Genomic DNA, 1,153,433 nt, shown 5'->3' on the forward strand with positions numbered 1-1,153,433 from the left:
TAGAATGCACACAGGCTGCAAACACACACACATACACATACACACACACACACACCATACCACACCACACACATCACATACACACATCACACACATACACACATACCACACCACACACACATACACATACCACACACACCACACCACACACATACACACCACACACACATACACATACCACACACACACCACACCACACACACACACCACACCATATACCACATACATACACACCATACACATACACACACCACACACATATACACATACCACACCACACACGCACATACCACACACACCACACTACACACATACACACCACACATACATACACACCACACACACACACACCACACACATACACACCATACACATACACACACCACACACATATACACACACATACACATACCACACACACATACACACACCACACACACATACACACACCACACACACATACACACACACACACACACACACACACTACACACACATACACTACAGAAACAAAAAACCAAGAACATCTGCTTTCTACACTTACACCCCAAGAGAGTTACCAAGGATGACGTTTTTGGTAAGTATTCCTATCTGTTCATTAAGAACAAAGGACTTGCATGCTTAGCAGAACAGGTGTGGTAACAACTCGAGATACAGAATGATGGCGTCAATTGTTTAAATCACTGTAGATGCGTGGAGAAGGTAGCAGGTGCTAGAAGAATAAAGAGTTGCTAGGTTCTCCGAACTACTCTGTGGAAACGCCAAAGGAAAGATTAGGTGAGGATAAGAGATTCTCAACAACAAAGGCAGGCTTGGGTCTTACTGAGGCTCTTTCTTAATTAAAAGAATAATGTGATCCACACATCCAGTTCTCTCTCTGCCTGACAGCTACAATCCCAAGACAGACGGGGCCAGAGAGTCAGCGGTGACATGAGCGTCAGCCATAACATTAAGAATAGGGGCCATGAGGACCTGACTGAGCTGAGGTTGCCTACGACACTTCTGAAAATGGCCACCATGAGAAATTCGGCTGTGGACAAAGGAATAAAACCGAAAGCAGGGATTTTGCTCTTTGTAGGCCTTGCTTCAAGGACTTCAAGAAAGCAAAGGTTTATTGTATGTTTCTAGAAGAGTTGAAAGTAAACTGGGAGATGCTCACTGACCCAGAGTGTAAATAAGAGAAGCAGCATTTTCACACGGTCACTGCTGATTTTACCAAATGGGGACCTCTCCATAGCCCGCAAGAATAAGAAGTTGTTCCAAAGCTAGCACAATAGCTCTTGCTTGGCTATTGCACAAAATCTATTTCTTAGCACAGCGTCAGAATTCTGGGTTTTTGTTGTTGCTGCTGCTGCTTTCTTTTGCTGGCTTCAATATATATAAATCCTATTTAGTGTGCTGTGGGACAGGGAAGCACACGTGTAATGCCACCCATGTAGAAATAAGAAGACCATTTGCAGAAGCCAGCTCTCTCTCTCCTTCATGCGAATTCCAGGGATGGAACCCAGGCCGTTAGGTTTGGTGGCAGGTGCCCTTACTGGCTGACCCATCTCAGCAGCCTTGTTTCACAAGCTCTCAAGTAGCCCAGACCTTGAATTTGATGTGAGCCAAAATGACCTTGTACTTCTCATCCTGCCTCCACCTCTCGAGTGCTAGTATTTAAGGACTGCACCATGCCCAGTTTGTACAGGGCTAGGGATCAAACCCAGGGCTGTGAGAATGTTCGGCAAACAGCCTACCCACTGAGCCTCAAAACTCTTCATAACCAGGACTGAGATTATTTCTTAATCTAATTTCCAGGCCTGTCTCGTAGGTAACTCTTTTCCACATCTCTGCCAGAAACTTTGCATGCCCGCATGTTGTCACTCTCCTCCTCCCATCCGCCACGGGTCATCTCTGCTCTAGGAAGCCCAGATGAGCTGACTTCTGCAGTGTTTGTCCTGTATCTGGTTTACTTCATTAAGTGTAGGGTCAAGGTCTCCCTGAGACTGAGGACACATCTCAGTGGTAGGGTGCGTGCTGAGCATGCGCAAGGCCCTGGGTTCAGCACTCAGCACAGAGAGGTGAGTGGATGGGGGCTCATCTGCATTGTAACATATCAGAATTTCACTCCTTTTCAGGACTGAAGAGCACTCTGTTACTGTATGCATCCATGGTGTCTGAGGACACCATGAACCTGGGGTAGTTTCCATGTTAGGTTGCTGTGAATGACACCACCATGAACACTGGTGTTCAGACTCTGAGTCTACTTGTGAGATTTTTGAGTTTGTAGCTAGGAGTGAAATTGCTAGGTTCTAGTTTTGAATCTTGAGGAATCAACACCCTAGTTTCCAGTAGCTTACATCATTTGACATTTCCACTGAAAGGTTGGGGTTCTGATTTCTCTACACCATCACCCACATTCCTTACTTCCTGTTCTTTTGATAGTGATGTCAACAAGCATGGATTTTAATTGCATTTCCCTAATGATTATTGCTATTGGCCACCTCCTCCTGTAGTTACAAACCATCTGTATGTCTTCTTTGGAGAAGCGCTTATTCAAGTTTGGATTACTATTTTTTATTGTTATTGAAGTGTTTGAGTTCTTTATATATTATACTGTCTTAGTTGTTTTTCTAGATATATTGTTTGCAAATATTTTATCCAATTTCGTAGGTTGTTTGTAGCCAGAATGCTAAATTATTAATTATAGTGAAGCTCAATTCTTTTTTATTGCCTATACTTCAGATCTCACATCTATAAAACCAATATGGTTTCATATTTATATATTTCCTTGAAATTTTCTTTTAAAAGTTTTATCAATTTAGTTCTTAAGTTTTGGTCTTTGATCCACTTTGGGTTAGTGGGTTTTTGCTTGTTTGTAGTTTTTTAATAGTGTGAGGTCCAATTTCTTTTTTTGCATGTGCATACCCATTTTCCCCCCTGCAAATCTTTTTGAAAAGGTAAGCCACTCCTTATTGAGTATTCATAGATCTTTTGTTAACAATCAGCTTGCTTTAATATTGTGAACGGTGGCAGGTTCACCTCCCAAGACTAGTTAGATCATGCAAATGACTTGCTGGATTTAAAGAAGGAAGAGGAAGAAGAAGAAAGATGCAAAGTTGGGTGGGAAGGAATGAGAGGGTGGTTATGGTAGGAGCTGGGGATAGAGAGTAAATATGTTTAAAATACATTGTCTGAAAATATCAAAGAAGTAATTACAATATTTTAAAAATCAACTAACTGCATATGCGAGAATCCACTTCTGGGCTTGCTACCCTCTTTCATTTGTCTGCATGTCTGTCCTCAAGGTCATATCAAGCTGCTGTAATTACTACAGTATTGTTGCACATATTTTTATTTTATTTTTTAATGTATTTTTGTTTTTGTTTGTTTTTCAAGACAGAGTTTCTCTATGTGGCTTTAGTTTTCTAGAACTCGATCTGTAGATCAAGTTGGCCTCAAACTTGACCTTCCTCTTCCTTCCCAGTGCTGGGACTAAAGATGTGTGCACCACACCCAGCCACACGTTTTTTTTTTTCTCTTCAATTAGCTGTGGTATTGACTCTGCAATTCATGAATCTGGGACAACGCTCCATGATTTCCCTCTTATCTACATCTGCAATGGTTTTCAGTCTTTAGCAAACAGAGCCTTTCGTTTCCTTGGTTATATTCACTACTAAACAGCTAATTAAAATTAAATGTTTTTAAAATACAACTGTAAATGTAGTTACTTTTTCAATTCTGTTTTTGGATTATTCGTTGATGGTGTACAGACCCTGGATTGTCTTCTCTTGGCTCCGTGATTTACATCTTCCCTGAGTTTATCTGTTAGCACGAGTGGCTTCTCATGCCGAATCCCTTTCCTTCCTTCTGTTGTGCAACAGTGCTTGAACTTCTGGACAACACTGAATAGCAGTGTGCAAGAGGACATTCCTGACTTGTGACTTTAGGGAGAAGACTTGAAGCCTTTTAACACTGAGTGTGTCAGTAGGCAGCCAGCAATGGCTTTTTTTTCTTTTCCTTGAATACTATTGATTATGTTGAGGATTATATTTGCCCTTGTTTCTTGATTTCTACTTCTCATACGAGACTGTCAGATTTTATCAAATACCTGCCTTGTGTCAACTGAGATGACCATGTGTTCCTTACTCTTTATTCTAGTCATGGTATACTATGCAAATTTTTATTACATTCCTAGAATAAATCCCATTTCATCTTCACAAATGTAAATAATCCTTTTAATATGCTGCTGGATTGGTGTAGGAGGTTCTTCTGTTTGTGTGTTGCTTTCATTGGTTGAATAAAGAGACTGCCTTGGTTTTTTGATAGGGCATCCCTTAAGTGGGGGGGTTTAAGCAAGCTGGGATGTGGGACACGGCCCGCTCTGCACCTCCCTCCAACACTGGATATTCATGTTGATAGCCTTGGTATTTGTGTACTTATAAGGAACCTGAGCTATACATTTCTTTTCTCATCCTGTCTTTACCTTACTCTGGTATCGAGTTCCTCTGGGTAGCCACCCTGCCTGGGGACTTTGCTTTGCAGTCTAATGCTTCTTTCTTATTGTCTAGGATTAAAGGAAGAAAGTCTTGGCGCAAAGCATTTTCTCAAAGCAAATTACTCAAAAATTTCAGGAAAGATTTTTCCGAGGGTCCCCCATTTACATATCCAGTTTAACATAAAGTTTCACCTGCCAGGTGCTTTCATTTCTTCTGGTTGTTCCAAAACAAACTATTGTGTAAGGGTGCAATATTTTCTCTTCCTGAGGTAGTGCAGGAATGACTTTAGGAGTTGAGAATGCTATTAATCATCCCAAGTCCCAGATAATACTTGACCAAAAAGTTAGTTGTGTCTTGTAATTAAAATCATGAATTGTGTATCTGTTGTGTGCATACTATGGTATATGAGGACCCAAACATAGTGTGCTTCTTATTTGGAAAATCTAGGCCTGTTAAAAGCCACAGGCTTTATGACTCTCTATGGCAGTAGTCCGATGTAGCATACAGTTATGTGCATCGGCCGCATTAAATGCAGATTTGATGCAAAGAGCTGAAATCCCCCATCAGCAGGCTTTTCTGGAAGGTACACTGCCCTCGTTTTGGCACAGAGCCATCCTTCCTCTGCTACTTTCTTCTTGTATGTGTATCATTAGTACTGGTGGCTTTAGATGCTCAAAAGCTAGGGAAGCTGAGATCTAGTGATCCTGCACTCACCTTCTCCACCACTGTGGTGTTTAGACTACAGAACACAGAAAACAATACTGGGTGGACAGACACAACAGTCAGCTTCTGCCTCTCCTCTTGAGGCAGGGCTGGGGAGGGCAGGGCTCACCCGGCCGCCCTTTGAATCTAGGTGCCCTTTTCATCTTTGGCCATGGACAGCCTCCTTCTTGATCTCAGATCAGCCTTTCAAACTTGCGCTCGCACTTCTGCATTAATTTGATCTCTTCAAACGCAGCTGCAATCCATTTTCTTTGAATTTTCCTGCCTTTGCTGAATTTGTTAAGAGTCAGACCCAAAGTCCCTTGAGGCAGGAATCTTTTTATTCCCTATATAATCCTGTTGAGCGGTCATGTATTGGTATCAGAATCTAAACTAACTATTATTTATAAAATTGGGTTTTGTCCCTAACTGGTGTGAAGCTCCCTGAAAAACCATTAAGCATGCTGGAGAGATGGACTGATTGGACTATCTTTGTCTCCTTATTACCCTATTTATATGAGTATCAGTAAAAACTTGGGAATCAGTTCCCATTAATTACCAAATTAAGAATATCATCGGATTGCATCTGAAACCTACAGCAGATATTTTCCATACTTTTCTAAACCTATCTGCTATCCCCAACAATTAGCCGAAAAGCAATTTGCTGAAAGTGATGACTTAGTGCTGATTTTTAGTCTGTGACTATAAAAGTTCATAGAACCCACTTCCACAACGGCACATGTCATATGGGACCAGCTGAATCTATGCTCCCATTTTAAAGCCGATCTACTTTGACTCAGAATAAACGATCTCACATTTCTTTGGAAGTCCTAGCATCTTTTGCAGCTATAGTGGCTAATGTCCTTCAAGGAGAGGAAGTGACACATGTCAAGGACATTGTGTATTTTCATTTTAGAGAAGGTCTCCCTGCTGGCCTAGAACTCACTATGTAGACCAGGCCTGCTTCAAACTCAGCAAGCTGCTTCTGCCTCCTGTATTCCTGGAGTAAATGCATATACCAACACAAGCACTTAAGGACATAGTATTTTATATACACAATATTCTTCAATATATGTCTCAACACCCTGCAATAAAAATCTTTTTCTGTTTTATAGAAGAGACTCTAAGAGAGAAAGTTGCCTGGTTAAACCTCAGGTTTGTGGATGGTAAACTCTCCTTCCTTGTCTTTACATTATTTGCCTAATATGTGTATTGGGAACCACTGGGACCTATGTTCTATTGACTCAGCTCCTTAACTTCTTTACAGGTTTGACACCATTTAGACCAAACTCGATGATGGGCTAAGGACAAATGTATTCCCAACTGGGCATAGTGGCACAAGCCTTTAATTCCAGCACCTGGGAGGCAGAGGCAGGTGGATCTATGTGAGTTCATGGCCAGCCTGCTTTACAAAGAAAGTTCCAGAATAGCTATGTGGAGAGACCCTGTTTTGTTTTGAAGTGAAAGTCTATCTCAAAAAAATAAAAATAGAAAGGAAAGAAAGAAAGAAAAAGAGAGAAAGAAGGGAAAAAGAACAGGGTTTAAAGATGTATGGCCCAAGAAGCTAACTTGCAGTAATCAGGATCCCACACTAACTACACTGAACATGAGTCTTGGGCGGTATAATTCAGCAGAAATTCTCAAATTGTCTTGAATCATGGTGTTGGCAGAATGAAGAAACAGCCAGCAGTTCTGTTTAGAGCACTGGTAGATCTTAATATACATTCATGGTCTACTATCTCATAAGCACTTTTTAAAAACATGTAGCATGAAAAAATTTTTTACTTCCTGTTAAAATCATCGCAGTGACTTACAACGGAGGCCAGCATACCGTAACTTAAGCCTTGAAACAGGGCCTTCCCTTCCTTGCTCTGCCTTGATTCCCAATTGATACTTATTACCAAGTCAGTGGCCAGAACCTAGCTCTTACAAAGGTACAGTATCATTAAAAATATCACATATAACATACATTAATATTGAATGGGACTATTTTCCATTTGTATGTGTGTGGTGTGTGTAGCATATTGCATGTGTGAAGGTCAGAGGATATCTTTTGAGAGTTGGGTCCTGAGGTCCTGGAGACCAAACTCGAGTCATCCGTCATGGTGGCAAATGTCTTTACTTGCTAAACCATCTTGCTGGCCCCAAAATGGAGCTGTTGCGAGTGAGCAGTTTGCGCGGCATCTATTAAATGCTGTTTCCTTCAGAACTTGAAAATACCTGAGGCGTTCCTCACTGAACTCCCTGGGGCTCCTCGGGTACCCTGGGATGAAGCAAGCCTTCTTGATATGCATATTCATTTTTATTGAATACACTTAAGATCTGCCTGCAGTAATCCGGAATGGTTTCTCTGGTCAAGCAAGCTGTCCACCCTAGCACATGACATTTTACCTTCGCTCAGACCTGAAGAAGGTCTTTTTCTTTTCTCTTCCCATCTCACTTCCCTGCACTCCCTCTCTCTCATTCTTCATTTTTTTTAACTCTTTGTTTTATGTCAAACCTCTTCAAGTTTCATTTGGAACTTGAACTTTCCCTGCACAGCGTCTCAGGCACACAGAAATGCTGACCCGGCCTAAAGCCAACAGAGAGAGCAGGCATGTTGGCGCAAGCATGTGATGGACACCTGTTGCACATTTTCATAGCACAGAGCATGGCTTTTTCTAAATCTTTTCATTATCAGGTGAAACCAGCTCATGTTTGGTGAAGGGACAAGGGAAAGAAAGAAAAAAAAAACCCTTTATTTAAAATGTGTATTGAGTTCTGGAATAGGATGTCACAGTTTGGAAGCTGGGTTTGCCTAGGGCCCAAGCATCTTCACAGACTCAGAAACATGTATGTTAGCACAAGTCAAGTTGAGGTTAGAGATGAGATGAGGGAGCAGGATGGTCCAGTAATGGGACAGAGGCTTTGCATTTGAACTGTGTTCCAGGTTTGCCTCGTCTCTTAAACACTCTGTGCACTCTGGGCAAGACAGTCTTGTGAGGTCTCTTGCTTCTCAGCTATGTGGTATACGTGCTATGGGAATAGCACTGATAAAATGTACCTCATGTCTGTCACATGAGGATAGCGGATGGCTAGCCAAATCCTTATTATTAAAATAGGGCTGCGGTCCACTGCAAGGAGCTGGCAGAGAGAGGACTGCTGAAGACCTCAAAGGTACAGAGAGGAAGTACCGAATGGCTGCCTTCCTACCACCTACTTGTGGGTCAGAAACAGGTACAGTCAGTTCAGTGGCTCTGATCGCTGAACTCAAGCAAACGCTGCAAAGCAGCGATCCCACCCTTCACTATACATTCAGCGCACACTTATCTGTGTGTGTCACAGCGTCGTCATAGTAGGATGGCTCAAAATGAAAAGGGTCAGAAGCAAATATAGAATAGGTAAACACTGGGTATTTGGGGACAGTAGAATACCATTCAGCCATAAATGTCAATGACTCGTTGCTACATGTGACAGTCGGAATGAGTTTCACAATGCTGAGCAAAAGGCAGGCAGGAAATAGTTTGGCTGGATTTACGTAAATGCCATAAACAGGAGTGTTAGAGATAACGGCAGTGGTTGTGATTTCTGTGGGGGGGTTAATGGGTGGGAAGTTGTCTGAGTGGCCTCCCAGAACTGCCTTAAAACGTAACTCACTTTATAGAAGTTCTTCCAAGTTAAATTTTCTTACATGAATTTTTACTTCAGTAGTGTGTATCTCTCTCTCTCTCTGAGACAGGGTTTCTCTGTATAGCTCTGACTGTCCTGGAGCTCTGGTTCCTAGACCAAAGTGGCCTTGAACTCACAGAGATCAACTGCCTCTTCCTCCTAAGTGCTGGGATTAAAGGTGTGCACAACTATTTCCTGGATTATGTTTCCTTCTTAAAAGAGGAAAGACACATTCTATATAGGTTGTGTCCTACCTTGACAGACTGTTGGTATGAGTTGGATCATGGTATGGACACAGCCCTTAATGCCAGTAGCTGATATAGCAGTGCACTTCTTGCTTGTTGATGCACATGCAGCTGGACCTGGCATGGACCCAGGCTGAGGAAAATTTCATTCCTCCACAAAAGTTGGCCATCACCACAGTAGTGGGTAGAGCACATGGCCAACTGTATACCGAACCCGGCTGCCCAAAGACATCACTTTTGCACCATATGCACTGTTTAAAAAGCGCATGCAGGTATGCTTAGCTTCAAAGAAAAGTCATGTAGCTGAACTGAACAGGAAGGGGGCAAGATGGAAAGGCAACAGTGATGGCCACACCTGCTTCGGCACCAGCCACACTCAGAGAACTGTGTTTACACGCCCAGCAATGACTCACATGTAGAATGGGACAGTCTTCTCTCCTCCCTCAAGCAGTAGGCCCCAGGAAAGAGCAATCTAGATTTCCAGGCCACTGCTGTCCCCTGTGCAAACTGGTCACCACCAGGGCGATACACATTGTGGGACAGTTCTGATAGTCAAGGCATGATTGGTCCTTCTGTGGACCCAAGAGCACAGTGGAACCATAGTTGTGGAGAGTCCTGAGCACAGGAGGCTGTCTTGAGGGTTTCTGAGGAGGTCAGTGGGGCGACTGAATATCTCAGAGTGTCATTCTCTCATAGGAAAAATGGAGAAAGACTAGGAGAGAAGAAAGCAGAGGATTAGAGGGGACAGGTGGGGACGAGGGAGGAAGAGAGGCAGGGTAGGAAAGCAGAAATAAAGAGAAAAACTTCCTCTAACAAGCTATAGGTGGAAAGCACTCCTGCCCTATGCAGTGTGGCTCCTGCTTGGGAAAGTATTCTGAGGTTTGCTAGGTTTTTATTAAATAAGTACCACACTGGAGCTCACTGCTTACCAACAAAGCAATGACGACACCTCTAAATAAAAGCAGTCAGTGGTAGCTGCTGCTATATCTCCCAGTTTCTGCTACCACGGAGGTGTGCTCCAAGGCCTGCTGCAGCGCTCAGAGGGCACGGGTAGTTCTTGGCCCTTCTGAATCTTAGTGTACATGATGTATAAGTATGCACACATTTCAAACGTGTATGAAGGTCAGACACAACTCAAGTGTCAGTCCTTGCCTTCTGCTTTGCTTGAAACGGGGTCCCTTCTTTCTAAAACATACAGCAGGTTGTCTGGCTTGTGAGGGTCTGGGAATTCTCCTGTTTCTGACTTCTGTAATGCCATAGAAGATAGACCTACAGATGTATGCTATATTACTTCTGATCTCTGTGGGTTCTGAGAATTGGGACTCAGGTTCCTAGGCTTGCATAGCAAGTACTTTATCCACTGGTCTTCTTCCTGAGCCCCGATCTTTGGCTGGTGGCTTCCCTTTCACTGAATGCTTTAATTAGAAACTTATTCCTTACAGATGTTTCATGTAGTTACATTGCAAACATAGGCTTTGACCAAAAAAGCAAAAAGGAGGGACCAGAGCCAGGCCTGCAGCTACCCTCAACACAATGCAGTGCTTCCTCATAGAAATCTGTACATGGTAGATTAAGGAGAACTGTGCTAGAAATGTGCATGCTAGAAACGATACTTGTATGTAGCTTCACATGTGCTCTTATTTATTTATCTATTTTTAGCCAATTGATGACATTAAATTTGAGGATGGGCTCTTTAGGGGACACATGTAAGGAAGAGCTAACGGGATCTAGAGATGAGAGCAATCCTATGGCATCTAAAGGCACTTACTTTGTTTCCCGCAGCCTACCTGATCCAAGTAATTCATTTAAACGCCAATAAACACAGGGCTTACTTATTGCACCAACTCCTTTTATTGTGAAAGAAGTCAATTCAGTAGGAAAGACTGATGATGTCCGGTCAGACGTGCAGGAAAGGAGCGTGGTCTGTTGGAAAGTGTGGGTACAGCAGACATGGCTTCCTCACATTTTCTAAAATGCCGGGAAGAGTCCTTTAAGTAGCAGACTTGGGTCCAAGTTCCCAAAAAAGGTTTCTATATAAACTTTTCAGGAACACATGTGCTGTGGAAAAGATGTTTATAGCACAGGGACTCCAAACACAGACTGAAGAGTATTTATTAAGGGCTGGATGTTCTTCCACACCAGGAAAGGGTGATCAGAGTCACTGATGGCCAGAGCCACTGTGCACTTAGGTTGGGACTTAATGACTGAAGATTAAAAGAAAAAAAAAATGCAACCACTTGCATTTGTTGCTAAAGTCAAAAGGAGTCTGATGAGAAAGACATGTTCCAGAAGCTGTGATTTGAGGTCAAATGGCTCAGCTCAATGTGAGACAGGGTGAGCCTCATTAAGAAGGGATCCAGACGCGGCAGCATGACCAGTTCAGACTGCCCGCCTCTTGAGAATTGGTGTGGTTGCTTTCCTGAAGAATTTAATTAGAAACTTACTCCTCGTGAATGCTTCACTTACTTACGCTGGAAGCATAGACTCTGGCCAGAAATGCAAAAAGAAGAGCAATGAGAGCCAGACCTGCAGCGACTCTCACTGTGGAGTCACACTGGAACATCTGCAGCCCAATGCTGGAATATGCCGAGTCACGCCGAGTTGGAGCACAGCTGTCTGAAGCTGGCTTCAGATTATTCCCAACCCGATTTCTGAATTCCTATAAAGAGAGAAACAGGTAAGAAAAATACATTTCAGAAAACATTCCTGCAGTTATATCAGCTATGGTTCCTTATTCCTTCAACACATTTAGATGCCTTGCAGGGTTCAGGTAGCCCCACGCTTGTATGGAAAAGTCAGCTTTCTCTGAAGATTAGAACACAGTCTTGTTATTTAAGACTACATGGAAGACATTTTGTTCATCAAACACACCCTTCTACTTCCCATGTAGATTAGATCTATGTAAGTCTCTCTTAGTGTCCTCTTTGTTGTTTAGGTTATCTGGGATTGTGATTTGGGGGCAGGTTTTCTTTGCTTTATGTTTAAAAAAACCACTTATGAGTGAGTACATGTGATAATTGTCTTCCTGGGTCTGGGTTACTTCAACTCAAAATGATGTTTCCTAGCTCCATCTATTTGCTTACAAATTTCAAAATGTTCTTATTGTCTTTCAGCTGTGTAGTATTCCACTGGGTAAAGGTACCACATTTTCCTTATCCATTCTTTGGTCAAAGGGCATTTAGGTTGTTTCCAGACATAGGCACAGGAGACCACTTCCTAAGTAGAACCCCAGTAGTACAGACAATAAGAGAATCAATGAATAAATGGGACCTCCTGAAACTGAGAAGCTTCTGTAAAGCAAAGGACACTGCCAGTAAGACAAAAAGACTACCTTCTGACTGAGAGAAGATCTTCACCAACCTCTCATCAGACAAAGGTCTGATCTCCAAAATATACAAAGAACTCAAGAAACTAGACACTAAAACTCTAATTAATCCAATTAAAAAATGGGTACTGAGCTGAACAGAGAATTCTCAACAGAAGAACTTCGAATGGCCAAAAGACACTTAAGGTCATGCTCAACCTCCTTAGCGATCAGGGAAATGCAAATCAAAACCACTTTGAGATACCATCTTACACCTGTCAGAATAGCTAAACTCAAAAACACCAATGATAGCCTATGCTGGAGAGGATGTGGAGTGAGGGGAACACTCATCCATTGTTGGTGGGAATGCAAAATTGTGCAGCCACTATGGAAATCAGTGTGGTGGTTTCTCAGAAAACTGGGAGTCAACCTCCCTTAGGACTCAGCAATTCCACTCTTGGGAATATACCCAAGAGATGCCCTATCATACTACAAAGGCATTTGTTCAACTATGTTCATAGCTGCACTATTTGTAATAGCCAGAAACTGGAAACAAACTAGGTGCCCCTCAATAGAAGAAAGGTCCTTCATATTCTATAATTATTATTCCTTTTTAATTAATTTTTAAATAAAGAATTTATTTATTATGTTTTTATTTATTTTTTTATTAATTTATAAATAATGTCATTCAAAATTTCCACACCCTCCCCTCCTCCCATTTCCCTCCTAATCCCTCACTTACCCTCCCTCACTCACCCTCCAGCCCTAAGAGAGGGCAGGGTGCCCTGCCCTGTGGGAAGTCCAAGGCCCTCCCACTTCATCCAGGCTTAAGAATGCATGCATCCAAACAGACTAGGATCCTAAAAAGAAGGAGTCAGTACCATGAGGGCTTGGTCCACCCACTGAGACAGTGTGCCTGATCTAATGGGAGCTCACCAAATCCAACTGGACTGGGACTAAAAGAGCATGGGATCAAACTGGACACTCTAAATGTGGTTGACAATTGGGGCAGACTGAGAAGCCAATGATAATGGCACTGGGATTCATCTTGGTGTTGACTAGTATTATTTTAAACAATACTTTAAAAGTCCATTACAGGAGTAGAAACATAGTACAGTGAGTACCCTAGGTCAAATGCCGTCTACTCCAGCCTGGCTGAAATGGCAGTGTCCTCGCTCCTGCTCCTTTGGCCTGCTCTATGTTTAAACTACTGACCATGGTCAAACGACAGAGGGACCATAATATATTACAGTGCTCTATGAGGATCAAAAGTATGTAATAGACCAACACCCCAAGACATATCTTCAGGAGAAAGCTGATTACTAAGAAGCTGCGTGGTCAAGAGTCACCTGATCTATAAGGGATGAACAAATGTAGGTGGAGAAACACAAGATTACATGGCCTCTCCAAATAAGACAAGATGCAAGGAAACTGGAGAAAGGCATGACAGATGGAAAATTTAAAAGAACAATGATAAAAGGCACCTCAAGGCCTTGCATAAAATTCATAGAAAGATCGGAGCAGAAATAAACGAAACACACATGAAGGCTGTGTAAGCAGAAACCTGATGACTCAAATTTGATCTCCAGGACCAACATAGCAGGAGAGAAAATGACGTCTGAAAATTGTTCATTGTCCCCCACACGGCACGTGTGTAGTGGCACACATATGCGTGAACACACACAATAAATAAATAAATAAGAAAAATACCAGGAGTAGAAAATACCAAGTTGATTCTGAATGCAGATGATATGGTTCTATACATGACAAAACCTGAAGACCCCATCAAGAAACTCTTAAAACTGATACATTCAGTAAGGTAGTAGGATCTGGTTTTTCTATACATCAATAATGAGTTTGGGGAAAATGAAATCAACAAAGCAATGCCATTCATAAATAGCTACAAAATATGTGGGGATAAACTTAACCAAGGATGTGGTGTGAAAGATCTCTGAAATGAAAATGACAACAAACAAACAAATAAATAAAAGACACATAGACACAGAACCTCCCAGGTTTTTAGTTTGGAAGAATTAATATTAAATGACCATACTTTCAAAAAGAATACTGAGACAATGAAATCCCTGTTAGAAATTAACACCTTTCTTCATAACTAAAAAATAATCCTATAGTTCCTATGGAACACAAAAGACCCTAAATAGCCAAAGCTATGTTAAGTAAATAAGAACAAATTTGGAAGCATAATTTCCTGATTTCAAAACATATTGCAGAGCCACAGTCAGCAAAACAGCATGGTACTGGCTAAATGCTCACTGGAGAAAAAGACAGCATCTTCAGTAAATGGCTCTTGGAAAATAGACATCTACATGGGAAACATTGAAATTTAACCAGTCTCTCATCTAGTACCAAAAGCTCAAACAATCAAATAATAAAACCCAACTCAAAATATATTCAGACCTAAGAGTTAGACTTAAAAGTCTGATACTGCTTGAGGAGAACATAGTGGTAGAATTTGATATAGTGCCGGGCTGTGGTGGCGCATGCCTTCAATCCCAGCACTTGGGAGGCAGAGGCAGGCGGATCTCTGTGAGTTCGAGGCCAACCTGGTTTACAAAAGCTAGTTCCAGGACAGGGTCCAAAACTACCTGTCTTGAAAAACCAAATAATAATAATAATGATAATAATAATAATAAAAGAATTTGATATACTAATGTAAAGAATGATTTTTCTGGATAGGGCTTCAAGATCACAGAAACAAAAGCAGAAATTGACAAATGGGGATATCAAATTAAGGAGCTCTTTGGCAGTCTATAGATGGAAAAAGATCTTCACCAAAACCACATCCAACAGAGGGTTGATTTTTAAAATATATAAAGGACTCAAGGAACTAGATATCAACAAATCAAATAATCAAATTTAAAAATGTGGGTACAGATCTAAACAGAATTCTCAACAAAAGATTTTCAAGTGGCTAAGAAACACTTAAGGATGTGTTCAACATCCTTAGCCATCAGGGAAATATAAATCAAAATGACTCTGAGATTCCATCTTATACCTGTCAGAATGGCTAAGATCAAAAATATAAGCGACAGCTCATGCTGGAGAGGATGTGGAGTAAGGGGAACACCCCTCCACTGCTGGTGGGAGTGGAAACTTGTACAGCCACTTTGGAAGTCAGTGTTGTGATTTCTCAGAAAACTGGGAATCAACCTACCTTAAAACCCAGTTATGCTGATCTTGGGCATAAACCCAAAAGATGTTCAATCATACTACAAGGATACTTGCTCAACTATATTTATAGTAGCTTTATTCAAAATAGCCAGAACCTGCAAACAACTTAGATGTCCTCCAACCAAGGAATGGATAATGAAAATATGGTACATTACACAATGGAGTATTATTTAGCTGTTACAAAACAAGGATATCAGGAAATTTGAAGGTAAATGGAAGAAACTAGAAAAAGTCATCCTGAGTGAGGTAACCCAGACCATGAAAGGTAAACATGATATGTACTTACTCATAAGTGGATATTTAACTATTGTAAATGTATCTATTCATAAAATTTAATGCCTCTTTAATATACCCAACTCAAGAAATTTTATTGATTATTAAAATAATTCTGATATTAGTAATTTTTTAAGAATTTCAATTCTCAGAAATATCTTTCTTAAACAAATGTGAAACAAAGCCAGCTGATATTTGCTCAAACAAAAAAATTTACTTGATTTTCACAGACTTAAGGATACACTGAGAGTTCCTACTATGCGCCCTGCTAACTTTGAGTAAAGCACGTTTCCTTCTTGGAAATTTCACTGCTTCCTTTATCAATTTCTAAGCCTGCCTTCTAGTTTTTCATGCTATCTTGACACAGGGTCTTGCCACGTAGCCCAAGAAAGCCTATAAGTCAAGATTGTCCTTTAGCTGTTCAGTTCTGGGACTACAGGTGTGATGTGCAGATTTTAAACTTTCCAGACACAGCTTATCAAATCCCATCAAAGCAACAGATCTGCTAAAAACAGAAGCAAATACATACACCCCCAAAACAACCAAATGGCAATAAGCCTTTAAGTTCAGAAGCCCAACAACGAGAACTCAAGCAGTTACAGGCGAAAGCAGCGGGTGCAGTAGTGGCTGGCTCTGACTGCTTCCTTCCCTAGAAGGACGCATGTTTTGGTGAGGGACAGAAAGCGAGGTCTTTAACTTGAGCATGCTCTTGGAACCATGGTTCTAGGAGTCATGAGTGCTGATCCTGGGCTCCACCCCCAGTACCTCCTGAGGGTCTCAGACACGTTCTCCCTTTGCGCATATAAAGTAGTGATGCTTAGAGCATCAGCACTTGTGCATCACAGGTTGTGAGAACTAAACAAGATGGGCATAAAGCACTCTGAGCACCTAGAACTCAACTGATATCAGTGCATTCCATGGTACTCTGAGGTTCTAATGGACTATGCAGATGACCTCAAAAGTGCTTGTAAAATTATCAAGTCACCATTTTATTTGCTTTTAAATAATTAAATAATTATTTAATATTTAATAATTAAATATGATTAATCCGCTCACGGTATTTTGATTCATTACAAATAGCAGCAGGAGGCCTGCATTATGACAAACACGTGCCGGTTTTGAATTCTGAGTCCAAGCTCAGCTAGCCATGTGATCCAAGCCTAATTACTACTTCTACAATATAAGAACACTAACCTCTGCCTTAAAACGGTGTTACAAGTTAGAAGATATGCTAGGTACTCTGCCTGGGCTCTGGGCACCTAAGAGAGGCTGCTGTGGTACACAGGAATGGGAAAATGAAGACACGAATGGTGCCTAGCAGCTGCACCATGATACCAAAGCCTCACAGACACTAACCCATGAGAAGGGAGCTGTACTCACCGTCAGCATCCACAGTCACAGAGAGAGGAGTGGTTAGGTTCTCTGTGAGGCAAGAAGACTTGTGGGGTCAGCCTCTGGGGAAGAACTCTTAATAAGGCCACCCCCACCTTGTCTTTTCTTGTTATTATTTTCTCAGGCTCGAACTCAAGACATGACTTGGCTTAGAAAAACATCATCAGTTACAACCGCCTGCATGATGCATGCTCTGCCCCTAGCACAGGGCATATTAAGTTAATGAGTGAGTCTGCTTGCTCCTGCACTACCCCATGGGCACTCCTGAGCAGACCCTTAATTTTCCAGGAGATGCCCAGGGTCTGGTATCAAAGAGGAGGCAGTGTAAGCTGAACGGATACTGAGATTTCTAAGACCCTAAGGATCTGTTCCTTAGGGTCACATATCACTCTTTATATAAATACCCTTTTCATGGAAAATGCTATTTGTCTTACTGGATATTCAGTACAGAGAACAGTTCCTGGGGAGGAAATGGCACAGTGTGAAGGTTAATCTCCATTTTCAACTACATCTAGAATTACCTGGGAGACACAGCTTGGGGCGCATCTGTGAGGGTACTTCCACCTTAAATAAGGGAGGTGCTTTCCCATGGGCTAGGGGCCTGGGTTGAATACAATGAGGAAAAAGGAGAAAGCCAGCTTAGAACCATCTCTGCTTCCTGATTACAGATACAACAGAAGAGCAGCTTCAGAGGTCTGTCACCATGCCTGCCTTTCTAGTCAGACAGATTCTAGTCGCCTTTTAAACCGTGAGCTGAGCCCCCTCCCTTCCTTAAGTTGGTTAGATCAGATATTTTGTCACAGTCATGAGACAAGTAATTTATACAACTTGTAGATTAGTTTTCTAATATAACTTTAACAAATTACCCTACATCTAGAATATTAAACAATACAAACCCATTCTTAGATTTCTGGAGGTCACATGTTCCAAGATTTTGCTGTAGGTAGGGATGAATCCTTGCAGAGGCACTGGGAAAGAATACAATCCTTGCCCCTCCCAGGTGGTTAAGAGGGAGCTTTGCACCTTGTGACCCTTTCCCCGTTTCAAAACTGAAGCCCAGAGATGGTGACTTATATCATGAGAGTTATCCTAGGGTAATCCAGAGTAATCTCATCCCAAGATCCTCTTTTAGCCATTCCGCAAAGTCCTTCTTTCTGTGATATCAACATATATGCAGGTTCCAGGGTCTACAGCATCAAGCACCGCACAGTCCTTCAGGCTCTGCCCCCTCCGGTGTGCATGCTCAGCTCGGGCAGAGCTAGACTGTACTGACAGATTTTCCTACTCATAGAACTTGGAACCACAAGAGGCTCTGAGGGAAGGGCTCAGCTGCTGATTGCTAAATGGATTCCACTTGCTCTTCTGTGATCTGTATTTATGGTGCCAGCAGTCATAAGAATCCTGTCTTTGGGTGCTATGTGGGTTTGGCCTCCAAACGAAGGAGGTTGGATCAGTTGGTGAATTCCCTGAAGTCCTGCCCCCTTCCCAAGAAGACTGATGAAGAGCTGTGATATGGATTGGGCTACAGAAGGAAACAGCAGTAGCTGCTTTGGAAACTTGCCATGGGAATAGGAGGCCTCTCACACTTTACACAGTTTTTGGTCCTAGGACTAGGTAGAATGTAACTGTCAGTCACCTAGCTCGGTATGATGAGTAGGGAAGAGGCTAAGCTTTAGCCTTCCTATCACAGCATACATCAGGGATGTGTTTCCAGTCACCTGTAAATAAGAAAGTGATGTCCAGTACCTCCTGGCTATCAAACTGACTGTTATGGACCCAGGTTTCTAGGAAATAGGCTTTATGCACCCTCCCCGATGCTGTACCCTGTGAGGCAAGAGGGGCATCTCCTGTTTCTCTAAAGAAGGCCATTCCAGGAAAGCCAGCCTCGATCAGGCACAGCCATTTCTTGCTGCATGTCTTAAAGTTTTGAGCCACATTGAGACTGTATCTGTACAAGAAGCACAACTGGATTGTCTCAGAGCACACACACATACACATGTGCACACATACATACACAATCAACATGCTCATATTAGAACACGCTGCAAAATGCATTTTAATGAGGAACAGTTGGTCTGGTTCTGCTCAAATGAAAGACAGCCCTGTAAGAGAGTCACCACCTGCCTTCCCAGCTTGTACAGCAGCTTCTAAATGAGTTCTTCTGTCCCTGACACTGGCAGGTGTTGCCAGGGCCCTGCAATGACATCCCAGTGCCAGCTCCTTCCCTTGAACTGACAAACAATGTCATTCCCTGTGATTCAAACTATTAGGAGATAATAGCACACACAGTGACCAAGAGCACCAAACTATCTCAATTACTCTTCTAGACTTCCCCTAAATTGGGAACATGATGCCATCATGAATCTTTGATTTTCATAACATGGGAACATGCTACTATCATAGGAGTCCTTGATTATCACCAAGCCAAGGATGCTTCTAGTTCTTTAAGTCTATGTTTAAGATGTTACATGCAGAGTCCGTCAGCTTAACAGGCACAGTGGAATATACATGACCAACAGATTGAAATTAAGAATTAATTGGGCCTTTTCACTTGAAAGCCTGTCACACAGCCACACGTTGAGAATTCACCATCAACCTCCCAGTACCACTTTTAGGCATGAGTGATTCAAGATCATATATCATTGAGATGAAGTTCCCCCTCCCAATGCTTAATTGCTATCAGATCATTAAAATTGCAGAGGAAAAATTTTAAACATGAAGATAACACAAAATCTCCCTCTCATCTTAGTATCCTAGAATTTTTTAATCTTATTTTGGTGATAGCAAAGGCTTGTGTTTACTTTACTAATAAGATTGAACATAAATTATTAAGCTATTGACTGTATGATCAAAGAAATTTCAGATTATATTCTGAATAATTTTGCCTTGACATCCACCAAAGGAATAGATCTAATGTGTCCCTGCATGGCCTCAGTGGCCCCTCTCTTTCAGGATGCCCACCCCTCGGACGTGAACTGTGCCTAGTGAGACAAACCCAAGCCCAGCATCTGCTTGTCACCTCATTATGGCTTCTGGGGAGTCCACATTTCATCTGACTCAAGAGACATGAAGAAAAAAAAAGAAAGAAAGAAAACCTTCCAAGCTCTTCTTTTAAAGGACTGAAGACATTTCTTATGTGTAAATTTCTCTCATGCCTCATTCAGAAGCACAGTTAACAGCTTGAAGTGCAAACGAAGAAGGATGGACGATACGCTTGACAGCCTTGTCTCAAGATAAGTGAGACTTTCTATCAGCCCTATCTCCTAAGGGCCTACTGAGCCCATGCACATGCCCAGTGCAAGGCAGCGTCCAGAAAAGAATCTCAAGAGCTGAGTTTTTGCTTTGAATATAAAATTATTTTCATGTCAGAAAGAGATCTCTACCATAACTGCATTTTAATTCTTCAAATATAAACTTCAAGACCTACCTCTTGCTGTAAGCATCATTAATGCAAATCGCTCGTTTATCCTCGACACACAGACAGGCCTTCGTATAAAGGAATAAAGGGTCATACTTTGATCTAAAGTCTATAATCAGTGCCTAGGACAGTAGCAGAAATCTGAGGCCATTTATTCTAAATCGGAATAGCATCAATACAAGTTAAAGCTCCACAGGCAGGGCAAGAGATAGGATATTTGAATCTGATCATCTAGTAAGACATACAACAGGTAAATTGCATTTCTCAGGGAAAGAATATTTGTATCTATATAAAATGTGAACATATACTACTAAGGAACAGGTAGAAATCTCAGTATTCATCAGTTAGTGCTGCCCTCTCCCTTGTACCTAGTGTTGGGTGTCTATTGGAGAATAAGATCTTGGTCAGCAGGGCCAGGATGCAGGAAGTCCTTTTGGTATTCTCTCCGACTGGTGTAGGAGGTCCTTCTGTCTATGTGTTGCTTTCATTGGTTAATAAAGGAACTGCTCTGGGCCTATAGCAGAGCTATAGGGGAACAGAGCTGGGCATGGAAAACTAAATGGAATGCCGGGAGGAAGAAGGCAGAGGAAGAGACACCATGGAGCCACCAGAGACAGACATGCTGAATCTTTGCCAGTTAGCCACTGCCACGTAATGATATACAGATTAATAGAAATGGGTTAAATTAATATAAGAGTTAGCCAATAAGAAGCTACAGCTAATGGGACAAGCAGTATTTTAATTAATATATTTTCTGTGTGATTATTTCAGGTGTAAGCTAGCAGGGCGGCCGGGAAGAACAAGTGACCCACTCCCTCCAACATCCAACCATACCAGAGCCATCTTTACTCCAAAGGCATGTACACAGGAGTGGTGAGGATGCTGGGGAATATACACTGGCAAGCATCCACCGAATATTCAGGTAATCAATCAAACTACAATAATTACGACAGAGAGCTTCTTTTCAACTAGGTAACCATGTACCATCTATATTTTAAATGAGAAAGAAGTCATGTGTGATGTTAGTGTCATTGTCATTTGACCTCATGGATTGCAGGCATCGTTTTCAATGATGCTAGAATTACGATTTAACATCACTTGGCTCTATGAGCTGTATAAAGGGAATAAAGGAGGTGGCAGGTGTTATGCTGCCTCAAAGAGCTTCGGAAAAGATGAACTAATATACAGAAGTATCCCTGATGGCTCATGATGATAGCTATTCATCTTCCAAAGTCCTAGAAAACTGGTTAAGATCATTTTTTATGGTATAAACTTACTGAAATTAAACAATGATAAACTAGGAATTCACACCTCTCATTCCAAAGTTCCATTATACATTTCCCCCCAAATCCTTTCCTAGACAAGCCCTCTTTCTACTTTGAACACAATTTTTATAAAGTAAAAAGTACTGGTCCTACCAAAAGTCACTTAAAATAACTGGGATAAAGTTCAATATGAAGGCTTTCACTATTTCCATCACTACTTCAGGGTAGCACCCTGACGATGGTCCCTAGCGGTCCTTGCTGCCTTCTATCCACACCCCTGGGTCATACTTTCTTCTTGGCTAAACTTACGAACCCACTTTTAGTTAATTATAGATGACAAAATGATGGGTGTTCCATATGAAATACACTTTCCATTCTTTTTCTGTTCTCTGCTGCCCATGGTAAACTGGCCTTGTCACATCGTGGGCAGGTTTCAACCACACTGCACCCAGGCAATTTTAGCTGCCCTACTAAGTAAGGCACCTCACTGAGCTGTACTAGATTTCTGACTCAGAGGAACCTTAGGAAAAGATTATGACAGAAAGATGTACCGATCACAAGTGCCAAGATTTCCTAACCTTGGTAAACTGATCTTTGGTTCTTACTCCTCATTTTCTGTATGTCTGCCTTCTGTGGCATTGCTTGCAGTGTGCTCTGTTGACCATGTGACTTACTCGGCCAATGGGATGTTATTGAACATGCAGGCAAAGACCCAAGGCCACTTGTGTGTGCCTGCTTTGCTGTTCTTGTTCCTCTGCCTTTACCATGTGACCATGTCCTCATGCTCTTTTGCATGGCTAAGACCTGGAGGACAAAGTTGACTCATCCAAGTAGTTTTAGCTGAGCACACGTGTGACACTGGTCTCCAGTGACACCTCCAGACACGTCTCCAGAGGCCACTAAGGTGTGAAGAGTTGCACTTTACTACCCTACATCTGACAGATACATGTGTGATCCCTGCAGAGTTCATCTGGGCCTTACTGGGGTTCTGTAAGTTGCTTGGGACAGGGTATTTGAGTGGCAATGGAAGACTGTTGATAGATGATGTCCATGTATTTGGTCCAGTAGTGTTTTGAATAAGGGCTATGCATGTATTTCTTAAACACCTACATTTAACAGCAGGTACGCCGTGGCAGGTACTTAGCTATCAAGAAGACAGATGCAGATAAAGCAAAATCTTAGAACTAATGAAACTTCCATGTTAGGGATTGGAAACTGACACAAATTATTTCAGATAATCGCTGGTGAAAACCATTATGGAGAAAAAGAGCCACCCACGTTGTGATGGTGGCAGTGGGTAGTTATGTAAACTGTAACCTAGGGTGATCTCATTGAGGAGCCAGTGTTTCAGTAGTGATCTATCTGAATGATATTAGATAACAGAAACTTTGTTTGGAGATCAAATGAGAAACACATTACCAGAGAGGGACTGGCAGGTGCACATGCTCTCCCAAATGGTGCTTTCATGTCAGGGAGCAGCAGGCAGGCACTGGCTGGACCAGTGTTCAAGAGGAGAGAAAAGTCAAGGCCTCAGACTTGATGAATGCTGTTGGATGTTGGCTTTCAGCCTGAAGCCCTAATGTTGTTTTTTTGTTCTATTTAAATTTTTATTGTGAAATATATGTAAAATAAACCTGACACTTTTAGCCATTTAAATGCAGCATTCCATGGCATTCATTACATTCACGAGGTTTACTTAGCTGTGCAGACATTACTGTTTCTAACAGTTCATCAGCCCACAGAGAAGCTCTGTCACCATTGTAGCTGTCCACCGTCACCAGAGGGCTTGATGACCTTGCTCCTCCCACACCTTGAGTGAGGGAACTCACAGTATTTGTCACATTTTGGTCTCTTATTTCACTTCAAACTCAAGGTTCACCCATGCTGCCACATATGTGAGAAATTCATTTATTTTCATGACTGAATGAAATTCTGTTATGCCACATACCGCATTTTGTTTGTCCATACATCTGTGGATTGGGAGGTGGGTGGCCTGCTTCTTATTTTTGTGAATAACCCCAAGATGAATAGTGGAATCTAAGTGCTTGCTTTCGGTTCTCTGGGTTATAGAAAAGGGAAGGGACTTCCAGGGTCCTGCGGGCCTAAGGATGGCTCTGACAAAAAGGATACAATCTGCCTTAGACAGGATAGCAAAAGGGAGATAGGCAGACTGCGGTACGGGAGGATAACTTCATGGGGTACAGAGAGTCACTTTGTGAGAAAATGCATGAGAAAGACTCATGAATAACACCGTACCACAGATGCTTTTGGGTTGTTCAGAGCAAGTGACCTCGGGGAAAGAGTAACAGGAGAAAAAGTCACTCGAAGTCACAGGAAACGTGGGCTCCTAAGAATGCCACCAGGATATTTACTTTAGGTAACTCTCCTTCACAAATGCTATTTCTACATCTGACTAAAGAGCTGATGACCATGTTCTATTCCCATTGAACACAATGATTATGGGGAAAGTCTTTGAGGCATGGATGAGGCATTAACATCTTAACCAGCGCCCTCCCCAACAAACCTTCAATTCCACACCTTATTCATGGACTGCTCACTGTGATTCAGTCTTCGCCATGCCTTATCTCAGTCTATTGTTAGAAACTATGAATCAGGCTTTATCATTCCTAATTTGTAGCCGAGAAAACGATCTAGGGAGGGAAAATGCCCAGAGGATGATGGCACAATCTGAAAGGGTGAGACCACAATGCCAAAGTCATTGCTGGCCCCAAGCTCCTAGGCACAAGGGCTGCTTTATTCTTTTTAAATGAATGCTTGCAAGAAGGAAGCCTGATGAGCCCGGGGCCTGTGGGAGGGAAGTGCTCCTCTTGGTGAGGTCTACAATAGTCTTCTGCTCCAAGTGTTCTTCGGATTTCTCTCTCCAGAGGTGGCAAATCTGAAAGGTACTGTATCCCTGTTGTGCGGGTTGGCTTCCTACCAGATAACTGTCCTAGATAACAGACCTGATGTATGGCCTGAATATTTATGTTTCTTGGTAACTTTATAGAATTGCATTTGGGAGATAGAAGGAAAAGAGAAAATTTGTTTCCCCAAAGTTTTTCATTGCAAACCTAAACACTGCAAACCCATGTTAGAGAGCAGTCTACTCCTTAAACATCCTTGACTTGATTTATTTTTAAAAGTGTTGTTTCATTTCACACACAAGGAAAAGCCGAGGCCGGGGCGGGGGAGGGCAGGGGACAAGCTGTGTTTTTCACTACAGAAAGAAGGGTGAAGAAGCCAGAATTCATGGTAGAAAGTAAACCCCTGCTCCGTGGTACCCGATTCTTAAGAGTTCCCAAGAAAAGCAACTTAACTTTACAAGATCAGTCTCATTTTCAAAGAAGCCTTTGCCATCTGCTTATCATGATGTCAGAGTACTTGATGGAGCAGACAGAGGAGCCTGCCTGAGAGTTCCTGCTCAAAGAATATATTGACATCCTCAGTGATATACATAAGAACATTGTCTACTCCCAGCCTCCCTGCTAAGAGAATTCACCCATTCCACTCTGCAGATCACTGAAAGCTGAGCACAGTCAACAAATACCGGGTGAGGACTAACTGGAAATGACCATGGTCTGGAGTTGGAACAAACGCACCAGACTGGGTAGGGTATCCCTGCTCTTATGAGCCCACTCACACAAAGGTCTCCAGCATTTCTTCCTACCATGTCTCTTGACTTGCCATTCATGAGGACTCAGTCACCACGTGACTGTATGGAGCATTCAGTTTGACTCCACAGGACTTACGGTGTGGGCAGAATGTGGCTGCAGGAGGACCGAGATGTCAGGGTTAACCTGTGCTACGGCACAGCACAGCTGATTCTGGAGAAAGACGTACTCTGTCTAACAGTTCAGTGTAAATATTCGGCTTCTAAAACCCAGAGTTCCAAGTCTTCATACAGAATAGGATTTCCTCTGACTGCCCACCGCCCACAGCTGCTTTGAGTGTGAAACTTGGACACAGTCCTGTGCATTCTGCATCCATTTATGATCCTTCCACCATGAGAGTTTCATTCTTCACCTACCTGAGCCCTTCTCACCTTCAAAGCTAGTTCTAATCTCACATCTGTGAAACCACGGAAGTGGAGGCTGAACCTCTCCACACTGACAGTTCCCACTGTCAATTCTACCTTGGCGTTCAGTTCCCTGCAAGTCACAAGTGTCTTTGTTCCCAGGGCAAAGGCAAGACTCGGGTTCCATAATTAGAGGCAGCACTTGCGTGAGAAAGACGGGGAACAGATAGGACATGGGGAGGCAGAGCAAAAGCCACAGCCCTCGCCAACAGCTCCGATGGCTTCTAGATAACAGCTAAGGCTCTGCTTCTACCATCAGTGCTTCGACAAATGATTTGGCGTCCATCTTTCAAACCTCTTCCTATTGATGCAGCTGTGCCCTGCTTCCTGCAAAGTGCTCTGGCCCTGCTATCTCTTCAAAGGCTTTCCACCATGCATGCTTCGATGCTATCTCACTTAGCACTGGACAAGTTCCTCATTTGGCTGGCACATACTCACTGTTTTAGTTACTACAGACTGGGGACCACTTGAACAATAGGTTAGGAGTCTGGGCAGTCTAGATGAAGATGCTGGCAGAGCTGCTTGCAAGTTCATGTATGACGAATTCCTTGCTGTGTCCACCTGGGATTATAGAAGATTCAAGTCTGCTGTAAAATGGGGCCTCTGCCACCATAACCTGTCTCCCAAGGCCTGTACCCCTTTCATGGTGATGGTGGTTTCCACAGAAGAATTTTGGGGAGGTGTAAATATTGAGACACTCATTTCTCTTCCTAACACCTCAAAAGGCAAATCCACACCTCAGATGTCTGTGTCCCAAGCAGTGCTTGACAATGTGCTGGGCAGCTTTGGCACTTCAGAGCTGATGACAGAATTCTTCCTACAGACCATTTCTGGAGGGTGGGGAACGTATTATTAGTGAAACCAGACCCACAGGCACAGAACAGGATAGTCCCAGGCACATGAGACCCAGGGTCCCAACTGGTGTTGCTGAGCAGTGACTTGAGTGGAAAGGGAAAAACAACATTAAGAGAAAGAACGAAATGGCAGGAAGGCACAGCACAGTTCTGGGAAGCTGGGACCCACTCACCACAGGGACAATGTTTCTCAAGAGTTTCCCTAACTCTAGCCCTTTCGGGTGTGATGGGGGCACCAGGGGCCTTCTAGGGCCAAAGGCTGCTGAATCGAGCCTTAGACCTCACAGGGAAATTTTCCCACCAAACGCTTTCCACTCTGAATAGACTGATTTTACATTTGGGGAAAATCACCCACAGATTAGGCAGTTACATCATTGGGCTAGTTAAATTTGATTGCCAGCTTGAATGGATTATGAAAAGCCCACAACATTGGCAAAAACCATCTTTGGGTGTGACTGCCAGGATGTTTCTGAAGATGGACTGAGTGAATAAGACCTGCCCAGAATATGGGCAGCACCACTGCATGGGTGGGGGTCCCAGGCTGCATAAAAAGAGGAAACGGGAAAAAGTGAGCTGAGCCCAGCATCACTTCCCTCCTCCTTGGTCTACCCAGATGTGAGCTAGCAGCCTTTCAGGTCTGCTGCTGCAGCCATCAGCAATCTCTCCTCCTCACGATGGACTGGATCGCTTAGTCACAAGCCAAGCTAAACCCTTTCTTCATTGAGAGACTTATTAGACACTCAGTGACCGCCATGGGGAATATGTGCCCCTTCTGATTGCTACCCTTGCTACTCCCTGCTCACCAGAGGCACAAGAGAAGAGCAGAACAACCACAACAGTCAGATCAAGATCTATGCAAAAGTCCTGGGCACTTTCATTGCTTGTCGCTCCAATATCAAGTCCAGTGCCCAGATAATATATTCAGTGAAGATGGAAACAGAAGCAGTCAGGAGGCATCTGCATGCAACTCAGGTTCAGGTGCCTGACTCTTTGCTCTTAAACTCAGCCTCCCTAGCTCTGGGTATCTGTCACTGCTTTAACTCAACTTCACTATTCTTTCTCCCCTATCCCAGTGGAGTAAAGGATACAAGGTGTATGTGTGTGTGTGTACATATGTGTGTATGTATATGCATGTGTATTTAATTTTACCATAGGCGTCTCTTTGTCATTATGCACAGAAATGCTGAGAGCACTTTTGATGGCATTCAGGTGCCCTCCCCCAGGCTACCAGAACAACCCAAGGCATGCGAGCCTCAACGCTAGGGACATAGTAGAGACTCACTAAATTGTAGCTGTTATTATCATTATCAAGGCACAATTAGTCCCCTGATGCATGAAACTCTCCTTTCTATGCCCAGCTCCAACCCTCAGGAGAAGGAAAATTATCGTTGCTGATTGCACAGTTAGGGGTGCAAGTGAAATGAAAGCTAATTGTTCAGCATCAGCTCGGCTGATGATGCTTTGAATGGTACTCAAATTGGTACATGGAAAGTATTGCAAACATATTCTACACTGTTTCAACTGACATCATCCATACTGGCTTGGCAGTGTCCAACTAAATGCAGCTCAGAAGGAAGTGTGGAGTAACAGTAATGCATCCAGCCTGTGCAATTCAAATGTGTTCTAAGCGGTCGGCAAAAGAAACCAATGAGATGCAATATGGAAGACAGCAATGCACACAATGTTACATGTACGGTGGTCTTAATTGTCTGTGACACCAATTTAACACTCGGGCAATAAAGAATCCCGTACTGCATGGTGTAAAGTGAAAAAAAAGAAAATGAACTGGAAAAACGTCGTGGGATTACAGCCAACATCTGAGGGTGGAAGGAGAATAGGAAGGAACACACCCTCATTTGCTCCTAACACGGTTAGTTGATCTGTTTGAAATTAGATCTACTTTCAACTTAATTATTAAGCCATTTCTTAACCTCATGAACGAAGTTTCTTGTGCTTTCAAATCTGGCCCTGAACTAATAGCCCCTTTCACTTCAGTGGTTTTGGAAATGAATGTTAGACGGGAAGAAAAACATTTAAACAGTGTTTTTCTAAGGGTCAAAGCTATGAAAACACAGTAGAGTTTATACATAAAATTCAGTACATCTGATGGTCCTGCAGGCCCTTTGTTAGGTAACGAGGCAAGCATGCCACCCTAAGATGCCTTCTTTCTTATCAAGAGTGGCCGCAGGATTGAATATGAGCTGTCTAGCTAACTCCAGGGAGCCACACATGCCATAGTGCTCTTGGTAGAGGTCAGAGGACAACTTGCAGGCATTGGTTCTCTCCATCCATCACGTGGGTCTTTGGGATCTAACTCAGGTGGTCAGGGTTGGCAGCAGGTGTCTTTATTCACTGAGTCATCACATGGGCCCATCTGTGGTTTGTGTCAATGTCATTCTCACTATAGTTTTTTAAGGTGACCTGCTTTCCTCTGCCATTTTGTAAGAAGTCAGTGGCCAATGGATGCATTGGAAATTATAGACTAGTGTGTAATTTCTATTGTCAGTTAAAGTAAGGTCATGCCTTAGTGTAAGTCACAAATGCTGCTGCTGCTGGTATATTGCAATATTTACTGTGCTAAGCCTCTCCTGTTACATCCTGTAAAACAGGTGTTCCTGTGGGTTTCATAAGAAGAGACTTGGGTAAGTGAATTTCTCCAAGTTCACACTGTTTGTCAGGGATGGAACAAGGATTCAAGCAACAGGTTATGAGAATCCTGAATGTATGCTCTGAATTGTTAAACTGTAATAAAAGCTGAAGTAAGAAAAGTACTTTAAAGAGGTCTACAGTCAAAATAAAAGCCAGGAAATTGGTGACCTATGCTTACTAAATTCTTATGTCTACTACGTCCATGTCCATATGATCTACTTTAATCTTCTCTGAATGATGTAGTCAGTACGTGAGCAACACTGTGATTCAAGGAAGTGAGCTGTAAGGTATTGTAGGACTTGTCAATACCAATACTGGGCCCAAACCTGCCAGACCACAAGCCGTCCTGGCCTTTCACAAGTGGGCACCTCTTTCTTAAACCAATTCTACCACTAGCAAAGAACTTAAAATAAATAAATAAGTCTTTGCAATAAACTTGACTATTTGTAAGCTTAAAATTTAGGAGAAAATGTTTCAGAGACCCAGCTCTGATTTCTTAAGTACTGATGAGAGAACTGGTGGGATCAAGTGTTTTATGTAGAAGGAGTCACACAAGCCTCCAATAGTTCTGCTTTTCTCATCATGCAGGGTGCAAAAGCTGCTGTAACTGAGTACACAAAAGGGGATTAGTTCCACCCACTTCCTCATTATTTTCTGCCTCACCTTCCTTTTCTTCTTGGATCCAGTGAGCTTAGTCTAAAGAGAAATTCCTGACCAGAGTTATCAAATAAGATTCCTGCAATGTAAAGACCATGGAGCTGGGCTTTAAAGCACTTGTCAGGCATATTTGAACGGCCTAGAGCAAAAGCATGAGATGATATGGTTGTGGGAGAACTGGACCTTTGCTGATGATACAGTTGCCATGGAAAGCAGTGTAACACTCCTTAAAAACAATTCAAAACAAAAACAAACAAACAAACAGAAACTATCATGTGATCTAGAGTAGGGACTTAAGTCATTTTTGTACTATGCTCCCAAGAAGCAGTTGGTGGCAGCATTCCAGTGTGCTCAGAAGGCTGGGCAGAAGAAATACAGTGAAGTATTACTCAGCATGTAAAGACACAAAGAAATGTCACCCAGCCTTTGTGGGGTTGACATGTGGCACAATATGGATGAAATCTGGGGACATCATGCAAGTCACAAAAAAGCAAAAGCAATACGATGCCACTTTCATCTGTCACTTCCAGTAGTCAGAGTCATGGAGACAGAGAGATCAGAAATTGACAGAGATTAGCGGGGGGGGTGGTGGTGGTGGAAGAAGAATTAACACTTAATAAGTACAGAGTTAGTTTTATAACATTAAATAGTCCTGGAAACTGGTTGCAAACTGGTGACACTATTAAAGTGGTTACAATGGAAAATTTTATACACGTTCATTCTCCCTTTCTCTTTCCTTTCTTATATCCATCGTTCATCCATCTCTGAATACCAGGGCCTCCTGCATGGTAGACAAGAGCTCTACCACAGGGGTATATCCCCAGTCTTATTTTTATTTTGAGATAGGGTCTTAGGAAGTTTCCCAGGTTGGCCCTGAATGTACTACATAGCCCAGGTAGGCCTTGCATTTATGATCCTCTTGCCTCAGCCTTCTAGGTAGCTTGGATAATAGGCCTGTGCTATCAGGCCTGTCCAAACTTCAAGTTAAAAAAATATTTCTGTGTATGGTATTTTGCCTGCATGTGTCTTTGAAGTAGGTATGTGCCTGGTATCCATGGAAAACAGAATAGGGTGTCTGGGTCTCCTGGCACTGTAGTTGCTGATGGTGCAGGGACTCGAACCTTTGGAACGGGTTCTTTAGAAGTGCAGCCAGTGCTTTTAACCACTGTGTCATCTCTCTAGCCCCACAGATTTCATACTGTTCTTCAAGTTGGTAAGACCTGGATTTAAAAAGTGGTTCCTGTTCCTCTCCCTGGCTCTTGTCATTTCACGAGTCTGAGTAAGTTATTTATTAGTCTACTGATACCCTGGTTCCTTATCTGTGAAATTTGATGGTAACAGTGGCCTATCATGAGGATGGTATGAATGCATATAAGATATTTAATATACCACTTGGCCCAAGATAACCATTCCCCTAAATGTTGGTTTGAGATTGTAGCAGAAGTTAGGGAAATTTCAGTCAATGGTAAAGAAGAATCTTTGTTTGGTGATTTGATAGTAGAATATGATTATGTTTTGAAAAGGAATTTTCTAGTGATAGAGATGTAGTTTAGTGGGTTGAAGAGCCTAGTACACCAGAGCCTCTGAATTTAATTCCTAGCACCACCTCAAAAGAGGTGCTGAAGGCACACATACTGGAATTCCAGACACTCCAGAAGTAAAATCTGGGGGATTAGGACTCGGAGCTCATGCTAAGCCTCAACCAATTGTCACTTGGGCTACACTAGACTTTGCTCCAAGATGATAAAAGAAAAGTTAGACCCTAAAAAGACCTTTCCCGTTTGGGGTTAATTATTGATATATTTCTAGATAAAATGATAAATGGAATTCTCTTGCTAATAATGAGGGTACGGGAAAGATGGGAAGGTAAGAACACAGATGATATAAGATTTACTAGAAGGTGACAACTGTTCAAGATGGCTAATCATGGGGATGTGGGATGAAGATATGCTATTGTTAGATGTGCTTGAAATTCTCTGTAAGTAGATTTAATATGATCACTAAAACAAAGCCTGATCCCACTCTTGGATGATGAGTCACGGACAATTTTTCATGCTATTGAATGGTTGTAGATTTGCATACCTCACCATGCTTATCTACCCATGTTTCCTTTTTTTCTTGTTGTTTAAGTCAGGATCTCCCTGTGTAGCTCAGGCTGGTCTTGAGCTTACAGAGACCCTCTTGTATCAACTTCCAAAGTATTGAGCATTGGGATTCCAAATGGATGCCACCATGTCCATAGGTTTCCTTTTGATATCCACCTGCAGTTTCTACATCTGGTGTGAGGAAGCTGTGTAAATGTACATCAGAATTTGTTGGTTTTTTTTTTTTTTGTATCAAATACTCAAGTTTGGGAATCATTTGCTTGGGAAAATAGGTCTTATATTTTAATGTGTATTAGTGTTACCAAAAAAAAAACTTGCAAAAAACAACACAAAACTGTAAAACAGGTGATGCAGGTGGAACACACTTGATAGGAAAGTAGAGGGAAGGACCAGTCAGGGTGGAAAGATTTAAGTGGAGATGGAAGTGGGAGATTGGGAAAGAAGGAAGTAGAAGAATGTTTAACTAAAATTAAGGATGCATGAAAAAGCCATATGGAGACCTGTCATTTTGTAAGCTATTATATTTTAAAATATAATAAAAATACTTTGAAGGCAAGTACTTTACATGTATGAATAATGCTGCTCTCAGAAGCTATAGGTTATTAAACAAAAATCCCAGTGTCAAGTATGGGATATTATCCTATGAGTCGAGTTGTTGATCAGAAAGGACCCAGATACTCCCCCCAAACAACACAGACTACACTGCCATTCTCATGATTACCCACTAGAACCAGTTTAAGAGACCCTATAACTGAAGACACCATACACTTTTGTTTTAGGTCCTAGAGAAATGCAGCTGGAATTAGCTTAGGAGAATTCTCCCTGCTGGCTACCTCTATGGTTTATGTAGGCTGATGGAGGGGAAAAATCATTAATGGTCTTATCTAACTATGAACTCTGTGAGCTCTAATACCAACCAACCAGGTAAAATGTGGTCACTGGTGCAGTAATGACATTACTGAAAGGCAGTAACCAACCACTTCTGATCAGAATTGAGGCAGGAAAGAATTCATGCCTAGTATTGTGAACCTGGTCGAAAGTCCATGGCCTGGGAGGTCACCCCTAGAGGGTGTGTGTGTGTGGTGGTGGGGTGACATATAACTATTGTTTTGCTAAACGAATGTGGTGTTCAACTGCCTTCTAGGCAGTTACATTTATATCCATAGATTAGTACTCAGCTTTGGTCAGAGAAGTTTCTATCTGCAATGGATGACAGTTAATGCAGAGACTCATAACTGGCCAATGTGCTGAGAATAAGTGACTGTGGAGTGCTCAGCCCTAAGTAGGACATCTTTATCACCCCTCCAAGGCTCAGAGAGTATTAATGACGAGAAGGCAGAAAAAGGCTATGATTCTGTCTCTTGGACATGGCATGTTGCACCAAGGAACTCATAGCGGTAGTGGCTATCTGTACATGACTGACCCATTACTATTTTATTACTTATGAGGAAGAGGCTCTTGAGGCCCCACCCTACTTTAATGAGCATAAGGGGCAGGTAGAGTCATAGTCCTAACAGTGTGGTCACTGATAAATGATACTTGCTCAAATAAATAATTTCCACTTATGCTCTGCAAGTAACCCTAAATAAATGCAAAAGGGTGCTCTATGCCATGTATGCTCTGGATGATAGTAGGAAGGGAACTCTGGAAAGAAGAAGAGGTTTGGAGGACAGGGATAAGATAATGGGGTACAGTATAAGCAAAGTTACAAATATACATATATATGGAATTGTGAAAGAAATACAATTTTAGAAATAGACTGTGTATCCTAGTACTTGAGGAAGGAGTGCCATGAGTTTTGGCCAGCCTAGGTTACATAGTGAATTCCAGACCAGCATGGACTATATACAGTGTGGCCTGATCTCAAAAATAGGACTAGACAAAACAATTCCATATCTCTAAAAATACTTGGCTGAATCACTCCCAGAGTGATTCTGACTTAGGGAGCTGGGGAGGGGCATGTGGAATTTGTGTTCTTCCACAGCTCAGGGATAATGCTGCACTGTGAGCATGGGGACTACAGTGAAGGATATCATCCTAGAATACATGTCACCATCCCTTCCTCCATCCTAAAGCACAGTCCCCTGGCTGTTCGATAGGAAAGGTCACAGCCTGGCCTTCCATTTGGTTTACATTCATCTCTGAGCTCAGATGCCTTCACTTAAATTATTACATAACACTTCCCTAAATCAACCACACTTCCTCAACTTATTTCTTAAGTTGTGGGTGGCATTTGACTCCATCTGCTCTAAAAATAGTCAGACTAATTGTGTCTCCTAGTTGTCTCGCCTCCTCCTCCACACCTCTAATAAAGCTGGGAAGAGGAGGATTGGCGTTTCTAACTGTCTCAACGGAACCCACCTATAAGCTCAGTTTCTGAGGGAACTAAAGCAGAGAATGGGGACAGGCTAGAGTCAGCAGGTGATGAGGACCCTGTCTCAGAATAAAATTTATAAAGACAGGAACTACATGTAGAAACTTTGCATCATACGAGGCAGCTCTGGTCCAATTCACGGTGTTTCAAAGAAGAAGAGAAAAAAGAAAGAGGTTTCTCTCTGTCCTTTTCCACGAAAATGTAATTTCATAAAGACAGAAACTATGTATTTGAGTAAGGAAACTCACCAGCAGGACTGAATTTATTCCTTCATCAACACTGTGGGGTGGGTATTTCACCCCCACTCAACATGCAAAACTAGAGCTCTGAGCAATTTAGACCCACTGGTAAAGCCAGGTGCAGACTCAGGTCCCTGTGACCAAACTCCAACCACACAGAGCTAGGTTATTCCACAAACCATTTCCAGAACCTTTACCTGCTGTCAAAGAGCTCACTATGCCTGATATGAGGCTACAACCTCTACCACTTGCTTGGCAAGCCTGTAACTCTCATGCTCCCTTCCTGCTGGCTTTGGTTCTTCTGTTAAAGAGTACAGTATACTAACAGAACAAGGTCACTGGCAAAGCCTTTGGAACCTGGCATGTTGGTCATGTGCTTAAAGACAGACAAATACAGATACAGAGTGAGTCACAAATAAAGATGCGAGAAAGAGCTGCGGATGTTTCCCTTAGCACTGTCCCCAGCCCAATTCCTTACTTATAGTTTCATGCATGTAAAATAATCCATTTATATAAGCTTGGGGAAGCCAGGAGCCACATGACCTCATCACACCCGCCTTCTGAGCTGTCCTGGGCAAAGGCAGGCTGGTGGCAACACTGTATCTTAGGCTGGAAGAAGGGAGAAGAGAGGAGAGGAGAGAAGTGGGCCTCCTAGAATTGAAGCGGGGCTGGACCCTTAGAAAGCACACGGTGTGCAAGAAGAACAGAGGGGCTGTTTTTCACAGAGAACTCACAAGAGGCCTTTGAGCTTGAGCCCTTACAAGAGATGCATATGTCAGAACTAAGCCAGGCAGGGTCTTTAAAATATTTCTGTCATTTGTTGTAAAATTCTTTCCACTATAGCAATTGAAAATCAACCTCATAGGGCTGAGATACAGCACAGTGGTAGAGGGCAGTGCCAGCATGTGTGAGGCCACGAGTTCAAGCCCAGAACGACAAGTAAAGAAAAAGAAAAAAATCTCTTAAAGCACATGATAGGTTAGCTAATTTCCTTGAAAAACATCCAAAGAATAAGATGAAATAATTCAGTTGAATCTCTAGCCATTTAATTTCAATGTCAGTCTACTGTTGCTTCCAAACTATTCTCTCCAACTTCCAAATAAGGTTAAAAACAAAAAACCCAAAACTCCAAAGTCCAAAAAGGGAAACAAACAAAAAACAAACCCCTAAACAATGAAAACAATAACTAAAATACCTCCCAAGACCCAAATGAACATCGTTGATTTCTCCCCCAAGTTTTAACAAGATGGTTGCCTCAAACTGGGTACAGTTTGAGAGACTAACACCCTGTAATTCTAGCACTTGGAAAGTAAAGGCAAAAGGATTAAAAGTCATCTTCAGCTACAAAGGGAGTTCAAGGCTAGCCTAGTGCACATAAGACACTGTCTGAAAGTGCAATGAAATCAAATAAAATACTGGTGAGAAGGCTCAGAGGATGAAAGTATTTGTTGTACAACCCTGAGAACCTGAGTTAAATTCCTGAATCTCACAGTAGAAGAAGAGAACCAATTCCCCCAGAGTTGCCCCCCATCGATGTCCACATGAGCACCTACACACACACACACACACACACACTAATGATGATAATAACACTACTAAAGTGTATACACACAAAAGAGGAAAGCTGGTATGATTCTGACGTGCTAATACAAGCCCCTCTGCTGGGGTCAGAGACCATGGACAGCCCCTCCTCTGCAACAGCCAAGCACAGAAGAGGAGCCCACGCTTTTGTAGGATTTGAGTTCAGCGTCATTAGTGAAGACAGAGGGCCAGGACACACATGCCACTCTTCCTGAAGCACAGCTCTACTTCCCCTACTTGAATTAGAATGTCTTTACTATTCATTTGAACTAAGAGCTGCAGAGGTAAATGGTCGAGGAACTGCATGGGCAGATAAGTATCAGTTATCTTTTTCCCATATGTTAAGTCATTGCTATATCCTTTTGTGGGAGTGGGTGTTTAACAATTGTGTTGAAGAAAGGACATCAAATGATGCTTAGAAATGTGATACACATTTTCATTTCACACTCCATCAGCTTTTACAACTGTAGCTCAATGAAATGTGTGAGAGAGGCTGGCAAACATCCATATTTACCAAGGTATAAAACAGGGGCCAGGTGACTTCTTTTATAGAATGAAAAAATGTTTAATTTTCGCTCCACAGGACTCAAGTATCTATGCGGCTCACACTAGCTTAGGTACGTGTGTGCCGCAGCTTCGTATCCGCTCACCTGTAGGCTTTAACCGTGTTACGAACAGCTCTGTCAGCAGGGAAACACCAGGTCCTTATCCCCTCCCTTCAGCATTGACGATACAGAAACAAGCTGGATCTGTTCACCCTTGGTGTTGAATCTCCTACCTACAAATAATGGCTTTTGCCGTCTGCTTCTGGCCTGGAAAAGGAAGCCGTTTATTCCCTTTATGGGCAGAGAAGCAAAAGGCTGCATCAGCACCCACGTGGCTGCACCTCCAGATCTCCATCTGCCAGAAAGGAGCAAAACCTGTGCATCCTTAGAGAGGGGACTACACGTGATCACAGACTCGTGGCGCAGGGTCACTGTGCTTCCCAAGCCGCCATGTCATCAGCTGCATAGGGGACAAGAACCTTCAACTTACCTTTGTTAAACCCGAGACTTCTCCCTTGGCCAGAGGCTTGCTGATGGATGGTGTGTAGATTTTGGTGTTCGATACTGGCTGTCCTTTCAAAAAGTGTTTTCCTGATTCATAAATGTCTACTTCAACCATTTTCCCCATGAAATCAGGGTTCTTTGGCACTAAAACCTTTAAACAGATTTTCAGAAATTAGAAGTTTTTAATATTAGCCTGATTTTACAATAGTCCTAGGCTAAAGAACAAAGATAATGACGTCAGAAGGCTTCTTGCTACCCCCACCCCCACCATTAACTTCCTACATTACCACAGTGTGTCTGTCACCACGAAGAGAGAAAAATGATACACCATTATCAAATACGTCCACACTTTATTCAAGTGTCCACAGAAGGTTCTGCCCCGGGTCCCATTACAGGGTGCTCTATCTCCTGGCCACTCAAGGATTTGGAGCCCTGGAGAGTGCAAAGGCCTTTCTGGGATGAGCTAAGGGGCTACAGGCCCAGTGCCTCTATCACCAGATGCCAGGTGTCCTGAAACACAGTGGCGGGAAGCCTGTGAAATTCCCAAAAGTCAGCCAACCACTTCTAGACTGGCCTTTGACACTCAGCCATTGCCTGCCCTATACATTAAAGAAAACGGATTCAAAAATTATGAAACCCTCACATTTCCAATACTTTCCAATTTAACTGTCAGGGAAATGGTTTAATAGACTCTTCAAATGAAGATCTTGTGTGTATGTGTGTATGTGTATGTGTGTGTTCATGTGTGCAAAAGGGCAAGAGAAAGGACATTTCAAAGCAATTCTTTCAGTGATACGGCACGTTGGTGTTTGTCTAAATGACTCCTCTGGCTAATGGCCGCCTTTCATGCCTTTTGTTGTTAGAAAAGAAATGTGTTTGCTAGTCTCATGAGTCAATCTCAGTACAGAAGCAGCCACTCTGAAGGCCACTTTAGCTGACTCACAGGGAGCTGTCACATGACTTTCTTCTAGAGATTGCTGATAGAGTGATAGAGGTTCATGTTTACCTCAGCAGAAGTCTCCTCTTGTTGGGACCTCTCAGGTCATCTGTACACATTTTACCCGTACACCTCTGCTTTAGTATTGTAGCTACTTGCCAGCCTCTTTGGGTCAGAGTCCAATATAAACAGAGCAGTGCTAAACCAATAATCCTTTGATATTTTGATGCAATCTTATTTAGAAATAGAAGCTATGACATCTTTGAAAGGCTTAATTACAGATACTGAAAAAAAAAAGGGGGGAGTCAGGAATGGTCAAAGAGGATCCTGCCATTGCCACACTGGGTGTTGGTCTTTCTGAGGTCAGTTTTTATGATCACTGTACACATGGCTTCATCAAAGGGTAGGGAAAAGGTCACCTGGAGGGTGGGTGACTCATGGCAAACAGGCCAACTAAAAGAGCATTAGTACCAGGCCCCTTTAAATTAATTTTATAAAGTAAGAAAATCCCTAGCCCAAACTATGCCTAGAAATTTTGGTGCCATTCCTGTGGAATATAAACCTTCTTGGTCTGCTGCCTTGACCTGAATGAAGGGCTCAGTGTTTCTTGTCCCCCTCCCCCTCGGGTTTTAATAATTGGAAAAAGCCCAACTGCCTTACACTGAAGGAAACAGCTAATGAGGCATGCTGTAGCCTTTTAAATGAAGGGGGAAAGGTTCCCTGCTGAGGCACAAACCCAGATGGCAAGAGAAAGAAGAGGGAAGAGGCAACCAAAATACATTGGGGTCCTCCCCAAGGCTGAGCAGAGAAGAGAATGGCTCTTCCTGAGATGGGAACAGAAGAGGGTCAGCTTAAATGTGAGGTACAGGGGCTCCTTTCTCAGCTGCAGCCTTCTCTGTACCCCACAAGTGTCTCCACGTGGGCTCTGAGGGGTCCTACCTAGGAACTATTCCATGTGGATAAGTAATCGTGAGGCCTCTTCGCTGCTTTTCCCTTGCCCAGCCTTATCTGAAGTGCCCACGAAGTACTTAAAATCCCCAAATTCCAATTCCAGTCATGACCCAGAGAGAGAGAGAAAAAAATCCACTTCTCATCTGATGAGAAAGAACAGAAGGATAGGAAACACCATTCAACATTAAGGAAATTAATACGACTCAGAACCATCTGTGGCCATCCCACGCCACTCTGGGTGTCTCTGAGGACACGTTTTCCATTGTCCTCCTTGGTCCATCCAGGGTCCCTCCCTGAGAGAAGAACTCTGTAAATCACTTCTGACATGCTTTCCCCCTCTGGGGAAGAGAAGCCCAAGGCGCTGACCACAGTCAGGAGCTTCTAAACATCCCTCTCCAGTGGCTGTGTGTTTACTGGGTATGCATTTTGAGATCAATTAAGTTTTTCTATATTTTTTTAAAATTCGACTTTCCTTGGGAGGCTGGGAACAGAAGAGAAAGGGCCCATCTGAATTCCACTCAGACCGAAGAAGCACTGTGAAGGTCTTGTGAGGGTGTTAGAGGCCATGGAGGGCGGTGGGGGGGCGGATGCTTGGCAGCCTCTCTCACCTGCAAGTGCAAGGGAACATCTCCACGGCACCTGTTGTGCTTCCTGCACACTCTCCCTACTTGCCAACAGGAGCCCCTCTCCACCAACTGTGTTAGCTGCTGGTCCCCAATGCCCAGAAGCCTAAGGCTGCTCTAGACTCTCTAGTGGCCCAAAGTATATTCAGGTACCAGAAGAAAAAAAAAAAAATCAGAGTTCAATCCCTTGCTATCCTGGTTCCTTTGATTCAATTTTTTTTCTTCTTCTTCTTGTCCCCGTTGCTTACACTTTCAGAACTGGTCTCACTCTGGAGGAAAAAAAAAAGGGAATTCTTACCTGCTCATAGAACCGATTATGTGCAACATAAAACTTGGAGTCAAAAGACTCTTCTGTTACTAGCACTTGTTGTCGTTCACCAACCTGTGGGGAGAAGAAAAGGCAAGGGTGAAGAAGCAAGAAGCCCAAAACATCTCTGTGAGTTCGAGGCCAGCCTGGTCTACAGAGTGAGTTGCAAAACAGCTGGGACTATACAGAGAAACTCTATCTTGAAAAAGCAAAACAAAACAAAAAATTCTGAAAATAAGTGTCGGCCCATATAGTGTCCTGGACCATAGCTGCTTCTTGAATTTAGAGTAGGCTGCAGATGGTCAGTTGTCTAACAGACAACATTCTGCATAACTCATTCCCATCTCTGGAAAATCATTAACTATGCAGGGATGTAAAATCCACCACAGCACACTCATTTTGAACATGACTATGAAACAACTTGATCAGATTTCGTTCTTTCACACAAGAAAGATACAAGAAAAAAAAAGCTCCTAAAATACACCAAGATCTAAATATCACTATGTTTCTTGCAACAAACTTGCACAACAAGCCAGAACAAGCTGCTTCTAATCCAAATGCAGGGAAATATTTTGGCAATATGGGAGAATAGTAATAAACATTAATTTGAGTTATGAGGGATATAACACTAACAAAAATGCACCCAAAACTAGTCATTAGGGCTGCAGAGATAGTTCAGTGATTAAGTGTGCACACAGCTCCTCCAGAAGACTAACATTTGAGTTCAGCACCCAGACTGGATGGCTTACAGCTGCCTGCAACTCCAGCTCTGATTTCCTCCTCTGCCTCCAGGGACACCTGGACCCTCTCATGTGTACATACCCTCTTCCCAGACACACACACAAACACACACATACATTAATTTCAAAACATACACCTAATTTAAAAAACGAAATTAGTTGTTAGGCCTTTACACTTCAGTGTTGTACGTTTCATACAATCCTGAAATTATGACTATTTACATAAGCATTTACTTATTATATATATTTTTTGCTATCGGCAAGTGTCTCTTTGTTGTAGTTACAACTCCATGCCATCTTTTAAAGAGCAAACATGAAATTATGAAGTATGCTGATCAATGGATGGAACTAGAAAATATACTGAATGAGGAAACCAATATCAGACCCAGAAAACCAAATGTCACATGTTCCACTCACAGGTGGATCTTTAGATTTGTGTGTTTAATCAGGAGAACCAGTAGAATCCAGAAAGTCAGAGGGGGCATTGGTAGGGAGTGGGGGAGAAGGACCTTAAGGTAAGAGTATAGCGGAACACAGATGATATAAAGGGGAAGAGGGAAGTTTGGGTGGAAAGAGGGAAATTTGGGTGGAAAGAGGGATGGGAAGGTAGGGCAAAGAGGAAGAAGGGTGACTAATACTAAAGGCACTCAGAAAAGCCATATGCATCTATAAGCTTCATATAGACACACATATATATTTGTATAAAAGAGCTTAGTTCATATGAAAGAGTTACCCTACACAGGGGATAATGTTCCTTCCTGTGCTGGATAGTTTTTTTTTTGCCAACTTGACACAAGCTTGGGAAGGAACTTCAATTGTGAAAGTGCTCCCACCAGTCTAGTTTCTGGAAAAGCCTGTGGGACATTTTGACTAATGATTGGTGTGGGTGGGCCTACCTTACTGTGGGTAGTGCCACTTCTGGGCAAGTGGCCGTAGATGTATAAGAAGCAGACTGAGCAAACCATGGGGAGCAAGCCAGTAAGCAGCACTCCTCCATGGCCTCTGCATCAGTTCCTTCCTGGAGGTTAAGGCCTTGAGTTACTGCCCCAACTTTCATGGACGATGGACTTACAAGTTGTACAGTGTAACAAAGCCCTTTCTTCTCAAATTGTTTGTGGCCATGGTGTTTTATCACAGCAATAGGAATCCTAAGTAAAACACCCCTAAAAGCCATGGGTTGCCAAATAAAACCCCAGTCCCAGGTGTGGGATACCTTTGAGAGATGTCCTGGAAGTTCCCAAAACAATGCAGGCAGGCCATTGCCATCGCTCTGGGTTGCCCCACTCAAACTTGATAATAAGACGTACTGCTAAAGACAGCACACCCTAGTCATAGGACATGGTAAAAACAAGTTGGTACTGAATAGGAAGCTTCTTCTCTGTCGCCTAGCTTACATAGTATTAGAGGGTACTATACAGGTTGCCAGGAGAAAACATCATTCACAGTCTTGCTCAGCTGTGAACCCCATGACCTGGAATGGTAGGGGCAGTAAGCTACACCCTCGGTGCAACAGTGGTACAGATGTTATGGAAGTAATCACTCCTTTTTTTTCTGCTTTTTTTTTTTTAAAGATTTATTTATTTATTATGTATATAGTATTCTCAGTATTCTGGCTGCGTGTATGCCTTCAGGCCAGAAAAGGGCACCAGATCTCATTACAGATGGTTGTGAGTCACCATGCAATTGCTGGGAATTGAACTCAGGACCTTTGGAAGAGCAGGCAATGCTCTTAATCGCTGAGCCATTTCTCCAGTCCTAATCACTCCTTTTTTCAAATGGGATTTAAGGCTCATTCTACAGGAGGGAATATTTGCCTGGTATTGCTAATCTGACCAAAAATCCATGGTTTGGGAAGCTCATAGGCCCCAGAGGTGAATCCACAACTACTATCCTGCTAAGTGGGCACAGTATCAAACTGCCCTCAAAATTATTATCTTTATGCCCTTGTATTAGTGCAGCTCTCGGACCTCATCAGAGAGGTTTCTCTGAGCTGTGAATGGTAGTTAAAGCAGAAGCTCACAGCTGGTTAAGGCACAGAGAATTAGCATTAGTGGAGTGCTTAACCACAAAGAGACATCTATTACCCCACTCCCACAAGCCTCAGATTCGTGAACAGGGCAGAAGGGATGGAAAGCGCATAAGAGCCTGCGGTAAGAGAGGATGGGAGCAAAGCAGTGTCTTCTGGACACGACAAGAAGGCTGACCTCATGAACTCTTTGCAATTGTAGCTGTCGGCACAAGATCAGGCCACTTAGCATTCTAACACAGAGCAGGGAGGACTCCCAACTCCCATCTCTGAGGAGCCACTGATAGATGATTCCTTATGGGGACAGGAAAGTTCATTTTCTTTAAGAGTTCAGTCCTGGTAGGTCAGCCACGCCCCAGCAGATGGCCTCACACCCATGAGCATATGGGCAGCACAAACTGGGCTCAGTGGACAACTCAAACAAGAGAAGACATAAAGCTGGGAGAGGGTGGGGAGGAGAGGTGGATCTCTAAGGAGTTGAGGAAAGAAATATGGGGTGAATATGATAAAATAAACTATGAAATTATCAAAGAAGTGATAAAAGTACATTTTAGGAAGCAACTAACAATGGGCATGTTAGGCCTGTGTTTCCAAATTATGCAGCCATTTTTAATGAGCATGAGTTAAGTCAGTCAAACAATGGTTAAAGAAATGTGACTATGCATCCTTCCGATTGTCATTTCCAACTTTATTCCACCGTGAAATGTATCATTTAAAGGATCAATTACTTAAAAAACAAAACTCAACCTTGTCAAAAATGTCTGCTCCATCAAACCAGCTGTAAAACTGCCTGGCATTGCTTGTGCTCTTGCTACTTGGTAAATACACCCCATACTGGCAGGATGATTTTTTTTCCCCAAGAAAGTCCTGGTCTCATTTGTGGGGACTTGTCACTGTGTTCAGGCAGTTATCATTTAGAAACCATAAACACAGCTGCACTGAACAGACCACCTAACAATTAAAAAAACAACAGAGTAAACTCCCCACTCCCTCTTACATTGCCAATACCTAAGTACACCCCAATGTGCCATCTAGCTCACCACCCCATTCAAATGCAGTCTCCTTAGCCAAAGGCTGTGAGGTCTCTGATGATTCTTTTTTCTTTTCTTTCCTTTTCTTTTTGAACAAGACTGATCTCACTCCCTGAAAAGCAATGCATACTCCTGCAATACATCTCTTTAAAACAATCCAAATAGACGCCAAGGAAAGTTCCTCCAATTTCTACGATGAGCTTCCAGAGTTTCATTTATTAAAAAAGACTGGTAAATAGTAGGTTTCATGGGTGTTTATTCTTCTGGAGAAAGCTGGATATTTACACACAGCTCACAGTGTGAGTTGCTTATGACTTAGGATAAGTATCTGTCGATGGTTCTTAAGGTAATCTGCAATTATACTTCATCTAGCGTTAACACTGTGAGAATGTTGAAGGTGTGTGCTATTTGCTGTTTTGCTATGCTTGTTGCAATTTATGTGGCCAGTTGTTCCCACATCTGGGCTGTTCCATTTCATGTGGAGATAAAAATGCTAACAGTAAAATACAGGTATAAAGTACAACAAACAAACAAACAAAAACTTTGTAGGTTGATGTAGGCAGCTGGTATTATGATCAATCAGAGAACCATTTATAGATGAGCCTTTAACTATCATTTGCCAAAGGGGCTCAGAACTGTAGTGTGTGGAGATGGACAGTAGCAAACACCTTTCTCAGCCACGGACCTTGGGTCATTGCTGCAGCTCTAACAATTCCCAGGGGATACTAAACAAAAGACAGTGGAAGAAAGCTGGACCCTGATGGGAACTGCTGCGATCCATCCCCACCTGTAAAAAGCCACAGTAAAAACTACCAATGCTCCCTTTTGCGACTTCTATGAATGAAGATTTAGACTGATTATCAATCATAACCATGAAGTCACCCTAGAAGCTATAGAAGAAGCACTTGGCTTTGAGAACAATAAAGACCTTACAGATTTGCCATAGTGTATGTAAGCCTCATGTCTTCTCTATTTTTTAATTAATCTTTCAATGCTGGGCATGGAATTCAGTGCTTTGCCATGGAGTTGTACCCTAGTCATCAAACCTCATTTTAGAAGAACCATTTGCTTTCTATGTTTTCTAAATGTGATCCCTACCCAAGTCTTTAATTCTATTAAAGACTCATCATCTATCAAGATATACAGTGACCAGCGTGATGTGCCTTATCATGACTGCTTCTGCAAGCAGAGTGAGAAGGCTCTGACCCAGAGATAAAAACAGGGCATCTGGCAAGAGGGGTCAAGCCACAGGCCTCCTTAGACACACCAGACCACACCTCTTAGCTCCTTTGCTAGCAGCAGGGCTGTTCCATGAGAAGGGACCAGAGTTTATCTTATACAGTGAAAGAGCATGTACTGGGCCTTAGCCAACACCAATTCACAAGTCCACTCATCTGACCTGCTAAGATTTGGCCTTCTATAGCTACCTCCCTTCAGTGACAGCACTCCCCAAATGGGTAGAGCCACCCACAAGCATGCAAGGTCATGGTACTCTGTAAAATGATCAAACACAACCCTGTAATAAAGTATATAAGACACTGGAAGACATATTTTTCGAAAGCCCTCCAGTAGCAGCGCAACACCACACTCTGCAGAAAGAGTTAAGCCTCCCCTGGAAGATCTATAGAACATTCTAAGGATGGCTTCAGAACAACCTTGACATTCCAGGAGGGGAAGAAAGGCATGCTGGGACACAGAAGGAACATGTGATCTAGCAGCACCCAAGGGAGATGGGAAAACAACAACAACAACAACAACAAAGAAACACAAAACCCCAAATAAACCCCATAATACCTAAGCCAAAAGCACATGGGGGGCTACGGATGTGGGCAGGCGAACAGAGCAGCGTACAGGGTGTCTGTCAAGATGAAAGCAACCTGACTATGCTTTGACCTTCACGTCGCCAAGGGAAGTTGGTAGAAGCCAGAGAGTTGAGAGGGGAATAGAGCACTTAGGCGACCTTGGCACTTGGTTCCCAGAGCCTGCATCAAGTGGCTTACAACTACCTACACCTCTAGTTCTGGTGAATCATATGCCCCTGCTGGACTCATCAGAAACCTGCATACACATGACACATGCACACATGCGCACACAAATTAAAACAAACAAACAAACAAATAAAAATTAAAAGACTTTTCTCAACCAACTTTTATGTCATTTTTTACTGTAGGAAGTGATGTGAGCACAGAGATTCATGGGAATCTGGCAAAGGAGAGATTGTGTAATCCAGGCTGTTTCTTTTCTCATAGTAAGCAAGCATATGCAGACTGCCTGAAAATGACAGCCATTTTTTTCTGCACTTAAACTAATAACTTGATCTTTAATGGCCACCATAGAGCACTCACAAGTCCCTCAAAGGGCTACCCACAACCTAAATCCTGTTGGAAAATTAATAAATCTCTTTAAAAAAAAACTAAGCAGTTGGGTGGTGGTAGCACATGCCTTTAATCCCAGTACTGGGGGGGAGGGGAAGGGGAGCAGGGGGAGCAGCGGGAGAGGCAGGAGGATCTCTCTGAGTTTGAGGCCAGCCTGGTCTACAAGATGAGTTCCAGGACAGCCAGGACTGTTGTTACACAGAGAAATACTATCTCAAAAAAACCCAAAAGTAAAAAAACAATCCAAAATGAAGCAAAACAACCTTCAGAAAGATGCCTCTTGTTTTTCTTTTCTTGTTTTGTAAGTATGTAATTTTACAGTTGGTTAAATGAAATGTTTATTTATTTACTATGTGACCCCTTGGAGCTGAAGCGTTTTTCTCCTTAGTAGTATGAGCCCCAAACTGGGTGTTTCTATGACAAACTCAGTTTCCCTTTACAAAGCTCTACCAGGAAAATCCCTGATACTGTCTGGGAAGTAGGGATAATGTGTCCCACTTGCTTGTTTCTTAATTCAGTTCTTTGGACTTTCCAAAGTGGCTCCTGGTCTCAGTATCCACTAAGTATACTGTGCAATTTATTCATCAAATGTCAGTGGAAAAAGCAATTTTCCCCAGGATGTACAGAACTTCATTTAACCTATTTTAACCTAACTCTAAAAGGTCATTCTGTGAAAGATGAACTATAAAACGTCCTGTAAAACTATCTGTTTAACAGATTGGATGACTGGATGACGTGGGGACAGTGTGCAGAGATTCTCACAAGATCCTGAGGGAAGAGGGTGGGGGTGGGGCTCCGAGAGCTGCTGGGAAACACAGTCCTTGCCCATGACAGTCAGTGTGACCCAGTGGTCCCGGTCTTGGAGAACCCAAGTGAGAGGATGAATCTCAGTACTCTCAATCTCCCCCTGCCTGCCCCCTCTTCTCATTTCTTGCAAGTAAGGCAGAAAATAGAAAATAAAGGCAGTTTTCCCTCAGAGAAAAACAGCAGCAACAACAAGTGAACTTGGAGGATGCTTAGCTTAGTAGTCTTGGACTCGAGAGGGACCTCTGGAGACAGGGTCACCTGCACAGCAGCAGAGACCAAGAGAAAGAATCCTGTGAGGTGAGCCAGCTCTCCATGCCTCCTGTTAGAGATAACTAAACTGAAAGCTCAGTTTCGCAGACATCATTCTGCAGTACCTGACTTCTCCTGAGTTGTAGAAACACAATAGAGGACGAACAGCAATGCTTTTCAAATTCAGTTTCTGTGCAGGCTTTGAGTCTGTTACATCACCAGTGGCTGTGACACAGGCTAAGATTTCCCAAGTACTGAAGCTGAGAGGGAGGGTCAGGTCTAACCACCCTGCTGGAGAACATGCGTAAACACATGGCATGTTGAGAAAGCAGTGGTTTCCCACAGAATCTGGCTGCTGACTGCACACTCCATCAGAACTGCTCTATTTCCCGCCTTTCTTCTCAAACACTACGTAAAAATCTGAAGAGAAAAATGGAAAACAACTGCTAGAAGAAAGGAGTTATTACTCAAATTTAAGACTAAGTTGGGGTACTTTGGTTAATGTCTGTAATTCTCTAAGACAAGCTAAATCCTCTTTATATCAGAAAAAGCAAAGCGGAGGGGGGGGGGTTTCTAAACTCATGAGGCTTCATCTGTGCACTGCATGTTCAGTAAAGTGTTTCCTTTACTAATTTTTCCTTATTTTTATATTTCTGTTATGGAGCAGGCTTTCTTTTGGGCCATCAAACCAATCATGACACGAAGACTTGTTATCAGTTATGAATGCTTGGCCTTATCTTGTGCTTGTCCCACTAGCTCTTACAACTTACTTTAACCTAGTTTTTTAATCTATATTTTGCCTCAGGGCCTTTTACCTTTCTTTCTTCCTGTATGTGCTACTTTCCTGTTTTTCATGTCTGTCTGGTGGCTGTCTGGTTGGCTGAGGCTTTCCGTCTGTCTGGCCCCGGGCATCTCTCTCTTCTTCTCTTCTCTCTCTTCTTGTGCCTAGATTTCTCCTCCTCCTTAGTCTCTCTGCCGGCCAGCCCCACCGATCCCTCTCCTATCTAGCTATTGGCGGTTTAGCTTTTTGTTAGACCAATCAAGTGCCTTAGGCAAGCAAGGTGAAACAAACCCAACACATCTTTACATAATGAAGCAAATACAGCATGAACAAATGTAACACACCTTTACACGATTAATGTAATATTCCACACCACTGTTGTATTTAGAAAACCCAACAAGTGGGTTTGGAAAAAAATGCCAATGTAACTTCTATTTTTAATTCTGGGTAATAAAAGTTTCAGTATTTCAATGTGACTAAAAAATGGAACAAAAAAAAAGCCACAGAACTCCACAAAGATCAGAGCTTATTTGGAAAATTTGTAAACATTTACATACACACACATACACATGCCTATGAGAGTAACATTTATTGCTTACTAAGCTATAAAGTGTAAAGAAATGATCTTCTCTTGAAAGAATCTAACAAGTGCTGTTTCTGAGTTGGGCTTGGAGACAGACTCCTAAAATTCCCGTACTTGGATGGCAGAGGCAGGAGGCTTATCACAGGTTTGAGTCCATATGGTTATATACCGAATTCCAGGCCAGCCTAGGCTACAGTGTGAGACCCTATCTCTGAAAAACAGAACAAAATTTTTTTCTATCTACACCTGTTTTAAAAAAGAATGGAGATTAAACCAGATGTGCTTATGATCATTTACATCACGGTCCTAACCAACTTGAATTTTATCTCTGTTTGCCCTACAAAATATTATGACATGGTACTTCTCTGGCTAAGGCTTTTTTTTTTTTTTAAATTGGAGATAATACAATACAATTTTTCTACCTGACTGACTTCTGAATGCATGACTCTGGGAAATGTCAAATGTCTTTCATTAGCTCCAGTCAAATTAAATTTAGTCCCTCTCCCCCTCCCCCTCAAGATACCTGGAACATGTTAAACACAAGGCTGTGACCTTAAACTGTGGAATAATATTTCTAGTATCTGTGCAGAAGCCTGCCCTTGCATATACCTTTAGACTAATTACTGTAGTGTGCTGTTGCCAGTGAACCGCTGTAATTACACCTGGAGAAAGGCATGGTCTTGCTCTCTGCTAATGAAAATGATAACCTCTCCATTTGGACTCATCACTCACAACAGGCAGAGTGTGTGACGCTGGCTCTCCAGGTACCTGTTTGTTCTCGCCTGGCAGGCCCCGGGATTAAAGAACCAGGTGTATGTATACTAAAGAGAGTCAACAGCAATAACAGCAATAGCATTAAATTTTAACATCATCTTTACTGCACAGTGCCATTCTGTAATGTAGGAGGGATGCAGCTCAGGAATGTGCGGCAGAAAACAAGCCCCGAGCCTCTGTCCATCAGAACCCACGGAGCTGGCCTGGAGTTGCCTGGGCTGCTTGAGGGCTCGTAAGAGATGGTGACATTTATTTTTAAAGGAATTGTGTCTAATTGTGAAATGATGATAAAAATATTTTAGTTTTTTAAAGAGACATTATTCTCTGTATGAAAAAACACTGTTTAGCTATGCTTATTAACAGGGCTAATTTTATTCAACTCCTTTGAAGCAGAATGTCTGTGCTTTTAAAGTCATCTATATTAGCATACAGATTAAAGGCTATGACTGTCTCACTGGCTCTGTTCCTTCGTTTTGTTCACCGAGAAATAACCTAAATAGGCAGATATTTAGAAGACTAAAAAGTCTTAATAGCAGGTCCTTCCAAAGTCCTTTCTCTTAAAATGATACAGGACACAGGAACTACACTCCAGACACTTCAGGCTGACCAAAGCCACTGTGCCAGAGGCCTCAGTCCCTTTGCTTGCAGTGGCTGACTCACTTTCTCCTAGCCATGTGACGACCCCAACCACAAAGCAAACCCTAGTAGCGTCTTCCCAGCTGGAGGCCAAACCTCACTTTTCATTCCAGAACTGTGTTCCCCTACTGACAGAGAGCCAAAAGCAGTGGTACCTAGCTACTTGACAGCTGACCATCTCAGACTGCTCCAAAGGAAGCTCTATACCTAGCCTGGCTAGACTTGGTCCTGAAGATCTTTAGAGGCTTAACTACCTGCTTGGTATTGTAGAACATTTCAGGATACTTCCTACAGAGTTTTAGTGTGTGTGTGTGTGTGTGTGTGAAGATTGGTTGTAGCATTGATGGACAGCATGAGATCTATGATGTCAATAAACTCACACAAATCCTTCTTCCTTATCACAGACTTGGCACAAGTATTTCAAATCTATTTTTCTCCGCACAGGGTAAGTTCGATCATGTCCAAGCAGTTTGGGAAAGTACTCAGAATTCATAACTAATTAAGCTGTTTGGGTAGATATTGGTAGTAAAATCTATACATGGTATCTTATTAATATGACTATGTTGACTCCCATGAGATGTAGATGGGGTTCCTTATACCTTTTAAGATCTAGTTTTGATGTATTTTAATAATGTGTATGTGGGGGTGGGTATTGGGGTAGGGGATATGTGCGTGTCTGTGTGGCTACCTGTGGAGGCTGAGGCATAAGATCCCCCTGAAACTGGTGTTACAGGAGCTTCTGGACATCTGGCATGGGTGCTGGAAACTGAACCTGGCTCCTCTGGAAGAGCAGAGAGTGCTCTTAACCACTGAGCCAGCTCTCCAGAACCCTGCCCACCAAAGCTCAATTCTACAAACTTTACTCTTGACCCACCTCCACCCTACTGACCTTTCCCAATGTCCTTGTTACTCATTACTTGATAAGTCTGAGCCAAATTTCATTGAAAAGCATCTCATAAAGAAAAGAAATACATGCTATACTTTGACTATATGTAATTTTATTTATCAATTATACATAAGAAAGATGAAAAAAGTAAGAAACTATAAGTGATTGAAAAATATATTTCTTTAAAAAACATTTGGTCATAAATATTATATGGCCATGAGATATCTTTATTTATTTACATTTTAATTAATTAAATTTTTGTACATGTGTCTGTGGGAATGTGTGCTATGGTGCATTATGAACTTGTGGCAGTTGGTTCTCTCCTTCTGCCATGTGTACTATGACAGAGCATCCAGCTCAGATCATCAGGCTTTACCTATGGAACTATCTTGCCAGCTGTAAAATGTCAGTTTTCAGAAGTGAATATGCGGGGCTCCCTCTTGTCTACGTTTTCATTTTCCCCAGTTTCAGTGGCATTTAGCCAACCTTAGTCTGAAAAATCTTCCTTGAAATTACACATTGCCCGAGTGGCATTGTGCTGTCTGGTAACCTCCTGGTGTGTCCCACCCAGGACACAATTATCCATTGTTCACAGTGTATAATGTCTGTCCATTAGTACCCACAGCACAACGAGAGATTGTGAGAGTGGTGAGACCACTCAACACGTAATATTTATAATGTCATACTGTTATAATTTTATTACCAATTATTATTATTATTAATCTCTTACTATGCCTCATTTATAAATTACATTTTATTATGGTAGCAATATAAAAATACAACTCTCCCTTCAAAGGGATAAAGATAACTTACTGTGGAGTCAATATTAGTGACCCTGACCAGGAACACAGACAGACCCAGGGGACCCTAAATTCCACGATCCAACTTAGTACTAGGAAAGATGTAAGCTGCCCCGCTGGAAAAGGTACTGAGCCATGTGGCTAACGTAGATAAGGATAATGGGATAACATAAGTTATAAGAGCTAATAAGTAGCCTGACCTAATGGGCCAATCAGTTTATAATCTTATGGAGTCCTGTGTGTGATTTTCCTTGGGGTATGCCGGCTGTGGGGTACCAGGTGGGACAGAAACCCCAACAAGCCGGCCCTCATATTACATATGGCGCCCAGACGTGGATAACCGAATCCACAGAAAGCTTGAGAAAGCTTGGGAAAGAATAGAGTAAAGCATATTTTCTTGGTAGCAGCAATTTCTCAGGTCTGTGCTGCTTGCTAGAGGCAAGCAAGCACTCTCATCTAAGAGAGGCTTCCTGACTCAGCTTTAGCTGCAAGCCCTTGCAGTTCATTAAGAGGTCCTGCTGTGAAACACTTAAACGGTGTTGATGAAAATCTGAACACATGCTTTTCGGCTTTCAGCTGTAGCAGGAAAGAGGCTGTGCTGTTTTAAAATGCCAGCTTTCTGGGCTGTCCTGCCAGGGCAATCTCTAACTCTTTCAGGCAAGCAGTCCAACTGAGTGTGGTCTGTGAGCAGAATGCTGCAGCTTTCTTGCTGGCAGGGACCTTGAAACGCCATAGAGTTGTGGCAGTGAACACAGCTCTGGCTGGTATCTCAGCCATGAGGCTGGAAAGCTAAGGAATGGGCTGGATCTAACTGTCAAAGCCACGGCTTTAGTCCTAACCATTAAAGGCTCATGTGGTCAGAAAAAAGGAGAGATATACAGTCAAGAGATGGAAAAAACCTCTAAATGGTTTACAGTATGTTAAAAATATATGCAGGCTAAAAGGTTAAAGTTCTTAGGGTAAAAAAGGAAGAAAGAAAGTAGTTGGGTCTGGTGGTACACACCTTTAATACCAATGCCTGGGAGGAAGAGACAGATCTCTGTGAGTTCAAGGTGTGGTAGCATACACCTTTAATCCTAGCACTGGGGAGGCAGAGACAGAGGAATCTCTGAGTTCAAGGACAGCCTGGTCTACAGAGTTATTCCAGGACAAAGATATATACAGAGAACCTGTCTCAAAAAGCCAAAAAGTTAAAAGTAAAATTAAAAGAAATAGAGGTTGAAATAAAGCCACATAAAGATGGAAAATACACAGAGAATCTTGATACTGTGTGTTATTATGCTCTCTTTTAATTGTTTGAATGCTGAGGAAGGAGCAACAGTCGCCAAAAGACATTTGCTTATAAATGCTACAGAATTAATCCAAGATAGGTATTTTGAAAATACCTTGGCTTCAAAATTGAAATCAAAAGGTATGTTAGTTTGGAGAAGAGATTTTGCTTTTGTTTCCACAGAAAATGAGAGGCTGTGGATTCATTCTGACTTAAGAAAAATCAGGTTCGAAAAAGGAAGACCACCTGAGAAATCTCCGATAGGAACAGATGGCCCAGATAACAGAGTTCTACATCCAGAACAGATTCAAGACTGCTGCCTGAGATGATCAAGACTCACAGGATACTCCAGTCAGGACTTGATTATAACTCTAAATTTTCTTTAGGTCCCCATAAGATCATCAGCACCCCCAACCAGCAGGAAGTAGCCTGAAATACTAAGCCCACATTCCCAACAAATGGACTATGGATATTTTCCTTTGTTTAAAAAAAGGGGGGGAAATGGTGTGGGAGAATTGTCTGTATTCTGTCAATCATATTTTAATAAAATGCTGATTGGCCAGGCAGGCAGTATAGGCAGGAAAGCCAGACAGGAAGTAGAGGTGGAGCAAAGAGACTGGGAGTATTCTGGAAAGCAGGAAGCTCCCTCCCCAGTTCTGCCCAGACCACCGGAGAGGAAAGATGTAAGCTGCCCCGCTGGAAAAGGTACTGAGCCATGTGGCTAACATAGATAAGGATAATGGGGTAACATAAGTTATAAGAGCTAATAAGTAGCCTGACCTAATGGGCCAATCAGCTTTATAACTTATAGAGATCTCTGTGTGATTGATTCTCTGGGACTTGCCAGCTGTGGGGTACCGGGCGGGATAGATACCCCAACATGCCGGCCCTCATTCTACTGTACTATTCTGGTAAAGTCTTACAGTACTAGAAAGAAGAACATCATAAATCAAGGTACTTTCAAATCCACTGGTGGGTGTACCAGGTAGGTAGTTAAAAGCAAATTGGGAGGCCTCAACTACAGGCTTCATATGCTATCTGAGGATCTCCTCAGACTTTTGATTGGTGAGAACATGGATTCTGTTTCTAGATTTCTAAGGATTTACTTAGTGGTCACAAAGATGTTAGGCTACATACGAGGAGGGTGACGTGGCTAGTTAGGGCACCGGAGATCACCCAAGATAATTAGGCTCTAGGTTTGAAACATGCCAAACTTTCCATCACCACTGAAGTCCTCGTCCATTAACCAACCTTGAAGGAGTTGAGTGGAAGCTGTCATTCTCCCCAGGAACTTCTGTATAATAGGAAGATGTGCATAGGAAAACCTCATAATATAGAGTCTGGTACAGGCAGCTGGAGGCCATTGCCAGTTCGAAACAGTATGTTTGAAACAGGCATGTTCAAAGCTGTGCTTTTGGAAAATTAATCTGGCTGCAGTCTGGAAGAGAGACTGTCTTTTCTCAGCCCACCAGTACCCAGTGGAAGACCTGACCACGGCTCCAGCAAGTGGCAGAGTGGAGCAAGGGTCCATAGGTGGATCTGACTGTATCGACAGCAGATACATTCGGGGGTCTACTAAATAAGCAACATGGCCATCAAGTTAAAAAGAAACACAAAGCTTTTCAGGACTTCTGAGTTACAGCAAATGGTATTTATTCTTACGTAAGTACTATATATTAGCTAGAGGCTCTCCGAAACTGTGAGAAGACAATGAGTGATTCCCACAGAACGAACTGGTGAAGGATCGATTCAAAACACACACACTCAAATTAGAATAACCCAGGCACATGAACATACTTCTACCTTGTTCTCAGCCAAAGGAATAAACACCAAATAAATAAATAGCCATTTCTCAACAAATGGTTACAATGAAGAGCTGAGAAGGAATGTGTCCAGCCTTACTTTTGAACGGCTCCTAAACAGGCCATCTTCCTGGAAGACACCTGTGGACATTTTGTTTCATTGATGACACAATAAACTGGGAAAAACAAAGCAAACAAAAGAAGTAAGGGAATCAGTGTTTGGGCGAGACAGCATTTATGGAACCTGGTGATCTGTAGCCACTATCTGCCAACCTGTTACCATGCTCCACTCATTTGGAAGTCCAGACCCAGAAGAGAAAACTAAGGCCCCTTAGAGAATGGAACTTTATCAAGGTCATGTGGCCCATAATATTTAACCCATTAGATTAAACATAGGTTTTCCTCCTGACAGGTATACTAGTCAAGTGGTAAGGTGATTGATTACTCAACAGCCTCTTTTCAATACAATGTACTCAACATAAAGCCACATGGCATAGGCAACGAATTCAAACTGAACTGTGCTGTGGAACACTGTGAGCCAAGTATGCATCAGTTCAAAACAAAAATCTCAACATGAGGCTGGGGTGTGACTTTGCCCATAGAGTGCTGGCATCCCATGCACTAGGGTCAGGGCTCCATTCCCAGTACCACTTGAAACATTGAGGCAGGAGAATCAAAAGTCTAATGTCATACTTGGCTATAGATACCTGAGACCTCTTTTTAAAACAAAAACTTAGTATGAATAAAATCATCTTAAATTTTGCACTAGTTTTTAGATTGCTCTTCTGTTAACACATCACTTCTGAGATACTGACTTAGACCACGCATGGAGGAACTCTATCTTCACCAGTTTCTTTCCACTTTTAATGTGCGGTACTGGGGATCCTCCTCCAGGAGCTAGCTGGGAAGTGTAGTTCTCCCCCCTCAGCAAGGAAGCTTCTCTTTGCAATAGATGGACACCATTATAGAAACCCATAATCAAACAAAATGCAGAGTTGTGGAGCCCAGTCCCAACAGATACATCTACAACATGACTCCTGCCTGCACCTAAGGCTCAGGGAGCACTGCAGGAGAGGGGCAGGAAGACTGTAGGAGCCAGAACAGGGGTTTATTGTGAGGTTGTCTTTCCTAGAAGTGTCAGAAGCTACACTTATTAAATCTCAACACGACTGCCCAAACATGAGTCGCACAGGGATGGGTTATTCAATACTGAATGATCAACCCTGAAACTATATGCACACAAGTAACGTTGTATAGACTGAGTAGGTTGTAGTCATGAATTTAGGAATACACACACACACACCACATACCACCAACAATTAAAGAAAAAGAGGCCAGGAATTTGAAAGTGGAAGGGGGTACTTGGGAGGTTTCAGAGGGAGGAAAGGAAAGAGGAAATCATGTAATTATGTTATAATCTCAAAAAATATTTTTAAAATATGAGTACTGGGGGCCAGCCAAGATGTTCAAAGGATAAAGACCATTGCCACCAACCACTAATCCCGACAACCTAAGTTTGATCATTAAGAACAATAGGGTGGAAGAAGAGAATTGACTCCCACAATATTCTCTCTCTCTCTCTCTCCTCTCCCCTCCCCCTCTTTCTCTGCCTGCCTGTCTCTCTCACACACACAGGATTTTTTTTTTTTTTAAATGTGGCTACCAGGTAACTTAAAAGAAAACATGTGGTCACACTGCTTCTCCTGCACACGGCTACAGCTGCTCTAGAGTACTGTGCTGCTGGAGAATGTCACAGGTCACACTGTCCCCCAACTACTTAGAGAAGAACCATGCCGGTCATTTTTCAAAAGATGCTGTTTTTAAAATTCACCACGAATACTCTTAATTGTGGCAATCATGTAAATACAATGCTTCAGTCTTAGAGAAGAAGGCAGGCGTATCCGTAAGTTGTAAAGGCAGGCAAGCTAAATTGTTGGTTTGGGCCATTAAATTATTCTTACTTCGATTTTATCCCTCCCTCCGGAATTGAAGCTTCCCTAAAATCTTAGGGTGTAATCAACTTTGGACTTAAACAGAGATTTTAGGGAAATCCTGGCACCCAAGGAGAGATGATGCAAACCGCCATCTCCTGTTCTGTAGGACGGAAAGAGCAGCCACGGCAACAACAATGGGGGTGGGGGCGGTCATTTTCAAATTAAATTTTTTTAAGTAAAAAAATAAATGCCTGAAACACATACTGCCTTTGTTAAAATAAATCTTTTATCATCCACCTTTCAACCAAAGAAGTCAGCAGCACAGGAGTGATAGATAACAGCGTGGTACGACACAGCCCACTATCTGCCAAGCGTTTGCCAGTCAGGACTGGGGCCGAGGAAGCAGAAAGGATTAAGCCGAAATCAAAGACTGCCAGGCTCTAATGGTGTCTAATTAGCATAACAAAAGACGCAGCCACAATCTTTCAGCAGGGCCATACATCTCATTAAAGAAGACTGAATAGCAATTATTCTCTCCAGCTATCCCTCCTTTTCCTGGCTTCTAGGCTTAGCTCTGGAGACACTGAGACCTAAGTGGGAGAGCCTCCGCTTTGTTGGCCAGGCACCCGGGATGCGAGAGGAAAACCCTGCTCCCCAGGACCAGACACCTGCATCTGTCTTCTCTGCCGAGGAAAAGGAACTCCTTCAAGCACAAACAAGTCCTGCTACAAATCTCATAAGAACACAACACTGAGGAATGTTCATGTTGACCTAAGAAGACAGAATCCCAAACTAAATCTTATCCCCCCTTAAAATGTCTGTATTAAAAGAAAAATCCATCTGCGTATTTCTCTTCACCTACGCTAGCTGTTCCCCTTTAATGCTCCTTCCCTATAATGAAGCTACATTGAAATTCTCCCAAATTCTACTGCAACCTGTAATTAGCTGGGTGCATATGTGTGTGCACACATCATGGCTCCGGTTAGACCTAGTCTCCCTGCTCCCTATCGATGACAGACAAGTGTGAAAATATATGAAATGCAACACAAGGAGACTGCGCTTGTGATCAAGGGACTTTTTTTTTTTGCACACATTTGAACTAAGAATAAACAAATAAGCAAACAACCCTATTCTAGAGTGACTGCTAAGAAAAACAAAGCCTCGATGAACCTCAATATTTGTCTATTTTTGGGTAAGAACTGAGTTGGGAAAGGAAGAAAAAGGACACAGTCATTTAATTTGAGCAATTTTCAGTTTGAGTACTACTTTTTTGATCAGCAATGCCTTTTTCAAAAGGAAATTTGGTGTAATAGTTCTTTGATTCCCGCCCCCCTCCTCCAATAATGGCTTCAGCTGCCAAACACAATATTGCATTGTGGACCCAAGCCAAAACTAGCCAGGAATGTGGCCGCTCTAGGAAAACTATTTATCATAGATGCAGACTAGAAGGAACTCCTGCTACAGCTCCCAGAACCACACAGGGAAAAGAAGCCAAGTGGTCGGACTCTGGGAAAACCCATCAGGCCTATGCAGCTTGTCTGGGTTCCCCAAATTCCTGTAAGAAGACTGTACAGCAGGCACGGGGAGACCCTGAGACCCCTGAAACCAGACTGGAAGCTGGGCCAGACATTTTAATGATCTAACGCTTTGCGTGGGACAGTATACAGGTAACATAACCTTAGGAGGGCTCTTCTTTATGTGGTGAAGGGCTTGGAATTCAAGAGTTGTGTTAAAACACCAGCATGGTGGCCAAAAAGTTGTCCCTGATTTGTAGTCCTAACCAGCACTGGGCTCATCCATGCTCCCTGTTATGCACCCCTGTGATATGACGGGTCCTGCCACACGAAAGGTCACTGAAAGTCAGACCTTTCCTTTTGCCTAGGGATTGGTCTGACACTCTTCAGGGAGACTGCTTGGGGTCGGCATATAAAGGCTGCTTTCTGAAGGGGTTCCCTGGCCATCACCCACCATTGCTTTCATCTCATTCCGACCCTTAATGAAGCTCCTCTCTAGGCTCTGGCGGGAAGTCTTCGTCCCTGTAAGTTCCGACCTTGTGAGCTCTCCATATGTCACCTTGTTTCTATCCAATGCTCGTCCTCCCACCCGCAGGCCAATCATATTCTAATAAATTTCCCCGAAGGGAATGTCCAGTGCCAGCCTCTGCTGCAAACCAAGCACTGCTGTCGCGTTTCACTTCTTATAGGACAAGCTGCTCTTCACCTTTCACCTTGGGGGCGGAGCAGGAGGATTTTTTTTTTTTCTGTTTAACTTTCTTTTAAATTATTCTTTGTGTCTTTCACATCATACATCTCAATCCCATTCATTTGTATCCACCTCTGTACTTGCCGCTGCCGCCCAATAAAATTTAAGAGGAAAATAAAAGGAAAAAGGGGGGGGGAATCTCAAGGAAACTGGCATGTGACACAGTAATGCAGTAAGCCCCTTTGCCTTGAGGGAAATAGCTTTCCCTTAATTGGCCCCCATTGCTAACAGAATAAAAAGACAATGAACAAATGAACAGAAGTAACTTTTACTTTCTAAATTATATTATTAGAATGTGCCATAAGTCTTGAGTTGTTTTCACATTAATAGGTTGACATGTGATGGAGGATAGGTTCTGCTGCCTCTAGGTAGCATCACAACTGTAGACGTTATGCAAATGAAATAAAGAACTTCAGTAAAAATAGAGAACCTCAAAAAGTTATGTAAGTATTTAACCAAATTCCACCTTTTCATGACCCTTTCACTTACCATGCAAAGGCAGCGCTGTGAGCACAAACATTCACAGCAGTATTGTCTGTCTGTTGCTCAGTCTCTTATTTTGACTCAAGGTCTCATGTAGCTAGTTTGACCTTAATCTAATTGTGTAGCTGGGGAAGGCTGTGAGCTTCCGATCTTCTTGCCTTAACCTCCCAAGTGATGGAATTACAGGTATGCTACACACTACCATGCCAAATATAACATATTTATGGTGTCTATGTTATTGCTGGGTATCTTTAAGAAAGGAATCATGATGCTGTTCTAAGTAGATAACTGCCTAGGGGTTCTTTCCATTGGAGGAAGTTTAAGAAAGCAACATGGCAGGGGTAATGTGTGATTAGGGAAATGGCTCAGTGGGTAAAGTAAGGACCTGAGTTAAGATCCCAACACCCATGCAGAAAGCCAGGTGGCACAAACTTGTAAGTCCAATGCTAGGGTTAGCAGAGACAGAAGGATCCCTCCTGGCCAGCCGGTTCAGCCAATCAGTGCACTTCAGTGAGAGACTCTGACTCCAAAATTAAGGTGGAGAGCAAATGAGAAAGAGCTGGGCCTGCACAAGTGCACCACAGGTGTCCACCCGCACACACAGGTGCAAAGCATACTCACGCATAAAATAACATGGGCGACTGGGGATGTAGCTAAGTTGGTAAAGTAGCTGATTAGTATGCATGGGAAACTGGATTGATCCCCACTGTCCAATGAAACTGGTTATGGCACATGCCTGCAATTCTAGCACTTACGGGGAAGTGACAGGAGGATCAGCAGTTCAAGGCCATCATCAACTATAGAGCAAGTTTGTGGCCAATCTGGGCTACACGAGACCCTGGTTTTTCTGGAAATTTGTTTGCTTACTTATTTTCAACATGGTCTAGATATGTGGCCCTAGATTACTTCTCGACATGCTGACAGAGTGGAGGGTTCCAGGAAAGAAGAGGCTCCTGGATGTGAGCGAGGGTGTAGGCCAGCATCCCTGGTAGGCACACGATGTCCCTACTGAGCAACCAGCCAGGAAAGCCTAGAGAAGGCCCCAGAGTAAAGCTATGTGACTCGAAAGACTGCCAAAAAGTAAGACAAAATATATTTAATGGGGAGCAGAAAAGGGAGTATTTACAATACTGATAAATCTCTAATTTACTTTAAAGGACTTACTGGAAAACTGAATTGTCCTGGGGAAGAAAAATAAAATCCCACAAGCAGCTTCCTGTCATTTCTAAAACATGATCCAGTGCCTGCCTGAAAGAGTTAAGGCTGTGTGTGGAATATAAATATTTATTACTCCTCTTTCAAAAGGATAAGAAAAATTTCCTCTGCATGCATGAATTTCAGATGACCGAGCAAACATGCAGATATGGCTAGGGCCCGTCATCTTAATGAGGATATGGTAATGATAATGATTTTTTTTTCTTCCAGCCTGCTTATATGTGATCAAAACCTAGAGGTTTTGATTTTATTCTAAGCCATGCACAGGCCCAGGAAAGGCTAATACTCTTAGAAGCATATGGATGGGGTGACAGGAATACCAGCAAGGGCTTAAAGTGGGCCCAGGGTGAAAGATTCATTAAAAGTGATAAATAGGAGAGGACTTGTCTAATGCTTGCCGTTGCATATTCAATCTAGCACGTCAGTGACGATGCATTTTAACTGTCTTTATTTTTAAGAGTGCTTCCAGGTTTTAATTACAGATTAAACAGTTATTTGCAAATGAGCACTTCTTCATTAACAAACCAAAATCATAATAATAAACAGTTTTCTGTTCCTAAACGCACATCTGGCAGCATGAAGTTTAAGAGCAGCGCACACAATGGTCCCAGGTTAGGAGAAATAGCCTATACAATGTCTGCAAGCTGAATGCCCCACCATCTCACACTCATGTGTGCATGTGGGAACTGTTCTTCCCTTTCACCACATGGGTCTCTTGCTAGAATAGACTCAGGTTGTCAGGCTTGGTAGCAAGCACATTTACCTTCTGAGCCATCTTGCTGGCCTTACCTTGAACGTTTTTGAGAAAGAAGTGACCAAGAGACAAGTGCACAACTAGCTACCTTCTTTTTCCGTTTGTCTAGCTTTTGAACCAAGGCCTCCATTCTAACAGTTCCTGACTGATGGAAGCAGCTCTTAGCGGGTATGACCCTATGTCTGAAGGCATACCCTCAAACAATATTCTGAAAAAGTCACTAACTTGACTCTAATCATCAGTGCTATATTTTCCCCAGAGGGTTGACTTCTGTGATTTACAGTGAGAAAAAAGCCCATCTTTCAGTTCGCACCTGTAATAGGGAGTGTCTACAATAACAACCTCGTTTGTGAAGCTCTTTAGTTTTCAGTTTCACATCCCCCTCTGTTTCCAATGCACAGAAACAGAGGCTCTAAGCATCTTTGCTGAGGGCTACCGAGTGAGACACCCTGCCCAGGCACCCAGTTCACTGCAGGTGGGTTTTGCAGCACCCAATACTGCAGTCTCTTTTCTGCTACTTATATGTGTGTCTAGAACAACATGGAGAACATGCAAAGAAAGACACTATAATAATAAATGATGGGAAATGAAGGAAGTTCAGTATCATTCCCTAATTAGCAGAGAAGAATGGAAAAATAATTAAAACAGCTTATTAAAGAATTACATATAGTTTTGCATTTTGAGTTAATTTATAGTATCAAGTAGACATCTGCAAATGTCAAAATGAGAGTAGGAAAATGGTTTCAGTGAGATCTCTTTCTTATTCTGTACTGCTATCACAGAGAATCCGAGACTGCCTACCTTATTTAAAAAAAAAATATTCCTCACAGTTCTGGACACTGGAGAGTCTATAATCCATAGGAGAGGCACCTGACCAGGGCCTTCCCAACATATACTGCTGCAGAGGGTGGAAAGGCGAATGTTAAACATCACTCACAGGCTTATGTGTTAGAACACTTGGTGCAGTTTGGGGAGGCTAAGAAAGCATGAAGGTGTCCGAACCAGGTGGAGGAGGCGGGTTCTGGGTAGTATGCTACAGTGGTTGACAAGCTCACTCCATTTCTAACCTATTCTCTCCAATTGTCTGCCAAGTCTCATGTTCTTGCTGCCATGACTTCCCTGCCATGATGCACTTCCTAATCAGCATATCCTCCATCCAGGCCTAAGAGAAAAGATGACAGCCATAATGGCAAACAAGTGTTCTGCATGCCTCAGGCTGTTCCCACCTGTGGTAGTTTGAAGAGGAATGGCCTCCCAAGGACTCATATGTTTGAATGCTTGGCCCATAAGGAGTCACACCATTAGGAGGTGTAGCCTTACTGGAGTAGATGTGCCCTTGTTGGAGGAAATGTGTCACTGTGGGGGTGGGGGATTTGAGGTCTCATATGCTCAAGCCACATCCAGTTGGGATACAGACTTATGCTGCCTGGGATCAAGATGTAGAACTCTCAGCCCCTTCTACAACACACCATGTCTGTTTGCACACCATTATGCTTCCTGCCATGATGATACAGAATAAACCTCTGAACTGTAAGTCACTCCAATTATATGTTTTCCTTTATAAGAGTTGCCGTGGTTATGGTGTCTCTTCAAAGCAATAGGAACCCTAACTAAGACATCGCCATCTTGAGAAATATGCCGGTGAAATCATGTTGTCTTATTTAGTGATCTAGATCTGTGGCAGGCTGTAACCATTCCCAGTACTGCTTATTTAGATGGGAAGATACTCTGGTATTGCAGAGTCAACATGGGACTGTACCAGGCTAGTCCTTTTGGGCTCTCACATCAAATGTATGCGGAACTAGCTCCATTAGTGAGGTTGTGGGGGTGGGGGAGGAGATTGACTTACTGCGTAGTTTTGGCCGACCTAGAACTCACTATGTAGACCAGACTGGCCTTGAACTCCTGTCTCTGCCTCCTGAGTGTTGTGATTAAAAGAATGTAGCAGTAGGCCCAGCTAGTATCATCTTTTAAAAGACTAGCAGTTGCCGGACAAAGGCAGGTTGTCGGTTTATGACATTTAATTTTAACTAAAAGGCTGACTGGTCAAAGCTATTGGGATAATGATGTCACTGTTGTAACGGGAATGATACCTTTCCAGTTTTTTAAAGACAAAAACCAAACCCTCAAATTCTGGTTTTAATACTATTAATGTATATAAAAGGATTACTTTTCATACATGTTATATTTGCATGTAGAAAAACCTCCAGGACCAAGGTTGGAAAGAGGCTCATGGTCAAGAGCACCTGCCATTCTTTCAGGGGAGGAGCTTCATTCATTCCAGTGCCTGAGATAGCTCACACCTGTCTAATTCTAGCCCTGGGGAACCTGATGCCCTCTTCTGGCCTTTGAGCATATACATACACATATGTGCACGAGTGTACACACATATAGAGACACACATAAATAAATAATAAAATAAAAATCTTAAAAAAAACCCCACAGACCAAAGCTTAGCCTCGAGTGGTGAAGCACAATTAAATGAAGCACGATTAATAAAAACTCAGGGTCAGAAATTGGGGTTCAAGCTGAAGATACTTCGACCTCAGTCCAAAAATGGTGAGCCTGCCTCCAGGAATCTCAGAAGGAGGTGTGTCTGAGAGCTGTGTTTCCTCTCATTTTATAATCCTATCTAGGGCTGGGATTAAAGGCATGAACCACTGTCATTAAAGGCATGCACTGCCCAGTTTCTATGGCAACTACTGTGGCTACTGGGATTAAAGTTGTGTGTCATTGTGGCTACTGAGATTAAAGGTGTGTGTTATCATAATCTGGTCTGTAAGCCTGACCAGTGGGACTGTTTTACTCTTAGATCTTCAGGCAGTCTTTACTTATTAAAATACAATTGAAATGCCACTACAAAGTGGTTCTCTTATTGTGTGCTTTTCAGTGAAACTGTTAGCACATGCCATCAAGAAAGACTTCTCACTTAAAGTTTTCATTTAATATATAACAACAGTACACGTTTTACTAATATAATTAAATTTGGTACTGCAACACCACTTCGACCTAGAGGCCCAAAGGCACTGAGTCCCATAGCCCTGGTCCCATGCTTGGTAGGTGACAACTACATTCACCCTCTCTATAGTCTGGCTCTAGAGTCTTACCATGCTATGCTACATCCTCAAGTTTAAAGTCAAGTTACTGCTATAAAGACACATTACAAACACGTAATTAATCCTGGGAATCTGATCACTACAGGTAGTTGGTGAGGACTTAAAATGGCTTTTTATTATTAGATGACCTTTCCTAAACCAATATGAAATATTCATGTTAAGAGATAAATATCAAGCGACACCTTGACAGCCACCAAGGGATCAAAGCCACAGCATGGCTAAGATGGTGACTTTTATGCTCATGCACTTATTAGTAATTTAAATCTGCCTAGTCTCAAACGGTGGAGAAACTGGTGTACAACAAAAAGCACCCATACCATGTAGCCTTTGAAAATGACAATAAAAGAAGAAATCTGTGGAGGGAAAGCAGAAGCTAACTGTACTATTAGACCTAAACTTAAGCTAGGCCCATGTAAGCTGATCATAGCATGTGCTCAGAGCTTCATGCTGCTGAAGAAAAAGAACCCCAAAGTCACCTCGAAGGGCTCTAGCCTTTTAACAAGGACATGAAAAGCAGATGAGTGAGAGAAATTGATTTATAATTCTAAATAATTTAGTCAGCTGATGAGAAAGTCAGCAAACCTCTTCTATCATCTTTGCCTCGGTAAGCATTTTGTATGAAGAGCTGCCCAAGACATGTCAAAACAGAACCCTAAAATATACTGCTATGTCTAAGTGTTCCTGGCTGGTAACAGCACTGCAGCTGCCATCTCAAGGGGCCATCATTAATGGTCAACTGGATTAACACCCTCCTAATGGGAGTCTCTGTTCTAGTTTATGTCTCTCTGATCTGTTTTCCATAATCCGTCCAGGAAGATATTTTAAAAACTCAAGTCTGGTCATGTCGTGCTTCTACTTAAAGCCCCACAATGGCTCCCCACGCTGACAGGAGAAAGTCCAACACCTTCTGTTGCCACAGAGCCCCTTATTTAGTTTTCATGAGTGCACATGAGGTCAGATAATGAAGACATTATAATATATTTAATCACTTTCCTATTAAAGGCACCTGGCTTGCTGCCAGTTTTTGACTATTAGCAACAAGAACACACGCTTCTCTGGGTTTGTGGGGGAGCATTTATCTAGATGGGGAATTATCGGGAGGAAAGACTATTTCAGTGTCCCACTGTCATATTTACATTTAAGCTGCTTTCTATAGAGGCTGTGTTGACTTATACTTTCCTAGAGAGTTTATGGTGCTTTATTTTCTATATCCAACAGTCTATATCATCAGCTTTAAAAGTACCACAACCCCACACACAGCCACAATCTATGCTGACATAAAAGGTCAAGTATTTGTTGTAATTTCCATGCATTTTGACTTTGCCCATTTTTCTGCTGAGTGATAATGACTGAATTCTTAATTTGTTGCTTAACTCTATATCCTGTTACTTATTATATATATCTTTACTATTTTATTCTAAAATTTACAAAAAGAAAGGGATAGAAAAAAAGAGGTAAGGATAGAGGAAGTAGGGAGAGAGAGAATATATGAATAGTGACTTCTCTTTGAAGAAAATTGATAAATGTCTGTTATTTACATGGTCTGTTGTTGTAGAATATTACTTTAACTATGTAAAGGTATGTTACCTTTGTTTATGCTGCGTTTGTTCAATCATGTAAAAATCTGCAGCTGATTTACCTTGCCTGCCTAAGGCACCTGATTGGTCTGATAAAAAGCTAAAAAACCAATAGCTAAGCAGTAGAGGGACAGACAGGGCTGGTGGGCTGAAAGAATAAGTAGGAAGAGGAATCTAGGCTCAAAAAGAGAGGAGAGAAAGAAAAATGAGGGAGAAAAAGAGGAAGGGAGACACTAGGGGTCAGCCAGTCAGGCAGATGTCAGATGGTCAGACATGGAGTAGGACATAAAGAATGAAGGAAAGATAAAAAGTACTGAGACAAAACAGATGAAGAGGAAGAGGTTATATTACGTTATAAGAGATAGTGGGACAAGCATAAGATAAGGCTGAACATTCATAACTAATAAGTTTCTTTGTTATGATTTGGGGACTGGTGGCCCCAAAGAAAGCCTGCTATAGTCTGTGAGTACGACAGGATGTTAGAAATTGTTTTTATAGTTCTTTAAGACTACACACTAACTTTTAAAATATTCCTTTTAGGCCTGAAAAACAGATGGTGTGCTTTTATTTTGATATTATCCCTTCTAAGTTTTCTAAATAAAGGTGTATTCCATGATGATATGGAAAACCATAGTTCTGAATCCAAGGAACTAATTGCACATAAAACTTGTCCTCCTGTGTGGCTATGTCAGTTAGGTTTCAAAGGTGATCCCATTGAAAAACCAAAACCTGTCTCTGTAGCTTACATATTCTGCCTGCAAATATCTGCCAAGTAAGTCATTTTTCCAGGTGTACTTTCTAGGACTCTGGTGGTGGTTTGACTGAGAATGGCCGGCCCTCTAGGGCTCATATATCTCAATGTTGGCTTTCCAGCTAGCAGACTGTTAAAGTGTTAGGAGGGTTGTTCTTGTTGGAAGAGTTGTGTCACCGGGGTGGGCTTTGAGGTTTAAAATCCACGCCAGGCCCAATCTTTCTCCCTCTGCCTGCTGCCTGTGGATCAGAAGGAAACCAGCCACTGCTCCAGTGCCGTGCCTGCCTACCGGCTGCCACGCTTCCAACCATGATGGTCATGGACTCAGCCTCTGAAACTGTAAGCAAGCTCCCAATTGATTGCTTTCTTTTTTAAGCTGCCTTGGTCATGGGGTCTCTTCACAGTAGTACAACAGTAACCAAGACAAGCCTCAAGACGATCCCAGATCCTGTCTCAATATAATCTCAGATTCCTCTCCTGAGCAGCAGGGGTGAACTCACCACAGCTCTGCTCATTCAGACATGGGTCTCACCAGGAGGACGAGACTAAAAGTCTGGTGTGCAAATGCCCTCCAGTGCCCTCACAAAGGACTGGTGTGAGCACATCCTGTTCACTGGGATTATGCTGATCTCTATGACTGTTTTCATTTTGTACTCTGTGCTCCCTGCAGTCAGCTACCTACTGTGGCTACAGCAGGATGCAGTCTAAGAGCATTCACACCCATCCGGACTGTCGGCAGGGCAAGTCTCTGCAAGCTCCACGGCAGTAACAGGCAGCACCTAGAAGACAGCACTCTACAAGGGCTACACCATTCTGCCTAGTGGGCTACATGTGCTTACTGCTTTGCTCAGTATCTCCTCACATTTCCCTCTCACAGCCTAAAACTGACAAGAGTATTTTCTTTTCGAAGTCAGAATCTAATACTCTGGAAGCTTTTAATAGACCCCTTCACTGACACAGTGAAGTCTGACCAGCATATGTCTGATGTACATTTCCAAATACTCTGTAATCTTACGTGTGCTATCTCCCTTCTGACAATATAGAAACACACGGTTAGCCTTCATCTAACTATGCCCTACCCATAGCACTATTCGCTCTCATTTATCAGGTTGATTCCAAATAATAGAGAAACTGAGATCTGGGCATGCTGGTGTACATCTGTAATATCAGCACGCAAGAGGCTACAGCTGGAGGATTAGTGATTGGAGACCAGCCTCAGTTATACAGCAAGTTTGAGGTCATCTTGGACTACACTAAAACTTTGTCTCAGAAACACAAAGAAAACAAGTTAATAGAGAAGCAGATTATCGGCCAAGCCCTGTTTTATTAAACTCATCTGGACATGTGTAACTTAACAGGCATGAGACTCACAAGCACTGCTTCTATCTTCTACTGCAGGGCACACTTGTCAACAGCCACACACAGGAAGTGAACGGAAGGGCCGGGGAGTGAATGCAGGGCTCTCCTTCTAGACTGGCCTCCCACCTTGAGAACCACACTGTCAGCCCACGTCTGGCCTCCTTTGGAGAAGTTCCCCAGTGCGCTGTGCTGCTGGAGTCTCAGGCGCTCCCTCTCTCCTGGACACACACAGCAAGCTGCATGCTCTTCTGCAGTCAGCCAGCATGGCTCCCCACAGACCTCCTGATGATGGAGGAGAGCAGTGGCTACGGGCCTGGGACCTCGGCCTGTGCTGTGCGCTCAGGCTATGACCAGGGCTTCCAGTGCAGTGAAATTAAAAGCATCTTTCAAAGAAGAGCACCAGTGTCAGCAGTCGCTCCCTACCCTAGCTCAGGGCTCTTCAATGGGCCTGTTTAATATTTCCCCAAAACAAAGCCAAGCAAAGCAAGAAGATGGATGATTTTAACGGTCTTTTTTTTTTTAAAGTCCAAAGTGTCAAATGATATTATTCATATTTGTGATAGTTTAGCAGACTTTCTCTCAGGAACCAAAATAATGCTGTATTTCTGCTGTTATCAATTGTTTCTTGGTTCTTTACATCCTCAGCTTAGAACTCACGACAGCCTTCTTTCTGTTGTTTCTTTCCTTTCATCAGCCCATGTTCACGGAACAAACGTTTGCATACAGATGCATACATAGCTTGAGTGTGTTTTCCCTTCTCACACACCCACTAGTCCTCCTTATTTCACTTCTTCTTCCATGTTATAGACACATACATAATCGCATGTGTGTCTATACAACATATAAGAACTGTGAATGACACAAAACTTACTTATGTGAGATTGGTTTAATTCTCTGACCGATTATCTTCAGTTTTATCTACTCCCCAGCAAGTGACTTAACTTTGTTCTTTATAGCTGAGAAAAACCTCAGTGTTCTTTTTAAAGTATGACACAAAACCTCCCAAGTCTCACTTAGGAAAGTGAGGACATTAGTGGATTCAGGAGTGGCTGGTTGGGTAGAAATCCTTACACAGTACAATCATTTCAATAAGTCAACATCTTTTCTCTCCTGAACATGGATGTATAAGGCTAAAAGTGCACGTGAGATTAACTTCACCGCTGCCAAAGACTGGGTCAGTCACTTTGCAACAGGGCTTTAGCAATGACGTCTATTCCTACAGACACTTGAGGAAAGAGGAAAAAAAGGGTTCTAGCCTTCACTTCTACAGCTCACTTCTTAGCTGCCTATTCATTTCTGATTAAAGGCAATCTTCAGGGGCTGAGAAGATGACTCAGTTGGGAAGTACCTGACTTCCAGGCACAAGGACCTGAGTTCAAGCCATAGAATCCATATAAAAACCCGGGTGTGGTGATCAGTGCTCATAACTCTAGTACCGGAGAGGCAAAGGCAGGGGCTCCCTCACCTCACTGGGCATCCAGTTTAGCCTGTCTGGGAGCTCCTAGCCAACAAGAAACTCCATCTCAATACAATGAATAACACTGAAAAATGACATCTGAGGTTATCTTCACAGTGTACAAGTGCCCAGCCACCAACATGCATGTGTACTTGTATGTACACATCAATAAACACATAAACACAAAATCAAAAATAAACTATGTTCTGAACCCATGAAGATGATGAATTGAGAAAGACTGAGCTTCGCTATGGTGCTTCTGGGCAGCTTAGAGACAGTGAGAAGCAACACACAAACTTCTACTCTGACACTCATGGGCCTTGGAGGCACTACACGACGGAGAGGCTGGGAAAGTCAGGGTTAAAGACTAGTAAAAGCAATTCATTTTACGTTAGTGCCCCCCCCCCACACACACAAGCAGAAAAAACAAACAAATTGCCTAGGAGGAGGGAGGGCACTTGACCTCACCTTCAAAGCTGTTGAGTTTTTAGTCTCCCTTTTACAATGCTAAGCTTCTGGGCTGACATGACAATGTCACCCATGGCTTTTCCTCTCCCCAGTAGTTTCAGGCATAAAATTTATCAAACTTACTTAGCGCTAGGGTAGGGAGTGGTGGGAGACACTGATGCAGAGGAAGGGCCCAGGGCAGGCCTTTGTGTGCTGAGTCAAGGCTTGCGACAGATCACCATGGCTGCTGGCGTAAGGGTGGTACCGATGAGGCTAAATTCTATTTTGACTCAATCTACGCTTCCTAAGCTTTTAGATTCCAAACAGGACTAAAACTAAAGAAAAAAAATGTTCAAATTCTGGTTCTTCCGTAAGGTTTCCACATTTTTTTTTTTAATTTCATGAACAAGGGCGATTAGATATATTCAGTAGATAAAACCACAATCATGCCCTATAAGAGGGAGAGATTTTGATGAAGTCTGTCTATCTATCTGTCTATCTGTCTGTATCTATCTATCTATCTATCTATCTATCTATCTATCTATCTATCTATCTATCTGACAGATGTAGCCCTGGCTGGCCTTAAAATTGCTAGGTAGTGAAGGAAGGTGGTTTTTAATTCCTGATCTTGCCTCTACCTCCCAAATGCTGGGGTTATAATCCTGGGCTACCATGCATAGCTACAAAAGTCTGTTAAAGAGTCAATTTTAAACTGACAATATTGTAGTGTGTGTGTGTGTGTGTGTGTGTGTGTGTGTGTGTGTTTTAAATTATGCCTGCAAATTGGCAAAAACATCCTTCGGGACTAGCATTCAATAGAGCAGTAATTAGGAACAAGGGAATAAATCATTCTGGGGCCATAATTAAGCCAGAGCTGGAAGGACAACACTAGGGACAGGGAATCCAGTTAATAATGCGGATAACAGCATCATTTTAAGGACACAAAGTGTATGAGAACTGAACTCCACACATATTTTCCTGATTTTTTACTTAATAAATACCTGTATCTGTAGTTCAGGAGTTATCACAGAATTAGGAATTCTGGGTGGTTAGTGAGAGAATCTTGAGGAAGAGTGGAAGTTACTAAGGAGGGAAAGAAAGACTGGGAAAAGATGAAAAGGTGAAATCACCATCCTCTAAGCTATTCTGTCTCCAAATCAGAGGCGAACCACTGGCATGGCATCTGAGGGGTCTAAAGCTGAGATTGAGAAACTGACCTTAGGTCTAAAGTGACCAATGAGGGAAGTGAGGCCTCTGCACTGCCGAGTGCCAGACAGAGCAGCGTGGAAAAGAGCTTCAGAGAGGGGCTGAGGATGAAGAGCCTAGGAGAGGTGACTTCGTCTACGGCTGTCTGTCCCAGTCACTGTTTCAAAAGGTAGGATTAAGCTGGGCATCTGGAAGAGGCAAAAAGGGCACTTACCAGTCTCAGACTTGAGCATGAAGTAAAAGTCAAACTGTGTGTTGGGGAATAGACATTGTATTGTCATCCTATCCCACTGGCCTTGCTGGCTGTTTGGGACAGCAATCCAAGACAGACTGTCATGGAAAGTTAGGTGTGGCTCAGCTATCAGACAGGTTCTTGAGAGCAAGGCAGACAGGGACATGAGGAGAGGTGAGGAGCCTGTCGCACTGGGTGCCTTTGGTGCCTCTATCAGAGAAATGCTTGTTTTTATGACTCCCAGTAGACTGCCATTTTATGGAAAATACGGAATCAATAAGAAAAGAAGATGTCGACTGTATTGCTGTGGTCTCGATGTGTCCCCAGTAAAGGATGCTTTGGAAGGTTACTGTCCACTGTGGGAAGGTGGGAGGTGTTTTGGTCATGAAGCTCGACCCGCATAAAGCATGGAAGCTTCACAGAAGGACCAGAGCTGTGAATGTGACCTCTTGCGGTCTTGCCCTTCTGCCTTCGACCATAAGGTGATACAACACAAAAACCACTCATTAACAAGGGACCTTCTGACTCCAGGCTTTCCACCCTCTAACATGGTAAGAAATAAGCCCCACCCTCTTTTTTTTTTTTTTGAATTAACTAATTCTGGTCATTCCTTGGGGAAATCCCATCTCCACCTCCCAAGTGCTAGGCTTAGAGGTGGGTTACCACAGCCGCTAGCTTTCATGTGAGGGCTGGAGTTCCAAACGTGGTTCCTTGTGATTATATGACAAATGCCTTTCCCTTTGAACAAATGCGGTCCCTCAGCTCTCTACCTTAACTTCCAGGACAGAGTTTCAATTCTGATTGGCTAGTCTGACTGACCAGCAAGCCTCAGCATCCTAGCCCTGGAATTAAGGCAACGCCTGGAAAAATAGCTGGCATTTTATGTGAGCAAGCACTCTGCTGATGGAGCTATCGCTCCAGTTTTAAGTTTTGTTTTTTCTTTATGAACTTAGTGGGACCAGTCATTTCAGCACTAAAAAAAAATTCAACAAAACAATCCAAACAGTCAAAGAAGTCTTCACCAACGTTTTGAAAAACATTTGGTTTAAAAAAAAAAAAAGTTAAAACCATGACAATCCAGTGTAACCAGAAGATACCTGTTCAGCATTATGAAGCACCCTAGAGTCTCTGCAGAGCCTTGGACCAGTCCAGGTGTATTTCTTGTGATGGTATTCAGACTGAAGTTGCCTTCCTTTGTGAATTAGAGTCACTCACATTTCTAGAGTTTGAAAGAGTCTCTTCCTTCCACATTAAGGCACCACACAGATTCGGTCCCTAAGCAGTGTTCGCACTCCTTACTAAAAACCTTATGTTAGGAGAAATTGACACCTGCATTCAGCTCTGGGTTAATAAAAATGGCCCTTTGGATTCTCCATCTGAATTTGCCTTGCCTTTGCACTGAGGCTGAACTTCTTTCCAAACGTGGCTCAAACTAGGAAATGACGACAATTATGAGCCCGCTGAGATTTAAATCTGAAACTCAAATTATCAAGCCTTAATAAAAGCCTAATAAATTCCTTTATGTGTTATGTCTGCTTAATTACTCCGAGCTCATCAAGGAAGCCGTGCAGAAGTGCAGTTTGTTTGTTAGCTTTATGGAAGAGGGAACTTGGAGGATCTTTCTTCTATATTAAATTTTTATGTTCATATTTAAAACACATATATTAAAGCACTGTAAATCTGAAGTGTAGGTCACTGCTATAAACATGTGAATAAATTCTCTGAAAAGACAAAACGTGATTATTCTCAACACCGGCACATTCTTACTTCACTCTCTGACTGGGACGGCAGATACATCACAGCTGTGAGAGCTACAGAGGTAATGCTGTCTGCAGAGCACAGCTGACCCTGTAACAGGGGAACAGGCTGCTGTGAAACAGCCGTGTTTATCTGGTGCTGCTGAGAAACGGGGAGCAGCCAATGTTATTTTCACTACGACAATGTTAATCTTCTGCAGAATTTTCAGAGAAGGGCAATGAGGCTTTGTGTGGTACAGAGGGGAAACAGGTTTTTACCATGTTTTTGCCCAGGAAGATCCATGACATGATTGGGCAGAGTGGCTGTCCATGAAGATCATCTTCCTTGATCCCAACATGCTACTATTAGTGCCGCAAGAAAAGGGGTTTCTTCTAACTTTTGGTTTTCTTTAACTTACATTTTTTAATGTTTCAGAGTTCCCTTCCTTTTCTCCTCCCCTCTCTCCTTCCTTTCCTTCCCTGTCCTTCCTTTCTTCTGTGCTGAAGGTTGAACCTATGGCCTCCTGCAAACAGACACTTCCAGCACTGAGCCCCAGCACCAGCCCCGTCGACCTCACTGATGGGGGTTAGTCAATGCTCAGGTTAAAATCATGTGCTCAAAAATATGACAGGAACAGCGTTCCCCTCTTCTTCAAGTGCAGCAGTTATAACAAAAACAAAGAGGCTGATGCCATGAGCACCGGAGAGCCTAAAAGGGCTCAGTGTCCTTTCACTGAGACACCCAGATTGTCACATTGGGTTCCAGGGGGTGCTGAAAAACCTATTTTCAGGACTTTTAAAACCAGGAGAACTACAGGTAATCAACCCAAGACCACAGAAGCAAACCGTATGCATCACTTGGAAATACAAGCTAGAAACCCACAGGTTTCATGGTCTTTCACAAGAGTTAGGAAGCCAACAATTTTCTCTTGCCCTTTTTTTTTTTTTTTTTTTTTTTTTGGAAAAGGTCCACTCTATACCCTGAACTGGCCTGGAATTCACTATGTGACCCAGGTTGGCCTTCCCTTTTTATCCCAGCCCCAGCCTCCCAAGTAAGTGTTAGGATTAAAGATGTAAGCCACCACGCTTCGTTTCCTCTTGCTTCTTTAGAAAAATACGTCTTAAACTTGACTTGTGATGGAAGTAGGGGAAGCTATGACTCAATCCTGGTCTGAAGTAGGGCTTTACATTTTGAAAGGCAAGTCTCAAGGCTAGACCAGGGACTGAAGATAAAAATCTCTACAAAGTAGCAATTAAGTCAAGTAGAAGACGCTTAGAGTGGCTATCTGTGTGGACCAGAGTAACCAAGGGCACTATTTCATGAAACAAAAACATCATACAAATACAGTTCTCTTCATTTAATCTTTTGTTTTCATAGAAACAAAACAATTTTCATATATAACGGACTCAATTATTCCACAACTTTTCACTGTGCAGCTACTGCACATTAGGCATGGTCTCTTTCCTTCTGGAACTTACACTGGAATGAGGAAGATGAACAGCTTTCAATAACGTATGTAAATATTAGTGGTCTCATACACGGGATCCTAGATATTCCCATGTCTCATGTTGAAAGCCAGTCCGTGGCATTATTGGGAGATCATGGCAACTTTAGTTGAAGGAAGCAGGTCACTGGCTCACCTTAGAGGTATACTAGGAACTGGGTCCCTCCTTTCTCCTTCCTTCCTCGATGCCATGAGGTGAGCAATTCTCCTTTACCATACTCTTCCGCCATGGCAGCCTTCTCACAGATCTGAGAGTAACCAGGGCAAATCACCACACTGACACCTCTTAACTGAAAAAAACAAAACCTAATAACCTCCCCGCTTTAAGTTGCTTTCAGTTTTTCATTACGGCGAGGAATGGGAAGTGGAAGGATGTGCACAGCACTGCTGTGTACTGCGGGGTGTGACCACTATGTGGTGGTCTGACCTGGGCAGGAAGAAACCATCAGAGACGAAGTCTAAAGGACTAGAAGTCACGAGGCAGGAAGAGCCTTCCAGGCAAAGGCTGGCTGTCAATAGCACGTGGAGACGAAAATGGAGGTGAGGATCTCCTGGCTGGGGAACAACTACCCAAGAACTGTCTGAGCCCTGGTGGCTGTGGTGAGGCCTAGCCTTAGGGATGTCTGTAAAGTCTTCTTCAGAATGGATTAACTGGGGGTGGTGGAGTAGGATGGAATGCCCTGACCCTGAAGCTGGCATCCCAAGAGCTGGAGTCCTTTCATCACTAGTCCCCAGAGATGTGAGCAGAGGAGCCACACACCCGTCACTCAAGTGTTGCCTGCGGCCAGGCCTTCCCTATTGGATGGACTTATTTCTGGAAACCATGAGAGAAACTAAACCTCTTCTTTAAATTGCTTCCTGTCCAGCATTTGGTCATGGTGACAGAAAAAGCAGTTGATACAAGAGGGAACCAAGAAGGGATACACAGGGGATGTACAGGGGGACCCATGAGAAGGCTGTGAACACCGTCTGGGATGCATCCAACCCACAGCTGTGTGCTGCTCCAGACTCCTCCCCTGAACAGGAAGTCAGACTCTATCTGGGAAATAAGTTCATCATTCTCAGTTCTATCATATTCATTTCCAATAATACTTCAGAAATAAACTTTATGATGAGATATAGAGGTTACTAAAAATATTTTCAAAAAATTTATAAAAAAAGGTTGTAAGACCTTAAATTAAGGCATTAAGTAAACAACTATCAAGTGTGTTGACAATGGTCAAAGCAAATATATTTGAAACACCAGTTGTCATAAAAAAAGTCACACCACACATAATTAAATATATAATTACAAATATACAAAACTAAAAATACATAATTTGTTTATGTTTCCAACTGAAAAAAATAACAGAAATTAAAAACAAAAAATTAAGAGGGAATTTCACACAAATGTTTAGTTATTCCAGTATGAGTTTTAAAGGATAAAATATCTCTATCATTCTCAATGAAATTGCTCAGATTAGAGAACACTTGCTTGTTGGCAGTGAGGAAATTCACATGAAACTGCGTTTAGATTCTCTCTGGCTTGGGGAATCACACAGCAGGGCATAAAACCAAGCATGTCCAGCTCTAGCTAGGGCACTGACCAATGCATACTGTTATCTGGCTTCCAGCCTTCATAGAGCTTGTCTGAGTCACCTCCAGGCCTGGGTAAAGTGGTAGCGGACTGGATCCCGGCAGAGGCTGGAAGCTGAGGGCAACGGCAGCAAGGGCGCTGACATCCGCCACTGGAGCGGAGGACAAAATGGGCTGAAATAGGCAGGAGGGAGCGGGATGACTTGCTGCTCTGGGTCACTGGCTGTCTCCAGACACCTTGGGGTGGGAAATACAGAAGAAGAGAGAATTCCCTGTCCTAACCGAGGCAGGGATGTATGCAACTGGAAACAGAAGCCTCCAGTGCACGTGGGATCCAGTTCAGCAGTCAGTCACACAGACACCTGAGGAAATACACAGGATTTTCAGAGGCTCTGTGTAGTGTTCATACCTCTTACAAACACACGTCAAACATCATGCTTACATATACGTGAGCATATGTGTAATGCGTAATTATCTCAGTCTGGGAATATATGATGGTAAAACCACAACGAAAAATGAGTACTTGGAAAGAATCTAAGATGAAAGAGTGAGTGGCCAATATTATTAACCTTGCCTACTGTCACATTGCCCCGCTGCTGCTGCAAATAAAACACCCCCAAAGAACTTTCCCAAGTGAACAAGCACACACAGACACAGACTGGACTGTGAACATTTAATTCCCAACAGAAGGACGCTGCTTATGGAGTGAGAAGTGGGAGAGCAGTCCCTCTGGACACAGCAGGTGCTCGGCCAGTTTTCCACGGTGATGGTGACGATGTGAGCACCTTTCTCAGGGACTGATTTCTGTAAGGCCAGTATAGGTGACAGCTCATTGTCAGCAAACAGAAGTAATTCCCAACACCTGGTCTATGCAAGTGGTTTGCTTTTCTGAATGCAGCTTTCGACTCACCTATTTCTATTACTTACTACTACTCCCCACCCCCCAACAACAACAAAAGCACACCTGAAAACCAGTCACGCTATTTCTGACCACCACCACCACCAGCAACACCATTAAGAAGCACACACCTAAAAACAATCACGTTTCAAATAAGCTATTTATACCAGCCTACGGTCTTGTAACTATAATGTACTTTTAGTAAAATCACAACCACGAAAAAGAGACCAGCATATACAAGAGAACATTCATTAGCCGTCTTGTACTGTGAAGGCAGAGAGCCGGGGAACTTCTATATCTCTCTCTTGTCTAAAACTTGAAAGGGATTGCTAATAGCTTCATGTTACCACTACTGACTTAGAACATTGAAACAAACGCGTGCACGGTTGTGGAGTTTATAGATGATAGAGCCGTTCAAACCTGCATTGCCCACCAAGCTCTAAGCCAATCTCACTCCACTCTACCTACCCTCACTGTAGATGTCATGATGGAAACAAATGCATGTTAGTGGGGAAGGAGCTCAGTGGTAGGGTTCTTATGCACAAAGTCTAGAACCCAATCACAAACACCAGAAAAAAAAAACCAACAAACTAGACAGAATAGGGTCTAGAAGAAGAAACCCATAAACGCATAGGAAGACTTATACAGGCTTAGACCCTGTGCTGATGAAGCCAGGAGACAGCAACACCAGACCCCTTTTGTCAGGTGTCTGGGTTTCTAATTTCCATACAGTTCATACTTGTGTGATTTCATCCAGAGCAGGGCTAACAGCACACAGACCCGCTTCCCTCCCAGGTAAGCAGGGTCTTATGTCATCTGTCTCCAACCACACGGATGCTGGTGGCCATGACTCTAAACAGCTAACCTGTGCTCTGTCCTCCTTGTGTCCACTCTTCCTTTCCATATGGCCCTGTTCCCCTTTTGCTCCTCATGGATGGGCTGACCCACTGCCCCCAAATCAGTACCAGGAAGTTTTCCTTTCTTCCCTGCTCACAGAAAGAATTAATGTTCACTTCAGAAAATTTCAAAATCACAGGCATTAAAAAGAAAGCAAGATCCCTGGGTTTCTACCCCTATACATAACTTCTACTAACATTACTCTAGATATTTAGCAGTCTTGGTCTCTCTAAGTAAATGTATACTATAATTTTTATAAAATTGATATCACACATACAGGCTATAATAGTTTAATTTTCGACAAGACTGTGAAAATTCTTTATCACTATAACATGATTAATTGACCACCTGGTCCTGTGTTATACAAATGTGGTATTTTTAACTTATCACCTACTACTGGCCATTTAGGCTGTTGCTCACATTTGATTCTTTATGAACATCCTGCAGATTTATGTTTACTCAGCCGTGACTTTGTAATACATTCCTTGGCACATTGGCTGGCTTTGATTTGCCCTCCTTACAGTTTATGAAATTTCTTTCCCAGCAGGACTAATTACTAATGCATGGGAAATGGGTCTCTTGAACATAATGAATAATCACCAAATTGCACAATGACTTATAAGTGAATTAACTAATTCATTTAACAAATCCTCATTAACCTTCTATACATGCTAGGGACTGGGGATGCAGCCTGCAGGCTCAGTGCCTGCTCTCAGAGAGCTTTCACTGCCTCCAGCAGAAGGCTAACAATAGCCTGTGAGGGATGAAGGGCGGTAGTGGGCGGTGACAGGAGAAACATCTTAGCCTATCAGAGGAAGGATAACAATAGTCTGTGACGAAAGAAGGGCGGTAGTGGGCGGTGACAGGAGGAACATCTTAGCCTATCAGGGGAAGGGAAACAATAGCCTGTGAAGAATGAAGGGCAGTAGTGGGCGGTGACAGGAGGAACATCTTCGCCTATCAGAGCTTTCCCTATCCTTACACCAAATTCTCACTTTTCTGACCACCACATACCCCCACCCCACCTTCATGTTTCCTATGTCTATTTCTAATTTGAGTTGAAGTAACACAGTAGAATTTTAAAATTCTACTTCTACCTATGAAAAGAATTGCTAGTGAAAAATAACAATTTCTTAAAACCATGTCACCCCCAAACATTGACTGCAAAGTGAACAATTTCAGATGAGAACTCAGTTTAAAAAAAAATCACTTAGAAAAATGTTTCTAAATAATATGAATTTCTATGCTTTCTAGCTTTTGAATATTTGAATTACAATATTTTCCATGATTAACTTTAATTTAAAAACTGGTCAGAAGCAAATTAACCTAGATATTTTTAAAAATGGGAACAACCCAAAACTGCTATTATAGTCTAAATTAATTTCATCCCCCTTGTATTTTAATATTTTACATGGTGTAGCTCTTGGCCATCCCTGAGGATAAAGCCCTTTTTCCAGTGACTTGCTTTGTGCACTATAGGCAAGTGAACTGAACTTGTCATTGTGTCTGTAGAGCTGGCTGCACCGCCACTTTAGGAACAAGGCACACACCTTCCCTAAAGAGTTAGCGCGGAGGGGTCTGGGAACAAGTAAAACAAGTAAGATGATGGTCTTTACAAATAGAAGGTGACTCAGACTGAGTCACATAAAACTGGCTTGTAAGTAATGAATTAATTAAACATAAATTCTTCATTTTTTTTTTTGTTCAGAGTTCACACTGAAGACCTTGAGTACGAAATGCTGTTGGTGGAAATAGAGACTGCTAAGCCAGTTTTACCCCTGAGAACGAGTGTTGATGCACTTCTCTGTATTCAGCTGTAAAGCACGGCAGCTGTGATGGAATATGCCTTGCAATCCCAGCGCTCAAAACAGACAGGAAGAGGGTGAGGCCAGTTTGAGCTGTATAACAAAACTCCATCTTGAAAGAAGAAACATATGCTTCTCATTAAGTAAGTTCTATCATAAGTGTTTCTCTGTTTATATAGTGATATGTATGTGATATTTATCTGTTTATTCACTGAATGGACATATATAAAACATTTCCAATCTTTACTACTCTGAACTTAATCACCAAGAAAAATCAAAAAGAAAAAGTACCTTGATTATTTCTACTTGGGGATGAGGAAGCTGTGGTACAATAGAACAATAGAGTGTCTGGGAAGTGAAGGCACCAGGAGCATCATGGACCTCAGCTGTCCAGGGATACAGGTGGACAGGCTCCAACTGCTCCACCTTGCCCCATGGAGAAGAATCCAGATCCCTTCCTTAAATGATTTTCGACATCTAAAGAACCTAGATCATCATGGTCCTATCTTGTCCCTAATTTTTGCTCTTCTGATTTAGGTCCTGTGATTAAATGCACACAGGGAACAAACAAACAAACAACAAAACTCCCCAAACCAAATCTCAAAACACCCAAAGCTATTCTTCATTACTTCTTCTCACTCTCTGTTTAAAAATTTAAAAATGAGATTTATTAATTTCATTGTGTGTGTTTATGAGTGTTTCTTCTGCATGTAAGTATGTGTACCATGTGCATGCGTGGTACCCACCCACAGAGGTGAGAGGAGGGCATCGATCTGTTGGAACTGGTGTTAGGGACAGTTGTAAACTATAATATGGGTGCTGGGAATCTAATCTGGGTCCTCTGCAAGAGCAATGAGTGCTCTTAACCACGGAGTCATCTCTCTGGCCACACTCTTTCTCTTATTTATTCTAAGCATACAAAAATCAATCCTTCCAATTTTTTAATTGCAGAGAAGATAGATTTATCTTTCACAGTCTGCTTCCTTCTGGAGGCCTCAGGTTCTAACTGTGCATGGAACTGTTTATTAGAACTATTTTCTAAGCAATCAGCTGCTAGCTAAGAGAACTATACCTATACATAATGGGCATGCAGCATCCTACGATACGGTTAATAGAAAGCACTGTTACTGATGACTCGTCAGCTCCACCAGAACAGATCTGAGCTACACTCACCTACACCAGAACGGAGGGAGAAACAAAGTTCAAATGACATAAAATTAATTCATTAAAGTCTTAAATAAATCTATATGCAAGGAATTATTTTTCTTTGTATTTCAGAATCCATGGTGAAAAATGACAATGCTTAACGACAAAAAGAAAATCATACACCTCCATCCTGCCAATGAGGCTGTCAATACAGAGAACAAGTGTCAAAGCACTATTAGAAAAACAGATTAACAATGTAATTGGGGGCATACACAAATTACTGAATCATATATATCTAATTCAGATAAATGTGAAATTTCAAAACATCACCTACATCTGAACCAGTGCATATGAATTATTCACATGGCTTTATATAGCAGGAGGATTAAAAAGGGAAGTAAAGACAAGAATACATTATAGAAAATAGTCCCCAAACTGCTGATTTTCTAAGTCAATGAGCTCCAATGTGCATGGAAACAGGGATGTATTTGCACCCCTGTGAACCTTTGCAGTTATGGTCAGGATGGGAATATGAAGAGGCCCTCGTTTGGAGGTACTTTTTGACAATGGCCAGGAAAAACACAGGGGAATCAATTATTGAGAAGCCGTCTTTGCCTTCAAAGTGATATTTGCCTTGGGACTGCTCAGATGCTCAGTGGTTAAAGTGCTTGCTAAAACAGCACAAGGACCAGAAGAGTTCAGATCCCCAGCTCCCACATAAAGGCTAGGCAGGTGTGGTGGCTTGCCGCAAACGCAGTACTTGGAAGGCAGAGACGGGGAATTCCCAGTGCCAGCTGCCTAGCTCCAGGAGCCAAATGGGGGAAGAGCTACATTCTGTTCAGCCTTCCTCCAAAAATAAGGTGGAGAGGACTGAGGAAGATACCTGACTTCAATCTGGCACAGACACAGGCACACGTGCGCGCAGCACACACAGACACACAGACACACAGACACACACACACTCGTGTGATTGCAGGAGGACATAAGCATGTGATAGGTACACACAGAAAATGCTCTATAATTCTATAATTTGGGATAGTAAACAAATAAAAATTTGGTATGAGAGTTACAGTTTGTATAGTCTGTAGGAGGAGTAAGTGCTTTGTGTTCTTGAGAGCTAGGATTTCTTAGGAGACCTAGCTCGGTACCTGCCTAGTAAGTAGAGGCTCTGGGTTTGATTCCCAGAACCCCCAGACTGAAAGAAACAGCTTATTAAGGGAGAGCGAAGGCTGTCATTGGTAGTCAGTGTTCTCTGACCTTGACTTGGCAAATGTTTGCTGAGTGATGTTTGTTAAGGTAATAATAGAGCAGGGTACCGTCCTGCTAAGTCGATTTGGCAGCTGAGAGCCGAGAATGAACTCTGGAGTTGCTTCTCACTCCTTGGGTCCCATGCCTGTGCCTACTGAGTGGCCACTTCATGGCTAGCTAATCAATGGCAGTAAGAAGACAGAGGCTAAGTTGAGACCATTAATAACTGCCACCTGAAAGTCAAGGGCAGGTGTAAGACATACAGACTCCTGGAGCAACTGGCAGAGGTCCAGCCAACGTCTGACACAGGCGAAGGGAAGGAGGAGCCTGGTTAAAGAGAAAACATTCTTCTTAGCTAGACTCCAAGGGGGAAGAGAAGGCATGGTTGGAGAACTGACTTGGGGGTGGGCAAAGGAAAGACGGAAAGGGTACAGATGTCCTCCCCTTCTTTTTGTCCTTTTCTATAGCCATGGTTGACCATGAATTAGATATGTAGACCAGGCTGACCCTGAACTCACAGACATCTGCCAGTGTCTGTCTCTGCTGGATTACAGACGTGTAAAATGATAATACACGTTAAAAGAGTGCATAGATATCTTCAGTAAGGACCACTATGATAACTCAACAGGCATACATTTGGAATAAGTAGGACTTGGGCTTTGAAAAACGGCAAAGATGACCGGGATCACTGTGTAATTGGGAAGGTGGCATGTTGTGCAGACATGGGGCATTCTGGAGAGAAACCATACTTTTCAAACTAAGGCTTTAATTGTTCCATGGTTTTATCAAGAACTATGCTAGCCAGTATAGGAGATTCAGAGAAAAGGGAAAGTGACAGGGACAAAATGCTTCACAAGGAGAACTCTGGACATGCCAATTCTTTCCTAGTCTACCACGGGACTTCCCGACTGTTTCTGATACTTTAAAATATATCATTATGAAGTCATTTTCTGTTTTCATGTTGACTATAACAGTAGCAGATATTTGAGTTCTCTGATTTGTGGGAAAGTTGGGAGTCCTGGAGATTTGGTGAACAAAACAGCTGATGGGCTTTTGGTTTTACCCAGAATAATTTTTTTTTCAGGTAGGCAGATTAAATTTTTGTTTTTAAATGGCCCCTTTGCTAACAAGGTGGATTCCCAGAACCATGGGGCACAGACACACTTTGCAGTGTCCGTCCACACTGGGAGGAGGGCCTGAAAGGGAACAATAACAACCAGCAAGCCATCCTGCTCCTCTGGGTCCATCCAGCTTTTCTGCAGCTCTCTAGAGCTAGCGAGGCAGCTGACAGCATGGATTTTTATTGAAGAAATGCTATGACATTTGTTCTAAATGTCACATTTCTCCCCCACAAACTAAAAATAGCTTGTCACCATACCCCTACCCCTAATAAAATTGTTGGCTTGGAAATGACATTGATAAGCAAAATGAAGCATATAACCTTTTCTCCCCTTTTCTATAAATGTTTTATTTATTCCCGAGTAACATTTTGTGTCTTTTGTAGGCTGAGATCAAAGGGACAGAGCAGTAAATTTTACTGCGCCAGTGGTCTCCTGCAGTATGGGACTGTCATTTTTAAAGCACGTCTCTGCCAGGCACGGCTGTCATTTGAGTAGTGATCTAGTGACTGACAGAAAATATCTGTAGAAATAATATGTGTTCTCATAGCCATGTGACATTTTATGAGCAGTTTGACTGTTTTCATTACGCTGATTTCAGTCTGGTGAGGAGGAAGTTGGAATGCCTGTGATGGGCACATGCACAGCCTGCCAGGATGAAGCCGACAGGACAACCTTGAAATTGGGCTGTTGCATTTAATAAGACCATGTGGCAATTATCTGAAAGCCTTTTAAATAGTGAGCTGAATGAACTGCATAATCTGATCAATTCCAAGGTCACTAGCTGTATTGATAAGAGTGTGTGGCTAACTGACAGCCTGAGCCCAAATTTCACACAAACATTATGGCAGCCCTTTAGTACTTGCCATCAATCACAGCTAGTTTTTTAGTTTGTTTGTTTTTGGAGTGGGGTAGGGTGTCAGGTAGCCCATAGCCCATGCTGGCCTTGAACCTCCTATGTGACCAAGAACGATCTTGAACTTATGATCCTCCTACCTTTACCTCCTAAATGCTGAGAATATAGGTATGTGCTACCATGATTGGTTTATGCAATGCTGGACGTGGAACCTAGGCTTCCTAAACACTAGGCAACTGCTTTACTAACCGAACTTTAGCGGTAGCCTAATTAAGTTTTAAGACTTAACATTTAGTTATTACAGAAAAATCTCCATTAAGCATCCTTTACATCCAAAGTGTTCTCATTAGTAATGGAATTCTTTTTACAACAGAATTAGAACACACTGCTGGAAGACATGGTTCAGGAGTTTTGTCTTTTCTTTTAAAGCAAGACAAAGAATAGCTATGTGTTATACTTGTGAATACAACACCTCTTTTCTTGTTCTTGCAAAGGCTCCATACACAGTTGATGGAGGAATATCTGGTCTCACAGTTCCCAGTATGACCTGCTGTGTCATTGGGCTGATGTTTCCTTCAGATCCCTCAGACCACACAGATCAGAAAGGAATGACTTACATGATGAGTGATGACAGCCAACTCCCCAGCATTTACATCTCACTTGGCATCTTGATTGTCCATGCCAGTCACCTTCAGAAAGGCAGAACTTGAAATTCTCAGTGGTCTACCATATGTAAGGGTTCTTCTACTCTGCTACACAAGGCATGCCAACAGAGCCCTAACTCTAATAAAACTCTCGGGAGGATCTGAGGATCCATAAAGGCGTTGGATTCAAGGTCCAAAGTCATTCACACACAAACTATCAAGATGCTATCTCCATGGCCTACTACCAGAATAACTGTGTGTGTGTTCAGTTTTTAACATGTGTGCTTAAAGTAAAGCACGGCGTGTTCTACTTTGTTGTGATTCCCAGTTCCCAAGGGTCCACCACACCGTCACTATCAGTCCCTTTGCTATCTGCATTTTTCTTCTTTCTCCTTCCCTTCTTCCCTTCCTTCTTTTTCTTCCTTCCGCCCTCTTCTTTCTGAGATAAGATTTCTCTGTGTAGCCTTGGCAGTCCTGGAACTCGATCTGTAGACCATGCTGGTCTCAGACTCACAGAGATCCACCTATCTCTGCCTTTAAATGCTGGGATTAAAGCCATGCCACCACTGCCTGGCTGCTTACATTATCTGCATCTCTATAGACACACAACACCTACTGATGTTTCCCTGACAGCTCTAAAGTCAGTGTGCCCACTGTGCAGGGCTGGCTGGCTAATGAGTCCTAGGGATCCTCCTGCCTTGCCTCCCCACACTGAAATAGAAGCACACATTGGGATTTCTTGGGTGATAGAGCTCACACAGGTCCTCATGCTGGTGTGGCAAGAACTTGACCAACTGGGTCACTTCCCCAGCTCCAGTCATTAACATTTTTACAAATCTGGTGATTAGCAGCATCTATTACATGGATTTTTTTTAAATTATTGTTTAGAAAGCTGAATTACAAGTATTTTCCCAAGTACGTGAAGCTATAAACAGAGGTACAGAAAGACAGTCAAGTTACAGTCGTACAAGTCTAGGATTTTACTATATGGCTCCTCAGTTAAGACATAGTCCCTTTGATTCATTCATAAACCCTCTCAGATTCCTGCCTGCTTTCCCATCCCCCTCCAAAACAAAACATTTATTAACCAAAGCTTCCAACTGTGACAGAAATTACAGTCAGGTTAATGTTACAGATGGTGTAAAAAATGCAATCTAAAAACATGATTAAAAACTCAGGCACTAGGTAACTCAGGTTCCTCTCCACCATGGCTGACCAGACATCTGGGAGGAAGGAAATGCACGTTTTTGGTTAATTAGTTTGCTTTTATCCATCCCTGTAATTAGAACATGCTTTCCCCCTACTTAATCCTAAGCAGTCATTAGATTTAATAAACCTTTCTAGATTGTCATAAGCAAGAAAATGAATCAGTTAAAAAATAAGCACTAAGCTTTATTAGCAATATGATTGCAACATCATGAGGATAAAAATGTTTCTGTTTAATTATTAAAAACTAAATACATCATTTTCTAGCTTGTTACAAAAAGATTATACAGGGTCCCCCTACCCCTTTTCTTCATGTTGTTTATATATCAGGAAAAACACTCTTAGTTCCACAGATTTTAGCCCACCAAACAGAAGTGATTATTAATCATTCTTTCAAAAAATTAGTCAACAATTAGCTTCCTCTCGGGTCGGCTTCCCACATGACAAAGGAGTGTGAGTGGGTGGAGGGGTTGTGCTTTCTCCCCAGGTTCTTGGGGGCTGATAAGAGCAAAGCCTGTGCTATTCTTTCCATTCTTACATCTAAGCCTTTGAGTGACAGACAGCCTGATCTTCTCGCAGACAGTCCAACATGGCCGTCTAACACCACATGTCTTACCAGCCCCCGAGCTGCTCAACTGGCCAAGCTGGTGAGAAAGTTAGTTATGCAATGGCATAACTTTATTTAAAGATGTTTAACTTTAAAATTGTTTTTAAAGAGAAAAAAAGGCTATAAAAAGGCACGAACCCAGTTTCCCATGTTTCTACCTGGGCTTTCTCTGCAGTGAAGGAAGTTTGTCTTTGTTCTACCTTAAGAAACTGGAATCAAATGGCCTTATGTATAAAAAGGTTAGTGTTCACCTGGACTTTATGACCCACTTCATAGCAGGTCCTGTGGCACTGGCATGGATGGGCATGGGCATGTCTTCTGCACACCCTCTGCCTATGTGTTCCTGAAGAAGTCCTTGCTCATGGCTTCTGTGAACATGAATGCTGATCAGCCATCGATACCTGCAGGTTTCCAAACATGCAGCTCTGAGCCTGGATTAGATGAGAGATGTATGGAGCAGAGCAGAAGGTTTATCTTTTGGGAGACGCGGTCTCATTGTAACCCAGGTTGACCTCAGTTTTCACCATGTAGTCAAGGATGACTCTGACCTTCAGGGCCACCTGCCTCAGGCTCCTGAGTGCTGTGATTACAGATGTGTGCCACCGTGTCTGGTCTATGTGGTGATGGGGAGGGAATCAAGCACACTACTGACTGATCCACATCTCTAGCCTAAAGGAGAGTTTGATTTTGGATGATAAGAACCCTGTCTAGGTAGTCAGGTCAAAGACGAGCAAAGAGGTCAGCTTACCACTCCAACAACACTGTAGGGTCTAGAAATGATACTACACATTTTCTTTCTATTTCATACCTTACACCACATTTATTCTGAGTCTACCCTGGCTGGGGTTGGTAGTACAGACTGGGAAGGTGTGTGTGTGGGGGGGTAAATTACACATATGTAATGCTCATGCACATTCTCTGTGGGATATGGGAGATGAACGCTACCTAATTCTCTCTCTCTGTGTACGTACATGCAATCTTTAGTGATGATTGGTATTCCATGGCTACATTAGCCATATTATTATTCTAATTCCAGTGAAAAAACTTATGATCCAGGAAATACCTGTTGGAACTCAGACAGATACTGGACTCTGACACCCAAAGCAGTATTTAATAATTTTTTTTAACGAGGTAATTCTATTACACACAGTCAGATTCACTGATACAGTAAAATGCTGCCACACTGAATACCTACAGCTGAGTTCATACTCCCACTGCCTGTCAGTTTCCACGGGCATTTATGTTGATAAAAAGTGTTCCACTCCAGTTCACCCCACCTTTCAGAAATACAACTCTTAGGTTGCCTAGCGACAACAAATGATATCAAACTATAGGCTCAGCCACAATGTACCTGTGGGACTTCAGGCTGAGACCTAGCTCTTCTGGCCTGTGACATGGCTTGATACTCTAATCTCTATCATTTGAATTTGAAAATTATCAGATTTCACTCTGTCTCTAATTCATAAACTGCAAATCTGTTTCACCGACTTTTGGCCAGATTAGCAAAATCTTATTTCTCAAAAGAAGGGCTTACCTGGTCACTGAGCTAGAGGGGTAGCTTGGTGGTACACAGCTCTTCTAGAAACTATGAATGCCCTGGGTTCCATGACCATCACCTCCACTAGAAACCAAACCACTAGAAATGGGTTAAAGGTCACCTACCCTGTTATTAATGAAGTCGGCTGAACGGGCTGCATGCTGAGATGGATGTTTGACTGGGGACTGAGAGAGAGTTCTGGTTTTCTAGGGCTGTGTAACCAATTCCAAAGGAGGAGAAACAATCTCTTTTAATAGCGCTGTTACAAAGCTGGTGGTGTTGAGGAGTCTTTATAAAGTTGTTTACTCTAAACGAGGAAGGATCAGCTCAATAAACAAGGATATTTATGTCAGTGGAATAATTTAAAATTTTTATAGACTTTCTGGTTTTTGTCATTGGGAGTTGAGATGAAACTCTGCACATTATCAACAGCTACAAAGATGAAAAGTGGCTTCCTGGAAATGTGGGCTGTGAACCAAAGCTAGCTCTGTAGCTCCCCGCCACTTCACCCTGCAGCCCACAGAGAACACGTGCAAGACATTAACCTCATGAAGGCTCCGAGTCACCCAAGGGGACATGACCACCCAGGGCTCAAGCTCAGCAAAATAGAATTGACCGTGCACATATGATGAGGTTAAAGCCACTGTGTGAATTCAGATGGAGGGTAAATGAGAATAGTTCAGACAGAAGGGATTTAGACATGGCGATACTGTGGCATTTTTCTCATCCCATACCTCAGCAACCTGCACCTCCACCCTGCTCACCTGGTCTCAAGTCCTTGAGATTTATTCTGGGCATGTGTGTGTAACACATACCCTTGTTCGTGCACACAGGTGTGTTTAGACACTAGAGGATGATGTTAATTGTCTATCTTCTATCTCTTCGTCTTATTTGTTGAGGCAGTATCTCTCTCTCAGCGAACCCAGAGCTCACTTGATTGGCTAGACTGGCTGGTCGGTAAGCTCTGGGGATGCAGGTCCTTCCAGCTCTCTCCCTTTGGAGCCTGGGGTTACAGACACGCTCCACTGTGTCCAGCACCGGAACTGAGATCTGAACTCAGGTCCCTGTGCTGGTGCAGGGGGCACGTTATCAGCTGCTCCTCTTTGGGATTTTAGAACTGGTACGGTCTGTCACTAGGATGCACACTCACTGCCTGGCATTTAGGTTGTGGAACTTGCTTTAAAAACAAGAGTGGGGAGGTACCTGGGAGAGGTTAGAGGGAGGAAAGGGAACAAATGAAATAATACGTTATAAAGCTGGACACAGTGGTATCTCAAAAATTATTACAAAACCCTGTGTTAATTTGCGTGACTTTGAAGCATGCACCATTGAGAGCACCACTTGCAATTTTATGCCGACTCTGTGGATTAGAAAACTGAGAATCAAGAAAGGATAGAAGAGAACCTGTTTATGAGTGCATGACTTCGTATAGAGATGAAGTATGGAGCACTATATAGATTAGAATGATGAATGTGATTTATGCATACGGGGGTTTGTGCATGCTCCTGTGTGTATGTGTGTGTGTCAATGTGTGGGACGTGTACATGTGTGCTCGTCAACTGCAAGTGTCCTTCCTTCAAGACTGTCTACTTTGTTTTCCCAGCTGATTTCTGTCAATGACCTGGAGATTACCAAGTAGGCCAAGCTGTCTGGCCAGCAGCTTTGGGGATCCACTTGCCTCTCTCTCCAGCACTGGAACTGCACATTCATGCCACCAATATCCAGCTCCACTAAAAAACTTGGGTGTTTTTCACCTTTAGACTGTTTCTTCCCCAGTCCCCTTGGTGCCAGAACAGCAGGCGGTTTGGCATTTGACATGGACTATTGTATGTCTTGAGTTGCTCTAGACAGGCTGTCATTGGCCTTTCAACAGAAAGCAGAAACATACACAATTAACCTCCCAAGTAGGGTCCCTCGCGACAGAGGACCGGAGAATTATGGCATTAAGCAACGGTGTTTGGTACAATCAACAGTCCCTCAGGTTGACTTAATGTGGAGAGAAAACAGCATCAGACAATCAGGCTGTAGTCAAGCATTCTACATGAGAGCACAGCGGGTCATTTCATGGTTTCATCAAAGCACATTTGCTTTTGTGTAGCAGAAATACACCCAGAAATAGACACAAGGCTTGTGCAAGGCACTAGCTTAACACCAAAAGCCCAAACAACTAAAAACCAAATGTTCTATCCTCCTTGACATGTTATCACGTCCATTTTTATTCAGACACAAGACTTAAGGTGTTGTTTGTGGCTCTTCATCACCCTCACTTTCCTTCAAGTGGGAAATAATCAGAGCCTGGGTGAAAAGATGTGGACAGTAAGGTCTATACGGTCCACCTCACACCCAAAAGACACATCCTTCACTAGACATGCTTGCTTTGATTAGGCACTACTTAAAAAGGAAAAAAAAACCCCACCCCCCCAAACAAACAAATAACCCCCTAAGTCTCAACAAACCAGAGAAACTGTAAGAGGAAAATACACGTGGAAATTTATTCCTGTGGGCACCCCCTTCATTCAGAACATGGCTAACTTCTCCTTATTGGGTGCTCTTAGATTTCCTCTTTGGGCAAAATTGTGTTTTAACTTCGAAGAAATGAAATGTGACTACATGGAATATGCATGTGGATGCTTTCATTTCAGCATCTGAGAATGAGGACCAGGGTGAGCTGGTAGATTAGTTCTGTCCCTGCATTCCAAGCCGGATGGCATGATGATGTGGCTACATGCTGGTGGATTACACATTCCACTCCGTTATAAGGCAAATTAGATATTTATGCTTCTCTTCCAAACAAAGCAGACATGCTGTCTGGCAAGCCTTTTTTTCCCTTTTTTTTCGCCCTAGTTAGAACTCTTGTAAGCGAAGCTGGTGAGTTTTGCTATCAGGCATGCCAGCACCGCTTCATATAAGCCGTCTTTATGGGGGTTGCTCTGCTGTATACACAAGTCAATACACAAGCTTTCCATCACCCTCTTTCCCATGGCTTTAGGAACTTTCTGAAAATAACATTTCCTTGCTTGAATTTGTCCACCAAGTAGTTCATACATACTCTTTAGTGTAGTATTATCATATTTTGGGGCTCCCTTGTCTCTCAGATGTCTGACATTTTGACCTTGTGACTTGATATTATCTGAAAGTTCACGCTGGAGAGCTGTACCACTGAGTTACAAAAGAGAACTGCAAGAAAATCTCCTAATTGTTTATGGTCTTGCTAGTGAGATGAGGAGGGCTGACCAGCCCCAGGCCCCACCCCCTAGCCCTGCCAACCACAGCTTCCTGCCTGTCCACACAGGTCTGAGAGGTCATAATGTCTGTCTACAGTGGGGCCCACTCAGGTCTCCAGCTGCCCATCTTCAGGTGCATGTTGGGAGCCACCAGCTCTCTAGAAGGACGGTGGTAGCTTAACAGTGATGTTGCACACCCTGGTGTGGTGTGGAAACGGGCCAATCACTTCTGTGGAGCCCTGTCTCCTCGGCCAGCTGCCTGCTTCTCCAGAGGAGACTGGCACTTTCTAGAGCCGTATGGGGTGCCTTCCCTAGAGCCGTATGGGGTCAGAGGCACCTTCCCAGCTACATGCATCCCGGTCACGACAGCCATCCCTTCGCCAGAGTAGAGCAAAGGGGAGAAGAACTTAGAGGCGAGGTCGACTTCCTTAGCACCTGGCTAGGTATCTGCTGTGAAATGGCACGGAAGGGAACACCTAAGGTGGCCAACTGCAAGGCCTTCCTTCTTTGAAAAGAATTTCAGTTCCACCAGGAGCCAATTTATTTATAAACTATGATAAAAAGTAATGGCCAGAAAAATAGAACTCAAGGCAAGTCCTTTTATTTTTACTGGACTTAAAAGGCAGGACATTATTACCAAATTTCTAAATATTCTAAATTCTAAGTTTCAGGTCAGTACTTTTGTGGACAAGCTGGGTCCAAGGATCACAGTTTGGTTACTGCTGGCAAGTTCCCTCCTGCATGTCCTGCGCTGGTCTTAAGTCCTGAGCTAGTACAAAGGGCTACTCTTTTCTTCACCTGTTCTCCAGCATTGACAAGAAGGGTTCCCTATTTGCATTGCCAGGTTGCTGCTATCCTGGGCATGCCTGGTATCAGGTTTTTCCTAGTCAGTATGAGATAACATTAAATGTTCTCTATATAAACTAATTCCTACCTGACAATGCCACTGATGGATTCATTTAATAAAAACTTATTCATCAAGTAACCAAGATGTGACAGGCAGTGAATGGATTCCTGGGACACACTTTGAGTCTAGTGGGAGAAGTGAAAGGTCAACTGAATGTTTGGAATGTCAAAGAGCCACCTATCCTGTTCTGAATGTGAAAACAGCAAAGGCTTCATTGAGACAGACGCGCATGGCTGACCTGAGTCCAGAGGCTTCAAAGCCGCTCACTGGAGGAGACAAGGTGGGAGAAGAGATAAAGTATGAGGCGATGTGAGAAGACAGAGTGGCTAGGTGGGGATGAACTAGCTCAGCCAAGCTTACACGGACTGAAGAAGTGGAGTGGGGCAAAAGCAAAAGGTGTAATTCTGAAGACAACTGTTAAGAAATCCAGCTTGCTAATAACAGGTGTCAGGGGCTATGTTTCTTTCCTGTGACAGATGGCAACATTCAGGATGTTTAGCATCCTTGGTCCCTGGGCAGCAAATGCCAGTAGCATCATTACAAATGATATGCCCCTTCCTCCTTCAATATACCCTCTTGAGAGAATGTTATTAGCCCTGGGTAAGATCCTAATGTAAGTAGATGATTTAGTTAGAGAGTAGACAAGCCCTTTAGGAAGAAGGGCACCAGAGAGACAAAATGGAAGCATTATCCTAAGGTGGGTAGAGGCACAGGGCCATAATGTGTCTATTGAAAACTACATCAAATTCCTCTAGTGTTTCTGTATGGTCTTAGTATAAGTAATTTATACGGAACATAGCCATAAATTCAATTCTACTCAACAAGGATTTATTTAGAACCTTTTAAACTTCAACTCCTTTTCTAGGTTCCTTAAGGGGCATTGGAGAACAGAAGACATGGTCCCTAATCTTGAAAAATTTATAATCTAGCAGCTAAGGTATAATTAACCAAAAACAGAAGGCCATATATAACCCGGCGTTTGGCAGTCTTATTCACATGCTCCGTGGGTACATTTAGTCATTAAGTGGATTCTTCTCTGTTCCTCCCCTTGATCTTTCACATTTGGTTTAATCTTCTATCAGAAGAGAACAACAAAGAAACAGTCAGCAGAAAGCTAAGAGTGCCAGCAACCCTGGTCTTTCCCTTATTAGAGACCGGGGAAAATGCCCTCTTGATTTACCTGAGGGGAAAGTTACATTCTTGCCCATAATGGGTATCTTCATAATTAACGAGACATGCAGTTGTGTTCGGGTACTTTCTACAGGCACAGATGTGAAATGAAGGCATCATGAGAATGCTTTTGCTCTGAGGGTTGGAGCTGCCTTGTTTCCTTCAGGTTTATCAGATTTTCATTGGAGCCAAGCAGATAACCTCAAGTAATGGCATCCAGCAGATGCCGCCCTATGCTCAGCGCAGGCTGTCTTCTCTGGTGACACCCCCACCCCCAGTCAATGACACCAGGCTCGGTGATGGGCTTTTGTCTGAAGGAAGCAGTTTCCAGTGATTTATGGATCTCCTTGACCAGGTCACAAGTCATGAAAAGTGACCTCTTATGGGGTACCTTTTCAGGCACACCATGAGGACACATTGCAGAAAGTCTGCCACAGAACAGGAAGGCTTGCAATCACTGAGTATCAGCAATTAGTAGTTTGGATGTCAGTTTAACCACTGCTCTCTTTTCGAACTGAACATGGCCAGGAGTCTCTCCTGCTGATACCCTCAATAGTTTATATCTTTATAAAAGAAATGGCCACGCTTATTGTACTGGCCTGGAAAGGTGTCGCTTTGGGTGACTGGAAATGAGAAGAGGTAGCTGAGGTCCTCAGCATAGAAAAGGGCACGCAGAGGTGAAGAGACACGCACTGTCCCATGAAGCAAGCTTGGCTTCCATTGTTCCAGGATTGGGCCTGGTTGTGTAACAACAGGATCAACTGAGCTGATCCTGGTGTAGTTCATCATTCCAAAGCATTCTGTATAACTGCCATGGAAAGATGTAAGAAGTAAAACATGAAATGTAGTTCTATATTTAATAATTCAGTTTTCCAGTGTCTAGACTAGACATATTACATAGAAATTCCTTAGCCAGAGGGGGAAGGAAATGGACAAGAGATTTTATGGACTATTTCTACAGATCAGCTGTTTGCAGTTTCATTTGCAACAAAATAAGACAGCATTTTCCCTCTTTCACAGATGACCAATGTGTGGGTCAGAAGGACAAGGAAATGTGCCCAAAGTTCCCCCAAGAAGTCAGCGAGAGTGTGCACACGCAAGTCAGGGCCAGTTGGATGGAAATATCTGCTTTTTCCAACCTACAGATGCTGCCTAGGGTTTTAGCAAATCTGGATTACAAAAAATGTTAAGACATGAAATCACGTCTGTTAAGTGTTGGAGATTTTAAAACCTTTGGGTTGTGGTTATCAGTGACTGAAATGGAATGTTTTGCAAGAGGGGAGAGAAAGGGAGAGGGGGAGAGAGGAGGAAGGGGAGAGGAGGAGGAGGGAGGAAGAGAGAGAGGGAGAATGATGTTTATTATGACCAAGTCATTGGATTTATTTGGAGGAGTCATTTTCTTTTGCAATACAAAATCCAGATGGCAATCAACTTTTTGTAACAAAGAGAGCAGGGCTGCAAAAGGGAGAGAGGAGGAGGACGGAGGGGTAGGAGGGGAAGGGAGGGAAGGGCAGAGGTGGGGGAAGGATGGAGGGAGGAAGGGAGACTGGTGATTACTATTCAAGTCACTGAATTTATTTGGAGGAGTCATTTTCTTTTGCATGACAAAATGCAGATGGAATAACTACCTAACTTCCATTTGTAGAGTGAGACTCCAGTAATACATACGGAAGTAAATTACTGGTTGAGGTGAAAGAAGAAACAATAAAAAGAAAAGAAAGAAGGGCTGGGGACACAGCTCCGTGTTAGAGTACTTGCCCTGCATGTTCAAGGTCCTGAATTCAGTCCCTAGCACCATAAAAACAGAGAGAGACAGACAGAGAGAGAGAGAGAGAGAGAGAGAGAGAGAGAGAGAGAATGAAAGGGACGGGAAGAGGAGAAGAGAAGAGAAGAGAGGAGAGGAGAAGAGAAGAGAGGAGAAGAGAAGAGAGGAGAAGGAAAAGCAAGGGAAGGGAGGGGAGGAAGGAAGGAGAAAGAACAGGAAGTTAACAAAACAGCAAGAGTACAATTGAAAAAAGAAGCAAGGGAAAGGTTCTGGCACATGAGTCTTCACAGTGGTACAGAGCGGCACCAGCAGTGAATAGTCTGTGTTCATAAAGGGGATTTAAATGGCTTGATGGTGAGCTTTGCCCACCCCTAAGGGGAGCATGGCTGCCATGGCTGCTCGTCTCCTCTGGTGTTTACTCACTTTAACTGTATTAGGGGCACCCTCTTTTATTAGTCTGCATTTCTGCTATCTGAGGCCATGAACTCAAAGAGCAATCACACTCAGCTTATACTATGCACAGACTCTTTAAGCAATCGTTCTAATGAAATTACTGCTTTGTGGAATAAATTAGTTTCTTAAAGTGTTTTACTTGAAAAGAGTATGGATGATAAAGCTCTTTCAAAAGACAAGTACCTCACTGCTTGTCTGTATAGAGGACGGCTTTTGCCTGTTTTGTAATCTTTTGTGCTCTGACTACATTCTGAGAGCTTTAATAGACTGTGGGAACAACGAGAGTAGCTTCCTTCCTTATGTGATAAACTCACCTTTGGCAGGAAGGGTCAAGAACAAACCATCCATGAGTGAAATATTCATAATTAGTAACAGGTTATGATTCATAAGATTCAGAGTTCATATTCAACTATGATTAAATGCAAGTCCCTGTTCCACTGAAAGCAGCATCTTCAACTTGGAACCAAATGATTACAGTAGAGTAGGATTTAGTCTAAGGCTCTTGGAACTTTGAAAGCATGAAGAATTCACAGCTAGCATCGAGTCTGGAGAGGGCTGGGAGAACTATGACTCAGTACTTGGGCAAGAGAAATGTATTTCTATGCCATGAAGATTTCCTCAAAGCGGAGTGTGGGGAGGCCTTTTGCTCCTGCACATGCTGACTGAACACTGCTGCGTTACTGTTCCCTTCCGGTCACGACTCCTGCTTGATTTCTGGTCTATATTCTGAAGGATGTGGGTCCATATCAGCAAGAGACAGGGTGCAGAGATGACAATAGTGCTCACTGGTGTGGGCTACCTTAACCTTGAAGGCCTCCAGAAGACCAGGTAAAAATAATTTGTTACAGCAACAGACAGACAGCTAGCAAGTAATTCTTCATTGTGACCACTCTCAGTGCAGTGTTCACAGAGGAAGTGTGCAGGCTGTCAGGGAAGAAGAGGACATTTCTTTGGCCCAACCAGTGAGTCATAGTTCTCAACCCTCTCCACGCTGGATGCTAGCTGTGAACTCTTCAAGCTTTCAAAGTTCTAAGAGCCTTTGGCTAAGCTTTCACAAAGTGATTCCTTCAAAATCCATTTAGACGCTGTAGGAACACTGTTGGCAGCTAACCACGGTGGTCCTCCTCATATTGGACATGAACAGTGGAGTGGAAGGTAGCTGTTTACCCCATCTCCACAGCACACTGACAGTGTGATGGGAAGAGGGGACAGACAGAGCCTCACACACATAGTGACAGAAGTAAAGAATGTGACTTTTGTGATGTGTCATAGCAGGACTATTGAGTCCCACTTACAGAGAGAGACTGTCCACGTCCCGACACTGATCGACTCTGCGACACTAAATGCCAGTGAACAGAGGACACCTGACTTCAGCTAATGGCAATGGACAGCCTAGAATGAAAGCGCCTGTTCTCTGATTGGGAGAGCTTCGCATATGTCTGGTTGCTTCTTGACAATACGGCAACACTAAAAACTATAAAACAGGACAACAAAGAAAAGTGTGTTCCTATGTTTCTGATAAGGTAAAAATGTAGCAAAATAGATGCATTAATGCAATATCAACTGGTTAGCCCTGAAAGCATACACATACAAGTAACATTACAGAGTGAATAGGTTGTATGTATATATTTAGAAATATGTGTCTCTGCTAAAATAATGAAAGAAATATATACCATGGATTTGAGAGAGCAAGAGGGGATGCATTGGAAGGGTTGGGGGAAGAAACGAAAGGACAAAATGATATACTTCTATTTTAATTAAAAAAATATTTGAAAAAGAAGTAGTTCCTAAGGTTTGAGCAGACAGATCAGCAGGTGAAATACTTCTTGCACATGCATGACAATGTAAGTTTAATAATTGAAATCCAAGTAAAAAAATGTCAACCATGGTGGCACACATCTGTAATGGCAGTGCTGGAGAAGTAGTTTCAGGAGGATCCCTGGAGCTAGCGGGCCAGTCAGTGGAGTCTCAATGAGGAGTTCCAGGCTAATAAGACACCCTGTCTCAGAAGAGAGAGTAGACAGGGCTGGAGGAATAACATCATAGCAGATCTTTGGTTTCTTCATGTGTGTACATGGACCTATGCATGTACATGTACACACCTATATATGCATGCAAGTTACAAATAAAAAAGTCACTTATCTTTGGTATCTATAAACTATGGAGGGATTATTTACAAATCTGCTGCACATTTAAGCAAAATACAAGGTCTGTGGAGTAAGAAGAAAGCCCCCAGCTTCCCGCCACGTATGCGCAAGCCCTGTCCTGAAGGAGAACAGCCAGGCTCTGTCCTCTTGGAAGCCACCTGCCCTGCCTCCCTGAGCTGATGAAATGATTTGCTTTAAAAGACTTCTCATTTGGTCCTGCCCAGTCTTCACAATGAGTGCCCTAATTTCCAGAAGTACAGACCAACGGCTTACTTGTTGCTTAAAGAAAGAAATGAAATCATACTGCATTTCACCAGTGCTTGGCCCCTAATGGGTTAAAAACAGTTTGTAGCCTGAGCCAGAAACCCTCAAGGGAACTCATGCAAGAAGCAGAATTCAGGCAGCAGGAAGCACATGTATTCTTCATTTCATTGGCTCTTCACGGTGACTGGAACGTAGGGGGAGACTGTGTCCCAGTGCATGCACTCACGTGTAATAGACACAGTGCAGGAAATGTAAATCAGCATTCGCCTTTACAAATGGTAGCACTAGAATTTTACTGGATGAATCTTACAAACTATTACGTAGAACCAAAGTACCTGTCTTTTCAGGCTTGAGGTCACCAAGATTTTTCTTTATTCTTTGGTAACAAAGCAAGTTCACTAAGACAGTAAATCCCTTAAAATAGGGTTAACTTGGAAACAGCCTAGCCAGTTGACGGCTATTTTGAGATCATCGAGGAGATGCACAGCCGAGACACCGTCCCCATCCTACATCCTGAGCGACAAGAGCGTCGCCACAGTCGGAACCTGATTCTGCAAGGTTCTGCTTTCTCATCTGTCTACACGGTGCTGTGGACTGGGAGTCTATTTAGAAAAAAAATCAATTAATAAAATCAATTAAACAATGATGAGTTCTAAATTATTGGAAGAAACATAAAAAATGAATTTTAAAGTAAAAAAACAAAAGGTTAAAGGAGTGATTTTACCCCAGAACGGTTTTTCCCAGCTCTCTGCATGCCATCTTAGAATGACAAGTCTTAAGATGGCAGTTTCTGTGCAGGTGATATCTCACGGACGTTCTAGGGCTAGTGCTCCTGGTGCTTAGGCGACTAATTAAACCTCCTGAAATTACATTTCAAACAGGAGCTGCGGCTGGCTTATTTCTCAGCACAAACCCTGAGTGTGTGCCTTCCTTTCCAGGCTTTAGTCCATGATTGATCACTATTATAGTGGGTGCCATATTTTGCATTCTGCGGCATACAAGCATTAATCTTCGCTCACACTTCAATAGTATAATTCATTAAAACCCATACTTTGAGTCTGGCACACATATAAGAAGATGTAACCACATAGGAATATGGTATTGTTATGACAAAACACAATTAATAAAACATAAAATGTGTTTTTTGAAATTATGGTTTTAATTTGCTACTGTAAGAAATATGCTCCAGCAATGCTGAGCGAGGTAACTTCCCAGGGGAGTTGTAACCCAGTCCCTCCCGCCTCTCCATACTGAAGGATTATGATTAATACTAAATCTCCCCTTCTGGAAAAGGCCCTAGCAAATTTCTAAAACCAAATTTGAACTACTGATAAGGACGGAGGCCCTACATTTGGAGCCCACTCTCTCAGGCTTATGAATCCCTATTTTGCCTTTCCTGGCCCCTCTTCTTTCTTAGCATTATTACACAGCAGGAGACAGAGCTCACAGAGTGGAGCCAGACAGAGATGCAGGCACGCAGGCACGAGTAGGGCAGAGCTGCCCCCGGCGACCCTGCATGCGGATGGCCTACATTTAGTGCAAGGAGCTCATACCACAGAAAAGCAGCAGTGTGCCACTTGAATTAACCCGTGTTTCAAAAGGCAACTGGAGAAGACAGCAAACACAGGGGCTGGGGTGATGGACACGCGCCTCTCTAAATCCATACAAAAAGTCAGCAGAACGTGGTGTGGTCATGCAAATTGTGTACACAGTCTCTTGCTTAATTCCCCAATCTTCATAAACAAATGTATGGGGGGAGGCTAGCAGAAGTAAAAACAGCATTAATGGGTTGCATATTAATATTTATGCTTTACTATATAAAGACCTTGTGTATATTATGACTCTGCCTTGCGAGCTGAATGAATAACTAATGTTACATTATGTATGGGTACATATTAAGCAGACATGTCTACACTTTCTTAGTTCGGGATATGATTAATGCAGCCTATCAGAAGCCAGATGGTGCAGAACCAGAAGCATCAATCAAAATGAAAAGACCACTGCGTGCTATCCACAATGAGGTTCTCACAAATGGAGATTCTGTTCACAGACCCTAACTGGTAATAGGCAGAAAACGCCAGGAACATAGCTGCACTGTCCCACTGGGATAAAAACTGGTAGCTGAGGCCTGGCTGTATAGAAAATCTGGTGTGGGCAAATTTAGCCTGGAGTACTCAGCATCAGAGCCAAGGAGGCCTGGACAAACCAACAGCCCATCCTTAAGCTTAAAAAATGGAGCAGCAGCTTTTAAATTATTTTAATAATGTTAACGCTGATGACAGATTCTGTCAAACAACTCCCATCTGATTTCGGATGGGACAGTGCCACACAGTAACAAAGCAGCTGCCACTGCCCGTCCAACATGTAAACTGGCATCTCACTTCTTTTGGATGGGCTTTAATATAAATAACCCCAAATGTTTCAGTGTTACTTTGTAGTCTTTTTCCATGAATCTATGGGAAATGGTTTGAGGCTGTTAGTGTTAATCCTAATGACTATTTCTGGGGCAGTTGAGGGGAGAAAGGTGGCCGATGGACATTTCCTGTTTCTTTAAAAGCTTTACATCAGAACAACCAGAGAAACACAAGATGCTTTGTCTCTGTAAAGGAATCACATGTGCTTAGAAAATGTTAAATGATCCCTGTGCACTCTGGGGTTTCACTCACACACACACACACACACACACACACACACACACACACACACACACAAAAGAAAATAAATACATAGGAACTGCCTCTCAATAGTCACTGGAATTCTAGTTTTGGAGACAGAGACTTATGTGCAAGTGAAGAGAAAATCCCAACTAATACAGCTTCTTCCAGAACGGTTCTACGGCAAAAACGTTGAGATACTTAAATGGTATTTAAAGACACAAGAATAAAGGTCAGTAAAAGTGAAAAGCCTTAATGTGTTATATAAAGATATGCTCCCTGTAATATAAAAACTATATTGTAACTGGCTCCACCTTCCAGGGATGGTCTGGAAGGAGAGCTGTCTTACTTTATGGTTCGGCAGCAACAGTGACATAAGGACTGTACATATTAACATAGATAAGTCAGACGAGTGCATTTACAGAGTTAAAAGCAATGGCATTTCCTTCTGTCTTCATTGTACAGTTCTGAAACAGGGCTGGATTTGTAACTCATGTAAGATATTTTTCAACCATCTTCTCCCATCTCAGGAACATTTTCATAAGAGCACTGGTATAGGTTTATGTAGACACAGGTTCTTAGCTGGGTGTCACGGTGCCACATATATAACGGTGACCTTAGCTAAATGACCCAGAGGTGAGAGAACTGGTTTCTTTAAAGGCAAACATTTACAATTTTTCTCCCTCTCTCCCGTCTTCCCCCTTCCAATAATGCAGCAGAGAGATGTAATTTTGTCTTGAAGATTATTTCCTCAGGGTAGATTTTCAGAAGCTGAACTACTCTGCTAACTCATGTGAACTTTAAGTCTCCCTCTAAAATTAAGATTTGCATCCTATACTGTAGTGTCAACTTAATATACTTTAACTTTACAGGAAGAACAATGATTTATAGCTATTTGAATTTATGTTGCTTCAGTTGTCAGCTAGGTTAGGAATTTTTCTGTGGCTACACATTTCCATTTTAAGTCTTATTGATACCCTAGAAAATATATTATCTATTCATTCAAATGATCAAATCATGGGGCTGGAAAGGTGGCTCAGCAGTCAAGGGAGCTTCTTGCTCTTGCAAAGGGCCCAAATTCCATTTTCATCACCCAGGTCAAGTGCCTATAACTGCAACGCCAAAGGACCCAGCACCTTCTTCTGGCTGCCAAGAGAACCTGCACTCATGTGCACATGCCTCCAAACAGACATGCATAAACACATGCATATTATTTTTAAAAATATTTTATAAAAAATCACAACATGCATTATTTTGGAATATTGAAATTCTCATTGCTTGAGAGCTAAAAGTTGTATTTCTTCAAAAATATTTATGCCTGGGCGTGATGGTACACACCTTTAATACCAGTCTTTGGGAGGCAAAGGCAGGTGGATCTCTTTGAGTTCCAGGCCAGCCTAGTCTACAAAGTGAGTTCCAGGATAGCTGGAGCTGTAACATAGAGAAACCCTGTCTGGAAAAACCAATATACTTATTTATGAATAAAAACTTTTCCTTACTTCAGGCAGGTCTTCTCTGAAGCAATTTCAAATCATGCAATAGAATTTAATGCTCTGGTCCAATCAACAGTTCCTGGCTATGATTTCCCAGTGTTAGGAGCGTTACATGGGGGCTGGTCTTTGGGAAAGTCAAAGGGAATAAGTCTTTGTTTCCTGGTTACAGAAACTAGGACAGCTAGCATCTAAGTGCTTCTGACTAATTTATGGAGGTGTTTCTATTTCAGTAAAGACCCCACAGGTAAGAAAGACACATGACAAGAAATGAAAGAATAGTAGCTGTATTCAAATGTACAAAAGAAGAACAAGTAACCACACAAAAATATACAAATCACACTGGTTCAGATACAAGGTATAATTTAAGAGCTAGGTGTAAACCCTGGACAGGAAGTTACTATCACAAACAACTGGGATTACTGAAATTCAGCATTGTTTATGTTAAAGATCGAAAAAAAAAAACAGTTGAAACACAGAGATATACATATCTCTGACAAAATCACAGTCTTTTCAAAAGAAAGTGGAATTTACTACTTCCAGCCCTCCCTAAAGATAACGATAGTGTATAAAAGGAAGAAGCCTGGACTCTTCCATGAGACTGAAATGCAGATTGAATATAGTGTCTGCCCCTTGTGTATGCCACATAAGCATGCTACCACTGAGTCTTTTATTTTTATTCCTATGCATGTGTTGTATGTAGTATATATGTATGTATGTATGTGTCTGTCTATCTATCTATCTATCTATCTATCTATCTATCTATCTATCTATCTATCTATCTTGTAGGGTTGTAGGTATCCAGTGTGGCATGGAACTTGCTATATAGACTGGGCTGTCTTAGAATTTACAAGATCTCTACCTATGCCTCCTGACTGCTAGGATTACAGGTGTGCTGTCACTAGGCCTGGCTTGGGAACTTCGGAACTTCAGAACAGTTTACGCATTATTCTAAATCATAAGTAGTGTTTGGGATCACATATTTTTCTTCAGAAATTTTTAGTGTGTGTGTGTGTGTGTGCTTGCCAGCGTGAGCCATGTGGAGGTCAGAGGACAACTTGTGGGACATAGTTTCTCTTCTATCATGTGGGTCCTAGGGCTTAGATCACCAGGCTTGGAGGCAAGCATCTCTCCTAGCTGAGCTGGCTGGCTGGTCTGAGGGATCACCTATCATGGGAGGCAGGGCATGGGAACGAGGGCTAAGCGCTCTTACAGCACTGATGCTCTTACAGTCACCGCTAACTGACAGGTGGCTTCTGCCACACCTTCACATTGACAACTCAGCACCCTGGGCCTAACCATAGCATTTCTGTGGTGATGGCAGCCGAGAGGCTGTCAGGAGGCAAGAAACTACCACCAGCTCAGCCCATCCTGGGCTTCCTGCCAGCAGAAAAGAGGCAGGTTACACATGCTGCATCTGACTCAGGATCATGTAGGTCTATAGCAGAGTTCCTTAGATTTGTTCCACCTGCCGCCCTTTTCCCTGAGAAACTGTCACATGACTCCAGGTATTTAGGTACATAAGAGAGGTCAACTGATAGAATACTTACTAATGGTAAATCAGAGACAAATGTATTTTAAGCAATTTTTGGTATATATGTAATTTTACTATTCATTAAGGCTGAAAGCACATTTGCATAATAACAAAATTGTGTGTTTATATATTTTGCATAAAGAATTAAATCTTGGCTGAGAGTTTGGTGCTACAGAATGTGAAACATCTTCAACACTTTTAAGTTGATTGATACTTTATGATCCTCAGTGCTGAGAATATTGCTTTGAATAAATCTGTAGCACAAAATAGCAGAAGTACATTTAGGGCAATTTTCAGAAATTACTGGGAATTCTGTCTTAACAGCAAACCAAAATTAATTCTCTCTCTCTCTCTCTCTCTCTCTCTCTCTCTCTCTCTCTCTCTCTATATATATATATATATATATATATATATATATATATACATACATACATACATACATACATATACATATACATACACACATATGTGTATCTCTATATATACATATTTGGGAACTCAGCAAATTTTGAAATCAAACACTGTAACATAATACAGTCTAAAATTGTACCAGTTTGAGATGTATTTGCTGAGCAATGATGGTAAGAAAATATTAAAAGTCATTGTTTCTTATGGTTAAACTAATACATATGGATAACGGCAGGGCAATTAATACGTACAGTAAAAACACTGCAGCCCACAGCATAGAGGAGCTGGGAACTAAGCTGAGTTGTTTCAGGCAGTGTTTGATGACTCCACATGGCATGATGGCACGAGCTGTGCAGAGCAATGCAGGCTGCAATGAAGTCATGAGATGCAACATGGACTAGTACATGAAACACAGTTTATTTTGAATTAATTTTCTGTCACTGCACATTCAAGAAACTGCGTGTGTGTGTGTGTGTGTGTGTGTGTGTGTGTGTGTGTGTGTGCGTGTGTGTATGCTGGTGCACTTGTCCATGGCCGGACATAGGGAGGCCAGAGTTTGATGTTACGTGTGTTCCTCTATCATTCCCCACCTCAGTTTTTGAACAAAGTCTCTATGTGAATGTGGGCTTGCCATTTCAGGTAGACTGGCTTGCCAACAATTCCCCAGGAATCTTCTTGCTCTTTGCCCGTTTCGAGTCGGGGCCACATATGTTTGCTTCCACACCTGGCTTTTAACATGTGCTCTGACAATGCCAACTCAGGTCCTTGTCAGGATGTGCTTTTTTTCTTGAGCCATCTCTAGCCTCTGGAAAAATTTTATTCTTGTCAATTTTTTCTTAAGCTCCAAACTCATTAGGCAAGCGCAGTTTAAGAAGCTACGGGCTCCATATGGGGCTGTGCATTAATCGGGCCACAGTAACTTCTGCAGAGAGGATGCCTGCCCTTGGATCAAAGCCAGTAAACTGGACATTCACATTTAGTTTAGTAAAATCAAGGGCCTTATTGAAATGTTCCATCTTGTCTGCCAAAAAGTGGGGTACTCTGGGCTCCAGAGTAATTGGAAACCAAGGGGCTCTCCAGACTGCAAATATTGGAAAGCCACATTATCTAGAAACAACAACTACAACAACAGCAACAACAACAACAACAACAAACAGTAGAGGGGAAAACACCTACAAAAGCCAAACACGGTGTGGTGAAGTGAAAGCCATACCAGACTAAGGTGCCAGCTAATCTCAATTTAAGGTTCAGATCTAACATTAAGTAGCCAACTGTGTGTGGGCCTCTGTTTCCACACAATACAAAGCAAGAAAAGTGATGGAACTGTGTTACACTGACCCTCTAAGCTCCCAATCCATCTCAGGGCTTTTTTAAAGACTCCAAAAATTTTAAAATTTTTACTGTATTTAATAAGCCACCAACCACCAACATACCATAAAAAAAACCTTGTAATCATGCTTTGGATTGTTCCGAGAAATCTTAGTACTGGGCATTTATTTATTTATTTACTTACTTACTTACTTATATTTACCAAACTAGACCAGGAACATGAACTATCTTCCTCTAAGTGGACAGCTGAACCACACACAGTGGGTACAATATGCTAATGCGCCTTCATGCTTGGCAGCACAATTCCAAGGTACAAGAATTCTGAGGGCTCACCCTGAAGCCACAGTCAACCACAGGCCTTTCTGACCACCGTGCCATGGAGAATCTCAGTGCTACTTTCAACTGCCTTGTTTTCAAAAGCACCAGAAAAATTTGAATGGCTCAGAGAACCAGAACAATATTTTTATTTTTTTCATTAGATTTCCAGATGACTAGATTTTTAAAATCTACTTTAGAGACCCTGGTAATATTTCTGAGTTCCTCAGTCACATGCTTCCTTTAATAACAGTGAGATTATCTCAGTGCTAGTATTCTTTTCAAGATAAAGAAGCATAGCAATAAATATTTATTGATGGAATTTACAATACTGATTGCTATAACAAGGAATACTTATGGAGCCTGTTTTGTTTTCCAGGCCTGTGCTCATCTCTTCAACAGACATTCTCGTGTTTAATCTCTATAATTACCTATGGGGTAGGTACTGCTCTGTTGTTCCATTCTAGAGATGGGAAAGCCAAGCCTTAGAGCAGATGAGTTATGCATGCGGTGCACACAGCAAACCACAGGTTCAAACCCTGAGCACACTGCATCTCCACTATGCAGAACAGCTTCGGATTTTACTAACCTGAGTTTTTATGATGGAGTGGTCCATTATGCTGCTCGGCGTGCTCTCCTAGAAGACTATGGAGCATGTAGTCTATTTAGAGACTCACCCCAAGGAACAGCCATCACTCCTGAGTGATACACTTTCCACTAGCACAATGTAAGAGCTGTGCACTTAGGTATTTGCCTTCGCTTCCCAGAAGCCTAGGCTTTTATTCATAACTGTAGTCAGGACTCAGATTTGGTTAGCAATACAGCTATTATTATTATTACAATGCCTTACATTATCCAACCTGTCTTAAGACTCAGTGTACACCTGAAGATGACCTTGATCTTCTGATCCCACTGCCTTCATCTTCCAAGTGCACCGCCACATCTACTTTGTGCATACTAGGCAAGCTCTTTACCTACAGAGCTGCATCTCTGCCTATTAGTTTACTGCAGATTTTTAATATAAGGAATTATAAGCTTTCTTTAGACAATAATGAAAATACTTTAAGTATTAAATGTCATGTGTTGGCCACACAGAATTCTTTTTTAATTATAATGATAATTTATGAGGCGATAAACTTTAAATGCAACATTAAACTCTGACTTGTCAGGAGGAAAGTTTGCTTCAACATACTGCTAGAGATTCTGTGAGTCATGTTAGTCTAGCACGAAGCTGGGAATCAGAAAAGACAAACAACTCACTCAGAGTTGTCTAGGTAGGTGGGCAGCAAAGCGTGGCTTTGAAGTCAGTTCTTCAGACTCTGTTCTACCCATCTTCTAGAATGTCAGTGAGTGATAATATTTGTATAAAAATAGCTCATAAATTCAATGATGCAAGTTTCCTATATTGTTTATAAAACAGTATATGGCATACATGCACATCTGATTCCCTGGAGTTTTCAGGGGAAACTCAAATTGTTCAGTAACACCAAACAGTTGTAATATTTTTATATGTATTGCATCTGAAATCAAATGTACAATTCAAATGTCAGGAAGATCTTAGATATAGATAATACTGTTTCATAGATTTCTCACTGGAAATTCAAAACGATGCAATATGACCAAGTATTCCTACTATGTCTATGTGTATGACATTTCAAATTAAATACACACTGTTCAGATGTTAGTAAAACTTTTAAATATGGATATTATTATTGTGCAATATCGTGAACATTTCTCCTCTCTTTCTGCCTCCTTTTTTCTCTTGTAGAGAACGCAGTAACCTTTATCCCTCGTACCTCAGCCGCTGCAAGGTGACAGGGTCCACACTCGCAGATCTTTGGGTAAAAACCTTCACTGGGTCAGGCACAGGGTCAGGGAAGTATACGAAGCCCAAGTCAATTTCATTGAATAGTAAAATTTCAGTTAGCTTTTCTAGAACATAGATCTCTCTTCCTCATTTTTGACAAAGTGAGGATCAGCAACAGTTATTTTGGTATCTCCAAGGAGGTGAGCCCAATAGTTGTATCATCAACGAGTGATCTTCAATAACAAGATACCACTCAAATCAAAATGCCTCATCAAGTGAGGCATGCTGGTGCCTCTGACTTCAGAGTTAACTCTTGCTTAAAGCAGAAACCACCATGATAGTCTGTTAAGGAATCTGATCAATTATAAATATAAAGCAGCTCTGTTTATTAAGAGCACATGTTGATTATTTACAATAAAGTCCTAAATAAAACATTGAATAAAGCAATTAAGTTCCTAAAGTAAGACTGACATCATCAGACTGAATAGATACACTCAGGACTGCCGTTTGAACAGTATCAGTAGAGATCAGTTGTACTTGAGGGGCAGAGAGAAGCACTGCCCACACAGGGGTGAGGCAGGATGACTAGGGAAAGTGACAAGATTTAGGACAAGTCCAGAGCAGCAGCAAAGGAGGGGACTGCGCATGTAGGAGAGGCTGAAGCTTGAGTGCTCAGTAAAGAAGGGGAGATAACTTTATATGAAGCAATTTGCATAAATTATTCTTTTAGAACATCTAGGAACAAATCAGTGTTATATACATGTGTAGGACCCGAGCATCAACACATTGAAAGGCACCTGAGAGGGTTCTAATAAGCTATTAAGGCTAAAAATTCTTGGAGCACAGGAGCATCTTGCCACTGTGAGGAGTTTATGTCCTCTTCACAGAGCTGCAGAGGAGAACAAAAGTAGCTTATAAGTTATTACATATAATTTTATATAAAATGGAATAAGAAAGATGAAATTTAAATTTGGAATATCAGAGTTGTCCATATCAGCCTTTAACTTTCTTGCATGAGTATGGACCACAAAAGTGGAAGTTAAAGGTGAAACGCATGGCTCAGATATTCACATCAATAATATCCAAGTAAGAAGTCAGACCTTTAAAAAGCATTGTGCTCCATCCTGAACCATACTCCTCCTCAGGAAACCATCATCCTCATTCACACTGAACATCTATTATCTGCTGACATCTACACGAATCCAGAAGGGACACAGACCTTTCCAACACAGCCCCTGTCCTCAGAGAGTTCACAGCCATGAGACTGGGAAACAGCCTGGGGGAAAACAGGAAAAGCCCCTGAAATCCTGGGAGCAGGTGAAAGCACAGGGAAATGGGGCAACTTTCAGAAGGCAGAGCTGACTACATGGACCATGTCAACAGAAGCTTCCAGAAATAGAAAGTGAGGCACACAGACATGGAGAAAGCAGAGTAGAAGAGAAGGACATAATTTGGCAAGGAAGGTATAAGAAGATAGGAGGTCAGGTGCCACTAATAGGGCCGGAGAAATGGCTCAGTGGTTAAGAGTGTTTACTTCTGCAGCAGAGCACCCAGGCTTGGTTCTGAGCACCCATGTGCTAGCTCACAAACATCTACAAATTCTTTCAAGGGATCCAATTCCTTCTTGTAGCCTCTACATGTACCTACATATACATGGTACACAGCAGCTCATGCAAGTACACACATACACACACAGACACAATAAGAAACAAAAATCTTTTCTTAAAATTTAAAAAAGAAGTTACTAGCTGGGGCTTTGTTCTATAAATGACCTAGGGCCATGAGGTATTTTACAATGGAGACAAACATGATCTGGACAGCAGGTTACTAGTCTCTGCTTGTCAAAGCAGTACAGGAGTGGGTTGGGTTTGGAAGAGGTCACTGAGAACGGAACAGAAATCCTAGTTTGAGAGAGAAGTTCACATGAACACTGTCAAAGGCCACAAAAAGGATGAGGTCAGATCTGGGACAGAGAATAACTCGGAATGATTTTCTGCTTGGTGCTCTTTGGTAAGATGATACACAGCACACGTGAGCCAGTGTTTCAATGAGGAGCTTGGCCATACACCTGGGCAGGGGTACCTTGTTTGAGTGGATGCTCTCAAGTTCGCTGTATGCATGCCGGGATTTGTGGGAGCTGATATGGTGATAATGGGCAGAAGAATCAGAGAGAGAGAGAGAGAGAGAGAGAGAGAGAGAGAGAGAGAGAGAGAGAGAGAGAGAGAGAGAGTGTTCAATGAAGAGAAATCTAAAGAAGAGAAGGGAAGAGTCCCTGGTGGCATGTGTAGGACTCTTATCACCTAAATTTTATGAAACTTACAGACTTAGGTAAGTGTTTTACCACCTTAAGGGAAGTTGTAAGTACAAATCTCATAGATTCAGACATTATTATGAAAACACAGGTTGGAAAAGATCTTTCAGTCAAGAATAAAGAACATTTTGCTTCATGTAAAAATGAACACATTTGAATTCCCAAATCTAGGTTCAAACATCTCCAGTACAAAAAAAGGGAGTAAAGTAAATTAACTATCAATCAAGAGAGCTAGCTCAGCTCCCCTAGACTTCAAGTGTTAGTGGCTGCTGGCCTTCAGGGCACTCGTTTGGTGACAGCTGGGGAGCAGGATGAATCTGCTGTCCTAAGTCTCACCTCAGGGACGGTGGTGTTTAACAGGAGTTACTAGCTTTGCCTCAATTTTGAGAGCAAACTTTCAGGTTTTGACCTTATCTTTTCCAAGAAAGTAAAAGGTGATTGTGGAATCAGATACACACACTGGCAAATGGACCTGTGGTAAATGGACCTGTGTGATACACTGAAGTGAACTCCAGCCATATTCGGCACTCAGAGGAAGGGGGAGAACTGCAGTCTTCCCACAGAGCCCCGAGAGAGGACTGGTTGTGCTGGGATGGGCAGGTTCAGACAACTCTGGTACACTCCACTATGATTAAGGCACTGGCGATGTGCAGTTCAGAGTTGGGCTGTCATAGAGTCGGGTTATGCCAGCTAATTCTCATGTTAGCTGAGCCCATGCGACCCTCAGCATGCTACTACCTTATGTACCGTCCACACATCTGCCAGTCTTCTCTCACGTTATGTTAATGTTTATAGAAATGCTCCACATTTTTATTTCATGTCTCTTTTTAAAGTAACTACATCAGTATTATTTCCTTTTAAAATTGTAAAAGATTGAAAGAGAGACCTATGTCATATAGAAATACTGAAATGCATGTCATCAAGTTAAATGAAGTCTATTGCAGATGGCAGTGAAAGAATCTGAAATTCAAACCAGGTTAAAGAAGCAGAGCCTATGTTGTAAAGAAGATGCTCTTCAGGCCATTTCCTGTGATCCTGGAAGAAGACGTCAACTCCTCTAAGCTCACGTCCAAGTAAGAAATTCATGGTACTGCAAAACAGAAGCCTTTAATATCTTATCCTTCCTAGAGTGGAAACATACTCAACAATAGTTCAAGAATGCATTTGTTGTAAAAATTACAACAAAAATGTAAACCCCCCAAAGGTAAGATGGATACAAAACCTGTGTAATTCTTATTAGTATCCCATGCAGACGATGTAGAATAATGCATAGGGACCTTTGGAAAAATTTCTCAGGGACGATATTTCAATAAACCCTTTCAGTGTAAGGTTTTTGGTTTCATGAGTAAAGATTCCTAAGTGTTTAACCTAAGTTCCAGAGGACTTGTTTACTGTTAAAATGAAATCAAGCATTTTGTGAAAAGGTCAATGCATGTAGGGGACTTGGGGTAGAATGGGAATAAGACCACAGAACCCCAAGGCCTATGGCTGCTGGATCTGCTACCCAGGAAGGACTAAAAGAGTCCTACAATGCTCTGCTTAAGCTTTGTAGGAGAAAACAGATGAATATTTCTCCAGCCAAATCATATTCACTCAGCACTTCCCATTTGCCACTGTGCTAGATATGGGAGAATGCGATTCAGCAGGAGCACAATCATGTTCTGATAACTATATTACACTAGCAACCATATTTATTGACAGCATACTGTACAGTAAGTATCAGTGGTGGGTTAGCACCCTTGTTCATTGTAGTAACAGCTATTTACTAGGCAACTGTTATATACTGTGTACTGCTGTACTTTATCATATTGACAATCCTATAAATAGTAAACTTCATGGATTCATTCTTAGTTACTTTACTATTGTTGGGATGAGACACCACCGAGACCAAGGCAACCTATAAAAAAAATATTGATCGGGGCTCACGGTCCCAGATGGTTAGATGCCATGACTATCATGGCAGAGGGTATGGCAGCAGGCAGGCAGATATAGTGCAGGAGAAGTAGCCGAGAGCTTATATCCTGATCCATAGGCATGAAGCACAGAGAGAGCTAACTGGAAATGGCATGGGCTTTTGAAAACTCAAAGTCCCCCCACCAGTGACATACCTTCTTCAACAAGCCTATACCTAATCCTTCCTAAAGAGTTCCACTACCTAGGGACCAAGCACTCAAAGCAGAACACTCGAAGACACACTTTCCCTGCATGGGTTAGAATCTCTCATCTTGATGTGCACCACTCGAACAAGCAACATCTTTTATCTTTCATGGCACTGTATTAATTCATGGTGAGACATGGAAGAGATAGCATGGCAGTGTGAAACAGAGCAGTGCTGTCATTTTATAGAGGAAGAAATGTAGGTGAAGAGCTTGCATCTTGTCAGTACCACACGTAGCTAGTATGTGCAAGAGTCAGAGGCTTGTAACATGGAGGTAGCTATCTACAACCAAACACCCAATCTTATTTTTAGGGTTATTTATAATAACTAAGAAAATACACTCACAAGAGTAAAAGAAAAGATTTAAAAAGTAAGGTGACACAGTGTGTCAAGAGTGAGAAAATAAGCTCCAGCTCTGCTAGAAATACGACAGAGAGTATCGAGTAGAGTGGGCACCTGATGATATCAACAGTGACTTAAAATGCACACATCTAACTGCCAGACATTCTTCTAGCACTTTCTTACAGGTAGGTAATGGTGGTACAGGCATGGGATGGCATATTTACAAGATTCTATGGTACAACACTCTAAGATCAAAGGACCAGAAACCACTCCAAGATATGTCGATAAGAGTACTCTTAAATAAATATGGTCAGCATCTGGTCTGGAATATATTGCTATTTTTTGCAAAAAGAATGTGACCGTTCTTTACGTAATGATCAAAACAATCTCCATGATACACTGTAAAGTGAAAAAAAGCAATATAGGCATTCGTAGTGCTTTAATGTTTAAATTTTAAAAAGCATGTATCTATATTGCAAAATAATTCTAGAAGCATTCACACAAAACCAGAAACAACTGTTGCCTTTGGAGAGGGGCCTAGGAGTCTGCAGAACAGGGCCAGTAGGAAGACTTTCTTTGAATATGGTGTTGGTGCATGTATTGTCTGTTTTATAACTGAAAATGAAAAACCATCTTTGTACACTCTCCCACAGCAGGAGAGTATGCACGATGACTCACCCTCCTGAGCTGTTACCACGTCCCCACTGTGTCCCCCCACACAGAGCCCCAAACCAGAACAAGCGAACTGAATTTCAGACTGGCATATGTTGTGGGATGAGGAGGAAACGCCCTGCATTCTAAGGTATGAATAATGCACTTTGCAGTACGAAATAAACTACCAAGTTGTACCCTCAGTTCAGGTCTTCTCCGAGTGGAAGGCGAGGAAATGTAAGTTAGGGCTCCAATTCTCAGGACTCTCATAGTACAATAAGGTGAAGTGTGATATCAACAGTGAACATGCGACAAAGAAAAAAATAAATACAAAGTGATCCTTGCTGCCACCTCACCCTATGTCCTATTGGACTGCAAGCATCACACCTGGTTTGTCAAGAAAGAAGAGCACGGAGTGCCAGATGGCAGAGGCACACACAAGCTACAGTTGCAGGAGAAAACCTTCCTTGTGTGTTAAGCAAGATATGAAAGAGGTAAAACCAATGTGGGCCTTGAAGGATGAGTAAGTATTCAACAGGGTGAGAATACCCATTCTTTCCTGTGTAGCAGCGATGTGAGTCCAGGGGCCCCGTTCGTCCGTTCTCACCACGGAAGATGGACGCACACAGTGCTGAGTGCACATGGTACTCGCTCCCGTGGAAGAAGAATCCAGACTATGACGCCCTGTGCTGCAGAGCTCAGAAATGACACCCCAACAAGAACACAAAGCCAGGTCATCTAAGCAACTCTGTGGGAAAATATTAATAAAACAGGAATCTGAGCTATGACCAGGAAAAGAGAACCAGACTGCAGGTCAAGAAAACGAGGACAAGAGAAAAGAGAAGGAAACTAGTTAGTAATGGGGAGAGAGCGTGGGAGGCAGAGACCCCAACCACCACTACACCGCTTAAAGCTTCACGTTTACATCGAATTATAACAACAAACAAAATACTAAAGACAAATAAGCAGCTTTAAGAAGCCAAAATTAATTTAGAGAATTTCGTTTCCCACAAAACAGCTAGATTATTATACTTGCCAATGATTTAAAATGGAATACACTTGTGCAAAAGGACCTCGGTTTTTAGAGTTCTCATACTTTCCTTTGCACTCAGATACATCTACAGGTTTGAGCTCTTGTGTGAGCAGCAGGAGACAACCCCAGAAGGAGTCGGAGAGGGAGGAAGTCAGACAGCGCCCTATGGGAGCTGCAAGCCAAGAGCGGCCAAGAGCCGCTGACTAGCTTCTGTGCACCCACCTTCTGGGCACGTCAGCTCCAAGACCCAGCGCCTCTGCCCAAGCTGATTCTGAATTAATCAGGCTAGGGGACCTGTCCTGTCTCTTATTCCTGTTTATACCTCTGTGTAGACTGAGATTTGGGGTTGAAGAGAGAGAAGGAAGAAGGTCTCCCTCAGCCCTGAGTGTAAGTTGTGTTTATCAACCACCTCTTAGAGGACTGGTTACAGCCAGTCTCCACTTATTTGTGCCACACAAGTAATGGGCATATACTCTGGAGTAAGGCTTCCAGAAAGTCTAGCTATGTGGCCTATAGTAGCTACTTAACCTCTCTGTTTCAGGTTCCTCAGGGGTGGAACAAGGTACAAGAAGTCTAACCTTCTTGTTATGTGTGATGCTTCAGAATGTATATGGAGGTCAAAGGACAACGATCTGGAGTCGCTTCTCTCCCTCCACGTGTAAATGGGTTCTGGGAATTGAACTCAGGCTGCAGGGCTTGTGTAGCATGCACCTTTCTCAGCTGAGCCATCCCACTAGCTCAAGAGCACTCTCTTTCAAGAGCTACTACTGTGACTGTTGAATAAGTCATGTGTGGGCAAAGCTCTGAAAGAGAAGCCAGCTACACAGTGGGCCTTTAATGGTTGTTTTAATACAACCCACGGCCATAATAAAGATCTCTTTGGCTCTCATTCTCATTGTAAATTCTCAGGCTAACTGGTAGACCTGTGGGTCCCAGGGTGCAGCATTTTAGCAGCATCACGACTGCTGTCCTGTGCACTACTTGTTCCCACACATCCCTGCAGCTGCAGTGGCCAAATGAACTGGACAAACATGTAAAACATATTGTTCAATTTTAATATTCCATTGAAAGGAAAATATACACAAATAATACCAAAGTTAGGCTCAAGGAAACATGACCTGCTACTTAAATGTGATGTTGTTAAAAGAAAGCCAGAGCTGTTGGGTTAGGTTAGCACGGATTAGACACCGTGAAAGCAGGAAACTGCTGAGCTGTGGATGCAGACGTGGTGACAATCACAAGGCCATCTCCAGAAGGAAGGCATTTTAATAAATGGAAGTTGATTTTATATTCAAAGGGTTGTTTGTGTGGGCTTTATTCCGTGGCCAGGTTGTTTGCTTGTCTTTAGAGGGGAATTGAGGGGGTAGATTTAATCTTTTCTTGAGGTTTTACATCCTTATATTCTTAGACCACAACCTGAGTGTGACTTTTGTATAAGGATGTGTGTCATGTAACAGTAAGGAAATGCTGTAAGTGAGACATTTATTCAAAATCTCCTGATATTTAGCAACATCCGTAAAATTACTTTAAAAGCACTTTTGTCTTTGCCAAGGATGGAAAATAGAGTCACATGCACAAATGGCTTTGGGCAATCTGCTACAGAACTGTTTTAAGCACAGCATCGACACACCAGATCAATATCTTGTTTCTTTATCTGCACATGCCATGAGAAATCTGGCGACCATAGAGTGCCGGATCAATTAAAAACTGAATTCGCTATTTCCAGACAGCAGATAGCTTGAGGTTCTGTAGGGCCAGCAGGCAGGGATCCAAATCCCATCTCTCTCTGGAAGCACAGCTCACAGCACTCTGATGCTGTGTTATGTTGGAGCATGGGGGAGGGGGGTGAGGACTTGACAAAGCAGTGAATGCTTCCTTCAATGCGGAGGCAGCCATCAATCCTCAGGCAGTGGGAGCTGGGCACAAGATTTCTGCTGCTCTGCATCTCTACGGCATCTGATTAATGGACATCACCACAGGGTGTCTGAGCCAAGACCATACATTTGCGTACAAGGTATGATGCAAGTATTTATGAAACTGACGTCACCAAGATTCCCAACCTCTTAGAGAAGAAAGGACAGTTATACACAGCCCAAGACTGTTGGTGAGGCCTTCCCCTGGATACTTCTGCTCAAAGCAGAGCTGCTAAAATTTCATCTCATATTTTAATTTTTTATTGTATTATTTTATATAATAACTTTATTGTATAAAACTTCACCAAGCACTAGTAGATAAGATTCCCAGACTTGTTTGTATAAACATGTTCTTAAGGTAGTCTTGGGAAGTGTGGGTTACTGAAATAAATTTTTGTATGTTTGATATTATAATTTAAAAAATAATACTTGGGGTGTGATAAGAAGATGCTCAGTGGTTAAGAGCTCTGGTGGCTTGACTGGATCCAATTCTCAGAACCCATATTGGGGCTCACAGCCACCTGTAACTCTGATTCCAGGGAAATCACATGTTCTCTTCTGGCCTCCACAGTCACTGTGTGCACATGTTACACAGACATACATGTAGGTAAAAACATATACACATATAGTAACATAATAAACTAAAACTTCTTGGGCTGGGCTCAGTGGATAAAGTACTTGACATGCAAGGGTGTGGGATACAATAGATTCTCCAGGACCCATATAAAGCTAGGGAGATGTGCTGACTGCCTGAAATACAGACTTTGTGGATTGCTGGTAAACTGGCTGGCCAGGCCAGCTGGAATAGGCCAGCTTCAGGTTCAATGAGAGACCCTGCCTCATCAACTTTGGCTCTCCACATGTTTGTGCACACATGTAGCCATACACATGAAAATATGCATACATAGACACACAAATAAAATGTACCAATACATCATTTTAATTATCTCATGTTAGGCTTGGAGTAATCTTTCCGGGTTTTTTTTTGGGGGGGGGACAGGTGGGCGGGCAGTGTACCAGGAACAAGCTAAAAACCTTGTGCATACTTGGAGACAACTGTACCAGTGAGCTAGCTAATACGCTCCTGAAATAATCTTCCCATATGTGTACATGTGTGCACATACACATGCTAATGTGGGTACACCTAGGTACATGTGCACATGGGTATATGTACTTGTGGAAGTCAGAGGTCAACTAGAGCTCAACAAGGGCTGTCCACCTTTATTTACTTTTGAGAATTAGTCTCTCACTGGCCTAGAGGTCACCAAATAGGCTAATTGATAGTGATCCCCAGCACGGGTATTAAAAGTGTGTGCTACCATACCCATTTTTCTTTTATTTGGGTTTTGGGAATTGAAGTCAGGTCCTTACACTTGGGCGGTAACCATTTTATCAACTGAGTGAGGTATTTGCCAGCCCTCAAACAGTCTTTAAGATGAAAACACAATAATTTAAAAACTGTTCATATGTCTCACAGTACCTGACTTATAAATAACTAGTGTGGGCCATACTGGTCAACACACTTCAGCTCTTACATTCACATCTGCCATTCCTCATCTAACTGCTCACACACACCCCAACATTCTTTAAGGTAACATCTCACCTACTCAAACCTTTTCTAAGAATGAATTACTCCTAAAAGGCTTTAAGGTAAGTACATTTCCCCACCCCCACAGCACCCATGTTTCCAAAAATAGAACATATGCTTCTCCATTGTTTTCAAACAAAGTGCGTATCTCATGATATAAATGAATCCTAATGATCAACGCTGGGGCTGTTAAAATGCATCAGGTATCTGAGTCTTGGGGTCTAACTTAAATGGTCCTGGGCAGCTGTACTTCAGAGGTCCTGGTAACAGACGCCAGTCTTTATGGTTCACTCTTGCTTTTCTCCCTAGACTCTGGATTACTGAAGCAGTAACTAGCCTTTTCTAAATTGCTGTTGGAGTTGACTTTGTGGACTGGGCAAGCAGACATGTATATTGGTTAGGGTGGATTTAAACAAAAGAACGGACTGTTAGTGGATGAGGGACCAAAGGTAAAATGAGATGGTTGTGGTGTGGGTGGGTGGGGGAGAGGGGGTGGATTTAAACTGTCCTCTGAGCAGTCTGGGCCACACTGGGTCTTTGGCCAATTCTGAGCTATATTTTGACTTAGCCAGATCACTGCATAAGCAAGATCCTGACGTATAAACAAGCACTGGTGCTCATCTTCCTTCTGTTTGGAGCTGAAGTTGTCAAGTGCACTCACGCAGCTATTTTCTGAGATACACGAATTTGTTTGCAATTTTATGAAATAAATATCAAAATAATAGCCATCACCAAAAGACAAAGAAAAAGCCCACTCCAACAAATGCAGATGATGTACAGTGTTTTTTTTTTCCTGAAGCAGTCCCGTTAGCTTATGTCTATGTCTATGGAAAAACTCTCAACACAGCTATCTGTTAAAGAATAGATAAGGTATGCCTCACAAAACCTAGAGAGTGCGACAGCAACAACACATTACAGATGTCTTAGTGGGGACAGAGTAATCCACTGAGATTAACTGGTTTAGAATTTACTCAGCTCTGCAGATGTTCAAAGCTGCTACAGATCTGCACCGAGTTTTCTAACTTTTTCCTTCAAAGTCGTTTCATATTTTATCATGACTTTTTTTACATTAGCAGATTATAAACATCTGTGTTTAACTAATAAACCTAGATTTCCCTTGAACACATAAATTCCGATAAAACCTAAAAAGAAAAAGAAGGGCAAAGAGAAAGAAAAAGAGAGATGCATGTTTTATGTGCAGAATATTTTCTTCAGGATAAAGATACACTGCACATGTTAATTGACATGCATTCAGTAGGAATATTCTAATTATAGCCTGCCTAACTTACCTGTGACTTACAGAAAGGAAAAACTCAATTCTGGATTGACACTGCATGCCCTGAAAGGCCCGCAGGTGGGAAAGCTCCCCTGGCAGTTAGTGTGCTGTTTTCAGAAACCAGAAGCTCTAGTTATCAAAATAGCAGAGGGCAAAAATGGATAAAATATAATCAGATTCCTTGCTATTTGGGGGCTGCCTTTCCTGATATTCCTTTACTTAGAACAGATAAGGAGAATATGTGTTGGTCAAAACTGTTTAAATGGTCTTTTAAAAAGTTATTCCTGTAAAAATCCTTGACAATGATCTTTTTAAAATGGAGAAACAATGGTCGAAAATGAAGGCTCTCCAGGTCCCCAAGTTGAGAAATGTTTCCCAACATCTATTTAGGTGCACACATTGCTGTTCAGCTTTGTTTGCTTTCGCAATAGCATTTAAGAGAAAACTGAGAGACCATTTACCACCTACACAAAAGCTTTAGGGTGTGATTAAGAAAGGAGCTCGGCCTCACTGAAACAGCATGTTTGTTTAACCTGGTGACTTTCCTACGTCTGGGCTGAGGCAGGAGCAGCCTGGCTGTGAGGAAGCGGGGAGGGTGACAGAAGAGCAAACACACCTGACTCCCCGCGACCAGGCTGGAACACTAACTACCCTTTGTAATGACAACTGTTTTAGCACTTACCAGTGGGCAAGGCTATCATTTCCCTGACCCTCTGTAATTTGGAATGAAATCCCAGGAAATGATGCCAGCTGAGGCACGGCGGCTAAACTTCTGAGCTCACTCAGCATAATGAACCCACTGAGACGTTGAGTTTTTCTTCTTCGGCACACAAGGACATCAAGGGGAAAATGAACAGTGAAGGCACAGCCAGAGAGAGAAGAATATGAGCACATGCACTCTCACGGCCTGGCCCACGTTTATTTTAGTCTCCCATCTTGAGTATTCTGGAAAGTTTCAATCATATAGAAAAATACACAGAAGAACAAACCCCCACAAAGCCGTCACTCAGGTTCCATAATTGTCAACACATGGTCCAGCTGACTTCATGCACCGTATCCTCTCCTTGGAAGTTTTTAAAAGCAGTTTCTAGACAAGCTATGTTTTATTCTATGTAAAGTTTCATTTACAATACACATGTATATTTTCCTAAAGTTCACTCCAGGAATCTCATCGAGCATGAGATATTTGAATCAACTTTAATCACATCTTGTAAAACATTTTACACTCAAAACTATCTACCTAGAAAACTGATTTGTCTGGCTGTAATTGGATAATTAAAATGACAAAGTAGTGTGAAACACAAGTCCCTATTATCTATTTATGGTAGGGGGAGAAACACACTCTCAGATTGAGAAGACAGTACATGATCATGTCTTCCTATGTTTCTAGTTTTTGTTTACATTCAATCAATGATGAAGGAAAAGTAGTGTCATTAAAATTTACCAGCACAGACCTTAGAGAGTGGAGGAGGTTACTAAAGGGCCGGAGCTGCCTCCAACACCCCCGCCCTTCTCTACAAACATATGCAATAAAAGAGAATGCCAACAGACCAACTTTTATGGGCTCACAGTCATTCCTCCAGCAGGCTAGCTCCTTATAATAATTTATTACTAATCTGAGAGCAGAGATCAAAAGGAATTCCTTCTAGCATTTCTAGTCAATTCTTCATTGCCAATGACTAATTTGTAGGGGAATGAAGTCCTCACAAGACGAGGCCAAAATCATCTGAGGTGACTTTGATACAATGCCACAAAGGATATGAAGAGGAAGCCAGTAGGAGCTACATATGGCTAGGCTCCATTAAGAGTTTTAATAAAAGAATAAAGGAATTTCCCTCATCTGTGAATTTGAAAAATGATAGAAGTTGCAAAAATTCAGACAACTCAAGGGAAACCTTTGATTTGCAAAGCTTTTGAAAATTTGTTGTTCTTAAATGCTAACTTCAGTCATTAGTGCACTTATGCTAATTAAATGGCCTCATGGGGGGGCAACACTCCCCACAGCAGTCTGGCCAGCCTTGGGCCACTGCTGTCACACGACTATTATATCACCTTCCCACTGCACTTCCAGATGTTACTGGCTCCCAGTCTCTTTAAAACCAACCCCTACTTTCTGCAAAGTAACTGACTGAGGCCGGAAAACATTCCTCTGAAATAATAGTTTTGGGGGTCACACATCTCCCCAAAGCATAAACACTTCCCTTAAAATCTGCTGGTGCTAAAGTCAATTAGCCCCTTGTTACACACTAGAAATTCTAAGTTCGTTGAGGTTCCATCAACTGCTGGCACACTCATTTGGTGTCTTGAGTCTAGACATCTCTCTATTCTCAACTGAGGAATGACATTTTTTTTTACATTAGTTATTTTGGTGGGATGAAAAACTTCACACCACGTCTGCCCACAAGTTCACAGGTAAAGACTCAGATTTATAGTAGCATTTTAACTGTGTGATTTGTTTGTTTGTTTCCTTTTGAAATCACCTCAAATTAACTGATTTATTGGAACATTTCATCTACAGATTTTTTTATACAAGCCTCAGAAAACCTGTGATGTGTTGCTCTACAAAGATATAGAACACTAGGAGCTCTAATATTGGCCCCAAACACATGATTTTTGAACTTAAAAATATATTTTTTATTTTATGTGTATGAGTATTCTGACTGCATGTTTGTGCACCACTTGTGTGCAGTGCCTGTGGAGGCCAGAGGAGGGCTCTGAATGGCTTGGGACAGGATATATAGCTAGTTGTGAGCCACTGTGTAGGCGCTGGGAATTGAACCAGAGGTCTCTTAACCACCAAGGCATCTCCCCAACCCTTGATGCTTGCACTTTTTACAGGAGACCTTACCTTTTACAAAGATGGGGTTGAAATGCTTCAAGGTGAAAATACACCTGAAGTTCTTCAAATGCAGGGGTGAAGAGTTTGGGCACAAACTGAACAGGAATGGCTCTGGGCCTTTCCCGAGCAGCAGGAAGGAGCACAGGAGCCCTTGCATCTTGGGCTTCTGCCTTGCTAGTCTTGAAAGGGGCATTCCAGATATCAGGCCCTGTGCTGCTTCTTGTACACATTATTATTTTTTAATATTTATTTATTTATTATGTATACAATATTCTGTCTGTGTGTATGCCTAAAGGCCAGAAGAGGGCACCAGACCTCATTACAGATGGTTGTGAGCCACCATGTGGTTGCTGGGAATTGAACTCAGGACTTTTGGAAGAGCAGGCAATGCTCTTAACCGCTGAGCCATCTTTCCAGCCCCTTGTACACATTATTTGATAAATGGTACATATTAGAACAATGAAGAATCAAGATTTGAAAGTAAACGTTTCAACTGTCTCTAAGCCATTCCAAAGCCTGCCTCACTCACCATAGTATTTCAAAAGAGAACATCAATAAACTAAAATAGTAACCACTACTTCCATCTCGAGAGAACACTCGAACTGCCTCTGCAGGATCTGACACTTCACCTAGAGTGATGGTTGGACTTGGTTTGGGGTAGTGCTGGGAAGTGAGCCCAGGGCTTCTGGCATGCTGAGGAAGGGCTCTTCCACAGAGCAACAGCTCTAGACCCCCGTAACCACATTCTAATTCGAAAAAATAAATGTAAGCAATTCAGTTCAGAAATAGAAATTTTGTTTACTTTAGAAGGCACTTTAAAATAGGAATATAAATGTACCTGGTCATGCATTTCAAAATCGTCACAAACCTGTGAAAACTGTGCAATTCATTTAGAAAGATCTAAGTCTGGGAGGCATCACAGCCAAGCCCTCCCCGACATGTTTCCTGGAAGAAGGATTGTCAGCAGACACTCTAATCACAAACACACTAATCACACGCTTCCCTTACCTTGTGATCATATGGATTGTAGGAGTGAAACACCCGAGAGAGATCTTTTGTCCTTTGCTTTTTCTGTGGAAGAAAAACCACAAACACTTGAGTTGACAGGTAACAAAAAATACGTGTATGTGTGTGTGTGCATTTTTATCTATAAATAGACTATTACTTTGTGAAAATGGATACCAGTCAACTGATACTTATATATGTCAACTGTCACGTAGCAGGCAGGTCTCAACTTTCCGAATGTTGTGACCTTTAATAAAGTTTCTCACATTGTGGTGACCCCCAACCATAAAGATATTTTTGTTGCTACTTCATAACTATAATTTTGCTGCTGGTATAAATAGTAATGTAAATAATTTTGGAATTAGAAGAGTTTTGCCAAAGGGGTCATAATGCACAGGTCGAGACCCACTGTCCTAGAAAGTTTTGTAATTGAGGCTAATTATCATCACAGACTATTTCCAAGTACACACCAAGAAACTAGAGTGAGGAGAAAGAAACCTCAGCATCTATTTGGGATTCTTTCAACTCTGTTTTTCAGCTCCCAACTGACCCTCAAGCATTAGAATCTACTGAGTGGCACTGCTGCTGCACCAGGCTGCCTGGCACATCTTGAGTCTGCCTGCTTGAGCCTGCAGTTGCTGGCGGACCTTCACTATGAAATGGTTCTACAGCCCCAGGGACCAGTGTGGTGTATTCCGTACACAGTACGTATCCAACAACAATGGTATAATGAACCAGTGACACACTGGAGGCAGAGAAGCATGAACTGTCACAGGTCTCACAGGCAGCTAGGAAAAGACAGGCCCTCGACTTAGAACAAGGGGCTCTTCTCAAGCTAAACCCAGACTTTACTCAAGACCTCGAGCCTGCTCCCCAGGCTCTGTGACAAGGGTTTCTCCCATCACACTCCACCTGCAAAGAAGCTTCTTTGTTAGTCATTGCATGCCTATACGGTTCCATATCAGTTTTGTGCACAAATGGGTACATACAACACAATGCACATGTGGAGCTATTACTATCAAAGGTAGGAGGCTGTCCTAGATTGTTGTGACATTTGCTTTCTATTTCATATTTCATCCTTGCCAAACTTTTGTGTTAGTATATAAAGACTCTCATTCACTTGTTGGGAGCTCTGCAATACCAAAGCTTTAGGAATCCAAATGTTTCCTGCAAATCGTTTCTTTCTGTTGATTTATTTATTTTTGAGACAGGGCATCACTACATACCCAAGGCTAGCCTAGAACTGGCTTTCCTACTGCTCTAGCCTCCCGAGTGCTGGGACTGAATGTGTGTCCTATTACACAGACTACACACCAAGTTTTCATTCAATGGCAATCTCTATACAAACATTTCTAGGAGCCTGAATGTTTGTATTATTTTAAGAAATAAATGTGCATGTCTAGTTTCAGGATCAAACTATATGCATACTTAGGGCCTTGATATGGTCAGCCTGTACTCTGCCACAATACCGTTCCTTCCAGTTTCCCACTGCACCAGGAGTGGATGAGGATTCCAGCTTGAGAAGGGCACTCTGGAGATGTTTGCTCCTCCATTTAGGTTAGATGTATTCTAAACGCACAGAACTGATTAAGTGTTTCCAGACTAGACATAGAATACTTTCTCTTCTTATTGCAGAATTCATTTTATTTATCTCTTGTTCAGCATGGAATCAACCTCTATTACGTCTTACACTTCTGTCATGCAAGTGGCCCATAATGCCTGTGATATCCAACTGACATCTAACTGGGCTGCTTCTGTTGGAATGAATCCTTGGCAAGTATCCATGAGACCTAGGGAAACATTTGCTACCTACTCAAGTCTTCTTGAGTATGTCCACCACATACCTCCAGATTGCCAGGGATCTGACTTTGATCTGATCATAATTAAGGTCGCATATGAAAGTCACTTATACACAGTCATGGTTGTGAAGTAGGGAACAGGTCTGTAGGAAAACTATCTGGAGAGAAACAATTTCACGGGGGAGTGTTTCCAGTCAGCTGGTTTTGCTGTCACATTCTGACGCCCACTGATGGTCATCTTTTCCTGCAAACGTCCCGCCTCTTCTGTCCTCTTAAGTAGCACTTGCAGCTACCTCGCTGACGTGATATAACCCCTTTCTCTTTGCCTGCAGAGCAGAGATGTGTCTTGAGGAAGCAGGAAACAGTTCCCTTGGCTAATGAAATGCTAGTCCTATGAGCCTCGGAGTGTATCTGAATAGTCACTCGTCCACTAGACTTTTCATTAGCTTATGATTTTCCCTTTCCTTCCTTTACACCCACTTAGCTGGCAGAATGGTTCTTGGCTCTACTTCAGTCAAAAGAAAAATGACGAATACTAACACTTCCTTCAGTGGGAGACTTGATGTAACACACTGGGGCATTTTTTTTTCCCCAAAAGGAAATTATGCTTGTCAAGATAAGATGCCAAAAATCAACTTAGGAAGTGCCCCAAGGCTGAACAGTCTCAGAAATGACCTGTTACCAGCTTGAGCTAGCAGGTGGGGAAAAAATGGCAAGACTGGATAGCCCAAATCGCATATGCCCTTTAATTTTCTTCTTCTTTTATTTTGGGGGGCACTAGAGCTTCATGCAAGTTAAACGTACATTCTACCACCAAGTTATACCGAGTCCTACATGTACTTTTGTCATAAAATACTTCAAATGACTTGAGGAAAGAAGGAGGAAAAGATAATTAAATAATGCTATGTAGATCGAGCCTTCCCACCCCAAAAAGAAACAGCAGTCTTTATTTCTGACAACAAACTAATTATACACACATACAGTAGAATCCTGGCTACGAAAAAAAAAATAAACACTTCAACAGAGTTATCTGAATGTCCTCAATAGCCTTCCTCTGAAGTCAGTTATACAGCCAATAGCATAGTCTCTGGAATGTAGAACAAAGGGTGATAAGTTATGGTATTCATGGGCCTATCCAGACTATCTCCTGTTCTTATAAACAGGTTTCGTTGAGGGCTGCGGAAATTGTTCATTTGGCAAAGTGACTACCATGGAACTATGAGGACCTGAGTTCAATTCCCCAAAACCCTGTAAGAGAGCAAACACGATGGCATCTGCTTATAATCCTGGCTCTGGAGAGGTGGAAATAAGTGGATTCCTGAGCCTTTCTGGCCAGATAGGCTAGCCCGACCCCCAGTCTCCAAGCTAATGAAAGAGATGGGTCTCAAAAAGATAAATTATTCATGGGGGATGACTTCTAAGGTCTACCTATGGCCTACACACACACATAACCCCATACATATGTTCAGATTCTCTTACATATACAGTTAAGTCAGTAAAGTTTTATTGAAACATAGTTGTACCCATTCATTTGTGAGTGCTTTCATGCTCCAAAAGCAGAGCTGAGAAGTTACAACAGATAGTGCAAATTCCACAAACCACAGCATGCTTACCACCTGTAAGTGTTAGTCACTCCATTCTAGAGTCTGTGTTCCAAACACATTGGTCAGCGCCCCCTTGAATGAAAATCAAGCGAACAGCTTTCTAGCAAGATGCCCTGCTCTGTCTACCTGCTACTGAAGACAGATGAGCAGTAATCCTAGCCTGTGTCCTGATGCATGACAATGAACCAGTGTGGTGCAACAACCAGCTGTCTGCTTTTCACAACTTGACTTCCCAGCACATCCTATAGCAGGCAGAGAATACTACTAGTCAGTTTTGGGAGCATGCTGCAATAGATCTGGGGTTCTCAGAACCTTTCTAGATGCATCCTATAACTGCATATCACAGAAGCTTCATGAAGAAATCTTTTACTACGTTTTGAGCCTGAAGCCTCATGGGTTGCACATACAATCAAGATGTGGCCATAGGCAACATGAAGAGAGCTACTCATAAGGAATTATTGAGCTTTGCTTTCAGCAGTTTTAACTGAGACCAAAAGCTGAGCCCCAAATGGAGTAATTAAGTATTTTCCTATTGCATCAGAGTACATGTCTAAGTGATCTCCCGCTTTTCAGCCTGTTAAAACAAACATCTCAGTCACATGGCCACCTCCGAATCCCCTAAGCATTTAAAAAATAAACATATAGAACATGCCACATGACCCACTTGTAACCAGGATGGCCTGGCAAATGTCTCTCCCAGAATCTTACAAGGGCCCCTCAAGTCACCTTTGTTGTGACCCCATGCATGGACGGCAGAGACGGAGAGCAGAAGCTCTGCTGTCTAAGGAGCTGCATCTGGGTTTCAAAACAAGGGAGTATGCAAGTTTGCTAGAACACATGCATCTTCTTTTCCCTTCTTTTCATTGAGACCTCTTACTTACTGTTTAACTAATTCTTCTCTCTCTCTCTCTCTCTCTCTCTCTCTCTCTCTCTCTCTCTCTCTCTCTCTCTGTCCATCCCCATCATTCCTCCTGCTTCACTTTATAAACTGGTTTGGTATTCTCCCCCAAGGTTAGAAACATCTCTGGTCTCTTTTCTCTGTACTTAAACCAAACTCCTTTTTAGAGAAAACCACACAAAACTGAAAGCCTTCCTTTTGAACAGCCCAGGCTGCCAATGTTGTGACCATTTCAGTTCAACATACTCCAACAGTCTCTGTATGGAGTCTGTATGGAGTATGCAACAGAACACACAATGTGATGCTCCCTGTGTGCAGAGAATCTGTTTCATGTGAGGCCGGGTAATATCTGACACTCCTGCTTCTCTTCTCTACTGTTAAGTCAAAATCTCTTACTATTTGTCTCCAGATGGGAACTTCTTGAATAAACCTGCTACAAGAACATGAGACCTCACTTCTTCATGTGGATTCTCCAAAGTGACAAGGCTCAGCAAGATGGCTCAGTGGGTAAAGGTGCTCTCTGCATGGACTGGTGACCTAGATCTATCTCAAGAGCCCATGTAAAGGTAGAAGGAGAGAACTAACTTTGCAAGGCTGTCCTTTAACCTCCACACACAGAGAGGCACCGACAGAATAATCTAAAGGTATATAAACTAACAAGCGAGGGTCAGAGTGGTCCATGGTGAAGTTAGGACCTGAGTCAGTGAGGACCAGGTCTTAGAAGAAAGAGAAATGGCCACTGAAATCATGGGCAAGGCTGGAGGCAGCCAGGACACCTTATGAGGGACACGCAGATGATAAGGTGGACTTCATGTATATCTGCTGATCTTTTAGCCTACGTCCTCCAGAAGGAGACACCACTCTTGAACTTTTTGCTGTTAGGGTAGGGACAACACCAGGGCTATTAAGCTTACTCTGCAATGACAAACATTTGGAACAGAGTACAGTACCCCCCTTGCTTGTCAGCTTAGGCTTCCACAAAGTATGAAGAGAAGCACTGAAGTGACAGGCAATGGTGTCATTTATGGACGGCAAGGCAGCAGGCTAAGTATAGGCACATGAACACAAATGGATGGAAGGAATTGGCCTGAATGAGGAAAGGTAAAGGAACAGAACACGTGATGTGCATGATGTAGCAACGTGACTCAGAAAGAGGTCCCCAAAGAGATGGAAGTTGAAGACCAACGAGACCAAGACCATCCCTCCCATGGAGGTATGAGAGGTTACTGAAACCACCCCAATCAAATGATGAACCAACCCCCAAGGAAAGCTGGGATGGGGCAAGAGGGTGGACTGGATTACACAAGCTGAGAGGCAGGATGGAAAGAATAGAAGAGACTTCCGGGAGTCTGCTTCAGTTCTGGAGAAGATACACCATCCATGGAGTGAGGCATCGTCAGGAATGGGCAGCTGAGGGAGGGAAAAGAATTCCAGTGTTCAGTATCCTAAGCTGAAGGTAGCTTGGAGACATGAGGAGAGTAATGGGAAGAAGCTGGTGCCTGGAGAGGGCATGTGGGCCACAGACTTCGGAGCTCCAGGCACAATAGAGCTGCCTAAAGCAGGACTGGAGGGAGAGCACATGTGAAGCTAATGGAGTGAGGAAGGAGAGAAGATGTGTGTCCAGGGACCCTGGCTCCAAAGCCAGCCCAGGGCTTCCTAAGGCCAAGCAGGGAGTTAGATATGCCATGGTACCCACCCCTTGCTACAGATGAGGATGACTGATGCTTCTGCCCTCCTTAGCGTCTCAGCTGCAATTATTTTTGTGGGACTCTAGCAAGCTCGCTGTATTTCCAAGGCATGGTTAAAGTTGAGATCCAGTAGCCAGGATGCACCTTAAGGTGGTTTCTGACTTCTTTGCTCCTCAGCCATTTCCCTAACATCCTTTGGCTTTTGCCATCATCAGGAACTCTTCAGCTCTACACTGTGCCTGCAGCTTTGCCTTGCTCCCTCGTCTGTTCCTTTACTTAAGAGACAGAATCCTCTGGGTCACACCGAGTATGGGTTTGCAAAGCAGGCTGATGCTACAGGCCTAAGATGGTGAGTGGTTCTGGAAAGGAGGGAAAACTAATGCAATAATCCTGGGCCTTTACTGTGCTGTGTGTGGAAAACATCAGAAGCTTTATTAAAAGCATTGACAATATCAGTTGAGAGTCAACAATCTCACATTCCTATTGTCAATATGTCAGTGGTGGTTCCGAATAGCAATCCTCGATGAAAGACCAGTAAGGAGGAGGAAAAAAAATTTCCTGGAATTTAAATCACAAACCTCAAAGTTTAAAAACCAGTTGGAAAACTGATGTGAAATATGATTGAAACAGGAAAGAGTTTCAAATCTTATCTGCTAACATTATAATCATTGTGTTTGTTATCTGTAGTGCTGTGGCTAGAACTCCACACACAAGTCAAAAACCAACAAATAAATGTTCTACAACTGAGCTACGTTTCTCACGCCTCTGTGTTTTCTAAGGTGTACAAAGTACTTCCTTGAAATTTTGTGAGAGAGGCCTCTTCAGTGACAATAGGGAAAACAAAATAAAACAAGGCTACAATGTCCTATGTAGATTTCACCCCACAGACTCTAGTCAGAGCTGAAAAATAACTAAGATGATCCTTCACACCACCAAGTGGAAGCACTTCCGGTAGAATAAGATGGCCAATGCTAAGGGCAGAAATTAGGAGGTAGATGGTTCCATTCACCCCATCACAGGAAGGAAGTAGATGGGTCCATTCACCCCATCACAGGAAGTAGATGGGTCTGTTCACCCCATCATAGGAAGAAGATAGGTCTGCTTACCCCATCACAGGAAGTAGATGGGTTTGCTCACCCATCACAACAGTATACAAATCAAATAACAGGCAGACATGAAATGTGCAGGTGATTCAAAAGCATGGCAGGTAGCAGCGAAAACACCTTTTCAGCCTTATCCTTTCTTAAATAAAAAGGAGACTGTAACAACCAACCACAAGGACAGGGGAAGGTGACAACAGAGCAGTCCATTGACCCTTAGGTTCTCAATGGGGTCCTCAGCGGGCAACAAGCAGGGAGATCTGCAGGGAGATTGTGATATGTAATGAAGTAGAAGGGAGAAGCCTGGCCTTAGTGCGAACACTCTCTATTTTCTACAGAGAAAATTTATTTGTAAGGAAAAGTCATTCTTTGTCAACAAAGCCATGGTGGGCACAGAGGAAAGAAAAAAAAAAACATTCATTTATGTCACAGTTGTTGCCCAGATAAGTAGCCATTACCAGCAGTAGGACAAAGTAGCAGATTCTACACAATAGTTCATTCAAACATCCTCTGTGTGGTCACTTCTGGGCACTCAAAATGGGCAAGAACACAGGTGGCTCTCACTAGCAACGCATAATGCCAGTCTGCACTTTGCCATCCCTACTGACTACAATACAGAAAAAGGTCCTCTCCTATTTACATTGTCATCTCACTGTTTTTTTCCTTCACTCTGTAAGTAAAAAGTTCCCCAATATATGATCTATGGGCCTAATGCATTCCTGTTTTTTATACTTTGAGGTTTGTCTTTATATTTTCAAATGCTTTGGATACGACACAAAATGAAGTGTGTGTGTGTGTGTGTGTGTGTGTAGATATTGAGCTTCAGCTTGGTTTATTCCTTCTGTAGGTAGCACCTATGCTCCAAAGACCTTGCTGAGTGGCCGCAGTAGAGACCACGTGGTTTGGAAAGCTGAGAATATTCAGTACCTGGCACCTACCTAGACTTTGCCACCCTCCACTCTCAATCACCTCTTTTGTCCCTCTGGCTACACACAGAACTACCCAGGATTACATGACACTGATATCCGGCTCTTCAAGTTAGAAGTTAGAAGCTCCAGTTTGGTGGATTTGGGATACAGCCTCAGAGTTGGGTATAGACAAACATCCCAAGTGAAGTGGATATAAAGCCAGAACTTAGACTATGGTTGGATCCACTGCCTCTCACTTAGGAGGCATAAATTTTTCAATGCAGTTGTCTGGTTTCACTCTCCAGAAAACCTGGAAGGCTCAGACACTCGAGTTCCTAGTCCTGTGTCAAAGCTCACCTTACTCTTGCTGCTAACCGGCTGCCCTGTTTGTTCCTGACAGAACTTGTCTCTCCCAACTCACATTAGGACAGAGCTGGTAGGGACCCACTGCCTCTCCAGGTATTGGATTCATACAACAAGTTTCACTCAAAAATAGTCTCTTCTGGGGCTGGAGAGATGGTTTAGTAATTATGAGCCCCCCATTTGATTCAGCACCCACATGGTGGCTTACAACTGTCTGTTACTCCAGTCTTGGGATGGGATCCAATGGCTACTGTAGGTACCAGGCATGTTCCTGGTGCATACACATATGTGCAGGCAACTAAAATTAAGTTTAAAATGTGTTTCTCTTCCATGGGTCAATTCCCATTCTAACAGAAATGCTCTCTGTAAAGAGCTTCTAATTACTGTTGCTGTGTGTCAATGCGTCTTTGAGGAGAAAGCCATGATTTGGTCACTACTAAAGAAACTGCATAAGGGAGATATTTACAAGGCTTACCCATTCTCTTCCCCAGCCTACACAATGCTGGTTTATCTTTCCTGAGCCCCTGGGTCCTCTAACTACCTCGCCATATTTTCTTCTAACACCTCAATTTATGACATAACACTCCAACCTATTTCTGGTCAGCAATTTTAGTTTCCCAATTCTTTTGTCCTTAATTCCCTCTCAGAGTTGTCTGATCAATCCCCAACCATAAATCCATTCAATTCTTTGATGGAGCCTTCGACCATGTGGTTGCTCTTCTAAGTGTGGACATTCTATCTTCCTTTCTTATGAGCCTTCTGGCATATTTTTCTGCTTCCAGGATCACCTTCTTCACATACAATCCATATTCTGAGTTCTGACTATAATAAGCCATTTTCTACATCACCACCATTCTGCAGGTACCATATTAATGCACCTGAAAGCAAGCCAGCTGACACTGCTGACTTAGCAGAGCTCATGAACTCATGAGGAGGAAGAGGCAAGCCTTGGGCAAACTTACTTACCCAGCAGCCAAGCACACAGTGAGTGCTGACATGTTGGCAAAAAAGAATTGCCAATGTTCTGGATGGCAATGTCTGGTATAAGTATTGCTTAATAAGAGTGTCTCCCACAGAATGAATATCTGATTCATGATTCTTAAGCAGATTATTAGATCAGATGCCAGTCACCAGGCTGGATGGCACTATTATCATCATTATAGCTATAAATGATGCTTCAGGACTTTCATGGTGAATAACTCAGTTTCAAATTGGTCTTCCAGGGATTTTTACTTTAATTCAATTTATACTTCAGGAAAAAATTTAAATTATGTTTATATTCTCATAAGGTTCCTTTATATAACAACAAATTGGTATGGAAGGTCCTTCTATCTATGTGTTGCTTTTATTGGTTAATGAATAAAGAATTGCTTTGAGCCTATGACAGGGAAGAACAGAACTAGATGGGGAAAACTAGGCTATATGCTGGGAGAAAAGTGAAGTCAGAGAGAAGCCATGGAACTGCCAGAGACAGATGGAGGAAACATTACCCGGTAGCCACAGCTACAGAGCAATATAGAGATTAATAGAAATGGGTTAAATTAATATAAGAGTTAGCCAATAAAGAAGCTAGAGCTAATGGGCCAAGGAGTGATTTTATTAATACAGTTTCTGTGTGATTATTTTTGGGTCTAAGTTAGCCACACAGCTGGGAACCAACAAGGGGCTCTTTCCTCCAACAAGTTAGCACCAATATGGTTGACTAAAATTCACATGAAACCTGAGAAAGCTTGAAGGAATTCTAGACACAAAAAATACAGAGCTTACCACAGTTTTTGCTGTTTGCTACCAGCGTGCTGCAGCTCCCTTAGAGAGATTTTCCTGATTCAGCTGTGACCATTTTTGAAAAGTCAGCTATCTGAGTCTTGCTGCCTGCATGGCCTCTGGCTCTCTCCAGAGATGGAGCATTTGGATGGGGTTTGTGAACAGACTGCTGCAGCTTGCTTAATGGTGACATGGACTGCCAGTGTGCCTGATAATGGGGCTTTGTGCATGGCTCTCAGAGGCACAAGCAGCTCCATCATGCTGGACTGAGTAGGCAAACAGGCTGTACTGCATATGTCATAGTAATGGTGCAGCTCAAGATTTAGACTGGGCAGGTAAGCAGGAAGTACCACATATATCATAGTAATGATGCAGATTAAGTTTTAAGAAGCGCTTAGCATTTTAAAAAGTGCTCCTGGGCAGTAAAGAACCACAGATATGCAATAAAGACAATTCCAGATGAATCATAGTATTGGATAAATATACATAGGCTTGGAAGAGAAAAGAAAAAGAGTATAGAGAGTCATAAAATAAAGGCAATGCTTAAAAAAAGGAAAAAGTCTTTAAAGAGACAGAGTAAGATACTCATAGATTAAAAGGAATAAAGAAAAATAAGCCACATAAAAATGAAAAATTCACAGACAGTATGGATTATGTATATTATGGTGTTATCTTTGAATTTTTGACTGTGAAGGAGCTAAGTAAATAGAGACATTTCATTCTATGTACTGCTAAGTTAAACCAACATAAAGGTATTTTGACTTCAGAATTTGAGTGTAAGGATATGTTGCCTTGGAAAGCAGGTTCTTCTTTTGTTTCCACAGAGGATGAGAACCTGTGGAATCCTTCCAGACTAATGTGGTTTGATGGAACAAACCCCCTGAAGATTGCTGTAAACACCCCCCAAAATTGCTATGCCCAACAATCATCAGAAAGCAGAATGGAGAAAACTACATCCCTATTCTCAAATACTATCTATAAATGCTTGATTATACTTAAAGCGAAATATGATATAGAGATTTGCATTGGCATGGATCTTGGTTTATTGACACAAATTTAAGATCAATATTTCTGCTCTTGATTAAGGTATTGTGATTGTGTAGTTCATTTAAGAATGTAATGCATAATTAAGAAATATATGTTAATAGATAATCATCTATAATAGTCAAGCTTGTAGTCATGTTAATTAGATTTTCTAGATGTATAGAGATATATTTCAGTTAGACAGGTATTCTTCAAATCTTTAAGAGCCCTTCAGAATATGGCATTAAAAATGTTTAAAAACTTAAGACTTTTTATGACAGTGAGACACATCTGCTCCTGTCAGCACCAAGCTACTTCATGAGGATGATGGGCATTGAAGAGACTCCTCATGGAGTTGGTTGACCATTTTGCAAGAAACTGTTCTTGCCTAGACTGCTTGATAAATTGGACATGCTGGATCTGCTGAGAAATGACTGCTAAACTTGCCTAAAGGTGAGATGATCCTTCGGGGTTCCTGCTTCATGAAAAAGTCTGTGAGACATTCTGCAAGATACAGAAGAAAGTGACAGACATACTGCCAATATAGGTGGAACTGTCTTTGAAATTTCCTGCTTTGTGGAAAAGTCTGCTGGATACTATGGGCCTGTAGGCTAAAGATGGATGCCCCAATAGTACAGAAGAACTTTGGGTGACTGTCCAGGCAGTGAGATATTTCTGTCATTTCTAGAGTTTGGGAAGTTGTTTACAAGTCACTTCCTGTTTACTTATGCAATATTATATCCTTCTGGAGTCTTTGAGGAAGTTGGAGAATAGATACAGCTTTCCTTAGTTATGATAAAAGATAAATATCATAACTATAATTCTTCCTTGATACCTGTTTTGTTATATATATATTACGATGTTAAAGTTAAAACCTTCCTTTTTGTTTAAACAGAAAAGGGGAAATGGTGTGGGAGGTTCTTCTGTCTATGTGTTGCTTTTATTGATTAATGAATAAAGAATTGCTTTGAGCCTATGACAGGGAAGAAAAGAACGAGATGGGAAAAGCTAGGCTACATGCTGGGAGAAAGAAGGACAGAGTCAGAGAGAAGCCATGGATCTGCTGCCGGAGACAGATGTTGGGAACTTTACCCAGTAAGCCACGGCTACGTAGCAATACACAGATTAATAGAAATGGGTTAAATTAATATAGAGTTAGCCAATAAGAAGCTAGAGCTAATGGGCCAAGCAGTAATTTAATTAATACAGTTTCTGTGTAATTATTTTCAGGTCTAAGTTAGCCGGGTGGCTGGTAACCAACAAATGACTCTTTCCTCCAACAAATCATACATAGCTTCTGTTGGATAGAAAAATAGCATGATGGACAAAATCCACCGGTACACCATGGCTTCTCCTTACATAAAAAATAAGCAGAACAACTAATAATCGTTCAGGGTGTGTCAGACAATCCATGTGTCCTAGATACCAAGTTTCCGAGCAAATACAGTAACTGAGAATACAAGAATGCTGCATCTCAAAGTCTCAGCTTGGTTTCTATGGCTGTGATAAACACCATGATCAAAAGCAACAGAGAGAGGAATAGGTTTATTCTAGCTTACAGTTCTTAGTACATCATCTAGAGGAATCAGGGCAGGAATTAAAGCAGGAATCTGGAGGCAGGAACTGCAGCAGAGGCCATGGAGAAGCAGGTTTCTGACTTGCTCTTCATAGTCTTATCTGACTTTTTATAGCATGCAGGACTACTGGCCCAGGTATTATACCTCCCACAGTGGCACCCTTCCATATCAATTACCAATCTGGTGGGATTCTCAGGTGAGGCTCCTTTTTCCCAAATGATTCTGGTCTGGGTCAAGTTGACATCAAACTAACCAGCAAGCTTACCAAGTCTTCCCTGCCCTTTCATTACTTGGAAGCTGATTTGCTAGACAAAGCAAAGGAAATGGGGCTCATTTCCTCCCCATTAAAACTGTTTCCAACAATCTAAGCACTGGTTAGGTTTTCTAACCCACGCATCTGACATCCCTGGAAGTATTTATGTTTTAGAATCTGGGTTAGAGATGTTCAACTAGTCAAATCTATGTAAGTAATCCCCAATCCAAACCCGTTAGAGTTCAAAAGCACTTCAGAGAAGGGAAACGACCCATGGGCAAAAGCCTCTTCCATGCAGGAAGATGGTTCTATTACTTCTTGGCTTTAAAGCATTCCTTAAGTATGCGATACTGCATCTCCCAGGGACACTCTGGAAGGATTCAAAGTTATGGTGTTAAAGCTCTGATGTCTACAGCACTTTAACAATCCAGCAAATAACATGGGACAACTTGTATGCAGCCTGTGTAGTACACTGCTGTTATCTTTGTTTCTATAAACTTCTAATAAGTATTTTTAAGGGTTAAAGAAGGCGGGGACAACTGGATTTGTTTACCCGTTTCCCACTTGCTTAACAACAGTGTTTGATGGTCATGAAATAATTTACAGCTGAGTCAAAGAGAAAAGAAAAAGTCAAGGAAGGGACGTAAGTGTGAGAGTAACATTTTGGAAGTGGATAAAAATAGTGCGGGCGAGTTTTGCTCGTGAGCACCTTGGTGTTCTATGAACTTTTTATTTAAAATGCCATCGGCCATCATACTTATTTTCCCAATTGCGGAGATCCTTTCCCTGTACTAAATCTAACACACAGCAAGGCTGAGGCTGGTAGCCAATCCTGTAGACATGGAATCTGGACCTTCCCAAGCCCTATTAACACCCACAGCCTTGTACCAGCTTGCAGAGGCCAATCTGCACAGTGCCCAGGAGGAGTGGGGGAGGGGGTAAAAAAAGAATGGAGAAAACTAAATTCCTCTGACCCTCAGGATAGCTGCTGTATAGTTCTAAAAACTGATCAAAACCAGCGTGCCTCCTCCCTGACCCCAAATAAGCCCTGGTGTCATCCCATTTGTGGAAAAGCTTGAAAACTGTTCGGTGCCAGTTATTGCTGCCTCTCTTGATAAGCCCGAGACTCATTTTTATTATGATCCCACGGCTGTGACCTGGAAGGTCAGACATGACCATGGAGACTTGATAACTCCACTACTTTCTACATCTAATTTAGCACCTACTGTAAAAACTCATTTCGAGCGGCAATGCAGCCATCACTGATCTCTCCCTCACACCTATCACTCCAATAATACGGAGTCTAAATTCAGTTCAGGGGTGGCTGGGCTTTCTGACCTAGCTTCCCTTCAAGTACTATGTCAAAAAATAGAGTTATTTTTTTTCTATATATTAAACATACACATTTTCTTTTATCTTTGGCCTTTATGACAAAGGAGCCTTTATTTGATAACCAGAGGACAATTGAATAGCCAGCTCAGCCCTCTTCATTCTCTTGTTTTCATGTCAATTCAGGAACCAGACGACGGTTTTTATGTTGTAGAGCAGGGCTCTTACACAGAGGTCCACTGGATGTAAATTCTGAGGCTGCCACGGGGAAGGGCTCAGACATGTGTGTGTGTGTGGTTGGGATAGGGGCAGGGAAAGTACAAAACGATCTGCAAGTTTTAACCGCAGCTTCGGGGAGTCAAGGGCATGACACCGAGGGCTGCACCGCACTGGCAGGAGAGTTTGTGCAGAGACAGAAAGACAGGTGTGGAAAGGGCAGGCTGGGACCTCCCACTAGGTCGAACCTCTTCCTGTATTGCAGAGTTTGAGTCAGGGCCTCAAGCATGCACTTTGCTATGGAACACAGCCTGTTTGGTTCATCTTTTAATGCCTTTACCACATCAGCACCGCCATACAAAGTACCAACCCCAGGGCAGGGATCTGTAGAGAGCAATATTCAAGCTATGGGTAAACCACAGCAGTGTCTAACCCAGACCTCAGGTGGAGGAGGCGGCCTCAGCACAGGCTATTCTGTATATATTATTTGCTTTCAGTGACTATTTTCCCTGACACTCCTAAACCATTTGTTGATTATTTTCAGATATTTTCCCCCTGGTTGTTGTTCAAAACCACTACATATTACTACTTAGATGTTGCATGAATTCTGTTCAACTCCTTCTCAGATATAAGATTTATTTAGATATTGCCTAGTATCTTTTCATTTCATTGACTTGCTGTGTAGAGAATATTGTTCAATATTGTGCCTTTTTAGTTTTGAAGCCCAAGTTTCTGTGGGCTATTAAAAACAGAATCGCCAAGACATATGAAGAAGCCTCCTGATCTATGTGCTCACCCGGAGCTGTGGCCTTCCCTTTGCAGTCTTTCCAGGTTCTCAGGGTTAGGTAATATCACAGTTTCAGTTAGATTCTTTTGCATGTGGGAGTCTAGTTTTCTCACGGCTACTTACAGACAGATTGCCCTTTTCCCATTTGTCCTCCAGTGCCAGGTCGAGAATGAGTCTGCCATATGCTTGAAATTATTTTTCAACTCTGTCTGATTCATCTATGAGTCTGATTTTATGTCAACATGATAGTGTTGTTATTAATAAAACTTTATAGTAAAATTTAAAAACAGAATATGTGATGCCTTTATCTTTCTTAAAATTGTTTTGGCTATTCAGGATCTTCGTGATTCTACATAAACTGTTAAATGAGTTTTTCCATTTTTGTAAAGAATATATCGTTGGGATTTTAACAAGCATTTTGCTGAATCTGTGTCTGACAGATTTGAATCTTTGGAGAATATGATCATTTTAATAATATTCTGTTGGCTCATGAACACTGAATTCTTGCATCTTCTTCAACTTCTTCTATTGATGCTTAAAATAGATTTTTCCTATCAAGATCTTTCACTTCTCTGGCTAAGTTTATTGTTGTCTATTTTTGGTGCTACTACAAAAAGAGACTTACTTTGATATATTCTTCAATTTGGTCAGTACTTTCATATGGAATTGCAAGTGGATTTTTAAAGTTGGTTTTGCATCTTGCAACTTCAGTGAATTTGTTTTCTGCATGTAGCACATAGGACAATATCATCCTTAAGAAAGATTTTGGTTCCTGTTTTATTTTAAGCCTTTATTCATTTTTACTGTCTGATCATTCATCAGCATTTTCAGTAACGCAGACAATGACAGAAGAAGCCATCTTTGTCATGAACCAGCTATTGAGGAAAAGGCTTTCATTTTCTGTTAGGATACATTTTTGACAAGTAGCTTCTATTATATTGATTACTTTTTTGAACTCCTAAATTGCTGGTAGTTTTGCAGTTGTTGTTTTGTGTTTTTTAATCAAGAAAAAAAAAGAATTCATTCAAGGCTTTTTCTTTGTGATCTGAGATGATCATGTTCTTTTCATTTTTTTCATTATTGTATAAATCAAAACCATTAAGTTACAACTATTAATCCAGCTTTGCATGCCAGAGTTAAGTCCCATTGGATCATGATGTACAATTGTTCTAAAGTGCTTTGAATTTGGCTTGACAATATTTAATTAAAGATTTTCACACCAATGCTAATTCAATATAATGACCCATGGTTTTCTTATGGTAACTGTTCATGATTTAGATATCAATATAATGTTAGTCTTGTGAGTTGGAGCTGGATATGGTATCAAAGACTCTGGACATGCTGAGCAAGCACACTACAAGTGAGCTAAACCCCAGCCCTCCCCTTTTATCTTCTGGAAGAAGGTTCTTTCAAAGCTCTCTGGCTGGCTCTTATTTGATCTGTCTGCTCTTAAGGTCTGGCACACAGCTGTCTCCTCTAGCATCCTGGAGGTCTGCTCACCTCTTATCTGTGCTAAGCCTTACGCTTCCTTTATCCCGTGTCCTCATCCTTCACTTAGTCTCCTATTTGATGATGCCCAGACTGCCTTTAAAGGCTTTCTGAAAACTGCATAAAATCCTAGACTGGAAAGCATTTTTCTTTAGTGCTGGTCATCTGAGTGTTCTTTGGGTGCTGTCCAGAAGCCTGAACCACTCTGACTCCCCGATCCTCGCAGCATGCACTGTTCTTGTCCCTTACCTTACAGCTTATGGTTCAGGCCTCTGGTGGCCAGTTTTTTTTTTTGACTGGCAAAGGATGTCCGTCAGTCACTGAAAGTATTTTTTTATTATTTCATTATTTTTCTCTGCAGTCTTTTTACAATTCTTTCCTCATAGATTGCCCTCTATCTTTATGTTCTAAAGATATTTTATACATAATTTCATTTATTTTATTTTCTAGGTATATGCTCTACTTTATCTCAACTATATGATATTTTCCTCTTTTGTCACGTTTGTAATTTCTAAGAATTTCCCTTTGTCGTCTAAAGCATTGTGTTAAATGGCACCCTGATCTTGCTTCATGAGTTCAATACTGATGGTGGATCCTAGACTTTGTTGTTGTTATTCACCCAGAATCTTGCTTGTTCTTTCTTTATCACAATGACTCTGGTCTGTGGACACAGGGCATTTTCTTCCTATCAGCTATTAACTTTCCTGAGATATCGCACAGTCCATGAATGACAGTCTTTTAAAGTAAGGGACAGGAAAAAAAATAAGGTACCATAACTGAAAATTCAAAGCCAGCCCGAGCTTGGTGTGAAATTCTGTATGGAGTGATCCACCAGATGCTTAACTCTAGAACTCTGTAGGTGATGTTCCTTAGTGCTGGGCTGGCCAGCTTTTCCAAAAAGACCCCTTGAAACTCTCCTCAAGAAGGCAAAGCCATACGCTACTGACAGTATTCTACTTGGTGGACAAAACCAGTATTCCACGTCCAGGTACTGACCGAATTCTGCTTGTTTTCAACCACACCCAGTGTTCTTCCAAACAGTTTTTACTGTCACCTCAGTGTACAAGTCACCAGCTTTCAGTTAGGACAGGGGAAGGGGTGTCACCTGGAAGTCTGAGATGAAGGGATGAGGAAGAGGAGAAGAAGACTCTAACTCCTTCATGGTTTAAGCAGTTTTTCTGATAGCAATGTTCTCTTCCTGCCTCATTTTCCCTTACAGAAAAACCAGCTGATTCCCTGACCACTTAAATCATCTCCAGCATAGAACTGTTTTCCAGCATTGGAGGTGAGTTGGTTCTAAGAGTCCCAAGGACACAAAGAACTGTGGATGTTCAAGGCCCTCATATAAAATGGTTTAGCAAGCACACTGAGCCTATTTAGCCTACACATATCCTTTGGTATACTTTTAAAAGAATTTTCTCTAGTTTACTTACAAAACTTAATGCAATGTAAGTCCTTATTAAGCAGCTGTCATTATGCATTCCTCTCTCTCTTTAGTTTTTTTGAGACAGGGTTTCTCTGTGAAACAGCCTGGCTGTCCAAGAACTCACTCTGTAGACCAGGATGGCCTCAAACTCACAGAGGTCCTCCTGCTTTTGCCTCCGGAGTGCATCACTACTATCTGGGAATGATGATAAGGACAAACGTTGGCTTGATACAGAGGTATTTCCTTCCCTAAATGGCCTTTCCATGGATGGCTGAATTTGTGGATGTGAAACCCATGGACAGGAACCTACGGTGTATGAGCTGGTACCTGAGTTTCTCTGGGTCAGTCAACTCTGGTCAAGTGCTCATCTGCTTTCCAGCTGTCACAGTGCTGTTGACTCTAAGTTAACCTTATGGGTTAATAACATATGCAATAAACCTTACTCTGCAGTTTGGTAGTTTTTATAAGAGAATAAAACCAGAGACCTATGATAGAACCAAACATGAATGGAGAAAAAAATGTCAGCGTAATGATACTTAATGATATTCTGCTATACTCATAGATTAGTGACTACCCCAAATGTCAGCAGAGAGACTTCATCTAGTAATTGATGGAAACAGATGTGGAGACCCACAACCAAGCATTAGGCTGAGTTCAGGGAATCATGTTTAAGAGAGGGAGGAAAGCTTGTAGGAGCTGGAGGAGTCAAGGACAGCACACATTTTCTCTCTCTCTCTCTCTCTCTCTCTCTCTCTCTCTCTCTCTCTCACACACACACACACACACACACACACACACACACCACAGAAACAACTAATCTGCTTCATAAGAATTCACAGAGTCTGAACCAACACCAGGAAGCCTGCATGGGAACAACCTAGACCCTCTACATATATGTGACAGTTGTGTAGCTTGATCTACTGGTGGGACTTCTAACAATGAGAGAAGGGGTTCCTCCAAATACTTTGTTTGACTCTTGGGACCCTATCCATCATACTAGACTGCCTTGCCTAGTCCTAATACAATGGGAGGTGGTTAGTCTTACCACAACTTGGTATGCCATGTTTTGCTAGTACCCATGGAAGGCCTGCCTCTTTCTGAACAGAAACAGAGGAATAGTAGATGGGAGGGAGTGGAGGAGAGGTGGAGGGCATGGGAGGAGAGAAGGGAGGGGAAAATATGGTTGAAATGTAAAATAATAAAAAATTTTTTAAAAATCAGACCTTTTTTGTTCATTGAAGAATACTTTTTAAGCCCATAGTTCATACATGCACAAGAAACTCCTGAGTTCTTTTAAAAATATCCAATATAGAACAAAATGAGAATCCAGCAGTGCATAAATGCTGTGAGATAAAAAGTGAAGAAACTCAGGATGAAGCTAAAAATCTTATTTTATATACACTTTATTCTGCAGAAGAACCAAGCTCATAACCTACAAGGAGCAGTAAAAAGAGCATCCTGGTAGTGAAATGGTACATTTTTCTGTTTGATCCCAGAACCAGCTGGAACGTACATGGGAATGTTCTCCCATTTCTTTATGCTAGTTTTCCCCAAAATAACAAGTTCAAAGAAGCAAAAAGCCACTTGAGAGTATACTTTGTGATTTCACAGATACCAGAGGTTGACAGTTAGGGCAGGAAAGAAATTTAAGATGGAAGGGAAGTATTTCTGCCTCCAACAGCATGCAGCCCACACCAATTTCCATGCAGTGAATCTCACAGTACATCAGGAGAAACATTTCAGACACAACCTGTGAATTCTCCTTCAAGCAGAGATTTTTATCATCCATAAGTCTATCCGGCTTCTCTCAACCCATATAGGTTTTTGATCTGCAGTTTTGAGGATGAAGGGTCCATGCGTATTGCTAACCTTCAAGTAAACGACAGGCACTTCATGAGATAAATTCTGCCCTTTCTAACTGTAGTTTCCCTTCTCTGCCCCTAAACTCTAAATGTGAGCTATTTTATTTATTTTAAAGATAGGCTCAGGGTTAAAAACTGCTAAAGAATAATCCAAAAGTTTGGAATGGATTAGAATTAAAGTGGAAAATGTCTTAGACTACATGACTGTAGCCGTTTAAGTAGTCAGAAAGCGGGAAATGGGACATAATCGTTTGAGATATTTCCAGAGCCTCAGTGCTTTTTCTTCTGTGACATACGTGGGATTAAAGGTTTTCACCCAAACAAGGTAAATGTATACTAATTATTAAAGGATGGAGCACTCATTACTCAGACTGTTCATGGAAACAGTAAGACTATCGCTTTTTGACTGGGAATGAAGGACAAGTGTGGGGTGAAATATTCCAGAAAAAGATGGGGGCCGGGGCACAAACACATGCAAGAGCGAGCATGTGAGAACATAGTAAAATGTTGAAATAAAAAAACTGATTCACCTTGGGGAAGTGTAGCTGGAGTCCCTTTACCATACCTAAGTCTTTTCTTCAGGTCTAAAAACATTTTTAGGGAGACCAGTGAGACGGTTCAGCAGGCAACGGTATCTGTCTCCAAGCCCAATAACCTGAATGCTGCCCCCGAACCCATGTGGTGGACGGAGAGAACACCTCTGGCAAGTTTTCCGTGTGCTGTGGCACACATGTGCCCATATACATACAAACCCATGTACACCGAATAAACTAAAACTGTGAAGTTTTGAGAAAAAGAAGTTAAAAGCACTTTTAAAACCGCACAGCAATTGCCCTAAGAGGAAATACTTTAAATGTCAGCATTTTATTTTCTAAAATTATGAATTTCTGGAATGAATATTTTCCTTGCTTTTTATAACAGCAAAGATCAAGAAAGAAGAAAGAATACAGCTGCAGTCCCAGGATTTCTACTTCACCGTGAGGCAAACCAACTTAGTGACAGTCCAGCTAGCTGGTGTGCCAAGTAGAAAAGCTATTCTCCTGCAAAGACAGCACCAGGCAGGACACACAGCAAGCAAGGCCCACGGCTGTTCTGTCACACACTGACCTCACAAAATGGAAGCTTTCCCAGCACCCCTCTGAAACCCTGTTTTACAATGCACTGCTTGAGGGTACTTTGCTGTGAGGAGTAAAACTAAGGAGTCAGGACACATGCACAAAAAGACAAGACTCGCACATCGAACATAATCAGCAAAATGCACTTTTATCCATTTGAATGCTTATTCGCTTGGGTTTGGTTCTCTTGTCCTTAATTATGAAACAAAGAAAATTCTTAGGAGCAAGAGTTAGACATGAGTTTCCTGCTACACTACCAAATCATTTCTGCTACCCTGAATGCACAGTTAACATCAGTTCTAATTCTTGAAACTACAATTCTAATTCCCCTGAAAGAGAAGAAATATGGAATTATTATTGAACCATACTTATCATAGAGAAAGAAATATAAGACCAAAACCAGGAGACAGCACCATAAGGTCCCTTTTCCTTAGAAGTTAGTCCAAAGAGTCTCATCTCTTATAAAACCATTATTAAGGTAATAAAAATGAGTTAAAATTGAATATTATAATTTAATAAATCAGGTTCATATAAAAGACACAGAAGAATTATGTAGATCCTTGCAATTTTTTTGGAACTTGTATAAAAGAAGGCATATAATCCCCCATGAAAAGAAAAAAAACCTAGACAGAAATAGAATAAAAATGACTTTTCAAAGTCCAGGATTTATATTCTCCATATAAATCCAGTCAGACATTCTCCATCTTAACACCCTCCAGCACGCAGCATCTAACATAGAAAAACCACCTGTAATCATATTTTTTCTTACAGTCATAGTAATTAAAAATTCCTAAAAGCAGGATAAAAGTTAATGCCAAAATTAAAAAGTTTGAAGGAACAATTTGAACACATTATGTAGGTTTCGTTTGTGTCACATGGTTTTCTGTAAGATCATCACAAATCATAAAGGAACATTACTCTCAGTGAGGTAAAATCATACTCACTCTTCATTATCCCAGATTTAGATTTTAAAAGAAACTTGATTGGTGGTTCTAAGACTAAAGATGCTCAAGCAGAGACACCCCTGTTTTGACTTTTTATCTTAGTTTTTTTTTTTTTTTTTAAAGCTGGGTATGATTAACAAGGGGTCTTTTGAACTTCTGTAAACAAAGTTCTGGTTCTACAACTGTCGCCCTTTAGCATCGTGAACACAGACTATCACAGAGGCAGGGCTTGTGCAGGACCTCGTCTCCTGTGCAGTGAGCAGCCCATCACTCGCACAGCTGACTGACAAGGCCGTAGAGCTGATCCTCTCAGATCAGGACCTAACCAGAGGGTGGGAAGGTAGGCAAGAGGTCTAGGATGGCAGACGGAAAACTGAGGTGGTCACAATGTGCATGCTCAGGGAAATGTTGGCATTTGGAAAGCATGGTTCTGACTGAGAGGAACGAGGAACCTATGCTTTTAAACACTGTTTTGTACATATGAGTGTTTTGCCTGCATGTGTGTCTGTGTACCTCACATGTGTCTATTGGCCAGAAGAGGGTGTCATATCCCTTGAAACTGAAGCTGCCATGTGTGTGCTGGGAATGGAAGTCAGGTCCTCCGCAAGAGCAGCCAGTGCTCCTAATTGTGGAGCTCTCTCTCCAGTCCCAGGATCTAACTGTTCAATACAACCATCTCCCAGCTAATACTTCTCTGTTGGGCCTGTGCTGCCTATGGGGAAATGGTGTGCTCTACGATCCCATATGCACACGCTGGCTCTGTAATCCTGGAGACCACCGACATCTTTAAAAAAGCCCCTTTTCTCATGAGAATCTTACACACTCTATTTTAGCCTAGACTAACACTCAAATTCAACATGGTGGACAATCAAGTGCTTGACAGGGCTGTTGAGGCTGCTGGTGAGAATTACTGGCAATCCTTCCCTTCCACAGCTGAGACTTGGTAACAGATTTAGTTATTTTTATTACCTTCAAAGTTCAACATTATTACCTCTTTCCCCTTAGGTTTTGAATAAGGGTTGATAGAAGAATAAAAAGAAGTGCTCAATTTAATAAGGTGTTTTAAAAAGTAAATAAATTAACCTTTTTCAAATGTGTTCCAGATTGATGCTTCTACAGGTTACAAAACACAGACTTGGAGTTTAGAACAATAAAAACACAAAGAAAAAAGAGGCAATGATGAAAAAAATCCATTTTGTAACTGTAGAATAGAGACACTCAAACAGGGAAAATCAAGTCTGGGGTGTGAGGGAGAAGACAGGAAGGAATTTACAGGTTCGCATTTTCACTTATGAGCTGGTCAGGTCACAATACAGAACCACTAGGATTCAGTCATCAGTATCAGGAGGAGTCAGACAGGAAGTTGTGATCTTAAGAGTTTTGAAATGATCAGGAGTCCCTGGGTGGTGACACCCTGGTGGTGTCAGTTATGCATGACGGGTCAATAAGATGACCTCTGCAGAAGTTTCTCCATAGGACACAGAATAGTCTTGCTGACTGGATCTAGGACTTAGAATCATCAAACCCTAAAGAGAGCCATAGGCATTCCTAGACCCACTACACTTCCTAAACTGTTCCCATATCCACTCTTGCAAGACCTCCTACTGAACTTTCTGATGACTCTGCCCCTTTGTATTTCCTCTCTAAAATGTGCTACAACGGACAAGCACTGCTATGTGGGGGCTCCACGCTAGTCCCATGTCAGTGGAAAGTTTAGTGCGGCCTGGAAAGTCGCCTTAGCGTGAGCTCCGCCCACAGTTCTAACTCACTGTTGACAACAATCTACTCCTATATGTTGCTTGTCACCCAAACAAATAAATCAGAACCCACCTACCAGCCTCCAAAAGGAGAATTTTAATCTCACTAAATATTCAATGGTCCCCCTATGCTTCCTGTAGCTGGGAAACTGTCTTCCTTCCTCACAGGCCCTGTCCTCTTGTGATGGTGACAGCAATTCAGACTTCACCACTCAATTAACAATATTTTTGAACTCTACCTGTTGAGTTCCTGCCATTTCCCAGGTATGTATTAAGTCAACGGGGATAGGAAGACTGCCTCCACATTTCTCAAAGCCTAGAAACAAAGACAAGATTCGCATGTCTTGACAAAGATCAAGGTGTAGACTAGCTTCTTAAGCTCTGGGATGCTAGAGTCACATAACTGAGTGGGGTTGAGAGAAATTTTGCAATTGCAAAAGGTCTCTGAATATGCAGCGATAAACATTATTCAAAATAAAAAGCATAATGAACAAGAAGAGTTCCAGCGGGTTTGCCGTGCTGGATCTCACAGCTCACCACAGCCTTCAGCACACCAGTGCAGACCCAGGCTCTCTATTCTATGCACTGCCGGTGCCTTCTGTGCACTTTCTTGCTCTGCACATTTACAGTGCTCCTACTGTCACCTCTCAGATCTAAGTCTATCTTTGAACTGGAGTGTGCTATATGCAGTGTTTGGTCTTGTAAGCTATTTTTTTTTTTTTGAGTTGTGGGCTTGAATTTCCTAAAACAAACAGACAAAAACCTTACTTTTGACTTGGGTTTAACATAGACTTTCTGGTCATTTCGGAAATAGTTCTAAATATACTTCTACTATTATGTACTATGTATTTATGAAAAGAGTATTCCACATTGATAATTAGTAAATCAAAATGTCAATCATCTCTGTAATATATTAAAGATATTTTATGCCCTGTAATATCAAATATTCAGTCACAATTTAATTATTATTGTAAAAACAAACGAGAACCATCTCATTAGTATACACATTTTCTTTTGTCTTTAAAATAATGCCAAAAATATGCATTCAAAATAATTTTAAAATAAACTCTACTTTGATTTGTGTATCGTTTTACATACTTACATAACCAGGATCAAATAAAAGGCTCTGGTCAAGAAAGCATGAGAGGAAGCCATTTAAGAAACCCTGGTATAAATAAGCACAAAGCCTGTGAAGGTGAGTACATGTCAACCTGACACAGTCCAGAATTATCTGAGTGACAGTTCCATGAAGGATTGCTTAGATCAGGTTGTCTGCAGGCATGTTTATGGGAGGTTGTCTTTGACTGAATTAACTGATGTGAAAAGACTGTGTCCACCATGGGCAGCACCATTTCCCAGGCTTAGGGTCCTCAATGAGTAAGAATGTAGAAAGTGAGCTAAGCACTAGAGGCATGCATCCATTCGCTTTCTCTCTACTCTTGACTGTGGATGTGACTAGTTGCTTCACATTCCTGTCTTGCTTTCCTTCTAATGATGGACTAGAACCTGGAATTATAGCTAAATAACCCATTCTTCTTTAAAGTTGCTCTTGCCAGAGTGGTGTGGGAGAATTGTTCGTATTCTGTCAATCATGTTTTAAATAAACACTGATTGGCCAGGCAGGAGGTGTAGGCGGGGAAACCAGACAGGAAGTGGAAATGATGCAAGGAGAGCAGGAGAATTCTGGGGAGGAGGAAATTGATTCCTCCCACCCCTGCCCAGATCATGGAAGCAGCAGGATGTGACCTGCCCCAGCTGAAAAAGGTACTGAGCCACATGGCTAAAATAGATCAGAAAAATGGGTTAATCAAGATATGAGAGTTAGCCAGTGGGAAGCCTGACCTAATGGGCCAATCAGCATTATAACTTACAGAGTCCTTTGTGTGATTTTTCTCTGGGACTAAACAGCTGGGGGGCCAGACAGGACAGAAAAACCCCCAACAAACAGGCCCCCTCATGTTACATCTCTACACTTGACTGTGGATGTGACTAGTTGCTTCACATTCCTGTCTTGCTTTCCTTCTAATGATGGATTAGAACCTGGAATTATAGCTGAATAACCCATTCTTCTTTAAAGTTGCTCTTGCCAGAGTATTTTTTATGGCATAAAAAAAAAGGAAAAGAAAAAAAAAAAACAGAGCTTTAATGGACCATGGGAGAATAGCCTGGTTAGATAACCAGTGGCTTAGGTGATGAGTAGAAATGACCCAGGCTTTACTATCCACTCTGTCCCCTGCCATGTGAAAAGATAAGCAAAGATTCTGAAACAGAGAGTAGATAGGGAAACACCGTGTTTGAATGTGAAGTGGTTCCAAGGCCATGTGTTTGAACATTTGATTCTCAACTAGAGGTGCTGTTTTGGGATGTTGTGGATCTGATCTAGGTGAGTTTCTGAGGAACAGGCCTTGTGGGCTACAGCTCAGCTCTGCTTTGCCCAGAGCTCTCTGCCTCATGATCCTCTGAGATTTGAGGACTCAACTATCTTCACTCCAACCTCCATGACACATCTTTTTGCCATGATGGATTAATACCCTCTCAAACCATGAGCCCAAATGAATCCCGCCTCCTTTAAGCTACTTCCTCCTGGTATTTTGTAAGAGCAGGGCAACGGGGAGTACAAGAGCTAAGTGGCAGTGAGCAGACGGGGACAGGAGGAACTGACTAGACATCAAGAGTTGAGAGGCAAGCAGGAGCTTCTCAGCTATTACTGCTTTAGAGACATGATGAGAGAATAAAATTAGATAACCCATACCAAGTCCTCAGAACACTGAAGTACACTCATGGCTGAGTGTCAACTTCATGTTTTTTTTTTTAATCATATTGTTATATAAATGGGACCAACAATTATCAGTAAGATAACAGCTGCTAAATGTTCACAGACCTACAAACAATCACCAGGCATCTACTGGGACAACAAGCCTTAGTTAGAACAGAAATGAATTAACATAGCTCTCACCAGAAGCCAAACAGTACCATTCAGTGTGTGAGTGTCTATTAGGACATTAACATAACATAAATGTAGTCTTTTTGCACATGTTGATTAGACAGGATCTCCTTCTGTAGCCCAGGTAGGGCTCAAACTCATGATTCCTCTGCCTTAGACTTCCCAATGGTGGGATTATAGGAATGAATCACTATGCCCAGCTTATAGTTAGTGTTTTGAAACAGCCCATTCTGATTTTGCAGCATCTGAAATGTTTTAAGACAAAATGAAAGTTTCATACAGCTTTCTCAATGTTCTAAGGAAACTGTTCTTGCCTTTTCCAGCTTAGAAGACGACCCTGAAGTTCACCTCAGGCAATCTTGACCTCCAAAGCACCTCAGTTGGAATGCTGCTTCTGATTTCGTGTCCTGAAATTTTGACACCGTCATCTCTCTGAGAAGGACTTTGTGGTCACAGAGAGCTGTCACTGTCCCAGGTAACGTACAGCCATCTCCCCATCTGAAGAATTTTAAACATTTAATCACAAGTTGTCTGCTGAGCATGTGTCTATCAGAAAGGAAATCAGTAAGTCAAGGAGACAGCTGCATGCCCAGGTTGACTGTAGTCACACTAGAGAAGCACCCTATGTGTACTTCAACAGGAGGATGAAGAAGGCATGGCTTATTAGACAACGAAATATGACTCGGTCGTATAAAGAAACATGCACATCTGTATGAGTGGCACTGTGGGAGACAAGCCACATATAGAAAGACAAACGAAACATGTGATAGATGGTATAAATGGTCACACAGACATAGGAACAAATAAGTAGGACAAATAAATAATAAATAAATAAAGAAGTTGTAGAATAGAGATGGGCTGGTTAGTGGGTACTGGGATACAAAAGAAGCAACAACTTCTAATCTTCTATAGCATAATACGGTAATTATGGTTGTTACATTACATTGTGTGATTCAAAACAGTTAATACAGAAGATTTTGAATTCCCACCATGAAGAAATAACAAATGTTTGAACTGATGATGGCTAAGCTAATGACTCTGATTAGATCAACATACTGTATATGTGTGTTAAAATGTCACCCTGTATCCCAGAAAGATGTATAATTATGATGTAGTAAAAGAACTTGGTTATATCTTTAAAGCCCCCTTTTCTCTGTAAGCTAACATGTTCCATGTTTTAAATTTAAGATGTGGACATCTTTGGGGCCCATTATGTTCCCCTCTACTCAGTCAGTATTGTCACTTGAACCCTCAAAAACAACTTTCAGCAATCACAGCTTAGATTCAAGAAAAGAGTCGATCAATTGCTTATACAAACTGTCATGAAATTCATTAAAAAACAAACAAACAAAAGCCAGAAGGTTAAACAGAGCTAACATTCAAGCAAATTGACCAAGAAAAGCAAGCTCCCAAACCTTCACACTCACTGGTGAAATGGTGACCCTAAAAACATACAACAACAAATCAAGTGTCAGTAAGCATGACAAGAGGCCCCGGGGATCACTGCATTCTACTCCTCACTTCTTAAAGAAGCATCAGCTGCATAAACAGATAGTAGGCACCCCGACTCTACTATCACTCAAACGTCCCACTATTACCATAGTCACCCTGGGAAACTCTGCCGTGTAATCTGTCGAAACAAGGTACAAAAAAATTATAGTCAAGCCAGAAAATTGATTAATGCCAAAAAAGAGAGAGAGAAATGGTATAAAAGAAAAGTTTTTTACCCTCACCCCAGAATTTAATCTAGAAACCTACAAATGCTAGGCGAGGGTTTGAAGGCTGGCTATATCTGCCCCACCCTTCCCTTCTTCGCTTCCCTTCTACCTTCCAATTTGGGGACGGGGTCTTGCTGAACTGACTAGGCTAGCCCTGAGCCTATGCTCTACATGCCTTGGTCTCCGCAGTAGCTGGGATCACAAGCATGTGCCACCCCTGCTGTGGAAAGAGACAAATGGAAGATTGATCAAATTCAACTAATTGGCAAGAATGCCAAGATAGAGGGGTTTCCACAAAGCTAAGCTTGGGAATCAGTTTCAAATGAAATGTTCTGAAATATCTAGAGTATGAACTCCCTGTTCCTTTCCTCCACAGAGAAACATTGAACATCTGAGACTATAAACAATGCACTGGTGCTGTGAACCGGGCAGAAAGGATCAGGAGCCCTTGTATACAACAACTCGTTCTGTAAATGATTAGCCATCAGGGTGAGGATAGAATTCAGAAATCAACACGGAGACAGAGTAACAGAACTCTCGCATACATGTGTATGTGTGGGAAGAAGGAGAAGCATGTGTTTTAAAGACAGTATGTCCTGATCCAACAGTCAGGACGATTTAGGAGAGCTATGATAAGTCACTCAACAAGCTTCTACACATGATTTGACAGCCTTCTTCAGTCTGTATTTACCTACCTACATAACAGACTGCATTACCTACCTACAGGAAAAATGGACTCACACGAGATCTTTGAGCAAAGCTGTCTCTGTATATCTAGAGAATATCCCTCTAGACCTCCCCGTGATTTCTCAACATACAGTCCTCGGAGCTAAGGCAAGAAGCATCTACTGTGGCTACTTTATGCTAAGGGTAAAAATTCTAGAAACTTCTGGTAGGTAAACCATGATTCTTTTTTATTAATATATTCAGAGATATCACCTTTACTTTCTAACTCCAATATGTAAGGCAAGTAGTAAGCAGGGGTTTAATGTCATAAAACACTGTAATCTAGTATGAATATTTCCAAATCATTCTCGTTAGCTAAGGTGTATTCCTTCAAGTGACACACTGTTCAAATAAAGACTATGAAACTATTTCATTATTTTTTATTAAAATTTTCTAGAAAGGAAGTCTAGAAGTGATACCTAAGGATCAAAAAGGTTTCTTGCTTATTTTTTAAAAACCTAAGTGACCTTTCCCAGGCAGGGTGAGAAGCTTAGTCACAATTAAATATATGGCTAGAATTAAAATGAACAAAGATCAAGAAATAAAGGCACAGAGGAGTAGAGAATACAAACCTGTAACTCTGACCTTTCAATCACTACTCCAAGGTCATTCTCATTTAGCTTGGGTAACTTTACTATTAAATCATCTGTATAAATTTCCTTGTAATAGCTAATAAGTAAATTTTAGTTTAGCATTTCATGAAAATATATCATCTAATTTTCATTACAAACTCTAAACTATTCCTTTTCTTTCTTTTCTTTTCTTTTTTTTTTTGTTTTTTGTTTTTTGAAACAGAGTTTCCCTGTAGTTTTGGAGCCTGTTCTGGAACTAAGTTTTGTAGACCAGGCTGGCCTCAAACTCACAGTGATCAGCCTGCCTCTGCCTCCCTCATGCTGGGATAAAAGGCCTGCACTACCACCGCCTGGCTTTCTGTTTCTTTTTAATAGCCATAGTAAAGAATAGGCAAGGAACTTACCCTTTGCCTTTTGAAAATGCAAACTTGATGCGCCAGTGCTGTTACCATCTGTGATTTGCATGACTAAGAAACATACGTAATTTAATTCATTTATTAGGGCATTAACACAATTCATCTAAACACCAAGATTTGCTTATACTAAAGTATTTCTTAGGAAGAAAGAAGCATGTATACTGAAGTTTGTTTTCTATCCCCTATGAGGAAAGAACATACGGGGAGTGTATAGAAGACATGAAATGCATGCACAAATGGCTCTTTCTCCTCAAGTCATTGTTAAGGGAGAGAAAGCTGTCACCGCAGAGCTGGCATGTGCTAGCCCTTCACCATGTCAGATGCACTTTCATTATCGATTTGTCTTGGCAAGGGAATGGGGAATAAATCAGAGAAAATATTTACTGCTCATTTACCACAGCCTTATATTTTAGTGAATGCTACAATAACTTTTTTCATAAAATACCTGAGACAGGCAGGGTAAACAATTATTAATTTCTGGTAAGAGTTGGAGGTGGAAGAAGACACAGTGTTACCTTTACTGTCTATTCTGAGACAGTAAATCTCTAAAGTTTCATCATTAATGTCCAATTCTCTGGATTTATAATTCTGAATTCTATAAAGCTAAAATTTCATGCAATGGTTTTTATGGAGAGCTTAATTACTAAGATGTAAGAGGTCTCAGGTTGTTTCACCCCCAAAAAAACAAAATTATTGCGAAGTCCTAATCACTTCAAAGTGTTAGAAATCATGTTATAGATAAAAACAGTTAAGGTGAGGGGTAGGAGGAGACGGAGGTCTTTATTAGACACACACAAGGATATCTGATGACAATGAAGGCAGAGACTAAGGCTACACAATGGCAAACCAAGGACACCTTAGCTAGCCGGCAAACTCTAGAAGCTAGGAAGAAGCCTGGAAAGAGTCTTACACATGTCAGAGTTGGCATGGGTCCTTCTCTGCGCCTCCAGCCTTCAAAAATGTGCAGGCATTACTGTTGTCTTAGTCACTCTGTGGTGTTTGTTGTATCAGCCAGGGTAGAAACACATGAAAAAGACTGATGGTGACATGGTAGAAAGGTGAATGTGACTCAAGACAAGACACAGAGAGACAGTCTTTGTGAGGCACATGTACCTGAAGGATTATTATCCCAAATCACAAAGAATTCTAAAAGCTTTCCAATAAATAGGCAAAGAGCATGTTCCAAATGCGTGAAAGATCTTGGCAGATCCCCTGCCCCAGGAAATATATGTGAAAGAGGGGAGGAGATGAGAAGACACTCACTACCAGATGTCTTTATTGAACTGCAAGTTAAAACCACAGAGTGACGGGGGTACCACTCAAGGGTCAATAAGCAGTTGGTTGAATATTACTCGTTCCCACGGAGTTATAGGCCAGTTAGACTACATTACATAGGTAATACACAAATATCATGAGCACAGAGCTCTGAGCTAGCAGGAGGATGATCAGATAGCTTTTTTTATACATGACAACAGAGGTTGTACATTTATTCAGCTACTTAGAGAGGCAATTTGCCAGTACCTAGCCTAGCAGGTCAACTGCACGTCCCATGAAAATACAATTATACTTTTTAGTAGCCACAGCAGTAAACCTTACACATGAACAGAACAAAAGATAAAAACAAGAATGCTGATGACTATATCAACTGCAATTCTTATGTTAAGAAGCTGAAAAAGCCCACTTGCCTCTAATAGTAGGATAAATGACTTATGCAAAAACATTATACAGCAAAGAAAACAGATGGCCTATAGCCACTTTGCAAAATACTGGATTCACTAACAATGAAAAAGAAATGGACAGAACCCAAATTCATACACTGATAAAGTCTGTTCAATGAAGGGAATGAGTTTCTTCTGGGAAGGGAGAGGACAGTGGTAATCCCTGTATGACCATGTTAGGGACTTTCATAAACAGAGAATGCTCTTAAACTGATTGATTGACCATCCAACAGTCACTATATGAAAACACACACACAAACCATTATTAATGATACATAATATTTACACACAGAAAAAGGTCAGTATATATGCTTTAGCTCAAAATGATTTTTGATGAAGTTAGAAAAAATGGATTGAATTATGACAGGAAACAGATCAAGAGCTGTTAGATCAAATGGAAGCTGGGGATGAAGAGAGCAGATGAACAGAGAAGAGGGAGAGGCACCTGGCTTACTGATGAAACTGTCCTATACCTGCACACGCACTGGCAACTCACAGACTCCCAAATCCTAAAAATCAGACCCCAGTAATAACTTAGAAAAGGTAATGAATCAGTTTATTTTCATGTCTGTGCAAAGCTAATTATCTGTGGGATTAAAGTTGGGCATTTTTGTCAATCAGAAAGAAAATTAATCAGTCTATATATTTGCACTGAAAAAACAGTGTATATTTGTTTGAATGGATAAGTTGATGGTCAGGTAGATGGGTAGCTAGATGGCAGATGGATAAATAGAAACAAAGTAGGCAGATGGGAGATGGATGTTAGATAGATGGATGGAAAACCTGATGATAGATGTATGGGAATCAAGTAAGAAAACCAAAAAGTTTCCAACAAAATAATAATTAGAATGGACTTTTATGCAGTAGGAAGATAGAAAGCTTATTTGTTCAAATATTAATCTTTTGTTTCATTTATATGTTTACTTTGAAGGGGTAAAGATGGAGAGGAGGGGTCATATATGCTAAGTAGCCACACTCTAGTCTATACTCCCGTGTATTTAAATGTTGCCTGATTTCAAACCACCCAAAGATTTAATTGTACACACAATTAAATACAAGAGAGTGGTTTTAAAAGATTTTAAAAACTGAACCTTCCTCCACAAGTGAAAATGTGATATTGTCTGTCTCCGTTGCATGAAGTCATTTAACTTTTCCATGCCCAGCTTGAAATGTCCTCATGTTTTGCAACAGAAAGGATAGCACGAGCCAGTGGCACTGGGTAGGCAAAACAGGTTTGTCTGTGCAGCTGCTGGCACAAAGTAATGGCTCCTATGAATGGGTTCTCACCACGTGTGCTGGAACTTGTTCGGCTTTTGCAGCAGGAGTTCCGGGTCTTGGATAGAACTGGTTGATGAAAAGGCTGGGAAATTTGTACTCTTCAACAAGTTTCAGTGTTTCTTGAAAATCCTGATCGGTTTCTCCAGGAAAACCACAGATAATATCCGTAGCGATCGTTATTCCAGGAACCCTGGAGAAGAAAAACAGACAAAAATGTAAAAAACAGTTGACTGTGAGCCAGAATTATTTTATTTCCTTGACATTTTAAATGGTATTTAAAAAATACAGTTTATTTTTTTAAGACAGGGCACTTGAAAACAGTTTTGAAAAGCTCTAAATACTAAGAGGTACAATGGAATATAGTGGTCCCTGGTCATCCTCAGAGGCATCCATTTTTAATGCTTTTAGACATGGTTATGTTTTGTTTTCTCCTCTGTCTCTTAAGATAGATGCTTACTCTGCTGTTTCTGAATTTGTTGGTTTTTTTAAAGGCAGTATTTAAGGGACTTGTACATTACGGTAAATGAACTAGCTGGAATTATACTCTAACCCTACGTTCTTAACACTGTATTCACAGTACTTCTATAAAAGAACTGCAGAGACAACTGGCAGACCGGGTTGTTTCTCAACAACATTTAAGTTTTCCTAAGAGTAGTAACTGAGTCTTTGGAAAGTTTGCTTAACATTTTATTTTCCTAAACTGATATCTTCTCAAGGCTTCATCAGACCTACCAAGAGTCAACAGCAGGATGAACTGTTCCCCATGGCACAGCTTGCTAGACACGTACAGTGCCCTGGGTTCAATGCCTGGCACAGGTGTCAGGGATGGAGTGGAGATGACAAAAATCAAGCCTACTTTCTAAACACTTGATGTATTAGGTCGCTCAGCATCCACGTCCCTAGTTTCTGGAAAGGCCACTGCTTTCTTTGCGTGCGCACTACTCTAGCAATGAGCTGGTTGTTACCCCTGACTGAGCTCCTTGCTCTCCTTTTCCTCAGTCTTGCTTTCCTAGGTCATAGGTTTTGCTAGTTCTTGATTACTTCCTTTACTCTGCTGGTGTGTTTCTCAGTATCAGGTGACAGTTATTAGATCTCAGGATGTCTGAACAAATGACTGATTACCTAATATTCCAAATTGAAACGATTATCCACCAGAATTTTGCACTGTTCCTTCTGAAAACGGCTGATAGATGCTGAAGGCATGAAATTCACTCCTGTGCACACTCGCACTTTGAGTGCTACATATTAAATCTAGGGTCTGTGTCGGCCAGGTCGATGCTCTGTGACTGATGCACACTCCAGCCACACATACTTCATTGCATGTGCTGTATCACTCTTTTTAGAGTGTAAGGTTTTTCTCGATCATTTTAAATTTCATACTAATATGGCTTTTATTAGATTTTTAAAATTGTTGTACAAGGCACAATCTATAGACTTAAAGTCTTTCAGTCTAGGAATCTAATTCTCTCACATTATTTCCTTTATAATTTCTCTGGGAGATTGTCTTGTATTATTTCTTTAGTAATTTCTCTAGGAAACGTCATCTACAACACTTTCTCTTAGGGACTCATTTCTTCTGAATGTTCAAACTACCAGTTTGATATTTAGCTTTTTCTGTCTCATTTTCCATATGTGTTATTTGTTCTATTTTACTTGAGTATGTTTTCCAGTCTATAATTTAAGGGAAAAAAACAGTAATTGAGTACGGTTCAGTCTCTCACAGCTCTTTCTCCATCTTTCATTTTCCTTCCCAAGACACCTTCTTAGAGATGTAGCATTGTTTCTTACTTGAAGACATGTCAAAGTCTGTCTCAATTTCTCTGCCCATAGACTTCGTATTTATTTCTTAAGGCTGAAAATTTACATCAACAAATAGCCATTTTCTATTAAATTAAAGAACAAAACACTGCAAAAAAATTTTTAAAAAATATTTTATTTGTCTTATGTATACGAGTGTTTTTCTTTTCATGTATACCTGTACACCATAAGCATTGTGCTCACAGAGGTCAGAACAGGCATCAGATCACCCTGAAACTAAAGTTACAGACATTCATGAAGTACCATATGGGTTCTGGGAATTGAACCAAAGTCCTCTGCAAGAGCACGTTATTGCTCCTAACTGATGAGCCCTCTCTCCAGGAACTGGAGAGTTTAATTCAAGGGCAAATATAGAACAAATTAATGCTGGAGGTGGTGCCATTTTTCTCCACAGTCTTAGAGTTTCTATTCGGTTGGCTAAAAAGTTATTCAAATCTTTAACAGTGTAATGGTAACAGAATGATACAACAGTTCCTAACAGTTCCATAGCATGGGAAAATAAAATGCAGAGACAGAAATTGAGGTTCAACATGAAGATCTGAAAAATAATATATAGCCAGTCATTGGCTCTTATCTCTACCTCAGTTCAAAATGGCTATCCTGCCTCCAGGAATCTCAGAATGAGACTGACGGAGAGCTGTCTCCCATGTCTTATATTCCTCTCTAGTGCTGGGATTAAAGGCATGCACCACTGGGATTAAAGGCATGCACCACCCAGTTTCTATGGCAAACTAGTGTGGCTACTGGAATTACCACTGCCTGGTCTGTAAGGCTGACCAGTGGGGCTGTTTTACTCTCTGATCTTCAGGTAAGCTTTATTTATTAAAATACAAATGAAATATCACTACAGTACTCCAAAATTATGAATGTATCCATACACATTAGGGAGCATATTTCATATCATCCTACACCTACTTTCCTGTCACACATGGTTCTTCATAGATGAGCACAAGAATTTGGTAGCATAAGAGAGAAGAAGGCTTGGTCAAACTGTAGAGCTCCTAAGAAATAACTTCATGGAAACAGAGGCTCTCCAGTCCCTTTGCATAGTACTTGATGTTTGTGTGAAGGAAACACGACCTGTTCACTATGAAAGTACCCTCTTCTCATTTCTACTTTGCTCATATAGTCATTAATTTGCATGGATTATAACTTGTAAAGTAATTCAAAGATTTTTCAATGCGATGATAAATAGCGATGTTAAATATGAGGGACAGTTTTTTACAGAAAAAGAAATGGTCTACTGTGACATAAACCTACTTCTTTCTTCTTTAAGGACAATCAAAATCACATTTTAAAAATCATAGAACCATGTATTTCCTTAGTAAGACTCAGAAAAAAAGAACAATTTGCTAGATTAAGTCTGTGAATAGAAAGAAGTGTGTAAATAAGTTTCAATTAGCTAGTTTTACACTTGTCTTCTAACTATTTATGATAAAAAGAAATCCACAGATAAAAATAGAGGCAAAAGATAACAGAGGAGAGTCCATGTCCCCACGGAAATTAAAAATATCTTAGAAGCAGCCGGTGAAACATGGCAAGAAAGGAAGACAACTGGTCATTGTCCTAATTTCTGCATCAGAATGAATCTGGCAATAGCTGTCGGGTATTCCCAAAGGAAAGTCCCTTTCTGAACCCTCCCCCCATCTTTCTTTATCAGTGGTGCTCAGCACTGGCCAACACCTGCTTACTCTGGTTTCCTTGGTGGTGGTGGGGGGGGGGGTTGTGACCAACCTTTAAAGGAACCACAACAAACTGGGATGTTCAAATGTGAATGGAACTCAACAATCAATTCAAAATCTGATCTGGGTAACAAAGAAGACAAAGTACTACAAATTGATGGCATGCCAATATTTAGAAGTAGAAAATGTTAAATTGTTTAAAAGTATGTAAGAGTATAAGTTGATTATTTATATTATAAAAGTAGAGTCTGCACCTCAATATCAGACAAGACTCATCTATACATTAATTTAAAATATGTAAATGTTGCCACTTATATTCTTGAAAATAATTTGATCCCTTAGGTAAGCCAACTAAAATCTCATTTACATTGTTAATTTGCCTAGCAAATAATTCTCAGTATGTAAAAATCAAAGAAGTTTGAAGCAAAGCAAATTCTAATTTTGTATCTTGTGATTTAAGTAACAGGAAATGATGAGGGTGTAAAACAGAATATTATTACAAATATTTAAATGCTAATTCTGGGGAAACACTGTCTTTGATACAGTGAATTTTCAAAATTCTGTTTTTTGAAAAAGAATTTCATTTTCACGTATGTATTAAAGTAGTGAGTAACATGTGTGCTATCACTGACTAGTATTCTCTTGAGTTTCAAAATCTTTTAATATTTATGCTTTCTTAGTAGTTTTAGAAAGTAATTCTGAAACGTTGAAATAAAGATATTCAATGAGCTGCAATAACAGGAAAAATTGGACTCACCATTTTTTCAGTCTTTTGTTTACTGCTAAAGCAGGTTTGTGAATAACTTGGGAACAGAATAAGGACCCTAATGTACATCTGACTCATCAGTTTGGTAACGGAACTCTACCAGTAACCTGGAGTGACTACATAGCATCTGCTAGCACTGGGTTGGGGTTTATGGAGTTCGGGGATATGGCTCAGTTGATAAAGTGCTTACCTAGCACATGCCCTGGGTTTGATCTCTAGCACACACAAACCAGTTTGGTGGCACAAAAGACAACACAGGACAAGACATTTCAAGAGTCATTTTGCCTTGAATGAAAAAATACATATATGCACTCCACAATTTTATTTCTCAGGAAGACTTTCATGTAACTTAGACTGGTCTTAAAGATAGTCAATTAGCCAAGGCTGGTCTCCTATTCCTCCAATCCTCTTCCTCTATTCCAAGCACTGGGAAGAGGAAATAAAGATCTTGAAACAACAGAAATGAAAATATAGACTGTCTATATATACAATTCACAGCGAGAGTAGTACTTGGGAATTTTAAGGCTTAATGACTGTGTTTGGAAGATAGAAAAATCAATCTTCTTAGCTCTCATTTCACAAAACCAACCAAGAGGAAGAAATCAAGCCCCAAGTAAAACGGAGAGGAAATAAAAAAGTATGAGTAGGAAACAATAAAAAGGAAAACAATAAGGAAAAAAATCAATAAAAGTAAAAGACACATCTCTAAGAAACTAAAACTACTTAAGTTCTAACTAATCTGAGAAGAAAATAAGAGATAAACGTGATCAACTTCTGGCATGAAAGAAGGGACACCATGACAGAACCTACTAATGTCACCTTGAGAGTAAATTATACACAGTTTTATACCAGTATTTTCAACTTAGATGAAACTGGAGAGTTCTTTAAATGATTCTCTTTAAATTATAAAAATGGACATAAGAAGAAACAGAAAACCCGAATGTACTTCTACTTATCACAAAATTAAACTCCTAGTTTATATCTTGACATCAAAACAGGACAAGACAACACAACCCAGGTTCAGATGGCTTAACACCAGATCCTACTAAACACATTTAAAAAAATAAGATTAATGTTACAGAAACTATTATAGCAAACAAAAAAGTCGGGAGTTAGAGTCTAGCATATTCTAAAATCAAAGAAACTGATTACAAATGAACTCTATACTAATATCTCTCGTGAATACAAAGTTGATGTTTTCTTAATAAAACATTACCAAAGTGATCCAACAACTATGGGAAGGATTATTCATCCATGTTTTAATGCAAGAGTGATCTGAAATGCAAGTATCAATTAACACACTGAATCACTCTAAAGGAATAAAAGATAAAAGAAACCCCTCATGGTGGTCTTAGTAGATGCAGAAAACTTAGTCGACAAATCAAATACTCAGAAGAACTTACAGTTCATATATTTTCCAAAGAATGGATGTTTTCCCAATAAAACTGATAATATAAGTTATAGATTCCTGTTCTCACTTCCTCAACTCAACATACTATGGAAGCCTGGTCAGTAAAGAAGGACAAAAAAGAGAAATTAAAGGCTAATTAGTCTATGAGGATATGGAGGTCTAAGAAAGCTTGCAAGATCCAGCAGTAACCTGGGAACATCAGTTTTGTTTTTATGTTTAGTAATCAACAATCCAAAAGAGATACCATAAAATAAAAACACATAGAAAGTGACTTCACTAAGAAAAGAGTTAAGTGGCAAAAATAAGACAAATCAAGGATGTGTTCATAAAATTTGCAAAGAGAAATTAAACAGAAAAATTAAAATATCAGTGATTTCAAAACTCTATATGGAAATTTCATGCTAGCATATGAAGTACTGGGTTTCATCATGGCACCTTACCATGTATGTGCCATGACACTTTATTCTTGAGCACTCCCCACTATTCCTTTCCTGATGTTTCCTTTCTTCCCCAGCGAGCCCCTCTTTGTTTTCCTTTTACATTTAGTTCATCATTCTATCTCCTACTACCCTAAGATTCGTTCTCCCCTCAAGTGCCTTTCTAGTTTCATGTCCTATGGATACACATATAAATGCACATAAATAAAAGAAGATAAATCTTTTTAAGCATATAATTGAAGAGATAAGCCACAGATCAGGAGAGCATACTTCTGAACCATGTGTCTTATAAATGACTCTTGTCCCCAAAACCATTTTAAAATCTTCTGACTTACTAATAAAAAGACAAAACAACAGGCGAGACTTTAATCACCACGTCACTAGAGAATAAGCTAGCTAATACATGTGGAACGATTTGTTCGAGGAAATCAAATTAAAACTCCAAAGCCAGTAATGTGGCTGCAACTTAAAAAAGACAAGACCAGATGTAGGTGCACAAGATGAAAACTGAGCCTGCAATCATTATAAGATGGTGTTTAACATGGTGTGACCATTTGGAAGACAGGTTGGCAAGTCCTTAAGTAGTTAAGCAGAACAGGTAGGGTAACCCAGTAACTATATTATAAGGTATCTATCTAGGAGAAATGGATATTGGAGAAGTGGATTTTCAGAGTGGATTTCCTATTATTCTTTATAATAGACTAAAATTAGAAACAGTTAAAGTGCTTACAAGCTGTTGAAGGCATGAACAAAATATGGCAATTCCACATAGTAGAAAGAGAACTGAGCACTATCACATGTACATAAGTAAACAATAAATAAATCCTTTAAAAAACCTTAAATCTCCTGGGCTAAAAAAAAAAAAAAGTACCAAAAAGCCCGAGTAGCTGGGACAAAACCTTTGCTTGGGCATTTACTTCCAGTCTTTTGGCTTGTGCATCTGGAAGAAGCGTCTTTCTTCCCACAGCTGGATGAACTAGCACTTCTGCTGCAGGACCAGGGTGAGTGACTTAGCCTTTGGTGGCTTTCTTTGTTCCTAGTAAAAGCATTCAGTGATAAGTTCACTCAAGTGAATGCAGTGCTCAGAAGGGCACCTGCTGAACAGGGCGTATATGTGTTTCCCACCCTCACTGCAACCTTGTCACAGAAATATAAACACCTAGTGCCAGACAATGCACAAACAATTTATATTTTGCTTGAGACAACTTCTTGTAAGTCTCCAGGACAAATGGGGAAATATTATTAGTGGAATAAGATTCAGAGAGGTGAATTATAGACAGTTACACAATTAGGATATATTAAATGAGGGTCCTAGTCTAAAGTTTTTAATCACTCCCTAAGGCTGTCATCTTTCTGACCTATGTCCACATGTGTTCACTGCATGACTGTATTAGAAGTTTTAGTGGATCATAAGTTCACTGGGAACAAAACTTATTATTAATAATAGTTTTTCTCCAGTAATTTAATGCAATGTAAAAATCTGCTTGTATTTTGCAGTAATATTTTAGAGTAGAGATATCTACGCTCTGTCTAGAGGTTAAGAGACTTGTCAAAGGCCATCAGGCTATTTATTGTTGGTGCAATCAGAATTTAGACCTGAATCTCCCAGCCCTCTCAGTGCCCTGTCCACTGCTCACAACAAAAGCAGAGGCAATTTAAAACTAAATGGCTCCAGGCTACATCTATTCTTTCTAAGACCTTATTGTTGCCTTTATTATTCTCATTATTCTTCCAGAAATGAATGCGATTATCCCTATATTCAGATGGTTTGTGGAAAACCTAGCAACAGTCTCAGAGGAAAGAATTCGGACGTTAAACCCAGACAGATTTGGGTTCACTAACAGCCTTGCTACTAAGAGCTATTTCAAAGATCCCAGCTTTAGCCCCATTTTCTACAAGATGGGCTCACAGCACAGCCCTTTAAATGATGCCTACTTCTTCTACTCTTCATGAAGCCAAGACAGGGGCTACACTCGCACCAACTCTCCATTCTAGCATTTCCAAGCCTGTTTTGTTTATGGTTCTTCTCAGTTGGTGCCCTAGAAAATTACAGGAGAACAGGTTCAGAGTGTAAATGTCATCAAAGGAGACTTTACATAGCACAAGTGGTTGTTCTTTTCTTTTTCACAAATTGTATTAACTAAAACTGTAAAACATGGGAATTTGGTGAGCTGGTTTATGAGTAAAGTGTGAGAAAAATTTAAAAACTCTAGATCTGAAAAATATTCTGGCAGTGACAAGAGTCTTAAAATGTGCGGTGAAGGGTTTCACCAGCATTTCAGTCTCTGAAGGTTTGCAATGTTTAAAGTGATTACACAAATAAAAACATACTATACTAGCTGAACACGAAAAACAATCTTCACTAAGACAAACTTTATTTTAAGTACCCAATTTAGGGGGATGGACAGATGGCTCAGCACTTAAGAGTGCTTGTTGCTCTTGCACAGGACCAAGGTTTGGTTCCCAGCACTCATCTGGTATTTTACAGCCATCAGTAACTGTAGTTCCTGGGGATCTAACACCCTCTCTTGGCACTAAGAGGCACCAAGCACACACATGGTGCACACACAAACACACACATATGTATGCAAAACATTTATATATGTAAAAAAGAGGTTTTAAAAGATAAAAAAGACAAATAAATAGGCCTAAATAACACTGCTGCACAAAACTTTTATTTTTGGAAAATTTGTTCAAATTGATAAATAATTATCTTTCTGAGAGTCTGTCCATTCATCCAAACTACTCTCCAATTGCAGCACTCACAGTCTAGAATACATGTATGCATGCATCCATCTGTCTATTCATCTATCCAACTAGTTTCCCATATCAATCACCCTCTGTTCAAAATGGGAACATATATTCCTTTCTTAACACAATCCTGATTAGACCACTGAATGTACAAGGACTATATGCTGTGATTTTAATGATACTTTAATATGTGTAGTCATATTGTTTAAGGATCAAATAATGATTAACAACAAAAAGAAACACATTAAAACCATCCTGCCTGAAAAGTTAACACAAGAAGCAAGAGCATAATTATATTCCTAGAGGTTAGGTGTGGTACAGTTCTAAAACTTCTGAGGCTAAGGCAGGAGGACTACCAGGAGTTCCAGAATAGTTTGGAGTACAGAGTGAGGACCTGTATCAAAAGCAAGCACACATTTCTATAAATCAACAAATGTGAACTTTTCCACATAAAAATACCTATACAATGCATGATGCTTAAAGAGAAGTTGAAACCTCCTTGTGTGAAGGTGTTTTCAGCATTTCAACACAGAGTCGTTTCAAACATTAGGCAAAATTTGACGTTGACACGACAACTATTTAGCCTCTCTTTGGGGTAAGATTTTACTAATTAGTTCGTGTTTGTTGGTTTTGTGAAAATAATTTACATTGTCAAGATTGCCATCCAGCCACAGGAGTGAGTGTAAGTAAGCAAAGATCACAAGAAAGTTATTTTTAAAGTCTTAGTTTTAGTATGGAGGAGATAAACTTGATGCAAAACATAAACATATGAAAATATCCTTCTAGTGCTACATGTAATATATATATGATGAAAACTTAAACAAACTTATTTTGAAATAATTTTTTGATATATATCTCATTTGATTATTTATTAAAATTATACAAAATTTCATCTGACTTTTAATCTGTACTGAAAGTAGTAAAACTTTCAATAAACTAGGAAAACTTAAATTAATCATTTGTTTAATTGGATATAATTTTATTAAGTAAAAAAGCAATCCATATGACACAAGGCAGGAATGAGATGGCAAGCCATCCACGAATATAATGAAGCCATGTGGGGAGATCAGAATTTACAACCACAAAACAAATGACTATAATATCACTTGTGAAAATGGTGAGTATACACAGACACCGTTCCTGAAACTCAGAAAGAAGAATGGCTGTGAAACAGACAAGGGGAGGGAAGAGTCGGGGGACAGCTCAAGCTGATTAAACTGAAGAATTTAGTAGCATTTATTATAGTTGCAAACCTGGTATGAACCCAAAAGACACAGTTTTGCTTCAAGAAAAACAGTGTTATGAATCATCACTGTTAACTAAAAATTAAATAAACACCATGCTAAGTAAGATTTTATCCCACGATGCTGCGCTTGCACTGCACAGCAAGTATTTTGGAATAAGCACAAAACCTTACATAAGACCAAACATATTGCTTTAAAAATTAAAAGTAAGCATACTGATTATACTGTTATAATATTTAAAAGGAGCCATATTAAATTTCACAGGATTCTCACATCTGTTATTAAAATCATTTTATGACACTGTGGGTTAGAGTGAAGGTATTTACTATCTATGGTACTGTTAACATGATTCTTATATGAGTTTTCCTGTTTCTATGGTAACGTGAATTATAAGGTTCAATGAAGCCGGATTTGGTGATGTGTATTTTTCTGGTATTCAAGGTGAAAAGGAAATGAAACAGTCCTAACATTCATAAACTGCAGCGAATGTCTGAATTCCATTTAGAGATAAGACGATAATTACTAAAGTAATTAGAATTCTTCCTGGATGGAATTATTTTGCACACAGTAGAAATTGAGATTTGGAAAGGAAAGCATGGGTGAGTACGTTCAGCATCACTAATTAATTACAGCCGAACCACTCTGCCACTCCAATACCTCGGAAGTCACTATACCTTCTTCTGTCGGCTGCTGACTACAATGGCAAAGAAAACTAGCCCCCACCCTATCCCTTAAGTCAGAAAGATAAAGTAGGTGAAATCATTTTATTCAAGAGAAAATCCAATTACTGAAATAATCAACTTTTCCCTCTTGCTTTATTTTTTCATATTCGAAAGGGCATTCACATTAGCAGAACCAATTAAATGAATATCAAGACAGGGTACAAACTACAAAGTTGAGCAAGTTTCTTAAATCTTTTAAAATTAGATGATGAGAAAGAAAATCACTTACTGAAATTTTAGAAATTCAACCTTGGATCACAGGATTCTCTAATGGGAAGCATTATCAGAGGGTGATAAACAGTCTTGAGAAGAATAATTTATAAGGTCATAATATAGTGCTTCTAATATATAGTCCAGAATGAACAACAAATAAGACTAACTGATATTCTGTATGGATGCGTTATCATTAAATATTGGTTTCCAGAGGACTGGGGTTGTAGATTCAGTGAGTAGATGACTTGCCTGGCATGCATGAAGCACTGGAATCATGCCACATAAACTGGGCATGAGGGTACACAGCTGCAGTCCCTACACTAAGAAGGCAAAAGTGGGAGTATCAAGGTCATCCTTGGCTCCAGAGGAAGTTCAAGGTATCCTGGACTACCTGAGAGTCGAAAGGAAGGAAGAGAGAGAGAAGAGAGAAAGGAAGAAAAGAAGAAACAAAGGAGAAAGAGAGGGAGGATGAAGGGATGGAGGGATGGAGGTGGGGAGAGAAAGAAGCAGTGAAGCAGGCAGGCAGACAAGAAGATATGCCTGTATAATAGAACTCAAACAGTCCACTAAATCAAAGCAGATTTGCAATTATTTCATTCATAATCAGTTGACTGTCTATTGCTGTTGCCATCATTGACTTCATCCTGATAGCTCAGAGTTGGCAGACTAGGGCTAGTGACAAATCTTCCTGTTGATCACTTTATAAATGAGCCCCAGAATTCCCATTCGTTGACATGTTTATAGCAGCTGAGGCACCATGACAGCTCCAAGAGAAACCACAGGGTCTACAGAACCACCAGCAGCTACCATCTGATGGAACTGTACCCCGTCAGGCCAGGAATTCCCTGGCTTTTGCTAAGTGCTGTGAGGGACACTACTGGGGAGGTGAATATAGCGCTCTCTGAAACTTCATGTGTGATCATACTCACAGTTCAGTTCTGGTCTTGATCCAAAATCTTCCTTGGTACCACCTCTGGTACCATTTTCCTAATTTCTCATCCCACCTATGGGATCTCACATGCTTTTGTCTCCTAATGGGACATGAACTGCAGGCAGTCTTAGACTAGGCAGCAGCCTCACAGGTTGGAGGGTGGTGCTCTCTAGAGCCACAGACCCTATGTGAAGTGCTCAGGAGAACTGGGGAACAAACAGGAATTAGTGGATTCGATACAGTGACAGGCTTGACTTGTCCTATCAATGGCTAAGCCTTGGGTTGACTAATACCAGTTTCAGTACATTAAAGCCCGAGAAGGTAACTCTGGCAGGGGAGAGGAGAGTGGAGATTCACAGGACTTTGTAAATGACAGGTTTCTTTTGGGGTAAAACTTATACTTTACTGCATTGTGGATGATGACGGCATCCTGTCTCAAGTGAGCACTTTGTTTAAAGGTGTATGGTTAACTAAGAGCCCTTTCACCTTCAATTGCTGCCTCTAGAAATAAATGGAAGGCCAAGGCTGTGTCACTGTTCATGGTACATAGCTTGAGATTATGTACAAATTTCAGTTAAAATTTTGGGGGGAGAGAGTGTAATACAGAGTCCTGGAAATAAAGGCAAAAATTTGGGGATATATAGAGGACTCTGGATACTGACTCAGGTCACAGTAGCCTTTTTTTGTGACCTGAAAGGGATAAGTCTCCTCATTACAATATTATATTTTCACTGAACAGTGCCTCTCCACAATCTTCCTCTGAACATCTGAGAGGGCCCCAGAGGCAGCAGGTGACCACCAGTATCTCCCATGTAACACCCACGTGGAAGTGATGGTTTACATGCTGAGTCCGTCATTTGTGACACTATGTCATGGATACTCACTTGGCCTAAATCCCTAACTTGGAAGCTCTAGTCTGTTCTATCCCAGGCCATGCAGGCTGGTCTTTCACTGTGATGAGTGTTCAGCTTCCATAGCCATATTGCCCTGCTGTGGCCAGGCTTCACAGCCCCACAGAACCTCCATAAAGTCCAGCCACTGCAGCGACTAGAGAGGCAATCTTACACCTGACATGTCCAAAATCATTCAGGGTTTAGACAACAGCTCCAGTGACATCACTGCTAGGAAAAGAATTGAGGAAACTTGTAACTACTGTAGATCAGGATACTCTGTCTTGTAATATGCAGCCTGGCACACAAACCAAGATACCTGGGCCCTTCACACAATTCACATCTAAATAATGGCTCCAAAGACTCACAGCAGGCCACATGCCCAGGGTCTGTCTTTGTTATTTACTGTGCTAGGGTTTGACTTAGCCTCTGATCCAAAGCCCACCATGAAACGTATCTGTCAATGCTGTAGTGTCAACATGGCTTCCCGTGGTGACAAGGTAGGGATTCACATTCCTTCTATAAGGTTGGCTGCGAAAGAGAGCATTCTGCTTAGTTTCTGTCTTTGGGGTAGGAATTCTAAGGTGTCCACCTATGACGAATGAGACCTCACTAGACACTGAACCTGTAACTGCCTGAATTGTGGACTTTCAGTTGCTAGAACAGCATAAACTGCCTAGTTAAGTTATTGCGCTAAAGCAGGGGAGACTAAGAGACTTAGCTAAGACACTAAGACATCAAAACAACAATCTGAGATTCAGATAGGTGAAAGAGGGCAGGAAGATGGCTCAGTCAGTAAAGTGTTCCTAAGTAAACACCAGCATCAGAGTTTGAATTCCCAGCACCCACATATATAGTGGGTTGTGGTGATGGATTATGAATCCCAGTGCCAGGGAGGCAGAGATAAACATTTCCCTTGGGTCTGCTGGACACACAGTCCACCCAATTGGTAAACTCCAGATTCAGAGAGAAAATGTACTCAAAAATGTAAGGTGGTGAGCAATAGAGAAAGCCACCTAATGGTGACCTTTGGCCTCTACATAAGCATACACAAAATGAACACAAGCATATAACACACACACACACACACACACACACACACACAAAGTGACTGATGTGCACAAAGGAATGAGAAGTTGATAGGAATTGTTTCTTAAACCACTTTACTGAATCCTTGGGAATCATGTAGAATAATAACTAATACTTTTATTAACAATAAAGGTTAATGACCAATTTCAATATAACAATTCTGGGCAAATAAATTTATATGTGCAAAGTACCTATGAGTAATAATGTACCCAGCAAATGTGCAAAGGTGTCAGACTGTTAGCTAGGTTTCAGAATGGAAAGGTGTACATGGAGGAAGCTCTAATTTAAACAAGACTGGATCCAGGCTAACCAAGGACAGTGGAATTCCTACAGGGAGCATGGAAACAACTGAGCACATGAGAGCTGAGTAGTGTTTTCCATCAGCAGCAAGGGCAGCAGCCAAATGACAAGCAGTGCCAGGTACAATTCAAGGCAAAGGAGAAGATGGAACACAGAGGCACAGAAAAACACACACAGTTCTGAGTCTTAGAACGTGAGACCAGAAGAAAGCAAAGACACAGGGAAGCTACAAGGATCAGTGGTCTGCCACCTCCCAGTGTAGGCTGTGCTCCAGCTAACAGGACATTACTGCAAAGACTGTCATTGTGCCTCCATCTGTGATGCTCTGTAGAAAAGCAACAAAGATTTCTGATCAAAAGATTTCACACAAAAAAAAACATAGGTAGAAAAATACAACTACTTTGCTTCATGGACTATACCATCTGTTCCCAAAGATAAGGTCACACGTTCCATTTAGATTTCTAGAAAAGCTGTTCTTAACGCCTGATGACACTTTTATAAGGTGGTCATATAAATGCTGAATACAACAGAAAACCAGAAATAAATGACTGAGCAAAACGCAGAGGCATGTACTGTCACTAAAATAGAGAAGGGGAACAAAATAATCTTCAAAGACACAACAGTGAAGACACAACATCTTCCTTAGTGACTAGAATGCGTCATGTAGTAGGAAGAAAATCATGGGACGCAGCACCAAAATTACATACGTGGGGTCAGGAGGGACATAAACATCATACAGGCCCTCTACACCAGAGCCACTTTCTGAAAATGTGGTCAGAGGAGCTAATTAGGGTTCCAATAACTTCCCGAAAAAAATCTACGTTAGTCAATACTGGCAATTGAGCTGATAATTGATTTAATCAGTGTCAAAGGAGGAAGATGCCTATGCCCTAACACTGAACCATGTGTTGAGCCAGATGCTACAGCTTCCGGAAAAATCTCACTGATGCCAGGTGCTCACCAACAGCAGTGAAATAGCTCAGTTTTAGCAATGACAGTGTTCAAGGTAAACAAAGATGGCAAGCACTGAGACCAGTACACATCTCTTCATTTGATACTCCAGATATTCATACAGATTATTACTGTATGGTATTTTAAACTTTAAAAAATTTCTGGATACTCAGAGAGGCTATATGGCTTCTCCTAGGTCATACATTACATGGAGGTGAGAACTATAATCTTGATGCTTGTGGTTTTAGTTTCAAAGTCCAAGCTCTTCTGAAGTATTGCGCGAGTATTGGTCAAGCAACAGAACCCGAGTAATAAATACATCTGTATAGTGAGCAGTATAAAACAAATCCTAGAATACAAAATATGGATATGAGAAGGATGCAGGGAGCTTCTGTGGAAGCAATGTGTTAGCACAGACTTAACCAGGAGATGGACAGAATAGAGGCAGGCGGGACCACATCCAGACACTACATAATGTGAAGGTACCTGATGTTAAGCAACAATAAGACAAACAAAAACACAGGTGTGTATGTGTGTGTGTGTGTGTGTGTGTAAAATTGATTAACTGGTGACTTTTAACCAAGATGAGATTGTCATTTCAACTTGCTGTCAGTATAAAAATTTCACAAAATATATCAGATTCACTTTTTTATTACTAAGCACTGAATTCTAACATGTGCTTCCTGTTTACAGAACAGTTCAATTTGCTACATTCCCTGTGTTCAAAAGACACGGGTGACGTGGCACCTATTAGCACAGGTAGAGAGACCAGTGGAACACACACTGAAGTGAAGGAATAGTGAGAACACGAAGGAACACGCACACATGTTCAGAGCAGCAGACACTGGAGTGTGCGGCAGAACAACGGGAGAGCTGGAAGGTCAGTTACATGAGTCAGGACCAATGTGAAGAGGGCTGAAGGAAGCATCAAACATAGGCTTTGTGAGTGGCACCTTCGGGGTGAATGGTGCTGGAGGTGCTTTCTGTATGGGAAGGATGAAAGTGATGAGGAAACACAGATAGTTATAGTCCAGATAGTTACGGCCCCAGCTACAACAACGGCAGGGGAATCCAGTCAGACGAGAGGATTTTTACATGCACCAGAGAACCCAAAATCACTAGAGAAGTGCCAATCATGTAAGAGATGCGATGGAGTGCACTGAAGGCAGGGACTGCTGACGTCAGGCTTGCCTCTCTGGCCTACGATGCACTGTAAATGGCTAAAGGATGTGTTGGGGAAAGAGAGCGGACAAGGAAATGAAGCTGAAAGGCAAGTTAGATGACAGATAAATGGAATCAATTCATTGAACGTATTAGAGAAGATGGGAAAGAAGCCACAACCGACATGGAGTAGACTAAGATTGAGTACTCTGATACCAATTTCCTCTCTTTATAATAAAGAGAAGATGAAGATACCTTGAAGAAACAAAAGAAAAGACTTCATGAGAAAAGTCTATGACATTCAGAACACATGGCAAATTCTACTATGGCAAGAAAGAGATCCTACCAGGGCAATATGCTTACCACCAAGTCTGCTGATGGAGTTCAATCCCCAGGACCCTCATTGTGGAAGGGAAGAACTGATTCACAGAAGATATCCTATGACCTCCACACACATGCCATTAGATGCACATGCATACATGTGTGCACGCACACACACACAATAAAAAATAAATATAATTTTAAAAAGTCCCTAATTTGAGCATGTCCTTAAAAATTAAGTCCCTTGGGCTGAGGATGTAGCTTGGTAGTAGAGAGCTTACCTCAACATGCAAAAATATCTGGATTTGATCTCTAGCACTTTAAAAGATTTGAAAAAAAAGCAGCTAAAGCTACATGCTGCCACGCAATCATCAAAACCAACTTCAAAGACGGAAACATTCCTGTGCACTGACTACATACAATAATGCAGTTTGATCAACTATAAACCCCTATTCATACACTGTAGCCTAAGGATAAACTAAACACTAAGTCCATATTCATTAAAACATAAAACCTCTACCAAAAATCAGTTTTGAATGATCGAATATCAAATGTGATGGCCAAGCATTTGTTATGTTGTATAGCTTAAGAAAGATGTGAAAATATGTTTTTCACAGTAACAATGACAGCAATCTAAGCTACAAAGAAAATCTGATATTAAAACTATACATTATTCAATTGGGAATTCAGTTTAAAAGAGTTACATGATTTTAAACCTGAAACTTTTTAAATGTAAATCTTTTGTTTTCATTACATTTTTCACAAATTTAAACACGCCAATGGTGTGCATATTTCCAATAAATACAACAGCATGAGATTCCACACTAGCAGGACACCCACTAACATCTTTATTTATGTACGTGCTCCCAGTGTAAAGCAATTATATTATTTCAAATATTGTAAAATGTTTTCTGTGACTACCTAACATAACCACAGGTTACTTCACAAATCACTGCTTTCCCTTTGCACTCTGTCTAAATCTACAAGGAGAAGATGTATTTGTGGTGCCGCACACACAACTGAGTAACAGCTCAGAGGTGCTCTCGGTCTGGTACAGCCAGTTGTTCCTGACTCCAGATGGGAGAACACAGCTCTGGAAGAAATGCAAGAGACAGGGATGCTATATAGATTCTGCTTCCAATCCTGGATCCAGCCCCTTGGCACTGGATAAATCAACTGTCACAAATTCTGGAGAGGGAAAAAAAAAATCAATGCTAAAACCTGGGTACTGCAACTCTATGGATGCTGTCACCTTCCCTGGTCTCTTGGCAAAATGTACCATGATCTGCGGTCTTGTTAGTGCCTCGTGTTCAGATATCAGCATTGGGGTACAAAAAGCATACTGTGCTTGAGACTAAGCAATACAGAATCCAGGAAAGGTGGGATAAACATTTATGTCATTTTTTCATTACTTATTGACATGACAACTATGTACATTCAGTTTTTATTGAAGCTGGTAAGTCTGACAGGCAATGAATTTCTGTGTGTTAATTCCAGATCCACATATGATACATAGTACATCATCTATTTCTAGAGGTGGAAAAAGGTAGCTTTGAAGATGAATATTTATTTTAGATGCTGAAATAATAATCTTAAAATATAATATTCTTATAAATTTGAAGCTATTCATTGACATTTGCCAAGCGAATGAAGATTTAGTAAAGTTATTCAATTTATTTAAATCCATAAATTACTTGAGATGAAGTATTAGTTGTAGCCACTGACTCTTATTAGGCTATCACTTATTCTAGCTCTTTGCCATCTAGCTTTTGTCAGTAACATTGACTATCCCCCTCCTCCCCCCCAAAAAACCCATACATTTAATCTCAGGTTGGCTGACATTCAACTCAGATTGAATGTCTCATACAAGGCTTCATCACAGGGACAAGGACTTCAGACCGTTATGGTTTTATGACTAAAAAATGAGTGACTTAAGACAAAAAGCTCAACATCCTTAAACTTCATTTCTATTCATTCTCTAATAAATACCATCTGGTGTGTACTTTAGGGATATAATACCCGTCAAAAACTCCATCATATTATGAGAAGCGGCACCGAGTTGATCTGAAATGCATATTTGAACAGATGTGTTTAAATTACATCTTCGTCTATCCACATGCATTAATTCAGAGCAAGTGTGTGTTGATTTAAAATGCATAAAAAGGGGGATTTGGAGATGCATCAAAAGTGAACAGCATCTCCGAGGATCAAGGCTTGAATTATGAAAGGTCATTACTAAAAATAAAGTTTGTGTTTCTTAAGGGTTGGACTCGGGGGCTGTTCATGGGAACGGACTTCATGTTTGCTGCACCAAATCATGAACTAAAGCTATACTGTTCTTTTTTTTTTTTAAATAGCTTTTCCATGTAAAACATTCAAACTGTCATGTGTGGGAAGAAAAAAACCTGGGACAGTCGACATGGCAATAGAGATAATTACAGAACATGTCCGCTGATGGCCACTGCCAGCTCATGTGGCTCACTCCTCCATTTTCAACCATATTTAGTGGCTCTCTAAAAACTTTTTCCTAAGAGTTCTCCAGACATTGGGAAGTCATGATTTCATATTCTGTAGATAAGCTAAAAGTTTAAGAAAAAAAAATCAAATGAGAAAGCAACTACGAAGTTCATCAGTATTCAGCAAGGAATTCAAGCCACAGGAATGGGGGCAATAAAGCAGCTAACGTGTGCGTACGCTCTGTCACCATCAATAACGCTGAGCTGGTGAGAGTCCTGGTGACCTGAGCATTCTCCACTAGGGTAAGAGGAAAACAAGAAATCACTCAGTAGATCTCCTATTATGAACATCATTTGCTAAGCTCATTCCACTTCATCTACAGGTATACAGTTTGACTCAGCTCATCTGAGAATACATATGAATACACACACACACACACACACACACACGCACGCACGCACGCACACGCACACACACACACGTTACTGGTTCTGGAATGTTTATTCCCAGACAATGCATTTACCTAAACCCTGGCTAGATCTACCAGATATTATTTAATCACAAATTAAAACAAACAATTAAAAAAAAGGCTGAGGAAAAGTTTTCTACAGTGCCCATCTACCAAATTAACCTTCTGTGCCTTGTTGGAAGAGTTTAAGAAATGGAGAGGACCATGTCAGAGGAATTTCAGGTTGATTCACGAAGGAGGGCTCAGAAAGGCAGCAGGAAACCTGTCTTTTCTGGAGCACACACAGTCTCTGAAAATGTTAACTGGTGTTGCATTTTACTAGAGAAAACCATCTGAAGCTTGAACTACTTAACCAAGAAATAGTAATGAAATAATAATGAATAGTAAGAAGATTGTGAATTTTGTCTTTCTGTTAAAACTTTACATATTTAGATAATTTTAAGTATTGTGCTAATTACTTTATCCCCAACCCAGTCACTGCCCACTGTTCTGCTTTGCTGTGTGTACAGGAGGCTGTCCATCTCCACACAGCTCCTTCTTTCCCACTTTAAAGTCCAGTCCAACGAAACCCCATCCCACTGAAGACGACACCCTCTTCAGAGAGCTTCACATGTAGTGTGTCTGCCTATGCTTATTCCTCCTCTGACACCGGTGGAGCTAAGCTCCTCCCCCAACACTGCTCGGTGTTATTCTAGGAAAGCTTCCTTGAACTGAGATCACCTGTCAGTGCCTCTTCATGTTGCCGAGCCAGGGTCTTTCTGGGCATTCCACTATAATCATTACTAGTTTCCGGTTTTCCCACTCAGATGACTAAGTTCCTTAAGGATACCGTGTCCACGCCGCTTTTCAAGGTACAACTTTCCCAGGTTCCAGAGCTCAGTGCCTAGCACAAAAGAGGTGCTGAGTACACGATAATGAATCTGTTAAAGACTTCCCAGTTTCCCCTATGAAGGAAAAAAAAACCAGATCTCACTAATAGCATACATCTATACTTGATTCTTACCTTTAGGTAAAATTAAATATTAATGCAATACACTTAAGAAAATCTCTGAAATAAAACTACATTGAATAGTATTCATTCAAAGCAAGAGACAGAGTAAGGCAGAACGGCCCAACAACAAACTACTCAGAGTGAGAATGGAGCTAGAGGTGAGCTGTTCAACTCAGAAGGAGCTAGCTATTTATGACCATTTATGGTACATGCACTCAAACAGCTGGAGTTAAAGGCCTGTACCACCACCTGCCTTACACTCCACTGTTCCAAAGAGAGAAAATCCTGGAACAGGACTTGAAATAAAAACCCATTACTAGATCTGAGCTATCGCTTCCTCATTTTGCAAAGGGACAAGAGTACCCATGGATTATGGTATCGTGAACAGTGACCGAGGGACACTGAAATCAGTTCTCTTTCCCTTCCTCCTGGAGCTCAAAGGGAGCTTATTCAATGTGCCTCCATTGGGCATTCCCCTATTACACAACTACTCTCTTTTACTCACTGCTAAAAACAATGCTGTTAGTTTTCAAATTCACCTGCGGGGAAGGCAAAGCGCTTTAGTGACAGTTCGAGACTCGGTGTTCCAGACTACTTCTATTATATCAACTGAAACAGCTTCAGATTTAACTGCTACATACTGGGCCTACCCATTAAATTTTGCTTTTCCCCCATTAAAAAATTATAACTGAGGGCAAGTACACAAAAATAAAAAATAAAAAATAAAAGCATTCAAGGAAACACTGATGCCTTGTGAGTGGCCTGCATGAGGCCCATCGTAGTTGAGAACACTGGTCTACACATGCTGCAGTGATACTGGACCCAACATCGGCAGTAGACATGAAAACAAAATAAGTATTTCTCTCTTTTCTTTTTTAACTTCAGGAAGTAGTTTTATTGTTCAGCGAGAGCCTATGAGAAAGGATGTGGACAGAGCTCCTCTATTAGGGGAGTGGATTCCAAGAAAGGATTGCTTCTGAGGGGCAGACTGGGTTGAGGCATAGAGGATGAGCTGACCCATTGTCTAGCTGTCCTACCCACAAGACTTTTATGTACTTCCCCACCCTGGTGTTGGACTGCAGCATCAGACACATCTTTAGAGATGTAGCTTCCAGGTCACTGTGCTCCTTAAGTTGTTATGTAAAAGGAGAGAAAAAAAAAACCAGAAGGCAGGAAACCAGTACAGGAGCCAACAGGCCTGACATTTTTACTACTTGGGGTGTCAGGCCAGAACAGGATGGTGGTAGAACCTGGATGTGTGCAGCTTCTGGTCAAGACAGACTGGTTGTCAAGTTCAAAAAGCAGATCTGATCTTCCAAAGCCTCCATCCTAAACTTGCCTGACCATTTCTTTTTCTCCTGTCCTCATAATTTAAGCATGGGATTCATCTCTGAAAGACCTTATTATGCGGTGCTGATATTCCTAAAGCCCCAAACCCCTGAAATCTAAAACAATTCTGGTCCCAAGGATTTTGGATAAAGGGTATTTACCCTCTATCATGCCTTTGCTCCTCATTTTCAGGTATGAAATTTACTTGTGTGAAACAAGTATTTATTAATGGTCCTCTTAGTCTTAATGAACTGACAGTTGTCCATAACATTGATAACTTATTATTTGTAAAATCAGTATCAAAACTGAAATGAGTTTTTAAAAAAGTGAGCCCATTTGAATAATTTCTATGGAATCCCTATAGATTAGAGGTTTTCACAGAAGTTTAGGAAAATGCATTTAATTATAGCCCCCAATAGTGATACTAAGATGTGCTGTAACTGGTGATAGAGAAAGGTATGTGTGAGGGCTGGAGAAATGGCAAGGTGGTTAAGAGCATTCGCTGCTCTCACACAGAACTCAAGTTTGATTCCAAGCACCTACACTGTGTCTCACGACTGCCTAGGACTCTAGTTCCAGGGCATCTGATGCCTCCGTGGGAGCCAGGCATACATGTGGTACATAGAAATACATGCAGATAAAATTCGATACATAGAAAATAAAAAGAAATCTCAAAACTTTTGTTTGTGATACAAAAAAGTTTAGGTGGAGAAACTGACAAAGTTCATGAAATATAAGCCTGTGCATTCCAGAAATGTGCTACTGAGTACAAACTAACTTCATAATCACGGAATCAGCTTCCAGCAGATCTATGCTGGGACGAAAAACTATCGAACTTGCCCTGTTCCATGTTAGTTTAATGGTTTAGGACTTCCAGTAAAATTTATGCCTTGCATTATACTAAGTATAATGCAAGATTCAACTTTTCTCAGTAGGAGGAACTCCCTAAAAGAACCATTAGCAAATATTTATTAAAAGTTTTGTTATAGACTTGATGATGCGTTTTTAAGGAATTCAACACCAAATTACACAGAAAATTTTGTTATGATGCAAAACATACCTAGAAGTTAGGTCCTTCAAATAAGTGAGATGAAAGGGCTAGGACGGTGGTATGGTGACTTGCTGTGGGACTGGGGATCAGAGTTTGAATCTCAAAAGTCAAATCAAATCAAAGAGGCTCACAGCCCAACCAGAAGGGGTACACAGCTGCGAACCACAGAGAGGCCCTTTCTCAAACAGGGCAGAGGGCCAGGAATGACACCCAAGCTTGTCTGCTGATCTGCACAGCTGCCTCAGACAAGAGAGTTGGGGGGATGGACAGTTGGATGGATAGATAGACTAAACATCCAAACCTAAGTACCAGTGAACTGGCTCAGCACATAAAGCTGCCTGCCACCAAGCCTAAAGATCTTTCTGTCCCCAGGACCCAATTGGTAGAAGGTGCAAACTCCGGCACGCTAGCTATCCTTTGATGTCACATGTATACACCCACACATACACACAAAATAAATTAAACTGCAATAATTTTCTTTAAACTGAGGTTTAAACAAGTCATTTCAAGTCTTTACACACTAAGGTCAAAAGGTAATAGTGCCCTCTGTTCCCTTGAGGGCTTGCAATGAACACATTTTCTGAGCACAAGCTACATTTCTAACAATATATTTCAGACCACAATGCAAGTGCAAAGAAAATGTCCATGTCTAATAAGCCATTTACCTGTTCTGTTGAGAAGAGCAGGCATTGAACTTTTAACTGGATGTAAGTAGTCTGAGAAAGGATGTTAAATATAGAAAGGAATCAAATAGAATTTTAGAGGTGATATCCAAGCGACAAATATATTTAGCAAAAATCGTGATATACTGCCACCATGAACTGAGAGCAGTATTCTCAAAAACATGCATTTGTGTGAAATACAAAAACGAAATCCCTAAAAGCATAGAACATACAAATTGATTTTAATAACTGATCTTAATGAGGGATGATACTGAGCTTTGAACACAAGAAGTAAAATACTGTCCCTAATAAAATCATTTCATTCCCTTTACTAGAATTAAGTTCATTATACTATATCAATATAGCTTCATCACTTCATCACTAAATCCTTTAAAAATGTATGTTTTAAGATGTGTATATGTATATATGCACATATATATATATATATGCAAGGTTTTTTGATTCCTAGATGATATGCTCCTCTACTGATCTTTGATAGCTTATATGTACATATCAAAATTGGGTCTTCTGCTCAAATATGAATTAGGTTCAAAACAAAACTTGTGCTGATATATTAGAATTAGGCAAGATGGTGCATGTCTGCCTTTAATTCTAGAATTCAGAAGGCAAAGATGGAAGATTGTGAGCTCAAATACAGCCTGAACTATACAACAAGACCTTATCCAAAAATAAAAAACAACTCAAAATACTGAAGGAAAGCATAAGGTACGAGACCTTGTTTCAGTAACTGGGTGTGTTCTATTCTGAACAGTTCCACCAAAAAAAAAAAAAAAGTGAACTACATAGTCTGAGAATTTCCTGTATGCACAAGGTGTCTGAATGGGCTGTAAACAGTCCAGGACTACAGTCACGGTGTGCAGGATATAATATTGGTAATTTAAAAGCTAAGAATTTAGCTTAATAGTTTTTTTTTTTAAAAAAAATCCTTAAAGGAAGGGCTTTGCTATGTAACACAAGATGGTCTTGAATTCAATATACAGCTTGCGCTGGCCCTGAATTCTCTTCTCCTGTCCCCACCACCCAAGTACTACAATTACAGATTTGCATCAACATGCTCAACTGAGCAATTAAGAGAGTCAACAACACATTCCCTTGACTGCCAAGGAGGGTTCAGATAAAAGGAGAGATGCTAAAACAAAATCCATACAGAACTCCAATCACAAATACTAACACACACACACATTCGTGGGATGATCATTTCAACAGGGAGGGTTCCTAACATGCCACTTCAGTTTTGTTCTGTTTCGTCAGAATAAGTCTCAGAGAAGGCATCATCTCCTTGTATGTGATGTGTGGACAATCTGCCACACTGCAATCTTTACAGATTAAGAGATTTCAAAAGTAATTGAGTTTATAATTCACAAACACGTATCCCAAAATCAATTTTTGTATCCTCATGGCCTTTTTTCTAGATAGCAAAAATGTCATATGTGAACTGTTCATATTTGATTTCTTTGGGTTTATCAAGTTGAACCGAGATTGCTTATTTTTTTTTTAAATAACAGCAGCAGTTTTTTTCTGAGATTAGGTTATCCTTTTTTTCTTGGATGAATGAACAATTGTGCCAAACCATCCCTATGTTCATATGAACAAGTCTTTCCTGTGCTGAACTTGTAGGCTGGTTGTGTTGGTCTGACAACAAAACAGATGTTTTACTTGGTGACTTGGCTAGCTTTATTATGGAGGACCATTCTTAGTATCAGAATACATGTGTCCCTGTAAAATAAAACTCTTCTGGCTAGCTCAGCTATGAACTGCTTCAGTTGGACACCTACCTGAACCTAAACAGGTGCAACTCTGAACAATGATTTTTATTTTATGAATATCCTTTATTAGTAGTAAAAGTAAAAGATGCCAGACTCTCCCATGACAGGGCGGTGATGGCTCTGAGATAAGCAAAAACTTGGGCCAATAAAAGGAAGCCAGCAAGTATTTAGAAGGTACACCAGCTTCTTAACCAGGAAGACAGAAACAGCCTGGCAATGCCACCATTTTGTCTTCATGCAAATGTTCCAGTGCAGTTTCGTTTAATTGTCGGTATTTTCCTCCCAGATGCTCTAAAATATACTTACAGGCTTTTACTCTTTGCACAGGTGGGCCCTGGACCTAAGATGGACGTTTTCCTTGCCTTACTCCTCTCTGCAGTAGCCTCACCTGCCTCTCGGCCAACCCAGCCTTTCCACTTTGCCGAAAGCACTCTCCCCTTGTGATTAAGCACTGTTGCAGGCTCCCCTGCAATTCCTGGCACTCTCCCCTCGCAATTATGGAGCAAATCAGCTTGGTTTGTGTTGCCTCACTCTTTATTCCCTTTCCCTAACTGGTTCCAAATACTCGCCTTTCCAGACGTCTGCAAGAACAGACTACATTCCCTGATTTTACTTCCTCACCACGAACTTGCTGGTAAATCCCCCACATCGAGGCTCCTGCCTCAAAGTGCTGATGAAATTCTGACCTCATAACGGGCAACTCCTTAAATGTTATTTTCTGTTCTAATTCTACTTGATCTATGTACTGTATCTGATATGACTGACTGTCCATTTCTCAATCATTCATTGGACAAGCACATACCCATGCTTGGTTCTGTAGCTAGAAAATCTGCCTTTATAGTCCACAGTCCACAGGTGAACTTGGTTGGCAGGGGTTGGGGCAAGGTAGATTGAGCAGGAATCTTGTACAGCTCGAGTCTTCCTGTAACACTCTTTCAGTAGTTCTGAGTGTTTCCTTCCTTAAGCCCCGACATCTCTCTTAGCATGTGTCTGCATACCTAGTCAGGCTCCAGTTAAGAAGATTAAAGGCTGAGAATCTAGCTCAGAGGCAAAGCGCCTGCCTGTAATATGTGATACCCTGGTTCAATCCCCAACACTGTGAACTAAATGTAACAAACTAAAACAAAATAAAAAGCAAGGAGGTGTTATCATATTAATTAATGAAAACAGCGCTCTCAGCAAGCCGTCCTCTGGGAAGGACACTACAGCGGTGGGTTCCTTTACTAAGCATCAGTCGCCCTCCCTGTTCTGTCACAGCTTCCCCGCTGTATTTTCCTCTAAAGGCTGACTGGTTTACAAGCTACAATCCTGCTGATCACTGTACAGCAGAGGCACGTACGCTCTCATTTGAACTGTGGCTTTTCCTCCTCTGGCCAAATTCAAAAGACATTGTCTATAAGGACAGAGGTTCCCATTGGTAATGGGAGAATAAAAGACTAAAAGACCCCACTTAGAATTTTGATAACAGCCAAGAATTCCTGAATATTGTCTAAAAACTTATGTAAACAATGTACTACAAGACATTGTTGTTATGAAGACAAAAAGCAAAGGAACTGAATGGTTGCTCAAATCTAAACTGAAGGACAGACATACAAATCAATTATCTAGGTAAATTCCAACTCCGTCCAGCTCTGCTCACTCTGGGTCTTGAGTTCTAGTTTCTAAGATGCTATTTCCACCTTATATTTGAGATGAGTCAAGCCCGAATAATACTAGACAGTATATGCTAGCAGAGATCTAAGACAGTTCCTACACCAAACCCCATTGTAAAGATAGTCTCCTTCAGTCAATCAAACACGGTGATGATGATGCGAGATCCTAGAGATGTAACTCAGGACTCGAAACTGTAAGCACTATAGTGAAGCCTTTGTTCTGATGGATCTGTGTAGTGGCATTTCATTTGTATTTTAATAATAAAGCTTGCCTGAGGATCAGAAAAGTAAAACAGCCACACTGGCCAGCCTTACAGACCAGGCAGCATTGATACACACCTTTAATCTCAATAGCCATACTACCTTGCCATAGAAGCCAGGCGGTAGTGATGCAGGCCTTTAGTTCCAGCATTAGAGAGGATTATAAAACTATAAAACGGGAAGAGACAGTTCTCAGTCTCAGTCTCATTCTGAGATTCCTGGAGTAGAATCGCCATTTCGGACTAAGGTGGAAGTAAGAGCCAATGGGTGGCTGTTTTGCTTTTCTGACCTTCAGGTTGAACCCCAGTTTCTGTCTCTGAGATTTTATTAATCGTGCTTCAGGTCTGGTAAATAAAGTGAGTCTGTTAGTAAAAGCAGCATAATTTCTTATGATTGTTAGCAGAAGAGAGTCAGAGAACATGCTGAAGCTGATCTGAAAGCCATCAAATATCCATGTTGTCAACTCTCTGTGGGGCAGTAGTCATGAGCTGTGAGTGGCCTCTTGGACCCAAGATTGGTCCTAGCCAAGAAGCCAGTAGAAGCAGTCAAGAAATCACAAGACACGGAACTAGAGCCCTCCTCAAAAGTCATGGAAGAGAAACCTAAGGCCAGCTGAGAATACGACCCTGGTCATACTGATCTTACACTCATGAAAAGCTGATGAATTTTTATGTCAACTCAACACAAGCTGGAGTCATCAGAGAGGAGGGAGCCTCAAAAGAGAAAATGTTCTTGTAATATCGGGCTGGAGACAAGCCTGTGGGGTATTTACCTACTTAAGGATTGAGGGCCCAAACCACTGTGAATACTACCACCCTGCACTAGGGGTCCTGGGTTCTATAAGAAAAAGCAGGTTGAGAAAATCACAAAAAGCAAGTCAGTAAGTACCATTTCTCCAAGGCCTCTGTATGAGTCCTGCCTCCAGGTTCCTGTCCTGTTTGAGTTCCTGCCCTTGATTGCCTTCAATAAGAGACTATAATGTGGAAGCATAAGTCACATAGATCCTTTCCTTCCCAACTTGCTTTTGGCCATGCAGTTTTATCACAGCAATAGTAACCCTAACTAGGACAAGGAACTAAGTGGTACAATGCCACATTTCTATTTATAGACACGGAGAGACTATATTTGTGTCGGTCAAAGCCCCTAAATTTGAGGTCACTTGTTATAAATAGCAAAGTCAAACAAATACACAGAGTGTGAAATGGGGCAGCCCTGTCAGGTTCAATGAAAAGAAAATGGGTCACAAGAGTGACCGGATCAGTCCTCCAGCAAGCTCCCCAGAGAAGAAAAACAGGCTGGAAGATTTGCATTGTTAGAAAAGAAGTGGAATGGAGAAAGAGGAGCAACTATATATTATTTACTTGTTTGTTTGTTTGTTTTTGTGGAGGATCTTATGTAGTTCAGGCTGACTCACACTTGCTATATAAATGAAGGTAGCCCTGAACTTGCCTCTCTACCTCCCAAGTGCTGGCAAGTACTACCATGCCCAGTGAGAGGCTTTATTTCCAAATTACCTCTTGAAAAAAACAAAAAACAGTGTCTCCTGGGTCCTGGAAACACCAGCTAGCCCTGCTGCAGTACTGAGAAGTTCTATCCAGAGAGGTGAGTGGGTGCTCACCTGGGCGCTCTGTCCCAGAAGAGAGCACAGCCCCTTCCCCCTCAGCTTCTGCAGCAGGGTCTTCGGTGTTCCACGGGACCCCTCCCTGCCCCCACTACTGCCGTCCTTTTGTCTCCTGGGTCCTGGAAACACCAGCTAGCACAGACAATAAGAGAAACAATGAATAAATGGGACCTACTGAAACTGAGAAGCTTCTGTAAAGCAAAGGACACTGTCAGTAAGACAAAAAGGCTACCTTCGGACTGGGAAAAGATCTTCACCAACCCCTCATCAGACAAAGGTCTGATCTCCAAAATATACAAAGAACTCAAGAAACTAGACACCAAAACTCTAATTAACCCAATTAAAAAATGGGGTACTGAACTGAACAGAGAATTCACAACAGATGAACTTCGAATGGCCAGAAGACACTTAAGGAAATGCTTAACCTCCTTAGCGATCAGGGAAATGCAAATCAAAACAACTTTGAGATACCATCTTACACCTGTCAGAATAGCTAAACTCAAAAACACCAATGATAGCCTTTGCTGGAGAGGATGTGGAGTGAGGGGAACACTCATCCATTGTTGGTGGGAATGAAAACTTGTGCAGCCACTGTGGAAATCAGTGCGGCGGTTTCTCAGGAAACTGGGAGTCAACCTCCATCAAGACCAAGCAATTCTACTCTTGGGAATATACCCAAGAGATGCCCTATCATACTACAAAAACATTTGTTCAACTATGTTCATAGCAGCACTATTTGTAATAGCCAGAACCTGGAAACAACCTAGGTGCCCCTCAATAGAAGAATGGTTAAAGAAGGTGTGGAACATATATACATTAGAGTTTTACTCAGCGGTAAAAAACAATGACATCTTGAATTGTGCATGCAAATGGATGGACACAGAAAACGCTTTACTGAGTGAGGTAAGCCAGACCCAAAAAGAGGAATATGGTATGTACTCACTCATAAGTGGATTCTAGCCATAATTAAAGGTCTTTGAGCCTATTATTCGTGATCCTACAGAAGCTAAATAAGAAGGTGAACCTGAAGAAAATCATGTAGTTATCCTCCTGCAGATTGGAAATAGACAAGAGTCCCAGGTAACCTCGGGTGCATGGGGGGGGTGGGAGGGTTGTTGGAAGGGGAGAGGGTTAGAGAGAAGGGAGTAGGGGAGGAATGGGGAAAGCTCTGGGAACTGGGATGGGGGGAGGGAGGAAGGATGGATATAGGATCAGGGAAGAATATATCTCAACTAAGGGATTCATTTTAGGGTTTACAAGAGACTTGATTATAAATGGGATCCCAGGTCCAAGGAGAGATCCCCAGATTGTTCTCTGGACAGAGGAGAGGGTGCCTGAATCGGCCTTGGCCCATAACCATACTGATGAATATTTTGCTTATCACCATAGAACTTTCATCTGGCGATGGATGGAGATAGAGACAGAGACCCACATTGAAACACTGGACTTAACTCCCTAGGTCCAAACAAGAAGCAGAAGGAAAGAGAACGTGAGCAAAGAAGGCAAGACTAGAGGGAACCTTCATCCGAGGATGGATGGCGATGCAGACGGAGACCCACATTGGAGCACCGGACTGAGCCCCCCGAGGTCCAAATGAGGAGTAGAAGGAGGAAGAACATGAAAAAGGAAATCAGGACCACGAGGGGTGCGATCACACACTGATACAAGGGGACTGACCTAATGAGAGTTCACCAAGGTCAGTTGGACTGGGACTGAACGAGCACGTGATCCAACCAGATTCTCTGAATGTGGCCGGATTCTCTGAATGTGGCTGGCCCGGAGTCTTTCTGAAAAGCCATTGACAATGACACTGGGACTTTTTTCCTCTGTATATACTGGATTTTTGGGATCCAGTCTGTTTGGATACTCACTTTCCTGGACCTGGAGGTGGGGGGGGGGACTTGAACTTCCCACAGGGCAGGAAACCCTGACTGCTCTTAGGGATGGAGAGGGAGAAGGAGAGGGAGTGGGGGGAGTGGGAGGGTGTTGGGAGGAGGGGCGGAAATGGAAACTTTTATAATTTAATAAACTTAAAAAAAATAAATAAATGTGAAAATATTAAATCTAAAAAAAACAAAAAAAGAAAAAACAAAAAACAAAACCAACTTTTTTTTCTCAATGAGAATACACTCTCTTCTATAAAAAGAATAGGTTTTCTGTGGCATTTTCATATTTATTTATCTTTATACCTTACTCTTAATTGTTCCCCTTTCTGCTCTCTCCACCTCTCTTCTCTTGGTGGTCCCTTCCAATCCTCAAATGACCCCTTCTTCTTCTTTCTTTCATAATAAGTAAAATACACCACTGCATCCATCTCTACTCTTGTTCCTGTCTCCTTCCTTCTCTTGTGTCATTCTTCTCTTTGTACGCTTACCAAAAAAAAGTTACTGGAGATACTAAAAAACGTTTTTTCTCCTAAAAAGTAAATAAAGTTACTGAAAATCAATTTCATCATATAACAAAAGAGTAGGTGAGTTTAAAAAAAATCAAAAGTATGTATATGATGGAAAGCTGATGTTATTTCCTACAACCTTAAAGGTGGGGGAAAGTAACCCATGTATCATACTCTCCACACCCTGAAGGAGGGATCTCCATGGCAACCTCGACCACTCTGACTCCTTACTTTGACTTCCTGTCTTTCTTCACACACACACACACACACACACACACACACACACACACACACACACACTGATCTGGGTAGTGATCAAAACTTGAAGAAAAAAGAGCTAGTGACATTAGTTAGATGATGACTGCAGGAGCAAACAGGAAAATTACCTGCAGGTCAGTGTCTGGGCCACAGCAGATCCTGGTAACTCACTATGGAATGCTGAGCCAATTGTATCTCTGTTGTTAATGTACATAGGGAAGATAATTTTCAGTAATTTGTTATAAAAACAAAATGAATCCCCATCCCCTAACATTATAAGTCGTGTCTTGTCCCCCAACAGGAATATACGTGGTAAATAGTGTTCTGAAGGACTGCTGCTCTCAGAGTGAGACAGGACAGCAAGCTGTACCTTTCCTTCTCACATATACACAAGATGTGGTGAGAAGGCAGGCATCTGCAAGTCTGGGCAAGCATCCTTACCAGAGACAGAATCTGCCGACACCTTGATCTGTTACTTTCAGACATTAGAACTTCAAGAAAATAAATTTTTGTGGTTTAAGCTGCTCAGTGTGTGGTACTTTGTTATGACAACCCAAGCAGACTGAATAATAAATACTTGCTGACCTATGTGAAGATCAAATGAGATAATGCCTACTCAGTTCTAAGTCCCCGCCTGGCCCAGAATGGACCCTGAAATGGCACTGAATATTACTGTAGAGACTGAAGAGGGTGAGTCACAGTTAGAAAAAGATGAGCAACTGGTGAGTTCTTTCACCATCCTAGAAAAGGTACATTAGTCACAGATCCCAATGCCTGCTCACTGCCCCTGTTGCAGCAGCTTCCATAAGTGCCCTAGTTCCTGATCTGGTCTGTCGCATTCCTGAACCCAGCCTTATTTCTTTCTCTCCAGTTCTGCTTAGCACCCTGTGTGAAGCAGGTTCTAAATCGGGCTCCTAGGCCAAAGCCCCTCAGCATCTCTACACAGGCCCTCCCTCATATGATGCTACTTTCCTGAACATGGACACGAGAGTCTCCAGATAGTCATTACCACTCCTCTCCCCTGTTCCTGTAAGGTCTTCTTGAGAGGGTCAGAGAGTCACACCTGAGGCAGGGAGGCCAGGGAGATGCCAGGGTATGAGGAAGAGCTGCAGGAAGAGGCCAGCTAAAGCAGTCCTTGCTGGAAGGTCCTATCTTGCTAGTGAGGAATTTGGTCCTGGCAGAATTACACATAAATTCCATGAAAAAGATTCAGCATCGCTAATGCGAACATGTAGGATCGTACTCAAAAGGAAAGAGACTTAGGAACCACAGAAGCAGCTCAAGGGGGATCAAAGTGTTTGCCTTCCTCAGCAAGGTTTCAGTCACAGAGGAAATGTGATTCGCATAGTTAGGCCATGGCTGGAGGACATATGGGCAAGAAAACACAGCAAACCTGCCATAAGAGGTACCACTAAGTACCTTAGTCAGTACTCTGGGGCCCTGTAGGGTAGAAGTCAGAAGAGCAGGGAGTGAGGGGTCAGAGGTGTGAGGTCAGGAACAGAATGGATAGCAGAAAATGGGGTGGGGGATGGTGTACACCAAGAAGGCTGTGAGCGCCGCTGGTATTAGTCACTATTGTAAATGGATGAAAGAATTCGTAAGGTCATGTCCAATAACAGATAGAGACACCCAAACAACCTGCTGTGTCTGGAAAGGAAACAATTTTCTCTGATAACATCTTCGTTAAGACTGTGGATGTGTCTGGTTTTATACACAGGCCGTCTCAGTTGTTCTGCACAATGAATTCCTGGAAAATGCATCATGAGAGTCTGCCTTTTCTCACAGGAATAATAAAAACATGGACCGCTGCTCCCCTGTCTGTGACTCAGCATGGGATACACTGTGATAAGACCACAATTATACCAGAAAAGCAAAGATGGAACAGTGAGCCACACAATCCTGGGAAAGAGAAATGGCAGGATCCAAGTCATTGCAGGTGGCATTTTTTAATGAAGGGGAATGCCAGAGTTTGTTCAGCCCTCTCCCTCAAAAGGTAGGGCTCACAGTGACGCTGGAGAAATTAGTTTACTTAACATCACATCGAACAATAAAATTTGCCTTCATTGGGAAGCTGGCACAGCCTACTTCAGAGGAATTACCCCAAGTGGGCAAAATCATTATACTTTAACCATATGGAGATATACGGTGCTCTACAGTTAACCCACAAATAAACACACACACACACACACACACACACACACATATGCAAACATCATTTTATATCATTCAACATTTATATATTAGCTGTAACAATAGAAGATGTGCACTTGTACTTCACTGTAACCTCTGGCTATGGCTCCCATCGCAAAAAAGAAAGAAAAGAAAAGGAAAAGAAAGGAAAGAAAAGAAAAGAGAAGAAAAGAAAAGAACCCTTTCATGCTGCTAGCAAATTGAAAAGAATCCAAGAGTTTCGCCATGAGGAATGACTAAGTAGAGAAAGGAAGTGGCCCCAATCCAATGTCACAGAACTTCTAAGCAGTGACCACGCATGAAAAAGACTTACTGCACATAAAGCCGCATTCTAAAGACGAGAAACACATTTTTTGGTGATAAAGATGCTCTTGAGACATCCAAGCTCTTAAAATTAACAAATGCAAATTAAAACAACACAGTTGTGGGTGCCCAGAACAATCTCAATAGTTGAAGCTTCTATTCCACACATTCCACTTTTCTAAGAAGCTGCTCCTGTCCACAATATAAACCACCTTTCACAAGCAAGCCAACAAGCGAGGGAAGAGCTCAGGAATGGCTCAATGAAGCTCATTCTTTTGATGAATTTCTCTAGAAATGTAAGCGGGGGTTATAACATGCTATAGCATCTTTATTGGAAAGAAAGGGATTAGAATACTCACATACTAAAAGCTTGCCTTGAATACTTAGAGTCCCAGGGCCAAGAAAAAGTGATGGCTTGGACCCTATCTCAGTTCCACTTCATTTCACTGTTTGTCACCTTCCTAGACCCAACCACGAAAGGAACTGAAATCCCCTTTCCAGATGGAAAAGCCCACTTCAAAAACAACAGAAACTCCATGCAACCTTGGGAAATTCTAGGTGTTTCCAAATTAAAATACAAGTTAGAAGAGAGAGTCTAAAAGTTCTAGAAGAAAAATGTTACTTTTATCTAATTTTGTGGAAATAAAAGAAACTCCTTTAACAGAGATTCCAGCTGGCATTGGGTGCATATTCAGGTCATCACTACCTCATCTGTGTTACTTTTCTGAGGTGAACAAAGACCCAACCAGAACTGGTTTAAGACAGGGAGGGTTGATTTTGGCTTACAGTTCAAGAAGAAAGTGTCTTTCACCGCAGAGAAGGCATAGCAGCAAAAGCATGAGACAGCCGGTCTCATTGTTTCAGTTAGGGCAGACAGGGGAACACTGCCTCTACAGACACACTGGAAGCTTGCCTGCTAGCTGACTCTTTCTAGATCCTGTCAAGTTCATGGTCAATATTAGCCATTTCATCTTCCTTCCTCCTCCCCCAAATTCTCTTTGCTTCCTTGAGCAATGAAAAAATAGGCCGAGATATTTTCTGTCAATATAATAAAAAATAAATACAGGGTCACTAATAACATGTTTCTCTTTCCTTCATGTTCATGTGTGATCTGGTACTTTTACTTGGATTCACTTTTCTTCATTGTCTTTATTATAATATATAAGATTTTTTTTGATATGAAGATGGATGAATTTTCTCTCTGTCTCTGTCTCTGTCTCTCTGTCTCTGTCTCTGTCCCTGTCTCTCTCTCTCTCTCTCTCTCTCTCTCTCTCTCTCTCTCTCTCACACACACACACACACACACACACTTTTTCTTCCTTACAGAGCTTTCACACCAGGGTTTCTGACTTCTCTTTTCATGTGGGAATATCCAGAATTTACTGAAGTTACCCTGAATGAGTGGACCTTAAAAATGTTTGGATGTAGCCAGGTGGTGGTAGCACAGTCTTTAATCCCAGCACTCAGGAGGCAGAAGCAGGCGGATCTCTGTGAGTTCGAGACCAGCCTGGTCTATAGAGTGAGTTCCAGGACAGGTAGGGCTGTTACAGAAAAACCCTATCTAAAAAAAGATGTTTGGATGAGTTCTTAACTAGGAACAAAATCTTTACTCCATATATTTTTCAGAAAATACAGTATTAGCTTATCTGCTATTGGATATTTTATTTAAAACACAGCTATAAGAAATAGCAGGTACCTGGCTGAGAAATAAAGAGATCTTTGGATTCCTCTCAAGGATCTAACTTTAATCTTTAATTAAGCTATCTTGCAAAAGGCCTTAGTATGTGGACTTTCTCTGAACTGCAATTTTGCACTTTCTCTAGGAAAGAAAAACAGTTCCTAGAAGGTCAGCGTAGAAGAAATGGTGTCTCACTAAGGGTTACAGTTTTAGAACAGACTCAGCTGGCTGTTTCCAGGGCTCACACATTCTAAAGTCCACAGTCTAAATCATGTAATGTAACATCTCTCTTCTCACTGGCTTCTCAAATGCCTGTGATTAGATATCCTGGTCTAGTATGTGCACAGGAGTGAAGTAGGTTTCACTTCTCTCTGTCTTCATGTGTTTCTCTATATGATATGTGTATGTGTATACGTGTGCATGTACACTTGTTCTCATGGTATGCGTATATGCCTGTGGAGACCAAAAGGTCTCCTCCATGGTTCATCTGCCTTATTCATTAAGGCAGGGCCTCTCAATATACTCAATATATCCAGAGCTTGCCCACACGACTAGGCTTGCTAACCAGCTTGCTCTGTAGCTCCCATCTCAGCTTTCTGAGACAGGAATATAGGTGGGTCATCCCACCCAGCCAGCATTTACAGGGGCTGTAATCCAGTCTCCACAGCAAGTCACTTAACTGCTGAGCCACCTCACCAGACCAAGGAGATTTTTAAATAGCAACTTTAACATTAATGTTGTCCCCAGATCTTTCAATTTTACACATTTAAGAATATAAAAGTGGTAGGGAAAAATGTAACATTAAATAAAAAATTTCTCTCATAGTTGAAGCAGTCTATCCTGGAGAAAGACTCTTTAAGAAGATAACACTTACATCTCAGGACGTCCCTGAAACTTAGCTAATCGACAAGACCACAAAGATTAAATAAGCAATGAGGACGGATGCAGAGAGTCTGCAATCTGCCGAGCTGTCTACAGTTGGAGAAGAGAACGCTTGGGTTGTAGCTTTTATGAGTCATCACCAAAGTTGGGGTACACTTTTGATGAAATAGATGTCCATGCTCTTATTAACACTTTACCCATATTCTTGCAAGTAACCCTAGTCATACTCATCGGTTGGCCTAAATAAATAAATACTGAAATATAAATCCTATATCTCACAATTTTCTGGAAACTGCTTCAATTATTGAAAGAGTCAAACCAGCACAGCCTCATGCCACTTATCAAGTTGTTTTAGAGTCTGTACCAGACAATGAACATGCTCCAAATATTTGGACATTTTATTGACTGTGTCCCCAGAGTTATTCTACATCACTAACTGTGAAGTATATACTAACAATACAAACATAAGGAAACTGTATTGATTTCCTTGGCTAGAACATAACTTCCAAACATGTTGTTATTTTAATACCGTTATCACCTTCATTTAGAAATTAATAAGAAGGAGAATGCCACATGTTAACGTTCACAAAGTGAGCTGATGGCTCCCACATGTGAAGATACAAACCAAAGCAAACCAACTGTGATGCTCTTTCCCCACACTTCACCATGTGCAAACCTCACATGCCACAATAGAGGGCACTATGAAAGTGATGAGACCAGGACAGATGGGTTCCCAATTATGCCAACAAACAGTAGCTAAGTAGATGCCATGGTCCATAGCACTAGACAGAGCCACCCTGTTTGTTGTTTCTACTGCCAGAAAACCTACAAACTGCTGTAGCATAAAAGAAAGCCTAGCTGCAAAGTAGAACACAAATCAGAAATATTTTGGGCAGACACCATTTAGGGGACAAAATTTAAGTTACCAGAAAGTAGAGGCATGTACCAATAAGAAACCCATTAGCCAAATGATTTAGAGACTAAAGTTTAAGAGTGAGGGATAAGATTTGACGGGAGTAGGCACAAAAGATACTCATTTGGCTTACGTGCCTCAAGACTTGGGCACTCTGGCTCGCCACCATAAACTCATGTACAGAAAGAAGACAAAGGGTGTTCCTAATAAAACACCGTCCTTAAGGTCTCCTGAAACTCACAGGAGAGGAGGGCAATAATCACCCCACATCACCTTCCCCATATGACTTGGTCCTTCACAGGAAGGACATTCTTTTGTGTGAGGAACTGAGCAAAAGTATGTTACAAAGACTTCACATCACTGGAGACCAGAGTACATTAGTCAGTTCCCGAAGCCTAGGACGTTTCCATTAATGTGAATTCATACAGATTGATAAAATGTGCTACGACTAATGTGCAAAGACCAATGACAAAAAAATTAAATCATAATTTATCTTCAAACATTAAAAAAGAAACTCTCTTGCAACAAACTGCTGTTCTCCTTATATTTATCCTCATAAAACTGAAATTTAGATCATTCTGCCAGTAAGCATTAACCTGAATGAAAGATGGCAATGAAAGAAGATTAATGCTGATGCAATGTAATCCCTGCCTTGCCATTGCCTAAACTATCCTGGACAAAGAGTTTCCCAAGTAAGTCACCAAGAACTATAAATATAGACATGGACCACAAAACTGACCAATCAAGTATTTCTTACTAAACATCATTAACACAAGCTATAAATGAACAGAAGTGACACCATGCCACAGTCCATCAGCAGCCCCCAGTCGGGGTGAGGCCAGATGACCAGTATGGGCCTGAGGGCTGTGCAGGAGCTGACCTCTGCCCCAGCAAGCCACTAAGGACCCCAGAGGCAGGCAGCAGTGTATACAGTGAGACAGGGGGTTGAGCTGGACAAGGGCTATGTTCGCCCTCTCACACACAAAGTGAAAGGGCTTACTGGCAATGGGCTACAGCTAAGCCAGCTGACCCAAACTGCTATCAGGTCTGCGTATGTGTCAAACTCTTTTGACAACTTAAATCAGCAGTGTGGGAGCAGTCACCCGCAGCTTAGTTAGGTTCCTGCCACAATCTATTGTTTGGAAATAACTGAAACTGATTACATCTCAGGACTCGGACAACAGCCAAACCATGAGTGTCCTGAAGAGAATTCACCCCTAGCAAATTATGCTCAAAAATTCACCCTGGAACTCAGCATGAACCTCTAGAACATTGTTTATTTTTATTTCTACATTAACAGGAGGGTCAGATAATGGCGGACACAATCTGAAGATTACAGTTCCCGGACTGCTGCCAGTGAGAAGGCAAAGCTCAGTGGGTCACCATCATTCCACAGCCTAATAGCTTTGCTACAAGTTCCTGAGTCCATTAGTAGAACATGTACTGCTCAGGGACTACAGGTGCAGGAAGTCTGAACGCATGTTCCTTTTTATGAATCCTTTTTCTGTTGCTATAACAAAATACTAGAAGTTGATGTATTAAGTTGAGGTTTCTTTGGCTCATGGCTTTGATGGCTAGAAAGTACTAACAACACGACACTGGCATCCCAGAAAGGGACCTCTGGCTACATCACAGCATGAGAAAGGGGAGAGACAAGCGGTAAGTTCCCTCTTTCTGAAGCAGTCACCCTTGGTGACACTAGCCTGGCCCTGGGAAAACTATCCAATATCCTCTGAAGGTGATGACTTTACTGCTTCCTGAAAGGTGCCACCTCTAAGGGTTCAGCCACCTTGACACATTCACACTACAAACAAGTTTCCCACACAGGAACTTCTGGAAGACATTCATAACCACATCCACGTTACAGGCACTTGCACACTGGCCTTCCAGATTCCTAGCCTACTATTCTGTTATTTTTTCCTTGTACTTTAGGACTTGAAGACCCTGCCCAAATACCTACTATAATTAAGAAGGACGCGTTTCCAGGCATTTTTATCAAGACTTCAACGGGAATGAGTTCATTCAAAAAGTTACCGCCAGTGCCCACACTGGTAGGGAGATGCAGGAAAGCAGAAGAGTACAAAGGGAGAGAATACTGAAATGTGTAGAAGCTGGCACTACTGGGGGCCAACTCAGGATGCTGGCAGTCATCCCAGTGGTAGAGGAGAAGGGGAGGTAGAGCGAGACTGTGAAAACCAGAGAATGCGAGATTCATAAATTAATATTAATTTATCAGGCTTCAGCTGAACATGAAGGGCATGGGTCTAGAAACGGTGATGAAATCCCTGATCCTGAAAAAGCAATCTGATTTTACCCCTGAGAACTCCAACTGATAGCAGCATTTGTAGAGACACCAGTGTACATTAATTAATATGTAGTAACTGTTATATTTTGGATGAGTTATGCAAAATAAATGATGCTTACAACTAAAGGAAACATTTTATAAGAAACATGTAAGAGAAAATGGGCAAAAGGGCTGCTTTCATTATGATTTTCTTCATCTATGTGTATGTCAACATGCATACATTGATCAATTATGTAACTATGTATCTATGAATTTATGTATGTATTAATGAACCTACATATATGCATTATATATACATATTTACACATTCATTGATATAGACATAGATTTGTAGTTTATAGTTACCTAATTTAGTTTTTAATTTTTTTCATTACATTTATTTATTTGGTAGTAGGGGAACCATATAGGCTCATGTATGGGTGGTGTAGGAGTTCCTTCTGTTTGTGTGTTGCTTTCATTGGTTAATGAATAAAGAAACTGCCTTGGTCTTTTGATAGGGCAGAACTTAGGTAGGTGGGGAAAACAGAATTGAATTCTGGGAGGAAGAAAGCAAAATCGGAGAGAATCCATGGCGCAGCTGGAGATGAACTGCCTCACTTAAAAAGGTGTTGAGCCATGTGACTAACATGGACAAGAATAATGGGCTAATTAATGTAAGTTATAAGAGTTAGTAAGAAGTCTGAGCTAATGGGCCAATGAGTTTAAAGTTAATGTACACCTCTGTGTGATTTCTTTGGGACTTAACAACTGCGGGAACCGGGCAGGACAGAAAACTCAGACAATAGGACACCAGAGGTTGCTTCAGGTTTTCACAGGCATGTGTGCATGTAAACATGCACCCACTCATTCACATGGGTGTGCATACATACATACAGAGAAGAAAAGAAAAACCCAAGTCAAAGGGAAGGAAGGAAAACAGGAGAAAACAGGATGTGAAGAGTCAGGGAGAGCATGAGAGAATACGAGAACACAAGCATGTATGAATTAGTTTATCTGGTCTTCAGCTGAGCATGAATGGGGATACCTGCTAATTTTACATGCTCAGGATCATGCTAACTACACTGCCAAAACCATTCATCCCTAAACATTTTTTTCTTTACATTTTTTCTTTTCTTTTCTAGAGCAGTGGTTCTCCACCTTTCTAACGCTGCATCCCTCATGCTGTGGTGACTCACAACCATAAAATTAGTTTTGTTGCTACTATAATTTTGGTACTGAGTTGTGTCTCAGTTTCTAAGACAATTAGATATGCATGTTTTCCCAAGGGTCATGACCCACAGATTGAGAATCACTGTTCTGGAGGAAAGAGAAAGAATAAGAGGAAAGAAATGTTTCTAGTACCACAACTTTTTAATAAACTGGATCATTTGCCCAGTATGGTGATAAGGGCTGAAGTCTCAAAGGTTCTGAGATAGAGGCAGGAGGTTCAGGAGTTCAAGGCTATCTTACGCTATATTGGAACTTGACTCATAAAAACACAAACCAATAAAAATTTAGGAAGTTGCTGTTAGTATCCATCACCCTCTGGACATAAAGTGCTAATGGGGAAAGGAGGCAGTCTGAGAGAGCAGTATTGACTATAAGAAACCAGTTTAAAAATTAAACTGGGAGCAACTTTTAGGATTCTCTTCAGAGGGCAAAACAAAATAAGTAAATTAAATGTTCCCACTGATGATTTAGCATCTCCTGATGGCCTGTTGGCAAACACTCTGAGGGAGGAACTAGAATCAGGAGATCATATGCTGTCTGCCACTGTAGAGATGATGCTTCCTATATATATCCAGTTCACAGGAGATATTTCCATCACTATAGTGCCTGGCAGACAAGACAGTGCATTCAGTCACCCATGTCAGCAGAGACTATGGGCCTCTGTGACACTGAGGGGCTTCCTACAGCTTTTAGCATAAATATGATTTGCATTTCATGGATCTAAGTCCCTAGTATTTATGCTAGATGGCCTCCAATCTATTTTTAATGTAAAACAAAAGTCCAGTAGGGCTCTAATTCTATACCCAACACCTGACACAACAGTAGGAAGATTATATGACATAAATCTAAATTACAGAATACGTAATTACATACAGGATGTTTTCAGTGCAGTAACAAATGGGTTCCTGTAGAAATGAATTGTCACAGAACTAAGACAGAGACCCTAGAAGAAAAGCAAGAATTTAATAGCCATGGCAACAGAAACCAAGTAATTAGAAACAAGAAAAAAAAGAAAAACTGTGAAACACATGAGTATGATAGAAGATGCTGCAAATGTCATAGAAGGTCCACCAGGCACAGGCTTTCTGTCCAATAAGTCAAGAAACTTACTCCATGTAATCCTTGAAATGACTGTAGAAGGAAAACCAGAGTAACTCCCTGCCTTCACAAAGAAAAAGAGGGCAACAATAAGTAAAAAGTAACTGTTCAATTTCAAGTCTGTAAAGGTTATTCTGCTCCAATAGAGTTAATAAACCAAAGTATTCAAAATCACTGCACAAGAGAGTAGACCACCTTCTCATCACATACCCAAACATGGCTTCTGCCACCCAGGCAGAAAGTTCCCTAGGCCTTCATGAAAGAATCTTTGTGTGTGTGTGAGTGTGGAGGGGAGGGAGAGAGGGAGAGAGAGAGAGGGAGGGAGGGAAAGAGAGAGAAAGGGTCAGTCCTACTGACTTAGCCACCGACTGCTGGGATCCCAAGCCTGTGCCATTACAGCTGGTTTTGGAGGAAAGGAAAAACTATTGTCAACAATATATTATTGATATCATGTGTAAAACCAGGCATGAGATATAAGGAAAATGATTATAAATTCAGTTCTTTTAAGGGGCAGCTATTAAAACCATAAAGTGTGAATGCTAAAAACTGTATAACCTGACAGATTCTTGGTGGCCCCTTCATAACTTATTCATTTAATCTAAAAATAGATGTCTGGAATAAATGCTGTATTTTCAAACTTCCTTTGTGCTTAGGCATAGCCATGCTCTATTCAAATAAGACATCCCAAAACTCACACATTAATACAGCCTCCCGCACAGTTTCCTTTGCATGCTTTCTCTCTCTTGCTGTTTGGAATACAGACTTGCGGGTTGGCTTTGAATTAGTTACTATGAGCCTTGAGATAGAAAGTCCTGCTAATGACAGTTGAACATCAAAGCTACCCTGGGCCATGGGACTTAAGGTCTATCCTGTAACCCTGGGGCTCTATATGCTCTCTCTGCCAAGCTCTGATCTTCATCGACACTCTAAGATCAGCCTCCACCTTCTTTATTCTAGTGCATTTATTTCCCACACTTGAAAACAAGTCAGAGTGTACCTTTAACAAGCATAAAAATGGGGACGCACACGCCAGTGTGATCTAGGCAAAGCCTTTCCTTATTCTGGCAGGATTAAGAACATCACAAACAAGATCAAACAAATTATACTTTTATCTAAAGAAAGGTTTTGTTTTTTTAAACGTAAGATCTGTGACTTGGTATTTTTTTCTGGACAGAAAAGAAAACAAAAACAATAAACATCCAACCATTTGTTTATTTCTCCTTTATAGGATGAACAGATTTCAGTATAGTGAACCTAACGTTATGGCTCCAGGCACTTGTATATTAACTACGATGGACAAGCATCAGCTCTTAGAACAGTTACTCACATTTTGATGTTTCACTCCTAACATGCATCTGATATAAAACTAACACAAAACATATGCTTTTTTTTTTTGAGTAAAGATCTGGCTATGCAGTCAAGCTGGTCTCAAACTGGTAAGCCTCTTGCCTCAACCTCCCTAGTCCTTGGATAAGAAATGTGTGCTACCATATCCTGCTTAGCTTTTTGGAAATGGCTTTTTCCCCCATGTACTTTGTTCCAGGAACAAGAAGGACACAGGAGGAGAACTGGAGTTAATTTAAAACTGTCACCACACAGGTCATGAAAGAAAATGTTGCTACAAGGTGTGACAAACTTGAACTGGAGAGATGGCTCAGTTGTTAAGATTACATACCACTCCTCCCAATCAGAATGCAGTTCCCAGGACCCACAGCAAGTGGCTCATGACTGCCTTTAACTCTTGCTCCAGGGGATCCGGCACCTGCCTTCTAGCACCTGCAGTCATGTACATATCCATGGTAAGATACATACACACACACACACACACACACACACACACACACACACACACACATACACACACGATGTGACAATTGGTACCGAGTCTTATTTAAAGAAGCTCACACGCATACTTTATTAGGAAACAGAGCTTTATTCATTGAACACACTGGCGTTGACAAAGATCTCATAGCTTCTCATGGTAACATCCTTACAAAGGTCACTATCTTCTAGGCCAATGGCCTAGAACTACCAGTGACAATATAAAGGAGATGTTGACTACAAGAAAGTTATGTATGTCTAGGAGAAAGTTGGTGTCATTTTAAACATCCTGTTTAATTGCATAGCCTATTTTTGGTTGCTAAACTGCCATTCCTAATTTCTTCTCATCTGAGCTCAGTTACTAGTTCTGTGATGGGTCACTTAACCTCCCTGTGCCTTCATATCCTATCCTAAAATGCGGACAGCAATTTCTTCTTAGTAAGTGCTACGGTGGGATCCCAATGAACTGATGCATAGATATTCATGTCAGTGAGTGGTACTTAGTCATCACCGTCAGCAATTAGCTAGCAGGCATTCCAAGTACACAGAATCTCTAAGATGGCTGAGTATCACATGATCTGAAGAGGAATCTGCCAGTTTACATGAAAAGTTCAGTAAAATTTCTCATACTTAAAGAAAGCTTTAAGAATAGCAGACTCAGGATAACACTCAAAGCCTCCTTCTTAAGGGCTCCAAAGTGAGTGGCACTCATTCCCCAACACCTGTCATTCCCTCCTCCTGACTGGAAAGCCTTGATTCCTGTATACTGCGGGTGTGTGCACAAAAGCATGTGCAGGGCACTCTCTGAACATGTACTGAGCACCTTGCTAGGACATGGGATACAGCTATTAACATACGAATATGATTTCTCCTTTTAGATAACTGCATGTGGCAACAGCTTTAAGAGATACCCTATTAGAAAAAGAAAGGAATGCAGCAGTTTCTTTCTTATGCCATAGAACAACCAGCTCATTCACAGTCACTCTAGCTGACATTTAGCCTTATCACCTGCCTTTCTATAAACTGCAATGTCCCTTGGTTTCTGTGGGGTTAATTCTTCCTGGGTCTCTGTGATGGCTAATCTTGGTTTTCAACTTGATCACATCTGGAATCACCTAAAACCCAGGCAGAAAGGCATGCCTGTGAGGGCTTATTCTTGATTAGACCATTTGAGTTGGGAAGACACACCCTGATTCTGGGCCACACCTTCTGGTGGAAGCCCCCATAGAAGGAACCAGGGGGGAATAAAAGCTTTTGCTTTTTTGCCTGCTCAACCTCACTCTCCCTGGCACTCTCCCTGTCCTGCTGCTAAGGCGCTCCTCCTCTGGCACTAGAGTCTGCTTCTGTGGGATTCCAACATACTTTGAGGACCAGATAGGACATCCAGCCTCAAGGATTAAACAACCATCAGATTTTTAGCCTTTCCATTATTAGAGAACCATTGCTGGGATTAACCAGATGGCAGCCTATACACCACTCTAATAAATCTCTTATATGCTCATTCTGTAAGATCCATTCCTCTAGAGAAACCCGACTAAAAGAGTCTGCTCCTCCATTCCCCTCATTTCGGTGTACCACAGATCATTTTCCTTCTCTCATTTAGATGTGTGTTCCGTGACTTCCATTCCTGGTGCGCACACATTCGTTCTCCCAGGCCCTCACACACACTGCATCTGCTCTTCACATGCTTACTTCCAGATCGACATGTCTCACCTGCTTCTTGACCCACAGTTCCTACAGCCTGTGGCAGGCACTGCCACACTCTGAACCCAGCTCAGGATGGAGCCAGTCCCCTTTGATCCACAGCGGTATCAGCTTCTGTGCACTTACCCGAGGAAATATCTGCCTGTGCATTGCTTTTCAGGAGCAGGGAACCCTTTATCCTGTGCTTTCTTCCTTTAAGTGAATCTAGATCATTACAAGACAAAAGCGTGGGATTTTGCCCCACACACCTACGCAGTTCTCAGCCGCAGCTTGAACTCTCTCTTGATTTCAACTCCCCGGAAAGCCAACAGTACACCATGCTCACCTTCACTCAGGTATCAGGACACAGGCAGCATGAAGTCTGATTTCAACCAAAATATCACATGATAGGAACCTAGTCCAGCTCCAGATAAAGTCCTTGTTCCCCTATGCAACTTCATGAACTAGGCCCCACTATCCATGTTTTCTCAGGATTGTCTTCCAAGTTCCTACCAGAATGGCCCTGTAAGCTCTTCTTTCAACATCCGAAGGCTTTTAAGCCAAAAGTAAAAACTCTTCTACCTTTGACCCACAAAATAGTTCCAGCAGTCTAAGAACCACAGTCAAGTTAATCAAAGCAGGGGCTCCAGAACCAATTCTTGGTATCAGTTTCTGTTTCAGTGTTTTTTTATTGCTATGATAAAATATGTTGACAAAATCAACTTATAGGAGAAAGGGTTTATTCCGACTCACAGGTAATGGTCTACGTTGGTCACATTCCACATGGAGTCAGAAGACAGCACGGATGCATGTTGCTATTTAGCCCCTTTCTCTAGAGTCTCGGTAACAGTCAGGAATGGCCCTACCCATACTGTGTGGGTCATCCCACGTCAATTAAAGCCACCAAGATGCCCAGAGGCCAATCTGTAGATGACATCAAGTTGACAACACTAACTATTACAACAGTTCAACTCAGCATTTCTATCTGTGCCTGTTACTTTTGTAATTACTACAGCCAAACATCTGACAAGACGCAACAGCTGGGAAGCTGGGTGTACGAGGTCTCATAGTTTGAGATTATCATTCATCATGGCAGGTGAAGGCATTGTGAAGAAGCTGGTCATGATGTGTCTACAGTTAGGAAGTAGAGCGCAACGGAGCAGGTGTTCAGCACCTTTCACCTTATTGCCTTTAATTCGGTGACATGGTGCTGCTCATGCTAGGAGTAGGTCACCACACTCAGCTCATTATATCATTATATATAATTGTTATTACATGGATATAATTAGTAACATATACCCATGTAATAACAATTATATATAATTAATATACATATACCTCACATATACTGAGACTTGTGCTTCATTACATTTGTAGGTGACTCTTAAAGCAATAAAGCTGACAAGTTAGCCAGGACACAACTCACATTCCCAAACCCTTCGGCTAAGTCTATTACCTTATATCACATCTTAATTTATTTTTCTTTCTTTTTTCTTCCTTCCTTCCTTCCTTCCTTCCTTCCTTCCTTCCTTCTCTCTCTCTCTCTCTCTCTCTCTCTCACTCTCTGTGTATGTGTGTGTGTATGTGTGTGTGTGTGTGTGTGTGTGTGTGTGTGTGTGTGAGAGAGAGAGAGAGAGAGAGAGAGAGAGAGAGAGAGAGAGAGAATTGTATGTATGTAAGTTCACATGTGGAATCAAAGGATGATTTTCAAGAACTGGTTCTCTGCTTCCAATGGGTCCTGGAACTGGCACTTGTTCAAATGAAATATATTTCCTCTGTTAAAAGTTCTGAACATAGCAACAGAAAGAAGTGAGGAGAACACCACTTTGTAAAGCAAAAATGATAGAGATAAACTAGTGGACAAGACATCAGGGACACAGAAACAGCAACCTAGTTAGAGACAACAACCTAGTCAGAAACAACATAAACCAGGAGAGCCAGGGAACACTTCTGAGGACGTTATTTCAGAGGAGATGCTCAGTGAACACCAACACATCTGGAAATGCAGCTGTAGGAAACTATAACTATCTAATCCTTGCGAAGTGGGAGCTTTTATTTTTCTTTATTCTGATTACTTTATTCTGACACACATTACTAAATATATGTTGTTTTTCTCTTTCTGGTTATTTTATTCCTCCTGTTTTTGAGATAGGGTCTCATTTCACAGTTAGGCTGGCCTTGAAATTATGGCAGTCCTCCTACCTCACCCTTCCCCAATACTGGGGTTACAGGCATGAGTTACCATATCAAATCACCACTTACATTTCTAAATCACTAGAAATAAAACTAGATGGACAAGGTGGAAGAAAACACAATTTTGACAGACTTCATATTTTCCCAGTGTGTTCTGGTAATGGCAAATGGCAACTCGGACTAAGGATAGGAAAGAAAGAAATTCCAGCATGGGATAGATTACTATGATGCTTTCCCAGAGAGGCTGGGAATGAGGAGGAATCCAACTAACACTTTTCCGAACAAACCCCAAAGTCAGGGAATCCTAAGAACAGTACATAACATAACAGAAAAAAAAATTCCTCAAAATGGGAGGAATTACTCAAAAAATGCACAGAAAAAGGGAATGATTGAATTTTTATTTTTAAAATTTCAGCAATATATAAATTAGTAAAATGGATGATATACTTATAAAAATATAGAAACAGACTAAAAAACCAGAACTATGTGTATTACTTTGTTCCGCAGTTCTCTTCCCAGTTCTTACAGAGCCCACCATGCATCTCAAGAATCTGTCAATCCATTTAAATAAAAGCATCTGCTGGGCTAATAAATCTGAGTAGACTTCAAGTCATATGACTCTCTGCTTGTGGCCAGCTGTTTTAAATGAGCATATCAAGTAATTTAGACACTCTTATTTTTTTTCTTTGCAAAAGCTGCATGATTTAATAAATTCCCATATGCCTCAACATGTGCCAACCCTACCAGGTTATCTCCAATCCAGCTGCTGTTATGTTAATAGCTGCCAACTTTCAAACAACTGAAGAGAATAATGAATCAGCTACGAGTTGGCTCACAGGTAAACTCAGATTGCTCCCAGCTAAAACATGGACCACTTTCAACTGTGAAAGAAAATTAATTAAAAAGAGCTCACCTCCACTTCACTGTGTGAGAAACAGAGCTCGGTAAAGACCTTTGAATTTGTAGCTTAAAAGCCTGCAGCTTCAGGTAAACTCCCTAAACCTGTGGGCTGCAGACTAATGCTGTAGGTTGAGGTAAAGTTTAGCTGTTTGAGGAGACAGATTGGGAAATGTTTCATCCCCCATTCACAGCATAAAGATCTATGAGCCTCACAATGTGGAAGGAAGGAAATAAGTAACTCCTATTTGTTATAGACTCATTACAAAAGGCTCCGCAGATTTTAGGGGAAATGAGATAAATATGAGAAAAAAAACACACTTATTTACATGTTATTGTCAAATAACAAAATTAATCAGTAAAATAAATAAGGGAAATAAAGCAAAGAGAAAATGAAAATAACAAGCACACCAGTTGACATCAGGATGATTTCATCATCAATTGCCGGACACAAATCAGGATGTGTGAAACTCTCTAAAAATGCAAATGTCACACTGAACATTAAAATACCAGACAAAATATTATTATAACAGTATTATTGATCTTAGAGCAGGACTTCTGTATTTTTAAAATAAGCACAAATCTATCTTATCTTTTTTTTTTTGGTTTTTTTGGTTGTTTGTTTGATTTTGTTTTTCTCAGGGTTTCTCTATGTAACGGTACGCGCTGTACTGGAACTAGTTCTTGTAGACCAGGTTGTCCTCGAACTCACAGAGTTCCACCTGCATCTGCCTCCCAACTGCTGGGATTAAAGGCGTGCACCACCACCACTAGGCTAACAAATCTATAAAGCCATGTTAATTTTTAATGGGATAAGGAATTACATAATGAGCAACAAAAACCAGGGTAAATATTTCATATATGCCCAACTGTCCATAATAACTGAGAATTAATCACTGGATGAATGAGGTTTCTCAACAGGCTGGACAAGCTATCGTTCTGTCAGAGAATAGAGCTATTCTGCATTGCCTTTATGAGGAGAGATGGGCTACTTCTCCCTAATTTTAAGGTTCTGATGAACTTTCTAAAACTATGCAAGGATTTCTTATATTCACAGTGACATTGACTTTATAGGGTACTTGAGATTTTCCCACTTATCTTACTGATTTTGTCATACGGCTTCCAACTGTATTTCACTTATTACCTAACTGTGAACTTCACTATACCAAAACTACTTCTGCCCATGCTGAATGAGGATAATGCTTATTCAATTTTAAAATCTCCTAAAGATGTAGAATGATTGCTATCATACTTTACACTCCATACTTGTAGCCATCCAAAACACAGGGATGCACATGTGTGGGTAATATATTCTCCAAGCATCCTTACCTCCTAGATTTCCAGGGACCTCTGGGGTCTGTGATGCTGAAAACACTAAAGGACCCTGTTAGAGTCCTTGGTTCAAAGATCTTGAGCTAGTCAAATACACCTTGGGAAACTACAAAAATGCCACAGATAAGTGAGACTACAAAGAAAACGACTCAGAATTAATTAAGTCTATGAAAAATGGCAAGGGATAACTTTCTGACATCCTTATGTGGCTCACATTTGACCTATAACATGGAGGTTGGTGAAAACGTTCAAGATGCAACACATTCAACATGCTGCTCTTGAGAGCAACACAAAAGGTTGGAATGTGCTGGGAATCTATTGACTATTTAGTCAGCACAGAGATTTCCCAAATGACTGAATCAGTATTTACACACAAGGAGGTAGAGCAGAGCTGGTGAGTCCTTAATCTATCTAATCATGGTACCCAACAGAGTACTTGGAAAGGATTTTGTTCTGTTCTGCTCAAGGCAAAAATATTGTGTAAAATGTATGAAGTGTGCACACTCTTTGCTGCTACATTAATACATGAAAGGTAAAAAGTTTCACAGGAATAACAACTCACTTGCTATTTGGAAAACCCTCTCTAGTGTCATAGTGCTTAGAAGGACTTTATTACCTGACATAAGTTTACCTACAAAAGCAACCACAAATGCAAGGACAGGATATGGCACACATTTGGCACAAAAATCTACATTATTTAGCTTGGATCAGTTCTACTCAAGATCCAAAAGTATAGGAGACGGCAGGGATTTGCAATGATTCTGTGTTTCTTTAAAGGCTGCACAGACTTAATCCTAGAATTATACAATCCTATTTCTTCCTATTTCTGACTTGAATATTTAAACAATTAGCCCTATCTGTTTGAATGCATACTAAATGTCTTTATTCTTGGTGATTAGAATAATCAAGACATGCCTAGAGGTGGATAAGAAATGAAAAGACAAGTTAAAGAAAGATGAGAAGAGGAAATAAGAGAGGATCTGTAGCAGTGTGTGCCATAAAAATTAGCAAATAATTAAAGGTGGAAAAAATAATTGCTTACAATTTGTGTAGAGCAATCATGCCCGTGTAGGACATTGACATGGCGCAAGACCACATAATTACAAACAACAAGTCGGAAACAACAACAGTGGGGGTAAAGCATAAATTATGGACAGTAGAGAAACCACACACAAATGTGCCAAGATAAATGATATAATCTCAGAGGTGATGATGGCGTCCTAGATTTGAGGAGGGTCTGGGTGACCGTGGCCAGCACCTCTGTTTCCTGCCTTGTCTAATCATAGAATGCATTCCGTGCTGGGAAGGGAGCTTTTGAAGAACATAATTATGGGCTGCAGTGTTTTTCTGTGGAAACAAAATTATCATTCATGTCTGCGATTGTGTAAATATGCCTTAATTTTGGTCAACAGCAATTTGAACTGAAGAAAATAGAATCCTCCAGCCTCCTAGTAAACTGTAAGTACTCAAGTGAACTGCAAGGATCAGCATGTAAGAGCAAGGACATTCCAGACCCTGTGAAAATGCTAGCCAGGAGAAAATGACCCACTCCTAGTGACAGGCTCGGTCCCTTCCTTCATGTCAAAGCCAGCTCACAACTTCAAAAGGCCACATGAAAGGAGACTTAAGGGCTAGTGACGAGAGGGCAGTTTTTAACTAGCTGGTCAGGTATGAAAACAATCATAATCTGAACTGCTGAGGGAGGGTGGGAAAGCTTACTCAGATCAACAGAGCTCTTTGTGCACACATGGAGGGGAGAGCAGAAACCACATCAAGGGCCCCAAGAAAACTGGAGGCTCTGAGAGCTTCTGGACTTTCGCCCTTTGCCGCGCACCTTAACTGCAAGGCTGCCGTAAGTGCCCTGCTGCCACACACCTCAGGAAGAAAGAAAGAAATGGTTATTTTCCAAAGTGCTAACAGGCTTACTTCTCCTTGAGAAAATCCACAACTCTTTTGAAGTCGGCCACGCAGTACTCTCTCTTCATGTCCATGAGCACGCTGTCAGAGGCGGACTGCACGGGGATGTGGAGAAACGCGTAGACTCTGGGGTGGTTGAGGATTTTTGCCATTTCCTAAGAGAGATGGTAGGAAAAGTATTCATCATTTTAATGAATCTGAGGCAGCACTTTCCCTCAGATCTACACATATAAGTGCTGGCGAGCAAATATGCGAGAACAGGCTGATCATTCTGACTCTGAGGTAGCATCAGTGGGCACTGCTCCATAGGCCACGGGATTACTGAAACAGCTTTTGGAGGGTTCCACGGGAGAATTGCTAATTTGTTCACTGTTTCTTGCAATTATTAAAAAAAAAGATGTGAAATCAGATAAAGCCAGAGAAACGAGTGCTTTAGAATTAACCTGCATTCCTTCATTCTCAGCTTCCTTTTCTCCTCAGGGACATTAGTAGAAGAAACTCAGTTAACTGCCTGAGACCTCATAACTTTGTTTATTTGCATAGAGAAGATTTTATACTTAAAGAAGCTCAAAATGTATTTTAAATACTTAAGATGATAGGATCCACAGTTCTCTCTTTTCTTTCCTTTTTTAATTATTATTTTCTTAAATTATAATTTAGCTACTGAGAACATGTTTTGAGCATAGACAGTGGGAAAGACATGTGACCTGACAATAAAGACAGCCAGCTTTCTCCTGGATATTTGAGTGTAAGAGACAGCATTCGAAAGACCATAACCAACTGGAGAGGAAGGATGAGGAGGAAGAGATGAGGAAGGGCGATCATACAAGTGACGAGATCAAAGAGAGCAAATCAGAGGGAACACAAATTAAGCAGGCCTGTTTTCAACCTCTTCTGAGAACACAAAGTGGTGCCAGAGAGAATGAAAAGTCTAAGTCATGAAAAAACAGGACCACAAGGTACAGCTCTTTAACAGCCAGAATGTGCACAGTGGTATCTAGATCTCTCAGTACGGAACAGTGCAGAACCCAGTACAGCAGCCTCTCACATCTCTTTGTTTCTTTTAGAACAATGTTTTGAAGGGCCTTATGGAGTCACAAAGCCAGCTAATGCCTAGCAGTCACATTCAGACCCTCTCAGGCCAGTCACACATGTAGACCAGCCCTGCTCTTGGCTGCCTGTTTTCCTTCCCCTGGCTGGAACACTAGCATTCTCGGTAAAGCACAAGCCAAGAGGCAAAAGCCAATGAGCCACTTTATTAGCAGAGACTTATTAGTTACTCCTAACTACCTTTCATCCGTGAGGTCTCTCTCAGGAATTAGTAAGCATACACACTTGGCTGTGAATAGCCTACAAAGAACTGAAGTTGAGTTTCTAAATGAAGTAGCAAAATAACAAAACACAGCTCCGTGGTCAGGAGTATGTTTGAGGGAGCACAACTTACTTGCTCTGAAGTGAAAATTTTGACTCTCTACTATAAATCCTATCTGTGATGGTTTGAATAGGAATGGCCCTTATAGACTTACGAGTTTGACTGCTTGGCCCATAGGAAGTGGCACTATTATAAGGTATGGCCTTGTCGGAGTAGGTGTGGCATTGTTGGAGGGGGTGGGTTTTAAGGTCTCCTATGCTCAAGCTATGCCTAGTTCAGTTCACTTCCTATTACCTTTAGATCAAGATGTAGGACTCTCAGCTCCTTCTCCAGCACCAGTTCTGCCCGAACAGTGCTATGTTTCCTGCCATGAAGATATGGACTAAACCTCTGAAACTGTAAGGCAGCCCCATTTAAATGCTTTCCTTTATAAGGGTTGACATGGTCGTGGTTTCTCTTCACAGCAACAGAAAGCCTAACTAGGACACTACCTTTCTGGTTGTTCTATACCAAAAAGCTTGACAGAAAAGACCGGTAAGAAGATCTGTTTTCTCAAGGAGCAGGACTCAAAGGTTTAGATGTGCTTGGACATATCTGTTGAGCTGGGAAGTGGTATCTGAGCATTCACGATGGTAGCAAAATGTAGCTACTTTTGCAGATTCTGTGCCTGGAGTTCCTCATCTGTGAAATGGAGACACTGAGAACACCCCCTTCACAGAGTCACTGGGCTACTATTAAAGGGCAGTAAAATAATTCAGATATGCTCTAACAGTGACATAAATCATGAATTACCAACAGTCTACTGCTTTAAAAGACATTGCAAGTTCACAGTAACAAAGCATCATAAGATTAATGGAAAGTCATCAATAAAGAGGAGAGGTTTTAGTAGGTTGGCTGCTAGAGTGGCAGTGAAGGGGAGACACTATATACTGAGCTGGACAGGGCTTTAAATGGTGTTCACTGGGACTGGACATAAGAAATGCACTTCTTGAAAGCATGTGTGGTGGACACTGACTGTGAAGAAGGCACAGCTTTGGGCATGATTTGGTCCTAGAACAGAATGCTGGTGTACATATCAAAACAGTTACCAGAAGGAAGCAGTAGAACCTTTTTCTTCTTCAGTTCTCAAAAAAAGCTTTGCTGCTAGTAGGTACCCTCTGCTTGATACTACACACTTCACAAATTTAGAATGTTCTATATACCTCACCAAGGGCTCCTATGACACCAGCGATTCCTGAGGCATTGAAATATAAAGTCAAGCGGTTGTTGAGATGTTCCAGCTGCTAAAGGTGCTTGCTGCCAAGACTGACAACCTCAGATCTGAGCTCAGGTCTTTGAGCCTCACATTGTAGGAAGAGATAACGAACCTCCAAAAGTTCTCCTCTGATCTACATACCTACCCCCCCCACACACACAGACACACATAACCCATTCAAAAATATAAATGTAAAAAATTCAATATACAGGTAAATTAGCCATAGCAGTACACAGAGAGATTATACGTATATCAAACACACACATACACACATGCATTTTGCATTTGTAAATATCTGATTTTTATGGACATATAGTTAACAGTATATATTAATGGCATAGTGTGATATTTTGAAGCATATTTACATAATAATGAGATTAAAACAGTATACACAGAAATTTGATAAGAGACTTTTTATTATTTTCGAACCAGTTTGACAAAAGAAGGTCAATGGGCATCATCTTTATTTTAATTTTTAGAACAAGGGAAAAGTATATGCAAATACACACACCCTAAACTCAAGTATGAAAATGCTGCCCCACTGTGGAATCTATCTTTATAGGTCTCTAGAAGTTCAGATCTTGAATCACAAAATACATCCCAATGGAAGGATTCTGAAGCCATCCATTGTGCTAAGTTTCAACAGCAGTCTGCAGCCTACACATAGAGCCTAGGGTCACCAAAGAAGCTTTCAGTCCAATACATAGGGTTTAAATTCATCGAAGACCAAGAGAGAATTTTGTCCTGGTGTAGTTCCATGGTGTAGCTGTGAAGAGTTCGCATAGAGGACAGGCACATGAGGGGCATATTTATACACGCATATATGAGACATGTATATGAACGTTTTGTTTCTTGAAGAGCTCGGGTAACAAACAATGTAACAAAACTATTTCAAGATAAGGTCATTTATAATTTAAGAGTTTATATGCCAAGGCTGATCATAAGATAGATGGTAACTGTTTGACAGGCAGGAAGTGATGAATGGCTGACCAGATCAATAAACCAGTAGTTTTCTCCTGTGCTGTTATATGGAGCTGTCTTCTTAGAAAATGGAAATTACAGCCATGTTTATTATTTATTTCGGAACTCAAAATATCAAGAAAAAGCAATAGACAATGCAAAAGGCTCAATTTGGAAGGGCAACCTAGTGAGCACACACATTTGAAAACAATTATTATGTGTAATTTTATTGCACTGACATCATCATAGTGAGCCTGGTTTTGAATATCTATACTACCAACTCAATAAAAGCACTGTGAAGAGTATGTAAATAAGATACAAGCTGGAGAGACATCTTGGCAGCTAATTTCAGAGTACATACTTCTTTACTACAGGACCTAAGTTCAGTTCCTAAGTGATGTAACTCCAGTTCCAGGGGATGCAACAACCTGTTCTGACCTCTGTGAACACTTGCACCCCTGTGCACACCCACACAGATACATCATAAAAATAAAATAAATATTAGCTAGGCAGTGGTAGCATATGCGTTTAATCCCTGCACTTGGAAGGCACAGGCAGGTGGATCTCTGTGAATTCAAGGCCATCCTGGTCTACAGAGCGAGTTCCAGGACAGGTTCCAAAGCTACACAGAGAAACTCTGTCTTGAAAAACTTCCCCCCAATAGATAGACAGACAGACAGACAGGTAGATAGAATAGATCTCTAAAGAAAAGAGTATAAAAGCCACATATGTCTGAGAAAAAGTGACGTTTATCTTTCTGGGTCTGCATTACCTCACCGAGTTACCTCACTTCCATGCATTCCCTTCAGTTCTAATAATTTCATTTTTCTTTACAGCTAAGTAAAATTCCATTGTGTATGTCATGCTTTTACTACCTGTTCATCAGCTGATTGACATTTAGGCTGTTTCCATGACCTAACTATTGTAAGCAGAGTAGAAATGAAACTGCTGTTTTACTGTGATGATACATGCATTAGCCACCTTCATTACACATACAATCCAAATGTCATTAAGTACAGCCACAAAGTCATATAACTGCCACATATCATGTGTGCCTCCAAAGTCTTACCTTCCCAAATTAAAAGTGTGCACATTCAAGATCAATGCCACATTCCCTCCCATGTGGGCTCTGGGGATCACCTTTCTCCTTTTGGTCTACAACAGTGAGGACTCCAAACAACCCATATATATGGAACCACACAGTCTGTGATTGTTTCTTCTCTGGCATATATTATATAACAGAATCTTCCAAAATCATTTCTGACGTAGTGATTTACATCCCTGCTTTCTTGCTCTTTTAGGTGGCTGATGGCTCTACTTCCTTGGTCAGAGGATAATATACAGATTCCAGGCACACATTTCCCTGTCCTGCAATTACATTACATGTCTTCATACACAGAGGTTATAAAATATAAACATCATCTTACTTCTCTTAATCTCTAAATTATATCTCAATCAAGTATCAAAATGTTTTAAGGGAATGTTGCACTTACAATATATTTGACCATACAAATTGGGTGATACAACCTGTTTACATGATTCTTTTCAGGGAGTACTGAAACAATTGCAAAAGAATATTCAAGAAAGCAGTGCCCCAGTGCTAGGCGATTCCATTCTGGTGTCACCTGCAACATTAACAAAGTCATGCATGCTCTCGTAGAAGACAACCAGGAACATATTTCATCCATGGCTTCATTAATACCATCAGTGCGGCATTGAGTCAATCAGCAGCACCCACATTTCCTCTCAGCAAGTGAGCAATCAATCACCATAATAGCATTCCAAAGTGAAGGAGAGAGCTTGTGCAGGGGAAATCCCCAGTCCTGGTGTCCCAAATGAGAAGAACTGGATATTGTGAACAGATTCTAATGTACATTTGAACTATAGCTTCATCGTAACAGAATGATGGCTTTTAAATTACAAAGAGTTAACTTTTCAGAATTTGAGCTAAAATAGGTAGAGGAAAAGTGTCCATCCTAATTAGCTTTCAGAGAAATGCTTAAAAACCTCAGCACACCTTCATCTTCCTGCATCTCAGTGTCAGGGCCAAGACCATACTTTACATTACAAAGATAAAAACACACATTTCCATATTAATGTCAAAATGCTAAACGCTGAAAACACACACACACATTCACACTTAGTTTTACCTGATTAAGTGTTTACCATATGTTCAAGTTATTTTTCTGCTCTCTTAAGAAATCAAAAGTGGGATAGTGGAAGGGAAATTGGGTGGTAGATCTAGAAAAAGGTAGGAAGAGAAATGAGGGTGAACATGGTCAAAAGTCAATTGTATGAATGTATAAGCCTCAAAGAATAAAAATACTATATTAAAAACAGAAATCAAAAGTAAGTTCTAATATCCTGACTGTGGGCAAAGTTGCAGAATCTTTGTCTATCTTAAAATTCACGGAGCTGAAACACAAACCAAAACAGTCAATTTCACTTTATTCGTTTTAAAATAAAGAGGTCAACAGGAAAATGAGTTCTTATCTGTGCACTCTATATGATGAACAGATATAATTCTAAGGAGGAATAATCCTTTTTAATTTCCATTTTTAAATTTTTGAAAAGACGGAGGCTTCTACACACACCATAAGCAAATCAATAACTGACCAGTTTAATGAGTAAGGGCAAGCTAGTTAAATTAAGCATTCAGCCGAGCAGCTTGACTGGCTTCTATTAAACATGACATAAATAATTAAAGAATCTAATGGAAAGGCAGATGCTAAAGATTAGTTTTAAAATATTTACATCATCTATCTCTTCTCTGATTATCCAATTTGAGGCTTACCTCAGAAACATTTGTTTCACATGTTAGGCAAAACACATATTTTGGTCTAGTAATTTACCCACTTTGGCTATAAGTTACTTGTTATGGAAATGATATCACTAAACAAGTACTTACTCAACATCAGATTATGTTCCAGCATTAGCCATGCAAAGCAGATAGTGCCTTTCTCTGCATTTCAGAAATGAGTGCACAAGGAACTGCCCAGTTTGACAGTGGTGCACATCGGGTGCTCTACAGAAACGTTCAAAGCACACAGCTCAACTCCGTCCAACATCTCCAAACAGAAACCATATGACTCTGGCAGTGGCTGTGTTCCCACTGGTCAAATATTCCAGGAGCAGTGACTTCTGACTTGGCCATGAAATAAGGACAGAAACTTCAGGTGTAAGTGTATACTTCATTTCCACCTCGATTCTAAGGCAGAAGCAACTGAGTTTTGAACAACATCCAGGAAGAATTACTGTATAACAAGAGCAGGGGTAAATTTGCTGGGTAGCTACTTTGATTTAGTGGGTCATTCCTTGTACAACATGCTGTGTGTCATCCTTTCAGGTGTGATAGCTTGACCAGGCTAAGGGATGTCCACCAAAAACTGGCAAAATATGCCTTGCCAAGATTTAGAGGAAAAAAAAAAGAGACTTGACAAAGGTAGCTCCAACAGATATTAGTATTAAAAACATCAGCATAAGAATAAAGCACGTTCATCAGTGCACAGCATCACCTGATCTGCTAGGGACTCAAACTGAACACACTACAGAATGAGAAATATCCTCAAGTACCAACTGCTGGGGCCTCCTCTGTCCCCAGATAAAAGCAGCTGCTTTCTAAGAATCTCAACGGGGATTCCTGAACAGGAGCTACACTCCTTGTGCGATTCTAGTGGCTTCTATTTGCATCTTATCAGACGGGAATTCCACCCAAGGCATCTCAGGAACCACCCCACATCCTTCTCATATCAGAGAGAGGGAGGGACACGGCAAAAAAGATTTTAGGTTCTCGCTAGAACTTGAGAGTCACCAGGAAGATAAATCTGGCTAACACTAAGACAGAACTTCACTCTCTCTTGAGAACTTTGAACCCATGGCAGAATTTATTTTCTGCAACCCTTTGCTGAGGCAACTGTACTGACCACACTTACTGTCTTGGATGTATCTTCCTTTCTGTTTTCTCAATGCTAGTGTTTAAGCTTTATCTTTAATAGAACCCAATTCTGCTTTCCTGGACCAAATAATCCTGATTCCTTTCAGCATTGAAGCTATTCAGAATCCCTCCAGTTTGATGTCCCTAAAGGCACGGCGGAACTAACCCCTAAGGCTACTGAGGGTGGCAATGTGGAGCTGTCTGTACCACTGACAAAACAGCATCCTTGTGTACAAGATAATCTGAGTCACACTCATGATCTCATTTGAAGCTGAGCACAAACCTAGGCAGGAGTTTCCCTTTACAGAATCTAAGATCAGAACACACAGCACAATGGTGCAGCTGGCATCTAACCTGTCCTCTGATACCCTTTCTGTGCACTGGCCTACCTGTGCATTGTCAGTCAGACAGCAGCAGACTGGAAAGTCATTGAGGATGACCCCCTCCCTACATGCAGCAACTTCTAAACCTAGAAGCTGAAATCATAGGCTACTGATACTGTTCAATACTGATCAAAGGCATGAGATGGAGTCCAGCCTCTGGCGCAGAGGAAGACATGGCATTCTTAGCTGCTAGAATAAAGACACTGCTGTTCTTTCTCTTAAGAGTTGATTCAGACCTGGTGTGTTGCTGCACGCCTTTAATCCTAGTGCTTAGGAGGCAAAGGTAGGCAGATTTATGTGAGCTCAAGGCCATTCTGAGCTACATAGTGAATTCCAGGACAGGACAGCCAGAGGTACACAGTGAGATTCTGTCTAAAGAAAAAAAGAGAAAAAAAGTAAATCTAATCACATAAACAGGCCAATTTCCTCAGGAAAGCTCTCTGCTCTAGACATAACGTAAAAAGACTAGAGATGTAACTCAGTGTAGAACATTTGCCTAACCTGGAGATGGTCCCAAGTTCAATCCTCAGTAAAACACAGACACACTCGGACGGACACACACACACACACACACACACTTAAAAATGTAGGTTAATATAGTGGTCTCTGGATATTATCTATACTCACGCTAAGAGAGTTTTCCTATGCAACAGCCATTTAGCCACTGCCCTCGCACCTAAGGGTGCCTCCTATTATAATTTAATAAATTTTCTGTCTGTTGTCTATACTATTCTGCATGTCTCATCTGAATTCATGTGACAGATCACAAGATCTTGGAACCTGACAGAAGGTGTGAGCAATCCCAGTAACATTACCTCCCCAACCTACATTAGTTCCTGAGGAATAGCCAAGTAAACGTACACAAAATGACTAATAATAAATCATGTACGGGAGATGGAGGGATAACTCAGTGGATAGGAACACTTGCTGCCCTTGCAGAGGATCCAGTTAGATTCCCATAAAGCAGCTCACAACTGTAACTACAGTTCCAAGGAACTACCCTCTTCTGGTCTCCATGGGCATCAGGCACACACATATGGTACACAGATGTACATGCAGCCAAGACACCATACACATAAAAATAGGTGGATTAAAAACATAAAATAAAACATGTCTGGGAGGCAGGGATGAAGGCAATGCTGGCTAGAGTAAGGAGATCCAGATGTGCCTTGACTCGGGGTGGGACTACACTCCTTGGCTCCACAGTGACTACCTGAAGTAAAAAGGTGCATTTAGCAATCTGCCCCAAATTACAGCTTAGCACTCTGGAGTACTCATGTGCTCTCGATGTCATAGACTGACTTAGGTTGCCCAGCAACCCAAGAGAGCATCATGGTTAACGTCATCAAAAGAAGGGCTCAGCATCTCCGCAACTAACTCACAGCTCTGGCAATCGAAGAGCCCACACTTGGTAACAGTCTTCTGGCTGGATTATAAAATGTAAGATAGAAACTCTGCACAGGACAACCATGCACAAGATAACCAAAGGGGACCAGGGTGTAGAGAAGCCACTAATACATGTGCTGCTTACAGGGTCTTGCTGGGACTGAAACCATCACATGGCAAGAAACAAGAGTATCCAAGTGACCTGGTCTCCTCCCATGAAAGAACCAGGTTTTTATCCTAGGCACTCTATTCTGTAGTCTCCCAAAGGCCACACCTGCAAAAGTCCAGATAAAATACCCCCTTATTAGTATGCCAGGACAGGGATTCACTTTCAGCAGAGAGACCTCAAGGGGGCACTTATACCCTATGGATTTAAAGTACAAATTAGTAAACAGCATATACTTCTTAAAACTGAAAAGCAGGCTGTGCTCTGCCTTTTGTATACCACGCCAGTCTGGTCCAACTGCCCTCCCACATCAGTGCTTTCACTGAAGCTGAAGTAAAAGGAAGCCCAGGTCCTATAGTTGGCTGGTGAGTCTATGAACACTGTGTACGGTATCTTGTGAGATTCTAATCTACTTCTCTTTAAACAAAGTGGGCTCCACAGATAGAGATCAGGGGGCTTCTTGAGAACAGTAACAAAGTTTAGTCTTAGAGATAAGAGATAAATCATATTTTGTGTGCATTTGTTTGTGTGTGTGTGTATGTGTGTGTGTGTACCTGTGTGCACATGCCAGGGCCAGATGATTTTGTGGGATGCTTTCTTTGGCTATCTTGCTTCAAGAGACAAGATCTCTCAGTGAACCTAGAACTCATCAGGTGGGCAAGACTGGCTGGCCAGTAAACCTTGAGTTTCCTATCAGGGTAGACTTTACCTATACTAGGATCTGCCCTCGCCTGCAATTCCCTCGCCACCTCACACTTTGTACTTGTTGTCTACTGAGTAGCAATGAGCAACAGCAGCTCAATGTTTCTAAGACTGGACATCCTAGGGAGCAAATTCAGTATTCACAGACACCCAAGTTTCATCTTGACACTTTCCGGCACTAAGTATTAATAACTCTCAATTGTAGATGGTTTATTCTAAAACTTCTACATATCAAAAGCAAGTGTGATACTATTTCATAAGGCATTACTCAACAATAATAATTATTTATAAATATGAAGCACTAATTATGAATAGTACCAAACTCCAGAAGCCTACAAATGTCTTTTTAAAAAATGATACAAGACAACTCAGAAAAGAGCATTTGCCACTCAGCTACTACGCCCTAAGCTTTTTGCAAACTTCCTGTCCAAACAGAAGATTTTCTAACTAACCAAAACCCCAACCACCTTCGATGCATTCACCATTTCATTTTTTTGTGTGCCTCTAAAATAGTAAGGAATCAATAATTTTATTTGTTTGTTTTCACCAAACACTGAAATATGCAGCATGAGGAACCCCACATCCACCTAAAGACAACACACCACGTTTTATCATTCAGTAACAAAATCTTGATCCCTTAGGAGAACCTGCATTCCCCAGGACAGCTCAACCTTGCAGTGTATGCTTGGCTTCAGCTTCCACATGATCTATTCGTAGACTGGACATTGTTATATATGGTCATGCTATACTCCAGGAGTAGTATGGGCTCTAACTATGCTCCATTATTTTTGGCTCAGGTGTCACACTACAATCCAGTTGTAAGGTGGAAGGGCAGCAAACTGAAGCTCTGTCTCCCATCCCATAAGAGCCAACTTGTAGTCTCTGTTCCCACACGTAGGCACTGACAAATAATGCCAAGAACACCGGCCACCTGAGAGACTCAGTCGGAATAGCCTTACAGCCACAGGCAGGACTCTCTAGTCAACGGTTTGCAGCAAGCTGTTGTGGGAAGCAAAACCTTGGCAATGCTGCATGCAGTGTGTTCTTGAAGACTTTTAGGAAAAGCAACCAAGCACCAGATACATCTCTGTCATTCTACAAAAGAGTGGCCAGAAAAGTTTTCACTTTGTTTTCAAAACCATAGCACTTTGGGTAAGGATAGCCTGCCGTACCTCAGTATGTCACAATTTTAGGTTGACTTTTGTGACTTTAAAGCTGTTGAGGGGAAGTGAAATATAATTGATTAGATTATTAACTTATCAATTAGATAAATAAGGAAGTAAAACATGTTCATCCCAGAATGAGGAAAGACCCTAAGAGCTTGATACAACACCCTTCCCATCGCTTCCACTTCCCGGCAAAGAAATAAAGATCAGACCTGGTGGCGTAACTTGCCTACAGAACATCGTGACACAGTGCTATAAACAGAACTAGAAACAATGTCCTCAGAGTTTCACAACAATGCCCTTAAAAACAATTTGTACCTTTATACAAGAGATTAAGCTAATTTGTTTCAGAGCATATTCCAATAGAATATATGGTTTAACTATTCATTCTACTATCATATCATATGTTCTTAATTTCATTATTTTAGGTTCACATTATATTTATTACCCACTGAGAGATATGGCCAGCACTAACACTTCCCCTTTTGGATGGAATTACTGCACTTGTTATTTCTGAAGGGCACTTAACAATCATCAGCAAAGAGTGCAAGATGACTCAGAAGAAGCCAGCATGCATGCCTTGGATGAGTTGTGTCTTTTCCCTACCTATCTTTCTCCAAATGCACAAATTCAAAAATTTTCCTTAATGAATTCAAACTTGAAGAAGAAAAAAGTGTACCTCAAAAAAGGGGCAGCTTTTATGCATTAATTACAGGAGAAGACAACCAATCACGGCTACCCCATGACCCTGCAATTACAATAAAAATTGATTGCATATATATCCTTCACAAGACGTTACAAAATGTCCATAGAAGGATTATTTCTAACAGGGAAAATCTAGAAATTAATGTAATGTTGAATAAGAAAATACATAAACAAACTATAGACATTTATTACATAAGACCTCACAACAATAAACCAGAAAGAAATTATGAAGTCACATGACAGGAATAACTCAAAACACTCTGTGGGGAAAATAAACTCAACTCAGGAAAGTACATATTGTACAAGTCTACTTATATGAAGTTCAAGGGAGTGAAACATAGCAATAACAGAGCTGCTTCATTGAGAGCAAGGGCTGCCTTCTATAGATACTGATGGGAAATGGGCCTGAAAAGCAGACACAAAGAGAAGTCTCTGATGACCTTTTCTGTTTTTATGTTCCAAACTAGATCAACCAAAATAATTCTGAAGAGATTTCAGAAGGCTAGCAATTAGAGATGGAAAAGAAAATTTAAGATGTATGTCAGCAAGATTCTTCAAACTGGTGTTTCTTTCTCTACAAGAGTCACATATGAATGGACTGACCACAATTCATTTAACTTCCCAGAAGAGTGACAGCCCTGATCCTGATCCAAAGCCTCTAGTTCTGTGACTAGGCCATACAATTAACAGTCAGTTGAAAGGACGTTTAAATAAACCCATTATAGATGTATGAAACACGCCGGGACTAGAAGTAGAGCATACTAAAATTTGCATTTAGTCCATGGCAGTAAAACTATGCCTTCTAGGTTGCACAAGGATGCTTTCTATTTGTGGAGAGCTTCTCCCCAAATGATCAATGCTTTATTACACCTTACTACAAAACTATGGAGTGTATACCAATTTATTTCTAGTTTGGTTTCCTTTCAATTTAGTAAAGAGATATCAATAGCAAGTTATCAATCATCTAACTAATAGATGTGCAAAGACAAAGAAGCCCTAGAAGGGTACATTAACCATCTAGTAAACGAAGGCTCACTATGCAGGAGACCAACAGGAGCATCAACAGCACAAAAGGCAGAAATCACAGAACATAAGCATATGCTAGAACAGGAATAAAATATGCAACGAGGTTTTAAATAAAACTTATCAGATTAATACAAGAAAAGCAAAGAATTGTCACCGGCAATATGCAGCTTATGAATGTCATTTTTTGTGAGGTATCCAGATTTCCAAGGATGTAATGAAATAACTATTTTATCTGTTAATCTCTGTACTTTCCATGATGGAGACTTAATTAACAGTGATCCCTGCTGCCAGTCACTGACTAATGCCACGAATTCCTCCTCCAAAGCTCTAATAGGGCAGATGGCATTGTAAGTGATTGATGGCACCTTTGATGTGAAACACAAAAGTTAAGGAAGAAAATTGATTTAACCTCACACATGAATGGCCTGACAAACAGGCCACCATCTCCAGACACAAACAATACTTACGATGGCAGAAGGAACAGTGGGGTAAAGATCTCTGAAAGTCCACATATCCATCCGAACAATAAAGTCAGTGTGAAAATGTATCAGAATCATATTTTAAGGAATACAAGAAATTACCAGAGGCTTACAGCAACCTAGAGTGTCTTTAATCCAGAAACATGAATGACGTATAGTAAGAACCATATGCTATGTTTCCAACCTACCCGATACATATCCCCACCTTGGCTGCATGTACCCATGAAAAGGAGTGGCCTTCTCTCAGGGTAAATACCCACAGCCTGTCAGAAACCAGAGCTCCTTCAAAGTCTCATTCCCAGAAAACTGTCACTATTTGGCCAGTGTGTCTGCAATAGCTGGCTTGATTAGCATGACCTGGCGTTCACCCAGTGAGAAGAGCCTTTTGGCCGGGGCATTTGTCAAAAATAATCAGTTGCCAAGTGTTTAACCTCATGGCTTCCTGAGGCTATGAGGAACAGTTGGGACAAACATAAGCAAACCAAGAGGCTTAAAAGAAAAAGTAGAGGACGTGGTATTCACAGGGGACTTGAGAAAGCACAGACATACTCCTGTGACTTTAGAAGGCTGACATGCACAGGACTCTCTCTGACTCTGACAGCCCCAACCCCCCATGTGTGTATGGGAGGGGGTGTGCTCACATATGCATATGCTCATTCATTCAGGTTATAAATATGCTTAGTAAAGACTTGCAAAGGTGCCAAGCTTTCACCTTTCTCTAAATTTGAGAGATTCTACAAGAAGCAAGTGAAGGCAAAGAAAACTACAGTTATAAATAACTTATCTGACTGAGCAATGGAGGCATAGAGTAATGCTCACATAGAACCCCTATGCAAAAGTCAGGAAATTTATGGCTCTGTGAATTTATGAAAACATTTTGTTTAAATGCAAAATTACACAAGATCTAGAGTACAGGCATTATAAAATTAATTCTGTAAAGGTATCAATAAGCAACAACAATACCAAGACCTAGAGAGGTTAAGTGCTTGTTTTCCAGAGCTAATGCCTCAGATTGTTTCTAATGTCTAGCTCTCAAAAACAGCAACCAAATTCTCCCTGTGAGTATCTGGTTTAAATATAGGGCAAAGGTACTCAATAGAAAGAGACTGAGAAAGGCCAGAAATTAAACTCAATACACAAAGACTTTCAATCAGCATTTAAAATACAGTCAGTCAAAGAACTAAAGAAAAACATTCCTACAGAACTACATGAAAGCTGGATAATAATATCCCACTAAATAAAAAGTGCCATGAGTAAGACAAAAATCACAAACACACACACAAACACACACACACACACAATAAAATTTCTGTGTGAAAAGTTTATGAGCTGAAATAATAGTTCACTTCAATTTTTCAGGATGTGTGAACTGGCAGAAGAGTTGATAAGTTCAAGAACAGATTACTTGAGGCCTGAGGGATGCAAAGAAGAAAAATATCAGAAAAATGAACGTGTGGGATTTCTGTGAAGGCTAGTCTCTGGCCACCAAGCACACTGGAGTACACATAATGGGAGTGTTTCAGAAGAAAAGGAAATGGAAGGAGAAAGAACATGTGGACAATAATGTCAATACCTTCTTATTTGAAGAAGAGGATCCAAAGAGAAACGGTAGGTTCTCTGTTCCTCGAAGTGGGATCTGGACCTCCATACATCACAACCAAGTCACTGAAGGCCAAGTACAGACAAGTACTCAGGGTGTCATCAACAGAATCAGTTTAGCATGCACAAGGAGCTCTTGGTAAGATGAATGGTTGATTTTTTTTTAATCAAAAGAAAGTAGAGGCAAGAAATAATTAGGATAAAAGAAAAAGAGCATCAACCAAAAATTCTATATCCTGAGCAGTCCCTAAAGCATGAAGAAACTAGACATTCCTGGACAAACAGAAAATGATAGAATCTGTCTACAGACTTGCCTTCCTAATAAAACAAAATGGAGACCTTTAGGTTGAAAGGAAAGGGAGCTGGAAGACACCTCCATCCTACATGAAGAGATAAAAAGCCGCGGTAAGGATCACTATGCAGTTATGGAGACGGGATGAATGTGCAAGCACGTGGGAGATGCAGCGTTGAGGGTGGCAACACGAGGCCTGAGGGAAGAAAAGGCCTTAGTAGTGCACTCTACTACTGTTAAAGCCAAACTGACATAAATACAAACTAGACTGATGCAAATTAAGACACCCCAATCTCTAAAGAAATCACTTAAAATATAATATAGCGAAAACAGCAAAGAGGAGAAAGCGGGACACTGGACAACACGGGCCATGTACAAAGCAGGCTATGCCTTGAACTGGGGCGTGGAAAAGAAGTCCTAAGCCCTGTGCCTGTCAATGAGACCTTTTTTAAAGAGTGTGCTATAGACATAATCAAGCGATAACAGAGTCACACTGAATTCTATGCACAGGAACTAGTGCTTCAGAAGAGGGTGTTGTGTTATAGAGACAGTGAGACAAAACCAACTATAGTCTCAGGCCTGACCAACATGATCCATCCAAGATCTCCAGCAGCAAGCAGAAATTAGGACTGGGACGACTCTCCCCCAGCTCTCCACAGGAACTAACTCTCTTAACTTAAAACTCAATTAGAATTTTAGCCTCCAGAATCATGAGAGAATTCATTTCTGATTACTTATCTTGCTTTGCTTTTGAGACAGTTTCATGTGGCCCAGGATGGCCTGGAAATCCGAATTGCTAAGCAAGGGCAGAAGAGGGTTCAGTAACACTGGTTCTCCTCCTTCAGAGGACCCAAGTTGATTTGCGAAGGCTCAAAACCACCCACAAGCCCAGCTCCAAAGGATCCAAGCTGCTACATAGCTGAGGATGACCATGGACTTCTTATCCTCGAGCCCCCACTGCTCATGTGATAGGATTATGGGAACGCAGTGCTGGGGATCTAATCCAAGGCAGACTCTACCAGCTGAGTGATAGCCCCAACCTAGTCTGTTACTAGCCACCTAGTTTTATGGAACTTAACCATAGCAGCTAAAAATAAAGGCACAAGGAGAAGCTGAAAAGCATAAAATTAATAAAATTAACATACAGTAGCTAAATCAACTTAATGTAATATCTAACATTTAAACTGACCAAAACACAGAGATTCAACATGACACTACAAGACCATTGTGGGCATTAAGCTTGTTTTGACATATTTTAACTTGGAAACTATGAGGATTTCTTTTTTTCCTTATTTAAAGACAGAATCCCTTTATATAGACCCAACTGGCCCTAAACTGGTGGCAACACTGCCTCAGACTCCAGTGCGTGCTAACACATTCAGCAAGATTACTTTGTTGGCAACTGTTAGAGTCACATTCACCCAAAACATGTACCCTTCCCAGGCGACACACTTCCCATGGTGATTTTAAGACCACTATAGTACATGCCATAAAAAGAATCCAATTCTCTCTTGTGCTGGTCAGTTTTATATCAACTTGACATAAGCTAGGTTCCTCAGGGAAGAGAGACTCTGCAAAGAGAAAATGTCTCCACCATATTTGTCTGCAATCGAGTCTTTAGCATATTTTTTTAATTAATGATTGATGAAGGAAGGCCCTGTCCACTGTGAGAAGTACCACCCCCTGGTAGGTGGGGCCAAGTATTAAGGAAAGTCTCACTAAACCAAAAGGAGCATGCCAGTAAGCTTGGTTTCTCCTTCAGTTCTGCATCCAGGTAGGTGCTTTGACATCCTTCAGTGACAAACTGAAAGACACATACACACACACACACACACACACACACACACACGGGGGGGGGGAGTGGGGGGAGGAGGGAGGGAAGGAGGGAGGAAGGAACTTGAAATAAACCCTTTCCTCCCTGAGGTCACAACAGAAACCTAAAGAAAATGTATGTCAAATTGACCAACAATTTGCATACTTTCCACATTGCTCTAAACAGATTGATTTTTATTGGGTCCATATTCTAAATCCCCCAGTGCTAAAATTACTACTGATTCCATGTAGACCTTTTGTGTCTATTGCCATCTATTTTACTTCTGCTATGGCGATGTAAATATAACTCCAATGCTTCCAATTTAGGACACAGTCGTTATTGATTGTTAAGTGACATTTAAAATTTTTGAACCAGATTTGCAAAAGTTAACATTTTCACATGTCTGATTTTTTGGAGCAGGAAAGCAAGACAGTGCGTGTGAGGGGGGTGGCCCATGTACATACATACCAGACATGAAATATGAACAAATAATTCCCTAGATGACAAATACACAGCAGACTATGGAAATGAGTCCCTCAACAACTCTATGAACCAGTAAGTTCATTACCAGCCTTTCCGCTCTACACATTGAATCACCTGAGAATTCTATTACCTACCTGATATAAAATACAAGCATTTCATCTTATTAAGTGGTGAATTAGTTAGTGCCTAAGGCAGCCTATAGAAGGCTATCAGAGCAAAGACACCATCAGCAGGGAAAGGATCATGAAATTCAGAGAGAAGTTACTGAAGAATATTGACTGCCTGGTTGTTAAGCAGCTTAACAGCTTGTTACCTCAGAAGTCCACTTTCCTCGTGGCCTGAGCATAAGTAGCATCTTTAGTGAATGAGGAAGACCAAACCCATACACAGTGCATCCTGCTCTTTGAACGAATAATTTTAACAGGTGACCTGAAGTCTTCTCAGCTTACTCTGGAGAAATAATGTATTTGGCAAACTGCCAAAGCTTTTAACAATGAAAATAAAAATTAAATCATATACATGTCTTAGGCCCTCTTATATAAATTTAAACTGAATACTAAAGATGAAATAGGACTATCTGTCTGCCGTAAAAGACCCATATAAAAATTCCAAGGCTTCTCAAATACTCTAGAATCAGTGAAAACTACTGAAATGCCTGTCTATATTCAAAAGTGCTGCTTTACGGATTCGAAAGCAGGAATGTACACAGAGAGATGTGGCTCAACATATTGGACTGAGGCCTCAGTTTTCCACATAAACGTTATAAAGGGCCAGGTAAGCTCTCCATGTTCACTTCTATGCTCCCACTTTATACTCAGGAAACATCTTTTCTGCGATGAACACACACACACCACTGTACTTCATGAGCCATATTCAGCCAGTTAGCACATAGGGCAAGAGACAAAGAGATAAGCCACTTGCAAGAGAAGCCCAGAACCACAACATGGATGAAGGTACCTTAGGGTAACCAAAAATGAATGGCGCACACTGGGTCTAGATTCCTAGGACTATTACATAATGTAGAGTTTGGAGCTGAGGGCTACAGGAAAGCCTTCAGGGCAGGGATTTCTCTATAAAGGATGAAGGGCATAAAAATGGTTGTTAGGCAAGGTATTTATCCTTTGTGCTCCTTAGTAAGACAGAGATATCCAAAATTATTTCCATACTTACGGGTTTTATTCTCAAAACAGTACTTTCCCCTTAAAATACAGTATAGTATAAAATAACATTAATAAAACAAAAGGGCATTCATAGAGAAAATGAAGAAAAAAAACCCTAGACAACAGTGTACTCTGCCCTGAAATCTAGTCTGTCTGCTCATGTGAGCATCCTTCAGCCTCATGGTACTTTGAGGCTCTATCAATCAGATGTGCTGCAAGAAACTGAAGCTCAGTAAGCAATAGATGACTTAAAATTTCCTTTTGGGTTAAAAACTACTTGGGCATCTTGGGTTGGCTTGGCATTAGAGGCTGGACCATGGTACAAGTAGGCATCCTCCAAACAACGAGGCTGAGATGCAAGCACAGTGAAGATGCTAGGTGGCTCAAAGGAAGGCTTGACTGAGGCTGCTAAATCAGACAACCCTGATCCAGGTAGGAATGCAAAGAGCAGAATGCTGGATGGAGCCTGCTGTCTTACTGATGAGAACAAAATTTTGATATCATCTTTAATCAGAAATAGTTAAACTACCAGCAAGTCAGACTGGTCCTTTCCCATCCATATCTTTCATCCCGGGAAGTATTGAGAATCATACTTCTAATAAAAGCTTATAAACTTGTTTTATTATTTTAGTTAGAGTATAAAATTTCTAGGCTTCATTAGGACATTTTACTTTTAAAGATATATTTATTGTTATTTTATGTGTATGAATATTTTGCCTGTATTTATGCCTGGTGTCTGAAGAAGACAGAAGAGGGAATGGGATCCTTTGGAAATAGAGCTACAGATGGTTGTAAGCTAGCAAATGAGTGCTGGGTGTGAACCCCATTATGATATTTCCACACAAGTATTGTATTATAAGTTGTCATACTATGGTCCCCCATGATTCCTCCATTTATCTTGTGATCCCTTTCTTTCCACTCAAATAGTCCCTTCTGGCACATACACACAAATTTACACACACACACACACACACACCACACAAATGTACATGTATACACACACATACACACACTACATTAGTTTACTTTCTATTGCTGTGATAAACATCATTATTACAAGCAACCTGAAGAGGAAAAGATTTATTTCATCTTAGAGCCTACAGTCTGTCACTGAGGGAAGTCAGGGCATGAACTAAAGGCAAAAATCTGGTTGAAGAAACTAAAGTAGAGACCACAGAGGAATACTGCTTACTGGTTTGCTCAGCCTGCTTTCTTATAAATTCCAAAACCACCAATCAAAGGGTGACAAGTCTACAGTGTCAATAATAATAATAGTAATAACAACAACAACAACAACAACAACAATAATAAAGGCCCCCAAATCTGCCCAAAGGCCAATGGTGGAAATATTTCCTCAATTAAAATTAGCTTTATTCAAATGATTCTGGCTTTTATCAAGTTGACAAAACAATAACAGGACACACACACACGTTTATGTGTATATATGTACATGTGTATGTAGATATAAATATGAATTTCCCCAATTAGTTTTTTTCTCCCTCTTCTACCTCACAATTTTCAGATGGCACAAACTATTCCCTCCCCTTCTTCTGAGACTGCATTAGTCTCTTGATGTTTGTTTGCAAATGCTGGAGATATGAATGGAAGAGTTCGGGTGAGTACCAACAGCAAGGGGCTGCTCCAGCAGTCAGGTGGAACCATACACATATGTAGATGGAAGAAATAAGAAATTTTTCTTTTTTTTCCTGCATTTTGTTTTTTCAAAATCATCCAAAACACACTTACTTGTCAAAACCCAGAAAATATTTACCATTTAATAGTACAAAATCTATTTACATATTTTTCTACTTTCGTGGAAAGTATCAGTTGAGTGGAAAAAGATGCTGTAAAATCCCATTGGAATATGAAATGAAACAAAGAAAGCATATTCAACAAAAGGTGCTGGCATAACTGGATATCAACATGTCGAAGATTGAAAATAGATCCATATCTATCACCATGCACAAAACTCAAGTCCAAATAGATCAAAGACCTCGATATAAAGCCAACCACACTGAACCTCATAGAAGAGAAAGTGGGAAGCACTTGAATGAATTGGCACAGGAAACCACTTCCTAAATATAACCCCAGTAGCACAGATACTGAGAGAAACAATTAATAATGGGACCTCCAGAAATTGAAAAGCTTCTGTAAAGCAAAGGACACAGTCAACAAGACAAAACGACAGCCTACAGAATGGGAAAAGATCTTCACTAACCCCACATCAGACAGAGGTCTGATCTCCAAAATATACAAAGAACTCAAGAAATTGGTCATCAAAAGAACAAATAACCCAGTAAAAAATGGGTACAGACTTGAACAGAGAACTCTCAACAGAGGAATCTAAAATGGCTGGAAGTTACTTAAGGAAATTCTCAACATTCTTAGCCATCAGAGAAATGCAAATCAAAACAACTCTGAGATTCCATCTTACACCTATAAGAATGGCCAAGATCAAAAACACCAATGACAACTTATGCTGGAGAGGATGTGGGGTAAAAGGAACACTTCTCCATTGCTGATGGGAGTGCAAGCTGGCAGAGCCCCTTTGGATATCAGTGTGGTGATTTCTCAGAAAATTAGGAAACAACCTTCCTCAAGACCCAGCAATACCACTTTTTGGTATATACCAAAGGATGCTTATCTGTGCCATAAGAACATGTGCTCAACTATGTTCACAGCAGCATTGTTTGTCATAGCCCAAACTTGGAAACAACCCAAATGTTCCTCAACTAAAGAATGGGTAAAAAAAAAAAAAAGCATACTTACACAATGGAGTACTACAAAGCAGAAAAAACAATAACACCTTGAAATTTGCAGGCAAATGGATAGATCTAGAAAACATCATTTTAAGTGAGGTAACCCAGACTCAGAAAGACAAATATCATATGTACTCACTCACAAGTGGCTTTTAGGCATAAAGCAAAGAAAAATCAGCCTACAATTCACAATCCTAGAGAACCTAGACAACAAAAAGGACCCTAAGAGAGACATACCTAGATCTAATCCAAATGGGAAATAGAAAAAATACAAAATCTTCTGCATGAATTGAGAACATGGGATCATGGGGGAGGCTAGAAGGGGAGGGAGAAGAAGCGAGGGGAGTGGAGAAAAATATACTGCTCAATAAAAGCAATTTTAAAAATCCCATCTGACACATTACCAACCATGGTCTTACAGAATAGGGAAAGAAAACTTAGGTCTATGAATTTTTACTTTAAATATATACATAATGGTTCATATTAGAAGGGTTCTAAAGCAACAAGAGAATGGAGATAGATTTTTTAAAAAAAGCATGTTATGGATCCTAATTGACACAAGAAAGAGCTTACTGCTAATCTGTGAGATGGTGAGGCACCAGCAATGCTAGATGGGGCAAAATGTTTTCAATTCACTGCTGTAACTACTATTTCTAAAATCATATGTAAATGTAACAACAACACACACTTTCATCGTTACTTTTGTTCAATTCTGTCAATAGTTTTTGAATAATCTGAAAGACAATACATTAAAAACAGGATTGCAGATGCCCCACAGGGATACTTCACTCTGTCTGTCTGTTAATGGTGAAATCTTGGTCCCTTTATTCTGTATTTATTCAGTATCCACTATGCAAATTGCCAAACAGAATGCCAGACTCTTGACAAAGCCCTCTGACAACCTCAGCTGACCTATTTTCCATACCATGTTTTCAATCAGTAGAAATCCGGGAGCGTCCCCCTAAGTAACTTCCCCTTTCAACATTTGTGGGGTGAAGGTGAATGCTCTGGAGCATGCTTTCTCGTAAGAGTTGTGTTTTACCAAGTCACATGGATGTGAAAGGATCAGAATTCTCTTGTGTGGGTCTTCTTAATGAAAGTCTGCAGTGTGAAGCATCTCCCAGGATTACAAGAAGACCACATTGTACTAATAATATTGTCAGGATAGCTTCCCTTTGGCGGTACTAAGACTCAGAGCTATTATAGAAAACGCTTCTTTTACCTGGACAGTTTCAACCCCTTGTGCCCTTCCTTTCCTTTGCTGCAGTTTTGTATTTCCATCATATTGCTCTCCTCAGTACCTTACCTTATTCGGGTCTGAGTGGCCAGGAAATGAATGAACAGACTCTATCTACAAAATGGCATGCGAACGTGGCTGACTACATCCACATAAAACCTAGCAGAGCTTGGGAAGGAATTCTAGACACAACAAATCAAAGATAAGCATGGCTTCAAGGTAGCAGCATTTTCTCAGGTGGGCTCTGTTTAATAGAAGCAAGAAGAGGTACGATTTGTTTAAGAGAAGGCTTCCTGACCTAGTGGTAGCAGCAAAAACTGTGCGGATCCTTTAAGGTTTCCTGGTTCGTGCTATTTGCAAGAACAGCTCTTTCAGGAGGCCACGCACTTGAATGGGGTTTGTGGGCAACATTCTGTAAGTTACTTGGTGGCAGCATGGGCCAACTGCTCCCCAGAACTGAGGTGATGAGCACAGTAGAGAGTCCTAGAGTTGGCGGGAAAGGTACATTCGCCATATTGAAAGGCTGAGAGAGGCAAAGTCAGCAACCAGGACTGACCCTACCACACAGCTTACCACATTACAGTGCTCCTGGTCAGAAAATGAGACAGATTCAGACAGCAATTAACCTCTGAACAGGTCACAGTGTGTTTAAAAAATGTACATATGCTTGAGAGAGAAAAGAAAAAGTGTATAGACAGTCACAAAAAAATAGTTTTAAAGAATAAAACAAAGTCTTTAAAGAGACAAAGTACAGTCAGAGATTAAAGGAGTAAAGAAAAATAAGCTATGTAAAGATGGAGAATACACAGAGAGTCTGGATTATGTATATTATTTTATTTTATTTGAATTTTGCACATTCATTAGTGAATGAGCTAAGTACACAGAGACATTTCATTGTATGGGCTGCTAAGTTAAACCAACATAAATGTTTTAAAGGTATCTTGACTTCAAAAATTGGGTCTACGGATATGTTGTTTTGGAAAAGAGGATCTGCTTTTGTTTCCACAGAGGATAGAAAGCTATGGATTCCTTACTGGCTAATATGGTTTGATTAACAAGATCCCCTGCAGAGGCTCAATATGAACTTTGTTAGCAATTTGGGCAAGAAACTGCTCTTGCCTGGACTGATTGATGGTATGCTGTATAAATTGGACATGCAAGACCCACCAAAAGGTGACTGCTAAACATTCCAAAAGATAGGATGGTTCTTCAGGGTTCCTGCTTCACAGAAGAAACTTCAAGACATTCTACAGGATACAGAATAAAGTGCCAAGATAGGCAAAAGAGTCTTTCAAACTTCCTGCTTCATGGAAAAGTCTGCTGGATACTATGGGCCTGTAGTGTGAAGATGAATGCCCCCCAATGGCAGAAAACAACTTTGGGTAACTGTCCAGGCAGCGAGATGTTTCTGTCCATTCTAGAGTTTTGGAAGTTGCTTACAATATACTTCCTATTAACTTAGGTAACATTATATTCTTCTGGGGTCTTTGATGGAGAATAGATATAAATATTGTAACTGTAATTTTTGCTTGATATTTGTTTTCTTATATGTAATTTTACTAATTATTACTGTGTTAAAGTTAAAATGTTCTTTTTTATTGAGACAGAAAAGAGGAGATATATGAGATGTCCTTGTTTCTTTTATTGGTTGATGAATAATGCTGTTTGGGCCAATGGCTTAGCAGAGACAAGCCAGGCAGGAAATCAGAAGAGAGAGAAAGAGAGGGGGGAGGGAGGGAGGGACGGACGGAGGGAGGGAGGCAGAGAAAAGAGAGAGAGAGAGAGAGAGAGAGAGAGAGAGAGAGAGAGAGAGAGAGAAGAATCATAGAGATGCCATGTAGTTGACGGAAAAGAAAGATGTCAGTCACCAGCCAAAACCTTACCAGTAGGCCACAGCCTTGTGGTAATACACAGATTAGTAGAAATGGGTTAATTTAAGAGTTAGCTAGAAACATGCCTAATTATTGACCAAACAGTGTTGTAGTTAATATAGTTTCTGTGTGATTATTAAGGTCTAAGCGTCCAGGAAACAAACAAGCAGTCTCTGCTTGCAAAATGGGACCCAACAAGACGCCACATAGCTGCCAAAGGAGTAACACGCTGGACCCTTACCAGTAAGCCAATAGAAACCCATTAATAGAAATAGGTTCATTTAAGAGGTAAGAGTTACTTAATAAAAATTCTGAGTTAATAGGCCAGTACTGTAACTAATACAGTTTTATTTGATTATTTGGATCTGGGTGGCTGGGAAACGAACAAGTAGTCTCAGCCTACACTTGTCCTTTTTTACTTTCTTCTTGTTGAATTTATCTCAGCATCTTAGGTAATTCAATTACTTCTGTAGAGTGATATATTCCTACTGAGTAGACAATAAAGAAGGGAGATACGCTGTTGAGTAAGGGGCTGAATATCTTGAGTTGCTCTCCTTTCTGAAAGCTCTCGGGACTCTGGAAAACAGGGTACCTTTTGTGTCACACATGGTATATTTGCAATCACAACCTGGATCTGCACCATGGGAGGATGGCAGCAACTTCAAGGTCTTGTCAAAGTGTTAGGGGTTTAATAGTTCTTATTGCCAAAAGGCCTGGACTTCTCCATTTTTTATCTGTCTTTGTTCATTTTGGTTTTTTTTTGCATGGCCTACTCCCAGGGAGGTACATTTCCCTTTAGTTCTTATGAAACCATGACTTCTTGTGGTGTGCTTCTATCCTCGAAACTCATTTACATTATCATCCTATGATCATACTGTGGCCTCTATAGTTTCTTTTATGAAGAAGAGTCTTCCTTTATTCAATCTTTTATGCTCATTTACTGAGCACGCTAAAGATAACTGACAGTGAAGGGGGAAAGGCCAGTTTTAAAGCAAAGAATAAAAGAGTACAATGTCCTGACAATTCAAATGTGTTATCAAGTTGAGGTGGGGAAGAGGCTGAGCTGAGGGCACACATCCAGCTTCTTTGGATGCCTATCTACCTCCTAGCACAACAAAACAAAAAATGAACCAGAACTTTTTAGTCACTTCTAGAATTCATAAACTAACCATATGGTGTTTCCCAGATACAGAATAAAGTTACACTGAACAACATCTGTGATTCCTATAAGGTCCTCTAGATCACCTTTCGGGAGGCCAACAAGTCAATGACTGCTTTATACGGACTACATTGGGATGTGCTATGAAGGCAGCATCTGTGGCTACAATCCTGCCACCAATTAAAATGCTGGATTCTTTCCAAGAAGGACTTGCTTGACACCTTTGAGCAATTGTTTTTTTCTTTCCTTGTGTTTATTCCCTACCTGTGCTCTGTCAAAATTACTTTAGAATCTAGATCAACTTTTCTTTCCAATCTAAAGGAATTGGCATGTCACCATCAACTTCATATCAGTGAAACCCAATCCCCTTCCTACCAAAGACACATCTAGCACATTGTCGGGCCTCTGCCATGCGTGCCTCACACTTACTGCAAACACAGCGAGACTGCCATAGTCCCATTTTAACTAAAAGCACTTGCTTTCTCAAGTGTTAAGTCAAAGTGTTAAGTAGAAGTTGACATGCTTTTGATTCATTTTAAAATAGCAAGTTATAATAATCAGCTGACATTGTATGAAGCATGAAACTCAATCTATAAATCACATGTCTATAGAAAGACTGAGCAGGGAAAATGTGAAGAGCAAACCTGAAACATGTCTTCATCATAAATTACAATTATCAATTTGTCATCAACTGTTTGAAGGATCTCTAAACTATGCTCCCGATATTATGGTACCTTTTCCATAATACTCTCAACTAGTCCTAAAATCAAATCACTGAAATAAATATTAACAGATTTATTGAGTGATTGTCTGCTGTGTGTGGTGGAGGGCACAGAGGGGAGAAGAGGGCATCAAGGGATGTACTGGACTGGAGTTATGGGAGGCTGTGGGACATACAATGTGCATGGAGGAGTAGCAAGTGCTCCTAATCTCTGAGCCAGCTCTCCAGACCCCTACCCCAGTAATGTTTTCAATATGTAAATAACTTGGCACTTGGACAGTAAAATTTAGCAACTATGTTTACTTTAAGCTTTTTGAAACAATTTCCTACACCAAAAAAAAAAAAAAATGGTGCAAAGAGTGCCGCTGGTGAAAAAGAAGCCTCATTTCCCTACTATACCACACGACTAGCAGCACTTGGGCTCGGGGTGCAGATTCTGGATTTACAGTAATAGTTTTCCAGTAATAATCATGGATCCTAGAATGTTCTTTTTCATTAAAACAACTGTTCCTTTGTCTACGTTCTTTGCTTGGCTTTCTGTGATATTTGTCTTCAGACATCACAGCTCCTATTTTTTTCTAGTTTGACATCTGGGTACATAACCTAAAGGTCAAACTCTAATGGATAGAAGTCTCTAGAACACTTCTCCTCCTTTGCTCACAGATGAATCCCGAAGAGTTTCAAGTCCAACATTCCTTTCATTCTATTTGGTCCCTATCTATCTCTAGAAAAAAAGACAAACTGAAAAGTCACCCTCAAGCTTAAGACACAGACAGTTAAAGCAGTCCAATTGACCATGGCTTTCAAAACTAATGCAATGACTAGTAGTTCTCAATTAGGCAAAGTATCAAACTGGGGGAAGCAAGTGAGATTTATGTGTTGAGAAGCTAACTAAAGAAGCACACACACACACACACACACACAAAAAAAAAAAAAAAAAAAAAAAAAAAGCAAAGAAAGAACCGTGACAAGGCCAGCAACTAAATTACTTAAGCAACATTAAACCATGATGGGCTAAGCATGCCTGGAGAGATGGCAGAGTAACTAATGCATGTGATGCGATAGCAGGGGATGCATGTGGATGGCGTAAGCAACCACATACAATGATGCAATGGCTCACGACCACATGGAACTCAAGGTCGGGGAGGACAACACCCTCTTCTGCCATCCTCATGTGCCCTCACGCAAATGGCATAAACACATGCCGGCATACACAAAGGCACTGAGATAAAAATAAACAGCTAAGTGTGGTGGCCCAAACCTTTAATGCCAGCACCCAGGAGCAGAGAGCAGGCAAATCTCTTAGCTGGAAACACAGAGTTTCACACACTCACGTGTGTGTGTGTGTGTGTGTGTGTGTGTGTGTGTGTGTGTGTGTATCAAATATTAAGGAAGTAACAATAAATGGGATAGAATGAAAAAAGAGCCTTCATTTTCTCTTGGGAATGTGAGACTGCAGACACACGTGACAATGGTTCTAAACAAAATGTGAATGATGATCCTGAGCAGGCCACATGGCCTGTGTTAGGGACAGCCGTGTCAGCATGTCAATGTGGCCTTTTCTTACCTCCAGATGCTCTAAAATATATGGTGGATTTGTCATGCCCAGCCTCAGCATGGCTCCCTCAGGAATCACTTCCACCAGCTTCCACAGAAGTGTGGGGAGATCTGTGCCGATGTCTCTGCCATAGGCGCCAGTGTCTTCGCTGGTCAGCCAGATCTCACAAACACCCTCTGGGAATTAAAGAAGATAATTAGCAAATCTGTGGCCCGGCCATTTCCTTCACCATACCACTGCTCACCCTTTTTAATGGAGTATTTTCAACACCATTATGCAGGCAGTCGGCTCACTCAATTGCAGAGAAGCAGTTTATTCCTCCTTGGCAGTGGGTTATTAAGTTCATTTCATGAACATCTGAGAGTCGCAACAATGTCATAAGGTAGCAGTGTGTCCTATGAAGTCATTAACATTCCCAAGCAATCAGCTCAAGCATGCTTCTCCAAAGCACTGATCAGCGCTAGATAGCCCCAGTCCCACCTCAGAGAATACTGACTAAACACTGTAAACTCTGAATGGAAAGAGTCCCTCCACAGAATAGGAACTGGAAACAGTTAACTCATTAGTCTGTGTGTCACCAACTAAAGGAAAAATGTCAAGTGTAGTTAAGGATTAACTTACAAATTATTAATCAATCATAATGAACCTATTTTTCCTTAGTAACTATTTTAATCTGTCCCCTTTATTCAATTGAAATAGTGCTCGCTTTATTTTCACATTAAAAACGTTGGCTGGTACCTAAACTAAGTGGCTCTCTTGGAAACCCTTCTTCATTTGCTTAGTGGTTATACCTTAGGAAAGAATATTTAATTTTTGTTGCTGTAATGAATCCTATCTTCAAATGCTGGAATGGACAGTATGTGCCTGTGATCTCAGCTTCCGGGAAGCTGAGACAGGAGAACTGCTCCAAGTACAAGACCAACCTAGGCTTCAACATTCTAGGGCAGTGTGTATTAAAGAGCAAGTCCTTGTCTCAGAAAGTAAAACCAATCAAACAAAAGGTAACCGTTTGCAATAGTAGCCTTTCAAAAGCAAGAGAAAACACTTCTGGATCACCTAATGGTGTTAAAGATGAATGAGACAGAACGAGCAAGAGCCACCTAAGTTCTCCTGGGAAACAGACAGACCCTTCCTGAGCCCACATTCAGTGAAGGATAAGCTAATATTAAAAAGCCAAATGATTAAAAGGCTAAAACAAACAAAATGAATGTGGTGTGAAGTTAGTTCAGGTCAGCTGATTCCCTGCTTAGGAAGATCTCCACATACAGGGGCACAGCCACAGCTTCCAGAGGGAAACATGGTGGAAATTTCCAGAAACTGTCTTAAAACTGTCATTGCACCACAGGCTTCCAAAGCACAATTTAAACTGTAATAGCCAAGAGAGGTAAATGTGATTGTTTGTAAACACGGATAGATTCAAACGGTACAGAAGAAAGCCCACAACAGAACTCTTAATTATCAACAATACAGTTTGCTGCTTGGACCTAACATATCTAGACACTATTCTTCCTATAGATAAGAGCTATGCACTTTATTATCAAACTTGCAAAAATAAATTTTATCTTTCTGAGATTTACACAGCTCAGAGGACAAGACGGTGAATGTGAACTGCCCACTTTTCACTAACAGAATCATGGATCAGCAATAAGGATAGAAGCTATTGAAAAGTTCAGATAAAACAAAAACTGTTTTAGTACTACAATCAGTAATATAGCTGGGTGTGGTGGTGTATGCCTTTAAGCAGACGACAGATGCAGGCAGATCTCTGATTTAGAAGCCAGGTTGATTTAGATCGTGATTTCCAGGTCAGATAAGGCTATACAGTGAGACCTAGTATCAAAAACAAAAACAAAAATTAACAAAAAAAATCAGAAATGTTACAGGCTTCCTCGGTTTGAATATACAGGTTTCAGAAAGAATAAGTCTTTATCTGCCAAAGAAATACACCTGGCATGTTTTGTGGTTTTATGAACATTATCTTTAAATTAATTAAAATTTTTTTCTATTTAAAAATGTGTGATATCAACACCTCTACCCCAATCCCCCAAGGATCAGGAAGCATTATGAAAGCAGCAAGAACAGTAGAAGAGGAGAGCCAGGAGACGCTTCCTTCTGGATATGGCCTGGTCTTTGTGCTCAGGAACTCACACAGCTGTGCTTACCTGCACAAGCCCCGCCTAGGGCAGCACTCGGTCCACCCAGCTGGACTCACTAGGTTACACACTCAAAAGAGGAGAGGAAGTGGGGACACAAAGGTGAAAGGAGGATATGTTGCAGCTTGTCTAGGGGAGAACTAAGGGAATTTGGGGTGAGCATTGTTGAAAATATGATAATAAATTCAAGAGGCTAGTGGAAAAAATGAAGCAGTCTTTATATACAGTTCTGCAGAGAGGTACAAGCATTGAGAAAAGGCAAAATGGGTGCCATGTGAATTTAGTGCAGGACTGTGGTTTACTATCCCCTGCGTCTCTTATAGGCCTGGATTTGCATCCCTACCAAACTGCCCATGGCATTAGCCTAGGGCAAAAGTCCTCACCCAATCAACAGTTTGGAGCTTGAAGTTGTTCTTTTTCTCCAAATCTGGGCTCAGCCATGAAGCAGATCACTTGTAACTTTCTGAGTTGTGAGACAAACTGGGGTCAGCCCAGCTATGGGAGAGAAGCCCTGCTTCTCAGTAACTCTGAAAACAGAACTATCGGCCTGTTCCTTACAAATATGGTCATGCTATGTTACATACATGCATGAAACCATCAAAAAATAAAAAGAAATTTTTAAAAGTATTCCAATTGATGGTGTAATCTTGATTTTAAATTTCTATGGACCTTATAATTTCTAAGGTCCACCATAGAAATTTTTGTGGACCTTTTAAAAGACAGGCATTCATTTAGCATAGCCTGGCCTGGATCATTCTGTAGCTAAGGCTGGCTGCAAAGCTATGATTAGCATCCTGTCTCAGTCTTGCAGATAACAGGAGTGAACCAACCAGACCCAGATTCATACAACCTGGTTAAAAAACTACAATTTAAAAAAAAATAGAAAAGCTCTAGGAAGAAAGATGGCTAAGTAACAACACAAACACATTTTATAACATTCTGAAAGGGGTTATGAAAACAGGACATTAACTGTGATTTTCCAGTCACTGGCATTTGAGCAACACAATGTGAATATTTTAAAATGAACAGAATTTTAATTTACAAATTTTCCATCCAAATGGTTCCACGTATGCCTTCTGTAGAAAGAGCAAGTTCCTGGAACTGTGCCTCCTCTGTTGCTGGGTGAATACAGAGGGGAAAATCACCCTGGATAGAATAGAAACAACATCCACTGAGAAAACAGCAGTCTGCTTCCCAAACTGCAAAGGTTGGGGACCAATAACTTCTGGGAGGCTGCAACTTCAAATGACATCACACAGAGAGGAAGCAGCTGTGACATTCAGTCTCTACCACTGAAGCAGCCCCGTCTCTAGGTCCCGATGACAGGCCGCTACAGTACTGGAGCCAGAAGAGAGTAAGCTCAGTGGTAAGCCCTGGCCTCGACAGTCCTGCCCTGCCAGACCAATTCAAAAGCACGTAAAAGACCTGCTAGGAATTAACAGGGCTCAGATATTGTAAGGCTTTCTTTCAGTCATTTCTAGAGAGAGGTGATTTCTCAAATTTTTACCACCAAGAAGTCATTACAGAATGAAAGTAAAGTCTCATGTTTGGTGTTCCTGGAAGTCTCATGATTCTGCATTCTGTGAACATTCGCTGCCAGACCAAGCACATGCATGAATATGATGTGGTAGCTGGGGCTGCAATCACCAAAACTGGACTTGCATCGAGGTGAAGACAATGTTTGTCTGCACAACTAATTGGCTATAGTTAGAGACAGCTGTGTTTGTCTCAACAGCTTTACTCCTTCAGGACTTGAGGTCTTTGTCCTTGCCTAATGTTTGCACTGTAACTGGTACAGATGCACCATGAAGCTTCTGTAGTTTAAGATTGCCTATCATGCAGGTTCTATCAGGGAACAGTGGCAGATACATAGGGAGTTTTCTGTTCACTTCTTGGGGAGGAGCAGGGCTGAGAGCCTACAGTACCAGCCCAAAGAGACAATTCCAGCTGCACTGAAACATCCACCTTAAGAAATAAGCACATGAAATGAAAATGAGAAGTGTGAACAACTAAGATAAGAGAAACAAAGGCACAACCAGCAACTCCCGTGTCTGTAAAAACAAACATGAACAAAGCAATAAAACGGCACGAGACAGAAACTAACATTCTTTTCCAAAAACTTGTTTTACCTTTTCCTAACCTGCTCTACCACCCAAGTTCCACTCATTTGCGCCAAACTGCTCTACCTAGCTGACATTCTAAAGTTAACCAGGCTCATCAGGAGGTCATAACAACCTTGCAGAATGCTAATTTTGGTAATTATTCTGATATCAGAAAGGGATAAGATGCACTTTTCAGGAAAATCCACTCTACAAATATTGAACCATCAGAAGCCAGGGTCATCTTCCCTGAGTAAGGACTCATGAGGCCACACTTCCAATACAAGCCACCTCTTCCCAAGTGGAAAATGTCAACAGCTGGGTCCCACTCTGCTCCACAGTAATCTGAGGTGGCAAATGATGAAAAACAAAAAATACACAAAGGGCTAATAAAAGAAATCTAACATCCTCAATAAAATATTTTTACAACAAAGAAAACCCTATTGAAAAAAAAATTAAAATATTGTGAAACTCAGTTGCAAAAGACTAGGCTTCTCTGTATGAGTGCCACTGTAAAAAGTTAAAATATGGATGCAGATCAATGTCCTCTGCTTAAAAAGTGATATTCTCTAAAAGATCTTGCTTTATCGTTAGGGAAAATTCCCACCATAATAAGCTATTTCAATTATTGTATTGTTAGAAAAACTTTACATATAAAGACTGCAGACATGTAACTGCAGACACTGGAGAGATGGCTTGGTGGTTAACAACACTTGTTGCATGACCCTGAGGGCTGGGGTTCAGATCACTGCACCCACATAACAAGTCAGCATGCCAAACACACTATAATCCAGGCTCTGGAGGAGTGGAGACAGGAGAATTTCCAGGATCTGCTAGCTTCTCACCTGACCCAGAAAACATGGACTCCAGTTCCAAAGGGACACTCTGACTTGGGAGTGACAGGTGAAAAGTGACTCCCTAGTCTCTCCTCCACATGTTATGTGCACCCCATAATGCATCCATGCACTCAAATATATAAAGTAAATACATACATCTAAAAAGCTGTAACTATAAACAGTTATTGGGGGAATCAATGGTAAGAGGACAATAAAGTTTAATGACACACAATACCACAAAAATACCTATAGTTGCATGTGTACTGGATGACCATGAAACCTACATCAATTTGAAGTTAAGCCTATCATTTCAAAATCTGCTCCATTTCCCTTCCTCCCCCATCTCTTGAGTTTGTTCTCCACTCCTGTTTTTATGACTTTTTCTTCCTCTCTTTGGTAACATCTGAGTCCTTCCTTATCATTTCATTCTAGACTTCTTTCTCCCAATAAGGCACATATAGTATTTGTTCCATTTATATATTACATATTAAGGCACCTGATCTTGCTTCTTCCTGCTACATGGAGTGCTATGCAGAGTCGGTTTAAGGTTGGGAAGTTCCCAAGTAATAAGACTGTTGCTTAAGCATCTGAAGGGTCATGAGTAAAGCATGGACAGAAGCACTTCTGTCCAGCCCATTCATTTAAGAACAGATTAGACATTTCAGACCCTGTATCGACATTAAAAAGTTTCATGTCTTTACTTTAGATAGTGGTGGAATAGACTAAACAATCGTATTTAAAGATAGCATCATAGTAAGACCAGCTTAGCCTATGCTATGCCTCCAAACCTTTCATTTTGGGAGCAGAGTCTATGCATGTAGCTCAGGTTGCCCACAAACTTAGTGTTCTCTATCATAATCCTTCTGAGTACTGAGATTATAGGTATATACCACACCTGGCCATTGCCACTATTATTAGTGGCCTCCAGTTTAAGTCTCTGAGTTCCTGGCTTCTTATTCAATGAACTGTAGAAACACACACACACAAACAGTCAAGTGCCAGAAGCAAATGAAAGTGAAGCACCCTGCAAGAAAGGTGCAGGCTATAGGTAAGCTTTACCCGAGAGGCCCCGGTCACCGCCCCACACTTCTGTTTGTGGGTTCATGAGGAGGAGGTGGTTGCTTAGGACAAAGGAGTGATCTTGTGATTGACAGGCTTGGCTAATGTAAGTTTTTGTTCCTAGTACATGACTCTCCTGTGTTGCATCTGATTTTAATCATATGCATGCCCAGTTACGCATGGGCATAAGATGGCAATTAAGGAATTTTCCCTGAAAGTTTGCTTGGAGGAAATAGTCTGTCTTACTGCACAAACACCTCAAACCAGTACAGACTGGATCGATGCAATGCCACCTATTCCAGAATATGCTTCAGGATGTGTATGGCAAGACAGGCAAAATGACAAAAAATTGCTAGGCAATAATAGGTCAGTGTGACCCACTGCTACTTTAGAGAGCAATGTGCATACAGTTCAAAGCTGGTGGGGGTCCCATGTTGTTAAGTGCTCTGTTAGAAAAGGGGTTTATGTTCTGGATCAAGCCAAGAGCAGTCCCACGCTGGTGAGCTACCTTTGCCTTTTGACTGTTCCATGTGTCTTATATAAATGAGGCATTCTCCTTGTAAGTCTAACTCATAAATCTCCAAACAAAATTACTATTAACTATCTATTTCCCTAATATGTGTATGCTATTCTCATCTGAGAAGTTCAGTTTCTATGCTTGTCTAGTGTATTGAGGATTCCCCAACCAGCAAAATATTTATGCTGTCTTCTGGTTGGCATCAGCTGTAGCTTGACCATGGCTCTGCTTTGCAAATCAAAACCGCACCTTCTCACCTTCCTGCTTCTGCAGAGGAAATTTCTGGTAAACCACCCTTCTGTGAGGTAGGAAAGACAGGGTCATCATAAAGGAACAAATAAATGTCCACAATGACAAATGCAGCCTCTGAAATCCTGCTGGCTTGAGCCACGTTAATGACAACAAAAATTCAACTGAAAGGAAATACTCTAGCAGGACCTTCACTGCCCCATACAATGCACTAAAAATTATGTGAAATTATCTTAAAACTGAAAACCAGGAAAACTGATGGCACGTATGGCTTCACAATCCACAGACGAGCATCACTCTGCAGTGCACAGCATCACCTAAGGGAAACAGTCAAGGATGTCAGTGAACTCCCTTCTGACCTGGAAGCATCTGCCAGTGCAGAAAGGAGACTTAAAAAAGAGCCCAATGCCACAGCTTACATGAAGAGATGGGAGGTTAGAAGCTAGCATTCGTAGCAATAAGCACTCAGAGAAAGCTGCAGAGACAGACAGACCTAATGTGCAGCAAATATTTCCCAGCACTCTCCAGCAGAACACTGGGTTGAACATGGGCAGGAACACAATAACGTACAAGATGAAAAAAGAAACGTGTGAATGCAGTAGTCTGAACTTCTAGAACATCACACGACTAAGAACTAATGTCCTCACAGGCAAAATGAAAGCCTTGCATGGGTCATAAAATTGGGTTTTTATGAGGATTCTACTAGAATGACAAAGAAAAATTCTGTTAAAATAAAAGCTACTCTACATTCATATTAGGACACCTAAAATGACTTAAAACAATCAACTGCTGTCAAAGATCTTAACTATATGGCAGAATGAAGACATATAGAAATTTTTGGAATTTTTATTCCACAAGAATAAAGGAATTCCGCAAACTCAGAGCTCAACAAAGCACAATTCAAAATGTCTGGTACCCCCAGAAATAGCAGGCATGTAAAGAAGAAAGAAAATATTGACTATGACTTTTCTCCTGCTTATTACCGATCAGAAGTAATAGCATAAGAGATGATTGAACCAGAAAAGGACATGTAAACAACCACTGTAAATATGACCCATACTTTCACAAGTATGAGCACGAAGAAAGATGGCACACTCCATAATGTTGGCATTTAGAGACTCTGAGACGCAAGGATCCTGAGCCTGATGCTAGCCTTACATAGAAAGATCTTGCTGGAGAGATAGGGAGGTAAGAGGAAGGAAATGAGGAAGGCAGGAAAGGAAGTAAAATTGAAGGAAATGAAAAAGAAGAAAATGAGGAATAAAAGAATAGGTATTGCCAACAAGGCAAAATTGGAAAGAAAATGGAATTTTAACACACCACTAAGAAGAGGGCAGAGGCCTTCTGAAAGCTCATCTGAGGAGGGCTGGTGGGAGGAAATAGAGGAGAGATTCACGGCAGGTGCCACAATCCTGCTTTCACATTTCTCTTAAAATATTCAGAGTAAGTGTGATAAATGTCAAGATGTAATACATGCTAAGTCTTACATTTTTCCATGTTGTAAACAATTCTTACAATTTTAATGACAATAATCTGATTAAACAAACTTGGCTGAAGTTTATCATTTTTCTATTTTATAAAACACTTAGGGCTCTGTAAGCATAATTAAAAGCAAGTGACCTTTATTAAATCCTTCTTATTAATTTCTTATTAAATATATTCTATATGAAGCTAATTTAGAGAGCTAATATTCAGTATTTTAAAATAGAATGTTAATGTTCCTCTAGCCCAAGGGTGGAAATCAGAATGACATTTTAAGACTACCACTTCGAAAAAGGCAAAAATGATCAGTTCTCACCATCAGTACATGTGTCTGTCATCTCAGCACTCGGGAAGTGGAGCCAAAGGGTTGTCAAGTTCAAAGGCAGGCTTGATGTGAGATAACTCCTGTGCGTGTGTGTGTGCGTGCGTGTGTGTGTGTGCGTGCGTGTGTGTGTGTGTGTATGTGTGAAAGGGAGAGAGACAGAGAGAGGGAGCAAGAGAGAGAGCACTCTCTCTTTACAGTCTATTGTCATGCTTACTAAAATGATCTATCACATTCTGTGTTTAGTACTGTGTCTAATACTCTGTGCTGGACAATGTGTGTGAATTAAAAAAACAGATCAATTTTAAAAAACAATAGTCGATGAATAACCTAGCTAATAAACACAAAAAGACTTCATTTCACTTCCACCAAAAGGCTGTCAACCGTCCTAAGGCTGAGCCAAGAAGCAGTGCCTGGATTAGAACCCACCTCTGAATTTTCCAAAAAGAGCTCCAATAGCTTTTTTATTTTATTTTATTTTTGGTATCATTTCAGTGATTCCAGGAAAATACCTACAAAACTTTAGCCATAAATACTGCAATGGGATAAGTAGAAACTAGAACTTGAGAGGAAAGCTATGGTGATGTTAAAAATGAGGATCAAGTGAAGAAACCAAAACAAAGTCTAAATGGCGTGAAACGATGTAAGATGCATTAGCCAGCGCCACCCTCTGATTCATCACTGGTGGAGGGCTGAGGGCTGGAAGTATGCAGAGGTGTGCATAAGAACAAAGATTGCTGGATTGAAAGATTTAAGAGGAAACCAAAAGATGTAAAAATATTTAAGACTATTGAAGACTGACTGAGGTTTCAATAATTATATTTTGGAAATATCAAGTTAATTCAAATACCCGATTAAAATAAATTTGGTATCATTCATTTTACATAAAATAGCAATTAGAGCATTTTCAATTACACAGGTTGCTAACATACTCTTGCTGAAAATACATAAATTTCAGAACTGCCTACAGTGACACTTAATGGGAATTTAAATCACATCTTAAGTTTACCAGTAACAACTGGCACTTTCTTCGTCTATGTACTTAACAACAGCCATGGCCTTTCCTCAGATTTGTGGTAATCAAACATTATACCTTACACATTAAATAATTCACTTAGTTCTATTTGTACTTTTAAAAATGTAGTTTATTGAAATTCTAAAAACCATATTACAAATAAAAATAACCACTTTGAAATTCCTGACTCTACAATAATCCTTTTGTGCATTATCTTTAACTAATTTCTCTCAAGGAAAAATAATGAAATGGTATTAACAAAGTAACAAATTTAACTTAATGAACACGAATATTTATAATCCCTCAACCCTCTTCCATAAAATCATTACACAGATATGCACCATGTTTCTGTAGCCACAATATTACTATAGTATTTACTCTGATTTGTAAACAAAAGAAAGTGCTTAGGATAATTGCTTGCTCTGGCCAAAAATTAGCTAACTATAGCAAAAGCATTTTTTGAAAGTGTGCTGGTTATTTTTTTCTCAAAGATTTATTTATTTCTATTAGGTCTCTCAAACCTTTTCTACTCAATTTTATTTTAATACTTCAATACACAAACAGTCTACAATACTCTCATGGGGGTGTAGAGACTTCATTTCATTGTCTGTACATCAGTTATATGTGGCTTCAGCTGGGATGAGATTGAAGTTGAAGGTCCTGCATATGTCTCAAGCTGATCATCTAAAGACCCATAGCAGTATCACACAGAAAACTGGAAGATGAACCTCCAAACCTTCAATGTAATTCATGTTTATTCATGTTCATTGTGTATTATCTCTTTACCTCATTGTCGACTGAATAAAAGCTACAATAAGACTGAGATTGCCAGCAGTTTTGTTTATAGATCTACCTCCTGCAACAAACAGTACATTGGGAAATGCACCATATTTGGTTAAATGAACAAATGAATAAAACCAAAAGAGAGAAGAAATGCATGAAAGCATGAGGAAAGTCGGGATGATGAAGTTTCAATAATAATAAAAATATGAAATTGAACTAAGAGACCACAGTGTCCTTCTGAAATGTATTATGGCAAGAATATAGAAAAGTAACAATATTATAGACAGCATAAAATATAAATACTTATCATCACTACAATAAAAATCATACAAACAGAAAATACATAGAATGTATGCATTCAAAAGGGAAAAAAACAGTATATAAAATAAATTCCAGTGGACTCTCAGTTTTTCATTAGGTCTACATTTTACAATATAGTTTTGCAATAAAAATATTTATGGTGATTAAACTGTCAACTTGACACAACCTAGAATCACCCAGAAGAACGGCCACTGAAAATGGCCGGTGTGGAACTGCACTGACTGCATTAGCTAACGTAGGAAGACACTGTGGGTAGCACCATTCCTAGGGCCTAGAAATCCTGGATTAAGGGATTTGTTTTCCTTGCAAGAGATGGAGACCACTACACAAAACCACAACCAATCAAAACGCAGAGTCATGGATTCTAGTCCCAATGGATCCATCTATAAAACACTCCTGCATCTTAAGTTCAGGAAATGTTTCAGAAGGGAGGTGGAAGGTGGTAAAAAGATCTTAAGAGCCAGAGGATCAAGTAGCTTGGTATGAAACTGTGTCTCCTAGTAATGTCAGAAGCTACACCCATAAAGTCTCACCAACATGACTGCCCTAACATGAGCTCAACAATGGATTTGCCAAAGTGGAAGAAGAGAAGTCCAAAGGCCTCAACCCTACACAAAGAACTACAGGCCAACAGGGAATGCTAGAAACAGGAGGAACAGTCTCTCCCAGAGACAAGCACACCAACTGGCTAGCCAAGATGAAACGGTGAGCCTTGAAAACATACATACGGGTAACATTATGCAGACTGACAAGGTTCTGTTTATGGATACATATTATATAATACACATACATACATGCAATCACGCAATAACAATGGAAAATGAGGTATGCATTTGAAAGAGAGCAAGAAGGGGTATATGGGAGAAAAGGAAAGGAAGAAATACTGCAATTACATTATAATCTCAACTGTTTGAAAGTGAGTGGAGGGAGAAAAGGAGCTGAGCACTAACACGCAGCACCCTTGCTCTCTCTTTGCCGGGGCTGTGACTCTCCGCTTCACGTGTCAATAAAAGAATAAGAAAAAGACATTAGCTAGGAAGGAAAATCTGGAGAGAAGGATCCAATTCCCTTATCAATCAACATCTTATCACTGGCGCAGTTGGTTCCACAAACAGGTCCACATCCTGAGCAGTACACTACGAGCACAGGGACGGATGAGTCAGACACATGTTCATCTTCTACCAGGTACACTACCTAGTTTCATACAACAGCAATGTGTACTACAAACACCTAACTGTTGATGATCTAAAACCACAATGTCACTGCATCATGAACTGCCATCTCCTCTCCTCCCCTCGGTCTAGAAGTGCCTTCTGTGTCCTTAAAGCCAAGGAGCTGCGTACAGGGCCGGGGTGATCATGTGGCCTTATGCTAAGCTCTCCAACCCTAAAAGAAGCTCATTTCAGTTCCTGTGTCAATCAATAGCCACTTCCAGATTTTTTTTTTGTCTCTTTCTAACTACTGTAATGAGGATAATGGTTCATAGAATGCCTTCAACATTACCGGTGTCTCAAATAATAAAATACCTTAACTCAAAAAAAAAAAAAAAAAACGGTTAAACAACAAATGAACCCAGACTAGAGAAATTTCTACTGACCACAAAATTGCTTTCAATGACACTCAAAGCTATTTTACTACAAAGGCCCACAAATTACCAATATGCAAATTATCTTCATGCCAGAAATGTAACAAATATTCAAAGATTCAGAGTGCTTAAAAATATTCACCCCACTGGGATGATTTCAGATTAAAGAAAATAAGGACTGTGTAATTATATACACTTACCTTGACAAAGAGAAAGCAATCTGTGATTAGAACATAGCAATTAGTTAGAAATTGCTGCACATGGATTTAATTACCCATCCGTCTACATGCAGTCAATTACATTTATCTCATTGCATCAGTAAAAGATTTCTGCCTGAGGCAACTGCCAGTCATGTATTTATAAGGCTTCTAGACTTTACAGTGAATATATTATTGCATTCGGGCACATGTGCGAAAGTTACAGTTTAGAGACATTCTTAATTTTAGGTTTCTACTTTTAGCTTGTGATTATCTCATCTCTTTTCAAGAGTCAACTACAATCCAGCTTTCAAACCAATGGCGTCACATCTGCCTATGTAATGTTGTTGACACACACATCACCTGTTTATTTTAGTACTTATGAAAACCTAAAGTAAACCCCCTCAAAAATTATCTTAGTGTTTGAGAGCAAAGAAAACAAGGTGCTCCCCACTTGAGCTTAAGTTAGACGTTCAGCATGAAAATAGCCTCTTCCTTTGCAAGGGCTAACCAAAGTTTTCCATTTTACACAACTCTGCTGTTGGAGAAGATGGTGGTTTTCTGGGATGGAATTCTTAGAACCAGACTGAAAGCTCGGATCTTCCATTTGTTTCTCCATTTCATATGAGAGGCACACAACCTTGAATCCCATCCTAGCAGGGTTTGATTCCATGTTTCTTTAGCAGCTCACATTCAGTGTCACTGCGAAAATTATTTAATTGACCTGAGGGTTAATAACCATCTCATTAGACTACAGGATTTTATGACAAAATGAAAGTCAGCAGTACATGAAACACCTAGCAAGGCACCTGCCATCCACTGCACAGCCCTCGTGGAGTCTACAAAGATTACATAAACCCACAGATACCCAGGCTTCTCAGGAGCTAAGAAGAAAATATATCCATCCGTCTGTAAGGAAACATCTTGGGCTTTGGTTAGGAACTATCTTTCCTTAAGAATCAGGCTTCAGAACTCCAGAATTTGGAATTAAGGTTGGGCCACATTATAATTTAGAACCAAGAGAGGTGAATCCCTTCTGTTGAGGATCTCAGGTCTTAGACCAGATAGTCTTATGTCATTTCCAGTAACAGAACTCCCAAAAGTCTACCCCGAGGGAACAAAAGCCATCAGGAGTCTGTCCATAGTTCCTTTCTTGCCCAAGTCCAAGTTCCTTCTGCTTAAGCAATACTGAATATTAACACAATTGACATGCCCTGGGTCTCCAGTCCCATATCTTCTTTAATTCTGCCTCTGAAGTTTTGGCATACATTCCTAGGGAAATTTCTTCAGGAGCTTGGTGGCAAAGTCCTTAGCAAATAATACTTGATGACTGTGACAGCCCTGTGGTGTGTTTCAGAAGTTAGTGTGAGTTTCTGATTGTAACTTCCCTACTGTGGTAAGGTAATCCCCCGTAACCCCAAAGTTATTTTCACTCCTGTAAAAAAAAAAAAAAGCCTCAGAAATTTCCCCCTTGAATTTAGCTATCACTCACACTGTGATTTCCCTTTTCCACAATTATTGATTCCCAAGAGAAATAAAGTTCTGGACTGTTAGACGTAGCTTAGAAATGGTTCATGCGTTTCCATGATGTGTAAATCATGTATTTCATTGGAAGAAAGGGAGAGACAGGAATGATAATAAACAGAATTTAATGGCTGTGAGTGTACACTTCATAAAGCAGAGAGGGAAAAAAATCACTTGATATTTGAGATGTATATTAAATGTGAACGTAATACATACTATCAGTGCTGCTCTCCTCAACACTGAACTACATCCTAGACAGCTGCTTCTCAAAAAAGTATTATGAGAAATGTTTTTCAAAAATCCCAAGGTTGCTGTGTTTAAGAAATGGACTTTATTAGGTGAGCAGAAGCAAACTGTCAGGACTAATTTCATTACCATTCACCAGCATCACTTGAAACTGAGTGACTAGTTCACATCAACCACAAGACAAGAGCATCCTCGGATCCTTTCTTACCAGGTAGAGAGATGAGCACACTCATATGCTCTATGTTTTTGTGTAGATGGTGGGCATAGCGACAGTGGATTATTAGAGTGACAGCCAATTTGCCAATAAAAGTCTCAGTCCAGGAACTGAAATGTGGCACAGGTCAAGCATTATATACAGTAATTCTAAGATCAAGTAACTTCAAAGGTGAACGGTAACTAGATAAACAATGTAGAGATGTCTATCAAAGCCCACACCTTTATGTCCTGCAAGACAGTGGCCACACTATAAAGGGTTTTGAAGAGACTGAATGACAGCTCTGGCTCTACCTCTTACTATCCAAGTAGCCTAGAGTTTGCCTTAACTAACTTTCTCCAGATATGATATCAAATAATTCCAACACCTCAAGGAATAGTGTAATGATCAAATGAGACAATCAACAGAAAGTATTTCCTACTCCACCAGGTACATGTAAAACACCAAAAGAACAATATTGCCATGTAACATCCCAAGTTTCAACATGGGCTTCCAATGATAGACCAAGGTCTACTACATTGGAAAAAAGGAAATGGAAGTATTTCCTAAGGCATTCCAGCTACTCCGAAATTTCCATTTGGAGAAGAAAACTACTTTTGTCAGTAAAGTTACACAAAAGAGATAATTGTGGCATAGCCTGTTCAGACCTATATGTAGAAGTTATCCCATTTGCAAATGAGAACTACCCAAGTGCAAAAATGGGGCTCCACATAGGCCGTAAAAACAATAAAGTTAATTAAAAGAAAAAAAATACTTTTTATAGAGTTCAAATCCAAGTTAATTTTTTTTCAAATTCACATTTATGGTGTTAACAGTCAAGAAGTTAAAAAAGCAATGAAATAAATGCTTTAAAACCACTACAACTGACTTCTCTTAAATAGCTTTCATTAGTTTAATCTGAATCCTTAACTTGTTAAGTGTTTGCAAAATTAGATTTGTTGTCTGAACACAGTTTCTCCTGTAACTTTTTGGTCAAGTGAATGTCCCAGGGATCACTTACACTCTGGATCCAGAAGACCAGAATCAGTAGCTGACGAAATGAACTAGTGAATCACATTTGGAGAGACAGGTCAAAACAAAAGGAAAAGCTTCAAACATCTAAGCAGGCAACAAAATACGAAATCAGTCCATGTACTCAAGCCTTTATCTTTGCACTATTTTAGAAAAGGAGGCAGAAAAATGTTGACTGGAGCCAACCTTGAGCTGACGAGCAATGAAGATGGCCATCGGGAGATTCTGCAAGTAGAAGGAACACCTGCCACTGACCTGGTAGGTGGGTGAGCGGCAGATCTACAGGGGCTGGCCAAAAACACCTAAAGAGATACTGTATCAGCCTACATCCATCCTGCTTCCAAACACTAGCAATGCCAATTATGATGATTGTGAAATTAAAGCAAAAGTCAAAAATAAGGTAAAATAAGATCAAAATGTGAAAGGTGTTTATTAAACAGGAAATAACCAGTCAGTTTATGAATGAGCTCCACTCTCACGGCCCCTTGACTCTCACTTCACTATGACAGCTCTTGAAAGACCCGTGTCTGCTCTCTTGAGTCTTATTTCTCCTACATCAAACGACACAGAAGGCTATCCATGTCTCCAAAGTTAGCCTTTGTCACTAGGGAGAATGGGCCACACCTGTGACTGCCTAGAAGAGAGCCCAAGTGCTCCGCAGAACAAAATACCGACAAACAGTTGCCTCTGTTGAAGTCACACACTGTGCCATCACCCCAAAAGACTACCCACTAAATGTAGCCTCCAAGAGAGGAGAAGTGTTGTTTCCAGCCCATGAGGCCCATTCTAACAGGAGTGCTAGAAGGTAAGTGTCCACTGACATTAGAGTTCACACTGGGGTGAGGGCATATTAGTACTAAAAGATCGAAGGACTATTAGCTGGTTTCAAAGTTATTTTCCTCAGACTCTGCTGGATCTGAAGACAACATCCCAGAATAGTAGAAAGTCAGGACTCAGACTCACACAGATTTCAAGTTGAACAGACAATATCTGAAACTTTTTAATGATCAGGTTTTATTATATAGTTTATGAAGGAAATAGGAAAATCCCAGAGAGAGTCAACAACACAAAACGATATTTTAATTGTAGCTCCTCCAAAACTGCCTAACTTTAAATAAATCCACTTTATTCTTTCAGATGTCAGTTTATCTGGAAAGAAAGAAGCTTCAACCAGTGTACTTAGCCTAAGTTTCTTGCGGTAGAGATTGCCTTTAAAAAGGATGAAATCACAGCATTCATTTGGTTTGAGGGAATTTGTATCTCCCTGGAAGGACAACTTATGAAACATTTCTGAACTAGAAATAAAAATGTGGTGTTGAAGCAGTATGCTTAATGAACTAGTTTGTAAAAGGAATTTAATGTTATACAATTTTTGTAACTATCAACTCAGTTTCTTGAAAGATAACTAAATATAATACACATTATTAAGAAAATGCTAAGTTATTAAGAAAATGTTTCATTATTGGCCTGTCCATGCTTCCTGCACAGACAGACATTCTGCATGCTTGTAAAATGGGTGTAAAAAGAGTGGTCGGCATTGACTGGGAAGTTTCTTTATCATTACTAGAATCAGGAGTTCCCTGACCTGGGACTTTCAAAACTCTCACCAATCATTAATCCACAGTGAAAGCTAAATAAGATCTTCAAAAATAAAAATTTCCCACTTATAACAAAAGCAAGCTGTCTTCTCAGAAAAATAGGTAAGATAGGCTAGGAGACACTGACCTGTTAGCAAATGATAGAGGAAATGTATAAATGGTCTTCAGGGATTTAATAAAAACGAGCAGAAATAATTGGCTTAATCTGGTCACGTTTGTACAGTTAGAGATGCACAGCTCTTCTAAATTTAAGTTGGGACAAGACACCTCTCTAGGGGACTATAACCTTGACTCCTTGATTCAGGCTTATTAGTTAGCACAAGAAATAGAACAACACAGTCAAGCAAAAAAGCACGAGACTCTTGAAACATTCAAAAAGACCTAGAATACCTTTCTCAAACGCCTTTCATGTCTGCAAACTCCATTCTGTAGAACGCATCTTGCCACCCAACACAGGTCAAAAATATTCTCTCATCATTGCTACTGTGGTTAAAAATTGATTAAAAGGCAATATCAATGCAAATGAGGTATACTTCTACTGAATTATTAATAGGCAATACAACTGTCAATGTTTTTGTTTACCATTCTCTACTGCCCTTGCAAATGGTTTCAGAATGGGAGGTGCTGAAGCGTGGAAGCTTCTGGTAGATATGGCTTTTGGGAAGCATGGTCAGGGAATTGGTGGAATCGTTGCTTCCTTTGGTTCTTAGGAGACATTGTGAACTTTCTTTGAAAGCAAACTTAAAATTCACAAGAGGATCCATTGTGTACAATTGATGAAATGTCTATTTCTGCCATTTTAATGTATTCTTCCCAAAGACTACCATAAATATTTAACATAAGAAAGGTGCTGTTTAAACACAATGAATAGCTATAAAATTAAAGTTGGCTGAAGGATTACACTGTATACAGAATATACTGTAAATAATGACAAGAAAAATAAAGCAGCATTACTTTGTTCACTTCTTGACATTTCTTAAAGAATATTCCAAAGGTGATAGACATGAAGCTCAGCTTACTTGGTCCGTGCTTTATCTGGAGAGATGAACAGAAATACCTATGTATTCCAGATAGGCCACCCATAAGCTAAATAAATAATTCTATCTAGTCAGACCTGAGGAATCAATGAATTTAGTGGGGTCACTTATAAGAGCACAGGTGAGTAAAACAGCTGTCAGTAAAAGTTATCATGGCCCGAGTAGCAACTAAAGAAAGCTGGATCTCTGATGTCCCCATCCCAGTCCACTTCCCTGTCCTATAGAATCTGGCACAGCCACAAATTAGGTGCAGCCGAGGCAGAATGACGGGCATTCTGGGAGTGAGGGCAGGACACAGTCAATACCTGAGTAGAATGACCTTTTCCATTGTCTCCTCAAAGGAAATGTTAATAAGCTCGATCTTGTAGGGTCCCTGATTTCAATCCAACACTCATGTTGTGCACAGAGCACAGCATCATCATCACCAACAACAACAACAAAATATAACTATATGTTGGAATACTTCCCCCTGAGAATACATGACAAAGATTCGAGTCTTCCAGAAGTCTCAGCTTGCTGCCCATGCTTATAGAAGTCACAATACCAAACAGGGCTGGTTCAGTATTTAATATGAGATTTTTCCAAGAAAACCTCCATATCTATTAAGCAACTGAGTCCATACAGTGATTATCAGAAGCAATCTACACCGCATTCATAATTTCTAAGGAAAGATACCACTCTCTTTCCTTCCATGCTCTGTTATAACAACCAAGTTGCATGCTTCTCTTTGTGGGAATATCTTACTTCTTACCTTGCAGAAAGAGACAACAGATGGTGCTCCTTTCTCTCCTAAAGTCCAATGTTTTGATTTTCCAAATCAAACAGTTTCATCTCCTTTTAATTTCTCTCAAAGGTCTCTTTGCCTGATCTATTCCATTGATTTCTCCAGAGGGTAATAGAATAACTTCTCAGTGCTTAGGTAGCAAACCCCAAAGTAATGTTAACTCCTACAAGAATAACATATCCTTGACATAGCACAAGTGCACTGCCCAGATCTTATTGCTTACTGGGTGAGTGCCAAGCCCCAATCCGTAACATAAACAACTCTATGGTCTGCCTTACCATACAGCTATGGATGGCTCTGACAAAGTCATCCATAGTTAACATTCCTTCATTCTCTCTATGCCAACAATTTCTCTTCTACTGATGTCACCAATAAACGTTGCATGTTTTTCATTCCAATTACTAAATAAAATGCAATGCTGTTCCAGGTTCATAATATAGCTGTCAAAAACCATCTTTGGGTATTTAGCAGAGCTTTCTAAATATCCCAAGTATGCAGAGACTCATCTCACTAAAACTTGTTTTCGTTTTCTGACACAGGACCTCTCTATGTAGCCTTTGCTTGTCTGGAACTCACTAGAGAGCCAAAGTTGGCTGAGAACTCATAGAGCTGTCTACCTCTGCCTCGGGGACTGGGACTGAAGGCATGGGCCACTATGCCTAGACCCTAAAATTCTTTAGGATAAATATGCTCAAGTCCAGCAACACGTTCAGTACCATTTCCATAGCTGACATTGTTTATTCCCTTCACTCATGACCAGGCCATCACATCATCAAACTCGACAGGTGGTATTTCTCAGGGCAGCACGGCCGTTCTCATCTTCCTCTCTGCCACTGGCTCTGTCATTCGCTCATCTGCTATCACTAATACTGACTACAGGTAAAGAGATTTAAAAGACAACTACTCCAAGAACATGATAAACACCCTAAAATTAATAAGAACAAAGAGTGCAACAGAATGCTCCCATGCAATGACAAGATGTAGACACGAGTAGATAAAAACTTAAAAGTAAGTGTTCCCCAATGTGTAGTAACCAAGGCTCTGAGGACTCTGTCCTGTGAGTGTACTTTACAGCAAGTACATCCTCAAACACCCGGCAGGCGTTCACAAACTGGAGCACTAAAAATGCAGCGAGTCAATCTACCCCAAGACAGCAGCATCCCATGGTCTCCACCAGAACTCAGCACACCCAATGCACCTAAGAGATGAGAGACAGGTGATTTTTCAATTCACAGTGTCTAAAATATCAGTTTCTCTGAAAATATTTCTTAGTCTAACACTACCCACCTGATAAATAATCTTACACTCAGTGCTTGTCACCTTAACACACAGACCTTAAGCAGAAACTATATTTTCTAATCAATTAACTTAAATAATAAACTAGGTGCAGCTTAAACATTTAGTAAGTAATGAAAAACTGCATATTGCTTAGTATACGGGGACCCACATACAACACACACACACACACACATACACACACAAACTTATTTTCTAAAGTTCCATATGATAAACTTGAGGAACTTCAGAGGATACAAAGTTCAACTCTTTCACTCCAGTCTTAAATAAGATTTCCCCAACTGCAGTGTACAGTTCTGGGAGAAAAATAAAAGTAGTCAAAACAAAGTCTCAGACCAAAAGCAATACTCAAGGAAATACAGCAGCATGGGCAGCAGCAGCAGCAGCCCCTCTGCAGCATAATGGCACAAATGCACAATTTCAGGCATTTCAGGTTCACTAGGTAAACCCCATCCAATCTCAAGAGAGACAGGCCCTCAGCAGTTTGAACAGGTTCTGAAAGTACTCCTGCCTCCTGCTTCATATCCCCAAATGACCGGGTCACTCACTACACACGGAGGGGGCCAAACTCTGAGCATGTTGTCAATCTACTAAGCGACTAGCATGTGATGAAAGATTCCCTGGTGCACATACTGCAGGTATTCGTTCATGGTAAACATTTATCTTGGCCAGAGAGTCCCTTAGCAATTAGAAGACAGGCATCATTTGTAATGCTCAAGGAACTATGGGTATCAAAAGCAAGTAATTATGGCTTAGTTATTTCCACATTCACCAGGAAAAGAATGTGAGTCTTTGAAACTATAAAGGGACCTTATAAATATGACAAGAGTCAGAATCAAAGAACCGTATCGGAATCTAAGATTTTTTCTGGCACTGAGACACTTGTCAGTCAATATGAACCTGATATGGTCGCTGAGGACTGTTTCTCTCAACTGCACCCCTGCTCCTCTTCAATCCACTCTCTGAGCCGCTCTCTGATCTTTATTCCTATGTCTCCATCTCCAAGTCTAGTTCTAGAATGACACCACCCTAGACGTCCGCAGGCCCTGACCTTTGTCCATCTTGTCACTGCAGCAGTTTGACCAAACCTAACCTGGGCACCTAAGTAAGATGTTTCACTGTGGCAACTGAGAGCTGTTATCTTTTAAGGTAACTGCTGTGAGTACTAGCCAATAACTTATTAAAAAGAATCAGAGAAAGGGGTTCAGGAGGAACTCTTCAGGAATGATGCCTGGTACAGTACAACACGGGGTCAATGAGAAACTGTCAATGACTATGCTCCACAGGGCCTTCAACTGTGACACTGTCACCTTGAGAGCTGATGACACACGCACCCTGTGTGGCTAAGAAAACAACATGAATTCTAAGTGGAATCCCATCTTCTCACTGCTTATTTCTGAACTTCGTATTGTTGATGGAATCCAGGTCACATTCTTGGGCCCCTGGAACATCAGTTCTCTGCGTTGTGTCATGGTGAAGTCATTTTCATAAGACTGGAAATTCCCCACATTATAGAAGAATGTTCAAATAAGGCTGGGGAGACAGAAGACACCACTGCTGCCAACTGTGCAGGTTTAGCAATGCTGCTAACAAATGAGCATTCACTGAAAGAAGAAACGTAGTCTTCATCTGTCCCCCTGGGCTGAGAGCTAATGTGAAATCACGAGCACTGAATAGCACACTGCTCCAGAGGAGGAGGCCTTCTTTAATCTCTTTGTCTCAGAGGTTTTAGTCCAGTTGCTGGGTCCCTAGTTCTGGGCTAATATTAAGGTAGAACACCATGGCAGGAGGTGTGGCTGAGCAAAGTTGCCAAGTTTTTAGTGGAGAGGAAAGGGAGGGGAGGAAAGGAGGAGGAGGAGGAGGAGGAGGAGGAGGAGGAGGAGGAGGAGGAAGAGGAGGAGGAGGAGGAGGAGGAGGAGGAGGGCAGAGCAGAGCGGGTAGGGATATGGAAGGCAAGGGAAGGGAAGGCAAGGGAAGAGGGAGTGAATCATGGAAAAGATTTTCCTTTCAAAGGCATGGTGCCACTGACTTACTTCCTCCAACTAGACTATTCAGTCAAGAACTCATCAAGGAAGTAATAGCCTTCCTGATCCAACCACCTCTCACCTGTACCATAGCTGGGAACCACACCTTCAATACCTGCTTTCCAGAAGGATACTGCCTAACTAAACCATAATATTCTGGAGGAACAGAATTGTTCTGATCATGATTTAAGTATTGTATGAATAACAATGGCAGAAAAAACAACAAAACACTGCTGCTTCTGACCTTCCCTCCTATGGACACCGGGAGCGTCGGAGTCGCACTGCTGTCATCACTGTTTGGTAACTGTCACCTGGTGCACACTGTCTAACTTCTCCCTCCTTCCTGTAGTAACTTATGACTAATACTATTTCAGCTTCATTACCTCTAACTTTCATTTTAGTAATGGAAGATTTTATTCTGACTCTATAAGAGAATGAATTCCAGGTTACAGTATACACAACATTGCTATTAGCCAATACCAGAGGTAGAAATGTTGGTGGGTGCTAAATCCTGGAGGCCTAGCCTACTTCAGCATCTTACATGACGAATGCAATGAAGGTGCATTGGTTTGCAAATAACTCTTCCCAAAAGAACCTTAGTTAGCTGCCCATATAAATATGAGAAGCAAAGAAACTGAAAAATGATCTCCAGGCAAAGCAAACAAATTGCTTTCATGTGTCTGAAAACGACAGTGAGACACACAGAATTTCACAGTGCTTGTAAATAGAATACCCAGTCTTTGTCAGTCTAGGCCTTTGTCATGGGTACACAAGAAGAACATACTGTGCCATTCAGTTGGGAAGAAAGCAGACCAACTGGCTTACTGGAATACAGTCTGCAAATACAGGCGGCAGCAGCAGCAGAACAACTTCTGGCAACATTAAATTCAATATTAATTATGCACCTCATTTTGTTTATCTTAAAAAAATGTCCTTCTAGTGATCATATTTATCGGAGAAGAATTCTATACGGGGTAAAGCTTGCACAGCTCAGATGGTGTTGTCTCCCGGTGTGCAGGCTTTAGAGCATGATTTATGGCCGACAGGAACTCTGTCTGCACTTTCCTGAAGGCTGAGAAGTCAAATCCAGAAATGCTCAAAGACTCGGTAATGGTCAAAATCCTTCTCTCATACAGAATAACTGTGGATGTCCCTCACACGGAAGGATGAGGACAGGATCTAAGGCTCGTTCAAGGCTTTTTCTAAGATTGTTACTCCAATTCATAAGGGGTATTCATGATCTCCACACTTCTCAAAGACTCCTCTTTTCATACCACCACCTGGAGGATTACATTTCACCATATGCCATTCCAGAATGGCACAAATACTCACAGCCAAGGAAGAATTCAATCTCTTTCAACGTGAACGGCAACACTGGAATCCAGGGTCATCACAGAGCACAGGTGTACAACGCATTCCACTTATATTAGTTCAAACAAATACATGTCTAAAAGGCCTATGGCTTAAAAGGTATTTGATGGTATTGATTACCCATTTGCTTTTCTACTAATTAGAAATTACCATACACATGCAATGCTAAGTAAAATGTACAGAAACATGTCAAGTGCGCATGATGCACTAACTTGAGGATGAACTGGAAATTAGGCACAGCCTTGGGAGCTTCTTGTCACTTTGCAGCTTTTTGATTGAAAATAAGAGTCCTTTGGAACTGGGTTCTGACCTAGTGAAACATCCTCTGTGAGTTTTCGCCCTTAAGAGGGCGTCAGGAGTGCAGCTGAGGCCTACAAAGAGGCCAAACCTTGTGCATCCCATCTGCTCTCAACCTAGAGTCCTTTTGGTTTTCCTGGCAAACATCCGTCCTCTCAACTGCTCAGTCCAAACCTCAGGCTGTGCTCTCCTTTCTTCTTTTGCCCCCCTGCCCGCCCACTGGTTGCTGATTAGTGACTTCTTGATTCTGTGTGGAGCCTTCATTTTTCTATCCACACTGAAAAATCTCGAGTTTCAAACGAGTTTGAGACACAGACAATTGTCTAACCAGTGAAGAGATCCCTTACAGCCATCATGCAAGTTTCTCCTTATGATGTCATCCTATATAACCAACCACATTACCAACTGACACACCAGGACACTGACACTGTTACAATTCTATTAGCTAAATGGCAGGCCGTGTTGGTCTTTTTAGCAGAACAAGTACAGATTTGACTGCATTACACACTAATGGGATGACCACAGCAATCGCTACAGGGAACTGTGCAATCACTCACCTTAAGTTCCCCCATGCTTGCTAACCTTTCACTGTTACCACTGTTCCTACTCTAACCATAGCTGTTATCAATGTCCTCTATAACTATCACTTTATGAATACAAACTCATACAGTATACAACCACTTGAGATTCTCTTCTATAAAACTCAGCATTCTGAAATCCGAGAGAAAGCCTGCATATATCAACAACTGCTCCTATCTGTTGTGTAGTATTCGATGGCACGGACACACCACATTTGTCAACCCATTCACATGCTTACGAATATGTGGGCTGTTGACAGTTTCGGCCTATTACTAATAAAGTTAGTAATGTGCATGAACATGTGCATGAACTTTCACAGGACCTAGGCAAGCACAAGTTCCTCAAGTGTGTCCATAAAAAGACACGAACAGAAATTAAAACATAGAAATTGTGATGGTTAGATTTTGTCTGTTGACTTGACATGACTGTGGTACACAATTGTTAGACTGGACCCTAGTCAAGTTGTTAGGAGGTATTTGTCAGAAACGAGTAAGCAACATCTAAACTACTAGATAACCCTCCCCGATGTGAGTAGGCTTCTTTAAACCAGTTAAAGGATCTATAATAAAAAGAATACATTCCTCAAAATTGGAAAAATTCTGCCATCGGTCATAAGAAATCAACATTGATTGTTGAAATTTCACCCCAGAAGGCACAGAATTCGGGCATGTCTGTTTCTAAGTCTGAAAACCAATTCCCCTATTCTTTAAAATTTAATTTCTGACTCTGTCTCTGTCTCTCTCTGTGTATCTCTGTCTCTGTCTCTCTCTCTCTCTCTTTCACACACACACACACACACCAATGGTCAAATTGGTTTTACTTATTTGGAACAGATTACAAGTGCAGCATTATATGACTAAGGAATAGGCATCAGTATCTACATTCACCATTTTTTAATTTCCCCTCAATACAAAAATATATTTGAGACACAAAAATAACTTATTTAACAAATAACAAAAATCAACTTACGACATACTTGCCAATGATTAAAACTGAAATTCTGGAAATATGCTATGAGAATATCCCACTGCAAATTCTATTATTATTATTATTATATTATGCAAATTATGCAACAAGGAATGAAAATAAACTGCCATGTATTCAGTTTTACACCCACCATGGTAATCTCTGCACAACACACATGCAAGCATTCAAGAATGTGGATGTCAGCCATGCTTCAGTGATAGAAAGAACACTCCATTTGTCAATGTGGTACTAGAAATATTTTTTAAAACTATACATTAAAAAGGTATCTTATTTTATATTCCTAGCATCAAAGACCTTTCAGGGGATCTGTGTCAGATATAGAGAACTATGGTATTCTATATAGTAGCAGAGGTGTTTTATTTTTTTTTTCAAATTTTGCTCTAGTGTTTTAGCAAAATGGTGCAAAGGCTGAGCATGAGGACATGAGATTGTCATGAGTTCACAGCCAGCCTGTTCAACACAGAGAGCAGGAAAATTGGGAAGAAAAGGGAAAGAAAGAGGAAGGGAAGAATAAGCAAAGTGGTATAGGCATCGCTGCACCAAGATTATCTTCCAAAAATTCAACAAAAAATTACTGTTGACCTGTTATATCCAGGATATATCCTAAGATCTAGTGATACAAGATTTTGAAAAAAAAAATCCCAAGCAAATTGCACATGGAATCTACAAATAGCTGAGATGGGGTAAGATGGGGGGGAAAAAACAAAGCAGCTCAGAGTTTGACACAGTAAGTAAGTAAGAAAAGAAAAGAAAATCTAGGTCAGAGATTAAAGGATGGAGGTGTGGGTGGCAACCTGCGCTACTTTAGACTGGAGTAGACAGGAAAGACCACTCTGCAAAGGGGTCACATGTGTATTACACGGACTACTTAAGATCAGGAATGACCTCTGACCTTCCACAAATGATGTCTAAAAAAAGATACTCAAAATTTCTCTACTGAGGCTGATTCTCAGCTCCACTATTGGGCCTCCAAATCTTGTCTCCCGTTTCCTAGGCTACATACTGTCACCCAGCTCGTCAGAGCTCACAGATCACAGGGACCCACCATTCAACTACCTCAAAATCTTATGTGTCTAGCTGCTCATGTGCCTCCCCCTCACTCAAGAACTGAAGGTGATCAGCACACTAACTACATTGTTCACAAAATATCTCATCACAAAACATGGGAACCAACTTTACCTTAAGAGAGTCTGAATCCTCTACCCCAGGACCCAGTCCAATAGTACCTCTAACATCCCACCCAGGCAGGGAAAGTAAAACATGTTTGACTGAACTCTACTTCAGATGAAGGAATAAGAACAAAATAATAACAAAACAGAATGTCTGGGGCAGGGAATAGAGGGGAATTAACACTACATTTTTGTGAATTTGAATTAAACAATAATAAAACTGCCTGATAAAAATCAACAGCAGAAATGGACTTCTTTGTATACTTTCATTCAAAACAAAATGGTAGTAGACCCTGGGTGGATCAATCACCATGCAGTAGGAAAATCCAAGAACTATCAAACTTTTGGGTGGTCCTCCTCAGAGAAACCTTGTCAGAGCCATCTGACTTTGATCTCTCATTCACAGAAATAGCCTGGAGAAACTTCTCCACCCCACAAAAATAACAAATCTCAGAAGCCACACAATCTGCAGGCCAGAAATCACCTCTGGTGAGAAATCCCCCTACCAGTGCACCCTGTCAATATTAACTGCTAAGCTGCTGGATCAGATGTATTATGGTGAAAACTCAGAGGAACAAAAGCCAAAGCCACAGATCTCAGGGCTTGAGCCAAGGCGGAAGAGGGCAAAAGGGAAGAGAGATCAGCTGCACACCCTGTCAGAAGGGGTTTCCTACCTCCAACCTTTAAGGAAACTGATAGGCACAAATAAAAATATAAAACCTGGAAGTGAAATTCAACTGTTTCCAGTCCTAAGAGCCAAACTTATGGAACATAAATACATCTGTAATACAAATAATTCAGTGTAAAGTATCAAATTCTGTCATTCTTGGTAAAATTCATAAGCAAAACCATTTTAGGGTGACCTTACCCACACAAAAGTTTCCCAGAGTGAGAGGAGAACAATCTAACAGAGAGCACCTTCCCTCCTCCGCCCCTTCCTGGGGAGTCCATCTGATCTGTGTCCTTCACAGCAGCAGCGGAGAGCTGTGCTCAACCTCAACAATGCAGCTAAAGGAAGAGAAACCCCCACCTTGCTTTGTCTTTTGAGGGCTACATGACTAATGGATGAGACTCTCATCCAAAGGAGCAGAGAAGGGTGCTCAAGCCTGAGGACATGGCCCTGACTTTGGATTCAGCACCCTGTGACCGTTTCTAAATCAACATACCTCCTACCAAACCGCAGTTTTCTCATGGAAAATGGAGTAATGGTGCTGCTATGGTTGGCCAGTATCACCTGAAATGTTTGTGCTAGCTACCACTGCAATGTCAATGAGTGGAAGGGACCTTTCAGAGTAGCCAGGTCCTAAAGTTCACAGCTGGAGAGCATTACGTCATTGATGGGTCTCAGTTATCATGAGACCAAGCTTGTAAAAAAAGGGCAAGTTCAGCTCCACCTTGCTTTCTCCTCACCAGATATCAACTGTCAATGCCGGACTTTCCAGAACCAGGAGCCATGGAAAATTCTAGAAAGGAACCATTTGAGATATTCCACTATAATAGAAAAGAAAATTGACTAATCTTGATCCCCCAAATCATAAAGTTTAAAAACAAATAATCATTTAAATGCCTGGTATATAACAACTTCTCTACAAAAGTAACTATTAACCATGACGAGGAATTGGAATTCTCTATGGACTGGGTTAGGAAATACTTTAGTGGGGCACACCTTTGAGCAAGTCTGTGTGCATTTCCAGAGATGATTAAATGATGGAGGGAGACATGTGAATGCGTGAAGCTTCATCCCATGGTCCCAAACTAAATAAGAAGGGAAAAGAGAGAAAGGCAATTGGATGTTAGCATGCATCTTTCTGCTTCCTGATCTGCCCAGGTAAGAGCAAGTCATGACAGGTCCCTGCCACCATAGCCAGAATATGTTCCCAGCATAACAGACCACAAGCCAAAACCAATCTTTCCATAAGTGGCTTCTCCTTAAACATTTGATCAAAGAAATGAGAAAACTAACTACATAACTACTAGGCTACATTGCACATTTAGATGGCATCCTACTAGGCCGTATTCCATACTTCCGTGGCAGTCCTACTAGATTACAATCTGCACTGACATGCTATTCCATGGCAGACTCCATCAGAACAGGTTCTTAAAGAGGTCTAACAACTCGGGCTTTAGGAAGAAAAATTCCCTTTGGAAGATAGGTGCCTGCAGCATTTGTTGGCTCTGAGGGCTCTCTACTAGCTGCTTCGTTAACAATGATAACAACCCCTGCCTCTAAATCAGGTTATACTCTAAGGCATTCTGGTTTAGAACTTCAAAGTAAGACCAGACACAAAATGCACCTCATAACCCACACTCCTCCCAAACAGCCTGCCACCAGGCACATCCAGAATGTCTGAAGCTATGCTGACAAATCAGGCCTGAGAGAACACCTTACCAGCACTCATTTGACCCCAGGCTAATGTTGGAATCATTACTTCTGCAGCACAAATTCATTTTCTCCACAGTAAGACTGCTGGATAGAACACTCAGTGAACTTCAAATTTCAAATAAAGAATGATTCTTCAGTGTAAATATGCTACATGGAACCTCCTGTGATTTTGTTGGCTAGAGCTGGCAACCTACCCACAGGTGGGTGGCACTGGCACACAGAATTCTCAAGGGATGGCAATGCTGTCTCCTATTTCTTCACAATTGCCAGGGGAACCTGTTGTGCAAACTCCCAAGCTCTCAGGCAGACGCCCAGCTGTTACCCCCCCCCCACACACACACTGTTACCCCTCAGACCCTTTTCAGTAGTCTGAAAGGCTGTGTGTGTAACCAGGAGCCCAGGCCATTCTTATCAGACAGACACTGGGATGGTAGGGGTTAAATGAAGCCCGCACACAATAAAACTTTATTTGAAGGCAGATGAGACCAAAGCTCAGAACTATTAGCTGGGATTCACACCAAATACGTAGCAGGAAGCGGGACCAGGTAACAGTAGCCAAGCTACTGAGGAGCTCTGAGGAGGTGACAGTGGGTGTGGTGAGGCTGTTCCCCAGGCACCTTTTAGGGAGCAGGTGCACATACGTCAACCTCAGCTTACACTGGGATGGAGACCACCCTGTGAGTGGAAAGAGGACCAGCATCTTTGATGCTACCTGAGGTCTGCCTCAGAGGGTGTTCCCACCAGGAAATTCTCCTCCTTACAAGTGGCCACAGTGCATGCAGAACTATGTATGGTTTGTGGGTGGTCTCCCTGTAGTTCCAGGTTCTGAAATATGTTTTCAACGCAGAAAAAAAAAATACAAACAAAGCCAAGCCAACTGGGACACCAGCAGTATCTGCACTGAATGTGATTCTTCATTGGGCAGATGCTGTGGCAGTGTGCAAAGAACTCATCATGGCCATTTAAATCAGTGACACCACTTCACACATGATTATGACAAGTAAAACCTTACAGGACCGACTCTGAATGACACACGTTCTTCAGACAGCCTAGTCATTTATGATCCCCTCATCATTTCTGATTACCTCATCATAATTAGTTCACTGAGCTAGATGTTTGAGGATTTCTGAGCTCTGGAGGAGTGAGCTGTATTCTGGGGGTGGAGGGTTGGGGCTGCTCTGCACAGACCCAGACCACTGATTGAGCTCTGGATGAGTGAGTTGTATTCCGGGGGCGGAGGGGGAGGTGCTCTACACAGACTCAGACCACTGCTTGAGCTCTGGATGAGTGAGCTGTGTTCTGGATGGGAGGTAGAGGGGCCGGCTGTGACTACACAGACCCAGACCACTGCATGTACAGCCAGCACTCACTTGCAATGGCCATCATTTTATAGCTTTAGGATTTGAATTTATATTGCTTATATTGTTATTTCAGTTTTTTTTAATCAGAAAAGGGTGCAATTAAGATATAGAATAACCAGAAAAATCAGAGAATTCATTCACATATACAATGTGAGAACCAATGCTCATTCAAATATACTATAGCTTAATCCCTGTGATGATGGCTAATCTTGGTTGCTGCCTGGACTACATCAGTAATCAACTAAAACCCAAACCACTTGATACTCCTGTGAGGGGTTTTCTTGATGCGATTATTTGAAGCAGGAAGACCCACTCTAAATCTAGACCACAGCCTCTGGCATCAGCCCACATCCATGGACATGGAGGAAGGAAGCTTTCCCTTCTTGGTCCTTGCCCTCAGTCTCACTGGCAAGTTCATCTATCTTGTTGCTGAGACATTCATTCACCTAGATTAGAACCAACTCTTTGAGATTCCAATGTAGGCTGAGATCAGCAGCTTCATAGGAATCTTCAGGTCTGGAGCACCAGACTAGGGCTGCAGAGAGGTCCAGCATCCTGTGCTGAACAACTGTGAGGTTCTCATGAGGTTCTCACTCCTTTCACCCTCAGAATGGCATTGTGGACCATGATCACAGGCTAGGAAGTCAGTTTAATGAATTCAGTGTGTGTGTGTGTGTGTGTGTGTGTGTGTGTGTGTGTGTTTATTGTATTAGTTCTGTTCCTTTGAAGAATCTTGACTAATACAACATACAAAGATGCAAATACTTTGATAAAACTTACATTCTTATGATGAGGGAACATCAGAATTGTCACTAAAAGTACACAGGAAGATTCCTGTTATGAAAATTATCACAAAATAAAATTACTTCAATTTAAGGAAGAATATTCTATCAATTTAGAATAGATCTGAGCAAACCACAATGAAACCAGATAATACATAATGTAGGATAGCTGCTCCTCCTAAGATTGTTACTTAGGATTAAAACGTTTATGTATAAGTGAACCTCTTGTCAGTTGCTGGAAACAGTTTCCCTAAAGACATAAAAATGTCTGAGGATTGTATAATACTTCAAAATTTCCATATACATTGTTTCTTTTAATCTTCTTAGTAAGAAATCCAAGAATAACAAAAATATTTATGTAAGATGATAGAGCCAATATAAAAATCTAGATCATGTGACATCCAAACCTTTTGCCTACAGATCAGAACCAGGAAGGAATTTGTTGTGATTGATTAATTAAATTTGTACTTATAATTCCTATTAAAATAAAATATGGTATATTTAATCAATAGTAAAACTTTTCAAATAAATCCATGTAGGCCAATCCAAATGTGACACAATTCGATTCCATTAGATTCACTTTGCATATGGAAGAGTGTCGTTAGCCTTCAGTAAAAATAAATTAATCTTTCTAGAATTTAAAATGGCAGAGAAAAACCCATCCAACTGTGGGTGCCTTATTACCCATACTCTTGGGGGCCATTCTGTCACATAGCCAGGCTGGAATCCCCAGAAGGCTGTCCTATGCTGCCGGGGTGATTACAGTCTGTGGAGAGGTTCAAGAAAGACTTGGACACAGAGAAAAGCAGCGACCAACATGCTTTGCAGCTGTCTTCCTGGTTAGAAGATATAATGGGAGACACAGAGATGCTGAAGGGTCCGGCTTCTACTCCCTAACCACCCTGTGTTCCAGCTGTCCACACTGGTCAATAGCATCTAGAGCCCATTACTGCATGCTTGGCAACAACCCATGAAAGCAGCATCTACTCAAAGCACAGTGATCCAAGCCTTCCTGCTCACTGTCCACTTTTAAGACTGGCCTTGTTGAGGTCCTGACTCACCCCAATGGTACCTAGACTCCACATCCTCAGATCTTCCTATGCTGTGAAGGTCTGTTCCTGTCATGACACCCTGCCCTGTTACCCATGTTGCTTAGCTCCCCTTAGCCAATACGTTGGATGAGAGGTGAAGTCATCCTAGGTGCTCACAAACTTTTAACACCCTGTCTCAGTCTCCTGAGCGTTGGGATTATAGGTGCACTCACCAAGCTGGGTGTTCAATTTTAAGTGTGTTCTCCAGTGTTATTGAAAGGATACACAGTTATCATTCAACCATTACCATCCCAGGTACATTAAACAATATCGCCCTACTCTCTCCAATCCCCTCAAAGACACAGGCAATGACAACTGTCTTTACCACGAGGTTTACTGCCCTAGGTACTCATGTATGTGAAACAATACAGTCCTTGTGTGGCGAGATGCTATGAAGCCAACAGAGGAGAAAGATGCAAGCTATCAGCCGGAATCTTGCAGGTAGCCCACGAGCCTCGTGGTAAAATATAAAATAATAGAAATGGGTTAACCATAAATAAAAGAGCTAGCTAGCAATACACTTAAGTGATTGGCCAAGCAGTGATTTAAATAATATAGTTTCTGTGTGATTAGTTTGGAAGTCTGGGCGGCTAGGAAATGAACAAATGGCCTCCTACAAACATGTCAGGATATGATGAAGAGAGAGTAGCCTAGTTTATTCCCTGTTGCTATGTTAGACACCACCACGACAACAAAAGATTCGGGAAGGAAAGGATTTATTTTAGGTTACAACTCCAATGTCAAACCCAACATTTAGGAAAGTCAGAGCAGACACTCAATGCCAGGAACCTATAAGCAAGGGCTGAAGCAGTGACCAGTGAGGAACAATCCCCAAACTGAGACTTCTCTTGGATAACTCTAGACTGTGCCAAGTTGACAGATGATGCTAACTAGGAGGAGGGGCCTCTAAAGTTAATATTAAAAAGATTATTATTCTAAAAGCCATTAAAATAGCTTCAGTCCTTAAATGTACATTTTATTGTACATTTAGTTGAAGAGAATAATACATGAAAATTATGAACTTATCATTTTAGATCCATGATGTATGAAGATGTAATTTTGTGATATTAGCATCTAAAAGGACTGAAGACAAATGCACTTGAATAGAGTGTGGTGTATTATTGAAGTTAAGAAGATACCTAGCCAAGCTTGTGTTAAAACTAAATATTAACACAGAGAAGCTGCCCTGTAACATGTTACAGAAAAAATAAACATGAATGTCAACATTTTCTCCCCACCTCCTCAACAAGAAATGACCATGCATGAAATAGACAAAAAAAGTTTACAGCAATTAGAACAAAAAAAAAAATTGGAAGAAGGGCTTGGGGAGAGTAGGGTGTTGTTTAATACACTCATAGTCTCAATTTGAGGAGAAGAGGAGGCCTGGAGATGAGGGGGTGGTAACGCCTGGGTGACAGATAGTGTGTCTCCTTTCAAAACCTCTGCATAACACACCTAAAATTGGAAGGATGAGCCAAGCCTGGTGTGTACATCCATAATCTCAGCATTCAGGAGAATGAGACAGGATGTTAAAAATTTGAGGGCCACACCTCTTAAAGGTTCCATAATTTAAAAAAACAGCCCCACCCTAAAGAAGAATATTTACACATTTGAGATTTATACTACAGCATCTGATAGCAAAGACTTCTCCAACTTCCTCTGAGTCGACTGGACTTTTGTTTTCTTCTGACTGCCATGGACTAGCTTCATGCCAAGAACTGCCCTGGGGTAACTCTTTTCTGTGTCTGCAAAGTTCTGTGCCCACAGGCAGTGACTTTCTAATTTCCCTTCTGTGTTTATTAAACACCCTATTTTTAGTATCTGGTTCCCCCCTCAATTTTTTTCTCACAAAAGGGATAAAAGACAATCTCCCCAAGTTCCCTGGAATACACATGAGTTGCAGAAGAGGGGGTCTTGTGACAATGGGAAGACACACACACACACCCCAACAGGAGGTTGGAAATTTCTTTGTCTTCGATTCTATGATCAGAATTTTCAATAAGCAGCCAGGGCACAGGTTTCTGACACTCAGAGGGCAGAGGGCTCAGTGCCAGTCCTAGCTCCTTAAGCTTCATGCGAACTAATCTAACCCAGGCTGATGCCTGCAAAGGCTGAAGGGTGAGGTTGGCTGCTACTATGCTAAGAATTCAATTAGCCCAGCAGAACCACAATTTACTATCAAAGAAGTCCCCTGGAAGTTGTAAACCTTCAAATAGATTCCAGAATTTCAAAATAATTACAAAATAATCACGCCAAACAGAACCCATCGGTAAATTTGTTACCTAAGGCAAGATTGTAGATGCTCTCTACCCTGCCATCGTCCCAGAATTCTCTTTACATTTACTTCTAAAGCTTTGATGGCTAACCCTAAAGGATCTGTGTCTATTGTGATAAAATAAAGCAAGCCCAATTCTTCCCTGTGATGCAAACATAAACCAGGTCTCACTTTTAGTTTATTAAAGTATAGTTACAAGTGTTTTCAAATGAAAATATGATCTACTTAGAAGCAGGATCTTGTTGCTAAAATTATTCCTTCTTCTCGGTTACTATGCTCCATCTATGAAAATAACAGACAAAAGCATGTAGGAGCATAAAGCCTGCCTCAGCTTCTTCAATAAACATGTGAGAATCTGTGTAAAAGCAACATCACTACAGAGGACATCAAGATCGAGCTCTGAAGACTTCTGAAATGATGCAGATCACTAATGTTCAATTATGAAATCTCAAAGGCACTCTGGCAAGGAAAGTGAAGAACATGCATTTGCCAGTGCTAGCCATACCTCTCTCAGGAATGCATCTCCCAATAATGACGCTTTAGAAGATGAAAGCATAGAATGTTTCAAAGACTGACATCCTCAGAAAAGCTTTGAAATCAGAGTAAAACATTCAGGATTAAAGGGGGGGTGAGGGTGTGTGTGTATGTAAGCCATTCCTCTCTTTCTGTCTCTGCTGCCATGGTGTTCAAGCTACTACAAGGTTTCTGCACACAGCCTTCTGCCAGGACGCTCCACTGACTGTCACTCTGATCGCTACAATTCATTCACCATCCTGTAGTTATGGATCTCTTAGAAATGCAAATCAGATAGTGTCATCCCACTGCCTGAAACCTTCTGATAACGTCCCATTGTTTTTAGGATAAAGCTCAAAATCCTTAATCAGAACAAGTACAAAAGCGGGACTAAGCTACTGTGTTAGAAGTCAAGATAATGGGTACTCTAGGTAGGTGGCTAAGGGAAGAAGCAGCTTTCTAGGGTGCTAGAAATATTCTAATTCTTAGTTCAAGCGCCTGTAAATCAAATGTGGACACTTTGTGAAATTGCTAAAGTGCATGCTTAAGAAAGGGGATTTGTCTGTATACATGTTATGCTTGCATACAAATATGAAACAAAAACGTGAGAACAAAAACTAATGAATTCTGCAAACAAATGAAACAGCAAAAAATAACATCTTCACATATGAGCGCCGCGGAAAGGGTCTCAGCACGCATCTGTCTCTCAGATCAATCTCTACTTTCCTGCCGCTTCTTTCTCTCCCTTCCTCTCACACACTGCGAGCAGCAGTGCGGCTGTCATCTGGATTCCAAACAGAACACAAAGGCTCATCTTTTAATACATGAGCTCCAAATAGACATTATCTCATCATAAATATGAAAGAGGATGTGTCCCATTGATTTTTGGTACATGATTACAACAGAAACTATTATAGCTCACACAAACCATTCCAGATAATGACTTCTCATTCAGTTTTAATATTTAACTTTCAGGGAAAAAATTATACGAATGATTAAATATCCTATTGCATGTTCACCTCCAGTTTCGTTATGGAATGCTGTCCATTATTTTTCATTTACAGGGCATCACTTAGGCAGAAATATCACAGTATGGTTTAGAAAGACTTTAGGTTTTCATGCATTATCAACAAATCTATCAGCAAAAAGAAGGACGATTCTGTGACAAGAAAGTTTGAGAGGACTCTGCCCTACAGGTGTTGTTTAAGAGCGACAGTTCTGACAGGGGAGCAGATGCTGGGGGAAACCCCTTGAATAAGCACACTAATGATGTTCTGCCTCATCATTAAGCCTTCTCACTTGAGTGGCCCAGACAGGATGTGCCACAGCAACAGCCTGGGAAGGCGCCGCTGCTTTCATCTGCATACTGCACTGGAGCATGTAACATCTGAACTGAGAACAGTAGGCCACACTAGTGGTGCTGATCAGAAGAGGGGCCTCTCATTGCTCACAGCTTCCTCGGGAACCACAATTTCAGCAGAGAAGGATTTTACTGCGGCAGCTAGTCGGTTGGAGGAGCCATCAAATTTGGTTTTCATCCTATCACGTCATTTGGCAGCTGGCTTTAGTATGAATCCAGGGATATGCCGTCCACGACTTTTGCAGAGGATTAGGGTGGACACTCTATACGACTCAGGTGTGAATTTAAGGGGTGTAGTGATGGCTATTAACAGCAAACATTTTCTGAATGATAGACTCCACGGAAGACTCTGGGCTTAACACACTGAGACAGTCTAGAGCCCTTTAGTTCTCTCCAGGAAGAGCAGGATGTCCAGGCAGAATCACATGCACTGCACATCTGACCAGAACACCAAACCATATGTTCGTCACCAAGTGTGCCACTCCCTCTTTATCTTATTTCCTTCTTGAGTAAAACAGAGATAATAACAACTTCACAGAAGCCTGTGAGAATAAAAGCAGAGCAGATGAGAAAGAAATCGCTACATACGTACTTGGGTATCCACTAGGTCCTCAGGGTAAGGGATCCTACAGTCAGGGGCTGGGTGGCCTCCCTTTCAGAAGCTTGGCACATTCATCAATTCTTACTCTAAGCCTGCACCTTCCCATCCCATCAAACATTCCTCATTGGGAAAAATAACTTCCTCGTGGTGTCTCACTTGATTTACCTGATTTCTAAACAAGCCTAGACAGTGGAATGGTCTTTAATTAAAGAACACAGGTCACAGTCTTATCTGAATTAAGGCATGGAGACTTTGAAGAGGTTGATGTCATATGACCATGGGAATCAGTACCCTTCTAAACAGACTGAGTGAAGGGCGATCTTCACCACATATGCCATAAGTGGACAGACTAGAAAGTACCACGTAGGAAGTAAGAGACACAGTGTCGGTATACTAAACTTCCAGAACTGAATACAATAAATTTATGCTGTTCACAAATTACCCTTTGTAATTGGGCCTTACAATTAAGGCCTTACAATTGGGCCAATGGACTAAGATACAGGTCCTAGTAAATATCATTTGAGACCACTCTATGAACCGGTGGCTGAACGTTCCTGGAGTTCCAAGGTCAGAGCTCTAGGCAGGAAAGGTTTCCTTTGGAAACCCTATGTGAGAGAGCATTCACCCTGGGGAGACTTCCCGCCCTACTTCTCAGCTCAGTAATAGCAGCTCCACTTTTCAACAAAGGGCACAGGAACCCAAGCAATTGCATAAAACCTGAAAAGGAATCTGGTGAGTTCAAAATCACTGACAAAACTCAATTCATCACTACTGATCTAAAATGTTATTTGTCAGTGAAATTATTAAGTAATTATAAAGAATGTGTTTTACATTAAATGGTCACATACAAATGTTGCACTTATAAATGTCTTTACCAAAACTTTCTTAGGTGTTCTCTCTCACACCATTTCCAAGTTTCACACGGCAATTTTAGAAGAAAAGGGCTATCATCAACCCATCAACCTCTGCCAGTTCCCCCTGTCAGTGACCAAATGTTCTCTTTCCCCACTGCCTCCATTCTTTACCTCCTTCTCCCATCCTTCCTCCTGCCTCCCCTTTTCTTTGACATAGGGTCTTGCTATAGAGTCCATGCTGGCCTGGAACTTACCATGTAATGCAGGGGGATCCTGAATTGATGACAACTGCTCTGTCTCTGTCCTCTGAGTGCTAGCACTGCAGGTGGGCACCACCACACCTGGCCTAATTTGTGTGCGCTGGCCTTAGTGGTGCTGGTGATCAAGCTGTGAACAACAAACCAGAAGCAACCACAGAGAGGGAGAAATGAGCCAAGTGCCCACCCACTATGCCACGAGTACATGGTAGATTAACATACCTGAGCACAGCAAATGAAATGGGTAAAGCAAAAAATAGAATAATAGACAGCTCCAGGAAATCTTAATGAAAGGAGAAAAACTCGGGTTGGAGAGGTGGAACCTGATTAAGAGTGATGAGTGCTCTCGCAGGAACTTGGGTTTAGATGCACACACATCAAGCAGCTTACAGCACTTGTAAGTGTAGCTGCAAGGGTCAGGTGTGCTCTTTTGGCTTCCATAAGCACATGCACACCTGTGAGTTGTATAGCAGTTTCCTCTGAGGTTAAAACCTGCCATCTTTGTAGGAAAAGTTCTTAATACATAGGATGTAAACCAGCAATGCATAGGATGAAATCCCAGCAAGCAGGAGGCAGAGGCAAGCTGATTTCGCTGAGAATGAGGCCAGCCTGGACGACAGAATTAGTTCCAGGACAACCAGAATTACACATAAAAACTCTGTCTCGAAAACCAAACCAAACCAAACCAAGCCAAACCAAACCAAAACAAAGACACACAATGTAAAAGGAAAGTGAAACAATGCGGTGTTTTAAGAGACTATGTTTGTGTACAAGGGGGTGGACAGGAGGTTTGGGGTGGGAGGCACTAACACTAAATCCTGTAGGAGAGCCACTAAGATAGTGGTTAAACGTCTCAAAAATAGCTTCAGGAAGTTCCTGAAACTGACCAGATACAGCAGATCTCTTCTTTCCCAACAATATACATACGCAATAAAGACTGGTGAGCTGACTCTAATCAGCCAAGCTGCAACGAAGACTGAAACACTGAAGTTAGCAGAGACCAGCCGAGCTGCCAAAACACACACACACACACACACACACACACACACACACACACAGAGAGAGAGAGAGAGACAGAGACAGAGACAGAGACAGAGACAGAGACAGAGACAAACAAAAGACTGAAGACTAGCTCAGCTGCCTGGAAGAGGTCCACACCAGGGAGGCACCTGTAAAGAATAGTCCACAGTGCACTGAACTGTCTGCAGGTTGCACAGTATCCTCTAGATTTTTAGTTTTTGTGAGCTGATAAACATGCTAGCATGGGTTTAGCAATACAACTGTCTTGAAGTCATTTCTGCTCCTATAAATAACCCTGATAAAACGCATTCATTCACCAAGCTGGACGCTGGTGGCATCCATTTTTGTTCTGTTCTAGCTCTTTCTGGGATAAGAAGGAGGTGCATATCACATTTCCCCAGGAGCCTGTCACACAACACAATGACAGAGTCATGTTCTCTCTCTCTCTCTCTCTCTCTCTCTCTCTCTCTCTCTCTCACTCACACACACACACACACACACACACAGTTTAAAAAAAATCTAAAAAAAAGAGCAAAGTGAAAAATATATTATAAACATATAGTACATAAACACTCCTGGTTGAGAAGGCAGGTGGTATGCATATCAAGTTCATAAGAGCAGTCAGTTCCAGAAGACAAGCAGGATAAATGGACTACTGAGTAAGGAACTTGGACTTTATCTGGAATTTACTTTTTGAAAAAAAAATCCCAAAAAATGTGATAAAATTAAAATTTCCTAATTCTCTAAAAAATCTGGCCATGATTTTCTATTTTCCCAAACTAAAGTGGCAAATGTATGCTTCAGTATAAAAATGAAGATAATGTTGACCCCTAGGAATGTGGGGCAGTTGTAATGCCCACAGAATCTAAAAGAGAAAAACTTTCCTCAAACGTCTCCTTACTGCAAATCTCTTACTTAAAGAAGCAGGCTTCACCAAGAGTGTCACTCCAGCTTCCTTAAAGAGCATAATATAATTTAGTAAGTTTAAAAAAATGTAATGTGTAAACATGTTCTTTCTCCTGCATCACATGAAGAATTAAATCGTAAATGTTTGGGGGGAAGGAGAGGGCTGGTGTGATGGCTCAGGGTGGAAAGTCTCTTGCCACCAGACAACCTGAGTTCCAGCCCTCAGAGCCACAAGGTAGAAGGAGAAAACCAACTGCTGTAAATGCATCCAGACCTCCACCGAGAAGATATAACGTTGTTAAGTGTATGACCACCTACCTACTCATGATTATCAACCCCAAATTAGAAAACTAATTGAAAATAATTTTTAAAAGGATCAAATAATTGAGGCAAGTGATATACTACTAAATAAGCAACTGCATTCCCCTGCTGGCTAAATAACCTTTTGGATGGTATTCTGCAGATAAAGAGCCCATGAACTGACAACATCTCTAACCATTTCACTCTCGCGTACACTAAATTGCACTTAGCACACTGTGATAGGTCTGAAGTTTAAAGCCTGTTCCTTCTCTGTGTTCAGTCACGGCACTTAGACACTTCAACAAGGACCATCCCACTAGAATGGACAAAAGCTGAGGAGGAGCTAAGTGCTGCTTTGAGAAGGAATACTCACGCTTATGTATCCGGTCTTCCGTTCCTTCAGTACTATATCATCAGGTGTAAAAACGACAGTAGGGTGTTGAGTGCTTAGTCCCTGCCTGACCCAGTGATCAGCACCCTGTGCGGATTTCTCAGTTTGCCAACTTCCACTAACTCTGAAGCTAGTTCTGTTTAGCATCCTCATTTTGCAGAATAGACAGAAATGATGCAGATGAGAAATGTCTTGTTCCAAGTCAGACAATATCATACACAGGAGAAAAAGTTTGAACTGACGATGGAATGCAGGTATTCAACAACCAGATAATCTATACAGACAGGATGCCTATGAACAGTACAGCTAAGTGAGATTATATCTAGAACAACAACAAAAACTGCAACAAGGCAAAGCAAACACACTACAATTTTACACCTACATCCCATAGACATTCATCCCAAACACTTTATCACAGTCCATTGAAGAACTTTTAGTGGGTGTCAGATCCAAACAGAATATACCAGCAAACATTTAGTTACAGAGTGGGAACAAACTGAGCTCTATCATGTTCTTGGTCTGAGACAAGCAGAAACCCAGAGAAGATTTCACAGCAGCTGCTGACTATGAAGGCAGTTGGTGCTGTGGCTTCAATGAATCACAATTATCTGATTGACTTTGGTCACAATCCCAAAGAATTCGATCTTATTAAGGTGCCCTAATGCACTCTTTTGTGATGCCAAGTCAGAAATATGAACGATCAGAACTGACGCAGCACAGAGAGCTGCAAATTTGGGCTCATTCCAGACCCACCTACAGGGCAATGCCACTCTGCCTTCAGCAGCTGTTTCTACTCACCTGCGGCGAGACAGGTGCAGCACAAAAGGAGCCCACGACTCTGCACCTGCTCCAACCCAGCCCAGGTCCTCCATAAACGTGACCTTTGTCAGCCTGTCACAGGAGCAGATGGCCAGGGGAAGACCAGGACTCTCTCATCCACTTGACTTTGTTTCAGTTTAATTCACTCAATTTAACCAACCTTACGGAACTCCATTCACAGGTGCTTAAAGCAATCGCTCCTCCAGGAAGCCCTGACGGAGAGCACTGCAGCCAAACTTTACCAGGCCAAGGGGCAATGGGCAAACAGCATGAAGTTAAAAAAACAAAACAAAAACAACAACAAAAAACTCAAAGGGGCTTGTGGGTGCTTACACCTGGAGTCTTTGCATTGAGAAAGTTAAGGCAGGAAGATGGAGAGTTCAAGGCTAGCTTAGACTACACAGAAAATATTAGATCATATATAGTGATCTGGGCTATACAATGAGGCCCTCTCGAAAAGCAAACACTTAGAAACATCACCCACAGGAAGTCTTTAGGAAAAAGAGAGTTTAAAGGCGGGTACTCTTTGTCAATCCTGGAGGTCTGTGCACAGCCTAGGATGATGAACATGCAGTTTAAGGCCTCTACCTCACTGGAATTGAAGCTAGAATTGCTCACATGGCTGGCAAGTGCTCTGCCACTGAGTCACATGCCTTCTCTATTAGAATTTTTTCATACTAACAATCCCAAGCATACAGCATAGTACAATGAAACGTAGACGGCACAGTTCAAGGAATCGGCCTGTGTTTACCAGTCAGCTTCAACAAACACCAGCTTTGGCCATATATCTATACACGTCCCCAGAGACTGAGGCAATGTCAGCTATGCCTTTCGGGTGTGAATATTCTTTTGTCATATCAATGAAGTTTTAAAATAGATTTTTAAAACATCAGTATACTGCTTTGTAGCTGTCTGCACGTTATGATTCTACAACCTAGTGCATCCTGTTAAGTCTCTGGTATCTCTAAGACCCTCTTCCCCACTCACCTCCATATTTTTTTTTTTTTTTGGTGGAAGAAAAAGTTCAAGGATCAAGCTCGCTAGAGAGGATTTGGCTGACCACAGCTCTGAAGTATAATTTAGCACATCCCTATGTCTTCGGATTTACTGTAATGAAATTCCAGGTTTGTTTGTTTTTTTGTTGTTGTTGTTTGTTTGGTAAGGTCTCTTGAGAGTTTGGACATATTTCTATAAGGGATGCACAAAAACCAGCCTCAGGTCACCCCAGTGCAGAAGAGGAGGGAGACAAAGGAAACAGCATCTCTGAGGATGCTATAGCAATTCTGAAATGGAAAACAACCTCTGAACTAAATTTAACACAGAAAAACATAAGCAAAGCAGAAAAGCCACATATGCACATAAGAAATAGACATAGCAAGCCACAAAAGAGTTGGCATGAAGAGAGAAGAAAGCTGGCTCATCACACAATATGGGTAGGTCTCTTATTTCCAGTTAGGTGGTAGCATGTACACACACCTGCTACTAATGAGTGACCTTCTTGCAGCTCAATCCAAAAGTTTCTGGGCCTGTTTGGTTTAAGATCATTGATGCCTTAATGATAAGACATCAAGAAATATGGAAGCAATGAGAAGACTTGGAAGGTAGAATTCCAAGTTCAGAATCAACCCAGTTAAAACAAACTAAAATTAGAACAAGAGACAGGGCAGGAAGACTAGTGAGGAGAGGCAGGAAGGAAGGAAGGCCTGTGGACTGGGGCTGAAAGTGGTAGGAAGGAAGGAAAAAAGGAAGGAAGGCAGGCAGGCAGGCAGGCAGGCAGGCGCCTGTGGACTGAGATTTCTACCTTGATTTCATCTCATTCCTAATCCTGTAGAAAACTCATTCCAACATTCAATATGATCAAACCATTCAACCCAGAAGCCACATTGTATCTATATAAACAACACAAGAGAGTGAAAATTCCAGTTACCCCATATCGATTAAAGGATATTTATGAATATTAATGTAATAAACCTTGTAAATGAATATGTTCTAAGTCCCCATTTTCAATTTCTTGGGATATGAGAGACAGCTATAGTTATTTGTGAAATTTAGTATAGGTAGTATGATTGTGAGCTGGCTCCACCTACACACCTTCCACAGGGGCCTACCTAGTATGTATTAAAGACAGAAAGCTTCCAGTGAGTGGCTGGGTGGAAACGTGTTCTGGAGCCCCAGGTTTGAGACTCATTTCACTTCTACGAGGGTTGTCTTCCCACCTGTCACAACACAGTCAAGATGAGCATGCTTAGCTACAGGCAGACACACATCCTTATCCACAGACAGAAGGTAAAATCTTAAGGTTACTTCCCAGGAATTTCAGAATTTACTGTGCATACAAAGAAGGAAAATGATCATGTAGCATATAAAAGCTTCGGCACAAAAGAAAAAAGAACTCAAAAGCCTAGAGACTAATTCCTATCAATAATAAATGCGATTATTTTTATAAAAAGGTATTCTTTTTCGGGTGTTTAAATGCTGTTCATTTTAAAAATCATATCCTTAAAAACACAAAAAGACAAGAATACTGAGATTTAATCATTAAATACTCCATATATGCACCAAAACACCACACTGTACCCTACAAATACAAAATTATTAAGTGACGAGGAAAATGAAAGCTCACTGGCACTAGGAATTAAATGACAGGAAAACAAAGTATGAAACTAAGAATCAATCTACCTCAAGACCCAGTGGTACCACTCTTGGGCATATACTGAAAGAATGCTCAGTCTTACCACAAGAACACTTTCTCAGCTATGTTCATAACAGCACTATTTGCAATTACCAGAACCTGGAAACAACCTAGATATCCCTCAAGTGAAGAATGGATAAAGAAAATGTGGTATATGTATATAATGGACTATTACTCAGCTGTAAAAAAACAATCACATCAGGAAACTTGAAGACAAATGGATAGAACCAGAAAAAATTCATCTTGTGTGAGTATCCCAGACCCAGAAAGACAAACATAGTATATACTCACTCATAAGTGGATATCAGCTGTAAAGTAAAGGATAACCATGCTATAATCCACACACCCAGTGAGGCTAGGTAACAAGGAGGGCTGAAGGTGGACGGGGGGGGGGGGGGGGACACTTGAGTCTCCCCGGAAAGGGAAAATAGAAGAGATTTCGTGGGTGGACTGGGGATGGGTGGGGACGAAACATGAAGGATCAGGTCAGGGGCAGGAGTGGAATGGGGGAATACTGAAAGAGATTACTGGGAAGCTGGGCATTTCAGGGTCAGGAAAAAACTTGGTGCAAGGGAAACTCCCAGGAATCTACAAGGATAACCCCTGCCTGTTAAGATTCCTAGTAATAAGGGATACATCGCCTGAAATGGCCATCTCCTGTGACCAGGAAAGACTACTATTGGAAGGACTGGGACACCAACCCAGTCACATAATTTTCAACCTACATACAGTCTATAGTGAGTATGAGATGTGCTGGGGTAAGGGTAGCATAGAGATTGTGGGAGTGGCCAACCAATGACTGGTCAGACTATGTCACCAGAGTGAGACCACCTTGACACAGTCTAGAGGGTCAGGACCCCCAGGCTGGATGAACTAGAGACTTAGGGTAGAACCAAACCCAACTAGAGAAAAGAGGTAAATTTTCTAATATAAGAATATTCTGCTAAACTCATAAATTGATTCCAGTTGTCATCAGAGAGTTTTCATCCAGCAACTGAAGGAAACAATGCAGACCCACAGTTAAGGCAAGCTCAAGGAATCCTGTAGAAAAGAGGGAGGAAGGATTGCAGGAGCCAGGGCGTCAAGAATGTCACAAGAAAACCCACAGAATCAAGTAATCGGGGCTCATAGGAACTCACAGACAGTGAACCAACAACCAGGGAGCCTGGATGGGAAGGACCTAGGCAGACAGCATTTTTGTTACAGTTGTGGAGCTTGGTTCTCTTACAGGACTGCTAACAGTGGGAACAGGGGCTGCCTCTGACTCTTTTGGTGGCTTTCGGGTACCTATTCCTCATACCGGCTAGCCTTGCCCAGCCTTAATACAAGCGGAGGGGCTTAGTCTGACCGCAACTTGCTGTGCCATGTTTGGTTGATATCCATGGGAGGCCTGCTCTTTTCTGAATAAAAATGGAGAAGTGGATTGTGGCATCCAGGGGACAGGAGGAAGGTTATGGAGAGGGACTGGGAGGAGACAAGGGAGGGGAAACTTCAGTCAGAATGTAAAATAAATAAATTTTTTTAAAACGAGAAGAAAACATACAATGATAAAGAAAGGCAACATAAAAATGAAACTCCAGACATGTGTATTTCTACAAACCTGACGGTTTTCATAATGATTTTACTCATAAATATCAAAAAAATGGCAAAAAACCCTAAGCCCTTCAAACAATTAATAAATCATGGTACATACCTCAAATAGAATACCACTCAAACATGAAAAGAAATAAATGAGTGGAAATCTGAGTGAATCTCAACTACATTTTGCTAAATGAAAGAAGCCAGAAGGAAAGGGTTCAAGGTAAAGGGGAAAAACATCTATTTCTGCTTTCTTCTTGGATTTTCAGGTTGGGCCCTGTAAATGAGACTAACAAAATAAGGAACAAAAAAAAATATATAAACAAATGTATTTAGTACAACACAGGAGAATTTCCTTATAAAGTCAAAGATCTCCATTAGGAAATAAAGCAATACAGAAGTGTTTCAACCTGCATGTGTTAGTTAGTGGAAGGCTAGGTTAGTGGGAGGCTGTGAGAAAGGGTGACAAGGGGCTGAAGCTTAGACAACAGTAACTGAGGAAAGCTAGGCAGGCCTGTCCTGTCCATGCAGATTGTTAGGTGGCCCTCAGTCACTGCAGATAAGGACATACCTTGCCAGGGAATATGTGGAGGGCATTTCTAAGGTGACACCCCTGTATGAAGGTCACAATAGTCATTTCTCAAATTCCTTCAATCTAAAACAGAGGCATGTATACTCAGGGACCACATTTGGGGACAGTACATTCTGAACCTAAGCAGGCACCATTCTGAATGATTCCATTCATATGCCATCTAGAAAATACAAAAGCCAGAACAGAGAAGCAATCCTTGCCTTCCAGAACTTGCACTGAGAGAAGAATCTGGGCTCCAAGGAAGAAGGATGCCATTTTTACAGGCAAGCCAACAGCTCTGGACCTGGACTATTTAGAAGCTACAGCATTAAAAACAACATATTTTGAACTCCCTTGGGTGTAGAAGAAAAAGATTTGAAATCTTATAAAAGTGAATGTAAAGCTATAACCAAAAAAAGGCAGGCAGACAGACAGGAGGGAATAAAGGAAGGGAAGAAGGGAGGGAGAGAGAAAGAAAAGAAAGGAAGGAAGATGGGCAGGTGCTGGTAGATATTAAAGGCATTTTATAGCCAGGAATTTCAGGGGTGAATGGAGCACAAAGAGAAAAGGTGAAATAATATAGTTGTTTACCAGTAAGCCCCCAAAAAAGAAACTAAAAAGCCACAAGGTTAATAATTAATAAGAAAGTGCAATCAAGTTCTAGATAAATATAGCAAAATCAACAGCTTTCCCATTTATAAATGATAAAGTTAGAAAATAAAACAAGAGCCCATTCACTGCTGAGCTGAAACTAAGTTCAATGACAAATGAACAGAATTCGAGATACAAATCGAAAGTCTATGCATTGATATAGCAAATGTAAGAAATATATGTTCTGGACACCATAAATCACCCTGTGTCATGAAATGTCACACTAGACTTATCTGTCACTATCATCTTAGAACTTGAAAGAAATGAGAAGTCTCAAGCTTCCCTCCAAGGCCCTGGCACAGGAACCTGGGAATAGCCTCGAAATCTCTTTGTAACACATGGTGACTGGGGATGTTCAAGAACCAAGAGGTAGAAAATGTCAGCCGCCCACAAAGAATCCCTTGTATGCTTATAAATAGGCATGTCAAAAGGACAACACATTAGCTATGCAAAAGCTTGTCCCTCTCTAAGTATAAAATACAGTGTCATCTTGGAATAAGCTCCGGTGACAAGGAGTTAAGTGCAAGGAGAGTTGTGGGAAAAGAAGGCACCTCCTTCGTTACTGGTCTCATCCTCAACCCCTTGCTAAGAAGTCCCAGAAACCCAACCACGAAGTTTCCTGTCATTTCTCTTCTAATGTAATTGGCTGTTTTTGCTCTTTACTCTTAGATCTTTGGGGGCCCGCCACTCAGCTCCCAAATAAATCACATGGAGTCTTATTATTACTTATAAATGCCCAACCTTAGCTTGGCTTGTTTCTAGCCAGTTTTTCTTAAACTATCCCACGAACCTTTCCCTCTAGGCTTTAATCTTTAACCTATATACCTTTCCTTACTTCTTACTCTGTGGCATGCTGTGTAGCTGGGTGGCTGGCTCCCAATGGCTTCCTCTTTCTCTCATTTCCAGAAATCTCTTTCCAGATTTCTCTTACTATTTATTCTCTCAGCCTCCCAGCCGACCAATCCTTTCTCCTGCCTTGCTACTGGCCTTTCAGCTTTTTAGATAGGCAAAGTAACACAGCTTCACAGAGTTAAACAAATGCAACATAAAAGAATGCAACACATCTTTGCATCATTAAACAAATATTCCACAGCATAAACAAATGTAACACATCTTAATCCAATATTCCACAATAATCTAATGAATATGCAAATGCACATAAAAACAACAATAAGAAACATTACCCCTCCCCTTACTGGAACTATTCCATAAAGCCTCTTCCCTTTATAACACAGAAATCAATTATTTGAATTTTGGGTAATCCACTTCCAAATGTGTTTTTGAACTTAAACTATTCATAAAATCAAGAGACTAATTACATATGAGGCATAATTCATAGAGAAATATACAAATAATTAAAAAGACATAAAATACATTGTATTCTTATTATAAAATATGTATGGTGACATATTAAGGAATTTGGGTTACATGCTCACATATAATCCGAAAACTAGAAAGACTATGGCAAGAGGACGACTGAGAGCTTGGGGTTTGCCTGAGCAAACCCTGTATTAAGTAAAAATAAATAAATAAATCCTTAGCATAAAGTATGGAGAACTACATACTATTAACTTATATTCACAGTATGAATGTTCTGGAGCCCTTGGAAACTGCTCGTGTTGATTCCTAAGAGAATTTTTTACAGAAATGTCAAGAAAATGAACTCTGCTCTTCTACGCTTCTATGTCTATGGTGTAGAAAACACAGGTTATTTACAGAAAATATTTGTTGATCATTTAGTGGTTAAAGCCTCAAACTTTAAGGCACTGAAAACCTCTAATATGGTAAACAAAACATGGTTCCCTAACAAGATGAAAATAAGTCAGGCCATTTCCACACAACACACAGTGAAGCACAGAAATAGGGGGTGGGGTACAGCCCTCAAGAGAGAGAAGACGAAGAAAGCTTGTAAAAAGAATGTTAGCTGACAGCTATCAAAACTCTGCACCATAGGGTGAGAACCTGTCACTCAGGAGAAACCCTTCACTGATAATAAGATGGGATTCTGTCAATAAAGAAAACTTGGCCATGATCATATTTAAATGGGTCAAATTCTGGGGTTCAGAAGTATTCCAGGATATGTATGTCAGATGCTGACTAGAAGAGGAGCCAAAACCTGGGGGCCAGGAAGTGGATTTTAGAAGAGGGAGGTGGTGAGAGGTCTGGGAAGCCCAGAGGGAGAGGAAGAGTTTGCTGCTATCAAGTGTCAGAGACAAAGAAGGGCTAATTTTAATATACCAGTAAGTGATAGGGACAGGTAAGCCTAATGCTGGATAAACATCTTGTCTTGTGGGTGATTCTTTCAATCTCTAGTTCTTCACTGGTCAAAGAGTGAACAAGGACTACTGCCAACAGTCGCTTTTAAAGTTAAATAGCATGGAAGTTGTTAAAGTGGCTGATGCACTAGCAAGCGGGGTAAATTATTTACTATGACTTCTCTTAAACCATGAAGGAGTAGTGAAGGAGGTGAGCTCTACTTATGATCATGGAAGATCAACTCTTCCTTATATGACGCTCAATTGAGAGCATCTTTCCCCCTTTTAAGACCATGGCTTTGAGGATGTACAGGGGTTCTGAGTCACAGGAATGAACCACCTGATTCAGTTCTAAGCCAATTCATGTTCATCATTCATTCCTATGACGCAGAATAGATCCATCTTCATATGCACGCCATGATGGTGAGCTAAAAAGACGGATGGATTTAGTGCTTGAAAGAGCTGTGAACAATAGTGCTGTTCAGAGGCACAAGAATAGGATGGATTCTGTGCAGGTGAGCACTGAAAGACTGTCACAGAAGAAAGCCTTCAGGGAACCAGGGAGAAACTCATTAGATAAACATATAATCAAGGCATTTGGTCCTGTTGCTTTATTATCTAAGTCTGGGTTCTAACTCCATTCCACTAACAAAATTCCCTACATGGGATACACATAAAAACATCTTACAGTCTACTTGAGGTGATAAAATATAGCACCAATAACTACAATGCAACACAGAAAAGGTAAACTCATCACAGGGTGTGGGGGAGGACTATTTCTCTTTGGAAGAGAAAGCAGGGTCTGTCCCACAACAGTTACAGCAATTTGAACTAAGTGTGAATGAAGGACACAGAGCCAGCAAAGACTCCAGTCTTGGTAGGAAAAGTCTACATGGATGACCCTGACAGGAACAACAGAAAGTGGGACGGTTAAGGCCAAGGCTGGAGAAGGAGACTAAGTGGGTAACTTCCTACAGGTGCAGTGAACTATATAAGAAACAAGTCAAAACAAGACAAGTGATAGGTTCAGATTATAGAAGAAAAAACACTCAATTGAGAGTGATCTCAATGCACAGGCTTAAAACAAGGACCAAGTCATGACTCAAGTATGGACAAGGAACAGTAAGAAATGGACACAGAACTAAGTCATCAGCAGGTGCTCTGTGTTCATACTGAGCTACAGCTGAAGAAGCAGGATCAGGGCAGCCTGAGTAAGACACAGTCTACTGCACAGGTTTCAGCCCTAGGGCAGCCAGTTCAGGCTGGGCTGCTACTGCCTAGAGAAATCCAGTTCGGTCAATTGACCCTGAGAACACCTGAAAATTGTGTGACAGTGGGAACAAGGGAGTAAAGATAACAAAGGATTCTGAAAAGGCTCAGGCACACCCTCAAGGCAGCAGGCTAAAAATTCCCCCAAGTCTTAGGGTTTGGGTTGTAGAGCTACACACAGGACACTCAAAGTTTGGTCTGGGCCAGAATAACTATCCTATTCAAACACTGGGGTGTCCTTATACCTCTCATTTACAGGTTGATTACGAAACTGTTTTTGTTCTCCATTTAACGACACTGAGTGCAGTGAAGCTCTTGTAGCCACACTGGTTTTCCTATCGTGTGGCTGTTTGGGCCACAAGGTAAACACCTGATTCTCAGGAATTCACAGCAGTCACACCCTCGTTCGGCAACAAAGCTGTAGCGGGCTGACTTATACTTCATCACTTTGTCTTCCAGTACCTTGCACAGAAGGTATGTTGGGTAAATGTGTTCACTGACCTGAGAGCACTGAACTCCTCAAGCTGATAGGGCTAACATACTGTACTCGTTTGCTCTCTGTCGCTGTGATGGAACAATGACTTTTCAAAAGGAACTTGGGGAAGAAGGGGTTGATTTGGCTTTGGCTTTCACTTGCAGGTCATAATCCATTATTAGTGAAGTCAAGGCAGGAGTTCAAGCTAGAACTGAAGGGAAAACCAGGAGGAATGCTGCCTACTGGCTGCTCCCAGGTTCACATTCAACTGTCTTTCTATGTTTTTATTTTGATTGAGCTCTACATTTTTCTCTGCTCCCCTCCCTGCCTCTCCCCTCCCCTTCAAACCCTCTCTCATGGTCCCCATGCTCCCAATTTACTCAGGAGATCTTGTCTTTTTCTACCGATGTAGATTAGATCCATGTATTGTCTCTCTTAGGGTCCTCATTGTTGTCTAGGTTCTCTGGGATTGTGATTTGTAGGCTGGTTTTCTTTGCTTCATGTTTAAAATCCACTTATAAGTGAGTATATATGATAATTGTCTTTCTGGGTTTAAGTTACCTCACTCAATATGATGTTTTCTAGCTCCATCCATTTGCCTGCAAATTCCAAGATGTCATTTTTTTCTGCTGTGTAGTACTCCATTAGGTACATGTACAACATTTTCCTTATTAATTTAGGTTGTTTCCAGGTTCTGGCTATAACATACAAAGCTGCTATGAACAAGTTAAGCATATATCTTTGTGGCACAATTGGGCATACTGTAGATATAAACCCAAAAGTTGTATTGCTGGATCTTGAGGAAGGTTGTTTCCTAATTTTCTGAAAAATCGCCATACTGATATCTAAAGGGGCTGTACCAGCTTGCACTCCCACCAGCAATGCAGGAGTATTCCCTTTACCCCACGACCTCTCCAGCGTAATTTGTCATCGGTGTTTTTGATCTTAGCCATTCTTACCAAAAAATAAAAATATAGAGAATGAAACATTAATAAGCTTAATTGAAGCATGAGATTTCTCACCAATATCCAAATGTTCCCATTTTTCCTGTCACATGTCTGTTACTTAAGAGATGATTTCTAGCTGGCTTTTGAGCTTACTCAGTGGATAAGGGAGGATGCTGACAGACCTTAAAAGCGGAGTTCCATTCCTAGGGCCACAGAGAGACAAGTGGTCCTCTGACCTCCATATTAGCATGCCTGTGCCAGTGTACACACACACACATGTACACACCTTCCCCACAAACCCCCACAACTCAACACCCTTCCCAACCTGCCTACACACCTGCCTACATTTTCCCCAAATCTCCACAACCCCACACAAACACCACACACACCCCATAACCTCTTCCATCCACCACATGCCTATGCACACCCCACACAAACACACATACCCCTCACAAACACACACGGCACACATACACCTATCCACAACACCACACACACTAAATAAATGTGTATATTTAAAAAAAAAATAAAGAAAAAAGGACTGTTGGAGAGCCACCTGAGCAGTTAAGTTTTAACTACTCCTGCAGAGGATTGGGGTTCCATTCCCAGAACATATGAGGTGGCTCACAACTATGACTGCAGTTTCAAGGGATCCAAGAGCCTCTGGTGGCCTCTGGGGACACATACACACACATAAACTTTTTTTTTTTTAATCTAAGAGGTGACTACTATAGTTTTGTTCTGTTTGCTGTTCCCTTCCAGGGCAACTCTCCTCTCAGCAGCAGTGAACGCCTGAGACTTCTGCCATGTTGGTAGCCAGAAGCAGCTTGGCCTCCTCATCCGTCTGACAACATCTGTACAGAAAATAGACACATATTTCCTGTCCCACGTGGAAAGAGCTGCTACTCATAACAGCAGAGACATTTCTAATCGCCGATTTGGCGCTGCCAGTTTTAAAACCCAGGATCTTAAATTTAGCAGCAGCCCACTAGTGTTCCCTGATCCCAAGGCAGCTCCAGACCCCGGCAGCAGCCCACCGGTGTGCCCTGATCCAGAGACAGCTCCAGGCCCCAGCAGCAGCTGGTAAAAGGGAACGCTAATTCATTACAGATGGTAGAGCATGGCCTACATCTTAATTTATTTACATTTCCAGAAATTTTGGATCTGCAGTGACAATGTTAGATTATTTTAACATGCAAGTTTAGACTTTTTTCAATTTGGTCCATGCTCAATAAAAATTAATGTTTATATGTTAAAAAATTCTTTCAATAAGCTCAATTAGACCTATATTCCCACAGTTTGTATTTTATAAGCTATTTAAGCTGCTGAGACTTTTCTCAATGTCTTATTACACAAATCACACGCAGAGTTGGAACAAAATTAGGCTTAAATTGTACCAAAATGGTTCCAACAGAACCCTTACATGTGAGGGTATGCTTGGTGCTTTTGTATTCTCCAGCCCTGCCATTTCAGTGAGACTAAGAGTTTAATAAATTGTAAGATTATTAAATAGCTCTAGAGATCCCCCTTTATTTTTATCACTTAAGGCAATGGTAACCATAAAAAATAAATTACTGCTTGATTTTGAATAGCCAAGTACACAGAGAAAGACTGGGCCAGGCTCAAATGCTCACAACGTTGCTGCCCCCTCCTGGAGCCAGTTATCCTACCCCGACTTTTCCAGGGACAACACTGAACAAGAAATCCTCTATTTCAAACACTAGAACAGGCTCAAAATTCTCCTAAGCTTTATTTATTTATATTAATTCAAAAGCATGCATGCACACGTGCACACACATAAGCATCAAGTCATAAACAATACTTCTCCATGAGTCTCCCACTTCCTGAGGAAGCTAGGGAGCATTCGCTTTAAGTGTCTTAAACCATCCTCCCAATTTCTCAAGGTATTTTTACATGAACCCCACCCTCTTTGCTCTGCCATATCAGGGTAGGAAGTGTTCCTGAGTGTAGCTTGGTTAAGCTTATCAGAGTCCCATCTCCTCAGAAATCATTCTCCTGTCAACGAACATGTTGCTCTCCAGTAATTTTGAATCTTGCTTTATACGTCCTTGTTCTGTTAAATCAAGAAGCAAAGTAGCTCCCACTGGAAAAAACTAAACCTAAAACACCTTTCCGCCAGAGAATTGTTTCCTAGTGTGTCACTGCAATTCATTAAATATCTGGGGATGCCCCCAACTAGCTTGTATGAAGCGTGAGTTATGTGCCCCAAAACTACCTCCAGCCTCAGTCAGTTACTAACCTTTCCAGCCCAGACCCAGTGCCTGCAACCCAGCTTCCATACAACTGTAAGGAACCGAAGCACAACCTTCCCATCCGGGATCACATCCCACCATGCCAACACAGACCTGAGGATCTGCCAATCCTAGTAATCAATTACTAAAACAGGCTTCTTTGATTTCCTTGCCTCTCTTTAGCAGCTCCTATCTCTGCAATCCACCTACCACACAGACGAGTTCCTCCCCACAGCCTCCCAGACACCAAAGAGGGCCAAAACAATATAGAAAAATAAGCAGGGTCAAGACAGTGTTAAGAAATTACAATATGAAACAAAGGAATGAATGCCCTTTAAGAGTTCCACAGACATAAACAGGATGGCTGACCTTGGTGCCTGTGAGTCTGATTCAACAGATCCCCTTTGGTAGTCAGGGCTTAAACTGCTGATTCTTAAGAGTTCACTGTGAGGCGAGAAATGGAGATCCTGGACTTTGTGTGCACCATGGCTTGGCTGTGTTACACTGAAACCTGTTTGTGATTCGGTTTCTCACTTACATTGAACCACCATTTCAATTTCTCAGGTTATTTTTACACTGACAAACCCCTTTCCCTGCCACTAGTAAATTATAGTGCGTATCAGATAAAGTTCCTTGGAGACGGTGATTACAAATATTATCAAATAGAGCAGTGCTTGGCGTATAATAAACCCACTCTCTCGTAGGTAGGTAGGTAGGTAGGTAGGTAGGTAGGTAGGTAGGTAGATAGATAGATAGATAGATAGATAGATAGATAGACAGACAGACAGACAGTAGATAAATAGATAATGTAATTTTCTTATTCTTCCCTAAACCTAAGGACTTGTGATTTAAGGAATAAACAAACAAAGCTCCCAAGTATTTTTTAATACATTCTAAAGCTTGAAATTAAGTAATCTAATTGTTCTCTAAAATAAACCATGAGTTTGGAGTTGTCATTTAAAATGATTGTTTGTTTGGTTTTTTGTTTGTTTGTTTGTTTTCCGATTAAAATGATTGTTCTTATACCTCTTAAGCATTCGCTATAATGTTTGAGTTCCAAAACCTCACACTTATGCTTCGGGTTTTCATTTTAAGCAACCATCTATAAATTCCTACAGCAGAAAGAATCCTAACTTGTCCTTGTCTATTAGGTGTCTATAACAAACACTACACACTGAGTGACAGATGTAGGGCTTACTGTCCCCAGATCTGCAAATTGAGTTCTAGAGAAAGAAATTGGCTAATTCAGTGTCTGATGAAGCACTGTTTCTCACAGCTGGTAGCATCTAAGGATGCTCACAAGGCAGAAGGACAGGAAGACAATCAGGCTTCTCAGGACAATTTTCGAAAGGCAAGAATCCCATTCACCAGGACTTAACCCCCAGGGTCCTTTGAAACTAGTGAATGTCACTCCTCTGCAATCCTGCACTAGCTTCAAAGCCAAGATTAATTTTTTGGTATGCTTTGAAGACCCTGCTAAATGTTATTTTTACTTAATTCTGAGAATAGTTTTGGTAATCAAATCTATAATACTGGATTAATTTTCTGAAGAGATAATCAGGAAAGTACACATTTGAAAAATAAGCCTTTTCAGAATAATAAAGCAGGTCTTGCTCTGAAATACATATCTTAAATTAAAATATATTGAACAATAAACATTCTTGAATATATTTAGAGACACATGATATATATATACTTTTGTGACTATTCACGTCTGCAATTGACAATATCTAGAACTCTACTAATATAATCTCTTCGAGAAGGGATACACTTGTATCTTCCCTAGCCTTATGTCTCATGCAAAAGATAGGGAGCTGAAGCAAAAACTCAGCGGGTTGCTATCATGTTCAGGACCCTGGATTTGATTTTCAGCACTGCAAAAATCAAAACACAAGATTTAAGTTTAGACGTCTATGTGAGCTGAGAACAAATCATTTGTAAACTCTAAGCCTATGGTGACCTTAAGGATTCTTAGTTCACAGTGAAGGGACAATACTTTGCTAGGAAACGATTAAATGGCATAGCAAGGTGATGTATAAATTGAACAGGGAATTTATATCAGTTTCCTAAAACTTAGAATTCTGGGTCAAATAAAACATTGAGTTTGAGACCTGTGAGATTTAACCTTCTTTTTCAGTCTTCATGAATTTGGGATTGCCATAGATGCACACCTTTGGGTGGGTCTGTGAGGATACCTATACTGATTTCCCTGAGATGTGATGACCACACATTCAGGGGTCCCAGACTGAGTGGAGAAGAGACCAAGCTGAGCCTCAGCGTTCACCGCTCGCTCCTTCTTGCTGCAGATACCACACGACCAGCTCTTCAGGGCCTTGCTCTCTGTCACCATGTCCTGCCTGACATGAGAGATTGCTAAGCTGTACATTTATTTCCTCTTAAAACTGTGAGGCAAAATAAATCTATTTTAAAGTTGCTTTTCTCGGGACTTTTGTCAGAATAACAACATAGAAAGCGACATATAGAACCTAGACCCAAAGTCTGGAGTGTCAGGAAATGAGCTCTTGAAATCCATACTCAGAAAGGATTTAGTATTAATTTCTGAGCTACAGTTAATCTCCTAAAGGGGACTGACAGCTGCAGTGTTATAATTGGGACCTTAAATGCCCAGCAAATGTTCATGCGTGGAAGTTTCACTCTTAGTGATGTTTATTGTGAGGAGATGGAAACCATAAGAGATTGGAGGGGGGTGTTAAGGAGAAAGCTAGTCAGGACAATGTCCTCAAAATGTATATTGGGGCCTCAGTCCCACATCCTTCCAGCCACCAAGATCTAAGCAGCATTTTTTGACACTCAGTCTGTCATATCTATTGATTAACTGGATTCCCGATGGCAAGTGAGTCAAGCATCATTGAGGGAAACCTCTGAAGCAGTATGCAAAATAAATTCTTCTTTCTTCAAATCACATTCGCTTCCGTATTTTATGACATGATTCAAAAATGTCTAACTCAGGTACCAATGTTTGCTCGACGTTGCTAAGTGTGCTTACAGACTGGTGTTCTCTCATGGGTGACTGTCTTCTTCCCTAAGCACGCAGGAGTGAGCTGCCTGTACTCCACGAGGAAATCATACCCATAGATGGGTGAGAAAAAAGCTGAACTTGGATTGGAAAAGCATCAAGTCTGTTTTCTGATATCACTTGCTGAAATCCTATAGTTTAGAATGTGGGCAACAAACATTGTTTTCTATAAGAGATTTAAGATTCTTTCATATCATGCTACCCTAGTTCCAGATTACCTTGAAGTATCTATCACTCACTGCGTTTGAGATAGGAAATTACTAGCCACTGAGATACATTTTGTTATTTAATAAGAAAGTAAAAAAGTTATATTATAGAAATATTCTTTTTATATTGATAATACTTGCCTTTAATCCCATGAATTTCATATCACAGGTTTAAAATAAAATCACCAAGAAAAGGAGCCCAGACATCCTCACAGTTGCCTAATTACCTTTAGTCACCCAAAATTTCTGGACTATGACCTCTAAAACGTGGGTATGTGGCCATCTTTGCACTTAAGGAATGAGGAGATCCTAGGAAACATGACAGTGCCTCGCCATCTCCATGTTCCTAGTCACAGCAAAAGCAACAAGATGTGAACTCCCTGCCGCCATCCCTGTGCTGCCCTAAAGCTATCAAGTACGCCAGCAAGTTCTGAACACTTTACTCGCTACGAAACAGACCTCAGACACGTTTTCCCTTTTTTCTTTCATACTACTTCACCATTCTTCAGTGCGCAGCTCAGGGACACTTGTGCTACTCATTAGCCACACTTGCATTCTGCTCTTTCTCATTCCAAAGCTTGTCTGAAAGATAATTTTTAGCTATGTGTGAAGCAAAAGCTGCATCAGCTTGTACAAATGAAATATAGTTGTAAAATAATTAAACAAAATACACGCTAGCAACTATTAACTCTTCTACAAATATATCATACTTTAATTTGTAAGTTGTTCCAAAGGCCAAAGATCATTTGGCTAATTTAAATAAGCAGCTGCTCTACTTTATTAAAATAACTATTGAAATGGTAAGCAGTTTAGAATTTGGTAGTCATGTGACTGCCATTAATGATGGCTAGCATGATTCCCAAAGAAAATCAAGTCGATGATTTATTTTAATACAGTTCAGATGGCCGAATCATGAATGACGTCACCTCAGTTCACTGCTGAGAGGAGATACTGAACAGATGAAGTGCTGTTCAAAGTCAATGTCGCCCTGACTTAGGGGACAGAAGGATTAATGAGAAAATGAGAATCCGCCACATGGTGCTGCTGGGCTCCTCACTGTGGTTTCAATGCATGCAAAGCCCCAGGGCCCCACCTGGTACCCTAAATGTGCACTTCCGTTTCATTACACCTTGGCCCTTCCTATGCACGCCAACTCTAAGTACCAATTCCTCTCATTGTCACACACCTCTGCGGTCCCACAGCACTCGACTGTGAAAACTCCCAACTCCAGTCTCTTCCAGCACAAGGCCCACGCTGCTAAAACCACACAGAGTAAATTATTTGTCACTCGACAGGGTGCCAATTCGGTTTCATAAGGATGACATCACGCCCATTTTACCAATAACAATGGCACTAACAAGAACTTGTAATCAACAAACCTCAGTCCTCTCCTAGCCCTGGCAGGTGCAACTCTTTTTATGCTAAAAATAAGCCAACATTAGCTTCAGCTGAAAACTATTTCTTTTATTACAATGCTAAGCAGAAGTTGGCTTCCATAAGGCAGTGCAGCTGCCGCTGCCAAGGCCGCTTCTGCAGATGCCTGCATTAATTGTATCAAGGACATACTGAAATAAGTGCTTATTCAGCACAATGGCTATTGGGGAGCAGCTGGAGGCACAAGACAAACTGTCTTGAAGGGAATGTCCCAGCCCAGTGTGTAAATTACAATGATGAAGTACAAAGAGCCTAAGTTTAAGGGTCTGATACAACTGCAGAGCAGGGCAAAAATTCAGTGTTATCAGTAGAGTCCAGATCCAATAAATAAGGAAGAGAAACTCGTGTAGATTTCACCACCATTGCTTTTACCGTTGTGGGTGATATTGAGACCCATTTCCACACAGCAAAAAGGGGGAACTCATCACTAAAAATATCAGTGGTGTTGACACTGCCCCTCTTGCATGCGTGTATTAGAATATAATTCCCCTTATGCATATGTAGAGAGTGGGGTGTGTGTGTGTGTGCACATTTGCTAAGTGGCAATGCCAGAATAGCTTTGTTTACTTACACATAAGCAACACTTGGCTGAAAACTGACTCTCTGGCTAGTCTTCTTCCTTGGTCACTCAAGCAGGCTCCCTATGAGCAGCAGTTTTCTGTTCTTTGGACATTTCTCGTTCTCTTACATTAGTGACTCTCAGTGAATTCATGGTGATTAAACACTATTCCAGGTGACAGGTAATTACAGAGTTTCTGATCACAGCAGTTGAGATAGGGATGGAGAAAACATGCCAGCCAGCACCCCTGGGGAAGGACAGAGCCTAACGGGAAACAACAGGCCAGGGTCAGATTATGGTGTCATGTGTTTGTCTCTCAGCCTTTGTCAGGGTCTCTGAAATCACATCTATCTTCTGTAGAAGAGTTGAGTGAGGATGGCCACACCCATACATTAGCTGGGAAATTGGCCTGCAACCACACAGTGGCTCCAATAACAAGATCTCTGTGACTCCATCTTCAGTGTGAGCCTCTGCAAATGCAAGCCTCGGGAAATTAAAATTGCTTCATTTGAGGAATTAAGAAATAGTTAAAAATGAAAATTGGTAAGACATGAATATCAGCCATCCACATAGTACAAGTACAATTTATTTTCACATCAACTAAATGTTAAAGGTGTAGTGCACAAGCAGATGGGTTGCTAGGAAGACTGAAAACCATCCTCAGACAGGATTAACTGCACCTGTACTCTGCCTGGAAACCAAGTCTTCACTGCCCCAGTCACCATTTCCATGTCTACATAGATCTTCCCAGAAGATGTATGTCATCACAGTAAAATGCTGTTACTGTCATATACAAGCCATGATATAACATGCCTTTCCATACAATACCAACTAACTTCATATACAGGCTAAGATGATATATGAAGCTGGATGCTAGCCTTCCAACCAAGTTTATCCTAACAAGCACCACTTGAATGACCTCATGACCTCCACCCCAGTAACCCCAGCATCACAGTCTAGAAAATAGTTTCTGTATGAATAGTTGAAGAATTAAAACATAAATTTTTAAATGAAAACAAATTACTATATTAACCAGAAAGCAAGACAACTCTTGTATCCAAGTGGATCTTGATGATGTCTGTCCCTTGAAACAGTTCTTTGGGAGTACTTGGTATCTGACAGCACTATTAGCCTGGAGCTTTATCCAGCATATTTATTTTTAATGGGTTTCCTTTACAAACAGCTGCCTAAGATGCTAGCTTTTTCATTCTTTCTTGGGCCTTTCGTAAATATTTGAAGCAACTACTCATTAACCATTGCACATCTATTCAGTCCTGCTGTATGGCCTGTGAACTGGAACTGGCTTTTCTTTTATTTTGCTATCTGCTGGCCATACTAGAAAACCCCTGCTGTTTGGGTTCAATCTGTCAAGGTCCAAATTATTCTCCAACTGAGAGCTAATCAAGGGCGTCTGACCTGGTTTGCAAATAAACTAGGAACAAAAGTGGGTTTATTTTTTCTTTCTAGGGAACCCTAGTTCTCACAAACTAAGGCAAAATACACGCACAACACGAACGCAATTGCTTACAATTGAAAACAGGCACAACTGCCCACTGAGGATGGGCTGGATTTCCCAGGCGCTTCAGAGATGCCCATTTTCAAGCTATAAATCCATTTTTTATAGAAATTGGTTTGCAAATACATTCCAAATTAAAAGTCACAGTTCATTTAACATAAGTCTGAAGCATGCAGAGAATGTAGATTTGAAGCACTCGGCTAACCCAATGAGGACTCTGAAGACTTCAAGTATCCCCATTGATGCCAAGCTTCAAGTTGCTGGGTACACATGGCAGAAATAAGCTTCCTGGACCATTAACATCATTACTTTATACATCTTATATAGACCTTTATACTATGAAATATGAAATAGTTTCTGTTTTAAACTTCCTGATGCCCCTGCTGCCACTGTTACTAATAGGCTCATTCTGGCCCGACTCTCACTCTATAGCTCAGACTGGTTCTGAACTAACAATATCCCTGCCTCTGCCTCCTGGCTGCTGAGGTTGCTCCACTGACATTATGAAAAGTTTCATCAACTAGTGAATGTGCATAAATGAAATATTACTAATGCATCACAATACATTAAGGTCCCAGAGACAGAAGTTAAATCTTGGGTCTGAGGCTCAGAGTTCTTTTGTTTACAACAGGTATCTTAAAAACAGCCTAGGGAAAAAAAGATGAGGGTAAGGGAAAAGTTTCAGGACATCATCCCAGAACATTATGACTGCAAATCTGTGAAGGGTTCCCCTTAAATTGCTATCTACTTACAAAGTGAGCAAGTTACTGTAATGCAGTTAGCTGCATTGCAGTAGCAATGCATTTGCATCAGGCAGTACCCGAATATGGCATTTTCCCCAAGAGACCACACAGCACAAGGCAAAGTGCACTGGCTCATCAGTGAGGAACTCTACATTTGAAACTTGTCCTCAGATGGGACGCGGGACAGCAAGCACCAGCAGCCAGTGGTCATGAGGCAAATGGAAGGATGGAATGCAAGGCCAGAGAGATGTAAAAGTTCAAAGATTATCTGGTACCCAGGCCACAGACAACACAAGGAGCCATAAAGCATGGCGGCATGCCACTTACAGTCAAAAGCATCAAAACATCACCACAATGCAAATAAAAAAAAAAAACATCAAGAAACAAAATCAGAGATGTACAATGATTCCACCTGGTTTATGAAATAAGGCTTTGTTTATTTAGGATTAGCAGATTTGGGGGTTTTTTAAAGATTCATTTTATTATTGGTATTTATATGTGCATGTGGATCTCTCTCTCTCTCTCTCTCTCTCTCTCTCTCTCTCTCTCTCTGTGTGTGTGTGTGTGTGTGTGTGTGTGTGTGTGTGTGAGAGAGAGAGAGAGAGAGAGAGAGAGAGAGAGAGAGAGAGAGAGAGAGAGAGAGAGAATACTGGTGGTTTCTGTAGCACTGAAGTTACAGGCGAAGTTATGGGTGGTGGGACTCGAACTCCGGTCTTCTGTAAAAGCAGTACTTACTCTTAACAGCTGGGTCATCTCTCCAGTACCAGGTTTGTAGTTCTGATTTCTGGAATCTATGTTTAAGAAAACTCAGCAATACCAAGGGTAAACATACGATATCATGAATTAGCTGACCCGCATTTGAGTAAGATCTGGTTTCACCCAAAATGTATCCTGCCAAAATTCTCTGCTTTTCTCTTTTTCTGCAGTGTCCCGGGTAAAACAGCTACCATTCTAGAGAAACATATGATTCAGTACTCTGATATTTTATTGAAAAAAAAAATGAAATATCCTGTATTACAACTTTAAAGCAAGTGCCATTGTTGGTTTTAATATTCGAGCATTCAGAGACAATTCAGAATAAAAATAGCTTTGTCTTCATATTCCAAATCCTCTCCTTAAGAGGTATTCAGCAAACGTTTGTTAAAAAAAAAACTAATAGTAGAAACAATTAAGAAAAGCATACACACTGACCTCAGCTAATGTGCCATTTAAAAAAAATTATAATTCTCTTACAGTTACTCAAAGTATGCTATTTTAAAGGTCATCAATTTAAGTCAAGAAACATGCAACCTGAGCAAAAACACAGGTTTTCAAAATTTATACATAGAGCTATTTTTCACATGACTAAAATATTTATGAATTTACAAAAAGCATACATTACTTGAAAATCCAGTTCCAAAAATATTGCTGGATACATTTAAATGTTGGGTTAACCATGTTAGAGAAGTTATTTAAAAATCTTTATTCAATTTATTCTCCACTTAACACCAAGCCAAGCTCCTCCTACCTCCCCCTCTTTTTTACATAAACTAATTACATAGTGAATTACATCTGAAAGTCAGTGCAATCATAACTAAAGGTCAGACCATCGAATATAAGTTATTTCAAGTCTGAAATATAAAGCCCAGATGTTACTACAGTGAATAAATATAGATATAAAAATGGAAATGAATTCACTTGGTAGAGTTTATAGCAACCCTTTTTTTCAGAGCAAAATGATCTTTTCTTTTAAAATGATTTTCTCCAACAATTCCTATGTAAAAGATTATTGCCTTTGTTTCAAATATTCTGTCTTGCTTATTATTTGTTTATGTAATATAAATGGGTATATATTAATATTCACATGTATCCAATCCATGTCTTCTCCCCTAAGTGAGCTCACATCTATAAACAACCTTTTTTTCCCCCTTTAGCAATCAAGGTGGCTATTTCTACCAACCTGAGGATCCAGACATGTACAAGATTTATTTTGAGAAGGGTCCCTACCTCTAGTTGCTAACTCAGGCTTCCTATCTCATTCCTCCTGAAAAGGTTTCCTACCTCTGGTTGCTAAGTGAGGTTTCCTATCTCATCATGAGAAACATCACAGCATGTAGCATGCACTCATTCCAAACAAATTCACTGAACATGTGATTACTGAGCCTCAGGCAGCCTTCACTGCCACAGTGGTCAAGTGGAAGGCATGAGTAGACCACTCTACATCTAGCAATCCCGGTCACCACAGATAAAAAAGAACTCAGTAAGACTGGAGCAGACTGTTCTGCTAAATGACAAGAGACAGTGGCTGAAGAACAGTCATGAGACCAAGTGATGAAGGGCCATGAAAATGTAGTCACTCCCAAGGACCTTCTAAGGTCACAGTGGGTAGAATGGCACCTAAGACAACTTCTATCAGAATGAACTAGAAGCTGAAAAATGCAGGTCCTCCCTACACCAACCAGTACAGCATTCCCAAGTCAGCTAAATACCCAGGAAATCTGCATATACTTTACATTAGGGAAAATGTGCTTAAAGTCTGGTGTTTCTTCTTAAAAGGTAACCCAGGAATGGATATGTCAAACCATGCATATACATTAAAAACAAGTTTAAAGAGCACAAAGTAATTCTCAGGCAGTGGCTTGTTTTTTCAGGTCCTTCCTCCTTGTTCATTTCTTTGAGTTTAGTCAGATAAACCAAAGTATGTTTTCCACTATGTAAGAATGTAGTAAGGTTAGGATTATGGTTTTAAGAATTGCTGTCCTATCACCAGGAAGCGTGAAGGGTGGAAAAAGCCCAAACTCACAAAAGCAGCAGCTCAACTCCAGTGTAAGGCATTGTGCCTACTGATAACAGCGGGATGGAATTTTGCACAGGATTTTGTCATTCTGATCAAGAACAGGATAGTTGCTGTTCTGTTTCCACAGTTGTTGGTTCGGGGATCTTATGGAAGCCACTTACTCTCCCCCACCTCAGTTTTCCCATCTGGAAGCTAGAAATAAAGCATACTTAATAGGCAAGCATTGTGGGAGCTGGCAGTACAAAGCCGTGTCTGTGAGAATTGGAAGGTCGTGATTACATGGTACCTTCTTGTTATTAGTGATCAAAAGAAAGGTGACAAAGAAGAAGGTCCTGGGACAACAAGACACTGACAAGCAGCAAGCTGCATTCTTTACATCTTTTTTTCTTCCATTACTTCATTGTTTCTTCTAAAGTGCACAGAGTCTACACTTTTTATCCTTCTCTTTGCTCATTGTTCTCTTCTGTTAAGTTAGTGAGAATACCTGTTTAATTCATCATTGGATTCTAAGAATTTGGCATAACAGAGGCCATATAATAGGCCCATAAAAAGATTTGCTGGAGATGATTACAATGATGATCTATAAGTGAACAGCCTCCAGTGGCACTTTTCTCAATGCAATGTGCTACTTGTCAGTGTCTTGTGTTGTCCCAGGACCTTCTTCTTAAATGTGACTTCCTTGCAACGTGGTTATTTGTTCATCCTTTTGGAGGATGGAGAATCCTGTTCTTCTTTTTGAAGCTGACCTCGGGTCCCCAGTGCACCGGCAATACAGAAACTGTGCACGCTGGTGTGAATCTACAACCCAAGACAAGGGAGGTGCGGATGAGAAGAGCCCTCGGTGCACTGTCCAGACAGCCTACACAGATCAGTAGGTTCAAAGAAAGATTTCATCTCAAAAGATAGTATAAGTATATATGTGTAGACTTCTATGCATATGTACTTAAGTGTGTACACACACACACAAAGGGACCAGAAGAGAACTGTTAAGTTGACTAAGGTGAGAAGAGGGTGGAGCCAGGGCTTGGGTCTCTGCTTTGTGTTTGTAGTTGAAGATGCTATCTCTCAGCTTCCTGCTGCCATGATGGGCTCTTACCCTTTTAGAACCATAAGGCAGAAGAAACTCTTATTTCTCTAAGTTGCCTTAGTCATGGTGCCTTTTTACAGAAACAGAAAAGAAGGTAATACAAGTCTAATTAGTTCATTAATACTGATCAAGGGATTATTTCCACAATATAAGGCATGTTTGTTTTATAAACCATGTTTAAAGGAGTTAAAGGTCTCTTGATTCTGCTAATTATAAGAAATTCTGCTTTCAAAGAATCAACTCATCCTCATCAAAATACATGATATTTAAGGAAGAAAAATTTGGGAAAATTAAAAGCTAGGCCTAGATCACGAAAATGATCAAGGTATTGACTCGCAAACTTGTGGAGTTTTAAAATAGACATTTCCTAGCATATAGCACCCTTAGTCTATTCAGACAGCTGTTACAATGTATCTTGGAATAAATAAAAAAAACAAAACAAAACAAAACCAGCATATATTTATTACTCACAGGTCCAGAATGCTGGGAGGCCACAAAAAAGGGCCACCAACTTCAGCATCTGATGAAGGGAGATTAATGCTCTACTTCAAAGATGAGGCTTCTGGCTACAGTCTCAAACATAGAAGGGTTTATGCGGCAAGTATCTGTCTCGGCCAGGCCTCACTTATAGGCATCACAACCATCTGTGCTCATGGACTAGTTACTTCCCAATACAATCTACTAATAAAATCATTAGGGATTTAACAGGATTCTCAAAGTTTCCAAGCATTCAGACCAGAGCAAGTACCTGGCGGACCACCAGAATCCTTTGGGGTAGATTTGTGAAATCTGTAGTCTATAAGTTTCCATAAAGAATGGACAACTGGTACTATGATGTAAACATCATCTGCATCCACCACAAAATTCAAATTAAAGCTCGCATACCATTAAAACGTGGGGTTTTAGGAGCAGGGAAGGCTTTAGGGGCTCCTTTTCCTTTCCTTCAATCACTAATTCCAGAGCAAGAAGGTGCCACCAGAAACAGAGACTGGGCCCTAACAGACTGTCAGCAAATTCTGGACTGCCAGTTTTCAGAAATATAAATTAATAATTCTGTTCTTTGTAAACTACCAGGTTTGTGTTGTTTGTTTTGTTACAAGACAGGATCTTGCTGTATAGCTCAGGTTGGTTGGCTTGGAACTCACTATGAAGACCAGGCTGACCTTGAACTCACAGAGATCTATTTACCTCTCTCTGTGGAGTGCTAGGATTAATGGTACGCATGACCCGAACTCCCTGTAATTTTGCTTGTTTTTGTGATAGTATCTTACTAGGTTGTCCAGTCTGGCCTTGATCTCTGAAATGCAAGTAATCCTCCCACCTCAGCCCCTACATAGATGGGACTCCAGATAACTACGACCATGTCCAGGAGTCTGTGGTATTTTATCGTAGCAGAACAAATGGATGAATACAGCAGGCCTAACATGGGAATAACAGAGCAGATGTGCACCTATTATATGGGAAAATTCAGGCCAGATTTTTGTCACTGCACATAAACAGTAAATTTCTTCATTCTTTCACTGTTTTGATCAAATGGTGGCATTAGTTAATCAGGATACTTCCCCAGACAAAGCTGGAGATGTGGCTGCCATCACCACTTTCCTCTCAGGTAAAGTGTGGTGATTCATTTGAGGAAAATACACAATGCCAGGCTGACCACAAAGCTACTGGGTTATGAATGTGGTCAGACATTCACACTTCAACCAAACCTAGAGTCCAAATTTATCCTGAGTTTAAAACTCACATGTATAGCTACTAACTCAACATTATTAACTTTCCTTAACTAGAAACTCAACATATTAACGAAGTCATGCTAGCTTTCATGATTTGAAAGGAGTTATATGCACTGCCAGAGGAGAGAAAAGTTGTCTTCAATCTCAACCCAGCAAATTAAATAACCTTGCCTGGCAAGACATGGTGCTGGTGCATTAGTGGTACAAATGTCATGGGAATCTTCCTGCTTGGTAGGAGACCTACTCCACAAGATGGAACTCATACTTGGCACTATGATGGAAACCAAGAACCTGTGGCTAGACAGATTACAGAGCCTAGGAGAGATCCTGCATCTACTACTCTGCTAAGGCGACACAGTATATAATGACTCCTAAGGCTGTATTACCACACCTACATATTAGTGCATCTCTCCACCCTCATCAGAGAGTTACTCTCTGCAGTAAATGGTGATTACTTCGAAGACCCACAACTGGCCAAGGTGTTGAGAGTAAGAGATTGCAGAGTGTTCTGCCCTAAATGGGGCATCTTTACGCCTCCTCATCCTAAGGTGCAGGCGCCACTTCAGAAAAGGGACGGAAAAGACTGCAAGAGATGGAGGCAATAGGAAAGTCACAAGAAACTGGGCTTTCCAGATACAAAAGGGCAATCCCAGATGTGAACTCACAGTGCTTGTGACAGCACGCACCAGACTGTGGAATCAAAAGCCAAATGAAAATCTCAGCATGGAGGGGGAGAGAAAAAAGCCCACTCCCATTTATGGAGCTATTGGCAATTCACAGCTGCTGTGAGAGGGAGAATCAGTTTTCTTTAAGGGTATAGCTCTGGTAGTTTGAATACATTCCAGCTATAGACCCACACTCAAAAACATATGGACCACACAAATTGAACATACTGGCTTCTTAGTTAATTGTTGTTTGAGGGCACAAAGTTGGCTGGATAGAAAAGGGGGACCTGTAAGAAGTTGAGGTAGGTGGCAAGTATAACCAATGTACATTGTATGACATTCTCAAAGAATTATTTCTTTGAAAAAAGAACTAACTGTAAGAATGTAAAGCAGTGGTAGAGCCTAGAGTTCTCAGGGCTCTGAACTGGATCTCTACTACCACCGACACACACACACATGTAAGCACATGCGTGCAATGTGTAATTGTGTAATCAATCATTTCCTTAATCACTAAATTCATTTATTCATCAACTTTCTCTTATTCAACTATATTGTCACTGTTGGATTTTCTAACCCTCTGGTTTCCACCCTCCTCTTGTTAATGCTATCAGAAATGACACATTAAAGGGCATGCGCTTCCAAGTCAGTAACCTAAATCAAACTTTTTCCTATATCACAAGCAGTAAGAAATGTGTTAGGACTGACCAAGAGATATAAAGAGCATATGGAGGGCAACAAATAAAAAGAGATACAGGAATTTATAACCTTTGCAGACAGCCAAGGTCCCACTAACAAACATTGTTTTTCATGTAGAAAATTGTGCTCACCGTACGTGACATTGTGTAAGGGTGTTTACGGCAATTTAATATCCACGGGAGCAGGAGAAGAAATTTAATAAGTTTTCAAATGAAAAGAACTGACAGCCAGTGTGAGAAACTGCAGACTCTGCAGAACAAGCATGAGTTGTTGGCAGCACAGAATAGTGCTTCTTCCCAGAAAACATCCCACGAAGGTCAGGTTCAGAAACCATCAGGTAACAGGATCGCTCTCACATCTTTCCAGGGTGGTTACCATTCCCCTAAACAACCTTCCAGTCCAACTTACAGCTTTCAAAGTTCACCAAAAGTATCCCAGAAATAGAGCAGTTTCAATCCAAGCCACTGTCACCCAGGATAACTTGCAGAATGCTGTTAAGAATGTGCAAAACCAAAGCAATGCATATTTATGAACATTGATGTGGAGTTAAGTGTGCATCCTTGCTTCATGAACAGTAGATACCTGGGAACTGTTAGGAATGAGCCTCCACACTTACTTCTCAGCTGTAAATCTAGGAAAGTAGGAAAGCCATCACCACTAAACATCTGTGTCATAAAATCAAGTCTGTATTCAATTAATTGCACTAGATGAACACCTGAAGCCAAGGGGCATTTCCTGTTTGTTCTGAAATGGGTTTTACATGCCACATTTTCCTTACAGGCCAAAAGCTATACATGGAATTACATGAGGCATGATCATTTCTATGTGAGCCACTCACCCAACATTTACAAAGCACGGGGTCAAACCCATATACAGTGCCAGATATGTTTGAACCTAAAGTCTTCTACAAAAGGCACTGGGCACTGATTATACTCTCATTAAAAACGCAGCTTTTCTGAAGTTTGAAATTAGTAGAAATACAAACTGCTTGCAACAAATGCTCAAGCAATATGTGTTGAGTGAACACAGCAGTAGCCATAGGATTCCAACGGTCACTTTAACTTAGGACCACACTGGGGTTTCTTTCTCATAGACCGCTAGCATACTATAACCTCCAAGATCCCAAATGGTATCTTGGGTATTAAGAGCCAGACATGACCATGGCTGATCGACCAGGGCCATCAGGCAGCAAGATTTTACACAGAGACCATTGTTGAGTAGTCTGACTAGAAGGAATTGGCTTTAGGGAAGTTAGAGGGAGCCATAAGGGTTGCCAATTTGCTGACAGCACTCTAGATATTCAGGCATGTATTCAAACTCCAAAGGTTCCTGTGTAAATTTTAAAAAACAAAAGTCAATGGGCTCTTATCCTAAGACTTGCTTCATGGTTCTGCATACTTTAATTTTCATCATTACAAAATCAGGCATAGTGCTATATGTCCAAAATGCCAGCATTTTGACAGCAGAGGCAAGAGGATCAGAAGTACAAGATCAAGTTGTAGGCCTGCTAAGGGCTAGGTGAGACCTCGTCTCGGTATTCCCACTTGGTACCCTCTTTCGTAAACAAGGAGGAGTGCCTTGAAACACAGTCCATGTGGTTTTAATCTTTTCAATCCCTACGCTGTGCAGAGTAAGTACTCAATAACTGTCGGCTGTGTCTTCGATTTATCTGGATGATGATAAATGACCCAGGTAAGTCTTGCAACCCTACAAACATGCACCTGTCTCACGGTACACTATATATTTTGCCTTCATGTGTTCATGAAAGTATGGAACTTTCTCTTTCCCTGTTTTTCTAGAGACCAGGATTCCCGGGTTAGTAAGATTATCTTGTCTCTTTCATAGAAAGCTGCTTTATGCTGCTTTCATTTTCATAGTTCATTACATATAATCATTTAATGTGGGGTACTTAAATTCCTTCTAGAGTTGACAATGTATAGCAAATGAATGTAATCTATAGGAGACATTTACTTGATTATTTTATTAGAATATTGTACAAATGAAAAGATAAAGGAATTAGATATTTAAGTGCCATATAAATTAATAGAATGCCATTATTGGTCCCTTTTTGATACTGAGGCAAAATCATTATACAGTAATCATGACTAGAGGTGATAGTCAAATGAGTGCTTCATGTAAGCTCCACAACTGAGCAATTTGGATAATACAACAGAAAATCCAATATTGCTCCCAGCATTAACTATTCAACATAGCAGAAAGCAATGTCTCCTCTTTGCTTTTCACAATTAACCTTAACCATAACAGGCTGTGTTCTTTGCCAGTCTTCGGCTCTGAATTTGATTTTTAAAATTTCAACAGTAATCCTGAAATCACTCGGCATCAAGAAACTGTCTTCCTGTTCTGAATGCTTCATCATAATTTACATTATGTCTGTAGCTGGTTAATGCCACTTACCTTGCAAGGGCTTTTCAGATTTATGAGGGCAGAAAGGGGCGGGGGAGGCAACACACAAATGAGATCTAGAAAGCACACGATAACTGTGAAAACAGCCCATCCATCATCCCCACGTTTTGATTCAGAGACAGAAATGGAAGGCGTTGTTTCCACACCACTCACCCTGCACACACACAAAGGTTTGCTCCATCGAGAACACAACTGAAACTGATTGATTAGCTGCTGGAGAAAAATCGATACAAATATCCTAGAAAACAGCAGCCTGTGAATTCAATCTGGCCCCAACAAAGTCCTGGTCACTACTTGACATGTTTTTCTAGATACCTAAAAATGCAGCTACAAGGAACCCAGCAATCCCAGCCCAGGGACCACAACTACAGCTAATCCCTATGATTTTATTAAAGAGAAAAAGAATCCTGACTCAGCAGAGGGGAGGTAGGGAGAACAATTTCCCAACACACAAATACAGACCTGTCTCAAAACTGAAAACCACTGAGAAGGTAAAAAGGGTCACTGAAAAACGCCCAGAAGACTGAAGTGAGTGGAATAACAGGGAAGCAACTAAGAAACCAACTAAGTATGCACACATTTTATATATAAAAGAAATGAAGGCCGATGTTTATGAGACAGAGTCTTGGTTTCAACACTGCCTGTTCAGAAGTTAACAGGCGCCCTTTTGGCAAGTGAATGGAGGAGCGGCACGTCCACACTCAGGAACCATTTTATCCAGAATGATTCTTGGGCTCGTGCACTTTCTCTTCCTAGTACCACCTGCTTTTCAGTGGCCTGTAGTTTGCACATTCACTACAGAGACAGGAAATTGATTTTTTTTATACGCATAAAACATTTCATGAATATGCTACTAGGGAGAAATTACATACTTAACGTATGTTCTACTGCATGAGAGGAAACCTGGTTTCTAATCCTAGTCTGTACAAGGTTGTTTTGTGTTTTTTTTTAAAATAATCATTTATACTACTGGCACACAGAAGCCATAAAACAAAATTAGAAAAGGAAAGAAAGAAAAAGCCACAGAAACAGGCTGTGGTGGCACATCTCTGTAATTCTAGCACTCTGTAGGCAGAAGCAAGAAGACTGCTACAGGGTTGAAGCCAGGTCTGGTCCACGTAGCAAGCTCAATGACCTAAACAGCAAGACCTTGTCTCAAAAGGGGGAGGGGCTAAAAGAAAAGGAGGGAAAGTCAAGGGAGAGGAGAGGCGGGGAGGAGGGAAAGCATCACCCTAAGGACAGGGAATGTATCTGTACTGATAATGGAGTTCACTGATAGCATACTTACACTTCATCTTTGAGAAACTCGTCACAGACCCGCGGTTGTTGCCCATAGTGGGGTAAGCCTTCTAAATCATGGTAGAATGGTTGTAGCTCAAAGACATACGAGTTATTAAAGAATAAATAAGACATAGAAATAAAAAAATGTGACATTTCTTCTATTATGCTGTCTGTGAGATTATCTTTTCTAATTTGAAAATGCAGACTTTAGAATACTATGTGACCCTAAGCTTCATTGTTCTTTGTGGAAACAAACAATGCTACCTAATCGATGTGTGTTCGATGCAACCTTGAAAAGCTACGTTTTACGATGGGATAAAAATTTGCATTTTTCTAAATTAGAAAATGAAAAGTGACTGTCACATTACATAACTTATCTAGAGAGAATTTTCTCATAAAACACATTTTAAAGCAAAAATAAAGCCTGCGGTTGGGATCACAGTCGTTTATTTCTGTAACAGATGCTACAATGTTCTACTGAAACTCGGTTTCTCCTCTTGAATTCACTTGAAATGCCTTTACTGTAAGGAACATATCTACTTCATTCTTTCTCACACAGCCAGCAGCTTACACATGTCAAGAATTCTTACAACAGACAACGCTTAAGTTGGCAGTGAGGAGAAACTGCAGCTTGGAAAGGTTGGACAGCATTTCAACTCCAAACTGCCTACAGCAGCCCTCCTGCACACAGTGCTTCCCTTAGCAAGTACAAGGGCTTCATTGCTACAGGAACAAGGCCATAAGCCAGTCAAATGACTCAGCCACCTAAAACCCAGGGTTCCAGCTTCAATACTTGAGATACCGATAACAAGACAATAAGTTTGAAGCCTACGGTGCCAAAATACAGTTGAGAATGAAAACAACACACAAATAAATAATGACAAAAATGGCACCATCTTCCGGAACTTTCTCCATAAGCAGCCACTAACTGCTGCTAATCTTGGATAAGCTGAGTCACTAGCCCAGCCCTGCACAGCTGATACTACCAACTAACCAGAGAAGAAACTGCCTTGTGCTTCTCAGAAGAGAAAACAGATTGCTGGGCTGGAAGCAATTTCAAAAGTTCCCTAACCAATTTATAAAATTCATGTTTCCTTTTCTTAAATTATGTATGAAACATGAGTGGGTTTGTATAAAGTCATGATGCAATGCTATCAACAGTAAGGATCAATTATGAAGGTATGAAGATAATTCTTTACCCTCAAATAGCCATTTTGTTGTTTTATATTTTTTACCTTTTTTCAAGTGAAATGAGATAGGTTTTTAAGTCTATGGAATTTCATAATGTTGAGAAGTACCACCTCCTATAACTTATAATTAACAGTGGTTCATTGCAGAATATCTAGCCATGCAAAGATGTGCTATATTTGATTGATTATATAAAAGATGTGCTGTATTTCTTTGTGTTGTGAAATACCTGTTGAATTAAGTAAAGATGTGTTGCTGTTTTACCTTGGCTGCCAAAGGCACCTGATTCATCTAATAAACAGCTGAATGGCCAATATCAAGACAGGAGGTATTGGTGGAACTTCCAGGCAGGGAAAGTAAGTAGGAAGAGGGATTTAGGCTTGAGGATTAAAGAAAAGGAAAAGACACTATAAGCCAGCCAGACATAGAGGAAGCAGGAAAGTAGGACACAGAGAATGAAAGAAAGGTAAAAAGCCCCGAGGCAAAACACAGATGCTAGAAACAGGTTAAATCAGTTAAAAGAGCTAGCGGAACAAGTCTAAGCTAAGGTTGTTCATAATTAATAATAAATCTCCAGATCTTTATTTGGGAACTGGTGGGCAGCCCAAAGAAAATTCCAACTATAGTGGTTGGTACATAGATCAGACACGTTTGGTATCCCCATCATCAAACAGATACATGGAAAGGCAAGCACCACCCAAAAGTGCCAGCTAAGATGACCAAGTGTACAGAGAAGGTTTCTATCCAAACGTGTGCCCCTTCTGAAAATTGCTTCCAGGAACCCTGCTGCAAAAAAGAAAATCTCCATAGTTTCCTCAGAACAAACAAACAAAACAGACACTGAAAACACAGTGTAATCAAAACCCAACCACCTCCCTTTGTTTCTTATCAGCACCTGTTGAATGTGAACATGGAAAAGGAGTAAAATAAATGGTTAAAAAGTTGGTTTTTAAGTCAATAAATGAACCAAAGGTACGTTTTTCTCTATTACATGAAACATTCCAAACCCATGTTGATGAGAGCTTTAAATAGACTGAATGAAGAAATGTGTTTGGAATGCAAACATTGTGACATTCAGGTTTAAATGCTGAATGCAGTTTTCCAAGCTACTTGCTAAAAGGGAAAGTACATTGCCAGTAACTACTTAGCCACAAGGTGAGGAGACAACAGACATTCTGCATGTTGGGTGTAAAAACACACCATGTTATATAGACAGATTAAAAACAAAGAAAAAAGAGGAAGTTCATGGCTTAAGCAGTTATGTGTCAAAACAACCATGACTCATGTTAAAGATAAGCCTTGCTATTTGCTGGGGGCAGGAGGCACTGATTCCTAGGGCAGGACAGCCCAGGCAGGCTGTTCTCAGGACTCTGCCCAGCGCACTACTCCCTGGACCCACAGGGAGTGGATTTCACTCGCCCCGCAGGAGTCCTAACAAGACCCAGAGCTGTGTAGATGATGACTGGCTGACTTCTTTCACTCACGCATCCCCTATTTCCCTTTTCTGTACCTAGATATGGGGGATGCTGCAATGTGCTGTTTACCCGAGAGTGACTAACTGGAAAAGTCGTACAGGACCATAATTAAAGTAAACACAGCTTGGATGATTAATCTGATACTATCCTCTGTTAGCTGAGGAGACACAATTAAGCTTCAGACAGCTAAAGAAACTGGAACCATTTTAAAGAATTGCTTAGAAGATGAATATGACTTCTTAAGGCGACTGACTTCACACATAATTCTAGAAACTCTTACCTTGAAAGGACTGCTTGGCTCTCTCTACAAGTTCATCAATGGGATAGCTGGCCAGGTTTCCTCTGGCATGTTTAGTTTTGCAGTAGGTACAAGCATTGAGACACCTGTTCAAATGGTAGCAATAAATGAGGCTCAAAAACTTAAAGACACGGCATACATAAACTGACAGGCAAAACAAACAGTGCAGTGACATTTTAGTAACATTTGCTTAATTTATATGAGATACAAAATAAATTATCTACATGATTCATATTTAACCTCCATGAGGAGCACAGCTGATAATCCCTGTGACTTTTATCTGAGAGAGAATGATCACAGAAAGCCACAGATTATCCTCAACACACAAATGTACAAGAAATAAAGTTTATAAATATTTTAGATGATTAAACACATGTATCTATGCTAACCCAAGTTTATAAACCCCACGATTAATCAAAGGAAAGCCAACACAAAGCGCCCAGTTTTTGTAAACTACCAGTATTTTTTTTTTGGCCATCAAATAACTAGAAATTTTTTAGTATTACTTATACTAAGTTTTTAAGCAATTTTTAAGGAATATTAGTTTATCCACTGAACTTTTAATTAATGACTTAACATTAAGTGAACAGGGAACAGAATTTTTATAAAAGTAGAGACTTTTAGAAAATTTCAAATTATTTTTCCTCTCAAAGAGAAAAATATTAAGATGCTGCCGTGAACATTCTGGGAGCTACACTGGAAGAGAAAACAAACAAGATGACAAGGGGAGCTGTGCACACGTAACTGATTCATGGCCCAGCAGTGCTCAGGCACGGGGAACAAGTTACCTGTCCACACTAGAATACTGGTTCTTTCAGTTTTGAAATACAATTTAAATAAAATTACCAAATAAAAGGCAATTTTCAATATATAAAAAGATAAAAATCTAAAAACACTGAACAAAATAGAAGTTGTCTGTCCTCAGAGATTCAGTATCCACTCTAAGGAAAAGACCCTCAAAAGATCATTATTACACAAGTGCTTTAAATTTTCATATTATAAAAAACAAAATTTGATAAATGTTACCAAGATGATTTTACTGGTATATAACTGTGACAAATATATGACTCACTCTCCTTAGTAGTCAAATAAGCTTGATGTCTGATAGGTTTGCATATAATTCTAGGGAACAGAAACATGGACACTTTGAAATGTGTTTTACTATTTAACCAACCACTGATCGTGACGTTACAACACTGTTCCTCCCAAGTACTTTACATTTAACAATTGACGGCCTTCTGTAATGTTAGAAGAATGGTGCTTAGCTGTGCTGGACAGAGAGGATAACCCTTCTGTTCCCTCCTGACTGAGGAGAAATGTTAGACTAGGTACACAGGAGCTCCTTTAGCCTTGTCTGTACAGTGGGGCTGGGAGATGGTGAGGGGCAGAGCATATTACCAACAATGTCCACCTCACAGAATGGGAATCTACCTCAAAACGTCAGACAAGTGAATAGCCCAAAGTTAGAGAACAGCTTAGGTTCAGAGTCCGCCTTGCTAGATGTCAATGCTATGCATGAATATGTCCTGGAATAAATGTGCATCCGGCATCCCTAGAGTGGGGTGGTAGAGCTTTGTTTAGCAGAGATGAGGCTCTGGTTTCCACTTCCAGAATTCCAGTATCACAAACTAAAAACAAGCACCCAAAACAACAGAAAGCATCCTCGCTACATATATATATATATATACACAGGAAGAAAGACGGTCCTCATGCAGTGCAGCAGGAGCTAAGGGAATGCAGCAGAATTTGACAGCACTTATTCTGCTACATAAAACCATTTGTTTAAAGTATGTACTCCTCTGCTTTAGATTTGAGGGCCCTGCAATCAGGCTTCCTGTCTGGGCTGGCCCATGCTTGTTCTGTGCATTCCTGCTGTCGTCTGTTTTCTGTTTCTCATCTTCTTGCTGAGTCTATGGCAGAATGTGTCACCTCATATGACTTATTCTGCTCCAAGTTCTGGAACTCAATTCCCAGGGCTGTGCTGGGTACACTGGGAGGCCAGTGTGCTCCTTACTTTTCCACAAACACTCCCATGGCTCTGGGAGTCCCCTCTGACTGCCACTCACTGAACTCAGCACTGCTCCAGACAAGCTGCCACTCTAAGCTTTAACGTTACTCCAGGGAACCTGCTCCCCTTTCTTTGTTCCGTCCAGATAAAGGGTACGGAGAAGCCCAAAGGCCATCTTGAGAGAAGCCACTTAGACCTCTGATTAGGGTTGCTTCTTATGGGATACCACGTCAGAGGAAAGGGTAGGGAAGGGAAAATCAGAAGAAGAAAAGAGAGAGTAGTGTTTAAAACAAAATGCAGGTGAATTGATACTGGTAAACCATGTAGAAAAGTTTTTACTGTTGGTCACTAGTTTTGTGCAACTAGTGTTAACACCAGGAACTGTATTAAGTCTAGATTACCAGGTGACAGGTATGCCAAACTCTGCAGAGAAGATGCCCTGAGAGTGGCCTGGCTTAAAATTAACAAGAGCTAGTTCCAGAACAGGAACAGGCCCCAAAGCCACAGAGAAACCCTGTCTCAAAAAAATAAAATAAAATAAAAACAATGACAATTTCCTATTATTTTACTCAATAATGGTAGAAGCACAGCATCTCCACAAAAAAAAAAACGCCCTATGAAAATGTGCTAAAGTGGAAATAAGTAATATAACAAAATGTTTCTAGTAGTCAAAAAGGCCAGGAAATAGAAATCCTCCATTAGAAACGCAGAGTGTCCTTCTCTCAGCTGCCTCCCCAAGTTGTGGAGGAGGCATTTTCAGACCCTAAATTTTCAAAGCATAAGACAGATTCATTCTCATCGGTCAACATAAAAAAAAAACTTACTAATGATAGAAACCTTAAACTTTAACAATTCTAAAGTGCACACTTTTGTAAGCAAGTCACAACACGACCAACTCGGGCAGCAGTCTATGTCTAACTAATAGGAGGGGTCTGTTATAAAGACAAAACACAGTGCCAAAGCAGAAAAGAATGAGTTTTTTGATGTTTCAAAACAGTTTTGTTTTTTTTTTCTTTTTGCAGTCATCAGGACCTGTGCTGACCAATAATTTCAACACTTCAAACCTCCTTTAAAATAAGGGAATTCATGATAAGACCGTTTCAATTGTCCTTAAACAATTAAACAACTGTCCAAGAGTAGGAACTCTAAGCCAGCTTCTTCAACTGTCAGAAAACAAAAGATCTTTGAAGGCTAACTGCTAAAAGCCAAAACGAAACTGAGGTGGCCACTGAACTGCAAGGATGCAGGAAACCCTGCAAAGACCCTGGCTGTGGTGACAGAAGAGAAAGCCCAACACACCTACACATCTGTGACACACCTACACATCTGTGAGCTGTTGGCCAAGAAACACTGACAGGCTCAAGAGCAGAGGGATTAGATTGAACTTAGCACTGCAACCCCAGAGCCTGGGAGAACATATGCAGTAGAATATTTTTAGACTACATAAACTAAACAAATGAAATAACAATGAAGGTTCAAAAAATCATGATATAACAATAGACTGGAACACAAGATAAAATACTGACCCAATACCTGACCATGAGAAGCAAATGAAAAGAAAGCCCCATAAACAAACCCTACCAGCATAGTCTTTCCAAAAACATTAGATACTGTAAGTTCTGTAATAATTTAGAAACAATAGTCACACTCCAAAATTTATCCCATATTATCTGTTTCTAATGAAGAGGGGAAAGAATGATAAACCTAATATGACTTAAGTTTCCGCTTCTCCTTGGTTCTTGGTCAAGAATAAATTTGGATATGTAAAGCATATTTGAGAATAAAGCATTAAGACTGAAGTATTAATTACAAAAATAGGGCATTGTAGTTGCTCCATTTACTTTAATCCTAACTTATTTTTAATCAGTTAGTAGAGTATAAAATCTTTGTAGAAGCTTCAAGTGTGAGAAAACAATAAGCTCTCAGAGAGAGCTACGTCTTGGAAAAGCCACTTTTCCTGGGCAAGTGCTTCTGCGCTGAGCGATCATCATGCAACAGAAAAAGAAAAATCCAAGAAACAAACTGTTCAAAGGATATAGGTTGAAACAGACCAGGCTGGTAAACAGCACCAGCCTGGTAAACTGTGCCTCCTCATTGGGATCTTAAAGGATTTTTCCAAGGGAAAAGGAGCAAGTATTTGAACTCCTAAGCAAATAGACGAGATGCTATCAGCAGAATGATGAAGTCTTCAGGCAACAAAAAGATGCCTATTTGGCAAGGCTGAAACCCCAATCAAAGGAAAATGGAGTGCCGGAAACACAGCAGAAGTGAGGCTCCAGAATAAGGAAGTCTTCAGCTTTCTGAAACCATCTCTCCCACCAGAGCAGATACCTTCCACCCTCATCACTGACTCCTAATTCTCTCCAAAAGCCTGAGCTTCTGGGATAACTCAGTATCATCTCCCATTGTACCCTTTCCGGACTTCCCTCTCCTCTGTGCTAAAAATTACATTATACAGATTGCACCTCTGTTCCCCTTACCCCATCCCAATTATCTCCATTCTTTGCTTCAAATGGCTGAATTAATGGATTTTCACTCCCATAGATTTCATCTCCATTCCTTTTACCTGAAAGGATTATTCTTTTTTTTTTTTGTAATTTTATTAAATTATAAAAAGTTTCCATTTACGCCCCTCCTCCCAACACCCTCCCACTCCCCCCCTCCCTCTCCTCCTCCCTCTTTGTCCCCTAGGGAAGTCAGGGTCTCCTGCCCTGTGGGAAGTCCAAGTTCCTCCCCCCTCACTCCAGGTCCAGGAAGGTGAGCATCCAAACAGACTGGATCCCAAAAATCCAGTATATGCAGAGGAAACCAGTCCCAGTGTCATTGTCAATGGCTTCTCGGAAAGACTGCAGGCCAGCCACATTCAGAAAATCCGGCCACATTCAGAGAATCTGGTTGGATCACATGCTCGTTCAGTCACGGTCCATCTGGCCTTGGTAAACTCTCATTAGATCCAACCCCTTGTATCAGTGGGTGATAGTATCCCTCGCAGTCAACCTGATGAAGATTATTTACCTATCCGCCAGGAGGTAGGAAATAGTCAAGAGTCCCAGGTAACCTTGGGTGCATGGGGGGGGGGGTGGGAGGGTTGATGGAAGGGGAGAGGGTTAGAGAGAAGGGAGTAGGGGAGGAATGGAGAAAGCTCGGTTGACCGGGATGGGGGGAAGGGAGGAAGGATGAATGTGGGATCAGGGAAGAATATATTTCAACTAAGGGAGTCATATTAGAGTTTACAGGAAACTTGATTATATATGGGATCCCAGGTCCAAGGAGAGATCCCCAGATTGTTCTCTGGACAGAGGAGGGGGTGCCTGAACCGGCCTTGGCCCGTGACCATACTGATGAATATTTTGCTTATCACCATAGATCCCTCATCTGGCGTTGGATGACGATACAGATGGAGGCCCGCGTTGGAGCACCGAACTGAGCCCCCCAAGATCCAAACGAGGAGCAAAAGGAGGATGAAAGGATTATTCTTATGGCCAGTAACCATCAATCCCCATAAAATTCAAGACCTTTAAAATGATTTCGGTAGGAATGGCTTCTAATAACCACAAGGGAGGATTGCTGCAAGCTTGCCAGATACCAAGTTAGTCATTTTACATAATAAAGATGCAAGAGACACTATCTGGATCGTTCATAAAGGAAACTGAAGCTCAAAAGGATTATAAAGTGTGCCCAAGGCTACACAGAGCCGAGTCAGACTCGATTTCTTCTTCCCTCTTTTCTTTCTTTGATGCTGGACATCACACCTAGGACCTCAAATACTTTAAACTTGTGCTATTATAACCCCAGTCCTAGACCCAATCCATCTTATCAGAAATTTCCAAAGCACGAATTGCATTCTGTACTGCTCTAATGACCTGAAAAATAACTCTGTGAGAATACAGACTAATTGCAAGAGCCTTTAAGAACCTCACAGTCGGGGGTTGGTGAGATGCCTTCCTGAGTAAGAGCCCTTGCTGCACAACAATGGGGATTTAAGTTCAAATCCTCAACAATTACATAACAGCTAGGTGTGGTCACCCATGCAACTATAAACTACACAGTGTGGCAGGCAGGAGACAGGAGGACTGCTGAATTTGGGCCACCAGCCTTGCTCCAGGTTCCTGAAGGATACTGTCTCAGAGGAACAAGGAAGAGTCTTACAAAATAAGACACCTCCTCCCATGGTGTGTGTAGATCCAAGTGCCCATGGATCTACACACACCACGCATACACACATACAAATAAAGACCTTGGAGTTGTCTTCAGAAGCATGTAGCAAGTTTTACTGTGGGCCACCGCCTTTAACACAGCCCTTGCACAGCTCGGAAACACCAGCAATGACGCTGCTGGAGACTGCACATCATCACTCTCATTCAGGGATGTGCTAAGCAGGAAAGTCCTCAGTAAGAACTACATAGGGAGACAGAAGACACCATGTGTGGCGACAAGAATCTCCTCTAAAGCTAAACTAGCCTGTGCTGCCACTACTAGTTTTTAAACTACTTCTTTCATTGAGATTGCACCATATCCGCCGTCCTCTTCTTCCCTCTGAACTCTCCCATATTTCCTTCATTGTCCTTTTTCAAACCCATGACTTCTTTTTTCATTAACTGTTGCTATACATGTACACACAAACATACATATGCATACACACATACACATGAACACATAAATACGCAAGGACAGCCTGCTCAGTATGTATAACTACTGGTATGTATGTTCTCAGGGCTGACCATTCAGCATTAGGTAACCAGTTGGTATGTCTTCACTAGAGCAGACCATTTTTTCCTTCCTCAGCTCCCCCAAGTTGTCTATAGTTCTTCGTGGAGGGTTGAAACCTTGTGGGGTTTCCTCCATCCATGTTAGCAGGTATGTTGTCCTCATTGAGCTCATATTTAGGCACTCATGGTGGTGGGGCACAGGTATAGTTTCTGACTTTCCCAGGAGACACAATCTCACAGCAGATTCCCTGTTCCTCCTGCCTCTGACAATCTCTCCACTCCTATTCCACAATGATTACTGAGCCTTAAAAGGAAATACAGGAGCTATAGACTGCGCTCCATATCCCAGCAATTTGAATGTTGTGGCTTTCTGTAATGGTCTCTGCCTGTTGAAAGGAGAAGTTACTTTATAAAGCTGGATGAGGACTACACTTATCTGTGGGCATTAGGACCCACTAGTACTATTGAAAAGAAAAAAAAAAGCTTAATACCAAAATAAAATAATGCCAAAATACAAGTGTACACATACAGTTTCAAAACACTCATTATATTTTACTTATATTTCTTAACTCTCCAGAGACCAACATAGAACCAGTAAGGTCTCTGAAACCTATTTCTAAAAACCATTCTTTAGTGTATCCCCAAGTTTGCCTTATAAGCCTAGAAAAACACAATGAAGTACTACACAGCAGAAAAAAATGACATTATGAAATTTGCAGGCAAATAGATGGGGCTAGGAAAGATTTTGAGTGAGGTATCCCAGACCCAGAAAGACAAGTATCACATGTACTCACTCATAAGTAGTTTTTAAACATAAAGCAAAGAAAACCAGCCTACAAATCACAATCCCAAAATCCTAGACAAAAATAAGGACCCTAAAAGAAACATACAATGAATCTAATCTACTTGGGAAGTAGAAAAAGACAAGATCTCCTTAGTAAATTGGGAGCATAGGGACCATGGGAGAGGGCAGAAGGGGAGGAGAGAGGCAGGGAGGAGAGCAGAGAAAAATGTCGAGTTCAATTGCTGCCAGAAGGTGTATAGCTAACAACTACCCGCCTACTGGGGCGTGACCTCATAGACTATTTACCTGGATGTGGAAGTGCATCTGGTACTCTTTCTCTCTGCCTTTCCCCCTGGACCCCGGTTTTGCTGGTTCGGTTTGTATGGATCTCATCTTTATCCATCGTTTACGCAGAGAATCCTGATTTGTAAGTTTTATTTACTAATAAATATCTGTATATTTCTTAGTTCTAAGCTAGTGTGGGATTCCTTTTATTAAGCGCCAGATCTCTTAGCATTCATTCTCAATAAAAAAAAAGTCTAGAAAAATCTTCAGAATTTAAAATGCACAGAAAAAAAATGGCAAGAAAACATCTCTGTTCAACTGAGTACTACCCTGCTTAGCAAATATTATCAACTGGTGGAGTGAAGAATGAATATCACTCATATGTATCAGAAATAACGCCAGGTGAACTGCCCATGTTCTCTATATGTAGCTCACGGCTTACTACCTGGGAAGTGGTTACATGACCACAGCAGCAGCAACTGTTGCCTGGAGCTGGAAGTTCTGGCTCCTTGCTGCTGCTGCTCAGCCTCCCCAAAGTACCATGTCACATGCTGTTGGCCAGCGGTGGGACAGAAATTTGATTTGTGGTTCCTATGGAATGAATAACACTTTCACATTCTTGTCAAGAGTCTCAAGCCCAACAAAACCCTGAGGTCAATGGAATCCTGTCACACTTAAAAACAAGACACAAACACTCTTAAAATTTTTTCATGGAATAACTCAGGGCTGGGCATAGCAGAATGGACAAATGCATGATTACATACACAAGAACATCTGTACACATACATGTATGCATGTTTACACATGCACACACACACACACACACACACACAGAGAGAGAGAGAGAGAGAGAGAGAGAGAGAGAGAGAGAGAGAGAGAGAGAGAGAGAGACTTTCCCACTTCTACCCAGAACTCTTGTTCTGTGTGATTGCTTGTTTGGGGCTTGGCTTTCTCTTTAGGTGCAGACACCTGGCCAGATTACTAGACTTACTGAAGATTAAGAATACAAATTGAACATGCTTCCACAAATACTTTCAGTGGTGGTGCTACTACATATGGTGGAGATAAACCCGATGATTAGGTGAGAAACAGCATTTATTTCTTGTGAATTCCCAGCAATGAATGCTGTTAAGTGAGCAATACTTGACAGCTACACTCACAGATATTCTAAGGTCAACATAAGGGAAACAATCGTCAGCAAAGACTGGGCCAGAGTTACGATGATCCCACTGAGCCGCACGCTAAACATACCAACCCAACGCTCTGAAGAACGGACCTCAAGTTTCAAAGAAGAAACAATGAGCTGCCTCCTCTGCAGCTCTACAGCCTGATCTCTGCCAAGGTGAAATCCACAGGAAACACTGCTTGGAACTAACTCTATACTATTTACCAGGTGCCCCATTTTGGCGCCTACAATAAAAGCTATTGTTCTAACATGGGTCAAAACATCCTGAGAAAGACGGGAAATTGTTACATTTCAAGAGCATTGAAACGAGAAAGCTTATTTCAGATAGACGTCTAACACATAAGAATACAAAGTGTTCGGGTTGATAACTGATTTCGGGAGGAATAGAGATGAGGACTTCAAACAGAAAACAGAAGAGCAAAGCCGAGGCATGGATGCAGCAGCCTGGCATTCACACTCAACATCTACGCCACATCAGGACAGGGCTGGGGAGGAAATACTGAAAATTATAAACCTCAATAGAATCAACACTCCTTCTCTACTTTCTGAACTGATGACATAAAGCAGAACCAGGACAAACACTATTACCAGAGAGATACAATGATGCTTAAGCTCTGTGCTGTCCAGATTCCGGGATAGCACGCTGGTAGCCCCAGGCACAAGAGACAAGGTGCAGAAGAAAAGTGCTTCCCTCTCAGGCCTTTGGGAGGAGCAGTTCTAGGGAAGGAGGTTAGGGTGAATTTTAAAAACACTGTCTCTGGGGCTGGAGAGATGGTTCAGGAACTAAGAGCACTTGCTGCTCTTGTAGAAGACCCCAGATTTGGTTCCCAGAAACCCACATGGAACCCACAACCATATATAACTCCAGTTCCAGGGGGTCCAAGACTCCTGAACTCTGAGGACACCAAGCACACATGTGATGTATACATATACATGAAGGCAAACGGTCATGCACACAAAAATAAATAAATCTTTTTAATGACTCCATTAAGTAACTAGTTCAACCATTTATAAAGACTGACATTTTTAGAAATATTAAGTCTAGAAAAGGAAAAAATATATCTCAGATAAGGGAAGTAAGTCAATTTAAGAACTCAAATGTTAAAGTTAGAGTATATCTCCAGGGTAGAGTATTTGCCAACCGTGCAAGAAACTATATTCATTTCCAGCACGCCCTACATGGTGGTTTGTATGAGATGTTCCACATAGCATCAGGTATCTGAATACTTGGTGCAGAGTTGGTAGTGTTGTTTAGGTAGGTCTAGGAGGTGTGGCCCTGCTGGAGGAAATGTGTCATTGGAAGCAGGCTTTGAGGTTTCAAAACCACACAACATCTGCAGTTTGCTCTCTTTAATACCTGCTGGGGTTCAAGATGTAACTTGAGCAGAAACCTCAGCTTTCAGCTCATGGCACCATGCCTTTCCTCTGCCATCATGGACGACTTTGAATCATAAGTCCAAAGAAAGCCTTTCTTCTGCAACTTGCTTGGTTTTGTTGTTTTATCTCAGTACGCAAAAAGTAACTAACACCCAGAGACAGGGAAAACAAAAACAAGAAACTTTTTTGAGATTAGTCAGTTAGGAGGAACTTAACAGGAGGAGGTGACAACCCTCTGTTTAACGCTGACGCAGCTCTCCGGTGGCAGGCAAAGTTGCAGTATGACAGACCCAGTCCCTCCTGCTCTATTCTTTACAGCTATTCTGGCATCTGATTTGACACAGAAGAGCCACAGCATAACCTCAGTGTCTGTTTCATTACCTGAGTGGCGCTGCTTTTCCTTTTATTTATGTATTATATATTTTTACATACAAACAGCTTTGTGAACACAGTACTGTTGGTATTTATATATTATATATTTTTACATATAAACAGTTTAGTGATAACATGTGAACACAGTACTGTTGGTATTTATACATTATATATTTTTATATACAAACAGCTTTGTGATAACATGTGAACACAGTACTGTTTGTATTTATATATTATATACTTTTACATACAAACAGTTTAGTGCTAACATGTGAACACAGTACTGTTTGTATTTATATATTATATATTTTTACATACAAACAGTTTAGTGCTAACATGTGAACACAGTACTGTTGGTAATGTGACAGTGGAATTTCTGCCCATCACACAGGCTTTGGAAGAGATTCATCTGTTTGGTTTATAGCAAGACTTTTCTTTTCCTGCTGCTAATTCCTGATTCTACCTTAAATCTTGAAGACATCTCCAAGAGAAGGACATAAGTTCTCTAACAATTCTGTCACAGAACATGCTGAAGTGGCCTCTTCTATCCTCCTTTTCCATCATTTACTTTGAAGACAGAAGCCTGAGGAAGCAAATTTGGTGTCTTTTCAACAACTGGCCCAATGAAAAGGCCAAGGAAAGAAAGTTGTTAATGCAAGGTTAAGGAAGCAGGGCTCCTGGTACACAGTGCATCTTCATCTGCTTTGGATGTATCCTGTGTTCAAGGGGTCCAAGCTCCATTGTTTAGGTGGGAGAAACTTGATGGTGAGGTGGCATAGGGGACCACAGCTGTATCCACTAAAGACGTCCTTCGGCTGGAGTTTGGCAGTGGGACAGGAAGTTCATTTCTGATTCATGGGTATTGTGTTTCTTTTTTCAGAGACTCTCACACCAATATTGACTTTCACAAAGTCCTTCTTCTCCATGCCTAAGTTCCTCGGGAACTCTCTCACCACCGCTACCGTTTCCTACTACCCTTCCTTGAAAGTGAGAGCTGCTAACTGTAACCACTGCTATGCTTGCTCCAGCATTATGGACAGACATGAATGAGGAACTAAACATTTTGTGACCATGAAGCATTACTACAGACCTGAGACAGGGACCACCCTGAGATCCTGGGCTTGAATAGGATTTGACTCTGAGCGTTCCTCTTCTGGAAGTGGTAATGTGATATCTCTGAAGGCCATGTTTTACTAAGGAATGTGTGCAGGGTGTTGAGGTGTGATACTGTCCAGTTCTTCCTTGGATGTCTGAGCGAGTACTGTCACTAACCAGCAGGTTTGAGTACTATCAACTCATTCTGGATTCTCACCGGTTTGGTGCATTTATGTGCACTGTATCGATCTTAGTATTTGGAATTGCAGCTCCATTAGCAGGGACGAGTAGGTACTAATCCTGTTTTCTCATCTATTTCTTTCCCTTGTCTTCCTCGCTCTCTGGTCTAGACACATAACTCAGTCCTGTGTACTCAAGCAATAAAATCACTTGAAATAAATAAATAAATAAAATGAAAGATTGTTGTGTGTGGGCTGTGAAGCTATACTGAGATGTGTTTGGTTGTCTGAGAGAAATTTGGCCAGATTCCATCCAGCAATTAATCTAACCTTTTTACAGAGAGAGGGAGAGAGGGAGAAATGAGGGAGGGAGGGAGGGAGGGAGGGAGGGAGGGAGGGAGGGAGGGAGGGAGGGAGGGAGGGAGGGAGGTAGAGAGAGAGAGGGAGGAAGGGAGAAAGGAGAGAGGAGGGAGGGAAAGAGAGAGAGATTTTGATCAAAGACCTACTTTTCTCTCCTGTAGTCTAGAAAGGTCAAAGGAACCCATCAGCACCTGTCCCAGAGTGCACAGCATGGCTCATGCAAACATTCCACTCTTTTGTCCAATGATTGGTGAGTCTGGCAAGTACCCTCAACCAAAGTCAGTTGGCCCTCAGCACTCACACAGAAATTACTAGTAGCCCAGGAAAGAACACAGGACAAAATTCCTATCAAGGAAATGTACTGAGCATTCCTAGGGAGATACTGCTTTATGCTTAAGATGGAACATTTTTGTTCTAGAGATTGTGATACAGGAGGATACAGTGACAATTTTTGAGTGGAGATACACTGACCAAATGACCAATGTATCTACTAACATCCATCAGGAACCATAAAGAAACAACTAAATTTTAGACCCTCTTTGACAATGAAAACAATTTCTGGAGACAAAGAGTCTCACTGTGTAGCCCAGGCTGGCCTAAAACTCAGGGTCCTCCTTCCTCAGCTAAGAGGACAGCTGTGTTCCACCACATCCAGCTCTGGGACAATCTTTCACATTTGCATTTTTTCTAGTTGCCAACTTTCTGAATGCTTGGTGATAGGTCACACAAGGCAGAAAGAATGAGCACAGCCCTGCATCAATCACAAAAGATTACAGAGTAGGCACACAACAAAGGCCCTGCAGAAGGGCCTGTGTAGAGAGCTGCTTAAGCCTCTGAATTTGTGGGAAATCAAAAGAAAAAGAAATAGAGATGAAAATCGTCAAACATATACTTCTCAAGGTCATTATTCTAATTTTGTAGCTAAAGAATAAATACTACACAATTTAGCTAATAGAACTCAAGAAGAAAAACACAAATTGGAAATTCGTAATGCGAATTCTAATGGTCTTAATAAAAACCTGGAGTCAGATATTAGGGGGTTAAAGCTGAGAGAACCTCATCAAAATTAGGGCTGGGGAAGAGCTTTGTTTCTGTCTTTTCAGGAGTATGAAGGCATCCAACTAAGGAATCTAAAGACCACTGGACAAACAAGATATATGAAAAATAGGACAAATCATCAAGAAAAAAAATGTCCTAAGAAAAAGAGTAAATTGGCCTATTAGTATATCACATCTCCAAAAGGAGAGTATTTCATAAATTTTTCCAAATGTTTGCATATGCTGTTCTCTACAGACATATAATGCAAATGGTCTTTTTGTAGTCCAGGTACAATTAAAAATTAAAGCTGGCTTTGGACTTCTAGTGTGGCTCTCCTTCTCTAAATCCAACATGCTTATTAAACGAAAATCATCCCAAAACACTCTACCATATCAGAAGAGTCACCTGATATGGAAAAGAAGAAAAACAAAAATTAAGGGACTATTTTATTTTCACTAATCTCATAATCCTTTGATTTTATTTTGACTCTTTAAAGCTTTTCTTAAGGCATAAATATTATCTTGAATTTATAAGATTAACATATATATTTTCAACTTTTTGTTCTGATATTAATGGTCATATAGAGCACTAACTAATTCTAGAAAAAGGTCTTCATTACGTTTCTGTACATAATTTTGGGTTTAAGTCTCTATCAGTTTTCTGCAGTGAACCATGAGCACACCTAAAGGATGAGGGGGTCCCACAACAATGATTCCACCAGGACTACGACCAACACCACTGAAAACACTACCTAAAGATCAGCTTTGGACTACAAAGTGCTCAGGAGAATTTTAAGGTAACTAGCTGAGATGATCCAGCTCACAGACTACTCTAGTCAGGACCTGAGACAAGCCCTGCACTTTCCCATTGCAGAGACTGGACAACGAATGACACAGCTACCTCTCCCAGGACTTGACAATTAACCCAAATGTTTGCTTTTCAGGGTCTCCTAAAGATAGCATCTCCCCCAAACAGCAGGAAGTAAACTTAAAAATGCAATGTCCACATTCCCAATGAGTGGTTTTTGGTCTTTCACTAAGTTATGGATATTTGTCATTGTTTCGGGTGTTTGGTTACATGTTGTTATTGGTGATGGATAGGAGAAAAGTTGAACAAAGGAGATTAGACTCACGGTTCTTGTTTTGAAAAGAAAAAAGGGGGATACAGATATGATAGGGTTAAAGGGTAGATTATTGAATCTACTCTGAAAAGAAAAAGAAGGGGGGTATAGAAATAGGACAAAGAGGTAGATTACTGAGTTTACTTTGAAACCAAAAGAGCAACTACTAGTTTTAAATATTTTACATTGATATAGATTTTTTTTTCATATTGACAAAAATTTATGGTTATTTTTGTTAGAATATACTATACACAAATTTTTAATCTTGTTAAATATAAAACTCATTTAACAATGTAATGCAAATTTTTAGTCCTTGAAAATTATTACTACCAACTACTTAGAATAAGAAGGAAATGCAGGTTAGTAGTAAGTCACCTATTACAATCAAACATATAGTCATATTAGGTATGTGTTCGGGGCAAAACAGAGAAATATTTTAGATAGACAGGTCCTCTTCAAACACTTCAGAGATCTGCAAACATGGCATTTAAGATGTTTTAATAACATGGGTTCTTTTTTTTTTATGGCAATGAGACATGTGATCCTAGCAGCACAAATTTAGTTCAGAGAAGATGATGGACATCAAAGAAACTCCACATGGAATTTACTTTCTTTTTGTCAAAAGTAAGTCACTGGGCAAGAAACTGCTCTTGTGTCAATTGTTGACAGTATACTGTCCAAATTGGATCAGCAGCACACAGAAGAGAGTGACAATCAAGCCTTGTAAGACAAAGTAGGACAATCCTTGAAAAACCCTGCTTCATATAAAAATCTACCAAATAGTCTATGTCTGTAGGCCAAAGATAGATGCCCCAATGTTGTAGAGGAACCTTGGGGGACTGTCCAGGCAGTCAGCTGTTTCTGTCATGTCTTACATTTTTTGGAATTTGCTTGCTTGCACTTCCTACTTCTTCAGTGAATATTATTTCTTTCTCAGGACTCTGAGGAAGTTGAAGACTATAAAGTTATAGTTACAGGTTTCCCAGTTTACCAGAAAGAGAAAAGAAATTCTCTAAAGAGATGTAGAGTGGGAGCTGAAAAGATGGTTTAGAAATTAAGAGCACTGACTGCTCTTCCAGAGAATGCAGGTTCAATTCCCAGAAACCACATGACAGCTCACAGCTGTCTATAACTCCCATTCCGGGGATCTAATGCACTTGTACAGACATACCTACAGGTAAAAGGTCTATGTACATAAAGAAAAAATAAATAATTACTTTTTAAAAAGACCAACAAGTACTTTAAAAAAAAAAGAGGTGTAAAGAGTATAAGGTTGAGAAACATCAAAAGATAAATTTGGTTGATAATGCAAGTTATGATAAAAAGTAAGTTAAATACAAAACTTTGGACTCACCAAGATAGGACAGATAATGGAGTATTTTCTCTGAATTTGTCAAAGGCAAATGGACTAGACATTGTTAATGTATTTATTACCTGTATATATTGTATATAACTACTGTATTACACATATAGCTTTTCTTATATTAGTATTATTTTTGACAAAAAGTGGGGGGGATGTGGTGATATTTTGTTTGTGATCTAAAAAGCTTGCCTGAAGATCAGAGTGCAGAGCTAGTTATCCAGGTTAGGCAGTGGTGGGACAAACCTTAAGCCCAATACTAGGGAGGCAGAGGCAGACAGATCTCAAAGCTTTCCTGGGGTACACTAGATTGATCCAATCTCAGAGAGAAACAGAGCCAGGTGGTGGTGGCTCACACTTTTAATCCCAGGACTTGGGAGTCACATGCCTTTAATCCCAACACTAGGGATATGGACACAGAAGGGATATGGCTGGGTGCAGAAACAAATACAAGATGGGACGAGACAGAAACTCAAGGCATTTGGTCTGAGGATTTGGAGAAATAGGATCTTGCCCTTTTGGTATGAAGATTTGGTAGAAGTAAGTACTTTAGTGGTTGGCTGCTTTACTTCTCTGATTTTTCAGCTTTCATCCCCTAATATCTGGCTCAGTTTTTATTATTAAGACCAATTAGAAATTATACTAAATCATATGCAACCTAATACTTTCACAGCAACCTTTCTTCTTGGCTAGAGACAGCCCCACTCTATACACAGGCCCTATCCAACACAGTAACCCTCCAGAAAAAGTGTGGAAGAGTGTGGGTCATTTCCTGTGTTCAGGGGAAGAGAATTCATTTTATTTGTAGTCTCGTTATTCTAAATATTAGTTTGTGTCATATTTTAAAAACTGTTCTCAAATGTTTCTAAAATTCATCTACTTAAAGAAAACCTTTGTGGGACATATCATACAAATTTTCCATCTATGAAAGCACAATATGAAGAATAAAAATTTTTGCAGCAGCTCAGTACTGTTTTACCTCCACCAACAAACCAAGTACTTCAGAGCCAAAGACCAACAAAGGCCGTGTGTTTTTCCTTGACTTGTCACCGTGTTATTTTTATTTATTTGAAGATATAAAAGAGAGAGACATAGCACTATTATCAACTTACTTTTTCAGAAAAAAATATTTATTTTTATTTACATCTGTCTGTCTGTGTGATTGCACAACATATGTGTGTAGGTGTCCACAGAGACCAGAAGAGGCTTTAAGATCCCATGAAGCTACAGTTATAAGCAAGTTGGTAAGCCACCCAAACTGGAATGAATGCTGGGGAACCAACTACGATTCTCTCGATGAGAGTAGCAAGTGCTCTTAACTCCTGACTCATCTCTCTAGTCTACTATCAATCTAGTTTTGTTGTTCATCTTTTTTTATTTTAATTTGAAAAATATTAACATTGAAAACAATCCATCAGAGGCTGGAGAGATTGCCCCACAATTTACAACACTTGTTGCTCTTATAAAAGACTCAGTTTTGGTCCCAGCACCGACATGGTAGTTAACAATCATCCCTAAATCCGGTTCCAACAGATGCCCTTTTCTGAACTAAAAGGACAGTATATACATAAGTAGTGCACAGGCAAAATACTCAAGCATAAAATAAAAATTGAAAAAATTTTTCTCGAAAATAACTGATCAAAGTATCTAAAGACACACAGTCACACTGGCATGTAGCTGTTCCTGCCGTGCACTTTCGTGCTTTCGGAATCACACCTCAGGGGAAACAGCTACTGACTCTCATCCTTGTTTTCTCTTATCTCAGTCATTGGGGACCTTAAAGAGTCCCCCAGACACCCGCATATAAGATTCTACCTACTGCTGAGGTGATCTGATGGTAAACTAGGACTAAAGTGGAGGGGAATGTCTTATATTGCATCCACCCAAAACCTACGAGGTAAAGAGAAAAGAGGCAGATAGACCTCATCTAATGACACAAACACCTGTAATATTCACTGCTTTGCACATGGAGAAATTAGCCTTTTGCTGACTATATACTGGAATGGAGGATTGTTTTGATGTTTTGAGGATGTCCACTGACCAACTCTCAAAGGAGGATCAAAATTCGATGGGCAGCCGAAATATGAAGTGACACAGTAGCTACAGAAAACAACAGCGCGGTTCCTCCAAAAGACAGAGCAGAACTATGATGTGGTCCAGAAACTCCATTCTGAGTATAGAAACAAAAGAACTATTCACAGCGACTTAAAAACATACACATTTAACAAGACTTACAGTAAATATTATTCTCAATAGCAAAAATGCCAAAGAGACACAAATATTGACCAGAATTAGAACACACAAAGGAATTCTGGTATGTATATAGAATGGAACAGTATCTAACCTTAAAAAAACAAAACACCAAAATCTGCCACATGCTACACCTTGGAAGAATAATTGAAGATGCAACATTAAGTGTAAAAAGCGAATCACAAAAGGACAAAAATGATGTAATTCCAAGCGAAAGGTAGGTAGAGAAGTCAAGTTCAGACGCAGAAAGTGGATAAAGACTGCCAGGGGTGAAGGCAAGAGGAAACAGGGATGCTGTTGTTAATGAACTCTGTTTCAGGTTAGAAAAGAAAGACTCTGGAGCCAGATGGTGTGGAGAACCTCACAGTAAAATCCTAAGAATGAGGTGAGTGTTCCCAGGTTACAAAACCAAGGAAAGAAAAGAGCTTGGTTTTAAGGTGGGGGAGGGGGGTAAAAGTTGAGGTGAGGAGGCTAAAGGTCTCACTCTATAATCCAGGACAGCTCTTACTAATGTAGCCAAGGTTAGACACAAACTCACTATGTTCCTTCTACCTTAACCTCCTGAATGCTGGAGTTATAAGCATAATTCACCACATTTGGCCTAAAACAAAGACTCCACAGGTAGCTTAGTTGATAAAGTGCTTGCCTGGGCAATTGGAAATTCTCAGGTCACACAGTGGCATTTCCCCAAGAAATCACATCAGCAATTAGTCTCTGGGTTACACATATACACAAATGGAGACACACACAAATACATAACTAGTTAATAACATTGAAAATAAAAACTGGACAAAAAGAATAAAATTCTACAAACAACTTCAGGAGTTCACTGATCACCTAATGACTGTCAATGACCTACAAGTGATATACACAGCTGTGAAATTTCAACACCAACAAGAAGAAACAGATCTAAGGAGCTTTGTACAGAAGTCGTACTGTGTTGTGCCTGTGCTGACTGCCAACCAGATCCCATGTCTAAATACAATGAAGTTTACTAAGCAGCCAAAATGAATCTTTCTACCCATAGCTCTTTCCAAACAGAAACAAAGCAAGAGCAAGCCCACATGTGCTGTTTGCATTTCATCACTGTTTTCACACAGAACAGGAGAGCTGGTGCCTATATACCATTGCTCAGCATCAACACTCATTTCTTATGCAATTTCAAGTTTGATTGGCAGGTTAGAGACATTTTTTCCAACCACAGACAAAACTTCTTTTGATACTCAAAGAAAATGTTCAAGGAAATGTTCCCAATAAAAAGACAACAAAACAATGGTGTGGAAGTACATCAGCAGTCTGGGGAACAGCTGATGTGACTCCAATTAACCTCGGGTAGCTTGTGACAATGCACTACCAACAGACCTAGTCAGTCTCCAACCAGGAACTTAGAAATGCTTGCAGGATGCCCCTCTGTTGGGAGTGAAGCAGGAAGAAACTTCTGTGCTGTTTTTTGAGACAGTATCTCAAATGTAGCTCAGGCTCACCTCAAAAAATTTTTTTCAACTTTTTTTTTTTTTAAGAAAAGAACTCATGATTTGAGGGTACAATTCATCATGGTAGGGAAGCACAGTGAGAGGTCAGTTCTAGCTGTGGAGTAGGGAGCATGAAGCGGGTGGTCACATCAAATCCACAGTCAGGAAGCAGAGAGGGATGCTGGGGCTCCACCCACTTTCTCCTTTTATCCTGCAGCCCACCACCCCAGCCAATAGAAGGATGCCTCCACATTCACAGTGGGTCTTCCCTTCTCTGTTAAACCCAGAAAACTCTCTCCTCTGAGATTTCAGCCTCGTCCAGTTGACTAGGAAGACTGACCACAACAGAAATCTCTGCATTAAGCCACACAATGTTTCCACAAACGAAATTAGGACTTTTGTCTCAGGACTCTGGACAACTGCACTTACTCTTTCCACCTCCAGGATGCTGAGTTCCTAATCCTCCTGCATCTGTTTTCCCATACCTGGGATTACAAGCATAAACAGTTATGCAAATGTGGTCAAACCCATGGCCTCAAGCAGGCAAAGCCAGAATTTTACTGGCTGAGCTACAGCCCCCACCACCAGAAATACATCATTGAATCTTCTAGGTAATCTTATGACAACCCCGCAATGTTTAATATACTAACATATAGCATAGAAGCCCTTGATAATGAGTGCTTCATTTAGTTTCTCATTTCTTGGGTGTTACAGAAAACTGATTACTACATCGAGCATTTAATTTTTGAAATTTAAAACTTATCATCTATCTTGAAAAGGGACATTATATTAGGAGACTGGAGAGACAGCTCACCAGCTAAAAGCTTTTACTGTTCCTGCAGATAACCTGACCTTTGCTCCCAACACCAAGGTGGAGGAGCTCATAAGTGCCTAGAACTCCAGATCCAGGGAATCTGATGCCCTCTTTGGGACTCCCTACACACACACACACACACACACACACACACACACACCAAATAAATAAATAAATAAAAACAAATTTAAAATGATGTAAAAACTAAACAATTAAGGATGGAAATGATAGACCAGAAGCAAGCAGCACTCATGAGATGGAAGCAACACTGTTACAAGCTCTTTATTCACACTGTGCTAATCCCAAACATCACTCCCCATGAAGTGGCTGCCACTGGCATTCTCTCCAAAGATGAAACAGACATAGAAACATAAATAATCTGACAAATATCACAAACATTACACAGCTGGTTAAGTAGGTGAACCAGACAGTCTGGCTCCACTACCAATAGTTGCAACCATTACACACACTACATGTCATAACATATCGGAAATAAAGATAATTCTGATAGCACTTAACAAGCTCTTTAATGGGAACATAATATACAAGATTTCAGTTGTCTTACTGATCCCCATATTATTTTGTTTTGTTTTGTTTTTAACTGCAAACCACTATCCTAGAAATGTCTTAGAGGGTTAAACAAATGAGCAAAGCCTAGATTTTTGATAGTGTTCATTATTATTAAGAAAACAATTAAAGATTATCAAGGGCTAATTTTAAAAATCTTTTGTGAAAAGCCAGGCAATCCTAGCTAGTGAGAGGCTGAGGCAGCATTGGGAGATTGGGGCCAGCCATAAAAGAAACAGAACCTGGCACAGCACAGAAATAAGAATATCATCTTCAGAGGACAGAAAAGGGAGGGTGATTAGTAAGAACTTTGATAAACTGACACACGGGGAGACATTTCAGCACATCAGCTGCACACTGTTGAGGTGTAGGCAGACTACCCAAAATAATTAGAGGTCTGGAGGAAGGACAGAGATCATGCTAAGTATGACTCATGCATCTCACAGCAAAACAAAATCCACCAGACATTTATCTCCTCCAAACAAGACACTGGGTCTGGCAGCAGCCCACAAGCAGAAAAGACCACGTGAAAGTCAGACGCTCGTGTGCTGGTTAAAAATAAAAGGGTGGAGAGGCACATGACGAGCAATGACTCCAGCCCTGACCTATGAAATATACAATGCCATTTATAACTAACACAAAATTTCAAAACACCTGAAAACAGCAAGTTTCACAAGACAAGTTAGGAAAGAAAACTAAAAAGTCACTTTGTAAGTCTAATCTTAGGATGCATTCCAGTAAGATCTATGACATCTAAAGAGCAAAACCCTGAGCTTTCTGTCACACTGGCTTCTGTGAAGAGGGCTTGCTTCCTATTGACATGAACGTGGGAATGTCGCCCCTTCCTGACTTCAGCTTTGCAGGCAGAGTCCACAGGCATGGAGACTAGACTTCGCTTCGAAGTCCAGCTTCCCTCGCAAAGGAGAAAAGGCTAGAGACAGTCTGACCTTGATATATCCACTCAGATTCTGTTTGAAATGTTGTGAAATAGTGACCCAAAGCAAGAACACATTCAGACCCAATTCAGGTTCCACTTGCTAGGAAAGACGAAGATCCTTATGTCCCCAAAATGTATTGCATAAGAATTCATCTCCACAACAAAAGACCCAACAAAGCTTCCATGAAAATACAGGGCCTGGGAAGGGGCCTTACCAAGGCTAGTATTTAGCAGGGTTTCATGGAGTCACAACTAACAACTAACTAGTATTAATACTAATAAAGCAGAGCTATTTGTGACCCATTAATTGCGCTCCTATCATTAGCAACACTTTTTAAAGAATTATTTAGTTTTTTTATGTATAAATGTTCTGCCTGCATATATGTATGCTAACCATGTGCATGGCTGGTATCCATGAAGGTCAGAAGAGGATGTTGGATCCTCTAAAAGTGGAAGTAGAATAGTATGAGCTGTAGTTTGGATGCTTAGAATTGGACCTAGGTCCTTTGTAAAAGCACCAAGTGCTCTAAACAACGCAGTCGTCTCTCTAGCCTATCACTGAGTGATGTGTACCCATGACCAGAGGAGCAAGACCATGCTTCATATGTTCAGGACAGCAGTTAGAAAGACTTAGAGATATGTGGCAGTATTACCAAAAAAAAAAAAAGCAAAGCCATACAAAGGTTTTTGAATTTATCTCTACCTCTCAGAGATAAATCTGCATCTTCTCAGACTAGGAACTATTATACACCAGTCAGCAACCATATTACCTGGAGAAGAATTGGCTTTCAGCTCTACCTGCTTAGCTGCCCACTTACACCTTTATGAAGAACCCAAGACTCTGCAGGGCTCAGTTTGAAAACCTGTTATAAACAAGTGCAAATTCGTCTTGCCATTGACTGATTAATTCCATGTGGATTTATGGAGCATTTAACCTATGAGTATGGAACAAACAAAGTGATTAAACTATAAAAATTTGAAGGGTAAGGACTCCACAAGAAGAGACTAAAAAAGGAACGATGACAAAGAAGACTCAGCAGAAGAACTCCACAGGAGAGAAGGGGTTAATAATGGGAAGTCACCAACAGTTCCAAACACCACCAAGAGGTCAAAACTGAGAAACTGCTCTCTCCAGCTTCCTTGGAAGGATGGGGAGAAGGGAAGACAGAAGCCAACAGAAATCTAACTATATATCCAACCAGATTCGGCAATTAACTACAACTCACAACCTAGAAGAGATAAAACAGCATACTTTTTTATTACCGCAAACAGACCATTTCACTGAATATTTATTCAACAGAACTACGTGGGCCACAGCATTGCTTCTAGATACCCTGTGTCTATCAGCCACTCCTGATAGAGTATAATGGCCTCCACTCTCCTGCCTCCTAGAATCTATATCATGTGTGCATCTATATCATCTCTACAGGGTAGGGAGGATGCGAAACCTGCTTCTTAACACTCCAGTATTAAAACTGCTAAGAAGTTGCTTGCATGATGACATAACTTCTGCCCAGTAAGAAAGCACTGCTCTGATGGTTTTGAGCAAGCTGTCACATTGTACGGACAGCACCGCACAGAAGCGGGGTTATCCAACAGCCTAAGAAGAACTACGGGTCCCCAAGCAGCACAAAACTTGAGAAAGGTTCCTCCCTCGTTAAATGAGACTTCAAATGATATGATAGTTACTGTAAACACCTTTAAGGCAGGCTGGCTGAAGATTACAGAGCCTAGGAAACTGACTCATAGAGGTAAAGGAATGTGCTGAGCAGCCACATTTGGGGGTAACACTGGTACACATCAATAAATAACTAATGCTAACTAGGCCAAGACCCAGACCACTGCTCACCCCTCATCAAAGATGCCTCTTCTCGTAGTATATGGTAATTAACAGAGACCCGCAGCCCCTCCGGGCTCAGAGACCTGAGTCAAATAGGAGGCAGAAAAATTCTAGGAGCCAGCGGTGGCAGGTGAGTCCAAAGAAAAAGAGAGCAGGCACAGACACGCACAGCTCAAACCAACAAAGCTTCAGAACTGAGAAGGGTATGTGACCAATAAACTATATCAGGTAGGAACTGGAAAACAAGCTTCTGCAGTAGCAATGGGGTGCTACTGGTAATGTCAATCACACTCCATGGCAGGCCTAAGATCAGGGGTAGTTGAACAACATAAAAAGACTCCACGTTTCTATGTGCGCTTTTTTTTTTTGCTATGGTTTAGGTTTTGTCTTTTTATTTCTGTTTTCATGTAGATTTTTGTTTGTTTATAGAGAGGGAGAGAAAGAACATGAAGATGGATAGAGAGGAAAAAGGGAGGACCTGGGAGAAGTGAGAGAATATGATTAAATATATTGAATAATAAAATTTAAAAATAATTGTCAGAGGTAACAAAAGAAAAAGGGAAAAAACAGAACTTTTAGAAATGTTGAACAATCAATTTCTAGAACACTAGATGGTCAGGAAAAGGTGCTCCTCGGGCAAAGACTCAAGAAGCTTCACAAACTCTAAGCTCCAGCGTGGAGTAAACAAGACACGGTGTGGTGGCAGAAGCCGAATGAGCAGCGGTGATGAGGAGCTCACCCTCTGGAGGGCTAGCTCACTGACTTTACCCAAGCTCTGACTCACAGTTAGTCTCCAAATTTACAATATTGAAAATCCATCATGACAAACCACAAAAATTACACCAGTGTACCATGTAGTAAGCTGTGATCAGCAGTATTTACTTAGTATTCTACTAGACACCATGTAGTAGGCTGTGATCAGCAGTATTTACTTAGTATTCTACTAGACACCATGCAGTAGGCTGTGATCAGCAGTATTTACTTAGTATTATACTGGACAAGAAAATTCAGGAGTGCGTGCCACCTAAACGTGTGTGGTCTCGATTCATTTCCACTTTTGAAGCACTAAATATTCACTCAGAGCAAACCTCTGTGGCATTTATTACTGGGATCTGAAGGGAGAAATCTAACAAATGCACAGGTAATTATACACAGGAAAATACAACAGGGGCCACAGGACAGCCAGGGCAGGATACAGACACAAATAAGCATACAGAATAATTAGAAGCAGGAGAGCCATCCTGAAGGAGACATCTCTGTGACAGGCCTTGAGTAAGAATGTGGCTTTCCCCAAGGGGCTCTGGGGTATGGAGAAGGAGAGAAAAGACTTCAAGATACAACAGCTAACCAACCACTGTACAGTTCAAAGCAGAGGAGGCAAGAAGAGAAACTAATAAGGAGAGGTGGGGAGAGCAGTTGAAGCTACTCAGATTGTCAGGCTTCAAAAAAGACTAAAAGGCTGGCTAACTAGGAAGTGTGTGTTACTAGACATCTATAAGAAGTTGAAACACGCTGGTCAGACAAAATGGTACTGTTTGCCATGTGGCCTGGTGTTGCTGATTGTGGGACTGATATCTGGGAAACATCCCCAGGGCTAGACTTACATGAGGCCTGTTCTGATTACACAGAGTGGGAAGGAATGCGGACCGAAAATGCTCAGTGACATTTCAACCTGATTATGTGTAGAACTTCCAATTCTGTCTTTTGATAAACAACTCACTGTAAATAAGTCTTTATTAATTCATGAATAGATATATTCTTATTGCTCAAATTTTTTGCTAACCCAACATCACTGGAACAATTTTTATAGACCAAATCTGCACTAAAAAATATAATGTATTATAATTTCAGAGTAAGGCTCTCAATGGGATCTAACACACTTTCCTGAAGCGCCAGAATGCCAGATTCTAAAGGTTAGAAACACTATACACTCCTACAAAGTGGCTCCAGGCTTTTCCGAGTCTTACAAGTCTTGGTTTTGACCTGGGAATGTAGACTCCAGACATCACTACCACCACCCGCAGCACCGCCACCACCAGTTAGGTAGCCTGCATGGGACCAACCTAAGCCCTCTGCACATCTATGACAGTTGTGTGACTTGGTCTGTTTGTACAGCTTCTGGCAGTGAGATCTGGACCTATCCCTTGCACTTAGCTAGCTTGTGGGAACCCATTCCCCATGCTGGATAACCTAGTACAGCCTTGATGCAGGAGGAGGATCAACTTGACCCTCTGTCCAGTCTCAACTTGATGCGCCTCGCTTTGTTCAAGCTCGTGGGAGGTCTGCCCCTTTCTGAATAGAGACAGAGAAGTCAATGAGTAAGGGCTTAGATGGGAGGTGGGGGAGAGCGGAACAGGAGGAGAGGAGGAACTGTAACTGTAGTTGTATGTAAAATAAATGAAAAAATTTAAAAAATAAAATAAAAATTAGTCTTTGCAAACTTGTTAAGCCCTTGCCCTACAGCATCTCAGCCATCTTTATTTTTCCTCTTCACACTTCTAATTGTCTTACATTTTTAGGTAGTAGTTGTTTGCTTGTTGGTCTCTCTAGAATTTAAACTGCATAGGCAGAGGGGCCTTATTCACAGCACAATCTCTAATTCTTCCCATACAGTAGAGCTTCAGTAAACACATCTGAATGAAATTTCAAATAAGTAAGGGATAGGGGCACACTTTTACAAAAAGGAATAAAACTGAAAGCATTCCCAATGTCTTGTGGGCAGAAAGTGTCAGATTAGTATGAACTCAAGATGCTTGGGAACAAGGAGCAAATACTTTGTCAATAACCTGGTACAGCATGGCCCACTGAACCGGGGAGCACACATTAGCAAACCTGCCTAGAGAGAAGACTAAAACTATTTTAACACCTGGTTTGCCTTCTGCCTGAGAACATCTTTCCGATGCTTTGCAATGCATTGTGGTAGTTAGCAAACAAGTCATTCAACTGAGATGTGCCTCTTCTATATATTTCAATAATACAAAACCTTCATCTCACAGAACTGACTGGAGGAACAAACAAGTTAATATCTGCAAACTTACTTAGAAAAGGTTAAACAGGGAAGGTGATCACTAGGTGGTCAATATACTTTGAGGCAGGAAAACGTGAGTCAAACTTCAAGTTTACCAACCTTGAAGTACAAATGTGAGAGAGATGTGATCAGCATCCCACTTCTACGCCAGGCCCTCAGCAGTTCTGATGGTGGAGGACCACACCACCTTCACTTTGCTAGGCCCATAACTCTGTTTGGCTTTAATGATTCTATGGAGCACCACCATACAGCAAACTCTTGGCTGGAATCCACCACCCCTGCCCCATAAAATGCCACACACTAGACTTCAGTCACAGATGTTATTCTGCAGCATCAGTATCTGTATGTGACTCGAGTAACAGAACCAGGCATCTAATCCAGGCCTTCTAGCTGAGGAGTGGTGCATGTGGTATCTTCCGGAATGAATCAGAAAAATATTACCTAAAATTTTTGACAGTAAAGGTAGTGTGACATTTCTATAATAAAAATCCACTTGAAAGATAGAATTAAAAAGTCATATATATTAGAAATAACTTTATATTTTGCACTCATTTTCAAGCACAGAAAATAGCCTTACGTCCTTACTACTCAACATTTTCAATATGGCACAACATAGATATATGTAATAATTTTTAGATCATCTATTAGCTGAACAACTGAAGAAGAAAAGCTGGCTGCTTCTTGTGAAGCAAGGGTGAGGGCCAGTTTGGCCATCAAGGGAATAGAAAACAGAGCCCCAAGTAAATGGAAACAAGGAAACACATAGCCTATGCAATGGACAACTCTACTACTTCTTTTAAAGGCAGAAAATTATGTTCACGGAAGAAATTTACAAGGTAAAACTGTAAGAGAGTGTTTTAAAACTATAGGAACTCTCACCTGTGTTCTATATGAAGAAATGTATGCTTCAGTCACTGGACATTTAAGGACATCTGGAAGGTACTTACCTTGCTGAAATTATTTGTAAACAGAGGTTACAATATACATTTTGGATAAGCATTGACACTTAAAAAGAGGGAGGAGACATAAAATAGAAGATACTAAGCCAAAAAAAATTACAGTGAAGTATTTGAGCTCCACGGATGGGGAAAATGGAGAATAGCAATCGAAATGGTACTTTCAGAAGCTGTGCTAAACATGCAGATTAAGCAGGTAGCTTGTGAATCACAGATAACGCTAGTTCAATCAAATGAATGGTTTAACTTAAGTCATAAATTAATCAAGGACTTGAGTCATTAATAACTAAAACAACACAACTCCTACATCTATTAATAATACAAGAGAATACAAGATTTTAAAAATCTATTTTGCACAGTCTAAATTCTGAACATGAGTTCTCAGATTGTGCCGCAGCAGGAGGAACAGAGTCTCTCTCACTATTCCCTGAGCTAGAATTCCTCAGTGTGACTACACAGCACTAGAAACTTGTGCATCCATGTGCACATGCACAGAAGCACACACATACACACCCACTATATTAACAGCACACATTTATAAAAAATTAACTTACATGAGTTTTTATGAATTCATCTGTTTCCCTAAGTCTAATATACATTCTAACGCCTGTCCTCACTCTACATAATGCCTTAAAAGCTGGAGTCATGAATAACTTTGGCCACATTCTTGTTTTGGGGGGTCTTGATTTAGACCTACAACTGTTTTAAATAACTGACTTGAATTACAGATGGAGCTGCTCTTTAAAATAGCATCAGAAGGTACAGTAGATAGAGCCTGATTCTCAGCGCGCAGGACTGCAGTGAAGATGTGAGCCCCTGTCATTTTTCCCATTATGCAGCTTCCAGAATGCAATTCAGGAATATGTCTCAGGAGAACAAGTTGATAACTGATTTAAAACTTGTTGGCAAAATGATGTAAATTAACCTGATTTGTGACACTAATGGTTGGTCCCACAAGACCAAATAAGAGAAGTTGAAAGCTATGAAGTGAGCAATCACCCCAAAATGATTCAGTAGTACTAGAAGAACACCTTCAGAACCCAGACCAATGCTACAAGCAGGAAACTTGCTTGAGAGTCATGAATCATGTTCATGAAGAGAGCCAAAGGATCACACAAGCTACACACACACACACACACACACACACACAAACACACACAACTGTGCAAGGGGCACATGTGATCCCATCTCAAGACTTGGGAGGAAAAGGTAGGAGGATAATCAAATAGTTCAGTAATGGTTACATTTAAAAAAATCGTTTCAGTGTTGTTCAACAATTTACTTGTTGAAATAAATCTTAAAAATCCTTAGTAACAAATGGTGGATCTGTGCTGTCTGAGCTCACACCATCCTCACTGTAGGAACAGTACTGAGAGTCGGTGTGCCCTTCAGGGTGTAGGACATCTGTCTACCTTCATTACGTTTCACTCAAGAATATCTACTCTGTTTCGATACAGGGTTTCTCTGTGTCTCCCTGGCTCTCCTGGAACTAGCTCTTGTAGACCAGGCTGGCCTCGAACTCACAGAGATCCACCTGCCTCTGCTTCCCAAGTGCTGGGATTAAAGGTGTGTGCCAACACGGGCCAGCCCTACTCCTGTCTCTTGTATCACTCTCTGGAGACAGGGTCTCACTGAGGAAGGCCTGACTGTGCTGGAACTTGCTACATAACTACATTGGCCCTGAACCTTAAGTACAGTTGGATGCTATCACGTCAAACACTCACATAGACCAATGTTAATGCGACCTAGCAACAGTACTGGTTTTGCCTAAAATTCACTTTCAGAAAAAAAAGTACTCAGAATTATTGAAATGGATAAAATAAGAAATGGCAATATAATATTGTACTGTAGTGAACAGTGTTTCCCCCAATTCATATCTACCTGGACCCTTATTTTGAAGTATCACATTTATAGATAAAATTTATTTTGAGGGAGGTGATTCTGGAATAGAGTAAGACCTAATCCAATGATTCTTTTGTTAAAAGATTGGGATTTGGACAGAGACACAGAAAAGAAAAGCCAAGGAAGAAGGGTGTAGAGACCTAATGCATACAAAGGCCAAGTAAGATGGGTACAGAGAGTTAACCATCCAAGGCCAGGAATGGGGAGCACCCATCAGGGTTAAGGATAGGAATGGAGGAATCTGTCCCAGACACCGAAGGAAGCATGGTATTGCCTATATCATTAGTTGAAGTTACCAGACTCTAAACCTCCTAGGAGACTCAATTCTAAGTCATCCAGTTTTAGGTTCTTTGTTTTAACTGCTGTTGGAAACGAATACAAGCATGTGTGTTGTGGAATATTAATTAAAGATGTGTTACATTAGTTCATGCTGTGGAATACTTATTTAATGATGCAAAGATGTGTTGCATTCTTTTATGTTGCATTTATTTAACTTGTGAAGCTTGCTACGTTGCCTGTCTAAAACACCTGATTGGTCTAATAAAGAGCTAAACAGCCAATAGCTAGGCAGGAAAGGGATATGTGGGGCTGGCATACAGAGAGAATAAAGAAAGAAAGCTCAAGAATGAGGAGTGAGAAAAGGAGGAGAGAGGATACCATGGGGCAGCCACCCAGCTACACAGCTGGCTATAGAGTAAAAAGTAAAGAAAGGTACATAGAATAAAGAAAGGAAAAGGCCTAGAGGCAAAAGATAGACAGGATAATTTAAGTTAAGAAAAACTGGCTAAAAACCCAAGCTAAGATTGGGTATTCGTAAGTAATAATAAATAACTGTGTATTTATTTGGGAACTGAGTGGCAGTACACCCCCCCCCAAGAATAAGAGTTTTTAAAAAACCAACTACATATGTGCTCAGAAAACTGATCTTAGTGTGTTACAACTAGCACATAGTCACATACAAACCAGTGTATAAGGAGTTACCAAACTAGGAACAGTGATTATCTCTGGGTGAAGTAGTGGTTGATTTTTGTTCTACTGTTTGTGTTCTCTCCAAATTTTATAAACCTTTTTTCAATAAACATGTTTACTTTCGTGGAGAACAAAAGACAACAGCAATGACGCTACAAAAAAAATTTTACAGAGTTAAGTTAATCAGGAAGCAAGGCATAAATAAAAACAAGCAAAAATAGAAAGGGCAAGGAATGAATGTCTATCAAAATACATACTTTTGTTAAGAGTCATTACACAACCTTTTGCAGATGATTTTGATAAAGTGGATTACTTTCTAGAAGGAAGCAATTTACCAAATTTGGTCCCCCTAAAAACAAAAAAGTCTAAAAAGGTAAATTACTACAGTTAAACTATAAATTTTCTTCTATGTACCTTGAAAGATTGAATGATACAGGATATAAATAATTCCTAAAAACAAGGAAAATACCATGAAACATTTCTCTTTTTTTTTTTGTCACAGTCTAAATTCTGAAAAAGAAATCTCTGGGAAGTAGAAGGGCACTCCATTCTATGAAATATCAAAATAATAAACAAAACATTAACAAAAGGATTTGATTTCGGGACAAGGACTCTATCTGCCCTTCCACAATAACTAAAAATGACAGAAAACATGCAAAGATGGTTTCAGGTGCTAGATCATAGATAGATAGATAGATAGATAGATAGATAGATAGATAGATAGATAGATAGATAGATAGATAGATAGACAGACAGACAGACAGACAGACAGATGGAGGTCAAAAGTGGGGAAGAAAATACATAAGTGAAATAATTCTTTCAGATCTCCATGTGCTCCATGAAAATACTTCCCACATGCCAGTGTGTTTAGATGAGATGCCCAAAGAGAGGAGGCAGCACTGTAGAGAAGAGTTGGGTAGCACTTCTAAGTGTTTGAGACTCTGCAGGCTGGTCTGTGCATGGTGAGGGAGCTTTAAACAGTTATGCAGAACTACATACAGCAAGTCTCTTACAGACTGGCTATCCCGTGCACACGAGGTGTGACAGAAGCAAAGAAAGGAAGCCCTGGAAGCAGACCAAACAATTCATTATATGCTGGAAGAAAAGGCTGCCCCACCACTCAGGACACTGAGCAAACTCTCCCAAAGCATATTTATTTGCCTTGAGAAAAAAAAATCCCTCCACTAAAAGCTATTTTTCACCTGCTAACATCAATTAAGGGAAAACCCAGAAAAGACTGTTTCCAAGTAACCAAACTGAGACCAAGAACACAACCCAAAAATATTTGGGTGAATAAAAATAAGCCAGCACCTAACAACATAAAATTTACAATCTGGATATTAATAACCAATTTCCAGACATGAGAAGAAGAAAACATGACCCAGGATGAGGAGAAAAATAAGTCAGTAGGAGCAGAATGAGAAATGACACAGATGATAAAATTAGTAGAAAAGAGTCAAACACCCCATGTGCTCACAGTGACAGAGGGATCTGAACACAATGAGGATACAAACTGATGTAAAAATATAAGTGTATGTTTCTAAAAGGCTCCTGTCAAACTTCTGGCAGCTAAAAATAGAACACTAAAGAAGAAAAATAGATGGGATGAGTAAGCCTGAAGCCCAAAATAGAAATCACCCCTAATGAAACACAGGGAGAAGATTAAAAAGCAAATAACAGAATCAACTGAGTTGTGGGACGTGAAGTGGACCAAACAGCCACCACAGAGCTAAGTGGCAGGAAGGACATTGCAGAAAACAATGCCCAACTGCTTGAAACCTGATGGAAAGTCTAATCCCACAGAGACCAAGAAGCTTAAGGAACACATCATAGAAACAACAAAACAAACCACAAGGCATGCCACAACCACAATGCCCAGAAACACTGATAAATCTGGACAGCACTCAGTCAAAAATTAAAAACACATCATAGTTTTGCTAAAGAAAATTAAAAGATAACCTCTGTTAAGAAACAACCAACTGTAGTGAAGAATGTGCAACACTCTCAAAGTACTAAAAGACAAAAAGTACTGAAAATATTGAATGTACTGATAAAATACTGAAACTCATTGAAAGTATCATTTGAAAACCAGTGTAACAGAAACAGTATTTCTGATGTGAAAAACGATAAAAACAAAATAGATGGCGGGAGCAGACTGGACAGTGGCGGAAGCAGACTAGACGGTGGGAGCAGACTAGACAGTGGGAGCAGACTAGACGGCTGGAGCAGACTGGACTGCGAGAACAGAATAGACGGCAGGTATGTAAAAAGCACAAAGAGAAAGAAACTCGGGTGCAAACCTGAACTACACCAGAACTAATTAAGAACAGAGTTCAGAAAAAAGACTGCAGTCCTCCTGAAAAAGCTCTCTAATAAATATCTTTTTTGTTATAGGATTTCATGGATCATGTGGCCAGTTTACAGGTATAATATGTAGAACAAATTTTGAGTAAATGAGGCAGGAGATGTTAATAGTCAAGGACTATGGGATCCTAAAGTATATATGCAGTGCTGTAGTATAACTAAAGAAAATTATAGTAAGTTACATATAAATCCGGAAAAACCAGAGCAATTATAAGGCAATCAGAACAAAGAAAAACAGGAAAATGACAATCTGTGTCTAATAAAAGGTGAGAAGGGAAACAAACCAAAAATACATGACATAAAAGATGACAGACATATCAGGAGAATAAAACTGAAAACATTCTAAATATATGAAATATATGAAATTTGTAGGACCTACATATACCAATTAAAGAATAAAAATAGATGTTGAAAGAATGGGTAAAACAAGATCAGACTGTGTCAATTCTATAAAAAACAAAACAAAACAAAATCAACTTAAAGGCCAGATAGTTTAAAGTAAAATGACAGGAAAGGGCATGTCAAACTCATACCAAACAACAGAGAGTTAGAGCAATTTTATCAATAGAGAAAGTAGATCTTAGAGCTACAGGTATACAGAGCTTGACAGTGACTCTTCATAATGAGAATGAGTAGATTTTTCTACAGACAATAAGAATCCTACCTGTACATTATATAAAATTATAGCTTTAAATTACATAAATAGATGTGACTAGAATTCAAAGAATGTACTGAAAAGGCCGTAGTTACACTTCAGACTCCAACAGACAGTTCTCGGTTATGGAAGAGAAAGCAAGAGAGTGAGCAATGCCGACAAGAAGCAGAACCACACTGCAAACAACGTGCTCTAATTGACATTGTTATGAAGAGTCATGAAATAGTCACCAAGACACATATTCTGGACAAATATCAGAATGAAATTTTGATAGCTCCTGAAAGGTCTGTGGCTAATAAACATGCTTCTAATATTACAAAGGCTAAATATGAAATTACAACTGGAACTTAAATTAAAAAATAAAGCTATGGGCCTGTATGCCAATGCACAAGATGTGTACAATAGTGCTTACAAAAAATACAGCCTTGTATGCTTTTACTGGAAACCAAGTCAATTTAAATAATATAAACTTTGAACAGAAGAAATTAGAAAAAAAAGAACATTGAGAAAGAACAAAAATCTATGGCAAAAGATGATCAGAAATAAAGTGTCTAAAACTAAAGCTAGTTCTCTGAAAACATGGATGAGCTGACAACCTGGGCAGATCAGCCACATAAAATAAGAGAAAAGAAACACAAGCACACACAAGCAAGAGTCCTCATACAACCAAAACTCCAGAGGCAAGTGAGGACATACAGGAAGAGTCTTCTTAATGAAGTGAAGGGAAATTCCCTTGGAGGACAGAAAACAGCAACCAAGCAAGGCACATTCATATCTATTTAATTTTACATGTGAATGGCTACAGGTGAAGAAGAACTAGTACTAACTTACTTAAACATCAGGGCTACTCTGTGATTTTTGTCTAGCCTGAGCTACAAGGTAATCCCATGTCCCAAAATTTAAAACAAAAACAAAAAGCAAAAAATACAAGCAAAAGCTTAGACTTCAAAGAAACTGCAGACTGAACACTGACTTCCTCAAAATAATAACTTTGGCAAATGCTACTACTGAATCCCAAAATATTTGAAATGATAATGTACCATCAACGACTATAGTTTATATCAATAAAGCAATGGTGGCCTAACAGAAAACAATTTACCCAAATAATTCACCACATCAGCAGACTAAAGCAAATCAGTCAAATGATCGTACAATAAATGTCGGAAAGCATTTGATAAGATTGAGTATCTATTCAAGATTTAGAAAATTTAACAAACTCAGAACAGAAGAAAGCATCCTTAGCCATACAAAACTCACAGCATCACAGTAAATACGGAATGACCAATCGCTTCTACTTGATAAAGAACACTAAAGTGTCTGCTCTCAGGCTTCAGGGTCACACTATGGGGTTGGCCCAGTCTGCAAAGAAAGACAAAAGCAATCTTGGCAGGTGGTAGTGGAGCACACCTTTAATCTAAGCACTAGGGAGGCAGAGGCAGGTGGATCTCTATGAGATAAAGGTCAGCATCGTCCAAAGAGAGAGTTCTAAAATGTTCAGGACTACACAATAAACCCTGTTTAAAACACACACAATAAATAAATAAATAAATAAATAAATAAATAAATAAATAAATAAATAAATAAATAAGCAAGCTGACTAACTAACTAACTAACCAACCTCAAGACAGAGAAATACAGAAAGGAAGTAGAATAACATTCAAACACAACACAATTACACAGAAAACTAGAAAGAAACTTTAAAAAAATAGACTTATTAAACAGGTTTAACAGATGCTATGATATAATGTTAACACTAAAAACTCAAATATACACAAAAGTAATGAATATTTGAAAGCTAAAATCTTTAATCTCTAGAAAACATTATTTTAAGTGAGATAACCCAGACACAGAAAGACAATTATCACATGTACTCACTCATAGGTGGTTTTTAAACATAAAACAAAGAAAACCAGCCTACAAATCGCAATCCCAGAGAACTTAGACAACAATGAGGACACTAAAAGAGACAAACATAGATCTAATCTACATGGCAAGTAGGAAAAGACGAGATCTCCTGAGTAAACTGGGAGCATTGGGACCTTGGGAGAGGGTTGAAGAGGAGAGGGGAGAGGCAGGGAAGGAAGCAGAAAAAATGTAGAGTTCAATAAAAATCAATTAAAAAATTTAATCTCATTTAGAAGAACTTAGAAAACTAAGTTCTTTGGAGTAAATTTAAATTCCCACCCCCAAATGTATGAAAACTTTTAAGAAAAATGAGAAAGCACTGTTCACTTTTTAAGAGCCCTAGGGTTAAAAAAACACAAACAAGAAAGTAAGGTCTCTAAGTGCTGACAAACAATTAAGAATTACGAGGACAAGGAAGGCCCAGTCCTGAGTGATGGCCCAGATGGGAGCTCCAGCCGAACACTCTCGGTTGGGAAATGCTGGTCTAGATGTTGTTTTGGAAAGAGTCCTCAGGCAAAAAGATCACAGATTTTGTTATACTCTACAGTATAAATGAGTGTTTGCCTTCTTTCTGATAAACACTGTGGTTTTTGCAACATTAACAGAGCCAAAAAGCATGGATACTCTTAGTCTTCAAAAAAGTTCTGAATTCTACTTCAATTAGTACAACTGAGGAGCAAACTTACATATAGTGAAAAAATTAGAGTCAATAGAAGAAAGCGACATGCTCTCCTCTGTAAAGGAACGGCATCTATTCCAGGATCATTTCATAAGAGAACACAGAAATATGTACTTCCTTTAAAGTACACTAAGTTCAGGTAACAAATTTTGCCACCAACCAATATGGTAACAACACATACAACCCTATTTCTCTCTAAAATCTGGTTCCAGACCTGTGTGTAAACCTGATAAATACAGAGTCACCAGAGAAGCAGGAATCTCAAATGAGGAATGGCCTCCATATGAGGATCCTGTGGTTAAGCCCACGGTGCACTCTCTTGATTAATTATTGGTGTGTGGGAGTGCCTAGCTCACTGTGGGCAACGCCTCTGGAGGGCAGGTGGTCTGGGGTAGAATAAAAAAGTAATCTGAGACGGCCAGGAAGAAGAAGCCATAAGTAAAGCATTCCATCATGGTTCTGCTTTCCTCTGCTGGGCTTCCCTCACTGATGGACTATACATAACCCACAGCCGAAATAAATCCTTTCCTCGCCAATTTGTTTTTGATCAATGTTTCACCACAAGAGAGAAGCAAGCAAGAATAAGACACAATTGTCAACTGACAGCTGAAAAATTTCCCCAAAGCATCTCAAGCATAGATCCAAAATTCAACTGGTTCCATTGTGTTCAAACTCCTCTTTCCCCTCAAACTGATACAAAGAGAACAGCTGCACTGTCTGTTGTGGGAACACCTTCCCTGGGAAGACATAACCTCTCCACCCTCCTTACAGAGCATGACCAACAACCCAAGTATGATTCCACCAGAGCTGGACTTACAGAACCAATGAGTCTACTGTGCTTACCGAGCAAAAGTGAGGATCGCTTACAGGAGCATGGATGACCCAAAAAGCTATACCAACCAGAACATCTCACCAAGGATGGATGAGGACTGCCTCATAGCTGGGTAGATGGAGGACCTCCTTCATTTAGTTTTCCATAGTCGATATAATAGGACACCTCCCAAGAATAGAAGGTCACAAAAAATTATGACAGACTTATATACAGAAGACCAATGAGTAAAAGGGGGAGCTACTGAAACATCAAGTGAGGGTGCAATACCCCTCCCAAGTCTCCTTCTATGAGGAAATCCAATCCCAGGGTCTAACAAATAGCAGCTCTTTTGGTGAAGACGACAGCTGTTAGGCTTGGAGGACAGTGCTCTATGACAGGGACCCAGCCTGGAGCCATAGTTACTGTCTCTCCCTTTTTCACACACCCTCATTTTTCTACATCCCATCAGCTACTTTTCTGTAGAGACAATGAATAATTTCAGAACAGATTTTCCAGGACAAAAGGCAGGGTCGAGGACATTACATAGGTACTTAGAGAATAAGACTCCTCTTGGCTAAATTCAAAATATAGTAAGACAAATAAAAATTCAATTGTGTAATACAAACCTATTAAGAAGAATTGAACTTCTTTATGAAATAATAATGTTTTACTTAAGTATGAAGGTAATGCCTCATCAAAACCAATTACAAATATATTTCTGTTGTACTAATATGTGAAAAAAATTTACTTATTCCCAATTTTAAAAATGTCTTCACACACATACTTAACTATAAATACGGGCAGCATTCATTCCACAAGCCTCTTAGTAGAGCCAGTCCATTAGTGAGAAGCCTTTGTAGAATTCTGTCCTTTATATATATATCTTTCAAGATGTCATTTACAATGCAGATTAATTGTTTATAGCATTGGTTCTAGAGAGTAGACAGTTCTCACTGCACACCTAAATGAACGCTGAGATATGGAAATTATCTTTGTTCTTGCATAGAGATTGAAAAAAGAGGCTGTGGGGTGCAGTTGCTGCTGAAATCATGTATCTGCTACAAAGCTGGGAGACAATCAAGACCACGGTTTAGAGCCTGGGGCCTACAGAGTACTGAGCAGCTGGACATGACTCTATTGCAAATGCTGTTAACAGAATGACTTTACTGTAATATAAGTTCTATACATAACTGTCACCTTGCCTCTTACTTTTAAATTACTTATATTAAGAAATGCTGATAAAGCCTTTGGCAGCATCTAATTTTCTGAATTATTTAGTGTTGCAAAACAGTAGGCATGAGCAGCTTTGAATTTTGCCCTTGATCTTATATAAAAAAAATAACAATAATAAAATACAGCATGTGTGGTGGCGCATGCATGTAATCCCAACATTCAGAAGGCACAGGAAGGAGGACCATTAGTCGCAGGCCAGCCTGGCCTACAGAGTCACTGTCCTCCCCAGCACAAAATAAGCAAACAAACAAACCACAGTAATACTTTGTCATTGCTGAGCTATCCGACTGCTATACAGTAGGCTATTTGAAATTATCCAGCGTCCATTCTGAGAAAAATTCTTGGAATCAACCATGGCTGAATCTTTGAAGAACAAATAAGTTTTAGCAATGACACTATTATTTCCAAGTACATGAGATATTAGCATCTATTTAAGAATACACTTGAATACAAATATAAGAAACGCCAGACAAGTATAGTGAATATGACCATCCATATATGTGTGTGTATATGCATGCACACATATCTATCTAAATATATTCTGTCACACTCACATTTCATGGATTGTGACGCTAAGCCTTTTTCCAAACATATTTTTACCCCCCACAGCAAGTTTACTGCATATGAGCAGATTCTGCCCCTGCTTATCTGAACCCGTGCTTTCTTAATTCCCTTGTAAATAAGAATCATTTGACAGTGGGATCCATACTCCACTTGTCTTCCTTTTGGTACAGTGAGTATGCCACTCTGATCACCACGAAGACACTTAGAGCTGGCATGTGTGGTATGCAGAGCAGAAATGCAAACACCCAGAGCTCCCACTGCAGGGGTCCTGAGATCAAACACATGTTCAGAGGTCCAGCAGGAGAATTCGGTGCTGGGAGACAGCTGCACACATGGCATTCATCTGTTACAGCTACAGAAAAAGACAGGGATGAAGCCTGGAGCAGCACGTGCGTGAGCTTTGAATTTTCTCTCAGAACTGACCCCAATGAACATATTCCTTCGCCCAGAAGACACATGCATGCAATATTTATGCACAGACAGCCTACTCAAGAGTGAATCAAGAGATGTATTTTAGCCTTATCTGTCAAATTGGCAGGATCTCCGAAGAAAAGCCCATGTTCAATACCAAATAGGTAAAATAATTTTATCAACTTCATGAAAATTCTACAAGCTGCATTCCCACATGCTACCCAAAGATGAAACCCACTTCCATATGCTCCAACCCTGGCGCTTCCAGACATGCTCTGCCAAGTCTCTTCTGCGGAGAACCACAGATATTCTCTGATGTAATGCTCCATTGCCACAGGACACAAGTGCAAACACAGAGGACTAGAAGTTCAGTCCGGGTGGTTGTTTCCCCATACAACTCGATCAATATTGGATTTTGAATTTCATGCAATTTTCATGTGTCTCAAATTATTCTCCTTTGACATCCTTCCTAGGATGTTTAAATACATCGAATCCTTTCTGAGACTACGAGCAATAGGAAGGCAGTATCCATCCTCAGCCTGAACAGTGTGGTTTGCCAACCCTCACACAGCCTGTCCTGTCATTTCTTAATCCCAGTGACTCTCCCCTCTTTTGACTGTCTTTGGAAGAATCACACTGCTACTGTTCCCAATGGCTTGTTTACAGTTCAGAGTTCTTCACTTCAGCACTCTATGGACCACATTTACACTGCAGTATGCACACAAGATGTTCTGACTAAAAGTTAGGAATTAGGCTTCATGGGTCATAACACTTTCTGCAGAAGCAGGAAGACCATGGTTCATATACCCAACACCACCATACAAAAAACTAGGGCTGGCTTTCTCATACATAGTATAAAAGAGATAGGAAGATTGCTGGGTTCTGCTGACTGCCAATCTAGCCAAAGGAGCAAGCTCCGGGTTCTCAAGAGAATAAGACTAACCATGATAGAGCAGGAAACTCTATATTCTCCTCAGAAATCTACACTGCACACATACACACACACACACACACACACACACACACACACACACACACACATTCTGTTGAATGTGCTGAGTAGTCCAATACAAAATCTAAAACTAAATGCTGACACAATCCCAGAAGTGAAGAATTCTATTTCAACAAAGTTGTTTCGTGCAAAACAAAATTACCAAGAAACAATTAGTAAAATCGGGGCTGGAGTGATGGCTCAGTGGTTAAGAGCACTGCCTGCTCTTCCAAAGGTCCTGAGTTCAATTTCCAGCAACCACATGGTGGCTCACAACCATCTGTAATGAGATATGGTGCCCTCTTCTGGCCTGCAAGCATACATTCAGACAGAATACTGAGAATACTGTATACATAATAAATAAATAAAATCTTAAAAAAAACAATTAGTAGAATCATCTTAGGACATATGTATAAAATATATGTAAACATATTTCATAACCAGTACCATTCAGAGTTTAATAAAAATCCAAACGATTTCTTGCTCGAAAATTTTTGAATAAGTGATACTTGACCTGTGATACAATTCGTAATACATTAAAAATATTTTTGAAAAATCAGGTATAGTAGCTCACATCTGTAACCATAGTGTTGGGGAAAAGGCAGATGAAAAAAGGACTCTACAAAAACTGGCTAAAAATTCTTCTATGAATGACATAGTTCCATGAGGAGGCTGAGTGGGATATCAGAGAAGGGAATACACTTCCTTCTCTCTGCTCAGCAAACACAGAAAACATGCCGACACTTTCTGATGGAGGGCAGAGCTGCTCTGTTTTCACTTTGATTATCACATGAGCAGTAGATAGCTTATAAATTGTTCTAGACTGTGAGTTTTACAGATGAATGCAACCATAGAAACATATACACATATTATTTCTATATTTTCTACAAAATCTCAAAAAATAATATTGAACCCTAGGTAGTGCTGTCACGTCTGATGAAGTACTTAGAGCAAGAGTCTTGGTATCAACAATTGAAACATAGTTCAAAAGAACAACCACTCTGCGGAATAGGGAGAAACAGATGGATCAATAGATACAGGACAGTAACTATGACAGGGTGCTCATGGTGAATGTATAGTGTCCACTGAAACATTCTTTCACCATTATTGTCTGAAATTTTTTCAACTTTTTACAAAGACTGTTAAGAAGAGTGCTGTGCTATCATACGCAAGCCTGACTATGCATCTCAGAGGATGCAGAATAAACTATATCCACTGCCTCTGCCTTTGGTACCTGAATCCCACAGCCATCTTGAAGGTACTGTCCTTCACCCTAGCAGCCGATGACTCATGCTGTATCATTCAACTCTCCTTGATGCTGATTGTGGAAGATACCCTAATAGGAGTTTTAAGTGATATTTCTGCTAGATTAAAAACAGAAACCACCACCTGATGCATCTTGGGATATAGAAAAGGGACAAGAGCCTCCCCATAATAAGATAGGGGTCCACACTTTTTCCTTGTGATGTTTAATGATGAAAATAAGAGATTTACAAACTCTATATATAGGCAAATTCATCCAGATCTCAAAGAGGTAAAGAAAGGGGTAAAGAAGGAGTAAATAATAAAAGTCACTTCCTAAACCAGAAGCTTAGTATCTGGCTTGTGTGTTTAGTTTTTGACTTCTTACTACTGTTTTGGGGTTTTTTTGAGACAGGGTTTCTTTGCATAGCCCAGGCTGTCCTCTGTAGACCAGGCTGCCTCTGTCTCCTGAGTGCTTGGATTAGAGGTGTGTGCCACAATTACCAGGCTTAGGTCAAAAGTTTGAATGAGTCCTTGAATCCCTAGAGTATAAATATGAGTTTCAAAGATTCTGTGAACTACATCAAAATATATAAAAATATTTTTAATTTCATTGCTATAGTGTGGGGGACAAGAAAGGGAGAGCAAAAAAAGGAAGAGGGAAGCAGCTCTCAAAAATAACAAAAATGTATTATTTTAGAAACATCACTAATTGAAAAGGCACCTACACATGTAGGCATGCTAACAATAAGACACTGAGGAGAAGACATCAGGAATGCATATGGATAACAGGTGAACTAAATCACCTGGGGAGGAAAACTGTCAAGCGGGCTTTTCCAGTACGTCCTTTGTGTCCCCTTAACAAGCATTCAAGATTTGAATTCTGGATGATAACAGAGAAAAGAACCAGTTAAATATGTGAAACATGGTGGTGAGGAGCGAGTGGTCAAAGGGTACATGCTATGGTTTGAGTAGGAAACATCTCCCTCAGATTCCCAGAGCTGACGAATCGGTCCACACTGATGACGGGATGTGTAGGAGTTAAAGTCTGGGAGGTAAAGGTGTGCCATGGGAAACTGCGGCACAGCCTGACTCTCAGTCCCTTTACTGTTTCAGTCAGGCAGCTTATAGAGAATTAGTAGCCTCAAACAAACAAAGATGCTCCAGCCGGGAGGCCTTCTGTCTGAGTTAGGGTTTCTATTGCTGTAAAGAGACACCATGACCATGGCAACGCTCATAAAGGAGAACATAATTGGGGTGGCTTACAGTTTTGGAGGTTCAGTCCATTATCATTATGGCAGGACATGATGCTGGAGAAGTTCTACATCTTGATCTGCAGGCAGCAGGAAGTTAACTGTGTCACAAGGCTTAACTCAAGCATAGATACCTCAAAGACCACCCCCACCATGATATAATTCCTCCAACAAGGCCACAACTACTCCAAAAAAGACACACCTCCTAACAGTGCCATTTTCTTTCAAACCTGCAGACCTACCTTCGATGAATTGTAGCTTCTGAAACCAGAAGATAAAATCAGCTGCCTCTGTTAGTGAGGAGAAAGAGCCTAGCATATACTTATAAATGCCTAGAAATCCTGGCATGTGAACCTTGGAAAGTATGCACACAAACTGGGATGAAAGTGGAGTCCTCCAGAGGCCTGTGACCAACAAGGTGTGCAGCTCACTACTCTCTCCTACCTTTTATCACTATTATAGCTCATCTTCTTTCATATTCAAAGAAAAAAACACCAGAATAGATGAAAATATGAAATTAGTTTAAGAAAAAGGCTGATATCAAAAAGGAAAACAATGAAAATATTTACAGATTTTTATTAAATATCAAAAAACTTCAAGAAGCCAAGACTTGACGGTTTGAGAAGTTTCTCAGACAGGTTAAATTTAAAGAAGTGCTTCTGAGACACAGTAGCCATAGATGCAGGCTTAAAACAAAGTACAAATTAATAATCTTTCTCTATACAAAATCCTAGAAAGTGAAAAGGTCAGTGACATACATAGGTCATGGAGAGGGCAGTGTGCACAGAGGACAACCCTTTGCAATGTGTGCGCTTCTGATCAGACTACTCTACTCTTGCCGCTCCACACCCTTGTGAGTAACAGAAGGCGCTCACCAAAGTCAAAGAAGCTTTCTGTAATAGAAAAAGAGCCCATATAATTGAACAATTTCCTGATCTCAGCCTTTCCAGAGGAGACAATACTCCATTCACCAGGGAAGGCTTCATAAACAACCGCCAACACACCCTCAGACCCAGACTCTCCTCTCATAGCTCAGAGACCCAGCCTTCCCGTGGTGTCAGTTATGTACAGACTCTCTCTCTCTCTCTCTCTCTCTCTCTCTCTCTCTCTCTCTCTCGCCAGATCAATTAACGCTTTCAAATCCTTAAAAGTAAAACTGCTGTTGAGATAGGCTAAGAGATATGTGAGACCAGCACATAGATACAGATGCATGAAACCAACACCAACTGAAAGATACAGAACGGTCCCCTCACCCCAATGTCCCCAGTCAGCACCAACTGTCAATAGTTATAGATGCTGCTCTCCCTGGGGGCACTTCCAACCACAGGAACCACTGAGCACCTCTCTGCTAGAACAGTTTGGTCTTTGAGAGATTATCATATAGATACTTGATGGGCTTCCTCTTCATAAGGAATCCAGGTGAATCCAGAGGATACCAGCACCAGCACTTATGCTAACTTTTATGTGATTCAAAAGTGCTCAATAGGAAAGAAGACAGAAGTTTACCCAATGATGCCACAAAGAATACAGGAGGGATTTTTCTGCTTGTAGCAATTAAGAAGGGAACTATGGTAAATTTTTAAAAATTAAGTATTTGATGTATGAGTACTATATTTGCATCTTGTCTCCCCTCCCCAGTTCCTTCTCAAATTCATGGCTTATCCTTTATTATTGCAACCTGCTGATCCCCTTTAGAGTTCTTTATTATGTTCGTGTGTTTGAGGCTGCCAACTTGGTACTGGATAAACTATAAGGCAGTGGGGGATTGTGCCTGGAGAAGACTGATTCTCCCTCTCTTAGAAGCCATTAACTGCCTGTAGCTTGCCTTATAGTAGTTGGGATCTTGTGAGATTCTGCCATCCAAACTAGATTTTTTTTGGTTTTGTCTTGTTTAGCTATAGATGGAGATTGCTGTTGTTGTTTAATTCTTCCTTCATATAATTAATACAGCCCAACCATAGTTTCCCCTCCCTGCACTCCTTCCAACACCCTATCACCTCCTTTCTCCCCAATTCAGAAAAGAGCAGGCCTCCCAGGGATATCAACAAAACACAGCATGACAAGATACATGAAGACTAGGTGCCTCATATCAGGGCTGGGCGGGGCAACCCAGTTGAAGGAAAAGGGTTAGAAGAGCAGGCGAAAGAGTCAAAGACATCCCATTTCCACTATTAGAGGAGTCCCACAAAACCCCAAGCTAACAACCATAACAGAGGACTTAGCCCAGAACCCTGCAGCTGCCATGCTCTTCGTGATTCATTTTGGGCCCTAGTTACTTGAATCTGTGGACTGTGTTCTCCTTCTGTCTCTGATCCCTCCAACTCCTATAATAATTCCTCCTGTTCTTCCGTAGGGTTCCCCAAACTCCAAAAGGAGGAAAACAATGGAGATCTATAGCTTGGGCTCTCTCTGCCTAATGTATGGCTGTGGGACTCTGCATCTGCACACATCAGCTGCCAGAGGAAGTCTCTCTAATGAAGATTGGACATGTTTTCAACTGGTGCTGAGGTCATGCAGTTCTTGTTTAGACAGCACATTGTTGATATTTCAGGAGTGCTGCTTCCCTGTCATATCTAGAGGATACTACTATAAAACAAATTTTCTAGTCCTCGGGCTCTTTTTGAGTCCTATTTTATGATGTTCCCTGGGCTTTAGTTGTAAGGCTGTGTGGTTGTGTTATAAGTATTAATTGGTACTGGATAGCCCATCATCATTTGTTTTCTGCATTTTGATCTATTGTAGCTTTCTGTAACCATCTTCATCTGAAAAAAAAGGGGGGGTGAGATCTACACTACACTTATCTGTGGGTACAAAGATTGTGAGTACAAAGATAAGTATTTGGAATGAAATTAGCAATTATACTGGTTTAGGAAAACTGCCAAAGTAGGATCTACTTTAGAGGCAATAGTCTCATCAGCCACAAGTAGTGGGCTAGGTATAAAGTACCAGGCCTGCCCTCTTATTGAGCTGGCCTTGGACCAATTAGGTGGCTGTTTGGTTACCTGCAGGATATAGTGCCACTGTTGCATCTTTAGAGCTATTTGGCTATTCTGGCTGTTGCTGTAATTGGAAGGGATTTCAGATGGGGAGGGCTACTGATTGCACTTTGCAAAGCACCTTCATATATTGTGACATCTAGACATCAGGGAAGGGGCTTCTTCCCTTCGGTTTCTATAGGAAAAGGGAAATTTCCTATATTGTTTTGGGAATCTCATAGGCTCCTCTAAAACTACCCTAAAGTGGGTTTTCCATACCTGGTACTGGGAATTTTCTTTGGATAGTCTATGGCTTTTAGAGGGAGCATTGTCACTTCAAGTTGTATAACTGCATTTAAGCAAGATACACACACATACACATACAATCTCAGGTAAACATAATATTATTCTCTATGGCTTTTTCTAATATTCTTAAGTATTATTTATCTCTCCTCCCTCCCCACTGCCCAGTTTAAGTCTCTCCCAGCCTCATTTTTTTTCCCTAAATCCTCCTTCATGGCTCTTGAACCTTAACATTCCCCTCCCTAAAGCTGCACCACAACTCTATGGTCCCATCTTATTTTCCTGGTACTTGCAGTTTCTACATATTATATGCCCACATCTAAAGATTTGGAACTAAAACCAACAAATAAAAAAAGAATATTTCTTATTTATGTGCCTTTCTTTTGTGTGAAATAAATTTTCACACTCCAAAGTAAAATATGACCACATGACAAAGATAAGCTTACCTTCTTACCAGTGCACACCCAAGTGAGGCAATATGAGAGTGGATACTCCACAGCGCCCCCACACCTCACTGCAGCAAGACTGCATCTGCACTAACCTAACAGCTTAGGTTAGGAGTCCATGATAGTGATGCTTTTTAGAAAATACCTGACAAGCACTTATTTCCACTGGGATTTCTTCTGTGGGTGGTGCCTGTTCAAGTATTTCAAATTGTGTTATACTCCTGCTATTTTGAAGGTTCTTTTTATATTCTGGATAAATGTCACCCAACCTGTGGCTTGCTTTGTATTCCCCGAATCGGAAGAGTCACAGAGAAAGAGCTGTCACTTTGATACAGTCTACCTTTTGTCCTTTAATAGATCATGCTTTGTGTTTCATGTCCAGAATCTCTTTGCTTATCTGCAGGTTGCAAAAAATGTTCTCCTACATTTTATTCTACAGTTGTTAAAGTCTTTACATTCCATGTTTGATCTCTATTGGTTTTACTGTTGTATACATGGGAAGTTGGAATCAAACACTTTTTCTTTTCTTTTTTCATATGGATATTCATCATAATGAAAACGCTGCTTCCTGCCTTGAATGGATATTTGAACCTATATCACAAATCAGTTGGCTGCATTTGTGTATTTCTATTTCTAGACTCACTATTCTGTTTCCAGTAGCAGTGCGTGTTTTTTCATCACTTCCACACTGCCTTGGTGTAACTACTTCACAAAGCCATACGTGTGGAATGTTATTTATCCAACTTTATTCATTCTCAACTGCATTAGAAAACTCTAAGTCTTTGTATTTCTTCAACAAGAAAAAAATCCTACTGACACTTGTAATTTCTACCCATGAATTTGAGAACTGACATATTTCCTACTTTGATCTTCCAGTTCGTGAATACTATATTTAATGCTTAGGTTCATGTAGCTCTTCCTTAATTTCTTCTGACTATTAGGTTTTAAGATATTTATGCTGCACAATATTTGTGAGATTTTTCCTAAGTATTTAATTGTTCTTGAAACAACTATGGAAAGAAAAATCTTTAATTCCCATTCGAATATTGCTGCCATATACAAATAGGATCATTCTGTAGGTTGATATTTTATCCTTCCTAAACCCAGAGTTCTAAGAATTTTATTTTAGAAATCATGGGATTACCTACAGATATTTCACATGATCACTAAACATTTTTACTTTTCCAGTTGCACAATGGTCTAGCCTGACACATCAATCTGAATGTTTTGGGAATGTGAAACTGAGGCAGTTACTAGCCTCAGATAACCAGGCCTGACTAGAAGGTGAACTCTTTAGTTTCAGATATAGCAGTCAATTCACAGCCAGCCACACTCGTCTTCCAGCTCTCCCATTCATTCTTTTCCCTTTAAACTTGCCTTGCTGTGGAACCAGCATGTTCCTATACAAGCTTGAACAAACAATGACCAGGTCAATATTCAAGTGGTTTACACTTTCACAAGAAATACCCAGTAGAGAAATCAAGGAGAAGTTTTTTGCATGTTCCATCCCAAATAATGCACCCAATTTACTAAAATCTATTCAGGAATACCAATTTAGCAACAATTCTTACAAAGAATTCAATCTATGTAACATAAAATGTCTATGTGAAATAAAAGAAGTAATATTAAAGTGAAGTCAGTCATTTATGGTGTTTCGTAGAAAAGATTTAACACAATCCTTGAGGCTATCTGATGAATGAGTAAGTCAGCTCTGCCCAAACCCATGCTCCATGAGAACGATGTGCAGAAGGTAATCGAGCTGAGCAGGGTATTTGCAGTTCTCCCAAACTTACTACATAGCTATGACCATTTCAGAGCACCAAAGGAAAATTAATTCAGAACAATGGGAGCTTCAGGGCATTCACTCAGGTGTGAATTTACTTCTCTCAGAAAACTGAGAAAGCACACTGAGAAAGGCAGGAATGCAAAGGCAGCACTCAAAGAACATCAAGACAAACTATGGAATGAAAACACACCCTTGGCATCTGGAAATCCAGCCAGAAAAAAGTTTTCATCTAAAACTCTAATGGACTGATCAAAATAAGTGCTGCAGAAAGAAGTAAGAACAGCAGGAAATGTGGATAGAAAAGGCAATGATGAGTGAGCAAAAGAGAAACAAATGAGGAAAGTAGCCATGGAATTCTTGTGAAGATGTTCAGACAATGAAAAGAAGTCTCAGCCTTCTCTTCTTTCCTAATTCAATTTTAAAAAAAATGCTTCAGTGTTGTTGTATTCTCTACACACTGACCAGTGGTGGGTTTCCGGGTTAATGGCCATTTACTAAAAGGAGCTTCCCTGATGAAGGCTGAGGGACTCACTGATCTATAGGCTTAGCAGTAAGTCATTAAGAGCCATTTTATTGCTTTGTCCAATTAGCAGAATAATAGTAATGTATTTTTCCTATGGTTCATGGTGTATCTGACCATAGATTCTGAGTCACTTGTGGGTTCTTGCTCATAGAGCAGGCCATAAATGCAATGAAAGGCAGCTAGTCACACCTATAACATTAGTGCCAATTTTGCACCAACAGACATATCTTGCCAGGCTAGTTATTATTATAGACTGTAGGTTCATAGCTAATAAAACTGATGAGTATTTTTCCCTACAGCTATATTTCTCTATGTTCTATAACTCAAGTAATGGTGTCTTTAGCAATAGGATCTTATCATCAAGTTTTGGAAAATAACAAATAGTACTGCCAATAGCCTGTAATGTTTGTGTGGGGGGGTTATGTCTAGGACAGCCCATTTGTCAACAAATCAAAAAAAGGGTAATCCATTTCTGGTACCGTAGAACATCTAGTTGGAGTATTGTCCCCCCTTTATCGAGTAATTATATAATCTCTCTCCCTCCCCCACACCATGTGTGTGTGGTTGGCTTTAGTATTAGCCAACCCTACCCATACTCCCTCTTATACCCTGTCCTCCCATTTCCTGACCCATTTAATCCTCATAGTTGCATTTCCCCCCTTCTCTTTTATAAAATATTCTATGTCTGCTTTCTTGAAATACTCCTTTTTTTCCCATGGTTACTTCACTAGTTATTTAATCTCTATGAGAATTCTAAATGAAGCACACGTCTCAAGTATAAAACTAGCATTCACATACAGGACAAAGAAGGTAACATTTCTCTTTCTAGGTCTGGGTCGCCTCAGTCAGGATAACTAATTCTATTCCCAGCCATTTAACTGTAGATTTCATATATTCATTTTACATTTCCCAATGTAAATGTACAACATTTGCATAATCCATTCACCTGCAGATGGGTATCTAGGCTGTTTCCATTGATTGGTTACTATGGAGAAATGCAGCAATGAACATAGAGACAGCATTTATACAGTGCCATATGAAGTCCTGTGAGTACAGCTGGATCTAGAAGTAGATCTATTTCAGCTTTCTAAGGAGTCTCCATACTGACTTCCAGAGTGGCTGCACCAGTCTGGACTCCCAACAGCAGTGAATAAGTGCTCCCCTTTCCCCACAGCTTCACCAGTATCTAATGCCATTTGGGGTTTGGTTTTATGTTTGGTTTTGTTTGTTTTTAAATCTGACTGGGATAAGATGAAATCTCCAAGTACTTTTAATTGCATCTCCCTAACAGCTCAGGATGTTAAGTACTTTTTTCGAATGCTTCTCAGCTGTTTTTTATCTTTTGAGAACTCTAGTTCCATGTACCATTTTTGTAACTGGGCCCTTGTTTTTTCCTTAATGTTAGGCTTTTTGAGAGATCTGTTTATTCTAGATACCAGCCTTTTGTCAAATGTTGTATTAGTCAGTGTTTTCTAACAAAACCAAACTGACAATATGAATACATACTTTTACAGAACAATATAAAGAATGAATATGCATGGGATTTATTAGAGTGGCTCACAGGCTGCGGTCCAACTATTACAACAGTAGCTTTCTCCCCAGTGGAAGGCCCAAGAGTCCAGGAGTAGCTCAGTCCGCAAGGCTGGGTGTCTCTACAGCTCTTCAATAAACACCAGAATCCAGTGATGGAATGAGCTTGCAAGGGAAAGTTAAAGTAAGCACATAAAGAGCACGTGGTTCCTTCTTCTGTGCCGTTTATACAGACTGCCACCAGAAGGTGTAACCCAGATTTAAGGTGAATCTTCTCACCTCAAATGATCCAATCAACAAAAGAAAAATCCCTCATAGAAGTACCCAGCTGGTTGAGTATCAGTTAATTGCAGATGTAATCAAGTTGACAACGATGAATAGCCATCACAGATGTACAATTAGAAAAAACTTTTCCCCCAAATTAATAAGCTAGTTTTTCACTCAAATGATGGTGCCCTTTGCTGTACAGAAGTAGTTTGCTTTAACAACGTACCACTGAACATTAAAATACTGTTGGGTTCAATACCTGAGCTACCAGGGTCATGTTCAGAAAGTATTTTACTGTGCCAATGAGTTCAAGCTTACCTTATACTTTCTTCTCTTACAGAGTAAGGGTATCAAGTCCTAAATTGACTTGTAGTTGAATTTTGTACAGAATGAGAAATATGGGCCTAGTTTCATTCTTCTACATGAAACTCTCCAGTGTGACAGGACCGTGACATCACTCATTGAAGATGCTGTGATATTTTCTCCAGTGTGTATTCTGTCAAAAACCAGATGTTTTTACAGATATAGATACATATGTAGGTCTTCAATTCTATTCCACTGATGAATGTGTCTATTTGTATATCAGTATTATACTCACTAAATGGGACATCTCAGATCCCTGCCCTAAGGCTCAAGGATCTGTGCAGAATAGGAGGCAGTAGGATTGTAAGAATGAGAAGTGGTAGATCATCTCAAAACATTTTCCAAACACAAGAAAAAGATGCAGAAATTATGGGAACATGTACAAGACCTACACAAGATCAATCCAAACACATACCAACAAGAAGTATGGGAAGTGGCCATGACATGTTACCCCAAGATAAAGAACTATTTGCATTTGATTGCTATTTGGAGAGCGAAAGGCAGTTTTTTTTTTTTTCATTAATTGACACCTAGCATATCAACCACACTTCAGGGCAGGTCTCACACTTAGGAGTAGTCCCCGAAAACAAACTGGATTTGATGTTTTGTCTTATTTTCAATAGAAAGAGTATATGAAATTGGGTGGTGAGGCAGGTGCTGTGGATCTGAGAGGAGGTAGAGAAGAAGAATAAATATAATCAAACTACACTGTATGAAATTATCAAAGAATAAATAAGAACATTGTTTTAAAAAGGAAAAAGACAACCTCGTCATCTGCTTTGTTAGTATCAAACATAAATGACCACAGAAATTGATACCTTTTACTACTGTTTTGACCTCTGTTTCAATATAAGTAACATAAAATATGGTTTTTAATAATGTCTTAGAGACCACAAAACCTTCTTAACCATCCATTAAGCCCTAAATTTCTAAACAATAAAGTGCACCACCCATAACACCAATCTCTATTTCTTATGAACCTTATTTTTCTGAAAGCCAGGACACCAAACACATAAGTGACTTAGGACAATTTCACTGAAATGAAGACCCTTTGGATTTCAGTTTCATTGTGTACATGGAAAATTTAAATTTTTATAATTTTTTCTGCTTCTAAAAGTTTGTGAATATATGTGTCTTTGAAAGTGAATTTTAATTATCCAAGAATAGATTCATATTAGGGATGTGTGAGCACTTGGTATTTGGCCATGAAGCTATAAATAATGAAGAGACTTAATAAATATTTTGTAAAATATATCCCTAATTAAAAGAAATTTTTCTCACTACAGCAAATGAGGAAATATTTAATAAAATATGACTATTAAAAGTCAGAAATTCATAAGGAAAGAAAGATTAAAAATATAGAATATGAGGAGGGACAAAGACAACAAAACAAACCTTTTCTTAAAAAAGAAAGTACAGGAAAGAGAACAGAAAGAGTAGATGTGAATGGCAATTGATTACAGAGAAAGGCATACGATGGGATTAAAAAAAAAAACTAGATAACACAGTCTGATTCTGCTCCAAATAAGCATTTATGAAGTGCATGAGACCTTCTGCGTGTATGAATCAAGGAACATCTGAAATGTGTAGAGAAGGTAACAATACAGTGGTCAAATTAATGAAAGACCAAACATAGAAATGCATATATTATTGTCTTTTCCCCATCATCCTTGAATGTAATGTTAATGGAGTCCTAAATACATTAATTATATTCCTAATAGAATAGTTACGCAAAATAGCATGAATAAACTTGAAAATTAATCTTTTAAAAAATAAATGAAGAGTAAAACATGTAACTGGAAGAACATTCTCCACACAGACCCTCACTGTGCTATCACAGCCACTGCTGGACACTCCAGGAGCTAATGAGCTTGACCCTGCACCACGGGACCCCAGGCCCAAGTTCCCTCACGTACATTTGTTACAGACAAGCATGTCCTCTCCCAGGAGTTGGCATCAGCGCTCAGCTCCACAGTACCCTGTCTTTCAGTTGTTCTGCTTCTTTCCTCTGCAAATAAGTGAGAATTAAGGTAGGAAAGTAAAAATAAAGGGAAAACTCAAAAGCAGAAATACAAATAAGAAAGACAGAAAAGAACGTTCACAATCTTCCGCTCTGGAAGTGACACCAACGCCTATTGTGGAAAATGAGCAGATGGGGCGCTGAAAAGTCCATCAGTCATGCGCATTTGGAGGAAGAGCAACATGCAATGGTGGCACTAGATTCTCATCAATAACTCATTATCAAAGAGGGTGTCACTAGCTAGCAAGGAATTCTTGATGAATACCACCACCTCCTAGTCCCAGTTCGGCCACCTTCTATTGTAGGAAAAGTGTTATAACTTCTGGACAGTTGTGGCAATGTTGTGGAATGTAACACCAAGTCCCATTCACATAAACAGCAGTATTATCACAGACAACGCAATAGAACCAAAGTTATTTAGCAGTTATCTAAGAAATTAGATAGCAAGACCCTCCAGAACAGTGACTTAGGGGTAGATCTCGTCTTTCCACCACGTACAGTGTCTGGTGACTACTGATCACTCTGCACATTAGCTGATGAAGTAGATGTGCAAACAAATGGGTAACATACAATCAGTGTCACTGGGGTGTCTTCCAGTCACAGGCCCTAAATAATTAAGTCCATTCTTGCATCCCTGTGTATAAATTTCACAAATTTGTATGCATATGTGGGAAAATAAAAGAGAAAAAGAATACCACCACAGGCAGACCTACACATAAAAGGTATTTTACAGGGTTAAAACAAGCAAGAAAAAAATTCCACATAAACTCATATTATCTCATGACTAATACTTTAGGTTAACCTTTTAAAGTCACAAAAATATACATTACAAATAACTAAATCACATATGTTGTTTTAAAACTCAAACCAGGAATTCTTACAAATGACCTTATTGTAAAACCAACTTTCTCAGTAGACTTATAGGAAAAACATGCATTCCTCAGAGACTATTTCATCAGATAAAGTAAATGAGGTCTTAACTACATGCACTATTGCCTTTTTTAAAAGCCAAATAAAACATTGTGCTTTGTCAGGGTTAGAAAAAAAATAAACCAACTGAGACTACCATGCTGATCCTGTAGTAAAATGAAAGCAAAATGGTTTTAAAAGTAAATATGGGGTATGTATTATTCTAGTGCTGGAGAAAGCTGACAGACCTGCCAGACATGACATGTGTATCCAATTACACATAATTTTGGTTGGGCTACACAAACTGCACCCCCCCTTCTGACCAAACTGGGAAAGAAGTTTTCTTGAAGAAACAGGACCATCTACAGAAGGCCCTTGATATATCCAACCACATTTACTGATTCCTTGTACACAGAACCCAGCTCCATGGACCACAATGTACATAGAGGCTTGAAAGGAGATGGCATGAAGGGTCAGGACACTGGCTAACAATTGAAAAAAAAAATCATATGATTTAGAAGTTCTATCCTAAATCTCCCCTAAAATTACAATTTTTGTATAGGCTCATCCCACTGTGTATATAGTCTAGGCAGGCTTGGAATTTGTAATTCTCCTACCTCAGCTTTCCAAGTGCTCGATTCACAGATAGGTGCTATCACACAAAACTGCCAAACTCTCTCCAATCCCTCCTCCATCATTGTCTTATGAAAAACCCAGCACACTGATTTCCTCACCATACTGCCCACAAGGTGAGGTCATTCAGTCAAGGCTATTTTTCATAGATTTGGTTTCATTTTTAATTCTCCTTTGATTGCCATCTACAAGATAAATTAAAATACTGCCTCCATACAACATTCCAAAGAAGCCCTCTCCCACAAGCCAACAATCCACCATGATCCTTGGGTGACTTTCTCATTTCTACACTGTTGCACTGCACAGTGTTCTATACAGTGCTGCTTTGTGTTCATGTCTTTCCTTTTGCAGTGGAATTCTCATGGGAGACATAAATGAACTCCTGCTATCCATAGTCAATAGAAAAGTATCAACCACATTTGAACAAAGCTAATAAACAATACAAAAGAAATAAGTATCCTGATGCAAACTCTTATATTTTCTTAACAAACAAGCATAGAATCCTTTTACGTACACAGGTAAGCAGATATTTTCTTAAGATTTGTTTTATTTTATGTATATGAATGTCTGTCGGCATGTATATGTGGGGGGAGGGGTAGTGCCAGTGATGGACAGAAAATGGTATGAGATCCCCTGGTGCAAAAGACAATTTTGAACAGCCACATGTGTGCTGAGAACTGAACACTGATTCTCTGCAAGAACAGCAAGTGTGCTTAATCGCTGAGTCATCTCTTCAGCCCCCAGTCAGCTGATACTTCAAATCAAAAGTTAATAAACTCTCTAAATTGTAAATGCATTTTAAGCTGTTATACTGATGTTTGTTCACACCATACAATATGTGAAATGACCTGTATAAACTGTCAATCATTCTATTCAACTTTCTTTAAACTCATATCTATAATGGTGGGCATAACTTTCAATATCTTTACTTTTGATTTTTTTAAATCCAAATTCAAAGTGATTCTCGCACCTTCAAACTAGACAGTTTTGTTCATCAGAAATAAGCAAAGTATATTGTTTTACTTAGGGCAAGAGAACATATAAGAAGCTAGGGTTTAAAATGATTTTTAAAATCAGACATTTATATATGCCAGTGATAAATACATACATATGCATGTAAATATAAAAGATATACATGCTCATTACAAAGTTTATATAACATAGTGGTTGAATAAAGAAAAATTTACAATATTTAATATTGAGCCTATCCTAACATTGCCCAGCACTTGTTAACTGAGAAACTCAATTTAAGAGCCTTTATTGAGCCAGCATTTGAAAGTTCTGAAATTTAAGGATAAATACATAAATACAGGTATGGGCCAATAGTGCCATCCACTGTTCCAATAAAAATCTTTCCCAAATACAGTTTTATAAGGTATAAAAAATCCACTGTATTGAAATTCTGCGTGTACACTATGTAAGTGAAAATGATCTAGTTGGAGAATCCAGTGAAGAGTGAAGATATGGAAAGAGCTACAAATTTCAAGACAAACAGCTTTTGTTTGAAAGATTAAAATGTTACAAGTACAAGACAGCTTTAAATACTTCAGCTTCCTGGTATTTAATAGTTTAGGATATTTCATTTGGTTTTCAACAACAACAACAAAAAGTCATGTATAGGAAGAGAAGCAAAAAGCAAACTGTTCAGACTTGGCTAGAACGGTTTCTGTATTCACCTTGCCATGTCGAAGTGCTCAGCAGATTCCAGTGCACTGAGTCCTGGAGGACACACACTAAAGGGTCAGGAACGAAAGTGCAGTTATTTCATTATTTACCAGGCATGCACTCACAACTGAACACACATCTTCCAGACATGGTGGTACATACTTAAAGACCCCAACACCAGGGAGGAAGAAACAGGAGCATCACCACTTTGAGTATATCCTGACTCAAAAAACTGGCAAAAACCTCAATCACTGCAATAAAAGATGAAGAACTGATTGCAGAGGATTAAGTCTGGACCTTAGATGTGAGCCGCTGAAGTGTTTGTGAACAAATGGCAAAAAAGATGAAGCCTGCAGGAGAGAAAAGGATCACAGAAAATGTTCATACAGTATGTGTGAAAATCTCATCAATAAATCACTTATGAACATGGTAGACAGCACAGAACCTATCAGAATGAGAGGCGAGCTGAGAAATGGTTAATTCATCCAAGTCCCCAGAAAAGAACAACAGGGTCTGAAACTCCAAACTCCAAGCCCAAACTCATCCCACTAGACTTTGTGGCCTCCAGAACAGGCTGGTGTCACATTCCAGGATACCGCCTGCTCTGCATGGCTTACACAGCATGACTAACAGCTCTGCCTCGTCTTGGGAGGGGACCATTAACACTACAGCTTTTAGTGACTAAATTTCACAGGCTACCTTAGAATGACACAAATTTCCTTCTGAAGAAAACCTGACACAAACAAATGAAGACTGGGGTGTGCGTTAAGCTACCACTCTGAGAGCAATCAAGCTACAGGTCCACGTTTGACCAAAAAAGCCACTCCTGCAGATATGACTGCACACATACCCTGGAGCTCTGGGCAACACTTAATTCTTTGCCAATTGACAAGTTACATTTTCATTTTTCAGAGTAATAGCAAACTACTATAATGGTTAATCTTGACTTGAATTTGACTGAATTCAGAGACAGGTATGGGATGAGTAAAGCACACTTAGGGTGGGTGCCAGTGAGGGTGTCTCCACAGATGATACACACAGGGGATATTAACACAGAGGAAGATGCACCCTGAATGCAGTTAGGCATCTAAATACAATAGGGCCCAGGTGGACCACAAGGTGAGGTGGGGGGTTGGCACAGGTGAACTCTGTGTCTGCACTTCCTGCCTCCCTCACACCCAACAGTATATCCAGGCAACCATGGTTTGAAAGGTCAGAGACTGTGAACCAAAATAACTCCTTTATCCTTTTGAAGTATTTCTGTCAGAGCAGCACAAAAGGCTAGCACCGCTACTAACCACACCAGCTATACAGCCACAGAAATGATGCTCATTGGGGAAATGAAGGTCAGTGTGTTGGCTGAAATACTTTCTAAACAAGAGATAAAAGTTATAACACAAGACTACTCGGTCCCTCTGCGAGCATCTGTAGTACCAGCCATGGATTCATCTCCAATCTCTGTAAACTACACTCTGCATAAAACAGAGTGAGAACGAATTACTGCAGTCAAACTGCAGGAAAATCCTTGAACAAGTTTCAAAAATGCCAGCTCTCAAGTTCTCTATTTCTCATGGGCCAGCAAAAAACAGCTGATGCTTCGATACTGGTCCACAGAACCCACACTGAAAGGCACTGGCCAAGTAAATAACCAAGTCTTGGTCCCTGAACTGGTCTTATTGAAGGACACACTGTCCTATAGTCTCAACTAGCTCAAGTGAACCTTCCCTACGAGGTTTGATTCAGTCACACCAAATGAGACAAAGGCAGGGCCTCACCACACTGACAAGAACACCTGGCTAGTGCCAGTCAGCAAAGAGTCTCACTGCATCCTGCTCTGGGACTTGTTCGTGCTGGGAGACAGCTGAACTGAGAGAAGAGAGAGGGGAGAAGAGGACAGGGGGTTCAAAAAAAAAAAAAAGGAAAAGAGAAAGAAACACAGAATGAGAGGAGGGAATGAGGGAAGAGGGGAGAGTTAGGAGGGAAGGAGGCACCATGAAAAACTTAGCTCGGGTCAAATTTCAACCATAAAAAAAAACCAAAAAAACATATTTCAAGCACAATTTATTGCTAAAACAGGCAACATATAGTTATATATATATATACATATATATATGTATGAAAAGAAGAGATTATAAATATGAGAGGAGGTCAGGGTAGAGGACGAGCTGCAGAAGCAACGAGGGAGGTGGAAAGAATGTAAATACAGTACTAGTATATAAATATTTTAAAGAGGCAATATTTCACCATGTTACTTACATTGCTGAGTAACTGAAATTCTGGGCCCTTTTGTAATTATTTGGTCTTGAGTCATTCATTACCTCTTTAAACAAAGATATCAAGATCTTCAGAGAGTTATTCTCAGAGCATAGCACATAGGCCACAAAACTTAAAAGATTCCAAGTAGGGCCTGACTCATACAATCTGAATATTTGAACAACAGTCTAGCATGAACTAAATAAAAATAAATGAGTATCTTTGGTTCTTGACAGCCTGCTAGATATAAAGTATTCATTTGAATATACTAAAATATACAGTTGTCTTGCTTTGCTCTCTATTGCTATGCTATAGTAAAACATTCAAAGGCAACTTGAAGTTAAAAGTGTTTACCCTTCTGTGTCATAGCTCCCCGTCTACGGAAGCCTACACAAGGAATTCAAAGCGTGAACTCAAGGAAGGAATCTGGAGGCAGAAACTGATGGAACCCGTTTACAGGTTTGCTTTACATAGATATCTTAGCTGGCCTTCTTACACCACCTCGGACCACCTGCACAGCAGTGCTATTGCCCACATGGACTGGGTCTTGCCATTTCAACCAATAATCAAGAACATGCCCCCAAGGCTTGCCTATAGGACAATGCAATGAAGGCATTTTCTTAATTGAGGTCACCTCTTCCCAGATGATTCTAGCTTGTGTGAAACTGACAAAGATCTAACCATCACATAATCATTTCCAAGGACTGTAAAATAACCTAGCATAAGTACATGTATGACACTGCTATGAAAAGCCTCTGGAAGGTCAAGTTTAAAGATGTTTTGAAGCAAAGTCTCTTTGTGCAGACCAGGCTGGCCTCAAACCCACTGTTCCTGCCTTAGCCCCACAAGTGTTGTAATTACAGGCATGGTAAAACACAGTGGAGAGAACTCTGCCCTGAATTTTATTATGGGAGTTTTTGAGATAAATCCTGTTTGACTTGAATCTCTGTGTAGACCAGGCTGCCCTTAATTTCACAACGATTCTCCTGCCTATTGATCAAATTAGAATTAGGTGCCATCACACTTGGCTACAATATTTCTAATTAAATTCAAAAAATGCTCTTTTTCTTATAGAATGTAATTTTCCAAAAGTCACAATTAACACTGACATAAAGACACAGCACAGGAGCTTTGGATTTTACAGTGCTTATGACGGGCACGTAGTTAAGGTCAGAGGTCAAGGAGGTGTGGCCATTCTACTACTCCTTGCTGCTTCAGCCTGTGTCAGAGAGAGACAGTAAGAGGAAATATGAGAGTCTAACGGCCTCAAAGTCGGAGACCTAAGGAGGCATTGTGAGTGCCATCAGCACAAGGAGTCAGCTGAAGCATTTTTTCCAAATACAGAATCTTGATACCTCTGCTTAAAGTTATACATATATATATATATATATATATATATATATACACACACACACACACACACACACACACACACACACACACATATCAACATTTCAGTTTTATAGGTGACTTTGGGGAAGTTTGCTTATCTCTAAATTCTACAATCTGATAATGTCATAAGCCCAAATTATATTATTAAATGCACTGTGATCATATCCATTTAATAATGTCCATGTTTTAAACAGACTCAAATATAACAAAAGAGCAGTAATAGTAACCATTTCTCTAAAACTTGTTTCAGCTCTGTAGGACAAGTTCACAGCCCATGTCTTTCATTCATGTGTTTATAGAGAGGCTATATATCAAGGACTATAAAAGAGCCTGATGTGGGGCAGACATCTCAGAAAGTTAAACCATCTGGGTTAGAATGTGTTTTTGAAGCTTAGCTGCATACAGAGAGAGAAATGGGGAGTAACCAATATGTTTAAAAAATGATAATAAATCCAATTATGTAATTTAAAAAATTAAATTTTCCTCAAAGGTCTCCAACTGCCATCTTTCTTGTCCCTTACTGACAGAAAACAACAAGAGACAAGATAAGCAATAAAGGAAAAAGTATCAGGGTCCAGTCAGGGTCAGGAGCTGTTTCTAAGATGTGTTTAAGTGAAGGAGGGATTGGAGCCTTCACCCTAGGATAACCTGACAGCACTGAGACCACATTATCACAGCGGATGGTAAAGCAGAGTCAACTCTCAGCTTTGGAAGATGAAGACGGCCAAAAGTGATGGCTTTAACACTCAAAGAAGTAAAGAAGTAGATCACAAACTGCCTTCATTTCCCAATGTCCAACTTCTTGCTTTATGTCCCTTGCACCACCCCCTACTAGCCTTTCCTCTATACTCCACTCCCGCTGCCAGGAAAAGCAAAGGTATCCCTCCAGGGACCCTAACAAAATACTGTGGGAGAACTGGGAGAACCTTTGCCATAAGGACATGACAAATGACTATTCCCTCCTTGTAGGACACCAACAACCAAACAAAGAACAATGTGGAGAACCATAAGCTTCAGGCTTGCTTACAAAGAGCATGACAGAGAGTTCACTTATAGGCACAAGTGTAGCATCCAAGCAGCCACACCACCAAGTCTCAACTTCTCTCCAGCTGCACAGATACAGTTTTTCCCCTCCAGTTAGCCTTCTCCTATATACTTAGCACTGGGAAGGAGAGAGAGACCAGAATCACAGATGGTATGACTCCTGTCCCCTGTTTCTGTGAGAGAAAGTCACTAGTTACCAGTTCAATCTCAAGGGTCCCTTGCAAGCACTCACAGATACTTTGACGGTTTTAAATTAACATTAACATAAAAACAACTGTACATATTCAAATGGTGACCTAGGAAACCATATCATGAAGCATGCTCCAAAGAGGGCCCTCCTTCTACATTAAAACACAAATAAAAAAGGTCTAACACAGCACTTAATTTGTAACCACACTGAAATCTTCATAACCTTTGATAAAGAGAACAATCATAGGCAGAACCATATAACCATAGTTTAAGCAAAGTTTTTTTTTTAAAAAAAAAGCAATTTGCTCCACCAGCAATAAGGATTAAAAAAATAAAATCTAAGCAAAGATCTTACAATTTGATACTATGGAATGACACTCATGGGGCCGATTTCATGTCAGAGAAATGGTAAGATGGCAAGCAACTCGGCAAAGTGATGACTAGTCACAGCTCCCAAAGTCCCATTGCGATTTGAGATAATATGAACTGATTGAGCATCAAAAATATACTTGCTTACTGACTTCTTATGGTCAATTCTATATTCTCTGATGCAAGGGACAAGACCATGACAGTTAACAGCAAGTATTCATTGAATTTCAGGATTCATTACAGTCTCACTGCAGAAGAACTAAGTCCATGATCACATATGAGAGAAAATTTGACATAATGCTACTTTTATAAGCAAAATAAAATTGTAATACAAATTATTTAACAATTTTACAATGATTAATATAAGGCAAAATTGCAATGACTTTAAAATAAAAGATCCAGGGACTGGAGAGATGACTCTGTGGTTAAGAGCACTCACTGTTCTTCACAAGGTCTGGAGTTCAATTCCCAGCACCCACAGGGCAGCTCACAACTGCCTGCGGCCATCTTCTGGTGTGCAGATGTATATGTAGACAAAGTACTCACATATATAAAATACATAAGAATCACATTTTAAAATACATGATTAAGATAGCTAATGGTCAAACATGGTTAGTATTTGGAGCAACCTCTACCAGAATCACATACAAGCTATCACAGATGCCAAGTACCCAGCCACTGCTGAGACTATTCCATCTCTTTTACTCTGTTTTAGTTTGAGGAAGAATGGTAAGGGGTTGAGGCTGGCTCTCACTCATACTTACCTAGAGCTCACTACATGGGGCAGGCTGGTATTAAACTCCAGTCCCTACTGACTCAGCCTAGGATTGTTGGCATGAGCCATGAGATTGTTTTACTTTATTCAAGATTTCTAAAAAAATTTTAACACGGGAAATAAAATCCATATTTATTGTCCCATAGCCCCAAATGAGAAAAATAATAGCAAAGATATAATATCCTGCCTCAAACACACATGTAATTGAAGCCAAGACGCATCTTAGAAGTGACCACGCTCAACAGTTATACCACTTTCTGTGATTTTCCTCCCCCAAGAAAACATTCAACTGCCTCTTGGTGTCACATGTCCATTGGCGTACAAGCTGAACTCACCGAGTTAACTATGTCAAGAGCAACTCAGAGATACTCACCCTGTGTTGATTGAAATGATTTCTATCAGTGGATTCTTCCTGATTTTTGGCAAATCCAGTCTCGCTCCCCCCAACCGCTTCCCATTGTCTTTCTTCTGACCCAGGAGCCTCACTGAGTGACCTTCAAATAAAGCATAAGACACATATCAGCATGCCACACAAATTCACACTGGCATTTACCGTTTTTGATAAATATGTTCAGGATTGTATTTGATTTTTTTTTCTCTTATAGGAGATCAGGGAGAAAAGGCATCCTAAAGAAGATGTGATCTTTTGAACATAAGAAATACAGTAAGAGAAAGAGAGAGAAAGAAAATGGTATGGGAAATTCTTCTTTCTATGTGTTGCTTTTATTGGTTGATGAATAAAGAAGTTGTTTTGGCCTGTGACAGGGCAGAATAGAGCAAGAAGGGGGAACAAAACTGAAGGCTCGAAGAAAGAAGGCAGAGTCAGAGAGAAGCCATTTAGTCCTGCAGGAGACAGACCTTGCCTGACAGAACCTTGCCTGTTGCCGCAGCCACACCCACATGGCAATACACAAGATTAATGGAGATGGGTTTCTGAGTGATATTTCAAGGTCTGGGCATCTGGGAATGAACAAGCAATCTCCAACTACAGAGAGAAGGGGTTGGGGGGAAACTCCTGGGTTCAAGGACTGACTATATTTGCCAACGCTTTGCTTACAGTATGTGCACAATTACACACCACATTTACGAAGGGAAAAAAAAAGAATCACTTAAATCAAGGAATCACATTGCATAAGCAATGTTATATATCTTTCCTCGGGCTTCATTTCAGAAAGATATACTGTTTTAACATCTGAGAAAAGAGCTCTCCAAGATTGGAAACAAGAAAGCTATAAGTCAGAGCCCTTGCTGCTCTAACCACTAAAACAGGAACTACCCACTCTTTCTGACAATGCCCATTCTAACAGATAAGTATAGCCAAAGTCTAAGAGGATTGGCTAACAAATCCTATAGATGCTTAAGCAAGACGAACTCCTCAATCAAGGCCCAGCTAATGAAGAGGTAAGCAGGACCGATGGACTAACACAACAGTTCTCAGTGAGGCTGAAAGGTCGAGAATGACTGGGCAGGAAGTAGAGCCATTTTCATATGAGCTCCAGGCGAATTTCCTCATGTCCTTCTGGGACTCTGTAATATGCAGCCTGCTCTAATAACATTCAATAAATTATTCATCTTCACTATCTGCATGTAAATAGAGAAGCACATCTACATGCAATGACATAAAGAGTTATTTTCTAATCCAATGACTCGTTAAAATGTGTCACATATAACAATAGGCTAGTTGGTACTTAGTGCACCAAAGACAAAACAGAAAACATAAAAGTTGCTTGTTATATATAGACAAAGACTAAAGGAAGGAAACGACATAATTTCCTTAAAAATGGCCTAGCAAAATAAAATCCATATTTGTGACATATTAATTCTCTTTAACATCCTGTTTCAAAGGAAATTATTTCAACGTATTCATCAAATCCACAGGCCATAGTCGGAATACATGCATTACAAATTATTTCTGGTTTCATGTGTAGCTATCAATATTGTTGCCTTCTGAAGCAAACCAAAATTTGAAAAAATAATAACATGAAGGAGATGCCATAAACAAGGTATGACTTTGAGGGGAAACAAGGAGAACCAGAGAAATGTGCTTGGGGGGGAGGAGAGAGAGGCAGATTCTTGGAACAAACTAATCATAAAACTGGATGTGTAATATTCACAAAAGGACAAGGAGGAGTAGACTACAATTCAACATGCACACGCTGCATCTTGGCTTGATTTATTCTTGTTAGCTTCTAATGTCTAGGACAGAGACAGAAAGTGTATGACTGCCAGCATGCTCTGGGGGTATGGGCCTGTAATCCCAATACTGTGGGAGGCAGAAGGATTACCGGTCCAAGGCCCGCCTGGGCAATTTTATAAAACTCTGTCTCAAAAAGTAGAATCCATTCATACTGCAGGGCAAAGGAAGAAATTAAATTTTATTTAAAAAATGGGGACAGGTTAAGTTGGATTTTTATCACCTTTCAGACTAGAATGAAGAGAGGAGAAAATGAAATCAAGACAATAGAGATTAAAAGAAATGGAGAACAAAATATAAAGTTTTTAATTTTTTTATTGATTTTATTGAGCTATACATTTTTCTATGCTCCCTTCCCTTCCTCTCCCCTCCCTTTCTACCCTCTCCCATGATCCCCATGCTCCCAATTTATTCAGGAGATCTTGTCTTTTTCTACTTCCCATGTAGATTAGATCCATATATGTCTCTCTTGGGATCACCACTGTAGTCTATGTTCTCTGGGATTGTGAATTGTAGGCTGGTTTTCTTTGCTTTATCTCTAAAAGCCACTTATAAGTGAGTGCATATGATATTTGTCTTTTTGGGTCTGGGTTACCTCGCTCAATATGATGTTTTCTAGCTCCATCCATTTGCCTGCAAATTTCAAGATGTCAATGCCCCTCAACCGAAGAATGGATAAGGAAAATGTGGTACGTTTACACAATTGAGTACTACACAGCAGAAAAAGTAATGACATCTCAAAATATACAGTTTTATATCAAGCCCATGCTAAAGGAACAGAGAAAGAGATGGAAAGAACGGTGGTCATGGTAACAAGGATGATTCCTAACATCTCACTGCAGAGAAGCTGATAAAGATGGAACAAGATGAAAACAAGGACATGCAACTGCAAAACAAGGGCGAAAGAAAAAAAACTCACAAGACCAGTGAGCTTCCGGGTCCTCTCCTTTCCATTTTAAATACAATCCCACTTCATCTCACTACATAATGATCATATATAGCTCAATAGATTATTAGCCATCTTTTAAAAAATACTTAAGTAATATTTTTAAATATTACTTAAAACTCACACTAAAAGCTAAATTCAATCATAATCCCCAAAGTTTCTAACAGCTATTCATTAACGAACTTCAAAGCTCTGATTCCACGCTGGTTACACTGGAGCTAGTTCATTGAAATTTTTCACTAAACGATTTTATTATAACATAGTAGTGAATTTTGAAACCAAAAGGTAGCTGCTTAAGATTCACTGCTACACAATAATTTCAAATTGATAACACTAAACTTGGGTCAAGAAGAGTCAAGCCATCCTACACGATTTGTGTATTAGTCGCTATACAAGTTGCATCAATATGCAGTGTTGTCTGTGGAACAAGAGCAAAATCTGACTAAAACCCACAGGTCTCAAGGCTTTTCAAGGAGAAGGAAAGTCACCCAGATATCTGATTAGGGAGTCAGTCAGTAAGGTCATTCACAAGCCCATTCACACAGTAAAGAATGTTATAAACATGAGGATCCTCAAAACGTGTATCTATCAGTTACTAAGTTGTGACACTACACACCGACTTCTTCCCTCCTCAGTCTATCACATTAGATTGAAGAGTCATTACATGTTAGAAAAACATCAACAGTCTGCTAGAACAGGAGGTCCTCAGTGACGCTCCGCCTCCAGCATACACGGCTGTAGGCGCTCACACTGACTGTGGTAGGGTTCATCGGCAGATTGCTGCAGGAAAGAGGGCACGCCAAAGCAACACGTCCTCGTACTCTCCCGGAAACGCCTTCTTCGGGGAGCAGAGATGCATTTTATGACAAGGGAAGGAGATGTGTGAGGTATTAATTAATTCTCTGCAGTCTAACTCAGGTGTCCAACCAAACCGTCAACAGCCGAAACAGTTCTGAAAGAAGAGCAGGTGGATCTTAGCCCTGACCCTGAATAGAGGCCTCATAGACCACTGCCTGCCTTGCTAGAGCAGACCTTCCTGATTTAGAAATTGGTTAGAGAGCTACAAAGTTGTGGTATTTGAAAGAAAACAGGGATAGATGTTTCTGTCCCTGTAGAAAGCATCCATGTCACAATATAAAACATTACTGTTTCTCATGCTGACAGCTACCATACTAAAGCTACCACACCAGCAACGGAAGCAGAGCTAGCTGCTAGAAAACAACAGGCGTATAATAAATGCACAGCTCTGGGAGCCTTGAGACAAATTTCCCTTTTAAGACTGAAGCCAATAGGGCTGTGGAGACGGCTCAGGGAGTAAGAGGAGGTGCTGCACACGTATGAAGCCTAAGTCTGGATCCCTAGCACCCATACAAAAAGTCAGTCCTACTTCGAGCCCTACTTCTACTTCCAGGAGAAGGCCAGAGACAGGAGGACGGGCATCTTGCTGGTCACCACCTGAGCCAAAACACAGCTAGCTCCAGACTCAGTGACAGATCTTGTCTCAGGAAGGACACTCATTAGAGTCACTCCCATTGTCTGGGCTGAGTAAGCGGGATACATTCTCTATGTCACAGTACACTCTGCTAGGACTTCAGCTTCTTGCTAATTTTCCTTAAAACCAATCAAGTAAAAAGTCTACCACAACCAAATCCCACTGACTGGAACCAAAGTCCCTCCATAACACTGGGGAAAAAGGAGACCGATGGTGAAAAGCAAGACATTCCAAAAGGAAAATGCCCCTAAAAAACATTTATAAAGCACCAATAATGAAAGCTGTCAGGCACTAGTTATAATCAGTCAAAGTCAATCAAATGCATTTGTAACTTTTTATTATTAAAATATTCAAAATTATACACATTAAATTTTGTATTTTTAAAATAATTTTTAACAGCCCAATCACAGTTTCACCCCCCTCACCTCCCTTCAGCAAGCCCCCATCCATTCCTCCTCCATTTTTGTTTAGAAAAGGGCAGGCCTCCCATGGATATGGCAACCATGGCATACCAAGCTGCAGTAAGACTAGGGACCTCCCCTCATAGCAAAACTAGGGACCTCCCCTCATAGCAAGACTAGTGACCTCCCATTATAGTAAGACTAGGGACTTCCCTCATAGTAAGACTAGGGACCTCCCCTCATAGTAAGACTAGGGACTTCCCTCATATTAAGACTGGCAAGAATCAGAAAAAGTGAGCAGCAAGTTAAACAATGAGAAAAGGGGTGGTGTTTATAGTCACAGGTCCCCCTCCTCACTCTCCTCTGTCCACTATAACAGGAGGAGGGTGGTGATTACAGCCACAGGCCCCCCTCCTCACTCTCCTCTGTCCACTGTAACAGGAGGAGGAGGATGGTGATTACAGCCACAGGCCCCCCTCCTCACTCTCCTCTGTCCACTGTAGCAGGAGGGTGGTGATAACAGCCACAGGCCCCCCTCCTCACTCTCCTCTGTCCACTGTAACAGGAGGAGGAGGATGGTGGTTACAGTCACAGGCCCCCCTCCTCACTCTCCTCTGTCCACTATAAGCAGCCTCACAGAACAGAAATAACGTGAGCTTTGGAACAAGAGAGGAAGGTTTCAGACTTGTCGCTGGCCAGTGCATAATCAGTGCAAGCAGGCTTCCTGTAGAGTACAAACGAATTAATGTCTAAGGAAACGATAAGCTACGAAGAACTAGACAAGGTGCTGATTGCAGCTGCTACGGTAATTACTGCAAGTGTAGTCCTACCAAGACCTGCTAATGATGCAGGGGAAGTTTCAAATTTGACAAGCGAATGTAAGCTGCCATTTCTACAAAAAACTGACAATGAAAATCAATTTTGTAAGTGATTTGTTATCTAAATAATTAAGGGATTAAAAAGGAGCATGGGTGGCAAGACTGTAACAGAATCCTGAACACATAAGCATGTGTGTACAAAGCTATGAGAACCCCGGCTGCTTTTCTGTCTTAAGACCCTAAATTACAACCAACCATAACAGTTGCTCTCAACACCAGGAACCTGGTGAGGAATGACAAGGCAAATCTCCAATACAAGATAACCAGGTTATGGTCAGGCAGCCTAGTTGCTGTTGTTGTTGTTATTGTTAAAATAATATATCGTAAACAAAAACTTTGTGTGTGCATATGTGCATACTGCATGTTCATGTATGCAGGTACACATGTGTATGGGTACATATAAAAGGGGTGTATGACATACAGACCAAAGGGCAGCCACAGTTTGGTGTTACTCAGGTACCACCCACCTTGTTTTTGAGACAGGCTCTTTCAATGGCTTGAAATACACAATGCAGACTCAGGGAGGTGGGCCCACCAGGGAGCCCCAGGGATCCACCCATATCCATCCACCATCCATGGGCTGAGTTTAGCAAAAACATGTTACCATGCCAGCTTTTCCCTGTGGGCTCTGGGAAATAAACATTGGTCCCCAGGCTCACACAGCAAGCGTTTTGCTGGCTGACTTGTCCTGCTGTCCTTGGGAAGCAGTGTTTATAAAAAGTGTGTTGAAGCTATGCATGCTGAGTGAACATATTCTGGTAATGGAGTCAGAACTTGCTTTATTTTACAAAATGAGTCCTAGTAGAGAAAAGAATATAAAGTTTATATGCAATAAAACTTCTTTGTGGGACTGATACTCTACAGTATTCATCGTATGATATAAAGCAGTATGATATAGAAATGGATCTTAGAAAGTGACATATCTGAGCACACTACAAAGACAGCATAAATAATCAGCACAGAGACATTTAACCAATAACACTCAAATAGAAACTGGGTTACAGTAGCAGATCTCACAAAGTCTTTCATTAAGATTATTAATGAAAAAAACTTAAGAGTCCCGTCTTCCCATGTAATCAGACATTATGTTTTACAAGTGTTAGCATGTAAGCTCAGCCTGACAGTAGCTAAGTCAATATTTAAACAAGTAAGAAAGGCAGGGCTATGTGACGGTCAGGGAGTGGGATTTCTTTACACTGTCTGTGTTAATTCATTTGAGTTAGAACACAAAGTAATACATTCATTATGGCATTTTCATACGTATTTTTTTCTTATTTGTTCTCCTCCCTTCTCCAGTCCCCTAATTCTCCACAAAATTAGTTAGTATCCCTTTGACCAAAGTCCTTTTATGCATTCATAACACACACACCCCTTCCTTGCCTCCCTTTCTCCCTTAAGATCAGGTCTCAAAGTCCCATTTCTGGTTTCATAACCCATACCCTCCCTCAACAAAATCCATATAAATACCACACACACACACACACACACACACACACACACACACATTAAAACTTGAGGAAGATGAGTCAGTGTGGTTAATGCACCTGCCTGCCTCTTTGATGGGTGTACAATGGTGGAGAGAGTCACCTCCCCCAGTTAGCTAAATTATCATTAGATGCCAAAGAGTGTGGACCCTAGTAAACGTCAGACAGTGAGTGTCCCACTGGGCTTCAGACACTGAGGATTCTACTAGATACAAGAAAGCAAGGATCCTACTAGGACCCAGAGATCAAAGGTTCTAATGGACAGCAGAGTGAAGGTCCTCCTAGGCACCAGAAAACAAGAACTCCTCTGGGTACCAATGAGCAAGGATCTCAAGTAATACAGCCCATAAGTGCCAGCCTAAATGGACACAGATGAATGTGGAAAACAGCTCTGGAGAGGCAAACAGAGGTTACACAGTTCCGTTTGGGACATTAAGATAAAAGCAAAGTAGCTGAAAAGTCTACAGAAAAACCTTCAAATCCTCTCCAGCAGCAGCTGAGAACATTAAGCATCAGAAAAATAATGTACTCAAAGGCAATCAACAAATGTCTCAATGCTATGGGGCGGGGAAGCACATTATTCCTCTGCCTGGGCTCTCTAAATGAAGTGTGGTCAGTAGAAATAGGAGGTAAAGGATGAATATCTCGTACATACTACGATGAAGGCAGTCTCACTGTAGGTGGACTAAGCAAACGCGGCCAACCACTTAAGCCGCACAGGGTTCAGTGCCGACATCTGCTAAATGAACCTGTCAGACCACGTCCCGGCCTCCAGTGCCCTCATTAGCTCCCTAGCACTAAAGTCACCCCTGTCCATTCTCCAAAAAGCTAGGGAAGAGACCCACAAACCTCATCTCATCTCTACTACTTTCTCACAACTAAACTCAACACAGCCTCTCCGGTGAATCTGCACAGGGCCAGACTCATCAGGGAGATGCTGTCACTCATCAAACTTGCCTGGGAGAGAAAGGCCCTGTTTCTTGATATACCTCTACACACCTCCAGCGAAGCTCACTATTGAATACCACTCATTTTTAACATCCATTTTATTTTTCTGAGAAGCTTTAGATTCATAGAGGCTGTGCAGAGGACGGGAGCTTCTCTAATCCACTGTCAACAATCTGGACCAGAGTGCCTTGGGGGTAGGTATGTTAAAGACGAAGCAGATATTGACAGGTCACTAGTGTTCACAGTTGACAGGAGAAGTCTGATGTTTTGAGCAGGTACATCCTGACAGATGTTCAGTATCACAATATCATCAAGAGTATCACTGCCCCCAAAAACTTCTGGATTCTCTTTCCTCAGCAATTCCCTATACCTCTAGGTTACCTGAATTGCTTCTATAACTGCCCTCTTCCAGAACGCCATATAGTTGACATCACACAGTATGTGGCTTTTAAAGATTACCTTATTTTACTCTGCAAACCTTCTGTGTCTTTACATGACTTCCCTGCTCAGTTCTTTCCAGTGTCTTAAAGAAAATTTTAAATAAAATACTTACGAACAATATATATACACCTCCTAGTCTATGTATCAGTCCAAGGACAAAATGCATGATTTTATCCTATAACAATATCCGTTATAAAAAATGATTAATAAGTGTTAACTGAATGGTATACCAAAATTTTAGTTCAGAAAATGCATCTGCTCATCTTATGCTCCGCCATTACCTTTAATTGTTTCCTCCACAACTTCTACCACACGATCAATCTGCTGAACCTGGAAAGGGAGACAGACACGAAGTCAGAGAGGAAGTGCAGTCACATGCCTGCTGGAGACAAGGAACATTTCCTAAGAACGCTGGTGCCATTTCACTTGATTGACTTATGTGTGTATGTGTGTGTGTGTGTGTGTGTGTGTGTGTGTGTGTGTGTGTGTGTACTCAAGCATTCTCACATACAAAAGTTGAACTAGAGAGATGGAGGTTGTATTTGAATTAGCTGATTTTATACACATATATGAAAATATACATAGATGGAAGGGAGGGAGGGAGGGAAGGAGGGAGGGAAGGAAGGACGGATGACAACCAAAAATATATGACTGTCCTGTGAAACAGTAAAGGGTGTTTTCCAAAGGTCACCATCACACACTATGACACAGTGAACCAGGAACAGAGTTCTGCTGTGGCATCACCATCACTGGGAGCTGAAACATTACTCAGGAAAAGGAAGAAGAATCAGAAAGTTCATGCAGTAAACAGCTGCTAGGGAGGAGGGGGAGGCGCTTTAAGTTGTGGCTTTAGAGTTGTCCCACACACTGCGGTGGGGTTTGCAGTGAGGAAGCACCCCGCTTTATAAATAAGGTAATAGCACACTAAGGCTACAATTGGGTTGAAGTGCATATTTGATCTATTGTCAGGGTCTTAACTAGTTGAGCAGACATTTCCTCTTGTCTCCCAAGAAAAAGTCAGGCCATAGTTATCCACTTAATCTCAACACAGGCTAAAACATACACTTAATTTTAATCAAAATATGTCTCTTTCTGCAAAGCTGAAAGTTACAGGGTATAAAATGGATGATTATACAACAGAATGTGCTAATATTAAGGAGATAAATGGGAAATCTTGTGCTTTAGTATCGATTTTGAAAATTATTTCAGTGAATTTGTACCTAGTGCTAAGTAGCTTATTCAGACCCATGGTACCAAAGGTCAATAGTAAAAGTCATTTTTGACATACAAGTGACTATGGAAGAATTCCCCGAGTACCAGTGCCACAGAGCACAGAGACAGGTGATACACTGGAGTGATATACCAAAGGTGTCTTGTCAACACAGACAGGAAAAGCCACTAAGAAAACTGAGTGAACGCAGAGGAGTTTAGAATGAAATGACAACAGTAAAGTAAATAAAGTCATGATCTCAGAAGTTAGAGAAGCAAAACAGCTAAAGATGGATCTTCTAAAAGTGTTCCAAGTAGTGCTCTCCTCTCTCTCTCTCTCTCTCTCTCTCTCTCTCTCTCTCACACACACACACACACACACACACACACACACACACACACACACAAAGGGCAGGCTCAGGAAAATAAAGCAAAGCAAGACTGAAGAGTAAAATGAGGCTAAATCAACCCATAACAACCCTCTCTCCACCCGCCCCCATGCTCAGAAAGGATCTCACTATGTCACTCTGGCTGGTCTAAGCTGATAGACAAGACTAGCCTCACACTCACAGAGATCTGCCTACCACTGCCTCCAAAGTGCTGGAATGAAAAGCTGAAGAAAAAACAAGAGACATCCAGCCTATGCTGAATGCTTTAGAAACCCAAAGAAATGGGAAACCCAAGAAAAGATGTGGGCACAGTGGTAATAGGTCACAAAAAAACAAAACAGAAAGATAATGAGATAATGTAATACAATAATAATAATTTATATAATTGGGTCTAGGTAAGAGTAACTATTTCTTAATAGTTTAACTACAAAGAGAAGGAAGATGGTATGGAAAAACATGTTAAAAGGGGGACAAATAATTTAAAAAAAAAAAGACTGATAGCAAAAAAGCTAAAATAAGAGACTTTTTAAAGACCAGGGCCTATTGAAGAACAGAACAGGGTTAAGGAAAGAGGGTACTAGAGGGATTTAAATGATCAACGTATGCTATATAGATGTGGGGAAAATGTTGCAATAAAATTCATTCTGTTGGAGAACAGGCATACAGACATAAATCTGAGAAAAAGCAGAAAGGAGGAGGAGAGAGAGCAGGAGGGATTGGGGCAGGGAGGAAGATGGTGAAAGAGAAGAGATGGGAAACAGACAGAAAGGGAAAGTCTCCCACTGAGGGAAGGGAAGGAGGAAGCAGGGGAAGCAGAGCGGGTCCTCCTACCGAGTGCACATGAGATACAAGAAGGTAACAAGGTCACCTGCTAAGAGTAAGAAAGATAAGATGATAAAAACAGAGATGGACAGAGAATAAGGGATGAGGGATACATAAAAATCCTTAGTTGAAATTAGAGAGAATTTCTGACAGAAATTTTGCAAGTAGATTAGGTTTTCTCAAGGCAAACTGACAGAACCAAGGTTTGTTCACTCCATCTCTCAGTCATGGGCATGCACCAAGTGTCGAACAAATACCACAGTGGAACAAACACTGTGTGGAGGGATTGGTGACTAGGAACAGAAGGAGATGGAAGAAAATAGCTGGCTATGCACTGGAAGACAGAAGAATACAGGGGAAAGGAGGGAGGAGGGGTGGAGAGAAGGAAAAACAGGTTTGAATCCGTGTGGGCTCAGCTACTCAGTACCTGTGAAGAGAAGAGAGGACCGGCATCTGCTCATAGAAACACAGTGCTGAAACAGCATGCAGGGGATTCCCACTGGAGTCTGACACAGGAGAAAGTGCAAGTCACAACATACACAGTGACGCAGATCGTCTGGGACTTGGACATACGTAAGAAGCAGAGGACACGGCCAAATTGGGTGCTGTATACGGATGAATAACCAAGGTATCATTTGAGAGCAGCAGATAGCAAATAAAATGAGAAAAATATGAAATAAATTGGTGACGGTGTCAGAACAAGAGTGTTTTTTTACATGCTTAGAAATAGAAAGTTTCGGACAGAGTCCAACATTGGTCCTTAAGCACATAAATAAAATAAGAAAGCAGGGGAGCAGTGTAAAGTGGCGGTCATCAGTTACAGAGATGAGAAGCTAAACTATGAACTTCATAAGGAAAACAGAGCCACAGGCCCGTGAGAACCTTGCAAGAAATGGTGCTTTTGAGGCAGATTAGAAGGATCCACCTCTCTGGGACACTGAAGCAGGAATTAAGCATTGTCAAATTCTTACTACTTTTAAATTAATGTTAAAAATTTTAGGCATTTATTAAAGTACCTGCCCAATGTCTGTTTTTCCTTTAACATAAGGCAGTGAAAGTCTAGACACTAACTGACATTTGAGAATCTTGCCTGGTACCTTGGTTGCCTGGAGCCAAGCAACCAGTTGGACTGTCCCCTATGCAGAACACTTCACTGAACCTTGAAGAAGTGCACAGCAACCACACCTGCTTGCTACCAAAGCACAGCTCCAGCTACAGAAGAGGCAAAGTCCCAGACATGACTATTTCAACCAGCTCCCACCAAACTTCTTATCACAAAATCGAAATCTAGCAACCATTCTCACCTAGAATTCCCCTGCTAGCCCGGCAGAAGGTCTTCGATTGGTACAACACAGACCTTAATCTGTGAGAACGTCTGTGCCGTGACTGTACAACTACCCTTGCTGTCAGCAGCCTGGCCTTCATGGTGGCCAGGAGACTCCCATTTGTGCCACTCTCTTAATTCAATGTCTCTCCCATCATGTCCTTGGCCTACTTTTATCTTTATCATCAGTAGAGCGAGTGGTAAAGAAGCAAGAAGCCAGCTGAAGCAGCACCAAAGCAGGAATGGGGACAAAGGCAGTGGTGGTGGTTACCACCCTGGTGGCAGCAGGAGAACCAGCAGTGGGAGGGGAGCTGAAAAATTCCAGAAAGTGGCCATGGTAAAAACCTGAGCGAATAGAGGAGAGAGCGGGAATGAAGGATGACAAAGGAGAGGTAGGTAAAGAAAGAGGAGTGAGCTGAGACTAAAGGCAGACAGAGAGCTGGGGAGAGCAAAAGAGCTCTGGCCCCCACTAGTAAGCTAGCTCCAGATAGTTGCCAAGCCTTAGAGCAAAGGGTCTCAAGCCACCTAGGCCTGAGCGTTTTCTCATTAGCCACCAGGGAGCTGTAACACCAGTCCCCACAGGCCTGAGGGTCCCAGCATCAGGCGCCTGTTTGATGACTGTGACACACGCAGTCACACCTGCTGGTGGAGGCTGCAGCTGCTGCTGGGAATACAGCCTGACATTTCCTCAAACTGCTAAGCACAGTTGTTATGTAATCCAGAAGTCCAAAATCTACTCAACAGAACTGAAAACCAATACACACAAAAACCTGTGACAATGGCCAAAGGGTGTGAAGTCAAATTTCCACCAACTGATGATGAAACATTAAGTCACAAAAGGGATAGGATCAATGAGACATGCTGCATCATTACACACTGTGAGAAATCAGGGCGGTCCTCATACTGTGCAACCCCAGTAGATGAAAAGTCCACGACGGAAAACATCACAGGGGAGCAAGTTAGGGACTGCCTATGGTGACACGAAGGAAAAATAAGAAGGTGTGCTAAGGAACCTGTGATTCTTCCAAGAGTGAAAGGTGCTCTGACAGTGTTTGTAATAATGGTCACACATCTGAAAATACCGCAGGACTACATGCTGTGATTGGATGTGCTGTGTGGTACATGAATTTTATTTCAAAAAAATAATTACATCTATAAACAAAAAATTAGCCAAATGTTCTACTGTGAAGATCACTAAAGAAAAAAGCCAACAGCTTAGGAAAGCACACAGATTACCAGACAATGAGGACCTCAGAATTCAGTGTGACTGCAGACATCAGCGGGCTTTGCATCCATAAGGGACAAAGGACCAGGAAAGAGTGTGTATATTAAACAGAATTTAAAAATGATTATTTTTCCTTAATTACAAAGGAGCAGAAAAGAAGCTCAAAATGAAATTTGAGGAAACTATTAAGTCTATTTTCAGTGATGAGGAGTTGGGAGAATAAAGTGGAGAAAAGGAAGAGAAAAGGAGAGATCACAATAACAGCCATTAAGAGAGGAAAGGGAGAAGTTAGGCCAAAACAGTGCAGGAGGGAGGAGGGGACAGAAAACACCATGGACAGAAACAGACCCAACGTCCCCTTGAAGAGTGCACAATAGATTGCATTTTCTTTGGGAAAGGAGGAAATCTATTTTCAGCACCATAAATTGCAGCCCCAGATACACAAAAGCTTATTCAACAGCATATAATTCAAATAAAGTAAGTAAAGCAATATCTTGTACTCTTCGGGCACTTGATTATAAATATACAGGGTGGGAGTGGGACACTATGCAGCATGTTCTCTTACGACTCCATATGTTCTCAACAAGGAGGAAGGGGGTTGGCGAACAACAATTCATAAATAACATTAATGAGTCATTCTGATGAGGGGCTTTCAAAGAGCCCATAAAAATATTTTACCCGGCTCTAAGAAAAGACTTGGAATTCAGAACTAAATACGTAGAGAGGAAACACACCAACATTCTGGCACCTAAAGCAAATGAAAAATGCTGTCCTCACGTCTCCCGACTGTGGAGAGTAGAACTTTCCGCAGCACAGAGATCGTCACAGCTGTCCGGTCCACTATGTCAGGTACCAACCACCTGTGGTCACGATGTGCTCAGCTGAAACACTAAATGCTCAACTGAAGCTTGAAGTAAAATAGTCGTATGGAACAGGCAGGCTCAAGCAATTGAAAGTCAGCCGTCCACTTTGCAGCTCAGTTGTTAAAACCGATGAACACCTCAAAGACAACCTTTCAGTTGTACTAGAAAAGAAGTCCATATACCTATGTCCCCTCTGGCATGCATCTAAGGTATCTTTCCCTAAACAGCCTGATCAGCAAGCCAAAGGGTAAAATGATAAAAACAACATTATTTAAGTAATTCCTTGGTTTCTGGTTGTGCGCTAGTATTGAAAAGTTGTCCCATTTATATTTGGATTGACAGCAAGCACCCTTGTCTACTGAGCCACCTCACTTGCCCTTAGATAAAATAAACCCTTATTTTCAAGATCACTGGTGAGCTGCTTTAGCAGATCTTCAACAAAATGACGGGAAGGAAAAATGCCACCGTGTGGTAAAGAAATACTGACTGAACCCAACCACACTCTCGGGCAAGCTTCCTGAACATTTCCCATTGTGACTGCCTAAAACATTTTAGGTGAATGCAAGGATGAAGTATACGTTATAAAGTAAGTATGTAAATCAAACATTTGCTGACAATAAATAATACAGAAATTTTAAAATATTTCATTAGCATATAATTTTAATGTTTATTTAAAATGAAATAAAATACTAATAAGCTAGAAGGGTTTCTTGTCTAAAACAACACAATCCAAAGATAAACTGATTTGATAGATGCTGAAGAATTACAGTAGGAGAACGATAAACAACTTTGTTTGCTGTGATTCAGCCATTACTTTTCTGAGGCTCAGAAAGTACTGGACGTAGAGTAAAAGCACTGTAGTTCACAGAACTCCGTCTGGAGCCTGAGCTGAGGCAGTTCAGGTAGAGGTGTTCACTGGCACTGCGGGGCCTGACAGCATGCTCGGTACAAAGTACAAAGATTTGTTCAGAAGCAAGGCTAGAGTGAAGTCACATGATGTAACACGGGCAAGCACTGCCAGAACACTGCAGATTAGCTACATCGTGACTTCAACTTATTTATAGTTGGTGGGCATTCAGAAATGTTTCGCACTTGCCAAAGTTTTCATGACCGTCCTTACCCCATTCATTTGCCTATGGGGTCACAACCCCACAGTTTAAGAAATTTTGCACTAGGTCATTTTGTTAACTAAGGCAAACAGACAAGTCTCTGAACTTCTCGGAACAAACTGTCCAACAGTTAAGCAAAAGAACAAAACTACAGAAGGAAAAATTTTGGTCAAATCAGTCAATAAACATTTAATGGGTACACTTATATGTGCAGAGTAGAGAAACACACAATTGTTAAAGGGATAAAAATGTTATCCTGGTATGAATAATTAAATTGGAGCCAGGGGTTTTGTACAAAAATAAAATCGTTTAAGTGTACAATCACATTTCAAAAGCTAACTCTGTGCTGAGACAGACTCACGGATAAATCCACAGTCGGCGAAAGCAGCGGAGATGGGATCCTCAAGGAGGAGGCAGCAGTAGGGAGCTGTGCAAGGCGGGCTACACTGAAGCTAACACCCAGAGGGGAGGATAACACAACAGAGCTTTCTAAAGACACACATTAGGTACTGGGGAGGATGAGCAGGAAGCTCAAGAAGGTGGGAAATTTGCTATGATTTGGAGAGCAGTAACAGGGTTGAAGAACAGATCACTTATGAAGGTCAAGATGAAGACAAGCCATAAACCTCATAGTGTGGGGTTTTTTTATAGTGCTAGTTTCTCAGTGAAAAAACCTAAAACAACATAGGGTGTATTGTGTATGTATGTGTGCATGCACACACGCATGTGCATGTTGAAGCGAAAAGTCAGACATACAGGACAAAGTTAGTTTGGTTAAAAGAGTCATAAGTAAACTAGAAAGAGTTAATGACATCATGTTCTAGTTACCCATCAAGTCTACACTTACCCCAATGATACTCAATCCTTTGAGGTAGTCCTGACGAGGTTGGGCTTGGGGAACACAGCCAGCTAGGACAATTTTCTTATTTTCCTCTTGAGCTTTTCTGTAACAGTAAAGAGAATCTTTGTGAATTCTAGTGCTCACTGACACAGCCTTAGAAAGTGACGCAAGTGCACCTACGTGCTCCAATTGCCAAGACCATCTAACATGAACCAGGGTTTTCTGGCAATGGACTAAAGAAAACATGCATCATTTAAACTTACATACTGTATGCCTATTTCTCATACCACTAATGCATGTGTCTATTAATGTCTTCCATTATGCTCATATTACCAAACAAAGCAATTATATAGAATTTGCAACGCTCATATGTACCATTTGCAAAAATCTCTTTTCCAGATTGACATTGGATTTCCCTCTTGATGCTGTGAATATGTTGTATTAACATTGGTTAGTAAAGAAACTGCTTTGGCCTATGGTAGGGGAGAATATAGCTAGGTGGGAAAACTAAACTGAGTGCAGGGTGAAAAAAAGGCAGGGTCAGGAAGAGGCCAGCAGTCACCAAGGAGTAAGAAATGAACCTCATGGAAAAATATAAAATAATAGAAATGGGTTGATTCAAGATGTAAAAGTTAGTTAATAAGAAGCCTGAGCTAATAATAGATCAAAGAATATCTATTAATTCTTTGATTAAATTAATAAAAGCCTCAGAATAGTTATTTCATAAGTGGCTTCGGGAACAGGAAGGTGGAGAAAAACCAGTCCAGCAGATCAGCAGGACAGAGACTACTTCTAGCTACATGAGAAAGACAAGCTAAGCCTTCAAACAAACTGCAAGTTTACAATATTAATTAAAATGTATGTAAAACTTCACATATTCTTTCTTAGACTTTGGTTAATATAAAATACACTTCAAAATAATTCCAACAAGAGAGAATAATAGAAGGTAAAATATTTCATATCCTGGAAATTTCTGAACTCCCTGCTCATTTCTCCCTAGACAACTGCCAGTCACTGGTCTCTTGTGTTTGCTGTCATCCTTCACACAGCAAGCATGACTGGGTGATGTATACATCCGCAGATATACACAATGTGTATATTATATACATATTTTATTTATGTAGAATCTTGAATATTTGAAAAAGTATTTCCAAAATACATAAACCTTGATGTGAAATCTACATTACATAGAATAAAATTTCAATTTGGATCTGAAATGACCCCCAAAGGGTGATGATGAGTTAAAAGCTTGCTCCCCCATGCGACAAGTTCTGGAGTTTGAAATTCTATGAGAAAGATAAGTTCATGAAGTCTGACCTCATCAATGGGTTAATCCATTAATGACTTCATAATTAGATTGATTGGCTATATGGAAGTGACAGAAGTCTAGGAAGCAGGAAACACCGAAGGAAATAAGCCCTTGAAAGTTCTTCCTTGAGAAGAGTGCCTTGTCCCTGGATCCCTCCCCCACTGCTTCCAGTTTCCTCTCTCCCACTTTATGGCTGCCAAGATGGGAGCAGTTTTGCTCCACCGCGACGTTCTGGGTTACTGCCCAGAGACCATTGGCAGCCTGAAATCAAAATAAGTTTTCTTCCTATAAAATGACATCCTGTAGTGTTTTTTTCCCATCAATAAAAGCTGACGAGCATATATAAGTTTTAAGTAGAAACGCTGGTTCAAATGCATATCTGCTTTTTACAAAGCATTTCATTACAGAAGAGTAAATGGGCATATCTGTACGTGAACATCACTCATTCATTCAGTGCTCTCAGCAACACTGATTTTATGCTATTAAGAGCAGTGAACAAACTCAAGGGTCTAAGCCTCCCAGATTTAGGAAACTATATCTTTTGCTCATTTTAAAATTAAATATGCACGTCTTCAACTCGTTTACAAGAGAATTAATTTAAAAGTTGTTGCTGTTCTTACTACTGCATTGTTGGGTGCCTTATTTTATGCACCAAATTGAGCCCCTTGTTACCTAGTAACTGAGAAAGCTAAGGTACTGGCATCCCAGCCTCTGGACTTGACTTTAGACTATATGTAAAGAAGTGACTTGTCTCCACACCCAGCATGTATCTGCTGTGGTCTTCTGACAACTTTTTCAGGACATGGGTTCACAATTGGAGGGAAAACAAACCAACAAACAACCGAGGCTAGTAGCAGTAGGCCCTTGTGATAAAAATGAACACAGAACTTCTACAAAGTATAAGAAGGGTTAAATGACTGAGTATAAACTTACTAATTTGTTTATTTTTTGAGATTTTAATTTAATTACAATATTCCTTCTTTCTGTTTTTTCTGTCCAAACCCTACCATATACCACACCCAATTCTCCTTAAATTCATAGCCTTTTTTTATTAAAAGCTATTGTATGTATATATGTATCTGAATATACATATATAGTCCTAACCACAACCTGTTGATTCCATACAGAGTTACTTGTAGAAAAGCTTTCAGGGCTGATCATTTGGCAGTGGACAACAACTGGCATGCTCCTCCCTGTGGAGGCCTCACCGTCCACTCCTAGCTTTATTCACTTGTGTGTATTCTTGTGTAAGACTGAGGCATGTCCATTAGCATCGTCCTTCCTCAGTTCATCTTTAGGTGGTCATAAGGAAAGTATTTATGGGTATAGCTTCTGGTGTTGCTAGGAGACAATACTTCACAGCAAACTTCCTGGTTCTCTGGCTCTTACAATCTTTCTATCCCCTCTTCTACAATGTTCCATGAACCTTAGATGAGGGAGTGTTTTGTAGATAGATGTATTCCTTGGGACTGAGTTCCACATCTCACTCTGCATTTTGATTGGCTGTAGTACCTATAAATTTATTACTTTAAGAGCCCTTTTTTAAATGTTCTGATTAAGTAACTTCAGTCTTTAGATAAATTTTTCCAACTTGGAATCCTAAATCCACTTACTCAAAAAATTTTGTTAAAGATACAAGTTTGGCTGTCCCACCGTACATCCCAGGGACTAGTAACCCTTCTCTGCCAGCTCCTTACAACTTATGGATAAACACGTCACTGCAAACAAATACATTTTACAGTGAATGTAAAACTCCTGATCAAGTGAAAACATCTTTCCATTTTCATTATCAAACTCTACGTGACAGTTAACATTGTTCTTTTTAAGAACCTTCTCTATGCAATGCAGAATAGCAGCCAAGTATCCAAAACATTACCAATCATTATGCCCCCCAAAACAATGCCTGGGCTAGAGAGATGGCTCAGCAGTTTGGAGCAGTTGTTGCTCTTACAGAGGACCTGAGTTCAATTTCCAGCACCCATATGGAGGCTCACAATCATTTGTGAGTTCAGTTCCAGAAGATCCAATACCTTGAGCGCCAATATGTACATGGTGCACATATATACATGCAAGTGAAACACTCAGTCTCATAAAATAGATTTTAAAAACCTGAAAAAAATGAAAAATGCCTATTTCATTTCTATGAAATCCTTTATCATCATAATAAAATGAAAAGATTTTAAGGGAACATAGAAACAAGGAAGACTCATGTCTGCAATGCAAGAGACAATAAGAGATGATACATAAAAAACCATGAGCAACTTGGCACCACGCATACAACTCCCAGTGGCAGAATAAAGAGCAGGTGACATAACGAGACTTGCAATGTGCAGAAAGAAAAAGGCTTCCTGGAGAAACTTTTATTAGCAAATGTGAGAAGAAAGAGACAGAAACAACGGCAAAGAAAGATGCAGACAGTTGCCAGAACAGGGACAATGAGAGAAAAGGGAGCAGGAAGGCAGTGGTAGCCACATCTCGAGACAGAACAGGTGGTTCGTAAAAGAGCAAGAAGAAAACCAGATTAGGAGTGAAGGCTCAGAAAGGCCTGACCTAGTAACTTCTTAAGAACTTCTCCAAGATGTTCTTGATTTTGGCTTCAAACCAGCAGAGCAGACTAGAAGAACAATCTGAACCAAACCTCGGTCCAGCCAAGGAATGTTGATGCTACACTTTACATGTGACCAAAATAGCAGATGAGACAAAATCCTGAATGCATATTCTCAGAAAGTTCCAGGTCTAAACATTACCTTCCTACAGTCTGTTCTTCTGCTTTAATAAGCTTTGCTCGCATCAATACAATGTGAAATTACTTCTCTTTTCATATGTACCTAACAGATATTTTTAAAAAGCTTTTATCCTTTAAAATATGAATGCTGCTAAGAATAATAACTTAAAGTTTAAAATAGTATGAATTACCATGTCTTCCTTTCAGGTGGCACTGGAATGCTAATTAAAAATTTAATGAATATAAAGTTAATTTAATATATTGGTTCATATATTCTTGAAACATATTTCTAAATAAGACTAGTGGCATGCACCTGCATAGACCATTAACTTGAGTGACACAGAAAATAAAAATAAAGTAGCTACCTCCTCTTCTGAATATCAAACATAAGAAAGAGTTTGTATAGAATCTTAAAATGCACAGCAGCACGAAGATACCTAATGATGACAGAGTACCGCTCCTTTATTTTACAGACAAGAAAACTAAGCTTCAAAAAGATGCAATGACGTCAGTTGAGATCGCCTGCCCCCTAAGACCTTCATTTCAGAACACAATCACAAACACTGAAAAAGCTTTTCTACTCTAGAACACACGGGCACATACAAAGCTGTGAGACCAAACACCGTCCAGGTAGAACATCAGTTCAGTATCTGACTGTTCTACTCACCCAAATCTAGTGAACAAACTAAAGATCTACTTGAGAACACTAAACTCACAGATGTGTGCCAGAAAACACAGTTCTTTCTCTACAAGTGGCAAGCCAAGGGATTCTCTGTATTTATTTCTCTTATTTCTCATACATGTTCTAAATTTATTGGTAGTAACACAAACATATTCATAGAGATGTGCGATCTAGCCAAAATTTTCTGTCCATTAAAAAAAATCTCCCTCGATATAGCTAGGTTTTACACTTTTAAATGTAGACTCTTCACCATGACAGCAACAGAAAGAGGGCCATGCAATGTGTTTCTGTATAAAGCAAGCACACCTCTCCACTCTACGGGGAAGACTCTTTTCTTCAGAAGCTTCATGAGGGGACTCATATCTTATAAGTTCATGGACAGGTATACAGCCATGTGAAATACAGAAACACATTAAGCAAATAGGAGAAAACCACAATGGAGTTATGATTTTGGTGCAGCTCAGTAACCATAATGCCTTCCCTATCCTGAAAGCAGTTGTGAAGAAACACTTGGCATGAATGCCGCTGTGAACCTACAAGACTGTTGTCACAATCCGAACAGCTAAGCCACGAGCTCCCAACAGCTTAACATAAAATTAAAAGCTACTCTAAAATTTATAAAACAAAAATAATGATCCAAGCAGATATGTTCAGAGATGTGTGTGGATACTTAATTTCCAAGTAACTGGAATATAATTGCATCATCCCAATACGGAATGCTATTGTAATTGACAAAATTGAAACATAATTGTGTACCTTATGCTTTGTGAGAAGAAAAAAATGTTGCAGGATGGTGAGCAGTCTGCAGTATACCCAGCAGACAGAGCACAATGCCTGTAATAAGAACAAGCAGAGAAGGCACTCTGGGCAGACAAGCAAAATACTCAAACCTGCTACATCCACGCTGTCATTTCCTTAGAGTTTATCTGGATATAAGCTCTGACACTACGAGGGTGTGGCCAAACAAATCCCAGAATGAAAGTAACACACAAAACGGTGGCATAGCTCCATATAGTCTGTGAATTACTCACATTAAAGAATAAAAAGCCTTGATTCCATGTAACTTCACTGCACTTGCTGCAACTGTGAAAATGATGACGGCATGAGGGCTGAGCAGACGGCTCAGCATGGAACAGCACTTGCCTCACGAACCTAAAATCTGGGTTCAAGTCCCTGGAATCCATGTAAGACACTTGATACAGTCAGTGGTTGCATCTATAATTCCAATACTCCTATGGAGGGAGGAAGCTGAGGGAAGTGACGTGAGCGGAAAGTTTGAAAGCCATTAAGTAGGAGTGCACAGTACAGTGACAAGAAACAGGAGAGACCCTGCCTCACAACAAAGGGCGAAGACAAGAACTGACTCAAAAGTTGTCCTCTCTGACCTCCACATGTGTACATGCACAAACACACACAAGCAGGCATGTACATGAACATGTATACAAACACAATAATAAATAAATGTAAAAATACAGACAGTCCAATGAAATGAAATACATATTACATTCAATTACACACACATGCAGTGTCATTAATCTATAACTGAATTTTACGATGAATCCTTAAATCAAATAAACAAAAATCAAATCTATAAAAGTTACTGCATTCTTAGTATTTAAGCCACCTGCAACTCTCTCTTTTTGTTCCATTTCTCCTTCTCTAAAAACAACAGTAACACTCAGAGCTTAACATCAAAAACATAATACAGAAGCCAGGAAGAACTAATTTGACCTTAGAGTAGGTGGTATTCATTGTAACACCATGTAATTAAGAGCAACTTTTTAACTGGGGGCAGATCCTCTTAAAATAGCAGTGGTCAGTATACCTGGAGCAGACTAAAGCTGGAAGCCACTATTCACTTCCAAACCCAGCAAACACAGAGGTTTCAGAGACAGAAAAACCACACTACTCTGTGCAAAAATGCTCTCTTGACACATAAATGAGTAAAACAGCATCCACTTCGGGGGGTTAAATTGTCAGTTTTTCTATTTCAGTGCCAGCTCATGGACGAACTCACACCAGCATCAATTCAAATTATCAACTAAAGCAACCATGAGAGCAGCACTCGCCATTTACCAAGGACTTAAACAAACCAAATTATGCTGTAATGTATAACTGAAGCCAGGTTTCCTCATTATTACCACCGTCCATTATGCAGAAGAACGTAAAGCTCAGCAGAATCGTACAGAAGGGGAGTTGGGGCTGTGCCAATTAACTTTGGAAAAGCACATACTCAATATGTGCCTCGATTTGGTTCACTGTTGTTATCTCCCTAGGGAAAGGTGCAATAAAATGTCTACATATATCCACGAAAAATGATACACAGCACTGCAGCAAGTGGGAAACTCTGAGCTAATCAACCAACACCCGCTGATTAATCACTAAGTAAAAAGTGTGAGGCATGTGGGGTGGCCCCACACTCAAAAGTGTACGGACAGCACAAAGTGGAGCCTATGGATTACTAAATTTAAGACCACACCAAGCTGGGGGATTGGGAAGAGAGGGTGAATATGATCAAACTACATTTTATGAAATTCTCGAACAATTAAATAAAATTTTTAAAAGGGTTTTATATACTGGGCTATTGTTGCATGAGGCTGCTTGTTCATTTTCCGGCCACCCAGACTCCCAAAATAACCACACAGAAATGGAATTAATTAAATCACTGCTTGGCCAATCACTATAGCATATTCCTAGCAAGCTCTTACATATTAAATTAACCCATTTCTATTATTTTATATTTTACCACAAGGCTCATGGCATACTGGCAAGATTTTAACCAGCAGCAAGCGTCTTTTCCCTATGGATGCTACGTGGTGTCTCCTGACTCCACCTTCTTTCTCCAAGCATTTAGTTTAGCTTTCTCCACCTAGTTCTGTTTTGTCCTGCTATAGGCTCAAAGCAGTTTTCCTTATTTATTAATGGTAATCACAACATTCAGAAGGGAATCCCAAATCAAGCTAGGAAAATCTATCAGTGGTAGAATGTTTGCCTAACATGCATAAGGCATGTAACACCCAGCATATACTACTGGTTAGAATTAAATTGGCTTGAGATAAGATGCATTGATGTCTCAAAGCTATAAATATATATACTAAGGATAAAGATAAAGATTTTGCTATACAATCTTACAATAATTACTCATTTGCCTATAGAAAATATTTTGTTTTGTTCTGGCTGAGTGAGGGTCTTACTATGAGATGTTAAAAAAAACTTAGTATTCACTATGCAGTACAGGCTAACCTTGAACTCAGAGCAAGCCTCTTGTCTCAGCCACCTATGTGTGGAGATCACAGACATGTACCAATCTTGGGGTGATTTTTTAATGTTAGGGTGAGTTGACATCCATATTGAGAGTAATAGCTCCATTTCATCCTGTGGATTGTTCTGAGAACAACAATAGCCATTTACTATATCCTACAGTGTTCAAGCATATATATGAATGCATTCTCACATCTTCATAAACATGAATGACGAGAGTAGAAACAGTCAGCACTGCACTGAGCTAATGTTAACTAATTTCAGCACTAAAGTAAAAAGCAAAAACCTACATATTATTTGTATTTCACTCATAAATAAAATTATACCTGTATTGTAATACAAATTATTTTTTAGAAGTTTTCATTTGAAGCTAAAAACAAAAATAACAAAGTCTGTATGAGATGACAGAATTCCACTAAGAATGGTCATATGAAAATTATTATCATAGAGTAAGCCAAAACTGAAACAAACTATGTTTATATCAAAGTCTCATTTAAAAAAAAATAAGTGGGCATAAATTTAATCTCTTTCAAAATGATTTTAAAAGGTAAACCTGAACACTACAATCTGAGTCCTCAGAGGCTGAGAAAACCAAAGAAATAGAAGCTCATAGCTCAGTGTGTCGCAAGAACTCAACAGAGAAGGGAAAAGCACGTGACAGCAAACTTACGGCTCTGATGGAAATGGTGGACTAGGAACAGCCCAAAGCATGGGCCTGTTTGGGTGAAGCCTTTGAAAACATGACCCTAAAGAAGAAAAACCATAACCCGGGTGACGGGAACTGAGAAGGCAGACCTCTGTGGCTGAGAATGAGCACAAGCTGACATGAGCGTCCCTAATCTCACAGCAGCCAGCCCTACCGCCCCCCGTGAATTCCTCACAAGCTGAGACCACGAAATTACCAGTGTAAGTTCTTACATATGGGCCTGTGAGCTTTACCTCCTCAATGGGAAGTAGAAGAGACTCACCCATTAATAAAACGTGCAAGAGGGCTGAAAACCACACCTAAAACATCAGTAACTCTTCCACCCTTCAAGGAGGCCCATCCTCAGAGAAAACTTGGCCCATAGGAAGCTAACAGTCAAAGACAAAATTTATCTTTGGCAGATACATTATAAGGAAAGGAAAACATGGGGAAACCTAGAAAGAGAAATGCAAGCTACAGATTAAAGGTTTTTTTTAAAAAAATCATTATGATTTTTATTTTATTATCTAATGACAAACGAGAGAAAAATCATAAGGAATCCCCAAAACTGATCCCTGATCCATCAGAACTACGGTCACTAGTAGATGGAGCAAGCTGTGACTTCTACCACGCTGTGATCTGAATGAGAATGGCCCCCAGAGGTTCATATATTTGAACCCCTGGCTTCTAGTTGAAGTAACTTTTTGTGAAGGATTAAGAAGTGTGGCATTGTTGGACAAGGTGTGTCATTAGGGAAGAACACAGTTTCAAAACACATACCATTCCTAGTCAGTCCCCATCACACACACACACACACACACACACACACACACACACACACACACACACTACCTCTTACTTGAGAATAGAGATATAAGGTGCCATGTCTGCTGCCGTACTCTCCACTATGATGGCCATGGACTCACCTTCTGAAACTGGGAACCCCAATAAATTCTTTCTTCTATAATTCGCCTTAGTCACAGTGTCTTATCACAGCAATAGGAAAGCAACTTAGCCAACTGGGGAAAGCAGGAAAGCTGATTCAAAGTAACAAGAGATGTTACAGCTCTCCAGTGGTAGTTACAGAGGGGCCCCACTTCATTTGCTGACCTAAAGATTTCTGTGTGACTTTAAGATATTTTATTTAACAATACAAACATTAAAAATAAACTAATATTTTAATTAAAAATAAACAACCAGAAATTTCCCAGCAAAAAGGGGAAGAGAACAAAAACTGTGGTGGCTGTTCCTATGCCTTTGAATCTTCCTATGTATCTCAGAACCCACATAAAGTGGTTTGTAACCCATGGCATATAAACAGGATGTCACAGTTAACTGGAAGAACCTGATGAACGCTTTAGGGGAGAAAAATACTGTATTTGGTTTTCTGACCATCTCAGAAGAAAATAAAGTGGCATTTTTTTTCAAACCAACTAATTAAGAATTATGATTAAAGGGATTTCAGACATCATTAAATAACCGGTTTGCTTTCTACATTTTGGTGGCAATGAATTCAAAGCTATACTGCTAAGAAGACAAGAAAATCAAGAGCAGGAAAAGTGTCAGAACACTCCTGTGCCGGGTCTGCTGCCAGTGTGTGGGCGCCGTCACTACTCCTTTGCTGAAAACTAAGCTTGAAGCTTTGAGGGGCAGGGTACACTTACAGTTTGAATGTAGTCTGTCTCCCGCAGGCCCACATGATCAAGCCATGGTTCTCAGGGAGGTGCTACTAGTACAAGCTGTCAGCTTGGAGAGTGTGAACAGTCTTTAACTCAATGGAAACATGCCTTTGAAAGACATGGTTCCTCTGTACTGCCCAGTGCCCTTACTACAACCTTCTTTGTCACAGTTGGGAGCCCAGTCACCATCCTAGACTATGGGCCAGACTATAGCTCTCTTCTCTGTGAGTTATCAGTCTCCAGTCTTTGCTAACTGGGACAACACAGTTCCAGAAGTATGTTCTAAACTAAGTCTCAAGAGATCAGTTCAGATTCTGCCTCTGTGGCAAACTGAGAGGAAGGCAGATCTCGCCGAGTCCCAGATTTCCCACATGTTCAATGAAAGCTGCTAAAGCCTGAGGCGTCCACTGGCATGAAAAATCAACAACTGTAATAGGAAACACTTGCCTTAAGAGGCAGTAATTACAACCAAAGTCAAGAAAGATTAAAAAGAAACGCTGTAGGAATGAGTGAAATTATTAGATTTTCTATTCCAAAAACTGCAGTATTAGATTAGTAGTAAGATTTCTGTAAAAGCTTCCAGAAAACGCCACAAATGGGAATTTGGAGGGAATCTCTAGCTGACACAAAGCGATGGGCACTCACTTTAAACTCTGAACAAGAACACCCAAGTCAGCTTCCCAAACGCGAGATTACACGCTGCCGGGAACACTGCTAAACAGAGCTGCAATGCAGAAGCTCCAGGTGGAAGAGACAGAGAACTAAATCCATGGACTTCCAGGGTGCAGGCAACTAAGAGAAACAAGATGTCCACAAATACACCAGACTTCAGGATTTCACATTTCCCCAGCAAAAACGAAAAGTTAGAGGACTTCTAATATCTGCCGCGTGAGGTTCAGTGAAACCAAGGTCTCCTGACTCCTACAAAAATCAATTTAGGCATATATTGCTGGAAGTAACATTTCTGAGGCACTACCTCTAAAAAAAAAAAAATTAAAACATTTTATATCTAACACAGCCTCTCCTACCTCGGGGTCTCAGTAAATGACTTTCCAGCTTATTTTAATGCAAAAACAAATTATATTCAGCACACCAGAATATAACGTACTGTTCTACATCAAAATACTAATTCTTCTATGGCTCAGCACGGAGAGTGCTTGCCTGGCAATCAGCACACACAGGCCACATCCAATGTGCACCCCACAAATAGATCTACTGTCCTTATTCCTCTCAAGCTGAGACGCTTCTGGTACACAGTACATGCCAACCCTTCCAGCAAACACTGTTGTAATTATCCACTTTTCTTCTACCTAGCAATTTTTTACTCTGTAATAGATCACACCCAAAAGTGTATAGATGCACATACAACATCTTAAAAATACAAAACAAAATCACAGTATTTAAGAGTTGGAGGCAGAAGATAATGTGTTTAGGGTCAGCAAGGGGTACACACACAGGGACAAAGACACAGACAGACAGACAGACAGACAGACACACACACACACACACACACACACACACACATTCTCATTACCTAGCTCTCTCCCTCCCCCCATCAGGTATGGAGTAAACATCTCAAGTCAGCATGCTCCAGACAGATCCTGACTTATTGTTCCCATGCCCATACTACTCCACATGGAAACAAACAAACAGACACTCAACTACCACGCACCCCTACGCATACCAAAAACAAAACTAACTAAAAACCAAAAAAGGACCTGCCCTGGATTGCTCTGCTCTCCCTCTCTCTCTCTCTCTTTCAAATTCCAAGTTAAAGTCACCAGCAAAGACCATTGTCTGAAGCTTTAAAACAGAATTCATATGGTGTTGGTCAAATGGTATAGGAGGTCCTTCTGTTTGTGTGCTGTTTTCATTGGTTAATGAATAAAGAAACTGCTTTGGCCTGATAAGGCAGAACTTAGGTAGGCGGAGAAGACCCAACTGAATTCTGGGAGGAAGAAAGCGGAGTCAGGAGAGAGACACCGTGGATCCGTCACAGACAGACATGCCGACTGTTTCCCGGTAGGCCACTGCCACCTGGTGATACACAGATGAATAGAGAAATGGGTTAAATCAAGATGTGAGAGTTAGCCAATAAAAGGCTACAGGTAATGGGCCAAGCAGTATTTAATTAATACAATTTCTGTGTGGTTATTTCTGTTGTAAACTAGCCGGGAGGCTGGGACAAACAAGGGGCCCTCTCCCTACAACATTCAAAGACTTTCTTCCTTGTACTATTTGGCCACCAGCAGGATAACCTCAAAGCCTCACTACCTAGATCCCCTCAGGGGTCTGGCTTCTCAGTGCGCTGCTCTCTGCTCAACAGTCTCTCCCTCAGAGGATTCAGCCTGACTGGACTGAATGAAATAAACCACCTGGGACTCCACCAGCCCTGCACTTAAAGCCTAATTTGGCTGGCTAGTTGATTGGTTGACTGCCTACAGAACACACCTAGACGCCTACCTTCTCAGGCATTTCATTTTGTGTCTTTTCAAAGTATAGTCTCATCCAATGCAGGCTGGACTTGAAATCTATGCAGAAGAGACTGTTGATCGCCCAGCCTCCATCTCCTAGGTTCTGAGAGTATAGGGCTAAACTATCACGCCTAGTTTTAGGTGTTGCTAGGAACTGAAGGCTTTGCCTATGCAAGGCAAGCTCTCTATATATCCTCAGCTTCCCTCCTCTTTGTTTTTTTTTTGGGGGGGGATAGTTTTAGAATACTAAAATGATATTTAAAATACTCCAGCAACATGATACACTCTGAAACACTTACACTTTTGTCAGTATGACGTTTCTTTTAAACTTCTGTTTGTTACCAAAAAAGAGAGGAAGGAGGGAAGGAAAGAAGGAAGGAAGGAAGGAAGGAAGGAAGGAAGGAAGGAAGGAAGGAAGGAAGGAAGGGAGGGCAGACACTACAACAACCTGGGGAAAATGTTCAGAAGACAGAATCTATGAAAATCAAAACATTCTTTTTAAAAAATTCAATACTAACCTATAATTTTCTTTACCATTACACATAACTTTCAAAGAGTATAATTTTATTAAAAAAGCAAATATGATGTGGTGTAGGAACAATGAAGAGAATAGTATCACTGATGCTCACTTAGCCAAATAACCTGGGAAGGCAGAAGGCAAAGTTTGCTTTTCGCTTACATTTGAGCTGTATACAAACTCAAACACAAAAGCGCTCTGAATTCCCCATACACTCTCATCTCACAGTAATTTCTGTCTGAGCATGGTAGCGCTTGCCTGTATTGCCAGCTTTTAGGAAGCTGAGAAACTGGAGAACTACTGAGAGTTTTGAGGCTACACAGTGAGATCCAAACTAAGCTAGAAAAGACTGAGATACAGTCTCTCAAAAACATGATAATAATGATTTATGACAAGACATTTTATATGTTAAAAAAAATTCATGCAAAGTAGTTTAGCAGACAGAGGAACCAGCCACCGAGGCTGAAACCCTCAGTTCCATCTCCACACAATAGGAGCAAAGACTTTTCTGTATATCCTCTATGACCACACCTGATTTGACTATGCAGGCAATATGTGAGACGAACTTTGTTTTAGAAAGACTTCTCTGCCCATGACTCCGGCTTTTGTGCTTTTCCCATCTATGCTTCTGTGAGTGCACACTGTTCTCAAAACCCCCTTGGTTAGTTAAGTGCTATGGTGTGCCTACTCTTGCCAATCAACTCAGTTCACCCCGTGCTAACAGGGTTTTATCAACATGACACAAGCTAGAGTGAACTGGAAAGAGAAACCTCAATTGAAAATAAAAATGTCACCAACATATTGTCTGTAGGTAAGACTGCGGGCATTTTCTTGATTAAATATTTGATGTGGGTGGACCCAGCCCATGGTGTATGGTGTCACCAATGGGCAGGTGTGATGTAGGAGGGTCTTTTGTTTTGATTTCATTGGTTAAATAAAGAAACTGCCTTGGCCTCTTGATAGGACAGCAGCTTATATAGGCGGAGTAGACAGAACAGAATGCTGGGAGAAAGGAGGCAGAGACCGAGAGTTGCCCACCATGAAGCTGCCAGGTCAGACATGCTGAATCTTTCCCAGTAAGCCATGACCTCATGGTAACATACAGATTATTAGAAACGGGCTGAAATCAAGATAGCCAAAAAGAGGCTAGAACTAATGGGTCAGACAATGTTTAAATGAATAGACACACACCTCAAAATCCAATGATGGGTAAAAAATAGTCTAGGTCAATATGGCATCATTGTTCTCCTTGTTAGTGGCTATCACTTAGGTTTGAGTCTGTGGCCTAACTGGTTATGAAGTACAGTGCGACTTTGGGGAACAGCTTTCCTCCCTACTTAGTGAACAAGAGTGGAGGAGCATCTTGACTGGTTGTAATTACCTCTGTATACAACATATGAAAATGTTCCTAAGACATCAATATTGCTGCCGCAGAAGCAATGAACTGAGGATAGAATCTCAAGATAGAAGATCCCTGTGCTGCAGAAAACGTCAACCCATAGAATTAACTGACACACAACTTCCCATCTCCAGACTTCTTGTTATATGAGACCACAAAATTTTTATGGGACAGACAAGATGGCTCTGAGGTAAAGGCCCTAACAGCCAAACCTAAAGACCTAAAGTACTACCCAAAACTCATGTGGCTGAAGAAAAGAACAGACACCTCAGAGTTGCCCTTTGAAATCCACATGTGTGTTATGCCACCACATATATATACATTTTTTAATAAATAAACACAAAGCCTTTAAACTTCTGCTTTTGGTTGATTCTCCTGGCATATACGGTCAAAGCCATTCAAGTCAAAACAGCTTCCTTTCATAAAAATACATTTATGGTTGGGATGAACCTGAATCCATGTCCACCTCCACTTGACCAGTATACCACCAGGCTTCCTTCTCAACCACCTGCGTTAGATTCCAACCCAGGCTCAGCTCTCTAACTCCAGATCTCCTCTGACTGTGTTGCAGGTGAACCAGGGACTCCACGCTTCTGTCTGTTTGCACACTTATTAGTCTGGTGCCATTCCAGATGCCAGGTGTCATTAGAAGCTCAGATTTGACTAATGAGGAGCCAGACACACAAGGGAAATGTGATGTGCTTATGCCTACAAATACTCCCTGTCTCGTGAACTGACATGCATGTTTCAAAACAGCAAGCTATTTCCCATACTTCCCACATGCACTAAGAGCAAAATGCCTTTCTATCTCACAATCTTGATTCACTTTTTATAGCACACCACCACCAAGCACCACCAGTAGCAGCAGCAGCAGCCAGTTGCTCAGTATGTCAGTCAGTGCCCAGGAAAGGAGTAGTTATCATCAAACAGGCTGTGTTTTTAGAACACTGAGGGGAATGCCTTTACAGAAAATGGAGGGAGGGCTCCACAGAGGATGGCTGTTTTACCAGAAATCACAGATACTTAGAGTCAGAATCAAAAGTGGTATTTGGAGTCCAATTCCTAAGTCAGTGCTTTCCCTAATATCAGACTGCTTCTAAGTTGCCTATTAAATATGTACTGGGACTACTTGGCCAAACAAAAAATAATCCATTATTGTGTTCAAGGAAACCAAAACCTTTTAGTAGGTTAGGCTGACAGATGCATACTGGCCTAAATATTGACTTTTGATTTTTTGAAATGAGCTCCACTACCTAGCTATCTCTTCCATTCTTCAAGTCAACAAGATTCTATTTTATCTGAGTAATTCAAACACACCAATTGCTATCAGTTCAAACACACTTAAGAGGGAGTCATAGTTCCAACTGGTTCTTAATGAATCCACTTTCTGTTTTATAAAAGCAATGCAAAGTATCATATTTATTAAATTTAGAAAGACAGAACTTGCATTTTTATTTTAAATGCTATAATTTCCTTAATGGAGTAATTATCGTATAGTGCTGATTTCATCCAACAGTTTCCTCTTGATCAAGCCAATCAGTCTGGGCAATCTCATCTTGGAGCTCAGGAAATCAAGTCTTTAGAAGTTCGTCTATAAAGGTTAATTAGGACGGGATTTTCCTGAGTGTGCAGTCAGTCCTCACCTTCATCTCACTACAGAGGATCAACTCAAGCCAATCCCTACAGTTCACCCACTTTGCCAAGGTGTAAACGTAGAATCTGTATTAATGATACATGAAGAGACTATTGTTCGGTTCTTCATGGAAAGATGGGTCAGCCTCTTCCCCAATCAGACGAGAAAGGAGTAAGAGAAAGGGAAGAACCTGGGTAACTGACGAGAGCACAGATGCCCCTCTCTGGAGCTCCAGAGACCTCCACTTGTGCAGCGCCTTCACTTTCTTTCCACTGAAGTCACTTCTGGTTGAGGGTTTTGCAACTTGAAGGCGTACTGGACAACAGTACTAGAACTGAAAGAGACTACAAACCTATAGCTTTCCAAAAATAATCCTGTAAAAGGACTTTCCTCAAAGTGCCAATCATCTGCAGAGTAAAGAATGCCAAGACTTCCCCCAACAACACATGACAGGTGAGCTGTCGGAAAAACAAAAGGCATTTCTATATCCTTTGAAATGACTGGTTAGTGCCCAGCACACACTTCCTGGCTCTCAGGACTACAATTTAAGCAAGACAAAATACTTGCCCTGGAAGCTTAGACAGCAAGAGGGGCAAAACTAACAAGTAAGCAACATCTTCATGAAGGGCACAAACAAGGTCTCACATGATCGGGATCTGAACATCAACAAAAGGGTTATAAACACAACAATCTAGAGAATTCTCCCACTCCAGTGGAGAAAAGGCTCAGAACAAGTACAGAAAAGCTGAGAGAGAAAGAAGCAGAGGTTAGGCCAAGAGTACAGAAACATGACAGGGAGAAGAAATGTACAAAATCAACATATAGAGGCACACACCCTATGCTCAAATCTTAAAAATTACTTAAAAATATTTTTTAATTAAAAAAAATAGGGAGGTTAAACAGCATCTGTTTCTGTTTGCCCTGTTAGGGACAATGGGATGCTGTATCAATTATCTTGATCCTGAGATCTTCCAACACCTTTCTAAAGAAAACACCAGCCAAAGATCAAAGTTCCCAGTCCTTATTTTCTAATCATAGAGAGCCAGGCACTCTCTGGGGCTGAAGCAACAGCTCACTCTGCAGAGTCTTCCACAGAGGACGGATTCTCCAAATCCTGTCAGCCTGTCTTCTGAGCTCGCAGAAGTTTCTCACAGCAATGTCAGAAATGCAGGCACCATTGCTACAGCACATAAATAAAGACTTGGGAAACATAGGAGACTTTGCAAAGGAAAAAAAAAAAACTTTGTAAAGTGATAAACCCAAAAATTAAAAATTAGCACCAACCAAAGTTCCAATGTGCAATCTTTCAACAGTATGGAAAGCTCTGACAAGGTGCATGGCCACACAAGTGAAGGCAGCTCCATGGTTCTCCATGTTTCAGAAGGAAGTGAACAGCCACTGCACTGCTACTTGGAGGTAAACGGTAAGGCCTTCGAGAGAAGCACCAGAGAATGGAGTGCCCTTTAGTTTAACCATTTGAGATAGAACAGTAGGCAACTGCAATTTTAAATTTTAAGTTATTCTTATAATATTCTACATAGTAAATGGTCTCAGAGTTTAGGTTATAGGGTAATGGGGTAATACCACTATGTGGCTAAGACTGGGCCCACAGTTTTTTTAGAATGTACATTTTAAAAACAGATGTGGCATAAACCTTAAGATTTAAAAAAAAAATAAGTTATGTGCCAGGTGGTGGTGGTGGTGCACGCCTTTAATTCCAGCACTTGGGAGGCAGAGGCAGGAGGATTTCTGTGAGTTCAAGGCCAGCTTGGCCTACAGGGCTAGTTCCAGCACAGGCTCCAAAGCTACAGAGAAACCCTGTCTTGAAAAAAAAAAAATAGTTACTCAGGTTCCACATACGTACTGAGTATCTATGTTTTTAAGAATACAGTTAGGCCAGGGGTAGGGCCTGATGGTAGAGAACTTTCCTAGCAAGTCAAGGGCCCTGGGGTCAACCCTCTAATAATACCAAAATTCTGAGATGCTCAAATTCTTCATATAATAACATGTATTGTTTGCATTTAACCCACGCACATCCTCTAGTTTAAGTCAACTCAAGATTACTTTAAGAAGCCAACGGCAATGCTGTGTTCATAGTTGTTTTTTTTAAAAGTAATTTTATTAAATTATAAAAGTTTCCATTTCCACCCCTCCTCCCAACACCCTCCCACTCCCCCCACTCCCTCTCCTCCTCCCTCTCCATCCCTAAGAGCAGTCAGGGTTTCCTGCCCTGTGGGAAGTTCAAGTTCCTCCCCACTCCCTCCAGGTCCAGGAAGGTGAGTGTCCAGACAGACTGGATCTGCAAAATCCAGTATATGCAGAGGAAACAAGTCCCAGTGTCATTGTCAATGGCTTTTCAGAAAGACTCCGGGCCAGCCACATTCAGAGAATCCGGCCATATTCAGAGAATCTGGTTGGATTGCATCCTCGTTCAATCCCAGTCCAACTGGCCTTGGTAAACTCTCATTAGATCCGTCCCCTTGTATCAGTGGGTGATCGCATCCCTCGCAGTCCTTATTTCCTTTTTCATTTTTTTCGTCCTTCTGCTCCTCATTTGGACCTTGGGGGGCTCAGTCCGGTGCATAGTTGTAAACTATATTGTAGAAAGTTATGACTAATTTGGTACTTGCTCGGTACACATGTAATTCATCCCCTGGTTTTCTTTTTCAATGCTGAGTCACCACCTGCTAAACCTACAGATAAGGAATGCCAACTCTAAGAATCACCCTTAAATACATGAGAAATGTTTGCTTCTCCTTGGCTGAAGAACACAGTGACATGGCCTTGTTATGGTGACCACCACATACATCTCCATCTTTACTCCTTGGGACCATCATTAGTGCGTTTTTAAAATACCTCTAGCATGCTCCAACCCATTCAAGGGTACGCACTGAGCCACATATCTTGCCACCATGATAGTAGGTAAGCAGACACGAGATTGATGGTAACAGGTTACCATATTGCCAACCATTACCCAGATTTCTTTTCAATGCAAGAAATAAGAACAAGCTAGCTATAGATAAAATGGAAAGACTAGGATGCCATATTAACAATGATAAAAGTATTCTTTGGCTGTGGACCAACAACTTTAAAGGGGATTTATTTCCTTAATTCAAACACCCAGTAGCCAAATATTTCATAGTTCTGTGCTACAAGATTAATGGTTTGCAATAACAAAAATGGATCTCAATAGTCACATAACCAAGGAAGCAACCACAGCACAGTGCCACTCACCAGACTGCCAAGGAACAAAATCTTAGCAGGTGGTCATCCTCTGCTCCAAATTCAGTCATGGTGACATGACATTATCTCTACAATTGTATGGGGTTGCTTTGTGTTAGGTAACCCCTGGTATCCCGTTTTCAATATTAAGACAAAACTGTCTTTAATGGCAGGCAAACCACAATAGGAAACATCAATGATAAAAATAAGTCTGCTCAGGGCTCAGTGAAAAGGGCCCCTCCCAAGTCCAAGAGGTAACTGCCAAGCCTTACCCACCCTTACCTCAGTATTTGTTCAGTGAAGCAGTGCTGTACCTGGAACAAATCCCGAGGCCTAGTCAAACACCAGGTGGTATACCAGTGTAATTTTTTTAAGTAACAGATGGCTCAAACTTTTCATGTTTATGACATGCAGCCAGGACTTACACAAGTGAAACTGTCTTCCAAGTTCTTTATACAAGTAGCACAATTACTCATGTGACTCAACTCTCCGCATCATAAAGACAGCAGCAGGTGGGACAGATGCTGGGCTCCTGGATTATTTATGACTTTGCATAACAGACAGAGAAACCATACACATGAACACAAATGGAGCCGAGGGCAGTTACATATTCGATGGTATTCCATTTCCTCCTCCATAAAGTTGGAAGGCCAAACTAAGTGAGTGCTTTGGTTTGAGTAAATAAAAGTAAAATGTTGCAAAGCTGAAATAAAGGCAGTGAGGAGAAAGGTGCTTCCAGTGTCCTGATATCTCAACAGCATTCTCACCAAAGTTTGAAAACAGGAAATAAGTAGGAGATGGTTGGCCCAGGAGTCCTCAAATGACTTTCGGCAGAGAATTAGTTGTTTTTATTAGTAATTGTTAATCTCGCTGAGCTTAATTTATGGATTAAACTGTATCATAGATTTGTTCATAACAGGAAAAAAAAACACAGTATATATGGGTTCAGTACCATCCATGGTTTCAGGCCTCAACTGAGGGGTTGATGGGATGCACTCCCCTCAAATAAGAACAACTGTACATCAAATTTGTCAAAAAAGGGGGGGGGGGGGAGAAAGGCTGAAGAAATGTAAACGAAGTTACCCTAAGTAACTTTTCTCTCTATTCCTCTCCTTTCTTCACAATGTCCCTACTAAACAACTCTACAAACAAGGTCTATCCACCTTTCCCCAAGGCTAGTAAAGGCCCTCGGCATCGCAGAATTAAGACAGCAGAACCTTGACAGGGAATATGTGGGCTTTACACAGTGCCCACCTGTGTCAGCCTACTGTCCTCTAAGTGCAGGGCCAGTGGGTAATCGGGATCATGCTCCTAGCACCACGTAGGCTTTCTTATGGCTGGCGATCCATCACAGGTACGTACGGATACCCATGATTGAGACCCGCTGCCCTTGCCAGAGTTACGGGCAGGCACAGATGTTGAAAATGTAAGTAGTTGTTTCACCTGTGGCCCAGCTCCTCCTGGGTCCACCACGCAGCTCCTCTATCGACACAGAAAGCTTGACCTAGTAATACAGGTAGAAACAGAAAGCTGAGCCCAAACAGATTCAAGACCTGCTGTACTAACAAAAGACATAACCAAGAAAGAAAAAGGCTAGAAACTACATAAAACTCCTACTAGGCCAGGCAGTGGTCGTGCCTACTATAAATTCCAACACTTGGGAGGCAGAGGCAGGCAGATCTCCATGAGTTCAAGGCCAGCCTGGTCTACAGAGCAAGTTCCAGGACAACCAGAGCTATTTCACAGAGAAACCCTGTCTCAGGGGGGGAAAAATACTAGACTCCTCTAAAACTCATGTAATATATTCAAATATTCGATATATTTTGAGTCTACCTAGCAATTGAATTACCATAGTCATTATTTCTAGGTAAAACTTAAGTGTTCTTCAGATGAATTTGCTTTTATATGGTATCTCCCTGGTAAATTATTTTTCTAAATGTCTGCAGTGTGGTTTATCCTTGCATGGATTATAATCCTCACTAATACTGCATACCAGAAATCTACTGACTCCAAAAGGAGGAGCTGCATTACGGTCAGTGATGCTGCTCTTCACAACCTTCACATTAGGAAAGTTGAGAACCACTGCTCTAAACGTTCTAGGTGTGCCCCCAGTGACATATATTTTGTAAAAAACTTATCTGATTATCCTCTTATACAAAACAAATTCACTCACTGATCCACATCCCTTACCATAAAGCTTGGGACCGAACTCTTGGACTGGAAGAGTTTTTCAGCTACTGGTATATTACACAGACCTTTCCATCAGGGGTTAGCATCCCTAATCCATAAATCTGAAACCTAATGTTCTGAAATCTGAAGCTTTTGAATGTCGAGTTAGAACTCAAAGTATTTCTAATTTCAGATCGGTGTGATTTCTAAATAGGCCTAGTCAACCTGAATGTGCTTTAGAACTGAAATTATGACCATACAAACATGTATTATGTGACAGTAAACAAAATTAAAATGCTATAAAGTAGCCATTCAAACTGAGAAAAGAGCCAGTTTTTAAATATCTAAAAACAACTGCACCAGCCCTAAGTTAATTAGTTCACACTTGAGGACAACTACCCAGCATGCCTTGTAATTATAAACACCATGATCAGTGTTTTGCCAATTTCACAAGCTTGACCATTTTGTACAACACTTATAGAAAAAATTAACACTTGGAAGGAAGCTGACTTTTAAATTTACAACTATTAATTACCATCCTCCTTCCTTCCTCCCCTTTATGAAGCACAGTGAAAAACTATTGCAGGCTATGTACATTTTAATTGAACATGAATTGTTAGTTTCCTTTCACCCCTGCTTTCTGACCCATTTATTCCAAACCTCATATTCCCTGCTGCAAATTAATCAGATGACCAACCTATGATGGGCACTGATGTTAACATAAATTCAACCATCAACATGGCCTGGGGGAACTGAACAATGCCAACCAAACTTCCATGTGGAAAGACTAACTCACCAAGAGATTTGGAGGGCGAGATTTAATCTGAGACACAATGAGAAAAGAATATTATTGCTGATGCCTGCCTTAGAGACATGTGTCACAGATCTGTGTTTCCTGGTCCTACACGGTTGTTCCTGCCCACTGAACACAGGGTGGCCCCATGTGACAAACTCATCTCCTAACACTATCCTCTGGCCCCTCATCCACAGCAACACTGGCCTGGGCTGACCAAGCATACTCCTCTACCTTCTATACTGCTATTTCCTTCTTAAACACTCCGGTCTGTGCTCAAATGCCATCTTATTAAAGAAGTCCTTCATTCTACTATACAAGATATCATCTTCCAGCTCTCTCAAGACCTTACTATCATATTCTTCATAGCACTGAGTAGCTGAATTAATACTTGGTTTTTCAGTGACAATGTAAACTACATTTAAAAAATTTAAAATTTATGTGTGTGTACCAATCTAGCTCCAGATCTTTATTTTAACAAAAAGGGGGGGCCAGTTCTTGGAACTTAGCTCAGGAAATAACTATGTCTATGGATATATGGCCTACCAACCCATGTTCACTCATTAACTCCCTTGTTTTATTCAGTGCTGAAGTTCTGGTGCCTAAAGCAGTATTTAATAATCGAGGCACCCAGTAATTATGTTGAGTGATGTCCACCAAATAGGCATGGTGGATTTTTGAGTGTCTGTTTGTTTATGATGATAAGGATTCGAGAAATGAAGCTCATGCTCTCCTGCTGAGCTACATCCCCACTCTCTGAACTGCTATTATTAAATGCTTTCAGAATCGAAAGAAGCAATAAAGATAATTTTATTAGTGTCTAAGAGTGCTTAAGTTTCATCATTAAATAAGAATTAACTATTTTCCTAATCACTAAAGCTTTTAACAGTTATAAAAATTGAAACTTCCATCATAATGGACCATATATGAACATTTGTACACTTAAAATATCCATGAATGTATATATAAAACTGAGGGTCAATCACATAATTGATAATAAAAACATAGTTTTGGGCTAGTGAGATAGCTTAGTGGGTAAAAGTGTCTGACACCAAGCCAGACAACCCGAGTTCAATCTCTAGGACCCAGATGGTGGAAAGAAAGAACCATCTCTCACAAGGTGTCCTCTGATGAAAATGATGATGGAGAGAGAGAAAGAGAGAGAAAGCATAAAACTGGCCTGAAAAGATGTACGGGTTTGCTGAATGTCTCTCCAAATGCTCATGTGTTAGAGGTGTTGTTCCAATGGCATCACTATGGGGAGAAAATGGAACACCAGGACAAGGTTGTTCTAATTCAACAGTTGCACTAATTACTTTTCTGTAGCTGTGACAAACTCAATGCAAAGGGAACTTCTAGACAAAGGAGTTTGGGGTTATAGAGCCCGAGGGAAGCATCATAGTAGGGAGGCACGGGGCAAGCAGCCGGAGATGGAAGCTGGAAGATCACACCTTCACCACAAATGCAAAGCAGAGAGAAGCTGGATGCATGGCAAGGCTTTAAGCCAGTGGTTCTTAGCCTATGTTCATGACCCCTTTAGGAGTTGAACCCTTTGGAAGGAACCCTTTCACAGGGTCACCTAAGACCATCGAAAAACAAATACATTTGCATTATGACGGATGACAGTATAAAAAGTACAGTTATGAGGTACCAACAGAAACAATTTTATGGTTGGGGTTCACCACAACATGAAGAACTGCATTATAGGGTTACAGCATTAGGAAGGTTGAGAACCACGGCTCTAAACGTTCTAGGTGTGCCCTCAGTGACATACTTCCTTCAGCAAGACTGCACCTCCAAAGAGCATCACCAACTGGAGACCAAATGTTCAAAATACAGGAGTCTATAGGAACATTTTTCATCAAACCACCACACTAGGGGTGGTGTCTTTAGCAGGGCTTATGAGATGTTACTCTCCACTGTTCCACTTCCTGGCCAAGTTTGCTCAGCTAGGACTTCCCTCTCATTACCATCCAGCATCGTCCTGAGAAACCCAAAAGCTATGCTCAGTTGACCACAGCCAAAACTCTCCAAAACCATAAATCACAATAAACTTCTCTATAAGTTAATTCATAGACTTTGTTATATTAATGGGAAGCTAACTAACACAGCGCCTAAGAGAAAACGAAGTCTGAATTCATTTGAACGGGGTAGTTCTTGTAAGATACACACTGAAATCAGGACAGTGCAGAGAGGACTGGCTTGGCTGTTCTGCAGTGTGGCCCACAGAATTAATGAAACACTCCTTCTCTTTGCACGTGTTGGGATATCACACTGTAGCACACTCATCTGAACAGTTACATGCTAACTTAAAACAGTTAAAAGTTCTACTTCATTTTAGCATTAAATAATCTGAATATCACTTAAAACAAACTAAATTATGTTAAATAAATCAGGTACTCTATAAATTGATTTCAAAATTAAACTGCCATAAGTATTTTGAAAATGAATCAAAGGCAGAGGTGATGGCTTGAGCCATGCTTAAGAGCACTGGCTGCTTTTCCAGCAGACCAGGGTTCTATCCCCAGCACCCAGCTGACAGCTCACACTGTCCAGTCCCAGGAAATCCAATACCCTCTTCACATCACCAGGCATGTATGTGGTACATAGATGACATACATGCAAGCAAACACCAACAACATAAAATGGAAAAACAAAGTAAATTTTAAAAAAGAAAATAAATTATATAACTAAGTCATTTCGTTTTCAACAAAATTATTTTAGAGAGCAGAGAAGAGTTGGTTAGAGTTGATGCTGTTGTGTTCATTTTTGGACAGAATCTTCTATAGGGAAGACAGCAGACTTTTTTTTTCCAGTCAACTGCCAAATAACTGTTTCAGAGTTTGAGGGACATATGGTCTATGTCACAACTAAACTCCTGACTCTATCCTAACAGTGGGAAAGCACGCTGGCTAATAAACTCAAGTCTGTTCCAATAAAACTTTATTAATAAAAACAAGCAACTAGTTAGGTTTGTCCTGAAGGCTAGAGTTGGCTGCTCTTTAGTCCACCTCATTTCATCCAGGAACGTTATCTGAGCCCACAACATCCCGCTTATGAACAGGCTATACGCCAGAAGTCAACATATGGCGATGATTTTCCTTAACTTTCATCACTTTTACAATACAAACTGCAACAGAAACTGGGGAATTTCAGACAACGGGAGCGAAATCCTCCCTTGCCTATGCTCTGTCCCTCATGGAGAAACAAAGAGAAATCACTTGAACTGAAGAAGCACCTGGGTCATAAAAGTCAAACAGTACAGGTGTAGAGACACGAAGGGAGAATGGCACACTTTACTTCTTCCAGAAACACCTTCAACCTGTATCACCTCTCCACTACCTGAAGACCACCGCTGCATTTTAAATCACCCGCCATGACATTACACCATGATCTGCCAGCCTCTAGAGTGTCCGGGGCTTTGAGAGAGGCCACATGCCTTTTCCTCATTGTCTCTTTACCTTTAATAAAGCCAAGCTCCTCTGAAAACAGGGAGAAAAACAGGCAAATAAAGGATGCCAATGTGTGAGGCATAAAACTGAAAACAGTCACAAGATCCCCATCCAGGAAACCTGCATTTTCTGTATTAAGTAAGGATGGCCAGGCACAACTTGATGATCTCAGGGCTGTGACTTTAACCATAACGGGGAGAGCGTAAGTGTTAGGAAAGGGGAGAATCAGACGTGGAGGGCTTGGCAAGGAACACAGCAGCCGGGCAACGTTACTGACACCTGCCCATCCTCGCACGCACAAAGCCCACAGTAGGGCTGTCCCATTAGTTCAACATGGCCAGGAAAGTGACAGTAGTGCCAGTGTGGCAGAGACTGAGGACGACAGGGCACACCAGTATCTAAAGGGGCAGACGCAGTCTTCATCACTCCAGCCTGCTGCAGGACTGGGTCTGTAGGGTTTTCCTAGAAAGCCAGAAATGCAGACTTTTTTTTTTAATATAAAATTACCAATTAGTGGAAGCACTTCACCAGTCGATGACAATTCAGCCCACAGCCACCTCCCCAGCCCAGTCCTCAGCTTTTTGTCCCTACCCTCAACAGGCTGTGGTCCTTCTTAACTCTGTTCTCTGAGAAACAACATCAAAAAGAAGTTAGGCCTTCCCTAGAAACTGCATAATCACAGCTGCCCCCCTCTTCTCAACAGTCACATGTATCCCTAAGTTCAAGACTTGACATCTTAGAACTAATTAACAATAAAAGTTTTAGAAAAATAAAAATAAAAAGCCCAAGCCACCTTGCTGATAACTGAATACATTTACTGTTGAGTGGTTTACTTCAGCCAAAATGTAAATCAGGGCTGAAACACACCCTACGAGTCCCAGCTGGCCCTGCAGCCATCCCAGAGGTAGCACAGTGGGCAAGTCTCTTTCCCAATAATCAAGGTTCCTCGCTGTTCAGCTGGTATCTTGCCTCAATCAGCTGCCTCTTCCTGCAGCCGAAGATGAGCTGCACACTATAAAACAAATCTGAGCTTGCCATGAATTCAGGCTCCTTCACTCAGGTCAGACCTGGCACAGGTCAGGCCTGCCAGCTGCTGTGCATCGCCGGCCCGCTTTCTGCCCAGACCTGTAATTATTTACAGTTCTGCACCTGTCACGGTCCTCGCACAATGGCTTCCCTTGTTTCCTGGGCTGTGCAGACAGTTAGACACAGCCCTTCCAAAGCCGAGGGCTTGGGGCACATTAGAGAGGAGCTGCTACCATCCAGCACTAGTCACTTTTCAAGAGAAAGAGAGACGGTGGTGAGACAGGAAAGTTAAATAAGGTTCTCATGTTAGCAAATCAAATCCTCGGCACCCAGTTCAATCTTCATGAGCACAGAACTTATCTATAAAAGACTAAAATGAAGAAAACACTTCATCTGGATGCCAGACCTCCAAAATCAGAGTTTAGAACTGAAAGGAGCAAATACAATTTCAACAGTGGTCTGTGAAACATGCTCCCAAAACTCCTCAGGCGTTGTTAATGACACCATCTCCTTAAAAGACTGGTTGGTCACTAGTGCTGCCACTGAACCAAGGCAGGGTGGGGTGACCAACTGTTAAATAATTCAGAGGGTGGGTAGAATTAAAGTACACTCAAAAGAAGCACAGACTAACACTCCTGAGTGAGCTCTCATTAAAGGTGAAATGGGTCTTCTGACTGTGGCTAATCCGGGGGTGCACAATCGGAAGCTTCGGCTTGCTTAACTTCTGTTCTCCTAAGTTATGCAACGCTCTCCAGAAGGTGCATATTTCTTTAAGAAACAAGCAGTCCTGGGTAAACAGGGTGCATCTGGTGAACACATGTCCATGAGCAGGTAAACACATGATTTCAGTAATGACTTCCAACACCATCTGTCAGGCAGGTAGTGCAAAAGCTACTCGACAGGAAAGGCAGTTTGAAGTCATTTTTAAGCACATAGACTTGTATCTGTAATAAAAGTCAAGATCAAACTACAAGCATGGAAACTTGTCTCCTTCTGCCCTAAATTTACCTGTGGCAGAGGCAGGCAAGTTCTTTCCTGTTAACATGGAGGACAATAAAGCCACCAGCTTACAAATACAGAAACTGATAATTATTCCCAAAAGAAAACTTATGATTAAAACGGCAGTAATTTATTCATCGCTAATCAATAACTAGCAAGAACAGTCTCTATAATAAATTAAACTGTATCACCTGTCTGCAAAATCACCTTACCATTAATTAAAGAATAAACCACAGTGGTGACTAGTGCTTTGAATGATACTCAACATCATTAACTGGACTTGAAAAACATAAACCCTATTGTAAAAGAACACAGGGCAAGAAAAAAAAGAAAAAATACAAGAAGGAAGGGAAAGTTCAACCAATAATTATTCTGACTTTGAAGTAAGTTCGTTAGTGGACAGACTGGAAGTTATTGGTGCATTTCCCCTTGATGTATGTCCGTAAACCCGTGACCCTTCCATCAGTCTGACTTGCATCATTTGAACACCCAAGGTGAGCTGCAACACAATTACCCTGGATGGCACTGGGGAAGTGATGCGGTTAGTAAAGTGGGTGCTATACAAACATGACTCCCAGAGTTCAGATCCCCAGAACCCATTGAAAGCTGGGCTGGTGGTGTTTGTCTACAGTTCCACGACTTGGGAGAAGAGATGTGGATCTCAGCGGCTTTCTGGCTAGTCAGCATAGACTACTTGTGAGTTCCAGATCAAAGAAAGATTTCATCTCAAAGTCTTTATCTTCAGTAAGATGGGGGCTGGAGAGATGGCTCAGCAGCTGAGAGCACTAATTGATCTTCCAGAGGATTTGAATTCCATTCCCAGCACCCATGGGGGCCAATACCTGAGAAACACCCCTGGAGGCTGGCCTCTGGCGTCCATCTGTACCTGCACACACCGCACCCACATGAGCATACAAATGCATGCTCATGCAAAGACACACAAGAAAACTAAGCTTGTAACCTAGCTGTAAAGAAACCAAAGAAGGTGCCTTTCCTGTAAATCTAGCTTCTAACTTGTGGGGTTTTGTCTGTTGATCTGATTGACACTTTGTGGACCTTGTGTTGGAACTCAGAGACTGATGTATCTGAACCTGGGCTTACTCTGGCACTGAGCTAAACCCCAGTTCTCAATCTGTGTTTGTTAAAGGGCAGATACCACTTCATTCACTCAACATTTCAGGTTGTTTTCAGCTTCTTATAACACTTGAGAAAATATATCGGCCCTTTCCACAGAGTCTCTGGTGCCTTGTAGCCCAGGAAAAGATGGAGTCCCGTAAAATGTGCCAATTTAGGAAATATAAATCTTTTTTCTTTCTTTCCTTTTTTCTTTTTTTTTTTGAGGGGGGTGGAGAAATGGGGGTCCTGATTGAAAGCAGCAAGGTCTGGTATTTCTTGGAACTCTCCATGATTTCCTTCCTACCTCGCTCACAGACATCCATGCTGGAGTATCTTTAAGGCTATAGCTAAGGAAAGAATGGCAGACCAACTGGTGATTGAAGCCATGAATTTAAGAAAGGTAGCTGTGGATTTTACAAATATACTTTAAACATCAGAGAATGTGTCTATGAGGAACCTAGAACAGGCAAATTCAAAGAAAGAGAAAGCAGACTGAGGGTTACCAGAGATGGGGAGGAGAAGAGTGAGGACTGCTGAAAGGGTTTCAGTTGGGAAAAATGAAACCAGTTCTGATATATGTCGGTACCAGCTCTTAGCTGGGCACCAGTACAGAGCACAGATGCTGCTTGACCCAGGATACCTCTGATAAATGTCGGTACCAGCTCCTAGCTGGGTACCAGTACAGAGCACAGATGCTGCTTGACCCGGGACACCTCTGATAAATGTCAGTACCAGCTCCTAGCTGGGTACCAGTACAGAGCACAGATGCTACTTGACCTGGAATATAATTACAAACTAATAAAATATCCCGAACAAGTCAGAATGCTTTAACATACGTAGTCTACTTCGTGGCATAGCAACACAGCACACACAGGGAGCAGAATAAACAGCGAGTTTCTGCTCAGACTGTGAGGTTGACAGAAATCTACAGCCACTGCCACTGGCCAGCATCCTAACAAGAGTGTTACTATAAATCGCAATCATAGAAAAGAGTGAAAACCGCTGAGTTCAAATTCAGTTTCAAGTAGCTGTGTGCTATTAGTTTTGTGCCATGACAAAGTTGAAAATTCTTAAACTGGAAACTATCTAATATTTACTAGGCAAGAGAAATAAGAAAACAAGAAGTTAATGGAAGTAGTAGGCACAGGCATCAAGAAGTCAGGTGACATAACTGAACCTGTAAATATGAAAACAGAAGCTCCAAGGTGACAAGAAAATACCACTCCCACCCTAGCAATTCAACATCTGGTCTCAGCTGGAAGAGAAAGGTGTGGTGCTGATGAACACCTGACGGACCTCTATTCAGAGCAGTTCTGAAGAATGGCTTTGAGTGCAAGCCCTTCACCCAAACAAAGAAAGCGGAGATGTATATGGGAGAGAGCCTACAGACAGAGATGATAACAGGCCAATGGCTGGTGGGCCAAATGACCTTGGTACTCTTTATGGGATATTTTTATCGATGTCAGATTTTGCTTAGAAGCAGAAGAAAATCTAGTCCTAAGGGCAACAATCTGATTTCTTCCCAGTCTTGAAAAAGAAAAAGTTAACTACATCTACATCTTTCATAATTATTAGCTAGGGCAAAGTAGTGCTAAAAAGTAGCACTGAGTAGATCTGAAAAGATCTGCTCATCCACTGACTCCAAAGGGCAAGTCATAGCATCTTCTACCCTAGGCTTCATGAGCTGTAGTGCACTAGGGAATAGCATATCTCATGGATTGTGGCCTCTTTGTTGGGACGTCCGTTGTCATAAAGGCCCACTAGTAAAGACAAAGAAAGCATGCATGCTGTAGGAGGAGGACCTCTGCAAATTTCAAAGCATGGCACCTGAAACACAGGGAGGAGTAGCATTCTCTGTATGTATGATCTTGACAGTCAACTTGTGGGACTTGAATCACCTAGGAGTGTGTCACAGAAGGTATTTGCAGAAACAGTGAACTGACAGGGAATGACCTCCATGCAAAACAATGTAAATAGTACCTTACAATGGACTCACCAGAGAGAAAGAGGTAATGGGAAAAGGCTGTGATTGTGCACTTGCCTCTGCCGCTGAGTTCTGCAGGCATGCAACTATTACTGCTGCTACTGTGACTACTAACATCATTCTCCTGTTACTTCACCTTCTTTCCTATGTGGACTCAAAACCAGTGACTCCACAGGGGTCTTCCAGGCTTTCAACTCCACATTCAGACTGCAGAGACATCACCTTCCTAAACCAAGCAGCCATATGGTTCTCTGAACTATACAATCCCAATGTGGGAGACAAACTAATGCCCACCCACCCCCGATTCTGTTCTTCTAGAAAACCCTGCCCACTACATTTTTCCTACTGGAGAAATAAGGGGCATGGCTCCAGATCCCGAGTGAAAATCTGAGACTCCAATGAAAGCAGAAGGCGGTTTCTTGGTGAGACCCATGCCGAGGGTGTTCCAAGACCCTGTCTTGGAACAGTGATGTAAAAGCTTTTCTGAGTCAAACAACCTCATGTGATACTTCACAGGGCCAAGCACTAAGAGAAGCTCTTGGTATTAGAATCCCATCACCTTTAAGAAATGGGCTGCATATGCCAAGAACAGGAAAGGACTCTGCAGTACTAGCCTTCAGAAAGCTAAGAGAGACAGGTTGGGTGTTGTCATGCAGGGTACACACCAACATGAAGTATATAAACTGAAAATAAATGAACACAGAACATTTGTCCCTGAGAGAAACTGACTCATAAGAAAAGAAAATTCTGTCATTTATTATGATTTCAGATTTGTTTTGTTTGCAGAGGAAAATGTGGCCCTTCATCATGTAAAGACACACACAGACCAAACAGCATCATACTCAGAGACTGACACCTCCAGAGTCCTGGGATTAAAGGCATGTAGCACCATGATTTTTGCTTTTTAAAACATAGTTACAGAAGTATTTCAGGGTTCAGGAATTAAGTAACATGAATTTTTATGTCATATTAAATTCTTTTATTTTAAATAAATGATCTGAAAAATAAAAAATAATTACCTTCACTGCCACCCACACTTTACTACTTTATAGTTAACAATAATTTCTTCCTCTAACCCAACATTCTATTAATTCTTTGTGGGCCCACATCATGCATCAATTTCACTCATTTCTTCACCCCCTCGCCCCTACCCTGCCCTTACAACTCCCTCCCTAAAATAAAACAAAATAAAGTTTAAAAGAAAAGAAAAATCTCCTCATGGAAGCTGTAGTGTGACACAGTGAGTCACGCAGCACGGCTTTTAGTCCTTACATCTTTACGTAAAAATGTTCATTGCAATGAGTCACTGGTCTGGTTCGAGGTCTCTCTGGTTCGTGCTACACAAAGCCCTCACTGGGGCTCCTCTCTTATTTCACCTGGTAAATTATCAGAAATGAATTAGGAAACCTGACTAGTGGTATTGTAAATAGAAAGGGAAGTAAATATATTCACATTTAAAATTCATAAAATGGAAGTCAGTGTGGATGAAGAAAGGTGGACGTTAAAGGACTACTCTAGAGAGTAGATCCCTGGAGGTCACTGGCCAGCCACCCTAGACTAACTGACATGTCCAGGCCAAAGGGGTATGCTGGCACAGAAACCAAGGTAGATGGTCGCTGAAGAACAGCACCCAAGGCTGATCTTCACTAAGTACACATGCATGCATACATACACAGTTGCACCTGCACATATACATGTAGAAACACTTAAAAATACAAATATACACACATAAAATTAAGTTAAATTTAAACCAGTTTTGATGCTGCACATCTGTAATTACAGATGATGCACATCTGTAATAACTCTAGGAGGTGAAAGCAGGAGAATCAAGAGTTCAAGGACACCCTGGGACATACTGTGAGTTCTAAGTCAGCCTGGACAACATGAACCCTTATCTCAAAAAAGAAAGAAAAGAGAAGAGAAAAAAGAAAGAGAAGAGAAAAAGAAAAAGAAAAAGAAAAAGGAAAAGAAAAAGAAAAAGAAAAAGAAAAGGATGGAGAGAGGGGAAGGAAAAAGGGAGACGGCAAGGGTAAAGGGGGAAAAGAAAAAAGGAAAAAGGGAAGGGAGGGAAGGAGAGGAAAGGGAAATGGGGTTTTCGATTTCTAGGAAATAACTGAGTCTCTCTAAGGCAGAAGGAGATGTATCAGAATCCACTATCAAAAGATTACAGTTGGGGCTGTAAAAATGGCTCAGCAGGTAAGAACATCAGCTGCTCTCCTAAAGAACTGGACTTTGATTCCCAGCCCCCACACCAAGTAGCTCTCAGTCACCTGCAACTCCAACTCCTCGGGAACCAATACCTGTATTCAGACACGCACAGGGAGACACACAAGCACATGAGGAGGGGAGAGCAGCGGAGCAGAGCCAAGGTGCTCACACCGCACAGTAGGCACATCTACGCGGAGCTGAATGCTCCATCCCTGTTGTACAGAGCTCCAAACATTATGAAAGCTGGTTGGAAGTAATTATCAATGTTCAGATTGATGTGGAGGCCAAACCACAACCTGGGGATGCTTTCACACTAACTGTTTCAAGATCTGCGGTCCATTTGTCTCCATTTTTAAATAGCAATAAAGAAAGAGGAGAAACAGGAAGAGAGTCTTAAGCTTCATGGCCTACAGGACACACTGTCAATAAAACCTGCTTTACTTGGAGGAAAAAAAGGGGGAACAGGCAGATGCTACCCCCAGGAATGTGTAAACACCTTAGTAGACGCATTGATATGGCCAATCCCTACAACATAGCTCTAGAATGTATTTTAAATGCCACAGAGAGAAAACAGTGTTAGAAATTAAAAATCTACTGTGCATACTCACTACTTATAAATATTCATTTGTACATGTTTATACTACTGTGCTGTGTCAGATAGAGCACATGTAAAGAAAATAAAAAGCAAAATTTTTTAATATTTTCTTCTTGTGGGTTTTTAAAATATTTTTAGTGTTTTACAGACAGGATTATTCTGTGTAACAGCTCTGACTATCCTGGGACTCCCTTAGTGACCAGGCTGGCCTCAAACTCACAGAGATCCACCTGTCTCTGTCTTCCACAAACTGGGATTAAAGGTGTGTGCTCCCATTGCCTGGCACTATTTTCTTAACTGCCCCATGCATTACCTTACCTGACCTAAGGACTTATGTGCCCACTCAGAAGGCAGTTATAAGAAAGACTATAAAAGCTAATTTTTATCATCACATCTGGAAACAACTAAAACCCAAGGCGTTGTGAGGGATTTTCTTCATTAGACCATCTGAGGTGGAAAGACCCTAACTCTGGACCAAACCCTATGGTAGCATAAAATGACATGGAAGAAGGAAGCTTTGGGGAGTTTTGTTTTGTTTTTTGTTTTGTTTTGCCTTGCTTACCCGCACTCTCACTGGCAAGTTCATCTGTACCCTTGCTGTGACATTTCTTACCTGGGATTAAACCTCCTTATTCAGGGTTCCAACAGCATCTCTAGGAATCTCCCGGGACTCCACACACCAGCCTGGACTGCTGAGACATCCAGAATTATATTTTAAATAAATGGTGATTGGCCAGCAGCTGGGCAGAAGTATAGGCGGGGCGCAGGAAGTAGAGGCAGGACAATGAGAATTCGGGTGATACGGGAGAATTGTCTGTATTCTGTCAATCATTTTAATAAAACGCTGATTGGCCAGGCAGGCAGTATAGGCGGGAAAGCCAGACAGGAAGTAGGGGTGGAGCAATGAGAACAGGAGAATTCTGGGAAGCAGGGAGGTTCCTCTGCCATTCCTGTCCAGACCACTGAAGAAGCAACATGTAAGCTGACAGCTGAAAAAGGTACCAAGCCATGTGCTAACATAGATAAGGATAATGGGGTAATATGTATCATAAGAACTAATAAGTAGCCTGACCTAATGGGCCAATCAGTTTATAACCTTATGGAGTCCTGTGTGTGATTTTCCTTGGGAGTTGCCGGTTGTGGGGTACTGGACAGGACAGAAACCCCAACAAGCCAGCCCTCATGTTACATTCGGGAAAGAAGGAAGTGTCAGTCTGCAGTGAAGACCCAGATGCAGAGGATGCAGGATGTGAATGCCTCAACGAAAAAGGTATCAAGTCACATGGCAACTCAAACAAGCATTATGGACTAATGTAATTTATAAAAATTAGTTAATAAGAATCCTGAGCTACTGGGCCAATCAGTTTATGATTAATGTAGAATTCTGTGTGATTCTTTGGGACTTAACGGCTGCAGGACCAGGTGGGACAGAAGCCTCTGTTAACAATTCAGTCTCCAGGACTCCAACACACCAGCCTGCACTGCTGAGACAGCCAGTCTCATAGACTGAACAACTACTGGATTCTTGGCATTTCAGTTGAGAGATAACCATTGTTGTAATATCCAGAACACAAAACGAACACAGATAAAAGATAGACAGACAGATGGAGGGACGAACGGACAGACGGACAGATAGAGGTTAGATAGAGATGGATTCATTCTATCAGTTCTGTTCCTTCAGAGGACAAATACACAGACTGAAAACTAGAGATAGACACACAATGAGAGACCCTTCAGTGCAGCATGGAGGCTACTCTATGGTAAACTCTGTCCACTGAAAACCTCCAGCTCAGGAGAGCCGCACTTTGCACCCCCATACCTATCACTACTCTCCTCCTCAGAATACACAGGCAAGAGAGAGGAGAAAAACTCAAAAGGCAAGTGCCAGGTTAAGAGTGCTAACAAACTAAAATATATAGTATTATGACTACAAACTAAATTCAGTATCTCTATCCACGCTGCCATCCACTGGCAGCCTACCTAGTCAGGTACTCAGACTCTCCCAGCCGCAGCCCATTGCTCAGAATAAGCACTGCTATCAATCACTCTCTCCAGCATCATCAGGCAGGAGGCAGGTCCCCCTCACCCTATGCCATCTGCACATGCACCTGCTCTAAAAGGCAGTGACGGCTCAGTCTGCTGGCTCAGAGATGCCCAGGTCCAAAAGCCCCACTGTGAACTCATATTTTCTGCAGGAACTCACCCAAAGACCTAGAAAGAAAAGATAAAAAAAAAATGCCAAAGACAAGACACAAGAGAAAAATGGCAGTTCACCGATGTGAGCCCTATCACCTCCTGGTGAAGGGGTCAGACAACACCATAGTGTAGAAGAACTTCAAAGCCACTAAAGTCTATTAATGCAGGTGTTTATTTATGTCTAAAAATCTACTCAAGTATTACTGCAGGCAATATGCAGTTCATTTTAAACTATATCATTACATTTGAGCGAAATGTAATGATAGCATATGATATCAGAATCCTTGATATTCTTACAGTGATGAAAGTAGTTAAACAAAGAGTTGTGGGAACCCTCTGTTTAACTAAGTGAACCCACATTATATCTTCATGACTTTTCTCAAGGTCAGAATGTTAAAGTGGTCATTGTTTTCATGTACATGGTAAAGTAGTTACCACTGTAAGAATTCTCCGTGGCTAATTCTCAAGATCCAAGACGCTCATATGCACACACCTGAGAGGCATGGACTCCACAGCAAAGTCAAAATAATGGTAAATAAGCCCAACAACTGTAGAAACATTCGATTCTATTTGCAGGAGGGGCAGGCATAGAGGAGAAAAAGGAGGAAGGGGTAAAAGAATGAGTGCTCATTCCGATAAACATTCAATTGGCAAAATTGAACCAGATAAAACTAAAAGCATAGGAGGGTGGGTAGAAGGAAGAGAGGGAAGAAAGGAAGGAAAGAGTGGAAGGAAGGAGGGAGGGGACAGAGAGACAGAGAAAGAGGCAGGGAGAAAGGGAGGCTCTCCTTCATTACCAGACAACACTATTCATGTATCTTTCCTCAAGACTGAACGGCTACAGTTAGAGAGGGGAGAAGGGAGCCAGTACTTTTTTTTTTTTTTTTTTTTTTGATTTTCAAGACAGGGTTGCCCTATGTAGCCCTGGCTGTCCTGGAACTCACTCTGTAGACCAGGCTGGCCTCAAACTCAGAGATCCACCTGCCTCTGCCTCCCAAGTGCTGAAATTAAAGGGATACGCCACTACTTCCCATATGAGGGGAGTTAGTTTATAAACTGCTCCAATTTAATCCAAAAGTTCACCTTTCAAGAATCTATCCAAAAAAAAAAAAACCTGTGGTAACAATAAATGAAGACAAAAACTGACGTCAAAGATGTTCATGTATTTAGCTGGTATGTTTGCAGTTGTAAATAAAAAAACTGAAAAAAGCCTAAGTACTCAAAAAATTATAAATATGTATAAAACTTTCATTTATATGGAGTATGTGTATATATATGTGTGTGTGTGTATATATATGTGAAGGTAGTATAGAAAAGAGTAGATGAGCATTTACTAATATGTTAACCACAGAAATCCGCACATAAGATGCTATGAGTGACTTTTAAATCATATCTTTCTAATGTTCTATATTGGTACTTTTTTATAACTAGGAAGAAAAATAGTTCTTAAAATCCATGGATCAATCACCACCGCAATTTCTGAAAATTATTCTCATAAAACAAAAGCTTTATTCAATAGAGAATTTCTTCTCATATGATTCTTAGTGATTCTGAAATTTTTCATTGAAAATCTGTAAACTACCAGCAATGATATTCACAAACTACCAGCAATGGCAATCACAGGGCCCCACTGACCCACATACAGGATTACACAGCACACATGAACTATATAGATCACAGCTTTTCTTCAGCAATTTTATTACACCTAAAATTACTATAAGAACTCACTATTTAGGAATAAAAACTTAAGAAGTTTGGAAACTGGCCTTTTCATCTTACCACCAAGTAAAACATCTAAACAAATGAAATGATCAATAATTTCCCACGTATACATAAGAGAAATAAGACCACAGGACACACTACTGCCCTAATACCGAGCAGAAGAGGAGCAGAATTTGCCAAAGCAGAAATCACAAGAACCAGTGCTGGGTAGAGACCCTAACTCCAATTGCTGGCTTTCTGGAGCTGATGTATAGACAGTTCTGGAGTTAAAATTCCATGGCACAAGGAGGACCCTAAGAGAGAGATGCATGGATACCACTGAGAAGAAATAGACAAGATCTCTGGAAGAAATTGGGAGAGGGGGTGAAGGGGAGGGGGAGGCGAAAATGAGGGAATAGAATGGTTGAGTTGGGGGAGGGGCACAGAGGGAGAACAAGGAAGGAGCTATCTTGATAGAGGGAGTCATTATGGGGTTATGAAGAAACCCGGTACAAAGGAAATTCCCAGGAATCCACAAGGATGCTCCCAGCAAAGACTCAAGCAATAGCAGAGAGGGTGCCTGAACTGGCCTTGCCCTGTAATCAGACTGATGACCACCCTCATTGCCATCACAGAGCCTTCATCTAGTACCTGATGGAGGCAGATGTAGAGATTCACAATCAAGCACTGGGACAAGCTCGGGGAGTCCAGTGGAGGGATTATATGAGCAAGGAGGCATCAAGACAGAGACAGCTGACCTGAGCTAGTAGGAGCTCAGTGACTCTGGACTACCAGCTGGGGAACCTGCATAGGACCAAACTAGGCACTCTGAATGTGGGTGACAGTTCTGTGGCTTGGGCAGTCTGTGGGGTCACTGGTAATGGGTCCAGGATTTAATCCTTAGTACATGAACTGGCTTTTTTGAGTCCATTCCCAGTGGAGGGATACCTTGCTCATCCCCGATAGAGGGAGGAGGATCTTGGTCCTGTCTCAACTTACTATGCCATGCTTTGTTGACTCTGTATGGAAAGCCTTACCCTATCTGAGTGGATGGGGGTTGAGGGGGGAGGTGGGAGAAGAGTGAAAGGGAACTGTGGTTGGTATATAAAATGAAAGGAAAGATTTTTAAATAAATAATAATAATAATAAAATTTCATGGCACACAATGACTCCATCAAGTGTTAGTTTCAATTCCAGGATCTTAACAGTTTTCACACTAGATACAGAAGAGGACACCCCCACCTGTGGTGGTTTGACTGCAAATGGTCCCCACAGGCCCATAGGAGTGGTACTATTAGGAGGTGTGTCCTTGTTGATGTAGGTGTGTCCTTATTAGAAGAAGTGTGTCATTGGGGTGGGCTGTGAGGCTTCAGATGCTCAATCAGGCCCAATGTCTCACACTCTTCCTGCTGCCTGCCAGTCCAGACGTAGAACTCTCAGTTACCTCTCCAGCACCATGTCTGCCTGCTTGAAGCCATGCTTCTAGCCATGATGATAGAGACTAAACCATCCCCATTTAAACGCCTTCCTTTGTAAGAGTTGCCATAGTCTTGGTGTCTCTTCACAGCAATAGAAACCTTAGCTAACATAACCAGGAAGCTTCTGGTGGGACCAAAGTAAAAGAAGTCACTTGGAAATGAAGAACCACAGCACTCAGTTCTTCTAGGCAAGGAATGCACCAAAAAGAATAGAATATAACTAACTAGACCCTAACATGCTGGATTTTTGACTGGAGCCTAACTGATTTGGGGAAGAAAATATCTAAGACAAACCCTCTGAAACCATCCAGTTCTACCTAGGGAGAGGGGCAAGGAAACGCTTGGAGAGGTCCCAGTACTAAGACACAAACTAGCATAACACAGAGACCTATTCACAGACCTACAGAACACTACATTCCTAAAGGCTGGTCTATAGGCGGTTACTTTACCCCAATAAATCATGCCTGCATATCAAGAAAACATCATAAAGTGTGATTAAAAGCAAAAGGCACACTCTGAAAAAAAAAGTAAACATTAAAAATAGACCTAGATAAGTCAGGCATGTTAAGATGATCAGACCAGAAATTTAAAACAATGCTTAAAATGCTAATGGCTCTAATGGAGAACACAGACTACACATAAGAACAAAAAGGAAATGCTACGCAGTAAGCAGTTGTGACAGAGACATGCCTCTCCTGGGTACAGTAGCAGTCTGGACACAGATACTTAAAGACATTCTGAGCTAAAGGGTACCTCAACAGAAAACAAAAAATAAAAGGAAAAAGATGATTAGGAAGCAAAAACATTGGAATATGAAAAGATATACAGCAACAACAACAAAGACACTGTGTGTAATGAGAATCCTAGAGGAGATGTGACGACAAAGACTCAGAAGAAACACACCAAAGACTGAACACTAAGAAATTCTAAGCATTGTCATACACCAACCAAAGAATATAAGAACATTTTGCTGCTCAAATAACACTAAGCAGCACAGTTGCAATGGAGTTGTTCAAATGATAGAAAAGCAAGGCAAAATATGTCACAGAAAGACCACACAAGGGAAGAACTCCTATACAGGGGAACAAAGACAAGAATTACATCTGACTTCGCCACAGAGGCTGCAGAAGCAAGAAAAAAGTAAGTGAAGAATTTCGCTGAGGCATCTAAACTCAAGAAACTCACTTTTCAGAAGTGAAATGCAAGATAATTCTCCAGGAAAAACTGAGCCTTTCACTGACATTAAAACTCCTTTCTGTGAAATGTTAGACGTTCTCCACAAAGAAGAAAAATGACAAAGGCCAGAGATAACAGACCTACACAGAAAAGAACATTAACGAAGGAGTAGTAAAGAAAAAACAGAAAATTTTAATTTTCTTATACTTAATTGAGCTAAGGGACAAGTTTAAAATTATTCTTAAAAATAAAAAATACAGTAAAAATCTAAATAAACAAAAGCAATACTCTACTAGAGTGTTTACGGGTACATGAAATCATTAATTAGGATATGCAAACACAAGACAAAAAGTGGGGGAACACAAAAGGGTACTCGAGTACACGATACAGTCACATGTGCCACACAGCCATGAGACGGATGGCAATAATACTTGATGAAGCACTATCATGAAATATATGCACAGTTTTTATTAGGTATATATGTGTAGGGGCAGTGCCTGCAAAGGTCAGAGGAGGGTATCAGACCCCCTAGAGTTGGAGCTGCAGACAGTTGTGAGCCACCCAGATGAAGGTGCTAGAAACTGAACACAGGTCCTCTTCAAGAGCAGCGAGTACTCTTAACCATGTAGCTCCAGCACTATAATATCATTCTATGAAGCTAAAATACAGCAAAAGTTGGTCATAGAAACACATACAGACCATGCACCACACCATTTATAGTTAAGGAAACTATCCAAACCTGCCATGGTGCTAATAAACCACAGCCAAGTTGTAGTTACACCTCATAAACACTTGTGACACTGCGGGAAATGAGTCCTCTCAAGATGAGGAGCGTTTTTTCCAATAAATTGCATATTATATTTTATTATGTGATCTCTCATGATTTTTGTTTGTTTTTACAATTATATATACTATGACCATATGTATGTGTGTGTGTGTGTGTGTGTGTGTGTGTGTGTGTGTGTGTGTATGATACTTTGTACATGTTAACAAACAGATTCACCATTAAGGCTTCTTAGTCACTATTAATAGTTGAGTTTTGGGGAAGTCAAAAGTTACATGTGAAAAAAATCGTTTTTGAGAAAGCCCAGTCTGGCCTCAAATGTGCTATGCACACAGATGACCCTGAAGTTCTGACCCCTCCTGTTCCCACCTCTAGAGAATGACCGCTCCACTGATGCAGTGCTGGCGATCAAACCCAGGACTTTAGACAAGCTAGACTCTACCATATCAGCTCCATCCCCAGCCTCACATACACTCTCCAGCTGCTGGGTGGGCAGAGGGGTGCCTGTACCTCTGCATTTTTCTTCGTTCTTTTTTTTAAGATTTATTTATTTGTTTATTTGTTTGTCTGTTATGTGTATGGTGTTCTGCCTACATGTTTTGCCTGCACCCCAGAAGAGGACACCAGATCTCACTATAGAAGGTTGTGAGCCACTGTGTGGTTGCTGGGGATTGAACTCAGGACCTCGGGAAGACCTGGTAGTGTTCTTAACCTCTGAGCCATGTCTCTAGCCCACCTCTGCATTTTTCAAGGTTCAGCTAGTCTTATGTACAGATCTAACAAAATATGTACAAAAATATATGTAAAGGAAAAAAATCAAAGCTAATGAATAAAATCAAAGAAGAAGTTAACAAATTCAGGGCTCTGTATTCATGGATAGGAAGACTTAATATTATCAAATGTCAGTTTTTCTCAATATGATTGTGCAGTTAATGAAATGGCACTCAAAATCCCAGCATGTTGTTTTGTAGATTATCAACAAAGGGATTCTAAATAGAGAGAGACAAAATATCTACAATATCAACACAATAATGAAGGAGGTTCAAGTCACAGGAGTGCCACTGACATTGCTTAAGTTAGAAACTTACCATACAGTTGGCAAGACAGCTCAGTGTGAACAAGCACTTGCCTCATAAGCTAGATGACCTGAGTTTCATCCCAAGAACCCACAGCAGAAGGACAGAACCAGCTTCCAAAAAGTACCCTTTGACTTCCATAAGAACTCTGTGGCATGGTCCCCTGTGCATGTTCATGTGTGCAAGCACACACATACATACATCATACATACACACACATACACACACACACACACAAAATAACAACAATAATAATTTTAAAATAAAAATGTATTTAAAAAGTTCAAAAAGGTTTAAAATAGAGTGTGCTATTCTCAAAAGAATAGATAAGTCAGAGAGCAAAATAAAAAGGGCAGAAAATTCAATGTAATCAATTAATACTTAGCAAAAGAACAAAAAACAAAAACTTAGTGGCTGGGCTGGGCAGATGATTCAGCAGTTAACAGTACTTACTGCTCTTGCAGAGGACCTAAGCACAATCCCCAATACTTTATCAGCTGGCTCACAACCACTTGCAACTCCGGTTCCAAGAGGATCTGATACCGTTGGCCTCCATGGACACCTACACTCACACACATACACCACACACATACACTCACACAGAAACACAAATGCAAAGAATTTAAAATAATTTTTCAAAAGCACCATCCCATAAGTCAGGCATGATGGTACAATTCTGTAATCACAGCACTTGGGAACTAGAGGCAGGAAGATAATGTGTTTGAAGCCAACCTGGGCCACAAAGTGATTTCCAAGCCAGACTGGACCACAAGAAACACCCTGTCTAGAGAGGCCTGGGGAGGAATAATAGGGAAAAGAGAAGATAAAAAGATGTTCCTCATCATGCACTATAAGAAAAAAGGACATGAAAACCATGGTGCGACCACATGCCTCTTGCAATGGACAAAAACCTAAAAAAGCAAGCATTGCCTATACACCATTCATTGCTGCAGTCATTCAGGACAGTTTAACTGGGGAACTAAATTTGCTTTCTGCAAAACTGGCAATCAGCCTTTTCAGTGTCTTCCCAAGATATAAAAACATGTATCTCTTATGTACACTTGCACATCAGTTTTAGCTCCTTTTCTCGCAATGGCTAAACCTTGCAACCAAGATGCCTGGCAATAGGTGAATGGAGAAACAGTATAACCAGATGGCTTTGCTGGGACTATGACTACATTGTCCCTGTCATACCCTCAGAACAAAGCTACCATGCCACCTGCTAAATATAAGACAACTGTTCCAGAGCCCAGGTCTAGTAGAAAAAAAAAAACAAGGCACAGAAGGCCGAACTGACACACTATCTTTCCTACCAAATATTGGGCAGGATTCGGCCTTACTCATATTTTATCCAAGGCCTCCAACACAATGCCTGGCATAAAACAACAAATAGTTCATTGGCAAAGCACAGTTTTGGGGTGGGGAGCTTCCCAAAAGTGGAGCATGCTTAGGGCTAGACACATTTCATAGTCTACACTACACCCAGGAGTTCTTGTAATAAGTTAACAAAGTTCTTCGTCTTCACGGACTGTCTTGTAAAAGAACCGCAAATACATTCAAACCCGGGAAAACAACCGAGGCAAAGCCAACCAAGAGGGAGGAACCTTTAGCTATAAGTCTCAAACTAACATGTTGAAACAAATCAAAACCATTCATCCTCCCAAACCCACTTTCAGTTGTTAACAAAATATCAATTGTTCACTTAAGGTCTTCTAAGCTTTGGTATGTTTGGTGTCAGAATTGTTATTTTGTTTTCTTAGAATTACATCCTGATGTCAGGAAACTTTGATGGATCAAACAAGATGCCTCTCTGCAGCAAGCAAACAAGAAACACAGGTTTAATTTTGCTCTGTTACAAACAGCCTCGCCTTGCTGAACAGAACGAGCATTGTTAGCTGTATTTTTTTTTCATGTTCTTAAAGCTCCACAATTTGATTCAAAAATGCCCTGTTGGTGCCAGCTGTGCATATAAAGCGATGTTCAGAAAGCAAAGATTTCCTTTTAACCAGAACAGAGTACTTTCAAAAGAAAGACAGAGGGAGACAACTTACCCACCCATGTTAATAAAACCTTGCTTACAGAAAGAGCAATTCCAGGCAAGTGACAGCCCATCCTCCTGTTAGCTAACCTTAAAAAGAACCCATAGCGAAAGAGTCGCGATTGAGCTAGTGAACATGAGCAGCCAAACAGTACTGTATTCTTAGTAAGAAATTGTTCCTGGCTTTTCTTAGCATGGTGCACACTCACAAGCAAAGTCAGCTCAAATGTACTACCACACCTGCAAAGTCTAACAGTACTTGGGGTTCACTAAGCGAACTCAAAGTTTTTAAGACTCAACACCATTGATAATGTGACTGTAATCTTATATGTTTTCTTCTACTATGGTTCAAAAGCTCACATAATTACACAATATTTCATACAGGAGTCTTTCTCTAAAGTCATCCAAGCTTAAAAAGATTCATTCACAGTTGAAGCAGAGATCATGCATGTCTCCAGCACTAACTACTGTCCAAGACATGAGATGATTGATACCTGAAGGGACAAAAGGATCGCCCCACAAGACAGCACTAGCTACAGGTAACAGTACTGCTTATGCCCACCCTGTACCAACAATGTCAAATTACCAACAGAAAAATGATCTGTTTAATTAATTCTTTCTACTGTCACCAATTATAATGAGACCTTTGTCAGCCAATTCCAAAGACAACAAACTCCTAGGAACAATCTAGGTCTCACATGAAGAGGGATGGTACCAGACTAGAAATCCCTGGGGAGAACAATGAACAGAGAACACAAATTTAACTTGAAGGGTTTCCTCTCAGCATAGGATGTGTTTCTTTCACTGACAACTACGTTCCTAGAACTCATCTGTAATCTAGATTTGGACATATGCCTTTAAAACATCTTTCTGAGCAGAAACATCCAAAAATAAGGCCATTTACGGCAAATTCCACTGCTAATTACTAATGGACATTTCATAACGAGTATTAAACAAAGGCAGGAAGATACTCAAAATAATTAGATGAAGGAAGACACAAAAGGCAAAGACAAAACAGGAAGGTAGAAAAGCATTCTTAAAATTTGAATACTAGTATAAAAAAATTTAAAAAGAAGCAAAAATAAAAAGAACCTGTCATAAAACTATAAAATTATTATTATGAAATTACATAACAGAATTGACAACAGAAAAAAGAGATCACAGGTAAAAAACATGAGCGAATTTAACTGGAACAATCAATTCCAAGACAACCCCCTACTAAAAGGTTTCAAAAATAAAAAATGTTCAGACTCTCTAGGAAGAAAAGATAAAGTAATGAACAAAGGTGAATATATTTAACTAGCATCAGAGATGCCAAAAACAAAATCAAAAGTAATGTAAAACAAGAATGGAGAAACATCCTCCTGATAAGCAATGAAAGGGGTGTAATTGGTTTTGGGGGGTTTGTTCACTTGTTTTTGAGACAGAGGTTCTCTGTAGCTTTGGAGCCTGTCCTGGAACTAGTTCTTGTAGGCCTCAAACTCACAGAGATTCACCTGTCTCTGCCTCCCGAGTGCTGGGATTAAAAGTGTACGCCACCATTGCCCAGAAAACATGGTGGTAAATAACATCAATAGTAGCCAATTATTAGGAAAGAAACCTGTGTGGCTTAAATATAAAATATACTCCATAATAGCCCACATGTGAGCAGGCCCTCACTGGTGGCATTATTTGAGGGGTTCTAGACCATTTAGGAAGGGCAACCTAGATGGAAGAAATAGGTTTCTGAGGCAGGTCCCTTGGTATTTCTTGTTCTTGGACCCTGCTCTCTGTCTTGGCTTCCTTCCCACAGCGGGGTGGAAAGAGTCCTCACCAAGGCTCCCAAAACTATAATGTTCACAACTTTAAATATGTATCTGGAGCCAAGCAGTCATGCTTGGAGGACTCTGGAACTTTAAGCTGTTTCTGCCATGTGACTTTATAAGGAAGATCAAAGTAAGGACTAACATTGGCCATATGGCTCTTAAGTCTTTGGAAATGGTTTATGAGAATTTGGGAAAGTTTGGAGAAGCAAGACGAGAACAAGAATGCTATGAGTGGAGGGGATAATAGTGTCAGTTCTGACGAGTCCTCAGAAAACCAAATGCTGACGAGGAAGTGAGCAGCAACAGTCCCGTGCATGAGCTCTCACGTGAAGTAAAGGCTCACTCACTGAACTAGAGGCCACTCATGGTACGCCATGGCAAAGAACTTGTATTCTTTTTATCCGTGCATTGATGCTGTGTGGGAAACAGGCTGGCTTTAAGGTGATGATTGAAAAAAGTTACAGCAACAAAGCATTTGAGCAGCAGCATGGGTGCCTGGATGATGCTGCAGCTTTGGCAAGATTTAAAGTAAGAATTGAGGGGGCGGGGGGGACAAAACAAAACAAAAAATGAAAACAACAAAAAACTAGTGCAGGAAGACATAAGCACTTACAGAATTCAGAGTGAAAGAACTCATGTTTAAAGTTGTAACCAAAGAAGGTGCAGAGGTTAATACTATTAAAAAGAAGTCACACAATTTGCAGTAGGAAAATAAATGAACATGCTTTGAATGTAGCTAGGCAACCTCATCACCTCAGGACCAAAGACACAAATGTGTAAGAAGCTCAAAAGAAGACCCTTACCACTCTGCTTGCTCCCAGTCCCCTACAGAATTGCTCCCTAGGATTTGTCTCCCTATGTGCAGCTTAAAGACCTGCAGACGCCACTGGACGTAGCCTCTGGTATAACTCATGCAGATAGAGTGCATTAACATTGACCCGATGGTGCTAATTTTATGTGGATACAGAATACAAGACTGGTTGAGTCATAGAGGCTTCCAACAATATCTATCAAAAATAGTGGGTAAATCTATCCATCTTCTGTAAAGTTAATTCAACACAGTGATAAGATAAACAATATAGAATGAACCATCCATCAATATACAGTCAGTTATATAAAAATATCATGCACACAAAAGTGAACACTATGAACAAACACTACGAACACTATGAACAAACAGCAGCACAAAGATAATTTTAAAAATGAGAAAGCTTTTTACATATATTAAGTTATTTCAGGATACACAGTTGGATGTAGAAAGGGAGCAGAAAACAAAAGTGAAAAAGTAGAAGGAAAAAGGAGAGAGGACAGGGAAAGGCGTGGAAAGAGCAGGATGCTTGCTGGTGCAGACTGTGGTACAGGACAGAGGATGGACAGCGTCAGACTGTAAGAAAGCGTCCACTATACAACTTGGTTGTTGTTGTTTTTAAACTATAAAAATATATTAACCAAGAGGAAAAAGAAAAATAAGTTAGCTCTTGAGGAATATGGTTAAGGAATACATGCAAATCAGTATATTATTCTTTTAACATTTCACTTAGTCTAAACTTATGTCAAAATTAAGCTTTTATTTAAAAAAAGAAGAGGACACATTTATTAAGAAAAGAAGAAACATTCCCTCTGTCCATATGACATCCAAAACTGACACGACCACTATACAAACAAAGGAAACCTGAGGGAAGACCAAGCTGGTATACAGAACCTGACATGACAGAAAAATAAAGGTAGGAGGGTTAACAGAACCCAGTACCCAGGATGCTTGACAGCATCTTTGAACCACTAAATTAATCAAGAGTGGAACTGCCCATCCTTGACTTCGCTCATGCTTTGAGATGATAAATTTTCCTTATTGCTGACAGACACAGCTGTGTAAATTAAAGTATGCAGAGTCAACATGAGTTCAGATTTGAAAAGGGCCTAAGAGTTTAAAGAAAGAATACCCAATCTCAAGCAACTACCCATGAGATGGGATTACCATGCCTACCTAACTATATTACAATTATTGGGTTGTTGGCTTTTTTGGAGCCCATTCCTATGGTGGGATACCTGGTTCAGTCTTGACACAGAGGGGAGGGTATTGGTCCTGTTTCAACTTGGTATACCAGACTTTTTCAGCTCAAGAGAGGCCTTACCTCCTCTGAAGAGTGGATGGGGGAGAGGATGGGGAGGGAGCAGGAGAAGGGAAAGAATGGGGGAACTGAGGCTAATATGCAAAATTAAAATTTTTTAAATAAACAATTATCAAGTTGTGTTTCTATTATTTTTAAATATTAGTTTTTATTTTAATTTTATTTCTTTATTTAATGTGTATGGTGTTTTGTCGGTATGTTTGTCTGTGCACCACATGCATGCCTGGTGTCTAAAGAGGCCAAGAAGGGCACTAGATCACCTGCTTGAGTTACACATGATCGTGAGTTACCATGCTGGTTGCTGTAAATTCAAGTCCTCTGGAAGAACAGCCATTGCTCTTAACTGCTGAACCATCTCTCTAATCTCCCATATTCTTATAAATAAACTACTTCTCAAGAGCTGAAACTGTCTTATTAGTGTTTTAATTGACAAAGCCTTCAATACATAAAAATCCAACAGCTTTTTGTGAAGTTAATATCAATTCTCTCTAGCATATCACATAAAATTAGTTGGCTAGCTGTGATAAAAGTATCATTTAATTTGGAGAATTAGGAAGAATTTGGTTTGGAACAATTATAGTTTGTAGGCAGGAACAGGGAAAATTGAAGTCAAATGCACAGGATATTCACTGTCAAATGGGGGAGACATTCCATACATATTTAACATGGAGGCCAGGGAACATAAACATTTATTTCAGATAAAAGCTCCAGACCTGCTATCTTAAGGTTAGTATCTGGAATGTGTTTCTTCTGACTGGACCGAAAATAGAAAGATGAGCCAAATGATATTTCATAGGAGTGATAAGAAAAGTCTAGAAGATTCTATCTTAATTGACAGGGAGAGCTAGTTAAATCTCTAAACAGCAGCACATGGACTCCAGACACATCAGAAACATCATATTCCTGTGTATGTGAAAGGGTTCAGGAAAGGGTAATGTCAACACAGTCACCATAAGTGAGAGAGAATGTACTTTGAAGTACGGTGGTGACTTGGGCCTCTGGGTGCTTCTCAACTGGACAGATTGCTGGAAGTAGATTCTGAATCAGCTGCTGGTAAATGCATTAGGATGTAGCCAGAGAGGAAAGCACCTAAAACACTCCCAGGAAGGTGTGTTACAACACTTTGTGTATTACAAACAATGATGCAACAAATGACAAAATGTTCCAATCCTTGCAGGCAGGTGTTTTTAATATCTGTAGAAAAGGTCATAAAACAATAGATTGCTAGATAAAGGGGCACGTGTGGTTTAAATTTTATACTACTTACCAATAAGTCACGACTTTCCCAGGAAATTATGGGAGTTCAAACTCCCATCATCAGCAGTGAGATAGCACAAATACTTCTCCACATTCAAAAAGACTGGCCCTGTTTTTCTAAAAGTCTAGTGAACTTAAAAAGAATCTCACTTAATTAGTACCTTATTTTAATCCGTGACGGTTAGCAAATCCATATTTTAAGACAAGTTTCTTATTTAGTTGCCACTAGCACCTCCTCTTCCACAAACTATTTGTTCGTATCTTTTAGATCTTTTTAACAAGATGTTGAACTTAAGCAGTTCTTCAATATCACTTATTTATATTCTAGAACTATATATATATATATATATATGTATATATATATGTGCTTTTAAAGGGTGAGGAAAAGCAATGTGTAACTAGCCAATATTTCATGGCAAAAATGCTCAAGCATAAATGAAAGAGTCTGTGGATGAGTTACAATAAGTGTCATATACACATATATATGTGCATGTATGTATGTGTACATACATGATGTACACATGTGCATGTGTGACTGTGGTGACTGTGACTGAGTGCATGTACTTACTTTACTGGTTTTATTTTTCATTTCTGCCTTAATCACACCTGGACTTCTGCAGGCCATATAGAAATTTCAATCACCAAGAATAGTCTCTTCACGCTCTGTGGCTATGATACTGAATGCCAAATGCACCTGCCATTTTGTGCAGGAGCTGCAGGGCTTCCACAGTTCAGGTCTCTCTACAAAGAATCCCACATGTGGTATGTAAGTTGCAAATGTTCCCCGACCAGAACTACAATCTCTCATTAGAATCCAATTTAATTTCTGCATGTGTTTAATTATACAATGTGTTTCTCGTTCAGCTTCCAGTTGCAGTGCCTTATTAAGAAGTGTCGTAAATTTGGGGAAAGCATATGGGGCCTTGGGACACTACTGTCCTTGCTGTTAGGTACACAAGTATCAGGCTGTAGTTATTACTCCGGCACTCACTGTAACCCTATCCACAGGCCCTTTCAGTAAGTCTGGCTAAGCACTTCTATCTAGAAATACACATTATCAAGCCTTATTTCTATTTCCTTGTATTACACTTAGAGGACTGTATTGACTGATGCATATATACATGTGGCAGTAATTACGGCAGTCATGGGCTTCTCTTAACAGTATACTTCAAAGTACAAATAAAATAATGATGAAGTCTGATGAAGTTCAGAAGCACTACCCGTGTCTATAGGATAGATAACAAAGAATCCCACCACACCACCATCCAGATTCTAGGATTTTTTACCTCTCCTTCATCGCTTTGAGGACCATGATAGGACCTCTGCCAACTCAGCCTACACAGTGCCCTTTTTTACAGGTCTCAGAATGTTGGTGGCTTTTCTAACACCTGGCTGTCTTAGTCACTTAAGTAGTGCGACAGTGGAGGGATTGACAAACATCTCAGGGTGTCACTGTCCTCAATCATCCTGGATTCTAAAAGTCCTGATTAGAATCTATACTACTCCAGCTGATCAACAGGGTGGCATGTTTCAAAATCTTCTTTATTTGACAATCTGAAATGATGAGACAAACAAAATGTTTGCTGCCCAGAAGAATGAGAAAATTGCGAAGTTTCTCAGAACTGTCAATGCGATATGCACCAGTTTTACTCTTAGGATTTGATAATTACTATTTTTAAAATTTATTCTGATGAAATAAAATCCTATGTTATTAAAGAGGTAAAAATGAATATTACAAGAGTAAGTTAGTTTCAACTATGAATGACTCAAACACTGTACATTGACCCAAATCATACTCTCATTTAAAGAAAAGCATGCCTTTTCCTTAACTATTATAAAATATTGACAGGCACTTAAAGAAGGCATCAAATTAAACCTTTCAATTTTACCTGATCCCTCTTGTAGAAACCAAAACCAAAATAAAAGTATAAGCCTGAACACGCACTGGCTGGTTGGCACAAGCGATGACTGTTGACTTCTAAACCATACGGCTAAAAAGGTCTTTGACATCATTTTCATTTGTATTTTTCCCAAAACAATTTCTGTGTGATGTCATCATTATTTGAAAAGAGTAGGTTGGACCAAGGAAATTAGAGCCCTCGGAACCTGAGTCCATCCACTCAGTAGCTCCCTACCAGAGAAACTGAAGGCAATCTGTGAAGGTGAGCGTGAGATCAGAATTGAAGTCTCCTAGCTTCCCTCAGACAGGATCCAAGGACAGCAAACTATAGGAAGCCACACCCTGGGGAAGATTAAAATGTTTTTTTCTAAATCTCCACTCTTAAATCTAACTTTACCTTTTTATCTTATGCAAGGAAGCATTGTTCTCAGCTATAACTTATTTTTAGAATTATACAAAATATTGTTTTCTAATATTTAATTATAAAATTAATTTAATCCCCACATAACCTGTTTCCTCTACAATATAAATTCTATTCCTGTTTGTCATCCAAATTCTTTTGAATTTTCTGGTGTCTAAGACATAGTTACAAAGATTGTATGACAGAGTTCAGTCTCAGAGAGTTATATACACACCTTCCTTATAGAATCCTTTTCAGATATGGTCACGTAGGTTTTAAGAGTAGAAAATATGTACAAGTCCCAATTTTTTTAATGCATTATGCAACATCAGAGCCATGAACGTCTCCTGTGTGTTTTGCTATTGGATAAACAGAATGAGGGAAAGTTCTCAAATGCCAGTCAACTGTGTTATTTCGTAAATAGTCTGAACACAGGTAAGAACAGAAAGGTCTGCTTGCAAATATTTTAAAGACCTCCTCTAAATACTGGTCCTGGCAAATGATAGAAAGATAAATAAAATGTGTACTTTACTGCTGAGTTTACTCCCTGTGGTAGGGTCATCAAGTCAGCCCCCAGTGAACAATCTCTAGTTCCTTTCTTCCACAGCCCTAATTCTGTTGCGCAGAACAGTGGACTACATCCAAAAGAAAGGGAAATGCACTGTGTTTTCCGGCCTCTTTCACGTGCAGGTAGTTCTCTGATTGAGGCACAGGCAAGAGAGGCAAACTCTGGTTTTGAGTAGAACTTTCTAGAAAGTACCTTTGAAAAAGAAAGAGACAGTCTCAGTTGGCATTCTCCTCTTTCTACTTTTGGGGAGACACATATGGTGGCTGGGAAGTCGCAACTGTTTGACACCATCAGAAAAGGACCACTAGAAATTCAAACTCTTCAGTCCCTCCTGCCCCTCAATTGTGAAACCAAACTAACAACATGGTAACTGTGGAACTGGCATTAGATCAGAAAAATAAATCCCCTATCTTATTTAAGCCTCTATTTATTAGGTTTTCTATGACATTTTCTGAAGCTAAGTGCAAAGTAATACAATCTAATAAGAAAGAGATACTGAAAGGGTCTTTGAAAATCCATCGTGGAAGATATTAGTCCGACAGAGGCAGAGGGTGGAGGGGTCAGGAAGATAAACGTCCAAAGAAGCAAATACACAAGGCAGCGCACTCATTTGCTCAAGGATCACCGTCATCTACTGCCTGACGGTGGCGGCCCCGGAGGACTGAAAGGGAATTCAGGCAAGAAGAAGGCTACAGCACAGCTACTCATAAGGGGAACACACACTCTGTGCTGGGCTGGGCTTATATCCACCTTCCAATATTTATTCATCAAGCTCCCATCTTGTCTCCAAAGCTACATCAGGGACTCCACATAAAATCACAAAGGGAAAAAAAAAACCATGGAAGACTCACATCACAGTTAGTACCTCAAAGTCATAAAGCATTCACTAGCCAAAAGCTGGGCTGCATATTGCCTGAAGATTGCATTTTCCCTCCACTAGCACCCTAGCCGGTTTCCCTAAATCACAGAATTTAGGGTGTACCTCAATGCACTCTTCAGTCTAAGCAATCTCATTCGCGTGGCCCAGAGAACACCCAAAACTATAAATATTTCATATTTGGGTAGCATGAGCTAAGTGGAAAAGGGTTTTTCTTTTCTTTTGTTTATTATCAGTTATTCAACAACTCTGTGGAAAAATTAAGAAAAATTACATTTGTCATACTTACAGAACACAATAGGGAGAAAAAGAAAAGTCGTCTTTTGTGGGCTGTTTATAAACACACAAGATCAAGGAGAATGTCATTCAAACCAAAACAATAGGAAATCACTCTCAGCTGAGGGGACAGGCTTAGAGCATGATAAGTTCCTCTCTGGTCCTGCTACAGCAAGCTCCTGCATGCCTTCCAGAGCCTCCACCTACAGCGCTGTTAGGACAACGGCCAACACATATATTTAATTATGTAAGTATTCAGCACTATCGGCCAGCTGTTGCCATTCAGAATACACTGACCTCTTTCACTCACTCTCTTGCTCAGAACGGCAGAAACAAAGCAACTGTTGATGCGACAGTAATCATGAAATATGCAAAGTACTATTCTCCAAAAGACTTGAGATAACTCCACAACCCAGCTTTGCATTTTAAAGTGATTTGCTCCCTCTCAAGTGCTTTTCTGTTCCTTATTTGCAAGTTCAATGACTAATCTGACCATGAGTTCCTTTTGTTTCTATTCCTTTAAAAAGTCAACCATGAATTCAAATACATTTCCTAGTTTATTTTCAATCAAATTTCTCACTGGAATACATAATAAAATGACTCTCTTGTGCCCCTCCATGTTCCATCTCTATGTTCCATGCTTACAGGACAAGCAATGTAAGGGCTGTCCTACACACCCATAACTCTTAGTCCTCACTTCAAAAGAAAAAGAAAATTAAGCTTCATTTAATGTTCATAGAAAGCTCGTTCTTCCAGTAGTACCCTCAATTCCAAAGTAGCTGAAGGTGGTGGGAAGGCCAGGAAGTCCCACAACAGAGAGTGGACTACACAAACAATGATACATAAACAACTGCAAACAAACAAACTCACACATGGCAAATAGAACCACAGCTAACCCATCAACAGCTTACCAGAGAAACCTGCACTTCGGCAGATCAACTTTGATTCAACTCAAAGGAAACCTCCTCAGTAACTAGTTAGCAGCACATCTGCAATAGACCTGGGCACCTCAGAAATCAGAATGGCAGTCTCTCTTTCCTTATTCAGCTGTGTCTCCTCACCCTAGACCCTAATACACAAACTTAACTTTCCCAACACAACCACTTCCTCACATGTCTTCTGTATTCAGTTTGGTGAATTCTGGTGGCTTTTGCTCATTCACAGAAACTGTAAACAATTGGATGCTCAAATGTAAGATAATGCTGTAATGTTAATAATTACACAACAGGCTTGGTAGTGGTTGCACATGCCTTTAATACCAGCACTTGGGAGGCAGAGGCAAGAGGATCTCTGAGTTTTAGAGCAGCTGGTTTAAATATCAAGTTCCAGGGCAACCAGGACCACACAAAGTAACCATCTCAAAACAAAAAACAAACAAATCAAAAACAAAAATCCGCTTGATGAAGACATGAACAAGGAGCTGCTGAGGAGTGACAGCAGAAGGGGGGACTCTGCTCCAAAGTAAAAAGAGAATTCAGGCAAATTAAACAAATATGTATTAAGTGAGAAATAATCACTTTGCCTCAAGCTCAAGGCAAAACACCACATTTCCTTCTCTCTGATTGAACACGACCCAGGAGTATAATACTGATGCTCCTGGCTGGTTGAGTTTGGTAGAAAAGAAGGTAGTAAAATTCACAGCCCAAAGCTACCAGCATGGCCAGGTGACTCCAAGGCACAGGTGTTCTCAATGCTGTCCCCTCAGGAAAAAAAAACGGAGAACAACTATGGCAAAAACTGGCTTTCACCTCTTCAGGAGAAGAGAGGCAGGTCCCTTCCTAGCCTATAAGAAAGCCAGCAATTCTTAAAAGAGAGTTCTCAACACAATATTTGAAAATTAGTATGTTCTCTCACCTATTTTTAAACATATACCATGCCTTTGAAATGGAACCCATAGTAACCTTGGGGGACCATGTTTAAAGAGTCCATAAGTACCTTACTCTATGATTAGAAAAAGATAATCACACAATACAGTTTGAGAGTCAAAGACCATGCAGAAGAGCCTTCTTAAGCTGGGGCAATTGCTGAGAAGCTGAATTCAATCCTTAGAACTCTAGTTTAAAAAACTATGCATGGTGGTGTGTGCCTATAATCGAGTACTGTGGAGACCGAAATATAAGGATACCAGGGACCTCATGGCCACCCAGTCAAGCCAAATAGTAAGCTACAGTTTTGTTAGAGACTCTGTCTCAAAATATAAGATGGAGGGCAATGGAGAGAAATTGTGGAAAACACCTAATGTCAACCTCAGGATTATCTATACACACATACATGTGTGTATACACTGTGTGTATAGGAGGAGAAATGGGCTGAAAAGTAGGAAGGGAGGAAACAGGAACCAAAGAAACTTCCAGATAATTCACCAAACAAAACTAGTAAATAGCAGTGGCAACAGCAGCATGTAGAAAGAGTGCCCAGTAGTCCGTGAAGCTGAGGCAGAAGGATTAAAGGCTTCAGCATGGTGGACAACTGGAGACCCTGGTATGGTGAACTCAGGTAACTGTGGTCACCCACATGGTAATGTTCAGGAAGCACACTAGTCCAGACCGTGGAAAGAAAGGTAGGGTCTGTAAAAGACACAGAAGGAGCCAGTCTGCTGCAGTCCCCAAATGATGGAAACAGGTGGAGAGTGGGAGAGCAACCCACAGTGAGCAGAGCAGCAGAGAAAGCACCGCCTTACTAGTCAATGTGTAGAGCCACACAGGCCAATACCCCAACTACTTCACCACAAAAATAAACTGGTGTGCAACGACGGGTGCAGCAACAGGACTGCACAGGGATTCGTCCTACCTGCTCCTTACACTGCAGACAACATAAAACTGAGATCAGTGCAAGCCACTCAAGTAGGTGAGTGAAGATATCTATGTTAGCAAGACACAGAACTGAAGCCCAATGTGGGCTGGGGAGACGACTCGGCGAGTAAAAATGTTTATGCTCATACCTAGTGACCTAGGTCGGATCCCTAGAAGCCATGCAGAAGTGCAAGCAGCTGTATCCCTGCTGCATCTGTAGGAAATGAGAGGTAGATAGGGGCAAGAGAGTTACAGAGGCCAACCTAGCTTAAACACAGGCAAGGACACCCTGTCCCCAACAATGTGGCAAGACACAGGACAGGCAGTTGAAGGCTGTCCTCTGACCTCCACAAGCATGCTGTAGTCTGAGCATGCCCACATTCTCCCTCTTCCTTCCTCCGTGTGTGTGTGTGTGTGTGTGTGTGTTTGTGTGTGTTTGTGCGTGCGCGTGCGCATAAAAACAATGTGAATTAGCTAACCTACAAAAAGTCAAATGAGGCCCAGTGTGCTTTTATTTTCTATCTAATTTTTTCATTTAAATTAAATGAAAATTAAAATTAACCAAGGCAATTAGAGTTAAAAATATTACTAAAGCTAATTAATAACATAATCGTTTGAGTTTTTCACTTTCTTTTAAACAGGGTGATTAATAATTGAGAGGACAAGCCCTTGTCTATTCCTAGCAGCTCAGCTTATTCTTTGAATCAATTTACTTCATGTATTCTGGCTGAAATAGTACTTTTGTACCTCTGTCAATTTATAAAGAACTCAGAGATAAATTCACGTAAAACAAACAATGTTTCCACAGTAGGGCTGAGAGTAAAGCCGTTTGTTACTCTGCTCAGCAAAACATTGTATAAGAGATTCTCTGTAGAGAAAAGACATCACACAAAGCAGGTAGTCAGCACTTCAGACCCACCTTTCCAGCAGTGTCCATCTCCCCCCCACCTCTCCCTCTCTCTCTCTCTCTCTCTCTCTCTCTCTCTCTCTCTCTCTCTCTCTCTCTCTCTCCATATATATAATTTTAACTATTCATGCAAATCATTTTCTTTGGCTATCTAACCCATCCTGTCAGCATGATCATATGTTACTCTGGGCAAGGGTGGTTGAAAATAAAATGACTCTTGTCTGTCTACTTTATCGAGTGACCACGGTGCCCATTTAGGTAATAATGTACAAGGTCAAACAGAGGTCATCAGTCCATGATCAAAGCATGCTGGCTGTTCTTCCTGTCTTTACATGGAACACACACGATGTGTTTATTTTTACCAGCCTCTGCATGACCTCCTTTAGGTGGCATGAGAAAGACCCCACACTTCTGAAAAAGCAGAAGCCAGAGGCTTTTCTGATTTGATACTCTCATTAAGAGCATTTTTTCAAACTTTTGATCTTTTTCATTTACTCAAGGGTTTCTCAAGTTAAAGATCATATTGTTTAAACCACAATGGAATAATGAATCAAACAGTAACTGGGTACTGAGATGCTCAGGCAGAAACAGAATGATCCACCAGGCAGCATCATGAAACACAGGCCCCCTAGCAGTTTTTATCTGAACTAGATCAGCCAATAACAAGAGTTCAAAGTTCAAGGCCAGTCCAGAAAGTCAGACTCACTTCTATTTTTGTTACATAAAGCCGCTATGACTTCATCAATCTGATCAATGATCTACCATAAAACCTCAGGAACATTAAAGAAAGAGCTAGAGCACAGCTGTCGTTACACACACAACTGCTGGATCACAAATGAGACTTGTATCAATCACACGAAAAACGCAAACCCCTCTCACTCCCCTTTGTTCCTGCTATCTTTTTATAATGAGGTGGATGGTTCTAACTCATGGTTCAAGAGGCAAAATGAAGTGATGGACAATAGATAATTAAAGGCAAACAGTGACTAGAAACCAAGAATACACTGGAAAGGAACAAAAGCAGACGCTCAGAGACACGGCAAGTAAGAATGAGCAACAGGCCAGGACAGAGCTTTGTGTTGAGCATGTGCATGGCAAGCTCCAAGCCCTGCGGTAAAGCTCGGTGGTAGAGCGGGTTCTATACCCACACCAGAGGGAACTTATTTGTAAGTACTGATAAAATAAAGCAATTGTTATGAATAATATGGATTAGACTTTGATGTCTAATAGAAAGGACCGGCCACCACAGATGGACGAGTATCTCATTCTACTGAAAGGCATAAAGTAACAGAAAATACATACAAGAAATGGATCCACAGGATGAGGGCAGATAAATGTGTACCATAGTAATTACATATTTATTACATACATGTAATAATGTATGACTATATAAGGGTCACAAGTTGTACATATTTATCTTTTCTTGTTAGGAGATGGCAATAAGTAGGAAGGCATGAATATAAATTGAAACACTGAACAAAAGTCTTCATGTATATACATGTCACTTGTACCTGATATGTTCTCAGTGTAAATTGCTTTTGACATGTTACCTGATTTTATATTTATTCTGGAAACAAATCAAACATTAGTTAAAGGAAGGATCAAAAGTCTTTAAAGCCATTAACAAATACTCAATCATAAAGAACGTTATTTTTCATTTTTCTTTCAATCAAGGAGAGTAGTCCATTAAAGGAGCTGCTGCTTGCAGAGCTATAAGAACAAGTTTCCTTCTGGGATCAGTGGTGCTTCACCACATGTCACACTGACACTGAGGTTCATTCACCAAAGAACTGCACTGCTTATATACTCGATAGCAAAACCACTGGGAAAAATTGCATGGGGGTTTTCTTTCCTCTTTACCTTTCAATCTTTCCTTTTTCTGGGGGGGCCGGGGGTCTGGCCTGTGTGTTGTTCTGGTAATGCTGTGGGGTGAACTCAGGACTCCACTCACACATGCTCTACCGCTGAGCTATAATCTGAAGATAAACTAATCTGTATCACAGACCTTCTTCTCCAGACTGCAAGCGTGGGCCTCAGTAGTACTAAACTGTTTTGTATAAATTTTAACTGCCCTATAGACAATGTTATGAATATGACAGATTTCTCACTCAGAGACAGAGAGAGAGAAGTTTCTGGAAATGAACAGCAGCGTCCTCTGCTATGGTTTGGATCTGCTCTACTCCTGAAGGGGGCCCTCCGTCCCTGCTCCATCCAGCCTTGCTACGTCTGCTGCGACACAAAAACTTTTGTTCCTTTTGAGTTAAGCTGTCACCTTAGCCTCTCACCTGCACGGACCTGCCATACACGGGCACACACAAGTGCACACATATAAATTTAAAATAAATATTTAATAAAAAAATAATAGAAGCAAAGGTAAGAAAAGGCATGGCTGGCCAGGCAGTGGAAAATAGGTAACAGACATCTGGGACTGATTAGAGCTTAGTTTGTTAAACGGCAATGGAAATGAGCCAGTGGAGTCAGAGCGGCTGAAAGCCTAAGAGGAAAGAATTTATAGAATGAGCTTCCTAAGGACACAGTGAGGAAACAACCTAAACAGCAAGGACTCATGTACCAGTATCATACTGGAGCTCCCTGGCACACACCGCGCCACTGAGAGCATGGCTAACAGGAGGCAAAGACGGCTATGGCAAGCAATTTCACCAGAAATGCCTGCGTCCTCTGAGAAGAACACACAAACCAGACAAATTAACTTCACAAATGCCCAAACTGCATTATGAAACTCGTTAGTAAAACACTGTTCATCAGATAAACCCAGGAAAATAGCAGCTTAAAAGTCCCACTGGATCATGTTTCAGTGGCTTCCTTAATCCAGCTGGGATGTTTTTATTTGTGAGTTAATTAGAATAAAGTGTTTTTATTAAAAAACTGTTTAAAGTCCAACTCAAACTTTTTGTTATATGCTCAATATTTAATAATATGAGGAATCATTCAGTAAAAGGTAAAAGATTTATATGACCTGAAGAGAAATCAGAGTAATATAAGAAACCTTTCCAAAGCTTATCTGGACATAGTGAGAGGACTCTGAACTCAATCCCAAGGACTCTCACAGGAGACAACTGACTCCAGCAACTGTCCTCGGGCTCCATGTGCACACTGTGGCACGGGCACACAAATAACTATATGCTTGCTAAAAAGTAAAGGCTTCTGAGACAATCCTGGCCGATACTAGTTCTTCCCTTCGTTATCTGAAAAGAAAAGCATGGGGACCTCCTCCTTACTTGATTGAGTTTCGGAAGTGGTCTTCAGCCGGGTTTTTCACAGTACAACTGTTCAGGAGCCACAAATCTGCATCTGATGCATTTTCTAGGAAAAGAAACAACACAAAAAAGAAAAGATAAATACTACATTTAATCAAATCAAAAATACGCAAGTGCTTACCAGGCAGCATGGGAATGCTAGGGAGCTCGGGAGAGCAGGTAGTAACAAAGTCGAGGGAACAGTTACAGTACTGCCAGCCGGCCAGAGATCACAGCAGAGAGAGAGAGAGAGACAGAGAGAGAGACAGAGAGAGAGACAGAGAGAGAGACAGAGAGACAGAGAGAGAGAGACAGAGAGAGACAGAGAGACAGAGAGAGAGAGACAGAGAGAGACAGAGAGAGACAGAGAGACAGACAGAGAGAGAGAGAGAGAGAGAGAGAGAGAGAGAAAGTGTTCATGTGACTTTTTCTCAGGTTTCCTTTGGTATCAAGCAGTGGGACTGTTGAGTCAAAGACTAATTCTTGAAATGCCCTTGTGCACTGTTAGACTCCTGAACGGGGAACATCACTGTACACCCCAAGGAACAGGACCTGTGAGTGTGGTGCACTAACCTTGCCACTAGATGGGCCGCCATCCCTTTGGACTCCTTCTTGACAATCTGGTGGAAAATGGGACCTCAGTGACAGATACATGCAAGCTCTTCTTAACTAGGAATTTTCCATGTTTACTTCTGAAGTTTTGTTTTTCTTTTTCTGCCTTTCATTCTGCCTTGTTCTATTGGCCTACTTAATACTCATGGAGGCAATAATAATATATCTATGACAGTGATCACAACATTTTTCCCAACTTTTTTGGGGGGGATCAATTTTCATGATACTTTTCTATTTCTAAGGCATCAAACTGGTCCTTTTTTTCCCAATTTTGCCTTAGAATTACGACTCACAATTAGGACACTTCCCCTCTTCCATGACTGGGAAGGAACATGCCTGTTCCCTTCCAATAGGTGCATGATTTTGCATTTTGATTTCTGATGTTACATGTTTACACTGATATACATGGATCTTATTAAATATTTTTGAAAAGTGAAATAATTCTTACATTTTCCTCTCAGGTTGGAAAACATTTTTAAATATGACGCTACTTAATATAAGCACAGCAATGAGGAAAACCTGTGACTGTGGCTCTCTCGCTGCCATCCACACTGATTAAACACTCAGAAGGCAAGGTAGAAACAGCAACCAAACATTGAAATGTTCTTTGGGACACTCATATCACACATCTAAGACATAACACATATATGAATTCAAACATACACATATACATACATATATATTAAAATTCACTTTGATGATTAACAAGGAGAGAAGAACTAGAAAGCTTATATAGCCTTTGGAGAAAGATGGCGTAAATAAATAGGTGACTCATGGTTTGGATCTTATGTATACCCAAAGGGCCATATGAAAACGCATGGACACTGGCACTTAGCACTGTAAGTGGTGGTGGAGTTATTAAGCATAAGTCAAACTACAGGGTGTTATGGTGTAGATATGAAGCCTGCAGAAGGCTGAACACTTGATCCCCACCAACTAGTACTATTTCGGAAGATTGTGGAATCTTAATGATAGCTCATAGATGGAAGATATGGGGTCATAGATGGAAGAAATGGGTCACCAAGGATCAATGCATGAAAGCTGTAACTGACCCTGCGTTCAGGCACAGTCTCTCTCTGCTAGTTGGTCCATGGAAACTCCTGTCAGCATTCCTTTCCCCAATGATGGACTGTACCCTTAGAGTCATTGTGAAATTAAGCCCTTTCTTTCAGAAGGTGCTTCCTATCAGATGTGTGATCCTAGCAGATCACACTTATGGAGGTTACTAAGGTCACACGTTCATACATGATTTTGTTTTCTCTCTCCCTCTCCCCCTCTCCTTCTCTTCCTCCCTCTCTCCTCTCCATCTCTCTTTCCTTCTCTCCATCTCTTTCCTTCTCTCCATCTCTTTCCTTCTCTCCATCTCTTTCCTTCTCTCCATCTCTTTCCTTCTCTCCATCTCTTTCCTTCTCTCCATCTCTCCCTTTCCTTCTCCCTTTCCTCCTCTCCATCTTTTTCCTTCTGCCCATCTCTTCATCTCTCTCTCCCTTCTCTCAATCTCTTCCTCTTTCCCTCCCTGTCTCCCCTCCACCTTTACTACCTGGCAGTCGTGAAGCCAGTAGCTTCCTCCACTCATCATGAACATCTATTCCGATGCTCTACTCCACAGGCACAAGTGCAATAAGGAAAAGTAACTATGAACTGAAACTATAAGTCAAAATAACCCTTTTCTCCGTGAAGCTGATTCTCTCCAGCATTTTGTTCCAGCAATGAGAAGCTGAACACAGCTGAAACACGATGTTTACAAAATAAATGTACAAGGAATAACTTGTATTGGTCTGTATATGAAGTGAGATAGAACAAAGTATTGAAGAATAGATCCCATTTGTGTTTTAAGAAGCAAAGAAGAGGAGAAGCTAAAGGTTTAGAAAAAACTTCTAGACACATGTATCATTTACCCAGGAACTGGGGGGATGCATCTGTCCTCCAATATACTGCTCAATTGCAGCTTGTTTGCTTTCCTTTGTTTAGGTAGGTGTGTGTGGGGGTGTGTGTGTGTGTGTGGGTGTGTGTGTGTGTGTGTGTCTGTATCAGAGAACAACATGGAGGTGTCAGTTCTTCTCTACCATGTAGGTTACAAGAACGAAACTCAGGTCGGCAAGCTTGGCAGGAAACCCCTTTACCTCCTAAGCCACCTCACAAGCCCCAGATCCATCTTTTCATTTTCTGGTTTTTTAAAACCTTTCATAAGTGATTTTTTTTCGGTTTAATCTTTAGAGACAAAAGAAAGCTTAATTTATATCATCCTACACTATTTGAATTTCTAAGATTTATTTTTATTTTGTATACACATGTTCATCTGTGGGGGGGGGTATATTCACATGAATACAAGCACCCACAGAGTCCAAAAGAGGGCATCACATCTTTCTGGAGTTAGGGGTGGTTGTGAGCTTTCCAATGTGCTGGGAACCCAAATCTGGGTCCACTTCAAGAGCAGTACATGCCCTTAACAGCTAAGTCATCTCTCCAATCTCTGATACAACATTTTAAAAAACAAAAAAACTAGTACCTTTGTTTGTAGTTGCTTGTTGGCAGTGGGTACTTGTGCCACTGTGTACATGTGAAGCTAAGAGAAAGACTTGTCCAAGTTGCTGGTTCTTTCCTGCTATTACATAAGTCCCAAGGATCAAACTCGGGTCACCAGACTTTAGCAACTCGTGCCCTTACCCAGTAAGTCATCTCACTGGCCCTATCTGACTTCTATTTCATTTATCAACTGTGTGTGTACAGGAGTGTGCAAGGGCATACAGAGGTCGGAAGAGAACTTACAGGAGTAGCTCTGGAGACTGCTTGGCACCAGAACACTGAGCCACTGGCCCTGTCTATCAAAGAGATGCAGGTACTGCTTTCTTTTCTCGGAATTGATAAACCTGCTTCATCTTCTTTGATTCCTTCTAATAGGACTTAGAATGGCTCACTTCCTTTCCACCTGGAGGTGAGACTACGAACTACCTCCTTCTGTGATCCAGTGTGGAGCGTGGAGATGAGGACCTGATACAGATGCCTGCTAAGCCTTAGTCACTGAACCGAGAAAATGATGGCCACCAACCAACCACCCAGTCCAAGCACGAGGAAAGAAGAACAAATACTTGTTCTAATCGAAATGTACTATGTTTCTAAACTAGTTCTTTACACACAGCAGGAACTGCTTTTCAGTCTGTGGCAGTTAAGCCCTGATTGGTAATAATGATCATCATTAACGTTATTGAATACATATTATGTCAGGCTGGAGGCCAGGCATGCCAAATACACTTCTGCATGTAAACCTGCCCTTGTAAGGAGAGTTCGATTTTATTCCCATTGACAGAGAAGGAACCTCAAGCTTGGAAAGGAAAAGCTACTTTCAGAAAGCCATTGGTTAAGGGGTGGGCAAGGATTAGAGTCCCGACAAACTGACTCTGCAGATTGTGAGCTTGAGGAAGCAGCCGTCCTCTACCTCCTAACGAAACATAATGCAGAGGGTATCTAAGGACAACACCAAGTGGCATAACCTGGCCTTGAGAACGCTGCATGGTGTTTCTGGGCTTCAAGCACAGCCGTTTCTCCATTTCCGATATTTCTAAAATTTTGAATGGGTCGGCTTTGGTCTGCTCTCATCAAGGGTGGGCATGGAAGGAAGTAACAAGAGAGTTAGTAACAAATGAGACTTATTAGCCTGAAGCCCAGACACGCCTGCCAGTCTTCCTGCTCCCTGCAGGCTTCTGCGTGGTGCAATTCATCAACATGTAGAACAAAGCATTCTTCTTACACAGTTGCTCTATGTGAGACACCGGAAGATGAGCAAGGAACAGTCAGAGGCATACAACCATAGACTTCAATGTGGAGGACAACCAGGAGCAAGGAACAGTCAGAGACAAACATCCATAGACTTCAATGCAGAGGGAAACCGGGCAGATGTAAATTAAAAGCTCACAAAGAATAACGCACGGAGAGAACAGTTAGATTGTTTTGGCCCCAAAAGCATTTTTTGAGAGTTTCTTTACCACAGAACTCTGGAAGACAAGTCAAGCCCAAACAGTTTAAATGCACATTAAGCTTACTCAGACCCAGGAATTTATTTACATGATACAAATCATGGAGAGTCTACTAAAAATTGAGAGTAAACTATGTGTTATAAGAGCATGTTCCTTAAGGTGTATCTTAAAAACAATACCTTCTTAATACCAATAAGATAAATAAAAATGCTGGTCCTGAGCTAAGTTCTGCCCTACAGTTCACCTGCTCGTCTGTCTGCGGCCGATATAATGGTAACTATATATAATGGTTTCTGAAAAGCACTGAAAATGGCTCATTAGTAAGCAGTCTCCCTTAGGGATCTAGGGTTAGGACAGTGGGAGGACAAGGAGAAAGGAGGGGAGAGAAGACAGAAAAGGACAAGAGACCTAGAGCGCTAAAAGGACCCAGACCTTTCTAATTCTGAGCAGGAAGGGGCCCTCAGATCCTGAGTGTGGGTCATGGCCGAGAGTCCCTTCATGAAGCAAGATACAATAGGTCCTGGGGACAAGTACCTTCTCTTGCAGGTCCCCTCACAATGAGTTTGTTCTGGCAAGTTACTACGCAGACGTTTCACAGAGGTAGGATGAAGGAACTAAGTCAGTATGAACTCTGTTTACTGAATGAAGGAAAAATAACTTCCTGTTTAGGTGACAGGTAACAGCTGGCAAAACTCGCCAACGACTATTAAAAATCCATTCTATAAGTATGTATCCTGGTCAGAATTAAAGTGGAAATGCAGAACAGCCACGTACTCAGTACAGAAATAAGCACGGCTAGTAGTCGGTCTCTCTCCAATAGCTAAGTTGACCACACACATAATGACTCAGAGGTCACCGAACCTATAGAGTCCAAACAGGGTATCTGTGCCTCTGTGTCGTGTCTGCTTTAGAAAGCGAGGACCGGGATACCTGAGCCACCATCTCCCATCCTCCCTTAACTGTCTAATAAGCTGTTTTCCTGCCACAGGAAACCTTCAAACCATGGCTTAACACATAAAAGTTCAAAATACAATTTGATCTTTAAGTGTGTACATCTGCATAAAATATCTTCATATATCCTAAAAGTCATATAACAAAGAACTTGTATTTAGCTAAAGACTTAAACAACCCAGAGGCTATCACTCACTCGCAAACTGCCCAGCACATCTGGTTTCTGTCAGACTGTATACAGTTCCCAGTTGTTTACCGCTAATCAGTAAGTCAAGTCATCTGCTAAGAATGGTGCATTTCCAAGATCAGAATTAACCCTGACTAAAATACAGGGAAGGTTAAGCTAAGAGTCACTTCTGGAGTTGACTTGGCAAGTCAAAACAATAACCAATTTGGTTACTTGAGGAGGTGGGGGTGGGGATTATTTTACCAGAGGAAATGGCAAGATAAGAAAGACTCAGATGATCTGTGAAGAGGGTTGCTACCAAGGCCAAATAAACAAAATGACACTGAGTATGACTCAGGACTAGGAGAAAGTTCAGTTGGCACAATGCTTGCCAGACAATTATGCAGACCTAAATCCCATCCCCAGAAGCCATGGACTAAAACCAGGTATTGTGGCACACACCTTAATCCCAATATGAGGAAGAGGACAGGCATGTACATCCCTGGAACTCATTAGTCAACCATCCTTGGTAGGTCCTGAGCCAACAAGACCTGGTTACAAATCAAGGGGGATGACAAACTGCACCAAGTCTGTTTTCATTGTTTTAATTCTATTACTAAAAAGTAAACAGCAAGTCATTTTGCCTTTAATTCCAGCACTCTCTGTGAGTTCAAGGTCAGCCTGTTTACAAAGTGAGTTCTACAGCCAGAGCTGTTACAAAAAGAAGTCCTGTCTTGAAAAGAGAAGAAGAGGAGGAGGAGGAGGAGGAGGAGGAGGAGGAGGAGGGGAAGGGGAAGGGGACAGGGGGAAGGGGAAGGGGAAGGGGAAGAGGAAGAGGAAGAGGAAGAGGAAGAGGAAGAGGAAGAAGAAGAAGAAGAAGAAGAAGAAGAAGAAGAAGAAGAAGAAGAAGAAGAAGAAGAAGAAGAAGAAGAAGAAGAAGAAGAAGGTGGTGTTGGTAGAGGCAGCTAAGCAATGACATTGAACTTTATCCTCTCACCTCCACATGTACAAACACACATATGCAAGCATACACACACACCAAAACCCACACTGCATAATTTTAAGAGACTTCTAGAAACAGACTCAACAATATAGTGAAGTGCTATTGACTTGATAGTGAGTTCAAATTCATACCAAAAGCAGCATATCATGCTGGCTAAAAGTACAAGCATATTTATCAATCTATGACAAAGGGAAGTAGCCAATTTTTTAAAAGATAAAGTATTGCCTTATAATTCATTTTAAATGGCTCAAACCTATAAACACACACTCAGATTTGAGGGCAATCTGAGCAATAGACTAAGTTCCAGGCTAGCCTTGGCTACAGAGTCAGACACTCAAAAACAAAACAAAACTTAACAAAAATATACCCACACTACTTGGGAAAGGCTAACTATTCAGAAGGCCTTATGCATTTATAATAATACCTCAAAACTTCTTACACTAAGAAAGCAGGAAGAATTATCTTGACTAAGATCTTTAAAAACAAAAAAATGACAAAGATGATCAGGGCATAATGTGTCCTGTGGAAAGCCTTTCTAACAGAATGCTAATGCTAACTCCAAATGCAGCCTTTGGATTTGAGCACTATAGCTTTTGGGTGATCCAAATTCTACTCTGGGAGCTGGAGAGATGGCTCAGCAATTAATAGCACTTGATCCTCTACAGAGGCCCAGAGTGTGCTTCCCAACACCCTTGGTAGGCAACTCAAAATCACCTGGAACTCTAACCCAAAGGATACAATACCTCCCTCTGGCCGCGGTGGGCATCCCATGGAAGTGCACAAACCAACACACACACATGCTCCTGATCAAAAACAGTTTTACAAAAATGGGGTGGGTTTTTTTTTTTTTTCTGAAGACAGGGTTTCTCTGTGTAACAGGCTTAGCTGTTCTTGAGCTAGCTCTTTTAGGCCAGGCTGGCCTCAAACTCACAGAGATCCGCCTGCCTCTGTCTTCTGAATGCTGGGATTAAAGGCGTGCACCACCACCATCTGACCTAGTTTTACATCAGAAAAATGAACAATTAGATTTCAAAAATAAAATGGCAAAGAATCCGAAATAAAAATGGCCAAGAGATCTAAATAGACACTTGTCCAAAGAGACACAAAGAGCCAGCAAGGATATAAAAAGATGATCCCATCAGGGAGGCAAATAAAAACAAAATGAGACTATTTCACATCTACTGGATGACTATGTGTTTTAAAACTGTTTTAAAGATGTGTTGGCAAAGACAACAAAACAATAGAACCTAAGGAACTCTCACGCTGCAGATCTACCACAAAAAAAGGCTTTAGTTTGTCGCAAAATGGTCTGCTGGTGCTTCTACTAGACACAACTAACTTCAACCCAGCAAGTCTTCCTCTGCATGTCTACCCTAGATATATGAAAACATGCTCACACAGAACTTTGCATGCCAACACTCACAAAAAGGCCTGGTTCCTAAGAGCCTGAAAGCAGAAAAAATATAAATATCCATCAACTCAACAGTGGGTAAATACAAGCCAGAATATACAACAGAACATTACTAACCATGAAAGATGAGGTGCTGAGAGCCACAGTAACACACATGGGTCTTGAACTGCTATGTTCAGAGAAAGACATCAGTCAGAAAAGCGATTAAACCATGCGACTTTATTTCAACCAAGTGTGCAGATGGGATACAAATACAGAACAGAAAATAAACTGGTGGCCATGTAGAGCTGGGGCAGACAGAGAGCGGGAGACAGTGTGATGACCGGCAGCTTACTTTCACGGTAATTAAAGTTATTTTGTTCAGTTTGGTTTTTAGTTTTGTTGTTATTATTGTTCTTGTATTTGTTTTCCGGGACAGGCTTTTTCTATGTAACAACTCCAGATGCCCCATAACTCTCTCTGTAGACCAGGCTGGCCTTGAACTCACAGGGATCTGCCCGCCTCTGTCTCCTCAGTGCTGCAATTATAGGTATACACCACCACGACCAGTAAAAGTGTTTTTAAATTGACTGTTGCAACATGGCATGGTAACTCATGCCTGAAATTGCAGAACTCAGGAGGCTGAGGCAGGAGAACTGTCACTAGTTCTTGGGTAACCTGGGCTACACAGTGAGCTACACAGGGCAGCTTGGGCTGAAGAACTGAGACCATGGTCTGTTTGTATTAAAAGAAAGGGAGAAAACACAGATAATGGCCATGGATACACCAGAAATCAGAAAGCAAACTAGAGAAACAAGTTCAGCAGATGCTGAGAACAAGTTCTGATGGATAATTTGATAACTCTTCCACAGTATCTTGTTCTAACAGAGACAAAGAACAAAGATAGCAGCATTTCTTCCCCTACAATATTGAGCATCAATTATAAGAAAAAAAAACAGACTTACTAAAGGAATACACACACACAAAAGAAAATCCTCTTTCCATTTAAGGAAAGTAACAAAAGTTTATACATGTGTATACTTAGAGGACAAGCAAAAGGAAACCGTTTTAAAAAGAGATTAACAGGAATTGCACCAAAATGTAAAGGCACCTGCATTTACGTAAAAAGAACTCATGTTCTACAAATCAAGTCTTCCTAGATTCTGAAGCGCCTGGCCATCAGTCTGGCCTGGCAGGTGAGTCTTCTTCCCCAGGTCTGAGCTCTGCATCTAGAGGTTTCTACAAATCTCTGGACATATGTTCTGTGTGGTTTGAGTTGCTAAAAGACCCAGTGTGGGATCTAGCAAGCAGAAGTTCTAATTCTGCCTTGAAAAGGGCTATTTTAATAGTAGAGAGGTAAGAAAAGAAGTGATGGAATGTGCTGTCAATCATGGAGAGATGAGACACAAATGGGAGAGGTATTTGTAAAAACATAAGTTAGTAACTAACGAGAAATGCTCTATAGGAAAAGGAGGAGGTGACGGTTTCTAGTCTACACAGCTAATAAAAAGGAAGACTCCAAAAAGGAATAGAAGCTGTAGGAAGGGCAAGTCAGAGAAGAGGAAGGTTTGTTCTCTCTGAGTCCCCTGCCCTGTAACAGTTGAGAGCAGGACTATGCCACATGCAACTGGGGACGCCTGAAAGAACTCAGAAAAAACAGCAAAGCCTGGGGTGGGGAGGACTATTGTACTCCATGGGTAAAAATCATCAAGAAGCCAGAAATGTGCAGCAGAAGCAAAATGAGTGTGCAGGACTTCAAAACAGGAGTGTTTGCTTTGTTGAGTAATGGTGACAGAACAATGGGCTGCAAGTGGAAGGGAAAGCAAAACTTATGCCGACCTCTGATCTGCACTCTGAGTCAAAGGGAATCTGCCTAGAAGTCACAAGTGCAATTAACTTGATTCCCTATATATTTCAACTCTGACTAAGTAATAAATTAGAGCTAAATAACTACATTTGCATACCATTTTACCATTTACAAAGCATATTCAAATACATTATCTCATCCAAACTCTACAACTTACCACCAGGTAAGCATTTATAATCCTCATCCTACCTATAAAGAAACAAGGACAGAAAGAGGTGTTGTGACTTGCAAAGAGGTCTTCTAAGTTGAGAAGCAGGGCACACTGCTGCTTCTTCAAGCTGAACTAAGGCAAACTGAGTCTATCTCCCCTAGGGTTAGCTACAGTGATGCTGATTTTCATAACTTCCAAGTGCAGGGGTTTGATTTTTGTTTTGTTTCTTCTATAATATCTACATCAACCAGGCTTTTCACATTTAGTCAGTGGGCTATAGTTTTGGATTTTACTTAAGGAAAATAAATTCTATATTTAGAATGATACAAAAGACTTCTGCTTTTCATGAAAAGGCAGAAAGAAGTAAAACATGAGGAACTTGGAGCAAACTAAGAATATAGCAATTTCGAGCTCAGGAGATGGTCAGTTAGTTAGTAAAGAAACTCTTGGTATGCACGCATAAGGAACTGTTCTATCTGCAGCATCCAGGTAAAGAGCTAGGCATAGTGAATGAATTTGCAATCTCCACACTGAAAAGCAGAGACAAGGGGTACCTATGTTTTCAGGCCAGCAATTCTAAACTAATTAGTGTGTTTCAGGCAAAAGAGAGATATTATTTCAAAGTGGGAAGATGGCACAGAGATTGTCCTCCAGCCTCCATATATGGGCACAAATATTTGTACGTATGCGCACACACACACACACACACACACACACACACACACGTACATGCATACACTAAATATATTTATAAATATATATGGGGCTGGATAGGTAGCTAAGCAGTTAAGAGTGTAGGCTGATATTCAAGAGGACCTACATTAAAGTCACAGCATTCACATGGCGGCTCACACTGTCTGTAAATCCAGTCTTGGAGGACCCTAACCCCTCTTCTGGCTTCAGTAGACATCAGGTACACATGTGGCCCACAGACATGCATGCAGGCAAAACACTCATACACATTTAAAAATATTTTAATGAAACAAAAAAAATAAAGAAGCAGTTGACAAGAACAGGAAGGAAACTAGAAAGGATGGGAGTAAATGCAGTGTGTACATGTACAAAACTGCCAAAAAACCAATTAACAAGGAGGTCAAAGAAAAAGAATACAGCAATATTATTTCCAATGTGGTCTCTGGAAAACATATTCCTGTTAGCCTAAGGCCTCTTGAACACAAATTCAGTAAAAGGCATTAGAAGGCAGGTGCTTGTGCTAGGTGGAGGCAGCCTCAGCAAGTGTATCAGAAGGAAGAGAGGCTGTCAGACCACAGGGAGGAGAGAAAATGAATGTGTGTCTGCAAGCGTGTACGTCACATTCATACATCCACGTACAGGAGCTAGAAGAGTCAGATCGGGAGCTGGAGTTGCAGGTGCTTATGAGCTGCAAGGAGGTGTAAAGAATCAAACTTGGATCCTCTACAAACACAACAGTATGTTTTGCAAACAGTAAAACGTGCAACAAGTGCTCCTAACTGCTGACCCACCTCTCCAGCTACAAAGGATAAAACCATTTTCATCTTTACATCTGAGTGCCTAAGGATGAGTTAAATGTCCTTCAAGGTGCGAGACCATGTTCCTGCTTCCAGCCATTTTGCTTTCTAACTGAAAATGTGACTTGTATAAGAGACAAGTGGGAAATGATCTCTTGTCACCTTGACTGGACAAGCCTCTGGCTGTGAGGGTGTTTTCAGAAAGGTTTAAGTGAGGAGGGAAGATTGACCTTGAAGGTGGGTGGCAACACCCTGTGGGCTGGGGTCTGCAACTTCATTAACTGAGTAGAGAGAGACAGCTGAGCACCAGCATTCATCTGTCTCTGCCCCCCCTCCTGCCACCAACTCCTCTCCTACATAAGGACTGTTTCCTCTCCAACTGTAAGCCAAGATAAACTCTTCCTCCCTTAGCTGCTTAAGCAATCTGGTGCTTTCTTTCCCACAGCAACCAGTAAGTCCCATGGTATCTGAAGACTACTGTTTAGAAGGCAGTGAAGCTAGACTCCACACATAAGAAGCATCAGCCAAAACTGATTAAGACTCAGCAAGTACAGGAAATGAATTTTACAATAAAAACGAAGGTAGAAATAAAGTAGTTTCAAAGTAAAAGTAGAAAAAATACTGATTTATATCTCTAAGCCCACACCACCCTCTTTAGCAAATTTCCTCATAGAAAACCAATTCTAGGTCAGAGCTCTGCGGGTGGATGTGGGAGACACATCAGAAAAAGCAATGCAGAGAACACTGTTTTCAAGTTTAACCCAGAAAGAAAGGCTGAGCTGCTACACCTGGTTAAAAGAATCCTCTTCTAAGGTTCCTAATTACAGATTTATAGAATTTAAACTTTTGTATGTAACAGTCCACATTTCTTAAGACAATACTTGGACATCTTTACTACAACACAATCTGTGTGGAACTCTAGCCAGAAGCAATTTATTGATTGTAAATGCCCTACTTGTATTTAACCCCATAGGGAAAACAGATATAAATATTACAGATCACTTAAGAGAGTTGAAATACACAGAACACATTAAGCAAAACAGAACAAATGCTTATTAAACTGAACCTTAAAGCTAAATATTGACTTTTTATAAACAACTCACATAACTAGACTCATCTGAAACTCTAATTTTTCAAAGATCTGTCATAAGTCACAAAAGACACTCAAGTCTCAATGTGCATTGTGAGCAGGTATTTCACTAGTGAGCACATGGGAATCAGTGAGGACGAACACACACTACTGAGGTTCTCACTCAATGAACAGCACAGAAAAGATAAAACACATGCATACTGATAACATATTTTACCTGACTCCATCAATAAATTGTTCTCATATTTTGCAGATAAGAGAATTCTGATAAATAACGCAATAGTTTTATGATGCTGTCAATGCTAGCAGCTGACATGAAACAGAATCTGGAGGGTTACAATTACAAGAGCACACCTGGCTCACTGATGGTGTTCTCATAGGAAGCTATATCTTCTTCAGGGGACATAGAATAATTTTCCCTAGGAACTCGTTTCTGTAATATTTTTATCTGGGATATTTCAGAACTTTATCTTATGGCAAGCAAAGACAAATACTGTGTTCTGAAGCAGGTGTGCTAGGCACTCTGAGAAACAGTGTTAGTACTGAGAAAACGGGTAAAAAGGAGGTATCTCTGGTAAAGCAAAATCATAATCTGTGCCAAACGGATGAAAAACATTAGAGGTAGATTTTATTTTGACAAAATAATTAGTATAGAAGCAATTGCTACTGCACAGCCCACTCTACTATCAGCTGTTAGTGGGGTAAATAAATAAACAGAAACTTCGGATTCCACACATTCTGTGGAAATTTAATGCTATGCAGAATTCAATATAGAAACTTGTAAAAACTTAAGTACTACAATCTATGCTATTCGAAATTCTCAGAATTTATTACTCAGTTTCTCCCCCCTTCTTCACTCCCCCCCCCCGCCCCACTCCCTTTGTTTATAGAAATGGACAGTTTTCTGTTAACTCTAGGCCTCTGATCAGAGAACAGGCTAACAGGAGTCACGGGACTGTGTGAGGAGCCACTGGGAGGCGGGTTATGAAGAAAGTACTAATGAGGGGAGAAGCAGGGACCCAGTTCTAGCAAAGCAGGACTTTCACTCTGTGTTCCCAGGACAGAACCAAAGACAACAAGAAACATCTGCAGCAAATAAAGACTGAAATCGAATACACTTTCCCTCCTGGTGGGCTGGAGAGAGGTAATGTTTCCAGAGCTCTGCGTTCACAACACTTCTGTTAGCTGACAGAGAACTGATTAAGCCAGCCCTCCCACTCCCATTCTTCCTCATGCTCACCACAAGCTACCAAGTGCCCAAAGACTTAAAACGCGCAAAAGAAGCTCACTGTATTGGTTATTAATGAATTCACCCAAGTTCTGTAAAATTTAAATGGGGGTGGAGTTCCCAGAATAGCTTCATATCAAAGGCTTACCCTTCTTTCAAAGAAAGCACATGGATAATAATAACCAGTGCCCCTTAAAAGCAGGACACTGTAAACACAGCACCCACTTACTGAGCCTGTTTATGTGCCATGGACTAAGTGCTCCCTGGATGAACATTCACCCACACTTTGGACTATCCACTCACACGTGAAGAGTCTTAGTGTAAGTGGTTGGCCAAGGTCCACCTGACCGCATGGTGGAAGATGCGGCTCCAGGTTGTGCGATCTTAATCACCACTTTGTTTGCTGGTTGATTGGTTGCTTGGTTTTAGTTTGGGTTTTGGTTTGGATTTGGGGTTTTGGGTCTCTGAGACAGGGTTAATCTGTGTAACAGTCCTGGCTGGCCTGGAACTTTCTTTGTAGTTCAGGCTGTCTTTGAAGTCAGAGATCCACCTGTCTCTGCCTCCAAGCTGTGGGATTAAAGATGTGTGCCACCACTGCCTAGCTTAATCACCACCTTTATCAAATTATTTTGAAAAGCACCTAAAAATGGATCAATAATAAAAACAAGAGGCTATCACAATCAGGCACCATGACTGTGGTGGTTTGAATAGGAAATGTCCCCACAGGGCCAAGCATCTGAGCACTCACTCGGTCCCCAGCTGCTAATCTGTTTTGAAAAAGTTTTGGGGAAGTGCAGCCTTACCAGGGGAAGTACAACCCTGGGGTAGGCTCTGAGAGTGGATAGCCTGGCCTTATTTTCTGCTTCCTATTTGGGAATGAGGATACAACACTTCAGCTTCCTGCTCCTACCACCATGCCTCCTCCCTGCCACAATGGACTCATCCCTCTAGCACCATAAGCCAAAATAAACTCTTCCTTCCACAAGTTGCTGTTGGCCATGTACTTTATCAAAACATCAGTAAATAACTAATACACTGGTATAGAAACCACTGACTCTTTCACTATTAAACAATTACCTGCACTTTGATGGATTTTAGCACACAAAGCAAGCAGTTTGCATTGGGTAAATGTGTTTAATTGCTGTATCGTTCAATAAACTGCAATACAGGATTTTATTTTAGCAAGGTGAGGACACAACACAGCAATTTCCTTCTGCCACTGAACTCAGAAAATGTACTGTGAAATATCTTCTGCACATTGAATGAAGTTCTCAAAGACAATCCTAAACTTAAATTCTGTGTCATGACACCATATCCTAATGCCCAACAGGATCAAAGCACAGACTTGGCTTAAATTACATACTACTCATTCCAAGATTTTTCAAAATATATTCTTTTCCAATAAGAATGTATATTTCACCAAAATATGAAACTACTTTTGGTTTTGTGGAGTTTTTTTTTCCTTCTGTTGTTTGTTTGTTTGTTTGTTTGTTTGTTTTTGAGACAGGATGTTGTAGGAATTTAGCAGTCGCCATATCTGGGGTAGACATTAGAATGGACGGTTCTCACTGTATCTGGGGTAGACATTAGAATGGGCAGTTCTCACTGTACCTGGGGTAGACATTAGAATAGGCAGTTCTCACCAAATCTGGGGTAGACATTACAGTGAGCTGTTTTCTAGAAATACTTTGACCTTGAAGAATCGTTCTGGAAAACAGTAAAGAATCTGTGAAAAACAGTGACTGTCTTCATGATCTGCAGAACTGTTCAGAATTGTTCTTCTGAAGGGGTGTTGCAGAATCCTACTGACTCTGGTCACGAGACACCTCTGGCACACTGAGGGTTCTGGATTACTGTGTACTGCAACGGTACACAATAAGGGCTAAAGTCAGGAGAGCTTGTAATGCTTTCCTTTAGAGAAACATAGATTAGATAGGACCTTGGATGAGGAAATACTTTACCCAAAAAACAACTTGGTGTAAGAGTCGATAAATATGCCTTTGTACAGCTCTTCAGGGTTCAGTCCATCAAAGGCCGGACCTTCCTGCTGCCACACAGGCCTAAAAATTTCACCTGGAAATGACCTCTTTCTTCAACTGACCCAGGGAACACAGAACACCCCAACAACAGGCACTCTCTTTATAGACCCAGCTGTCCTGAAACTCACTACATAGACAAGGCTGGCCTCAAACTCAGAGAACTTCCTGCATCTACCTTCCAAGTGCTGGATTAAAGGTATGTGCCACCATGCACAGATGCAACTATTTTCCTATTTTATTTTATTTTGTATTTCTGTAACAACCAAATTTGACAAGAACAATCTGTTTAAAGAGGAGTAATGCTTGCTTTTCCCTGGAAAGATTTATATTTCATTACCTTACCAACCACCAAAACACATTCAATATACATTCTTTCTTGCCCTAGAAACCCATATAAAAACAATACAATTAGTCACCCTGAACATGTTAGGCACAAAAACATCTTAATGAGAAAGGCTGGCAAAGACAACTAAGTGGTTTCTTTTTTGTTTGAAAAAAATTATAAAAATCACTTCTAATGCAAATAACAGCCAATTAAGTTGCTTCATCTATAAAGTAAGAGAGCTGTGCTGGATGACAGCTCAGATAACAATCAGACATTATGACTGTATTTAAATAGACATAATAAATCTGGAGAAGCAGTCAGATAAGAGTAGAAAGGGTTTTGGATGGATATTTTCCAAGTCCCAAAATAAAAAATGGCAGAATATAAAAACATAAATTTTGTCTTTCCCAAAACCCAATAACTACACAGAGAAATAAAATCACTACTAAAATCTGTCACAAGTTGTCTAGGGAGAGAATGGGCTCAAACTCTACAAACTTTTGAAAAGTATTATCTGGAAGGAAAATAAACAAAACTAAAACAAAATACTTCTATAAACAATCCAGTGTCGTCGCCTTCCCCTTTTTTACTGGCCATCAATAAATAAATAAACAAAAATAAATTAAGAAAAACACAACAACGATGAAAAGCTAGATTGGCAAAATCCTCAATTCCTGAATCAACAGGGAGCAATCATCATTTACTTGAAGAAAGAAAAAAAACATGTAATTTCAAATATATGAGTTAAGAAATAAGAGTTGAGAAACAACTCCCCATGAACACCTTCTCTGAGTCAGAGGAGAAGGCCTATGTAAATCAGACAACCCAAAGAAGAGTTCAAACAGCTCAGAAATGGACGAGCCTTTCCCTTCCATAAGGGAGGGTGAACAGAGTCCACGTAAATCTGGGTCCTAGACTAAACAGCAGAAACAGCAGAAACAGGATCTGCTGTGGGTGGAAAAGAGCTGCCAGAAAGCTTTTACGTGTTGACAGAAGAAATATACATAAGTGTATAGACATGTCCTTGCTTTGCTTGAGTGTCTAAAAGAAAAGGTGATCCACTATCTAGTACGTCTAGCACCCAATACTTGGTTTCTGTTATGATTCTCTAGTGGAAGGGACCAGCTCCTCTTGGAAAAAGAGCTGTCTAGGGAATTGGGTGGGAAACAGGAAAGATGAAGCTGGGTTATTTCCTACACCAAGAACCATGAAGGCACATGGCAGCCAGGACTGGGCCAGCTGTTATAAAGGCCTAAAGGGTACAGATATTCCGATTCTTTAGGATTCTTTAAGGAACTAGTGGGGCATACCATTTCAGGAATTCTAAATTCAGCAGGTCTAAAAAGATATTAAATGTATTAAAAACACTGAGCTGGAGTGATATTCAGCAGGTAAGAGCACAGACTGCTCTTGCAGAAGACTCATGTTCAATTCCTAGATGAAACTTCAGTACAAGGTGATCCAACCCCTTCTTCTCGCCTCCATGGACACCAGGCATATGCATGACACACATACAAACATGCAAGCAGAATATCTATACGTAAATAACATAAGTAAATAAATAAAAATTTAGAAAAACAAGACTTCTTTTAAAACTCTTGTTAACTGCACATCGCCTGGACAGCTACCCAAAGCATATCCTCTCCCTCCAAATGAGTGAAATTATTTTCTCAAATACAAGTTATGATTTTAAAATGTGGAAAACAAGATATAGAGTTTAAGCATGACCTTATCTATGATATGAGCCAATACTAAGGGTGAGATGCTACCAGAAAAAAAACTGAAGATTCGGTCCTAAACATGGAGAAAGAGTTTACTTACACAAATGATTTGACTAGATTGCAAAAGAAAAGAAGGTATGAACCGTTTATTCTAATCCAAAGAGGAAGATAGAAGTAGCTTCCAATAAAAATATTGATTAATGTGACAGTGCTATAACCTTTATAAGTTTGTTGCAGACAAAAATTAAGAGGGCTCTTGGGCTCCAGTATGGCTCAATGATAGAACACGGCTCTGATTCCTCAAAATAAGGAAAAGGAGCAAAGCAGGGGGATATTTAAAAACTGTAGAACAATACAAAAAAAAAGCTTAATCAAGCAATTTGGTAGTTAAAGAAAAGAACTAATGAGGTGTTGGCAAGATGGCTCAGTAAGTAAAGGCACTTGTCTCCAAGCTGATGACCTAAGTTCAATCTCCAGAATCTACATGGTCACAGAAGGAACTGATTTCCACAAGTTGTTCTCTGAACTCCACATGTGTGCCAGGAAATATGCACCTATGATATGTGCACAACCACATATGTATGTATACACAAACACACACAAAATGTAATTTTAAAAACTAAATAATAAAACAACAATATCTCTACAAGTAAGTCCCTTTTAACATCTTTGGACATGATCAACTCTCACAAACCCAGCCATTCAAAAGCTTATGCACGTCAGCACACTCAAATAGACTGCAATAAGATACATAAACTCCCCAATGGGGGGAGACAATCAAAGGATTACAGACTCGCTAAAGAAGGAAAACATATTAGTCTGATTTGATAAACAAGTTGTACAAATGATAACCTTAATCTGCATTCACGTCACACTGTTCCAAATCATTGGAGGAACACATCAAAAAGCAGGGCTACTCAGCAAGAGGGACGACTTGCTCTCCATTTTTAGAGTCCATTCATCAAATATGGCATTTGGAAGCAGTATGGGGGTGTGGTTACGGGTGTTGTAAATTACCTTAATATAGCTAATTGACATATATATTACCACACATGGTTATCAGCCACTATGTTGGGGGTGAGAACACTTTTACATCCATTATTTTTACATCCCTTCACTTGGTTTTAAGAACATAATACATTGCTATACTCACAGAGCAGCAAATCTCTTAACCCCCATCAGAGAAGCCTCTTCTTGTAGTAGATGGCAGCTAACAGAGAGATCTCAACTAGTCAATACGATGAAAATAAGACACTGTGGGGTACTTAGCCTAAATAGGGTGTATGTAGTATACCCCTCCACCCCAAGGCCAGGAATCTTCTTAGAAGAAGGAGCAGGAAGATTGTAAGAACCAGGAGTGGAGGATTGCTGACTTCATGGAAATAGTGTTTTCGGGACACAACAGGGCAGCTGCAATTGTGACAGCACGCACAGAACTATACCAGCTCAAGGCAGGCAAAACCCCAGGAAGGAGAGGGGAGGTCAGCACAAAACCCCACTAGCAGTTGTGGAGCCATTGGCAATGGACAGACACTGGGAAAGGGGAGTTTTCTTTAAGGTGTGACTTCTGGTAGGCTGACCACGCTCCTAAGAGTAGTTAGGCAACAGGAAATGAATGGGCTCAAAGAAAGAAAAAAATGGGTGGGTAAGAAAGTGACAGTGGAGACAGTGGATCTGGAAGGAGTAGGTGGTAGGTGAATATGTTCAAAATGTTTTTCTAAAGTTATCAAAGAATTAAATTATTTTAAAAGAATATTATGCAGCATTCAGAAGGCAGAGGGAAGCAGATCTCTGTAAGATCTTGTCTATACAGGCTCAAGGTTATCTAAGGCTATAGAATTAAATCATCTCAGATGATGTCAGTTACAGTAAGTTATCTATTGTCACCATGTACAACAGAGCTCAAACATTTGCTCCTACTATTTAAGTGAAATCTTGTAACCTCAAAACTTTTTATGGATAAAGAAAATGTGCAACCCACTCTGAAGCTGCCTCCGCAATACAAGTCAGGTATCTCTGAAATAACACTAAGTGCTGATAGCAACAAACACTATGAGAATATAGCTCACAGGACATAAATGCATTAGCCACAGACTTTAAATTACCAACACATATTCAACTGAAACCTATCATTATATGAAATATCTATGGCCATATATTTCCTCTTAGGAAATTCATAAAACTGAAACAAGGCACTAAGTTTGGTAGATCACATTTCCTGGAGCCCAATTCTTAATAAAGCAATCAGAAATTTGATCAAAATATTCTTGATTTCAATTTAGCCTTTTCTACACTCAAAAGTAGATGAAGCTACATCTAAACAGTTCCTGTACTATTTTTCTTTATACTTAGGCATACCTCACATCTTTACCATTCATGCAGCTATACATGACTTCTCCCTACATGGCCATGGTGAGCATGACCTCACGCCTCCAGTACCACAGTCGACGAAGAGGTCTACTGAACATGCCTTCAGACCCAGCTCTAGAGATAAAGGACTGGAGGAGTGCTGGCTTCTAAAGAGCTGCCTGCTAGAGAAAGTCACGCCAAATGTTAGCTCCAGGACTCTTCACTTTCATGTGGATCAATAAGTCGGACATTTAAGTTATCATACTTCATGTCCCTACAACATCTACAATTACTTTAAAATATTTTATAAAAAGCTAGATAGCTCAACAGATGAAGTCCTTGCTAGGCAAACATGAGGACCTAAATTTGAATCCCCAGAACACGCAGCCAAAACACCTGTAGTCCCAGTGAAACTATGGCAAAGCAGGAGGCTGAGACAGGAGGGTCTCTGTACACTCATGGGCCAGCTAGCCTGGCCTACACAAATGAAAGACTATCTCAAAACAAGGAGGATGAGGACTGATAGCACACACACCATAGAATACATGAGCCCACAATCACACACATGCACATACATCATACACATACACACAAATTCTTCAACAAAAATAAAAATGACAAAGATCCAGGAGCGGGAGAATCCCAGTCTTCCAGAGCAAGCAGAAAGATAGAGCTCAGGACGATCCTTAAGTAAGATCAAAATAATAGTGACAAGAAGAAGAAAGACAATCTTAATTACTGACTCTCCTGGGAAGAGGGTAGGGGGCTTCAGAATGAGTTCTTCTTCTTGTGAGATAAACATTTTCATAATAAACCAGCAGCTCTGATAGATGAAAGAATACAAATGTACTGTGGAATTCTGCGTATGATAACTGTGGTATTTCACATTAGAGGAGAAAAGACAGATTACTCAATAAATGGTATCAGGAAAGATGATTAGTCATCGGGAAAATGAAAGCAGGTCCATCCATCACCTGCAAATCAGAGTGAGTTCCATGTAACTGATTTAAATGTAAGAAAATGAAAGCATTAGAATATTAACAGGAACAAAACTCAGGTAACCAAAATCATCTAGAGAAAAAAAAAAGCAGTAACTTCCTTGGCAGAAAATCACAACAAAGAGGGACAAGTGTCTCATGAAGAATAATGTCCCTGAGAGGGTACCTACAAATTAGTAACCACATTCAATAAAACAATAATAAAATGATACGAATAGGTCATAGAAAAGGAAATAAAATGGTTCTTATGAGGAATGCAAATTAAAAGACACTAAGATACCATTTTTCACTCATCAGATAAAATCAAAAGGCTCATCATGGGGCACAGTGACCAGGCTCTAGGTACACAAGCAAGCTCATACATTACTGATAGGAGTATAAATAAATACATTCTCTAAAGAAAGCAACACATCAAAACAAATTATAAATTTACATACATTTAACCCAGCTATTACACTTCTAAGTATTTACTGCAAAGATCTAGTTACATGTGTGAAAAATGACAAAGAAATCACAAAGACAAAGAAATCACTGCAACATCACTGGTAACAGCAATGGACAAAAAAGAAAGTCTAGAATGAAAGGATTAGTGGACTCTATGCTCCACTGATACAATGCAGCACAGCACTACTAAGAAAAAGCAGAACAAGCACACAAAATAATCACTGAACCTGCTGGGTATTGAAACCAAGAGACCAGTACACACTAAGCAAGTAAGGCCTCCACCACGCCAATCTCAAATTCATTCATTCTCTTGCCATGATGTATTTGAATTTAGACCCTGTAAATTAAATGTGCATTCATAAAATTACATTGCCAATCTTACTTTGATGAGAATGTATAGATAGTATAAAAAACACCAAAGTCTTGGTTTTATACACACTATTAATTTTAGTCTGAAAATGTAACAAATTTGTGCATCCTGGGTTACAAGGAAAGCCTTCTGCAGCTACGAGACCCCAGTAACACAGTCAGCCTCCTGAAATACAATTTTCGTTTTAAGATACTCTTTGCTGTCTGCCTTGCCCTCCCTGGGACCACTAAGGGAGCACTCTGAAGCAAGTGTCTAGCATGCTAGCACATAGGTGCAGACGAGCAAGAAATACCACATGCTTTGCCTATGTTTTTTCTCTGAATTAAAGCAAGATGACTGACAGTTCTTAGTAGAAGAAAATCACTGTGGAGTGGGCAAGTGGGAAATAAAATAGTGTTTTCTCTAGCAAGAAAGTAGACGAGGAAAGCAAAACACAGGTAAGAAAAGAAGGGCGCCAATAGCAGAGGAAATAAGGAAGTCTTTCAGAAGCCCAACATCAAACCCAGAAATCACTAGTGCAACAAACAGTCATCCTAGCAAACAAATAACACTGCGGGACTGCAGAGAGGCAGTGGTTAAGAGCAGGTACTGCTGTTGGAGAGGGCCTGAGTCCCATTTCCAGCACCCACATCTGGCAGATCACAACCACCTATAACTCCAGCTCCAGGGCCTCCACAGGCACTTTGCATACACAGAGAGAGAGAGAGACAGACAGACAGAGATACATACAAATATGCAAAACACACACATACTGGAAGGCAGATTTTCAAAAAAAAATAATATTATGAATGCTAGAGATATGTGGATAGTCTTCCTTAAAAACCTGCAATACAAATTTTTTTGAGGAAAAACTAATGTGTATATGGAGTACTAAGCACATAGAAAAGTTAACTGATACCAGTTAGACTGTGGCATACCATGGTAAAGGGAATTCCAGAAAGCCAAAGAGAAAATGTGAAGAAAGGGTAAACGTAGTGATGACCCAACTGCCAAGCCAAGAGAAATTGGAAATTCATAAATAAAACAATGACATGAAGACTCGCGAGCTGGACCAGTGTTAAATCATTCACCAGCACTCAGAAAGTAAGACAAGGGAGCTGCAGAACACCATGGCTGGTAAGTTGAGCCTTACCAGTGAGCTCTGGCCTGCAGAGGCAGTTCTAGGACAGCCCAAGTCTGTATAAAGAAACCCTGTCTCAAAAATAGAGTTTACAAAAGAATGAAAGCCTCAAAAAAAAAAAAAAGAATGAAAACCTCAAAGTTCTGACAGAAAATTAATCAAAAACTTTAGATATAACCCAGCAGGTATAAAATATTTCCAGGTATTCAAGAGAATAGAATTTATTACCATAGACCATTTCTGGAAGAATTATTCAAACACTAGATTTTAAAGTAAATAAAGTCGAAATTTTTGCCATACCCTCCTATATCTTAGGTGGTTGGGTTTTTTTGTTGGTTGTTTTTGGTTGCTGTTTTGTTTTGGGGTATGTGGGGGTGTGGGGAGGGGGTGTGGGGGGTGTTTTCAAGACAGATTTTCTTTGTGTGGCCTTAGCTGTCCCAGAACTTTATAAACCGGGCTGGCATTGAACTCACAGAGATTCACCTACCTCTGCCTCCCAGGTGCTAGGATGAAAGACATGCATGTATTACCCAGATAAATGTTAATTTTTTATTCATGATCTAGCCAAGAATTCTGCAAAGGAGAAAGAGAGAAAAAGAGAAAAATGAAAAGTTTGGTCTAAGAGGGGTTGTTGCTCCTATCTGAAGTTTGGGTCTGAATGGAGGAAGAGAAAGAAGCTGAATAAAAACATATTCACACATAATTTCAAAGTCTTCACTGTTTTTTTAAAGTGTCCCAAGAGGCTACAAGGGGATAGCAGAAGATAATGACCCCCATTTGCCTCTACCACACTCAACAGGTCTGGAAAAGAAGAAAGGGAGGGGGAGGGAGGGAAGAGGAAGGGACGGAGGGAGAGAGGGAGAGAGGGAGAGAGGGAGGGAAGAGAGAGGGAAAGAAGGAGGGAAAGAAAAACATCACTCACAAGGGCTAGGAATTTTGCTACAAACTAGCACAATAATGCACAAAACTTTATTATCCCAACACAGAGGAAGGGATGGGGTCATAGATTAAAAGTCAATTATTGATGTCTGGTTTTATAAAAGCATTTTTGTTTTGAAATAGGATCTCACTCTGTGGCCCTGTCTAGCCCAGAATCCTACCAACCATCCTGCTCCAGACCCCAAGTACTGGGATTATAGGCATGTGTCGCCATACCCAGCTATATCCATTTTTAAATATAACATCATAAGCCACATAGTGACATTCTCTGTGACCAAGTTATAACTTTTTAGCATATACTAATTTTATAAATTAATGGATTTCATAATGATATTTCTTTTTGAATTTTATTATTATTATTATTACTACTACTACTATCTGTGTGTTCAGTATTTGCCTGCATGCAAGACTGTGCACTATGTGCCTGGTGCCTGAGGAAGCCAGAAGAGGCCATGGATCCTCTGGAACTAGAATTATGAACAGTTATGAGCCACTATGTGGGCACTGGGAATCAAACCCAGGTCCTCTGGCAAAAGCGATCAGTTCTCTTAATTTCTGAGCCATCTCTCCAGGCCCAATTATGACATTTTCATGCAGACACTTTACCTACCCTTAATCCTTTCTGACCCTCCCTTGAGCCCTGCTGGCCCCCTCCCTCTTCCCAATACAGTACTTCTTTCTGCTCCATGACTCTTTTTAATCTTGGTTCTACACACTGAGAGAAAACATGCATACGTTTGTCTGAGTCTGGATTATTTAATACAATGATTCCCCAAGTTCCACCTATTTTTCTGCAAATAATGTCTGATAATCTTCGTGTTTATTGTCCCCATAATATTGTCCTCAACCTGTACACATGCACAAAACAAACGAAGCCCATGGGGCATCATTCTTGCAAAGGTCAGGCCTCGGTGCAGAAAGTCCCCTGCTGGTTCTCAAATGACAGCTAAGATGTGAACAGCAATAGTCTGACACGATAGTGACGAGATCCACGCAACCCTTTGGAAGAACTTCGTTATGATCCTATTTCACAGTGTGCTGCCTTTGCTAAGAGGAGATGGAGACTAGACAAGCATTCTCATGTTCTTCCTGGATCTGGTTTCCCAAGGCAGTCCCAGCTCCAATTGTTAGACTAAACCAGTTGTAAAGTACTTGACTGCAGGCAACCTAAGACATCTTCCCTTCTAGTCCACGCTCACAAACAAAAAGATAATTGGCTTCCTCTACTGGTATCGGCCATAGTTTTAACAGATGGTGCCATTAACTGAGGAAGGTATGCTACTGAATAAAACTAATGACAAACCATATGTCAGCAACAAAACAGTGCTCTTGTCAAGGATACAACATACTGGATTTTATTTGTGTGTCTGGTTTTTTATGGGGGACACAATATACTGCAGTTATACGAGCTGAAAATAACATGGAACCAGGACAAACCCATGAAAGACTGAAAAACAGAGGTAGCTCCTTCCAGCTTTCTAAATGTACAAGCACACACACTAACTTCATACGAACAACCCAGAAGGACCCATCTCCATTAATTCATGAACTGCTTCCATTAGAGACGTTACTTAAAGTAATAATATAAATTGTAGGACAGACACTCAATCTCTTTCTTCCAGCAAACTTCTAACTATCCAAATGATATTTAGCAACTATTATGCACACATTAATTTATTTGAGGAACAACAAAATATACAGATTTAAAGTACCTTGACTTACTCCTCTATCAGCTGCTACCTCATAAGCTGGGGCATGGAGGCACACATCTATAATTCCATCAATAAGGAGGTTGGCTCTGGCAAAAATCAGAGTCAATGGTTGACTCCACGGTAAGACTCTCTCAAAACAAAACCTATCTCAGTAAACCACTGTCTAACATTCTTAATAATACAAAAAGCTGGAAAATCTAATTCAAGCAAGTACTGGATGTATCCAACTTAACTTTATTCTAATAAAGTTGGGCCAAATAAAATACACAGCATATCTGTAGTTAGCTTTGTCATAAGAACCCCTCTTCCATAGGGCTATACTGTGTTTCAGGCACAGATTGTATTCTCCAATGTTAACTCCCAGTGCCACTCTATGACATAAAGATCTATTGCAGTCTACAGATCATTTAGACAGACAGCATAGGACACTGATAAAATGTGCATTTAAAAGAATGAAAATCTTATTTAGAAAGGTGTGGCCGTTTCAACAAAGCAAGTGCAGGCATTCAAGAGAATCCACCAGGTAGAAAAACAGGAAATAGGAAACCTAGTCTAGACAACTCCCAGAGCCTGCACTGCCTCTAACCTGTGAGACACAGAGACTTAGGAAGCCTGTAAGATGCCGCGACTTAGAAACTGCTTCCACTTCATCTCCTGCTGTCTCATTCGAGGACAAGAATTTTTATCTATAACTTCTAGGAAAACAACTATGTGTGAGAGGGGTAGTGAACACCTGCCCAGGAGTCAAAGCCTCAGCCCAATCACTGCCCACTGCCCAAGGCAATGAGCAGCATCAGTCTCCATTTTTAAAATGAGATCATCACCACACACCTCCCAGGATTTGTCAGGAGGACAAGACGAGATGATGCATGTAAAACCCATGGCATCTGGTCAGGCAAAAGACAGCCCAATAAATACACCCCAAATTCTTAAGACTCACAACAACCAGGAGAGCCATCAAAACCTCACTGGCAAGCACAGGGTTTCACAGTTTACATCCAGAATTGAAATAGATTTTATGAAGCATCTCATAGTTTTCTTTCCCATTTCACAATATTTCACGGCAGCATCTGAGGACCAACATGTTCAGCCTGATAAATTATCCAACACGCACTAAGAAGATCTTAAATCAATAAGTAACAAACACAGAAATACATCCTTAAGACAAGACCTGAGGAATGCTGGGCTTCCAAAGCAGCTCTGGATTCTGTATTTCTCTCAGCCTGTGCTTATTTACAATGACCCTCTGGAGCTCAGAGTCTATTCCCAGACTTCCCTCTGACCTTGAAATTCTACACACAGCTTCTCTGGTTCCACAAACCTGCAGAGGCAATCAGATCGACCTCACCTGTTCGTCTTCTTCCTTGTGTTCTACTATTTATAATGGGAAATCTAGAGAGACAACTCTTCCATTAAAACATAACTAAGAAATGGTTGTAAATGGTGAAAAACAGGTTCCCATTATACTAAAAGGTTTTAACTTTCTAAGTAAATATCTTTTTTCTGTTTGATCCTAGCTTATTAAGGATTATATAAATATATAATATCAGATGCTATATGAAAACAACAGCATAAAAAAAACAGTGGTTTTCGAGACTCAGAAGTTGTTACAGTGAAGGACAGTGGCCCCTGTGAAATGGAAGACAATGACGAGCTCCACGATGCCCAAGCCTTGGCTTTTCATGGATAAATGGTTTGCAGTGCAAGCTTGAGGTCCAGAGTTCGGGTCCCCAGACCCATGGATGAGTGGAGTTACCATGACACCTACAATCCAAAGTGTAAGAAGCAGAGACCGGCTCCCGAGAGTAAGCCGACCGAACTATACCAGTTGAATTGACAAGTTCACAATTCAGTGAGACTCCCTTCCTCAGTACACAAAGAACAATTAAAAAGAACACCTAATGTGAACCTCTGACTCCACAACATGCTAAGATACACACAAGCACACAGACAGGATGGAGGCGATGGCGCGGAGCTCACACAGGGCACCTGTTCTTTCAGCCAGACAGGAAATTTAAGTGACTCATGGGCCACCCTGTAGTACACAAAGGATCTTACCTCAGTACAAGCGAATAATCAATCCTGACTGAGTTCCTATTCTATGCAAAAGGACCAAACATTTCCAAATAACTTAACTACAACCCAGAACAGCACTCAAGAATATGCATGAAAGGTATAAAAAATTCTAGCAACCTACAAGAAAAAAAGTTGCATTGCTTCGATTCTAGCATGCATGACAAAACAAGAAAAATGTGATCTAAGAATGAGGACAAAAAGCAGTACATGAGTAACTGAGAATTGACACAAACGTTAGAATTGTGACAACAACATTAGTAAATTGTCATAACTGTGTGTAAAAAATAATCAAAAATTAAGTGCAGACTTATAAGGTATTCAAGATGGTGGAAGTAAACCCCAGTTGAGACTCTGGTTCTTCAGCTAGCAGACAGAACTTTATTCTCAAAAGATGTGAGTAGGTCCTTTCTTGACTCGCCAAAGAATCTGTTACCCTTTAAGACTGAGAACAGTAGTGCTAAGAAGTGCCCAGAGAACCCCATTTCCAGACGTCATCTCCCTGGTGACATTATATTAACAGCAACTCAATTCAGCCTGATCATCAATCAAGATCATTCATTCTCATAAGCAAATTAGCCTTTATTGTTGCTCTTGTTCGCTGTTGATCCACTAGAGCAAGAACCCAAAATAGCCAAGGAACAGCCTCATCTTCCAATCCCCTGGAACCACCATTCTCTCCACAGAGACATTCCCCCTTTAGGGTCCACGACTTTACAGACAGCAGAGGTCAGGGTTGACATAGCAAAAAGCGGAAGCTCTGCCAAGTAGATTTGAATACTCAGATTTTCTTCAGTGTGAAAAGTCTCAGACATAAACAAGTTGAAGAAAGCAAAGGTCATTTGTACCCACAGCCTCAGAGCTTTCAGGCCAGGGTCACCTGAGGCCATGTTTCTGTGCCTACAATGAGGCAGTACATCATAATGGCAAGAGTACTAGGGAAGCTGTGAACCCTCATGCTGGCCAGGAAACAGAAAAATACAGAGGCAGAAAACAGAGTAGACAAGATATAGCCCTGAAATATGTCCCCAGTAATCTACTTCCTCAGGTAGACTCTACTTCCTAGTTACCAGAGACTCCCAAAATAGCGCCATAGGGTAGGGACCAAGCCTTCAGTACAAGAGCCTTCAGTGAGGAAGGGGCATATACAAATCATGACATGGATCACTAAAATAGCAAGCAACTCTAATTTCCACCCCTTGACCCCCAAAGCCACAAATTATGATTACTGGAGACGACACATGCAATGGTCTCTGATTCAAAGTGTACACCTGGGAAGCAAGAACACCCTTTCATGGTGCTACCTCTAAAATGGCACATTGCTAAGGAACAACTCTGTTGGTCCAAAGGAGTGCAATGCAGAATGTCCTATAAGTAGATAAAGATTTCTGGATCCACAGACAATGGTGCTGATAGAAGTATGCAAGGTAGGTAGAGAAGGAAAAGTCATATGCAGAATGGATGATTATTCCAGTAAAGATGTATCTTTCCTTCCCCATGATGGAAAAGGTCCAATATAATTAACCACCAACAGATGGCTGGCTGCTTCCCTCAGAGAATGGTGTCACACTAGGGACTCAATGCTGGGACTCTACAGTTGGCAGAGTAGGCACTCAGCAGTAACATTAGCCAGGTCAGCCTTATTACAACACTAACAATAGTCTTTATTGTTGAATGCATGAATAGCTTTCATCACTGCCAGCACAGTCATTTATTCGTTGGCCCATTGAGCAAGCGCTAAAATGGCCAGAGAAAGAGGACGACTGACATCTACAGATCACTGCAGAGGCCTTCCTCTCACCTCTCCTTTACACTCACTCGTGACATCTACAGATCACTGCAGAGGCCTTCCTCTCACCTCTCCTTTACACTCACTCGTCACCAATCTTCAGATCATATTTGCTCCGTCTCTGATCACACAGAGAAAACATTAGTAAATGTCCATTAATCGCTGTAGATTTTGTTCTGTGCAATCTTCTCTCACTCCAGGAATAATAAGGAACCACTTATTCCAAGTTCTGCCGCCTGGAGGTATTTTCTTTCACACTGTCCTTCCCTGTCAGTTCTGTGAGCTTTCACTGCCTTGGTGCCTGCTTCTGAGTACATCAGCAAATCATCCAGGCCATCTGTAAACAACTCAAGCTTCTGTTTCAGTCAACTGTCATAGCGGCATCTCAGAAAGCCATAGGCATGGACTGAATGAAAAGAGAAATGGGGCGGCCTTTGACACTGAGGAGTCTAAGTGAACCCTTAGAACTTACTCCAGACCTGGTCTCCTTATAGACCTTTTTCCCTTCGATAAGAAACTGCTACTATTCACAGCAAAAACACGTCGGGAAACAGCCAAGTCAGGAGAGGAAACAAAGGTGACTTGGCTCAAATAGATCAAGAGTCCTCCTGTTGGGTCTCTTACTGGTAGCTGTCAGAGACAATAACAGGGAAAGGAGAAGATAGGGAACTTTTGTTAAAAGTGAGCACAACCTTTGCCCAGTGTCGTCCAGCTTTCCAAACTCAGTGGGAACAAATGAGTGTCCCTCCCGACATCTGTTCTTCTCTGACACACAACTGCTATGGGAAGCATGGCACTGAGTTCTCATCCTTACATTCAGACTAGACAACACACAGACAGTACGACTAGAAGAAATCACCAGAGACAGAGGTGGATAAAAATACGGTCCATGCAACTGACACAACAAGAAAATAAGGCGACAGGTGAGGTACTAACTCTACCACTGAGTAACCTCTGAAGAATTTTACAAAAGGAGGAAATGTGGGAAATAAGAGTGGGCAAGTACTCCAGCCTTCCAAACAGAAATCAGGGTGACTTGTCCCCAGCCATCGGTCCTCAAGATACAATTTCAAAAATTAGGGTGACCTGTTCCCTGATATCAATCCTTAAGATAAAATCAGAAATCAAGTGACCTGTTCCCTGATATCAGGCCTTGAGGCACAATCAAAAGTTTAGGTGACCTGTTCCCTGACATCAGACCTCAAGATACAACTAGAAATTGGAATGACCTGTTCACTTGCTATCTGCCCCCAAAATGCAATCACAAATTGTGCTGACTTGTTCCTGCCATTAGTCTTCCAGATACAACTAGAAATTGGACAACTTGTTCACTGGCTTTCAGTCCTTGAGACACAGTCATGATTTTTTTTGTTTAATTTTTTTTTGGTTTTTTGTTTGTTTGTTTGTTTGTTTTTTCATTGTGTGTGTATGCACGTGCGCGTGCGTGCATGTGCCTGTATGTTTGCCTGTCTGTCCATGTGCCTGTATCCACTGTGCCATTCGACAAAATGTCTTCCCATGTAGCCAAAACTAGCCTCAAACTCACGATCCCCCTGCACCAGTTTCCCAAGTGCTAAAACCTATCAGTGTGCACATTAAAGTCAGGCAGGAGTAGCTGCAATCCAATGCTAGCAAGGAAAGATGGGATCAACAGAAAAGACTGACCACCGAGAGTGGCTGAATTAGTGAATCCAGGTTAAGTCAGAGACCCTGCCTTGGTAAATAAAGTGGAACTCAATCAAGGGAGACATGGCACATCAACTTCTGGTCACCCAACAACCACATGCCTACTTGTAAACACATGCAAGTACCTAGACACTCATACTACACAAACATGTGCATGCCCCCAAAAAATTTCTGTTTCTTAGAAACAGAAGTGAGATTGTATTAACTGACTTTTTAGATGGTAATGGAAAAGAAATTTTAAAAACAATAAACAATTTTTTTCAAGCTAAAATCTCATAGTCACTGGTTAGTAGCTGAAAGGGGGTTTCAAATTTGTGCAGAGTCCCGTTCTGTGTTGATGGATCCAAGGGGGCAGTAGGAGACATGGCAGGAGTTCAAATACACTTCCACACTAGGCAGGGAAGGATCTTCAGCAAATTGCTCCAGCCCCCTTTAAGACTCACACTTGTATCTACAAAATAGTATCATAATGCTATCTAGCCCACAGATCTCTTTGCAAGATTACATGCGGGAACATGTAAAGTTCTTCTTTATGTGCTTCTTATATGGCAAGTCCTCAATGTTATATTAGTTACTATCACTAGTGCCTGTCAGCAGCCCTGGTCTTCAGCAAAATTATGAAATCAACTTTTCCATTAGGTATTCCTACTTCTTTTTTAATCATGTTTAACCATCTGGCAACCCAATAGCAATCATGTATAGGTAATAAACATGGGAAAGAAAAGCACGATGAGAGGCGCTAGGTTAAATAAACAGGACCTGGCTTTCAGGCTGCAAGTAACTCATTCACTGGCTTGGCACAAGCCTCCCACATCTGTGAGCCTCCATTTGCTGAGCTGTAAAACAAGTTCGAGTTAAATGCTATCAAGACGTCTTTGCTCCATTTCAATCTACACTACAATATCCACATCTTGGACTTTTAAGTTTCATGCCATTGGTACATCTATATGAAGTCCTTCCTGTTCCAGAAAAGACCTGAGGGGATGGGGACCCCCCAAGTGTCAGTATCAATCAGCTGGTAGAAGGCTTTTCTTGAAATCACCACTTACCATCCCCCTCATGAGCTTTTGTTAAAAACTTAAAGATAAGTACCCACATGGTGCCCTCCAGTTTCAAAGGATCTACAGCCTCTGTGAGTACTATACACATGTGGTACACAGACATACATGAAGGCAAAACACCCATAACATAAAAATAAACAAAATCTCAAATATAAGAACAGTTTGGGAAGATGGCTCAGTGGGTTAAGGTACTTGCTGGGAAGTCTGATGGCCAGAGTTTAGTTCCAAAGATCATAGTTGTTCTCTGACTTCCATGCGAATAACTGCATGTCTATGTATGCACACACGCACACATAGACACACGTACACATAGACACACGCACACATAGACACAGAATAAATAAGCAGTAATAGCAAAAAGCAAATGCAATTCAAAATTATAATTTTAAATAGCACCAGGCCCAGCACTTAAGCACTAGTTTTGACATACAAAATGTTCCCCTTCAAACTCAAACTAATTTACCTACAAGAAAAAAAAAACAACAATCATTATAATCTTTACTAGATGGACCCCACATAGTGCTATTCCCAACTGATCAATAGCATTGGATTAACCTACATTAACTCAAAATTAAACAAGCTGACACCATTTGCATTCAATTACGTGTCTCTGCTCCTTCTCAGAGGTACTGGGGCTTTTATAATCATGTGCATGGCATTCATCAATAACACTGATTTTCCCAGTAATCTGACCTAAGCACAGTCTGCAGGGAAAGAAATACAGGAAGAAAACTGAGGAATTAGCAATGCCCTATAACAGAAACTGCTAGACCCTTAGGGATCTGGGATCAATCTAGCTAAAAACAGGAGTGTTTGTCATTCAGTACACATAAAAGATTATATACAGGTGTGACTCATGTTATACAATGTACATCCTAATCTAATAGCAAACAGAAAATTACATTTATAAACCTAATACAAGCTTAAATATATTAATGGTGTTTGTTAGCAATAAATAAAAAATTTTAAAAAATTGTTTCAGAATAAAGAATAAATGCTATAAATTGGAAGGAGGTCATGATACAGGGAATAGGAACAAAAGAAATGGCTGAAATGGATAAAGTCATTTTTCTATGTACACACATACATAAAGTTCTCCAGAATAAAGAAAACATATAATTTTTAAAAGATTAAACATTAATAATAATATATTTCATATATTACTAATATATGTATCTATATCTACAGATAAAGATATACACATCTCCATTCCATTTCTGACCATCATCAAATTTACTTGAAATAAGTAAAACATTATTAATTAAAGTAAATATAAAATCTTCAGTATTAATTACCATCATATTTAAAACTTTATTTCAAAAGACACAGATAGAGACCATACACATACAGACAAAGGAAATACATTTTAGATACTAAGCCACCACTGCAGAAACAGTATCCACCTATGGTCCCACAAACATTGGTGACTTCAACGACATTGGCAGAATCAAACTGTTCAAATCAGAAGCCTCTTCAGTGGCCTGAAATGCTTACTAACATTTACAGTAGGTTTAACAACAGATGGAAAAGGTAAAATACAAGACATGAGCTCTCTCTGCCTTTGCAAATCCAGATCAGCATAGTTCTAAGAGGTAATCACCCTTGGTCAACAACCAAAACTCCATCTTTCTGGATCAGCTGGCTGCCCCAGGAGACATGCAAATATACTCACATGATTTTTAGTTCGAAAAAAATAGTATACCCAAATCCAAACCACTACAAAAGGGACCAAGCTGAAGAGGGAAGTCATTCATCATGCCAAACATAAAGCCTCCAGTAAAGCAAGAGTCAACACTAAGAGCATTAAAATCAGTACATGCTCCTTCATAACTCTAAAACCAAATCTCAAGCTGTGGTAGCCTTGTGAAATGATCCCGCACCCATGGTGAGCTCCAAATACTGCGGATCTGATAGCACTGCTGGAGACTGTGAGACCTGCCATTCCCTTGTCCAGTGAGGGAAGGTAACGTCAGACATCACTCTGGTACCCTGACAGAAGACCACAGCTAATTTCTGAAAAAGAGGATCAGTAAACCAAGTGTGCTTAGATGAGCCTTTTATGTGGCAGTCAATCACGGCTGCACATGTTACAGAAGGAGTTAACGTTCTGTTCACTATACCTTAAGACATCAAGATCAATTTTATGCAAATTTTCATCAACTGTAATTGGGGTTGGGTTAACAATCACGGGTCTAGATTCCACATGCAAATTAGATTTAAATACCTAAGACACAGTTATCCTAAGAATACTGCCTGTCACAAAACCTTTTTATTTGTTACATAATGTAATCTTTCATATCCACAGTATTTGAACTCTTAACAACATACAAAGCCAAGTGAGTCAACTCAGATGCAAATTTTACCAAAACTCTTTTGAGAAACACAAATCAATAATACAGCTGGCAGTATTTTATAAAGCACCCAGTGTTTGCATGAGTGAGTAAGTTTGCATAGGATAGGTCAAACAGAAACAGATCCAGAAGGGCAGGTCTGCCCTCTCCAGTAACTCACTACTCTCAAGATGAAGCAAACAATACACCTAAGCTGAAATAACTGGGAGTGGCCGACAGGGAAAGAAATATAAGTACATGAACACACTTGAGTCTGGCCTAAGTAATACTAGATTTATTATCAAGAATCTAATGTCTTTAGAATTATGTTTTTAAAAGTAAAATAAATGGTAGAAAATCCTAAGTATATGTTTGTATTTGGCAGGATTTTATAAATGGAGAAATATGTTTCTACCTGAGAAGACACGGGTACTAAGCAAACATGGGATTTAGACAGAAACAACACTTTAGCATTTAAATCTTTTCACATTTTCAGTATTTTGACTCATGTGATGATATCAACTACTTCAAAGACTGAATCAATAAAAACGTAAGCGAAATGATAAAATGCCATGACCACACTGCTCAATTGCAGAAAGGACAAGCATCAGTCACAGAAATTAAAAGAGGAATTTTATCATTTTCACTGATTACAATTAAATTTGGCATACCAAAAGGCATTAAAGATATTATATAATTATAACTTTATAATAAAAACCTCCATTAGTGCTTTTGTTATACACAAAGCCTCCAGAGAACAAAAGAAGAAACGCCTAAATCTGTGAAAAAAGTAAAAGTTCCCTTCATTTTCCAGAGACAGAGTCTCCCAGTATGGAGCAAATGTACTGTAATTACCTTCATTCTCTGTGCAAAAAGAAAAGCTAATTAATTATTAAAGTTGAAAAAATTAGTTATTTGAAATGTTCCGTTTGTTTCTAGTTTTGTATGTGTATTTTACCAAACACAACAGACATTTCTCAGAAGGCCATCATTTATAAATTTAAAATGTGTCTGTGCTCAAGACAGAGGTCATGTCACTAAGGAATGACTTTCACTCCATGTGTCAGACACATAGCACATGTCACACTTAATGCAAATGTTGGAACATATTCTCTAGTCAAAAATGGCAGTAACCTAGCTTTTGGTCAGCGGTATATTAGCCTCAAGATCAATATTAAGCTCAGCAAGCTTAGGTTTCCATTTAAAAACAACCTTGCCTTCTGGAGAAAAGAAAATTAGCATGTGACATTAACAAAGGCTAATTTGGATGGCTGCAGATTTCCCTTGATTCCAAATTGCTTTGAGTCCTTCCTGTGACTCTGCCCATCTCATACATAAGAATTTAACAAGATGCTATTTCCTACTTTGTTCTGAAATTCTCCAGTTCCAATCCTTCGCAGCTTTCTGTGGCTCACAGCTATCACATTAAAATAAGAGGGCAAATCAGGAGAGAAGCCCTAAGTTTCTGCCCTGTCACTCCAACCCCTGTAACAACACCCACAATATCAATATACAAGATACAATGGCAAATGTATTCTAGTGGTTCTGGTTGATACTATCTAGCCTAAATATTCACAATCTATGACTCTGACAAACAAAAGAAAATGTCTCAAATGTGGCTGCAGATACCTATGGAATCAAAAAGTCCACTAATAGTTTCACATGGAGCTACTGAAAAAAAAAATCACAGGATACCTTCCTTGTGTGGTGAAATTTTTACATGGCCTAGATCAAGACATTAAGATTCATGTAAAACCCCAAAGGAATGCGTACAGCCTCCCTAAAAGTGTATGTTAACACAATGGTTCTCTTTAACCATGGTCTAATATCATGCCATAAATATTTCATAGTACTATGTAATAAACTCTATATTCTATACTAAAATAAAGAACAAAGAAAAAGGCTTATATTACCAGATTTCAATTTTTCCTTGAACAGAACAAAACTTAAGTACATAACCATACAAAGCAAAAATGGATAACAGCTAATCTAGAGTGGAGACATCTTGATTTTTTAATCACAAAAGAGCACATTCCTAGGACCATGATAGTGACCATAGCAATAATGAAGGGTGGAGAGATGGCGCAACAGTTAAGAGCACTTTCAGAGGACCCAGGTTCAGTGCCCAGCACCACCAGACACCTCATAATGGCCTGTAACTCCAGCTGCAGGGGATCTGATGCCCTCTCCTGGTCTCCATAGAGACTACATGTACTTGCTGCACATACATATACATATTTGTGTGTGTGTGTGTATATATATATGTGTGTGTGTGTGTATGTATGTATACACACATATACACATAAAATAAATCTGTTCTAAAAACAGAAATAATGTGAAAAACATTAAATACTTTCAAAGGTGGCATCTGACACAACTAAGAAGCAGAATTAGAAAACAATAAGAAAAGTTCAAAGTGTAATTTCACTAATTTTCCCTCTAAACCTTTGAAAGATTGCCAAATAGACTTAAGCAAAACAAGAGGGGGAAATTTTTAATGAAAAGATATCTGCCTCAAACACACTGAAAGTTGAAGTGCTAGAGGGAAAACACTGAAATAGAACGAAACTTCAAAGAGATTCTATAATCGAAGATGCCGTACTCTTGCCTGTCTCGTCTCAGAGATTAAAGAAGATTTTTAAAGCTGTTCCATGGACACAGAGATCAAACATTTATAAATGTTTATCATTTTACAAGTCCTAAATTCAAAGGTGGGCTCAAAGAAATAAGAGTAACAAAGGCAGCGAGGAGGAATGACGAGTTATTGGGTGAGGGAGGGTGCAGAAGGCAGCTTTGAAGAATATACTTTGGGGGCTACAAGGAGGGAAAATTATTTCTGAAAATCTCATTCCCAGAACACCTAACTGAACCACAGTAAAATGCTATGGAAGCAGAACTATTACAGGCTTATACTCTGTCATCTTGACTTTAGTGCACATACACTCACTGCAGCATCTTTCCCACCGCAGACCATGATCACCAATAAAACACTCAATCAATTCTTGAGATTAATTTTTGTTTTTATGTATGTGTATGTGGAGGTGGGGAGTGCTATGTGTGTACAAGTACCTGATGAAGCCAGAAGAGGGAATCAGATGCCCTTTACCTAGAGTTGCAGGCAGAGGTGAACTGCCTGACTTGGTGACAGGAACTGAACTTGCTCTATGGAAGAACAGCACAAGCTCTTAACCAATAAGTCATTTCTCCAGCACCAAGAATTCATATTTTTAATGTCTGAAAGCTTATGGACAACTAATGGGTATTATTATCTCAGTCTGCTCTCCATAAATTTCCCTTCCCAGAATGAGAAAGGAAGTTGAGATAAGAAAGAAGAAAACTGGATCCCTATGGACAAGAGCTTGGAGCCAATCAACTGCTAAGAGTAACGTACACACATCACAGTGAGGTGGTGATAAAATCACACTGACAGTTCTCTTACTCAAACCTCTTAATGGTTACACACTAACTATGCCACTTAATATGCTAATTAAACTGAACCTGAGGCTGGAGAAATGGCATAGTGGTGCACCTGCTTTTGCAGAGCCCCAAGTTCAATCACCAGCACCCACAAAACAGGTCCAGTTCCAGGGGATCTGATACATTCTTCTAGCTAATTCTGGTACCAGGTATGCATGTGATACATAGACATACTAGCAAGCAAACCACCCACATATAAAATGAAATAAATTTTTTAAATTAAGAAAAGCTAAACCACACTCATTTCCAAGAGTGGATATCACTATGTCAGCCTATCAATAAATAGACATTCCTGAAAACAGTTGCTGCACCCCGCAGGGGTCATGGTGCTGGAATAAAACTCAAGGCCTTGCCCATGCTAGGCAAGCAATTCACAACAACAGTTCCTTACTCATATGCAAAATCACGAGGGCCAAGCACAGTTGTCTACCATGTAACAACACTCATCTAGTCATTTTTGTTGCCTAAGCATCAGCACTATCTAAATCAAGGTAAAGCAAACACATAAATTAAATGAGTTAATTGTAATGTTTCCACTAAAATTAGACAAATTAATTTTCATTCTTGAAGGCCTTGTTGTTTGCATAGAGGTATCACTGTTGGTATGAAAGTATCATTGTCCATATTGAGGTATTACTGTTTGTATGGAGGTCTGCTGGTTAGTTTTATGAACTTGACACAAGCTAGAGTTATCTGAAAAGAGAAAACCTCAACTGAGAAAATACCTGCATAAGATAGTTATAAAGGATTTTCTTAATTAGTGATTGATGGGGGAGGGTCCAACACATTGTGGACCGCCTGCGCTGGCGGTCCTGGGTTCTGTAAGAAAGCAGACTGAGGAAGCCATGATGAACTTACAAGCTAGTAAGCAGTACCCCTCCATGGCCTCTGCATCATCTCCTGCCTCTAGGTTCCTGCCCTGTTTGAGTTCCTGCCTTGACTTCCTTCCGTGATGTACTATGGATGTGGAAGAATAAGTTAATAAACCCTTTCCTCCCCAAATTGCTTTTGGTGTTTTCATCACAGCAATAGTAACTCAAACTAAGACAGGGAGTATCACTGTTTGTATAGAGGTGTCATTGTTTGTATGAAGGTATTATAGGGAGGCATCACTGTTCCTATGGAGGTATCACTCTTTCTATGGAAGTATCACTCTTCCTATGGATGTACCACTCTTCCTATGGAGGTATCAGTCTTCCTATGGAGGTATCGCTCTTCCTATGGATGTACCACTCTTCCTATGGAGGTATCACTGTTCCTATGGCGGTATCGCGCTTCCTATGGAGGTATCACTCTTCCTATAGAGGAATTGCTGCTACTATGGAGGTATCATTATTTGTATGAAGGCTCCACACAAATCCTAACATAAAAATTACAATTAATTCTTTCATAATTCTATAATATAGTTTGTGTGTTTGTGTGCATGGGAGTGTATAGGTAAGTCAGATGTGGCATCCTATCACTTTTCATCTTACATTTGAATCAGGGTATCTCTTACTCAACCTAGCTCAGGACTTGCCCCTTCATCCAAACTGGCTGACAAGCAAGATCCCAGGAGCCTCCTGTCTCTCCCCCTGTCTCTATTGCAAGTATAGAGTAGTTTTACTTGAGTGCTGGGGGTAAGCTTAGGAGCATCATGCTTCCGAAGCAAGCACATTACCCACTAAGCCATCTCCCCAGTCCTCCTCCATTAATCTACAGCCAGTTTTTTGTTTTATATTTATTGTCCAACAGCATATCACCTTGGCTGACAGTTCTATTCGTGAACAAATATTTCTGAAATGTCTGCTGTAGGCTGGTGACCATTCTCATACAGCTGTATCACCAGACAAGAAAGAAAAGAAGAAAGCAATAAATGACACATGAGGTGATGATTGTTACTCAAAAGAATAAAGAAAATGAAAGGTGAAGGCCTGATGTACACAGTGTACTCAAGGAAGACCTCTCTGATGAAATAATATTTGAGCAAGAACTTGAAATGGGGAAACAAAGCAAGTAAATGATGGGAAGAACACTCCAGACATACTTGAATAACAAATTCAAGCACATGTTTACTATGTTCAAAGAACAGCAAAAAATTAACATATGGTCATTTAAATGAAATATTTACCACAGTCACAACCATAAATAAATTGGTCCCAAGTTGGTGGGACTGTTTGGGTAGGCTTAGGAGATAAGGCCTTGCTAAAGTCACTGGGGGCAGGGGAGGAGTCTTATTCTTTTAAAGATAAGGTTGGGAAGGGGGGAGAAGGCCGGCCCCACAAGGGGCAGCTGTCCCGTGAGGGGTAATGGGGTGAGAGATGGACAGATAGGCCATGCAGAGAGAGTTTGGGTACAGAGTTTATTTAGTGGGTTATGCAAGAAAAGGAGAAGAGGGAAGGGGAGAAGAAGAGGAAAACAAGGAGGGGAATGGAAGGGGAAAGAGAGAGGGAGGGAGAGGAGAGGAGAGAGGCAGCCACCACCTCTTCAGAAGAGAAATGAAAAAGAGAGAGAATGCAGGCTAGGGAGGGTTGGGAGTGGGTGGAACTTGTCTCTTAAAGGGACAAGGTGCCCAGGTAACAGGCCAGGCCACCATATCATAACAGGGAGGCTTTAAGAATTTAAAGATGAGACATTTTTAGTCCAGTCTCTACTTTGTGCTTGTGGTTCAAGATGTGAACTCTGAGCTTCCTGGTCCTGCTGTCATACCTTCCTTCACTCTATTATCATGGACTCTAACTCTCTGGAACTATAAACTCAAATAAACTCTTTCTAGCAGAAGATACTTTGAAAAGGACATTTTATCACAGCAACAGAAAAATAACTAACATGTAAGGTGACTGTGGTAGTTAGAGATGAAATCAAGAGAAAGGCTTACTCATGTAACATGTTGGGATATGACAGAAATTCTGCCCTTCACCCATGTCATTATCTGCTTTTAAATTAAAATTCAATACAACTTAAAACTCAATTCCTTGGTTGCACTGGGCAGGCCATGTGAGGCTGGAGGCTACTCTATCAGCACATATGTAGGAAGTTCTAGTGGACAGCATCACAAATGTCAAGCAAAGCAATCTGACTTTGATTTTCCACCTCTACTCTGAGGTAGGGCTAGAACCAGGGTCTCAGATAGGCTAAATGTTTACCTAATCACTAGCTACATATCTAACCCGAGTGTCTCAAAACACTGCTGACCATGATGTGAAAAACCAACTATGAAGGGAAAAGCAGGAATGGAATCCAGCTTCTATTCAGAATAACGATGTTGGCTCAGACTAGAGAGTTGGTTTAAGTAGAGGATACCAAAAACAAAAGTGAGAGTCCCAATGTATCTGGATCTTAGTGTGGACAGAGCAAGATGTCCGAAAAGATGCAGTGTGACACAAAAACAACAGGATTTCTTCTTGATTTTTTGGCCCAAGCAACTGGATGGGCCCATGTTCCTCTAACTAAGATTGGAAGACTGGAGGAGCTATGGGAAAGTTCTGGACAGGGTAAGTCAGCATTCCTCAAGCCTCGAGATTCAAATGATAAATGTGGGGAGAGAGTTCAGGGAGCAAAGGAAATCTAGAGTTGGGAGGGGCCACAAAAGCTGGGAGGTACTATAAAACTGGAAAGTACTGAGTACAAACAAGAGCCTTAGAGACAGCATCAAGTGAGGTGGAAGCTGCTGTCACCATCCTGCAAAGAATGAAGGAGCAGGCAGTGAGGAGCAAGAGAACCACCAGCCAGAGAGAACTGTGCTCAGAAGGACAGCAGATAGCAAGCACTCCCTGAAGCAAAGAAGAACCAACTCTAGCAAATGCAGACAAATGAAGACACAGCACTGGAAATGCCAGCTGCACTTGGTCATGGAGAGGTCACTGGTGAATTTGATAAATAGGGCCTGACTATCAGGACAGAAGGAGAAATAACAGATATGAACAGATTCTTAAGAACTTTGCTATTAAAAGGAAAAAAAACAGAATCATTAAAGAAAACATCGTGGAAATAGAGGAAGTGTCCATGGAAACAGGAAAGAACAGTTAGTAAAAGGGAAAAGCAATTGGTAAAGCAAGCAAGGAGAGAAGTGCATAGGCTTCATAACGGAGCTCAGCAGACCAATTACCAAGTGCGACAAAGAGACCAGAGTCCATGCATGAAGGACACTCATACAGATACACAGATTTGCTGCAGGAAAGTGCAGACAGTTCTCCTGATGGCTCTACATAGCAATGTACCTCACCAGATTGACAGCCATTCAAAGGGATGGGCTGTAGTCATCTATGTTGTTAGCACTAACAAGCTAGCACACTAAATTATTCAAGAGTTGTACTGAACAAATACATTGATAAAAAGACTGAATATCCAGGGACCTCAGCTTAAGCCTTAACCCACGCAGGCCTCACTAGTCAGTTCTGAGCTGTGAACACTCAGCATCACACAGAAGAAAGTGCGCAGCTATCACTAGCCACTTTCCATCCTCTTCCCTCACTGTCCTGCTCATCGCTGGGAAGGAGGGCTCTAATTCCTGCCTGCATGAGTGGAAAGTATGTCATTTTGTTAAAAATACCAAAATGGAGCTAGGGACATGATTCACTGGGTAAAGCACCAACCATGCTAGACTTGACAACTTGAGCACACATCCTCAAACCCCACATCAAAATTGGAAATAAAGCACAAGGGTCTACAATGCCAGCACTCCTCTACAGGGAGGCAAGGGCAGAGACAGGAGAGTCTCCAGAAGCTCAAGGAAGTCTATAAAAAAAAAAAGATTAAGAAATAAGTACATACAGTGTAACTTAATTTTCTGAGCCTACTCAAAGAGGAAGAATACTGAAAACACCCAAATGTGAAAGGCATAATTGCATCTCTAAAAATGTAGGGATGGGGAGAGGGAAAGAAGAAAGGAAAGGAGGGACGGAGGGAGGGACAGACGGAGGGAGGGAGGGAAGAGGGAGGGAGGGAGGGAGGGACGGACGGACAGGACGGATAAAGGCAGAGAGGAATGAAGGAACAGAATATTGTCAACTAGTGCTCTGATTTTTTTAGATTTCTGATATTCATTAAAGAGGCAAATTTAAACCCTATACTCAAAAATGCTTTTGATCTATTTATAAACAGACTTTCTTAACTCTAAAAAATTTCAATAGACTATGTTTACTAAATCTGCTAAATTTGACAATGATAAAAGCCTTTCAGAAACCTGGTGAGTGGCCAATGAGATAGCACAATGAGTAAATGTACTTGCCACCAAGCCTAATGGCTTGAATTCCATCCCCAAAACCCACATAGTGAAAAGAGAGAACCGATTCCCACAAGTTGTTCTCTGACCCCCACACACGTTACAGCACATGTGACCATACCCATATCATGCAAATGTAAACATATAAAATACACATAAAAGTAAAAAATATCGTAAATACCCAAAATTACTTAAAGGAGCTATTCCTTGCAACAGTGAACTCAAACAAATTGGGAGGGAGCTTTCAGAACAAGTGCAATGCCTGTTAAATGCACATAACAATACTACCGACACCACTCTAACTCTTAGCATTCCCATTCCAAAATCTGCTTTCCCTATAGCATTCAGTGCTGATCCAGAGATACCCGACCACCACTGCACTACATGTGCTTACTCTGCAGAGCATCATGCAAACACTGAATGTCGTTCATCTTTCCACATCACACGAAGGCTTTAATCTTCAAACATGAATCACAGGCACATGCATTCCAGACACACAGCAGTGAGGACTGAGGGCAATTCAATGTTAATAACACATCATACCTCTTCTCTCACACTAAGAATGCAAGCTATAGATGTTTCTGATACTGAAAACATCAATGTGATAAATATCTGTCTTCTAACTCAGAGATCAAAAACCTCTAATAAGGTGAAATGAAACAGAGAAACAGGTATGGAAGGGTATGTAGAGCACATGGTGGCCAGAAAATGAAATAAAATATGGTAAAACAGATCCAGTTTTGGACTTTCTCTGCCGGAAGTGCTGGCCAGTTATCAAGCTAAGGTTCAAACATAAAGTCAAGTTTATTGTACTGAAAAAAAAATACCATTCATTAAAAAATTACTTGCACTGGGGGGGGGGGTGGTGCAGGACTTTAAGCTAAGCACTCAGGAGGCAGAGGCAGGCAGATCTCTGGTCTACAGAGTGAGTTCCAGAACAGCCAGGGCTATACACAAAAACCTTCTCTCAAAACAACCAAAAAAGGAATTACTTTCTATTTCTAATAAGGTCTAATAATAATAATAGAAATAGATATTTCTACTTCTAATAATATTGCTGGAACTTCTTCTCTCAAAGGCCAAATGGGCAGACTCAACTATATAGCCTTGAGTAGCTTGCATGCACTATTTTAACTAATTCCCATATACCCCACTACTCTGTGAAACTAGTATTACTCTCATAGTAAATAACTGAATCTTACAAGCTTTGCGGGTACCCTGAATGTCAAGGACCTACTAAGGATGTGCCCAGTCCTTTCAAACACAAGGACCCCAAGAGGGAATGTGACACTCTCTGCTGCCATCAGCTAATTCACACATGTATATTCTGCAACCTCCTCCCAAGGCCTCCTGTCAACCAGCTAAGAAGCACCAGGCACAATTGGAAAAAGCATCAAAGCAGATAACAAGCAGTTTGCTGAGGTATAAAGTACTTACACTTAATTCTGGGGACACAGAGTACAAATTGAAAAGTAGCCCTTCCTAAATAACCTGCTCCCACTTTCAAAGAACTACACCACTCTAAGACATGTGTTGTGAATTATGCACAAATTATAAAGTCCTTAAATCCACTTGATACTGTGAATCTCTACTGACCCCATCTCCTGGGCCGTGGAGTGGGTTAGGGATGGGAGCAGGCAGAGGCGTACAGCAAGATCAAGCACGACAGAAAGCACTGTCCAGACTGCAGCGCAGCTCCAGCCTTACTGTCTCTGTAGCTTTAACCCAGTCCTTTTCTGTGTAGAAAATGGAATGAAAAGAGAAAAATTTTGCAATTCTCTGAGTTTTGGGAATTAACATATGCAAAGCAGTGATATCATTGAGTAAGCTATTAAATAAATGCCAGCAAAGCAAAAGGTATACACGACTCAAAACGGGGCAGGGTGAGGTGGGGGAGTCTTGAGGGAGAGGATAGCTCAGTAGTTATGAACAGTCGCTGCTCTCACAGATAACCTAAAGTAAGTTCCCAGCAACCCACATCAGGCAGCTCACAACCAGATGAAAGTCCAGCTACAGGGGACCTGACGCTCTCTTTCGGCCTCCGAGGGTACCTGCACACCTGTCACTCATACATACAGACTGCTCTGCCTGGGGGACAAGGCGTTCAGGTAGTGTGCAGACAGGACACCATGACACCTGTAAGGCACTCTGAGCTAAGGCCCATGAATGGACGCTGATGTTAATTCCAACAGCAATCTCCCTCAACACACACTGTCATGGCTACTTTTAACTGTCAACCTGACACAATGTGTAATCAATCACCTAGGAAGAGTTGCAGATTGTCAGATCAGGGTGGCCTATGGGCATGGTGAGGTGGGAATTACCTAACTTGGTTAACTTGAGGTGGGAAGCCACTCGCTGGCGGTTAGCAGCACCCAAATATTTGCATTCATTCTCTCTTCACTCTGAAATGGAGACAAATGTGTGCAAAAAGATCTTCAAGAATATGGAAATGTTTTCCACCTTCTTGGGGCAAAACTAAGTTAGGCTTGTAAAACTGAACAACTCATTAAGTATTTGAAGAGGTACAACAGCAACCCTCAGGAAGCTGAGGCAGGAGAGTATAAGAACAGCCAGAGCTACATGGTATTTCACAGGGAAGTGGCAGCTCCACAGCAAGACCTCATGACAAATGTCAACAAATAAATATCAATAATTATACAGGAGTCGACGAGATGGCTCAATGGGAAAAGTGCTTACCATCAAGCCTGATGACCCTCGTCCAATGTCTGGGGCCCAGATGGTGGGAGGAGAAGACTGACTCTCCCAAAAGTTGTCCTCTGGCAAAAACACATGCAAACACATTTGCATATACATAATATAAATAACGCAATAAAATTGAAATGTGCTCATCTTGTTGGATATAATTCTACCTAAACTTTAAAAACTTAGAAAAGCAAAGGAATATATACCTACAATAATTCAGACTAGATATATTATATACTTAGCAACTTATGGAAGGAAATAAAGATAGATAAGAAGTACTGAGCTAAAGACTTAAAACCTGAGGTCCAGGAAGGACAAATATTTGCATTCGTCCTTATTCTATCTGCAGCTACAGATAAAACCTCTCCCCTCCCATCTCCACATTGTGCTTCTTCCTAGCAGTCACAGTTAGGACCACCAGCTCACTCTGCCCTCATCTGCTGCAGCCCTAAACAGCAGTGCTGTTTAGGCCACAATACTAACAGCTAACAGAAAGAAAGACTGACTGCCCAATCACAACAGCAAGTTTTATTAAACAGACCAGCAGCTGTGTGAGCAGAGGTTTGTAAATGCACCTGTTCTACAGGACTTTATGTTTCATTCAATTTGCTCAAATCAGAACAGCAAGGCCCTCTAACTATGGGCTAGACAAGGAAACAGAACCCCACGTTAGGAAGCCGTCTGTTGGAAGAGAATTGCACCTCTCATTCAACCACTCCTTCACACAACGGCACCTATTCCATTCCGGCTATTATGTGCCAAGCTGAGAATACAAAGCCCAAGTTCAGCCTGGTGGAGGTGGCAGACAACTGAACAGATGGTTGTAACACACTAATACACACTGGCAGGTTCAATAGTACACACAGGCCTGCGCTAGTGCTGTGAAACAGCAAGGGAAGAGTCCCTTTGAAGGCTGAAGCTTTCCTAGAAAGCAGGAAGAAAGAAAACTGTACCACCATGCACAGTAATACACAGAGGATTTCAGGTACGTGGGGAAAGAATCTGAGAAAACAGTATATATTCTGTATCTTATTTTTTAATCTTTCTCTCTAGCAAATGTTCCATAATAAAATCTTAAGTTGATAGTGTCTATAGACTCTGAAAGTTCTGTCCACCCCCAAAAAGCTTCTTTCCCATATAGACAGCTTAAGAAGTGCCACCGTCAGCTCATCACAACTGAAGAGAAACGGAGAGCAGAGACACACCACGTCACTTGTAACAGCAACAGAGGCCTGAACAGGGTGAAGGGACAGCCCGCCACAGTACTAAAATACACTATGAAAGTAAAAAGAACCACAGCACTCAGGAAGCTGAGGCAGGACTGCTACAAGCTAAACACCAAACGTAGGGTACAACAAGCCAGCCAAAGCTGTGTAACAGGACCATGTCTCAAAAACAAATTGAGTGTAAAAGTTACAAAATGGGTATGTGGAACATATTTGACTTCATTTTGCACACAAACAAGAAAAAGTCTCCCAGAAACATCTAACTACAAACCACCAGCCATTACTCACTATAGACATTCACTGGACATTTGCTCCTCAATGCTGAATACACGCACACAAAAATCAAGCTTCTGCCTCCAACATGGCTTCAGCCAAGGTAGACACAGTCAGGTGAGCGGAGCTCAAGAACACTGGGCGAGGACTAGCAGAGAGCACAAGCTGGGAGGGCTAAAAGCCTGGAAACTGGCACTACCCAGAATGTAAGAGCAGAAACAAAAGCTATGGTAGAATTAGTAAGATGAAACACTGAAGAAAATGCTCCAGCTAATAAAATGACAACTGGGCCAGACATGGTGGGAGATGCCAGCAATTGAGTTAGAGGACCCTGAGCAACACAGTGACGCCCTCAAAAAAAAAAAAAAAAAGTCAGGAAGTATGCCTTTAATCCCAGCACTTGGGAGGCAGAGACAGTCAGATCTCTGTGAGTTCGAGGCCAGCCTGGATTACTAAAGCTAGTTCCAGAACAGGCTCCAAAGCTACAGAAAAATCCTGTTTCGGAAAATAAAAAAGGAAAGAAAAAAACTCACCCTAAAATCTCAGGAACTCATGAAAATTTTATAAGCTGACTTCAGCTGGGTTTGTTATCTTACAGCCCTCTCAGTGACTCTCTGCAAATGTGCCAATCTTCTGACCCCACCTCCAACAAGGGCTCTGAATGCTTGAACTTTGACCTTCTTAACCTTTTCGTGGTCATTCTGTAACACACACATACTCTTACTGTGTAATGTGTGATTTGAGAGTTAATATTAGCAATTAAGATCAGAATAAAAATGCCTGTATCTGTCAATGGCCAGCTAGCAGAAGGAAAATGAGACTACTTAGCAAATTGCAACCAACAAAACTGACATAGCTTGTGAATTTACTTTACTTAATAAATTCTGTTATTTTAGAAAGACAAAAAAAGATTTTATGAGCTGAGGATGTAGCATAGTGATAAAGTACATGTCTACCACACTCAGGGCCTGGGTTCAACCCGCAGGATCACAAGAGAAAAGGGCTGTGCTATATACTTCATAATAAGTAACTATCAATGAGCATGCAAACACAGGCTGCTCTCCCAGTCCATAAATGCAAAAAATCACAGCACCTCACTAGCACCATCAAATGGAAAAGGGGAAACGCCTAAAAAGGTTCTGGGGCTCATTTCAAAGTTCAAAGTGCCAGTATTCTATCAACAAAATTCCACTCCCTTAAGGCAGGAGGACTTAAGCCTGAGCAGACACCAAGGCCACACTGGGCATCTCAGCCGCCGGGTGACGTGTCACACTGTAACACCGTTTTCTGTTACCACTCCTGGAGATACTAAATGATTTCAAAAGCCAATATCTGCATTACTAAAGAAGCTTAATACAAAATAAGCACCTTACACATACACAGATGAATGTTTTAAAGTATGTTAGAGGTCAAATCTTGAAATTGACTTTCTCTTTCCTGGCCCTGCAGCTCTGAGCTATAGGAACAGCAGTGTTCCTAGCTGCCCCCTCCTCCTAGCACTTAAGTTTAAAGGTAAGGGGCAAGACAGACTTGTGATGTTTTGATAGAGCCTGTTGCCATGGAAATGACTGCCTTGCTCCTCATGAAGCACCATGACCTCATTGCAAATGAAAAAGGGAAACGATGATTTCTGAGGATTCAACTGAGAGAAAAATTAATGGCTAGGGGGAAAAAATTCAAAGCCTAAGAAGACAATCTGGAAAACATCACAATGTCAAGAGCTACAATGAAGTGTTCTTGGAGAACTCCTAAAAGCTTCAGCCTCCAGAGCAGGAATACAATAGTCAAAAAGAAAGACAATATTAACTTCACGGGAAAATACAGCACAGTCTTGGGCTTGTAGCTTCTGAATAAATACATCACGGCCTCCATCCTGATGGAGTACGAGCCTATGACTTTCTGTGGCTAGGTTATAAGATTAAAACTGCTTTACACTTTCCCCGCTCCTAAAAGCAAGCAGCTTTTTCCTTTTTTTTTTTTTTCCTTTTTCTTTCTTGTGGTGCCCTGTTTATACAGCTTATCCCTTATCACACTGACGAGACTGGGAACCACAGCAGATGGTCCCCCAGACATAATTCTAACAGGTTTTTTGTGCAAACAAAAGATAAAGAAGGCTACAGCAATGATTTACTGATATCTAAAGTTAAAAACTGACAAAATACAAACTGCTTTTGCCTTACTGTTTGAACTGTTTATCCTTTAAACTACTAACTAAGTTAGATATGGTCAAAATTAAATATGACTTCAAAACAGAAAAAAAACCAGTTTTAACAGTCATTGCGTTTTGCTTCTGAGGTACCAAAATGTCCTAAATGACACTTTTTAAAAACACTACCTTCCATTCTCCTTGTACTAGAGAAAAGCAAAATGTTTGTAAATTTCTGACTGATAAAATCTGTTTGGTTGTTATACTAGGAAATAAGGTACTCATTTGGATTTTCCTTAAAGAAAATGTACTTGAATTGAAATTTCCAAACTGTTTTTCCAGGAAGAGTTCAGCAAAAGATGAACTGACTGAGGCAGTCCGGAATCTTGGGTGGAAAGCGAAAACAATCTACCAGCTGAACATAACACAACACCAAATGGAAAATGTCCTCCAAATTGCTCACCCTTCAAGATTAAAGCCTGTTTACACACCATAAAACAGCAGCTCCCTCATGACAATGTAATACCAAAGAGCACTGTGGATGAGACACCTGAAAACCCAGTAAGGGCCCCAAATGATAATATATAATGAAACTGACAAGCATCCGAAATAAACCACTCAGACATCAAGAGAAAATATATCAGACAGACCCACAGGGCTCTTCTAATGTAGGTCATGACTGTCAGACCATAGCAAAAAACATGGTGACCCTTGATAAACATTAACCTTGATTATATGTAATCATGCACATATTTTGCTCTGAGTCCTATGATGCCAACGCTTAGGGCTGTAAGAAGTATTACCATCAGCTATGAGCCTCTTTACACTAAAGATGTCTGCCTGTCATGTTCCTAGAAAGAAAGGCATAGGAATAGCTTCTATAAAAATGAACCAACTTCTGAGGACTCTACACTATCTCAGCCAGGATTACTTCCTCTTACTAAGGAACAAATAGGGCTGAGTTTCCCTAGGAAGATTATCAAAGCAGGTTAAAAACAGATCGGTATAAGAGAGCCAATCACAGCATTTCTTACATGTTCACTTTTTTTTTTTCCAGAAATTATTCACCAAGTCTCTGAGCAGGAAAGAGATGCTATTCAATGCTGATTCTCCAATTAATGAAAGCTACTACAATGTTCTATAAAACCCTACATGTGAGCCAAAATTCTTCATGCAGAACAAGAATGAGTATACTAATCAGAGATAATTTATCCACACACAGCTTGTTAATTTGGGAGTAAAAGCACAATATCACCAAGTCAGAGTTACAAATGTGAACCGGTTCAAACCAGCTTGTCACACTGCCTTCTACAGCCCGAAAGCAGATGTTTGATTGTGCTAGGCAGTTATTACCCATGAGAACTGAAAGCAGGAGGTAGTGGGAGTTTGTGCTCCAATCAGTGCAAATCCATTACTACTAGAAGAGCGGCGGGTCAGAGTTCACCTCTATGGGGCAGACAGCATTCAGCAGAAACAATAGGTGTTCTCTACACAGGGTTTTCAAATCCAATCTAAGTCACTGTACCATGGGTAAAACACATATTTTCCTCATGTTAGAAAATCCAAGATTCATAAAATGGTAAGTACATTATGTGTTATCTAACAATTGTTATGTGATGTTCGGGATCCTGAATGAAACAGTGCATTTATTTCTACACAAACCGGGCCAAACATAGTCAAAATCTAATCTTGCTTTTCAGAACAAAATCATGGCATTCAGTGTAACTCTAAGAATGTTCAAATCATCATGTTGATATAACTTGAAATAAAAGTATCACATTTTCTTAGAACACACACTAGTCTTACTTATATCTGTCATCATTTTGTAACATGAAAAACTTTCTATCTGAAATATGTTTATTAATAACATTGATTTTTTTTCACTGAAATTAAAATTCAAAGGTGTTATGAAAACTGTTGTTTGCATACAGCCCCGATCACAAAATTCTCATTATGGCCACCATATGTATAAATATATATACATGCGTGTAATATATGAACATATAATATATAAAAATATTTTTTTCTTAATACATAAATATCAACCACATAGCTGAAAGGTAAAATGGTAACACTAGCATCCATTATGGAAATTTCCAACATGAAAACAGCAGATCTAATACACTTAAAAAGAAAAACAAAGGCAAACAGGAAACATGTAACAACGTGTTATGCAATGTGGTCCTTAGAATCCCAAACTTACTAATTGTCATCATATTAGGGGAAGGCTCTGGCTACAAGCTAATTTAATACTTAAATGTTAATATAATTTCCCTATTACTACATCTGTCATGAATGTTTTTTAACCAATAAAAGCAAGAATCAAATGGTATGCAAGGAAGGAAGAGTCTTCTCAGCAATCCCCTGACTGCACAGACCTACACCTGCTCCAGGCCACCGAGTTGGCATGCTCCATCTTTATACCCAGGATATTTCCCAAAGACTGTGATGTGAACAGAAGTATGAAATTATCCTAACACAACTGAAATGTGGCTGTTTTACAGAGCACATGAATGTGTTTCTAAAAATATTAACTTTACCTAAAATATACAAAGAATAAATTCAAAATCAAGGAAATTAATTTTGTTAGTCAACGCAAAACACGTGACTCACAACAACAGGACCGGATGAATCTCGTTACGAATGCAGCGGAGGGGACCCATGTGTATGATAAATAAAGCATAAGAAAGCACTCAGCATTTCTATGTAAACTGCGTCTGAAGGATTATTATGGGACACACACACTGGCTGAACTTAGAGTGTTCAGGTTTTAAACATTAATTTACTTTGACTATGTGCATGTCAAAATGAAAGATTGCTGTCTGGATTCAGACATGCCATATTAATATTGAACACAGGCATTCACTTCAGGTCAGCAGTCACTCCAAGTCGGCTTCAGCAGGTGGTAAAAGTAATGCACTCATTAAAATGTATGTGGTACAAGGTTATCTCCCCAAAACAGTTCTCAAATAGAGGAAACCTTGAAACTTGAGCATTAGATATGCTAGAACCAACCTCTAATTGTCACGAGTATAGAGAAAATTGAACTTACTCTTGCTAGCTAATAACCAATGAATTTAGTTGCTTTCATCCCTATCTTGGGAGAAGTGAGAGAATTAAATTGTTCGATGCTAACCTGGCCACCGACAACACAGTTAAATGCTCCCGAACCAACCTGTACAAACTAAGGCTTCTTTTTAGACCTTGAGGTCAAATAAAAAACATGTTCTCATTTTGGATACCTTACTCTATTTCTCAATTAAGTGATATTTTATACTCCTTTCATTTTTATTAACTCCATTTACATTAATTTTCCCATTTGTAATATAATAAATTTCAGTTCTCCAAAATAAGGGCATAAAGTTCAAATGAGGAGGCCTGACTTATACCAAACATGATTTTTTTATCCCAAAAACAAAATTATTTCTGACCTTCAGCATCCACAACTATATGGATAACTATCCAGTTTAATTTCTAAAGTCAATTTTCAATGTCAAGAATAAATACTTTCTGCTTCATACATGTTACACCTAAACTTAAATAGTAGTATTCTCCAGTGAAGTCTTTCATCTCACACTTAAAAAAAATTAATTCATTTACTACTACCAGATAATCCACTTCACTTTAATAACATTAAAGCAAATATAGGCTATTGTCTATATAGAGTATTTATGCTCACACACTAAAAACAACCTGTCAATCCATTTTGTATATAAGAGCAGACATGCTCCCTAAATTTGTAATTAATCACATCCCATTGCTTCATTTCCTCATTATCTACCCAATGACCAGATAAGCAAACAGGGAGAAGGGCAGTTGGACAGAGAGAGAGGAAATGGAAGTCTTCTTGCCAGGGTGAGAACAGATCTGTCTCCTTAGTTGAATACACAACATAGCAGGCGTGTGATGCATATCTAATGAATAAATGAATCTATAAAGAGTCCGAGAGCACTAGTGTTCACCTCCTTCATCTTATTTATGAATAACCTGTGGTCCAGGAAGATTAAACGGCATCACTAAGGCCACAGGGTAAGTCAGTCATCCCTGTACGATCTAACACTATGTTTTTGCTTTTTTATCCTCCCACCTACACACATACTTAAGCTCAATATAACACTCTTTCTAGAAACTTAGACCACACAAAAACAATCATGGGTGAAGAATGTACTCGGTGGTTAGTTTCACATTCAGAAAAAGGGATTTTCCACACTCAAGGACATCAGTAGAACGAAAGCAGCACAGCCCCAGTCTGAACATCCTGGAGACTGCGGTCATCACGCATTCGGGTGACAGGGATGGATTTATCAGGTGGTCCATGACTACATCAATAATAAAGCCTAACTCACTAAAATATGCCTGACCAGAGTAAAAGCATTTGCTTGGCAGGTGCAGAAGGAATGATGAATCAGGAAGAAACACCAGCACTGGCCAGACGCCTCCAGGAGTCAGTGCGTACAGGAAGATGAAAAGAAGCAATTGAGGAAACCAACAAAGAACAATGCGCCTTTTCATTCAGTCACTTTGAGCATGAAATCTATACTTACAATGCCTATGAATCACAACATCTAAGAAGTAATAACAAAACCATTTACTTTGGGCTCAAAGAAAGGGTCTTAAAAACTTAAGAACTGCAAACTACAAAAACACTAAATTACATTTGTTCAGGTAGTAACAAGTCATCCCCCATTCTGTATCTAACAACAACGAACAAGAACAGCACAAATGAGAAAACACCTATATAACAAGCTTCATTCGGTTCCCATAAAATTGTATGAATATTGATATAAACTCATTAAAGATCCTAATCAAGTGCTTATTGTAAGCAGAAGTTTGGTAGGTGCTATGAATACAAAAGGGAAAGACTGTGCGTAGGATCTACCTAGTTAGAAGCAATGCATGAACGCCTGCAGTGGGATCTAGTAGGTGGGGAAAGCAGAGAGCGCAGGCCACAGCACTGATAAGGGACGGCCTGAGTGGGTCTGGGTGGGACAGGACAGGGAAGGTACAGAAAGAAAGTTCCAGCAGGGCTCCGCACCTGACAGTTCTAACGAAGGGCTTCGCCCCAGGCAGAGTGACACAATGTGTGGGAAGAGCCATCCTGGGCCTCTCACTCCTGCCACAGTCTACATGATTCATCTGTGAGAATTAAAAACCTGAGAAAAGATGAGGAAGTTCACCGACTATCAGCCATAAACTATGACACCTAATCCCACAAGTCGTCCCCTCAAATCACTGCCTTCTGACTCACTGGTGACCAAAGGAAGCCATCATGCGTCCCTTGCTTCCTAATTAACACCCACACAGAAAAAGATACACAGGAAAGAAACACAAGCAACTAAAATGCATCTAAATAGGTCAAAGTCGATTAAATACATGTTTAAATAATTTTTATTAGCATGGCAAGTGCATGACAGGTACTCAAACTTAAAACATTACATAAAATGGCAAATTTCATCATTGAGTAATTTTTACGAAAACATTCTCCAGGTTTTATTGGCATCTGAGTTCATCAGTATCCTTACAAGCAATACTTGATCAAATGCTGGGGAGGGGGACGGTTTTAAGACAGAACTAAGGCAGTTACTGTACCTTTCATATAAAGAACTAAATACAAGCGGGAAATATCCTAGGTGGATTTTCAATAATAAAGATAAAAATATTCTGTGAAAAGACATTATATTTAAGGTCTGTAAGTTTATTATACTCAATTTTTACTTTAACAGATAAATTATTTGGGTTCTCCTTTAGGCCCTAGTTGGTCTCATCCTTTTTCTACATAAAGTCCTCAATTTCCCCACCATACACTGTGTGCAGTGTTCTTCTCTATGGGAATCATTAGGTCTACAACTCTTACCACTTAAGGCATAGCCAAGGCTCTAACTTCATTAAAACTGACTGTGATGCCTGCTTCTCAGTCTTATGACACTTTCTCACTGACATTAAAAAAATATCAAAAGATGTTCAAAAGCCCTTGCTTAATAAAGCCAATGGCCCAACTCCCTTTCCTAATTAAAAGCTGACGGCAGTAAGAGTACTTACTATTTGCAATGAATGTTCGAACATAACAGTCTTATTAAAATTATGTCTATCTTATAATTTCTTCCATTACTAATGCATGCTTAAAGAAATTGATTCTGAGATACATTTTTCTTGTCCTCTAGCAGGCCTTGACACAGACTAGTATGAGTGATAGTGGGAACTAACAAGCAGATTCAACCAACACGGATGATTGAAATTAAAAAGCTATAACGTATTAACATATCTAGGCCACACAGAAGGGTCATGAGGGGAGATCATCAGCATAAATTAGCACATTATTATGAGACAGGCGCCGAAGTCAGGCAAAACCCTGCACGGTTGGTCTTCTAATCGCAACGAATATAGAACGTTGTTTGATTGGAGGATTTAAGGAAGTATTGCTGGTCCTATACCACCTTAGACTACTTCCACTCCTACCCTGAGATACATACGAGAATCTAGAGAGCTTGAGTGTGTGGACAGAGATGGGTAGAAGAAATTTAGTAAACACATGTTTTGGACACTTGGCTGATTTTGCCCATTTGTTTAAGAATAAAGAGCTTTAAAAAGATAACTCATTGCATTTTTTTACTTCTCTTTGTCCTATAAGAATCTGAAAACATAAAGTCAAGTAGGAAAATAACCCTTTGTTATTTAGCAAGTCCACAGTTTTCCATCTCTAAGAAAAGATGAACAGACTAGACTCATGTTAAATAATTACAGACTGATTATGCTACACAGTAAGCCTAGATCATGTCCTCTAAAGCAGTCATGTCAGAATGTAATCGTTTTATTTTTCAGGCTATACCCAGCTCACAGGACCACTGTTAAATCCTAGAGGAGAATCTCTAGATGGCTGTCAATCAGTTCCCACTGTAACTGCTGCTAAGTAACTAACCTCTCCCTTAACTGTGCATTTCAAAGCAATTCAGACAAATCACATGTGCATCATGTTACTGGCATCAACAAAGACAGCAAGAAGAAAGAAGGTTTACATAGAAGTACATATTGGTTCCCATGAACATAAAAACAAAGCTCTCACAGTCAGAGGCATCGTCACTCCTAAAACTACAACACGTAGGGGGTAAGCAAGACTATCATGTCAGGGTACTAAGTATGGGTTTCTAATAGAATCAGGTGCAAAATCTTTCTTAAGACATACTACCCTTTAAAAAGATGATTTGGGGAGAAAAACACAAAAGTTGAAATGTAAAACTGATGCAGAGTCAAAACAATTTCAATAAAAAACAGTAAAAGGCACCTGAAAGGTCCTGCACTTCTGACCTAACTCCCAAAACAATGACCACCCATCTCATAAAAAAGCAGAGTAAGTAGTCCATGCTTTCTTACTTCCAGTACAAATCCCTGGCTTTGTACAAGCTGAACAGAACCGCAGACATAAGACTGGACATAAGATCATCCCACCTGTATAATCACACTTGGGTCGCATGTGAGTTATCAGGGCTGGAGAAACAACGCAGCATCTAAGAGCACATTCTGCTCTTGCAGAGAACCTGGGTTACGTTCCCAGCACTTGCACCAGGCAGGCTCACAACTGCCTCCAATTCCAGCTCTAGGCTATCTGGTGCTTCTGGCATCTGCAGTCACCTGCACACTCGTGCACACACACACTCACACACACTCACTCTCTCTCTCTCTCACACACACACACACACAATTTAAAAATAATTCTTTTTTCAAGATACTGACTCCTCAGTCAGAAGGTGTTCACCTGCATGGTGATGGATTCAACCACACTGCTGTTTAAAGAAGCCTACCATCAAGTCAGAGGCGCGCTGTCTAATTTTGTATTTCTCACCTTGAAAAGCTATTCATAGATCTCCTTCTATCACATTACTGCCAGAGGACACAGAAACAGTGAAAGGTTTTGCTAAATTTTCAAAAGTGCTGTTAATATAAAATGACTTTCCAAAATGGATAAGCCAGAGTGGTGTGACCTGAAAGCCACACAAACTGTTTATTTATGTCTGCTATGTTTTAATCACTCGACTGTTTGAGAGACTTCAAAAAATTAATGGTTTTGGCTATACAACAGCAACTATGCTTCCCATGAAACATTAGCTGTCACATTAAGACAAGGTTTTATCATTAATTATATTGGATTATATAGTTTATGTCTACAACATGATTGTTAAATAACCGAATTTCCAAACCATTTCAAAATAAAAATGAAATCTGGTCCCTGCAAGCCTTACATGAATTAAGGATCCATTTACAAAACAGAAAATTAAATGTAAAAAAATATAACCTCAATTTAAGACATTTGCAGATAAGACATCCAACACTTTTTTTTCATCAAAAAAGGCAAATGAAAATGCTAACACAGGTCAATAGTGCCATCTTTTGGGGATTTTTGGAACTGCGCAAAGGTGAACAAAACGTCCTGAATGAACACAAGCACAACAGAGGAGGCAAATCAAGCTACCAGCTGTTAACTTACATAAGTTACATTTAATCAATACATCAACTATGTATCTTTACATGTAAGTATTTAAATTTTTAGGTATTTAAATGTATTGCAGAAGCTCCTGTTGGTCTGGACTTCAGTTCCATTGGTTGGACTCCTCCCTTAAAGTAGCAGAGAAAACTTTAATGACTGAGACCCATAAGTCCCTGAGCCACTCATTGCTGAATCAGCATACTAGTTTTCAAATTCCCAAATTAATTCATTAAAATTATATAACCATATAATCATAAGAACCCTGTTATAAGCAATGCACATCTCTATACACAATTTTGAGAAATAGTTTTATTGTTTTTACAGTGTTACTTATTATACATGTGCCAAGGAAATGGTGCTTACGCTTAAATTATTACATGACCATACAAACACTAACTGCATCAGAAAGATATTTACATTTAAAAATATTAAAACTTGTATCCAAGACAGTTCTTCCATACATATATAAGAACGGGGAGTGAGACTCACAACTAAAAACCACAAATGGTCTCTCCATTAGTGGGTGGAGGGGAATCTCAACGTCCATTAATTCAATGCACACCTGTCTTACACCTCGCCTAAGTCACAAGACGCTACCAGTGAACTGCGGATGACCACCTTCGAACACTCCCACTCAAGGGCTTGAGTCTTCAATTGAGGCGGTCAGTCTATGTACACTTTCACTGTCTTTTGGGTTGATATTCTTCAATAAATTCCCAAAGTTTTATGAAATCAGAACATATTACTCTAGAACAGTCTCTCATTTCCTTCATTTCAATAAGCTAACTAACAATTCAGCTCTCAAATGGAAAGAAAAAAATATTACAATTGAATCACTCATTACGATAAATTTTATTCAAATTGCCATCAGCAAATGGTTCTTCAGAGAATGAATTTTTAAAGCACAACTAAAAGGCTATCATAACGGAGCAGCCTTATAAGGTAGCAAGACAGTGACTGAAAACACAAAAGGAACAAAGTCAGAGCCCAAAGGGTTGGTTGAGTGCTGCTCTGGAGCTGGGGACACGGGGGCTGCCATGAACAAAGGCCCAGGTCAGACCCAACACCGCAACTGCAGAAACGGAGATACAGAAAAGCATGTCCATTTCTAATGATATAAATAAATATATATATTGAGCACTACACTCCCAACAGTGACTATTAAATAATTCAGAACATCTTCAGTCCATAGCATCGCCATTTCACAGAACACACAGCTACAAGCACAGAAGCAGATGTGGAAATGGAGACTTGGAGATCTCTAAAGAAAAGCCTAGCTGCTGGAAGGATGTGACTCCCAAAGCTCTCCTTCACCTCTCGGGGCCGCTCTGCGCCCACCAGGTCTTCGCTAGAGACAATCGCCTTCCCCTATTTCTGAGTGGTGAGTGAAAATTCCATTCTGAAGGCCCTTAGATTTATTTCTGTTTTAGTCCCTGAGGAATAAAAAGGGGGAAAATGAGAAAATGCCATTCTTAGCCCCACTTTTCTACTACACCTTTCACCAACCAGTGCAAATAATTCAACTTTTGAACACAAGGATGAACACACAGGAACACACACAAACCAACAGGAATATAGCTAACCATATTTTATCATGTTTAAAGGTCCATCAAAATTGCTACAGTCAATTCCATCCCATTAAATAGAAAGCAATTACTGCTTCCAATTTAATAAGAATGGATTAAACTGGATTTCTGATTCAATACCATTTGTAAGTGTCCATGTCAGGAAGAGTGATGGCGTGTGGCTCTTATCTCAGACATGTCAAGACTAAGCTGACTGGACTTGACAGTCAGCTAAAGAGGACTCTACTGAAAGCTCCAGGGCTTCTCGTGCACATACACCATTGAGTCAACTGTTAAAATACACTTCACTCCTCACTGTCTTAAAGTTGGAAAACAAGCATTCCATTCATCACATTCAAAAGTAAGTTTGACTAGATCACTAACTCATATATAATGAACATTAAAAAATATCCTTGTTTTGTGAGTGGTACTCTGTGCTGCTAATTCAAACACACAGAAACATTGATTATTCTGGTCTATTTAATCCTACTCAGCCAGAGGCCGAGGATCACTTCCAGTCCCAGCACTTGGGAGACTAACACAGGAGGATCACCATAAGTTTAGGGCTAGCCTGGCCTACATGATGCATTTCAAGTGAACCTGGGCTATACAGTGAAACTCTGCCTCAAAAGAGAGGGAGAGAGAGAGAGAGAGAGAGAGAGAGAATGAATGAGAATATTCTAGTATTCCCACCAAGGACACTGACACAGATAGTGCCATTTGTTCAGCTATTAGGCTACTGGAAGGTAGCACGGGGTTTTAGAGTATGACAGTGTTGAGAGCTAGGAACTGCTGCTCTGACTCACTGAACAATGGTGTCTTTGAAATGTCCACGCTGTGTAAGATGGGAAGACTTCACCAAAGGAAGACTGGGCAAATCACCCTCAGGTGGGACCAGGGCAAGAGTCAATGTTTCCGCAAAGCAGAAAGAAGCTGAACAGCAGCAGTGCCATGGAACCGCGGCCTAGAGAGCAGGGCGCCTCGGCGAGTGAAGAGGATGCTGAGGCACAATTCCAACCAAGAAAAGCTCTTAAGATGTTGTAAACATAATCACACCAAAGAATGTATATAAAACTGTACCAAACTTCTGAGCCTCGAAAATCAGCCATCAACCCCGTGTCGATGGGTTGTGAGGGAGTGAGGGAATGAAAAGGGTGACGTTTAGCTCATTCTGCTCCCCGTTTCTTAGGCCTGACTGCTGTAGCACATAAGCAGGTCTGAGGGATAATGAGGGCCCCAAGGGATCTGTGACACAAGTGTGAAAGTAATAGAGTAATAAGGTAACAAGCACTCTTCTCAGATTAAAAAAATCCCACCTTAATATATTTCTACAGACGATGACCACAACCAGACTCTAGGAGAAGCAGTGAGAGCGACCAAGACCAGTAGAGGATCTCAGCCCATGTCCGGGTTATCACACATTAACATGAGCTCACACTGCCTCTGAAAAGGTCAATTTGCCAAGTTCTTATATAAATACTGTCAAAAATATTTTTAAAAAAGAGAGAAAAATTAAATGTTAGGTAACTTAATGACTTCTAATCATTTTATTAGATGATCATTTGTAGCATGAAATTCACATTCAGGGGTCATAACGCCACCACTAAGTGAGCACACGATGCAATACTGCCATCTGCTGCTCAAGAGCTAAAAACACATCTGTAATGCAAATCCTCTTAAATCTGAAGCCAAAAAAAGCTAGTGGACGTTGCTGAGGTTCTTAGTCCTAAAATTAAAGAAGGCAATGCAAAAAGTTAAAATTTTTAAGTATGTTTTTAAGTGAAGCTTTCATGGTAATTTCTCATCTACTTATTTTCCTAAGCAGAAAAACGATAATTTAAACACAGGCTATTTCTAAATAAATTATTTCATAGAACTGCAGAAAACCTCCAAGCATAATCTGAATGGTTAAAATATTAAATGGGTATTAGCTTTCTGAAATTGTGTTCATTTGTCTCAAAAAAAAAAAACTCTAAAATACCGTATAAAGAACACAGTGTAGCAGAAGGCCAGAAATCTTTTAAGGACTGGGTCTCCTGACAGCACAGCGCTCACTCGAGTTTATTCATGAAAACAGCATGGGCTGGCTATTCTAGTCACGTGAATAGCTGAAGTTCAAGGAAGCTCAAAGGTCAGGCCAAAGGTTAGCCAGATGAAGAACAATCTTCAGGTTCATAAAGAGAAACAGGAGAATGTGACAGTTACCACAATTTTAACAGTGGGAAAATTGGGAAAGCGGGTTGTCAGTCTTTATCAAGATGATTTCACTAGCATGGGGGTGTCAACCGTTAGTGAGCATTCATTTAAGACATAAGATGAGCTTCTTCTGCAAAATGAAGACACAGAATCAAGTACTTGGGAATTCACAGGTGTGAACTACATTTCATTTACTCCTTTAAAACAGAGAGAAGATTCTAATCAGTCATTCAAGGTTATTTGAACATAAGGAAAATATTGTTTAGAGTATAAAGGGGGAAAGAGCTACACTAATTTGTACAGATAACAAAATATAGGACAAAATCAGAGCCACTAAGCATGCTGTTAGTTCAAACACGGGTAGTTTGGGTGTTTCATAAGAGGACAAACATGGAGAAATTTCTGAGTCAGTAAGACAAAAAAATAAATAGAAGAAATTAAATGTTTCTGTGCTCTCTGTATGAAGAAGAAACAAAAACTAAGGAAGAAATCACAAAAATTAGCTGAGGATATAGTTCTGTAAGAAGTGTCAACCTAGCACTCCAGAGGCCATAAGTTCAAATCCAAGCACAACCTAAGTCTGTGCTCCCAGTCATTTCAAAGAGTCACAAAAATTCATTATGTACTCCACTTTATACCATACCATTGTATACTACGTTATACTTAAACATCCTTCTAAACATAATTATAGTCCAATAAGGTACTACAAAACATTTGTGTGTGGATATGTGCATGTATGAATGTGTATGCAAACACACATGTGCACAGACACTCATGCAAACATGCAAGCATGCACATAGGCGCAAGAAGACAAAGCCGGGTGTGGTTTACTTAGTGCTGTCCAGCTTCTGGAAAGAGTCTCTCACCAGCCTAAAATTCACCAGGTAGGCAAGGCTGGTTGGCCTGAGGCAGCCTCCCCAGGGCTAGGGTTACAAAAGCATAGCACCTCACTGGATGTTTTGGAGGGTTTTGGTTTTGTTTGTGTATTTTAAGTAGATTCCAGGGCTGAATTTTGGTCCCTCGTGCACAAGCACTGTACCAAATGAGTGAGTTCTCTCCTCAACACAAGAATTACAAAATTTCAACCAAATACTTAACACAGACATCACAGATTATAAAATTGTGAGTAGAGAACCCTCATTGTTTTCATAATATAAAGCATAACTCCTTGTAAGAAGCTATTTTTTTCATTTCTCACTTCTTGGACTCCTTAAAATAAACACAACTTTCTTGCAAGATCTTATAGCTATAACTTATAGTCAAATCTAGTGTAAATTATATGTAAGGTGTCCAATGAGACTGTACAGTGCCTTTACCACAGTGTTGTCTTTACAAAGTGTATCCACCCAGCTCCAGCTCTGGTGACACAACAGTGCTAACCCTTCTCTAAGACACACTGATCCCCGAGGTCACAGAGAGCTCTGCTGTTCATAGCCTCTGGAAATTAATTATATATATAAATGGTCTTTCAATTGCAGTACTGTAAGACCCTACTATAGAAATGGTTTTTCAATTACATTGGTCCTCACCCTTCCAAATGATAGAGTCATTATTAACACACATATTCTCTCTCTCTCTCTGCCTCTCTGTCTCTCTCTGTCTCTCTCTCTGTCTCTCTCTCTGTCTCTGCCTCTGTCTGTCTCTCTCTCTCTCTCTCTCTCTCGTTTGTATACTGACTTTCACTAAAATTTTTAGTTTTATTTAGGACTTTAAATCTGTTCACTGCAATTTTTCACTTTTTTAAAAAATATATTCTGTGGTGTACATTTAACCAAGTTATTGGCCAAAGGGACCCCTTGGGAACCCCCAAACAACCCAAGCTATTGACTACTCTCCTCAAACTGATGGTAAGGCCCTATCCCTGAAGACAACAACTACACAACTCACTAAACATGGAAAAGTACAGCTGGTGCCTACCTAGAGCCTTCTCCTCTAGTGACGAAATAGTCATGGTACTGGAAGGAACTCTGCACACTACCAAAGGAGAAAGGTAAACACCAACCCAGCTACAAACTCTCTGAGCTACAGTGGTGACCTGCATGCAAGATGTGTTAGTGCAATTGTGGCACAAGGCTTGTATGACAAACCACCTCATATCTAATTGGATTTAGGCCTGCTCCATGAGTTGGAACCCATCCCTGATACTGCTCATGTGGCCAAGAGGTTGAGACTAGATAGACCAGGGACCTAGGAGAAAACCAAAGAAACATAACAATAAAATGACTTTTCATGACACTCTGCTATCCCCATAGATCAGTGTCTTGCTCCACCACCATCAGAGAAGCGTTCTCTTGCAGTAGATGAGACTAAATAGAGATCCACAAACCTGGACAATGTACAGACAGTGAGAGACCTTGAAACATTCAATCCTAAATGCGGTGTCTCCATCAGTTCCCTCCCCTCAGGGCTCAGGGAACCCTGCACAAGAGGCAGAAAGATTGTAAGAGTCAGAGATGGAAAACATCAAGGAAAAAAGACCTTTAGACACAGTAAGATGAACATGTGAACTCAGACACTGTGGCAACATGCACAGGGTCTGCACAGGTCTAAGCCAGATGGGGTCCCAGCACTGAGAACAGAGTAGACACAAGCCCACATCCATAGCTCAGAAGCTATCTCCAATTGATAACTGCTCACACAGGAAAACTTAGTTTGATCTAACGGCGTCTTGCTAGGTATACAAACCACTCTTAAGGCCAGGCCCCATTCCCAGCGGTAGATGGTCAACACAAAACATATACAATGGCATTTATGGAGGTTCACTGTATATAATGTTTTTTTCAGAGCTTTTTTTTTTTAACCTTACAGTTCCTGGCATATATATTGTGATTTCCCATTTTGTGTTTTTATGGGATTTCTGTGTATGTGAATGTGTGTGTCTCTGCATCTTTATGTTTCTTGGGCTTTTTCTTTGGCTCTGTTTTTATTTGTTTTTACTTTACTTAATTTTATTTTATTATTTTTTTGGTGCCTCTTAGTATACTAATGAGAGAAAAGGCAGGGATTTGCATGAGTGGGAAAGTGAGGAGGATCTGGGGTGGAGCTGGGAGAGAGGTAACAATCACAATACATAGCATTTTTAAAAATCTATTTTCAGTTAAAAACAAGAAAAAAATTACTTTTCCTTACAAAATAGGGAGGCAATGTATTCTGATCTTCTATAATACTGTTCATATTCTGCAACCTAAACCAACACATTTCTGACTGTTGCCCCTTTCCATCTACCTTTTTAAATCCAAAGGCCCCTGACTCAAGTCCTGCTTAGCCTCCACCGTGTTTCCTGACTCAGAGTAATGATTCCAGGAATCCAAGCATTTGGTTCCCTCATCCCTTTCACCTGTAAAACAAAGGGAGCGTGCGCAGACGTCTTCAAACCCACTGTTTATCACACACTGCAACACCATGTACGAGGAGTCTCCTTTTACATTTAGGTATCTCCAAACTCCCTGCCTCTGTCTGTCTGTCTCTGTCTCTGTCTCTGTCTCTGTCTCTCTCTCTGTCTCTCTCTCTCTCTCTCTCTCTCTCCCCCTGACCCCAAATCTCAATATTGTTACCTGTTTCATTTTTGTTATCTGGGAAAATCAAGGGTAAGCTCCAAACCTGGCTAAGACTACTGCTAGCTCCATCCTTCACGGGTGAGTGCCGGAGACAACTCAGTGATAGTGGCCATGGCCATCTTACCACAGCTGTGTTTCCCTTCCCTTCTCCTGGGGACACCTCCTAAAATGGCTGACCACTTCACTGTCCCCGTGCTACAGCAGCATCACACAAAGGCAGCTTTGAATAAGACTTTCAACTTTCTACCTTAGCAGTGACAAAACATGGCCGGCAAAACAGAACACTTCTGAATAATAATATCAGTCCATGCAAATAACCTAAGATACGATAATTTCCAGTCATCAGAAGAGGAAAGTGGATTGGCAAGTTATAGAAATAGTTTTTAAGACTTAATAATTTTGTGTTTTGTACAGAAGTAGGTCTATGCACTATACTGACAGCAGAAGTAAGAAGAGGATACTGGATCCCCTGAAACTATAGTTAGACATGGTTGTGAACCACCCATATTGGTAATAGGAAATGAACTCAAGTTCTCTGCAAGAACAGTAAGAGCGAGCGCTTAACCTACGGCCCATCTCTCCAGCGCCCTAAAGTGACTATTTATATTTTATTCATTTTATTTTATATGTATGGGTGTTTTGACTGAATATATGTCTGTGCACTGTGTACATGCAGTGCTGCTGGAGGTCAGAAAAGGGCAACAGATTCTCCAGAACTAGAGTTACAGACAGTTGTGAAGCACTGTGGGTACTGGAAACCGACCCGGGTTTTCTACAAAAGTAGCTAGTGCTCTTAACTACTAAGCTATCTCTCTGGTTCCATACAGTTCCTATCTTAATGTATGAATACCTCTGCTTCTCATTCGAGGACCATTCCTTTGGCTAATATCTGAGCCTTAGAATAGTGCTAAGACCCAACTCTAGCAATAAAGTGATGGTCACCCCTGGCTTTACACACAGTCTGCTCACAATCATAATGTAAATCATTTGCACTCTCATTCCAGATCGACTTCTATGTTTCTCAAGGCATTACCTCTAGCTACAGAAAAATCTCTGCAAAGAACCTTGAGTAAATGGTTTTTGTTAAATACACTACTCAACACATAACTGAATACTTCATTAAAAATATTCATCACTGCCAGGCGTTGGTGGTGCACGCCTTTAATCCCAGCACTTGGGAGGCAGAGGCAGGCAGATCTCTGTGAGTTCGAGGCCAGCCTGGTCTACAAAAGCTAATTCCAGGATAGGCTCCAAAGCTACAGCAAAATCTTATCTCAAAAGACAAAAAAAAAAAAAAAAAGAATTCATCACTAGTGTATACAGTCTATACAAAGTCAGAAATCTAAAGTCAGGATAGTTTAAATATTTTTAAAGCTTAGATTATTAAAGTCATTGGTTATAAACTATGTAATATTAGTATCAGAAAAAAATGAATATTTTATAAACTGCACTACACTATAAAATGTAAATAATGAGATAATGAAAAGAGATAGCTAAGAAAAGTTAGCAAGTGACCCGCACAAAGAAAAAGTAATAGTATTTTTTACATTGAATTTCTTTTATTGTTATTGTTTTGGGTTGTTTTTGAGACAGAACCTTGCTATGTAGCTCTGGCTGGCCTCAATTAAATAGAGATCTACCTGCCTCTGCCTCCCAAGTGCTAGGATGATGAGCACATACCACCACAACAGGCTTCCACTGAATTTCATCAACAAATCAAGGATTCAAAAACCAAAACTTTTTTTCGTGTTTCTATGAACTCTACTTATAATTAAGAAAGTAGAAATTGGCCACAAGCAGCTCTTAGTTGACAAGGCTAACCACAGTAAAAGACCTCCAACTTTCAACTCCACAGTGAAAAGCATTGCCAGTGTACCAATGGCCCTTTCTCTCTCCCTCTCAAAAATGAAAAACTTCTCATGAGGGTCACACATAAAGACTTCTAAGAGGGAATTTTTTTTAATTTTTTAAGTTGTAGACAACAAAAACTACTCTAGCAAAAGCTACTATTAATAGTAGATTTCCATACTGAATGGCTGTTAAAACACTGACTCCAGGAGACCACACAGCATGAGGCAAAGACATAAGGCTGTGCAGATCTGCCTGAATCGCAATGTGGGCTCTGCTGCACACGAGCTGGCTTCCTTCTGCTTGTGTCTCCATGCTTCTGTGTGTCTTCCTTCTCCAGTCTCAATCTTACAGTAAAGCACGCAGCAGCTCGTGCCAGTTCATTCATCTGTTACTTCATAATCACACGGAAATATCTTCATGCACTAAGCTTTTCAGCAGTTCATTGCCCCTTCCTAAAACACGTGTGTAAAAGCCCCGACACTTAGAACTAGCCTAACCAGAAGGAACATACGTCACATTTTTCATTCCATGGCACATAGTAGTTGAAGTCAACTGCTTTTACAGATTTTCATACAATCAATCTATTCTCTGGTATTTGCTTGATTGCTTGCTTGCTTGCTTGCTTGCTTGCTTGCTTGCTTGTGGAAAAGTTTCTCCACATAGCCCTGACTGTGCTAGACCTCGCTATTTATACCAGATTGGCCTAGAACTCACAAAGATTCATCAGCCTCTTTCCAACATTTACAAAAATTCCCCTCTTAGGAGCACTGGGATTAAAGGCAAGCATCACCACATCCAGCTTACTCTGCGTCTTAATATATATAAGCAAGCAGGCAACATTTGCTGTTGCCACTGTTTTTAAGTAACTTTGTGTAACAGGTATTACTTCAGTCAACCTCAATTCAAACACAAAAATTTCACTTTTTGATTTTTTTTAATAATCTTCTAATCAGTAACGTGATCCTTGGATGTACTTTTTAAGCAAATATTTTTAAAGTGTTCCCAGAACCAATTAAAGCAAACAGAAATATACCCATGAGGCAAGAGTATCTCTGAGAGTTTAAGGCCAGTCTGTGCTGTAGAGTAAGGAAGGGGAAAAAGATAAGATGCCTAGTGTTAACTAAAGCAGCTTTGCTTGGCACATCAGGTCACTTGCTTCTAACACTTCCTGTGTGAAACCATGACGACTTACTATAAATGAAGACACTGAAAATAATTTAGCAAGATCTCCAAAAGAAATAATTTAGAAACAATAATCAGAACCTTACCAGGGGAAAAGCTCAGCCTATAGAAATCTCCTATAATGTGTTCTTGGAACAGAGGAATTCAAACCACATTTCTACGTGATTTTGAGACAGTAAGTGATTGTACGTACAGTCTACAGCATTCAAGTCATGCTGAAGTGAGGACAATGAACGGTGTATAGGATGTAAACACATGGAATTAATACAAGTATATCAGTAATTGATGCAGGAGAATTGTCTGTATTCTGTCAATCATATTTTAATAAAACACTGATTGGCCAGGCAGGCAGTATAGGCGGGAAAGCCAAACAGGAAGTAGGGGTGGAGCAAAGAGACTGGGAGTATTCTGGGAAGCAGGAAGCTCCCTCTGCCATTCCTGCCCAGACCACCAAAGATGCAACATGTAAGTTGACAGCTGAAAAAGGTACCAAGCCATATGGCTAACACAGAGTAGAATTATGGGTTACCGTAAGATGTAAGAATTAGTTAATAAGAAGACTGAGCTAATGGGCCAATCAATTTATAATCTTAAGGAGTCCTGTGTGTAATTTCCTTTGGGGCTTGCGGGTTGTAGGGTACCGGGCGGGACAGAAACCCCAACAAGCCGGCCCCGTCATGTTACATATGGCACCCAGATGTGGATAACTGAATCCACAGAAAGCTTGAGAAAGTTTGGGAAAGAATAGAGTAAAGCATGTTTTCTTGGTAGCAGCAATTTCTCGGGTCTGCTCTGCTTGCTAGAGGCAAGCAAATGCTCCCATCTAAGAGAGGCTTCGTGACTCGGCTTTAGCTGCAAAACTTTGTAGCTCATTAAGAGGTCCTGCCACAAAACACTTAAACGGTGTTGGTGAAAAGCTGAACGCGTGGTTTTCGGGTTTCAGCCATAGCAGGAAAAAAGCTGCACTGTTGTTTTAAAATGCCGGCTTTCTGGGCTGTCCTGCCAGGACAAACTCTGACTCTTGCAGGCAGGCAGTCTGACTGAGTGTGGTCTGTGAGCAGAATGCTGCAGCTTGCTTGCTGGCAAGGACCTTGAAACGCCATAGAGTTTTGGCAAGAAAAATGGCTGTAGCCAGTACCTCAGTCATGAGTCTGGAAAGCTAAGGAATGGGCTGGATCTAGCCGTGAAAGCCACGGCTCTCCATATTGCTTAGTAAATTAAAGGCTCATGTGGTCAGAAAAAGAGAGATATACAGTAAAGAGAGATACAAAGACAAAGAAAACCTCTTAATGGTTTACAGTGTGTTAAAAATATATGCAGGATCAAAGTTAAAGTTCTAAAAGTAAAAAGAAAGAGAGTAGTTGGGTGTGGTGGTACACACCTTTAATCCCAATGCCTGGGAGGCAGAGGCAGATTGACCTCTGTGACTTCAAGGGGCAGAGGTAGATTGACCTCTGTGACTTCAAGGTGTGGTAGGACACACCTTTAATGCCAATGCCTGGGAAGCAGAGACAGATGGATCTCTGTGAGTTTAAGGTGTGGTGGCATACACCTTTAATCCCAGCACTGGGGAGGCAGAGACAGGAGGATCTCTGTGAGTTCAAGGACAGCCTGGTCTACAGAGTTATTCCAGGACAAAGATGTACGGAGAACCTGTCTCAAAAAGTAAAAGTAAAAATAAAAGAAATAGAGATTAAAATAAAACTGCATAAATATGGAAAATACACAGAAAATCTTGATACTGTATGTTGCTATGCTATCTTTGAATTGTTTGAATGCTGAGGAAGGAGCAACAGCTGCTAAAAGATATTTGTTCATAAATGCTGCTGAACTAACCCAAGATAGGTATTTTGAAAATACCTTGGCTTCAAAATTGAAATCAAAAGGTATGATACTTTGGAGAAGAGATTTTGCTTTTGTTTCCACAGAAAATGAGAGGCTGTGGATTCATTCTGAGTTAAGCAAAATCCAGTTTGAACAAGGAAGACCATCTGAGAAATCTCCGGTAGAAACAGATGGCCCAGATGTCTGAATTCTACATCCAGAATGGATTCAAGATGTTGCCTGAGATGATCAGGCCTCACAGGATACTCCAGTCAGGACTTGATTATAACTCTAAATTTTCTTTAGGTCCCCATAAGATTATCAGCGCCCCCAACCAGCAGGAAGTAGCCTGAAATACTACGCCCACATTCTCAACAAATGGACTATGGGTATTTTCCTTTGTTTAAAAAAAAAAAGAGAGAGAGAGAGAAATGGTGCGGGAGAATTGTCTGTATTCTGTCATCATGTATTTTAATAAAACGCTGATTGGCCAGGCAACCAGACAGAAAGTAGAGGCAGGGCAATGAGAATAGGAGAAGGCTAGGAAGGAGGAAGCTCCCTCTGCCATTCCTGCGCAGACCACCGAAGAGGCAGGATGTAACCTGTCCAGCTGAAAAAAGGTACCAAGCCATATGGCTGACATAGATGAGAATAATGGGTTAATATAACCTATAACAGAGTTATAAGTTATAAGTTATATAAGTTATAGTTATAAGTTAACAAGAAACCTGAGCTAATGGGCCAATCAGTTTATAATCTTATGGAGTCTTGTGTGTGATTTTCCTTGGGAGTTGCCGGCTGTGGGGTACCAGGTGGGACAGAAACCTCGACAAGTCGGCCCTCATGTTACAAGTAATATACTACATTATTAAGAAAATAAATTTCATTTTCAAATATTTTTTAGTTCTCCCTTTTAAGATATTCCCACATAAGAAATGAAAATGAAGGCTCAGTGAGTAGACGAGCGTACCAGTGAGCCAGGGAACCTGAGCTCCAGCTCCAGCTTCCACACTGTGCAGAGAGAGAGCTGACTACCAGAAACTTTCCTCTGGCCTCTGCATGAGTGTCCTAGAATGCATACACACAAAATAAACAGATGTAACTTTTTAAAGAAATTCAAATTAAATCTGTATACTAAAGAGTAAACTGCTTTGTTTAGTCTTGTTTTGTAATAAAGTCTTACCAACTAGCCCCAGGTGGCCTGAATATTCTGCTATAATAGACCAGGCTGACCTTGAACTCAGGCGATCCTCCTACCTCTGTCTCCAAAGAGCTGGAATTACAAGACCACCATGCTCAAAAAGTTAAGATTCTTATTTAAACATATAGGACGGTTATGCTATATAGAGACTACTTTCATTGGACCATTTCAAACTGCCAATGGATTAAACTGTAAATTAAAATAGAGTGGATATTTACTATCACCACAGAAGTCGGTACTTAACTGACTTACAGAAGTCAGGTATAATTTCCTGAAAGGCTGCCTTCTTATTAAACTACACCATCAGAACATATTAAGCAAGCTCAAGCTAAATTATACTAAGACTTAATATCAAATATAAAGTAGTTAATTCTGAAAATGCATTTTTAACTGGGGACAGGCTTGAGATTTCAAAAGCCTCCCACCCTCCCCAGTACGCTCTCTCAACCTCCTGCATTTGAGACAAGAGCTCCCAGTTGCTGCTACTGCCACGCCTTTGCTCCATTATGGACTTTAACCTCTGGAACAATATGCTCAATTAAACTTTTATAAGTTGCCTTGATCATGGTTACTTATAATCCAGTCTGCTGGTAAGTAATTGGTTGTGAGGGACTCAAGACGGCAAGGCACCTGACCCATAAAGGTATTCCACCACAGGAGAAAACTTCTAAAGCCGTCTACAATCCAGAGGTGTTCCAAGTTTACATGTGGTGGCTCAAAGTCCCATCTGTCTCACTGGGCTCTAGACCCCTTCACAAGAAGCATGCAAACAAGGTGAGGCTCCAGTTGAAGACTTTGAAGGTTCCCAACCTCACCAAGGACACTGTTATGGTTCCTACTTACATAAATTTGGGCAAGCATAGGAGAGTAGAATGTCCAAGGCAAGGCACGCAGGCTCTGGAACTAGGCCCAGGAATGGAGTGAGGTCATTTTCCATTAGAGATTAGGACATAAGAGATTAGGCTATGGCCAGTGTTAGAATGGTTCTAGCCACCTGCTACCACCCAGTGTTCCACCTAATTCACTGGAACCATTTGCCTTAGTTGCCTTAGTCAGGGTGTTTTATCACAACAGAAAAGAACTAAGACAGGGTGATCTGACAAACCACCAGTTTCTTCAGAAATACAAAGCCAGAGAGAACTGACACAAACTCGAACACTAACGCAAGATAACAATTAGATGCAAAGTGGACCCTGGAACAGACCCCGAAACAGAAACAGGAAAATAGGGAAAAGCTGAACAAGTCAAACCAGATACACAGTTTCAACAGCAGAATCACAAAGGTGATAATATTCTGGCTTACCTATTAAAGTATAGTCATGTATCATGTTCATATCAGAGGCTGGGTAAAGGACTTACGTGAACTTTCTATAACTTTTCATTTCAAAATACAAAAGATTTTAAGGTTACTCTAAAATATAATACCAGGGCAGGTGAGATGGCTCAGTGGATAAGGGCACCTGTCATCAAGCCTGACATCATATAGGGTGACACACAGGAAAAGAGATGGAATCCCCTCCTGCAACTGTCCCCTGGCCTCCAGATGTGTACCAGTGCACATGTGTGCACACACATATGCACACACATATACACACACAAAATAAAATGTAATATAAGTAAGCAAACAAAAATGAAAAGCAAAAATATGATAACCAGCTTATCTAATAATATATAGTAGCTATTAGAGTCCTACCTTCAAATCATTAAGTTACTCTAAAATACCATTAAATTGCTAAGACTAGACTACCTGTCTCCAAAATCTGCAACTCTGAAATTGAATCAATAAAATACATTATGGACCAGTCTCATTACCTGTAATTTTATAGCCATAGGCAGCCAGCTGTCCAGCCATGTATTCTCCATCTGAATTATTATGTGAGCAGCCCCATGTTCGAATCCAAATTTTCTGTATGCCTGGAATAGTGCTGTTAAGTAATCAATTAAAACAAAGTAAGTATCTTTATGTGATTTTTAAAATAAAAGCCACTAGATGACTTCAGGGCACATTACACAAAAACACACTAGAATCAATTTATAAGTTAGATACAAAATCATCAATTTAATTTAAATTCTGCTGTTACAACAAAACTCTAAAATCAAAGGACAATGAGCTGGCTCCGTGAACAAAGGCGCTGCTGCACAAGCCTGGCAACTAGAGCTCGATCCCTGGAAACCAGGTGAAAGCGGAAGGAGAGAACTTCCCCACGGAGTTGTTCTCTGACCTCACAGGTTCACCATGGCACTCACAGGCACACTTTGTGCTGACTAGTCTTCTAGTCTTATCAACTTGACATAGCTAGAGTCGTCTGAAAGAAGGGAACCTCAACTGAAGAAATGCCTCCATAAGATCTGGCTGTTCTCGTTCAGTGATGACCAGTGACGTGGAAATGGAAGCCCAATAAACTTTTCCTCCCCAAGATGCCTTTTGGTCCCAATATTTTCTCACAGCAACAGAAACCCTAACTAAGACACACTTATACACATTATACAAAGATACAGTAGTAATAAGCAAAATGTTTAAAAATGAAAATCTAGATAAAATAACTACAGAATCACAAGAAGAATCTCTGCATTTAAGAAATGTCCTTTTGCATCTCTTGTCAGCAAATTATAATACTGGGATTGAAACTGTTGGCCAAAGGGATCCCATGGGAACCTCCAAACAACCCAAGCTGTTAGTTGCCCAGACTAGAGTACTATAGATTGCTCTCCACAAGCCTATAGTAAGGCCCCCTTGCTGAACTCACCTACACAACTCACTGACCATAGAGAAGTAGAGCTGGTGCTTACCCTGCCTGTACCCTACTGACTAGGGCTCACATCCTAGAAGGTACTCGCATGCTACTAAAGGAATATGCAAACACTAACCCAGCTACAAACTTCAGTCTACAATGGTGATACACTAGTGCAACAGTAGCACAAGTTTTGTGAGAGAAACCAACTAATATCTGCTTGGATTTAAGGCCCACTCCATGAGACGGGACCCATATCCCCTGCACTGCTCGGGTGACCAAGAATCGGAAAATAGATAGGTCAGGGACCTAGTGTAAACCAATACTACTGTTCTACTTAATAAAAAAAAAAAATGTAGCAACAAAATGATTACTAATGGCATTCTGTTGTACTCATAGATCAGCATCTTTTTGTTTTATCTTACTACATTTTATTTTATTATTATCATCCCTTAGAAGTCTGTTTTCTAATGAGAGACAGATGGGAGGGGAGGTGGGAAGAAACTGGGCGGAGTAGAGGGAGGGGAAACAATAATCATAATATATTATGTGGAGAAAAAAAAGACATTTTAATTAGAAGGGAAAAAATAAAATGGTAAAATAAATAATGTCCTTTTGGACCCAGAAGAAAGATTCAACAAGTAAAGGTATCTGCCACCAGATGACCTGAATTTGACCTGAATTTGACCCAGATACACATTAGAGAAAGAGAACTAACTCCAAGTTGACCTCACACCCTCACTCACATGCTTCAGTCGTGTATTTGTACACACTCAAACATGATAAATAAATAAAATGTAACTTTAAATAATTCTAAATACAAATAAAGAATGCCTTTCATGCCAGGTGGCACACACCTGTAATCCCTGCACTCAGGAAAGAAAAGTAGGAGGACATAAAGTTCAGGGCCGTCACCAGACCAAGCTACAAGAGATCTTGCCTCAAAAACAGTTTTTCTCTAGATTGTAGATTTAATTCCTACTAACCATACCTACTGATGTGAAGATCTTCAACACATAAATGGTTGCACGGAAAATAGCAGTGGCAGCAATAATACCCAGAGAAGAGGTAAGGGCTGCAGAGATGGTGAAGGCATTAACGTGCTGCCCTGCAAGGATGAGGACCTGAGTTTGGCCTCCCAGCACCCAGAAAAAAGTCAGGCAAAACAGCAGGCGTCTGTAAGCCCAATGGTTGTCAGGGGAGAAGACAGGAGAATCACTGGAGCACACCAGCCAGCCCAGCCTAGCCAAATCAATAGCTCCAACTCCCGTGAGAGTCCCTGTCTCAAGAAATAAGGTAGAAGCAATCAAGAAAGACACCTGATGTGACCTGTAGCATAAGTATGTACATACACACACAAATACACATGAATGCATACAATACACACAAACATGCGCACACACACGCACACACACAGGCACCTGCACACTCTCATGAACATATACACACATATACAATACAAAAAATATGTAAGCAAAAAATAAAAGTCTGATGACCTGCTGATTCAGTCGCTTAAACACTAGTTGAAATCTTTATCCATTAAAATTTACAGATTAAAAATAATCAAAATTGAAAACTCCATGATTCAAGGTACTGCATTCACAGGTTTCTAAACAATGTAGGAAGGAAAAAAAGATTCTCCCTTAGATTGCCCTAATAATTTATAAGTAAACAGAAATGACAATAGACATGATTGAGATAAATGTAACTAACTTAACTAAAACACAAGCACATTCTAAATGCACAGGCTTGAAAAGCTCAATAATCTAAACAAAGTAATCATTAAACCTTCCACACTTTACCAGAAAAACAATTATGAGCTAATTCTAACCGTACAACTATGTGACTGCTTCCCACAATAGTGTAAAAAGGACAATGATTTTTTTGTGCCCAGTGTCTGATTCCTGAGTATTCACTAATATGCTAAAAAAAATCACATGTCCAAAACACCACTGTAGCATAAGAATCACAAATCTCAATAAAAGTTTAAATCTGCAATTACAGAAGACCTAAACCAACTATAGTCAAATCAAAATGACTCCTAGTGTCCTAGCCTGTTCCTTCAAAGAGCATACAATCTAGACTTTTGTTTTGATTTTAGCTAATTCTTGGAAAATTCCTAAGATATATTTAGGTCATGTTCATTCTCCTAATTCCTCCTAGATCCACTCTCCATTCCCTGGGTATTTCTTCCTTTTTAGTGTATTTCTTACCAGGTTTGAAACCACTCAACTTTTTAAACCTATGTTTTCTACTATAAATACAAATATCCTAAAACTGGAGCTACTCCATGTATGGGGTAGGCCAGCTGTGCCAATCTCTTCCCTGGATGGACATAGAGGCAATTCTGAGAATGCTTACCTATCACTTGGTGGCCTGGGCTCCTCTTCCAAATATTTTTGGGTATTCCGTCTTCGTACTTTAGGAAACACATGTTTTCTTGAGAAATGTCTGTCTTGTGGCTTGGGATCTTCCTGTGACATGATGTCTTCTATGTCATCCAGGAGAACATCACAGGATGCAGAAGGCATCTTCTGCACCACATAAAAAAGTTACAAATAGTTCAGGTTTAAGAATATCTGCCTAACATTGTGCTGATACCCAATTCTCACCAACCTTGAATCTAAATCAACCCTTTAAAGCCTAAGTTCACAGAAAACGTAGGAGGATAAACCCAAAGAAACAACCATGCAAATCCTACTGATAGTGGACTATCCCATGATTGAACTGTAGTTGTTAAGAACTAATACCATGGAAGAAAAAGTAGGACAGGGTCTTTTCAAGAGAAAGAAAACTGAAAGCAAAACAACTCCCCTTAGCCACTGCTGCTGAGGTCAATGATCACCAAGGCCTTCAGTGCTATGAGGAAACCTCAAGTGGGGCCTTCTTGTAACATGAAGGCCTGCTTGTTGGGGTTTCTGTCCTGCCCAGTTCCCACAACCGGTAAGCCCCAAAGAAAATCACACAGAGAGTCTACATAAGTTATAAAACTGATTGGCCACTAGCTCAGGCTTCATATTAACTCTTATAACTTACATTAGCCCATTATTCTAGTATATGTTAGCCACATGGTTCAGTATCTTTTTCAGCAGGGCAGGTCACATCTTGCTTCTTTGGTGTCTGGACAGGACTGCAGAGGAATGGGCTTCCTTTTCCAAGAATACTCCTGTTCTCATTGCCCCACCTCTACTTCATGTCTGGTTTTCCCACCTATACTTCCTGCCTGACTACCAGCCAATCAGCATTTATTTAAAATAAAATTGACAGAATATAGAAATTGTCCCACATCACCTTCTAAATAAATTCATCTGCCTGCCTGTAAAATTGATTGGTGGGGCTAGAGAGATGGTGCAGCTGATAAGAGAATTTGTTGCTTTGGAAAAGATCCCAGGTTCAGTTCCCAGAACCCACATGGAGGCTCACAACAACCATAACTCCAGTTCAGGGAATCTGACACCGTTTTCTGACCTCCTTCTGCACCAGCACACTTCTGGTGAACATACAGACAGGCAAAACACTTATACACATAAAATTATTTTTATATTAATTTATATATATATATATTTGTATGTATATACGTGTGTGTGTGTGTGTGTGTGTATACGACTCACTAGACAGCTATGCCAGTCAAAACTAGTATTGGTAAACGCCTATAAAGTATTACTCTAATATCAAAACCAAATAAAGACACACAGGAAAAAGAATATGCCTGACAAACACAGATGCTAAAATCATGAATAAAATTCTTTCAAAGCAAATACTGGTATATATCAAGAAAATCAAGTAGGTTTTATCCCAAAGACTGAGAGAAATATAGTAAGTAATTTAAATAAACTTAAAGACAAAACATGATCATCTCAACAGATGCAAAGAAAGTCTTCGAAAAAAATCAAACATGCCTTCATGATAAAAGTCCCAGAGAAGGAGATAGGAAAATGGTCTAGCAGATTTAAAAAAAAAGAAAGAAAGAAAGAGAAAGAAAGAAAGAAAGAAAGAAAGAAAGAAAGAAAGAAAGAAAGAAAGGTTGCTCTTGCAGAGAACCTGGGTTCTGTTCACAGAACACACATAGTGACTCACAATCATCTATAACTCCAATTCCAGAGAATCTGATGCCTTCTTCTGAACTCCAAGAGCACCAGGCATGTATATAATACACAAACATACATTCAGACAAAACATTCATACACAAAAAATAAAAAAATAAATCTTTTTAATTTTTTCTTAAAGTCATAAAGAGAATAGGGCTAGAAGAAACAGCTCAACATAATAAAGGCCATGGCAAGCACAGGCACCATTATTCTAAATGGAAAAGAACTGAAAGCAACCTCATTAAAGCCAAAAATCAAGAGAGGGCTGTCCACTATTCTCTTTTCTTTTCAATACAGAGCTTGAAGCACTAGCTAGAGTGAAAAGACAAGAGAAGGAAATTAAAGGGATACAAACAGAAAAAGAATCAGTCAACACACCCCTATTTATGATCATATGATATTACATATACAAGATCCCAAAAATTACACCAGAAAAATTTTTAGAAAGGACACACTTTCAGCAAAGTGGCAGGATACAAAATCAACTTATAAAAATTAGTAGTCTTTCTATATACCAATAACATATTTACTCAGAAAAAGATCATGAAAATAATCCCATTCACAATAGCCTCTAAAAACAAATAAAATATCTAACCAAGAAATTGAAAGACCTCTACAATGAAAACTTTAAACCTCTTAAGAAAGAAATTCAGGAAGATATAATCAAATAGAAAGACTTCCCAATGTTCTTGGTAGGATGTGCGTGTGTGTGTGTGTGTGTGTGTGTGTGTGTCTGTGTGTCTGTGTGTCTATGGCATGTGTGTGTGTCTGTGTGTGTGTATAAGTAAGTGAGCACAGACTGGTAGAATTAATACTATAAAAGTAATCATCTTACCAATACAGATACTTACAGATACACTTCAGTCCCAATCAAGACACCCAAGACATTGTTCACTAAGAATGAAACTAAGTCAGGTGGTGGTGGCACACACCTTTAATCCCAGCACTTGGGAGGCACAGACAGGAGGATCTCTGTGAATTGGAGGCCAGCCTAGTCTACCAAGTAAGTTTGCAGACAGGCTCCAAAGTTACAGCGAAACCCTGTCTCAAAGAGAGACAGAGAGATAGAGAAACTTTAAAGAAGGGAAGTACAACTGAAACAAAAAAAAGGGAGAGTGGTCCAAGACAGACCTCAACCCTCCTACATTCCACATAGATTACTTCCCTCTTGTACTGGGAAATGATTTACTGTCATGTACTCTGCTCTGCCTTCCAATAGGTCACTGTGGAAACTGCCCATTGCCTAAGAGTAAGCCTACTACTGCCCAGCTCAAGCATGAAGTTCCCGGCAATGTTCCCTCCCTGCTGCACTGTCAAGAGCTTCTGCTCTATTGAAAATTCACTACTTGGAAGCAAGCATTCTGTCACTTCTTAAATTCTCATGGGCATCAGGATGCCACTCTCCTAGGTCTCCTACCACATGAACCAAACGTCAAGTGTCTGTCTTTGGTGTGCTGCTCCTCAGCCCTGGAAGAGCCCATGGCTCCATTGCAGGAATTCACCTCTTTACATCACCCCATGGTGATTTCATCACTCTCAGGCCTTGAAATGCCAACCCTGAGCCAGGCCTTCTTCAGAACTCACACCCAGATGTGCAGCTGCCTGAGTGCCTGAGGACAAAGCAAACTTTACAAGCCAAAGACAGAACTTCCGGTCCTCTCCCTATCTCACTGCATCACCTCACAGCCCTCCCTCTTTCCTTTAGGGGCAAGCCAATATGCTCAGATCCAAAACTCTAAGATTTTCCCTGGCTTTTTCTTGCATTCTCCCTAAAACCAATCCACCAATAAATTCTGTTGGCCTCTCTCAAAATATACTGAAGCTATGATTGTGGGCACTCTCGCACATATAATACTCATGATCCAAGCCATGAGTGCTGCAATTTTCTTCCCATGATACCTGATAGCATGGGTAACTGCACATCTCTCATACTACATCTTAACATTCAAAGGCCCAACACATACCTTACTTCCACTGCCAACACCTCCAACCACGCTGGCACACAACGGGCATGCCATACTTAATGACTAAATAATTAGATAATAATGCTTGATAATGTTAAACTTACCTAGTCTTTTCATAATACAAGAGAAAATTCTTATATATTATATATAATGAAATCTGTGATGAAAACTTAATCTCTTGAGTTTCTTCTACCACTGTTATCCTACACTGTAACAGTGAGGAAGGTTAAAACCAGCGAGCACCTCTGAACATTCCTAAGAACTACTGAAGGATGGTGAATGATTAAATGTCATATTAAAAGTCAAAGTTCAAAAAAAAATTATACAATGTTTACATCAGGTCCACTGATATAATTTAAATAACAAAACAAAAATTTAAAAATACGGATAAAGGAGTCGATACTAAACATGGTTACAGAGTTAGGCAGTACTGTCAAACACACAAAGCTGGTGTCCACTGAAGCTAAAGGACTTGTATGTACATGGGTAAAGTTAGAATCAGAGTCCAGGCCTTCTCTCAATAATGGAAAAGCATAAACCATGTTAGAGTCTAGTATAATACTGAGAAGTAAACATCCCAGAAAACTGAAGATTCATTTAAGAAAATGCCAATAAAAACAGGATCAAATGCTCAACTACACAAACAGTAAGTATTCAAACAATAAGTTACCTACCATGATCTTGATGAGAAGTTAGACTAGCCAAATCCTTGCGGCTCCCTAAAAGCATGGCACCGCTCGTACAGTTTTCTGCGGAACCACTGCCAATACATCTCAAGCTATATGACACATCTTTCGTCCAGCAACTCAATCACTACAATTTGACTTTAAAGAGTCAAACCAATGTAATATAATACAGACATTCTCAAGTCTGACTATATATCATAATCAGTTTCACAGTCTCATTTATCTCTATGAACAAGCTAAAGTTTTTACTTCAGACAAACTTGTAGATTAAAAAAAGACTTAAATTCTCAAAAATATTTAAGTACCACAGAAATGAATTTTAGAGGGAAAAGGTAATAGTTACATAAGCCAAAGATCTCTTAAAAACTCTTCTCAAAGGCATAGGAAGTCAAGTTCATAGAGGGATAAAGACAGAAAGGACAGACTATGGTAGAGTAGTGAATTGGTCAGGAACTTCTCATAATACCAAATACCCAGAACCATGAATTTTCAGTAGCAACAGTCTTGGATCTTGAGGGCTCATTCTGAATCGCCAAGGAGTTTCTGGAAATTACTACCAACAAAATGGGTTCAATGGAGAGAGGAACAAATCAAAGAAGAAGGAAGAGAGAAAATGACCAACAACGAAACCCTAGGCCAGCTGAACCTAGGAACGGAATCTGAGCATCAATAGAACAAACTCCCAGCAATTCTCTCCTATGATCAGCCAAGAACACAACCCAATGTGCCGCATTAGCACTTTCCACAGTGAAATTTCCAACAGCAGCAGTAGCATCGGGTGGAACCGGAAGAAAATGAAGTCTATGCCTTCACCACAGACACGCTGAATCAGTTATTCTGAGTGAAGCCAGGCTCAACAAACCTCCAGATAATTCTGTTTGTTAGCCATTGTTCTAAAGACTGACAAGAAGGAATGTCAAACAGACATTACTGAATCAAATTATTTTGGGGGCTTTTTTTTAATGAAACGATTTTTCACATAAGTATAAGAACAATTCAATGGGAGAAAGATCAGTCTTTCCAACAAATGATATTAGAACAACTAGATAGGCAAACAAAGAAATGGAGCTGGAGCCCCATCTCACATCATACTCAAAAATCAACTCAAACAGGGATACAGACTTAAATTTAGGAGACCTAATACTACGAAACTCTTATAACTCACTCAAGTATAAATCTTGCCAACATTAGACACCGGTTTCTTAGTTATGACACCAAAAGCACAGCAATAAAAGAAAGCAACAGATTAGATTTCATCACAATTAAAATGTGTGAGCCAGGCACAGTGGCACATTCCTGTAGTCCCAGCACTTGGGAAGAAGAGGCAGGAGGATAAGGAGTTCAAGGCTGTCCTCAAAAACAAATCAAAATTGAAGCTAACCTGGGTTATATGAAACCTGTTCTGGGGGGGGGGGGGAGATCAATTTTCATGCTTCAAGGACAACATGGAGGTCGTGAAAAGACAGCCCATGCGGTAGGAGAAAGCAGCAAGTCATATAATAGGATAAGGGCCTAGTATTAAAGTAAATAAAGAACTCAAAACTACAAACAACCCAAATTAAAATATGGGAAAGGGATCTGAACAGACATATTTTCAAAGGAGATATATAAGTACCTGGTAAGCATGTGAGATCTGTAAGTAAAGTGAGTCATAAGGGAAAGGCCATTAAAATCTACAAAGATACAGCTCATTGGGACAGCCAGAATCACAAAGACAGGTAACCAGGTTAACAGCAGTGAAGCACATCGCACAGAAAAAATATTAATAACCAGGCCTGACATGGTGCTGCACATCTTTAATACTAGCACTTGGGGGCTCAGTCTACACAGAAAGCTCCAGGCTAGACAGGAATACACATTAAGACAATGTCTCTCTCTCTCTCTCTCTCTCTCTCTCTCTCTCTCTCTCTCTCTCTCTCACACACACACACACACACACAAATTAAAATAAATAAAATAATCCAGTTAGAAGAGATATAGAAACAAGCCTCAAGAATGCCAGATTTGGGCTGGAGAGATGGTTCAGTAGTTAAGAGCACTGACTGTTCTCTTCCAGAAGACCTGAGTTCAATTCCCAGCACCCATGTGGCAGCTCACAACTGTCTCTAACTCCAGGATCTGACACCCTCACACAGGTATACATATAGGCAAAACACCAATACATATAAAATAAAAAATAAATTATTTTTTAAAAAGTCGAATTTAATATCAGAGAATTAGGATATAACAAAGATCAAGCAACAGTCAAACCAAAAAAAAATTAGATGTACCACAGACAGCAAAGAGCACATGTCCATGCTACTTAATGAAAACAAAAGATTAAAGAAGAAATGCAAAAAAAGTCTAAGAAATTATTAAGAAATGGGACATCTTCAATCACTCAAATGATTTAAAATAAACCAATACCTTGATTATCAGAAATTGGTCTCAAGTCCTCCTGAAAGATGAATCTGGAAAATTAAAATTAATTAGAAAATGCAAGTATCCTGTTAACTCCCAAAACCACTATAAGGCCTCTTTACATTTACCTTTAAAAAAAAAAGAAAGAAAGAAAGAAAAAAAAATGGCCACATCTGGCCAGAGTGAAAACTGCTTAGCCCGCACTGTAACACCACTGCTCAGTGAAATTCACCAAGTAAGACACAAGTGTTCTCGTGAAGATACAGAAAAGTCTTCTAAGCACAGGGATGGGAAAGAGGCGGGGACTCGAGTCACCTGCGCCTATGCCCAACTTCAGTGTAAAACCCTCTTTTGCACAGCCTGATCACCGAGCACAAGTCCATTCCCGAGAAAAGTGTGGGAAGAAACGAGGCTAGGCCGGACTGTAAGTCCCTGGCTATGCCAGCATCATCCGAGGCCACACGGGCCTCTCTCGGGGCAGCGCTCCAGCCTCCGAGTCCCCATCGCTGCTGCCAGATCTTTCTCAAACTGCGAAAACAAGCGAGCGATCGGCCCTAGGAGGAAAATCTGCGGGAACGAAACTCAGCCCAAAGGGCAGCGCGGCCCACAGTCGTTCGGCATCGGTACAGTTGCCCCTCGTACCCACATATCCGGAAACTCACCTGTTCAAAGTGAGAGAAAAACCACACGCCACTGTCAGGAAACTGCACAGACTTCAGATGGAGCGCACCATGACACTTGTGTCCCGCCAGGCTTATTTGCGCATGCTCCGCGACGGTAGCCGGGAGAAGTCAAAATGCGCCATTGTTTCAAGTTTGCGTAGGATTTTGACTTTATATTTGTTGTTAAATTTTCCTGTAAATAAAGACAAAAATACACTCCTACGTCATTATGTTCTCATTATATCTTACCAAATAACTTCTGCTGAGTCCTTATAATCTGTTCCGGACAGCTAAGAGATTAACACGAACATCTCGCCATTTCTTATTACTATTCCTAGCTCAGAAAAGGAAACTTAAGAATGTAAATACTTCCCAGAGTAAGTACTCCCGGAGGAAATCTTTTCATTACATTTTACCACTTTGACTCCTTTATCTGTCTGTCTGTCTATCTATCAATCTCGATCTCTATTTCCTTTGAGACAGCCTCTATGTATTCCTGACTGCCCTGGCACTCCCAATATGGACCCGGTTGGCCTCGAACTCACATAAATCAGCCTGCCTCTGCCTCCCAAATGTGGGCATTAAAGGCATACGCAACCATGCCCAGCTAATTCCCTCCAATTCTTTAGAAAAGAATAGACAAGGAATGTTTAGTCTATTGAATAAGAATAGAAATCATTTAACACTGATGTCTGCTTTTCAGGAAATTTAGGGGTTCTTTTTTGCTTTTTTTTTCCCTTGATTTCTTAAAAAAAAAAAAGATGTCGCTTTACTTGATTCTCCGGTGCATCTGCCTCCTACTCATGAAATTACAGTTGTGACCCACTGCACTAGGCTTAGAGTTCTGCTTCTACAGAGACAATTAAGCCTAGACAATCTGGTTTCATCTAATAATTTCATAAAAAAAACACTTAGGAATAAAACATAATAGTTTCTTTACCAGTAACACATAATTTCAAGTACAGCAAAAAGAAAAGAATGGTATGAAAAATATGAAATAGAATCTTTATGTCTTCAGAAAGATGCTGGCAGGTGAGTGGCTTTGGCTTGGTTGGCTTGGGGTTTTGACAGTCCATGCATTGGGACGAAGCAAGTGCTGCACTGCTGAGCCGAAGCTACAGTCCCTAGTTTCTCATATTAGTCCACAGAGACGATTGAAGGGAAGAGAAAGAATGTGAGGAATAAAACCAAGTTAGTGAGTTCTTATTACCCACAATGCACAAAGAAAGCATAAATCCAGAAATTATACAAATTTAGAAGCAAATATAGCATCATCTATTGGACTAATTAATTTAAACCAATCGATGATCTTTTCATGAAATAAACAATTTGTGTGTTTAATTTGCTCTTAGAAAACCAGAAACGCATATGAATTTTTTTACGTAGAAATTAGATAAACGCACCAGTGGCGGACTTCAGACAGGTTAATCTATCTGTTAGGTGAACAGGGAAGTGTGGGTGCTCTTAGTTTGTGATGTTCGGGAAGCCACCAGGCATCGGGAAAATATGCTATGATTTATATTGACTTTCAACCTCCTATGCTCAAAATCTACCTCCAGTTTCTTAAGCAACAAGAGGATGGGTTAGCACACAAGAACCAATGTTGGATGCAGGCTGAGATCAGATATGAGAAATTGTTGACAGAAGAGAAAAACCACCCTGGCTGAAAACCATAGATCAATAGGAAATTTTGAAGGAAGTTTTTTTTTTTTCAAGAGTTGGGTGGACCCAACGGGAAAAATTGATTGTAGGAACAAAGAGAAAACACAAGGAATACTATATCAACGTCAAAAGAAAGACTGCTTCAAGTGGATGAGTGCTTCAGTGCAGAAGGTAAGAGAGAGACACCGAAGTTCTTAAATGATGATAGACAATATGATGTGAAACCACCTAATTGTCCTTGGAGGGATGCTGAAGGGTCATCCTACAAAGTAACCACTAGGGGTCAGACTGCTGTACTTCTGACGCCAGCTATTCCGGTCTATCGTGTCACATAAATACGGTTGTTTTAATTCCATAATTAATTTTCTCTTTCCATTCTCCCACTCTCAGTACAAGTGGTTAAGAGGCTATACAAGTGGCCTGTAATGCTTGTCAGAACAATGAGAATACCACAGTCTCTTGCTGTAGAGCAGGTAACCCACACCGGGCCCAGAATTCTAGGCTTTGTCATCTGCAAGAATCTGAGGCTGAATCTTCCAGGGCTACCACAGAGTGAATGAATGGATGAATGAATGAATGAATGAATGAATGAGTGAATGAATGAATGAAGTGAAAAAACCCTGCCCATGACAAGGCTGTTTCAAAGGAAAACATAAGTGACCTACGAAGAGAGAAAAGATCAGTAAATTCTAAAGACAATGTTAAGACCCCTGTTATCCCACATACCCAGCACTGTATTTATTTTCAAGTTGTTCAATTTTGTGAACAAGTAAGTCTCTAAATTTTCTCTTAAAACAACCCAAACTTATTTATATCTCTTGCAACCAAAATAGTTCTTTCCATTGTTGTGGTTGTTGTTGATGATGATGATGATGTTTTGGCTTTGGTTTTGGTTTTAATTTTTATTGAGTCAGGTTCTCATTTACCCCAGACTGCTGGCTCCAAGCCTACTGTGTAGCTAAGAATGAACTCAAATGCCTGATCCTTCCAAATGCTACTATAAAAGGCATATATCAAAACATGCTAAAATTTCTATTGTAATATAGTTTCCCAATGATTAAAAATATTAACTCACAGACATTGTATAACATTCTTATGGTTTATAAATATTAGTGGGAGACATGATGTTTTCTCTGCCCTTCTAATGCCTGGCCTAATGCTAACATATTTGTTTTTGTGGGGAATATAGCTCAGTGTTAGAGCCCTTGTCTTGCATGCCAAAGACCTCAGATTGGCTCTGCATGCTGTAAGCACTAATAATAATGGTAGATCTGTTCTTACAAGAACTGAGTTACATAATCTTCACTGCAAGGATTCAATACACTAAGGACTAGTCTACGTGCTCAGAAGATGAAATATAGCAAAGTTCCTTCCTTTTTAAGAGGATAGCAGATACAGATAAAACATAATAAATATAGCCAGGCATAGTGACCTCCAGCATTTGGGAGGTAGAGGCAGAGGGATCTGAGTTCCATGCCAGCCTGGTCTACATAGTGAGTTTCAGTCCAGCCAAAGATACATGGTGAGACCCTTCCTAAATAAATAGTACAAAACAAGAGAGGAAAATACATCTAGTGACTCCTGACCTCTACACAGGCATGGGAGGAAAGTGCACACACACACACACACACGCACACACACACACACACACACACACACACACACAAATGATATAAAATTACTAAACTCTCTCTCTCTTTCTTCTTTCCTTCCCTCCTTTCTTTCTTCCTTTCATTTTTTAACAGTGTTTCATTGTATAACGCTGACTGGCCTGTAAACCTGGCTGGCCTCACAATCACAGAACTATGTCTCTGCCTACCTCTGCCTTCCTAGAATTAAAAACATGTCCCTGTCCTGTATTATATTCATAATGCAGACAAAGGTAGCCAAATTAGGATGACATCAGATTAAGGAGCATAAAAATCAGAGCTTTAGATTTTTTTTTTTACTGTGTGCACATGTGTATGTGAGAGAGACAGACAGACAATTAGACAGAGAAAGACTTGCATGTTAGAAAACTTTGTGGAGTCAATTCTCTGTTTCCATCTTTACATGTGTCCTGGGGATGGAATTAGAATTTCCAGGCATATGCTGCAAACACCATTACCAACTGGACCATCTTGCTAGCCCAGGGCTTGAGATTTTTAAAGAGGTTTAAAGAGCCTTTTAAAGACGCTAAAAGAAAAAGGATTTTACTGAGTCCATGGCACACCTTTAATCCTAGCACTTCAGAAGCAGAGGCTGGTGAAACTTGTGAGTTCAAGGCCAGCCTGGTCTACACAGTGAGTTCAAAGCCTGCCAGGAAGAAGAATGGCATTTCCATGAACAGAAAAATAAGGGGAAGAAAAGGCTACAGATAGAGAAAAATATGGGAGAAGAAAAGAAAGATAAAGAATACAGAGTTGTATCTACCTTCCACCCCTCATACAATTGATAAGTTGTTTCATAACTTTTCATTAAGAAATCTCATAAATATGTTAGCCTTCCTACCAAATATTAATGGCATTTTAATGGAGAGTAATAGAAAATCCTTGTTCTCTTTAAATGGAATAAGTTACTTTTTTTGTTTTGTTTTTCAAGTCATGGTTTCTCTGTAGCTTTGGAGCCTGTCCTGGAACTTGCTCTTGTAGGCCAGGCTAGCTTCGAACTCAGAGAGATCTGCCTGCCTCTGCCTCCTGAGTGATGAGATTAAAGGCATGCGCCATTTCCCAGCTCTAAAGTAATTTTTAGTTACTGTTTGAGAATTTCATTCACACAAGCATACTCTATGTTTTGATAAAATCCACCCCAGGCTCCCTCCCATCCAACAACTCCTCTCATACACCTCACCGCTTTTCCCTCCCAAGGGTTTTATATTTAATTTTTTAATATTTTTATATTTTAATTTTTTAAGCTTTTTATCTGGAAACAATTTCAAACTCCTTTTGCTTTTTGAGACAGGGTCTCTCTTTATAGTCCTGGGTGTTCTGGAATGTGCCATGTAGACCAGGCCGGCCTCAAAGTCACAGAGATTTGCCTGCCTCTGCCTATCAAGTTCTAAGATTAAAGGCGTTCACCCTCAAACCCAGCTAATTTCAAACGTCTTAAAAGTTGCCAAAATATTGTAATTGGTACATATATAAATCTTCACCCCAGATAATAATGCTTCATTAGACTAAAGAACAGTGATCAGAGCCAGGAAACGACCATGGACACGATGCCATTCGAACGGCAGCGACCCTGGGAAAGTCTTTGTTTTCCAATCTTCCCTAACCTTGATACTTTGAAAGAAGACGCGTACAGTTGTTTTGTAAAATGTCCTTCAACTTGAGTCCACTGGTGTTTTCACAGCTACCTTCATGGGGTTTGTTTGCTTGTTTGTTTGTTTTCTGTATATTTTGTTTTGTTTTGAGACAGGGTCTCACTGTGTAGCCTTGGCTGGCCCGTAACTCAGAGAGATCCACATGTACTAGAATTAAAGATTTGTGCACATGGCACAGCTATAGTTTAGTGATGGACTTGGGGCAAGAATACCACGAGAGAAATGTCTGTGCCCCTTGGCCTATCTCAACAGAAGCATATGATGTATCTCATTAACAGGGATGTACTTCGAACACTTGGTCTGACCACTGTGCAAGGACTCTTCTTCCCTGTTTTCAGGGAAGGAAGGCACACTGAGATTACAGAAGCATCTTGTTTCAGAGCATGTTGCTGCCTCTAATTGCAGCATCTCTAAATGACCCTGCAGGGAACAATTATCACTGTGGTGTTTGCCAAATGGGGACTTTCCATTTCTCTCATTCCTTCTACTTATATTATCGAATGGGCTTTCCCGTCTCATTTATCCATTCAATTATTTATATTGTTATGGATGCACAGTGTTCAACTCACATTATAGCTTCTAACCCATTGTTACTATTACTTTGTTGTTCAAATTATCCAAAATTTGGCCATGGCCGTGGGTTGCCTTCAGTGTTCTTTGAACATGTCTCCCTTTCAACTACACATACATGCTTTTTTTTTCTGTTACTGCAGTATGTCCCAAGCTCTGTTGTACTTTCTCTGGCCAGTCTTTGCAATCTGTCTATTCTCCATAGAACTCTAGTTCCTGTCAGTTTAAAATGATATTTAGAAACTAAGATAGGAAGCCAGACATTGTGGAATACATCTACAGTCCCAGAACTCAGATGGAACAAACAGCTACATAGCAAGTATGAAGCCATCCTGGGTCACATGACACAAAAGAAAGAGAAAGAAAGGAAGGAAGGAAGGAAGGAAGGAAGGAAGGAAGGAAGGAAAAAAGGAAGGAAGGAAGGAAGGAAGGAAGGAAGAAAGAAAGAAAGAAAGAAAGAAAGAAAGAAAGAAAGAACAGGCAAGGTGCTAGGAGATGGCTCAGCAGTTGCAAACATTTACTACTCTTGCAGAGGACCCAGGTTCAGTCCCCAGCATCCATATAGAAATTGTTAGAACTGCCTGGAACTCCAGTTCCAGGGGATCTAATGTCCCCTTTCCTGGCCCTTTTGAACTCCTGCATCCACATATACATATAAATTCATAGATGCTCATACACATAACACATAACTAAGATTAAGTAAATAAATAAATCTTTCAATATAAATAATGATATGAGCAGCAGTATGTTATTGCTTCTGGGTATTACTGCTCCAGAAGCTACAGTCTCAGCCTGGCAAACTTGAAGTGTCTGTTAGACATCCATGCGCATCCTTGACCTAGCACCTGAATTTATGTTTCTGAAGTTTTGAGAAGGTGGGGGTGATTGGCACACACGTAATCTACAAAGCCAAGACTGAATGGGAGCGCCCATGGGGTGAGCCTGAAGCATGCCAATATGGAAATGGGGGGAAAGAGGAAGAATTAGAAAAGTAAACTGAGAAATAAAAGCCAATGGAAAAGAAAAAAATGAGATTGGTGTCCTGGAAGGCAAGCGATAGAGCAGAGACTGGAATGGCAGGCTGTGTTAAATGATGCTGAAGTTGGAGTAAGACAAAGGCTGAGAATGAACCATCAGGCTGAACAACTTGGAAGGCAGCTTTTGGTGCAGTGATGAGAGTAAGATCTGAACAGAGTAAATTAAAGGGTGACAAGGGATGCTAACTGAAGACAGGATGTCATCGAGCAACACAGAGCTGGGACCTTGGTAGTGGGAGAGGTGTGTTCCCCAAAACGAACTGAGTTGAAGACAAGAAAAACAAGAGCATCCTTAAATGCTAAGTCCCCTAGAAATGGGAAGGTGATAGTGTAGCAGGGAGAGGGGGTCTGTTGGAGTGATATTTCTTGAGATATGAGTATTTAAAGAATACACAAAAGTTATTTTAAAAATAAATACAAGTATCAGGAGTGGTGACACATGCCTTTAATCCCAGCACTTGTGAGGCAGAGACAGGTGGATATCTGTGAGTTTGCATAGTGAATTCCAGGCCAGCCAAGCTACCTAGTGAGATTCTTTCTCAAAAATAAACAAAAGAGTTGGGTGGTGGTGGTGGTGCACGCCTTTAATTCTAGCATTCAGAGGGAAAGGCAGGTGAATCTCTATGTGTTCGAGGCTGACCTGGTTTATAGAGCAAGCTTCAGGACATGTTCCAAAACTACACAGAGAAACCCTGTCTCCAAAAACCAAATAAACAAATAGATAGATAGATAGATAGATAGATAGATAGATAGATCGATCGATCGATCGATCGATCGATCGATCGACCGACCGACGGACGGACGGACAGACAGACAGACAGACAGATAGATAGATAGATAGATGATAAATAGATAAATGACAGATAGATGAATGAATAGATAGATAAAACAAGCAAAAAGCTAAAACCTATTTTAAAATTTAAAAATAGGCTGAAAATGTAGCTAAGTTGATAATTGGTAGAGTGCTTGCCCAGCATACGGAGGCCCCAGATTTCATACACTGTAAAAAGGTCAGGAAGACCATGATATAAAAGTCTAAATCCAAGCACTCCAGAGGTATAGAAGTTCAAGGTCATTCTCAGCTATGTAGAAGTTTGAGGTCAGCCTGAGTACAAGGGGCCCAATCTCAAAAAACAGAAACAAACATTTGATGTGTGGTATTTTAAAATTTAAGCTTAAAAACGTTTTTAAAGTAACAACCAAAAAACTTTAAAATTACATCAAACAGAAAAACACCAAAGCTTTCTAGTAAGGTGTTAGCATGACTATCAATGGTCAGCTAAAATATTTTACTGGAAATGTATTTCTTTGGCAAGCTCCAAAATGTGGTTAGTTGGTCATGGCCAAGAAGGTGTGGAAAGAGAAAATTAAAAAAAAAATTTAAGCCCATTTACTTTTGTAACCATAAGGCATTCATGGCTTTTGTTTGATGGGAGAACAAATACACACACACACACATACACACACACACACACACACACACACGAAGGAGAGACACAGACACATAATACACACAAACACATTTGCACACCCCACATTTACACATCAACTAGTGTTACATTTGTCACTGGTTTAATGCCCCTCCCAACACACAAACTTTACAAACATTGACTCTGTAGGCAAAATTCAGACTTATAATTCCACCAAGCGAGTCTTAGAATGTAAGCGAAATAATAAAAAAAAAAAAAAGGCAGAGAGGGTCTAACTGGTGAGGAGGTCTTTCTCAGAGAACAGAACAAGCTGGTAGCAGCTGGTTTCATGAGAATGCACTCCCTGAACCTGCAGACAGAAAGGGCCGCAGAAGTATTCCATTTCAGCTTATTTACTTTTTCGAAACATCTGCAAAGCCCTCTCCCAGGCTGTCCCTTCAGCAGGAGAGTTAGGAGCAGAGATCAAAGGAAAAGCAGGGAGGGCAAAAGAAAGGGCAAACAAAAGGTCTTTTGTTTTAAAGTTGGGTTCTCATATTTCCCACTATAAATTCTCAAATGTTAGTAAGGAGGTAGAGAAAAATGGTTAGTAAAAGGAACTCAGTGAATTGTTGCAGAGACTATTTTCAAAAAAAATTTGTTAACTTTCAGTGTATTGGTTTTGTGTGCACACACATGCCACAGGGACCACTTCCAGGAATCAGTTCTCCCCTTCCACGATGTGTGATTGGAATGCCTGAGTGTGGTGGTTTGAAATAAAATGGCCCGGATAGGTTTATACAGGGTGGTACTGTTGAGAGGTGTGGCCTTGTAGGAGGTATGGCCTTGTTGAAAGAAGTGCATCTTAGCTCTCTTCTGATGTCTGAGAACTAAAATGAAGTATTCTCAGCTCCTTCCCCAGCACCATGTCTGCCTGCATGCTGACATATCCCACAGTGAAGATAATGGACTAAACCTCTGAACTGTAAGCCTCCCAATTAAATGTTTTCCTTTATAAGAGTTGCCATGTTCATGGTGTCTCCTCACAGCAATATATCCTAACTAAGACACCAAACCTTGTAAATTTAATATTACTCAATAAATTCTGATATTGTGAAAAGACGCAAGTATGTTTGTCTATGCTTCTGGCATAGCTCACTCACAATACCTGCACTAATTTTGTTTGAGTCAAACCAGCCTGAGCTACCTCAGCCTCAGTGAGGACGTGACTAATCAAGTTCAATCAAAGCCCCCCCCCGTGCCACTCTGGTGGATCTTGTGGTGACTTATGACCATGGCTGGCACCTTCAGCATACCGTAGCCTCCCTGGCAATAGGCCCATAGATGAGAACATGGTAACAGCTAAGATTCTCTAGGCCCTATTGAGTAAACTATGACAATGTTCCCCAGTTCTATTGAACAGTCTAGAGTAGACCTGTCATCAAGCTGGGTCAACCAAACCTCATTCCCCATGAATTAAAAATTGAAAGACTTCACTTGGGAGGTAGAAGCAGACACATCTCTGTGAGTTCAAGGCCAGCCTGGTCTACATAGTGAGTTGTAAGATAGCCAGAGCTATAAAGTGAGACCCTGTCCCAAACACACACACACACACACACACACACACACGCACACACGCACACACACACACACACACACACAGAGACAGAGACAGAGACAGAGACAGAGATAAATTGAGAGACCTGGGGATAATAAGTGGTTAGGCAATTACCTAGCATGTGTGAGGACTTAGGTTTAATCCCCAGTACTGAGGGAAAAAACCATGAAAGCTTTTACTGCTAGAATAATAGTATAAGTCTGTAAAACTATAATCTAAGCACTTGAGAAGTAAAGAGAGGAGGACCAGGAATTCGGCACAATCCTGGCTACATAATGTGTTCAAAACTAGCATGGACTATATGAAACCCAGTGTCAAGAAAAAAATAAACAGGAAGAAAGGGAGGGAGGGGGGAGGAAGAAAGGAAGGAAAGAAAGAAAAGGGAGGGGAAGAAAAGACTATAACATTGCCCAACCGGCTATGTAGTACATTGCTTTATTAGAGGAGTTCTATGTAACTGCTAGAAAGGAATGTTCTAGAAAGAAAATAAAAGGGAAGAGAAGTATGAAAAAAGAAGAAGAAATATTGAAGATAAAATGATGGTTCTCATTCTGCAAGGGCAAGGTTACATTCTTATTTATTTTATGGGTGGAAAGCACACCCTGCAAGTGTGTGGAAACTGGAGGACACTTTCAGACATTGGTTTTCCCCTTCCACCATGTGTCTCCCAGGAACTGAACACAGGTCGTCTGGCAGCAGGCCCCTTTACCCAGTGAATCCTCTCCATAGCCCCCGGGTTTGCATTGTGTTTCTTAGTTCTACAAAGGTACACCTTTGAACCCTTACTCATTTCCTTTCTTAAAGCTAGCTTCATCCAGTGGGTTTCCCTGTCGGCGGTATTTACTGACAACTGACTCTGCCGCCTGTGGCATTACCAGCAGAGAAGGTTGACGGATGTGCTGAGGACAAAGATAGCTGAAAAAACGGCGGATGAAACAGACCGAAGAGACCACTAAGTTGATGGTGAGATACCAGGGTGGTGAAGGTCGTAGAGGTTGCCCCTTATAACTACGTACCTTCACCCGTAACAGCAAGACCCCAAAGTATGAGATCTGAAAGGAAACGCTGGCCTGGGTGGATATCCCTGACAAGATATCCTACACTTCCTAAAGGATCGGAAGATTGCTATCTAACTGGAAGCTTTCTAGAAAAGAACAGAAACAGGCCATCGTTCCTCTTCCTTGAGAGTTAATCTGAAAGGACCCGTCAATCACCTGGACAGAAAAATACCCGCCAGGAAGCTATCTGGTCCAGCAATGTTAAGAAATAATATAAACCCTACTAAAAACCTAAGTTGGTACAACAACCCCTCTGGCCACTGGCCACTCTCACTCTGTGTTTTTGACCTCTGGACACTTTCATTGTTGTTGTTGTTGTTGTTGTTGTTGTTATCGTTGTCATTGTCATCATCATCATCAGGTTTCTGAGGAGGGTTTCTCTGTGTAGCCCTGGCTGTCCTGGAACTTGATCTTTAAACCCGACTGATCCCGATTTCAGAGATCTTCCCACCTCTGACTCCCAAGTGATGAGGTTTAAAGGCATGTGCTACCCCACCCGGCTTAGGGCACTTTCTTTTCTTTATTTCACAATAAACTCTGCCTGCCTTCTACAGTGTCCTCTGTCCTTGAGATTTCTGCAAAGAACGGTCAAGCTGGATTGAGAAACAAGAGAACAGCAAATGGGAGACGCCCAACTGAAAGAAGGGGCAGTGTTAAGGAGGAGGCTGGACAAATGAGTTGGTGACATGGTGGGAGTCAGGTATTGAGAGGAAGGATAGAAGATGGTTCAGAGAATGAGCTGCCAAGAGTAGACACCTTCTGAGCTAGAATAAGATGCAGGGTGTGGCTGGCACAGGGGGCTGCTAAGGGAGGGGATAATTACATAGATCAAGGCCCTTCGGGACTAAGAAATGGAATGCAGAGGGCGGGGAAATGACTCACTCGCTGTTCTTTTGAGGGACCTGGGTTTGATCCCCAGCCCCCATGAGGGGCAGCTCAGAGTCTCCAGCTCCAGTGGATCTTACATCTTCTTCTGGCTTTCCTGGAGATCCCCCCCCAGACACACAAATAAACATTTTACAAAAAAATTGTGATGTATAATTTGCTTAGGAAAATGGCAAAAGTTAGAAAAAGAGAAATGTGAACCAAATGCCAAGCTTTGGTGAATGTGTATTAGAAATGGGGGCAATTTAAGAATCAAAAATTATGCTGAGACTTTTAATTCTCCAATGTCAATAAGAAGAAGCTGAGTGGATAAAGTATTGTATAAAAAGCATTGGTTTCATCAAATATAGAATCAAATTATATTGAGTTAATTAAGTGAATTACACAGCCTGTTTTTATAATGCATATGAAATATTGTCTATGCTGTTCTGCTGCAATAAAGTTGTGGGGACTTGGCTTCCCAGAACGAATAATACTGTCATAACAGAAAGTCAAAGGACAGCTGGCCATCAATGCAATTACTTTATATCACAGAACTGAATTTTTTCTAAGGGTACCACAGGATAGAGATGCACACTCAAGCTTTATAGAAGTCAATGATTACTGCCAGAGTGGTCCTGGAATGAGTCTTTGCCTAACCCAACCTGTGTGCTGTTTCCGTTGCTTCGCCTGGTTCATGTTTCATGTGTTTCTGCAGTTCCTTATGCACAATTTACTCTCCTAAGTCTGCCCCAGTGTTAACACTGCACCCCTTCAGCAGCATCCTGGGAAGGCTTCTTCTGTGTCAGTGATCATCATTTGGTCTCCTGTGATGCAAAGGAAAGGATAATAGACGAGGCTGGCAATAGACGAGGCTTCGAGTCCTAGGAAAGCCACTTTCTAATTTCATGACTTTGGCCAACACCCTTGAACTCTGTGAACTTCATTTTCCTACTTGAAAAGGTGGGACATTAAATATCCCAATGACACCATCTGATAAATGTTGTGGGACAAATGGAAATGTACCCATAGGCTCTGGTATTTGAATATTTGGCCCCCCCGTGGGAAATGTTGTTGGGGGGTAGTTTAGGAGGTGCAGCCTTGGTGCAAAAAAACACGTCACAGGTGGCAGGCTTTGAGATTAGAAACCTTGTACCATTTCCAGTTCACTGTCTTTGCTCTATGTTTTCTATTCAAGATGTGATCTCTCAGCATCCCGCACCAGCCGCCATGACTGTGGCTTGCTGCCATGCTTCCCCACATGAGGACTCTAACCCTCTAGAACCAGATGCCCACATAAACTCTTGCTGCATCAGTTTCCTTGGTCATGGTGTTTTGTCTGAGCAAAAGAAAAGTAGCTAAGACAGACAGCATAGTGTAAGGAGAGAGAAGAAACATCACTTTCTTAAATTCCTTTCATGGTCTAACAGAGGAGATTGGGAGACGTGTTTGGTGTGTTCCTTGAGACTGGAATACCAAGAGTCAAGTTCTCCTATGAAAATATGTTCTCGCAAGGCTGAATTCTCTTTATTTTTCAGGGAATTGAACAGAGTTTGCACATGCAAAATTTGATCAGTCTAACTAGAAGAGTGGGCAAGTCTGTGAGGAAGAAGCCCCATGGGAGTGGGCTTGGAAGGAGCTGCAGGGTGATCCTGAGTGGTTCCCATGGCTCTCTAGGCTGAAGGCTGGCATGATTTCCCAGCCCTACAGTTAGAGACCATAAAATCTGCAGCTCTGCAAATCAGATTTCACCCTGCCCACGAGGAATTAGTCAACATTTACCGGCATAACACTGAATAAAATATTCCTATGTCAGAGCAGAAAGAAAGAGGCTTTGAAAAATGACAAACCAAGGGAATTTTTTTGTTGTGTTTTCTCATTTTTCCCTTGACATTTTCAGAAAAATCCCTTTCATTTATTCACTAGTATTTTTATGCAAGCTCAGTCTTGAAGGAGTTGAGGACAAAGTTACAACTGACACCAAAATACCAACCGACTAGCAATATCTTTCTTTATCAGTATTGCTCACAACAGAAGCAACAGGGCCTTTCTTCCTCCATGATATTCTACTGGTTTTTTTTTTTGGAGGGGGGGCAACATGCATCTTTGAGAAACATAGCTCAGGGCCCTCAATTATGAGTGGCCATTTCTCTGTTTGAGCCCCAAGAAAGCAGCGACATTCTCTCTGGGGTGTTGATGTTTAAGCAGGTGCCTAGGATAAGAAGCAGGCAGGAAAAGGGTTAGGGAGGGTAGGGGGTGGGGTGGGGTGGGTATGGAGAACATGAGGTTGTGGATGGAGAACATGAGACACTAGGGGAAAAAGCATTCCAGAGATCAGAAATTCACAGGTTCTGAGATGGGGAAAGAATGGACTAGTAAGAAAGGACCGTATGAACAAGGAGATTGGCGTGAGCTAAAATGCAAAAGTCAGTAAAGATCAGGAGACGGGGTCTTCCGTGCTCTTCCCCAGCAAGAGATACTTATTACCCTCAGGGAACTTGTCAGGGATCATATTGTCAAATTTCCTGATGCTTACTGTAACACTGACTGGAGGGAGCCTGACAGATACAATATTAATAAAGGATAGCCTTAAGGGTGTGCAGGACATACTTGTCTCCAAAAACTCTATCTATGAGTAAAGTCAGATGAGCTGAGAGCTAGCGCGCATGTCAAAAGTTTCCGTGACTCAGAACCACGTGGTCAGATTGAGAGATATGAGTCCTATGTTGTGTGAACTGTCAACCTGACAGGAAAAAAGGTCTCAGATGTCAGGCTTGGTGGTAAACACTGTTAGTTCCAGCCTTTGGGAGGCAGCAGCAGGTGTTTGTGAATTCAAGGCTTTTACTGGTCCACACCGCAAGTTTCAGGTCAGCCAAGACTACATAGTGGAACCCTGTCTCAAACAAACCAAAGATGAAATACTCAACTGTGTAAGGTTACTTCACGTGCGTGCCACTGAGAGACTAGCCATCTTGATTCCTGATGGATTTAGAAGGTCCCAGCCTTCTGTGGACTGATCTGGATAGCTGGGCTGGGCTGGTATCAGATTAGTTGAGCATGCGCATGAGTGAGCAAGTGAGTAAGCGGTGCTTTTCCTGCCCCAGCTTCCGTCAGTGCTGGACTCTGTGTAAGGTAAATAAATCAATTACTCAAGTGTAAGTTAAATAAATCCTTTCTTTTTCAAGACAGGTTTTCTCTGTGTAACAGTTCTGGTTGTCCTGGAGCTCCCTTTGTAGACCCGGATGGCCTCGAAGTCACAGAGATCCTCCTGCCTCGGCCTCCTGAGTACTGGGATTAAAGGTGTGTGCTACCATCACTTGGTGGTCAGAGTGTCTTATCACAACAGAATGAAACTAGAACATATGGGCAGTTGGTACCCAAGATGATGGGTACCTTAGCTTTGTATTCCATGCTGAATGTGCCTGACTTTAATCACTTATGGGCTAGGGAAGAAAGGGCAGTATACGATTTAGGTGTTGTCTCAGTTACTGTTCTATTGTTCTAAAGAGACAACATAACCGAGGAAACTTATAAAAGGAAACATTCAATTGGGGGCTTGCTTACAGGGGGTTAGTCCATGAGCACCATGGCAGCAGGCAGGAAGGCATAGTGCTGGAGCAGTAGCTGAGCGCTCACATTTGATCTGTAAGTTGTGGGCAAAGAAAAGAGGGAGGCTGGGCGTGAAGCAGGCTTCTGAAACCTCAAAGCCAATCTCCCAAAGACAAACTTCCTCCATCAGGGTCACACATTCAAATTCCTCCTAAATATCCCACCAGCTAGGGACTGAACATTCAAATATATGAGCCTATGGGGTGATTCTCATTCAAATCTCCACAGGGGGCTACATTATAAGGGACATTATGGCTTTCGAGATATTCTCTTTTGAATCAATTTCTCTGAAGAAGTCATCAGCCACGTTCGTGAGGACACTAAAGGAACACTAGGAAGGGGTCCACATGTGGAAAAACCAAGGCCTTGTGCTGCAGGTTTGCCATACATGGGAGTATCAGCTTTAAGTCAGTGTTTCAACCCCAGGCCTACATTTGATAAACATCATTTTTGCAGACATTTTGACAGCCATCCTACAGGCTACTCAAGCCAGCACCACCTAGAAAAGCTGATACCAATTTCCTGACCTGCAGAAATTTCATGGGTGTCTAAAAACTCACTGTTGTCTTAAAACAATACATGTTAGGGGTCTTGTTATGTAGCAACAGACCACAACAAACCTGGCAAGAAACCCTACTGGGTGATTTGCTGTGATAATTATAATACTTCATTTTGGGTTGTCTGAGAACTTGGGCAAGTTGCTTCTGAAAAAATTTCATAGCACTGAATGAAATGAATTCCAGTATTTAAAAACTTTAGACTGTCTTTCTTTACTTGAGACAGGGTCTCTCTAGAAAACCCTGGCTGTCTGGAACTTGCTGTGTTAACCAGGCTGGCCTCAAACTGGCCTGTTTCTGCCTCCTTAGCATCTAGATTAAAGGTGTGTGCCACCATGCCAGGCCTTACTTTTATTATTTAATTATGTGTGTCCGTGAGTGTGTTTGTGTATCTGAGTGCAGTCTGTGCCCATGGAAGCACATGTGGAGCCATCTCTCTAACCCCAGCATTTATTTATTGTATGTGTGGGAGCACACATGCTAAGGCATGCATGTAGAGCCATCTCTCTAACCCCAGTATTTATTTATTGTGTATGGGGGGCACACATGCTAAGGCATGCATGTAGAGGTTAAAGGACAGCTGGTCTGAGTCACTTCTCTCCTGCTTGTGAGTACTGGGCGTTGAATTCAGGTTGCCAGGCTTAGTGCAAATGCCTTTACCCACCAAACCAGCACTCAGGTCTTCCTTTTTGTATTTTAACATCAGCCAAATCTGCTTTTACTTTTCAAATTCAATTCATAAAGTAACAATTCAGATAGTCAAAACGCCAGCAATCCGGACAGCACTCTAGACTGATTTTACTCTTTGGTCTTCACAATGAGTTGGAATGAATACATGGACTACATATGTTCAGATTCTTTCACCGGCTTCCTCTCCCTGCTGTAGCTCAGGTTGCCATTGATATCCACATGCACTATTAAATGATAAATTTGCAAATGCCTGCCCAGAACCTCATTTTCTTCAGAACTACTTTTCATGCCGTAGCTGTTGACCAGTGCTCAACAACAAATATGACAGTCAGTGTCAGTGTCCCCCACCCCAGTGAAAAGCATTCACTGCCTTTTCAACAGTTACAGAAAGCCCTGTCTCCTTAGCGTGGCCTCAAAGTCCTGTAATGAAGCAAGGGCTATACTGTCCTATTGTGAACACAGTGTATTCATGTTTACAAGATTTGCACGTTTGTTGTATTGCTCTCTCTCTCTCTCTCTCTCCCTCTGTCTGTCTGTCTCTCGTGTATTTCTCTCCTTCCCTGACCCCTGTTTTTTTGTTTGTTTATTTGTTTATTTATTTATTTTTTGCTTTTTGCTTTTTTAGAGTCTCACTGTGTATCTCTGACTGGCCTAGAACTTGCTATATAACCAAGCTCACCTTGAAGCTGGAGAGCCACCTGGTTCTGCCTCCTGAGTTCTGGGACTAAAGAGGCACACCATCACACCTGGTTTGTTTGTTTAACGATGCTTTTTGCTGTTGTTGTTGTTTGTTTTGTTTTGTCTTGCTCTTTTTCGAGACAGGGTTTCTCTGTGTAGTTTTGGAGCCTGTCCTGGAACTTGCTCTGAAGACCAGGCTGGCCTCAAACTCACAGAGATCTACCTGTCTCTCTCTGCCTTCTGAGTACTGGGATTAAACGCATGAGCCACCACCACCTGACTAACCATGTTTATTTTTAATTTGTGTCTACGGGGTTTTGTCTGAGTGCACATATGTGTACCACATGTGAGCCTGGTGCCAGAAGATGACAAAAGAGGGTGTCAGGGCTGTGGAACTGGAGTTACAGGGGTAAACTGAGTCACAGGGCACAGGTGCTGGGAACTAGACTGAGGTCTTCCTCCAGAACTACAAAGGCTCTTATCATCTGAGCCATCTCTCCAGGCCATTTTCTGTCGGTTTTCTACGGCAGGAGTGTGGCATGTAACCAGTCTGGCCTGGACGGTTCAGCGTGGTCTTCTCCCTGTAGTGTAGGTGTCCCCTGCCTCTGCCGCCCGAGGGGAAGGCCTGACCACAGTGGGGAGAATCTTGTTACTCGGTTTTTGCCAGGTGTGCGTGAGTTCATTTCATGTCATCATTTCAGTTTTGTTCATCGGTCCTTTATGGCTCTGTATTAAGCAGCGTAATTCCCCACCCACACGAAACTCTCGGGCATCAGTAGCTTCAAGTTTTCATCAAAGGAAACAATTTGTAAAGTGTCAGATCAAAGCTGGGCCATGTGATAAGTGAGGAGCGGAGGCATTCACACCCTTAGATTCGGGCATAAAGGATTCTGTCAAAATGGGGCATTTTATTATTTATTTTAAGACATGGTCTCCTGTCTCATGGTCTCATGAATCTCAGACTGGCATCAAATAGTAGCTGAGGATGGCCTTGAACTTGCAATCCTCTTGCCTCCACCTTTGAATGCTAGGATTATAGAAATGTGACATCATGCCCAGTTTATTCTGTGCTGGGTTCCAGGGACTGAACTCAGGCTTGGTGGCAAGGGCTTTGCTTTATGCACTGAACCTTGCCCCCCGCCCCCATCAGTTATCTGCTGTTTTGTTTTGACACAGGGTCTCACTATGCATACCTGGCTGGCCTGGAGTTCACTATGTATACCAGGCTTACTTTGAACTCACAGAAATCAGCTTACTTCTGACTCCCGAGAGCTGGGATTATAGGTAGGTACCACCATACTGTTTTTACTGACTTTTTTTTCAGATATTTTTTTGAAAAAAAAATTTCACACAATATAATCTGATAATGGTTTCCCCCTCCCCCAACTCTTCCCAGATGCTCCCTATCTCCCCAGCCACCCATATCCATACCTTTTCTCTCTAATTAGAAAACAAACAGGCGACACCAACAACAACAAAAGAATACGCTGGGCATGGTGGCGCACACCTTTAATGCCAGCACTTGGGAGGCCAAGGTAGGCAGATCTCTGTGAGTTCGAGGCCTGCCTGATCTACAAAGCAAGTTCCAGAACAGCCAGTGATGTTACACAGAGAAACCCTGTCTTGAAAAACCAAACAACAAAAATAACAAAAAGACAGAAAAAAGAATCAGGCAAAACAAACAGTAAAAAGAGTCAAAGAAAAAGCAAAAGAAACATACAACTGCAGAGACATACACTCACAAACACAGAAATCCCATAAAAACACAAAATAAGAAATGATAATATATAAGCAAAAGACATGCAAAGTTAAAAAAAATCCAAATAAACTATGAGAAGTCCAAGATAACATTGAGTTTGTGTTATGTTGCTTGTCCACCTATGCTGGGTAGGAGCCTGGACTTAAGAGTGGTTTTTCTACCCAGTGAAACTCCATCAGAGAAAACTAATTTTTCTTTTGTGAGTGGTTGTCAATTGGACAGTTTCTGAGTTAGGGATGGGGGTTTGTATCTACTTTCCCTCTATGCACTAGGCCCCCATCTGGCTTGGACCCTTACAGGCCCTGTGCAAGCTGCCATAATCTCTGTCAGTACATGTGTGCTTCAGCCCTGTTGTGCTCAGAGGGTCTTGTTTCCTCAGTTTCCTTCTTTCCCACTGTCTCTTGCCATCTTTCTGCCTCCTCTTCCACAGAGTTCCCTGCCTTGAGGAGAGAGATTTGATGGAGAATCCCATTCAGGACTGTGTATTCACGGTGTCTTGCTCTCTGCACATTATCCAGCTGTGAGTCTGGTGTGGGAGAATTGTCTGTATTCTGGCAATCATGTTTTAAATAAACGCAGATTGGCCAGGAAGGAAGTATAGGCAGGAAAACCAGACAGGAAGTAGAAATGATGTAATGAGAACAGGAGAATTCTGGGAAGGAAGAAGCTGATTCCTCCCACTCCTGCCCAGATCATCAAAGCAGCAGCATATGATCTGCCCCACTGAAAAAGGTACTGAGCCACATGGCTAACACAGATCAGAACAGTGAGTTAAAATAAGTCACAAGTACTAATAAGAAGCCTGACCTAATGGGCCAATCAGCTTTATAACTTACAGAGATCTCTGTGTGATTTTCTCTGGGACTAAACAGCTAGGGGAACTGGGTGGGAAAACACAAACAAGCCAGCCCCTCATGTTACATGAGTCTTCATGTTTGATCCCATCTACTGCAGGAGAAAGCTGCCCTGATGATGAGTGTGCAAGACACTGATCTATGAGTATAGCAGACTCTGACTAGGAGTCATTTTCTTGCTATGTTCAATTGGCAGAACAATAATATTTGGTTTTTTTCATAAGCCCATGGTCTATCTAGTCTTAGGTTCTTGGCCACTCAAGAAGTGTTGGCTTTGGGTTCCTTCTCATTGAGCAGACTTAAACCCAATCAGAGAGTGGTTAGTTACTCTCACAACTTTTTGCCACTAGTGCACTAGTGCATCTTACAGGCAGGTCTTCACTGTAGATCAAAGGGTTTGTAACTAGGTTGGTGTTTACCTTTAACCACTGGTAGTGAACAGAGTACCTTTAGTACCATGAACCCAAGAAATACGAAAATCTGTCAACGTAATCCACCATAAAAACAAACTGAAAAATAAAAACCACATGATCGTCTCATTAGACGCCAAAAAAGCTTTCAACAAAATACAACATCCCTTCAAGATAAAGGTCTTGGAAAGAGCAGGGATACAAGGAACATACCTAAACATAATAAAGGCAATATACAGCAAGCCAACAGCCAACATCAAACTAAATGGAAAGAAACTCACAGTGATCCCACTGAAATCAGGAATGAGACAAGATTGTCCACTCTCTCCATATCTATTCAATACAGTTCTTGAGATCCTAGATAGGGTAATAAGACACCAAAAGGAGATCAAGGGTATACATATAGGAAAAGAAGAAGTCAAACTCTCACTGTTTGCTGATGATATGATAGTTTACATAAGCGACCCCAAAAATCCTATCAAGGAACTTCTACAACACATAAACACTTTCAGTAATAAAGCAGGATACAAGATTAACTCAAAAAAATCAGTATCCCTCCTGTACACAGATGATAAAAGGGCTGAGAAAGAAATCAGAGAAATCACCCTTCACAATAGCCACAAATAGTATAAAATATCTTGGAGTAACTCTAACCAAACAAGTAGAAGACTTGTGTGACAAGAACTTTAAATCTTTAAAGAAAGAAATTGAAGAAGACACCAGAAAGTGGAAAGATCTCCCAGGCTCTTGGGTAGGTAGAATTAACATAGTAAAATTGCAATCTTACTAAAAGCAATCTACAGATTCAATGCAACGCACATCAAAATCCTAGCAAAATTCTTCACAGACCTTGAAAGAACGGCACTCAACTTCGTATGCAAAAGTACAAAAAAAAAAAAAAACCAACCCAGAATAGCCAAAACAATCATTTTAAATAAAAGAACTTCTAGAGGCAACACAACCCCTGACTTCAAACTCTACTACAGAGCTATAGTACTGAAAACAACCTGGTATTGGCATAAAGACAGCCAGGAGGAACAATGGAACCAAATCAAAGACCCGGTTATTAATCCACACACCTCTGAACACCTGATCTTTGACAAAGAAGCAAAAAATATCAAATGGAAAAAAAAGAAAGCATATTTAACAAATGGTGCTGGCATAATTGGATATCAACATGTAGAAGAATGAAAATATATCCATATCTATCACCATGCACAAAACCAAAGTCCAAATGGACCAAAGACCTCAACATAAAGCCAGCCACACTGAATCTTATAGAAGAGAAAGTGGGAAGTACACTTGAACGCACTGGCACAGGAGACCACTTCCTAAATATAACCCCAGCAGCACAGACACTGAGAGAAACAATTAATAAATGGGACCTCCTGAAACTGAAAAGCTTCTGTAAAGCAAAGGACACAGTCAACAAGATAAAACGACAGCCTCCTAATGGGAAAAGATCTTCACTAACCCCACCTCAGACAGAGGACTGATCTCCAAAATATACAAAGAACTCAAGAAATTGCACACCAAAAGAACACATAATCCAATAAAGAAAAATGGAGTACAGACCTAAACAGAGAACTCTCAACAGAGGAATATAAAATGGCTGAAAGACACTTAAGAAAATGTTCAACATGCTTAGTCATCAGAGAAATGCAAATCAAAACAACTCTGATATTCCATCTTACACCTGTAAGAATTGCCAAGATCAAAAACACTGATGACAACTTACGCTGGAGAGGATGCGGGGGAAAGGGGAACACTTCTGCATTGCTGGTGGGAATGCAAGCTGGTACAGCCCCTTTGGATGTCAGCATGGCGATTTCTCAGAAAATTAGGAAACAACCTTCCTCAAGACCCAGTAATACCACTTTTGGGTATATATGCAAAGGATGTTCAATCGTGCCACAAGGACATGTGCTCAACTATGTTCATAGCAGCATTGTTTGTCATAGCCAGAACCTGGAAACAACCTAAATGCCCCTCAACTGAAGAATGGATAAGGAAAATGTGGTTCATTTACACAATGGAGTACTACACAACAGAAAAAAATGACATCTTGAATTATGCAGGCAAATGGATGAAACTAGAAAACATCATTTTGAGTGAGGTAACCCAGATACAGAAAGACAATTATCACATGTACTCACTCATTAGTGGTTTTTAAACATAAAGCAAAGAAAACCAGCCCCCAAATCACAATCCCAGAAAACCTAGACAACAATGAGGACCCTAAGAGAGACATGCATGGATTTAATCTACATGGGAAATAGAAAAAGATAAGATCTCTTGAGTAAATTGGGAGCATGGGGCCATGGGAGAGGGTTGAAGGGGAGGAGAGAGGCAGGGAGGGGAACAGAGAAAAATGTAGAGCTCAATAAATATCAATAAAAAAAGAAATACTAAATGAGAGTTGGGAATTGTAATTCATTTCTGTAATCTCAACATTCTAGAGCCTGAAACATGAAGACTGCTTTGAGTTTGGGACTATCCTTGAAATTAGCCTAGTGAGACTTTCTCAAACAGCAAAAATAAAAATAATAATCTTTAAAAAAAAGATGCTGTCTTTCTTCCAGTTTGTATTGTGGCTTTTTTATCAAAATATCATGTGCCGATAGGTGTATGGACTTCTTTCTAGGTTTTCGATTTCATTCTACTGATCAGCATTATTTTTTTATGGCAATACCATGTTATTTTTGTTTCTATAGCTCTGTAGTACAATTAGAGCTTGAGGAGAGTATGGCCTCTACCAGTTCTTTTATTATTCAGGATTGTTTTAGCTATCCTGTGTGTGTGTGTGTGTGTGTGTGTGTGTGTGTGTGTGTGTGTGTGTGTGTGTGTGATTGTTTCACTGACTCTTTGTGTGAGTGTTTTTTGTCTCTACCTTATTGATTTCAGTCCTGAGGTTGATTATTTCTTGCCGTCTACATCTTTGGGTGTTATTTCTTTTTGTTCTGAACTTTCAGCTGGGCTAATAGGCGATCTCCTGAACACTCTTTATGTGGGCGTTTAGTGTTACAAAGTGTCCTCTTCGAACCGCCTTCATTGTGTCGCATAGGTGTGGGTATGCTGTGTTCTCACTTCCATTCAATTCTAAAGAGTTATTCGTTTCTCCTCTAATTTCTGTCTTGACATATTTTTCATGCAGTAGTACAGTGTTCAGTTTGCATGAGTTTGTAAACTTTCTGTTGGCTCTGCTGTTGATACCCATCTTTAATCTGTGGTGATCAAATAGGATGTGTTATTTCAGTTTTCTTGTATCTATTGAGACTCCTTTGTGTCTGAGAATGTAGCTAATTTTAGAGAAAGTTCTGTAAGCTACTGAGGACAAGTTATATTATTTTGTGTTTGAGTGAAATATTATGTAAATATCTATTAGGTCCATTTGGTTTATGATGTTAGTTAACTCCAGCGTTTTTCTGTTTAGTTCTTGTCTGGATAACCTGTCTATTATTGAAAGTGGGGTACTGAAGTCGCCCATTAATGCTGTGTGAGCATTGATAGGTGATTTAGGTTAGTTGTTAGTATTTCTTTCATGAACTTGGGTGCCGTTGTGTTTGGTAAATAAATGTTTTGATATCCTTTTGGTGGATTTTTTTTTCTTTGATGAATAGCTGGTGTCCTTCCCTGTCTCTTCTGATTAGTTTTGGTTTGAAGCCTATTTTGTCAGATATTAAAATGGCTACACTAGCTGGCTTCTTGGGTCTATTAGCTCGTAATTTTTTTTCATCCTTTTACCCTGAAGTAATATCTATCCTTGGTGTTTAGATATGTTTCTTGTAATCAGAAGAAGGATGGATCATGCTTTTTAATTCAATCTGTTAGCCTATGCCTTTTTACTGGGGAACTAAGACCACTGATGTTGAGAGTTATCCTAGAGATGAGACTGGGGACTATGTAGTTGAGGACAGATTGCTTACCTGATTCCCATGTTTGTGTGGCTAGCAGCTGCCTAGGTAGAGAGTGTTTCTGGGTATTGGCACATAAAGGGATGGAGTGAGGGAGGAAGGCTGGGTCTTCAGGGAGCTTCTGTGGAGTTCCCAGAGACTGGAGAAAGAGAACAAGCTTCTACAAGTGACCCGCTACAGGGCTGAGGATAAGACTGGGTTTTCCTGATGTTTTTAATGTCATTGCCTAGCTCCTATGAGTATCAAAGACACCATCTTGCTTAAGGAAACGTGACTGAGGCAATGACGGAGTGAAGAAAGGACCGTCGCATAGACACATTAACAGGAAGGTTGGAGTACTGTGCTGTTATCATTCTGATGGAGGAGCAGCAACTACACAACACAGAACCTCGGAGTGTTTATTATGAACCTCAGTGTGTTTACTGTGTGCAGCACAGGCAGGAGAGGTCAGCTAGTCTGGTAGGTGGGTCGGCTCAGGTTGTAGTCATCTCGGAGGAGGAAGGTACAGTTGCTGGGTTTTGTACACACTTGCCAGCTGTTGACAAACACTCATACTTGGACAAAAAAAAAAGACCTTTCCAGTTCCCAAAGGTCTGATGCATTGAGGTCCTCGTCAATATTACACATTCTCTCAAGACTTCATCTGCTTCTTATATTCTTATATATTTATTCAGGGCTTCCTCTGCTCCTGTTTTCTGTCCCTCCCCTGTACTCGAATAATCTTCCTTTTCTTTACCATCTGAGCTCATATATCATATGTCCTTTAAAACGACTCCAGAATTCTATCCTCTAGAAAATAAATAACCAACTAAATAAATAAGACTTCTCAGATACTTCAGTTTGAGCAATGCCATTTTTTGTTTGTTATTTATTTTTGATTTTTAACAACATGTTTCAGAGATTTTTCGAATGAAGTATTTGGGACAAACGTCCATTTAAAAAAATTACCCAGTGTTTATCTGAAATCCAAGTTCAACTCAGTTTCCTGGTTTTGCTTTCTGAATAAGAAGGCATTGACTATTGTTTTACTTACTATACTATGCTCCCTGGACTACTAGAAGTCTCTTTCCAGAGGAGACTGTGCCTTTTTTTTTTTTTTTATGTGTGTGACCATTTAGAAGGGTGGCAGGATAGAAACTATATGTTTGACTTCCCCTTATCTTCTCTACTGCCCCCTTTCGGCCCTGCCCTTTTGTCTCATTTGGTGGTGGCTGGAAAACTGTCCAACACATTAGAGTTTATTACAGTATTTTGGTTGCAAGAGACAGAGGCACTTCAAATGAAGGATGCATCACAGAGAGCCCAAGACACAGTGCAGTTGGCTCCAGGAGGCACAAGCCGAGTGCTCAATAGCTCTCATTTCTCTTGACTCCTAGGCAGCCTTTTTCTAATTGCCATGACTTGCTCCATCATTTGATCTGTTTGGACGATGCTCACCAGCATTCTTGAACAGTTATTTGCTTTCTCTTCATGATTAAACATTCCATTTCTTATACCGGGTAATGTTTACCAACTCAACACAAATCAGAATTACCTGACAAGGGAACCTCAGTGAGGAATTGCTTCCACCAGATAGGTCTAAAAGCATGTCTATAGGACATTTTCTTGGGAGTCTTCAAACTAGGACTCATTAGCCCTTTTCCTGAGCCTTGGGTGGCTTCTTTTAACTCTGACTTGTGTAATGGATTGTGTTTCTCTGTTATTCTTGATTCTAGACAAATCTTAGAATCAGTGTTTCTCTTTAACAAATACACAGCACCTTACAGATGCTCTGAATACTCTAATCATATTTCTATGTATATAATATATCTGAAACCCTTGTTTTTCATTTCTTAATTGCCTTACTAATTTGTTTTGAAGTTTAATTTATTTAGCAGCCCTTTCTGACTAGAGTATAAATTAACTGAGAAAACACTTGTCAAAAACTCCTGCTCTTTTTTTTTTTAGAGCAAAGACGAACATCTCCCATTTTTAAAGACTCTGAAATGATCAGTTTGTAGCTTTACCAACATTGTCATGCAGTCTGACTCTGACAGCCTTTCCGTGCTAGAATTCCTCTTCGCAGTTCTATAAAGAAACTCCACACATGTCACCAATCTCTCACTATTCGAAAGCAACTAATTGAAAGGCAACTAAGTATTTCAATATGTTGTCTACCTTCAGACATTTTTCCCTTACTAGATTTGCTCATCCTTTGACCTCCCAAAAACTTGACTTATCCTAAAAGCGACCCTTTGTTCGGCGGTTGAGTGGTAGAGCTGGGAAGGAAAAAGAATAACCTTGTTGAGCAGATACAGAACAAATGGGGGGTGGTCTTTGTGATTATGTATCTGAGTCAGTTCAACAGACATGACTGTGGGTAGAATTTTCCAGAACAGCCGGCAAAGTCCCCTTTATTAATTCTGCACATCGCGTAAGTGTGGGAAGTTATAGTAAAAGCAATCGCTACAATTTTGGAAATGGAAGCAAGGAGAACTTTACTATAATTCTCACTCTAAAGGTTGGGGCTTTCCATGTCATCTTCATTTGGTGTTCTGCAATAACCCTGGAGTACGACAGAGACAGGAAATAACCATAAGGTAATTTCCATTTCTTCTACTGTCAAATCACCTCCTTGCCTTACATGAAAAATATGGCAACTATAGAGGTTTTCACAGTTGATAAAGAATTTCACTAAAAGATTAGTTCCCTAATTGTCAGAACTTCAGAGGAACTGTGTGTGTGTGTGTGTGTGTGTGTGTGTGTGTGTGTGTGTGTGTGTGATTTATTAGAATCATTTACATGGGCGGTCCAGCTAGTCCAACAATGGCTATCTCTCAATGGAAAGTCCAAGAATCCGGTAGTTTTTCAGTTCACTAGGCTGGATGCCTCAGTTGACTTTTTGTATCCCAGAGAAAATGTTCTAATGTCCGTGAGGTAATCAACTTGCCAGGGAGAGAGAAGGCAAGCAGGCAAAAAAGAAGCACTTCCTTCTTCCATATCATTTTTATTGGCTGCCACCAGAAGATGCGGCCTATTTATTAGGTGGATCTTCCCATCTCAAAGGACTTAATGAAGAAAAATCCCTCACAACTGTACCCAGTTTGCTTGGGTTTTAGATAATTCCACATGTAGTCAAGCTGATAACCAAGAATAATCATCACAAGTACTATTTCAGACACGCCAAACAATGGCCTGAAGAGATAGGAGGGGAAGAAATTGGGAATCCCATCGCATAGAATAACACAATTTTTATTTTGAGAGCTAACTAATGAAGCAATGAGAAGCTGTATTAGTTTCTTTTCTGCTGCTGTGATAAAGACGTCATGGCCAAAGCAACTATCAGAAGAGTTTATTTGAGCCTATGGTTGCAGAGTGTTAGAGTCCGTGGTGATGGAACAAGGACTCACTGTAAGCATGAACCAGAAAGAATGAACTAAAAATGGCGATGGTCTTTAAGCTCTAAAAGCCCACTTCCTGTGATACACCTCTTTTAACAAGGCCACATCTCCTAATCTTCCCAAAACTGTGCCACCAACTGGAGACAAAGCACTCAAATGCCTGAGAGTGGGGGAACATGTCATCCGAACCATCACAGAGGTGTGTACAGACTGTATGACACACCCCTGAACTATGCAATAAGTGGTGTGGGGAGCAAGGGCACAGGCCTAAAGGTCTTAAACTGAATTGAGAAGCTATTTCAAGGAACTAAAGATCAGGAATGTGAGCTTGCTGTCTTTCCTCTTCTACTTGCTACGTGCGTACTGTGAAGGCCATAACTGAAACACTAAGATTTAAGATACAAATACTAGCACTCGCTATCAAGAAAGATATGAACTTGCATGTGGGTGGTTGTCAGTGTTCAGTAAGTGCATCCATGAGAAGCCCACAGCAGCTCAGAAAAGGAAAGAAGCAGGGAAGGCAAAGACAGATGCAGGGATAGGCAGGGATAGCCAGAGATCATCTAGAGTTAAAAAGCAATAAATTGGGAGGCTGGAGAGATGGTTTAGCAGCTAAAGGCAGGTGATGCTTTTGTAGAGGACATGGGATTAGTTCTCAACACCCCACTGGTGGCTCACAACCATCATAACTCCAATTCCAGAGGATCCGATGCCCTCTTCTGATCTCCGCAAGCCACCAGGCATGCACGTGGTGCACAAGCAGGCAAAACACTCACACCCATAAAATAAAATAATCCAAAAGAAATAAATAGGAAATTGGGGTTGAAGCTCTGTGGTAGAGCAAATGCTTAGAATGCATGAGGGCCTGGGCTTGATTCCTGGGCATGGGGGTGTAGCAAGAGAGGAGATAGAAAGGACTTCTAGATTATTCTCCTTAACACTTTCATGAAACACTGAGAAAGGGGAAGAGCTCACAGGACAGTACCTGGCATGTTTTAGTTCCTTGGCGCCAGCTTTTCTCCCCAGCCTTCCTTGTTGGCCCTTGTCCACAGTGCTTTGATGGGAAGGAAACAGAACATATCTGGGTCTGGACCAGCAGCAATAAAAAGTTTAAATTTTTGTGTCTTGCTCTTTATCTTCTAAGTTTTCCATGTCTGATTCAACTCAACTTTAAAACGATACTGAACTTGAAATCTCCACCTTTCCCTTAATTTAACTCAATTTTCTGTTTTGGTCTGTGTTTTTGAAATAGGGTTTTGCTGTGTAGCCCTCAATTTTTTGTTTTATGTCTTCATTGAAACCCTTCAGTATAGTGCACTGCAAGAAAAAGAGATTCCCTAATCTGTGTCATGTTATTTTCCTATAATTCATTTATATTCCACACAAATGCATTGCAATTGCATAATGAGAAATCACATTTTATACTCAAAAGAACAGTTGTCAAAGGACTTTATTCTTTTATATTTATCCTTGTGTTATTTTGGAGTTTAACCTCACGAAAGTTATTCATGGACTAATGATGTAGTTCAGTTGTTGGAATGTTTGTCTAGCAAGAATGAAGCCCCAAATTTGATTGCCTGTACTCCATGGTGGAAGTATTCCCAGAAGATTGCTCAGAAGTTCAAGGTCATTCATTCTTGGCTAACCTGGTATGGATAAGACCTTATCTTAACCCTCCCTCCCCCCCCCCCCTCTCTCTCTCTCTCTGTGTGTGTGTGTGTGTGTGTGTGTGTGTGTGTGTGTGTGTGTGTATAGGGTTTCTCTACATAACTCGGACTGTTCTGGAACTTGTTATTTATACCAGGCTGGCCTCAAACTCACAGAGATCCACCTACCTCTGTCTCCTGAGTGTTGGGATAAAAGGTATGCTCATCCAGCTTAAAATATATTCTTAATTTGTTAATAATATTACATACAAAAAGATCACAAATAACATAAAAGTAAAGTTGATGCTTAATAGTAAAATAAGTACCTGCAAACTTACCACTTCCACACAATGAATTCACACTTTTGAGAATCTCTAACTTGGATTTTTTTCTTTTTTCATGGATCATCCTTTTGGGAGTTGTATGTTAAAAATTGTTACTCAACTGGCTATTTGCGGGTGCTGGGGACTCGAACTCAGGTTCTCATGCTTGACAATAGTCACATTGTCACCTGAACCATCCCTCTAACCCCACACTGGAGCACAGCCAGTTTCATCTCCAGAATCTGTGGGAGCATACTCAAACAGAGAAGCAGAGTTTATGCCTTAAATATTTGTTCTTTCACTCTTCACAGGAAAGTAAGGCAAACCTGTCGCCACATCTTTTAGCAAAGGCTCACCTTCCTCATCTTCCATTCTCTCTGTGCTACGGTCTAGGTGATTTCCTTTCCAATTTGCTCTCTCTTTAGCTATTTTTAATTTGTTGATTTAGTCATTGCTTTTTGTTGTTGTTTTCTTCTATAATTGCTCTTTGTTTTGGTTTGGTTTGGTTTTGGAGACAGGGTTTCTCTGTGTAGTCCTAGCTGTCCTGTAACTCTGTGGACCAGGCTGGCCTCAAACTCTGAGATCTACCTGCTTCTGCCTTCTGAGTACCGAGATTAAAGGTGTGCACCATTACGCCTTGCTTCTGTAACTGCATTTTTAACTCTAGTGTTTTATTTTATCCTTTCTCTAATCTATCTGGTAAATTGTGATATTCTTTTCTTACTTATACATTTTTGAAATGCCGTATTTTATTTCTTTAAATATTTATTTATTTATTTGTGGCAGGTCTGGGGCTGTGTGGATGACGTAGCTCATATGTGAGGGCGAAAGACAACTTACAGAGCAACTTCTCTTCTAACGTGTGCATCCGGGGCTAGGACTCAGGTTGTCAGGTGTCTTTACACACTGAGCTGTTTCATCACCCCCGACTTTTATTTTTTCATTATTTCATATACAATCATTTTATATTCTATATCTATTACTTCCCTTGAAATTATCTAAGATCTAATTGCATAATTCATGTTTTCTGCTACTAGTGATGGTGTTGTGATTTATATTGACTGTCAACATGTCAGGATGTATAATTATTTACCTTGGAGACAGATCTCTTAGTCTGTGAAGGATTTTCTACATTTATTCTCCCAGACTCTGTGGTGTGTGTGTGTGTGTGTGTGTGTGTGTGTGTGTGTGTGTGTGTGTAGTGGTCAGACAATGACCTGTGGGAGTCAGTTCTCCCCTTACACAATATGTGTTCTGAGGACGAAACTCTGGGTCTCCATTGTGGCACCAAACATTTTCACCCACCAAGTCATCTTTCAGCCCTATGAAGAATTTTCTAGATTAACTTAGCTGAGGTGGAAAGACTTATTCCAATTTCTGACTAAATAAAAAAGTAGCAGCTTTCATTTCTCTCTGCTCCCTGACTGTTAATGGAATGTACTCAGTTGCTTCAGTTCCTGCAGTCACCACTTCGCATCCATGATGACGAGCTGTGAGCCAAAATAACCCCTTCCTTCCTTAGGCTGTTTTTGTCAGGCCTTTCATTGCTGCAAGCAGAGGAGCAGCTAACCCAGAGGGCTCAGCAGTAGAGTGCTTGCTGCTCTTGCCGACAACTCACGTTCAGTACCCAGCACTCTCACAGAGCAGTTTCCAAACCCCTGTTACTCCAAGTCTACAGAAGACGACACCTTTGTTGTCTTTCTAATGTGCACACTTCTTGACTTGGTTTCCAGCCCAGCTTTTGACTTTGTTCCATTTCTTTCGGAATTTCCCATGCTGTCAGCAATAAAACAAAGTTCTGCTTCCTGTTGAACGTGCATGCTTTGTAAAAGGAGGGGTGTTTGCCTCTCCAATCTGACATTGCAGGTGTCTCATCCAAGGCCTTTTCTGTTTTTACAAGTAAGTGTGGCCCCTCCTTGCAGGTTTCTCTCCTGTCAAGACTGTGTGTGGAGATTATTTCCATATTTTCCGTCTTCTTTGCCCTTCACCACAATCAGAACTCACTGTCATCCATTAGCAACATCCAAATTCTGAGTCCACGGTGATGATACTGCTTTATTGGCTGAAGGAGCATCCATTCTTTGGATTCTTGCTGAGGACAGAGTGTAGCTTGTAGTTTTTTAAACATCTTAAACTGGCCAAATACCTTTAAAGGCAAAGGCCTTTAATCCCAGGTGGAAGGTAAAGGCAGGCAGATCTCTGTGGGTTTGAGGCCAGCCTGGTCTACAAAGTGAGTTTCAGGACAGCCAGAGCTCTTTAGTGAGATCCTGTCTTAAATAAATAAAAAACAAAGCAACAACAAAAAAACCCTCAAAAAAAACCATCGTGGGTGTCATTTCGTCTCCTCCTACTCCTAAACACACACACACACACACACACACACACACACACACACACACACACACACAACTTCTGCTATTTTTACTAGGTTAAACAGCATCTTGGTCAGTGTTCTATTGCTGTGAAGAGACACCATGAACATGGCAATTTATAAAAGTAAGCATTTCATTGGGACTGGCTTACAGTTTCAGAGGTTTAGTCCATTATTTTCAGGACAGGAAGCATGGCAGCATGAAGGCAGACATGGTAGCTGAGAGTTCTAAATACAGACTCATAGGCAACAGAAAAAGGAAGACACTAGGACTTGGCTTAGTCTTTTGAAACCCCAAAGCCCATCCCTAGTGACATGTTCATCCAACATGGCCACACATACTCCAACAAGGCCAGACCTCTTAATCCCTCTCAAGCAGTGCCAGTTCCTAATGACCAGGCATTCCGATGTATGAGCCTATGGAAACCATGCTAATTTAACCACCACAAACATCTTCCTTGGCACAGTTTAATTTGTGTTTCCTGATAGCATTTCAGATCTCTCCTGTGAAAGTGCAGCATTCTCTTTGGTTCCTGGTGTCTCCAGGGTGTGGACTGAAGCCAAACACTTTGTTCTTCCATTTATAGGACCACACACACACACACACACACACACACACACACACACACACACACACGCTTCATCATTTTCCAGATTGATTAGTTGATTAGCTATTATAAAACTGTTGCACATGGCTTTAAGTGAAGAGACAGGCACGTGAAAATAATTGTATTCTGTGAAGACCTTGACACGCTCTGGACTATTCAGGAACAAAATTTACAGCATCAATAAGACTTCTGAATTTAATTATGTAGAGACACTGTTAAAGAATTCTGGAGCTGAGAAGCAGTCTGTAGAGGCAACGTTTTTCAAGGAGAAAATGGAATATTCTATATAGAAGTCACTGCCAGCTTGGTTCTTTCTCTATGTGAATAAGAAAAATCCAATTTTATTGCATACTGGAGACAAGCAAAACACTGTAATGTCTTTCAGACCTTTCTCCCGAACAATTTTCGTCTTTCCCAACTTGTTGTGTAGGAGCTGAGAACATGACTGCCGTACACCTCAGGAACAGAGCTGGTGAAGAGCAGGCCGGGACTGAAGAGACAGCTCAGAGATCAAGAGCACTGGCTGCTCTTGCAGAGGACTCAGGTTGGTTCCCAGCACCCATGTGGTGGTTCACAGTCACCTGTAACTCGAGATCCAGGGGACCCAACTCCCTCTTCTGCCTGCCACAGGCTGCTGCATGCACGTGGTGACATGTATCGGCGAATCAATCCCACACCAGTTATGTTTTAAGGGGTTATTTATTTTGGGGGGTAAAACTTACATACACCATAAACCGTCAGGAAGGGAGCCTAGTCGCAGGAGCCGGGAGCAGGAGCCAGGAGCAAGCACCGGAACCAAGAGCCAGAACCAAGAGGGCCTGATCCGGATCTGCTTCTCTTTTTAAAAGAGAAATATACCACACCCCAGTGGGCTGGTATTTCAGCAGCTATTGGCTGACGGAGCGGAAGTCGCTCCCCGCTGCACTGTGGGCTCGTATTTCAGCGACTATTGGTTGAGGCAGCGGAAGCTACTCCCACAACACGTCCCCCTTTCGTTTAAGTAAGAGAGTTCTAAGCCTACTACGAAATTATATACAGTAAGTACAAACCTACACAATTATATACAATAAATACAAATATCCTATTCTAACTAGCTTAAGTCTTGTATAAGAAATAACTTGGCCATGTCATGAAAAGAAAGTAACTACGTTTATATAATCTTCAATCCCATCAAAGATCTGAGAAGGGAAATAATGTTACCTGAGTAATTAGGAAGTGCAATCAAACTTCCAGAACATGTAACAAATCACATAGACAACTGGCTACCTGGGCAAACACCCAAAATCACGTTTGCAGCGTTGAAGCAACCAACTTTGGCTAAGGCCTAACGTAACTGACATACCATTTTCAAAGGCAAGGAACTTTTCAAAACTATTTTATCCTGTCTTGGCAGGATATGACAGTCCTGTTTTATCCATTTACGGATACTCTGTAACTCTGTCAGTAGTTGAGGTATGGGCATTTCTTTACCCAAAGGCCAGTTCTGCCAAGAAGAAAGGCTCCAGGTGGAGTGTCTTTGGTGCTCAACATTCTCTCGGGAATAGATCAGTGTTGCCAGGAGCGATTGTGTCTCCCTACCACAGAACTCTGAGTTAGATTAAAGGCCATTTTCTACAGCTCTTTGAAGAGGTTGAAGATTATCTATCTATACTGAATATAATGTCTATGTATCTAAAGAACCTGATTAGTCTAATTATAAATGACAAACTTAGATAACTATTGATCTATATTATTCTCAATATCTATCTAACTTAAAGACTGAAATAGTAAACAACTGTGCAATAAATGGGGACAATATGACCTCCAAATATAAACAATGTGCAAGTATACATTGCAATATGGTAAATATATATATCAATACATAAACAATATATAAGTATCTTAATCAGAGGTAGAAGTGTACAATGCAATATGGTAAAATATACATATATCAATACAATATATATATGTCAATACATAAAAATGTTTTAAACAGAGGTAGAAGCATGCATGCATAAAATAGTCAACATAATTTAAGTTTGTATCAATATGTAAGAATCAATACCAATATATTTGTCTAAAAACAATAACTCACAAGTACAAAGCTATTATCCCATAATCCAATTATCCCTCTTTTTTTTAAGGATTCCTGAGCTTATAAAATTCCTCCCCCAACCCTCAACCCTATACTAATTATAACCAACCCCTAAATGATGTCCTAAACCCAAGGACAAACTTTACTGGGAGAGGAGATGTCGTTCTCTAGAACTACTTCCAGCTGTCATGGGGGCAACGTTCTTTCTGGGGGATTCTGTGAAAGCAAACTGATGGTTAAATTTCAAGATCAATGTCTTTTAAAATTGCAAATAGTCTCTGAGTATTTTGTGGAGGACTGGCCAGAATGTTGTACAAGATGTGCATCATTTCAGCTTACCACGTTGGAATCATCTTGTGCAGCTGGTACTCAAAACAGGTCTTGTAGTAGCGCTATCAGTATCATGATGTCATATCAACCAGGTAGAGTTGTTGTTATGGGGCCCCATCTTCTTCCTGGAAACTTCAAATGTCACTGCAGGAAAAACTTATTGTTCATTGTGGAAAACTTAAACATTAATCATATATAAATCATATATTAATATCATATATTATATGATTATAATCATATATAATCATATATTAATCATATAGACATATACAGACATACATATATTCAATAAAAGACATGAAAGATATATTTAATGAAAGGTATGATAGATATGAAGAAAAGTAAAGATGTTTTCTAAACTCATATTCCTTTCTGTCCCATATCATGGCTCTTGACATGAGACAGAAACTCCAGAAACTCTGGGTTTTTCTTTTAACAACAGGCTTGGAATTAGAGAGGGACTGAGCCAGAGTCCAACTCTAAAACCAGCTCTATAAATTTAGAAATATGATTTAGTATATTTTACTTACAGAACCTATTGAGTTTTCTTGATAGTCCTTATTGGGCCATTATTTTCCATCTGTCAGTATTCAGATATCCAGGGTCCCTTGAACTTTTCAAAAATCAGTGTTTTCCTGTGGAGATAAGAACAGAACCCTGCCCCCATTCTATATGTTTTTCTTACCAACTGTATGAATATCATCATTGTGGATGAGCTGTCATTTCTCCTTTCCAAGAGGTTTCTCCTCTTCAAATCGAACCTTTATTAATTTTTATGGTATCCACAATTTTTCTTCTCCTGTGGAAACAAGAGCAAAACCCCTTCCCCAACGTAGCACATCTCCTGGCCTCCATTGAGAGGTCAGCACGTCTTTGAAATAAACAGGTTGGTTTAGTTCAGAAGTTTTATCCATTATCCAATGCCTCTCTGCTGCTGTTGTTCCTTTCCCATTAGCATTAAGAAAATTCAAGGTTATTAAAGCATTATGCAATCTATTTCTGGGGGTATCTTTCGTCCCTTTCTGTTTGTTTAGCATATCCTTTATAGTACGATTTGATCTTTCTATAACTGCTTGACCTGTAGGATTGTATGGTATACCTGTAACATGCTTAATATTATAATAAGCAAAAAATCGTTTCATTTTCCTAGATACATAAGCTGGACCATTATCTGTTTTTATTTGTGCAGGTATACCCATAATGGCCATAACTTCTAATAAATGTGTGATTACTGAGTCAGCTTTTTCTGAGCTTAAAGCGGTTGCCCACTGAAAGCCTGAATAAGTGTCAATGGTGTGATGTACATATTTTAACTTGCCAAATTCTGGAAAGTGAAACACATCCATCTGCCAAATTTCATTCCTTTTAATACCCTTTGGATTAGTCCCTGCAGGCAATGGTGTTTGGTTATAAAAAGAGCAAGTAGGGCATTTCTTTACAATCTCCTTAGCTTGTTGCCAGGTAATAGAAAACTCTTTTTTCAAGCCTTTGCTATTGACATGATGTTTTTTATGAAATTCAGATGCCTCCAGCACACTACCAATCAATAATTGATCAATATCTGCATTACCTTGTGCTAGAGGACCTGGCAGACCCGTATGGGATCGGATATGCGTTATATACATAGGGCAGAGCCTGTTTCTGATCATGTCTTGTACCTGGATAAACAATGAGGTCAGTTCTGTATCATCAGGTATAAATTCAGCAGTTTCAATATGCAAAATAACTCTTTCTGCATATTGTGAGTCAGTAATTATATTAAGAGGTTCTTTAAAATCCCTAAGCACCATAAGGATGGCATATAATTCTGCCTTCTGGACAGAATCATAAGGACTTTGTTCCACTTTACTCAATTCTTCTGATTTGTAACCTGCTTTCCCTGATTTATTAGCATCGGTATAAAAATGTATGGGCTCCGGTTATTGGAGCATCACGGACAATTCGAGGGAGGATCCAAGAAGTTCTCTTTATAAAGTCTCTTGCTTTTGGGGTAATTGTTATTGATTTCTCCCAAAAAATTAGCACAAGCTCTTTGCCATGGTTCATTGTCTTCCCACAACTTTTTTATCTCATCAGCAGTGAAAGGCACTATAATTTCTGCTGGGTCTATACCTGCTAATTGACGAAGTCTCAATTTTCCTTTTATAATCAATTCAGAGACTTTTTCCACATGAGTTTTTAATTTTTTACTTGGTTTGTGTGGTAAGAAGATCCATTCTAAAATAGTATCTTCCCTCTGCATTAAAATTCCTGTAGGAGAAATTCTGGAAGGTAATATAACTAGAATGCAACTAAGATTTGGATCCACCCTATCTACATGTGCCTCCTGTAATTTTTCCTCAACCATCATCAGTTCCTTTTCTGCTTCAGCTGTTAACTCTCTGGGACTATTCAAATCTTTTTCACCATCTAAGGTTTTGTTTAAATGAATTATTAGATCAGGTGTTATCCCAACAGCTGGTCGTAGACTAGAAATGTCTCCCAATAATCTTTGAAAGTCATTAAGAGTTCGTAACCGGTCTCTCCTGATTTGTGCCTTTTGAGTCTTAATTCTTTGTAAGCCTATTTTATAACCTAAATAATTAGCAGAATCTCCTCTCTGAATTTTTTCAGGAGCAATTTGCAATCCCCATTTAGGTAATACTAGTTTTACTTCTTCAAACAGCCTTTCTAAGGTATCTTTGTTTTGATCAGATATCAGGATATCATCCATATAGTGGTATATTATGGACTTAGGAAATTGTTTGCGTATAATTTTCAATGGTTGGCATACAAAATATTGGCACAGGGTGGGAGAGTTCAACATTCCCTATGGGAGGACGGTCCACTGGTACCTCCTTGCAGGCTGAGAGTTATTATAGGTAGGCACTGTGAAGGCAAACTTTTCTCTATCTTTTTCTTGTAATGGTATAGTGAAGAAACAATCTTTCAGATCAATAACTATAAGAGGCCATCCCTTTGGTAACAGGGAGGGCAGAGGAATTCCAGATTGCAGAGGGCCCATAGGTTGAATAACCTTGTTGATAGCTCTAAGATCTGTCACCATTCTCCATTTACCAGATTTTTTCTTAACAACAAACACAGGAGAGTTCCAAGGGCTGGTAGATTCTTCTATATGTCCAGCATCTAATTGCTCTTGTACCAGCTGTTCTAAAGCCTGTAACTTTTCCTCAGCTAAAGGCCACTGTTTAGTCCATATTGGTTTCTCAGTCAACCATTGTAGAGGCATGGCTGTTGGTACCTCTGAAGAGCCATCAATTGTGTTGTGTTCTTGTATAGCTCTAATGGCTGGTTTCCGCCATCTGTAATATTTTGTAATATTGTCCTCAGAAATATAGGCTCTGGAAGCAGCAGGAATGTTAATTTGGGTGTTCCATTGCTGCAATAGGTCACGGCCCCATAAATTCACTGCAATATTTGCTACATATGGCCTTAGTTTTCCTATTTGTCCGTCTGGACCTATACAATTGACCCATCTCGTGCTTTGTCTTACTCGAGATAGGGTTCCAATTCCTAAGAACTGAATATCTACCTCCTGAAGAGGCCAATACGGATGCCAAGACTCTGGTGTAATGATACTTACATCCGCACCTGTGTCCAGTAAGCCAGTAATAAGTTTGCCATTTACACACACTCTTAGCTGTGGTCTTTGTTCATTTATAGAAGTCTGCCAGAATATTCGTTTACTTTTTCCTCTTAGATTTCTTGATTCATTCACCACATTTAACTCATCCTTCAGGCCGTTATTGCTTTTAACAGCAGGCATGGGGCATTCTAATTTCCCTGAAGAGGCATGTTCTCTGCAGTGATCGGAAATGACTGGACCACATTTGCCATGGGGGCCTTCAAGAGGCCCCCTATTGAGTTTCCTGATGGCAACAGGTTGCCCTGTTTATCTCTTGTTGACCTACACTCATTCGTCCAATGCCTGCCCTTTCCACATCTCCTACATAAACCTGAAGGCTGAGTCCTCCTATTCCTGTTATTCCTAGAAGAGGCATTATTCCTGGAATTCCATTGTCTGCAGTCCCTTTTCACGTGTCCCATTTTGACACAATGAAAGCATTTTGTAATCTGATGTCTCCTTTTACCTTTGGAAATTGCTTCTTGTACCCATGTTTCATTGCCATAATCAAATGTATCAACATTCATTGTATATAAAACCCATTCGTCCAAAGGCGCTGATCTGAGCTTTAAAGGCCCTAGGATCCTTTTGCATTCTACATTGGCATTCTCATAAGCCAAAGACTCAATTACTATATTTCTTGCTTCTGGATCAGGTATCCCTATTTGTACAGCCTTAGTTAGTCGTTGCAAAAAGTCACTAAAGGGTTCTCTCTGACCCTGTTTGACCCTGACATACGATTCTACTCTCTGACCTGAGTCTTGAACCCTGTCCCAGGCCCTTAGAGCTGCTGTAGTACATATGGATAAAATGTTTTCATCATAAAGAGCTTGTTCCTGAGGATCAGAGTAAGGTCCTTCCCCTAGAATTTGATCTAGAGAAACCTCAATTCCTTTCGCTGATTCTTGTTGTTGTAAAAGTCTGGCCTCTTGTTTGAATAGGCATTTGAAATGCCATAAAGGTCCGTTCTCAAGGACAGCTGATGTGAGCTGGTTCCAATCTTGAGGGGTGGCCCTGTTGTTCAGAGCCCAGGATTTTAACATCTCCCTAACAAAGGATGAATGTAGTCCATAATTCACAATTGCTTGTTTAAATTCTTTCAGATCATTCATACGTATAGGCTCCCATGTATGTTCTTTAATGACCTTAGGGGTTTTGGAGCCAGTTATCTTTTCTGATGTTATTACTGGAAAGGCAGGCATAACTCTATGTAGACTGAGAGTTTTTTGAGGTGAAGGTTGCCTTTCTACCTTTTGCTCCTGTTCATCAGAGTCTATGATTTCCTCAATCTTATTAAATCTGCTCACCATTGCCTTCTGTAAGTCCTGAATCTCCTGTCCAGTATTATGCTCCAAAGCCTTCATTAACGATTCTAAGGCATGGAGCTTGTCCGTCAGAGACACTATTTCCTCCTTGGACACAATCGCATTCATTGATAATTCCAAGGCGTGGAGCTTGTCCGTTAGAGATACGATATCCTCCTTGGACATAATCCTCATGGCATGAACTGTGCCTTCTTGTATGGAAATCCTGTCAATTAATCTATCATACCCTTTTGATAAAGTCCGATTTTCACATTCAATGGTTATAATCCTCTCAGCTAATGTTTCAGCACTTACAGTCATGGACTGGAGGTTATGAGTCATTTTGGTTGTCCCCTCCTCCAGAGCAGTGACGCTCCCTTCTAAAGAAGCAATATCAGACTGTACCTTCTTGATATTTTGGCCAGTCGACCGAGTCATATCAAACAAAGATCTAGTCTCCTCCTTGAGAACTCCAAACTCTAATCTAGTCTCCTGCTTGAAAACTCCAAACTCTGATCTAGTCTCCTCCTTGAAAACTCCAAACTCTGATCTAGTTTCCTCCTTGAAATCTCCAAACTCTGATCTAGTTTCCTCCTTGAAAACTCCAAACTCTGATCTAGTTTCCTCCTTGAAATCTCCAAACTCTGATCTAGTTTCCTCCTTGAAAACTCCAAACTCTGATCTAGTTTCCTCCTTGAAATCTCCAAACTCTTTTTTGAGGAGGTTGGTATCAGTCTGAATTGTTCTTAAGGTTTTAATCTCTGCCCTCAGCATTGTAGATTCAGTCTGTAAGGACTGTATCTTTCTTATAAAATAGCCAAACACCAGAAAAGCAACAGATCCCAGGAATAACAAAGTAAGAGGAATATCTGAGACATCCTTCAGAATATCCTCCATAGCACAATTGAAAAAAATCATTGAACTTTTGGATAGTAATATTTTCCGACATTTTCAATCAAAGGAAATTGTACTTGTATGTATGTATGTATTTATTTTCAACCGAAAAGAAAAATCTTACCTGTAATGACCGTTGCCTGCCAGTAGAAGGTGGGGCGCACCTGAATCCACATGGCAGTGGTGTTGATTGAGGAAGTAAACTCTAGAATATATACGCTCAAATCCAGAGGTTAAATCCACAGATCACAAAAGGTCAGAGAGTTTCTAGTGGCCAATAAACAAGGCAATAAACAAGGCCCGGCTAGCTCAGTCTGTAGAGCATGAGACTCTTAATCTCAGGGTCGTGGGTTCGAGCCCCACGTTGGGCGCCAATTATCGGCGAATCAATCCCACACCAGTTATGTTTTAAGGGGTTATTTATTTTGGGGGGTAAAACTTACATACACCATAAACCGTCAGGAAGGGAGCCTAGTCGCAGGAGCCGGGAGCAGGAGCCAGGAGCAAGCACCGGAACCAAGAGCCAGAACCAAGAGGGCCTGATCCGGATCTGCTTCTCTTTTTAAAAGAGAAATATACCACGCCCCAGTGGGCTGGTATTTCAGCAGCTATTGGCTGACGGAGCGGAAGTCGCTCCCCGCTGCACTGTGGGCTCGTATTTCAGCGACTATTGGTTGAGGCAGCGGAAGTTACTCCCACAACAGACATGAAACTTTGCAAGCACATACACAATAGAAATATATTTTTAAAAACAGAGCATGGCAAGGAATCATTCAGAAACTCAGATTAAGTAAAAGTAATGGAATAAGTATGACATCTAGGTCACAGTTCTAACGCTCAGAGTAGGAAGGGTACAGTGTCTGGTGGGTATGCCTGAGAGAACAAAGAGACTGCACATGTACTAGAAACTGTTGGACCAGGAGACTGAGAGCATTTTCTTGATGAAAAGGTGGGCTGAGGGCGCATCTCAGTGACTTGTCTAGCAAACACAAGGCTCTGGGTTTGATCCTCAGCACGTGGGGTCGGAAACGGGACATATGATGGAATTAGCTCCTTGGTGGATGTGCGGTTGTCTTTAACTCATGCACTATGATTCTGTGATCATTTTCTCTTTCTCTCTTTCCTTCCTTCCTTTCTTTTCTTTTCTTTTCTCTTCTCTTTTTGCTTTTTTTTGTTTTTTTTTGTTTTTTTTTTTTTGAGACAGGGTTTCCCTGTGTAGGCCTGATTGTCCTGGAACTCACTCTGCAGAGATCCACCTGCTTCTGCCTGCCCAGTGCTGGGATTAAAGGTGTGTACCACCACCTGGCCTGTGATCATTTTCACTTGATGTGTTTTTGTCAGTGTTGAAAAACTAGACTATGATTTTGTTTTGTTAGCTTATCTTTCTAAAACTACTTTTCTTTTCATCTTTATTATTTTAGAAATTGTGTCTATCTATGTGTGGATAAGTGTACATGTGTGCAGGTGCCCACAGGGGCCAGAAGTGTCAACCCCCCTGGAGTTGGAGTTACAGGGGTTTTAAGCTGACTGATGTGTTGGGAACCCAACTTAGGTCCTCTGAAAGCAGCTAATGCTATTACTTGCTGAGTCTCCTCTGCAGACACTGTATTTGCTTATCTTTACCTGAGTTTAAATTCCTAGGCTTCTGTACTTGTGATCTGAGAAAAGCTAGCTACTATAGTTAATGCAAAGAAGAAAAAACGTCTCCCACCCTTCAGCTAGGGACTAAATTTACCCATTCTGTTATGTGGGATATACCCAAGTCCCAAAACACCCTAGCAGGAGCAATGCTGGGGTTTTCAGTGTTAGTTCTGAGGCTGGACACTGACCCCCCAAATAGTTCCCTTTTGTCCCTTCTGTTTCCCATTGTACTTCCCTGACACTCACTCCAGCATCAGTGACTTCAACCTTAGTGTTCTTTACACACCCAAGGGCATTCTCAGAATATCTGATAATATGAAATTTTGCGAATACTTTAATAAATTCTTTTGTTTTTTCACTCTTCAAGTTCTAGATTTAAGAGCACAATACCCATCTCTATACTCGGTGCAACACTCTATTGCCCTTATCAAAACCAGTATATTTTAATTATACAGAACGGGTTTCACTGTGGTGTTTCCTCTTTATTACATTTTATTTATTTATATTTATTTGTGTGTTGGTGTCTGTCCGCATGCATGAGTGTCATGATGTTCACAGAGGTCAGGGGGCAGAGAACAGATTTCAAAAGCCAGGCTTCTCCTTCCATCTTGTGCATCCAGGGGCTTGAACTCATATAATGAGGCTTGGTGGCATGCGCCTTTACCTGTGGAGTCATCTCAAAAGCTTTCATTTCAACATTTTCGTACATGAATATAATGTATTTTGATTAAATGCACTCCCTTCGTTACTCTGATGGTCCTCTTTCTCTTCCCAAATAATCCCCATTGATTGGAGATTTGTATCTTTAAAAAAAATATGGACTTTCTCACAAGAAAAAAATGTAATAAATGTAATGGTATTTTTCTTTCTGACTCTAAAATCATGTTTTACTTAACATGATTTCCAGTTACAGTCAGTTTCCTAAAAATGGCTTTATTTCATTCCTTTTATGGCTGAACAACACTATTTTGTTTTGTATGTATACTACATTGTGTTTATCCATTGATTCTTTGATGGATGTCTAAGATGATACCATAACTTGATCATGACACATGAGCGCTCAGGAGTCATTATTGTATCCTGACTTTGGTTACTTAGGGGTATATACCTATGAAGCTTAAAATGGACCATACGATAATCCATTTTTAGTTTTGATTATATATTTTATATGTTTGAGTGTTTTGCTTACATGTGCATCTTCTCTCCATGTGTGCAACTGATACCTGCAGAGGCTAGATGAGAGTGTCAGATCCTGTGAGATGGAGTTACATAGGGCTGTCAGTGCCTTGTGGGTATTATACATTGTATCCAGGTCCTCTGGAAGAGTAACCCATGCTCCGAACTGCTGAGCCATTTCTTCAGTCTTATTTTTCAGTTTTTTTTAAAGATAGAATTTATCTAATTTTTGTTTATGTGTACAGATGTTTTGCCTGGATCTATATTGTGCACCATGCATATGCAGTGCCCAAGGATGCCAGAAGAGGGCATTGGTCCCTCTGGAACTAGAGCTAGAGGTGGTTGTTTTCGGCCATGTGGGTGCTAGGAACCAAACTGGGAATCTCTGCATGAGTAACAAGTGCTCTTAACCATTGAGCCATCTCTTTAGACATTATTTTTAGGTAGAATTTTTGGGGGATGTTCTATTTTGAATTCCGTACTGGCTGAATCAATTTATCTTTCATCAATAACATATAAAAGTTGAGTCCTCTAGTATTTATTTTTCCTTTTCTTCAAAACAAAAAGATGTTATTAAACAATCTTGATTGATAATTATTTTGTTTCAGGACTTGACATTTCTGGTTGTTTGAAAGAAAATGGCCACCAAAGGGAGGGGCACTATTAGAAGGTGTATCCTTGTTGAAAGTGTGTCAATGTGGGGGCAGGTTTGAGGTCTGTTTTGTTCAAGCTTCCCTCAGTGTGACTGACAGTTGACTTCCTGCTGCCTGCAGGATGCTGCACTTTCAGTGGTCAACACTACGTCTGCCTGCACACTGCCTTACTCCTGGTCTTAATGATAATGGACTGAATCTCTGAAAAACTATAAGTGAGCCACCCCAATTAGATGTTTTCTTCATAAAAGTTGCCATGATCATGGTATCTCTTCACAGTAATAAGAACCCTAAGGCTGGGTGGTGACGGCACACACCTTTAATCCCAGCACTTGTTGTTTGGAGGCAAAGGTAGGTAGATCTCTGTGAGTTCAAGGTCAGCCTGGTCTATAAGAGCTAGTTCCAGGACAGGCTTAAAGCTACAGAAAAACCCTGCCTCAAAAAACTGTAAAAAATTAATATAAATAAAACAACCCTAAGATGAAGTGGTGTACCTGGAGTGGTGTATTACTATGATAGGCTGGATCATGTGTTTGTTTGGAGAAATTTGGACTTTGGTACTCTGGCTTTTGAAAGCAGTGCAACACTTTAAGCACTGCTTAATGTGCCATATTAGTAGGAGCATAGAAGACAGTAGTGCTGAGTCTGCCTGTGGCTAAAGTGAAGAGCTTTGTATTGATTCTATTGGCCGAAGAAATCTCGAAACAGCCTAGTATAGACTCTGTCATATGGATATTAATAGTAATGCTAATGAAGGTTTATAATGAAAAGGGGCAAGCTGAGAAAGGTAAATTACAAAATGTAGATTTTGAGGAGAAAAAGAGCACCAGAAAGTGGAACACAGCTAAATCCTATGTTAAAGGAGATAAACTGATTAAGAGAAGGAATAAAGAGAGTGGTGACCTCAGGGCAAGATCCCACCCAGCTAAGTTTCCAACTTGTAAAAAGAAACTGAAGAAAAACCTACAGCTGGGTGTGGCGGAGCACACCTTTATTCCCAGCCCTCGGGGGGCAGAGGCAGTCACATTTCTAAGTTTTAAGCCATTCTGGTCTTCAGAGCAAGTTCAGGGACAGCCAAGCTCAGGCAGTGAAAGACAGAAAGCTGATGAAGGTGTAACTGAATGAGGAGACCAGGTTCCGGCCCCAGTAAGCATCATAACTTGGCAACTTTGGTCACATGGTTCTGGTTTTAAGTTAAGGATAGAAGAAAGGAGTTATGGAATAAAGCCAATGAAGCCAGGCATGTGTCAGGAGTGTCCCTTAGGGGATCCTAGTAGAGAGGCCATTGAGTGAAGCTGTGAAGTTGAAGCCTATATTGACTTGGAGAACCCTAGGTATAAGAGATGCTAGAGCCATGGGATACCTACTGGGGAGATCTGCTAACAGAGATGGAACCAGTCCAAGAGAAAGAAGTATGCTGCAGTCAAATATGAACAGAGCGTGAGATCTAAAGAGCAGTTTGACATCAAACATGGAGATGCAAAGGTTTGAGTTTGCCCAGCTTGTGTTTGGTCTTGCTTTGGTCCAGTATTTTCTCACTATACTCCTTTCCCTACATTTTGGAATGGTAATGTATATCCTGTGCCATTATATGTTGGAAGTATGTGACCTGCTTTTCTGATTTTGAGTTTTATAGGTGAATTACAATTAAGAGATTGCCATGTGTCTTAGAAGAGACTTTGGACTTTGAAACAAGTTTGGGACTGTTATAGACTATGGGAACTTTTGAAGTTGGACTGAATGTATATTTTGCATTATGATATGGCTATAATCTTTTGGGGGCCAGGGAGTAGAATGCAGTGGTTTGAAAGAAAATGGTCCCCAAAGGGAGTGGCACTATCAGGAAGTGTGGCCTTATTGGAGGATTGGAGGAAGTGTGTCATTGTGAGGGCAGGCTTTGAGGTCTCTTGTTAAGTTTCCCTCAGTATGACTGTCAGTCAACTTTCTGTTGCCTGCAATATGTAGGACTCTTAGCTACGGGGACATCTGCCCACACATTGCCATGCTCCCAGACCTGATGATAATGGACCGAACCTCTGGAACTGTAAGTGAGCCACTCTGGTTAAATATTTTCTTTATGAGAGTTGCTGTGGTCATGGCATTACTTCATAGCAGTAAGAATCCCAGCTAAGACAATGTCCATTAGTTCTCCATGTTCTCCTGGCATCTAGGATTTCTTTTGAGAAATGTGTTTCTAATAGTTTTGTCTTTCTTAAGTAACTTGGATTTTTTTTTTCACCTTGTAACTCTCTGTATTCTTTTGTTGGCCTCTACTCTTGGTATATAACATGGAGAGGTTCTTCTCTCGTTGGTTCTATGTGGGACTGTGTGTTTGTTTGCCTTCTATTACTATGATAAACCACGACTACAAACAATTTGGGGGTGGAAAAGGTTTATTTGACTTACATGTTCAAATCACAGTCCATCATTGAGGGATCCAAGTCAAGAACTCAAAAAAGGCAGGAACTTTAAGGCAGGAACCGAAGCAGAGATCATAGATAAATTCTGCTTACTGGTTTTCTCTCCATAGCTTGCTCAGCAGGCTTTCTTATACAACCAGGACCACTAGCCCAGGGGTGGTCCTATCCTCCAGCAGGTTGGACCCTCTCACACCAACATTAATCAAGAAAATGACCTACAGGCTTGTCTACAAGCCTATCTGAAGTAGGCATTTTCTCAACTGAGGCGTCTCTCTTTACCCAGACGACTCTAGCCTGTGCCATGATCACAGACAACTAAACAGCAATGATCCTGTATGAGGATGTCTGTGGTTTATTTTTTATTTTTGTTTTCCCTAGATTTGGGGATTTTTCTGGTATAGTTTCATTGTCTATGGTTTGTATGTTTTAGATCATTTGTTTCTTCCTTCTATGTTAAAAGAATTACGTTTGAGCTCTTAATTATATGTAAATGGTCTTGAATAATTTTCCTGTTCAAAAGCCCTGTACACGTGCACCCACATGTACTTGAATGGTAGGAACTGAATTCTGACCCTTAGTAAGAGCAGTACATACTCATAACCATCAGACCACATCTCCAGTCTCTTGATTTTTAAAGGTAAGCTGGCAAAGTTTTTATTGACTAGTGTTAGGAATAGGTAGAAGGGTTCTGAAAAAAGGTTGCCAAAGTTTCTATGCTTTGCCTAGAATATATTTTGTGTATATATGTGTGTGTGCACATGTGTATGCATGTGTGTCTGTGGGCATGTGTGTGTGCACGTGTGCATGGAGGCTTGAGGTCACTGTCTATTGTCTTTCTCAATTGCTCTCCATCTTTTGTTTTTGAGACTGTGTTTTTTGCTGACTCCAGTGCTCACAGATTGGTTAGAATGGTCAGTTGCTGAGATACACCACAACCACAACCTTTTTAAATGTGAGTTCTGGGCATCTGATCTCAGGTACTTATGGTTTCACAGCAGGCACTTCAACTGAGCCATCTCCCCAGCCTTCAGAATATGATATCTATTCATCATACATGCATCTGAATTTTTCATCGAAGTCTTGAATTAACTTGCTTACTTCATTCTTCTGTTTATTTTAATCCTTTCCAGGGTAATTGGTCACTTAAAACAACAGCACTGCCATTTTTTTTAACAATCTTATCTGGTTTTTATTTATGATGATAAACTTACCTCTGCAAACCAGTTAGACTTGAAGGGGAATAAGGAAAATATGGAAACCAAAGAACTTCAGTGAGAGCAGAGATTACAGGGCACTGTGAACAGATGAGGTGGGCTTTCCCTCCTGAGCTGTAGAAGGAATGGTATGGTGGGTAAGATACCCAAGAGTTGAGGAATTAGATAGATTGTCCACATTGGAAATGGTGATCTTCTTCCTGACCCCAAATGCTTCCTGGTTTCCAGGATGCTCATGCCTTCTTTCACCGGAAGCTCATGCTTTCTTTCACCTTCCCAAAGATGACTTGTTTGCCATCCAGTCATTCAGTCTTGGTGGTGCAGATAAAAATTGGGAACCATTTGTATTTGGTCCAGTATTTACCATGGGCAAGATGCCAGGACCCATATGCTTCAGGATCAAGTTCTTACCCTCAAATTTCTCCCTGTAGATAGACCTGCCACCAATGCCATTATGGCATGTGAAGTCACCAGCCTGGGACATGAATCCTGGAATAATCCTGTGAAAGGAGGAACCCTTAGAACACGTGCAAACAGCTCAGAGGAAATGCAGCCCAGGGACTCAGGGTGGGGCTGACCAAGGCTGCCGAGAGCAGAGAGCGACAAGGGACTGCAGCAGCTCAAAAAGCCAGCACTGTCACTGTTAACTCGACACGCTTGGGAAGAGACAACCTCAGTTGAAGAACTGCCTCTATCAGATTGGTTCATGGTCATGTCTGTGAGGCATTTTTTTTCTTTTGTTTAAATTATTACTTATTTATTTTTATTTTATGTGTATTGGTGTTTTGCCTGAATGTATGTATGTCTGTGTGAGGGTGTCAGATCCTCTGGAACTGGAACGACAAATAGTTGTGAGCTGTCATGCGGGTTTTGGGAATTGAGCTGGGTCCTCTGGAAGAGCAGCCAGTGTTCTTAACTGCTGAGTCATCTCTCCAGCCCCCAAGGCATTTTCTTAACTGCTAAGAGGGTGGGCCTGGGTTGTATAAAAAGGTAGCAAATGGGGCTGGAGAGATGGCTTAGTGGTTATCAGTAGTGGCTGCTTTTCCAGAGGACGGGGATTTGATTTCCAGCACCCACGTGGTAGCTAACAACCACCCATAACTCCAATTTCAAGGAATCCAATGCCCTATTCTGGCCTCTGTAGGCATAGGCATGTAGGTAAAGTATTTGCACACGTAATTTTAAAAAATGTCAATCTTAGAAGGAAAGTGGCTTAGTAAGCCAGAAGAAAGCCAGTAAGCAATGCTCCATCATAGTTTTTTGCTCAGGTTCTTGCCTTGAACTCCTGCCCTGGCGTCTTAGTTTGGGTTTCATTGCTGTGAAGAGACACCATGATTACGGCAACGCTTATAAAGGAAAGCATTTAACTGGGGCTGGCTTACAGTTCAGAGGTTTAGTCCCTTGTCATCATGGCAGGAAGAATGATTGCATGCAGGTAGACATGGTGCTCAAGAAGTAGCTGACAGTTCTACATCCTGATCAGCAGGCAGCAGTAAGAGACTGCCACACTGGGCATGACAAGAGCATCTGAGACCTCAAAGTCGGCCCCCAGTGACCACTGTCTCCAAAAAGACCATATCTACTCCAATAAAATCACACTTCCTAATAGCGTCACTCCCTGTAGGCTTTGGGGGCCATTTTCTTTCAAACTGTCACACCTTGTTGGGAGCCACCTGGAGGCACAGGTGGTCCTGCAGTTTGGAGGTAGCCACGTGGGGCTGAGCAACCCTGCCTGCACCCTTGCCTGCACATGCTCAGACCAGCAGAATGGCATTAACCAATCAGGACAGCGTTCAAGCTGCTCCACCGTTTAAAAGCAGATGCCTCGGGACCCTACTTCCTCTCTCTAAGCTTTCTCTCGTCCCTGCTCTATCTTCCCTTCCCCCAATTTTCCTCAAGGAAATGCTCCAAATAAAGATGTGACCAGAGAAGGAATTCTCGTTTTTGGTGGCGTTCATTCCTGCGGGACAGGATGGCCCCCCGCAACTGGTGCCGAAACCCGGGACGCTGAGGGACCCTGACAACTACGCCGGGGGACCCTGAGAAAGCCCGGGAGAAAAAGCCAAGATCAGACACCAGCACAGAGAGCCTTGAATTTCAGAACTCTGAGAACATGGAGCGGTGAATGACGTCGGTTGAAATCCCCAGAAAGGGGAGGAAAAGAAATGTAAAAAGGAATTTCAAAGGATAGGCCTAAAATAGAAAAGAAAATACAAAAAAAAAAAAAAAATCAAAGTTAAGGTATCTGAAAGAAGGTACAGAAAGCAACGGGGAAAAAAAATCCCTTAAGTTCAGTGCAGGTGGAGCTGAGAAAAAGCGAGGTTTACGGTTGGGAGATCCGCGGCTTCCTCCGTGCATACTCGCTGATAGAGACTGGAGGCAACAGTCTCGTAGGGAGGCAAACTTGATCACTGCCTTCCCTGTTCTTAAAGAGCCACAGAGCTTTTGGAGGTGATTTTCGCCTAATTTTGTTAAGAGAGCTCAGTCTCTGGCTCTCACGTACAAAAAACTTTAATTTTTGACTGAGAAAGACAAGCTGCTTGATCGTGCTGAGAGTGCTGGCGGCAGCCGGCCCGCCTTTGAGCGGTAATGCCTGATTAGAAACACGGAAGTGGGCCAGGCACGGTGGTGCACACCTGTGATCCCAGCTACTCAGGAGGGAGACGCAACCAGTTGCTGGCGGGGAGTTTGCTGGAGGCCTACGAACAGCCAGGTCACCATGGCGACGGGCGGGCTAAAGTCCGTGTGACATCAGAGGCTATATGTCCCGGCCTTCTGGCGGGGCTATGGTTTTTGGAGGACTTTTTCAGCACCTGAGCGGACTCGCCTGACTGAGGCGGAAGCTGCGTGGTGAGCAGCGGCGCCATAGAAAGCAGAGAGGAGCTGAATCGGCTCTGCGGAAAAACTGTGTTTCCATAGCAACATGGGCGAGCGGGGAGGTGAGTTCCCAGAGAACGGGGCTCTGCGCGCAGGCGGACCGGGCAGGAGAAGCCCCCCCCACGGGTGGGCGGATGCCCCCCCTCGCCGGAGCTTGGCGGTGCAAATTCAATGCCTGAGGTGAGGCTGAGGTACAGTTCGCAGTTACGGGATAACCGGCGAGCCCGCCCACGGCCCGGGGCGGAGCCATGCCTTCGGGCCATGCGGAGCGCGCCACAATGGGCTTCAGAGGCGGAGCTGTGGCAGCCGCCGCCTCCGCTGCTGCCGCCCTCAGTCAAGGTCGCCAAGAATTTAGTCAGATAAAAACATTTGTCGCCAAAAATTCAGTCAGATAAAAACATTTATCCCCCCAAACATCGCCCCTTTGTCAGCAGGAAGTAGCCAGATGATCGACGTCCATTCTCCCTCAAAGAACTGGTCCTAATTATCATAATAAAGGCGCGTCAACCTGGTTATCATTACCTATTGCCCCTGGCAACGGGTGAAATAAACAATGTTACCTAGAGGTTTTTCCATCTGAATAGGGGCTGGAGAGATGGCTCAGAGGTTAAGAGCACTGCCTGCTCTTCCAAAGGTCCTGAGTTCAATTATGCCAGCAAGACTGACGAGAGAAGTAAAGAAGAAAGATGACCCAGTGGATGCTAAATGTCCTGCTGTGGAAGATTCGTGCGGAGACAGCAGAGATGACCTTCTGGGCAGTGCCAAGAGCAGCTGTTTCACACCATCGACTTGAGCAACACCCTGTGCAACCTCTTATCTCTTAACAATTTTCTGACTGACTCTATTCTGCCTTTCTCCCTCCTTGGAGATGGGTGGGAGCAGAGATATCCTTGGCATGCTGCGTCTAGGTGGGGACCAGATTGGAAAATAGTTTTGCCTTATTGCTCTTAAAGACAATAATTAGGGGGAGATGTTGGGAGCCACCTGGAGGCACAGGTGGTCCTGCAGTTTGGAGGTAGCCACGTGGGGCTGAGCAACCCTGCCTGCACCCTTGCCTGCACATGCTCAGACCAGCAGAATGGCATTAACCAATCAGGACAGCGTTCAAGCTGCTCCACCGTTTAAAAGCAGATGCCTCGGGACCCTACTTCCTCTCTCTAAGCTTTCTCTCGTCCCTGCTCTATCTTCCCTTCCCCCAATTTTCCTCAAGGAAATGCTCCAAATAAAGATGTGACCAGAGAAGGAATTCTCGTTTTTGGTGGCGTTCATTCCTGCGGGACAGGATGGCCCCCCGCAACACCTGGTTTCCCTGGATGCAGAATTGTGACCTTGTGTGAGTCCAGGTTCACTAAAGGAGCAGAACTAGAGTACAGGGTCTGGGTTTCAACAATGGCTGTCACACACTGAAAATCCAGTAGTTGTCATTCCCTGGTTGAATGTCTCAGCGGTCCCAATCTGGTGCTGAAGGCCTAGAGGATTCCTGGAGAGCGGCTGGTCTTCATCCCCACGGGAAGCTGGAAGAACTTGATTATCACGTAGGGGAAGGAATGCTTCAGTCACAGTCTAGATCAACGTGTCATCAAGAGCAAATGCAAGGAGACAAAAAACAAAAAGCTTCCTTCTTCCACTTCCTTTTATCTGTGCTGCCACCAACATTACTGTGGGTCTTCCTGTTTCAGATAATCTGATCGAGAAAACCCCTCACACGCGTGCTCAGCAGCTTATGTGAAAGCTGCTTTGGAGGCGGTCACCAACCCAGATCGGCTGCCACAAACCTAAGCTGAAATAAACCACTTCCTCTAAAAGTGGGTTTCGATCAGGTTTTTTTTTTTCTTTTAATCTTTTTTTTTTTTTTTTTTTTTTTTTTGTCATAGAAACAAAAAGCAACCCAGGACAGGGATCTTTCAACTAGTTGGCATTTCAGGTCTCCTGATTCAAGAGCAGCTTTTGGAGGCGTCCTTGCTTGGCTTTTTCATTGTTTTTGTGTGTTGGTTTCTTTGTGAACATTTGTGCATCTGCAGGGACGGAGATCTCTTCTAGATCTGGATGAGCAATCTTTTTTTTTTTTTTTATGTTTTTCGAGACAGGGTTTCTCTGCATAGCTTTGACTGTTCTAGAACTCCTCTGGAGACCAGGCTGGCTTTGAACTCAGAGATCCATCTTCCTTTGCCACCCGAGTGCTGGGATTAAAGGCGTGTGCCACAACTGCCCCGAGAGCTCAATACCCAGCACTACTAAAGAGAAAGCAAGCCTCCACAACAGCAGCATATTGGAAAAAAATCGCAAGCCAATAAACACCCTTACACCAAAGAGAGAGGGAAAAATAGTATAGGAAACGCATAAAGTTAAAAACTCTTAAGAGGAAAAGTAGAACAGATAAAAAACAAAAAGGAGCCAGGAGGTGGTGTCACGCGTTTTTAATCCCAGTACCTGGGAGGCAGAGGCAAGCGGATTTCTGTAAGTTCAAGGCCAGCCTTGTCTACAAGGGCTAGTGTCAGGACAGGCTTCAAAGCTACAGAGAAACCTCATCTTGAAAAACCAGAGAAAGAGAGAGAGAAAGAGAGAGAGAGAGAGAGAGAGAGAGAGAGAGAGAGAGAGAGAGAGAAGTAATGAAGAGCACAATTAAAGAAAGCACAAACAAAGGAAAAGCAAGAGAAGCGAGAGAAAACCATCTAGTAGTGGGCTGCAGAGACGGCTCAGTGGGGAAGAACACTTGCTGGCTTGCTGCTCTTCCAGGGGTCCCAAGTTCAGTTCCCAGCACCTACACTGGGTGGCTCACCAGGGCCTGTGACTCCACTCCAGGGGATTTGATGCTCTCTCTGGCCCCCACAGGCAAGTACACATATGTGTGTGTATACATAGAGGCCAATACAATACAACTAAATTATGTCAACAAAGTCAGATGGAAGAGAAATGGCCAAGACTTAAAAATAAGATAGAAAAAATATTAAAAGTCACAGTGGGACAAGGAAAATAGAAATTGGAGAAATTTCTTTTTGGTCCCTCTTGCATTTGAATCTGTGAGGTCTAGGGGAGGAGCTGAAACCATCTACTGCAGTTCTTCCTTCTTCCCACTGTATAGGTGGGTGGTGTCTGTGGACGTGAGATCTGGCTGCTCCAGCACTCATCAGAGGGCCTTGCACATTTTATCTCTCCCCACCGTCAAGTGGCGGCCACTACTGCCCCACTGCGCTGGACGTCTGGCCCCATGGTCAATCGGCAGTCAGACTGCCCCAGGCACAGTCTCACTTGCTCCAGTGGCCCCCTCTCCCAGGTGTGTGCATCCCGCGTGCGATGTAAATGTCCAAGTGAAGGAGCACACTTCCAGTGTGTCAGCGAGGAGAGCACAAATCAGTTCTGCTCTTGCTGGGGGGACGGACGGACTGCAGGGTGGGTTTTTTTTTTTTTTTTTTGCCTGCCTGGCTTAGTGCTTTCAGAGATCATCCAGCAATAAACCACACAATGGGAGGAAGCTGAAGAAAGTGGACATGGAGCAGACCTCAGCTCAGAGTTCAGAGCGTAGCCTACTGACCCCCAGCACACCATTTATAGCCAGACCCTCATATCTAATCATCGAGGTTTGTCTCTGTCTAATTCTTCCATCAAAAAGACCTCTATCTGGATGCCCGCCACCTAGACCTTGTTGCAGGGTGCTCTAAGCTTTCCTGACTTGTGAGTGTTCCTGATTTCTAGGTCCCCAGGGTAGCTCAGCCCAAACAAGTCTTAGTGTCTCTGCGTCTTCTTTCCTTCTCTCCTGGGATTACCACCTCTCCCTTCTTAGCCTGATTCTTCTCACTCAGGGAGTTGTATGGGAGAAAGTTCAAGAACACCATGGTACCCCAGAACTTGAATGCTGCTCTGGTTCCAAGAATTCTGATGCACTCCAAGAAGTCAATTCCTCTTTGCTGGTGGCAGAAACCAACCTTCCAGAAAGCTGCTATGTAACTGCAGAATTTCTGCTGACACCCATACGCAGCCCCAGTAGATTCTAGAAGCAATCTGTAGGTTACTCAGTTAATTCTAGCTAGTCAGTGCAGGAATTCTTGAAGGTCTCTAATGATGACCATATTAGTTGTTTTTCTTATTGCTGTGACCAAATATTTGAGAAAATGCAAATTGAAGGTTTACAGTTAAAGGGGATCTGGTCCACCATGGCGAGGAACACATGGAGCTTTAAAGTCACTGACTATATACTGCTTTTGTGGTCAGAAAGAATGGGCAGGATGTGGCCTACCCTCTAGGCCCACCACCAGTGACTCACTTCCTCCAGTGAAACTCCATCTTTTAAGGCTGAAACGAGGCCTCAGTGCTTGGGAGCACATATTGCTCTTGTAGAGAGAGGTTCCAAGTTCAGTTCCCAGCAACCACGTCAGTGGCTCAGCTCCAGGGGATCCAATGCCTCTGGCTTTCAAGGGTGCCTGTATAGATGTGCACTTACCCCATACATATTAAGTGATAAAATATATTAAAAGTCGTTTTTAAGGTTCCACAGCCTACTAGTGGAGTGACATCAGGTAGAGACCAAGTGTTGACGCACATGAACATGCAGGGGGCGTGCTCTACTCAAACCACATGGATTGACAACTGAATCTTGTTATTTTCTTCACGTTGAGGTTATAGTTGAGCTAGGATGAGGTTACCCTCCCTTGCAGACGAGGGACCAGTCGGTCTAGCAGTCAGAACTGTGCCTATCTGGGCAATCTTCTCCGAGCATTCCTGCATTCAGACGCACAGGCCTGAGACTGGGCACTGCCCCAAACCACCCTCCCTCAGTACAGCTCCCCAGTGACAGGGCTGTATCCAACCCTTCCTTTCGGCTTCTGCCTCTAGCCATCTGTTCTTCTATGTCTTCCACAAATGGCTTTAGAAAGGGAAGTGTGAAAAGATCCACATTTGCTTCTCTTAGCTAAAAGTTCTTCCTCTGCCAAGTCACTATGCCCTCCCCACACGCTATCAACTCTAGCACCTAGGACAGTACCTGGCACCAAACCATCACTTTCTGTTCATTCAAACAACCACTCACCTAAATGAGTGAATATATACTTTGCTGTTAATTATCTTACTTGCTACTATCTATCTATCTATCTATCTATCTATCTATCTATCTATCTATCTATCTATCTATCTATGATGTGTGTACATGTTAGAGGTCAGAGAACAACTTGCAGCGGTCAGTAGTTTTCTTCTTCCACTGTGTGGGCCACAGCAATATAACTCAGGTCATCAAGCTTGGCAGTAAATGCCTTTATCTACTTAGCTTTGCAGCTCTTATTTGCTAATTCTATATGTTACTGATGCTTCATCACCATAGAGACCTTTTCTATATAATAAACATGATTCTGAAACATTTACAGATCCTTGTCTTTTATCTGTGTTTCTATATAATCCAACCCTATGTGATTGGATTCAAATTCATCTGTCTAAACTTCTTGGCTGCTTTTGTGGGTGAGAAATTCTTTGATTTGCCCGCTTTGTGCCAGCAGGCTGCTGAAGGAAAATATCTTTGCTTTGTTCTGTTCCTGTCCCTGGCTTGACCGTAGACTTGATGACCTGCTGACCCGTATGTAGATCCTTGGGTAGGAACAGCAGCTGTGTGAGGTGACAGAAAAGCCAGGTCCTAAGCTCTGGGTGAACATGGCCTCTACACAGAACAAAGATGAAGTGTAAAAACATGGACACAAATGAGAACACATGACCGTGAAGTTCAAGATTGGGAAACACAGAAAAGCAAAGGTACAAAAGCACTCACAACAAAACAAAAAAGCACCCTGAACCGACGGTGTTGCCCTAGGCTATGTTTTACAGTTTAAGAACTCTTGTCAAGTAAGTACCCATTAGGAACTTAGTACACGCAGGTACTGTTCTAGGGACCGAGGTCATATTAGTGACCAAAGCAGAAAACTTTTTCTCATAGAACCTATGTTCTAGAGCGGAAGAAGACACAGGATATGCCACTCATACATGCTTTGAAAATACCCAGAGCATTCACTTAAGCACATTAAAGAGAGGGCCTAGAATTCCAATAGTCTACAGCTGGAAACAAGCTAAATATACATCAATCGATGGTTAAATAGATTGTAGCATAGCCATACAATGGAGGTCAATTCCCAGCAACATATAAAACAAACCAGGCATGGCAGCACACCATGGGCCGATAATCTTAGCACTCAGGAGGTAGATGCAGAAGGATCTGGAATTCAAGGCCACACTCAACTACATAGCAAGTATGAGGCCAACCTAGAGCATATAACATCTTGCCTAAAAAATAACCACATGTACACGAACACACGCATACAAATAGAGAGATTAAGATAATGTAAGAAAATCCATCCACAAGTCTGAACTCTTAAAAAAATCATTTTATTGACCCTTTACCATACAAAATTTATTCAAATTACATCCATTTGAAGTGGTAAGATCACAGCTAGAACAGGTCACCCTGTAACAAATCTATTTACAAAATCCATCATAAAAGCTTTTTTTGTTTGTTTGTCTATTTTTACATTATATTACATTATTTATTTATTTTTTTTTAACTAGCATACGACACAAAGCTAAACTGATTAGTAGTTTGCGCACTCCCAACGTTGGGAGAAACACTTCCTTTTTACAAAAAGCATGTACCCCATAGGAAAGACATTCCCACACCCTGCCAACTGCCACCCAACTTCCTCCACAAGGCATCTTCCTCCAGATCCCTTCTCATACGCACAACTTGTCATGCACACACTTGGATTCTTACTTCGTTTTTCCTGAAAGCTAAAGCCTTAAATACTGCGATTCTATTTACAGACAGAGCTACACGTACGACCAAAAGGCAAACAAGAGTCACAGGCGCAACAACAACAAACAACAACAACAACAACAAAAAACAAAACCCAAGGCTGTTGTCTTAAAAAATTACAAACCAGCTAGAAAATAGTCTGGCAGTGTTTACAAAGGAATCGCTATCTCTGTACAAAAACTGGTAAATAATGGCAATGTGAGCGGACTGTATCGACTTAAATAAAACTGCTATGTACACAAACACACGCCTAACACTGTTTGACAGCTCATGTGTTGCCCTTTATACAGTTTAATCCTCTGAGGCTCACGCCATCACCATTCGCACACTTGTAACGTTCAGCCATCCCACATGTGAGCTTTAAGTAGCAGCAACTTAAGGGTACCAGGGAACCTGCACTCAGGACTTAGAGGAACACAAACACTGTAGTTCTCACCTACGTTGTGTGCCAGATAGTAAGAGCAAAGAAAACGCCTAAATGCAAACAGAATATAATATGGATGTCTCCTCTACTTACGCCAGTTAAGCCCATTAACTGGAAAAGTCTTATGCATGAAAAGAACTCTTGAAGACTTATTAGTATTCCTTTCCTTTCTTAAAACAATAAATATGGTATCACAATACGAATAGCTTCAACAAGAAAAGTCAACCAAACATACAACAACCTGGAGCCAGGTGAGTTTAGTCATTCGACTTTGGGGGAAAGAAACCCAGCTCGATGCAGCTGGCAGAGAGAATTACACAAAGCCAGAAGCAGAAGCAGCTAACCAGATGAGATAAATAGAGGACACGGGGGGGAAAGCTTGGCATAAATGGTTTCCCATACAGGAAAAAACCCCACAGTGCATTTCCAGTAGGCACTTAACACGAAGCTCCCCCTCCCTCCTCCACCCCAGTGCTTCAGCTCGGACCACACGGATTATTCTGTACCAAGTCCAGAGTGTGTGAGGGGAGGAGGCGGGGCTGGAGGCTGAAGAAGAGAGAGGAAGATAGTCTGCACCTTTGATTTTTCTTCCCAAACATACACCACGCATACCCACACACAGAGTTTAAAGTGCCGGTGTCTTCGGACTCCACCCCCCACCACCGCTTTGCATATTGTGGAAATCTATCTAGAGTAAACTGGCCAGGGTTCTTGTGGTTTAGTAAAATGTTTTCCCAAGGGATATTTTCAACACGGTTACGTGTATATGAGTTGAGTGCCTACTACGTGCCTCCCTGGTGGGTCAGGCACATAGCGTTTCACACCGTTCAGCTGGAGGTTAGTTTTTATGACTAACTCATTTCCGCAGCCCTTAGCATCCAAGGAATGGATTTGAGGTACTATGCCATAGTCAACACCAGGACGTGATGGCCATTGCCACCTGCCAGTGGGAACGCTATTCTTGGAAGTAACTGGAAGGATCGTAGCTGACACAAAGCCTCCAGTTTGGGACACCATTCCTGAGGCGTAACGACGGAGATGCCCTGGCATTCTATCACTGCGTTTCCTATCTCCCATTTTCCCTTTGCCCAACTCACCCAGTCACAGTCGGAGGGGTGATGGGTTCTGGACAGAACGAGTCTACCCCCTGACACAGTGGGAGCTCCTCGCCCCAACTTCAGGAAGTGTCCCTGATAGAATGCCACTCACACAATGGGATGCCTTTCTCCCTAGGGCCTCTCGACCTGACCCCATCCTGAGAAGTGGTCTCCCTGAGTGTGGCATTAGAGCCCTTTCCCCGGTCGCAGGGGCCCGGGAAGCCCAAGGATGGAGGGAGCCATGCCTGCTGCCCCATGGGACAGCTGTATTATCTGGCCCGAGGGCCTCCCTGGGGGCCACTCGAGTCAGTGAGCTCGAGAGCTGTTCTCGTTCCAAGCTTCCTTCCGGGGAAAGGAAGCAAGACAGAGGATGCTCCTTGCAGAGGCTGGTGGACCTTAGGTCGCCCAGGTTTAGATGCTTTGATCAGGAGAGGTTCTCTCCCTCTGCTAAAGGAAAAGGAATTTGCAAAAAAACCGCTTTAAGGTAAACACTTCAATTGAAATTGTTGATGGGGGCCACAGGAATGCTTCAATGGCAGCTAGAAAAATAAAAATTCTAAAACAACCCACAAGGAACTCCTAAGTTGCAAGTCATCAACCGGAAACTCACAAACACGCAGGATGGGGGGAGTGGAAGCAGGTGGGGTGTGGAGACAGGAAAATCCACAACAGCGTCGAGCAGCAGAACTCTCCTAGTCTCAGTCTCTGCAATGAGCACTCACAAACAAGTTCTTCATCCAAAAGGCTGTGGAGGCTCTTGCAACCTCCGAGTGGGACACGTGGCCCATAGCTTACATTGAATTATGAGAGTAATTTAAATATTCCTAAGAGCTGAAGAAATCCGTGTCATTCCTTTGCATGACTTCAAGCTTGCATTTGTGGCAGAATTCCATTCCAGGTTAGCAGACTCACAAAGACATGCATTCTGCAGAGAAGGCACGGCTTGAAATGCTGTCAAAGGGAGAGTGCTGTTTGCCAGCGGGCCGGGTGGCCAGACCCCATTCAACAGCCCATCCGTTAGGCACAGCAAGCCAGTCCGCAAGGGAAGGAGAGGAAGGAGGGGAGAAAAGGGCAGGTGAGAGACACCTGATTGCACATCTTCTCACTTGCTGACTCATCAGGAAGATTTTGGAGCCTGGGACCAGGCAGGGCTTTCCCAAGGGAGCCTGCAACTGTGCGTTTAGGAAAAAAATAATAAAATAATAATAATAATAATTCATCAAAATGTCAGCTTTGTTCTGAAGTTTACTTCATGATACTCTTGGAGGAAGAAGGTAGGAAGGGACAACACTGCGATACACGTTCTGATTCCGTGATAAAAAAATATTGGTTTGTAAGGACAGTTTGTACAAAGCCCAATCAACTACACATGAAGTCCTCCACGAGGGGCAGCTTTTCCAAATCATACGCATCAAAGAGATCACTGATGCCCTCTTCCTCCCCTAGGCTCAGCAGATAGTCCTCTTGGAGCAGGGGAGGCAGTAAGTTCACAAAGGGTCCTTCGAGGTTGGAAGGAATTTGGTCCTCAGTCTGCTGTAAAAGGTTGGCTGGGGAGGTCAGAGGAGAGAGGTTTGCTGTGGAAACGGAGCAGTCGCTATGTCCTGAGTTGTTAGAAGCCAAGTCTGAAAAGGGAGAAAGGGGGAGGAGGCATAGTTAGGAGAAATGTAAAAATCTGCCTTTCCTGGCTGAACGTGCATGTCTTTATATCTAAGCTGGAGCTCAGTGGTAGGAAGAGGGAGAAGCGAGCTACCTTCCTGATGCTTGCTGACCCTATCCTCTCCTCACTGCAGTGGGGAGGATGATGAGATCAAGGTTCTGATGAAGGCTTTTCTCTTCCACCCCTAATGATTTCAGAAGCATCACTCGAGAGACGTCTGGTCAAGCATAGCTGATAACCCAATACCATCTAGATAGCCTCACCCCTCATTCTAGCCATTGTCCACACACCAGGGAAAAGGGTCTTCATCAGGGATGAGGGACCATTTTGACTAAGATTGTTATTTCAGTCTGGAGACTAGTAATAATAACTTAAAAACTATTCTCATCACAAAAGGTCCTCTTTCACCCCCCTCCACACAACATAAAGGCATTGACAGCTGCAGGTCACCCCGTGGGCCAATTGGTGGATACCCAGGACCCAGCAGCAATTCAGCATGGACTTGGAACCTCTCTTTCTGATTCCAAAAGAGAAGCATGTCACCTTCTCACATGGGGCCTTTGACATGGCGAATGACAGAACAACTAGTATTGTCCATAAATTCCAGGCCCACCTTTCTGCACTGACCCTGCCCAACACTTTGGTTATTTTGGCCAGTCTGATGGGCTACACGTGATTCTTGTTCACAATGGCAATGATCTTGTAGTTCCAAGCATCTGTTAGGACTTAGGTGTGTGATTCTGAAAGAGGATCCTTCCAGGCGCCTTCATTTTTACACATTGTTTCTCAAAAGACAATAGTGGAATATTTACCTTTGGAAGTGGGCTTAGGGATATTCCCATTGTGGTCTTGGTTGTTTGTTTTCATAGGTCTGTGTGTTTCTGTTTCTTCTGGACACAAGTAAACCTCAATGGGCCCTTGGGTACTTGCCAAATGTATTTGTAGGCTCTAGGAACACAAGTAAGAGGTCAACTCAAGGTCACTTAGAAATGAAAGCCAAAGCCTATCTATCCTAAAACTCAAACAAGATTCACTGCTCACTGTGCTCCCTCACTCTTAGTTTGCCAGGATTGGCATTCTTCTAGCGCAAGGGGCAGCAAACCACTGCAGCCAAGTCCAAGTCACCAACCATTTTTTGTAAATAAAGTTTTATTGGGACAGAGTTTCTGGTCATTCTCATCCTGCATATATTGTCTCTGGCTGTTTATGTAGTACAATAGTAGAGTGCATTACTTGAATAATCTAAGAAACAATGTTGCTCACAAAATCAAAGCCAACTACTACGTGGAGCTTTAAAGGTTTTTGATCCCACAAAGACATCATTTCTTGGGGGGGAGAAGGGGAGATGGCTAGGTATTCTTTAGATATATTATTTCCTGCAAATTATTCAAAGGTCTATTAAGCATTTCAAAGAATGTATTTCCACTAAACTATTCCCTCATGGTAAAACTTTCTAATGTTAAACTCTTAACAACCAACTTATAAACAGCATTCTAAAGTGCTAGGAGTTTTGGTGACTAAGAGAATAAACCATACTGATTTTTAAATGCCTTTATTTACTCATTTTAAAACAACTTGTTGCTTGTAAGCCACCTGGCCTATGAGAGTTTTTAAAAACTGCACTCATTTATTTTTATGTGTATGAATGCTTTGCCTGTAGGCACGTCCATGCAGCACCATGCATGCGTGTTGGTGCTCTGGAAAGCCACAAGAGGGCACTGGATCTTCTGGGAACCGAATTACAGATGGTTGTGAGCTGCCAAGTGTGGGTGCTGGGAATCAAACTCAGATATTCTGAAGGAGCAGCCAGTGCCCCTAGCCACTAAGCCATCTCTCCAGCCCAAGATTTACTTTGATTTTATAACTTTTATTTTTAAAAATTACTCTTAGTTTATGTGTTTGGGTGTTCTGCCTGCATGTATGTCTATATGCCATGTGCATGCCTTGTACCTGACGAAGTTCAAATGTGGACATTGCATTTGGAGTTACAGATCCTTCTACACAGGTGCTGGGAACCAAACTTGGGTCCTCTGGAGGAGCAGCCTGTGCTGTGACCACTGAGCCATCTCTTTAGCACTGTATAATAATAGTCAGAGGCCTTCCTTATCTAGGTCACAACATTTTAATTTCTTAAGGTAAGAAGTTTACCTTGTAAATTTAACATTTTAGGTATTATTTTTTTAATATTCCAGGTATTTTCTTTTTACCACAGTTCCTTTATCTTATAATTACAGTCTAGGCTGATTTTTATCAAAGAACACCTGAAAGCAATTACAAAAATGCCACTCTACTTTCTTACACTATTCTTGTCTACTGATTACCCCAAGGTCCCATTTAATTTTCTCAAAGTAAACATACTACAAACGATTTTTAAGAATTCTTAAAAATGTGCTAAGTCACAGAGTCACTTCTAAAGCCCCTGGAGCTCTATTCATGGTGGAAACTGTCCGTACACAAGGTAATCAACATAAAATTTCTCAAGTGGTTCAACTTGATCAGAACCACCAGACAATAAATTGCGAAAAAGAAACGCTGAAGAGAGGCAGGCATCAAAGACTGCTGTGACCAGAATGCCCTTCTGAATTGAAACCAGGCACTTTGAGCATTTAATAAACAGGAAACTGTTGGATCTTTTTAAACTCTGGGTTAGTCAAAATAAATGGGAAAGAACTATCCAGTGCTTTGGGTGGGCAGACTTTAACCATGAGCTAGTGTTTCTTCGATCTCAGGTGTTCTGGAATGTTTTCTGAGACGGATCGCGCCGCTGTCTCCTTACCTCTATTGAATCAGGCACTTCAAGTCTTGTTTCTGGAGGGGCTTTCACAACTATAACAGTTTGGTCTTTAAGGCCACTAATTTTTCGAATATCTTGATATGTAACATAAGCTAACGTAAGAAGTGTTAAGGACATTTTCCATCTAATTGTACAGATATAGCATTCATGAAAATGACCAAACAGAGCTGCTCCCCTCTTCCTGTCCGTGGTACTCCATGGGATGACAAGGGTAAGGTAAATGTGTCCTCTCCCTCACTGCTTGCCACCTGGGACAGGCAGGAGAGCCGACCTTGGGGACATGAGAACGGAAGAGCTAGGCTTATCCCTCACCAAGCAATCCAGAGGGTGAGCCCTCCAACTTGCCTGGGCAAAACAGTAGAACTGGCTCTGGTGGTGTGAGTGTGGATGAGCTGGACCAGAGGGGGCGAGAGCAGGACTAGCCCAGCTCCTTGCTGTCTGCGACACTGTGGGAGGTGGCCTAGGCAGTGCTGAAGGACTCATCTGGCTGGTGATGAGGAGGAAAAGCTGGCAAGCTGACCAACCCAGTTACCAGGACAACTGATAGTCCACCCCAGCATCATCAATAAACTTCTGGAGTATGGGAAGGGACTTGGACCTGCAGATCCAAAGCTCCAGGATCTCCATGACACAAGGCAACAATAAGATATTCAAGGAGCCCCAGCGTATCGAGGGTGGAGCAGAAGCCGGGGGCCTTGAACCAGACCAATGACTCATTGCAATGAACACAATGCATGGACTAAAGTATAGACTGTGTGACACACTGGGCCACACTACAGCTCCCATGCCGAGATTTTAGTTTGTTTGTTTTGTTTTTTTGTTTTTATTTTTAAATTTTACTTCTTATTTTGGGGGGGGAGGTTGCAAGGACAGAGGGCAGAAGCAAATGGGAGATGAATGGCATTGTGATGCAAGATGTGAAATCCACAAAGAATAAAAATAAAAAATAAATAAAAGAAAAAACAGACACATGGAAAAATTATTCATCATTTTATGACTTAAAAGAATAGGCATGCCTTCCCTTTTGGATCGTCAAATAATGGGCTCCCCCATGGCTCTTCTGGTTGATGGTCTCAATAATAATAATAATAATAAATCTATACTTTATCTTGCCGATCTTGTATACTAGTATTCCATAAATTCCACTGAAGTGCCCTGTCAATCAAACTGATTGATAGATGGTCTTAATTTTGGGGGTGGGGCGGGAGAGTACGATTTACTAATCAAAAATTTTTGAGACAACAGCTACTTCTGCTTGCTATTAGCAAGTGACAGCAGCCACCAAATGAATGACTAAACAGCAAACACCGGGGGAAGAACAGAGTCTACCGCTTAGGCAGACAGCGTTGTTTACTCAAGCGCACCTGCGCTGGGGTGATTACATATTGCCTAGACAGCAGAGCATCATTATTTCTGTTAGAAAAATCACCCTTGTTATTATTAACACCATGAACATTTCAGGTTCCCAAGGAGGTGAGCAGCTCCCAGGTGCTCTGCAGCCGAATGAATTGGAGATGCAATGACTTAGCGAAAGAGAATAACTGAACATTTCATGACTCTTGTTCAGTAGTTACTTCCAAGTACCGAGCAATCCCTTTAAGCATCCTGGAAGCCAAGGCTAAAAGGAGATCATGAAAAAGCATGGTACGTACTATGTCACAAAAGAACGCACACAAACTCAGCTAGAGACACACATTTAGCAGCAGCGACAACAGGCTCAAGGCTTTCTCTTGATAATGGATGTGGAGGAACACATATAACACTCTTAAAAAATTATTAGTGTGTGTGTGTGTGTGTGTCTGTGTGTGCGTGCGCACGCGCACGTGCCCATGTGCCTGTATCATGGCAAGTGTGGTAGTCAGCTGACGACGTCTGAGTCAGGTCCTCTGCTTCCACCATGGGTTCCACATATCAAACTCAATGCATCAACCAGGTTTGTGTAGCGTGCACTTTTATCCATTGAGAGACATCTTATTAGCCTTTTAGTGAGCTTAATTTTCTTTTTCTTTCTTTCTCCTTTTTTTAAAAAATAAAGCCTTGTATCTGGCTGTATATGGGTATGTGCACCGTGTGCATGCCTGATGTCTGTGGAAGTCAGAACTTTTATATTTATTTTTGTTTTGTTTTTTGAAATATGGGGTCTCATTGTGTAACTTTGGCTAGCCTCAAACTCAAGAGATCTGCCTTCATCTGTCTCCCAGAGCGTTGAACTTAGAGGTGTGCCATTATTCTTTTAAAATATAAACGAATGAACACACACACACACACACACACACACACACACGCACACGCACACGCACACGCACGCTTGCCTGTACTACAGATTGTCTTCTTCAAATCTTAGCAGTTAAGACGGAATTAAGTATGGTGCTCTTGGAAGGTTCTAGGCTTTAGGTCACCACTTAGCCTACCAAAGAAGTCAATGGGGGCTTTTTGGGAATAGTGGATGGTCCTTGCTTTTGTTGAGAATACTAAATTACTGATAACCAGGTTTTTAACCTTGAGTCCACCATCAAAAAGCTATGTAACAAGAGCTTACTAAAATAAAACTCATCCACAATTATTCAACAAGCTGTAGGAAGGGAAATTTCAACACATCTCTGAACAAGCTGTACCAGACCGGGAACTGAAGAGAGGGCTGAGAGAAATTTCATAAATATATTTGCTAATCTTACAAACGTAAAAGTGCTTGTGATGCAGCTCTCCCCCTCCAAATCCGTTTCTTGTTTTCCCTAAAGAAACTTTTTTTTTTTTTTTTTTGAAAAAGGGCCCCAAAGAAAGTCAGTGGGAGACAATGCTATAAACCACATATTCAGGACAGCTCACGGCTTTCCCATGATGGAGTTCCAATTAAACAGTGAATTTAATAGCTCTACTATTGATTTCTTTTACAAAATTTGCTCTTATGTGCTTATTTAGCATGTGAATGAGAGGGTATGTGTGCCACAGTGCACGTGACAGTGGGGTTCTGAGGTCAGGACAATGTGTGGGAGTCAGTTCTCTCTTTCTACCATGTGGGTACCAGGGCTTGAATTCATATCTTTACACTTGGAGGCAAGCATCTTGACCTACCAAGTCACCCCATTCATTTATTCATGTAAAGGCAGCCTTCACTGTGCAGCCTTGGCTGGCCTAGAACTTGCTATGTAGACCAGGCTGGCCTCAAACTCACGAAGATCTGCCTACCTCCTGAGCGCTGGGGTTACTAGAGGGTACCACCATGCCAGGCTCTTTCCATTCTTGAAATTTTATTTATTTAATTCTCTGAGACAAGGTAGACAGGATATACTCACTACGTAGTTTTAGCTGGTCTGGAACTCATTATGTAGGCTGGGCTGGGCTGAACTCCACCTGCCTCTGCCTCCCAAATGCTGGCATTAAAGGCATAAGCCACCACACCTCGTTCTTTTGTTCCTTAAAGACAACAGCTCACTCGGACCAGGCTGGCCTCAAACTCCCTAGGCAGGCATGGACAATCTTGGATTCTTGATCTTTCTTTTTCATTTGAGACAGGATTTCATGTACCCCTGACTGACTCTGAACTGGCTATAGTGCTCAGATTGGCTTTGAACTCCTCATAATTCTGCCCTTGTGTTTCAAATGCACAAATCACAAAGTGTAATTTCTTCTTTTCTGTTTTTTTTTTTTTTTTTTTCTTGAGACAGGGCCTTGCTATTGTAGGGTAGCTGTGAACTCAGGATTCAGTTTCTCGGTTGTCAAGATTACAGGCAGTTCCACCACACCCCGCTACAGTATACTTTTCCTAGTCTCAACGGTAGCCCAATCAGACAGATTGAGTAAATTCCAATTGCTACAATGTCTGACGAAAAGAAAATAGAAAGCGAGAACCCCAACAGTGACAGCTAACACCCACCAAAAATCTGGGAAGCCGAAGACAAACCTGCCTAATGCTGCCATTAATATTAATACTGACACCTTCTGCTTTATTTTAATAGTGTGTTCAGCATATCTATATGTTCAGCCACACATGAATACATGCTTTAAAACAGTTCTCACTTGGCTTCCAACACCGATAATGATACCATACAGTCCAAAGTTACTTTATTAAAAATGCTGTCTTTTGTAGTAAAGCTAAGTGGACACAGACAGACAGACAGACAGACAGACACACACACACAACGGTTGTTTGCGTGATGCCATAGTAACACCCATCTCCCTGGAGACCAAGCCCGTCTGTTGGCTCTGGAAACAGTATGAAAGGGTCTAACCGCCAGCGGCATAAAGGATATCTTTGATTCTCTGAATCCTCGGTCAGCAGTTTGAGGTCCAGGGTGCAGCTTTGGATCAGTTCATCTAATTTCTTCTCTTCCTGACTGAGCTCGGTCACTTCTTTGGACAGACCTTGACACTGGGCCAGCATGCCCCCATCCTCAGACAGACTGCAGCCCCTAGAACACAAACACAGATCCTTTATGGCGCTTTACAGGAGTTAAAGTGTGTGTGTGTGTGTGTGTGGGGGGAACCAACGGGGTCAGTGACTCCCCCTCCCCCGTGTCATGGAAGGCCATGCTGTTTGTCAGCCAAGGGCTGAGCGGAACTTCAGAGACACATCTGCACAGCCATGCCCTTTCACACACCAGAGAGACCAGGTGAAAATAGTAATTTTCAGGGTCCTTTTCCCAAGGGGTGGTAAAAAAAAAAAAAAAGCCTGTTTGTTCAGAAGTCTCAAATTCTGAGGGCAAAAAAGCCAGCCACCTGGTTCCCACCACCACCACCACCACCTAATCCATGCATCCCCGGGGGCAAAAGAGGCAGGTGTGTCACGCATCTGCAAGAACAAAGATCAGCCGTCAACAGGTTTCTCTAAGGCACAGGTCAAAGCGCGTCCACAGTTCCCAGTACACACACACACAAGTTGCTTTAGAAATCCACTCAGTTTTTTCCAACACAGGGCCTTTTTTTTTTTTTAAACACAAATGCTCTGCCACTGAGTTACCACCTCAGCCCTTGACTGTATTTAGACAGATTTTTGTTTTCTTCATTTATTGCAAGGATGTGGACACACCATACTGTGTTGGCAGTATGGAGGTCAGCGAATAACTCTTTAGAGTTGGTTCTCTCCTGCCTTAATGCATGGATCGAATCTAGGTTGGCAGGCTTTCGAGGCAACCTTTTACTGGCTGAGTCACCTTGCCAAATTACATATATATTTAAAACATTCCTCAAACAGTTTTGATCCTTTTAATATGATTTCATAGTTAATGCTGTACTTATAGAATGCCTGGCTCTGTCCAGGATTCACAAATAACATTATCAAGAATCAGATACACTGGGACACATGTCTCTGCAGTAGAAACCCAGACACTTAAGTCTTGCCCTCATTGACAGAGGAAGTGTGTTAATCTATCAGAACCAGAAATGAATCTGTTTTTACAACTGCAGAGTTCTACTGAATTCCTCAATCCTTGGGATTTATGCTAATCAGATACAGATCCAGCATATCTACAGAAGATGCCTCTATGCTAAAAGACAGGTTTTGTTTTGTTTCCTTGTTGTTGTTTGAGATAGGGTTTCACATATCCTGGGCTGGCCTTGAACTCCCTATGGACTGGAAGGTGATCTTGAACTTCTGGTTGCCTGTGTTGAATACTACCACACTTAGTTCACGTGGAACTGGGGGTTGAACCCTGGGCTTCATCCTTCTAGACAAGCATTCTACTAACTGAGCTCCATCATCAGCCCTGACTTCCTACATGGGAGGGAGGGAGGGAGAAACGGAGGGAGGGCTAAGGGGGAGATGTATGGGTCTCAATGTGGGAACTGAAATTAGGAGAAACTGAGGCAGTCACAAATGCCCCCTGAAGAGTTGGTGCCTGGAAGAAGGGGACCCCTACTCACATCCACTGGACGTTGTTCTTAGACTTCTTCTTAATGAGGTGGATGCCTTCCAGCACGTTGGTGATGTCGTAAATCCTCCTCTTCTGCACTTTGAGCACCTCTGCTGCCTTGTTCAGATCCAGGACCCCATCAGGCGACTGGCTCAGGAGCTGAATGAACTTCTTGGTGAGCAGACCGAGTGACGTATCATACCGCGTTTTTTCTGAGGGAGATTTTGGAGCTTAAAGAAAAACAAAAACCGAACGGGTGGGGGATAGGGGGAAAGGTAAAGAAATGAAGGGTTTCTTCGCAGCTAAGCAAGCCCTCTTTCCCAAGGCAGCCGGATTAGTATCTGAAGCAAAGCTGGTGCTGTCTGGGGTGAGCTACAAAAGCTCTGACATGGCTTTATCAGGAAGGGAAGAGACAATACAGACTTCTTATGTGGGGCAATAACATGTCCTTGGGCTCCATCAGGTTCCTACTTTCCCTTCCCCTATTTCTGGGAAATGAAATACCTCACACTTAGGTGCTCAAAAGTATCTGCTGAATGGATGAAAGAGTGACGTGGCCTCAGAGAGTCTCACTTAAGAAGCCCAAGCTAACGGAGCCAGGTTACCACTTGGTCCAAAACTGGGTCTCAAAACAGACTTGAGCCACTAGCTGCTCAGGCACCGGGGTGTTATCACTTGTTAGTTTTTCTTACAGAACAAGTCTTATACGGATCAAGACTACCTCAAAAAGTTCAAGCTGTCACCCCTCTTAAACAAAATGCCGCTATTTAGCTCCGTGCTACTCTCCTTCAGGAGCTCAGGTTGAGGTTCAGCCCTTACACAGACAGCCTTACACAGCCACACAGTCGGTGCATGCGTACTTGTGAATCTATAGGGAAAGAAGAGCCAAGTCTAACTTAGCTTTTGCATTAAGTGCTGAACTAGGAAATATCTGGCTATTTATAATGTATCTGTTTCTCTCTCTAATGACATGGTGACAGGGTCCACGGAGGCAGAAATTAGCTGTGACTTACTGGGTAATCTACTTCTGTCTCCCTTTTCCCCCTTCCAAGGACAAGGTATTGTGTATCCCAAGCTGGCCTTGAACTCGTGGAGCTGAGGACACCCTTGAACTCCCGATCCTTCCCCACTCTAATTCCCAGATGCTCCCACACTAAGTTTACATGGTGCTGGGGATTGACCCCAGGCCTCATTGTGCTAGACAAGAACTCTCCTGACCAACCTTCCCCAGTTCCTAAGCTGCTGTGTGGTGAGCTAGAGAAGGGGGTTGACAGGGACATCACTTACCCCACCACATTCGTCTCCACCCTTCTTGCTCTCTTAGGTCACATCCATGAAAGGGAGTGAAAGTTAAATATGACAATATGACTAGTTCAAAACGCAAATAAACGCATCCAGGTACTGGAGCGACTATCGCCATTTGCTAGGTGCCAGGAGACATTGTATAGTTTTTTTTTTTTGGATAGGCACAGGAAGAAATAAAGAAACATGCCAAAATTATTCACGCCTTGGCATCCTTCCAGCCACAAGCTTTGCAAGTTGGGAGTCCCACACCAAGGAGCACAGGGAAACGGATAAAAGCACCCTTACTTTTGGGACTATCAGGACTCCGCAGTGCGGCTCTTCCTTTGCCCTTGGGAGTTTTCAGACCATCTGAGAGGTACTGATGGCCACTCTCACCCAGCTCCAGCCTTCGCTTTGCCTGTAATCAGAAAGTGAGAGGGCTGTCACTGGTCCTGTTGGTGTCCTCCTTCTCCGCCTCTATCCCACCCCGTGGCTTGTCATGCCCCACAGTCGGGGTCTTACTCAGAAGGCCAACCTGTCACACCAGCTCCCTTCCCCGGCGGTGCTCGCATCCCCACACTTGGATGGGCAAACAAAGTGACTCCTCCGCTATGGCTTAATCATTTATTTACTGACTCAACTGGGCACAGGGCTGGCTGCTAAGAAAAACTCATGCATTATGGAACGTAAGTTCACATTCGTGGGTATCTCCCAATCTGACTTGGTTGGATACCCTTTTCTGTGCTCCTCAGACACTGTTTACTTATACCCAGTTTTGGTTACTTATCCACCTCTCATTTCCTGCAAGACAGACAGTTGTCATTTATCATTGCATCCTGGAGCGTGGCGAAGAGCCTGGGTCTGAAGGTTTTCAATCACTCTTTCTATATACATTCATCAAACGCGTGATTTAGAGCAACACGCCTAGCTACAGGCCCTTCATCAGAAAAATAAACATTACAAATAAATCATCAGGAGCTACAACCAACAGCACGTCCTCTGGCTTATCATTAAATCTGGCAAGCGAGAAGCTGTCACACACATTTTTATCTTATTTTTCACTTCACTCAATATCCATCTAACATCTTCTGCACACTGGGAACTGTAGTTGGAAACCTCGGTAAGCAAGATGGATGAAAATCTCTTCCTTCTCAGGATGCAGTCAGATGATAAGATAGAAGACTCGACGTTGGGGAAGTACTGTATTATTATGGTGGGTGTTTAAAGCAAGGTGTCTCCAACCAGACATCCAGCAGGACAATGTGTAGCAAACTCCCTTTAGGATAGCTTCTTCAAGTGAGATCTGCAGTTTCAGGTCTCTTATCAACTGCTTATTGTTGTGGAATATTAGTTTAAGATGTGTTACATTTGTTTATGCTGTGGAACATTTGTTTAATGATGCAAAGATGTGTTGCATTCCTTTATGCTGCATTTGTTTAACCCTGTGAAGCTGTGTTACTCTGCCTACCTAAAATACCTGATTGGTCTAATAAAAAGCTGAATGGCCAATAGCAAGGCAGGAGAAAGGATAGGTGTGGTTGCCAGGCAGCAAGAATAAATAGAAGGCGAAAACTAGGCTGGGGGAGGGAGAACAAGGAGCGAGAAAAGGAGGAGAGGAGGATGCCAGGGCCCACTCACACAGCCACCTGTGGAGTAAGAAGGGAAGAAAGAATAAAGGAAAAAAGCCCAGAGGGGGTGGTGGGAGGAGGGGCGGAAATGGAAACTTTTATAATTTAATAAAATTACAAAAAAAAAAAAAGCCCAGAGGCAAAACATAGTTAAAGAGAAATGGAATAATTTAAGTTAGAAAAGCTGGCTGGAAACAAGCCAAGCTAAGGCTGGGTATTCATAAGTAAGATTAAATCTCTGTGTATTTATTTGGGAGCTGGGTGACAGGACCCTAGAGTTAAAACAAAATAACAACAACAACAACAACACAACCCAACTACAACCTATGATATAGGAAACAGGTAATGGACCAGACAGAGGATGATGGTTATCTGGCTTGCTAACAGAAAGTTTATGGCTAACCTAGTCCACAGCAGTAGCCACTGGCCTCCGAGTTGTCCCAATCTACACACTCTACAAGTCTAAAGTACACATTGGATTTCAAATATATAAGTAAAATAGTCTATGAGTTTTGTAGGTATAGAAGCCAGAGGACAACCGTGGGTGTTTTTCCTCAGGTGCTACCCATATTGGATTTTTTAAAAGATAAATTCTTTTACTGGTCTGGAATGTGTAGATTAGGTTAGTCCAGCTGGCCAGTGAGCTCCACGAATCCACCCGTCTCCGTCTCTCCAGTGCTGGTATCACAATCCACTCAGGTCGTCACAGGCATGAAGCTATCTCCCCCAGCCCAACACCTCACTAATACTGATACTGATTATGTTAAAGAAGATACTTTGGCTTTATAGAGTATTCTGCAGTTTGCATGTGTGCTTATTATCTTTCTACTGGACAGGGTTAAGCAAGCATTCATCAAATGGCCCAGGAAGGATAATTCAGCAATTTGCTTTCCTGGTCTCATTTCCCGCTCCCAACTCCCCTGTCCAATCCATGCGTGTTCTGTGGTTTTTGGTTTTCTTGGCCAATGTTCCATTTCTGGACAACCAGCCTTCTCCTCTCAGAGCCCGAGTGCATTCGAATATACCTGGGCTTGCCTAATGGCTGTGCTGCCCGCCCAGCATCCAACAGGTTGCATGGCATAAGGCCAAAGCTGGGGTTGGAAGGGACTTTTAAGAATTTTCCTAGAACGACAGGCAAAAAGTTGTAGACTTGAAAACAGGGATAGAGAGAAAAGAGACTGAGTTGGTTCATGTAACAGGAGCAATAATTGGTCTTCTCCAGGTTTTTGTTGTTGTTGTTGCTTTAGTCAATAAAATCGTCTCCTGTAGACTGATAAGGTGTGCGTGTGCTCGCATGTGCGTGCATGACTTCTCGTGGCTACTGGGAAGCTGTTACAGAAAGAAAAGTCTTACTTTGAGGTTAGACTACCTGAAAGTAAGCTACTGTGTTCTGGTCCTCTTTGTGAAAAGTAATCCAAAGGGTTCAGACAACTGTCTCCTCCCAAGGCAAAGTCAATCAAAGACAAAGCTGGAAGTTTGGGATCCAAAGCTCCTAAGCCCCAAATCTATGCTCTCCTTAAGTCAAGATCTATCCTCTGGCCAGCAGCCCAGGTACAAGCGAATTTTGCCTCATCGCCCTAGGTCATTTTGTTTTGCTTTGAAGCAAAGTCCTAAGGAAGCACAAAGTCTCAGGCCAGGGAATTCCCAGAGGTCTGTTGCTAAGAGACTGAAGTCTAACTTCAGTCACCAGAACTAGTTTCCATGTGTGACTCTGGTTACTAAGCATCAACAAAGTAAACCAATTCTAAATACCAGACAGTCTACTAAATGTTCGCTGAGAGAGCAAAAGGCCTGCAATGCCTCAGTCTCTTAAGGGAATTAACCATGAGGCTTAGAGACCCACACCACAAACAAGCTATGGAAGAAAGGCCGTCCAAAACAGCCTTCCCAGAGCCAACAGGGGAGGCCATTAGCAGCTCCATCCATCATCACATCCCCATCAAGTCAGGCCATAACCACCATCCCTGAAGACACAATGGTCATAGAAAGTGATCACTATATGGTGCTTTACACTTTCTTAAACAGGCATTTCTGTTGGATTATTCTATCCCGTCCATTTCATGAACGGGAGGGATGAACTAGACTTGAATGCACCACATGCTTTCTATGAGTCCCTGATTTGAACATGCCTATAGTAACCGGACTCGTGGGCAAAGGCTAAGAATTTTGATCTATGATAAAGCATCGTTTTAAATGCTGAACATGGCAAATTTAATCATATATACTTAGTAAAACAAAATGCTAGACTGAATAGTGCAGGAGATCTCTGCCTCCACTATTATGCTGATGAAAGTCTCTTCAGTCTGGCATTTTTCTTTGCTCACAGTGTGAGCATCTTGGTGAAAGATGTATTTGGCCTTCATTTTCACTATGGATTTTTCTAGTGACCTGTCATTGGTGTGTTAATGAGTTGAGCGATGGTGGTTACCAGAGGGTTGGGACTTATACTCCTTTTGGGCTGCTGTGGCAAAATACTTGACAGAAATAACAAGGGAGGAAAGGTTTATTTCAGTTCATGGTTTTAGGAATTCCAGTCCATCACAGAGGGGAAGGCATGGTGGAGGTGGGGAGTGGAAGGTGTGGTGGAGTGTCTGTCATTTGGAGTGTGGAGGAGGCTAACATCATACCAAACGGGGAAGCAGAGTGGCCAGGACTAGGGACAAGAATTCCTTTAGGCCTGCCCTTAGTGACCTACGTCCTCTACCCAGGTCCTAAAGTTTCCACGACCCCATAACAAACACCCCCACCAGCTGGGAAACAGCATCCGAGACAAGGACCTATGGGGAACTGACAGTCTCTGAGCATAACAGGGATTTCAGTACCAACTTCAATTTTCAGACAGGGAAAGGGGTGATGGTTGAGTTGGTTAGTCAGTGGTCAATAATTAAACCGATCATACCTACATAATGAAGCTTCTACTAAAAACTCAAAAGATGGGGTTTAGGAAGTTCTGAGTAAGTAAACATGGAGACTGGTAACCAAGAGGATGTACAATAGGTTCACCCCTTCTGTGTACCTCACCCCACCCATCTTCCTCATCTCTTTCCTCAGGGATATCCTTCATAAGCAGCCAATAGGGGTAAGTAAAATGCCCATGGCAATTGGTTCAATTGGAAGCACAGGTAAAGCCACCTGGGGCTTGGGGCTGGCACTGGACGTAGCATGTCTTGGGGACTGAGCTCTTTAACTTAAGGTAGACGAAACAGGACTGCATAGGACAAGAAGGGTCCTGATACAGACCTTCGTATGAGCAAGTCAGTAAAATCTGAGTGCTCACAACACACGGATGTTATTAACACTTTGTACCTGACTATGCCTGTCATTTCACGATCACTTTGTATGGCAGTTGCTATGAGCTTCCATTTGACGTGAGAAAGCGGGAAAGTAGAAGACCTAGGAACGTTTTCAAGAGCCCAGGGCTGGTATGCCTCGTCAGGGTTTATATGAGAAGCTTGGGAAACTGCCACATAAAGACATCTGAAAACTTATAGTAAACCGGTGTCACTTTAGTTGTTATTGATGTGTGTGTGTATCAGTGCCCACAGAAGCCAGAAGAGGACGTTAGGTCTGGGGGAGCTGGAGTTATAGGCAGTTGTGAGACACCTGATATGGGTGCTGGAAACTGAATCTCCAGTCCTCTGCAAGAGGAGCAAGCATTCTTAACCCTGAGCCATTTCTCCAGTGCCTTATTTATAAATAACTGCAAAATAAATTTTTATATATTTTTTTAAAATCTAGAAATATTTTCTTTATAAATAATTCATTTATTGATCTGCATGCATGTGCACACAAATGTGTATGCAGGTGTCCTTAGAGGCTCTAAGCGGGCACTGCAGCCCCAGAGCTGGAGTAAGAGGAGTTGTAAGCCACACAATGTGGGTGCTAGGAACCCCACTCCTCTGGTAGAGCATGAAGAGCCATCGCTCCAGCCCCTTGATATTACCTTCATAATAAACTTGAGTATTCCTTTATTCTTTAAGAGAAAACAAGTCTCTTCTTTACATAAGAAATGCATAATGCACTTTAAGCATCACAGTTATATGTGAAAATAAAAATTTTCTCCCACTCCTGATCCCCAGTTCCCTTTCTTAAAAATAAGTACTGGTAAGTTACTTGAACAACTTTTCAGATGCTCTATGTAAATAAATCTAAATATAATTTCTCCATAAATATTGATGATGGCTCTGTGGAGTACGTATTAGCACACTCTTTCTGAACTGAGCTAACAAATGAATGTGATCCGCACATACTGTAAGTGACCTTGATTTTTCTGATGCTATGAAATGAACCTCATTGACTTCTGGGGGCTGCCACAGCATAATTTTATATAACAATACACGGTCCATAAGTTTTATTTTTTAGATAAGATCTCTCTATATAGCCTGGAACTCCCTATCCAGGCCTCGAACTTACAGAGATCTGCATGACTGGGATTAAAGGCATGGACCAACATGTTGGGCTTAGAAGCTCCGGCCTTCAGTGGCTTAGGATTCCCAGGGCAAGGCTAAAGATACACCCACCACCACATTTATCCTTTGTTTGTTTATACTGATTAAGACAAGGGATCGATTCCCCAAAGCCCTAGGAAGATAAATAACAAAGCTGTTTTGCCAACCTGAAGGTGGTATGTGTATGTGTATGTGTATATAAGTGTATCTGTGCACTGGCTGGCAGTTAACCACCACACATCCCACGGAAAGCCTTTCAGAAAAAAAAAATACTGTGGAAATTACAGTTGTAGAAAGAAATGAATGATCACATGGGACAGGGGGAGGGTCCTTGAACAAAAATCTCCCATCTATGCACTTGGGAGAAAAGCGTGGAAAGAGCCATGGCAACCTAAGCACAATGGTGCACACCTGCTATTGTAGTACCTAGGAGGTGGAGGCAGGAGGATGAGTATGAAGCTAGCCTGGACTACAAAGAAGGAGCCTATCATTAAAAAAAAAAAAATCCACATCAAATGTTGATGGTGGTTATTTCAGTGAAGTAAAATGAAACGAAGCAAAGACAATGTTTATTTTTTTTTAACATTTTATTGTACTTTACAAAGGGCCATATCCATATATACATTAAACTTGTAACATTCAAGCTAGCAATTCCACAGTATCAACTGAACGGATATTTCTTCTCTGGCATCTGTGTAATAAACACAGCACTTTAGGCATACGTCTTTTGACTCCAACACTCAGGAGGTCTCAGTGAGTTTGAGACAAGCCTGATCTACATAGTGAGTTCTAAGGTAGTCAGGGCTACTTAATGAGATAGGCGCATCTCTGTGAGTTCGAGACCAGCCTGATCTATAGAGCTAGTTCCAGGACAGCCATAGCTGTTACACAGAGAAACCCTGTCTCGAAAAACCAAAAGAGACCCCATCTCAAAACAAGCAAACAGCAGTTTCTCAAATAGTTGTATTTTCCCAGTTATGTCCACCATAAATGACAAAATCTTGAAGGAAAAAAAGAGGCATGAGCTACAACCTAATTATGTAATAGGATGTCAGGCAAGGAGTAAATACATTGCATATGCAAATTTTGTGTAGTAAAGATAGTAAAGCTGTACTGGGGTGGGATACATGCAGAGAAATCAGCCACAGGAGGAGACATACCATACTGAATGTTTTTTGAAGACAGGTTTCTCTGTGTAGTTTTGGATCCTGTCCTGGAACTCACTCTGTAGACTAGGCTGGTCTTAAAGACTCACAGAGATCCACCTGCCTCTGCTTCCCAGGTGCTGGGATTAAAGGAGTGCACCACCCTAGCCCAGCTACATACCAAATAGTTTTAGAAAGCATTAATCTTGGAGTGACTGGTCACTGTGATTTTACTTTCTTCTTAGCATTTCATGTTTCAGAACCATTTTAGTGTATGTAGAAATTACTTGCATAAAAAGAAAAGCAAAATCCATTCCATTTGGGGCTAAACAAATGAAATATGCTGGCTTAACATTTTGACTGCTGAAAGTCTTATGCAACACTCAAGGTGGATGTGTTCAAAACAGACGGAGTATGCTAGCAGAAAGGGCACCCCAGCTTCACGGCGGGAGGTGGGGCGACTCTGCATCCACTACAGAGCCTAACCACAGGGAAGACTAAGGTAAAAACAAGTGTGACAGCTGCCAGTTACTGAGTCTGGAGAAGAAAAGAATGACAGACGTGACAGTATCTCCAAGTCCAAGTCTGGATAAGCATTCTGAACAGAGGAAAAGGGAAAAGAAATGGAAAACCAGACCAAAGGAATGAGGCCCAGAATAAACCCGCCAGTGACATAACTCAAGGGAAGAATTAGAGTGAACTGTAGTATGCCCCAACACTGAGGCAGGAGGATTTTCCTTTTAAAGATTTGTTTCTTGTGTTTTATATGTGTGTGTGCCTGAGTGTCTGTACACAAACCGCGAGTATGTAGGTCCCTTCAGGAGTCAGAGGATCCCCTGGGACTAGAGCAGTCGGTGGTCGTGAGCTATCCAATGTGAGTGCTGGGAACTGAACCTAGGCCTTGAGGGAGGACAAGTGCTCTCTTAACTGCTGAGCCCCATGGGCATGGAGATTAAGAAAACCTAGTCTCTAGCTGTGACTACACGTTGACTCAGTCTTTCTTATTTCTCAGGCCATTTAAGCATTTATTAAGTGCCTGTATAAGTAACTTCATGTGACTTTGATGAATACCCGAGAAGTAGCATTTTAAGGGGGAAAGGATTTATTCTGGTTTACAATGTAAGAAGTGATATTATCTGTCATGGCAGTAGGAGGTCAGTAGAAAGTGGGGACTGGCTACAAAGCTTTAAGGTTAGTCTCCGGAGACTCACTTCCTCCAGCTCCTAAAGTGTCGACAACCTTTCAAAACCAGCGCCACCAGCCAGGGAACCAGTGTTCAAACACATGTCTGTGGGGGACATTTCAGGTTTAAAATACAAGGGATACCTTCAGTATTCCAGGCCTAGCACGGTCATGACCAGTAAGGCAAGTGGTCGCTGTTGTCAAAGAGGATGCAAGCAAACAAAAAGAAATGCATCAGAAATCCCGCAGTGGATTATCTAAGAGATAAATTCAGAACAGCATCCTGATTGAGCTTGTGGGTGAGAAACCTATAGAAACAAGACTACCCTAGGAAGGAGTAGCCAGATAACTGAACAGGTGATGGGAGTGGGGATGGGACAGGACTCCTGTCCAATTTTCTCCACCAGCATTTCTTACTTGAATTACAATTAATATACAAGCGCATCCATTTTCCTTCTCTTGGCTTGTAAACTCCACTACAGCTTTTATGTATGGACTTACTTGGGAATCCAGTTATATACATGAATGTTCCTAAAGGAAAAGCAACATCAAGCTGACATCAATGCTTCGAAGCCATTTAGTCATGAACCAATACCCGCCTTCCTTCCTACACAATTAAAAACTATTACTTGAAAAATAAAGTTATGTGTGTTTGTGTGGCAGTTCTGTGCACCTGAGTGCAGGTGCCCTCAGAGGCCAGAGGCGTCAGATGTCCCTGGAGCTGGGGTTACAGGTGGTTGTAAGCCACCCCACATGGGTGCTGAGAAACAAACTCAGGTTTTCTGTAAGAAAAGCATGCATTCTTAGCCAGTGGGACACCTCTTTACCAGCCCTACACATTATTATTATTTTAGTATATGATATGGGAGTCTTGTCTACATGTGTGAGTGTATATGCCACGAGCATGCACTGCTCACACAGGCCAGAAGCAAGTAGAGGATCCCTTGGAACCAGAGCTACAGAAAATTGTGAGCCTCCACGTGGATGCTAGGACTCAAACCCAGGTCTCCCCTGCATGAGTAACAAGTGTTCTTAACTGCTGAGCCATCTCTCCAGGCCTGATACATCGTTAAGAACAATTTAAGATAATTTAAACCTAAACAGACGTCCCAGAGTCTACCATTTCGGAGCATTCACCATGGCTGCCTTCCCAGGAGAACAATGTCGTCATTACTGCTGGTGTCCCTATGCAATATGCTTATGCAGTCATTTCTTGATTTGGCCATTTTATTCTGCGCTACCATCTTCCAATGGTGCAACATTCCCCTCTTTAAACAATCTACATACTTGGATAAATAGGTCATTTAAATACATCATGACTATCGAAATTTAAAGTCAGGTATAACACAGAGTTTGTGTTTCCTTTCAGTAACTATTGCTGGGGAGACCTCTTTGGTGGGTTAGCTGCCTATCAACAGCCCATGTTCTGAAGGGAAAGAACAACAGGTGAACTCAGTGGTTCACAAGTTAGGCGTGGATGGTACCCTATCTGAGGTTAAGTGGATGATCGTTTTCAACTTAGGAAAAGCTCCCACAAGGTTTGTATGTTTTTGCTGGTGTGTCTGGTTTTTCCCTGACACACTTTATCTCCACTTCCCTAATGCTCCATCTTAGATATTCTACCAAGACCCCACTCTTCTTTCTGCCCATGGTTCCCAACCTGCTGTCTAGACCCTGGGCTGTTTCCCAGTCCCCAGCCTGGCTGCTGTTCTGCAATCTTCCTTCTCTGTGCAAAGCCTCAGGCAGACATTATTTTATCTGCCTAGTATTGCAAACTTGTCTCCTACCTTAAGAAAATGCTGTTTTATCAGTGTGCATGACAGGTAGTCCCATCTCTACAGCAGCTGAGACCTCTGTTTCCAGCTTCCCTGGAGCCCTGGCCAGGACTAGCTTCTTTAGGCCTTAAGCTATAGGTTGTGACCCCACATGGGGTTGCATAACTGAATATGGGAGTCACATAAAAGCTTTTTTGAATGTGCAGCCATCAAAACGTAACCTAAAATTAAACATGTGAATAGATCCTACCTGCCTGACAGTATTTGACCATACAACCTGACCGACGGCGGCCTTGGTTCTGAACATACAACACACGGCTTGGACTGCACATGTCACTCCAGAAAACACGGCTGCACACTGCATGAAATAGCGCAGCTCAGATCTGAGATCATCGTAGGTTACAAATTACTAGTTTCCACTATACAAAGCTTTCTGCCGACAGAAACACTGCGGCTTAATTACGGAAAACAAAGACTTTTTAGTATTTCCCTACCACCATTTCTTAGCCTATAAGAGAAGCAAATTAGAGTATCGTTGGAGTGCACGTTTTAGAATGCTTGATTTGAAAAACAAAACGAAAACCCAAAACTGCTGCTTGAGTTGTTGACTTCAGTTTCATAAAAAACTTGGGAATACGATGAGATTTCCAATCAGTTCTGAAATGGCCCTAAACATATTTCTGCCATTTAGCTATGCATTTAGGTGAAGTAGTGTTCTCAGTATTGACGATGACAAAGAAAAAATATCAACCGACTGTGAAAAGGGTTGAATATGCTCTAATTTCTGTGGTATTCTGCCAAGATTTAATTTCTTAAGCCTCCTACTCCACCCCCAACTCCAAATATTGGGGATGGAGCCCAGAGCCCGCGCAGGTCACAGAAGTGCTCCAGCATTGAGCTTTACTAGCAAGATTTCATTGTTCACTTTAAAATAAAGAAGCACACGTGTTTTATTAGTGTGCAAATTTGCCTCTCCCTAATAGGTGGAAAAATTGTATGTCTATAAAATATGGTTTGAAAATGTTAAAAATAATTTATCATCAGTAAATATTTAGTTTGTTACCTAAAATATTTACTCATGAACCTGGGGTCATATAAAAATTTCTCAGTCAAAAGAGCTATACAAAAAAAGAATTTAAGCCTTTGACCTAGGCAGGGACAAAGCACAGTATCTGGGAAATATCAGATACTGCTCATAATCAGCATCTGGGGCTACCATCAGTAGGAGGAAGAACACGGTACCTAAAATTTGTCTTTTGATTTCCTTATGCGTGTTGTGGTACACACACACACACACACACACACAACACACGTTTAATAAACAGCAACAGCAAAAAAAAATTGAGGCTGGAGAGATGACTCAACAGTTAAGAGCACTTGCTGCTCTTGCAGAGGACTTGGGTTCAGTTCCCAGCACCCATGTGACAGCTTTCAACCATCTACAATTACAATTCTAGAAGATTCAGTTCCCTTTCCTGGCCTCCAAGGACACCAGGCATGCAGCACGTGGTTCACAGACACACACGCAGGCAAAATAGCTATACACATAAAAATAAACAACTTTCTAAAGTTTAAGATCAATAAATAATAGCAAAGCCAAAAAGAATGAGGCTCAGATTAGCTGTAGGTTTCTCAGCATGGAATTCTCTCCTTAGCCAAACTCAAGTACAAGGGTAAAAGAATACATGTCTTTATCCCTGTTAGGAAATGCAATTTAATGTTCCATACTACTGTTCGGACGTGTTCCAGGAACACAACCGATTAATACGACAAGGGTGCTGACTCTGTTGTGAGCAGAACTAGCTCGGGTTTATTGAAACAAAAGAGGAATTTATTGAAAAGATATTAGATAATTCACAGGGTGGGTGAGAAGATGAAAACCTAGGGAACCCGACAGCTAGAGCTGCACCCGAGATGTGGAACCCCACAGAGGGCGCAGTAGTTCCTCTGAGGCCAGTCCTGTGGAAATGGGAGATGTAGGTCAGCTGGGGCCACAGCCGGGCAGTCTCAAAATTAACATAAAAAATATAATTCCCATTCATCAGGAAGTCTACACTGGACATGTTTGTTAGCAGATGAGCTCACATAACTGTGACGACATTCTCTTGCAAGCTCTAGTATATAGGATGTTGGTCTTAAAAGTCAAAAATCACTAGGCATGGAGGTTAGTTATCTTGGCTGGTTTTTATGTCAATGCAACTCAAGCTAAAGTCGTATGAGAAGAGGGAAGCTCAGCTGAGAAAATGTCTATAAGACCCGGTGGTAGGCAAGCCTGTAGGACGTTCTTAATTAGTGAATGATGGGGGACGGAGGTAGAGCTGGTCCTTTAAGGGTGTGGTCATCCTTAGGCTTCCATAAGAAAGCAGGGTGAGCAAGTCAGAAGAAGCAAACCAGTGAGCAACACCCTTCTATGGCCTCTGCAAAAGTTCCTGCCTCCAGGTTCCTTCCCCGACTTCCTTCGGGGATGAACAGAGATATGGAAACTTCATAAGCGAAACAAACCTTTTCCTCCCCAACTTATGTTTGGTTACGGTGTTTCACCGCAATACTGACCCTAAGACAGGGTCATAGGCCTGTCATCCCAGCCCTGAGGCAGGAAGATCTTGGGTTTGAGGCCAGCCTGGGCAACATGAGAACTTGTCTTAAAAAAACAAAACAACCCCCCCCTGCAAAAAAAAAAAAAAAACCGGGTCCAGTGCAATGTCCCAGAAGTTAAGAGTACTTCCTGCTCTTGTAGACAACTGGGGTTCAGTTTCCAGTGCCAGCATGGCAGTTCAAAACTGCCTGTAACTCCAGTTCTATGGGATCTGACACTATCTTCTGACCCTTGTCTCTCTCATACAAACTCATAAACAAACTTTTTGAACAACAAAATCAGGTTAATTATGTATCTATACCAACTAGAATAGAAGAAGGATCTGACTAATAAACCAACTAAACCTAATGTAGCTTACATGAAATAAGGGCAGATGGCTAATAGTTATAATAATTTATAGATAATTTGCTGCCATAAATAACTTCTGTGTCTATGCATCCGGGGTTTTCCCAGCAGAGTGGTCCGGATGGAAATGCTGCAAACACACAGCCTTCTGTTCTGTTCCGAGTCTAAACGGGACAAGCCTTTTCCAGACACAGGGGAGAACTGCACAGCTACGCTAACTTAAGAAAGGGTTTCCAATGCCCTCATTTGATTTGCGATGTGTTGTTTCCTTAAAATGACCGCTAATCTTAAGTATGTAAATACCGTCCATACAAGGGAACAAGTCCTCTTTGGACACCCAACTTTCTACTTTAAAGTTTCAACAAAAACATGTCAACTATGTTCGGTGGTGAGTGGTGATGAAGTCTGGGCTGATCCTGCTATGCAGAGGTCTCACAGCAAATATTCTGGAACCTTCTACTCACTACAGTTTAGTTTATCCTTCTTTCCTTTCCGAGTCCTGACTTTTGGTCCTATGATTTGTATATCTTGCTTCAACACCAGTGAAATTAAACAGGAGTTCAAAAGCATTTTCTGCAAAGGGCAAACGAGTACGTTAGGCTCTGGGGCAGTCACAGAGAGAATATCAAAGAGTGGGCTGGGCTGTGTCCCCATAAAACTTTATTTATAAACCAGGCAAGGGGCCGCATTTGGGCCAAGGCCAGTTCCAAGACTGTGGGGATAAACTCCTTTTTGTAACTTCCTATGTTCTTTTTAATTCTTTGTATGATTGTACAAAGAATGTGTTCATGTGGCATGACTGCCATCATGAGTGTCACACTATGTGTTTGGAGGTCACAGGACAACCTTGGGTTAGTCCTTGCCTTCTACTTTGTTTGAGACAGGCTTTCTTGTTTGTTCCTGCCTTTACCAGGCTAGCTGGCCCACAAGCCCCTGTAGATTCTGTCTCTCCCTCCAATTTTGCCTTAGAAAAGCTGGGACTACAGATATGCAAGACTGTGTCTGGCTTAACATGGGTTCTGGGGATTTGAACTAAGGTCCCCACATTTGTGGAAAAGGGCTTTGCCCACTGAGCCATCTCCCAGTGTGCAACTGTTTTTTATACTGGGCCTTACTATGTAGCCCTGGCTAGCCAGTAACCCGTTATATATAAACCAGGTTGTCCTTGAACCGGGAGAACTGCCTACTTCCGCCTCTGGAGACTGAGATGAAAGGTATGCACCACCACACCCAGCAGGATTTGTATTTTTAGGAATGGACTCTGTATTGTGTATCTGATCATCTTTTTCGGTATAGGATGTCACGCTTTAGTCTCTTAGTTGAGGGCTAAAAAATGTGTCCTGAAAAGAAAAGCGATGCTAAGCTATCCACCTGAATCATGGGACATAACCCTAGACAAGAGTGAGAAAATGCCTTCGTATGTCTTTAGCCATTCATAACTACGAACATAGTTTATAGGCACGTGAAAAAACATAAACAGTTTCTTAATTGGGGGCTGACAGACCTGTTTTAGGGAGGACTAAATAAGTCTGAGGACAATTGGGATATACAGTGAATCTGTTTCACCAGTAAGGAAGGCAGGCAAAAAATTGGAATCTCTGCTGGTCTGGCACTGTTTCAAAGATATTCGACACTTAGACAAATGGCGGGCGGGTCTGCTCACTCTACTTGTTCCACAGACACTCAGACCTCCAACTTCTGCATTTGGAGGTTGGAGAATTCCAGGTTGCAGTAGAGGAAGGAGCAGCACAGGTGGACCCAGCCAAGTTCTTGGGTAGAGACGATGGAGCTGAAGGAGGGATGAAGGGTGTCCACACAGTCAGAATTCGGATAGAGTACCAGAAGGAAGGGGTTGGAGGGACAGGGAGAGTGAGCAAGAACATCCGACTCTCTTGGAGATCCACGGAAAGTGCCTCCCGTGGATTCAGTGGAGCAGAGTTGAGTCCAGAGAACATACAAGAAAACTCAAGGATGCAATAGAACCCAGCATGCACAGTGGTGTTGACTCCTGTGGGGACAGAAACTGGGCCTGTTCCTACCGGGCAGTCAAAATATGCCTCACAAATCATGGGTACAGGGTAGACAACTAAATGGGCATTTGTTACCCCATTGAGGAGGAAAAGTAGTCCTCCAATATCGCTCTGCTTACACCTAATAAAGCAAGACTCCAAAGATGAAACCAGTGGCTGCATCTAGGAACAAAGTTCGTGAATATTGACAGAAATGTCCAGGATCCAACAAGGACTAGTTTCCAGTCCAAAATTACTAGGCTCCTAAAAAGCCCTGGGGGTGCCCTCTTAGAGTGCCAGCTTAGGATCAGAGGCGGGAGAATGAGGTCAAAGCAGAGTTCAGGTTCAACCTAAGATACAAAGGTCCAGTCCTCTAAACCAGCCAATTAGTCACCCACCTACCCCAAATCTTTTCACAACACAGAGTAAGGGCTGGGGATATATAGATGGCTTGGTGTGTAAAGTTGCTTGCTGCCAAGCCTGATAACCTGACTTGATCCTGGAACTTATACAGTAGTGGGAAGGCTGGGAGGTGGTGGCATACATCTTTAGTCCCAGCACTTAGGAAGTAGAGGCAGGTGGATCTCAGCCAGTGCGAGGCCAGCCAGGATGTCCAGAACTGTGACACAGAAAGAAAACCCTGTCTCAAAAAAACTAAATAAAGTCAAACCAAACTAAAACAACAACAACAACAACAAAAAAAAAAAAACAAAAAAACCCAGTACTGAGGAGAGAACCAGTTCTTGTAAGGTGTCCTCTAACCTCCATGTATGTGCGCGCTGTGCTGCGTATACACACACAATAAGTAAGTAAATATCAAAAACTAAAGACACAGTACAATCACATTGCTTAAAACTGGTGATAAAGAGAAAAACAAAAATGATAGAAACAGTTCTCATTTGTAACAACGCACCCAGAATGCAGAACAGCTTTTTAAGTATTGAAAGAAAAGATAATGAATAATGACAAATGACTTTCATACTTAACAAAAATATCCTGCACAGTTCAAAGAGAAAGTACTTTCTTAGAAGGAAAAGCTAAAAGAATGTTGAGGATGCAGCCGCTGGCCCGGCATGAGCGAAAGCCTACTTCGGATCCCCAGCAGTGCCTGCAGAAGATTTCTGCAGCAGTGGAGCCAAAGCAGAGATAGTAAAGCCCTTCAAGGATGAGATGATGCCAAGTGGAACCTGCACCGGAAGAAGGGGCATCAGCCACGTGACCGGGTGGGTACATGTGCAATAACGTGACTGGGTGGGTACATGTGCAATGTCTCCCCTAGATTTTAAATCTTAAAGAACCATTGGGGCCATGGAGATGGCTTGGGGGTTAAAAACGCTGCTCTTCCAGAAAAACTCGAGTTTGGCTCTCAGAACCCACACCAGGCATCTGACAACAGTTTCCTGTTTCTGGTGGTCTGACACCTCTGGCTTTCTCTGGCAACTACACTCTTGTGTACAGACTCACATACAGACATACACACTTACATATATAAAAAAAATTTAAAAAAATACACTTTAAAAAGAACTATTTATGACATGGCAAATGTGTATTATGTGTGCAAAAATAGGTAATCATATAAAAAATTCCAACACGCTGGCCAGCTGTGTGTTTGTGTTGATGTAACCCAGAGGTCAACTTTGGGGTCAGTTCTCAGGAGCCATTGACCTTGTTAAAAACACAGTTGTATAGTATGTTGATAACAGGTCAATTTCAGAGCAGTCTCTTCATTCAGAGACAGAAACATTTTTCCACACTGTATTTCCAGATCAATTAAATCTCTTCAGATACACCACACATGCTGGAGAAATAGCTCAGTGGTTTATGGGTAGCATTTATTGCTTTGGTAGAGGACTCGGGTTCAATTGCAAGCAACCACATGGTGGCTCACAACCAACTATACCTCTAGTCCCAGGGAATCCAATACCCTCATCTGACCACCTCAGGTACCAGGAACACATGTACCGCACATGCATATACACAGGCAAAACACTCATACAAAAAATTAAAAAATAACAATTAAAAAACTCAGAAAGCCCTGGGACTCCTTTTCTCTTGCTGTCCATTTCTCGTAAGTGTCTTCTGGCTGTATCACTAAAGAACAAGTAACCGTGGGAAGTCTAACAGAGACCCAACTTCATACACTCTTCCACCTGATAAGGTAAACACAGGACTAGGCAACTTTTTGTTTTTAAGAGACAACACCTCACTATATACCTTATATAGTCTGATCCTTGCTACACAAACCAGGCTGGCCTGAAACTCAGAGCTTCACCTGCCTCAGTCTCCCAAGCACTTTTGGGATTAATGATGCAGCTAAAAACTGTTAAAGACATCCTGGACCAATTCAAAAGGGCCATCCCATCTTGGTCATCCTCCACTCCTTCATTAGGAGACATTTTGGCCATAGACACAAGTATATTTGAAAGGATTATCTGCGTGTATATGACTATCTGATTGTTGGTAAACTCTCTTGATAGAAAGTTGGCTCAGGGGTGCACAGCACCTAGAGATGCATTCTCCCTTAACCCTTTCTTAATAGAGGCAGGAAGTCAATGACAGGTAAGATCTTCCCGTCCTCAGGCAACCTAAGACAGGACTTACATGATGTATGTACTGATGATGGATATGCCTGGAAAGTGGAAGAAGATGCCTAAGACCCACATAGTCACCTGTCCTATAGTAGAAGCACAGGGCTTATTAAATAAACTAAAAAGGGAGGAATATGTGGGGCCCCACAGAAGTGGGTTCACTCCACCTTGACTGAAGGTCAGGGAGCTTAAGCCTACTCTCCCCCTTTCAAAGTTAATGACAAGAAGTCTGACTTAAGGAGTGGCTACAAACAAGCTCTCCTGACCTAGGGTGTGGTTACTTGGTGTTTTGGCTATTAGGTGGCCGCAGAGGTGGATCTGCTCTACCTTGACCAAAGGTTGAGAATTCAAGCCTATTCTTGCTCCTTCAAGGTTATGACAGCAGATCTGACCCAGGGAGTGGCTGCCTACAGGATACCTGGTCTAAGGGGTAGTGGTTACACATCCTACATAAACAACCAAATGCTTAACTCAGGATATAGTGACTCGATGTTCCAAGTATTGAAGTATGTAATTGCTCTGTTCCCTGTGTCATGTTAAAGCAGTGTTTTACTTCTTGCCCACTTTTTGGATTGGGGTATATAAGTGTATGGAAAATAAGTGCAGGTGTATTCATTATTTACTGGCTTGCCCTCCCGGTTCTTAGGCTCTGTACTTCTTTCGTATCTTTGTTCCTCCTAATTTTTCTATCCACAAGCCCCTACTCTGGAAGGTGTGAGCCCCGTCTAGGCTGGACCTCAACAGATTAAAGTGCGCACCCCACTAGACTTAATGACTTTTGAAGTGACAAAATCATTTTCAAGTTTCCAAATAGGAGCGTATGATGGAAGATCATTCAAAACAGTGCACGCAGTCTCCCAGTTATTCTCAGGAAAACATCTCTGGGGTACAGAACTTAAGAAACATCTTACCCACATAGAAGTCAATAGTTTAGCTCCCCTGTCATGACAGTCTCCCCAGCAGGTCTACCCACTTCTGAGCAACCTCACTGTGTAGAGGACAGAACCGAGCTGTGGGAAGCAAGTTAAGCCACAGCAAGGCACATATTTATCTATCTCTCAGATCAGAATGGGTCCTTCCCGTAAGCAACATCGTAAGACAAGAGATCTTCAGAAGCTTTCAGGAAGACCACCAGCGGATTCCCCACACTGAGGGGAATGACAGTAGTCTGAGGAGCAGCCTAACTGGACGAGTGTTAGCATCAGCCATCCCCGTAGGCGCCTTGACTGGGGTTGGGGGCAGGCATGGATCCCTACGGCACAGTGCAGCTCCTCCATCTCATTCTGCACTTAGTTATATGAAGCTGCTGTCTGAGCATGACTGTAACCTCTTATTACACTAATATGGGCAAATGTTTTGAGAGACCGTGGTGAGAAGACTCACACTTACCCATGAAAGGTGTTGAACAAGGCCCCTGTTGGCGGTTTTCTACTCTATAAGGAGCCATTACCTTTGAGGTTCTGAAGGAAAATCAACCAGAAAGGTCTCTGGCAGGGACTCCTAATGAATACATAGGAAATCACGCTCATTTTTCAGATGCATATAAAAGGATCTTGAAAACACCCTGGGAAACAAGGTGGTGGGACTGTGGGCCGAGAGAGGAGAGCTGTCGCTCTGAAAACACACAAATCTGATGATTCTGAAGTTATGAACAAGGAGAAATAAAAAATGGAAAGAAATAAAAAATAAAAGGAGCTTGGAGAAAATGTTAATGTGTTGTATAGGAAAAGGGTAACACGGGAATAACTTTTACTAATGATAAAATCAATAACAGCCCACAGTTATCAAGGATCCTTGCTTTACTCAGTAGCTCCATTACCACAGGGAAGGCAGCCATTTATTCAAACAGAAATTTAGATAACAAAGAACACAAATTCACCCACAGGTCAGTGGCAAGTACAGCTTGGTGTCCACTCTGAGATTCTGTCTCCTTTGAGTTTATTTCCCAATCCATTTATCTTGTAATTATTGCTAGCTTATATATCTTACAATAATTCTAAGCATTAGATGCTATTTCATAGGCATCTACTAGTTAGGAGACCAAACAGAGAACTAAGAAAATATTATAGTTCAAAGTTTCTATTCCTATTATTTATATATTTATGCCGTGTGCATGTGTGCACACACATCATAGCATGCCTGTGGAGATCAGACAACGACTTGCTGGGGTCAATTCTCTTATCTCGTGTGTCCTAGGGGATCAAACCCAGGTATCAGTCTTGGCACCAAGACTGCCCACTGAACCATCTCATTAGCTCATTCATGACCCCCCAATGGGGGGCTCACATAAATAAATGAGGGGGTGGTGAAAACTGGGCAATATCAAGGGTCTCTAAACATGCGGTGAACAAAACCGAATTAAAATTCAAAGGTGGAGCAATTGGGGCATTTTTGACAGTGCTCAAAAGCCTTGGACGACTTTTTAAAAATTTTAAACATTTATTTATTGTATATGTGTGTGTATATGTATGTACATACATATATGTATGTACGTATATATATGTACGTACGTTTTTGTGGAGGTTTGAGGACACTTGCAGGTGTTCATTCTCTTCCCACCACAAGGGTTCTGGAGACTGAACTCAGGGGCACCTTTACCTGCTAAGCTATCTTCCTGGCCCCAGCCTTGATTCTGAACACACAGCACACTTTGTACTGGGTATGCTATCATACCATGAAACACATGTGGGCCCTGCCGTGACACCTTGGCTCAGACTTGAGGTTATCATGTGTTATGAAATGCAGGGCTTTTTTTTTTAAAACTGTCTATGCAAAGCTGTCTGTGCCTATAGAAACATGGTAGTTTATTTACAGAAAATAAGAACTTTCAATATTTCCTTTCTATCGTTCCTTCTAAGTATCAAAGGAGCACTCATGTAAACATGAAATTAGTATGTCTTTGGATTGTATTGTATTAGATAAACATACCCATCTCACTACTGTTCAAGTTTGCTTTCATCTTTATTACATGGAAAATTTTGTGTATACCAAGGAATTGATTAAAACAAATTCTTTATAATCAACAAATGTTTGATTTGCATACCTGCTATATAGCCACAGCTGAACAGAGCGGGGTCATGACTGGCAAAGGCTAGGAAGTTCCGTTCTGGTTGAACTTGACGAGACTGGGAACAGTCTCTCTCTAGACTATACTATTTCCAGATAAACTCAAAGGGATGGGGGGAGAAGCCATTCACCTTGGAAGGCCATCTGTGTCTGTCACTTCCTCCCACTGCCTCTCCTCCTTCACTGCATAGCTGAGAAAGCTCACAGATCTCAGATGTTTCTCCTGATGACGGACCCCAAGTGAACTCCACAGAACCCCAGAAACACATGTCGAGATTCCTATTAGCAGGACTGGCTTTTTCACAAGGCTATCATTACAAATGCAAAATAGCCACCCAGTTCCAAAGCAACACATCCACATAGGATAAACAAACCATCAGTGCTTATGGGTCCGAGAATGTTACTTACACACCCAAACAGCACAATTCCCCAAAGCCCGATAGTTTTTAGTCATATGGTTCGACCCTGTAATGACTGTGGTCTGTCTTTTCCACTAGGGAACGCACACTAAGCTTCCCCCTCCAAGCTACATGCATTCACACCTTTCACTGCTCACGAAAATACACGTATGGGGGCAGTCATTTCATACAAAACAAGGAGAAGAGCACAGTGTAGGAGTCTGTTCTTTCTATCATCATTCTCAGCCATTTACAAAGGCGAATTAAAAAACCCATGAACACATGTTTAAAAGACATGACTTCTGCTGTACCAGCATAAAGCCGTTGTTGCACGTCAGCAAGATAAAACTTCTCATTATTTAACTGGATAGCATAAATAACAGGAAAGAAACCATAGGCAAGTTGTACATCTAGAGAGTCTGAGTTTCACTTGAAGAAAGTGAAGGAGGAAATTTCCTGGGAATGCCTTGAACATCTGAAGCCTCACACTAGTGAGGTTCACACGCTTGGCTCCTTCTGTACACGTAAGCGCACATTCACATTCAGGTGTGTGAGCATGGGTGGACATCAGTGTCTTCTCAACTGTTTTCAACCCTACTGCGTGAGAAAGGGCTCCTCACTGCACCTGCTGTTGGCACACCCACTAGACTGGCTTGACCGTATGGGGATTGGCTAGGCTTCACCCCCCCATCTCCCCAGTGTTGGGATGACAGGCAGGTTGGGGACTTGGTGATGTTGGTGTGGTAAGTGCCTTACTTAATAAGCCAGCGCCCTAGCCTCAGGAGTGCCCCTCCTTCAACAAGTGACCGGACCTTGGCCAACACTAAATTGGTCAGTCACTTCAGCAGAGCAGTTAGAAACATAAAGAAGAATTTATGAGCATTCTAGAATCCTAAATGAAAATGGAAGCCTGCTGAGTGTCATGTGACTTGCAAGGAGTTCCCTCCCTGGTACCTTCAACTTCAAGATGACCACAGCACTGGCCCCTGATGAATCTCCTCTCTAATGAGTGCCCTCTCCAAGAACTGCTTGGTGTTGTGAAAGGGACCAGAGAAGGTCTCCTATTTCCACCCTATTGGACCATAGCATTCCTGTCAAAGTCACCGGGCACCCTTGTCCCAGGCCAGCTTCAGAACTCCCTTTATGATGAGCAGTTGTGTTCTTAATCACCTTCCCTTCCTTCTGGCAAACTATGAAAGCCTCTAACAGGGAAAAGTATGCAGGAGAGCAAACAGAGCAAGGCACGGGTTTCCTAAGAAGACTCTCAACTGTTGCTATGGATAAGAGAACAGTTAACAAGGGAAACATTAGGAAAAGATCTAGAAAGGACCATCCCTCTCAAAGACCAAACAGCCCTGTATAGGTCAAAGTCTCCAGAAAGGGGTTCTAATCAATCTGCTAATGACATCCAAACAGAGTCAAATAGGAAAGTCCAGCACTGACCTCCCTGGCACAGGAGGCCTCTGGTATTTTATCACATTTGCTTATAGCCAACAAAATCAACGGGCAAGAGCATTACAAAGAAATGCAGGAGACAGAACACACTACAGCCTGCTTTCTTCTCGAGATGGGAAACACACCAGGAGTTAAGTTCCATACAAACTGCTATGTAAATGACCAATTCCTTGTTCTGACTGTGCTCACCCTCAGATGCCCTTCTTTACAAATTGTATTTACATTTGTTTATTTGTTTCTCTATCTGCTGGGCATGTGCACATTTGCATGCACAAGCCCTGGGGTCCATGTGGAGGGCAGAGGGCAACCTGTAGGCGTCAGCTCTCTCCTTCCACCATGTGGGTCCTGAGGGTGGAACTCAGATCCTCAGACCCACTGATCCATCTTAACATCTTTCTTGCCTTGATCGTGATCTTTGGCCCGTTACAAGAGTCTGCATCACTTTATAAAGGCTCAGTTCTCAAACGTGTGTACACAATCCTGGGGGAATTTTTGAAAAGCGATTCCCAGGTCTCCTCCTTGAGACATGGATTTATTTCCAGAGATGTGGTTGGTGTAGCAAGCAGTAAAGTTGCTCAAAGGCATTTAGGGGATTCTGTCTTGCAACCCAGGTTGACAGTGGACACAGTGAAGTTCAGAAATCACGGTGGTGGAGGAAGGAGGTCCACCTTCCTTGGCCCACAGCCACCACAAGTAAATATGTATTCCATTCTGGTGTCAAATTATTTTTAAAGGCAGAGGGGCGGCGGGATGAGGAGGAACAATGCTGCTTTTGTTGGGGGTATGTTGTTTTCAGTGCCACAAAACTTCCTAGCATATTCTGGAAACCTGTTCTTCTGGTTTTTAATTACAAGACACTGGGAAGCACTGGCCTGGTCGGCAGGATTTTGGATGCAATGAAGTCCCAAGCAGCACTGACTCCCGTGAGACCTCTGGAAAATTCCTCAAGAAATTTCCCATTCTAAGCGCACCAGGGTCAAATAACAGATATCACCATTTCCTAAGCCCTTACATGAACTGCTGCCTGCCAAGAAGGACCAATCCCACCCACCCAGAAGGCAGTACCAAAAGTCTGTGATCTGCTATTATAAAACAACAAAACAAAGCAAAAACAAACAAAAAAAAATAAAATTAGGTAGAACTTCTAAGGAGGCCACAAGACTCAAACTGGAGGAGGTGTTCAGAGTCCCCGGGAGGCTTGCTAAGAGTCAAGCTTTTGCAGCCCTGCACACAGGATCTTTACTGTCTGACTCTACGCTTAGGTCTACAAGGTAACAAGACATCCAACCTCTGAGCAGAATGAAGACCTGACATCTCTGCTCCCATTCTGCAAGCTGTCTTCACTTTTGTTGAAAGCACAGAGATTAACCATGGATGGGCCTTACCCTTTTCTCTTCAGGCACCTTTAATTCCAGAAGAGTTAATCCCCAAGGGACAGTGAAGGCCCTCCCATCCAAACGAGGGCAGTAACCAACCCACAAGAACAAAGCTGCATCAGAATCAGTTATTTGGTAGGAATCCACTATGGGGATGCCAGCAAGGAACAGATCAACAGCTAAACATCAGACCACCCGCAGGCCTGGAGCTGAGACTATGGGCAGGACTACTCCCTGACCAGGATTGAATGGTTGTGTAAACATCCTGCCATCTATTAAGCCAAATCCTAATGTCAGGACCTTGAAGATGAACTTGGAGGTAAAGGAGGGGAGTAATAGGTCACTGTAATCCTTATCTCTTCCCCTTCCTGGTGTAGCCACGTATAATAAATCTTTTCACCACGACACATCCCTTTAACTGGCAAGGCCTAGCTGGAGCCGGTTTTGTTTTTATGTTTGTTTTTTTGAGACAGCAGTCTCAGGTAGCTCAAGCTGACCCTGAACTTGCTATGCAGCAAGGATGACTTTGAACTCCCGCTCCTCCCTCAAGTGCTAGGACTCCAAGTGTGCACGACCACACCTGACGTATGCAGCCTAGGGGATACAGTAGCAGGGCTTCACACACGCAAGGCAAGCTCTCATTTGCAATAAAAACTTTGATAACAGGTCACAGATGGGAGCATGTATTTGTGGCAGATAATGCTTTGATAATCCCCATATTAAGGACCCATAAAAGGCATGGCTCTTAGGTAACAAGAGAGATTTCTGCTCAGCTTCAGACCTGGGGATAAAGACTGAAACACTTCTAGTAAAATGAGATTGTCTTCAGGTATACCCCGGGATTTGTTCCAAAAGGCAAAATTTCACCATCCCCCTAGGTCGGAACATACAGGTAGACTCAGTCCATTCATTCATTGCGCTCATGAGTAGGCATTATTATCTTTGAAGGAGAAAGTGGTAGAACTGTCTTAAGCTGCAAAAGGACCTAGCTCCCTGCCCCTCCCCCCCAAAAGTGACCCATAGTTTCTGGTTTTACAAATGTATAGTGTGGACTTTTCATTTAAAAACCTTTATTGTGGTGAGGTGGGCCATGGGCAGGGGCATCCTTTTTAGAGTTATCGGAACAGACAAACATACAAATACAGAAAGAATAATACCATGGAACTTTTGCATGAAATGTGAACCAGCTCTTCTATGGGGAAGGAGGCAGTGGAATTCAGAAGCCAAAGAGAGGAAATTTGCTCCATAGAAAGTAACTTCTGGGTCCAGTGAGATGGTTCAGCTGGCCAAGTGTTTGCGGCTCAAGCACAAAGATCTGCAGTTCAAATCCCGAACACCCATGCAAAAGCTGGACATGGCAGTGAGTCTCTGCAGAACTGCACCAGGGAGGTGGAGACATGTTGTCAGGAGGCCACTAGTTCATTTCCTGACTCGAAATAATCACACAGAAACTATATTATTTAAATCACTGCTTGGCTAATCACTTAAGCATATTGTTAGCTAGCTCTTCTATCTTAAATTAACCCATTTCTATTAATCTGTGTATCGTCACGTGGCTGTGGCTACTGGCAAAGTTCCCACATGTATGTTTCCAGCAGAGGCTACATACATGATTTCTCGCTGACTCTGCCCATTCTCTCTATCTCTTTCAGCCTGGCTTTATTCTGTTAAGCCATTGGCCAAATGGCAATAAAATATATTCACAGTATATATCATCTATAGTTGTCCTTAGTTATGATAAAAGATAAGGTAGATATAAATATTGTAACTATAATCCTTGCTTGATACCTGTTTTGTTATATGTAATTTTACTATGTTAAAGTTCCCTTTTATTTAAACAGAAAAGGGGAAATGGTGTGGGAAGTCCTTCTGTATATGTTTGCTTTTATTGGTTAATGAATAAAGCTGTTTTGGCCAGTGGCTTAGCAGAATAGAGCTAGGCAGGAAAACTAAACTGAATGCTGGGAGAAAGAAGGCAGAGTCAGTGAGAAGCCGTCTGCTGGAGACAGATGTGCCGGAAAGTTGCTGATAAGTCGCAGCCATGTGGCAATACACAGATTATTAGAAATGGGCTAATTTTAAGATATGAGGGGACTTTATAGATGAGAAAGATTGGCTTTAACTCTTATATAGCTTCCAAAAATTATCCCAGTTAATCACTTCCTTTATCTTCAAGTTTTGTTAGTTCGTTTGCTTGTTAGTTGCTTGCCTGATAGAGAAGTGTATGGTTTTGTGTAACACATAAATGCACACATGCCTGTCTCTGTTAGTTCCTGGCTGCTTAGAACCAAAATAACCATACAGAAACTATATTATTTGCAATACTGTTTGGTCAATAGCTTAAGCATATTTCTGGCTAACTCTTATATCATAAACCTTGGAAGAATTTGTGACAAGCACTGTGGGCCTGGTCAAGGCATTAGAACAGCTGCAATGGGTACAGACTGGACAGCAAGATCGTCAAAGTCTAGCTTCCCATGGCGGTTTAAACCTTGGTAACATTCACTGTAAAGCACCCAAGTATATTAAACTAAAAATAGCTGAGGATATTGCTCAACTGACAAAGTGCGGGTGGTCTGATGTTTAGCTGTTGATCTGTTCCTTGCTGGCATCCCCATAGTGGATTCCTACCAAATAACTGATTCTGATGCAGCTTTGTTCTTGTGGGTTGGTTACTGCCCTCGTTTGGATGGGAGGGCCTTCACTGTCCCTTGGGGATTAACTCTTCTGGAATTAAAGGTGCCTGAAGAGAAAAGGGTAAGGCCCATCCATGGTTAATCTCTGTGCTTTCAACAAAAGTGAAGACAGCTTGCAGAATGGGAGCAGAGATGTCAGGTCTTCATTCTGCTCAGAGGTTGGATGTCCCCAGCCAGGCTCTGGTGCTCTACAACTAGTAATCGATGTGGGGAAAGGGTACCATTTCTCTTTGGGCTAATTTATCACGTCCAGATAGTGACCAGAAAGACAGTTCCCAGAAGGACCACCTCTGGGTCTAAGGTGGTTGTGTTCCCTTACAAAACGTGGCATTTCACAAACCTGCTATTGCTTTGAATTTCTTAGGTTCTCTTTCAATGCTGAGCCGCCTATCCTGTATACATAATCCAAAATACTACAGAAAGGGTTACCGAGCTCACTCTAATTCCTAGGCCACAAACAGGTATCTTACACCATGCTCAGCAATGACTCCAACTGTGAGCATCACCTGGGCTGTTTCACACACCTCCCATGCATATCAAGTTGACATTTCAGTGCCTTCATGGGCCAGGCAGTGTTTAAATGAATACAGTTTCCATGTAATTATTTCGGGTAAAGCTAGTCGGGTGGCGGGAACGCAGCCCGCTCCTTCCTTTAACATTCAAGGGTAAATCCTTAAACCTTTGGTAAAATAAACCCATGAAAATGTGTGGTTAATACAGATGGGCCTCCTGCCCTAAGTCAGACTGCTAAGGAAACCCAGTTACCTACTTCATCCTCTCCAAGTCACACGTGGCAAAACTTTGCTATTTAGGAAACTGCAAAATGGGGTAGGTTCCACAGTGTAACAGTGAGGACTCTGGACTCTGAAAGGTGCAGAGTGGAGACTGGAACCCCGGAATCTTGAATCTGTAACGACCAATGTACCCAAGTCTTTCTAATAACAATTAGTGATGAGCACGTGTAACTACACTGCCTCCAAGAGCGAAGTCAAGCTTTCTAGTTACAGGAAGCCAGGGCTACAAGATGGGCCACATTCTAGCAGCAAACTCAGAGGAAGAACGAAGATAGAATCCAAGCGCACAGATGAAATAGAATACATGCCTTAGAAATGGAGCAAATGGGGCTAGAGAGATGGCTCCGTGGATAAGGATGCTTACCCCACAGAACACACATCAGGCTGCACACACATCTGTAACTCCAGCCCCAAGAGACACAACATCCTCTTCTAGACTCCTGTCTGACTGTCTCTCTCAAACACATATATACACACATAAATAAAATTTTTTTCCAAAAAGGAGAAAGTAGGCACTTGTACAGCCAACCAAGGGCTGAAGCTATCCAGGGGAAAATCTAGGCACCTGTACTAAACACAGGCTTCTGCTTTAGTATTCCCACAAACAACACGGCATTAACTAGAGTACAGCATTACACTGCACTAGAGATGGCCAAAGGTATGTGAGGGCATACACATACTTTACTGTTTTATGTAAGAGACTAGAACACCTGGGCATTTTAGTATTCCAGGGGCGTTCCTAGAGCCAATTAACTATAGGTCACGATCGATGGTTAGAGTTGCCAAAAACCTTGTAATCCTAAAGAGGAAGATAAGACAAACACCATTCTTTCCAAGGAAGATCTATTGGTTCACCAAGAAGTCTTAAAGGAGTTAAGTCACTGAGAGCCCCACACTCTACCCTAATGAAGAAAAACTAAAGACCCAGATGACTAGGAATAGAGGTCAATGCAGGACAATTCTAAAACTTACTGTGTTAGAGAAGCTGTGCTGGGCCTGGAGCTAAACAGGCCAAAGAGTTGGATCTGTGTAGCTCTAGAGGCCTACATCTCAATGCTACCACACCCGTCAATGACTCAAGGGGACTTCCCAAGGCCCTTGGATTAACTGCATTAACCTTTCCCAAGACTTAATAACAAAATCTTACATCAAACAGTTAAGAAAATATGTTTTCTGCTTTGCTGTTGTGGTCGACATACCATTTAATTTCCAGGGACCCTGCTTGCTTGTAAACGGGCACACAAACAAGCTGTGCCTAACTGCCAGGCCAGGGCTGACTTGCTGTGCCGATTTCTGGGCACAGCTGTATAACAAAGAATACACACAACTGGGACAGAAAAACTCAGCACAACCTGACTTTCGGAAAAGGTGACAGCTAATGCATTTGAGGGCTTACTAGGGATCATAGTGGGTACTAGATATTCTTTTCAGGAGGAATGAGCTAACTACCAAACACATCATTCATCTGCTTCAATGTCAACCCTGTAGCTACACAGAAATGTTATCCTCAAGGACCCAAATCAAGCTTACTTTATAAACTAGTTAGCTGAGCACAGTGGCTCACAGATATTAGCTCAGGTACAGTGGGGACAGGAGGATGGCCACGAGTTTAAAGCCGGCCTGGGTTACATATTGAATGGATGCAGATGAGCCCAGGCCACAGAGAGACCGTCTCCACCAAAATGAACTTGTTAACATCGACTTAAAACAGTATGTCGTGTTGTAAACACGTGGCGTGTTAAAAGTGTCTAAGGCGCTGGGGGACACTGACAGGCAAGCTTTACCTCCAAGGCGTGTGACTGAGCTGAGGGAGCAGAGCACCCTGCCATTCTAAAGCTAATAAACAACAGAGAGGTTGACAGGAGATTCACATCAAGTCAACGAGAGCACTCAGTTTACAGAGGCCATGCAGCGGCAGACACACGTCACATTCCTGGTGAAGGACAGCCCTTCCAGAATTCACACAGTATCAAGGACTACAATTAATTTTGTTAAACCTGTTATTAGCAATGGCTCCCAACTGAAGATTTCAGATTAGGTGTTTGGTAAAGAGCAAGGTATGGGAAAGCATTTTGATGGAATGTTCAGCACTGTGGGTCCACTCGGACCTAGTACCATGATTTCCTTGAGAGAAACAAAACTAAAACATACAAGTGTCAGGAAGGAAGCCCTGGACCTAGGGAATGTCTGTAGAGGTCACAGAAAGAGGGCAGATGGCCCAGCTCCCGCATGGTGCCCCCAAATGGTACCCCAGATTTTTGGGTAGACCCCTATGTCTGTATTGACAGTTTCTTTATTTGCCAAGAAGATAATGGCACCCACAGACTTTCTGCTGTCCCTAAAGGCTTCCAAGCTTGAAAAAAAAAACACACACACACACAAAGAAACAAAGATTTGAGACATCCCCAACTCAGGAAAGGCTTTATCTACATGGCTACCTGTGAGGAATCATGTCCTGATGTAGGACACACACAACTACATATCTAATGGAAAGTGTGAAAACACTTCAAATCATCCTAAACTTCTTCTGAAGACCTCCTTTAACCGAAGTGATGGGAACTATCTCAAAATTTGAATAGTCCAGAAACTCACACTATTAGAAAACTTGCTTTGAGCGATGGAAAAGCATCTGAGTCACCAAGATAACAGGTAAAATAATATCTGATATGTGAGGAGCTGCTCCTTTGGGTTGGCAGAACAGGATGAATTTTTCATTCGCATGAAGCTGTACCTGTTACAGCAATGGTTTCCAAGAGGGCTCACGGCAGACTGTGGAGAGCAGAGGGTTAGCACGCACCATGTTAGCTCTTCCCTGATGCTGCAGAGCACAGGGCCACTGTAGCTGAGTCAGAGCTTTCCAGCGCCTCACAGACAGAAAGGTACATCCAACCAGAACAACAGTGAAACAACTGAAGCCAGCCGGACAGGGGAGGAGGCTCACGAGGGCAGAAACAATGCTGGGAGATGCAGTGACCAATGAAGATGAGGCAGATTAGGTTAAGGCGACAGGTGCCATGGCCATGGCCTTCTACTGTATGCGTGATGTAAAATGGCACAGTTACTGCAGGAGATTCTTGCAGTTCTTCCAGAAGCTTCACACTGTGGTACCAACAGTCACTTCTGGGGATACACCCTAATAAGCTGATACAGGTACTGGGAACCAAATCTGGATCCTCTGCAAGAGCAGCAAGTGTTCTTTAACTGCTAAGCCATCGATCTCTTCAGTTCCATATCCAAAGAAGTTGAAAACGAAGGTGCAAACACACCAACATCCAGGCAGCATTCTCTGTGGGATCCGAATAGTGGAACCTTACCAACGGCCCAGGAATGGTAAGCAGAATGGGTACACACGTACAGAGGAGCATTATTGTCATAAAAAGGATGAGGTTCTGAGCTGTGCCAACCATAGATGATGCTTGAAGACACTGTGCTAAATGAAACCAACTGCTCACGCAAATGTTTGATTCTATCTGTACAAGTTATCTAGAGCCGTTTCCTAGAGAGCAGGAAATAGGAGAGACCTCGTTAGGGGCTCGAGGGAACAGGGAGCCTGTGGGAGGGAGGGTGAAAACACTTTGGAAATGGACAGTGATGACAGAGGTACCTGCTGCTGCTGGATTCTACACCTAAAGACAGTTTAGATGGCAAACGCTGGGAGATGGGTCCACTGGTAAAATGCTGGGCGTGCAGGCACCAGAACTGAGCTTGGCCTCAAGAACTCACGTAAAAGCCGGGACACGCACCTGAAATTCCAGTGCTGGGGAGGTAGAGACAGGACGGGCCCTGGAACCCACTGGCCACTTACAGGTTCAGTGAGAGACCGTCTCAGAGGACAACATGGGGAAAAGACAGGGGAGGACCCTCCAGTGTGGACCGTCACACGTCTGTACAAAGCACATACATACACAAACAACACATACACACACCAAATAAAAAAATCCAAGTGAAATCTGCAATGTTCCACCTACATTAGCACAGTAAAGACAAAAGGAACACAGTGCAAATCCCTTAAGATGCTCTCTCTCACCAAGGCAGGCCCTTCCCATCCTCCACCTCGGATCTCTGCCCTCCCCATAACCATCTGTACATTTCCCCTTCAAGATGTCCACTGAATTTATTGCTGGCAGAGGTAGGCACAAGTCAGTCTGGAAAGCAGAGTTTGAGCAGACTTATGCTTCAGTGTGCAGCCTTAAGAGGAACAAGTCGCTCTTGGGACTACCAGCCCTGAAGACCAGCAAGGAAAGGAAACAGCTAGTGGTACAGAGAGGAGACGGCCGGCCTTTGCTACAGGTGTCGGCAGCAGAGAGAGAAGAAAGGGAGCGAGCGCACCCTTACTCTGGCCACATTCCCTCCTGTTTCTGTACACCAACGACTGTATTTCTCTTGTGAAAAATTTAACACTAGTTAAATTTGGAGCACTCTAGAAAATATGTTCAGTGTAAGATGATGTTAACACCTCTAACCTAAGTTATTATATTTTTTCCTGAACAATTGTGTTAAATAATTGCAACAATTTCTTGGAAGTTACACACCTGTCAAAGACATGCACTGGTTAAGTATTTGTGGAATGAAGAATAGAATAGATAATATATAGAGAATAGATAAGAGCATAATCTCCCTAGAAGAAAAGTTGATTTGAAAATGTGGCAAGGGTCGAGTGTGATAATGCATGCCTTGAATCCTGGCACCCAAGAGGCAGAGGCAAATGGGTCTATGTGGGTTTGAGATCAGCCTTGCCTAATAAGTTCTGGGCCACCCAGAGACCCTATTTCAAAAGACAATCATGAAATAAAATAACAACAAAAACATAAAATAATACGACGAAACCAATTGTCCAATAACATGGGGGAAAATCCTTTTTATCCAACACGGAAGATCAGAAAGCACATGGTGCTTTGACAAGGTTTCCTACTCTATCCTGGCTAGCCTAAAGTGCCCCTTGTTCGTAACTAAAATACAGATCTACGGAAAGAAAAAGATTAATGGTGGCCATAGACTTAGGCATTTCTATGACAAGTGCTAAATCAGATGATGTCTGGGAGATAAATGAATGTGAACTATTTCTTTTTGTTTTGAGACAGGGTCTCACTTAGGCCAGGATGGCCTTGGGCTTCTGTTCCTCCTGCATCTGCCCCTGAATGCTGGTACTATATGCAAGAAAAGATGGCACCCAAGACATCAGGCATGCCAACCAAGCACTCTATCAGCTGAGCTTCTCTATAAAAATAAATCATCTCCCCAAAGAAAACATGGGAATGGAGGCCACGGGCTCAAAAGAAACATAGTATTAAAAAGCGATCTAATAAAACTCTTACAGAAAAACATCATTTCTGAGCTCAGCAAGCATGAGGTCCAGGGTTTGATCCCCAGCACCATGGAAAGGGCAGGGTGTGGCCGTGTGTGCCTGTAACCCCAGCATCAGGAGACGGAAACAGATGCCAGGTCTCCAAATCAGGTGGAAAGTCACAGAAACATCTGAGGTTGACTTCTGACCTCCAGATGTACACGCAGGGCACGCTCACCACCCCCAAACCCACTCATATGCCACACACGCACGGTAGCAAATGAGTACATAGAAAATAGCATTTTTGGCCAGTTAAAATATCTGTGAATTAAAAAAAAAAGAAAGAAAAAAGAAAAGATCGCTCAGTAGTTACGAGTTCTGGTGTCTCCTCTAAAGGATTCGGGTTCAGTTCCCACCCTGACAAAACTCTAATCCCAGTCCCAGCAGTTCCGCTGCCCCCTTCTGACTTCCATGGGCACTGCTTACATGGCGCAGACACGAGGCAGGCAAAACACCCATATCCATAAAAATAAGATTCTGTTCAAGTAGTCTAAAAGAACTGAGCGATATGTTAACAAATAAAACGAAGATCCAATAAAATCAACATCTTCATAAACCCTCTCTACCTCCACAAACAGCCAGCTTTGCCCACCAGGCTCATCACTGCGTGTGCCCTGAGATGGGGGTCAAAGCATGAACAACTCTGCATTCTGTTCCACAATGACAGTTGTTCTTTGCTAAGACTTATTTATAATTTAATTCCCTCGATGGTTCTAAAAACAAGGGAAGAAATAGTTTCAAACAAAAATCATTATTTATACAGCTGGAGTTTCCATTTTTGTTAGAAAAATTAGAAGGAAAAATGTTTGGTCAGAATTTTAGATAAGTTTTGAATGTTTCATAAAACTTCATACTATCAACTCCTGAGTACCACTTATAACCCCAACATCAACAAGGGAAACCCCCAAATCAAGTAAACTTATAACTTTTTGGTTGGGGAGGGAAATCTCTGAATTACAAACAAGAATGGCTCAATTAAAATGTCAGTATGATATGAAGTTAGTTTTCACTTGTAAACAAGTGACCTGCCTGTGTGAATAACAGTCAGCCACTCAGACCAGGGCCTCCAAAGCAGAGAAACAAGGGACAGCTGGCAAGTGTCCGGCTCTGGTATCCATGTCACCCAGATTGGTGACATCCACAGAAAAACTAGAGTGTAATTACCAGCTTCTACTCTGCAGCCAGGGCCACGCTGAGACTTGTGTTAAAAGATGGTGACCATCCACAAACCAGCAGGCTCTAGTAAGGAGTGTGCTGGGATCTTCACAGCACAAACAAGGCAGCTCCCGTCTACTGAATATAATTAGCAAACTGCATAGATGTCAGGAATGGTGCACACATTTAATCCCAGAAGCTGGGCGGTTGAGGCAGGCGGATCTCTGAGTTCAAAGCCAGCCTGGTCTATGTAGAAAGTTCCGGGGCAGCTCAAACCTAACAAAGCAAAGCAAAACAAAACTGCACTTGCCGAGGGAATGATGAATTATATGGAGGGGATAGTTGAAGTTTATTCACTAGAGAAACGCCCTAACTTCCAACATATAGAATTCCATAGGAAAAAAATACTGTGTAAAAATATGAAAAGAGGGCATGATGAGGCATGCCCATACTCTAAGTGCTTGGAGGCTAGAGACATCAGGACAGGAGTTCAGGGCCAGCCTCCCAAGCACAGGGAGTTTAGAGTTAATCTGGGCAACATGAGAACCTATCACAAACAACAAGCAGAAATATAAAACGGGGAGGGGGTATGCAAATTTGGTTATCTAAACTTTGAAAATAAGCATGTGTTTTTGGTGGGCCATGAAAGATACAGATTGATACTTTCCTGACTGGCTTGCCTGTTGCTTAATTTTAAAGTTTACAAAGCCCTGCGTCACTGAATAAGAGAAAGTGCATGAGCGTTAGGAGTCCCATTTCACGGATCAAGGAAACAGAGCCGGCAAAAGCTAATGTCAAGGCTGAAACTTGAACTCAGAGCTTTGGATCCAAGTTTGGTGCCCTTTCCCATGACACCACACTGGAAGCTAAAGGTAACTTAAAGCAAACAAAACCTATCATGTTACCTAGGCAAATTTGTGGTATTCACTACTGTGGATAGTCCCAGAGTCACACATGTCATTAAATAAATCTTACAAGCAAGCACAGCTTGGGTGCAGATGGCAGGGGAAGGCGGGGAGGACAGACGCTCTACTGGCCCTGAGCAAGCCTTTTCTGTTGGACCAGTTACCAAGTCAGGCTAAGGGAGAGTGGACAAGAAACTCCCCAGCCCCTTCCCCACCAGGCTATGGATAGCTTTAGCTTTTCCTTAAGTGTGCTCAGATGGGAACAGGGCATCAGAGGCTTTTGCTCCAAAGTGTCCCATTCCCCTTTGCTGAATGAAAATAACTTTACTTAACTGGAGCAGAACAATCTATCCATGCCATAGAAACAAACTATGTTTTTTTGTAGACGGTGATGCCGTTTCATTGTATTTCTAACCTTGACTTAGGCCAGTTTTCATGCCCTGCAGAGGATCAAGAATACGAGGGGCTTCTTTCTGCATCAAAAGTGAACTTTATTCCTGAGGCCTTGTCTTGTCACAAAGTATCAAACCATGTCAAAATGACAGCCGCTGGAAGGAGCTGCTACTGCCTGATGCTTTACCAAGCCATATAAGCTCGGTCCCCCTGAGCCTTCTTCTCAGCAGTACTTCCCTTCTGGGCACACAGACAGACCACTTGGTGATCCCTGCATGCATACACCTGTGCTCCACAGAGGCCAAGAGGACCAAGCTGAGTTTAGCAGCACATTTGGCCAGGCCTGGCTTTTTATGTGGATTCACTGACCCATCCCTCCAGCCCCACAGACCAACTTTTAGTCCTGAAAGGTCTGAAAGATTTTTGCACTATGTAAGTGGCCCCAGCCATGATGCCTTCCCATGACTCTCCTCTTCAGAATGCCACCGGAACTGAACAACTTAAGCCACGATGTAAGTGGTTTAAGGGAATGTGGCTATTCCCTCTGGCTTTATACTCCTACTCTTGCCTGAAGCTCACAACGCAGCGCTGGCTGGCCTCACACTGAGATCCATCTGCCTCTGCTGGGATTAATGTCATGCATTACTGTTGCTGGTCTGGGACTTTTATGGGAGGGAAAGAGGGCTCCTACTGTGGGAAGCCATCTAATAAACAGATAGAGCCTGGAATCACTATCTCAAGTATGCTAAGACTCAAGCATTCCTCTTGGTTGGGAACGTTCTTCTTCTTTAAGGATGTGAGAAGGGACCAGAAAGCCAAGAAAGACTACAAAAAGAGCAATTATTATTGTTACATATATATCCAACAGAGCTCATTCTTACCTCCCATGTCATCCAAATTATTGTCTGTCCAGCAAGTCAGTGAATTTTACTAATGCTCACCCCTGCACACCCCCATCCCTTTTAAAAGAACAAACTGGCTGGTAATATTCTTGCCCTTTTATTATCCTTTTTGTTGTTGCCATCATAGGCTTTGTTGGTTTAAAGATGGGTCTCACATGACAGACATGGTGCATACCTTTGATCCCAGCACTCAAGGCAGAGGTAGGCCTATCTCTGAGTTCGAGGCCAGTCTGGTCTACCTACAGAGAGAGTTCCAGGATAGTCAGAGTTACACAGAGAAACCCTGACTTGAAAAACAACAAACACACACATGGGGTCTCTCTGCTTCCCTAGTGTTGCCTTCTGCTAACCTTAAGCACTCTGATCTCACTATTGACATAAAAAGACCAAATAATAACACCCAAGCTTTACAACAAGAAGTCTGGGTTGGCCCCCCCTTTTTCATGTTTCTGGGCATGCTGGAATTAACCTAGGCCTCAAGCTCCTCCTCTGTAAAATGGACATACCACTTAAAAACTTCAAAGAACAGCAGCAGGGAGGAACAAATAAACCCAGAGGGACCTTGCTCAGTTCAAGGCCACGCCTATCTACAACCGGTGCCAAGGGGTTCCGGCTCTGGCACCAAGTTACTGTACCTTCTTCTCCGACGCCAGAGCCTACAGCAGGTCACTCTCCAGGTTTCCCACCCTTGCGTCTGTCAAGGTTTCTTTCTACGAATGTGTACGAGGTTCACTGTCAGCCACACAGCAGTCCCCATCCATGCTCATTCACACCAAGGATTTTACAGGCGTCCCGAAAGCATGCAGCGGTGAATGGGGTGTAAGGGTGGAGAAGTCTCAGACACCTGTAACCCTGCTGGCCCCAAACACAGCAGAAGTGACACACTGTTTCCCCACTGTAAAAGAAATCTGTAGTTTTCTCTGTAGAAAAAAAAACAAAGAACAAACAAGAGACTTCCAGTAGTAACTAAGACTTCGCAGATACAACGAGGCACTTAGTGAGTCTAAGATTGAGGTGGCACAGGGGAAATTAAGTACTATACATCTTCCTTCTGGCACCATATCACAGTTTCTAATTAAGCCACAAATCACAGTGTCTTCAACTTCAGAGATTCTTAGATCTCCGAGATCAATCCTCCCCCTAATTACATGCATCATGAACTGTTAAGTAACCAGTCCACGGTGTCTTGGCTCCTTGAGTTAGTTCGCCAGAATTTAAGCCATGACTCCCATGTGGGTGCTCTGTTTGAGAAGACAACATTGATTCGCTCGTGGTTATTTTCCTTTAATAAATTCTTGCCACAAGTGGACCAAGGCTGTTTTTAATTAAGGTCTTAACCAAAAGATCATTCTGAAAGCTCTATCCCTCCCACAAGGCAGGGCAAGCTTGTTTTGACCAGCTGTCCTAGATCTTTCTGCTCCTTCCCCAAAGCCCAAGTATCCTCAGACAGTCCAGATAAGCCGAGCAGACCCTCCGCCCAAGCTCCATCATTCCCACCGGTTAGGCAACTGACAGACATGGAAGGGGCTTCAAAGGGAAGTGAGGAGGGAGCTTCACTAACACGTTTTAAGATGAGGAGCCAGGATGGCTCATTTTATACAGATCTAACCCAGATTTGCATCTCATTTATCCCAGACCAGCCTTAAACTTCTGATCCTACTTGATCCCATGATATGCACCACCAAGTCTGGTCTATGTGGTGCTGGGGATTGAACCCAGAGCTTCCTGCACACTCGGCACTCACTGTACCAGCTGAGTTACGTCCCAGCCTTCTCCCTTCTGGCCAGCTAGCAAAGGCTATGGCAGTGTTCTAGGCCTAATGTTTTTACCCACTGGAAAATAAACATACTAGGGAAATGCTCTGTATGGAAACACAGCTATTCAAAGCAATGAAAAGACATGTGTGCTACAGTAACGGGCCTGGGAAGGTCCAGCAGGAGGTCCAAAGAACTCCTACAGCTTTAAAACAACAAAACCGGACAAGCACACAGCGTCTCCAGACACGGGCAGCAGGTGAAAGGTGACCTGAAAAGGCAGCCAGGACTTCCATAGGCGAAGGAGTCACTAGTCTCCTTAATTCTCTTGTGATTTATTAGTCACTCATAATGAAAGGAAGGGAAAACAACAATTCCAAAGTATCTACACATCCAGTACGGGTGTGTGCGGGGTGAGGGGGCACACCTACAATTCCAACAGACCAGAAGCTGAGATGGCAGGATTACTGCAAGCCAAACATGTGCTGCAGTTCACACAGTGAGTTCCAGACTAGCCAGGCTGCATGGACAAGCCTAAGGGTGGGTTCTAGAATTCTGTCCAGTGATGATCTGTTTAACACCCAGCCTTTGGAATGTTTTATGAGACCCTCAAGATCTGATTCCATCTTAAGTTTTTTCATGTTAAAACTTAACAAGAAATAGTTAAAATGTCATGTCAATACCCAGTAAATAAGATATCTTATGTTTTTGTTCCTCTTGACTCTTTGGATATGTCCTGGATACTTTTATGCCAACTTGACACAAGCTAGAGACTTCTGAAAAGTAACCTCAAATAAGACAATGTCTCCATAAGATTCAGTTGTAAGGCATTTTTTTTCTTAATTAGTAATTGACAGAAGGGTTCGACCCATCGTGGGAGGTGCTACCCTGTCCTGGGTTCTGTAAGAATGCAGGCTGAGTAAGCTGCAATGAATGAGGCCGGTAAGCAGCACCCTGCCACGGCCTCTGTATCAGCTCCAGCCTCCAGGATCCTGTCCTGTTTGAGTTCCTGTCCTGACTTCCTTCGATAATAGACTACGATGTGGAGAGGCAAGTCCTTCCTTCCCAAGTTGCTTTTGGCCATGATGCTTCGTCACGACAGTAACCCCAACCAGGAAAACATATTATAGCTTTGTTTCCAAAAGTGAATTTTAATGTATTTTTTATATACAGGGGCTTTGCCTGCATGGATGCCTTCATTCATTTGGCAAATAATTATGGAGCATTAAGCAGGTGTCAGCTAAGAAAAGATGCTGACTTCACAGGGTGAAATGACAGCACAGAAGAGTGACGCAGAGCGGATGGGGGCGAAAGCTCTTCTGCAGGTTCACTAGTGCTGACAAGACACGAAGGTGTGAGGAAAGGCTGACCAGGCAGAGGGAGCAGCAAGTCCAGCGGTCCAGGGCAGGACATAGGCAGCAACACCTATAATGCGTCCATGGACACTTTTGTATTACAGACCCCTTCCTCAAGGTTCCTTGTTCCTAACACATCTATTGAACATTCCCTCACAAAAGCTTCAGGTCTCTTGGAGGCCCCGAGGGAACCTGGTCATTTCTGCTCTTCCCACCATTCGCCCTTCACACTGCAGGCCACATACCGATGATGGATCTGAGGATGTCTGGGCCCAAGTGTCCCAGAAGCCGTCCCACTCAACCACAGCCACCACATACCCTCACGGTTCCTTCATAAGCACAACCCTGCGGAAACAAAGTTTCCTCTCCAGTTCACGGTGTCGCATGGACTGGCAACTCTTCTGGAGACACACGCCTCGTGTCATGTGTTCCTGTGAAGGTGCTACACTCCTCCAGTCTGGCAGCAGCGCGCTCTCTCTCTCTCTCTCTCTCTCTCTCTCTCTCTCTCTCTCTCTCTCTCCAGGCCTTCCCAGACCAAAGCATTCAGAGCAGAAGAGAACTTGTGACCACAAAAAATATATGAGAGAAGAGGCGACCGAGTGGGATCATCCTCCCTCCTAGTATGGACTCATCTCAAAACCTCAACAGCAGTTTCACATAAAGCAGAAAAAGTCTGGTGAATCCAACTCCAATCTCAAAGCCAAATAATTACGATGACCGCTCCCCCACCATCCATATGCTGAAGTACCAATCCCTGTACCTCAAAACGTTACTGCATTTGGAGACAGAGCCTTTAAAGAGATGAAGTTATCAACTAAGGTCTACAGGACAGGTCGTAAGGCTGAGATTGGTCTTTATGGAAAGGAAAGGATACAGTGAGGGCACCTGTGCACAGCAGGGTGATGCTCCGCTAAGTGGGTAGCCACCTGAAAGCCAAGAGGACACCGACCTGCTGACACCATGACCCTGGACATTGGGACTCCAGAAAGCAAGTGAGCTTTTAGGGGTACATGGACAAAGTTGTAGAGGGGAACACTGGCTTGATTCTAAGGATCTCTAGGAAGCACCCAAAATGCACCCCAATGCATTCACCCAGGACGAGAGGCTGTTCCCGAGGCACCAAGCATCCTGACTTAAAGGGTGCTGTGGTGGGCAGGGAGTGACATCAGGAAGCTACTGGTGAGACCACCAGGCAGCGAGTGAGTGAGTACCATGTGTACCTATGTCGGCACCATAAACACAACCCCTGCTTTCACAGAGCCGGCTGGAAGAAAGGAAGTGAGCCGTGGGGGACAGGATGTGGAGCCAGAGGGACTGTTAGGTCAGCAGCCCACACACAGTACAGGGTCAGAAATAACTTGAAGGTCCCAGAAGCTAGCAAGCTTCCTCGGTGGACTCATTCTGTGTCTGGCGTATGCATATGTATGCATGTGGGGGCCACAGGTCAGCATCAGGTGTCTTCAACTGCTCTCCAACTTTAATATCATATCTTCCTATTTATTGATTCTCTCTGTGGACGATGATGTTAAGTGTGAAGAACATGATGAACAAGAGCTGGTTTTCTCCTTTCCCCATGTGGACACTGGGAACCAAACTTGGGCTGTCAGGCTTGGAGGAAGAACCTTTATATACTGAACCACCTTGATGGCTCTCTGCCTTAGTTTTTCAAGTTTAATGTGTATGGTTGTTTTACCCATGTCTGTGCGCCATGTGCATACCTGACACCCGTAGAGGCTAGAAGGCTTCAGGTCTCCTGGAACTGGAGCTACAGATGGCCGTAAACAGTCATGTGGGTGCTAGGAGCCAAGCCCAGGTCCTCTGGAAGATCACCCAGTGCGCTCAATCACAAAGCCATCTCTCCAACCCCTCTATCTTATGTCTCTCATTGAGCAGTTGCTGGGGAGACGGGCAGCCACTAAGTTCTCGAGGTTTACCTGTCTCTAATGGGATTATAGACCAATGTTGGTTTTGGGGAATCCAAACTCAAATGCTTTACCCGCCGGGCCACCTCCCCCACCAATGGACTTGTTTTGAAATCACAAAGATGTAAAGATGCTGGTGGCAGTCTGTGACAGTTGCTTTCCTCCCACAAGGTGGGTCGGGGTATCTTTACACTGATGAGACTCGAAGAACTCCGTGTCTCTACAGTCATCTTCAGCAGATTTCTGTGAACTGTCTTTGTGGGTTTCTCTGTTTTTGGAGGTGTGTGTGTGTTTTCCAAAGCAAACCTCTAAGCCACCTTTTCTACTTATCTGGTCCTCAACACTAAAATAAAATCTATTCACGGGCAATGTGAAGCATTTAAATCCTGACTCATTGCCTCACTGGATCTTCAGGCAATCTCTGAAAGTCAATGATAAAAAGGATTCTCTTGCTCAGCTTTGCCTCCAGAATGGAGGTACAGGTGAGACACTGCGCGTTTCTGGGTGTCACAAAGGGCATTACTAGCCTAGCCCTAGGTTGTCGGGTTGCTAACCCCTCCCTGTATGAAACATTTCACTATGAAGAAGGAGGAGGCTCAGGAAATATCAGAAATTTGTAAGACTCAGGAGGGTCCCTCTCTGAGGCGATACAGGCTACAATCTGCTGGGAAAAAGGAGGTTCTTGGTGGAGCTGCCTGCACGCTGCACAGGGAATTCCATGGATACAGCCAGTGTGAGTCACCACCCAGGTTGTGGTGGGCTTGGCAGTGATGCAGCTGCCTGAGTCACCTGCGCTCCAGCAAGCAACCTTGCACTCGTACTCCGTTAAATCAATTCAAATTGGCTTGCCAAACTAGATACTGGTGGCGTTGCTTCCTTGGTTAGATGGCTTTGCTTGTTGGGAGTAGACAGACATTTGCTCACGTCTCCCCAGGAGGTCACCCCAGGAGGTCACACCACATCAGTTTATTTGAGCTAGATTGTGAGACAAATGAATGGAACCATAAAACACATTTTGTAAATCACTTTCAGAAATTATTTCCTTCCTTATGGCAAGTAATTACTTGAGATGTATTATTTAACGCTTTAGAAAATACAATCCCCGAGATAGTTATGCCTGGAGATGTTAAGTGGTGGTGTAAGTGGGGTGTGGTAGCATGCACCTGTAATCCCAGCACTGGGGAGGCAAAACCAGGAGGGCTAGCCAGTAAGCGTACTTGATTTGGCGAGTTTCAGGATTAGGGAGAGGTTCTATCTCAAAAAGTAAGACGGAATGATGGAGAAGACACCAGACCCCAACCACTAGCCACCACAATGCAAGAGGAAGCACAGACAATACAACGAAACAAGCAATGCCCCCTCCCCATCATCTGTGTAACCGTCCTTTGCTTGTTTCACTGGATCCCTTCCAGATGTTACCATGCAAGCACAATGCTTTCTGGAATGACACAGTGTCAGTGAGAACACACTTTCTGTTTGTGTCTTCTAAACTTCCTTTCCATCTAGTCTGAGCACCATCAAGCACTGTGACTACAACTTTGGCAGTCTGATGTGCGACAGCAAAGCCAGCATCCTTTTCCCCTTGTTCATCATTTTACAGATACATTGGGTCTTACTGTAGGAAGCCGCGATCTCGGCGCACTATTTCTTTGTAAGCTGAGAACCCCCACCTTCTCACTTGAAGGAAGCACTTCCCAGCTTCCTCTCCGGCAGATCTGAGTTGCCCCAATTGCTAGTTTTGTGGTTGAGGTCATGATTAAGTCATTCAGGTTTCTTGAAGACAAATACTATGACAGCAATCAATCGCTGTATAGGACGACTCGGTAACTAATGGGTGGCAGCAATCAATCGCTATATAGGACGACTCGGTAACTAATGGGTGGCTCATAGCTCTTAGCGTCTATACGCTGGATGAAGGGCCGAACTACCATCAGAAGCAGCACTTTATCAAACTTCTCAGTAACAACATAGACTTTAACTTATAAAGAGTGGTTTTTTTTTCCTATTATATCCCATTTAATACTCTTGGCTGATTAAGGGCTGCGAAAAATTCAGCAAGTCAAACTGCAGCCACAACTACTTTATTGATATTTGAGACTAAGTAACTCTTTACTGTAAGGAGGCATTATCCTGCCTATATTAGGTTGTCAAAATATCTTCTTGAACACACCCAGTTATGACAACCAAAAATGTCTACATACAACATCAATTCACCTAAAGGGGTAAAACCATCCCCAGTTGAGAGCCAAGGTCTAGGAGGACCATTGCTACCTTGTATCTCTGTAACATGAGGGCCAGCTTCTTGGGGTTTCTGTCCCACCCGGTACCCCACAACCGGCAAGTCCCAAAGAAATCAGAGTCTACATTAGGTTATAAACTGGTTGGCCCATTAGGTCAGGCTTCTTATTAGTCCTTGCAACTTATATTAATCCATTATCATTATCTATGTTAGCCATAATGGCTCAGTACCTTTTCCAGCTGGGCAGCTTACATCTTTCCTCTCGGGTGGTCTGAGCAGAACTGCGGAGGGAGCTTCCTGCTTTCTAGAATACTCCCAGTCTCTTTGCTCCACCTCTGCTTCCTGTCTGGCTTTCCTGCCTATACTGCCTGCCTGGCCAATCAGCGTTTTATTAAAATATGATTGACAGAATACAGACAATTCTCCCACACCATATCTCCTTTAGCAATCAAATGTTCCCAAGGTCCTAGCGTTAAAAAAAAAAGATAGCAACTACTATAGAGGGTTCAAAACACTGGCTACTCTACCAAAGGACTGGGTTCAGTTCCTAGTCCTGACAATGGCAGCTCACAATCACCCTTCACGCCAGTTCCAGGAAATGACAGCCTCTTCTGGGCTCTGCACCGCACAGGTAGCACAAAGTGACCAACACAGGAAAACTCACTGTGGCTTTGTGGACAGACTAAGGAAGGAGGACTTAAGTCTCTGAACCCACAGGTCCACATCTGGGCCCTGCATCCCATCTGGCTACACAGCAAACCTCACCACTGCCCATGACCCAAGTGGCTCCCCAGTGCCTCAGTTCTTCATCCATTAACGGTCAGTCTTGCAGGACAAATGCAATCATACATGTCACAGACCTTTGTTGTATGAAAACAGCTTTAGGAACCGTATTTCTGTTTCAAACTGTTAGGAGAAATGACCAGAGTCTGGCTCAGTCAGTGAAGCATCGGTAAGAAATTAAATCTTCGGGTTACAAAGCCTCATTAGGGTGTAAGAAGGGGACACCAGGAGATTTGGAACTGTGACTCTAAATAAGCTTCAGACATATGACTCCATTTCTTCCCTCAACATTTCAGTTCAGAAGCTACTGGAAGGTGGTTTGAATGCCAATAACCCAAACTCCCTGAAGAGAAAAATAGAAATGTCTTGCCCATCATTTCACGAAGCCACATTTAGATTCTAGGTCTAATTTCAACAGATATCAGCACACCTTAGCTACGGTTACAGTGGACAGATCATTTGTCAAGAATGGAAAAAGCCAGGATGCCAAGGCCATGGTGTTGGGGGAAGGGAGGATGGGAAAGAAGACATGTAAAGTATTAGTAAAGACTGGGAGGATAGAAGGCCTAGCTGGCGGAGCCCAGGAAGGTCAACCAGTGGCCATAATGCCAATAGGAGTTTTTGTTCTTTAAAAAGATATGATGGGATGCCCCTGGCGGCCTGCGCTGCCGCCAGAGCAGTGCAGGGTACCCGGGCGAGCGACAGAGTCAGGCCGCTGGATGCGGTGGACAGCAGGCAGAGTAAATGGACATAAGGCTATACATAAAGCTAAACATTTATTACTTAGAAAAGAGGGAGACATTTATTACTGAAAGAAAAGGGAAACAGAGAGACATGGAGAAAAACATAGGGAAAGACAGAGACACGTGTGTACACACCAAGAGACGGGGGACAGAGAGAGAGAAGATGGCAACGAGGGAGATCAGAAGTCGCTGGGAGTAGGCATGGTTAGTTCTTAAAGGCACCGCAAAGGAATAACAGGAGTCTAGATGGTGATCTGACAGACAGACACTACTCCTGGGGAGGTGAGAACAACACAGACATCCCAGCCCTGAGTGCAGACAGAAGGAGCACGCTAACATAAATCCTCACTCATGTCCTCAGTCTAGGAAACCATCTAGGCTTTCATAAAATGAGTATCGTAGTCATGCAGTAAATGCAAGGAGGCTTAGATTAGGGCATTCTTTCTATGTCTTAGTGCTGGGACAGGACCTAAGTGCCAAACCCTAGGCACTCTATCTACCATGGAACTGCATCCCTAGCTCCTAGTGCCTTCTGAGGTATAAGACAAAATCATATTATATGAATTGATGAATAAGCGAACAAAGCAAAACCATGTTTTTATAAATGCTTATGAGATTGACTTAAGTGCCTAAATTTAAATGTTGATAAAATTACACGCATTAACTTGGCTGTAGAGAGGGCTCAGTGGGTCAAAGTGCTAGCTCTGCTACTGTGAGAAACTGAGTTCAAACCCTTACGTAAGCTGGCTTACCCGGTAGCGTGTGTCTATAACCCTAAAGCCCTGTGCTGAGATGAAAGCTGCGGTGGGCTATCTGTACATGGCATGAAGATCTATTGCTGTGATGTGTACAACAGAAAGCTGAACAGTCAATAGTTAGGAGAGGATAGGTGGGATTTCCGGGGAGAAAGAGGAAGGAGAAAAGAATCTAAGTGTGTGGATTTCGCCGGCAGACTCAGAACAAGCTGAACATGCTGTACTAAGAAGCAGTAACTAACCGTCTATGCTAAAGGTCCAGCTTTCGTATTTAATGAGTCTCCGCGTTGTTACTTGGGGGCTGGTGCTCCAAAGATAGTCTCACAAGAAAGCTTGCTTGAGGAGGCGAAAACAGGAGGAATTGTTGGGGGCTGTGGACCCCTCAGGCCCTGAATTTCCTGTGACCCCCCCCCACCTGCCAGAGTAAACAACTTGTTTTTCTATGTTTGCAGCTGCTGTTAGCAAACAACTTGTCTTGCAGCTGCTGAGAGACCAAGGCCCTCAGGGGTTCCTGATGTCCAGGGAGTGGTTTCTGGGGGGCTTGTGGCTGAGAGTTAGGGCGTGGTCATTAGTCAAGGGAAGGCAATATATAAGCTGCCCTGGAACACAATAAAAGGGGCATCCTGGGCATTCTTGCATTACCCATGTCTGTCTGTCTGTCTGTCTGTCTGTCTCTCTCCTGGGCATTCTTGCATTACCCGTCTCTCTCTCTCTCTCTCTCTGTGTGTGTCTGTGTGTGCGCGCGTGCGCACGCGTGCGTTTTAATCTCCAGGCCCTTGCCCGACTCGTGAACTGTACCATAGCACATGGTGCAAAGAGAAGGTGTTGCACTAAGGAGAATAACCAGGAGCTCTTGGAAGAAATCCCTCTCAAATACTGAACAAAGTGAAGATCAAGACCCAAGATTGTCCTCTGGCTTCCATACATACACCACATGACGGGCACCTATTCTCTCTCTCTCTCTCTCTCTCTCTCTCACACACACACACACACACACACACACACACACACGAGACTTTTGAAAAGCAGACAAGCAAACTCGAATAAACTACTCCACAACTAAATTATGAAAAGTCTACTAAATATCTTACCATTTTCATTCTAGAATATAATGTATCAGCAGTTACTCTGCAAGATATCTTAAATTGTAATTCATGGTCACAAGTTATTGTGGGCTGATTGTACACTGTGTGAAGATGTAGTGCTGTGATTAGTGTAATAAAAAGCTGAACAGCCAATAGCTATGCAGAAAAGTATGGGCAGGACTTCTGGAGAGAGAGCAAGCTCTGGGAAGGAAGGCAGGGTCCCCAGTCAGGCGTGGAGGCAGTAGGATGGGCAGTATGGCGGTGAGGTAACAGGCCTCATGGAATAACACAGATTAAAAAGTATGGGTTAAGTTCTAAGAACTGGTTAAAAAAAAAGCCTATGCTACGGGCAAGCTTTTATAATTATTAATTCTCCGTGTCATTATTTGCCGGCTGGCGGTTCTGATGAGAAAGTGCTACAAAAGGCCTCCAGGTCCATCTTACATACACAATCAATACAATACCACTAATAAATAGACTTCCTTCGAAGTCTGATGGGAGCTCACCGGGCCTTGTTAGGGGGTCAGCTTTACAAGTCCCCACTTTCCTGATGTTCACCCAAGAAGAGCTAGCAGAAAACATTGGAGAGAATAGACTCAAGGGGCCACCTTACCTGGTGAGCCTAAAAAGAAGCCAGATAGCCATGAATGTGGCCTAACAGAATCTGAAACTCACTTAGACCATTATGAGGGTACTTCCAAAATACCCTGATTTCAGTTTTTGAGTGTGAGCTATGTGGACGACAGGTTGTCTCCTTCTTTACACACACACACACACACACACACGAGTTGCCCTGGTAAGCAGTACTTCTGGATCTCCCACAGATCTCTGTCACTTCCCTGGCAGCTAACAACAAACAACAAACAACACACTGTTTTTGAGAAGTAGACAACTCCCAGGATTGTGTAGATATCTCCCCCGGACAGAATGCCTAGGATGCTATTACTTTTGTTGTGTTGTTATTCTTTGGTTTCCATGGGGATTCTAAGACCCACCACCTTGCTGTGTCTTTATCTCACTGGATCGGCGTCTCTCTTCCACACAACCTCCCTTATGCACGTCACCCAGCCTCCAATTGCTCCATGCAATGTTAATGCAGCCATTTCTCTACAGCAGTGATCCTCAGCCTTCCTGATGTTGTGAGCCTTTAATACAGTTCCTCATGCTGTGGTGACCCCAACCATAAAACTTTAAGTGTAATTTTGCTCTTATGAGTGGTAAGGTAAATATTTTTGTTTCCCGATGGTCTTAGGCGACCCCTGTGCAAGGGTTATTTGCCCCCCCGGGTTGAGAACCACTGCTCTACTGTGCTGGTGCGAGGGTTCAGACGAGAAGAAACTGCATGTGCTTAGTGTGGATGCAAGTCAAAGTGACTTCACCCTTGGCTGAATTTATAAACGGGAAAGTCGTGGATATGGGAGTCTGTTTTCTATACCACAGACTCATCGCTCCGAGGGCTGGGGCGTGGGGGGAGCACTGAAGAGCAGCACAGAAACCCCAGGTATCTCATGTTAAGCAAAACAACATAAAGGACATATGTGAGGGAGAGGCTAAGGATAATGCATGTGCCCTGTGATCGCAAGACATACAGAAATACTCATTTGCACACAAAATTACAGTTATGTGCATACCACACTGACACCCTAAGACTGCAACAGAGCTGAAAATTCCAGCCGAGTGACACGGTGGCTGTTCTAACATGTCAGCGCGGTGCCCTACTCCTAGGATGGCAGTGACGCGGATATAAACAAACTCATGCGGCCAGTCACACAACAGCAGAGACCGCTGCGTAATTACGGCCACACACAGTATTTGATAATGAAAATCGATGATCAGTTACTGGCTTTCACATTTACTATATTATACTCTGTGTGTGTGTGTGTGTGTGTACATCTTCATGTATGAGGGTATGTGGCAGTACATATGATAGCCTGAGATCGACCTTGGGATTTCTCTACCTTGCCTTTTGAGACAGAATCTTTTACTGGGATCAGGGGCTCACTGGTTATGCTGGCTGGCAGGCCAACGTGCTCATGGAATCCTGCTATCTCAACCTCCCAGAGCTGGGATTACAAGTGTATGACACCACACTTGGTATTTCTGTGTGGGTGCTGGGGATCTAATTAAGTTCCTCATATTAAGGGAGTTACCACCTCCCTATAATTATACCTTTTATCAGTAATTTAAGTGTAGCCCCAGTTAGAGGGTAGCCAAGTCTTTAGAGTGCATGAAGAGACTACAATAGGTGATAGTGTCTGGCCCTCTAAGCTTGTTAAATACAATCAGTGATGTTCAGCAAAGGCAGTGTCCTCTGATGACACATCTCACAATACACAATAGCAGAGACAACAGCAGGAGTGGTGGCAACAGTGTTACTTTGTGTTATATGCGATGAATGATAATGTCCTTATTAGTAGGTGATGAAGGGCTTTTGTGGCTATCCAATGTAACACTATTTAAAATAGTAACAAATAGAACCAAAAATAACAGAAACCAAGTGAGAATAACTAAATACTTTCTGGCATATCCCATGGGTGGCCACATAAAGAGTAACAAGCATCAGTATACAATGGTAAGGAAAGATATCTAACCCAGTGGAGTAAAATTTGCAAGCCAGTTTATATTCCTTTTGATTTTGTACAAATGGTTGTACTTTATATAAAATATGTATTTGCAAATGGATATGACATGGACAGACCGATCTTTTATTGTTTCCCTCTGGACTAGCAGGTTGAATTTTCACCCCTCTTTCTACTTTCTTAGTTTAAAAGAAATCCTAAAACTAAGTAGTATCCATGCATTCCTTGGACAACCAGCAGTACTTCCACTCCGAGGCCCACTCCAGAAAGGGGCCACCACAGCAGGACAATCCTAATGGGGCCATTCAACACACTTATTCTTCCTCTGATAAGCATAGAAATATCTGTAATTGTTCACTGGGCAGTATTACTTCCTGAGGTAAATTAATAAGTGTGTGTTCTACATTTATCAGCTTTTGGGACTCTGATTAACACAAAGCAATCTTCCAGAACAATAAACATCATTTCTAAGTCTGTAAGGTGTGATTAGCACCTCTTCCAAAGGGAGATGACTCTCAGGCATAAGACCACAGGACAGCCAAGTGATGGCATTTTTACACACTCACATAACAAAAGAAATGAGATCTGAAAGCAAGACTCGGGCCAGTGAGAGGACTCGGCTGGAAAGGTGACAGTCACCAAGCCCAGGAGCCTGAGTTTCAGCCCTCAAACCCACCAGATGAGAACCACGTCCCCTACTTTATCTTCCAACACCCACACCATACACAACACAATAACTAAATGAATGAAACTAAAATTCACCCCTTCAATAATCCAGTCACTAAGTTCTGACAAAAATGTTATACTGATATTAAAACAGTATGGCTCTAATTCTATTTCTCTACTCCGTAAGCCAAGAGAAGAGGCCTCAGCCCCCAGGGTGGGCTTAAGGAGAACTTGATAACTCTCACGAGTGGCGGATGTCTAAGGATCACCGTCTTGGTACAGAAAGACAAACTGAAACACTAAAGTGAGAAGCCGATCCTTATACGCTGCAACAAGACTGGAAGCTGGAATTGAATACCACCTGTCTTCCTTTTATGGCTCCTGCAGTAAAACCAACCACAAATGGCAAACTTCAAACTATTGCTGTGGCCAGAAGTTATCTGAGTGCAAGGTGGGCAGGAAAAGAGGAAATGCCATAGGTAGAGAGATCATTTTTAGAGAAACGGGACACAACTTGGATCGTGAAAGAGCCTTATCGTCTTTCCTATGCAAGGCCAAGACTGTCTTCTTTTTTTTTTAAAGAATGAACATAGGGTCCCAAACACCCCTTCTAATGTGGAGGTAATTCATGATTGTAAATTAAAAGGGAGCTATTGAACAGACAGATTACTTATATTCATGTTTGAAGTTAGAGCAAAGTAAAGAATTTCTGCCAATCAGATTTGACCTTTTCTAAAATAAGACCCAACTCATCATCATTAAAAAACAGAAACAAAAATAAGAAACATTCCTTTTTTAACTCCCCCACTTTGTGGTACTGGGGCGGGTATGAGGGTCTTGTCCAGGCTAGACAAATATCCCACCATTGAGCTATCCGCCTAGCCCTTTTCTTTTTTGTGTATAAAGTAAGCCTTAAATCAAAAGTTTAGGCTCTATGATTCTCATTTTAATTATACAATGGTAATGAATATGCAAACCAAATCTCAAAGGTTTTGTACAAGGAACTGGGATGTTTATTTAATGCCTGGGTTTTTCAAATGAACTGGGATGGGGCAGAAAGTGCAGGGACATTTATCCCGAGGTTACTCTGTGCCCGGTTCTCAGCTGGGCGCTGTCCCATGGTCTACTGTTTCACTTCTCCTCACAATATCCTTAAATACCCAAACTACCAAACGTGGAAGGAGAGCCACCATTCCATTTCCACAGACACCTCGTGTGCTTGGCTGGCAATTGGATTACACATATAAAGATTTTAATGGGGGCAGATAACAGGACAGTTAAGAAATTAAAATAAGAAAAACTGTGGTCAAACAAACATACTACAAGTGATTTGGTGGCAAGGCATAGTGGGTTCAGACCTGTGACTATCATTTAGGAGTTGGAAGCAGCAGTTCAAGGTCATCTCTGAGCATGTTTTCTGCTCAAGGATAGCCTAGGCGACATTAAACTTAACCTCCAAATTGGGCAGTGGGGGTAGTCTCCAGACACAGGAAGCACTTATACGTTTACTGATGAAAACCCGATGAAAGACCAGTAATTTCTGTTATCAGAAACCATCTCAGTCATCTCACTTAAGGCATGCTTGGTCCATACAAGGAAGAAATGACAAAGTGTCGTCATTTTGAACTACCTTGACATACCCAGCTTTGCAAACTCTGATGCTAGAATCTCCACACGAGCAACGCTGACTTGATACCACACAGCGCTGTGGCCCAATCAAAGCCTTGGGCTCTCCCCAGGTCTCTTTCCCCAAGCACTGGCTCTTAGACCAGTAATCAAAATAACCTGTTGGCCCTGACACCCAAGTTTTTGACTCAGTAGGCCCTGGGGTCCTGCATAAAAACATTCCCAACAAGTTCCAAAGTGATAGTGTTGGTTTATGGTTCCTCATCACGAATCACGAGCCACGAGATGCATCAGAAACAATACCAGCAGTGGGTGTTTATTACAGGGCAAATTGTTCATTAGTTCTAAGGCCACGTGAGGACAAGGGGTTCTAATGTTCTGACACTGCTGTGCTCCTGATATCCAGAAGGTGACACGCTGGTCACTCCATCATACCTGCCAATTAACTTAAATAACTCAGTACACCCAGTGGCTGACACTGCCACCTAGGGAAGGCAAGCAGGAAGAGGAGCTGCTGACCGCTGGTGGCCTGAAAGGGACGCCTGGCTGAGTAACAGTGGCAACGTAGATGGCAAGGACCTCGGCGTGTTCAGCCACGGGCAAAGCGGCGATCATAACTGCTGCTTGCGATCCTTATACCGAGCCATGGAAGAATGCCAGGAGGAGATAGGCCATCGAGGGAAGGTATACGCCCAGACTATCAAACTGTGAAGTGGTAGAGCTGGGCTTAAAAAGTAGAACAGTTGATCCGAGCGAGCCTCTCTTAATAGTGTACTTAAGTCAATGGTAAATGTAAAAGTTATTTCTCCAAACTGCAGACTTTGAGCCTTTCTTTTCCGAGTTACAGCAAATTAATATTATGCTGGTCATAAAACCGACAGAGCTTTAGCCAGAGACACAAATACCATCTACAGGGAGTGGGAGCAGGAGGCTATAGCTGTGGTGTTCCGCAGGGAGGCTGGGCATTTCAAAGTAAAAATTCAATAAGGAACCATTTGCTCGCAAATGTATGCCACTTAAAATATTAAAACCACATGGACACACACACACACGGTCAGGAGATAATTAGTTGGTAAAGTGCTTACCATACAAGGTGGAGAACTGAAGTTCCAGCCCCCGAACCCAAAAGCGAAGTGTGGTAGTGCATGCTTGTTACCCTAGCTCTAGACAGGTGGATCCCTGAGGATTAACAGCCAGCCAAGGTAGCCAGCCTACTTAGCAAGTTCTAGGCCAATGAGGGGCCCTGTCTTAAAATTTTAAAAAGGGAGTTGACACCTGAGTTTGTCTCTGCCTTCCCCATGCACATGCGCACACATCAATACATTTACAACAATATTTATAGCATCTATAGAAGGGATCCACATATGATTGATCACTGTATCTTTCTTTTTTTCAAGGTCTAGTCCAGTGGTTCTCAATTAGTGGTGGTTTTGCTACCAGGACATTTAGCAGTGTCTGGAGTCAACGTTGATTACGACATCCTGGTGACATCTGCCAGGATGCTGTTGGCATCTAAGAGCATTGAGGTCAGACATACAAAGTATCCAAAATGCACAGGACTGTCTTCTCCAACAAAAAAGTATCTAGCAAGATGTTAACCTTTCTAAGGCTGCTTTGGGAGCCTCCCTGGGCCTCCAAGTTCAGATGCCTGAGAAACATGACTGTTCTTTCCCTCACCACCTTGTACATTATTTTCATCATTAGAGAACACCACTCCTGTCTACTGAGGCCACAAAGACAATTAATCACTTCCTGAACTCTCCAGAGTACCAGGACACACACACACACACACACACACACACACAAAATGAAGGACTGTACATAGCTTGTTTTCCTGGAAGGTTAGGCCAAAATTGGACACTTCCTACCTTGGGAAGTGGAGGGTGCCCTGAACTACAAACCGTGTTTCCTATCAACTCTATCTTACTTAATCCTGCTGACCAGCCAATGAGATCGGATCACTATTTTAGGTTAAGTGTCTCACCGATGTAACTGGTGAAAGGTCACATACTGGTGAGTGGGAAAGCATGTTTCTGGAGTCACACTGCTAAGTCCCACGCTCCCACCATACCCCACTGCTGTGTCATGGGTCTCCAGGGCCGACAGCTCACTTTAAAGACGATTCCCAGAATCAGGGTGTCTGAGATGCTAACAAGCAGGGCAGTAAAAAGAACCACTGGAAGCCTTATGACATCATCAATGTGATAGGTACACACTTTGCTACCCAATATACCAAAATCAGTCAATTCAAGGAGTGCTGTAAACAGGCTTCAACATGGTTATATATTTTTAAAAATTGTGGACATTTAGAATCTTCTTGGCTCTAGCCTCCAAAACACCCTCATCATTTAAAAATTTTAATTTGACACAGCGTAAGAAAGTTTTGAGGCTATTTTTTTCCTTATTAGTAAAATCAAAAGAACACAGCAAATTATGAGGGAATGGGCCACATTGGTTTCAGACGTAATTACACGGCCTGTCCTTACAAATGACGCTCCCCTTTGGCCCTGTACTTTTTTGACACAGCAAAACCGAGGCTCTCTGTCCAAGCAGCTGAGAGGCAGGTGCACACCTGGTAAAGCATCATAAGTAACATTTGAGAGGCTGTGTCAGGGAACGCTGACAGTACCGACCCCCTCCCCCATCAAGTCAACCTGATGATTCTGACTCGGCTTCCTATCACAGAGAAAAGCAAAACGACGAGGGCCTTCTGGGCTACTACACCCATGCGGTTTTCCCTCCAAAACTAGGAAGACTAGTTGTTGGCCTGTGGTTTCTGAGCTGTTCTACCATAACCTCTATACCAGAGTGACAAATATTTCCAGGGCTCAGCCCTAGAACCTTAGAAAGTCCATAACAAACTTCCCTCCCCACCGCCAAACAACCCTCTCTCCACACAGCACATCCTAGGGTTGCGTTAAGCCTCGGCTATTCTTCTGCCCCTGGAGTTAAATATCTTGAGCCAAAGATTTTTAATTTTTCCCTTCTCTTTGTTTCTTCCAATTATTCCAATTCTACAGTACCCTTGTCCTCAAAGACACACCCTAGCTCTCTTTTAATTCAAATCCAGTTTTCTGTTCATTTGGTTATCTGTTCCCAGCAGAACAGAGAGCCTACAATTAGACTAAACCGCTCAAGGCAGAGCATCCAGCTGGGGCTGGTGCCTGGACACAGGAAACTCGCCCAGTTTGACCCCCCAAGCTTGGATCCTCAGTCACTGGCAAACTCCCTGTAACACACTGGGGTTTTATGTGGGATTTGTGTACTCGTAGAGGTAAATGCACGTGACTGGATGCACGCAGCAGTCTGGCATCAGGTGCACTCCCTGACCACTCTCCACTCTATTTCGTCTTCCTCCTCTTCTTTCAGACCCTGGACAGGGTCTAGCATAGCCTGGCTGGCCTGGAATTCAGACAGGACCGCCTCTCCCTTCTGAGTGCTAGGATGAAGACGGGGACACCCTACCCAGGCCTACCTTGTTTCTTGAGACAGGGTCTCTCACAGAGCCTGAAGCTGGACTGGCTAGACAGTGAACTCCAGGGATCAACCTCCAGGGATTTCTGCCTCTCCAGAGCTGGGATACAGACACGTGCACCATGCCCAGGACCCTTCGGGCTTTGGGAACAGTCACTGGATGGTTTGCAATGCAGTGACGTAGAAATCCAGAAGCTGGTATTGACACAGTAGGCACAAACAAAGATCTTCAAGGCTGTTCTTTTCTACAATGGACGATGGGTTGAACATCATATATTCTATACAAGACTCTTGCCAGCCGGAGAACCTTAACCTGCATTCTTGGCTGCTTATATTTCGCAAGACCAAATGTCAAGCTTCCGACTAAGGATAGGGATGGAACCTGGATCAAATGCTTCAGGCTAAACTTACCACAGGTTGGACATCCCTGATCTGAGAACCTTGAAAGACTTTAAGAACCATGAGTGCCATCACATCTCCACAAGTGAAAAATTCCACTTCATAAAATGGTTTCCTACACAAAATTAGCAAAAGCAATGTATAAAATGGCCTCAGCACAAATGGTGTTCAGACCGAAGTCTCACTCCTAAAATCATCTCATTACTTAAATGCAAATATCACTGCATTAAAAACAAACAAGCAAACCAACAAATTCAAACCTGCCGGGTAGGGCATTTTCCTGTAATCCCAGCACTTGGGAGGTGGAGGCAAGAGTCAGGGTCACCCTCGAGGACAGTTAAGTGAAGGCTAGCCTGAGTAGTAAGTGGTTGTCTTAAAGTCCCAAACAAACACCTCTGTCCCAAGCACTTTGGATAAAGGTTATTCAACCTGCAAAGGCAAAACACTAACTTCTTTCCTTTGGACAGGTAATTTTGGTTTCTTGTGTACTTAACCCAATGCCAGGCCACAAAGGATAAAGAAGAAATCAGCTGCGACTCTGGGGCCAGGCTCCTTGGGTTTAACTTTGGTTGTCCCACTTCTTGTCAGTGCCCTAAGCCAGCCCCTTAACCCCCGACAGACTGCTTCCTCCCGCGTGGAACAAGGATGGAAAAGACACCCACTCCATAGGTCGCCATGCAGATAATGCGCTAAGGCGAGGAAGGCACTTAGTCTACTGCCCTGGAGGCCCACAGGCACTCCACAAACACTGGCTATTATTATCCCAGACCGTGGACTGTGGAGTGGCAGCCCTTCAGCCAAATCTGGCCTAGAGACCTATTTTGTTTGGCCCGCACATTTTCCTTTTCAATCAAACCAACATTTTAAAACTGGTAAATTTTTAGACTAGGTTGGATGTCTGGCAACACACAGGAGAGCCTTGGCCTCTGGCATCCACAAGGCAAAGGTGAGGGCCCTCGCCAACCCTGTGATGACACCCAGCTTCTCTGTGAGCACAGCTCTGCCTGCCTTACCCCGACCTCCAGTTTGTCCTTAACCCCATTTTTTCAGGAAAGCAACAATCCCTATTCTAGACCATTTTGTTTTGTTGTTTTCGTTTTTTGAGATAGGGTCACTTTAGCCCAGACTGACCTTGAACTCAGTAATTCTCCTAAAGCCTTCTAGTCCAATTCTAACACATCCAACTGTCTCCTTATTCCCCATACTGACCAGTCCAACTGGTGTCCCTCATGCCAACCAACCTCCTGCTTCCCTACCAAGGGTTCAAGAATCCCCAGCATAGTCAAGGATGTCCAACAGGCGACATAATGAAATTGTCACGGCGTTAGAGAAGCTGAAACCACAGGGTCTAAGAGGCAGCACATTTTGACACTGTCTGAGTCATTAAAAAAAAAATGACACATCTGTATCTTATCCTTAGAGACTACTAGTCAGGATAGGGCCCAGGTATCTCAATCTTTTCGGGTTCTGGGAGATACTTTTTTCTAATTTAAAGATAAGGTCTCAAGTAGACTGGGTGGCCTTGAACTTAATACACTGCCTAGGTTTTTATCTTCCTGCTTCCACTTTCCAAGTCCTGGGATTCAAGGTGTATGTCACCATGTCCAAATTTTAGAACATTTTAGGGTATGCATGGATGTGCTCTGAGATCAGCCATTGCAGGAACCAGGGCCACTGAAAACCCAGTGAAGTCTAAAGACTCTCAATTGCTCTCTAGTGGTACTTCCTGTCTGTATCATACAAAGGACTACGTGAGTCTTGTTTTCTTTCCGACTCCCTTTAGCCTTGCTTGCAGATCGACTTGTATTTAAAGTTTGTCTCCCCAAACAGACTGCAAATTCAAGAGTGGGCAGATGCCCCAACACATCCTTCTTTCTTCTCCCAGCAGAGCTAACGGGGTGCCAAGACCATTGAGGCAACTAATGACAACGCCTCTTCTCAAACAGTCGGCTCTGCAACCAAAAAGGCCTGCAGAGAGCACCTGGAGAGCCAGCTACCCCAATCTCTGGGCCGGAAGGTTTGTAAAAGCCAAAAGGGATATAAGGGAGACTGGATGTGCCAGGAAAGGACAGAAATCACTCAGGGAAGTGGTGGGAGGCTTGGAAAGTCAGGGGGTACTCTGCATGAACTTTCTTTAGTGGACTGGAGGGACCAATGAGAAAGAGACAGCGCAACAAAAGGGAAAAAAAGGTCACTCTGGAGTGACCAATGTTCCAGAGGGCAACCTATGTCCATCCAAAACACCCACGGAGGTACCCCACGCAGGAAAGGTCAAATCAAGATTTTACCATACCCCAAAGCCGGGGAAAGAGCTGCAAGTCTCACCCCTAAGAAAGAGGAAAGGGGAGCAGAGAGCTCAGGAAGACTCTGTGGCAGCAGGGATCTGTGATGTCAGGGCCAACAAGACTCAGTCCCAACTAGATAAAGGACCAGAGGCCAGCCTGGGCTACCTGAGACCATCTCAAAACCGAAAGCAAACACAGAGCTATGAGAAGAAATGGCTCAGAGGGAAGCTGAGAGGCTTCTGGTCTTGTCTGGTGAGCAAGACATTTCCCAGGCCCTTATGTAGGTACCCAAAGAATCTCTGAATCTCCAAGTTATAGCTCAGCATCGGAGACACCCCGGTTTCTGAACTAGCCTCAGACCATGGCTTACGGCACAGACGTGAGGTTATGTTAACAGCGCAATTTGCATTCCTTATGCCGTCTCACCAACGTTCCATCAGAGAAAGAAAGCTTTCATTCATAACAGTTAGCACCGCTGATTGTACTACGACAATAAGAAACTTATTCTCCTTTCTCCTCCCGAGTCAACGAGCAGCTCAGAACGAGGTGACAAAGACCAGGGGCCCAGTGACAGCACTTAGGCGACATCCACGGTAGGATGCGACACACTCCTTCCCCTTCCAGACATTCTTAGAGGGGCAAATAGTATGAGATGAACACTATCGGGCAGTGGAAAGAAACCAAGACACCGAATACAGTATGAGAGATGGCCACAAAGGGCCTGGCAACTCTATTACACCTCTGTGGGACATTGGCTTAAGCACTTCCCAGGTAGCAACTGACTTCTTCCCCCACTCCAGAAGGATGAGCAAAGGAAGGGAGTAGCAGAGGAAGGGTCAGACAGCTGGCAGGTGGAAGCAGAAAAGGAACCCAGACCCTGTAGCCGCCATTAAAGTTTAGACCTAGCTGTTTCTCAGATGCCTTTTAGGAGACCATGGCTTTTATACTCAACACACCGTCTTTGCACAAAGAGGTCAAATGCCGAAGGGCAGAGGTAATGGTGTCAGATTTAAGAATGTTGCTCTGGTTATGTCCCCGCAAAAGCCCCACCATACGAAGGAATGAAACATACAGAGTCTTGTGTTCACTGCCTACACCAGAGTTCATGCCACACAGAACAGATGCGAAAGGGGCAGGATGGAGCCGCTCTCAACAGTCACTCAACAGCAGGCTAGAACGACAAGGTTCTCCAGGGCAGACTGGCAAGAGCTGGCAGGGAAGGCCAAGGGCATTCACCTCCTCCAGCCATCAAATGTGCTTTCAGAGGAACTCAGCTTCACTGATAACAGGGCTCTCATCAATGGCTACTCATGGTTCCCAGGAAGTCAGTCCTCATGCACACAGGGGACCTTCCTGGCTTGCGGATTACAGATAAATAGATACCCCTGTCCCAGGGCAGGCTGTGAGCTGCAACCATGTTGGATTATGTTTCACTTTCCGGCTTCAGAGCTTGAAGCAATTCTATTTTTAAGCTTTCTCGGTTCCACAAGTAAAATAAGGTCATTTTAAGGAAATGAGCTTTGGCTTTTGACGACTTCCTCTGAAAGAGTTAACTGATCGGCGGCTTGGACACATCAGAAATCTTCCTGGCGCTAACCACAGAGGAAGAGCCTCTTGGTCAATGGTACAATGCAAAGGTCCAGGGAACCTTGCAAAACTGTCTGTCACTCAGGATGTGGATGGTTCAGAACAACACTTCCCATGATGTCCCTCTCCCAAGAAAGTTTCAAAGGTCCTTTTAGGCTGTTGTTGGTTAAGTAAAATAATCTCCCCTGGGGCACCAGAAATGTCACATCCAAAGAATAATTCAAATTTCAAATATCAGGTCAAGTTTAAAAAAAAAACATTGCTATCACTATTTAGGAAATCCTGCCATTCCTTTCCATTTAAAAGTCCATTTCACTGAGTGTCTACAGCAGCCTTGATGTTTTTAGTGTCTCTGGGAATAAGTTGGGACCTCAGAGTTGGTGGTTCAAAGTGCGTGTCTTCCTGAAACCCCAGTATAACTGCTTCTGAGGGAAACTTAAAATATTCCCACACCTAAGCCTCCCATGCAGGGCATATAAGTCAGTTAGCCCCCTTCTCATGGAAGAGTTGATATGGCAAGAATCTCCAGCTTCACTCCTGGCCTGCCCCCTGCGGCCTGGTGACCTTGGCTGAGTAACTTAACTGTGTGGCCTGTAACTGTCACCTGCAAAAGAAGCGGGTTGGATAGTTATGAACTACACTTTACCAACTCCCAGGTTACGATTTCAGAACCATCATAATTATCAAGTCTCGAATATGCTAATCTGAAATATTGTCATCAAGTCATAAGAATGCTGCACAGACACCACGAATGGCCGCCAACAGTTGGGCTACCATAGAGAAAGCTAACGGAAGTCGGTCAGTCATTCATGATTATCTTCTGGATTGGAGTGGGGAGAGTTATCGCCCCACTCTCTTCAGCCTCAAGCTAATGTAGCTCCTGCCTTACATTACAAAGCACAACCTCAGCCTGGTACTCAAGGTCTCCAGCAAAGTCAAGTTTCTGGGGACCTATGGATTCCATCCTGGCTTTAACCACATCTTCAAAGCTGCAGGTAACTGTGGCCACAAGACCGACTCCCACTAAGGCTAGCAGGGTGGAAACACACTCTTACAACTTAAATACTTGAGGGTAACGTTTAAAGGAAAAAGTAAGAGATGAAGATAAACTAAACACCCCACTCATTGGAAGGTCACCTAAATAATCCTGCTGTGTTAACTCCACCCCCACCTTGCCCATTTCTTGCGTGGCTGCTTTCTAGTACCTTCTGTATGTAGTAAGCCTCTTGTCAGAGTGACATCATTTTCCCAGACATTCTTAGAAGGCACACAGGATGGGGAGAAGGAAGGCCCTACATCTGTGGTTTCCTATACATAATACTTTCCCGTTTATCTGGTCTTTAGCGATTGTAAACACAGTCCCTGAAACACCATTTAACTGCTAACATCCACGAAAATGCACACCAAACCACATACTTTGCACCTCAAAGAATTCAGGGATGTTCCCCTCAACATGGGGACGAAAACTGGAATTGGTCCTCCTTGCACTACTTCAGGTAGCTTCACAGATCTTGGAGGACTCGGTATACTGAGTAAATGATCTTCATCCATCCTGATTAAAGTATTACTAAAAAGTAGATGGGTAAAAAGAATTGGAGCTGGCTAGCTTGGGACAATGTTTATAGCCAGTCATATGGACTATTTATAAATCGGGGTAAGTTGGAGAAAAAACAGCCAATTGGAAGTGTGTTGTGTGTGGTCTCACCGGAGATGACCACATGAGGGGAAACTACTGGATTTTATTTCTAAGACACCAAATAGCGCCTCCCCACCGCCAATCTTTCAGCCCCCAGGTGTTAGTATTTATTCCTAAGGCCAGAGTAGATATTCTTTTCCCAAGTTAACTTTACACAGCACGTTATTAAACTCCACAGACTCTGTCCTTCCACCAAGTATTATACAAGGTGGCGATTCTTAGAAAAATACACATTGGAAAAAAAAAATCCTTTCCTGTTCTCAAGCTTGGGTGCTTTAGCTCAGTTTAAGGGTGCTTTGTTGCCAGCGACGATTAGGGTGGCGCCCTCGGGCCTGATTATAGTGGAGCTATTTGTACTGCCCACGTCTGGGCATTGCCATTATATTAAAACTTCCATTTTGGGGTATGTAGTGACTAAAAATTCTCTCCCAGCTTCAACTTGGCATCAACCATACATCTCAGCAGAAGCAAGATTATTGCATACAGAACCACAGGAACCCACATTTTTCTTCTTTCAGACTTGCTCAGGAAAAAAGCCCCTGCTGAAATGCATCTGCAGTCCTTCATTCTCAGATGAGGTTTTTAGGCATGCAGGGCTCTTTCGAAGGACAGTATAATCAGAAGGCTGCTAGGACTGAATTAAAGCAAATCTGACGTGATAGGCTACCGCCTCTTGCATTAATAGATCCTCCATTTCTGGAAGAACGAAATTACATACCCCTTAAGAAAACTTAGGATCATTCTGCTCATATAGGTAAACAAAGGGACAGGATGTGTGCAGTCCCAGAGTTATAAAAATACTTGATTTATGAATGCTAATTTTATGGAGCAGCTACTGTTTGCCAGGCTTTGTGCTTAAGGATGATATTATCATATTACTTGAAAAAGCCTCAAAGTTAGCATCATTGTCCTATTTTATAGAATAACGAACAATTCTGACAGATTATTTGTCGCTTGTCTACAAGCAGACAACATGTAGACATGAAGACAGGAGGCTACAGTTAGTGAGAAGGCAAGTCACATGCTCTGTCAAGTTCTTAAATGTTTGGAGACAGAACGTGAAGGTGGGCCCAGGTGGGTCTAGAATTCTGATGACCTGAAGAATCCCCTCACCTCTTCTTGAACCTAGAATGTTTGGATGGTCCCATCTTTGTTCATTCTCTACACCTTCCCAACCTTCAAGCTTAGGGGAAAATATCAATAGGTTTCCAAAAGACATGGTGGTGGATGTCTTCAATCTCAGAACATGGGTACTTGAGGCAAGATCAGGAGTTCAAGGCTATAAGAGACCCTGCCTCAAAAAACAAAATAAATTTCAAGCTAACTGGAAGCCCACAAAAATACTGATTAAAAATAAATAAATCAAACTTTGCCTGCAATATTAAGGACTTTGTATGCACTTGGTAAGATAAACTTTGTGCCCCTCCCAGAAGATACAGCATGGAAAGTGTAGATTAATCAATGATTCAGCATACATTACAATATTATATAAAATGACTTCTGAATATGTATAAGAAGCATTTATATTCCTATAACGAAACACTATTTTTGAGAATCCAAATTCAAAACAACCTATATTCCTGGAATAATAACTTCATGGCAAGGATAATAAAGTTTAGAAATAACTTGGAAGACGATGAGACCATTATTTTTATATTTTAAACACTTAACTACAGTGAACTACATATAAATTTGGCTAGCCAGTCTTGGTGACCTGGTCCAACAAATAGTCTAAGACTCTGTTTTAAAAGAGCAATTTAGTAGTCTCACAATTTCCTATTATCAAAAAATAACTTTCCCTGCAAGTCTGAATCTAATCCAAGAAGCATGTCAAATAGTCAGTTGTTTCAGGTTATTTATGATATAGGAAGTGATTGTGTAGGGGGAAATAGGCTTACTGTACGGCCACGCATGTTTAATCAAGTCGGCAAAATTATTTACTGCTAATGAAAGCATGGAATATTCTGTGTCTGAGAATCTAGCACACTGGATACAGTATGTGTAAGCAGGTACTGTACTCGGCTTCCCCCCTGCTGGCAGACCCTAGTCACTAAAAGGATGAACCTCTTTGACTGGGACTGTATCGCACATCCCCAGTAAGTATCTCTAGGCTGGAAAGCACTAAAGATCCAATCCACAGCCAAATTATGAACAGAAAGGGAATTTCTGAAAATTAATTATTTATCTACCCACTCCATTTCCCAAAGTCCCATATATGTGCACAGACTTTCTTAAAAGACCCTAGCAAAATATTGATTGTGCAAAACAAACACATCGAGACCTAAGACTAGATGAGGTCCCCGACTGGTATTATCATGCAACCACAGATATGAGTCCGGGTGGGTTCGAGCCCGGTCTGGGCCAATCCTCAACACGAGGGTGAAGACAGGAGGCATGGAGGAAGGAATGCAGGAGAGAAAGGAAGAAGGGGAGACCTCGGGGCCACACTTCTTTCTAGTAGCAACAAAAAGGGAAGACGCATATTGACCTAAATCATCTCTCAAAGGCGCTTTATAAATTACAGGGACAAAGGGAGGGGGTGGCGGGTGGCCTGGGAACCCCACAGACACCCTACCCTCTGACCCGCCCCCTCCCCCTTCAGCACAAGGGAAGCAAGACAGAAAGCAGCTCAACTCGGCCACGGGCGTGAAGCCCTCATCTGGGTTTCAACTGCCCATCCGTCCACCCCCCAAAAGAACACACGTAAACACTATACCCACCCCGGGGGCGGCCACTCCCGCCCTGGGGCTCCTAGAAGCTGAGGCCGGGGATTTACTTAGTTAGATTTTTCTTGCTTACTCATTTCCCTCAAGCACCCAACCCCCCGTTCCCACTCCAAAACCCCGCTCCGTCGCCTACCCTCCGACTCCGGGCCCCCCGGGGATCCCGGGTCCCCGCGGCGTTGGCTCGGGCCCCCGCGCGGTCCGGGTCACTAACCTGCTGCTGTAAGGGCATTTCCGAAAGCAGCCTGGCTCCGGGGGAGGTGGGGGGCCGGCTGGAGAGGGGGCCCGAGGCCGAGCGGAGCGGCGGCGCCGGGCGAGGGCGGGCGCCGTGGGGGGGTGGGGACGGGAGAGGGAGGGTGGCGGTGCTGGGTGCGAGGGCGCCGGGACCGTCCCAGGCCTGGGAGCCGGCGAGCAGGAGGAAGTGGGTGCCCCCTCTCCCCCTCCAGCGCCCCCTCCCGCCGCCACCTCCTCCCCAGTCACAGGCGCGTCCTCCGCGCACGTGTGCGAAACGTCACCGGCGGGTCCCGGAGAGAAGGGACAGATCCTGGCGGCGGGACGGGAACCCGGCTGCCCCCGCCCTCCGTCGCCGGGGGGCGGGGAGGGGGACAGGGCGGGGAAGGAAGGGGCAAGGGGAGAGGCGGGTCAAGGGCAGGCCCGGGGCCCGGTAAGCAAGGCCCCGGCGCTCCGGCCACGCGGGCGCCGCCGCTGCCACCGCGGAGATGCGCCCAGGCCGGAGCACCCGCCCGCCGGCCCCTAGTCACAGACAGCGCGAGCCCTGGCCCACCCGGGGCTCGCAGCTCCACCTCCCCCACCGCGATACCCCTCCACCTCCCAGATCCCCTTTGTTGCCGGGAGCTAGGTCCCCAAAGGTGTCAGGCACTGGAGCCCCTACGCTCGGAGCACGCCTGTGGGACCCCCGGGCGCCCAGGGGTAGCAGAGGCCAAAGGGGAGGCAGGCACGGCTCGGGTCCCCCAGTTTACATCCCCTGGGGTCCCCCACTCTCCAGTGCACTACTCCCTCCCCCACCCCCTTCTCCATCCGGGGCGTGACCCCTTCCTACGACCGAGAAAGAGGAAGCTTCGAGTTGCAGGGGAGGGGAGAGTGGGGGTAGGGAAAAGTGCAGGAAAAGAAGGGGGGGCGCGAAAAGTTTTGGAGTGTTGAATGTGTTTCGCAAAGAGGGACTCCCCACTGTCCCGCGCGCCTGCCCAGGCCCCCAGGTCCTCCCAACGTCCGCAAGGAAGCACCCCAAGTCTAACAATAAGCACACGCTGGAGGGACAGCACCGAGGCCCACGATGCTCAGCCTCGCGCTCACGCAGCCACCGCTCCCGGGAGCCCGCCTCCCACCTGGGCTAGGGACCTTGCCGAGGGAGGGTATTACCGGAGGGCCGCCGCCGCCGCCGCGTCCTGGTGCTGGTGGCTGCTGCAGCAGCCCGGCTCTGCTGGAGGGTCCTTGTGGCGTGGTGTAGAGGAGGCTGCCGGCGGCCGGTTCCGCGCCGGGGACACTGGGGAGTAGGGGGCCGGCGGCCAGGGTGCCGCTTTGCAGGGAGGTGGCACAGGACGTAGTGGAAGGGTTCGTAGTGAGGATCTGGATGTACGTGCCCGGGGCGGCGGCGGCGGCGAAGCCGGGGCTGGCTAGCAGTGCCCTTTTGTCCATGGAGGCTGCAGCAGCGGCGGCGACGACAGCCGCCCCCTCCCCACCCCCGGCGGTCACCAGGTACTGCTCCAGGGCGGGCTGGATCCCCTTTCTCATCTCTCGCTCCTGCTCTTTTTTAGTGTTACGCTATATTAACGTATTGCTTTCAATTTCTTTATTATTTGCAGTCGGAGTTTCCAAGTCTCTCCTTCTCGCCTCCCCTCCCGGCGCTTCCGAACCCTCTCTCTCTCTTTTCTTTTTTATTTTTCCGCACCGCACAGGCCCCGGGGCCAAAAATAATCGGGGGTCTGGAGAGAGGAGGGTCCCGGCCGCTCGGATATCAGGCCCCGAGGGGAGATGGAGGCGTCGGGGGCAGCCGATGCAACGGATTGCGAGGCGGCGGCGGCAGCCCGGGTGCTGCGGCCGGCAGCTGAAAAATGGCTCCAGGAAGCTGCTGCTGACAATGAATGAAGGGATACGGTTTACGCGCCAAGGTCCTCCCGCGAAACTCAGATTTCCCGCCGGCTTTTCAAACTATATTTGCATATCTCCGCCCCTCTGCCCGCCGAGGACTGTTCCCACAGTCCATTGGATCCCTGTCGCCTTACTTCAGTACCAATCCTGGAGCGAGGTCGCCACTGGCTGCCTTCCATTGGTCCCTATACATCATGGTTACCGGGGTGACCCGGGCTCTATTTGCATAGGCCAGCCTGATTGGCTGGAAGCAGAGCAGGCTTCTTAGGAGGTGGAGCAAAATCCTACTCTCCCACGGAAAGCCACGCCTCTCCCAGGCCCCTCCCGAGGGGCTGGCTCTGATGACCTGGGCAGGGACTCCGCCTCGCAGACGCAGTGTGGAGATAATCTTGAGCGCAAGTTTCGGTTTGGGAGATTGTCAAGGTGACACCCTCGGGGACTCCTTTTCCTTTAACCAATCAGTGTAGTGAATGAAGAACTGCTAGAGATTCTCACAAATACGTGTCAAAGGCAAGTTGGACCCGGCCTGGCAGGTGGAAAACTGAGCCCTTTAAATCCTGGGTTTCTTCCTTCCTGATTTCCAACCAATGGCGCGAGAGCGGATCCGGAGGCCAAGGCTGATAGACAGAAGCATGTGGGCAGACAGAACCGTGGGGGTAGGAGGTTCAGCTGACGCGACTGCAGGCCCACTTTAGTTCATGTTCCAGAGCATTCCTGGTAGCTTCATGATTAGCCCGAACTGAGTTTAAGTAAAAATTAACTCTTTTGTACAGTGAACTCGTACTGCAAGTATAGGTTTGAGTCTAACAGACACCCTCTCTGGCCCAGAAACACCCAGGGGAGTTAATCGGGGCTAACCTAGAACTGATCCCCGGGTTTCTAATCCGCCATGTAGTAATCCGAAGGACAGGCTTTTATGGGAACGTGGGACTGCCAGAGAAAACCGCCGGCCAAGGCACTCGGTCCTTTCCATCCCCAGACTCCAGGACTTCAGCTAATAGCAAATGCTGCAACCCAAACCTAACTTAACCTATTTTAAAAGAGAGGGAAAATGTGTGCACATATATGTGTATACATAAATCAGAAAATGCCGTCAGGAAAAATGAAATGGCTGTCCAGCTGACTTCTGTATTGAAGCAAATATTCATTAAAATGAGGACTGTGGGGCTGGGGAGGTGGTTCAGTTAATAAAATGCTTCCCTGCCTATGCAAGAGGACCTAAATTTGATCTCTAAGCCTCACATTTAAAAGCTAAGCATGACACCCGTGTCACCAGTCCCAGAGCTGGGAGATGGAGACCTAAAGATCCTTGGGGCTTGCTGGGCAGCCAGTGAAGCTGACTGGTAAATTCCAGATTCAGTAAGCTTCCCTAACCCAAAAAATAAGGTAGAGAACTATTGAGGAAGATATCTGAGGTTGACCTCTGGCTTCCATATGCACATGCATAGATGTGCACTCACATATACACACATCAGTGTTTAAGACAGAGGAGGAAGCTGAGGGAAGATGTAGAGGGAAAGACCAGGTCTTCATTTAGCAGCTGAGAATTGTGCAAAACAGCTGTCGAGATATACTGAAAGAAATCGTTCTACCTCAGCCACATTGTTTTTTTAAATGTAGGGTGTTTGGTAGGGTGTTCGCTGGGTGGTGAGGGTTGCATTACACTGAGTCCTGTTACCTGACTTTTGTTTATTATTATTATCACTTTACCCAAGCTGACATTCGAATCCTATAGGAGACTTAACAATTTGGGTCAGTTCATGTTAGGACCTTCTAAAAGTTCAGTCCTATTACCTTCTATGAAATTAAAAGTACTATTAAACTCTATACCAGGCTTGGGAATACTTTCGTTTTGCATTCAAGTTTGTTGAGGATCCGTAGTATTGGTACATTTGAAGATTTGTGGACAGTGATAGAACTGGCTGTATTTGTAGACTTGAGAAGTGGGATTCAAAAGGCACGAAAGCCTGGCTGAGCTAGAGGAATGATAGCAACTTCTTAAATCTTATTTCGTCACTGTTGCCTTGCACTGTGGGTCACTGTGGAGAAAGTTGATACCGTAAGGTAGGATACTGCCAGCTGCATAAGAAATATTACTGGTAACTTCCCTTTGGTCGGGGGAGGGAGCTTATGGGGAGAGGTGTTGCAACATATAGTCATCAAAGAGCTGCCTCTGGCATTAGAGACAATACCAGATCCCAGACTCTGACAGCTTGAGCTCGCTGTAGGTGGGAACAGTAAGATAAGTAGGCCACAGGCTGGGGGGCTGTGCAAACAGCTCAGTTGGTAAATCTGCAGGACCCGAGTTCAGACCCTGGAATCCATGAGTCCTTGGTGGAGAGTTAGCAAATTTTAGTAGATTCACACTTAGGAGTCAGGAGAGTCTGGGTTTGAATTCTAGCTCTGTCAACTCCTGTTAGCCCCTCCCCCTTCTCCTTGTTTAAAAAAATAAAGGTCAGAGAAATGGTTCAGCTGGTCAAAGTACATTTGTTGCTAAGAGCTTACAACTTAGAGTTTGATCGCCAGAACCCATGATGGGAAGAAAAAGCTGACTTCCAAAAGTTGTTCTCTGGCCTCTACCCTCTGCTACATACAACACACTTATTTTTTTACTATTGTATTTTAGGGGGGGGGGCGGTGAATGATATATGTGAGTGTTTTCAGGGTGCAGACATGCCAAAACAAGGATGTCGAGTTCAGAGGACAACTGTGTGGGCTTGGCTCTCTCCCTCCAACTTTATGTGGGAGGCAGTCAGTTCACCAGGCTCTCCTGCCAAGCACTGTTTCCCGGTGAACCATCTCACCTGTCCTAGCTTCCATCCTGACTAGCCTGCTTTCTCCTATGGTAGACGGAAGCTCAGGTTCTGGAGCTCATGCTGCAAGGGGGTGCTGTAAAGAGGCAATGGCGCATGTGTCATGTGCTGGGAGCACAGCAGCCGTGCAGTAAGGGACAGCCACTTTGTTCTTTGGAGGCCAACCTGACTCCCAGCCTCTAATCTTCAGAGAACTCCTGACGTTCTCTTGCTGGTACAACTTAGGGTTTTTCTTCCCTCCCTCAGCTGAGAGTGTAGTCATGTCCTGTGAATATGGATTATAGGACCCTGACTCAGAAATTGAGGGTGATGCTTAAAGTCGGCTCCGTTGTTCACCCCACTTCAAGCTGCTCATCTGTCAGTGGCCCACTTCTGAGCCCTCTTCACCTCCACTTGAATGTGGTTTCCTGTGGTGCTGCAGGCAGACTGCTTTGCCGCGCACTACCCCCATTCGTTTACTCTGACAACCAACTAGGTGTCTTATAATTAGCCTACATGTTTGATTGAGTGGCCCCTCAAAGGACAGGCCTACCATATACTCATTGGGACCTATCTATCTATCTATCTATCTATCTATCTATCTATCTATCTATCTATCTATCCATCTACTATCTGTGGGAAGGTGGTCTTTGTAGGTGTAACTATGGTGATGTTTGCCACCTCCTAGCTACATAGCTTTCATCTTTTCCTTCCTTCCTTCCTTCCTTCCTTCCTTCCTTCCTTCCTTCTTCTCTCTCTCTTCCTCCCTCCCTCCCTCCCTCCCTCCTTTCCTTCCTTCCTTTCTTCCTTCCTTTCTTCTTTCCAAAAAGATTATGACCAAGGAGATGTTTCAATGGGTCCAGGTGCACTTGCTGCTAAGCCCTACTACTGGTTCTTTCTCAGAACCAACACAAGGGAAAGAGGTCTCAAGATATGATCATTTGGGGTTATCCTGGGGTTCCCCAAACCCAGCAGCAAGTATCCTTGGAAGATACATCCAGAGAGGAGCATACAGCCCCGTGAAGTTGGAGGTAGGTTGCGGCAAGCAACTGCACTCAAGGAACATGTGGCAGCCACTAGATGCTGAAGATGCAAGGGGGGCAGAGAATCTCTAAACCTAGAGGGAGCAGGGCCCTGTCAACACCTTGAGTTTGGACTTTTGGCCTCCAGCCCTGTGCGAGAATACGTTTCTACTGAGCTGTCCCTTTGTGGTGATGTGTATGGCTGCTTAGGAAACAAATGCAGCCTGTTACCCTGCTTACTTAGCAGTTCAAGGCTCTCCGCTCCTCACTTTTGTAGGTCTCCTGCCAACATACCCTTCCTTGTTGAACACTGAAGAGCCTAACTGTGGTCTGGGCTATAGACTGTGTAAAGAAGGAGTCCGAACACTCGTGGACTCCAGTTCAGGTACCTGGGGAGTTGGAAGAAGGCATTGGATCCCTTGGAGCTGGAGTTACAGGCACTTAGGGGCCACCTGACATGGGTGCTTTAAGAACAGCAAGCATGTAACCACTGAGCTATTTCTTCTTATTCTTGCTCCTGTACCTCAGTGCTTTATGGTTTATAATCTCCCTCATGTTCCCACCTGCCAGTTAATGGGAGTGATGGATTCCCCTTCCTGGACACAATTTACATGCTTATATGCACACCTTTGACTACAGTGTTAACATGTTGTCTTATAGCCATATAAAATTGATACTATCTTCTCTAAAATTGTCCCTTTTCTATTTAGAAAAACAGTTTGTCAGCCCCTGTAAGCCACTTACACAAAAAAATTATAAATTTAACAGTTGTATGAAATTTCAATATTGAATCCTCAGATGGAAAAATCATAGTTTTAGGTGATTAAGGAAACCACTCATTAGCATAGCAAAGGTTTAAATTATGCCTTACACAATTCAATTACCACATCAAATTTAGAGTATAGAGTATTAAATTTTAACATCTGCAAAAGACCAGTTTTGTAGTTTAAGGGTTTTATCTAATAGTTTCCCACAAAGAAATAACACTCTGCTTCAGCTTCCTGATTTAGAAGAAAGAAAGGAGTATGTGTTCTTAAGGCACGGGCACATTAGACACCGATAAAAAAAATGTCTAAATGCATAGCCTAAAAAAATTATCATTACGTCATTATAGATAGGTGTAGATTCACCAGCATAAAGTTACTCGCCTTTGGCTCTTTGGGCAGGGAGATGCTTGCTGGCTCTGGGCAGGGCTTCTTTAAATATATCCCGGATAAGTTTCTGGCTTACGGTGCTGTCCTCAGTGACATCTTGTGAATCTAGCTCACGGGTTGGGATCCAGGAATCTGCATTGTAAGCAGGGTAATTTTGGTACATGTAACCCACAGAATACACTTCAATAAACACTAACTACAGACATCGGTGACCTAGCATCAATCTTTGCATTATAAATCGGTCTTTTGTGTGGGGGGAGAAGGGTAAGTATAACAGAAATTCCCTTATAGATGCCATCTGAGATTCAGCTGCTACCACTGTGAGCATGACGCTACTTAGACTGTAGTGTGGATGGAAATGACCTCTTTTATTTAAGTTCTTGCTCGGCTAACAAGTAGTGTGATGTCAACAAAATATTCTGGGCTCGGAAGGAAAGGGTTCATCTTAAAGGGGTGTGTTTCCTTGACTTTCTAAAACAAGGTTTCATCATGATATTAGAGACATGAAGAAAAATATCAAAATAAATGTATGCCTCAGTGGACCATTATGAGAGAACACCCTTGTGGTTTTCACTGAGGTCCAGAAGTAGAGCTCTGCCTGAGCTCCCTGAGGTCTGATTCTTGTTTGACAGCGTGAACACAACTCTCCTTCCCACCAGAAGTAGCCATGAGCCTGATGGATACAGTCTGTCCATCCAGGTTGCTTGTCTGTTTTCATTGAAATAGATGGGGAAAACAACTAAACGGAGGAAAGAGGAATTTGGCTCATGGTAGTGTTTGCACATGGTTAGACAACTCCATTGGCATAGGATTGGTCTGAGGTAGAAGGGCCATGGTGAAGGGAACTTGATTACCCCATGGCAGCCAAGAAATAGTCAGGAAGGGACCGGGGACAAGACATACAGTAATCCACTCAACTTCAAAGTCATCAGTGGTAATCCAATAATGAAGTTATCAACCTTAAAATCTAGTCACCTCTCAATAGAACTACAGGCTGCCAGGTCTTCAACATGTGAACCTGTGGAGGGCATACTCCTAGGAAGCACAGTAGAGTCTCATCTGTTTAGCATAAATGGCACTTTGTTTTGAAAGTCTTTTAGGTTTCTGATTCTTCATCAATCCCTTTACAATTTCTCTTTTGCAATTTAACTTGAGGAAAGCACTGGGTTGATTGCTGGCCCTCTGAAAAGATATACCCACTAGGAGCTGGCAGGATCAGTGAGCAAGGACACTGGTTGACAAATCTAATGACCTAAGTTTAATCCCCAGAACCCGCAGTAGAAGAGAGGAGCTGACTCTGCAGAGTTGTTCTTTGCCCTCCGCACCACACGCGCCCCACACCCATCCATGGTTGAGTCAGAATCAAAGCATGCAAAAAGGCTCCATCTTCAAAGCTTCCAGGAACAGGGAGACATGTCTTCTGAGATTTTTCTGGTTTTACCTTTTCCATTTCCTATATCTAACCTAAACTTCTCATTCTCTTGTATCCCTGTTTGACCCACTCTGTCTCTATTCTCAATGGTTTCTCCTCTGTCTGGGACCATACCTTAAAAAGGATGCCAGTGGTGAGATTGTATGTGCATGCATGTGTATGTGCATGTGTGTGTATGTGTGTGTGTGTACATAAGTGTTTATGTGATGGGAGGTGTGTGGGGTGCATATGTGTATATGTGTGTAAGAGGGGATGTGTGTGTGTGCATGTGTATGTGTGCATGCAAGCACATGTGTGCCTATGCCTGTGTGTGTGTGTGTGTGTGTGTGTGTGTGTGTGTATGTGCATGTGTGTGGGCAAAGGAAAATTTTAGTTGTTCTTCCTTAGGTACCCTTCACTTTGATTTTGAGACACAGTATCTCAGTGTCTTGAAGTTCACCATGTAGCTCAGACTGGCTGGCCCACAAGCCCCAAGAGTCCTCCTGTTTCCCCTCCCTTGTACATGCTGGGATTGTTATCAATTGGGTGTCACCGTGCCTGAATTTTAAAATGTGGGTTCTAAGAAGTCAAACCCGGGTCATCATGCTTGCAAAGCAAGCATGTTATTGAATGAGTTATCTCCCAAGCCAATTGGTTATCAGTTTTGGGAGGGAGGCAGGGAGATTGCCCCAGATCCTTTAGATCTTCCAGCCACAGTCCCTTGGCCTCACCTGCTGCTGGAGAACAAACCTTTTCTCATATCTAACAACTGGCATCTGGTGGCGATCCATTGCTACCTGGGGGTTCTCCTGTCCTTGGGTCCCGCGGGCATTGCCTAGGACTCCTATAGCTGTTGGCAGTTGGCATCCATTCACTTGCACCTGGGACTGAGGTGGTTTATCATTGAATTTTGTTTCAACACTTCCTGTAGATTTGGGGCTCTTCTAGAAGTCATTTCTGTTTTTGCATAGGGGTAAGGAGGGATGGGAGACTGGTACTGTACATCTACCATCTTCAGATATATATTCCCTTTGCTTTAAAATACTTAATTTTGAAACCACCGACTTGACTTGTCTTGAATCAGTGTCACTTAGGTAGATGTTCCCACCAGCACCAAAAGGAGACGTATGAGCTGTTGTAGTTCCAGTTTCTCAGAGAACATTGGCAAAGGAGAGGTGAAGATGAACAGGAGTCAAGGGACTCAGTACTTGTGGGTAAGAAACAGAAGAACACACACTACCCTTCAGATTGGGTAGGGTGGTTGTGCCTCAGTAGTTTTAGATGGGGCACACTGCCAGCAGCAGATGGCAAGGGTCTGTGGGTAAAGAATTGCTCTTTCTTTGCTACCCTGGGTTCCTTGGCAGGAGCACTCTCTCGGTTCCCATTCTACTCCTCTGGCCTCCTGGGTCCCATTGATGACTTCACATTTTTCTCTATTCCATTAAGGGTCTCCTCTTATCCTGTACATTCTCTTCTGGACCACCTCTTCTTGTGGTTAAGCTTGCACAACATAATATTTATTAATTTAGCCACCTGTAAGTATTCAATTAAATACACTCACAATGTGTAACCATCACAACTGTACTTAAGCCTTTTTCATTGTCCCCCATTAGAAACTCTGTCCCCACCCAAACAGTAACTTCCTGTGTGACTGACTTGTTCTCATTGCTATGACCAAATACATGAAAAGAAGCAACTTAAGGGAATGAGGACTTTTTGGGGCTCATGGCTTGAGGGTGCAGTCCAACACAGCAGGGAAGGCATGAAGGTTGGAGTGGCTTTAGACTGTGGCAGCAGGAGTGTGGGGCCGCCTGTTCACATTTCCATGGACCGGAAAGCAGAGATAGAACAGGCTGTGGGTCTTGCTTATAAACCTCACACCCCAAGGGTTTTACAATGTTCCAAAAAATGCATCACTGGTTGGAGATCAGGTATCCAAAAAATTAGCCTGTGGGGGACATCTTACATGCAGACTGTAGTACTCTCCATGCCCGCTTCCCACATTCTTCTATAACTAGTATTTCACTTTTGAGCAGTTGGACACTTCAAGGTACAGCTCGTAAGTGGAATCTTGAGTATTTTGCCTTCTGTGCCTGGCTAATTTCAGTTACCATAATGGTTGCAAGGTCTGCCCAGGTTGTGAAATATCCCCAAATTCCATTCCTTTTTATGTCAGAATAATATTTTATTGTGCTCATATGCACCATGTTTTGCTTACCTACTTACCTACTGATGGACTCTTGGCTGTTGTGAATAAAATAATATCACATGATGGGCATGTAGATATCCATTCAAGTTTCTGCTTTCATTTCTTTTGGATAGATGCTAAGGTGCATAAATTTCAATAAACATATTGTAGTTATGTTTTACCTTTTGAGGTCCCTCACAAATAACCTAGTCCTTATTTACAAATTTCAACTATAGTTCATGGATTGTTGTCAAATAGAACTTTCTAAATAGTAGGCATGTTCTGTAATTTCATGGCATCTAGTGTGCTATCCCTTGTGGCTAAGAGGCACAAGAGGTAACAACTAGTATGACCAGTGAATTCAATTTTCAATTCCACTTGGCCTTAGTTTACTTAAATTCAAAATTAGACAGACACATACAGGAGAATATATGGTGCAACATGTATCTATAAACTTAACTGAATTTTTCTAACTTTATATTTCTAATTTAGCCATGTTTTTGCATTTCAGAGACATGCTTCTACTACATTTCTGTTAATGAAGTTGGGCCTAATTTCTAAAGACACAATTCCAAGTGCTGTAATCCAAAATATGAAGTTCCCCAATTCAAAATCTCTGTAGTTAAAAAGATTCTCCAGATTCTGTTGTAGAATATTATTTTAACCAGGCCAAGATGTGTTATATTTGTTTATGCTACAGAATATTACTTTAACCGTGCAATGATGTGTTGCTTTTGTTTGTGCCACATTTGTTTAATAACGTAAGGATGTGTGTTTAATTATGTGACGATGTGTTGCATCTGTTTCACCTTGACTGCCTAAGGCACCTGATTGGTCAAATGAAGAGCTAAACAGCCAATAGCTAGGCAGAGAAGGGATAGGCAGGGCTGCACGGTAGAGAGAATGGATAGGAGGAGAACTTTAGGCTCAAGGAGAACAAGAGGAACAAGAGAGAAAGAGGAGAGACCGAGGGAGACACCCGGGGCAAGAAGCCAGGCATACTCCAGTCAGCCAGACATAGAGACACAGTGAAAGTGAGACATACAGAAGTAAGAAAAGTAATAAGCTCTTAGGCAAAATGTAGATAAAGAGAAACAGGTTAAGTTAAAGAGCCAGTGCCAGAAACATGCCTAAGCTAGGCCAGTCATTCAAAACTAATAATAAATCTCTATGTCATGATCTGGGAGCTAGTTGGTGGCCCCAAAGAAAAAGCCTGATACAAGATTCCAAAATCCTAAGAATATAATTTTGAAAACTATAATTTTAGAAATTATATAAAATAATTTTTTATATTTTAAAGAGAAATTTAAGAATACTACAGGAAACTTCATATAATAAATTATTCAATAACAGATCTTTGCAAACATACATATTCAAGTATACTTTTAACAGTCAGGTGTGTTTAAGGGATACAAGCATTTGAACCATATTCATGAGAAAATAGATAAAAAGGCAAATTATGTCAGGGACTATCAACCCGACTGGTGACACATATCTGTAATCCCAGCATTCAGGAGATGGAGGCAGGAAAATAAGGAGTTCAAGGTTATCTTCATTTGTATGTACGGTGAGTTCAAACCTAGACTGAGCTATATGAGCACCTGTCTCACAAAAAAAATCATGTCTCTAAGGTTAAACGTTAGTCTTATGATGAGATAGATCAAAACCTACCACATACAGTTGCTCAGTGAGGTACTGTATCAAGAAACGGTATCTTTCACAAATACAGATGTCCAAAAGGACAGTCCTGCAGTCACTGAAAAAGTTGAAACATTTTCATGTGCACACATTGTGCTTATATGCAAAGTCAAGGTTGTATAATGTTTTCTCATAGACTCTAATTCATGAAAAATGCATGGAATGAATTAGAACTCTGCGAAAGTTTTTATACAATTTCCACTTCCATTGTAGACAATGATGCAATGATGACACACACAGCATAGCAAATTCTAAAAGCTGATGCTGGCAATTTGGAATAGTGGAGTGAGGAGGGCAGAATAAAAACTAAAAGGAAAATTCGGTCAACAACAACAACAACAAAAAAGCATTAAGCATTATAGGAGCCAGGCAGTGTTGGCACATTCCTTTAACTCCAGCACTTTGGAGGCAGAGACAGGCAGATTTCTGAGTTGAAGGCCAGTCTGAACTACAGAGTAAGTTCCGGGACAGCCAAGGCTACACAGAGAAACCCTGTCTCAAAACAAACAAAAAGGAAGGAGGAGGAGAAGAAAGGAAAGAACAAAAAAAGAAAAAGGGGAAGGAAGGAAAAAGCAAGAAAGCAGGCAAACAAGCAGGCATCATGGGGCTGGGGCTGGGCTGCAGTTAGGTTGTAGAGTAGTGACCGACCATGCACAAAACCCTGGGTTCACTGACTGGACTGAATTCACCAGGTATTGTGTTATACACTACAATCCTAGCACTCAGAGAGCAGAGGTAGGAGTTCAAGAAGTTCAAGGTTATCCACAGTTACATCATTCGAGGCCAGCCTGGGCTACGTGAGACCCTGTTTTAAAAAGGAAGAAAAGAATCATCTTTACCCAAGGACCCAAACAAAAAAGAAACAGATGATATTAGGGATATATTGTAGATAATTAACTACATGGATATTCTCCATCAGAGCTGGCTGCCTTTCACTTTGGCAGCCTTGTTTGGAGGTGAACATCTTTGTCTTTTTGGGAATGGCTCTCCATTGCTCTTCCTTTAGGAAGTTCCAGTGGTTCAGTAGACACGGGGCCAGCATTCCTGTCTAAACCGGCCTGTCTTCTGACCCACCTTTCTACGTTCATTGGGATTTAGACACCAATTTTATGCACACACGGGTCACAGATTTGCTAGCAGCAGTTGTGGGGGATGGGGACAGCAGTGCTGTCTGTCTTCCCATCTTGCCCCATAGTGATTTTGAACCTGACAGTGACTCTACTGACTTACGAAGCCAAATTCAGACTGACTTTCTTAGAAGCGCTTGCTATTTCTTCAGCTAGAGGGAATGCCAAAGCAGACACACGTGATGCCTTTTTACGCTCTGGTTTTCATTCTCATTGCCAAATAAAATGCCAAGTCCATTCTGCATTTTTCCCCTCGTGTACTGGAATAATAGGGGGAAAATAAACTTTATTGATAATGCGTCGAATGTCACTTGCTGTGACTGGGCATGATGGTACACACCAGTAATTCCATCGGAAGGCTGAGGCAGAGGGTTGTGAATCGGAGGCCAGTCTGAGCTAGACCAAGAGTTCAAACACATGAGACTATAGGGAACATTTTACATCCAAGTTGTAAGAGGTGAATAGAATTCTAACCTCTCCAACAGCTGAATCACTAAGAATAGGACAGCATCCAGTGAATTTTTGCATCCCCCAAGGAACCTCTGTATTCCCAAGTGTCTTTGGTTCAGAAGGCCACCGAGGGTTCCGCTGTTGCTGTTGTGTTCTTAGTCTTATACAAACACTGCACTTCGTGTGAAGGCACAGAAGTGATACCCAAGTGAGTATTTTGGCAATAGAGATATCTTGCGGTTTTCACTTTCCAGGTCTTCAAACAGCTCCATTTGCTCGTACTTGAGGGAAGTTGTACTCTGAAGCCGTTGTGAGCATGTGCTGCCTATTTTAAATTCTGGCTATTAATCAGCTGTTGCACAGAAACACTTTTGTGTTTCACAGCAGGAAGTGAACTAATCCTTCTCCAGAATTTATCTTTCTAGACTTTTTTTTTTTTTTTTTCACCGCAGTGACGGGGAATGTTCAGCATTTCCACAGTCAGGCTGTCAGCATTCAGAATGTGACATTTGGGCTTGTGTCACCAGTAGGAGAAACTGCTAGAGTTCTTACTGAATGGTGATCTTTCTTCACCTGGAAAGGTTGTCCTCTGTTTTTGATCAGCCAGCTTCAGGAGCAGGGAGAAAGAAGGCCACCCACAGGGGAGTAGCCATTTGTGTCCTGTTGCTGAATAGAGGTGGGCAGGTGGACTTGAGTTTGGCATTCTCATGTCCTATTAAGTAGACAGGGCACACGGAATGCCGGGAGCAGAAAGGGGGGGGGGGAGGGTTGTGTGTTAATGAGTACCAAGAGTGAGGGAGCAGTAGGAGGAATGGGGAGGACAGGATGCTTATGAACACCTTTGAATTGCTTTTATCTAGAGTTGCCCTTGTCTTTGCCAGGCCCAAAGTCAGGAGGCAGTTGCAAGGAGCAAGTAAAAGCTTATTTCTAGCCAGGTGGTGGTGGTCCACGCCTTTAATCCCAGCACTCAGGAGGCAGAGGCAGGTGGATCTCTATGAGTTCGAGACCAGCCTGGTCTACAAGAGCTAATTCCAGGACAGACTTCAAAGCTACAGAGAAACCCTGTCTGAAAAAAGAAAAGCTTATTTCTGTAGGTTCCCACCAGTCCTATTTTGGGGAAGGAGGGAGAGGAGGAAGGAAAGAGGAAAGAGGAAGAGGAGGGGAGTGGAGAAGGAGCCCTCCAGGAAAGCTTTTCTCTTCAAGGTGGCCATGAGCTCAGCTTGGGACCACAGCAAGAGTTAATTTTTCTGTCATCTTTGAAAATCCTTCTCCCTTCTCAGGTGTCCTTCCCAGGGAGGTTTTTGGATCCACTTCTTGAGAAAGAGAACAGTTTCCTACTTTTAGAAATGTCTCCATAAATATTTGTCAGTTGATTGATTACGCTGACATCGCTAACCCAATCAAGTCTTCCCCAGGTATATAAACTTCCTGCCCAAAGACAGACTTCCCACATGTCACACCAAAGAGAAAACAGAAGGGAAAGAGGCCAGCACGTGTTTGGCAGACGTGCTCCAAGTGTGCCCTGTGCAGAACCAAGGGCAGAAACACGCAGGGGCTAATGTACTTCAGATGAACGCGGTTAGAATCTGTACTTGAGAACAAATAGACTTTCCTCAATGAACACAGGCTGGGAGGAAGGGGGTGGGGTACGAAAGAATGCATGGAATTACTAGAAGAACATCTGGTTCAATTAAAGAATAAAACCCTTAAAAAAAAAAAGAAAGAAAGAAAGCCAGGGGCCTGGATGTGTAGCTAACGTTGTAATGTTGGTGGTAGCTTTGTAAGAGCTGGGGATTACTCTTTTTTGCTAAGCCCCCAATATGCCAAAGCAGGCGGCACACTCCAAATATCTGTTGAGTGAATGAATGAGACTTTGAAAAAATTCTCTGTGGATGAGGAAATTCACTCAAACTATGATTATTAAAAAATCGGCGGTTCGGTTTTGTTTTAGACATCGGATTCTCTGCTCTAACACAGTCTGGCGAATGGAGACAAACAGAAGCAGTGATGTGGGCACAAACGGGAAGTCTGTTACCAGCCACCGATCCCTTCCTGGTACAGAAATTCCAATCCATAGGTCTGGGGAGACACATGCAAGTTCTGATGTCCTCAGGAAATGTTCTGGGTGATTCTGACACAGAGGCAGGCTTGGGACACTGTCCCAGGGATCCACTGAGTACAAGAGTGGACTTCTCCTGGGCGGAGGGGTGGTGGAGGTATCCTTTTCGCACCGTAAAGTCAGTGTTCACCATAGATCTCTATACTGTCTTCCTTGTACCACCGTTGCCTGTCTGTGGTCTTCTCAAGCTCTCTGATTTTGGCTTTTGTTATGTTTGGCTGCATTTTTAAGTCAAGGTCTCCTGGGAGCCAGACTGACCTTGAACTTACACTGCAGACACTGATTTTTGCTGCCTCTACCTCCCAAATGCTGACGTTACAGGTATGCCAGCACATCCAAAGCCTCGTTTAATTTTTTTTTAAATGTGATTTTCCTTGTTGAGTCCCGGCTGCCTGTAGCCCAAGCTTAACCTTGAACTTACTCTGTAAACAAACATGGCTGTGAACTGGACTTTCTTACATCTACATCCTGCACAGTGACCTGACAGTGATTTACTATGACACGTGCTTTCCTCTATTTCTCCTGGTCAACAGGCAGTTGAAGGAAGGACTGGAGGCTTGGCTTCCACACACATGCTTTCAGAGGCTGCCGTTCCTTCAAGAAGAGAGAGTTGGTTTTGTTTTCTCAGGGCAGTGTGTCACAACGAGCCTTTACTTAGGTGTCTTCTATTTAGCGGAAAACTGGCCATGTGCGATCACTAGACAACTTGACAATTTTGCTGAGCGGTGACTAGTTCTCCAGCGCACTGGAAAGGTTATACCACCTCTTATCAGTTAACGATAGCTCATGCAACTGGGACCCCTGGGCCCTGTCCAAAGTGCTACCTAGTTGTTAGAAATGTGCAGAGAATCCACTTCCCACTTTGCCTCAAGCTGGGTCCCTGGGAAAGCGAACTTCTCTTGTGACTAAATTCCTAGTGTCCCCCTAGAACCTATGAAAGAACAGAGTTTCCTCTGAAACGTGAATAGTTGAAAGTGTCATCTTTCTCCTTGGGTTTTTCTAGATGACCTTGAAAGGACATTGGCTTGGCATTCTTTAACGGACACCATGGGAAGGTGCCTGTTATGGCCTAAACCATTAGAAGAATTCCTTGGGTTCTGTCCCCAGACTTGGGTCCAAATATCTTAAGAATGGGTTTATTTCCAGACAATGACTATGCACAAATTTGTGTCGAAATACAGAGGATTCTAATCTGCGCTTCTCTCTGGAGCGTCTCTCCTCAATCTGAGCATAATTTCTTTCAGTTTTGATCAGGATGTCAGGATGTGTGATGCATAACTAATGGGCTTCCAACTGCCATCTGGCAAGCCGCATGAGTCCATAGCACACATTACTGCAGAAGCCAGACCACAAGCCTGATTTACAGGAAGGCAGGTGACGGGGGAGCTGTGCCTGTCACGAGTGAGTCCCCCTGGAGCTCCATCCATTTTCTTCTGGAGGGTGTTCTAGTTTTGGCCATCGGCAAATGTCTATCACTTTCAAGGCACTGCCCTTTACCTGGACCAGTGAAAGTAAAGCTTACTTTTCAAATCCTTTTGTTACCAACGAAAACTTTTCTTCCTTATACCATTTTAAAGTTCTCTTTGGTCTGAATCATTCACACATCGTTAATCGTTCCCAACGTTTTAAATTATATTGGGATTGTGGATGGTGAGGACTTTCCTATTTTGGAGGAGATGCTCACGCAGATGAACTCAGATTCAAAATTTGCTTTGATAATTACAGGAGAATATCTCCATTGACCTGTTTGAAACTATGGCTGCTGTCATTAGTTCCTCATCTCAAGATGCGGTGGTTCACTAAAGTGCTTCATGTCATCAGAGCGCACGAGGACCACAGCTGCACAGTTACATTCAGTGTAATTTATGCTCCTAATAACTCTTCTGCGGGTTTGTTTTTCTTTCAGAAGTGCTTGCTGCCATTTCACACTATCCCATTCCCAGTTTGGAAAGTTTCAGTGCATCATATCCACATATGTAAACCCACGACATTTTTGTCATTGTAAATCAAAGCAAGCCGACTTGAATTTGCTTATCATAACAAATCTATTTTGCTAGTTTTAAAATTTGCACTATGTTTCTTCTTATATTTTTAAAATTTATTTTGCTTATCATCATCACTGTATGTACTTGTTTCTGATGTGGGTCTGAGTGTGGACACATACATGTTAGGGTACATGTGTGTGTGCCAGAGGACAATGTTGGGGTTCAGATCACTCTTTCTACCAGTAAGGTTAAGGCAAGGTGTCTGTTGTTCCTGCCACACTGCATAGCCCAGACCATGAGCTCTGGGTGATTCTCCTGTCTATACTGCATATCTCCATAGGAAGCACTATAATTACAGACACGCACCAACACATCCAGCTTTTTTTACATGAGTTTGAATTCAGGTCATCAAACTTGCATGTTGAACAGTTTTACCCCATGAGCCATCTTGTCAGCCCTCTTTTTAATATCAAGGGAATGTTGGGTAGTAATTTGTAGCACATCACATTTTAACCACAAGTATATTGTACATAAGAGACAGAGTTAATATGATGGTACCTCTTTTAACTACTAGTATCTTAAACCGGATCACATAGGGTGAGTTGAGACAAAGCTGTAATACGCCAGAGTTTCAAGAATCATGGACTTAGTAGCTTAACAACTGCGGAAAATGTCTAGGACCTTGGCTTCTTTTGTTTGCTTGGCTTTATTTCTTATGCACTGATTACTGGTTCCTTCTATGTAGCAAATACGAAGCCACAACATTAGTTAGGACTCATATCACTGTGACCTGGCAAAAAAGAACTTAAGGGAAGAAGGCTATTTGGGGGCTCGGTTTTCTTAAGAAAGAATATTGTCTGTCACGGCAAGGAAACCATGGCAACAGGAGTGTGAGGCAGCTTGCCACGTTGGGTCCTCAATCAGAAAGCAGAGAGCAGTCAGGAAGTGGGGCGGGGCTATAAAACCTCAAGGCCCACCCTCAGTGACTCACTTCCTCCAATGAGGCTCCATCCCCTAAAGGTCCCGCCATCTTTTATACTAGCACCACGGTGTGAGGTCAAGCCCTGCGACATATAAACTTAGGAAGCTACACTTCACATTCAAACCGTCACAGCTACCAGGAGCTCTTCAGGCTCCTACCTGATGAATTCTAGCACCGAGTCATACCAAAGCTCCAGGCGAAGTTTCCCAGTTTCTTGGTTTGGTTTGAAGTTCTTCCCACTGTTAGACCAGTGTCATCGCGTTTGACTGGGCGCATATCATCATGTCAGGATTATACAGAACTGAATCAAACTGGTCCTAGTGGGCCTGTGAGTGCCAGTGCGGCGGACTGAACGGAACTCTCATAAGCAGTGCCGGGCGTGTGGGGGGTGGGAGGGGGTGGGGGGTGGGAGGGGGTGGGGGTGGGAGGGGGTGGGGGGTAGGAGGGGGTGAAGGGTGGGGGGTGGGAGGGGTACCCCTGACATCTTCCCTTGTTACTTGGCATTAACAGATGACTGAGTCCCTTGGTTTGGTAGTGTTAAAATCTTTACCAGTGTCCAGGTCTACATTTTCTTTTTCTCACAGCTGGAGCCACTCAATTCCACTCCGTTTGTACTCGTAGGCTCAACCCTGCATAAATCTTAGGACAAATCACACAAAGGCCGATTCAGGAAAAATTAGGTTGTTTATGGATCCACCCCCCCCCACCCCGCAGTCAGTTAGAGGACAGCATTTTATTGAATGGTTAGAGTGGAAAGGATGTTTGCTTGTAGCAGAATCTGCCAGTTGTGGCAGCTTGTTCCAGACCCTTCTGTAGTGTAGCTCAGAAGTGGGAGAGCTAAAGCTGAGCTTTGTAGACTACTTTGCAAGTTTTCCCCCCATGAACTTTGGATACTGTCATCCAAGGGCATAACAGGGGGCTGGGATGGAGTTTATCATTCTCCGGAGTCACTGTCATAGTGACGTTGTTGGTACTCAATGGTCAAGGGGTGCTGAGAGACTTCCTGGCCTTAGATAGGCTCCTGTGTAGTTAAATGTTTCCCTGCTGACATTGCTTCTGTGTGGACGTCCAACTTTTAGACTGGCTCTTTAGAAATTTTGGATTTTTTAGAAATTCTGTAAGCTCAGATAGTAGTGGTGAATCCATTTCTGTTGACACTGCTGTGGTTTGATTCTGCTGTCTGCAGTACATAACCCTAAGCAATGCTATGCTATGAAGAACACAGAATGTTTTATTAGTCACAGAAATAGGGATAACTGTCATCAAGTGGAGAAGTATCCATTGCAATGTTTTCCAATCCTTTTGTCCTTGATACCCACAGCAGAGCTCACGTAACATGCTCACCTACATTGACTCATGAGAGAGAAACAAACATGCATAACTCCCCATTACTTGTGAACATGTGGAAGAATAGATGTATTAGCTCCTATCTGCACATAGTTACCTTAAAACTATTTTATTGCGAACAGTTGATGCAGTGTTAGCCAGCACGTGCTAAACAACAATACCACACCTGTGTACAGCTATGAACTGTGTTGTGGTGCACCGAATCCAGGGTCTATTTAAGGTGGATGCTGGAGCTTGCCTGGTTGTACCACCACTTGCTCATTTGCTCTGGCTCTGATTTCCATCTTGGAGGCCGATAGGTGTCTTTACTCTTAGATAGCTGATGCCTCTCAACTCATTGCATTCATAGGAAGCCTTCACCAGAGCAACTGAAGAACTCCCGAAGTGTCCTTTGCTTCAGCTTGTTCCAATGGCTGCTGACGTCCCGATGAGTATTGCATTGGTGGTTGGCAACCTCTCGGTGTTTCAGAGAAGAAAGGTGACACTCTCCTGTCCTTTAACTGTGGTGACTTCCGGTCTGGTCCCTCATCTTAAGTCCTTGTCATCTTCTGCACTATCTCACCCATCATTCTACTTCCTGTCTCATCCCTGAGACACAGAAATTGAGTTTTTTATCTGTTATGCTTCCAAACTACTGCTTATGACATAGGCTTTTAGCTCCAAACAGTCCACGGCTTTGAGCTTCATTTCCAACACCATGATTTGGTAGCTGGCCATTCATTTCCTTCTCCTGAAGCTCAGGTCTTTGAAGCCCGAAGTTTTGGCTGTGAGTTGCCAATGTCCCTGACCCAGTGCTCCATGGCCCTGCCCTAATGGTGTATGTCTATGGCAGGAACATGACTGTAAGTTAAAACAGAGCAAGAATTTCTCGTTGTCAAAAATTGAGACAAAATTGCAGTGATTGATATATTACAATATTATCCCACACATAAAGGGAAATTTGGGAAGCCTGCCTGGCCGTGATTATTTCTGAGAAATGGAGGAGGGTTAGTAATAGTGTGAAAGCAGCTTTCTATTTTCATTCTGTAAACTTCTTTTTGTGTCTGTAATTATTTATAAATATGTTTGAACATTAACTTCTGTAGGAACACCACTGATTACAAAAAACAATAACAGATTTTCAACATGCATCATGCTTTAATTTTTGGCATAGTATTTGTATATTGTGGATGCTGACCCTTTGTGTGTGTATGTATAGCTGTGAAGTATATATGTATGGTATATGTACATCATTATGATGATGGTGATGTGTATGAATGGGTGTGAAGTACATGTGTGAGGTGTATGTACATGATGATGTATGTATGTGAATGAGTATGAAGTACATGTGTGTGATGTATGTACACGATGAGGAGGTGTGTGTATGGGTATGAAGTATACGTGTGTGATATATGTACATGATGATGATGATGTGTATGTGTGTTTATGGGTGTGATGTATGTACATGTGCGTGTGATGTATATACATGATGATGATGGTGATGTGTGTGTGTGTGTGTGTGTGTGTGTGTGTATGCAGAAGTCAGAGAAAGGTTTTAGATGTCCTTTATCATTCTCTGATATGTTCTTTTGAAGTAGAGTCTCTCACTAAACCTAGAGCTCATGATTTTGATTTCGGCTGGCATGTAGCAAACTTGAGTGATCTTCCTCTGTGTCCCTCTCAGTGGGCCCATACCTAGCTTGTATGGGAGTGCTGAGATCCAGCCTTGGCAGCCCATGTAGGCACAATAAACACTCTTAAGTGCTGAAATATCTTTCCTGCCCCCAAATCTTGAACATTTTACCCTTGGTCTTCATTGTTCTTTATACTGATGCCGACCATGGCTGCACGTTTCTGTCGGCCGAACCCTTTTCAGAGTGGCCAAGCTCATCTCCTTTCTTTCACATTCTTTCTGACTTCTCTTGCATTCTTCCTTCCAGACTGGGTTGTATGATTCTTCCCGAGTCTGCGTGGACTCCCCACACAGTGTTACCATGGTACTTAGAAAGGTGAAATTTGTATCTGCATCTGTGTTTATCTTCTCCACTCTGCTGTGAACTTTTGAAGATAGAAATTGTGACTCATTCATCAGTACACCTTTAGGGCCCTGCACTTTGCTTGGTAGAGGAGTGTTTAATGCTTATTTAAATTCTGTTCCTGCATCTCCATCATAGAATTGTTGTCCTGGCATTATGAGAAATATGTGGAAATACAAATACTGTGCTGACTTATCTCCCTCTGCTACTTAAGTTGTTTTACTATATCTTCATTTTTCAGATGCATTGTAACTCCTCTTTACATACTGAAGACTAGCCCCCTTTTCCTTAATTTCCTAGGAATGCTCATTTCATTCCATCTTTCTTCTAATCTCAACGATGATGAGCCTCCTTATTGAGAACTAAACCCCTAGTTCTAGTTTTGAAAACATCTTCCCTTTCCTCTTGAATCAAAGTCATTTAGTCCATGACTTACCACCACTTCCTGGAATCTGAGACATATCTGGTATAGACTTGGTGAGCTGCAGCAGGATCACACATTTATTTATTCAGTTATTACTGAATGTTTATTAAATGATAAGCGCATTGCTGGATTCAAGGTGACATCAACAAATAAGACTTTGTTTTTGTGCCAGAATAGTGGGGATCTTTGAAGAAAATGTTTGGCACTTCCGACTGGGATAAGTTGAGGACCACAGAGACAGCTAAGGGAAAACACATGAGGTAGTGTACTCTCACAAGCCTAGTAAGAATCAGAAACCATCACCATCCCCAGATCTGAAATGGGGTGTAGGAGCCCAGTTGACAGAACATGGAAGTGAAAGAGAGGTGCCAATAAGCTGTGTGGAGATGCTTCCTGACAGGGAATGGTCGAAAGTTAATATTACAGTTATCCCAGGGCAACTGAGCAAAGAAGGGCATGGAGAGAATTACTCTAACTTTTCTTTACTCTCCTTACCTTGCAGATGCCCCTCTCAGACGTGTGCGAACAGTGGGAGAGGAAGCCTGTTGGTACAGCTTTCTGGAGCATAGCTGCAGAGAGATGTACAGACTGGACCAGCAGGTAGAAAGCTGCTCAATACCCAATGAGATTAAACATGGTGAGCTACGCCCTCAGGAAATCCCAGGGACCGGGAAAGGATGATCTCAAAGTAGGATGAGCCTGGACATGGGTGCAGGGGTCATGGAGGAGACAGATGGTAAGGCTGGTACTTAGGCTGGAAATGGTGATAAACTTAGAAATGTCCAGGATTAACTTGGAAATGTAAGTTTTGGAGACTGCATGTAAGGATTGAGGGAAGACTTTGGACAATGACTCACAAGTGTCTAGGTCATGTAATTGTTAGGTGATGGCACTTTTAGCCTAGAGTAACAGACTGACAAGAAGAAGGAACATTTGGGACTGGGGCCACCTGGCTGATAGAGCAGGTAGTCTTAAGAAAACCCACCTTAAATTGTAAGGAAAGAGGTCTAGGCAGGAAGGATGGATTTGATACTTTTTAACATGTTGATGGTAACAGGACTGGGGGTTAACAACTTGTAATTCCAGCTACTTAGAAGGTTAAAGTAGGGAGATCACAAGTTCAAGGCCAGCCAAGGCAGCAGAGACCAGCCTGAGGCTGCTTAGTGAATCCTTGTCTCAAACTAAAAATGCTTGCTTGCTTCTACTGCAGAGACCCCTAGTTCTCTGCACCCACACCAGGCTGCTCATAATCACCTGCAACTCCAGCTTGAGGCCATTGGATACCTCTGGCCTCCACATATGTATGCTTGCATCTATGTGCACATACACACGTAACTAAAAAAGAAAAAGCAAAGCGAAGAAAGGGCTGGGAGCCTGGCAAAATGACTCACTTTGTAAAGTGCTCACCACTAAGCCTGAAAACCTGAATTTGATTTGTAGGACCCACATGATACAAGGACACAGCTGATTCCTGTATGTGTCTTCTGACAGATACCATGATGTGTGGGCACACACACATAACACACACACACACACACATACACACACACAAAAGAAATGTAGTTCAAAAAATGTTGTGGGTTGAAATTTAGCTCAATGGTAGAATACTTGTAGAAAATATGTGAAGCCCTAGATATAATTCCCATTGCCAAGATAAAAGAAAATATAAAATCATGTAGCTAGGATATAGTTGAAATTTGTAAATTCATGGTTACTCACTGGGTCACATATGAGGAATGCATCAGTAGACAATTTTGTCATTGTTTGTACATCATAGAATATACTTACTTAGTTTATACTATAAGATGCTTATATCACTAGAAAAATGTAATCTTTTCTTAATCTGTGTGCGATATGTGTATATGAGTGTACATGTATGTATGCGTATTCATATGTGTAAATGTGTGCTTACAAATGCCATAGGGTTCATGTGGAAGTCAGAGGACAACCTCATGTTTTGGTCCTCACCTTCTTCCTTGGTTTTTAACCATCTTGTTGTTCTGCTGTTTTCCAGCTGGCTGACAGCGTCTGAGGGTTCTCCTACCTCCACCTTCTGTCCTGTCACGGGAGCACTGGGGTCACAGACGTGGGCCACTGCATCCAGCTTTAGGTGGATTCTGGGGATCTGAACTCAGGTCCTTACACTTGCAAAGCAAAGCACTTGCCAACTGAGTGGTCTCCCCCGCTCATCAATCTAAATCCTCTGGGACCCCACTGTATCATCATCATCACTAACTGAAACATTATAGGGCAACGGCTGTGGACTGAATCCTCCAATGACTGTTCTAAGAGAGGGGGAAAAAGAACCCCTAGGAAAGAACGTGACCAGGCAGAAATCAGTGACTGAAGGGGTGTATAGGATCCAGGGAGGGCTTTTCAAACGACGTTAAAGAAGTCAAGATTCCTACTGTTCGGACGATTTTCCGTGTTCCTTCTTCCCTTGATGCCTCTTAATTTCTCCATCAATGCACTTCCTTTCTTCTGTCCCTTAAGCATGTGCACACTCCCAAACCCTTATACAGTGATGTCCCTGAACCATAGTAATGCTTGCTGACTTGTTCTCACTCCCAGAGATAGTCCCAGAGTCTCCCAGGGTATGAAACCACTTTCCGACACAAGTGACATTCCTCAGGCAGATAGAAGAGGTAAAGTTTACCTGGCCTTTAGTCACTGTCCTCTGTTTGGGATCTTTGGTGTTCTTTATCTTGTTAACCTCCACAATTAAAATCTTTACATATGTGGATGGGGGATGTGCCATAGAGAAAGCAACAATAATAATATAAAATAATAGCTGCCAATCATAGATCTTTTGAGGTAGAGCAGTGAGAATTTCTTCTAGCTCTTCTGTTCTCATGAGCTTTCCCCCTTTATACCAATGCACCAAACATTTAGAGAAGGACCAAGGATAAAACAAAGCAGGAACTACTTAGTGGGGATCAGTAAAGCATCTACCTTAACCACTCTTACATCCCCCTGGCCGGAGGCACAGCAGGCTTCTGCCGTGCATCTAAGCCGAGGCTCTTGGTTTTGCTTCTCTTTTCTATGCTTGATTTGAAGGTTCGGTGCAGTTTAGTTATTTTCCTGAAGTTAGAAGAAAATGAATCATCCCTCCTGGTAGGAATAGGGTTATGTCAGATAATCCACTCCAAAATATCTGATGTGAAGTCCAGGTAGTTTCTAGAGACACTGGTTTTTGGGCCAAGTATCTTTCTGGAAGCAGCATTTGGGCTTATTGTTGGATTTATCGTTGATAGGTGGATTACTGCACCCCCCACTGTGGGCTAGCGATTAGGAGGCAGATCCCCACCTACAGGAATTCATTACAGCAAATGGCCTATTCTGTCTCCTGTTAATTTAGTCTGCAGTCCACAGCGTATCATGCTAATGCTGCCTGGGTAGAAGATGGATGTCATCCATGCTTATGTAACTTCTGGTTGAGTGCTTTATGCGCCAGCCATGCTTATTTGTGAGTCATAATTATGTCTGTTAAAACACGGCAGCGGGCTGTGTGTGCCTGTGTGGGTGTTTTATGTATGGGTGTTGTCTACAGTCTGGGAAGCTAAACCTGTTGGTGAAGCATTTTCGTTTACCTAAAAGAAAGGTCTTAACATTTTGTAGGGATCGGGTTGATTGAGAGGAGATATTTAGATGTCAAATGAGGCGGGAGAGTGTACAACAACTGAGTGTAGGAGCTAGCCTCCTGCCTTCCCAGGTGTCTCTGAGATGGAGGAGGGAGGTTGGAAGAGTTCTTAGCTTCTCCAGCTTGGGCAGTCTCTGGTCGGTTCTGTGTACCAGGTAAACAGAAAGGGGCCCTCCACCTCAGCAGAGAGGCATCATCACCTTTTAGGTAAAGGAGAACCCGTGTGTACAATGGATAAGAGGATCAACTCTGGATCGAGAGCTATGTGTTGTTGAGCAAGCTTCCTTATCTATAAAACGGGATGATGAAAGAGTCTGTTTCATGGGGGCAGCCGTAGGATTAAATGAGTTACTACTTGAAAGGGGCCCAGTGCCCCACACATTGTGGTTCTCACACGGCTATCATCGGAAGACTCCTTGCAAAGACCCTAAAATCAGTGCTGACGTGCTCCTTTGCATCACTCGGGAGAATCAGAGAGCCCTGTCCACGTTGTCTCTCTTGCAAGCTCGATTAACCAGTGCTCTCCTTTGTCCTTAGAGGGTGGAGCAGGCAATTTCTCCTCCCCCTGGAGTTTGGTGTTCACGCAGGCTGTGGTGTGTGTTTGTCTTTTGTTAGTCTGTGTTCCTTCCACCCACGCTACACCCCCAGCCCCGCAGGCACCATGGCCTCATTGCCAAGGCTGATTCTTTTCTTCTTGCTCAAGTTCAGACAGCTCTGTCAAAGCCCCTGTTTGCTCTGAGGGAGTGTGGGTGACTTCGTGACTGCCTTCCCACCTTACCCAAGACCAGCTTGATTTCCCCCAGATGCTTTATTTACTGAGTGGTTCCTGCTTTTCTGCATCCTAACCAGTATGGCAGGGGGAAGAGGAGAAAGCACATGGACTCTGTGTGAACAACCCCCAGCTTCCACTCCCTCTGGTGCTCCCCCATTTCCACAGGCTTTGGCTCCCTTCTCACATTAAGAGTGCATCCCCTGGTTCATGCTATTCTAGGCTTTTTCAGTTTCTCCCCAGCAGCCATTGTCCCCAGCACAATCAGAAAGCAAAAACCCTAAGAATAACCGCCCAGGTCGGCTTTTCAGATTTTGAATATTGATGAGAAGGCTTACATTTGCATGGCTCAAGAGAGAAGGAAGTGGAGTCGGAAAGTCCTGCCAACATGCTGCCCAGCTTAGCTCCGCAGTCCTGTTAACTTCGTGAACCACTCTTGTCGAGGTTTACAGTGTTGCTTTATCCATTTCTTACCTTGATTGCTGCTGGGGGAATGTTTGGAGAACTGGTTTTTTTACTGCCTAATTTTTCCTGATTTTTTTTTAAAAAAAATAATTCACTATGAGGCAGATCCATTCTTCCATACAAATCTAGAAGTTGTATTATTTTTCCTTTGAATATACACGAGACCCTGTTCTGTATGACACAGAACCCTGAGCTCACTCGGCTGTGGTTCTTTTTCTGGGTTAGCTTTTTCTTTAAAAAGCTTTGTGTACCAAAATTAATAATGGTTTTCCTTGAACCACTATTTCAGAAAGCATCGTGTTTTATCTCCAACTTTCAAACGTCTCCCTGATAACCAGGGCAACGTAGACCAGAGAATCATTTCGATGTGCCACGCAAACTTGTCCAGCCATAGAGACCGGTCTCCCTTGAGAGCAGGAATGGCTAGAGCCGTGGGCATGGGTTTTAGAGGCGGATGGCTTCTGTTCAAGTTCCGCCACTCACATTGCCTAGCTAGCTGTCCAGACTTGAACAACTTGCTCAGCTTGCTGCATCCCTGCTTCCTCATCTCTAGAATGAAGGGTGAGAGTCTACCTATCTATCTCTTCGGGCTCCTATGAAACGTAACTGAGTTACTCTGTGTGATACATTTAGGAGCGTGTCTTGTCTAGTGTACCTACTAAATATTTGTCAACGACCATTGTCTTTGCTTCTCCTGTTGCTGTTTGTTTAGTGCCTAATCTAATAACTCTGCTGATAGAAAGTTGAGGGCAGGAAGTGAAGCAGAGCATATAAGGAAGAACAGTGGAAGCCAAGGGATGGGCATATTCATTACATTCGCCTCTCATCTCTGTGAATATTCATTTCCTATGATAAAATCGAAAGACAGAAAAGGCTGAGCTCTGAAGCATGCCGGTGTGGACCAAATGCAGTGTTGGGAGAGCCCATCCGTGCTAGGTGGGAGGCCAAATGGCTGCAATCTGCTTAGACAACAGTTTGTCAGGATGTATCAAGAACCCCCGAACGTTCATTCCCCTCACTATGTTATTGCTGTGTGAAAAAATTTCCTCAGAATCTTGGTTTACACCACCCATTTTATAGGCTTATAGACAACGGATGGGGATTGGACAGGGTATATGAAGGATGCTGCCCACAGCATGCAGCCCCTCAGCGGCTAGAACACACCGGAGTGACTCTGGGGCTGGAGCTGGCCTGCAGAAGGAAGGTATATTCACTCACAGCTCTGGGGCTGGTCTGGCACAAAATTTAGGAATGTGCCCCGGAATACCTCAAGTGACCTCCATGTGTCCTGAATTTTCTAAAGCATGGTTACGCTAGGCTAATAATGCTGTTTACTGGCATCTCAGAGTTCCAAGGGTGACGGTCCCAGTCACCAACGTTCAGTGATTTACTTATTATTAAAGTTGCCTTACAACAGGCTGGATTCCAAAGGAGGGAAACCAGATCCCAGACTTTCATAGGAAGAACTGTCAAGAACCTGGGGGGAGGGGCAGTTTCCTAAGTCCTGGAATACTTGTGATCTTTGACCCAATGTTTTCACATCAAAGAATTCATTTTAATGAAACCATTTAAAATCTGGATTATAGATGGGGCTTTAGGTTAGTAGTAGAGTGCTTGCCTGCTGTGTATGGGTCCCTGAGTTCAATCCTGAGCATATGCATAAATACAGGAAGTGGACGAAGTTTTATGTTCACATAGATGCATGTATATGTTACATCACAATTTATAATAATAAAACATTAGAAATGAGGTTAATGACTAACAATAGAAAACTGAATAAATACTAGAAAACCACAAAGATGGTATAAACTCATTAAGGTAATACTGTAAAATCTTTTTATACATAGGAAAACACTCATATTTTAAAATAATAAATGTAGACTCCATATGCATGTAAAATGACCTAAAATGTATTTTAAAATCTGAATGATTAATAACTATATGAAAAAGAATATAATGAGAAACTATCAAATATTGACAGTGGCCATCTCCAGGTGGTGAAATTATAGATAATTATTTTTTCATGATAGTTTTCTGCTTTTCTACAAATTTCCATAGTTAGTAATTTTTTTTAAAGATTTGTTTTAGTTTTTATATGTGTGCATGCGCATGTGCACGTGTGCGTGTGCGTGTGTGTGTGTATAGGTTCACAGAGTCCGGAAGAAGGCACTGGATCCTCTGGAATTGGAGTTATAGGTTGTTGTGAGCTATGTGGCATGGGTACTGGGAATCAAACTCAGTTCTTTTGAAAGAGCAGCAAGTGTTCTTAACTGCTAAGCCATCTCTCTAGCTCCTACACACAGGAACACACATGGAAAATATCCTTAAAGCTCCAGTGTGTTTGTTACATTCAAACGGTGGCTTCCTGCCACTTTACTTGCTATATTAAACTATAAAAAAATACTTGCTGATGCGACTGAAACTTAAGTTTACATTTACTTAATCCTTTTAGGTTGTTGTAATAAAGTATAATGAAACTATGTTGTTCTACATGTGTGTGTGTGTGTGTGTGTGTGTGTGTGTGTGTGTGTGTACGCGCGCGCGTACACACGGATACCACAAAGCTCCCCTGGACGATAATATCAGGTGTCTTTCCGTATCACTTCTGCCTTATTCCCAAGAGACAGGGTCTCTTACAGAGCGTGAAGCTCCCCATTTCACCTAGGCTGACTGGCCAGCGAGCTCCTGTGTCTGTTACCAATGCTGGTCTTGTAGGCATGTGCAGCCATGGCCAGCTTTTTCATGGATGTTTGTGAATTTAAACTCAGGTCATCATGCTTGCATCGCAAGTGCTCTTACCCCCATGAGTCTTCTCCCTAGCCCCTAAAAATGGGTAACTTTTAAACAGCAAAATTTATTCCTCATTATTCTGTACTCAGAAGTCCAAAATCAAACAGGAGGCAGGTAGACGTGGTGTTTGGTGCCATATCACTTTCTGATTCACAGAGTACACCTTCCAGCTCTGACTCCACAAGACAGGAAGAACCAGAGGTGTTTTTCATGTATTAAAAAAAAAAAAAGTTTTGCCAGGCTGTAGTGGCACACACCTTTAATCACAGCAGGGAGGTGGAGGCAGCAGATCTCTGTGAGTGTGAGGCCAGCCTGGTCTACAGAGGGAGTGCCAGTACGGTCAGAGGGGTTGTGCAGAGAAACCCTGTCCCAAATGAAACAAAACAAAGCAAAAAAGATTTATTTTGTTTTAAAGTTCCATCTGGGGGAGGAGGGTATGTACAAGTGAGCGCAGGAGCCAGGGGAGACCAGAGGCTTGGGATTCTCTTGGAGTTGGAGTGAACCACCTAATGTGAGGGCTAGGAACCAAACGTGGGACCTCTGAAGGGCAGTGAATGCTTTGAATTACTGAGTCATCTCTCCAGTCCCTCTTGCAGTTGTTTTATAAGGCCACTGGTCCCCTTCCCAAGAGCTCCATCCTCATGACCTAATCGCCTCCAGAAGGGTTTTCCTAGATCTATTACTGTGGTAGGTAGAAACATTCAGACTACAACAAGATAAACACACACACACACACACACACACACACACACACACACACACACACACTGTATTGTAAAGGTGATGGACTAAAGTGAATAGCAACAGGATTCCCAATAGCTTTCCCATGTAGTTTTTCCCTTACAAAGTTCAGTTGGTGCCAGTTTGAGGTCCAGGAGACCTTCTCCTCTTGACTTGGGTCCTCGGGGTTGGGAAAGAAAGTGTAAATGCTTATCATATTCCAGGTTTTCCCTCCTTATCTGAGCACCAAACATTAAAAAGTAGACATTGAACCCCGTTCCTTAACTCCTAACAGTGTATTTTTCTCGGCTGTAACAAGCTCTCAAGTCTTCACGGCCGTTTTCTAGGATATTTCTCAGCCCGGGAAGTCAGTCTCTGTCCCGATCGCAGCAGGCCTTTACCCTGGACCTCACAGTCTCTGCTGTACCCCCTGCTCCCCCTGCTCCTTCCCGAGATTGCAAACTGTCACCCTTGTGGTGCATCTTTCTGTCCTGCTTCGCTCTTCTCAGGCATAAGTTTCCCCATGAGTTCATTAGTTGCTTCAAAATGAGTATCTGTGTCTATTCTCAGCAGAGGTCATTCTTAGAACCTATCTGACCCAAATCGGTAGCTCCCAACAGTACTCAGCAGGTTACCTCGCTTTCCACCTCGGCCCCCTCCTGAGACAGATGGTGAGAGTCAGCCCTCCCTTCCACAGCATGCACAGTTCAACCGAGCACAGAGCAGAAACGAGGGAAAAATTCCAATTGTTCTGAGCACATAGAAGTTTTTTTTTTCTTGTTGTTATTCCATAAACTATATAGGACAACTCAGAGATTCCCCTGGGGTCTGAATATTTGCGCCAATCTCACCCATTGATATTGTACTTGCAGGGAAAGTCTTTGGTAGATGATTAGGCCCTTGAGGATGGAGCCTTGTCAAATAGGCCCTGCTTTACATATCATTTACATTGTAAGAGGTATTTTAAGTAATTTGGAGGAATATAGAAAACCACCAAGCCATCTTTTATAAGAAATTTGAGCACTTATGGATCTTAGAATCCACAGGAATCTTGCAGCCAGTCCTTTACAGATATGGGGTACAGAGGAAGACAGCCGTATATATATATATATACTGTATCTGACTCCAGCAGATACCCACTTACCTTGGCTTCTGGTACACTCTGAAGATCTGTTCCACCATTCTTTTCCCCAAATAAGGTCTCTTTGGGGACTCATCAACGCATTTAAAGTCTAAACAAAATTTCAGACACACAACATAACAATAGCTACAGGTTTGCCATAATTTGCACAATATACTTAGCATTATGTTTACACAACATATCGCATGCATTTAATCAGTCAACAGTCCTATGATAACATGCACAATTAACTTGCACCAAAGATACATACTATGATCTACATAATTGTCTTAGCACTTTTCTGGGCCCAGTTTTATGCCTGATCGTTCTCTTCTTTTAACTCTTGTTATTCAAGGAGAGCTTTTAGACCACTCATAGTTTGACTCGAGTCACCTAGAATAAAGAGCACTTTCTTTTTAATAAGCACATTACAGCTTCATCCTGTGTGTCAGATACTGCTCCTTACTTTGTGGCTTGTTTCATGTTATATGAGCCCAGGATTAGAGGAAGGACAAAGTAGGGTTTGTGATAGAAATGGAAATGTTGCTGATGCAAACTCTGGTTAAAACATTTTATCCTCTTAAAGGATTTTCAAATTGGGAAAGACTTTACTGTCCATTCCAACCCTGTTTTTGTGCTAAATTGTTTTGTAAATTCAAACAAACCAATGAAGGGCCAACCAGGCCATTGGCCAACGTTCTAATACTTCTTCTTTTAATTAATTGACTACTTTTTTGCGTACTAATCCCAGTTTCCCCTCTCTTCTCCTCTGCTCTCCCCTTCCTCCCATCTCATCTCCCATCTGCTCCTCAGAGAAGTTAAGGCCTCTTCTGGGAAGACAACTAAGTCTGTCTCATCATCTCCTTGAGGCAGGACCAGCGTGCTTCCCCAGTGCCTAAGTTGAGTATGGTATCTCTCCATAGAGAATGGACTCCACAAAGTCAAAGTCAGTTCATGCATTAGAGTTCGATCCTGTTCCCACTGCCAGTGGTCCCATATACTGCCCAAGCCACACTATTGCCACCTGTTCAGTCCTATGCAGGTGACCCAGTTGTCTCTGGAGTTAGTGATCTCTTACTAGTTTAGGTCAGCTGATTCTGTGGGTTTCTCCATTGTGATCTTGACCCCTTTGTTCATATCGCTCCTCCCTCTTTCAGACTAGAGATCAGCCCAGTGGTTAGTTGTAGACATCTGAATCTGTTTCCATCTGTTTCTAGAAGAGGATTCTAGCTTCTCTGGGGTTGGGAACTGGAGGCTGGTTATCCTTTGTTTCGTGTCTGATACCTCTTATGAGTGAGTACATACTATATTTGTCTCTCTGGGTCTGGGTAACTTCACTCAGAATGATTTTTTTCTAGTTATGTCCATTTGCCTGCAAATTTCAAAATGTCTTTTCTTTTCTTTTTCTTTTTAAATCGTTGAGTAGTATTCCATTGTGTAAAAGTACCGCATTTTCTCTATCTATTCTTCAGTTGAGGGTCATCTAGGTTGTTTCCAGGTTGTGACTGTTACAAATAATGCTGCTATGAACACTGTTGAGTAAGTGTTGTTGTGGTCTGATTGTGCCTCTTTTTGGATATATGCCCAAGGGTGGTATTTCTGGGTCTTGAGGTTGATTCATTCCTAATTTTCTGAGAAATCACCATACTGATTTCCGCAATGGCTGTGTTTCTTTAATTCCACACCCTCTCCAGCATAAGTTGTCATCAGTCTTTTTGATCTTAGCCATTCTAATAGGTGTAAATGGAATCTCAGAGTTGTTTTGATTTGCATTTCCCTGATGGCTAAAGATGTTGAAGATTTCCTTAAGTGTCTTTCAGCTTTTGAGATTCTCCTGTTGAGAATTCTCTGTTTAGAGCTGTATCCCATCTTTAATTGGATTATTTGGTAGTTTGATGTCCAGTTTCTTGCATTCTTTGTATATTTTGGAGATCAGCCCTCTGTCAGATATGGAGTTGGTGAAGATCTTTTCCCATCCTGTGGTCCGCTGCTTGTCTTATTGATCACACCCTTTGCTGCTCAGTTTCAGGAGGTCCTATTTATTGATTGTTGCTTTCAGTGTCCGTGCTACTTGGCTTCTATTTAGGTAGTGGTCTTCTGTGCCAATGTGTTTGAGAGTACTTCCCAATTTCTCTTCTGTGAAGTTCAGTGTGGATGGATTTATGTTGAGGTCTTTGATCCATTTGGACTTAAGTTTTGTGCATGGTGATACATATGAATCTACTTGCATTCTTCTACATGTTGACATTCAGTTATACCAGCACCATTTGTTGAAGATGCTTTCTTTTTATCCATTTTTTATTTTTAGCTTCTTTGTCAAAAAACAGTTGTTCATAGGTGTCTGGGTTAATATCAGGATCTTCGATTCAATTCCATTGGTTCTTCTGTCTGTTTTTACGCCAATACCAAGCTGTTTTCCTTACTGCAGCTCTATAATAGAGCTTAAAGTCAGGGATGGTGGTGCCTCCAGATGTTCCTTCATTGTCCAGGGTTGTATTGGCTACCCTGGGTTTTTTTTATTTCTCCATACAAAGTTGAGTATTGTTTTTTAGAGGTCTGTGAAGAATTGTGTTGGATTTTGATGGGGATTGCAATGAATCTGTAGACTGCTTTTGGAAAGTTTGCCATTTTTACTATGTTAATCCTTCCTATCAATGAGCATGGGGAATATTTTCATTTTCTGATAACATCCAAATTCTTCAAAATGAAACACATCTGTCTGCCAGATTTCATTCCTTTGAGTACCCTTTGGGTTACTTCCTGCAGGTAGTGGTGTTTGATTGTATAAAGAACAAGTAAGACATTTCCTTATAATTTCCTTGGCTTGTTGCCAAGTGATGGAAAAATCTTTAGTATTGATATGATTTTTTAAATGAAATTCTGAGGCCTCCAGCACATTATCTATCAATAGCTGATCAATTTCTTAATTACCTTGTGCTAGAGGACCTGGCATATCTGAATGGGATTGGATGTGTGTTATACATATTGGACAATTCCCATTCCTGATTATTTCTTGTAACTGAACAAATAATAGAGTCAATCCTGTATCATCTGGTATAAACTCAGCAATTTCACTACGCAAAACAACTCTTTCTGCATATTGTGAATCAGTAACTATGTTAAGAGGTTCTGTAAAATCCATTAGTACCACAAGAATAGCATATAATTTTGACTTTTGAACAGAATCTTAAGGACTTTGAGCCACTTTACTTAAATTTTCTGATTTGTATCTTGCCTTTCCTGATTTATTTGCACCAGTATAGAATGAAAGGGCACCAGATATTGATGTTCCCTGTACCATGTGAGGAAAGATCAGTTAGTTCTCTTTATAAACTGAATTCTCTTGCTTTGGGGATAGTTGTTGTTAATCTCTCCCCCAAAAAATTACTGCAAGCTCTTTGCCAAGGTTCACTCTCTGTCCATAATTTGTCAATTTTATCATTAGTAAAAGGTACTACAATTTCTCCTGGGTCTATTCCTGCTCATTATTGACAAAGTCTCAATTTTCCTTTTAGAATCAACTAAGAGAGCTTTTCCATATAAGTTCTTATTTTTTTATGCAGTTTATGTGGTAAAAAGATCAATTCTAAAATAATATCTTCCCTCTGCTTTACTATTCCTGTAGGAGAATGCATAGAGGGTAAAATAAGCAGACTGTAGTCAAGCTCTGGATGCAAATGATCTACATGTACATCTGTAATTTCTTTTTTTAAAAAATGCTTTTATTGAGCAATATATATTTTTCTGCTCCCCTCATTTCCTCTCCCCTCCCCTTCTACCCTCTCCTATAGTTCCCATGCTCACAATTTACTCAGAATATCTTGTATTTTTTTTACTTTCCATGTAGATTAGATCCATCCATGTATGTCTCTCTTAGGGTCCTCTTTGTGGTCTAGGATTCCTGGGATTGTGAATTGTACTAGTTTTTCTTTGCTTTATGTCTAAAAGCCTTATGAGTGAGTACATATGATATTTGTCTTTCTGGGTTACCCATTCAATATGATGCTTTCTGGAAAGATCCATCAATTTGCCTGCAAACTTCAAGATGTCATTTTTTCTGCTGTGTAGTACTCCATTGTGTAAATGTATCACATTTTCCTTATTCATTCTTCAGAGGAGTGTCATTTAGGTTGCTTCCCCATTCTGGCTATGACAAATAATGCTGCTATAAACATAGTTCAGCACAAGTCCTTGTGGTATGACTGAGCATCCTTTGGGTATATACCCAAAAGTGGTATTGCTGGATCTTGAGGAAAGTTGTTTCCTAATATTATGAGAAATCACCATACTGATTTCCAAAGGAGCTGTACCAGTTTTCACTCCCACCAGCAATGAAGAAGTGTTCCCTTAAATCCACAACCTTTCAAACCTAAGTTCTCATCAGTGTTTTTGATCTTGGCCATTCTTACAGGTGTAAGATGGAATCTCAGAGTTGTTTTGATTTGCATTTCTCTGATGGCTAAAGATGTTGAGCATTTCCTTAAGTGTTTTTCAGCTATACTAAATTCCTCTGTTGAGAGTTTTCTATTTAGGTCTGTACCCATTTTTAAAATTGGATTCTTTGTTCTTTTGATGACCAGTTTCTTGAGTTCTTTGAATATTTTGGAGATCAGCCCTCTGTCTGATGTGGAGTTGGTGAAGATCTTTTTCCATTCTGTAGGCTATTGTTTTGTCTTGTTGACCGTTTCCTTTGCTTTACAGAAGCTTCTCAGTTTCAGGATGTCCCGTTTAGTAATTGTTCCTCTCAGTGTCTGTGCTCTTGGGGTTATATTTAGCAAGTGGTCTCCGGTGAAAAATGCGTTCAAGTGTACTTCTCACTTTCTCTTCTATAAGTTTCAGTGTGGTAGTTTTATATTGAGGTCTTTGATCCATTTGGACTTGAGTTTTGTGTATGGTGATAGATATAGAACTATTTTTATTCTCCTACATGTTGAGACCCAGTTATGCCAGCACCATTTATTAAATATGCTTTCTTTTTTCCATTTCATATTTTTGCTTCTTTGTCAAAAATCAGGCGTTCATATGTGTGTGAATTGATATCTGGGTCTTTGATTTGATTCCATTGGTTCTCCTGTCTGTTTTTATGCCAACACCAGGCTGTTTTCAGTACTATAGCTCTCTAGTAGAGTTTGAAATCAGAGATTGTCCCAACCATCCCATTCCCTCAAGCTCTCCCCATCCTCCCTTCTCTCCCCCCATCTCCCCTTATTCCCACCTCACCCCCCACCCCCGTGCTCCCAACCCCTGCCAGAAATTTTGCCAACTTCCAATATCCAGGAGGATAACTATATGTTTTTCTTTAGGTTCACCTTCTTATTTAGCTTCTCTAGGATCACAAATTATAGGCTCAATGTCCTTTATTTATGGCTAGAATCCACTTATGAGTGAGTACATACCATATTCCTCTTTTTCGGTCTGGGTTGTGTCACTCAGTAAAGTGTTTTCTATTTCCATCCATTTGCGTGCAAAATTCAAGATGTCATTGTTTTTTTTACCACTGAGTAGAACTCTAAAGTGTATATGTGCCACACCTTCTTTATCCATTCTTCTATTGAGGGGCACCTAGGTTGTTTCCATGTTCTGGCTATTACAAATAGTGCTGCTATGAACATAGTTGAACAAATGCTTTTGTAGTATGATTGGGTATCTCTTGGGTATATTCCCAAGAGTGGAATTGCTGGGTCCTGAGGTAGGTTGACTCCCAGTTTCCTGAGAAACTGCCACACTGATTTCCAAAGTGGTTGCACAAGTTTTCATTCCCACCAACAATGGATGTGGGAGAAGGGAAGCATATATCTTAATTAAGGGAGCCATTTTAGGGTTGGCAAGAAACTTGACTCTAGAGGGGTTCCCAGGTGTCCAAGGAGATGTCCCCAGCTTGTTCCTTGAGCAGCAGAGGAAAGGGTGCCTGAACTGTCTTTGTCCTATAGCCACACTGATGAATATCTTGCATAGTACCATAGACCTTTCATCTGGTGATGGATGGAGATAGAGACAGAGACCCACATTGGAGCACTGGACTGAGCTCCCAAGGTCCTAATGAGGAGCAGAAGGAAGGAGAACATGAGCAAGGAAGTCAGGACCACGAGGGGTATGTTCACCCACTGAGATGGTGGGACAGATCTAATGGGAGATCACCAAGGACAGTTGGAATGGGACTTATGGAGCATGTGATCTAACCGGACTCTCTGAGTGTGGCTGACGGTGGAGGCTGACTGAGAAGCCAAGGACAATGGCACTGGGCTTTGATTCTACTGCATGGATGGGCTTTGTGGGAGCCTTGTCTGTTTGGATGCACACCTTCCTGGACCTGGGGGGAGTGGGGAGGACCTTGGACTTCCCATAGGGTAGGGAACCCTGACTGCTCTTTGGCCTGGAGAAGGAGGGGGAGGGGAAGTTGGGGGAGGAGAGGGGAAGAAAGTGGGAGGAGGGGAGAAGGTGGAAATTTTTAATAAAAAAAAAAGAAATTAGGGATTGTGATGCCTCCAGGATTCTTTTGGCTATCCTGCGTTTTTTGCTTTTCCTTATGAAGTTGAGTATTGTTCTTTTGAGGTCTGTGAACAATTTTGCTGGGATTTTGATGGGTATTGCATTGGATCTGTAGATTGCTTTTGCTAAGATTGCCATTTTCACTATGTTAATTCTACTTACCTAAGAGCATGGGACATCTTTCCATTTTCTGGTGTCTTCTTCAGTTTCTTTCTTTAAAGATTTAAAGTTCTTCTTATACAGGTCTTCCACTTGTTTGGGTAGAGTTACTCTGAGATATTTTATGTTATCTGTAGCTATTATAAAGGATGATGTTTCTCTGACTTCTTTCTCAGCTCATTTATTATCTGTGTAAAGGAGAGCTACTGATTTTTTTAAAGTTAATCTTGTATCCTGCTACATTACTGAAAATGTTGATGAGTTGTAGACGTTCCTTGGTAGAATTTTTGGGATCACTCATGTAAACTATCATATCACCAGCAAATAGTGAGAGTTTGACTTCTTTCTTTCTTTCTTTCTTTCTTTCTTTCTTTTTTGAATTTGTATCATCTTGATCTCCTTTTGTTGTCTTGTTGCTCTAGCTAGGCCCTGAAAAACTATATTAAATAGATATGGAGAGAGTGTACAACCTGTCTTATTCCTGATTTCCATGGAATCACTGTGAGTTTCTCTCCATTTAGTTTGATGTTGACTGTTGGCTTGCTGTATATTAGCTTAATTATGTTTAGGTATGTTCCTTGTATCCCTGCTATTTCCAAGACCTTTATCTTGAAGGGATGTTATATATTGTTGAAGGCTTTTTCAGCATCTAATGAGGTGATCATTTTTCAGTTTGTTTATATGGTGGATTACATTGACAGATTTTCATATATTGAACCATCCCTGCGTTTCTGGGTTGAAGCTGACTTGATCATGGTGAGTGATTTTTATGATGTGTTCTTGGTTTTGTTTTGTCAGTATTTTATTGAGGATTTTTGCATCAGTGTTCATGAGTGAGATTGGTCTGTAATTCTCTTTGTTTGTAATGTCTTTGTGTGGTTTGGTTATCAGGGTAATTGTAGCTTCATAAAAAGAATTTGGCAATATTCCTTCTGTTTCAACTGTATGTGGGACAATTTGAGGAGTTTTGATATTAGTTCTTCTTTGAAAATCTTTAGAATTCTGCACGGAAACCATCTGGTTTTGGGCTTTTTTTTTGGTTTTGAGACTTTTGATGACTGTTTCTATTTCTTTAGCAGTTATACATCTATTTAATTTGCTTATCTGGTCTTGATTTAATTTTGTTAAGTGGTGTTTATCCAGAAAACTTTTCATTTCCTTTAAGTTATCCATTTTTGTGGAGTACAGGTTTTCGAAATATGACCTAATGATTCTCTGGATTTCCTCTGTGTCTGTTCTTATGTCCCCCTTTTCATTTCTGATGTTTTTGATTTGGCTATTCTCTCTCTGCCTTTTGGTTAGTTTAGATAAAAGATTATCTATTTTGTTGATTTTCTCAAAGATCCAACTCTTTGTCTTATTGATTCTTTGTTTTGTTTGGTTGATTTCAGCTCTCAATTTGATTATTTTCTGCTGTCTAGTCCTCCTGGGGAAGTTTGCTTCTTTTTGCTCATGAGTTTTCAGGTGTTTTGTTTACTCACTGCTGTGGGATTTTTTTTTCCATCTTCTTTATGTAGGCATTTAGTGCTATGAACTTTCCTCTTAACACTGCTTTCTTTGTGTCCCATAAATTTGGGTATGTTGTCTGATTATTTTCATTGAACTTTAGGAAGACTTTAATTCTTCATTTATTTCTTTCTAGACCCATTGATGATTCAGGTGATCATTGTTTAATTTCCATGTGTTTGTGTGCTTTCTGAAATTAGTGTTGCTGTTGAATTCTAATTTAAGCCATGGTAATCTGATAAGATACATGGGTTATTCCATTTTTTTTGTATCTGTTGTGCTTGCTTTGTTACCTAATATGTGATCAATTTTTAAAAAAGTTCCATGAGGTGCTGAAAAGAAGGTATATACTTTTATATTTGTATGGATAGGAAGTTCTATATATGTCTGTTAAGTCCATTTGAATCATAACATCTGTTAGTTACCTTATTTCTCTGTTAAATTTTTCTTTGACCGACCTGTTCAGTGGTGAGTGGGGTGCTGAAGTCTCCCACTATTAGTGTGTGTGGTTTCATGTATGATTTAAGCTTTAGAAGTGTTTCTTTTACATATGAGGGTGCCCTTGTATTTGGGGCATACATGTCTAGTATTGAGATTTCCTCTTGATAGATTTTTCCTGTGACTAATATGAAATGTCCTTCTTTGCCTCTTTTGATTGTTTAAGTTTGGAGTCTATTTTGTCAGATATTAGGATATCTACTCCAAATTGTTCCTTAGGTCCATTTGATTGGAAATTTTTTTCCCAACCCTTTACTCTGAAGTGATGTCTGTCTTTGAGGTTGAGGTATGTTTCTTGCATGCAGCAGAAGGATGAATTATGTTTTTGTATGTAATCTGCTAACTTTGTCTTTTTATAAGTGAGTTGAGTCCACTTATATTAATGAATATTAATGACCAGTGATTGCTAGTTCCTGTCAGTTTAGTTTTTGTTGTTGGTGATATTATTGTGTGTATTTGTTTTTCCTACTTTAGGATTTGCTGCTGTGAGATCATCTATTGTCTGTGTTTTTGTGAATGTAGCTAACTTCCTTGGGTTGAAGCTTTCTTTTTACTACTTTGTGTAGGGCTGGGTTTGTGACAAGGTATTGGTCAAATCTGGTTCTGTCATGAAATATCTTGTTTTCTCCTTCTATGGTGATTGACAGTTTTGCTGAGTATAGTAGTCTGGGTTGGCATCTGTGATCTCTTAATGTCTGCATAATGCTTGACCAGGACCTCCTGGCTTTCATTGTTTGAAAAGTCGGGTGTAATTCTGATAGGTCTGCCTTTATATGTTACTTGACCTTTTTCCTTTGAAGCTCTTAATATTCTTTCTTTATTTTGTATGTTTAGTGTTTTGATTATTATGTGGCGAGGGAACTTTTTTTTTTTTTGTGATCCAGTCTGTTTGGTGTTCTCTAAGCTCTTTGTATCTTCATATGCATATCTTTCTTTAGTTTGGAAAAGATTTCTTCTATGATTTTGTTGAAAATATCTTCTGTGCTTTTGAGTTGGACTTCTCCTTCTTCTATCTCTATTATTCTTAAGTTTGGTCTTTTCATGGTGTCCTATATTTTCTAGATATTTTGTGCTAAACTTTTGTTAAATTTAATGTTTTCTTTGATCAATGAGTCCATTTCCTCTATTGTATCTTCAGCAACTGAGATTCTCTCTTCCATCTCATGTATTCTGATGTTTATGCTTGCATTTGTGGTTTCTGATCGTTTTCTCATATTTTTCATTTCCAGAATCCCCTCGGTTTGTGTTTTCTTTATTGTCTCTCGTTTGGTTTTTTAAGTCTTGAATCGTTTCTTCCATTTGTTTGGTTGCTTTTTCTTGGTTTTCTTTAAGGGATTTGTTGATTTCCTCCAATTTTTTTCTCTTTCCTCCATTTCTTTGAGGGAATTCTTGATTTCCTCTTTAAGGACCTCAAACATTCTTTTAAAGTTATTTTTCGGTCATTTTCTTCTGTTTCATCTATATTTGAGTATTTAAGTCTTGCTGTTGCAGGGCCACTAGTTTTTCTTGGTGTCATGTTGTTCTTTGTGGTGTTGAGTGTGTTCTTATTTTGTCTACCCATCTTTTCCTCTGATTGGTGTAGTTGGGACTGTGCCTCTACTGATCAGTCTTCCAGGTGCCAGTGGATCCTAGGCTCAAATGGTTGCTCCTCATGGTACAGTCAGGGCCAGAGTTCCAGTCACCCGGACAGAGGTCACTCTGTGTTCCTGGAGGTTGCTTGGCACTCCTGGGTGTTGCTCTGCAATCTAGGAGGTTGTTTGGTCTGCTCCTATGGCGGTTGCTTGCTTGGTTCTGCTCCTGCTGAGGTCACTGCCTTGGACCTGTTCTGGCAGAGGTCATTGACTCGGGCCTGCTCCCTCAGATGTCCCTGACTTGCGCCTGGTCCGCAGAGCTCTCTTGCTCAGGCCTGCTCCCTCAATAGTCACTTCTTTGTATCTGCTCCTGTGGAGGTTGCTGCCATGGCTTGTTGGAGGTTGTAGCCTGTTCCCATAGATGTCCCTGACTTGGGCCCGGTCCTGTAGAGGTCTCTGGCTCTGGCCTGCTTCTTCAGAGTTCATTGACTCTCACCTGGTCCCACAGAGCTTTCTGGCTCAGACCTGCTCCTTCAGTGGTTGCTCCCTTGTGTGTAATTTCTTTTCTACCAAAGTCAATTCTCTCTCAGCTTCAGTGATTATTCTCTTGGATTATCTAAGTCCTTGTCACCATTAAAGGTTTTGAACAAATTACTCAGTTCATCATCTTTTACCCCAATAGGTCATAGACTGAAAATGTCTCCTAGCAATCTTTGAAAGTCATTAAGAACCCACAATTGGTCTCTCTTAATTTGCACCTTTTAGGGGTCTAATATTTTACGGATCTATTTTATATCCTAAATAATTAATAGAATCTCCTCTTTGTGTTTTCTCAGGAGCAATTTGTAATCCCCAATAAGGCAAAATTTTCTTTATTTCTTCAAACATTCTCTCTAAAGTATGAACATTTTAATCAGATTGTAAAATGTCATCCATGTAATGGTAAAGTATAGATCCAGAAAATTGCTTATATATCATTTCTAATGACTGACTTACAAAATATTGGCATAGAGTGGGACTTTTAAAACATTTCCTGTGGTAGAATTTTCCATTAATATCTCTTAGCAGGCTGAGAATTATTATAAGTAGGCACCATGGAGGCAATTTTTTCTCTGTTTTTTCTTATAAAGTTGTAGTGAAGAAACAGTCTTTTAAATAAATAACCATAAGAGGACATTCTTTGACAATGGATTTCCAGACTGTAGAGAGTCCATTGGCTGAGCCACCTATTAACAGCTCTTAGATCTATTACCATTCTCCATTTTTCATATTTCTTTAATAACAAATACAGAAGAATTTCAAAGGCTGGTTGATTCTTCAATATGCTGATCATTTAGTTGCTTCTGTACTAGCTGTTCTAAGACCTACAGTTTTTTTTATTGTTAGAGGTCATTGCATAACCCATATAGGTTTGTCCATCAACCATTTTAAAGACAGGGCTGTTGGTACCTTTGAAAGATCAACAGCTGTTGTGCCCTATTCTTGTACAACCTGAATGGTCGGTGACTGTTCTTTATAATGTCTTGTTATTTTTTTCCCCAGACACATATGCTAATTTATGGTTTGTTTCTGGTTAATTTATGGTTGATTGGAGGAATGTCAATCTGAGTATTCCACTGCTGTAACAAATTTCATCCCCACAAATTCATTGGTTACTCAATAAAAAGTAGTAAGTTCTGAAACCATATATACAAACACACAAACAAAAATTTACTCAGCAGGTTGTATTTATATTTGTGTGTATGTGTGTGTGTGCAGCAATAATAATAAAAGAAAAATGGGATCTCAAGTAGAGAATGAAGCTGGGGCATGAGAGGGACTGGAGGGAGGAATGAGGGAAGTGATGTAATTATTCTTTGATTCAAGTATGTTTTAAAAATACATATAAGTACACACTAGTTTTCTATAATGATAGGTCCATCAAATAATACATTGCTTAAAATTATGAACTCTGCAAGTTTGATACACAAAATATGAATAAAGAATACAACTATTTATGTTGTTTGAAATTTAACTTATGAGATTTTTTTTAAGTAAAATGTTGAAATTTGGAGAAAAATCCAAGAAGAAAACTAAAGTATGCTGAGGTAACAAATCGTCCCACATTTTAGTGAGTGACATAAAACCATGAAGTCTCATTTGTGCTTACATTGTTATCTATCCTGGACCACTGTGGAAGAGGAGCTTCACACGTCATAGTTGTCAGGAGAATCAAAATCACAGAGCCTCACCACTGACCACCATAACACGGTGGCTGCCATTTCTTCATTCTTGCATTACCCTGATCAGGTTGCCATGACTAAACTGTGCAGTATGAGGCACGACCATTATTGCTTCCTTCCAAGGTAAAATTTTTAGACAGGATGCCCAGAATAAGTTCTGCTTTTCATGGTTTCCTTCACGGCCACTGGACAGATGTGTTCTGTCCAGTGGGACAATAAAGGAAACGATGTATTAAGGTCTGATAACACAGGTGTGTAGACACCTGTTTCCTCCATTCCCACCTGCTGTATGGAAGACATATGTGATGACTGGATGGAAGTAATATCTAGGATTGGCAGAGCCATGAGACTGGAAGAGTCTGAGTACGTGACAGTATAGAGCAGAACCACCACACCAGCTCTGACCTTATTTCAGATGTAAATATTCTCTGCCCTTATTTCATTCACTGGGTATCTCAAATGAAGCCTACATATCCTCACTAATAAACCAGAATCCCCCATTTTTGGAGCCTTATCCTTGATCAGTGATTGCACTTTTTATATAAAGATTTAAACAACAATAGAATTTATGACAGACATTTCTAGATATGTGAAAGTTGGAAAGAAACTGGTAATTTGGTTAAAGTAGACTTTACACAATAGAATAGTATAAAGATTATCAGTCACAACACAGAAAACTATTGTTGTAGACAGACATTCATTGCTAAATAATGCATACATGAAGCAAGAAAACAATTCTCCATCCATGCAATCTCAATTTTCCCCTCTCAAAAATACTTCGGACGAGAATTCCATGCTGCCCACTGACTTCCTTTCTCTCAATCTCTATGGCAGGACTCACAATGCCAGATATAGAAAGGGGTCCTGAACATGTGTATCAAATACTTAGGGGTTTTCCTCATGGTGGGTAGAGTAACATTTTCCCTCTTTGGTTTTCTGATATGTATCTCCATTTGTAATAAAAAGCCCTAAGGCTAACATTTATTATTATTAGTTGTTTTTTTTGTTTTTTTTAACACAGGTTCTAATTGTAGAACAGGCTATTGTTAATTAATCCGTCAGCATGAGCCTCCCAAGTAATAGGTTATAGGTATGCTTCCAACTTAAAATTCTTTATTTTTAAAATGGGTTTTGGAATTTATTAATAATTGTCCAAACTTAGGGGGAGCCAAAAAGCTTCACATTGGGTCAATGACTTAATTGTAGTCAATTAAAGCTATGGAATGTTATTCACTATTACAAAGAAATGTTCAATCATGCTACTATAAGACATGAGGAAAATTTCAGTTACTAAGTGAAAGAGGCTAATCTGAAAATAATCTAATCACATGTATTATAAGAGTCCAATCCAATGGCATTCTGGAATAAGGCAGCTGTTCCAGAGGAGGTTGTATGTCCTATACAGTAGGACATGCATATCGTGCTTTTTGCCCAGAGTCATAAAATGAACAATACCAAAAAGAAATGAACTTAATGTTGACTATGGACTTGGGTTATATGATGTATTTATGTAGGTTTATGTGTTGTAGCCAACGTCCTTAGGGGCACACAGGCTACGAAAGAGGTCGAGGAGGCTTCTGCCGGTATGACGTCAGGGTCTGTGAATGATTTGCTGTTGTTACTGAGACAGAATACTTGACCCAAACCTCTTAAGGAAGGGTCTCTTTTGTCTCACATCATGCTGGGGAAGGAATGAAGTCAGGAATATTTAGCAGTTGGTCATGTGACATCTGTAGTCAGGAAGAAAAGAGAAATGAGTGCTGGTGGTCCAGCTTGCTTACTCCATTTTCTTTAGTCTGGGACCCAACCACTAGAATAGTGCCGCCCCCACTACTGATGGGTGTTCCTTCTCCAGTTACACCTCACACAAGTGTCCTTGCTGGCACATTTAGAAGTTTGTCTCTTAGGTGATTCTAAACTCAGTCAGTTTGACAATTAAGATGAACCACGAGGGACTGTAAACTTATCTTTTCACATAATTTTACTGGTGTGAAGAAATAACCTTTAAAAATTAAGTCTCTTCTTCCAAAACATCTTTTGAAGTGGGGGGAGATGGCACAAGCCTTAGTCACAGCACTTGGGAGGCAGAGGCAGGAGGATCCCTGAATTCAAGACCAGCCTGGTCTACAGAGTAAGTTCCAGGACAGCCAGGGCTACACACAGAGAGACTCTTTCTCAGAAAAACATCTTTTGAATGTGTGTGTGTATGTGTGTGTGTGTGCGCGCGCGCGCTCGCGTGTGCACAGGGGCCACAAGAGGCCATTACATCCCTAGATCTGCAGTTACAGGGGGTTGTGAGTCACCCAACGTGGATGCTAGGAATAACACTCACTTAACTGTGCACCTAACTGCAAACCCATCTTTCTAGCCCTGATCTTCTTTTAAAGGTCCAAACACTTTAGTGAGTATATTTTGAACTAACAAAAGTAGAAGCTCATCCTGCCTTTTCCTCTAGTACAGGGAGAAGTGAGACCACATGTGATAATTTCCTGCCCGTTCTGTCTGCAGTCCACAGTCCACTTCCCTATCAGCTAGAGTAACCTCTAGCCCAGAGCCAGTTAGACTCTGGCCAGGTGATGTTTGCCCCAAGCTACCCTTCCAATGGTGAGGAAGATGAGGGAATCTGACCATGATTTACTCTCTTATTTCTGGGCAAGAAGGAGTCACAGACACCACAAGGACATTAGTTACAGTCTCTTCCTCTCCTTAACCAAATTCACATCATCTGTGATCCACCCACCTAACACCCATTACGCTCCATTCCCAGCTTGTAGATCTAAAATGTCATCAGCTGACCGAATCCTGTGTTATGTGTACAAAGAGAATGAACTCTCCTCTGCAGTCCTGATGTGTGGATGTGGTCCACGTGTAATGGTGGAAAGATGACAATTTCACAGAATGTTCTCGTTCTGGGCAGGGTCTGTGGTGAGCAATAGATGGGATATGAGATTCCAGTAAGTTAAACATGGACAGGAAATAGCAATAAGCTGTCTCACTCTCCATCAGGGGGACTGAGAAACTCATACCAATTTGATCACTTTTAGCTACCAATGTGCCCTAGTTTGCTTTCTATTGTTGTGAGAAACACCCTGACCAAAACCTACTCAGAGAGGAAAGGACTTATTTCATCTTACATCTTATAGTCCATCATGATGAGAATTCGAGGCAAGAACTCAAGGCAGGAACCTGAGGGCAGGAACTGAATTAGAGGCTATGGAGGGGTACTGTTTACTGGATTGCTCACCATTGCTTGCTCACCCTGCTTTCTTTTTTTTTTTTGTAATTTTATTAAATTATAAAAGTTTCCATTTCCGCCCCTCCTCCCACCACCCTCCCACTCCCCCCACTCCCTCTCCTCCTCCCTCTCCATCCCTAAGAGCAGTCAGGGTTTCCTGCCCAGTGGGAAGTTCAAGTTCCTCCCGCCTCCCTCCAGGTCCAGGATCACCCTGCTTTCTTATACAACCCAGGAACTCCTGCCCAGATGTGACACTATCCACAGTAAGCTTGAACCTTCCACACGAATGACTAATCAAGAAAATAACCCAAAGACTTGCCTATAGGCCAACCTGATGGAAGTATTTTCTTAACTGAGATTCCCTATTCCCAGATGACTCTAGCTTGTGTCAAGTTGACAAAAAGGAACCAGTCTATCATGTCTTTGGGCATTCTGAAGTCTTCTGGATCTACAGAGAGAAAAGAAGAGTCATGGTCACTCTATCAACAGAGGATGTACTAAAGCAGAAACCATTCATTTCCAGAGACCCCATTGCAAGCCCAATTGTAAGGAGTATCCCAGAGACTGATCTTGAGCGCATCTTGTAGACATCATTGTAGCTTTGGGGTAAGTGGGAAGGATGATGGGATAAGCCACAATTACTATGGGAGAAATCTTCAGCTGGTCTTGCAGAGAAGGTGTGCATACACAGAGGTCAGAAGACAGCTTGTGGGAGTTGGTTCTCTTCTTCCACCATGTTAGGCCTGGATGATTGAACTCAGGACATCGGGTGTGGCAGCAAGCCGAAAATTATTTGTTTTGTACCTTGCTGTGCCTGGCACAGAGTAATAGTTAATAAAACACTTATTGAGCAAATAAGTAACAAGTCATCTTCTAGAATCTTCTAGGTAGAGGTGCTACTAGTCTTGGAAATTTTGGGATCCAAGATAGGAGGCAAATTTAATGGAAGCGCACGACAAAAGAAATCCCCACTCAAGAAGTTTGGTGGCTAAATTGCCTGCTGGTTTAAAGAACACAAAGGACCCAAGGATCTAGGAAGCTTGAGTAGTATCTCTCTTACCTCCCTCCTTTCACATAAGAAGTTTTATCACCTCCACCCTAGTTCCCGACAACCACTGTGACAGTGCAAAAGGACATTCATATCTGGGGAAAGCAACAAACTCGGTTATGTGAACTGTTCCAGCTAATCTGTGAAGGAGAAGCATGGGGATCATTTTCTAAATTAACCACACATATGTCTGAAGTCTAAGAGTCTGTGTGATGTCATCAAAGCACTTACTGCCTGAGTAGACTGTTGCAATTGTGGATACAGTTTCTGAAAATAATCACAACGTTGGAAATGACAAGTTCACACACGTCCGTTCTAGATACAGGGATTATGATACTCCCACCCACCTACCCACCCACACCTCCTCATGCATATCCAGTTGGCTCTCCCTACCTGGTCTGAAACTGTGGATTCAGCCAAGCATAGACTGAAAATATTCAGAAATTTTTGCATCAGTATGAAACGTGGACAGACCTTTTCTTGTCATTCTTTAAGTAATATAGTAAAATAAATATTTACATTTTATTTGGACATCATAAATAATCTAGTGATGACTTAACATATATGCAAGGGCATGCATAGGTTATAAGCAATGCCACAGAATTTATACAAGAACTTGAACATCTGTGCACTTTGGAGTCTTTGTAGGATCCTAGACCCAGCCCTCTGTAGATACCATAGGACAAGTACACATTCAAATGTACACACACATTTGATCCTAGGGTTGGCAGATTTTTGTATTTCCTCCACAGTATCTTAGTTATAGCACATATATACTCATGAATATATGTGTGTGTGAATAGACACACACACTAGTATTATTACCTTGAATTCACACTGAGAGTGTTATATAAGATGATTTTAGAGAATAGTTGTGATTTTCCTCAATTATAATTTTTTTAAAGAAAGTTATGGTAGGGAGAAATATGTTTGAAAACTGAGTTTCATTGAATTACCTACCCACTTTTGAGGCAGGATTTTATTAGGTAGCCCAAGCTAACCTGGAACTCAAGACCCATCTGCTTCATCCTCCAAGGTGCCCAGATTACAGGAGCAGCCACTGCACCTGGCTCACTTAGTTCTTAAATGACTGACTGAGAGTCTTGGAAGTAGTTAGGACAAGAAAGAATCAGTCTCTTATATGAAGCAGGAGCAAGAAGGGCTTGCAGTGGATGTTAATGCAGGACTAATAGGTTTTTCTAAGGCCCAGGGGTACACTTGTGAACAAGAGAATCCACCTGGGAATGTCGAAAGCTAGTGATCAAAAGTTTCAGTGCAACATGGATCTGAATTATTGGTCTTGGAAAACGAATAATGGGAATGTGGGGAAAGAAGATTCTGCAGTGAAAGGAACCAAAGTTACCTAAGAGCATCTTTTTTTTTTTTTATAGCCAGAAAATAACTTTATTTGTTCTAGGGAGCTGGTCAAAGTGCTCTCAGAACTTCTGAAACTGTTTCTTGGTGCCAGCAGCCTTAGTGACTTTGAGCACATTGAAGCGCACCGTCTTGCTCAGGGGCCTGCACTCTCCCACAGTGACAATGTCGCCAATCTGTACATCCCTGAAACAGGGGGACAGGTGCACAGACATGTTCTTGTGACGCTTCTCAAAGCGATTGTACTTTCGGATGTAATGAAGATAGTCCCGGCGGATGACAATGGTCCTCTGCATCTTCATCTTGGTCACGACACCGGACAGGATCCGACCTCGGATGGAGACGTTGCCAGTGAATGGGCATTTCTTGTCAATGTAGGTGCCCTCGATGGCCTCCTTGGGCGTCTTGAAGCCTAGACCGATGTTTTTGTAGTACCGAGGGAGTTTTTCCTTGCCGGTTTCTCCAAGCAGAATACGCTTCTTGTTTTGGAAGACTGTGGGCTGCTTTTGGTAAGCACGTTCGGTCTGAATGTCCGCCATCTTCCCGGCAGCCTGAGGAAAAGAGAGGTGGGCTGACTCCCGGGTTTCCTTCTTCACTCAGCATCTTTAAAATTGTAATGTGGGTGTCATCTGTTGCCTACGAAAGTACTGAGTTCATTCTCTGGCGGGAAGAAAGGGTTGAATGCTTGTGAAGACATAAGACTAAGTTCCAGAATAAAGAAACAACAGCTTTAGGCATTTGGGATGGGAGAAAACTACTGATACAAGTCCACTCCGTGGAAGCTGGTTTGAGTATGTTCTAGGGTCCCTGGGCTTTCCTTTTCTCCCATTGGTCCTGTTTAGATACCTGCCTCCATTGCTTCCAGCTCTTGCAATGTCTTGTGGGAATAAGAAGCCATCATCCCAAGGAGCCTCTCTTCACTTTTGCTGCCTTCTTTAGTTGCTCAGAGCTTCCTTCCAAACGTCCTTCCCTTTGTCTAAGACAAAATCCTAAGAGTCTTTTTGTGTATTCTCCAAAGAGTGCTCCCGAAGAAGAATAAGATTAATAATGGACACCAGAAGGATATAGCTTGGTTAATGATGAAGGAAATGACCAGTGAGTCCATATTCCTCACACTCTACTTCAAGAATAAACACTTTCAAGTCTATAGATTAAGTCATCTAAATATGTAATTTAGACATCATTTCAACCCAATAATTTAACGGTACACTTCATGCAAAGGATAACAGTCCTTTTTCATTTCTTCAAGATTTAGTGTATGCTATACATACCTGATGAAGATCAATGTCCTGAGTCTTATTTATCTGGTGTTTAACACAGACAACATAAGGCTTTGTACTGTCTAGTTGTTCAGAAAATGTTTTCCTGTGAACGACTTTATTAAGGAAGACAATTGGGACCAGTCTCTTGATTTAATTAAGTTCAATCAATGCATTGCAAAATTCCCAGGGAAATTCAGTTATAGATCAAGCTATGGAGCTCAGGGCTCCATTAACAACAGTCAGGATCATTGTCTATCTCTGTTGGCATTTAGAAGAATTCAATCCTTGTCCTCTTATCCCTACAGAAAGTATCTGGTATTTGGCTGGAGCTGGGTGTGGTAGTACATAACTGTAATACCAGAATTTATGAGGTAGAGGCCCGAGGATCAGGAGAGAGAGGTCAGCTTTGGCCACATAGAGAATTTGAGATCAGGCTGGGTTGAGGTAGAACCTGTCTCAAAAAATGAAACAAGAGTCTGCAGAGATTGCTCAACAGTTAATAACCCTGGTTGCTCCTTCATAGAACCTAGGTTCAATACTCAGCACCCACAGGGTGGCTCACAATAGTCTGTAACTTCTGTTCCTGGGAATTTGATACCCTCTTCTGGCCTTTACCAGACCCATGCATATAGTGGTATATTATTTGTATTTTAATAAATAAAGCTTGCCTGAAGATCAGAGAGTAAACCAGACGTACTAGACAGCCATACAAACCAGGGAGTGGTGGATCACACCTTTAATCACAGGATTTAGGAGATAGAGGCCGAGAGATCTCTGAGAGTTCAAGGCCATCCTGAGCTACACAAGATTGAATCTGTCTAAAAGAGAAACAGAGATGAAACACAAAGATGATCCCAGTACTTAGGATCACAAGCCTTTAGTCCCAGCACTAGAGATTTGGAGGCAGGATACAAATCAGAAAATTTAAGTAAAGTGGATCAAAGCCCTTATGATTCTGTTCAAACATCAAAATTATATGCTATTCTCATGGTATTAAAGGATTTTAAAGAACCTCTAAATGTAGTTACTGATGTGCAATATGTAGAAAGAGTTGTTTCACATATTGAAACCACCAAATTTATACCAGATGATACAAAATTGACTTTATTATTTATTCGGTACAATCAGGAATAGGAATCATTACATATATAACACACACACACATCTGATCCCATACGGGTCTGCCATGCCCTATAGCACAGGGCAATACAGAAATTGATCAATTAGTGAATGGAAACATGCTGAAGGACTCAGAATTTCATAAAAAAGTCAAGTCAATAGCAAAAGTTTTTTAAAAAATACTTTTCCATTATTTGGCAATAAACAAGGAAATTATGAGTAAATGTCCTACTTGTTCTTTAAACAACCAAACACCACTACCTGTAGGAAGTAACCCAAAGGGTACTCAAAAGGAATGAAATCTGAAAGATGAATGTATTCCATTTTGTAGAATTTGGAAAACTCAAATATGTAAGCAACACCATTGATACCTATTCAAGATTTCAATGAGCAACTGCTTTGAGTTTGGAAAAGGCTGATTCACACATTTGCTAGAAGTTATGGCCATTATGTCTATACCTACACAAATAAAGACAGATAATGCTCCAGCACATGTCTCTAAGAAAATGAAACAGTTTTTTGCTTTTTATAATATAAAGCATATTACAGGTGTACCACCCAATCCTACAGGACAAGCAGTAATAGAAAGATCAAATCGAGCTCTAAGAGAAGTGTTAAATAAGCAGAAAGGGATCTAAATGCCTGCAGAAATAGATTGCATAATGCCTTATTAACTTTGAATTTTCTAAATGCTAATGAGAAAGGAGCAACAGCTGTGGAGAGACATTGGATAGTAGAAAAAAACTACGGAATTAAATCAATTGATAAGCTTTAAAGATGTTCTGATCTTAGAATGAAACCAGGACATGTGTTACATTGGGGAAGGGGTTTTGCTTTTGTTTCCACAGGAGAAGAAAAGCTATGGATACCATCAAAATTGATAAAGTTTCAATTTGAACAGGAGACACTTCTTAATTAGAGGAGGTAGTAGTTCATTAAGTACCATGGTTGTTTAATCTAAACTAACCTATAAAACTAACAAATGCTTTTCATTTGATCATACATAATTTGCCATAAGGGAATCTCCCCAAAATTAGTGTTGAGGGTTTTGTTTATGTATTTCCAGGAGAATAAAGGTATCCAGCTAAGGAATCTGAAGACCAATGGGCAATATAAAACATCTAAAGAAAAAGGACAAATCATCCAAAAAAAAAAAGTCTCAAGAAAAAGAGTAATTGGCATATTGTTATATCATATTTCAAACAGGATAAAATTTCATAAATCTTACCAAATATTTGTTTCTGCTGTTCTCTACAGACATATAGTGCAAATGGTCTTTTTGTAGTCCCATTCCAATTAAAGGTTAAAGCTGGCTTTGGAGTTGGAGTGTTACTCTCTCTTTTTCTAAAACCAAGCATGCTTATTAAAGTGAAGGCCAAAATCTCTGCCTCATGACAGAAGAGCCACCTGATATAGGACAGAAGAAAAACAAAATATTTAAGGACTATTTTATTGCCACTAATCTCATAATCCTTTGGTTGTGTATTGACTCTTCAACAGCTTTTCTTAAGGTATAAATTTTATAAGATCAATATATATACATATGTATATATATTAAACTTTTTGTCATAATATTAATGGTCATATAAAGTACTAAATAATTGTAGTAAAAGGTTTCATCTACCTTCCTGTACATGATTTTGAGTTTGAGGATCTATCAGTTTTTTGTAGTGAACCATGAGCACACCTAACAGTGACCAAAAGGAGAATGGGGTTCCATAAGAACGATTCCTCCAGAAATATGATAACATCACTAAGCTAAGAAAAAAAAACCCACCATCTAAAGATGGACTTTAGACTATAAACTGCTCAGAACAATTTCGAGGTAACTAGCTGAGATGATCCAGTCTCACGGACTACTCTACTCAGGACTTGAGACAAGCCTTGCACTTTCCCATTATGCAGAGACTGGACAACAAATGATACAGTTACCTCTTTAGGTAACAATAAACCCCTATTTTTCTTTTCAGATCCCCTAGAGATACTGTCATATCCAGTAGTAGTAAGTAAATTTAAGAACACAATGTTTACCTTCCTATGAGGTAGGGTGGCTAATTTTTGGTCTTTTATTGGGTTATGGGTGTTTGTCATTGTTTAGGCAGATTGGTTACAAGTTATTATTGGTAATGGTCAGGAAAAAAGCTAAAGAAAGCAAATTAGATTTAATGTTATTGTTTTGAAAAGAAATAAGGGGAATATAAATATAATAGAATCAAAGGGTAGGTTATTGAATCTACTCTGAAAAGAAAAAATGGAGGATATAGATATGATAAGATAGAAGGATTATTGATCTACTTTTAAAAAGCAACTACCCATTTTAAATATTTTACATTGGATTAGACTTTTGTATATTGTCTATAATTTTTTATATTGATACAAATTTGAGATTAATTTTGTTAGAACATACTGTACATACATTTCTACTCTTGTTCAAGGTGTTGTGCCTATACAACTCATTTAAGAATGCAATGCAAATTTCTAGTCCTTGAGAATTATTATTACCAACTGTTTCGGATAATAAGGAAATGCACGTTAGTAGTTAATCACCATTATAATCGAAATAGTGTCTCATTAAGTATGTTTTTAAGGTCAAATAAAGATATATTTTAGATAAACAGGTCATCTTTAAACACTTCAGAGATCTACAGAATATGGCATTTAAGATGTTTTGATAACATAGGTTCTTTTTTTTTTATGACAATGAGACTTGTCTACTACTGGAAGCACCAATCTACTTTAGAGAAGATATTGGGTATCAAAAAATTCCACATGGAGTTTACTTTGTGACAAAAGTAAGCCACTAGGCAAGAAAAGGCCTTTGCCTCCACTGGTGACAGGAAATTGTCCTAATTGGAGAAGCAGGACACAAAAGAAAGTGACTGCCAAACATTGTCAAGACAAGGAGGGATAGCCCTTCAGAATATCCTGCTTCACAGGAAAGTCTATTGGATATGTAGGGCTGTAGGCTTAAGAAGGATGCCCCAGTAGCAGAGGAACTTTGGGTGACTGTTCAGCTGTTTATGTCATCTCTCACATTTTTTGGAAGTTGCTTGTTCATACTTCTTGCTTTCTCAGCTAATGTTATTTTCTTTTTGGGTTTCTGAAGGAGTTGAAGATTAGATATAGTATAGTTTTCCTTGTTTACCAGATGCGGGAAGCAAGTTATGTGGAAAGTAAATTAGGTACAGGACTTTGGACTCACCAAGATAAGATAGATAAGGAGCATTTTCTCTGAATTTGTCATATGTAAATGGATTCGATACTGTTGGTGTGTTTATTGCCTGTATATACTGTATATAGTTATTTTACTTATTGTATATAGGTTTTCTTATACTAGTTTTAACCTTCTTTTTATTTTAGACAAAAAGGGGGAAATATAGTTTTATGTTTTCTGTGTTTTAATAAATCAAGCTTGCCTGAAGATCAGAGGGCAAATCAACCGTATGAGTCAGTCATACAGCCCAGGGAGTGGTGGAATACACCTTTAATCCCAGAACTTGGGAGATAGAGGCAGAAGGATCTCTGTGAGTTCAAGGCCACCCTGGGCTATGTAAGATTGAATCTGTCTAAAAGAGAAATAGAGCATACATAAAGGTGAGCCTAGCACTCGGGATCTCAAACCTTTAGTCCCAGAACTAGGGAAATAGGGACAGGATATAAGAGGAAGAGACTGGAACTCACTGGAGTGTGGAGTCTCCAGCATCTCACCCATTTTCAGTCTAAAGTAGAGGTAAGAGTCAGTGGCTAGCTGCTTTGCTTTTCTGATCTTCAGGATGAACCCCTATATCTGTCTCTGGGTTTTTATTATTTGTGCTACACAGGATGCACATGATACACACACATCCATGTGGGTAAAATACTTATACACATAAAACAATAATATTAATAAACTAAAAATAAAGCTAAACTTACAGCTTTAATTTCACATTAAAAATGGGACCTGGCTCAAATGTAAGAGAGAAAACTGTGAGCTTGGCCTTCAAACGCATTACTATCATTACTATGTATTGTTGTCAGCTTTTCAGGAGTAATATTGGGGGAAAATGCTACGTTTTTGCTTTTGTTTTTGTTTTTCTGGGATGTCTCAGCAAACCAGTTTTTGAGACGGCACCAAATGTAATTACAAGTACCTGCAAGTCAGACATACCACGTGCAGAATGTCTCTGTGCCTCTGACTGAGTCTTCTTATGATGCTGCATGACAACAGGGGTGAGGGCAGGTGAACCTTGCACTGGCTGGCAATGATAAATGGCTTTTAGTGTCATGACAGTCTGGAAAGCCGGCAGACCCAGACTCCTGCCTTCTTCCTTATTCAGTTATCACGGTCCCAGGCACTTGAGTATTAGGTCAAAGTTTTTAAAATCTACTTAGCGAGAACTACCTGTGAGGGCTGAGGAACTAGGAAGGTGATCGATCAGTCTGTCAGGCCTTCCTCAGTGCTGTTTATCATGGCTTCAACTCTCACCTGTGAACGTGACCCCACCATCTTCATCTCCAGCCTGGAAACTTGTCTGAGGTCAGGCCTAGTCAATAATTCATTTAGCGTCCACTGCTCCTTGGTATCATGTTATCTTGCTGCTGGAACTGAAATAAGATGTAGTCTCATTCTCAAGGAGTCTGCCGGAGACTATGGATGTTTAGGAGGTAGGGCTGATAAATACATATCCAGAAGATTCCAGAACCACTAAACTTGGGGTGAAGTGGATGGAGCTTCCTGAAGGAGGTGACCTTTATAAAGTGTTATTCCTACACACCTAAAACTGAACATGCCAGATCAACTATTTATGACTTTCTTTCCTACCCCCCCCATGCTTCCTAATTTTTCATTTCATTCTATCTCACCATTAAATCAGCCAGTTCTTGCAGTAAATTTCAGCTCTGTCTATAACAATGTCTGGAAATTCTGTTTTCTGCATTTAGCTGTCACAGTTCTAAGTGCCTAAGACTGCCGGAGTTTAAAAAAAAAAAAAAAAACCTGAAAAAGAAACAGCCAAACCAACTGAAGCCACCGATCTGTCCACACCCATGTGCCTATACATCCCAGCAGTGGCCTCTTGACTGGTCTCGCTGGCGCCAGGCCTGACTGCCATGGTCCATCTGAGTTGTGGTTGGATTCATTTGCCCGGAGTCAAGTGGCTTTATGAGGAGGAGAGTGGGAGGAGGGAAAACACCTACGTGAGCCCATGAAACCTGCATGCAATAAACAGGAGTGGGCAGCGCAAGAAGGCAGGCAGGCAGGAGGACGGGAAGGATCCGGATTCACCAGCCTGGCCAGCCGCAAGCTATAAAGATAACAGCAAGAGACGAGATGCCAAGGTGTGGAGCTGGGGGCTGCCATTTCCCTCCTGTGGCTGTTGCAACAAATTACCCCAAACCTGGAGGCTTAAGGCGGTAGAAATCGATTTTCTTAGAGGGGTTAAGGTCAGAAGTCTGAAGTCATTATCGCTGGGTTGAAATGGAAGCATCGACAGAACCACCCACACTCTGCTCTGTCTGGAAGTTTCTGGTGCTTTCTGACTGGTGTCTGTATAGCTCCCATCTCTGCCTCGGTGGTCACACTGCCTCATTCAGTTTTGTTTGGTTGATCTCCTACCCTTTCTTATAAGAATGCAGGCAGGAGCCACTCAGATAGTTCACATAATCCCCACATACCAAGATAGTTATGACTTAGTGCAATCTTATCTGCAAAGACCCCTTCTGTCTCATAACATCACAGTTACAAGTTCTGAAGATGTGGAATCCTTTAAAGGTGGGGGGGGGGAGTCTGTGTGATTAGCCTACTCCCATAAAAAAAAGTCAGTTTTAGAGTGTGACCCAGGCATATGAATTTGGTCTCATGCTTGCTTTAGGGATTTGAAGATTGTAAATAAGACCTAGTGCATGTCGTTGCAAGGAAGCTGCCTGAGCAAAGGTCCAGGGACGTCTGTAAGGGTACAGAGGATGAACTAGTACCTAAACCACTGTTCTGGAACATATCTATGTGGTATTTTATTATAGTAGGAGACCACTATAGCTATATAATTAAGGGGGAACCAACTAACAGGGGTGCTTGGGCAGCTGTTTCTCCAGCAGTAAAAGGACACCTTGGAAGTTGTATTCGTTCCTTTGCTGCTGCTGTAATGGAACACCATGACCCAGGCGACTTGCATATGCAAAGATTCCTCTGGGCCTCTGCTTCCAGAGGGATGAGAGTCCATCACGGTGGGGAAGCAGGGCAGCAGGAGGCAGGTGTGGCTGCTGGAGCAGCGGCTGAGAGCTCACATCTTGAATCCTAAGCATGAAGCAGAGAGAACAAACTGGAAATAGCCTTTAAACTTTCAAAGCACGTCTCCAACAAAGCCACATCTCTTCAACCTCTCAAACAGCACTATCACTGGGGACTATTCAAATGTCTGAGACAGTAGGGAACATTTCTCGCTCAAACTATGAAATTTAGCACGTTGTAGGAGGATTGATCTGTAGCCATCTTATGGATGGCTACCCATTTTCTAGCTAAGAAACAAGGCAGCAGCTTTAACCCAGGACTCCGCCTTCCATCCTCTGTTCCACCCCAGGGTTTCCTTCCGCCTTTATGTCAGAAGGTCTAGCCTTTGACAATGCTGGGAACAAAATCTACAGTTCGTGGAGTGGAACTGTAAATACCTGGAATCTCAGCCCTCAGGAAGGAAAGGCTGGAGAATTAGGAGTTCAAGACCATCCTTGGCTACATAGCCAGTTTAAGGCTAGCCTGGGCAACGTGAAAGCCGATATCAATCAAAAAAAAAAAGTTCATGAGATCTTTCACGATTTGAATTCTCTTTACCCTGGAGTCTCTTTTCCTTTCTCTGAAGATGTCAGACCCATTCATGCCCTAGGAATTTTTCTTTCTTTCATTTATATATTGGTTTATTTGTGACAAGCTCTGACTGTAGCCCTGGCTGTCCTTAAATTCACTGTATAGACCATGCTGGCCTCAAACTCACAGAGATCTGCCTGCCTTTACTCCCAGCTGAGGGCTGGGAGTAAAGGCAGTAACTACCACATCAGTATGAGGCTGTGCCTCATGGTCTTTGAAGGTCATTTTTGTGTGCTAGGTCTCTTCTACAGTTTACAGGGCCAGCCTCACCTCATCGCTACGAACACAGAGCAGATGACATTTCTTCAGAAGGTCCCCTCTGAATCTCTAGAAATCTTGCCAAGCAAGGGGAACCTCAGCACCTGCTGTCTTATTGCATCTGACTGGCTTTGAAAAAGTATTGGACTTCCATTCATTTCTTTTCCTTGGGTGTCTACTTGTATGTGTGTGTTCGGGTGCATGTGTGTATGCACAGGTTCAGGCGTGTGTGTGCGTGTGTGTGTACATGTATGTGTGGAGGTCAACCTTGGGTGTTGTTCCTTAGGCACCATCATGCCTCTCTCTCTCTCTCTCTCTCTCTCTCTCTCTCTCTCTCTCTCTCTCGTATTTTCTGGGAATCAAACTTAAGTCCTCACACTTCTGCGGTATCTTGGTTTATGTCTCCTGTTGCTATGATAAAATATTCTTTAGAAAGCAACTTAAAGGAGCAAGGGTTTGGCTCACATGTCCAGGTTACAGCCCACCATGGCCTCACAGCGGCAGAGCTTTGATGGAACTGAGAACATTACACCCATAGTCAAGAGCAGAGGGCGATGGATTAGGGCATGTAGGGGAGCGCTCAGTGTGTTCTCTCCTTTTCATTCAGTCCAGTGCCCAGAGCATGACATGATGGCACCCACGTTCAGGGTAGGTCTTCATAGTTCATTTAACCCAACAACAACAAAAAAAGATACTTCACAGGGCAGGCAGTCTGGTGGAAAGGAAAGTCTGGTGGTTAAGGCAGATAGTTGTCAGTGAGTCAGGCCTCCATGTACATGGGCACACGAAAGCATGTGTGTGTGTGTGTGTGTGTGTGTGTGTGTGTGTGTGTGTGTGTGTATACTGGATACTGAAAGGATAACTGAGGCCAAGGGACACCAAGAGGTCTAGCTTTCCTGCTGGGCTGGAGGGGCAACTGCCCCTAAAGCCGCTAGAGAACAGAACCACGTGCTATTTTGTTGGTTCTTCCAAGCTGGGCACAAGTAGATGCTAGCTGAATATGTGTTGAATGAGTAAAGAAAGGAGGTGATGTTTGTGCCCCCATTTGCCTCGCAAAGAGGTAACTTTGGAGTTTTTGATGTGGAATCGGAGTCGTTTATTGACTCCTATGTGAGAAGCATCACGTCGAGCCTGGAATTCACTGGGACAGAACCAAACAGACAATGCCTGTGTAGGTGCCCAGTCTCTCTTAAAAACACCTGCTGGCAGATAAAGAAGAGGTGAAAGTTTCTTTTTCCTGACATTCAAGCAGAACTGTGGGGTGCTGATGCAGGGAAAGGGGCCAGGAGAAAATTACAGCTGCCTACGTGTACTTTTGTCTGATAAGAGAGACAGCATTTGCTCTGAAAGATCCTAGCTCCAGGGGCAGAGCAGCTATCACACCCCCTCTTCCCAGAAGAGTCTTTCATGGCTGGTCAAAGGTTAGCTACCCACCCGGTTGATGAGTCACAGTGGGCGTGGCCAGACCTTTGAGAGCTAAAACTCCTTGGGGCAATGTTATCTTCTCAACGTGCCTAAATAGAAATATAGTGTGAGGCACAGCTGTCTGGTTTTGTTTCTATTATGTCAGTAGTCATTTTTTTTGCCAAGGGGGGGCTTAGGAAAAAATCACTAGAATTCATTTTAATATTATGCTTTATCTAATTCGACATATCTCAGACATGATCATCTAGACAGGCAGTCAGTGAACATAATTATTAAGGAGACAGCTTAGGCTCACTTCTTTTCCAGTGCATCTGAAATCTAGTGTCTATTTTACACTGGTAGCACATCTCAACACAGACCAGGCTTATTCAAGGGCTTGGGAGCCAATGTTGCTGGTACTACCAACTGAGATAACATAAGGCAAAAGCTGAATTTACTGGGGTTGGAATTTAGTCCCGTGGTAGTGCTTGACCAATAAGCAAAAGGTCCTGGGTTTGATCCCCAGTACTGAGAAACAGCAAGCAGATATTTGTGTTACTTTTCAGAGGTGGGCACTGACATGTTGTCAGTGTAGCATGGGTTCCTATATTCGGTCACCCCATTCAAACTTACAGGGTAATAGAGGAAGTTTAGAGACCAAAGGAATCAGGTCTCATCAGGAACATAGACCCCTGAGTCAGGGAAATGACACAGTGGCCCTCTCCCTGAGTTTCTGGACCATCTTCCCCACAATCAGACGTTTAATTTATACTGCTGGGGACCTTTTGGACCACAGAGAGCCAAATGGATAAACTCCATTGTGTGAAGCCCAGATGCCAGGCAGAGGAGAAGTAACACTGTGTGGGCATCCGCCTCCTCCCGGTCCCCCAAGGCATCCTGTGCCCACAGATGCCTCGTCTTCTTTTGCACAAGTGGCCATGTGTTTGAGAAAGGTCAGTACTCACAGGAACTGTCTGGACACATTGCAGGCATCTCAGCAGATCGCGGCATCAGTACACGAACAATTCAAGTACCAATGTGTTCCACATCTGACAGCACTTAATTTTGAGCAATTATTCCCAGAGGGAAGAATACTGTTTACTCTTTGTCTCCAAGGCATATTAGGTCTAGGACCTCCCACAGATGTCAAAATCTGAGGGTGCTCCAATCTCTTAAAGGAAGCAGTACACTCGTCACACATAACTGGACATATCTTCCTCTGTATTTTACATCCTCTCTAGATTTCTTATAATACATAATGCAAGTGCTGTGTGAACAGTTGTTATCTTGTGTTGCTTAGGAAATAGCAAGGGCAAAAAAAATTGGCACATATTCAGTAAGATAATTTTCACTGCTTTATTTCTTTTTCTCTTTTTGCAGCACCAAGCACTCGCAGCAAACACTCTACAACTGAGTTGCATTCCTAGCCCTGCTTTTCAAATATTTTCCTCCTGTGATTGGTTGCATCAATGGTTGTAGAATCCATGGATATGGAGATTCAACTGTGTTTAATTCAGAGAAATGATTACACGTTGTAATATTGCGGGCATGGCATATCTGCCCTTGAATTAAGAAGAGGGGAACAACAGGGGCGAATTGGTTCCATGATGACACCTCTTGCCATTCTTTCTGCAACAGTTTTTTTGACTCTGCCTGTAGTTTTCCTCAAGATGGAAATAGAAATTGTAAGTTAGAACTTCTGGTCTGCTCCTTCTCTGAACTTACCTCCTTCAGGAATATAGCCCTTGCTTCTTCCATAGGGTCAACTCCAGGCCTAACTGACTATGTCAACAGCCCTGCTCTCAACCGGCTCTGCATAGTGATCAATGCCAGTCTGACAACACATTATAAGCTTCATCCCCGTCCCCTCCCTACCAGTGTAGTTTGCATTGAGCCTTAATGATCATAATGGTTCTGTTTATGAAGCAGTCACGATGGTGCCAGGTAGCAGGCCTAGGGCTTCATGCACACACATTACATCACTTACTCTTCCCTAACACCTGGCCGAGAGCTTGCTGCTGTCCTCGTCTTAAAGATGAGGCAATCACAACTCAGAGATGTTAATTAGCTAATGGTCTCACAGTTAGGAAATGGTAGGACAAGGAAGAAAGCGTCTATTTGAGCCCAAAGTAAGATCAGATTCTGCTGCCCAAAGCCTTGCTGTCCCTGGTTGGAACCAGGTAGGCCTGAGATGCTTCATAAGCTGCAGCATCCCAAGCTCACCCTCACCTTTGTGTACTCTGTCCCACGTGACTGTGCTTCTCCTCTGGATCCCGACTTTGATCCCAGGGCTTAGCTGTGCCCTGATCCTGATTTACTTTGCTAGGATTCTCACATCCTCTTGTCCTACTGAATTCCTTTCCCCCAAGGTCTGAACCTCATCCCTCGGTTAAACAGAGTCTTGTTTTCCAAGTCTTGTTTTCCATCTGTTTTCGGCAGATGTTTCTAGAGCTATGAACCACCCTCCTGCTTGTCTCTGTGCATGAACTCTATTGTCGTGTCATGTGACAACAACACAAACTTGCTCTCCCCCCTCCTTACTTAGTTTAACTGCATATACATCACCTTATATTGGGATTGTTACATATAGTCAATGTATATGTGTCTGTGGTACTTGTTATCAAATTGTCCCAGGCTGTGTGTGTCCTGATCAATTCACTCTATACTGTGTGTATGTGTGGTTTTTTAAAACAGGGTTTCCCTGTGTAGTTCTAGCTGTCCTGGAACTCACTCTGTAGACCAGACTGGCCTGGAACTCACAGAGATCCACCTGCCTCTGCCTCCCAAGTGCTGGGATTAAAGGTGTGCACCACCACCACCCAGCTTACCCTATGCTTTTTTTCCCCCTAGTTTCAAGACCCCTTTTGGATTTTTTTGTTTGTTTGTTTCAAATCTCAGACCTGATCTCAATTAAACTCTTTTCCTTGAATCCAGTTTGGGATTTGGTCAAAGACTTGCTTGACATGACTCCCGGTCTCTGCTTTTAGCCTCACACACAGCAATCATCACCCTGGGTAAGACATGGAATGCCCAACGATCTACCTCAGCTTCTGGGATTGACCCTCATGCTTTAACCTGGCTTCTGCCCAACAGCAGAGGCAAGTATTGGGCTCCTGCTAGCTAATTTGAACACTGCTGTACTCATTAGGCCTTTGTCAGAGTGACACAAATTCGGAATCATCTGGGAAGAAGGAACTGATTGAGAAAATGCCTCCATCAGACTGGGCTGTAGAAACATCTCCTTGTTAATAAGTGTGGGCGGGCCCAGTCCACTGCGCATGTGCCACCCCTGGGCAGGGAGAGGGTGTTGGCAGGGAGGGGGAGGTAGTCCCAGATTGTATAAAAAGTGAAACCAAGCCAAGTGAACCATAGCGAACAAGGCTGTAAGCGGAATCCTTTCATGGTCTCTGCTCCTGCTCAGACCTCTGAGCTCCTGCCTTCACTTCCCATCATGGTGGGCTATGGACAAGTTGGTTTTGGTGTTTATCAAAGCAATAGGAGGCAAACTAAGATACTGGCATCAGCTCATGACAGACCCTAGCTGTGGTTTGAACAGCAGGCTCCTTGGAGTTGATCCCAAAACCAAATGAATCCTTCTAGCGTTGTCAATTCCATTTTTTTTTAGATCATTCTTTTGGTGCTCAGTTGCCGGTGAGGAGCTAGCATGTCCCTGTCACCCAAGTAGCCCAACAAATAGCATCCTCACTCACTCAACTTTTGAAAGTTTCTCCTGAATCCGCATTTTCTCCTCACACCTCAACAGCCGCTTCCTCCAGGGCCGCAGGCTACTAGAACCTGATGCCTGCTTCCCCTACCGGGCTCCCCACCATACCGGGCTCCCCACCATCCGCATATGGACCTCACCGACACCAACTGCCTGGCTGGCCCATTGCCAATTGCTTTGCTCTGTGGAGTGCTGCCAGCTGGCTGTGCATCCTGCCAGGCCCAGCTCTGCCCCCTGACACTTTCTGTTGCCCCAGTCCCGGGCTTTATGGGATGGCTGGCCTGGTGTCAAGGTGTTCCTCATCTGCACTCGGCTTCCAGCTCGCGGGTTCAAAATCAGATGTGCTCTGCTAAGAACGGATGGCAGTTTATATGCTGAGAAAACATAAATGTACCTGTGGTCTTGCTCATGTGTCCTTCAACTACTTTGTCTCCTTACTGTACACTGGTGTGTGTTGGTTCTGGAAGCTTCATTCTTACAAGTCATCTTCTCACTTGGGTTTTGAACTCCTTTAGGGTAGAAACTGGCTTATTTTGAACAAAATAATAGATGTCCTTTGCCTGATGCTAAATGCTGGGCAGGAAAGGAGGGCAGAGTGTAGCAGGTTTTTTTTGGTGGGGGCACCAACCAGCTCCCAAATCATGACATGGAGACTCATTATTAGTTGTGAATGCTCGGCCTTAGCTTATGTTTGTCCCACTAGCTCTGAAAATTTGAATTAACCTATTTCTCTTCAGGGCCTTTTACCTTTCTTTCACTTTATATGTCCTACTCTGTGTCTGTCTGTCTGGTCCTGAATATCTCCCTCTCTTTCTTTTCTTATACACTGCCCCAACTAAAAAAAACCCATGCTACGCTCCTCCTTGCTCTTTCCTGTCAAGTGGTTGCTAACCCTGCCTCCCTGAGCCCAGGTTAATTTTATTTACTCAAGGCAAAAGCAACACATCTTTACATAGTTGAACAAATGCACCATAAACAAATGTGACACATCTTTGTCGTGTTAAACAAATGTTCCACAACAAGAGGATACAGCCACACCGAGCATAATGAAACACAAGGAGGCATTTCTCTGTGGGGAGACCATATACTTGAACGTGCAGACTGGGAGTAAAAGAGGTTCTGGTCTTTAACATGCATAAACTTGTGTGTGGTGGAACATGACTTGTAATTCTAATACTTGAGAGGAAGATACAAGGCCAGCCTTGGGAACATAGTCAGTATCAGGTCAGGACCAACAACAAAACACACACAAATATTAAAATAAACCAAAAGGTATAAACAAGGACTTCATGGGACTCTTAAAAGTACAGTCATGTTTCTAACACACTGTTTAGTTTCCTCATGACAGGATCAGCCCACCCCACAGACACCAGGTAGACCACAATCTCTACCTCCCAACTTTTGCTATTTCTGTTGTCTTTCATTTGAATATTTATGAATTTGTATGGTGATAATTTGTTTGTGATCTAACAGATAAAGCTTGCCTGAAGATCAGAGTGTGGAGCTAAATCGCTAGTTAGCCATAGAGGCCTGGCAGTGGTGGTACACACCTCAGCACTCAGGAGGCAGAGGAGTGTGGATCTCTGTGAGTTCAAGGCCACCCTGGGCTAAGCTTGATTGATCCAGTCTAAAAGAGAAACAGCGGCTCACATCTTTAATCCCAGTGCCTGGGAGTCATAGGCCTCTAATCCATCACTAGGGTGGTGGAGGCAGGAAGGGGTCTGACTGGGCGGAGAGAGGAATATAAAGTAGAAGGAGACAGTCTGAGGATTCCTAGAGACAGGACTGTCCATTCAGTCTGAGGATTCCGGGGAGGTAAGAATTAGTGGCCGGCTGCTCTGCTTCTCTGATCCTCAAGCAAGCTTTACTTATTAGATCACAAGCAAAGTATCTCCACAAATTTGCTATCACATTAACAAGTCTACAGAAAACCCAGGGCAGTGAATGTGTTACAGGCAGGCGGTTTTCAAACTGTGTTCTGTGGGGCCCCAGGGTTCCATGGGGCAGCCATAGGAGGCCGAGGCTGCTACCACTCACATCTGTCAGAGCCCCTCTTCCTACATCTGGTCTCCAGACTGCCTTCCACAGAACTGTTGGACTCAATAAGTGTTTTGTGGCTTTCAAAAGCATTTCCTGACAGACAGCGTGCACAGTCCAGGGCCTGAAGAGGGAGCGAGTCCTTAAGTATTGCGTGGTGTCAGAAGCTCTGCTGCCTACACTAGACTTTAAGAGATGGATGGGGTTTATAAACTTTTCTACAAAAATTATTTTTTAAGTCATTTGTTCTTCTTGTTGGTGAACATGTGCACATGAGTCTGAGGCCCGCGGAGGCCAGAAAATGACACTGGGTTTCCTGGGGCTGGGGTTCCAGGTGACCCGGAACAAGTTGACATATAGATACTGAGAACTGAGTTTGGGTCTTCTGCAAGAGCAGGAAGTGCTCTTAACCACTGAGCCTGGGATGATGTAATGTCAATGAAGACCCAACTCAGCCATGCGGATCAAACTTGTTGCCTAATAGTTACATGCTGACTTTTTTGGTCCTGATGTTATATACGTAATATATTTTGTAGCTAAAAAGTGAAAAAAAGAAAACATCATTATAAGGGGCTGCTAACTAAGCTCACCACTCCCAGTTCCCAGCACTGGGTTCCCAGCACTCCTGTGGAGTGGCTCACAAACACCTGTAAGTCCAGATCTGTGGAACCTGATGTTTCTGGCCTCCAAGAGCATTCACACTCGTGTGTACACACCCATACACAGACACATACTTAGAGTAAAAACTTTAAAGATTTTTAAAAAGTATAATAGGACCAGGGACATGGCTCCAAATATGGTAGAAAGGGAGAACCAATTTCCGTAAGTGGCTCTTTGACACACACACTCATTCACTCTCACACACCTGCCCATGCACACTCACTCTCTCTCTCTCTCTCTCTCTCTCTCTCTCTCTCTCTCTCTCACACACACACACACACACACACACACACAATCAATCTGTGTAAAAGGATTGCAGGAAGTGCTAACCCACATTACCTCTGTCCTTACTCCTAATAAATGTTTGACGTTCCTCTTCCCACATGATGAAGGGTTCACCAACATTAAAATTTTCTGTTGACTCCTGGATATGGAGTTGGCATTAAGATGCTGTTGCCTATCTACAGCTGGTTCAGGGAGTGGGATTCAGTGGCTCACAGGTACTTGGACAAATTCCTACCTGTTAGAACACTGTGGCCCTGTTCACATAGAAAATAGAGGTGGTGGTAATGCACTTCTCCAGAGCTGTGAATGCTTACAGGACTGTCTCTAGCACCATGAAATCGACCCTACAAGAGCAACTCAGAAGTTTATAAGTAGAACTTTCTGCTGGTGAATCCTGCCACTTTGTTAACCATGAAAAGTTATCATCGGCCACATGGAAAAGAAAGATGGAGACACCTCATTGCAGGCACCGACACAGATAATTATGTACTTGTGATCAAGAGTTCCCAGTTTTGAAATGCTGGTTCTTCATGCTTGGAAGAGAGAGGATATCTGCCAGTGGACCAACATGAAGCTCTCAAGCTGGCACTTAGAAATTTACTGCACAGGTTCCCGGGGCAGACTATACGAGCCTCTTTAGGGTGTGCCCTAACTCCGGGCATTATGATCCTGTGTTCTACTTTGATCTTTGTATCTATTTTTAAAATATGGGGCATTTCTTTGTAAGTTTTATACAGTTAAATATTTTTTAAGACTTTAATAAATAAGACCTATTCATTTGTCTGTGTGTGTGGCAGGGGGGAGGTACAGACAGGCACAGGGGGTTTCTGTTCATTACAGGATAATGTACCAGGCAGAAAAGAGGATGAAAGAGGAACCGTGTTTGGGTTACACCCAGGCTATTGTGACTCAGGCACCTTCCAGCTGCTGTACTGTCAAAGGAGGTGTCAGAAGTTCTCTTTCTGATTCAGTGTTTAGCGAGAGTTTGAAAGTTAGTGGGTTTTTTTTTCTCTTAATTTGCCAATGGTTTCAAATCAGACTACTTGCAAAAGTAGCTAAACCCAACTCCATCGGATCTACAAAGATTTTCTATTTTAAGAAACGTAACCAGTTCAGTTTTCTCTTTAGGGACATACTTTATCCTTCCTGTGACCCTAGAGGAAATGAGAAGAGCTCCCCTTCTTTCCTCTGTGTGACAGAGATAATCAATTCTCCCCTTCCTCAGGTTAGCACAAAACTCAGCCACACACAGCCCTAAAAACTCTGCAGTTTGTGTTCACCAAAACTGTAAACAGACAACTAACGTTTGTTACCTTAGGCTTGGCAAATGTCAAAACAATGAACAGAAGAAGATGGCAAGGCCAAGTTGTCATGGGCTATCAGGGATCCAGTTCCTCAAATATCTCACCTCCAAAGAGAGAAATTAACATCTTTCTTCACTTTCCATCTTTTCACTGACAGACATTATAGTATGAAACATATTTTCTTTTTGTGAATTTTTATTGGTGTGTATTCATCGCACACAGTGATGGGTTCCCTAGAGACATTTCATTTGTGTGTATCATGTACTGGGGCCATATTCACTCCACTATTCCCTCCCCTTCCTCTGTGCACCCCCTATTAGTTCACTCTACTTCCCGGTCAACTCACTTTTACTTTCATGTCATATATACATGTATATTACCTTATGTTCATATATATATACATATATATATATAAAATCTAGAATTTGTACCTGACAAAACACAATGTATGTGATGACTCTTAATTGTATACATTTTTCTGCAAGCAGCATTAAGATTTCCCCTCCTCCACCTTCCCTCCCCATCTCTCCCCTCCACCCTACAGCCACTCCACCCTCTCTTTTGACAGGGTCTCTATTGCCCAACCTAACCTCAAATGTGTGCTTCTCTTGCCTCAGCCTTCCAGTTTCTGGAACTATAGGTACGTACACCACAAACAGCTGTCTGCTGGGTGTTATCATCATTTCTGCCCATCCTCTCTCTCAGCAGCCCTGGGTGTCCTTAGTACTGCTTCATGGATGGAACCACAGGTGCTGGAAATCAAGTGGCTTTTCAAGGCAGCCGATCTGAGCTCTAAATCTTCATCTCTCAGAAAAGCCCATGCTGTCAATCAGCACGCTCTACCTTCTATCAAGGGCCCAATCAAATGTGGATTCTTTATTGTATGTATTTAGCACCCAACAATACAGCTTTTGATTAGGAAGAACTTTGCTGGAAGACCCTGCACCCTAGAAGGCAATTAATGCTGAGCCCGGTGCTTCCTTTTTTAGAAGCTGCTCTGTGAAGGAGAACAAGCAGGAAGATGAAGAAAGAGCCTGGAACTGAGTGCACGCCAAAGGAAGCATGCTGAGGTTTTCCGCAGTGCTTGTGAAAGGTCTATTTCCAAACAAAAGATTCAGCCTTTCCGCCACTTACCAGAGATGAGGCTTGCAGAGACCGTTCCCTATGACGCCTAAGGGAAGCTAACAGTCATTTAACAGTAGCCAGAAAGACCAGATCTGTGTCTCAGATTTAGCCTAGAATCAGGGATGGGCAGCTCAGGCCTCCTTGCACGCAGTGTCAGAGAACCTGAAGCTACTCCACTGGACACCCAGATACCTTTGCATCTTGATTTCACACAGTGTTGTGCTCTGTTTAACAACCCAGCTGCATGACAATCCCTCCTACAAGGATTTGGGCTTATGTCCTTTAGCTGGGAAAATAAATGCATTTGTGAGCTTTAAGAATACAAACAGGAAATCGATTTATACGGAGAGGCCACTGAAGATTAGACAAAAAAAATCAAGTGTCAGGAAGAGGATTGACATGTGAAGCCAAAACAAGAAAGTACTCCAAGGAAGACGTAAAGAATAACAACATGGAGAAGAAAGAAAGAAAGAAAAAAGCTCGGCTTCCCAAAACACGAGTCAGAAAACTCTAAATGGGCAGATGTTTAAGAGATTGGAAATGTGTCAATGATGCATGTGACTTTGGGAAGTGCAGTTTCTCAAGCTCTATTTTGATACTTTTAAATCAGAGTTAAAGAAACACCGCCTAAGCTTTCAAAGTCCCCTGAGGGAAGGTACAAAGGACCGTGAAGAAATGCACTGTCTAGGTAGAGGATGCCCCTTGTACTGTAAGCCATGTTGAATTCTCTGTTCAGTTTCCTTTAACTAGGGAATTCTAAAGCAATACTCCAAAGCAATCACTGTGGTGTAGGTGCTCATCAAAGCTCCTGTTTTGGACAACTCCCTCCCACCCTCTCTCAAATTTTCATTCAGAATGTGTTAAAAATCAAAAGTTTTCTGAGTGTGGGGGCTCACGCTTTTAATCCTAGCATTTTAGAATCAGGCAAGAGGATTTTTGTGAGGCTAGCTTGGTCTACATAGTAAATCCTTGTCTCATTTTTTTTTTAAAAAAAGGTCTATATATGAAAACTGAAATAGAATACCTGTATAACTTCAGTGTCTTAAACTTCATTTTTATTAAAAGCATGTGTGGTTGTGAAAAGAGGAATTTGGAGCTGGGCGGTGGTGGTGCACACCTTTAATCCCAGCACTTGGAAAGCAGAGACAGGCCGATCTCTGTGAGTTCGCAGCCAGCCTGGTCTTCAAGAGCTAGTTCTAGATCAGGTACCAAAGCGACACAGAGAAACCCTGTTTCGAAAAACAAAAACAAAAACAAAAATAAAACAAACCAAAGGAAAAAAGAAAAGAAAAGAAAAGAGAAGAGAAGAAAAGAGAAGAAAAGAGGAATTCGGGTGTTTATCTTGTGGAGTACAAGTTTTGTAATTTTCTTAAGACAGGGTCTTACTACGATAGACCTGATTGATTTATAACTTGCTATATAGACAAGGGTGGCCTGAAGTTCACCGATCCCTCTTCCTCTCGCCTCCAGTGCTGAGATTAAAGATATTTGCTACTATGCTGTCAAGGAGCATATTTTTTTTAGAAAAAAAATTATAAATTGTAGTCATTTTGAGATACAGTGTAAACTTTTAAAATAAGGAGACAAAGAGGAAAGGCAGGATTTAATTTAATCCAACAAAGAGGACTACCAATATCTTCACGTATTAACTTCACATGAGAGTTTTAGAATATTGGAAGTGTTGGTCAACTCCAAGGTCATTAGGGGGTTACTGGAGATTGCCTCTAGCCTGGGAATGAGGGTTCTATGTCACAGAGGCTCGGTGGGGTCTTGCTGCTGATAACTTACTGTGTCCAGCTTGTAACATTCCTTGGGAAAGCTGATAAACCACTGTAAGACCAACGTTTCCCAGAGTGTCAGTAACTATGGAGATAGTACTGTTGCCAACTACAAAGGTTCCTGAGTTAATCCTCAGGATATCAGCCCGATAGATGGTGGGAGAGGTCATGGGCCCCTCAGAAAGAGGATGCTTGTAACTCTGGAAGATCACATTTCAGATCTGATTTTTACTTCCTGACCTCGATTGCAATGTGGTCTCTTCTTCCTGTCCTCCATTCTGACTCTGTTCAGTCAGTAGATTAACTCACTTGCCGCTAAAATAGCACAGGCCTGCTTGGGCTCCTCAGAAGAGAGGAGGAAATGTGGTCCCGTGCTTTAAAGGGCTCCATCTGTGTTGAAAGAGGGTAGAGGAGGCGTGACCGGAACCTAGAAGACATGTTTTGAAATGGAAATTACCTTGCCTCAACTGGAAGTTTCTAGATAGGGCTGGGAACCAGAGGAACAAGCTGAGAGGAGCCTTACCAATATCCCAGGGTACCTGAGGCAGAGCCTGTCCTAAGTCCAGGCCTGTCCTGGCAGCACTTCTTCAACAATAAGTTGAAAAGCCTTGTGTTCCTCCTGGGGGCCATGCGCCATGTTAGGCTGGGGAATATTGCAGGGATAGAGGTTATTTCAGTCACTGTCTCAGCCTGGGTTTTGTTGCTGTGATAAGAACACCACGACCAAAGCCACTTAAGAGAGAGAGGGTTTGTGTGGCTCCCAGTTCTGGTTACAGTTCATCAAGGAGGGGCTTCAGGGAACTGGTGACATCACAGCCACAGTCAAGAGCAATGAATTAATGCATGCGTGTGCATGCTCAACTCACTGTCTCTGTGCCCGCCTAGGGACCAGGCCATGAAATACGGCCGCTCACATTCACCTGGGACTTTCTAACCTCAGTTAACCCAGTCTTTCGCAGGCATGACCACAGGCCAGCTTAATCTAGATAATCCCCCATTCCCTGCGACGTTAGGTGATTCTAGATTGTGTCGAGTTGATAATTCAAGCCAATCACTACATTCACTTAGCATCCACAGTTTTCAGGGTGGAACACGGGACTCAGGGCTGGCCAGTTACTGCACCAAATTCTCCCAGCTCACCCGGAAGATGGAGTCCCCTCAGTTTGAATGGCTTTAATTTCTTATTGCATCTTTATCACAATGGCTAACTTTCCTAAATATTGTTGGGTCTCATTTGTGAAACGAGTACACTAGTACCTCACCCAGGATTTCTGTGAAAAACAACATGGCTGGTCATTCCTGTATCTTCCGTAAAACGAGTGAGCGAACAATCAAGCGGTTACTGGGAAAGTACAGGAGGATATTTTTCTCCTGAGATCATGAATGTGATCACGGGGAGATCTGGTGCTTAATAAAAGGAATCCCACATTAGCTCAGAACTAAGAAATATACAGGTATTTATTAATAGATGAAACTTACAAATCAGGATTTCTCTGCGTGAACGATGGATAAAGCTGAGATCCAAACAAACCAAACCAGCAAAACCTGGGTCCAGAGGAAAAGGCAGAGAGGAAGCGCACCGGACCTGCTTTCACATCCAGGTAAATAGTCTATGAGGCCACGCCCCAGTAGGCGGGTAGTTGTTAGCTATACGCCTTCCTGCAGCATGAATGTAAAAGATGAAATGAGCCTGAAATTTCCCAGAATCACCATCTAGTACTTAAAGTAACCTTTCCTCATGTTCTGGGAGATGACACTGAGAGGCAGCGTGTGTGTGTGTGTGTGTGTGTGTGTGTGTGTGTGTGTGTGTGTGTGTGAAGGATGTTATTAGAGCCACTAGATCAGGCTGCTTCCATCTAGTACCATCCTGCACTTTTCAGTGGTTTCCCCCACTTCCCTCCAGTTGGAATTAATTTTTTCACTGGGTTTTGATATAGAGACAGAGATGGAAAGACAGCCCTCTTGATACTGAGGTGTCAGACATATCCACTGAAGATGATCCAACAGAACACTTGACTGTGAAGGCAGAGATGAATTCTGGCTATGATGGGAATAGAACAGACAGTCTGGTTCTGTCGAGAGGAGTGAGTCTCAGCCTGGGGAGGGGGGACAGTTGGTAACTAATCTACACTTCTAGTGAGCTTCAAATAAATCATCGTCCTTTCGCACAGGCCGGCCACCGGCTCAATGGTTTTAGGAGGACCCAGTAGTGTGAAAAACACTTGGCGATTATTTCCTTCTCAAATATCGCCTAGTGCACGCATCTCACTACCAGGTTGTACTGCTGAAGACTGCACAGTTTCAGCCAAAGACTGGGCAGGTAAAAATGGCAAGAGCCAAGAATCGTTTTTCTCTATAAGGAAACAGTAGTTGGCATAAAATTGCCCTCCACTGTGAGAACAGCTACAAAAGAGACCCAGATAGCTAAGGCAAGCGTATGCATCGCGCTACTAAGCATTCCTTACAGTTGGACAGACTCCTTAGAAAGATGTATGGGAAAACACTAAATTCCCAGATTTGAATGTCTTCTATGCCCTTCTCCAAGCTGGACTGCCTTCTTCTGATGTTACCAACAAGTTTAAGGAGATGACAGTTATGGCTATGTTTTGAACCCTAGAGGGCTGCCAAATCCAGCCTGGCATGTTGCTGAGGACACTAGGCCTTTAGTTGAAGCCTCACAGGGAGAGGCAGAACAGCGAAGTGTAAAGGATGCAGACTTAGAATCAGGTGATCTGGGAGCTGAGGTGGCAGCTCGGTTGAAGATGCTTATCTAGCACCCGGAAGGTCCTGGGGTCCATCCCCAGCACCTCGCCACGCTCCTTCCATCAGATGGATCTCTTTGACTTCCTGCAGAATCCATTCATTCTCTAAATACTGTTAGTTTCTTCTGTAAAATGAAGATAAGAGTGACTTCCTTTCAGGGTTTTTAAGAAAAACGAGTAAGATTACTGTTTGTACCTGCATTCCCATGAGACGACTTCCATCCCCTCCAACCTCAGGGTTTTATAATTATTTAACTTTCCCTTCTCCAGAATCAGTGTCCTGCACGTTGCTCCTCTGTCCCTAGAGTGTCAGGACTGGAGTCACTATCCATGCTTACCAGGGCAGATGGAGGTCATCCTCTGGGGTGTGTCCATGGGACAGATCACAAGCCAGAGGGACTGGTGTTCCCCCCAAGAGTGTGAGGAACACTACTCCAGATGTGGTGCTGTCCCTGGCTGAGGTCACACGGCGGCTTTCTTTTTCATTTCCACAGGCATCGCTAGCTCAACTCTGCTGACTTAGTAACCCGGCTCAGTGTTCCCACAGAGCCCCTCTCGGGACCTGGCTCCCGGTCTATGCTAACTCTGCAAGGCAAGGCTCTGATCTCATGGTTTACTGTTCACATGCCTGGCGCATAGTAGACACTCAATAAAGATACAGGAAGCACCATATAAACCAAGCAACCAGAACCTCAGCTGCCTTCTCTCCTCCAACACTTCTTGGGGCTCCATGATCCATGATGGTGGGGTAAGGAAGCTGCTTGTCAGATAATGAGGTGGCCCCTCACTCCCCTACCCTTGGCTTTCCCAGTTAAGTATCCCAAAACTTAAAACAACTCTGACGACGCAGGAGATCTTTTTGATAACTCCAAGGAGATTAGCTGGGAAAGTAAAAAACCAAATTGACTTTCTGCTAAGGGCTTAAACACACACACACACACACACACACACACGGATGCACACATGCATACCCCCACAGACAGACACACACACACACAGACACACATGCACACACAGAGAGAAAGTTTAATTTCCATCTGGATATCGTGCCATAACTCTATGCTTTTAAGTTCTCAAGGAAAGCACCCCACCCTCTGCAGCTTCAATAAGATAAGTGAAAAAGATACTGTTTTATGGTATGGGAGCCAGGCAGTCCAGGCCTGGTCAGATGGCACTCACAATACTAGCGCTCGGCCTTGCTCTTGTTTTCAGCACTGCTCTCCTTGATGCATGACCTTTACTTTTATTTTGTTTTATACTGTTTGAAGTTAAAAGCATGCGTCCAAGTTGGGAGAGCAGGACGAATGCTTGTCTCTGCAGAGTCGACTGCTGCAGAGAGTGCGGCTCGATGACCCGCCCAGAGTCTTCCTACATTTTTGTTGCCTGTTTATTCTACTAGAGAATATGGGAACAGAGCCCGTGCTTTAAAGCCATGACGTATGAGCTGGGTGTGATGGTTTACGTCTGGAGTCTCAGCTATTCTAGAGGCTGAGATAGGGGGACTTCTGGAGCTCGGGAGATTGCAAACAGTCTGGGAAACATACCAAGATTCCGCTCTCACAACAGAAAGGCACCAAACCATACTTCCACCTCCTCGGGACAGAAGGAAGTGGAGGATGGATATCAGGTCAGCATGAGGGTGGACTACAGAGTACAAAGAATGATGACAAAAACTTCTCAAAAAAATTACTTACAAGAAAAATTTGAGGTTGATTATCTATCTGTCTGTCTGTCTATCTACTTATTTATTTGAGAAGGGTCTCATGAAGACCAAACTAGCCTTGAATGCGCTAATATAGAAGGAAGTGGCTTTGAAAACCCAGTCCTCCTGCTGCCACCACTTGAGTGCTGGGATTTCAGGTGTGTGCCACCAGGGTCGGCTGATTGAACACGCAGCATAATTAGATCTCCCCGCAGAAGAGCCAGAATAGACATCTTCATGTAAACTCTGTGCATTCTTTAAATCAATGCTGTTATTGTGTTTACTATGAACTGGATGTCAGAGTAACTGAAGGGTCTTTCACGATGGACACCAGTTTATCCGTGAAAAAAACACCAAAGGGTTCCCAAATAAGTGACATTCTACAAATTCTGTACCAGTCCTTCGAAGGACTGACACAGTTACCAGGGTCAGGATTAGAGTGAGGAGCTGTAACAATAAAAACCTAAACTGGGGTTGGTGGTTCAAGAGTTTAATCCCAGCACTCAGGAGGCAGAGGCAGGCAGAGCTCTGTGAGTTCAAGGTCAGCCTGGTCTACAGAGTAAGTTCCAGGACAGCCAGAGCTGTTAGACAGAGAAACCCTGTCTCAAAACAAAACAAATAAACAATAACAACAAAGAAGAAAACAGAAAAGCCTAAAGTGATTGAAAAAAAAATGCCAACTGGCAACCCCAGTACTTGTTAGACAGCCAGTAGGAAATTCAAAGCCAGTCCGGGCTATATAGCAGGACGCTATCTCAAAAAGAAAGAAAACAGAAGAAGCAGAGTTGGGGGGCTGGTTGGGGGGTGGAGGAAGAAGATGGAAAGCTGACTCAGCAGGTAAGAGCACTTGCTATTCCTGCAGAACTCCCGAGTTTGGTTCCCCGCAGCCACATCAGGCTGTGTATCACCACCCGGAACTCCAGCTCTGGAGTAATCCTCTTCTTTACTAGAAGAGGATGAGTAGGGGCCTGGGGAGACAGCACAACTGTGTGTAATGTGGGGATAGCAGAAATAGCCTGTAGGGAAAATCCACGGAAGCCTGCACAAAGCGTGGCAGCAGCTGATCAGCACGTACACTATTGATCTTGCTGTCTGTGACGGATGTTCTGTGTCAGTGCACGTTAAAGAGGGAAGATGGAGTGCGAGGTCCATGGAAGCACTGTGCCATCTCGGCGAGATTTCTCCAAATCTACACGCGTTCTCCAAGTCAACAAAATCTGAGAATCAAACACTGATGCCTAGGGCCCTTCCTCGACAAAGCAAAGCACACCGACCAGAGAGGATGGTCTGGGAACGGCGCCATGGCTTGGGAAGTGTCTCAGGTGATTCCGATATACGTGGGGCTGCCCGTTGGAGCCTTACACAGGACACCTGATCCCTGTATTTTTAGACGACAGTGATGACAAAGGAATGCACCTGCGGGGCCACGTGTGACCCGTTACCACCCATTGGGAATTCTGCTCTACACGTTCAGGAAATGTAGAGCATGGTTAGAGACCAGTGTATGCAATCAAACACATGGGGCAATGACTGAAATTTGCACGGTGCAGAAGTCCTAAAGAGGCAGCGGTGTTTCTGTTGAGAGAGGGGCGTACGGTGGCCCATGGAAGACAGATGATAGCTAGGAATGCCTGCCTGATGTTTTTCCACTGGTGGCCATTTTTCTTTTCTTGCATTTTGTCAGCAGCTGTTATTTCTCATGGACGTGAGCCCGAGGAAGCAGACACAACTTTGTCAGGTGAGGCTTTGCTTACGCTATTTAAACAGCGCTCATTGGACTAGCAGGTTGCTCTCACCTGGAGCCTTAGCAGAGCTTCAGGTTCGCAGGCTACATTCTAGAACTCCTGAACTGGAGTCCGCATCTTACTAGAATGTCAGAAGTATTAAAGTAGAGAAGCCTTCCCTAAACCAGTGAGATCGGAAACCAATACCAGGACTGGTCAGGTGCTGTGGAGACAGTAGAAAAAGGGCAAGCGTTTAGCCAGGAGTGATGGACTCGCTCCAAGGCCGGAGATGGGTGCTGGGATGGGTGGACAGTCTGTGGCCTCCAGAAGAGTGCTGAGATTCAGTGCTCCTTTGTGCATTTTAGGAGCAGGAGGTGGGGTGGGGTGGGGAAACAATGTGTGATTTAATCATACCCAACATGACCCAACTACTGCAGAGAGAACTATCCCGGGATGAGTTCAGATACATGGACTCAAGCAGGGTCTCAGGCGCTTGCAACCTGTGCCTGGTATTGAGAACATTCCACACTCCAGAAAGCACAGCATGGCACAGCGAGGTTAAGAGGCTTAAGAGTTGATGAACCTGAGTTCTCCTGGGCTCAGCACAGGAGGCTGAAGAATCTTTCTGAAACTGAGATGCTGGAGACCTTGGGTTTATGCAGCTGACAGGAACACTCTGTCCATGAGTCTCATGGTCAAACCAGACAAAGGTAACAGTCACTGTGTTAGGGTGACCAAATGACACTCAACAAAGTCAGGGTGGGTTCACTAAAGCACATGACAGTTCCCCTGGATTCAAATGCCTGGGAAGGACTGGGGTGCACATGCACATGCTCCTGAAAGAAAGAAAAGAAGGAAGGAAATGAAGGGAGGGCGGAAATAAAAGAATCTCATGAGAAATTGGAATCTTCCCTATAAGAGTTGAAAATAAGAGTTTTAGAGTTAATGAGACTGAACCACTTTTAATTGGCAAGTCGGGGCGTTCCAGCTCCAAGGCCCCCATCATGTCAGGAATAATAGACGGGGGAGAAAACAAACAAGGCCCTATCTTTGGGTGCATCTGAGGGAAACACATGCCATTCCTCTTCTGTCTCAGGAAGGATTTATGGGGGTGAGAAGCTTGGGTTAAGGTTAAAAGGTGAGAAGCATTTGTCAGGAGGACGAGAGGGCAAGCGAGGGCATTCTGGTCACGGCACAGGGCTGTAAATAGCAGTGCAGATGGAAAAGGAGCCAGGCTTTCACGGGAAAGAAGAAACAGGGTGGATAGGGTCAGGTCTTGGGGGTCTTTGGATGCCAGGCTGCACATTTTTGTCAGTTATGGCAAGGGGGATATGTCCGGTGGGGTTTTTAAGTATTCTTGGGTTTCAGAATTAGCATTCTGACACCAGTGTGGAAGCAAAAGCTGAACTTGGGGGCGGGTGCTGGAGGCAGAGACCTGTTGAGAGGCTGATAGATGGGGAAGGAATTACATGAAGGGAAAGGGCTTAGGTTGCTCTGCTGGGACACTAAGAGGAGCTGCCAGTGAGTAAGCAAGGGGACGCTAGGACTCCACAGGGCTTGTGCCACTGTATGGTCCTTCCTGCTGATTGTCCAGGCTGTTCCTCAGAGTGCTGCTGGAACATTCTGACATGGAGGATTTTAGAGATCTGGAGTTGAGGGAGTGAGGGGATGACTATTTTGTATGTGCGAAAGAATGTTACAATGCTTTCCATTATGGACAGGCTGCTTTGTGGAAGTGAACCCCACCCTCCAGACGGTATATTTGGTACATCTCCACAGTCCCAGCACACTGTATTTTATAGATAAATCCACTCTAGCTAACTAAAAGCATGAACAACTACAGAGTCTATTTGAATGGACAATAAATCTATGAGGTGAGAAACACCAGACTCAGAGGGTTTAGGTCCAATGGAGAAGCATGAAGGAGAGGCGTCAGTAGCTTCAGTGGAGTAAGCTAAAGGAAGCACCCATCCCAGTGTTGCTGCAATGCTGCCTGATTGGTGCTCCCCGTTGGGAAGTCCCTAACTGTATTATCTTTTAGTTTTGGTTATTCCTTACTGAGTTTATGTTTAGGTTCAGCCAGCAAATCAAGAAAGGTTTATAGCCTACCTGGCATTATCTGTTCAGAGACTCTTTAGGTTTTGCCTCGATTTCAATACCTCTCTCTCTCTCTCTCTCTCTCTCTCTCTCTCTCTCTCTCTCTGTGTGTGTGTGTGTGTGTGTGTGTGTGTGTGTGTGTGTCCATGTAGGTTTCATGAACCTGTTGAATCCTCTCCCTTACTCCTCAACCGAAGTGTTTGAGACAGGGTCTCTCAGGTCTCTCACTTGGAGTTCCTTGAATTTTCTAGACTAGGTTGTCAGAAGACCTTCATAATCCCCCTGTCCCTACTTCTCTCGGGCTGGGATTACAGGCATGCACCATGACACCCAACTTTTTAAGTGGGTGCTGGGGGTCCAAACTCGAGTCTTTGTGCTTGCCTGGTAAGCACATTATCAATTGAGTCCTCCTCTCTTGAGTTCTCTTTAACAAGTGGTTTTAACAGTTAGATCTTAGGGTTGTTCAAGTTTTGACTTTGGTGATTAATGCTAATGAATTTTCTGGCATGTTTCTGTCGTCTTCCTCTCTATTTGCAACAATGCTCTATGGTGTCCCCTAAAGACCTGTATGTTAAAGACATGTTTGGAGTTCAGCTTGATGTTACTGGGAAGTGGTGGAGCCTTTAAGAGGTGGGGCCTAGTGGGAGAACTTAGGTCATTTGACAGGGTGTCTCTCTCTCTCTCTCTCTCTCTCTCTCTCTCTCTCTGTGTGTGTGTGTGTGTGTGTGTGTGCATGATTTGTTTTATTGTCTTGTTTTCCAGTCATGAGGTAAGAGGTTTGTCTCTACTACATCGTCCTGTTCTAATATGCTGCTTATTGCAGCCCTAAAAGCAACAAGGCCAGCCAAACATACTTTAAAACCTTCTGTAGATGGAAGTTTCTGTCCTGCCCAGTCCTGTAACCATTCAGTCCCAAAGAAACACATAGAGGTTTATATTAATTATATAATTAATTAATTATGAACTGTTTGGCCTATTAGCTCAGGCTTATTATTAACTAGCTCTTACAATTTAAATTAACCCATAATTCTTGTCTGTGTTTAGCCACATGCAATGGTACCTTTCTCAGTAAGGCATTCTCATCTTGTTTCCTCTGCATCTGATGATGACTGATTCATTCCCTTTCCTCTTCCCAGAATCCTCCTAGTCTGGCTGCCCTGCCTATATTTCCTGTCTGGCTACTGGCCAATCAGTGTTTTATTAAACCACTATGACAAATTTTGACAGTGTACAGGAGCATTATCTCACAGCACCTTTAAACTATGAGCCAAATTAAAACCCTGCTTCCCTACATTCCTTCCTGCTTCCCTAATTCCTTCTCTTCCTCCCCTCCCCCTTTTCTCCTTCCTCCCTCCCTCCCTCGCTCCCTGCGTCTCTCCATCTTTCCTTCTTTATTTTATTTTTAAATAAATCTTACATTGCCCATGCTGGCCTTGTTCTTAGCCTGTAACTAAGACTGGCCTTGAACTCCCGACTTCCTACCTCCACTTCCTAAGTGCTGAGCTCACAGGTGTGCACCATCATGCAGGTCAAAACTTGCTTGTAAACTGATTGGTATAGGGGTATTGTTATAGGGACCAGAAGTTGACGAAACCTGTCAGTCTTACACTGCTAGGGCTCCTAGCTTTTAAAATAGTTTCTATTTAATTGTATGAAATAAAGTAATAAGTGGCACACTTTTTTAATATTGGGATTCAGTTATTCCCCTGACAGTCATTAAATAGTGCCTCTTTCCCTATTTCTATCCTTTGGATTACCATTGCTGGTTTGTGAAACAAAAACCTTTATTTTGTTTAAAATACATGGACTTTCTCCATAACCTGTTTCTTTCTGAAACTCATATTTTGTAAAAGGTGCTACAGTATTTCTTTTTCATTAATATTTATAACTCTTTTTTATTTCTTTTCTTCCTTCCTGTTTCTTTTTCTGGAGCTGAGAACGAATCCAGGGTCCTGCACTTGCTAGGCAAATGCTCTTCTACTGAGCTAAATCCCCATCCCACCCCCTTTTTGAGACAGGGTCTTACTATGTAGTCTTGACTGAACTGGAACTTGCTATGTAGACCAGGCTGGCCTCAAACTCATTGAGATCTGCCTGCCTCTGCCTCCTGAGTACTGGGATTAAAGGTGTGTGCCACCACACTGAGCTGTATATTTATGATATAAAAATTCTTTTGTATATATGTAGTTCCTGTATGCATGTGTTGGCATATATGTGCACGCATGTGTGTGCATGTGCACATGCACAGGTGTGTGTTGTAGACATGGGTGTTGGGTGTCTTCGGTCTCTCTCCACTTTATTTGTGGAGATTTATTGTTAAACCCAAAGCTCGCTGACTTGGCTACACTTGCTGGCCAGTTTGCCCTGGGGATCCTATCTCTGTCTCCTGGATGTTGGGATTACTAGTGGGTCTTGACACATGCCTGGCTTTTCCATGCTTGCTGGGGATCCAAATTCTCATCCTCATACTTGCTGAGGAAATGTTTTATTTTTGAACCATATTTTAGCCCCTATGCATGCCATTCTTTAATTAAATTAATTTCTGGTGGTGCTGAAGTTGGAGAGTTGGACACACTGAAATCTCAGCACACTCTTTGCACTTCAGACTTAAATTAAAAAAAAATATTTCAAGGGCCAATTGCCTCTCTCCTCCTCCTTTCATGTATATTTAAATGTAATCAGCAGCTTTCTTCTACAAGTCTGTTTTACCAAAGCATCTCCTGTTAGTGTCTCACTCAAAGGAGGATCGCCAGTGGCCAACAGCTGCAGACCCTGTTTGCGTGAAGCTCTTGGAGAATTTTCTGCAATGTCCTTCAGGAGGCTGGGTCTGTGGAGTGAAACCAGGGTCTCTGCCAGCCCTCTCAGCACTGTGTTTTAGATCTTAAAAACATCTACTTCATTTCTGCCAGGAAATGTTTTATCACACAATTGAAAATAGTAGTATCTCTGCTCAGTGAAACAAAGTGTTGGTTTACATTTAGAAAAGCTTTTTATTTGAACTGGACATGTCTAATTTTGCTTTCCTTTTATTTCAGTGATTAGCACTAAAATATTGCCAAGAAATTCCTGCTGATAAACTGAGTGTGACAGCTCATGCCTGTAATCCCAGCTCTTGGGAGGTCAGGGCAGTAGACCAGTGTGGGCTGCCTAGTAGTGCCCTTTCTTAAACAAACAAACAAAACAAAACAAAACAAAAAGTCCAGAAGAAACAACAAAACAAAACCAAAACCCCTCCTGTCCATAACCTTCATTTTTCCTATTTATTAATGCATAATTCATTAGATTCCCTTTTTCCTTGTTTTCTTGATGCTTTCTTAAAATGTGTGTGTGTGTGCACATACAATTTTCATAGCTGGGGACCAGAGAAAGATATCCTGTGTACTGCTCCACCACTCTTCAACCCCTTTTCCTTGAGCCAGGGGCTCTCACTGAGCCGGGAGCAAGGCTAGAGGTCAGCAAGGCCATGCTCCCTCTGCACCCCACAGTGCCGGGGCACCAGACTTACAAGCTACTACACCTGACTTTTTCATGTGGTTCCTGTGATCTGAACTCTGGACCTTATGTTTATATAGCAAGTGCTCTTATTCTTTGAGCTATCTCTCCAGTCCCACTTTTTATCCCTTTAAAAGAGTTTGAAGAGAGTCAATGAAATCATTCCTGACGGTATTCTGCTATGCTCTTAGATTGGTGCCGTGTCTAATTGTCATCAGAGAGGTTTCTCCTAGCAGCAGATGGGAGCAGGTGTAGAGACCCACAGCAGACATGCGGAGGTCTACACTGGAGGTCTCCATCTGGTCTCTCTCCTCAGAGATCAGAGAGAGAACCTCAGAAGAGGGGTAGGAAAGGTTGTAGGCGTCAAAGGGGATGAGGGACATCAGGAGAGCGCCACCGGCTGAATCAAATAAGGGGGGGGGGACTCACATGGGCTCACAGAGACTGAAGCAGCGCCCACACAGCCTGCAGGAGGGCTGCACCAGGTCCTCTGTGTGCATGTTATGGCTGTTAGCTTGGTGTTTTTATGGGACTCCTAACAGCCAGAACAGGTGTATCTCTGAGTCTTTGGCCTGCTCTTGAGGCTCTTTTCCTCCTCTTGGGTTACCTTATCCAGCCTTGACATGAAGGCTTTTGCCTTGTCTTATTGTATCTTATTTAGTCATGCTTGGTTTTTGTCCCTTGGAGGACCACTCCTTTCTGAAGGGAAATAGACGGGGAATGGATCTGAGGGAGAGGGGAGCTGGGGGGAATGAATGGAGGGGAAACTGATCCGGATGGATTGTATGAGAAAATAACCAATTTTCAGAAAAGATATTTTGTAGGTCATTTAGGAAACCCAGAAGAAAAGCTATAGTTCTGTCCCGCTTCTCCAAAACAGTTACAGTTACTTTGAAGCTGTTCACTTGTGCGTTGATTAAATAATTCCATGTAAGTTGTATGTGCAACTTTACACATTGTTAGCTCTTGTTTGGTTGGTTGGTTTGGTTTTTCTGTTGCTGAGTGTCCTGGAACCCACTCTGCTGGCATTGTTAGTTCTATATGTGTGCTGTCTACTGTGATTTAAAAGAGAATGATATATGGACTCACTTTGTAGGTTTCTTCTCTAATGTATTGTTACTTAAGAGATTAGTTAGGGACAAGATCTACCTTCTATGGGTGTGTGTATTAGTTTCCACACTCTATGATGACACCAGTCACAGGAGATGAAGGCACACCCCAATGACCTCACTTTATCTTGATTACCTCTGTTGTTTGTTTGTGTTTTCTGAGGCAGGGTCTTACTTACCTACTCTTCCCCAGGCTGCCCTTGACCTCCATATGTTGCTGAATTGGCTGAAGCAGCAGGGATTGTGCCTCATGTTTGTCTGCCTCTGTATCCACTCAAACCTGGTCATAATCTGGAGGACTGGGGTGAACATTTCTATATAGAAATTTAAAAAGAGCCCCATTTTAAACTGAAACAGCATATTATAAATAGTTAGCTTGATGGAATTCTGGGATCCTGTGTTTGGGAAGCATCTATTACTGTAATTTAAAAGTGTTTTCTGCTCTCATGGTTTGTCATTTTAGGTTTTAAATATTTTTATAAGGATCCAAGAAGTTAAACAGGCAGTACATGGAGTTTGTAGGGAATACTCACTTTAACAAATCATGTTTGTTCTTTGTTGCAGTGCTGGGGATTAAACCCTGGACCCCATCAAGTGCTGGCCACTTAGCTGTACAGAGCCCAGCAGATCCTTGTTAAGAATTCCTTATCATTGCACTCAGACGAGGACCTAGTTCCAGCGTTCATCAGTATTTCCTCATGAAATGTACCTTTATTCCTATTCCGTTTTCTTCTTTCATTCATGGAATTTAAAAATGGGCTTTACTTTTGATTTCCTTTGAAAATGCGATTTTATCTATTTTCATTAATTTTCTGCTATTTTAACTTTTTTAAGTTTAACTTTTATTGTTGAACTTAAGTAACATCCTTAATTGGCAATATGTGTGGAACTTTTGGCTGTTTTCAGTTTTGCATTTTTTTTTTGAGACAGCATCCCTAGTAACTCAGGCTAGCCTCTGCTAAGATTGGCCTTATGCAGATCCTCTTTGCTCTGCCTCCCAGTTGTCTGGATAACTGGCAAACACACTACATCCAGCTACTTTTCTAATATTTTCAAACACTTATTTAAACAATGTTCACTCTTTATGGTTTCTTATATAAATTGGTGAACTTTCTCCCCTACAGGGGGAATATGCAGTAAAAAGCATGTTTTTGTTTTAACTTTTCATTTTAAATTAAACTTTTATTATATCTATCTATCTGTCTGTCTATCTATCTATCTATCTATCTATCTATCTATCTATCTATCTATCTTTCTTTCTTTCTTTCTTTCTAGATTTCTCTTCTTTGCTCCCTTCTTCTCCCCTCCCCTTCAACCCTCTTCCATGGTCCCCATGCTCTCAATTTACTCAGGAGACCTTGTCTTTTTCTATTTCCTACGTAGATTAGATACATGTATGTCTCTCTTATGGTCCTCACTGTTGTCTAGTTTCTCTGGGATTGTGAATTGCAGGCTGGTTTTCTTTGCTTTTGACTAGAAGCCACTTATGAGTGAGTACATATGATGCTTGTCTTTCTGGATCTGGGTTACCACACTCAATATCATGTTTTCTGGAAAGATCCGTTCATTTGCCCACAAATTTCAAGATGTCATTGTTTTATTTTATTATTATTATTATTATTATTATTATTATTATTATTATTATTATTATTTTGCTGTGTAGTACTCCATTGTGTAAGTGTACCACATTTTCCTTATCTATTCTTCGATTGAGGCACATTTAGGTTGTTTCCAGGTTCTGGCTATGACAAACAATGCTGCTAAAAACATAGTTGAGCACATGTCCTTGTGGTATGATTGAGCATGCTTTGGGATATGCCCAAAAGTGGTATTGCTGGGTCTTGAGGTAGGTTGTTTCTTAATTTTCTGAGAAATCGCCGTACTGATATTCAAAGAAGCTGTACAAGTTTGCTCTCCCACCAGCAATGAAGGAGTCTTTCCTTTACCCCACAACCTCTCCAGCATAAGTTGTCATCAATGTTTTTGATCTTGGTGATTCTTACAGGTGTAAGATGGAATCTCAGAGTTGTTTTGATTTGTATTTCTCTGATGGCTAAGGATATTGAACATTTTCTTTAGTGTCTTTCAGTCATTTTAGATTCCTCTGTTGAGAGTTCTCTGTTTAGGTCTGTACCCCATTTTATTTTTTACTGGATTATTTGTTTTTTTGATGACCAATTTCTTGAGTTCTTTATACATTTTGGAGATTGGTCCTCTGTCTGATGTGGGGTTGGTGAGATCTTTTCCCATTCTGTATGCTGTTGTTTTGTCTTGTTGACCATGTCCTTTGCTTTACAAAAGCTTCTCAGTTTCAAGAGGTCCCATTCATTAATTGTTTCTCTCAGTGTCTGTGCTGCTGGGGTTATATTTAGGAAGTGATCTCCTGTGCCAAATGCTTTCAGGTGTACTTCTCACTTTCTCTTCTATGAGGTTCAGTGTGGTTGGCTTTATATTGAGGTCTTTGATCCATTTGGACTTGAGTTTTGTGCATGGTGATAGATATGGATCTATTTTCATTCTTCTACATGTTATACCAGCACCATTTGTTAATATGCTTTCTTTTTATATTTCATAGTTTTTGCTTCTTTGTCAAAAATCAGGTATTCTGGACCTTCTATTTGGTTCCATTGGTCCTCCTGTCTGTTTTTTTATGCCAATACCAGGCTGTTTTCAGTACTGTAGCTCTGTAGTAGAATTCAAAGTTAGGGATTGTGATGCCTCCAGAAGTTCCTTTATTGTACAGGATTGTTTTGGCTATCCTGGTTTTTTTTTTTTTTTGTCCTTCCATATGAAGTTGAGTACTGTACTTTTGAGGTTTGTAAAGAATTTTACTGGGATTTTGATGGGGATTTTATTGAATGTAGATTGCTTTTGGTAAGATTGCCATTTTCACTATGTTAATTCTACCTACGCAAGCGCATGGGACATCTTTCCACTTTCTAGTGTCTTTTTCAATTTCTTTCTTCAAAGATTTTAAAGTTCTTGTTGTACAGGTCTTCTACTTGTTTGGTTAGAGTTACTCTGAGATATTTTATGCTATTTCTAGCTATTATAAAGGGTGATGTTTCTCTGATTTCTTTCTCAGCCCATTTATCATTTGTGTACAGAAGAGCTACTGTTTTTTTTTTAGTTAATCTTGTATCCTGCTACAATTTTTTTACATTACCAAAATATTTATGGGTTGTAAAAGTTTCTTGGTAGAATTTTCGGGGTCCTTTTGTAAACTACTATATCATCAGCAAATAGTGAGAGTTTGACTTCTTTTTCTATTTGCATTCCCTTGATCTCCTTTTGTTGTCTTATTGCTCTAGCTAAAACCTCAAAAACTATATAGAATAGATATGGAGAGAGTGGACAATCTTGTCTTGTTCCTGATTTCAGTGGGATCACTGTGAGTTTCTCTCCATTTAATTTGATGTTGGCTGTTGGCTTGCTGTATGTTGCCTTTATTATATTTAGGTGTGTTCCTTATATCCCTGCTTTTTCTAAGATCTTTATCATGAAGGTATGTTATATATTGTTGAAGGCTTTTTCAGCATCTAATGAGATGATCATGTGTTTCTTTTTCAGCTTGTTTATATGGTGGATTACATTGACAGATTTTCATATGTTGAACTATCCCTGCATTTCTGGGATGAAGCTGACTTGATCATGGTGAGTGATTTTTCTGATGTGTTCTTGGATTCGGTTTGCCAGTATTTTATTGAGAATTTTTCCATCAATGTTCATGAGTGAGATTATTCTGTAATTCTCTTTGTTTGTACTGTCTTTGTGTGGTTTGGGTATCAGGGTGATTGTAGCTTCATAAAAAGAGTTTGGCAACGTTTTTTCTGTTTCAATTGTATGTGGAACAATTTGAGGAGTATTGGTATTAGTTCTTCTTTGAAAATCTTGTAGAATTCTGAGCTGAAACCATCTGGTCCTGGGCTTTTTTTTTTTTTTTTTGGTTGATGGCTGTCTTTATTTCTTTAGCAGTTATAAATCTATTTAATTTGCTTATCTGGTCTTGATTTAACTTTGGTAAGTAATATTTATCCAGAAAAATGTCCATTTTCTTTAAGTTCTCCAATTTTGTGAAGTACAGGCTTTCAAAATATGACCTAATGATTCTCTGGATTTCCTCCATGTCTGTTGTTATGTCCCCCTTTTCATTTCTGATTTTGTTAATTTGGATATATTCTCTCTGCCTTTTGGTTAGTTTGGATAAAGGTTTGTCTGTTTTGTTGATTTTCTCAAAGAACCAACTCTTTGTCTCATTGATTCTTTGTATTGTTTTCTTTGTTTCTATTTTGTTGATTTCAGATCTCAATTTGATTATTTTCTGCCTTCTAGTTCTCCTGCATGAGTTTGCTTCTTTTTGTTCTAAAGTGTTTTTGGTTTTTTTTTTTTAAAGATTTATTTGTTTATTATGTATGCAACTTTCTGCCTCCATGTGTGCCTGCACACCAGAGGAGGGCGCCAGATCTCATTGCAGATGGTTGTGAGCCACCATGTGGTTTCTGGGAATTGAACTCAGGACCTCTGGAAGAGCAGGCAGTGCTCTTAACCACTGAGCCATCTCTCCAGCCCCTGTTCTGAAGTTTTCAAATGTTCTGTTAACTCACTGGTGTTGGATATTTTCAGTCTCTTTATGTAGGCATTTAGTGCTATGAGTTTTCCTCTTAACACTGCTTTCATTGTGTCCCATAAATTTGGGTATGTTGTGTGGTCATTTTCATTGAATTTTAAGAAGTTTTTAATTTCTTCCTTTATTGCTTCCTTGACCCATTGATGATTCAGGTGAGCACTGTTTAATTTTCATGTGTTTTGTGCTTTCTTGAATTAGTGTTGCTGTTGAATTCTAATTTTAAGCCATGGTAATCCGATACATTACATGGGGTTTTCCAATTCTTTTTGTATTTGTTGAAGTTTGCTTTGCCCCAGACTCACGTGCAGAGGTCTCAAGCTCTGACCTGCTCCCTCGGTGGTAGCTCCCTTGTACCTGCTCCGGTGGAGTTCGCTCCCTCAGGCCTGTTTAGGCAGAATTTGAGAGACATGTTCTCTGTGAGTCAGGACTCTGTTTATTGGCTTTTTTGAGACAGAGTTTCTCTGTGCAGTGCCGACTGTCTTGGAACTTTCTCTGTAGACCAGACTGGCTTCAAACTCAGAGATCTGCCTGCCTCAGCCTCCCAAATGCTGGGATTAAAAGTGTGTAGCACTATTGCCTGGCAAAATTTTTATTTCTTACTTTTAAAAAATAAAGTGGCTTTGGGACAGGTAAAGGCACAGTCAGAGCCAACTAACAGCAGTGTGTGTGTGTGTCTGTGTGTCTGTGTGTGTCTGTGTGTGTCTGGGTCTGTTCCCTGTCCAGGTTCTTTCACAAAGCCTAGCATTCCCACTCTAGTTTACCCTACCTAAGTAACTTAACCGCTAATAGTGACCCCCATAACCAGAGCATTGCCCACAGTATGAGGCTGTCTCCCTCAGAACTTACAAGTGCCATAGTCCTCAGCCAAGGACCAGAGGAGAGAGTACAGGATGATGGGCCTTTGTCTACAGAGCAGATGCAATGGCCCATGAGGGTCTGGCTGCAGTTAGGCTTCACTGTCCTGTCCAGCTTCCCCCGACCCCCTGCCCTCTCCTGCTTCCTTCCCTCTCTCCTACAGGTATGTGTCCTGTGTGAGTCACATACTCACATACAGTTGCACAGGGTCCCATCAACATTTGATGGGTATTATTTGCTAATATCCTTCCTCCCAAGACACTAGGAACCATCTCTTATTTTCTTTATCACATTCTTGCTTCCAGGGCAGTATGTAGAGAACCTTATTGACAGTGAGAAAAAGTGCCTCTTTAGGCATGCACAAGGGCTTCCCTCTTCCTTCTTGCCAGTTGCCAGGGTGTTAGTGCTGGGCTGGACTGTAGCCTTGTTTGCTTCTGTGACCACGTGCCTTTGTGCAAATTAGAAATCTTATAGATAGCTTTTCGCAGTGACCTTGCGAAGCAGAAACCATTGCTTGGTGGAAACTGAAAACGTGTGGATTGGATTCAGTCCCAGAGTCTGTAGAACTTCACATCATCTTCAACAATGACACGGAAAGTCACAGAAATTTGGAATAGAAATTTCAAACCAAGACAGAATCTGACAGCGCATGTCTAAGGGGAGCATCTTTTCGCTATGTTATAGTATACTTGATAATATTTTTCTTTAAAAGTGGTGTACAAAATGGCAGTATATCTTGTGTTCTACACCATCCTATCTTTGACCCTATACTTTAAAAAGGCCACTTATGGATGATATTCAACCACGTCAGAGAACCTGAACTAACGTCACATCATCTAATAGTGTTTTTTTTTTTCCTTCATGCTCCAGGAAGCAGGGAGACAGCAGTTCCACGACGGCATCAAGACATGATTGTTCCTGATCACCACAGTCCCTTCAATTTTTCTACTTTTTTTTTTTTTAAAAAAAAGACTAAGTCTAACTGTGTAGCCCTGGTTGACTTGGAACTCTCTATGCAGACAAGGCTGGCCTTGAACCTGCAGAAATCTCTTTGACTCTGCCATTCCTGTGCTTGTGTCCATCAAGGCCAGAGAGAGCGTTAGAGCAGGCAATTGTGAGCTGTCTAATGCAAGTGCTAAGACGTGAACTTAGGTGTCATGGGATGTCCTTCTGTATATGTGCTGCACTTATTGGTTAACAAATAAATATTCTTTGGCCCATGGCAGGGCAGAATATAGCCAGACTGGAAGAGATATGGAAAGAGAGTAGGTAGAGTCAGGGATATGCCATGTAGCTGCCAAAGAAGGAAAATGCCCTGAACCTTTCCGATAAGTCACAGACTCGTGACAGTACCCAGGTGAATAGAAAATGGGTTAATTTAAGATGTAAGAGTTAGCTAGAAATATACCTGAGTCATTGGCCAAACAGTGTTGTAATTAATACAGTTTTGTGTGATTATTCGAGTCTGAATGGCTGGGAAACGAAGGCATAATCTCCGTCTACACTTAGGTCCTATGCAAGAGCAGCCAAGTGACCTCAATCGATGAGCCAACTCTAGCCACAGCTTGTGGGTTTGTCTTTTTTTTAATTTATTTTTTATTATTGTTTTATTTTGTTTTGTTTTGTTTCTGTGTGTCAGAAATTGCAACTTTTGAAAAGGATTTTTCCAGAAGGCAGGATTAGCACTGTTGTTTATAGAATCCATATGGGAACCTAACAGGAAGTCGGGTCTCTTGGGGAGGGCCGGGAAAAGGTCGAACTCTTCCATGCTTTCTCTTAATCCCCCATCTTTATTGATTGTCCTCATTTAAGAGTCGGTATTTCTTGCCAGATTTTTTTAGAATCTATTGGTCATCTAGCAGAGCCAGCATCAGCAAATGACAGCCCACGGATCAAATGTGGTCCCTGCAGTACACTACAGTTGTTCCCACTCACCATTCTATGGCTACTATTAAGGAACAAGGACAGAACTGACTAACTGTGACATGACACATGGCTTCCAATGCTTGACATATGTGTCATCGTACCATTAAAGGGAATGTTTCCTGACCCATGCTCTGGGTAGAGTCTAATGAATTCTACGCAGCCCAGCATTTACATAATGTGCTACTGGTGAGCTCTGCCAGGATCCGACCGCATCTCGGAGTCTGGGTCATTACGTATGCCTCTTCCAGACACAGGACCACTTAATCCCCACAACGATCCTCTGGTCTCTTTGCAGATGAGGAAACTGAGGTTCCGTATCCTAGCTGAGGCTGGAGGGTGGGGACCCAAAATGAGACTTGAACAATTCAGTCTAAACCCAGCTCTTCCCATGAAGCTCTGCCCCTGAGCACTGCACTCTTAAACTCCTTACATTTTCCATTTTTTGTGGTGGTGGTGATGGTACTTGAACCTGGGTTCTCTTGAATGCTAGGCAAGTGTTCTACCACTGAGCTTTGCCCCCCCCCAAACCTTGAGCATTACATTGCTGAGCCTATTTCTCCTCAAGGATTTTCTGAGGAGCACTGATTTGATCCTTGTTTTGAAACTGGTCATGAAACTACTAAGCCCATTTCCCTATATTAATAAAAAAGAAAACATTAGGCACATCTGGCATTGGACAGACCCATTTTTGGCCCTTCTAATCCTTAAAACATGTGACGACATCATTGGCCTAATGCAGCATGCCTGGCGGGGACTCTCTAGGCCTCAGTGATTTGATACAGTCTGTCTTTTATTCTTTGTGCAGGGGAACAGGCAAGCGATGCAGAATTACTTCTTTTACAAGACCATTATATAACTCCACTGGGTTGATCAGAAGCATGCAGTTGAAAAAAGAAAGTGGGCAGACTTTCCCTAGTGTATTTCTTCTTGACCTTTGAACCTATAACACTAAAGCAGCAATCATCATTTTACGATGTCCAAAGACATTTTTTTTAAAAACTGCAGGTAGCATGTGTCAAACAGGTAGGTTACCCAGCTCAGACTGAAATGTGGGGCGGTAGTCCCGCCTGGTTTTGCGGGAAGGAACTGACAGCCAGATGGGACTTAGAGGAACTAGAAAGACAGAGGCACAGAGAGTAGGAAGAGAGGCGATGATAAAACAGAAAGAGGGGGGAGAGAGACGGCTAGGTGGGTAAGAACACTGAGTGAGGAAACACAAGGACCTGAGTTCAAATCCCCATAGTTCCTATAACAATTTGTGGGTGGCCATGTATCTTAGTTAGGTTTCTATTGCGATGACAGACATCATGACCAAAAACAGCTTGGAGGGAAAGGCACACATCCAGATAACAGTCCATCACTGAGGGAAGTCAGACAGGAGCTCCAGGCACGATTAGAAGCAGAAGCTCTGGAGGGCGTCATTTTCTGGTTTGTTTCCCAGGGTTTATTCAGTCTGCTTTCCTATATCTCCTGTGCAGGGGACGTACCACTCCTGGTGGGGCAGGTCCTCCTCTTTCAGCTACCAATCAGGAAAACGCTCCATGTATTTGCCTACAGCCAATCTTATGGAAATATTTTTTCTCAATAAAGCTTCTTCTTTCCAGTTGACTCTAGCTTGGGTTAAAATAAAAAAGGGTTAAGTTGTGACCCCATTACTTTGGGGATGGGGGTGGGAGACCAGAGATAGGAGGCTGCCTGGGACTTGCTGGCTACAAGCCTAGCTTCAGTTTCAGTGAGAGACCCCCCTCTCAAAGAAGTAACTTAAAGAGTGATAGAGCAGGACACGTGACATCCTCCTCTGGCTTCTGAGGACACATGGATGAGCGCACACACACATATGTGTACACACCACACACATCACCACACACACACATATGTGTACACACCACACACATCACCGCACACACATATGTATAAACACCACACACATCACCGTATACACACACACAAAGTCAAAACAAGAAAAAAGAAACACAAATCCTCCTGCAGGTGTCCCCGTGAGCCTTTCAGGCCCAGTCAGGAGGTATGACACGGAGGTGGAGGGTGACATGGTTGTGAAGCCAATCCTTGTTGACACTTCTTCACATTTGAGATCATCACTGTGACTGTTTCATGCCTGGAGGATGCAGCCCACTTCTGAGGATCCACCAGGGAAATAAACAGAGAGAGAGACACACACACACAGCGGGGCTTCAAAGAGGTCAGACGTGTTATTTGGGTACCAACATGAAGCCAAACAGCTTCAGAGGAGAAGGTGTCCATCCAAGGACCTCATAGCTGGGGTGCAGTTTATTTACAGGTTGGTTTGTTTTCCTCTGGGTAGGTCTGAGCAATCTGTGTTTGCTGTGCATCCAACAAAGATGGACGGTTCCCGGCTTGTGAGGCTGTTAATTGACAGCTTCTGTCCTACAGCATGCAGGAGGACATATTGAAAGCCTTGTGAGACCAGAGGTCCCCTTATAATTACATTTCTACAAGTCTCCCTTTTCCTCCCAGGTTGTCCCGAGTCAGGTCTTTGTGTCCTAACAAGTGACAGGTGAAATTCACACCCGGCAGTCTGTAGAGTTAGGCCCTGTCGCGAAGGTTCCCAGAAGGCTATTTCTGTAAAGGTGCAACATTTGTTTTGCCAAATAACTTTGGACATATTTCCCATGATTTTGGAGACCTTTTAACAAGGCCTAAAAGCCAGCTAACAAACTGGGCTCCGTGTTTATTTGTTTGTTTAAGACAAAGAGAGAGATGAGAACGTGAACTGGGTAGGTTGGGAAATGGAGGAGGATCTGGGAGAAGCTGAAGAAGGGGAATAAATATGATCTGAATGTATTGTATGAAAGTCTCAAAGAAGTTAAAAAAATTTAAAAATTCACTGTAGAAGATAGTAGAGAAAAATGATCTTTCTCCTTTTTTCTTCTTTCTGCGTATTTTTGTTTCTTGAAATAGGGACTTACTAGGTAGCCCTGGCAGGCCTCAAACTCATGGCAATCCTCCAGCCTCAGCTTCTTAAATGTTGGAATTATAGGCGTGTGCTACCGCTCCTCTTAGCACATATGATTTTTAAAGAGATTTATGTGTTTGTGTGTGCAGGGTGCTGCACTGCAGTACACGAATGTGCATATAGAGGCCGGAGGTCAGCATTGGGTGTTGTTCCTCAGGGTCCATTCACCTGGTTTTCTGAGCCAGGGTCTGTCACTGGGCTCTGGGGATTGCCATTGAGCTGGGCTGGCTTGCTAGAGAGCCTCAGAGATCCTCTTATCCGTGTCTTCCCAGTGATAGGCACCACTTGGTGCCATGTGCCGTCATGTCCAGCTTTTTCCTATGGAGTCTAAGAATTGGATTCAAGTACTCATATTTGCACAGAAAGCACCTAATTGGCTGAGCCGTATCTTTAGCCCTCCCTGCACCCCTTTTTGAGACAGGGTCTCATGTATCTCAGGCTGGCCTTGAGCTTGCTATGTAGTAGGAGTGACTTATACTTCTAATCCTCCAGACTCTGCCTCCTAAGTACTGGAATTACATGTGTACACCACCAGATCTGGTGTCTGAAATGCTAGGGATGGAATCCAGGGCTTCATGGGTGTTAAAAGAACATTCTACTAACTGATTCTGTGTTTATTATATAGACCTTTTAAATTAGTTATGACATCAACCTTAAGAGCCCAAAGCACTTCTATCATAATCAGCATGGTTTTTGTTGTTGTTGTTGCTTCAAAGCCCTGCAACAGGACAAACGCACTAACACATTTATTAATTATCTTTATTTTTGTTCTGCTAGCTTCATCATACCTCTGAAAGGAATTATTGCAGAATTAGTAGGAGTGTCTAATGATGCATTTAATGAGAGAATAATTAGGTGATGTTTCATTTGTACTAAACAAATTGCATTAAGAAGAATAAACAAAGACATTCACTCAAGAAACAAAACTATAGACAGGGTAGAGTCGAGAGAGTTTGTGATCTGTGTGACCCACTGAATGACACTGAGTGGCCACGGGGGAGAGCCATTTGATCTGAAGAAAGGTAGCCAAATACTGCTCTTTTGGCTCATTTAGAATAAAGTCGTGCCTGTGTGGTTACAGGAAGGTGGTGTGGTTGGCTGACTTGGTAAACTTACAATTTCCACCATCACAAACATGGCCACTGTCGTAGCCCTTTTTCTGCTACTATCGCAGGGTCCCACAGACCGACTATGTTCTGTCTGTCGCATACTTCTCCAGGCTGGGGAGTGTGCCATGGGTGTCGGGGGGGAGTATCTGGTAAGGGCCTCCCTGCTGAATCACAATATGGCAGAAAGCAGCAAGTGGAAACGAGAGAAGTGGGGGAACGGAGCGCGCTCTCTCGGGAACAAACAGCTAACACCCTCACAGGCATGGACAGCAGTCCATTCAGAGAAGCAGAGTCGTGAGAGTCGAGCCTCCTCAAAGGCTGCCATGACAACTGTATTTCAACAGGAGTAAGGTGGGGACCTGCCAATCGCCACACATAACTCACAAACAACAACACGAGGATGCCTTGACGTAGGGCACAATCAATAGCGGGATGAAGACAAGCAGAACACATGCAGGGTGTGTTTGTTTTTATTTTGTTTTTAAGGCCCAGAGTAATCAAACCAGTCCATTCACAGGCATAAGAATGTAGAGGCGCCCTCTGGAAGGCACCTGGGTCTGATTCATATTTATCACCTGCTCCTAAGGCCAAAACTAGTTCCTCTTCCCTGGCATTTTTGATTTAGGGTGTTTATTCCATGCCCAAACTGTGTGAAATGACATCTAGACAAGTGGCTTGCTGGTGAGAGGTCACTGTCCCCAGCGTGGGACAGGTAACACTCTGGAGAGACACGTGTACCAAAGTTCTTGGGGTAGCTCTGGACAATTCGGAAGTTATACGGTGACAGCTGTGAGGAGAGGGAGCTTTAAGGGCATGCCATGGTGTCCTCTTGTAGCCAGGAAAGGTGGATTTCACCCACTGTGCAGTGGGCTAATGTTTCATCGAAGAGAATGAGACGTTTTGTTCAGACATCTGCCTGCCTGTTCCTGCAGTTAGAAGACTGAAGAAATGCATCTCTGTTTCCAAGGTCTAATATCAGTGTTCTATGTCAAAGTGAGGAAGGGACACCACGGATCTAGAAGGCAACCCACTGTTGACAAGACCTTGACTTTTGCATCGACTCACACACTCGATTGCACAGCGTTGGCCTCAGCATGGTAGAACAGACTGAACCGTGATTTTTGAAGAATGATGGATTCGAGGGAAGCCAGCAGATGGTTTAGAGGGATCTGGCCAAGGCACTAATAGCAACAGAGCCAGCGTTTGCAATTGCTGAGTCAGCTGAAGCCCCACACACTGCACAGACGAGGGAGGTGGGCGGTTCCAAGGTTGTGTAAGGACAGCCACAGTGCATGTCCCTACTGGGCAAAGCAGATTTCACCTAATCTCCTAAGCGCTTGTCCCCAGCGCCCAGTCCCACAGAGCTGCATAGTTTCTCTAGGGATGACTCCATTCATGTGTGCAGCCTCATGCTTCTGAGATGTTATATCTCAGTTTTGGGTGGCATCTGGAGCTTACCAAATTCGGAAAGCCTACATGTGTGGAAGTTGTATTCTGTTACCAACTTTTTCTAAGACTTTTTTTTTTTTAAAAAAAAATCAATCATTTTAGCTGTGTATATAAAATAAAACTGGATATAATTAAGAAAAACCTGATACAGGCAGTTTCCAATCAGGATGGGAAGTATTGGGTACCACATTCACATGTACACATACGCACACACTCCCTTCTCCAAACTGAATATCCTTTATTTAAAGTTCCTGAGACCCAAGTGTTTCAGATTTTGAACTGGGACTATTTGGCTACTCACAGAGAACTCACGCGATAGCTTAGGATGGGAGCCAAGAGGAAACAGTAAATTCATTTATACTTCCTGTGTAACTCATACACATAGCTTGAAGGTGATTTTTGTACAATATGTTTGCTGTTCCTGCACTTTGACCCCAACCTACCATGCAAGAGGAGGTGTGGAATTTTCTACACATCAGTGCTCCGGAAGTTTCAGACTTTGGAGCAATTTGGGTTGCAGATATTTTGATTAAGGATGTTCAGCCTGTAAATATATTTTTGGACCCCAACCACAAATATTCTCATAGGCTCCACTCTATTCTTTGCTCTTTGAGGGGCCTGCCACCCAACTCCCAAATGAGACACACAGAGACTTTTCTTTCTTATGAATACCTGGCCTTAGCTTGGCTTATTTCTAGCTAGTTTTTCTTAAATTTATCTTTTGTCTCTGGGCATTTACCTTTCTCTATTTCTGTATATCTTTCTTTTTCTTCTTACTCCTTGCTGCGTAGCTGGGAGGCCAGTCTCTTGAGTCCTCTTCTTCTCTTGTTCCTCTATCTCTCCTCCCAGATTTCTCCTCTCTGCCAGCCAGCCCCTTCTGTCCTATCTCCTGCCTTGCTATTGGATGCACAGCTCTTTATTAGAACAATCAGGTCCCTTAGACAGGCAAAGTAGTACAGCTTCACAGAATTAAACAAATGCAACCCATCTTTGCATCATTAAACAAATGTTCCACAGCATAAACAAATGTAGCACACCGTAACTAATATTCCACAAGACCATTCCAATCACTAACTTTTCCAAGGAGGTAGCTCATTAGTATTTTCATTAGGATAATAATCGCCTAGAGGGAGAAAACTCATTTACAGGAGCATTAAAAAAAAAAAAGCCAAGAGAAACAATTTTTTTCCATGCAGTCTGGGAGATGGCTCTGTGCAAAATAGCCGAAGCATAAGCTTAGAGTTCAGATCTCCTGCATTCATTTAAAAGCCAGGCCTGGTGGCACAGATCTGTAACTCTATCCCCGAGGGTGGCGGTGACAGGCAGAGACAAGTGGGTCTCAACACCTAACCTAGCCTGGTCGGAATGGTGAGCTCCAGTTCAGTTTAAAAAGGAAAGGTAAAAAGTGAAAGAGAAAGACCCTTGTTGCCAACCGTGTATGGATGCATGGGCAAGCTCTCTGGTATACAGGTGTGTATATCACACACACACACACACACACACACACACACACACACACACACGATGACTGCTCCAGCCATCTTGTCTAGACAAAGGAAATTGAAATGCAGACAGGAATAATGTCCATTTCACCCATTTATCTGCTTCTCAGGGCCTTGAACTGGGTCATGTGGATGCATCCACCTACCGGGAGGCATCTCCAGCAGGCAAGGCGGAGACGCTCTGAAGGCACTGAGAGCTTCCAGTGGATCTGCTACAATTCATTCTGGAATGGAGAAGAAACTCCCAGCTCCCGCTGCCTATCACAATTGAGACGGTGTTTTCTTTAGGCTTCTGTTGAAAGCAGTCACTACCGTTTGGCTCTTTGAGATAGCTTCTAATAATGTTTATCTAGGAATCAGGACACTCCATCAAGAAGATTAGCCGTTGAGTGGTGGCATGGCCTGGCCTCGGACGAGGTATTTTAGCAACGTGCAGTCTGAACATGCCCCGGGGGTCCTATCTTTATTCTCTAACAGTTCCACTACACCTTCAACAATGCATTAAATTTTGCTGAAATGTAATCCAGAGTAGAAGCTCAGCGCTGACCACAGCCTCCTGAGCAGGGCGTATGGGAAACTGCAGGATATCAAGGTAGCCTTGGTGAACCACAGTGGACAGGCAATGCATGTTTCTAAAGGAGTCCTATCAAAGATGCAACGCAAAGCAATCAACAGTTTACGAACTGCCAAGAGTCTGAGTCAGGGACCTGCATTCCTGTGTGGCTTTGCTTCTCTCCCATGTTACTATAGACTGGCAGTTAACGCCTCTGGGATTTCAGCTTCTCCGCGTGTGGAAGTCTGATGCTGGACTAGGAGACCTTGCTTATTTGCTGCACAGGTCCTACCACTGAGCCACCTCTGGCCTGAGAGTCCCTGCCCCTGCCCCTTTTTCTTTGGACATGAAGTTTTGCTACACAGTTCAGGCTGACTTTGAACTCGTGATTTTCCTGCCTCAACCTCCCAAATGATGGGATTACAAAGTATGTGGGCACAACATACATGTATACACACATACACACACACACGTAAATAAAAAAGTAACTTTAAAAACGTTATTTTAAAAGAATGGTTTGAAGACTATGTACTGGGAGACTTATACAGTTTTAACATGAGAGAACAATGGGTTTATTTTGTGTGTTATTAACATCATCGACTGCCAACGACATGACCTTTACCACCTCAATCTGTAGTGCAGCTGAACAGCATTGTGGGTTCTGATTTGGGGGGGTGTGATCAAGACTGACATCCATTTGAAGAGTGTTCCCAGGTTTTCAAACTGATGTTTGAAAACTCTACCCACTGACCAGTAGCTCCCATTGCCCCCCCTCCCGTTTTGGGCCCTGGCTATCACCAATCTACAAGTTGACATCTATGTCCCATAAAGTAGAGCCTCATTTGCCCTTGTCACCGATTGCCTTTTTTTCTTTTATTTCTTTCTTTTTTTAAATTAATTAATTTATTTATTAAAAATTTCTACCTCTTCCCCACCTCCCTTTTCCTTCCTCCTCCCCACCTCCCCCTCCCTCTCTAGTCTTAAGAGCAGTCAGGGTTTCCTGCCCCGTGGGAAGTCCAAGGTCCTCCCCCCTCCATCCAGGTCTATAAAGGTGAGCATCCAAACAAACCAGGCTCCCACAAAGTCAGTCCATGCAGTAGAATAAAAACCCAGTGCCATTGTCCTTGGCTTCTCAGTCACCCTTCATTGCCAGCCACATTCAGAGTGTCCAGTTTGATCACATGCTCCAACACTCCCAGTCCAGCTGGCCTTGGTGAGCTCCCATTAGATCAGACCCACTGTCTCAGTGGGTGGATGCACCCCTCGTGATCCTGACTTAAAAATGTTTTATTGTTCTGATTTATTTATTCGTGTGTGTGTGTGTGTGTGTGTGTGTATAGCCATTTGGTGGCCCACATTTCCTTCCTTCCCTCCTTGCTTTTCTTTCCTTCATAAGGAATGCTTCGTGAGTTTGTGTGTGCCGTCCTCACCCATATGCCCTCCCAATCTCTGTGCATTCCACTTCTAGTATGTGTGCTGCTGAGCTGGACACTGGCTTGTCACTTAGCATAATGCCCAACATGTTTGTCTCTGTCGTACCATGAATTAGAATTTCGTTTCTTACTAATGCAAAAACGTATTTCATTATATTGATGTTGGTTTTCATGTCATATGGCTTGTCCTTTCATACACTGATAGACATTTGGGTCATATTCTCTTTTGTTATTGTCAAAAATACTGCTATAAATATGAACATGTAAACATGAACATATAAATATTTCTTTGAGATCCTTATTTCAGTCTTTTTGTTGTTGTTGTTTTGTTTTTGCTGGGGTGCTGAGAGAGGTCGTAAATAGCCCAGGCTGCCCTTGAACTCCTGAACCTCCTGCTTTCGCCTCATAGATGCTGACATTACAGACATCTGGCCCTCTGATTTCCATTATATTCATTGCATGCCCAGTGGTGAGTTTGCTGGACCAACAGGCAATTCTGGTGCATTCATTTTGAAGAAAGAGACAACAGAGGCTAGGGATTTTCTGTGGCTTTCTTTTGCTCCTTGGTAAAGGCCCACATCAGTTTAATGTGACTTAAGCTTCCTTTATTGCAGGCAACAGAATAGAACCAGACAAACGGAACTGAAGCAAACTAAAAGTGTCTACTGGGCAAAAGAAGCCAGTGAGAAGGTGACTATAGATTGGCAGAAAACACCCCCAAAAGTCTGTACCCGAGAAGGGGTTAATGCCAGAATAGAGAAGGAACTCCTGAAATTCAACAGCAAACCCCCAAATAATAAAATTAAAATATAGGCAAAAAGCCAGCTGCCTTGGCATTGGTCTAAAATCCCAGTTACTTGGAAGGCTGAGGAAGGGGGGACAGCTGGAAGCTAGGACCTAGGCCAGCCTGGGCAACAGGAGGCAAAAAGCTCAAAGCCACAAGACAAAAGAGGGTACAAAGCACCCAGCATTGCATCCCCTCAGGAAGGTGACCGCCTCCTTTCAGTTCGAATAGCTGTTAACAAGAGGATAAAAGAAAAACACTGGGAAGGAGATGGAGAGGTGAGAACTCGTACACGTCGTTGGTGGGACTGTAAATGATAGCAGTCACTATGGAAGATGGCATGAAGGCCCTCAGGCAATGAAAAACAGAACAATCATGGGATCCATCAATGCCACTGATAGATATATATCCAAAGAAGAATGGGAGAGGGAGGCACTATCTACTGCTTCAGCATCATTAGTTATAGCCAAAAGCTGGGCATAACCTAAGTGTCTACTAAAGGATTAGCACGTAAGTGTGGCAGGCGATGCTCACTAGAGGAACAGAAGTGATACAGTGAACATGTATATTCAAAGGGTATTTATCAAAGTGGCTTACAGGCTGTGGTCCAGTTAGTCCAACCATGGCTACCCCCCCAATGGAAAGGCCAGGAATACAGTGACCATTCAGCCCATGATGCTGCAATCTCAGCAGACTCAGTCTGGGGCTGGAGTCCCAGAAGTTTCCTGAGGGAACAGCTGATCTTCAAATTACACTGAAATCTCAAAGAAGTAGGTTCTAGTCCCAGTAAAGGAACGGCTCAGCAGCAGGATACATGAACTTGCCAGTCAGTGTGAGGGCAAACAGGCAAAAAGGAAAAAAAAATTTTCTTCCATGCCATTTTATGTGGGCTGCCACCAAGAGTATCTGGATTCAGGGTTAACTTTCCCACCTTAAATGATCTAATCAAAAAATAATCCCTCATAGACCTACCCAACTGTGTGGCTTTTAGTTGATTCCAGATGTCGTTAAGTTGAAACCAAAATTTAGCCATTACAATAAAGGAAATGCAATATGTACACACCCTAGAATATTATTCTGTAGCCAAAAGAATGAAATCTTGTCATCTGTAGCAACTTGAGTGGACCTGGAAGGCATGGTGGTGAAATAAATGAGACACAAACAAACCCGGCATGATTTCACCCATGAGCTGAATTTTTAAAAGTTGATATTCTAAAAACAGATATAGAATAGTATAGTGTTTGCCAGACACTGGGGAGAGTAGTCGGGTTACAGGGTGGGGAAATACGGTAAGGTAAAGCAGGCAAGCATAGGGAATAACCTGGCAGCCGGGAACTCTGCTTGGCTTGGAATATACACACGCCCTTTTCCTAGCAATGCACATAGAACTTGTTGGCAACCTGGGACCTCCCCCTCTGCACCCGCATGGGATATGTCTGTCCCCTTTATGCAGTGGAAATAAGTCACTCCCCCTTATTAAACCCATGATAGTGCCCCATTTCTATCCAAACACAGCCTGGAAACATCAGGAAACCATTTGATTGACCAGTCTGGCCTGAACTGGTTTGGGGTGCATGGAAAATAAGGCAAACTGTGTCCCCCTAAGTGAGCTTTAAGGAGACTCCTTTTTTTACCATCTTATGTCCATGCATAATTAGGAGTGCGTATGATTAAAATCAAATGCATCATGGCAAGAAACTTGTGCAGTAGAAAAATGTTTGTGCAACTTAATCTACCAATCAAAACGGAACTACCCAAACCACATTCCTTAAAAATCAAACTCCTTCTTCTCTTGGCCCCCCTCCAAAAGGAAGCCACAAACAATAATCAGAGCCTTTGAATGCCCTCACTCATGTGGCCTGCTGTCAATCTTGAAAATGCATTTCTTTCTGATTTTTACTAGCTCTTTCCTTTAATAGCATTCCCTTGCTACTTCTGCAATTTGTGTGAGACTTCATTCCAATTCCTTGAATAAGAGGTCAAGAACCTGGAGACACCCAGTCTGGACTCTGACCACTGGTAACTAAAGGACACAGAGTCCCATTATACAGTAAAATGTTTTGTGTACTGTTTCATAGAAGGGTAATTACAGTTAGCAATATTATGCCACATATTTCAAAATACCTAGAAGAGATGATATGAATATTTTATTCCAAAAATGTGGCAAATATTTGAGTTGATAGATGAGTGAAACCGCCTGATGTGACCGCTACACAGCACACGCAGGCATCGGCGTACCACACTGCACTCCATAAATACGCAGTTATTGTATCAACTAAAAAGCATCCTGCTTTGATTTCGCCATTAGCATCTTGAACAATCTCCCCATCCCCAGCCTGAATCTCTAGCGAATGTCTTTGAATCCCTAGAACAGGCCATGTTTCCTTCTTTTCCCTTTCTTCTTCTGCCTTCTTCCTCTTCTCCCTCTGCTTTATTCCTCTTCCTCTGTATTCCACCCTCCTCTTTTTTCCTTTCTCCCCTCCCTCCACCTTCTTCCTCTGCCTCCTCATTCTTGTTCCCTGTCTTTCTCCCCTTCTCCTGTTCCCTCTTTACTTATTTTTTTCGGGGGGACAGACAGCACTCAGGAGTCTAGGCTAGCCCTGAATTTATGGCAGCCTCCCTGCTTCAGCCTCCCAAGTGATGGGTTCCAGGTGGAGATCATTTAGCCTGGCTTGGGTTAGGTTTTCTAACGTATCTGTCCTTCCTCTGTCTCATGCACTCCCTGAAGGACTGTAGTCCACTGGTCCATGTTCTTCCAGAGCCACAAGTCTGACAGGGGCTTGATGCATCTCAGATAAAACAATATTGAATAAGTGAACGAATAAGATGAAGAAGGCAGAAAACTTTGCCCATCGCTTGTGATATAGTATTATAAAATATAAGTCAAGGTAAAAATTATTTTTCTGAGGGCAGACGGATCACCTAAATGTGTGGTGTGGAGGGCTAGGGCCTGATAAGGTAGAGAATCGTGGCACCCAGAGCCTGCCAGAGTGATGCTGGGTATTACCTTTGTCACTAACTGCGTGTTAGTGACATGTTGGAGGACTGTGGCTCTCTCTGCCAGCAGAGTGCTTGCCCAGCTTGCACAAAATGCTGGCTTTGTTCCCCAGCACTGCATGAAGGAAACGTGGCAGTGCATATAATCCAAACACTCAGAAAATGGAGTCAGGGAGATCAGAAGATCAAAATTATTTCTGTCTACATAGTAGATTTGAGGCCAGCCTGGGAGACATGGGACTCTGTCTCAAAAGAATAAATTAGGGCTACTCAAGCATGAGAACCCGAGCCCTACCCTTAGCCTGGTGTAGTGTGTGCATCTGGAGCCCCAGTGCTGGGAAGGTGAAGACAGGAAGGCTCTCTAGGGGAGAGCTCATTGGTCAGCCAATCTAGAAGAATCCATGCGTTCCAGACCCTGTCTCAAAAATCAAGTGGAATGGAATCAAGGAAGACCCTATAGGCTATAACCCTAGCCTCCATATGCATGCACACCCGTGCATGCATGCACACTTGTGCACATACATTTACACCCACAAACAAGCAAAAAGTAAAAATCACTTACTATGTACATTCTGTCTTTCAAATTCCCTAGTCACGAGTCGGGTGCTCTGCAGGAAGGAGCTCCTGCCGCCGTTCTCAGTGGTACAAATGTAGGACAGTCCATCGTCACAGATACCCTGAGTGACAGGTCTGCTGAGACGTGCTTGTCACACCTGATGCAAGCAGAATATTTAGAGTATCCCAGATTCTAAGTCTTGCTCTTTCAAGTGAATCTCCAAATGAAGCCAAATGTCTTTGGAGATTACAGAACTAGACGAATCTCTGTAGACCCAAGACCCACCCTTGCAGTGGAGAGGATGCTGTAAGCCTGATACTTATTACCTTTATTCCATAGTGGAAATATATATATATTTAGAGGCAGGGTCCCACTGTGAGCCTGGCTGGCCTGGAACTTACTACATAGATCAGGCTTGCCTTGAGTTCACAGAGGCCTGCCTTTGCCTCCAGAGTGCTAGGATTAAAGGTGTGTGCCACCACCCCACACCTATGACAGATACTGTAAAATCTCTGGAGGAAAAGAATCTCCCGGACCTTGGTACTAGCAGCAGGTCTCACGTGGTTATAACACAGTGTGATCCTCTTGTCTGTCACATTTCCTTTTGTAGTGATACAAATGGTCAGAGTCATGTTATGACCCAACTCTAGCAGATGCTCTACCTCCCTTTAAGAAATACCTACCCTCAGTGGGCTGGAGAGATGGTGCAGAGGTCAAGAATGCATAGTCCACTTAAGAGGGCCCACGTTCTCAAGTGGGGTTCCCAGTCCCACATCAGTCTGGAGGCTCATAACTACCCTTAACTCCAGCTCCAGGAACATATGATCTGATACCTCTGAGGGCACCTGCACTCGTGCACACACACACATATACATATAATTAAAAATAACAAATTTAAAAAGTCCTGTGATATGTTTTAATAGGGATGGACTGCTTTCTAATGGACCTATTTGGGTGTTATATAACATCTCATGTTAATACTAGAGCTTAATTCCTTTCCCTTTATTACCAGATATTGGGGTTGTTTCCATTTTCCTCTATTAAAAATAGTGTTCACATTAATGGATACTCACACCCAGAAACAGTACTCCTGGGTTGTAAGATACCCTTATTTTCAACTTTGTTGCATTAATTTAATTTCTTGTAACAGTAGGGTTTGAACCCAGGGTCCAAGCATGCTCAGTTCTGCACTCAGTGTTTATTGCAGCACCGCACACTGTGTTACAGACCCAGGCAGCTGACACTTGCTATCCATTTGTGCTTTTCCGGTGCTGTAGAGACAACCCAGAGCTCGAGAGTGCTGTCAAACCATGATCCAAAACTGTCTCATCAACCTTCGCACTGGGTGTGTGCGGGATTCTGAGTCTCACATTCCGCATCGTTTGAAATGGTCCTCATTTCCCCCAGTATTGTGGGTTTAAGTGATCTCATCTTCCATCCCAGGGCGATGCTCTCTCTCTTCATCCTCATTTGGCCAGCTGTGGGTTCTCTTTGGTGAACTTCCAATACGTGTCCTCGCTCATTTTCTATCGTATTGGTTATTATGTCCTCATTGGTGATATTGAGGCAAATCTGCTTTCTTGGTGGTTTGGCTGTGAGCCTACCCTTTAGCAGTTGAACCATCTTCCCAGCTCCATTTTCTAAATGCCATCTTATTAAATACAAGACCTGTGCCAAAAAGTTCACCCTTTCATATATAAAAACAAATGCTTATTCTATACATCCACAGATCTGTGCATCCAACACAACTCTTTATACTGATTTAAAGTTTCTTTATTTTCTTTTTTTCTTTATGTGTGTGTGGGGGGGGGGGCGTGCCACAGTGCTCACATGCAGGTCAAAGGATAGCTTGCAGTTGTCAGTCTTTCTTCTACCATGTGAATTCCAAGGTTTGAACTCAGGTCACCAGGCTCGACAGCAAACACCCTCATCCACTAAGCCATCTCGCAGGCCCCAACAATTTAATTTTAAGCCATCATCTTTGGGAATTACCAAATAAAGTTTATATTCATTCATTTCCTTCCTCCCTCGCCTACTAGCCCTAGGCAATCACCAATCTAACGTCTAATGTGGGACAATGGTCTTTTATCCTGTCATTTGCATTATTTTTAATAAAATGCTGATTGGCGAGTAGCCAGGCAGGAAGTATAGGCAGGGAGACGAGACAGGAAGTAGAGGCAGGGTAATGAGAACTCTGGGAAGAGGGAAGTTTCAGTCTGCAGCCATCACCCAGACACAGAGCAAGCAAGATATGACTGCCTCACCGGACAAGGTACCAAGCCATGTGGCTAACACAGGCAAGTATTATGGGCTAATCTAAGTTATAAGAGTTAATAAGAAGCCTGAGATACTATACCAAACAGTTTATAATTAATGTAGACCTCTGTGTGATTTCTTTGGGACTTAACGACTGCGGGAACCAGGCAGGACAGAAAAACCTCAGTCAACAAACATCTATCTGATAGATTTGTTTATTTCAGACACTTCTCATAAATGGAATCATACAATAAAGTCCACGGGAAATAAGATGGCAGCCCAATGAGTTGCAGGGTAATTTTAGAATTATGTAAGTAGCCCACTGTGCTTAGATGCATTTTTCTTGCATTGAAGTGCTATTTTTTCCCTTTCTACTATAAGTTCTGATGAACAAATATGTGTTTTTAAATCCCAATTTCCTGTCCCTGGTATCTTTCACCTTCAAGGATTCCTAGGGGGATCCAAACCTCCCTTTGAAAACCATTGGCCCAGAGCAAATTGTAGTCTAAACACAGCCCTTGTGAGAGCAGAGTGAACATTCGGTTTTGTTTACATTTGGCTGAACTAAAAGGGGTCATTTCAAGAAAGAGTCAAGGACCAGAAAAGGAAATGGGCTGGAATGAGTCTGAAATATTTAATGTTTAAAAATCAAGGATGCGCGGGAGAGCTTCCAGCTATTGTCAATGACATGATGGAGGAAAAAAAATCAAGTGTTCAGGTATCCAGCCAAACCAAAGTTCCTTTAAGGACAAAAAACCATAAACCATATTTTTATATGTATATAATAGAGCATATACTACAAAGAAATTGAACATGTTTGCTTCAAGGTCCCTCTGAGGAGTTCATCCTTTGAGAACTGTAGGATGCACTTGTGGGGAGGAAGAAGTGGTCCCTAACCAGACTGAAAATATATACACAGGGCATTTGAGGATTGGTTAAATGGCAGAGCCTGCGAACTCCGAGTAGCAAATCAAAGATAACATCTGCATATTTTGCTTTTCTCACTCTTCCAAAGCAAGCAATGGTGGCCATTGATTTTTCTTGCACATTCTGATCGGCAAGATGATGTTTTAATTTTTTTTTTTTTAGAAATTTAGAGTTCGGCTTACAATATTTCCAGCAGCGGTCTTTTTATGTTGTGATACAACTTATGGCAATATATGTCTCAATATTAATGTGGTATGATTTCCCCTCTAAGAGATAAACTCTAAAGATGCCCATAACTTCTCCAGCATCTCCCACAGCTCCAGCGGGGCTTAGCAGATGCTGCGTGATGCCAGACACAGATAATGGCCGTGGATGTGTTCGACAGGCTGACGTCTTCTCTTCGGAAGTGTGTGTCTATCGAGATCTTTCAACATTTGGGAGATCTTAGTGTAAACGGGACTGCAATATAAATGCAATATATTTTGTGGACTTGAAGCTCCCACTTATTTCTCGCCAGTTGGCCTCATCTTTTTATCCTGCTTTTAAGGAGAAAATTGCCCAATCCTCTAGTGGTTCCTTGAAGTGAGGGCAAGGAAATTCATGAGCCATTCATGGTAACACTTCAGTAACCTCAGCTAACAGTGGGAACACGATCTAAAACAGAGAATATTTTTTTTGAAGAACCGAAGTTTATTACTTTCTGGCACATTCATAAACTAAAGCTGCAGACAAGGTGTTTTCATGTCAGGGGATCCTGGTCTGTGTTTATGTCTCATTTGTGATGGATGGTGAAGACGCACACAGGATGCGAATGTGCTGTAAGCAGCTTGTGCAAAGACACTGGGAAATACGAATCTTTTTATTTTCTTTATGAACTGGCTGATTGAAATGTTTAAAAGAGGCAAGCAGCAGCACTTTAAAGTATTTGAATGATCAAGGTTGGGTCAATAATGCCCAAGGTTTAAAACACAGATACTCACCAAAGAAACCAGTGGGGACTTGGGATGGAAGTCAGTGGGTCGAGTGCTTGCCTGGCAAGGAGGAAGCCTGGGGCTGGGCAAGAGGGGGGGCAGGAGCATCAGAAGCTCAGCGTGTTGCATCATTTCCTACCTAGAAAAACCGCAGTCACCACAAGGTAGGTACAGATTGATCCTCCTGCAACACAGTTTCAAGATGTCGTCTCCTTGTCAAGAAACAATATCGTTGTCTCCCTAGCATAACTAGTATCTCAATGCTCAAGGGCCCCTGTTATTTGATTCTTTAATTATGTTGCCAGCCTGGTCCCTCACTGTAACAGAATACCACATAGACTGTCCCAGGCCAGTCAAGACTCCCTTACCCTCTCCGTGTCCTCACAGTGCACCTGGGTCCTCGCTCACGATGGCTCCTTGTAAGTCAGGCGCCAATCTCAGTCACATCTCCCAATCCCAACCATACTTCTAAGGCAAACATGCGACCAAATTTCTATTTCTCGGTCATGATCAAAATTGATTTTCCTACAGTGGCAGGCTAAATCATGCCCCGCCCCCCTGCACCCCTGCCAAAGAACTCCACACCCACACATCCTGACAAGCACTTTCCTGTCTGAGCCGTCTCAGCAGTGGATTTATTTATTTAGAGAATGTGTGTGCTATGGGAAACTATAGTGTAAAAGAAAAGGTTGACAGGAGGTGGGATGAGGAGAAGGGATTAAAAAAAGGGAAGTATGACCGAATCATTAGTGACTATTGGAGTCTCTAATCCACAGTGATTCTTTCCTCCTCTGCCTCCTCCTCTTACTTTTTTTGGAGATAGGGTCTAACGTAGCCCAAACAGGTCTCAGCCTCACTGTTGTTGCTGGGCTCATTTTGAACTCCTAATCCCTCTCCTTCCACCTCTTGAGTGCCAAGATTATAGGTGTGAGCCATGGCACCTGACTTCTGTATTGTGTTTGTATAGGAGTCTTGTACATGTATTAGAATCTGGGCATATGTTTGTACACGAGTGTGGATTGTACACTATTCTGTGTGGACTTTAAAAAAGGATAAGCCATGGCGTAAGAAAAAAATATTTACAACACACATATTTGATATAGGGTATGCTTTCATATATATACATATTATTTGAAAAAATATATAGTTGAATGTAAGAATAAGAAGGCAAATGATCCATTTAGAAGTGGCAAATGATTTGAACAAACATTCATCAGAGAACATATCCAGGGGCTGGGGTTGTGGCTTACCGTGTAGACCAGGCTGGCCGTGAACTCAGAGATCTGCCTACCCCTGCTTCCTGAGCGCCAGGACTAAAGGAAGGTGCCACCACAGCTTGGTAGTTCCATGGTAGAAAGCTTGTCTAGTACCAGTGAGGCCCTGGGTTCCCTTCCTTGCAGCAATATATCACTGGGAAAATGCAAATTAAAGCCATGATACAAACTTATTAGAACGGGTAAAATGAGTAAAGTCATAAAGAAAGTGACATAGAACAAAGTGAAGTCGAGGCTGGAGCTGGAAGGATTGCAGGAAGTAAGGGGAAATGGTCTGATCCCCTGTGGAAGACAGTGTGTGGTATTTTCTTCATATGTTCAGCATACCGCATGATCCAATAACTGCACTTCTTCATGTTTAGCCAAGGAAAATGAAAGCATATGTTCATACAAAAACCTGGACATGAAGGATTATAGCAGCTTTATTCATAATTGCCCCAAATTGGAAACAGCCCAAATTCCACATGCTGCCTGGCCGTTGAAAGGACAAGCTCAGCCATCCATCCAGGCATCTTAGCATGCCTCTTGGCGGTAGGAAGGAACTACTCATATGCGCAACAAGGATGAGCTTCTCATTTGCATTATGCTAAGTGAAAGAAGCCAGACTCCTTTCCCAGATGATTCCATTACGGTCTCTAGAAAAGGAGAATGCTCCGGGAACAGAAAGCAAATCATCAATCCAAAGGACCACTGGGGGTCCAAAGAGGAGCTGACTAGCAACGGTCATGGGAACACATTTAATGGTAACTGTTCTGTGTCTTGATCAGGGCAGTAGTCACATGGCCATATGTCTATGTCATTCTTCACAGATGTGCATACAGCAAAGAACAAACCCGTTGCGTGTAAATTACATTGTGTAGGTTTTTTTTTTTTTAAATGCAGACAATGGTCTTCAGAGTCGGGAGAACTTGACATGAGTTTTACCGTTTGCCCTCAGTTCAACAAGGATTGAGTGGAGATGCATGACATTCATCTATTGCGTTAAGCATTTCGCAGATTGTAACAGAAGTTTAAGACAATCTCAAGTTGTTCATAACGACGAGAACACCTCTTGCAGAGGCGACTTTATCTGGCAGATTACAATTGGTGGTCACAAGTCTTCCCACGAGGAAGGATTCCACATCTTTCCCAGGTCGAGCAGTTTTGTGTGTTTTCGATTATGGATGGGCAATAACAGAGAGGGAGATGAAGAAAGCAGCCTAGGGAAAGTAACGTTGATAAGAATGGAGATGGGGGAATGGAGGCTTCGATCCCTGGTAGGCAGATTCAACACATACTCTAGGACCAATTGGGGATAACTAAAAGCAAGAACGCAGTTTTCATAAGATCTTACAGAGTTTTGCTATTTGTAAAGAAGGGCAGTGAGTATTTTTAATCTTGGAGCCAGGTCTTAAACTGTCTCTGTGTCATGACAGTGGATATTAAAAAAGAGAAATTGATAACTGATAAATTTGGAGACATTAGGGAGGGCTGGGGTGTTTGCATTTGTTACAGCCATTCCAGCTAACCACCAGGCTCAACTGGAGGGTCACCATATTCGGGTGGGAAAACGGAAAGAGGCTGTAAGTGTGACTCAACAGTAGAGTGAGCCTAGCATGTACAAGGCTGAGTTCCATTCCCAGAACTGCAAAAACAAGCCCCCAACAAAACCTGTAAGCCACGAGATGGGGGAAAACTTAAAAGGGTGATTTCCGAGTTACTACCTTTGATGGGTTTAACAATACCAATGAGGGAAATCCCATAGACACCAAAGCAGGAAGGGATGGCCTGTTTTGTTTGGGGCTGCATGTGCAAATGGAGCACCCAGTTTGGGAGAGTCCCCCCACCTGTGCCCCAAATGCCCTGGGGCTGCCTTTCCTGTTCTTGAACAGGTCAGGTACTCCTGCCTACTCGTGACCTAGCTGTGCCCTCAACATGAAATGCTCTTCCCAGCAGAGCTATGTGGTACGCTCATACCTCCCATTTCTTTATGGAAGTCCCGTCTTCTAAATGAGGTCTCTCCACGTACCCTAAAGAAAAAAAAAAAGCCTGTGATTAGCCCTCTCCAGCTTGGTATCTGTCTCCACTTTGCTTTCCCAGAGCGCTTATCTTCTTGCTTCAAAGCATTCTTGACTGGTTACAGGGCCTGCTGCTCACTGTCACCTCCCTTGCTAGAATGTAGTGTCAGGGACCACTGGCTAGTTTGTTCATAGACAGATAGTAGTCGTTCTATAGATATTTAGGAATACAATAATAATTGTGACTGTTAGCTTTTACAGAGCAGATGCCCGGCCCACACACTTCACAATGCTAAACAGTTATTATTCCTTGATGACGTAAGACCTGTTCCTGTTCCCATGTCACAGAGGAGGAAACAGGGCCACAGAAAGGTTGAGGGTCTGAGCCAAGGTTGCCTATAAAACCAGAAAGAGTGGCGCCAGTGTCCAGACACCAACACACTTCTAAACTTGGAAATACGGATCCCAGGAAGCACGAACACGCACACCACTGGGGGTTGGCTGGCAGCTGGAAGCCCAGAAGGTTCTGGGTTGGCAGGTCTGAGTCCTGGGATAGATTGTGACAAGCCATTTCAAGGAGTCCATTCTCCATGAAAAACCTCGCGAGGGAAAACAGAGGACTTTGGCACAGAAATACAAGTGAAATTAAATTCAAGGTTTTCATTTCTCAATAATTAGATTCAGATTAAACTCACATTTTTTTTTTTTAAAAAGTAAATGCAGGCTGAACCGCCTTTATTCCCCATTTGGGGTAAAATATACCTAAAATAAAATCCTCCTAATGATCGCAAATTACTAAAATAGCTTCGTGTAAGTAATTAATTTGGTTTCTGTTTTACCCTGCAGACAGGACAATTTATTATTACTGCTAATGAGTCTCTAAGAATTCATTGTTGAGACAGGATTAACAACACCAAAATAGTTTGAAGAAAATCTTCATTTGAATCATGTTTCCCTAACTCTGTCAGCAGCTTCGGATTATAAAAATAGTTTCAATCCCTTTAGGCAGGACTGACTCTTCCGGTGTCTTTGGAGGGCAGGGTGACCTTTCACTGGCTTTTGATGACCGCCCTCTTGTGGTGGATCGTGAGGATGCACATCTAGCTCCAGGGTTCTTTGTGCGGATCCCAGGCCTGCGAGGTCTAGAGCATTCTGGGAAGTTCCTGATGAAGATTCCCCGGCTTCCTTTTCCTTCTCTAGGAGTCTGTAATGTTCTGTAAACACAAGGACAAATGCATTGCTGTTGTTTCTATATTGTATTTTTTGAGTGTTTATTTTTGTTCCAACTGCTGTTACTGTGGCCAATTTTAGTCGTTTAATTATTTTTCCCTTCCTGTTTTACAGAGGGTTATAAGTAACTGTGAGTAGAAGAAAACCAAGTAGGCTAAAAAGGATTTCTTTCCATTCATGCTTCTAATTACACTAATTCTCCAAATGGCTGCATTTTGTTGTTGTTAAAAATACAAGGCAAACTGGGTGGTGGTGGCACACGTCTTTAATCCCAGCACTTGGGAGGCAGAGGCAGGTGAATATCTGTGAGTTCAAGGCTAGCCTGGTCTACAAGAGCTAGTTCCAGGACAGGCTCCAAAGTTATAGTGAAACCCTGTCTCAAGAATGAGTAGGAGGTCCTTCTGTTTATATATTGTTTTTATTGGTTGAATAAAGAGATTGCCTTGGCCTTTTAATAGGGCAGACCTTAGATAGGCGGGGTAGACAGAACTAAATGTTGGGAGGAAGAGCAGAGTCAGGCAAACACCATGGTTCTCCTGCCCAAGACGGACACTGGTTAGACTCATGCTGGTAAGCCACAATCAAATGGTGATACACATTAATGGAGATGGGTTAAACTAATATATGAGAGTTAGCCAAAAGGGGCTGGAGATAATAAGTCAGGCAGTATTTAAATGAATACAGTTTCTATATGATTATTTTGAGTATAAGCTAGCTGGGCGGCCGAAACAAAGGGCCCTGCTCTCATACAACACGAGAAAAACGAAAAACAACAAGCAAACAACCCCTACCCTAAAAAAACAACATACAAAGCAAAACCAAACAGAACCTAGGAGGTTGAATGTGGTTAGCTGATGCCTATACTTAATCTTAGCATTCAGGAGAATCCCAAGTTCAGGGCTACATAACAAACAAATAAATAAACAAATGTATAAACAGACAAAGCGCCAAAGGAAAATACATGTTTAAGCCCAGGAAATATCAGGTTTGTCATTGAGTGTTATCTCACTTAGTAAGTGTCTTAGGTTACTGATTCTCAACCCATGGTCAAGACCCCCTCAGGGTCACATATTGAACATGTGCATTTGCAGTAGCAAAATTACGGTTATGAAGTAGCAACAAAAATAATTTCATGGTGGGGCGTCACCACAACATGAGGAAGCGTATTAAAGGTCTGCTTCGATCCTGGAGGAAAGTTGAGAACCTTAAGGTCAAGGAGAAGACGGTACGGTTTGGGGCTGATGGAAGCCGCCGACATTCCCATCAGCTCCTCTGCAGGGTCTCTCACGCGTAGATACTGTGTCAAGTGTCTCTCGGAAATGTAAGCAAACCGTTCTGGCTACAGCTGAGCTTATTTAAATGGCTACCATTTATACTTTACTTCATCAAGGGGCAATGCTTTTAATTACATACGAACTGTTTTTATAACTTGAAAGCTCCATACCTGCACATAATACAGTCAATAATATCCACCCCCACTCCTCCACCTAGGCCCCATCTACTTCCCATCCCCCACCTAATTTCATATCCTCTTTTTTGTCTATCCCACTGAGTCCGATTGGTGCTGCTCATACATGAGTGGGTGCGGGACCATCCACAGGAGCCTTGCTGTCCTGCTAGGGGCCATACCTCTAAAGAGGACTGGCTCTCCTTCCTCAAGCAACCGCAACTCCCTAAACTCTTCAGCTAGAGGTGGGATCTCGGGAGCCCCTCCCTACGTCATGAGGGAGCATCAGCTGACTCAATCTTGGGCAAGCACAGCTGCTCTGAGTTCAGAAGAGCAGAGGTTCTTCCGTGCCCAGGTGCCACCCTGCCCTCCCTCCCCCCGCTGGCTGATTCAACCTTCATTGCCCCTTCTTCCGGTCTGCTCCCTGAAGTCTAGTGGAGAGGGATGTGGCCCAGCTGTCCATTCACGGTTGTGCACAAAGGGACAATGTCTTAAGTGGACTTCATGACACACTGAAAGGGTCTTGAATCTCTATGATCAGGACGGAATTGAAGTCTGGACTCCCATAGTTCGCAGCTGCCGTGGTTTGAAGGAGAACGGCTCCCACGGGCTCATAGGTTTAAATGCTTGGTCTCCAGGGAGAGGCACTGTTTGAAAGGATGTGGAGGTGTGACCTTGTTGGAGGAAGTGTGTCACTAGGGGAGGGCTTTGAGGTTTCCGAAGCCCATGCTAAGCCCAGAGTCTCTCTCGTGGTCAGTGGGTCAGGATGTAGCTCTCAGCTACTTCTCCAGCACCATTTCTGCCCGTCTGCCTCCCACCATGATAATGGACTAAGCCTCCGAGATTGTCAGCAAGCCTCAGTTAAATGCTTTCTTTTACAAGAGCTGCCTTGGTCACGGCATCTCTTCACAGCAACAGAGCGATGACTAAGACAGTAGTCTGACTCTGGAAGCCTCGTTTCACCTCTCATTGCAAACAGATGGCACCCCCACTTACCTGAATCGGTGACTCAGAGGAGGTCAGAATGGAAGAACCTGGTCCGTGGCCTTTCATTTAAGCTCTGCTTTACCACCCACACCTTGTCCACCTTCCTAACGTGGCTAGGAAGACAGGACGCTCTGAAACAGCAGGAGGGTGAGACAGGACTGAAAATCGTTTGCTCTGTGTAGCAAGCAGATTTTCCCATCATGCTGCCTGTGTGTCTGAGTGGTTGGAGGCTATCGGAACAAGAGCACATAGATTTAGAACTGTGATATTGTCCAGGTTAGTTGAAGTCTTTAAAGATGTCATTATTTCTCATTTTCTAGTAATGTCTGCCTGAGAGTCCGTTTTGTTTGCTAATGTCTCAGGTGCATCAGCTGTCCTTGGCTAATATTAGTGGCCCGATTCGGGCTTGTAATTTCCAGTTTGCAATTCTGGAAACCAAAGTTCCGAAAACAAAAGGTTGCTTTTGTCATTCTCCTGGCAGCAAACCCTGATCTGTGTCCACGAGGAACTCTCTGTAATCATTCTTTTACTTATGTTCTTTTCCCAGAAATACTACTGTGTTTGAGTACAGAGTGCTGTCGCCAGTCCCACGGTGGCTCTCACATGTGCCCTGTGCCAACTTTTAAGAAGTAGGTTAATCTACCTTATACACGTTTGGGTCCAGATTTGAGCTAAGAGCTGTGGCTCTCTTTGCATATACTGTCTGTCTTCTTACACATGGCATATGTGTTTTTAGGTTATCCTTCACAGGATTGCTCCTTATGTAATATCATCAACTATTATTCATTCATGTATTTGTTATTTGTTTTGAGACAGGATTCTCCTTGCCCAGACTGACATCAAACCCACAGCCTTTCTGCCCCAGCCTCCTAGAGTCCTGGAATTTCAGGTGGAACCATTATGTCCCATATCAACAAACTATCATTAAAATGGAAGATTAAATAGGTTTGAATCTCTTTTGATGTATTGCTTTCTGGCTATTCCACTTTGTCCCGCCTTTCTTCCTGTCCAGGGTTCTAGTGGAATGACTACTGGACATCATTTCTCTCTCTTGTCCTAACTCTTTGCTCAATTACTCAAGAACCTGGCTCTTTTTATCCTTGTTATGGCTATTTTTGAATTTATTTGACTTTCAATATCCAAAACAAATCAGCTTATATTGCAATAAAATTAGTCTTTCAGAGCTAGCAAGATGGCTCATGGGTAAAGGGCTTTCTGCCAAGCCTCTAACTTGAGTGCAGTCCCCAAAACATATATGACAGAAGAGACCTAAATGACTACACAAAGTTGTCCTTCCATGTGGGCACCACGACACATACACACACTCAACACACACACACATACACACTCTAAGTAAGCATGCTGGGTAGTTTTGTGTCTACTTGACAGAGCTATAGTTCTCCGAAAGAAGAGAATGCCAGTTGAGAAAATGCCTACATAGCCACAATTCTCAGCCTGTAGGTAGAGACCCCTTGGGGTTTGAAAGACCCTTTCACAGGGCATACCTAAGACAGTCAGAAAACACAGACATTTACATTGTGAGTCAAAACAATAGCAAGATTACAGTTCTGAAGTAGCAACAAAATAATTTTATGGTTGGGGTTGCCACAACACGAGGAACTGTATTAAAGGGTCACAGTTTGGGGAAGGTTGAGAACCACTGCTCCTTCACATCAGGCTGGAGGACATCTTCTTAATGCATGATTGATGTGGGAGGGCCCAGCCCATTATTTCTCTGTATCCCAGCTGGCCTTGAACTCACTATGTACTGGCAGAGATACGTGATATCGTTACCACTGTTCAAGACTGCTACTGCTTTCTGCTTCTGCCTCTCTCTTCTTCCTCCCCGTTCCTTCTTTCCTTCCCTCCTTCCTTCTCCTTCCTCCCCTCCTTACCTCCTCCGTTTCCTCCTCCTTCTTCCTCTTCTTCTCTTTGTCTTCTTTGATGCGGGACCTTGCTGACTTAGAGATTGCTTTGAAGACCAGGCTGGACTTTAAGTTCAGTTTCCAAGCAGCTACAGGTTATAGGTGTGCGCGGTCATAGCAGGATTGTGTCTTCTTTGTGTTAAATTTATTGTCATTATATTCATATTGATGCTATTTTCCATGGAATTTTCATTAATTACTCTTTAAACTTTTTATTGCAAAAAAGAGGAACACACTGCATTTTGTATATTGAATTTTTATCTGTGACTTGCTGAGTTGATTTATCAGGTTTTTTGTTTGTTTGTTTTTTAGAAAAATTGTGGTTGTTTTCTGCGTGCCAGATCATGCCACCTGTGAAAAGATATAGTTTTGCTTCTTCCCAGTGCGAATGACTTTTCTTTTCTTGCAATGATTTTCCATTGAGTGGATGTGGTGAGAACAGACATCTGACCCCTTCCTATCCGAGGAGAAAGTACTCAGTTTTCCTCATTAGGTGGGATTTTAACAGTGGGTTTTTAATCTGGTTAAGGTTTATTTTCATTCTTGGCGAAGGGTTTTCTATTATGAAATCATTTTGCATCTGTTTGGCCTTGCACCTTCTCCGCATCTATCTTGTGGGGTGTGCTTTTGATCTGTTGATATGCTAACTGATTACTAAATGTTAAACCTACTTTGCAGTCCCGAGGAAAGTTCCAAATGACTGCTGTGTTAGTTACTGTTCTTGTTGCAGACACAAAACATGTGGCAGAGATAACTTAAGGGTCTGCAGACAGGACAGCTCACCTCCATGGCAACAGGAAAGGCATAGCTGGACCCCTCCCGTCCTTAGAGCCCACTTCCTCCTGCAAGGCTCCACCTCCTGAGGATACCACAGCCTCCCCAGAGAGTGCCACCATCTGGGGCTCAAATGTTTAGATACAGGATCCTTTGGAGATGTTGACCATGGAAACCCGACAGGCACTGTATTTCTTACTTTTTTCGTATTTCTGAATTTTATTTGGTTGTATTTTATTGAGGATTTTTGCACCCATGTTTATGACATGTCCTTTAGCTTTTTGTCTTGTTTTACCCCTCATGATATTATTGTTTGATATCACGATGGCATTAGGTTGATATTGAACCTAGAATACACCATTCTTTAATCAATATTTCCAACATTGGAGACATCTGGACTTGAAATATATAGATTTAAAACACAAATTCAGAGCTTCCTTGTTTGTTACATATCTATTCAAATCACCTATTTCTTTGTAAGTCAGATTTGGCAGTTTGTGACCTAGGAATCTATTCATTTCGTTTAAGTTGTATGATTTCCCACACATTACCATATTTATTTTACAAGTCTTTCATTGCTATGAATGTGGTAGCAACACTCTTTTTCACTTATAATTCTATTTAATTCCTCACTTTTTAAAAAAATCAGTTTAGCTTAAGATTTCTTGATCTTCTCAAGGAATAAGTTTTTGATTTTATTTATATTCTGAAATCTTTGTGTGCACATACATATGTGCGTGGTGTGTGTGTGTGTGTGTGTGTGTCTGTGTGTGTGCTCCTGTGCATGAGTGCAGGTGCATGTGTGAAGGTCAGAGGGTGACCTCGGGCACCAGTCTTCACCTGCCACCTTGTATGAGGCAGTCTCTTGCTCACCACGGAGGTATTCCAGGCGAGCAGAATTTTCCTGTCTCTGCTACTCGTCTGTCTTCAGAGAGCTGTCCTAGTCCAACTTTACGTGGGTCCTGGGATTTGAACTTAGGTCCTCCTGCTTTGCAAGTACCTTACCCACTAAACCGTCCCTCCAAACCAGTTTTCTCTGTTGCTTTGATATCCACTATATTATTAATTTCTTCCCCGGTCTTTATTAGTTCCTCCCATCTCCTTGTTTTAGGTTTGGTTTGATTTTCTTATTGTAATCTTAAATTAGAAGGTTAGGATATTGATGCATAATCTTTGGCTCTTAGCATACCCATCTCTAAAACCACTTCTTATCTTAAGTTCCAATTTTACAGCATTCCTAAGTTATAGCACAATATGTCTTCAACATCACTTATCACAAATCTAATATGCCATTTAATTTCTCCTTTGGCTGAACATATATTTTTCTCCCACGAAGCATCCAAAAAAATTGTCACCAAACTTGAAGTCACCTAGGTTTCCTTTAGCTTTTCTTTCAGAGTTGTATGCTCTCACATTTTACAGTTATGTCTGGGAACCATTTAGGTAATTTCCTGAAAAGAATGAAGTCTGAGCTTAGTTGTGTTCAAAATTTATTTTTTTTTAGGTTTGTTTTATTTATTTATTTATTTATTTATTTTCAAAGTTTATTAAATTATAAAAGTTTCCATTTCCGCCCCTCCTCCCAACACCCTCCTACTCCCCCCACTCCCCCTCCTCCTCCCTCTCCATCCCTAAGAGCAGTCAGGGCTTCCTGCCCTGTGGGAAGTTCAAGTTCCTCCCCCTTCCCTCCAGGTCCAGGAAGGTGAGTATCCAAACAGACTGGATCCCAAAAATCCAATATATGCAGAGGAAACAAGTCCCAGTGTCATTGTCAATGGCTTTTCAGAAAGACTCCATGCCAGCCAAGTTCAGAGAATCCGGCTACATTCAGAGAATCTGGTTGGATCACGTGCTCGTTCAGTCCCAGTCCAACTGGCCTTGGTGAACTCTCATTAGATCAGTCCCCTTGTATCAGTGGGTGATCGGACCCCTCGCGGTCCTGATTTGCTTTTTCATGTTCTTCCTCCTTCTGCTCCTCATTTGGACCATGGGGGGCTCAGTCCGGTGGTTCCCTCTGGTCTTACCTTCTTTGTTCACGTTCTCTTTCCTTCTGCTTCTCGTTTGGACCTAGGGAGTTAAGTCCAGTGTTCCAATGTGAGTCTCTGTCTCAATCTCCATCCATCGCCAGATGAAGGTTCTATGGTGATAAGCAAAATATTCATCAGTATGGTTATGGGCCAAGGCTGGTTCAGGCACCCTCTCCTCTGTCCAGAGAACAATCTGGGGATCTCTCCTTGGACTTGGGATCCCATTTATAATCAAGTCTCTTGTAAACCCTAAAATGACTCCCTTAGTTGAGATATATTCTTCCCTGATCCCATATCCATCCTTCCTCCCTCCCCCCCCATTCCAATCCCCCGAGCTTTCCCCATTCCTCCTCTACTCCCTTCTCTCTAACCCTCTCCTCTTCCAACATCCTCCCCACCCCCCCCCATGCACCCGAGGTTACCTGGGACTCTTGTCTATTTCCAATCTCCAGGAGGATAACTACATGATTTTCTTCAGGTTCACCTTCTTATTTAGCTTCTCTAGGATCACGAATAATAGGCTCCAAGCCCTTTAATTATGGCTAGAATCCACTAATGAGTGAATACATACCGTGTTCCTCTTTTTGGGTCTGGCTTACCTCACTCAGTAAAGCGTTTTCTATGTCCATCCATTTGCATGCAAAATTCAAGATGTCATTGTTTTTTACCGCTGAGTAAAACTCTAATGTATATATGTTCCACACCTTCTTTAACTATTACAGAGCTACAGTATTGAAAACAGCTTGGTACTGGCATAAGAACAGAGAAGTCGACCTATGGAATCGAATAGAAGACCCAGATATTAACCCACAAACCTATGAACACTTGATTTTCGACAAGGGGGCTAAAGGTATGCAATGGAAGAAGGAAAGCATCTTTAACAAATGGTGCTGGCATAACTGGATGTCAACCTGTAGAAGAATGAAAGTAGATCCATATCTATCACCATGCACAAAAATCAAGTCCAAATGGATTAAAGACCTCAACATTAATCTGACCACTTTGAACCTGATAGAAGAGAAAGTGGGAAGTAGTCTACAAAACATAGGCACAGGAGACCACTTCCTAGGTAGAACCCCAGTAGCACAGACAATAAGAGAATCAATGAATAAATGGGACCTCCTGAAACTGAGAAGTTTCTGTAAAGCAAAGGACACCGTCAGTAAGACAAAAAGGTTACCTTCTGACTGGGAGAAGATCTTCACCAACCCCTCATCAGATAAAGGCCTGATCTCCAAAATATACAAAGAACTCAAGAAACTAGACACTAAAACTCTAATTAACCCAATTAAAAAATGGGGTGCTGATCTGAACAGAGAATTCTCAACAGAAGAACTTCGAATGGCCAAAAGACACTTAAGTCATGCTCAACATCCTTAGCGATCAGGGAAATGCAAATCAAAACAACTATGAGATACCATTTTATACCGGTCAGATAAGCTAAAGTCAAAAACACCAATGATAGCCTATACTGGAAAGGATGTGGAGAGAGGGGAACACTCATCCATTGTTGGTGGGAATGCAAACTTGTGCAACCACTGTGAAAATCAGTGTGGCGGTTTCTCAGGAAACTGGGAGTCAACCTCCCTCAAGACCCAGCAATTCCACTCTTGGGAATATACCCAAGAGATGCCCTAACATACCACAAAAGCATTTGTTCAACTATGTTCATAGCAGCACTATTTGTAATAGCCAGAACCTGGAAACAACCTAGGTGCCCCTCAATAGAAGAATGGTTAAAGAAGGTGTGGAACATATATACAAAATTTATTTTTTAAATCATTTTTAATAATGTGTTTGCAGTGCCCACGGTGACCAGCAGAGGGCATCAGATACCACAGTGCTAGAGTTAAAGGAGGGTGTGAGCCACCCAATGTGGGTGCTGGTAAGAGAAATCCAGTCCTCTGCAGGAGCAACAGGTACTCTTAAGGCTGAGTCATCTTCCCAGCCTGTAGGTATTTTTTTCACTTATGCATGATCCTCCCACTGTTTCAGGAATGTTTATTGGAAAGACTTCTCTCTCTATTGAACTGCCTTTGCTTTGTGCAGTTGTTGGTTACATTTATAATTCCCTTTCAGGAGTTCTTCTAGAAGGTACACACATTTGAATTTACAGCACCACCATTAGATTCATGTGAATTCCACTCTACGGAGGTGTAGGAGCATTGTTCACCTTACCTTCACCCGTGTTTTCTCCCTCTGGGCTATCTTGTTTTACATATTCTACTTACAAAGGTTTAAAACACAGTCACACATGCTATACTTCTGACTTCTTATGCTACTGTAACTTTTAAAAAAGACAAGAAACGCCAGGTGTGGAGTCACACATCTTTAATCCCAGCGTTTGAGAGGCAGGGACAAACACAGATCTTGTTATATACATAGGTTATGTATGTATTATCTGAACCTGGGTCCCTAACAAGCCAAGGAAGGCATTCCATCTTCACAAGGTCAATTAACCCGACGAGCAATACCAAAAACCAGAGAGGTTCACTCAATGTGGCTACATTACAAAGAGGAACAAATGAAAGGTCCAGAGACTCTCCCTTCGCCGTCCAGTCAAGTGATCTTCTGGGTCTTGACAAGCAGTTTAAGTTTAAGGAGAGGTATGCATAGCTAAGTGGTCCAGATCAAGGTGTGGTCAAGGAAAGGTCCTTCCCTCCACTGACCCATCCTCCTCCTCTCAGGTCCGGTCCTTCCCTCCACTGACCCCTCATCTTCCTCTCAGGTCCGGTCCTTCCCTCCACTGACCCCTCATCCTCATCTGGGCTCTGGCATCTATGATGAGAGATGGTCTCATAAGTTAGCAGAACTATGAGAACTCTCTTCCCTAGACATAAACTCCGGCTGGCATCAGACTCTAGCAGTTGACCTTTCCCATCATGAAACTCCTCCACGAGTCAATCCCATTGGCTCTATTTTCAAAACATAACCCTAATCTAGCTACTTTTCCAGAAGATACCCCCCCCCGGTGGCCATGGCTGATCACGTGCCAGGAATGCTTCCGGTTCAGTGTGAGACACACAAACATAAAGCACAATCGATTAAACACAGACACTCTCCTTTCTGTGCCCACATTACACAGGTGAGGGAAGAGAATTGTATTTCGGGTGTGTGAGGAAGTCTCAGGATCATTGATGAGCTTAACCCATGGACCATGTGTCCCCTGGAAGACTCCTGTCTTTTTGCCCTTTGAGTCTCAGCTGAAAACCCTGTCCTCTGTGAACCCCTTAGAACTTCACCAACTAAATTTGCTTTTGTTCTTGTTTTTGAAACAGGGTTTCTCTGTAGCTTTGGAGCCTGGCCTGGAACTCCACTCTCAGAAGCTCTAGGAATCAATGGTGACACTTCTGTTGTCTGAATCTCCCTCAAGGATCACCAAATAGGAGTTTGGACAGGGACAAATCACATCCAAGTCATGGCAGAGTTTGTGTTTCAAGAAAGAACTTTGATTTGACCTGATCTAAGCATGTGTGGTCTGCGGTTCCCCTGTGTGTTGTAAAGCAACTACTACAGTCTTCCAGGGTTTTTTAACTACATGTATGCATGGGTATGGGTCTATGGTGTGGGAAGTCCTTCTGTATATGTATTGCTTTTATTGGTTAATGAATAAAGAAGCTTCCTTGACCTGTGATACAGTAGAGTTAGAGCTAGGCAGGGAAAACTAAACTGAATGCTGAGAGGAAGAAGGTGGAGTCAGTAGCCGCCAGAGGGGAAAGCTGTGAGCTGCCAGCTGGAACCTAGCTGGTAAGCCACAACCACATGGCGATACACAAATCAATAGAAATGGGTTAAATCAAGGTGTAAGAACTAGCCAATAAGAAGCTAGAACTAATAGGCCAAGCAGTAATTTAATTAATACAGTTTCTGTGTGTTTATTTTGGGTCTGGGTGTCTGGGAACAAACTAATGGCCTCCTACTACAGGTATATGCAAGTACATACAGATATCCATGGAGGTCAGAGGCATCAGCTCCCCTAGGGCTGGACCTGATCCAGCTGCCTGACTCGAGTGTTAGGCGTTGAACTTAACTTGGTTGCTGTGCAACAGCGGTAAGCACTCTTAACTACTGAGCCATCTCTTCCCCTCCCCCTCCCAACACATTCATCATCTGTCCTACACATGGCTTTTCCCACACTCATTATCTTAGTAGAATCATGCCTGTAATTTTTTCCCTCTTCCAGTCAGTCCCATTGGATCTAGTTTTGAAACATAATGTGTAATCCAGATTCATCTCTCAAGGTCTTTGAAAGCACCTCCACCTTCTTCCCACACACACACCGCGGTCTCTACCTAGCTCCCTGCTCCTCAGCCTGTCTATTCTGGACACAACAACCAATGTGCTTCTCCTAAAATATAAGTCAGCTCATATTATTCTTCTGCCCCAAATTGTATAGGGCAGGCTGGGGATCTAGTTTAATATCAGGGCTCCTGTCTAGAGTACACCAGGCCTTGGGTTCAATCCCCAGCACTGTAACAGAACAAAGCAGCTCACCCTCCTCCAGGGATCATCCATAAACAGAGGAAGCTGAGCTTCCGGGCTTAGAACCTGGATGATCATGCACACACCCTCCCCACCTGGAATTCCAAGTTTCTACACATTCCACACATTCTCCTGTCTTGAGACTTTAACCCTTTGATATCTCTGGTGGAAGCCACTCCTACAATGAACCCTATCCCATATCCACATGCCTAGTTAACTTCCTGCGGTGGTTTGAAAGAAAAATGGCTCTCAGAGGGAGTGACACTATAAGGAGGTGTGGCCTTGTTGGGGGATGTCTGTCAGTGTAGGGTTGGGCTTTGAGGTCTCAAATGCTCAAGCTATGCCCAGTATCACAAGCTCCATCTCCTTCCTATGGATTAAGATGTAAAATTCTTGGCTCCTTCTCCAGCACCGTGTCTACCTGCACGTTGATATATCCTGTCATGATGATAATGGACTAAACCTCTGAAACTGTGAGTTGGCTTCAATTAAATGTTTTCCTTTATATGAGTTGCAGTGTGTATGGTGTCTCTTCACAGCAATAGAAACTCTAAATAAGATGCATCCCTTCCTTTAAGTCTTTGATCCCAAACCATACTTTTAGTAAGGGCTTTGTTGTAATGCGGATCTGTTGAACCGTCCTTCAAAGCCCATGCGTTTAAGGCTTTTTTTCACCCCTTGGATTTTGGAATGGGACAGAAGCCATAAGATGTGGACCTAATATGAGACTTTAGGGCGTTACAGGAATGCCGTCCTGAGACATTCTCTTACTGGTTCCCTGAATAGATTCTTCTACCATGTTGTTTTCCATATTTCTCCATTGCTGCAGACCAAAAAGCAATGAAGCAAACTAACCATGGACTGAAAACTCCAAAACTATGGGCCAAGGTTGGTCTTTTAGTTTTATAAGTTGATTAGCTTGGGTGTTTTGTCATTGGCCCCACCCTATTGAATAGCTCATGTTTCTCTACTCTCCATTGCCCTTAATTCAGTCCGTTCTTCTTCACTGTAATCATCAAGTTTTAAGCATTCAGAGTTTATTGTGTACCTTTTTCTCCCTGTCTAGACCCCTGGGATATGGGGTCCTTAAAGGTCCCTGCGACTGCTATTGTTGATTGCACAACATTATTTCAGCCTACACTACAGTGGGTTCCCAATATTCATACACCGAATGAAGAAGTATGCTTTTGTAGGGATGCATGAATTGAAGGTCTGTGGTCTAGCCTGGGACAATATGGAAATGCTGGCTGTATTAGGAAGAGCACAACTATAGAGAGGACAGGAACCACTGGAAAAGGAAAAAAGCAAATGATATTTGCCTACTTGTGAGGTTTCGCTTGGTGCTTTGGGCTGGCTCTGACACCTTTGGCCCTGTCTTCCTCGGTTGCCCATGGCACATACTTCCTTTTTGAAGGCACCAAAGTAACTCCCACCAAATACTTCTTGATTGACAGCTTAATTAAATCATTAGAAAGGGATTTTTTTTTCTGTTTGACTATGTGGAGGGTGGGGGGAAATAAACCCCTTTCCAGACAGTTTTGTTGCACGTGCTTGTTCCCTGGGCTCCCCAGGGAGGAGAGTTCAGGGGTTTCCTGTGCTATGTGAGGGGACTGGACTTAGATCACAGGAGACAGTGACAAGGTGGCAATAGAGGCTGATCAGATATGAAGCGACCTGAGACAAAGGCAGAACCAGGGAGCAGTGAGAATCCAGGGTGAGAAGCCGTAGTACAGTTTAGGTCCACATCAACTTCTCTTGGCGGCCATCTTTAGCCCAGTGTCACTCACTCGCTATTTTATAACTTCGAATGCTTCAGTTTGTGTGCACTTGTTAAGAGTCTGTGTTGTTGACCGGAACGTAAACTGAGAGAGAAGATCTGATTATTTTGTCAGTTCTACTTCAAGCAAAATGTTTGGTCATGCTGTGGCTCACATATGGCAGCGATTAAATATTTAAAAGATGAAATTCCAAAGAAGAAGGAAGGAGCTGAGGTTTAACCTCAGTTGTCCCAACCAAAGGAGATCAATCAGCAAGGGGTTCCCTTCTAGGGATAAACTTTCCCTCCAGGAGACTCTTGTCCCAAGTTACTCTTCTCTTCCTTCCTTTTTGATGAGAGACAAAGATTTGTGGTTTTTATCAGAGGAAAGAAAAGCACCCATTTTGCATTTCCTTGTGTTTTGTGCAACAGCATTTGGAATTGGGATGTCTAAAGAGATGACAAGATATGAATCTATGTACCTGAGACACTAACCTTTGAGAACCACAGCTCTAAGTGACTAAAATCTCTGCTGCAGTGTACAGTGCAGGAAGCAGACAGTGAGGTCTGGGTGGATGCAGGTGGCACAGGGTGTGGACTGGCATGTTATGTGGTCTACAAGGGCTGCAGAAGCACCAGAGTAGATAGCTGTGACCAAGGAGGTGAGCGAAGGACATGGGGGTGAGAGAGAGAGAGAGATCTCAGACAGGGCAGCAAATGACAGAATACAAACCAAACTTGGTGTGTGGGGGGGGGGAAGTGATTTTATTTTGGGCTTATTTATTGTCCATGAATCTGTCTGCAAATACGTGAGTGCGGTGCCCATGGAGGCCAGAGGAGAGTGTTGGATCCCCTAGAGCTGTTACAGGTAGTTATGAAGTGCTTGGTGTGGGCCCTGGTAACTGAACTCGGGTTTTTGGGAAGGACAGAATGTGCTCTTAATTGCTGAGCCATTTCTTTGGCACCCCATTCCCACCAAAGGATATTTATCTGAAGAGTGGAGGGGGAGGTCGGAGCTACTGGAGTCCCAGGCACCCAAACTATCGCTTCTTTCTTTCTTCCCCTATCTCTTCTTTTGCTGTCCTTCTAGCCTTTCTTTGTCTCCTCCTCTGTGTCTCTCCCTCTCTCCCTACTTCTCTCACTTCTTCCCCCACATCTCTCTACTGCTACACTGAACCTTCCTTTTTCTACTATAGAGTTGGGCATTCTCCACACATCAGGAAAAGTGTCAAAGATATATCCTGAAGGATGTAGAGCTGGACCTGAAAAGATGCTCTGTCAAACTGCCCAGGGTGGAGATTCTCTATCCCTCTGTCTCTGACTCTCGCTGTTTCTGTCTCCCCCATTTCTCTCAGTGTGTGTGTGTGTGTGTGTGTGTGTGTGTGTTGGTGAAGATTGAACACAACACCTTGTGTAAGTTCAGCAGTACTCTACCACTAATCAATCTCTCCAGCTGCCTTTTTACTTTTCTATTTTGAAACAGGATTTCTCTAAGTTACCTAGGAAGGCCTTGAACTTATAATTCTCCTGCCTCAGCTTCTTGAGTAGCTAAAATAACAGGACAGGCCCAGCTCATATTGGAGTCTTTTTGTTGTTGTTGTTTTGTTTTTGAGGCAGGGTTCCTCTGTATATACCTCATTGTCCTAGAACTCACTCTGTAGACCAGGCTGGCCTTGAACTCTGAGATCTTCCTGTCTCTGTCTCCTGAGTGCTGGCATTAAAGGCAGTGCCACCATATCCAACTAAGAATGGAGTCTTATGTCTACTGCTTAGACTGTCACTGGGGCTGGATAGTTAGCCCTTATTAAAAATATTTGATGTGACTAAATATTTTGTCTAAAGTATGCCACTGTAGCCAAGTGTGGTGGCATACATCTGTAAATCTGTAACCATAGCACTTGGAGATGAAGACAAGAGGATCATAAGTTCAAGACCAGGGTTATAGGAGGAAGGCCCGCTTGTTTGTCCTGCTGCCCAGTTCCTGGCTGCCCTGCTAGTTTAGCCCTGAAATAACCACAAAGAAACTGTATTTATTAAATCATTGATTGGCCCATTAGCTCTAGCATCTTATTGGCTAACTCTTACATTAATTTAACCCATTTTCTAGTAATCTATGTATCGCCACATGACAGTGGCTTACCAGAAAGATTTGGCATGTCTGACTCTGACAGCTCCATGGGGTCTCTCTCTGCCTCTTCTTCCCAGCATTCCATTTAGTTTTCCCTGCCTAGCTCTGTTCCCCTATAGCTCTGCCATAGGCCCAAAGCAGCTCCTTTATTAACCAATTAAAGCAACATATAGACAGTAATAGCAGGTTCTCTGGTCCCAGAGACTGAGGCCAGTAAATTTGCATTCCTGAACTAAAGCAGGTAGATTTTAAAGGTTGTAGGTGAGAGGTGATAATGTGTCTACCATAGGCTGGGTTTGTGCCTCAAGTATGGTCAAAAGTGGCCTCTTAGGTGGGCATCAGAGGATTAAGTTGCAATAGTTGCTAAGACTTTTTGGTGCCTTTCCTTGGTTCAGAGACTCTCTGAGTGAGTGGGGTTTGGAGAAAGGAAGAGACAGGAATAGGGCTTTACGGGACCAAGCAGAAGTGAGTGGAGGTTCCAGGCACCCACTTTTAATCCCAGCACTCAGGTGACAGAGACAGATCTCTGTGAATTTGAGACCAGACTGGTCTACATAGAGAGAGGTTATCTCAGAAAAAGAAAAAAAAGGACATGAAGATGAGAGGAGAGGGGGTGGGAAATTGAAGGCATATGGAAGGGGCTAGAGGGAAGAATGAGAGTTAAATACAATAAAAATATATTGTATGCATGATGTGGAATTCCCCTCTGTATACCATGAATACTACTGGTTAATAAAGAAGCTGCTTTGGGCCTATTGCAATGCAGAATTGGTCAAAGTGGGAATTCCAAGCAGATAGGGGAGGAGAGAGTAGGCAGAGTCAAGGAGACACCATGTAGCTGTCAAAGGAGAAAGATACCCACAGAAGCCCACCAGAACATTGCCAGTATGCCACAACCTTGTGGTGATGCACAGATTAATAGAGATGGATTAATTTAAGATTTAAGAGCTAGCTAGCAATATGCCTAAGGGATTGGTCAAGCAGTGTTTTAATTACTATAGTTTCTATGTGATTATTTCGGGTCTGGGAGGCCGGGAATGAACAAGCAGCCTTCAACTACAGATTGGTACCGCAACATGGACAACTACATCCACATAAACCCTGAAAGAGCTTGGAAAGAAATTATAGACACAAAAGAACAGAGTTTAGTGCAGCTTCCTTGTAGCCACATTTTTTCCCCTCCAGAGGAGCTCTGTTTGCTGGCAGCGAACAGGGGCTCCATGGCTCCTTTAAGAGAGGTCTTCCTGACACAGCATTGACAGCAAAGACTACATGGCTCCCTTCAAAAGGCTTCCTGGTTTATACTAATTGCACAAGCAGCTCTGGCTCTTTCAGGAGACTGAACATGTGAATGGGGTTTGTGAGCAGAGTGCTACAACTTGTTTAAGGGCAACATAGACCCATTATGTGCCTAGAAATGGGGCTGTGAGCATGGCTCAGAGAACTGGAGCTGATGGACCTCTGCCATGTTAGACTGGGTGGAATCAAAAGACAAAGCAGCCTTCATTCTAGCCACACCACTTAGCATTTTAAGAAGTGGTCCTGGTAAGAAAAATATTGCAGATACATAATAAAGACAAATTAGATGAAAAAACCTCTAAATGGGTCACAGTGTTGGATAAATATACGTGGGCTTGAGAGAGAGAAGAAAAAGAATATAGAAAAAAATAAAAAAAGTCTTTAAAGAGACAGAGTATAGATAGTCATAGATTAAAGGAGTAAAAAAAAATAAGCCACATAAAGATGGAATAAACATAGAGTCTGGATTATGTAAAGTTTTGTCTTTTATTTGAATTTTTTGACTATGAATGAGCTATACAGAGACATTTCATTGTATGGGCTGCTAAGCTAAATCAACATATATATTTTAAAGGTACATTGACTTCAAAATTTGGGTAAGGATCTGTTGTTTGAAAAAGTGGTCTGCTTTTGTTTCCACAGAAGATGAGAACCTGTGGATTCCTTCTAGGGTAATATGGTTTGATGGACCAAGACCCCCCCCAAAAGGTCACTGTGAACTCCCAAAAATACTTTTCCCGACAAAAAGCAGGAAGCAGTTTGAAGAGAACTACGCCTAAATTCCCTAAATTATTGTTTACCAATGTTTGTTTACATTTAAAGGGGGACATACTATAGAGATAAATACTTTGCATTGGTTTGGATCTTGATTTATTTAAAAATTTAAGATTATATTTTTATATGTACAAGGTATTGTGCTTGTGCAACTCATTTAAAAATGTAATGTATAATTAAGAAATACAGGCTAATAGATAGTCCTCTATAGTAGTCAAGCTTGTAATCATGTTAGTTAGATTTTCTAGATGTACAGAAATATATTTCAGATGGATAGTTATTCTTCAAACCTTTCAAAGACTTTCAGAATATGGCATTTAAAATGTTTAAGAACTTAGGACTTTTCATGACAATGAGACACATCTGCTCCTGGCAGCACCAATCTATTTCAAGAGGATGATGGGCATTGAAAAGGCTCCTTATGGAGTTTGTTAGCCATTTGGGCAAGAAACTGCTCTTGCCTGGACTGCTTGATGTTATGCTATATAAACTGGACATGCAGGACCCACAGAAAAATGACTGCTGAAGTTGCCTAAAAAGGTGAGATAGTTCTTCAGGGTTCCTGCTTCATGAAAAAGACTGCCAGACATTGTGCAGGACACATAAGAAAGTGACTGACAAGCTGCCAATATAGGTAAAATTGTCTTTCAAATTTCATGCTTCATTGAAAAGTCTGCCTATAGGCTGAAGATGGATTCCCCAACAATACAGAAGAACTTTGAGTGACTGTCCAGGCAGCAAGATTTCTCTGCCAATTCTAGAGTTTTGGAAGTTTCTTACAATGCACTTTCTGTTAACTTAGGTAGTATTATACCCTTCTGGGGGCTTTGATGGAGTAGAAGAATAGATAGTTATAATTATAGTTTTCCTTAGTTATGATAAAAGATAAATTATTATATAAAACTTTAGACTCACAAAGGCAGGGTACATGATAGAGTATTTTCTTTAATTTGCCAAATGTAAATGAACTAAACATTGTCACTGTAATTCTTGGTTGATAACTGTTTTGTTGTATGTAATCTTACTATGTTAAAGTTAAAACCTTCCTTGTTATTTAGACAGAATTGGGGAAATGATGTGGGATTTCCCTCTGCATGCTACGAATGCCATTGATTAATAAAGAAGCTGCTTTGGGCCTATTGTAGCGCAGAATAGGGCAAGGTGGGAACTCTATGCAGACAGAAGAGGAGAGAGTAGACAGACTCAAGGAGACACCATGTAGCCGCTTAAGGAGACAGACACCCACAGAAGCCTTCCAGAACCTTGCTGGTATGCTATGACCCCGTGGTGATGCACAGATTAATAGAGATGGGCTAATTTAAGATATAAGAGCTAGTAAGTGATTGGCCAAGCAGTGTTTTAATTGCTAGTTTCTTTGTGACTCTTTTGGGTCTGGGAGGCCAGAAACGAACATGCAGCCTCCAAATACATGTGCATGTATCAAATTCTCAAGGAATTAATTAAGATATTCTATTTTAAAAAATCATTGTTAGGCAGTGGTGGCACACACCTTTAATCCCAGGTAGATCTCTGAGTTTGAGGCCAACCTGGTTTATGTAGTAAATTCCAGGATAGTCAAGGTTACAAAAAGGAACCCTACTTAAAATCAACCCTCCCTGCAAAAGAAATCCAATTTTTGGTCTCCATTTGGTTTCCAAAGGTGGTGAAATCCATCAGGAATAGGCAGAATCCTCACAAGAAACCATTCCTGCACAAATGTGACATGTACATTTCAGTACCTCTTGAATTGGCAATAATAATCCCCCAGTCAGAAAGAAACAGGTCAATTAGATGCAGGTAAAGCTCTTTAACTATGTTGCTAGGTAACTAAAGAAAGTCATGATTATTAAGTAATTTATCATACAAAAATTCACTGGAAAGACAAGGAGCCACAGACAGCATGTTTGTAGAAATATTCTCAATTCTATTGTTCCCACATTTATATCCCAATTATCATGCACACACTCACTTATCATTAGTCCAGCACCTTCTATTGACATGTACCATGTTCTGAGCTGAAGAATCAACAACAAATTTACAGTTGAATCCCACTACACTACATGGAAACACAAAATACATTTTTGTCGCTGATAAAATGTCTTACCCTTCTATGATGACTAATCTTGGTTGTCACCTTGATGACATCTCGAATCAACTGAAACCCAAGCAACTGGGTGAGCCAGTAAGGGAGTTTCTTGATTGGGTCATTTGAGGTGATGAGTGGGTTTCTCACTGACCACAATGAAATTGTGGGGCTGGGAGGACAAGAAAGGTCTCAAAAAGAAGGCTACCCACTGTTATGCTGATAGGATGCCTACATAATCATCCTGAACTTTCTCCCACCTCAGTGCCAGCGTAATTGAGCCTATGGCCCTGTACATGCTAGACCATTACACTAATACTTAGCTATATCTGCAGTCTAAACTTTTGAAGCTTTATTCAGCTAAGGGACACTTACAGAACACTCAAAATACTGTGGGACTTATTCTAAAGACATACACATCTGCAGGGTAGATATTCCTACTCTTACAGTGTTTGTGAACAAGTACAGGAAGGTCGAGATAGGAATGATTATGACAGAGGTCTTAAGAATGAGTGTCTTGGAAGAGATGACACCTCACCCTGCCATTCAGAGGAAATAAATGGAACTGTGCAGCCCTTCTATGTGGAAACACGGGCCTTAGGTCCCGTGACAGCATGATACACTGTCCTGAGAGTCTTCTTTTCTCAAGTTCTCCAAGGAGATAGTGCTGCAAAGAACAGGGAGAGCCAGTGCTGGGGAAATCAGTGACTGCAGGCAGGGGCCAGGGCGAGGAGCACAATTGCCAGGGGTGTAGGTGTGTTGATACCTGTGGAAGGGGACATGTTGGAGGGCCTGTTTGTTGTTTGTGAAGGCTATGCGTTGGGCTGTAGGCATTTATCAGGAAAAAAGAAAGACTGATTCATTGTGCCTCATCTGTAAAGTGAGTGAACTCCTTCTCAAAGAACATTTTTTGCCAGCATGCCTTGCAATACCAACAGCGGAACTTATTTCTATCTCAGAATTATCAAATGAACGAAAAACGTTCAAGTAATATATTTGATAAAGCTAAAAAGAGGAAAAGGTATCCTGGTTACACACCCTCCCTTTGTTTCTGAAGAGTTCCATGTAATGTAGGCTGACCTCTAACTCTTTAGGCCTTTGAGGACGGTCTTGAACTTCTGATCCCCTTACGTTCATGGTGTGAGTGAGAAGAAAGCACAAAACATGCAAGAAACCTGCTTAGGAGTTTATTAGAGGAGATGTGTACAGGTCTTGTGAAGTCGGTGTGCAGAAAGAGTGGGCTGAAGATGGCGCATCCAGCTTTTAAAGGCTGCCTAGTGCATGCGCACAGGGGGATGATGTAGCTACATCATATGCAGATGACGGAGCTTGTGCATGCATGCAAGGGCTTATGTAGCTGTGTCATACGTAGGTGATGCAACCATGCTGCATGTCGGTCATGCAGGACCTCTGGGGCAGCTAGGTATTTTTGCCTGAGGGCTTGTCCACACATGTGTGGCTCTGGAACCCAGAAGTGTCAGCCATGGTGGTTGGCTAAAATCATAACATTCTACCCTTTTGTTTATTATAAACATTTTGGGAGTTTGAGGTCTTTAATGGGTGGCAATGGGTCGTCATCAGGTCTCTCGTGACTGCTTCCTGCTGATTTCGTGGGTTTTGTCAGGTCTCTAGAGACTGCTTTTTGCTGATTTTGTGGGTGTCGGAGAGTTAAGGTGCTTGGCCATGTCCTGGGGTACCTGATTATTTTTGTGTTTTTTCGGGCTTTGTGGAACTGGCTGGCTGGCAGCTTGAACCTCACAAGATGCTGGGAAGGCAGAAAATTATGTCTGGAAAAATTTTAGATCCTGGTGATTGAGGGAGGAGTGTCCCAAGATAAAAGATGGAGGGTTCTTTTGGGGGTGGAGAAGGGAATTTCTCAGGGGTTCCCGAGATCAAGAATGATAAGGGAAGAATTAAATGATAGTTATTCTGGGCGAGTCTGGTCCATTTAAATAGGTCCAATTAGCTCCCTGGAGCTTATAAAAAATGTTTGAAAAGAAATACATTTTAGATATATTAAAAGCTTGTGATTATGATAGTATAGTGTTGGAATAAAAGACGGTGGGGAGGAAGGAAGAAAAGAAGGGGAAATTAGAAAGGGGAATTATTAGACCCCTCAGTGTTTTGCCTGAAGCAAATCTTAAGGCACTTGTTCTCTTTAGCATCATGGTATTACCTTAACATCCAGGAGACACTGCTGCAGTCAGTGATAAACCTGTTATGCTAAAGTCTGTTTTGTGAGTTTTTGGAGTCTGGGGCTGTGAATGTCCCTGAACTCGTTATTATTTCTTAACCACCTGGGTTTTTGGCAGTCCTTGTACTTCTGGCTCTATGTTTAATGATGGTCCCCGTAATAACAGCTGAGTGGTTAAATGGAAATATAAGTATGACATTGGAGATATAGAGAAGTTGCCCAGTTCATGCAGTGCTGGGGATCCATTCCTGGGCTTCCTGCATACTAGGCAGGCATTCTACCCACTGAGCTCCATCCCCAACACTCGCCTTTGTCTTTTAAACAGAGACTTACTGGGCATTTTCAACCATGGTAACTGGCATTTTGTGATGATGCTTTTGCTCTATGATCATTGTCAGCTCCAGAGAAAGGGCTTTGATAATGAGGTTCCCTGGCAACGAAACCCCCCAGGTTTCTGTACCGTGTCAGGGTGCATTTAATAAGATTTTGGTATCAATTTGGTACCCTGAGGATTCCTAGAGCCGTAAGCATGATACCTTCGCATCCCTAGGTGTTGCTATAGTAATGACTAGTGTAAAATTTGAGCTCCATTAGAATATTTATAGAAGCGAAGTTGTTTAAATATTTTGATAATGCTTTCTCTAAAATAAATCAAAATAGAGGAAACTCATTAATTTGCTAAATATTGAACTGCACAGAGGCCTTTGTTAAAGAAATGGGTAGAGCTAGAAATTTAAACCACATGAGGTTAGTGGTTTTCAGTGCTGCAATCTTACCCAACATCTCCACTTTCTTTTCTGTGAAAAACCATAGACTTTTCCTGCTATCGCCATGAATTATTGACACCAGTTAGATATGGCTTTGGTAGGAAAAGCGTAACAATCTCTTTGATAGACTGAGAAATTGATATGTGGCAAAGAGGCAATCCCCAGTATCAACCAAATTTGAATGACTAGGAAATCAACAAATAGTGTTGTGGGGAAACATGTGGATCAACCCATTTCTGCTGGCTTCAGTGCTCAAGCAAGAGTGTAAAGGAGCACACACTAGGCATAGGTCTCAAGGCTGCAAACCAATTTAACAAATTGTTAAATAAAATATTCTTCTCCTCTCCCCTACTCCTCTTCCTCTTCTTCCTCCCTGGTAAGGCCCTCCCTGTCTCCTGCTCCTGTTCTGTGGTAATTTGAATAAGAATGGCCCCATAGACTCATAAATTTGAATACGCAGTCACCAGGGAATGCCATTACTTGAGAGGATTAGAAGGATTAGGGGTTGGGGCCCTGGGGGTGGGCTCTGAGGTTTCAAATGCCCACACCAGGCCCAGTACCTCTCCAGCACCACACACCACGTGTGCTACGAAGCTCCCCACCTGTATGATACCGGACTAAATGAAACCGCAAGCCAGCCCCCAATTTAAGGCTTCCTTTTATGAGTTGCCTTGATCACGGTGTTTCCTTACAGCAATAGGACAGTGACTAAGATATCCTCATTTTCTTTTTCTGTAGTGAGATAGGTGTTGTTGTTCTGCGAGGGAGGGAGCCCACGCGGGGGGGGGGGGACAGACAAGCACGCCATGCATACTGAGCTTAAATGGAGAGATTATTGAGAGAGGAGGGAAGGGGAGGGAAGAAAGATCAACAGAGAGAGAAAGAGAGAGACAGAGAACTGTTTGCCTTTTCAGAAAAACAGCCGGTAAATGAGCAGAAATGGGCGGAGCTTGTCTCTTAAAGGGACCTTTTACACCTGCGTTTAGATTATGTAGTGATGTAGCAGCCACAGGACCCTGGGCTGGCCGGGGTACTGCCTGAGTGCATCGTTCCAGGTGACAGGGGCCCACATAATGCCTGAATCCTCACAGTAGTGTCTTGTAGTATAGCTCAGACTGTGCTCAAACTTGCTGTGTCGTCAAGGATAACCTTGAGCCTCCTGAGGGTTTGGAGTACAGGCATGAGTCACGATGCCCTGTCTATGGAGTGTGAGAGATGGATCCCAGGGTTTTGTGCATACTAGATGAGCACTCTACCGAACCCCCAACCCTGGTTTGTCTTCTTCTACCAACAGGAATACTTTCTTGACACCCAAAAGGCAAAGTCTGATTTTACATTCTGAATTACTTAATGCCGCACACAGATTTGTGGTCATCTGGGAATAGGTGATCGGGTTGCCAGTCCCATTCCCTGCCACTCACTCAGCTTCTCCCCAAGGACTCCTGTACGCAAGTGGCCCCATGGCACATAGAACCTACAGTGACACCCTAGCCTTGCAAGTAAATCTCTATCCACCTGCAACAGTTGCCGACAGTGGCCTCTCTACTTTACAGGGTGCCGTGGGTACTCTGACTACGCACAGAGAAGGCGCTAACATAAGACTGAACAGGAAGAGAGAGGTAGCGGTCATTTGAGAGGAAGAATCTGGGGTACCTGGGGCAAAATTTAGAAGTAAGAACACATAGTGTGTGGGCACAGGAGAGGGAGAGTTCATTTTCTGAAGCATGAGGTCATGGGTGGGACTTCTGGCACACACCATAGGGCAGGAACCAGAAGCCTCCTTGAACTAACATTAAGGGCTGAAACTACCCTCCTCCTGTTGAACTATTATCTTTTTAAAGGGTGAGCTGTTTGCTTTTCTAGATTGGTCAATTTTATGGGCTTCCTGATATACCATCACCCATAGAGAAATGGGCAGGAAAAGGCCTTGAGATTCCTAGGGAGGTGCCAGGTGTTGCCAGAAGCTTGGGTTGCAGGGTCCTGAGAGCATGTTTTCCTTTAAGGATGTATTCAAATGCTCCATCACCCCCTCACCCGACTCAGAGTTCCTTACCAGGATGCCCATGGCTCTTGCTCCTCTGTCTCCTCTTTCCAATTAAAGGATCCCAGCAGTGTTGACTGAGACAGAGCTACTGCCCCTCTAGGGGTGATTCTTCCATCCACCTCTCCCCACCTGAAGCAATGATTTTGTGTACGGGTGTGGGAGGGTTCAAAGATGAATCGGTCCCTCTCTGCTAATCTCTATAGTGACTCATCTCAGGGTGGAGAGGAGAGGCCAGCCACACCTGGGAAATGTGCCTTTTGGATCCTGGAGATTGAATTACTCTGTACTTTGCATTTGATTTAATTATTTCAAACAATGTAATTATAGTAATGGGAACAAAACTGCTGTTGACATTTCCTCAGATTGTACCAGGAATTTAGAAGAGTCTCTCTCTCTCTCTCTCTCTCTCTCTCTCTCTCTCTCTCTCTCTTTTCCCCTTCTCTCTATCAAGCCCCTCCATTTTGCTTGATCTCTGCTCCTTAGCTCATTTCCTGCAGGGTGATTTCAGGTTCAACCTTTTTTTTTTTTTAATATTATGAATCATATCACTGACTCAAAGCAAATTTGGATGGAAAAACAAAACAAAAGCCAAAGCAAGTTTCTTTTAGAAATCAAACCTAGAAAGAAATGTGAGTTATTATTTTCAGAACCCTTAGCAAACATCCACTAAAGCATTATTCATTCACTCACTCATTCATTCATTCATTCACTCAGCAAAAATTATGTTATAGGCATACTCAATGGCACCCTATGTAAAGGCGATTTTATATAAAGACAATAAGTGTTTTATCTGAATGGCAAAGTTGTTTTAAAAGCCTTCATTTATATATTAAGGCAATCTAAATGAAATGACCAAATTAAGGGAGAAACAGAGCACCAGATGGATATCTCATGTCACCAAACAAAGTTTCTGGCACCAGGAATGGGTTGCATATAATTGAGTTGTTGGCCAAAGGGCTCCTCTGGTGTCTTAGAGACAGTATGATCATGGAAACTCTTAGAAAGCAAAACATTTAATTGGGCCTGGCTTACAGTTTGCAGGTTTCATCCATTGCCATTGTAGTGGGAAGCATGGTGGCAGGCAGCTATGGTGCTGGCAAGGTAGCTAAGAGTTCTACATTCAGATCCAATAAATAGAAGGAAGACAAATGTCACCCTGGGCCTGGCTTGAGCTTCTGACACCTCAAAGACTCCATTCAGTGACACACCTCCTCCAACAACACCACACCTACTCCTATAAGGCTCCTAATAGTGCCACTCCCCAGGAGTCTGTAGCGGCCATTTTCACTCGAACCACTGTGTTCTACTCCCTGGCCCCCATAAGCTTGTAGCCATATCATAATGCACAGATGCATTCAGGGCACCTCCAAAAGTCCCCGTAGTATATAACAGTTTCAATTCTGTTTAAAGCTCTAGTCTCTTCTGAGACTCATGGCAAACTCTTAAGTGCAATCCCCTATAAAATCAAAATAAAAAAAAAAAAAACAACAGATGACATACAATGGCAAGAATATGCATTACCATACCGAAAGGGACAAAAGGAGCATAATGAGAAAATACCGGACCAACGCAAGACCAAAAACCAGCTGGGCAAATTCAAACTCTGCACCTTCGTGTCTGATGTCGAGATGCTCCTGATATCTCCAACTCCTTTCAGTTTTGTTGGCTGAAACTCACTACTTTCTTATGGGCAGGTACCACTTCCTGTTAGCAGCTTTCTTGGCAGGTGTCCCATGATTTCAGCATCTCCACCATCTTGGGGGTCTCCAAGCCAATGTGGACTTCACCTTCAGAGCTTCATGTAATGGCCTCTCCAGACTTCTATGCAGGGACACCCTTGACACATGTCTGGCCTCAGGAGATTTTCTTGGTCTTAGAGGGAGACTCTATAATACCCTTCTTGTATCCTCAACTCTAAATCCAGAACCATGTGGCCAAAGCTGCTAAGTTCTGCTGCTTGCTTGGGCTGGAGCATGGTCCTTTTGTTTAATTGCATCTTCACCAGCTTTCTGTTTTTACGGTTTCCTTGCACTGCCTGAGCTTGGCTGTCCTGGAATTCACTCTGTAAACCAGGCTCAGAAATCAGAATGTCTCTGCCTTCCAAGTGCTGGGAATAAAGGTGTGCACCACTATGCCCGGCCCTATGTTTTGTTTTATTCATTTTTGCTTTTCTTTCATTTCTTTTCACAAGCTGGAAGCTTAGCTGGGTGGGGTCTTGCTCCATTCCTCTTCCATTTCTGTTCAGGAAAGATTAGGCCTCCCATGGACATCAACAAACCATGGCATATTAAGTTGTGGTAAGACTAAGCACCTCCCTTTGTATTAAGGCTTGGCAAGGCAACCAAAGTTCCCAAAAGTCAACCAAAGAGTTAGAGACATCCCCTGCTCCCACACTTGGAAGTCCTGCAAGAAGAACAAGCTACACAACTGCTACACATATGTAGAGGGCCTAAGTCAGTCCTATGCAGGTTCCCTGATTGTCAGTTCAGACTCTATGAGCTCCTATGAGCCCAAGTTAGTTGATTCTGTTGGCTCTCTTGTGATATTCTTGACCAACTTGGTGGCTCCTACAATACTTCTTTTTTTCTTCAGGAGCATTCCCTAGGCTCAGCCTAATGTTTGGTTGTGGGTCTCTGCATCTGTTTCCATCAGTTACTGGATGAATTCTCTCTGATGACAATTAGGGTAGGCATCAATCTATGAATATAGCAGAACATCATTAAGCATCATTACACTGACATTTTTTTCTTCAGTCTTGTTTGGTTCTATCCTAGGTCACTGGACCATTCAGCCTCTGGGTCCCTGTGCTCCAGACAATGTCAGGGGTGGGCTCACTCTCATGGCATGGGGCTTAGGCTGTTTCAATCGCTGGTTGGCCACTTCCACAATCTCTGTGGCACCCTCACCCCAGCATATCCCACAAGCAGTTTGGACTATGGGTGGAAGGTTATGTGGCTGAATTGGTGTCCCAATCCCTTCAATGGAAGTCTTGCCTGGTCACAGGAGATGGTGCCTCCACGCCGGTCCAGAGAGGGAAAAGTAGTTTATGTTGGGGCATCGGATCCCCGACAGATGGCCAGTTCAGTCTATATATCCACTAATCCTGGGAGTCTTACCTGGGGTCATCTTTGCAGATTCCTGGAAGTTTCTCTTGCACCAGCTTTCTATCTAACCTCGAATGCACCCCCTTTCTAGTTGGCTTTTTCAGGACCCTCCTCCTTCATTTCTTCAAGTTCACTCACAAAAATCTCTTCTATTTCTCCTTCCTAGGGAGAACCGAGAGCCCCTCCCCTCCCCTTGAACCTTATTGTTACCTAGTCTCTCTGGGTCTGTGGATTGTAGCATGATTATCCTTTATTTTACAGCTAATATCCTCTTATAAGTGAGTACATGCCATGTTTGTCTTTCTGGGTCTGGGTTATCTCACTCAGGATGATTATTTCTAGTTCCATCTACTCACCTTCAAATTTCATGATGTCATTGTTTTTTAACAGCTAAGTAATACTACACTGTAAATGTACCACATTTTGTTATCTTTCTTTGGTTGAGGAAATCTAGGTAGTTTCTAGGTTCTAGCTATTATGAATAGAGCTGTTATGAACATATCTTGAGCACTGTGGTATGACTGAGCACCTTTTGGGTATATACCCAAGAATGATATAGCTGGTCTTGAGGTAGATCAATTACCAGTTTTTGTGGGAAACCACCATATTGATTTCCAGAGTGACTGGACAAGTTTCCACTCCCATCAGCAGTGAGGGAGTGTTCCCCTTGCTCAACATCCTTGCTGATAAGCTGTCACTTGTGTTTTTGCTCTTAGCTGTTTTGACAGGCTTAATATGGAATCTCAGAGTCATTTGACTTAATTTTCCATGATGGTTAAGGCTGTTGAACGCTTCTTTAAGAGTTTCTTGGTCATTTGAGATTTGTCTGTTGAGAATTCTTTGTTTAGATCTGTATTCCATTTTTAATTGGATTATTTCATAGTTTGATGTCTAGTTTCTTAATTTTTTAATATATTTGTAAAAATACATATTTTATATATTTTGAGTTCTTTATATATCTATCTATATACCTATTTCTTTATCTATCTATCTATCTATCTATCTATCTATCTATCTATCTATCTATCTATCTATCTATCAGTCCTCTGTCTGATATGGAATTCGTAAAGATCTTTTCCCATTCTGTAGGCTGCCATTTTGTCCTATTGATATTGTGCTATTCTTTACAGAAGTTGTTCAGTTTCATGAGGTCCCATTTATGAGCTGTTGATCTTACTGCCTGGTGTTCTATTCAGGAAGTTGGCTTCTATGCCAATATGTTTAAGGGATGTTCCCTACTTTCTCTTCTATCAGGTTCAGCATATCTGGTTTTATGTTGAGGCCTTTGATCCACTTGGCCTTGAGCTTTGTGCAGGGTGGTAGAAATGGGTCTATTTGCTTTCTCCTACATGAGACTGCACCTGAATCTACTACAGCTTGCAGCTACTGACCCTCTTTTTTGGTAGCGGCACAGTGGGACTTTTACATCTGGCCTGATCTGCCTTCTGCTCCTGACACCAAGTGTAGTTTTAACTAAATCTCTATTATTCTAACTATCAATACAACGCAGAAGTCAGAGGCTGGGGTGAAAACCTGCTAGCTCAGCGATGTTGAGGAGCAACAGGCTGACCTTCCCTCTTTACCAGGGGTTCAGTAAGAGACTGTCCTGTTCTACCAAACTAAGAAAAAAAAGACCACCATACTCAAAGCTCATCCCTAAGTTCATCCTTATTACTTCCTGTATGTCTCTCTATCCCTTCTGACTCTCTATGACTACTTTCTGTCAATTAGTTACTAGCTTTGCCTCCTGACAAGAGGTTGATTTTATTTAATTAACACAAATGCAAACTCAGGGTTGACAGTGTAAACAAACATCCCAGAACACATGCCAACATCCAGTTATACCAGCACCATTTGATGAAAAACCTTCCTTTTTTGCATTGTATGATTTTAGCTTCTTTGTCAAAAATCAGGTGTCCATAGGTGTGTGAATTTGCATCTGGATCTTCAATGCCTTTCATCCACCTGTCTGTTTTATGCTAATATCATACAATTTTTTTTTGCTATCATTATAGCTCTGTAGTAGAGTTTGAAATCAAGGGTAGTGATACTTCCAGAAGTTCTTTTATTGCATATAACTGTTTTAACTATCCTGGGTTTTTTGTTTTTCTTATGATTTTGAGTATTATTTTCTCAAGGCCTGTAAAGAATTGTGTTGAGATTTTAATGGGAATTGTGTTGAATCTGTAGATTCCTTTTGGTAAGATGGCCATTTTTACTATGAATATGGAAGATCTTTCCATCTTCTGATATCTTCTCCAATTCCTTTCTTCAAAGACTTGAAGTTCTTGTCATACAGGTCTTTTACTTGCTTGGTAAAGCTACCCCAAGATATTTTATATTTTTTGTGGCTATTGTGAATGGTGTTGTTTTCCTGATTATTTTTCTCTGCCAGTTTATCATGTGTAAATAGAACAGCTACTGATTTTTTTTAAAGATAATTTTGTATCCAGCCACTTCACTAAAGGTATTTATCAACTATAGTAGTTCCCTGGTAGAATGTTTGCAGTCACTTACGTATACTATCATATCATTTGTGAATAATGGTACTTTGACTTCTTCCTTTCCAGTTTGTATCCCCTTGATATCCTTTAGTTGTCTTATTGCTCTGTCTAGTACTTAAAGTATTTGAATAGATAGAAAGAGAGTGGACAGCCTTGTTTGGCTGAGTTTCTCTCCATTTAATTTGATGTCAGATGTTGGCTTGCTGTATCTTGCTTTTATTATCTTTAGGTATGTTCATGTATCCCTAATCTCTCCAAGACTCTTATAAAAGGGTGTTAGATTTTGTCAAAGGCCTTTTCAAAATCTAATGAGATTATTATATGTTTTCCTTTCAGTTTGTTTATATGGTGAGTTATATTGACATAGTTTCATAATTTGAACCACCCCTGCATCTTTGAATTGAAGCCTACTTGATCATGGTGGATGATCTTTTTGATGTGTTCTTTGATTCAGGTGTGAATATTTTATTGAGTATTTTTGCATCAACATTCATGAGGAAAATGTTGTGTAATTTTCTTTCTTTTTTGAGTCTTTATGTGGTTTGGGTATACTGTGGCCTCATAAAAATTTTGGCAATGTTCCTTCTGTTTCTATTTTGTGGAATAATTTGAGGGGTGTTGGTATTAGCTCTTCTTTGAAAGCCTGGTGGAATTCTTCATTAAAACCATCTGGCCTGGGGTTTTCTATTCTTGTTGTTGTTGTGAGAATTTTAATGATGTCTTTTTATAAGTCTATTTAAATTGATTGTATAAGCTTGATTTAATTTTGGTATATGGTATCTATCAGAAAATTTGTCCATTTCTTTTAGATTATCCAATTTTGAGGAGTACAGGTTTTTGAAGTGTGATGTAACAGTTCTCTGGATTTCCTCAGTGTCTGTTGTTATGTCCCCATTTTCATTTCTGATTTAGTTAATTTGGATATTCTCTTTCTGTCTTTTAGTTAGTTTGGATAACTAACTGATAGGGTTTGTATATCTTGTTGATTTTCTTGAAGAATCAAGTCTTTGATTATTTGTATAGTTCCCTTTGTTTCTCTTTTATTGATTCCAGCCCTCAGTTTAATTATTTACTGCTGTATACTTCTTTTGGGTGTGTTTGCTTTTTTGTTCTAGAGTTTTTGGGTGTGATATTAAGTTGGTAGTATGAGTTTTTTCCAGATTTTTTATTCAGGCAGTTAGTGTTGTGAACTTTTCTCTTAGCAATATTTTCATTGTGCCCAGTAAGTTTGATTATGTTGTGCATTAATTTTTCATTGACTCCTAGGAAGTCTTTAATTTCTTTCTATTTCTTCCTTTACCCAGTGGTAGTTCAGTTGAGAATTACTCAGCTTCTCTGAGTTTGTAAGTTTTCTCTAGTTTGTGCTGTTGTTGAACTCTATCTTTACTGCATGGTGATCTGCTAAGATACAGGGAGTTTCAATTTCAATTATTTGGTATCTGTTGAGACTTGCTTTGTGGCTGAGTATACGGTCAGTTTTGGAGAAGGTCCCATGAGGTGCTGAGAAGAAGGTATATTCTTTTGTGTTTGGGTGAAATGCTCTGTGGGTATCTGTTAGGTCCCTTTGAGGCAAAATGTCCGTTAGTTTTGTCATTTCTCTGTGTGGTTCCTATCTGATTGAACTGTCCATTGGTGAAAGTGGAGTGTTTAAGTCTCTCTCAGTTAATGTGTGGAGTTGATGTGTGATTGAAGCTTTAGTTATATTTCTTTTACAAATGTGGGGTGCCTTTGCATTTGGGGGCATAGATGTTCAGAACTGGGACATCATTTTGGAAAATTTTTCCTTTGATGAGTATGACATGCCCTTCTCCATTTCTTATGATTATTTTTGGTTTGAAGTCTATTTTGTTAGAAATTGGGATAGCTACACCAGCTTACTTCTTAGGTCTGTTTGATTAGAGCATCTTTTCCCAACTCTTTAGCCTGAGGTAATGTCTGTCTTTGATGTTGAGATATATTTTTTGTATGTAGCAGAAGGATGGATCCTGTTTTGTAACCATTTTGCTAATGTGTTTTTTTCTTTTGGTGTATTGAGTCCATCGATATTAAGAGATATTAATGACCAGTGACTGTTAATTCCTTTTTTTTCTGTTGTTGTTGTTGGTGGTGGTGTGTGTGTGTTTTCCTTGTTGGGTTTTGCTGGTGTGAGATTATCTATTGCCTGTGTTTATGTGGTTGTAGCTAACTTCCTTGGGTTGGAGCTTTCCTTCTAGTATCTTTTGTAGGGCTGGATTTGTTTATAGGTATTGTTTAAATTTGACTTCATCATGAAATATTTTGTTTCTATGGTGATTGAAAGTTTTGCTGAGTATAGTAGTCTGAGCTGGCATCTTTAGTCTCTTAGAGTCTGCAAGTCATCAGTCCAGGCCCTTCTGACTTTTAGGTTCTTCACTAAGAAGTCAGGTGTGATTCTAATAGATCTGCCTTTATATGTTACTTGGCCTTTTTCCCTTGCAGCTTTTAATATTCTTTCTTTGTTCTGTATGTTTATTGTTTTAATTACATGGCATGGGGAATTTCTTTTTTAATGCACTCTATTTGGTATTCTGCAAGCTTCTTGTGCCTTAAGAGGCATGTCCTTCTTTAGGTTAGGAATTTTTTCTTCTATGTTTTTGTTAAATGTATTTTCTGGATATTTGAGCTGGAATTCTTCTCCTTCTTCTATTCCTATTGTTATTATATTTGATCTTTTCAAAGTGTCCCAGATTTCCTGAATGTTTTGTGTTAGGAATTTTTTAGATTTATCATTTTCTTTTACTGATGAATCTTATTTCTTCTATTGTGTCTTCAATGCCTGAGAGTCTCTCTTCCAATTTTTGTATTCTCTTGGTGATGCTATAGGTTGCTCTCTACAAACTGATGACAATGTCCTATTGCTGAAGACAGTGCCTACACAATTTACTGTACATGGAAAAGCCAAGCTGGTTTTTATTGGTGTCTGATCCCCTTGCCCTGAAAATAACATCATTTATGTTGATATTTTAAAGGTAACATAAATATCTTTATTAATAACATTATAGACTATGTGCTATACTCAAGTTAGTCAAAGATGATTTTTTGTTTTGTACTTGAGCAGGTAGAATATATGATACATGTTTTATAGTTTTCTAGGTTTATTTCTTTATTCTGTAGCCAGAATTTTCAGGGGGTCTTCCCTAATCAAATATGATCCATATCAACCGAGAATGAGTCCACAGCCTCTCATTTCCTGTGGAAATAAAAGCATAACCTCTCCCCCAAAGCAGCACACCTTTTGACTTCCATTTTGAAGTCAAGATATTTTTTAAAGATATAGGTTGGTTTAATCTAGAAGCTTTAATAATCCAATGTGTGTTAGCAGCTGTTGTTTCTTTGTTAATGATCAGAAAATTTGAACACAACACAATAATATACAGAATCCAGATTCTCTATGTATTTCCCATTTTACTGGACTTGTTACTTTTTATGTTACTTTACTTCTTTTTTTAAGGTCTTTACTTTAGAAAATTTAAACTATTTTTTTCTATGACTGTCTATATTCTTTCTCTCCCAAGCTTATGTATACTTTTAAACACACTGTAACCGGTTTAGGGTTTTTCCATTTGGATCTGTCTTTACTGAGCATATACATTGTTTTTTGATTGCATGAGATGAATCTTAAACTGCTATGTCAGCTGCCAGCACTACTCAGCTTAGTGTATGGTGATAGTGCATGGCAGTTGGTGGCTGGCTCCATCCTGCAGTTAGAGATGTGTCACTGCACTGTGAGACTAGGAAACCACCCTTGGCTCTGTGTTTGTGTGTTTGGAACCTTTTCTAAGCTTTCTCAGGTCTTATGTGAATGTAGGTGCCAGACATTTGGGCACCATATTTAGGCAGAGTTTCTCTGAGTCCTGGCGGTTGCTCCCTAATAACCACACAGAGGCTTATTATTAATTATAAATGCTCAGTTGATAGCTTAGGCTTGTCTCCACCCATCTCTTAAAACTTAAATTAACCTATTTCTATTAATCTATATGATGCCTCAAGGCTCATTTATTTCATCTTTGAACTTCCCATGTTGCTTTTCCTGCATCTGTCTCAAGACTCTCTGACTCAACCATTCTTCTTCCTAGCATTCTCTCTGCCCCCAAAATCCTGCCTAACTATTGATCAATTAGGGATTTTTTTTAAATTAACAATAAGAGAAACACATTGTCACAGTGTACGTAAGGATTATTCCACAGCACCAACCAATATCTGATTTGACTTAAGGCCCACTCCATGGGTTGGAATCCATGCCCAATGCTGCTTGATTAACCAATGCTGTTTGATTAATCTAGGGCAAAACCAAATACTATTGTTCTACTCAAAGAACTTAACATTGAAATGACTCCCAGTGACTTTCTGCTATACTCATAGATCAGTGACTTGCTCAGCCATCAGAAAAGCTTCTTCTTGCAGCAGGTGAGAACAAATACAGAGACCCACAGCCAAACAAGACACAACGAGAGACCTTGAAACTCTTGGCCCTAAATGGAATATCTCCATCAAATCCTGCCCTTTACAGATCAGTGAACCTTGTAGACGAAGACATAGAAAGAGTGTAGGAGTGAAAAGGGATAGAAGACATCAAGGAAGCAAGGTCCTCTAAACACAATAGGACCAACACACTAAAGAAGTCAGGGGTTGTGGCAATATATACAGGGTCTGCATAGGTCTGCACCAGATGGGGGTCCCAGTGCTGAAAGTAAAAATGGATACAACCTTTATCCCTAATCCAGAGTTTATCTCTAACTGATGGTCACTTGCAAATGAAAAGTTAGTTTTCTCCAAGAGAGTCTTGTTTGGGAAACAAGCTCCTCTTAAGAGTAGGGAGCATACCTAACAATAGCTGTTCCGTGGAAAATGAGTTCAATGACATCTATGAGGTTCTTTGTCCCAAAATGTCATGTCAGGACTTTTTCAAAAAGATGTTTATCTTTTTAATTTATATTTTTTACCCTGCAGGTCCTTTGTATCTTACAGCTTTGTTTTTTGATGGGACTCCTGGGTATGCAAATGAGTGAGCCTCTTTGTATTTGTTTCTTGGCTTTCCCCCTTCTGTTTGTTTGTTTCTCCTATTCTATGTGTGAAAATTTGTCTTATCTCATTATATTTATTTATTTTTGATTTTGTGAGGTAGGGTTTCACAGACAGGAGCCATAGCTATTCTGGAGCTTCCTTTGTAAGCCAGACTGGCCTTGAACTCAGAGATTCACCTATCTCTGCCTCCTGAGTGCTAGGATTAAAGGCATATGCCACCACTGCCCATCTTATTCAATTTTATTACTGTCCTTTAGAAGACCATTTGTTTTCTAGTGAGAGTCAGAAAGGTAGTAGAATAGAAAGGTACAAGTGATCTGATAGAGGAAAAGGAAAATTAGGGAGGGTTAAGGAGAGATACAGACACAGAAAAAGGAGGGAAGAGGGTAACATAACAGTAAGGATGTCTGGAAAAGGTATAAGAAATCACATTATTTAACTATCTACCTAAAATATCTATAATACAATTAAGTTGGTGTGTAAATATAAAAGTGTAGTTTGAATGAAAATTTCCCATCTAGGCTGACAATGTTGACACCAAGAGTCAAAGACCATCTAACAAATATTCTAACACCAACATGAGTTCTTGGTCTGGATTGTCCAAGAGATGCCTAAGATATTACAGGATATTGTTGTTGCCCTTGGTCTTCCCACAGAAGTAGAAGGTAAGTCCCTATTGCTGAAGCCACCATACACTTCAGACATAGGACCTAGAGGTCCCTGAGCCAGAACTCACCCAAAAACTTCCTCCTTGAGGACTGGGTTTCATGGTACCAGAAGGGCCATGCAAGCTTCCTAAGGAGAGAAGCAACCAACATTCCTACCTATCATGCCCTACCAGCTACGATGTCTGTGAACCACAGCAAGGACCATCATGGCACAACAACTTTAAAGGTGAAATAGTGGCACACATACCTCAGGGTTAACCAACGGCTCTCTTATTTGATGTAAGACCAGCTAAAAAGAGGGAAATCTACTCAACTACCCAGGGCTAGTGAAGTCATGGATCATGGAGGAGAACATACAAGTTCTATTTTACCAAACCAGCATAACGACCTAACTACATTCTAAATATTTGTCTTATACCCACAGGTAATGTCGTCCTTACCGACCTCAAGGAAACTTCTCTTTGTAACAGATGAAGACCACTGCAGCAAAGCACAACCAATAAAGCTACAGAGCTGTAGCATCCGGCCCAAAGTGATACATCTACGATACAACTCCTGCACCTAAGACACGGGGGCTTTGTGGAAGAGGGAGGCAGAAAGATTGTAAGAGCCAGAGGAACAGGGAGCTTACTGTGAGATCGAGTCTCATAGTAATGTCAGAAGTTACATCTATAAATTTCACCAAAATGACAGGCTAAGCATGAATTGAACAAGGACAGTAAGAGGCATGCTCGTGTGGGAGGGGAAACCGATGGGACCTAACTCTACAGTAAGAATTACAGTCCACTGTGGAACACTGAGATAGGGAGGAACCGTCCTCCCCAGGTAAGAGCATGTCAATTGATTATCAAATACCAAATGGCCAAGCCTGAAAACTCACATTAATATGAGATGGACTAAGCAGGTTGTATTTAGGAATGTATGTGTGTGTGTATATGCATATATGTGTGTGTGTGTGTGTGTGTGTGTATGTATGTATACACATATATGTCAACAACCATAAATTGAAAGTGAGCAAGGGGATATGAAGGTAAGATAAGGGAGAAATGTTGTAGTTATGTTATTGTCTTTGGGTTTCTATTGCTGTGAAGAGACACCATGACCATGGCAACTATTAATTCATCAATTCTCTGTGTCTTTCACATCATGCCTCCCGATCCCACCTGTCTCCCTCCTCCCACCCCAAAATAAAACAAGATAAAATTTAAGAGAAAAAAGGGAAAAGGTGAAAGGAAGAAAGCGAAAAATCTTGTCATGGAAGCTGCAGTGTGACACAGAAAACCCCTTTATATCCATAAATTTTTACATGCAGCGTTCATTGTAAAGAATCTCTGGTCTGGTTCAAGGCCCCTGGTCTCTGCTACACCATTGATGCTGGGCCATCACTGGGACTCGTCTTGAGCATCCATTGCTGCCCTGTGTCTTGGAGATCCTCCGGCTCTGGTTCCACCTTAGCTGCCCCCACTCCCACCCCTGTACTCCAGCAGGTCTCAGATGTGGTGGATGTTGGTGTGGGCCAATATTATAACCATGGTTCTGGGCCTGGGTAGTTGCAGGGTCAGGCAGCTCACCAGCTCTCCCCTGTCTTTGCCACTATGGTGAATTCTCCATTGCCCTGGCTAGCTGACCCCTTGCATCAATGAGCAAGGGGTGGGGCCAGTTCCTCTGCTTTTGCACCCCCAGGGTTGATTCTTCCACACCTATACCTTCAGGGCCAGCTCTACTGTGTTGGCCAGGTGAGGTGTACGGGCCACTCTCCGGAGTGCTGCAGCTGGTGAGGGACAGGGAGAACTCTCCTGCTTCTATGACCGCAGGGTCAACTCTCCCACCTGCTACAGATGTTGGAGGGAGAGCATCTCTCCTCCACTACAGCAACTCTTATAAAAGAAAACATTTAATTGAGGTGGCGTCTTCCAGTTTCAGAGGTTCATCATGGCGGGGAGCATGGCGCCCTGCAGGCAGACATGGTGCTGGAGAAGTAGCCAAGAGTTCTACATTGTTCAGGCAACCAGAAGTCAATTGTCTCACCAGGAGTAGCCTGAGCATAGGAGACCTCAAAGCTGCTTCCACAGTGACACACTTTCTCCAAAAAGGCCACACCCACTCCAACAAGGCCACACCCACTCCAACAAGGCCACAACTCCTAATAGTGCCAGTCCCTGTGAGCTAATGAGAGCCAATTACATTTAAACTACTATAATTACAGTTTCAAAAAGAAAAAAAAAAGCAGGAGAGAGGATGGAGCTTTTCAACCCACACGTGGTAGAGCAAGCATGGTGCTATGGTGAACTGGTAAACTAAACTTGGTGTTCTAAGCCGCAGACCTGCAGAGATAATAGGCAAGACCCTTCAGTCTCATTAACGATGAGATGGCGGTTCAGACCTGGCAGTGACCAGTTCGGGGTTGCACAATGTCTCAGTAGAGGGCAAAGTCAGGCCTGGAAGTAGAGCTTTGATCTTCTGTGAACAGGTGTCTGCTCCAGGTACAATCATGGTAGCTTTTTAAAAATGCTCTTTTTATATGTTCTGAAGGTAAGGCATTGAAATACTTTTAAATGTATTCTTTGAGAATTTCATACATGTGTACAATATATTCTGAGCCTACCCACCCCACTGCACCTCCAATTCCTTCCAGAGCCACTCCACCAGGTCCTCTTTTCAGCCTCAAGTCTTCTTTATTTTAGCAAACTGATTCCTATTAGTGCTGCTCCCATGTGCCTGGATACTTTTTAAAATGCTGCGTTGCTCAATCTCCACATATATATTCTCTTTAGAGAAAAAGATATCAAATCTAAGAGAAAACAAGCCTTTTAACCAAAGTTTTCCTGATTGGTTCCTATCAGAATGACAATTGCAAAAGGCAAGAATCAGCTCGCTTGGGGCTGGGAGACAGCTCTGTTGGTTAAGTCTGTCTGCACGGGCCTGAGGGCGTGAGTTCGGATCCCAAAGCACCAACACAAAGCCTCGTGGTGGGCATCAGTAACCTCAGTGCTGGGGAGGGGCAGAGATGGGTGGATATTCTGAATTCATTGGGCAGTCAGTCTAGTCAGCTGGTGAGGTTTGGATTTAGTGAGAGACCCTCTTTAAAAAGAGTGTGAAGATGACCTCTGACCTCTGGCCTTTACAATCATGAACACACACACACACACACACACACACACACACACACACACACTTACCGCACACCCCGCCTTTTTGTTTTACCCTTCGAGAGCATTGAAGCGCTTGTCATCTTTCTCTAATAACTAAGAATACTTGGGGCTGGATAAGAATCTGCCCCAGGTCCACATTCACCATTCAAACTTTATCCCATTCATTCTCCTCTGGGCAAACGAGTGAATTATGTCTGGAAGAGCTTGAAAAGGGGGTGTGCTGAAGAAACAACCTGCCCTTCTGATGTTCAGTATCAAAGGATGACTTAGGACTTGTTCACTTACAGAAGAAATGGAAGATAGAATGTCGCAACAAAAGAAGTAGACACTGCTACTGGGATGTCAGTATTGGGAAAAGTGGAAACATTTTGTATAATTTAGAAGGTCTGAGAACTCTGGGAAGGAAATATATTAGAAAGATTATGGGTTATTTTTTTCCTTTGACACTGACATGATTTTTCTACGGAGAGAAAAGCTGTAATGGTTTGCCAAATAATAATTTGCTGTAAAATTTATATGTATAATGTGAAATGCCTAAATCTAACTAAATGGCATATTTGTCACCAAAAGTACTTATCATTTTCTGTGGTTAGAACAGTCGAATTTTACTCAGTTAGCAATTTTGAGAATAAACCACAGTGTTGTTAACTAATGTCACCCCCTATATAATTAATCTCGAGACTTATTTCTGTTTCTTTGGGATAACTGGCACTCTGTATCCTTGGACCAGCATCTTCCCATCCCGCCAAACCTGTGGTAGCCAACACCCTACCTTCTCCGGTGAGCTTGCTTTTTCAGATTCCACATACATGTGAAAACATGTGGTATGTATACCACATACCTTATACCTAGTGTGATATATTATGGTATTTTCCCCATGTTTCACCTGTGTTGTGAATAACAAAACCACTAGCGGAAAAAATTTCCCGTTTCCCACCAACCATTAACTTCCAGCATTCCTTAGGGAGAGGTGACCTTAGGAACCCACCCCCCATCTCTGATGGAAAGGTCCCCAGTGGCTCTTCTCTGTCAGCCATACTTCCCACTCCAGGAGTTCCACTGCTACTGTGAATGGCCCCACCAGCTGGAAATGAAGTGTTGAAATACATTAACCCATGGGGTCCATTTCACACTTCACATGACAACACATGTACACATGCATATGAATGTGTGTGCGCGCACACACACACACACACACACGATTTTCTTGGTCATATTTGATCAGTGAGTGTCTTTCTAAAAATCTTAATTATGGGCCAGTAAGATGGCTCAGCAGGTGATGACTCCCTGTAAACCAGAAGACCTGGGTTCGATCCCAGGATCCACACAGTGGACAAGAGACCTAAGTCCCACAATTTACCTTCCTTCCTCCACGAGTGCATGGTAGTAGGTGTGCCTGCAAACACACACACACACACACACACACACACACACACAAACTTACACACACACAAAGAAATGGAATAAAACATGTAAAAACTGAGTTACAAAGAACCAATAATTAAATCCATCTCTGTCATCATCATCTTCTTTTACCCTTGTGGGGTCAACCATAATTATTATGTCAGATTTTTTTTTTCTCCTGAGTGCTTTCTGAGAGCTCCTTCATTCAAAAAACCCTAACCCACTAATTGAGCATAGCTATTCAGAAATGACTGCTAGAATTTAACTTAGGGGTTCTTGGGGAGCTGGTGTGTTTGAGAAACTTTACAGCCACAGGCATTTTAATTCTATCCCTGCTTTCTGTTGCGACTACACTTCCAAGACCTTCCCTTTCTCCACTCACTGAAGATGAAGAGAACATAATTAAGGAGTTAAGAATGGAAATAGCTTTAGACATTGTCTTACCTCCTCTTTGTGCTCCAATGAGTAAATTAACTCAGAGAGTAGCTGAGGTAGCCGAAACCAGAGAGGTGGCTGTTGGAGACATTAGCAGAATCAGAAGAGGGATTAATATATACAAGATTCAGAGCTGAAGTAGATGTCTGTTCTTATTGGAAGCCTGCAGTTCATTTCCTTGTCTTTTGATTACAGAGCCCTTTTTTACTGCCCCTCCCCAACTTTTGGTCTGAAAGGATCCAATTCCATCTCCCGCCCCACAGAAGAGCACATGGCACACGTTAGAGGGTTGCATCCATTCCTTGGTTCAGAGGTCACCCACCCACGGCAATGAGAGTCCATCCTAGGATTCCATTTGTAAGGACAGAACGAGTCTGATTCTTATGAGTCCTGGTTCGCTTAAACTATCAACTTGACACGGTCTAGAATCATCTGAGAGAACGTGTCTAAGGCAGCTTGGTTTGTGAGCATGTTTTCAGGGGGTTGTCTTGACTGTTAATTCCTGTAGGTAGCACTATTCCCTGGACAAGTGGCCCTGGTCTCTGCAAGAAAGTGAGTTGAGGGTAAGCCGGTCTGTGATTGAGCTAGCAACCAGCATCCATGGTTGCCAATGGGCTTCTTTGGCTGTGAAGGAGTTCCTTGGTCCTTTACAGAGGTAGTGCTGTGTGGATTAGCAAGCAAGCACTTCTGTAAGTTCCTGCTCGAATTCCTTTCTCAATGGACGGTAGGGTAAAGTAAACATTTTTGTCCCTGAGTCGCTACTGGTCAGAATGTCTTATCGTGGTGGTGGAGATCAACCTAGGACAGAATGTCAGGCAACTTGTCAGCTGAAAGAGGGGAGATGGGAGAGTGCAAGAGATTGGCACCTTCACAGAAGAATTCACTATTCAAGATAGCAATTGACCAATCTTCAAAACATAGAGGCTGTGGATGGAGCTATGTCTGTTATGTAGCTTCTGGGGACTGAACTCAGGATGCCAGGCTTAGGGAACAAGCACGTGTACCCTCTGTGCTACCTGGCTAGGTCTGCTAATAGTTACTGTTCTGATTTCTGTGGCAAAACGCTTGGCAAAAGCAGCTCGAGGAAGGAAGGGTTTACTGTGGCTCCCAGGTTGAAGGCAGAGTCCATAATGGCAGAGAAGGCCTGGAGCTCGAGGCCGCGGGTCCTGATGTACCTAACATTAGGAAGCAGAGAGAGATGAATGTTTCTGCTTGGTTACTTTCGCCATTTTGTTCGATATCGGACCCCAATCCATGGGATGATATTACCCAATTTCAGGATGGACCAGCCGTCCTCAGACTCTCTGGGAGTGTACTCACAGATACACCAGAGGTGTGTCTCCTACGTGATTCAAATCCAGTCACACTGACAGTGGAGATGAACCATTATGATCACACTTACCTCCCCCCACTGTCACTGGTGTGCCTTATTTAAAGAAATGACAGTCAAAAAGGACATGGTCCTTGGGTACGAGAACCTGCAACCCAAGGCAGACTGTGTCAAAAGGTCACAGACAGAGGTAGCAAACTGAATCATCCAAGTTGATTTTACAAAGGACAGAACCAAATCATGGGTCCCAGAGCTCCAAGGCAGGAGGGAAGGGTCTGTAAGGCTAAGTGAGACAGATGGAATGTGCTTAGCCTTTCCCCAAAACTGAACATTTTCAAGGTCCGTTAGCACACAGTCCAGTCGTCAATGGCCAGCACAATATCCTTGGCTGACTGCTTAGCAACATGGACCTATATAGTATGTGACACGTACCAGGATCAGGTGCCAGGCAAGATGAAGGTTATAGCCAAGATGGCAACAGTCATCAAGTTAGACTGTTCCATACACATAGCTTGTAGCCTCTGTGTGTGTATGTGCGTGCGTGCGTGCGTGCGTGTGTGTGTGTGTGTCTATATATATATATATATATATATATATATATATATATATGATTTCACTTAGTAGCTGAAAGAATTACCATTATTATCAACCTGACAGAATCTAGAGTCACCTAGGAGACACACCTCGGGCATTTCTGTGAGGGAATTTCTAGACTGGGTAATTAAGGTGGAAGAACACTCCCTAACTATGGGCTGAGGCCCCCAAGCAAGCTAATGAGAAAGTGAACTAAACACCGGTATTCCTCTCTCTTTTTCTGACTGTGGGTGCCTTGTAACCAGTTACCTCAAGCTCCTCCCATGTTCCTTCCCCACCATCATGGACTGTATCTTCAAACTGCAAACCAAAAGAAACCCTTCCTTCTTCGAGTTGCTGTTGTCAAGGATTTTGTCACAGCAATCAGAACGGGCAGAGGAGAAAGCCAGATGAGTGACAGCATCCCTCTTTCTCTGCCTCCTGACGGTGGACCAGTGGGGCCACATCCCCCACTGTCTCATGCGCTGGAAAAAGAAGAGAAATCTGCTTGGCCAATCATTTGCTTCCTCCACATCTTGTTTGTCGCTACCCTGTCAAACACTGCCTTGCATGTGTGAGCTGAAGCTCAAAGGAGAAAAGAACCACCTGTGTCACAGATGCTACCAGGATGGTTGGCTGCTTAGAATGTCATTGTGGAGAGTTGAAGGGCTGGTTTGAAATATTCCAGAACAAACTGTCTTGCCAACTTTAGGGCCCTTAATAGTCACTCGTCGTCCGCCTCTGTATCAGATCTAACGCCTTCATGATTAGCACGTGAAACCCTCTTGGGACAGGTGAACTTAATGATCACTAGCTTCCATCAATCCAAAAGCTAAGAATGCCATCTGATGGCCTCTGAGGCCTAGAGTAGAGTTTCCTTATGTATCTGCTAGCTACTTGCCTGATGGGTCTACCACCATTACTAAAAAGTACCTTGATTCTGGGGGTTGGAGGGATGGCTAAGTGGTTAAGCGCACTGACTGCTCTTCCAGATGGACCCAGGTTCAATTCCCAGCACCCACATGGCAGCTCACAACCGTCTGTAACGCCAAGATCTGACACCCTCACACAGAGATACATGCAGTAAAAATATCAGTGTACATAAAATAAAAACAAATAAGTTATTTTTTTTTAAAAAAATGCCTTGATTAATGACTCTCTTGTTCCACAACTTTAAAAATGGTAACAATCTTCATGAAACTTACCACCTTAGAGAGGGGTGTATGGGTTAATCTGTTTCCTTAGGCTGTGATCACTCGTATTCAGCTCTGGAATGAGGTATCCCTTATTCCCCCAAGTTCAGGGTTGTTTCTGTATTGACCTATGTAACCCACCACCCCCTCTTACCTGCTGAACCTTTCTTTTTTATGTACTTACTGTTGTCAGGTACCTAGTACTGTGTTGTTGGTTGTTTGAGGATGCATGGGGGAGAGATTTTATAGATGAGCTGCTTCCTGTGTATCGGGAGCACAGAGAGCATGAGGGGAGAGATTTTATAGATGAGCTGCTTCCTGTGTATCGGGAGCACAGAGAGCAGAGCTTTACAAATCAGAGCCCTGACCTGAGTAGTGGCATAAGCTTTTAAAGCCTTTAATCCCAGAATTCAACACACAGAGAAAGGCAGAGTTCCGTGAATTGGAAGCTGGCCTGGTCTACACAGTGGGCTTCAGGCTGGATAAGGTGACATACTAAGACCTTGTCTCAAAAACAAACAAATCCACCAAAACCAACCAATCAACCAAACAACAACAAAAATCAAACCGTAACCTCTTAAAACAAATGTTTGCTGACTATAGAATTAGTGTTCATAAAGAAGGCACAGTTCTCCAAGTGTGACATGTCGGGTGTGCATCCTGAAGCAAGTCTTGCAGATAAGGCTATGTTGGACAATCTTGAAGTCTCTTCTTGAAAACAGATGAAGAAGGACCCCCTGGTAACACTCAAAATGGTACATGCCTTTATTCCCAACATTTGGGAGGTGGAGGCAGGGGGATGGTGTTCTAAAGGCCAGCCTGGGTCACATAGTGAGACCCTGTCAACCAAAATCAAAAAGCCATTAAAAACAGTAATAACAAACAGAACAAGATAGTTGGGATATTGATTGATGTTCGAATGTTGGAAAAATGAAATCAAAGATTAAGATATTGTACATTAGGGGTACCTCAAAAGAGCTGGGGGATGTATGAACTTTACATCTCTGAACATGTAGCACCCGTGCTAGCCAGTCTAATGTGCTGACTGATCCCTCCGCAGGCTTAGTACAAAGAGTTAGGTCATGAGGATTTTACTGAACAATAGAAGAGACAGGCATGAGCCTGGTTGGCTGTGTTGATTGCCAGGAAACATCCGTCTCTTTGTCCCGCAACAACACTATGCTTGGTCCTGACATTGGCTCTGGGGAATGAGATTGCTGAGTAAGGAATGAAGAATAGGGTAAAATATAAGAGTCAAAGGTGATTCTGAATAGTCTTCACGAGCACAGTCTGGGTTTGAAATGCTTATTGTGCAGAACTCTGGGAAACTGAAGTGGCTTCACCAGTGACCCCTGCAGGGATGCGAAGGGAGTAAGGATGCCAGGTCCAAGCATCTTAGGTTGCAGGGTTGTTAGTAAAGATGATTTTAAGCTGAATCCAAGCCACGTGTGGTGGTTCATGCTTGTAATCCTAATACCTTAGGAGCCTGATGCAGGAGGATTGCAAAGAGTTTATTGCCAGCCTGGGGCATATAGTGAGACCCAGTGTCAACTGTTCCTTTAAACAACAACAACAACCCCTCCCCGAAACCCTGCAATCTACCTCAGGTTCTGGCTATGCCGGTCTCTACCTCTACATCCTAAAGCATTATCTGTAATCATGTTTTATTATTTACAGGATTTTTTTAAAGATAGAAATTATTTTGGACCCAGGAAGTAAGAGCAGAAAAGCTTCTGAATATGCGACACAGGACCTGATGGAGCTAATCTTCAAATGGAGCATTTTCTCCAGTCACCCACTAGATGCCCTGCCAATCCTGGCCACTCTGTGATAATCTGTAGGTTTCTCCAGGTGGCAGAAGATCCAAAAGAGAAAGCAGGCAGGGGCACCCGGAGATGGAGGGAGAAAAGATGAGGGCAGCAGAGGTGTTGTTGAGGATAATGACCTCCCTGAGCCAGTGAGTTCAAGGACAAACTGAGCATGTCACTGGTTGCTAAGATCTCCCTGGACTGAAGGCTGTGTTCTTCTTCACAGCAGTACCCAGCTTGCTAATGCTAATTCAGTGCTGGTCACTAGCTCTGTTTAAGTATGGGAAGACTTGAGAAACATCTCTTTCCTCGAAGACTAAAGCTAACAGAAGCCCACAGGGCTGGAGAGATGGCTCAGTGATTAAGAGCACTGACTGTTCTTCCAGAGGCCCTGGGTTTGATTCTCAGTACCCATGGGGTAGCTCCCAGCTACCTGTAACTCCAGTTTCAGAGAATGCATTGCCCTCTTCTGACCTTGTAGGCCTCAGGTATGCGTGTAGTACACAGACACACATGTCGGCAATATATTCATACACATTGATTACATTAAAAATGTGCACCAAGGGTGAGCAACAACTGAGCAGGTTTAGTATTGAACAAAGGCTTGCTGTTATTTTATATAATATTTCCTTCACTCCTCATCCCAAACATCATGGTTCTTCTTATTTTGTGTGTGTGCACATGTGTGTGTGCGTGTGTGTGTGTATACATGCATATGGAGACCAGAGAACAACCTTGAGTATTGTTTCTCAGGTGCTATTTACCTTTACTTTTTTGAGACAGGATCTGTCATTGGCTGGAACTCACTAAGCAGACTTGACTGGTTGACCAGTGAGTTCTAGGGATCTGTCTATCTCTGGGTCCCCAGCATTAGGATTACAAAAAGGAGGCCCTAATGCCCAGTTTATTTCCTGTGGACTTTGGGGATGGAACTCAGGTCTTGGGGTTTTCAAAGCAATCACTTTAACAACATACACCCCTTCCCCTAGCTCCCTTCCCTTTTTCCCCTTTCTCTTCCGGCTCCTCCCCCCGCTTTTATATTGGATAGCATCTCCTAATACAGCCCAGGCTGGCCTTGTACTGGTGATTCTCCTGCTGTACCTTTCCAATGCTGGGATTGCAGGTCTGTACTACTATACTGGACAAAATGATAAATCTTTTCTTTTTCTTCCCAGGATTTCTCTCTGTAGCTTTGGAGCCTGTAGACTGAGCTGGCCTCGAACTCACAGAGATCTGTCTGCCTCTGCCTCCCAAGTGCTGGGATTGGAGATGTGCACCACTACCGCCCGGCCAAAATGATAATTCTAATGCCGACTTTGTAATGGAGGAAGCTGAGGCCTGAGATGTGGATGACTACAAGTCGTCACACCAGAAAAAAGGGCAGTAGCTTCCCCAGCCCACTCAGGGATAAAGAGATCTCATTATACCTGCCTTCCGTGGTATATTTGGGCTTAAATGATGACCACTCAAGGACACAAAATCCCATCTTAAACCATTGTTCTGAGTATTCTAATTAACAGAATTTTTTTTTTTTTTTTTAGCAGGCTTTCTCTCTGCATCTGGCTTTCTGCTTTTTCATTTCTAGTGACTGATTTATTTTCTCTTCTTACAGATTCTGTTGTCTTTGGATTTATCAGAATCTCTGGATGTGAGGAGCTAGCTCACTGAGATAACTGGTGTTGGTACAGCTCAAAGGTCTACATAGACAAAGTATTCTTAAGGAAAAAAAATGAGGTAACTCTGGGAGTACATTGGATAGCTGTTCAGTTTTTTTGTTAGGTTCTTTATTTTCTGAACAAACAGAAAATAGTGTTTGTCTTTGATATCCAGCCTGGAAAACCTGTTTGGCCAATAGACAATAATACATGGCCAAAGACACATCTATCAGTTGAACTAAAACATGAAGAAACTGGGACGTGGATTGCAAAATGTCAGTTCCCCATGGCTTTGTGAGTAGAAATGACTCAAAGCCTAAAACACAATGCTCCCTGGGGCTGAGTTTCCATTCTTCTCTGGTCAGTTCGCAGATGCTCAGCCTCCATCTTAGCATCCCATGCAAACAGTTTCTTCTTTTTCCTGAAGCTGGACTCCTTGTATAATACACAGAGCTCTGGATAATTAAACGGAATCACAAATTCTATTTGTATCATTGCTGTGTACCAGCTGAATGAAGCTGGTGACCTCTGCAAGCCTCCAGTAACTCGGTATTCAAATGAGTAAGAACGACGTGAAAGACAACTTTCACTGGCCTCAAACAAGGGGTTTGTATCTGTGGAAACTTAGAAGATGGTCTTAATTCACTTGTTCTTTGACCATCTTAGGCTTGGCAGAACTAGCATGTGACAGGTGTTATTTGTGGGGGATATGGTGGGACAGGATCTTGCCTTGTAGCCCTATCTGGCCTAGAACTCATGATCTCTTTTGCTTTAGCCCCCTGGGTGTTGGTCTTATAGTCTGGTGCCACAGGTGTGGCTCCCCTAACAACAGGGCCATATCCCTTTTCACAACAGGCCAAAATCTTCATCGGGTCTTTTTGTATCTGGCCTTTTATCATGATGTACTGCCTTAGGTAACATCCATTTTCATGGAGCTAGCCCCTCTACTTGTTTATTGTTTGCTTGTTGGTTTGTTCATGATTTTGTGTGCTGGTGCCCTCCAAGGCCAGAGGGGTCGCATCCTCTGCAGCTGGAGTGACAGTCAGTTGTGAACCACTGACCTGAGTGCTGAGCAATCAACTCAGGTCCTCTGGAAGAGTTGTGAGTACTCTAAACCACTGAGCCACCTCTTCAGCCCCCCCTCATCTCAGAGGACAGTTTCTAGAAGTTCAAGGAGCCTAGTCTTCTTATGGAAAACATTCACTTGAGAACACTAAGTCAGTGGCCTACTTCTGGCCTGTCCATTCCTGTCTAAGAGTTTCTTTCCCTTTCTTTAGACAAGCTCTAGACATATCCTAGGCTGCTCCCAAACTTCTGGGCTCAACGATGGCTCTGCATCAGCCTTCGCAATAGATAGGATGGCACGTATACCACCATGCCTTCCTTTTCATTTTTAATAAATGCTTGCAGCCCCCATCTGATCTCAATACCCCACTTAAGCGTTCATCTCACTTAAGATGAGAATTTCTTCAGCTTGGTTGTCTTCCAGAGTTGATGCTTGGTGAGTCTGTCTAGCCTTGTTAGTCTCATGCATGTTACTGTGTTTATGTGTACGCATGTGTACATGTATGTGTGTGCATGTGTCTATGTGTTATGTATACGCATATGCCTGTGCTGGAGTCTGCTTGGGAGTAGAATAGTGGAGGCTTCTCTCACCCCTTTGCTCCTTGGCAGGCAGCACGGGTCTAAAAACTGTGGTCTACCATTTTACTGTTGGTTGTAGCTTTCTAGGGATGACATTGCTAAATATCAACAGGAAAATCTATGCCTCTGGAAGGAAGTCATTTGTAATCGGAAGGCTGCTCTTTCATTCCCGACTGCCCAGACCCAAAATAATTACACAGACGCTATATTATTTAAAACCCTGCTTGGCCAATAGCTAAAGTATATTGCTAGCTAGCACTTATATCTTAAATTAGCCCATTTCCATTATTTTATATTTTACCACAAGTCTTGTGGCTTACTGAGAAGGTTCTGATTCATCTGTCTCCTGTAGCACACTCTCTCTGACTCTGCCCACCCTCTCTCTACATCTTTGTTTGGATTTCTGGCTTTACTCTGTTAAGCCATTGGCTGAAAGCAGCTTCTTTATTAACCAATGGTAATAGAACATACTCACAGCACACATCACCTCCCATATCAGTCACTGCCTGTGTTTGACAGGCTATCTATTTAATTTGAAACCTGAGTTCCCATTCATAAAATCTACCTAAAGCCATTGACTACCTCTCTGACTGGATTCTCTGCCAGCTGATCCTTGACTGGCAGCTTCCAGATGCTTCACACAGACCCACAAAGCTCTTTATTTCTTTGGCTTTCTACACATCAGCCCAGAGTTCTGTATTTCTAAAAGCCTCTTTATTAGCGAACATTTCAAGGTTTCTGGAAAAGTTATTAATGGAATCTCAGAATATTGCTCAGGCTGGTCACCAGCTTCAGGCTTTCATAATCCCAAGGCTTCAGCCTTCCGTGTAGCTACAGGTGTGTAGCATCATACCAGATTTATGATGCCGGTGTTTCTTTATGTTCACACTTTATTCCCATATTAGGTGGGTATAGGAGACATCAGCAATGAACTGCACAAGTCTGTGCCTCTTCAGAAAACAACAGTGCTTCCATTGTCTTATTGCAAGTCTGGATTGTCACAGTCCACTGTTGCAGAGACTGGGCTTTCCTGCGCCAGTGACAGGAGCAGGTGTGGGACGGCCCATGGAGAACTCAAGGCTCCCTCCAGGGTGCTAGAAAATCCCCATGATGATGGAAAACTGGCTATGGGGGGTCACTGAAACTTCCTAAATGGAGGCTGGATGGCATAATCCTGAAGTTGGTACACAGAGGATGGAGGTACACGGAGGTTGGAGGGAGGTACACGGAGGATGGAGGGAGGTACACGGAGGATGGAGGGAGGTACACGGAGGATGGAGGTACATGGAGGATGGAGGAACACGGAGGATGGAGGTACACGGAGGATGGAGGTACACGGAGGTTGGAGGGACACGGAGGATGGAGGGACACGGACGATGGAGGTACACGGAGGATGGAGGAAGAGGATGGAGGTACACGGAGGTTGGAGGTACACGGAGGTTGGAGGTACACGGAGGATGGAGGTACACGGAGGATGAAGGTACACGGAGGATGGAAGGACACAGAGGATGGAAGGACACGGAGGATGGAGGTACACGGAGGATGGAAGTACACGGAGGATGGAGGAAGAGGATGGAGGTACACGGAGGTTGGAGGTACACAGAGAATGGAGGGACACGGAGGATGGAGGGAGGTACACGGAGGATGGAGGTACACGGAGGATGGAGGTACACGGAGGATGGAGGGACACGGAGGATGGAGGGACACAGCTTTAGACATAGAGTGGATCTTCTCTTCTAAGATGCAGACTTCATGTTCAATTACTTCTCACTGCTACAGAAAGGCCCTGATTTCCCAGGCACTTCACGGATTAAGCAAAGGCATGTAGGGGCTGGCAGGAAGGCCCAGTGGTTAAGAGCATTTCCTGCTCTTCTAAAGGACTGGACTTCAGTTGCCAGCACCCATGATGAACTGCTCACGACTGCCTGTAACTCTAGCTCTCTCTCTTCTGACCTCCACAGGTGAGCACACACCACAATTTAAAAAATAAAAGTAAATCTTTAAAAAGGCACACACACACACACACACACACACACACACACACACACACACACACACTGAGGGCTCTGATTTCTGACTTCCTTTCTGTTCAGTAGGTTCCTGGGTGCTTCTCAAACTTCCAATTTGAACAGCTACTTTGACATCTGGCTAGATGGAACAAGACTGAGGTGTTGGAAGGGTCTCCCTGATGTTTTCAAATATGTTTCAGGGTTGAAAAGGATTTCCCAATACAGAGATGTTGTGGCAAGTGAAGAGCTGCCACCATGTGCCTAGTAAACAGTAAACAAAGTTTACAGGAGAGAAACAGTTCCCGATCAAAGTGAGACAAGCCTAAGAAGCTAGCAGTCTCTAGTGTCTGCCTGTGTGAAGCAGGGCCTGTGGATCAGGGTGCTGGAAGCTGTGGTCTGACCAGAGAAGGTAAAGAAAGATCAGCCTTGGGTGCTGGGGAGATGGTTTAGGACCTAAGAGCATTGACAGACACTCCTGCCAGAACTGAGTTCAGTTTCCAGCACCCACATGGTGGCTCACAGTCACCTGCAACTCCATGATCTCTTCTGACCTCCAGAAGGACACACACGTGTGTGTAAGGTAAAATAAACATTGTGTGTGTGTGTGTGTGTGTGCGTGTGCGTGTGTGTGTTGTGAAATCTGTTATCCCTCACTGGGGAGATGCACACAGGAAGACTAGGAGTTCTAAACAAAAACAAACAAACATGAAACAAACAATGCAAACAATGACGACAGAGACAGAAAGGAAGAGAGAGAGAGAGAGAGAGAGAGAGGGAGAGAGAGAGAGAGAGAGAGAGAGAGAGAGAGAGAGAGAGAGAGAGAATGAGGGAGGGGGCGGGGGGGTCAAGAAGAAAAGGAATCTGGAGTGGAGTTTTATAGTTGGTGCGCACCTGTAATTCCAGTGTCTGGGAGTTCAGGGCTAGCTAGGGCTACAGGAGATCCTGCCTATAAATAAATAAATCTTAAAAAGTGAGCAGAGTGTGGGTGTTGGCTATCTGGAAGGTCTCTCTCTTCTGGCTTCCGGAACGGCAGCAGGAGAGGGGAGTGAAAAGAGAGCGCAGGACACCTCCGCTGCCTGACAGGAGGGTGAGACGACTTTGGAGTAACTCAGGGTGGGGGTACACCCCCGCTCCCGCAGTCCGACTAGCTGGGGAGCCGGCTGGGCGTCTCCCAATCGCCCAGGGCTGGGCTCCCGGGGATCCGCGCCCTGCTCTACCCGGCTCCTCCTCCGGGGCGTCCCCGGCTGCCGGCCAATGGGCGGCGGGCGGCGCGGAGCGGGAAGCCGAGCGCGGGGGGCCCAGCCCTCCCAGGCGCGGGGGCCCGCAGCGCCAGGTCCGCGCCCTGGAGACGGCGCCGGGTTCCCGCGCGGTCCACGCGAGCCCTCGGGGTGGCCAGAGTACAGCGCCCGGCAGATAGCGCACCCGAAGATGCAGGATGGCTGCGCAACCGCCCGCCAGCCTCTCCAACCGAACCACGGGTTCCACCTGCCTGGACCCGCTCAGCCAGCTCCTCGGCATCCCGCTAGACCAGGTAACAGCGTCTCACCCGCGACCCCGATCCTCGGGCTGGGGAGAGGAATGCTCCCGGGTTCCGCTCAGCCCAGCCCACAGGTGCGAGGGCTTCTTTTCGAGTCGGTCGCTTTTAAGTGTGAAAGCTCTCGGTTCACCTAAACAGTCAAGTTGGACAGAAGTTAAGTTTTGGTCTGTGATCGAAACTTCAGTGGTGTGATTCACGAATCCAGCACTTTCCCACCGGTGCACTTAGATCTTCGTGATTTTAAATTTAGGCGATCCTATGTTAAGAATTAAGTCTGATCGAGTTGGGCGTGGTGGCTCACGCCTCTAATCCCTATTCACCAGAGCCTGGGGCAAGAAAATTGCTGCACGTTCCAGTCTACTTTCTAGGTGACCGAGTGAGACACCCCAACCCCAAAACAAAACCAAACAACGACAAAAAGTAAAAAAGCCGACTAACCAGGTGTGTAGGTATATAGTACAGCATATGGTGGTGACTTGTATGTTGAGACAGCACCTGGCTCTGTAGCCCAGACTTCCTTGACTCTCTGTAGTTCAGACTGGCAGCCATCTCTTTATTTTCCCCAGGCTAAGCTAGAACTTGGGGCGATCCTCGTGTCTCTTGTTGAGATGCCTCTCAGACCAAGAGGGCCTTTGTTACTCAGTCTTCATTCATCCCTGCGGTGAGAAGCCCGTGAGTAGGGCGGGTTCTTGGGAGAAGAGGGGCCGTGGGGAAAGATTTTGAACTGTTCAGGAATTGCCTGCTATGTTACAGTTAAAATTGGCAACAGTAACCTGGTAAGAAATCTTGCAAAGACAGCCGGGGCTGCAGCTCAGTGGTAGAGCTTGTAGTATCCAGGAGGGTCTGGATGGTGCCCCAGTACTGGAGGGGAAGAAAGTCTTCCTGAGGTGTAGTCTTGCTTACTTTCTTTTGGCGCCCCAGGCTTGTGTAAAACGCGTATTGACATAAATGGACTCAGGCACGGTTTTTGGAATAAGACTCCTGCTTTCCCTACTATTTTATTTCTGCTAAAATTTCCCAGTTTATTTTCTCTCCTTTTGCTGGATATTGTGCACGCTTGTATTTCCATACATGGGAAACTGAGGCAGGAAGATTGCTTCTGTTAATTGGCACCTCAGCCATTTGTATCAGGCTTTGAGACTTACCAGCTTTAAGTTGGAGACCAGTCGAGGCCTCGTGGAGAGCACCAAGTCAGCCTGGGCTACATAGTAAAACCCTGGCCCAAAAAGGCAAAGCAAAACGAAAAATTTTCCATTTTCCTAGAGCTGTTTCCTTTCTTTCCTTTCACAGTAGAGCTGCCTGTACCTGCTGCCTCTCCATTGCAGTCCTTGGGCAGTGGTGAAGTTGGACCTGGCCTTTGCATTACTATAGAGCCACCCTTATCTTCAGGTTCTGCCTGCTGCCTTCTCTTCAGTTGCAAAACTCTGAGAATGAGGAACTTGGTAGAAGCCTCAGATGTTAAGTCAATTTCTCTTTACTTTGTAGCAAGGGAGACTAAAGGATCCAGGCAGGCAGGCAGGGAAGACAGGGCAGGGCAGGTAGGCAGGGAAGGCAGGGCTGGCAGGGAAGGCAGGGCAGGCAGGCAGGGAAGGCAGGCAGGGCAGGCAGGCAGGAAGGGCAGGGCAGGCAGGGCAGGCAGGGCAGGCACCAAAACAAATTCTTTCACTTGGAAATTGAATTTAATTATTGCGAAATTTCCATAGGATGAGTTCATTTTGCATTGACTACTCTAGTTCCTATCAGAATCTGTTGTAGTTGCATTTTTTTTATTTTACAATAATCCATTTACAATAATAGAAAATAATTTCTATTTATTTTCAGAGGGGCTTTCCCCTTTTGTACAGAAATAAACGGACTGATGAAATACTAAGGCAAATCGAGAGGAGAGGTCCTAGTGTGTTATTAAGCTTTTGGCTACATCCTCCTGCATCCCCACGCTCTATAGAGTTTTGATAAAAGTTACTCTGGCTTTTAGAAGAGATTTATTTTATTAATTTAAAATGTAAGTGTGTGCATCTACACATATGTGCACACGCAGGCCCCTGGTGGTGAGAGCAGGCGCCCACTGAGGTCAAGAGGTCTTGGATCCCCTGGAGCCGGAGTTAAAAGCCACTGTGAGCTGAGGATATGGGTGTTGGCAACTAACCTGAGTCCTCTGCGAGAGCAGCCTTTGCTCTTAACCTCCGAGCCACCTATCCAGCCCCCAAAGTAACCCTGGTTTGAATTTACGAAAAGGAAGAGAAGGATATTACAGATATGAATGATTTTAGTTCAAACCTCAAATGAACTCAGGTCATCATGAGATGAATGGAAAATCATAAGGAAAACTTGGCATCTCTGAGATCTTGGGTCAGCCTCATATGACACCTCAAATCACTTGTTTTCAGCCTGGGAGCGAAAATCCCACGCCATAACTAATATAATTCAGGACCAAGCTGTGACTGTGGGTTTGTCTTTCAAGCCTTTTCCAAGTGTCTTAAGATTTCATTTTCCTGTTCATACTTTCTAATCAATCACATTTCTTTGATTGTCTTCAATCCTGGCTTTCCTGCCTCGAGAAGTTTATTATTGCTGTTGGAGAGATGGCCGAGCAGTTGAGAGTGCTTGCCGCCCTTCCAGAGAACCTGAGTTTGGTTTTCTTCACCCATGTCAGGCAGCTCACTCCCACTGTAATTCCAGCCTCAGGGGATCCATGTGTGAATTTGTGCACACACAGATGCACACACACACATACATATAACACACACACACACACACATACATAAATCCAAAGAGAGTAAGACTTAAAAGTATATTATCTGCAAAGCTATTCCCTGTTTCGTGGCTTATGGGAGGAACTCTTTGTTGCTGCTCATCCGATGATCCTATTTACCCATTCTTGGGGGCAATAGGAAAGTACTCAGTTACGTCTATGACAGACTGACAGACGTCTTTAGCCTTTCTTACAGCTAAGGGACTCCTGAAGCTGTTAAATGTAAACTCATAATGACAGACAGAGCACTGCAATTCAAATGATGGATAGGAAATGGGAATGACTCAGAGCTTCCACAGCTTGAATAGGTTTGCTGAAGCTGAACCATGAGGTCCAGAAAGATGGCTCAGTGGGTTAAAAGGCACTAGAGGCTAGCCTGTTGGCTTGGGTTCAGTCGTAAGAACCCATGTGTTGAGACGAGAAAACCTACTTCTGCAAGATGTCCTCTGACGTCAGCATGTGCATAACATAAATTATATATAAATATATAATATATGTATATGTTTGTATATATATAAATAATATGGTATATATATTTTAAATTCTACAGTATATGATATATATATACATATACACATATATACGTACATACATAATATATTATATGCATTCTAAAAGACTAAACCTGAATTTTTAAATGAGATTTGTCTATGTGGACATGGGATTATCTAGACACTAACCTTCAGTTACTCAGGATAAATTAGGCAGGAAATTCCCCTGTCCATTTGCAGGGAAGAAGGAATGGAGGCTGAGGGCTCATGTTCTCTGCAGAGAGTTTTGGCTGGAGTGCCACACGATTAACTTTAAACTGAACTGCAGCTTCCACGATTACAAGGCAAGGCTGACACAGCCTCCTGGAGACCGGAGTTCTGACATTATCATTCGGTTGGTGTCCCCACGCTTTGTGTGTTTTTATCAAGGGTCAGTTCAGTCTTAGGCCATAATGCCTTGTCCACCCACCTACCTTCCTTCCTTTCTTCTTTCTCTTCTCCCCTCCCCCTTTCTCTCAATTTATCATCTACTGAAAAAGAGACAAGAATTAGAATCCAGGAAATGGTTCTGATGTTAAAGTACCCAGGGTTGAAGAGTTTAACATAGGTCTGTGATCCTGTTTAAAAGAGAACTCATGGAACTGGAGAGGTGGCTCAGTGTTAAGAGCATCTGCTACTCTAGCAGGGGACTTAGGCTTGGTTCTAGCACCCATACAGTGGCCCGCAACCATCTGTAACTCCAGTTCCAGGGGAACCTGACTTCTTCTGACCTCCGAGAGCACCAGGCATGCATGTGCTATACATACATACATGCAGACAAAGCACTCATATGCACAAAAATAGATCTTATTCTTTTTTTAATGTGCACGTATGAAGGCCAGCCTTGGAGACCTGTCACTAGGCTAATGGTGACACAGTAGAAGGGTATGACGCTGAATGACCTCAGGTTTCCTTGAGCTTTCGGTCACCTGGTTGAAGTCCTTAGCTATGCATGGAAAACCCAGGTTCTGTTCTTATCTAAATCTTGCCCTACGTTAAAAGCTCGGCTCACATTCCACAGCCGTTGTTAAATACATTAAATATTTATTTAATCTTGTTAGTACCAGGTACTTGGCTGTGTGGTGACACGAAGTCAAGGTCCCACTGTCTAAGGGTTTGTGCAGCGGCAGAGGTGAGGCCCACACAAGTAAACAGGTGGAACATACTACAGAGTTTGTAGCTGGCACCTCAGGAAGCAGAAAGAGAAGCGCTGGACATATTTGACTCTTGTACAATTTACTGTATACACACAAGACCCTGGGTGAAAGTCACCTCCTACTGTGACTTTCCTGGGTTTGCAAACTTGATTTCAAACTCAAGTTTTTTCATGGTTTCAGATTTTGTCCTGCTTCTCGGGGGATTTTTGATGTGCAGTAAGGGTCTGTTGTTTATAGCAGTAGATACCATTGTTGTTAATTATTAAAGTTCTTTGCAAAGAACAGTATTTTTGATTTTTGTGATTTTTGGCTTCAGAGATTAAACTCAGGGCCTTGAAAACACTAGGACATACTCTCTGCCAAGGAGGTGATCCCAGCCTAAGATGCTTGTTTGTTTGTTTATTTCAAGATAGGGTTTCTCTGTGTAGTTCTGGCTGTACTGGAACTTGCTTCGTAGTCCACGCTGCCCTTAAACTCACAGAGATCCGCCTGCCTCTGCTCCCTGAGTGCTGGGATTAAAGGTGTGTGCCACCATGCCTGACTTGGAACCTTGCTTTTAAAGGAGACAAGAGGCTGACCTTTTGGAAGAAGGGACCTTATTCTAACACTACCATTATCTGTACTGTCTCCAGACTGTGACCTGGGTTTGCTACAGCTCACCTCAGCTCAGGAAGGGCGTGAACACCCATTAGGACACAGAGCATCAGTCAAGAGAGGCCCCCCCGTATCCCCTGCTTTCCATCCCTCTTCTTTCCCTCCTTCTTGCTTCTTCTGTGTCTTCAGACAGTTTTGCAAAGTCAAACCTCTTCCCCGTTCGTATTCTTGTCATTGTTGGATGTCATAAACGACCGGGTTACAAGAGATTAATCTATTAGACCACAGACCACAAGAGTCAAGTTTCTGTTGGCTTCCGAGGTTTTCCAGAGTCATGGGAAGAGCTGATTCAAGCATGAGTGAGGTCATGAGTAAGGAGGGCTTCAGGGGCGTCCAAGTCTGTCTGGTTTATAGAGTGAGTCCAAGGGAAGGCACTGAGGGGTTAAAGTCTACAAGGATGGTCATATTGCAATGATACAGGAGGTTGTTGCTGAAGGAGGCAAGGATGCAGGGTGCAGCGGGGGCTTTGAGGATTGGCGAAGGTCTAGAACAGTGGTTCTCAGCTTTCCTAATGCTGCAACCCTTTCGCACAATTCCTCATGTTGTAGTGACGCCCAACCATAAAATTAGTTCCTTGCTACTTTGTAATGGTAATTTTGCTACTGTTATGAATCATAATCTAATTTTCTGATATGCAGGATGTCTGATCTATGACCCCTGTGAAGGGGTTGTTCTACTCCCAAAGAGTTTGTGACCCGAACGTTGAGTCCCGCTGGTTTAGAGCCCTTATTAAGGGGTGTGTATTATTTACTTTTCTCATCTCGGTGACTGAATACTAGATACTTGAGAAGAAACAACTTGTGAGAGGAAAGACATGGTTTGGCCCATAATGTGAAGGTATTGTCTGTCGTGATGGGAAAAGTACGGTGAGGGGCAAGACCCGTGGAAGCATTGGGTGCTGGGTGTCATGAGGGGGGGAGGCAGGTGAGGGGAGAGACCCGTGGAAGCATTGGGTGCTGGGTGTCATGGGGGGGGGAGGCAGGTGAGGGGAAAGACCCGTGGAAGCACTGGGTGCTGGGTGTCATGGGGGGGGAGGCAGGTGATGGGCGAGACCCGTGGAAGCATTGGGTGCTGGGTGTCATGGGTGGGGGGAGGCAGGTGAGGGGAGAGACCAGTGGAAGCATTGGGTGCCGAGCGTCATGGTGGGGAGAGACCAGTCAATGGAAGCATTGGGTGCCGAGCGTCATGGTGGGGGAGGCTGGTGGAAGCAGAACTCATGGTGGTTGCTTCTTCACATTCACCGGGCTTGGGAAAGCAGAGAGAGAGCAAGAAGTGATGCCAGCCTGTCAACTTCAGGCCCTGCAGTTCAGACCCATTTTCTTTAGTAAAACCTTACCTTCCCAAGATTTCAAACAGTGCCCCCTGCTGGGGACCAAACATTCTCTCCTGAGAACCTGTGGGAACATGACACTTCCAAATCATAACAGAGGGATTGGTGAAAGAGGTCAATTTAGTGGGCTACTGCATAAAATCAACTCACTGGAGATTAAATTTTTAGTTGTTTACTTTGTGTGTGTGTGTATGTGTGTGTGTGCGCGCACGCACACACGCCCTGGCATATACATGTCTGGGTGTGGGGACCAGAGCACAACCTCCAGTGTCACCCTCAGGGTTATCATCTACCTCCATTGAGACAGGGCCTTTCGCTGACCTCGAGGTCACCGATTAGGCTAGGCTGGCTGACAAGCGAGTCTAGGGATCCTCCCGTCTCTGCATCATCAAGGCTGTGCTTCCACACCAAGAATGTTTACGTGGCTGCCGGGAATCAAATTCAGGTCCTAATGAGTTTAAAAGACGTGCTTTACTGACCGAACCAATTCCTCCGGCCTTCCAACTTTTAGAGCGTGAATCTCATGTTTGGATCTCTGTCAACAGCTCCTTCCAGGAGCAGTGTTTTCAGAGAAGGCTGTTGCAAAGTTAAGCAGGGGCGCTGAAGGATGCTGGCAAGTGGGTAAACGTGCTAACAGAGAGTAGGGAGCTGTAAAGGCGAGGGACTCCAAGGATCAGGTGCAGAGCAAGCTTCAGCCGGGTTTCTGGGTTATAGTGCAAGGCAGGGTGTGGGCATGGAGGTCAGGGTAAAAGCCAGTCACCTGTGCAAGCCCCAGGTGCCAGGGAGTTGATGGACTGCCCTCAGGGTCGAAACTGCTCATGCTTATTTGGGGCTTTAAGATGAAGAAGATAACGAGGTAGGTAAGATCTCAGGACTTCCGGGAGGTTTTTGGCAGTGGGAAGAAAGACCCAAGGACGACGTGTCCTGCCGTGCCAGCCTTCCTGCAGGCATTATTATCTCACTGAATGCTAGCGCGGGGAGAAGTCTGGAAGGAGTAGGGGTGTTGCGACTTGGTGGAAGAAAAAGGACCCAGGCAGCAGTAGGGTTTTGGGAAAGCACTGACCCTTTTTTCTTGACATTGACTTTACAATTTTAGTGGTTCAATAGAGCAAAGTGAGGTTAGCAGCGGGAGGCCCGAGGTGGGGAGATGAGTCAGCAAGGAGGAAGTCAGGAGCAGCACACTGGTGAAGACCAAGAAGGGGAACCTGCCTGCTGAGTCTGAGGTTAGGCTAATGGGGCGGTCTAGGGAGGTGCAGGTGTCTCCCCGAAGCCCCAGAATTCAATGAGCCCAGTGACCTACCTCTGAGGTTGCAGTCTTTCCTAGAGCAGCACTTGACTGTGTCTAGAAAGTTCCTCTGTGCTTCTGAAGAGATGGCCAAGGGGAGGGAGAAGGCGGCTCTGGGGACAGCTAGAGAACACCGTGTGGGTGTTAGTTAGGGCCACATAGGTGCAAACTTTATACTCCATAATGTTGAAGAGGACAAGGCTGCAGGTTTGGGGGTATCCCTCACTCCAACCCTCTCCTTTTAGAAAGAACCCTGAACACATGGAGCAGAAAGATGAACAGTCTCCACCTTGGGTCTTCAGAATGTCCCTCATACAGAATATTGGTTTATGCCACAGTGTGGTGGCCTGAAGTGTGACCATGCATTTCCCAGCATTTGAAACAGGGATCCTGGGACTTTAACTTTTCTGTTGTGGACAATAGGTGGTGGTCTTTTCATCTTGGCCTCAACTTACCTATCTGGCTTAATGACCCTATCAACTCTACAAATTGAAGGCTTGTACTATGGGCATCTAGCCAATTGTTATAGATACAAGATCTCAATCAACCAGTATGCCAAACTAAATAATGAAATAATCAAAAGTCAGGGGCTGAAGAGACAGACAGCTCACTTGGTAAAGTACTTGCTATGCAAGCATCAGGACCTGAGATAGATCTCAAGAACTCTTGTCAAAAGCTGGGCACACTTGTAATCTCAGTGTTAGGGAGGCAAAGAGAGGCAGATCTTTGGGGCTCACTGGCCAGCCAGCTTATCCCAATTGTCAAGTCTCAGGTCTTAGTGAGAGACACAGTCTGAATAAGCTGGGCAGCTTCTAAGAAACAATACCCAGGTTGACTCTTGGCCTCTATATGCACACCTGTACATGTACACATGAACTGGAATATACACCCCATACATACTTCAGAGGCATTCCCCAAGTTTCAAATGAAGGAACACATCCCAAGGACTTGTAGGGCGTGTCTGTAGTTCTCCAGGTAGGAAGGGAAAGAGGCAGGGTTTGAACCTGTGCTGTGACTGAAGACTTTGTGACATCACCATACTGTGTCCCAGCCACAGTGAGCCATCTTCTCAGTGGATAGTTCATTCCCTGTCCCTCCAATGTCTTCACAGCTTCTAGCCTATGCACACACACTTCCTCCCCTGGGGCTTTATGCCTATCCTGTGCCTTCTTGTCTGCCTCGGTCCCCATGGTTCCCTCACCGCCAGGGCCTGGGAGAGCTCTTGGTTTTTCCCATGGTCTTTCTTTTTGTGACTGTCATGATTTTTATACTTAAAAATTTATACAGATACTTGAGGATTGTTCAACTGAGCCCAACATGTTAGAGTTTGAAAATAGGCCAAGTTTGAATGAGAATGTAGCCCCCTGACTACATAAAGGAATAAAACAGAGGATGTCATCCTGTATTAATGGTTGCATTCATAACTAAGGTACATTTGTGTTAAAAGAAAATTATGCTGGGCATGGTGGCACACACTTTTAATCCCAATACTTGGGGGACAGGGACAGTGGATCTCTGTGAGTTCGAGACCAGTCTGGTCTACATAGTGAGTTCCAAGACAGTCAGGTCTGTATAGAGAGACCCCCTTACCCCTTCTCAAACAAAAATAATCAAACAAACAAAAAGTTCCAAACCAAAACAGCAACAACAAAAATTATAATCTTGTCCCTGGTTTACATTTTATTGGCATTCACAACAAATGGGTGATATTGTTGCAGCTGACACTCTTGTAATTTACATAAAGTAATGACAATCAACACCAAGCATCATTTCCCTTGAAAGCTTCAACTTATAAAAAAGTCAGTATTTTGTTTCTGGTTTGGGGTTGAACCCAGGACCTTGTGAATGCCAGGTAAATGCTGTACCCCTGAGCCACACCTTTAACCCTCACTCTTTTGATTCTGCAGATACCCCTTTTCTTATTATTGTGCCACCTTTCTTATGTCTTAGACATGTATTTATTGTTGTGTTTTCTGCCCCGCCCAACACTGAAAGACTTCTTTTAAAAGTTATGCATTGAGTACTTGAAGTACACCTTGCTTCGTGCGAGGTGCAGGGATTATTGTGGTCCATGCCATTAATGGGGTAGATGCTTGCTCAGCTGCCATCTTGGCGTGTCTGTGGAAGTGTTTAGTATGCGAGCACTCCACGCTTTAGGCCTTGAGGTCTCAGATGCTCTGCATGGCCCCAGCGCTAGAGGGAATGCCACTGGAGAAGGACTGAGAAAAGAGGAATTTGTGGGGGAGTTCGGGCCTAGGTGGGACAAGCAGAATATTCCAGACAGAAGCAGTTTCAGTGCAGGCGTGGAAACTTCAAAAAGAGTCACATTCTTTGTGGGTAGTGATCACCATTCCAAAACAGAATGTCAGCAAACTGGCTTTAAAGACCCGATTGTCTTTTCTTACTGGTTTAGGAATCTGAATTGGACAGAGGAGGTGGCTTTACAGGCAGAAAGGCAAAGGGAAACAGAAGCAAGAAATGAGAACAAACACTTCATGTCAAAGTTATGTTTCTGGGCTAGTGAGATGGCTCAGCAGGTAAAGGTGTTTGACACAAAGCCAGACTGCCTAAATAAAGTTATCCTCTGATCGCAGGTGTGTGTGTGTGTGTGTGTGTGTGTGTGTGTGTGTGTGTATACAACCAAACAGAAAACTCAAAATTACTTTACATTACAAGGTGGGACCCCCCTTGCCAAGTAGCTTAGACTACCTTGGTGGGGAGGTCTATTTGTTTTTTCTTTGAGAGCTCTCACGAAGCATGGGGTGACTTAAAACTCACTGTGTCCTGAAGGTGACCTTAACCCGTTGATCCTCTTGCCTCTACCCCCAGATTACTAAGATTATTAGGGGTTCACCACTATGACTGGGTTGCTAGGAAGACCGGGAATCGAACTTCATGTGTGCTAGGCAAGTATTTTATCTATGGAGCTGTTCTCCCAACCCCTGAGGGACATATGTAGCATTGCTTGCTGCAGGCTCTCCTTTAAAAACAAAACAAACAAACCCACGGGTCCATTTTGAGGTAGATTTTTGTGTGCGAGGCTCCTCACACCAGTGACTCTGCTCTGGCTTGTGAGAATCTGGGTGTAAGAGCAGAAGCTGATTCTCAACAAAGGCCTCCAGTCATTTTTTATTGACATCAGTGGCACCTTTGTGTGCTTGCACAATGTAGGAGTTAAATATATGCTTGTTGGATTGTGATGGAATTTTATTTACATTCTTGGCCCGGAATGAATGACTAAGTTGAGATAAGTTTTGGAAGCAGGTCTTTTTTTTTTTTCTCGCCGAGGGAGTTAGGCCTCTGTATTATTTAGAGCCCGAATTTCATGCTGATTAGATCTATTTCTAGTTTCTGCTTCCATTACTGATAATCTAATTATGCTTAATTATAACACACTTTATTCCTGTTCTCATCGTCTGGCGTTGAAGTCCCATATCTGGATATGGCTGTTGGTTTCTGGATTGTTTCTGGATCAGTTGTCTCCGATGTGTGTATACAGACAGTGTCTAAGGCTTTTCTTTTTGTGTCTACAGTCAAATCACCCATAAAAGAAAATCATTCAAATTATTCCGTATCATGGTCCTTGAACTCTGTAAGAGAAATTGGAGGGACAGATTATACTTGAAGAGATACAGTCTGCAAATAACTTTGGTAGCAGCAAATCCGTACAAACTCAGTGTGTGTTGTTCAGAATAGAGATTTTCTATTTAAGCAAGTTGGGCCTCTTGAGTAGATAGATACAGGAAAAACTTCCTTCAGTCTAAAGGCAATTTCTAGAAATTTTGCCAGGAACACAAGGCTACCATCCCCCGGGCTGAACTGCGACTACCCGCAACTGGCTGAACTCTTCATTAACCCATTTCTAATGTGCTTTCAGTTCTGTAAAAAAAAAAAAAAATGTGGGCTTGGTGAATCATTGACCAACTTCCTTGTAATACCCGAGCTCTGTTTGTAGCATTGCTTAAGTTTCCAGTGGGTAGTCTTCTTTTGTGCGTTTGTGATCCTATCTGCCTTAGGTAGGGGTTGGAAAGTCTACACTAGCATTAACACAGGTTAAAATACTGAATTCCGATTTCTGGGCTGAGCGGATGGGGACACCCTCATCCATATGCTACCACCACCTTCCACTTTTAGGATTAGTTTACCAAAACAACACAGAACTCTGTGCTCAGGAGACGGTCAAGTGTGGAAAAGAGCAAGGGAGCAAGCGATGGGATGCGTTTGGTTTTAGCTTGTTCTAAACTCTCATTTTGCACCAGGGGTTGAGGTTAAACATGCTCTCCCGGGTTTCTCCTCCTCTGCTTGGTCCTTCCTGATCATTCTGCAGCTTCAACCTGTGGCAGGTGACTCACAGGGATGACTCAGCGGAGGTATCCAGAGACAGGGGCTGCAAAGAGGAACAAACTCACCAGATCCAAAGGTCGTGCAATGAAGTCACCTGTCCCAGTCAAAACCTCTTTGTTCCTAAGACATTTTTTTGTTCCCTCCCAGGTCTTAGTTTTTACTCTTTTGTTTTGTTTACTGAAGCCAGTGACAATAGGATCTAGTAAGTATCTTTCTTGTGTATTCAATGTTTTATCGTTAACTTTTTATTTCAGTTGTTGTGGGTGAGCTTTGAGAATTAACCTTTCTGTCAGCCATAGTTACTCATGAGTATTATTCAGGCATTCTAGAGGTTGAGACTGGAGACCACTCTAAGGTTGATGCCAGCCTGGGATATGTTGTGAGTTCCAGACCAGCCTTGGTGCAGAGCGAGACACTGTCACAAAACAAAAAACAAAAATCAAAAAACAAAAAACAAAAAACCCAACCAACCAAACAAACAAAAACATCAAATGAACAAACAAAATATTAATTTTTAGACTAGGTAGCGTATATACTTGGTTTCATGCACATAGGCAGACAGAAGGATGGAGAGGGCAGACCAGTCTCTCTACTGGTCCATTTTCCAGATGGCTGTCCGCCCCCCACCATGTTTCAGACATAATCTCTGTCTACATGCACCCAGAATTTTTGTCTGCTTTCTGCCCACAGAACAACCTACAGTTCTTCAGCTTGTTCTCCCCCTCTCCTGCTTTGTGCTGCTCCCCCACTTACCCTCATTTCTTAAGAACTGATTCATATCAGCCTGCGGAGCCTTGAAGATACCCGACCTCCCTTGTGCCCTTTCTGTTCCTTTTCTGTCCTTTCAGGAACAGCCCCAACCTTTTGCACACACTGACCTGCTGCTGTTTGGGGTGAGAGGGCTGGGCACGGATTCTGATCACCTGACCTGGGGATCCAGAGAGCCCAGGTGACCCCTTCAGGTGGAGCTATGGGAGGAAAGTCTTTTCACTGCCCCGCTCGGAGGAGGGAAGCGAGATGGGTTCCAGTATCCCCTGTGCATGGGGAGAAAGCGACTCCATCTTCAGCTAGCTTGCTGACCGTGGCACTTGACCTGGAAGCCCTGATAAGCCACACCCACTGGAGGTGATGCTCTTTACAGTTACTGTTATTTGGTGAGATGCATTCTCAGAGGCGTGCTAGCATCAGGTGCATGCGTGGGGTAGGTGGAGACGTCTCCTAATCTTTCTCCTTGCTTCTTCAAAAATAAATAAATAAATAAATCCAGTGTCTTTATTGTTGTTAGATAGAGGACACACCAGATACAACACTGATAAGAACTTGTGCTACACTTGATTTTAGCCGAAAGCTGAGAAGCCATGCCAACAGACTCTCTCAGCCCCCTAAGCTGTGTGATTTCAGTATTGTCAATGGAATCAAGGAAGGGCTGACGTTAGGTGCTAGGGAAGGACTTTTTGAGAGTTAGGGCCACCACAAACTAAGGACCTACCTTCATTTTCATTTCTACTTTTCAGGGGACGTGGCTGAAAAGTCAGAATCGTACATTTTGCAGTTCCATTCTTTCTCCCAAAGGGAAGAGGTGCGTGCTGGTGTGTGTTGGCCTTTGTGATTCTAGGATCTCCCAGTTAGAGTAAAGGCGGAATAGCCTAGCGACGTCCTTGCTACCCTGGAGAAGAGTTCATGCAGAGAACAGTTTTTCACTCCTGTCTGTCAAGAGTGAACTTTTTATCCTCTCCTTCATGTGAAAGGAACACTGACTGGCCTTGTCTCCCAACAATAGTTGTCAATTTACCAATAGATTATTTACCAAAAGGGAAGCGAACTCATATGGGTAGACTGTGTAGGGAATATTAAATTAATTGTTTTCTTAAATTTTTTTTTTAATGTGTGGGGCACGAGGTGGACTTTACAAAAGCCAAACTTACTGCCTTATAAACATTTTTGGAGTCTCTTCTTCTTCTTCTTCTTCTTCTTCTTTTTCTCCTCTTCCTCCTCCTCCTCCTCCTCCTCCTCCCCCTCTTTCTCCTTTTACCTCTTCCCTCCTTTTTTTTTTTTTTGGACGGTTGGACGGAGACTCCTGTCTCCTAAGCTAGCCTCAAACTTGATCTGTATGCGAAGATAGCCTTGAACTTCCAATCTCCCTATTTCCACCTGTCCAGGTCCAATATTACAGGCTTGCAACACCATGCTTGTCTTACTTGATGCTGGGGTTCAGATGCTGAGCCTTGTGCATGGTAAGCAAGCACTACCAACCAAGCTACATCCTTAGTACATATTCTCAGGTTTATGGTCAATTTTCCACTTTACAAAGAACTTAATTTGCTGTATTTCTCATCGTTCCACTTAAGTGTTTAGAGTGTCTTTAGAGATGGCTTTATCTGACACCGGTTTTGTTGTCTTAGTTTAGAAGATAATGAGGTTGTAAATGAAAAACAGTCGTTTCATCAAGATGCAAGGCGGGGCCCAGACTCACGGTAATGAATAAGGAATTATGATGGTGTGTCTTAGCTAGTGGAAGTTGCAGAGGCAATTTGAAGGAAAGCAGTGTGTTATAAAGTAATTTAGAAATGAACTACTCATGGCTTTATCAAAGTTGTAAAGCTACTTCCTGTGTACTTGGCAACCTTCAAGCACCTATTAGTCTGGAGTAATGTGTGTCTCTGTTTGGTTCCACATGGTCGTTTCTAAAATCATTGGAGACATTAGAAGGAAAACGACTCTAAGAAACTCAGGCTGGCCAAAGACTGCTAAACCAAAGGAAGTGAACTAAAGTGAGATGGGTTGACTAAGAAGGGCGCAAAGCCATACGATCGTGGAACAGTTACCAGGAAGACCTCATCATGCTGTTTAGTCAATGGGGCAGGGTGGGGTATCAGTGGGGCAGGGCGGGGTATCAATGGGTCAGGGCGGGGTATCAGTGGGTCAGGGTGGGGTATCAGTGGGGCAGGGTGGGGTATCAGTGGACAGGGTGGGTTATCAGTGTGTCAGGGTGGGGTATCATTGTGTCAGGGTGGGGTATCAGTGGGTCAGGGTGGGGTATCAGTGTGTCAGGGTGGGGTATCAGTGGGCAGGGTCGAGTGTCAGTGTGTCAGGGTGGGGTATCAGTGTGTCAGGGTGGGGTATCAGTGGGCAGGGTCGAGTGTCAGTGGGGCAGGGTGGGGTATCAGTGTGGCAGGGTGGGGTATCAGTGGAGCAGGGTGGGGTATCAGAGGGGCATAGTGGAGTATCAGTGGGGGCAGGGTGGGGTATCAGTGGGGCAAGGTGGAGAATCATCAATGGGGCAGGGTCGGGTGTCAGTGAAGCTCATTTCCTGAAGAGGACCTTGAACATGGAAGGCAGCTTCTTTGTTATGCTAACTTTCAAGGAATTCTCTTCAAGTTCTATCATCATTGCTGTATTTATAAAAACTAAAAATGGCCAACATTATGGTGTAACTATTAAAAGATCCACAGAATCTTTTTAGTCTTACTAATTCCTCTTTTGATTTACTTTCTGTGCTTTGCTCATAACTCACTTATTTTATATGTTTTAATGTACTCATAAGAATGCCCAACCATTGTCACAGTCTGATTCTAGAACATTCCATCCCCTCTGAAAAGAAGCCCTACCTCATTATTCTCCTGGTTCAAGTATACCCCACCTCTGCCTTTCCTTTCTCCCAGCCCAGGCACCACTACTCTGCACGCTCACACCGCGTCTAAATGGACTTCAGTGGGCGTGATTCTTCGTGGCTGGCACCTTCACTCCCAGGGTCTTCGGTGATTTTGGGCTGGGTCCTTATGCTCTGTTTGAGTTTTTCTATAGGGAGGTTTTGAGATCCAGGCTTATAGGGTAAACCTTTCGATAGACTTTGGGGTTACTTATGCCGGATACTCAGGGGATTCCTTAGAAATTGGCTCATTTAAGCAGCCTTTCCTACATGTTCACATGTTCCTACATGTTCACATGTTCCTACATGTCAACTGTCGTCCTCAGGTGAGTCTTTAAGTTGTTGTCCCTGCCCAGGACTAAGGCCTGTATATGCAATATGTGGGGGAGATGGTTCTTCTTCTCTTCTATCAGGTGGGTTCTGGGGATTGAAAATGAGGTTCTCAGGGTTGGTGGCAAGTGCCTTACCCACGGAGACGTCTCACTGGCTCCAAGAATTCTTTTTTGTACTGGATCAACTGTGGATGGAAATGACCAATTCATCACTATAAACCTTTGCTTAGCTTAATATAAATACAGAAAGTTACAAAGAAGAAAATATAGCTATTTGAAGATTCAAAAGTTAGCACACACATATTTCCTTGGTCTGTCAGCTGAGCAGTCTATAAGAATTCAACTCTCCCAGCAGTGGGTGCTCCCTAAGCCTAGATCCTGGTCCCCAATGTCATTCTCCATCACAAGGAACTGGAGTCCTTGGAGAAATGCTTCTTGTGCTCAACTGTGAAATATATAATACAAATCTGAAGTTGTTTGTAGTTCCAGAAAATATAGAAACACCCAAAAGCATCTGTCCCCCCCAATAAAATAAATTTATGCTTGAAAGTGGTCTGTCAAGTGGTGGAAGGAGCCAGTGAACAATGAAGAATCTGGAAATAAAGTGAACAACTGAGAAATAAAGGATATAAAATCCTGGGAGGATATGGTAAAGAAGTTTACAACACAGACATATTTAGAGATAATGGACATTCCACAGTGTAACTTAAAGTATGAAGTACACATTCTGTGAGTTCACACCAGGAAGTGGGAGTTCACACCAGGAAATGGGAGTTCACACCAGGAAGTGGGAGTTCACACCAGGAAGTGGAAGTTCACAACAGGAAGTAGGAGTTCACACCAGGAAGTGGAAGTTCACACCAGGAAGTAGGAGTTCACACCAGAAGTGAACTGTGAGTGCCTAGACAAGCAATTGCCTAGCTAACTGAGTGGAAGGAGCTAGTGCAGTCAGGACCCCTCAGAAGAAACTCACATAGAATACTATGGATTTTACACAGAGCGTCTAGGACATTCAGAGAGCATTGGTTAGTTAATTTATAGCCTCCGCTATTTCAGCTCTGCTTAGTATAGTGGGCGAACAGAGCTGGGCAAATGACCCTATGGGGAGGAGCCAGGTAGGCATGGCCTCAGTGAGTGTTCACCTAGGCAGTGACGGCTGTGTCCACAGCAGGTCACCCTGAACACGTGCGCGTGCACGGGTGGCATTTTACTGCTCTGACCGTCCTTGCTGAAACCCATCAGGCAGGTACTAGGTTTGAGGTTTTGGCTTTTGCTTTATTTTCTTGAGAAAGCGTCTCATGGTGCTCAGGTTAACTTCAGACTCTTACACAGCTGGGGCTGTTTCTAGCATCAGGTTCTCCCGTCTCCCTTCCTAAGTACTGGGACTACGGGTGTGCACAATTACACCCCAACTAATTGAGGGTTTCTACAGAGATTTTTCAAAGCTTTCAGGCTCAAACAATAATATATTGTATATTTCAAAATGGGAGGAGGTTTTGATGTTTTTAAGAGCATTAAAACTTTGAAGGAATGATAAATGTTTGAGGCGGATATGCTAATTATTCAAATTGAGTTGTTACATATTGTGTACTATTGAAACATTCCACTGTATGCGATACTTACGTATTCTTGTCTGTAAATGCAGACTAAAACCTAAGAACACTAACCAGAGTTAATTCCTGGGTTTTGAAAATGATCACATGAGCTGCTAGTTTTAAGGGAGGGGGATAAAGGCCTCGCGGGAACTGACTGGCCAGTTCTCTGTACATCTAGCGTTCTCTCAGAATGAAAACGTTGAGCAAGCTTTGTCTTGAGAAAGGGACAGAGACCATGCAACATTTCGTCATGGTTCAGTGTGCACCTCCAGCTCTGGACTCTTGAGAGCTGAGCAGAGTGAGCCTGTGGTGTGGAGTGTTCATGTGTTAAACTTAACACACAGGTGATGTGTTGTGTGCATACAATAAACAACAGATAGGGTAATGTGCAGTGTCCATGTAATAAGCTTAGCACATAGAGTGGTGTATAGTATACATATGATAACACACCAGACAGCAAGTAGTGTATTGAAGCTAGCACAGAGGTTAAAGTCCAGTGTCTATGTAACAAACCTAACACATAGGTGAGGAAAGCTGTCACAGTCATCAAACCCAAGGACAATCTGAAATACTGTCATAACAGAGGAGCATAAGATGACAGGTAATTATAATTTGGTGTCCTGGAATCCTTAAGCATCATCCGGAATCAGTATGAAGTGTAGTCACTAATGTAAAAGGTTCATGGTCTAACATTTAATGAGCTTAACTGGCTTTCTTTTTTTTTTCCCTCTTATTTTAAGTTCTTTGGTGCGGTGGCACACGCTTTTAATCCCAGCAGTTGGGCGGGAGAGGCAGGTGGATCTCTGTGAATTTGAGACCAACCTGGTACACAGAACAAGTTCCAGGACAGCTAGGACTATTACACAGAGAAACCCTGTCTCGAAAAACCAAGATTAAAAAAAAATTGTTCAGTGTTTTGTTTCCTTAAAGCTATCAGTCTGTTTGTCTACTCTTTTTTCTATCTGTCTATCTATCTATCTATCTATCTATCTATCTATCTATCTATCTATCTATCATCTATCTATCTATCTATCTATCTATCTATCTATCTATCTATCATCTATCTATCTATCTATCATCTATCTATCTATCATCTATCTATCTATCATCTATCTATCTATCATCTATCTATCTATCATCTATCTATCTATCTATCTATCTATCTATCTATCTATCTATCTATCTATCTATCATCTATCTATCTATCATCTATCTATCTATTATCTATCTATCTATCTATCTATCTATCTATCTATCATCTATCTATCTATCTATTATCTGTCTATCAACTCTCTGTCTATATTTCTATCATCTATTTATAATTTCATATGTCTGTTATTTACTATCTGTTTGTTTACCTACCTTACTACTTATCTACTTAGTTTTGGTTTTATTCTCAATAGTAGGATGAGGCAACCACTCATTCCATAAAATTGAATATGAATTCCTTTGATTTCTGACAAGGATTTCGATTTTGTGGGCAGAGCCCTTTAGTCACACATAAACCAAACCAATAGAATTCGCAGATCACTTTATCCTCTTCCTTGGGAGGCAGGCCCCATGAGATAGTGTTTGTCTCCTTGCCATTGCCTGTCAGGTTGTCTGAGATTCTCCGCTCACAAAGCAGACATGTTTGCTCTGGGTCTCTCCTTCAGAGGGTTCAGGTTCCCTGGTCATGTTCCTCTGGGGCTGTGGTCTCACCGTACATCCCACTGTGCATTTGGCTGAGGAGATTCTGCCTCATGGCGGCCGGGAGAGCAGAGAGGGGCAGGGAGACGCTGGGCTCTTCACATCCTCTTCAGGGGTCTAGCTACTTCTTTCATTAGGTCCCACCTTTAAAGGCTCAATCGTCTTCCCATAATGCCCAAGGCTAAGGACCAGGTCTTTAATACATGGGCCCGTGGGACCCATTTAAGATGGAAACTATAGATGATAGAATACTAGGAAAATAGCTAATGAATTAGCATCCGATTATTGTGTGTGTGTGTAAGGTAGGGAGAGAGAATTTCAGTATGGTGCCTCTTGAAACTGGTGCGGGGCTTTATGGGGAAACTCAGTGGTAGAGACCTTGTATGAGCAACTTTTTTTTTTTATTTTTGCATCTTTTTTTAATTATTATTTTTAGCCTGGTTTTCTTTGGACCCAGTGCAGGAGGCTGGTCTAGAACAGTGATCCCTGTAACTGCCATCTAATTGTAACAACGTGTCAAAACAGCCCATTGGTTGTGGTAAGCACAGTCAGCCAGGGGCAGACATTGACAGGGTTGGGTGTGGGAGCTCTACCAGGGCTATGCCCTTCTCGCTCTTCTGAGATTTGGGTAAAGCCGACACTGACGCCTTTTAGCTGTGGCCTTGGCTTCTTAGTTTTGTTCTACTGATGAACATCGTATTTACCATACTGGTGGAAATAGAATTAGGGCCAGTGTTTTGGGGCGACTTTCCTTTTCCCTCTCCCCTCTTTTCTTTTGTCCCTCCTTATCTACCCTTCCTCCCTCTCTTCTTTATTTCTCCCTCCCTCTCTCCCTCCCTCCCTCCCTCTCTCCCTCCCTCCCTCCTTCCCTCCCTCCCTCCCATCCATCTTCCTTTTCTCTTCCCATTCTTTTTCTATTTCCCCTCATGCTGAGGATGAAGCTCAGGGCACACACCAGACAATGCTATCCCACTGAGCTATATCGCTGGCCTCCACAGAGTTTTCTGGTTAAAAGATTGGAACATGAATATGCAATTATATCAGTTTTGCAGTCATGCTTAGCTTTATTTTATCTTACAGTTGGCTTTGTTAGAATCTTCGCGTACCTCTTAAGTCATTTCTGTGAGGGTGTGAGGACTTTGACTCATCTTAAATCTTCAGGCTCCCGATGGGGTAATCTTCACCCATGAACAATTGTTAAGTAAGAAAACACTTCTCTTTCCCTAACCTCAACAGAGGCCTGCCCAGACAACCCTTCCTGCATCTCATAACTCTCTGAGTTTTGACCTTGGCAATGATCTCAGAGTGTCACCCCTCCATTCACCATTCAGTCTCTCCTTAATCATAGAATGCTTTAAGTGTGTGTTGTTCAAACCACAGGAGTCTGTGCTGTAAACTACTTGTAAGGAATGTGGGTATCTGCCAGAGATAACTGCAGCCCTCTTGCTTGTAAGCACCAATAGGCCAGCCAGGTGGCTTTGACAACTGTCCCATCCCTTGTGGGACAAAGTTGCTAAGACAGCCAAGAGTTTCATGACAACCCTTGATACTCTGCCTACTTCTTAACATACGCTGACGTGTTGTTGGTGTTTAGGAGAGGTGAGAGGTCAGAGCATTCTGATTGGTTTGAGTTCCTTGCTGTGTAGACTTGCTTCTGAGCCCCTAACTCCCACCCTGGGGTGCAGGGATCCACCTTTCCGTAAGACCTCTCTGAAAAAATGCTACTTGTGTAGTCCTGGACTTGACTGTTCCCATCTTTGGTTTCATGAGACCTTCTGCTTAAATTTTTTTTTTTTAAAATGTGTATGTGAGTACAGGTGCCTGTGGAGGCCAGAGGCGTCTGATGCCCACGGAGCCGGAGTTACAGGTAGCCATGAGCTACTGATGTGCTTGCTGGAGCCTACCTCAGTCCTCTGTGAGGGCAGTGCGCTTGTTGCTGCCGAGCCATCTCTCCAGCAAGATGATCTCTCCTGGCACCTTCCGCTTGTAACAGAGGTTGCTGTCCATGGGGACTCGGCCTTTATAACACAAGGGATTTGAAGTGGCAAACTGAAGGAATGAAAGGAGACGAGACTTCAGAGTCAGGCTGTGTAATGGACTGGTGCCTGTCCTGTTGAGATCTGCCTGTGACCTCACCTTGCTCAGTGATGGCAGTTGTAAGAATTGGCTCGTGGAGATTTCATTCTAGACCTAGAGGCAATGTTGATTCGTACAATCCATCCAAACTCTTGATGTGGTGGCACATGCCTTTAATCCCAGCACTCATGAGACAGAGGCAGGTGGATCTCTGTGAGTTCGAGGCCAGTCTGATCTACAGAGCTAGTTCCAGAACAAACAAGGTCATACAGAGAAACCCTGTCGCCCAAACCAAAAACCAGCCAACCAAACAAACAAGCAAAACCAAAACAAAACAAAACAAAAACCCCAAATTGAAAAAACAACCCTCAGGGCCTGATCCGAAAGCAAGGGGATCCTTGCAAGGGGTGGCTGTGATTTCAGATGGTGTGGCTGACTCTTGCTTGGGAAAACTTAGTTTAGTGAATCCTTTAGTCAGAATGTATTATTTCCCGACTCAGAGAAAAAGACTTCCTTGTCAGAACTCGTAGGTGAAGAGTTATCCTTCAGGAGTTATTTTGGGGCTATTATGGTGTTCCTGGGCTCAGAACCCGGGGCCGTGTGCACTCTGGGTAAAAGTTCTACCACCGAGCTACACCTTAGGTCGTAGTGCTTCCTGTGCAGAGGACTAAGGTGGACCACGCCATTTAACCGTCTTCAATTTCAGTCTGTCCTGGGAGCCTCCTTCACGAGTGTCTGGGATGCAGGGGCCGGGAGCTGCTTGAATAATTCTTAGAAGAGAAGGAAAGCTCAATTTAGGGACAGTGACGGGGTCCGCGGAAAGAAACGGGGCAGGGGAAGGCGAAAGGACAGGCATATGAATGACAGGTTGGGGGAAAAAGGTTTGGATTGTAGTGAATCGGAGAACAGAAGTGTGACCAGAATCCAAGGGCATTTGGCGTATTCAGGAAGTGCCAAAGCTACCCAGAGGAACGGCGCTTTCTATTCCTTAAAGACTGTTTCTTATCTCCGAGCTGCTGGGTTGTTGGTGTGGTCGGTTCAGATCATTTGCCACCACAGAGGCCCTGCCTGTGGAAAGTCTGAAAAAAAAAAATACATCAGTTGTCTTTAAACAGACATTGGGCCATTGAGCCACCAGTTTCGCTCTCCCTCCAGCCAGCTACATAAAAGGGGTACTTTCTGTCTCTTCTAATGAAAAGGGACTAATGTTTGTCCTTGGTGTTAGGGTCTCACTATGCAGCCCTCACTGGCTTTGAACACTTACGTAGCTTTCATCTCCAAGCATTCCTTTTCTGGCCTCAGCCTACCAGCTTCTGGGATCACAGGTGAGGGTGTGTGTTGGCTCCATGGCTGACCAGCAGTACAGCCAGAATTTTGGCTCAGGCCACGTGGATTCCAACCCTCCATTCCTGTCTACTCACTGATTTTCATGTTTCAAAGTGGGGATAATTTGAGAATATTTGGGCAAGTGTGGGAACATACCCGCTCACTCAGGAGCTTGACGACTGCGTGGTTTGGCCTGTGCGGTGACTAGGGGTCTTGTTCTGCACCCTTATCCCTTGCAGGGGATACAGCAGGTGGGCCACAGAGTTTGTGCAGCGCAAGCCAAGTCGTGTCCCTCTGGAGGTGGGCCATGGGGTTTTAGGAAGGACATTAGCACGCTGAGACGTCGCTGAAGAAAAATGGACAGGAAACTATTCGACCTTGAACCTGTATCTTTGAGGAACATTGTCAGAGCAAGGAAGGATCCCGAGAGACACAGCATAGCAGAGACTATTTAGCAAGGAAATGGGTGTTACAGGTGCAGGGGAAGAGGAACGTTAGAATTTTCTGAGAAGAAATTTGTTGGGGTTGGTGGAGAAGGGAGTTTTGTGAGCACAGATAATTGCTGAGTTCAGGAGGGGCTGAGGTGAGATACAATGGCCGGACCATCACAGGGACGCCTGATGGCTTCAAAGAAGAGAGATGAAGATGACAGGAAAGGCAAGAGAGATTTTTAAAAATGCTTCTAAAGGTAGAAAGGAATTGGCTATATTTGAAGACAGATGTGAAGAAACCACAAAACCTGAGAAGCTTGTAAGAGACAAAATGAAGTTACTCCGAAAAGGACGGATATAGACTTTGGTGGACTGAACTCACTGGGAGGAGGTTGGGGTTGGTGGTGAGCTAGACCTCCTCTCAGGTGCTGCCTACCACCCCAGCCTGCGGGACCTTCCCACACTGCTTTCTGCACCTCATCCTTCCCAGAGTCTTAGAAGCTGCTTGGGATGCACTGGGAGTTGTAAGACCCAGCAGCTTTTCCAGGTCACCATAGTCTGAGCTTTGTACAAAGGGTTATTTGAGCTTTTACCCCTAGAGGGGTATGTTCTAAATTTTTCCTCACTTGGAAACTTCCTGTCTGCCATAGTAATTTGGCAGCTTACTATTTCCAAGGCTGAACGAGTCTCTGAATTGTAGGTCTGGGTGTCGTTTTCTTTACTGTTCTCAGCCTGCCATTTAATCCGTGCATGTCCTTGAATCCTCCCCTAGATTTGGTGTAGTTGGTTCGTGGGCTTCTCATCTTTTCATAAAGTGTGCCAGCTCCTTCCACCCTTCTTTTCCTTTTCTCCTGTCTTTTGTTTCTTCTCTCCTCACTTTTCCTTTTGATGCATTTCTGGAAGCCCAGGCTGACTTCAAACTTGCTATGTAGCTGAGGCTGGCCTTTATCTCCTGTCCTTCCTGCCTCCATGTCCCAAGTTCTGGGATTACAGATGCGTGCCACCATACTAGGTCAGTTCTTCAGTGTCCACTGGCCTTGAATTCACAGAGATCGCCTACCTCTGCCTCCTGAGTGCTGGGATTAAAGGTGTCCACTCCCAACAGTCAGTCCCATTATTCTTTTTATATTTCTTTCACAAATGAGTCCATCTGGTGACTTAGTGAATGAAAAAAGAAAAAAAAAAGAAAGAAGAGAAGAAAAGGACATGGCCACTCCTAGATATGATGAAGGAAAAGGTTTATTGTGGATAAAAGGGAGAGTATAGGCAGAGACAGAGACATCTGGGAGTGTCCAGAGTGGACCCGACCAGACTGAGCTGGACCATGTCAGGAGAGGGGTAGGGAAAAATATGTATATATGTTTTGTGCCTGCTGGGATATGTGCTTGTGGGTTGTCCTAGGGATCAGGAAGGGGAACTGGGTTAGAGAGCTGGGTTAGAGAGCTGGAGCTATAGGTGGTTGTGAGCTGCCTGGTGTAGGTGCTGGGCAGTGAAGGCAGCTGCTCCGTGAGAGCAGCAGGGGGTCCCAGTTACTGAGTCCATCTCCCCGGCTCTGTAAATAGTTTTCAGTTTGTAAAACCAAATTTGAAAGTTTTCAGAGGGGATATGGAAAGAAGAAAGTGAATGCTTTGGAATCCCAGCAGGAATGCCTGGGCTGTGACTGAGCCATTTGGATGCATGTGACGTTTCATTTGTTTTTTGCTTAAGGAAGATTAAGAATGACCACAGTTATAATCTCATTCCTTTCCTTCCTTTATAGTGGAGAAGACCAAGGCTCATCATAATTTGATACCCTGCTCAAGGACACCCAGCTAGCTAGTGCAGAACTGTTTTTTTTTTTTTTTTGACACAAAATCCACATTCTTTCTAATTTTTTATGCCTTTTATTCTAACCATCTCTTCAGAATCAGTAAAATGTGACTATATTAAGGCTAGGCCAGGGATGGGTAGTGATGGTATACACCTTTAAACCCAGTACTGCATATTCAGAGGCAGGAGGATCTCTGCGAGTTTGAGGCCAGCCTAGTCTACATAGTAAGTTCCAGGACAGCCAATGAGACCCTGTCTCAAATAAATAAGTAATTTTAAAACAGAAACTTAAAAGAGAAGGCTAAACACCCAAATTAGGTTCCTGCAGATGGAGTTGTTGATTGGTGTTTAAACATTCCAAGCAGCTTAGGAATTCTCCCCGGTGTTCCTGGGAAGGTGGTATATTAATATCTGAATGGACGAGTTGTGGGAGTCAAAGAAGTTCTAGAGGGATAAATATGCAATGCTATTTTTATCCTAAAGACGTTTAAATTTGTCATAAATATTTCCAGCCAGCCTGGTGAGTAGTTTATAGCTGTGTTTACAAGGTTTAGCTTTTGCCCAAAGCCGAGCAGGTCACCATGCCAACTGCTTCGCTCACTCTTCGGAAGGCCGAGTGTGGAGCGTTAAATGAACTGGAACTGATCGTCATGACTGACCCCAGGTGCTGTGGTTTTCCTTTGGAATTTCTGGCTAGTTTGTTTTATTTCAGGAGTATCTATTTTCTTTCTCATGCAGCTCTCCTCAATCCCACAGCAAGACATAGTTTTCACCCCTTTAATGCTGCAACCCCAACGTGTGCCATGTCTCGAAGGGCCCCCCACGGGCTCTGTCTGGAAGTGATGGGATTTAAGGCTAGCCTTCCATGAACCCTCCTGATTCAGAGCCTCACAGGCAGCCAGGGTCTCAAGTCCTTTGCTTTAAGCCAGCAGCCTCCCATTCTACCTAGGGTCACTCTTGGCTTCTCTCTCTGTTTCTCAAGGCCTCATCAGTGGCTGCAGGAAGGGTGAGGAAACTCGGGCTGTACGGATCCTCAAGTGCTCAGACCTGGAGAGCCGAGCCCAGGCAGTGGGCTTGCCAGGTGCCTCCTTAGTGACAGTGTGGCTAGCGTAGTGGAGGAAGCCATGACCTCGTTGTGTTGTTGGTGCGCAGAGCATGCAAGAAAGTTTGTGCCAGCAGCGAAGCTGAGTCCATGTCCTTCATCACATACTGATCTGAGGCTTTGAGCCGGCAGCAGCTGGAATTGTATCAGAACTAGTGAGGCGTTGGGCATGCTGCCAGCCCCTAAGTTTTAGCCTTCATCTTCTGAAAGGAGATGTTGGAAAGAAAAAAAAAATGGAGAAAGTCCTTGGGTCCTAAAAGATAAGATTAATTTGTTAAGAAAGATTCTTATTACTTACTTTTATTGTGTGTGTGTGTGTGGGCTCAATGTATGGGCTCAAATGTTTGTATGTGTACCACATTGAAAAAAACTGAAATTTATGTCCTGGCAATGCTGAAACATGCACGGACAGTCCGTATGTGGTGGTTCTTTGAACTTGTCCATATTGGGTTTCATGGTCTAAGTTGATGAGGACAACTGGCCAAGTCTCTTCCTCTGCCTGGGCCCAAATGTCTGTTTGTGTGCCACATGCCTGCAGGTGCCTGTGAAAGTCAGAAGAGTCACCTGCCACCTAGGTGGGTGGTGCTGGGAACTGCCTTTTTAAAAGATAGTCTTTCTAGTCTCTTTGTGTAGCCCTGGCTGGCCTGGAACTTGCTTGATAGACCAGGCTGGCCTCGAACTCAACAGAGACCACCTACCTGCCTCTGCCTCCCAGGTCTGGGATTAAAGGCAGGGGCCACCATCCTGACTCTGCTCTGAGTCATGGAGCCATCTTGCTAGCTCTCCAGTGTAGCATGAGGGCCAGCTTGTTGGGGTTTCTGTCCCACCCAGTACCCCACAGCCGGCAAGTCCCAAAGAAAATCACACACAGGACTCCGTAAGATTATAAACTGATTGGCCCATTAGCTCAGTCTTCTTATTAACTAATTCTTACATCTTACGGTAACCCATAATTCTTGTCTGTGTTAGCCATGTGGCTCAGTACCTTTTCCAGCAGGGCAGGTTACATCTTGCTTCTCTGTGGTCTGGGCAGGAATGGTGGAGGAAGCTTCCAGCTTCCCAGAATACTCCTGTTCTCATTGCATCACCTTTACTTCCTGTCTGGTTTTCCCGCCTATACTTCCTGCCTGGCCAATCAGCATTTATTTAAAATATGATTGACAGATTACAGACAATTCTCTCACACCACTCCAGAGTAAAATTAATTTTCATTGCCATGCACGCCATTATGTGTGTTAGTGAGAACCAGGGTGATGTGTGTGACTCTTCCTATAGCTGATTATTCATCCCTCCATCTCTCCATCTGGGTTTCTTTGAAAGAATTGGCTCGTAGATTGTGGAGGTTTGATAAGTCCAGAAATTTACAGGCAAACTGGCAGACTGGAGACCCGGGGAAGGGTAGCAACTCGAGTTCAAAAGAGGACTGCTTGCTGGTGGGAGCCTCTCTTCTATGACGTTTCTGCTTGTTTGGTGAGGTGCACCTCCTTTAAAATAGGCTTTTTTTTTGAGTAGATTAATTTCAGTAATGCAGACTGTTTCATTCTGTTCATTTAAATGCCATTACATTACATTGCAGTAGAAGGTGTCTACTGCAAGTGTGGTTTTAATTAACTGTGGAAATTTGTGTTCACTTCCCCTGCCCATGCAAAATAGACTTCAAAGAAACATCTAAGCAACACGAGTGATATCTGGGCACTTTGGTTTAGACAAACTGGCTTATGAATAAACCACCACATTTACAAAGATAAACAAAGCCTGTTCACTGCCCACAGAAAACTCATATTGAGCTACCATGCACACAGATGTATGCATGCACTTGCTCACATGCGCACACACACACACACACACACACACACACACACACACACACAGGGTGGGGAGGGAGGAAAAGAGAGGAATGTAAATAAATACACAGGGCAGTATAGAGGTAGGACAGGCAGACATCTAGCTTAGTGGAATGGGGAAGTATCTAAAGGCCTTTGCCCTGGGAGGGAAAAGGTGGGTTGTATGCCCTGTAGTCCATTTGATAGAGGATGGTGTGGGAGCACAAAGACTATCAACCATGAAAGCTGGAGAGACTGATAGACACACAGAGCAAGTCATTGTTTGAGACAGAGAGGCTAACCCTTAGGCTTGGTGCTGGAACTAGACCTCTGATGAGAGTCGCTTCATTACCTGTCTCTGGGATCCTTGTTGCCCAGCGTGGTCGTCTACCGTGGTCACATTGGCTAATTGCCTACTTATCTCTGCCCACTGGTCATCACATGCTATCACCTTAGATAGGACCGTCCTTCTCCCTTACCACATCCTCTAACCCCAGGCTGTAATGGGCTCCGCTGTTAGTAGCACCTGTTCAACTGGTGTAGCAGGAGGCCACTTGTTCATTTCCTGGCCGCCCAGACTCCCGAAATAATCACACAGAAACTGTATTAATGAAATCATCGCTTGGCCTGTTAGCTGTACCTTCTTTTTGGCTAGCTTTTACATCTTAATTTAACCCATTTCCATTATTTTTTATTTTGTAATTTAACCCATTTATGTTATCATGGGCTCAAGACAGTTTCTTTATCAACCAATGGTATTCATAGCATACAGAGGGGAATCCCACATCATATTGGGACCTCTTCACATAATCAGCTCTTTTTCCTCTAGTACCAAGTGTTGCATAACCATCTCCTTTGAATTGGCACACTCCTCTCTGGAAGGGGGGAGGGGATGCCCACGAGAATCAGGAATCTAATGATGCTTTGCAGGGCTCCGGACACTCAGGAAGTTGCAGGATTCACACGGCCCCTCCCTAAGGTTCTATGAACAGTGAACAGTTGCTGTGGCAGAGCAGAGTCTCCTGTGGAGCCACCCAAAAGCTGAGCAATGCACACCAGGGGTGTAGCTTTAGAAGGTTGTCAGACATGCTGGTGTCAGTTGTCAGGCCTAGCAGCAAGGCGTCTTTACTCACTGAGACATCTCTTTAAAAAATTGATCCAGGGACACACTAAGTTGTCCATGCTGGTCTGGAGTGTTTGCTTAAATGTATATCTATGTGCCGTGTGCGTAGAGTACCTGCAGATGCCAGAAGAGGACATTGTGTCTCTTGGGACTGGAGTTGCAGACAGTTGTGAGCTGCTTTGTGGGTGCTGGGAGTGGAACCTGGGTCACTGAGCTATTTCTCCAGGCTTCCACATTTCAGCTTTGATATTGGCAAAGCTAGCAGGGAGGTGTCAGTATGGATCCTGAGATGAAGTAGGTGCTTCTACATCCTGGCCTGAGCTGAACCGCCTCAGTTGCAGGTCATGCCACTGGAGGGCTTGGGGAGCTCAACTCCTCTGTGTGTGGGTGCAGTAGGAGGTTGACAGCAGTCTGTGGGCTGGAAGCAGGAGGGTCAGTAGGTCAGTCCTTGGCACCTTGGTCTCCCCTGAGGAACGGCGTCTTCATGTCAGTCTTTCCTCTCCCTCAGGCAAGGTGATTGAGCAGGACAGGCAGAATGGTAGAAGGTCACTTTCCAGTGGTCTAAGTGGTCTAGAAATGGAACATCCCTGATGAAGTAGGAACCCAGGTGGAGAGATTGACAGCTTGCTCAGTTTTGCTGGAGAAGTGGATGCTTGAGTCTTCTCTGGAATTGATATAATGAAACCCATGACCCGTGCATTAATAGTGTGTGTGTGTGTGTGTGTGTGTGTGTGTGTGAGAGAGAGAGAGAGAGAGAGAGAGAGAGAGAGAGAGCAAGAGCGAGAGAGCGCTGCTCTCTTGAAGGAAATTCATGTCCCTGTAAAAAGAAGTGGAGGGAACTCCTGCCAAGTGAGGACATATAGGAGGCACCATCTAGAAGACACAAAGCCTGCTGGTGGCTTCACCTTGGACTGTGCAACCTCTAGAGCTGTTTCTGTTGTTTCTAATTCACCCAACTCAAGGTGATTTGTTCCACTAGCACAAAAGATCAAGACAGTTGTCAGGCACATTCTATGCTACTACTTCCACAGCTCTGCGGTCTTTATACTTCTAGCTAGTCATTATCATTGTTACTATTTATTGTTATTGCTTGTTTTTTTTCGAGACAAGATCTCTCTGTAGCCCTGCACGCCCTGTAACTTGCTCTCTAAGCCGGGCTGGCATCAAACTTACAGAGATTTGCCTGCCTCTGCTTCTGCTGGCAGTAAAGGTGTATGCCATCACGCTCAGCTTATACTTCTCTTTATAGGTAAGGAGTTGGAGCCATTTGTTTTGAGTCATGACCATCTGCATATATGAACACAGTGAATGAGGACTTAACCCTAGGCACTTCCGACTGTCTAGCCTAGGTCATCTTGTGATATCTGTGCTACACATGTGATTCCGTACTGCCCGTGAAACCTCGTGTGTGTTGGCATGTGCTCCTTAAATGCTCTGCAGATGTGAAGTCGTCTTTAGCCATCTGAAGCACAAGAGCATAACCGTACACAACTTTCCTCAGTGCTTGCTGTTGGTAACACCATGTCCTAGTCACTCTTCTGTTGCTGTGAGAAGACACCATGGCTGAGACAGTTTATTAGGGACTTAGAGTTTCAGGGGGTGGGCCTGCAGCTAGCAGGCAGGCATGGCGCTGGAGCATTAGCAGAGACTTATATCCTAACCCACAAGTAGGCAGAGAGAGGGAAGGAGAGGGAGAGGGAGGGAGAGAGAGAGAGAGAGAGATAGAGAGAACACTAACTAACTGAGAGGCATTTTGACTTTCAAAATCTCAAAGTCCAGCCCCCATAATACAACTTCTTCAACAGGGCCACACCTCCTAATCCTTCTCAAACAGTTCTATCAACTGGACACAATTATTCAAATATATGAGCCTATAAAGGCCATTGTCCTTCAAACCACCACACACTGTCTCCATCTTAAGCAGTTCTTCTTTTTATCTTTGCAGCTCCTTGCGGACAGGAGCTCTGGACATTGAATGGGCTAGACCTCATGTGTGGACACTGAGGATGTCTCCTGTTAGTGGCCCATAGTGTTCATCCTATATTTCATCTAGAAGGTGGTGCCCAATCCCCTGCCATTTTGTACTGTGCACAGCATGTACTGAACCCAGAGCTGGGTTCTGTGGGATCCTGACCTAATTCAACAGATCTATGAGTACTGTTCTTTCTTTCACGCTAGAATTTACAAAAGACAGAAATGAGCCGTGGAGGTGGCTCTGACGGGAAAGTGCTGGCCTTTCAAGTTGAACACCTGAGTTCAGGTCCCCAGCATTCACGTGTAAAGCTGGGTGCAGGAGTACATTTCTGTAATCCCAGCACCGAGTAAGGCAGAGGCAGTTTGATCCCAGAGTTTGGTGACCAGCCAGACTAGCGGAATTGATGAACTCCAAGTTCAGTAATAGTCATGGTCTCAAAACACAAGGTAGAACATCATTGAGGAAGACACCAAATATTGACCTTGGCCTCTATGTGCACACAAGCATATATGCATGTCCACTTGTACACACGTGTGTGCACATAGGTGATGAAAAGAGACACATGAGAGCAAAGGGCATATGAGAAAAATAGTATGAAGTAGGGGCAGGGAGAAGAAGGCAGAAGGGATCTGGTACTTGAAGGAGAAAGAAGAAATTTAGAAAGACAAGAGAGGGCGGGTCTCACACTAAACAGGCAGCATGGGCCATGATGTGGTTGTTCTCTTGTACCTGTGACGGTTCAGTCCCTCTGTGGGGCTAGGTTTACCCAGCAATGACTGGAGACTCTGTCTTATGGTGCTTGGGAGGCAGGTATTCCCATAGCAATGGCTAGACTGGCCCCTGTCTTGGTTGAATTGTCTTTCATAACCCATCCACAGTCTCTCAGAACAACCAAGCCTGGAAGTGCCCTCAGATGGGTGGAGTCCCTAAGCCACTGTGAAGCAGACAGATGAGAGCAGGCTGTCTTTTAACCCAACCTCAGCACCATCTGGCACGGGTTGGTTAAGACAATCATTCAATGACATTTCTATTTTAATTACGTGTCTCGTTAAAGTCAGTTTGGGCTACATCCAACGGCTTTCTGGTCAGCTTGTTTTCTTTTGTTCTCAATTTCTAAGTTCTAATTAAGCCTTTGTATACCTCCAATTTAAAGCAGTTTGGAAGTTTCCTTAAGAGAAGCCAGTTACTAAATGAAAGTTTTAATCAAATTCATTTACGCATGGATAAATGATCTGTTTGAATTAGAAAGAAAAGAAGCCCCCAGTAATTGGTATTTAAGTGGCAGAAGGAAGAGTTGGGGTCAGATTTAGAGGTCAGAAATTCTATTTCAAAGTCCAGCGATTCCAGCGACACCAAGGGCAGTGTTGACGGGTCCTGAGCTTAGTTAACAGAACATTGCAGCTGCTGTTGCTGGAAGGGTCAGAAAGTAGCATGAGGCAGCCTGAGCTGGAACATTTAAATACTGGAGTGAACTACGGGGGAGTTCTGAGAGTGTACTTGGGGGGTACTGTTAGGAGGAAGGGGAGCGACTGGGAGGACCTGGCAAGCTGTGGGCTGGAAAAGAAAGGGAGTGGTACTGGAGAAAGTATGAAACCAGTGTGTGGTGGGGGCAGGGTAAGTGAGGGTAGGTGGAGGAAGGGGTCTTTGGGTAAGTTGGGGGAGATAAAGCTGTCTCGGAGTTGCTGTCAGCCCATGAGAGTGTGTACATTCTGGATGATGGTACAAACAGCCAAGCAGGACTCTGTTCAGGGAAGACAGTCTGTACTAGTGACGTTCCTGATGCTGTGATAAAAATGCCCTACAGAAGAACCAGCTTAAGGAGTCAATGAAAGAAGGAATTTTTTTTTTTTTGGCTCATAAAAAAGGGTACAGTCTGTGTGTGTGTGTGTGTCTGTGTGTGTGTGTGTGTCTGTGTGTGTATGGGTCTCTCTGTATGTGGGGGGTCTTTGTGTGTGTCTCTGTGTGTGTGTGTGTCTATCTGTATGTGGGGGGGTCTGTGTGTGTGTCTCTGTGTGTGTGTGTCTCTGTATGTGGGGGATCTGTGTGTGTGTGTCTGTGTGTGTGTGTATGGGGGTCTGTGTGTGTGTGGGAGGAGTCTCTCTGTGTGTGGGGTCTGTGTGTGTCTGTGTGTATGGGGGGGTCTGTGTGTGTATGTGCATCTGTATATGTTTGTAGGAGGGTCTCTGTGTGTTTCTGTGTATGTGTTTATCTGTGTACATGTGTCTCTTTGCGTGTGTATGTGTATATGTCTGTATACATGTGTCTGTGTGTATATGTATGTCTTTGTGTGTGTCTGTATGTGTGTGTGCTTGCCTGCGTGGTGGAGTTCATGTAGATGGGACGATAATGCTGAGACTCCTCACATCTTGGTGGGTCAGGAAGTAGAGAGGCAAGCCAGCATTCAGCATGCATTTTCCATTTCCCCTTTTTATGTAGTCTGGGACCCATGGGAGGGTGTGGCCCACATTCAGGGTGGATCTGCTGTTAACGGATTTGTAGCTGGTTTTGGGGCAGCAGGTTCCGAGAGCAGAGGGGGCAGTGGGCAGGGCCTGGGCGCACCATGCAGCAGGTCTCCAAAGGTAGCTGGTTCCCTGGGCATCCCCTGCAGCTAGCCATGTGACCATGTGGGCAGCGGTGGGCAAGGGGCAGACAGATAGGCACACCAAGCAGATGGGTTTGCTGTAAGGGGCCGGGGTCCGGAAGCAGCCAGCACAAGACCACACGGCAGGTCTCCATATGACTGCGGCTGGCGGATGAGAGAGACGGACAAACGTACCATACAGAGTAAAGTTAGGTTAGACATTTAATAGGTGGATTATGGAGGGGAAGGAAAAAGGGGGAAAAGTGGTGGGGGGGAGAGGGAGAAAGAGAAAAAGAAAGAGGGAGAGAGAGAGGGGGAGAGAGGCAGCCTCTTCAAGAGAGGAACAGGAAAATGAAAAATGGGGCTCTGAGGCTGCAAGCAGGAAGGGAGTGGGTGTGGCTTGTCTCTTAAAGGGACAGAACAATTATTATATCTTCACTACTCAGTTAATCCCTTCTGGATAAACTCCCACAGACACATCCCAAAGTGTACCTCATTAATGCCCTACATTATTATTAGTTCAACCAAGCTGGCAGTCAAAATAAGCCATCACACCATCTATTGATGGAGATGTTTAATGCCCCAGACTGAATGTCACAATAAAATTAGCATATGTAAATTATAGCAGTCATCAAAAGAAGATAAAGGTTGGGAACTTTCCTCTCCCTCATGTCTTCTATGGAAATTTCTGTTTTATTTATCTTTCTGCTGGGAATTCCTGCATGCTAAATATTTATGGTGTGTTCCTGACTGATGAGAAGATCTTTGGTGGAATGACCTTGCTTCTCCACAAAGTGTGTCTACAGTATACCTGATTGTATACCAATTGTCTCATAGAGTGTGCATACAATATATCTGATTGTATACCGATTGTCTCAGAGGGTGCATACAATATACATCTGATAGTATACCAATTGTCTCATAAAGTGTGCATACAATATATCTGATAGTATACCAATTGTCTCATAGAGTGTGCATATATCTGATAATATACTGATTGTCTCACCAATGGCAACTTTATGTGTAGTGAATCAGCTTATCATTTGCCGTGAGAATGGCCACTGACCTACTCTCCGAGTATAAGTCACTTTATCACAGCCAAAATATTAAACCCATTTATAGGAAGATTTTAGGCCAGTAGGAACATTACAGATCAGTCATCTGAGATCTGATTTTCCTGTTCAGAGTGTTTTGGCCCCGAAGGTTAAGATGAGGGGAGGCACGCACTCCGTCTTTATCTTTGATAACCAGTACAGTTTACATAGAGAGCATTACTGCGCCTGTGTGCTGCAATCAGTATCTGTGTGCATAGCATCTCCATTAAAGGCTGTCCGATGCCATTCATACCAGAGGTTGACAGCGACTATCCAGTATCTGTCACGGAGCTAGTTAGTGACTGTTACGGGGCTAGGGAAAGTGTCCTCACTGTTAACATATCAGGTATGCTTGGAAGGACCATCATGTTTAAGGTAGTAGCAACTCTTTAAAAAAAATTTACTTATTATATGTGTATGTGCTGGAGTGTAACATAGGTGCACTGTGTGTGTGTGTGCAGGTGCCGATGGAGGCCAGAAGAAGGTGTCCGGTCTCCTGGAACTGGAGTAAGGGGCAATTGAGAGCTGCCTAGTATTGGTGTTGGGAAGAGACCTAGGCTCCTCCCCCGTGTCCTTAACTGCTGAGCCATCTGTCCAGAGCCCAGTAGCAGCTCTTAATTTTAATGTGTCTCTTTCCTATGATCCTCTGCACCGGTGTGTTCCTAAGTCAGTAGTCATTTGAAAAGGATTGTGTTGATGGGTCTGAATTTTACTTAGTACCTCTAACAGGTCTAACGTCTGCTCAGAAGGAAGTGGTGTCCTGGGGCGGGGGGCAGGTCACATCCCAATCAAAACTGTAAGGACTTCTGCGTGTCCTGTTTCCCTATATACAAGTATCCCCCTGCCCAACCCCACCAACCCTACTTGTAGAATTTGCATTCCTGGGAACTGGCAAGTAGCAGCGGGTAGCCCCTTCTGATTATAGTGTGGGAGGATCCAGCTCAAACGTGAAAGAGATAGAGAAGAACCACCATAGGAGACAGGAAGTTTCATGTTGGCTTAGAAGAGTTCTGGAGGTGCGGGTACCGCTCGTTGAAATAGTGTCCTGCCAGGTAGCTCTTGGACTCAAGATGTAGCCAGGGATGTCCTTATACACACCATCCTCCTGCCTCAGACTCTCAAGTGAGAGAATTATAGGTAGGCACCATGGCACTTGGTGAGACTAGCCTTCATGTCAGTTCAGAACATCCAAGCATCGTTTAGACAGCTACAGGGTGTCGCTCAGGTGATGCTTCGTTCTGCCGGCATGCAGGGTCTCGCCCAGGTGATGCCAGCAGGACTTGGTGAAACTGGCATAGAGGGAAACAAGTGAGGGAAGTGGAACCCTTAGGGGTGAGGCCACAGTTTGAGATTTGGGGAAAAGAGCAGACATGAGAAAAGAAAAAACCGTTAGACAGTTCCCCCTTAGGGACTGTCTCCAACAAGCCGGCCAGATTCTAAGAGACAGCAGGATACCCCAGGCTCTTGGTGTATCTCGCTCCTTTTCTTGGTGGGGTTTAAAAATAGTCCTCTTTGTTATCGCAGCCATCTCCAGGTAGATCAGAGGCCTTTTGTTTGCTGCTCAAGGAACAGATGAAACTTCCTGAAGATCAAAGACCAGATTGTTGGTAGAAAATGACTAATATTGGCCTGATTTTCGCCGCTGAACTTCCACTTCAGGAAAGTCCTTGTTACTGCGTCCTCCTGGGTTATGGGAGCAGCCAGTCATTCTTGATGGGTCAGTTAGACTGTTAAGGAACTTGGAGTTTCTTCTCTGTGTGGAGGAGCTTTTTAAGAGGTCAAGTTCTGCTTATAATCATAACTGTAAGTATGAAATGGAATAAAAAGGAAATCAATAATTTCTGTCACCCTCTCCCCGGAGTCGTGTGAGGAGCCTGTCTAAAGGAGCTGGTGGGGTGGCTCAGCAGGTAAAGGTGCCTGGTAGCAAACTTGACAACCCTCTGACCTCTCCACATGCACCATGGCAGTGCATGTACACACACACGTAATAAAAATAAAAAAGACTCAGGTTAAAACAGCTCGTTTTGAAATAAAATATCATCTTCTTCACCAACAGAGTCCTTGAGGACACTGATAGGAATATCACTTATTTTATGTGTCCTAATGTGCTAAGACCTTATTTCTTCTGAATGTGGAAGGGTGTGTGTCCATTCTATAGATGCAGGTCGAAAGGAAGGACTGAGTACCAGATGACGATTCAGGGTCGGGCCCAGATTCTGCGCCCATTGCCACAATGTATTGTTTATTCTGAATCAGAGACAAAAGCGGGTACGTGAGCCTTCATGGCCAGGCTTTCAGTAGCTCTTTGCAGACGACCGTGAAGTTGCCCTAGGGCTACATGACACATTGCAATTACTGTTTCCAGCAGATGGTGTTGTGCCTTCGGTTTCCCTTCAAGACAAAGCTGCAGATTTGTTTTGAGAACCTAAGCTCCCGTACTGTACCTGGGAATCAATGTCTGTGCTAACAGTGATTTGATTTCTTGAATGTGGTCCGCATTATTTTTCATATTTGTATATTTGTGTGAGTGTGTGCACCTGTGTTGTGTGTGTGTATGTGTGTGTGTGTGCATGTGCGTGCGAGCATGCGTGTGTGTGTGTGTGTGTACACCACGGTGTGCAGGTTGAATTCAGAGGACAATTTCTCTTTTTCCACGATATGGGCTCTCATGACTAAACTCCAGTCACCAGGTTTGGCAGCAAGGCACCCGTACCTACTCAACTGTTTATTTGACTGGGTCACAGAATGGCAGGGGGATGGGAAGGGCAGCTGTTTGTTTGCAGAGGGGACAAGAGCATGGCTGGTGTCACTTGATAGCCTACTTTTGTACGGGCTGTCTTAATATGTTAATCCTTTCTGAAGACCGTTTCCCTAGCCACCTAATCACCTTCTGGTAGGTCCTGCTTCCCAAAGGTTGCTGCATTGACCATGGCTCCAGCACATGAGCCTTTGGGAGACACATCGTCTTCAAGACAGTTTTTTACTCTGAAAATAAAGCCTGCGCCATCACTACCTGGAGGGCACGGGTCCCTGGCATCCATTTAAGTTTTAGGTTTGCACAGACGTTTTCTTCAGCCCCTAACAAATCCAGACTTCAGCACCAGAACTGCGGTTAGATGTGCGCAGTGTGCTGCCATTTTTAAGTTTCCTTTGGATCCTTTTATTTAAAACACATAAGCTCTTCGGAAGACCCAACAGTTATTAGCCCCGTTCTTCATTTGAAGCTGCAGGCTGGAAGAAGTGGCTGGCTTGGGTCATGCAGCAGGTAAGCGTGGCCCTCTGACTTGTGTGGGGAGTTGCCCTCACTCTTCTCTGTACTGCTTCCCTGTGGCGTTATTGAACCCTTGGGAGCTGAGAGGAGGTGAGTCAAGGGATATGAGTGTTGAGTTAGGTTCCCTCTCGCTTTTCAACTCTAAAGATAACGAAAGCCAGAAAGTGTCGCCATTCAGTGAAGCAGAATACTGTCTGCCTTCACCGGCTGAGTACACAACTTCTTAAAGGCCAAGTCAAGAAGGAGACCTCTCTGGAGCCGCTAGTTATGGGAGCCGTTGATACCTGTTGGAATACCTCAATACTATTACTTTTCCTCCTGTATTTTCTTTAGCTGTCTTCTTCGTGAATGCATGCAGTTCCAAAGAGTGTCATGCCATAGGTTTCTGTGAATGAGACTGTAAGTGACTTTTACTGAGAGGATACGAACTAACATCTGTTCACCTCGGATAGGACTAAGATGATGGAGCAAAGAAATGATTGCACCCATGTTATAGCGCGGGGAGCCAGTGGGTTCGTTGGGATTGCTTACAGGAGCACAGGTGACTCACAGGTAGCTGCGTCATTGAAAAAGTCATAAGCTGCGTGCCTGGAGCTTCCTTCCTCGTTCCCTTATCGCAGGTGGTTCTGATAGAAAGTCTCCTTTCTCCAGCAATGGTCCATGACATTTGTAGCCTTGGGATAGAGTCTTGGGGATCCTGTAACTTTCCTGGGTTTCCCAAATCTCGCTAGCTTTCTGATTTCTGAGTCTGATGAAACCCCCATCCTCCCTCAAGGAAGAACTTCAGTTCGGAGGAATGGCTGCTCAGTGGAGCCCCTCCTGTTCTACCTGGGGTGTGTTCCAGCTTTATCTAGAGTTTTTATTGTTTTCGTTGTTCTGTCAATGTTCGGGTCTCATCTGAGCTTTACAACTGTCTTGAGAAAATGGATTGTTCCCACATCCTTTCTGCACCTCTACGTTTTATTTATTCTCCTCCCCAAACATTTATATCTCTCCAGCCTCCAGCCTTTAAACTCTGTATTCTTAAATACCTGCCTGCTTGGCCCAACTCTACAGACAGTTCTCAGATTTTAAAAAGCTGTCTGATTTCTGGTCTCCCTCTTCTTCTGTCAAACAAATTCAAACTCTCTTTTGTGTGCGTGGTTTTACAAGCAGCCGAGTTCACTTTGACTGAGTTTCAGGTATTTTTTTTCCCCAGCGTGAGTAATTCATCAATTCTGATGAAAGATTCTATTAGATTGTGGCATCTTTTAAAACCCCTTTTAACCTATGATTGATTATCTTATGGGAGTTTGAGATTTAAATCCTGGATTTACTATCAGAGGTCCCCCCTCCTTTATGGATGCAGAAGTCTAGAGATGCCATTTGTGTAGTGTTTGAGGACTCATGCCTCTCCAGGAAAGTTAGCAACCTCATGTATTTAACCACCTCTGTGTTTTATTTAGTGTAGCCTATTATGTTGAAACATACATAATTTACTGCATATAGTTAATTTACTATGAAATAGACCATTGCTATTAAATATACTATTAATTTATAAGTATACTCATGATACATATTATATAGGCATGCAATTTTTTCATATTTTCTCGTTTACTGACTTCTCACTGAAATTTTTGTTGGAATTTTCTTACAGCAAAATTCAGGCATACAAGGGCCTTGGTAGCTACAGATTTGGAAAAGCAAAATGTTTTACTTTATTTGTTTGTATTTTATGTGTATGAATTTTTGCCTGTGTGTATATCTGTCCACTATGTGTGTGTGTGTGTGTGTGTGTGTGTGTGTGTGTGTGTGTGTAGTAACTGCAGAGACCAGACGAAGGCATCAGATACTTTGGAACTAGAGTCACAGACAGTTGTGAACTGCCTTCCATGTAGGTGCTAGGAACCTGAGTCTTCTGTAGAGCAACAAGTGCTTTTAACAGTCAAGCCTTCTTCCCATCCACTCTGGTTAGTTTTATAAACAAGACTTCAGGTGGCAAGTGTTGTAGTAAGGAGCGTGGGGCCCCTTTGTTCTGTCCTGCCTGGCTAGTTTACACCTGAAATAATCACAGAAACTGTATTCATTTAAACACTACCTGGCCCATTATATCTAGCCTCTTCTTATTGACTAATTCTCACATCATGATTCAACCCATTTCTTATAATCTGTATCATCACTTGACTGTGGTTTACCAGCATGAGTCTAACCAGTGTCAGTCTTGGGCAGGAGAATCATGGCTTCTGCCTGACTCTGCTCTTCTTCCCAGCATCCAGTTCTGTCTTTACCGTCTACCTGTTTCTGCCCTATCAAAAGACCAAGGCAGTCTCTTTATTCAACCAATGAAAGCAACACATCCTACACCAGGCAAGACTGCAGGCCCTTCATTGGTTTGGTAAATATAGTGTGAGGTTTGGTAAATATAGTGTGAGAAATTTTAACCTCCCTGAGAGTTGGTTTTGGTAGAACTTTTAACTCCAGTACCTGTAGTAACTTTTCTTCTATTTTCCTTCCTTAAAGTTGTGAAAGTGTTTCCTACTGTCAGTGAAGCTCCTTGGTTGGATTAGGAGGATTATTATAATGTTTCCCATTCAAGGGGAGAGTGAGGATTTGATCTGGACACAATGTCTTTGATAATAAACAAGTGTTACCTGACTCCAAGAGGTCACACTTTTCATGAAATCATTAATGGTTCTAGAACATGCTTGGTCACACATCACACTTGTGACAAAGGTTTTTTGAGTATCTTGACCAGGCCCCATCAGCTTGACATTGTCCTTTCAGATTACAGGGCCCTGAATCCCCAGGTCTCGACTCTGTGCCCCTTCTTTGAAAACTCCCCTGACATGCTCCTCACCTCTTTGGCTTCTGAACGCAACCTTCATTCATACTTTTCTTCATTTGTGCTTGAACAGTATTGAGACGCTATTGGAGATGGTAGGTACTGCGGATGCTGTTAGGTGGCTGTTTCTTTGGAATTGAAGCATCCAGGCTTGGAGGGAAGAGGGAATTCAAAAAATAGGAAACTTACAAAAAATATAAGACCCCAAAAGTTCATGGAAGTTACAAAATTCCCAGTGCTCTTTCCGAAGGTCACAAAACTCACAAACAATTGCTAGACAGAGTAGTCTTTCTGGTGGAGCTGTCTGCAAGTTGGGAAGGGAGCTAGGGCTGTAACTTTCGTGAATTGTTCCCCGACTCAGGGTAAGCTTTCGGGGATGCAGTGGCTTGAGAGTCACACATGCTCCAGTGAGCAACCGCTGGTCCATAAGTCTGCAAATCATCCCAGCAAACTCATTAAATTTTCCAACCTAGATATGAGTAGAACTCTTCCTCTGGTTGGTACTGGTGCTCCATGAAGAATGAGTAGACATTTGCCAATGTCTGCTCAGAATAAAAACCTGTGACAGCTACCCTGAGGAAACATGGCCTCCACCTTCTAGAAGGGTTTTGATTAAGTAAAGAGATCACTACAGAAGAACATGAGAAGAATGTGCCTGTGGACACAGAGGGCGCTACCCCAGCCACAGCAGCATGCTTGTTATCTTGGGACTGAGTGAGAGAGAGCTTCTAGCAGGAGGTGATTCTGAGTTGAGATCAGGACTAAAGAGGAGAAATGAACAAAGCCAGGGGCAGCAGTTCCGTGGCTGCTGGAGTTATCGTAGGTTACCGTTATGATATGAGGGTGGCTTGATGGGAGGAGGAAGTGGATGGATTAGGGCAGAGAGGCCTAATATACGGTGGGTGGAGACTGAGTCTGTTTAGGTGGGCAGAAGAGAGAGTGCAGTGGCTGTCTGGTTAGTTGCATAAGAGGACTGAATAAGCAAGAGGAAAGTGGTGAGCTGCTGTCGATGGAATGAACTTGGTGACTGTGGTTTTTCCAAGTGAGGGTTACAGGAGGACAGTAAGGTATATATATGCCTGGGAATTTAGGAGAGGCATCTGGGTTGAGAAGATAATTTGAAAGTAACAACTGGGTTTTGGTGACTTAGAAGTGATTGCTCACCTTGCCTTTGTTTGTTTGTTTATTTATTTATTTGATTATTCATTCATTTATTTGTCTTTTTATTTATTGGTCTGTCCTTTTGCTTATTTGTCTATCTATCTGTCTGTCTGTCTGTCTGTTTATCTGTCTATCTGTTTCTTTGTCTATCTGTCTGTCTGTTCGTCCATCCGTCCATCCATCCATCCATCCATCCATCCATCCATCCATCCATCTATCTATCCATCTATCTATCTATTTTGAGACAAGGTTTCTTTGTGTAGCCCTGGCAGTCCTGGAACTAACTCTGTAGACTAGTCTGGCTCTGCCTCCCAAGAGCTGGGATTCAAGGCATGTGCCATGACTACCTGGATCACCTTGCCCTTATAGTGTGGCAGAAGAAAAACCTGACCTGGCATGGGCCTTGGGAGGCAGCATACTCAATGTTGAGGAAATAGCAGTAACCAGAAAGGCAAGAGAAGAGGGGCAGGAAAACCTGACTCTTGTGCCCAGACAAGCAGAGTCATGTCGGGGAGCAAGCAACACTAAGAAGTCCGTCCCGGTGCTCACTGGCTTAGTAGACTAGGAGAATCTGGGCCTCCACCAGAGAAGTGGGGTGGTGTGAGTGAAGGGAGAAGAGTAAGGGATGGAGTCTGATTGTAGAAATGGAAATCCGCACTGAGTATGGTGGTCCAGGCCTATAATCCCAGCATTTGGTAGGCTGAGGTAGGAGTTCTAGGCTAGCCTGCACTACCAAGACCCTGTCTCAACAAAACAAACAAAACTTCAAATAATTCCCTTCCTCCTGTAACCCCATAGAGAGCCGAGAAGGTTGAAAAACTAATACACACTAAAGAAAAGCTTGCTTTCTATTGAAAATAAAAATGAACCTATAGTGGATCATCGTGCCTTTGTAACTGAGGAAGGGATGATTTGTAGAAGCGTGCAGTTGCTTCGACTCCTGGTCCATGCTGATTTCCTTTTTAATTAGACACAAATATTTTGGAGAAGGCGATGATGTAGTGAGAGCTCAGAATAGTGTCGCTCCTGGGGAATATACACAGTGACGGTATCCTCTTTTGACAGCCGCCCTTCTCCGTTCCTCAACGGCCACCAAGCCTTGAGGTCCCTCCGCTTTTGGAGACATGACAGTTGTGCTGTATTCCAGCTAGCCCCATGAGAGCTTTGTTTTACGAAAACTAAATGGCAATGTTCTTTATTTTCAAATTAAACCAAATTAAAATTAATTTTGTTTTGAGACTTTTGGAAATTTCACAACCTATTCTGAGATAATTGGTTTTGCCCCTGGGTATTGCATAAGACAGCAACTTTAGCTGTGCTTTTTTCCTTTGTCCCTAAAGGTCTCACTCAAGCTAAGATCCTCAATAGCAATATTATTATTATTATTATTGTTATTATTATTATTACTAATGGTATGGCTTTGGAGAAACTTACTTCAGAATGATTAAGTTTTATCTTGAGTTCACCAAGAAAAAGATTGTCCATAGTCAGTTTTTGTTTGTTTATTTGTTTGTTTAGGAGAAAACAAAGGTTATGGAGCAAAGAGGCCAATTGGGAGTTTTCTTTCTCTTTATCTTATTTAACCTTCATTTTACCCACTGGGAACACTCTGGTGATAGTTATACTGACTATCTAATTAGTGACAGGAAACAGCTAAACACTTGCAGAGAGAGAGAGAGAGAGAGAGAGAGAGAGAGAGAGAGAGAGAGATATTTTTTTAATGAGATGACACTGCCCTGTTATATTATTGATGCTGATTGGACTAATTTTTAAAATTAATTTTTACATTTCTTATGTAATTATAAATACCTAAGAATTTAAAAATAAAGAGGAGATTAGAAATTGAGTTGTGAATGTGTGTCTTAAAAACACAGTTATGAACCCAAATATCATTTGGAAAAGCTGATGGGCCAATTGCCTTTTTACTGTAGGAGTTTATTATTTGTTAGGGTGTTGTGATTTGGGGGAGGTCTCTGCCTCCTGTCCATGATTTTTCGCAAAGATCGTTCCAAGAAACTGGTGGCCTCGAATGAGAGCCTCTGTGTATCCCTCCTGTGTTGAGTGTCAGAAAACGGCTCAAAGGAGCAAACAAGAGGCTTGCTGTGATATCTAGCATGTGCTGAACGTTTAATGATGTGGATACTATGTGCATTGCCTGACGTGCATTAGCTCCGTTCTGTGAGAGTAGCTACACTTCCCATTTTTGTATATATTTTGTGTACTTACATTTGCTTGTTTATCTGTGTATGTGTTTATGTGTATGGATTCCTATACTACGTGGGTCCTGGGGATTGGACTCAGTCCTTAGGTTTGGCATCAGGCATCTTTACCTGCTGACTCTCTTCCCAGCCCTAGTTTCACTGTACAGAGACGCGGGCTGTATGATTTAGCTGAGGTTATACTGGGGGACAAGGCGGCTTCTGTTTCACAAGGCCACTTTTACGTGTGTGCCATTGCTCTACTGTCTCCTGCTTTTTGCTGATCCAGGGACTGTGCTCAGCACATCTGGGCCGTGTTCCTCCTCTGCTAAGAATGCTTGAAGATGTTAGTCCAGTAACCGCAAAACTCCCTGGCTGGAGGCCAATCGGCCATGCGCATGTGCTCAACCACTAACCAGGAAATTGAAAGTAGTGCACCCAGGTTTCTCACCACCAGTTGATTGAAAACAACTGAGCAGATTGCTGCATCCATCCCATGCCAGTTTCAAGGGGTGGCGGTCGGGAGACACAGTCTTACATTCAACTAGAGGAAGTTGAAACTGAACAGAACTAGCAGGACTTAGAATCTTGAGTAACTACATCATTCAGTGGAGCCAGGATTTTATCTTACAGTCAAGACTTCCCCGGTGAGTAATTATGTGTAGAAAAGTGTTCTGTATGGTGTTGTTTGTAATGACAACAGCTGTAAGCAAATGAGAATCTGTAGAGCGGTTGAGTGAATGATGTCATGTGCACAGTATCCCGGATGACTGACACAGTACGCTTGGCCTTCTTTCCTAGACACAGGACCAGTTTGAAAATAAGACCCAAGCAACTAGCAGCAGAGCTAAAATACTGCTTTAATAATGATGGAATCACAATAGGTTTACTCTTTAATGCTTCTGCTTCTTCTTCTTCTTCTTCTTCTTCTTCTTCTTCTTCTTCTTCTTCTTCTTCTTCTTCTTCTTCTTCTTCTTCTTCTTCTTTTTCTTCTCCTTCTTCTTCTTCATCTCCTTCTCCTCCTCGTCCTCCTCCTCGTCCTCCTCCTTTTTCTTCTTCTTATTGCTGGAGTATTGAGAATTGAGCCTAGGGTCTCATGCATGCTGGACTGTAATTCTTAATTGAGTTCTATTTCCAGCCCCGCCCCTTTCTTTGCTTTGTATTTGAGGACAATATCTCTCCAATTCCCCAGACTGACCTTGAACATAAGATCCTTTTGCCTCTCTGCACCACCAGGGCCCGCTGTACATTTTTACTCTTGAATGAAACCAACTTCCTGTCCTTCTAGCAACAAGACTCCTGCGGTAGGATCACATGCAGAGAGCACCGATGGGATGGAGAATGCCTTTGTGTAGACAGTCTAGTTCTCGATTGAGGGAAGCCCTCAGGGGCTGGACTGAGCATGCTCAGTGCCTCCTTTTAACTTTTGTTAATTTACCCATCCTTTACCTGGGGACTCTTAGGGTGGATAGGAAGTGGAATGCATCTTCCTTGTTGTGGTTTGGATCTTAAACATCCTCCAAAGGTCATGAGTTGGATTGGTTGTCAGACATTGGCACTGTTAGGAGGTGCTGGAACCTTCTGCAGGACTGGGGACTAGTAAAGTGTTGGGAGATGGTATAGCCTTGACGGGCAAATCTAGACCCTGGCCCTTCCTTTTTTCCCATTTTGCTTCCCAGCCTTCATTAGGTGAATAGACTCCTTCCTCCTTCATTTTCCACCACAATGATCTGCCCTGCTACAGGACCACAGCTAAACGGCCAGGTAGCCATGGAAATCTCTGAAACTCTGAGCCACATACTTCTTTACTCCTTTAAGATGATCTACCCCACGTATTTTATTACAGCAACCGAAAGCTGACTACCATACCTTCCTGGTAGATGAAGTGGAAATGACAGGCTATCTGTAAAACCATAAGGAGTGAGGACTGCTCACTCGTCCCTCCTCCGCCCCGTACTGTGGAATACCCTGGACCTTTAAAAAGTGAAAGTGAACTCAAGAGGCAGCGGATTTGGTGTCTTAGTTGCTTTGCTCATTGCTGTAGAGGAATAACTTGAGGAAGGGACGTATATTCAGGCTCACAGTTCAGGCCTTACAGTCCAGCCTGGAGCCGAGGACATGACTGTGGAACCAGCTCTGGCTGTGAAGGCCAAAGACTGCTCGCTCCCATCATGGTGGGTCAGGAGACAGAGAAAGGGGAACCCCGTGCTCCACCGACTCCCCCACTTTCTCTTTTAATTCAGTCTGGATCCCAGTCTATGGCTTGATGCCGTGGATTCAGGACGGGTCTTTCCCTCTCGGCCAGTCTTCCTTGGAAACACCCAAGAGGAGTGCTTGATGAATGCCCTAGGCATTTACTAATCCAATCAAGTTGACAGAATTAATCACCACCCTGAGAAAGATGCCCATCTTTGTAGCGGAGTAGAAAACCACATCACAGGGGAAGCATTATACCATGACTGTACGAAGCCAAAGGAGAAACCAATGCCCGTGAATAGAAACGACCTTTTTATGTTTGAATTAAATATAGAAAATGTATTAAGGCGTGTTCACTGATTTGTAAGAAGGAAGGTAGATGGTGAGATCGTCCCTTTAGTTTTTTTCATCTTCTGTTGAAAATAGATTCCTATCATTTTATTTAAAGTGTGCATTTATCAATTTTATAATAAAATGAAATCAGTGAAGATTCACACGGCTTTGTCTGATGGACTTTATTTAGGTGTGGTTTTACATGGGGCTTGGAAGAAGGAAGGGCGTGGCATCCCTGGTGTATGTTCCATTCAGTCCTGGAACACGAGGTTTTAGTTTAGTTTGTCTGACTGGCCTTATAAGCTCCATGTGGACCAGCTGTTTTTTTGTGTCTGTATGTGTGTGTGTTTGTGCATGTGTGTATGTGGTGTATGTATATGTACGTGTTTGTGTGTGCCTCTGTGTGTGTATGTCGAGGCTGGAGGTTAATATCAGATGTCCCCAGTGTAGCCAGGCGCAGTTGCTAGAGATCCAAACGCAGTCCTTATACTTGCATGGTAAGCTCTTTATCAGCTGAGCCACCCCATGGCACCTCCCTCTTTGCTCATTATTAAAATTTCAAATCACATTATGATTTTATTAAGTGCAACCTAGAGATACATATTTTATATAACGTTTAAAATATTTAAAGACATCTTCAGGCATAACATTATTTAAAAAGCCAAACCCTGGGCTAGGGAATGCCCTAGAAAGGTAAGAGTACTTGTGTGCACGCATGAGGAATGAGAACCTAAGTTCAGATCCTCGGCCCCTATGTAAAGAGCCAGGCGTGGTCTTCCAAGCCTGCAACCCCAGCAGCGCTGTTTTGAGGGATGGAGACAGGAAGATCCCTGTTTGTTTTAAGCCCTGTGTAAAAACTTGGGTCTATAAAGTCTTCCCTGTAGCCTTCTTCAAGTCCGTTAAGCAGAGGATGTACAAGAACACAGCGATGTTAACAAAGGGCACTCTGGGTTTGTCAGCCAGCACATAGGGATGCCATGTTGAAAAAACGTGTCAGTGATGTCCTAGTCCCTATTAGCCAGGTAGGAAAAGCAGATCTAGCTGTCAGGAGACTCCATTTCTGTCTGTAGAGAGTGTGGCCATGTCTCCACGTCCCTCTGGGGACCAATTGAGGGGTTTGGATCAGATCAATATGTCTGATATGTTTTTGTAATGCCTTTAATTACTGTAGCACTGAACTAAATACTCATATTCCCCCTGTCTGCTGCTTAGCAGTATGGTGAGTAGAAGCGGGGCTCAGCTCATCTGCCTGTTGTAAGCACCTGGGGAACTTTTACAACAGAAAGGACTCTCCTCCTCCATTGTGGTTCAAGGTGAGGCCTCAGTTCCCGTGAATATTAGTCTTTTCAATTTTGTTTTGGAAGGAAACAAGAATTTTTGTTGCATGATGTGTGTGTGGGGGAGAAGAGGGTGTGTTTGTATGTGTGTGTGTGTGTGTGTGTGTGTGTGTGTGTGTGTGTGTTCCTGCATGAATTTGGAGGTCAGAGGACAATTTGCTGAACTTGGTTCTCACTGTCTAACACATGGGTCCCGGGAACTGAACTCAGAGCATCAGGCTTGGCTGTAAGCGTATTTACCTAATGAGCTGTCTCTAGCTCAAACCTCAGCCCTTTTCAGTTTTATTTTGGGAGGAATTTTCTTTCAATTTTAAATTAAATTTTTCTTTTTCTTTTTTTTTTTTTTTAACATTCCTTTGATTCTAGCAGACAACTGAGAGTCGTTCTCTCTGGGTGGTCTGGGTAGTTAGTTACAGTTTGTAGTTCGGCTAACTCATACGAAGTTTTACAGTTCAGGAAGTGCTAGCTCATTCTACTTCATGCCTATTACAATCCTGTGGCTAGGTGTTATTTTCTCATATAACCAAGAACATGGTGGCATTTCTTTACTGGATTAAATCTACTTTGCTTTTATTATCCAACCAGACTGAGAGAAGTTGATTACAACCTCACCTGTGTCATGTGGAAAATTTCAGATTTCATAAGAATATATAATACACATAAATATACACATTTATGCAATATATGTATATTGTATATTGATACATATATAATATTTATATTTTAATTAGCCATATAGACATTGTATAAATATATATTGCCTCTATGCACCACGCACCCACACCTGCTAGGGTAAGGATGTTTTTCTCTATGTAGATCTTGATACATCCAAGCTTACAACGTCATCTGCAAATGCTCCACATTCTCTTCCAGGCCTTTTTAGCATCCCTTGTCTGCTTCAGGCACCCGGAGTTCTTTGCTAAGACACTATTCCTACATAGGCCCCTCTGAATCCTCACTTGGTTGTGTTTCTACCTGTATCCAAGGCTGTGGAGAGCCACGGGAAGGCTTGCTGGACATGAATCAGGAAGCTATATTTGGATCCAAAATGTCTCCCAAACATCCATGTGTTATGGTTTGAGGCCTAATTGGATAAAGCTGAGTTGCTGGGGCCATGCCCTTGAAGGGAATGTTGGGACCTCTGTCGCTTCCTGTCTGTATCTTGGACCTTATGAGGTGAGCAGGCCTTCTTTACCACATGCCCCGCCCCTGCCATGAATCACCTTGTGCCTGAGTCACCAAGGCTCACTATCCCATGACTGAAAATGTGAGGCAAACAATACCTTTCTGCAATAAAGAGGTGCAGGATGCTTTTTGTCCCACCTGGCTCCCAGCCGCCCAGCTAGCTTATACTCTGAAATAACAACACACAAATTGTATTCATTTAAACACTGCCTGCCCCATTATCTCCAACCCCTTATTGGCTAATGCTTACATATTCATTTAACCCATCTCCATTAATGTGTATCGCCACTTGACTGTGGCTTACAGGCATGAGTCTAACCAGCGTCCATCTCGGAGAGGAGAGCCATGGCATTTGCCACACTGCCTTCTTCCTCCCAGAATTCTGTTCTGTCTACCATGCCCATCTAAGGGCTGCCCTATCAAAAGGCCAAGGCAGTTTTCTTTATTCAACCAATGAAAGCAACACATAGAAAGAAGACCCTCCTACACCACCTTTCTTCTTTTTCAATGACTTCTCCCAGGTACGTCTTATAGCCACAAGAAGCAGATTTCACGCAGGACACCTGAATTCCTGTCCCATCTCTGAAGCTCAGCGCTCTGTGACCTGGAACGCTTACTGGGCTTGTTTCTTCATCTAGAGTATGAGATGTTGGAACTGGGTGAGAAGGTTGAGTTAAATGAGCCCATTGGTGGGCCCAGGTGCCAGTCTCCTGAGCTGTTGTTCTTTATGACGAGGTTTCCCATAGCCCAGGCTGGTCTCACACTTGCTTTTTACCTGAGGAGAGCAGTGAATGTCCAGTCCCTTCCCTCTACCTCCTCAGTGTTGGAATCACTGGTGTGTAGCATCACACCTGGTTTTATGCAGCCCTAGGGACTAACTCGGGGCTCTGTGATTGCGAGGCAGGTACTGTATCAAATGAGCCTCATTCTCAGCTTAGATCCCCAGAATTCAGCTTCAGTATTGCCACTGACTTTCTGGTGTGTGAACCTTTGATAAATTTCTTAGCTCTTTGGTGATGTAGTTTCTTTGACTCCCACCTACTTTAAGTATCCTCATAGATGTGGAGATGAAAGGACTTGGACAGAGAAGAGGGCTTGGGCAAGTTCTGGCCATGTGCTTGGTACCATACATTGTTATTATTGGCTTCTTTGTACTGTGTAACAGTTGCAGTGAATTTTATTTCCAGAGGAGGTGGGTGAGAGCATGTGTGAAGATAGGGTGTTCCAGATCCTGCATGGTCTTGAAGTCTATTCCTTCTTCCCTGTTTACTGAGCCAAGAATTATAGGGTAGATGTATCCTTGCCATGTCTAAAGAGACACCGCAGTCAGCTTTTTTAGGATGTTCATTCTGAGTTGTACCTAATACAAGGCTGCATGGTATTTTCAGGACAGGGCAAGCCAGAAGTCTTTCTGTGCAAGTTGAACTATCACCAAGTATGTGTGGATTGTTTCTCTGGGAATTAATAGGGTTAAATCTCATCTTACTTAGAACTGCTGAAGTAGGCTTGGTATGTGAGAATACAAATTCCGGGGGCTTGGAGAGTTTCACTCACAGAAGAGTCATTGGCAAGGACTTTTAGCCCTTGTAGTATTGATTTGAATTCCTCCTGGACAGTGTTGGTGATGAGGATCCCCAGTTTAACTCAGAGTGCTACCACAGAGTGGAATGTTTTAAGGGACCGGTATTTTAGTTTTCTTGGAAGTTGTTGACAGTCTTTGAGATGACCAAATGATATGAATCGCTTTGAATGACAACTGACAATTGTTGAGCCCCTGATACACAACATGTTTCAGTAAATGCTGATTGCCAGGATGGGGAAATGGCTCAGTAGGTAAATTGATTGCCGCACGGAGAGCTGGGTTCCATCATCAGAAGCCATGTAAGAACTCTACTTGTGAGCAGGGCTCGTCTCAGTGCTGAGGGATGAGACAGGTGAATCCCCGGGGACCACTGGCCCCCAACTTAGCCAAATTGGTGAGTTCCAGGTTCAGTGGGAGACTCTGTCTGGCAAGATAAGGGGGGAGTGACAGAGGAAGACCCTGCATGGGTACCAGTCATGCACACATACATGAATACACACTTTTTTTAAAAAAGTATTTTTTGTTACTGTTCTCAAGCTTGTGTGTTTGAAGCAAAGGCCAAAAGGACAGTGGACTTTTCCAACATGTACAAACCTAGAATGAACTGTCATTTCACAAGGGTGGTTGTATCCAAACAGGGCCAGCAACTGGGTGGTCCTGTTGGCAGTCATTTTGGTGGAGCCTCTAGGTAATTGGTTCCAGGTTTTGATGAAGCCCGCAGCATCCTCTGCAGCCTTGGCTTTGGGTTCTACCTACTCTACCTTCTGGGATAAGAACAGTGATGTCTACTTCAGCTCTTGGGCTTGGGAGGGAGGGTTTTTATTGGGCAGTGTTACAAGTGAAGTCCCCCAGTGTCTTGGAATGTGACCATGTTTGGAGATGGTCTTTAAGGAAGCACTGATGAGGGTGGCCCATATGGAATCTAGTATAGTTGGTGTCCTTATATGGAATTTTAAGACAGTGACACACAGAGAGGTGATGTGAGGACACAGGGCTAGACAGTCAGTAAAGCTAAGGAGAGGCACCAGAGAAGCCAGCCTTGCTCATATCTTGCTCTCAGCCTTCCAACTTCCAGAATCAGATGCTAAGTCTGTTGTTTTAGACACTTGGTTTGTGGTCATGTTATGGCAACATCAGAAGCTCTATAAGCAGCTGGTAATTTCTCCTGAGTGGTGGTGCTTCTTGGGAGGATGCTAGGAACTGAGACTTAGTGGTACAGAACCATGAGTGACCTCCGTGGATCTGTGACCTCAACCATTGCGTTCCATGGTGTTCCTATTTGTCTCCCTGTGTCTCGGGAAGCAGGCTACCACATAAAACTATCAGAATCACTAGTGTGAAATTTGTCATTGTCCTTCATCCATTGTAAGTACTCAATAAAAGACACTTATGTTCAGGATGAGAGGAGCTATCAATGGAAAGTTTGCTGGGTTGCAAAATTATGCACATTGATTATCCATCTTTAATAACATTTGCTTATCCACAGGCTGGGGAGAAGAATGGGCTTATTGCAGATTGAAAAACATGTCTTGCTGACATTCCAAGGCACCAGGAATAAGAATCTCTTTGAAAGTGAAAAGTAGCTAAAGGGTGTGGAACAGACTCTTTTTGTTCTGTGAAACAGAAGACAGAAGGGAATCGCAGTTTGAGTTCCCCTTCTGTTTTTCTTCGGTGGTGGGGGGGTTGGGAGTGCAAGGCAGGAGAGGACCGTTTGTCTTTAAGTCAAGGATCTTTCAATCATGTTGGTTTAGTCTTGATGCGCATAGAGCAGTGCCACCAAGGAGACCCTTCCAGGCCTGCTCTCTCGCCTACCCCTCCTTGGCGTACTTCCCGTACACTGCTGGAGGAGGGGGAAGTCATTTCGGACTGTTGATATTTGCTGTCTGTTAAGAACAGAGTGCTCGCCTCTTTCCAATTAGGAGGAAGGTAATATTTTTAGGTCTTGACACAGTTTGTTTTTAGTTGGAAGCTATGAAGGTCATGAGAAATCCCCAAACAACAGCTTTCTGGTAGGTAGAATGTGAGAGAAGCAGAGGTCATTTATGAGCCACGTTTGGAAAGCTCAGCACAGCACACCCTGGGCGGGTAGGATAAGAATACACACATGGGGGGGGGGGGGGTGTTTGATTGCCTCCAAGTGACTTTGAAATCTTGTAAAGGCTGTGGAAATTGAGCTTGGGCTTGAAATCTTGTAAAGGCTGTGGAAATTGAGCTTGGGCTGGATCTGAGTCATGCCAACCTAGCTTGGGTTTGGGAATCTGATCAACAAAACAGCTGCCCTCTACTTCATCTTTGTACAGTGGGGATCACACAATGCTGTAATTGTGGGGACAGAGCTGTTGGAATTCAGGAATGACCCTGCAGCCCCCGGCATGCCTCTGGAGGCCGCAGCACTGGGAAAAGAAATATCCTGCCAGTGACCAGTGTTCCTTGTAAATGTGGAGGATTTAATAAAACAGTATCATGATGCATGCCCGCATATTTTTTATACATGCTTCCTCTAAGAGGTGGAGTTTAATCTTTGGGGATTTGGCATATGTTGAATGCTTTTCACGAAGACAAGTTTTTACAATGAAAAGGAAAAAAAAAACCACTTATCTCCTTTCCAGTTCCCTTTCTGGAAACTTCCTTGACTTTCAAGTCTGCCTCTGCTGTAGGTTTATAAAACTCAGCTTAGAAGCTGGAAGCCCAGTGAATGATTAGGTTCAGGGCCATATTGCCTCTTTGTACAAGAGGAAAGGACGAAGGTGACTTGGGTACCGTGTGAATGTTGGATGGGAGAGAGACTGGGTACAGAGGAAGCAGGGAGAGGGTTGGGGATGTCAGGTGGAAATAGCCCTAAGAGATTTGGTGAATTCATCTGTGTTCAACCTCTGCACATGTTAAGTTGGGGACTGTAGACTACTAGAGAGTGCACGCATTGTTTCAAGCACTCATATGCATTAACTTCTTTAGTTCAAAGACGACCCTAGGTGATGGAGCAGGGGCCTGGCTGATCAGGCGCTAAGGGTGATCAGGAGGGGTGGGGTGTGGCCCTTACTAGCACTAGGTATGGATCTAGAAGATGCAGGAACCTCACTGAAGCTTGGGCAGTAAGGAATCTTTGTCAGTCAGTCCAGACAATCCTTTACAATCTCTTTTAGCCTGTGTTCTTTCTCTCTCTCTCTCTCTCTCTCTCTCTCTCTCTCTCTCTCTCTTTCTTTCTTTTTCTTCTTTCTCTCTCTTTTTTTTTTAGTTTGAGTTTGAGACAAGGTCCCGCTCTGTAGCTTGGCTGGACTGAAGAATAGTGCATAACCTAGCCTGGATTCAAAGTTGTCATAATCCTCCTGCCTCTACCTTACAAATGCTGGGATTCTAAGTATACACCATTGTGCCTGTCTAGGCTGAGTCATTGATTATTTAGCTCATTGAAAGCTTTTTTCCCTTTCATAGTCTTGTCTCAGAGTGGATTGTGCTGGGGTAGAGAGGGGCACAGATGTGTGTTACTGGATCTTGCTCCTAAAGTGCCTGACTCAGTAGATCTGGGGTGCCGGAGAAGGTGCCTTTCTAACTGGTTTCCAGGTAGTGTTATTGCTACTGCCCTGAGGGCTATGCTGCCAAATAATACTACTGTATTCTCTCTGAATTATTCCTCATGTATAAGTGCTTGACAGTTCTTGGCCAAACAGAAAGGATAGAGCAAATTCCTCTGTGGGCACTCTCCCGAGTAAATACGCCCTACTGTGGGCACTCTCCTGAGTAAATACGCCCTACTGTGGGCATTCTCCTGAGTAAATACGCCCTACTGTGGGCACTCCCCTGAGTAAGTACACCCTACTGTGCTTGTGGACTGGTCACTGGGCTGAGAGGAAGCAATGTGTGCTAAACACACACATATACACACTTAACTTTTAATTTTTTTTAGACAAAAATCTCACTGTGTACTCTGAGGCTGCCCTTGAACTAGAATCCTCCTGCCTCAGCCTCCCCTCTGCTGGGATTACAAGAGGGGTCTACTACCCCCGCTTCTCACTCTACTTTGTCTGCATGCATGGCAGCTGTTCCTTTAGCCTAGATAAAAGATAGGATCAAAGCTTGCACAGTAGACTTCTAAAGTCCTCTTCTCTGGGTCTTCTCAGGTAAGGGTGGAGCCCAAGGGAACAGGTGTGTTTGGGTGTGTGGTGAGACACAACCTTTTACACACAGAGGAAACAGTGCGGTTGTCATTAAAGATGGGATGGAACTCTCTGAAAGTGGCTTCTCTAAGGGATCTAAAGTACTACTGTTTTCCATTGAGAAACCAGAGTGAGCAGGAGTGCAGCTGATGCCCCCCTTCCTTCTCTCCTTGCTCCCTTCCCTCTCCTCCTCTCCTCTCCCTCTGTCTTTCCCCTCCCCCTCTCTCTCCCTCCCACTCCCCCAGTAAAAAGCTAATGAATTTCAGTAACTGCTGCCCCACATTGAGTCTTGGAAAAATGCTGATGAAGTCTTGTGGTTTTATTCATGTTTAAATGTCTTCAATCTTTTTTTTCTTTTTTTAACTTACTGCTTTCTACAAGTGCCTTGATCTGATTTTCATCCTCAGTACTCTGAAGGGTTTCCATTACTTTTCCAGCTTTTGATGATGGTTGGACTCCTCAACATGTTTGGAGTTAGATTACCCGTAAGTTTAAAATGCAAAGATACATGTTTGTTCTTTTTCAAAAATTAGCAGATCTTTCCTATAGAAATTGAGGAATATTTTTCTCCCTCCCTACTTCTCTGTCTTCCTTCCCTGATTTGCATATATAGCCCAGGATGTCCTTGAACTCATATATGCAACCAGAGATGATGACCTTGAACTCCTCATCTTCCTGCCTTGGCCTCCCCGTGACGTACTTCCTCTAGTGAGGCCCTACCTACCAGCAACACAACAACCTTCAAAAAAATAGCATCACCAGTTGTGGACTCTGATGTGGGATGTCCTCCTGTAAATGGGTTGTTTTTATTGGTTGATGAAAAAGCTTGTTTCAGCCAATGGCTTTGTAGAGCCAAGCGGGAAATCCCAACACAGATATATAGAGAGAGTAGGCAGAGTCAGAGCCCAGGTAGCTACCTACCGAAGGAGACAGACACTGGATCCTTACCAGTAAGCCACAGCTTCGTGTGAATACATAGATGAATAGAAATGGGTTAATTCAAGATGTAAGAGCTAGCTAAAAATATGCCTGAGTCACTGGCCAGACAGTGTTGTAATTAATAAAGTTTCTGTGTGAATATTCGGATCTGAGCAGTCAGGAAATGAAAAAACAGTCTCCTACTACAGGACTCAAATGTTCCAACACATCAGCCTGTGGGGGGGGGGGTGTTGCATTTAAACCACGCACAAGGGTGCGTCAGACAATATACTCTTCCTTTTAGGGAAGTGTTGAAAGTCAGGAAAGGAAACCCAGTCAGCAGACTTCCTGTCTCCTTAGAGCAGTAGTTCTCAATCTATGGGTCATGAACCCTTCGGGGTCACAGATCAGATAGTCTGCATATCAGATATTTACATTATGATTCACAACATGAACAAAATTACAGTTATAAAGTAGCAACGAAAATAATTTTATGGTTGAGGATCACCACAGCATGAGGACTGTATTAAAGTGTCGCAGCATTAGAAAGTTGAGAACCAATAACTTAGACACTAAAATTTCCTTCCTTGGGAAGGAGATCATTTCTAAGTTTGAAGGGGCTTAAGAAGAGACTCTGTGGGTTTATCACTTCTTTATTTTAGTGTTTTTTTTTTTGTATATGAGTCTTTTGCCTGCATGTATGTCTGTACACCACATGCATATATGGTACCCAAGGAGGCCAGAAGATCCTGTGGAAATGGAATTTTGGATGGCTAAGATCTCCTTTATGTGTGCCGGGAACTGAAGAAGTACTAACCTCCAAGCCATCTCCCCAGCCCTGGATTAATTGCACCATGTCAAGGCAGCATTCTTCTTCCGTTGCTCATCCCTTCCTTCTCCAAATACTCAGCTCAGGGGGGACAATTTTTTGTTTCAGAGGCGTCTTGGAACAGACATCTGAAAAGTCAAAAGCCAAATTTATCCATAGGCAAAGCACTGAAGGGGTCTTTGTTATCTGTCTCCACAGGTTAACTTTGTGGCTTGCCAGCTCTTCGCTTTGTCTGCTGCTTTCTGGTTTAGAATCTACTTACATCCTGGTAAAGCCAGCCCCGAGGTCCGTCATGCATTGGCCACCATTTTGGGCATTTATTTCGTTGTGTTTTGTTTTGGCTGGTGAGTATAAACCTTATAAATTCTAATGTCATTTGTCACTTGGATGTTTTGTGATGGTATTCTTTGTGAGAAATCTATGGCATTATAAAATACCTCCTGTATTTTATCTCACCAAAAGATTGGTGAGATGGTGTCTGTTGTAGATACATTAATGTAAACTAAAGGGGGCGTCATGGGAACCTTCATTCGTGTTATAGACTGGAACCAACAAAGAGGCTAACCATTGAAAGTCAGAGCTGTCTGTTTTTTTTTTCTCTTAAGATTAGACCTCTAAAACCTCCTTGAGTCATGTAGATGAAATGCTATAAGGTTTAGTTCTTCCTAAGATTAGGGGACCTCTCCCTAATCTTTACTGATGTTGCTGTGTTTCTTGTCTTGCTGTTAGAGACCTGGTGTTAGTCCAAAGGTTTCAGTACAGGGATTAGGGACATGAGTCATTCTCTAAGAGTCATTCTCTAAATCTTAGTGTAGACACCTCCTAACACCCAAAGATGGCAAATACCTAGGGAGCGACACTTCTTAGGGTGCAGGCCTTAGAGACTACTATTTCTAGCAGTGTCTCTTAAAGGAAATGTGTGAGTTTGGTGGAGGAACCAGGATACTGCTTGAATCCTGGCACAAACCATTGGGGAAGGATGCATCTTTTGAGTCGACCACTGTATTAAAAAAAAAAAAAAAAGACAAGAAAAGACCTACTCACTTATGCATTCTGGACATTCCTAGGGCTGCAACTGCAAGCTGCGTCCAGGTTTCCCAGAGTCTTCTGAGATAATAGTGTTTTGATTCCATAGAACAACACTGGGACTTATGTCTTTGCATGAATTGCTCTTTGCAATGGTTAGGGGTAGGGTATCCAGTGGGTAGGTCAGTATAAACTGTTCTCAGTGTCTTGCCTCCCCTTTCCTTGTATCTTAAAGGTATGCTGTACATCTCTTTGTGTTGGTGTTGCTGGGTTATGGAGTCATGGCCACCGCAAGTGTATCCAGTATCCACAGGTAAGATCCTGAGATCGAGCAGTGTGTGGAATTCTGTGACCTTCTGGGGGAAACGTGTTTTGCTTATTCCCCTTGCGTGATGCATCTGAGTGTCTCCAGGATGGCAGAAGAGGGTGGAAGGGAATCTTCAGAAAAGGCTGTACCAAAAAAGGATGCAGCTGAAAGAAGGTTTATCCACTTATCTGGCAGCCTCAAGCTGAGCAAACTTAGGCATTCACCGCATTGGTGCGTGATGCAGCTGTGGAAAGGAAGACACTCTGGAGAGACAGAATGCCATGTTTGCATCTCAGAATAAATCTCAGAATGAAGGAAGCTGCCCGGTTTTAGAAAATTCAAGCTAATCTGTGGTGTGGAGTGGCGCCAGGAGATGGGGCAAGGGTCACGCTCTTCAGAAGTGTGTGTAAATGTGCAGGGCTGAGGCCAAGTCCATTCTCAGATTCGGTACAGTGTTCCGAGTGTTTGCGTAAATCGAGACTCATTAATTGTATACTTTGAATATGTAAACGTGTAGTATACTAGAGAACTGTTCAATGAGGAAGAGCTAAGTTGTGCCATGATGTTTGCTTTCAAGGCACAGAAGTAGTTCAATTCTTCCTTGAAGTCTGTGTGATCACATGATCAGCAGGTAGACTGGTGGAGTATGTTTTACAATGTGTGTCTGTCTTTCCTGTGGTCTGTTTGAAAACTCAGTGTTGATTTCTGTGTTTCGTGGGCACTAGGAAGTTACATATACATATACATATACATACACACACACACACACATATATCTTGCCTCCTCCCCTTTCCTTGTATCTTATTAAAAAGTTATTTTCTTTTATTAAAAATTATTTTCTTTTATTAAAAAATTATTTTTGGGACTAGAAAGAAGGATCACTGACTAAGAATATTGCTGCTCCTCCAGAGGACCCAAGTTCAGTTTCTAGAATCCAAGTGTGATGGCTCACAACTGCTTGTAACTCTAACTTCAGAGAACCCAGTTTCTGGCCTCCATGAACGCCTACATTCACGTGCATACACTCACACACGTGTGCGCAAATAAAAATATAGCAAATCTTTAAGAATTTATTTTTGTTTATATGTATGCATGTGCCTGCATGAGTTTATGGGCCCTGCGTGTGTACAGGTTCCTGAGGAGGGCCCTGGATCTCCCGGAACTGGGGTTACACGTATATAAACCCCATGACAGCGATGCTGGGAATCCGTCTCTGTCAGAGCCTCCAGTGATCTTTACTGCTGAGCCATCTCCTCAGCCACTAGTGTCTTTTGTGACTCCAAAGTCTTTTATCTTGCTTATGTTGCATTTTCAGCATTTAGAATGATTCTCGGGCCACGCAGCAGTGAAGGCTCAGTAAATACTTACAACAGTAATGGCCAGGGTGCTTTGAAAAGATACTTACAGGCCAGGCAGTGGTGGCACATGACTTGAATTCCAGCATTCGGGAGACAGAGGCAAGTGAATTTCTGAGTTCGAGGCCAGCCTGGTCTACAAGGCAAGTTCCAGGACAGCCAGAGCTACACAGAGAAACCCTGTCCTGGAAAAAGGCAAAAGAAGACAAAACGTCGTCAGTAGTTGCATTTGCTGTTTCTTTGTTCCTGGCTTCTCTGAAAAGCCCCCACCCACCCCGGTCTGGCTTCCTGAAGCTCTTGATTAGTAAGGTCGGGACCATACTTCTTAGAAACACTGACATGTAACTTTTCAATATATAATTTTATAGTTACAATATTTTTTTTTTGTTTTCAGAGGAAAGTCTTTTTACATGCTTTAAACTTTCTAGTCTTCCAACCCGGTATCCAAATGAACTGTGGAAATGTGATTTCTAAGCCCTCTCTCCTCCGTGCTTTCCTCTAAAAGATAGTGTCGTTCCTTCTAGAAGAACCCTGAGAAGTTCGTTTCACTAATTTGAAAAGGATGAGTTTGGTAAATGCTTTGCACAATGTGTATAATGCTTATAAAAAGCCTTTTAAAAAGAAGTCATGGTGTGTGGAGGGGTTGAGATTTCTTGTCTTCTTAAACGTGGATTTGAACAATGATTAAATCAGTGGTTCTCAATCTTTCTAATGCTGAGACCCTTTAACACAGTTGTGGTGACCCCAACCATAAAGTTGCTTTCATTGCTACTTTATAACTGTCATTTTGCTACCCTTATGAATCATAATGTAAATACCCGTGGTCTTAGGTAAGCTCTGTGAAATGGTCATTTGACTCCCCCAAGGGGTCACGACCCACAGATTGAGAACCACTGAATTAAATGTCTAGTAATAATGTTACATTTTATAACATATCCCCCCCATTTTGTCACATTGTCTTTTCTTTCCTTTTCTTTTTTTTTATATTTATTTATTTTATATACAATATTCTGCCTGCAGGCCAGAAGAGGGCACCAGACCTCGTTACAGATGGTTGTGAGCCACTGTGTGGTTGCTGGGAATTGAACTCAGGACCTTTGGAAGAGCAGGCAATGCTCTTAACCGCTGAGCCATCTCTCCAGCCCTTTCCTTTTCTTTTTTATTTTAATAATTTCTGTATACTTTACAGTCATATTCTTCTCCTCCTAGCTCCTCCCAGGTCCCTGTTCCCACCCTCCTTACTTCACATTCTTTTTCTTAAACAAATAAACAAACAAAACATGACACAGAAATCAACAAGCATAACACGAAATCCCCCATGGATTCTATTTTGTGTTAGTCAGCTCTTCCTGAGCACACAGCCTGCCATGTGTGTGTCGCTGACATGCCAGCATCACTCCATTGGGGACCTCCCAATAGCATCTTGAACAGGGATGGGACTTCACCAGTTACTACGGCAATCTGTCAGCTCTTCCTCGTGCTGACAGGACACTGATGGGGTGCCTTCTGGGTTTTAGAGGGTCGAATACTTATGTGAGCCCTTGTTCCATGGCAGGCCTAAGTCTCCAGGGTCCGCCCTAGAGTCTGGGAATTAGAGTGGGGGATTGGGACATTCCAACCTGGGCGGAGCTGAATGGTTCACAGCACACAATGATTTTCACCATAGCAATTTTGTGGTCGGTAGCAGAAGCCTCTGCTATGGAAGATGCCCAAACTTGTTCTTCCTCTTTCTGTTTGCTTGAATGGTTGCCAGTTTGCAGAAGTAGGGAGTGGTCCAGTTCCCAGCGGAAGAGCTCCATGTCACTTAAATCATGTCCCAAAGTTGTTTTGCTCTTAGCTGTTTCAGAGAAGCAGGCTAGGAAATGTGAAATCCGGACAGGTGGGTTAGCCTCTCTGCAGTTAGCTTTCCCCAGCTCCCATGAGGTGTGGTATTTGTCATAGTGTGAATGACAGTTCTTTTCTTTTTCTTTTTCTTTTTCTTTTTCTTTTTTTTTTTTCAAGACAGGGTTTTTTAATTAGAAAAAAGTTGTGTGATTATTTCTGAATGATTATGAATCCCCCATGTGTGTGCATGTGTGTAGGTAGGTGTATACGTATGGTACATGCACGGATGTGCTTAGCATGCATTCAGAGATCAGCGTAGAGTGTCAGATGTCCTGATGTCCTTCTCTGTTGCTGGACACCTCACTGACTTGAGACACTGTCTCTCAATGAAACCGGGAGTTCACTGCTTTTGTCTAGGCTGGCTGTCCAGAAAGCTAGGATCTGTCTGTCTCTCTTACCCACCCCCCAGTCTGCCAGGGTTACAGGCAAGAACAGCCATGACCAGCTTTTGACATGGGCGCTGGGATTTGGAACTTGGGTCTTCATGCCATCCTTACCCTCTGAGCCATCTTCCTGCTTCCGTTGAATCCAGATTCTGAAGACTACGATTTCCCGATCCCGTCTGAATTGTTATCCTTTTCAGGTCTAGTGTTGGGAGTTCCCTCTTATGACTCAGAAGAGATCCAGAGAGGTAGTGAGCGTTGTCTGCTGTCCGCAAGGAACTCACTTCTGGCCTAGCTGCTCCTCAGGATGTTTTCTTAGAGAGTTCTTAGGGTACCACCTCTGTTTCCATCCCAAGTCTCAGTATTAGGCAGGCAGCACAGACATCAGCTTGCTGTGCTGAGACCAGCTGCAGATTCCGCTTCATCTCTTCCAGGATGGAAGCCTTATGTAACGACTGGTGATGTAGTTGGTTGATTTTGGAGATCTTGCTTTGTGCTATATCCTAGACTAAGCTCTTTTCAATGCATTCCATTATTCTCAATACATAAATGATTAATATATCGGTTGGTATTTGATTTCATCATTTCTAACAGTCTTTCTAAAACAAGTGTGTAGGATATAGATTTGATTTTGTCTTTTTAGTCGAGGTAATGAATGCTTATGTAAGTAACTGATTTTTTTTTTATAAAGAGAACATCATACCCAGCCAGGTCAATAAGAGAACATTACTAAGTGTCCTGTCCCAATCTCTGCCACACTCCTTTTTCCAAAAATAGCCACCCTGCCAATATCTCATTCCACGGATTTTGAACTCCTATTATTTTGTATTCACAAAATATGTTTTCGACACCACACGGGAATTTAGGTCGAGTCAGTGCAAGAATGCCCTGTTGTATTATGATTCAGTACTTATCCCTGTCATTGACAGCTGTGGTTTAATGACAACCACTGATTGAGTCTGTTTGCCTTATAAGCCAGGCAAGAAACAGGTGCAACTATAGTTGACCTGGTTCTGGCAGAATCTGTTGTCTGTAGAATCTGCTTTGTACTTCTGCCTTGAGCTCATGAACTGTCTGGAGAAAGGGAGTGGAAGCCAGAGGCAGTAAGGCTCCCCCCCCCCCCAACACACACTTCTCGCGTCTCAGGGCCTGTGTTCTTGGCCATTGGCTTTGTCAACTCTTTATGTTAGATGGGATCCGAGGTAAGGGAAGCATTTTTGGATGAAGTAGACTGATTATTCTTTATTGAAAATATTTTGGAAAGAAGCGTTTCCAGGTTTGAAGGCTTTACGGTTTTGGAATATGAGCACAGGCCACAGTGGCATGAATTATTGAATTTGAAGCCTTAAGATTGGAAATGTTTTGCCATCTGAATCTTTTTGAGGGCTGACATGATACTCGTTCTTTTCTTTCTTCTTTTTTTTTTTTTTAAATGGTGGGTATTTTTCATTTTAGAATGTTTCAGACCTGGAACTTTTTGGTTAAGCCCACTTAACTCTCACGGTTTTCCTTTCTTCTTTTTGGTGACGCTGAGTAGCAGCTCTGGTCTTTGTGCGCAGTAGGCAAATGCCCGCCCACTGCCCCTCAGCTGCCATACAGTCCTCCGTAACTAAGATGAAAGAGAAGCTAATGCCGTGCAATGCTTTAGTGAACTCTCTGTGCTTGCTCTCTGGCTATTGTCCTTACTTGACTACTCCCTGGACTGACCTGGATTTCATGAGTTATTTTAATGTGAACATGTGAGTTTCGGTACAATTTAATCCCAGAATATTCATCTCTCCTGGTTTATGACCTACGTTAGAAGTTACAGCTTTCGGATTTATGTCTCTACCTGTTGGTTTCCTGAGACATTTAAAATGTTAAGTGTATCCATTTCTTCTAATAGTCATGATGTTCTCCCTACCCTGAATCAGTGCATTTATGTGTCAGGCTAAGGGCTGGGATGCTCCGGGTTCCAGAGAGTTGGGGAAGCAGATGTCCATGTGGATAATTTTAATTTATTAGTGTTCTGTACTAGAAGAATACAAGCAACTGAGCAGTGTTTTATGCTGGGCTTGGGGAACAAAGGTGGTGTAATAGATAGGATGCTCTAGAGAAGCAAGATCAATAGAATATGCGTATATATCCAGACATGATGGTGTATGCCTTTAATCCCAACACTTGGAAGGCAGAAACAAAGGCAAGTAGATCTATGAGTTCCAGGCCAACCTAGTCTACATGGAGTGAGATCCAGGCCAGCCACAGTTACAAAGTTACATGGTGAGACCCTCCTAAACACACACACACACACACACACACACACACACACACACACACAGTGTGGGGAGAAAGAGAGGAAGACAGACAGAAAGACAGACAGACACATGTAATAAAGGGGCTTTATTAGATTGGCTTAAATGATAGCGGCTAAGTAGCACAACAGTGGCTATCTGATGGGAAGGCAGAGAACCTTGTAGTTGCTTAGTCCAGGAATTTAGACACCTCAGACGTCATAATCCGGCACTGAAGCTGCTTGGGTGCTGAGCCCAGTGGAAGGCTGGAGAAGCTGCAATCTGATGATAGCTGTCCATGCTCAGGAATAAGCAGCTAGGGCTGGAGAGATGGCTCAGCAGTTAAGAGCACTGGCTGCTTTTCCAGACGACCCAGGTTCAATTCCCAACACCCACCTGCTGGCTCACACCTGTCTGTAATGCCAGTTCCAGAGAATCTGATGCCCTCTTTTGGCCTCTGTGGCGACTGTGCACACTTGGTGCATTCACTGGTGAATGTTGACAAAACATTCATACATATAAAGTGAAATTAGTAAATCTACAAAGAAAAGAAAGAACAAAAGTAGGTGTACACATGCTGCTTTCTCTTTAGATTTTATATCTGTATACCTGTTGGAATTGCCACCCACGCTGAGGGCTAATCTTTCCCTGGAAATACCCTCACAGATACGTTCAAATGTTTATTTCCTCAGCAGTTTTAAATCCAGCCAGGTTCACAACCAAGATCAAGCAGGGAGGATGTCTGAGCAAGTGATAGTGGAGAGGGAACATTGGAGCTGAGCCTTGCCTGAAAACCGGGCAGTTTCCAGATGGGCTGTAGGATGGAGGAAGGAGTGGCAGGCCTAAGGAGTGTCATACAGAAAGGCCTTTGATCTGAAAACAAGATGCGGTTGTGGACCATGGGCAGGCCAGTGTCATCGAGGATCAAATAGACATGGACCACAGCTGGAGATGAGCCTACAGCAGTGGAGGAGAGCTCAGAGTGGGATGCCCCTTGCTTGCTGTGGTCAGGGGTTCTAATTTGACTTGATAGTGGGTTCATTGAACTCTTTAAAGAAAAGTACTGCTCATGAACTTATTTGTACAATTAACACAGAGTAGGTGGATTTGGCTAACAAGCACTACGGGACGTTTGTGCTTCCATGGAACATACAGTCAAGAAAGGGAGACACTCATCAGAGTGTCTTAGTCTGCTTAGGCTGGCAACAAAATCTTCTATCTTGGCTAGCTAGATGGCTTCCAAAAGACAGAAATTAGTCTGTCGTATCTCTGGAGGACAAAAGCCAGATTCTAACCAGCTTTGGACTTCTAGTGAGCATCTGTCTTCTTATAGTCCTTTATGAGAAAGCTCTCTGGATATCCCTCTGGCTTTCCAAGATTTGCCTCAAATTTCCTGTGTACCTGAGGATGCCTTTGAACTTCTAATCCTCCTGCCTGAACCCCTTGTGCGCTGGGATTACAGTTGTGTGCCCCCACAATGGGCACAGAAGCATTCCTTTTATAAAGATACTGATCCCAATCACTAGGGCTCTATCCTTATGATGTAATCATTTCCCAAAAGCCTCAGCATCTGATACCATCGCAATAGAGGGTAGGGTTTTTGACATACACATTTGGGGACATTCTTTCCATTGTCCATATTATCGTATGTATTTAAAATTGCAAGTCGGTAAGAATACATATGTATGCAAATGTCTCTCAGTGTGCATGCCACAGGGTGCATTGCTAGATCATATGTCCTATCACCTGTGCCATATCTCTGACAAACACAGGGGAGTTGCTCAGGAATAACTGGTAATAGATATCTGAGGGGTGGGTAGGGGGTCCTGAGCACATGGAAGAGAGATGTGTTTAGTAGCGCTCACCATACGAACGTAACGGTTTGCGCTGAGAAGGAGACCAAGAACATGCCCACGTGTACCTGGTGCCAGTTAATCCAGAACAGCTAGAGGAAGAATGCAGGGGTTTGCAGTTTGTAAAGCTGTTCCAGTTGAAATCTTTTGCTGTCAAAGCTGTAGTCTGGAGATAGAAAGGATGAAGGACTCAGAGGAGTAGAAAGGGGAGATGGGAAGGACTAGGATGTAGCTGGAACTTTCAAGGCTTTGCGACCAGTCACTCGCAGAGGGTGAGAGAGAGGGCTAAGAGAACATTTACGGAGCACCTTACTGTCACACACATTAATCTGGTCCGTTGTGTTTTGTGTTTCAGGTATTCCTTTTTTGTAGCCATGGGCTACCTTACGATATGCCACATCAGCCGGATATACATCTTCCACTATGGAATCCTCACTACAGATTTTTCTGGGTGAGTATCTTAATTGGAGAGGGACATGTCTGACTGATGACTAAGTCTCTCAGGGTCTATAAACACCAAGTACAGGTTAAGGATTATCATGACCAGCTAAATCACTATGAGATACTGTGCTAATGAGAATGAGGTGAAAAATTTACTTGTTCTGTACAGCTGCTATCTCTATCCATTGTGAGAAGGTCAGAGGAACCTCGTCCCCTCCCATTTTCCTTAGTCTTATTTGAACCCTGTTGGGTGTGTGAATATTGCTTGTCTGCAGCCGCTCTTGTACAATGGCAGGGTAGAGTAGTTATACACATGGCCCACAAAACCTAAAGTATTTACTCAGCTTCCTGTCCTAGTTAGGGTTTTTATTGCTGTGATAAAACACCGTGACCAAAAGGCAGGTTGGGAAGAAGAGGGTTTATTCAGCGTACACTATCAAATCACAGTTCATCCTCAAAAGAAGTCGGGACAGGAATTCAAGCAGGGCAGGAACCTGGAGGCAGGAACTGATGCTGAAGCCATGCATGGGTGCTGCTTACTGGCTTGCTCAACATGGCTTGCTCGGCCTGCTTTTTTATAGAACCCAGGATTACCAGTCCAGGAGTGGTACCACTCATGAGGGACTGGACCCTCCAACATCAATCAGTAATTAAGAAAATGCCCTCCAGCTGGGTATTATGGAGATATTCTCTTAATCGATGTTCCCTCTTCTCAGATGACGTTAGCTTGTGTCAAATTTACGTAAGACTTCCTGGCACACTTCCTTTATGTATTTTGCCTCTTTAAGGGATCTTTAAAAACATGTATGTGTATGTGTGTCTATCTGTCTGTGTATGTTTATGCAACCTGGATGCAGTACTGGTAGAAGCCAAAAGAGGACATTGAATCCAGAGCTGGAGTTATAGATGGGTGTTCCCCAGAGAAACTGATCTTGGGTCCTCTGGAAGAGCAGGAAGCATTTTAACTGCTGACTCATCTCTCCAGCCCCCTGTATTTCATCTCTTACTAGTTAGTAATATGTTGTTGCTGATAAACAGGTGGCACCCTGAAACTTTTTAGCATCCTTTGGCTGTACTGAACCCATGATTCCACGTCCAGATCCTCTTGACTTCTGTCAACTACAAGGGAAGTCCCTGGTCCAGCTAGTACCAGTGACTTGGTGGGTCACCCCTCTCTGCATTGGCCCTCTAATTCTATGTCATGGCACTGGGGAGACAGGACAGTCAGTAAAGTAAATAAAGCAGTTGCCTGCAAGCGTGAGGAACTGATTTTGAGCCTCAGAACTCACATAAAAAGCCAAGTATGGTGGCGCATACATGTGATTCCAGCATAGGAAACAGAGACAAGTGGATTCCTGGGCTCACTGGCCAGTCAGCTTAGCCTGCTTGGAGAGTTCCAGGCCATGAGAGACCCTGTCTCAAATAACTAGAATAGCAACTGGGGAATAACGCCCAATGTTGTTTTTCAGACCTGCACAGTGCACGTGAACCTGCACACACACACACACACACACACACACACACACACACGCGCGCGCGCGCATATGCCTGTCTCTCTCTCTCTCTACACACACATACATACACACCTCTCTATATATACACCTCTCTCTTTCTACACACACACACCTTTTTCTCTATATACACACATACACATACACCTCTCTATGTATACATATCTATCTATCTACACACATACATCCATACCTCTATATATACACACATACCTTTTCTCTCTCTCTCTCTCTCTCTCTCTCTCTCTCTCTCTCTCTCTCTCCATACATACACACACACACACACACACACACACACACACACACACACACCCCTTTCTATATATGTTCATATTAGTTCAAGCACAGCCTCTTATGACCGTTGTGGAATGAAGGTAGTGTTGTTCCTGGTGACTGATATCGTCTGATAGGAATTCCCCAGGAACTAGGCTCTGTTCCTACAAGCAGCATGGATCAGGAGAACCTGACTTCTCTCCTCTAACTAGATTGTTTCCCATTCAGTGAATCTTTGGTAAACAGACCTTTCTCTAAGGGGAAAAATACATGAATTCATATGAATCATAATGTGTAGATATGCCACCAACTGTGAGGTGTTTAACAAGATTAATTAAAAAGAGGATTATTTCATTGATTACAAATAAGATTAAGAACTGGGACTGGCTGAAATGTATGAAATCAATGGTGCTTGTGCTGTACACAGCCATAAGGAAAGTGGTGATGCCCTTGATCTAATCAGTCGTGGTGATGGTCAAGAGCCATTGTCAACCTGATTAGATTTAGAGTCTCCTAGGAGATTGGTGAGGTACGCTTCTTGACATGTCTATGAGGGTTTTTCCGGGGAAAGAACTGATGGGCTGGGATCCACCCTGAATCTGCATCAGCTTCTGTTGCCAGGTTTCTTCCTGTTTGAGTTTCTGTCCTGACTTGATGATGAGCAGATATGGAAATATAAGCCAAATAGACATGTTCCTCCCCAGCTTGTTTTTGGTCATGGTGTTTTGTTGCAGCAATAGAAACCCTAACAAAGTCAGAGCCTAAGGCGTAAGAGCCTGGAATTCAGATTCCAGAAGGGAGAAGATGGGTGTTCCAGCACAGAACTAGGAGAATTCCGCACTTACCTTGCATGTGTGTCCTATCCAGGCCTGTAGTAAACTGACTGTATAGACCCTCTATCCATGAGGACAGGGATTCTTTACTTATGCCCCTGATTCTCAATACCCTCATGTACATATCCAAAAAGAACATCTACCAGTTGTCTGGGCATTCTTTCACCCAATCAAGTAGTTGTGACATAAAATTAACCATCTCAGCTTCTATAGAAGCTGATTTTATATATAAATAAATGTGTGGGCATAGGTGTGTATATATATTTATAAATAAATAAGAATATCTGTATCTGTATCATTCTATCTATCTATCTATGTATATATCTATATATATAAATATAAAAGAGAGATAGTAGCTTGGGGACTTTGGGAAGCCACTGAAGGAAGTTTAGTTCATAAAAATAATCACTGTTGAATTAAATGTGGATGAGGCTGCTGCTGGGAACATTAAAGAAGACTGCAGATATCAAGGATTCTTTGCCCAGCTTGCGTTCAGGCACCTTTTGTTTTGTTTCGTGTTTCCTCCCTGATTTCATGCTAAAGGAAATGACCCTAGAGATCAGGTCATTTATGCAAGGGGGGGCCATTGTAGAGGGGGGGATCTGCACTCCAAGCAGAGGCCTTGCTCCTGTATCAAAGGTTCTTGCATCCATTATTCACAGACTGAGAACCCTGTATATAGCAGGAGTGCACAGCTGCAGAATGGATGTGCACTCGTATGTCTCGATCACATAGAAATCTATCACGTAGCCAGGGTCATGTCCAGGGTTAGCCGTCCTTCCCAAACTTGTGTCCACCCAGCCCCAAGCTGTGCCCTCATTTCCAAACAGCATCTTTGCAGATGCAATCAGTTAAGTTGAGGTGACCCTGGGTTAAAGTATGCGCTTCAGATGCAGTCTGACCAGTCTTTGTAGGAAGGTCTGAATAGATAGACTCAAGCCACACCTAGAAGTAAGATGGCTGTGTGCAGAAGATGGGGGTAGGGCTGAGGGGTACAACTGGAGTCCAGCCATGTCAAGAATTGTCAGCTAGCAGAAGCTAGGAAGAAACGTGGGGCAGTTGTCCTCCTGAGCCTCCAGAAAGAGCCACCACCATGCACATGTGATTACCTGTGGACTTCTGTTGTCTGGGACTGTGAATTTAAAAAAGAGAACTCAAGTTTTGTTTGAAGCCATCTGGCTTGTGGCAGTTGGTCGTAGCAGCTTCAAGCAGCTCATACACTTTGATTCATGCTTCTCTGTCTTTGGATGGGTCAAGACACATCTCTCATTCATGCCTTAGATAGTCTTGTTATGCCGCCTCCTCCATTTGCTTCATCAACACCATGAAGCTTTCTCCTTTTCTCTTTCCTTTTCTTCTTTTCTTTCTCCTACCCCTCACCCCTACTCCATACTGTCTTGCTCATGTATTCTAGGCTGGTCTCTTCCCTATAGCATAAGCTGGGCTCGAACTCTCAGTTCAGCCTCTCAAACGTGTGCTGGGTTTATGGGTATGTATCATGCACCTGGCATCTTTTGCATTATTTTTAGCAAAGTCAAAATCATGGAAAGTTTCCAGAATGGAAAGGTCAAGGCATTTGGGCAAAGCAGTCACGTGATTGCACCGCATGGCTGATGCTGTGTTTGCTGACGGGGAAGGTGCAAACCAGCTCCGATCTTCTTCACTCTCTGAATTGGGTGAATTCCCTCAAGTAGTGTTTATTTCATGGCTTTTTTTTTTTTTTAAAGTTTTCTGTAAGAAGTCTCTAGAGGTTACCCGCAGTGGTACTGCTCAGTGTTCAGCTCGTAAGGACGTGCTTAGAGAACAGATTTAAAGAAGGTGGGCCTGCCACTTGAAAGTTGTATGTGACTTAGTTTTCTGCTAGCTGAGTGGCCATGCTATCCAATATGTGTATTGTTATTTTAAAACAAAAATGACAGACGTAAACCCATCTTCCTGTTTATTTCAATGTTAGTCATTATAAATGGAGCGTCACCCCCACCCTAAAATTGGCAAGGGGCTTCCATCACAGGCTGACAGTAGTTACAGGGGATCTTCACCAACGTTGATTCTTTAAAATTTATTATTATTGCTTTTTAAATATTAAAAATATTTTATTTTATTCAATCTGTATATGTGTATGTGGCACGACACCCAGGTTGGAGGTCAGAGGATAATTTGTGTGAGTCAGTTCTCTCCTTCCACCATGTGAGTCCTGAGGAATAAACTCGGGTCATCAGCCTTGGGGGCAGTCTTCTTTATTGGCCAAACCATTTTACGGGCCCAGAATGCTCTTTCTTTCCACAAGCATGCAGCAGCCGCAAGCTTTTCTTTCAGAACGGAATTGACTTCACCTTGCTCTTTCTATCCACTGAAAGGCGCTGCTGTGGATTTTGCCAAGGGGTAAAGTAATGTTTCAAAGTGGCATGTGGTGTCACAAATCACCCTGACGTGGGAGGGTCTAAACTTTGAGGACGTGGGCAAATTTTAGTGCTTAACACTCTTCATTGTACCTTTAGTATAAGAGCACAGACAGGCATTTAGTGGGATCAGGGGGTGATTAGCATTTGTGTCTAAATATATACAAATCTCTTTTTTAAAAATAGTTATTTATTTATTTATTTTATTATGTATACATAATTTTGTCTGTGTGTATGCCTGAAGGCCAGAAGAGGGCACCAGACCTCATTACAGATGGTTGTGAGCCACCATGTGGTTGCTGGGAATTGAACTCAGGACCTTTGGAAGAACAGGCAATGCTCTTAATCACTGAGCCATCTCTCCAGCCCAACAGATCTCTTTAATTTAGAAAAACATGCACACTTGAACTTTAGGTTGTTCCAGGACTTGAAAATTTATTTATCACTCAAAAGTACTCAAGTTTCCGTGGGCTGGCCCAGTAAGGAAAACGCACAAGATACACTTTTGCCAGGGCTACTAATGCAATTTAAATCGATACATGTATTAATAGCTGTGAATGTGTTCATGTTTTCTCTCCAAATGTGGGCTACAGAAGGCATTTTGTGGGCTGTAATCCTGTTGGGGTTGCATATCAGATATTTACAGTGTGATTCACAACAGTAGCAAAATTGCAGTTATGTACTAGCAATGAAATAACTGTATGGTTGGGGGTCACCACAACATGAGGACCTGTATTAAAGGGTTGCATCATTAGGAAGGGTGAGAACCGCTGCTCTAGAATATGCACCCCTCTTTCTGGTGAAGCTCAGCAATTGTAGTAATGCTGATTGTGTGTGTGTGTGTGTGTGTGTGTGTGTGTGTGTGTGGTGAATTGGTTTTTTATTTTTTTCTCTCACAGAAGGGTACAAATGAAGTTATGTTTTCCGAGGGTGGCAGCCAGAACTCTGACTTCTTGTTTTCCAGGCCAGGCCAGATTCAGGCAGATGATTTCTCTCTCATGTTGGCAATTCAGGTCACCAAGTGTTTTTGAAAACACGGAGCGAGGACTCGCACACGCTGCCGGTGGGAGTATAAATACATATTACCCTCCTGGAAGGCAGTTTTCCCATACATTTCAGGAAAGAATGTTTTCAAGTTCATATATTATAATAGGCTAAATTGTTAGGAATTGAATAACTGTGAGGAAATAAAATATATTCACGGGGATTTTTAGCTATTTTCATTAATAGTGAAAAACTGGAAGAATCCTAAATGGTCTAAAAAATGTGAACAATTAAATCAAATAGCTAGATTAATGCTGCCATTGAGAAGGAGGTTTTTAAGTTAGGTGTAATGGCTTACATCTGTAATCCCAGTACTTGGGAGGGTAAGGGAGGAGGATTGTCCTGAGGTGGAGGCCAGAGTGAGCTGCACACTGAGACCGTATCTCAAAGAAAGAAAAAAGAAAAAGCAGAGAGGAAGAGGAAAATGTTTTTAAAGCATAGGAGATGAATCTGTGCCAAGCTTCCATTTCTTTCTCTGAGTGTGGGTATCTATAGAGAAGGAGTGGGAAGAAATAATGAAAACATAGGACAGCCTCTCCCAGAGGGGCCATGACTGGTGACTTTATATTTGTTTTATGAATAATATGAATACTCCTGGAGTATTATTTAATATATTTGAACACATAGTGCAGGATCTTGGAGATTCATAGTTGGCATTTGGACCAGCCACCGTCTGTGTTCCCTGCTATATCTTAGAGGTGCACAATAGAACTATGACTTTGATCCCTCTCCTGGTGGTGGTCGTTTGCCCTGTTGTCCCCAGGCAGTGTTTTCCTCTGTTGCTTTATGACATCTGGCCACCCCATCCGATGTTCAGCCCACTCAATGTGCACATAATTGCGTTCTGTGATTTGGAAAGAGAAGACATATGCAAACAGATTTCAAGGTTAGCTTTTTTTTTTTTTTGTCACATTTTCCCCCTTCCAGCTCTTGCTAGGTTTTCAGTCTTTGGAAGAGTCACTTAGAGCTTAATTCTGCAGACAAAAGTTATGCCATATCCCTTTGTCCTGTGCCCTGTTGAAATGGGAAGTGGTGACTGTGTTCCTGGTTAGTGCCAACAATAGAGCTAAAAGCTTTGAAAAAAGTGGTGTGTGTGTGTGTGTGTGTGTGTGTGTGTGTGTGGTGTGGTGGTTGGAAATTGTCACTGTATCATTCTTATGTCTCAAACTTATGTTCACCTGCCTGTTTTTGCCTTACTTCATTTCTGTGCTTATATTTCTATTTTTCACTCATATTTCTTTATCCAAATCAGACTAATCATCTCAATTTCAAGAAGACAAAGTATAGTTTTACTTGCTTTTTGTTTTAATCATGGGAGAAAACAATGTCAGAAAGGGAAGATGGCCCCTCTCCCCTTGATTTCAGAGGCTTCTCAGGTCCAAGGGCACAGCAGGACATCGATAAGGGTGTGCGAATCTAAGAATGTGGCTGATGGGGAGAAATCAGAGCACAGCTCAGGTTCGGCAGCCTCGCTGTGCTGCAGAAGGACTCCAGCTGCATGAGGGAACCGTTTGTGTATCTCCTGTTCTTTCTGTGCTTGTAGTGTGTGTTCAGGATAGCCCCGCACAGGCACACCAGAGGCTAGCCTCCTCTAGAAAACCCCTCACGGCCACACCAGAGGCTAGCCTCCTCTAGAAAACCCCTCACGGGTGCTCCCAGAGGCTAGCCTGATTTGTCTTACAGGTGATCCTAGATCCTGTCAGTTGGCAACATTAACCACCACATCCTGTATGCTGAGCTTTGAATTCTGGGCAACAATGAGCATGAATACCAATCATAAGACAGCAGTGAGCCTTAGACCGTTTCATTTGATTGAAATACTGTATATGTGGGACTTACATTTTTAAGTTGAAGCTTCTACGGATCAATTCCCAAGTCTCATTACCTGATAGAACCTCTGTTTATACTGGGTAGATCTCAGTCCACATTTAGAAACAGTCACAGCTAAAGAGTAGTGGGTGTGGGTGGCTCTGTGAGGGACAGTTTGGTGTCATCCTGTCACGCTTGCAGTTTCTAGTCTTAAGGGTTCAGGACCATGTTTCCTTTTAGTAAACAGGTTTTAGTGTGTGGGTTTTAGATATTTTAGGAGCACATAACTTGTTTACATGAATTGTTTACTTTCTTGTGTGTAGTATGCATGCATGTGTGACTGTGTATGGATGTGGGTACACATGTGTATGAAGATGGCTGTATACAACTGTATGCTTGTATGTTGAGGCTAAAGGTTGAGGCTGAGTGTCTGTCTTGATCATTTCCACTTTATATATTGATGCAGAATCTTTGTGTGAACCAAAAGCTTACCAATTTACTATCATGACTGACTGACTTGCTTCAGGGCTTCCAATTCTGCCTCCCAATCCTGGGATTTCAGGAAGGCCACCATGGACACTTAGCATTTATGCGGGTGCTGGGGATCCAAACTCTGAATCACCCAGAAAGTGCCTTACTGCCTCTGAGCCATCTCTTTATCTCTGAGGTGTTTTTTTTTTTTTGTGTGTGTGTGAATGTGTGTGTGTATGAGCGCATGTGCATGTGTGTGTAAGTTGTTAGGGACTTCTTTAGATATTTCAAATAGAAACACCACCTGTTGAGAGTATAAAACAGATAATGCATAAGATTAATATGTATATATATTGCTAGATAACATTTAACCCACAGCTTTCTCTTCTTCGCCCCTCACCCCTGAATTACATCTTCTCTAAGGCATGGCAACAGTGTGGTGTTTGCATATTCCAGTGGTGGAGAGTTCTAATTAGTATTCATTTACTTGACTGGGTGCTCCAGTAATATGTTCTGCATTAGTCAGCTTCCTTGAGAAGCCCATAAAAATGGAAACAGAAGTACGGGAGATTACTTGGGTGAGACATTTTTTCCTCCTCCCAAACAGGGAAGATACTAATGGGGGTAGATGGTGTCTTAAATGTGAAAATATTTAAGCCAGGCCTAGCAGCATAGGCCTACAATTCCAGCTGCTCAGGAGACTGAAGCAGGACAGAGTCATAGGTTCAAGGCCTGCCTGGGCTTCGTAGTAAGTTCAAAGCAAACCTGAGCGACTAAATGAAACTCTGAAGAAAGGATTGAGGATAGAACTCAGTGATAGAGTGCTTCCCTAGCATACAGGAGACTGTGGCTTTAATCCCTGCTACTGAGAGAGAGAAAGAGAGGGGAGAAGCGGGGGAGAGCAGGTGGGACAGAGATGTTTGTGCATATTAGACTATTAAATGTTTAGGCAATGGAGTAGTTAGTGTAGTCCTTGGTAAGTGAAAACAAATATTATATTTTTACAGAGATGAAGGTCTAGACTAATTCCATAATATTTTGTCACTTTATTGGTATGTGTGTGCTCAGACCCTACCACATATGTGTGGGCTGTGTTGGGCACAGAGCTTTACATGGTTTGCACATAGGATGTGCACACAGAATGTGGCAAGCGTTTAAAAATCTATGCTGGGATTTGCATTGGAAACCTGACTATGAGCATTTCCAGGCTTCCAGAATAAAGCAAAGGAAGACAGAAAGGCACTGGAAAGAAAACTATGGTGCTTTGAAGGCCATATTTAGAAACTACCTTGAATGCAGTGTCTATATATAGAGAACCTCTTTTGAGAAGGAATAGCTCTCAGTCATTGTTGTACATTCTGGGTCAGAGGTCTTATTGAACAGCAAGAGAGTGAGCTACAGAGGACATGAATCTTTATGACCAAGTTGGTCTTCTAGAAACTCTGAGGTAGCCCTTTTTATGAGGACCGAAACCATGGTGTTCATCTATTTTTCAACATAAAAGAGCATGGCATGGCTTGCTGCCCTAGAGTGCCTGACCTGATTACCTTCTTGTTGGCTGTAGGTATTGTCACCTGTTGTGACGGAACACAGACGCCCACCCAGTTTCTAGGCACAACATTACGCTATTTTAAATCCTGCCTACTGGCTATTGAGCTTCTACAAACACGATTTGTAGAATTTCAGGAGGATTTCAAAGAGTCGTTATTTTTGTGAGCCGTCTCTCCTGCTCTGTTTCCCTTTTCATTCAGTCTGGTACTCTAGCCCATGTTACGATGCTCTCTGTATTTCGCGTGAATCTTCTCTCTTCAGTTAAACCTTTTGAAGTGCACTCACAGAACAGCCAAAGTGTGCTTCATTAATTTCCTATGTGTTTCTTAATCAAATGAAGTTGATGATCAAAATTAACCGCCACGCACTCCCACTCGTTGTGCGTAAGGGTGTTGATTTCTCTGCATCCACACAAACACTTGCCATTGCCTGTCATTTTGATTACAGCTGTACTGGTGCTTGGAAGTGGTACCTCTTTGTGATTCCCTCTTGAATTTCTGTGACTGCTAATTACTAACAGCCATCTTTTCATGTACTTACTATCCTTTTACAGACACACATACACACCACACACAGACACACATGAGAGTTATTGGTTGAGATTCTGTGGTTGCCTTTAAATTGAACTGTCTGTTATTAAGTTATAAAATATATTATTTACAAACATTTCATACATTTTTTTTCACTTTACTTTGAAGCACAAAAAAATTTTGTATTTCTTTTTTTGTGACAGGGTCTCTCTAAGTAGCCCAGGTTAGCCCCCAACTCCTGACCTTCCTGCCTTAGCTTCCTGAGTGATGGGATTATAGGCATGTACTGTATACAGCTGAAAGTTAAAATGACGATTCTTAACCCTCACCCAGCTGTCCTAGCTTTTTGGCCTAAGTGCCGTTTGTAGGTAAGCTTTGATTTGGGGCTATTGTTAGACTCTGTCTTCTGAGCATGACATGGCTGTTGCTGTTTTTAAAATAGAGAAGCTGCAATTACTCCCACGAGCCCCTCACATGAGTGGGCCCACTAACTAAGTGTGTGAGGTTCTTCACAAGATGGCCCTTGAAGCCCATGGGGTCTCACCCCTTCTCAAGGATATACAAACAATCAACATTTACAGGGGGAGATGGGGGCAGAGTCCTCTTCAGTACAGTAGCTGCCCAGAGGTGCCCATGTTCCTGTTGGTAACTCTTCACCCATGCGCCTGTGAGCAGCACTAAACTCTGGTTCTCCAAGCTAGACTGGAGTGGACTCATTTCTTTTGGATTTCACTGGTGCCCTATCTGGGAAGAACAGAAGTATGCGCATGTCCCCCAGGAAAGGTCTCACCACAGTGGCTGACTTTACTAATTTAAGACTGCTGTTTTTTTTTTTTAACAAATTGCTTGTTTTTCAACAGCTGCATTTTACAAATATATCACACTATGCGTGCGTGCCAGATTTGCCTTTAACAGAGCAAAGCAGATTGCAGCAGACATGGATGAAGACACCAGGAACAGCCCTGTGTCTGTTAACATTGCAAGCGTGATTTGAGAAGTGTGTCCCTGGGTGATTTTGTCATGATTTGAATATCCCAGAGTGCGCATATACAAACAGAAACAGTCTAGCCTACCAACCATCTAAACTATATGGGCTGGCTCCTAGGCTAGCAACCTGTAAAAGAACATTCTATCCTGCTGACCCTCCCTCAGGCCTTTTCATGATGCAATGTTTGTTGACCCGGTCATGTGAAGGTCTCATGTAGGTTGCCTTCTGGTGTTGATACTGCCTTTGCCAACTGAGACGGTCTGAGTTGTCCTGGCGAGCACTATTATGTCCATATATGTAAAGCAAGGGGGATAAAAGTGGAATACTTTAGAGTCTTTGTTTCCACCTTGGATTTGGTAAACTGCAAGGGGAAAGCCACCGTGCAAAGAGATAGACGTTTCTTTCTCTTTTTTTGAACCAGTTTCCACTTTCTGTCCTCTTTCTAGGCCTCTGATGATTGTCACTCAGAAGATCACAACCTTGGCTTTCCAAATTCACGATGGTGAGAAAACAGTCTTCCCTTTGGCTCTCAGAGCCATCCAGGTGTCCGGTACTCCCATGCGTCTATCACATGCAGTCCAAGATTTTCGTCAGCGCTGGAAGGCCCTGCTCTCTCTGGTTCAAAGTTTCCAGGCCTCCATAGTCACACCCTTCTGCTTTTCCAGCCATCACTCCCCCCCTCTTTTTTTTTTTTATTGAATCCACAGTCCACATTCACTTAAGTGCTCCAAGAACAGTGAGGTTTCTGTTTACATTTTAAAGTTAATTCATGATGCTCTCTGACCTTTTCCAAATTTATTAAGACAACGTCTTCCTTTCTGCTTTGATTTTATCTCTGAAAAACTTAGAGGGCAATAAAAAATTTAACAGTCTTGGCTGGTTAATCAGTTTTTAATGCTACGGTTTTTAGCCCCCTGGGGGAGGTGTGTGCTTGGAAAAATTGTCTGATAAGATTAGCCTGACCTATAAAAAGCTGGGAGAAGGAAGAGTCTTCTGCTTGTGTATTTTTCTATTAGGTTCTTCCTAGCAATGGTCAGAGCATGCGATTTCCATCAGTAGAGTGGTTTTTCAGGAAAGGGAGGAAGACTTTCAGCCAGGTGGATGATTCTAATACAGGGTTAAGGGGTTCAATGGACAGGTGCCCTGTGGGTTTGTGTTGCACTCAGAACGATCTCAACTGTTGACTTGTCTTTATAGTAGCCAGGTTGAGAAGATTTCTCTCCAACAACTAGTGTCTGTGTTTTACTTAAAAGCGTGGGAACAGACCATGTTTCATTTGACCCAGTGTATTTCATTCATACTTGGGGCTTTAGCTACTCTGCATAGAATTGGGTCATTCCATAGCCAGAATGGGGTGTCCGTAGAGTCACCAACCATCCTGATTTTCTCAGGACTCAGACACCTCCCAAAATGCCACTTAAATTGTCAGAATCAGAAAGTCTCAGGAAAATGGAAACCCTGCTTGGTGTAGTAGCTACCAGGAATATCTAACCCATGGGCCTGAGGAAGCCCAGAATAGCTTTGAATGTATCCTTACCCCAAATCATAAACTTACTTAAAACATTGTGAGATTTTTTGGGGTGGATGTAGGTGGAATTAGCTATGTTATTCTGTTCTTGAGTGTCAACTTTATATATGACGACTTGGTGTCACCGTGTCAAAAGGTTGGGCATGTCTATCAGTGTAGACTAACAGAAGTAAAGTAACCAATAGTCAAAGTGAGTTCAGTTCTGCAAATTGCTATGGGTGTGTTGAGATCTGATTGGATAAAACAGACTGGGGTCGTATTGTTGACTCTGTGTGTATGTATATGTGTGTAGACATGGCCTCACTGTGCATCCCAGTTTAGTCTTGAACTTGGAATCTTCCTGCTTCCTCCCAGGTGCAACCATACTGGGCTGGTAGTTTTTGTTTTGTTTTGTTTTTTAACACTGCTTCTTTTTTTTTTCCCTTTTTTTCACTTCAAAATAGTCTTTGGACCTAAATTTACAATTGAAACGACGCTCCCTTTACCACATTTCCTGGAGTATTCCTAACACAGAGTGAAGTGTTTATTTACTTTTTTCTTTTCTTTTTCCCCCTTGTGTGTGGGAGGAATGAGGGAATTCCAGAAACACTCTGCCTTTTCTTAGGCATTTTCTTCTGACAGGATCTTATTATGTCTCCTTCCTGGCCTGAAACTCGATCTGCCTGTCTCTGCCTTCCATATGCTATGATTACAGGCCCGAGCCACCACACCTAGTTTAAGTGCGCTGTGGAATTGCCTGCATGGTTACCAGGCAGATTTAGAGTTCTTATGTTGCTTGTTGTACTTCAGAGCCAGTATATATGTATGTAGTATATATGTAGCTCACTTTTGTCCTCTCAGCACGTGAATAGTGTACAGAAGAGGGCTGCAAGTTCAAGGTCAGCCTGTGCTACGTGCTGAGATCATATTTCAAACAAACAAACAAGCAAACAAAAAAGGAGGTTAAAAAATACCCACAAGATAATGCTTTAGTTTCTTTGACTCCAAGATAGCACGTACATTTTACAGAGAGCAAACATTACTTGTGGTTGGAAGTTTGTCTGCTGTGGATGAGTTCAAAGAAGAAGAAAAGACAAAAAAATCTGGTGATTCTCTGTGTTTTCCCTGCAGTCAGCATTAGCTTCCTTTTGCTGTTTAGAAGGAGAAAGTCTCTGTTTCCTCCCCCACTATGTCTCATCCCAGTGCTCGCAGCTTCCCGTCAGAGCTATCACAATTCTCGGGTCTATTAATAAGTTTTCCTGTTGCTATGACAAAATCCTCTGACCAAACCCGGCTCCCAGTTGGAGGTATAGTCCATCATGGCCAGGAAGACATGGCGGCAGGCACATGAGCCCTTGTCACATTATCTATGATGTCAGGAAGTGCGATATAGTCCATCATACCTGGGAAGACATGGCGGCAGGCGTATGTGCGCCTTGTCACGTGGCATCTGAAGTCAGGAAGGGACGATACAGTTTATCATAGCCGGAAGACATGGTGGCTGGAGCACGAGTACCTTGTCACATGGCATCTGAAGTTGAGAAGCCGAGAGGCTTGTATGTTGGTGCCTTGCTCACTTTCTCCTCTTTATTAAGCTCACCTTGGAGTGGTGCTGCCTGTAGTAAAAGGTGGATTTTCCCACCTCATGGAACCGCCGCTAGAAACTCACTCATGGAGTTTTCTAGACAAACCCAGAGGTTTGTCTTCTAGGTGATCCTAGGTCCTGTCAATTTAACAGTCACCATTAGCCATGTTTCCCACCTGGCATCATGAGAGAGACATCTGAATTGGCTCAGCTCATGAAAGGCAGCTGAAGCACTCTTACAACTGTTAGAGCTATAGACTACTGCTGTGTGCTGAGCAATCTCTATGTGGAGGTCATGGGCAGGCTTTTCTGGAGTTAACAGACTTCCAGGCAGATCAAATACAAGTAACCTTGAATGCTCCCTTGTTCATACAAACCTATGGAGACTTCTTCAGGCGGACTCATGGGTAACGGATGTAGGATGACTTTACATCCTGCTGTAAGGATGGAATTCAGGGCCTTGTGTGTGTGCTAAGTTCATGCTCAACCAATGCCTTCCTCCTGCAGGGCTTTTGAGAAAAAAAATGCAAAAAAGGGATTCTTTATAGTGGAGGAGACAAAATCAGCTTTTTTCAAATGAGTTTGGGAAGACACCTTACTCTGAATTTCATTTATCTTTCATAGGATTGGGTCGAAAAGCTGAAGACCTTTCTGCCGAGCAACACCGACTCGCTGTGAAGTAAGTTAGCAGCTACCAGTACGTTCTCAAGTCCTTTGGATGTGTCTAGAGCAGTGGTTCTCACCCTTCCTAATGTTGCAATCCTTTAATATAGTTCCTTATATTGTGGTGACCGCAACCATAAAATTATTTCCTTGCTACTTCGTATCTGTGATTTTGCTACAGTTATGAATTGCACTGTAAATATCTGATATGCAGGATATCTGATATGCACCCATAGGTTGAAAACGACTGGTCTAGAGTTTCTTCATTTTAATAAGTACTCATATATTAATTCTATTATATGGGAGTAATATTACTGTTGAATGCTGTTAATGGGCCCTTGCCTACCTACTAATCTTTGCCTTTGGACAATACTAAGCAATGGCTAACCTTGCATATAGATCTTTGTGTGTGGGTGTTTGGGTCTGCTGTAGGGTAAAGGTCAAGAGCAGGTGAAGCTTATCTCTGGTTTTGTCAGTTCTGTAGGAGTCTCCCTTCTCAGGATGTGTGTGTCTACTGCAGAATCATGTCTATTGGATTTGTGTCTGGGGCCTTTGAGAAATAGTAATTGCCATTGCTTGTAGCATGATTAGTTCCCAGCATAGGGAAAGATAGGAAGCAGGACAAAAGGGAATCCAGGTTGGGGAGTCAGGGATTCTGAAGGTGTTCTTTGGCCAGTGTGGATGGCCAAGGGAAAGGGAAAGGTGTTAGAGAGAAAGGGGGAGGCTCCCCAGTGGATCAGGAGATAAACAATGACATAGGGATGAAAATGCCATTGGAGTAGCTCACAAAGAACAGCCATGGCTGGGGGTTGTGTTCCTACTTGAGGATTCTAGAAGCATCTGGTATCCCTAAGGAGTTCCAGGAGATCCTTTATGAAGGAACTGAGACTTGGAAACAGTTGGGAAGCACTGGAGGATTCTAATAGTCTGGTCTCTTGCTCAGACCTATGTAGCTATAACCAGTTTATGGCACAGTCTGAGGAACCTGTGAGTGATGCTCTTTTGAGAACTCGCCTACAATAATACCCTGCTAGAACAGGCATCCCGCGCGCCCTGGACGCATTAAGGAGAGGCGTGCACTGCAGGTTTTTCCCTGGTCTCTTTTTCAGGACTTAGACACCAAAGCAGACAACAGATTGTCACAGTTGGTTTTGTGTGGCTTCCAAGTGGAAACCGGTCGGGTCCACCCACTATTTACTTTGTATTTATGTTGGCAGTCAGGAGAGAATTTCCCCTTTCCAGAGAATCTCAGCAGCTGACGTTGGGCCAGATTCTCACCCTGCCTTTGTTTGTACCTTCGTGTTGTGATGCAGGCAGATAGAGGGGAAGGGAAAAGAGCAGCTCCCAGGCTTAAACTAACCTTTGCCCGAGATCCCTCCCTCAGTGTTCGTGGGCCTCACCAGCAGAGGGTGACGTGGAACTGTGACCATCTCAATCACCTATCTCGTCCATGGTTCCTGTCTTAAAGATGTCTCTCTTAGCTGGACTTTATAGAGAACAGAAGGGAGATAGACTTTGCCGTGGATAATCACATTCAGGTATATGGCTGTATGCTGCTGGAGAATTGAACATGGATGAGCACTCAAGTTTTAAATTCCGTTTATGTTCACAGAGTGAAGCCCTCGCTTTTGGAATATTTAAGCTACCATCTCAACTTTATGAGTGTCATAGCTGGCCCTTGTAACAACTTCAAGGACTACGTAGCCTTCATTGAAGGGAGACATATACATATGAAGTTGCTGGAAGTGAACTGGAAGCAAAGAGGTTTTCACAGTTTGCCAGAACCTTCTCCCACTGTAAGTTTTCAGCATTCAGCATGTTTCTTGGGGTTTCATAGAAAGGGTTTTACTCTCAGGGCTGACTCTCGCTAATAGTCATTATAATTAAGGAGTCATATAGCTGGGAGTGTAGCTTTTTGATAGAGCTTGCTTAGAATGCACGAGATCCGGGGTTTGATCCTTAGAATGGAAAAATGAAACAGTAAAAGCCAAATGTCAAACAGCTTAGCAGAGAGCTAGACCAATCATCTACACCCCCATTTGATTAAAATCAAATATAGGCAATCATTTAAACTGTTCTCTATGTTAGATCACTTAGTTCAGCGCCAGGCTCTATTCTCAGTTCATATCGTGTCCACTCACTTAAGCCCCAATCAGTTCTGCCAAGGATGCCATTGCTGTGCCATATTAGAAAGGATGCCCATTTTTATGAAGTTGGAAACTACAGACCTGTAACATGATACTTCCTGGAAGTCAGAGGAACTGGGCGAAATTACCGAATGTTGACTAACCTAGAAGTCAGGACATCCTAACCCCAGATGTTGTGGTTTGTGTCTCTGTTGCTCTGATAAAACCATGATCAAAAACAGCTAGGGGAGGAAAGGGCTTATTTAGTTACAAAGAGGCCAATGCAGGGACTACAGGAAAAGTCCTGGAGTCGAATTAAAGCAGACACCACAGAAGTGCTTGCTGGCTTGCTTGCAGGCTCCTGTTCAGCTACCTTTCTAGGCCTAGGCCCAACTGCCTAGTGGGCCCTCCTACATCAACTAGCAGTTAGGAAAAACCCCATAGACATGGTACAGGCCAGTGTGGTGAAAGAATTTTGTCAACTGAGCTTCCCTCTTCTCTGGTTATAATAGCCTTTTGCTGTGGAACAATGGTCTTCTACACTGTAAAGATTTGTTGGATGTATTGCTTTAATAAAATGCTGATTGACCAGTAACCAGGCAGGAAGTATAGGCAGGGCAACCAGAAAAGGAGAACTCTGGGAAGAGGAAAGGCTGAGTCTGAAGTTATCACAGAGGAAGCCAGGCACAGAGGAAGCAAGATGAAAATGCCTTGCTGATAACAGGCACCAAGCCATGTGGCTACTACAGACAAGAATAATGGGCTAATTTAAGATGTTAGAGTTAATAAGAAGCCAGAGCTAATAGGCCAACCAGTTTATAATTAATGTAGACTTCTGTGTGTTTTTCTTTGGGACTGAGCCACTGTGGGACCAGGCAGGTTAGAAATCTCTGCCAATAGCCTTGTGACAAAATAACAGATGAAGCTAACGATGACACCAGTGTAAACATTTGAGTCTTCAGAAGCAAATACTCTACATTATCTGCCCACGAACTGGCTCAGGTGTTCAGTCACCTGCACAGAATCCATTATACTGGAAGCTTCCACCTCCTGGCAGGTGATTCAAGCATGTTTCCCTGCCTCTCCAGGCTGTACTGGTGGAAAGCAAATGGTTACTGCTTTCTAGTGTAAAATTTCTACCCTATGATAAGGGTATCCATTCCCTATGTTTTGGAAAAACAACCCTATCTAACTTATGTTGGTAGAAGATGCTAAAAGACGCATTCAGCTATGTCCCGCGTTTACTGTGAACACCTCCAATCCTCAAGGGTTACATGTCTGTTCTGCATCTAAATATATCATCTAACCTAATCCTATCGGTTTGTGTCTTGAGGAAGAAAACCCATATCCATCTACTGCCCTTTCTAGGGAAGATTTTGGATGACCACGTTCTTGAGATGCTCTTGCCAAAACTGTGGTCCTCACACCTGAGTAGTTACATTTGGTTTTCCTCCATTTCTAGGGAGCTGTGATACAGAAGTTGTGTATGACCTTACTGTCTCTCCTATTGTTTTTGACGCTCTCAAAGTCCTTTCCTGTCACCTTCCTTCTTGATGACTGGTTTGTACATAAGGCCAACTTTCTGAGTCGACTCTGGTACTTATATGTCGTCATGCAAGCTGCAAAGCCCAAGTATTACTTCGCGTGGACGTTAGGTAAGTTTGAGGGAATGGCCCAAAATGAATGAGGAATGCAGTGATCCTCCTTGGATGGTTTAGCCAGAATATCATTCAGTGCAGTACAAAATTAAGAGAAAATTCCAGGACAGTCTGGCTTGCTTTTTTTTTTTCTGGGTTGTATGACTGAACAATGAATTTTACCATTACACATGTCAGTTGAGGTTGCACACAGTGAAGGAAATGCTGGTTGAGCTTGATGCTTCCGAAGGAAGATGAGTTCCAGGTTTTCCTGTTCATGGTGAAAAGCTCAGTATTATTATTATTATTATTATTATTATTATTATTATTATTATTTATCACACATCTTTTTTTTTTCTCTCTCTCTTGAGGCGCATTGGCAATCTCAAGGTTTATCTCTTTCCTTTGAAAGAATTCTAGATGGAGTTGTTTAAAGCCTTGCTAAGAAAAGAGCCTATGCATTTACCAACGCTGCTTTTGATTTAAGATGGAAAGGTCAGAGAGCAGCGACTTGGCTTCTCGAGTCCGACTGGCCATTCAACAGTCCCCAGTGTTTTGTCCACAGACTGCAGGTTAGGGAATAGCACGTGACTCAGGTCCTCTTCTTAGTTTGTGTTTCAGGTTTTAAAATCGAAATTAAACTTTGCAGATGCGGAATTATTTTCTTCCTTCAAGTACATGTAATGTGAAGTACACGGCTTTGGCCATTTGGGCTTGCAATCCAGCATGGGTAGGTTTAAGACTGAGAGCCAGAAACTTTCATTGCCCCAAACATAAACTTTGTACCCCTTATGCTTTTCTACTGGGGCCAGGTTATTTTTAACTGCAAGAATATCTACGTGTAAGTTCAGTCCAAATGCAGTACTTCCGTAGCCTTTGGCCAAAGCCATCAGATTTTGAGCTGTTTGTTTTGTTTCTGTTTGAGGCAGGGTCTTACCATGTAGCCCTGGCTGTCCTGGATCTCGCTCTGTAGACCAGAGATCCACCTGGCCCTCTTTGCTGGCACTAAAGGTGGGAGCTATGACATCCAGCACCAGAGCTGTATTAGAATTTATGGGGTGCTGTGTTTTGTTTCCATTTCCACTCCGTTTAATTTAAGGGGTGTTTGTTGAACACCAGGCTTTGTGCTAGGAAATGCCTTCTGCATCTCGAGACTGTGGCATTTTGTGGGAACACAGACCTCTTCATCATCTGGGCAGGAGGCATCAAGAGTTGCCTCAGTGGTACAATATGTGCTTCAAAAGCCTGTCGTCCTCCTACCCTTGATTCTGCTGTTGCTTTGCTAGTTAAAAATGCTGCCTTTTTTCCTACTTTGGTAGCTAGGCATCTCTATTTTGGGTAGCTAGGATTCTGTTTGGATCCCTGTATATATGTGTTTTCCCATGCAAAATAGTTAATGCTTTTTCTTTGCTCTAACCTGAGTACAAACGTGTATTGGTGTGTGTGTGTGTGTGTGTGTGTGTGTGTGTGTGTGTGTGTGTGTGTCTGTGTCTTGAGGAGGAGCGAGGATGTCTTTTTCCCTTTTACTGCATTCTCTGTTTCCACTTACTTTGCTTTCTCTCTTCTCCCCCTACCCTTTCTGTTCCCACCTTTTGTATCTCGGGGCTTTAGGGCTGGCTTTGGAGTAAACCAGCTCCAGATTTATGGAGAAAAAAGGCCATTCCGTGGCCTTATGGGGAGATTCTGACACAGGTGGGTGTGGTTTGTGCCGACAGGGTCGGGGTGGGAGGGGTGGCAGGGAAGAGAATGTCATTCTGCACTTGAGGAGAACCCCCGAGACTTTTGGAGTGTGGACACGTGTCCTCTGGGCAGCTTGCTCTGTGCACCGAGTTCTCCCCGATCGCCTCGGTCCCATCTTTTATGTCTTCCTGGTTGTTTAGTGGAAACATTTCATTAATGGCTTTGATTTGAAGTTTTTTCCAGTTTCGATTCCACGGGCTGGTCTGAAATTAACCTTTGTATTATTTATGAATAAAGAAGCAATGAATAGTCCATCGGGGAATATTTAAATTGCTTAACCGAATAATTGTTTTATCCAGCTCTTTAAAATGCCATTTTCATATAACTGATGTACTAATTATAAATTTAATCCTTAAAGCCTCTCGTGGATGTCAGTTGCACTGCACTGTGTTAGGCTTGCTCTAGTTACTGTTTATATAGAAATAATAAATAAATCTAATAAATAATAATAAACTTATTTTCTTTGGATTTAACATCCAATTCTAAACGCCCCCTCCCCCCCAACCAACTGTTACTCATTTAAGAGGCTCAACTGTTAAGCTGTGTTCTAAGGAGGAGCTCCAACAAAGGGGTATCCTGATCGGTTTGTCTGCCATAGTAGGTTACATCATGCGTGGAGAAAGGGAAGCCGGTTTGGGGCTATGAGTCAGAACCTCCCTCTGGCTGCTCTCGGTCATGATGGAATCTTAGATAAACTTCTGCAGAAAGCGCTGTGCGGAGCAGGGAATCCTGACTCTCCAAATAGGGTGATTCTGGGAGCTAGCTACCTCACAAAGGAGCTCTCAGCCTTTTAGGATGTGGAATCGGTTCTGGCCTTCAGATTCTGGCACTGCTCACACTGAAATGGTCTGCACATTGAACGGACATCTCCACTCTCCATCCCCTTTGCATTCCCATTAGCAGAGGCCATTATGATAAAAAAAATGGCCTCCACCATCCTCTCTTGATTGCTTCCTGGATGGGTCCTGTGTGTGAACTTTGTCCACTTTCAACAGCTTCTTCAACATAGGTGCCGTTGTTATGTCCGTTTGATCCTTAGGGGACAGGCTTCTAGAAGTTCGTCACCTCCTCTAACTTCTGCATTCTATGCTGCTGAGTTTATCCTTACCGACCCTCCTCATGCCACCGTGATGGGAGATAAAAGATACTTGAAAGGTGTGGGGTCCAGAGACCCAGAAAGGTGTGGTGGTGGCTCATCTTGATGGCCAGCTTGCTGGGATTGAGAAGCATGCAGGTTATTGGTACAACACACTTCTAGGTGTGTCTGTGTGGGCATTTCCAGAGATAGTGAGCCGAGAGGCAGTTCCATTCCCGCAGGCTGGCAGCACCAGACCTAGGCTGAAGGGACCGAATGTGGGAGAAGGAGATAGATGGGCACGGGAATCCTTGTTCTTTATGCTCGCTGAGTGCCACAATGTGACATGCTCTGCCACACCCACCTTCCCTCCAGTGATGGATTACAACCTCTGGGCCTGAGTCAATCTGTCCCTGCCTTAAGCTGTTTTTACCTGTGTGTTGTGGAAATCTGACTATCACAGACAATGACCAGGGAAAACACACATTCATGCACACACGATCACTGCTTGGTTCTTTTCGGCTCTGACTCGAAGTGGTGGGCACAAAACTAAAGGAGGAGACAGGAAGTTAAGGATTACTGTGCTGGCCTTGCCATGGGCTGCCCAGCTGTGATTTTAGCTGTCACCTAGTTGACATCTGTCATTCATAGATTTCTTCTCACATATACGAAACCATGAGGTCCCTCTTCGGGCCTCTGCTTTCTTTGTTTCCTTTTTCTTCTCTACTGAATTTCCCTCTGAAGGAGAGAGGATGGCATGGGGCTCTGTCCTTTTAAATCCTGTCTCCTACGAGAAACCAGATAGTTTTCAGTGGAAGCCAAGCCTAAGATAAGCATCGTTAAATCATCAGCTATGCCAAAAATAGAGGAGATAAACATTAAGCTGCTCCCTCCCTGTCCTGGGGATGAAACCCAAGATCAGTGTTAGACAAATGCTCGACCACTGAGCTCAGAGCCAGCCTCCCACCTGGAGGATGCCAGTTTCTTTAGTGTGACTGTTCTGAAGGCAGGCTCCTCTCCAGCGGGTCTGAGAGCTGTCTGCATTTGGACTTAAACCTTTATGGGCGAATCCTCTCGGACCTCCTCCAGTCTTGAACTGGAAAGGGCTTTGATTTAATTAGTGTGAGTCACTGGTGACTTCTTTTCTTGAAGAGCATATTCTAACAGAATTTGGAATATGATAAAGGAGAAAAATAGTCTTTTGGTCTTCATCATAACAGCGAGGGCTTGTCAGGACTCCAGTCGGTTACAAAATACCTCATTACGGCATTGATTTGAGGTAGATTGTTCCTTTGAGGGCCATTTTCATACAGTGAAAGTTAAGTAAATAAAGATGGAAGCAGGGGCTTTCAGAATGACTTTGTGAGTTGGGATGGTTTGCTGTTTTCTTTTCTTTCTTTCTTTTTGAGCCAGAACTTTCCTGTGTAGTTCAAGCTGGCCTTCAAGTTCCTCCCATAGCCCAGGCTAGCCTTATATTTGCTGTGCAGCCCAGAATAATCTTACTCTCTTGATCGTCCCTTCCCTATCCCCCAAGCTCTGCTACCACACACTGTGGCCCTTGTGGCTTCCACTGGAGCGGGCTCCCAGTTCCCAGCTCAGCTTCTCTACCTTGTCGTAAGCTTTCCTTAGCTGCATCTTGCGCTAACCCATCAGCCCCTTTATGTAGCCTGTCCTTCCAGAACAGGCTCTCTCCTGACATAGTCCACTACCCTTTAACACCTGAGATGGTTAATGTTGCTCGTCCCCTTGGTGGGATTTCAACTCCCCTGCAGCACATGCCTCTGGACATGCCTGAAGGTATTGCTAGAGAGGCTTAGCTGAGGCTTGACCTGCCTGAGTGAAAGGGGCACCATGGTTTCGGGTCCTGGACTGAATAAAAGAAAGAGAAAATGGCCAGAGAGTCAGTGTTCCACCTCTCTCTCCGCTTCCTCAGTGTGACCAGCTGCCTCCTGCCCCACCATACCTTCCCCACCAGGAGCCAAAGTAAGCCTTTCTTAAATTGCCCTTGTCTCAGCCATGGGGAAGGCAACAAATCCCGTGTGTTGTATCTTTAGTGATAACTCTTGGTCTCCACCGTGTCCCTTATTGGCCTTTACTTCTAAGCAGTAATGTATTTTGCCTTCTTCTCTTCCCCTACACCTTGCCAATCACTGAATCCCACTACTGACATCGTCACATCATTTCTTCACCCCTCCTGAACGCTCCTCTGTCCATTCTATGGGCATCTATTTTAGCAAGCATTCAAAGGCTACACAACAAATGAATAGAAACCAAGGTCACCAAACAGCCCAGTTCATAATGGTGCCAAATCCTTTGTGTGTGTGTGTTGGCACATTTTCCAAGAAACTATCAAATAAGCATCCAGCGTGTAGCTAGACAAATGTTTGCAGTCCTTTTGAGACCTTTGCCTGGTTTCTGACGTTTTGTCTTAAAACCACAGCGGACGCGGTACACAATGCAGCTGGCTTTGGGTTCAGTGGTGTGGATGCCGATGGGCATTTCTGCTGGGATCTGCTCTCTAACCTGAACATCTGGAAGATTGAGGTGAGAACACTGCGCTTCTGGAAGAAATGGCCACAATGAATACAGCAAGCAGTTGCTTTGAGTGTGGGAGTCCAAAGTCCTTCGTCAGGGTGTCTAGGAAAGCTGTTTGGGGAGATGCCCGACCCCATATTCTCCTCACCATTTGTATTTCAGATTATTGCCCTCTCCTCCTCTTCCTCCTTCACGTTATCATCATTTTGCTCTCAGGATACCTTCTTTCTTGACACTTTTAATGATTCAAGGAAAAAGTGATACCAAAAATTTGTAAAAGAGCTGGGAAAATCTTCCTATTGTTTAATCCTTGTTCTACCAACCAGAAAGTAAAAATGCCGTTTTCTTTCCTTTGCATCAATCCAGAGTGTGGACCAGAGGCTGTGCCTTTAGACTTACACGTGCTTGGCTGCGGGTTTTTTTCGTGGGGGGGGGGGGAATTTTAATTCATTTGTTTTTTTTTTTTGTTTTTTTGTTTGTTTTTTTTTTTTGAAGAACTGTCCCAGTGCACACCTTTTAGACCACTAGGATACTGTGTCTCTCCGTCTGTCTTTATTCTTGGACCATAGTTCTCTTTGTGCCTTCGGAGACAGACATGGTTCCCTTCAAACCATACTGTCTCAGTGTGCTTTATTGTACCTCGTTTGCACTCGCACAGACATGACAGCCAGGGCAGAGAGCCTTTCATCCTACAGCAGTCGAGGAAGGCGAAGCTTCTCATTGTGCAGCAGGAGCGCTGGTCCCCTAGGCAGCCCACTTAGGGTGGCTCTTAGTCTCTTATTTCCATCTATCCTGGTGCAGACAGGGAGAGCAGGAAACCTGGGCGACTGGCCATCTCCCACCCACATTTCACGGAAAACAGACCCAAAGGAGCCACCCAGAGAACCACCATCTTCTTCCGCTTGCGGCCTTCTGCATTTGGAGGGCTTCCAGGGGGAAGGAGGCCTTCGTTTCACCTACCAAAAATTTATAAGGAGGGTTGGATTTCCTCCTCCCCATCCTTCTCTTCCACCTCTTCCTTTTCTTCTTCCTCCTCATTTTCTTCCTCTCCCTTCCCTTTCCCCTTCCTCTCCCTCCTCTTCTCTCTTTTCCTTTCTATATTCTTCCTCAGCCTCCTCTCCTTCACGTCTTCCTCCTCGCCTCCTCCTTTTCCACTTTGTGCCTGTTCCCTCACCAAATTGCATCATATATTCAATTTAAATGCATGGTGCTATTTGATGCCTCAGCTTTATCAGATTGCATAAGCAATGAGTCCCAACTCTGGGGGAGGGAATGCTGATCTTTAGATTCTAGAGAGTCTGAGGGCTTCTTGGGTGAGAAAGCCCTGGCAGATATGGTTAAAAGGGGGAAAAAAAGTCCAAATTTAGAACTGGTTCTGAGTGAGCAATTTTCCCCATTCCAGTAAGACGCTTCTTCAATAGGAAGTTTCCAGACATCATAACCACCTTTCTCATTCTTGAAAAAACCTGTGAAGACTGCAGTTGTCAGACAAAGCCCTAGGGTTTAAGGACATCGCTCCCTTGGAGCACTCACTGTAGGTCACTGTCCTTCAGGGCTGACCCGCTTGGCTTTTAGTTGCCCATGAATTTCCCCCAAGTGTAAGCAAAAGACAGAATCCTTTCATTTTGGATGTGTGCATGGGGTCAAAGGCTGATACTAAGTTACATTGTTACTGAAGAGAAAATGAGAACACTAATTTTCATTGTATTTGGTATGGGGCAAGAACAATGGAACAACAAGGAAGTCTGGCTTAGATACAGTGCTTCAGGGCCGAGTTTTATAGCAGTCAGCTAGCTAGCCAAACAAAAACAAACTGGGTGTAGCAATAAAAAGTCAATAAATAATAGCTCTGCTAACAATCTGTCATGCATATCTGTTATGTTACTTATCATTCATTTACCTTTCATCTGTCATCTGCCCATCTGTTTTCCTCTTATCTTCCATTTATCTAACTGTCATCTATCCGTATCTATTTACCCGGCTTAGAGTTTCTATCGCTGTCATAAAACTCCATGGCCAAAAGCAGCTTGGAGAGGAAAGGGTTTATTTTAGCTTATCCTTCCACATCATAGTCCATTACTGGGGAAAATCAGGGCAGGAATCTGGAGGCAGGAGCTGATGCAGGGACTGTGGAGGGATGCTGCTTACTGGCTTGCTCACTAATGACTTTCTCAACCTGCTTTCTTATACATCTTAGGACCACTTGCCCAGGGGTGGCACTGCCCACAGTGCCCACCACTCCCACACCAATCATTAGTGAAGAAAACAACCTATATTTGCTTATAGACAATCTGTTGGGGGCATTTTCACAACTGAAGAGCCTCTTCCCAAATAAGTCTAGCTTGTTTCAAGTTGACAAAAAAAACTAAGAATCGTACTACCTATATTTCTAGTATACCATTTATCTATTATCATGTGTTCTCTTTCATCAGCCTATCATCTGCACTGTCTATCTATCATCCGTCAGACCATCTTGCAGTTATATGTCATCTATATTCCTAACCTATTCTCTCCTTTCAAGCTCATTACATTAGGCAGGTGTGTGGCCTACACAGGGTTTCTTATGACTGAACATTTTCTACAGGAAAAGCCACACTTCTTGTTACTCTTTGAACAAGAAAGCACGGTTCATGGCGTATTTGGGGCTGTCTTCTTTGGCAGTTGACTGACTTACACTATTGCCATATGGGTGAAATTTCTGGATCTTCTTTCCTGTATTGTGATCCCTTCACGCATGAAGTCTCTTCCTGTTCCAGGCAAAATTGGATGCAGCTGGGACTGTGAGGCTATTTATAGAAATGACTGTAAAAGGCTGACCTAGTTTGCACGTGGTCACATAGCACAGAGATAACAGTCTCATTTAATTTGTCCCCAAAGCCCCACCATCATATAATTAGACTTTCCCTGTGGTAAATCCCCTTTTAGAGTAGTTTTAAGACATTTGACTTTGTTTTTTAAAAATCAGAGTGTGAGGGAATTGACAGAATTTCTCCCTCAGTTTGGCTCCTAATGTAAAAATAAGTTTTGAGCAGACTTGAGCCTCCAAGCCAAGGTTTAGCTGCAAAGTAAATCTTATAAATGCCAGAAAATGTTACTGCCGGCGGCGAACAGCTGATTGACTGAACTGTGCAGAATCCTGCTTGAGATTCACATCAGCTGTAGATGCAAGGGAGTTCTGGGCAGGACTTTCCCTTGCTCGGGCGTTTTAAAAGCTAATGATAGGTGTTGTTTTCCTGTTTCTAGACTGCTACGAGTTTCAAAATGTACTTAGAAAACTGGAATATTCAGACGTCTACTTGGCTGAAATGGTAAGGGACACAGAACTGCCTTATTTTTCATGGCAGGGATGTGCTTGGGGACTTCCTAGCGGAGCAGCAGGTGCCTGCCAGTCATGCCATTTGACACTTTGACAATACTGTCCACATCTTATAAATACAGAAATAGGAATGATGAATTGAGAAGACCCCAGCATGTGCCTGTTTCATCCCAGAATGCTCATTATTCAGTTCCACACACTAGCTTGTTCCTTGTAGCAGTCCTGTGAGATGCTATTAGCTGGATTGCTCTGTTTTATCGCTGAGGAAAGTGAACAGAGGGGTTACATGACAGGCCCAAAGTCACAGATCTGTGAGTGACAGATACAGAGCCAAAGGTCTGTTCCCGGAACTAGGCTTTTGACTTCTCTGCTGTTTGGCTTGATACCCAGGAGTGTCTCGTTTTCAGATCTAAGGAAGTCAGTGTCAACATCACATCCCTTATGAGAGCTACTCATACTGTAGGGCTCCGAGAGCTCTACAGTACCCCCACATGCCTGGATTTGTACTGACATTTCTCTGACCTGTTTCTATATGTGTTCTAAATTTAGAAGCGTTACTTGTTAGAAAATTATGAGTGTACTATCATTGGAATGCCAAACTCCACTTCGTGAACGCCCCTGAACCTGTAGAGAGCATGGGAAAATATAGGTTTTGTTTTTGATGAGCAGGGTCTTTCACAAATCTGAACCCTGAGGCCGAGCTGAGGAGGTAGCTGGGTGATTAAGTGTATACTGGCCTTGCAGAAGAGCCAAGTTCACTGCCTATCACCAGTAACTCAACCACCTGTCACTCCAGCTCGGAGGGACCCAGTGCCCTCTTCTGGCCTCCCAAGGTACAAGCACTCATGCGTAGAAATCCCCACACGCTTCTTTGAAGCGATTAAAGCAAAGCAAGCACCATGTCGTAGTTCTTCAAATAAAGGCAACGTGCTGCTCCCTGGAAGCTGCAACTTCCTGCAGTTCTGAAATTCTGATATGAACGTGCAAGCAGTTTTATCACCAGCCTTTATTCCTTTCTGCTGAGTAGTTCCGGCATGCTAAGAGTCACACAGTTTCCATTAGGGATGCACAGGACAAGATGATTGAGAAGGAAATATTTCACTCATGCAAAAAGATACAAAGAATTGAGAAAAATAAAAAATAAAAAAGGGTGCATGCTTAGTTCTCATGTCAAAAAGAAGTCTTACCGAGAGCAGATTTCCAAGCCTGTATTTTTCTTCCCAGTTGCATTTGTGTTCCTCTTGTTAAACGGAAATGAAACCCCAAGTCTGGGTGTAAGTCAGTTACTTTTGCTGGGCTGTGGTGGCGCACACCTTTAACCCCAGCATTGGGGGGCAGAGGCAGGCTGATCTCTGTGAGTTTGGGTCAGTCTACGGAGTGAGTTCCAGGACAGCCAGGGCTCCACAGAGAAACCCTATCTTAAAAAACCAGCAACAGCAACAGCAGCAAAAATCGGTTACTTTTGCACCATCCATGGTGGGATTCTTGACACCTGCTGAGTTCACTGTTGCGTCTTCTCCTGGGACGCTGTCACCTACTGAAGAATGTAGTGGCCACCTTGACTGCCATTGGTGATGCGTAGCCAGAGTTCTGGGGAGAAAGTCCCCTCTCACTTCCTATCACTAATTTTAATTTTGGCTCAAAAAAAGCCAAAGATTTTCAATGAACCAGCTGACTTTTCTCTAGCTTCTCACACTGTAGTACCCACACTGAGCATCCATCTCAGCCGAAAAAGCATGAAACCTCAAATGTCCCCCTATCTGAAGCCTTTTGAACACTAACATGATGTCTCATGAGGAAAATTCCCTGTCTGCCCTCACGCGACAGATGGCAATCAGAACACACACAGTAGAATATTGGATGACTCTTCCGGCTGTGTGTGGAAGGTGTATGCAAAACACAAATGAGCTTGTGTTTTAGGCTTGGGTCTCAATACCAAGATAACGCATGTATATGTAAGCATTCTGAACTCTGAAAAAAAAATCCAAAATTGAAAAGACTTCTTGTTCCAGGCATTTAGGATAAGAGCTACTCAACCTCTATCTTGATTTAAAATTTGTCGGGCTCAGAGCAGATCCTCCAAATATCATACTAATTTCTCACTAGAGTTCCTACCAGAAAGATAAAAAGGGTTGTCATGTTGATTAGTCAGGTGGCATGGGGCCTGGTTGGAAAGATAAATTAATGTTGGCTAAATGAAGATAATTCCTACAGATGCTTATCTGGCGTTCGGGCATCTTAATGCCATTGGCACTCTTATTAGTGCCTCTAGTGGATTCACCCTTTGGTGGAACCTGCTTCTTTAAGGCAGGAACTTGAGTTGAACGAGACCACTGAGACCTTTGTTATAACAGACCATGTGATGGGGCCCAGACCATCTAGTCTAGTGAGGTTAAAATTGATAGCAGAGCCATGAGCTGTGTGGTTGATAGTGTTCCAGGATGCCAGAGAAGCACAGGCTGCCGGCATTTCATTGCAAGCTCCTGCTAAGATTCAGGCAGGCATCTCTCAGGGTGGACCTGAGGACTTCCACGTGGTCGGCCCCAGGGAGGTGCAGGTGGAGGGCATGCAGGGTTTGTGCTGGGGCTTTGCTAGTCCTTCCTCTCTTTGCAGTGTGTGCTACGAACGGGTTCCCTGGTACCCTACTGTGTTCACCTTCGTCCTGTCTGCTCTGTGGCATGGCGTTTACCCTGGATACTACTTTACATTCTTAACTGGAGTCCCTGTCACGTTGGCAGCTAGAGCGGTAAGCACCCTTCAGCTGTTGGCGCTTTTCCTCTAGCAACCTGGTGTGTGTGTGTGTGTGCGTGCGCGTGCATATGTGAGTGTGTGTGTTTCTGTTTGCGTGTGTGTTTGTGTGTGTGTGTGTGTGTGTGTGTTTATGTGTTGTTCTCCTTTAAGCAGGGGTGAGTTGAAGGTTTGGGATTGTTGGGAGTGACTTTTTCTTTTTTTTTTATTTTTTATTTTTGAGACAGGGTTTCTCTGTAGTTTTTGGTGCCTGTCCTGGAACTAGCTCTTGTAGACCAGGCTGGCCTTGAACTCACAGAGATCCACCTGCCTCTGCCTCCCGAGTGCTGGGATTAAAGGCGTGCGCCACCACCTCCCGGCTGGGAGTGACTTTTTGATGTAGAGTGATAAGTTCCCCCATGGAATACTTTTTATTTTCTTTTCTTGGAATGCTATTTGGAAAAATCATAATGTATAAAAACCTTTGCTTATCACAGAAGTACTTCAATGTATAGGGACTTGCCGTTGTAAAAGTGATTAACTGATTCACTTGCAGAGAGTAAAACAATAAGAATTTTATGAGCAACAGATTACTCCCTTGAGAAACAAACACATTTCTCATCACTAAAAACTGGATGCACATGTACAGATGATCATGTTTATTAATTAATGCAGGTTCTATCACACTTCAGTTTGTTGATACCCTGCTTAATGTCCCGTGTCATTCTACTAAGCCTAGAAGGCATTCACGGTGTCTCTGAGAAGTCAGTGAAGTAGCACTGTATCGGAACTGCATCTACTGGGGCCAGACCTAACCCCATATGGCCGATACAGTCAGCATACAATTACTCTGTTAAGTACAACATTTTAGGTTTGGTTTAATCTTGTCGTTTGATCGTGGGTATAGTCTTTCTTATTTCAGGCTCCAATAACGTTCATTGTGCTATATGTAAATTTTGCTATCTACTCATTTTGCCTGATGTGTGTGTGTGCTGGGGGGTGGCTGGTAGGTGTTTGTAGGTGCGTTTGTAATGTGTGCGTGGAGGACAGAAGACAGCCTTGGGTGTCATTTCTCAATTGGCACCCTCTATTTCTTTTTTGAGACAGGATCTCTTGCTGGCCTGGAACTCAAAGCAGGCCAGGCTGGCTGCTAACGGGCCTCAAGGATTTGCCTGTTACCCTGGTATCAGGACTACAAATGGAAGCCATGATGTCTGGCTTTTGTATCTTTTTATTTTTAATTTTAATTGCTCCTGGATATTCACTTCACAACTGGGTTATCTCCCGAGCTTTTGCTATTTGATCATTCTTCAGTGCAGTTTTCTATGACGATTTCAGCAGCTCTGTCACATGTCTGTCAGTGTACAGGTGTCCACATACCACAGTGGATAAGACAAGCTCTCCCCTGAAGCTTTGTGTTTTACTTAGATTAGATGAAGTATATTAAATCCTTCATACAAACAAGGTAAAAAATTGCTATTTCTGCTAATTTCAAAAATTCTAAATATTAAATACATACTCAAGAACAGATTGCTAGAACAAACTAAAAAATAAAGGTCAGCACTTTGCTCGCTAACATATCCCAAGTCCATGCCTTGAGTTTCTTTACTCCAGTGGCCTCTCTGACACAGACTCTGATTTATGTAGATCTTGTCTATTGCAGCCTTGCAGACTGTTTTCACAAGTAAGTTAGGTGGTGGATGGAAAGGGGGATGGATGGAGCAGAGCTTCCAGTTTTTTCTAGCAAGGGAATGAACTCAGCAGCTATGAAGGCCTAGGCTTCTGGAGGTTAACTACTTAGCTTTGAAAATTTCATGTTCACTGCCCAGTGTTTCTGAATGAATGGAACCCCAGACTCTGTTTTGAAGAGGTGAGAGTGGAGGAAAAGGGCTGTTGTTCTTGGGGGGGGGGGGTTGTGGGAGTCTTTGTTTTGCCTTACTTTTATTTTGAAACAGAATCTCCTGTGGCTCAGGCTATCTTGGAACTCCCTACCTATCAAAAACAATGACTCCGAACTTTTGATCCTCCTGCCCCCACCTCTGGACTTCTGGAGTGCTGGGATAATAGACCTGTGCCATCATGCCCAGTTTGAAGAGATGCTGGGGACTGAGCCCAGAGCTCTGTGTATCATAGACAAGTAATTACCAACTGAGCAAATCCCCAGCCTAAGAAAGGTCTTTAGTGCTGTTGACTTGCCAGAAGACTTAACAGACTCAGGCTGTGTGAAAGATTAGCAGAGACATAGCACACAGTAAGCACGCAGTCAATAGCTGTTGCTTTCAGTTATGGTAATAGTTCATACTTGTTCCCTTGTAGCCATGGAAACAGGGTACAACACAGAGACTTATCAGTAAGAGTGTGCACCACAAAACTAGAACAGGCAGACAAGCTCACTCTCCCCTAATTACCTAAATTCACTGATGATTGATATTTATGGACATGGCAAAAAGTCTACAACAGATAACACCAAAAACAAACAAACAAAACATCAACCTGGCTAAAAATTCACCAGGGCCACTAAGAATATGAATGTAGATACATATAAATAGAAAAGGCTTTTGAAGGCTCTGTGCCAAGTTCTTTTTTCTTTTTTTGGGGGGGGGTAGGGGAGGATGGTTCAAGACAGGGTTTTTCTGTGTAACCCTGGCTGTCCTGGAATTCACTTTGTAGACCAGGCTGATCTTGAACTCACAGAGATCTTCCTGCCTGTGCCTCCCGAATGCTGGAATTAAAGGTGTGCCAAGTTCTTAAACTGTTTTTTGGGGGGGGGTGGGGTGGGATAAAAATGTTATATATAATAGACATATTATATATAAGCACATATTTATACATTACGCATGAATGCATGCATAATACATACATACATGCATTCACACATACACCCATACTTGGAATAAGAAAAGCTATAGTGGGGTTTTGGTTGAAAATGGAGCTCAGATGGTCGGATATGCTCTTCAGCCTGTGATCCCGTGGTCCTACTTCTTGTGTGTGATGGAGTGGAAGTTGTTTACGTTTTCACTCCTGCCTTCTACTTCTGCCTTCTTGCAGATGAGGAACAACTACAGGCATCACTTCCTCTCCTCTAAAGCTCGGAAGGTTGCTTATGATGTGGTTACCTGGGCCGCCACGCAGTTGGCTATCTCCTACACAGCAGCGCCCTTTGTCATGTTGGCGGTGGAGCCCACCATCAGTTTATACAAGTAAGTTTCCAATGGTCTCAGCTGATGCCTGCTGCATTTATCTTCTTTCGACCTCGGAGCTGGTGAGCTGAATCAACATACTCACGAATTATACTAAGAACTGCTAGATGTGACTTGACTGGGAAAAATGCCTACAGAAGCAATGAGAGGAGATTACTGTGCCAAAGGTGCCAACCTGAGCTCCAATACCTGTGATGATGGCTGACAAGAATCCCTTAAGTCATCCGTAATGTTGTGAAAGGGCTCCTGTGGCCGTGCATTCAGAAGGGATGGATACAGAGTACAAACTCAGAGGATTCTCCCAGCAAGGTAGTGCACATCTGTAATCCCAGGCCGGACGGGCTTGAGCCTGGGCTATGAGATCTTGTCTCAAACAAAGGGCTAAAAAGGAGCCTGTAAATCTGCTCCCCCAAAGTGTGAATATCCTGCCCTTGGCTTCTTTTCCTGAGAATTAAAGTGTTGGAGAGTTGGATCCTCTGAGGCAGATCGAGGCATTCGGGTGTTGCTGCTGGTTGACTGAGTTTCATAGCCTGCAGAAGCACCTTGTGCCTTTTGCTAAAATCCAGTGCTGCTGTGTGTGCATGGGGATTTATATTCCCAGATGTGCATGATGGTGGGGGATAGGGACCAAATTTTAGGAAAAGGTATATCAGGTTTTGTATTTGAAAGATTATGCTCCAAATGAACTATGACCTATAGTCATGTACTTTTATATTTCATGTTCATGTTTAATTTTTTTTTCCTTTATGGAGTGCTTGAGCCGTCGGCCTTGAAATTATGTAATTTCACTGAGAAAGGAGGCTAAGAATGCCTCAGGCAGCCCTGTTAGGAGTGGGTGTGGGAACTGAGGGAGGAGCTTGCAGAGGACATAGACCAGTACCTCTAACCAGAAAAAGCTAACATGCGTTATTTAGTGGACGACGCAGGCCTTTCCAGATTAACTTTTGTGTGTGTGCATGAGGGAGGGTATATGTGTGTGTACGTGTGTGTGTATGTGTGTTTGGTAGCCAGAGGTCAACCTTGCTTTCTAAGGTGGGGGCTGTCATTTGGCTCCTTTATTAGATAATGAGCCCTTAAGGATCCTCCTGTCTCCACCTGCCTCGCACTGGGATGGCAAGCATGTAATAAACAAGAACATATTTAGATTTTTAACATGTGTTCTGAGGATCAATTCAGGTCGTCATGCTTATGTGGCAAGTAATTACTTAACTGAGCCATCCTTCCAACCCCAAGGTTAGCCCCAAGGTTATTTAAACAAAACAAAACAAAACAAAACACACTCTGCTTATAGAGTGACTTAGAAATGAACAATGCTGTGTTGACGCCCCAGCCATGATGTTTAGGCGTGTTGATGCTTTAAACTAAAGGAACCAAAATCTCTGTTTCCCAGGCCCTATCTCTCTTTTGCTCTCCAAAGTGTAAGACAGAACTGCCCCTGAATGCCCTCATTCTGAGGCCTGAGTGTTTCAGATGACTTTTCATGTTGAAAGACCAGATTTAACCCCGCATCCAGAGTTCATGTGGAACTTTCTCAGATTATCTATTCATCCGGTCATATTTTGGCTAAGCCTAGAAAGGTAATCATTCTGACTCCACCCCTGCGTCCCTCCCACAACCCCCAAATCCTGCACCAGTACTGGGATTACAGGTACGTATGGACATATCCGTATGTAGGGCTTTTCTTTTCTTAAACGTATTTGCTGGAGATCTAAGCTCAGGTCCCCTTGCTTGCACAGCCAGCCCTCTCTCTCTAGCTCTGACTCACTCTAAAGAGAGCCACTAAATCTAGTAAAAGGAAATTCACATGTCATGGCCATTTAGGGAAGGTGAGTGTAGTTGCCTTGCAGGTCTGTAGCTTGTTCGGGGTCAAGTTCACTGGCTGGAAGTGCAGGACAGCTACATACAAACTCATTTCTCAGATGTTCTCCATCTTTAGTATTTGTATTTCTGATCTGCTTTGTGTGAGACTGTAGTTACTTGTTTTTTATTCTTTGGACTATTTTGCTCTTTGGGGGGCCCACCACCCAGTCCCCAAATAATTACTTAATGAATGCCCAATCTTAGTATGGCTCATTTCTAGCTAGCTTTGCTTAACTTAAATTATCTCCACTACCTTTTGCCTCTGGACTTTTATCTTTCTCTATTTCTGTATACCTTTCTCTATTTCTTACTCTGTTGTGTGGCTGGGTGGCTGACTCCTGGAGTCTTTCTTCTCTGATTCCTCAGTCTTTTCTTCCTTCTTGATCTTTTCCTCCCAGATCCTATTTATTCTCCTATTCATTTATTCTTCTTTCCTTTCCTTCCTTCCTTCCTTCCATCCTCCCTCCCTCCCTCCCTCCCTCCCTCCCTCCCTCCCTCCCTTCCTTCCTTCCTTCCTTCCTTCCTTCCTTCCTTATTTTTTCTCTCTGCCTGCCAGCCCCGCCTATCATTTCTCCTACATTGATGTTAGCCATTCAGCTCTTTATTAGACCAATCAGGTGTTTTAGACAGTAAAGCAACACAGCTTCACAGAGTTAAACAAATGCAACATAAAAGAATGCAACACATATTTGCATCATTAAACAAACGTTTCAAGCATAAACAAATGTAACACATTTCAAAATAATATTCTACAACATGAGATCTTGTCTTTAAAATGTTTTCTAAAAGTGAGAAAAAGGAAAAGGAAAAGAAACCTATGAAATTGTTTGAAAGCCCAATATTCATACTCTCACTTCTCTTCCAACAATGCTCTTTTAATTCAGTATGTAATTCAAAGGATGTTGGAATTAGGCCTGGGATAGCACAATTGACAAAGCTCTTTTCTTGCAAACTGAGGACCTGAGTATGATCCTGTCTTAGGGTTTCTGTTGCTTTGAAGAGGCACCGTAACCGTGGCAACTCTTACAAAGGAAAACATTTAATTGGGATGGCTTACGGTTTCAGAAGTTTAGTCCATTCTCATCATGGCAGGACACGGCAGACAGATATGGTGCTGTGGAAAGAGCTAAGAGTTCCATATCTTGATCTGCAGGAAAGGGGAACTAAGTAACTACATTACTGTCTCACTTGAGCACATGAGGCCTCAAAGCCTACCTACCCCACAGTGGCACACTTCCTCCAACAAGGCCATACCTACACTAACAATGCCTCAGTTCCTATAGTGCCACTCCTTATGAGGTTATGGAGACCAGTCACATTCAAACCACCACATTACACTCCCTGGCCCCCATGAACTTGTAGCAATATTATAATGCAAAATGCATTTAGTCCAAAATTCAAATTCTTTTCTGAGATTAATGTAATCTCTCAACCGTAATCCCCTATAAAATCAAATCGAAAAACCAGATCACATACTTACAACATACAATGGCACAGGATATACATTACCATTCCAAACACAGGGAATGGAGCATAGTAAGGAAAGACCAGGCCAAAACAAGACCAAAACCAGCTGGGCAAACTCCGCATCTCCATGACTGCTGTCAAACGCTCTTCAGATCCCCAGCACCCACATACGAAGCTGGATGTGGTAGCACATTTGTTTTTGGTTTTGCTTTCTTATGAAGGGAAACATTTACTTCAGTGGCTTATATTTAAACAGAGACTGCTTCTTCATTTCCCAGCCACCCAGACCTGAATAATCACACAGAAACTGTATTAATTACAACACTGTTTGGCCAATTACTTAGGCATATTTCTAGCGTGCTCTTACATCATAAATTAACCAATTTCTATTAATCTGTGTATCACCTCAAGGCTGTGGCCTACCAGTAAAGTTTTGGGGTGCTGGCATCTTTCTCCTTCTCCAGCTACATAATGTCTCCCTGACTCTGCCTACTCTCTCTGTATCTCTATTTGGATTTCCCGCCATAGGCCAAAACAGCTTTTTTATTAACCAATGGTAATAAAAGATATTCACAGCATACAGAGGGGAATCCCACATCACCTATAATTTCAGATATTTGGTCCATTATCATCATGGAGGGCATGGTAGCACGCAGGAAGACTTGGTGGTAGAGAAGTGGCTGAGAGTTAATACATCTTGATCCGTACACAGCAGGAAATGAACTGAACTCGGCGTATATTAAGCACAGGAGACTGCAAAGCCCGCCCTACAGTGACACTCTTCCTCCAGCAAGCCCACATCTGTTCCAACAAAACCAGACCTCTTCATTGTGCCACTCCTTTGGGGAGGCATTTTCGTTCAACCGCCACACCCACTTTGAGTGGCAATACTCTTGGTCCATGCGCTCACCTTAGAGGGATATTGCTATCCCATGGTGAGTTGATAAAGCTATCCTGATGCTGAGTCTCTTCCCTAGAAATATTATATTCTCTGGGCAATAGACACTCATGATAAATAATCCCTGTTGTGAAGACAGGAGAAATATCATCACAGGTTTCAGGTGGGCCTATATCTGGTGGTAGCTCATTTGTAATCTCAGCGCTGGGGAGGCAGAGACAGGAGAATCTCATTGTAGCGTGTCAGGCCAATCAGTGAAAGGCCCAGCCTCAAAGGAGATGGGCAGTATTTCTAACGAACAGCACCTGAGTGGGTCCTTTGGCTTTCATACACAGATGCACATATAAACACCACATAAACACACACATTTAGAAAAGAAGAAGGCTAGAATCTATAAACAATTTGTATAGATAGCCAGCTTTTTGAGAAAGACACCATTTATATCTAGCGTACCAAAGTCAGTACTGAATGTGTTCAATAGATGATAGCTGATTTGAGATTTTCTATAGTAGAAAGGTGGAACATTCCACCAAGTTTTAGAGGAGATATGACCAACTTCACTAGGAGACTGAAGTTTGCTTTTCTTGACCGTGTACTTGGAGTTAAGTAAACATAACTGCCTCATGTCCCACAGGAACAAAGTATCTTAGGTGTGTTCATTTTGAAGTTGTAGTTTACTGTAACCCTGCCTGCGACCTCTGAGAATCCAGTCTATGCCCAGGGACTTTTAAAAGAGGCCCTCTTCACTCTCAATGTTCTTTTCATACTAAGTCAGCTGGCCGATTACTACTCCTTTGCTGTTTTAATTGCTGCTCATCGTATCCAGTCGACCCCAGGTCCATGGGCTGAGAATATTCTTAAGACACTGTCATACTGATGTCTCTCTCATGACATCATGTCTCCTTGAAAGACATGAACATCTGTACTCCAGATAGAGAAGAAACTGACAGATTACAGTAAGATCCCTAGAGTCCAGATGGGGAGTCAGTTAATTTATTGGGGTTATTTACCAAGCCATCAATGATTTTCAGGCTTGTTTCACCATTGAAAAGTAAAACCCCAGTCGGTTTTGTGTATCTGAAATACTGTGCACAGCTGGCATGGAGAGGAAGGTGTTGGAATCTCAGGGAAGCATCATGTGATAACCTCTTGATCTCCAAGTAGGGTACAAACAGCCACTTAGCCTGTCTGTGGATTTGCTTGCTGTTGCGTTACTCTGTTTATTCACCATCATGGCTGTGGACCAGGATCCTCTATAGATCGCTGCAGCCATTCTGCTTCAAGATGGGGCTAGTCCTGATAAGTCCAGAGGAAATTGGGTCTGTGGTGGACCGTGTATTCCTCTTATTTTCCTCTGGCTTTTTACAATGTATTCGGTTTTCTAAGTGTACTACATGTGGTTAAAAGCATAGAAGAGGCTTGTGCAGATTATATGTAAGTATTGTACTGTTATCTAAAGGAAATGGAGTGTCTGGAGATCTGCACATAAGCAGGTGTCTTGGGACTGATGACCTGTTTTCCCATTGCTCTTCTTACAGGGGACAAGGCAGAAACTCATGTTTTTTGTTTTTGAAATCCCAGTTTATACTTTTGTTGTTGGGGTGGTTTTTTCCTTTCCTTTCCTTTCCTTTCCTTTCCTTTCCTTTCCTTTCCTTTCCTTTCCTTTCCTTTCCTTTCCTTTCCTTTCCTTTCCTTTCCTTTCCTTTCCTTTCCTTTCCTTTCCTTTCCTTTCCTTTCCTTTCCTTTCCTTTCCCTTTCTTTTCTTCAGTGCTGAGAATTGAAGCCAGGGCTCCACACATATCAACATGTGCTCCACCACTAAGCTCTCTCCTGGCCCTGTGCTCCATCCATCTTATCAATCAGTGTTCAAGGATCAAATGAGCAAGTGAAGATACATTAATGCTCTTGACTACACCACAAACATTTTGGGAAACCATTCCTCTTGCTAAAGGTGGAGCAGCTTAGGATAGATCTGAGTTATTTGGTCTTGTCACTACTGAGGAATGTTATATGCATCTGTTATGGATCCCTTGTCTTTTAACTGTGTTTTCTTTCATCTTTAGAGAACACTGGAGTGACGGGGAATACATCTCAGTGATGGAGTGCTTGCCTAACACACAAAACCCTAGGTTCAATCCTTACCATCTAGAGAAGGGGGAGGGGTGTGTGTGTGTGTGTGTGTGTGTGTGTGTGTGTGTGTGCGTGTGTATGTGTGTGTGTGTATGAGAGAGAGAGAGGGAAAGAGAGAGAAACAGAGACAGACAGAAAGCAAAAGCACAGGCGAGCAGTGTTGAGAGAGTCAGACTAAATTATTCGTTTAGCCTTTCTAACAGATCTGGAATCGTTATGCTAACAGAATTGACTTCTATTTACACATATTTATTAACAGGTTGTGCTCAGTGTTTACCTGGCATTTACACTGTGCCAATGACAGTCAACACTGAAGTAAAACTCCGTTCTTATTAGTTTGGATAGAACTTCTTTTCAATCTCTAAATAGAGTTTTCAAGCTACAGACCCTGGAGCAGCGAGATGGCTGGTGTGCAAGCCCGGCAACCTGAACTGAGTCCTTGGAACCCATGCTGGAAGGAGAGAACAGACTCCTAAAAGTTGTCCTCTGACCTCGCACGTGCTGTGGCACTTCTTTGCAAACCTCCCCACAACAAATCATAAAAAACAAAAAACAAAACCTTAGGATCCTTCTGGTTCCTGATAGAAGGATCAGAATCCCCCATCTTGAGAAGTACGTGAGAGATGAGGCTGTGCTTGCCTTAGAGGACAGAGTGTACTTCATGGGTTCTGTCTTCCTCAGCTTTTGAACAGCGGAAATATCTGGTTGCAGTTAGTTCTTTTGGTCTGGTCTGATTACGTAAAGGGGGCAGCGCTGTGTCTGTCCATCTCTGCCTCACCCAACCTTGTGGTTTCCTCCATCCTTAGCCCAGTCTCCTACCAGAGTTAGGGGCACATGGCAACCCTGGGTCATTGTGGCTCACTACTGCCACTGCCCCTCCTTGCCCCACTGAAGATGATGTCATCCTGGACGTTGTATATTTTTCCTTTATGCCCGTATTGAAAGGCAATTCTTGTGTTTTTACTTCTAGGTCCATGTTCTTTTTCTTACACATCGCAAGTCTGCTGGTAATCCTTTTCCTGCCAATCAAACCACGCCAGCCTCAAAGGCAGCCTCAGAGTACCAATTCCGTAAAGAAGAAGGCAGAGTGATACCCACAGAGAGAAGCAGAACGACAGAATTGCGGGACATTAGGAAGACACAGTGGACAGACTTGAGGGTTCTCCAGTGACTCAGAGGAGATGTTTACATGTGTTCTTTTTTTCACTGCAGGGAATATTTTTATACGTCCTTTTTGTTTGTACAGCTAAATCACCATGTCTAGCTTCGACCTCATATTTTACAGGGCCTTTCAGTGACACAGTGTGGAGAGCAGGCCACTGGGTGGGCTCTTCTGAAGTCATTTCCACCTGCTGAAATCTGGACGCATGGACCCAGGCATTGCCTCCAGCACTTAGGAGGTGTCTGCTGAGATGACTCGTCCTAGATTTCTGAAATCAGAACATTCCCAGGCATGATTTCCCCCTGGCAATTCCAGACTTACAGGGCTGTGGATACAGCTCCTACGCTCAGAAGCCCTTGGAGGGAAGTGATGATGGAGGAATATTTTCAGGGTGTTAAAAAAAAAAAAAAACACACAAAAACCAACCCTCCACTAACTGGGAAGATCAACCCTGACTGCTTGAATGGATTGGTGTGCCCTCAGACAGGCTGCGTTATTTCCCCCCAAGAATGTATCATTCCCTTTCTTCCTTCTGAACTGAGCCAAGATTGGAAATCAGAAAGTTTCCTGCCTGTGTGCCCCAGGAGCTGGGGAGAGGGTGAAGGCTACTGGTTTCCATTTCACCTGCTTTGATCTGCTGGACTTGACCTACGCTGGCCCTGAGAAGGCACCCAGACACTGATCCTGTCAAAGGTGGCAAATACCTTTTCAAGGAATAATTGTTTTCAGTAGTTAGAGGCTCTCTTTCCTCCCTGCATATCCTGGAAGTGTCAGTGATCATGGCCAATGTGTAGACACGAGCTGATGTTTGTAATGGATTAAATCCAGCTATATTTTAGGAAGCTGCAACTGAGTGACAGTGCTCTGCTCTGTCTTCATTATGTATGTGCTGTGGCTCCTTTCGGGGATTTCTGTTGGGTAAAATAGTCTGTATGAAAGAAGGAAACATAATATTTAAAATGTGGAAATTAATAATAATAATAATAATAACGATAATAATAATAATAAAATATATGCTACAGTGATGTGCCCCCAATCAAATGCCCTGGGAGCTGAAAATTTGTTCTGATCAGATGATAAAAAAAATTAGTCTCTCACTGAATAAATAATATATTTCTATTTTAGGAAATGATTCCTTATGGAAGAATTGTTTCTTGTTTTTGTCAACTTGTGTGTGTTTTCACAAATGTGTGCACAGCTGAAGTTGTCTTTGCATTAATTCTAGCACTTTAGCATGATCAGTGCTCACCATGTATGTCAGGAATGGGGACAGTATGATTTCTTATCTTCATTCATGGTGTTGTAAGTATGACTTATTTCCCTTACGAAGGAAGGGACTGTGGATTACACACATTTGCTAGTGTCAGAGAATTAGTGAAGCAACTGAGATTTTAATCTAGACCACTCTTGTGTGAGCACTAGCCATTGGCTTTTCCATGAGGCACCCTTCTGGTGTGTCTTAGGACAGTAACTTATACCTTGACTTTGAAAGCATTTATCAGTCTTGGTGCTGGGTAAGAGGACAGTGGTCCCTCCCTGGGGTATCAGGGAGGAAACTGGTTTGACTTTCTGATTCCAGAGTCTAATGATGGTCAAGTTCCCTATGTAAAATGGCATAGAATTTGCATAAAAATTATTAATAATCTCCTGTATATTTTAACTAGTCCTTGGTTTGCTTGAAATAGTAGCTAATATAGTGTAAATTCTGGGTAAATTTGTAGGTGAAGATTTCTGTTCTACCGGGTCCCACAGCCATTCAGTCCCAAATAAGCACACAGAGACTTATATTAATTATAAGCTGTTTGGCCTATTGTTCAGGCTTATTACTAACTACCTCATACAACTTAAATTAAATCATAATTCTTATCTCTGTTTAGCCATGTGGCTTGGTACCTTACTCAGTGAGGCATTCTCATCTTGCTTTTCTGCGTCAGGCTGGTGACTGCAGATTAAGCCTTTCCTCTTCCCAGAATTCTCCTTGTCTGGTTGCCCCACCTATACTTCCTGCCTAGCTACTGGCCAATCAGCATTTTATTAAACCAATATGTGTGACAAATCTTTACAGGGTACAAGAGCATTCTCCCACAGCATAAATTGTTGTTACAGTGTGATGTTTACGAGAAAGAAAGATGCCCGTACATGTTCAGTGTAGCCACCACCTCCTCCCGATATGACAGAAGCAGGAACAAAGGAGCCAGCAGGAAGCCATAGGCAGAAGATACCAGAAAAGAAAACATGTGGAAGCTAAAGTGATGGGAAGAATCCCATAACCAGTGGGAGGTTCCATGCTTGCTACAGCTGAGCGGCAATATCAGAATATCCTGGACTGCTAGTTCCTCCATGGCGTCCTTGTTTTGTAGTGTGAATCCAACGTGTGAGGCTCACACCGTTTTAACAAGGAACTCATGGGACAAGCCTGCCTTAGAATCCAAAGACCAGTTGTTTGTGATAGACGATGGAATATAGGTGCCTAAAATGTACCAGAGCCTCTGGCGGGAACATTGTGAGGTACAAATGTGAAAAAAAAATCACACCGACAAGAACAGTAACCATCAGGATTGGCATAAAGTGTGAATAATCCACACTGCAGTGTTCTCTCTTACCAGGCTTCCCTGTACTTAAGCATCTTCACTTCTGAGAGAAGAACCTTGTTGAGGAGAGGAGAGACGGCTGCTGGGCAGCTAGCATGCATCTGTGAGGCTTTTCATCGGCTCTGAAGTGGTGTGGGAGAATTGTCTTTATTCTGTCAATCATGTTTTAAGTAAACACTGATTGGCCAGGCAGGAAGTATAAGCGGGACAACTAGACAGGAAGTAAAGGTGGGACAACGAGAACAGGAGAATGCTGGGAAGGAGGAAGCCCATTCTTCCGCAGTCCTGCCCAGACTAAGGAAGAAGCAGGATGTGACTTGCCCCCGCTGAAAAAGGTACTGAGCCACGTGACTAACATAGATAATAATAATGGATTAATATAAGTTTTAAAAGCTAATATGAAGCCTGAGTTAATGGGCCAATCAGTTTTATAACTTATGGAGACCTCTGTGTGATTTTCTTTGGGACTTGCCAGCTGTGGGAACTGGGCAGGACAGGAAACCCAACAAGCCCGGCCCTCATGTTACACTGAAGGAACAGCACATAGAAGAGAAATTCAGCCCTATCCTCCAAGAACATTTTCCACGTGGTTTCTCTTTAGGATCAGGGTTTTAACTAGTAGTTAGAACCATGTTTAGATTTCCAGGCTGTCTGTAATATAAGGTGTGTTTAATAAGAATGAGTTGGCAGGGGAGGTCTTGGTTGAAATCAATACATTTTCTGCTTTTTTTTTTAATTAAAAAAGTTAATATGTATGAGTGTTTGCCTGGTGTACGTATGTGTGTCATGTGTGTGCCTGGTGCCCTCAGGGCAGGAAAGGACAGGGATTTCATGGAACTGGAGTTACTGATGGTCGTGGGTCCCAGAAATTGAACCTGGGTCCTCTGCAAGAACAGCAGTGCCCTTAACTATTGAGCCATCTCTCCAGCTCCTGATTTTACCTCATTATTTTTTTTTTTAGAAACAAATGTAAAATAGTCTATTTTAGTATTATTTTTTGTACTTGACTTTTTAGGTAACCCCAAGGAACAATATTATTCAGTAGCTGAGAAGAGTAGGAAGGAATTCAGTCTGAGGTGCTGACTGGTTAAGGGAGAAAGCATCAGGAGGAGGCTGGGGAAGGGACAAGGGAGTTGACAGTTTTTCCTGGAACTGGTGGGGCTCGGGCCGTTCGTTCTGTGTTTGGGCAGTACACTGATGACTCACTTTCTTACCTCTACTTGCACATCTGAACTACTTAGGAAGCTTTAAAAAAAATCAATGCCTTGTGGTCTAGAAACTTCATCTTTTTCTCCCATTGTCTCTGGCACTTGGCATAGTGCCTGCTGTGTAATGAAGATGTAGTAAGTGTTTGTTGGGTGAATGAAGGATTGGATGGATTAGCTTAATGCGTCATTGCTCTTGACAGTTTTGATTGAGCTATGTTTACGCTGGGGAATGTTCCTGCTTTTCAAAATTAGTTTTGGAGGTTAAGAGCTAGATTTGTAGAGAACGCTGGAAGCATGTTCTGGAGTGAGAGTGGGGGGGGGGCCTCAAACAGCGAGTTTGTGTAGTCTGAAACTGCCTGTTCTATCCGTTCACTGATTAGTGCATTTAATTGTTCGTCGAATGTGTTGTACTTGGAGCAATCTTGACATTCTTAGACACTGCAAGTAAAAGATGCTGGAGACCCATTCTCTGCTCTCCCCAGTAATCCTAGAAAGATATGGTTCAGACCCCTGTAGCACAGGCTTGCTCTGGGGACATGCAGCACTCACAAATTCAAAAGCAGTCGGATTGGTGGCCTTACCCTTGCTTCCCTGCAAAATTTGAGCGGCCATTTCTTATGGCTAATGCTCTACCCAGGACAGCCACTGCACCATCCACTGGCCTGCTGTCCAGAAAAGTTACGTCTACTTTGTTTGAAGACACATTGACCTCGAGCAAACAGTCAGGACATCAGCTGTGCCATCAAACAGTCTCCACTTCACTTGCATGGTTGCCTGCAGAGGTAATTTCCAGGCCTAGCAAGTAATTTCATAGGACCCCTGAGGAAAGTCATTCTTGTAGAAAAGTTCCAGCTCACATGCACTTTGTCAAACTCCCTGTGTTTGCCCACTCCTGGCCGTGAAGAAGAGCAGAAACATCCATGAACAGCTTCTTTTCTCTTGTTTTTCCTTCTACAGTTCCGTGAACTTGGCAATGGCCTTTGTCATTACAGAGATGAAGGCCAAGGCTCAGGGACTACAGGTGTTGAGATGAAGTTATGGCAGATTCAGCTGGAGATCCAATTGGCTTTTATTTGTGGTTCAATAACCAAGCAGCTTCCGGTGACAAAATAGAATGAGCTACCAGTGAGCAGGGCGAGTAGCAGGATCTATAATCTAGAAACAGTGGGAAAACCTGGGAACCATCAGGTTCAGGTTATTTATATTTCTGTAAGAGGTGAAGCATGGGATACTTCATATGATATGAAGGCAGGTAGATTAGGAAAAACAGACCTGTTTGGAAATCTATTTGCTTCCTTAGCATAACTGATTACATTCTGGTTTGATCTGAATTACTACAGCCTTATGTAGAAGCTCAGTTCAAAATGGTGGCCTCCCATAAAGTCTAGTTAACACAAGTAATAGGCCCAAGTTTTCCCAGGTAGTGGAGGAGATGGGATTGGGATCCTGCATGGGCTAAGTCAAGAGTCTACTTTACATCCGACTGCAGAGCTTGTTTTCAGAGCAACTGACACCTCTAGAGCCAAGAGTAACTCCAGCACTCACCTGCCCCAGAGGCTTCCAAACATATGCTTGCTGTAGGATAACCCTTCCGTACACTGTGAATATATGCTGCTCTCATTGGTTGACAGTAAAAGCTGCTTTGGCCTATAGCTAAGCAGAATATAGCGAGGTGGGAATGCCAGGCTGAATACAGGGGAAAAGAAGGGCAAAATCGGGAAGAGACATGATCCAGCTGCTCAAGGGACAAGGTGTCAGAAAACTGGTAAGCAATGGGCCATGTGGAAATGTATAGATTAGTAGAAATGGGTTAATTTTAATGTAAGAACTAGTTAGTAATAAGCCCGAACGATAGACCAAACATTCTGGAGTTAATATTAAGCCTCTGAGTAATTATTTAGAAATGGCTGCAGGATTGGACAGACAGAGAAACCTCCATTTACGTACACTGACTGGCCCTGCCACTTGGAAGCTTACTGGACATGCAAAGGGTAGAGATATTAATATGTAGAAGTTCATGCAACCACATCCATATTGGAGCAAGTCATTCAGGGCAGTGTGATTCTATGTTCCTGGACCACAGTCATATGTAGCTCAGAATAATCTTTCCCATATTCCATTTAAACAGAGCTGTGTTTTGCCAGCAGTAGTTAATCCTCACCTCTATGGGGGAAGGGAGCTAAGGGACTCAAGGAGTAGAGGAGGAGGAGGGCAGGAGCCAAGCTGGCCAGTTAGCTGATGTTATACATAGGTCTTCTGCCAACATTTTCGCTCCTGAAGGCCCTCTTGTTTAATATGGTCCTTTGTTGTAGGCTTCCCTAGACTTTGGGTATTTGAAGCCTGTTGTGAAAAGAAAGTTGCTTTTCTAGAAATAACTAACACTGGGAGGTCTAAGCACAGAGCCCCAAGGAACAGAGCAAGGACATGACAGAAATTTGAGGTCCAAGGAGGAGGTAGGTAGACTGGTCTGGTGACCTTTAAGCACAGGAAGGTGTCTCGTTGCTGGGTTATTTATCTCTTAGCCAGAGAGACTTTTCTTTGCAGTGCCAGAGCCTCATGCCTGCTAAGTAGGTGCTCGGTCACTGAACCACACTCACACCTCCCTGGAAATGTTCTCCATCCCAGGAAAGGCTACACTTGGTTCCGACTTTGCTTAACATTGGCAAGAGAAAGGAGAAAAGACTAGCTAAGACAGAGATTGCAGAAGGAGCTAAAGAATGGACCAAGATATCCGTGAGTCAGCTAAGCTGCCTGGAAGGGTCCCTAGTTGTATTGGCTGGATACTGTCTGTTTTTGAAGGTTGCTATGCACCCACTGTTTTGCATCCCCAAGCACATCTATAAGGCAAGAGATCTTGGGATATGAGGACAATGGATGCTTTCCACATACTCTGTGGCATGATCCTGGAAACCTGACAGGGGCACCTTGTGAATGAAGAAAGAATAAATGCTGAGATTGGTTGGGTTGGGTTTACTCTAACAGAGGGCATCTACTTCACAGCCCTAAAGCTCAACGAGTTTATTATGTACAGCACAAGGAGGAGCTATTAGCTACTCCCTACGGAAGGTCTCTGCAGGAGAGCCGCCGCGGGCTGTACACATCGGGGAGGGGTATGTGTGGGCCAAAACTTTCAGCACACTCACTCAGCATTCACACAAGAACCAGGGGAAGGCTTTGCCATTCCCATGGGTCTGAGGCTATGGCATCCTTGACATGGCCGTGCTAATGTCAACAACACGTATTCACTCAGGACTTTATCAGCTCCCTAGAGATGCCTTCGCAAATTCTTAGTTAAAAACATCCCAGAGTCTCACTCCGCAGATAGCATGGTTGACTGGGGCTATGCCCAGAGTCCGTATTATTAATTATCTGTCTACATAATTCTGATGCGTAATCAGGTTCAGAATTAATGGTATAGTTGTGCCGTTTTGCGTTTAAGGAAACTGAAGCTTGGGGATTTTAGTGTTCAGCCCAATGCATCACTAGGCTCCTTCATACTTAAGATGAGGGTAGAAACATAGTCTTTTGGCCCACTAGAGGGTTTTGTTCACAAATATGTTTTCTTCCTGAGGAAAACACCTAACATTGCCTCACTTCTGAGACCGTGGTCCCCAAAAGAGCTCTCTGTTTTTCATCCCCCCTCCACCATAGCCTTAAAGATGAATGTCAGCTCAGTGTAAAACTTGGAGGAAGGGAAAGGCAGTACACCTTCAAGATAAGGTGTAGGAAAGGACTCTCTGAACTGGACAACATTTGTCTAGGAACTAAAGGCAAACATTAATGAGCAAGACCTTGTAAACAGCTAGACACAGGGTGGGAAACTTCCCCTGGAGTCCTTGGTTAGGGGAGTCTCCAAGCTTCCAAAAACAGTATAGGCAATTGTTACTGCCCTTGGTTGCCTTCCAGAACCTGAAAGTAAGACCCTAGTGCTGAGACACAACACATTGCAAACACAGGACCTGGAGAATCGAGCAGGCATTGCAAACCTCCTCCCTGAGGATGAGCTCTCATAGTATCTGATGGTGCTGTGCAAGCTGCCTAGAAAAAAATGATCAATATTCCTACCTTCTTGTAAAATGCCTATGAACCACAACAATGGACTCAAGGCCATTGTTGCCTTGAGTAGGAAGGAATGCTTGCCTGGCGCTATGACCCTAGTCTAGCTGGTGACGTCATGGACACTGCAGGAGACCCTGCTACTGCCACTTTCCAAACCAGTATAATTTTAACTGCTTCCTGAATGTGTGCCTATTTAGTATAACTTTCACCCTCATCGAAGATGCTTCTTTTTGCAACGGATATAGATTGTCATAGAATTCCACAACTGATCAAATGCCGAGGACCGTTGTCTGTAAGGGTTGCCATTTCCCCGCATCCTCAATGGCATTTGTTGCCCAAGCCCAACTGATACCACTATAATACAACCTCTACATGTAAGGCTTGGGGAACAGGGGCAGAAGGATTGTAAAAGTCGAAGGACCAAGAAATCTGCAGAGAGATCAAGTGTCTTCTAGATATGACAGGAAGCTGCACCCATGAACTCTCAAAAAGATGATTACCTACACAGGACATGAATAATGGCAATGCCGGTTGTCAACATAGATGGGGGAGATCTCACAAGGTCTTAGCTGCAGAGCTACAGGCAACCAATGGCAGCTGAGCGTGGGAGACTCAGTGTTCTCTAGGGAGAAGCCACCCTGATGGGTATCCAATCCCAAGTGGCCAGCCCTAAACACACCTTAGACTTAAAAGCAACATTAATTGGACTCAGTAGGTTTTCTCTGTGTGTATGTGTATGTTGGTGGGACACTCAGTAGGAGCTGATGGGGGAGAGGGAACGATATGAAAACAGCATTCATGTATAAAGTCCTCAAAACACTTCTAAAATAAATCTTTTTTACAATAAGTATCATTGCTTGACTTTAAATTATGTTGCAGAACTACAGACAAAGCCCGCCTGGCATTAAAACAAAGAGGCAAATCAATGGGACAGAATCTGAAGCTAAGTCATCAAAAGCTACAGACCCCTAATTTTTGACAATGGCAACAAAAACATGCAATGGGAAAAAAAACCTGACCAACACATGGAGCTGGCGAAACTGGATCACCACCTGTAGAAGAATGAAACTAGATCCACATCTTTCAACCTATGTTAGAAAGCAAAACAAAACAAACACAAAACCAAAAAAACTTAAAGTGGACCAAAGACGTTAATTTAAAGCCCAAGACTGAAACTACTAGAAGCAAACAAGGAACGCTCTTCAAGATCCTTGTGTAGGCAAGAATTCTCTGTCTTCAGAATCTACAAAGAGTCCAAGAAGTGAAGCATCAAAGAAACAAAAGTGCCTCTCAACCAAAGAACTGGTGAAAGAAACTCTCTAGTGCTCCAAAGAAGATACACAAATGGCCAATAAGTACTTCCAAATGCTTCCAACACCCCTAGTCACTGGGGAAATGCAACTATTTTGAGATATCGCCTCACTCCAGTCAGAATGACTATCGCCAAGAAATCTAAGAGCAAATGTTAGAGCAGATGTGGGGAAAGAGGAGCCCTTATTTGCACTGATGGGGGTGGGAGTAATTTGATACAGCCATTAGGGAAGGCAGTGTGCAGGTTCTTCCGAAAACTAAAAATAGATCTACCATACGACCCAGTTATCCCACTCCTGGACGTACGCGAAGGACTCCGTATCTTAGCAGAGAAACACTTGAACATCATGGTTATTACTTCATTTACAATGGAAGGTCAAACCAGCCTAGATGTCCATCAACAGGTGAATAAATAACGAAAACATGGTATATACATACAATGGCTGTGGGAAAAAAGAGAAATCGTGCAATTTGTAGGAAAATGGATGGATGCAGAAAGAATAATATTACGGTAATTCAAATTCAGAAAGACAAAAATCCCATGTTCCCTCTAAAAACTCACACGTGGACCCTAGCCTGCAATGTATGTGTATATGTAAACAAGCGTAACATGAGGAAAGTCTAAAAATCTGGAAGGAGACCAAGAGAGGAGGATATTAGATGATGAGGAAGGATGGAGGGTGGGCATAAATATACCTGGGGTGTGAACAGTAAGAAGCACCTGGCGGGGGGGCGGGGCTGCAGAAAAGGAGCAGAAGAAACAGGATTGAGGGAGATGGGGGAAGGGAGAATCACAAAATAATGTCACATGGTGGCATCTAGAATATTATATGCCAATTTAAAAAAAATCTGCATTGAAAGGGGGTGTCAGGTCAGGGTTTGCATTAAGGGCTTTTCGTATCATCCCCTTGGGTCTCGGTTGGCCCCAGGTGCCCCGCCTCATGCTGGAGGCTGCCTTCTAGACAGAGAAGCATGTTTTAGAGAAAACTCTTTTCTGGATGCACACGGCTCTTAGGATCCAATGGTCCCTTTTGTTCCTGGTCAAAGAAAATTCACACAGATAAGCACTTTTGATTTTAAAATTTAGAGTAAGCAGTCGACAGCACGACCAGCCATTTGCCCTGCACTTTCTATTGTCTTTGCTTTGTCAACAAAATGACCCTTCAGCATTTCCAGCTGCAGCCAATTGCAGCTGACTGTACGGCTCTGCAAAAGCCAGCAAATGCCAGGACTAAGTTTCTGCCTACTCACCAGTGACCTTTCCCGTTGAGTCCTCCACATTGCTGTCATTGACAGCACGCCAGGCCCTTGCTATTCATTACTCCTGTTGGCTCCTGCTGTATACACAAAGCCCACTACCTTCTTGTCCCTCCCAACCCTCCTCCTTCCACCCCTGCTTTCAGGCCTACAGTTGCCCTGGATGGACTGTCTGCAGAAGCGGAAGCAGGTAGTGATTTAGGCGTGGGGAAGGGGGATGCATCTGCAAAGCGGAGACTGAAGCAGCACCATGTTCCAGGGAAAGACTGGACCCGGAGGGCTAAAGGCAAAGCAGCAATTCTATCTCCTGAGCATTGTGTATGACTGTATTCCCTGAGAAATCTCCATTGGGTGACTTCTAAATTCAGCTCGCCAATCCTCAATAATATCATCTGCTCGGATTCTCTTCGTGTCATTTGCCTCTTTGCAGCCAGACTGGCAGCTGCCCAGTTGTGTTTCCTTCTGTCTTAACATCTAGCAAAGCCCTGACTCAAATCGGTTCTGGATCAACATTAGCTGTACAAATGAAAATGTCCTTAACATGGCAAGATTATGTTGTTACTTCTCTGCGCTGAGAGAGGAGCTGTGGCCTTCGTTGCCTTTAGAGACCAAGATGGCCCTGGTGACTACCACTGGCTCTGAATGTCTTCTGAGTCTTTCTCTCTCTTGCAGTTGGGGCTACGTTTTGATTTGTGTTTCCTAGGGTTTGGGTGAAGTATGGCCAGTGAGCTGGATCTACCTGTGTTTCTGAGAGTTCTGTATATGCCGGTCTCCCTATCACATAGGCCGTGTCATGATGGCTTCCTGTAGCTCCCGGCTCTGTTGAAGAAGATGTGGTGCATCACTGTCGACGCAACCAAAGCCTAGTATTGCTCATCTTCAACTATGGACTCCGTATTATGGAGGACCGCCATCACTGAATACCAGAGGCCGTGTGTCTTAAGCAACAAGCATCTGTTGCCTCACCATCCTGGAGGCAAGAAACCCATGCTGGGGCATGACCCAGTAGTTAGAGTGCTTAACTCACACACATACACACATGAAGTCCTGCCTTTGATTCCCAGCACTGCACCAACCAGACATGATGGCACATACCTGTAATCCCGACACTAGAGAGGTGGAGGCACACGGATCAGAAGGTCATCCTGAGCTACATAGTGAGTTTGAGGCTAGCTTGGGCTATATGAGACTCTGTCTCAAAAGCAAAAATCTGAGATGACAGTGTTGTCAGGTTTAATTGGTTCTGAGTCACATGGCTGTCTGTCTTCCTCTTGGGTCCTCGCAACTCTTCTGAGTTTACCTGTGTCCTATTATCAACTCCTTTTTCATCCTAGCCAGTTTTTATTTTTAAAATAATGGAGTGTAAATTTTGACTTATTTCTCTTCAGTTTTATGAATTTTTATTTTTGCATTTTTCTTGTTTTTCCTTTTATTGAAAATAGATTTTCTCACATACTATATCCTGATTACACTTTCCTTGCCTCTGCTCCCCCCAGTCCCTCTGCAATCCCTGCTCCTGGTCCAGATCTACGCCCTTTCTGGCTCTCACTAGAGAAAGAACTGGCTTCTAAGAGATAATATTAAAATATAGCAAAATTAAATATAATGAGAAAAAACCCCAAAACTATTGAAGTTGAACCACACAAACTAACAGAAGAAAAAGAACCCAAGAGAAGGCTCACGAATCAGAGACCCGCTCGGTCACACTCTCAGGAATCCCATAAAAACAGTAAACTGAAGTCATGTACATACATAGAGGACCTGGTGCAGACCAGTGCAGGCCCTGTGCATGCTTCAGACTCTGAGTTCATATGAGCTCTGTTCGTGTTGATTTAGAGGGTCTTGTTTTCTTGTGATCTCCAGCCCCCCTGGCTCTTATTCTCTTTTTGCCTCCTCTTCTTAGAGATTCCCTGTAATCTCAACTTCTTATAGGAATGCTGGACCATATTGCTGAAAGCCCATTTGTTTTGTTTTTGAGACTGGGTCTCGCTATGTAGCTGTCCTGGAACTCAGAGGGATCTCCCTACCTCTGCCTCCCGGGTGCTGGGATAAAGAATGCACCACCATCACTCACTTTAAGGCCCATCTTAATGATCTCAAGTTAACACTTTGAACACCTCATCTTCAAACATAGCTACACTCTTGTGTATTGGGGATAGAACTTCAACATGACTTTGGGAGAATGAATTTCAGTCACTAGAGGCCTGTTGCAAATATACTACATGATAAGCATGATATGTCATTATATAACTTCCCAAGTATTTTAAAAATTATCTTTATTTATCTATTATTGTGTGTGTAACATGTGTGCATGAATGCAAGTGGGATTGTGTCACAGTTAGCTTGGGAAGGGCAGAAGAACTGTGGGAGTCAGTTCTCTCCTTCGGTGGGATCCAGGGATTGAACTCAGGTCATCCATCAGGCTCGGGTAGCAAGCACTCTCACCCACTCAGGCTTAATGACTAAACCACCTCACTGCCCACTAAGAGTTGTTTTTAATGCCTGTGGATGTGAGTATCATGGAGTCATGAAATAGTCCCCAAACATTTGAGTACTTGGTTAATGGTTCACTGATAAAAGATAATTCTAAAAAATCTGAAAATACAGATATAGTAAGGCATCCATTGCCTCAGCTACAGTCAACATTTCACTGTATTTCTAGTTTTTGTTTCGGTTTTTTAAATTTTATTTTTGATTGTTCTTTTGGAGACACATTTCTTTTGACAGAAGTCTACAGCCTCCCGAGCTTCACAGGGATCTCTCGTACCAAGCAAACTCCCGTTCCTTTCTGCTCCAGAAAGCAGAGTAAAGAGTGGAAACGAAGGGCACTCGGACAACTTCTTGGCTTCGGTGTGTGGACTCTGTGTTTAATTTTCACAAGGTCAATCCATCGCAAACCTTGGCTGTTTAACCACTGTTACTCAGAAATGACTTTGGTGTATCTTACTGTCCATCATGGCTTGGGGATCAGTTCCCCGCGCAGAAGAGGACTCTTTATTTGCCCTCTCAACAAGCAGGTGCGTTTGTACAGGGAAAGGGACCTTCAGGGCAAAGCAGTTCTTTCGACCCACTGTCTCCAAACCTACCAAGTGCTGATCTAGCGATTGCTAATTCATTGTTTCAATAAAAACATTAGGGAAAGGAATATCAGTAGAGAATACTAATAAAACATCCCGAATCTCCATAAGGCCAGCTGGGGCTACATAATGAAACTTTCTCTCAAAAATAAAAATAAAATAAAATTGACAACCTATAAATATGTTTTAGTACCAGTAGCCCACAGATGTCCAAGGCATGAACAGTTTCTTTTGATGTTCTGATTTTGTCACTGGTCAACACAGCTGAAGTGGGGCCTCTAAGCCTGGATAATGTTACGCTGCCTCTTTAAAACTTCTAAGACATTGAAGCAGTGATTTGGAAACTGGACCCTCTCCCCTCTCTCCCTCCCTTTTCTTCCTGATGGCAAAGTCTCTCATAACCCAGGCTGGCCTCTAACTCTTACATAGGCAACGGTGACTGTGAAATCTTGATCCTCCTGCCTCTACGCCCTCAATGCTAGAATTATAGTGCCAGTGTATGTGGTACTGCGGATGGGAATCAGGGCTTCCTGCAGGCTAGGCTAACTCCACCACTGAGTTCTGCCCCAGCTGCAAATTGAATTCTAAAGATAGCCTCTCACCCTTTCCAATAAGCAAAGACCATACCCTACTCTAATGGTGAATGCGTGCGTTACCCATAAACTCACAGCGGTGGTTTGGTCTTCAATTCCAGCAGGAAGCCTGAGCAGTATTTCAAGAAGAAAGCAGTTACACCCGGACATGTTGCCTTTGGGCCTTTGCTGAATCAGTTTCCTGTGAGTCTGAAGCAGGAGTGGGGAGGGGGGGGGCGGTTACAGCAAAGCCCTGGGAGGAAACACTGCAAAGAAGCCAGGAGAAGAGTGGAAAAGGGATGGTGTGGCCAGTTGGCTTTGATTTGAAACTGGGCCTCCTATTGCCCCAGCTGTCTTGAAATTTCTAGGCTCAAGCATGCTTCTGCCTCAGTTTCCCCCGTGGTTGGGACTACATACCCACTTGCTTTGGCTTTTGGTTTCACAAAGCAGCCTGGAAAGAGGTAAATGGCTGACTTCTTGGTCAATGGTTTCCTAGTTTTCTAAGCTTTAGGTTATCAAGTTATTAGCTTTATTGTGCGTGTGCGTGTGCGGTGCATGTGCCATCCTACATATATAGAGATCAGAGCCCAACTTTGTAGAGTTGATCTCTCCTTCCACCTCGATGTGAGTTCTGGGAACTTGGACAAGGAGAATTGTGTGTATTGGAGATTTGGGGGTGGGGAGGTGGTTCAGCCTATTAGAACTCTTGCTGCTCATCCAGAGGATCTGCGCTTAGTTCCCAGCACTCACATCATACAATGTAATTTGCTACCATCTGTAACTCTAGCTTCAGGAGATCTGATGTCATACAGGCCGCTGTAGGCATGCATACATTCACACACACACACACACACACACACACACACACACACACATAGGGTGTGGGGGGAGAGAGAGAAATAATAAGTCTTTCTTTCTCTCTTCCTTCCTTTCTAATTTTTTTTTTCAAAATAGGATTTCTCTTTGTTAATCCCTGATTGTCATGGAATACATGCTGTAGACCAGGCTGGCCTTAAACTCACAGAGATCCACCTGCCTCTGCCTCCCAAGTGCTAGGATTAAAGGAGTATGCCACCACCTCTCAGCTTTATATTTTTATTTTATGTATATGAGTGTTTGCCTGCTGGTATGTCTGTGCACCATGTGTATGCTCCACGTGAGTGTCCCATGCCCAAAGTAGGCAGAAGGCGTAGGATTCCTTGGACCTGGAATTAGAGATAGCTGTGAGCCACCATGCAGTGCTGGGAACTGAACCCCGAGAAAGCTCACTGTTGCTGAGCCATCTCTCCAGCTCCCAAAACAAATCTTTTTAAAAGGGGAGGAAAAAGCACCTCTGTTCGCTGAGCCCCCTCCCTAGCCCTCAACCTAACTTATGGCCTTATCTTAATGTAGGTTTGAGAGGAAGGAACCCCAGAGTGCCTGAGAAATGACATAACCTCAGAGTACCTGAGCCTGGGAAACGACAGAGCCTCTCCCACTTAGGAACAGCTCCAACAGACACCACCTACAAGTCTCTGCTGGAACGCGGTTTCTCTGAAGTGGTGTAAAGTAGGGACATCTTGTGGCCACTTGCTGTAACATCAGGCGGCTCTTGAATTCCAAGTCAAGTGTTCCCTTGGGGCTTCATTCACCCTTGTGTTGCCTTGGCCGCTTTACCATCTCTGCTACTCTTTTTGACCTGTAACTGCTAGTCTGTGGGAGAAATGACCACGTCCTTAAGGCGTGGAACGCTGAAATGATGCCTTTGAGTTGCCCTCTTCCTACTCAAGAGACAAATACAAACAGGAATGTGGGTAGACTTAAGAAGGCGGAAGTGGTGAAGGTGAAAACAGCTGCAGGTCAATGCTTCTCGTTTGCTGTGTGGTTTGGAGAAAGCGAGTCGCCTTTCTGTTAGGTGAATCAGTGACTACCAGGAGGGTTAAGTGAGATAGTGGAGGAACGAAGTCAGTAGATTTCTGCATTGGTGGCCAAGTTTAAATAAGTCATTGTAATGTTTTTGCCAGGGATGTTTTAGTTAGCACCTTTTATCACCTGTAAGCGGTAGACGGAAGATGGCCATGGATTGCTTGTGTTTTTTACCTTTTCTCGTTTGTTACATTGTCTCCCGCTCAGAGTCTCTTTGTTCCAGCAGTCAGCGGTTGCCTGTGGGAGCTCACCTGCTTCTTTTAGTCTACACCTTTCTGGAAAGCGTTCTGTTTTCTAGGTAACTCATCCTGAGTGATCAGTTTCTAAAGGAAAATGCAGGCCTCTCCTAGCGCCCTGTCTCTGCTGACAACTCAGTGTTCTGGTCGTGGCGGCTCGAGCACATTTCTAAACCGAGGAAGACACATTGTCCTTCTGGGAAATATTTAAATCTCCAGGATGCTCTGTTAGATGACACAACAAATAACACCTGGCTCACTCATGAAGCTCTTGATGGGACGGCACAAGCACCTTTGTGCTCCAGCCCCAGGGTCACCAGGTTCAGCTGTGCTGTGACTTACTATGGCTTTCTCCATCTCTCTCTCTTTCCAGATCACATGTTTCTTAACAAAAGGTTGGAGCCTGGGTAAAATCTGAACATTGAATTACACTCATTAACATATGGAATCGTAGAAAGTGAGTCATCTTGTAGGTTGGCATGATATTCTTCCCTTTGCTTGGTTCCCCTCTGGTGATGAGGTTTCTGGCCCCACCCACCCACACAGTCCTGTTCCCCCGGGAGAAGGGCAACCCTGTTGATGTAGAGCGCGGCTCTCACCTCAAAGCGCATGAGAGAGGCAGTTTATTCTGAAGCTCATATGAGTAACTCCGGTCTGGGAGCAAGGTTTCGGGTTGCCCAGATAGCATGTTCTCCTGTGAAAGGCCTCAGCAAGTTGTTATAATTACAGAACGGCAGACAGTCATAAATCAAGGCACTTCTCAAATACACGGTGGGAACATCAGGTGGGCGGCTCATGGCAGCCTGGGAATCCCTGCTGCAGGCTTCAAGATGCTATCTAATGGCATGCTTCGTGTTAGGGCTCAGGGGAGCAAGCAGATGTTACGTGAAAACTTTCCGAAGGTTTCATCTTCTCCTCAGAGGAGGTTAGGTCAGGCAGGTCCTCGGGCAAGAAGTGGCTATTACAGAAGCCAAAGAAAGCCCATGCCAGCCCCGCTCAGCCCGGATGCTCCAACCAACCAATCATCCTGGTGGCATCTGTAACACGGTGCAGCTTTTCTTCCGGGAACTTCAAGGCACGCATTCCACCGCACCCATGTTTTATTTGTAATTTACAGTTTGGCTCAGTTTCCCCTCTACTCTCATCGTTGGTTCCCAAACAATTAGAAGTGGCGGAACCAGTTATTTTATAGAGATCTAATTTTATTATTTTTCAAATGTGTGTGTGTGTGTGTGTGTGTGTGTGTGTGTGTGTGCTTGTGTCTGTGTGGATATGTGCACGTGAATGCAGTGTCTGCAGAGGCCAGAACAGGGCGTCGGAGCCTTTGAAGTTCGAGCAGTTGTGAGTTGCTCTCCTCAGGTGCTGGGAAGTGAACTGGGGTCTTCTACAAAAGCAGCAGGCACACTTAACTGCTGAGCCACCTCTCCTGGTTCTGGAACTAGATATTCATCTTCCTTTTCAAACCAGGAAGTAATCACCTTGTGGGCATCCTTCTAGCAGATGATGGTTTCAGGATCTTGACCATCAGCTTCCTTCTTCGGCCCAACTCTGATAGTGCCAAAATTGAATAAATTTCAGGAGTTATATAACTACTTGCTTTTGTTCTAGTAGTCTGAATGAATTGTATATTTAGTATACCCTGTTTGCTTTGGTAATCTTTAAATGAGCTAAGACCTCTGCAGTGAAACAGAAAGGCCACACACCTTCCTGGATTGTATTTCCCTGTATAGAGATGCCAAAATGAAGATTTAGTGATAACATACAATGCTTTGTTTGGGACATGATACAGAATGATCTGGAGTGGGGAAGTGAGAGAGAAGAGATGGAAACTCATACATGGTGTGCTATTTTAAAAGAAAATGACCCCTAAAGAGAGTGGCACTATCAGGAGGTGTGGCTTTGTTGGAGTGGGTGTGGCCTTGTCAGAGGAAGTGTGTCCCTGTGAAGGCAGACTTTGAGATCTCATAGATGCTCAAGCCACACCCAGTGTCTGAGACCACTTCCTCTTGTCTGCACAAGATGTAGAACTCTCAGCTACCTCTCCAGCGCCATGTCTGGTTGCATGCCCCCATGCCATGCCATGATGATAATGGACTGAACCTCTGAACTGTAAGTGAGTCACCACAGTTAAATGTTGTCCTGTGGAAGAGTTTCCACAGCTGTGGTGTCTCTTGACAACAGCAGAAACCCGGACAAAGACACAGGGTAAATAGACTACCAGCATGCTAACCCTCCCCAGGACTGTGGAGCTGCAGCAGGTTGTGTAGGGAGCTCCAGGGCTGCAGCTCTCCTGAATCGTCACCCATCCCAGAGCGCAGCTTCTCTGTGGCAGAGCTGAAACAATTCCATCTAAATCTAGGTGGCAGGGCCATTGTGTTTGATGGGGTTTCCCATGGGAGCATCGTGGAGAAGTTCCATTTGCAGGTGATCCCCGGAGTGGCCACCTCAGGCAACCTTCTGTCTAGTATCCTCAAGCACCCTCTAGACCCTGCACACCCAGAACATGATTGCACGCAGACCTGATGGCCTTCTCCTCTCTCCTCTAACACGAAGGAGTGTTAGGAGCTCTGTAGGAAAATTGGAAAATTTTGTAGTAGTTCTGTAATTAAAGTTTTAGATAAATCTTTATTCTGTGATTTTGCTCATTATATTATAATTATCAAAAATAACATCTTATCTAACACAATGAACTATTTAGGTACAATGGAAAAATTTTGTGTGAAATTTTCTTTCAAATAGGGAAATGTTTTATATGTGTTATAAAAAAGAAAGAATAATAATAAATCAAACAATATAAAACATGACAGAATTCTACCATTTGATAATATTATCTTTTGATCTTATTGTGAAAGAGTTTACGATGTACCTTTACCACTTTCATGCAAGTCAATTTGCTTCAAAATTAAAAGTAAGACATTGTTCAGGGTTTAGCAGGAGACGTGGTTATAGAGGACCAAAGAGTGTATGCATAGGTTATCTTGCAGGGAGTATAGTCATCTAAAAAAATACTACTGATAACTTGTTTGGTGACAACAGCCGTGGAGACAAGTGATGGATCAAGAATTATTTAGGACATGAAATTGAAGTTGAGGGAGGGTTGGTAATGGTGATGCCACTCACTGACTAGGAAAACAGTGATGCAGATTGACAGGGACAGTCCTTGAGTTTAACATGGAATGAGGTATGTAAGCTGCTGTCAACTTCTTGAGTTGCTGAAGTGGACTAGATTTGCAGTTCCCCAGCATAAGGGATACACATTTGAGGCCTTCTCGTCCATATTTGGTAGCTGAAGCCTTCAGTACAGGCACAGTTGTTTAAGAGAGCATATGAAACGATGAAGAGAATAAGAGAGCTCGATTTTGAAGGTTTTATAGGAAAGAAAACCAAATATGAAGAACAAAAATGGAGAAGCAACTCTAGGAATGCATGTAGTAAATGTCTCTAGCAGGGTGCTCTGCATAGTTTTAGGACATGATGGAAAATGCAAAAGAAACACATGTATTACTTTAATTTCCTCATCGCTGATCCGGTCCCTGACAAGAAGCAACTTAAGGGAGCAATGGTTTGATTGGCAAATGTCCCCCACAGTCTCAGGCACTTAAGCACTTGGAGGCAGTGTTTCAGGGAGCTTCAGGTGGTGCAACCTTGCTGGAGGAAGTGGCTCACCAGGGCCTGATTTTGAGAGTAAAAAGCCTCCAATTTGCTCTTTCTTCTTCACGCTTGTGTTTGAGGATGGGAGTTCTTAGCTTCCTGCTCCTGCTGCCACACCTCCCCGCCATGATGGACTGCTACTCTTCTGGAACCATAAACCGAAGCAAACTCCTATAAGTTCCCTTGGTGAAGAAATAAGGGGAGATGATGTGGGATTCCCCTCTGTATGCTGTGAAAACCATTGGTTAATAAAGAAACTGTCTTAGGCCTGTGGAAGGGTAGAGTAGAGCTAGGTGGGGAAAACTAAACTGAATGCTGGAAGAAAGGAAGTGGAGTTAAGGAGAAGCCTTGGAGCTGCCACAGGAGACAGACACGTTAGAACCTTGCCATGAGCCTTGTGGTAAAATACAAAATAATGAAAATGGGTTAAATTAAGATGTAAGAGCTAGACAATTAGAAGTCAGAGCTAATAGGCTAAGCAGTGACTTAATTAATGCAGTTTTTGTATGGTTATTTCAGGAGCTTGGGCAGCCAGGAAACGAACAAGCAGCCTCCTACTGTACCTTGTTTATGGTGTCTCATCACAGCAATAGAGAAGTAACTAATACGGGAGGAAGGATTTATTTAGGTTGGGAACGCACAGTGTGGAAATCAGCTCTTAGCTCAAGTAAAGCAAGTGAGGCTGCTTGCTCAAGCTCAGAAAACCAGTGAGCAAAGAAAGTCATTTGTTTACTCAACCTTAGATTGTTGCTGGGATAAAATACTCTGACCAAAAGCAATTTAGGGGACAAAAGTGTTTATTGGTTCAGACGGGCAGGTCACAGTCTACTGTGGTCTATGACTTAAGGACTGACCCAACTGGGTTGATAGGGAATGAAGAAACAACAGACACAGAGGCAGAGAAGCTGGGATCCCGTGGGCTGGGTGGGCTGGCGAGCTGTGGGGGATGCACTGGCAACAGTTTAGGAATTCCAGGCATTAGTTCCATACGGCGGCAGCAGCAGCAGGAGCTGGGCGAGCTGATCTCTGTAGAGAATCTGTAGAGGCAGCAGGCTCAGGATGCAGTGGTCTGGGAGGAGAGGCTACAGTTGGTACTTTCTACACACACGATCAACGTTCATTGTTTGACCTGGCTTGGCCATTCCTCCGAGCCCTACCCTGGGAAGGCCTTGACATTGATGAGTTTGAGACATTGAGGTCTTGACATGGCCACACTCAGGTCAATAACACACATTCACTTGCTCCCCACAAGAGTCCATCATTGAAGACAGTCATGGAAGAAATTCAAGCAAGTATTTGAGGAAGAAAACACGGAGAAATGACGTTTGCCGTTTCTCTTTCAGACTCACACATCTTTTCAAAAAGATTTATTTTTATTGTTTTATTTATGTGTATGTGTGTGTGAATGCCCTGTGTGTGTCAGGGAAGAACATATGTATGTGTGTGTGTTTTCACACCATTCTATGCCATTTTGATTATTAGAGATCTGTAGAATATTTTGAAGTCAGAATGTGATGTCACTGGTTGTTTTATTTATTTTTTCCTTAAGATCATTTTAAATATTTTTTGAAATACTTGGGGAACAGAGGCAGGTAGATCTCTGTGAGTTTGAGGCCAGCCTGATCTATAGAATGAATTCCAGGACAGCCAGGACTATTACACAAAGAAACTCTGTCTCAAAAAACCAACACATACACACACATACACACATATAAAACCCAACATAAATGCATGGATATGCTTTTCTGGTATATATATATACCAATATATATCATATATATCAAATGAATGATAGAACTTGCTTTTTCTATTTCTATGGGAAACATCTTTTAAATTTTCCTAGTAATTATATTGAATTTATAGATTATATTGGGTACTATGAGCATTTGAATATTACTTCTTACAATTGATTAATATAGACTATTTCTTTATTTGATTATATTTTCGGTTTTCCTTACAAGTGTTGTAGTTTTCAGCATACAAGCCTTTCTATTCCATAGTTAAACTTTTATTTAATATCTATTTATTTATATTATTTTTTATTACACGAAGGTGTGTTTCTTTATGTGGGTATGTGCATGTGAGGGTAGGTACTTCCAGAGGTCAGAGGCCTTGGCTCCCCCTGGAGCTGGAATTACTGGTGGTTGTGAGCTGACCTACATGGATGCTGGGAACTGTACTTGGATCTTCTACAAGAGCAGTACGTGCCCTTAACCTCAGCCATCTCTTCAGTCTCATCCCTGCCCTAAGTCAAGTTTATTTCTAAGCATTCTAAACATTTTTATCTTTCACAGTTGCTATTATAAATGGGTTTGTTTCCTTGATTTGTTTCTCAAAAAATCTTTGTGTGTGTGTGTGTGTGTGTGCGCGCGCGTGCACACATGTTGCTGATTTTTGTGTGCTGTTATAACCTGACACCTTTATTGAATTGTTTGTTATAACAATAACAGGCTGTTCTGTATCATCTTTAAGAGTTTCGAAATTTAAACGTATATTGTTCATTAAAAGGAACACTTTATCCTCTCCCTTTCTTATTGAGTACCATTGATTTCTTTCTCTTGGTTAATTGCTCTGGCTAAGACTTCCAGTTCTGGGTTGAACAGAAGCTGCAAGAGTGAGCATATGCCTGGCAAGAGACAAAAGCAAAGGAGTGTATTAGTCAGCAGTCTCCAGAGAAACAGAACCCACTGGAGATACAAACAAATATAACCAAGTATGTGGGTATAGATATGCATATAGATGGCTTGCACCATTTATACTCCGCAGAGATTGAGAAGTCCCAGGATCACAATGCTCAAGCTGAAGATTCAGGGGAGTCCATGGTGAGAGTTCTACCCGAGTCCAAGCAACAAGTATGAGAAGACGGAAGTCCAGTGAAGACCCCCTGGAGGGGAGAGGGAGAGATGTTAGGATTGGGATTAAGAGATGGAGGGGGAGAGACAGAGATAGACAGAAAGACAGACAGATAGATAGAGATCTTACATAGTCTTCTATTCAGACCCTGGAGGGACTGTAGGAGACCCCCATTTTTCATATTAAAGGGTTAATCCTATATAGAAACACCTCATAGACTCACCCAGAAAATTTTACTCAAATGTCTGGACATCCCATGAGCCAGTCATGTTGACCTTAAATTAATACTGTAGAAAGCTGTCTAACCAGAAACATATTCCATGGCCACCAAGATGACTCAGATAAACCTGCTCACCACCAAGCCTGAGGGCCTTAGTCTGATTCCCATATGGTGAAAGGAGAAAGCTGATGCTCACAAGTTGTCCTCTGACCTCCACACACATGCTATTGCATGTGTGCACTTGTGGACACACACACACACACACACACACACACACTAAAATTTAAAAAAAAACAAAACAAGAGACATTCTCCTAAAGGAGACAGGGTATGAGCTAAGGGACTTGCTTACTTAATCAGGTTGGGTTCAACAATCTTTTTTTTTTCGTCCCACTAATTGCTGAGAAATTATGAAAGGGTATAGGTGGGAACTGATTTTAAAAATGTGCATTTTCAGTGCACTTTTAGCTATAGGAAAAGCCACACTGCGTAGGCACACATTGCACCTGTTCTGACCACACACATATCACAGATGGCATTCTAGATCACTAAGTGTAGCTCTCCATGAAAATCATTTAAAATAGCAGCATGGTAGCCATTGTACACCAATTTAGACACCCAGAGTCTTCTCTCTTACTGCATATTGTACTATTTCTGAGTGTTCATTCTTAAAACGTTTCTGTGATTTTTCACATAGGAAAGTCAAATGCCCATAATTCACCTCAAAAAGCTGTCAGAGATTCTTTCTTTCTTTCTTTCTTTCTTTCTTTCTTTCTTTCTTTCTTCCTTCCTTCCTTCCTTCCTTCCTTCCTTTCTTTCTTTCTTTCTTTCTTTCTCTCTTTCTTTCTTTTTTGTCCTCTTTTGTTTTGCCATAACATGGAGAAAATGTTTTGTATTTGTTCTTTGGACACGGGAGTATGATGAATAAAATGGGAAGGGGTTAAGATTTGTGCAAGGAGAGGGAATGGGGCCTGCATGTCCCACGCAGATCCTGCTATGTCACTGCCTAGCCATGGCAGAGGTGGAGCAAGGCAGTGGTGCAAGGTAGCAATTGTTTGTGCCTGGGGGAATTCTGCTCACTTGCCAAGCGGGGCTTTCCATGGGCCTTTGCTGCCACAGACTTGCCTGGGGTCGTGGAAGAGGGGAAGCTGGGCAGAAGGCACACTTCTGCTTCCTGCCAAGATAATGAGCTGGAGGAGGCAAGAGAAGCCGAAGGAGACAGCTGGAAGAGAGCCTGCCGCCCTACTCAGTGGTCCAGCGCTTGGGGACATGTGGATGAGCTGTTTATCCAGAGCTGCGCGCTGCTCTTTGCAAGCTACTATACAGCTTCACTTCGCCTTTCTGACTGATGGTTAATTTAATGAGCCAGTTTGCAGCGGGCAGGCCGATGCAGCCATTCCACCTGTAAGCAAGGTGCAGCAGGATGCGCGTAGCCTTCTGCGCGTAGCCTGTATAACACCGCAGAGGATTAATTAGTGTCTCCACCATATGGAAGCAGCTTCTGTTGGTGTGCTTCTCGCTCCCCTCTGCAGCCCCCTGTGAGTGACAGGGGTACTCACGGTAGGAAAGGGGATGGCTTTGGGGCTCTCAGAGAAGGAAAGACCAGGACTTCTGTGGCTGTTACTCCAAAGCTCATAGTTTTCTTTCCATGCTGCTGGTATTTTTTTTTTTCCTGCTGCTGCTTGGTTGATGTTTCAGGGCAGTGTCATGGTTGGGGGACAAAATTCAATTAATTGGACATGAAATATTCATAATCCTCCTGCATGCACCCAGAAAAGAGCTTAATATTCCTCCTTAATACAGCCTGGTGACTCATTTCTCTACTCTTACAGACATTCAGAATTAACATCCAATTAATCTAATATCCCTGCGAATGTTATTAAATTATTGGAAAAGCTGCACTCAGGAGTTAGGGCAAGGGGAAGGAGCAGGCCTTGTGGGTTTTCATTTATTCTTTGCAATGCACACACTAGAAGGTCCATCATCCCCTCTTTATTTGGGTGCTTAGCTCCAGGTTTTGGGCCCATGTCCACAAATCATGGTGTTGTGAAATGGGGTGGGTGGGTGGAGTGGTGGTCCTCAGCTTCCAGTTCTGTGACTACCAAAATTAATAATGCAGCAGCAGAGGCAATGCCTACCATCCCAGTACACTGGATTCGAAATCACCCAATGCATTCATCAAATGCAAGATTGCAGTGAGCAGAAAGGTAAGGGCTGCAGTGTTTTAAGTGGCTCTGAAGAGAATGCCTTTAATGTGGAACAAGGACTGTCCCATGGACTAAGGATGTAGCTTTGACCTGTGTTTAATGCATGAAGAAGACATACATTTAATCCCAGTCACAGAAAACGAGAAATGGTAGCTCACATTGTAATCTCACATAGTACTTGGGAGTTGAAGGCAGGAAAATCAGAAGTTCCAAGCCATCCATGGCTATATAGCAAATTCAAGGCAAGTCTGGGCTATGCTATGGGAGATCCCATTTCAAAAGCAACAAAGCAGAAAGAATAAGAACTGTTTTGAGAATTTCCAGGTTCCGTGAGGTTTTAGAATGCTGCAGTCTGAGGGTTTTCTAATCTAAGTGCCCAGTAAAGAAGTTAGCAGGATCAGTCTGTTATGGAGGTGAGGAGTAGGCCAAAGTGGCAGACTCCTTGTGTGTCTGGAAAATAAGCCATTGCTAACTTTGTTCTGTTTTTGCTTTGTTTCTCTTGCAAAGCTAGTCACTCAACTCAGACCCTTGCATGCTCAGCCATGCATTCTGTAACAAATGACATTCCCAGTCAGCTGGTACAGTCAATGAATTTCTAGTCCACTGGCCATTTCGCTTGCCCCGTGGTTCATGGAAGCACTTGAATCGTGTGTGTTTTGGGGGAAAGAAGGAGACAGTAAAGATGCACCTGTCGTGAGCTGTGCCCTGAAATTCCTCCAACTGACTCACAGGATGATGGTTTGGCCCATTATTTGGAAGTCGGCACCTCCAAACATAACATGACCGACATAAGCATTCTAGAATTTGTGACCCCCGTTGCTGTGTTCCAGTACTGACTGCGTTCCTTCTGTCTGCCCAGCGCTGGGCCAGGCACCGGGGGCTATGGAACCACTAGTTATGTAGTCATGTGCATTATAGATAACTCTTGCCTAATGAGGGCTCAACTTAAGATGGTTTCACGTCTGATATTTTGACTTTATGGTGTTGAACAATTTATAACTCTTTGAGAGACCCTGCCCTTGGCATTCTGGTCTTTTCCTGAGTTAGGGATGTGTAACACAATCCTCTCTCAAGACACTGGATGGCAGCAGTGATCTGCAGCTTCCCCTAAACCTAGTGCAACCAAGAAGGAAGCAGCTGCCAACTCCAGTGTGGCTACAGGCTGTCTCTGCATGCATGGTGGTTAAATGTACTAAGCAATTGTGTGTGTGTGTGTGTATGTGTGTGTGTGTGTGTGTGTGTAGAGAGGGGGGAGGGAGAAAGATAGGATTGTGCTCCTATACTGAATTAGACTCTTTCCCCCCTCCTTACTACAGCTCTGTCTGCAAGAGTGTCACACAGGTGCTGTGTTGTGCATAATCTTCTGAGAGGACCCTGGTCTTAGCATGTGCCTTTGAGAGTTTCCCGAGTTCCTTGTCAGTATGTCTTTCCTTTTGATTACTGAGTGCTTTCTTTCTTATGTGACTGTTCCTTAGTTTGGATTTCCATTGACTGGTTGGACATTTGTGTATTGCACTGATCTGGGTAGCTAAGACTCCTAGCAATAGTGGAGAGGGTGTCTGAACTGGCCGTCTACTGTAAGCATATTGGTGACTACACTAACTGTCATCATTGAGCCTTGATCCGGTAACTGATGGAAGCAGATCCACAGCCAAGCACTGAGCAGAGATCAAGGTGTCCTCCAGAAGAAAGGTAGGAACGATTGTACAAGCCGGAAGGTTGAGGTCATGATAAAGAAAGCTACAGAGACAGTTGACCTGAGCTCTTGGGAACGCATGGACTCTGGACCAACAGTTAGGGAGCCTGCATTGGACCGACCTAAGCTCTCTGCATATGTGTGGCAGTTATGTAGCTTGGTCTGTTTGTAAGGCTCCTAGTAGTGATATCAGAACCTGTTTCTGGCACTTAACTGGCGTTTGGGAACCTGTTCCCCATGCTATATTATCTCACCCAGTCATGATGCAAGGGAAGGCCCATGGAGGCCTGTCCCTTTCTGAATGGAGAAGGAGGTGGAGTGGGTGAGGAAGGGATAGACAGGAGTGGGAGGGGAGGGAATGAGCCAATGGGGCAAGAAGAGGGATGGGAAACTGTGGTAGGTATGTAAAATAAATGAAAAAGAAATGTTAATTAAATAAAATAAAAATTTAAAAAACAGCAATATTCATGCTTAAGAACTGAACAATCATTTTTATTGATAATTGCAATCTTATTTATTAGTTGAGCATTGATATCTTCATAATTCACAATTTATTTATTTATTTATTAAAAATTTCCACCTCCACCCCGCCTCCCTTTTTCCTCCCCCCTCCCCACTCCCCCTCCCTCTCTAGTCCTAAGAGCAGTCAGGGTTCCCTGCCCCGTGGGAAGTCCAAGGTCCTCCCCGCTCCATCCAGGTCTATAAAGGTGAGCATCCAAACAAACCAGGCTCCCACAAAGTCAGTCCATGCAGTAGAATCAAAACCCAGTGCCATTGTCCTTGGCTTCTCAGTCAGCCTTTATTGCCAGCCACATTCAGAGTGTCCAGTTTGATCACATTTTTATAATTTAAAAAAAACCTCATAATGAGAGTAAGTTTGTTATTTTGTGTTGGGTTTCATTTGTATCTATCCTGGCTGTATGTGGCCTACATTCCTTATTGTATATGAACATGTCTTTATCAAAGAGAAAAGAGATAAACATACTTCCTTCTCTGTCTCAAAGAGAAGTAAGTTTAATAAGTTTTTTGGATATGCATTACAGGGTGACTGTGTTATGTTGATGTGAAAATGATATCATACAGTAGTTGGCTTTTGGAAGTGAGAGTGAACACCGACTGTCTGACTTATAAGAATTTCTCATCCACACTTTTGGTCCTAACCCACTTGCCACGTTATAGAGGTGAAGGTGAAGAGACCCAGGTAGACTGCCTACTCTCCCCTGCCTTGACCCCCTCTATTGAGTTGCCGAAGCCCCAAGCCTACATCCTCTGCCAAGGAAGACCACCTCCTTCCTTCCATTCTTCTTTTCTCTGGGACTTGCCTGATCCATCCTACTCAATACTAAGGACTCTCAATCAGCATAAATGGCACAGAGACCTAGTAGGCTACCAGCTCTTCCTCTCCCAGACCCCTCTGTTTGGGTTGCCTAAACCTCACAGCTGCTGCTAGGGACTACATTTTTTATTCCCCATCTCTCTTCCTCTATGCCTAATCCCAATATGTTGCCAGGGACTCTCTAACCAGCACATGTCCCACATAGACACAAGAATTCCCCAGGTACAACAGGTCACTTGTAGACTCAGGACCCTGCCATCTGGCAGGCTAATACTGATGGGCAATTGCCCTGTCATGGCTTGAGACACAGGACAGTTCACACAGCCAGGGGAAACTTGTTCCAAGTTCCAAGCAGAAGGAATCAGACTATTTTGTAATAAAATCTATCCTGTGACGTTTTTATTGGAGGCGTTGAGACCATTAATATCCAGAGTTATTATTCAGAATGTTTATTAATTCCTTTTTGTTTTCTTAGATGTGATTTTTATATTTTCTCTGTGACCTTTTAACTGTTTGTCCTTCCCTTTAAAATGAAGCATTGTTCCCATATGTATTTTAATGGATATTTTTGCTGAATAAAACTGTCTGCATTGACTGGTGGTTTTTCAGAACTTGAAATATATTTTTCCATGCCCTTATGACTTTAAAGGTTTCTATTTTAAAAAATTCAGTGTTATTCTAATAGGTCTGACTTTATAAACAACTGACTTTCTCCTTTCAGCTTCAATATGTTTCCTGTGTTCTGTTTTCTTCTTTCTTATTTTCTATGCTTTTAGTATTTTAAGTATTTTGCAGTAACTCTCTCTTCCCCTCCCTCCTCCTTCCTTCCTTCCTTCTTTTCTTCCTTCCTTCCTTCCTTCCTTCTTTCCTTCCTTCCTTCCTTCCTTCCTTTCCCCACCTAAATGTATTTCTGAAAGAGGAGTGTTCCCCTTGCTCCACATCCTCTCCATCATAAGCTGTCACTTGTGTTTTTGATCTCAGTCATTCTGATTCTGGAATCTCAGAGTCATTTTGATTTGCATTTCCCTGATGGCTAAGGATATTGAACATTTCTTTAAGTGTATCTTGGCCATTTGAGATTTTTCTGTTGAGAATTCTCTGTTTAGATCTATATCTCTTAAAATTGGATTATTTGGTTTTTTGATGTCTAGTTTCTTGAGTTCTTTATATATTTTGAATATCAGTCCTCTGTTAGATGTTGTGTTGGTGAAGATCTTTTCCCATTTCTATAGACAGTGTCCTTGGACTTTTCAGAAGCTTTTCAGTTTCTTGAGGTCCCTTTTATTAATTGCTAATCTTAGTGTCTGTGCTATTGGTTTTCTAGTCAGGAAGTGGTCTCCTGTGCCCATGCTTTCAAGGCTACTTCCCACTTTCTCTTTTACCAGCTTTAGTGTAACTGGATTTATATTGAGATCTTTTATTCGCTTGGGCTTGGGTTTTTATGCAGGGTGACAGATATTGATCTATTTGCATTCTTTTACATACCGACATTCAGTTATACCAGCAGTATTTGTTTAAGATACTTTTTTTTCTCCATTGTACAATTTTGACTTCTTTGTCAAAAATCAGGTGTTCATAGGTTTGTGGATTAATATCCAGGTCTTCGATTTGATTCCATTGGTCAACATCTCTGTTTTTATGCCAATACCAAGCTGTTTTCATTACTGTAGCTCTGTAATAGAGTTTGAAGTCAGAGATGGTAATGCCTCTGGTAGTTCCTTTATTGTATAGGATTGTTTTGGCTATCCTGGGTTTTTTGTTTTTCCATATAAAGTTGATTATTGTTCTCTCAAGGTCTGTGAAGAATTTTGATGGGATTTTGATGAAGATTGCATTGAATCTTTAGATTGCCTTTGGTAGAATTGCCATTTTTACTATGTTGATCCTACCAATCCAAGAGCATGGGAGATCCTTCCATTTTCTGGTATCCTCTTCAGTTTCTTTCTTCAATGCCTCAAAGTTCTTGTCGAATAGATCTTTCACTTCCTTGGCAAGTGTTACCCCAAGATACTTTATTCTATTTGTGGCTATCATGAAAGGTGATGTTTCTCTGATTTCCCTCTCTGCTTCTTTATCCTTTGTGTATAGAAGGGCTACTAATTTTTTTTGAGTTGATCTTGTATCCTGCCACATCACTGAAGGTGTTTATCAGCTGTAGGAGTTCTCTGGTAGAGTTTTTGGGGTCACTTATGTACTCTATCATATCATTTGCAAATAATAAAAGTTTGACTTCTTCCTTTCCAACTCAAATCCCCTTGATTTCCTTATGTTGTCTTATTGCTATTGCAAGAGCTTCAAGCACTATATTGAAGAGAGCCTTGTCTTGCTCTTGATTTTAGTGGAATGGCTTTGAGTTTCTCTCAATTTAATTTAATGTTAGCTGTCATTTTGCTGTATATTGCTTTTATTATATTTAGGTATGATCCTTGTATCCATAATCTCTCGAAGATCTTTATCATAAAAAGGTGTTGAATTTTGTCAAATGCTTTTTCAGCATCTAATGAATGATCATATGGTTTTTTTCCTTTCAGTTTATTTATATAATGGATTACATTGATAGGTTTTCGTGTGTTGAACCAGCCCTGCATCTCTGGGACGAAGCCTACTTGATCATAATGGATGCTTTTTTTGATGTGTTCTTGAACTCAGTTTGCCAGCATTTTATTGAGAAATTTTGCATCAATGTTCATGAGTGATATTAGTCTGTAATTCTCTTTGTTGGTTGAGTCTTTGTGTGGTTTTGGTATCGGGGTAACTGTAGCTTCATAAAAAGAGTTTGGCAATGACTCTTCTGTTTCTATTATGTGAAACACATTAAGGAGTATAGGTATCAGCTCTTCTTGGAAGTTCTGGTAGAATTCTGCATTAAAACCAACTGGTCCTGGGCTTCTTTTGGTTGGAAGATTTTTGATGACAGCTTCTATTTCCTTGCAACTTATAGGTCTATTTAAATTGTTCACCTGGTCTTGATTTAATTTTGCTATATGGTACTTATTGAAAAAATAATGTCCATTTCTTTTACATTTTTCCAATTTTGTGGCATACGGGCTTTTGTAGCAAGACCTAATGATTCTCTGAATTTCCTCACTGTCTGTTGTTATGTCCCCCTTTTCATTTCTGACCTTGTTAATTTGAGTGTTTTCTCTCCATCTTTTGATTAGTTTGGATAGGGATTTGTCAATCTTGTTGATTTTCTCAAAGAATCAGCTCTTTGTTTCATTGATTCTTTGGATTGTTTTCTGTGTTTCTATTTTGTTGATTTCAGCCCTCATTTTGATTATTTTCCAGTCTTCTACTCCTCATGGGTGAGTCTGCTTCTTTTTTTTTTTCTAGAGCTTTCAGGTTTGCTGTTAAGTCTCTAATGTAGACTTTCTCCGTTTTCTTTATGTGGGCACTTAGTACGATGAACTTTCCTCTTAGCACTGCTTTCATAGTGTCCCATAGGTTTGGGTATGTTGTGTCTTTATTTTCGTTGAATTCAAGGAAGACTTTAATTTCTGTCTTTATTTCTTCCTTGACCCGGGGGTGGTTCAGTAGTTGACTGTTCAGTTTCCATGAGTTTGTAGGCTTTCTGGGGGTGGAATTGTTGTTAAATTCTAACTTTATTCCATGGTGATCTGATAAGACACAGATGGTTACTACATTTTTTTTTGTATCTGTGGATGCTTACTTTGTTACCAAGTATGTGATCAATTTTTGAGAAGGTTCCATGAGATGCTGAGAAGATATATTCTTTCCTGTTTGAGTGGAATGTTCTATAGATGTCTGTTAAGTCCATGTGATTCATTACATCTGTTAGTTCTCTTATTTCTCTGGTAAGTTTCTGTCTGGTTGACTTGTCCATTGGTGAGAGAGAAGTGTTGAAATCTCTTACTATTAGTGTGTGTGGTTTGATGTGTGATTTGAGTTCTCGTAATGTTTCTTTTACATATGTGGGTGCTTTTATATTAGGGGCATAGATATTCAAAATTGAGACTTCATCTTGATGAATCGTTCCTGTTATGAGTATGAGTAAAGTGTCCTTCTCCATCTCTTCTCATTAATTTTAGTTTGAAATCAATTTTGTTAGATATTAGTATAGCCACACCTGCTTGTTTCTTAGATCCATTTGATTGGAAAACATTTTCCCAACTCTTTACTCTGAGGTAGTGTCTGTCTTTGAGGTTGAGGTGTGTTTCTTGTAAACAGCAAATGTTGGATCCTGTTTTCGTATCCATTCTCTTAACCTGTGCCTTTTTATACATGAATTGAGTTCATTGATATTAAGTGATATTAATGACTAGTGGTTGTTAACTCTAGTTATCTTTTTGGTGGTAGTGTTTGTGTGTTTCCCTTCTTTGAATTGTCTGGTGGAGAGTTGTCAGATATCTGTGCTATTGTGGGTGTTGTTGACTTCCTTGGATTGTGGTTTTCCTTCTAGTACTTTCTGTAAGGCTGGGTTTGTGGCCTCCTTTTATTCCTATTATTCTTAGGTTTGGCCTTTTCACAGTTTTCCAGATTTCCTGGATGTTTTGAGTTAGGAATTTTTAGATTTAACATTTTATTTGACCAATAAATCTCCTTCCTCTATCATATCTTTAGCACTTGAGATTCTCTCTTCCATCTCTTGTATTCTGTTGATTACGCTTTCATCTATAGTTCTTGTTTGCTTACCTAGATTTTCCATTTCCTGAATTCCCTTGGTTTGTGTTTTATTTATTGCCTCTGTTTACATTTTCAGGTCTTGAAACATTTTCTTCACCTGTTTGTTTATTTTTCCTTGACTTTCTTGGCATTATTAAAGGGATTTACTGATTTCTTCCAATTTTTTGTTTGTCTTTTCCTCAGTTTTTTTAAGGAAGTTTTTCATTTCCCTTTTAAGGCCCTGTATCATTTTCATAATGTTATTTCAAGGTCATTTTCTTGCACTTTGGTTGTATTGGAATATTCGGGTCTTACTGCTGTAGGATTACTGGGATCTAGTGGTGCCATATTACCCTTTCTGTTATTGATTGTGTTCTTAGACTGGGCATCTTGATTTATAGTGATTATAGGTCTAGGTATTAATTCCTGTGTTTGTCTTTGTTGATGGGTGTTTTGCTCCTTTTCCTCTTCAGTCTTCTGGCTTAAGTGTCCAAGGGTTCTGGTGACTGGTGAGTCTTCAGGTCTAGTAGGGTGTCTCTGCTAGGGTTTTGGGGATCTTGGATCCTTTAATCCAGCCTAACCTCTCATAAAGCCAAAATCTTCTTCCAAATTTATAGACCAGAATATGGAGCCTAGGGAGGGAGTGCTCTTCTTACAGCAAGTGTTGACTGTACCTGGGTCTATGGAGTCTACTAACTCACCAAAATTATGGGAAAGGGATAGCTGAGGGGAGGGTGATGAGGTGGAAAGGATTTGGTAGAAGAGTGGTTCTTGGTGGAACAGAGTCCAGTCCAGATAGCAGGCAGATCATTTACCTGCTTTTCTGCTGGGGAGGGGCATGGCATGTGCCCTGGGGTTTAGTGTTTGGAGACTGGGGCAGCTCAGCCAGAGGCTGGTCACTCACCTGTTCTTCCAAATGGTGTGGAATGTACCTGAGCTTATGGAGTCTTCCAAAGTTGTTGCTAAAGTTCATATGTTATCTACTGCCTCTGGTTCTTACAGTCTTTCTGCCTCCTCTTCCACACAGATCTCTGAGGTTTGATGAAAGCATCCCACTTAAGATTAAGTACTCAAAAGTCTCTCATTCTCTAATTGACAGTCTCTGTGTCAATTCTGTTCTTTGAAAGAAAAGCTTCTCTGATAAGGGTTGAGCAAGGTACTGACCTATGAGTATATTAGGTCATGAGGAGTGATTTTATTGCTATATTCTTTTAGCAAGATAATACTAGTAGGCTTTCCCCCTAGGCCCATCACCTATCTAGTCTCAGGTTCCTTAGCAGTGTCATGTATGGGTCTCATCTCATGGAGTAAGCCTTAAATCCAATAAGAATTGGTTGGTTACTCCCATAACATTTGTGGAACTATTGTACCAATGTATCTTGCAGGCAGGTCACTCTTGTGTGTCACAGGGTTTGTTTCTCTTCCAGTAACAAGCAAAGTATTTTCTAGCACCATATGAAAACAATGAAACTCCTAAGTTGGGTGCCATCAATTTCTCCATTAATTACATAAGTAAGTGGTATCTTCAGAAACATGTCTTTACCCTCAGGCTGTGCAGAGCAGCCAACAGCCTTGGTAATAGCCTGTGATGTTTGGGGATGTCTACAGGACCTACTTTGACCGATGACTCAGAACAGTGTAACCCATTCCTGGTACAGTAGATTTTATTTGGTATCAGAAAATAATTAGTTGGAATATTGTCTCCTCCATTATGAGGTGACTCCATCTAAATTCCTGTCATATGTTGCAAATATTTTAGGCAGCCTCTACATTAGTAGTTCTGATTATGACTTTTCTGAAGGCCTTCCATATTAGTTGTCCCACCCCATATTCCCTCCTCTACTCTCTAATCTCCCTTCCAATTTCATCTTCCAATTTTAATTTCGTCTTTATCTTTTTATAACACTTTTATTATTCAGGAATGTTTTAGCTATCCTGGGTTTTTTTTGAGTATTTCCATATGAAGCTGAAAATTGTGGGTTTTTTTTTTCAAATTTTGTGAAGAACTATGTTGGAACTTTGATGGGGGTTGCATTGAATCTGAAGATTGCTTTTGGTAGGATGGCCATTTTTACTATGTTAATCCTACCAATTTATGAACATGGGAGATCTTTACATCTTCTTTAATTTCTTTCTTCAAAGACTTGAGGATTTTAATCATACAATTATTTCCCTTGGTTGGTTAGTTACTGCAATCTGAAAAGTTTCTGTAAGGCAAAGGACACTGTCAATTGGACAAAGCAGCAGTCTACAGAATGGGAAAATATCTTTACCAATCCCACATCTGATAGAGGACAAATATTTAAAATATATAAAGAACTAAAGAACTAGTTATAACCCCTAAATAATCAAATTAAGAATTAGGGTTCAGATCTCAACAGAGAATTCTCCATAGAGGAAACTCAAATGGCTGAGAACCAATTAAAGAAAATTTCAACATTGTTAGCCATCAGGGAAATGCAAATCAAAACTACTTTGAGAGCCCATCTTGTACCTCTCAGAATGGTTAAGTTCAATAAATCAAGTGACAGTTCACGCTGGTAAGTGTGCTAAGGGGAACATTTCTCTATTGCTGATGGAAATGCAAATTGTGCAACTACTAATGAAATCAGTATGGTGGTTCCTCAGAAAACTGGAAATCGATCTACCTCAGAAGCCAGCTATATAATTCTTAGGTATACCCAAAGGATGCTTCATCTTATCATAAGGACATTTGCTCAACCATGTTCATGGCTGCTCTATTCATAATAGCAAGAAACTGGAAACAATCTAGATGTCCCTCAAAATAAAATTGGATAAATAAAATGTGCTATGTTTTCATAATTGAGTACTACTCAACCTGTTAAAAAATGTTAACATAAAATTTTCAGGCATATGGCTAGAACTTGAAAAAGAAGTCATCCTGGGTTGTGAAGTAACCCAGACCCACAAAGATAAATATGGTATATATTCACTTATAAGTGAATATTAGCCATCAAACAAATGATAATCAATCTGCAATCTGTATACTCAGAGAGGTTAGGTATAGAGGAAGGGACCATGTAGGACACACGAATCTCCCTAGGAGAGGGAAGATAGAATAGGATTTTATATGTGTACTGGGGGTGGGTGAAGAGTGGAGAAGAAAGATCAGATGGCAGGGGAGATAGAGTTGATGGAAGGAATTCAGGAAGAGACAGCTTCTGAAAATTCAAAGCCCACCTCAGTGACATACTCCTACCGACAAGGTCACACCTCCTAAAAGTGCTACTCCCAATGGGCCTATGGGGGCCACTTTTTATTCAAACCACCAGAGACACGAAAGAGAGAGAACAATGTATTCATGCTGAATTAAAAAGCCATTGAACAGTATTTTTCTTGGATTGGAAATAAAGAACAGATTTTCTGTTTTTTAAATTATTTTTCAAAAGACTTTAACAAGCTTCTTGTCATATATTGAATGTTTCATTCATGAACACTAAAATGTGTTCTTATAAAAAAATTGTCATGCTGAGTAGAAGATGAATCACACATTACACTTGCTCATAGATTACAGAAGATGATGAATTCCTAGTTTTCCATAATTATTCCTTCTGAAATTTCTTGTCACATAGCTGCTTTCCCACTTATGAACACTGGAATATATACTTATAATGCAGAATGTGTTCGTGCTGAAGGAAGGACGCACCACACACGAGCTTCTTACGTGCAGCGGAAACAGGCGGCACATCTCAATGTTCTGTGAAGATCCCCTTCCAAATTTCTAACAAGGTTCTTGTCACATGGTGAATCTATTATAAGGCACAATCTCTTCCTGAAGGCTATGAAATATACAGTGTGTCTAGAATCTTCTCATGAAATGCATTCTGGCACATTTACATTGTTCTATGAAAAGTCTCTCAGAACATTTTTACATATTGGGAGTGCCACATATGAGCAGTAGGGAGTACATGCTTATAAATATACTTTCTTGTTTTTTGTTGAAAGGTGATTCATACAAAACACTGTCTAGTGGTGCGGAATATGACAACACACTTGTATGTCTCACTTTGAGGAAGGTTCATCAAACATCTTGTCACACAGTGGCACTATCTAACTTGGGCAATGTTGAATATATTCTTATAAAACTGAATCACTCAGAAAAAAGCGAGCTAAGTATTGAAAGAAAATAGAAAATTGGAGACCTTTCTGTGAGAGTGTGTGAAATCAATGCCCATGATAAACTCTGAGACCTCCTGTTGTAGGAGGTCACTTATTTGTCTCCCAGCAGCCCTGACCCAAAATAACCATACAGAAGCTGTATTAATTAAATCACTGCTTGGCCTATTAGCTCTAGCTTCTTATTGGCTATCTCTTACATCTTAATTTAACCCATTTCTATTAATCTGTGTATCGTCAATTACCAGATAAAGTTCCAGCATCTGTCTCCAGCTACATGGCTTCTCTCTGACTCTGTCTTCTTTCTCCCAGCATTCAGTTTAGTTCCCTACCTGCTGCGCACTTAGCTCTGTTCTACCCTATCACAGGCCCAAAACAGCTTCTTTATTAACCAATGGTATTCACAGCATACAGAGGGGAATCCCACATCAACCTCCCACAAGGCCTGTCTCCCACTCAGGGATGTTGCAGTTTATCTTAAAGATGTTGCATAGACATGAAGAACAAGAGTATTCATCAACAAAGTGCAAAGGACTCATCAGTTGGAGTTTACCCAGTCTTTGCTGGAATGTCTGCTCTCTACTGGTGATATGCCTGTCAAAAAGAGTGCAGGTATTTTTTTTTAATTAACTCTTCATTTTTGTAAACAAAAATAGGTCCTAAGTGAGAATGGAGATGCCAGGTTTTTTTATTTTTTAATTTTCTTATCTGTTTTCCCTATAGGAATACCCTTTCCACAGAAACCATGCTGAGGATATGACCAAAACTGGGAGGGACCACAACTGGATTGACTGCTCAATCTCCCTCCCTTCACAGTGAAGCCCTATTGCCTCAAGGTAGTGAGACTCAAAGGTATCCCTTCCAGGGTTTTTCAGAAGTCTTACTGCTGTTTAGGAGCTCTGCCTTCTTTCTGTCTCCTCAGATTTCTATAGCAAAATACTTCTTTCTAAAACTTTACCTCCAAGATCTGTGAATTTTATTCTTTAAATTTTTAAAATAGTAACTGCAAGGCCTCGAGCTTTGGGTAGCTTTAGTAGCTATTGAGTTTCTGGAACCCTACCCTCTTAGGATAGTCACACAGAGCCAAGAAAGGCTCTGCCATACTAAAGACACCCGGCATTCCCATACTATTTCTGATGTGTTGGCTGAGCATCTGAAGGAGGGAGGGTACATGGATCAACATTCTGTTGCCGGCTTTCACTGTACCACGTCTTCCATCTTCCTGCTTTCCTTGGTGCTGTACCCATTTCTCTGACCAAAAGTAACTTGGGGGAGGAAGGGATTATTTCAATTTACAGCTGCAGTCTATCATCAAGGGAACCCAGAGCAGGAACTCAAAGCAGGAGCCCCTGGAGGCAGGACCTGAACCAGGGGCCATGGAGGAATGCTGTTCTCTGGCTTGCTAAACTACCTTTCTTATATCACTTAAATCCACCTCTCTTGAGATGGCCTCATCCACAGCTGCCAGGACCCTGCTACATCCATTAACAACTAATAAAATGCCTCAAAGACGTGTCTGTTGCAAGATGTTTGTTTACTCTGTATGAAGAGGTGTCTATATTTTATCTCACCTACATAAGGCACCTGATTGGTTTAATAAAGTGATGGATGGCCAATAATTAGGCAGGAAGGAATAGGTGGGACTTCTGGGCAAAGATAGGAACTCTGGGAAGAAGAGAGGTGGGATTCACCAGCCAGAGGATTTCACCAACAAGAAGCAGAGGGAGTTGAACATACAGAATAGAGGAGAGGTAAAGAGCCATGGCAGTATGCAGATTAATAAAAATGGGTTAATTCAAATTATAAGAGCTAGTTGTGAACAAGCCTAACCTAAGGCCAAGAATTCATAATTAATAAGTCTCCATATCATTATTTGTCAACTGGCAGTCCAAAGAAAGTCTGACTACATTTGGTGTCCAATATCAGACCTGTATATTCAAATATAGAGCATATATCACTCTACCTGAAAGGAGATAAGGTAAAAATCCCTGTTGCAGCATGGGCCAAACAACTTGTCAGAGCTGGAATGAGCAAATGGAGCTTCCTGTCAGTACTTGCAGGCATGAGACTAGGCTCTCATAGGACAAACAAGGGCTTCATCCCAGAACCAATGGGTAGCCTGCTGGACTGTCTCTAAAGTAGCAGAGCCAGCCACCAGTACTATGTGCTAAACAAAACCACGTGGCAGATGTCCTGGTCATTTACGGTTTTCCTAATGTGGTCAGAGAAGGCTGTTGAAGCATAAAAGGCTGGATCTAGCCTGAAAAAACATCTGAACAGGTACAGTGTTCTTGAAAATGTGCTTAGATGCTAAAGAAAGAAAAGAAAATAGGTATAGACAGGCATAGAAAAAATAGTTAAAAAATATTAAAGTGACATTCTTAAAGAAAAAGTAAAGTAATATAATAATAATAGAGAGAAGATCAACTGGTCACTTCTCCACCACTTCTTTGATCTATCAGGTTTTAATCCTAATATCTGACTATTGAGTCGTTATTGGTAATAAAATAATTTAGATAATCACAACATTTGGCCACAGGCCAATCTGATGAAGGTAATTTCTCAGTTGCGATTCACCTTTCCAAGGTATATCCATGCTTGGTCAAGTTGAAAAAGAATAACCAGCATATTTATTGTTAGTACCTCTCTTTTTTGGGAACTGGGCACATTTATTTCATACTAAAAATACAGGTTGATATCTGTGGGGAATCTGAATCTCCCGTTTTCCTTCTCTACTACTTGTGAGACCAGGAGCCTGAGACTGTGTGCTCTATGGGGTATCAGCTGAAGTTTGAATCTGGGTAGGAAAGTCTTCTACACTAGCAGGTGCCCATGAGACTAGCTCTTTTGGAGGAACAGACCTGAAAGGCCATGATGAACCAGTATAACAAAGTCGAGAGGAAGAACAGATTAAGTCTGTGACCTCAACAGATTATCAGTTACTACTACTAGCAAGAAAGTGGCCAACAGAGTGGCAGAGACAGTCCTGCTCTGCTGGCGCTCACAGTGACTAGAGCAGCACTTAGTACGTGGTGGTGGCAGCCTGAATGATGGGAGACAAGATGCTGTCTCTGCTTGGTCTTAATCCTGCCCATTTTCAGATGCCTCCAGTCCTGGCTTTCTCTGGCTAACACAGAATATTCTTCCCGCCCTCTCTCCTCAATATTGCTACCCGTTGCACCTTGGATAGTCTTGGGTTTGCTTTTGTTTTCCAGTTGCTGTGACATGGACAAGCTAAGGGGAAAGAATGCTCTGACATTGTCCATCTTTTCAGGTTCTTTTACATGCCATTGTTGTCCATGTTCCATAGTCTCTAGTTTAGCGGGGATTTAATCCAATATTGGGCATGAAAAGTTATAATGTGGCTTTTCTAGTCTAGGCGGCCTAACTGATAGCCCTCTTTGAAAGTGTAATTCATCCTGAGTACTATCATGCTTGCCTCCTATGTAGACTGAGAAATGCAATATGGGCTGGCAGATTAAGAATTTGAAGAAAAGGGTCACAGAATGTTTAAGGATGCTAAAGGCTCATACTTCACACCTTATGCACTGTACCTCCCTCACACCAGGGAACCAAGACCCTTCCTGCCTCATATAATCATTAGACATTGACTTACTTCCCTGACCTGTGAGGTTTAATACGTACTCCAAAGTCTTTTTTTTCCCCAGATGGTGGATCTAATACAGGCTGGTTAAAATAAGCCAGGAAAAATGCAGAAAGTATTCAACAAGATCAAAGGATATTAAAGAGTTATAACAGTAAGAGACAATAGTCCAGAAGGCTTCCCTTTTACACAGTGGCTAATGAGGAAAGTGAGGACACAGCTACCCAGACCCACATTATTAGAGCAAGCTACCAAGCCAACAGTTCTTTCCTTCTTTCCCATAGCCACTCACAAGCAAAAGAATAAGAGAAGGGGGAATTTCCAGAGGATACTTCGTAGAGGGAGACAAAATGGTCCAGAAGACTCTCTTTTTGTCTTTTAGATGGGAAGTCATCTGTCTTCAGTGAAAGTTTTCCTAAATGGTGACTTTACCTATCTTGATATCTTCCATTTATAGGTCTGAAGAAAAGAACGCCTATTTTTTTTTCTAAACTCAAATCTGGCTTGAATATAAACCAGAGAATAGAGAAAGATAACTCCTGAGTTCCAGAGGGAAGTATTGCTTTTAATGCATTTTATATTTAATGTAAAAAGAAAGGTAAACAACCCAAAATTCCTTATTGCAAGCCTTTGATCTAAGGGAGAACCCAGACTAATGTAGTGATTGTTCTAATGACCCTGCGCTCTTGGCTGCCCTCACAATGGGGACTCTTGAGGCTACCAAAGACCTCTGGGCAGGTGCAGCAGCCCCAGAACATGGAAAAAACTTCTCAGTCTTCCTGACCCCAGGGGTTCAGAGCTTTTCAAGGTCCCTAGTCCTCCCTCTCAAATGTATCCTTCTTTCCTGCCATTTCAGATGGCAACAGGATTGGAGACTCACTCAGGTACACACTCCCATTTTCTTTATAAGATCCAAAAAAAAAAAAAAGGCTGATCTTGCTAAGTTTTCAAAAGGCCCTGGCACCTATATCAAGGTCTTGAAGGAACTCACACAAGTCTTTGAATGGGGTTGGAAGGACATCATGTTGTTTTTAAGTCAGATCCTGACCTCCACTGAAATGACTGCCGCTTTATAAGCTGCCATAATATATGGGGACCAGATGCATGCAATGAATGTATACATAAACCTCATAATAGATGAAACAGGAGTACAAATAGAACCCAGTTACCCCTTCAGTGTGGGGATGATGGAAACAGGAGATAGAAATGACTAGATAGTTTAGAGTAAAAAGACCCCACAGAAATCAATTCTTGTCTGTAAGCCAGAAATGCCCTGAGCTTTATCTTTGTTGGAAGCTAGAGATGCCCAAAGTGTCTAAGCCAAAAACGTTTGGTCCCACAATGGCTAGAGATGCTGGAGATGCTTTTTTGTCTTTTTTTTAAAAATCTCTTTTCCTCAAGGGGTGCTCTTTCCAAGGGAAACCATACTGAGGGTACGGCTGAAGCTAAGAGGGACCTTGACTCTTGGAATGGATAGTAGGATGACCTGTAGGGAACCCAGGAAGACCCGGATGAGTGTGTAAAGAGCAGGTAAGTCTGGAGTGAATATGTACTGTTCACACGGCCATGGCCTGTCAGCCCGCTGCCTCAGACCTATGGAACGGCAAAGCCTTCCCTCCAGGGTGAGGCTCAGAGGGATGTTAAAGCCTTCTTCTGGTCTGGCTGTGAATGTTGAGTGTGTGTGGAAATCCAGGTGTTTCTGAACAACTGAGCAATCTACAAAAATCTAGCATCTTTAGCTTCCCCCTCCTGGATGTTTAGAGCCTGAAACTACTGGCTAAAGATACTGACTCCTCCACCCCCACCCCCACCCCCGCTGCTCTGTATGTAATAAATGTGCTGAGATTCTGGGTTGCATAATTGGTGCTACTCCATCAGTGTGCATACAACCCACCAGATCCCAGCTTTTCTTTGTATGTGTCTGTCCTTACTTCGCTCCCTTGCTACCTCCAGCCAAGGTTCCAAACCATACAGGAAACTTTACCTATCTCTACCTAGTAAAGCCTTAGAAACTCCAAGGCAGTGAAGCTTAATGGTACCCTACTTCCAGGGACCCTGTCGTCTATACGGGAGCTCTAACTTCTTTATCTCTCTTAAGCTCTAGTGCAGGTTAATTTTTGGTAACTTGACATTAGTTAGTCACCAAGGTAGAGGGAACCTCAAGAGAAGAAGTGCCTCCATCAGCCTGGACTTTGAGTAGGTCTGTGGAATCATTTCTTGATTAATGATGGATACAGGAGGGTCCAGCACGTTGCAGGCGGTGTCACCTTGGGCTGATGGTCCTGGGATGTGTAAGAAAGCAAACTTGCAAGCCAAGGAAACAGTCCTTCTCCATAGTCTCTGCTTCAGTTCCTGCCTCCAGGTTCCTTCATGAGTTCCTGCCCTGGTTACCATCCATTATGAACTGTAACCTGTATGCCAAATAAACTCTTTCCTCCCCAAGTTGGTTTTGGCCAGTGCCTTATCCATATCAACAAAGAAGCTAACTAGAACAGCTCTCTAAAATAGAACATTTGTTCTAAAACTCAACCTCTGAGGGCTCTGTCACACTCAGAGACACCCCAATATTCCTGTATCAATATTCGAATAATGCTACAAGAGGAAAAGAAAGATACCACAACTGTTTATGACAATGTTTGGCCATCAGGTTAAGATTCCTTTGCATTTGTGAAGGTTTGGGATGGTATGTATTTTCATTTGTCTCTAAGGTGAGGGAGCAGAAGGGTCTGAGCCTTTTCACTTTTCCACGGAAAATATTGCAATATTATCTCATTTTCATTATGCAAGTAAATATGCACATACCACATATATGTGCTGTTTATATAGTTATATCTCAGTAATGCTTGCTAGCACTAGTTTTTTATTGATATAGTTCTGCTTAAACATGCACACGTCTGCGCATAAAAACACTGTTTAATTTTTGCAGTCATATTTAATCCTGAAATTTATTTCTGAAATGAGTCATTTCCTTCAATTAAGTGTAAGATACACTGTCTTACGAACACTATGTTCTTGGCTATTTTTGCTAATTCACTCTCTGCAAAAATCTGTAATTTAAAACCTAGACTTAATAAAACAAAGATTTTGTTCTACAGAAAAAAATAAAGGTAATTAGGATTTTGAGTACAGGAATAAGAGAGCCTTCATTAAACTTCATTAATCTTATTTGAGTGTCCTGAGCATTAGTACTTTGGTACAAACACATTTTGTGATGTGTTTTTAAAAGCATAAAATGTGTGTTTTGAGGTTTATAACTGTAAGTCCTTGGGACCCATAATCACCTGTTAATCCTGTTCCAAAGTCACTCACTCACTTATTTATGTATAGTTTTAATGGTAGAAAACAGAAAAAGGGAGATTTATTCAATGTAACAACATTGGGAAGGTGTACAACGAGATGCAGTGACCGTAGGGTAAGCTCCCACCGCATCTGGCATCGAAACTTACACAGAAGGCCAAGACTGCACATCTAAGCCGTCCCAGTCAAGGCGTTGTCCTGCCCACCATTGGCCACCATTCTCCTGGCTTCATTCTCCCCCCGTAGAGCGGCCCAACCACCTGTTAGCAGTGTGTGAAATCTCTTTCCCAGAGACAAGTTCCCCTCTGCCTGGCACCTTTTCCTTCTGCGTGCATGAGGTTCCTGGGGAATTTCCATTTCTGTCAGGGTCCCTTATGCCAGGAATCTGGTAGCTTGAGGGACACAAGTGTCTCTTTAGGACATCTTCATTTCTATCAGGCCACTTAACATTCCCACTTTTTTGTTTTAACCCTTCAATCTTAGGGTGGACTCTCTGTGTTTGCAACAAATATAATCAACAGGACGGAATCAGTGAGCAGGATGAGAAGACATTTAGTTAGTGCCAGGCAGTCATTCTTCATAACATCTTGGCTTTAGTTACTTCCTGGAGAGCAGGCATAAGTAACTCCAGCTAGTTGGTTTGAGACAGGGTCTCATCATCAAAGTCCAGTCGGTCCTCAGATTTATAATCCTCCTGTTTTGGCTTCCCAAGTTCTGGGATTACAGGTGAGCATAACCATACTCAGCATGGCTTTATTTTAATTCTGTCAACTCCCCCAACTCTTGTCTCTGAATGATATTCTCTGAAGACATTTCTGATTAACTCATGTTTTGTTTTCTATTGTCCTGCAAAGCCAGGAGAAGATTCAGTCTGGTTGCTCTGACTTGGAAAGAGATCTGAAGTAAAGGTAAGAATGATTAGCATTATAGTCCTAGATAGGGAATTGGGAGAAGCTAGAACAGAGAATATTTTTAAAATGTTCAAGATAAAATCCATTATAATTTTTTTTATTAATTTATAAAAATTTCCAGTACCGCCCCTCCTTCCAATACCCTCCCACTCCCCCCACTCCCTCTCCTCCTCCCTCTCCTCCTCCCTCTCCAGTCCTAAGAGCAGTCAGGGTTTCCTGCCCTGTGGGAAGTTCAAGTTCCTCCCCCCTCCAAGGTCATCCAACCATTTGACTCCTCCTTGATTTTTTAAAAATTTTTTTCTAGACCTCCAAGGCTAGTCTTGAGAGTGAAGAATCCAGGATCTGTTTTGGTATTTTGGTAACTGTTGGAGTAGCTACTAGAGTTACAGTGTAAGGTGGTACTCAGATGGCTTCCAGAGAGGGAGAGAGAAGTATTATTTGCCAGTGGGTAGGTGCTGTGTTATCATTAACAATAACAATATCATCATTATTGGATTGAGATAAGGTCTAATACCAGTTTTCTTATCAAGAAGAACGTCATTAGTGAGAAACAGTAGTCTAAACATCAAAGACTGAATCCCAAAGTCTGGGGAGTGTGGTCACTTGGAGTGCTAAAAATTATACTAATAAACTTTAATCTTTGGTTATTTTTCTTGTTAGCTGTTTATGGCCATGCAGCTGACCAAAATTAACCACTTTCTATCTTGTTTTGCTTTGTTTTTAACCCCATCTCCATTTTTTTCTAAGTAATATCCACAGAGAAGTGCCATGATCTGAGTTTTCTCTCTGTTGCTAGGTTGGTGACATGGCAATCCAATCTGCCTCAAGGAGTGTAACACTACAAACCTTCCCTCTAAGGAAGCAGGTGTTCAGCAGATCTTTCTGGTTAAGCTTGTGTGGCTTTTGAGTTCTAGCTTAAAGAGGAAAAAAAAAATCAAGATTTTTTGTTGATTTTGGATACTAATGAGAATCTTAATGCCTGTCTGGATTTTAAATCTTTTTATTGAAACATAACATTCTAACATTATAGGATATAATTTTAACATTATATGTATAAAGAAGGAGATGCATGTTGTGGGAAGCTAAGCATTGCTATGCAAAGTAAGCAAAGTCCTGCCAGGCTCACCCACTGACTCCAACATCACATTATCCACACTTGGTGCTGTAAGTTTCAGGAGACATCTTTTCTTTACCTGTTGTTATCTTAATAGGGATACTGGAATTCCAAGGTCTGAAAGAGTCCAGGAGACTAAGAGTAACTCTCCACCCTTCAAGATATTTCAAGGGAGATCTGTGAGGCATATGGCCCCACCTCATCTTCCCAAACCTGGACTTGAATCAAACTATCTCTTATATTCATTACTCCTGCTTGTCCTGTTGTCCTCTAACTTCCTTCTGAACCCTGTATTCAAATTCTTACATCACTGAGACTAAGGACCAGTGAAAGGGACCGTAACATATGTAGATATTAAAGTAGATTATTTATAACACTGTATATCACTCCAGCAACTATTTCAAATCAACAGATAGACCATCTTAACATTGTCAAAGTGATGTACATTTAAAATGTACCAAGGCAAAAGTATTTCTGTATACAGTTCAGCCCTGAAACTAATTATTTTAAGTGTGACCAGTAAAAGCAGTTTAAATATTTTTTGAGCACTTAATAAAAAATATTTTAAGCAATTTTTAGGTTATTACTCTTAATTCTGTGATTAAATTTTCTTTCAACCTTAATTTCCATAATTAATATATGAAGGCACCAGATCCAAATCATTTTGAGTAAGCTTAAAATAGTGGTTAAAACTGTAAAACAAAACAGAGCAAAACAAAACAAAACACCAACCAATAAATCCTCTCCCAATTCAATTAGTATTTTATATAAGCCTGCCAGAGATGTAGCCCAGAAATAAAATGTTCCCTTTTGTCTTAAATTTAAAATTTCCGAATTCTGATTCTTTTCTAAGATGTATTTATTTCGGAGCGCTTTACTTTTATGCATATCTGTGCCCTTTGTGCACATGGTGCCTGCAGAGGCCAGCAGAGGTCCAGGAGTTAGGAATGGTTATCAGTCACCATGTGGGTGCTGAAATCCAACACAAGACCTCGGCACCAGCAGTCAGTCAGTGTTATTAACTGCAGAATCTTGTTTTCCTCCTCTGGATTTTAGGTTAAAAGAAAAAGACATAGAAGCAGTTGCTTTTATAAGTCTAAAATGACCCTAACCACAGTCACAGACACAAACACTCACACACATTTAAAAAAGTCACTCCAAATATGATTTTCAGTGCACAATGACTTTAAAAGGGAATGCAAAACTGAAGTGGCCCGCGTCTTATCTATCTATCTATCTATCTATCTATCTATCTATCTATCTATCTATCTATCTATCTATCTGAGAGTATAAATGAAGTTACCTTGTATGGGACAGTAATACTTCTCTCATTGGCCTTCATTGGGCTGAGTAGATGTGGCTGGCGGCCAACCCGCTTCATGTACTTTCCTGTCTTTGCCTCTCTAGTGCTAGGGTTACAAGAACACACTACAGCACTTAGAATTATTATTTGAGTTCTGAATAAAATTCAGGTACTTTAGCATTCTCGGTAAACACTTTATCGAATGAATTATTTCCCTGGCCACCCGGGGAATATTTAAAAATCTTAATGTTTACTATCAATAAAGGCAAGTTAATAATCCTTCCTCATTCTCAGTAGTAGAAGAATTTTGCTGAGGCTCTAAGAGTTTGAATTTAAAACAAAGGCACCTCAAAAACGAGTTTCCCCTCAAATATTTAAATCTCTGTAAGTTTAATGAGACTTTTAAAGGTCTGAATTACACTGAATAATGAGAATATTCTTTCACAGGACCAGTGAGAACACTTGAATATTTTTAATCTTGAAAAGTTGGTTCAAGCAAGGTTGCAGGTCCAGGTAAGGAAACAATCACAACAAAACCATTATGAATTATGGGCTGGGAGGACAGCTCTGCTTGCTAAGTGTTTACCATAGAAGCACAGGATCCAAGTTTGATCCCCAGAACCAGCATTAAAGGCCAGGTGTAAAGGATTCCTGAGGCTTACAGAACAGCTAGGCTGCCAAATCCATGAGTCCTGGGCCCCGCAAGAGACCTTATATCAAAAAATAAGGGGAAAGTAGACACACATGTACACACACACACCCAAGATGAATGTGATAAGTGAAGGAACACAGTATGGTCCTCATTTGTAGCTTCATTGAGCTGACTGGCATTATTTCTATCAGTTAAGCATATCTCAGTGAAAATCCGAATATCTCAGATGGTTGTAAAAATCTGAAGTGTGATCCTAATTAGTCTTAATCATTAAGAACCAGGAATCAGATATTGAGGGAAAAGCCTGCAAGATCAGAGAAGCAGAGTGGCAGCCAAGAGAAGCCTCTGACCTCTCCGATTCCTCACACGGAAAGGGTCGAGACTGTTTCTGCCTCCTCCTTATCACTTCCTCTCTCTGCCAAGCCTCATAACTTCTGTCTCCTGTCTGTACAGCCCTCCAGACCTCGATGGTTAACTAGTCTCTAGCTCCACCCTCTGATATCCAGACAAACTTTATTTGTCAGAACACAAACAAAATAACACACAACAAAAATCCAAATATGAAAGGCCTTAAGAAGCATAAAAATGTAAAACTTAGCAGAAAAGTTGTTTGAGATATTTATTGGCTGTTCTATTTATTGGTACCAGTTTTCAATGTCGCTGAAGATGAACCTCACCCAGTTTTTCTGAAACCTATGGAGATGTGTTCCCAGAAGAGACTGGCATAGATATGGGGTACGTTAAAACCATTCGTGTCTTGACCTTCTGCAACCCAGTGGGTGGTGAGAAGTACCTGTCGTCCTTTTGTCTGAAAGAGAGCCTTAGCTGTGCTGTGCCTTTCAAGGCAGAAAAATCACCTGTCGCCAGCTCCCCCTTTTCAGACTTCTCAGAGCCATCTGAAGAAAGACTACACAATTCTGAATTTTAACTTACCATGTTCAAAAGTGTGGTAGGGAGTAATTTCTTTCTTGAGCAGGAGGTGGCTCATATGACACTTTACTTCTTATAGGATGCCCAGTAATTATTGTGTAAAGTGATATTTAAATGTTTTCCAAAAATGGTAATTAGAATGACTAATTGCTAGTTAGGCATTAGAGCTGACATGAGCGTCAACGTCCAAGGAAGCCTAGGACTCATTGGTAAATCTGACAATGAGTACCATCTTTTCACTTACCCTCCAGGCTATAGGATTGAAGATCATAGCCAAATCCCAGAAGGTCTGCTACCATGCAAGAAACACCACAGTGAAAGTTTTAGTACCCCCACCCCACCCCTGGCCTTTCCAAAGACATTTTATTTTCATTTAATGTATTTTACTGTGTATGAATGAATGCTTGCTCCAACAATGCCTCAGGAAGTTAGTGTTGGATCACCCGGAATTTGAGTTATGGATGGTGTGAGACACCACGTAGGCTCTTCCTCTGGAAGAGCAGCCAGTACCCTTCGCCACTGAGCTATTGCTCCAGCTCCTAGCCACCCCCACCCCTTTTAAATACAGGAAGTTTTATCCTAAAATGGGACATAGGTGTCTTCTTTGAACAGCGAATCTTGATCTGCTTGGAGATAGTGAAGGAAGAGTCGATGCCAGGCAAGCTTAGCTGGCAGGTGTTGAGAAAAGTTAGAGTCTTCAGAATTAATATTTAGGTATGATGTGTATGATTTAAAACTTAAATTTCTGTTTATTTTTAGTGTACCTTTAAAAATTAGATGTAATTTATAAAGCTTCATTAATCTCTTGCATACTAGTAGTTTTGTAAATTTTTAGATGCTTTTTTATTCATAATAAATTAGGTTGTCCTATTGATGGGGACTGACAGTTTAGTGGGGAAAAAGTTGAAATATCAAATGTTCTCCACTGAGGAAAACATAAAACCCTACTTATCTTTAATTTGATTCCCATTTTCCAAATTCTTTTAAGTTAAATTAACACAGTTATTAAACATTACACCAACTGGAGTATCAAATAGAAGTATTTCCTGAACATTTCCCTCGTTGAATCTCTTTCCATTTTCTCCTAAAAATAACAAGCTTCTTCATGGTAGCCAGGGTCTGTGTTTAGATTAGATCTATATCCTGCTTTGGGGAATAATTCCCTCAGCTCTGACCAAGCTCAGTTACTCACAAATTGTGCCTCAAGCTTGTTCTGTACCTTAGGAGAACACAAGAAGGCACAAGACACTGAGTGACCAATCTGTGTGTCTTCCTGGCTGAGTCAACAAAGTTCCTCCACCCGGGGAGAGAGTGTGCTTGGTTGAGCACCCCAAGAGGCGATTCTGTCTCCACGCTGTTGGGCTGGAGGCCACAAGTCCCTCTATCCTCAGCATCTTTATGATCAGGTGCTCAAGGGCGTCCTAAACTGACAGCCATGGGAATGCAATAGGCAGGAAAGGTCACAGAAAATGTAGAACTGAAGGAGTGGCAGGAGGGAAAGGCCAAATGCTAGCCAATCAACACACATTTTCAGAGCAAACCACCAGAGTGATCTGAAAGCCGAGTGCTCTGGAGGAAAAAAACAAAAAACAAAAAACGGTTATCTCAAACTGAGTGTCTAAAACAGACAAAGCAGGTCTGAACAGCCAGCTCCAAATAAACTAATAGACTGTTGACTGAACCAAGAGAAGACTGAGCCTTGGAAAGAACTCAACAGTTTCCACCAGGAACCAGGCTCATACCAAATACCAATCCAGGTGACACCTCCAATAAACACATATAATCCCTGGGGCTCCACACTGGGTGCCACAAATCTTTAGATCAGTCCTCAGCCTTCCTAATGCTGTGCAGCTCCTCACGTTGTGGTGACCCCCAACCATAAAATTATTTCATTGCTACTTCATTACCGTCATTTTGATACCGTTATGAATCATTATGTAAAGATCTGATACGCGGGATATCTGACATGTGACCCCTATGGAGGCTGTGACCCACAGTTCGAGAACCACTTTAAGTGCGCACACACACGGCTCTGATCACGAAGGAAGAGAGTTTCTTCTGGAGTCAAACGTGGGTGACACAGTAGTAGTACACTGTGTTTGGATATATCACATACTGTATCCCAATGTGATAGCGGTCTGGGTAAGTTTTTACAGCTACCTTGACCGTATAGTTCTAACTTCGTTTGGAGTAGCTAGCTCTAATTCTGAGGAAAAATTGATCTTTAATATCTAAATTATCATAGCTCTTATTTGTGGGTATTGTCTTGATCTGTTTTTATTATACTGGCATCATACCAGATTTATCCTGTAGAAATATATGGAAAGCCACATTTTCGAAGCAATTAGATAACAATATAGTATTCCTTTAACTTGATTGCCTTTTCGGTGTGCCGAATGCTAAGAAGTGATGGAAACAAGAGAAGAGACCCATTAGACATCAGGATGCTATAGGCCTTGTAGGTGTAACCAAATCCCCTTTTCTTTTTTCATAGATAAAATCAGAAACTGGACTCTAGATGGAATCACTGTAGCGAAGTTCATTTCCTTTTTAATTATCAGAAAACAACTACTGTTTAATTTTAAAAAGATTTATTTTTATTGTCTTTAGTTATCTCTAGGTGTGTCTGGATATGTGTGCTCAAGTGCAAGAGCGTGCAGAGGCCAGGGGTATTAGTTTTCCCTGGCAGTGGAGTTACATTTGGTTGTGAACTGCCTGAGGTGGGTGCTGGGAACAGAACTCTAATCCCCTGGAAGAACAGCAAGTGTGCTTAACCACTGAGCCGTCTCTTCAGTCCTAGTTAACGCGTATAAATCCTGGCAATTATACTATATGACTCCTTAAATACTCATTTAACCAAGGACTATCAGGGCTTAATGTAAAGAGCAACACAAATGTGTATTAGAGACTGATGTCTTCTGTATAATTTGGTTAAGAAGAGCTAATGCCCAATCTTTGTGAGTCTCTAGCTGGAGAAATAAAGGGACAGTTACTTCATTTGTTAACTATCTGAGGATACTGTAATGCCTTTTTACAACTTTTAATGTGTTGAACCAACATTTTAACATCAATAGAAACATAATAATTAAATTGGCTAAAGCTAGTATATACATGAGTGTGCGTGCGTGTGTGTGTGTGTGTGTCTTTTACTTAACAATAAAAAATCTATTAACTTGTTTTAAGAATTTGGATTTATTTCCAAACTGGAGTATTGAGTTTTTTTTTAAAAGATTTTAAAAAGTTTTGGTGAATTTAAAAACTAGACTTTCTTTATCTAATTTATACTGAATCACAGTGAGAAAAGTGTGCTTCACAAAAATTGTGAATAAAGACACCTGAATTGCAAAAATTAGATTTAAGTAAGGTGGGAGTCTGGATATGCTGATAGTGGCAAAAGCATGATTAACAAAAGGAAATGTTTCATTATCATATAGTTTCATTAAAAACAAGATTAGCCTTATTTTGTTACTCAGGAACATACAAGTGAATTATTAAATATCATAATTAAAATCTAAACATGAAAGGATTTAAGAAACATAAAAAGTGGAAGAAATGTTCAGTTTCTTGGGGTTCTCAGTTATCAGTGGTGCTGAAGGTCAGCATTATCCAGGTGTTTTCAGATGCAGCTGGCACATGTTGGATGAGAAAAATGTGAGTCTAAAAGTTCATCTCCTGGAGTTTTGTAAGGCAGGTGCTGTTTAGAAGCAGATGGAGAGAGTTTCTTTCCTCTAGTCAGAATGGTGGATTCATAACGACATCCTTTTTACAATTGGTCGATGACAACATCATCGTCATCCCTCCAGGAAGGCTTTGTAACCAATTCTGATTCTTAGTTATCATGTTTAAAGTCCTTTATAATGCTATACATCTTTATTTAATAGAGATGGCTCATTGTATTTAATTTTTATAGGATACCAAGTATTTGTTTTATAGCGAGATAATGATGACTCCCGAAGGAGTAAATCTCAGTAGAAAGGCAGAGTTTAGTTCATTTGGACTGTTCATTGGCATTATTGTCTGTCTAATAGATCACATTTATAAACAGATTCCAGAATCGTCCACTAAAGTGAGTTTCACAATCATTATGTAATTTTAGTAGGAACGACTCAACTAGGAATTGTTCCTTAAGGAGGATTTTCCCCACAATTAATATACTAACTATTTAACAAATCAAAGAGTTTGCCCAATGAGAAAAACTGTAAAACAAAAAAGCAAAATCTAACCATAGGTTTTAAATGTCTTAGTAAAGGAATAAAGCAAAGTCTTTATTTTTCTGTGCCTCACATTTAGTGGTTTTATACTAAGAATATTTATGAAAAAAGAAAGTCATATGCTTTTTATGTTAACCATGATTATTACATAAGTGAAATAATACTTTAGTTTGTATATTTTAATTTAGAACCAGTTTCGGAAAAAAATCTATTACAGTTCACAGCTTAATGAAGCCTTTATCTTATGAATCCAGCAAATACTGCTTTATGCAAACAAATAGCATTTTAAGGTTTTATTAAACACTTAATAGACCCAAAAATATTATTTTAATACTTAAGAAGTTTAGAGTATTCAAGAATGCAAAGCAGTATGTATTTATTAGTGTTTTTAATAAATCATCAAAATGCCTGAAAGCACCTCCCATCCACTCTGGAATTAGTTTTTAGTTTTTAAAATTAAAATATAATTACATTATTTTCCCCTTTCTCTTTACTTCCTCCAATCCCTCACATATGCCCATACGTGTGTGTGCTCAAGTGCACATGTGTGTATTCCTGAATATGTAAGTCCAGTCTTCTTAGTCCATGTAATGTTACTTGCATGCATATGTTTTCAGGGTTTATCATTTGGTATTGGATAACCATTTGTGGTACTCTTCCCTGGGGAATACCATTTTCTTCCAATCTCGATATTCTTTAGTTGCCTGTGGGTCTTCATGCAGGGTTTATATTTCCCCTTCATTATTATTTTGTCTGTGGGTGTCAACCTTACTCAGGTCTTGTTTAGCCATGTTGTTGAGACTTCATGGGTGTAGTTTTCCTGATGTTTCCAGGAGATGCAATCTCATAGCAGATATTCTGTTGCTTTGGTTCATAAATCCTTCTGACTCCTCTTTTGCCATGATCCCTAAGCATTAGGTGCAGGAGTTGTATTATAGAAGAAGGATCAGCAGTTTAGTGCAATTCCTGGTCTGGCAATGCTTCCCTTAAAAGTCATACACTATCTAACACCAGCCTTAAGACACCCCTTATATGTTATTAATTATGGAACTCCAAGAAAGTCTTAGAATACTACAGGCTATTGCTGTTACCCTTGGTGCCTCCCAGAGGTTGAATATAAGTCCCTATCACTGAAGACACCTGCACTTCAGATACAGAACCTGGAGGATATGAGCTGTATCTGACCTAAAAGCATCCTTCATGTGGGTGAGCTTTTATGGTGCCAGAAAGTGCCATGCAAGTTTCCAAGGGAGGGGAGCAACCAACAGCTCTACTCAGCTATGATGCCTGTGAATTACAGCAACTACCATTTCACAATAAAGCCTAAGGGTGCAATGGCGGCACCCACATCTTTTTCTCTAATTGAAGGTAAGACTTGTTTAACAAGAGGGAAATTAAGTCTGGTACAGAAAACCCAGCCATCTACCTGGGGCTAGTGATGTCGTGGATCTTGGAGGAGACCCTACAGACATCACTTTGCTAAATCAGCACATTCCTAACAGCAATCTGAATATGTATCTTTATACCTACAAACAAGTCTAGCTCTCACCCTTCAGCAAAGAAACTTTTCTTTGCAGCAGATAGAGTTTATTACAGAAAACCACAACAAATCAAAACAGAAAACAAGCGACCCTGTGGTGCTCAGCCCCAGTTGATCCATGTTGTAATTTTTAACTGGCTGGTGTTTTATTAGGATATAGAAGTAGAAATCTGTGTCTTTGCAACTTAAAGATATGGAGATAAATTTCAAGTAGTCAAGGAAGCCTGACATTACCAGAATGAAAGTTCAATAAATCAGAAGACATCACAAAAGTGACATCTGCATATATTATTGATCGAACAGTGGTTCCAGGACCAGTGGAAAATGATTGTTTAACAACTATTGATGGAAAAAAACTGGATATGAATAAGGAAAATGTCACGATTACCTCATGATCTATATAAAACTTAACTCAAATTAGATTGTTAATATTTTAAAACATAAATCCATAAAACTGCTATAAATACACAAGAGAAAAATCTTCTTTTGTTTAAGATAAATGAAGAAAGCCAAAGTAAAAGCTATAAAAGAAAAAAACAGCTGAGTGTAATAGCATACACAGGTAATAGCATACACTGGGGAAACTGAGGCAGGATTGAAGTTATGGCCTGCCTGAGCTCCAATAATGATGGCAAATGCTCAGGTTTGGGTCACTTGGCTGTTCTGGAGTCAAGGGATGAAGTTACTTCACTGGGACACACAGACTGAGAGTTGTAAGAATTTCTTGCTGTGCCCGTGGATAGAACATCCATCACCATAAATCTGCATACCAACAACAACAATAGTAATTATACAATTTCCTCTTGTGTGTTACAGAGCCAGTCATCAGCCTGTGTATTTTGTGTGTGACCACAGATGGCTTCAGTGTTTAAAGTTAGGATCCATTATATATTTCTGAACCTTTGTTATGAAATTAGTATAACTATATAAAGACACAGCTTTGAAAAAGAGACATTTCATCTGGTTAACTCAACTTACTGTTGGATTCCTCGAGTGTTTTTCTATCAGTGTATGAAAAATTGAAATCTATGTTAAGTGTTTTGAAAATGTCAACTGCTGGCCACACGTTGGCCTTTTCGGCGACTGTAGCGTCTTATGCATCACCGTGGCTGCCTCGTTCTGTAAAGCACTCGGTCTAGAGGTCTAGAGCCGGAGTTTTCATTTCTCCTTCCTCTTTGTCTAGCAGCTGTCCACTTCTCACTGCCAGTTTCCTTGCTTCTAATTTCTCACCTTCGTTCTAATTTGTTTTTCTTTTTTAATCCTCTTTGAGCAGGAAACCAGAAGAGCCACAATGATTGTGACCTTGACTAACTCAGAAGAAACAACCTTCGATGAAAGCACGCGTGTGTGCAAGGGGAAGGAGAGACACCCAGTCAGTTGTCGTCTGCCTTCCTCGCTCACATTTCATGGCATACATGCACATGTGCATACATGCCCGCACGCACACACACACATATACACAAATGTGAAAAAAAATGGTAAGAAATCCCGCTAACCTCCTCTCTTCTACTTCAAGTGTAATTGATCTTCCTTCACCTAAGATGCCCGAATTTAACTTATAATTGTGTCCCTTCCCTGATCCACGTCAAATAAATCGGTGGCCGTTACAATCAAGCTGCTTGACTCAACAGAATCCTGAATGAACTGGTTTCTTAGTGGTAGTAATGGCTGCATCACAGGTGTTCCCACTCCTCACCGCTTCAGGCTCAGCTCTGCTCATGATGCTGTCCTGACCTGACCTCTGAATATGAGCGTGACCACCGCACTGAAGCCAAGAGACAGAAGCAGGACCATAAGCTACAGAAGAAGTGATTGTACTCTGGGCACATGTGTAAAACTACCATGCTGTGTACGCTTCATATTTTCTAGACTATTTCATACTATTGAAAAGATACATCCATCTTGATACAGTTCATATTAATTTTCTTGCTTTTTGAAGCATGTACTATCATGTTACCCGCTTTATCTAAGAGAAACAGCACCCTTCAAAAAAAGGGGAAGGGGCATGGACTGGATGAAGAAAACAGCCATGCCAAATGCTTGTCCTTTATAACAAATGCAGAGAGATACCTTACCACCTTCCTTAGGTTTTCACACACTAGCATTAAGTGACAGAGGGCTTATGGAGTGTGAAAACACATCCTCTTAGCCAGGAGATGTGGTAGAAGCTCCCAGGTCTAATGGACCTGTCAGTTCTCAGAGAAGGCAGAGTCTGATCGTTATGTCAATAGGGCTCCAGTGGCACACTTCCGTTTTTGCTTCATCCCCGTGTCAATACAGTGTGTTTTTCATCCACCTCTTGCTGTTTTAATCAACAGTCAAAGGAAGAGAAAGGTAGGAGATCCGTTAGGGGGAAAGGTAATTGAGTTCAGTGCTGCTGGCTGTCAGATGATCCTAAAATGTTCATTCGTCACTTCTATAAACTACTGGGATTACACTACCAAAGAGCTATCAGAATGTTTAAAAACATCCATTAAAATAAATCTTTCAAGACCTCCCTGCATGAAAAAAGGATTGAAAAAAAGGGGGCTTAAAAGAAATCTCTTTTCTTTAGTAATTGAGTGCCACATTGTTTTATAGATCATTCTTCTCTCCTGAGAATAGGAAAATGAGAGATATTTTGAAGGAATTTTTATTTTCTTTTTAAAAATAAGTTCCAGGAAGCTACAAAATGTATAACTTCTCTAGAAGGCACTTAATTCCCTAGCTTTCTGATTTTTAAGATAATTTAAACTTTTTTACTCTCTGGTACTATTCACGTTTTCCAATTGCACTATATATTATAATCTAGAACAGGGTATTTATATAAACATATATGAAGTACAAAGAAAATATTTCTACCAGAACTATTAACTATGGTTTCTGTCACTATCTTGATGTACTTGTTGATTTTGCTGGGGAAGCAAGAATGATTGGAGGCACGTATTGCAAACTGTATCCACTTTGGATGAGATGTTTTCCTGTATCAGTGTTGAATGGTGGATGTCCAATTGTGGTTCTTCTTCCATAGCACTTGCAGTAAGTCACACTAAGAATGTATAACAATGCCCCCTGTTATTAATGCCAGCCCATTCATTAAGTGTTTTATATTGACTCCCATTTTAAAGGTCATAGCATGAAGCTATAGACAGTGGTTCTCAGCCTGTGGGTAGTGACCCCTTGCCAAACTTCTATCTTCAACAAATATTTGCATTACAATTCACAATAGCAGCAGAATCGCAGTTATAGAGTAGCAATAAAAATAATTGTATGGTTGGGTCACCACAACATGAGTAACTTGTGTTAAAGTAATACAGCAGTAGGAAGATTGAGAACCACTGCTCTAGACTCTGGTGCATTCAAAATCATAAAAGATGATTTTTTATTATTATTAACTGGAGTCTTGTGCCTAAAATATGTAGAAATTTCTATGGAATTCCAGAGTGGTGGGATTAAAGTCATGCAACACCACTCTGGAGGCAGAGGCAGGTGAATCTCTGTAAATTCAAGGCTAGCCTTGTCTACAGAGAGGGTTTGGGACAGCCAGAGCTACACAGAGAAAGCTTTTCAGTGGGATAATGCTCTTGTACCCTGTAAAGATTTGTAACTTGTATTGGTTCAGTAAACTACTGATGCCCAGTATCCAGGCAGGAAGTATAGGCAGGGTGACCAGACCAGGAGAATTCTGGGAAGAAGAAAAGCTCAGTCTGCAGTCACCAGTCAGATGCAGAGGAAACAAGATGAAAATGCCTCGCTGATAAAAGGTACCAAGTCACGTGGCTAGCATAGACAAGAATTATGGGTTAATTTAAGTTATAAGAGATAGTTAATAATAAGCCTAAGCCAATAGGTCAAACAGTTTATAATTGATATAAGCCTCTGTGTGTTTTGTTGGAACAGAATGGTTGCGGGACCAGGTGGAACAGAAACTTCTGTCTACAAACTTTGTCTCAAAATATTAAAAAAGATCTCTAAAATTAATTTTTAAAAACTTCATGATAAATTTAAAAAAATAAAATGTATACTTTAGAAATAGTTGCCATTTTATTTATTTTTTTTGTTTCCTTTAAATTAATAATTTACATTTCACAAATCTAGCAAATATAAGAAGTAATTTACAATGAAAAAGGTTACAATTTAGAGACAGCAGTTTAGACACTTTAGAAAAAAGTGCATTTTATATATTGATTACAAGAAAAAGAAAAATTCCATTTATGATGGGTTGAATAAGGAACATCCCCTATAGGCTCAGGAATTTTAGCACCTGATCCTCATTTGATGGCACTATTTGGGGAGGTGGTTTGAATAAGAATGGCCCCACAGTCTCATAGATTTGAATTCTTAGTCACTAGGAAGCAGGACAGTTTCAGAAGGTTAGGAGGTTCAGCCTTCTTGGAGTAGACGTGGTCTGGTTGGAGGAAATGCATCACTGCAGGTGGGCTTTAAGGTTTCAAAAGCCCAGGCTAGGCCCAGTCTCTCTCTGCTTGTGGATCAGGATGTTAACTCTCAGCTGGTGCTCCATCATAATGCATGCTGCTATGTTCCCCACCATGATGATAATGGGCTAACCCTCTGGAACTGTGGGAAGTTCCCAGTTAAATGCTTCTTCTTGTAAGAGTTGCCTTGATCATGTGTCTCCTCACAGAATCGAACAGTGACTAAGACAGAAGGTGCGGCCTTGTTGTAGAAAGTATGTTACTGAGGGTTTTCTTAGAGAGATTATAGCCTCTCTCCACTTTCAGTTCTCTCCTCTCTCTTTCTCTCTCTCTCTCTCTCTCTCTCTCTCTCCTTTTTGCATGTGGTTAAAGATATGCTCTCTCAGCTGTCTGTGCTGGCCACCTACTGCCATGTGTCCCCCACCATCATGGACTCTCCCTCCAGTAAACAGAATAAACACTTCCTTTCAATAGTTGCTTTGGGTCATGGTGTTTCGTCACAGAAACTGAGAAGTAACTATGACCCTACTTGAGCTCTTTGCCATTTACACTCTTAGAATAATGCCTGACAATGATAAAAAAAAAATTACACCAGCTACTAGTAATCTTTACGTCATCCTTTTAACATACACTCTAGGTATGAGTTCACTTTATAATTTCTTGAAGTTTCGCTTGGGTTTTCTCTGCTTTTTAAAAAAGGGGTCGAGGAAGGTTAGAAAGCTTAATTCATGAGCCACATGTGCCCCCTCTTAAGTCTTTAGTTAAAACTGGAATCGTGACTTCATAGTCAACTCATAATTTTGCTTTATGCAGTTCTTAGAGGCTGACCCATGGACTGTCTCCTGAACCTAGCGAGTCTGAGCGCCGCAGTAACTGTGAGATTACGTACCTTTCGAAGCGGATACAAGCGAGGTAACACAATGTGGCAGTGGCACACATGCCCTTTTAGGCCTAATTTATAAGTTTTTCAACACTGACAGTCTAGCACGATGTAGACAAAACTACCACAGACAAAATGTCCCAAATGAAAGACTCTGGGTTCCTCTGTCTCGTGTCTGATTTCTTTCTTTATTTGGAGTGAGATGATTGAAAGGATTCGATTAGCTTATAGAAGGAACACTGCCTGGAAAATCAATTAGTTACGGAGCTCTCTTCCCTAAGGAACTTCTGCAATGTTTATTTTGGACAGCGCTTGATTTTTTATGATGAATCATGAGTTCTTTGCAAGAAAAATATGTCTAGGTTTCTGAGCCAAAATGATTACAGCTGAAAAAAAAAAAGGACTCTTTTCTTGAAGATGAAATTAAAAACACAGTCATCAAGCCTTGCCTAGAGAGAAATCTGCCTCCTACGAAGTGTGAAATGTTTCCATTCATTGGAGTGTAAAAGTGGAAACAAATAACTTGTGGTTATTGTTTATGAACCATCCTTCATTTGAGTAGCAAAGTAAGATCTGATAGTGCATTCAAATTCATTTACTAGACTTTCAGATATTTTACTTAGACAAAATTATGGGTACGCTGTGTAGATGCCCAGGAAAAATGATGTAATTAACTTAATATTCTCCAATGGCTCAACTTACTAAGTACCAACTGGAAAAACCTCAGGCATTGATTCCTACCTTCCGTCTCATCTGAGGAAAGTACTTGCTCTTTGCCGCCTCACATTCCGGGTGAGTCCTGATCCTTCAGGGAATCGCCATCTTTGCCTCACATCTTGCCGCAGGAACGCTGAGAGTACAGATGTGTGCTGTTGTCTCTGACTTTACATGGGTTCTGAGAATCTGAATTCAGGTCCCCACATTTGCACAGCGAGAACTTTTATCCGTGGAGCCATTTCCCAAGCCCCACTGTTGTATTTTACCCAAGAGTCCCTTCTCATCCTGCCTCAGTCAAGTGTGGGGACTACAGGCCTATTTTTATAGCAATAAAACTTAAGTTTCCCACCCAGCGTTAAGAAAGACAAGGAGCTGGAAAGATGGCCCAGTGACTAAGAGCCCCAGAAGCCCTTTCAGAGACTCGGGTTTGATTCCCAGCACCCACATAGTAACTCACCACCTTCTGCATCTCTAGGTCCAGGGGGGTCTGATCCCTCTTCTGACTTCACTGGCAAAGCATGAACATGCCACTCAGACATACATGCAGGCAAAACACAAATCAAAAATAGCCGTCATTAAGAATGCACATGATTAAAAATGACGGCAGGGATGTGACAAAGAGAAACAGCTGTACACTCTTGGTGGGAGTGTGAACTAGAGCAACCACTTCTGAAACCCGTCTGGAAGTTTTTAAAAATGCTTGGAATAGACTTGAGACCTGTTCCACAGGATGGAATTCATAATTGAAACAACAAACCTTGTCAAAATCCCATGCCTGGGGAGGGCATAGGATGACAATCTACTATTGTTATTGTGCTATTGTGCTAAATTGTCCTGTTGTCAAATTTTCTTCTGAATACATGATTTTAGACCCATAGACCTGGGCTGCTCTTGACGTTGGCCAGAGAAAGTTCTATTTCAGCAGGCACAAGTCAGTGCAGAGATTCATAACTGGTCAAAACATTTCTAATAAGCGACTGTGAGTTGAGTACTCAGACCTAAACAGAACATTTTTACCAACACCCTTCCACACCTCTGCCAAGGCTCAGGAACCACAGAAGAGAAGGCAGAAAGAATCCCTTTGTTATTTTTGCATTGTATTTCCTCTCAACAGTCTTCAATTGTTTTGAAAGTAGACAAAAAGAAAAAAACAAAACAACAACAATAACAACAAAAACACAATAGAAGGTGGAATTTGTTTTGTTGGTTTTGAAGCAAGGTTTCACTACCTAGATTTGCTGAATGTAGTGTTTATTGGCATGCGCTGCCACAGCCAGTAAGGTACTTTTGAAACAGTTAACCTGAACATTTCTTTAGGACAGATGAAAAATACTTCATTTCAACCATTGATAACCACCCCTAAGATTTAGGCAAGTTTATTGTCGTTCTGTTCCTCAATGATATTCCCCTTTCCAGAACCAATGGTTAGAAGAGATGGCCATGCATACATACTTGTCTTTAAAATGACATCATTAAGGCAGCTCCTTGCTTGATCCCCTAAGTAGGAATTACCTAAACAAATTGATTTAGCTAGGGGTTATAATGAAATTTTCAATTGAACTCGTCTGTAAGGCAAGATTATTTTAGAATGAAAATGAATTCCCTTCAGCCATCTTAGAATCTTCTTTAGAAACATTTACAGTAGGGGCCATGAGAAAGAATAAGTGGCTTCACCAGAACCTCAAAGGGTAAATCGGAGGAAAGGCAATGGTCTGTGTAGAGAAGCCAACACACTTCTGCTTTCAGCCCACCATGCCTGTTTCTGATATCTTCTCTTCCACACAACTCCTCTACCTACTTAAAAAGACCAGACAGACAGACAGACAGACAGACAGACAGACACACACACACACCAAAGCTCTTTTTCCCCAAATGAACAAAACTGTTCTGAGGTATTGTCTTTTCCTTAAATTGTTATCTAAATTCGTTTTTCCCCGGTCAAAGATAAGAAAATGTTTATTGTTATTTTAGCAGCCTCTTGATTATTCCTTAACCTGTTACAGAAGTGTTTGTGTTCCTTTATTCTTCAGAAATCGTTTTTGCTGGGTGAAGATGCAATTTTTAATTTTTAGGACTCATGCATTTTTTTTTTTTTTTTTTACCGGAACCTAAACATTCCCTTCTAAACCAAGAAACAATTTGCAGCCCTCCTCCTGATTTTATATAGTCTGGGATCTTAGAATTCTTTACACATTTTTTTTAAATCCAGAGAATAAAATTTTATGACAGATAAAACATAAATTGAAATAAAATGTGGCTAAAACATGGTCACTGCTCTTTTCTTATCAATGGCTACTTTTGCACATGGGAAGCAGAGTTGAACAGTCACTATAATTACAGGGTAGCCATAAGGGCACATATAATTTATCCCTAGGTAGGCCGGGTAGGTAGGATTAGATGAGAAGGAGCCAGGGAGATCAGCTGTACCAGCTGCGTCAGAGTGGCCCTTTGTGGTTAAATGTCCCTGAAACTACAGATGGGTTCTCTCCCTGTATCAGAAATCCATGGGACTCCCCAGTTGCTTACATATAATTGATATACTTCCTCAAACACCCTGGGTTCTTGGTAACAGGATTTGAAATTGAGTTTTGATCCCTGTTATACACTTTTAAAAGGATCACAGCACAAGGCCCACTACAAGGGAGACAGGACTTACTATCATTTGGAAGAAGTGCTGCTTCACTCCTACAAATATGTTCCTCGGGTCATAAATATTCATTACAGCATCTTTAAAAATCTCCAGTGCTGAACACGATGAGCTAATAACTCCACCGCCCATCCTGGCCAGTCTGCGGCAATCTCTCTTTAACTTTTGCTTGGCTAACTAAACTTCTGTTAAATTGTCTATGTCTTTGATGAAGTTTTTCCCTCGGAGAAGACAGGATGTGTAACTTCTGTTTCTCTTTCGCTTCTGTGAAAATCAAATAAAATGTACAAAGCACAGATGTCTTCTCACTATTACTAATTGAGCGAGTGTCCATTCCTCCCTGTGTTGGCTTCTCTGCCTTTGCCCATTCCTGAGGCTCCACCTGAACCTATTCATCTACTGATTATCCTCCTACCTCATTTCCCTCCTATAGCCTCTCTGATGGTTGATAGCTATTGTCATCTTGACGGGATCTAGAATCACAGAAGAAGTGAGCCCCTGGACCTATCTGTAAGGGGTAAACTAAGTTAGTTGAAGTGGAAAGAGCCACCTTAAACGTGGGTGGCACCATTTTCTGGGGTCGAATCCCAGACTGAATAAGCAAGAGGAAGCAAGGGGAGCACTAGCCCTCACTGCTCTCTGATCTCACTTCCTTCTTCCTCACTGCTGACACAAGGCAACCCCTTGGCCTCCCTCTCCCGTGACCCTGGTATTACACCTTCCCTGCCACGATGAAACGCACACCCTCAAACTGCAAGCCAAAATAAATCCTTTGCCCTTCCATATTTTCTTGTTAGATCTTTTGACACAGCAACGAGAAACCTATCTGATACAAGCCTCAGACATATTCTTGATGATAGCCGTTGCCCCGAGATACATATCCCAGCTCAGATTCTGCTTACGTTTGGATTTTCTCTAGTAAAACAAGCTTAGCATATCCAAAACTAAACTCCTTCCTTCTCTAAAACTTGTTTCTTATTTGCATTCTTAATCTCTAGGAACGGCACAGCCCCCGACTGTAGCACCAAGTGAACACGTCTCTCTTAGTGCTTCATTTTCATCCTTCACAACCAAACAGTCAACAAATCGCTCAGGCCCCACTGCATCCCAGATCCCACCATCCACACAGCCATTACCCTCAGTCCTCAACATTCCCTTAGGAGTATCTAATCCGACTAAAGGTGTGATAGCGCACACCTTTGACGCCAGCTCTCGGGAATCAGAGACAGGTGGATCTTTGAGTTTAAGGCCAGCCTGTTCTATCTACATAGTGCATTCCAAGACTGCCATAGTGAGACCCTGTCTCAAAAAATAAACAAGACAACTCGACCCAACTCCCTGTCAGAAGTGACTTTCTATTTGAGTCCTTACCTTCTATTTCCACCAGAATTAGCTTACATCTTCTACCCAACAAGTGATGTCACAGGACCCTGACCGTGATTTGGTGATTCTAATTTTTCATGAGACATCGTCCAAACACTAGAATTTATTATTTCATTGTCTGCTCATTCTTTCAGATACTGCTAATTGAATATGTCCAATGTGCCAAACTTGGAGTAGAGTGGTAAGTAATACCAACATATTCTTGCTATATAGGGATTCCATCTCATGAGAATTGATCAATATCAAGAAAAGACTCATGAGATTTCTCACTCAGCCACACTGGCAAAGGCACTATTTCGTACACAGTGGCACGGGTATAACCTTTGTCTGGTGTACCCTAACCTTCAAAGCATGACTCAAATCCTTTCTCTTCTGTTACTAGGCCTTCCCCCAGCTTGCTGTCGTCAGAGTAAATTCTGGCCTAGCTAATCTCCGAGTTAGTCTTGAGTTCTCTATTAGTTAAACACAGTGGTGTACGTTCCTCATTTTTTGCCTACCTGAATTTTTTTTGGTGGTGGTGGTGGTGATGGTGCTGGCAGTCAAATCCAGAGCCTTGTAATTCCAAAGCAGGCATTCTACCACTGAGCTGTATCCTCAGCATAAAAATCCTGAAGTTTTTCCATTTAGAGGCTATAAAATATCAATGCTGTAATGATTAGGAATTATGATAGTTTGTATGAAGCTGCTTTGATTATTGATTAGTCATGTCTTTTGGCGACTAAAGTCCACAAATTGCCACATGTATATGTCAGAGTGATAAGCAATACTTTAAAAATAAAATTTGTAAAAGAAATATTTAAAATTTATAAAAATAAATCAAAAAAATTATTCAAAGGATAACATTTCTGCTTTTGAACAAGTACTGTGAAGAAAGGGGACTTCATTTGCAATATTAATCTATTACTTTTTATTATAATTTTTATTAAAGAAAAGTCAAATGGTTTGTCAAAAAAGACATATTACCTACTGATGCTCAATTTTTTTACGATTAAATTTGGTTTTCATTTTAGTATGTTTTAGTACACATAAATATCTTTACAGATAAATATTGAGAGTTAATCTCACAATAAGATATATATTTTATATGAATAATTTTTCTGACTGGAAATATCACTATTTGTTAGTATATAGTTGAATATTTGAATTTTCAACATCATATTAAACAATTTTATTTGGAAATTAACATGCAAATTACATTAATTGAAATTTCCCCCCCAAATTTATATTGTACAGAAATTGAGAAATTTTATTGGAAATTTTAATTTATTAAAGAAATACATGTGTGTATGGAAGACCATGTCTTTAACCCAAGCTCTCAAGAGTATGAAGCAGGCTGGTCCTGAATACGACAACAACCCAGAACAATAGGAATTCAAAGACAGCCTGGCCTATATTCCAAAGCCATGTCTCAAAAGAGTTCCATTTCACCAACAATGCTCAATAAGGCACTATGAATTTATTGCAATTTCTTCATGATAGCTTTTATTTAAAAAAAAGTTGGTTTATGAGCATGGATATGAAATCCAGATCATCTGTAAGAACCTTCTAGTATAAAAGAACAGGTACTACATGTGCTTGGCAAGCACAGTGTGACTGGGTCATCTCTCAGCACACCCAGTGACATGTGTTCTCACTACTCATTGCTGTCATACCTGCTCAGACGTGGGTGCAGCCATGATAACCCTCATCCACACCCCTCAGATTCACATGGCTTCTAGTGTGAACCCTTGATGCAAAGTCAGGAACAACATACCAGCACGTACTCTGGTGTCACATGTTCATACTGCTTTCTCTGTGGGGCTTCTGATGCCGGTGGAGTTTATTTCAGACGTTTGGGACATCTTTTTATGTCTTTATGATTTAACAGTAATGTTAGTTCTGATGTCATTTAAGAATATTGCCTACTTTAGCTTTAAATCATTGATCTTTTCTTCCTGTTTGTCTCTTTCATAACACACTGAAACATATACAAATATATATATATATTTGAGACTATAGTTTCTTTGCAAATTTATCTATCCTTTAAAATCCCACACATAATTTTATTTTAGATCTTAAATGTTCATTCAGTATTGCGTGTCTTATTTTAATTTGAATACTACTGCCTTTAATTATACCCATAATTGTCATGACTACATAATGAGAACTAAAGTTTCAGAAAAATATAAACAAAAAAAAAGAATATTTCCAGGAGAAAAACTTCCCAGATATCTGTCTGTCTGTCTGTCTGTCTGTCTACCTATCTATTAGCAAGGCCTTTCTCTGCAGCCCTGGTTGGTCTGGGACTTGCTATGTAGATCAGACCTTCCTCAGCCTAACTGAGGTTCATCTGCCTGTGCCTCCCAAGTGCTGTGAGTAAGGACAGGTCCTCCCACATCTGGCTTTCCCTCGTGTTTTGATATGGGTCTTGCTCTGTTACTCAGACTAGACCTTGAGTCCAGAGGCCCTTCTTGATATGGGTCTTGCTCTGTTGCTCAGGCTAGCCCTTGAGTCCAGAGGCCCTTCTTGCCAAAGTCACACAAATGGCCTGTGATGAAAAGCTGTTCCCAGATAAACTATTTGCCATTCAAGACTTCACACTTTTGTGAATTTTTTTCTCTTACAGATATTCAAGTCATAGACCAAGCAGAAAATTGGCGATGATACACTGTCTGCACAAAGAGTTAAAAATATAATTATAGCAACAGCTATTTTGAATCTACGAAATGTGCCAAAGGGGAGACTCAGGAAATTACCTGGTAGTTAGCATCAATACCAGGGAAGAAAAAGAACAAGTAATGACAGGATCGATCAAGAAGTACTTAGGCAAGAACAATTTAATGAGCAAGAAGCAGCGTGAATTTGTACAGAAAGATTGTGGAACACAAACCAATCGGAAAATACAAATCTAAGTGCTGGAGCCAAAGGAACCCAAAGGTGGCAATTTTCTGCTCTAACAATAATTCTGTGAAAAGTATAAATTAAGGCAATCCTATGAGAATAAAAAGAAAATTAGCTTTGGGGTGGAAAATGCGGTCCTTTGGAAAAACCTTGCTGCTTAGAAGACAGTTTCAACCCAATCAATGCTTCCACCACTGCCACGAGCACATAATGAGGGTTAGGATATTAGCCCACCACCCACTAACACGGCCAAAGCTGATTAATAAGCAATAGCCACGCCAGCCAACATGAGCAGTGTGTGAAGGCTAGCTTCATCAGTAAACCAAGGTTGAAAACTAACAGAGATTAAGTTCTGAAAAGATGAAAGCTTCTAGCAATCCAAGGCCCTTAGGCGGATGTATTAAATTTTACTTTATTTCACATTTATTTTATTTGTTATTTATTTAAAGCTGGCTGTGATTTCTTTTTTTCTTTTCTTTCTTTTTTTTTTTTTTTTTTGAGACAAGGTTTCTCTGTATAGCCCTGACTTTCCTGGAACTTGCTCTGTAGACCAGGCTGACCTCGAACTCAGAGATCTGTCTGCTGCTGCTTATTGAGTGCTGGGATTAAAGGTGTGGGCCCCCACTGCTTGGCTTATTTTATTTTATTTTTTTAGAGAATTTCACACACGAGTACTGTTTTTATATTGTTTACAGCCTACCTAGGTCCTGTTCTAATTCCTCTTGTGTGTCCCTTCCACTCTCTCTCACATTCATGACATTTTCTTCTTTATTATTATTCATACACACCCATAGACACATGCACATGCATGCACTCATAACAGGCTGAGCCCATTTGTTGTTGCTTGCATGTATAGGGCTGACTACTTGGGATTAGATAACCCAGCCTTACAGTAGACTGCCTGTTGTGGAACAATCTTTTTGTACATTGTGAAGATGTGTCACTTGTTTTGGTTTAATAAAGAACTGAATGGCCAATAGGTAGGCAGGGTTTCCAGACATAGAGGATGCTGGGAAATAGAAAGGTTGAGTCACTAGGTAATGCAGAGCTAGCAGCATGGATTTTACAAAGTAAAGGTAATTGAATCACATAATAGAAGTAAATTAAAAGAAAGGGGTCAATTTAAGTTATAGATTGGGGTAAAAACAAGCCTAAGCTATTGGCTAAGCTCTCACAATTAATAAGAAGTCTCTGTGTGGTGACTTGGGAGCTGGCTGATTGGACAGACCAAGACTGGCTATAAGTGCCCTTTTCTCAGCAGTCATTACTTGTCATAGCTCCTCATCTAAGGGTGGATCACTTCCTTAAAGCAGCATAGTTTGCAACTGGACTCTAAATACTATTTTTTTAAATCTCTTATCAAAAAAAACCTTCTTTTTGCAGAGACCATTACTGAAATTCATATTTTTAACGTAAAAATAATTTCCTTATATATAAGGGCTCATGATGCAAAATTATGGTTGAGGGAATGGAAAAATATTTGTTTGGACTGCAGAGTTAAGCTAAAGATCCCAAGTGGATCAGAGGAAGGTAATATTTGGACTTTGTTCACCAGGAGCTTTTCCTAGCTAATGGAGCTCAGGTCAGTCCTAAGCACCTCTGTTCTAACAAGTTGTGCTTTGCCAGTGATCACCAAGGAGCCTGTGTGCCTCACAAACCATGCAGCTTAAGTCAGCAGGAATAGGGTGTGCTGTGGCCAACAGAGGGATTTTCAAGGTGACCAGATGTCAAAGAAGATTTAGCCAAGTGGATACATGATGGATCTCTGATGGGTACTTGACAGCAACCATGATGACGTGAATGAACGGCTTTACAGAAAAGCAAGGGCCATGCTCCAAAACCAAGCCAAAGTAAGAAACATGGCAGGAAATGCTCAGATTGTATGGTGAAGTCATAATGGAATGTCACTAAAACTCGCACTTCCATTTTCCTTACTCAGTTACACTCAGAGGATTTTGTAAATGTCACTCCATTTTCTGAAAATTTAAATCTAAAAGTGTGTTGATTTCTTTACCCAGGTGAAATTATGTATACTTCTATCTTTAAATTTCTACCTTATTCTTACTTGATCCCTCATTTCATTGAACATGCAAAACTTTCTTTTTTAAAGTTAATGTCTAAGCAGCTATCATGAGTGCAAAGGCTTTGTTTGTGTAGAGCATGCCTTATTTATTCAATAGTCATCAATGAAACTCTATTAGATTTAAAACACATAAAACATTTTGCTGGTACGAATTTTGTAGCTTTTAAAAATTGTTTCCTCTTACTATCAAAATTATTTACCATGCTTGGGCATGTGATATATAATATGAAAGTAGTTTGGCATAAGCAAGGGTAGGGGGAAGGGATATGAGAGAAAAGTGTGGAGAGGCAATCAAAACAAAGTACACATTGAAACTGCTACTTTATAGGTAATTAAAATTAAATTAAAAATTCAAGTTAACTACCTTGTGAAATATTCATTTATTTTTATGTGTATGATTATTACCTGCATGTATGTGTATCTCATACATGCCTGCAATACAGTACACAGATAGTAGCAATAGATCCAGAAAATAAATCACCAGAACTCAAATGGTAAAACTCCAAAAAATAAAAAAGACATGCATGCCCACCTAAGCGTTGAACAATGCTGTTTGTGTCATTTTTATATTTGTCTCTATGTTCTTATGAAATTACTTGAATGAAGGACATGAAATTTGGCAAAGCATACTGAATAAGATAGGTTCCTGTGTTGTCTAGAGGATTCATAGTTGGTGTGTCTGAGCTGTGGGCAATATCCATGCATAGAATAATTAGAACTGGGACTGAGAATATAAGTAAATGGCGGAGCATTTACCCAACATGTGTAAGGCTCGAAGTGCAATTTCCAGCACCATCAGGAAAAGTAAACAAATAGACAGAGAGGGGGAGGGCGGAAGGAAGAAATAAAGGAAGATTTGAGCTAATAAAAATAGCCGACATTTATTGATCTTAATTGCAGTCAGTCACAATAAGCTATTTGTGCCTGTATTAGTTAATTCATTGAATCCTCATTCACAATGAGACCCTCCAGAGTGCAGCAGAGCCCCTTTAAGACAGAAAGTAAAGAACTTAAAATAGTTTTGGGACGTCTCTGAAACTGATCAAATTTACTAAGCCTCTCTTCTCAAGAGTATATAAGTGAAGAACACACGTCACTCAGACCAGACAAGCTGTACCTTTGAGACAAGCCCAACTTCCTGGAGTAAACAGATAGCAGCCCAAGAAGCGTGAAAGGAGACCAGCCATGCTTCCTAGAAGAAACAAAAAAAGACCAGTTGAGCTGCCTGAGAGAGGCTCAGACCCACTGGAAGGCCAGCTGGAAAGAGCACTCTTCAATCTATTGAGGTTGTGTAGTGTGCTTCCGGTTCCTGGCTTTGTGAACTGTCACCTGTCCTGGGGTGGGCTTTCATGAGGCAGCTGTCTTTGAGTCATGTTTGCACCTGTAATAACCTCTCGTTCCCTCTCACCTATATTCCTGAAGGTAATCCTAAGAAAATTCATTGGCTCACCAAGTTGGAGTTTGGTGGTATCTGTACTTTGGTCTATCATTGGGTGCGTATCTGGGGTAAGTGGATATTGTTCATGTCTGCCTAGGAAAAGTCTGTCTTACAACCAAGTGCCGGGAAACATCTGCTGTCAGATTGGTGCCTCTTTAAATAATGTCAGGTCCCTGGTCTCCTAGTTAACACTTTTCTCCATAAAATTATGCTGTCTTTGTATTTTCAAAAACAGGCATGCTGGGCAGTGGTGGCTCATGCCAGTAATCTCAGAACTCAGGAGGCAGAGGCAGGTGAGTTCTGTGAATTCAAGGCCAGCCTGGTCTACAAAGCAAGTTCCACAATAGCCAGAGCTGTTACACAGAGAAGCTTTGTCTCAGAGAAACCGAAAATAGACATAAAGGAAGAAAATAGTAACTACTGGTAGATATGAAAAGAAAATTTAAAAACTAACATTTGATCTCAATTTTTGAGGATAGGCAAGTTTTCAAATAGCAAGGGTTAGATGGCAGGGCAGTCTAAACAATGGGTCACGCAGGATAAAGATTATCATGGAAAGTTGGGGAAATGTGTAGAGACAAGAAAGGGTAAGAGAAAATGAAATAAAATGAAGCCTCTGAGGGCTGAGAGTCAGCAAGGCTCTTTCCTAACACTGGACCTGGCATGCTACACTGCCAACTTGCCAGACAAGAGAAGCGTACTGGTGGGATGGTGGCATTATTGCTACCTAGGTAGCCGACTGATTTCTGATTCACTCTGAGGCTTACTCCATACAAGGAAGTTAAGGCATAAGAATGGGGTGGTGGAAGACACTAAAGTGAGCCTACCGCTTTTGTTTGGCTAGCTTGTGATGTTGTCAAACTGTCTCATAAATATTTATGTTTATGCACCTAGACCAGTGATGCTTTCAGCCTTGATCAAGCAGTCAAGCAGCTAATTCAGATACTATGGCTGGTCAACATTCTGAGAACAAGTGATTGTTGGATACTCAGCCTTAAGTGAGACACCCATAAAATTCCCTTTCTGAAATAATGCAAGAGCAGGACAGTAGAGAGGAGGCCCATGAAATGCTGTCTCCGTGGAAAGCTGTGATTGCCTGACAGGGCCCTCACCAGACTGAGCCCGTAAACATTTAGTCATAGACAGAGGAGGGGATAGTAGGGCCTTGCCCGGCCCAGCCGAGCTAACGAGCTAACGGGAACCAAAGGCTGTAAGAAGTCCTTATCTCCAGTGCTGTAGCCACTGATGAGTTTCTCATACTCCAGCAAATAGCTTCGCACTCATGCCACACAGTGGCGTTGGCTGCTCCCAGTGGGTCACAAAGCAAAGCAAAGCAAACAGACAAAAACAAACAAAAGAAGTCCTGAAGCTACAATGGGCACTTGGTGGCAGGAGGAGGGCCTGTGGGAAAAAAGATGACAAGCGTCGGAGGAGGCATTAGCAAGAACAGAGCGCATTATATACTCATATGAAATTAAGAAAAATAAATTTATACAGGTATATTCCTGTACCTCTTTTTAAAAACAGGTTTTTAAAGTTCCTTATGTCAGTCAAGCCAAGGTAAGACAGAAGTGTGCAAATTTGGGCCGTTAAAAAAAAAAAGGTACTCTGAAAACCTACCTAGAGACTGCCAGATACATTTTGAGGTTTAATAATAAGCTTGTGTTTCATGATAATTATATTTTCCATTTTGCAATGTACTTGGGATGATAACTCATCTCTATGCTTTTAGCTTTACAGAGAGAGAAAGTGATTTAGGTAAAATACTGTTCAATGATTAACAGGCTTATCTATAGAGGAACAGTTAGCTCAATGGGAAGGAAAGAGACAGGGGAATAAACTTTATCCTGCTTTGGGTGCCTTATGAGCCCAAATACGAAATAAAAACCTTTGAACGGAGGTGCTTTCTACATGCGTGTTACACAAGGCTCCAATCTCCCACAGCAGAGGTCCTGGGCTTCTGATTGATGATTTTGTCTATGTTTAGATACAGCGTCCTGGCTTTTATTTACATATAATTAGCTTACGACGAAAGAAATTCTATCTTATAATTTTTATCAAAACCTTTATAAATTTCATAATAATAATAATAGCAATAATAATACGGGAATGAGCCATCATGTTTATAAGAAGGATGTAAGGTTTATAGATGTAAATAATTTTTTGATAAAGAGTGTTAAAGAGTAAGGAAATGCTTTCACATAGAGATGGTTTTTGTACAGAGAGCTTCGTCCTGAAGTAGGAAAGCATTTGGAGATGGAAAGACGGAAAGGACAAAACTGAAGGGTGAGAGTCCCAAATGTACAGAAAGTGGACATGGCTGTACCTAAGTTAGTTGGAGTACAAAAGTCATTAAACTGTTAAAGTCAAAATTCAATACGCGGAGGTAAAACTGAAGCTCAATTCTTCATTCACAAAAATCAGGTTTTCCTCTATGTTGATCTATTCTTAGTGGTGTTTACCAACACCTGGCTTAGAAGGACAAGAATTATATTACATCCTTTTGCTAAATGAGGCCTTTAACCTATCTCTCTAATCACTAAGCTTTTGTTTTCTTATTGAATAAAATATTCACTTGCTGGGTGGCCTGGTCAGTGGAAGAAGTTTTGTGAAACTATATTTATACTGGGAGCATTGCTGGTGAATTTTATAGTGACTGGAGAACTTATTTTCATGACACAATTCAAATCTCCTAATACAATTAGAGCTCTTAGACAACACCAATAACTTTTCAAAATTAACCAAAATTTTGGCTGTAGTAAGATCCACCCCTTTGGAAACACCAACTTCTCTTTATAAAATAAGTTCTTGGTATGTTATAAGACGTTAAATGAAAGCCGGGTGAGCATTTACATATTATAGGGAGGCACAGATGTAAAGAGATTTTAAATATGACAACCAAAAATTTAGAGTTGGTTGCCGTCTTCCTCCATCGATGGGAAACCCAGGTGAGGGAAAGGAGCTCCAGTCCCACGCATGAATTCCCTCCTATTGCGTGGGCCTTCACTTGAATTACACAGCTGCTGTTACACCCAAGGCGACAGTGCCACTGTGGCTCCATTGGGGCTATTGTGCTGGCCATTTTGGTTCCCAGCAGATAGGACCATAAATCGCCCCTCTTCCTTGGCAACTTACCTATCACCTTCTGATGCTGAGAGCAAGTCTCTGAGCCTGCAGGTCAGTTCCAGCGTGATTTCTCCAACTCCTCCTGTGCCCAAAGTGTGTGGTGTGGTGTATTCAGAAAGAAAGTCTTACCCTCAAGTTCTGGAAGGCGACCCAGGGCACTGACAATAGCCCATATTGTTTTAGAAAACTCTTGTTATCTTTCGACCAACACCTCAAAAGCTTTTTCATGCTTAATACTGCAATGATGGCAAGGTAGTGTATGGCTCTTGTGAATGTCATTGTCACACTGTGTGGCATCGCTCAGACCGTGTGTGTGTGTGTGTGTGTGTATGTGTGTACATTTTAAAAATGTAAACTTATTGAATAATATGTTGCCCTATGATCTTTTCAACCATTCTTAGCGTTAGCTCTTTCTCCTCCCCCTTTCTGCATATTACCCTTCATCCTTACTCTCTAGTATAGGTCTCCCCCTTTTCTATCACCCTCTTTGTAGTTCAAGTCTCCTGTTACCCCCTTCTCCTCCCCTCCTCACGTGGTTTCCTTCTGTTTCCCCGACTTCTTAGGCTACTTCTAGTTACATCTGGGTTACCTCACTCAGTGTAGTGTTTTCTAGTTCCATCCATTTACCTATACATTTCATGATTTTATTTATTTTAGAGCTGAATGGTATTCCATGGTGTGCACGAACCACATTTTCATCATCATTCCTTAGCTGAAGGGCATTTGGGTTGTTTCTGTCTCCTGGCCATTGTGAAGAGAGTGGCTGTGAACATGGACGAGCAAGTGTCATGGGGGAGGACGTCAAGTCCTTTGGCTTATAGCTAAGAGTGTTGTAGCCGGGTCACATGGCAGACTGACTTTGAACTTTCTGAGAATGTTCCACACTGATATCCATATTCGCCACACCAGTTTACAGTCTGACCAACAGTAAACAAGGGTCCCCTTTTCCTGCATCCTCCACAGTCCTTGTCGCTGTTTGCTTGGTCTTTACCAACCTAACTGGGGAAAATGGACTCTCAGAGGAGTTTAATTTTTCACTTCTCTGATTGCTAAGGATGCTGAACATTTTATAATATATTTCTTAATCATTTTTATTGCTTCTTTAAAAAATTTTTCTGTTCAGATTCAGAAGACATTTTCAAATTGGACCTTGTTTTCATGACTTTATTTTTTGAGTTCTTTATATATTCTGGATATTAAGCCTCTCTCAGATGTACAGCTGACAAAAAATTTCTCTTCTACTCTGTGGGTTTCCACTTCACTCAATTGACTGCTTCTGTTCATTTGTTTTGTAGAAGATTTTTAGCTTTATGAAGTCTCATTTGTCAATTGCTGGCTTTAATTTCTGAGCAAATGAAGTCCTATACAGGGAGTTATGACCTACAGGCATCTTGTAGAACACTGCTTGTGTTTTCTTTAGCAGTTCTAATATTTCATGTTTCACACTAAAAGGACCACCTACATTTCTTTAAACTGAGTTTTTATGTTTACAAAGATTCAACTATGTATTTTCACAATACCGGAATTTATAGACTAACAATAGATTCATAAGGCATATTGACTTTGTAAGTATCAGTGTTCCCAAGTAGTCTCTTGATAACCTGGCAAGGCAAATACAGGAACACAGATTCTTTTATTCTAATTTTACCTATGAATATTAACTTTCAGATTGTGCATTACACTACACACAATATATATGCATCTATGGAGTTTACAGATTGACCACACAGTATTGAAGAAGCCCACGCGGAGCTCAAAGAATTGCAAAGAAGCCTGAGAAACAGACAGGGCAGCTATGGATATCCAAAAAAAGTCTCTATGGTAACAAGGTAACCCCTGCTGGATGGAGGTCTGCTCTTACCAAGTCAATGGCAGAGGCTGGAGAGGCCATGTGCAAGACTCAGCCCAGAAGACAGTTACATGGCAGGTTGAGCCAGACAAGGGGGCAAAGGTACCAATGGCACTTCAAGTAGAGCAGCCACAGCAGCAGGGACCGCCAACCTAAATCCCCAGGACTGTTGGGAGTTCTCTGCTGCACACAGTGGTAAGATAAGATCAGAAGCACCAGGTCTCCTCTCCATGCGGTTCAGGTGAGGGAGCTGCACCCGGCCCCAGTCTCGTGAGTCCAGTAGTTGTCATGCCTGTTTTCCCTGGTTTAATCCTAACATCAGCGTGTAGTTGTAGCTCCCATTTCCTTTGATGGCTTTTAAAAAAAAGTAGTGGGCCCCTTTTTGCTTTGAGAAACAAGTTGTTCATCTGTCTGTGCCTTGTGGTTGGTGCCAGACAGATGGTGTTTACTTGCCCATCAAGGTGCGAACTCTTCTGAAATTTTTTTTTCTCAAAATGGAGTCAATGCTGCTTGTAAAACAAAACCTCCTGCAATCTGAAAAGCCATGGATTTGCAGTGTGAAGTAACTCAAAGCAGAGCAAAACCTGATCTCAATATCTTTATTTTTCACTGGATTTGAACCGCAAGCGCTTCATTGAGGAATTGCATTTCCGCTCACAGAAGTCATTAGTCTGGTCTTCTTGCAATGTGTTGCCTAGGTTTAGTGTCGGGGTCTTCTAGCCTCACGATGCACTGCGGAAAGTATTTTCTTTTTCTTTCTTTCTTTCTTTCTTTCTTTCTTTCTTTCTTTCTTTCTTTCTTTCTTTTTTGAAAAGAATTGAGTTCATTTTTTGTTCTCAAATGTTTTGTGCTATTCCTTTTTTTTGGCAGTCTGTTTTTATTTTCAAATAAGTGCAGCTCGAGCCACGTGTAAACTGGGAGGAACTGCTAATCGGCTCGCATTTTACAACTCTGAAATTAATCCATACCATCTGTGATCCATGACAAGGGCGCCAAATTTTTAGTTAGCCACAGCAAAGGCAAGGGAGTTCCCTAATTCATCCTTAAAAGTTTCTCAAGCTTCCCCGTCTCATGTGGCCTTACCCAACCCTCCTCTATCTTCCACCCAGGACCAGCTGAGCGTGGATCTGGGAAGTGACAGCCAGTGACTCTTAGCTTAGAAGCCATCAGAATCCATTTAGGGAGAGGGTTGGACGGAGGGTCTGGGGCGGGGCGGGGCGAGGGAGGAGTGCAAAACCGAGCCTAGGGGTTGGAACCTGTGGAGCAGCAACGCCCCCTAGGCTATAAATATTGAGGTGCTTGGCTGCAGATCGCCAGGCAGCTGCGAGGGACTGGGTGATGCTGTGTGGCAGGAGAGGACACACGGCGTGAGTCCTGCTCCAGGGGTGGCTCGGGTAACCGAGGCCGGTAGCAGCGCAGCGGCTTTCCCAGCTCTGGTGCTCTCCCGGGTGCGGTGAGTCCTAGCCGAAGCGTCCCGCCAGCGTGGTGATCAGGGGCGGGAGGGGCCGGTTCCTTGTCACCGCATCTGAACCGGGAGTACTGGGCGAGGAGGACCCGGAGGATCCCGGAGAGCGAGCACATTCCCGGCCAGCGGGCAGACTGGAGCTAGCCGCCCTTCTCCAGATCAGGTGGGAGGAAACTGCGCTCATTTGCAGCGTGCTCCAAAAGAGTCATAATGTTTTGACCAAACTCTTTCGAGTACAGGCTAAACAGCTACAGAAATGGGAGACAACTTTCCTCCGTGCTTTGAAATAACTGTTGTATTTTAACTGTGACCTGAATTTAACCGTGGCCTGTGTGACTGCGAGGCCAGCCATTAGAAGTTGTGCTACTTTGCGTTTAAGTTAAGAGTGTTCCATCTTTGTTTGCCAGTGACCCCCTGTCAGCGAGTCATCGTCATCAGACAGTCCTTAAATGGGCCAAACTCCATCACCGCAGGTGTCCCAGCGGCTCTTTGATTTCTCAGCCTGGGGCGGGGAGAAGCAGGTTGCTGCACCTTAGCAGGCCCACTTAGCCTGTGGTTCCAGCAGTGGTTCAGTACCGAACCTAGACCATGGCGCTCCACTCCTCTACCCCGTTTTCAGTTCCTTTAGCCCAGGGCCTCTGCAACCCCAAACTGTGGTGGTCTCCAGACAACTCAAGCCGTCCTGTCTGTCCCCTCCTTTTCTTTGATCAAGCATAGAGTAATTGGCTACCGGTGTCGCCTTGTTTTCTAATGTCCTCACTAAGCATAAAAACCCACTACCGACTCCCAGGAGACTTTTTTCGCAGGAAAGTTTGGGCACCGTGTGCCCTGAGGTCACGTTTGGAAGTTGACAGCATTAATTTCTTGTGTCATTCCAGGAAGAGAGGCTGCGTCAAGCATCCTATCCCCCTCTGTTTTCTTCAGTCAGGAATTGTCTTTTTCGGGGTACTTCACTCCCAAAGTGATTTTTTTCCTGATAGTTACTAGCGTGGGGTTCCGGGGGGCCCCGTACTCATTGCCCTTAGCAAAAGCATTAACCCTCCTTAAAATATTCTATTAAAAAAACCCAAAGGGAAACCAAGAGGCTTATTTTAGCGTTTCATCTCCTTGGTTTAACCACAGACAAACAACCACTACCTATTTTGTTTGCCTTCTAACGGCCCTACTTGGACAATCACTTCACTGGTGACCTAGAATAATTTTCTTGCTAATGCCCTCCTTGTCCTCCCACCAAATTAGCTGCATGGTATTAAGAGTGTTTTTATTTGTTTAACAAGTCTGAGTCTCAGGTCACTGCCCAAAAGGTCTCCTCCAGTTACTAAAAACTCTCAACTCTTTCTGCTTCTTGGTGATTGCCGACAAAATAAAAGTCTGAAATGTTTGCCCTGTTAGCCTACACTTAGAGTCTTCAAAACTGTCTATCTTTCCTTTTGTCTCCTCAGGACAAACATTAAGTTTCCTAATAGCTCTATATGTCCATCCCCAAATCATGGGTGGCAATTCCTATAATGCATAATAGATATGCTGAGGTTTAGGGAGTGGCCTCAAGTTGCAAGGTCTTAATATTTACTAGATTTTTCAGATTCCTCCTCTTCCTGGATTTCTTGGGTTTTGTTTGTTCATGTTTTTATTGTTGATATTGGTTTATTTTCCCCTTTATAAGGCCTTGGCTTCTAGTTCTGCTCTTCCTTGGTGTTAGTTAAACCAACCTCAGTGCCCACCACCTCAGGAGAGAGTGGGTTTCCTCCCCGGGGGAAGACCTGTCATTCCGAGGCTTACAAAATGTCCGACCATCACAGTGTCTGAGACAGGCGTACTGAACTCTAGTGTGTCTTCTGTCTTAACTTGGGTCAGTGTGAGGACACACCTGAGAGCCATTAAGAGCCATTAAGCTTCCTCTCCTGTCTAGTTTGAAGGAAGAACGTTCCCTGATACTTTAGAGCTTATTTTTGCTGCCTTTGGCTGCTGCTACTTATGACTGTGGATACTGTGTTACTAATTAACAGTGGCAACTAATTTTGCTTGTTCCAAGGAACCAAAAGTTTAATCTTATACTTACTCCAAACCCCAGTGAAGTATTTAGCTGGGAAGGACTTTGAAGCACAGTTTGAAGGATGGCCGCCAGCCTCTCTTGTGATGCCCATCCCAGGCAGATAGCTGAGAGCTACAATATTTTGATTTCAAATCTGTTATAGGGACAGAGATGGAGTTCCTGTTCCATTTGCATGCTTTTACTGCCCAGAACAGACTCCTGCCCCTTAGCCTTTTGTTTATCACTGTGCGTGGTCCTTCCTTTCCCTGAATATTAGGTTCTAGCAATCAGCTTTCTAATGACTTTATGGATACAGTTACTTTTAACCAGGCTTACTCAGTGGCAGAAGATAATGCGCAAATGATTTGGCGAGCGACTACTGTTAACCTATTAAAAGCTCTAAAATATAATGTTTGCCTCTCAGAAAAGAAATGTGAAGAGGTATAAATCTGCCAGAAGTTTCGCAAGAGTTATTACTTTAACACCAGATGGGAATACAAAGCAAAATATAGACTTAGGGCATTCATAGAAATGACAACTTGATATTGTTGTTGTGTACAGCTGTATTACCAGGAAATACTTACTGACCTTTAATTCTTTTCATAGCAGATATTCAGAAGTTTCTTTGCATCTGAAAACTAAAATTCTGATTCAAATTTCTTTTATAGAAAAGAGTTTGTTGTATGGTTTGAATGTTGTGTGGTTGCTTTGTTCTACTTCACTCTTACAGGTCCATGTAGAAGCGCTTGCTTTAGGTTTTATTTTTGTGCTTCCTCTAAAGGTCGTAAGTGGAGACAAGCGTCTAGAATCTGCTAGCTATGGTTACGACTCCCATACCCAAGAGACTTTTCAAGAGTTTCATGTTTACTTGTGTTTACAACATTTACAAGTTTGGGAAACAGGTGAGCAGGGAGTTCGCACTGTTTTTAGTGGCGGCCTTCTGGATGAGTTATGAATTTTAAGTCATATGACTAACGATCCTTAGGTTTAGATCAACTGGTTTCTTACTCACTTTGTTTACACAGAAGACACCTTGATCTTCACCGAGTGATAAAAGTCTTGGCTCAGGCCAACGACTTTAACTATTTGTCTTAACTTCAGAGCAAGGATATTGGAAACACATGCATGTTGCTACGACCTTGCCTATAAAGAGACACTCTGCTTGCTAATTCACTCTCTGAGTTGCTTAGATATTCGCTCATTTTATACGAATCAAAGATCATACACTGCTTTGGAAAATGAAGGACTGTCTGTGAAATCTGAACCAGCAGTAGTAGGTTCTTGCAAAGGCGGCTGTATGGAGCAGGGTCAGCCTTTGAGGACACGTCAAAGCATGAAAACGGTCTTTGCCCTGCAGAGTTAGGTGCAGGGATGTTGAGAAAGAGAAGACATTTAAAAGCCACTGGTGTTCAGATGAGATGGGTGTCTGGCGTGGCTGCACTGTTCAGTTCCTGCACTTCTCCAGCAAGACAGCTCCTTCGGTTCCTCCCTAGGACTCGCTTAATATGGATGTGTGTGTGTGTGCATCCTCACAACCCCTTATTAAGTGGTTCCTTGTGTCTGGGGGGAAAAGCGTGACAGCAGAGCTCCCTTTCCAACCCATCTAGTGTTCCATCCTGTCAGCCACAATAAAAATCTTAGCATTGATTTCATCAGGAATAGACATTAATGTCGTTTTCAACCTAAAGACCTACTGGCAGGAAAAGAGTAAAAAAGATGAGAAAAAAAAAAAAAAACCAAACAAACCGAAATCAAAAATGATGAAAGGCAGGCTTCAAATCAGTGGTTTTGAATGTGTTGAGTCCAGTCAAGCTCTGTCTTCCTGTTCAGACTCACCACATTTCAAACCAAAATAAGCATCTAGTCTCCCCAGGTGCCGTCATTCTCCTCCCGTGCCGTCCAGTCTCCCCGGGTGCCGTCCAGTCTCCGCAGGTGCCGCCCAGTCTCCCCAGGTGCCATCCAGTCTCCCCGGGTGCCGTCCAGTCTCCCCAGGTGCCATCCAGTCACCCTGGGTGCCGTCTAGTCTCCCCAGGTGCCGTCAGTCTCCTCCGGTGCCGTCCAGTCTCCCCGGGTGCCTTGCAGTCTCCCCAGGTGCCGTCCAGTCTCCCCGAGTGCCGTGCAGTCTCCCCGGGTGCGATCCAGTCTCCCTGGGTGCCGTCCAGTCTCCCCGGGTGCCGTACAGTCACCCCAGGTGCCGTAGTCCAGAGAGCAGTTTTTTGAGAATCATCTGAAAATTTATGAAAATGTAAAATCTCACACTCCTTGAATAAGAATCTGCATTCTCAAAAGACTTCTGGGTGGTTAAGCACATAAAAGACAGAAAAGCCTTGGCATTCATGCCTTCCTTAAAATGATTATCTTGCATGTTATTTTCCTCGCCTTTGTATAAGATAATGTTTTAAAACGGGGTGGTGGTGGCACATGCCTTTCCTCCAAGCATTCACGAAGAGAGGCAGGGGATTTCTGGGTTCCAGGTCAGCCTGGTCTGCAGGACGAGTTCCAGAACAGCACACACAACACTGAGAAACCCCCTTCCCTCCAACAGAAAATAAATTTTTAATAAAGCTAAAATTTATTCATCATATAACACATGGCATATAGTGTTCATTCTGTAAATGTTCTTCATTTAACCTTTAGAAAACTCTATGATGTAGTCTCCATGTACCTTCATAATATCTGCCAGAATACTAAGAAATAATGGATAGAGAAAAAAAAATTACGCAAATGTGGTAACATTTAAGGTTTACTTAAATCTTAAAAGCCATGTACTTTGCCACATTGTCCCACACCGGGCAACTTTCTTTTTGATGAAAGCTAAGGGCGTAGGAATTTATTTAAAGTTGTAATTTGAAATCAAGACCCATTTCTCGCCCAGAAGAACACTAAGAACAATTGCTTTGTTTCTGATATTTGTATCTAATTCTTAAGATGCACTGAGAAGAAATCTAGAAATTTCCACTATCGATAGAGAACTGAAAGTGTGGTGGTCTGTCACCCGATGTGCATGTGAAGGGAGGAACCTGGGTAACACTTACACCGTGACTGAGCTTTCTAAAAATGGAGCTGGACACAGTACAATCAGGAGTCATAACTGCTTGGGAAACTGAGGCAGGAGGTCCCACTGAACCAGGAGTGCAAGAACAGTCTGGAAAATATACAAAGATGGTCCTTAAATGGTGAAAAAAAAAAAAAGGTAGTAGGGCTTTTTAAAATGAACTTTTGGGGAACTGGGAGTGTAACTTGGTTGGTTCCCTAGCGTGTGGGTTTCTTCCCCAGGATCGTGTGAGCTGAGCATGGTGGTTCATGCCAGCTTAGATCACATCGTACCTTCAGCTTTTAGTATAGGCTCTATTTACCTACTGTATGGTCTAAAACTCTATAGTAGATTCTAGCTGTAAAGTGCTCAGGCTCCACGTAAGTGGCAAATCCTTTGAAGTTAGTGACTCTCCAAATGCTCTAGTTCCTGCAGGGTTCCTCCCTATGTAAGCAGACTTCTGACAGTTGTTAGATAGACCCAGCCAAATGCTTCTTGTTTTGCCAGAAGATCATTAAAGTTGGCTAAAAGACTGAGCTGAGCCTAGGTTCCCTGGGATCATGTCTAAGAATCATGGCCTGCCACCAGGACAGTTGGCACAGTTTTCTCGGTGATGAATTTTACCCGCGGCTTGGACCTGGGACGTTAGCATCCAGGCAGATTTACTAGTACAGAATTTAACATTTATGGGAAAGTCGAGGGGCAACTCAGAGACACCAGCATGCCATGCAGTGAGCGTGGGAGAGGTAGGGTAGCACATAGGGGATGTGCACGCAGCAGGCAGAGTTCCTCAGTGCTAACAAGCGAGGCAGTATCAATGACCATCCTCCCCGGCTTTGCCAGGCCCAGCCTGTAAGTGCAGACCACTTATATTAGTTTCCTTCTTCTTCCAAACAGATTAAAACATTCTGTAGCACTTCCTCCAACGAATGCCATGTGCTTACAATTTTATCATCAGAATTTCCTCTACTCTTTGACCCACATTTTTCTTGGTATTTAATTCAATTGCATTTCTTCATGATTCTAAATATGTGTAATTCTTCTTGAATAAGAATGCTCCATTAAGCCGGGTTTCATGACTGCCTTTCCATTCAGAGGATGTCACTTTAGATAAAACACATTGTACCATGAATAAAACACACTGCACCATGATGTTTCCCAGCCATTCGCTGCCCATAGTTCATTGTTGTTACTTTAGCCGTAATACGAGAGAACTGGAATATTTTCTACATGTTGAGAGTTCTTAAATACTTTTTGAAGTTTGACCTGCTGAGAGAAGAAGTTTGGACCAAGCAATCACAATATAGTTGAGAAGTATAGAGTCATCATGTATGTATCTTATATTTTAATAACACGTAATGACAATATATTCATAAGCAACATATAAACCATGAATCACAAGTGCCATTCTGTGCGCCTTAAGGCTTTGTTGGTTCTTATCAAAATACTATTAAGGCTGGAATTAGGTTCTTGATGGTCTAATGAAAGTAATTTAGTTTTTTTTTATCACTGACTTGTGAGTAAAATAATTTCTTTTACTTTTATTAATGCCAGAAAATTTGTATAGCAGAATAACCACAACAAAAAGATCAATAAAAATATACAACAGATCTGAGAAGCCCTAAAGGGCTAGTCATTCAAGATTCATTCTTCCTGTCATTCATTATTTTTTTGTATTCTTTCTACATTTCCTTAGTAAGTCTCTAACATTTCCTCTTTGTATTTGCCTTGGACCTCCTGGTTCTTTCCCTCCAATCCACTCTGCATTTCTTGCCTCAGCCCGCCACAGCTAACACTCTGAAGAGGGGCACTGTAAAGCTGATGATTTCCTTATTTTTCTTCCAAAAATGTAGTCTTACAGAAAGCCCATAGCTTTTATATCATATTAGTATTTTAAGTGAAGAATCTTCTTATGAAAATATCTTTGACAATGGTAATAATGCCCCAAATCCTTCTGTTCTGATGCTATATTTCTGTTATGATGCTATCCTTCTGTGTACGGGCCTTCTGTGTCCCCTGTACACAGTCCCTTTAAGTAACTGAGCAGGTTAAAATAATCTTTGTAGACTCTTCCAAATCCATAATAGAAACTATCGATGAATTTAGCTACCTAAAAATAAATAATTAAACAAACAAACAAACAAATGGCTGGAGAATAAGCAGAATGATAAGCAAATTCCAGAGATAAAACTGCAAACCTTTGGAAGCTGCTTACCACACATGACATGTAAAATATTAGCTTCTATAACTAACATTCACCTTTTCATGTGAGAAACTATGCATGGCCTAATTGAAAAAGGAAGCAAAGGTAATGGCCATGTAAAATAGGAGCAGAAAAACTCCTGAAAAACATTAGAAGTTGAGAAACACAGTTTCAACCACAGGCATTGAAATACCAAGTCAAACAACACATAAAGAAGATTTTTACAAAAGTCTAGATTTTTTGGCATCAGATTTTTATTACAAACTTTATAAATGGAATTTTTATCAATATCCATCAAAATGTTAAAGAACAGTTTAGTTCAATAATTCTGTTTTGGACCTGTGCTATCGATAATGTTCAGTAAGTATACAATGTCTATGTATGAATATGAGCATTGAAACATTTTGTAGCAGCCAAAAGGAAAGCTAGAAAAAAAGAGACTTAAGGCCTTAAGAACAGGCTGGCTAAGTAAATTATCAATGAATGAATCTGCTTTCTGTGTGCTGACAAAAGATTTCTGTGTGGCAATAAGGCTAAATAAAATTAACAGATTAATGTCAGCAATGAGCAGAGAAGTGAAATCTTAGTTAGGAGACCATGAATGTACACAGATGTGTACACGTAAATATACTTTGAGTTCTAGAGGGGTAAAGAAGAAGAGTGTCTCTGGGAGACAAACTCACAAAATGAGAGTAAGACATTTACATTATTATGTAGCAACCTTTATATGACATGCAGGGCTTATATGAAAAAGACAAACAGAAAAAAAATCTTTTGTAATAGAATTTTCAAAATACAGCTTAATAATACTTGCATAAACCTCATAAAAAAGAGAGTGTGTAGCAAAGTTTAACTGTTGTTTCTTAAGTAAAAGCCCAGGCTACTGTCCTAGTTTGCAGCTTTAAGGTCAGTTTCACTAAGTCTGGTCCCCGTTGCCTGCAAGGCACCGGGAAGGGTTGTTAGACATCATTAGGAAGGAGCAGCCTAACTCCATATGAGGGAAAATGTGTTCTCAGTGTGAAACATGCGGCTTCATTTTCTCCTCAAACAGTCTCAATATGCAGTATTAACAGGTATTTAATTAAAAAAAAATCAAATCCGACCACCTTTGTGAGTCCCTTTAAAATTTCCCTCTTCCAGGTTTAACATATGATCGATTGGTATACAATGGCTGGCACTTTATCCAGATAAATCCCCACAGCCATCCCTGGACGTCAACACCAGGTAAGGGTCTCATACGTAGTTTTCTCTAATAGATGGCAAGAAAACAGGGAAGAGTAAAGTTCCACCTTTACTCCATTTTCTTGATACATGACTTAGGCATGTGCTTCCTGTAACCTTAAATACAAACACTATCATAGTAACCATTCATTCATGAATTGATGACAAACCATGCCCGATAACTGAAAACCTTTGGCAAAGGGCCCTCCAGCCTCCGATGGTTGCCCCGGGTTGCATTCTCGCTGTGCAAGGAGTGAAAAGGCTAGCCACGAAATGGTTGTGGCCTTATCAGTTTCAGGTCGGGTATGCACTCACTCACTGTCAGGAATCTAAAGACCGAGACCTTAACATTAGACCTGCTCGCTTTCAGAATGCCAGCGTGTCTCAGAGTCTCTGCTTGCAAACCTCTCCCCAGGTTTATTGATAAGGCAGGGTGATATCAGTCAGGGAGGGAGGTCCTGTAAGCTCTGTGAGAGACACGGAGTCACAGGGTAGCACACTGGAGAGTAACACAGTGGTCTGAGACTGTTTTGGAAATCCTCTTCTGTAGTAGACCTGTTTTTTTTCATGAAGGGGGTCCCTTGAAATCAACTAGTAGTGAAAGGAACGTTCAGCAGCTTCCCTGTCCTATTTAGAGGAATTTAAAAGCCGCATGTGCCACTTGGGTCACACCGTGATTCTGTTTTGCTAAGGCAGACTCTAGATGGGTGCTAGAGATGGTGGACACAGAAATGTTACAAGTGGCTTTGTTCTTTTGGCACGTAGGAGAATCTTTCTGGAAGACACTCCAGGGTAGTGGTGTGAGCAAACTATTTAGGACTACTTTAATCTTGAGGATAAAAATAGTCACATTCTACAGAGTTGTTGTTGTGTATCTTTGGCGTTTGTGTTTGGTGTGTGTGTGTGTGTGTGTGTGTGTAGATAGGCTTAAGAGTCTGGACAGTGTACGCTATGAAATTTAAAAGTCAGCTTTGGAAACAAGTGCAATAAATTATATCAAATACTTTTCTAGTTTGTAAGACAGCAAGACAATACATAAGGTTTTTTTTTTTCAGTACTGGGGTTTGAATCCAAGACCTTATCCATGATATGCTGCTGAGTCATGTCTCAGCTGAAAAAAAAAAAAGACTTTTCTCTTGATTCCGAGTATTACTAATTACCCAACAAACTTTGTGTTTGTGATTCTGCTGCATCAGCTAACCTCCCAAGTACAGAGGCTTAGAGGACAGCAACCCCCAGGCCCAGCTGCTGATATGGTATATTCTTAGGAGTTCCTGTGCTGGTTGGTTGTTTTTTTGTTTGGTTTGGTTTGGTTTGGTTTTTTTGTCCATTTGACTTAAATCTAGACTTAAAGCTGGAAAGAGGGACTACTAATTGAGAAAATGCCTCCATAACATTGGGCTACAGGCCAGTCTATAGGGCATTTTCTTAATTAGTGATTGTTAGATGGATGGTCCGGGCCATTGCGGTCAGTGTCCTAGACTGGTGGTCCTAGGTTCTATAAGAAAGCAGGTTGAGCAAGCCATGAGGAGCAAGCCAGTAAACAGCACCCTTCCATGGCCTATACATTAGTTCCTGCCTCCAGGTTCCTGCCTTGAGTCCCTACCTTGACTCTCCAGGATGATGGACTGGCTACAAACTGTAAGATGAAAGAAACCCTTTCCTCCTGAAGTTGCTTTTGGCTGTGGTGTGTTAGCACAGCCATAGAAACCCTGGCTAGGACAGTTCTGAAGAGGAAGGATCTCATTCTATGTTATTTCCCATCAGCCCCAGATGGAAGAAGCCACACAGCTAATCCAGAATGCTCCTTCCAGAAGAGGTTCTAGTCTTGAGCCTGACCCCCTTCCCAACATGACATCCCATTCCCGGCATTCACATTTGCAAGAAAACTTTTCAAATAACTGACACCTTGCTTAAGAATAGTAAACACAGATGATACATTGTACATTTTTTTTCAAACATTTCATTTAAGGCTAACATAAGTAGCATTCTTCATTGTAAGGAGCCATTTTTTGTTGTTTCTTAAGAGCTGATGGTCTACCAATCCTCCTAACTAGCAATATTGCCCTGGTTTCCAGCCAACTCGTCCCAAAGGCCCTGTTTCCAGCTGTTAGGCACTATGCTAAAATACAGAAGGCGTTTGTTTACCGAAGGACCTTGTGAACTCGGTAATGCCCCTTTAAAATTTCTGCCAACTTACAACTAAGGAACTCTGATCTCTTATTGATTGAAATGTGTAAACAGCATTTTAGAGTTTGTTTTACAAGTCCAAAGTGTTTATGTTAAAACCAACTTTTACAAGTAGGGAAGCCTGCGTGTACATTTAAAAGAATAAAAAACTGGGGTTAGTGACATAAGAATTTGTGGACACGCACTGTTCAATCTAACAGCCACTGTTCACATGTGGGTACTGAAATTTAAATATAAATTAATCTGACTACAGAAAGTAGAAATTCAGTTTCTCGGCTCCGAATGAGCATCTCGAGTGTTTAGTAGACAGGACGTTGATGTATGACACATAGAATGTTCCCGTTCGCACAGACAGTCCCATTTCACAGGCTGCGATAAACACAGTTTTAAACACTGTAGTGGACATTCGTGGCCAGTTAAAGGAAAGTTTTTTGCTCTTTTTTTAACTTGGAAATTTCAAAGTATTTTGATATTCAAATTTTCTTAGTTCCCATTGCCTGGGATACAGTGATCACAGGCTTCTTTATGTGTTTCCTATTAGTTTTTACACTTGAATATTTAGTAAATTAGTCTGGTTTTATATTCATGATCTCTTTAAAAGTTGTGCATAGGTCCCTATGTCACCTCTCGAGCTGAGGACTAACATGTGGACGCAACAGTTGCCTTATTAACCTACATCCTTGTCACCCTTCTTTTCGTAAGGTCTCAATTTTCTTGGAGTAGGAGGTGTGTCTCATTTGTTTTAACTTAAATACACCTTATTGATTTTTTATAAAGAATTTGGTGAGTCAAACAAAATCAGTTGCTCAACACTTTTGCTCAACGCTCTAGCTTTATTTGACGTACACATATTACATATAGTAGTAATTTGGTTTTATTTGTAATGAATATAATGAATCCCTGGTGTAATATGTTCTTAAAGTTCTTACTCCTTCTCTTTCCCCTTGTTCCATTAACAAAATGTCAGTCTCAAATACATTCCAGTCATTATCTCTAGCGATGCAGTTACATTTATTTCCCGGAATAACACAGTTGCACAAGACCAAACACTAAAAACAAATTTGCCTTTCCTGTTGAAGCACAGGATTTGAAGGCAGCTGTCAACCTATCTTTCAGAAAGGCATGCCAAGTCTGCCCGTCTTCCAATTACACACTTATAGAGTCACTTTTCAACCACAGCACGAGGTGGCCTGGAGCCACCTTAGACTCCAAAGTTTCCAATGGGGGGAAATTTTAGCCAATGTGTGTGTGTGTGTGTGTGTGTGTGTTTAAGTAAGCTTACGTGCAATTTGGTTTATAGGGGAAATTATGTAATATTTGCAGTTTATTGATAGTAACTTGATTCCTTTGTTGACTAGCATGGCTAGTGGAACTCTGCCCATGAACATGCTACTTTACATTGGTTAAGGAAGATGCTATAGCATCTTAAACTTTTGTATTTCATCTTCTTTCTTCTTCTCTGGTTCTGTGATGTTACCATCAATATTATATAATTAAAATACTATAACATAATACAATATATATGTATACATTTTCAACAGAAAATATTTCTGCAATCTTTGTAAGTGATTTATCCTATTAAAATTCTTAAAAGGAAAATAACTTCCTGGAAACTTTCATTCAGTATATGCAATTAGTTTTCATTAACTTTATTAATGAAAGGTTTCAAGGTAGATTTACCTGATGCTGAAGATCCAAGAGGGGCTGTACCTTACCTCTTAGAAGAAGAGGCCATTTAGTTGGGAAACAAACATGATCAGATTTGAGCAGTTGAGTGTTGTGTCCTTGACTCAGAGTCACGCAAGTACGTAAGTCAGGGTGTATACTGAGAAGAGGTACGGAAAACAGTGTCGTCTTGCGCGCATTGACCATCGATGGCTGAAGACAGTCAGGCTTCATTTAAAGGGGGCTGCTATAACTCCTTTCGTCAATACTGAATTCCTTTAGAGTGGGGTGGTTACAGTGGGACGGTCTGTTCATACTCCTACTTGTCACCGAGCCCACTGTCCTTGGTGCCCATGCTCCACACGGTTACTTAACTGCCTAAAGTTAGGAGATAGTCACCAAGCAGGTATGAGGTGCCTGTTAAGTTTCTCTCCTCCGACTACAAATTGGGAATATCAAGTAAGTGTCATAGCATAGTGAGTCCTCAATGAAGATGATGGCATGCAACGTGGTGCCCTGATTCAGGCGTACACTTACGCCTGAATTCTGCCATTCAATCAATCAGTACTTGTGAACACCTGAGCGCTAGATAGAGCGAGCACACAGGTGTGAACAAAGAGAAAAGTCGCAGGACCCAGGTCGAGGATGATGGCTCATTTGGGAAAGGACCTTCTGTGTAGGCATGAGAACATGAGTTTGGGTTCCCAGAACCCACAGAAAAGCTGAGTGTGGTGGGTGGGGAGGGACAGGAGAATTGCTGGGGCTCATGGGCCAGTCTGCCCAACTGAAATGCTGAGTTCCTGGTTTCCTGAGACATCCTGTCTCAAAAAACAGGATGGAGGAGTGAAGGAAGAAGACACCCAAAGTTGACCTCTGACCTACACACACACACACACACACACACACACACACACAAAGTGTACCTACACACGCATATACATATACCCCTACACTACACACACATGCACACATAAACTTACACTACACATGAGTACATACAAACAAAAAGAAAATTTAGAAATGTCCTCATACCAATTGCAGTGGATGGAGAGAAAAATCAATTGAGTAAAATGCCTTAGGTGTTGAACAACACAGAGAATGAGCAGTTTGTGGGAGCAGTGGGCAGAGGTTGCTTCAGTTCTAAAGTGATGTTCAGAGAAACCTTTGACCAGGAAAAGAACTATGTGGACGTCCGGAGGAAGATGGCTCCAGGCAGAGGCTCTGAAATCACGAGGGAACATGTGTAGTCTTAGGAATGTCAGAGGCGTGGGGTCTGACAAGAGACGTGTAACACTGCATGACGTGAATTGACAGAAACTAGAGCCACATTTAGAATGAACCTAGGAAAAGCAACTGACAGAATTTTAAATTTAAATGGTTGTAAAAGTTAAAATATTTTGATACGCAATGAATCATCCCCCCAGTTAAGGCTTTTAAGTAGAAAGCAGACCCACAACTCTGTCCTTACTGACGTGGCCTCTGATAGTGACTGTAACTTTAGAAACCCATCTGCTTAAAAATCTGCTCCTTTCAGACAGCAACTTCCGTGTTTGTGCTTTTGTATACTTCATTTGTGAAGTTGTGACCTTTAGTCCTGTTTCTGGGGCTGAAAATACAGTTCTTCAAACACCAGAGAGTGAAGGCATTGTCCGTAGATCACATTTAATGAAATATCTGCCTTCTCAGACACACTGTACTTAAGTCCTGGGACATCACCAAGTTCAAAATATTTTCATGGGCTTTTTATTCCATTTAAATTATTTTATCCTCAATCTCAATAAGAAAATTCATACTATACACATTCACATTGTATATGTGCCCATCTATCCCCGTATAAGAGGGAATAAAATTATTTAATGGAAAAAATCAAATCTACTCACTCTGAAATTATATGGATGACTTGAGTGAGAACAAACAATTCTGATGTTGTTTGTTTGTTAATTGGTGTTGTTTTTCATTCTCTTTGTCTTCCCCCGCTCTGCTACCACTCAGGACTTCTAATGAGGGCCAGGGAGCAAATGTATTTAGCAATCTGCGTTTAAGGGATGGAAACAAGAACATGAAGATTAACAGTATCATTCTTGTTAATTTGATTCTCCACAGCTTAAGTAAAGGTCTCTGTTGCTATTTCCAGCAAATGGGCCCGAGGAGAAAACGCAGGTGTGGTGCCACGCCTCGCCTGAGAGCTTGCTGCCGTACAGGCTTGAGCTGGAGAATTCCTCAATAGTAGGAAGTTATAAGAAAAGTGAAACTCCCTTCATTTAAGGAAGTGATAACAGCTCAAGGGCTGGGTGTTCCGTGGGCTAAGAGATGTTCAAAGCAGTGCGGATTCTGATAAAAATAAGAAAACTAATTCTGTTAGTATTATTCTTCAAAGAATTTTTTTCCTTAATGCTTCTGTCAAGTAATTACCTTTTAAATAGTTCTAAGCCAACAATTGAATATGATTAAGAAATATTTTAATAGAAAATTAGGCCTTGTAAAAAGCTTATTTCATAATATATATTCTTCCTGCTAAAATGGTATTTAATAAAAAACTAAGCGTTTGCTGGTCCTTTATAAGTGATGACTTGTTTCATCGGTGTGAATATATATCTGAGTCTTGGAAAGTATTATTTGGACAACTTTCCAACAACTAATATCGACATATTCGTCACTTTTATTATTTTACTTTTAAGACACAGCCTTGTTACGCAGCTCAGGCTGACTTAGAACTCTGCCCTCCCGCAGGGATTATGGGTATGCGCCATATTCCCAGAGCTCAGAACTTTCCTAAAAACTGGACCACCTTGAGCACACCAGATCACTGAACAGCAGTGGCTGTGTCATATAAAAGTACTGTTGCAGCAAATTGAACCAAATTGTGCTCAGGGAACCAGCTTACCTACATTAAGCTGGGGAGAGGGAAGAACGGCGTTCAGCGGGGTCCTTGCCCCTTTGCTCAGCTTTCTGCCCCCAGTTCTGATTCCACTTTGACTCATTAGTGCCCTCTGCCTTCTCTCTGACTCTCCCAGCGGAATCAGCTTAATTCTTCTGACAGAACTTTAGACTGCTCTAGAGATGAGCGTGTGCTGAGGTGGCAAAAAGATATGGGAATCAGCTTTTCTGGTGGTGTGTGGCTTCTAAACTGAAGTATGAACCCAGAAGAATATTTGTGGCAGAATCCCACACTAGTACGTACTCAAATCTCAGTCCACCACTGATAAGTAGGCTCGGATTTGCTTGCTGAGATCAAGCCTGTTAGTGAGAACACAAAAGACAGCCGTGTTTGGAAGCAGCACACTTGGGAATACACAACACATAACCTCACACGAGGTCTTCCTTTCCCAAACAGAAACATGAAAAACTTGTTCCGATTGTTCTGAAATTCTCTGCCAGGGCCTGGGTCCTGCTCCTGACTTCAGGAGATACTCGCCTCTTTTGTAACTCTAGTGTGTCCTTTGAAACGGCTCATAAAACTAAAAGTCTAGCCCTTCTTCTCTGAATTAAGTCTTTTTAGTTAAATGTCAATGTCTGGTCATGGTTCCCCTCAACGCTCATTGCAAAATAAGTCAGTTCTAGTTGTGAGTTCCAACAGCACAGAGATGAGCAGGTAACTAAGAAGGTGCCTGGAATTTAACCACTGTTCCACTCAAAACAAGAAGCTTTAGATTCCATCACCATGGGTTTCTTTATCTGGAAAAATAACACCCCCACTCCCCCAAACAACAACAACAACAACAGAAAACAAACCCAGAATTTGAGAGAATTACAACTCTCAGTGGCAGCCTATGGACTAGTGAAAGGGTTAAAACCGCGCCTGAGAATATGCTAATGTTTCTTTTTTTCTGGTTCATTGAATTCAAATAAATTTTTTAACCACTTTACTCTGCCAGCTGTTCCAAAAATGGCTCGCGTCTAGTTGATTCTTACTTCTCTTTAAAAAATGATTTATCTTTATTTTATGTGCTTTGATGCTTTGTGTTCACGTATGTCTGTGTGAGGGAGTCAGAGCCCCTGAACTGGAGTTACAGACAGTTGTGAACTGCCATGTGGATACTGGGAACTGAACCTGGCTTCTCTGGATGAGCAGTCAGTGCTCTTAACCGATGAACCTTCTCTCCAGCTGATTCTTAATTTCTATCTACTGTTTTATCTGGTAGAGTCACAAATTAAGCAATCATTCAATTCAGAAAAAAAAGTGATATTTGAAAGAACTACAGCCCAGGAATGATTCCTTTTTAAAATTCTCTCAACTGTTGTAATCCAGTTGTAAAGGTGGAGATGGCAGGAGAGTAGTAGTTGGGCGAGCAGCTGGCACCAAGCAGTGATCTTGTCTGTCACTCGCCACACTTTGAGGTCTTCCTAAATTAAAGCACTTGAGTTAAAGAAAGCAAAAGAGGCTTGAGTCCACGAGATAATTTCAGAGAGAGACAGTATACAGAGAAGAGGCCTTGAGATCTGCAGAGGGTCATTCTGTGCTTCATTGCATGCGAATGAGTAAGTGCCTAAAATGGTTGGAAGAAATAGGACCCAGGGAATGCTCTCGTTTTCCTTCCCAATGTCCATGAGTGATGCCCAGATGCCCGTGAGCAGTGAGATGTCCTTTTCTGGCATGTATGGCAGACATTGTACGTAGACAATCACTCCTATTCTCATCTCTGCTCTGATCACACCTGACACAACTGAAAAACTAGGCCCAAACAAATTAAATTGCATCTATGGCAAATGCTTCCTGGAACAAACCCAGGGGATGACTACTTTCTTGTAGAAGAATGCCTGATTCCCAACAAAGTCCACTTACTGTTTAACACTCATCAGCAAATCTCCAGGCATGCCAAGAAGCAGGAAACGAATCAACAAGAAGGAAAAGAGTCAAGGAAAACAGACCTACCAAGGACGGGGTGATGAATTTACTGCATAAGGATTTCACACGGGTTTTGTTGTAACTCCGTTTGAGAACCTACATGACAGCCTGGGCATTTGAGCAGAGACTTGGAAGATGTAAATGGTGGACACTGTGCTTCTGGAGATGACAGAACACTGAGTGGAAATGCAAGTGGGACTTTGGATGCTTCGAGTGCAATCTTCGCAGTGTCCTTCCGATATTCTATCCGTTCTCTGTCCTGGATACTGCTTGATCCCAGCAGCCTAATACATATTTACTTATAATTGAAACTCTCAGACAGAACTTTCTTATCAGGAGAGGATTAGTCACAGTATTTAGCTCTATAGTCACACAGACCCTCTTGCCTGCTCCTGGCTCACAGAGCAGCTTCCACTGCCTTCCAAAGGGCTGGCATTCCTTCACACCAGATTGTCACTCCTCAACTAAGCAGCCATCAACTTTTTTTTTTTTTTTTTTTGGTTTTCCAAGACAGGGTTTCTCTATATAACAGTCCTGACTGTCCCAGAACTCACTCTGTAGACCAGGCTGGTCTTGAACTCACAAATAGCCACTTGCCTCTGCCTCCCAAGTGCTGGAATTTAAGGCGTGAACCACCAGTGCCTGGCTCATCAACCATTTTCAACATGGTACTTTCTGAGTCAGTTGCAAGAAAGTTCACATCCCCAGATTACCACTTTTGAACCTAGGTTGTCTATTTTGCTATGAAAATGCTCTTTGGATAGAAGTTAAAACACCTGCTCTTTAATATAGAATACAATCTTCCTAGAATTCAGCACTTTTGCGGAGCCCAACATTCCTGTCCGAGATGCCACGCATAAAGCCATGAACTGCCTTCTTCTAGCTTCCAAGCAGCTAACCTGCATATACATGTTATTCTTCAATGGAATTTAAAGATTGCTCCTGAGTTAAGCTATATTTTTCTAATAAAGCAGAAAAAAATACCAACCAATATGCTAACGTTAACATAATGTTAATATGTTTTATGCAAGCTAGAATGACAAGCATTGTGATTGCTCGTCCAGTAGGAAAGGTAAGCCTCATGGAACTCTTCATTCAAATCTATGTAATCAATGGAATGAACTTAGGAAATAAGCTGGCATGGAAACTACAATGTGCCCTTGTCACATGAATGTTTAGGAAATTTCCTGCCTGCAGAGTGCATCTTAGAAACACTGGAAAAAACAAACAAGAAAACATCCCAAACCAAATATTTCTGGCATTCAGTAAGATATTTCAACTGTAATCTTTTCTTACTGGTTATATAACAGGGGGCAATTAAATCAGTATGGGATCAGTCTGTTCAAACTTTGGGTGTTAGGTGGTATTAGTTTCACAGATGTTAAAACAGGCACAAATACCCCGATACCATAGATTCCATGTTGTATTCATACATACGAATGTGGTGCATCACTGAACATCTATGCAACCATGTCTTCTTATAGGGCAGAAAATGGAAGGAGGAAGACAAGTGTCTGTGTAGAACAGTAAGACAGACGGGAGCGGAGTGAGGCCCAGGCTGCCATCTGGGGTGGTTCTCAGACGGAGCCAGGCTGTGTCAGACACATGGGGACAGGCAGCTGGGCTGTCTGAGAGCCACAGTGGACAGTCCTCCGTCACACCGTTCCTCTGCGTGCTTCCAGCCGCCTCCATTTTCTGGGCCATGGATTTTTGTTGAACGCAGAAATGAGAGAGAGCTGTCAGGCAGCCTTAAGTATTTTTGCTTCAAGTGTTTAACATCGTGTAGAAACATTGGATCGGTGTCTGTAGCATCCTGCCAGGACTTCGCGGCTGTTTTCTCAGTTGTAAAATGAGGCGGTTGGCACAGTCAGTTGGCAGCCGTGGGACCTGGTCTGCTCTCTAACAGAGCTCTGTCGACTTCCACTGTGTTGTTTCTTCATTTGCTCCAGTGAAAATATTTCCGACTAAGACGTCTCCCATAAAATGTGAAATTCCCAGCTTATCTTTAAAAATCCCCCTCCCACCTCCAAGTGCCACAGTTGGCTTAAAAATAACCCCCCTGTCTTCCTATAAGGCAGAGGTGGGCCGTGACTTCCCATATGCTTACCCCTTGCTTGCTGCCTCCTGGCCCTGAAGTATGTGAGGACGAGAACCATGGTGCTCAAAATTCTAGGGATTATTCCAGGAATAAAATGGCAGGAATTTCTGATTTAAATTATTTCAAGGAAAGCAAAAGACTGAAGAATGGCTCAAATACACTAAAGGCTTAAAATATACTTTTTGGTTAGATAATATGACAATCAAATCACCTCTGATAATTACCATAGTATTGTGTTTGTTTACAGAAATAAAAGGCATATATATACATATATATATAACATATATATTTCTATGAAAAAGGAATAAATTTGAATTACAAATTTCCTGCCTTTGCAGAAGATTCTATGACTTTTAAAGCGACATCCAAATAAACAAAGCTGCTCTCCAAGCCTCGATTGACAGTCGGAGAGTTAGACTACACAAACAGAACATCTTTGGTTTGATTACGACATGAAGCCAGACTATTTACTGAGAGTGGAGTGAAAGTTGAATGTTCCTCATGGGTATGACTGGGGCTGCTGGACTAGGCTAGCTTCGAAATATAGTTTCTGTAAACGGGACCCTCTTCCTACCAGGGTTTCCAAAACTCTTAGTAATTCTGAAATCCTTACAAAATTCTAATGAAATTCACAACTCTGCCAGCTCTCTGATGAGCAGAATGAAAGATGCAGAGTTATTTGTCTTTCCACTATTTTATACAGTAATAAAGTAATACTGAAAATGTTACTATCACAACCGGTAGAGTATTGTGTAATTATTCAAAGGTGAAACCATGGACTCATGTGAGAGAACAATTGCAGATGTTAAGCCAGGTAACCCAAGGGAGAAGACACATGAATATAAGAGGAGCTGTAAGCAAATAGAGTTCTGGACTCTGAATGCTGTATTTTAAGGCCTTTTTAAAAAGCCTATTTTATATGATATATTCTGAGCACACTTCCCGCGTCTGCATTTCCTCCCAGCTCCTCCTTACCTCCCTGCTCACTCAATTCCATGCCCTTTTTTTCTCCTCAAACAAAAAAGCAAATAAATAATAAAGCAAAGATAAGAAACACAACGACCCACAAAAACACAAAATCAGAAAACAAATATGCAAGCAAAAGACCAATAAAACAAACAAACAAACAGCAACAACAAGCACAAACAAAGTAGTATAAGACAAAAATCCTACAAAACCACCGTTGAGCTTGTCTGGCCTTGGCCAACCACTCCTGGGCACAGGGGCCTACCCTGAAGTGTGGTTAACGTACCCAGTGAGACTCCATCAGCAGGAAGTGTTATTTCCTTTGGAAGTGGGTATGAACTGCAGGAGACTTCTTGGTTAGTGGCGAGACCCTGTGTCCTTCCCCATTTCAGCAGTGGAACCTGGCAGGGGTTGGACTGTGTAGACCTTTAAGGGTGTTTTTGTCATTTAATTGGTCCAGGATAATCTGCCGGCCAAAGGTGTATATGTTGCTTTGTGAGATGGCTTTGTCCCCTTGATTTAATCTTGTAATCACTTGTACTTCAAATGTTCATTGTTATTTTGTTTTTGTAATTGAGTCTTTAACATGACTTTATTGGGTGAGGAACATCATGTAATCATATAATATTAGATTAAAAGAGTTTCTAGCACCCTTTCAACATCTAGGCTTAATTAAGAATGTGATGAACTGATTATGAAATGTAAAGCTTTATTGAATAATTTAGTATAGGTGTAAGGAATAGGAACATATTGGAAATAATGATCTAATATTATATAACATATTATATAATAGATATAATATAATAATGGTAGTATATCATTTTGATGATTATGTATAATGATAGCAATGAGAGATAGCATTTGATGGTAGCTGGAGAAATGGTTCAGTGCTGAAAAAGCACTTGTTGCTTCGGTTCTCATCACATGGTGGCTCACAATCGTCTGTAACTCTAGCTCCAATGGCTCTGATGCCTCTTCTATCAACTGCAGGCAGGAGACATTCCAGTGGTGCACCGACATACAGACCAAACACTCAGCATAAAATAGAATGAGTAAATCTTGTTGAGTATGTAATATTACAACTATTTCCCCCTTCATTTGATTTAACCTTCATGTTAAGAGTTTATGGTTGACTTTAATTTTGTTTTCGATATAAGCCTGTGGAAGCATAGAGAGGATGAGTCGACTACCCAGTTACACGATTACTCTGTGATGTAGTGGGAATTTTAATCCTGTCCAAAGTTTCTGGGTTGGTTTGTGTTCAGTCAATAGACTAACCATCGGCTAAGTCAACATTTCTACATACTGCACATCGATCTTAGCCTATAGATGGGCTTTCCATTCCTGTTATGTATTTATTTTGATCTAGTCTATCTACATGGAATATATATGTACACATGTTATGCTGCATTTTACTCAGCAATTCTAGTTTTATGTATGAAGATGCAGTAGTAAGCCGGGCAGTGGTGGCACACACTTTTAATCCCAGCACTCGGGAGGCAGAGGTAGGCGGATCTCTGTGAGTTTCGAGACCAGCCTGGCAAGCCTTGGAAGGACAGGCTTCCAAGCTACAGAGAAACCCTATCTCAAAAAAAAAAAAAAAAACCCCAAAAAACCCAAACAAATAAAAAACAAACAAAAAACATGCAACAGTCAGCATACCTCTTTATTATTGATTTTGGGCATATCTCTGTATCTGCCTTCCTCTTCATCTCTGTACTTCATAGGCTTCTCCTCCATTTCTGCTTTATCCTTTGTTGAAGTGAGGTTGTTTTGATATTTAATGCAAACACTTTGCAATTGGTAGTGTTTATCTCTCAGGAATTGCACAGCCTGACCTCAAATGCCTCACCAAAATGTTACCTATTCAGCTTCAGCATACAGAAGAGACATCTGTGACAGGCAGTTCCTTGGTGTTTCCATAGTGAGAAAACAGAGTTCTTAATAGGGTGGGGTGAGGGTGAAACCGTCTCTGACTTATTTGCTCTTTCAAACTTCCTGGCGTTTTCTTCTTAAACTAGTCTACAAGAAACTTGACGGAAACGTTTGAGGGCAATGAACTATTAAAATTGTGGTCGTGGAATTTTGTTTATAGAACTCTATTGATAATTGCTATTTAGAAAGGTTTTATTTTTCTCAGAAATATTCATTAGCTGTGAAAACAATTACTCTATGTCCTGGTGGATGAAGAAAGCAACTTTGTAGCAGGAAGTCAAGCTGAGCAGTGACACTCACCGATCCCATTGTGTGTCACTTCTTCCTGGCTTTGTGTCTCCTCTCTCCCTGACTCCTTTAGCGCTTTAATTCTCTCAGGTGATTCATTGCATTTCCATTGAACGTGCTGTTCCTCAGAGGAGAACTTGGAGTGAGCTGAAGGCTGAATTTATATGCAAATATTGCCAAGTCATTTTATACCCTCAAGGGTGCACAATGTATTTACTACTCAGTGGTCCTCAAGTCCATCCAATGTCTATCGACAGAATGCCACCAGAGGGCAGACTTTGATTTCCAGATTTGGTGGCTTCTGCCCTCTAGTGGAGATTTGTGTCTCAGTTGTCTTGCATTCCTGGACTGCCTCTTCCAATCCTTGGGTCCTATTTTCTAGAATGATCTCATGAGCAGATGTTTAGGCAGTTCTCAATACTAAGCCAACATGCCCCCAACAGTAACTTGGATTTTTGGAGGGGTGGTTAATCAACAGAGCTGTGTCTCTTGTGAAACCTATGAGTGCGTAAAGGCGGCATGTAGTTAACTTAGTGCTGTTAAAGGTAAAAACAATAAATTATTAAAGTTAAAGAAAAGAAGTAATGAAGAGAAAAGGAAATGAAGCGAAAAGAAAGAGAGAGCAGGGAGAAGAAGGGAGGGGATGGAAAAGAAGGCATGGACCAACACTCGTCATTTGCGGCACTGTTGGCTTCTGCTCCGGGTAGTTGTGTGCTGGGGTCCATCTCTTGCATTGTAAAATAATTAACACTCTCAGTGGTCTCAGTGCTCCAGACTCTACTGGTCTTCCTCCCACCCTTTGGTCTGTTTTAAAAATGAAATTTGTCCATGCATTGTGTCCTGGCAGGGCACAATGGCCTCGGATTAAGAGGCATTAGGTCAGATGCTGTAGAAGTGCAGAATCAAGTAAGTCGCTGTGTATTAAGTTTAATCGGACACTACTCGTATGTCGCTTTGTGCTACTTAGGTAGTTGACAAGATTAATTTGTCATTTTCCCCATTAAGGTTACAATCATCTCAAGGCAGCTTTATCTTCCTTTCTTTGAAGTTCAAATGACAGTAAGGTCAAAGGATGCTTCCTTAGCACCCAGAGAGTATCCGGTGCTCCCGAAGTTAACATGTTTGGCAGGCTCTCCTTGTAGATGAGGTCCTTGTCCACACTGCTCAAAGAGGAGGGCTGGACATGATAATCCACTTTTACTCTCTTAGTTTGATTTGTAAGTTTTACTCAGTGTATAGGAGATAAGCGTTGAAATTAACTGGGGAGCAAAAAATAAACAAATGCTCCCAAATAGTCATTACATTCAGCTGGGACTGCTTCCTGTGGAGAAATTAGAACACTGGGGCCTTAGTCAAAAACATTTATTTGTAAAAATTAGGAGGTTGGGGCTCAGCCATTAAAGACCAGTCTCACAAACAGCAAACAAACAAAACCCTTCAAAAGTAATGCTGTTTCAGTGGTTCAGTGGGAATGACATTTGTCATCAATCCTGATGGCCTGAATCCTGTCCTTGAGGTCCAAGGGTGGGAGGAGAGAACAGATCCCTCCATGATGTCCTCTGGCTTCCACATGTATACTATGCATGGCATGTGTGTCTCTGACAAAAATAAGTTTCAAAATTTAAAAAACTAGAAAGTTTTAGTTATTTCTATCAACCCAGCATACCGGTTTCTTCTGATTCAAGGGAAATTATGCTTTTCTAATTTTTCTGGTGGGCTCCCCCAATGGGCTGAGCTATCTGGAAGAGCAAGGGATTCCTCACTACCTGATGGAGACGGGGAAGGTCTGTAAGCGTGTTGCTACAGTGGAGTTCAGGCAGTGTGGAGCTGGTGGTGAGAGAGACTGGTTTGGTGAGCTTTGTTGGTGGGAAATAAAAGCAGAAATCTCTTGGTGAATGGAAGGACGAGAAAGGCAGAAACCACAAGAGAGTGAACGGAGAAGGTGATGGTTGTGGCGTGGCAATGAATGTCCTGAGCAGCTGGTACACTGTGTGTCACCTGTCACCTCACTGACACAGCCCTTCTAGACAGACACACTCTTTCAAACATTGTTCAAACCAGGAGTGGAGTGTTAGTCACACTTAGAAGAGGAAAGAACTCTCAGAAGGCCAAATGATGCAGTAATGCAGGTCTTGCTCTTGAAAAGGGTTCCTGTTTGACTCCTGTTCGGACTGTATACTAGAAATGGATTTTCATTTCAAGTTGATGTCTGACATCTAGTTACTCACTAATTGCAAATGAGATTGTCACAGGAAGCCAAAATCACCAACAGCAACGAGCCCATTTTAATTTTTGAGTGGCAGAGTGTCGTGCCTTTTATCCCAACCTCTCTTGCCTCTTATCACAGGTTATTTATTAGAAAGTGTGAACCACCCAGTGTCGAAAGGAACAAAATGACTGATAGCAGCAGGTAGAACAGACTACAGTCAATGGTGTAGCATCTATGTTTTAAAAATCATATATAATTCAAGAGGAATTATCGGGGCTGGCAACACTGTGCAGTCCATACATGTTTTCATTGCTGTCTTTCCGCTCCTTGCTCCCAGGTCTAGTCCTTGCCTGTGCTTTAGTTTCTTTTGTTTTGAGTACTGTGTACAGCACTCCAATCTCTCTGTTACCGTTTGCTTGCAGTGAGAGTAATTAGTTATCCGCATCAGAGTATAAATCTAAGAACACCAATAAAAGTCCTGAAATAGGCATGTCTGACTTTTGACATCATGGCACTGCATAACAAAGTTCATTCTTGAGAGCCACATGATTGAGTTCTTAAAATAGCCTCATGGTTTAAGTTAGTTTACAGTTTTGTCTTTGACTATGTTCATAGCAATCCTCATGCAGCTCACAAGCCACACAGGTTGGACAGGCCTGCTTGGACCCCATAGCACCTGCCTTTCTGTTGCCAGTGGCATGTAGTGGCGTGTAGTGCCACAGTAGACATGGCTGCCATGTCAGCATCATCCGTCACAAACAGCATTGTCATCATTTTCCAAATGGAGAAAATGAAGCATACATTAGGTGAAAATCCCAACCCCTGAACTTTGAAGAAGCAAATCATATCTTTAATCCCAGCACTGGTGGGGGAGGCTGAGGCAGTCTGTGCTATATGATTTTGAGGCTAGCTTGAGCTACAGAACAAGAGCCCCTCCCACTCAAAAATGTAAATTATATGTCAGTTGTACCCATCTCTCTTGTTTCTGTCACTATGTCCTTCCCACTCCTTGACCCACTCTGCACTCTCCTATCTCTGTGTTCTTAGGTGGAACGGTCTGTTCTAGTCAGTAGCTGGTTCCAATGGTGTCACAGAAGAGGACAGCCCAGTCTACACAAATCAGATACATTTCAGACGCTCATGAGCAGATGGAAGAAGTGTTTTAGGAGATAGCACTGAGCTAGATGGTTCACCCCAGTCCCAAATGTAGGAGAGACACACAGAATTTCATAAGCAGTTCTTCATCTGGCTCCAGCAGTTTCCTGAACTTCCATTCTTGATGACTGGTGAAGGCCAAATGAAGCACTGGACAGTGGTCAGTGTGGCATCTCACTGGACTTTGGTTGTTAGCCGTGATCATCAGCACTAAGTCACATTTGCCAGCTCAGGCACCCAAAACTGCATCCATGTCTTTTGGTTCTCATCATGGGCTCTTCCCAGATCCTTGTATGACCCTGGCCCTGGTGAAACTTGGTGCTGTAGCGAGGAGTCCGGGTATGGAGGAGGATGGGCGCATGCTCACACCAGCTTCCTATCACATTGGTCTTCCTGCTCTCTGAAACTCTCCAATGGCTCTTCATACGTAAAGTGATAAGACCGTTTCCTGCTAACACCAGCATGGCCAGAGAAGATTTTCAAAGTGTGTTGACTAGCCTTGATCACATATCTTTCATCTCAACTTTTCTAGACTCTTTGAAAAAGAGAGACGATAGCGTGAACAGTCAAGAGTTTGGGATTGTGGGCAAAGAGGAAGAGCTTAGGGACACTTATCAAAACTGAATTATAAGGCTCGGGGATGGCTCAGTGGGAAAAGTTCTGTCCAAGCATGAGGACCCAAGTTTGGATCCCCAGAACCCATGTAAAACCTGAGCTTATGGTCACACACCTGAGGCTTCTACGCTGGAGGGAGGAGACAGATAGAACTGGGGTAGGGTGATAGCCAGCCGACTGAGTTAAAATGGTGACTTTTGGTTTACTGACAGACGCTGTCTCAAAAACTTACATCCCAGGGTCACCCTCCAGGCCTCCACACATGCACCTGCACGGCAAGCTAACCCACAGACACATGCGTACATTCATGTACCACATACATATGTATATACACAACTGAGTTCTTAAAGCCATGGTTATTAAGTAGGAATTCTTAGAGAGGATAAGATTTTGATTGTAGCTTAGGCTCGCATCAGTAGGTTCTTCCCTTGAATAACTCCTGAGAAACAGAGGAACTGGGGAGTGGGCACTTAACTGTCATCCAAGATTGAGAGGAATCTCCAAATTTCCTCTTGCGATCCTCATTTGGGTCTGGCATTATTTTAAGTGAAGCAAAGGGCGAGGCTAATTAGTAATGGCAGCACATTTAGCTGCTGTTCCCACAGTTAGATGTCCCCATATAACTGATATGCAGGATTGAGATCATTTCTGGAAGGTCAGACCACAGTAGATTAATACTGATGGGAAAAAGACTATAAACTGTTGGTGTCACTTAGACATACCGTAAGTCCGTCTTTATCTAGCAGAGAATGGATCTTAAACACTTAATTTGTGTGCACCAATATTTAAAGAAAATGCGCCCCCCCCCCGCTTCTGTGTGTCTGTCTTAGAGCCAACCCTAGATATTTGCCCCTTAGTGTCAGCCCTCTACCACATTCCTGTAGTCATGGCTACAACGATCACCAGCATGGAAGTGAACGCTGGAAAGGCCTGGGTGATTTATCAGAAGGCATGCTTATTACCCAAAGCTTAAGTCTGTCTCTTACATGTAGTGAGGATGCAGGCGGCGGTCTGATCATCCGTGGATAATCTCCTAGGTAACAACTCTATCAAGGGGTAATGGAGTGGTCAACGAAGGACTGACAGGGGATCCAAGGTTGAGGTGAAGTTCCAATGACCTCATCTATCTGGAAATCAGGGTCACTAGACACTCGCACACTGAAGACAATAGGAATTGTGTTTCCTTATAAACTAAGGCCAGGAACTAGAAAATCTGGCCTCTTTGTGACCAAAGTATAGACTTTCTGCTTTTGTCTCAATTCTATTGCTGTGATGAACACCATGGCCAGAAAGCAAGTTGCAGCGGGAAGTATTTATTTGATTTACCTTCCATGTCACTGTTCATCAGCAAAGGAGTCTGGACAGGAACTCAAACAGGGCAGGAACCTGATGCAGAGGCCATGGAGGGGTGTTGCTTTCTGGCTTGCTCCACATGGTTCGTTCTATTTGCTTTCTTATAGAAACCAGCACCAGTACAGGTTTGGGCCCTCCCCCATCAATCACTAAGAAAATGTTCTACAAGCTTGCTGTGAAACAGTCCTGATTGTCCTGGGACTCACTCTGTAGACCAGGCTGGCCTTGAACTCACAGAGATCCACCTGCCTCTGCCTCCCCGAGTGCTGGAATTAAATGCACACGCGGCCACCACCTGGCCCACAGCCTGATCTTATGGAGGCATTTTCTCAGTTGAGGTTCCCTCCTCTTAGATGACTGCAGTTTGTATTTAGGTGCCATAAATCTAGCCAGTACCCTCCTTGAAGCTGAAAGGAGACTGTTTGGTGAGAAGCTGGATGATGGTGATGTGATACTAGAAAAGCCAATACGATGCATCCCAGAAAGCAGCTCTTTCTATTACGCTCTGCTTTGGCTGAAGAGACTGCTCATCCATTAAAGGCTAGACTCACAACCAAAACATTACTAGAACATTAGGTACCCCCAAGTCAATCTAATTAAATTGTTCAGTGCGAGCTCCTGTATAAATTAGCTCGCAGTCTAAAGAGATAAGATTCCATAGTACCCTAATGGACAATAAATGACCAAGCCTTTGCATTTCCAAGGGTTTTCTTCGTATTTCAAATGAGTAGGCCAGTGTTTGTAAGTTCACAGTTTGGTACAACTCAATAAACCATCCAGTTCAAATAAACTATTCTCTTTAGTACATATTTTTAAAACTCGTTTTAAAAAAGATTTATGTTTTCATTTATGCATACACCCACGTGAGCATATGCCACATGTGTGCAGGTGTTCACAGAGGCCAGACAGGGTGCTATCCCTGGAGTTCAAGTTTGCAGGCAGTTTGAAGTGTCTGGCCTGGGTGCTTGGAACTGAGCTCAGGACTCTGGGCAGAGCAGCCAGCAGCTCCCAACTCCTGAGTCATCATCCCTCCAGCCCCTTTTATTCTGTAATTCTGACTCTGGAAAGCAATTATCTTCCCGTGTGTCCCTCCACCCTAGCAATGCTTCAGGGAACAACTCTTGCTGAATATCCACAGGGAATCCAGTGGCTTAGAGAAATAAGCATTAAGAAATTTACAGTTTCTATTAGCAGTCACCTTGTACTTGTTTCTTATCGTTCTATTTTATGGACTCTGCTTTTCCCCTATTTCCTTAAGCACTCTGAATGCCTGGGGAAAACATCCCCACTGAGTTGTGCCCTGCTTTGCAGGTCCTCAAATAGAAATTTTATCTGTTCTTTCTTGGAATTTGCTAGATTTTGTAATGTTTTCAGCTCAGCCTCGCAAAGGGGAACATCCTTTGGAGGCTTCAATGTCCGGATGTGAACTTCTTTGGGGGCATAGAATGCTCACTGGATGCGGGAGGGTATTTATTTATTTATTTATTTATTTATTTATTTATTTATTTATCCATCTCTTCCCCTCCTCCCATCCCCCCCCCCCCCGCCGCCTCCAGTCCTAAGAGAAGTCAGGGTGCCCTGCCCTGTGGGAAGTCCAAGGTCCTCTCCCCTCCATCCAGGTCTAGGAATGTGAGCATCCAAACAGACTAGGCTCCCAAAAAGCCAGTACATGCAGTAGAATCAAAACCCAGTGCCATTATCATTGGCTTCTCAGTCAGCCCTCATTGTCAGCCACATTCAGAGAGTCCAGGTAGATTACATGCTTGTTCAATCCCAGTCTTGCTGGCCTTGGTGAGCTCCCATTATATCAGTCCCATCGTCTCAGTGGGTGGACGCACCCCTCGCTGTCCTGACTTCCTTGCTCATCTTCTCCCTCCTTCTACTCCTCATCTGGATCTTGGGAGTTCAGTCCAGTGCTCCAATGTGGGTCTCTGTCTCTATCTCCATCCATCGCTGGATGAAGATTCATATTCATCTTTTTGGGTCTGTAAAACCCAAAAACTCAATAAAGTGTTTTCTATTTCCATCCATTTGCAGTCAAAATTCAAGATGTCACTGTTTTTTACCGCTGAGTAGTACTCTAATGTGTATATATTCCACACTTTCTTTATCCATTCTTCCATTGAGGTTGTTTCCAGGTTCTGGCTATTACAAATAGTGCTGCTATGAACATAGTTGAACAAATGCTTTTGTAATATGATAGGGCATTTCTTGGGTATATTACCAAGAGTGTAATTGATGGATCCTGAGGTAGGTTGACTTCCAGTTTCCTGAGAAACCACCACACTGATTTCCAAAGTGGTTGCACAAGTTTGCATTCCCACCAGCAATGGATGAGTGCTCCCCTTACTGGATGTGGGAGTTTTTAAATCCAATTCAGAGGTTTATTTTTCAACTTGTGCTCTTTTCTATAGACATACTGGATTGGGTCCCCCTGCTCAGATTTTGGCTAGTCTAAATTATTGTACCAATGCTTATAGAAGATGTTCTTCTAATTAGCAGCGTCAAGGCTGTGTTGAGTCTTTTATCAACATATCACTCTATTGTTTCCAAGGAAGCTCCCTTGGCTTCCCTGAATGACTTTTCACATATTTGATATTAGTCAGTGTGAACTGGTGGAGCTGAAGGAGAGGCTGACCTCAGCTTGAAAAGATGTTGGATTTGAAAAATCTTGGAAATCGATCCTCTAGAATGCAAACTCGTTCCCGACTCATTTTGCTGTGAATGCTGTTGATGGTTTCAGGCAAGTCAGTATAATTTTAGATACTCCAAACATGGGATTAATGGAACCAACTGATTTGTGTAATGTCAAAGTAGGGTCAAGAGAGCAAGGAGGGAGGGGAGGACCATTTCCTTCTAGCCCTGGTAGCTAGGGCTCCCCAGAGATTTGCATGCATTAAATCAATTCCTTCCTGCTGTTTTTTAGTGTCTTTTTTTTAAAAGACACTCTCATGTACCCCAGGCTGGCCTCCAACGATGCTGAAGTAGGTCTTGAACCCTTTGTCTTCCTGCGTCCACCTCCTGAATGCGGCTAGGATTATGCTGCAGCACCATGCATGAAGCAGAGCAGAGAGGTAAACAGATTAGTCCTTGTTAAGCTATGAATGACTGCTAGCCAAAACAATCTTATGCAGTAATTAACTTTCATAAAGAATTATCTAGAAATTATACTGCTATGCAGGCATAAGTTCAAAAAGTAGAATAAGATTAGTGGAAAAGTCAATAAAACTTAAGGAAGTCCTTCTGAGACAAAAAAGAAAAAAAAAAGCAATAGACCTCCCCCAGAGCTGAGCCCTAGGTTGTACACGTTAATCCCTTTAACTCTCCATTGTCCTCTAAGCCCATTTCTAGAGGTTTTCTGCCTGCTTTGCTTTCTTGTCCAAAAGTTTTGTTTGTCCCTGGTGTTTTCTGTGAGTGAAGAACAGGGAGAACTGATTCCACAAGCCTGACAGAAATCAGTGTGTGTGCCTTAGACTCAGCCATTCACTCACTCACTATCCACCCATTAGGTAGCTGGGAAGACATCACCAAGCCATGAAGTAGGATGGACATCTTCACAACCCGCTGCGGGGCCTGCTTTCCTTCTCTCTGTAATGCATTGGCTTAGAGTATGGGAACAGCATCACAACTGATCGTTCTTAGAATTTGAAATGCCATATGGGCATAGCTGCCTGTCCTGAAGATTTAAAATGGTGGATGAGCAGCAGGAAAGTGGAGGCAGTGGGTTCCTGGAAGCCCATTATGTGAAAGCTATTTCCTTATAGTAAGCATAACTATTCTATAGATTTAGTTTTTAAAGTTTCTTTTAAAATTCTTCATAATACACAGTGTAGCTTGGTCTCAAGAATGGATTGAGGTTGTATCTCTGGGCAGGAAGGCAGGCCTTTCTAAGCTGTCCCAACAGCTGTACAAAGACACAATATCACCCCTCCCATGAGCAAACAAAATGGGCCTAATTATCTGGACAGGAACACATCCCTCAAAAATCTGTCTGTTCCAGTATTCCACTCCCTGGGGACTCTGCCCAACCAAATGGCTGACCCAGCTTTCCTGCTTCCTGTGCACCCTCTCAGTATCCCCTTCCAGCCCATTTCCACTCCCCTGTGCCTGCTGTCAGTGCCTGGTGGCATCCTTTACCTGTGACACGAATTCTAGTTGGTCTTAGTAATAAAAACCCAGAGTCAGATATAAGAGTTAATGCTGAAGATCAGAGAAGCAGAGAGACCTTTTACCAACCTCTACCAGTTCTCAGACAGAAGAGGCTATCTTGTCCTCAGACTGTCTCCTCAGACTTCGTCCTCGGGTGCAGGGATGATCCACAGACCGCAACTGTCTCCACCAAACCTCAGACTGCACTGAGCTCTTGTTTCCTTCTGCCTTATATTCCTCTCTCCACCCACCCAGCCATATCACTTCAGCCATATCACTTTTGTCTCCACCTCCCTAGTGCTGGGATTACCTTTGTGTGAGTTCTGTTTCTCTTTTAGACAGTTTCAATTTGTGTAGCCCAGGATAACCTTGAACTAACAGAGATCCCTCTGCCCCCACTCTCTTGTCCTGGGATTAAAGGTGTATGCCATCACCCCCTGGCCTCTAGTGGCTTAACTCTGCACTCTGATCTTCAGGCAAGCTTTATTTGCTAAAACATAAACAAAATATCACTACATTTACCTGTGAACTAGCTGGCCAGGAATTATGTAGGCAATCCACACTCTCCTTCCTTACCCACCATCCCAAATCCCTCCATCTCATCCCTAGTCCTATAGCAGACCACTTGCTGGGTCTGCGCCCCCTACCCCTATTTCCTGGGGACATCACCAAACCTGGCCACAGACTCAGCTTTCCTCCTGCCTCTTGACCCTCTCAGCAACCCCTTCTAGCCCATTCTGGCTCCTCTGTGTCAGCCACCCATAGCTAAAACACTGTCTCCCTGGAAACTCAGTAACACATTGGTCTAGAAATCTTCCCTTGCCTTCCCTTCCTCTCCTCCACTGCAGATTCCCCAGTGGCATCCTGATCCCTGAAGCAGACCACATTCAGGGACCTGTCCTCCCCCTCTATCCGTGTTCCAGGAGACTCTGCCAACCTTGCATGGGCCCAGGTTTCCTACTTCCTGTGAACCCTCCCAGTCCCCCTCCTAGGTCAGCCCCATTCCTTGTGTCAGCCAGGGGTACCTAGAAACACCATCTACTTAGGACTCCCACTGGCCATACCTATCATAGACTCAGAAGCACTCCGTCATAGCCACACTTTCTTAAGATCCAGAAAGGGCAACAGAAACCAAGGAACCAAACTCCACCCAATAAAGACAAGACCAGATAGCAGAACCCCAAATCACCTCAGTCATCCCAACCCTACATGCCTAAACATCAACCTTAAAATCAGAATCATTAATACCCAAGACTATAATGTCTCCATCAGGACCTAGCAATCCTACTGCAATAGGTCTCAAGAAGTGTGTTATAGCTGAGGCACAAGGACTTCAAAATACCAACTATAAAAATGTACAATGATCTTAAAACAGACATTAATAATTCTCTTAATGAAATCTACGAGAACAAAAACAATCAAGCAAAAGGGAAAAAGAAACAGCTCAAGACTTGAAAGTAAAAATAGACTCTCCAAAGACACCCAAATGGAGGTAAAACTGGAAGTGAAGAATGTAGGAAGTCAAACAGCAACCTCATAGGTAAGCCTCCCCAACAGAACACACGACAAAGAAGAGAGAATTTCAGGCACTGAAGACAAGGTAGAAGAAATGGATGCCTTAGTCAAAGAAACATCCGGGACATCTGGGACACTAGGAAGAGGTCAAATCTAGAATAATAGGAATGGAGAAAGGTGAGAAAATCAGGGACAAAGACACAGAAAGTATTTTCAACAAAACCATAGAAGAAAACTGCCCTAAAGAAGGAGATGCCTATCAAGGCACAAGAAGCAAGCAGAAGACCAAATAGACTAGACCAGAAAAGAAAAGCCTGTGTGTTCCAGAATCTCAAAGAAAACAATATACTGGAAGACTAAGATGAATGGAGAAATTCCCCCAGTAATGAGGTCTACGGCACAGAAGCCCCTCCCTTGTGAGTGCAGACTCCCCCTGCTAAACCCACCCACTCCCCGAGGTCTAACCCTAAACTCCTAGGCTTTCCATTTTCCTCTTTCTGGCTCCCATTTCAGGCACTGGTCACAATCCTAAGAGGCTTGCCTGGCTGTTCTGTTATGTATTCTCTTTCTCTGATGCCTCCACCCAGGATGCTCTCCAAGATTTCCTTGCTGGTCCTGTCTGCTTCTTTGACATCAACTCAACAAACGACTTTCTACCCTCGTCTTCCTAGGTTCCCTCTTCCAGAAGCTTCCAAGGTCCCTAACTTGTCTGCGCTCTTGGTTTTTGCTCACATCCTAATAAATTGGCCTTCTAGGTTCCTTCTGAGTCTGTTTTTAAAGTTGAGGATAAGGACCTTGAGAGGGGACTCTGTGTTCCCTGATAAGGCACTCCGTCTTTTAGGAGACATTTATCATCTGCCCCCTAGAATACTGCAAGGCTTGCAGTAGTAAACAAAATGATTCAGAACAGGACTCTCCTTGAGCAACTGGCAGACTAGTGGGGAAAACAAATATGTCAAGATGATTAAAGTATCCAGATCTATATCCAAAGTTCCAAAGCTACTAGAGAGGCTGGGACCGCGTCACAAAGTGTGGCACGTGAAGCAGACAGTGTTTTTGTGTGGATACCAATGACTCCGCAGTGAAGGGAAAGGGTGCAGAGCTTACAAGCTGGGTGTAAGGGAGAGGGAGGTGAAATGGGAGAGCTGGGGCGTCTTTTAGGACAAAGGAGTCTTTCTGGGAAGCTAGTGTCCTGGACATTTGATGGCCACCAAATGCCGCCCCGAGCCAGTGACTTATGGGTTCCTGTTCTGTGGACTGGGAGAATGAAATCCCCAGATGGCACAGGCTGAATTTTAGAGAGTTGAGCAGAATATCCGTTCCTATAGCCCTTTGTATCGGACAAAGAGACTCAGGAATGAAGCGAACGCAACTTGGCAAGGTGAACAACTTCTGAAAATGTTCTTAACCACCCAAGCCAAGGGATCCAGCACACCGAGGTGGGGCGAAGATCGCTTAGTGTTTATCCTATCACCGGGTGGTGACTCTGTGTCACCCCCTTGGTGGGAGCATGACCTAATAAACTGACACAATTGGATAACTCAGAATTGGGGCAAAGGGGAAGGGTGGGATAGAGTCAAGTCTCAGGAATGCCTGGCATCCAGGGCTTGGGCAAACAGACAAATACAAAAAGTTTCTCAAGACCGGAGAGGTGGATAGAGAATACGAGCCCTTGGTGAGCTAGTCATCTTTAATAGGAGAAACAAAACAAAGAGCTCGCATTTCTCACAAGTCTTTACTGGACTTAGGGGTCACAGCCTGTGACCCAGCAAACCAAGTTCAGCCGTTTATCCTCAGTAAATCAATTTAAGAAGCCAAATTAAAAGTCAAGCAGAAAAGGAGATTTATTCAATCTGGCCACAGGGGCAAGGATATCCAGTGACACTTCTAGAGCCCTTCTTCATGGTCCCGACTGGAGGGGAGAATTTAGCAGAAAAAAGATACGTATTTGTCAAGGCATGGTCCCATGACCAACAATGTCTCAGCTCCTGGTCTCCCTTGTGAGGGCTCTGACCAGCCATCTTTCTCTAGGACACAGGCTGCCTTCAGGACTTCAGCTAGTTCCTCTTACAATAGGAGATTTCTGAGGGAAACTCATTTCTTCAGCTTCATTTTTGCAATAGTCTGATAGCCAAAGAGGGAAGCATACTTCATCTCTTTGGAAGGTGTTCATTCCCGCTAGGTAGGCCAGTTCCAGGAGCCAAGGAAGGAGGAGAGGGCATGCTATTTGAATGAGTATGGAGGTCAGCCACGGGATATACAAGTAGCTCTGTAGTAAAAGCGGGAGGAGGGGGCACCAGAGAAAGGGTAAGGAAGCTCAGAGCACTAGGTAGAGTTTACCTGGGTTCTAGCTAGCACCCACGAGAAAGACAGAAGAACAGGAAAAAGCAAAATTCTGTCTCTCAGAGGGAGTCAGTTTTCAGAGAGATAGGTAGACCCAACAGAACCCCAGGACTTTCCTGGGGCGCCAAGGGTCAGGAATTCTGGGGAAAAAAACCATATTGTCTCATTAAAGCGATAAAAGTTCCTCATGTGTCTATGGCTTCTGGTGGAGCTACATTCCCAGGGGTGGTCCTGCTTTATTGATTTAACCAGGTGGCTGACCTGCCCCCGGGCCTGCCTAATTTTTTGTTTTGAGATAGCTTGGAATGCAAGGCCTCTACCAGGAAAGAGGAACCACTTTCCTTAACTGACCTCCACAGGGTTCTAATCAAGGTTACTACTGCTAACAACAAAAATAGAAACTAAACCCTCAGATAGGTCAGATAGGAACAGTCACTCTACCTACTGAGGAAGGCAAAGGGGCCACTTAGAAATCTGCCTTTGATTTTTCCTGGAGAAAGGAAAACAAGTATTATCTACTCATGCTAATCGGACATCAATAACAGATCAAGTTCAATATGGTGAACCAGTGATCTTAGTGCGCTCACCTACAGGAGTATGGGTGATGAGTTACTAACAGGAACACCAGCGGTGACCCCCAAACATCTGCATCATTGCTACCTGCATGGAAGACACATCACAAAGCCTCACTTTCATTAACAGCCACTTCTGGTTATACTCAGGGACTTTGCACAACCACTTGCAGTGGCTGCAGTACCAGTTTAGGGTCCTGGGATCCTTCCCTTTTTCTATCGTGGAGTACTAACACTATTGCTATGAAGTAGCCTTAGCCATCACTGCATTACTGTATTGTCCTGCTTGGTTCAGTGCCATGGTTACTGGAGCAAGGGTTCTCTCTGTGCTGAGGTGATTATGAGATGTCTGTTTCATGCATCGAGAAAAAAGCCACAGTGCAGTAGGAATTTTTCCTGTTTCATATTCATGTTCTCCCTCTTTCTCTCTCTCCCACAATTTTTTATGTGCTCCTAAGGAAAAAGTATACATTTTCAGGATCACGTAAGTGAACAGTTTGATTACGTAAAACCTAGCATGGAATATTTGCAGGAATCTTTACAGAATTCCCTCCCAAGCACCTGCTTATTCCTGAAATTCCAAAGAATCACTTCTAGCTCCCGCACTCTGTGATGACACGTCTTGTTGGTAAACCATGCCTACTTTCTGCGTTTGACATTCTTACTGCAGAAATGGTCAGTTTACAGGTAAGCCCTGAAAGACCTAGGGGAAATAAACATCCAGACAGTTGCAAGTTAAGGAATAAACAGTTTCACCCTGTACATGGTGAAGAGCCATGGAAGGAACTCTGTCCCCAGTGACCTCAGGGGACACTGGGATGTGGATGCCACTTCTGCATGGGTTCAAGCTTATGTGTCCCTGACTGGATGGGAATAGAAGTAAACTAAGTGAGAGACACTTTTGGGAGGTTGTGTTTCCAAAGGAACAAGTGAGCAGCTTCGGGGAAAGAGTTTAGAAACTCAGTGGTCTTGCTGTATAGAAGATGGGACCTGCTATGTTAGAATTCATGAGCATTTTGGCTCATAGGCATAGCTTGAGTTTTCGCTCCCTGGGACAAATAGCTTTACCCACAACTTCAAAACAGTCTGCTTAGCTTTGTCTCCATCAGGGGTATGCATTTACTGTTGTAATGAGTCATAGATCCCCTTCAGACACTCTAGTGCAATGGTTCTCAACTCGTGGGTTGTGTCCTCTTTGGAGGATCAAATGATTCTTTCACAGGGGTGGTCTAAGATCATTGGAAAACACAAATATTTACATTGCAGTATGAATGCAGATATCTATAACAGTAGTAAAACAGTTATGAACTGTCAGTGAACTAAAAACAATTTTATAGTTGGGGATCACCACAACATGAATAACTGTGTTAAAGGATTGCACCATTAAGAAGGCGGAGAACCTCTGCTCTAAGATGTCTCTGGACAGCTTCTGCCCCCTCCAGCAGCTCCAGCCAGTCTGGTAGCTGAAGGGATGGGTGTGTTCACTCTTTTTTGCCCATAGATTGTTCTTGAATGCTAATTTTGGAGCTTTTGTGCCAAGCCTCCAAAATTTTATTCTCTGTCCTGCTTTTACCTTATATCCTGGTCATATTGAGTGTTCCCTCTACCCCGTCTTAAGTCTACTGACATAACCAAAAGGCAGCTATTTTTGACTATTACTAAGGGAGGATACTGATAGTTTTTATTCCCAAGATTGTAAAGTTAAATACATTGTTTAATGAATAAGATGCAGATGTGACATTCCTGTGAGGTTAAAGATTAATTAATCAGATTGCATTGGGAAAAAGTTTCAAACTACTCTGAGTAATTGTCATTTTTTAAACTTAGTACAGTATTTTCTGAAATTGAGTGTGTGCTTTCAATTGTGTGTCTTTAGCGGCAGACACACTCACATAGAACCACACTTGTACTTCTTCCCACTGTAACTGGGGAACACATACATAGTCTTTTCTGTGGGTTTTATTTTCACAGATGAAACATTTACTTATATTGTTCTATTATTAATAAAAACTTGGGAGACAGATATTGGGGTAAAAACTTGTTAGATCCAAAAAGTGGTCAGTGATCAGCTGATCCTGCTTCTTTACACTTCCCAGATCAAAAAGACTGCAAATCTCTCTATGTCCCTCCCTTTGTCTTCCTGTGCCCTCCTATCTGTGTCCTCCAAAACCCCTGTGGATAATTCTGTATAGCCAATCACTGACTCCACCCTCTGATTCAAGGTAAACTTTATTGCCAGTCTTAGAGTGTCAGTGTGAACAAATATCCCACAACATTTTCCCCCTTTTGTCTAAACAAAAACAAAAGGTTTAGCTTTAACATAGTAAAATGATATACATTAAGAACAGTTATCAGGTATTCAATAAATAAGAAGGAAAGGTTTATACTTTATCAAAGTAAAACTATATACAATAAGAACAATTATTAATTACATTCAGAATGTCCAGTCCATTTGTATTCGGCAACTTTGGAGAAAATACTCTATTATCTGTTCTAGCTTGGTGAGCCCAAAGTTTTGTACCTAATTTACTTTCTATCATAACTTGTATTACCAGCCTAGAAATAACATTTTAAACCTTAAAACATTTTCTTAGAATAAACAACTTAGGTTTTTATGTCTCTCAACCTTATACACTTTACATCTCTTTTGTAAGTTTCTTTTCTGAATTTGGTAACAAGCAAAACCGTAATGATAACTATCTAGTCTTCAAATCTATAATAGACCCGAAAAGAATATAGTATTACCTGAGCAACCAGGAAATGCAGAACAAATAACTTGCAAAACTATAGAAATGACAGAGACAGCTGAGTGCCTAGACAGTCACTCAAGTTTGCTCTGAAACAATGAGGCATCCATCTTTGGCCTACAGGCTTAGAATATCTGACATACTTTTCTGTGAAGCAGGAATTTTTGGAGGACTATTTTACCTTATCTTGGCAAAGTTCAGTAGTCACTTTCTTTTGTTTCTTGCTTGTTTAAATTGGACAGCATACTGCCAACAGTCTAGGCAAGAACCGTGTCTTGCCCAGTGATTAACTTAGTCTTAATGAAAGCAAACTCCACATGGAGGTTCTTTGATACCTGTTGAGGACTGTGGACCCCCAGACCCTGAATTTCCTGTGATCCTCTGCCTGCTGGAGTAAACAACTTGTTTTCCTATGCTTGCAGCTGCTCTGAGCAAACAACTTGTTTTGCAGCTGCTCTGAGCAGGAGACCCTCAGGAGTTCCTGATGGCAGGGGAGTGGTTTCTGGGGGGCTTGCAGCTGAGAGTTAGGGCGTGACCATTAGTCAAGGGAAGGCACTATATAAGCTGCCCTAGAACACAATAAAGAGGGCATTCTTGGCATTACATGTTTCTCTGTGTGTGTTTCAATCTCCAGCCTCTTACCCTACTCGCCAATAGTACCATAGTATGCAGAGCAGGCATTGTGCTACAGTTGTCCATCATTCTTTTAGGAAATAAATTGGTGCTTCCAAGGAGCAGACATGTCTCACTGTAGTGAAAAGCCTTATGTTATTAAAACATCTTACATTTCTAAAGTGTTTCAAGGCAATCTATATAAAATATGTTTCTAAAAACATACCTAAAATGGCTAGAAATTTGATTGTTTTAAATGACTAAATATTAATCTTCATTTCTCTTCTTTCTTTCTAATTTTTTTTGTTTTGTTTTTCAAGACAGGGTTTCCTAGAACTCCTTTAGACCAGGCTGGCCTCTTACTCACAGAGATCTGTTTGCCTCTGCCTCCCAAGTGCTGGGATTAAAGGGGTGCACCACCACCACCTGGTCTAACTTGCATTTCTTAATTATCCTAAATAGTTTGTAATAATAACTTTCAAAGACAAGAACTTCACATTACATTCATAAATAAGCAGCATAGGTACAATATCTTAAACAAGAATAGAAACATATGCAGAGTACCAAAAGTAACCTTAAATTTGTATCAATATGCAAAAATACCTTAAAAGAGAGAAACACATATACAGTGTGGTCTAACAAAAACAACCTTAAATTTGTATAAATATACAAAAATCTTTACCAATTTAGAAATATTTGAGAATAGTAGTTGTTTCTTTTCAGTTTAAAAGTCGATCAATAATCTATCCCTTTTCTATCATTTCTGTATCTCCCTTTTTTATTTGCAGAACTAACTCATTGATTCTGTTTTCCTTTGCTTAGTTTCTTCTCTGACCATGACCACTAACAATGTGCAAACAACCCCCCTAAATGATGATAAACATCCATAACTCATTGACCAACCAAAAGATACCTTACCTTTTTATAATGTAGGTGTTGTGTTCCTAAAATTACTTCCTATTTCCTGGTGGTGAAGGCTTCTTTAGGAAACCCTGAGAAAACTGAGATAATGATCTCCTGAGAGAGCTAGCTGTTGCAGGACTTATCTGAATTCCTGGATGGAGTAGTCTATGAGACTGGACCATCTTAGCTAACAGTATTGAAGTTGTTCTAAGAAACTTGCAATCCAAAGCTGTTCTTTGCGTGATGTTTGACAGCTTAGTGGTGTTACCACAATCCAGGTAGATCCATTATTATGGGGCCCCAATGTCCTTTTGGAGACATTAAAGGTCACTGTTAAAAACATTTTAAATATCATATGCAGCAGATCTCCTAGAGGTTAAAGGACTACAACTTGTTAAGTACATCTAGGGACATAAACTTAGCTCCTAATTACCTGCCTCAGACTTAATCCCAAAATCACATATAGGAAGTTAGATAAAGCCTATTTCTAGAATTAGTTAGTACTCTTTATGGCCATTAACATTACATCAGAAAATTTAAATATATATAATAATCTTCTATATTTTGAGATAATATTTATACCTTAAGGAAAGTTTTAAAAAGTCAAAATAAAACCTAAAGATTATCAGATAGTAGCAATAGAATAGTCCCTTAATTGATTTTTCTTCTGTCCCATACCAGATGACTCTTAAACTGAGACAGAGATTTTAGATTTTTCTTAAAAAGCATGCTTGAGTTTAGAGGAGAGAGCCACACTCCAGCTCCAAAGCCAGCTTTAATTTTTAATTAAATTGGAACTAGAAAAAGATCATTTGGCCTATACGTCTGCAGAGAATAGCAGAAACATTTGGGAATTCCAAAACATTTGGGAAGATTAAAATTTTATACTGTTGGAAATGTACTGTACCATTTGTCCAATTTACTCTTTTTCATTGGACATTTTCTCTGAATGATTCTCTTCTTCTTCTTCTTCTTCTTCTTCTTCTTCTTCTTCTTCTTCTTCTTCTTCTTCTTCTTCTTCTTCTCCTTCTCCTTCTCCTCTCCCCTCCCCTCCCCTCCCCTCCCCTCCCCTCCCCTCCCTCTCCCTCTCCCTCTCCCTCTCCCTCTCCCTCTCCCTCTCCCTCTCCCTCTCCCTCTCCCTCTCCCTCTCCCCTCTCCCTCTCCCTCTCCCTCTCCCTCTCCTTCTCCTTCTCCTTCTCCTTCTCCTTCTTCTTCTTCTTCTTCTTCTTCTTCTTCTTCTTCTTCTTCTTCTTCTTCTTTTGATGTCTCATTTATCCAGTGGTCTTCAGATTCCTTATTTGGATTCTTTCATTCTCCTAGAAAGACAAAAAACCAACAACAACAACAACAAAACAAACAAATAAAAGCAAAACCTTGCCCCAACCCTAACTTTGGGGAGGTATCCCTTCCTGTTTTTGGAAGGTTATATTTAATCAAAGAAAAAACATTGTTTAGTCTTATAAATTAGTTCAAAATGAATAGCCATTTTTTTTGATGAACTGTCACCTCTACTAATGAAGAGATATCTCCTGTTTGAATCTAATCTTCATCAGTCTTGATGGCATCCATAGCTTTTTGTCTCCTGTGGAAACAAAACAAAACCTCTTCCCTAATGTAATACATATCCTGGTTTTCATTCTGAGGTCAACACTTCTTTAAAATATATAAGCTGATTAATTCATTAGTTTTTCCCCCTACTACCCAATGTCTATCCATAGCTGTTGTTTCTTTCTCATTAGTATTAAAAAAATTAAAGTTAATAAGGCATTATGTAATCTGTTTCTGGGGGTTTTATTACTCCTTTCTGTTTATGAAGCATATTTTAAAAATGAGATTAATCTTTCAATAATGCTTTGTTCTATAGGATTATGTGATATACCTGTAATATGCTTTATGTTGTAATATAAAGAAAACTGTTGCATTTTACTAGAGACTTATGCTGGAGCATTGTTAGTCTTAATTTGTACAAATATTCCCATAATGACCATAACTTCTAATAAATGTATAATTACAAAATCAACCTTTTCAGAACTTACAGAAGTTGCCCATTGAAATCCTGAATATGTACTTATGGTATGGTACTCACACTTCAGTTTCCCAGACTCCATAAAATCAGACAAATCCATTTTCTGAATTTAATTTCTTTGAGTACCCTTTGGGTTACTTTCTGCAGAGAATGGAGTTTTGTCATATAAAGAACAAGTAGAACTTTTCCTGATAGTTTCCTTGACTTGGTGCCAAGTGATAAAAAAAAATCTTTTTTCAAGCCTTTGCTATTAACATGGTGTTTCTTATGAAATTCTGAGGTTTCTAACACATTTGCTACCAATAGCTGATCAATTTCATCATTACCTTGTGATAGAGAGCCTGGTAGACCCCATGGGACCTGATATGTGTGATGTATGAGCGATAATTTCTATTTCTGATTATTTGTTAAAGTTGAATAAGTAACAGAATTAATTCTGAATCATCTGGAATAAGTGGATCCTTGCCCAAGTGATCCACATGTGCATCTCTCAGCCTCAATGGATGATTTTCTTGGACTATTTAGGTCCTTATCACCTTGTAAGGTTTGAAATAAAATACTTAACATTTGAGTAGTTAATCCAGCTGTGGGCCATAGCTAGTTAATATATTCCAGCAATTTTTGAAAATCAGTAGGAGTTTGTGATTGATCTCTCCTGATTTGTACTTTCTGTGGCTGAATTTTTGTAAACCTATCTTATATCCTAGGTAATTAATAGAATCTTCTCTTTGTATTTTTTGGAAGCAATTTGTACTTTCCAACAGGGAAAAATTTTCTTTATTACTTCAAACATTTTTTTTCTAAGGTATCTGTATCTGAATCAGCTAGTAAAATATCATCCATATAGAAGTAAATTATAGATTTAGAAACTGTTTACAAATTGTTTCCAATGGTTGCTGTACAAAATACTGATACAAAGTAGGGCTGTTTAACATTTCTGTGGGAGAATCTTACAATGGTATCTTTTAATTGACTGGTAATTATTACAAATAAGCACTATAAAGACAAATTTTTCTGTTCTTGTAAAGTTATACTAAATAAGCAGTCTTTTATTCAAGAGCTGTAATAGGCCACCCTTTAGGTAAAAGAAGGCAAGGGAATCCCAGGCTATAAATAACCCATTGGTTGGATCACCTTATTAATAGCTCGTACCATTCTCCATTTTCCCAGATTTCCTTTTAATGACAAATATAGCAGAATTCCAAAGACTGGTCGATTCTTCAATACGTTGAGTGTTTAGCTGCTTTTGTTTTAGTGCAAGCAGTTTTCCATGTTGAAGAAGGCCATTGTCCCACCCAGACAGGTTTGTCAGTTAGCCATTTTAAAGGTAGGACTGTTGGTCCTTTGGAAAATCAGCAGCTGTTGTGTTTTATTTATGTACATCCTAAATGGTTGAAGACTTTTCTTAATAATACCTTTTACTATTTCTCTTAGAACCATTCTTTATTTTATTCTTTGTTTCTGAGATTGAAGGAATGTTAATTTATGTTTTCCATTGCTGTAACAAATCATGTCCCCATAAATTCATTGCTCTGTTGGCCACATATGGATTTAACTTTCGTATCTGGCCTTCTGGCCCTATACACTTGAACCACCTTGTAGTTGGTTTCACCTGAGATAAAGTTCCAATCCCTAAAAGTTGAATATTTAGCTCACAAAAAGGCTAATCTGGATGCCAAGATTATGGGGAAATTATTACATCCACACTTGTGTCAACCAAACCTTCAACTACAATGCCATTTATTCATATTTTTAAGCTTTGGTCTTTTGATCATCTATAGAAATTAGCCAAAATATTTGTTGTATGATCTCTCCTTAAAATTTTCTTTTATCTATTGAAGCTGTTCTGTTATCCAGAGCAGTATGGTTTCTAACAACAGACATTAAGTCTTTTAATTGCTCTGTGAATGCACTTGCGTTTCCCCAATGCTGATAGGGAATGGCTGAACCTAATTTGATAATTTGATAATACACAGGGTGTATGCTGATGGCAAAGGGTTACCTTGACTTTCCCTCGTTGATCTACATTCATTAGTTCAATGGTGGCCTTTGCCACACCTTCTTCATATTCCAGAAAGCTGGATCTTCTGTTTGTATTATCTCTAGAAAAAAAACATTGTTTCTAGGAATGCCTTGCCTACAATCCCTTTTCAGGTGACCTTATTTACTGTCAGCATCTAGTGCATTGGGGTTCCTGGGTGAGGGTCTCACGCAAATCAGGACACAGGGGATGCAGAGTGTGAACAACTGCATAACAAGCTTTATTTTGTATGGCTTTTAATACAAACTAAAAAACATTATCTCAACTCTGAAACCCCTCCCCTCTTTACTCACGTACATGGTCATGAGACACTCTTGCCTCACCTTGCAAGAAACAATACTTCAATTAATAACAGTAATAAAAATGAAAAGAAGTACATAGAAACAAGGTAAAATGTATGCAAAAGCAAAGCACTCCTTTGTATCTGGTAGAGCGTGAAGAACTGAGCTCAATGGCCACTTCCCTATCCAGGGTACAGATTCCGACAGAACGTTTAAGAAATGAGCAGAAAAAGTTTGCTTTCATCTATGCTTGGTTTGCCAAGCAACCATTTCCCAATTTCATCTCATCTGTCCCAGGAGGAGCCTGCACTCCAAGCCAGTTCTGTGTCTCCACAATTTACTTTTTGATTTTTCTTAACATTTTTAGAAATTACTTCTCCCATCTAAGTATCATCATGAGGGCAAGATTCATTATCAGCTGTATACAGATCCGTTCATCTATTAGGTGCTGATATTGCCCTGAAAAGTTTAATCACTCTATTGTATTCTGAATTAGCATTTTCAAAACCAGAGTTTAAATTAATATTTGTCTAACTTATGGATCTTATGTTATTCTATTTACAGCTGAAGCCAATCTTTGCAAAAACATCAATGAAGGCTTCTTTTGGACCTCGTATAGTTTTAGTGACTCAGTCTTCTTTTCTGACTCTTCAAACTTGTTCCAAGCATTTAACACCGCCATATGACTTAGGGCAAAGGTATAATCATCAAATCTAAACTGTCTTTGTGGATAAACATACTGACCTTCACCAAGAAGCTGGTCTTGGGAAATATCAATACCTCTAGTTTCATTTCATGGTTCTATGACCCTAGCTTCCTGTTTCCTGCATTTTCCATTGTTAATTCCAGTATTGTTGTAGTTAAATCTTTTCAGTCTTGGGACATACTTCTATTCCACGTTACCCATGAATTTAACATCCACTTCACATAAGGTGAATACATACCATATGAGATGACAGCTTCCTTTAATCTCCTCAAATCTAACATTCCTACAGGACTGCAGTTAACTTTTACATAACCTTGGGGCTGCCTGTCATCTGGTGAATGTTGTTGTTTGGTAACTCGGTAAACTAACGTTGGTTTTCTAATAACCTTGGGCCACCCCTCTTCATTTTTATCATACCATGGTGTAGTAGGTTCTGATCTAAATTCCTCGGTCAGTGTGCGAAGACTTTTCCTCATTGGGCCTTTCTAAGGCTTGTATCTTATCAATCAATTTCTCACGTTTGGCACCAATATCAAACTACCTTTTAAAGGATCAAATATGAGTTACCAAATTAGTAATAATTATAATCAACATTATGTCCCAGCTAAGTGGGTTATTCCTTCGTTTTTGTTTTTATTTTCAAACCATCTGTTGTGGAACCATACAGAGATTTAACTCCCTGCACCATAATATTCCCCATTCTTAGGGGTGGGAAGGATTTTTTTTTTTAACAAAACCTAATTCCCCCTTAACAATTAGCAGGTGCCTCGCCAGATCTATGGACCCTTCAGATTTTCTACAGCAGCCATGGTAGAACTGTACGGGGCAGCCAGCTGCAGCAGCGGTGCTCAGCTGTGTGTGGTGGGGTGGGGAGCAGCGGCGGGAAGGACCCAGATGGGCTAACTCCACTCTTCTCATCTCTGAGACCTGAGAGACGCAGGGCTGCTCACAGTGGGCCAGTGAGGAGGGCGGCCCCTGTGTGGTGTCCAAACAGCCAGGCTCACCGCTGTGCTGCACAGGCTGGGCCTCAGGCACCTGCAGCTGTTCACATGCAACCTGGATGGAGGACAAGGGGTGAGGGTTGGAGTGGGGGACTGAATGACAGAGCCAGGGGCGGCAGCTGTGGTTGTGGTCAGGGAGCTTTGGTCTTGGGAGTGCTGTGGTGGCTCAGTGAAGTGGCGGCTTAGGAGCTGCCATGTGTTGGATGCCAGATGAGGCCTTTACTTATTTACTTATTGTCCTATTATTAATAAAATCTTTGGAGTCAGATATTGGGGTGAAAACCTGATAGACCCAAAGAGTGGTGGAGGAACAATCAATTGATCCTAGCTCCCCACATTTGTCAGATCTAAAAGACCAAGAATCTCTCAGGCCCCTCCTTATACCTTCCTGTGCCCTCTAGCTCAGTCCTCCAAAGTCTCTTTGGCTAATTCTGGTCAGCCAATTGCTGACTCCTCCTCAAGGTACACTTTATCGTCAGTTTTGGGTGTCAGTGAGAGCAAGTACCCCACAACACATATATAAGAGAAACTGAAAGTGGGTCCAGAAGGAAATGGAGAGAGTTTCATTAAAGTCTGAGAAAAGAACTGCGCAGACAAGCTGGAGGTCACACCTAGCGAAGAAAGAAAGTCAAGAATTTTAAAGGTAGAGACAAAGAAGCAGACAGGTTCAGGCATGGAGATCTAGAAACAGCCCCAAACTCTGATGACTTCACAGAGAAGGAGCATAGAGTGCCAGGGCAAACAGCCTAGGGACGCTGGACAGTATCTGAAAAGGGAGAAAAAAGAGAAGAGGAAATGTTACGACTTGGAATTCAGAAAGCGAGGGTCCTAGTGACTTACATGTAAGAGAAGCTTCGGAATGTGTAAGTGCATATTTCAATGAGATAGTTGTCTCTCCCATCTTTACATACTTTCCAAGTATGTATGTTATTGTTTTAGTTAGGGTTTCTATTGCTGCGATGAAACACCATGACCATAAAGCAAGCTGGGGAGGAAAGGGTTTATTCAGCTTACACTTCCACAGCACTGAAGGAAGTCAGGACAGGAACTCAGACAGGGCAGGAACCTGGAGGCTGGAGCTGATGCAGATAGGGGAAAAGTGCTTCCTGGCTTGCTTCCCCTGGCTTGCTCAGCCTGATGTCTTATAGAACCCAGAACAACCAGCCCAGGGAAGGCCCTGCCCACCACAGGCTGGGCCCTCTCCCATTGATCACTAATTGCCAAAATACCCTACAGCTGATCTCATGGAGGCATTTCCTCAACTGAGACTCCTTCCTCTCTGATGACTCCAGCTTGTGTCAAGTTGACACCCCAAACCGGACAGTACGGTTATGATTTTTGATGTTTCAGGGACATATAGTTTTTTTGAGGGTTGGTTTCTTATACATGTAATGAATTGACCCATTTGAATTAACGTGTGTGTGTGTGTGTGTGTGTGTGTGTGTGTGTGTGTGAGAGAGAGAGAGAGAGAGAGAGAGAGAGAGAGAGAGGTAGAGGCGGTGCATGCCTGCAGAGTGCATATGTAACATTGGTCCTTACTCTCTATCCACCTCTTGAGACAGGATCTCCCACTGTCTTGAAATTTTGCTACCTAGACCTGACTAGCTGACCCTTGAGGTCCCAGGGACCCACATGTCTTTACCTCCCATCTTGTCATTACTGGGAATCAAAGTGCATCTTATTGCACCCAACTTTGTACATGGGTTCTGAGGATCCACACTCAAGGTGTCTTGTTTGCCAGGGAAGTACTTTTAGTGACTGAGCTATATTGCAGCCCCCATTTAGATGACCTTGGTCTATAGGAGACAACGGTCTTTTGGACGGTTTCTAAAGTCTTGTGTCCATCTAGGGTGTGTGACTTAGCTCCTCGTCTTTTGATAAAAGAAATAATATATTATAAAGGACCTAAGGGAAAAAAATACAGCCGGGCAGTGGTGACTCATGCCTTTATAATCCCAGCACTCAAGAAGCAGAGGCAGGCAGAAGATCCTTGCGAGTTTAAGGACAGCCTGATCTACGAGAGAGTTCCATGACTGTCTCCAAAGCTACAGAGAAACCCTGTCCTGAAAAACAAACAAACAAAAAAAATTACAAGTCTACAATAGCCATGCTTTCTCAGGAGCCAATAAAGTTTTCTTAATAAATCCCAGGCAGAGCCTGCGTCCCACCTTCCTCCTTCCCATATGCTGTTACAAACGTCAGAAGAGGCAGCTGGATTGTGATACTGTCTCCTTCCTTAACATTAGCATGTTTCAAGGAGATAGGATCTGTATTAGTTACCGGATTTGCTGCTTTGACAGAAGAACTGACAAGTCACTTAAGGAAGGAAGGGGATGTTTCAGCTCGTAGTTAGGGCATAGGATGCTATGATGAGGGAGGCTTAACAGCGGGAGCACCAGGCAGCTATTTACACTGGATCCGCAGTCAGTGCTTGCTGGTGTTCAACAAACTCTCTCTTTTATTCAGTCAGGGAAACCAATTGATGGAACAGCGTCCAGACAGTTGGGGTGGCACCTTTAACACACCCAAAGGCTTGTCATTTCAGTGAGTCTACATCCTGTCAAGTTGAAAATCCGTCTTAAGAATCAAATGGTTAATTATGATTATGGTTATGAAGAAGGGGTCCCTCATTCTTTGACCTTCAAGCTTTCTGTCTAATTAGCCACTTAACACAGACTAAGCATATGCTCTAGAAATTAAGGGGGATATCATAGACTTTATCAATTTATGAGATTTCTTAAGAAAATATGATCCAATCTCTTTGCCAAAAAATAAAGTTTTATTACTAGATTTGTAGCTGAGAATAAAAATTGCTCATTTACAACTGGAACTTAAACCTTTAACTTTTTATCTTCTTTGGATTTTTGTTTCCTCCAGGTGCATTTTGAATAGTGTCTGAGACTAATCGACCCTGAAAAGCAAAATGATCCTCAACTCTTCTACTGAGGATGGTATTAAGAGAATCCAAGATGACTGCCCCAAGGCTGGCAGGCACAATTACATATTTGTCATGGTTCCAACTCTCTACAGCATCATCTTCGTAGTGGGAATACTTGGAAACAGCTTGGTGGTGATTGTCATTTACTTTTACATGAAGCTGAAGACTGTGGCCAGTGTTTTCCTTCTGAATCTCGCCCTGGCTGACTTATGCTTCTTGCTGACTTTGCCACTGTGGGCTGTCTATACTGCTATGGAGTACCGCTGGCCCTTTGGCAATCACCTTTGTAAGATCGCTTCAGCCAGTGTCAGTTTCAACCTCTACGCCAGTGTGTTCCTGCTCACCTGCCTCAGCATCGACCGCTACCTGGCCATTGTCCACCCGATGAAGTCTCGCCTCCGCCGCACGATGCTGGTGGCCAAAGTCACCTGCATCATCATCTGGATGCTGGCTGGCTTGGCCAGTTTGCCGGCTGTCATCCACCGGAATGTATATTTCATCGAGAACACCAACATCACAGTCTGTGCTTTCCACTATGAATCTCAGAACTCCACCCTCCCCATAGGGCTGGGCCTGACCAAGAACATTCTGGGCTTCCTGTTCCCTTTTCTGATCATTCTCACCAGCTATACTCTAATCTGGAAAGCCCTAAAGAAGGCTTACGACATTCAGAAGAACAAGCCAAGAAATGACGACATCTTCAGGATAATTATGGCGATCGTGCTTTTCTTTTTCTTCTCCTGGGTTCCCCACCAAATATTCACTTTCTTGGATGTCCTGATCCAGCTGGGCGTCATCCGCAACTGTAAAATCTCTGATGTCGTCGACACCGCCATGCCCATCACCATCTGCATAGCGTACTTCAACAACTGCCTGAACCCCCTGTTTTATGGCTTTCTGGGGAAAAAATTTAAGAAATATTTCCTCCAGCTTCTGAAATACATTCCCCCGAAGGCCAAGTCCCACTCAAGCCTGTCAACAAAAATGAGCACGCTTTCCTATCGCCCTTCGGATAACATGAGCTCATCCGCCAAAAAGCCTGCGTCTTGTTTTGAGGTGGAGTGACAGGTCCAGAGTCTGCTGGTGAAGTCATGACAGAAGCCAGGGCAGCATCCAGCTAGATGGCACACTACCAAAGGAACATTCACCCCTGCCTAGGATTTAAGTAGAACATGCGTTCAATGGACTGTTGATGTTTTCTAAAGCTCTGAAAGAAAACTTTGACAAGAAACCAAGCAAAGCCGCTCCTTGCCACATCTTGCATTAATATGTGGTGGTTGCCCAAAGAAAGAGTCAGGAGCCGGATGGATTTGTGAGTTTGAAAAAACGTTTGCTGGCAGAAATGCAATCTCCTCAGTCCCCTCTTGCTATGTTCCTTTTGATTTCCACACGAAGGTATGTAGAGCTTGTTAAATGTTTAGACTAGCAACAAGAGACAGGAGGTCAAGATTATTTGTTCTGCTCAATTTCCAGAGGGCAAGGAACCTTTTTTGATCCCTTTAGTCATTAGTAATGGCCGCCTACTTGTCCGTGACTACACATATTAGGCAAAGATTTGCTAAGCTGTAGTTATCAAGTTTCAGGATCCCTTTGTAAAATTCAGTCAGTGTCTTACTAATGTCCAACGCCCCCAACCAATGCCAGCTAGTGGTGTATTTATGTAGCAGTGTTACCAAAGTCACACATCAAAGTCAAACTGCTTGTAATAACTGTGACTTCCTAGGTTCATCAGCTTTATTTCACATTTAAGAATTGTATACAGTTGGTGGTGAATAGACTATATATCATAAAATCTGCCATGCTCTCTAAAAAAGTATATATTCTCTACATATATGTGTAACTACAGCTCTAAACTGTCATTTGGTGAAAATCTGGCAATGTTATGTTTACCTCAAAATAAAGTAATTTTATTGTAATGTATCTAATCATTATTTAAAATAGAAGCTCGTCTGTTTTTTACAATGACATAGATGTAGGTACAAATGTATTTTTACTTGGTTTGGTCTTCTTGATGGTTTAATATGGTTAGATATAGATTTTCTAGCCCAGGAAAGATCAGGAAGGAACTAGATTTTTCTGCTGAACAATATGGGACAGATGTTCACTATTTTGAATTTTTTGAAGTTTTTCATACAAAAACAAAAACACTTTCATTGCTTATAACATTAAATTAATACATTGTTTTACTCATAAGATTTTAAACAATCAAATACCTCTAGTTATTTGTGTGGTATTGCAGGAAATTTAGAAACTTTAGAAAGCATAAGATATTAGTCATATTTAGTTTTTCAATACAAAAACATGTTCATTTCAGTATTTTAGGTCACATACTTATACTATTTTTATACTCATCATATGAATATACATATGTAAATTATATGTTGGAGTCATAATGTATAAGCAATTCTATACACAGGCTTGTCCCTCAGTGACATTGTATAGTAGGTAGTATCTCATTAAATATATTTGCTCAAACATTTTAATACTGTTATAAAATAAACATACCTTATATAATTAAGAAATCACCAAATTGGAACATTTACCATTTTTCTAAAAAAAATTGTTGGTATCAAAATTTGTACTGTGCTGATCGTTCAAGTATGTGAATATGATGAACCCCTCTCACTCCAAGAAGTAGTAGAACCAAGAATACAGTTGTAAACATTTTTCATATTCCAGTGTATATGGCTAAATATTTTCCAGAAAATATAACACAATTTATCTGCCACCAGCTATGTTTGGCTGTAGCTCATGACAGCCTCGGCATAAAGGAGTTTACTTGCTGTAAGAATCCAGGTACTTTATACAAGGTCAGGGAGCAAACTAGGCCAGAATGCTCCCATGGGGCAGCTAGCTCATTCTTTACTCTACCCCAGGCATGCCGGGGTGTCCATTCTGGTTCAGTAAAATGTGCAAAGGATTGGGTAAGATTTAGAATAGTTGATTGTAATATAATAATTAGAATAGTTGAGAGATGTTATGGGCAAGGAGGTTGTTCAGAGACATTGGTGGACACGGCAGAACCTCAAACATCAAATCATCTCAGTCATATTCTTGGAAATAAATGTGGTTACATGTGCTTCATATTAATTTTTTCTTGTCTTATTTTAAATTTCATTAATACATTGCTGGTCACTTGTTTCAATTTTCATTTGTTTTCAAAAGGATTGTGTGGTAGTTCCAATGAGATATTCCCTATAAGTCTCAGGTATTTGAATACTTGGTCCCCAGCTGGTGGCTCTCTGGGCAGGGGGTCGGGTGGAGGGGTGGAAGGATTAAGAGGTGTGACCTTGCCGAAAAAAAGTATGTCACCAGGGGTGGGCTTTGAGTTTCAGAAGACTGGAGCCATTTCAAGTCACTCTCTGCTTCCTATTTATGGATGAGGATGTGAGCTCTCAGCTGCTGCTCAAGAACTGCCTGCCTGCCTGCCTGCCTGCCTGCCTGCCTGCCTACCATGCTCCTCACCAAGGTGGTTATAGACTCATCCTGTAATTATCCAAATAAACCCATCTTCTTTAAATTGTCTTGGTCATGGTGTTTTATCATAGCAATAGAAGAGTAACTAGTTCTGATTTCCCCCCAAACATTAAATTCTACTTCATCTCAAATGAGATACCATGATTTATTTTTTTTCATAAACATATTTAAAGTAAGTGCACTACTTGCTTTTGGAATATCTTTTACATGTGCAAAATCCAAAGACAAAGATTCCAGGATGCCCCGTGAAATGCAGGAGCTACATATACTGCTTCATTTCTCCACGAACAAATCTATTTTTCAGTTGAAAATTTATTTGTTCATCAATTCAGTAAACGTTTTATGTTTAACTCTCAACTTGTGTTAACTCCCAGCTTATAGTGCACAATAGGCCTTTCCATGGTTTGTAAGGTAGGCAAGGAAGAGGTCGCTGGGTTGACAAGTCATAATAAAGCTCAGAGTTTTCAAGTAATGTATTTTCAGTTTCATAACTTTATGAACCACTGCGTTTTCCCTAATGGTCCACACCCACCCGAGAATCAAGAGAAGAGAAAGCAGGATCAAGTAGGTCAAAAGAGAAGTAAAAGAAAACTAGCCCAGGGAATTCCAGATATGTGTATGACGGATAAGATCCTCGAAAGCGGAGAACAAAGTAAATCAGGAGAAAGACAGGAAGGGCTAGAGGCTGGAGACAGGCGTATACTGCTTCAGATCATGGGACAGACCTTGTATGAGTACCATACACAGATGTCTGGGACCCTGAAGCTGTATGAGATGTAGGCCTAGACCAACAGGAGGAAGAGGAAGCCAAAATGTCAGGGAGAGACGCAAGCTATAAACAATGGTATGGCCATGACACAGTTGTACAGATTTTATATAATTTAGGCCATGTTGTATAATAGGAAAACATCCCTTGAATGCAGAAAGCACCAAGGAGATTAGAGAATAAGTGCAAAGGGAATAAGGAAATGATAGGGGTGGTAGGATATTCCAGCCAAGGATCAGAGGGTTGGATTTTCAAAATTTAAATTTCTTACTGAGTCAGGTCCAATATGTGTTTGCTAATGAGTGGTCTAGCCTAGTGGTAGAGTGTTTCGATAGCAGGCATAAGGCCTCTGTTTCTTTCATGATTGCAAAATCAGTATCTATAATTGTGTCCACTTTTGTATATTTGTACAATAGAATTCTGTGGGATTACCTGTAAGTGCCCTGTCCTATTTGAATGGAAATTTTTAGAACAAGCCATGTTCCTACCTAACTCCATTTCTAGGCCGCAAAAATGGGTGTAGGTTTGACATGGCTCATTAACAGTTTCATAAAGATAGGTAGAGCAGAACCCACTGAGGCTCACCCTTCTGCAGCCTAAACATGTACCCAAGGAAGCCATATACATTATTTAGTGAAACATCCATGCTTATAGGATAAATATGACATGTTAGATAGTTTCCAGTGACCTGACTATATTAACAGAAGTTGATATACCCATATACAGTATTTCTACTTAAATAATATTAATTATGGTAGATGATGGACCCTGCAGAAGTTAAGCCTAAGCAAGGCAGTTGAACCAAGGTTTCTCCACATGTGGCATATTTTCCTCATTGACTTCTTCCTGACAAATGCTCAGATGGGAAGTGACGGTTATGAAAGTATCTGTTGAAGAAGAACAGCAGCTCAAACCTGGCTTTTCATCAGTTTCCTGTAGAAGTCTGAGTCTTGCTCAAAATACAGGTATGTACCTAGGACTAGTTGTGTTTATTTCAAAATCATACTTTTATGCTTTGATCTACAAATTTGAAAGAACTGAAGAGCTCTGGAAATGATGTCATTTTATTATGTCTCATTTGCGTTGTGTGACTTACTTGTTGATAAGTTTTTTATCTTTCAAAATAATTTACAAATTGTCAAATGGGATAGGTTGCATATTAGGAAAGCAGAGAAATGTTTGCATTTGTGAGATGCAACTTTGGACAATGTTTCCCATTCATGAGAGTAATGTTAACAGAGATGATGAGAGCTAAGGTCACAGCGAAGTCCTTGATTCTGTCTATGTCTGATTCCTACCTGCGGAGGCCCAAAAATGTGGCCCATTTCCACCTTGTCTGAAGGTCAGAGAGTTTTAGCTTGTTTAAAGTTGTTGACAACAAGTGTGGCTATACACCCTGACCTAGGGTGTGGTTGCTTTGTGTTTTGGACATTAAGATGGCCCTTACAAGTAGATCCTCTCCACCCTGACCAAAGGTCAGGATATTCAAGCATACTTCTGCTCCTTCTTTTGAAATAGGAGGATTGACATTGGGAGTGCCTGTTTTCAGGATACTTGGTATGGGGTGGATTCACTGCCTAAACAACAGAAGGCTAATGACTTGATGTCTCAAAGTGTTGAAACAAATAACTGTTCTAGTTGTCCTTTGTATCACGTTAAAGCAGTCTTTTGTCTTCTTCCCCCTGTTGTATTGGTGTATAAAAATGTATGGAAAATTAAATGCAAGGGATTTCAGTATTCACTGGAACTCCCTCCCGGTACTGCCCTATGTTTGCTGTTTTATTTTTTTTTTCACTCACATCTTTGTTCTCTTTACTTATTTTTCTAATTCTCATGCCTCTTCCCCGATAAGTGGTATCCTTGTCAAAGATGGGTCCCCAGACCCACCTGTGTGTTTATGGATAGCAAATGATACAGCCAACATTCATGTTTCTTTTAAAAAATGCATCTTGTACTTACTGTGTGAGTATGTGTGGTTATACATGCATGGTTTTGCCACAGTGCATTGTGGAGGTCAGAGGATAATTTGGAAGAATCAGTTATCTCTTTCAACCATATAGGTGCCTGGGTTTTGAACTCAGGTCCTTGAGTGTGGTAGCAAACACCTTTATCCATTGCATTGTCTCACTAGTCCAAGATCCAAGGGACCATGACTAAGATCTACAAGTGTGGCTGTGATTGATAAGAGTTCCCCTTTTCCAGTGTTGAGCACATCATCCATTGGGCCATTTAATAAGGACTTTATCATCAAAGTTCCACAACCCCTTTGTCTATATACAAGTGAAGGTGATGTGGACTAACCTATGTTAGTCACCTCTGTCAGCCTGTAGGATAGTGGGGGCCCAGATATACAAGAGTGTGTGTGTTAAAGGGAAGAACTGCATGGGCCTGAGGATCTGACAGTACCTGCTATTGTATATTATTGTAGCTAAAACCTGTCTCCTGACGTGGCACAGTGGCAAAACATTGACTATAATAAAACTAATTTGAAGCATAGAATCATAAGGCAGAAAATGAACAACCATGCCATCTGACAGCCCAAACAGATGGCCTTCGTACTGTTAGGCCTCCCCACCAGACCCAGTAGCCCATAGAAAGAGCAAACACAACATTCTACCGGCCCAAGTTCATAGAAAATATCTTCACCAAACTAACTCATCCTGCTTTAGAAATCATACAGTAAGGTTAAACAGTGAATTTTCACGATCAGAAAGAACTGGAATTGAAAACTTAGAATGAACTTGTGTAGCTTTAGCAATATTTAATTATGTTACTCACATACAAGAAAGCTTTGGACAGGTAAGTTTCTGTGAAACACCTTAAGATTTACCCTTCATCAGCATAATAAGAAATTTTTATCTATTAGTGTGAGATATAGATTTAAATGATAAGTGATGTGAACTGTGAGACTATTTAAAGGAAGCTTTATTACAGTGACTTAGTTTCAAGAATCCTCATGTCAGTGAGTCAGTTATTCCCCTGGGCCTAGTTCTTGATTCTTTCCATGTTTCTTTAAAATACCAAACAGGATGAGAAAAATAGAGATTCTGAATAAACCTGCTTGTGAATTGGGCTAGAGCTCACAGAAATACTTTTCTAAGAACATTGAAGTTCTGTTGGGTCATATGGGTACATACAGTTACCAAAGGATAATTTTCCAGAAATAAGCCAAAAGGCTTCCAGCCTTCAAGCAGCAGATATAACAGCAGACTAGCATTAGCCTGCAGCAAGAAACTCTGCCAAGGTTCATTAGAGAGGAGAGAGATACCCAGATAGATGTGCCTGGACAGATGTGCCTTAGCCAGCACAATGTATGTGATACTAGAAGTCCCAGTGTGGATCTATTCTCATGATGGCCTTCTCCCAGGTGGACACTTCAGGGACATTTCCAAGCAGTGTTGACCTCACCTAAATCAGTTTGTTATCCTGGAGTCAACAGTCAGGTTCTCCAGACAAGCAGCTGCTATTCTCCTTCCCTCTGATACTAAGCAGATGATGGGAAAAGAGACCTTTCTACTGATGCTACCTCTATAGCTATTTCTTGAACTCCCAAAGACTCCATCTCTTGTATCCCATTAGATTACCCAGTGAGTGTGCACTCTGGAAAGAGCTCTCCCCACCCCCGCCCCACCAAACTTAAGTAAACTGGTCCATTCTCTTCCCCTAGCTCAAGAGGCAGGCATATGCCATCTCAGTGTTGCCCAATCAGAGCAGATTGCTGGATTTTGCCTGGAGATGCTATCAAAGCAAAACGTTCTCCCCATTACACAAAATCTAAGGGAACTTGAAGTGCTATTCCTTCCAAGGGAGATGTGGGAATTTCCAGGAACTTGTACAGAAAGAATAAGAATATTGGCAACGTAATGAAAGACTGGACACAATCTTTAGGACACCATTTGAGAATTTCCAGGAGGTAGTACGACCCTTCAGATTTCTGGTTGTTTTTTGTTTTTCTCCAGCCAGTTGAGGATGGAGAAAATTACACACTAAACCCCAACTCTCTGTGAACTCGTTGTAACCGACATGCAGTTCTTACTGGTAGAGGATGCTCGGCTCCTGTGCCCTGCACACAACAGTCAGTCGTGTCAGTGCCTTTGTTATCCAATGGGACACAAAAAAGCTCAGGAGGCCTGCATAACCAAGGCTGCAGCATTCCTTGCCAGTGCTGGTGCTGGAACGTGAACCTGGGCAAGTTCACTCCAGAATGCGCACTGAGGCTGCTTTTTCTCATGCTTCACCTCTAAGGGTCATCACAGATTCTGAATCCTGTAGGTACTTTCTAAAAAATAATTTCCTGTGACTACTTATTCAAAATCAATAAAATATCTTATTTGGTCTTTGGCCATATTCATATTTAACTGAAGTTCACCTAGAAAATGTTGTTGAAAAGTGGACTCACTGATGGGAAAGACTGGCTGATCTTACAGCAGAACACTGACTTTTATGTTTATTTTAATTTGATCTGGGCTGCGCATGTATTTCATGCAATAAACAAGTGGGCTACAACTGTTAACTGCCTCGGTGATGTCTTTGTGTAACTAAGACTTTAGAGAGTATTTGCTACAGGAGGCGGGAGAGGAAATTTCCAAATTAGTTTGTAGAGCAAAGTTTTACCTTTTACACCTAATAAAATGATGCGTTTTGGGAAATACTGAGGAGAGACTCTATTATATTCGGAAGAAGAGTTCCTGTGAAGTCATATACAGTTCAGACTTGGCAACGGATTTAGGTGAAGAATTAACCCAGAGTAAGAAAACCCCAAATTGTTGATTTATTTCAATTGTACACAGGAAACCAGGGGACAAAAAGATCCCAGGTGTGAATCTTGCGGTCAGCTTTAGTACTGTTACTGAAAATCACCCCAAAAGAATGCCATTCAGATCAGGAACACAACATGACAGACAGACTTACTCCTGACCTTGCCGATTACCCCTGCAGCTACCACAGGCAGAAAGGGAGCAATTGCTCATGAACTACTTAAAAATGAAGCAGTTTAGCCTCAAACTTGACAATTCCTACTGTAGAAGATTAAGGAAGGAGCCACAGTTAAAGTCTACGGATTAGCTGCAAAACCTTGTGGTAAATAACGTGTGAGCATCCTGGTTTTTACAACTTATAATGTACTTCTTCACCCTAGTTTTCCTGTTCTCCCATGTAGCGTCCCAAACCGCATTGCGTGAGAATGATATTCAGCTGCAGAAACCGACTTTATGGGAAAATTGCCCTGAACGGAGCACCGCCAGTTCCCGAGTCTAGTGAGCTACTAAGTCTACCGAGATTGCCCCCCACGCAGTGTGTTTTAAAGTCACTGAGAAACGCTGGAGGCGAAGGTAGGTGGAGTGGGCAGTACGATGAAACCTGAAATTGTCCAACCTTAAATCTGCTTCCACAGAGAGACAAGAACGTACGGTCCCCACCAAGTCGCTAATCCTCAGAGAAGACACTAAATGCAGAAATGAAATGTCGACATGAGATGCTACTGGCGGCTCAGAGGGCCACACCAGTGTCAGCATTTGAAGAGATTCTGATGGGAGCTTTTATTGGACAAATTCAAATGTATATTCTTTTCTTACTCTAAATATTTTCATAGAAGAATTGAGTAGCTTTCAATAAAGAACACATTAGAACAAAATAATAGTAATAGGAAGCCAGAGAGAAGATCCGCACAAAGACAGAAGCAAAATTACTGATGCTGTTATCTGAGAGAAACACCGGGCTCAGAACTTATTGTGGCTGGGTGGAAGAGTGACATCACTAAACCCCTGGCTCCTTTCCTCTACACAAGAGTAGACAAGGCCCCTAAGTGGAGCGATTGCCTTGACATCAGATTCCCAAGGCAACTGCTCATGTGGATGAGACAGTCATATAATGGGTGGTCTTATTTTATTTTAGTACAATTATTTCTTTGTGTGTGTGTGTGTGCACAGGCTGCACATGTGGTCAGAGGACAATCTGAAGGAGTCAGTGCTCTCCTTCCACCATGTGGAGTCAGGGGCTCTCCTTCAGGCCGCAAGTGTCTATACACTCAGTCTTTTCGCTGGCCCAGTGAACAATTTTAAAGAAACATTTCCCATTTTATTGTCTGATTCAAATATGGTTCTTTTGCAATGCTCTTCTACAAAAGACAAGAGCAAGAGCTAGGTATGGTGGCAAATGCCTATCATTCTAGCACTCAGAAGGCAAATTCTAGACCAGCTTGATCTACACTGTACATCCCAGGCCAGTCAGGGGTATAGACCAAGATCTTGTCAAAATAAAATTCCAAGAACCTAACACCAATTTAATGAGCATTGGTGATAGGGGGGTGAGATATGGACTTAGCCAATGGTGTACTTCATAGACTAATGAGGGCATTCTGGTGCCAGTGGGAATGCCTAAGTCCATTGAAACCTTAGGTGAAATCAATTCACATTGCCAGAGAGAGTACCAAGTCTCCAGAAATTTCTGCAGAATCCTAGAGAGTTTTGCATTTCTGTGGTCTCTTAAACTCCTAATCCTTTCCCTTTCCTAATTCAGTTTACCAGACATTTTACTATCTTAGACATACTTTAGAATGCTTCAGCCGATGTGATACAGGCACAGAAAAGTTTCAGTCTAAAGAGAACACAGAAGACACAGCACATTGGCATTCTGTGTTATTAGGGTGACAGCTCTGGTTCAAAAAGTCCTCCGTTCCCTCTGGGTGTTTCTCTCCTACACATCACCCACTTCTCACACATCCACTCTCTCCTCTGACTCGCTCCTTCCTTCCTTCCTTCCTTCCTTCCTTCCTTCCTTCCTTCCTTCCTTCCTTCCTTCCTTCCTTCCTTCCTTCCTCTCTGTCTCTGTCTCTGTCTCTACGTCTCTTTCTCTCTCTCTCTCTCTCTCTCTCTCTCTCTCTCTCTCTCTTACTTACCATCTCCCTTGGGGAAACAAAGCCCATATCTAGTTTCTCACAGGAAACAGTTTAGATGTTTATCTCATTAGCTACTTATTCAATGTCAGCCATTCCTTCAGATGGGAATTCATTGCTCCCAACAAGACTGTCAGGATCTGTCCTTAGAGAAATCCTGCCCCACACTAGGATGGAGACATTGTTTGCGCTGTCACGGGCCATCCAGTGGTTATTAAAAAGTAGATCCCAGTACTGATAAGCAGAAAAATTTCTTATGAAAGGAACAGTAGCTACGTGGTTTGATTTATTCAGAGTTTATCCTCCATCAATTCTCATGTCTTCCAATCAGATATGTCACTTTCTGATGTCTTTCTTGCCTGAGACTATCCAACGTTTTCTATATGTCCAAGGCTCTCTGCTGTGTATGAGCATCCACCTAAGGGACTTATGCAGTAGATGTGTAAGCTGAACTACTTTCTTACTCTCCCACTTATATCAATTTATCAGTTCCTTCATATACGCCTATCATTGGGCTGATTTTTATAAATTGCTCATATTTCATAGTTATTTGCTAAATTCAGATAACATCATTTCATCCTAATATATTTTCTAACTGCCTGCAGGGCAGCACGATCTAGAGATGTGCATGTCATCTTATACTCAACCTGTCCAAAACCACCCTTGACAACAGAGAAGAAAAGATATGAGAATGAGGACCCCCTCTCCCCAATGAAAAGTCTTCCAAGGACGCTGCTTCTGCCACTGGTAAACTCATATGCTGGTTCTGTGCAAGCCATATGTCCGTATATGTATTTCTTTCTCTGCATCAGCCTCTGGCCCCACTGCCATCATGGAGACTCTGAGGCAGAGAATGGATGAGAACCCCAGAAAGAATTCCACCCCCCCAACTTCTGGCATGCTTGCAAAATAAAATCTATGTTCAGTTGCTGGGGAGCCAGAAAATAACAAATGAACTCTATAAAAATAAAACCATTTATTACTGAGACGCAAAAGACAAGGAGAGAATGCTAGCGAGCAGATCGTGTTCCGGGCCCAACTGTGAAGTCACTACAGTTGCTGGTGGCATGTTCATGGTCAATCCTATGTGCATGTCTCCCAGGGCTTCCTCCCTGCAGTTTTTGGGCCCACATTAACAATTCTCTTCTTGAACCAAAATGGTAGCCCTGGGCAAACCTCTTATGTTCCATGTAACTTCTTGTTACATGACCTTTTCCTTCCTGTTATTAAGTCATATTTCAGTTCTGTCAGAAGGGCTATAATAAAGCTTGCTGTGTACACTGGAGACATGACTCAGTAGGTAAGAGCACTTGCGGTACAGACATTAGGACCTGCCTTTGGATTCCTCAAACCCACATAAAAGCTGGATGTGGTAGTGTGCACCTGTGACTCCAGCCCAGGGGAGCAGAGGCAGAAACAGAAGGATTGCAGAGGCCTGCTAGTCTGTCAGCCTAGCAAAGCAACAACAAACACACACTCAAAAACTGGTGAGCTCCTAACTTGGTAAGAGACACACCCCTCCATCTCAAAGGAATAAAATGGAGAATGATAGAGCAAGATGCCCTGGCATCTATACACAAGTACACAGGCATGGCCGCCCATGTGTGCCCACATGCATAAAACACTTTCTCTTCTCTCTGTCTCTCTTCCTACACATGCACACACACATGCGTGTGAGCGCGCGTGCACACACACACACACACACACACACACAGAGAGAGAGAGAGAGAGAGAGAGAGAGAGAGAGAGAGAGAAAGTTTCCTTTTATACCATTCGGGGAAGGAAAAGTTCTTGACTTCAGTCTTCCTGAACTCCTGTCTTAAAGATTGTATGACGGGATCTGTGCTTCAAGAAAGGACAAAGTCACACCAGGAATGTAAAGTTGGAGGAACAATCCCAGAGGGAATGCAGCTTTGGAACAGAGGATTCCAGGGTTCTTAAAATCACACCAAATGTCAGCCTTAAGATCCGGAAAAGGAAATGAGAAGGAAAGAAGGATCGGACCCTGGGGATCTGAAAAGGGGGAGAAAGGGAAGGCTGATTTTCAGGGGATTAGAAAGAAGTCTGGAATTTATTTCATGTGTAAACTGCTGGGCAGGATGGGGGATTGGAGGGTGGGGGGCATGGGCCCCATCAGGATCATTGTCTTCTTTAGTTCTTCCCAATGACAACTCTCATTCATTCCCTCAGCTGAATGGCAAATTCCAGCGGCAAGAGTCCGGTCCCTTGTTAGAGCCCCCACCCTCACCCCTCACCCCACTGGTGGAGATTCCTTCCACAAAGCTTCACAACTTTGGATTACTTTGCCTGAAGTCCATGGCACACTGCAGTTCCTAATGTGTTGGGTGGGCATCAGATTCTAAGCATCTGTGTGTCTTGACAAACTCCCAGAGAATCCGTTTGACCCTTCAGGGTGGACCACACTCTGGGTAGTGTGGAGAATCAAATACAACTTGGGGAGCTTCCTCTCGAAAGATATTTGTTACTTTTGGCATAGTAACTATTTTTAAAATATTATTTAAGCTGTCTGAGAATAATAACAGAAATTCATAGCCCTAAAAGCATCCAGGGCAGAAGGCACGTTCAAACCATAAACCAAGACTCCTGAGTGATGCTAACACAGTCTTGGGGGCTTCTGGGAGACTGAGTCTTAGCACATTCCTGAAGGACCCACAGCTCCGTCCATGCCACGAAAGCCGACACTGCTTTGAGGAACAAGTTGCAATTTCTCCTCAGCATCAATTGTAGGATCTCATAGTTACAGCCACGCACAAACTCAGACAGACCACGGGGAAGGATGGCAGGAGCACAGTTGTTCCTCCATGGGTCTGTCCTTCTTGAAGGGCACATATATGTGCAGCAAGCAAGCAAGCAGAAACGGCGACTCCTCTGGTCACTGAATACCCAGTAGTGTGCCTCAGTCCAAACCATCACAAACACCGTTGTGTAAGTGCCCTAAACCCAACTCACTTAACAGGGAAATACATTATCATGAAATGCACTGGATCACTGGTATATACAGACAGCCGCACTCTAAACTATTCTTATTAAATACTTGAAAGTAAAAGACTTTATTAATTTTTACATTTTTTTTGAGACAGGGTTTCTCTGTGTAACCCCAACTGTCCTGGAACTCATTTAGTAGAGGAGGCTGGCCTTAAATTCAGAGATTGACCTGCGTCTGCTTGCTGCATGCTGGGATTAAAGGCATGTGCCACCATGTTGGGCTCAAAAATATTTTATTTAACATTCATACATGCATATGGTGTGTTTGGATCAAATCTACCCCATTTGTTCCTTGTCAGCTACTTTCCTATCCCGATCTCCAACCAATTTCCCCTCCAACTTCTTGTGTGATCTTTCTTTATTGCTTTCCAGCTCAGTAAAAAGGAGGAGGGATAAAGACAGGAGGATCCTGGAGCTTGATGACTGCCGGCCTAATACTAGGTACAGTGAGAGACCCTGACCCACAAGAACGAGGTGGTGAATGAAATCTGGACACTCAAGTCCGGCCTCCCTACTTACATACTCATACACACACCCACACGCACAAAAGATACAAGAAATGAAATAAAATACTGATATCTTTCTCATCATCACAACTACTGTTAAACTTTGGTCATGAAAATTTAACTCTACAAATTTTTAATGTGTTTTAAGACTAGAATTCATAGCAATGCCAAGCATGAAGGAATAACTTGAGCAAACAGCAAATCGGTGTTGTCTAGTAACACGCCAATCCGTACATTGCAATTGTTTACAGCAGTGTAGCAACGCCCACAGGTGCTTGAGCACATTCTTCCTTGACAGACGCAGAATTCACGGCACGGCTCATGCAGGACACAGAAGCCACCATACATGGCCTGCCAGTGGTTAGCCTTCAGGAGACATTGCTATTTCTGACAGTTCCAAAGCTGTTTCTGTCCATTTTAAGGAGGAAACATCAAATCTTTCTGGGACCAGTGATACTGAAAAGGCAGAAGGGGCCTGCAATTAGCCAATCCCAGCTACAGCTTCCAACAAAGAATGGGAGCATCATGCAGTAATTTATAATCTAATCAACTGTGTTAACCAAAACCAGCTCCCGGTGAACCAGGCAGAGACTAGAGGGTAGCCTCTCTGTCGTGAAACATAAAGGCAGGAATGTCTTCCAGAAATGGCCCAGATCATGCAGGAAAGAACATTTTGAAGATGAAAACCAAAAGCCAGAAGGACATTTGTATTTGTTATAACAAATATGTCAAGGAGTAAATATCCTTTTTAAGAACTAAGTTATTTTAATGGGTTTATGAAAGATCAAATTTTAGATAATCATAGAATAATATGATTCTACAGTGGTCTATTATTGTATTTTAATAAATAAAGCTTGCCTGAAGATCAGAGGGCAAAGCAGTCATACTAATCAGTCATACAGTCCAGGGAGTGGTGGATCATACCTTTAATCCCAGGATTTGGGAGACAGAGTCAAACGAATCTCTGTGAGTGCAAGGCTGCCCTGGGCTACACAAGATCAGATCGATCCAGAAACAGATCCAGGTGGTTGTGGCTTACATCTTTAATTCCAGTGTTTGGGAGTCACATACCTTTAATCCCAGCACTAGGGAGGTGGAGACAGGAGTGATATGGCTGGGCAGAGAGAGGAAGACAAAGGGGAACGGATAGAAACTCAGTGGAGTGTGGAGTCTGAGGATTCGTGGTGACAGGATCTTGCCCTTTCGGTCTGAAGATTTGGTAGAGGTCAAAGGTCTCTCTCAGGGTTGGCTGCTTTGCTTTTCTGATCTTCAGCTTTAACCCCAGTATCTGTCTCTGGATTTTTATTACTTGTGCTACATGTTTCAACATATGTATATATTATATAATATTTAATTCAGGATAAACATATGCATTTGCTCATTTTTTATTTCTTTATGGTGAAAAACATTTTGAAGGATGCAGAGGTTTGTTCTTCCATAGGGTCACCACACTTTGTTATATAGTAGTACGCTACTTTCCACATGTACATAAACCTGGTACCCATTCATCGAGGTAAGGGGCCACCCACCACAAAAGAGCTCCAATCCAGGTAGGTACCCATTCATCGAGGTATGGAGCTATCACAAAACAGCACCAGGGTTTAAAGTTATTGAAGTAAAAATAAATATTTTTAATGAAGCACCCAGGAGAAATTGTGTTCTTATTGAATTCAAGATAACTAATTAAGTAATTAAGTAACCTGACAGGTTCTTAACAAAACAGGTTGTGAGAATAATTTATCACATCCTCACACACACACACAAATGCGTGAAAATGAATGAGTGTGTCGCCAATAGTGACTTTGATAGTTCTTTTTCTCTGCAAACATATTTCTAGAGTAGATTCACCAGCGTGGACAGCTCAAGAAAACTGAGAAATAAATGCTTGGCCTTTCATAACCTTGTCATTTTTCTAGCTCTGGCTTCGACAAAAGCTGCTAACAGAGAGCTAATAGGCATAAAATAACATGCTGCAAAACATAGACTTGTCTATTTGGACGTGCCTTTCTGTAAATCTGTGCCTGAGCTTCCTGGACTACATCCCAGCAAGTTCTAGCTTACTTTTTGTGATCCTCATAATGTCTGCCCACAGGGTAGAGGGGAAGAATTCCTGCCCTGAAATTTCCCTCTGACCTCCACAATACACATAGATTAACAAAACAAACACATCATACTAAGGCAAAACACACAGAAGTAAAAGAGCCCAAGAGATTCACAAGAAACAAATATAGACTCAGAGACCCGCTCATTCACATAGTCAGGAATCCCATGAAAACTGGGCGCCATATTTAAATGTGTGTGTGTGTGTGTGTGTGTGTGTGTGTGTGTGTGTGTGTGTGTAAGAACTGTAAAAAAGGAGAGAGAGAAGGGGAAGAGAGAGAGAAAGAGAGGAGGGAGAGAGAGTCTTGACACAGCATTTTGAGACAACCAACAAACAAAAACCCTCCAAATTATGTTATAGAGTTCATTTTCTGTCGGTCATTTATTGCTGGGCATGCAGCCTACCCTTAGGAGTAACTTGTTTTCCCAGTGAGACTTCTTTGGAGGAAATTAAATTTCTATTTGAAAGTAGTTATCAATTGGAGATTGCCTCTGGAGTAGGAATAAGGGCATATGTCCACTTCTCCATTCAGCTGTAGGACCCCATCAGTACAGACGTAGGCCCTGTGAATGCTATCTCAGTCTCAGGAAGTTCATATGTGCACTGTTCCTGCTGTGGTTAGAAAGTATTGTTTTGCTATTGTCCTCCACCCCCTATGGCTCTTGCACTCTTTCTGCCTCCTCTTCATCAGGATCCTCTGAGCATTGAGGGGAGGGATTTAATAGAGACATCCTGTTAGGGATAAGTGGTCCAAGATCTCTCTGACTGTGGGTCTCTGAGTTTGTTTCCATCTGCTGCAGGAGGAAACTTCTCTGATAATGGTTGAATGAGGCCATCTAAGTATAGAAGAATGTTATTAATGTCAGTAGGGGTCTGTTTGTTTTGCCTTGGGTCCCTAGGCTATCTACTCTAGGGTTCTTGGTCACCCAGGCAGTGTCAGGTATGGGTTCTATCTCTTGTGGAGTGGGCCATAAGTCAAATTGGATATTGGTTGGTAACTTACACAAGGTTTATACCACCATTGCTCTAGCATGTTCTGCAGGCAGTACACCATTGTAGATCAAAGGGTTTGGGGCTGGGTTGGTGTTTATATTTCTCCTTCAGTAGCATTAACACAGATGCTAGAATGTAGGGATAGAGACTATGTAGGCACCGGCTCCACCACTCCATGTTCAGTGAACTGTATAGTTGTTTTCAGCAACAGGGCTTTTCAGTGAGTTTATGGAGAGCAATCTATAATCTAGGCAGTAGCCTGGGTTGTTTGAAGTTTAACATGGGACCCCTTTGGCCAACAACTCAATTAGATATAACCCAATACCAGTACTGGAAGCTCCATTTGGTGACAAGAAATGGCTAGTTGGAGCTGTTTCTCCCATTTTTTGTCAATTTCATTTAGATTGCCTTTATATATGTACATATTTTAGGATTCTTCTACTATATTTGATTTCTATACTACCCTCAAGTACCCCTTAGTTTCAGCTGTCTCTTCCCATATACCCTTCCTCATCTCCTTCTTTCTTTCCCTTCCCTGCTTAGTCCTCCCACTCCAGTCCCCCCACCCCAAGGCCTTCCATAACTATCTGTTCCATTTTCATTTCCTAGGAAGATCTTCTGCGGTCACCACCCACTCCTAATCCTTTACTCTTGCTAACCCTAATCTCTGTGGTTCTATGGATTATAGCTTAGCTATCTTTGACTTAACAGCTGATATCCACATATAGGAGAATACATACTGCATTTGTGTTTCTGGGTCTCACTCAGGATGATTTTTTTCTAGTTATATCCATTTCTCTGTGCATTTAATGATTTAGTTTTTTTTTTAAGTGACTGAGTAATATTCTATTCTATAAATGTACCACTGATTTGGGATTCCTCTCTGTATGCTGTGAATATGTTTTATTACCATTGGTTAATGAATAAAGCTGCTTTGACCTATGGCAAGGAAGAATATAGCCAGGCCGGAAGATATATATATATATCTAATTGCTGGCTAATATATATATATATATATATATATATATATATATATATATAGAGAGAGAGAGAGAGAGAGAGAGAGAGAGGAGTAGGTAGAGTCTAGGAAACACCATGTAGTTGCTAAAGGAGGCAGATGCCATGCAGCTGCCGAAGGAGAAGGACACACTGGAACCTTACCAGTAGGCCACAGTCCCATGATGATACACAGGTTAATAGAAATGGGTTAATTTAAGATGTAAGAGTTAGTTAATAAGAAGCCTGAGCTAATAGGTCAAACAGTGTTATTCATTAATCAATAAGAACAACACAAATGCAGAAGGACATCCCACATCATACCACATTTTCTTTATCCATTCTTCTGTTGTGGGACATCTAGGTAGTTTCTAATTGCTGACTATTATTAGTAGAGCAGCACTGAATATGGTTTAGCAAATGTCTCTGTGATAGGAAAACATGTCCTTTGGTATAGGCTCAACTAGATCTTGAAGTAGATCTATTTCCATTTTCCAGAGAAACCACCACAATGATGTCAATAGTAACAAGTTTGTGCTCCCAACAACAATGGACGAGTGTTCCCCTTAGTCTACATCCTTATCAACATGAGCTATCTTCTTGTTTTATTGATTTTAGCCATTCTGATGGGGATAAGACAAAATATCAAAGTAGTTTTAATTTGCATTTCCCTGGTGACTAATTTTATAATTTTGTATCTTAGTTAATGTGACTAAAGGTTTGTCATTCTTATTGATTCTCTCAAAGAACCAATCTTTTCATTGATTCTTTGTAATGTTTTTGTTGTTGTCTCTGTTTTATTGTTTTTGGCACCGACTTTGATTATTTCCCATCATCAACCCTTATTGGCTGTGATTGCTTCTTTTTGTTCTAGAGCTTTCAGGTGTGATGTTAAGTTAATAGTATGAGATCTATCCAGTTTTTTTTTTTAATGTAGTCACAGTGCTATGAACTTGCCTCTTAGAACTGCCTTCACTATGTCCCTTAAGTTTGGGCATATTGTGTATTAATTTTCATTCAATTTTAGGAAGTCTTCGATTTTTTCCTCAATTTGTCTTGACCTACTTATTTTTCATTCAATAGTGATTTTCTCAGCTTCCATGAGTGTGAAAACTTTCTGTTATTTTCTGTTGCTGTTGCTATCTAGCTTTAATATGTGGTGGTTAGATAGGACACAGGGAGTTATTTCAATTTTCTTGTATCTGTTGAGTCTTGCCTTGTGTCCAAGTGTGTGAGGTTTTGGAGAAAGTTCTTTGAACTGTTGAGAAAAAGTATATTCTTTTGTGTTTGAGTGAAATGTTCTGTAAATCCATTTGACTTATGAAGTCAGTTAGCATCAGAATTTCTCTGTTTAGTGTTTGTCTGGATGACAAACCTGTCTTTTGGCAAGAGTGGTATGGTGGTTTGAAAGAAAAGGCACCCATGGGAGTGGGACTATTAGGAGGTGAGGCTTTGTTAGAGGATTTGTGGCCTTGATGGAGGAGGTGTGTCACTGTGGGAGTGGGCGTTGAGCTCTCCATGCTCAAGTTATGCCAAATGTAGAACACAGTTCACTTCCTGTTGCGTGCAGATCAAGATGTAGAACTCTCAGCTCCTTCTCCAGCACCACATCTGCCTGTATGCCGCCATTGAGTAATGGACTAAACTTGAAATTGTAAGCCAGTCCAAATTAAATGTTCCTTTATGAGTTGCTGTAGTCATGCTGCTTCCTCACAGCAATAGAAACACTAACTAACTAACTAACTAACTAACTAACATAACTGGGGTACTGAAATTACCCAGTATCTGTGTGTGAGCATAATATATTATTTAAGGTATAATAGTATTTCTTTTATGAACTTTGGTCCTTTTGTGTTTGGTACATAGATGTTGAGAATTACAATTTCAGGCTGGGCAATGGTGGTACACGACTTTAATCCCAGCACTTGGGAGGCAGAGGCAGGTGGATTTCAGTGAGTTTGAGGCCAGTCTGGACTACAAAGTGAATTACAGGACAGCCAGGACTGCAGGATGATTTCACAAAAAACCCTGTCTTAAAAAACTAAAAAAAAAAATTGAAATATCATCTTGTTGGACTTTACCTTTGATGGTATGTAGTATCCTTTCCTGTCTCTTCTGATCAGTTTTGTTTTGTAGTCTCTTTTGTCAGATATGACTACATCAGCTTGCTTCTTAGGTCTATTTGCTTGAAATATCTTTTCCAATCCTCTGACTCTGAGGTGATGTCTATCCTAGATGCTAAGGTGTATTTCTTGAATGCAGCAGAAGAATGGATGTTTGCACATGTGTTCTGCTCATGTGTCTTTTTATTGTGGAATTGAAATCACTGATGTTCAGCACTATCAATGAGCAGTGTTTGCTGGGTCCTGGGTCCTGTTTGTTGTTGTTGATGATGGTGTGTGTGTGTGTGTTTCCTCTCTTTTGATTTGTTGGTCTGCGACTATTCATTCCCTGTGTTTTCTTGGATGTAGTTAACCTCTTTAGGCTGGAGTTTTCCTTCTAGTGCCTTCTGTAGGCCTGTATTTGTAGGTAGATGTTGCTCAATTTTGGATTTATCATGAAAAGTCTTATTTTCTTCACCTATGGTAATTGAAAGTTTTGCTGGGTATAGTAATTGGGGCTGGCATCCGTGGTCTCTTAGAGTGTGTAGAACATTTGTCTAGGCTCTTCTGGCTTTCAGAGTCTCCATTGAGAAGCCAGGTGTTATTCTAATAGGTCTGTGTTTATACGTATCATGGTTTTTTCCCCCCTTGCAACTCTGAATATTCTTTCTCTGCCCTGTGTGTTTAGTGTTTTGATTGTACGTCACAGTGATGTTCTTTCCTGGCCCAGGCTATGTGTTCTCTATGCTCTTTGTACTTTGATAGGCACCTGCTTCTTTGGATTAGGGAAATTTTCCCCTATGATTTTGTTGAAAATATCTTCTGTGTCTTTGATCTGGGTTTCTTCTCTGTCTTTCATTTCTAATATTCTTAGGTTTAATCTTTTAATAGTATTCCAGATTTTCCGGATGTTTTGTGCCAGGAATTTTTTAAGTTAACATTTTCTTTGACTGGGGTATTCATTTCTTCTATCATGTCTTCAATGCCTGAGATTCTCTCTTCCAACTCTTGGATTCTGTTGGTGAAGCTTGTCTCTGAGGTTCCTGTTCTAGTTCCCAAACCTCTCATATCCAGACTTCCCTCAGTTTGGGTTTTCTTTATTAATTTCCACCTTCAGTTCTTGACCCATTTTATTCATTTCCATCCACTGTTTCTGCTTTCATTAAGGGTTTTTAAAAATTAATTTCCTCTTTAGGGACCTCTGTCATATTCATAAAGGTTGTTTTAAGGTCATTTTCCCCAGCAATGTTGAAATACTCAGGGCCTGCTGTGATACGGTTGCCTAGCTCTAGTGGAGACATATTCTCCTGGCTGCTATTGCATTTTCACACTGGTGTCTAGGCATCTGGGTTTGGAATGATTCTAATTCTAGGTGCTGATAGCTGGTCTTTTCTTTTGTGCATGGGTGTTTTGTTCCTTGATTCCTGATGCCCTCTCTTGTTCTTAGGAGGGTGTGGTGGCTGTTTTGCCTGTCAGGAAATTTTTCTGGAATCCTACCAGGTGTGGCCACTATGAGCTCTGGGTAGAATGTGTTCCTAGGTATTGAGAGCTGACACTTGGAAATGGGGGTGGGTTACAGTGGTGGGGGTGGGACTGGGGGTCCACCGGAGGGAGGATCTGCTTAGCTCCCTGTGAGTGGGGCAGAGTGTGAGGAGAGTCCACAACAGAGGGTCAGCTACAGAGCTGGGGGATTGGATTTGGAGGAGATGAAGGAGAGGTGAATATCTGCCATTAGCCTACCTACCCCTGGCTGGTCTGGCCTATGGGTTCCCAGGGCAGCAGAATTTTTTTAAAAATACAAATTCTCTAAAATAAAAATTTAAAACATGAAATTCCTGAAGGATACTTTTATTTTGTTTATTTATTGAGACAAAGTCTCACTATGTAGCTCCAGTTGTCCTTGGACTCATAGCAATCCTTCTGCCTCAGTCTCTGAAGTGCTGAGATTGCAGGACTCCCAACCCAGCATGCTCCAATAATTCCCTTCCTTTATTTACTCTTTCAAAGTTTCATACATGTTTATAACGAATTTCAGTCATGTTTACTCCCATTACCCTCTTTTGCCTATCTCCCTCTTCTGCTGAGGCCCCTCCAGCTAGGGTCACTACCTCCTCCCAGCTAGGGTTGCTACTTCCATGCCCTTTTGTTTGTGTGACTCATTGGGTTTAATTAGGGATGCTTGCTTGAGCAGGCGTGGGAGGTTATTTACCGGAGCATGGGCAGTTTCTTAGTTGAAGAATGTGACACTTTGACCAGTGTGTCTCTGCATTAATCACCACCTGCAGCAATAAGAGACGTCTTTGAGGAAGGTTGAAATCCGTACTTATCTGAGTAACCCAGATAATTAGAAGACAGATTGACAACATGTCCATTAGCAAAACAAGAGTAATGGGTTCCCATCTGGGTCTTATGCTCTCTCTAGTCATAGGCTCTTGCTCGTGTTTATGGTGCTAAGCCTGAGTTCGCTCTTGCGGAGTGAGACTCAAAGCCAGTTAGGAAGTGGTTGATTGCTGCAATTATGCCAGTGTTTCATGGGTGGGCACATCATGACTGGCATGTTGGTACTGTAGCTAGAAGGGTAGGTGACTGGGTAAGACTGCCAATAGATCTTCTCCCTCAGCAGCCTGCCTCCCACTTTCTAGCATCCCAAAAGCTAGCCAACAGGGAAGAAGCTTGCATCTCAGTTCCAGATTGATCTCTTGGTGTTTTATATCTGAACTGTATGGCTGGTATCTTCAGCGATAGGGTCTAACTATCAAGTTCTGGTAGTCCCCAAGAACAATGTCAATAATCTCTATTGTTTGGGAGCGGTCTTCTGTGGTGTCCCCAACTAAAAGCTGGTAGGAAGGTATCCCATGTTTGGAACTGGATTTTTTTTCAGCTAATATCCTATGGCATTTGGGAGGATCAACCCAGATCCAGGAAGATAATGACACATATTGTTTCTTATTGAGATTCTAGCTATGAATTCTTAGAATTGTGTGTTTAACTTGAAGTGCCTGTGGAGACCTGTTGTAGAGGCCAGTTGTTTGTTCTGGCTGCTCAGGCCCGAAATAACCACACAGAAACTATATTATTTAAATCACTGCTTGGCCCATTAGCTCTCCCTTCTTATTGGCTAGCTCTTACATATTAATTTGACCCATCTCCATTAATCTGTTTATCGCCCTGTGACAGTGGCTTACTGGATAAAGTTCATCCCCACGCAGTGTTGCAGGGTTCATACAGGAGAACAATGGGACTTAGTGAAAGGATGGGGCAGGAATTTCTATTATAAATAGAGGCTTCCTTCAAATCTCATCAAAGACTAGAACATGGCTTTCAATTCAGTGCTATAAAAAGGAAAACAGGCCCGAGTCCATGGTATCTATTTTTAATTCTGGAGACACACAGTCCTCAAGCAGGCAGAGTCAGCCAGAGTTAATGGAGGCCTTGGAATCAGAGAAAAAAAAATACCTTACAGGAAAATAACTCCCTGTAGGTTTAAATGCAAATGAAAACTCAAATTTTTATACTCACTAAATGAAATATGCAACCTTTCCCCCTTTGAAGATCAAATAATCAAGATTTTTGAAAACAAATCATTTGAATATGATTATAGAGAACAGAAGAAGTCATCATGCTCCCTAGTTATAAAGAATAGAACAAGTCAGCTGACTGTATCTTTGTAATGGTGGTGGCAGCACATGGCAGTGCTGAATTGAATTGCAGATATAGTATTTAAGGAAAGGCATAGATAAAAAATCCCACATAAAGTAGGGAATAACTACTTTGATATTATTATTATTATTATTATAGTTTTTTTGGGTTAAGGTTTCTGTGGGCCTGGCTGTCTTGGAACTCACTTCGTAGACTACTGAGATTAAAGGCATGCACTACAGCTGTCTGAACATCATATTATTTCTTACAAATTTTACTGCTTCCCAAAGATTTACTTAACATTATGTATTTCCATATTATATACCTACATTCATCAAGCCAAAATTCATAAAGTTAGCAAAGGTGCCCTCAGCCAATTGCTAATAGAGAAAGAGTCTATCCAGTTATAAGGTATTAGAAATGAAGCTGTCTGGAAAATCAGTCTGAAAATATTGTAAACAATGTCCTTGGTTTGTTTTGTCTTTGTGAAAAATATTATACTTTCAAACCTGACATGGGTAAGTTGAAAGTAAAAGGAAAGGAAAATAATACATCATATGAATATTTATAAATAGTAAGAGTAAGTATGTTAGTATCATATGATAGAATTTACAGAAAACAAAATTACCAATGATGGAGTGTAGACCGAGACTGCCCTTTGGTTTTCCAGTCTCTCAGACCCAAATAATCACAAAGAAACTATATTAATCACAATACTGTTTGGCTAATGGCTCAGGAATATTCCTAACTAGAGACACCATGTAGCTCCGAAGGAGAAAGATGCCAGAAGATTACCAGTAAGCCACAGCCTTGTGGCAATACATAGATTAATAGAAATGGGTCAATTTAAAATGTAGAAGCTAGTTAGGCTGTCCTGGAACTCTCTTTGTAGACCAGGTTGACCTTGAACTCACAGAGATCTTCCTGCTTCTACCTCCCTACTACTGGTATGAAAGTCGTGCACCACCATTGCCCAGCCATAATTTCTTGATTTTGCTAATAAAAGAGATCTTTTTCCAAGATATTCTTTCATGACTAGGATTTTCACAAAGGGTTTGGGATGGAGCAAAGGCATCCTAAGAGCTATTATCTTTTCTATAATTTTCCTTTTTCATCAAATTAAATTTAGCATACTTTGTTATGAATTATTATATTTTTATTTCAGTGAAATGTTAAGACCATAAGCTTCAGTTAAGTGTCCTGTTAATTATTTTTTTCACCACTATGGACAGATTCTAGGCAAATAACTTAAAGAAGGATTTATGTGACTCCCAGGTTGAGGAAGTACAGCCCAGTATGGTGGAGAAAGGCCTGTGGGAGAGCCTGCACCGGCACCAAGAACAGGCCTTTTAGGGAGAGATCCAGTCAGGTCTAGAGGCCCACCCACAACAACTCACCTTCCTCTGCCTAAGGCCCATTTCCTAGCAGTTTGACACCCTATAAAAACAGTGCCACTATCTCAGGACCAGCTGTTTAGCCATGTGAATACTCACACATGAGAAGACTAACTTTCTAAACCCTGAGAGGTGTTTTTATAGCCTAAAGTGAAGTCTGACAGGAATGCAAATTTGGTGAGTATTTTGATAAAAACATAAGCCACCACTCACACTCTGAAAACTGGGAGAGAAAAAAAATCTTGAATGACTGACTGGTAATTTTTGATATTCTCACTATATTAAATATTAGACTTTTCTTTATTCAAAGGTACCTTTGAGACCATCGGTCCCAATTCTCTTTTTATTTATTCAAGTTTGTTTGTTCATATAAAAGTCTTGAAGGGATAAAAAAGTAAATAGAAATAGAAGTCTTGAAGGGACATATAATACAAGGGCAGATAGGCTGAAACATTCAGAAAGAATATGGAAAGAACTGAAAAATGAAAGAAAGAGACCATTCAACTAGCGCACTAGAATTTATGGTTATACATGATCATCAGTTCCATCTGTGGTTCCTTAGCAATGAAAACAAAAATGGGAACAGTTATCTGAATGTAATTTATCTCACATTACATAAGAATATCAGTAACTAATATCTATAGTAAAGCACAAAGCATCTCCCTGGCAAGCATTCTCTTCTCTTTTCCCCTTGAAGGACATTTTTACCTTTCACACAATTTCAGATTGGACAGTAACATCTGCTCAAAGCAACAGTTTTGAAACTATGTTCTCCTGGGAGCTGTTTGTAGATCCACTTCCCTCTTTACTAAAAACAACTGCAGCATGGAAACTATCACAAAATAAATGATAACTTTTAAAAATCATTAAATTTCTCAAAAAATCTCAACCAATAAAGAAAGAAAAGGAAAAATGGGTGGGGAGAGAAAACAAAAAGAGAAACATAATTATACAAATCAACTTTTTTTTTTTCAAAGATAGCGTTTTCTTTGCGTAACAGTTCTAGCTGTTCTGGAACTCATTTTGTAGACCAGGCTGGCCTTGAACTCACAGAGATCCACCAAAGGCATGAGCCACCACTGCTCAGCAACAAATAAACTTTTAGTGTATGTGCATGCTTCTAAGTATTTGAAAAGAATCCTTCAATGAAAATGAATATACAACATACTCAAACTTATGGGACACAATGAAGGCAGGTGTAAGGAACAAGTTCATAGCACCAAGAGTCTACATAATAATTGGAGTGAGCTCATACTAGCAGCTGAACAGCACACTTGAAAGCTCAAGAACAAAAAGAAGATGTCACACCCAAAAGGAGCAGACGGCAAGAAACAATCAAACATAGGACTGAAATCAGTAAAATAGAAACCAAAAAAATTTACAAAGAATAAATTAAAAAGAAAAGTTGCTGCTTTGAGAAAAACAAAAAGATGGACAAACCCTTAGAAAAATTAACTAAAAGGTGAAGAGAATATCCAAATAAACAGAATTGTAGATGTAAATGAGTGAAGAACAAGAGAAACCAAGGGAATCCAGCGAATATTAAGAGCATATATTAAGAACGTGCTCCCCTCCAAAGTGGAAAACCTTTTTAAAAGGGGGGTAATTTTCTTGATACATACTATTTACCAAACACACAAGCAATTTAAATAGACCTCCATCCCTAGGGAAATAAAAATAACTAAACTTAAAAAAAAGTCAAGGCCAGATGGAGTTAACTCAGAATTCTACTAGACTTTCAAAGAATTAATGCCGGTACTTCTCAAGTTATTCCACAAAATAGAAATTGAAGGAACTCCCTGATTTATTTTTAACTTTCTCTTTACTTATTCTTTGTATCTTTCACATCATACATCTCCATTCCATTCATTTCCCCATTCCCAATTCATTTTTATGAGGCCAAAGTTTTCCCGATATCGAAAACACTTCATGACCCAGTAAAGAGAATTACAGACCAATTTCCCTTATTAACATAGGTGTAAACACTCTCTGTAAAATACTTGCAAACTGAATCCAAGAACACATCAAAAAGATCATTCTAAAATGATCAAAGAGGCTTTATCCTGGCACCCCTTCATGATAAAAGTCCTGGAGAGATTAGGGATACAAGGACATACCTGAACATAATAAAGACAGTTTACAACAAGCCCATAACCAACATCTATTTAAACGGAGAGAAACTCAAAACAATTACACACAAGTCAGAAACAAGACAAGGCTGTCCACTCTCCCCACATCTATTCAATATAGCATTTGAAGTCTTAGCTAGAGCAACAAGACAACTGATGGAGATCAAGGGGACACAAGTCAGAAAGGAAGAAGTTAAAGTATCTTTACTTGCAGATAATATGGTAGTATACATAAATTACCCTAAAATTCCACCAGGGAACTCCTACAGCTGATAACCACTTTCAGCAAAGTAGCTGGCTAGAAAATTAACTCACAAACATCAGTAGCTCTCCTGTGTCCAAAAGACAGACAGACTGAGAAAGAAATCATGGAAACAAAACCTTCCACAATAGCCTCAATCAATATAAAATAACCTCGAGTAACTCGAAGCAGGAAAGCATAATAAAAATTTTAAGACATTGAAGGAAGGAATTTAAGATGATATCAGAAGATAGAAAGATCCCCCATGTTCATGGATCAGTGAGATTAATGTACTAAAAATGGACATCCTACCTAAAGCAATCTACCAATTCAGTGCTTTCCCCATCAAAATTTCAACACAGTTCTTTACAGATCTTGAAAGGGCCATCTTCAACTTCTTATGAGTATCTGATTTGACTTAAAGAGGCCCACTCCATGAGATGGACTCCATACCCAATACTGCTTGAATAAAACTGAGACTAGATAGCCCAGGGACCTAGGGCAAAAGCAACACTAATGCTAAACAACAACAACAACAACAACAACAAAACCAGCAACAACAACCAAGGGCAAAAAGAGGGAATAATGACACAACTCCTAATGACACTCTGCTATACCATCGAACAATGTGTTGCTCAGCCATCATCAGAGAAGCTTCTTTCTACACGAGATGGGAACTAATACAAAGACCCACAACTGAATGATCGGAAGGAAAGAGAGAGCTTGGAACACTCAGCCCTAAAAGGCGTGTGTCTGTCAAAACCTTTCCCTCAGGGCTCAGGGAGCCCTTCTGAAGTGGAGGCAGAAAGAGTGTGAAAGGCAGAGGGGACGGAGGACAACAGGGCAACAAGGCCTTCTAAACCCACAGGATTGACGCACATTTAAACTCACAGAGACTGAGGCAGCATGCAAGGGGCCTGCAGGGTTCTGCACCAGATGGGACCCTAGGGATGACAGGAACAGAGGGCACATACCCCCTTTCTCAACCCAGAAGCCATCTCCAGTTGATAACCTCTTGCAAATGCAAGTTTAGGCTCCTCCAAGAAGTCCCACTGGAGACACAAATTCCTTGTAAGGGTAGGCTGCACACCGGCAGAAGACGGCCAGCAGAACATGAACTCAGCAACTTATTTTGAGGTTCTTTGACTTATAATGTCATGTCAGGTTTTTCTTTTCTTTTAAAAAATCATATCACTTTCTACTATTTTATTTTTCTTCTATTTTTAACCCTACAGTCCTTTGTGTATCTATTATGGTTTTAAGTTTAGTGTTTTTATGGGAATCCTAAGTGGGTCTCGGTTTCTTGTGCTTTCTCTTGGACTCTTTTCCTTCTGTTTGCTTGTTTTGTTCAATTCCAAAGTGTTAGCTTCTGATTTATCTTATTATTTTACATGTTATTATTATCTCTTAGAAGTCTCCTGGTTTTCTAATGAAACACAGAAAGGGGGTCTATCCATTTTGTGGGGGGTGAAGAATTGCAGGGAGCAGAAGGAGGGGAAACCATAATAAGGATATATTATGTGAGAGAAAAAAATCTATCTTCAATAAAACAAAAGCTAAAAAGAAGAACCCTTGAAGATCTCAAGATTCACGTGGCAACATTTTTCTTCTAATAACCCAAGGGAATCTTCCACCCATGGCCCCCCAGTGACTCAGAAAAGCCACACTCGTTCATGCAGACGCTATAAGAGCCAAGCAGACTAACAAGCTGGTTTCGAGAGCTGTAACAAATCTGAGAATTTGACTGTTTAAACAGTGTTACAAATTTAATACACTGGTCAACTAAAGTTTTAGGAAGTGCAAAAGTCACCAAAGCCTATGGAAATGTTGTGATCCTACAGTCAAATGTAATGAAAGATAAAAGAGAAAAATTCCAGGATTTCCATGGGCATGCTGTGCCAACCAGCGGTTGTGTAAAAGAGAGGCTGCAATCTGGACAGCACACCTGGGGTCCCTCCAATTCCTCCTCCCTTCCCCTCCCCTCTCCTCCGCTCCCCCCCCCCCCTCCCCTCCCTTTCTTTCCCCTCCCCTCCCTTCCTCTCCCATCCGGATTCATCCCTTTTCTGTGTCTCATTACCTCCCACGTAAATTTAATATTTTCTCCTTGTAAAACATAAGACGAAAGGCTTGAAAATAAACCGTAATGAAGATAGACAAAGAGCGTAGGTATGGATAACTTGAGAGGAGCAGAAAATCATGGAACTTACTGTTGCAATTCTTTGAGAAGTGCAGTCAATTTAGAAGAACTCAATATAAGAAGCATCGGTTGTAGTCGTGAACACTTTCCAGGAAGGTGGTAGGCTTACTGGTTAAAGAGGTAAACAAACTGACCGGGTGCTCAAGTGACCGTGAAGTGCTAGGAGTTTGAGTGGCTTATAAAATCTGCTTCTGGATTCATGCACAAAAAGGAACTGGCACCAGGCAGATGCTCGAAGCTAAGAACTCTTGCCACACAAGCATGAGGACCCCAGATCAGATCTCAGAAAGCACACAGAAGCCAGGTGCAACCAAGCACATGCCTTAGCCCCAGCGCTGTGGGGACTCAAGACAGAGGGTCAGCAGGGCCTGTAGGCAGCCAGTCTAGTGCCAAGTTCAGTTAGGAATAAGGAGGCAGAGAGCGGTAAAGGTGCAAACTAGAGTCCTCCTTTGGCTCTGTGCTGGTGTGCATGGGTGCTCATTTGCACACACATCTGAGAGTGCATCACACACATAACTGCACACACACCACACACACAACACACACAAATGTCTTGATGTATTTCTTTTCATAAAGGGTACCTCTCAGAATTGTCCTCCCCTCACCCCCTCAGTGTTCTCTCAGATTAAACACAGCTCTTTAGCTTTCAGTTACACAGACTTCTTTACTTTGGGGGTTTAGGGATTGAACCTAGATTTCATAAAGCTAGGAAAGTTTTTCGCCAGTCCTATGCCAGCCTCACCACCTTTTCCATTCGATCAAGGTCTCCCTAAAATTCCTAGGCTAGCCTTTAACTTGACATGTAGCCCAGGGAGGCCTTCAACTTGCGCTCCTCTTGTTTTGTTTCAACCTTCAGAACAGCTGGGATACAGACATTTATCAATATGATGTACAACATACAAATAGAATTTAAATGTTTCCTTTTTTAAAATTGGTTACTACACACACACACACACGTTAATTCAGGTACTGATAGTTTTTGCATTACAATATTAATAAAAATTTAACATAGGACATGTCAGTTCACACCCTTAATCCCAGCTCTCAGAAGGGCAGAGGCAAGCAGATCTCTGTGAGTTTGATGCCAGCCTGGTCTACATAGTGAGTTCTAGGACAGTAAGGGTTATATAGAGAGACTCTTTCTCAACAATACAAAACAAAGCAAAAAATAATAATAAAATTGAAAAATTAAAACAGAAAAGCATCAAAAAACCAATAACCTGCCTAAGTGTTTTCAAAATTTTTATTTTGACTTAATTTCTTCTTAATATTAAAATTCAGTTGTTAAAATCCCTTTGACAATGCTTGTAACAGGTTTGAAGTCAAATTACTCTCTCCTTTATTAGAATATTTGATTCTTATGAACAGAGGAACCCTTCCCAATTCAGTCTCAAAGAAACTGGTTTTATTTTTGGAGTCTAGCCAATGTAGAAGCATATGGAGTTGTCTCGTTCTTAACCAGTCTGTATTTCTTTCATTTAATGTTAGGAAACCAATACAAAAGTTAAAAGTCAAAAGTTGGTTATTCTCAAACCACAATTTTAATTGATTGGGTTTCTTCAGTTCCTGGAGTTATAAACCCCCATTGGTACTATTAGTATTTGAGGATTTCTATTATACAGAAATGTCTTTCAAAGTTCATTTTCTTATATCTCTATAGAACGTAAATCAACTCAATAAAAAATTCTACAAATCAAAGAAAAGAATTCTTAATATCTAGAACAGCTTCACACTTCTGTATACATTTATGGTTTTTTCCCACAACATCCTATAATTAGGCTTCATGCTTTCAAACCTAATATTCTATTAACAGTATGTCTCATTCTTCTTTATTATACTCCAGCCATCTTATTCAATATATTTCAGCCACACAATATGACAGTTACAAATTATTTCATATTAGCTATGTGTGAATTTATCTCAACATTCAAGTATTAAAACATTTAAGTTACCTACATTTTCATCATGGGAAACAATACAAATTTCCCTTATTAAAACTAAATTGTTTAAGAAAATATAATTTAAAAATAAAAAATTAATAAATTTATAGCCAAATGCAAAACTAATCAGGGAAATTCTCAGGTTCCAGAAACATAAGGGAACCTAAAAGTCTTGAGAATATGAATTAAAAGATCTTCCTTTTTACAGATCTATTAGAATCAACATAGACTATGGGTTTGGAAGTTGGAAGCTTAAGGGTGAGAAGTTAGGAGAAGGGTACATGTCACAGCCAGGAAAGTCTGAAATAAACTGAGTTCATTAAAGATCTACACGGAGGGCTTTTCATTCTAATCTGTGAGCTGTGTTGGTCAGCACGGGAATATACAAGGTAGCTGGCTGTGAACATAAGGTAAAGATTGGAAATAAAATAATTTGTACCAAAGGTTAACATTAAAGGTCTCCTGTCACTCAGGGACATAAAGATATTTTCTTTGGGTGTGGAAATTCTAACACGAGAAATTAGTGGACTCGTTTGTCTAAATCAGTAAAGCTCAAAATCCTTGGAAAAGGCCAGTACAAAGTCATTCCCTAGGAATGACTCCACAGGGACAATTCCAAACCCGGGATACTGGCTCGTCCATGGTAAACAAGCCTCACTGAAAAATTGCTCAGTAAAAAATTCTAAGCACTGTGTAGAAATGAGTCACGCTGAGGCAGAGTGACTAGGTCATCTAGCAGGATTGCCAGCAAAGTAGAGCAAAAGAAATAAACCAGCAGATATGAAAGTTTTAAATAGTCCAAGATGGAGAGGAAAGAATTAGAAATGCAGTATCAAGGAAAGAGAAATGTAAGGAGATAAAATTTTGTCATCAACGCAATTTTAAATTTTTTAAACTCTTTGTTTTAAACTCTTCCAGTTTGAAAGTCCTTAGGTAAGGCTGAATAAAACGTGTGACTCTAAGGAGTAAAATTCATAGCATCAATGACAGCTTCCGGGATATGCAAAGCTAAGATTGATGGTGCAGCTAACCTATGGGGAGCCAGGTTCCTCACTGCTGGAGAAATGAGTGGCAAACAGAAGGACGTTGGAATTGGAGTCATCAGTGAAATCCATGGCAGATTTTGAAGTAAATATAGAAACAGATAGTAAGTATGTAGAAAATAAATGATAGATGAATAAATAAATGAATGGATAGACAGACGAATAGATAGGTAGGCCTAGAGGCTATAGCAGTTCTAGATCTAAGACTTGACTCTCCATATTTTGTAATATCTTGCAAGTGCCCTAACAAGAAAGGAGCTACTGTAAAGAGAGACTACTGTATCCTTCCCTTGGGCGTTTCTGACTACTTAAACAACAGACCCTGCAGTATTTGAAGCAGGATTGACTCCGAAGGCTCATATATTTGAATATTTGGTTCCCAGTTGCTGAAACTGTTTGGGAAAGATTAAGCAGTATGGACTTGTTGGAGAAGGTGTGCCACTGGGAGCAGGCCTGCTGCCTGCTGCCGCTGCTCTCCCCACCACTGTGGTCATGGACTCCAGCCTACTGAAACCATAAGCCCTCAGTAAAATCTATCTTCTGTAAGTTGTCTCGGCCATGGGGTCCTATTATAGAATTAGAAAAGGGAACAGATTCCCACAAAATGAGTTTCCCCCAGGAATCCCATGGTGGAGGAAGAGGAAAGGCTAAACCCTGGTTCAAGCCAGAGGAGGAACTTGCTTCCCAGGAAGAGTCTTCATGCCATCTCGAGAATTTGTGAAACCGAAATCACGTTGTAGGGCAGACAAGATAGATAGTAGCTGAGACGGCGATGGGCGCGGCACCCATCCGACTAGGACTCTTTGTTATGCATACATTTTGTCCTTTTCTTAAGACCACACCTTATATCAGTACCCAAGATAGACCTGAGCATCACTGGACCTTTATTCGTTCTTTCTAACATGGCCATATTAAATCAATCCCCTTTCTCATTGTTATTTGTCTTTTTAACGGGCATAATGGAAGAAAGAGCAGTCAATTAGAGTCTTCTGGAGGTCAAGTGTTTACCCTAAAAATTCCAGCACCATAAATGGTCTTCACTAAAAAGGGAAACTTTTCTTGGGGCAAGGGTGCTGCCAAGGCTGAGGGAAGGAAAGCAAAACACCAACTTAGAACACATCTGGGAAAGAAAAGTACGCAAAAACGGTGGGAGTATTTCACTCATATAAGGAGATGTCTAACCAAATGATGGACAAGTAAGCACTGAAGGAAATAATTGGAACAGTGACTACATCTATCGGATCAAGTAGAAACTTATGACTTTCTGCTGTTGCAAATTAATGTCAATATATAAGTGTAAAGAAAACTTTTCATTGTAATGTACAATTGCTAGTGAGTAAATGGAGATGGGATGAAACAACGAATCATAAATTGACTGGCATAAATATTACAGACCCAACAATGAAGCATTAGTTGTTACTATAGCTAGCTGGGTAAAATTTAATAAAGAATGGGAACATTTTATAAATCCTTTCTAATTACAGTGGGATAAAGAGTAACTTGACAGTGGGAAACCTTGACAGATATCAAGTGAATCACCACTGTAGTGACCACAATGGAACAAATCAACCCCACTTGCCCCCTAGTACAATCCAATGGTATCACTTCCAACAGCATTGAATTTCAACATAGAAGTTGAAAGGAGACAAAGAGACATAGTTACATATCTGCATGTCATGTATGATTTACTCAATGATCCCTTTCTATAAAAGATGTTATTGAGACAATTGATCAGACTTAAAGCCTGACTAGATGACAGTCATGCCAAAATTGATTTCCTGATGTAAAGGGAGGAGAACATACTTGTTTGGAAGAATAGTACATGTGATTATTTCTGACTTGCATCAGCCATTTATTCTTTTTTATTTTTATTCTTATTTATTTTATTGAGCTATACATTTTCTCTGCTCTACTCCCTTCTTCTGTCCTCCCCTTCAATTTCCTTCCATGGTCCCTATGCCCCTAATTTACCCTGGAGACCAACCTTTCTCAAGACCCGGCAATACCACTTTTGGGTATATATTTAAAGGATACTCAATTGTACTACAAGGACATGTGTTCAACTATATTCATAGCAATGTTGTTTGTCATAGCCAGAACCTAGAAGCAACCTAAATGGCCCTCCACTGAAGAATGGATAAGGAAAATGTGGTATACTTACACAATGGAGTACTACACAGCAGAAAAAATAACAACATCTTGGAATTTGCAGGCAAATGGATGGAGCTAGAAAACATTATATTGAGTGAGGTAACCCAGACCCAGAAAGACAATTATCATATATACTCACTTATAAGTGCTTTTTAAACATAAAGTAAAGAAAACCAGGCTACAAATGACAATCCCAGAGAACCTAGACAACAAGGAGGACCCTAAGAGAGACATACATGGATCTAATCTACATGGGAAGTGGAAAAAGACAGTTATTTACTCTTAAAAGTACTGGGTGGGGGTTCTTTCTTCTAGTCTTGCAATTTTTCCACTAGGTTCAAAATTAACTCCTATTAAAGATAAGTAAGGGGACTAGGAAGACAACTCAATTAGTAGTCTAGGTACATTGCTGTTGCTCTAGTAAAATGTTCTGATGAAAAGTAACTCGTGATAAAGGCTGTATATTAGCTCACAGCTCTCTGTCACAATTCAACGTAACAAGGAAGTCATGGTGGCAGAGCAGGGAAGTGAACATAGTAGGAACTTAAAACAAATAGTCACGTACTATCTACAGTCAAAAGCATGGAAAAACTGATGAAAACATGCTCATTTGTTCATGTGTTTGTGCTTAGCTAGATTTCTCTACCATTACACAGTTCAGGAATACCCACCCAGGGAATGATGCTACCCACAGTGAGCCAGGCCTTCCCACATCAATTTGCTTAATAAAGACAATCCCATGCACACATAAATGTCACAGCTCAACACAATGTAACAGCCCCTCATCATAAGATTCTCTTCCCAGGTAAGAGAATCTAGGTTCTACCAAGCTGTAGGCCAGGTTGTATCAAGTTGACAGCTGATGTTAACTAACCATAGAGTTGGTAAAGTATTTGTACAGACAGTTGAGAATCTGGATTAGATCAGCAACACCCATGTGTGGAAAAACGACAGGTGGTGGCCTGTGCTTGTAATCACAGTGTTGATAGACCCCTGGCCCTTGCTGTCCAACCAACATTACCTAATCAGAAGGCCACAGGATCCGCTGAGTGTCCCTGTCTCAAATAACAAGATGTACGGCTACTAAAGAACAATGCCTAAAGTTGGCTTCCAGCCTCTACATGTACCATGTCCTTACATACACATGCACAGCACATCTGCCCACATCCACCTCTATATGTCCTTCACTCATATATACACAAACAAGTAAAAATGCTATATTTAAACATTTGTATTTAAACCCACCCCACACCCGTATACTCCAGACTCAGGACCTCCGTGGTACTGGCCCTGGCCCCTAGTATGGGATGTCTGTCCTGATTTTGTCTCCTGGTCCACTCTGCCTGTAGACCAATATATTCCAGCAGCTCCACATGGTCACTGGAGTTCTGAACCTGGAAGAGACCACATTTTAATATATACAAATTTTAGCTCTTGAACAGGCACCAATATTATTAAATTAGTGTTGCCTAGAACAGAACATCATTTAAAACCAAGAGAGTTAAGTATTGGTCACGGGGGAAAATGACTGGCAGGAGTCAGAACTGAGTACCAATTAGAGCCCCCATAAGTTAAGAGGATATAACATGCTCTTGGTTTTGGTGTAATATAATTTAATGTAAGGGAAATCCATCTCTTTAGAATCTTAAGAAATTAAATTGCTAATTTATACACAGAATTTCATTATAGACTGTGGTGTTATGAATGGGAAATGTCCCGTATCAACTCACACATTAGAAAACTTGGTTCCCACTTGGTGGCTGTTTGGGTAGGCGGTGGAACCTTTGGGAGGTGGAGCCCTGCTGGAGGAGCTCCCATGAACATCACCTACCCCAGGTCGCTTAACTCCAAGACTCACGTGTTCCAGCCACTTTACAAGGTTATTGTGGCCCTGGCCTCTACTTAGTAAGAGACCTTGCCCCTGCAACCCCCTCTTCAGTTCCCTCTGTCCCTGAATCCATGAATCTCAGCCATTTCATATAATCACTATACCCTGAACCAGGCAAGAGACCTGATCTTCTCTGTTCACCTCAAGATTTCTCCAAACTGGCTGGCCTGCTGACTCAGCTTGGGATCTCAGTCCAGTGAGTTAAAAACTTATATCAAAAGATAACCCACATCCTGACTTCTGACTTCAGATGCATGGGTCCCTTCATAAAAGAGCAGCAATGTGATTCTCATGCGCTCAATAGGAGATCCCATGTGTCTCTTCTCCAAAGCACCAGTCCCATAGTAAAGGTATCCAAGGAGAACAACTTAGATACGGTTCAATCCACGGAATTCAAAAGAACAATGATAAACATGGCAAACAAGTTCGAAGGATTCAAAGAGGACACAAACACATGAATGAACGTACGTAGAGAGGTGAGGCATAGACAGATGGATTCCAAGGAAATACAAAGGGAGACTAAAACAATAAGGACAATTCAGGAAATGAGAACCAAATTCAATGAAGAGATTAAAGTACTGAAGAAAAGCCAAACAAATGTATCAGGAAATGAAAAACTCAATAAATCTAATAAAAATGCTCAGGGGAAACCCTCACCACAGAACGTACCGCACAGACGACAGAATGTTAGGGCTTGAATGCAAGGCAGAGAAACTGGGTGGTCAATAAAAGAAAATAAAAAAAAAAAAACATTTAAAACTCATTAACAGAGGGACGCAGTGAAAGCACCAAATCTATAAACTGTGGACTGAGAAGATAAAGAAGAATTTCTGGTCAAAGTCAAAGTCTTCTCGATAGAAGCTTAGGAAAAACTTTAGCCTACTTAAGAACAAGAGTCATAAAGAATACCAAATAGACAGCATGTGAGAAAAAAAAACTCCCCTTGAAATAGCTAAAACAATAAACACAGATTCAAAAAGAAATATTGAAAACTATGAGAAGAGTGAAGTTAATATAAAGGCAGACTAGTCAGAATAATATCTGATTACTTGAAAAAAACCTTTAAAGCCAAAAGGCCTAGAAATATGAATTTCACGTTTTAAAATATCGAAACTGCCAACAGACAGTTACACCCAGCAAAACTATCCATTAAATCTAAAAGAGAAATAAAAACTACTCATTATAAAAGATAGACTTAAAGAAGATACTGCCACTAAGACATATATACAAAGAATATTGGAAGGAATATTTCAAACTAAAAAGAAGGGTAAATGCAATCAAGAGGCTGTTGGGAATAGATATACAATAAAATGATATTTAAGAAAAGGATATCTAAGAAAGTACCACAAAGCAACAAAACAGGACTTAATACATTATTTCAGCAACAATTTTAGTTATTAGTGGTCTTAGTTCCCAATAAAACACATAGACTACAGGTAGTATTAAAACACAGAAATCGCTACGTCTTCTTCCTCCAAGGAACACACCTCAAAGAGAGATACCATCTCAGGATCAAAGGACAGAAAAGGAAATCCTAAGAAGGCATTGGTATAGTTATTCTAATACCTGTAAAAGAATTAACTCAAACCCCAAAGTTGTCAGAAGAAAATAAAGCAGGTCACTTAATACTCTTTCAGTGAGAAAGAAGAGAATATTACAATTTCAAATGTATTTCACCCAACTTCACAAACAAATACAGCTGGAGTTGAAGTTACAGGTTGACCTCCTCAGCATAGCATCCGCAGGTGCTGGCCATACTCCATGCTCATACTAGACAGGTCATCTGGAAAAAGCAGAGAAATGCTGGAGTTAAATAATATGTCAAGTTGGTTTAGCCGACATTTACAGAACATTTAGTTCAAACACTAAAGAATTCACATTCTTCTTAGCAGCTCATAGAATTTTCTCCAAAATAGACTACATGCTATGACACAAGGAAAGACTCAAGATTATAAGAAAACTGAGAACAATCCTCTATTTGACCTGGCCCCAAAGGAATAATGCCAGATATCAACAGCAAAAGAAAGTTCTGCAGATTAACCAACATACTGTTGAACAGTTAATGAGTCATAAAAGAAATTAAGAAGAAAATAAAATTTCCTGGAACCGAATGACAAACGAAACAACAAATGAAGTATAAGTCTATATTGCTGCAGGTATCTGACTTTGGAAAAGGATGACAAAATTAAACATTGGAGAAAGAACCTTATCTTTGATAAATAGTGTTGATAAACCTATTGATATCAACATGTAGAAGAATGAAATATATGCTTTCTTTCATCTTGAAGAAAACCCAACTCTAAGAAGACTTCAATGTAAGTCTTTATTTCTGAAGACTTAGACCTTTATACCAATGCTGAGGCACAGTTGGAGAGTTTTGGGAATAGACCCCGGGAGTACGGTGAATAGTAGCAACAGTGTATATGGGAGCTTGAATTAAAATGACCCCATAGGCTCATAGAGTCTGGCACTATTGGGAGATGTGACCTTGTTGGAGTAGGTGTGGAATTGTTAGAAAGGGTGTCACTTGGGGGTGGCTTTGAGATCTCGGAAGCTCAAGGTAGGCCTAGTGTGCCTCGGTCTCGTCCTGCTGCCAGTGTATAAAGATGCAGCTCTCCAGCACCGCGTCTGCCTGCATGTGGCCATGCCTTTTGCCATACAACAATGGACTAAGCCCCTGAACTGTAAGCCAGCCCCAATGAAATGTTTTCCTTTATAAGAGTTGTCGTGGTCATGGTGTCTCCTCAGAGCAATAAAATGCTAACTAAGGCAGTGTACAAATGAGATTTCATGAACCTAAATAGGTTTTGTACAGCACAGCAAAACACAAATGGAGTTATACTGAGCTCACGGAACAGAGGAGAAAACCTTTTCCAGTAATATATGCGACAGAGGATTGATACCTGGTGTATGCAAAGAACTCAGAAAACTCAAATATCAAGAAAACAAGCAACCATTTTAAAAATAGGCTTTAGAAGTAAGCAGAGTTCTCAAAGGAAGAAACGCAAATGGCTAGTAAGCTCTATAAGAAGTGTTCAGCCTTTCAACTGTTTGTGCTGCTCTGTGGTCTATTAGTTTCAGAGTTTATTGCACTTTGACCTCTGCAGCATTAGTACTGACTATCTAAAGTGTGACACATAAGAAATAGAATTAATAGATTTATTAACTTTCTTTTAGTTTCTTGAGACAGGGTGTCTCTCCATAATCCTGCATGTCTTGGAACTAACTATACAGACAAGGTTAACCTTGAACTCCAAGAGACCTGTCTGCCTCTGCCTTTTCTTCTGCCTCTTCCTGTGTCCCTGCCTCAAGAGTGCTGGGACTAAAGGAATGCGCCAACAATCCAGGTGGAATCAAGTTTATTTCTGCACATGTGGATAACCAGGTTTCCCAGCATGATTTGAGGAAGAGGTCATGTGTAAGCCAAGGTGCGTTTTGGTACCTGCCTAAAATCCCTAAAGACTTAACTGCATGCACTTCCAATTGGAACTCAACTCAGATTCATTTTCCTGACAAGCTGCTTAGTTCCCATTGTAGGCTGTACATGTTACAATGCCCGTGAAGCACTGACCTCATGTGAGGTGTGCTTATGCTATCCGGGTATTTTATACTTTTGTGCTAAAGCTACGATTGCTTTTCTACTTCTAGGAAGTAAGGCATCGGAATTTTATGGAGTGATTGTATTCAAACTGTCCAAAGATCTTCATGCTGCATCTGTTTTCACAATAGCTAATCCCCAACCACTGTGTAGGCCCAATACGGGTCCTTTGAAACAAGGGCTATTTGCTGTCCAGAGTCACCCATCTAGATAATGGTAACAAGGCCGGCATGAGAGCATCCTAACACCTGTATCCAGTGATCCTCACAAGGACAAGTTTGGGTACAAGAGAATGATGGAAAGCAATAGCGTAGGGAGGTCTTCTTTTTTTATGGCTCTTCGTGTGCTGCTTTAACTGCAGAATTGGTCACTGCCATGAGTCTCTTGTGCCTCACTTTACACCTTAGAAGTGATAGAAAGGCATTTGAATGCACATCTTCTAACTTTGATATTATTATTTTAATCTTTATGTTTTCAAATTAAGTGTTTTTAGAATAACACTTATTAAACAAAGCTCAGGAAATATATTTTGTATTCAAGTAATCAACAAAATTCTTTAAAAAAGAATTTTTAAAAAGAATAAACACCTTTATTTATCAGGGAAATGCAGATTAAAACTACTTTAAAATTTCATCTTACCTGAGCCAGAATGGCCATAATCAAGAACATAAATAATAACAAATGTTGGCGTAGAAGGGAGTCTTACGTACTTTTGGTGGGAATGCAGAAGGTAAGAGCTGGAATAGGCAGAAGGGCTGTGCATCGCCATCTTGAAGACATGACACAGTAATCACAATCTTGAAATCACAGAGGCCATGGCTATTGGCACAGGATTTGCATGAACCAGCCCTGTCAACAATTAGTTCCAGATTGGGAGAAAGGCCCTACTCCTTAGTCCTGAAGTACTGGCTCTTGATAGATTATAGGAAAGGGAGAGTCATTGCCTTCAGGTGTGTGTCTCCTGCTGAACTCACCAAGCTCCAGTAGATAACCGCAAACCCATGGCTCCACAGATGACCCTGGTTAAACTGAGTCACAAAACAATACACATAGAGCCAGGAATGTAAAAAGGGTATTTGTAGGAAAGTAGGGATTGAGATAGGGAGAAAGTTAAGACAGGCTATGGATGAGAGTAATCAATAAGCATGTACCAAAGAACAAATGAGTTAAAAAAATAATTAGTTGATTGATTAATTAAAAAAAAACTTTAAAATGTCTGAATAGGTTCGTCAGCAGCTGAAAGGGGATACACATAGTGTGTTCATCATCTTGTCTCAACCACAGAAAAAAACCCTTGTTCTCTACACTGGTAAATCTTATAGTCACCCTACAAATACCAGCTTTCCTGTGAACTTTAACTTCATAGGGATGAAAATCTGCCATTTTCAATAGGAAGTGCATTTGAAGGTCTTGTGCTGGCCTTTAAGCCCGAGCAGGTGACCAAGGATGAATCTGGAGGCCTGGGGTTGACAAAATGTTGTATAATCTTTTTTCCTTGTCACAACCCCCAGGTGTGCAAAGGGAGTAACACCTGCCATAGCTACTTTGCAGAGTTAAGTTTGTCTGTTTGAGACAGGGTCTCCTCACATGGTCCTGGCTGACCTGGAACTCAGAGATCTTCCTGCCTTTGCATCCCAAATGCTGGGTCAAAGGCATTAGCTATCATGCCTTGCTGCTTTTTAAGTTTGGATGTTAATCCACAGAAAGATTAAACGCCACTTTCAAGATCACTGTAAGTTTTTCCCACAGAGCCTTAGATATTCATTGCTATCATGTTGTTTATATTTATATCGTGCTGATGATAATATAGTAACCTTTATGTTTACAAACATTAATGGATTCCTAACATGGGTGACAGATATTGTTTGATTTTTCTGAATGTCACAAATGTGATCTCGTCAAAGGACTCCCCTCACTTTCTAGAGAAGCACTGTACCGAGCAAAGCTAAATGACTCCAGGACCACGCAGGTGCGCAAGGCCCTTTGCTTCAAGCTCAGCATTCTTTCATCCTAAGTCACATGTGTCTGTCATCCTGGCCATTCTCCAAAGGGCACTACTGATGAGAATATGCAAGGAGAAAACACCCCTGAGGGAAAGGTAACTGGGTGGGAGTCTTGGGTAGAGGGACTCAATTAACCGTGAGAACAGCTCGAGGACTGAAGAGACTGTGGGGTGGATGCTGAATGCTGGAAGTTCCTAAGTGCCCAGTCTGAAGGACTCCAAGGGAGGTCATTATTGTTCAGTAGTAACCAGTCCCACCTCCCAGGAGCACATGGGCAAGGTGAAGGCTTGAAACCTAGATTCTTTCTGGGGGCAGCCAGAGTATCAAGCTCAGCCTCGGTCTTTCTATTCAGTTCTTGAAGCACTCTTCCTTCTGCACCTGGAAGAGGCTGTAATAGCTACTAAGCACGCTCATAGTGAACAGTAGTGTACACAGCTCGTCTTCAGTTTTCTTTCTGATCCAGTTAACTTTCCCTACTTCGTGAACACGCTGGTCATAAAAATTTGGCTGCTCTGTAGAGTTCGTCGAACTAGAGTGGAATGAGTTCCAGGGCTGACCCCAAGCTTCTGAATTGATTCCCACCTTCAAAATATTTTTCAGTCACACTGCCTTCTACACACAAGTTAAGCACAGTCCCTCAATGGCTGTGCTTAGTGTCTAAGCCAAGAGTTTTTTTCACTGTGGGGCTTGGGGCTTCCCGTAACCCTGAGACCATGTTGTTCCTAGCATGCGATAGAGTTCATTGACTTTCTACTATGGCCCCTACTTGGTCCCTGGAGGACAGACCTGGCACCCACAGTGCTACAGGCGGACCATAAAATTTCCAGAATGAGGAAATGTTGGAAACAGCTAATGTGTTCAGCTGAGCATTCTTGGCAAAGGAAAGCAGAATTCTGCTCTGGACTTTAAGAGTAGAATGACAGCAGCAAACAGCTCTGGCCCAGGAACTGGGTTCCTCCTAAGCAAAACAAGGCAGGTGCTGTGAAAACACGCCTGAAGTTTTGTGGTTTCTTTCTGCACTAAAGAAAACAAACAAATCACCATAGAGTTAGGAATCTCTGCATCTCTGTGTGTGACCTGGACTTCTTGGCATCTTTGACTCCCTTCCAGCACCTGAGGATAAATAGCCTGCTGAGAGTTTGGAAAAGGAGGCCGGGAAGATTTGGAGCTGGTTTGAATGGCTGCAGAGCACAGATGGCCACTTATTGCTGTAATCTGTGTATCTGCAGGCATATGCATAGAGGTAGCTACTAAGCCGAAGAATTCAAGCCATAGTTCCTAAGGCAGAAGGGATAGTTAAACCAACATAGAAGTTTTGAATTTGTGCTTGTGGACAGGGTTATGATTGATGGTTATATATAAATAAGGATGACGTACCTGGATCGATGGAGGGTTTTCCCAATGTTCAATTCTGTGCAGCCTCGGAGCCGTGCTCTGTTTTCCTGATGGGGAAATTTTACAAAGTTAGCCTTAACTTCGTTTGCTTGACATGCTACATGTGCTATTTTACAACTGAGCCTGGACAGTGTTTTGGAATTAAGGAGAAGGTTCAGGTTTAAGAAGCATTGGACCCATTATTTTCCAAAGGAGAGCGAGAAAGCATGAAATGTCTTAGAACACGTACTCATTATTTAAATGTTTGGCTATTTTTATGCTGGATATTTCTTGGATTTTCTATCCATCCATGGTGTAACCCCATACCGATCCTGGAAAAATGAGCCAACATTGCTTTGCTCTTTCTGTATGCACAATACCAGATCTTAATTGTGTTTTCCAGAGTGGAAACTGCCAAGATAATTTACTTTGATAAATCAGCTCACTTTTGTGGCCATCTGCACTGAACTGCAGCTCCAATTCCACTCACAGTGTCCTTAGTAGCTAATGAATTGCTCCGGGAGCCTATTAAGCAGAGGTTTTCGGTCAGTTATTGTGTGCAAATCACTTAAAGGAAATACATCATAATTAGGCCAACAAATATGTGTGGAGCCATCTTTCCTGATGGACAAATTCCTTGGAGAATGAGTAAAAGTTTGTAGGTCATAGGGGTACCTTGAAGTTTTACTGTTTATTAACTTTCATATAATATGTTGGATTAATCAACATGGGCTCACAATTACTAAATGTTCAGAGTACAATGAAGGGGGGAAAGTTTTTGATCTTCATCCCTGAAGTGTGGGACGGCTGAGCACGTGGTCATCAAGCTACACCTTGTAAACATCCACCTAGATCCGAAAGAGGAAACCTACTTTCGATGTGACGATCATGTCACTGAAGTTCTGCACTGAAGTTCCTTTAAAAAGGAATAAGGCGTCCATTTTCTTCAGAAACTCTTCTCCAAGTTTTGAACTCAGAAACCAAGTGAAGGAATCAAAGAAGATATGCAGAGTCTTAAAAATAGTCATTAATCCAACCAAGAATAACGGCTTTAAAAATTAACATGGGACCAGTGAAATGGTTCCATAGGTAAAAGCCCTTACTCCACAAGTATGGGGACCTGATCTCTGGGACATTTGGTGGAAGGAGAAAGCTTCCTCTCACTTACATGTGTACAACATGCATGATCTCTCTCTCTCTCTCTCTCTCTCTCTCTCTCTCTCACACACACACACACACACACACACCAACATTAAAGTAAATCAATAAACTTTTTGTGCAAGCATTGATGAGAAACTGGCCTGTAAAGACTTTTAGCCCAGGGATCATCAAATGCACACACTTCTGAGTTTATTAAAATCCGATCTCACATATACTCGTAAGGAGGAAAGAGACAATGAGGAGAATACATTTTAGCCTCTTACGAAAGGTTTGGGGCACCGATTAGAAACCAGGTAAGGACAATGGTGTGCTCTGTTAGATGAAATTTAATGAACTAATGACTACTATATGTGACAGGTCAGTGTTGAAATGACCAAGGCCATTCAGACTGTGCCCAAATGGAGGGACGTCTTGTGACCCAGCAGCAGGGCTTTCCTTTTCCTTTGTCCCTTCCTTTCTTTTTTTGAGACAGGGTTTCTCTGTGTAGCCCTGGCTGGCCTGGAACTAGCTTTGAGACTAGGCTGGCCTCAAACTCACAGAGCTCCACTTGCCTCTGTCTTCCAATTCTTGGGATTAAAGGTGTGCACCATCAAATGCCTGGCCTAGTGGTGCATTTCTTAGGAAGAACATGTGTGCCAGAAAGAATGGCTACTGGACACTCCATTTCTCTGACTGGAAGATGATTGTGTTCTCCCTCCAAGAGGTTCCTATGCCTCCTGGATCTTCTTATTCCTCTAAGTTAGTGCGTCTCAACCTTCCCGATGCCGTGCCTTTAATACAGTTCCTCATGTTGTAAAGACCCACCCCAAACATACAATTATTTTGTTGCTATTTCATCCCTGCAATTTTGCTACTTACGAATCATAATGTAAATATTTGATATATAGGATATCTGTTATGTGATTCCCCAAAGGAGTCATGATCCCCAGGTTGAGAATCATTGTTATAAGTTCATTTCTCCACTGGAATAAAAAGAAATAATGATAATCTGAAATGTGCAGTGTCTTTGGAATCCCAATGCTAAGAGTAGAAATCACTAGTAAGGGAGCTCAGGTCTTAGAACATCATTCCCAGGAGTTCTCAGCTCGGCATGTGTGAAGTTCATGTTTATGTCAATGAAGCTATTCGAGTTCACAGCCTTGAGGGCTTTGGCCCCAGGGATCAAGAGTGTAAATACTTCAGGCCAGCACTGTGAACCATTCCCACAGGAAGTTTTGCTGTCCTCATAAGCTCATTTTCCGAAATGTAATGAAGATCCACAGTGCAAGTTGGCTTGCTTCAAGATTAATTTGGTTTCTTTCTAGACTTTTCTCTTACATTATTTAACAAAGCTTCGAGTTCCGGTTCCAACCGATGCCACTTTAGAGTGCTTGTTTGTCGGTGTAAAGGCTTTTACATTGAAAGGTATCTGCTTGCTAGTCAAACATCAAAACGTCATTGTCTGCTAGAATCAGAGGTAATTGGGTTTACGTACCTTCTCACTACCCTACTGGGGAAAGCAGAGGCTCTGAATCCCAAACAGACCTCAGAGAAGACCCAGTTTCCTGTTTCCTCCGGTGCTCTTGCTTGTACTGATGGAGGCCAGGTGGAGGGTTTGGCTGGCCTAGCTAATTGCTTCTATCTGGAGGCATAAGCAAATGTGACAGGGTGTTAGCCCTAGATACAAATTAAACATCACCATAGTGCACTTAGAAGAAATTAACATGGGAAGTGACTAGAAAATTCACTTCCTTTTCATTTCAGTTTTGTAATTAATGGGAAATGAATAAGTGAAAAGATCAAAAGAGAAAGGAGCAGGGAGAGGAGAAACTAATGAAATTATCACATCAACACAAAGCTTTAGAGATGGTAAATTGGAATGGAATGAATACAAAGGTCAATCTTTAAGCATTTCTCCTTTTTAAAAAGAACATTATTCTTAATGTTGTTTTGGAAAACTCTTAGCTAAGTCAATGTACTTTGTATTTTAAGACAAAGGAGTCACAATTTAAAGTTGATTCTGTATGAAAGAAGTGTCAATGATAGTCATCTAGGTGAATGCGACGTTTTCCTTTTTGCTATGTCAAGGCAGATGGGATGGTCCTAGGCTAGAGGAAGCCTGCTTACTCTTGAGTTACATATGTACATCAAGTAGATTCATGAGAAATAAATCAGAATTAGCACACCTTGGTATGTATAATACCAAGAAGAACAAAATAGGTTACTAAGTAGGTAAATGATACTCCATATCTACAAAAGTCAACCTTGCTTTCTTTTTATAGTTCAAGAAAGTACCTCAAGATAGTAGCTGATTACTTGGCTATATCAGTAGCAGGCTGTTGGTGTTTGATCAAGGAATTATTCTGTCTGGCTCAGTTAAAAATGCATTGTTTAACTTGCTTTCTAAATCTGCTCCTTAAAATTGTCCTTGTGTCTGAAGAAACTGGTGCTTATAGAAAAATAGCTGCCAGTGGTTACATGATTGGTCAGGAAAAAACAAGATTTGAATCAGACACCCTGTTTGCATGCACTCATGTATGCAAATGAATCAGTAGGGAGACCTATGCAACCTGGAAAAGGGTTAGTGTGAGCTTCCTGCTCAACCACCAGGAAAGGAAGGGAGTTATGGGAAACTGAGGCAATCTCAAGGGGTCGCAGGCAGATAGAAGATATACTTCATTCACTCTGGACCAGTGGCTCTCATCCTTCCTAATGCTGTGACCCTATACCTTCCTCGTGTAGTGGTGATCCCAACCACAAAATTATTTTGTTGCTACTTCATACCTGTAATTTTGCTACTGTTTTGAATTGTAATTGAAATATCTGAAATGCAGGATATCTGACATGTGACCTCAAAACAGCCAAGACCTATAGGTTGAGATCTGCTGCTCTACACAGAGACTGCTAGGTATACAGCTGCCCCAAGGCTCCTAGGCATACAAGGATCACCAACAGGCAGACACAAGCGTGGCAGACTGGCACAGTCAGCAAGGAGGTAGGCACACAAACCTACATTCAGACACACATAGGTGGACTGGTAAGGCAAGGGCTTAGGCCAAGTCACAGACATGAAAGTCATATTCATATAGAATCACAAAAGAGGCACTCTGCCAAAAGTAGTTAACAGATTATAGCATTGCTTCCTTTCAGGTACCTGAACATCACATGTCAGCCATTTGGTTCTGACTCAAAGTCTCCCATCAATGTTCAATGGTAGCCGTGTGTTGGGTGACTCATACTGGCTCTGCATATCAGCATCATGTTGTCTGGCCCTTATGACCTTCTGTTTCCAACAAACACAGGCTCCAAAAGGAGTGAGAATTCATGTGAGGATTCTATGCAGGTGGACTAGATTGGCTATCTGCCATGATGAATTCAGAAGATTAAAATATCACAAGAGGCACCATGTCACACTTTTGAAATAATTGAAATATCTCTCACTTTCAGTGCTAGATAGTACAACAACCAGTACATTTTCTAGTTGACTTTCTCATAATTATGATTTCAGATAGTTTTCTACCCAGGCAGATAAGAGGTTTTTCTAGTATTTTGTTTTATGTATTCTAAACATAATACAATATAATATAAAGCCCAAACTAACAAATCAGAAATGGACAAAATAAACAAACAACAGGAAAAGAGCCCAACAGTGGACACAAGAATCAGAGACTCACTTAATCACACATTCAGAAATCCCACAAAAACACAAAACTGGAAGTTGTAATTTATACATAGAGGATCTGGTGCAACCCATGCAGGCCCTGTGTGTGTGCCTCAGTCTTTGTGAGTTCATACAAGCTGTAATCATTCTGAATTAGAGGGTCTTATTTTCTTGGTGTCCCCATCACCTGTGGCTCTTAAATTCTTTCTGCCTCCTCTGCTGCAGACTTCCCTAAGCTTATTTACCTGCAAATTTCATTTTTTAAAAACTGGGTGGGTAATACTCTAGGTGTAAATGTGCCATATTTTTTAATCTATTCATCTGTTGGGAGACATATATCTTTTTCCAGTTTCTGGCTATTAGGGCACCAATAAACATGGTTGAGCAAATGTTTCTATGCTAGGATGAAGCATCCTTTGGGTATATGCTGGAGTTGTATATAGCTGGATCTCGGGGTAGGTTGATTCCCATCTTCCCAAGGAACCACCACACTGATTTTCTTGGTGGCTGCACAGCTTTGGACTCCCACCAGCAAAGGAGGAGTACTGCCTTTACTCTGCCCACGTCCTTACCAGCATGAGCTGTCACTTGTTTTATTGCTCTTGGCCATTCTGACAGGAATTAGATGAAACCTTATAGTTTTTATTTACACTTCCCTGTTGTCTAAGGATGTTGAACATTTCCTCGATTGTTTCTCTGCCATTTGAGTTTTCTCCTTTGAGAATTCTGTTTAGATCTATACCCCATGTTTAAACTGGATTATTTGTTTTCTTAAAATTTGGTTTCTTGAATGTTTTATATGTTTTGAATATTAATGCTCTATCAGATGTGGGGTTTGTAAAAATCTTTTCCCATTTTGAAGACTGCCATTTTGTCTGAATGATGGTGTTCTTTGCCATGCAGAAGCCTCTCAGTTTCATGAGATCCCGTTTACTATCTGCTGATCTTAGTACCTGTGATAATAGTGTTCTGCAGAAAGATTTTTTTTTCCTCTGTGCCAATGAGTTCAAGGCTATTCCCCACTTTCTTTTCTATTAGATTCAGTGTATCTGGTTTCATGTTGACATCATCGATCCATTTGTGGTTGAGTTTTGTACAGGGTGGTTTGGATCTGTCTGAATTCTTGTCCATGAAGCCTGAAGCATTGTTCTAATTATTCTTTACCAATAAAGATTTAGGAATCAGATATTGGGGTAAAAGCCTGAAAGATCAGAGAAACAGAGAAGCTACCAGTCCTCCCTACCTGCTCTGTTCCTTTTTCCAAACAGAGAACCAGTCCCACATTACTACTTCCTGTCCTATCTTCCTCAGTCATCCAAAAACCTCTCTGGGTAATTTTGGCCTACTAGTGGCTAACCCGGCCCTCTGACTCCGAGCAAGCTTCACTTGTCAGAACATGATCAAAATGTCACACAGCAGAAACCATACAGTCTGACCAGCACTATTTGTTGAAAATACTTTCTTTTCTCCACTGTGTTTTTCTGTTTTTTTTTTTAAATCAAAACTTGGATGTCCATAGTGTGTGGATTTATGTCTCAGTCTTCAATCCAATCCTATTAATTTATGTGTCATTTTTTTGAGGCGATACCATACTGGTTTTATTACCATCGTTCTGCAGAAAAACTTGGAATTAGGGATAGTGATAGTTCTTTTATTCTTATTCAGGATAATAATACTATTTAATAATAATTATTGCTTTAGCAACCCTCTCTCTGTGTGTTTCCATATGAAGTTGAAGATGGCCCTTTCAAGATCTATGAAGAACTGTGTTAGAATTTTGATGGAGAGTGAATTGAATCTGTCAATTGCTTTTTATAGAAGCAAAACAACAATGTACTTGACATTCAAGTAATGGAGAATTTCACTGACTGGACTTGAGAACAGTGCTTTGAGCCGCTGACCAAGCATGGTCAGGGTCATAGATATATAAAAATTTCTAGTCTGTGTGAGTAACTGTGGAATTTAGGAAGACAAAGTCAGTCCTTAATCAAAAATATTAGAGCAATTAAATTAAATTAAACCTAAAAGGAGGACTAATCTTACATCGTCTTTGTTGAGACAGACAATTTGGACAAGATATAAACAAGGAAAACCAAGGTTTACTGATGTGCACGTTTTATATGTGTCTGGGAGAAGGCAAGGGAATAAGTTATTCCAAAGAGAAGTCTTTGAATTCCAACTTTACAGCGTGGCCAAAAAGGAATGGTAAGTTTTTAGAAGTAACAAGCAAGGGAAAGACCTAGAAAACTCTAGGGGTTGGTGGAGTGGGAGAAGGTATCAGGGTACACGTTACATGAAAGGGAGGAGGGGGAGGGGAAAGGAAGGGAAGCAAATGGGGAAGAGGGGAAAGGAAGGAAAGGGAGAGGAAAGGGAAGGGAGAACTTTTTTTAGAAAAGTCAGAAATGAACAGGGTGCAAAGGAAAGGGGAAGTCCATGGGGAAGGGGATGAACAAGAATAAGGCATATGCTACAATGAAACCTATTGCTTTACAAGAGCTGATACAAAAACAGATTTGCCTCATAGGGGTTAAAAGAGTTTCTGTGGGGCCAAAGATGAATGAACATGGTCCTGGAACACAGATCTAGATTGCTTCTAATCCATGCTCCAACATAATGGTTTCATAATGTTTTTATAGCAACAGAGCAAAGAAACTCGTAAGTCAAGATTGTTTTAGAATACATCGATGGGAAGAACAGGTGGGCGACCAAACTGGGAATTCTGTTACAGGCCTCTGATTTCATCTGATGACATTCTTAGACTTTGGACTGATGGAAGCTGGGTCTGTTCACACATTCCAAAGGACCTTACCCAATCGTCTCAGGGTCGTCAGATCAAATACAAACATTGACAATAAATGACTGTTATGGGGACTAAAGATAGACAGCCCCGAATAACTTGACCCCCAACCTATAACACTCTGGCTCGCTGCAATTATAGCTCTAATCAGTCACACTTACAGAATCTTTAACATACATGAGTCTTTCCACCCAGGACTTCAGTTCACATATGCTGACGTATAGAATGAACAAGACCACCCCAACAAACAACAAGATACCTTTCTTTTTAAAGAATGAGCTAGTGAAGTTTGTGACTGTGGATTCCTCTTTCACTCCCTCCTATGAGCCTAAATTTGTCTTCAGTGCTTAACCTTGGTTCTTCCTGGTAGGGAGAAGGGGCAAGATGGTCTTAGAATTTGGGAGGCAGAGACAGGAGAATCATTGTGAGTTCAAAGCCAGTTTGGGCTACACAGTGAGTTCCAGGCCAATTTAGGTCATAGAATGATTCCAGTCCAATCTGGCTACTATGTGAGACATTATTTAAAACCAAGATGGACAAAAAGAAATTAAAGTGGTTTGGGAACATAAATAAGAGAGCTTCCTACCTATGCAGACTTCTGTGGAACTTCTGTGGATCCTGAGAAAGGAACGCTACTGAGCAACGGCCCTCTATACACTGGGGTGTGAAACCATCAATGAAACAGAAGAAAACACACACAACTAGACAGTTCCTACTATTCCCTGTGAAGCTTGTCTGCATCTGGAATGGGGGAAAGGAGTTGAGCCCAGGGGACCTGAAGGGCAGTGACAAAACACATGACCCCATTAACTATTGTCACATCTTTTAGAGAGAGCAAAAGTCAAGGTATTTCAAAGAAACCAAGTTCCCACTACTCAAGATTTAGCACTTGCTCCCCTCTAAGACCAATGGTTGTGTCTTTCCAGTGGGTCCTCTCTCAGCCTTGCAAAATAGGGCCATGCTTCTTCAGGTGAAGTTACCCCACTTAGCTTACCTAACTGCCACCACTTCCAAGGCCACCCATCTCTTTGCTCTGCGCAGTCACTGAGGGGACTCTATGTGGCAAGCATCTTGTTCATGTTGGTACTTAAGGGCCTAGTTGCCTCTGATGTTGTCCTAATGATTTCATGTCTTTCTGAGGATGCTGGTGGAACTGTCTGAGTCACTACTTGAAGTGTTGATGTAAGAGGGGACTTGCTACTCATATCTAATTGATAGAGGTTAGGAACACTGCTTGCCGCAGTGAGCTCCATGTGCAAAGAATTATTTGGTCGAAAATGTCACAAGGGAGAAGTCCAGCATAACATTTACAATTCCATTCATTGTAATCTTACACTGAATTTTGTTGACAGAGAATTTCTGTCCTGCCCAGTCCTACAGCCATTCAGTCCCAAAGAAACATACAGAAGTCTACATTAATTACAAACTGGCTGGCCTACTAGCTTAGGTTTCTTATTAAATAATTCTTATATCTAAAATTAGCCCATTATTCCTATCTATGTTAGCCATGTGGCTTGGTACCTTTCATCAGCGAGGCAGTCTCATCTTACGTCCTCTCTGTCTGGGTGATGACTGCAAACTGACCTTTCCTCTTCCCAGAATTCTCCTGTTCTCATCACTCTGTCTCTGCTTCCTGCCTGATCGCCCCACCTATACTTCTGCCTGGCTACTGGCCAATCAGCATTTTATTAAAATAATACAAGTAACAGGACAAAAGACCATTGTCCCACAGCAGAATTTGTTACATATTCGTAGTGCATGGAGTAGCAGCTCTTGCCTTGGGAATGCAACAGTAAAAAGAATCTGAGTGTGAACCTTGCTATGTATCTGGTCCAACCCTGTTCAGAGTCCCCAGCATCACACACAATATTGCATATCAAAATACTGCTGGCTCATTGTATGTGCAAGTTTCCAAATGTGTGTACGTGACTATATGTAAATCATCAACAGTTCATTTAGTGAGTGCAGGGAAGTGTACATTCCTGCCGGCTTCTGCCCCTACCTTTCTCAGGAGCCTGCTCTATTCTTCTGTTACTTCTGAGGCCCCTTTCCACCTCATCAGCACTGCACACGGTGCCCTGCTCTGTGAATAAGTGGAATGAAGGGCGTCCCTCTTCTGTATCTCAGGACTTTACCCGTGTACCCGACTCGAAAGGCCAGAAAGAACTATATGACCCAGCTATTTCTGGCATTTTCAAAAATGTTTCCATAGTAGCCATTTTGTGAATATTTTAGTTTATGACCTTTGAAGACAAAGTACTAAGATGAAACATGAGCAAACAAATGATTTTATAAAATGGGTACAGTGTCTCACGTCAATGAGACGGTGGCTAGGAATGAAAACCAGCAAGAGACAAACAGACAGGGGGAATTTTTTTTAAATCTACATTTCTGCTACAGATGTTGGTAACTTCAGCTCCGCCCTTCGCTCTGCTTCTGAAACCCCGCCTTTGTCCACAGTTTGTGGCTCACTCCTGTATTTCTCTTGGCTAAGCTGTCACATTAAATTTACCATCAAAGTATACTTTTTACTCTGATGCCTATTAGACACAAAGTAGCTGCTCCTTACAGCCTGTTATATGCTGAACTAAATCGTGTGTGAAAATGACCTTTTATTGACTGGAGTAAGAACCTCATATAAACAGCAGGAGGCTGATTGCAACTGCCTGCTTCCAAGACAGCCCTCTGCCCATCTGTTGGATGCATGTATCATTAAAACTTTTATTAGTCTTAGAAATAGAGAACTCAGTTTATACTGCGGACTGAAAACCTACAAAATTCCATGGAAGCAGTCTACCACCCCTGGTAACCGCTGCATGTGGGCAAATGTTGAACAACGAGGTTGGCATCAAGATCAAAACACAAACGATAACACCAAATTGTATTATTTGAAAACTCATACTTGAATATGAATGGAGCTATTGTTCCTCTCCAAAATGAACATTACAAAAATACAGATCTTGAAATTTTCTTATGATAGTTACCACAATTTGCTATTTTAAAATGTGTATCAAATGAGACAATGTTTCAGTTAGGCAGAAAGAATAAGTTTAGTAACATTAGGGGATACTGTGGTGGCAATCAGGAAGTTAACAGTATGGTGCATACATAAATATTTCTAATATAAGGCATTTCTCACCACAAAAAATTACTTGAGATAATGCATAGATTAAATAACTTGATGTAGTCATTTTTGCAAAGGACTTCTATCGAAATCTTGTTGTATACCATAAATACCTATACACATATATAATTATCTTCTGTCAGTTAAAAGTAAGCAGAGAAGAAAATGTCTCACAACCACATGCAAAACATAATTTCTTTAAAAGTTTTGCTTTTATTTCATTTATGTGTGTCTGCCATAAAAGCCATTATGTGTGTCAATGACCATGAAAGCCAGAAGGTATCAGATCCCTTGGAGCTGGAGTTACAGATGGTTGTGGACCACCGTGTGGATGCGGGGAACAGACCTCCTCACTCTTTTCTGGAAGAGCAGCCCATGTTCTTAACTACCGAGCCCTCTCTTTCCAGCTAAAGACTGATTTATTTTTCATTTTGTATATATTGATGTCTGTGTGGGTTTGTGGATGTGTGTGTGAAGGCTTGCAGAGGCGAGAAGGTGCCAGGTACCCTGGAGCTGGAGTTAAGAAAGGCTGTGAATTGCTGGCTATGGGTACTGGCAACTGAACTTAGGCCCTCTGCAGTGTTCTTACCACTGAGTCATCGTCTCAGCCCCTGAAAACATAATTTCTTTAAGAACCCACTGTGAAGAAAAGGCCTGACTTTAAGAGTTACTCTTAGAAGAAATCAAGATCATCCTTCGAAAGAGTTGCAAGGCTTAAGCATCGCTAGTCAGGAGACATTTTATCAGATGGAGATTTTAAGAAAAATCAAAGAAACCTAACACGGCCTTTTATATTTCTGCTTACATTACACATTAACCAATTTACCCCATTGTGGATGAAATTTTAACACCTAGCGACGTTAACGGTAGAGATATTGCACTTGGAGAAATGAGGGCATGCTGGCTTTTCTTTTGTTGTGGATTATTTTTATTAAAGCAAAACCCTCACAACTAAAAAATAGACTTTGGTTGAATTCTATTTTCCCCGAGAAGAAGGACACCATGAATGAGCATTCGGCTAACATTTGCCATAAGCCCAGCAATAAAAGAAAATGGCTTGTACATTCATGCCCAGCCAGCGTCCTGTGGACTGTCATTAAAGGCAGCAGATGGCATACCTAAATTTAATTTACTATTTGATTTATCTTTGTGTTACCACTCTGAATGTTTGTCTAATGCTGTTAGGAAACACAAACCCACGCTTGGAGGAGGTTTATCATGTAACCTGATGCAGAACCATCCATCTAGAGAGAATGAAAGTCAGGCCCCATCCACAGTGACGCTAGCCTCTGAGTAAGTGGGTCCTGTCAGCAGCTAACACCCTGTATTGGATGACATTGCATGCGATTTCACTACACACGGCAGGAAAGCAATACCAGATACCATCAAAAGGAGGGATTTGGCTTCGGTTGTGTTGCTCTAATTTGTAACTAGAGATGTCGTGTTTCAGCTTGTAGTCTACACCTTCCCTAAGAATTTATATTTATATTTTGCTTGAGTGTTATCATTTCCTCATGTGCTCTTCTGTTGTGTGATGTGGAGGATATGTGATTAGCAGCACTGAGGTTCTGGACCACTGTGTTCTAAAAGGAACATGTCTTCCGACGGCTTCTGCAGTTGCTAAGTAACCCCCGGTGATACCCTGTTTCACAGACTTGTTTCTGAGTCAGCCAGTGCCGAGGAGTGACATGTAGAATTTGGTCACTAATTGTGAAGCAAGCTCCCTATCCTTGTGTTTTGGGGGATGGAAAAGGAAATGTTTAGCTTTTCAGCCCCAGACAAGATGTCAATTCAGCAATTTAACCCTCTGTGTATTTTGGTCGGGTTTATTCTGAAGCAAAGTGCCCTAGTTTGCCTTCTGCTGCTGTGGTAAAGCGCTGTGCACAATCAATTTGAGGGAAAGCATTTAGTTCATCTTCCAAGTCATAATTCATAAATGAGGGCAGAGGGGCACCAAGGCAGGAAGTCAAGACAGGAGCTTGAAGTAGAAAGCATAGTAACAGGGCTAACTTGCTTGCTTTCTCTGACTCCCTCAGCTACCACAGCTGCCATTTTTTTTCTCTTTCTTTTTTTTTTCCCGACAGGGTAGACAGGGCTTTTCTGTGTAACAGAACTCACTCTGCAGACCCAGGCTAGCCTCGATCCCACAAAGATCAGTCCTCCTAGGCCTCCCGAGTAGACTATTCCCACCTACCCAGAGATGCCACCACCCATACGGGAATAGGCCCTTCTGCATCAAGAAAATGCCCCACAGTGCGTAGGTCAATCTGATGAAGGCGGTTCCCTGATATTGCCTCTTCCCAGGTGACTCTAGGTCTGTGCTAGGTTGACAAAAACCAACCAGCACAATCTGTCACTTGTCAACCTGACATGAACGTTCTACCGTTAAACCATAGCCATTCCTATTTTGTCCCCAAGACCCCATGTTTATAGTTTATATCACCCTATAAAGTAAAGCCCAACTTTTAAAAGTTCCACAGTCTTGTAAAAAAATCTCAAGGAGTTAAAAGATTTAAAATCTCTCTCTCTCTCTCTCTCTCTCTCTCTCTCTCTCTCTCTCTCTCTCTCTTTCTCAGACAGGCTTTCTCTGTACCTTTGGAGCCTGTCCTGGAACTTGCTATGTAGAGTAGACCAGGCTGGCTTCAACTGCACAGAAATCTGCCTGTCTCCAGAATCCCCAGAATGCTGAGATTAAAGGCATGAGTCACCACCTCCCGGCTTAAGTTCTCTTTCTTAAAAAAAAAATCCAAACTCTCTTAACTTGGCTCATGTAAAATCCAAAATAAATTTTAAACTTTCTTATTTCAAAAAAAGAACAAGGTATGGTTACAATCAGAACAACAACAACAACCCCCCAAAAAATAAACAAAGAAAACCAAACAACAACAGCAAAAACAAAAAGCAAAACAGAACAAAAAGAAAACCGAAAAACAAACAAAACAAAAAACACAAAATAAACAAGCAAAAAAACCCAGGAACAAAACAAATAAACAAAAAGCCCACAAGAGTATAAACTAGCTCAATGTTTCACATCTGGGGCTCACTCATGGACTTCTGGGCAGCAAAGGACTTAATTGCTCCATTTCTCTAACTCTGCCATTCACAGCATACACACAGCTTGTCAGATAGGTGCATGCGCCTCCAGGGCATGCTGACTGTTGTCCTCTAGTGTCATCCCAAGGCCCTAGTATCTCCATTGATTGTGGGGCTTGTGTTTCTCTACTGAAACTGAAGCAAGGCTTTCATCAATGGCCTCCTCATCTCACCCGGAGACTCCGGAGACTCCAGGGACTCCTACACTATCGTATGGTGCCAGGCCTTTCTTTCTGTCCATGGTTTGGAAACAAGTAGCATGTTGGAGTGTCATACACATTACCAAATTCACTGCCAGATTGAGATGTACTCATGAGTCTCTCTGTACCACAGATTTTGTGTGCTGACCCCGAGGAAATACTTTCCAAAAGTTTTCACCTCCAAAATGCTTTTATTAATCACAGCTAATTTTTAAGCTCCAGCTGATCAAAATCCATTATTGCAGTAAAGCAAAAGTTTTAGTTCCACAGATTCTTAATTAAAACATAAACAGCTAATAGAGTCTTTGAGGGAATCGTCCAACTGCCCTCTGTATCTTCACAAGTCAGGCTTCCATTGCCTCTCTCTCTCTCTCTCTCTCTCTCTCTCTCTCTCTCTCTCTTTCACACACACACACACACACACACACACACACACACACACACACACACTTATTTTCCAAATGCCCACAGAAAAGCCCACGAAGTTCTGAAAACACAATACTGTTTCCAATCCAAAATTCCAAACATTTACCCAATCCTCCCCAAACAACATGGTCAGATCTGTCACGGCAACACTCCCTTTGTATGGTACCAGTTTCTGTCCTCCTTTGCTAGTTGTTACTGTGTTGAAACACTGCTCCCAACCAACTTGGGGTGAGGTTACTTCATCTTCCACTTTATGGTCTCTCGTCAAGAGAAGTCAAGGCAGGAACTCAAGGTAGGAACTTGAAGCAGAAGGAAAGCTGCTTCCCAGCTGCTTCCCAGCCCTGCGCAGATACCTTTCTTCCACATCCCAGGTCCACCTGCCAAAAATGGCACTGCTCACAGTGGGCTAAGTCCTCCTATATTAATTAGCAATCAGGAGAATCCTTCATAGGACATGGCCATAGATCAGCTTCATGCCGACAGTTTCTCACTTGAGATTCCTTCTTCCTGGGTATGCCTAAGCTTGTGTCAAGTTGACAGAAACTGAACAGCACACATAAGAATGCAACACAAACCTTTTAATATTTATATGTCTGATGAAACCTTTCAACATATTTTCTTCACAAGAGCTAGAGCCTCAAGTCCTAATGTTAACTATACTGACCATCCTGCTGAATAACATTGCTCCTCCAGGAGAATCTAATGTCAATCTCTTTCTTTTGTGTCAGCCAGTATGGTCACCACCAGACCAGTCTACAAAATTACTTGATGGTTATATAGCTTAATGGAAAAAATCATGAGAGTTGCAATGACTTAGGCTCTAGGAGCGTTAAGAAAATGATCAATTTGGTGGTTAGAACCAGATTACCAAATGACAGTATCAGCTGCCTTACCCATGTGCCTGGGACCAGCCTTCCAAATCCATCGCCTGGTATATTAGTTGCTTTCTGCTGCTGTGATAAAACACTGCCCAGGGCAACATAAAAACAGAAGGGATTATTTATACTTCTGTTCCAGAGGGATAAGAGTCCATGGTCATGGGGAGACATGGCGGCAGTCAGCAGGCCTGGAAGTACAGGCAGGAAGATGACGCCTCACTTCTCTCCCATGAGCATGAGAAAGAGTACAAACTGGAAGTGGCAAGAAGTTTTTAATGTCAAACCCACCTCCAGCGCCATGCTTCCTCCAGCGAGGCTATACCACCTAAACTTCCCTAAACAGCATCCCCAACTGGGGACCAAGTGTTCAAACGCCTGAGCCTATGGGAGGCATTTCTCATTCAAACACCCAGATCTAATACAAATCAAAGAACAAAATAATAAAAATGACCTATGAGAATCACCAATGATAAATGCAGGGAAAGAATCAGGTGGATTTATCTGGTATCAGTCCACCTTAGCTCACACACTTCTATGCTAGCTAAAATTGCCTTGGGGTGGAGAGGGAGCTGTAGCCTAGGTACGCTGTTTTCTTAATTCCTGTTGATGGAGTGTTGATATAAAGACAGAACAAAAACCATCTATCTTTTGACTAGCCTATTATTCATATATTAATCAATCATAACATGTCCATTTTAATTATCTTCCAAATACCAAATAAAGACAAACTTGCAGTTTTCAAATATTTGTATGATTAAAGATGTTTTCTCTGTTCCAATAAGGAAACTCAAACTGATGACTCAGGTGGTAAGATTTATGGGATGAAGTAGTCTTGTACATCCTCCAGCTTTCCAAAATATCCTCCTGCGATCCAGTAACAAATACCATTCCTACCAGAGATATGTAGACTTTGCCCACTCGTGATAATGATTATCTTCACACACACACACACACACACACACACACACACACACACACACACACACACCAGCATTAGCAGATGTCAGAGAAAAAAAAACAGCCAAGAGAACGTTTATTAGATTTCTTCTTTATGTATACAATAATTTAGCTGTTTTGAATTTTAAATACAATTACATGAAGTTAACAGACAATAAGTGCACCCATATAACATGTTCTGTTCAGGTGGTTTTCTACTTAGCTGAAGGAATATTGGGCCATGAACTTGTTTTATCTATCAAATTATATTTTCCTCACAGATTGGATAGTTCAGTTAAGAAAAAGCTAAGAGCACAACTGATTGGAGCAATTAGTTATCACGACTAGATGCAAACGAAGACATCTCAACTCTTTTCTGAAATAACTCCTCATGTAGATACTGCCCTTCTCTATTACATAAAATCCACATAAATTGCTCTATCATAGTTAGTAACTGGGAACTGAGAGAATCTGGTTGTGTGGGGAGGGAAGAATATTTCCTCTCCTTTTCCTGTGTGGGATGAATCTCGGTAATGAAAGACAGATGAAGCCAGGCGTGGTGCCACAGGCACAGGGGCACAGACCTACAATCTCAGGGCTTGGAAAACAGGTAGGAGGGTGAGGAGTCCAACGTCATCTTTGACTGCATAGCTACTTGAGACCAACTTGAAATACAGGAGTATTGACTCAAAAGGCAGAATAGATCAACCATAGCACTTCCTTTGCAAGCCTGATAACCTGATTCTGACTCCCCAGAACCCACATAAAGTCAAAAAGAGAGACCTGACTGCATAAATGCATTCTTGCCTCTCCTTATAAGCATGCACGCATACATTACATCCACCTAAAATGTCAGAGGACAGCTTGCAGGAGTCATTTCTCTTCTTGCAGCACATGGACTCCAGGAATCAGACCCTGGATGCCAGACTTGGCAGCACACACCCTTACCCACTGAGCCATCCCACTGCCCATCGCGGAGTAATTTTACACGAAGTTTCTCTATTCAATATCCGACAGACACGAATGTGTCTATAAAGTACTTGTAGTTCTCCAAGTTTTCAGAGTTACTGTCTCTGAATTAGTAAAAGTTAAGCATTCCCTGAGTACTACTGTGAGAGTCAAAGCTACATTTTAAGCTTCAGTTACCATGCCTAAAAGATCCAGGTAACAAAAACGCCTCCGACCTGCAAGTCTCTTACTCAAGGACAGATAGATGCTGAAATGCTCAAGACTATTGCTTATGGGAGCTAACAAAGCCGCATTTCCCACTCCCTAAAGGAGTTTGTTTGACCTATCTACATCAGCTGTGCTTGACCACACGTGGGCAGGAGGGTCACAGGTTGGAGGGCCATCAAGATGCCTGCTTGCCCCTGATTGGACCTGATGGGAAATGCAAGGAATTATGGGGTTTTTCCTTCTTCTTAAGTTGCTGCAAACCGTAATTTAGATCCCTTTCCCAGGAACCTTGGTATGAACCTGGCCAGTATTTAATTAAAGCTTGCTTCCAATTTGGCTTTAAACTGTGGTAAAGGTCTTATTCTCCACCAGTGGGATTGGCACCACCTCCCTCATCCTCGTCCATCCTGCCATCCTTACCCATCACCTTCTGCACACAGGCTGAGAGAACACCCTTGAACCTATTGCTCCTCTGCTGCCGGGGAATTTAGGGCTCCCTTTGAGTTAGTAGTCTCATAGTAAAAAACTCTGAAAGCAGACTCAGAAGGCTGCCAGAGGACAATTTCACTAAAGTCTGAGAGAAAAATAGTGGGACACGAAAGCTAAAAGTCTTATATAAAGCTGATAAGTTAGGACCTGAGAAAGCCAGCATGCTCTACAACAATGGTCAGCGGGCAAATGCATGATGGAAGAGGGGAGAAGCTTCAGGAAAAGCCTGAGAAGGCTCAGCATGTCATAGAAAGCATGGTGGGAGGAGGGGTTTGAGGTGGTGGGCAGAGAAAGAAAGATTAAAAAAAACATGCTTAGTATCATGCTGTGTACCTGTGTTCAGAGGACTCCGATTCCATTGTCTTGTATCAAAATAAAGAAGATATGAGGGACACAGGCTAAAAACAGATAAAATAAAAATAGAAATAGAGACATTTATTAAGATGGGAAAGGGTGCCTGTGAAAGGCAGTGGTGAGTGAGTTAAGTCTTCTGAGAAAGCCCAGAAAACTTTGGACCGAGAAGTGCACAACCTTTTACAGGACATTTGCATAGCACACACCCCTCCCTTTGCACACTCAGCACTTTTTTTGTGCATGCTCTAGAAGAAGCCTAAGTGAAGAAGGGCTTCCTGCCTTCTCTGCGAGCTGGATTTGTATGTGCTAATCTAGATAGTTAAGTTCTCAGTCCCTTTTCTATACCACAAACCTGTATACAAAGACAAAAACAAACAAAAAAGGAAAATATTCCACAGAAATGATTCCCTTAATATTAGTGCCTAATTTTTCTGCACATTTTTTCTTTTTCTTTCTCTTCTTTTTTCTTTCCTTCTTTAGCATTGATATGGATGCTTGGCGGGTGGTATCCTTGTATGCCTGTATCCTAGAATGAGGCCTTGAGCAGAGACACTCAGTTGCAACAGGAACAGAATATTAGGGGAAAAATTCACTTCCAAGGGAGTGAGTTAAGCAAAGAGAGACCTTAGTAACTCAAACAGCCTCATAATATAGATAGAGTTGGGTGACAGTGGTGGTAGGGTCTCATGTCACGTAGCTCAGAGTTTGGGCTCATATGCACAGTTTGGGCTTTACATGTAGTTCTACATATAAACTCATGTGTCTCTTAAGCATCTTAAATTTGCACTCAGACACAAGCAATTTAGTATTGTAACAAGTTTATTTGAGATTTTCATATAATGTATTTTAACTGTATTCACCCTCTAAAAGATATTCCTACTGATATTTATATCTATTTATCTATATCTATCTATCTATATAAAATATTATATAGAGAGAGAGAAAGAGGAAGACTAAGGAGAGGCAAAGATCAGCCTGACTCTTCAGAAGAGCAGCTGGAAAAGAGAGAGCAGGAGTGAATGGAGTTTGTCTCTTAAAGGGACCATTTGCACTCAAGTCCAAATGGATCAAAGACTTCAACATAAAGCCAGTCACTCTGAACCTTATAGAAGAGAAAGTGGGAAGTACACTTGAATGCATTGGTACAGGAGATCACTTCCTAAATATAACCCCAGTAGCACAGACACTGAGAAAAACAATTAATAAATGGGACCTCCTGAAACTAAAAAGCTTCTGCAAAGCTAAGGACACAATCAACAAGACAAAATGGCAACCTACAGAATAAGAAAAGATCTTCACCAACCTCACATCAGACAGAGGTCTGATCTCCAAAATATACAAAGAACTGAAGAAATTGATCATCAAAAGAACAAATTATCCAATAAAAAATGGAGTACAGACCTAAACAGAGAACTTTCAACAGAGGAATCTAAAATGGCTGAAAGACACTTAAGGAAATGTTCAACATTCTTAGTCATCAGAGAAATGCAAATCAAAACAACTCTGAGATTCCATCTTACACCTGTAAGAAAGGCCAAGATCAAAATACTGATGACAACTTATGCTGGAGAGGTTGTGGGGAAAAGGGAACACTCCTGCATTGCTGGTGGGAGTGCAAGCTGGTACAACCCCTTTGGATATCAGTATGGCGATTTCTCAGAAAATTAGAAAACAATCTTCCTCAAGACCCAGCAATACCACTTTTGGGTATACATCCAGAAGATTCTCAATTGTGCCACAGGGACATGTACTCAACTATGTTCATAGCAACATTGTTTGTTATAGCCAAAACCTGGAAACAACCTAAATGCCCCTCTTCCAAAGAATGGATAAAGAAAATGTGGTACATTTACACAATGGACTACTACACAGCAGAAAAAAATAATGACATCTTGAAATTTGCAGATAAGTGGATGGATCTAGAAAACATCAAATTGAGTGAGGTAACCCAGACCCAGAACGACAATTATCATATGTACTCACTCATAAGTGTTTTTTAAACATAAAGCAAAGGAAACCAGGCTACAAATGACAATCCCAGAGAACCTAGACAACAAGGAGGACCCTAAGAGAGACATACATGGATCTAATATACATGGGAAGTAGAATAAGACAAGATCTCCTAAATTAATTGGGAGCATGGGGACCATGGGAAAGGGTTGAAGAAGAAGGGAGAGGCAGGGAGGGGAGCAGAGAAGAATGTAGAGCTCAATAAAAATTAATAAAAAATATTTTTTTTTAAAAAAAGGACCCTTTTGCACCTGCATACATATGCAGTGATGGGCTGGCAAGGGTACTGCCTAGGTGCATCCCGCCAGGTGACAGAGGCCAGCATAATGCCTGAATCCTAACACAAAGGGCATTAGTTTTGACATGAAGGTCAGCAAGGAATGGCTACTGACTAGTTCAAGATAAGGTAGGCTCTGGATCCATCTGCAGCATTCCAGCCCTCCCACACCACTGCAGCTGCAATCCATCAATCAGTCTCTGCAGACTTTCCAGGAAATCTGAGCAATTCACAAATATATTATCTTTCAAGATGAGTAATGAATCTTTTGGTACGCAAAACTCCCTGTTAGTGGCCATTATGATATGAGAGGGCTCACCAGAAAGAGAAAGAAACCCAGGCTTAAGAAACATTGCTAAGTTAGCCTGTGAAGCCAGAACCACTGCTAAACCTTCCAGCTATGTGAAAAGCAATTTCTCTCAGCAGCTAAGTTTATTTTTTTTTCAATGCAGCTACGAGAGAATTGAGGGAAGTGAAGAAAAATCCCAAATCAGCACTAATAGATTACAAGGGGTGGGGCTGGGAGACTTTCAAAAGGACTAAATCCAAAGGCAAGGTCACTATGGAGGTGAAAATAAACAAATAACAACAGAACGAGGAGCAATGAGGTCAGATTCTGGAAGACTCTGTAGCAGAACAAATGTGTGTTTGGAGCACAAATTTGGGTTAGGATAATTTTGGGAAAAAAGCCACGAAAAATCAGCAAATGACATGATTTACTGTTGTTGTGGGCCCTGGTTGAAGCTGAGTAGGGAATAGGGTGAAGGCCGACATTGGTATACAAAATGCTGCAGTGGAAATACTGGAAGCCCTTGGCCTCCTGGACTTCATTCAGCCTAGGGAGCAGACTCCAAAAAGCTGTTACACAAGCTTGGGAGAGGCGGGTAGTATTAAAATGACCCATAAAGGATCATATAACCCCTGATACACACACACACACACACACACACACACAACCTTTGCGTTCTTGGAGCCAGGTCACAGGCAAGGTCTGGCACAGTCCCTAGCTGGTCTGTATTTCAGGTTTGTTTTTTGTTTGTTTGTTTTTTGTTTACTTTTGTTTTTTTTTCAAGACAGGGTTTCCCTGTGTTACAGTCCTAGCTGTCCTGGAACTAGCTCTTGTAGACCGGGCTAGCCTTTAACTCACAGGTATTCACCTGCCTCTTCCTCCAGAGTGCTGGGATGAAGGGTGTACACCACCACTGCCCGGCCTGTATTACAGTTTTAACTAAGCTATTTTTTCTGCAGTTATCTATGCAACTATCTTTGTACAATTCACTGCAAAGAGGCGCAAGAACCTGGCAGTGCCGGTCATTGCCTTTCAGACTTAAATCCACACCTGTAATGCAGAACACAGCAGAATGTGGGGGAGTATGGGACTCATGCCTATAACCCCAGCACTGCAGACACCAAGGCAGGATGAGTATCAGGAGTCCAAAGCCAGCCTGGACTTCAACATGAGACCTTGACTCGAACAATCAAGACACCCTATGAAGACAAGATTTGATATTAATCCTTTGAGACTAAAAACCTATTTGCCAAGAGCATACAATCTCTCTCTTGTCTGGGTAGGAATCTAACATTCCAGTTGGACTGGTTGGACACTTTGGCTCAGCGACCACTCCCAGGAGGTGGGCTCACCCTAAACCATATTAAAGAGGTAGGCAGAATAATTAGTTCTTTTAAAAAAATATCTGCTTCTCTATTGCAGCTACTAGATACTTTTAATTTTATTATGATTTGTCTTACATATATGGGTGTTTTGCTTGCATTCACGTCTGTGCAACATCATGCAACATCATGCCTGGTGCCCTCATCTATGGAGGACTACCTGTGCACATGTCTACGGGTGACTACCTGTGCACATGTCTGTGGGTGACTATCTGTGCACATGTCTACGGGTGACTACCTGTGCACATGTCTACGGGTGACTACCTGTGCACATGTCTGTGGGTGACTATCTGTGCACATGTCTACGGGTGACTACCTGTGCACGTGTCTATGGAGGAGTCTCCTGATTGCCTTACTTGATGTGGGAAGACCCAGCCTGAAAGTCTATATTTCCAGGCAGCCATGTGCAAGTCTGGCCCTGAATGGTATAAGCGTAGAGACAGCGAACTGGGCAGTAAGCATTTATGCAATCATGTCTATTGGATCTGGTTTGTGAACACGATGTGAGTAGTTGGCTAGAGTTCTTGACTTTCCTGAGACTTTGAACTGTAACCTGGAAATGTGAAATGAAATTAACCTTTTCTCCTGAAATTTCTTTTGGTGAGGGTTTTGGTCAAAGCAACAGAAATAAAATCATTAATTAATATCCCATATACCATACAGGGTGTAAAATCCTGAAAGTGATTCATTAACCTACTCCCCTTAGGCTACATTGACTTACGTCCAAAGTTAGCATGGCATTGCCTAGACAATCACTATGCCACCTATTAGCTATAAAGAAAGAAGTCAATGCAGAGCGTTCTTTAAATACTTTCCTGAGACCAGGAGTCTACATTGTAACAAGTTAGTGATCCCTGCCAATAATCAGATAGAAGTGAATCTGACTGAGTCCCGCTTTCAAGGCCCCTGGCTAGACCAGGTAGATGGCTAAGCGGACACAGTGCTTTCTGTATTGGAGAGACAACCTGAGTGTGCGTCTTTAGCACCTCCATAAAAAGCAGGTGGAGCCAAGTGTGTTTATAACCCCAGAGTTGGTAGGGGTGGGCGTAGGCAGGCAGAACCCTGCCCCCCACCCGGCAGCCCTTCTACTAGAGTTAGTCAGTTTTAGGTTTCGTGAGAGACACTGTCTCAGATAAGATGCACAGCATTTAGGAAGGATTCCTGAGAGCGAACACACACACACACCCCTAAAGGACCCTTCCCTTCAAATAAAAAAACCAAAAACAGGAGTATCAAACAAGGCCGAGATTACAGGAAATCCAAGCAATTCCTGGAAATCATCTCGCTCTCACAGCCGAAGCCCCAGAGGTCGCAAAACCAGGCAATCTGACTTATCTCATCCCCTGAAGTTTGGAAAAACAAATTGGTATTTTCAGAGAAACCATTTCTGGACTGGCAAAACCTTTCCTTTCTCCCTCCGCTCTCTCAATTATGAAACCTCCCCTCGGGCTCTGCATGGCACACTCGCGTGTGCCTACTGGGTCTTGGGGTCCACCTCTCAGACCAGTAAAAGTCTGCTCTCTCATCATTTATTTCTTGCATCTTTTAACACCCCCAAAGATCATGGTTTCTTTTCTTAACAAGTCCATTTCTTCCGACTGACTTTGCAGCTCGCTGGAGATCCTGCTTTCATCTTCACTTGTTTCCTTCTTTATGAAGACTGACTGTGTCTTCATCCACCAGTGAGCTCTTCCAACACCTTCTTCAAGCTCTCCCAACACCGCTGGGAAAGGCAGTCATGCATTGACATCTGCCGTATTATTTATTGATGTATCCAAATTCAGCATTTTACTGTGGTCAAGAATGAAAAATCTGATCCAGGACTGCTGGGGTTCAGTTTCTCTCCCCACGGCTTGTTAGGTGGCTATGCCCACCTCTCTGGAGTTGAAATTCCATTTGCAAAATGGTGATAAAATTTCCCTTCGATCATCATTGCAAGGGTTCAAGGAATTATTCCAAGAGCAGCACTGAGGAAGAGATTGAATGGAAAGAGCTACGTAATGGTCTGGTTCCTGCTGAATTAAACCTGGGATTTCCATTGCAATTTCCATGTCAGTATAACATTCATCTCCTTGTCTACCCTTAATGTCGACGGTCTCTCCGGAGAAACTAATTCTGCTTGAACCCAATGTGAAAAACTCTTTATTTGTCCTATGGTAATTTCATTTCTTGGTATAATTAGAAAAATTAAGGAATGTTATAGCTCTTTATTTGAAAAGAGTGAAGCCAATTGATGCTTAAATAGCGGTGCATCCTTTTCTCAGGCTTCAGCCTACCAGGAGGACACATACTTCTTTATATTTATTTCCACCGTGGTGATGACTTTAAAGGATAATGCTATTCCCCGCAATCCTGTGGGTGTAGCGTGTTCTCTCTGAGACATCACAGGACATGTACTATCTGTATTCCTCCTTAGCCATGTGGCCATGTGTTCTTCCAGCTTCATAGCTACCCTCAGGAAGTTGACTGGACTATGGGGATCTGTGACCTCACTGACCTCCAGCGATCTGCCATGGTATGTAAGGACTTCACGTTATCTCCAGGACTTCCGGGATGCACTGATTCTTTGTCTGGAAATGTTCATCACAAACCCCTCTCTCTGTCCTTTGGACTTTCTGGAATTCTGCATTTTTGCCTATGTTTTCTCTAAAGTTTGCTGTTTCCTTCCTCGCTGCTCAGCCAGTGAGTTCCTCCTGCTGTGGGTACCAGGCCTCAAATAGATTTCTAAAGGAAACTCTCCCCAAGATCACCGAGCACCCGTCAGACACGTACCTCAGAGTCAACGTGGAAAAGCAAATCTGTGAAATTTTATGAAAAAAAAAAACGTGGTTTCTTCTTTTATCTGTCCTTCTATTTTCCGAAGAATTTAAAATTTATCCACTTCTTTAAAAAGCTTACCTTTGTGCTAACTAGATAGCTTAGTTTAGTGAAGACTCAAGTTCATGACCACTTGACTGAGTATATTGGTATCAGCTCAAGACTATCCCTTAAAGGTGTCAGCCAAACAACGTTCCATGTATTTCTCTGCTACCCAGTTTCCTAACTTAAAATTGTACGACTCCACATTTACGCTATCTTAGCTTACAGCTCAATTTGATACATTGCACATCGTGCATTTCACCCCATTTTCAGATTCTCACAAGTCCTTGATAATTCCCAAAGTCCCTAGTCTCCCCTTTGAGTTTATCATGTACACCCACATGGGATATTGGAAAGTTGCTCTGGGTGTTGCATTGCTCCTGACGCTATGTTGTGTCCATGTTGAGTACGGCCTAGGGTGTTACATATGCTAGACAACTGTTCTACCACTGAGTCACACTTCCTTAGCCCCTCAAACTGAAAAGTTTGAGAAATCTTAGGTTCGATCATCAAGTTTTGGCCAAATGTTTGTAGTAAACATTTTAAAATAATCCACCGTTTTCCTGCAGAATCTTAAAGGTGATATCATGTAGATGTAGGTAGTGACCTAGTACTGGAAGACCTAGGACGATGGGCAAGAAGTTAAGAGATTAGCAAAGGTAATTTTTGGTTCTAGAACAAAACAGAAACTATACTCAATACTGTGTTAGAACCATCACCAAACAGGTCACACATGTTTTGTTCTTCGCAGAAAGTTAGCGTTCCAAATAGAGGCTCTTCCGGGGCAGACCCTAAGAAAAGATCCAAGGGAAAAGAGTTCATTTAGGAAATGCAAGGAACATTGATCTGCAAAACGTGGGGGGCTCAGTGGCTTCAGGTGCCTGCCACCAAGCCTCATGACATGAGTTTGTTTTCTAGGATCCACATAGCATAAGTAGAGAAGCAACCCTTTCAAGCTGTTCTCTGATCTCCACATGCGCAAGCACACATATACATACAAATAAACACTGTATTAAAATTAAAAAATAAAAGTGTATAGGGGGTGATACAGAGAAGGGAATGGAATTAACAGATGGGAATTCAGCAGAATGCTATAGTAGGATTTTTGGTACAGCTAACATTGAAGGGAAGGTACTTTGGTCTGTCTGCAAGCAAGACCAAGCAGTTTTAGGCTAGACCATGTGAGTGGAGGCTAGACTGGAATGCCAGGACTGTTTCCAAAACACCTGAGGGTTTTCCCACTCTAGACAGTTGGCCTGGTACAAAGGAAAGGACGTGGCAAGGGACAGTTCAGCAGAACCAAGACAGTAAATGGCTGCTGAAAATGACCCAGATTTCTGAGTGCTGAAGCTCAGTGTGCTGGACCAAGTACATAAATCCGTTCCCCTGATTGTCTACCTAACCCGAGCTTCAGTGGGTGAGCATGGGCCTGGAGCTTAATCCACAGAGAACTTCAGCTACGGATAAACTGCACATTTTAAAATTATTCCAGTTGAGAGTTGGGAAGGCCAAGAAACTGAACGGCTGCTTTCTAGGACCTTCACTGAGTGAGAAAGTGTTGTCCAGAAAGGGTTGTGACCTCAGCGCTCTGCCTGCTGGGATCTGATTCTTGGCTTTTCCTAGTTCTGCAGGAAATGGGCCCAGGGTCAAAGACATAGATCTTGGAAGTGATGAATCTTCAGAGCACACTGAAAGGTTGCAGCAGCTATGTGAGTGTGGAGGGGAGGGGCACATGGAGGGTTTTATGTGCCTTACTACTGCTAAAGCTTTGTGCCTATGATACAGTCACACTTCTCTCTCCCAACTAACCCCAGAATGGCAGGCTCTTGTTAAGAATACAAACTCAACCGACTCTCAAAAATATACTTTCTCTTATAACATTTTCATCTCCACTACCCTTCTCTTTACAACGCTGGCTAATCTGACTTTGCCACCAAGCCTTTCTTGGTCTTCTGTTACTGTGGCAACCTTTATGCCTCTTCCACGACCATTTAACTCCCGTGCTTACCCTGCAAATTCTTGTTTGACCAAACTCTCCCGTGATAGTTACATTCACACTTTTTCTTCTGGCATCCCTTTTGGTGAAACTTTATGTTCTTGACTCCCATTGCCCTGATGTCCTGGATGACCCTGAACATGGGTCAGTGCTTCCTGGACTTTCTACAGCGGTGTGAAGATTACTCAGATCAGATGGTGTATATAGTTCCTAGACTTCCTGCAGGAACATCCTAAATTCAGATCATTTAAATCCTTCCCTTCTCTAGAGGGCAGCTCAAACTCCCAATTTTCTAAGCAATAGTCCCAAATATCATCACTAGTCACATCTCTAGCCTGTGACTGAATCCCTAATTCTCAGCAGGGATTGGGGGAAGTCAAGGTTGTCTGTTCAGCTCAGGCTTTCTGGCCTCCACTCAGCATAAAGATGAAACAGGAAAACATACACGAAGATGTGTCAATCCACACAAAATGGATATCTAAAACCCTATTCTCACAAATAAAAACATAATAATAATCAAATATATCACATTTGTTTTGTAGTTAAGTTTTTCTAAAGTCTCCCCTATAAATACAGAAGTCATTTCTGACTTATGCACCATATTAGTCTAAAGCATAGTGCCTGTTGCATCATAAGTTCCCAGTAACAGATGACTAATAACAATAAATGAAAAGCCAGTATGTTCCTGGATTCACAAGAACACTCTGTTTTCAGTCATGGTGCAAGAGACCTACCAATTTCTCCCTAAGGTGTCCTCTTCTTGTCAGGAGTGCTCCTGGCACATGATACCTTTACAAAGAATAAGTTTCCAGATAAACTTAATATGTCCATTAAAAGATTAGAAAAATGGCCCATTTCTCCCTGTAAAAGTTTCATTTGTAGTTGATTGTTGTCATTTAGGAAAATCAATGACAGAACAAAGCAGTACTAGTTCTAAGGGAAGTAATTATATCTTCTCCAAGTTGCTGCTAATCAATTAAGATTGTGTGTGCGTGCGTGTGTGTGTGTGTGTGTGTGTGTGTGTGTTGTTGTCGCAAAACATTCCTACTGTGATCTAGCTGCTGGGTCTTAACCGTTTGAAATGATGTATTTGAAGGGGTTTCATAAATGATTTGATTTTTTTTTTGTAACTATCTGTATGGTGTAAAGCAATGATGTGGCATCAGGATAATTCATCTGGCAACCTGATTCTGCTACACCAATTAATCTGCAGTGCAGCTGGCTTTCACATTACAGAAAAAGATTCTGTCACTATGGGGGCCTCCTGGAGCAGAAGGAACTGCATATAGTCAATAATTTACAGCTTTTAAAGTTCTTTCCCCGCCACCCAAGCTTTTGAATAACCATGGAAAAGTAAAAATGGAAACAAGACTATGTTCTTCCTCTCCTCTAAACACATATACACACACACACACACAAAGAGAAGGGGGAAGGGTGAGAGTGACATATACACAGAAAGTATGGGGGAACTGACACCAAATTTCAAATTATTTTGGAATGGGCATGTATTTTGAAGCATTCTTTGTGTAACCTTGGCTGTCCTGGAATTTGCTCTGTAGATGATGCTGGTCTCAAACTCAAAGATTCACCTGCATCTCTCTCCTAAGTGCTGGGATTAAAGGCATGCTTCGCTACTGCTTGGCTTGAATTCCAAATCTTTTTTTTTTTCCATTCAAAAATTTACACTTCCTCCCCTCCTCCCATTCCCCTCTCGCTCCTCCACCCCTCTTCTCCCTCTCCCTCCCTTCTTAAGAGAGGGCAGGGAACCCTGCCCTGTGGGAAGTCTAAGGCCCTCCCCTCTACATCCAGGCCTAGGAAGCAATGGCTAAAATAAAAAACACCAATGAAAGCCTTTGCTGGAGAGGATGTGGAGTAACGGGAACACTCATCCATTGCTGGTGGGAATGCAAACTTGTGCAACCACTTTGTAAATCAGTGTGGTGGTTTCTCAGGACATTGGGAATCAATCTACCTCAGGATCCAGCAATACCACTTTTGGGAATATACCCAAGAAATGCCTTATCATATTACAAAAGCATTTGTTCAACTATGTTCATAGAAGCATTATTTGTAATAGCCAGAACCTGGAAACAACCTAAATGCCCCTCAATGGAAGAATGGATAAAGAAGGTGTGGAATATATACACATTAGAGTACTACTCAGTGGTAAAAAAAAAATAATGACATCTTGAATTTTGCATGCAAATGGATGGAAATTGAATTCCAAATCTTAAGAATTCTGTCTTGGTGGATTTTGTGTTTAGTTCAATGGCTTTGAGTCTTGAACTAGCCAGACTCTAGCTCGGCTCCTACATGACAGAAATAGCATGTCTGCAAAATCAGTGTTGACTATGATCAACCACATAAAGTTTCATTCCTCAATATCATCAAATTTCCTTCCGATGTAATCAGGCATACTTCCTGTGAGCGGTGAAGACTGCCTGCACTCCATTAGCTTAAGAACAAGGCTGGAGGGAATCTGTTCTTTTTCCCCCAAGGTCCTGCTGCTCTTGGACACAAGAATCCAAAGGCGGGAAAATGGTTTCCCAAATCTCTGGAGTCTAGGATGGCTAAGTGACTCATTGTGCTTCCTCTTCCCAAATAGCTCATTACTCCTCTAGATATATGAGATTATCTTCCCATGTATGGGCAGTTGCCCACTTATTGACCCAGCACATAGATTCCAAGTGCCTACACTACACATATCAATTCCTGGAGAGGAGAGCTATGGAGAAAGACAGTGTAAAATAGATTTCAGGAAGGGTAGAGAGCTAGAGATTAAGAGGAGTAGACCACATTTAGCAGACAGAGAGCTTTGGCTTTTGAGATGGTGCTTCAGATGAAGAGTGATCTAAATAATTCTATCTCAATTAAAAACGTTGAGTGAATTTAAAATATTGGATTCTTGGATTTATAATGATTGATCTAATATGCTCCCATGCTCAAACAACAGCAACAAGTTAGATGGTCTATTAAAGGGTATATAACAGCACACAATAGTATATATGCCTCTACATTTCCAGAGTTGTAAGTTGGACCATGTTACCTTCAAAGGCACTATTTTAATCATCTGTATTAACAGCTCATTATTTTGTAATATAACTAAAACAGTGCTTTGTGATAAACCTAATAAAGCCAAATAATCATAAACTGAAAAGAATCATTTGATGTCCGGCCTATCCTTTTAGGCCAGTGGTTCTCAACCTTCCTAACATGGTAGCTCTTCAATACAGTGTCCATGTTGTGGAGACCACCAACCATAAAGTTACTTTCATTGCGACTTCATAACTACAATTTTGCTACTGTTATGATTCGTGCTGTAAATATCTGTGTTTTCTGAGGGTCTTAGGTGACCCCTGTGTAAAAGTCACTAGACCCTCAAAAGGGTCGCGACCCACAGGTTGAGAACTGCTGCTTTAGACAGTAGTCAGTATTGGTTCAAACTCATTTGGATGGTCTGTCACCATGCATTCAAGGATATTTCTCTCTTGAGTGTCATCTTACACTTAATTAATTGTGTGTTCTCTTGTCCTGGCTATTGATTGAAATATCAGTAGGAATATCTTTTAACAGAATCTCTATTTTTGTTACAAACACCACCAGCATCCACATTGTGGTCACAGATCCTTCTAAATCACCTCAACTTCAGGGTTGGGTTTAGCTGAAAGATTGCTACTAGAGAGGCAAGCTTGGCTGTCCCTGCCACCCAGAACTGGCTCCTGAAGATCAGAGATGGCCATGGTTATGGTCTTGGACACAACTGTCTGTTGTTGTGTGCCTGTGAGCACTTAGGATATTTTCCTCTGGGCATTCGCCATGCCTGTGTGCTATGAGGCCCAAGTGAGACTTTTCTTACTCACTGACAGTGGAAACTCTTGTAGAGGTAAAATCAGTGAGGGTTAGTGCTATACCATACTATCAGGGTGCTTGTCTGGCATTGTGTAACATACTTGGTTCAGGTACCAGTCTAGAAAAACATGTGGCAACATATTTACCATTTTCTTTTTGGTACCCCTCCTTTCCTCCCTCCTTGTCTCCCTTCCTTTTGTCTTGTCTTTCTTCCTTTTTGTCTTTCTCAATTTCATCTTTCTCCTTCTCTTATTCAGTCAGAAAATTTAATCTAGGGTAGGCAGTTTTTGACTTTCAAATTGGCATGTAATAATTTCTTAAAGAAGATTCCTGCAGTTACTTAGTTTGAATTTTCAGGTTTTTATTTTGCCTGTGCTTAGATTACTAGTTATCCTGGAAATCATTTTCCTACATGGTGTCTGTCCTGGGATTTAGTTTCTCCATCTTTTCTTAGCATTTATAAAGATCATAACTGCAGATAACCTTTCACATAGACCGTAGACGACATCTGGGTAAAGGAACATGACTGTGCACTTGATTCATACAGAAACATTGAAAAAAGACTGAATGGCCCCATTCTCACATCATTAAATGAGGACCAGAGAACAGATCAGATGAGTTTTCTAAAGCCATCTTGTAAGTAGAGTTAAATAGTGATCTTGATCCTTTGGTTTCTAATTGAGGACCCTTTTACTTCGACTCTGTTTTCTTACAGCTCATCTTGGATTTTGAATTTTATTATGGCATGTATGACGGTTCCCTCAAGTGTCTATATCCTAATTCCAAAAATATTTAGCTATGTTATATTGTATCACAAAGACAAGTTGAGGTGATAATCAGATCACCAATTGGATTTAAGCTGACATACAATGCAAAGACCATTCTGGCTTGTTCAGATGTGAAGGTAACCAACTGCTTTCTAATTGGACCTGTGACCCACTCCTCAGGAAACATTCAAAGCACTGCAAATCTGGCCAAAAACCCATGCTGGGAAGCTCCCAGTCCCCAGGAGTGAATCCACCACTATGACTTTGCTAAGCACCAAACTTCTCTCTAACTTCTCTCCACCTGTAGATCAGTGCGGCTCTCGGTCCTCACGAGAAAAGCTTCCCCGTGAACTGGATGGTGGCTAACATAGAAAGTTCCACCTGGTCAAAAAGCACAGAGAATAAGGGACTATGCAGTGCTCGGCCACAAATGGTACGTCTAGATCATACCCCTCCTATACCCCAAGACTCAGGCGGGGGCCATTGCAGAAGAGAGGGCAAGAAGGTTCTAAGAACCAGAGGTTGGGAGGACTGAAGTGAAAGCAGTGTCCCCTGGACGGGACAGGATGTTGCCGTCGTGAGCTCACGGCGGTAGTCAGTTGGCACTGCCTGCACAGAACCTGCGTGACACCATGCCAGTCAGCCTTCTAGCGTGGCATGGGAAGAGGCTCATGAACACCCACCCACAACTGAAGAGTTAGTTCTAAGGTTATGGCTCCTGGAAACTTAACCACACTCCAGTGGGTATCACTGTACTCAGAAGTAGATGGGCAGTACAAATTGGAATCAATAGGTTATTGAACTTTAAAAAGAAATTTGAAAATGTCATATAAAGCTGGGGAAAGGAAGGTGGGATTTGATCTGGGGAGGAGGTGAGAGGAGGAGATGAGGGTGAATACAATTAAAGTACATTGTATGAAATTCTCAAATAAATAATAAAACTATTTTTAAATACTACCCTGAGACAGACTTTGATAGGTAGCCAGATTGTTCGTGTTAATTTATTGTATTTTCCACAAACAGAGACTAATTAAGACCTAAATTCACGAAATGGATGATGAATACAGCGGAAGTCTGGAGGACATCTCTGACAGACTACATCAGAATGCCCCCGGGGCAGCCGGAGCAAGAGCAGACTTTTCATGCGTGGCTGCAATTCTCTATGGGTCAGATAAAGCCTTCTCAAGGCTTGACATTGAATAACAGAAGCTTCTGCAAATTGGCCTCTATTTGTATATTCACAGTGCTGTGACAATGAGCATTGATGCTCAGATAACTTGTCCCTTCTAAGAACATTTTCCATTCAAAGTAGCAGTGGGAGATTGCGCACGCACGTGCAATCTTCATGCCTGCTCCCTGAATAGGAATTTTAACTGAAATATATATATTTATAGCAATAAGAAAGACCTCAAGTTTCCTATTGCCTTGCAACAGATCTATACTTAGGGCACTTAAGCCAGTAAAACAGGCAAGTGGAAACTAGGCCTTTAAATCTAGAATTTTATTTACCTAATAAATCTTGACTTCTTGACTTTGTTAAGATTCTGAATTTTCAGCCAGTAAGTCATTTTTCTTAAAACTTGGCAGTTGACCCTGTGTGACTGTCACAAATTTCCTGGGTGGGAATGAGTAAGTTTCTGGGACACGAAGTCATTTTGCTTGTTTGTTTGTGCTAAAATGAGGACATCTGAGAGAGAGAGAGAGAGAGAGAGAGAGAGAGAGAGAGAGAGAGAGAGAGAGAGAGAGAGAAACAGCCAAAGTTCTGATACAAAATGTCTAGGTACAAGAAGAAAGTCTTTCTGAATTTAGGATCTAAAAATATCCAGATATACAAAGTTTGGGTAACAGGGGTTCCTTCCTTGCTCATTCCTTGTGACCCATAACAAAATCTACTCCTTAATAGTTGAGCTCAAAGAGTCTCAGGAGCAATCAGAAGGCTGCATGTGATTCCATGGAGAATGTACTAGACCACCAACAAAAACAGTAGGACTTCATGTATGTTCAGTGCAGGGGAAATGCTCACATTCATACAAACATTCATACTTGCCTCACACTGGGTATCGTCAAACAGGGTGAGAATGTGCTAGGGGCTCAGAGTAATAACAACATTCATGCACGCAGACAGAACAATACAAAATACAACTTTGAAACAGTATGATATGATGCTGAGTTAGACAGCAACAATGTCATATTAATCCCAAAATGATTCCCTTTGATAGGGAGAGGCTTGAATTCAACAAACTATGGTTGAGACTCCAGGCTTCACTTCGTTTTGTAGGCACATTTGAAGGATGCACAGTGTAGCTCCTTCAGGTAATTAATCTGAATCAGGGCCTTGCTTCGCTATTGCCTGAGGAATTTCTACCAATGAATTCTAATGCATTAGCATCTGTCTCACAAACATGCTCATCACAAACATTGCTGACTCTTCCTGACTGTCTCCCTCAGGGAATCAGACTCCCTGGCTTCTTCTACCATGTGATACTTACATCATTGCTTTGATTTCTGCAAAAGGAAAATGCAACACACTAAGAGTGATGATAAATTTCATCCATAATCCTGTAAGCAATGTAACTATTACCTACAAGATGAAATTCTTCTCGCAGCTGTAGTTTGCAAGAACCTTTGCTCACAATATGACCACCAGACTTTGCAAGACTATTAACTACTCGTTACTGTTATCTTCTAGTGCCATGTTTTTGCCATATAATTCTAATGAAGGAAATTAAAACCCAAACAATAACTCGGGAGAAGGGAGAAAAACTCACTAGGTCAACAACGATCATCATTTCTCAGAATTGCTCATCCAGCCCTTGTAATCATGTTCACCCGATAATCACAGCTGACAACAACCCCCATGTGAGCACAATTAAGCTGGATCATCAGGCGTCTTTGGAAAACGTGGGCATGTCAAGCCTAATAAAAATAAGAAATAGCCCTGCAAGCTTCCTGCCCAATAGAGTGTCTAGAGGCAAGAACAAAGCCTGCTGGTCTTATGCTTTCATTTAAGAGAAGCATATATTACTTGTTCTGTCTGTTTTCACCTGTTGAGTCCAAAACACAGACGGGCTGTGACTATTTTAAGCCTGTGCACTATGTGATGAATCACGCTTTCCCTTCTCGCTCGGAGCACAATTGTTGGCACAGCTGAACCATATAAGCCAGCCATCTTGGTGGACTGCAGTTTCCATTGGAGATAGCAGGTTTCCACTGTAGTTTGCCAATGGTTTGTGAGAGGGGCCAGCATGCAGGATTTTTACCGAGGAAAGAAGGAAATATTTACATTCCAGTTAATTCCTTACATCCTCGCTGTACTAAGAAAATGTCACAGAAAACTCGTAGTCTCGTTTCTCAGTTTTTCAATTTGGTTTAGACTTTCACCAGCAGGCAAGATTTTTAAAAGTTAGCAAATTATATTTGTTTGAATTTTTCATCAAGTTTGATGAAAAGGATGACACCATAGTGAATTGGTTATTAAAAAAATTAGTGTCTGTGACTAAATCACCAACTTGATTGCTATCTCTTGGTGAACTTGTAAAAATTGCATGCATCCATACTGACATAAATAGATGATTTTTACAGTGAATTAAAATAAGAAAAAAGAAATAACCGTGTCTTGCAGAATTACAATCAGCCTGTGTACAACTGATGAATTCAATATCTCATTGCAAAGAACCACGGACTTGACTTGGCCTATCTGCCTTGATAGAAATGCATCATAGTTTTTTCAGTTTAGAATCCATGGCTCCTGGGGTACAATGTTATCCTCCAGTTCCTGAGAGACCAATGCACTTCCTCAGGCAGTGAAGCGTTCAGGCTATTTTGTGTTTCTCTGTATGTTCCCTTAGAAGTCAAGGAAATATGGAGACTTGACAAGACAAGTGGTCTTAGACGTTAATCTTGTGTACCCCGTATAGCTTGCAAATGTCATTGTATCCTGACAACTACAACTGTATTGGTCCTGGCAGTTGCTATTATATTCTGTTTCAGATAAAGGTATAGAAAGTTTGATTGCTCTCAATAAAATTGTCATAGCCTCAGTTGTGCTAAGGCCCCTCCAGTCAGCATGATTTAATTCCTCGAGGACATGTCAGGTGACCTTTGCCTGGAAATTAAGCACGGGAGTTTATATCTCATGGCCCATAGAATATCAAAGTAATACTCATTTCAGACAAGTACACTGAGGGATGTGAAAATTAGACGGTGAAATTTAATGAGAAACAAGATATTGGCAGAATCACATAGTATCTTTCCCCTAAAATCCATCAATCATGAAGAGAGAGGTATTCTTCAAAATGTGTAACTTCTTTATAATCATATAATAACAGTAATTTTGAAAATCAGACACACTCAAACCGAGGGACAGTCTGCCAAGCAACCTGGTTGACGCTCTTCAGCATTATCAGTCATATAATGTGAGAGCGGAATGAAGACTTGTCATGAAACCAAGGAGAGAAGGAGGCACAATAAATAAAAAGTCAATGCAGGACCCGGAAAGACAGCAGTGTTCAGAGGAAACCTGAATGTTCACTAAAGCTTATTCTATAAGGCTTATGTTTCCATGATAAGTTCTTCACTTTGACAGTTATAGCAAAACCGGATGAAAAATGTATGAAAACTCTCTTCTGTTAAGTCTAAAAATTTACATAGAAATGGTTTTAAAACGTGAAAATATTATTATACAACCTTATTTCTTTTGTAAGAATCATTTATGCATTAATTTACTGTGGTTCATTCACCCAAGCATAGGAGTAGGCTGAATTTAATTTTAACATAGGAGAGAGGACCTATGAGTCAGAGAAATTATTATATATGAGCATGGCGTCCTCAATAGAGGATTCGATTATGAGAGGACCTATGAGTCAGTGAAATTATTATGTGGTCATGGTGTCCCCAATAAAGGATTAGATTACAGAGTAAACATGTAATAGGGCATATAAGTTTCAGTAACATCATGGTTCAATTGTTCTACAAAATTTTGCTTTTTCATTTACATTGGGGATGTTTCCACCTATGGGCAAGACATTCATCTCAGAGCCATTCAGGAAATTGGTATTTTATGCCCTACCCTGTGTGTAACTTCGATGGCTGTATCTATAACTCTACCCGGGCATAAGGAAAAATACTGACAAAATTCAAACCAACCTACTTATCAGGATTCTACTCCTAAATGTACAATCCATTTTCAGGACTGGATGTGGGGACAGACCCATTCTACTCGCCATAGTTCATCCTGCACTGGTAACCAGAGAAACATTGGTGTAGCAAATATCTGTTGGGTGGACCATTTTGCACTTGTAATTAAGATAAAAAGTATCCAAGAAGGAAAATAGAAAACAGGACACTATTTAAAACACAAGAAGCTGCAAAGTTTTACATCTTAGAGTTTGAATTTTCTGAAAGCACAGACACCATATAGTTTATAAATTCGTTTGATAAAATGTACTTAGCATGCTGTTAAGTTCCAGGTGTGTTAGCGGCAGAAGCATTGACTACTCTACTTTCAGGATGTGTGGTTAGAGAGTTTAATCATATGAATATTTAGACATAGCCATTGGCTAACAATTACCTAACTAAATTTGCCATGCAATTAGAATGAGCAAAATAATACAGAATTTTTCATAAGATACTAGAATGCCGCTTACTTATTACTTTCCTTATAATATCTTGTTCTCATTGCATAATATGCAAGGTAACACTGGTGGGTTCATGTCAACTTAA

At 41.8% G+C, this 1,153,433-nt stretch overlaps 4 protein-coding genes, 1 long non-coding RNA gene and 2 pseudogenes across 13 annotated transcripts; 2 read left to right on the top strand and 5 right to left on the bottom strand.

The window, feature by feature from the left end:
* Positions 1-10,908: 10,908 nt before the first annotated feature.
* On the bottom strand, positions 10,909-535,916 carry Cdkal1 (CDKAL1 threonylcarbamoyladenosine tRNA methylthiotransferase). 2 transcript variants are annotated; one of them, XM_048428030.3, is made up of 16 exons: positions 535,773-535,916; positions 535,117-535,160; positions 528,334-528,506; positions 525,053-525,165; positions 451,459-451,543; positions 390,938-391,034; positions 383,431-383,479; positions 374,739-374,859; positions 312,190-312,293; positions 236,741-236,907; positions 208,555-208,700; positions 156,517-156,697; positions 123,238-123,300; positions 40,313-40,396; positions 37,490-37,654; positions 10,909-11,735 (listed from the first exon to the last, which is right to left on the bottom strand). In XM_048428030.3, the coding sequence occupies exons 3-16, from the start codon at positions 528,501-528,503 to the stop codon at positions 11,535-11,537; spliced, it is 1,746 nt and encodes a 581-aa protein (XP_048283987.3). In that variant the 5' UTR covers positions 528,504-528,506; positions 535,117-535,160; positions 535,773-535,916; the 3' UTR covers positions 10,909-11,534. The 2 variants fall into 2 exon arrangements, with proteins under 2 accessions (XP_048283987.3, XP_085555455.2); XM_085699329.2 differs by lacking the exon at positions 535,117-535,160 and having other exon boundaries at positions 535,773-535,892.
* LOC125396203 (uncharacterized) lies at positions 509,856-523,097 on the bottom strand. Its single transcript, XR_007230746.3, has 2 exons — positions 523,010-523,097; positions 509,856-511,297 (listed from the first exon to the last, which is right to left on the bottom strand). It is a non-coding gene; the product is annotated as an uncharacterized LOC125396203 (long non-coding RNA).
* Positions 535,917-592,634: 56,718 nt separating the features above from the next.
* E2f3 (E2F transcription factor 3) lies at positions 592,635-672,144 on the bottom strand. Of its 4 annotated transcripts, none has more exons than XM_048428018.3 (7): positions 671,436-672,144; positions 606,491-606,602; positions 604,911-605,112; positions 603,302-603,460; positions 599,034-599,148; positions 597,070-597,205; positions 592,635-596,222 (listed from the first exon to the last, which is right to left on the bottom strand). In XM_048428018.3, exons 1-7 carry the CDS (start codon positions 671,805-671,807, stop codon positions 595,960-595,962), a joined length of 1,359 nt encoding a protein of 452 aa, XP_048283975.1. In that variant the 5' UTR covers positions 671,808-672,144; the 3' UTR covers positions 592,635-595,959. The 4 variants fall into 4 exon arrangements, with proteins under 4 accessions (XP_048283975.1, XP_048283974.1, XP_048283977.1 ...); XM_048428017.3 differs by having other exon boundaries at positions 604,911-605,130; positions 671,436-672,143; XM_048428020.3 differs by lacking the exon at positions 671,436-672,144 and adding an exon at positions 670,270-670,390.
* A 48,346-nt stretch (positions 672,145-720,490) lies between these two features.
* On the bottom strand, positions 720,491-721,068 carry LOC148119861 (small ribosomal subunit protein uS17 pseudogene; annotated as a pseudogene).
* Positions 721,069-837,096: 116,028 nt separating this feature from the next.
* On the top strand, positions 837,097-945,678 carry Mboat1 (membrane bound glycerophospholipid O-acyltransferase 1). Its single transcript, XM_048428124.3, has 13 exons — positions 837,097-837,342; positions 894,189-894,334; positions 895,252-895,329; positions 903,424-903,519; positions 915,365-915,420; positions 918,635-918,689; positions 920,286-920,469; positions 922,262-922,454; positions 927,692-927,795; positions 931,030-931,094; positions 933,716-933,848; positions 936,878-937,029; positions 944,355-945,678. Exons 1-13 carry the CDS (start codon positions 837,247-837,249, stop codon positions 944,473-944,475), a joined length of 1,479 nt encoding a protein of 492 aa, XP_048284081.1. The 5' UTR covers positions 837,097-837,246; the 3' UTR covers positions 944,476-945,678.
* Positions 850,555-850,760, bottom strand: LOC125396348 (U2 spliceosomal RNA; annotated as a pseudogene).
* Positions 945,679-1,021,764: 76,086 nt separating the features above from the next.
* On the top strand, positions 1,021,765-1,073,489 carry LOC125396208 (type-1 angiotensin II receptor A). 5 transcript variants are annotated; one of them, XM_048428045.3, is made up of 4 exons: positions 1,021,765-1,022,092; positions 1,024,743-1,024,863; positions 1,030,339-1,030,422; positions 1,071,513-1,073,489. In XM_048428045.3, exon 4 carries the CDS (start codon positions 1,071,559-1,071,561, stop codon positions 1,072,636-1,072,638), a length of 1,080 nt encoding a protein of 359 aa, XP_048284002.2. In that variant the 5' UTR covers positions 1,021,765-1,022,092; positions 1,024,743-1,024,863; positions 1,030,339-1,030,422; positions 1,071,513-1,071,558; the 3' UTR covers positions 1,072,639-1,073,489. The 5 variants fall into 5 exon arrangements, with proteins under 5 accessions (XP_048284002.2, XP_048284000.2, XP_048284001.2 ...); XM_048428043.3 differs by lacking the exon at positions 1,024,743-1,024,863; XM_048428046.3 differs by lacking the exon at positions 1,024,743-1,024,863 and having other exon boundaries at positions 1,021,767-1,021,917.
* The last annotated feature ends 79,944 nt before the right edge of the window (positions 1,073,490-1,153,433 follow it).

This window comes from Myodes glareolus, chromosome 14 (assembly GCF_982192425.1).
Source record: "Myodes glareolus chromosome 14, mMyoGla1.1, whole genome shotgun sequence".
Taxonomy (NCBI): domain Eukaryota; kingdom Metazoa; phylum Chordata; class Mammalia; order Rodentia; family Cricetidae; genus Myodes; species Myodes glareolus.

What these genes read in the sequence shown, in the direction of transcription:
- LOC125396208 (XM_048428045.3), top strand. Translation starts at nt 1,071,559, where the DNA reads ATGATCCTCAACTCTTCTACTGAGGATGGTATTAAGAGAATCCAAGAT.
- Mboat1 (XM_048428124.3), top strand. Translation starts at nt 837,247, where the DNA reads ATGGCTGCGCAACCGCCCGCCAGCCTCTCCAACCGAACCACGGGTTCC. An exon ending in TCGGCATCCCGCTAGACCAG is followed by an intron (nt 837,343 to 894,188) that starts GTAACAGCGTCT and finishes CTGTCTCCACAG; the next exon opens with GTTAACTTTGTGGCTTGCCA. An exon ending in TGAACATCTGGAAGATTGAG is followed by an intron (nt 927,796 to 931,029) that starts GTGAGAACACTG and finishes TCCTGTTTCTAG; the next exon opens with ACTGCTACGAGTTTCAAAAT.
- E2f3 (XM_048428017.3), bottom strand. Translation starts at nt 671,807, where the DNA reads ATGAGAAAGGGGATCCAGCCCGCCCTGGAGCAGTACCTGGTGACCGCC. An exon ending in GAGGATTCAGAGAATCAAAG is followed by an intron (nt 599,149 to 603,301) that starts ATATCCTTTATG and finishes AACACTTCTTAC; the next exon opens with GTTAGCTTATGTTACATATC. An exon ending in AAGTGCCTGATTCAATAGAG is followed by an intron (nt 597,206 to 599,033) that starts GTAAGGAGACAG and finishes TTGTGTTCCTAG; the next exon opens with AGCCTACAAATACATTTGGC.
- Cdkal1 (XM_048428030.3), bottom strand. Translation starts at nt 528,503, where the DNA reads ATGCCTTCTGCATCCTGTGATGTTCTCCTGGATGACATAGAAGACATC. An exon ending in CCCAGGCCACCAAGTGATAG is followed by an intron (nt 525,166 to 528,333) that starts GTAAGCATTCTC and finishes ATTACTTAACAG; the next exon opens with CACTATTCCAGGCATACAGA. An exon ending in ATATTTTAGAGCATCTGGAG is followed by an intron (nt 208,701 to 236,740) that starts GTAAGAAAAGGC and finishes CATCTCTCTTAG; the next exon opens with GAAATGGCAAAAATCCTCAA.